An 879,787-nucleotide genomic window follows, 5' to 3' on the forward strand; every position below is an offset into this window, starting at 1 on the left:
TAGTGCTCAATATATCATGCCAGTTCTTTCTGTCCTGCCAGGTCTCTGTGGATAAGTCTCCTGCCAATCTAATATTTTTACCATTGTATGTTACAGACTTCTTTTCTCGGGCTGCTTTGAGGATTTTCTCTTGTCTCTAAGACTTGTAAAATTTACTATTGGGTGATAGGGTGTGGACCTATTCTTATTGATTTTGAGGGGGGGTTCTCTGCACCTCCTGGATTTTGATGCTTGTTCCCTTTGCCATATTAGGGAAATTCTCTACAATAATTCTCTCTAATATACCTTCTGCTCCCCTCTCTCTTTCTTCTTCTTCTTCTAAAATCCCAAGTATTCTAATGTTGTTTCGTCTTATGGTATTACTTATCTCTCGAATTCTCCGCTCATGGTCCAGTATTTGTTTGTCTCTCTTTTGCTCAGCTTCTTTATTCTCTGTCATTTGGTCTTCTATATCACTAATTCTTTCTTCTGCCTCATTGATCCTAGCAGTGAGAGTCTCCATTTTTTATTGCACCTCATTAATAGATTTTTAAATTCCAACTTGGTTAGATTTTAGTTCTTTTATTTCTCCAGAAAGGGCTTTTATCTCTCTGGAGAGGGTTTCTCTAATATCTTCCATGCCTTTTCCAAGCCCGGCTAGAACCTTGAGAATTGTCATTCTGAACTCTAGATCTGACATATTACCAATGTCTGTATTGATTAAGTCCCTAGCCTTCGGTACTGCCTCTTGTGCTTTTGGGTGTGTGTGTGGTGAGTTTTTCTGCCTTGTCATTTTGTCCAGATAAGAATATATGAAGGAGCAAATAAAATACTAAAAGGGTGGCAAAGACCCCAGGATAATGTGCTTTAACCAAATCAGAAGAGACCCCAAATCTTGGGGGGGGGAGAAAGGGGATAAGAAGAAGTTCAGAAAAAAAAATTGGGAAAAGGAAACAAATAAAGAAAAAATATAAAAAAGAAATATATATATATATATATATATATATATATATATATATTAGACTGGGTGACTAGAACAGGGTCACCCCCTTAATTTTGGGAGTATTTTGGTCTCTTAGAAGAAACTACCTCCCAAAACTTTAAATAATGAAAAACATATATAAGGGTAAACACAATGAAGGGATGGAATATGCCTATAAAATGAAGAAAAGGGGCGCCTGGGTGGCTCAGTGGGTTACAAGTCTCTGCCTTCAGCTCGGGTCATGATCCCAGGATCCTAGGATGGAGCCCCACATCGGGCTCTCTGCTCCACGGGGAAGCTGCTTTCTCATCTTTCTCTGCCTGCTTGTGATCTCTGTCTGTCAAATAAATAAATAAAATCTTAAAAAAGAAGATGAAGAAAAAAAATTTTTTTTTATTATCTAAAAAAAGAGTTGATAAAGTAAGTTGGTTGGGAGAATAAAGGAAAAGAAAGTGGAGAGAATTCTAGAACAAGCCCAGAGCTAGATTTAGGGTATATTTTGATCTATTAGAAGAAGTTGTGGGGCACCTGGGTGGCTCAGTGGGTTAAGCCTCTGCCTTTCGCTCAGGTCGTGATCCCAGCGTCCTGGGATCGAGCCCCGCATCGGGATCTCTGCTTGGCAGGGAGCCTGCTTCCTCCTCTCTCTCTCTCTATGCCTGCCTCTCTCCCTACTTGTGATCTCTATCTGTCAAATAAATAAATAAAATCTTTAAAAAAAAAAAAAAAGAAGTTGTAAAAAAAAAAAAGAAGTTGTACCCCAAATTTTTTAGAAGAAAAAACCCTATGTGTATACAAAAAAAAAGTTAGATACAATGAAGAATAAAATATGACTATAATGATGAAGGTTCAAAAAAGATTATCATTATTTTTTATGAAAGGTATTGTAAAGATAAACTAGTTAAAAAATGTTAAAAGAGGAAAGGGTAAAAGTTAAAAAAAATTTAGCAGAAGAAAAAATAAAATAAAAAAAATTAATTAACTGCAAGACTAAAGAGTCCTGGGGAGAAAGCCATGAATTCCATGCTTTGCTTTCTCCTCCTCTGGAATTCCGCTGTTCCCCTTGGTAAGTGACCTTGGTCTTGGCTGGATTTCTTGTTGATCTTCTGGGGGAGGGCCCTGTTGTAGTGATTCTCAAGTGTCTTTGGCCAAGGCAGAAGTGCACTGCCCTTACCAGGGGCCAGGCTAAGTAACCCGCTCAGGTTCGCTTTGAGGAGCTTTTGTTCCCTCAACACTTTCCATAGCGTTCCGGAGGATGGGAATGAAAATGGCGGCCTTCCAACCTCTGACCCAGAGGAGCCGAGAGCTCGGGGTCCCATTCCTCAGTGCACCCTCAGAGAAAAGCGCTCAATCACTCCCGTCTCCCCGGCCTTCGGCGCCGCTCCGAGCTCACCCAGCCTGTCATCAAACATGTCTGTCTCTGGCACACAGCTCTGCCTGGAGTCTCCGAACCCCGCAGATCCCTGAGCTCCCCCAGGGGTTGTCTCCCTGGATCTTGTGGGGACCTCACTCACAGAGCAGTGGCCTGTGCCACAGATTATGGTTCAAGGTAACCCCAAGTTGAGAGCTCATTCCTTGGCTCTGTCTCTGTAGCCGCCTTCCCTTCTCTAATACCTGTGAGCTCTGCGACACTCAGACACCCCTGAACTTTCTGTGACCCTGCAGGACCTGGGGCCATGCTGACCCCACATGGGCTTTACCCCGGTTTAGCCTCTGGAGTGATGTCCCTCAGTGGAGCAGACTTTTAAAAGTCCTGATTTTGTGCCCCGTTTTTCCGCTGCTTGGCGGAAGTCGGCCCCTCCCCCTGTGGTCTATCTTCCCATCACTTTGGATTCACTTCTCCACCGGGTCCTACCTTTCAGAAAGTGGTCGATTTTCTGTTTCTAGAATTGTTGCTCTTCTTCTCTTCGATCTCTGTTGGATTTGTAGGTGTTTGCAACGGTTTGATAAGCTATCTAGCTGATCCTCTGCTACCCGATGTCGTCTCAGACTGCTACTTCTCTGCCATGTTGATTCCTCCCTCTGTTGGGAGATTTTTGATGACTGATTCCATTTTATTGTTGGTTATGGGTCTATTCGGATTTTCTATTTCTTCCTGATTCAATTTTTGTAGATTGTATGTTTCTAGGAATTTATCTGTTTCTTTCAGATTGTCTAATTTGTTGGTATATAGTTGCTTATAATATTCTATTATAACTGTTTGTATATCTTTAGTGTTGGTCGTGATCTCTACTCTTTCATTCATGGTTTTGTGTATTTGAATCCTTTCTCTTTTCTTTTTTTTTAAGATTTTATTTATTTATTTGACAGACAGAGATCACAAGTAGGCAGAGAGGCAGGCAGAGAGAGAGGAGGAAGCAGGGTCCCTGCTGAGCAGAGAGCCCGATGTGGGGCTCAATCCCAGGACCCTGGGATCGTGACCCAAGCCAAAGGCAGAGGCTTAACCCACTGAGCCACCCAGGCACCCCTCTCTTTTCTTTTTGATACATCTGCCTAGGGGGTCATCAATTTTGTTTCAAGATCCAGCTCCTAATTTTGTTGATCTGTTCTACTGATTTTTTAAATTCTACACCATTGATTTCTGCTCTAATCTTTGTTATTTCCCTTCTCCTGCTGTATAAGGCTTTATTTGCTCTTCCTTTTCCAGCTCCTTTAGGTGTAAGGTGTCTTTGTGTATTTGAGTCTTTTCTTGCTTCTTGAGGAAGCCTTGCATTGCTGTATTCTTCCCTCTTAGGACTGCCTTTGTTGTATCCCAAAGGCTTTGGACTATTGTGTTTTCATTTTCATTTGCTTTTATGTATCTTTTTTTTTTATCACTTCTTTAACTTCCTGGTTAACCCATTCATTTCTTAGTTGGATGTTCTTTAACCTCAATGTATCTGTGATCTTTCCAAATTTTTTATGTTGTGATTTACTTCAAGTTTCATAGTGCTGTGGTATGAAAATAGGCATGGTATGATCTCAATATTTCTGTTTCAGTTGAGGCCTATTTGTGGCCCAGTATGTGATCTATTCTGGAGAATGCTTCATGTGCACTCATAAAGAGTGTGTATTCTGGGACACCCGGGTGGCTCAGTTGGTTAAGCGGCTGCCTTTGGCTCAGGTCATGATCCCAGCGTCCTGGGATAGAGTCCCACATCGGGCTCCTTGCTCGGCAAGGAGCCTGCTTCTCCCTCTGCCTCTGCCTGCCACTCTGTCTGCCTGTGCTTGCTCTCTTTCTCTCTCTCTGACAAATAAATAAATAAAATCTTAAAAAAAAGAGTGTGTATTCTGCTCTTTTTAGAATGAAATACTCCAAATATATCTGTGAAGTCCATCTGGTCCAGTGTGTCATTCAGAGCCCTTGTTTCCTTTTTGATCTTCTAAGCATGCTTCAGTGATTTGTCCATCACTGGGAGTGGGGTGTTAAAGTCCCCTACCTTATTGTATTATTATCAATGAGTTTAAGGTTTTTTATTAATTGATTTGTATATTTGGGTACTCCCAATTTAGGGGCATAAATACTTGCAATCGTTAGATTTTCTTATTGGATAGACCCCTTTATTATAATATAGTGCCCTTCTCCATCTTATTCCAGTCTTTTTAAAAAATTATTACAGTCTTTTGGCTTTAAATTTAGTTTGTCTGATATAAGTACGGCTACTCCAATTTTCTTTTTCGATGTCTAATACCATAATAAATGGTTCTCCACACCCTCACTTTCAATCAGAAAGTGTCTTTGTGTCTAAAATGAGTTTCTTATATTGATGGGTCCTGTTTTCTATCCATTCTGATAACCTATGCTTTTTGACTGGAGCATTTAGTACATTTACATTCAAAGAAATAATTGATAGATATGAATTTAGTGCCATTGTGTTACTTGTATAGTCACTCTTCCTGTATATTGTGTCTCTTTCTAATCTTTGTTACCTTTGGTCTCCCTTTACCTTTAATGTCTTGCAGAGCTGTTATAATGTTCACAAATTCCATTAGTTTTTGCTTGTCTTGGAAACTCTAGATCATCTTCTATTCTGAATGAGAGCCTTGCTAGATAAAGTATTCTTGGCTGCATTTTTTCCCATTTAGCAGTTGGAATATTTCCTGCCACGTCTTCTGGACTGCAAAGTTTCAGCGGACAGGTTTGCCTCTAATCTTATATGTCTACCCTTGTAGGTTAAGGACCTTTTGTTCCTAGCCACTTTCAAAATTCTCTCTTTACCTTTGTAATTTGCAAGTTTCCCTAATATATGTCATGGTGTTGAAGTGTTTTTGTTGATTTTGAGAGGAGTTCTCTGTGCCTCTTAGACTTGAATACCAGTTTCCTTCTCCAAATTAGGGAAGTTTTCAGCTATAATTTGTTTAAATAAACCTCCTGCCCCCCTTTCCCACTCTTCTTCTTCTGGGACTTCTATAATACAGATATTATTTCGCTTTGTGGACTTGCTGATTTCCCTAAGTCTACCTTTGTGATCTAATAGTTTCCTTTCCCTCTTCTTTCCAGCTTCATTATTCTCTATAATTTTATCTTCTGTCTCACTTGTTTCTGATTCTTCAATCCTTGTTGTGATTATATCCAGTCAGTTTTGCAACTCAGTTATAGTATTTTTTATTTCAGACTTACTAGATTTTAGGTCTTTTACCTTTACAGCAAGGATTTCTCTGGTGTCTTCTTTTTTACAGTTTTTTTAAAAAAATATTTAATTTATTTCTTTGAGAGAGAGAAAAGGAGTGTGAGAGAGCATGAGAGGAGGGAGGGACAGAAGGAGAAGCAGACTTTCCACTGAGCAGGGAGCCTGATGTGGGGCTCTATCCAAGAACCCTGGGATCATGACCTGAACTGAACACAGACACTTAACGAACTGACCCAGCCAGACACCCCCTTTGGTGTCTTGTATGCTTTTTTCAAGCTCAGCTAGTAATCTTATGACTGTTGTTCTAAATTCTGTTAAGACATGGATGGGACTGGAGGATATTATGCTGAGTGAAATAAGTCAAGCAGAAAGAGTCAATTATCATGTGATTTCACTTACTTATGGAGCATAGGGAATAACATGGAGGACATTAGGAGATGGAAAGGAAAAGTGAATTGGGGGAAATGAGAGGGAGAGACAAAGCATGAGAGACTTCAGACTCTGAGAAACAAACTGAGGGGTTTGGAGGGGAGGGAGATTGGAGGGATAGGTGAGGCTGGTTGTGGGTATTAAGGAGGGCACATATTGCATGGAGTGCTTGGTGTGGTGCATAAACAATGTATCTTTGAACACTGAAAAAAATTAAATTAAAAAAAGATATATTGCTTATGTCTGTTTCTGTTTTGAGCAAGTCACTGGCTGTGATTTCTTCTTGACCTTTCTTTTGGGGAGAATTCCTCTATGTTGTCATTTTGGCTAAGTTTCTGTTATTGCATGCTTTATAAGCTTGTAATATTTCCTTTACCTGAGAGTAATGTTATATTAAAAAAGAAGCATACACTGTCCAGGGATTGGCACTCGAGGAAGTGTTTCTGGTGTATGTTGTGTGCACACTGCTGTTGCCTTTTGGGTGCTTTTTCCCACTGGTCAGTCATCTGCACAGCTCCTCTTCACTTGCAGTAGGGAGTGTTATATGCTTTGGTTTGTTTGTTACAATAAGCCTGGAGAAAAAGAAAGAAAAATAGAAATGGAAAGGAAATGGAAAAAAAAAACAATCAAAACCTACAAGGCTGATTCTAAAGAAGAAGAAAGGAAAAGCAAAAAAACAAAACAAAACAAAAAAAGCAAAGGAAAAGAAGGATAAGAAAGAGGCCTGATCCAAAAGACAGAGAAAATGAAATGAAAAAAAAGTTAGAAATAAAGAAACTAAAAGCCTAAAAGCCTGATTCCAAAGATAATTAAAAAATAAAACTAAAACCTGGTCTTATTTCCACGAGAGACCTGTCCCAATAAATAATGCATTTCCCAGGTATGGGGCGGTTGGGGGTGGGGAAGCAGTTTGGTGTAAGTGGCACAAGCCCCCACTAGGGGCCGCTGTGTTGCTCACTGAAGTCCCATCATGTTGCCAGTAAGGGGGAAAATGGAGCCACCCTGCTCCTTAATCCCTGGACAGATCTCACACCCTCCTGCCGTTCAGGAAGCCCTCATAGAAAAGTGAGGGATATCAGCACACCTGGCCCCACAGCTCTCTTGTGTTTTATCTTTGGTGTATGGGTGGGGCTCAAAACTCCAAATCTTAAGGGGGGCCATACAGAGTGGACCTGCTCCTCTCCTACAGAGAAGAGCCTTGCCACATTGTTTTTGGTGTCTTTTTGTCCCAGAACAATAGCCCCACTCCTGAACAGTGGATGAAATTTATGGTATGGGAGGTGAAAAGCAGTAAACCAGTTATACACCCTCTGCGTGTGCTTCTGTCCCCTTCCCATAAAAGACTGTTTGCTGGTACCTGTAGGGTCTTTTGTCCTTGGAGAGGCACTCTACCCTCTTCCAAATGTACTCCAAGAAGGGAAAACTTCCCAGTGTAACCCAGGAGATCCCTACACCACTTTGTGTGCTCCCTAGCCAGCACCCTCCTTCCCCCCAGGAGCACAGGCAACAGCTCTGGTGAAAGTCCCACACTTCTAAAATCTGAGTTTGAGGGGCGCCTGGGTGGCTCAGTGGGTTAAAGCCTCTGCCTTCGGCTCAGGTCATGATCTCAGGGTCCTGGGATCGAGTCCCGCATTGGGCTCTCTGCTCAGCAGGGAGCCTGCTTCCCCCTCTCTCTCTGCCTGCCTCTCTGCCTACTTGTGATCTGTCAAATAAATAAATAAAATCTTTAAAAAAATAAAAAAATAAAATCTGAGTTTGAGCTCCACATGCTATTTGCAAAAACCCTGCAATGCTCTGTACCCCTTGTTCCCCAAGGGTTTCATCTTGTGTGAACCCAGCACTGCACTTTTTTAACCCCTCTATCTTTCTCACCCTTTCCTCTCTCTGTAGAAACAGTTTCCTCCCTGGCACCACAGTTTTTCTCTACCCAATTCACTTCTATACACCTCACACCTGCCAAGCTGTCTCCCTCCAACTGTGGAAATCCTTCTCTCAGCCCTCAGGTCAATCTCCTAGGTGTTTCAAGTGATCGGACCTCAATACAGCTGTGTTCAAGGGACAGGAAAGCCCAGAGTCCCCCTATTTCTCTGCCATCTAACTCCTCCCTGTAATTGCCATTATTTCTTATAAAGTTGTGCCAGACACTATCTTAGGTATTTTATTTATTTTTTTATTTTAGGCATTTAAAATACATCATCTCTAGTCCTTTGAGTAACTTTAAACGGTAGATATCTTCATCTTCATTTTGCAGAGTAGATAGCTGAGGTTTAGAGAGGTATGAAGATATTTGAGACATAATACCTATATTGAACTCTCTCACAAATAACTTTTTAAAGCCCACTCATTGGCTGCACACCCCATTTGTATAGTGTGACTGTAATTTGGCTTCCCACAAACCTTGATGGAAAACTTGACCTTTTCACTGGCATTCACAAGAATTCTAATCTTATTGAACATGTTGTTTTTGTTTGCTTTTTTTTGTATTGAGTTTTACTGAACATTTGTGGGAATACAGAAAGGAGCACATATTGCACATTGTATAGAGTTTGTCAGTAGACATATGTCTCCTTCTAAGTTTCCTTAATTGTGCATTAATATTTGTGCATGTGTGTGTGTGTTGAATGGGGAACAGTGATTCTTCCATCTCCTCCTTCCTTTTCACTTTCAGTCTTTATCCTTACTGTCTAGTTTTGCTGACTTGGATGTTCTTTGATCCAAGATCTTTCCCTTTGAACCTTTAACTCTTGCTCCTTTCTTAAGTCGTACTGTTGAAGTTTGCCTCAGCTCTTCCAAAATCAAGTAGTAAATATAAATTACACTATTCCAAAAGTCATATATGAAGTCTCAGGACTTTTATTTTACAATAATTCAAATTAGCTTATGAATCTCATTTTTCACAACTGGTAAGAAAAACCTAAACCTGCCAATTTAATGTATGTCAGTCACCCCTAGTTTTAACTTCAGTCAGTGCAGAATTTGAATTTATCATGTTCTGCTTTTTATTGTATGTATATTTACACCTGGTTCTATCAGCACTGTCTTGATCTCTTCTTGTGGGCTCTAGAACACAAAGTTACTTTCCATGTACCATGTTATATGCATGCTGCCCTGAAGTCTTTCTTCCTGAACATCTCTTACTGCCATTGCTAGTCTGTTGCCAAGGTACATCCCTGTGAGAATTGTACCTCTTAGGATACTACATTTTTGGGAAGCTAGACAATGGTCTCTGGTAGTATGAGTTAATCATCCAAAAAGCAAAAACAAAACAAAAATCTCACTTAGTGGTTGATGACATAAAGTCCATGTTCCCAGTTTTGGTTCCATAAGTAAATTTTAGAATTCCAGGAATATTTTTATTTATTAATCATACTTGGCTCTTGTAAATCAAAATGCACTGGCTTTTAAATTATCATGTGTGCTGCAAGTTTCAAAATCCAATCAGCACCTTAATTAACATTTATTCTAAGACAGGCTCATCCTTCAAGCAAGGGCAGGATATATAGAAAGTTATCTCTGTTGCCAGATTAGTGGAAAAGAATAATGTATACAAGGAGTAGAGGCAGTAGAAATGAAACATCTCAGAATATTAGCTCATGATTTATACATACACACACGCAGGAGCTCAACAAATAAAGGTCCCTGAATTTACCTGTATCTATACTCCCTAGAAAACAGTGGAAATTTTAAAAATAATAATTAATTATATATGTTAGGGTCTGAGATCAAAAGAACGAGACTGATGTAAAGCTAAGGTCAAGCAAAGCTTTATTTCGTGCCAAGCATCAAAAATCAAACCAACCAGTCAGGGCCATCTCTTACAAAGAGGCAATGACGACCAGGACACCGACCCCAATGACGCCACACCCAATGCCACTCCCGACTCCGCTACCTGACGACTATGCTCCTGACGACTCCCCTACCCGACGATGGCCGCTCCCCCGACGCAATGCTCAGGACATGATGCTCATGACGACTACTATGGCTGCTGCTTCCCAGCCTCACAGACTAACTTTTATAGAGGTGGGGCTGAGCCCAGCCCACACACGGGTGGCCAATGAGATTGCAATACACAGGGAAAACTGCACAGTCATGCTAGGTCAGCAATACAGGTGACCAATTGAATCTCAATTTACCATAGTAAATATATGCATGCCCCACTGATTAGATGTCTCCATCCGGCCTGGCCCATCCCTATATCCAGGGTTTGCAAGTAAGTTCCTCTGGGAGGGGCGGGGTCAATCTAAGTTTACAAACAAAAGGCTCCCTCTGGCTAACCAGTCCCCTACAATATGTAACTTAACTTAATATTTACCAAAGAAGAGGAAGAAAAAATGACACATGGAAATGCATGTATATCTCCATATGAGTTCCACTGAAACTCTTCTGCTTTTGTCAACTTTTATGAACAAGGAACATGAGAAGCATTGTTATAAATTGTTTGCCTACTCTGCTCTTAGTATGATAAGCTGCATGTGGGAAGATATGCTGTCTGTTTTCTTCACTGTTTATGTCCTTGGTGATCAGTATATGGTGATTAATATTAGAACTTCAGTAACTATTTCTTGCATGAATGAATGCTAGAATTTAAATTGATGGCTAATAACTTGAATTTTTATTTATTTTGTTTGGCATGCACAGTATTGAAAACAACAACAAGAGAATATTTGCCAATATTTAAAAATATGGAGCATTTATGTAAAAATATAGGTTTTGAGACTTTCTTGAAAATGCAGGGAATATGGCAATACTAGATCCATAGTCCCACAGGAAACTGAATTGAGTATCATATCTGCTTTCCAGTTCACCACAGTTCCTACTGATCCTGTCTCATATAGCTCACTTTATTTATATTTCTTGCCTGATTTCCACAGATATGATTTTAATCCCTTTGTAAAGTTATCCATTTCACATACATACATGAGCACGCACATACAAGCACAGTAAATAAACTTGTTTTGGGATATCTATCTACAATTTGACAGAATGAAACAACCAATCAGGAAGTATATATTTTATTCATTTTCCAAGCTATAGTTTTTGAAGATTTTAGGAATAAAACTGATTTCAGAAAAGTAAAAATAAGATTCCCATCTAAGGTTTTAAAAATCCACAAAATTATTCTTCATTATTCACAAATAGGGTTTTTTAATCATTTGATTCCTTCCCAGGTGGCTTAGCTTTTTCAAGTCTTCAAGAAGGAAAACAGGATGTCTACTCATTACTCCCAATTATCCTCAGAAGAGTCATTTTTCATCTGTCCCCAGTTTCTTCCAGCTCCTAAAGCCATCAGCTTGTTTGTTCAGCTAGTCCTGTGGAAGCATCTTACTTTGATCTATATACTTTATTAAATTCTCTTGAAGTCTTCTGGATTCCACCTTCAGAACATTATGGTGGGTGGGGTAGATATAAATTCACAAAATACTACTCCTCACAGACTTTTTGATAATGCATTTCTTTTTTTAATGTTTTATTTAAATTCTAGCTACTTAACATATAGTATAATATTAGTTTCAGGTGTAGAGTTTACTAATTCAACACTTACATACAACACCTGGTGTTCTTCACAACAAGTACCCTCCTTAATACCCATCACCTATTTAGCCCTTCCTGGCACCCCACCAACTGCTTCTCTGGTAAACATCAATTTGTCTTCCTTAGTTAAGAGTCTGTTTCTTGACTTTCTTCTCTTCCCACCTCCACATGTTCATTTCTTTTTTTTCTTAAATTCCACAGATGAGTGAAATCACCTGGCATTTATTTTTCTCCGACTGACATTTCTCTTAGCATAATACTCTAGGGGCATCCACATTGTTGCAAATGGCAAGTTTTCATTCTTTTTTATGGATGAATAATATACCACGGTGCGTGGGTGTGTCTATGCCACATATTCGTTATCCATTCATCAGTCAATGGACATCTGGATTCTTTCCATAATTTAGCTATTGTTGATAGTGCCGCTATAAACATCAGGGTGCGTGTATCTCTTCAAATTAGTATTTTTGTATTCTTTAGGAAAATACCTAATAGTGCAAATGCTGGATTGTAGGGTAGTTCTATTTATAATTTTTTAGGGAGCTTCTATGCTGTTTTCCATGGTGGCTTCACCAGTTTGCATTCTCACCCACAGTTCAAGAGCATTCCCCTTTCTCCACATCTTCATGTCACTTGTTTCCTGTGTTGTTAATTTTAGCCATTCTGGCAGTTATGAATTGATATCTCATTGTAGTTTTGACATGCAAGACCCTGATGGTGAGTGATGCTGAGAAATTTTTCTTTTTCTTTTTTTTTTTAAGATTTTATTTATTTATTTAACAGAGAGATAGAGACAGAGAACACAGAGCAGCAGGGAGAGGGAGAGGGAGAAGCAGGCTCTCCACTGAGCAGGAAGCTGAATATGGGGCTCGAACCCAGAACCCTGGGATCATGACCTGAGCTGAAGGCAGCCGCTTAAACTGACTGAGCCACCCAGGCACCCCGCTGAGAAACTTTTCATGTGTTTGTTGGCAATCTGTATATCTCCTTTGGAAAAATGTCTATTCATTTCTTCTGCCCATTTTTTAACTGGATTCTTTTTTTTTTGGGTGTTGAGCTTTATAAGTTCGTCATATATTTTGAATACTAACCCTTTATCAGATATGTCATTTGCAAATATCTTCTCCTCTTTCATAGACTGCTTTTTAGTTTTCTGTAGTGTTTCCTTTGCTGTGCACCACCTTTTTATTTTGATGAAGTTACAATATTTATTTTACTTCTGTTCCACTTGCCTCAGGAGTCATATCTAGTAGGAAGTTGCTATGGCCAATGTTAAAGTTGTGTTCCTCTCAAGGCTTTTAATAATTTCTTGTCTCACATTTAGGTCTTTCTTTTTTTAAAATTGTTTTTATTATGTTCAGTTAGCCAACATATACTACAGCATTAATTTTTGATTAGTGTTCAATGACTTATTAGTTGTGTACAACACCCTGTGCTCACTGAATTAATTTTTGTTTATGGTATAAGAAGGTGGTCCATATTTTACATGTTACAATCTAGTTTTTCTTTTTCTTTTTTTTAGATTATATTTATGTATTTGACAGAGATCACAAGTAGGCAGAGAGGCAGGCAGAAAGAAAGTGGGAAGCAGGCTCCCTGCTGAGCAGAGAGCCTGATGTGGGGCTCGATCTCAGGACCCTGGGATCATGACCTGAGCCGAAGGCAGAGACTTTAATCCACTGAGCCACCAGGCGCCCCCAATCTAGTTTTTCTAACACCATTTGCTGGAGGACTGTCTTTTTTCTATTTGACATTCTTTCCCACTTTATTAATTGATTAACCGACCACATAGTTGTGAGTTCATTTCTGGAATTTCTATTCTGTTCCATTGATTTATGTGACTGTATTTTTGTGTCAGTACCATAAGGTCTTGATCACTACAGCTTTGTAATATAACTTGAAGTACAGAATTGTAATGCCTCTGGCTTTTCTTTTCCTTTTCAAGGTTGCTTTTGTTATTGGTGGTCTTTTTTAGGTTCCTTACAAATTTGAGGATGGATTGTTCTAGCTATGTGAAAAATTCTGTTCGTAGTTTTGATAGGGATTGCATTACGTATGTAGATTGCTGTTGGTATATAGACATTTTAACAATATTTCTTCTTCCAATCCATGAGTATGGAATGTTTTTCCATTTCTTTGTGTCAATTTCTTTTATACTTTTCAGAGCGCAGATTTTTTTTTACCTTTTTGATTAGGTTTATCCCTAGATATCTTATTGTTTTTGGTGCAATTGTAAATGGAATTGATTTTTTAATTTCTCTTTCTGCTGCTTCATTATTGATGTACAGAAATGCAAGATTTCTGTACACTGATTTTCTATCCTGTGACTTTACTGAATTCATGTATCAGTTCTAGCAAATTTTTTGGTAGAGTCATTCAAGTTTTCTCAAAAGAGTATCCTGGGATTTGCAAATAGTGAAAGTTTGACTTCTTCCTTCTAATTTGGATGCCTTTTGTTTCTTTTTTTTTAAGTATGTAATGTTTGTCACCATAGAGTACATCATTAGTTTTTGATGTAGTGTTCCATGATTCATTGTTTGCATATAACACCTAGTGCTCCATGCAATACATGCCTTCCTTAATAACCCATCTCTGACCTACCCTCCCCTCTGAAACCCTCAGTTTGTTTCCTGGAGTCCATAGTCTCTCATGGTTCATCTCCTCCTCTGAGTCCTCCCCTTCATTTTTTCACTTCATTAATGTTCTCCATGCTATTCCTTACATTCCACATATAAGTGAAACCACATGATAATTGTCTTTCTCTGCTTGACTTATTTCACTTAGCCTAATCCCCTCCAATTCCACCCATGTCAGTGCAAATGGTGGGTATTCATCCTTTCTGATGGCTGGATAATATTCTATTGCATATATGAACTACAGCTTTATCCATTCATCTGTTGAAGGACATCTCAGCTCCTTCCACAGTTTGACTATTGTGGGACATTGCTGCTATGAACATCAGGGTGCCTGTGCCTCTTCTTCTCACTACATCTGTATATTTGGGGTAAAAACCCAGTAGTGCGATTGCTGGTTCATAGGGTACCTCTACTTTTAGTCTTTTGAGGAGTCTCCATACTATTTTCCAGAGTTGCTGCACCAACTTGCATTCCTACTAACAGTGCAAGAGGGTTCCTCTTTCTCCACATCCTCTCCAATATTTGTTGTTTCCTGCCTTGTTAATTTCTGTCATTCTAACTGGTGTAAAGTGGTATCTCATTGTGGTTTTGATTTGAATTTCCCTGATGGCTAATGATGTTGAACATTTGTTCATGTGTCTGTTGGTCATTCATATGTCTTCTTTGGAGAAGTATATGTTCATGTCTTCTGTCCATTTTTTGGCTGGATTACTTGTGTTTTTTTGGGGGGTGTGTTGATTTTGAGAAGTTACTTAATGTAGTACTGGAAGTGCAAGGCACAGCAATCAGATAACAAAAAAGAAATAAAAGGCAAAGCTGGGGACATCACATTGCCCGATTTCAAGCTATATTACAAAGCTGTGATCACCAAGACAGCATGATTCTGGCACAAAAACAGACACATAGATCAATGGAACAGAATTGAAAACCCAGAAATGGACCATCAATTCTATGGCCAACTAATCTTTGACAAAGCAGAAAAGAATATCCAATGGAAAAAAGACAGTCTCCTCAACAAATGATGTTGGGAAAACTGGACTTCCACACGCAGAAGAAGAAACTGGACCTCTTTCTTACACTATACATAAAAATAAATTCAAAATAGATGAAAGACCTAAATGTGAGACAGGAAAACATCAAAATCCTTGAAAAGAACACAGATAGCAACTTCTTTGACCTCGGCCACAACAACTTCTTTCTAGACACATGTCCAGAAGCAAGGGAAACAAAGGCAAAAATGAACTATCGGGACTTCATCAGGATAAAGAGCTTCTGCACAGCAAAGGAAACAATGAACAAAACCAAAAGGAAACCAATGGAATGGGAGAAGATATTTGCAAATAACATATTAGAAAAGGGCTAGTATCCAAAATCTATAAAGAACGGAACAAATGCAACACCCCAAAAATAAAGTAAATCCAGTTAAGAAATAGGCTGAAGACATTTCTCCAAGAAGACATACCAATGGCTAACAAACATATGAAAAATATTCAATATCACTTATCATCAGGGAAAGGCAAATCAAAACCACAATGAGATACCACCTTACACCAGTCAGGTGTAACATTAAATTAAATGGCTAAAATTTAAAATTCAGGAAACAACAGATGTTGATGAGAATGTGGAGAAAGGGAGACCCTCTTACACTGTTGGTGCGAATGCAAACTGGTACAGCCACTCTGGAACCAGTATGGATGTTCCTCAAAAAGTAAAAAATAGAACTCTCCTATAACCCAGGAATTTCACTACAAGGTACTTATCCAGAGGATGCAAAAATAGTGATTTGAGGGGACACAGGCATCTCAGTATTTATAGCAACAATGTCTACAATAGCCAAAACATGGAAAGAACTCAGATGTCCATCAACAGATGAATAGATAAGGATCAGGTGGTATGTATGTATAATGTTATATTACTCAGGCATTTAAAAGAATGAAATCTTGCCATTTGCAATGGTATGGATGGAACTAGAGTGTATTATGCTAAGTGAAATGAGTCAGTCAGAGAAAGATAATGCCATATGATTTCATTCATACGTGAATTTTAAGAAACAAAACACACAGGTACATAGGGGAAGGGAAGGAAAAATAAAAGACAAAAATGGAGAGACAGGCAGACTATAAGAGACTCATAAGTATAAGGAACAAACAGGGTTGCTGGAGAGGAGCTGGGTGGGGGGTGGTGTAATTGGGTGATGGGCATCAAGAAGGTCACTTAACATAATGAGCACTGGGTGTTTTATATGAAACTGATGAATCACTGAATTGTACTCATTACACTAATAATACACTGTATGTTAACTATATTGAATTTAAATAAAGAAAAACCTAAAAAATAAAATAAAAATATAAATGTTTTTAGAATTTGCCTTTCAAGCCATCTGGCCCCGGACTTTTGTTTGTTAGGAGATTTTTGATTAGTGATTCTTTTTTTTTTTTTTTTTTGCTATTTATTACTCTGTTCACATTTCTCTTTCTTCCTATTCCAGTTTTGGTAGTTGATATGTTTCTAGGCATTTATCCACTTCTTCCAGGTTGGCCAATTTGTTTGCATAGAATTTTTCATAATATTCTCTTATATTTGTTTGTATTTCTGTGGTCTTGTTATTTCTCCTCTCATTTGTGATTTTATTTATTTTGGTCTTTCTCTTCTCCTTTTCATGAGCCTGGCTAGGTATTTATCAATTATATTAATTTTTTCAAAGAAATATCTGCTGCTTTCATTGATCTGTTCTACTGTTTTTGTTTTGTTTTGTTTTGTGTTGTGTTGTTTCTTGTTTTTATATCATTTATTTTTGCTCCAATGTTTATTATTTCCCTTCTATTGGCTCTAGTGTTGCCTGTTATTCTTTGTCTAGCTTCTTTAGGTGTAAAGTTTTGTAGTTTATTTGAGATTTTTCTTGCTCCTTGAGGTAGGCCTGTATTGCTACATGCTTCCTCTTAGGACTGCTTTTACTGCATCCCAAAGGTTTTGGGTTCTCATGTTTTCATTTTCAATTCTTCCATGTATTTTTAAATTTCTTTAATTTCCTGGTTGACCTATTCATTCTTTAGTAGCATGTTCTTTAACCTCCATGTATTTGTGGTCTTTCCAAATTTTTTGTTATGGTTGGCCTCAAGTTCCTAGTGATGTGGTCAGAAAATATGCATCAGGGTTACCTGGGTTGCTCAGTCAGTTGAACATCTACCTTTGGCTCAGGTCATGATCCTAGGGTCCTGTGATTGAGCCCCGCATCGGGATCCTCTGCTCCTCTCCCTGCTCATACTTTCTCGCTCTCTCTCTCTCATTAATAAATAAAATCTTAAAAAAAAAAAGAAAATATGCATCTTGTGGTCTCAATGTTTTTGTACTTATTGTGTTTTGATTTGTGACCTAGTATGTGATCTGTTCAGAAGTCCTGTGTGCACTTGAAAAGAATGTGTATTCTGCTGTTTTAAGATTATGTATTCCAAATATATCTGTTAAGTCCATCTGGTCCAGTGTAATTCAAAGCCATTGTTTCCTTGTTGATTTTCTGCTTAGATGGTTTGTCCACTGATTTAAGTAGGTGTTAAAGTCCCCTACTATTATTGTATTGTTATCAATGAGTTCCTTTATGTTTGTTTTTAATTGTTTTATGTATTTGTATTCTCTAAATTGGGGGCATCGGTATTTACAATTGGTAGATTGTCTTATTGGACACTCCCCTTTATTATGATATAGTGCCCTTCATCTCTTGTTACAGTCTTTGTTTTTTTGGTTTTTTTTTTAAAGATTTTATTTATTTATTTGACAGAGAGAGATCACAAGTAGGCAGAGAGGCAGGCAGAGAGAGGGTGAAGCAGGCTCCCCACTGATCAGAAAGCCCAATTCGGGGCTTGATTCCAGGACCCTGGGATCATGACCTGAGCCGAAGGCAGAGGCTTAGCCCACTGAGCCACCCAGGTGCCCCGGTCTTTGGTTTAAAATCTAGTTTGTCTGATATAAGTATTGCTGCTCTGGCTTTCTTTTGACATTCATTTGCATGATAAATATTTCCATATCACCTCACTTTCCATCTGCAGGTGTCTTTAGGTCTAAAATGAATCTCTTGTAGGCAGCATATAGATAGGTCTTGTTTTCTTTCCCATCCTGACACCCTGTCTTTTGATTGGAGCATTTAGTCTGTTTACATTCAGAGCAATTTTTTTAAAGATCTTATTTATTTATTTGACAGACAGAGATCACAAGCAGGAAGAGAGGGAGGCAGAGAGAGAGAGGAGGAAGCAGGCTCCCTGCTGAGCAGAGAGTCCAATGTGGGGCTTGATCCCAGTACCCTGAGATCATGACCTGAGCCGAAGGCAGAGGCTTAACCCACTGAGCTACCCAGGTGCCCCACATTCAGAGAAATTATTGATAGATATGTATTTAGTGCCATTTTATTACTTGTTTTGTCATTGTTTCTGGAGATTTTCTATGTTCCTTTTTAGTCTTTGTTGCTTTTGGTCTTTCTTTCCCACTCAAGGAGTCCCCTTTAATACTTTCTGCAAGACTGGTTTAGTGGTGAATAACCCCCTTAGTTTTCATTTGTCTGAAAACTCTTTATTTCTCCTTCTATCCTGAATGGTAGCCTGCTGGATAGAATATTCTTGGCTACATATTTTTCCTGCTCAGCATGTTGAATATATCATGCCACTTCTTTCTGGCTTGCAATGTTTCTGTAGAGAGATTTGTTGCTAGCCTTATGTGTCTTCCCCTGTAATTTAGGGACTTCTTTTGTCTTGGTGTTTTAGGAGTTTTCTTTATCACTATAGTTTGCAAATTTAACTACAGTATGTCTTGGTGTTGACCTGATTTTGTTGATTTTGACGGGATTTATCTGTGCCCCCTGGATTTGCAAGTCTGTTTCATTCCCCAGATTAGGGGAATTTTTAGCCATAGTTTCCTCAAATAAACCTTCTTCCTTTTGTCCTGGGACTCCTATGATACAAGTGTTACATTTGATGGAATCACTGAGTTTCCTAAGTGTATCCTTATGATCCAGTATTTTCTTTTCTCTCATTTGTTCAGCTTCATTATTTTCCATAATTGTTTATTGTTTATCACTTATTTGTTCCTCTGCTTCTTCCTTCCTTGTGGTCTTTACATCCAGTTGGTTTTGAATCTTAGTTATTGCATGTTTCATATCTGCCTGATTTTTTTTAGCTCTTTTATATCTGCAGTAAGGGTCTCCCTCATGCCTTCCATGTTTTTCTTTTTTTTTTTTTTTTTTTTTAAAGATTTTATTTATTTATTTGACAGAGAGAGATCACAAGTAGGCAGAGAGGCAGGCAGAGAGAGTGAGAGGGAAGCAGGCTCCCTGCCGAGCAGAGAGCCCAACGCGGGACTCGATCCCAGGACCCTGAGATCATGACCTGAGCCGAAGGCAGCGGCTTAAACCACTGAGCCACCCAGGCGCCCCTTTCCATGTTTTTCTTAAGTCCGCTAATATCCTTATGATTGTTGCTTTAAGTTCTGGATCAGGCATATTACTAATATCTGTTTTGATTAGATCCCTGGTCATGACTTCTTCTTGTTCTTTCTTTTGGGATGAATTCCTCCATCTTGGCATTTTGTCTAGGTCTCTATCTTTTTTTGTAAGTTAGAAAAGCCTGTTGTGTTTCCTGATCCTGAGAATTATGGATTTATTAAAAAGAGATCATATAGTGTCCAACTCTTTAGGGAGTGTCTCTGGTCGGCCCCATGTGCACTCTGCTACTGTCTTTTGGCTGCTGTATCCCTTAGGTCAGTTATCTGTAGAGGTTCTTTTTTCCTGCATTGGGGAATGTTTGGACCTTGGCCAGAGTGTGGTGATATTTTACGTGTGTTCTGGTCTGCCCATTAAAAGAGACCTTATGCAATTTCCACTAGAACTGAAGCTTTGTAGAATTCTGTGGTCAGTAGACATGGTACACAGAGGGGTTTTTTTCTGGTCTCTGGGGAAAGCGCCCAATGCATGGAGTTTTAGTCACATGTGCCCAAGAAAATCAGTATTAGCAGAGCACAGGATCGTGGGACTTGGTGTAAGCAAGTTAGGCAGCAGTGTTTATGGTGTGCTGTTTACTAAGTTGGTTTATGCTGAGGTGTAGATGAGGGAAATAGTGCCAGCCATCTCCTTTGTTCCCAGGGAGGGGAGTCTGTTTTTAAAGCTCTCAGGGAAGGACTTTCAGAGGAGAAAATAGTTTCCCCTTGTGCATCTCAGGCATTTTTCAGATCACTGTTTTCACACTGTCTGTCTCTGGGTTGATTGACTGCCTGGAGCAGCACAGTGCACCTTGGGTCATATCTTAGCCACTCATTTTGATTTTTTAAAATTCCAAATGTGGGGACCTATGATGTCAGGGACCTGCACTGGTCCTCTGGGAAAGGGTCTTGCTGCACTGGGACTGATGCAGTTTTGATACAGTCATCCCAGAGCACAGGGGCATGGGATTTGGAGCATAACAGGCTAAACAGCCCATGTTCCATTTAGAAGCTTTCAGCAGGTGTCTCTGCACCTATGCTGAGGGGCAGGGGAGGGAAATGATAACCACCTCTTCTTTTGTCCCAGAGAGGTAATGCCACGTCTCACATATGTGCTCCAAAAAAGTACGAGCAGTCTCTCCCTGTGCATCTTAGGCAATGATCAGATTGTGTAGTCTGCCTTGTGGTGCTTGCCTGCCTCCTCTTCAGGAGTAGGGCAGTGTACTCTGATCTCTATCCCAGCCAAACCCAGGGGCATCTAAAACTCCAGTCTTTGTGCCCTGCTGGTGGCAAAAACTCTCGAAAATCAGCCCCTCTCATTTTCCCAGCCAATAGCATTAGGGAAATGTTCTCCTTGTGTGAATCCTTACGCACTCCACTCTCACTTTTCTCCATGACCAGAGTTTCCTCCCCTCCACAGCACAGGCGATCAGTCTTTCCCCCAAACCACATCTCTGCACTCCCTACCTTCTTCAATATGGCCCTTCTCTCTTTCTGGTTATGCAGTGTTTTCTACCAGTCCTCAGGTTGACTTCTTGGGTATTCAGAATGATTTGATAGATATCTAGGGTGTTCAAAGCACCAGGCAAACCTAGGGTCCTCCTACTGTGCTGCCATCTTAACTCTTCTCTCCTAGCTTTTACTGATTTTCATGGGAGTTTTCTGAGCCTCAGGATCTAGATGCCTGTTTCCTTCCCCAGATTAGCGAAGTTTTCAGCTATTATTACCTCAAATAAAATTTATGTCCCCTTTTCTTTCCTTTCTTCTGGGAATCCTATAATATGAATGTTATTACATTTGATAGAGTCACTGTGTTCTTAAGTCTATTTTTGTGTTCCATACTTCTTTCTCTCTTCTGTGCAGCTTCATTGTTTTCCATTGTTTTGTCTTCTATATCACTTACTCATTCCTCTGTGTCTTGCAGGCTTGTGTTCATTGTATCAAGTGTGTTTCCAATTTTAGTTATTACAGTTTTCATTTCAGACTCATTGTTTTTTAATTCTGTTATCTCTGGGGTAAGGGCCTCCCTGAAGTCTTCCATTCTTTTCTCAAGTGCAGTCAGCATCCTTATGATTGTTGCTTTAAATTTTCCAACAGACATGATACTTGTATCTGTTTCACTTAGATTTCTGGCCATGGGCTTTTCTTGTTCTTTCATTTGGGATGAATTTCTCCATCTTGGCATTTTGTCTAAGTCTCTGCCTTTTTCCTCTGTGTTGGAACAGCCTGTTATGTTTCCTGCTCCGGAAAGTAATGGCTTTATGAAGAAAAGCTCATATAGTGTCCAGAACTTGGTGCTTCTGGGAATGTCTCTGGTGTGTATTGTGTGCACTCTGCTGCTATGTTTTGGCTGCTCTATCCTTCATACCACTCATCTACAAAGGCTCCTTTTACCTGCAGTGGGCAGTGTTTGGTCCTTTGGCAGAATGTGGTGATTCTAGGTGTGCTCTGATCTGCTTGTTAAATAAAACCTGATAATTGAGCTGAAGACCTGTAGAAGTCTCTGGTCAGGAGATGTGATGTCAGCAGGGATTACTGCTGGTCTTCTGGGAAAGGGACCTACCACACTGGAACTGAAGCTAGCTTGACCAAGGACAGTATCACCAGAGCACAGGGTTGTGGGGCTTGATGTAAGCAGGTTAAGCAGCCAATGTTGAAGCTGTGCTGCTTATTCCAGGTGGTTCTGTGTTTATGCTCAGGGGTGAGGGAAAGAAATGGTGCCAGCAAGCTCCTTTGTCCCCAGAGAGGCATCTCTGTGCCCATTGCCTTTCAAGGAAGCCCTCTAAGAAGAGCGAGTAATTTTCCACACTGTGTGTCACAGGCATTTTTCAGATTGCTGTTTCATACTGTCTGCCTCCAGTTGTTTGCCTGCCTTCTCTCCAGGAGCAGCATAGTGGCATCCAGGCTCTAACCCAGCCAAGCCTGTAGCCTTCTGAAACTCCAGGTTTTAGGGACATAGCATAGGGTGGGACCTGTGCTGGTCTTCCAGGAGAGGGTCCCACTATGCTGGGACTGAGACAAGCTTGACTAAAATGGGCTGTCATGCCAGAGCACAGTGGTGTGGGATTTGGTGTAAGCAAGCCAGGCAGCCAGTGTTGTACCTGAGATGATTTCCACAGGGGATTCTTATTCTGTGTTTATGCCAAGCAGTGGGTGAAGGAAATGGGACCAGCTGGCTCCTTTGTCTCCACAGCAGTATCTCCCTGAACACTGGCTCTCAGGGACAAGCTCTAAAAAGAGCAAAAAATATTCCCACTTTGTGCTCCAAGCGTTCTTCAAATTTCTATTCCCAGGCCTTCTGCCCTTGGGTTGTTTGCCTGCCTTCTCTCCAGGAATAGGACAGCACCTGCAGGACTCTATCCCAGCCAAGACTGCCAACCTTTAAAACTCCAGGCTTTAAGCCCTGCTGGTTGCAAGGACTCACAAAAATCAGCCCCTTTCCCCCCCCAGCCTTTGGCTTTGGGGAAATGTTCTCCTTGTGTACTCCTCTATGTGTTCCTGTCTTTCCTGCCCTTCTCTTCTGAATTGCTCCTATCTCTCCTCAGCACCTGCAATCTCTTTCTCTCCTGAGCCATGTCTCCACACTTCCTGCTTTCTTCTGTGTGTCTTCTTCTCTCCCTTTAGATGTGGAGTTTGTTCTGTCAGTCTTCAGGTTGGTTTCTGGACTATTCACAAGGATTTGATAGTTTTCTAGTTGTGTTTGAGGGACAAGATGAGCCTAGAGTCCTCCTACTATTCCACCATCTCAGATCTTTTATTGACATTTTATACTTACATTAAAATTCAATTTCTATTAATATACCCTTAATTTCTTTCATATTTCAGAACTGAAGTCCTTTACTGATTTATATTATCTGTAGTTTCTGGTAGACTTAAAATATATCTTTATCTTATTTTAAATATCTTATTTTCTCTTTTTTTAGAGCTTTGTATTTATAAATCCTATTTACATGTATCCTATACTTCTATAGTAGACCTGGACAGGATAAAGAGGAAGCCCCTGAGAAGTGCCTTTTCTAGGATGAGGTCCCAGGATTTAGACATCCTATTCAGATGACAACTAATAAAGTCATCATTGGAGACACAGCTTCATTATATTTTAATCTTTCTATAGCTGTTTTAGGGATCCTTAAGTCTACATTTTGTTTTAGAGGCTCTCAAAGATAAAATCATACCTAGATTACCTGTTTAGAGGATTTGTGAGAAAAAGTAGGCAACAGAAAAAAATACTATCATGTTTGTGTAAGTTTTCCAGATGTTTCAACCTAGAGCCAAAATCTGTGGAGTGTAGAAGTTTACTGTAAGGCTACAGGAGAAGGAGTTGCAATGGGCTAAGAAGACTAACATTGTTGTCCTTGGTATAGATAACTGTTTCTGGCTGTGCTGGCATCTGTACCTAATTCTCAAGTGTTTTATTTGTGGTTTAGGCCCAAACACTAATCTGTTCAGATAAGTGGACTAAAGATCATTGAAAGGAGCAGAAATGAAGTCAAAGTGACTGAAATTACATGTGGGTATAGGTGGGAAAGATTGCACCTGGTTTAAAAAGCAGTGCCTGGGGCACCTGGGTGGCTTAGTGGGTTAAGCCGCTGCCTTCGGCTCGGGTCATGATCTCAGGGTCCTGGGATCGAGTCCCACATTGGGCTCTCTGTTCTGCTTGGCAGGGAGCCTGCTTCCCTCTGTCTTTCTCTCTGCCTGCCTCTCTGCCTACTTGTGATCTCTCTCTCTCTCTCTCTCTCTCACTGTCAAATAAATAAATAAATAAATAAAATCTTTAAAAAAAAAAAAAAGCAGTGCCTGAGGAGATAGTTTCAGCCCTACTGAATATTGGATTAGGGCAGTTGTTCTCAAACTTGAGTATCAGAATCACCTGGAGGGCTTAAAAAGATGGATTTCACTAATCCCCAGAGTTCCTAACTGGATATATAGGCCTAGGGTGGGGACAAATAATTTGCCTTGGAATTTTGTTGAAAGTTCCCATGTAATGCTGATGCTGCTGGTCTTGGGATTTTACTTTGAAAACTACTGGAACACAGCAAGTATACTAATTACAGGGATGCCTGGGTGGCTCAGTGGTTTAAGCCTCTGCCTTGGGCTCAGGTCATGATCTCAGAGTCCTGAGATTGAGCCCTGTATCAGACTCTCTGCTCAGAAGGGAGCCTACTTCCCCCTCTCTCTCTGCCTGCTCTCTGCCTACTTGTGATCTCTCTCTGTCAAATAAATAAAATCTTTTAAAAAAAGAATACTAATAACAGACTCCCATCTTCTAGTGGAAATAGAGCTCCTGGTAAAACACCAGACTTGCTCAGGATTGTTTTGGGAGGGGAGAGTATTAAATCTACAATTTGGAGGTTTCAATATTCAAAGCTTGTTGGGACAGAGTAAGTGGGGATTAACATATCCTGGGCAGTGATATGCTGGAGCCAGTACTTATTGGCTCCTGAAAGCCAATAAACACATCTCTTCCCAGCTCCACATTCAGAGATGTCAGGTTGTAGTGTGAAACCAACCATGGTGGGAGATTTACACCACACATATTTACCAGCATTCCATTGCCTACAAGTGATAGTGGGTACTGATATGTGCATAAGGTTAAATACACTAGAGACCCTCAAATCCACACACCCTGCTTTTAAGAAGTTACATTCTAAATATGAACAATTATAGCTCTCCCATTAAAAATTGTGTGGTATCGGGGTGCCTGGGTGGCTCAGTGGGTTAAAGCCTCTGCCTTTGGCTCAGGTCTGATCCCACTGTCCTGGGATCAAGCCCCACATCGGGCTCTCTGCTCGATGGGGAGCCTGCTTCTACCTCTCTCTCTGCCTACCTCTCTGCCTACTTGTGATCTCTGTCTGTCAAATAAATAAATAAAATCTTTTAAAAAATTGTGTGGTATTATTCATTTAACAAGCATTTATTGAATATTTTCCATGGGTCAAGAACTGTAACATATGCTGGAGATATAACAATGAGCCGGAAAAACAGTCCTTACCTTCTTGGAGCTTACAGAATTTTAAAGAAAAGAAATAACTATAATGTGAATGGTTTAACTTAATCCTTTGTTCAAAAAGTATCTCAAGAACATTAGCAGCAAAGAGCATAAACTCTTTAAAACTCAAAATAATGAAGAACATTCCTAATAATTATCTTTATAAGCACAGTGGTGTTGAAAAAACAAAATTCAGCCAATTAAGCTTGATGATCTAATTGGTGATTCATTAAAGGGCAGCATCCGGTTTAGCAAGTAGAGAGATGCTCTGAGCAGTTGTACAAAATGGAAGATTTTTATGAGAAGGAGGCTGGGCAAGAAGTTATTAGCAAAAGAGAAGAAAGGATTGTTTCCAGCAAGGTCACCTTCCCTTAGGGGGAAAGAGCAGGGGTTTTATCATGCAGATTACCTCATCTTCCTTGGGGGAAGTAGGGGATTGAGAGGGCCCTTAAGGCAGATTAGCTCCTAGGTCCTAACCAGTGATACTATACTTCTGGGGAAAATTGAAACTGCAATTTAGGCATTAAACCCTTGTTTGGTGACTTGGCCTAACATAAGTGACTCCATCTTGGGCCTATGGTTTTCTTTTTAACAGTGGAATATTGTGATTTTGAAAAAAAATTCTTTATTAACATATAATGCATTATTTGTTTCAGGAGTACAGGTCTGTGATTTATCAGTCCTGCACAATTCACAGCACTCACCATAGCACATACCTTCCCCAATGTCCATAACCCTGCCACACTTACCCTTTCCCCCAAACACCCAGTAACCCTCAGTTTGTTTCCTGAGATTATATTTTCAACTTTTGAGGAACCTCCATATTACTTTCCAGAATGGCTGCACCAGCTTGCATTCCGACCAGCAGTGTAGGAGAGTTCCCCTTTCTCTGCATCCTCATCAACACCCGTAGTTTACTGACTGGTTAATTTTAGCCATTCTGACTGGTGTGAGGTGGTATCTCATTGAGGTTTTGATTTGTATTTCCCTGATGCCGAGTGATACTGAAAACTTTTTCAAGTGTCTACTGGCCATTTCTTTGGAGAAATGTCTGTTCATGTCTTCTGTCCATTTCTTGATTGGATTATTTGTTTTTTAAGGGTTGAATTTCATAAGTTATTTATAGGTTTCAGATACTAGTGCTTTATCTGATGTGTCATTTGCAAATATCTTCTCCCATTCTTTTGGTTGTCTTTTGGTTTTATTGACTGTTTACTTTGCTGTGCAAAAGCTTTTGATCTTGACAGAACCCCAATAGTTCATTTTTGCCCTTACGTCCCTTGCCTTTGGCAATGTTTCTAGGAAGAAGTTGCTGGGGCTGAGGTCGAAAAGGTTGCTGCCTGTGTTCTCCTCAAGGATTTTGATGTTTTCCTGTCTCACATTTAGGTCTTTCATCCACTTTGAGTCTATTTTTGTGCATGGTGTAAGGAAATGATCCTTTTTCATTCTTCTGCATGTGGCTGTCCAATTTTCCCAAAACCATTTGTTGAAGAGGCTGTCTTTTTTCCATTGGACATTCTTTCCTGATTTGTCGAAGCTTAGTTGACCATAGAGTTGAGGGTCCATTTCTGGGCTCTCTATTCTGTTCCATTGATCTATGTGTCTGTTTTTGTGCCAGTACCATACTGTCTTGGTGGTTACAGCTTTGTAATAGAGCTTGAAATCTGGAATTGTGATGCCACTTTGGCTTTCTTTTTCAACATTCCCCTGGCTATTTGGGGTCTTTTCTCGTTCCATATAAATTTTAGGAGTATTTGTTCCATTTCTCTGAAAAAAAATGGATGGTATTTTGATAGGGATTGCATTAAATGTGTAGATTGCTTTGGGTAGCACAAACATTCTTACAATATTTGTTCTTCCAATCCATGAGCATGGGACCTTTTTCCATTTCTTTGTGTCTTCCTCAATTTCTTTCACTAGTACTTGATAGTTTTCTGAGTACAGATTCTTTGCCTCTTTGGTTAGGTTTATCCCTAGGTACCTTATGGTTTGGGGTGCGATTGTAAATGGAATTGACTCCTTAATTTCTCTTTCTTCTGTCTTGTTGTTGGTGTATAGAAATGCAACTGATTTCTGTGCATTGACTTTATATCCTTACACTCTACTGAATTCCTGTATGAGTTCTACCAGTTTTGGATGGAGTCTTTGGGGTTTTCCAGATAAGGTATTATATCATCTGCAAAGAAGGAGAGTTTGACTTCTTTGCCAATTCAGATGCCTTTTATTTCTTTTTGTTGTCTGATTGCTGAGGCTAGGACTTCTAGTACTATGTTGAATAGTGGTAGTGATAGTGGACATCCCTGCTGTGTTCCTGACCTTAGGGGAAAAGCTCCCAGTTTTTCCCCCTTGAGAATGATATTCATTGTGGGCTTTTCATAGATGGCTTTTATGATATTGAGGTATATACCCTCTATCCCTACACTATGAAGAGTTTTGATCAAGAAAGGATTCTGGGACACCTGGGTGGCTCAGTTATTAAGCATCTGCCTTCAGCTCAGGTCATGATTCCAGGGCCCTGGGCTCAAGCCCCACATCAGGCTCCCTGCTCCTCGGGAAGCCTTCTGCTGCCTCTCCCACTCCCCCTGCTTATGTTCCAGCTCTCACTGTCTCTCTCTCTGTCAAATAAGTAAATTAAGTCTTTAAAAAAAAGAAAGGATTCTGTACTTTGTCAAATGCTTTTTCAAGATCCATTGAGAGTATCATATGGTTGTTGTTGTTTCTTTTATTGATGTATTGTATCACATTGATTAAACCAACCTTGCAGACAGAATAAATCCCACTTGGTCGTGGTGAATAATCCTTTTAATGTACTATTGGATCCTATAAGCTAGTATTTTGTGAGAATTTTTGCATCCATGTTCGTCAATGTATTGGCCTGTAATTTTTTTTTTTTTTAGTATGGTCTTTTTCTGTATTTGGAATCAATGTAATGCTAGCCTCATAGAATGAACTTGAATGTTGTCTTCCATTTCTATTTTTGGAACAGTTTCAGAAGAATAGATATTAATTCTTCTTTAAATGTTTGGTAGAATTCCCCTGGGCAACCATCTGGCCCTGGGCTTTTGTTTTTGGGGAAATTTTTGAGTACTGATTAAATTTTTTTGCTAGTTACCAGTCTGTTCAAGTTTTCTATTCCTTCCTATTTCAGTTTTGATAGTTTGAATGTTTCTAGACATTTATGTATTTCTTCCAGATTGCCCAATTTGTTAACACTTATTTTTTTCATAACATTCTTTTATAATTATTTGTATTCTCTGGTGTTGGTTATGATCTCTCCTCTCTCATTGGTGATTTTATTTATTTGAATCCTTTCTCTTTTCTTTTTCTTAAGTCTGGCTAGAGGTTTATCAATTTTGTTAATCTTTTAGAGAACCAGCTCCTGGTTTCATTGATCTGTTCTACTGGGTTCTTTTGTTTGTTTTTTTTTTCTACATCATTTATTTCTGTTCTAATCTTTATTATTCCTCCTCTTATAGCCCTAGGCTTAATTTTTGTTCTTTTTCTAGCTACTTTAGGTGTCAATTTATGTTGCATATTTGAGTTTTGGTTTGTGTGTTTGTTTATTTTTCGCTTTTTGAGGTAGGCCTTTATTGCTGCATACTTCCCTCTAATGATCTCTTTTGCTGCATCTCAAAGATTTTGAACTGTCATGTTTCCGTAATCAATTGTTTCCATGTATTTTTTGTTTCTTCTTTAGAGTTCTGGTTGGTCCATTCATTCTTTTTTTTAAAAGATTTTATTTATTAATTTGACACAGAGAGAGAGAGAGATCATAAGTAGGCAGAGAGGTAGGCAGAGAGAAAGGGGGAAGCAGGCTTCCTGCTAAGCAGAGAGCCTGATGTGGCACTCGATCCCAGGACCCTGAGATCATGACCTGTGCTGAAGGCAGAGGCTTAACCCACTGAGCCACCCAGGTGCCCCTCGTCCATTCATTCTTTAGTGGGATGTTTTGGTTTGTCTATAAAACCCTTTATCTCTCTACTCTCATTGAAAGCCTTGCTGGAAAAAGCATTCTTGGTTACTTTTTTTTTTCTCATTCAGCATATTGAATATATCATGTCATTCCCTTCTGTGGACAGATCTGCTGCTATTCTTATATGTCTTCCCTTGTAAATTAGGGACTTCATTTCCTTGTTCCTCTTGTTCTTTTTTTTAATCTCCATATTTTACATATTTAACTATAATATATCTTCATGATGGCTTGCTTTTGTTGATTTTGGTGGGAGTTCTCTCACCCTACTGGATCTGGATGTCTGTTTTGTTCCCCAGGTTAGAGAAGTTTTCAGCTAAATTTTCTTCAAATAAACCTTCTACTCCCTTTTCCCTCTCTTCTTCTGGAACTCCTAGGATACAAATGTTATCACATGGATTTGCTGAGTTCCCTAAGTCTACATTAATAACCTAATATTTTTCATTCCTTCTTCTTTTGAGCTTCATTATTTTCCATAATTTTATCTTCTCTAACACCTATTAATTCCTCTGCTTCTTCTATCCTTCTGCTCATTACATCCAGTCAGTTTTGCATGTCAATTATAGCATTTTTAAATTTCAGCCTGACTAGTTTTTAGGTCTTTCATCTCTGTGATAAGGGACTCCCTGGTGTCTTCTATGCTTTTCCCAAGTTAATATCCTTATGGTTGTTGTTTTAAATTCTGAATCAGGCATATTATTTAGATCTTTTTCCCTTAGATCCCTGGCTGTGACCTTTTCTTATTCTTTCTTTTGGAATGAATTCCTCCATCTTGGTATTTTATCTAGGTTTCTGTTTTCTTCCATGTTAGGAAAGCCTGTTATGTTTTATGCTTCTGAGAGCAATGACTTTATGAATTGGAGGTCATGTACTATCCAGGGCCTAGCTCTTCACAAAGTGTTTCTGGTGTATGTTGTGTGCATGCTGCCACTGTACTTTTTTTAAAGATTTTATTTATTTATTTAACAGAGATAAATCACAAGAGAGGCAGGCAGAGAGAGAGGAAGGGAAGCAGGCTCTCCGCTGAGCAGAGAGCCCGATGTGGGACTCGATCCCAGGACCCTGAGATCATGACCTGAGCTGAAGGCAGTGGCTTAACCCACTGAGCCACCCAGGCGCCCACAGCCACTGTGTTTTGGCTGCTCTTTCCCTCAGGCCAGTCCTCTGTAGTTTCTCCTTGCCTGAAGTGGAGAGTGTTGGGACCTTGGCCAGAGTGTGGTGCTTTTTAACTAGGTGTGCTCTAGTCTGCTTATTTAAAAAGGCTTGATGTTGCCATTTGAGCTGAAGCTTTATAGCACTCTATAGTCAGTAGACATGGTGCCTCCATGATATGGGGTGGTTTGTGTTGGTCTTCTGGGGGAAAAGCCTGCTGCTCTTGTTCTCAGAACACTTGTTGTAGTGATGCAACTCCTGCAGAGTGCAGGGGGGTGGGTCTTAATGTAAATGGTGTGAGCTGCCACTGTTGGTGCTCTGAAGTCTACTGAAGTTAGTAGGTGTGGGGGTGGGGGAGGAAATGGCACTACCCCTCTCCCTTGTCCCTAGAGAGGGGAGTTCATGCCCACTACTGTCCATGAAGCTTTCAGAGAAGAATGAACATATCCCCCTTATGTGTCTCAGGTGTCCCTCAGGTCCATGTCTTCACCCTGTCTGTGTCAGAGCCATCTGTCTTCCTGGCAGTTCAGTGAACCTGTGTTTTATCCCAGGCATGCTGGCTGAGTTTGCAAAACTCCAAACTTTGGGGACCTAGCTTGTGCTGGTCCTATAGGGGAGGGTCTTGTTGTGCTGGGGTTTGAGCCCATTTGCCCCAGAAGGGCAGTTATATCGACATGTGGGAGCTTGGAGTTTAGCATAAAGTGCTGCAAAAAGTCTGAATCCAGGTTATTCAACCTCAGCAGGTGTCTCTGCCCCTCTGCTTAAGTTGTGGGGGAACACAGTGGGGCCCAGTCTTTTGTCCCCTGATAGGCAAAGCCACCTCTCCCAGATGCATTCTAAGAGGGGGAGATTGTCTCTCTCAGTGTGTGCAGGGGATCCTTACATTGCACCATCTTTTTCTGTGCCTCTGTCCTCCCTCTCCACAAGAGCTCTGCAGCATCCACATGGCTCAACACCAGCCATGGCTGGGACTTTTAAAACTCCAGTCTTTGATCTCTGCTGGTTGTAACAATTCACAATAATCAGGCACTCTCATTTTCTCAGTCAATGATTTTGGGGAAGTGTTTTCGTTGTGCTATCCCCTGTGCACTCCTTCCCCCCCCCCACCTCTCTATAATCAGGGCTCCCTCCCTTCCACAGCAACTTTCATCCATTTCTCCCCCATATCATAACTCTGCACCTCCTATCTTCCACAATGTGTTCTCTTTTCTTCCTCTAGTTGTGCAGTTTGTTTTACCCATCCTCAGAATGATTTCTTGGGTGTTTAGTATGATTTGGTATTTATGTAGCTGTGTTCAAGGCATGGGGCAAGCCTAGAGCCTTCCTTCTACTCTACCTTCTTCCCAACCCTCTGTGTCAATATATTCTAAAACTACTCAAAGTGAGGTCCTTTAATCAGTACCTGTCCCTGAACCATTACCAGCCTAGGATATGTATAGAAATTGAGAATAAATATTTAGAAACTTTTGTGGTAATTTAGCAGAGTAATTTTATGTATGATGAATGTAATTATATACATATATATGATATATATAAATATATATGATATATAAATATATATGATATATATAAATATAAAATAAATATATATAAATATATATAAGTAGTTTTTTAAAAGTTACTTAACAGATGGTTTGAAAAACACTAGTCTAAGCAATTTTTAGGTTAATGTACAGTTACTACCTTTAAGGTGCTACTTTGGGAGAGAGACTTCATGTGTGAGCAACTATTTATTCTGCTCTTTCTCTATCCATACTTCTCTTTGGGGCAGTAGTGGGATAGTAGGAGTCTAGAAAAGATGAGGATGGTAATCGACTATGAAAACTTGTCCTTCTCTTGCCATTCATTTCCTGACACATGCATTGATGACCACAGCGTACTGAATCCTCACAGCTAGAATGCTCTGTGTTACCTACAAAATTTTGCTTTACTGGTTGTATACTTATCAAGAGTCAGTTTATGAAAATTAAGTTAAATACTTCATAAGGACTGAATAAAGTTTAGTTGCTTTAAAAAAACTTTTTGAATTAGGGGGAAAGTGTCAGAGTGAGAAAAATCTTTGTAGTCTGAAGAATTCTACATTTAGACTTATTTACACATGCCTTTAGTTTTTTTCTTTATTTTAAAGAAACAAACTGAAATAGTAACTGACTGTACAGAACCTCAGTTGGCAGACATATTGTCATAGAAAAAGCCTTGGCACTTATGTCAAATGATTGTCAAGTAAATGTGCATTTGTATTATTTATGTTTCAAAAAATGTTTAAAATGTGTCACATCTCTCACTAATTTTTTAATAATAACCTCCAAAACATGGTTCTCAATCACATCATTTAAAAGAACTTTTATGGTATGGACAAAAATTACAAAAGTATTCAGAGAGGGGAAGGAATATTTTTTAAAAGATTTTATTTATTTATTTGACAGAGAGAGAGCACAAGTAGATAGAGTGGCAGGCAGAGGGAGAGAGACAGGGAGAAGCAGGCTCTCCACAGAGCCAAGAGCCCGATGTGGAACTAGATCTCAGGACCCAGAGATCATGACCTGAGCTGAAGGCAGACAGTTAACAAACTGAGCCAGCCAGGTGTCCCAAAAGGAGAGAATATTTTATACTGGAATGTCAGATATTATACTGCAGATGACTTGCAGAGACCTTAAAAGATTGATGGTATTGATAAGTAAATGAATTCAGGAAGAACCATAAGAGAATAGACATAAAGAGAGTGAAACAGGAGCATATTTATGAAGGGCGTAGTGAAGCCTGGTCAAGCTTGGATGGAAGTTCATACTAGGATCATACACTATTAGATTAGTTAGGATAAAGTCTATGACCTTAAATCAGCCATTCTGATTGAGTGCTCTCAGCTGTGCTCTGGGCAAAGTTGCTTTCAGACATTTTTCTGGCAGCAACCCACAGTGTGTTTCTGCTGAAACTACAGTTGTTCATTGAACAACATGGGTTTGAATTGTGCAGGTCCACTTATGTGTCGATTATTTTACAGTACACTCTAAATATATTTTCTCTTCCTTGTGATTTTTTAATCATATTTTCTTTCCCTAGCTTACTTTATTGTAAGATACAGTATATAATACATACATAAAATATGTGTTAATCCACAGTTTATGTTATCAGCAAGGCTTCTGGTCAATAGCAGGCTATTTGTAGTTAAGTTTTTGAGGAGTCAAAAGCTATTTGCAGATTATTGACTGTATGGAGGTGGGGACATCAGTGCCTCTCAGCCCCTTGTTGTTCAAGGATTAACTGTATATAGAAAAATTAAGGACAATCGTGTAGAATAGAAGGGGTCAATTGGAGAGGAGAAAGAACAGCATAATGATAAGAGTCCAGAGGAATCCTTTAGTTCTGATATGAATAATGAGAGTCACAGTAAACTGGGTTTTGATGTCTCATCTAATGTCTTAGAATTTCCACAATTCCTTTAGAGTTTTCAAAAAATTACTACTTTTTTCTGAATATTAAAAGAAATGACTCATGCATATCTTGTTACTTAGGCATATAAGCATATTGGGTTTTTTATAGAGAGACGTCGAGGTTAAGAAAAAAAATTAGATTTCACATAGCAACACAGTACACAATGTATAAGTACACTCATGTACTACACTCTAAATACTCTGATATTTTCTTCTTTTTGATATTTTCTATTCAATTTGACTTTATTAAAACATGCTAGTTGGCACCCACTAAATTGATTTCAGTACCCAGTAAAGGTTGTGCCTCTCAGTTTGAAAAGTACTGTCTAAGGAAGTGATTCTCAAAGACAGATTATTTAACTCTCCCAGGAGACATTTGGCAATGTCTGGAAACAATTTTGCTTCTTACAACTATTGAGTGGGAAGCTATTGAGACATATCTAGTGGGTAGAGGCCATGGATTGCTGTTAAATCTACACTGCATAGGACAGTCACTGCCCCACCTCCCTCAGCAAAGAATTATCTGATCCCAATTGTCAATGCTCACAGGATAAGAAACTCTGGTATAGAAAATCCATTAATGGTAGGGGAGAGTTTGCTTCAGAGATTGTAATTTCATTTCTCAAGCAACGGAGACTCAAGTGGTTCTTATACTGCCATCTTGCATCTTCCAATAAATAGAGCTGGATGAGAATTCACTATCCCCTTTCCTATTGTTAGGTAGATCTAGCTCCCTTCTATAACACAATTATATATACAAAGAAAAGAGGTCAAAGTACCTGGAACCATTAATTCAAGTGCCACTTCCTTTGTTAATCTTAGAAATATATCCTAAGATAGTTAGCTGTCACTATCCAAATTCTAAACTTCATGAATTGACGATAGAATGGTTAGCTGGTTTATAGTCTTTTATTCCTCTCTTCTTTTTAGTATTCTATTTAGACAGCTTTGCACATGCTAGTGTGCCTTTCCTGAGGTCATAAGCAGCATTAAGTACCAAAGAAGGTATTCTTAACCCACTGAAACTGTGAAATAGATGCTTGTTGTTTTAAGCCAATAAATTTTGAGGTAACTTGTCACGCAGCAATAGCTAACTACTACAGACTATTAAATTCTCCAACTATGATTGTGGAATGATCTATTTTGCCATTTATTTTTGTCACTTATTTCTTCTTGTATTTTGAAGCTATTCCGTGGGACACATGGATTTATAACTGTTATATCTCCCCAATAAACTGACATTTCAGCACTATGAAGTGTCTGTCTTTCTTTTTCACTTATTATATATTTCATCCTGAAATCTGTTTCATCTGATCAACATGGCCCTTCTGGTCTTCTTTGACTTACTGTTTGTAAAGTATATCTTTTTACATCTATTTACTTTCAACCTATGTCTTTTTATTGAAACTATTATCACTTTCAGACAGTGTATAGTATAGTTGGATATTATTTTCTTTTTATCCACTTTGACAGTTTATACCTTTTACTTGGAGTGTTTCCTTCAGTAATTTCTAAAGTAATTATTGGCATGTGTTGGATTTTACCATTGGTTTTTGTTTGCAACTTGCCACCTCTGTTTCTCATTTTTCATTCCTTCTTATCTTGCCTTTTATTGATTTATTTGAACTTTTTAGTATTACATTATAGATTTCCCTCTCTTCCCAAAGGTAGAGCATTCCTATGAAACATTTTGTAAGTTGAAATAACATGGAATGAAGAAGCAATTACCATTAATTCATATGGTAATTTTTTAAGCATTCCAGATGCCCAAAATAACCTCTTTTTAAAGAAAACATTAGCTTTTCTGACACTTTGGGACACATCATACTAACTGATGTACAAAATAAATCAAGACAAAACTCAGATTCTCATAGACATAGTGCAAAGGTATGATGGCTTGGTGCTGAGATGCTGAGTGCAGTTCCTCAGGAAAAGAGCTTGGTAGTGCCACTCTCACTCCTATGGGCATGTGCTGTTTCTACAACAGCTGACTACAAATGAATACTGAAAAACAATTTTTAGTTGGTTATAGTAACCATCCTCAATGAAGTCAGCAAAATATGGTTTCGGTAAGTAAAACTTCCAGCAGAGAAAGAGAAACAATAGGACAGTACTAAATGGAAATGTTAGAATTGAAAAATATATGTTCGGAAATTAAAATTTCAGAATAGACTTAACAGCTAAATGTAAAAGACAGAGGAATGCGTGGATGTACTTAAACTTAGATCAATTAAAATGATCTAATGTGAAGTACAGAGAACAAATAATACTAGTATCCCCACTTTTTGAAAGTTCACCTTCTAGCACTTTGCTCTAAGGGAAGACCTATATTGGTATCTGTTTCCACTAACTGAAAGAAATACAAAGAAGATTTTCATTTTTACCAAAAGTTGTTGTATATTAATTCCAACACTGATTCATCTTGGTGTCAGATCTAAATGATTTTTTTCTTTTTTGGATGTGTTCCATTTTCTTGGTTCTTTATATGACTCATCATTTTCTACTTTATTCTAGATATTTTGAATGTTAAATTGTGGAGATTTTGGGCCCTGTTATTTTTCCCTAATGAATGTTGTTTCCTTTGTTTTAGCAGGTGATTTTTTTGAAGTGAGGCTTGGGCTTGAACTTCAAACTTCAAAGTCTGTTCAGATGGATTTAAATGAGTCTGTTCGTAGGGATTACCCGTGAATTGCTAGTTTGCAGTCTCTGGTCTAGAATCAGATGGTCTTTAGCTGAGATGCTTTCAGCCTGTCCCATACATGCCTAATTCTGAAGTCAGTCAGAAATGTGGGTGGAGAGTTTGGGGATCTGCAGTATGGTTCTTTTCCTTGTAGGAGTCTTCCATTCTCTTCAGCACTCACATTTTCCTGGGTTCAATTTTCATGTTTTATAGGCCAAAGAGAGACTGCTAGTGTTTTTTTTTGTTTTGGTTTGGTTTGGTTTTGGTGTTTTTTCTGCATGAATCCCAACCAGTTGTAGACTGTAGTTAGCCTCAGGCTAAAAACCTCAGCAGTAGGAATTTACTTGTCACCCTCCTCCAAGTGAACTTGTACTGCAAACCCAGCAGACACTTCTGTTCACTCTCCAGTACATTCATGTATTTGTTCTTTGTTGTATACCCAGCTTTTATAATTATTTTATACAGTGGGATGGAGGTGGAGAGTTAGGTAGAATCTTAATTTATCACACCTGAAAGTGGATCTTTCTGTAGTTTTAAATTTTTAAATGTCAAATTTCAATTAAAAAAATAGAAAATAGTACAATAGATCCCCATATGCCCATTACCAGACTCCATTATTATCAAGATTTGCCTCACTGGTTTCATCTACCTCTTTTTTGCTTTTCTCTTTTTTCCTAACTATTTAAAGCAAAGCCCAGACATCCCATTATTTTGCCTCTACATTCTTCTGTATATATCTCTAAATATCATGGACACTCTTATATAACCACAATGCCATTATTATGCCTAGAAAATTAACAATTTTTTAATATTATCTATTATCTAGCCCATAAATAAATGTCCTGATTGTTTAAAAATGCATGTTTGCATTAGAATAAAAATAAGATCCACAGTTGCATTGGATTGATAATTGTGTGGTCTCTTTAAATCTAGAGCAGTATGTTCTCTTCACCTTCATTTTCCCTGCCATTGACTTGTTGGAATAACCACCTTGGTTATTTGTATGGAATATTCCACATTATAGATTTATCTTTTTCCTTGAGGTGTCATTTTATTTGTTCTTCTATGCTTTATATTTCTAAAAATGGAAGTTAAGTCTAGAGATTTAATTAGGTTCAAGGTCAACTTCTTGTCAAATGTACTTTGCAGATGGTGCTGTGTGCCTAATATTACAGTGTCTGGATAGCCTGACAATTTTTGTGTTTTACTCTACCAGAAATCACAAACTAGTGATGCATAACCAAATCTTGCACATTAGCACATTTGTATCCAACTGTTAGTTGCTATTTCTTGTTTTGTTTGCATGGTTGTTTTTCCTAAAGTAATTCAAAGGAAAACAAACGTAAAAGCTGTAGTTGTATCCTAATCAAAAGTAGTAAAATGGAAGAACACAATTGCTTCCTGGTTCAATATAATTTATTCTTATACTAGACATCTCTATTCATTTTTATTACCTGCCAGACCCCTGTAAACACATGAGTTTGTGACTGCTGCTATATTTTTTTCTCTAACCCATCACAGCAAGTACACCAAAACTCTGATCACAAGTATTGAATCCACCCTTAGTAATCAATTAACATTTTCCCAAACCATATATAATTAGTTTTATTGTACTGAAAACTCTGTATCACTCATAGCTAATCTCCAATTTGAAGTTTACATTGTCTGCTTTTTAAGAAATGAGAAAATTAGGGAAATTTAAAAAATATATTTGAACTTCCTATAATCCTGAAAAATAAAATTATCCAGGACCATGAATGATCTTTGTTATCCCTAAAGTTCTGAAACTGGTTAAACTCTTTAAAAATTTTTCCATGCATTTCATCAGGAAATTAAAAGAATTTAAGGTGGTTCATAAGCTAAACCATTGATGTCTTCTATATGCAATATCTTCACTTGGACTCCTTCAAGGGAAGCCACAAACAAAAGGCCATAAAGACCTCATATAAAATGAGTTCTTGCAAACTCAGATTTGTTGAAGAAGACAATTATTTTAAACTCACAAGGGATATAAACACATATTAAACTTTAGAACCCCAGGACATGCAGGCCAGAATGTTGAAAACGTAAGTTTCAAGTTGGACATCATGTTTCCAGTTCTTTCAGGAAAAATACATTTATCTAGTGTCTAAATTGAGACAAAGGAAGTCAGAAAGAGTGGGGAATTACCTTAAGAATGTATTATAAGTGGTCTCCTTGAGATTATTTTTGAATGCCTTTAAAAACTGGGTGTGTGGGGCGCCTGGGTGGCTCAGTGGGTTAAGCCGCTGCCTTCGGCTCAGGTCATGATATCAGGGTCCTGGGATCGAGTCCCGCATCGGGCTCTCTGCTCCGTGGCGAGCCTGCTTCCCTCTCTCTCTCTCTCTGCCTGCCTCTCTGTCTACTTGTGATCTCTCGCTGTCAAATAAATAAATAAAATCTTTAAAAAAAACAAACAAACAAACAAAAAAAACTGGGTGTGTAAGTTAAAGCTGTTTTTAACACTTCCTTGACAGCTTACCTTAGATTTTGCTAAACTTGGCAGCATTATAAGGGTCATAATTTCACACAGATGCACTCTTCCTGAACAGAATGTATTTGACTGAACCAAGTTTTTCTTTCATGCCAGGCTTTTATGTGTCTGCTTTCCATAACAAACAGTAAGACAAACCTTACCATTCTGGACTCTCTCCCAATATTTCCAATTTAGCTATGAAAACAAGATTTTTTATTTTGTGGTTTGGAGGAGAACCCTTTAAAAGTTAATTCTTTATTTTTTAATTTTTTTTTTTAGATTTTACTTATTTATTTGAAAGAGAGAATGAGAGAGAGAGAACTTGAGAGCGGGAAGGTCAGAGGGAGAAGCAAATTCCCTGCTGAGCAGGTAGCCCAACCTGAGACTCTATCCTGGGACTCCAGGATCATGACCTGAGCCGAAGGCAGTTGCTTAACCAACTGAGACACCCAGGTGCCCCAAAAGTTAATTCTTTAAAAGAATATAACATTGTCCCTCAAAAATCATTCTATGTCCTATGATTTGAATTTTGTTTGCATTTCTTCAGATATCTCAAAATCTATCCTTCCATCACCTGAATTGGAGAAGTTGGAAAGTTATCTTTTTTTTCCCTCTCATATAATTTAGAATTTTATTATAGCTCTTATTTGCATTATTTTCTGTTTCATATACTAAGTCTAACCAGATTGAAGCCAGCATTTGTTTTGTTTCTAGGTCTTTGACAGAGTTTTGGAAGAGTCCCAAGCTGCCAGAGTTTTGTCTGAAATAGACTGATTTTCAAGAGTTCAGCTGTTTTCATACTCTATCCTTTCAGAATGAATGATGTCTGTCCAAATAAAAGGGCAAATTATTATAGTAGGTTAGGACCTGGTAAAGTAAGGAAAAATGTCTTGCAAGGCTATATCGAAAACAAAAATAGAATATACCATAAGCCTAACTCCAGAAGTTCCAAGGATAACTGTGCCATGCATCCAGCATCCTCAGTCTTCCAGAGAAGTCAAAATATCCAATGAAAACTTTGACACTGAAACAATGGCTATTCAGTTTTTCATCCTGAAGCAGTTTATTAGAAGGAGACTGGCAAGAAGACCTATTTTTAAATGGTCATGTTTCTATGAGGAAGAGAAAGAAAAATGATTTTTTTCTATTTGTAAAATAAATTGAATGAATTAAAATTGATATCTTAACTTAATATAATTTTGCCATCATAATCATCATCACTACATTTATGAGCCTAAATGACTGATTTGGAATAAAATGTTAGTTTATTTTGCATGTCACCGTAATTCCTTTTTTAAAAAGATTTTATTTTTAAGTAATCTCTACAAGCCCCAATGTGGGTCTTGAACTCACAACCCCAACATCAAAAGTCACATGCTGGGGTGCCTAGGTGGCTTAGTTGGTTAAGCATCTAATTTCAGTTCCAATTATGGTCTTGGGGTCCTGGGATGGAGCCCTGCATTAGGGTCCCTGCTCAACAGGGAGTCTGCTTGTCCCTCTGCTTCTGCCCTTTCCCCTGCTCAGGCGCTCTCTCTCTCTCTCTCTCTCTCTCTCTCAAATAAATAAATAATCTTTAATTAAAAAAAAGAGTTACATGTTCTATGACTGAGACAGCAAGAAGCACCTGTCACCTTAATTCTTTACTGTCATGTTTTCCTTTTTAAATTTGTCTTCTTGGGGTACCTGGGTGGCTCAGTTGGTTAAAGCCTCTGCTTTCCACTCGGGTCATGATCTCAGGGTCCTGGGATCGAGCCACGCATTGGGCTCTCTACTCGGCAGAGAGCCTGCTTCCTTCTCTCTCTCTCTCTCTCTCTCTCTCTCTGCCTGCCTCTCTCCCTACTTGTGATCTATGTCTGTCAAATAAAATCTTTAAAAAAATTTTGTCTTCTTTAAGAACTAAATGTGAGATGCAAAACCATAAAAATCCTAGAAGAAAGCACACACTGTAATTTCTCTGACATTGGCTGTAGCAACATTTTTCTAGACATGCCTCCTCAGGCTAGAGAAACAAAGGCAAAAGCAAAATATCGGGATTACATCAAAGTAAAAAGCCCCTGGGCTGCCTGGGTGGCTCAGTCAGTTTAGCGTCCAACTCTTGATTTCAGCTCAGGTCATGATATCAGGGTGGGGACAGTGAGCCTCACACTGGACTCCACACTCAGCATGAAGTCTGTTGTCCCTCTCCCTCTGCTCCTCCCCCTGCTCCCATTCTCTCTCTCTCTCTCCCAAATAAATAAATAAATAAAATCTTAAAAATAAAAAACTTCTGCACAGCAAAGGAAACAATGAAAAAAAAAAACCTAAAAGACCACCTAAAGACCACCTATAGAATAGGAGAAGATAGTTGCAAAGGACATATCTAGTAAAGAGTTACTATAGAAAATATATTAAAAAAACTTATACATCTCAACACAAATAAACCCCAAGTAATCCAATTAAAATATGGTCAAAGGCATGAACAGACATTTCTCCAAAGAAGACAGAGATGGCTAACAGACACAAAGAAAAGATGCTCAACATCACTCATCATCAGGGAAATGCAAACCAAAACCACAGTGGTTTCTCACACCTGTCAGAATTGCTAAAATCAACAACACAAGAAACAACAAATGTTGGCAAGGACGTGGAGAGAAAGGAACCATCCTATTGTTGGTAGGAATGCAAACTGGTGTAGCCACTGTGGAAAACAGTATGGAGGTTCATCAAAACATTAAAAGTAGAATTACCATATGATCCAGCAATTGCTCTACTGGGTAGTTACCCAAAGAATACAAAAACACTAATTCAAACGGATACATGCACTCCAATGTTTGTAGTAGCATTATTTACAATAGCCAAGATATAGAAGTAACCCAAATGCCCATCGATAGATTGATGGATAAAGAAGATGTGATATAGATAGATAGATAGATAGATAGATAGATAGATAGATAAAATAGAATATTACTCCACCATAAAAAGAATGAGATAGTGCCATTTGTGACAACATGGATAAGTCTGAAGAGCATTATGCTAAGTGAAGTCAGTGAGACAGAGAAAGACAAATACATGGGATGCCTGGGTGGCTCAGTCAGTTAAGTGTCTGCCTTGGGCTCAGGCCATGATCTCAGGGTCCTGGAATCAAGCCTTACATCAGGGTCTCTGCTCAGCAGAGAATCTACTTCTCCCTCTCTCTCTGCCCCTCCTCCCCGCTTGTGCTTTCTGACTAAAAAAAATAAATAAAAAAAGAAAGACAAATACAAAATTATTTCTTAAGTGGGATATATGAAACAAAATGAACTAAGGAAAAAAAATTAAAAAACCCAGACTCTTTACTATATAGAACAAACAGATGGTTATAGGGGTGAGGAGGTGAAATAAGTGTGGGGGATTAAATAAAGACTACATTCGGGACGCCTGGGTGGCTCAGTTGGTTAAGCAGCTGCCTTCGGCTCAGGTCATGATCCCAGTGTCCTGGGATTGAGTCCCATATCAGGCTCCTTGCTCAGCGGGGAGCCTGCTTCTCCCTCTGCCTCTGCCTGCCTCTCTGCCTACTTGTGATCTCTCTCTCTGTCTCTCTCTCGCTGACAAATAAATGAATAGAATCTTAGAAAAAAAATAAAGACTACATTTATCTTGATGAGCACTGAGTAATGCACAGAATTGTTGAATCACTATATTGTATACCTGAAACTAATGTAACACTATATGTTAGCTATAATGGAACTTAAAAAATAAATGAAATGAAAGTCATGTTCTTTCACCTCTGAACTATTCAAAGATGCTGTTATTCTTTTCAGCTCCTAGGTCTACATTATTCATTCTTTGGATATAATATAAAACTAGAACAACAATTTTGTGCTAAAATATATTTTGCCATTTTTGCTTGGAAAAAAATATCAACTTTCTTATAGAGAGAAAACTGATATATAGAGATATTAGTTGGTTCTTTAGTACATAGGAGTGCTACTTGTACACAAAATAAGATATTAAAAAATGTTAATGCATGTATTATTCAGTATGACTTCGATCTCATCACTAAGACTATTTTGAATAGTGACCAAATTAGATACAAATCAGATGCTGAAATCCAGAGGAGGATAAATGAACTCTTACATAGAGATTGGCACAAGAACCATAAAAAATAATTTTATGTCGCTGGAATATTAATTAAAATTTATTTTTAGTCTCTTTTTCTCAGGGCTCAATATAGTAATTATAAAGCAAAGATTACACTTCATGAACTGGGCCTTCTCAGCATCCACAAATGTTTGTGGAGCTTTCAATTAATTTGAATAAAAAACTGAACTTTGCTGCACATGTGTAAATTCCCTGAATTTTCTAGGCCATTCCAGCCTGAGGATAAAATTCATATAATCAGAAGAGCAATAAAACTATTTTTTCTGGTATTTCCCTTATAACTAATCCAGGACCTATGTAGTTTAAGGAGTTCGATAAGAATGTTTAGGGGTGGTATATCTTAAATAGGAGTTCGCGTCCTCTCTATTTTTGTCTATCTAACTCCTGTTCACACATTAGTGCCTAATTCAGGAGACATCTCCTTTGGAAAGCTTTTCCTGACTTATCCTGATTGGATGACCTGCCCCTATACATCCACAAAACCTTATGCCTAACATTGCCCTACTTTCCATAATACTGATTATGGAATTATAATCATTAATTTGCTTATTTACTGTCCTATGCCCTTTCCATCATCTCATTTCTCTCATCTCATCATCTCCTTCTGCATCTCCTATTTTCCCACTTCCAAATGACCACACACACACAAGACTGTTAGTTCCTCACCAGTAGAGACAATGTTTTGTTGGGCTTTGAATCTCTAGCACTTAGAATAATGTCTGGCATATAGTAATGACCAAACAATATTTTTTTTAAGATTTTATTTATTTATTTGACAGAGAGAGATTACAAGTAGATAGAGAGGCAGGCAGAGAGAGAGAGAGGTAAGCAGGCTCCCTGCTGAGCAGAGAGCTCGATGCGGGACTCAATCCCAGGCCCCCGAGATCATGACCTGAGCCGAAGGCAGCGGCTTAACCCACTGAGCCACCCAGGCGCCCATGACCAAACAATATTTATTGAATGAATATAATATGAGTGAATGAATGCTTAGGAACTGGTCGTATCAACTATCACCATTTTCTTCTTTTCCCTTATCTTAGCATGATGTATCCTTTTGCTGCCAACTCCCAGTGAATTAGTAATGTCTATAACAAAGTACCACAGACTGGGTGGCTTAAACAACAGGAAATTATTTTCTCATAATTCTGGGGACTTCAAAGTCTGAGATCAAAACATCGGTAGGGTTGGTTCCTTCAGAGGGCTATGAAGGAAAGATTTATTCCTGGCTTTTCTCCTTGGCTTGTAGGTCTTCTCCATGTGTCTTTACATATCTTCCCTTTCCATATGTCTGTATCCAAATTTCTTCTTCTTATAAGAATAGCAGTCATATTGAATTAGGATCTACCCTAATGACCTCATTTTAAGTTACTTTTTTTTGTTTGTTTATTTGTTTATTTACAACATAACAGTGTTCATTGTTTTGGCATCACACCCAGTGCTCCATGCAGTACGTGCCCTCCCTATTACCCACCACCTGGTCCCTCAACCTCCCACCCCCCCCCCCTTCAAAACCCTCTGGTTGTTAATTACTTCTTTAAAGACCCTATCTCCAAATACAATCACATTCTGATGTGAATTTGGCCCATAACACTCACTGATAGTGCTGTTACTGTATTAAACAACCATTTTATGAATATGTATTTTGTGTCAGAAACTTCACTAAGTGCTTTATATGCACATTTGCAACACATAAGTTTATCCCAATGCCTCCTCAGGCACCCATACCCACTGAAGCTGACCAAAAACACCAATATTTTGTCCATCCTGTTGTTTGACAGTTAACCCCACTGAAGAAAGTGCCCTCTGTTTTCATTGGTGTGATATCCTACTAAGTAGAGTACAGAGAAGTACTGTTCAGCCCTCTTAAGCATTTACAGAAGCAGCTCTTTTATTCTTTTGTCGCATTCTCCATATGTGAAACTTTGGCCATGGGTCTACAAGGAATTAAGCCAGGGACCATGCTGAGACAATCTTGGGGCTATATTTAGAATTGTACCTCCCCATCCAATCCTTTGGGGATGGTACGGTCTTTGTGTGCTTTGATGCTTTCCTCTTTTGTTTTGAATTTTTCCCCAAGACTTGCATGTAATAGATCCATAGGCAACTCATTTCCATCATATCTCCAGACATGCTTAATATCTAGAAAATATATAGCCTAAATTCTCAATGGAGACCCCAGCTAAATCTAGTTGCAAATTGAGTCTTCATTATGATTTCTAAAAAAAACTTTAATTATGCAATTGTTTTTCCATTTCAAATACATTGCAAGAGGTGGTGGAATAACTTTCTTAAATCTTTAAGCATTAATTTAGTATGAGGATTAAGGAAGTTTTGGACATAGTTGAAAATTAAAGGAACTTGGTTATTTAGGGGGGAAAAAGACTGTAGTGTAAAAAGAAATAAACTTGTGAGTGAATGTAATTTACCTTTTTTGATCTAGGTTATATAAATGCCTATATTATAGCATTTAGGAGCATAATTAACTCCTATTTATCTTTCTCATGGGAAAAAAAGTTTATACAGTGATAGAAGGAAAAGAAAGAAGTTGATGCATGAATGATAAAAAATACCTCTCTTGTGATGTCTTTTAGAGGTGTTGGGAATAGCTACAACTGTGGCTGCTCCAAGGCTAAACAAGGCCCTGTAGGTGAATATGTTCTATCTCAGGCTTTCATGGGTTGATGATATTATCCTGCATTCAGGGCCATGGAAAGGTTGACCTCTTCAGTCATTCACCATGTGAGTAGAAGAAAATTGTGCAGAGATTTTATCCATCTAGCTAGATCCCTCTTTCTAAAGATGATTTTGGAAATCCAATTACTCTAGAGTTTTAAAGATTTTATTATTATTATTATTTATTTGAGAGAGAATACAAGCAGGGGAAGGGTCAGAGGAAGGGGGAGAGGGAGAAGCAGACTCCCCGCTGAGCAAGGTGCCTAATGTGGGGCTCCATCCCAGGACCTTGGGATCATGACCTGAGCCAAAGGCAGATGTTTAACTGAATGAGCCATTCAAGTGCCCAAAATTTACTCCAGAGTTTAAAATAATGAGTCCCAAATATACTCAACGTTTTATTTTAAAAACCTGAAATAAATAGGGGAAGAAGGGAGTTCAGAGTTGTTTCCTATTCTACAAGTGTTCCTCCACATAATTCAATTATCACCTTTGTATTTATCAGTTTTAAATTTAATTGGCAACATGTTTTATTATGCTTTAGTATTGTGACAACATTGCACTACACTAAAAGTATCAAAACTTTTCAAGCTTGATTACCAAAATAGTGATGACTTTTATTGCTGGGATGTGATGGAGAGATTGTTTACTCCAATCTTCAATTCTTTCCCTCTATATTTAGTTTACAAAAGCCTCTTATAATTGCTGTTCTTGTAGTATCAGGAAGAATTTCACATCTCTTTGCAGATTAAACTTATTGAGTAAGTGTTTCATATGCCCAACCTATAATATTTTTCCTTATTCTCGGGGAATGCTTATTCACATTAGTAGGAGCTGAGTAAACGTATCAAGCTCTCCCTTCACTTGAGAACCAGGTAACAAGGGTACAGTTATCAGTGTTTGTAATATTACATCTCCAGTAGAATGTAAAGGACCACTTTTAATTACAGGAAGATAACTAAACTTAATAGGGTAATACATATCTGAACTATTTATTTTAATGATAAAAATTAACTTTTTGTTTAAAAAACCATTCAATTTATTATAAATTAAATTGATAAAAATTAATTAAGGAGAAATGATGAAAGAGAAATTAGAAGAACCCTGTGATAATCTCAATAGATGGATTAAAGTTAAAATTCTACATCTATTAACTCACAAACTTTTACCAAACCAGGACTAGAATAGCACTTCCTTAATCTGATAAATAGTATAAAAACTTACAGCAATGATCATACTTCGTGGTAAAATATTGAAAGCTTTCCTCCTGAGAGTGTCAATAACACACACAAAAGAGATAATCATATCAAAAAATGGGCAGAAGATATGAACAGACACTTTTCCAATGAAGACATACAAATGGCTATCAGACACATGAAAAAATGCTCATCATCACTAGCCATCAGGGAGATTCAAATTAAAACCACAGTGAGATATCACCTTACACCAGTTAGAATGGCCAAAATTAGCAAGACAGGAAACAACGTGTGTTGGAGAGGTTGTGGAGAAAGGGGAACCCTCTTCCACTGTTGGTGGGAATGCAAGTTGGTGCAGCCACTTTGGAGAACAGTGTGGAGATTCCTCAAGAAATTAAAAATAGAGCTTCCCTATGACCCTGCCATTGCACTACTGGGTATTTACCCCAAAGATAGAGATGTAGTGAAAAGAAGAGCCATCTGTACCCCAATGTTTATAGCAGCAATGGCCACGGTTGCCAAACTGTGGAAAGAACCAAGATGCCCTTCAACAGATGAATGGATAAGGAAGATGTGGTACGTATACATGATGGAGTATTATGCCTCCATCAGAAAGGATGAATACCCAACTTTTGTAGCAACATGGATGGGACTGGAAGAGATTATGCTGAGTGAAATAATTCAAGCAGAGAAAGTCAAGTATCATGTAGTTTCACTTATTTGTGGAGCATAACAAAAAACATGGAGGACATGGGGAGATGGAGAGGAGAAGGGAGTTGAGAGAAATTGGAAGGGGAGATGAACCATGAGAGACTATGGACTCTGAAAAACAACCTGAGGGTTTTGAAGGGGCTGGGGGTGGGAGGTTGGGGAAGCAGGTGGTGGGTAATAGAGAGGGCATGTATTGCATGGAGCACTGGGTGTGGTGCAAAAACAATGAATACTGTTACGCTGAAAATAAAAAAATTTAAAAAACTTTAAAAAAAAGAATTAACACTCAGTCTAAGTCTTGGCTTACAGTGCCATAGGATACAATAATAAAAATTTCACTAGTTTTGCAGAACACTAAAACAGAATGTCTTACTCCAGATTTAACACATGGGAGGTTTCCCTCTGATGTATTACTGTAGGCCCAACCCCTGACCTACAGGGCTGATTTTAAATAAGAAATGCTGAGTAGATTCAAAATATGCCTTTTAAATTGAAAGCAAAATATCTAGCTCAGAAGTGAAGAATCTAACATAAATATTTGGAGAAATGAGTATTTTGCTGTCCTTTAAATTGCTACAATAGCATTCTCAGTGATGATTTTTGGATACCTGAAAAGAAATGATTTGTGTCTATATACTTAAAGCAAAATGTTTCTTCTTATGATTCCTCTTGTTATATTAATATTTTACTTAGGAAATTTCACTTTTCCAAAAAATTAAGATTCTCATAATACAGATGAGACAATGGTCATTTAAAAAATCAAGCTGAGAAGAGGTGCTTCTGATGTTTGAGGTATCTGTACTTGTTCAATTTAATCATTTTAATGCCCTGTTTATTTTCACATTAAACATAACAGATTTGGATTTTCCTAATGTTGAAACCATTACATAATTCCCATCACATTATTTGCATACATTAAAGCAGTGTTTTACACTATCCCGGGTACACCACAGACACTCACTATTTTTCAATTCAGATTCCACTTAGGGGGCAAAACCACAAATTTGAGAACAGAGAAAAATGACCAGGAACAAAGACCACTTTATATTGCTTTGAATATTTTATATGGTACAAATAGATTGCCTCTTAAATCTGGGAAATAAAGTTTTATAATTCTCAAATAGCAACATAATTAAATCATATTGTATATATTCAATTTGAAATCATTTAAAACAAAATCTAACCATAGACTAAACACTCTAGTCAACTAGTAGATGTCATTTCTAAGACAGTAGCTGATTTTACATTTCTAATATTATGACTTAGTAATATTGTGATACTTCCTAAATTCAGTTCTGATACTAAATTATGAACGAGCTAAACCTCAGAAATCCACTGTTTGGGGTGCCTGGGTGGCTCAGTGGTTTAAGCCTCTGCCTTCGGCTCAGGTCATGATCCCAGAGTCCTGGGACTGAGTCCCTCATCGGGCTCTCTGCTCGGCAGGGAGCCTGCTTCCTCCTCTCTCTCTCTCTCTCTCTCTCTGCCTGCCTCTCTGCCTACTTGTGATCTCTCTCTGTCAAATAAATAAATAAAATCTTAAAAAAAAAAAAGAAATCCACTGTTTACTTTTGTTTTCCTTTCTAGCCCAGATGGAGAAACCATTACATTACACACATTTTAATGTGACCTCTGTAACTTTTTATAAGACATAGATTAATGAGACTTGGTTCTTGTGACTCTGGGAATGAAAAGTGGTTGCTAACCTAGACACCCAGAACCTACCCATTCATATTTAAGGGTTTTCCATACAGGCAGAGACAAAAGAACTGGCCTAAGCACCCCAAGCATTTCTTCAATTGGACAAAGTGATTAAATTCCCCTTTGAAGTGATCAGTATCCAAGGTAGATATTTTTATTTTGTTCCTTAGGTAAAAGTGAACTAATCAAAAATACTGTATGTAATTCTTTGTATTTTATATTGTCAGGACAGATGATTTTTAAATAGGCACTATTTGACACTAAAAACTAGTTCTATATAAAATTTGGACATTTACATGGAAGACACTATTTGTAGTCAATAGGGTTGCATTTGATTCTTAAGAAGACTGAACAGAAATTCTGCAGTATCTCTGTGTTTCCTAGTTAAAACAAGAGGTCACTTTCCAGATGGAGTTTATTATGCACGTGACTCTTAAAACTGGTAGTAGGCACTGTTTTAAAAAAACTTTGTGACACCTACGCAGCTAGATTTTATAGATATTTTTAGCATAAGTTATTTAATAGCCTATTTCTGAAAGAATTTTAAAGTATTTTACCCAACGTTAACACTCTTTTCCTTCAAGGCAACATTTATGTAGTAATGAATGCAAGGAAATCGTTTGTGACAACATCTCAGGAACTCGCACACACAAACTTCTCAGGATAAGAGCTACAGATGTAAACACATTCTTTAAAAATAGCAAATCATTATTATTGAAAACAATTAGCCAATAAAACTATTATTTCAGCATAGACTTTCAATAAGCTTAAGATGCAAAGGAACACATAATCTGTATAGTTACATTTTTGTCATAAAGTAAAATGTTAACATGTTAGAAACCTGGAAGGAGGGGCGCCTGGGTGGCTCAGTGGGTTAAAGCCTCTGCCTTCGGCTCAGGTCATGATCCCAGGGTCCTGGAATCGAGCCCCACATCGGGCTCTCTGCTCCGCAGGGAGCCCGCTTCCTCCTCTCTCTCTGCCTGCCTCTCTGCCTACTTGTGATCTCTCTCTCTGTCAAATAAATAATAAAATAATATCTTTAAAAAAAAAAAACGAAACCTGGAAGGAGTCCAATTTATCTGAAAACAAAAATAATTACCTTAATTTACAGGCAAACAATACTGTGGCAGCTATATTATAGACTACAGACTTCTTCCAGAGTCTGCATATTCATTTTCTTGTTTATTTCCACTTTATTTTACTTTTTAAAATTTTTGGCAACTTAGGGGCGCCTGGGTGGCTCAGTGGGTTAAGCCGCTGCCTTCGGCTCAGGTCATGATCTCAGGGTCCTGGGATCAAGTCCCGCATGGGGCTCTCTGCTCAGCAGCGAGCCTGCTTCCCTCTCTCTCTCTCTGCCTGCCTCTCTGTCTACTTGTGATCTCTCTCTGTCAAATAAATAGATAAAATCTTTAAGAAAAAAAAATTTGGCAACTTAATTTTGAAAAATCAAAGGATTAAATACCCCTGCTTGTCACTAGATGGCGGTAACTCCAGGATGGGTTTCTTTCTGTAAGCGTAAAACGGAAATTTTTGTTTGCTTTCACCAAAGATAAAGATACATAGTAACCCATGATCAGGATTTTAGTGGTAGTTGTAGAATGACTGTGTCTTGGGGAAGGGAGGATGGAGGAGAGTGTGTGTGTGTGTGTGTGTGTGTGTGTGTGTGTGTGTGTGTGTGTGTGACTGTTTTTATTTGTATCGAAGATATAGTCCATGGTTTACAAGAGAATTGAAACTGTTTTAGATCCCTTTTTTTTTGCATATGTATGGAATTAGAACCAAATAACGAATTAGAAGAATATAAAAATGTCATATAATAAAACACAGGGCATTTTCATATTCATACATCATCCTTGTATACAGTTGTTTAGTATTTGAATTCCAAACAGAATGATTTAAAGTCATTGTTAATGATAACAGCACATGATTTTGACTTAAGAGGAGGTCACATCTTCCACTTGATGTTTTCTTTCTTTTCAGACATTTTGGGCTCAAAATGCATCCCTCTGTCTCTATATTTTAAGTAGGGAGTTTAGATAAGCTATTTGTAAATTCATGTCTTACTGAGTTTGAAATGAATTTTTGAGACTCCTCATAATGAGTGATATCAGTTGGAATTTATACTTTGTATGAAGAGTCTTCCCAGGACAATGGAGACAAGTGTGATGTGCCATAATAAAGGCCTCATACTGAGAGATTTTAGTGAGTGGAGGGATGAACAATAGTTCCTGCTCAGAGCAAAACTTTTCAGAAGTCAATATGCAAGCAAGATACAAACATCGGTTTACATTAAAGAACATTTGGTTCTTTTATAAACCATCAGTTACTGGTGAAAATTTTCCTTTTGGAGCACTCAAATTTCCCACTACAGCCATAAAATTATATTGAGACCTGACATCCTGACAGGTGGAAACAGTTGCATAGAATGTGGAATGTCACATGTTGAAAGAAAAGAGAAGCAATAGGATTCCTTACTGGAGAGAATCAAAGGCTCATTAGCTCCCACAGAGCAAGGTGAAACCTTTTGAAGGTTCTGAAAGGAGAGAAAGAATTCTGAACAAAGAAGAGCTTTGTACTCTTGTAAGCAACTGTTTTTTGTACAACTGCTGCTGTGTTTACACCTTTCGGACTTCACTGTGAACTTGGAGGAAAGGGTTGGAGATTCAAATTAAGTAATGTCCCTCTTATTGGTTATCATTGTGGAATTAGAAGTTAATTTTCTAAATAAATTGTGGGGCTCACCTCTACTTTTCATCACTCTCTCACACTCCTATTCTCAGCCATATTTATTATTAATTTCATGTGTCTGATTCAAATTCCTTGCCCATCCTTCCACCCACTTTTACCTAGCCAACCTCAAATGATCCTTCATGATGGCTCAAGTATCACCTCACCTGAGAAGTCTTTCCTGATTGACCCTATGTAAGGGTTATAAGATTTAGAAAACAAACACACAGGAAACATAGTTAATTTTGAATTTCAGATCAGCAATGAACAAGGTTTTCTATGAGTATATTCCAAATATTGCAGTGGGTTTTACTTGCCAAATCCAGCAATCCTACCTTAGTTAAGAGCTTTTATTTTTATTCACTTGCAAATTGCAATGTTTAATTGACCTTATCCAATAATCCCATATGAGCTTTCCTTTATCATTGTTTGCTTTGTATACTAACAATATAAATCAGTATAGCTTTTGTGAAAGGACTGAGTACAAAATGTTGGCTTTCTTTTTTTTTTTTTTTTTTTAAAGATTTTATTTATTTATTTGACAGAGAGAGATCACAAGTAGATAGAGAGGCAGGCAGAGAGAGGGAGAGAGGAGGAAGCAGGCTCCCTGCTGAGCAGAGAGCCCGATGCGGGACTCGATCCCAGGACCCTGAGATCATGACCTGAGCCGAAGGCAGCAGCTTAACCCACTGAGCCACCCAGGCGCCCAAAATGTTGGCTTTCAATATAAAATTCTCCAGTTCTTTTTTGGCTGGATTATAAAGATATATCTTTACTATGCAGCTTCTACGTGTGGCCTAAGAATAGCCTACCATTACTAATCGATAAACTTTCAAATTTATAGGGCAATGTAACAAAAGAATTCCTCAGTTCACTTCCACAGAAAGAAAGGGTTTATGCCCAAGTATCGTTACTCATAATTGATAGTGGATTAAAACGTACTTACTCTAAGAAGTATGATTGCCTTTATTAGATCTCCTTGAAGATACTACCAAAAATGCCAGTTACTGAAAAATCTCTAGTAACTCCTTCTTCTACTTAAGTGATATTCCATCTTTAAAACATTAAAAACAGATGTTGCTGCATTACTTCACTGCTGATGTATGTAATAGAAATGACACACTAATTTAATGTACTATAAGTGTACTGATTATTTATCATGGCTGACAATAAAATTATGGAAACATTCAATTACAATCAGTGGTAATCCATTATTTATTGATTTTACATTATGCACACATACAGTGCACTTAATTACACAGAAGATGGGATCATTTTTCTGTTGATATGCAGACATTTGAGTTCATCAGTGTTATTTAAAAATAAAATTAAGTTTGAGTAATAAGAGTTGATTCAGACTGAAATAAGAATGCAATCAGAATATTAATATCAAACTGATTTTAAGTCTTCTTTAAAAGAATGCCTAAGGGGCACCTGGGTGGCTCAGTGGGTTAAAGCCTCTGCCTTTGGCTCAGGTCATGATCCCAGGGTCCTGGCATCGAGCCCCGCATCGGGCTCTCTGCTCTGTGGAGAGCCTGCTTCCCTTCCTCTATCTCTCGGCCTGCCTCTCTGCCTACTTGTGATCTCTGTCTGTCAAATAAATAAATAAATAAATAAAATCTTAAAAAAAAAAAAAGAATGCCTAAGAAATATGAGCTTTTGAGCAAGATTGCATTAGTTTTAATATGATGCTCAATTATATATCTCTGAGGCAGCCAATGATTCTTCACTTCCTAGAACTGTACAGCTTTCAGACCTTAAATACATACTCTGTGTAATGCCTAATAGAACACTTTGTGCTTAGTAGGAATAAAACAAGTATTTGCTGTCTAAATGCTGATCTTGAAGAAAATGTGAAAAAAATTATGATTAAAATACATTCTATGGATTTCTGGAGAAGATAGTATCACCTTTCCCTGTGGCAGTCAGGGAAGACTTTAAGACAGCCTAAATATTTTGAAATGTGTATTTTCATAAGCTGAGAAATAAAATTTTAGGCAGAGAAACAGCATCCATAAAGGATTGGAGGCATGGAAGAGAAATGTGGGCTTAGAGGATATTGACTATAACAGTTTGACTTGTAGGAGAGTAGTGAGAACAGAATGTAATGGTTCACTGGGGCCAGGCCCAGGGAGCAGGATGGAGTAAGCAGAGTATCTGGAAGAGGAAAGTTCATAGTGGAAACAAGTTCCATTACTTAGGGCTACCCTAGGTAATTATTCCTCCTACTTTCCCATAGGATCCAAGTAGTCCATTGGCTTGGTATCTGGCTCAACCTAGACTTGTATATATAAATGAATTTAAAAATCAAACCATTCTATTTGATGTAGGTCACTGGAGGGGTGCTTATTTTCCTTACAACATAACACACTATTTCTTCTACTTTGAAGGTTTCCATTAAATTTAATTTGATTCCAATAATATTAGTAAAACCAAAACTACAGTGAAACTGTTCCTATCACCATCACCTGAATTCCACACCACAAGCAATAGTTTTCTTTTTAGTTCTGAGAGGAAATTATTTTAATTATTATTTTTAGAATCAGACAACAGATTGCATTAAGTATAAGCAAAGAAGAAATCATCATTCTAGTTGGCAAGAGTGGGGGAAATGACAGCCTCATTTTCCTATTTTTTTTTCCACTTGTTTTTGGAGGTGTAATTCTCAATTATAAAGGTGTACTGTTTGGGTTTTCATGTTTGAATAATCTTTCTAGAGGCCTATTGCCTGTTAGTTTTTCCATATTTCTTACAACCTATATAAATTATTGTCTACAAAAACATAGAACATGTATGCATTTAGAGAAAACTCTAATGAAGACTATAATGTATATACTTCAGGCTCTCCTTGACTTCCAGTCCACTGTCAGTATTCTCAATTCGACTTCAGCACCCAGGCAAATTAAGACATTAAAACAATATTCCACGTCTACATTTAACTTGGAAATTAACTGAGAATTGCATCCTTAATGGACAAGGCAAAGTTATGGCTTGTTTTTTTCTATCAACAAATTTATCCACTTGATGCAACTGATGGCAATATTGCAACTGAGTTGAGAAAAAGCAGGAGTATAAGCAAAAGCTTGCTCTGGCAAATATGTCTCCTATCCTTTCCTGCATCTTGGGAGCTTTGAGATTGGATTAAATATGACTGTGAGAAGAAATGGTGGAGATAAGAACTGATGAAAACTAATGTATGAGTGGACCTTCACAGATTAAATTGATCATTCTGTCACAACTATGAAATCAGCATGATTCTGGAATCCAGACAATGGGGAGGAGTACAGTACCAGTTATTTTCATGCATAAGACCCATTAGAACTAAGTAGTTTAAGGATAAATGGGCAAGATGAGGTTCAGTCAACAAATAAATGAAGAATATAAGTAGGTTCCCTTTTTCATATAATGTGTTCCTGGAGAATATATTGTTTACATTTTTATCATAATTTAAAATCAAGCAGCATGTGTACTTTATCATGAATGCATACACAGTGTTACCATCTTCTCTTCTGGCATTCCTGGAAATCACAAATAAGGAGTTAAAGTAGGCAAGAAGTGTAACAGTTGAGTCCTCTCCAACCATGAGGACAAATTTCCTCAAAATCTCTTTAGAAGAAGTCATGTTTGAGGAACTTACAACTTTAGGCATCCAGATTTAAAAGAACTGACCCCACGAGTGCATGCACTAAACTGAGACAATGACTCTGGCACATTAGGAGAGAGACTTACAAGGCCTTTTTTTTCACATTATAAATGACAAATACCAAGGATCGGACAATTATTGTTCATTTGTCATACTTTGCTCATAAGAAACGGTTCAGGATTTCCTTATTTTCCCCTCCACTCTTGTGGTTTCAAGGAGCAGCTTACCACTTTGTTTCACTTTAATGATGGTTGTATTCACATTAGTATATGGTAATAGTGCTCCTTTGTGTCTCCTCCCCATTCAAGTGTTCAAGGCCTATAGGTGTCCTGACTCCCCATTGTTTTCCCAAGCTCCAGATACCAGAGAAGTATAGACCCCTGGAAGTTTGAGATGAAAAGAATCTTTATGGGAATGTTTTAAAAATGACCTCATTTAGCTGAGTTAGTTACGTTTCAACTGTTCTTCCCACAAAACATGTTGTCAGATCTTGCCTATGTCTCAATTTCCTCCTTCCTCAGATACCTGAATGCAATTCTATGGCTTGGGTTACTTTCCTTCTGCTTCTTGTATCTCTCCCAGCCTGCACTGCAGAATTGTATACTTTGCTTTCTCCTCATTTTCCTTTTCTGTTACTACTTGTTAGCCTACCTCTTTCCTGCCTTTACTAATTATTCCAAGTTGAGGGAGTCACAGTTTGTATATACTGAAACTGAAATTTTGAAAAAAAGAGTTCAAAGATAAGTGATAATAGTTAACAGGAATAATTCTTACTCTGTGACAGGCACTATTCTAAGCACTTTATATACATTGTGTACATGGACTCTTGTTATGTCCCAAAACCCTGTGAAAAAGCACAATTATTATTATTCCGATTTTACAGATCAGGAAACCAAGGTAAAACCAGGTCAAATAATTTGCCCCAAATAATTGCAACTTATTTAATTGTGGAGCCCGAGTTTGGACCGAGGGAGTCTGGTTGCAGACTCCACTTTCTTACTTCCCTTCCTAGCTTCTCACAGAGGAATAACCAAGTTTTGACGTGAAGGGATTTTATAGTTGTGGAGGGATTACTGTACTGTGGAGTCCTAATTAGGCAACACTCAATGAATAAAGCACCATATTGTAAAGTAACAAGTACAGGTACTCCTCCTACTGCAATGGTATGTCTTGGGTTTATGTTCATTTTCATGAAGTGTTCCTCTTCATTGGCTGAATGTAAGGCAAGTTTTGGATACACTGAAAGTTTCTCAGTAGTCTGTGTTAGGTCCCTGATCAAAGGAGCGAGACTGATACAAAGCGAAGGTCAAGCAAAGCTTTATTTCGCGCCAAGCATTGAGAATCAAACCGACCGTTCGGGCCGCCTCTTACAGACAGAGCGAGGACCCCCAGCCTCACAGACTAACTTTTATAGAACAAAGGCCACGTGGTTGAGCCTGGCCACACACAGGTGGCCAATGAGATTGCAACACACATAGAAAGCTACACAGTCATGCTAGGTCACACACGAGTGGCCAATTGAATTACAATTCACCCCATAGTAGCTATATGAATCTAGCCTATCACCTTGGTCAGAATTGGTGCCCAAAAGGCACCCAAAAGGCGGGGCCCACACTCCTTGGTAGCTAAGGAGACAGTATGTACACTCCACTAATTGGATGTCTCCACCTGGCCCGACTCATCCCTGCATTCCGGCTCTGTTATCTCCACCTGACCTGACCCGCCCTTGTATTTGGGCTCTGTTATCAGGAACTGGTCAGCCACATTTTATGGTTTCCTGGACTTGCTTTTAAGTAAGTTCCCCTGGGGTGGGGGCAGGGTCAGTTTAAGTTTTACTGCATAAACAACAAAATCACTGTTTAACTGAGATGAAATCGCTCTGGCTAATTAGGCCCTTACAGTCTGGAAAGTGTGTATACATTTTTGTGCCATTTTCTATCACCTCAGAACTTAGGGGTTTCAAATGTAAACTTTGAAAGTTGTTCTATTAACGTTTCAAAAAAAAGCTGAAAGCTGCAATTTATAGTTTATGCCACCATATGGAGAATGGCTTAAACTCCAAGATAAAAGTTTTGTCTAAGATTCAGATAGGTATTTTTTCCAATGCTATAACCCTCCCCCTACTTATTAAAATCCTTTTCTTAGCTTATTTATTAAAGATGCAATTTTATATTTAAAATGTCTTAACTTTAAATTTAGTGTAGAGTAATATTTTTAAGGAAATAGTGCAGTGGTTAAGAATTGGGTTTCTAGGGGCGCCTGGGTGGCTCAGTGGATTAAGCCGCTGCCTTCGGCTCAGGTCATGATCTCAGGGTCCTGGGATCGAGCCCTGCGTTGGGCTCTCTGCTCAACAGGGAGCCTGCTTCCCTCTCTCTCTCTGCCTGCCTCTCTGTCTACTTGTGATCTCTCTCTGTCAAATAAATAAATAAAATCTTAAAAAAAAAAAAGAATTGGGTTTCTAGATCACATCTGAATTACATTTCCAGCTCAGCCACTTCATATCAGTGTGACCTTGGACAAGTTAGTCATTTTAAGACTCAGTTTCCTCATATGAGAAATGGGGATAATATTAGAATCTGCTTTGTAGAGCGTTCATGAAGATGAAATAAAAGGATGCACAAAAGGTTTTGTTTTTTTTTTTTAAAGATTTTATTTATTTTTTGACAGAGAGAAATCACAACAAGGCAGAGAGGCAGGCAGAGAGAGAGAGAGAGAGGGAAGCAGGCTCCCTGCCGAGCAGAGAGCCCAATGCGGGACTCCATCCCAGAACCCTGAGACCATGACCTGAGCCGAAGGCAGAGGCCCAAACCACTGAGCCACCCAGGCGCCCCGCACAAAAGGTTTTTTAACAAAAAGCTTGCACAAAGAAAACATTCAATAAATGTTAATTATATAAATAGCGATATAGTAACTTTCTTATGACTAAATTTTTACACAACTAACCCAACCCTTAGCTGGTATGTGGATATATTACTGGGACTTGATTTTTAACTTTACACTGGCTTGGTGATGAAGTGCCCGGAGCTTCTTAGCTATATGAATTCAACCAAAAATGGTTCAGTCATATGTCTGGATAGTTCCAGCAAAACCCAGGGAAAGCCTTTGCTATGTTCTCAATAACAACACTTAAGAGTTCTTGCTTTCTTTACTCATCTTTTCCAGAAGAAAAATAACAACAAAAGGCAACAATTGCCTGGTGTTCTGATGCTGCTGGGGCTACAAATACTCCCTCATGTTAGTATTTTCCCCAAATAAGAGAAAGGTACAGATTTCTCTCCTACTCAAGAGGAGGACTTTTTTTTTTCTCAAGTTAGAGCTGGTTATTTTGCATATAGTAGCAAATTTATACATTAGCTCTGGGTCATTTTAACATCTCCCAGCATTGATTTTAAATAGCTCAATGGGGGCACTTGGGTGGCTCAGTGGGTTAGGCCTCTGCTTTCAGCTCAGGTCATGATCTTGGGGTTCTGAGATTGAACCCCGCATCGGGCTCTCTGCTCGGCAGGGAGCCTGCTTCCTCCTCTCTCTCTGCCTGCCTCTCTGCCTACTTCTGATATCTCTCTCTGTCAAATAAGTAAATAAAATCTTTTTTTAAAAAAGATTTTATTTATTTGACAGAGATCACAAGTAGGCAGAGAGGCAGGCAGAAAGAGAGAGGAAGGGAAGCAGGCTCCCCACTAAGTGGAGAGCCCGATGCGGGGCTCGATCCCAGGACCTTGAGATCATGACCTGAGCCGAAGGCAGAGGCTTTAACCCACTGAGCCACCCAGGCGCCCCCAGTAAATAAAATCTTAAAAAAAAATTGAAGTAGCTCAATGACATACTTCCTCTATGAATATATCCTTAATAAAACAAAACATATAGACTATAAAAATTAATAAGGTTTCAAACAGAGATTTAAATGTATTTTATTGAAATTTTGTTACACATTCATTACAAATGTATAACATAAATTTTTTAGAGTTCATAGAAACAAACACAACATACAAATTTATCACACGTAAAGGAAGTTTTTGTGAGGAAATTCACTTTTAGATAGATAAAAATTGAAATAATTCTTAAGTAATATGAGAAGGCAACCATCACTAAAAGGATCCAGAAACTACTAATAGGCAAAATAATCAGTCTTTTAATAAAAAACACAGCTGTTTAATGCACACTAACCTCTTAGACTACTTCAGAATTGGTAATAATAAATATTTTTGTTGCTTAACAGTTTATAAATGAGTATCACTCACATACTCTTTCATTTAATAAACATTTATGGGCGCCTGTAATGTGCCAGGCACTGTGGTTGGCACTTGAAATAGCATTTTGACTAAGATACATGTGATTCCTAACTTGACTGAACCTTATTCTGGGAGAGGACCCAAGACTGTAAGATATAAAAAACTGTGATACAAGGCCCATGTCCTAATTGTGTTAAGAAAGACACAACAACATGTTAGAAGAGTTCAGAAAAGAGAGAGTCCATTTCTAGCTGGGAAAAAGGAATGAGGGAAGTCTGTGGGGATGAATTGGAGTAGTCTTAAATGATGGCTCGGTTTTGGATGAATGGAGATGAGAAAGTGTGCAGCAACATATTCTATGTGGAAAGAATGACAAACATTAGCACCAAGGTGGGAAGATATAAGAGGTTCAAGAGTAGAGGAAAGAAATACCCCTTTACCAGTGCAATGCAACATGTCTGAGTATTGGAAGAAAGGATGAAAGGTAAATCAAAAAAGGAGTTAAACATCACTCTAAAGAGTTTGGAATTTATCTGGTGGCCAGAGGGGTAGTAATGAAGATTTTTAAACTGTTAAGTGAAACTTTAGACAAAATAACCTGGTATGCTAACTAGATCAGAGGAAGAAGGACCTGAAAGTAGAGAGATTAAGAAGTTAACTGTTGTGATGGTACAATCAATGGACAAAATTAAGGTGGCAACACTGAGAATGGAAAGGAATAGAAGAGAGAGCTATTGCTGAGAGGGAATTCACAAAAAATAGGGACAAATTGGATGGGGATATAATGGATACAGAGAAATCAAAGGTGTCTCCCGAGTTGCTATTTTAGGTGACTAGCAGCATGGAGACAGCATTAAGAAGTATTGGAAATGATAAGATATAGTTTTGGGTACAATTGTAAATGGGATTGACTCCTTAATTTCTCTTTCTTCTGTCTTGTTGTTGGTGTACAGAAATGCAACTGATTTCTGTGCATTGATTTTATATCCTGACACTTTATTGAATTCCTGGACAAGTTCTAGCAGTTTTGGAGTGGAGTCTTTTGGGTTTTCCACATATAGTATCATATCATCTGCGAAGAGTGATAGTTTGACTTCTTCTTTACCAATTTGGATGCCTTTAATTTCTTTTTGTTGTCTGATTGCTGAGGCTAGGACTTCTAGTACTATGTTGAATAGCAGTGGTGATAATGGACATCCCTGCCGTGTTCCTGACCTTAGCGGAAAAGCTTTCAGTTTTTCTCCATTGAGAATGATATTTGCGGTGGGTTTTTCATAGATGGCTTTGATAATATTGAGGTATGTGCCCTCGATCCCTACACTTTGAAGAGCTTTGATCAGGAAGGGATGCTGTACTTTGTCAAATGCTTTTTCAGCATCTATTGAGAGTATCATATGGTTCTTGTTCTTTCTTTTATTAATGTGTTGTATCACATTGATTGATTTGTGGATGTTGAACCAACCCTGCAGCCCTGGAATACCCAACCCTGCAGCCCTGGAATACCAAAGAGGCTAAGAATCTATACACAGAAAATTATAAAGTACTCACGAAAGAAATTGAGGAAGACACAAAGAAATGGAAAAATGTTCCATGCTCCTGGATTGGAAGAATAAATATTGTGAAAATGTCCATGCTACCTAAGCAATCTACACATTTAATGCAATCCCTATCAAAATACCATCCATTTTTTTCAAAGAAATGTAACAAATAATCCTAAAATTTATATGGAACCAGAAAAGACCTTGAATAGCCAAAGGAATATTGAAAAAGAAAGCCAAAGTTGGTGGCTTCACAATTCTGGACTTCAAGCTCTATTACAAAGCTGTCATCATCAAGACAACATGGTACTGGCACAAAAACAGACACATAGATCAGTGGAACAGAATAGAGGGCCCAGAAATCGACCCTCAACTCTATGGTCAACTAATCTTCAACAAAGCAGGAAAGAATGTCCAATGGAAAAAAGACAGCCTCTTCCATAAATGGTGCTGGGAAAATTGGACAGCCACATGCAGAAAAATGAAATTGGACCACTTCCTTACACCACACACGAAAATAGACTCCAAATGGATGAAGGACCTCAATGTGAGAAAGGAATCCATCCAAATCCTTGAGGAGAATGCAGGCAGCAACCTCTTCGACCTCAGCCGTAGCAACATCTTCCTAGGAACAACGGCAAAGGCAAGGGAAGCAAGGGAAAAAATGAACTATTGGGACTTCATCAAGATCAAAAGCTTTTGCACAGCAAAGGAAACAGTTAACAAAACCAAAAGACAACTGACAGAATGGGAGAAGATATTTGCAAACGACATATCAGATAAAGGGCTAGTATCCAAAATCTATAAGGAACTTAGCAAACTCAACACCCAAAGAACAAACAATCCAATCAAGAAATGGGCAGAGGACATGAACAGACATTTCTGCAAAGAAGACATCCAGATGGCCAACAGACACATGAAAAAGTGCTCCACGTCACTCGGCATCAGGGAAATACAAATCAAAACCACAATGAGATATCACCTCACACCAGTCAGAATGGCTAAAATTAAAAAGTCAGGAAATGACAGATGCTGGCGAGGATGCGGAGAAAGGGGAACCCTCCTACACTGTTGGTGGGAAGGCAAGCTGGTGCAACCACTCTGGAAAACAGCATGGGGGTTCCTCAAAATGTTGAAAATAGAACTACCCTATGACCCAGCAATTGCACTACTGGGTATTTACCCTAAAGATACAAACATAGTGATCCGAAGGGGCACGTGTACCCGAATGTTTATAGCAGCAATGTCTACAATAGCCAAACTATGGAAAGAACCTAGATGTCCATCAACAGATGAATGGATAAAGAAGAGGTGGTATATATACACAATGGAATACTATGCAGCCATCACAAGAAATGAAATCTTGCCATTTGCGACGACGTGGATGGAACTAGAGCATATCATGCTTAGTGAAATAAGTCAATCAGAGAAAGACAACTATCATATGATCTCCCTGATATGAGGATATGGAGAAGCAACATGGGGGGTTAGGGGTATAGGAGAAGAATAAATGAAACAAGATGGGATTGGGAGGGAGACAAACCATAAATGACTCTTAATCTCACAAAACAAACTGGGGTTTGCTGGGGGGAGGTGGGATTGGGAGAGGGGGAGGGGGCTATGGACATTGGGGAGGGGAGGCGAACCATAAGAGACTATGGACTCTGAAAAACAACCTGAGGGTTTTGAAGGGTCAGGGGTGGGAGGTTGGGGGAACCAGGTGGTGGGTAATAGGGAGGGCACGTTTTGCATGGAGCACTGGGAGTTGTGCAAAAACAATGAATACTGTTACGCTGAAAAAAATAAATAAAATGAAAAAAATACATTAATGACTAAAAAAAAGAAATATTGGAAATGAAAAACAAAGAAAAGATTTGAAGGGAGTCAGATTATCAGTTTGAGGTATGTTGATATTGAGGTGACCATGCGACACTCAAATGGAAGTGTCCAATTCTCCAGGAAAGTTTTAAGAAAGCTAGAAATAAAATTTGGGGTAATCTGTAAAGCAGTGGTTGTTGCAGCTATAGAAAGTTGATGCAATTGCCACAAATAAGAGTATATACATTAGGAATTTTAAGATTTCAGGGTCAAGAGTGAGGACACAAAAATGAAAAGGGTTGTAGGAAAGAGGAGAAACAGATTGTTGGAGACTCATGAAAGCCAAGGTATAGGTGTTCAAGAGTGATGCCAGTAATGTAAAAAGTTGTAGAATATCGGGGCACCTGGGTGGCTCAGTGGGTTAAAGCCTCTGCCTTCAGCTCAGGTCATGATCTCAGGGTCCTGGGATAGAGCCCCACATCTGGCTCTCTGCTCAGCAGGGAGCCTGCTTCTTCCTCTCTCTCTGTCTGCCTCTCTGCCTACTTGTGATCTCTGTCTGTCCAAAAAAAAAAAAAAAGTTGTAGAATATCAAAGGACGAGGATTCAGAAAACAATTTTGTATTTGGCATTTACACCAGTAATTATCTTTGTTTAAATAGTTTCAGCCAAGTGGTGAGCATATCAAATTGTAAAAGGTTAAAGCATGAAAGTTTATTGTTAAGGAAGAAGAGAAACAATTTTAGATTTACGAAAAGTACTTGAATGTTTGGTAACTCCAGAGCAAGTAGGTCTCAAACTTTTACCTGCATCAGAATCATGGGGCTTGTTAATATGCAGATTGTTGTGGCCTCACTTCCAGAGTATCCCATTCTGGAGTTCTTGGGTAGAGTCCAGCAATTTGCATTTGTATCTAGTACTCACTAATGATGCTGGTGGTCCAGAGAACCAGGCCGAGAACCTTAGGGTTGAGGAAAGTTTTTGTCTTAAGGTTCCTAGCCTTGCACATTTTCAATAGTAAATGGGGAAAGAAGAAGTAGAGAGGGAGAGATATTGGAGATGCCAAAGAGAGTGGTAGGAACAGAACTGCCTGATTCTTGACTTGGAGGAGGTAAGCAGGGTCAAGAGCATCAGTGAGGGGAGTAGAGGAGATTTTTATTTTCTGAAGGATGAAGTAGGAGAATATAAGAGATAATATGGGGGGGGGAACTCTGTAGGAGGAGAGAAGGGAGGATGAGACATCTCCCACTGAATAATTTTGTGGTAAAATCATAGAGAAGTAGGGAGGGATAGCAGATGAGTGAGGGGGAGGGTGATTTGCAAAGAGTAAGAAAGGTTTGGAGTAACTGCCTCAGGGAATTCAACAGGGAGTCCACAAAATGAATAAAAGGATACTAAGTAGCAGTGGGAGTCCAGCTGAAGTTAGAATGGGTTGAATTTGAACAGTTTAAAAGCCCAAGGTTTAAAGGGGAACAATACAATGAGAGATATAGATGGAATTTAAAGCAGACTCATCTTCTCCCCCAGAGCAGTGCAGTTTGGGGTATCATATGTTAAAAGTTGACAAGCCCTTATACTTTCTGAGATGCTTTGAAAGTTCCCTTTTTTATATTTCAGTTAGTAAATGTCCATTTTTCCTCTAAGCATCTGATTTTTAAAAATTTTTTATTTATTTCTTATTTTTTATAAACATATAATGTATTTTTATCCCCAGGGGTACAGGTCTGTGAATCGCCAGGTTTACACACTTCACAGCACTCACCATAGCACATACCCTCCCTAATGTCCATAACCCCCTCCCCCTCTCCCCCCCCCCAGCAACCCTCAGTTTGTTTTGTGAAATTAAGAGTCACTTATGGTTTGTCTCCCTCCCAATCCCATCTTGTTTCATTTATTCTTCTCCTATCCCCCTAACCCCCCATGTTGCATCTCCACATGCAATCTTGCATATCAGGGAGATCATATGATAGTTGCTTTCTCCTAAGCATCTGATTTTAACTGTTATTCCTTGGGTTTTGACCGGTTTTCTTCTTGCTCCAGTGATCCCCATTTTCTCTCTTTGCTTCCTTGGAACACATCTTTAGTTTAACACTGAATGGAATGAGAAAAAGAATTTATGTTATAGAAGGTCATTTTATAGCCACTTTCCTAAGAGAACATATATTCCATTGAATGGGGCTATATCTATAGGCTTTAGCCAGTTAAATTCTCAGTTATATGAATGTTTTCATTTCACATTTATTGCCTTGCTGAATCAATTTTTTTAATTGAAGTATAGTTGACATACAAAGTTATATTAGTTTCAGGTGTACAACATAGTGATTTGATAATTCTAATCAATTTCCTTCTATTGTTTGCCTAAAAATGAACCTCAGAGGGTTCCTAAGAGATTCTGATTAGAGCCCATATCAGAGGCTGTGATGTCAGTTGGCTGAGGGTTTCAAATAATTCCATTTATGACCTTGGGTTTTGCTTGAATGCCCATTCTGAAAACCAGCTCCTTTAAATGGTTCTGGGCATTTTGTAATCCTGTGTAAGATTGCCAATATATTTATTTATTTTTAATTAAAATAGCATCCACATCTCACTGATAATGTCAAAGTGGAATATCTGATCTAAAAGTCACAAATGAGCACCCTTTCCTCCAAATCGAGTATGAATTATGGGCACATGTAAATTGCTAATTAAATCTTGGGAGATCGTAATATTTCAGAGTCTAAGAAGCCACATTTAGGCCCCAAATCATTCCACTGGAATAGGAGCATCTAGAAATTGTTCTGATGAGATACGATATCTGTACTAATTTTGTTCTTATTTGCTGGGGTGATCTTCTCTTGTCTGGGAATAATTCACACCCCCTTGAGTATTTTCTTAGTTTTGGTGCAGTGCCTCTCTCCATGGAGTGTCATCTCCCAAGGGTACTCTGCTTCCTGCAGCCTTTATGATTTTTTTAAAGATTTCATTTATTTATTTGACAGAGATCACAAGTAGGCAGAGAGGCAGACAGAGAGGGAGGGGGAAAGCAGGCTCCCTGCTGAGCAGAGAGCCCGATGCGGGCTCGATCCCAGGACCCTGATATTATGACCTGAGCCAAAGGCAGAGGCTTAACCCACTGAGCCACCCAGGTGCCCCAGCCTTTATGATTTTATATTGCTTCATGAAACTCCAACTTCCAGGGTGTTGATGCACAAGGATTCCTCTGGCCTTGTAGAAACCCAGCCTTATTTAGAAATGTGTTAGACCTATAGAAGACATGAAAGTCAGACAGGGATAAAAACAAACTATCCATGTGGAATTCATCTCAGTCTCAAAGCATAGATAACAAGAGGTGAAGTAGTAGTAATAGAAAGAGAGTAATCAAAATATCAGGAAAACCCAAGGAGACAACATCTGGCTTCTTAGATCTAAATGACTAAGTCTTTAAATCACAAGTATCCCTGAAGACAATTACCAAGTTTATTTTCTAGAAGACTGCTAATGGGAGGGTATTCAAATAATGAAGCCAAGGGTCTTTTGTGTATTGATGGACTCCCAAGGGACTTTAACCCTTAAATGATCAATGGCCAATTTTACTTGCTAGTATTTTTACTAGAATTTGAATCTTAATCTCTGGTAATAATTAAAATATTACTACAGGGGTACCTGGGTGGCTCAGTCAGTTAAGAATCTGACTTTTTTTTATTTTGGCTCAGTGGTGATCTCAGAGTTGTGAGATTGAGCCCCACACTGGGCTCCATGCTGGGCATGGAGCCTGCTTAAGATTCTCTCTCTCCCTCTCCATCTGCCCCTCCCCCCACTTGTGCTCTATCTAAAAAATAAAATAAAATATTACCACCTATCTGACAGATCACATTAAACATGTAAGACGTATCTAGTTTGACTCTTTCCTAAAGTTGTCAAAGTGCATTTGTTTTTCAGTATTGCAAAATAGGGATTGCAGCCCAATGTTCTACCTTTCCTTTTTATATTTCAGCATTTCTTAAATTTGAAGCATCGTAATATATGTATAAATGTCCTATTGCTGAAAACTCCAAATCACTTTGCAAATAAAATGGATTTGTGAGTGCAGCCATATACAGGGAGTAGCTTGGCCTTAGGATTTTTAATGCATTTAGAGGAATTTCCAAAAAAAGAAAAAAATACAGGAAAACAACTTTCCTGTAAAGTCAAACTTATTCAACAATTTCAGTTACAAGTTATCAGAGGTAAGTTATATTAACAAACAGCTTAATAGCCATTTCTGTGTTGAACACAGTTTAGGATTTATCTTTTTAAAAACTGGTAAATAAAAACATTTCTGCCAGTGCTTTTTTTATTCTTTTTGAAAACTTGTACTTTTTGTGGAAGATTTTTCTGCCTCTGATATCCCTTTTCAATTGTCCTTTTTTTTTTTGCTCCATTTTCTTCCCACAATAGCAAACTAGCAAAAATTATTTATTCCCTTTTAAAAGTGTTTTGTGGTTGCATGCATTCTAGTCTATTATGTTACAGTCACTAATCACTGTATTCTAAAAGCAGCTATTACAACTTCTTAGCATTTTAACTCCATACAATTAAAGTTATAACAGCAGGGGCGCCTGCGTGGCACAGTCAGTTAAACATCTGACTCTTCATTTCAGCTTGGGTCCTGACCTCAGGGTGATGAGATCTAGCCCGGCCCCACCCTCAGCAGGGAGTCCACCTGAGATTCTCTCTCCCGCTCCTTCTGCCCCTCCTGCTGGTGCTCTCTCTCTCTCCCTCTAAATAAAGCGCTGGGTGTTATATGCAACTAATGACTTGTTGAACACTACATCAAAAACTAATGATGTACTATATGTTGGCTAATTGAACATAATAATTAAAAAATAATAAAATAAATCTTTTTAAACATTATAACAGTATGAGGCAATTCAAAGGGTAGTTCTTTACTACTTGGTCGATAAAATGACAAAAGGAGAAAATATGTTGAAGGGAGAGGCAGAAAAATCCAATTTAGGACATTTATGTGTTATTGAGGGGAGGGGGAAGCCCACCCACTCCTATTTCTTGATACTGCTAAGTACAAAGAGATCTAGATAGAATTCAGTAAGGATCTAAAATTACGTACATTTTGGAAAGATATTGGAGAAGTTGCCTTGGCTATATCATTGGTTAAAACCAAGCATGGATTTCACTTTCTGATAACAGCCTGTAAAGGAAAGAAACACAGGAAAGGAACTACCTTGATTTCGGAGAATCAAAACCTGGAAAAGGAGTCTTAAAACAATTTTGCTACAGCGATCTAACTGCCATATGCTGTGTGGGAAAGACCATGCCTTTTCCCTGGAATGTACCTTGCCTAGACATTTTGCTTATTAGCTCTAGTAGTGCGTTCAGGGGCATTTGACATTTGGGGGAAGAGGAATCTTGAGCTACAGTGCAGGACGTGGAGCTCTAATTACTGTACCGTCAAAGCCCACAGACAAGGGAAGAAATGCAGTATTGAAGAGAGCAAACCCTTGCTCTTCTCTCATATTCTGTAATGACTGTTTTGAGTCATGCGGGAAACTTTCCTATCAGTTTTAGCCAGGGATGGGGCGGGATCATCTTGAAAATAAGGAATGGAGACTCAGTCTATTCCAGGACAGTGATGGAAGTACTTGTAAAATGAGGCATCCGTCCACCACTCCAAACCGAAGTCCCTCAGCCTGTTTTCCCAAGTGATCACAGGTTCACTGCGCCTGCTAACAGTCAGTGCGCAGGAGCGGGTTAGCAACCTACAACTCCGGTTTGAGTGCGTTTTTGGACGCTGGTTCCTCTGTGCGCTGGTATCGGAGAACTCACACTAAGAGCTCTAGATAGCCGGAACTGTTTACTTCTGAACTCACTCGAGTGCTTCTCCTGGAAGCAGGGAGAAGCTATCTCAGCCTCTCAGAGTTTGGGAGCAATGTGCAAAAGGAATTGGAGCGGCCGCCACCCTTTCTTGAGTTGAACCCAGGTGCAGGGTGGCGCAGGGTTGCGAGAGGCAAGTACTGGAGTTCCGCTTTTGTGTTCCCACCTCAAAGCCAGTGGGGCATGGAGGGGGAGGGGCTTGTAGCCTTTCCCACTTGGAAGCTCTGCGTGATAATTGGCCGTTCTCCCGCATGACAGCTAGGCACCAAGCTGAGGAACCGTACCGCCCCCTTCTCAGGCTCCATCCTCCCTCACCAGCGAACCCAGAAAGGCCTCAGGTAGTTGGGAGGCCGGCCAGGGAGTCTCCACCTCCTTGAAGGGAACAGCCATTCGGTGCGCTTGGGAGCCAAAGGGGGCGGGGTCCATTGGCTGGGGAATGCTGCCAGTCTCAGAAGGGGGTGTGTTGGGGGTGGGTTCTTGGACCGCCGCGCGTCGGGGCTACTCGCTGTTCCTTGGGTGGTGGGTGAGCGTGAGCATGTGAGACTGGCTCCTATAGACTTGAGAACAGTTTGGAGAGAGCAGAGCGTGCCAGAGAGAGCGCGAGAGAGTGAGGGAGCGAGTGCGAGCCGACCTAGCGGAGACAGGACGAGAAAACAGGGCCCGAAGACCTACGGTTTGAGACTGAATGACCATGGCTGTCTCTGCACCCCCGGTGATCTCTGCAACTTCCAGCGGAGCCGGCGTCCCAGGAGGCTTATTTCGGGCAGAAACCTCGTACTCGACTCCTGGAGAGCCTTCTCGTCTCACACATAATATGATCAACAGTTTCATGGTCAATAACCACAGCGGCAGCGCTGGTGTTGGCGGGATCGGCGGAGCCAGCGGTGGCAGCGGCAACACTAACACCAACGAGTGCAGGATGGTCGACATGCACGGTGTTAAGGTGGCTTCATTCCTGATGGATGGTCAGGAACTGTTTTGCCTGCCGCAAGTCTTTGATCTCTTCCTGAAGCACCTGGTGGGAGGGTTGCACACGGTATACACCAAGCTGAAGAGACTGGACATATCCCCCGTGGTGTGTACTGTGGAGCAGGTCCGGATTCTCCGCGGTCTGGGGGCCATCCAGCCTGGGGTGAACCGCTGCAAACTCATCACCAGAAAAGACTTCGAAACTTTGTTCACCGATTGCACCAATGCCAGGTGAGATGTTCATTTTTTAGTTTGCCCCCCCCCCCCCGCCTTTGCCCTCTTTTGCATGTTTCATCACTCTCATCCAACTTTGCAGAGTGTCTTAACTAGCTTGCCCCTGCTGTAAGTCGGTGGGGAAAGAGGACTAGAAGGAGTAATGGCCCATCCCTTCTAGTCCTCGCTCAGTGGCAGGGCTTGGGTCTAAGATAAGCCCCTCACAAACTTCAGTTTGCTCTCCTCTACTGAAACTTTACAGCTTTTCGCCCATATCTTGCATGGCTCACTGACTGCTTGTGGTTATTTGTTAATTTCTCTACGTGGTTTTCATTCCTCTTTTGTGGCCGTACGGGTCGAATAGGTTTTCTCTTTCTCCTGAACACAGACACCAGGGACTTTCTAGGGGAGAAAGCTGGCAGAGCTGGAAACTGGGCTTCTGAGCTAGTAATCCAGAACACAGCATTTGGGGGATGGATAGGATCGGAAGTCTAGGATCCATCCCAAAGGGTGATTCGTTCCCCATCATGTGTGTTTGTTGTGAGAGTAGGTGGGGTGTGTGATGGTGGTGGTTGTGGTGGTGTGTGGGTGAATGTGCGCGCGCGCATGTGTGTGTGTGTGTTTATGAGTGAGAGAGCAGAGACAGGGAGATTGAGAGAGAGCAAGAGAGCGCGTGCAAGAGAGAGCGTACCTATGACGGCGTGTGCATATGCCAGCTGTGCAAAGCTCCCCCGTTCAGGATACAGTAAAGTCGATGGATCCCATTTTTTATTTTTTTTTTTTTTTGTTTTATTTTTTAAAGAACGACGACAGATGTCACTTTCCTGGGATCGTCCCTTTTGGGTCAGCTGCAGGGGGCAATGTAGGGCATGAAATGCTAGGGTTGGGAACTGGATGAGGGTTTAAGGAGAAGTTGGAGAGGATGCTTCCAGCTCTTCTCTCCAGGCCAGAAATTGGAAGGATCCTTTTTCCCCAAAGAGAGGATTTCTTAAATGATGATGACCAGCTTCTGTGGTTGTAATTGTACCTTCTTCATAGAACAGTAGAATAAATGTCCATTGGCATATGTCCATAAGCAAAGAGTATTTAATCTTTCTAAGTTTAAAAAAGAAAGTAAAATAAACTATATTCAAGATTATTTGATTTTTTTAAGGACCTGTGAATTAGTTTTGTACCGTTTATTCAATCTCCAGTCTGGTGACATCTGTTAGGCGTGTACACATTTGGCGTACAAACCAAGAAACCATCATCAGGTTAAAGGGAGCAAAGGATTTTGTTGTAAAACAGCACGACTGTTGATCATTTTGCAGAAAACTTCTGCAGAGGTAGACTTTCTCACAATGCAACTTTAAATCATATGAACCCCTTTTTACCAACTAAAAGGAACTCAGTTGTCAACATCTGTTGTAAAATCCAAATTACTATGTAGATTTGAGGTATACTGACACCTTGTAGACAAACTGTTGCTGACTGCTACAATAAGGTAATACTACAGAACTTACAAGGTAACCTTTTTTCCTCCACAGTGTCCTGTGTTCTGGCAATTAAACAGAAACCTGTTTATATGAGAACTTCTAGGTGATTCATATCTGGGGTTTACAAACATGGTTTATTAGATAAAATTTTCTTAAGGTAGATAGGTGGTCTTCAAACACAAAGGATAACTGCCACCTTGATAAAATAAGCAATTATAAGTTGTAAGAGTAGAAAGGAAATCTTATTTTGACCACAAAGCACTTTACTAATACGCAAACTCAGAAAGTTACCAGGACCTTCAGATGAGGGCCATCTAATTCATGTGTTGCCAATTCAAAAAGACACATTTAGACAATTGCAGAACTGAAATCCTATCTTTCCCCTCTCTTTCTCTCCTCTTCACTCCCTTCCTGCTTCTCTCTTACAAACACCCACTATTAAAGTGGAACAATTACTATACACAGGAAATTTGTCCTACCTTAATAATTAATTTACAACCCTTGAGCAAAATCTACGACTTTCATTTTAAAAATAAATAGATTAGTATTTTAATGTGACTTTGATTCTTTCCTCTAAGTAGAAAGTTTTCTTTAATTAATTTTTATTAGAGCTACTTGCTGAAGGGAAAAATGATAAATTACTTTGTAACAAGAGGCAGGTGTTCTTATACTATTTTTGGACTCTATTGTATGATATGTTTTTAGGTTATTATTTTAATTCAGTTAAGTTTTATTTACTCCTTATCATAGCATTTACAATGCTAACTTTTTGGGGGGCTTATATTGCTTTTGTGTGTATGCATATATAAAGATGATAGGGGAATATTAAAAATATAAGAAGAAATATGTATAAGATATGCTGCCAGTGTCTCCTTTTGCATTTATTTCTTTATGGGTATGTTTTTGATTAACATGTATTTTCTATAGGTTTGTTACGAGTGTTACAGTATATGATTGTAAAAATTTATTCTAGAAATATTAGAAATATATTCTATGAATGCAGCCCATGAATGAAGATGAGGAAAACTACCAGAAATACACCTATAGTGCAATTTCTAGATAGGAAAAACAACAACAACAACAACAACAACAAACACTCCACAATATCTGGGGAAAATCTTATTAATGGTAAAATACCATTACCAAATTTTATCACTGCAAAATGCCCTCATAACCATGTTAAAAACTACAAAACATGATAGTGCTTATAATGGATGCTTTATGACTTTAGGTAATGTTATTTACAGAAATGTGTACCTTAAATCATTCTCAACATCTGAATGATTTTATAAAATTGTGAAATTATTATTTAGATCAACATTATTTCTATGACTTTTCTAGTCAGTGAAAAGAAAGGTGAGGGATGTAAGTAGGAATGAGACTCAAGAGAGACAAAATAAGTTAGATAAGACATGAAGCCAGTAAGAGAAAAGAGATGTAGGATATGAGCAGAATGATGCTATAAGAGGTAAAAGATGGATCAGAAGAGCCTGTAGAGATGCTCAAAGAAATGAGCGGTGAATCAATGGAGACTTGGCTAAAGAGGATTGTTACTGAGGACTCATGACTTCTTAGCTCTTCTGGCTAAAGGGGGATGCAAGGAAAAAGTATATACACGTTCAGTGACTGGAAACTCTCATAGCCTATTCTTATTTGAGAAAAGAGATTCATCTTCATCTTTTGATGAATAAATTTCCATAATGTATTGTTCAATGGGAGGCCTATTTGTAATGGTGTCATTGGCAATTTTCTTTTCCTACATAATAAGCATTTCTTCCCCTCTCTTGTCAGTTAACTAAGGGAGAGTACAAGCCCTGACTTAGGTATTCTAATTTGGAATGCTTCCTACACTATTCCAGAAGACACAAAATAGACTCTTTTCAAATTGGTCATTTTCAAAGACCTTAACGTATTGCCACTCACTAAGTGGTATTGGGTTCGTTCGACTGGGGACATATTTTTATTAATGTGCACTGAAGAAAGGTGAATGAATAAAATACATAATGATTGTTTCTTTGAAAGTACTGAGAGTCACAAGAACTCTATCAGTGCTTTATATTAACTGTTTTGTTATTAGCTAATTTTCAAAAATATTCAAACTTGTCTTCTTAGAAAAGTTGGAAAATAATACCTGCCTTTGCTACTAGAGACTAGTTAAGATGAAGAAAAATCTTGACTATACATTGTTCTATTAAATAAATCAAACTTTGCATCCCTGCAATTCCAAAGGACTATGCAATATTTTTTTCCTTGATGCTTTTTTTACTTCAGAAACTAATTGTAGGGAGATTATTCTGAAGATTAAAACCAAATGGGAAAGTTATCTTGTTTTAGGTCTTTTTTTTTTTTTCTGCTAAGGCACTGTAATTTTTCTTTTTAATGTCTTGTGGAGCAAAGCTTGGAATTCTTAACATCAGAGAAGGCAGGTTCAGAAAGCAAATGCCTAAAAATCTCACTCTTCATGCAATGGATTTTCCTTACTAAATTCTTCAAAGTTTAATGCAACAATAAAATATTCAATTAAAAATTGGTATTCAGTAATATTCAATTAAAAACTGGTATTCAGTACATGTGAAAAATCAGCCAGCACATTTTAGTGTTTTCTCTTTTTATCTACCTATCTATATAAAAGTAACATTGTTAGATTTCGCGATCAGTATTTCATTTGAGGATCAACTGATTAAATGTTATGCAGTCATTTATGTGTAGTTAAATGAATCCTTAGAGAAACAAGAATGTATGATTAAGAGAACATTTGAATGTATTTGGGGACATGAGTCAACATATATTTAAATGAGTAAAATTCAGTGTTTTTAAATTAAAATTTAAATGATCCAATTGTGATTGTTAGTTTGACCATGTGAACAGAACATAAATGGGCATCCATCGTAGATTAACTTTATGTGAACTCTGACTTTAAAATAATTTAAAAATACTTTCAAATACAAGAAATACAGTTTTGTAAATCCTCAATGATTTTGGCTTTGTATTGACACTCGATGAATATAGTTCATAATCTACACAGAATAGCAATTTACTTTAAAAATTGATGTTTTCATTCATAGGAAATTTATACAAAGGCAAATTTTTGAAGAACTTGCATCACTTTCTTGGGCTAATATTTTGTATGACAACATTTGCAGAATAAAAAGATTTTAGAAATTAATCTGGGCAGTAAATGCAGACATTTTATTTCATAGGATAATGAGGGGATGGTCGGTTTGTCTATTAAAAGCAGTTACTTAGTCGTCATTGTTGTCTTTTATTAGAATGATGTAAAGATTATAATTAAAATGTTTTAGTCCTATGCCAGTGCACAGAACTTCCACATGTACATTCATTTTAAATGTATACTTCTACATAACCAATTTATCTAAATACTTGAGTTGGATTCAATATTTGTCCAAACACTCATTTATTAGGTGATAGATATTACATTAAAGATATGATGCACGTTATGATGGAGAATTTCTTTGGATATGTATGTGTACTATTACCCTCAATGTATAGTATTCCAATAATTAGGAAGTGATGGTCTTCAGACATTAATGTTTTATGTGGTTTCACACAAGAAACCCCTAATACCTGTCAAAAATATTGTCTGAATTATTTGATGCTTTCTTAAGTAATATTATTCTGTCTGAATGAAATCCCTATGTGCTTTAAAAGTGCTTCTAGCAGGCAAATATAATTGTGAGAAACCTTAATCACAATATATTGTGTTTCATTTGACAGTCTAGATCTTCAGGGTCACTTCATGTGGTGCACTTAGAGATACAAATGATTTAGGTTTATCCACTCTATACATTTCAAATATGTATTGAAACCACCCTAATGGACCAAAACTGAAAATATTATTTTCGGAGAAAGGACATCAAATCTTTCCCCAAAAGCAAAACAATTAGGTATTAATGTATTCTTGTTGCATATTCAAAAGGTCTTTGGTAGCATTTTTTTTTCCCTCCTTTTCTTCCCTTTCACCATCTCAACCTGCAAAACTCTTCACTGTCACTTCAGATCACACAATTCTAAAAAGATAAAACAATATTTAAACACATTTGCTTTGGAAGGGAAATTGAGCATTTGCACCCAATAAGCCTGATTGTGGAACTGCATGCAAATTGTGTTTTGATTTATCTCTTTTACACTTTTTTCCATTTGAATTGATCTTGCATTAATTTCACCAAGCGACTGTGTGAGGCTGCAGATGTTGCCCTGTGTTTAATAAATCAATGAGACAGATCTGAATGAATCACTTCAGATGGATTCTCTGCTCGGTTTGATGTCTAGATGTTATTCTTAGCTTGTTATCATGACAGATGCATTAATGTTCCCATATACTGCCAGCAATGTCAAAGAGATCGAAGCTTTTAAAGTGGCAGCATCCCTTTTTCCATTTTCTGCTAGAACAACTAAATTCATTTTATTTTATGTAGGAATCAGAGAAAAATATCAAATCAATATCATCCCATGAGTTTCTTCATGGGAAAGATTCTTAATTTTCATGCTATATTAGCTATTCCAAAACGGTTGGAATTAATATATTAAAACCTAAGTATAGTATAGTTGCTTAAAAGTACCCCCACATTAATATTTAATCATGGTAGGAAAAATGAGAATAAGTAATATATGATTGGGACACATTGAAAGTGTCACTATAAATAGAATAATGCTGAATCCAAATTGATTACAGAAGGGTGTTAGTTTTTAAATCCTTACTAATAAGCTTCTTGTTGGCTTAATGCAGCTGTAATATATTCTTACCAAGGGATTTAGAGCTCGTTCAGAATTTAGTATTTCTTTTTAGTAGGAAGAAAGTAGACTGTCCACTGTATATTCATCATTTCCTCACTTTGTAAAGCTGAAAATCTTAGAAAAGTTTATTTCATTTTAGTATATTTCAGTTATTTATATCCTGGGTAATTATTTGTAAATCATTCAGTAACAGTAATTGCTACTTTTTTCTTAAAGATTTTACTTATTTATTTCACAGAGAGAGAGAGAGAGAAAGAGAGATCACAAGTAGGCAGAGAGGCAGCAGAGTTGGGAGGAGGGGAAGCAGGCTCTCCGCTGAGCAGGGAGCCCAATGCAGGGCTCAATCCCAAGACCCTGAGATCGTGGCCAAAGGCAGAAGCTTAACCCACTGAGCCACGCAAGCGCCCATAAATGCTACTTTTATAATTTAATTTCTCAAACTGTAGAAAAGCATAGGCACACCAAAAGAAACTTTTTAAAAACTCTAGTGAAGTTTATTACCTACCTGCATTAAATATCATGGCGACCATAATTTATATCATTTAACCCAAAGCTTCATTACCTTGGTTTTAGGAGAGAGTCAGTTCTGTCAGTTGTTGGGAAATATTTTGAATTGAATGTTGTAGGTGTTACAACTTTTTAGTTAATCTCTGATATTTGAAAATACAAATTTTTAAAAGGAGATTCAATTTTTCTCTTGTTCAAGTTTCTGAAGAATATATATTAAAATAAGCCAGCTTTTAGAGGTAGTTCCTCTTTGCAGCATTTACAGTTTTTTTATCATAATTTTGTCAGTTTTATTAAAATAGGAAAACAGGAAACACTGTTAATTGATACTGTTGAGGTCTCAAATTCTTCAGGAGAAATTTTATCTCCAAAGTTAGGCTACTTTTGGAAGATTAAGATACAGGCTATGATCTATAGTCTAAGTTTAAAGAGAAATTTATAATGAAGTTTAATGAAGTTATGTACAGGAGTGTTTTTTTTTCAAATTTTGCTTGAAACATGGGAATGTGTTCATGATCATTTTTTGCCACATCTTTCTTTAGAGCTTAACTTATTTATTCGCGTTGATGAAATTATTATATTGAGAATATGAATATAATATAACTAAATTGAATATAAGTAAAGAGCAAATGGATATATTTATCACTACCTATAATGATATCTTTAAAAAAGAACTGAATATTACATAAAAAAACCTGAATTTGTAATAATAATTTCTAAGGAGTAAATTTTAACTTTAGTAATATTCATTGTAAAACTTCATTAAGCCTAATATTGTGTATATTTTAGGCACTTAATTCACATTTGTTAAATAAGTACAATCATGTACACACACACATTTATTCCTCATCAGAACTCTTTGCACAAATTGCCATTCCTTTGAAAAGCTAGGAAATAGTTACATAAGGTATGCAGTTACTAAATATACTAATCTTGAAATTTTAATTCCATTATAAAACCATTTGTAATCATGCCATAAACTTTTCACAGTATACGTATAAAGCTATCAAAATCTAATATATGAAATTAGGGTTTTGAACTGAAATATATCTTTAAACAAAGAGTGACTTCTTGATATTCCCTTTAGTGAAACCCCACAGAAGATGCTCTAATATTATGAATAGGCAAGAATTAGTAAGACAAGCCTACTACCGTAAAATCATTCCCAGCTATTAGGATTTATACTATTTGATATCAGTACCACCCCTAGTGACAGTTTACTTTTGATCATTCAAACAGAAAATGCATGTTTATCCAATAAGGGTTGATAAGAAGAGGGTTCTCCTCCCTTCTATGTATAGCTTGGGAATAAAAACACAGCACAAATACCTAAGTATTATGATTTACTTTTTTCCTGGATAATCTAAAGAGCCATTCAGTGCAACATGAATTTACATGATGTACCCCCCCATCCATTTAAAGGAATAACTTATTACTTTCAGATGTAATTAATTTTGAAGAATAAAATTTCCTTTCATCTAGGATCCCTGAGGTATAAACTACTCATATATATGTACTATCTTGACCCATTAAAATTATTTATTTTATTAGAGCAAATCATGGTGAAAACTTTGTAATTATGCTACTGAAAGTATAGGAAAGTTAAAAATAATGAAATACAGTATTTTTATTGCTATATAAACATTTTATTCTTAAACAAGTTGACTGCTTAATAGTGTATAATGTAGTGTGTATGTTAAGATATAAAACATTCAGTTGCCATTGTGGCTAATGATCTTATTAGGTTGCTGGCAACTGTTAGCTCATAACAGTGTTTAGGCTACATTTAGTATATCTGCTATTTATGTGATGAGTTAAAAAAGGAGAAAAAAGTGATATTGATCTGTCTCTGGATTAAAGTTTGAAAATGGGCAACAGCATGAACACAAAAGGCTTTTTTTATGATTTCTCAGCTTGCCATTGATCTCCTAGTTTTATTGCATTCATTATTTATTAAAAGAATTTGCAAGCTAAACATAACGTTAAGCTAGTTTGCACACAGGGACCGCACTTAGGAAATTGAATGGAAATTGCATTAGAGATGAACATCTGTGCTATTTTTCCACTCATGTGTTTATGGTTTTGTATAAAAGGTGTATTGGATTCACAGTTATAACCATTATGGCTTACAGCAATATGTTAGATTCTGAGCTTTTAGTTATTTTGGAAGAAGTCTGTTTCTTACTTACTTGTCTAAATGAGCATACTAATAACATCACAAACAATATTGGAATAAATTTATTATATTTACTGAATGCATTATCTACATTATGTATCAATTGTGAGATACTCTGCTATATTGAAGCAAAAACATTTAAAAACATATGCATAATTATCATTTTTTAAAAAATATTTTATTTATTTGATAGAGAGAAATCACAAGTAGGCAGAGAGGCAGGCAGAGAGAGAGGAGGAAGCAGGCTCCCTGCGGAGCAGAGAGTCCGATGTGGGGCTCCATCCCAGGACCCTGAGATCATGACCTGAGCGGAAGGCAGAGGCTTTAACCCACTGAGCCACCCAGGCGCCCCAGGCATAATTATCATTTAATTATTCTTTCTCTTACTGGCTTTAGGTAATAGGCTACATAGGTGCAATTTACATATTACTCATTTTAAGAATGTTGAGTTTAGTGCCATATTAAAGCACACCAAATTCACAAAAATTATATAAAAACTTTAATATGACCATCCTTAAAATGTTATTATTTATGTATGTTAGGCCTTGATCCTTCTGGAAGGATAATAAGCATATAGACACTGAAGGCTTGCTCCATATAACACTATGAACAAAAGGGTACGATATGATTCCCCTCTTAAATTCAATCCAGGGAAATTTATTTACAGAAACTTGAGTACTTCAACTGAAACAGTTCTCCACAGGACATAGTTAGACCCTCGTGAATATCTTTTTTGCAGTGTTGTCTTCAATCTGTAGACATTTGGAAAACTCAATTTAAAATAAAATAAAATAAAATAAAATATTTAATTTAAAATAAAATAAAATAAATAAAATTTAAATAAATTTTACTTTAAAATAAAATAAAATAAATTTAAAATAAAATTTAAAATAAAATAAAAACCTCTTCACAATCATTTTGATCTTATGATTAGATCTGTTATTACTCTGTGTGTGTGTGTGTGTGTGTTGGTGTAGGGTATACTATGTGGTGCCAATGTTTTAGTTGCTGCAAACAGAATGAAGACAACAGTCTCTTCTGTCATGGAGCTTACATTCTAGAATCCTGCTATCTTTAGCTTAGGGTCCTTAAACCATATACCTATCCCCTTCATTACATTTGCTAAATTGTGAAATCTTTATGGTTACAAATTTTTTGCCACATAACCCATTGTTGAACACTTCAATTTCCTTTCTGCTATCTGCCTTGCATTGTATCGGTAAATGATAGATTTCTTTTTTAGTTTTTGGAATAATACTAGAAAATTTCAACTAAAAATAGTTACTGAGATATAAAATAAGATATTTTAGTTTTATGAATGTACAGAATTACTCATGTTATAAATACAATACATAGCAAGAGGAGATTGGAATAAAACTGGTATTTCTGCTCAAAAATGGCTATAGTTAATTGACTTTAGTATCTTTTCTTTGACATATTTGCTGAGTCCTTATGATATGAGCCCTTAAAAATTCATAAAATTAGTCATTCTGTAAGACATGTTTTTGTAGTAAAATGTGCAACCGTGGATTAAAAAACAAGGTTTTTCGCCATGTTAAAATGCTTTCTTTCATTTGTGTTAGAGTTTTAAATAGATCCTCAAGCTTAGAGTTTGATTTGCTTTGCAAGATTATTTGCAAACATGTGTAATTAAATGTTTAATAGTAACAATAAGCCTGCTGCTTTGAAAATAGCCTGTGATCTGCTAAACTTCTAAATTTATTTTGTAAAGAAATTAATGAGTAGCCTCTAGGTTTTTATTTGAGGATGACAAAAGGGGAATTTTTTCATAGAAAAAAATTTACTGCATAGTACATTTTATGCATAGTACACAGATTTTATGTCTCATTTTATAAGCCAATTAGAATATTCAGTTTGAACATACACACTATATATGTGTATATATATAATGTTAACTGATAATATATGAACATATATAGTTATGTATTATGTGTTATTATATACATTATATGTGCACATATAATGCATTATTATATACAAATATAATATATTAGTATTACAAACATTATAAACATACATACATATATGTAAAAAATATTTTCCAAGTTATTTCATTTGTCACTTCATTTCAACAAATATTTAGTAAGTACATACTCTTCATCTGTACAAGGCTACTTATCAAAGGGAAAGTAGTGATCTTAGGAACTATACAAATTCTTTTTTTTTTTTTCAAAATATTTTATTTATTTATTTGAGAGAGACAGTGAGAGAGAGCATGAGCGACGAGAAGGTCAGAGAGAGAAGCAGACTCCCTGTGGAGCTGGGAGCCCAATGCGGGACTCGATCCCGGGACTCTGGGATCATGACCTGAGCCGAAGGCAGTCGTCCAACCAACTGAGCCACCCAGGCGTCCCAGGAACTATACAAATTCTTATTTTTCTTATCTCCCAGATTATGTAGGTAGAGTTTTAATGTTACGTGGTTAACTCTCAGCTAACCCACATTAATGCAAGGAACAGCAAATGATGTATGCAATTCAAAATTATGGAAAATTAAAGTAACATTAATTAGACTTTGCAGTGCATTTTAAAATGCTTATAGCATCTTTACCTGTCTAAATATATTTTGCTTATTCTACTATTAAATTGTGTTTATGTTTTATGAGTATTCACTGGTGGGGTGATAGCCTCAAAACATGCTAAGGTTGAATTAAATCTGAAATTAAATGTTTCATATAGGAAATATCTAAAGTGAATAAAGCACAAGCAGACATAGAACGTACATGTTACAGCTAACAGTAGTGTACTGGATCATGTTGGTCATTAACTAAAGCAGTATATTTGGCTTGAATTTATTCTTATGTTATCTGTGGAAAGATCTGTATACTTAATGGATATATTAGTCATTACAGCTATTAGCAGATCAAAACCTGGAAAACTGCATGAAGCCAGTTGTTGCTTTTAACATGCTTTCCTATGCTTAGGTCCCCTAAATAACTGTCTTCCATAAGCTAAACCAGCTTTTGTTGACAGAGAAAATGGCTTTTGGGTTAAAGCACACTGATGAGTGTAGCCCTAAATCATTTTTGTGAAGTGTTCTATTCTGTGACGAGAACCTTGAATCGATTTTTCAGCTTACAGTTTTAAGAAATGGAACATCATATTCTTAATGCCGGTCACGTCCTGCAAGAATGGTCACTTTGATGATGGGCACATGATGGGCACATGTTGAACACCTTGACCTCTTCTGAAGAGTGTAGTAACCGCTCCAGAGCTTAGTTGATAGAAGTATGTGTGGCATATATACTTTCTTATGTTTCAGTTGTTTTAGATGTGTCCTTGTCATACCAAAAGACTAACAAGTTTTTGTTATCTTAGGGACATGTTCTTTTTCATAAGGTTGTGTGATGTTTACCTAATCTCCATGTTGCTAGAGTCCAAAGCTTTTCTTAGTCTTTATGATTTAGTTCCATTGAATTGAATAATTGCTCTTCTATGTGTTGTTTCTTTTTCAAGAGTGCTTTCAGTGTTTAAATGTACATAAAACTCAAGGAATGCCCCTTTTAGATATTTTTCTTTATTAGTGGTATTTGTCTCATGGATTCATGTTCCATCAAAATAGGTGCAGTGGAACTCACACATGTAATGTTTTCTGTCCAGTGAGGAAGTTTTTTTTTAAGATTTTATTGGTTTTAGGTAATCTCTACACCCAGTGTGGGGTACACTGAGATCAAGCTTGAGATCAGGAGTCGCACGTTCCACTGACTGAGCCGGCTAGGTGCCCTGATTAGGAAGGCTCTTGATTTAAAGTAGGAATACTGTAATTTGGGTCACATTAGCATTGATGCAGTTCCATTTGGGCATGGACAAAGGAATGAAGCTAAATAAGGGTGGAGAAAACTTGATGAAAAAATATTTCTCATGGAAATATTGAATGGATCAGGAACTAGCTGACAGATGAGAGGTAGGCAGTATAGTGTGGACTGATGAAGACCTTTCACAAAAGAGTTTTTAAATGAATTATCCCCTTTAATTGAATTCATATTATTTTAGTGGGTATTTTAAGCAGATTCATGAATAGGCACAGAAAGCATAAAAAATATTAGCTGTAAATACATATGTAAACACTAAAGGCAAATGTGGAAATGTCATTCTATTTGAGGTAAGCTGGTGGCATTTGAAACCATAGCAGAATATTTTAATACATCTTGTCACTAACATATTTGTTCACTATACTAGTAAATGTTAATTTAATTTCTAAAATATTTTATATAGCATCCATTTATATTTCTTCTGTATGTACCATTACTATTACTGGTCTGTTAGCCTGAATTTAGCTTGCCATAGCACATTTTTATTTATTTATTTATTTATTTGACACAGAGAGAGATCAAAAGTAGATAGAGAGGCAGGCAGAGAGAGAGAAGGAAGCAGGCTCCCCGCTGAGCAGAGAGCCCGACGCGGGACTCGATCCCAGGACCCTGAGATCATGACCTGAGCTGAAGGCAGCGGCTTAACCCACTGAGCCACCCAGGCGCCCCGCCATAGCACATTTTTAAAACACATGTTGACTGAATTTTTTAAAAAGGGTTACATTTTGCCTTTGGGTATATGTGTGAAATTTTTATTGTATTCAGTAGTAACTAAGTGTGCATTTTAGGAAGTAATTTCAACCACTGCATTCAAGATTTGTTTAATGAATATTAAAATTTGAATTAAAGAACATCAAAGTGGCATTTTTGTCATTTTTGTATTTAATAAGAACAGTAAAGTTTAAATATTTCCTCCATGCCTTCTGCCTGAAAATATATCTGGAAGTTTAAAATTACTAGCTAGGTATAATAGTAAAACCTTTAAATGTATATACCGGTACATAGTTTATATAGTGCTTTCATATATGTTAGCTCGTTTCATCTGATCATTAGGATAGTCTGCTTTTACAATTTTGTTTTGAAATTTCTAAATTTTTATAAACAGATGGCAGATCATTTTACAACATAGCATTTCTGGGGATCACTTAATCTTATTTAGATTTTTTTCACTCCATGCTAAATCAGCATCATCTATTGTTATAATGAAACTTACATTGCTTCTGGGGAATAATAGTACCTTTTGTTTGTGCCGAAGCTCACAGGCTTCAAAGCTTGTTCATACACTATCTGCATTTATCCTTACAGCAGCTCAATGAGGCAGGTCACCTGATCGTGAATTTAGGTGAGAAAATTGAACTGCGGACAAGTAAAGGGAATTGCTTGAGGCCATATAATCTAGTACAGGCAGGGCCAGTTCCTGATTCTAAGTCTTCTGTTGTACCTCCTCTGATACGTTGTACTTGGTATGCTGTCTCTGAAACGGAAAGTCTTGCTAGATGAATATGAGCAAACAGGTTTACTTAGGTAGTGAATTGTTCCAGTTATTCACAGAATTATGGAAAAACTAGGAGGGGGAATTAGAAATAAGCAAACTAGTAGGAGAGACAAGCACTACACAGGAGCTTCCCTAGAATGTCTTTAGGTATTCTGCCTTTTAATGATGAAGTTTTCAGAAATGCAGTAACTAGACTCTGGGTGGTGACTCAATTTGATATGTATGTACAGAGAGTTTTTTTTTAAAAGATTTTATTTATTTTTTGACAGAGAGAAATCACAACAAGGCAGAGAGGCAGGCAGAGAGAGAGAGAGAGAGGGAAGCAGGCTCCCCGCTGAGCAGAGAGCCCGATGCGGGACTCGATCCCAGGACCCTGAGATCATGACCTGAGCCGAAGGCAGCGGCTTAACCCACTGAGCCACCCAGGCGCCCCTGTACAGAGAGTTTTAAGAACCAATAAAAACTTAACATTTTGAATGGAAAAATGAAAGGAATAATAGTAATTCCAGAAAGTGTATAGAGACGGCGGTAGTTCGTCAAAGAATAATGTTGAAGGAATTGATGAAATTGGGACCTAGGGGCACCTGGGTGGTATCTGCCTTCAGCTCAGGTTGAGATCCCAGGGTTGCTCAGGAGGAAGCCTGCTTCTCCCTCTCCCTCAGCCAATCCCCCTGCTTGTGCTCTCTTTAAAAAACAAAAAACTCGGGGCGCCTGGGTGGCTCAGTGCGTCAAAGCCTCTGCCTTTCGCTCAGGTCATGATCCCAGGGTCCTGGAATCGAGCCCCGCGTCAGGCTCTCTGCTTGGCAGGGAGCCTGCTTCCTCCTCTCTCTCTCTCTCTGCCTGCCTCTCTCCTTACTTATGATCTCTATCTGTCAAATAAATAAAATCTTTAAAAAAAAAAAAACAAAACTCAGGAACTAGTTACTGAAAAATATAAAGTGTCTTTTGTGTTCAGAATACTATGCTAGGATCTGTGGGTACCTTTTGAGAGCTTTAAATTTTATTGTAGAGCAGGGCATACACACATGAAGATTATGTCATTCATTTCTTCATTCATTCATCCATAAAATAGCTATTGCATGTCTATTCTGTGTCAGGGACTCTTTTAGGTGCTTGGGATACATCTATTAAAAATAAACAAAGTTGGGGCACCTGGGAGGCTCCGTTGGTTAAGCATCTACCTTGGGCTCAGGTCATGATCCTAGGGTTCTGGGATCCAGCTCCGCATTGGGCTCTCTGCTCAGTGGGGAGCCTGCTTCTTCTCCCTCTCCCTCTGCCTGCCTCTCTACCTACTTGTGCTCTCTGTCTCTGTGTGTCAAAGAAATAAATACGATCTTAAAAAAAAACGAAAGTTCCTTGCTCTTGGAAAGGGGATTATATTCTAGGGTATGGTAATGTGGATGGAGGAAGACAATAAACAATATGCATGATAAAGAAGTCAATTATATTGTACAAAGGTGGTAAGGTGGAAGTGTTATGGAAAAAATAGAGCTAGGTGAGGTTCTCCCCTCTCTCTCTAGGGGAGAATTGGGGTTGGTTGAAGTTTTAAATAGAATGAGTTATAGCCCTCTTTGAAAATATGAGCTTTGTTCACAGACTTGAAAGGGGAGGTAAGTTAGCTATGCAAAATCTGGGGAAAGAGTGTCCTAGGCTGAGGAAACAGTTTGATCAAAATCCCTAAAGCAGAAGCATGCCTAGCAGTTTTGAGGAGCAGTAAGGAGGCTAGTGAGCTGGAGTGGAATGAGTTGAGGGGATGAAGAGTAGGAATAAGATTATAATGGTAATGGTGGGGGTCATACAGGACTCTTTAAGCCATTTTTTAAAAATTTTGAATGAAATAAGGAGTCATTGAAGAGTTTTGAGCAAGGCTGTAACAAGATTTGACTTAGGTTTTTAAAGGATCACTCTGGCTGCAGGTTGAGAATAAGCTTAATTAAAGTAGGGCAAGGGTAAAAGCAGTCAAAATGCTATTGCAATGAACTGGGAGAGAGATGGTGGTGGTTTAGAACATAGTGGTAGAGTAGGGGTAGTTAGAATTAAATTGTGGGTAGGCTTTGAAGGTAGAACCAATAGGATTCCTGATGAATTAGATGCTGAGTGTGAGAGAAAGAAAACAGTCATGAATAACTCCAAGATTTTGGTATGAGCAACTGAGAAGATTCAGTTTCCATAATTTCAGGAGGGGAAGGCTATAGGTGGAGAAGATTTGGGGAGAAAGTTCAGGAGTTCAGTTTTATACTTGTTAGCTTTTAGATTTTTTTTTTTTTTGCTTTTTCAGCACAGATATAGAGTGGCCATTGGATAAAGACAGTATAAACTTAGGACAGGAGTGATTGTAAATAGAAAAGAGGCGAGTTTCAAGGACTGAGTCCTAAGTCACATCAACTCAAAGATGATGAAGAAGAGGAGGAATCAGTAAAAGCCTCAGAAAGAAAATCCAGTGAAATGGGAAAACAAAACAAAATAAGAGAAAATGGTGTCCTGAAGCTAAGCAAAGAAAATGTGTCAAAAAGGAAGGAGAGTGATCAACCATATCAAATGCTATGAATCAGCAAAAAACCACGAGGACCAAGATTTGGCCATTAGATGTGACAATGGAAGTCACTGGTGATCTTGAGAGCAGTATGGATGGAAATACATGAATGAAAAGTCTGAGTGACATGTGTTTAAGAGAGAATAGAAGGAGAGGAATTGGAGACAGTATAGACAACTCTTGCTAGGGATTTGCTGCAAAGATAGCATACAACTCAAGGTGGGAGGGAGTAGCTTGAAAGCAGGGATCAATGGATCAAGATGGAAGACATAGCAGCATTGTGCAGTCTGCAATTTTCCAGTAGAATTTTTTAAAAATTTATGTAGGAAAGAGAGAGTATTGCTGAAATGATATTCTTGAGTAAGAGAGAGTGGATAGGCTCCAGTGCACAAGTGAAGTCATTAGTTTTAGATAAGAGCAAGGTTAGTGCATCTACAGATGGGAAGCCAGAGTATGTAAATGGAAATTCTGGTTGATCTGGTATTGGGACTCTATAGAAGTCCTCTTCTATTAGTTGGGATGACTGGAAAAGCAGTGTTGGAGGTTTGAGGAGAAAAAGAAAGTACAAAATAGCCATCTAGATGAGGAGAGTGAACTATTTAAAGAGGTTCGGTATGATTCCCAGGCAACATCAAGCACCTTCTGATGTTTATGATCATAAATTCAAAATGGTTGGTGTGGTTGTGTGCTTTAATTCCACTTATGCAGGGCTGCATCAGTACTGGTACAAAGAAGGCAAAAATTGGTTTTAATGAGATTTATGATTTTGCTAAGTGGTATGAATATAACAAAACCAGAGGGGGCCAGAGAGTTGAAGGTTTATGCAAAAAGAGATTATAATGGGTGACAATGTTTTTTAAACTGCTAAGGAAAAAAAGACATCAAGGATGTGAGAGACAGTGAAAAGACAATAGTATCAATGAATTGGAGGTTCCAAGAAAAGGTCAAAGGATTGTTGGAGTAGGAGTACTAGAAGGTGTGAACCAGAAAGATGTAGTGAGTGTCAGAGAGTAGGATGCACAAAATTAAAAAGTATGGAAGTGTTACAGTTATTGGTAAATTATGAGGTTTAGAGTATGACCATGGGCATGAGTGGCTGAAGTAAAGAAGGCAAGATATTTAGAGGAAAGAAAGTCAAGAAACTGAAAGGCCAGCACGTTGATCATATCATCTATGTATACGCTGTTCATTGAAATTGCTAAGGATTAAGAGAGGAGTCATTTTGCATTTCAAATTTTGTAGTACATACAGTAATGCTATCAGAGTTTACTTTGTTAAAAAAACTATTTTAACTTAATTTCTCAAATTTTTAAATTAAAGTTATTGGAATTAAGGACTCAGCAAACTCAACCTGATCAAATTTTTAAAAGTATTCCTCATTATATTATGAAAGTTTGAATATTTATATTATTATATTATATTATGAAAGTTTGAATATTTACTCTAACAATCCCCATTTTGCCATGAGAATGCTGTACTTTACTTAAACTGTCTTAAGAATATGGTGAAAAATAATGTTCTTTAAATAATTTAAATTATGTTTGGTTTATTTAATCTTTTTTTAAAATTTCTTTTCAGCGTAACAGTACTCATTGTTTTTGCACCACACCCTGTGCTCCATGCAATACATGCCCTCCCTATTACCCACCACCTGGTTCCCCCAACCTCCCACCCCCCGCCCCTTCAAAACCCTCAGGTTGTTTTTCAGAGTCCATAGTCTCTCATGGTTCATCTCCCCTTCCAATTTCCTATTTAATCTTTTTTAAAAAATATTTTTTACAATAGATAAGACACTTCATTTTTATTATGAACTAAGTTTTTCCCCCCAAGTTTTTTTTTTTTTAAAAGATTTTATTTATTTATTTGACAGAGAGAGATACAAGTAGGCAGAGAGGCAAGCAGAGAGAGTGAGAGGGAAGAAGGCTCCCTGACGAGCAGAGAGCCCGATGCGGGACTCGATCCCAGGACCCTGAGATCATGACCTGAGCCGAAGGCAGCGGCCTAAACCACTGAGCCACCCAGGCGCCCTCCCCCCAAGTTTTTATTTGAATTCTAACTAGTTAACCTACAGTGCAGTATTAGTTTCTGGTGTAGAATTTAGTGATTCATCACTTACATACAACACCCAATGCTCATCACAACAAGGGCCCTCCTTAATACCTATCACCTGTTTAACCCTTCCTCCCATCCACCGCCCCTCTGGTAACCATCAGTTTGTTCTCTTTAGTTAAGAGTCTGTTTCTTGGTTTGCCTCTTTTTTTCCCCTATGTTCATCTGTTTTGTTTCTTAAATTCCACATATGAGTGAAATCATATGGTATTTGTCTTTCTCTGACTTATTTCGCTTAGCATAACACATTCCAGTTCCATCCACCTCTTTGCAAATGGCAAGATTTCATTCTTTTTGATGGCTGCGCAATATTCCATGGTGTGTGTGCACATGTCTGCACTTGTGTGTGTCTGTGTGTGTATGTGTGTATGTGTACACTCTTTAGCCATTTACCAGTTGATAGACATTTAGGCTCTTTCTATAATTTGGCTATTGTTGATAATGCTGCTATAAACATCAGGATGCATGTATCCCCTTTGAATCAGTATTTTTGTATTCTTTGGGCAAATACCTAGTATGGAATTATTGGATCATAAGGTAGTTCTATTTTTAACTTCGTTTTTTTTTTTAAAGATTTATCAGTTTATTTTAGAGAGAGAGAGCACAAGCAGGAAGGGCAGAGAGCAAGAAAGAAAATCTTAAGCAGACTCCATGCAGAGTGTGGAGCCCAACACGGGCTCAATCTCACGACCCTGAGATCATGTCCTGAGCTGAAACCAAGAGTCCGGTGCTGAGCCAACTGAGTCACCCAAGTGCCCCCTCGATTTTTAACTTTTTGAGGAACCTATACTGTTTTCCAGAGTGGCTGTACCAGTTTGCATCCCCACCAGCAGTGCAAAGAGTGTTCCCCTTTCTCTGCATTTTTGCCAACACCTGTTGTTTCCTATGTTGTTAATTTTAGCAATGAACTGAGTTTTCTATCAGGAACATTATCAGTCCCAGGACATGTGTTTGTTGCTATTATTATGTCATATATTCATGAAGAGTAAATTAACTTCCCACTTTTATTTCAGTACATTGGTATTTTATAACAATCTGCTAGGTACAGCACAGAACTAGTAGTCATGCTTCTTTACCTATAGATGGTTCATAATGCATTCAGAATTGCAGAAACCCAATCAATATCTATTTTTGACATCTTCTATTCTCTGATTCATGCATTATTTATCTCACATGAAAGCTACCTAAACAGCTCCTGCAGTAGTTACTATTTCTAGCTATTCTTTGACTACTGGTTGGATTTCTGTGACATCGCAGGTTTGGTGATGGAGAAAGAGTTAAACTTTAAATCAGGTGCTCATGTGAAATCATTGCAGAGTAAAGCTAAGAAGTTGGTGATCTCAATAGCAATTCCTTGCTAATTATCTGGGAAATGAAGTTTCTCTGGTGGAGCTTGCCCAACCATTCTCTTGGCATCTTAAGAAAGTAGTTGGGAAGAAGGGTTTCGTCAGCATTTGCAAACTCCCATTATATTCTGTCACTGATTCTGAGTGAGTTTTAGTTTCTGCAGCTGGAGAAAAGCAAGGGAAACCAGATGTAGTAACATCTGCTATGAAGACTCTTATTTGGGAGGGGGGAAAGCAGTTCCATGGTTAAAACTTGATTTTAGCTTTGTTGGGTTGATTTAAAATAGCCTGTTTCCCTTCTTTATGTAGCACTGTAAAGAAACATGTACATACACTTGATACTGGATTATCTCCATCAGGATAGGCTGTCCAAGGTGTTGTAGAAAGACTGTTTTAGGCACTATGACCATAGTATCTATTATATAAAAGCAAAGCAGAGGAACAAATGATTAGTGATCCTGCCTGAAGTTTCAAATTTGATGAGATTAAACTTCAGATGACTGTTTTATTCAAGTGTGAATCATTGACAGGTTTGTTAAAACTGAGTGGAATTGGGAGGGAGACAAACCATAAATGACTCTTAATCTCACAAAACAAACTGGGGGTTGCTGGGGGGAGGTGGGATTGGGAGAGGGGGAGCGGGCTATGGACATTGGGGAGGGGAGGCGAACCATAAGAGACTATGTACTCTGAAAAACAACCTGAGGGTTTTGAAGGGTCAGGGGTGGGAGGTTGGGGGAACAGGTGGTGGGTAATGGGGAGGGCACGTTTTGCATGGAGCACTGGGTGTTGTGCAAAAAGAATGAATACTGTTACACTGAAAAAAATAAAATGAAAATAAAAAAAAAAACTGAGTGGAAGTGGGATGTCTGGGTGACTTAGTTGGTTAGGTGTCTGCCTTTGGCTCAGGTCATGATCCTGGGGCTCTGGAATCGAGTCCCGCATTGGGCTCATTGCTCAGCTGGAAGCCTGCTTCTTCCTCTACCTCTGCCTGTGTTCTCTCTCTCTCTCTCTCTGACAAATAAATAAGTAAATCTTAAAAAAAGAACAACCTGAATGGAAGTGCACTGGTGTAATATGAAGTGCCTAAGGAAAATTATAGGAGAAAACATTAAGGTTGAGATTCCAAGAGGAATTGCCTCCCCTCAAGAACTGAAAACCATCTTTAAAGATCTAGCTGAAGTCTTACTCCTCCATGAGAACTTCCCTTATCACCTGCAGTGATCTCTTGCTTCTATGAAATTTTATCTGCAAATAACTTTCCTCCTACTCCTGTTCTTCTTCTTTCTCCAAATTGTTATGTTTTTAAGCTGCATATGTTTTCTCTTTCTCCCTACTAGTTTCTAAATTCCTCAAATTCAAGAATAGTCCGATGTGTGTCATTTTATCACTCATAATGCCTGATATAGTACACAGATGTAAATGTTCAAAATATTTTCAGTTTGTTAGACTGTGTAACTATGATTTATTATAATTTTTGCTTTGGGAAATGTTCATATTTTAAGGAAAGTTATTGTTATACTGAAAAGGTTTATTTTTCTGATTCTGACTGACAGCTCCTCTTGAACAACAGAAACCTAGGGAATCCCTATTCTGTCTCAGATACCCACATCTGTTCTAATTCCAGCACTTTCTACACTTATGACCATTCAAGCCTCAGTTTTTTCTTTTAAAAATGGGGATACTGGGGCGCCTGAGTGGCTCAGTGGGTTAAGCCGCTGCCTTCGGCTCAGGTCATGATCTCAGGGTCCTGGGATCGAGTCCCGCATCAGGCTCTCTGCTCAGCAGGGAGCCTGCTTCCCTCTCTCTCTCTCTGCCTGCCTCTCTATCTATTTGTGATCTCTCTCTGTCAAATAAATAAATAAAATATTTAAAAAAAATGGGGATACTATTAGTTACATAACTCATGGGGTTGTTAAGGTTAAATGAGATTATGTTCATAAAGTATAAGAGTTCAGTAAATATTAACTTTCATTACTGAACGTGGTATCACACTAATATATGTGAACCCACATGTATATGTACCTTCAGAACATAAGAAAAAGGTCAAACCTTAGAATAAAACGATCCAGTTTTCAGAAATTTTGGCAACCAGTACAAAATTAACTGGTTGACTGTGAGTGACACTGTCTGCACTTTATTTTCTAGGAAATTCTTGTATGTTGACTTTCTAGGCTGATACAGCAGCTGGTAGGCCATTTATTATTAGTTCTCTTTTGGTGGAAAATTCAGCCTTGTGTGTCATTTAGAGTTTGTGACACATGTACCCTCCCTAGGCTTAATGAGTTGTCTGCAGATGGGCTGTTATTTATTACAGTCGTGTAGAATGAAATTGATTGTCTTCTAAAATTAATTTTTCATTTGCCTCCAGCCTTCCTTTAATAGAGGACACACAGTTGCCTGTTTGCAGAAATACTGTTTAATCACATTAATATCTCAGCCCCCCAGGCTGAAGAAGATAATTGTACAAACGAACAGCAAAATCTGTATCTTTAACTTCTTTTTATGATTAAATTATGCAAATGACTTATCTCCTGCCCTTCCAAGCACTAATCATCTAATTAGGAATGATGTGTTAAAGGGATGGTTTTAAATCAGGAGAGGGACGAATGCACGAAGCAGAAAATGGGAGCTGACAATGAAACCACTGAAGGTACAGTAATGTGTACTAGATCAATCTTTGTATTTGGTATGAAAAGAGGTGGGAAGTCTCATATATACTATCCATAGACCTGACATGTACCATCGTTTTTGTTTTTTTTTTAATTTTATTTATTTATTTATTTGACAGCGAGAGAGAGAGATCACAAGTAGGCAGAGAGGCAGGCAGAGAGAGAGAGAGAGAGGGAAGCAGGCCCCCTGCCGAGCAGAGAGCCCGATGTGGGACTCGATCCCAGGACCCCTGAGATCATGACCTGAGCCGAAGGCAGCGGCTTAACCCACTGAGCCACCCAGGTGCCCCCATGTGCCATCTTTTGACAGGAGATTTAATTCCTTATCTCTGATAACATCTTTTTTGAGATTAACCTCAAATTCTTAGTAAGGCAAGTGTTGAGTTTCCTTCATTCTTGAACATTTAAGGGACCTTGGGCTTTTATTATTTCACCCCTAGTGAAGGAGTTGGCTTGCTCTTTTAATCCAGGGAGGATAATTTGCAGCAAAGAAATGGGACTGCACCTTGACTAGGAACATGCATTAGATTTTTCGGACTACTTTAACAGAAGCAGTTCCCTTTTCCATGAAAAATTAAACAAAGTCAAGACACACAAACCCAGAATGAATATAATCTTCCCAGTGGGGAATTCAGGTTTAAATTCCAACGTGATCTTTAGATACGTATTTTCAAGATCTGACTGTGGCTTTGTGCTTCTGCTTCCAGACATTGATTGTATATAGTTTTTAGCACAGTAGTTCTATTTAGTTGTGGCCATAGTTATTCTATACAATATAGATATTAGCTCTTTTTTGATAGCAAATACTTATTATGTTAATAATAACTATGTTAATAATAAATCATATTATCCATGTTCCTTAGCAACCATGTCAAATATTATACATTGATGTAGTTCTTATAATAATGTAAAAACATAATAAATCATGTTGTAGAAATGAAAGAAAATAAACTTACTGTGTATATTTTAGAGCCTCCGAAAATTATTTCCTGTAGGTCCATTTGTAGGAGTCAGAAATCATAACATTTATGTCCTTTTACTATGGCCTTTAATTGATTTGCATTCTGTGCTTTAACTGGTCATTGTGGTGAACTCTCGGATATTTTCTTTATATAATGTAAACCATTTCCCATGTGTTTGAGAACAAAATCTTAAGAAATGTATTTTAAATAGAACATAAACATTTGTGGATCACACCTGATCATTTTTCTCAAGTTCTTGAGACCAGTGCTGTCGTTTTTTTGTTTTTTTTTTTTACTATTTCTTGTTGAGCTTATTCTTCTGCATGTGCTAGTTCAGTTCACTGAGAAGACCCACTGATTACCAGCACCTGCTATTATCTGTTGGAGAATGGCATGTCCTTACTATATTGATGACAACTGTTTATAGGCATTTATTTAACATCCTTGCCTTTGTTTTAGAGAGGGAGAGAGTGGGGAGAGGGGCAGAGGGAGAGAGAATTTTTTTTAAAATTTAAATTCAAGTTTGTTAACATATAGTTTTTACTAGTTTCAGGAGTAGAATTTAGTGATTTATCAGTTGCAATATAACACCCTGTGGTCATATATCCAGTGGCCATCATCCAATTACCCTATCGCCCCACCGACCTCCCCTCCATCATCCCTCAGTTCATTCCCTGTAGCCAAGAGTCTCTTATGGTTTGCCAAGAGAGAATCTAAAGCAGGCCCTATGCTGGATGTGGAGCCTGATCTGGTGCTGAATCTCACAACCTTTAGATTGTGACCTGAGATGAAATCAAGAGTTGGATGCTTAACTGACTGAGCCACCCAGACACCTCTAATGTCATTGCTTATTGACTGTAGGCATCAAAATACAGTTTATTTGTTTTTATTGGGAAAAAAATATTTAAGCTCTTTATTTAGGTAATTGAAGCCAATGAGTTTAACTTATCAGATATTCTAAGGTTGATTTTTTTTGGACTTTGTTCTGGAGATTTGACATGTATTCCTGTAGAATACAGGAATATAGATTTATAGATTTCTACAGTGAAGAGACACTGCCTTAAGGACTGCACCAAATTTAGAAGGGCCAGGTTATCTTGTGGAGGTGAAGGGTGAGTCCTTTAGAACTTACTCCATTACTATCCTATGAAGCTTTCTCTCTCTTTTACCTTTGGAAACTAACATGATTATTACATCCCACCCACCCAGAAGTGGTGCAGTGCCATATCATATGATAAAAAAACAATTAACTGAATATGTCCTGTTAATACTTCTATTTTTGAGATTGGGTTAATCCTCAAAGTCATTGTTATGGTTTTCCAAAATATCAAAATAAATTGAACAGGTATTGCTTTTGTTTTAAAGGAGACCAAGAAGAATGGTTTAAATATTTGGAAATAGTAGTAATTGATTTTATAATCCCTTACTTCTTAAGTTTTCCACAACATGTCATTTGTATAACAATGATAGAACAGTTGTATTCACACTCATTTTTATTATTTTATTATACTAAAATAAATATCTTTAAGGTTTGTCATTTTATCATTTACATTAAAGTTTAACAAGAGATCTCCTTTTATTTTTTGTCTCCACATCTCTATTAACTCAGTCACGTCATTAAGTGCTACCCACACCTCCTGGGTTCTGAGAGAACTTCTACAGAATCCTAATGTTATGAGAAATAGATTATAAAACATATGAGCAATTAAGCAATTTTAAAATATTTTCAAGAAAGTTACAAGATAATTTGAATCTAAAGTTCCACTATATGTATTTTTTTTCATTCAAGAACTAGAATAAGGAGGAATAAATTAGGTGATTATTCACCAAATGAGAGATTAAGTACTCTATGCAGGAGGCTTATATTCTGTGAGAATTAAAAAAAAACTCAGAGATGTTTATCATCAACTGTTTTATTATAGTCAGAATTATGACATCACTTTCTTAAAATTCTAAACTATAAAGCTAAGCTTGTAATATGCCTCAGAAGGACTTAGAGGAATAGGAAGTATGGAAAATTAATCTGCTACTGTTTTATTTCTCCTCCTCTTCAATAATTGGGAATGTTGAGTGAAAAACCCAAGATTGCCATACATATATGGCAACTTGGTATATGATCTGGCAATAAAGACTATATGTCTCTGGTGAACCCTACCTGGAAGAGGCAACCTTCTCAGCTGTCTAAGAATATAGGGAAGTACAATCAATAGCTTTTCTCAATGATTTTCTCCTTTATCTGACTTTTCCTTTTTTTCCAGTCCTTTATTCTGTGTAGAGGTAGGCAATCTTAATGAGATGCAACAGAGTCTAACCCCAGCCTGTAATTTCAAGGGAATTAGTTTAAGAGGCTGAGACAAGGAAGAATGTGTCTTTTAGTTTTCTGAAGAACCTAATTCCTTACCCGATACATGCTTAACTTTCTGGCATACTCAGCTCTTTAGAATCTGCTCTTAATTGATACAAGTTTGGTAGTAGTGATTAATTTCTATCTTTTTTTATGGGGGCTTTTGAGGTTTGCTTGAAGCATTTTCACAGTTCTAATAAACTATCCAGAGTGACATTTGTTAAATATAGAACATTATATAGCTTTCTTCCATATATATGCTTATATAGCAGTTACTAAATTAATTTTGAATAACTTTCTAAGTGCCAATAACATTATTTAAAAACCTGATTTAATAAATGGCATCCATTACCATGTATCTATGCTCAAACATAGACATGGCTGCTATACTATTATTAAATGAAAATGTGTAGATTAAAGTTTCTAGAAAGAAGGAAACCTGCCATCTTTTTATAGGTTTGAAGTTATAATAAATAATAATTTCTATTTACTGAGTGGCATCTGTGGGCCAGACACTGTCCTTGGATCTTTTTGATCATTGCCCAACTTAATCTTCATGGCTATCATAGGAGTTTGCTATTGCTAGTCTTTTTTACAGTTACAAAAACTGAAGCTAAGGGAAATTAGGTAAAAAGAACTAGTGCGGAGCCAGGAATTCTCTGACACCAAACCCTGCCTCTTTTGATTACATAATCCTGTCTTAACTAAAAAAAAAAATATACATTAATTAAACATCTTTAAAGTATGGCATCAACTGGATTAGACTTGAGGAAAGGATATTTGAGGTAAGGACATAAAATTGAAGTGTCTGCTCTTGGTTGCTTAGAATATGGAACACATCTTGATCATTGGTATCTACTTTTACATTTTAAAGGGGTGCTAGTATTGGCAAACACTAGTTTTCTTCAGAAATATTCAAGCTCTGGTTACAGATGGGATAGAGACTGTCATCTGTAAGATGAGTATCTATTTATTTTGATAGGTCCCTTATTCGTTGAACTTATTAGTGGACATCCCAAATAATGAAGAATGTATTTCAGGGGGAAACAGAGTCATTGAACCTACCACTGTTCTTTAAATGATAAAATGGTGTTTTTGAAGACAGGTGGTAACAATTCTCCAAAAAATAATTTAGGCTATTGAATGTTAAGTAGGATATTTATAGGTAGCTATAAACTGGAAAAAGTCTTATGTCTCCACTGCACAGGATTTAATTATGCAATTTGCTGTGACTTCAAGGAGAATGAGAGAATTGTTTTGTATAATACTGCAAAGGAAGCACATTGGGGAGAGGAATAATGAGAATCCATACAAATTGGGGTCCAGACCCCAGGCTGGAGTATAGAATAGGTAAGTCAATTAACATTTTCTTAATAATAGTGGTGAATCTAAATTGTAGGGCATATATGAACTTTCTTGCTCACACATATCTTTTTATGATACCTTTGTCAAGTTAGTACTGTCTTATTTTGCAAATGGAGGAACCAAATCTTGGAAAGATTAAAGTGTTTTATCAAAACCAAACTGGCAGTGGTAGAAAAGAAATGGCAATGTACTGACTTTGAGTCCTCTAATCACTGGGCAATATTTCCTATATCATTTTCATTGCTGTGTAACTCAATTTACTTAGGGATCCTGGAGTAGCTTATTAGCAATAGTTAATGAAGTATCATGGTTATATAGGATAACAAAATTTAATGAGAGGTGTTTCATGAGCAGAGTGAGATGTTTGACTGAGTATTGGGAAAACATGGTCAGAGGTGCCAACTACCTTGAGATTATAATTGATGCCATGAGAGGAAAATTTCTCCTAAATTTTTGGCATAGTGTAAACCACTATGAGAGTGTGTAGAAAAAGGTTTAGATATGGTCTCTATTTCAAATCTTATAATATAAGTAGGAAACTGCAAAGTGTTTTCATTGATGTGTAATTCGTATTCAGTAGTAACTAATAAGGTAACCTACTGACTTAGATGGATTTTGGGAACATTTTTAGAAAATGTTTCCAACATAAGCTAAGGCTACCAGAATGTATATGAAATTCCACTATGAGAGAGTAGAAAACTCTAGGACGTAGAATATCAAAAGGGTAGTAGTAGGGTTAGAGGCAAGATATACCAAAGAGATCAGATAAAATATATAATGAGCTCCCAGGTTTGATTTTTTTGTCCTACACTTCTACAAAGTAGAAGTGGCTACTGACCTATCTTCCAGCAACTGTTAGTAAGGAAATGGTATGCCAGTTGTAAAGGATCGATAGCCCTTTTTTTTTTCCTCAAGATTTACTTATTTATTTATGGGGGGGCAGGGAAAGACAGAGGGAGAGGGAGAGAAAGTCTTAAGCAGACTCCATGCTGAGTGCGGATCCCCATGTGAGGCAAGGAACTTGATGCTGGGAGAAGAGCCTGATGCTGGCTTGATCTTACAATCCTGAGATCATGACCTGAGCTGAAACCAGGGTCAGTTACTTAATGGACTGTGCCACCTAAGCATCCCTGGTTAGATAGCCTATTTAACCCTGATGAACAGGGTCTTATAAAATTTTGTGTGGTCTAACACGTTTTAGGCTTTTAAAAAAATCTGTATGATTGATAAAATGAAAGTAAGTTCAGACCAGCCATCTTTTCCTGAGAGTATTACTGGCATGCTCTTTTCTCTGGTTCACTGTATAATTGCTGAGAAGATAGTGAGTGAAACTCAGGGTGAATCAGTAGGTGGGAAGAATTCTATTGCCCTCTACTCTCAAACTTGGGTCTAATTACAGGTAAGGAACTGTTCTTTGATGGTGCCTATGATAAAGAGTTCTTCTGTGGCTATACCACTGAGCCTACCAGATAAGGTATTCGACATCAATTTCTATTTAATAACTATATACCCTGTGGTTGGCTGAATAATGGCTTCCCAAAGATGTCCACATCCTAATCCCTGGAACCTGTATATGTTACCTTATATGACAAAAAGGACCTTGCCAATGTGATTAAGGTTCAGGACTTTAAAATTAAATTGAAGAGATTATCCTGAATTATCTGAGGGGATCCACTATAATCTCAAGGGTCCTTATAAAACTGAGGTTGGAGGTAGGAGATGCAACAATGGAAGCAAGAGCTTGGAGTAATGTGAAGAAAGAGCTATGAGCCAAGGAATGCCGGTAGCCTCTAGAAACTGGAAAAGGCAAGGAAATGGATTCTCTCCTGAAGGAACCAGGGGAGATACCTTGAGTTTGCCCTCCAGAATGTAAGAGAAGACATTTGTGTTCTTTTAAGCCACCAAATATGTAGTAGTTTATTATAGCCACAATAGGAAACTAATACATGCCTTAAGCTCTGTTGTCTCTCCCATAGTATATGTCATATGACTGAGTACCTGGTAGACAGTACACATTTTTCGCTTGGCTTTCTTACCAGAAAACCTAGGAAATGATTAACAGAAGTGATTCTGAGACTCTTTATGTGATCAGTGGATAGTTGTTATAATGGACTTGGAAAATCTTCAGCATTTCTGTAAAATGCTGACATTTGCTCTGAGCAGATTAAGGATTAATGTAGACGAATTCTATGCAAAATACTATGGAAACCTACTCCATATTCATCTGCAAATATTTAGAAATTATACGAAGCTAGTAGTCAAGACATTTTGATTTTGTTATCATTTAGCTTGAGCAGAAATGTCTAAATGCAGTAGACCATCCTCATTGCTATTTTTGTCACTGGAATTAGAATCTAATTAATTAAGTAGGAAGAAAACTTGGAGTGTTAGGGGGCTTTGGTTGCATTCACCTTTAAACCATGTCAGTGAACAAATGTTATTTACTTAATTGCTTATTAATACTCTATCATATTGGGGCACCTGGGTGGCTCAGTGTGTTGGGCATCTGACTCTCGGTTTTGGCTAGGGTCATGACCTTGAGGTTGTAAGATCAAGCCCAGCTTCGGGCTCCACTGGGCATGGGGCCTGCTTGAGATTCTCTCTCTCCTTCTGCCCCTCCCCCCACTCACTGCACTCTCTGTCTCTAAAATAAATAAATAAATCTTCTTAAAAAAGACTATCATACTGATTTGTTAAAATAATGGACAAGTGCACATTATAGCTAAGCATGTTTAAAATAATAGTAGCCTGCATGGCTCTATAACAGCTCTGGAATGAGTTACATAAAGTACTATGTATGTTAGTTTAGTCTGAAGGCCCTTAAATAGCATGCATTATTCATCAAGTAAGAAAATGAAAAGAATATAGATAAGAAATTTCTTAGGCTATGGTGCCAGAATTCTCAGTAAAAATATTATATAGGTTATGGTTGGATTAAGAATATACAAAATATTAAAACATTCATTTACTTTCCACATTCATATTTTAATGTCCTTCTGGCATTGAAACATAATACAAATGAAATTTATCATTTTCCCATTACCAGGTGGTCACTCTTTCTACTTTTTCCATCTTAGTAATAGGGTCACCTAACCCCCTAGACTTTTGAACTTACAATAATTAAAAATAAAACCCTTCACTTCTTTGTCTTTCATATCCAAACTACCCAAACTACCAAATCCTGCTGATTCTTCTCATTATCTCTGAGATAACCCGAGATAACCATCTCTTCTGTGGACTCTTATGTAGATCTCTACATTTTGTTCTTTTATGCTCATAACATAAACCCCTGTAAAACTCTTCCTTTTTTCATCCTCTGCATATTTGACCAATTTCATTACTCATTATTCTGCATCATGGAGCCTATTCTGCAGACATTTTAATCTGCTTCAATTTCCTTGACTCAATGTGCATTCATTTCTGGAAAGTCCTCCCTGTTCCTTTGCACTAAGATGTGTCTGTTACCCTTGCAAAACTACTTCAAGACTTACGTTTTAAATTTCTCTTCACTAGTCTTACTTGACTTTGATTCCTCTTTATTCTTACTGTGGTTTTCAACACTTCCTGACTTCCTGACTTGGGTTTTGTGTGTGAGGCAATGTTGGCCCATACTCACAATGGCACCCTTATCGCTAGGGTCTCACCTTGCCTTGCCCCTGTCAGTATCCAATATGCGTGTAATATCTATTCATTGCACTCTCAGATTTATACATAGGCTAGTTTCATAGAACAGTGGTTAAAAAGTATTATTCCATATCCTCATTATTATGAGTAGTGTTGACATAAACAATCATATTTGAAGAAAAATCCCCCCAAAAAACATAGCCAGAGAAAAGAGCACTTTGTGCATCTGATTGCTGGTTTCTAGGTTATTATCTCCTGGAAATCAGTATAAGCCTTGTGTGTTTTGATTTTTTTTCCACAAAACAATGCCTTACATATAGGAGGTGCTTAGTAAGTATTAAGTTTGATTGGAACATTATGGTGAATAATTTATTAAAAATTAGGTGATATGACTAGCTGCTTTTAGTTTTTACTATTCAATCTCTTTGCAACCAGCTTTAGTTTAACAGTGAGAAATAGTGCCCAAATCATGTGATAATAGTGAAAGATTCAGTGTTTTATATAATGTGTGTGTGTGTGTGTGTGTGTGTATGTTTGTGTATTGTGTATAGCCTAGCACAAGACCTGTCACATAGTGGGTGTTCAGTTAATGGTACTTAACAAGAGTAATATTTGAAAAAGACCCAGTCTTCCTTTATGGGACATGGAGTAGAGATTTGGTGGATTGCTACTATAAATTGTCCTGGTTAGCAACACCATGACCTTCTAAAATACATTTACCAAGTAGTGTTCACTAATGTATTTAGTAAATGACATGTTCCTGTGTCCTGCCTTCAAAGAATCCTATTTGGTAAGCAATATGTGCACACAAAGGAAACAAAGGAATAGAATTAATTGTCTAAACATGTAATACAGATTCTTTAGATTATGTAGACATTTAGAAAAGGAAAGGATGTTTTAAGTTCTTTTTGAAGAGTCTGCTTTTCATTTATTTTGGGATAGTGTGGAGAATCAGTCTCCTTTTTCTTATATGTTTAAACTATACACTGCAAGAATTGGCTTATCTTTTTTTATGCAGTATAGTGCCCTCTGGTGAAATTTCATTTCAGAGTAAGAATTCTATTTCACTGACTTTTTTGTAAAATCAGTTATTCTATGAAACATTAGTGGAAAATAAATACTATTTGCTCATTACTTTCCAGAAAATAATGATCTGTTGAATAAGAGAAAGACAATATTCTGATGTATAATTAAATATCTAACATGATTGAAACTTAAGCTCATGTAGATTTCTTTTACTCAGTACACTAAAAATTTGCCTGCCTTCTTTTTTCCATTACCTCCTATGTGAGAAATAAATTAAAATCCATGCATTTATTGATAGTGTTGCCAGTTGCTACTTCTGCATTCCTTAAAGACAAAGACGGTGTACTAATATTGATACTTCAATGAAATACAACAAAATAAATGGTGGTATTAATCTACAAGGGAAAGCATTTAATCTGTAGGCTCAAATATCATAGGTCAAAACTAGGCTGCATTATTTTTTCTCCTTATTTAAACAGTGAGTATTCTTAACCCTTTCTTTACAACATTCTTGCTTAGGAGGTAGATACTATTTTTTTCTGGATGTAAGGGGAAGCTATCTTATGTTTAATGTGGTTTGTAACAATATAGTTAAGGTAGATAGCTGTTTTAGACAGCTGTATTTGGAGAAATCTACTCACTTTATAACCTCAGCCCAATTCTTGACTATTCTCAAGGAGTAAACCAAACTTCGCCAGAAAAAAAGAAGGTAAATACACTAAAAGAACACTAATATCCTTACTAATTACTTTTTCTAGGTATAAGAACTCCTTTAGACAGTTTATATGCTAAGAGGTATGTGAAGCTCACAAGACAACTGCAGATTCCATCTACCATTTGTGAATGACTCTATTGTTTTCTTTATCTTTTTAAAAATTTTTTTAAAGATTTTATTTATTTATTTATTTGAGAGAGCGAGCCCGTGTGTGCATGCATGTGTGAGCACAGGCAGAGGGGGCAGCAGGCAGATGGAGACGGAGAAGCAGGTTCCCTGCTGAGTAATGAGCCTAATGTGGGACTCAGTCCTGGACACTGGGATCATGACTTGAGCAGAAGGCAGCTGCTTAACTGACTGAGCCACCCAGGGGCCCGACTGTTTTCTTTAAATACCTGTATATGACATTCATATTATAAAGATATTAATTTTGATTTTGTTTTTAAAGTAAATATAGGTCAAAGGGAATAGACTGAATTCTTCTAATTATTCATAACCAACTCTGTTGTTAACATCATTGTGAAGTGATCTTCTTGCCCCACTAGTAATCTTCATGTACATCCCTTGAAACTGACAAATTGATGGAATTGTTTACAATTCTGTGTGCCGTGGAAAGAAACCAGACTGCCCCAATTCAGCAAATTTGACTGAGGGAGACTAATTAGCATTGTGTTGTGTTTTGTAAAAGTATAAAAGCCATGGTTAAACTTGGTTAGAGTGAATACCCATCTTATGTTGGGGAATTTAGAGCATCTTGGGAAAAACCCTGCATATTCTTCACAAAGAAGTGTATAAACTCACTAAAATATAGTCTCCCTTTAAGATATAACTAAGTAGAAAAATTTGACAAATACTATTTTATGCACTTAGCTTAAGTTATTTATGTCAGTTGGTTGTTCATTCTAAAATACTCTGCTGTTGTACTTTCTTAAACTACTCTTCAGGGGAGCAACTATTAAATGTGTAACATGAATAATTTTATAGAATGACAATGAGAAATTATTGACTACTAAATAAGATATATAACTTACTTAGTAGTATTTAGTTTTAATAGATTAAAGTATTTTTTATTTGGGCAGGCTGAGAGAGTAGTTTTAGCTGATACCTACTAAAATCAATCCAAATTCACTTGAGCAAGTGCTTGCTATGATTTTATCTTCTTTAGACTAAATATGTACTTATACTGAGCGAAGTGACTGAGGTTCTAGTTTGTTCCTTTCCCATTTTTTTCATAAAAAATTGTATATATTGTATATATTTAAAGTATACAACATGATGATTTTACATATACAGCGAGATAAATAAAATTATCTCATAACTGCTTACCTATTGGGACACTCTCCCAATCTGAAGGATGAGTTCTTTGAAGGCAGGGGTCATTTCATATTAAATTTTGAATTCTTATTTCTAGCCACATAACAGATGCTGACTAAATACTTAATAAATGAGCTGAATGTACATTACACAAATAAACATATTACTTCCACCTTAAAAACATAAAAATTAAAACAATGCTTTCCAAATAGAACTATGAATAACTCTTATTTGTGCATTATTTGGGATATCACAATTAATTGAGAAATATCTACATATTGGCTGTCCTTTCCATCTCTTTGTGTATACTAAGGAAATTTGTACATGGTGGGAAAACTGTAAGCATATTTAGTGTAATCAAATAATTGGATTTGTTTGTTTTATATTTAGTTAAAGATCAATGTAAATTTGATAGGACTAATTAAAAAGTGTTTTTTAAAAAAAGACAAATTCCATTTAAACAAACAAGTAGTTATTAAGTTGCTTGAAATCACATTTAAAACGAACAAAATGAAGTAGAGAGAAAATGGGACACATTGGGAGAAAAATTAGCAAGAGTATACAATCATAAAACTAAAAGCACATAAGGTTTTCAAGTAGAAAGGCATAATTACTGAAGGTCCATAAAGGAAAATAAACAACTTAAAAAGAGAGTGTGTTTTAATAAAGTTGTGGCATGACATGAAATACAGCTTTATGTCTTTCTTGGATGGATCAACCATAGAAAGGAAAGGGAGTATTTCTGAGTCTGGGAAGAAGGATAAGAACAATCTAATGCGTGATATAGCTCAAGTAGGATATTGTCTGACCATTATAGCAGGATGGCAAACTCTTGAGCAGTACAGTCTTCAATGCATATGGGCTTTTAAAGCTTGTTTCATTGTTATAGAAGAATATTAATGAAAGCGAAGATGCACTGTACCTTTTGAAAAATGGTTAATCCCTCACCTATTCATTTATCATCTTTCTATACCCAATACCGGTGATAAAATTCATAAATAATTTTTCAGTTTTCTATCCTGTGAACAGAAACACTGCATACAACCCACGGTTTTCCTAGCTAGACAAATATGAGTGGTCAGTTAACTTTTGTCCCTTCCAAAACTCCATATACTGTAGCCTTACTGTGATGGAGCTTAATCTTGGGGTACTTTCCATTCCACCATCTTTGATTTCTACTTGCCTTCCAATAACTCCCCAACTCCTTCAGGAGATACTGCAAACAAGTGACTGAGGTTTCAAATTACTAAATTAAAAATAATCAAGCTGTAGGGAAGCTACTAACAGATGGATCACTATACTAGAGTCCTTTTTAACCATCTCAAGTTACAGTCAATGTTTATGGGTAGCAAGAATTTGTGTAGTAAATTCTTAGGAGTCCACAAAGGTTGGCAGTGTCTTTATCAAGTAATCAAATTGATAGAGATGCCATCATAGAAGTTCTTGTTTTTGCATACATTTGATATGTCAGAGATACCATTTGCTTTATTTTACATACTTGACCCTGCCTTTCTGAAATCAAAAACCCTAAAATGGCATACAATTAGTAACACCAAAGAGCTCATGAGTCAAAATGTAAATGGTGCTCAAGAATTATTCATAAAATAATTGTTGAAAGAACTTGATACTCAGAGCAAGTTGACAGAAATATTCACACTATTCAAGTATTTTATTTTTGTAAAGAGAATATAATAATTGTGTATAATTAATATCCTGCTATACTAATTCAGAAGTTCCCATGTCAATGGAGATTCTGTATTGCTAATAAGTTTTGCTCATCTTCATAAGTAGAGCAAACCAGAGAGAAGAGCATACACAAAATCATGGTTGTGTGAAGGAGCATGGGATATCTGAAGAAGAGAGAGAAATTTAATGAGTTGTATGGTACATGGTATTTGAGGAAAGACTTGTGGGAAGTGATGATAGAAAGTTACACTGAAGGAGGACCAGAAACTCTTTCCATTTTAAGGAATTTGAACTTTATTTTGCTGTCAGTGAAAAGACATAGAATATTGTCAAGGAAGTGATAATAACAAATCTGTATTTTCAAGGATCAGAACAGTGTTAGAGGAAGACTGGTCTGTTGACTACAAGCAAGACTAATGTTAAAGTAATGTCCTTTTCAGGGGTGCCTGGGTGGCTCAGTGGTTTAAGCTTCTGCCTTTGACTCAGGTCATGATCTCAGATTGAGCCCCACATCAGGCTCTTTGCTCAACAGGGAGCCTGCTTCTCTCTCTCTCTGCCTGCCTCTCTGCCTATGTGTGATCTCTGTCTGTCAAATAAATAAATAAAATCTCAAAAAAAGTACTGTACTTCCTTCTATAATGCCTGTACCAATTTAAATTTCCAGCAACTATATATAAGAATCTGAATAGACATTTTTCCAAAGAAGACATACAAATGGCCAACAGATACATGAAAAGATGTTCAGCGTCACTAATTATCAGGGAAATGCAAATAAAAATCACAGTGAAATATCACCACACACCTTTTAAAATGGCTATAATCAAAAGAACAAGAAATAACAAATGTTGGTGAGGATGTGGAGAAAAGTAAACTCTTGTCCCTCTCTGATTCACTGTGTAGTGTGGGGCAAGTCACCTATCGTTTGTCAGCCCTGTTTATTTGTAAAAGAGGGATAATAACCATTTTACTTACTTCTCTGAGTGATTGGGAAAATTGAATTTAAAAATTTGACTGTAGGTTTTCAAAACATCAAGATACATTTTTATATTTGTTTTATCCTTCACTAAATTATAAGCAACGTGAAGACAGAAACTACATCTTATTTTCTGATCCTAGTTTTCATTTACTAGGTACCAACTGCATGCTCTGTTCTAGCTACTTGGAATAAAAAGGTTAATGAAATATAATCCCTATGCTGAAGGAGCATATACTTTATTTTATGGAGGGAGAGAGGAGAGGAGGGGATTAGATTAAGTGGGAGCAATAAGCAAGTACTTAACTGTGATGCTACAGAGTTATGTAATAGAGGCATAGTAATGATACAGAAAATGCCACGGCAACGGTGATGGGGAAGTTACTGATCCCAACTTGGGATATTCAGTTTCCAAAAAATGGCTATTCCTAAAGTATGGGTAGGATTTTTTTTTTTCGGTCAGATTTGGAGAGAGTGGGCATTGTAAGGAGAAAGAAGAAGCAGAGAAAGTACAGATTTATGGAAGTACCTTATGTGTTCCAGAGAGACTGTGTAATTTGGTGTGGTTGAGGCGTAGTGTAAATGCATGGGGGAACTGGCTACAGATCCTATAGAAGTTGGAAAAATGTATTCTAAGAAGAGAGATTGGGATGAAGAGGAGACTAGAGGCTGGAGAGGTATCTAGGAGATTGCCATAATGCCCTGAGGAAGAGATTTTGAAGACTTGGCAGTGGCAATGGGAATGGAGTAAGGATTTGTTTGACAACCATCCCAGAACTAACATCGACAGGATTTGGTGACTGAATGAAAAACTGGAGAGCCTTTTTAGGTAAAGAAAATAAGCCATTTTAGGTCTTGTGACTCAAAAGTGTGCACAGTGCCTTATACATAGAAGGGGGTCATTAAATTGTTGTCTGATGGGATTGATTAAAGCTCCTGACTAGAAGATATTAATATCATCATAGAGATAGGCTTTATTTTCTTATTTCCATAGCTGCCATTCCAGTAACATTAAAGAGTTATTAGATTCACTATTAAATGATTTTTAATGTCTCGAAGGGCAAGAAAACAATTCTGTTTTTCAGGTAAAACCATAAAGAATTTATACATTGGCTTCTTGTTACTGAGAACAGGAAATAGGTAGAGATATTCAGAAATTTGCTATTTATTATCATATGAACAGAACTGGATTGATGTTTATCTTTTCAGTATGCCTGATGAAAGGATTTGCTAGACAGATTTATAGTATTCTTAATTAAAATATTACATTTGGAAAAGCTTTTAATTACCCTAGGTAGTCCTCAAAAAAGCCCTCTGAAGTTGACAGAAAATATATTATTACACTCAGATTTGTAGCTGAGGACACTGATACTTGAGGAAGAAAAATTTTCACTTCTCTAAGGATGACAGCTAGTTTATTTTAGTGTCAGGAATTCCCTTCATTTCTGATTTCAATTTCTCAGCAAGACCCAGGAATATGTATTTTTATTGAGTTCCTTGGGTTATTCTTCAGCAGATAGTAAGTACTTAAGAGTCATACATTTGTTTTACTAATCAAACTGGAGTTGTGAAATGAGAATGGACTGGGGAGGGGGATTGTCTAAAAGAGAAGTGGTTGTCTAAGGGGCTGTAATGGGATTGTGAAGGAGGGTGGTGTAGAGCCCAGGGAAACTAGGGAAAGAGTCCCATTTCTAAGCTCTTAATCTAATTCCTGGCTTCAGAAATGAGGAGCAGTGGTTCTTGTGATGGTTGTTGTTTCTGCTCTTTCTGTTAGTATTTAATGTTATTATTATTATTAGCAGCTTATTTAAGCCAATGTGGAACATATTCAAGTTACTTCTTGAAAGTGTCTGCCCTGTCTTGCCGAGACCTAACAGTGAAGATGTGTTCATGGCTCCTTTGGCTGAAAGAATGCATTTCTGGCATTAAAATTTAAGTTCCAGGAAGGTAGGACTTTTGTTTGCTTTGTTCATTGTTCTCTCCCCAGAACCTATAACTGTGTATGCCACAGACTAGATATGCCAAAAACCTTCATTGAATCAGTTTTCTTGTGGAAAAACATGTTGTAATTTTAAACCTCTGTTGTTGTTAAGCAATGATACTCTTCCTGTGATTGAAGTCTCAAGAGGTTACAATCTATGACATAAAAGCAATAGTGTTTGGTTGTGTTGCTGCTCTTCATAGGACTGCTCCAAATACTCCCCAGGACTGGGCCACACAGTGTCTAAAGACATGATCTCAGTAGTAGTTGGGTCTATTAGAAAAACAACTATTACTTCAGGTACATGATACATTAAATAGGCCTTTGTGTGCTGGCCTAGGGCCATTAAATTTTTTTTAAAGTTTTTATTTATTTATTTGACAGAGAGAGATCACAAGTAGGCAGAGAGGCAGGCAGAGAGAGAGAGAAAGGGAAGCAAGCAGAGCAGAGAGCCCGATGCGGGACTCGATCCCAGGACCTTGAGATCATGACCTGAGCTGAAGGCAGCGGCTTAACCCACTGAGCCACTAAGCCGCCCATGGACATTAAATTTTTTGAATGAGTTCAGGAAAACTTAAAATTTAGGAAAGTGGGAAATTGAAGTCCAGGGTATTATTGTGACCTAATCTAAAAAAGTGTTCACACCTTGGCAATGGTTAATTTACACTAAAATTTCAAAGCAGCAAAAATCAGTGCAGGAAAACTTTTTGGATTGGATTTAAAGCAATACATAAGAGTACAGTTAGAACAATTTGCTGCCTAGCACAAGACCTTATATAATAAATATAGTATATATACATATACATATATATATATATATATACACACACACAATAAAATAAAAGGTAACAAGAATGAGGAATCATTTGTAAATTCTAAGGCAAATTTCACATGCCTTATTTCACTGGATTCTTGAAATCCAGTGCCTATTTTATAGGCAAGGAAACCAAAACTCAACAGAAAATAAATGACTTATCCAGGGGTCTCTAGCTGGTAAGTGTTGTGTTCCACTTCTATAGAGTACATTTCTATGTCTGTATGCAAAAAATGAGTCTTGGAGGTTTTATTTTTTTTAAAGATTTTATTTATTTATTTGAGAGAGAGAGAGAGAGAAAGAGAGCGAGCGTGTACTAGGAGGGAGAGGGAGAGGAAGACTCCCTGCTGAGCAGGGAGCCTATACGGGATTCAATTCCAGGACCCTGGAATCATGTCCTGAGGCAAAGGCAGATGCTTAACTGCTTTATTGACTGAGCCTCCCATATGCCCAGTTTTGAAGGTTTTAAAGAACTGTCTCCTCCCCTACCCTCCCTACCCTGCAAATGAGAGGAAGTTTCATTTTGAAATGTCTAGGAAACCTAAATAAGTTTCTAAGTGGTAGTACTTACAATCTTTAGCCTGTAAAATCCTAATTTGTATCATGTTTTTGTATATCTAAATGGAAAATACAAAAATCAGACTTTTAAAATTTTTTGATTGTAGAATGTTTTTCTTTTCATAGAGCCTTTCCTAAAATTGATGTTTCTCAGAGTTTCCTTTGGGAAATGCTATTTCAGGGCTTTGCTCTCAGCCATCAAAGTCAAAAAGCATTGTAGTTCAAGGTGTAGCTTCTAGAGTTATTTGACTTTTACCATAGGAATCTTGAAGATAGAAGTTTTCAAGGTCCGGAAAAGAGTCCTTAATGCAAGGATTGTTTTCTTTCTTTTATTTTATTTATTTATTTATTTATTTTGCAAGGATTGTTTTTAAATAAAACCAAGAAACTGTGGGAGGTGTCTGGGGGTAGGAAGCATAACCCAAGTGCCCCTCAAATTGTACTATATAAACAACTACCTGTTCCATATTCTTGAAAGGAAGCCCTATGTAGCTGACCTTGATAAAGAAATGAGGCTTTTATTTGCGACGACGTGGATGGAACTAGAGAGTATCATGCTTAGTGAAATAAGTCAATCGGAGAAAGACAACTATCATATGATCTCCCTGATATGAGGATGTGGAGATGCAACATGGGGGTTTAGGGGGATAGGAGAAGAATAAATGAAACAAGATGGGATTGGGAGGGAGACAAACCATAAATGACTCTTAATCTTACAAAACAAACTGGGGGTTGCTGGGGGGAGGTGGGGTTGGGAGAGGGGGAGGGGGTTATGGCCATTGGGGAGGGTATGTGCTATCTGAGTGCTGTGAAGTGTGTAAACCTGGTGATTCACAGACCTGTACCCCTGGGGATAAAAATACATTATATGTTTATTAAAAAAAAAAAAAAGAAGAAAGGATGAATACCCAACTTTTGTAGCAACAAAAAAAAAAAAAAAAAAAAGAAATGAGGCTTTTGCATGAGGATATGACACATATTAGAGCAATTTCCCTCCTTATTAAAAAGGAAAGCAATTCATAAATGATTTATGCTTTTACTTACAATAAAAACAGAACTATATATTCTAGCCCTTGGATACTTTAAAACAATCATTTGAAAATGATTTGAAAGGTACCAGAGTGATAGTCTTAGGGGATAGAGAATAAGTTTTCTTTTTGTATTTTATTTCATTCAATTTAACAATGCAATTCAATAAATAGGTTTGTTGAGTGGATGAAAAATGCATGAATGAGGGGCGCCTGGGTGGCTCGGTGGTTTAGGCGGCTGCCTTCGGCTCAGGTCATGATTTCGGGGTCCTGGGATCTAGTCCCGCATCGGGCTCTCTGCTCGGCAGGGAGCCAGCTTCCCTCTTGCTCTCTCTGCCTGCCTCTCTGCCTACTTGTGATCTCTCTCTGTCGAATAAATAAATAAAATAAAAAAAATGCATGAATGAATAGATGCCAACTGTGTATAATGTTCCTTCTGAACAAGGAATTTTGAAATTTTGAAGATAACTAAGATGTAGTTCTTTATCCCTAAAAGTTTGTAATGGAGTTTATCAGCTTTTATCTGCTGCCTATTCCAAATCAATGGCTTTCATGCTTTACAAAGTGTTTTTACATCTATTCTGTCACTGAATCTTCATAAAACTGTTATGTAAAATTGATTTTCCCTAATTTTATAGGGAGGGAAAATGACTTGCCTGGGGTTCTACTGCTGATAAATGGTAGAAAAGCTAGTGTGGTCTGTCTTACATGTGTAGAAAGCCAAACCCTAATCAATCCCTTGCGAGGTTCTTGATGAACCACACCCATTTTATCATTCTGTTAAGTCAGTGTTACATATGAATTTTCACTCCTTGGTATATACGTTCAACTTGTTCTTAAGTTATTTTCACTGAGGCATGTTCCAAAAGGAAGAAAGTAGACTGACTTGTTTTTTAAATCCTCTCCTAGTTAGTGTTCTGTTGGCACATGCTGAAGAATGCACTTCACTGAGAATCTTTGGCACCAGATGATGGTTGTGTGGGTCTGTCTAGTCCCTGTACTGCCTGTCTACATGAACTGCATTTGTAAAATATAAAATGATTTGAACCCTTGTCTTCTGAATGATTAAAATATAAGTATATGCATTCCCTTTCCAGAAAGGCATCATGGAAGACACTGGAAACCAAACAAGAGAAGACACAGTTGAAGTTATGACCCCAGAATTTACAAACATGTAGCCATGGCAAAGTCATTTAGCCTTGCTAAATCTCTTTCCTCACTTAGAAAAAGATAGGGTTACTTCTCTTTGTCCATCTGTAGATTGGTATTTACAAAACTACTGGGCAGACCGTGTCTTTGGGGAGGACTTTGAACTTCTACCAGGAAAAACATTATAAAAGGTAGCTTTTATTATCATCACACAGCCATTATAACTGGTACAATTGTTTGTGTTAAGCATTTAAGATCAGGGTTCATGGATTACATTGTCAATTTTGTCATAAACTTCCTATTTGACTGTGAATATCCAACTTCACACTTTTGTTCCTGAATTTACCTTCTGTAAAATGTAGATGATAATATTTAACTATATCATACAGGATGTTATGAAACTTTACTTTCCTTTTTTTTTGAGATTCTCAAATATAAAGTCCCATAAGGATTATTAGCACTACTTTATTCTGATTGGCATCTTTGTGGACAGTCTCAGCATATCATGTAAAAATAAATTAGAGAGGTGAAGTCTTCTCTCTAGTATGTAGTTAAGGAATTCGGCATATATCTTTTTCCTATATTCCCTCCTCCTTAAACAGATATTTATTGAACACCAACTGTGTGCCAGGAATTGGGTTTAGTGCTGAAAATTCAAAAGTGGTATTTCCCTGTTCCTTCTTTCAGAAAGCTTAGAAGAATAGATCATAGGTTTCTTTAGCTGAGTCTGCCATTGCTTCAGGTATGGTGCAAGAAAGCAGGATGCTGACAGGGCCCAGCACAGAGCATGACAGTTGAAGCTATTAAAGATCACGTCTACTATTTCATAGGAGTGAGGCTCCAGGTACTGGTTCTTTGTTTGCATCATTCTTCCGTTATCTAGCTGTGTGACCTCGGGCACATCAGTTCCACTCCTTGGCATATCAGTTTTCTCATCTGTAATTTTTAAGACCTCATTTAGTCCAGGGTTTCTTTGGTTTCTGTCTTCTAGCTATAGGTAAGACAACGGTATATAAAGACAGGGAGTTTGTTTCTTTTGATTAACTTCTTTCGTCAATCAAGATTGGGAAAGAATGTCTAGGATGAAAGGTCCCCTACCAGCCTTTGAATGAATAACATCTTGCAAGGTGTGTGTAAAGGGATTTGATGAGTTTGGTGACCCAATCTATCCCACCATAAATACAAATAAACTCTCAAGCCAAGTTTATTGTTTTCTTGGACATTTCCCTAATTTGGAGGATCAGTCAAAATTGGACTTTGCTTTGAGGTTAATGCTATGTGCAGTGTTAAGTGAAGGCAGAAATTACACGTTTTATTTTTTGGAGGGCTTTATGTGATTAACTCTGTCTTTGTAGGAGGCAGATTTTTCTTACTCAGAATATCCTTATTGTTTGTACTCCTTGGAGTACTAAGAAAACTCATGCATAATTTCCATTTTAGTGCAGATAACACAAGCTTCCTAAAAGTTTTAACCTAGAATTTGTGGGGTTTTTTTTCCCCCTGCTTGACTTCAGTGGCAGAAGGCCTACGGAGGAGGGGCATGCCTCCTCTCACTTGTGTATCCTGGCCCAGCAACTCGATACTTTAGGTATTATTTTAAAATCCAATATATTTAGGCTTTGGCTTCTGAGAACGGTAGAATCAGTACACATAAATGATAGAGTGATAAACACAGAATTTTCATTAAGGAAAAGACTATATCATGTCCTTTTAAATCAATGTTCAGAAGGTAGTCTCAGCATTCACAACCTACTATGTGCTTTAGTTTTGTGCTCATGAAGAAAAGGAAGGAACAGAGAAGTTGATAGTTCTTCTTTCAAATATTATTGTTGTGTAACAAAATAAGTTTAATATATGCCAATGGGGAGCTCCACCAACATTGTGTCTAATGTGAGTCTCATTAATTTAATGCAAGTCTCTTTGAGTCCTGTGTAATTGCTGTCAAGAAAAGTAGTACAGCTGGGGCGCCTGGGTGGCTCAGTGGTTAAGCCTCTGCCTTCGGCTCGGGTCATGGTCTCAGGGTCCTGGATTGAGCCCCGCGTTGGGCTCTCTGCTTGGCGGGGAGCCTGCTTCCCCCCTCTCTCTGCCTGCCTCTCTGCCTACTTGTGATCTCTCTCTCTCCCTCTCTGTCAAATAAATAAAAATAAATTCTAAAAAAAATGTTAAAAAAAAAAAAAGAAAAGTAGTGCAGCTCAGTGAAGAGCAGTTTGTGCAGAGCCACCCAAAATTTGTCTGGCTGACTAGAGTAACACAACTGTTAAAATTTCTAGTTTTATTTTTCTTCACAGTACTGGTTCATTTGTGAAGATAAAAAGGGGGGGGGGCTCTCTAAATTTCCCATTTTATTCAAAAGCATGATTCCTATCTAGATTTCCTTGAATTGCTTGTTATGTTATGTTCATAAAAGTTATTTGGTATTAAAATGCCTGAATTTTTTGGAGGTCGGATGTGTATCATTTTTCTCAGTGTAATTATATCCTTTTAAGAATAATAATTTAGGGGCACCTGGGTGGCTCAGTGGGTTAAACCTCTGCCTTCAGCTCGGGTCACGATCTCAGGGTCCTGGGATCAAGCCCCACATCGGGCTCTCTGCTCAGCGGGAGCCTCTTTCCCTTCCTCTCTCTCTACCTGTCTCTCTGCCTATTTGTGCTCTCTCTGTCTCTCTCTGTTAAATAAAAAAAAAAGAATAATAATTTAAACACCTCCTTCTTTTAACCTTGTGATAGTTTAATCTTTTTAAAAAATCTCAAAAAGCAAAAGAATGAATTAATAGTATCTCTATTGTTGTTAGTCTATGGACTTGGACTCTGCAAACTTCTGTTTAAGATTCCTTTGATAGAGAATTAATTTAAAAGAAAAAAAAAGACAAGAAACACTGACATCAGCTCAAAAGTTTTTTGCTGACTTTTAGTTAACAAAGCTCTAAATGGTTGCTAGTCTTCCACCTGCAATCAAGTATAATAAACATTCACAGCAAAAGTCAAATTCTAGGGGAAAAAAAGTTGGAAGCACACACTTACACCATAAAACCTTGTTTATTGCAACCATCAGTCTTCCAAGATATGCCCCACAATGGGATTTGGTAAAGCCATTACAAGGTGCCGTATGAGTTCCATTTGCCTACAGTAAATAGAATGTCAGAAGTGTCAGGGGGAAATAAATATCAGGCTGGTTAAAAGGGAGCAGAGATGGCTCAAAGCATCATTGAGGGGATTGATTTATCTGGCATGCTGTAATGACTGCAGATGTGGATCTGTTATTCTAGATGAGCAATGAATTTGATGAGCTGATAACACAGGGCCGGAGAGGCCTGGTTTTAATTACTGATGAGGAATTTATTTGTGAAGCACTGTGATTTACTGAGGGTTTGTTCTGTTATTGACAGGTGACCTTGGGGCTTTTCTTTTCTGATGAATCCCAAAAAAGGAACTTTTGAAAGAAATGATCAAACAAAAAGTATTTTATCTGTACTTAGCAGACAATGAAGTCATTTGAGTTACATTGTTGGGGTAGAAGCCTCATTCTTTCTTTGTACAAAAAGTTTGCTGTTCTGGTTATTTGCTCCTTATAAATTACTGCTGATTTTGACTCAAGCATATTTTTATATATTTTTTCCTTTTAAGTAAATCTTGACTCTGAGACTAGGTGTTGGCATTTATTAGCATGCTTCTGTCAATGAGTATATACTATTGAGGCAGATTTCTTTGGAATACTGGGATGCCTAGCATAGCTGCTTCATTAAATGATAGCTAATTTGTGTCATATGAGTTGGGAATCAGAGGGGAGTTTATGGCTCTGACATAGTTCTGATGGGAACCAGCAGTTTATTGTTTTTATGAATGATACAGAAAATTAACATTAAAGAGAATGTTGGCAAGGATGTGGAAAAAGGGGAACCCTCTTACATTGCTGGTGGGAATACAAGCTGGTACAGCCACTCTGGAGTTTCCTCAAGACATTAAAAATGGAGCTACCTTATGACTCAGTAATTGCAGTACTAGGTATTTACCCCAAAGATACAAATGTAGTGATCCAAAGGGGCACCTGCACCCCAATGTTCATAGCAGCAATGTCCACAATATCCAAACTGTGGAAGGACCCAAGATGTCCATCAAAAGAGGAATAGATAAAGATGTAGTTCATATATACAAGGGAATATTACTCAGCCATCAGAAAGGATGAATACTTACCATTCACATCAACATGGTTAGAACTGGAGGGTATTGTGCTGAGTGATATAAGTCAATCAGAGAAAGACAATTATCATGTGGTTTCACTCATATGTGGAAAATAAGAAACAGGGCACATGATCAAAGGGGAAAGGAGGGAAAACTGAATGAGAAGTCATCAGAGAGGGACATAAACCACAAGAGACAACATCTTAACTATAGAAAACAAAGAGGGTTGCTGCATAGGAGGTGAGAAGGGGGATGAGTTAACTGGGTGATGGGCATTGATGTAATGAGCCCTGGGTATTAAATGCAACTGATAAATTATTGAACACTACATATGAAACTAATGATGTACTATAATTGGCTAATTGAATTTAATGTAATGTAATGTAAAAATGTAAAAAACACTTCATAAACTCTACAATTAAATGTACATTAATTGTTTAATCTTTTACATTTCTAATATGGCTACCTTCTCCCATTGAGTACTGAATAAATTGTGTTATTCAATTAAAATTATTTTATTTATAGTGGATTTTATTAACTAATGTCCTGAGTATTTTAGATGCGGGAATTTTTATTGTTTAAGGCAAATGTGATAATTTTAGAATGAATTTATGACTTAAACAGCACCCTAAATTGTGTTATTATAATGTATAACTAATGTTTGTATTCCTAAAACTATGATAGTTTTTGATTTATCAAACCAGGTTGACTTGAATTTTTTAAATTTAAACATGTTCTTAAATTTTAATTCAATTAATTAACATATAATATATCATATTATATGTTGCAATATATTAAATAGTTGCAAGGTTGCAAGGTACAGGTCTGTGATTCCTCAGTCTTATATAATACCCAGTGCTCATAACATCACATGCCCTCCTTAATGTCCATCACCCAGTTAACCCATTCCTCCACCCCCCTGCCCTCTAGCAACCCTCAGTTTGTTTCCCTATGATTTAGAGTCTCTTATGGTTTTTCTCCCTCTCTGGCTTTATCTTGTTGTATTTTTTCCTGTTTTCCCCTATGATCCTCTGTTTTCTTTCTTAAATTCCACATATGAGTGAGATCATATGATAATTGTCTTTCTCTAATTGACTTATTTCACTAGCATAGTACCTTCTACTTCCATCCACATCATAGCAAATGGCAAGATTTCATTTTTTTGATGGCTGAGTAATATTCCATTGTGTGTGTGTGTGTGTGTGTGTATCACATCTTCTTTATCCATTCATCTGTCAATGGATATCTGGGCTCTTTCCATATTGTGGCTATTGTGGACATTGCTGCTATGAGCATTGGGGTACAGGTGCCCCTTTGGATCACTACATTTGTATTTTGAGGGTAAATACCCAGTAGTGCAATTGCTATGTCATAGGATAGCTTCATTTTCAACATATTTTTGAGGACCCTCCATACTATTTTTCAGAGTGGCTGTAACACCTTGCCTTACCACCAAAAGTGTAAGAGGGTTCCACTTTGTTTGCATCCTCACCAACATCTGTCATTTTCTGACATGTTAATAGCCATTCTGACTGGTATGAGCTGCTATCTCATCGTGATTTTGATTTGTATTTCCCTGATGCCGAGTGATGTGAAGAATTGTTTCATGTGCTTGTGGGCCATTTTGATGTCTTCTCTAGAGAAATGTCTGTTCGTGTCTTCTGCCCATTTCTTAATTTGATTGTTCTTTGTATGTTGAGTTTGATAAGTTCTTCATAGATTTGGATACTAGCCCTTTATATGATATGTCATTTGCAAATATCTTCTTCCATTTTGTCAGTTGTCTTTTGGTTTTGTTTTCTTTGCTGTGAAAAAGCTTTTTATGTTGATGACGTCCCAGTAGTTCATTATTGTTTTTTTTTTTTCCTTTGCCTTCGGAGATATGTCTAGCAAGAAGTTGCTGTGGCTGAGGTCACAGAAGTTGCTGCCTGTTCTCCTCTAGGATTTTGATGGATTACTATCTCACATGTAGATCTTCCATCCATTTTAAGTTTATCATTCTGTATGGTGTAAGAATATGGTCGAGTTTCATTCTTCTGCTGCCCAATTTTCCCAACACCATTTGTTGAAGAGACTATCTTTTTACCACTGGATAGTCTTTCCTGCTTTGTTGAAGATTAGTTGACCACAGAGTTAAGGGTCCATTTCTGGAGTCCCTGTTCTGTTGCATCTATCTATGTGTCTGTTTATGTGCCTGTACATTACTGTCTTGATGGTTATAGCTTTATACTAGAGCTTGAAGCCTGGAATTGTGATGCCACTGTTTTTGGTTTTCTTTTTTAACATTCCTCTGGCTCTTTGGGGTCTTTTCTAATTTATACAAATTTTAGGATTATTTGTTCCAATTCTGTGAAGGAAGTTTATGGTATTTTGTTAGGGATTGCATTGAATGTATAGATTGCTCTAGGTAGCATAGACATTTTAACAATATTTGTTCTCCTATCCATGTGCATGGAACATTTTTCCATTTCTTTGTGTCTTCCTCAGTTTCTTTAATGAGTGTTGTATAGTTTTCTGAGTACAGATCCTTTGCCTCTTTGGTTAGGTTTATTCCTAGGTATCTTACGGTTTTTGGTGATATTGTAAATGGGATGGATTCCTTGATTTCTCTTTCTTCTGTTGCATTGCTAGTGTATGGAAATGCAACTGACTTTTGTGCATTGATTTTATATCCTGCCACTTTCCTGAATTCCCATATGAGTTCTAGCAACTTTAGGGTGGAGTCTTTTGGATTTTCCACATCAGTATCATATTTTCTGGAAAGAGTGAGAGTTTTACTTCTTTGCCAATTCAGATGCCTTTTATTTCTTTCATTTATTTTGTTGTCTGATTGCTGAAGCTCGGACTTCTAGTAGTATGCTGAACAGCTGTGATGATAGTCGACAGCCCTGCTGTATTCCTGATCTTAGAGTCAGCAGACCTATACACAGAGACCTGGCAGGCCAGACAGAACTGGCATGATATATTCAGGATGCTAAATGAGAAAAATATGCAGCCAAGAGTACTTTATCCAGCTAGGATGTCATGCAAAATAGAAGGAGAGATCAAAATTTTCCAGGACAAACAGAAACTAAAAGAATTTGTGATCACCAAACCAGTCTAGAAGAAATATTAAGAGGGATCTTCTAAACAATGAGAGCCCAAAATAACATAGACCAGAAAGGAACAGAAAAAGTCATATTACAGGTAATACATTGGCTCTAAATTCATATGTTTCAGTAGTTACTCTGAGCGTGAGGGGCCTAAATGCCCCAATTAAAAGACACAGGGGGGGGCGCCTGGGTGGCTCAGCGGGTTAAAGCCTCTGCCTTCGGCTCAGGTCATGATCCCAGGGTCCTGGGATCGAGCCCCGCATCGGGCTCTCTGCTTGGCTGGGAGCCTGCTTCCTCCTCTCTCTCTCTCTGCCTGCCTTTCTGCCTACTTGTAATCTCTATCTGTCAAATAAATAAATTAAAAAAAAAAAAAAAGACACAGGGTACCAAATTAGATAAAAAGCAAGACCCATCAATATGCTGTCTGCAAGAGATTCATTTTAGACCCAAAGACACCTTTAGATTGAAAGTGAGGGGATGGAAAGCAATTTTTCATGCTAATAGACATCATACAAAAACTGGAGTAGCAATCTGTACATGAGAAAAATTAGATTTTAAACCAAATACTGTAGTAAGAGATGAGGAAGGACACTATATTCATAATTAAAGGGTCTATCCAACAACAAGATCTAAAAATTGTAAATATTTATGCCCCTAATTTGGGAGCAGCCAATTAACAACCAAATCAAAGATACACATTGATAATAATACAATAATAGTAGGGGACTTTAATACCCCTTTGTCACTGCAATGGACAGATCATCTAAGCAGAAGATCCACAAGAAAGAAAGGGCTTTGAGTGACACACTGGACCAGATGGACTTTAGAGATATATTCAGAAAATTCCATCCTAAAGTAACAGAGTACATGTTCTTCTAAAGTACACATGGAATATTCTCCAGAACAGATCACATACTAGGTCACACATCAGGGCTCAGCTGGTAACCAAAGACTGGGATCATTCCTTGTATATTTTCAGAGCACCATGCTTTCAACTAGAACTCAATCACAAGAGGAAATTTGGAAAGAACAAAAATACATGGAGGCTAAATAGCATCCTACTAAAGAATGAATGGGTCAACCAGGAAATTGAAGCAGAATAAAAAAAAAATCATGGAAACGAATGAAAATGAAAGCGCAACTGTTCAAAACCTTTGGGATGCAGTAAAGGGAGACCTAAGAGGTAAGTATATAGTTACACAAGCCTTTCTTAAGAATCAAGAATGATCTCAGATACACAAGCTAACCTTACACCTAAAGGAGCTGGAGAAAGGACAACAAATGAAGCCTAAACTCAGCAGGGGAAGAGAAATAATAAAGATTAGAGCAGAAATCAATGAAGTAAAAACCAAAAGAACAGTAAAACAGATCAACAAAAGTAGGAGCTAGTTCTTTGAAAGAATTAATAAGATTGATAAACCCCTGGCCAGACTTATCAAAAAGAAAAAAGAAGCACACAAATAAATAAAATCATGAAAGAGAAGTGATCAGAATACTGAAGAAATACAATTATAAGAACATATTATGAATAACTATATGCCAACAAATTAGGCAATCTGGAAGAAATGGATGCATTCCTGGGAAGTTAAAAACTACCAAAACTGAAACAGGAAGAAATAGAAAACCTGAACAGACCCATAACCAGCAAAAAAATTGAAGCAGTAATCAAAAATCTCCCAACAAACAAGAGTCCAGGGCCAGGGCTAGATGGCTTCCCAGGGGAATTCTACCAAATATTTAAAGAATTAATAACTATTCTTCTGAAGCTGTTTCAAAAAATAGAAATGGAAGGAAAACTTCCAAACTCCTTGTTTGAGGCCAAAATTACCTTGATCCTCAAACCAAGACCCCACCAAAAAGGAGAATTACAGACCAATATCCCTGATGAACACGGGTGCCAAAATTCTCACCAATATACTACTCAATAGGATCCAACAGTACATTAAAAGGATTATTCGGGGCGCCTGGGTGGCTCAGTGGGTTAAAGCCTCTGCCTTCGGCTCAGGTCATGATCCCAGGGTTCTGGGATTGAGCCCCGCATTGGGCTCTCTGCTCTGTGGACAGCCTGCTTCCTCCTCTCTCTCTCTGCCTGCCTCTCTGCCTACTTGTGATCTCTGTCTGTCAAATAAATAAATAAAATCTTAAAAAAAATTTAATTAAAAAAATAAATAAAAGGATTATTCACTACGACCATGTGGGATTTTTTCCTGGCTGCAAGGGTGGTTCAGTATCTGCAAATAAATCAATGTGATACAGTACATTAATAAAGGAAAGGGCAAGAACCATATGATCCTCTCAATAGATGCAGAAAAAGCATTTGACAAAGTGCAGCATCCTTTCTTGATTAAAATTCTTGAAAGTGTAGGGGTAGAGAGAATATACCTCAATATCATTACTTGAATTTTTCAAATTGGAAGTTAGTAGAGATTAACAGTTAAAGCAGGATTTACTATCCCTCCCCCATTTTGTTGTTTTGTATTTTTAGGGGGAAACATTGTTTTTCCTTTTGCTTTTTTCTATTGTGGTTTTAACATTATAAACTATATATAGACCTCTGTATTTTCCCATCTACTAGAAGATTCAATTCTCATTGTAATAATCTTAGGTAGGTTAAATTCCACTAAACAAATGTCAAGTGTATGCTTTCAGTAATGAATAAATGCTCTCAGGGTAGGAAGATCTGTGTTTTGTGAATCTTGAGCACATTGAAGCGTCAAATGGCTAAAATTACAATTTACTTGCCACAGATTTTACCAGGAGGTAATAGAGTTGTACCTACTTCAAAGTATGTGACTTAGTTCCATACAACAAAATTTATTTATACACCTTTACACACTCTCTTTGTATTCTTCACTGCAATCTCCTGATAGCATTTTGTTAATCTCCAAGGTCAATTTCTAAGGAAAGTAGAAGTAAGTGACCTAAACTACATTTGCTCTGGTGAGATTGAGGAATCAAAATTAAATACTTTATAAAAGTTGATTTAGAAAAGAAATAAACATAATTAAGATGCTACTGCTCAACAAAGGATAATGGTAGAGTACGTACTTGCCTATGAAGTTTGTCTACAATGTGATATTTAATCAGTACATCAGAATTTATGTATCAAAACTAGTTATTTAGATAAAGACCTTTCCAAATAACATTGCTTCCACTCATAACATTTTCAAATCACACTTTTTGACATTATAGTCTAATCATGTATTTCGTTTTTCTAAATATAATCTGTAATGACAGTCTTTATCCTTTAGAATGAATTATTTTTCATTATAGCATCATAAAATTTACATGTTAGTGGAAAACTGAAAAACTCAAGTAATCTTTTTCTAGTCTCATTTTCCTTTTACCTTTCAGCAGCTTTTGAAAAGCTTAAAAATCTTTCTTCCTTGCTTTCTGGGACAATATAATTTTCTGGTTTTCTTTTGTCTCTTTGATTATTCTTCATCATTTTCTGGTCCCACTGTACCTCCATACCTAATGAATAAAAAATTCTGTTGTTGGCTCTCTGTTTTTCTTTTTTCTTTTTTTTTAAATATTTTATTTATTTGACAGAAATCACAACTAGGCAGAGAGGCAGGCAGAGAGAGAGGAGGAAGCAGGCTCCCTGCGGAGCAGAGAGCCCGATGTAGGGCTCGATCCCAGGACCCTGAGATCATGACCTGAGCCGAAGGCAGAGGCTTTAACCCCCTGAGCCACCCAGGCGCCCGGCTTTCTGTTTTTCTACCTCAATATTCACTGCCCTGAAGAGATCATGACTTAAACTATTACCTGTTTAAAATGATCCTCAAATTCCAGAAACAAAAGTTTTCTTTTTTCCTGTTTAAAAACTTGGCTGCCTTTAGTCCTGTTCTCATATCCCCCAACACCGTTTAGAATTTTCTTCTCTAAATCTGCTTCCATAACTGTCTATATTAATACTAGTTTTAGATATAATTTTTATATGTGTTTTTTATAACTGTGTATAACAGCTCTATGATTCCATTTTATAAACTTATGATTCTCATTCACCCTTTGCTGTGTTTTGACACCTTTCCTCCCATTTCCCCCCCTTCCTTACTTTCTATTTCCAGCCAATCCTAACACCCAGTAACTACAATGTCAAAATAGCCTCCTGGCTTTTTGATTCCCTTATTATTCTCATGTACCCTTCCTGTTCCTTCTAGGATAATCATTTCAAAAAATTGTTTGGCAAGCTATTATTTTCCTTAAGAGTCTTTAGTGACTCTTTTAGTGATTTTTAAATTGTCTCATATTATTTGTAGCCCATATAATATATATGGCTTAAAATGTCATTTCATTTTTAAAAAATATGCTTAAAGGTAAATACTTCCCCAGTCCCACAAAACCTCAGTCTACATTCCTGGGTTTAATTACTAGAAACGTGATAGAAAGATATTTAAAGAAATACATACAGGGTTGATCTGCTCTCATATCTTCTTTGTTATCCTGATAGAACTTGGGAAAATAGTTTGAATGTCCATCAAATACACATTAATAGAAATAAGATGTCTGTTCCACTTTCATAAGTTTTCCTTTAACACATGATTTTAGTAGTAACTGGCACCGTGACAAACTTCTTAATGCTAGTTTTCTAGTGAAATATCTGTACAAACTCAGAATGTGAGTTAATGTATTTAGAATGTAAGGCCTGGGTTTATGCATCATTTTCAAGGGGGATCACTTCATATGAAATGGATTCCCTTGGTAGCAATTGCTGAGAGAAGATTTATGGTCTCTAGGGAATCTTCCACAGAATTTTATATGTGTGTGTGTGTGTGTAAAATGCTGTTTAGTGTAAAAGGGCTTGTAAACAAACTACCCTTGAATAAAAATATTTGGTAAGTTAAAACATGAATAGTGGAAATAATTATCTTTAACACATTAAATTTTATATTATGAAATTTGTGGACAAAGATCAGACATAGAATGCCATTACATTAAAATAAAAATTAAATGAGAATATAAAACTGTAGTGCATTTTAGTTCTTATTTCTTGAGGGCAACAATTTATGATCTTTGCCATTCAATAGTTGGTATATTTTTAACATAAATATTTATTAACATAAATAGCAAACTAGAGCAATACTTTGATCCATAAAGTCAGGTATATTTGTCTACTGAGGCTGCTATAGCAAAATGCCACAGACTGGGTGGCATAAAGAACAATAATTAATTTTCTCACACTTCTGGAGGCTGAATATCCAAGATCAAAGTGTCAGCAAGTCTGGATTCTCTTTAGGCCTCTCTTCTTGGCTTTCAGAAGTCTAGTTTCTCCCTAATGTTCTCTAATGACCTTTCCTTTGTGTATTTGCTCTGCTGAAGATGGAGAGCTCTGGTGTGTCTTCCTCCCTTTATATTGACACCAGTTGTATTAGATTAGAATCCCACTTTTATGACCTCATTTAACCTTAATTACCTCTTTAAAGACCCTATCACCAAATACAGACACATTGGGGCTTCGGGCTTTAACATATGACTTTTTTTTTTTTTAATATTTTATTTATTTATTTGACAGAGAGAGAGATCACAAGCAGGCAGAGAGGCAGGCAGAGAGGGAGAAACAGGCTCCCCACTGAGCAGAGAGCCCGATGCGGGGCTCGATCCCAGGACCCTGAGATCATGACCCGAGCCGAAGGCAGAGGCTTAAACCGCTGAGCCACCCAGGCGCCCCAACATATGACTTTTAAGGGGCAAAATTCAGCCCATAATATCAGGTAGACTATGCCATATAAGAAATAATTTGCTGTACATGAAAATAATACATTAAATTGTATTAAAATATAAGAAGAGAAATATCTCAATCCTCTCAAATATTAACAGGATGGGTGGGTCTCTAGAAATTATTTCTTCAAATTGTGAAAGGTTAGTGTAATGGGTTAGTTCTAGAAGATGAACTGTGATTCCTAAGAGCAAGGATCTGCACATCTATTCAGAATACTATTCTGTAAATAAAAGATGGGTTAGATCTACCTTAACAACAAACACATAAACAAATGACCTAATAGCCAAGAATAAATATGAGAAGGGGATCAAGGCAAGTATCAGTAAGTAGCGAGTAGATTCCTTTGGGAATTGGATACAAGGCAAACATATTGGGACTAGATATTGAAGAGAGTTATGGGACATAGGCTCAGTCATTGGGTGAGAGGTTTAGGCCATCAAGGATAACAGAAAGACACTAGGATTGATACTAGGAGTGAGAAGGTGGCAATAGAATGGTAGTTGAAGAGTCTCAAAAGGCAGACTTAATTTCACAATTTTAACCAAGGATGCTAAAAGGGGAATGAATGCAGCACTAGAAAATGGGACACAAAGCAAGCTACTTAACCAAAAGAGTTGGATCAAGGAAAATGGCCACTAACCAGGAGAGCATTGGAAGGAAAAGTCTGAGAACATAACATTAAAGAAGGAAGGGAAATTACAACAGCTCTGTATGAAGGGAGGTCAATTTATAAGAGCCAAAGTTGAAAATGACAAACAGCAGAAAATGCTTCAGAATGTATAATAAAAAAGTGATATGTGTGGGAGCAGGGAGAAAAGTTTAATGTCTAGGGACGCCTGAGTGGCTCAGTTGGTTAAGTGGCTGCCTTCGGCTCAGGTCATGATCCCAGCGTCCTGGGATCAAGTCCCATATCCGGCTCCTTGCTCGGCAGGGAGCCTGCTTTTCCCTCTGCCTCTGCCTACCTTTCTGCCTACTTGTGATCTCTCTCTCTCTGTCTCTCTCTCTCTGACAAATAAATAAATAAAATCTTTAAAAAAAAAGTTTAATGTCTAGGAAAGAGGGTACAAAATTTGTGTTACGCTGCAATGTGAACTTGCTAAAGAACCACACCACCGAATACCTACAGCTCTATTCAAAGGGGGTGGGGGTGGGGAGACTTTCCTCCCCACTGAAAAGGCAGTTTAAGACCAGAAAACCAGGTAGGCAACTATATACAGTTTACGCAGCTTTATTTAGGGTAACTTACTGATGGAGGATTGGGAAGGCAGCTATTCTCTGCCAAGTTCAGACCTTAGTCCACAGATTTTATAGATTGAGAGAAGGTGCAGAAAGGCAATGTAGTGAGATCAAAGGATTTACATGCACCTCAAAGGGTTTGCTTGCAACCCAACAGCTAATCTTTCATTAGATCTCATGGAGTCACCTGTGTGTCAGGAAGGGTAGAGACTATGTTACCTTTAACAAATTTATGGAGGGCCACATGCCTTGGTGGGCATTTCTAAAGTATGTATATTAATCTCCTCAGGACCCGGAATACATAGCCTCAAGAGAGGCCATGAACAAGATGGAGAGTTAAAGATGAAGTTAGTATTGTCAGCGTTCCTACAAGCTCCTGCTTACTAAGTGGAGGCTATTTCAAAAGAAAGTGCCTTGTTAAATGGTCATAATGTAACTCATGGATGAACTAGTAATTTATTGCTTTGTAAACCATAAGACTTCAATAATACCTCCCTGATAATCACAGGTCTTTCATGATAACCATTTATCCTATACATAATAAGGGATTGAAGTATAATCACCTTGTTGAACTTCATACTTTTTCATGTATAATGTACTGTCCTAGAACACGGTTTCCTTTCACATCTCAAAAAATGTTTGTTTTTTACCTCTGGAGTGGTTTCTGTTGGTGCCTTTTAAAATTTTAGCCTGATACCCTTTTGTTAAATTTCCTACATTAGCATGATGTTCCAGCAATGAATTCCTTTCCTGGAGCTCAAGTATACTCTGAATATGATGCCTATGATTAATCTTACATAATTATGTATATTGTGTAAGTAAGTATATGTTATTTTAATATGTATATATAGTAAAGAACATATTTTTTCCCTTTCAATCATTTATTTAATGCTAGATGAGACAAAAACCTTTTCTTATACCACAAAATAGAATTGGGAGGTCTTATAATGACAAGTTTATTATCAGCTCATAGATCATCCTGACAAATTCTGTTTTCAAGGGAAGGTCCGACAGAAAAGGATATCACAGTTTGTCTCTCAAAAGGAAAGAGAGACCTGTGCTTTAAGGAGAAATAGCCTTTTGCTGTTCATTTGACTGTTGGGGTTGTAGTTATTTATCTTTCATTGTGCATGCATTGTAAAGCCTTGAATGCTGGACTGATGTTCCCATTTTCAGATGCTTGACCATCTGTTGAGAAATAGGGCCTTGGTGTATTGCTGTGTAGCTTGTATGTTTTAATGACATGGTAGGGTGTGTCTTCACTTATCAAAGTGTGTTCTCTTTGAAATTCTAGTTTCATAGCTTTTTCGGTCAGTCTTGCCTGCATGTTTGGAGTAGTGTTTCTTTTGTTTTGGCACTATTGATCTGGTTTTTGCCCTTTCCCATAGGAAAGAAAGCTGTCATTTAGAAATAATGTGGATTTCTGTATTTATTCTGTTTTTTTTTATCCTTTTAGGAAGTGAAAATGGGCTGAGGTATGCCCATTTATCTAAGGATGAGTTAATTAACTCAAAGAAGTTATTTAAGAACATGTGCATTTTTGGGTGAAGTTTTGGTCATTTAAAAAAAAACTTGGGGCACCTGGGTGGCTCAGTGGGTTAAACTCTCTGCCTTTGGCTCAGTTCATGATCCCAGGGTCCTGGGATTGAGCCCCGCTTTGGGCTCTCTGCTCAGTGGGGAGACTGTTTCCTCCTCTCTCTCTGCCGGCCTCCCTGCCTACTTGTGATCTCTGTCTGTCAAATAAATAAATAAAATCTTTAAAAAACAAAACAAAACAAAACAAGTCTTGAGAATTATCGTGAGAACTTACTTGATTCTTGTCCTGTATTTGCTGGTGTGCTCACTGTATCTTGCCTGAAAAATATACTCCATATGTATCTGGTGGTTAACACTGATGTATGTGTATTTTGTACCTTATTAATCACAAACTAGCACCTTCCACATTGAATTGTACAAATACCAGTAGATGTTACAAATTACCTAGAAATTCCAGGATAAGATTAATAACCATCCTTATTTTTCTATTTAAAATGATAGTTAACTTAAAAAATGAGGTGGCTCATGAAAAGTTTTGTTAGGACTTTTCTTTTTGCATTATTTGGGTGACAAAATTTGCAAATATAATTAATAAAGCATTTAAGAGTCTAATTTCCTCATATGTTGCAAACAACTGGATTTTTTCCCAACATGTTCAGCATTCTGTTAATCATCCCTCTAAAATAATGATTTAATGTACAACCATTTTATAGAGTTCAATAACAGGAAAATGCATGGTCTTCAAGAAAGTCTAAAGAGTTCTCTTGTTACTGGCATTACAGATAATGAATGTGTTTACTCCACAAAGCTGTTTGTTGTTTCTAATGCAATCCCCAGCTCCATTTTCACCCCTATATTTGGAGAATCAGTTTGTGCATATGGCAATAGCCTTCAGTGAGGTTCTAAATGATTGGTGAGAACTGGCAGTCCTGAGAGGGCATGGAGATATTTGTAAACAAAAGCAGCAATAACTTGCTGTTCACTTTTTAGTTCACTTCCTAGCCTTAATATTTCTCCAATAAAATTATGAATTTTGCATGCAATCCATGAACACTCTAAAATGAGAGCCAGTTTGTATTTCCAAATATGCTGATCACCTGCTTCTAGAAGTATAAATATATCATTCTGGATTTAAAATCCAATAAATAATTTTTAAAGATTTTATTTATTTATTCTTGAGAGGGAGCAAGCGCACACAAGCAGGGGGAGTGGCAGGCAGAGGGAGAAGCAGGCTCCCCACTGAGCAAGAAGTCCAATGCTATTGTTCTTTAAAGAAAATTCTTGAACTAGCTTATTTTCATGACTCTAGTAATTAGCGGCTTGGGGTGTTTTTATTTCAGATTTAAACAGGAGTTACCTAGTTTTAGAATTTACCAAAGAGATTCCCCCTGTTGTTGTTTTTCATAAAGTGTGTGTGTGTGGGGGGGTGGTCTTAATTTATAAAATGTGACACAAAATTCAAAATTCTTAGTGGATATTATTCTGAGGTTTTTGAATCTGGATCTGGCTTTTGTCTGTCCTTTGCTTCACAAGTTTTCTCCTTTGAAAAAACAAGTCTGGAGCTCTAAAGTAACACATTTTGTGTCAAAACTTATGAAAAGGAAGGGGAGGGAGTGTTGGGACCCATCTTTTTTTTAAGGCTTTTATTTAAATTCCAATTGGTTAACATACAGTGTTGTATTAGTTTCAGGTGGGACCCATCTTGATAAAAACAATCAGCCTTTGTAAGGTTCATTCCAGGCTAATGGCTGGTGAAATTGTTCTGGGTAGTTAAAAGGAAATGAAATGAATTAAAGAACATGAAGGAGAGCAAACAGAATGGTTTATTGCTTCTCTTCGAAGGCACAATAGTTATACTCTCGTTTTGTTACTCATTATCTATGTGGCAGATATTTAAAGCCAGGGTTTTGAATACCATGATGGCTGAATGAGAGCTATAAATCCAGGCTAAAGGTGCAAAAATTCTGTGGCTAGCAGGTCCTAAAACAGGATACCAAAGACTCCAGTCCTCAAATTGTTTTAACTGATGAATATTCATAGTTGAAGAAAAGAGCAAGCACGATTTTCCCCCTCTGAGACATCATATTAGAAGTGAAAGAACTAATGCCTGATTTAAAAAATACATGTAATGAATACAGACATAAGAAGGCCAAGTACCACCAAAGTCAGAATTGCTATTCGTTTCAGAAGGGTTCAAAAGTTCCTGAGAACTCTATAAAAACCAAGGCAGTTTTGAATAGATAAGACAGTCAAGTGAGTTATAATTCAATTAAAAAATTCATCAGTTAGGTGACTTGGGTCTTGCAGTGAAGAAAAATTGTGCTTTTAAATGTCTGGAAGCTTGCAGCTTTCAATGCAAAAGTTTCATGAGTTGGTATAGTGCAGCTTAAAAAGTACTAGGTTTCATGGTGTAGCACAGCTGAAAAAATAAAGTGTCATAATAGGTTGGGGTCACATTTGTCTAAGAAAAACTAACAGGATTTCTTTTGTCGACACAGGATATGATCTGTATGATAAGGGAAAGTTATACTCTCTGATATGCCCTTCTTTTATGGAAGTGACTAGAGATTAAAGCCTCAGTATGGAGTTGCATTACTTTTATACATTTTTCATGTAAGGCGATTTTTGCAAGAGAAAAATGAAGGCCAAAAAAGGTCCAAATTTCTTTACAAAAATCACAAGTCTGTTTGGGATTCTCATTTTTCTTTCTTTTTTGGTATTCTTACAAATGGATGTGCAAAGAGTATTCCAAATAAATTATGAGTGTTCATACTATGTGTTTCTTATATGTGTGTATTCATCATAAATTCCATGAGAAATAATTTACATATTTTTATTTCAATTAATTGAATATGTATTTGTTAGGGTACAGAGTCGTGTTAGGGTACGGAGTCGACCACCCCTCAATGAGACAGAGAACACTCTCGATAATGCAAGTCACACAGCGAGGTTTATTTCCAGCTAGCTGGGGTCCAAGTATCTGCCCGGCGCAGCGAGTTTCAACAAGGACCCCGAGCACTCAAAGCCAAGGGTTTATATAGCATTTTAAAGGCACTTTTTCATAGCTATATACATATCTTGCACCCCACTTTGACAGTTTAACTTTGTTTAACTTTTTGCCACCCCGGCGTCACCCTGGCGGTTAAGTGAGATTTAGGTTTAGAAGATATTTAACTTTATTTACCTTTCGCTCCTCCTCAGCCTCCTTCAGTTTTATGGTGGGGAGGGTGACCTTAGGCCTCAAGGAACTGAGCCATTTGTCTCTGGAAATTGGGCTATTGAGAAGATGGCTTCTTTGTTGTAAATTACTAGGACATTTGTAAACCGAGGGAGACTCCTGTCTTGCAGGTTTGTGATCTCTGCAAGTTAACTATTTGTTTTTTATTAACATCTGGTCCCTGTGGCGCCACCACCTAACCATCCTGGTGGTATATGATTAAGTTGTTTTCCCAGGTTTTAGCTAGTTTCTCTTATCTCAAGTCACGTACCCAGTATTGGCCTGTTAGGGATGTTCAGTAAAATGGCCTCCCGGCCTTCAGGACGGCCATTCTTATGCTAACCCACTCTTACAGTGCAAGGTGCCAGCTTTTGCTTTGCCAAGATGGCTGTACTTATGTCAGGGCTAGACTCAGGTGGGTACAGCCTTGTTTTTCTTGGCCTCCACACCTGGAGTTGGTTTCCAGGACTTGTTTTTAAGTCCCCTGGGGGAAGGGGAGCAGGGACAGTTTAAGGGTTAAACAACAAAGTTATTGTTTAACCTCAATGGAAGCCTCTGGCTAAAATAGATATATAAAATAGGTCCTACATATTACAGTGTCAATGTGATTTTTATTTCAAATAACACTATTTTTAAATTTAAATTATTTATTTCAGTTGCAGTTAACATAGTGTTACATTAGCTCAGGTGTACAGTACTTCACTTCCATACATCACCTGGTGCTCATCACGACAAATGCACTCCCTAAACCCCATCACCTACCTCTCATCTAGTAATCATTAGATTGTTCTCTATAATTAAGAATCTGTTTCTTGCTTTGATGCTCTTATTTTTCTTTTCTTTGCTTTGTTTCTTAAATTCCACATACAAGTGAAATCATATGGTATTTGTCTTTCCCTGACTGATTTATTTGCTTAGGATTATACTTGGTAGCTCCATCCATGTCATTGGAAATGGCAAGATTTCATTGTTTCCTATGGCTGAATAACATTCTGAGTATATATATATATATATATATACACCACATCTTCTTTATCCATTCATGAATCAGTGAACACTTGGGCTGCTCTCATATCTTGGCTATTGTAAATAATGCTGTTATAAACATACAGGTGCATGTTATATCTTTGAATTAATGTTCTTCTATTCTTTGAGTAAATACCCAGTATTGCAATTGCTGGATCATATGGTAATTCTATTTTTAGTGGTTTTGAGGAACTTCTGTACTATTTCCCAGAGTGTCTGCAAGAGTTTGCATCCCCACCAACAGTACATTCATGACAGTTTCTTTATTTCCACGTCCTCACCAGTACCTTTTGTTTCTTATGTTGTTGATTTTGGCCATTCTGACAGGTGTGACGGGATATCTCACTGTAGTGTTTTTTTTTTCTTAATTTATTTTCAGTGTTCCAAATTTCATTGTTTATGTACCACACCCAGTGCTCCACGCAATACATACCCACCGCCAGGCTCACCCACCCACCCACCTCCTCCCCTCCAAAACCCTCAGTTTGTATCTCAGAGTCCACAGTCTCTCATGGTTTGTCTCCCCTCCCCATTTCACCCAAATTATTTCTCCTCCCCATCTCACCCAAATTACTTCTCCTCCCCATCTCCCAATGTCCTTCATGTTATTCCTTATGCTCCACAAGTAAGTGAAACCATATGATAATTGACTCTCTCTGCTTGACTTATTTCACTCAGCATAATTTCCTCCAGTCCTGTCCATGTTGATACAAAAGTTGGGTATTCATCCTTTCTGATGGAGGCACAATACTCCATTGTATCTACACCATATCTTCTTTATCCATTTGTCTGTTGAAGGGCGTCTTGGATCTTTCCACAGTTTGGTGATTGTGGCCATTGTGCTATGAACATTGGGGTACAGATGGCCCAGCACCATTTACTCAAGAGACTGTCTTTTTTCCACTGTATATTTTTTCATGCTTTGTCAAAGATTATTTGACCATAGGATTGAGGGTTCATATCTGGGCTCTCTGCTCTGCTCCACTGGTCTATGTGTCTGTTTTTGTGCCAGTACCAAGCTGTCTTGGTGATCACAGCTTTGTAGTAAAGCTTGAAATCAGGCAACGTGATGCCCCCAGTTTTGTTTTTCTTTTTCAACATTTCCTTAGCAATTTGGGGTCTCTTCTGGTTCCATACAAATTTTAAGATTGTTTGTTCCAGCTCTTTGAAAAATGCTGGTGGAATTTTGATTGGGATGCCATTGAAAGTATAGATTGCTCTAGGCAGTATAGACATTTTAACAATGTTTATTCTTCCGATCCATGAGCATGGAATGGTCTTCCATCTTTTGTGTCTCCTTCAATTTCTTTCATAAGTGTTCTGTAGTTCCTTGAGTACAGATCCTTTACCTCTTTGGTTAGGTTTATTCCCAGGTATCTTATTGTTATTGTTATCAATTCTCTAATTTCCCTGTCTGTATTTTCATTGTTACTGTATAAGAAAGCAGCTGATTTCAGGGTGTCTGGGTGGCTCAGTGGATTGGGCCTCTGCCTTCGGCTCAGGTCATGATCTCAGGGTCCTGGGATCGAGCCCGGCATCGGGCCCTCTGCTCAGCAGGGAGCCTGCTTCCCGCGCTCTCTCTCTCTGCCTGCCTCTCTGCCTACTTGTGATCTCTTTCTCTGTCAAATAAATAAATAAAATATTTTAAAAAAAGAAAGCAACTGATTTCTTCTATACATTGATTTTGTATCCTGCCACATTACTGAATTGCTATATGAGTTCTAGTAGTTTGGGGGTGGAGTCTTTTGGGTTTTCCATTTAAGTATCATGTCATCTGCGAAAAGAGAGAGTTTGACTTCTTCTTTGCCAATTTGAATAACTTTTATTTCTTTTTGTTGTCTGATTGCTGTTGCTAGGACTTCTAGTACTATTTTGAACAACAGTGGGAAGAGTGGGCATCCTTGTCCTGTGCCTGATCTCAAAGAGAAGGCTGTCAGTTTTTCCCCATTGAGAATGATATTCGATGTGGGTTTTTCATAGATAGATTTTATGAAGTTGAGGAATGTTCCCCCATCCCTATACGTTGAAGCATTTTAATCAGGAACAGATACTGTATCTTGTCAAATTCTTTTTCTGCATCAATTGAGAGGACCATGTGGTTCTTCTTTCTTCTCTTATTGATTTGGTCTGTCACATTGACTGATTTGCAAATATTGAGCCACCCTTGCATCCCATGGATAAATCCCACCTGGTCATGGTGGATAATCTTTTTAATGTACTGTTGGATCCTTTTAGCTAGGATCTTGTTGAGAATCTTGGCATCCATATTCATCAGGGATATTGGTCTGAAATTCTCCTTTTTGGTGGGGTCTTTGCCTGGTTTGTGGATCCGGGCAATGCCGCCTTCTTAGGAGGAGTCTGGAAGTTTTCCTTCTGTTTATATTTCTTTGAAACAGCTTCAGGTGAACAGATACTATTTCTTCTTTGAATGTTTGGTAGCTGGGCTCTTGTTTTTTAGGAGGTTTTTGATCAGTGCTTCAATTTTGTTACTAGATATTGGTCTATTCAGGTTGTCAATTTCTTCCTGGTTCAGTCTTGAAAGTTGATAGGTTTCCAGGAATGCATCCATTTCATCTAGGTTTCTTAACTTATTGGCATATAACTGTTCATAATAAGTTCTGATGATTGTTTTTATTTCCATGGTGTTAGTCATGATCTCTCCCCTTTCATTGATAATTTTCTTAGTTTGGGTCCTCTCTCTTTTCTTTTGGATTAGTTTGGCCAGTGGCTTATTGATCTTATTGATTCTTTCAAAGAACCAGCTTCCAGTTTCATTGATGTGTTCTACTGTATCTTTAGTTTCTATCTCATTGATCTCTGCTCTAATCTTGATTATTTCCCTTCTTGTGCATGGGGTTGGCTTGATTTGTTGTTGGTATTCCAGTTCTTTAAGGTGTAAAGAGAGCTGGTGTATTCTGGATTTTTCAGTTTTTTGTGTGAGGCTTGGATGGCTATGTATTTCCCCCTTAGGACCAACTTTGCTGTATCCCATAGGTTTTGGACTGATGTGTCTTCATTCTCATTGGTTTCCATGAATTGTTTATGTTCTTCTTTGATTTCCTGGGTGATCCAAACATTCTTGAACAGGGTGGTCTTTAGCTTCCAAGTGTTTGAATTCCTTCCAAGCTTTTTCTTGTGGTTGTGTTTCTGTTTCAAAGCATTGTGGTCTGAGAATATGCAGGGACTAATTTCAATCTTTTGGTATCAGTTGAGCCCTGATTTTTTAGCCAGTATGTGGTCTATTCTGGAGAACGTTCTATATGTGCTCAAGAAGAATGAGTATTCTGTTGTTTTAGGGTGGTATATTCTGTGTATATCTATGAGATCCACCTGGTCCAATGTGTCATTCAAGGCTCTTGTTTCTTTTTTGACTTTCTGCTTAAATTATGTGTCTATTGCTGAGAGTGGCATATCAAGATCCCCTACAATTAACGTATTCTCATCAATATGACTCTTAATTTCGATTAACAGTTGGCTTATGTAGTTGGCTTCTCCCATACTGGGGGCATAAATATTTATAATTGTTAGATCTTCTTGGTGGATAGATCCTATAAGAATGATGTAATGTCCTTCTTTATTTCTGACTACAGTCTTTACCTTAAAATTTAATTTATTTAATATGAGAATCACTATCCCAGCTTTGTTTTGAGGCCCGTTGGCATGAAAGATGCTTCTCCATCCCTTTACTTTAATTCTGAATGTATCTTTAGGTTTGAAAGGTGTTCCTTGTAGACAGCATATGGACAGGTCCTGTCTTTTTATCCAGTCTGCAACCCTGTGCCATTTTATGGGAACATTTAGGCCATTCATGTTGAGAGCGATTATTGAAAGATACAGTTTTATTGACATCACGTTGCCTGTGAAGTCCTTGTTTCTACAGATTGTCTCTGTAAATTTCTGGTCTGTGTCACTCTTGGGTTCTTTCTTCTTTTATAGAACCCTCCTTAATATTTCTTGTAGTGCCAGCTTGGTGGTCACATACTCTTTTAAACCTTGCCAGTCTTGGAAGCTCTTTGTCTCTCCATCCATTTTGAATGTGAACCTTGCTGGATAAAGTATTCTTGGCTACATGTTCTTCTCATTTAGTGCCCTGAATATTTCTTGTCAACTCTTTCTGGCTTGCCAGATTTCTGTGGGCAGGTCTGACATTATTCTAATGGACCTCCCTCTGTACCTAAAGAATTTCTTCCCCATAGCTGCCCTCAGAAGCTCTCGTCTAAAATTACGATTCATCAGTCTCACAGTCAAGTGCGTCAAGGTCTTTCTGTATTCGTTGGAGGATGTTCTTTTTGCTTCTAGAACATGAACACTTGTTCCATTCCCCAGATTGGGAAATTTTTCATCCAGAATTTGATCAACTATATCTTCTTGTCTTCTTTCTCCACCCCCTCAGGGATCCTAATAATTCTGACATTGGAACATTTCATGGTGTCATTTATTTCCCTAATTCTGTTTTCATGGCTTCTAAGTTGTTTCTTCCATGCCTCCTCCTGATCCTTTTTCTCTGTCAGTTTGTCTCTAGATCACTAATTCTGTCCTCTAGATCACTAATTCTGTCTTCTGCCTCAGTTACCCTGTTAGAGTATTTAGATCAGATTGGATCTCATTGATAGCATTTTTAACTGCTGCCAGATCAGCTCTCATTCCTGCCCTTAGAGATTCTATGTTGTCACTAATGGTTTTCTCCAACCTAACCATTGCCTGGATAATTGCTACCCCAAATTCCCTCTATGACATACTGTTTATGTCCATATCTGATAGTTCTGTGGGAGAGGGCACAGTCTCTGAATTTTTCCTCTGTTGGGTGTTCCTCCTCCTAGTGATTTTGGTGAGAGGTAGTTGAGGGGATTTATTGCTGAATATGTCAACCATGATCCAGGCAAGGTGCACCCTGGAATGATTCTGAGCAATCAGAAGTCACCACCAAAAAAAAAAAAAAAAAAAAAGAGAGAGAGAGAGAGAGAGAGAGAGGGGAAGACCCAGCCAGAATGAGCCCCAAAAGTAAGATTTATAAGGTATACAAACAAAAACAGACAAACAAAAAGACCTAAAAATGTAAATGACAAGAAAAAAAAAAGAACCCAGCCAAAATGAACCCCAAGGATAAGATTTATATAATACCATAAAAAAACAAATACAAAGAAACACTGACAGAAGAAAAGGATGGGAGGGTGTTTATAAGTCCTCAAATGAGTGAGGAAGATTATTTTGATTCTTCTTGGGTGTATCTTGATATCTTTGTTAAAGGACTCAACTTTCCAGAGATAAAGGGAGATTAAAACTGTTTTATATGTAGGGGTAGTATTGATTAGGGAAAGAGGATTGCCTTGAAACTTATATCTATATGCATATTAAAAAATAGAAAAGAGGGGCGCCTGGGTGGCTCAGTGGTTTAAGCTGCTGCCTTCAGCTCAGGTCATGATCTCAGGGTCCTGGGATCGAGTCCCGCATCGGGCTCTCTGCTTGGCAGGGAGCCTGCTTCCTCCTCTCTCTCTCTCTCTGCCTGCCTCTCTGGCTACTTGTGATCTCTCTCTGTCAAATAAATAAATAAAATCTTTAAAAAAAAATAGAAAAGAAGGGGCGCCTGGGTGGCTCAGTGGGTTAAGCCTCTGCCTTCAGCTCTGATCATGATCTCAGGGTCCTGGGATCGAGCCCCACATCATCAGGCTCTCTGCTCCGAGGGAAGCCTGCTTTCTCCTCTCTCTCTGCCTGCCTCTCTGCCTGCTTGTGATCTCTGTCTGTCAAATAAATAAATAAAATCTTTAAAAAAATATATATATATAGAAAAGAAAAAAAAACACATGTATATGTATGAGAAAAGTTCAAGTTAAAAGGTTATTATGGAATATGTTGTATTAAACCTCTATTTGTAACAGTAAGTAGGTTAAAAAATTAAAAATAATGATAGTGAGAACGAATTGAGCATAAATGTTGTATCTATGAAATATACAGGTTTTAGGGCAATATTGGGAGCTTAATATATTGTTTTCCCCTGATGTTGGGGTTTTATAGTTTTATGGAGACCCTATGGTGGTTGTCCTCTCATGCTTTTGGCTTGCTTTCTGGGGAATGGCCTGCCATGTTGTTTTTCAGTCAGTCTTGCTTGAGTTGAGTTGTCCTGCTCCCTATCAAGAGGCTGGTCTCTATGGATACCGGTTTTTCAGGCTATTGTTCTCTGGAGGTTTTTGTTCTTTGGCTGCTTTTTGCAGCTTTTCAGGGGTTTAGTGGAAAGCAAACTGCATCCAGATCTCTGTCTCAGAGATAAGCCTCAGTTTGCTCCCCTCTGGATGGTCCAGAACACAGAGACTCCCCCTCTGCAAACTCCACTGAGCCATGTGACCTCTCACAGGCAGTGCACTTCCCCAGCCACCATCTTAGGTCACCTGAAGCTCCCGCTTGTCTCTGCACCCCTGTGCCACTAAAACCTCGAGCAATATTTGACCAGGGAGCCTGCTTCTGGTGGCTGCCTTTGCTGGGACTGCTGTCTGGGGTCTAGACCTCACGGTTGCGCAGGTCACCGCTGATGGATCCTGACCAGAGATCACACTGAGTTCCTTCAGGCACATCCAGACCCTGGGCCAGATCTAGAGACTGCTGACTAGTGCCCACATGAAGCTTTCTCAGACGCAGGCGGGGAGTGGGTCAGACCCCGATTGTGGTGTGCTTGCAGAGTGCAAAGGTTATAGTTCTAGAGAGCGCATGCTCTCTAGACTCCAGACTCCCTCATAAGGGGGTGGGAGTGCATCCAGCCAAGGGATGGTGCAAGCCGTGCAACCCTGGGGGCTCAGCGACCAGGAACTGGAGACTCCACTGCACTCTCTCCCGCATGGGTGGTCACCGGCAGTGGCCGTCTTGGGTCCGTGGGCTTAGGCCATGCCCATGACTGCCTGATTCCACCAATTGCCCCTTAAGATCTTTAGCTCTTTTTGAGTGCGTTTAACTGGACTCCAAGTTGATGGTTCCCAATCACAGGGCACTTTCGTATTGGGGTATTAGTTTCCAACAGGTCACTTCTGGTGGCACCCTTCCCCTTCTGTTTATCCTCCAATGTCAGTCGGAAATTTCCACTCTGCTTTACCTCTCCACTCGTGTCTTTTGCCCCCGTAGAGATCCAGAAGTATATAATCCTACATCTCAGGCTGATTTCATGGGTGTTCAGAGTGTTCTGGTAGATAATTTACTCACTTTAGGAGACCGGTTGAAACAGCGTCTCCTACTTTCCACCGTCTTGCCCTTTCTCCCCATCACTGTAGTTTCGATTTTCATTTCTCTTATGATGAGTGATGATGTGCATCTTTTCACGTGTCTCTTGGCCGTCTCTGTCATCTTTGGAGAAATTTCTGTTCATGTCTTCTGCCCATTTTTTTAACTGGATTATTTTTTAGAGTGTGTTGAGTTTTATAAGTTCTGTATTTAGTTGGGATACTGACCCTTTATCGGATATGCCATTTGCAAATATCTTCTCCCATTCTGCAGGTTTCCTTTTAGTTTTGTTAATTGTTTCCTTCACTGTGCTGAAGCATTTATTTTGATGTAGTCCCAATAGTTTATTTTTACTTTTGTTTCTCTTGCCTCAGGAGACCCATCTAGAAGGAAATTGCTATGACTGTTGTCAAAGAAGTTACTATCTGTCTTCTCTTGTAGGAATTTTACAGTTTGAGGACTCACATTTACATCTTTAATCCATTTTGAATTTATTTTTCTGTATGGTATAAGAAAGTGGTACAGTTTCATTTTTCTGCATGTTGTTGTCTAGTTTTCTCACCACCATTCATTGAAGAGACTATCTATTTCCTATTGGATACTCTTCCTGCTTTGTCGACTATTAATTGACCAGATACTTATGGGATTATTTCTGGATTTTCTATTCTGTCCTGTCAATCTGCATGTCTATTTTTGTGCCCATACCATACTGTTTTGATTACTACAGCTTTGTAATACAACTTGCAGTCTGGAATTGTGATGCCTCCAGCTTTGCTTTGCTTTGCTTTTTTAGGATTGCTTTGGCTATTTGGTCTTTTGTGGTTCCATATAAATTTTAAGCATGTTCTAGTTCTGTGAAAAATGCTGCTGGTATTTTGATAGGGATTGCATTAACTGTGTAGCTTGCTTGGGGTAGTATAGACATTTTAACAATATTTGTTCTTCCAGTCCATGAACATGGAATGTCTTTCCACTTCTTTGTGTTGTCTCCAATTTCTTTCATCAGTGTTATATTGTTTTTAGGATACAGGTTTTTCACCACTTTGGTAAGTTTTATTCCTAGGTATCATAGGTTTTGGTGCAAGTGTAAATGGGATTGTTTTCTTATTTTCTATTTCTGCTGCTTCAGAACATTGGTGTATAGAAATGCAACAGATACCTGTACATTGATTTTATATCCTGTGACTCTTTTGAATCATTTCCAACAATTTTTTGCTGGAGTCTTTTAGATGTTCTACATAGAGTATCATGTCATCAGCAGATAGTGAAAGTTTGACTTTTTCCTTGCTTGTTTGGATGCCTTCTCTTCTCTTCCCTTCTCTTCTCTTCTGTCTCATTGCTGAGACTAGGACTTCCAGTAATATATTAAATAATAATGGTGAAGATGGACATCCCTGTGTTCCTCCTGACTGTAGAGGAAAAGCTCTCAGTTTTTCCCCATTGAGAATGAAATTACATGCAGGCCCTTCATGTATGCCCTTTATGATGTTGAAGTATGTTCCCTCTAGCCCTACTTTGTTGAGTTTTTTTTTTTTTTTTTAATCATGAATGGATGCGGTATTTTGTCAAATGCTTTTTCTGCATCTATGGGGAGGATTACATGGTTTTTATCCTTTCTTTTATTAATTTTGTCCCCTTTATTATTAGAGTCTTTCTTTGTCTTTTGTTACAGTCTTTGTGTTAAAGTCTATTTGTCTGAAATAAATATTGCTCCTTTAGCTTTTTTTTGACATCCATTTGCATGATAGATTTTTTTCTATTTTCTCACTTTCAATCTGCAGGTGTCTTTAGGTCTATAATGTGTCTCTTGTAGGCAGCATATAGATGGGTCTTGGTTTTTTTTTTCATCTATTGTATCACCTTATGTCTTTTGATTGGAGCAAAGAGTCCATTTACATTCAAAGAAATTGATAGAAGTGTATTTATTGCCATTATTTACTTGTTTTGTGTTTGTTTCTGAAGATTCTCTTGATTCTTTCTTGTTTTCTCTCTTTGATGTTTTCCTTATTTTCTTTAGTGGTATATTTGGATTTCTTTGTCTTTACTCTGCATGTTTATTAGTGGATTTGATATATGGTTTCCCTTTTTTTAAAGATTTTATTTATTTATTTGACAGACAGCAGAGAAGCAGGCAGAGAGAGAGGAGGAAGCAGGCTCCCTGCTGAGCAGAGAGCCCAATGCGGGGCTCGATCCCAGGACCTGGGATCATGACCTGAGCCAAAGGCAGAGGCTTTAACCCACTGAGCCACCCAGGCGCCCCTGGTTACCATTTTTTTAATAACCTTCTCTGTATATTGTAGTCCACATTAAGTTGATGGTTTTTTAAATTTGAACCCATTCTTTCCTTCTGTCCTCACATTTTTGTTATGTTATTGATTTTATATCCTTTTTTGGAGTTCCCTGACTGATTTTTTTAATAGAAATATTTATTTTCACTGCTTTTGTGTTTCCTACATTTATACTCCACTTTTGGTGTCTCCCTTCCATTCAAAGTGTTCCCTTTCGTATTTCTTGCTGGTCTGGTTAATGGTCATGAACTTTTTTAGTTTTTGTTTGTCTTGGAAACTCTTTATCTCTCATTTTATTCTGAATGGTAGCCTTACGATAGTATTCTTGGCTGCAGATTTTTCCCATTCAGCACTTTAAATATATCATGCCACTCCCTTCTGACTTGCATAGATTTTGTTGAAAAATTTCTTGCAACCCTTATGGGTTTTCCCTTGTAAGTTAATATGTTATTTTGCTTTGCAGCTTTGAAGGTTTTTGTATTTTTCATCATATTTTGCAATTTTAATTATAATATGTCTTGGTGTGGGTCTGCTTTTGTTGATTTTGATGGGAATTCTCTGTACTTCCTGGATCTGGATATCTGTTTCCTTCCCCAGATTAGGGAAGTTTTAAGCTATTATTTCTTCAAATAGATTTTCTGCCCCCTTTACTCTTCTTCTAGGACTCTTATGATATGAATGGTGTTACATTTGTTGGAGTTACTCAATTCCCTAAACCTAATCTTGTTTTGTGTAACTTTTTTCTCTTTTGTTCAGTGTGATTACTTTCCATTACTTTTCTAGGTCACTAATCTGTTCCTCTGCTTCTTACATCCTACTGTTCATTCCATTAACCATGTTTCTCATTTCATTTATTAAGCCCCTTATCTTTGTAATGTTATTACTTATCTTAGTGTTGAGGGACTCACTCATGTCTTCCACCCTATTCTGAAGTCCAGTGAGTATCTTTATGATCATTTCTTTAAATTCTCTATCAAGGAGTGGCTGGGTGGCTCAGTTGGTTAAGCGACTGCCTTCAGCTCAGGTCATGATCCCAGGGTCCTGGGATCGAGCCCCACATTGGGCTCCCTGCTCAGTGAGGAGCCTGCTTCTCCCTCTCCCTCTACTGCTCTGCCTGCTTGTGCTCTCTTGCTCTGTCAAATAAATAAAATCTTTAAAAAAGTAATTTCTCTATCAAGCATGTTGCTTATATCTGTTGCACATAGATATTGGACTATGGCCTTGTCCTGTTCTTTCACTTGGGATAAATTACCTGTCTACATTTTGTCTACCTCTTTGTGTCTCTTCCTGTGTGTTAAGAAAGTCAGCTGTGTCTTTTGCTTTGAATCTAGTGAGTTTATGAAAAAGTGTTCCTGAGGTTTCCTGCAGTGCAGTGCCCCCTGTTTCCCAGAATCTAGCACTTCAGGAGAGTATCCTATGTGTGTTGCATAGGCCCTGCTGTTGTGTCTGAGTCTCTTTTCCTTTCAGTACAGTCAGCTACCTGTTGTGGGCTGTTCTTATGTTCTGTGGTGTTTGTTGGACTCAGGCAGGCCAGATCTGAAGGGGTGTGGCCTCTGGGGGGCTTGGGGGTGGGGTGGCCATATATAACATTTGCACTGGGCCACTAGTTTTATGTCGGATACATTGTAGCCCTGCAGCAGCTGGGGGCCCTGTACCAGGGATGCTGGGTGTTTGAGACTGGGTGAGGGGTAGGAAGATGTCTACATGCTTCTGCTTCTGGTGTGTGATCATGGCAGGATGCTTGCAGCTGTGCCTGGTGGGTTGATTGGGAGCAGCTGGACAGAACATATTGCAGTGGCTTGAGGTGCCCTATCCAGCAGAGCATAGTGGATGTGTATGCAGGGACTGGTAGGGGGTGCATGCATGGCTTTAACAAAATTCACCCTAAGCCCAGAGCCCAGGCCAGCAGGCTTGGAGTGGGCTAGTTCTCAGCAGATCTTGTGATTGTGGCACACTGCCAGTGGTTTGGGCAGCAAGTGTCTGTGCAGCCCTGCATCTGGCAGGGTGCTCTGTGTTTATGGTGCAGGGTAGGGTCAGTAAATGGTGCCTGCCAGCTCCCCTGTTCTTTGGAGAAGTCCCCCAATAAGCTCTGAAATCAAAATCAGTACAAACTAATCTGTCTTCTATCTGCCCCTGGTGTTGTACAAACGGTTGTGTTTTTTTTTTTTTTTTCCTGTTGTTGCATCTCCATGCAGGCTGCTGTCTTTTTTTAATGGTGGTGATCCAGCTATCACTCACCCTCCTGGCTTCCCCACCCTGTGCAGAGTCAGTAGACTTTTAAATCTCTGGTCTCCAGGTACCAGTGGGTTTATAAAGTCAGGGAATTCAGCCCCTCTGGTTTTCAAAGTCAAATGTTATAGGGATTAGTTTTCCCCTTGTGAGCTCCCTGGTACATGGGCCTTTCTCTGTTGTCTCTGTTTGCAGAGCTCCCTCCCTCCTATGAGTAGACTTCCTCTACCTTTCTGACCCTCTTAACTTTTCAGCTGCAGCATCTTTATATTTGTGGAGTTTGTTTGTCCAGTCGTTAGATTGCTTTCTGGTTTGTTGACTTGGATGTGAATGATATCTAGTTGAAAACACGAGGCAAGCTGAGGTCAGGGTCCTCCTACTCCACCATTTTTCCATGCTCCTCCAAAAATTTCCTATCAATTTTAAAATATAGCTTTATTGCCTCTTTTGAAAGCCTTCAAATATTTTCACGTCTCTCTGGTGTCACTAGATGCATGTGATACATTCTTGCAAGGAAGTGATCAAGTCCTTCATAGCAAAGAAGCAGATTCCAAACTAGCAGGTTTTTATGGTTATGAAACCAGTTCTTAAACTTTTATATCTATATATAGATATATCTTTTTATATATCTATATCTACATAGATATAGATATATTTGAAACTTTGAAAAAGATATATCTATATATAGTCAAAAATATAATGTTCCAGCAAAAGTCATTGCCTGTTTGTTAAACTACTACAAGAGTACTGTATTTACATAATGAAAACTCAACATTTGGACAAATTGCTCACTGCTTCTGATTTTATCTGTCTTTGGATAAAAGAATAATTCAGATATAATAATAGTTTGCATGGCATAATAAATGTGTGTCCCTACAGTGCATAAAGCAACAACATGAAATTAAACAAAATATACATTTTTTAAAAGTTTCCAATATTGGGTGTTTGCTTTCATCTTGACTTCAGTTGATTAGTAGGATAACTGAATTTTATATTAAAATTCAATAAGAGGGTTTTCATTTGAAAAATATTAACATTGTTCTTTAAACAAAGCAAGCAAATGTAAATCATGATAAGATAATTCAGCTGTGATAGGGTGACTTTAGTGTGTGTATGTTTATGAGGTTTAATGTGGTGACTGCTAGAAAGTGGGAAGGACTAAAAATCAAAGGAAAATAAAGAGAACTCTTTAGGATTTGCATTTTCGTTACCAGTGAGCCATTTCTCTTTTCTGCAATAGAGAAAAGAGTAAGGTTGCAATACCAAATCTTATCCATCATAGTTTATATCATAGTTAATATCATATTAATGTTTGTCAGAGGAATGGAATAAAGCAGTCATGGTTGCTGGTGTGAACTGTGAAGTAACTAATTCAGGTTGTTTTCTTTTTCTTTCTCCCCCTTTTAATATAATATACATACAGAGGAGGGCACAGATCATTAGTATACAACTTCATTAATTTTCACAAGAGTAGCATACCTGTGTTTGTGAAGCCAGCACCCAGATCAAGAATTAGAACATCATCAGCACCCCAGTAGTCCCATTCTTGCTCCATTTTAGATAACACCATTATGCCAAGGAATCAACTGTATTCTGACATGTATCATCACATATTTGTTTGCCTATTTTGAGCTTCATCTAAATAGAATCACAATGTATATAGTCTTTTGTATCTGGCTACTTTTATTTACTATTAGGTCTGTAAGATCAATCCATATTTTTTAAAGATTTTATTTATTTATTTGACAGAGAGAGAGAGAGAGAGAGATCACAAGTAGGCAGAGAGAAGCAGGCTCCCCGCTTAGCAGAGAGCCCAGTGTGGGGCTCGATCCCAAGACCCTGAGATCATGACCCGAGCCGAAGGCAGTGGCTTAACCCACTGAGCCACCAGGTGCCCCAGATCAATCCATATTTTTATGTGTAACATTAGTTTGTTCTTTTTTTATTGGTGAATAATAGTCTATTATATGAATATATAAAAATTTATTCATTCTACTATTGATAGATTCTTAGGTTGTTTCCATTTGGGGACTGTAATGAATAGTGTTTCTATGAGCTTTCATGTGTTTGTCTTCCTCTCTTTGGTGGACATAAGCACACATTCCTATCATAGGACATCTATATTAGGATATTCTGATTTTAAGCATTATAGATACTGCCAAATAGCTTTATGCTTTCACCAGCAAGCAGAGTGTGAGAGCTCTAATTTCTTTACTTTATTATTTACATCAGGTATTATCCATCTTTTCATTTTAGACATTCGTATGGGTGTGTAATGAAGTCTTTTAAAATTATCATAAGGGAAAGTATGTGTCTGCAAAGGGGTTTTTAAATAAAGAAAATTATATTCTGTGAACATCTGTAAGTGATAACCTGATATTAATTGTAGAGTCCCCTGGCTGGAAAGAACCAGTGCATGGTCTTGTCATTTCTCCATGGGGTAACTCAATGCCATTCACTTCATTTCAGTCTTTTCATCAGACTAATTAAAAACAAAACAAGCAACTTCCAAAACTGATTCTATTTAAACTGTCATTTTAAACCAGCCCTGTAAGCTAGTATGTGTCTTGGAAATGAAATATTTAATAGTCTTGAAAGATTAACCTGCTTAAACCCAATTCTGAATTTTAAGCATACATGTACCACACCAGAAAGTTTTCAAGTTTAGGTTGGTTTTAATTGATCACCAAGTAGGCTATATATCTGGAAAGTCTGTGAAACTTTTAGGAAATGTTAAAGTTGGTTATTATCAAATTGAAGTTCTTTGGGCATTTTGCAACTAAATGTACTGAGAGAATACATTCATCATTGTGGCTGCTGTGTCAGAGTATTGTTATTTTATTTCTTGTTCTTTATCCCTTCCCAATTTTTTTAATTAATTTATTTATTTGAGAGAGAGAGCATGAGCAGGAGGAACAGAGAAACTCAGCCAGACTCCACGCTGAGCAGAGTGGAAAGCGGAACTTGATCTCAGAATCATGAGATCAGGACCAGAGTCAGATGCCCAACCAACGGTGCCACCAAGGCACCCTATTTCCCAAATGGTTTTTAAACTAGATGGCAGTGAAGAGATAGATACTCTGTCAACCATCTTTTCTGATCAGATAATTTTTCATCTGCTTTAAACAGATTGCCTCAGTGTGGTAAGTTGCCCACTACTCAAAGAAAGAAAGTAGATTCATAGAGGTAGAGAATATTTTCTTTGGTGTTTCACCACTCAGGATCCTTCCAAGAAATGTGTGCTTTCCATGGTCTCTGGTTATATCTTTTTCAGTTCATCATAGTAAGTCTGTATTTATAACATAGAAAGAGAGTTTGGGAGATATCTGGTCATTGCTTATGTTATGAAGGTTAATTTATAATAGGATATTCAATTAGGTCATAAATTAACTGTGGGGTGACATTGTCATGGAATCCATTTCGATTTTTCTCCCTGAAACCATGAGATTATTTACATTTCTACCCCATTACCCTAATTTTAAGCAGTTGACAGTATTTTTGTAGAATTATATTTAATATTTTAATATTCATTAGAATTTTTGAGTTGACAGTGTAGAATTACTCATTTTTTTATATTACTGTATGTCAATATGTGACTATATGGGAAATTCAATGAATATTCTATACTCACAAAGCAGTATTTGTAGGTCATGTCTACACTTTAATGCATTTTAAGAATTAATTATCTCATAATATGAGGTGGAATTTATTCCTTCAAGGACTTAATCTGTCATTAGGTTGGAAGAGAGACTACATTGCAAAGCCACTCAAGAGCACTGGTTACATCAGTCTGGGTTTATTGCATGTCTACAAGGAATTTAAAAAGAGGCCAAAAGCCTTTCTATTGTGTAATCAACCTCTGAGTGAATTGATTATTGTAATACTATTAATACTACATCTTATACTGGATAAATATTTTGAAAAGACCGAGATATAACTAGATTATAGGTGGAATAAGGAAATATATTGGATTAGACTGCTGCTGAGGCAGTGCATTTTGGTGGAAGAATGGAATAAGTGGCAGAAAATTTCTAGTTCTTAGCTGGCATGGTCAGTTGCTATTTGTGTAATATTATGCAAATCACTTAACTTCTCTTGATTTTAGCTTCTTTATTTATAAAATGAGGAGAAATATTCACTGTTACCACCTTACATATTCATCATAAGCATTAAAATAATTTGTAAATTTAAAATGCCCTGTAAACATAGTACACTATTATTAGGATTTTACAAATGTAGGATAGAGAGACTACCACTAAAAATTATTACAGAAAGAAAGGAAAACTTGGTTTCTGTTGGGTACAGACGGTATATGATAACCAGTGAATAACTGAACATGAAACAGGGAAATGCATTCATATTTTATGTTATATATATTATGTAATCTTATTTAATGTAGTTTTGCAGTATCTGTAAGATATAGTCTGATAAAGGTTTTAAGTCAGGACTATAAAAACAAAATTAATTATAGAAATAATATAGGATATAATGTGATAAAATCAGTAAAGCAAAGATATTAGTATGATTGTCTTACTTTGAGGAAACATTGGAAAAAAAAACTCGCTATGAATTCTTGACCATTCATTCTTCTTCTCCATGACAAAGGAATTAAAAAAGTAAATGTGACTATTAAGGATTATTAAAGAAAAGCTAATTAAAATGTCATCAGTAAGATCATGTACGTGTACTAGCTAGGTATATTTGACAACTGAAAGTCTGTTGCTTTGGTACTAGTTCAGGAGGAATAGCTAATACTTGCCTATCACTTGGATATTTCTAGCCCAGTCAGAGTATTGCTTTGTTCTTGGGCAATAGGTCCAAATTCCTTTATGGATATACATAAAATTAGTTGGAGTTAGAAAAATAATTAATAATACTGCATACTTTAGGCACGTTGAACAGTATCAAAGTGTTTTTTACATCTTTTTCTTATTTTCTTCATTTTAAGTCATTACAAGCTTTGAAAATATTATCTCAGTGGTCAATACACATTCTTACTAAAAACTGCCTTTGCAGATAACCACCAAGTTTCAAGATCAGGAAAATTAGGATATACTGTGCCAAATAACACGTATTTGGTTTTTAAGTTAATGTCACTGAAAAACCTCTGCAATATAATAATTCAATGAGCCCATAGTAATTTAACACCAAATAAAGAGATTATAATATTGATCTTTCTGGGTTATTAGATCTGCTTTTAAAGGTAAATGAGGCATTAACATCTGAGACTGCAGGATTAATCATAATAGCGTCATTGTGAATGACTCACTGCTGTCAGTTTATTTCTAAGATAAAATCAAGGACAACCTACCTTCAAAATCAGATGATTAACTTACTGGCTGCAACATGAGGTTTCCAGTTTGTTTCAACAAAGCATGTTTCCTCTAGGAGTTCTGACTCCTAAATTTATAGATGCTGCAGGCATCAGGTAATTATTTGCTTGCATTGTCTTCACAGTAATACAGCATATTAACTTCTGCTGTGTATTTTTTTAAACAATAATTTCTTTAATTTTTTATTTATTTGACAGAGAGAGAGATCAGAAGTAGACAGAGAGGCAGGCAGAGAGAGAGAAGAGGAAGCAGGCTCCCTGCCCACCAGAGAGCCCGATGTAGGACTCGATCCCAGGACCCTGAGATCATGACCTGAGCTGAAGACAGAGGCTTAACCCACTGAACCACCCAGGCACCCCTCATCTGCTGTGTATTTAAAAAAAAAGTTATTAAAACAATATATGTAAAGCATAGTTGTCCATTAAAAACAGACATATACATTAAATGAGCCTTGGAGATGGTCTGCCTTCACAGCCTCATGAAAATATCAAAGATGTAAAAGCAGATTTCATCTAAATCACATTAAAGAAGAAATATTTTAGCCTATTTGAAATTTCTTGATTGTTTATTGACAATCTTATCTCCTCTTAAATGCCTATTCCAAAATTCTCTTCTATTATCTTGTTTTTGCCAAAACGATCAACATGCGTTGCTTTTTTGTATATTGTACAAACCGAAAAATTTAGAAAAACCCTTCAAACAAGACTAGTGAGTTAAAGTTTAACATGTAAATATCTCTGGAAAATAAAGTTATCAACCAGTTTTAACACAAAGTCAAATTTGACATAATTTGACACAAATAATAGGTCTTTATGGTATCAGTTTAAGAATTTTAAGGGATGGACATCTGGGTGGCTCAACTGGTTAAGCGTCTGACTCTTGATAATAGGTCTTTATGGTATCAGTTTAAGAATTTTAAGGGATGGACATCTGGGTGGCTCAACTGGTTAAGCGTCTGACTCTTGATTTCCACTCAGGTCATGATCTCAGAGTCTTGAGATCAAGCTTTGCTTTGGGCTCCATGCTCAGTGAGGAGTCAACTTGAGATGCTCTCCTTCTCCCTCTGTCCCTCCCTCTGCTCATATTCTCGCTCTCTCTCTCTTTCAAATAAATAAATAAATAAATAAATCTTTAAAAAAGTCCTAAGGGAACTTTTTATAAACATGTGATTCTTAGAGAAATGTGTTAATTGTCTACAGAAAAATGTTTTGCTTTATTCTCTATTTACATTCATCTTTAGTTTAAGAACCAGATGGGTTTTGAAACACAGAAAGCTCTGAGATGGACAGAAAGTTAAAGAAAAGATAAATTCATAAATGCCATGTAAGCCATCCAGAGGCCTAGTTGGATTCTTCATGTTTACTGTATTAAGGAGATGATACCAGAAGGGAGGGTGACACAGATAATTGTAAATTATGTTATCTGTATTTTTGACACACTAATAAATATGCTTCTAGTATTTACAGAGAAATCCATTAAATCCTAACAATTCATTTTGTGTGGTTTATTGGATTTTTAAATGTTCCCTATGAATATTATAAATAAGAGAATACTAAGTTAAAAAGAATTAGCTCCAACAACAATCCTTGAGTAGGGGGACATCAAACCTACTGTTTACTTGATCAGGTTTTATCAAATATATTCTACTTTGTATATGGTATCTGCATCTCAGAGCATGAGTAAATTGGAAGTTTCTGACAATTGATTTATTTTTTCTAACATGTTTAAAGATTTTTGAGGATGCATTATAAATGATCATCATATAAACAGATGTATAACAGCATCACTTTAATATTCTTCCATTTATTGCAGAGTAAGACAAGTATAATCTTCAGAATTATTTCTGGCTACCTAAATATGGATTATATTTGTTAAACTTTTCTTTATTTTTCATTGCCTTTCCAAAAACTAAAGATTCTCATATGATGCTCTGTCCCTTTCTTTTATGTTTGCTCTTAAATATTTTTGCAGAGTAATTATAAGGCTTATTTCAGTAATTTGCATCATGGGCCAAATTTAAAAAAAATAGGTAGAAATAAATTCAGCTCTGGCAAGGAGGCTTTTAAAGGAGGATCCCTGCATCTATTCCAGTGACTTCCCAGTAGTAATTAAATCATTTCTTGTTTCACTATCTCTGTCATACTCTGCAAATGAAGCTTCTCTACTTACTTTTTGTGATATTTCACAAGAACTAAAGAGGAACTCATAAAAAAGAGAAGGAAGAAAAGTAAGCACAACTTAAGTTCTACTGCCAAGTATGTGGTATGTCATTCAAATATATATGTGAGGGAAGAGGTTTGTAAAACAAAACTGGGCGCCTGGGTGGCTCAGTGGTTTGGGCCGCTGCCTTCGGCTCGGGTCATGATCTCGGGGTCCTGGGATCGAGTCCCGCATCGGGCTCTCTGCTCGGCGGGGAGCCTGCTTCCCTCTCACTCTCTCTGCCTGCCTCTCTGCCTACTTGTGATCTCTGTCTGTCAAATAAATAAATAAAATCTTTAAAAAAAAACTGTAGAAAATATATTTTTACAGTTTGTTTAAAGAAGAAGCCACACAAGAAGTTTTTCTGTGATAAAGATGAAAAATGCATATAGAAGCAGCTGTTGCCATTAGCCCTGCTTTTGGGACTGACGGATCAGTACTGAAGTGGCATCAGGGCAGGGAAGCATAAGCCTCAGTAATGGAGAGATGTCTAGGGGAAAGATTACTCTATCACGGTGATGGGTTCCTCGCATGTTCTAAATCAAAGATTGTTCTTTCCTGTCACTGATATGAGCACCTCTTTCTCATTTTCCAAATGAAATGTCAGATAGAGACAAGGAAGAGATGAAAACAAAAAAGTAAGAGAAAGTTTTATCTCCTTAACGTAAATCTCCAGAAGGGTCAGAAAGACAGTCTAGTGCCACTCTCCAGCTTAAGCATGAGGTGACGTAAATACTCCCTTTTAGCAAATCCTTTTAATCCCAGGATGCAGAATAGGTAGGTTATGGTAACAGTTTTCTTCTTTGCTTGGTGTAACTTGGTTCTTAATTTCAAAATTTGGAACAGAAAATTTTTAATAGATTCATACTTTCAGATTAGCCTGAAAGACATGTTGAAGTGGGATGATATTCAATTAGAAGAAGGTACAGTATAGAGTGAAATATTTAGAACCCAGGTCTTGATTTCTGGCTAACTGCTAACCACAATTCTATGTAAGTAAACCCAAAAATTTAAGCAAGATACTTACCCTCATCAGTAAATTTAGAATAATAATATTGATCTCCTAAATTACTGGGAATATACATGGGAAGACATGTAAAAAAAAAAAAACCGTAACACAGTGCCTTGTGTGTAATAAATTATTGAAAAGTGTTAGTCTCTTTCCCTTTCTGCCAATCTGTAAAGTTATGTAGCCAGCATTTATTTGCCTTTTCCTAGAAATTATTAAATGGGAACAAAAATGCTTTTTTCCTGATTCTTAAAGAAATCACTATTGCTGTCACTAAGATGATATCAGCAAGGTTCTAGATAGATGCATAGATAGATCACCAAGTTACCAAAATTGATTTAACTTTTAATAAAATAAAAGGAAACACACCTAATTTATGGAAGAAGAATTTCCAACAAAGTATCTAGGGTGATGACTTTATCAGCAACATTTAGCCACAGGTCAGTTAAGCCAGTTGCCAAAATCCCATAGAGGATTATTAGCAGAACTAGAAGTGAGCTGCAAGTCATCTTTCTTTCCATCTAGCATTATAGCTTTTAGTTCATATAATTTGTCACTGGACAAGCTAGATTCACATAGGGATTTTATTTCTTTTTAATTTTTATTTAAATTCAACTTAGTTAACATAGAATGCAATATTGGTTTCAGGAATAGAATTCAGTGATTCATCACTTACATACAACACCAAGTCCTCATCATGTGTCCTCCTTAATATCCTTTGCGCATCTAAGCCATCCCCCACTAATCTCCTCTTCATCAACCCTCATTTTGTTCTCTATCTTTGAGAGTCTCTGATGGTTTGTTTCCTTCTCTCTTTTTCCCTCCTCCCATATCTTCATCTGTTTTATTTCTTAAATTCCACATGAGTGAAATCACATGGTATTTTTCTTTATCTGATTTCAGTTAGCATTGTACATTCTAGCTTCATCCACTTCATTGCAAATGGCAAGATTTTATTCTTTTAGATGGCTGAGTATTATTCCATTGTATGTATGTATGTATCTATATATCATCACTTCTTCTTTATCTGTTCATCAGTCAAATCAGTCAGTGGACATTTGGGCTCTCTCCATAGATACACTGTTGTAGATAATGCTGCTATAAACATCGGGGCGCATTTGCTCCTTTGAATCTGCAGTTTTGTACCATTTTGGTAAATACCTAGTAGTGCAATTGCTGATCACAGGGTAGTTCTATATGTAACTCTTTGAAGAGCCTCCATACAGTTTTCCAGAGTGGCTGCAACAGTTTGTATCCTCAGCAACAGTGTAAGAGGGTTCCCCTTTTTTCATATGCTCCTCAACATCTGTTGTTCCTGTGTTGTTATCTCATCATCGTTTTGATTTGTATTTCCCTGATGATGAGTATTGTTGAGTATATTTTCATGAGTCTGTTGATCATCTGGATGTCTTCTTTGGAAAATTGTCTATTCATGGCTTCTGCCCATTTTTTAAGTGGAGTATTTTTTGGGGGGTTGTTGAGTTTTATAAGCTCTGTATAGCTTTTGGATACTAACCCTTTATCAGAAATGTCATTTGCAGATATCTTCTCCCATTCTGTAGGCTGCCTTTTAGTTTTGCTGATTGTTTCCTTTGCTGTGAAGAAGGTTTTTTTTTTATCTTGATGAAGTCCCTGTAGTTCATTTTGCTTTTGTTTCCTTTGCCTCCAGAGATAAGTCTGGTAAGAAGTTGCTACAGCTGAGGTCAAAGTGTTTTACTACCTGTGTTCTCTATGATTTTGATATTTTCTAGTCTCACATTTAGGTTTTTCATTCATTTTGAATTTATTTTTGTGTATAGTGTAAGAAAGTGGTCCACTTTCATTCTTCTGCATGTTCCTATCCAGTTTTCTCAAAAACATTTGTTGAACAGACTGTCTTTATTCCATTGGATATTCTTACTGTTTTGTCAAATATCAGTTGACCACATGGCTGTGGGTCCAATCTTGGGTTTTCTGTTCTGTTCTGTTATCTATGTGTCTGTTTTTCTGACATTAGCATATGGTCTTGATGACTACAGCTTTGCAGTATAGTTTGAAATCCAGAATCCTGATGCCTCCAGTTTTGTTTTGTTTTGATTTGTTTTGTTTTCCAGGATTGCTTTGCATGTTTGGGGTCTTTTGTGGTTTCACACAAATTTGAGGGTAGTTTGTTCTAGCTCTGTGAAAAATGCTGGTGGTATTTTGATAAGGATTGCCTGAAATATGTAGATTGCCTTGAGAAGTATAGATATTTTAACAATGTCTGTTCTTCCAATCCATGAGCATGTAATGCTTTTTCATTTTTTTGTGTCCTCCTCAATTTCTTCCATAAGTGTTCGATAGTTTTTGGAGTATAGATCTTTTACCTCTTTGGTTAGGTTTATTCCTAAGTATGTTTTGGTTTTGGTTGCAATTGTAAATGGGATCAATTCCTTGATTTCTTATTCTGCTGCTTCATTACTGGAGTAAAGAAATGAAACAGGTTTCTATACATTGATTTTATATCCTGTGACGTTGCTGAATTCATGTATTAGTTCTAGCAATGTTTTGGTGGAGTCTTTCAGGTTTTCTACATAGAGTATGATGTCATCTGCAAATAATGGAAGTTCGACTCCTTACTTTCTGATTTATGGATACTTATTTTTTCTTGTCTGATTGCGGAGGCTAAAACTTGCAGTACTATGTTAAATAATAATGGTGAGAGTGGACATCCTTGTCTTGTCCCTGAACATAGAGAAAAGGCTCTCAGTTTTTCCCCATTGAGGATGATATTAGCTCTCAGTCTTTCATATATGACCTTTATGATGTTGAGGTATATTCCATCTATCCCTACTTGTTGAGGGTTTCTATCAAAAGTGGGTGCTGGGTTTTGTCCAATACTTTTTCTGCATCTAATTGAGAGGATCATATAGTTCACTATTGTTTCTTTTATTAATGTGGTTTATAATATCAATTGATTTGCAAATATTAAACCACCCCTGCAGCCCAAGAATAAATCCCACTTGACCATGGTATATAATTTATTTATTGTGCTGTTGAATTTAATTTGCTAGTATTTTGTTCAGAATTTTTGCATCCATGTTCATCAGGGTTATTGGCCTATAATTCTCCTTTTTAGTGGGGCCATTATCTGGTTTTTGTAATCAGGTAGTGCTGGCCTTATGGGCTGAGTTTGGAAGTTTTTCTTCCATTTATTTATTTTTTATTTTTTAAATTTTAATTTAATTTTTTTAAAAGACCTCTTCTTTATTTATTTATGTTTTTTAGCACTGATAACAGTAATTTATTTGACATTTCGTGTTAGTTGTGGGTCTTAAAATAACATACTCGACTGTCTTACTTGTTCAACATCTCCCTACGAATGTGTAGTAGGCATTCTAAACTTCATTTTTCTCAAATAGAACCCCGTTATGGTGCCACCTCTTCTCATCTTGCTCCTGTCCCAGTTTTCTTCTACATCTCAATAAGTGATGTCAACATTGATCCACTTCCTTACATATGTGTGTATCTATGTATGTACACATACATACATATGTGTATGTGTATGTATGTACACATCCATAGATACACACAGGAATCACTATTGACTTCCCTTTTCTGTACATCTAATCTATCATCAATTTCTGTCAACCCTACTTGCAATATATATCCCAAACTTTATTATTTTTCATTTTCTCTATGATTGTTCTAGCCATGATTACAAACCTTGCAAATGATCTTTTTTTACAATTAATTAATTTATTTATTTATTTTCAGCATAACAGTATTCATTGTCTTTGCACCACACCCAGTGCTCCATGAAATACATGCCCTCCCTATTGGTTCCCCAACCTCCCACCCCCGCCCCTTCAAAACCCTCAGGTTGTTTTTCAGAGTCCATAGTCTCTCATGGTTCATCTCCCTTTCCAACTTCCCTCAACTCCCTTCTCCTCTCCATCTCCCCATGTCCTCCATGTTATTTGTTATGCTCCACAAATAAGTGAAACCATATGATACTTGACTTTCTCTGCTTGAATTATTTCACTCAGCATAATTTCTTCCAGTCCCGTCCATGTTGTTACAAAAGTTGGGTATTCATCCTTTCTGATGGAGGCATAATACTCCATCGTGTATATGGACCACATCTTCCTTATTCATTCATCTGTTGAAGGGCATCTTGGTTCTTTCCACAGTTTGGCGACCGTGGCCATTGCTGCTATAAACATTGGGGTACAGATGGCTCTTCTTTTCACTACATCTGTATCTTTGGGGTAAATACCCAGTAGTGCAATGGCAGGGTCATAGGGAAGCTCTATTTTTAATTTCTTGAGGAATCTCCACACTGTTCTCCAAAGTGGCTGCATGAACTTGCATTCCCACCAACAGTGTAAGAGGGTTCCCCTTTGTCCACATCCTCTCCAACACACATTGTTTCCTGTCTTGCTAATTTTGGCCATTCTAACTGGTGTAAGGTGGTATCTCAATGTGGTTTTAATTTGAATCTCCCTGATGGCTAGCGATGATGAGCATTTTTTCATGTGTCTGATAGCCATTTGTATGTCTTCATTGGGGAAGTGTCTGTTCATATCTTCTGCCCATTTTTTCACATGATTATCGGTTTTGTGTGTGTTGAGTTTGAGGAGTTCTTTATAGATCCTGGATATCAACCTTTTATCTCTACTGTCATTTGCAAATATCTTCTCCCATTCCGTGGGTTGCCTCTTTGTTTTGTTGACTGTTTCCTTTGCTGTGCAGAAGCTTTTCATCTTGAGGAAGTCACAAAAGTTCCTTTTTGCTTTTGTTTCCTTTGCCTTTGGAGACATAACTTGAAAGAAGTTGCTGTGGCTGATATCGAAGAGGTTACTGCCCATGTTCTCCTCTAGGATTCTGATGGATTCCTGTCTCACATTGAGGTCTTTTATCCATTTCGAGTTTGTCTTTGTGTACGGTGTAAGAGAATGGTCGAGTTTCATTCTTCTACATATAGCTGTGCAATTTTCCCAGCACCATTTATTGAAGAGACTCTCTTTTTTCCATTGTATATTTTTTCCTGTTTTGTTGAAGATTATTTGACCATAGAGTTGAGGGTCCATATCTGGGCTCTCTACTGTGTTCCACTGGTCAATGTGTCTGTTTTTATGCCAGTACCATGCTGTCTTGGTGATCACAACTTTGTAGTAAAGCTTGAAATCAGGTAACGTGATGCCACCAGTTTTGTTTTTGTATTTCAACATTTTCTTATCAATTCGGGGTCTCTTCTGATTCCATACAAATTTGAGGATTATTTGCTCCAGCTCTTTGAAAGATACCAGTGGAATTTTGATCGGAATGGCATTAAAAGTATAGATTGCTCTAGGCAGTATAGACATTTTAACAATGTTTCTTCTTCGGATCCAAGAGCATGGAACGGTCTTCCATCTTTTTGTGTCTTCTTCAATTTTTTCATGAGTGTTCTGTAGTTCCTTGAGTACAGATCCTTTACCTCTTTGGTTAGGTTTATTCCCAGGTATCTTATTATTCTTGGGGCTAAAGTCAATGGAATCAATTCTCTAATTGCCCTTTCTGTATTTTCATTGTTAGTGTCTAAGAAAGCCACTGATTTCTGTACATTGACTTTGTATCCTACCACGTTACTGAATTGCTGTATGAGTACTAGTAGTTTGGGGGTGGAGTCTTTGGGGTTTTCCATATAAAGAATCATGTCATCTGTGAAGAGAGAGAGTTTGACTTCTTCTTTGCCCATTTGGGTACCTTTTATTTCTCTTAGTTGTCTATTTGCCATTGCTAGGACTTCGAATACTGTGTTGAACAAGAGTGGTGAGAGTGGGTATCCTTGTCGTGTTCCTGATCTCAACGGGAAGGCTGCAAGCTTTTTCCCATTGAGGATGATATTTGCTGTGGGTCTTTCATAGATAGATTTTATGAAGTTCAGGAATGTTCCCTCTATCCCTATACTTTGAAGCATTTTCATCAGGAACGGATGCTGGATTTTGTCAAATGCTTTTTCTTCATCCATTGAGAGGACCATGTGGTTCTTCTCTCTTCTCTTATTGATTTGTTCTATCACACTGATTGATTTGTGAATGTTGAACCAACCTTGCAACCCAGGGATGAATCCAACCTGGTCATGGTGGATAATCTTTTTAATGTGCTGCTGGATCCTGTTTGCTAGGATCTTGTTGATAATCTTAGCATCCATATTTATCAGTGATATTGGTCTCAAATTCTCCTTTTTGGTAGGGTCTTTGCCTGGTTTGGGGATCAGAGTAATGCTGGCTTCATAAAAAGAGTCTGGAAGTTTTCCTTCTGCTTCAATTTTTTGAAACAGCTTCAGGAGAATATGTGTTATTTCTTCTTTGAAAGTTTGGTAGAATTCCCCAGGGAATCCATGAGGTCCTGGGCTCTTGTTTTTTGGGAGGTTTTTGATCAGTACTTCTATTTTGTTACTAGATATTGGTGTATTCAGGTTGTCAATTTCTTCCTGGTTCAAATTTGGGAGTTTATAGTTTTCCAGGAATGCATCCATTTCATCTAGGTTGCTTAGCTTATTGGCATATAACTGTTGGTAATAATTTCTGATGATTGTTTCTATTTCCTTGGTGTTCATTGTGATCTCTCCCTTTTCATTCATAATTTTATTAATTTGGGCTTTCTCTCTTTTCTTTTGGATTAGTGTGGCCAATGGTTTATCAATCTTATTGATTCTTTCAAAAAACCAGCTTCTAGTTTCATTGATACGTTCTACTGTATCTCTACTTTCTACCTCATTGATCTCTGCTCTAATCTTGATTATTTCCCTTCTTGCACGTGGAGTTTGTTTGATTTTTTTGTTGATTCTCCAGTTCTTTAATGTGTAGAGAGAGGTGGTGTATTCTGGATTTTCCATTTTTTTGAGGGAGGCTTGGATGGCTATGTCTTTCCCGCTTAGAACTGCCTTTGCTGTATCCCATAGGTTTTGGACCGAAGTGTCTTCATTCTCTGTGGTTTCCATGAGTTGTTTAAGTACTTCTTTGATCTCCTGGTTGATCCAAGCATTCTTAAGCAAGGTGGTCTTTAGCTTCCAGGTGTTTGAGTTCCTTCCAAACTTTTCCTTGTGATTGAGCTCCAGTTTCAAAGCATTGTGATCTGAGAATATGCAGGGAATAATGTCAGTCTTTTGGTATCGGTTGAGTCCTGGTTTGTGACCGAGTATGTGGTCTATTCTGGAGAAGGTTCCATGTGCACTTGAGAAGAATGAGTATTCTGTTGTTTTAGCGTGGAATGTTCTGTATATGTCTAAGAGGTCCATCTGGTCCAATTTTTCATTCAATGCTCTTATTTCTTTACTGATTTTCTGCTTCGATATTTTGTCTATTACTGAGAGAGGCGTATTAAGATCTCCTACTATTAATGTATTCATATCAATATGACTCTTTATCTTGATTAATAGTTTTCTTATGTAATTGGCTGCTCCCATATTGGGGGCATAGATATTTACAATTGTTAGATCATCTTGGTGGATAGTCCCTTTAAGAATTATGTAGTTTCCTTCTGTATCTCTGACTACAGTCTTTAGTTTAAAATCTAATTTATCTAATATGAGAATTGCTACCCCGGCCTACTTTTGAGGCCCATTAGCATGAGAGATGCTTCTCCATCCCTTCACTTTCAGTCTGGGTGTATCCTTAAGTTCAAAATGGGTCTCTTGTAGACAACATATGGATCGGTCCTGTCGCTTTATCCAATCTGCAACCCTGTGTCGTTATATGTGCGCATTTAGGCCATTCACATTGAGAGTGATTATTGATAGATTCGTTTTTATTGACATTGTGTTACCTTTAAATTCTTTTCCTCTCTAGATTGTCTCTGTATTTCTGTTCAATGGTATTCTTAGGATTTTTTTCTTTTATAGCCTCCCCCTTAATATTTCCTGCAGTGTCGGCTTGGTGGTTGCATAGTCTTTTAAGCATTGCTGGTTTTGGAAACTCTTTATCTCTCCATCCATTTTGAATGTCAGTCTTGCTGGATAAAGTATTTTTGGCTCCATGGTCTTCTCATTTAGTACTCTGAATATATTTTACCAACCATTTCTGGCTTTCCAGGTTTCTGTGGACAGGTCTGACGTTATTCTAATGGGCTTTCCTCTGTATGTAAGGAGCCTCTTTTTCCTAGATGCTTTTAAGAGGGTCTGTCTAGAATTGTAATTCTTCATTTTAACTATCAGGTGTCACGAGGACTTTCAGGAATCTAAAATCTTGGGGGGAAATCGCTCTGCCTCTAGTACATGAACGTTGTTTCCATTCGTGAGATTGGGAAAATTTTCATAGACAACTTGTTCCACTATATCTTCTAGACTTCTTTCTTTTTCCTCCCCTTTAGGGATTCCAATAATTCTGACGTTGGAATGTTTCATGGCATCATTTATTTCCCTGATTCTGTTTTCGTGGCTTCTGAGCTGTTTGTTCCAGGCTTCCTCCTGATCCTTTCTCTCTATCATGTTTGTCCTCCAGATCACTAATTCTATCTTCTGTCTCCATTACCCTAGCTTTTAGAGAATTTAGATTAGATTGGAACTCACTGAGAGCATTTTGAACATCATCTCTGGTGGCTTTCAGTTCTGCCCTAACATGTGAACATCATCCCTGGTTTCTTTCAGTTCTGCCCTAATCAATTCCATTTGGTCATCCATGGCTTTCTCCAACCTAGCTATTGCCTGGATAATTGTTAGTCTGAATTCCTTTTCCGACATATTGTCTATGTCGATAGCCATTTGCTCTGTTGCAGAAGGTCCATCCTCTGTATTTTTCTTCTGTTGGGCATTCCTCGTCCTAATCATTTTGGCAAGAGATGACTGAACGGATGCCGCTGGATGTATTGACTGTTGTGCAGTCAAGGTGCACCCTGGAATGCTTCTGTGCAATCAGGATTCCCCACCAAAATGAGAGAAAAAAGAAAAGGAAAAGAAATAGAAAAAAAAAGAGAGAGAGACAGGAAAAAAAGGGAAGATAAAAGAGAATCCTCAGCCCTAATGGGCCCTAAGGTAAGAGTTATGAAGTATACAAACAAAACCAGAGAAACAAAAGGACTGATAAAAGTATATGACTAGAAAAAAAAAAAATATATATATATATAAAAAAGCAAAAAAAGGAAGAACCTCGTCAAAAAGAACCCCAAGTATAAGATTTATATACTCTCAGGACAAACACAAATACACAGAAACATTGATGGAAGGAAAGGATGGGAGAGTCTTTATAAATTCTCATTGTGGGCGAGGAAGGTTATTTTGATTCTTCCTGGATGTATCTTGATGTCTTTGTTAAGGGACTTAACTTTTCTAAGATAAAGGGGGATTAAAAATTGGTTTACCTATAGGGGTAGCATTGATTGGGGAAAGGGGATTACCTTGAAGTTTAACTCTATATGTATATTAGAACATAAAAATTAAAAAAGAATAAAATAGACTAAACTAAATTAAAATTTAAAAAAATAAAGAAATAGAAAAGCAAAAGAAAAACACGGGTGTATGTATCAAAAAGTTCAGGTTAGAAGGTTATTAAGGAATTTGATGTACTGGAAATCTCACTGTGATGGTAAATAGGTTAAAAATTATCTATATGTATAAAAAAAATGAACCAGAATATTGGTAAAGAGTTAAAAATAAAAGTTGTGTTTATTAAGTGTAGTGGTGGTTGTTCTCTTGTCGTCTTATATATATATTTTTCTTCCTGGTTGGTTTTCTGGGGGAGGGGCCTGCCATGTGGGTTTTCAGTCAATGATGTTCCCTGAGTTAGGTCCTCCTGCCCCCCTCAAGGGGGTAGGCTCTGAGGAAACCCTTTTTTTCGGGCTTTTGTTCTCTGGAGGTTTTTATGTTTGTTCATCTGTTTTCTCTCTCCTTGACAGCTTTTGATGGTTTTTGGAGGTTTAGAGGAGAGCTAACCTCCCTCTCCGAGAGAAGCCTCAGAATGCTCTAATAGAGCTGCTGGCAGCGTAGGTTCCCAGTCACGGTCCCTGGGGATGCAGGATCTCCTCCTTGTACCCCAAACCACGGCAGTGGCGGCTGTCTGGGCAGCTCCAGACCGCCAGAGAGGTTCCAAGCAGCGATCGCACACTGAGATTTTCCTGCTGGCCCGGGCTGGGAATGCCTGGTTTTTCTGGGTGCCAGAGCTCCCCGCTAGCACCGGTGAGCACCTCTCCCAGGGGAGGTTGTGGGACGCTGGTGTTTCAGGAATGCCATCTGGCAATACTCCCTGCCCCTCACAGGAGCCAGACCCCTTGCTTTCTCGGGTGCGCTGGCTGCTGAGGCGCACTGGCGGCTCAGGGACCAAGACCTGGTTTCTCCACCGCACTCTCTCTGGCTCAGCGCCAGGGGAGGCTGTCCTGGTTTCCGTGATTAAACCCCTGTCCCTAACCGCCCCGATTCCCACAATTTCCCCCGTGACCCTTTGCTTTTTTTTTTTTTTTTTTTTTTTTTTGAGCGCTTTCAACCAGACTCCAAGCTAATGATGGTCCCCAGACGCAGGGCACTCTCGTATTGGGGTATTACTTTCCATCGGTCACGTCTTGTGGCTCCCTCCCCCTTTTGTTTATCTTCTGATATCAATCCGACGTTCCCACTCTGCTTTACCTGCCCACTGGTGTCTTCTGCTCCTGTAGAGATCCAGATGTGTATAATTCTGATCTCAGGCTGATTTCATGGGTGATCAGAGTTCGTTGGTAGGTAATCAGCTCACTTTAGGGTCCAGGTTGAAATGGCGCCTCCTCCTACTTTCCTGCTATCTTGACTCTCATCACTGACCTCTTCTTTATTTATTCATTTATTTATTTATTTATATTATATTTTGTTAGTCACTATACAGTACAGCATTAGTTTTTGGTGTATTGTTCCATAATTCATTGTTTGCTAAATATCTGGTAGAGTTCCCCTGGGAAGTCATCTGGCCCTGGCCTTTTGTTATTTGGGAGACTTTTGATTACTGTTTTAATTTCTTTGCTGGTTATGAGTCTGCTCAAATTTTCTATTTCTTCCTGTTTTAGTTTTGGTAGTTTGCATGTTTCTAGGAGTTTGTACATTTCTTTCAGATTGCCCAGTTTTTTGGCATATAATTTTCCATAATATTGACTTATAATTGTTTGTATTTTTGTGGTATTGGTTGTGATCTCTCCCCTTTCATTCTTAATTTTATTTACTTAATTTTACATACTTAATACGTACATACTTAATACTTAATACATACTACATACTTAATTTTATTTACTTGGCTCCTTTCTCTTTTCTTTTTGATAAGTCTCGCTAGGAATTCATCAGTTTTATTAATTCTTACAAAGAATCAGCTCCTGGTTTTACTAATCTGTTCTACTGAGTTATTGTTGTTGTTTGTTTCTGTATCACTTATTTCTGCTCTAATCTTTATTTTTTCCTTCTTCTGCTGGCTTCTTGCTTTATTTGCTATTCCTTTTCTAGCCTCTTAAGTATAGTTAGTGTATTTGAGATTTTTCTTCCTTTTTAAGGTAGGCCTTATAGGACCACCTTTACTGCATCTCAAAGGTCTTTGACTGATACGATTTTATTTTCATTTGCTTCCACGTACCTTTTTATTTTGTCTTTAATTTTCTGGTCAATCCATTCATTCTTTAGTAGGATGTTCTTTAACCATGTATTTGTCGTCTTCCCAAATTTTTTGTTGTGGTTGACTTCAAGTTTCATAGCATTGAGGTCAGAAAATATGCATGGTATGATTTCAATCTTTTTGTACTTGTTTAGGGCAGTTTTTTTTTTTTTGGTCCCAGTACATGATCTACTCTGGAGAATGTTCCATTTGCACTCAATTAGAATGTGTATTCTGCTGCTTTAGTATAAAATGTCTTGAGTTTATCTGTTAAATCCCGCCAGTCCAGTGTGTCATTCAAAGCCATTGTTTCCTTGTTGATTTTCTGTTTAGATGATCTATCTATGGCTATACATGGCGTGTTAAAGTCCCCTACTATTATTCTATTTATATCAATGTGTTTCTTTACATTTGTTTTACTTGATTTTTATATTTGATTGCACTCATGTTGGGGGCATATATATTTACAATTGTCAGATCTTCTTGATGGATGGACCCCTTTATTATGATATAATGCCCATTTTCATCTCTTGCTACAGTCCTTGGTTTAAAATCTAGTTTGTCTGATATAAATATGGGTATTCCAGATTTCTTTTGATGTCCGCTAGCATGAAAGATGGTTCTCTGTCCCCTCAGTTTCCATCTGCTTGTGTATTTATGTCTAAAATGAGTCTTTTGTAGGCAAGATATAGATGGATCTTGGTTTTTTTATCCATTCTGATACCCTGTGTCTTTTATTTGGAGTATTTAGTCCATTTACATTTAGAGTGATTATTGAAAGATATGAATTAAGTGCCATTGTGTTACTTGTGAAGTTGGTGTTTCTGCCGATATTCTCTGTTCTTTTCCAGTCTTCATTGCTTTTGGTCTTTTTCTCCTCCACTTAAACCGTCTCCCTTAATATTTCTTTTGGTTCTGGTTTAGTGGTCATGAGCTCCTTTAATTTGTTTGTCTAAGATCCTCTATCTCTCCTCTAAACAACAGCCTTGTTGGATAAAGTATTCTTGGTGCATTTTTTTCCTCTTTGGCATGTTGAATATATCCTGTCCTTGCTTCTGGCCTGTCAAGTTTCTGTAGACAGATCTGCTGTGAACCTGTTCTGTCTTCCCTGGTTAAGGACTTTTTTTTCCCTTTGTGTTTCCAGGATTCTTTCCTTGTCTGTGTTTTTATGTGAATTTGAGTATGATATGCTTTGGTAATGGCTGGTTTTTGTTGAATTTAATGGCAGTGCTCTGTGCTTCTTGGATTTTGATGTCTGTGTCTTTCCCTAGATTAGGGAAGTTTTCAGCTATAATTTGCTCAAATAAACCTTCTGCTTATTTTTCTCTCTCTTTATCTTCTGGGACTCCTAACATAGGAATGGTAGTATGTTTTAATAAGTGGCTGAGTGCCCTAGGTCCATCTTCATGATCCATTACCTTTGTTTCCCTTTTCTTTTTTGCTTCATTATTTTCCATAATTTTAGTATCTATATCACAGATTTGTTCCTCTTCTTCATCCTTCATCATCTTCATTGTTATTGCATCTATTTGGGATTGCATCTGGATTGTGGCATTTTAAATTTTGATATGACTGGGTTTTTGCTCTTTCATCTCTGCAGTAATGGATTCTCTAGTGTCCTCTGTGCTTTTTTTTCAAGCCCATCTACTTTCCTAATAATTGTTGTTTTAAATTCTAGCTCAGACATCTTACTTATATCTGCAGTGATTAAATCCCTGGCCTTCATTTCTTCTTATTCTTTCTTTTGGGGGGTGAACTCTTCCATCTTCTGTAGGCCATGTTCTCTGTAGATATGCAGCTTTGTTCTTGAAGTCTTCTGGTTGATTTCCTGGGCATTCAGAATTATTTTTGATATTCATCTAGTTGTGTTCAAGGGAGAAGCAACCCTAGGGTTGCCTTATTCCTCCACCATTTAAACCCCCCTCTCACATAGTGATTTTCTTTAAGAAAAAAAAAGAAAAAAGTTAAGGAGAAGACAAAACTAGTAGGAAAAAAATCATGTATGCCAGACTTATGTACCCCTTTTAGGGGAACAAGAAGAGCATCAATAAGGATACTAATTGATCTATATAGGGATTAATCATCATATTTGTTAGCTCTAAAATGCCAAATTCTAACTCCTTAAAGAGCAGCATGTTGTTCCTTGACCTACTCTATTTTTTTAAAGATTTTATTTATTTATTTGACAGAGAGAGAGATCACAAGTAGGCAGAGAGGCAGGCAGAGAGAGAGGAGGAAGCAGGCTCCCTGCAGAGCAGAGAGCCCGATGTGGGGCTCAATCCCAGAACCCTGAGATCATGACCTGAGCCGAAGGCAGCGGCTTAATCCACTGAGCCACCCAGGTGCCCCAACCTACTCTATTTTGACTAAAATCATAGATTATACCTTCCTCCTGAAGAAATACCACTGATCTCCAAGATGAGAATTATAGTAAAAGTATAGAAAAACAATCTGACAAAATAATGTGTTGGATTAAGGCAGCAATTCTCAAAGTATGGTCTAAGGTATTCCTGGGGACCTGAAGATACTTCCAAGTGGTCCATAGTGTCCCTTCCTTTTCCCATTACACATTTGTGAAAGGCCAGATCTTCTCCCTGTATGTAAATGAAAATGACATCGTGTATCAGATTGATGTAAATAGAAAATCCAGATGTCTGCTAGATTTATAAAAATGTAAAACAATGCCATTCTTCTCACTAAATGCTTTTTATTATTTTTTGCTTGGAAAATAGTTACTTTTTCATAAAATGTGTGTTTGTTTATTTACAGTAGGCTCCATGCCCAGCATGGAGTCCAATGCAGGGATTGAACTCACAACCCTGATATGAAGACCTGAGCTGAGATCAAGAGTGGGATGCTTAACTGACTGAGTCACCCAGGTGCCCCAATATATAATAGCTTTATTATTGTTTTTTTTTAGAATTAATAAATAAGTTGGGAAGATGTCCTTAGACCAAAGCTTTTGAGAACTGATCAATTAAGATATAAGGACTTTTACTTGTGTTTAGAAATACACACACACACACACACACACACACACACAAAGAAAGAGGCAGAGGGAGAGAGAGAGGGAGAGAGAGAGTTAATCTGATTAGAAAAGTATAATATCCAATAGAAAATATTTGGGAATCTATATATAAAGGCAAGTATAAACCCCTTATCTTCCCAGCACCCAGAGTTATTACATGATTCTTCCTTTTTTTTGTGCAAACATCTACATATTTATTTAAACAAAATTGGGATTACAAAATATACATATTTCTCCATTCTTTTTCTTTTTTTAACTTTATATTATGAATATTTTTGGAGCATTTTTAATAATTTTCAGAACATGCAGTTTAATGATGGTGTGATGTATTCCTTATATATAGTCCTTAAGCATTTTATTAATAGGCATATAGATTATACTGTATTTTTAGATATTGTTATTATCTTATCAGTTTTGTCATTGTATCTAATATTAGGTTCTACTGATGTTTTAGGCAATGTGCTAAACTCTTAACTTGCCTTTGCACATTTAATCCACTTTTGTGTTATCTATTTTCCCTAAGAAATGGTCTTCTTTCTTTTGTTCCTTCAATTCTATCCATCATGGCATCTAGTTGATAGATTATACTTGACAGGGAATATGATATATTGGACCATCTCTTGCTTTTAATATATAAGAACCAAGGAAAATAACATCAATTATTGCAGTCTCATTCTAATGAACACTATATTAAAAATGCTGTGGTTTTTTTTTTTTTCTGCTTGTTTGAAGTGATTAGCTATGATGTTTTCTTCCTTTCTCTGTCTCTCTCTCTGTCTCTCTCCTCTATTTAGGATTCCTGGGATGAGGGAATTTGCTTTATTTTATTGTTTGGTTAGAAATGGTGCAGATTTGGGCTCAGCTCTGATAGGAGCTAGGTAGCCTTAAACCCAGAGAAATTCTACCTTACAGATATGTAGTGTACTGCTAATTCCAGTTAACTATTAAGAATGAATGCCCTTGGTGATGAGGACAGTTATGCAAGAGAGACTGGATAGCTCAGTACAGGCTATCTACAAGGATAGGGGAATACTAATGACATTTCTTGTTGAACAAAAAGTATTTTCTAAGACAAGATGCCAACATAGGAATTCTTAGTATTAATTGCTTCATTTTCATACTACATTAATTGCTTCATTTCATTAATTGCTTCAAATTCATGACTTAAATGATTTTTTCAGAAATTTGTTCATATTTTTTAGTTTGACTTTGCACATTAGATTTTTAAAAGTATTTGGGCATTCCAGATATCCCAGATATGAGGAAACAAAGGACACATTTATTCAAGTGTAAAACTCTTAGGAAACAGTTTTCTTTAGATGAATTTTTTTTCTATTTTGCCCTTTGTAAATGTAGCCAGTGAATCTGATTTAATTAGATCAGTTTTTGTCTCTTATCTGCATGTACCATACCAATTGAAATGTGGGTATTTTTCATTACAGTCAAAATTATCTATTATGAATACTTTAAATACCATATCCTATAGTTTGTGCATGTATGCTTTTTAAATATAGAACCTTGGGATGCCTGGGTGGCTCAATCAGTTAAGTGACTGCCCTTGGCTCAGGTCAGGTCAAGATCCCAGGGTCCTGGGATCAAGTTCTGCATCGGGCTCCTTGCTCAGCGGAGAACCTGCTTCTCCCTCTGCCTGCCTCTCTCCCTGCTTGTTCTCTCTCTCTGACAAATAAATAAATAAAATCTTTAAAAAAATAGCACTTTAATAGAAACTCAGATTAGAAGTATAGCAGCTAGCAATGAGAATATCCTCTTAAAATCAATGATCAAAATGCATGAAGGGATAAGAATACTTATTCTAATACATTTTCTTGTGTACATATTTATGTACCATGTTTAACTTCAAAGTTGTATTTTTTTGGTAACTTGTTATTTATAGAATGAAATATTTTTTCATAAGTACCTATGTTGGTTGTGGTAAGACCCACTAAAAATTTAAATAATGTTATTCAACACATCACTAAAATGCATGTAAAAAATTACTTATTTTGGTTGTTTTTCTGTATTTCAAATACAAAATGTTATTAATGTGCTGAGTTGAGGAGATTTGGCTAATCTTTGAATGGGCTTATTGTCACCTAATCTTTTGGGAATCTTTCTTTTCTTTAAGGAAACAAATCAAAAGGAACTTTTATTTCTGTGGATGATTGTGAAAAGCACATTTATAAATGAAAAGTTTAATGGAATTATGAGTAAATGAAAATAAATTTGTATGTCAAAAATTAAATAGCAGTATTCATTGACTGGTATCAAAATCTAATCTGAAATAGTTTTAGCCATTTCATACAGGTGACATCTGTACTTAAATATAATTTTCTAGCCCTGTTCTGGTATTACTGTTAATTACTTATTCAGTGTAGTTCAACATTTAGTTAATAAATATGTCAAGCTTTTACCATGGTGTTCTTTTTGCAGAGTTTGAATTTGCAATTAGTTTTAGATTTACAACATGGTGATAGACAGTGCTATATAAATAGAGGTTAAACACAATTTACATATTAATTTCATGATTCATTTATTCAATGATTTCTGTGGATATAGGTTGTATTTAATCTCTGTTCTGTAGTTGGTTCAGGCATGATGAATAGAATCACTATACTAGCAGAGAAGTAATGATGTCTGTAGTGAACTACAGGAAGTTTAAGGGAAAATAAGAAATATTTGGAAACACAATGATTCATTATCTTTAATGCTCTCTTAGAGGCAAGTGAAAAGCAATAACAGATCTTTAAAAGGACCACATCTGACAATACTGAGAGTGGAGGAGGAGGGAAGTTAAACTGCTAGCCCAGTGTCTTGTTCACAGTAAGCACTGCAACATTTGTTAAGTTCAAATGACTTGATGTTGGGGGATCATGCTGTATTTCTAAGTCTGGATAAAACCCAAGTTAAACCTTAAGAAGTTTAAGGCCATTTCTTTTAAATGACTTCTGTTAATTAAACTTGTTTCTTCATGACAAACACCCTTATATTTAAACAATTCTCTTATCCATTCATGTAGTTTTTTTTTTTAAGATTTTATTTATTTATTTGTTTGACAGAGATTACAAGTAGGCAGAGAGGCAGGCAGAGAGAGAGAGGGAAGCAGGCGCCCCGCTGAGCAAAGAGCCCGATGCGGGGCTCAATCCCAGGACCCTGGGATCACAACCTGAACTGAAGGCAGAGGCTTTAACCCACTGAGCCACTCAGGCGCCCCTCATTCATGTAGTTTTATTTGATAATCATGATCATATTGATGCAGTGTTAAATATAGATTATAGTAAATAAGAGATTTTCTTTCTGTCCATTTTTATTTCTATTTTTTAATTAATCAATTTATTTGAGGGGGTGCAGGGGAGGTACAGAAGGAGAAGGAGATAAGCAGACACTCCTGGCTGAGCATGGAGCCAGATGTGGGACTCACCCCCACGACTCTGAGATCACAACCTGAGCCAAAATCAAGAGGCAGACGCTCAACTGACTAAACCACCCAGGCACCCCTGCTTATTTTTATTTGAAATTTTGAAATATCTGAAGTATGGGAATAGATTATTAAAAAATCTCTCAAGTTTGTAGTGGACATAGGTCAGCTTTAAATTGATCTACTTATTTTTTCAATATATTTAAAAAAAAAAGATCTATTTCAGATAGGTAAATTCTGTGTACACCTCTCTTTTCCCATATCAAACCTTATGATTAAGCAGTTCAAACCAGACAAAACTTAATAGTTATGGTAATATTTTTGGAATAGCTATGGGCTTCAAACTGACCTCATTTTTCTCCCTTTAAATGGGAATCACATTAGTGTGGAGAATCTTTAACTTAGTGATAGAAGATCGAATTTGTTTTGTTCTTGAGATCATGTCCCACAAAACTCATATTCTCAAGACCCTCTCCTATGTGAAGATACAGACGTAAAACCCATTAATGCTCAGCAAGAACTGTGGAATGCTTACACAGGTCACTGAACTAGGTTCTCCCAATAAGTAAACTCCTTTGGGAATCTTTGCAGTAAGCATATTTTCAAACCACTAGAGTTAACATTTAGTATAAGGATTGCAATTTTTGAAATGAAATTCTAAAAAATAAACCATGCACCATTTATTTAATTTAATAAAATAAATCTATTCAGTATGAATTTCTTTAGTTTCTATTTTATGCTGGGTCCTTTTACATACTCATAAAATCTCATTTAATCCTTGTATACCCCTGAATAAGTTATTACTAATTCAGTTTTGCTGATGAAAAATCCAAGCCTCTGAGAGAATAACTGGCTTATCCCATGGCCAGTTTATGAAGATTTGAACCCATAAAGGGGCTCCAAAGACATTTTTTTCTTTCACAGTATGCTGTCTTCTGTTAAGGGAAGGAGTTAATGTGTTTGCAAATATACCTAAAATATTCCAGGAAGTAAAAATGGAGGATATAATTCACAGTGCTCAATCTTCATTCTTGGCAATATTGGTTCCACTCATACTTATCATTGCATAACAGCGTCTATGATGATTCCAGTAATTTTAGTGGATTTAACTTAGTAGAAAAAAATTGATTGCTTCTGTCATCTGCATTGCCTTTTGTTGATTCAATTTCAACTACTTCTCCTGTTCAGAGCACCTGTATTCTTCAGAAGTGTTCTAAGAGCCAAAGAGTTACATGTCTAGTAAGTAAATGTTCACACTTCTTCACTCTGTAGTGTCTCTGTGTTTTTCCTGAATGTAGTAGTTTCCAGTAGAGGTAATATACAAATCTGTGACATGTTTTATCACTGGGGTAATTTAATGATTTAATACAGGGGAATGATTTAATATAGGGGATTTAGTGGAAAATAAAGCAATTGCATCAAAACAACTGGTGTTAAAGCAAACAGAAAATTTCACAAATTAATTCTTTGATTCCTCTTCTTCTAATGATTTTTTATGTTCTTCTTCACTCATTTTTTTAACTGCCATGCAACTTTCTGAAGAGTGATTCAGGGATTAAGACATGTTTTCATCTGAAGACATTTTCTGACTGCTTGAATTCACAGCAAAAAAGTGCTGGATTTGAAATTGTCTAAAGTGATTGACTAGGAGTGGAAGATGGAGAGGAATTCCTGAGAAAATGATGCATAGTGGAATATTTTGCATTCTGGGGCCCATACTTGAAATGATAACTATTCCCATTTGCTGAATACTTAATAGGAACTTTTCAGCTTGAGCAAATGGAGATAAATAAAATAAGACTATTCCTATTAAAGAAAGTTAGTTTATTATAGCCTTATGCACTGTGAGCTCTGTTTTTAGCCAATGAGCAATGCCACCTAAAGTATGCATATGAAGGGGGCGCCTGGGTGGCTCAGTGGGTTAAGCCTCTGCCTTCAACTCGGTTCATGATCTCAGGGTCCTAGGATTGAGCCCTGCATCTGGCTCTCCGCTCAGCGGGGAGCTGCTTCCCCCTCTCTCTTTGCCTGCCTCTCTGCCTACTTATGATCTCTCTCTGTGTGTGTCAAATAAATAAAATCTTTAAAAAAAGTATGCATATGAAGGAAAATTGAAGAAGTGGGGTGAGTAAAGTGGTCATTTTCAATAGTAGATCTCTAGAAAAAGGCAATTTAATGAATGAACAAGTTGTTATTCTTGGCAAGGTTTCAAATATGATCTCAAAAATAAATGAAAGCGATTCACAGACCTGTACCCCTGGGGATAAAAATACATTATATGTTTATAAAAAAAAAATTAGAAGGGGAGGTGAACCATAAGAGACTATGGACTCTGAAAAACAACCTGAGGGTTTTGAAGGGTCAAGGGTGGGAGGTTGGGGGAACAGATGGTGGGTAATAGGGAGGGCACGTTTTGCATGGAGCACTGGGTGTTGTGCGAAAACAATGAATACTGTTACGCTGAAAAAATAAATTTAAAAAAGGGGTTAAAAAAAATAAATGAAAGCTTAGGGCAGGAATGGGTGCCAAGGCTTAAATATTCTTCTCCCACATAAACCAACGCAAGCGAGTAGATTTTATTTCCATTTATTTAAATAATTTGCATACTATCAAGCAGTATAGTCTCAGTTTATAGACTGGTTTCTTTTTTCTTACTAAACGTAAAGTTAAATCTCAATTTTAAGTCCCTTGAAATTGTAATGTGATGTGTAGCTGACTAGAGGGAGCAGGTGTCAAACAATATCTAAATGACATTCTCAACAAAATAAATATTGAACCACCCTGTCACTTTGGTGAGGGAATAATCTGCTCCAAAAAAAAAAAAAAATCCCATTCATCGTATACTGCCTCTGACATTTGTTCTCAGGAATTATTTGCAGTTTATCATCTGAGCCGGAGCCTTTTATCAGCATAGCAGTTGAACTACAGCGTAAAAAAAAAAAATGGTAATTGAGTATTTTATCAAATGCTTCTAATAAAATGGACTGTGCAAGTCGTAAATGAAGATTAAAACCATTGCTTGCAGGGATGAACAAATTGGAATGATTCATTATCTGAAACATCAATATGTCACTGTTCAGAAATAAAATAAAAACAAACAAACAAACCCAGCTCCCCTCCACAGTAATAATCCCTTCCCCACCCCACTCCCAGATATATGCGCCCAAAGCACCCTTAGTTGCAGCCAAAGCAGTGGAAGGTAAGTACATTTTAATTATTTGTGCTAGGGAAACCAATAAAGAAAAAGACAGGAGGAAAAGCATCACAATAATAGGCCAGCTGCTGTGGGGTACTATGTAAGAGAAAGAGACAGTAATAAAAGAATGGTGTCAAAGGAAAGCAACTATGCATGTATATTTCAGTCCTCCTAATTACAGAAAGAAGGATTAAATAAAATAAATGGGGCAATTTAGAAAAGTGGAGTTACTGCTTATGTTTAACATCTACATAGCCGATGCTTTTAAAATGGGCTTTATCTCACTTATCTAAAATAGCTTTAAAGAATGATGTTAGAAGATTATGCATTGCAAGAGTATTTTGTCTTAATTATTTTAATTTTAGGTTGATTCGGATTAAATGCAGCATGTCTGTGAATTCAGATTGCAGCCATGAATTAGATCATTTATATAGATTTACATAGATATGTATAAATGAAAATCATTTATAGGAACTTGTTTTTTCTCATATTTTATTAAAATAAATACTAAGGTTTTTCTTTTTTAAGAATTATGTTGAGTAAAAGAGAAATCCCATTTTTGGGGGTATTTCAAGCTACTAAAAATCGTGTCTTTACTTTGGGAGATGTCATTGAATAAGAATGTTTAGCTTCCTTCCAGGCTGCCAGCAGGATACCATTGTCTTTGCTGTTCATTCTCTGAATCTAAGCACTTATTACCAGTGACTACTCAGTAAGTACAGATCAAATGTGCTTGCATCAGGTAGAAACCAAGGCTGGGACCTTTTTAAGACATGTGAAAAACAATTAGGTACAGCTCTTTTTGTTTGGATAAAAGGAGACTTATTCTCTTCCCCATTGGTGCAAAACTTCCATCTCTTTCAGATTTTTTGGATACAAAATTGAAGGGACAGTTGATTGTTACAGAGCAAGTGGAGCTTAATTTTATAAAGAAGTCATAAATGGTTGAATAATCTTTTAAAAAGCAAAAGAATATGCTTCTCTCTTCTGTTTCTGTCACATGAAAACAAAATAATTTTCTGAATATGATTTATATGTAATATATGCTTAAAATATTTCTGTGATTTAGAATTTGGTAGCAACTTGAAAACCTAGATTCATCTAGATAGATGCACATAGATTTTAGTAAAGCTAGCAAATCTGTAGAAAAAAGAAAAGATAAATTCAGATGTACTAAATGAGCAAAGGGGAAAAAAAGAGAGATGGACAAAATAAAAACAACACTCAACCACAGAAGAAACTGATGGTTACTAGAGGGGAGGTGGGTGGGGGGGATGGTTGAAATAGGTGATGGAGATTAAGGAGTGCACTTATGATGAGTACTGGGTGATGTATGGAATTGTTGAATCACTATATTGTACACCTGAAATGATTATAAGACTGTATGTTAACTAACTGGGACTAAAATAAGACTTCAGAAAGTCAGATTACCAATTTGCACCTGGGAGAGGACATTCTGAACTAATGAGTTACAGGATATTTCTAAAAATTGAAATTATTAAAAAACAACAACAAAGGGACACAGAGAGACTTGGAAGTGATGGATAAGTTTGAGTATGGTGATAGTAACTTAAGTGTATACATATGTCCAATCATATCAAATTATATACATTAATTATGTGTAGTTTTTGTATACCAATTATACCTGACAGCTGAGGGAAAATAAATTACGTACTTCAAACAGAAACAAATATTCACATGTAAATCTATTGCAACATGAGACTATAAATATAAACTATACTATCCATTTCACCGTATTCTTTTGTGATGTTGTTAAAATTTTGATCTTTCCAAATGAATTATGGATATGATTTTTCTTATAAGCACAATATCAAAAATTAGTTCTATTTCTGTTGGGGAAAAATTACTTTAAATTGTAATATCTGCTCAGAATTAGTAAGTCTGACTACAAGGTGACTCCAAAAATATTGGTAATTATGCCAAATGTTTTTAAAAAATTAATTCTGAAGTGAAAATATTATGTGGACAGTGAATATTAAGTTAATTTATTGTAACATTTTTTTCAATAATAAAATGCCAAAAATAAAACCCGTTATAGAATAGTAAAGCAAAAAAAACCTGCAATTTTTTAATGCACACTCAATAACTTGAATTGCTTTTTTCTCGCAGCTATCATAAACTATTCTAATGAATAGATATTTACACACATTTGTTGTGGGAATGTTCTTAAGTAGCTTGTTTTCTCAGGTGGATTGTCAGCCCACCTACCACTTTATATCCACCTTCCATTAGTTTTGCAAACTCTATTTTTGCTAGGTAGTACAAAGATATTCAGCATTTTATCTGTGAAACTGCAAGATTAAATCCTTGACATTAAAGGTCTAATATCTCCACTAGTTCTTTCCAATCTAGGTTAAATAGTCAAACTCATGAACTTTTAAGAACCTCAAGATACTGCACAACTGTTCTCTTATGTTTGAACCAATGAGTTACTATGTGTACCCATTTGCATAACAATCCAAAATCTTTTCAAGATTTCTATTTTTATAAGAGTTGGGAATATTATAAATAATATCATTAAAAGAGAAGTATTATGGTGTTATAAAAAGGATTGATGAGCTAGACATCAGGAGATGAGTTCTGCTGCTAATTTGGTCATTTGGCTTCAGTAAGCTAACCTGCTTACCTCAGTTGTCTTATTTGTAATATGAAAGTGGCTCATTACCATTAACTCTTAACAATCTGTTACTTGCCTGAAACTGGGACTAGAACCTTGGCATCCTGTTTTATAGCTCATGGTAGTATGCTATATAGACTTGTCCCTCACTATGAAGGCCAGTTAATTGGTTTCTTTTAGACTGGAGAAAAAGAATTCCCAAGTTCTTGGCTTGGGGAAGTTCATGGGGAAATAGCCCCATGATATTTATCATGATTTTTGCTGAAATACAAACCTGGGGATACGGTAACAAGAGGGCTGAACCAATATCTCTAGTCATAAAGATACATGGGGATTTGAGATGGGGTGGATAATCTCCATGGCCATTAGGTTCAAAGCCATCTTAAAGGTTTTATTATATACTATGGAATATTACTCGGTCATAAACAAGAATGAAGTCTTGCCATTTGCAATGACATGGTTGGACCTAGAGAGTATTATGCTAAGCAAAATAATTCAGTTCAGAGAAAGACAAATACCATATGACTTTGCTCATATGTGGAATTTACGAAACAAAGCAAATGAACAAAGGAGAAAAACAAGTGAGGCAAACCAAGAAACAGACTCAACTATAGAGAACAAACTGGTGGTTGGTTACCAGATGGGAGGAGGGTGGGGGATGGGTTAAATAGGTGATGGGTGTTAAGGAGGACACTTGTTGAGATGAGCACTGGCTGTTGTATAGCAGTGTTGAATCACTATATTGTACACCTGAAACAATATTATATTGCATTTAACTAACTGGAATTTAAATGAAAACTTAAATAAATAGTTTTGAGTGGGAAAAATAAATAAATATTTAGATTCAAAAACTTTTTAATATTGAAATATACAGAAAATCAGTGCATTTTGGAGAGAGAGTGTAGCAGTTCCTTATGCTTCCATGTTTCAATAGAAGCAGTTCCTTTTTTTTTTGGTTTCTTTTCAGCATAACAGTGTTCATTGTTTTTGCACCACATCCAGTGCTCCATGCAGTATGTGCCCTCCCTATTACCCACCACCTGGTTCCTCAACCTCCCACCCCCCTCCCCCGCCCATTCAAAACCCTCTGGTTGTTTTTCAGAGTCCACAGTCTCTCATGGTTCATCTCCCCCTCCAGTTTCCCTCAACTCCCTCTCCTCTCCATCTCCCCATGTCCTCCGTGTTCTTTGTTATGCTCCACAAATAAGTGAGATCATATGATACTTGACTCTCTCTGCTTGACTTATTTCGCTCAGCATAATCTCTTCCAGTCCCGTCCATGTTGCTACAAAAGTTGGGTATTCATCCTTTCTGATGGAGGCATAATACTCCATTGTGTATATGGAGCACATCTTCCTTATCCATTTGTCTGTTGAAGGGCATCTTGGTTCTTTCCACACTTTGGCGACCGTGGCCATGAAGCAGTTCCTTTTATAAATGAATGTACAGAGGCAACACTAGTGTGAGATGAATGAGTGGTAAAAACACATGCTCCCAGTCTTCCTTGAGTATAGAGATCTCTTTTTGTTAAGGAAACATTTATATTTATCCAATAATTCATATTGTATTAACTTTCTAAATGACTAGGTTCACGCTTTGCATTTTAAAAGACATCACTTTTTCCCTTTTTCAGTTGCTGACAGATTTTCATAGAGCAAAAGCAAAAGGAAAAGTTTATTGAAAACAAAAACATTAATTTTTGTTTTTGGTAATTAGGGTCTTTACACCCTTGAAACAGAATTCTAGTAACATTACTGCTTTGTCTTTTTAAGAATTACTATATGAATAAAGGTAATCTGATGGGCACACTCTGTCTTTGAATCAACATTTTGAATGTTGAGTCAGTACTTTTGTACATAGTATAAAATGAAAGAATAAATAAAGCATGAATCATGTATTCTTGTTTCTTTTAAAACATGGTGGCAGTAAAAAATATAGAAACATTATTTTATTAGCACATTTCTTTTTTTAAGATTTATTTGCTTATTTTAGAGAGAAAGAGAGTGCAAACAGGTGGGAGGGGCAGTGGGCGAGGGGGGCAGAGAGAGAGAAGCAGACTCAGTGCTGAGCATGATACAGGGTTTGATCCCAAGACCTGAGCCAAAATCAAGAGTCAGATGCTTAACTGACTGAACCACCCAGGCACCCCTCCTTAGCACATTTCTTAGAGTCACCACTATTTTAGCAACTTTGCATGTTATGAAAGAAGAGTCCCTATTACAGTGTAGTCTTCAGATGCTGAGATCAGAGAGAAAAGAGGAGGCATTTCACTGTCTAAAAGAGGCACTTTGGTAGAGGGAAAGGTTTTCTTTTTAAAGATAGGTGAGCATGGACATTGGAATGCAAATATGTCTGGGGTATGGCAGAACTATCTACTTAATACATATAAATAACATGGTTATACAAATTTATGTGTTAGTATATAGATAGTTTTAATTATGTGTTAGTCATTGTATTTGTAAGCACGATCAGGTTATCTATGTGTATATTATAAACAGTACTTTACATATATCTATATACATAAAAAATAAAATCTGTGTGTATAGGAGTAGATGAAAGGGATATTTTCTCATTCTGTCTGTATAACTGAAGGGATCTCAACTAACAAAATGAAGTTGTCCAGAGCTATAACTTCAGTTTAGAGGAAAACCAGGTTCTAGACCAATGGTTTTCAAACTTTGTCATGCATCGGAGAACCTTGGAGGTCTTGTTGGAACACAGATTGCTGGAACTTACCCCTAAGTTTCTGATTTGGTAGATGTTCTGTGAGTCTGAAAATTTGCATTTTTTTTTTTAGATTTTATTTATTTACTAGAGAGACAGAGATCACAAGTAGGCAGAGAAGCAGGCAGAGAGAGAGAGGAGGAAGCAGGCTCCCTGTTGAGCAGAGAGCCCGATGCGGGGCTCAATCCCAGGACCCTGGCATCATGACCTGAGCTGAAGGCAGAGGCTTTAACCCACTGAGCCACCCAGGCGCCATGCAAATTTGCATTTCTAAGAAGTTCCCAGGTGATGCTGAGGCCTCTGGTCTGGGGAGCACACTGAAAAGCACCACTATTCTAGAGTCAGTCTCCTAGATTTCACTTTCATATGTAGTCTATATTAACTGTGTAGGAAACAAGGGTGAGTACTAGTTAACTAGTTAACTAGTTACTCTTAGTTAATGAAATGATCTTAAACAATCAAATTTCAGAACCTCCTTGAACCTTAGTTTCTTCATCTGTAGAATGAAGAGATTACACTTGAATAATTTTGAAGTCCATTACAACACTGAAATTCTAAAAAATAAAATAAGGTAATGACAATTGAAAATAACAAAGTATATACTTTTACTCCATTACATGGCTTCATGCAGTGTTTCATGCAATGCATTGCATGTAAATTTTTAGCATGATTTGGAAACAGCATAGCATAGTTGTTAATACTGTAGGTGCTGAAACAGACTGCCTGGATTTGAATCCTGGCTTCGCCACTAGGTTGGAGTGTGAGCTTTGACATGTTACTTAATTTCTCTGTGCTTCAGTTCCTGCCTCATGGGATTATAAAGAATAAACTATATTATCCCTGTAAAAGTGCATAAAGCATGTTCCTGACCCAGATTATAACAATCAGTTATATTGCCATATAATAATCAGTTAATAATATTGTTTGCCAATTATACAAATTTATCTCTATAAAATGTTTTACAGAATATTGACCTAACTTTTCATTTTTGTCTTCGATATTCATATTTCTATGGATAAAAAATTGATAATAGTCTTAAATAATTATAATGATGTATCTCTGACTACTTTCTAAATTATATTTTCTAAATCTTTAAAGCCAAGTTTAAGTCAATTCACTTGCTTAATTATGTTTATATTGATAAATGATCATGAATTTATACTAATGATTAGCTTCACTGTTGATTTATAATTTTTGAAAGTAATATATCACTTATTACTGTGGATGAAACCTTCTGTGTACATATACTGAGTATTCAGTATCTAAATGTTTGAGAGTATTACAGTAAGTGCTAGAAAATTGAGGTAAGTGAACCAACCTTATTCAACGGAACTACTTCTGCTGTTGAGACATGTGTCCATATAGAGATCTGCTGAAGACTGTCTTGACTGACATCTGGAAATTTGAAATCTAAAAATTTCAAAAGCTACTGTTTTAAAATTTTTTTTTAAGTTTCTTGAAAATCAGTACCTAAAATGAAGACTAATGATTGAATGCCTTCTCAAAGATTAATTAGTAGGTTTTTTCATGTCCCCACTATTTATGTGTCACTGTTCTATTCTTTCAATCATTTTAGGCCTCAGTTATCTCAATTGTAAATGTGGTCAGAATCAGTGGTTTTAAGATCCCTTTCAGCCATAACGTTCTCCAATTCTTATACTATTTGTACTATAAGAAAGCCATTATAGTAGTGTGCCAAAAAGATTATTCATATTCATTATCTCAAACTTTAAAAAGCATTCCTGGCTTAGTATGTTAAATACCTTCCCCCATTTTCTGGCCCTAAAGGTTAATTGTTCAATTAATTGTAGACCCAAATCTTACCATACATTGGCTTCATGTTTAATATAGGTAAAACACAACTACTTATTACATGAATGTTATAGATTTTACTCTGCCAGTCTAAATTCTAACACTGCAAACTTTGAGGTCAGCCATTATGTGCTAATTTTTCATTTCTATGTGTTATAATTGGGAGAACATTGGTGGATGAAGATAATTGGAAGAGGAGAAAAATCACTAGAAAACATAAGGAAATTTTTTCTTCAAAGAAAGTAATAATTCCAGCTCTGTGGATGAAAAGAGCCTGGTTAAATTTGTTTTATTATGTACTAAAGCACTATAGTGTAATAGACTTACTTCATTGCTTTATTCATGTAATAGAAATATAATAATCTCAAATTTCTTAGTTCCTTTAGAAAAGCCAGTGTGCAAATTAAAAGTAATCTTAGTAAATTTTAGCTAACGTTTAGTGAATAGTTACTATGTGCCAAGGATTCTTCTAAGTGCTTCATATGTATTAACTCATTTAATCTTCACAACATCCTTTGAGGAAGGTACTATCATTATCCCTGTTTTTCAGCTGAGGCACAGAGAAGCTAAGCAACTTGACCAACGTCACTTTGTAAGTAAAAGGTGAAGCTTAATTGAGGACTTAATACTATGCCAGTGATAAGCAGTACTCCTTAGTGACTGTTACTATTAGGTACAAAGTTACTTACCTGAGACAAATATAGAGTAATAGTAGAGATAATTTTCTAAAGACTAGTGTTACAAAACAATGAAGATTGCTTAAAATTAATATGTAGGCTTTATCCAAGAAGGTAGTTGAAGTTGTGGTTAAGCTGTCTTATAGTTTTGTGTTGTGCACTCTACTGCTGCTGTCTTTGGAGAGTTTTAAGTGTTGATGAGAGCTCTTTTTGTTACATTACCATATCTGGCTTGAACTTTAGCAGATAAATTCTACTGCCATGTATTTTAGTGACTCAGACAGTAGTCTGCCTATATTTTAAAAAGTCAAAGCTCTTGACAATACAGATACTCAAATCTCGTAATTCAGGGAATATACTGGTCTCCTCCTGCAAGGGCAGGGAGAAAATTTTCTGTCCCCAGCAGTCCACTGGGTGCTTTATTTTCTTTAACTCCACAGGACCTCGCATTTTCTTTTACCAAAGACAGGACTAAAGCTTATAGTGGGACAAAATTTATATAGAAATGACATGTTAGGCACCAACCTGCTTAAGTAGAGTAGAATGAGCTGAAACCACAGAATTTATTGTTTCTCTCTGATTGGGTTCTTTGAGAATTGTGATTTTGTGGTAAAAGTTACTCTGAGACTTTAGGGCTTTTCTCCTTGGGTTTATATATTCATTATTACTTTCCATTAGGTTTGAATCCTAATTGAATGGGATGGCTGATTCTAAATGTAAGACTTTTCAGAAAAGTGAAGAAGAATTAGTTCTACTCCCACTCCTCAAAGTGTTTGGAAACAAACCAAGATGAAATCCATCTGTTAATTAGATTTTTTTTCCCTGAAGAGTTAATCAAATTTTACAACTATTTTCTAATTTATACTCAGAAGGTTCTTCAAATGGGGTAAAGTTGGGTTAGGAGTGGGGCTGCATGTCGACTGCAAAGATTCATGTTTCCAAATGGGTGTATTTTGGTCAGTACAAAGTTGACTGACTTGTTGAGTTGTTTTTTTTTTCTTTAATTTTAATTCCAGTAGTGGTTCAACAATACCATACATCACCCAGTGCTCATCACAAGTGCACTTCTTAATCCCCATCACCTATTTCACCTGTCTCCCCTCCCACATCCTCTCTGATAACCATCAGTTTGTTCCTTATAGTTAAGTGTCTGTTTCTTAGTTTGTTTCTCTCTCTTTCTTTTTCTTTCACTTACTTGTTTGTTTCTTAAGTTCCACATATGAGTGAAATCATATTGTGAAACATACATCTAACCTACAATCCAGTAATCACACTACTGGGTATTTATCCAAAAAATCCAAAAACAGTAATTCAAAGGGATAAGTGCACCCCTATATATTGCAGCATTATTTGCAATAGCCAAATTGTGGAAGCAGCCCAAGTGTCCATCAATAGATGAATGGAAAAAAGAAGATGTAGTACATATACACAATGGAATATTATTCAGCCATAAAAAATGAAATCTCACCATTTACAATGACATGGATGTATGTAGAGAATACAGTGCTAAGGGAAATAAGAGAAAGACAAATACCAGATGCTTTCACTCATATGTAGAATTTAAGAAGCAAAACAAATGATCAAAGCACTTGTTGAGTTTTGAAGGCTGATATTGGAACCTAAGTCTCCTGATTCCTAATCTAATACTTCGTTTCTTTGACTTTGATACAAAATATGATTTTAAATATTAAAGCCATTGTTTCTACACAGACATTAAAAATAGAAAAGAAACAACACATAGATTTCTTTTTGAGACTATAGCAGGGGCCTCTGATAATGGAGCAAGTTCAAAGGGAAATTGAGACAATGATTAAGTGAATTTCTCCAAATTTTATGTATATAAAATAACTCTATATAAAGGAGTTATGAGTTGAATGTAATTTGCCAGCATCTCTAGAAATCATTTGGATTGCAATAAATAGTTAGATATGGGATTAGTTACATGTTGGATTTTTCTATAAATTTATAAGGTTAATTTCTCAATAGCCATTGATTTTTATTTTATTTCTTTTCAGCATAACAGAATTCATTGTTTTTGCACCACCTCCAGTGCTCCATGCAATACATGCCCTCCTTAATACCCATCACCTGGCTCCCCAAACTCCCGCCCCCCGCCCCTTCAAAACCCTTAGGTTGTTTTTCAGAGTCCATAGTCTCTCATGGTTCACCTCCCCTTCCAATTTCCTTCAACTCCCATCTCCTCTTCATCTCCCAATGTCCTCCATGTTATTTGTTATGATCCACAAATAAGTGAAACCATATGATACTTGACTCTCTTCTGCTGGACTTATTTCGCTCAGCATAATCTCTTCCAGTTCCATCCATGTTGCTACAAAAATTGGGTATTCATCCTTTCTGATGGAGGCATAATACTCCATTGTGTATATGGACCACATCTTCCTTATCCATTCGTCTGTTGAAGGGCATCTTGGTTCTTTCCACAGTTTGGCGACCGTGGCCATTGCTGCTATAAACATTGGGGTACAGATGGCCCTTCTTTTCACTACATCTGTATCTTTGGGGGTAAATACCCATTAGTGCAATTGCAGGATCATAGGGAAGCTCTATTTTTAATTTCTTGAGGTATCTCTACACTGTTCTCCAAAGTGGCTGCACCAACTTGCATTCCCACCAACAGTGTAAGAGGGTTTCCCTTTCTCCACATCCTCTCCAACACATGTTGTTTCCTGTCTTGCTAATTTTGGCCATTCTAACTGGTGTAAGGTGGTATCTCAATGTGGTTTTAATTTGAAGCTCCCTGATAGTAGCCATTGATTTTGATACTTTAGAACCATAAGCAGATAATCAAATCTTTTCACTCTTTACACTTGTACATATTTTAGCAACTTTCCTTTTAACTCACTGATTACCTTCCCGAATGCATTATTATATTTGAGTAATAGGAGGATAAGGTGTAGAGTCAATAGTATTTAAAATACAGTTTTCCATTTTTTTTTTGAGAGTGTGCAGGTTTCATCTGTGCTTCACTTTTAACATGAAAATCCTTTCTGGGTGCTTATGGGCTCCCTAAAGAGGGAAAAAAATTATTTTTAAAAAAGAATCAAAATAAATTAATATTTAGACAGATATCTATAAAGCCTTCCATTGGAATCAATCAATAGCTATTTCTTAGTTGTCTACTACGTGACCACTGTATAGGAGATACTGTAGGGGAAATTTATAAGAAATGTAAGACGTTTTGGCATTTGCAGAGCTTATAGTGTTTTGCATCAATATATACAAAAAAGAATACATGACAGCCGTACAGCAAATAAGTGCTATAGGTGGCCAGAGAAGAGATTGATATGAAATAGTTCCATTAAGGCCCCTGAAGCTCTGACTTGTTAATGCTGTTAATGCTGTTCCTTAAGCTTTATAGTTCACCTTGTCAGTGTTCCCTGACCCACTCCCTGCTCAAATTTCTGCTTGTAATATTTTAAGAGTAATTCAAATGTTACTCTTTCCATGGGTCCCTATAGTTAGATTTGATTTTTCCCTTTTCTGTGTACAGAATATTGTAACACAAAATTTCTATTATTTTATTTACCTCTAAGCCTATCCATAGTGCTTCACTCATAATAGGGACCTCAATATATGTTTATTCAATTTATTTGACAATGGAATTTTTATTAAAGATGGGAACTGTATAGAAGCTGAGCCATGGGAGATGAGTAGGAGTTGGTTAGGCAGAGAAAAGTAAGGAACACAGCTCTGGGGTGCAAATGAATTTGTCAGTTTAGAAGGAGGACAAAAAGTACATGATTTGAGTAGAATAATGACATTTTTAAACCTTACATTCTATTCCCCAGAACCAATGGATTTAAATGCAAGAACTAATATATGCTACCTTGAATTTTATCATGATTTTGTTACAAGTTAAATAAAAGTCTTGGTACATTTCCAATTATCCTTAAAATAATGCTTACCAGGTTAAATATATTGTTTTAAAAGAAGGGAAAATTTTGAGGAAGATATGAAAAAAAGTAAACAGTGATGAAATTTAGCTTGGATTCAGAGAGAATTGAAGAATAAACAGTAAGACGTTTATTAGATTTATTGTAGATGTCACTCTGAAAGTAGCTAGAGATTAAATAGCAGCCAAAAAAAAAAAAAAAAGAAAGAAAACAGTATTGTGTGAACATTACCAAGATAATTTGGATTGACATGGATTAGACACTTTTAAAATGTTGGCAAGATCTCTAGATTTTTCTGAGGTAGTGTGCAAATGGCATGAACCAGTACCACTGAAGAGCAACTAGGTTTAGATTGCTGTTTAGTTGACTTGTGTGGATCAATTCAGAAGTCAACTCAAGCAAGCTGGTCCACAATAAAGAAAAGTATCTGTAAAGAATTATTTAATGATTCCATATCATAAGATTAGTTGAAAATCTTTTTTTGAATAAACAAAATCTTTCCTTAACATTGTACATATGGCCAGACTCTCAATGGAACAATATGGCTTGTATCAATATACCAAGTCTATGGCTCTCTTGGTTTGGTGTTTTTGTTGACTGTGTGAAAATCATTTTCTGGGGTGGGAGACTAAAGACTTTTAATGTTGACAGGACCACAAAAGAGTCATCACAAGTGGTTGTCTCCCTCTGTAGCAAAGATGACATCCCAGTAAGAGACATACAAATGACTCAATGCCACTCAACAGATAAACCAATATTTTGATAATAGAGATGTTTTTATTTTCTTTAAAAAAAAACGATGCATTCATGTCTCTTACCATTCATAGACTTTTTCATAGAACCTCAGTTATCTGTATGTGTATTTTAGGAAAATGAAATTGTAGAAGTAAAAAGTTATGTATTTTTACCAATAGTATATAGATATGTTTGTTTCTGAGGTCTAACTTCACTTTTAGTTTCAATTAGCCTTATACATTAATTTCCTATTTGTTTTTAAAAGAATGAGCATTTCCATTTTTTTCTTTAATCTCCTACTTTATTTGAATAGGCTGCCCAGCCAATTCTCCTAGGATTTCCATTACTTACTAGGTGTTAGTTACATTTTAATTTACTCTTTGTGGACTCTATTTAGCACACCTAAATTTTTATATATTAAGTAATTCCTCAGTGTTCTGAAGGAATATATGTATTCCCATTGGTCCCTGATGAGGATGCACACTATAGCTAATAGGGAAAAAAAGTCTCCAAAACAAATATTTTATCAGATAAAATGGAAAATTACTAAAAAAAAGTTTTAACATATCACCATTTAAGTTTTCTCCAGATTAGAAAACAAAAAAACATGATTTTGATATAGTCAATAAGGGATGTAATGATTTTTTGAGAGATCTATAGTATTATGGTACTTTGAGAAATAAAAATAAGATCAGTTGACATGAAAACAAGCCAAGCTCTTGATATCAGTAACCTTTGGGAATATCAGAAATATTTGGCATTTCCAAATTTTATGATTTGGTCTACTGGTATTCCAGCCAGACTCATATTTAGGAGAAACCCACCAGGTCACAGGAATAATATGCTTATTGCTTTCAGCATTGATTTTAATGTCCAAAATACTTTCTTTTGATCGTTATAGAATGTGCATTTTGGATCTAAGTATCCTATTTTGGTATTTTTCCTTTAGGGAACATTATTTGTGTGCATCCTGTACTAGAAGTTTCAAGGTCAGCCTTACTTGCACAGTTGTAATAGTCCCAACAGAAAGATAAATATATATTGACTGTGGCTGAAGTTCTGGTTCTTTCAGTTGCTGAGGGTCAACAGCCCCTTAGAGGTACTTTCCAACCTTCTAATGTCTATAGGTTAAATTACTGATGAATTACTGCACTTTTCTAAACAGAGGAAACCTACATAGTGTTGGGAAGAAACCTGATGTATTGCGTCTTTTTTCTTGGTGTAATTTTGAACAAGATGGAAAGTAATTTCAGTCCAATCCAGTTCCAAAACTTGATGGAAACAATTGTACAACTGACCACTCAGGCTGAATGTACTGGACAAAAAAAGATTTAGGGGTACCCTTTGTTTTGCAAACATGAGTTGTAACATTGTTTTAGGATCAATTTTAAAATAAGCAGGCACTCACTGTATGTTAAATAACTAAAATTTAAATTAAAAAATGAGCTGGCACTTTAAATTTTCAATCATGTTAACATTTTAAATTATGTAGATACTGAAGGCATATAATATAGTATTGAAAAGGCTAGAGGTGTTGGGGGAAGAGTTACTAAAAATAATAAAGGACATCATAAAAACAATAAATATAAAAATCATCTTCAATGAATACAAAATTATTTGAGGCTTGAGGTAATCATGTAATAGAGTATTAAAAGCAGCACAGCAGAACATAGTAAAACTAAATGAGACGCTTGACTGCGTATTTGTATTGGCATATTTTAGACAATGTGATCCTTGCTGGTCAGGGTTGAGAGAACTATACAGGCAGAATAAGAATGCATTGCAGCTGCTGAATATTTTCCTCCTGATTTACACATAATAAAGTAATATACCATAAATGGTTTATACAACAAACATTACTATGTAACTTAAAACTTCTTTGTAGTTCAATAAACTTTCCATTAAAAAATTTAATATCATAACAATGTTTTGATATTGTCCTTTCAAAAATGATTTTATGTTTAATTACAGGAATTTTAATTATAGTTTGATACTCAGAATCATTTAATTACTCAGCCACAAAAAAGAATGAAATCATGCCTTTTGCAACAACATGGATAGATCTAGAGAGTATAATGCTAAGTGAAATAAGTCAAAGTCAAATACCATATGATTTCACTCATGTGGAGTTTAAGAAACAAAACAAATGAACAAAGGAAAAGAGACAAATACAGAAAACAGATCTTAAATATAAAGAAACTGGTGGATGCCAGAGGGGATGGTGAAACAGGTGAAGTGAATTAAGAATATACTTATTGGGGTGCCTGGGTGGCTCAGTGGGTTAAAGCCTCTGCCTTCAGCTCGGGTCATTATCCCAGGGTCCTGGGATCGAGCCCCGCATTGGGCTTTCTGCTCCGCGGGGAGCCTGCTTCCTCCTCTCTCTCTGCCTGCCTCTCTGCCTAGTTGTGATTTCTCTCTGTCAAATAAAAAAAAGAATACACTTATTGTGATGAACACACTGAGTAATGTATGGAATTCTTGGATTACTATATTGTACACCTGAAACTAATATAACACTGTATGTTAATTATACTTGAATTATATATATATATAATATTCAAGTATATATATATAATTCAAGTATATATATAATATATATTATATATATATATAAAGTGCCCCCATATTCTTAAGTGGAATAATAATTTAAATAACATATATTATATATATATAATTCAAGTATATATATATAATATATATATTATATATATATATATATAAAATGCCCCCATATTCTTAAGTGGAATAATAATTTAAAGAACTTTTTAAACAAAATAATTAAAATAACTTTTTAAACAGAATTCTTTGTGAAAGTTATGTGTGAAATATCTTAGTTTGTGATGTATTTGATACAATTTGTTACAAAAGTAACACCTCAATTATATGATCAAATTGAATAGTACATCATATGTCCAAATTTGCCTATAAAATGTAAGAATCAATGGCAGTGTCTTCCATAAATTTATATTAGAAGAATAATCTCCCTTTTTATTATTAAACAATTTGTTATTAGACCCTCATTGTGTTGTGATTTCTTTTGGTTTGACTATAAGCTTCATGAAGTTGGAATCTTTTTTATTTAAAATGGAGATGTTGGGGCACCTTGGTGGCTCAGTGGGTTAAGCCTCTGCCTTTGGCTCAGGTCATTATCTCAGGGTCCTGGGATCGAGCCCCACATCGGGCTCTCTGCGCAGCAGGGAGCCTGCTTCCTCCTCTCTCTCTGCCTGCCTCTCTGCCTACTTGTGATCTCTCTCTCTCTGTATCTAATGAATAAATAAAATCTTTAAAAAATGGAGCTGTTGAAATTTATAAATATATATCACAGTAATTAAACATAGTTCTTAGAGAGGAGCACACAGGGGAACACACAAGGAGAATATTTCCCCCAGCAGTTTGGTTTGGAAAATGAGAGGGGCTGAATATTGTGAGTTCCTGCAACGAGCAGGGTTTAAAGCCTGGAGTTTTAAAGATCAACAGTATTCCCTGGGATAGAGCCTGGAGGTCACTGCAGTGCTCCTTAAGAGAAGGCAGACAAACAGCCTAGGGACAGACAGCTTGGAAGCAGTAATCTGAAAAACACTTTCGGCACACTAGGGAGAGATTGTTTGCTCTTCTCAGAATATGTCCCTGAGATGCAGTGTTCCTTTCCGGGAGCAAAGGAGCTGGCAAACACCATTTCCCCTCTTCTCCCACCACCTCTCAGTATTAACACAGAGCCACCTACAGGAATTAGTTCAGCACCAGCACTGGCTGCCTAACTTGCTTTCACCAAGTCACACCCCCTAGTACTCTGGCAGGACTGCTTTTATAAGTCAATGGGACCTCAGTCTCATTGTAATAAGCCCCTCTCCCAGAAGGCCACCACAAACCCTTATCTGGGTACCATGTCTCTTGACCAGAAAGTTCTGCAGGGCTTCAGTTTTGGTGGAGTTGGTGTCAGGGTTCATTTCACAAGCAGATCAGAGCACATCTAGTTAAAATATGCACCATTCAAGCCAGGTACCAAATGCTGCTCACTACAGGCAGTGAGAGCCTCTGCAGATGACTGGCTTGATGGATAGAGAAGCAAAAACACAATAGCACAGCACACACAGGATATACCAGAGACATTCCCTGAAGTGCCAGGCCCTGGGCACTACATGATTTATTCATAATGCCATTACTTCCAGAAGCAGGAGACAGAAATGGCTTTTCAATCACAGAGAAGAAGACAGAGACTTAGACAAAACACCGAGATGGAGGGATTTATCTCAAATGAAAGAATAAGATAAACCCACAGCCAGAGATCCAATCAAAACAGATATAAATAATATGCCTGAAGGAGAATTCATTCATTCATTCACTCATTCATTCATTCATCAATCCATTTATTCATTTAAAAGGTTTTATTTATTTATTTGACACACACACAGAGCACAAGCAGGGAGAGCAGCAGAGGCAAAGGTAGAAGCATACTCTCTGCTGATCAGGGAGCCTGATGTGGGGCTCAGTCCCAAGATCTGGGATCATGACCTGAGCTGAAGGCAGATGCATAACCAACTGAGACATTCAGGCAACTCCTGAAGGACAATTTAAGCAATAGTCATAAGAAGACTCGGGCTTGAGAAAGGAAGACCTCAGGGAGATCCTTCCCATGGATGTAAAAGAGTTAAAGAGAATCTATCAACAATAATGTAGTAAATGACATTGGAAACAAGCTTGATGTAATGAACAGCAGGTTGGAAGAATCAGAAGAATGAATTAGTGACCTAGGAGAAAAAACAATGGGAAATAATGAAGCTGAACAACAGAGAGAAAGAATTATGGAAAATGAGAATAGTCTTAGGGAACTCAGTGACCCCATCAAAAATTGTAACATTCGTACTATAGGAGTCCCAGAAGAAGAAGAGAGAGAATGGGCAGAAAATTTATTCCAAAACATAGCAACAGAAAACTTTCATAATCTGAGGAAGGAAAATGATATCTAGATCCAGGAGACATAGAGAACTCCCATCAAAATCAACAAAAGCAGGCCAACACCAAGACACATTGTAATTAAATTTCCAAAATATAATGATAAATAACAACAACAACAAAAATCTTAAAAGCAGCAAAAGAAATCCTTAACCTACAAGGGAAAACCAATAAGGCCAGCTAGAGATTTCTCAACAGAAACTTGGCCAGAAGGGTGTGGCATGATATATTCGAAGTGCTGAATGGGAAAATCTTCAGCCAAGAACACTCTATCACAGAAGGCTATAATTCAGAATAGGAGAGATAAAGAGTTTCCCAGACAAACAAATCTAAAGGAGTTCATGGCCACTAAACCAGACCTGCCAGAAATATTACAGGGTACTCTTTGAATGGAGTGGAATGGACTATATATATATAGTCATAAAGGGGACAATCCAACAAGAAAATATACCAATTGTAAATATACATCCAACATGGGAGCACCCAAATATATACAACAAACAATAACAAATGAAAAGGAACTCATTGATAACACATAGTAGTAGGGATCAATATCAGCCCCACTTACATAATGGACAGATCATCTAAGCAGAAAATCAACAAGGAAATAATGGCTTGAATGGCACACTGGACCAGATGGACTTAAGAAATATATTCAGAACATTCCATAAAACAACATAATACACATTGTTTTCAAGTGCACATGGAATATTCTACAGAACAGTTCCCATACCAGGTCACAAAATAGGCCTAAAGAAATACAGAAAGGTTGAAATCATGCCATGCAATTTTTCTGACCACAACACTGTGAAACTATAAACCAATTACAAGAAAAACTTTGTAAAAACTACAAATACATGGGGACGACACAATATGCTACTAAGCAATGAATGGGCCAGCAAGGAAATTAAAGAAGAAATTTAAAAATACATAAAAATAAAGGGAAATGAAAACAAAAATCTAAAAGCATTGGTATGCAGAAGAAGTTGTCCAAAGAAGATACTATATAGCAATATAGGCCTACTTAAGAAATGATAAAAAAAAAAAATCTCAGGGGCACCTGGGTGGCTCAGTGGTTTAAGCCTCTGCTTTCGGCTCAGGTCATGATCTCAGGGTTCTGGGATCGAGCCCCGCATCGGGCTCTCTGCTCAGTGGGGAACCTGTTTCTCTCTCTCTCTCTGCCTGCCTCTCTGCCTACTTGTGACCTCTCTGTCAGATAAATAAATAAAATATGTTTAAAAAAAAATCTCAAATACACAACCTAACCTCTCACCTAAAGGAGCTAGAAGAAGAACAACAGATGAAGGCTAACACCAGACTTATCAAAAATAAAAGAGAAAGGACCTAAATAAATAAAATCATAAATGAGAGAGGGGAACATCACAACCAACATCACAAAGAATTATAAGGTAATATTATAAAAACTCTTTGCCAATAAAATGGGCAATCTGGAAGAAATGGGTAAATTCCTAGAAACGTATGAACTATCAAAACTGAAACAGAAAGAAATTAAAAAAAAAACTTGAACAGACCCATAACTAGCAAAGAAATTTTAACAATAATTAAAAAATCTCCCAACAAACAAAATCCAGGGCCAGATGGCTTCCCAGGGGAATTCTACCAAGCATTTAAAGAAGAATTAATAGCTATTCTCAAACTATCTCAAAAAGCAAAAATGGAAGAAGAACTTCCAAACTCATTCTACAAGGCCAGAATTACAAGACAAAGACTCCACTAAAAAGAACTACAGGACAATATCCCAGATGAACATAGATACAAAAATTCTCAAAGGGATAATAGCAAATGGAATCCAAAGAAATCATTCACCATGATCACATGGGATTTATTCCTGGATTGCAGGGATGGTTCAATATCCACAGATCAATCAACATGATACTTTACATTAATAAAAATAGAAGCAGAAAAAGCAGTTGCGAAGTAAGTCTATTCTTGATAAAAACCCCCAACAAAGTAGAAAACATACCTCAACATCATAAAGGACATATAGGAAAACCCCACAGCTAATACCATCCTCAATGGGGAAAAGCTGAGAGCTTTTGTTCTATGGTCAGGAATAAGACAGGGATGTCGACTTTTAACACTATTATTTAGCATACTACTGGATGTCCTAGGCACAGCAATTAGACAACAAAAAGAAATAAATGCATCCAGACTGACAAGGGAGAAGTCAAATTTCACTATTCGCAGATGACACGATAGTATATTTAGAAAACCCAAAAGACTGCAACAAAAAATTACCAGAACTGTTACACTAATTCAGCCAAGTCACAGGATAGAAAATTAATGTACAGAAAACCTTTCAATTTCTATAACCAGTAATGAAGCAGTAGAAAGAGAAATCAAGGAATTGATTCCATTTATAATTGCACCAAAATCCATAAGATACCTAGGGATGAACCTAGCCAAAGATGTAAGAGATTTGTACTCTGAAAAGTGCAGATCTTTTGATCTGTAGAACACCAATGAAAGAAATTGAAGATCACACACACACACATACATGAACACAATGGAGAAACATTACATATTCATGAGTTGGAAGGACAAATATTGTTAAAATGTATATATTACCCAAAGCAATCTACACATTTAATACAATCCCTATCAAAATACCATCAGTAATTTTGACAGAATTAGAGAAAAATAATCCAAAACTTTCTATGGAATCAGAAAAGACTCTGAACAGCCAAAGAAATCTTAAACAAGAAAAGCAAAGATGGAGGCGTCACAATTCTGGACTTAAAGTTATATCACAAAGCTGTAGTCACCAATATACATTATGGTACTGGCACAAAAAACCAACACATAGAGCAATGGAACAGAATAGAAAACCCAGAAATGGACACACAACTATATGGTCAAATCTTCCACAAAGGAGGAAATTATATCAAATGAAAAAAGTATAGTCTTTTCAACAAATGGTGTGGGAAACCTGGACAGCAACATGTAGAATGAAATTTTGTTACACCATGAGTGAAAATAAAAATGCATGAAAGACATGAGACAGGAAACCATGAAAATCATAAAGGAGAACAGAGACAGTAACAATTATGACAACAGCCAAGGCAAATTCCTACTAGATACATCTCCAGAGGCAGTAATAAAAAGCAAAATTAACTGCTGGCAATTCATCAAGACAAAAAGCTCCTGCGCAACAAAGGAGACAATCAACAAAACTAAAAGGCAACCTTTAGAATAGGAGAAGATACTTACAAATGATATAACTGATAAAGGGCTAGTATCCAAAATCTATAAAGAACTTATCAAACCCAACATCTCCTCCCCCAAAAAACCTGAAGAAATGGGCAGAAGACATAGACAATTTTCAGAAGACTTACAAATGGCTAACAGACACAAGAAAAGATGCTCAACATCACACATCATCAGGGAAAGGCAAATCAAGCCTACAATGAGATATCACCTTACATCTGTCAAAATGGCTAAAATTAACAACACAGGAAACAGATGTTTAGGAGAATGCAGAGGAAGGGGAGCAGTCTTTACGCTGTTGGTGGGAATGCAAACTGGTGCAGCCACTCTGGAAAATGTTATGGAGATTTCTCAGAAAGCCACCCTTGGCACCTGGGTGGCTCAGTTGGTTGTGTCTACCTTCAGCTCAGGTCATGATCTCAGGGTCCTGGGATGGAGTCCTGCATTGGGCTCCTTGCTCAGTGGAGATTCTGCTTCTCCCTCTCCCTCTGCCCCTCCCTCCTACTCATGATCTCTCTCTCTCTTTCAAATAAATAACTAAAATCTTAAAAAAAATAAAAACAAAAACAAACAAACAATCAAACAAAAAAAAAACAATCCTAAGGCCCAGCACATTGAACTACTAGGTATTTACACAAAGGATACAAAAATACTGATTCAGGGGGACACATGCACCACAACGTTTATTGCATCATTATCAATAGTAGCCAAATTATGGAAAGAGCCCAAATGTCCATCAACTGATAAATGGATAAGGAAGTTGTGGTATATATAAAAAATGTAATATTACTCAGCCATAAGAGGCAATGAAATCTTTGGTTAGAGATAGAGTGTAGTGTGTAGTATATAGTAAGTGACATAAGTCAGTCAGAGAAAGACAAATACCATATGATTTCACTGATATGTGGAATTTAGGTAACAGAATAGATGAACACAGTGGGAAAAAGAGGAAAACTATAAAACAGATTGTTTTTCTTTTTTTTTTTTTAACTTAGATTCAATTAACCAACATATAGTACATCATTAGTTTCAGTGGTAGTGTTCAATAATTGATCAGTTGTGTATACACCCATTGCTCACCACATCATATGCCCTCCTTTATGCCCATCATCCAATTACCCCATTCCCCCATATACCACCTCTCCAACAATGCTCAGTTTGTTTTATAGTTAAGAGTCTCTCATGGTTTGTATACCTCTCTGTTGATTTCTCATTCAATTTCCCTCCCTTCCTATGATCCTCTGTGCTGTTTATTATATTCTGCATAGGAGTGAAACTGTATGATAATTTTCTTTCTCTGATTGACTTATTTTGTTCAGCACAAAACCCTCAAGTTTCATCTATGTCAATGTAAATGGTAAGTATTCAAACTTTCTGGTCGCTGAGTTTTCAATGTATATATATACCACATCTTTATCCATTTCTCTGTCAATGGACATCTGGGCTCTTTCCGCAGTTTGGCTATTTTGGACATTGGTACTATAAATATTGGCGTGCAGGATCTGTTCCTACGCTACATTTATAACTTTGGGGTAGATACCTAGTAGTGCAATTTCCGGGTTGTAGGGAGCTCAATTTTAACGTCTGAAGGAACCTCCATACTTTTTTTCCAGAATGGCTGTACCAGCTCACACTCTCACCAACAGTGTAAGAGGGTTTCCCTTTTTCCACACCCTTACCAACATTTGATGTTTCCAGTCTTATTAATTTTAGCCATTCTGACTGGTGTGATGTGGTATCTCATTGTGGTTTTGATTTGTATTTCCCTGTTGCTGAGTAATGAGGAGCATTTTTTCCTGTGTCTCTTGGCCATTTGTATGTCTTCTTTGGTGAAATGTCTGTTCATGTCTTCTGCCCATATCTTGATTGAGTTATTTGTTTTTTGGGTGTTGGTTTTGATAAGGGTTTTTTTTTTTTTTTAGATCTTGAATACTAGCCCTTTATCTGATTTATCATTTACAAATATCTTTTTCCATTCTGTCTGTTGCCTTTTAGTTTTGTTGACTGTTTCCTTTGCTGTGCAGAAGCTATTTATCTTGATGAAGTCCCAATAGTTCATTTTTGCTTTTGTTTTCCTTGTCTTTGGAGATGTGTCTAGGAAGAATTTGCAGTGGCCAAGGTCAAAGAGGTTACTGCCTGTGTTCTCCTCTAGGATTTTGATGGAATCCTGTCTCACATTGAGGTCTTTCATCCATTTCCAATTTATTTTTGTGTATGGTGTAAGAGAATGGTCCTGTTTCATCAGTTTCATTCTTCTGCATGTGGCTGTCCAATTTTCTGAGCTCCATTTATTGAAGAGACTGCCCTTTTTCTATTGGATATTCTTCCCTGCTTTGTCAAAGATCAGTTGATCATAGGGTTCAGTGTCCATTTCTGAGTTCTCTATTCTATTCCATTAATCTATGTGTCTGTTCCTGTGCCAGCACCATACTGTCTTGATGATCACAGCTTTGTAATATAGCTTGAAGTTCAGCATTATGATGCCACCAACTGAGGTATTTCAACATTCCTCTGGCTATTCAGGGTCTCAGCTTGTTCTATCCAAATTTTATGATTATTTGTTCCAGCTCTTTGAAAAATGTCAATGATATTTTGATAGAGATTGCATTGAAAATGTAGATTGCTCTGGGTAGCATAGCTATTTTAACAATATTTATTTTTCCAGTCAATGTGCATGGAATGCTTTTCCATTTCTTTATTTCTTCTTCAATTTCTTTCATAAGTGTTTCTGTAACTTTCAGAATACAGATCGTTTACCTCTTTGGTTAGATTTATTCCTAGATATCTTATGATTTTGAATGCAGTTATAAATGGGGTTGATTCCATAATTTCTCTTTATTCTGTCTCATTGTTAGTGTATGAAATGCGACTGATTTCTGTGCATTGATTTTGTATCCTGCCATGGTGTATGCCATCACTGTATGAGCTCTAGCAATTTTGGGGTGGAGTCTTGGGTTTTCCACATAAAGCTTCATGTCATCTGTGAAGAGTGAGAGTTTGACTTCTTCTTTGCCAATTTGGAAGCATTTTTTTTCCTTTTGTGTCTGATTGCTGAGGCTAGGACTTCTGATACTACGTTGAACAGCAGTGGTGTGAGTGGGTATCTCTCTTATGTTCCTGACCTTAGGGTAAAATATCTCTGTTTTTCTCTCTTGAAAATGATATTTGCTGTGGGCTTTTTGTATTTGGGTTTTAAGATATTGAAGCATATTCCCTCTATCCCCACACTGTGGAAAGTTTTAATCAAGAAAGGATGCTGTATCTTGTCAAATGTTTTTCTGCACCAATTGAGATGATCATATAGTCTTATACTCTTTTATTAATGTGATGTATCATGCTGATTGATTTGCAAATGTGGAACCATCTTGCAGGCCAGGGTTAACTCCAACTTGGTCGTGGTGAATAATCCTTTTAAGGTACTGTTGGATCCTGTTGGCTAATATTTTGGTGACAATTTTGCCATACATGTTCATCAAGGATATTGGTCTATAATTTTCCTTTTTGATGGTGTCTTTGTCTGGTTTGGGGATCAAGGTAGTGCTGGCCTCAAAGAATGAGTTTGGATGTTTTCTGTCCATTTCTATTTTTTGAAACAGCTTCAGGAGAGTAGGTATTAGTCCTTTTTAAATGTTTGATAGAATTCCCTTGGGAAGCCATCTGGCCTTGGAGTCTAATTTTTGGGTTTTTTTAAATTATTATTTCAATTTCCTTGCTGATTATGAGTCTGTTTAGGTTTTCTATTTCTTCCTGTTTCAGTTTTGGTAGTTTATAAGTTCCTAGGAATGCATCCATCTCTTCCAGATTGCCTAATTTTTGGCATGTAGTTGCTCATAATATGTTCTTAAAATTGTATTTCTTTTTTTTTTTAAAGATTTTTTTTATTTATTTATTTGACAGACAGATCACAAGTAGGCAGAGAGGCAGGCAGAGAGAGAGAGGAGGAAGCAGGCTCCCTGTGGAGCAGAGAGCCCGATGCGGGGCTCGATCCCAGGACCCTGAGATCATGACCTGAGCCAAAGGCAGCAGCTTAATCCACTGAACCACCCAGGTGCCCCTTAAAATTGTATTTCTTTAGTCTTGTCTGTGATCTCTCCTTTTTCATGCAAGATTTTATTAATTTGGGTCCTTTGTCTTTTCTTTTTGATAAGTCTGGCTAGGGGTTTATCGATCTTATTAGTTCTTTCATGGAAACATTTTCTAGTTTTATTGTTCTGTTCTACTGTTTTTTGGTTTCTTTTTAATTTATTTCTACTTTAATCTTTATTATTTCTCTTCTACTACTTGGTTTAGGCTTTACTTGCTGTTCTTTCTCCAGCTTATTTAGGTGAAATGCTAGCTTGTAGATTTCAGACTTTTCTAACTTTTTGAGAAAGACTTGTGTTGCTACATACTTCCTTCTTCATACCACCATTGCTGCATTCCTGAAGGTTTTGAGCAGTTGTGTTTTCATTTTCACTTGTTTCCATGAATTATTTTAATTCTTCTTTAATTTCCTGGTTGACCCATTCATTCCTTTTTTTTTTTTAGTATTTTATGTATTTACTTGAGGGAGAGACAGAAAGAGCACAATGAGGAGAGGCAGAGAGAGAGAGAGAGAGAGAGAGAGAAGCATACTCCCCACTGAGCTGGGAACCCAATATGGGGCTTGATCCCAGGACCTGGAGGTTATGACCTGAACCAAAGGCAGACACTTAACCATCTGAGTCACCTAGACACCCCCCTACATTCATTCTTTAGTAGGGATTTTTTAACCTCCAAGTATTTGAGTTCCATCCAAACTTTCTTTTGTGATTGAGTTCAAGTTACAAATTATTGTGGTCTGAAAATATGCAGGCAATAATTCCCATCATGCTTTGTTGAAGAATAATTGAGTATATACTTCTAGGTTAAATTTCTGGGGTTTCTATTCTTTTCTATTTACCTATGTTTCTATTTTTGTATGATTTACCATAATATCTTGATGACTAGAGCTTATAAAGATACAATTTATTATTCTTTTTGTGATAAATCTAAGAAGACATTGGGAAAGCATGCAAAATAATGAAACTGGGTCACTTCCTTACACCATACACAAAAATAAGTTCAAAATGTATTAAAGACCTAAACATGAGACAGGAAACCATCAGAATCCTAGAGGAGAACACAGGCAGTAACCTCTTTGACATCAACCATAGCAACTTCTTTGTTGATATATGTCCTAATGGAAGGGAAACAAAAACAAAAATAAACTATTGGGACTTCATCAAAATAGAAACCTTCTGCACAACAAAGGAAACAATAACAATAAAAAATACCTGAATTTAGAGAATGGGAGGAGGTAATCGCAAATGATCTATCTGATAACATGTTAGTATTAAAAAAGTACAAGGAACTTGTGAAACTCAACACCAAAAATACCCCCAAATAATCCCTTTAAAAATGGACAGATTACATTAGGAACCATTTTTTCCAAAGAAGACATACAGATGGCCAATAGAAAGATTAAAAGGTGCTCATTGATAATCAGGGAAATGCATGTGAAAACTAAAATGAGATATCACCTCTCACCAGTCAGAATGGCTAAAATCAACAATACAAGAACCAAGAAGTACTGGCAAGGATGTGGAGAAAAAGAAATCCTCATGCACTATTGGTCAGAATGTGAACTGGTACAGCCACTCTGGAAAACAGTATGGAAATTCCTCAAAATTTTATTTTATATACACACACACACACACACACACACACATACACATACACTCAGCTATAAAAAAGAATAAACTCTTGCCATTTTTAATGACATGATTGTGGTAGAGAATATTTTGGTAAGCAAAATAAGTCAGTCCGAGAAAGATAAATACCATACGATTTCACTCAAATGTGGAATTTGAGAAACAAAACAAAAAAGTGTATGGGGAGAAAAAGGAGATAGAGAGGTAAACCAAAAATCAGACTCTTAACTGTAGAGAACAAACTGATGGTTACTGGACTGGGGGGCAGACCACTGAAATAGTTGATAGGCATTAAGGATATCACTTGTGATAGACACCGGGTCTTGTATGGTAGTGTTGAATCACTATATTGTACACCTGAAACTCATATTATACTGTATATTAACTAACTGCAATTTAAATTAAAACTTAAAAAAAGTTCTTAGATAGATCTAGGAAAATTGATTACATATATACCAGAATTATCACAACATTTTACTGGGTTTAGTAATTTTATAAACTTGAGTTTGTTCTTAAGAGTTCAGGTTGTGAGGAATATATACAGACAGAAGATAAAATAGATGTTACTGGCAGTATCATGTTGGAAGACAGTAAACTAAGGAAAAGGGATGTAGCCCATACATACACATACATTGCATAATACACACACCTATTCACACACTACTGGCTTCAGAGTCCTATACACAGTCCTTTATACAGTCATATATGAAAACAGATAATTTGAGCAGTTAAGTCAATGAAAACCCTTCAGTTCTACCCACACACTGTGCTAATCTGGTAACCTCATAATAGGGTGATAAGTAGACTAATTTTCAGAATATTACATATTTATTTTTAAGAAAAAAGCACTTTGACCTTCTTAGATAAATCCTTCTAAAGACCAAGCAACAAACAACACCATGTTCCACAGCCTGTGAGTCACATCTGGCTCCCAGTATGATTTGATACAACCCGTATTACCACCCAGTAATAGCAAGTGCCTTTCTGCTTTCTGGTGTAAAAAATTAATTTGTCAGTTGTATTGGTATATGAGCAGCTGCCTGAACACTAAAGTATATAGCAACCCTATCATATGAAGTTAGTTGTACTAGGAATAGGTGGCCCTGTGATTATATGATTTCATTTTAAGTGGAACATTTCAGAAGTCTTCTAAATGAAACCTTCTTCTGACAAGATTAATGACAAAAAGAGAATTTATTGGAATTCAGTCAGAATGTAGGAGGCTGTTAAATTACTCTGCTGCAAGTGAATCAGGGTAAGTGTGTGAAATGGTGGTAGTTGAAATGTGAGTGATAATCCTCAGCGGTCATGCCATATTATGGCTTAGAAAATGTTTCATACTGTACTCATACTGCTGTGTGAAGAGCAATCTCTGGATAAAGGAGGAAGTGAAGATATTTCCTGTAGTAGATAATTAATTCTAGACATTTATTTTTCACCGGTGGGAGGACATATAATTTATCTTCCTACCAGAGTACTTATGAAGGTAAAAGGGGTTACCATTAATAATTACATCAGTACAGCTGGCATAGATCAGAAAGGAGTGTTTCAGATAAACTGAGATGTGTAAGTGCCCTAAGAATGAGAAATAAAATTTTACAAGATAGTTCCAGAGGTAACCCAGGATTAGTCCATAGTGAAACTCATTGTCATTAGCCTAGTACAAAAGTGATATTTATATAAATGAAATGTCCATATAATAAATATCCATTTCATAACAGGATATAGTATGGTTCCTGAACATGTTACATATATGGAATTTCTTCTTAACCCTAAAAATTTTTGAATGTGGTAGTATATTGCAGCATCATTAGATGGAAGTACCTGATACAGTGGCCATCATCCAAAATGATATAATTCCATAATTTCCACTAGTGTTCTGACTTTTTTGGCCTACTTCTAGTTTCTGCTTCTTTCTCCTTAGAATTTTCATTTGAGGCTGATTTACAGTCTAGTGAAATGGTATATTTTATTTACTTCCCCTTATTTTTTCTGCACACCTAATATATTGTAGTTAAAAGAGAGGCTTCAGAGAGATATTTTTGATTCTCTCTTTGCCCATGTGTTTTTTTGTCTTTATAAAGTTTTATAATATAAAATGTGTGAGTCCATTTTATGTATCTTAGGTTTTTAGCTGAATGACAATATAACTACATGGATTAGTATTATCTCAATAGAACTACAAATTGAGCCCTTTGCAGATGAAACATTCATCCATAACTCTTTAATTCTTTGTTCAAAATGCTGCTGTAAATATTTTTTTCAATTTGAAAACACTTAATTGTATCAATGGTTCCAGTGTCTCTGATTTATTTTCATAGGAATGGTTTCAAGTGAAGGTGCAAGTTGTAAAATGATGGCAAAAAATTATTTTAGCTGTGAGCTGCTTGGCTAATTCATAATTTTTGTGTCTTTCTGCACCTTCAGTGTATAACTAGATTTACTTAATTTTCGTAATATTTTGAAGAAAAAGAATTTCAACTTAAAATTTTTTGTGAGTGTGTAACTGATGTTGAAAGATAAGGGCAATCCTTCTTCATTGGGCAAGAGGATATGTAATCATCAATGTATTGCCAGTTCAGTCCATTGTAAAGTTGCATTATATCTTTTCTTTCTTCTGCTATGTATTTCTTTAGTTCTCATAATAACTTAGTGCAGCTTACAGAACAACAGCACAAATATATTTAACCCCCAGGTGCCAGTTGACCTCCTATGCCATGTCTGGGGAAATGGATTTTAGTACAGCTCCACTATCTGTGGGATCAAGAGCAAGGCACTCAATTTCCTTGGAAACAATTTACTAATTTTTAAAAGAAGTGGTTGGACCAGAAGATTTTCAGTGGAGGAGCAATTGGCCTTTAGGCAGGGCAATTCTTCCATGTGTGAGACTGCCTTGCACATTGCAGGACACACATCTGGCCTCTAACTAGTAACAACTCCTAATCTTTATGACAAACCAAAGTATCTCCCAAATATTTCCAAACAACCTGACTTTTCAACACTATGATTCCAATTCTAGGATTCTGTGATTCTTGTAATTTTTTGACAAATATATAGCAAATGCCTCTTTTTCTGAAATAAAAGCGAATCAGAAAGCTCAGATAACCAGGTGCATTATTTCTTAATTTGTATCTATACGTTCTGAGATCTGGTGAGTTTGGAAAGTTCCTCTTGGCTCTGTCAACATCTTTCTTTTTAAATAATTGTCCACTTTGTACTCACATATTTTAGTGACTTCAAGCTTTACTTTTATAAACTAGACAGTTATTTTTCATGAATAAACAGTATCTTTTATTAAAAGAAAATGGGTAATGCCAGTTACATTTTATAATTAAGTTATTCTGGATCAAATTTTCTACCATAAATAAGAGGCAGCTTTATTATGATTTTTTAAAAAAAAATTAACATTTATTTTAAAAGCAAATTAGAACTGATAAACATATCATTTTTTTTCTTCCAAGATTTTATTTAAATTCACATTAGTTAATATAATACTTGTTTCAGGAGTAGAATTTGGTGATTCATCACTTATATATAACACCCACAGCTCATCACAACAAATGTTTTCCTTAATGTCCATCACCCATTTTAGCCCATCACCTTAAACACCTCCCCTCCAGCCACCCTCAGTTTGTTCTCCAGAGTTGAGAGTGTCTTAAAGCTTGCCTCATGCTCTTTTTTTTTGTCCCCTTCTCCTATGTTATATATATCCCACATCTTTATCCACTCATCAGTCGATGGAAATTTGGGCTCTTCCTATAATTTGCCGACTGTTGATAGTGCTGCTATAAACACTGGGGTGCAATGTGCCCCTTTTAATCAGTATTTTTGTATCCTTTGGGTAAATTCCTAGTAGTGTAATTGCTGGGTTGTAAGATAGTTCTATTTTTAACTTTTTGAGGAAACTCCATACTCTTTTCCAGAGTGACCGCACCACTTTGCATTCCCACCAATAGTGTTAAGAATGTTTCCTCTCCTCTGCATCATTCCCAACATCTGTTCTTTACTATGTTGTTAATTTTAGCCATTTTGACAGATGTGAGGTGGTATCTCATTGTGGTTTTGATTTGTATTTCCCTGATGATGAGTGATGTTGATTTTTTCATATGTCTGCTAGCTATTTGTATGTCTTCTTTGGAAAGATGTCTGTTCATGTCTTCTGGTCATTTCTTAACTGGATTATTTATTTCTTGGGTGTTCGGGTTGGTAAATGCTTTACAGATTTTGGAAACTAGCCCTTTATCCAATATGTCATTTGCAAAAATCCTCCCATGTTGTAGGTTTTCTTTTAGTTTTGTTGTTTCCTATGCTATGCAGAAGATTGTTTTCTTGATGATGTCCCATTAGCTCACTCTTGCTTTTATTTCCCTTGCCTCTGGAGATGTGTCTAGTAATACATTGCTGCAGTCAAGGTCAAGGAGGTTGCTTCCTGTGTTTGCCTCTAGGATTTTGATGGATTCCTGTCTCATATTTAGGTCTTTCATCCATTTTGAATTTATTTTTGTATGTGATGTAAGAAAATTGTCCAGTTTCATTCTTTTGCATATTGTTGTCCAGTTTTCCCAACACTATTTGTTGAAGAGACTGTCTTTTTTCCATTGGATAATATTTCCTACCTTGTCAAAGATTAGATGACCATAGAGTTGAGTGTTCATTTCTGGGTTCCTTATTCTCTTCCGTTGAATTATGAGTCTTTTATGGTGCCAGCACCATACTCTCTTGATGATTACAGCTTTGTAATACCGCTTGAAGACCAGAATTGTGATGTCTCTAGCTTTGGTTTTCTTTTTCAATATTCCTTTGGATATTCAGTATCTTTTCTGGTTCCATACACATTTCAGAATTGTTTGTCCTAACCTTGTTGAAAATGCTGCTATTATTTTGATAAGGAATACATCAAAAATGCAGATTGCTTTAGGTAGTATAGACACTTTCAAAGTATTTTTTCTTCCAACCCATGAGCATGAAATGTTTTTCCATTTCTTTCTGTCATCTTCAGTTTCTTTCAAAAGAGTTCTATAGTTTTCAGAGTATAGATCTTGTTCCTCTTTGGTTAGGTTTATTCCCAAGTATCTTATGGTTTTGATCCAGTTGTAAAAGTGATCAATACCTCAATTTTATAAAGGCCATATATGAAAGACCCACGATAATATCATCCTTAATGGGGAAAAACTGAGAGATTTTCCCCCAAGGTCAGGAACATGATGGAGATATCAGGTCTCACCACTGTTGTTCAACATAGTACTGAAAGTATGGTTTCACTTACTTGTGGAGCATAAGGAATAACACAGATTTATATATCTGTATATATATATATATATATATATATATATATATATATAACAATAACATTGGGAGAAGGAGAGGAGAAGGGAGTTGGGGGAAATCAGAAGGGGAGACAAACCATGAGCGACTGTGGGCTCTAAGAAACAAACTGAGGGTTTTGGAGGGGAGAGGGTTGGGGGTTGGGGTAAGCCTGGTGGTGGGTATTACAGAGGGTACGTATTACATGGAGCACTGGGTGTGATGCATAAACAATAAATCTTGGAATACTGAAAAAATAAAGTAATGTTTAAAAAAACACATAGTACTGGAAGTCATTGTCTCACTAATCAGATAACAAAACAAAACAAAAAAAACCAAAAGGCATCCAAATCGAGGAAGAAGTCAAAATATCATTCTTCACAGACAACATGATACTCTACGTAGAAAACCTGAAAGACTGCACCAAAATATTGGTAGAGTTAATATATGAGTTCATCAACGTAGCAAGATATAAAATCAAGGTACAGAAATCTGTTGCATTTCTATGCACCAATAATGAAGCAGCAGAAAGAGAAATCAGTGAATCAATCCCATTTTCAATTGCTTTATTATGATTCTTATGTTATATTGCAGTTGAGTTTGCCTCTCTCTACTTTTCACCTCCTCACATGGGAATTTTCATTCTACTTCTGCTTTTTCAGGTTCAGTGAGACGTACATACAATGATTAATGTGCATATGTTAAACTCTGCAGTGACTATGAAAGTCTTCTGCCCAAAGTAGTTGCTTAGTACTTTTTTGTTGAATAAAATATTGGCATAAATTTAACTTTGGTAACTCACAAAGATCTGTGTGCTATGATTACCAAAGGAATATTCAAGACAACTAGGAGTTGTGATGGTTGCTTTAGGCTACTTTTTACACATAGTGGAGGAAAAGGGTAATTGCCTCCCAAAAATTTGTTTCACATTCTGAGAAGTCAGGTTATTCCATAACTTGAAAAAGATGTCATTACTTGTTTAAAGGAAGAAGCAAATGTTTCCAGACAATGTGCATCCACATAGAGCTCAGATTAAAATCATGGTTATTTGTAGCATTTCTCTCCATTTGGCCTCCTCCATCTGTTAGCATTTTGAGAAGGGTGTATGTGTTTTCATGCAAGTAGTTTTTTCTGTTGAAATTTTCAGTTTGCTGAGAGCAACAACATAAAACTTATTTTAAAAATTCTCATCTATATTTTTTTTAAAAATGCAGTAATCCAGGGAGCCTGGGTGGCTCAGTCATTAAGCACTGATGTCATATTTAAACATTATAACATCTGTGTTCAGGTCTGGTTGTGATCTCAGGGTCCTGGGATCAAGCCCTGCATCTGGCTCTCTGCTCAGAGGGAAGCCTGCTTCTCCCTTTCCCACTCCCCCTGCTTGTGTTCTCTTTCTTGCTGTGTCTCTGTCAAATAAATAAACAAAATCTTAAAAAAAAATAAAATGCAGTAACCCTAAATAGAACACTTAATGAAGAAACTTGAAGGAAGTAAAGTTTTCTTCTTTGTGGAAGAAAATTATATCTTGTTAATTTAAAAAAGATATATTTAATTCAGTATGGATAATGTTTAGTTTTTTTTTGTCTTTTTTTAATTAATTAATTTATTTTTATTTGCTTATTTACAGCAAAACAGTGTTCATTGTTTTGGCATCACACCCAGTGCTCCATGCAGTACGTGCCCTCCCTATTACCCACCACCTGGTTCCTCAACCTCCCACCCCACCCCCCCCACCCCCCCCACCGCCCCTTCATAACCCTCTGGTTGTTTTTCAGAGTCCATAGTCTCTCATGGTTCATCTCCCCTTCCAGTTTCCCTCAACTCCCTCTCCTCTCCATCTCCCCATGTCCTCCATGTTATTTGTTATGCTCCACAAATAAGTGAGACCATATGATACTTGACTCTCTCTGCTTGACTTATTTCACTCAGCGTAATTTCTTCCAGTCCTGTCCATGTTGCTACAAAAGTTGGGTATTCGTCCTTTCTGATGGAGGCATAATACTCCATTGTGTATATGGACCACATCTTCCTTATCCATTCATCCGTTGAAGGGCATCTTGGTTCTTTCCACAGTTTGGCGACTGTAGCCATTGCTGCAATAAACATTGGGGTACAAATGGCCCTTCTTTTCACTACATCTGTATCTTTGGGGTAAATACCCAGTAGGCAATTGCAGGGTCATAGGGAAGCTCTATTTTTAATTTCTTCAGGAATCTCCACACTGTTCTCCAAACTGGCTGCACTAACTTGCATTCCCACCAACAGTGTAAGAGGGTTCCCCTTTCTCCACATCCTCTCCAGCACACGTTGTTTCCTGTCTTGCTAATTTTGGCCATTCTAACTGGTGTTAGGTGGTATCTCAATGTTGTTTTAATTTGAATCTCCCTGATGGCTAGTGATGATGAACATTTTTTCATGTGTCTGATAGCCATTTGTATGTCTTGGTTGGAGAAGTGTCTGTTCATATCTTCTGCCCATTTTTTGATATGATTATCTGTTTTGTGTGTGTTGAGTTTGAGAAGTTCTTTGTAGATCCTGGATATCAACCTTTTGTCTGTACTGTCATTTACAAATATCTTCTCCCATTCCGTGGGTTGCCTCTTTGTTTTTTTGACTGTTTCCTTTGCTGTGCAGAAGCTTTTGATCTTGTTGAAGTCCCAAAAGTTCATTTTTGCTTTTGTTTCCTTGGCCTTTGGAGACATATCTTGAAAGAAGTTGCTGTGGCTGATATCGAAGAAGTTACTGCCTATGTTCTCCTCTAGGATTCTGATAGATTCCTGTCTCACGTTGAGGTCTTTTATCCATTTTGAGTTTATCTTTGTGAATGGTGTAAGAGAATGGTCGAGTTTCATTCTTCTACATATCGCTGTCCAGTTTTCCCAGCACCATTTATTGAAGAGACTGTCTTTTTTCCATTGAATATTTTTTCCTGTTTTGTCGTTTTTTTGCCTTTTTTAAAATGAAAGTTATTAGATGTATTTTGTGAGGCAGATTTACAACACTACTGGTCATGATTAAGAAGGAAAGAAGGGGAAAAAACACAAAAACCAAGAACCACATTTTAAAAGAAGATCATGCTCTTAGGAGTTAATTTAACTTAGAGGAACTTTAAAATTACCTCCTATTAGCATTACCAGTAGTGATAATATGTCTGATTCAAATTCAATTATTATTATTGTTTTTTATTTATTTTCAGCATAACAGTATTCATTGTTTTTGCCTCACACCCAGTGCTCCATGCAATACGTGCCCTCCCTATTACCCACCACCTGGTTCCCCAACCTCCCACCTCCCGCCCCTTCAAAACCCTCAGGTTGTTTTTCAGAGTCCATAGTCTCTCATGGTTCACCTCCCCTTCCAATTTCCCTCAACTCCCTTCTCCTCTCCATCTCCCCATGTCCTCCATGTTCTTTGTTATGCTCCACAAATAAGTGAAACCATATGATACTTGACTCTCTCTGCTTGACTTATTTCACTCAGTATAATATCTTCCAGTCCCGTCCATGTTGCTACAAAAGTTGGGTATTCATCCTTTCTGATGGAGGCATAATACTCCATTGTGTATATGGACCACATCTTCCTTATCCATTTGTCTGTTGAAGGGCATCTTGGTTCTTTCCACAGTTTGGCGACCATGGCCATTGCTGCTATAAATATTGTGGTACAGATGGCTCTTCTTTTCACTACATCTCTATCTTTGGGGTAAATACCCAGTAGGCAATTGCAGGGTCATAGGGAAGCTCTATTTTTAATTTCTTGAGGAATCTCCACACTGTTCTCCAAAGTGGCTGCACCAACTTGCATTCCCACCAACAGTGTAAGAGGGTTCCCCTTTCTCCACATCCTCTCCAACCCACGTTGTTTCCTGTCTTGCTAATTTTGGCTATTCTAACTGGTGTAAGGTGATATCTTAATGTGGTTTTAATTTGAATCTCCCTGATGGCTAGTGATGATGAGCATTTTTTCATGTGTCTGATAGCCATTTGTATGTCTTCATTGGAGAAGTGTCTGTTCATATCTTCTGCCCATTTTTTGATATGATTATCTGTTTTGTGTGTGTTGAGTTTGAGAAGTTCTTTATAAATCCTGGATATCAACCTTTTGTCTGTACTGTCATTTGCAAATATTTTCTCCCATTCTGTGGGTTGCCTCTTTGTTTTGTTGACTGTTTCCTTTGCTGTGCAGAAGCTTTTGATCTTGAGGAAGTCCCAAAAGTTCATTTTCGCTTTTGTTTCCTTGGCCTTTGGAGACATATCTTGAAAGAAGTTGCTGTGGCTGATATCGAAGAGGTTACTCCCTATGTTCTCCTGTAGGATTCTGATGGATTCCTGTCTCACGTTGAGGTGTTTTATCCATTTCGAGTTTATCTTTGTGTACGGTGTAAGAGATTGGTTGAGTTTCATTCTTCTACATATAGCTGTCCAGTTTTCCCAGCACCATTTATTAAAGAGACTGTCTTTTTTCCATTGTATATTTTTTCCTGTTTTGTCGAAGATTATTTGACCATGGAGTTGAGGGTCCATATCTGGGCTCTCTACTCTGTTCCACTGGTCTATGTGTCTGTTTTTATGCCAGTACCATGCTGTCTTGGTGATCACAGCTTTGTAGTAAAGCTTCAAATTCAATTATTTTTCCAAAAATCTCTTGGTTCAGACAAATTCTCATATTTGCAGTTTCATTTGCTTTCATTTCTTTACTATATATTTTGCCAGAGATAATTATTATTACTTTAAAGTGATCACATTTACATGAATATAGTATCATTTAGTGTAGACCTTAGTTTAATTTACCAGAAATTGAGAAAAGAAGTACACTGATGCTTGAGATATCACCCATTGGTTAAAATACCACTTCTGCCACATTTAGTACAATTTCATAATAGATTAGAAGGTACAACACGAATTCTTTCAAGAATTCTATCATGCTTTTTTTTTCTTTTCAGCATAACAGCATTCATTGTTTTTGCACCACCTCCAGTGCTCCATGCAATACGTGCCCTCAATAATACCCACCACCTTGTTCCCGCAACCTCCCACCCCCGCCCCTTCAAAACCCTCAGATTGTTTTTCAGAGTCCATAGTCTCTTATGGTTCACCTCCCCTTCCAATTTCCCTCAACTCCCATCTCCTCTCCATCTCCCTATGTCTTCCATGTTATTTGTTACGCTCCACAAATAAGTGAAACCATATGATAATTAACTCTCTCTGCTTGACTTATTTCACTCAGTGATAATGTTTAGTTTTTTTTTTTTAAGATTTTATTTATTTATTTGACAGACAGAGATCACAAGTAGTCAGAGAGTCAGGCAGAGAGAGGAGGAAGCAGGCTCCCAGAGAGCCTGATGAAGGGCTAGATCCCAGGACCCTGGAATCATGACCTGAGCTGAAGGAAGAGGCTTAACCCACTCAGCCACTCAGGCGCCCCTCAACTAGCTTGTCTTAATTTAATTTCTCCATCACTTTGTACTTGGATTCTTTACTATTCAATTTATAATAATCTTTGGGTATAGTACACAAAAATTCTATTATGATAACTTTTCTGCTCATTTATTTTCCTATAATTTTAGAATTATTAAAATGGAGCAAATATTTAGCCTCATTTAGAAAATGTTTTCCTTCAATCTGAAACAATGCAAATGTTAATGTCAGTATTGTGAGCAATGTTGTATGCAATGGATTCATTTAGTAGTCCTTATATCAAGGAAGGTAACAGAAAAAAGAAGAAGGAATTAAATGTATGTGTTATATTTGATCTGTCTTACCCTTAGCACATTGAACTAACACACTGGGCTTGAGAATGGTAAGAGGAATAATGATCATAATGCATTTACAGGCATCCATTTCTTGTGGTGTTCAATTATTTCAATCATGGAAAAATTGGACATGGGAGAAAAGAGTAATGAAATTATTCTATATGTTCAATACTGTTAGCTAAGAACACCATAGAAATTTCTTAATCATAGTTTGCACTGCAACACAATAGATTGGACCATCAATATACAGAATAGCATAATTTTCTATGCTTTTACCAATGCTAGCTATACATTAATAAAAACATTATCAAAGATATTTTAATTTTTAAAATCTTGTCTTCCTGTTTCAATGCTAAAGACTATTATTGAAATATAAAGAAAATTATTCTTGAAATATAAAGAAACTGCCCTGTGGACAATGATGGTCTTAACTATCTGTCAATCAAAAGCAGAAGTTTGTTGAGACATTTAATTACAAGCTAATGTAGTCATCAAAATGTCATTGTGGTTACTGACAGCTCATTTTGGACTGAACGTGTGCAACTACCTCCCCTGAGGTCAGAGATTGTCAGAGGTTAACTTAGTAATGACAAGTCCTTTATTATCACATTATGACATTGAAAAAATTGCAATTCTACTAATAAATTAATAACAGTAATAAAATGACAGTCATAATTGCATAATATACAAGTTGTCAGCTACATTTTTGTTACATGGTTGGAATTTTTATCTTATCAGCATACCTGCACTATGTTAATTGTTCCCAATACAGCATGGAAAAAAAGATTTCTGAAATTTTCAAAAGCCATGTCCATGCTTAAAGGAGATCACTGTATCCATATTTATTTGAACCCACTTATCTTCTTCTCTCTTCTTTCTTCCTTCATATTTTACAAAGCTTTAAAATAAATAAGAATTAGTAACTACCACCTGACCTAGTGTTAATACATAGATAGCATCCTTTTTACTTCACCAAGCTTTGTTATTTATTTATTTATTTATTTATTTATTTCTGAAATGTCTTCTACTTAGTTCATTCAGATACATGAAGGGAAAACGGCCTGGTTTTGCATTTTTGTTCTCTCTCTTTTTTAAATTCCATAACCCTCTCCATACTCCGGGGTAGCACATTGTATTTAGTCAAACATTTTGCATAGATGTATTATAGAGTAGAGGAACTTTTTATGTTAAAATGAAAGATAAAACCAGTAATTACTTCCAAACAGCTGTAATTACAACTTTAGTAGTTCGATTAATCTAAATAGCTGTAGACAAAATCTTTGATTTCATAACTTTGCCCAAATTAGAAAGTAGGTCTCTTCAGTATCTGACTTCTTTCTGCTGTGAAACTTCCCAGTTTATGTAATTTAGGAAAGGACAGACTTCTCTATAAGTAGATTATTAATATATTTATGTGTGGAGTGATCTAGCCTTGAGTTAGCACTTGGTAGTTGATATTTACTTATATAAAAAGCCTGTGAAAAAATGTTTAGATGACTGCTGCTTCCATTGACCTGAATTTCAGACAATTAATTGTGTACTTTTGCAAACTTTCTTCTGGGATCTGAACACAACTTTTATTATTTTTTTAAATTTTATTTATTTGTCAGAGAGAGAGAGTGTGTGTGTGAGCACAGGCAGACAGAGTGGCAGAGGGAGAAGCAGGCTCCCTGCGGAGCAAGGAGCCCGATGTGGGACTCGATCCCAGGACGCTGGGATCATGACCTGAGCAGAAGGCAGCTGCTTAACAAACTGAGCCACCCAGGCATCCCCTGAACACAACTTTTATAATGGTGATTTGGTCTTTTTCTTTTTATATTTTCTTGCATCTTGTTCTTTATACCTTCTTTTGAGTGTGCTTAAAAACTCCCGGGTGTGCTGGGGAGAAGTTTTTCTCTTTGCCTCTCAGAGTCAGAAAGTTTATCCAAGTTACTGCCCAGGGTATAAGATCAATGAATTGTTAAAAATCTGATTTCTTTAACTTTGAAAGTAGTACATACCATGAAGGGTATATATATATCAAGGAAAAAAAACAACATAAGATAATATAAAATATATAGAGACATACAGATATATATAGAAATACAGAGATGTCTATATATATCTTATATTGTCTTATGTTGCTTTGTTTTATAGATATGTCTACATATATCTTATATTGTCTTACATTGTTTTGTTTTTTCTGAGTAGAGAGAAAGAATGTTCATATTTTTTTTCCTGAGTAGAGAGAAAGAATGTTCATATTCAAATATATTTTAGGGGATATTAAAGAGTCATAGGAACTCACTGGTAATATGGCTGTGGGTTGGTGGTGTTATGCAAGTTTGAAATAATAATAATAATAATAATAATAAGCAATATTTACTAAAAAAAGTTTACTATGTTCCTGGCACTGCTTTAAGAATATCACATATACTAAAACATATAGTTCACCCAAAATCATATGAAAGAGGTACCAGTATTATCTGTGTTTTGCAGATAAAGAAATTTGGCAGAGAGAGGTTAAGTAGCTTGCCTCAGGTTAAACAATAAGTTTTTCTCCCTTGACACTTTCTTCCTCATGCTTCTAGCATGCAACTAGTATGTTGTAAATGTGCGATTCAAGCCCGGCCAGTCCTTAGAGAGCATATTCTTAAATCAGTAAGGGATATCATTGGACAATATACTTAAAAGAGCACTGGAATGGGAATCAGGAGACCTGGATTGCTAATCTTATTTTATTGATACTAAGTAGTCTTATGATCTTATACCAGGTTATTCATTGGTCCCAAGTTTCCTCACCTGAAAAATGGACGAGTACAGAGGTTTCTAATCTGGAGTTATGAAGGCTTCAGCAGCAGACTGATTCATTTGGCACCCACTCTTTGCCCACTGAACCTTCTGTTTCAATGTTTACCATTTGCTATATTGGTTATAGAGCATGAATTTAAAGTTTTCATCCAAAGGTGAAGTACACTTTGTTAGTCTAAGCTGTCCAAAAATGGAATAGGCAGACTTAAGCATATAGTGCATTTACCATCACTGGAGATATTTAACAAAATTTGAATGACCACTTGATGGGATGCTTAAGAGAGAATTCAGTTGTCAGTTGGGCAGTGAAATAGACTGGATGATTCCCTCTCCTCCCCCGTTTTATTGAGTTATGAATGACAAATAAAAATTGTATAATTTTAGATTGTACAATGTGGTATGTTTCTAAGGTGCACAACATGATGCTTTAATATACATATACAGTGACTTTTAATGCTGCTTTCTACCTTGAGATTTTATAATTCTACAAATCATATCAACATCTCATTCATTCATTTAACAAAAGTAATCTATTGACAACGAACTATATCTAAGCACATATATATGTGATTATGTGTATACACTATTTTTATATAAGAACCTGACTTAAAGAATGAATCTTATATGAATTTCATCTACTTAAAAAGCTTGCATATGGTCTAGTTCTAAATAAGCTAAAATATAAGAGGTTATTTTGCTTATTTTAAAAACAAACACACAATATATAAGAACATTGATTTATAGTTTAATATAGCATTACACAGGAGGCTTCAGATATCTACTAAGTAGACATTTTGGAATGGAACCTATTCTAAGTAGATGAAACTACATAAAGAATGGCACTGGAGATAATTTGTGCTCCCTTGACACTTTCTTCTTTATGCTTCAATTATGAACAGCTTAATGGTTGTAAATATGGGCTCTGGAGAAAGTATTATCTAGATTTCAGTGAAGATTCTATCACTACTCCTACCTGTGATATTTGGGAAGCAATTTAACCTTTTGAATTTGTAAACTGAGAGTAATAAGAGACATACCCCCTATGATTAATGTTAGAATTAAGTGATTTAATATGTAGGTCTTTTAGTATTGTTTTATAGCTATATTCTTTCTGTTTTTTAAAATTAAGTTTTAAATTTTAATTCCAGTGTAGTTAACATACAGTGTTATATTAGTTTAAGGTATGCAATATAGTGATTCCACAATTCTAAACATTATTCAGTGCTCATCATAAGTGTACTCTTTAATCCCCAAAACCTATTTCACCCAGCGCTCTCACCCATTTCCCCTCTAGTAGCCATTAGTTTGTTCTCTATAGTTAAAAGTGTGTTTCTTGATTTGTCTCTCTTTCTTTCACTTACCCTCTCTCTATTTCCTTTACTCATTTAGTTTTTTAAATTCCACATATAAGTTAAATCATATGATATTGGTCTTTCTCTGACTGACCTATTTCACTTAGCATTATTCTCTCCAGCTCCATCCATGTTATCCATGTTGTTTGTTGCAAATGACAAGATTTCATTTTTTATGTGCTGAATAATATTCATAAATATATATATATATATATATATATATATATATATATATATAATCTTCCTTATCCATTCATCAGTTGATGAATGTTTTGGGCTCTTTCCATAATTTTGCTATTGTAAATAATGCTGCAATAAACATATGGATGCATATAGCCCCTTGAATTAGTGTTTTGTATTTTTGGGGTTAATATCCAGTAGCGCTGTTGCTTCATCATAAGGTGGTTCTATTTTTAGCTTTTTGAGGAACCTCTGTACTGTTTTCCACAATGGCTGCATGAGTTTGCATTCCCATCAACAGTGCAATAGGGTTCCTTTTTTCTCAACATCCTCACTAACACTTGTTGTATCTTGTATTTCTTGCGTTAGCCATTCTGACATTCTGTGTTAGCCATTTCATTGTTTTGATTTACATTTCCCTGATGACTGATGATAAGCATGTTTTCATGTGTTTGTTGGCCATCCATATGTCTTCTTTAGAGAAATTTCTGTTTGTGTGGTCTGTCTATTTTTTTCCCTTTGGGGGGGTTAAGGGAGAGGGAGAGAGAGAATCTTAATCAGACTCCATACCCAGTGCAGAGTCTGATGTGGAACTTGATCTCATGACCCTGAGATCATGGTCTGAACACCACAATATGAACACCATGGCCAGAACACCACAATGTTCTGCCGATTTCTTTTAATTGGATAGTTTTTAAGGTGTTGAGTTGTATCAGTTCTTTATATATTTTGGATATTAATCCTTTATGTTGCATGTTATTTGCAAATATATTCTCCACTCAGTAGGTTGTCTTTCAGTTTTGTTGACTATTTCCTTTGTGTGCAGAAGCTTTTATTTTGATTTTGTCCCAATAGTTTATTTTTGCTCTTATTTCTCTTGCCTCAGGAGATGTATCTAGAGAAATGTTTCTATGTCCAGCATCAGAGAAATTACTGCCTGTGCTCTCTCCTAGGATTTTTATAGTTTCAGATCTCACATTTAGGTCTTTTATCCTTTCTGTTTTATTTTTAAGTTTTATAGAAGTATAGACAACAAAATAAGATTATTATGAGACAGAGAAGCCTGATAAAGACCTTTGATATTTGACCATAATCTTCCTCCAGTCCAGAAGTTTAACCAATTAAAGGAGGGAGAGAGATCATTTAAAGTGCCAATCTGAGTATCTATGTCTTTTAGTATCCCTATCATATTTCTGTAGTAATCTGGAGTATATAGAAAACATTCTGTTTTAATGAAACATAGGTTTCTCCTTGAGCTACATTCAGGTTTTCAGGGGCCATTCAGTTTTGAAGGCCACCTTTTGAATTTGTGGGTGACTGCATGTTGGGCTTGATTAAAGGTAGCTGCTGTATGCTTGGCTAAAGCTTCTATTTGCAATTTTATATCAATAGAGGCAGCTCCTGGGACAAATATGGTTAAAGGATAAAACCATCAAGAAGCCCTCTTTGTTTGATGTTTAGCCTTAATGATATCTTAATTATGAGGTATCACTGGCAAGTGGGATAAGACTTGTCCCAAGAGGTAAGGGCATCCCAAAATGCATCATCCAATCCAATCATATGCAAAGAGGGACCTTCCACTATTTCTGTAAGCTCATAGTTAATCCATGGAGTGGAGTATGCTCCAGCTTTTAAAGAGCAATTTCGTCATCCCAGCCACACAGAATTGGTCAAGGTAATAGTTGAGTTATACAGTTTTGGGGGACTCTGACTGTTTTCCAGCTGTTCAAATAATCATATGCCCATGGGTTCCTGTTATCATGGACACAGAGTAACAAACATAAATATTGTTTATACATGACCTATTATGGCAATTTCTCTGAAGTATAACTGAAGTGTTCTAGCTTAGGCAAACAACAAACACTAAAAGAAAATTAACCAGGGATGCCTGAGTGGCTCAGTCAGTTAAGTTCCTGCCTTCGGCTCAGGTCATGATCCCAGGGACTAGGACTGAGTCCCACATTATGTTTCTTGCTCAGAGGGGAGTGTGCTTCTCCCTCTCTGCTTGCCACTCCCCCTGTTTGTGCTCTGTCTCTCTGACAAATAAATAATTAAAATCTTTTAAAAAATAAAGAAAATTAATCAAAACTATAATTTAGCATCCACAAAGGTATGTTACTGAAACATAATTTTTCTCTAAATTCACACGTTTCCAAAGCTGGCCAAATCAAGACCAGTTCATTGTAAAACAAGTCCAGTTTTAACACATTTGGCCCAGTTATTTACATAAACTCAGCAAAAATAGTGATTGATCATAAAGATCCTTTAAAATCTGCTTTGCTGTAAATTTTTATAAAGAATAATGTAGGTTGAGCTTTTGATAGTCTCTTGAGGTCAGAAGCCAAGCCAAATAGTTGCCTGATAAGATATGCCTGCAATTCCTCTATATTTGGGTGAATTCCTTTTCTCAAGGTCCCCAAAATAAAAATACTCGAGATTCCTGCACCTGTCAGGAAGTGACATCCCCCCCCCCCTTTTTTTTAAGGATTTTATTTATTTACATGAGAGAGGGAGAAAAAGAGCAAGAGTGGTGGGGGCAGAGAGACAAGCAGACTCCCCACTGAGTATGGAGGCCCACATGGGGCTTGATTCCAGAACCCTGAGATCATGACCTAAGCTGAAGTCAGTTGCCTAACTGACTGGGCCACCCAGACACCCCAGGAAGTGACATTCTTTACTCATCTGATAAGGCTGTGGGAACCCTGTAAGCAAGGCATCAGGCCAATGTTTCCAAGGGGCTTTATTGGCTCCATAAAGTCAGCCTTAATTCCTTAGAGCTGTCTAATCATATCTGAGTCAATGCATGACTCTCAAATATGACATTCCAGTCAAAGTCTTGGTAAAATACCAATGTTTCCAGTGGTGTCCTGTTACAAGGAAAAGAGATTCTTTTTGAACTTATATAAATAATTATAATTGCCATGGAAAAAAGAATACTCATTGAGAGTTTCTAAATTTTGGAGGGTTCAGGTAGGGAGAAAAGTTAAATGTTTCAATTTGTTCACAAAGGAATACTTTATCACATTTCTATATATCATGGATATCTTAAGAATAAGTTTCCTTAATCTGGAGGAACAAAACATTAGAGAAGCAGCAATGTTTCAAGCAAGAGTCAAAAACTGTTATCATCTTTCTCAATTAATTTAGTCCCATATTACCAATTCTAGTTGTTTGGATGCAGCTTTTTCATTAGTTGTGGAAGTTCTTACCCAGTTCAGTTTTATGATCTTAAAGATATCAAATACCAGTATTTGTAAAAAAAAAAAATCCTTTTCATGAATCTCCTTGAAGACAAAACTCACTTTGCAAGAGCCTCAGAACAATAACTGTAAATGACAGAAAACAAAAACCCTCAGAAATGGACATGGTTAAAGTTCTGATATGGGAGTTCATTATAAGCTGATAAGGAAATCCAGTTATTTCTGTGACACATAGCATTTCAATAATTTAAGTAATGGCCTTCTACCAGAACATATTAAAACTTCAGGAATTTCATATATTTTCTATAAGTTAACCAAGGTGGCAATAAGAGATTATACAGGAAGTTACACACTTGTTAGTAAAACTTTGGTTCTTTATTATTGAGAGGTTTTAGCTTAAGTAATCAAAGATATGATAAAGACAAAACAGAAACCTTGGTTTTCTGGACAGATAAAGAAAAAAACTATATTTACATTTTCTTTTCAAGAGCAGACCAACAATCTAAGAAAACGTTGTCTTTTTAACAGAGAGTAAAGCAGAATTTTAATCTCATACCATTATACTTTTAAAATCCATTCAATCTTAGTCCATCTTGACCACATAAAATTCTTTTCTAAGGCTTTCCCTTCACAAACCTTCTATACCTTTCTTTTGCATTCAGATTTTGTCCCAAGCCTTTTCTCTCCAAATAATCAGTCTCATTTTAGGACAATATTATTTTCTTTTTCCCCTCAACAAAATGTATTCTCATTTCTTACACCTTTCTCACATGTGTCCTACTTTCCTACATACAGAGTTGTTTTCCTTATCATTTACATCAGTCTTAATTACATTTAGCAGAATTTTAACTCTTACAAAGCTTAGTCTCCTGTGAAAACTAAGTAGTAACCAATTGTGGGCCATTACATTCTTTAGATTGGTAAATTTATGAATATATTTCATAGTTTTTAGGAACATGCATTTTTATAGTACAATTTTTTAATAAGACAGAAAGCATGTTTTTCAACAGATCCATGTATCTTTAATTTCTCTGCAATAAGTAGTCAAAAGCAGATAAACTTTCTCTTTAGTAATCAGCGCTTCAGTATTTTATCTTATTTGGAATAGACTTAGACACCCAATGAATTGGACCCAATTTTTTATTTAACTTAGCAAAGCTCCCAAGTTTCATGTTCGATAGCTATTCACAGGGTCAGATGGGCCATGAAACCAAGCAAGACACATTATACAGTTTTTTGGAGGTTGGGACCTTTGGAACAATGCCATGGAGTCTTGCACATATGGGATTTCTGACCATTTGGAGGAGTTCCAGTGAAAGAGGTCAAGCTGAAAAATAGTACTATAAAAAAAGAGGGCTCCTTGGAGGGGCCATGATCTTGGAGTTTTTACTGGTCAAGAAACTTTGCCTAAAAATATGACATGTGTTTCCTCAGGCCTTGGGGGTCAAATTTGTTCCAGTTCTTAAGAATACAGCCCAAGGGTGAGTCCAAAGGAATAGAAGGAGTTTGTTCCATGGTGGGAAAGACCAGCTGCTGATTCCCAAAGGGGCGCCCCACCAAAGGGAATGGAGGTCTGACTCTTGGTCACAATTTCAGTCAGGGTATCCCAATGAGATGGAAAGACAGGATGTTATTCATGGCAACTGACTCTATTGAGGCATACCACCAAGGAGACGGTTGTGGCAAATGCAAAAGCAAGCCATTCTGGGACATCCAATGCAATAAGGAAAGTTGGACAGTGGTTGGCCAAACTGGGTCAATAAAAGGAGAAGGATGAGTTAACACTCAGACTGTAGGAACAGGTTTTGCCTGTATATCAAGATGGCAGCTAGATCCTGGGAATAAGGAAAGGGGGTGCTTTCCAAAAGAAGCACACTGTGAATGAAGACCTCAGAAGAGACAGAATGAGAGAGGAGAAGAAAGGGGTCCTTCACACTCACAGGCACAGGCAGTCCAAATTGTTTCCTTTCATACAGCACCAGGGAGCCACCCTGGCCAGACATCTTCTGTTGTCTGAAGAGTACTAAGGATAAACCACTAAAAGGCTGAAAAGAGAAAGGAGAGGGAAGGAAGGATCCCTCTGAAGGGCAAGAGAGGAAATCCCTCCCCCTTTTGGCAGGCTTCCCCTGGGACTTTGGATTCTCACCAAGGAATGACCTCAGTGGACATTATCAGTTCCACAAGGAATACTAGAGTCAGTCCACTGTGGAAATTCCCAAGAAATACATGGAGAATCTGGGGAGAGTGAGCCAAGAGGGTCCCATATAGGCCACAGAACATGGGGACAATCAATTGGGTGGAGGCCAGTATAGGGGCAGTGGAAGAATTCACCCAAGGAAGAACAAAATAGAGAAGTTTATTGAATATACAGCACTGAAAAGTGGGCAGAACAGCAAAGGAGAGTCTGCCTAAAATGACTCAACGTTGACTTAAAAAAATATGGTAGAAGATTGGGGTGCCTGGGTGGCTCAGTGGGTTAAAGCCTCTGCCTTTGGCTCAGGTCATGATCTCAGGGTCCTGAGATAGAGCCCCATGTTGGACTCTCTGCTCAGTGGGGAGCCTGCTTCCCTCTCTCTCTCTGTCTGCTGCTCTGCCTACTTGTGATCTCTCTGTCAAATAAATAAATAAAATCTTTTTAAAAATATGGTAGAAGATTGATGGTATATTTAAAGCTCATATAATGTCAGTATTGCTGTGAGAATTTCTGGTATCTGAAGAATATGGTTTTCATGCCAATATACACTAGGTATCTGCACTCTAGGCATTGGCCAGAGACCTCATGCTCAATTGTGTATTCTACAGCTGCCACCAAAATCTCAATAAAATGAGTGAAATGAAGAGAGAGCAGCAGTGAGAGTAAGAGAGAAAGAGAGAGAGAGAGGGAGAGAGGGAGAGGTAATAACTAGATTCTTTCAATACCACTTAATGACTCAAGAGTATACCTATAATGTATTATCTGATTGTCCTTGGAAATGCTTTTACTGAATTGCGATTTAATATTGGAGGCTTAGTTTTTATTGAAGACTGAATTAAGTTTTAGTCAAATGAATAATAATTTTGAATGTATTTTTAATGAAACCATATTTTCATAAATGTTAATTTTTATTATTTTCATTAAACTTTCCTTATTGCCATTTGGTATAGTAAGGATGTTATATAATCAACTTGGTGCCATTTTATTAAGGCCAATTACTGCTTTTCAGTATTTTGTCATTTGCAACTGGGCATGAGAAGTAAAATCTTTCATAAGGCATTTCGAACTTTAGAAGAAGTGTAATTAATTTGAACTGGTCAGGGAAATCCCAGGTTTAAAGAAGGAGAATGTTGTGTTATTCTTTAATTCTTCAATTAAATTCTTTAATTAAAACAAGGTAAGCAGTTTTTCCCCACCCAGACTTTTATAGTACAGTAGGAAATTGGAAGCTTTGTAGTAGATAGATGTGGATCTAACCTTAGAGTTGGAGAACTTCATTAAATAATGCATGTAAGGGCCACCTGGGTGGCTCAGTGGGTTAAAGCCTCTGCCTTTGGCTCAGGTCATGATCCCGGGGTCCTGGGATTGGGCCCTGCATCAGGCTCTCTGCTCAGCAGGGAGCCTGCTTCCCTCTCTCTCTCTGCCTGCCTCTCTGCCTACTTGTGATCTCTGTCTGTTAAATAAATAAATCTTAAAAAAGTAATTTAATTCATGTAAAATATCTACTGAATGTAAGTATGTGAATGACTATTTCTGAGGAATTTAACTTCTCCATATTTTCAGGCTACTCCCTTGAAATACTTTAGGATCATTGTTTACACAAAATGCAATGTGAATGACACTTCCTGTAAGCTGTACAATCTTTGGCCCTTGTTTACAGTAAAAAAATTATTCCTTAAGGGACCTTTTTTTCTAGATAACAAGAGGATAAATTTCAGGTTGGATGTGTTCAGAAAAATTCCAATATCCTTTGTGAGTAGTCAAGGAGCCAAGTGAAGGAAATCATGATCAATCCATCCATATATCCATCAACTGGTCCATTCATCCATTCATTCATTTAACAGATGTTTTTCAAGAGTGGGCTGTGTGCCAGGCACCATCATAGCTTCTCAAATTTGTGTGAGTGGATGAAAATGAAATATGTATTGGAACTTGAGTAAGTAAACACCCTGAGGGATGAAATAATGCAATTGCCTTTTTAAAATAAGGACTGTCTACTATTGGATACAAACTAGATAAGGGACTTGGTATTCTTCATACTGACCCTTTGTTCTAGACATCTGCCCAATATTCCTCCAGTTGAAACTATGAAATATTCGGCATTTAAAAAATGGATGGTGAAACTTGAAAGTAAAGGAAATGTAAAATATAAATACCTTCTTTCTAGTCACTTGCATATTTTTGTGACTTCCCCACCGCTGGTTTTCCTTTCCTTCATGACACATATATTATTCTCAAGCTATTCTTTCATCCTACACTTTGAGAGAAAAAGAAATATTAGATTGAGACTCCTATTAATTTCCCATTGATTAATAATTCTTGATGAATCAATGTTCTTTTCTAAGTGACAATATCAAATACTGAAGTTTTTAAGAATGGATTATTTTTCTTCTGCTCCTATTACAGAATGAAGCTATCATGAGTGTAAGAAAAAAGATAGGGAAAATTCAGTAATGAAAACATTAAAGCTTTTCAGTATTTTCAGGTATCTCAAAATTTTCACTGTTTAAGGGACAGAAGGGACATCAGAGATCATTTAATTCAAACTTCCGTTTTGTAGATGAGGAAACAAAATCTAGAAAAGTGAAGTGACTTGCCTTTGATAGCTCAGATATTTGGCAACAGCCATTGGAACCTAGTTTTTGAGATTCATCCCACTGTTCCTATTGGTGTATCAAGGTTATTCTCAGTTCTCCTTTATTATTTCATTTGTCTTCATCACTGTAAGGGTAACTGAAACAAATCATTCTTTTCAAAATCACATTAAATAAATATTTCAGTATCTTTTGTTTTCCTTCCTACATTTTTATATTTTTCAGTTTTCCTTAAAATTCCCTGCCTTTTCTCATATTTAAATCCTTGGTTTTTTTTTCTTCCTGCTTCACGACTTTAGCTGGGTTTCTTCTTCATTTTTTCCTTCCTCATTGGAAATATTTACTGTAGCCACATGCAAAAACACAAAAATAATTGTATTCACACCCAGCTACATTAACTTTGTAGTTTTAATCTGCCTCTATGCATAAAGTTGGGTACTCTTTCCATTTTGGTAATGGAAGTGGTACCAGACTGGAAGCATAGATATCCTGGTTCAGTTTTACCATGTGTTTTAAGTTTCTTAGAAGAGAAGGATGTAGTTTACTTGAGAGATTGTAATTATCTAATGTGATATTTTGAGCATCTCATTGGGAGAAACATTCCCTTGAATTTTATTTTTGTAGATGACCATTAACCAAGTGAAATTTGTAGATAAAATAAGGAGAAAAGTACTCACTTAAAATTGAGTTTTCAAACAAAAATTCTAAGGAGTTTATTAAAGTCCCTTGTAGCTTTGCTTTTAATCAGAAAAATTCTTTGAACTTTTTTCTCTTTACCTCCAAACATGAACAGTGGTATGAATATGTTTACTTCTCCAAAATTATGGGAAAACATTTCTCAGCTTTCTTTTCACTCATTAAACAGCATGTTTTGTAGTCTGTTTCCATTTGGATTTTAGAGGGTTCTTTAAATTTCAAATCATTTGCCTTTAATTTTTGAACTGCAATTAGATGTAAATTTTTTTCTAGCCTTTATTTCTCTTCTTGATTTTTAAGGCAGCAATTAGGAAGGACTGGATGATTAGGTTATTATTTTATCCATCTCTACTACTCTGACTGATAGAGCTATTAAATAAAAGCAGACTGTAATTCTTTATTATCTGCCTGCCATATTCTGCTCTTTGCCCTGGAGAAGAGCTGCATTAAAGATCAGAGTGTTATCGAAAACTCCTGGAAAATAATAATTTGGCCACTCAAACACAGACACAATTCTTTGGAAAAATATGTTTATTATGTATGTATGTATGGGTAAGGTTATTCATCTTTAAGTATTGAAGTGGTTTGATGGGGTTGGAGAAATTATACAGAAAGTATTGTTCTAGAATAGTTGAGAAAAGTGACATTCATAATGAGAAACTGAATACATTTATATGATAAATATAATTAGTGAAATTATTAGTATAGACAACGTATACTTTAGTATTCACAAATAATAAGTCTCTAAACTAAGCAGTTAACTTCACTTCAAAAGAAAAAAAAAAAAACAAAATGAGCTATATATAGCTGAATAGACTTTTCAGAATCTCCAAGGAGGTAACTTGTCTGTCCATGGCCAGTAATGGTGGATGAGTGAAATAATGACTTAACATTGTGTAAACAATGTGAGATGTGAAGTATGGTTTCCCCCTTACCCCCACCTTTTTTCATTTAGAGAGTTTGTTGTTGTGATGGCTCCACTGGGACAGACAGCAGATAAATTTGATTAAATGGATGCCTGGGGCTATGACCCTGTCTAAACATAGTACACCTTTCAGCATTAATCAAGGAATTTTTTTCTTAAAAAAATTCTGTCCTTGCTTTTTTTGAGTATTAGTGAGCTTTTGATTTGATTGTGGTGGAGTAGAGGGTTGTGTGAGTCTGTGTGAGCATTCTGTTTACAGAAAAATTACTGAAGAGGAGGCTGTCTTCAAGGACAATAGAGAATTATAACATTATTTTGGATTATGTTAAGGGATTTTTATTTGATGATAACCTGTCAACAGCCAGAGGGATTTTGAGCTACATTAGAATTCACTAGGACTCATTTATTGCAACCACTGTTAACACTGATCTGAGTGTTTAGAAGATATTTATAGCATTGTAGTTGGGGTGGGATTCCTATGTTCAGGAACATTCTTTTTTTTTTTTTTTTTTTTTTCAAGGTGAATAATTCTTCCATTTTATTTATTTTTTCAGCGTAACAGTATTCATTCTTTTTGCACAACACCCAGTGCTCCATGCAAAACGTGCCCTCCCCATTACCCACCACCTGTTCCCCCAACCTCCCACCCCTGACCCTTCAAAACCCTCAGGTTGTTTTTCAGAGTCCATAGTCTCTTATGGTTCGCCTCCCCTCCCCAATGTCCATAGCCCGCTCCCCCTCTCCCAATCCCACCTCCCCCCAGCAACCCCCAGTTTGTTTTGTGAGATTAAGAGTCATTTATGGTTTGTCTCCCTCCCAATCCCATCTTGTTTCAGGAACATTCTTGGGATAGTTTTATTTTGATCTAGGGTTTGAGAGCTGATTGGAAGTGATTTTCTTAGAAAATAGAGAAAATTATATGTTTTGTGAGAGAACAACTAGAATAGTGGTCATTGGTGACTCAGGTAAGAGCAAGAAAAGTAGAACATTCCTGAGCAGGCACTTGCCATTATATTAAGCAGATCAGTTGGTTCAGGTGAGAAACTTCTTATTATTAATCCTCATTTTAAGAAAGAGAACAAATCTGTGACAATAAAGTAGTTCTTCTGTCAGAGGAATTGATTTAGCAGAGTATATAATTGATTTATTTTATTTTATTTATTTTCATTCCAATTAATTAACTACAATGTTATATTAGTTTCAAGTGTACAGTAAGGTAATTCAGTACTTTCTACATCCCCCTGTGCTCATCACAACTGCACTCCTTAATCCCCATCACCTATTTAACCAAACACCCCACCAACCTCCCCTCTGGTAACCATCAGTTTCTTCTCTACAATTAAGAGTCTATTTCTCTCTTTTTTCACTTTGCTTATTTGTTTTGTTCCTTAAATTTCACATATGAGTGAAATCATATGGTATTTCTCTCTCACTGACTTATTTCCGTTAGCATTATACTCATCAGATCCATCCATGTAGTTGTAAATGGCGAGATTCCATTTTTTTGTGGCTGAATGATATTCCACAGTATACATATACCACATCTTTTTTTATCCATTCATCAACAAGTTGGACACATAGGATGTTTCCATATCTTGGTTATTGTAAATAATTCTGATATAGACATTGGGGTGCACATATTCCTTTGAATTAGTATTTTTGTATTCTTTGGGTAAATACCCAGCAGTGCAATTTGATCATAAGGTAGTTCTGTTTTTAACTTTGTTTTCTAAAAGACTTATTAATTTATTTTAAAGAGAGAGAGCACAAGTTGGAGGGGCAGAGAGAGGGAAAAAGAATCTTAAGCAGAATACATTTAGAGTATGGTGTCCGACACAGGGTTCATGCCCACGACCCTGAGAGCCTGTTCTGAGCTGAAACCAAGAGTCCAGAACTGAATCAACTTAGCCACCCAGGTGCCCTCTATTTGTAACTTTTTGAAGAACCTCCATATTGTTTTCCAGAGTGGTTGCATTAGTTTGTGTTCTCATCAACAGTGTAAGAGGGTTTTCTCCATATCCTCACAAACACTTGTTTTTTCTTGTGCTGTTGATTTAAGCCATTCTGACAGGTATGAGGGGATAGCTCATTGTGGTTTTGATTTGCATTGCCCTGATGACAAGTGATGACGATCATCTTTTCATGTGTCTTTTGGCCATCTGGATGTCTTCTTCAGAGAAATTTCTGTTCATGTCTTCTGCCCATTTTTAAATTGGATTATTTTGGGGGGTGTTGAATTTCATACATCCATTATATATTTTGGATACTAACCTTTTATCTGATATGTCATTTGCAAATATCTTCTCCAATTCTGTAGGTTGCCTTTTAGTTTTATTGGTTGTTTCTTCACTGTGCAGAAGCTTCTTATTTTGAAGTAGTCCCAATAGATTATTTTTGTTTTTGTTTCCCTTGCCTCAGGAGACACATAAAGAAAGAAGTTCCTATGGCCATTGTCAAAGAAGTTACTACTTGTGTTCTCTTGCAGGATTTTTATGGTTTGAGGTCTCACATTTAGATCTTTCATATATTTTGAATTTATTTTTCGTGTGGTATATGCAAGTGGTACAGTGTCATTCTTTTGCATGTTGCTGTCCTGTTTTCCCAGCACCATTTGTTGAAAAGGCTATCCTTTTCCCATCAGATATTCTTGCCTTGTTGAAGGTTAATGGACCGTATACTTATGGGTTTATGTCTAGATTTTCTATTCTGTCCTGTTGACCTACATGTCTGTTTTTGTGCCAGTACCATACTGTTTTGATTACTACAAAGCAAATTACTGATTTGCTTTATGACTTGATGTCTGGAATTGTAATGTATCCAGCTTTGCTTTGCTTCTTCAAGATTGCTTTGGCTATTTGGAGGCTTTTATGGTCCCATAAAAATTTTAGGAACATTCTAGCTCTGTGAAAAATGCTTTTGGCATTCTGATAGGGATTGCATTAGCTGTGTAGATAGTTTTGGGTAGTATAGACATTTTAACAATATTTGTTCTTCCAATCCATGAACATGAAATTTCTTTCCATTACTTTGTGTTGTTTGCAATGTCTTTCATCAGTGTTTTATCATTTTCTGAGTACAAGTTTATCACCTCTTTGATTTGGTTTATTCCTATGTATCTTATGGTATTTGATGCAATTGTAAATGGGATTGTTTTCTTAATTTCTTTTTCTGCTACTTCATTTTTGGTGTACAGAAATTTCTGTACATTGATTTTGTATGCTGTGACATTATTGAATTCACTGATCAGTTCTAGCTGCTTCTGGGTCTTTTCAGTTTTTCAGTCTTTTCAGTTTTCTTTATATAGTGTCATGTCATCTGCAAATAGTGAAAATTTTAGTTCTTCCTTACCAAGTTGGATATCTTTTATTTCTTTTTGTTGTCTGGCTGCTGTGGCTAGAACTTCTAGTACTATGTTGAGTTCAAGTGGTTAGACTGGACATCATTTTCTTGTTCCAGACCTTATGGAGAAAGCTCCCAGATTTTCCCCATTGAGGATAATGTTAGTTGTGGGTTTTTCATATATGACCTTTATTATGTTGAGGTGTGTTTTCTCTAAGCCTACGTTGCTGAGAGCTTTTTTTTTTTAAGATTTTATTCATTTATTTGACAGACAGAGATTTCAAGTAGGCAGAGAGGCAGGCAGAGAGAGAGAGAGGAGGAAGCAGGCTCCCTGCTGAGCAGAGAACCTGATGCGGGGCTTGATCCCAGGACCCTGGGATCATGACCTGAGCCGAAGGCAGAGGCTTTAACCCACTGAGCCACCCAGGCGCCCCTGCTGAGAGCTTTTTTCATGAATGAATATTGTACCTTGTCAAATGCTTTTTCTGCATCTATTGAGAGGATCATATGGTTTTTATCCTTTTTTTATTGATGTGGTGTATTGTGTTGAAATGATTTGTGAATATTGAATGACCTTTCCAACCCAAGAATAAATCCCACTTGGTCATGGTGAATAATTCTTTTAATATATTTTTCAATTTCATTTGCTAGTATTTTGTTGAGAAATTTTGCATCCATGTTTTTCAGGGATATTATCCTGTGGTTCTCTTTTGTAGTGTAGTCCTAATCTGGATATTTTTGGTATCAGGATATTGCTGGCCTCATAAAATGAATTTGCAAGTTTTCCTTCCCTTTTAAAATTTTTTTGGAATAGTTTGAGAAGGATAAGCAATAACTCTTCTTTAAATGTTTGGTAGAATTTGGCTGCAAAGCTATCTGGTCTTGGACTTTTTCTGTTGGAAGTTTTTTGATTACTGATTCAAGTTCATTGCTAGTGGTCAGTCTGTTTGAATTTTCAATTTCTTCCTTTTTCAATTTTGGTAGTATATATGTTCCTTTCAGTTCTCAAGGAATTGATCCATTTCTTCCACTTCTAGGTTTCCAATTTGTTGGCATATAGTTTTTCATCTCTTTAGTACTTTTTTTGTATTTTTCTGTTATTTGGTTTTTATTTTACCTGTCTCATTTGTGATTGTTTCTATTTGAGTCCTTTCTCCTTTTTTCTTGATAACTCTGGCTACAGTTTTATCAATTTTATTGATTTTTTTTTCAAAGAACCATCTCCTGGTTTCATTGATCTATTGCTTCTTTAGTTTCTGTATCATTTATTTCTGCTATAGTCTTTATTATATCCTTCCTTCTGGTTTTAGGTTTTTTTCTTTTTGTAGCTTCTCTAAGTGTAGGGTTAGGTCATTTATTTGAGATTTTTCTTGGTTTTTGAGATAGGCTTATATTGGTATAACCTTCGCTGTTAGAACAGCTTTTGCTGGATCTCAGAGGTTTTGGACCATTGTGTTTTTATTTTCACTTGTTTCCATGTATTTTTAAAAATTTGTTTTCTGTTTTCTTGTTTGAGCCATTTTTTGTTCAGTAACATGTTTTTTAACCTGCAAGTACTTGTGTTATTTCAAAATTTTTCTTGGGGTGCCTGGGTGGCTCAATTAAGTATCTGCCTTCAGCTCAGGTCATGATTTCAGGGTCCTGGGATCGAGGCCTGAGTTAGGCTCCCCACTCAGCAGAGTCTGCTTCTCCCTCTGCCCATCCCCCTGCTCATGCTCTCTCTTTCTCTCTGTATCTCTCGCTCTCTCAAATAAATAAATAACATCTTAAATTTTTCTTCTCTTGTTTGACTTCTAGTTTCAGGGTGTTGTGGTCAGAAAAGGTTCATGGGTGCCTTTTGTCTTCTTGAATTTGTTGAGGCTGGTTTTTTTCCCCCTTAACCTAATATGTGATCTATTCTCAAGAATGTTCTCTGTGCAATTGAAAAGAATATGTATTCTGCTGTTTTAGGATGGAATGTTCTGAATGTATCTGTTAAGTCAATCTGGCCCAGTGTGTCATTCAAAGCCATTGTTTCCTTGTTGATCATTCAGATGCTCTGTCTTGATATAAGTTGTGTGTTCAAGTCTCCTACTACTATTGTATTATTGTTCATTAGTTCCTTTATGTTGTTATTGTTTTATGTATTTGGGTGCTTCTGTGTTGGGACATACTTACAATTGTTTTGTCTTCTTGTTGGATTGTTTCCTTTTTTATTATACAGTGTTCTTCTTTGTCTCTTGTTACAGTTTTGTTTTAAAGTCTATTTCATCTGAAATAAGTACTGCTATTCTGGCTTTCTTTTGACATCCATTTGTATGACAGATATTTTTTTCAATCTGGAGATGTATTTACATATAAAATGAATCCCTTCTAGGCAACATATAAATGGGTCTTATTTTGTTATCCATTGTCTCACCCTATGTCTTTTGATTGGAGCAATTAGTCCATTTACATTCAAAGAAATTATTGACAGATATGTATTTATTGTCATTTTATTACTTGTTTTGTGGTTGTTTCTTATGATTTTCTGTGATCCTGGGGTGCCTGGGTGGCTCAATCAGTTAAGTGTCTGCCTTCAGCTTAGGTCATCATCGCAGGGTCCTGGAATCAAGTCCCATGTCAAGCTCCCTGCTCAGTGGGGTGCTTGCTTCTTCCTCTCTCTCTGGATCTCCCTATCCCTGCTTTTGCATGGTCACTCACTCTCTCTCCCTCTCAAATAAGTAAGTAAAATCTTTTTTTTTTTTTTTTTTTTTTTTTTTTTAAAGATTTTATTTATTTATTTATTTGATAGCGAGAGAGAGAGATCACAGGCAGGCAGAGAGAGAGAGAGAGAGGGAAGCAGGCTCCCTGCCGAGCAGAGAGCCCGACGCGGGACTCGATCCCAGGACCCTGAGATCATGACCTGAGCCGAAGGCAGCGGCTTAACCCACTGAGCCACCCAGGCGCCCAAGTAAGTAAAATCTTAAGAAAATATTTTCCTATGATCCTTTCTTGCCTTTCTTTTTTTCTTGTTTTAAGGGATATATTTGGATTTCTTTCTCTTCATTTTTAAATGATCATTAGAGTTCTTTTTTCTTATATGATTACACTTAGGTTTGTATATAACCTTCTCTGCATATAGCAGTCTATATTAAGTGGATGGTCACTTAAGGTTAAACCCATTCTTTTCTCCTCTTCTGCCCATGTTTTGGAATATATCATTATATTTTATATCTACATTGGTGAGTTCTTGACGTTTCCTATACAACTGTTTATTTTCACTGTTTTTGTGTTTTCTACTTTTTAAATTAAAAATGTTTTTATTATTATGTTCAATTAAGCAACATATAGTATATCATTAGTTTCTGATGTAGTGTCCAATGATTCATTATTTGCATATAACACCCAGTGCTTATCACCACATGTGCCCTCCTTAATAATGTGCCACCATCATGTGCCCATCATGAACTTACTCCATCCCCCCAACCTTCTCCCTTCTGTAACTGTCAATTTCTTCACTGGAGTTAAGAGTCTCTCATGGTTTGTTTTGCTCTGTAATTTCCTCCCATTCAGTTTTCCCTCCTTTCCCCTGTGGTCCTCCATGCTATTCCTTATGTTTCACATATGAGTGAAATCATGTGATAATTATTTTTCTCTCCTTGATTTATTTCACTTAGCATAATCCCCTCCACTTCCAACAATGTTGATTCAAAAGGTGGTTACTCATCCTTTCTGATGGCTGAGTAATATTCCATTGTATATATGGACCACATTTTCCTTATTCATTGATTGAAGGACATCTGGGCTTCTTCCATAGTTTGGCTATTGTGGACATTGCTGTTATGAACATTGGGGTGCATGTGCCCCTTCTTTTCACTACATCTGTATCTGGGGGAAAATGCCTAGAAATACAATTGCTTGGTCATAAGGTAGTTCTATTTTTATTACATTTATTTATTTTTAAAAAATGGGGTAAATTTTTTAAAAATTATATATTTTTATATTTTAAATTTCTTTTGTGTTCCAGAATTCATTGTTTATGCACCACATTGAGAGCTCTATGAAATACATGCCTTCCATAATACTGACCACCAGGCTCACCCAACCTTTCTCCCTGCTCCCCTCCAAAACCCTCAGATTGTTTTTCAGAGTCCATAGTCTCTCATGGTTCTTCTTCCCCTCCAATTTCCCCCAACTCCCTTCTCCTCTCCAGCTCCCCATGTCCTCCGTGTTATTCCTTATGCTCCACAAAAAGGCAAAACCATATGATAAGTGACTTTCTCTGCTTGATTTATTTCACTCACCATAATCTCTTCCAGTCCCAACCATGTTGATACAAAAGTTGGGTATTCATCCTTTCTGATGGAGGCATAATACTCCATAGTGTATATGGACCACATCTTCCTTATCCATTTGTCTGTTGAAGGGCATCTTGGTTCTTTCCACAGTTTGGCGACCATGGCCATTGCTGCTATGAACATTGGGGTACAGATGGCCCTTCTTTTCACTACATCTGTATCTTTGGGGTAAATACCCAGTAGTGCAATTGCAGGGTCATAGGGAAGCTCTATTTTTAATTTCTTGAGGAATCTCCACACTGTTTTCCGAAGTGTCTTCTCCAACTTGCATTCCCACCAACAGTGTAAGAGGACTCCCTTTTCTCCATATCCCCATCCACGTCCAACACACTTTGTTTACTATCTTGTTAATTTTGGCCATTCTAACTGGTATAAGGTGGTATCTCAATGGGGTTTTAATTTGAATCTCCCTGATGGCTAATGATGATGAAGATTTTTTCATGTGTCTGATAGCCATTTGTATGTCTTCATTGGAGAAGTGTCTGTTCATGTCTTCTGCCCATTTTTTGACATGATTATCTGTTTTGTGTGTGTTGAGTTTTAGGAGTTCTTTATGGATCTTGGATATCAGCCCTTTGTCTGTTTTGACATTTGCAAATATATTCTCCCATTTTGTGAGTTGCTTCTTTGTTTTGTTGACTGTTTCCTTTGCTGTGCAGAAGCTTTTTTTTTTTTTTTAAAGATTTTTATTTATTTATTTGACAGATAAAGATCACAAGTAGGCAAAGAGGCAGGCAGAGAGAGAGAGGAAGAGAAGCAGGCCTCCTGCTGAGCAGAGAGCCCGATGTGGGGCTCGATCCCAGGACCCTGGGATCATGACCTGAGCCGAAAGCAGAGGCTTTAACCCACTGAGTCACCCAGGCGCCCCTGTGCAGAAGCTTTTGATCTTGATGAAGTCCCCCAAATTCATTTTTGCTTTTGTTTCCTTTGCCTTTGTAGACATATTTTGAAAGAAGTTGCTGTGGCCGATTTTGAAGAGGTTACTGCCTATGTTCTCCTCAAGGATTTTGATGTATTCCTTTCTCACATTGAGGTCCTTCATCCATTTTGAGTCTATTTTCATGTGTGGTGTAAGGAAATGGTCCAATTTCATTTTTCTGCATGTGGCTGTCCAATTTTCCCAAAACCATTTGTTTAAGAGGCTGTCTTTTTTCCTTTGGACATTCTTTACTGCTTTGTCAAAGATTAGTTGACCATAGAGTTGAGGGTCTATTTCTGGGCTCTCTATTCTTTTCCATTGATCTATGTGTTTGTTTTTGTGCCAGTACCATACTGTCTTGATGATGACATCTTTGTAATAGAGCTTGAAGTCTGGAATTGTGATGCCACCAAATTTGGTTTTCTTTGAAATTCTCCTTTTTGATGAGGTCTTTGCCTGGTTTGGGGATCAGAATAATCCTGGCTTCATAAAAAGAGTCTGGAAGTTTTCCTTCTGCTTCAATTTTCTGAAAGAGCTTCAGGAGAATAGGTAGTATTTCTTCCTTGAAAGTTTGGTAGAATTCCCAAGGGAATCCTTCACATTCTGGGCTCTTGTTTTTTGGTAGGATTTTGATCACTGCTTCAATCTTGTTGCTAGATATTGATCTATTCAGGTTGTCAATTTCTTCCTGATTCAGTTTTGGAAGTTTATAATTTTCCAGGAATGCATCCATTTCATCTAGGTTGCTTAACTTATTGGCATATAACTGTTGATAATAACTTCTGATGATTGTTTCTATTTCCTTGGTGTTAGTTGTGATCTCTCCCTTTTAATTCATAATTTTATTAATTTGGGTCCTCTCTCTTTTCTTTTGGATTAGGAGTTTATTGATCTTATTGATTCTTTCAAAAAACCAGCTTTTAGAATCGTTGATGCATTCTACTGTATCTCTAGTTTCTATCTCATTAATCTCTGCTCTAATATTGATTATTTCCCTTCTTCTGTGTGGGGTTGTTGATTCTCCAGTTCTTTAAGGTGTAAAGAGAGCTGGTGTATTCTGGATTTTTCAATTTTTTTTGAGGGAGGCTTGGATGGCTATGTATTTCCTCCTTAGGATCTCCTTTGCTGTATCCCATAGGTTTTGGACCGAAGTGTCTTCATTCTCATTGGTTTCCATGAATTGTTTAAGTTATTCTTTAATTTCCTTGTTAATCCAAGCATTGTTAAGCAAAGTGGTCTTTACCTTCCAGGTGTTTGAATTCCTTCCAAACTTTCTCTTGTGGTTGAGCACCAGTTTCAAAGCATTGTGATCTGAGAATATGCAGGGAACAATCAGTCTTTTGGTATCAATTGAGTCCTGATTTGTGACCCAGTATGTGGTCTATTCTGGAGAAAGTTCCATGTGCACTCAAGAAGAATGAGTATTCTGTTGTTTTATGGTGGAATGTTCTGTATATAATTATGAGCTTCATCTGGTCCAACGGGTCATTCAATGCTCTTGTTTCTTTATTGATTTTCTGCTTGGATGATCTGTCTATTACTGAGAGTGGTGTATTAAGATCTCCTAATATTAATGTATTTGTACCAATATGACTCTAACTTGATTAACAGTTGGTTAATGTAGTTGGCTGCTCCCATATTGGGGGTATAAATGTTTACAAGTGTTAGATCTTCTTGGTGGATGGACCCTTTAAGAATGATGTAGTGTCCTTCTGTATCTCTGACTACAGTCTTTAGTTTAAAATCTAATTTATCTGATATGAGAATCGTTACCCCAGCCTTCTCTTTGAGGCCCATTAGCAAATGCTTCTCTATCCCTTCACTTTCAGTCTGGATCTATCCTTAGGTTCAAAATGGGTCTCTTGTAGGCAACATGTGGATTGGTCTTGTCGTTTTATCCAATCTGCAACCCTATGCCGTTTTATGGTAGCATTTAGGCCATTTACATTGAGAGTGATTATTGAGAGATACGTTTTTATTTACATTGTGTTACCTGTGAAGTATTTGTTTCTATAGATTGTCTCCATCAATTTCTGTTCAGTTATATTCTTGTTTTATTTTCCTCTTTTATAGAACCCCCCTTAATATTTCTTGTAGTGCTGGCTTGGTGGTCACATACTCTTTTAAACCTTGCCAGTCTTGGAAGCTCTTTATCTCTCCATCCATTTTGAGTGTCACTCTTGCTGGATAGCATATTCTTGGCTGCATATTCTTTTCATTTAGTGCCCTGAATACATCTTGCCAGCCCTTTCTGGCTTGCCAGGTTTTTGTGGATAGGTCTGGCGTTATTCTGATGGACCTTCCTCTGTATGTAAGGAATCTCTTCCCCCTAGCTGCTTTCAAGAGCTCCTGTCTAAAATTGTGATTCATATTTTCACAATCCGGTGTCTCAAGGTCTTTCTAGATTCTTTGATCTTGGGGGGGAATGGGACCTTTCTGCCTCTAGGACATGAACACTGGTTCCATTTCCCAGATTGGAAAAATTTTCATGGAGAATTTGTTCAACTATATTCTCTAGTCTTCTTTCCTTCTCCTCCTGCTCAAGGATTCCAATAATTCTGACACTGAAACATTTCATACCATCATTTATTTCCCTAATTCTGTTTTCATGGCTTATAAGCCGTTTGTTTCAGGACTCCTTCTGATCCTTTTTCTCTATCAGTTTGTCCTCTAGATCACTAATTCTGTCTTCTGCCTCAGTTACTCTAGGTGTTAGAGATTTTAGATTAGATTGGAACTCATTCATAGCATTGTTATCATCTTCCCTGGTGGCTTTCACTTCTGACCTAATCAATTCCATTTTATCATTAAGGGCTTTTTCCAACCCAGCTGTTGCCTGGATAATTGTTGCCTGAATTCCCTTTCTGACACACTGTTTATGTCCATATCCAATAGCTCTGATGGAGAGTGCATAGTCTCTGAACTTTTCCTCTGTTGGGCATTCCGCCTCCTAGTCACTTTGGTGAGAGATGGCTGAGGGGATGTGTAGCTGGATGTATCAACTGTGGTCCAAGCAATGTGCACCCTGGAATGCTTCTGAGCAATCAGGAGTCCCCACCAAAAAGAAAAAAAAAAAAGAGAGAGAGAGAGTGAGAGACTGGAAAAAGAAATTACAAGAGAAAAAAGAAAAGAGAGGACCCAGCTGATTGGGCCCCAAATGTAAGGTTGATAAAGTATACAAAAAAAAACAAAAACAGACAAACAAAAAGACTGACAAAATTAAATGACAAGAAAAAAATTAACCCAGCCAAAATGAACCCCAAGTATAAGATTTACATACTACCAGAACAAAAACAAATATACAGAAACACTGACTGAAGAAGAAAAATGGGAGAGTGGTTATAAATTCTCAGTGTTGTCAAGGAAGGTTATTTTGATTCTTCCTGGGTATATCTTGAGATCTTTGTAAAAGGACTCAACTTTCCTGAGTTAAAGGGAGATTAAAACTGGTTTATATATAGGGCTAGTTTTGACTTGGGAAAGAGGATTACCCTGAAGCTTATCTCTATATGAATATTAAAAAAAGAAAAAAAAACTAGAAAAGCAAACAAACAGACAAACCACAGATATATGTATCCAAAAAGTTTAAGTTAAAAGGTTATTATGGAATTTGTTGTACTGAACCTCTGATTCTGATAGTAAATAGGTTAAAAAATTATAAATAAATTAAAAAAGAATGATTATAGTGGGAAAGAATTAAAAATAAAAGTTGTATCTATGAAGTATATAGGCTTTAGGGCAATTCCGGGAGCTTAATATCTTCTTTTCCCCTGATATTGGGGATTTAGAGTTTTATGCAGACACTGTGGTGGTTGTCCTCTTGGTTTTATTGAGGGGGTGGCTGGCTTTCTGGGGAAAGAGTCTGCCTCATGGTTTTTCCGGCAATCTTGCTAGAGTTGAGTCCTCCTGCCCCCCCTCCCCCAAGGGGCTGGGATCTGAGGAAACCGGTTTTTTAAGCTGTTGTTCTCTGGAGATTTTTTGTTTGTTTTTTTTTCTTTGTTTGTTTTTTTGATTTTTTTTCTTTTTCCTCCTCTTGGTGGCTTTTGTCGTTCTTTGGAGTTTGCTTTTTTATAGAAAATCAAACTGCACCCAGACCTCCATCTCAGAGAGAGGTCTCAGTCTATTCCCCTCTGGGTGCTCCAGAGCATATAAAATCCCCTTCTGGACCAGCAGAAGGGTTCTTGCCACAGTCTCAGGGGTTGCAGGAGCCTCCCACTTGTACCCTGGTGCTACCAAAACCATGAGAATATTAGTCCAGAGAGCTGGCTTCCAAGGCTGCCTCCACCACGGCTGTTTGTGCAGGTCCAGACAACCAGAGCATTCCCAACCAGAGATAGCACACTGAGATTTTCATGCTGGCCTGGGCTGGGAGTGTTCAGACTCTCGCTGGTCCTAGAGAGCACCAGCTAGCGCCTGCACAGACCTCTCTCAGGGTAGGGTTTGGAGCACAATTCAGACCCCAGTCACGCAGCGTGCATGCAGAGTGCAAAAGGCTGTGGTTCTAGAGATTGCCTGCTGGTGTTCATACCAGACTCTTTCATGCTCGCCGCCACTCAAATGCTCTCACACATGCCAGCAGCTCAGGGACCAAGGCCTGACTTCTTCGCTGCACTCTCTCTGGCACCGCACCAGCGGTGGCCATCCTGGGTCTGTGGGCTTAAGTCCGTGTCCCTAACCTCCTGATTCCACCAATTTCCCTTAAGATCTTTTGCTCTTTTTGAGTGCTTTTAACGAGACTCCAAGTTAATGCTGGTTCCCAATCACAGAGCACTCTTGTATTGGGGTATTACTTTCCAATCGGTTGCTTCTGGTGGCTCTTTTCCCCCTTTTGTTTATCTTCTGAAATCAGTACGATGTTCCAACTTTGCATTACCTGTCCACTGCCATCTTCTGTCCCCGTAGAGATCCAGAGATGTATAATTCTAATCTCAGTTTGATTTCATGGATGATCAGAGTGCTTTGGTAGATAATTAGCTCACTTTAGTGGACCAGTTGAAACAGCGCCTCCTACTTCTCCGCCATCTTGCCCCTCTCCTCAACAAACAGGTAGATCTATTTTTAACGTCTTGGGGACCTCTATACCCTTTTCCAGAGTGGCTGCACCAACTTGCATTCCCACCAACAGTTTAAGAGGGATCATTTTTCTCCACATCCTTGCCAATATTTGTTGTTTCCTGCCTTGTTAATTTTTGCCATTCTAACTGGTGTAAGGTGGTATCACATTGTGGTTTTGATTTGTATTTCCTTGATGGCTAGTGATGTTGACCATTTTTTCACGAGTTCATTAGCTGTTTGTATGTCTTCTTTTGAAAAGTATATGTTCATGCCTTCTGCCCATTTCTTGACTAGACTATTTGTTTTTTGGGTGTTAAATTTGAGAAAGTTTTTATAGATCTTGGATACCAGCCCTTTATCTGCAAAGTCATTTGCAAATATCTTCTCCCATTCTGTGGGTTGAGTCTTTGTTTTGTTGACAGTTTCCTTCACTGTCCCTTTTATCTTGAGGAAGTCCCTAATGTTCATTTACACTTTTGTTTCCTTTACCTTTGGAGACTGAAAGAGTTGTTGTGGCCAGTGTTGAAGAGGTTACTGCGTGTGTTCTCCTCTAGGATTTTGATGGATTCCTGTCTCACATTTAGGCCTTTCATCCATTTTGAGTTTATCCTTGTGTATGGTATAAGAGAATGATCCAGTTTCATTTTTCTGCATATTGTTGTCCAATTTTCCAAGTACTATTTATTGAAGGGACTGTCTTTTTTTCCATTGGATATTTTTTCCTACTTTGTCAAAGATTATTTGATGATAGAGTCCATTTCTGGAGTCTCTAGTCTGTTCCACTGATTTATGTGTTTGTTTTGGTGCCAATTCCATGCTGTCTTGATGAACACAGCTTTGTAATATAGCTTGAAGTCAGGAATAAAGATGCTCCCATCTTTGGTTTTCTTTTCAACAATTCCCTGGAGATTTGGGTCTTTTCTGGTTCCATACATATGGTAGGATTGTTTGTTGCAGCTCTGTGAAAAATGTGGTTGGTATTTTGATAAGTATTACATTGAAAGTGTAGATTGCTCTGGGGAGGATAGATATCTTCACAGTGTTTATTCTTCCAATCCATGAGCATGTAATGTTTTTCCATCTTTTTGTGTCTTTCTCCATTTCTTCCATAAGTGTTCTGTAGTGTCTAGAGTATAGATCATTTATCTCTTTGGTTAGGTTTATTCAGGTATTTTATGGTTTTTGGTGTTATTGTAAATGGAATTGATTCCTTAATTTTTCTTCCTTCAGCCACATTGTTAGTGTATAGATATGTAACTGATTTCTCTGCTCTGATTTTTATCCTGTTACATTGCTGAATTGCTGTATGGGTTCTAGTAATTTGGGGGCGGAATCTTTGGGTTTTCTTTATAAAATATCATGTCATCTGTGAAGAGATTTTGACTTCTTCTTTGCCAATTTAAATGCCTTTTATTTCTTTTTGTTGTCTAATTGCTGAGCCTAGGACTTCTGGGAAGATCTTGAGCCAAAGTGGTAATCGTGGGCATCTCTGTCATGTTCCTACCTTAGGGGAAAAGTGCTCAGTTTCTCTCCATTAAGAGTGATATTCGGGGGCACCTGGGTGGCTCAGTGGGTTACAGCCTCTGCCTTTGGCTCAGGTCATGGTCCCAGTGTTCTGGGATCGAGCCCCATGTCAGGCTCTCTGCTTGGCAGGGAGCCTGCTTCCCTTCCTCTCTCTGCCTGCCTCTCTGCCTACTTGTGATCTCTCTCTGCATCAAATAAATAAATAAAATCTTAAAAAAAAGAATGATATTTGCTGTGGGTTTTTCATAGATGGCTTTTATGATATTGATGTATGTTCCCTCTCTCTACACTGTGGAGAGTTTTAATCAGAAAAGTATGCTGTATTTTGTCATTTTTTTTTCTGCATCAATTGAGAGGATTATATGGTTCTTGTCTCTTCTTTTGTTAATGTGATGTATCACACTGATTGATTTGCAAATATTGAACCACCTTTGCATCCCAGGAATAAATCCCACTTGTCATGGTGAATAATCCTTTTGATGTACTGTTGGATCCTATTTGCTAAGATCTTGTTGAGTATTTTGGCATCCATGGTCATCAGGGATATTAGTCTGTAATTCTCCTTTTTTGATGGGGTCTTTTCTGCATTTGGGATCAGGGTAATGCTGGCTCCAATAGTTTTCCTTCCATTTCTATTTTTCTGAAACACCTTCAGTAGACTAGGTTTAATTTCTTTTTTAAATGTTTGGTAGAATTCCCCTGGGAAGACATCTGGTTCTGAACTCTTTTTTCTTGGAAGGTTTTTGATTACTGTTTCAATTTCCTTGCTAGTTATGGTCTGTTCAGATTGTCTACTTCTTCTTGTTTCAGTCTTAGAATTATAAGTATCCAGGAATGCATCCATTTCTTCCAGATTGCCTGGTTTGTTGGCATATGGATGCTGGTAATAAGTTCAAATAATTGCCTCTATTTCATTGGTATGGTTTTGATTTCTCCCCTTTCATTTATGATTTTATTAATTTCATTGTTATCTCTCCTTTTGGATAAGTCTGGCCAGAGGTTTATTGATCTTATTAATTCTTTCAAGGAACAAGTGTCTAGTTTGGTTGATCTGTTCTACTGTTCTTGTAGTTTTTATTTCATTGACTTCTGCTTTAATCTTTATTATTTCTCTCTCTCTCTTTTTTTTTTTTTTTTTGGTTGGTTTAGGCTTTATTTGCTGTTTTTTTCTCCAGGTCCCTTAGGTGTAAGTTTAGCATATGTTTTTGGGATTTTTCTACTTTTTGGATGGCTATGTACTTCCCTCTAAGGACGGCCATTGCAATATCCCATAGGTTTTGAACCAATGTATTTTCATTTTCATTGGTTTGCATGAGTTGTTTAATTTCTTATTTAATTATCATTTAATTTCCTGATTGACCCATTCATTCTATAACAAGATGCTCTTTAACCTCCAAGTGATATGTGATCTATTCTGGAAAAAGTTTCATGTGCACTCGAGAAGAGTAATTATTCTGTTGTTTTAAGATAGAATGTTTTGGATATATCTATAAAGTCCATCTGGTACAATGTATCCTTCAAAACTGTTGTTTCTGTTGAGCTTCTGCTTAGACGATCTGTCTGTGACTGTGAGTGGAGTGTTGAAGTCTTTTACTATTAGTGTATTATCAATATGTTTCTTTGTTTTGCTTATTAGTTGGTTTATGTCATTGGCTGTTCCCATTTTGGGGCCTATATCTTTACAACTGTTAGGTTTTCTTGTTGAATAGACCCTTTAAGTATGATATAATGTCCCTTTACATCTCTTTCCACAGTCTTTGGTTTATAATGTAATTTGTCAGATATGACGATTGTTACCCCAGCATTCTTTTGAGGTCTTTTCTCATGGTATATGATTCCCCATCCCCTTACTATCAATCTGGAGTTATCTTTAGGTTCAAAATAGGTCTCTTGTAGGCAGCATATGGATGGGTCTTGCTTTTTTATCCAATCTGAAACCCTGTGTCTTTTCATGGGTGCATTCAGCCTGTTCACATTGAGAGTAAATATTGAAAGATATGAATTCACTGCCATTGTATCGCCTGTGAAGCCCCTGTTTCTATAGATTGTGTCTGTTAATTTCTGATCTATATTACTCTTGGGGTCTTTCTTTGTTTATAGAATCCCCCTTAATATTTCTTGCAGGGCTGTCTTCGTGGACACACACTCTTTCAATTTCTGATTGTCCTGGAAGCTCTTTCTCTCTGCATGCATTCTGAATGACAGTCCTGCTGGTTTAAGTATTCTGGGCATGTTCTTCTCATTTAGTACCCTGGATATATCCTGTCAAGCCCTTCTTGTTTGCCAGGTCTCTGTGGACAGGTCTGATGTTATTCTGATGTTCCTCCCTCCATATATAAGAAATGTCTTCCCCTTTGCTGCTCTCAGGATAGCTTCCTTGGCTGTATGATTTGAAAGCTTCACTATTATATGTCAGGGTGTTGATATCTTTTTATTGATTTTGAGAGGAGTCCTTACTACCTCTAGGAAATGAATGCTTGTTTCCTTTCCCAGACTAAGGAAGTTCTCAGCTATGACTTGCTCAAATATACCTTCTAGTCCTCTTCCTCTACCCCCTCAGGGATCCCAATAATTCTGACATTGGAACTTTTATGACATCATTGATCTCTGTAAGTCTATTTCCATTGGCTACTGGCTGCCTAGCTTCCTCAACTTCCTTCCTTTCTATCAGCTTATCTTTTAGATCACTAATTCACTCTTCTTCATTTACCCTGTCTGTTAGTGACCAGATTAGACTGCATCACATTCATAGCATTTTTATGTTTGGCATGATTAGATCTCATTTCCATCCTTAGAGATTCTATATCATTACTAATGCTTTTTTAAAGCGTAGCTATTGACTTCATAATTGCTACCCTGAAGTCTAGCTCTGACATCTTTCTGATATCCACATCCATTAGTTGTGTGCCAGAGGATATTGTCTCTGGTTCTCTTCTTTGTGGAGAGTTCCTCCTTCTAGTCATTCTGTCAAGGGATGGTTCAGTGAGTGAACAGAGTTCAAAATATCAACCATGACCCAAGCAAAATGCACCCTAGAAAAAATCCACAATGGTCAAAAACTACCACAGATACACAACCAAAGCAAGATGATCCAAAACAAAATGAAACAAAACAAAAAATACAGGGTGGTGGCAGGGAGAGAGATTATAATCTCTCAGGGTGGAAAAAGCAGAGTGATCTGCCTATTCCTGCTTGATTTTTCGTCAGTGTGTTAGAAGGTAATATATCTCCAAATTGCGAAGAAATCAGAATATATATATACATATATATGTATATATATTTTCAATAAAATTGAATAGATTGAAAAATAGGCCAGTATGGGCCATAAATACATAAACCATAGATATGAAAAAAAAGTTAAAATGCGACTTAAAGGTATAAGCTGGGAAATAATCTATTTGAAATTGGAACAGGGTGAAAAAGAAGAAAAAAAAGAAAGAATAAGGAAATATATAAAAAAAGAAATTTAAAATTTTAGCCTGAAGTATAAATGAGTCATGAGGGAACACCTGGTGCTCCATATATTATTTTCCCCTTGTTCTGGAATTTCACAGCCATTTGAGAGCTGCCATAAACCTCAGGGGCCATGTGCCCCTTCAAATCAGTATTTTTGTATCCTTTGGGTAAGTATCTAGTGGGGCAATTGCTGGGTCATAGGGTAGTTCTATTTTTAACCTTTTGAGGAAACTTCATACTCTTTTCCGGTGTGGCTGCCCCAGTTTGAATTCCCACCAACAATACCAAAGGGTTTCTTTTTCTCTACATCCTTGCCAACATCTGCTATTTCCTGAGTTATTAATTTTAGCCATTTTGATGGGTGTGAGGTGGTATTTCTTTGTGGTTTTGATTTGTATTTTCCTGATGATGAGTGATGTTGAGCATTTTTTCACATGTATATTAGCCATTTGTATGTCTTTGGGGAAATGTCTGTTTGTGTCGTCTGCCCATTTATTATCTGGATTGTTTATTTTTTGGGTGTTGATTTTGATGAGTTCTTTATAGATTCTGGATACTAGCCCTTTATTATGTAGGTCATTTGCAAATATTTTTTCCCATTCTATCAGTTAAATAATATTTCTTCCTAATTAAAACAGATTTCTCCTAATAATATAAACTTAAAAATGGTGTTAATTGTTTAGCTAATTGAGTTTTAGATAATCAAGGTATTTAATTTGGGTCTTTGGGTGACAGTGTATGGAGGAGTATTAAGAAATACCCAAGTGGAACACAGCCCTCCCTTGAGTGAAAGGTTAATTTAGTGATTAGAAGTGTATCATTTAGAATAGGTAAACCATGACCATGTGGATTTAGTCCCTAGTTTATGATTTCAACATCTATGGAGAACATAATTTTAAATGTACAGAGATCATTTGAACTTAGTATACTATTTACACTTATGTTTTTACTTATAAAACCAGAATTTCACTGTCACTTTAAGAATGGAAAAGGGAGAGTATATTTTTCAGTACAGAATTATGAAGCAAACTGATTGTACTCTAAGAAATACAAGCCTTGTTTTTGAACTTGGAAAACTACTTTCAAAGTATTTCTGTTCACCATGGATTTGTACATGTCAAAGCAAACATGTTTTTCTGTCATACTTTATTGGATGAAAGTTTTAACAAGTTGCTACTCTTGGGACAGTTACAAGGGAGAGGCTGGTGGTATTGGTAAATATAAACTCCAACAACAATAACAACAACAACAAAAATCTAACCAAATGTGGTCCATTATATTGCTTTCTGACAACTGCTTAAAATAACAGTGAGGTCACTTGTATAATATTCCAGACAAGAGTCCTTTTCTAGATAGAACGTTGATATTACCTCTAGCTTTAGAATATTAAATACTCTAAATTCCAATAGATCTCTGAAGAAAAAAAACAAGTCTGCAGTCTAATTTTTGTTTATTTATTTATTTTTATTTTATTTATGTATTTTTAAATTATGTGCAGTCTAAACATTTCTGACTGTTGCTTCTCCTCCAGGTTGACTTTGCTATTATATGGGGGATTTTATCAGCACTCTACTTTTACATAAGAAGTAAATGGCTGGAAAATGTGCAATTAGGTATTTATTATGGAAATTATCAACACTTTTTGACTGTGATTTTTTCTATCAAATGTATAATTTTCTTTGCAATTAAAAATCACAGATTAATATGAAAAATATACTATTATAGGTGTCAAACTTTCAATTTGAAGTGCATGTAGTCAGTGTGGTTTGGAGGAGGGGGAGGGGTAGAGGAATTCCAGGAAATAACCCTTCTCAAACTTATCTTAGTAATGATAAATAAGCAGAGTGAGCACTCTGAGGCCCTTAGAGGTCTGAAGCACCAGAGAAAAAAAGGAAATACATGCCCATTCTGAGCTTTTAAGAGTCCATTTGAAAAGATTTTCATTAACATGGACTTTCTATTTAACACCCAATTTACCTGAAAATTAAACTTAAGTAAAAGTTCACATATGGTAGCTAAGATTTCCTTGTAAAATGTTGATGAATTGTTTTAAAATTATGACTCCATAGTCACTGAGTGTGATATCTAAAAAACTATGCAAATGGTAGGTAAAATTTTTATGACATATTGGTATATGTGCCTTAGTGCTTTTGGCTGTTCATTTCTCACCATTTTTAAAATAATAATATGATTTTATTTTGAAAATGCTTTGATTCTTCAAAATCAGTAGTGTCTAGTTAATAAGTACCACTTTCTAGGATAGTAAATTGTATTTAAATATTGTAATTATTGGTGTGGTCTCACACTACCAGCTATTCATTCTATTTGTATATGATCAGATCTAATACTTAGCAGTGTATTTCAATAAGTACTTTAATACCTAAAGAGTAAAATGAAGATAATTTTGATTATAATTCCACTTTAACTACTGAACACAACTTCTGAATGGGTTAGTTGATCTGCAAATTAATGATTATAGCATCTGTGTTTGCTACTACTTTTGTATATGTGTCTTAAGATAATGTATTAGGTCATTTTTAGTTCTGTAAAGAAATGTTATCAGTAGTCACATAACACTAACATCTCTAAAATACAGGGACTTGAGAAACTACTATACTGTAATCAGCAGAGGATTAGCTATGGTCTTGGCAATTATGATGAGCTGAACATTTTTTAAAAGATAGATTTAAATTCTGAATATTTCTTTGTCTTTTTGCATTTGGTTAAGAGAAGACTAAAATTGTATAATGGCAATTTCTATTTGATAATTCTATCAATGCAACATACCATAATCTATTTATTTCATCCCATCAAATTTACACAATTGTATCATAGGAAAAAAAAATGAGGATAAGAAAAGCGTGTCTGTGTTTGTGCATGGGTTATATTTTGCTTAATGCTACAGTTTTAAACAAACTTTTAGTAATTCATCCTTAAGCTTATTTAGTATTTATGCTTATTTAGTAATTTATGCTTATTAATTTATTAATTTATTCTTATTAAATGATGCTTTTAGTAATTTATGCTCACTAATAAATTATAAATTGATTTTACAGTAACTCATACAATAAAAAGGGAACATCATACAGAAAGTACTTTGTAATTTAAACTATTCAAAGTCCAGAAATAAACCACTATGATTTAGTATCTCTAGATTTAGACTCCTATTTTCACTCTCTCTTCTTTCATTCTGTTGATCTCCAATTTTTGAATTTATACTTAGCAAAGAATAATTTAATCTCATTCCTTAAATATCAAATGAAGTAAATCTTCAAAGATGAAATAATTGCATTTGCAAAAATTATGCACACTTAAGAAACAATGTAAGCTTGCTGGATAATTTCAAAAGGCTCTGTCATCAAAAGATTGCATTTTATTGAGGGAAAATGCAATAAAGGCTTTACTTCATATCTTTGCATGAATTCTCTAGTGAGTCTATGGGAAGGAATTACCTTGCTGACCTTCTCACACTTAACAGTATCAAGATTCATCATTTAGTTTGAATTGGAAGCAAGGGGACGGTGAAGATAGGCTGAAAACTTACAATAAGAATTAGTAAAAAAGCAGACAAGTTTAAACATAGGCAACAGGGCCCAGGATGACTTAAATCAAAAGCCTGACCATTTCTTTGTGTACCACTCTTTTACCAGTACATATCAAACAACAACACATATTTTGGAGAAATTAATGAGGTATAAGATTCTGTTAGTTTAATCTTGCTCAAATGTCAGCCCTTTGATAAGTATTTTAAAATTAATTTGAAATTAGCACAAATATGAATTTCATTAGCTGGCACAATATGGAACTGGAAGTATCTTTAAATCTGGTAATATCTCTCAGAGCAATTACAGTATCTGAAGGAGCAAGAATTTATTCCTTATTACATTGATTCAAAAGAAATCAGAGCACGGGAACTCACCTGTGCAAACTTCTAAATTTTGAAGTTTCATTAGTAAGTAGATTTTACAGACTTTCTATCCCCCAAAAGCAAATGAAACAAATTCCTTTTGATGTTATTGCAATGATAGTTGGGTTATGAGAATAATCATTTTAGCAGACACTTATATTCCTTACTATTTGCCAGGCATTAACCTGAGTGCTTTAGTATATTTTGAGCTTTTTGAATGTAAGCAACAGGTCTATGAAATAAATGCTATTATTATTATTATTCCTATTTTATAGATAAGGAATATGAGGCACAAGAAGGTGCATTTGTGTACTCAAAGTTACATGATTAATAAGTAATGGAATTTCCTGAATGAAGTTTCCAATTCTGGCTTCATAGTCCATACCCTTTATCCCTGTACCACACTGCCTCATAAGTTTGATGCAGGACTGATAGGAAATCAGAAAAAAGGAAGGAAAGAATTTGAAGATCTGCAATAATTTAAAAACATTTATCTCTGAAAGTTTTTATTAAAAATGTCAATTGGTGGGGCGTCTGGGTGGCTCAGTGCCTCTGCCTTCGGCTCAGGTCATGATCCCAGGGTCCTGGGATGGAGCCCTGCATCGGGCTCTCTGCTGGGCAGGGAGCCTGCTTCCTCCTCTCTCTGCCTGCCTCTCTGCCTACTTGTGATCTCTGTCTGTCAAATAAATAAATAAAATCTTTAAAAAAAATGTCAATTGGTACAGATTCATTATGTGTACCTGTTTTTCTTTCTTTCATGAGGGTAAATGAAACTCTAGAAGATAGTAAATGAAATACCTTGATATCACAACATTAAATTCTTTCTCCCACTGGGATTTCTGCATGTTATATCAGGAACTTGTTGGCAGGATTAAATGTTTTAATAAACATTGTAAATTATCTTTACCTAATTGCCAACCCTTATGAAATCCCTTTAAAAAAGTTTTTGAAATGTTTTTATCACCTTGTCACCTGTGCACTTAATAAAATTCAGTAAAAATAATAACTTCTATCCAGCAAATGTTTTTGGCTTGGGTGAATTTTTTTAGGATGCCTTAAACTACTGCTGGATTTGAGTATTGGGTCATTCTTTATCCAGGAAGGTAAATGTCAAGTATCCATTGTTATTTTTAAAGTTTTATTTAAATTCTAGTTAGGTAACATATAGTGTAATGTTGGTTTCAGGAGTAGAATGTAGTGATTCATCACTTACATATAACATGCAGTATTCATCACAACAAGTACCCTCATTAATAGCTATTACCCATTTAGTCCCTCCCCTACCCTGTCTCTTCCAAGCCACACTCAGTTTGATCTCTAGTTATGAGTTCCTTATGGTTTGCCTCCCGCTCTGTTTTTTTACCCTCCTTACTGTATGTTCATCTATTTTCTTTTTTAAAATCCACATATGAGTGAAATCATATGGTATTTGTCTTTCTCTGACATATTTTGCTTAACAAAATACTCTCAAGCTCCATCAATGTCATTGCAAATGGCAAGAGTTCATTATTTATTTTGACTAATATTCCATATTATATATACACACAGAATATATATATATATATATATATATATATATATATATATATATAAAATTTTTATCCATTCTTTAGCAAACAGATATATAGACATTTGGGATATGTCTACACATTTGGCTATTGAAGATAATGCTGCTATAAACATCACGTGCTCTTTTGAACCTTTATTTTTGTATCCTTTGGGTAAATACTTAGTAGTGCAGTTGCTGGATGACAAGATAGTCTTATTTTTAACTTTTTGAGAATCCTCCACACTGTTTTCAAAATTGGCTGTACCAGCTTGCATTCCCACCAAAAGTGCAAGAAGGATCCCCCTTTCTCCACATCCTCACCAGCATATGTTGTTTTCTGTGTTGTTAATTTTATCCATCCTGACAGATAAGAGGGGATATCTTATAGTGGTTTTGATTTGTATTTCCCTGCTGATGAATGATATTGAGCACCTTGTCATGTGTCTTTTGGTCAACTGAATGCCTTCTTAGGAAAAATGTCGAATGTCTAGTCATGTCTTCTGCCCATTTCTTAACCGGATTATTTGTTTTGTGGGTATTGAGTTTGATTAATTTCTTTATAGAATTTGGGTACTAACTATTTATCAGATATGTCACTTGCAGATGTATTCTCCAATTCTATGGACTGCATTTTAGCTTTGTTTATTGTTTCCTTTGCTGTGCATTTTATCTTGACGAATTCCCAGTAGTTCATTTTTTGCTTTTATTTCCCTTGCCTCGAGAGATGTATCCAGTAAGATGTTGCTAGGGCCAAGGTCAAAGAGGTTGCTACTCATGTTCACCTCTAGGATTTTGATGTTTTCCTGTCTCACATTTAGATATATTTTTTAAAGATTTTATTTATTTATTTGACAGGGAGAGATCACAAGTAGATATACAGGCAGGCAGAGAGAGAGAGAGGGGGAAGCAGGCTCCCTGCTGAGCAGAGAGCCCAATGCGGGACTCGATCCCAGGACCCCGAGATCATGACCTGAGCCGAAGGCAGCGGCTTAACCCACTGAGCCACCCAGGCGCCCCTCACATTTAGATATTTCATCTATTTTGAATTTATTTTTTGTATAGTGTAAGAAACTGGTCCAGTGTCATTCTTCTGCATGTTGCTGTCCACTTTCCCCAGCACCATTAATTGATAAGACTTTTTTCCATCGGATATTCTTTCCTGATTTGTCAAAGTTTGTTTGGCCATATGTTTATAAGTCCATTTCTTGGTTTTCTATTCTGTTCCATTGAACCATATGTCTGTTTTTGTGCCAGTACCGTAGTGTCTTGATGATTACAGCTTTGTAATATAGTTTGAAGTTCAGAATTGTGATGCCACCAGCTTTGCTTTTTCTTTTTCAAGATTGTTATGGCCAGTTGGGGTATTTTTTTTTTTTTTTTGGTCCCATACAAATTTTAGGATTGTTTATTCTAGGACTGTGAAAAAATGTTCATGCTATTTTCATATGCGTTGCATTAAATGTATAGATTGTTTTGAGTAGTATAGACATTTTAACAATGTTTGTCCTTCCAATCAATAAGCATGGACAATTTTTCCATTTCTTTCCATTTCCATGGCATTTTCAATTTCTTTTATAAGTGTTATTTCTATAGTTTTTAGAGTACAGATCTTTCATCTCTTTGGTTCACCTCCTGTGTATCTTATGGGTTTTGGTGCTATTGTAAATGGGATTGATTTCTTGATTTCTCTTTCCACTGCTTCATTATTAGTGTATAGAAATGAAATATATTTCTGCACATTGATTTTGTATCCTGAAACTTTGTTGGCTTTGTGAATCAGTTCTAGGATTTTTTTGGTGGAGACTTTGTGTTTTATACATAAGGTATCATGTCTGCAAACAGTGGAAGTCTGAATTATTCTTTGATGATTTGGATGCATTTTGGTTCTTTTTGTTTTCTGATTACTGAGGCTAGGACTCTCAGTACTATGTTAAATAAAAATGGTGAGAGTGGACATCTCTTTTTCCTGACCTTAGAGGAAAATTTCTCAGTTTTTCCCTATCGAGGATGATATTGACTGTGGGTGCTTCCCGTATGGTCTTTATGATGTCAAGGTATGTTCCCTTTATCCTGACTTTGTTTAGGATTTTTATCAAGAATGGGTGCTTTACTTTGTCAAATGATTTTTTCTGCATGTATTGAGGGGCTCATATCATTTTTATCCTTTCTTTTATTAACATGGTGTATCACACTGATTGGTTTACAAGTATTGAACCAACTTTGTGGCCCAGGAATAAATCCCACTTGATCATGGTGAGTAATTTTTTTAATGTTCTATGGGTTCTATTTGCTAGCATCTTGTTGAGAATTTTTGATTCCGTTTTTATGAGAAATATTGGCGTGTAATTCTCTTTTTTACTGAGGTCTTTGGCTTTGGCATCAAGGTGATGGCGGTCTTGTAGAATGAGTTTGGAAGTTTTCCTTTTATTTCTATTTCTTGGGACATTTTGAGAAGTATAAGTATTAACTCTTCTTTAAATACTTGCTAGAATTCCTCTGGGAAGTCATCAGACACTGTACTTTTGTTTATTAGGAGATTTCTGATTATTGATTCAACTCCTTGCTGGTTATGTGTCAGTTCAAATTTTCTATTTCTTCCCATTTCAGTTTTGGTAGTTTATACATTTCTAGGAATTTATCCATTTTTTTCCCCAGATTGCTTGTTTGCTGGCATGTAATTTTTCATAATATTCCCTTTTAATTGTTTGTATGTCTTTGGTATTATTTGTGATATCACCTCTTTTGTTGATTATTTTATTTATTTGGGTCCTTCTCTTTTCTTTTTGATAAATCAGGCTAGGGGTTTATCAATTTTATTAATTCCATCAAAGAGCAAGCTCCCAGTTTCATTGATTTGTTCTACTGTGTATTTTTTTTTGTTTCTATATCATTTATTTCTGTTCTAATATTTATTATTTTCCTTCTGATGTCCTTGGGCTTTATTTGTTATTCCTTTTCTAACTCCTTTAGTTGTAAGTTTAAGTTGTGCATTTGAAACTTTTTTTGCTTCTTGAGGTATGCCTGTATTGCTATGTACTTCCCCATTAAGACTGCTTTTGCTGCATCCCAGAGGTTTTAGACTGTTATGTTTTTATTTTCATTTGCTTCCATGTGTTCTTTTATTTATTCTTTAATTTTTTGGTTGACCCATTCATTCTTTAGTTTGATACTCTTTAACCTCCATGTATTTGTGGTCTTTACAATTTTTTTTTCTTGTGATTGACTTTGAGTTTCATAGCATTATGGTCTGAAAATATGCATGATATGATCTCAGTCTTTTGTATTTGTTGAGGCTTGATTTGTGATCCAGTATGTGATCTATTCTGGAGAATATTTCATGTGCTATTAAAAAGAATTTGTAAATTTGTTCTTTTAGGATGGAATGTTCTGAATATATCTGTTAAGTCCATCTGGTCCAGTGTGTCAGTCAAAGTCATTGTTTCGTTATGTGATTTTCTGCTTAGGTGATCTGTCCATTGCTGTACGTGAGGTGTTAAAGTCACTTACTATTATTATATTATTATCAATGACCTTCTTTATGTTTGCTATTAATTTGATTTACATATTAGTCATGCTCCCAGTTGGGTGCATGACTATTTACAATTGTTAGATCTTTTTATTGGATAGACCCATTTATTTTGATATAGTGCCCTTCTTCATTTCTTGTTACAGTCTTTTGTTTGAAATATAGTTTGTCTGATATAACTATTGGTACTTTGGCTTTCTGTTGAAGTTTATTCACATGATTGATGTTTCTCCATTCCTTCACTTTAAATCTGTGGCATTTTTTGCTCTAAAATGAGTCTCCTGTACACATCATATAGATGGGTCTTTTTTTTTTTTAATCCATTTTGATTTTATCCCTATGTCTATTCTTTGGAACATTTAGTCCATTTGCATTCAGAATGATTAGAGATGCGAAGCTAGTGCCATTGTATTACCCGTGAAGTCAGTATTTCTGGAAATTTTCTCTCTTGTTTTCTACTCTTTGTTGAATTTGTTCTTACTTTTCCACTCAAAGAGTCCCCTTTAATATTTCTTGCAGAGCTGGTTTAGTGGCCACTAACTCCTTTAGATTTTGTCTGGGAAGCTCTTTATCTCTCCTATTCTGAATGAGAGCCTTGCTGGATAAGGTATTCCTGGCTGCATATTTTCCCCATTCAACACCTTAATATATCATACACTGTCCCTGGACCTGCCAAGTTTCTATGGCTAGATCTGCTACTAAACTCATTTATCTTCCCTTAGGTTAGTATTTTCATTTCTGTTTTCACGATTCTTTTCTTATCTCTCTGTTGTGCAAATTTTATTATAATATATCTTGGTGTTGCCCTGCTTTTGTTTATTTTGATGAGATTTCTCTGTATGTCCTGTATTTTGGTGTCTGTGTCCTTCCCTTGATTAGGGTAGTTTTCAACTAAACTTTCTTCAAATAAACCTCTGCCCCCTTTTCCCTCTTCATCTTCTGTGACTCCTATGATATAAATGTTATGCTTTTTTAAAAAATTTCTTTTCAGCGTAACAGTATTCATTGTTTTTGCACCACACCCAGTGCTCCATGAAACACATGCCCTCCCAAATACCCACCACCTTATTCCCCCAACCTCCCACCCCCCACCCCTACAAGACCCTCAGGTTGTTTTTCAGAGTGCATAGTCTCTCCTGGTTCACCTCCCCTTCCAATTTCCCTCAACTCCCTTCTCCTCTCCATCTCCCTTGTCCTCCATGTTATTTGTTATGCTCCACAAATAAGTGAAACCATATGATAATTGACTCTCTCTGCTTGACTTATTTCAATCAGCATAATCTCTTCCAGTCCTGTCCATATTGCTACAAAAGTTGGGTATTCATCCTTTCTGATGGAGGCGTAATACTCCATCATGTATATGTACCACATCTTCCTTATCTTGGTTCTTTCCACAGTTTGGCGACCGTGGACATTGCTGCTACAAACATTGGGGTACAGATGACCCTTCTTTTCACTACATCTGTATCTTTGAGGTAAATACCCAGTAGTGCAATTGCAGGGTCATAGGAAAGCTCTATGTTTAATTTCTTGAGGAATCTCCACACTGTTCTCCAAAGTGGCTGCACCAATTTGCATTCCCCCCAACAGTGTAAGAGGGTTCCCCTTTCTCCACATCCTCTTCAACACACGTTGTTTCATGTCTTGTTAATTTTGGCCATTCTAACTGGTGTAAGGTGGTATCTCAATGTGGTTTCAATTTGAATCTCCCTGATGGCTAGTGATGATGAACACTTTTTCATGTGTCTGATAGCCATTTGTATGTCTTCATTGGAGAATTGTCTGTTCATATCTTCTGCCAAATTATTTGCTCCAGCTCTTTGAAAAATACTGGTGGAATTTTGATTGGAATGGCATTAAAAGTATAGATTGCCTAGGCAGTATAGACATTTTAACAATGTTTATTCTTCCGATCCAAGAGCATTGAACGGTCTTCCATCTTTTTGTGTCTTCTTCAATTTCTTTCATGAGTGTTCTGTAGTTCCTCAAGTACAGATCCTTTACCTCTTTGGTGAGGTTTATTCCCAGGTATCTTATGGTTCTTGGTGCTATAGTAAATGGAATTGATTCTCTAATTTCCCTTTCTGTATTTTCATTGTTAGTGTCTAAGAAAGCCACTGATTTCTGTACATTGACTTTGTATCCTGCCACATTATTGAATTGCTGTATGAGTTCTAGTAGTTGGGGGTGGAGTCTTTTGGGATTTCCATATAAAGAAATCATGTCATCTGGGAAGAGAGAGAGTTTGACTTCTTCCTTGCCAATTTGGATACCTTTTATTTCTCTTTGTTATCTGATTGATGTTGCTAGGAATTTTAATACTATAGAAAGAAAGACTTCAAAGGTAACACAATGTAAATAAAAATGTATTTATCAATAATCACTGTCAATGTGAATGGCCTAAATGTGCCCATAAAACGACACAGGGTTGCAGATTGGATAAAATGACAGGACCCATCCATATGTTGTCTACAAGAGACCCATTTCGAACCTAAAGATACACCCAGACTGAAAGTGAAGGGATGGAGAAGCATGTTTCATGCCAATGGGCCTCAAAAGAAGGCCGGGGTAGTGATTCTCATATCATATAAATTAGATTTTAAACTAAAGACTGTAGTCAGAGATACAGAAGGACACTACATAGTTCTTAAAGGGACTATCCACCAAGATGATCTAATAGTTGTAAATATCCATGCCCCCAATATGGGAGCAGCCAATTTCATAAGAAAACTATTAATTAAGATAAAGACTCATATTGATGTGAATACATTAATAGTAGGAGATCTTAACATGCCTCTCTCAGTAATAGACAGATCATCCAAGTAGAAAATCAATAAAGAAACAAAAGCATTGAATGACACATTGGACCAGATGGACCTCATAGGTATATACAGAATATTCCACCCAAAACAACAGAATACTCATTCTTCTCAAGTGCACATGGAACCTTCTCCAGAATAGACCACATACTGGGTCACAAATCAGGACTTAACCAATACCAAAAGACTGAGATTATTCCCTGCATATTCTCAGATCACAATGCTTTGAAACTGGAGCTCAATCACATGAAAAGTTTGGAAGGAACTCAAACACCTGGAAGCTAAAGACCACCTTGCTTAAGAATGCTTGGATCAACCAGGAGATCAAAGAAGACGTTAAACAATTCATGGAAAACACGGAGAATGAAGACACTTCAGTCCCAAACCTATGGGATACCACAAAGGTGGTACTAAGGGGGAAATACATAGCCATCCAAGCCTCCCTCAAAAAATTGAAAAATCCAGAATACACCAGCTGTCTCTACACCTTAAAGAACTGGAGAATCAACAACAAATCAAACCAACTCCACATGCAAGAAGGGAAATAATCAATATTAGAGCAGAGATCAATGAGGTAGAAACCAGAGATACAGTAGAATGTATCAATGAAACTAGAAGCTGGTTTTTTGAAAGAATCAATAAGATCGATAAACCATTGGCCACACTAATCCAAAAGAAAAGAGAGAAAGCCCAAATTAATAAAATTATGAATGAAAAGGGAGAGATCACAACTAACACCAAGGAAATAGAAACAATCATCAGAAGTTATTACCAACAGTTATACGCCAATAAGCTAAGCAAAATAGATGAAATGGAGGCATTCCTGGAAAACTATAAACTCCCAAAACTGAACCAGGAAGAAATTGACAACCTGAATAGACTGATATCTAGTAACGAGATAGAAGCAGTGATCACAAACCTCCCAAAAACAAGAGCCCAGGACCTGACGGATTCCCTGGGGAATTCTACCAAACTTTCAAAGAAGAAATAACACATATTCTCCTGAAGCTGTTCCAAAAAATTGAAGCAGAAGGAAAACTTCCAGGCTCTTTTTATGAAGCCAGCATTACCCTGATCCCCAAACCAGGCAAAGACCCTACCAAAAAGGTGAATTTTGGACTAGTATCACTGATGAATATGGATTCTAAGATTCTCAACAAGATCCTAGCAAATAGCATCCAACAGTACATTAAAAAGATTATCCACCATGACCAGGTGGGATTCATCCCTGGATTGCAAGGTTGGTTCAACATTCGCAAATCAATCAATGTGATAGAACAAATCAATAAGAGAAGAGAGAAGAACCACATGGTCCTCTCAATTGATGCAGAAAAAGCATTTGACAAAATCCAGCATCCATTCCTGATGAAAACGCTTCAAAGTTTAGGGATACAGGGAACATTCCTGAACTTCATAAAATCTCTCTATGAAAAACCCACAGCAAATATCATCCTCAATGGGAAAAAGCTTGCAGCCTTCCCATTGAGATCAGGAACACAACAAGGATGCCCACTCTCACCACTTCTGTTCATCACAGTATTAAGTGTTATGCTTTATGAATCGCTGCATTCCCTGAGTCTATCCTGGTGATCTAATATTTTTCTTTCCTTCTTTTAAGCTTCATTCTTTTGCATAGTTTCCTGTATCACCTATTCATTACTCTGCTTCATTCCATCCTGTGGTCATTCCATCCAGTTGGTTTTGCATCTTGGTCATAACATTTTTTATTTCAGCCTGACTAAGTTTTAGACCTTTTATCTCTGCCCTAAGGGAATCCTTGGAGTCTTTTGTGCTTTTCTGAAGCCCCGATAGTATTCTTATGATTGTTTCAATTTCTGGTTCAGGCATATTATTTATATCTGTTTTGATTAGCCCCCTGGCAATGATCTATACTTGTTCTTTTGGGGTGAATATCCCCACCTTGGTATTCTGTTTAGGGATGTGTATTCTGTTTGCAATGAAAGCCTGCATGTTTTCTGATCCTGAGAGTAATGGCTATATTAAGAAGCAGTCTTTCACTGTTCAGTGCCTGGAACCCAGGAAGTGTTTCTAATATATGTTGTGTGCACTGTTCTGTTGTGTTTTTCTTCCTTTTCCTTTCAGATCAGTCTTCTGCACAATTTCTCCTTGCCTGTGGTGGAGAGTATTTGGACCTCATCCAGTGTGTAGGAAGTTTTAAATAGATGTGCTTTGGTGTGCTAGCCTCTAGGTCCTATTTCCCCTAGAAGTGAAGTTTTGCAGCACTCTATGATCAGCAGATCTGTTGTGTGTAGGGAGGTTCTGCTAGTCTTCTGAGGAGGGGCCTCTTGCTGCTTTCACTCTTAAGAGTACTTGCTGTAGTTCAGAAGCAACAGCACACGGAGTGAGGCCTGGTGAAAGCAGATCAAGTTTTCACTATGGGGTGGTGTGCTGCTCACTGAAGTTCCTCTGTGCTGATTTGTGAGAGAGAATGGTATCTCTACTGTCCCCAGAGAACAGAGTTTGCACCTGTTGCTATTCAGCAAACTCTCATAGAAGAGTGAATAATTTCCCCTCATTTGTCCCAGATATCCCTCAGATTCCTGCCTTCTCCCTGTATGTGTCTAAGTTGTCTGCCCACATGGCAGGGTAGTATTCTTGCATATTATCTCAGGTGTGCTGGCTGAGTTTTAAAACTTCAGTATTGGAGACATGGTATGACACAAGCCCATGCTAATATTCTGGGAGAGGGTCTTACCACACTAGGGCTGGTGCTGTTTTGTTTAAGAAAGGGAGTCACATGAAAGCACAATGGTCTTGGACTTTATGGTAAAGTAAGATAAAGAGCTGGAGTCCAGGTTAGCTTTACTCAGCAGGCATCTCTGCTCATATGCTAATGACCAAAGTAGTTCAATTGTGGCAGCCTGCTTTTTTGTCCCTGGAGAAGCAGTGCCACCTCTCCCAAATGCACTCCAGGAAGGGGAACTTTCTCTCTGCTCTCCTTCACAGGAGCAAATTTATACCCTCAGGGTCCACCCAGTAATAGTGTGGACTTCTAAAACTTTAGGCTTTGAGCTCTGCTGCTTGTAAAAACTTATAATAATCAGCCTCAGCTTTTCCCTATCAGAAGTTTTGGTGATATATTTTTCTTGTGTAATGCCCTCTGCTCTGTTCACCATTTCTCCCTCTCTTTCTCTCCTCTCTCCCTGATCAGGGCTTCCTCCCCTCTGCACAGTGGCATACCTTTTCTCTCCCAAATCACATCTCTGTATCTCTTACCTTCCACTGTGTGGCCACTTTTCTCCCTCTAGTTGTGTAGTTTGTTCTTTCAGTTCTCAGATCAATTTCCTGGGTGTTTAGAATTATTTGGTATTTATCTAGCTGTGTTTGGGGGATGAAGCAAGCATAGGATCCTCTTACTTTCCACTATCTTAACTCCTCAAATATTCATTACTGAATGGAAAAAGAATCTACTTCTGTTGGAGAGTTATTTAATTTACAAGTAACTAAATGTGGTTGTGTGTGGGGGAGTGATTGTAAAGGGAGCTGTGGGAGAGTGATTAGGAAGGGAGCTGTTTGACATCCCTTCATGTAGTTCACATATCGAGCTCCCAACAGCAGTTCTTGTTCAGGAAATTAGAGACTTGGTTCTTTCAACTGGTCTGAGTATGTTTCTAGTCTTAGTTCCAATTTACATCCTCTGTGTTCAGTACTACAGAATTATTCAAATCCTAGTAAATTACAATGCATAGAGGCTTGTAATCATATTCAATCGAAGAACTATCCATTTTTTCAAAAGAAAGCATTTGCTGCAGTCACTGATTGTCTAGAGGAAATGAAAGAATGTAGCCCAAATAATAAAGGTCAAGAATAACAACTAAATTGATAATACTACCTTGGACATTAATAATACACTTAGGCATTAGAGTTTGGGCTTAGAGGCTTCAAGAAAACTGATAAATCTTTAAAGATTTAGCTGTAGATTAAGAGTACATCACAAGGATAAACAAGTTAAATTTATGAAATAAATCCATTATATTGATGTTCTTGGAAGCTATAATTTAAAAAATTCTTCAATATATTATGTAGAGGACAGATAATGGAAACACAAATAACTTTTTTAAAACTATAAAAGCAGAAGAACACAATGGAAAGAAGCAACAAAAATCAAGGTTTTATTGATATTGACCTAATTAAAAAGTATTTTCTGTTGCTGATGCTGTCTTTTGGAGACTGTAGCCTAGTTATGATTAGGAATTCTAGAGACTCACATGAGTGAGCAGTAATACAATGATATTACCCTTCCTTTCATCTGAAATCATTAAACTTTTCAAGCTGTTTCTTATTTTCTTATAAAGTTTCTCTCATCTTTCTTTGAAAAGGAGGTAATTCAGAGGCTGAATTTTACTTTAATTGTTCAACCAGGGTAGGTGGATATTGATGTCTGTATCCTGATGAAGTTGCTCTATCAGCTGTGGTTTCTTTGCTCTTATGGGCTCAGGAAAATAGAAGTGTTGTGGTTGTGTCACACTTACTCCATTGCCAGTAACCACATTTTAATAGCCCTGTGAGTTTACTATTTCATACATGACAGATAGATTTCCTGACAAGGATTAGATTGTGTTTTTCAGTTCACTGCAGAAATAAAAATAGAAGGAAGAAGAAAGGAAAGAAAGAAGATAAGGAAAAGATAGAGGAAAGGAGGGAGCAAGGAGTGAAGGAAATAAGGAAGAAGAGTAAAGAAAATCCATGATTAAGAATCAGAAAAAAGGAATGCATTCATTTTCAATGAAAATTTCAACTTTCTAGAGCTAAAATGAATTCTTCAGTAGGATTCAAGGAATTAGCCGAGTTTATTAGGAAGCATAATGGACTATGCGACCTCACCTCACACCAACTGCCTATGGCAAAACTGTATGTATGCAAGTCTCCTGTTTACCCAAGAATGCGGACATTTCCCTTATGAAATGAGACATTTTGTTGCTATTAGTCTAATGGATTTCAGTTTATGAGTTCGTCACAAACTGTTTCAGAAGCATATTTCAAGATTTCTAAATACATGAACAGGAAAGAATAATGCTCAGTGCTGATAATTTGCATTTTATATATTGCATGATTGAAAGAAAGTATTTCTGAACAGGAAAACAAACAAACAAACAAACAAACTGATAGTTGTGAGGAAGATGATGGCAGAGTAGGAGGTCCCTAGGCTTGTCTATTACCATGAACACAACTAGATAACTATAAATCATCCTAAATACCACAAAACTAGATCTGAAGAGTTACAGAACAAATTCTACAACTGATGTAAAAGAAGAGGACATATTGAAGGAGGTAGGAAGTGTGGAGACATGTTTAAGGGGAGAAATGGATCATGCATGCTGCAGAGGACAGGGGTCATGGGCAAAGAGAAGGGTGAGAGAGACTGGTGCACACAGGGAAATTCACAAGGAGAATGTTTCCCCAGAGCCATTGGCATGGAAAAGGTGTCATGGAGACACCTCTCTGGGAACAAAGGAGATGGCAGTGTCATTTTCTTTCCCCACCCCTCATCAGAAGCACAGAGCCACCTGCTGAAAGTTGTGAAGTGCTGACATTGGCTAACTTGCATACACCAAGACACAGACTTCTGCAGTCTGATGGGACTTTCCTTCTCTATCAAGCTTGCCTCAGTCTCAGAGTCATGGGTCCCTCTCCCAGAAGACCAACACAAACCCCATGCCACATGACAGCTAATGACCAGAATGCTCTGCAAGGCCTCACTTCTGGTGGAGGTGGTGATACGTCTCATTTCACATGCAGACAAGACCACACCTAGTTAAAGTTTGCCACATTTAAGCCAGGGACCAAACACTACCCACTGCAGGCAAGGAGAGCCTCTGCAGGTGACCGGACTGATGGACAGGGCAGTCAAAACCCAACAACACAAGGCATGCAGCACATACCAGAAATATTTTTGAAGCACCAGGATGTAGTCACTACACTGTCTCTTCTTGATAGGGCCATTACTTTCAGGAGCAGGTGACATGATTGGCCTTTCTTGCACAGAGAACAGTATAGAGATTTCAACAAAATGCAAAGACAGGAGAATTCATCCAAAATGGAAGAACAAGATAAGTCCATGGCCAGCGACCTAAGGAAACAGATAAAGATAACATCCCTGAGGAAGAATTTAAAGCAACAATCATAAAGATACTCACTGGGCTTGAGAAAGGAATAGAAGACATCAGGAGACCCTTACCACAGAGATGAAAGTGTTAAAAAAGAACTGATCACAGGTTAAGAGTGCAATAAATGGGATTAGAAACACACGTGATACAATGAGCAACAGGATGGAAGAAAGAGAAGAATAAATTAATGACCTAGAAGATAAAGTAATGGAAAGTAGTGAAGCTGAACAAAAGAGAGTATGAAGAATTACGGAACATGAGAAGAGAATTAGGGAACTTAGTGACTCATCAAACAATATAATATTCATAAGAGTCACAGAAGAAGAAGAGATGGAGAAAAAAGGAACAGAAAGTTTATTTGAAGAAAAACAGCTGCAAACCTCCCTAACTTGGGGAAGAAAACAGACATCCAGGTCAATGAGACACAGAGAACTCCCATCAAATGGTGCTGGGAAATTGGGCTGCTATATACAGAGGAGTGAAGCTTGACCATTCACTTGCACCATACACAAAGATAAACTCAAAATGGATGAAAGACCGCAATGTGAGACAGGAATCCATCAAAGTCCCAGAGGAGAGCATAGCCAGTAAACTCAATGACATCAGCCACAGCAACTTCTTTCAAGATACGCCTCCAAAAGCAAGGGAAACAAAAGGAAAAATGAACTTTTGGGACCTCATCAAGATAAAAAAACTTCTGCACAACAAAGGAAACAGTCAACAAAACAAAGAGGCAACCAATGGAATGGGAGAAGATATTTGCAAAGGACATTACAGATAAAGACGGGTTTCCAAGGTCTATAAAGCACCTCTCAAACTCAGCAACCAAAAAAAAAAAATAACAATAATAATCCAGTCAAAAATTGGGCAAAAGAGGGGCACCTGGGTGGCTCAGTGGGTTAAGCTGCTGCCTTCAGCTCAGGTCATGATCTCAGGGTCCTGGGATTGAGTCCCGCATCGGGCTCTCTGCTCAGCAGGGAGCCTGCTTCCCTCTCTCTCTCTCTGCCTGCCTCTCTGCCTACTTGTGATCTCTCTCTGTCAAATAAATAAATAAAATCTTTAAAAAAAATGGGCAGAAGACCTGAACAGACATTTCTCCAAAGAAGACATACAAATGGCAAACAGACACATGAAAAAGTGTTCAGTATCACTAACCACAGGAGAAATACAAATCAAAACTGCAATGAAATACCACCTTATACCAGTTAGAATGGCAAAACCTGACAAGACAGGAAACAACAAATGTCGGAGAGGATGTGGAGAAAGGGGAACCCTCTTACACTGTTGGTGGCAATGCAAGGTGGTACAACCACTCTGGAAAACAGTATGGAGGTGCCTCATAAACTTAAAAATAGAGCTACCCTATGACCCAGCAATTGCACTACTGGGTGTTTACCCTAAAGATAAGATGTAGTGAAAAGAAGGGCAACACACACCCCAATGTTCATAGCAGAAATGTCCACAATAGCCAACCTATGGAAGAAGATGAGATGCCCTTCAACAGATGAATGCATAAAGATGTGGTGCATATATGCAATGGAATATTACTCAGCCATCAGAAAGGAAGAATACCTACCATTTTCATTGACATGGTTGGAACTGGAGGGGATTATGCTAGGGGAAATAAGTCACGGAGAGAAAGACAATTATCATATGATTTCACTCATATGTGGAAAATAAGAAACAGGACAGAGGACCATAGGAGAAGGGAGAGATTCTGGACTCCGGGAAACACACTGAAGGTTACAGAAGGGAAGGGGTGGGGAGATGGGGGTAGCCGGGTGATAGGTATTAAGGAGGGTATGTGTGGTGATGAACACCGGGTGTTATACACAACTAATGAATCATTGAACACTGCAACGAAAACTAATGATGGCGAATGATGTTGGCTAACTGAACATAATAAAAAATCATAAAAAATAAAAAATATATTTGTTGAGGGCTTTTATCATGAATGTCTGTTGTACTTTGTCAAATGTTTTTTTCCACATCTATTGAAATGGTCATATGGTTCTTATCCTTTCTCTTATTGATGTGATGTACCACTTGACTGATGAGAAAATACTGAACCACCCTTTCAACTCAGGAATAAATCCCACTTGGTCATGGTGAATTTTTTATTGTATTATTGGATTTGGTTTACTAGTATTTTGTTGAGGATTTTTGCATTTATGATCATCAAAGATATTGCCTTGTAGTTCTCTTTTGTAGGAAAATATTTATCTGAAAGGAAATTATCATAGGTTTCACTTACCTTGGAACATAAGGTATAGCATGGAGGACATTAGGACTCTGGGAAAAACAAAAAACCTGGGGGTTTTAGAGGGGAGGGGGTTGGGGGATGTGTTACCCAATGATGGGTATTAAGGGCACATATTGCATGGAACACTGGGTGTTATATGCAAATAATGAATCAGGGAACACTACATCAGAAGCTAATGATATATTGTATGGTGACTAACATAACCTAATAATAAAACAAAAACAAGCCAGCTTATACCAAGACATATTGTAATTAAATTTGTAACATATAGAGAAATCTTAAAAACAGAAAGACAAAGGAAATCCTTAATTTACAAGGGAAAACCCATAAGTCTAGCTGGATATTTCTCAACAAAACATTGTTAATCCAGGAGGGTGTAGCATGATGTATTCAAAGTGCTGAATGGGAAAAATCTGAATCCAAGATTTTATACCAGCAAATGGTAGGTATTCATTTCCTTCTGTTTATTCAGAACAGAAGGAAATGTAGAGTTGTGTTGAGAAACAAAAGCTATGAGTTCATGGCCACTAAACCAAACTGGCAGAAAATATTAAAGGAGACTCTTTGAGAGGAAAGGAGTGACTGAAAGTGAGAAAGACAAGAAAGAATCAGAAAAAATCTCCAGAAACAATGACAAAATAAGTAGAAAAATGGCACTAAATACATATTTTTCAATAATTACTCTGAACATAAATGGTTTAAATTCTCCATCAAAAGATATAGGGTGACATAATGTATATTAAAAAAGACTCATCTATATGCTGCCTACAACAGACTCATTTTTACACCTAAAATTACCTGCAGATTGCAAGTGAGGGGATGAAGAAACATCCATTATGCAAATAGATATAAAAAAAAAGACAGAGTATCCATACTTATTTCAGACAAACTAGACTTTAAAATGAAGACTGTAACAAGAGACAAAGACAGATACTACATATTAGTAAAGGGGACAGTCCAAAAAGAAGATGTAACAATTGTAAACAGATTAAAACAATTAATAACAAACATAAAGGAACAAATCGACAATAATACAATAGTAGTAGGGAATTTTAATACGCCACTTAAAGCAGCTGACAGATCATCTAAGTAGAAAATTGACAAAGAAACAATGGCTTTGAATGTCACACTGGACCAGATGGACTTAACAGACTTATTCATAATATTCCATCCTAAAACAGCAGAATACACATTCTTTTCAAGCACAAATGGGGAAATCTCCAGAATAGATCACACTGTAGGTCACAAAACAGGCCTCAACAAATACAAAAATATTGAAATCATACGATGCACCTTTCTGACCACAATGCTATGAAACTTGAAGTCAACCACATGAAAGAAAAATTAGACCACAAATATATGGATACTAAACATGCTAAACAACATGCTAGTAAACAATGAATGGCTCAACCAGGAAATCAAAGAAGAAATAAAAAAATACATGGAAAGAAATGAAAATGAAAACACAGTGGTCCCAAATCTTTTGGATGCAGCAAAAGTGGTCCAAAATCTTTTGGATGCAGCAAAAGTGGTCCTAAGAGGAGAGTATATAGCAATACGGGAAGAAAGAAAAATCTCAAATGCTCAACCTAACTTTCACCTAAAGGAGCTAGAAAAAGAACAACAAAGCCTAAAGCCTGCAGAAGGAAGGAGACAACAATTAGACAGAAATAAATGATAAAGAAACTAAAATCAATCGAACAGTACAATGAAACCTGTTTTTTGAAGAAATTAAGAAATTTGATAAACCTATAGCCAGACTTACCAAGAAAAAAAGGGAAAGAACTGAAATAAATAAAATCATAAATGAGAAAGGAGAAATGGCAACGATCAGCACAAAAATACAAACACATATGAAAGAATATTATGAAAAAGTATATGCCAGGAAATTGGACAACTGGGAAGAAATGGATAAATTCCTAAAAACATATAAATTATCAAACTGAAACAGGAGGAAATAGAAAACTTGACGAGACCAATAAGCAGAAAAGAAACTGTATTAGTAGTAAAAAAATCCCCTCCTCAAAACGTCCAGGACTAATGGCTTCCCAGGCAAATTTTGTCAACATTCATTTTTTATCTTATTTTCTAAAAAGATTTTATTTATTTGAGAGAGAGAATGAGAGAGAGACAGCACACATTGGGGGTAAGGGGAGGGACAAGCAGAGGGGAGGGACAAGCTCCATCCCAAGCAGGGGGCTGATGCAGGGCTCAATTCCAGGACCTGGGGATCATGAACTGAGCTGAAGGCAGTCGCTTAAATGACTGAGCCACCCCAGTGCCCATTCACCAAACATTTAGAGTTCATACCTATTCTCCACAAACTGTTCAAAAAATATAAAAGAAAGGAAAACTTCCAGATTCATTCTATGAGGTCAGCATTACTCTGATACCAAAACCAGATAAACCCTCCTCCACTGTTGGTGGGAATGCAAGCTGGTCCAACCACTCTGGAAAACAGCATGGAGGTTCCTCAAAATGTTGAAAATAGAACTACCCTATGACCCAGCAATTGCACTACTGGGTATTTACCCTAAAGATACAAACATAGTGATCCAAAGGGGCACGTGTACCCGAATGTTTATAGCAGCAATGTCTACAATAGCCAGACTATGGAAAGAACCTAGATGTCCATCAACAGATGAATGGATAAAGAAGAGGTGGTATATATACACAATGGAATACTATGCAGCCATCAAAAGAAATGAAATCTTGCCATTTGCGACGACGTGGATGGAACTAGAGCGTATCATGCTTAGTGAAATAAGTCAATCGGAGAAAGACAACTATCATATGATCTCCCTGATATGAGGACATGGAGAAGCAACATGGGGGGGTAGGGGGATAGGAGAAGAATAAATGAAACAAGATGGGATTGGGAGGGAGACAAACCATAAATGACTCTTAATCTCACAAAACAAACTGGGGGTTGCTGGGGGGAGGTGGGATTGGGAGAGGGAGAGCGGGCTATGGACATTGGGGAGGGGAGGCGAACCATAAGAGACTATGGACTCTGAAAAAGAACCTGAGGGTTTTGAAGGGTCAGGGATGGGAGGTTGGGGGAACAGGTGGTGGGTAATGGGGAGGGCACGTTTTGCATGGAGCACTGGGTGTTGTGCAAAAAGAATGAATACTGTTACGCTGAAAAAATAAATAAAATGGAAAAAAAAATACACTGAGATCAAAAAAAAAAAAAAAAAAAAACACCAGATAAACACTCTCCAACAAAAGAGAACTACAAGGCAATATCTTTGATGATCATAAATGCAAAAATCCTCAACAAAATACTAGTAAACCAAATCCAATAATACAATAAAAAATTCACCATGACCAAGTGGGATTTATTCCTGAGTTGAAAGGGTGGTTCAGTATTTTCTCATCAGTCAAGTGGTACATCACATCAATAAGAGAAAGGATAAGAACCATATGACCATTTCAATAGATGTGGAAAAAAACATTTGACAAAGTACAACAGACATTCATGATAAAAGCCCTCAACAAATATATTTTTTATTTTTTATGATTTTTTATTATGTTCAGTTAGCCAACATCATTCGCCATCATTAGTTTTCGTTGCAGTGTTCAATGATTCATTAGTTGTGTATAACACCCGGTGTTCATCACCACACATACCCTCCTTAATACCTATCACCCGGCTACCCCCATCTCCCCACCCCTTCCCTTCTGTAACCTTCAGTGTGTTTCCCGGAGTCCAGAATCTCTCCCTTCTCCTATGGTCCTCTGTCCTGTTTCTTATTTTCCACATATGAGTGAAATCATATGATAATTGTCTTTCTCTCCGTGACTTATTTCCCCTAGCATAATCCCCTCCAGTTCCAACCATGTCAATGAAAATGGTAGGTATTCTTCCTTTCTGATGGCTGAGTAATATTCCATTGCATATATGCACCACATCTTTATGCATTCATCTGTTGAAGGGCATCTCATCTTCTTCCATAGGTTGGCTATTGTGGACATTTCTGCTATGAACATTGGGGTGTGTGTTGCCCTTCTTTTCACTACATCTTATCTTTAGGGTAAACACCCAGTAGTGCAATTGCTGGGTCATAGGGTAGCTCTATTTTTAAGTTTATGAGGCACCTCCATACTGTTTTCCAGAGTGGTTGTACCACCTTGCATTGCCACCAACAGTGTAAGAGGGTTCCCCTTTCTCCACATCCTCTCCGACATTTGTTGTTTCCTGTCTTGTCAGGTTTTGCCATTCTAACTGGTATAAGGTGGTATTTCATTGCAGTTTTGATTTGTATTTCTCCTGTGGTTAGTGATACTGAACACTTTTTCATGTGTCTGTTTGCCATTTGTATGTCTTCTTTGGAGAAATGTCTGTTCAGTTCTTCTGCCCATTTTTTGACTGGACTGAAGTGTCTGTTTATGTCTTCTTCCCATTTTTGGACTGGATTTACAGTAGCACTCCAAACCATAAGATACCTAGGAATAAACCTAACCAAAGAGGTGAAGGAGCTATACTCAAGAAAGAAATTGAGAAACACGAAGAGATGGAAAACATTTCATTCACATGGATTAGAATAATAGATAATATAAAATGTCTATGCTGCCCAGAGCAATCTACACTTTCAATTCAATCCCTATCAAAATACCATTGACATTTTTCACAGAGGTGTAACAAACAATCCTAAAATTTGTATGGACCAGAAAGGACCCTGAATCCCCAGGGGAATGTTGAAAAAGAAAACCAAAGCTGGGGACATCATGATGCCTGATTTCAGGCTATATTACAAAGCTGTGATCACCAAGGCAGCATGGTATTGGCACAAAAGGAGAAACAGATCAATGGAACAGAATAGAGACTCCAGAAATGGCCCTCAACTCCCTGGACAATGAATCTTCAACAAATCAGGAAAGAATACCCAGCTGATAAAATACAGTCTCTTCAATAAATGGTACTGGGAAAATTGGACAGCTATATACAGAAGAATGAAACAGGATTATTCTCATACACCATACAGAAAAATAAATTCTAAGTGGATGAAAGACTTCAATGTGAGACAGGAATCCATCAAAATCCTAGAGAAGAACATGGGCAGTAACCTCTTTGACATCAGCCACAGCGACTTCTTTCAAGATACAGCTCCAAAGGGAAAGAAAACAAAAGTGAAAATGAACTTTTGGGACTTCATCAAGATAAAACAAAAACAAAAGAAAACAAACAAACAAACCCACTTCTGCACAGCAAAGGAAACAGTCAACAAAACAGAGAGCAAACCCACGGAATGGGAGAAGATATTTGCAAATGACATTACAGAAAAAGGGCTAGTATCCAAGATTTATAAAGATCTTTTCAAACTCAACACTCAAAAAACAAAGTCGGTTTAGAGAAAACATATGTCAGCATAATAAAGGCCATATATGAAAAACTCACAGTTAATATCAACCTAAATGGGGAAATACTGAGAACTTTTCCTTTACAGTCAGGAATAAGTCATGGATATCCACTTCCACCACTTTTATTCAACATAGTACTGGAAGTCCTACCTACAGTAATCAGACAACAAAAGAAATAAAAGGCATTCAAATCAGCAAGGAAGAAGGAAAACTTTGACTCTTCACAGATGACATAATGCTCTATGTGGAAAACCTGAAAGACTCCACCAAAAATTGCTAGAACTGATACACAAATTCAGGAAAGTTATGGGATAGAAAAATCAACAAAAAGAAGTCTCTTGCATTTCTATGCACTGATAATGAAAGAGCAGAAAGAGAAATTAAGGAATCAATTCCATTTACACTTGCACCAAAAACAATATGATACCTAGGAATAAACCTTATCAAGGTAGTGAAACTCCTGTCCTTTGAAACCTGTAAAACACTGATGAAAGAAATTGAAGACAACACAAAGAAATGGGAAGACATTCAATTCTTGTGGATTGTAAAAACAAATATTAAAAGATGTTGATACTACACAAAACAATCTACAGATTTAATTCAATCCCTATCAAAATACCACCATCATTTTTCACATAACTAGAACAAATAATCTAAAAATTTGTATGTGACTACAGAGGATCTTGAATGGTCACAACAACCTTGAAAAAGAAAAGCAAACCTGGGGGTGTCACAATTCCAGACTTCAAGTTATATAACAAAGCTGTTGTCATCAAAAATGGTATGTTCCTGGCACAAAGATAGACACCTAGATGAATTGATCAGAACAGAAAACACAGAAATGAACCCACAACTATATGATCAATTAATTTTATACAAAGGAGTAAAGAATATTCAGTGTGAAAAAGATATTCTCCTAAACAAATTGTACTGGGAAAACTGGGTAGCCACATTCAAAAGAAAAAAACTAGACCACTTTCTTACAGCACACACAAAAATAAACTCAAAATGGGTTAAAGACCTCAATGGGAGAACTGAAACCACACAAATCCTAGAAGAGAACAGAGCCAGTCATTTCTTTGATGTCTGCTGTAGTACCTTCTTTCTTGATATGTCTTTTGAAGCTAGGGAAACAAAGACAAAAATAAACTTTAAGATTACATCAAAATAAAAACCTTCTTCAGAGTGAAGTAAACAATCAACAAAACCAAAAGGCAACTTTTGGAATAGGAGAAGGTATCTATAAATTACATATTTGATAAAGGTAAGTATCCAAGATATTTAAAGAATTCAAGATCCAAAAAGGAATAATCCAATTAAAAATGGGCAGATGACATCAATTGACATTTTTCCAAAGAATACATACAGATAGCCAACAGACACATAAAAAGATGCTCAACATCACTGATCATCAGGGAAGTACAAATCAGATCTGCAATGAGATATCACCTCACACCTGTGAGAATGCTTAAAATTAACAACATAAGAAACAAGAGGTGTTGGCAGGTATGTGGAGAAAGGAAGCTCTCTTTCATTGTTGGTGGGTTTGCAACATGGTGCAGCTACTCTGAATTTGGTACGGGTTAAATATGTCATGTGGATGAAGGATTGTACTTCTTGTGATGAGCACTTGGTGGAGTTTGGAAGTGTAATCGCTATACTGTATACTTAAAACTTATACTACACTGTATCCTAACTAACTGGAATTTAAGTAAAAACAGAAATAATGATAGTTGTACTTTATTTATGTAGAATCTATATGAATACCAGAAGGTATATTGGAGTACTGAAAACACCTTGTTTACGTATATTTTTAACTGTAAACCAGATTGTGATGACTTTGAAACTCAAGTACAAGTAACATCAATAAATGACATCCCTTTTCCTTTTAATCTAATCTATGTCAAAATTGTTATTATGGTAAAACATGTTTGCTTGAGTAGTAGTATATAGATCACAATAATCTGCCCAAATCCTAGTTAGGGTATAAATTCATCTTGTTTCCATATCTTCCTCTGTGCAGGCTGAAGGCCAAAGTTTCATTTGCTATGGAAAACATTCCTTGGCCAAAAACAAATAACTTAACATTAATTCCATTATCCTATCCCTGATACCTACAGGAAGTGTCATTTCCATATCTCAAGACAAATAGAGTCTCTGTGTGCATAAGAAAATTATTCATTACTTGTCATAAAAATGACATAAGGTAGACCTCTGAGCATTATTAGTTTCTGAAGACAAAATCTTATAAAATAGAACATTCAGTGTAGGTTGGAGGGATATGTAAGACTTTCATGTTAAAATAAAACCCAATGAAATAGGGGCGCCTGGGTGGCTCAGTGGGTTAAAGCCTCTGCCTTCGGCTCAGGTCATCATCTCAGGGTACTGGGATCGAGCCCCACATTGGGATCTCTGCTCAAGCAGGGAGCCTGCTTCCTCCTCTCTCTCTCTGCCTGCCTCTCTGCCTACTTGTGATCTCTGTCTGTCAAATAAATTTGAAGTTGGAAAGTGCTGTACTATATACTACAAAGTTCTTTCTTATTTTCTCTCTATATATCTGAAACATCAGTTTGTAAAGTTTTAACATTGCCTTTCCCTTTCTGCCATTCAAATAACATTTTCCTTGGTAAATATAAATTTAAATTCAGATTCCCTATTGAGGGATTTTTTTGGTGTTTTTTTTTTTAAGATTTTATTTATTTGACAGACAGAGATCACAAGTAGGCAGAGAGGCAGGCAGTGAGAGAGGGGGAAGCAAGCTTCCCACTGAGCAGAGAACCCAAAGCAGAGCTCCATCCCAGGACCCTGAGATCATGACCTGAGCTGAAGGCAGAGGCTTTAACCCACTGAGGCACCCAGGCACCCCTAGTGGTGATTTTATGCCCAGAACTTACGGGGAGAGATTTGACTGCATACAATCATTGGGAACATAGACTATTTCATGTTAGAGTTCAGGATATTCTCTGTGACTTTACAAATAATTTTTATAATAGTTTTTCAGTATAATATAGAGTTGTAAACATGAATATAATTTTATTTATTTTTCTTATCTTAATGTCATGTCTTAATTGTTTAGTGCTCTTCAGACATAATGTTTTCGGGGAGAACTTGTTTGTAATTGGAAAGACACAGCTTCATTTGCAGTTTCCCTTAAATAATGAAGAATTATCAGTGTGAAAAGAATAAGAGAAACTTTAGAGGAATGATCCCTCTGGTAGAAGTAGAAGTAGCGACTTTTGGAATATGTCTGTAATGGTCAGTGGGAATGTTTTAATTTAAGAAATTCTACTGAAATTAATTAGAAAAATAACAAGTGAAGGGAAACCCTCAATATCAAAATCATCATTATTCCATTAGTATTGTTTATTCCATCTTTTGAACATTTTCCTCTGATTTACTGTAATTCAGATTTTTTGAGGCCATAAAATATACAATGAATCACCCACAGCAGTGTAGCTGAAGTAGTCAGAAAGGGCAGTTTTATCTCCATACTTATCTCCACTCAGCACATGGGTACACTTGCACGTGCGCACGCGCACAAACACACACACACACACAGATGCACACACCATTTCTCTAGTTTTAAAGACTCACTCCAGGAAGTTTCTCTTTCTAATTAGAGAAGTTTGTAAGTTCCCTCTTGCTTTATCTTGTCTTCGCTGTCTTCAACTAGACAATGAAGACAAAGATACAGTAGAATTCATTTTCTTATTATTGATTTCGTGCACCAGCTGCCAGCTGTTTGGCTTGTTGGTTTATATAACCCTTTGGGCAACTTTTTTAAAGTACTTTTCTTTGACCATCTGCTAATTATGATTGGTATAATAACTAAAGACTCACCATCATCTTTCAAAGAAAGTGTTCTTATTGCAGCTGCGATATCAGCATTTTGGATTTAAACACTAATACAGGTTTCATTCTATGAATCAAACACTTTGAATACTGCATGCTTCCCCTTATCCCCCACTAGTTTATACTACAGAGAAAATTTCCGTAATATTTACAATCTAAGCTTTCTGTTGAAGATCTTATTTTCCTCCTCACCTTTTGCTTCCAAGTGTAAAGGATTGATACTTAAGTCTTTTGAAATCTAATTTTTATAAATACACAGATTCTGTGTATTTAGGGAAGTACTCCAGGCAGATACACTCATAATACCACCCATTATAATTAATGCAGATGTACTTCCAGAGAGAATCACATCATGGCACATGTATTTCCAGGGAGAATCATGCTCATGGCATCTAATGTGGAAGAACTCTTTACATGTCAGAGTACCATCATCTGTCTTTATCTTAGTTGAAGGTTGTCTTATGTATAGACAGAATCTAGCAATAAACTTACTCAGACCTTTATCATCTTGGAATGTTGAGAAAATTGACATGTTTTGTCATTAGGCTTATGAGTAATGTTATTTCTTATTTTTCTTTACTTAGCATGATAGATCTACACTTTCTGGTATTGACTCAGGATATTTGGGTTTTTAACCTTGAGAATTAGAAGTGCATTTGTTGGGTAATAGGCATGAGATATCAAACCAATATTGTGAATGCCATCACCAGAGTTTAATTCAGATGTAACATGGATGCAACCTCAGTTTGAATTCTTCTTTAAGGCTCTCATTTGACCTAAACAGTCCAATGATTTTTCATTGTTTAAAATGTTACTTTGAAAGCCATTGTTTATAAAACTGTTTACCCTTTGTTTTCAGTGTACCTTGCTACTGCCAGTAAAATTAGTCTTACAAGGGTAAAAAGGGGTATTTCATTTTTTATGTCACTTCTATACTCTTATAAGTTCATTGAATTTTGTTTTTTCTTTTAACAAAATCATTTGTGCATATCATGGCTGCAAAATTCATGTTTACTAAATTTGTAATGAGGGAAATTTAGTGTATTTTAGATTTTTTAGGTGGAGGTAACATTTTCTTTTTGTGAAATCTAACAAAACAGCCTTTCAAAGATAGAAAAAAGGAAACATTTGCTTAATAAGGTGAACATAACTTACATTAGCTCCTGTGAACCTGAGAATTTGGACTTTTTCAAAAAAGCATTCCCATCTTTAACATTTTTATTATTATAAACATAGCTCTATTCTACTCAGCTTTGAATTCTGGTCCCTGTTAATTTTTTAAACAGAAAAGTGCAAGTTGACTTTTCCAAGATGTTTGGTTAAATATTCTTACTTGTCAAATTGATTTCATTGAGATTAAGGTGTTAAGTTTGAATGGGAAGATGCTTTTTTACAGTAATTTTTGTTTTTCTGTGAATCTTACTGTGATTCTTCTGCATCTTATCCCCCACTAATATTTTTTTTTTTTTTTTTTGGTATTTTTTTTTTATTTATTTATTTTTTTTTTTCAGCGTAACAGTATTCATTCTTTTTGCACAACACCCAGTGCTCCATGCAAAACGTGCCCTCCCCATCACCCACCACCTGTTCCCCCAACCTCCCACCCCTGACCCTTCAAAACCCTCAGGTTGTTTTTCAGAGTCCATAGTCTCTTATGGTTCGCCTCCCTATTTTTATAAACGTAACCCAGAGCTAATGAATGATGGAAGCTAAGCTGAATGGTGGTCCTCTGAGTTGATTTTCTTAGTGCCAAGCTGAATGGTGGTCCTCTGAGTTGATTTTCTTAGTGCCTTTTCTTAGTTACATTAACTTGTTTTTATTATGTTTAATAAATAAATCTGTATTTATAAAGTCCCTGCATTTATTATTTTCTATATACAAACAGTATTACAAATCATTAGTCACTTGGTTCTGTGTTTTAGTTTTAGGAAATAGTAAAAAGAGAAGTTCTTCCTTCCTTTTAGAGCTTTAAACTGTCTGGACACTCAGTATTTTACACATGGTAAGCAACCTAATTTCTCTATAAGGAATCATATAGGTCAGGGTTCCTCTTATAGAAGCCAGTATAACTTACAGGATGAGGTCCAAAAAGTAATGTTCTTATTTTGTTTTATTTATTTTTTTAAAGATTTTATTTATTTATTTGACAGACAAAGATCACAAGTAGGCAGAGAGGAAGGCAGAGAGAGAGAGAGAGGAGGAAGCAGGCTCCCTGCTGAGCAGAGAGCCCGATGCAGGGCTCCATCCCAGGACCCTGGGATCATGACCTGAGCCGAAGGCAGAAGCTTAACCCACTGAGCCACCTAGGTGCCCCAATGTTCTTATTTTTTGAGAAAAATTGTATTATGTGACATTATTCATGTATTTAAATAAACACAATGGAGCAATACCATGTTTACCAAGCTTTTTCATGGCTTTTCCAAACACATAGCTTTAATGAGGTAATGCTTTAGTATTGCATCCTTCTTCTTAAACTCATCCTTTCTTTTGCCTGTAAAGAAGTGGGTGAAATTGAATTGCTAGATCTATGTATTCTTGATTAAATGGAATGAACTGATTGGCTAATACCAATAGACATCCTGTTTACAAATTTCCATTTTTTTTTCTGCACACCCATCAGGCAAAAGTATTGATAACAATCTTCTCTCCTTCAGTCCAAAACAAATGACTTAGAACAGTCCTATAGGGACAGAGGAGGTAACACCTGACCTGAGCATTAAAGGATGATAGGAGTTTTCTGGGCAGAAAGTCTACATGGACGTGGTGACAGGAATTACAGATAGTAAGGAGACTAGATTTATGGATTGCTTTCTCCTTCACACATCCTATTTTATATTTCTTCATCCTCCCTTTCACTTTTCCCTCCACCCCACTCCCTTGTTTTTCCTCTGCAGGATTTTGTCAAGTTCAAGTATAGTCTATTATTTAATATTGGCTTAATACCAATATTTCTACATATAAAACATATCATTAGAAGTAATCCTATCTTTTAGTCAAATTGTAAGAGATAGAAAATATTCACTTTAGATTTTTATTACTAACTAATGTTCTCTGAGTATGTGTGTTTCTTCTAATCACTTTCTCCATTTGTTAAATGGACTTATTTATAGTACCAGCCAGAGTAGATTTTGTTGAAACATAAATGTGTTTTCCCAATTAACCCTTTGAGCATCAGACCTGGGTAACAATTATGGAGTTGTGGGGAGGCACCTCCTACCCTACTGCTAACTGATAATCCCCTTCTTTTATCCTCTTATCATTTGGCTTATCAAATGCTGTTAAAGAAACATCCTGAGAATCTCAGTCAAAAAGAGTACCTAGCAGTTTGGTAGCAAAAATGATTAGGGAAAAACCCCTCTCGGGAGCTCTTTCTTCCCTCAGCTCATCTTTGATTATTCTTGATCATAAAAATAAAATATATATAGTCTCATGGCTGCAAATGACTGGTGATGGAATTCTATAAACATTCTGTTAAAATTGAAATTTAATGCATCCAGTTTTCACTGCCATATGCTAATAACAATCATCAGATTAATGGAGGTTGGATGGAAACTTGAGCTTTTTTGATAAGAGACTAGGCCTGCAGAATACCACTGAAGTTTTCATATTTAAAACATTCAGATCAGATTTTAAAATGATGAGCTAGTGTCACAGAGCCAGGTTTCATAGCTAGTGCGAAGTCAGACATATTCATGCGTATTGTATGTCAGTTAAGAATGTGCCATTAGAAAAAAGGGGGAAAATAAGAACATTATATTTTTTCTTGTGTATATTTAACTAAAAAGTATAACTTTAGTTTCTTATTATAATTAAGATTAGTTTATGTTGATCTGATGCTGAATATAAATACTATTAACTTTTTAAAATTAAATTAAATTAGTCAACAGATAGTATATCATTAGTTTCAGCTATAGAGTTCAGTAGTTCAGTTGTGTATAATACACAGTCCTCATCACATCAAGTGCCCTCCTTAATGCCCATCACCAAATTACCCCATACCCCACCAACCTTGCCACAAGCAACTCTCATTCCGTTTCTTTTTGTTTGTTTATTGAATTTATCTATTTATTTATTTATTATTAATTAATTAATTTTATGTTATCTTAATCACCATACAGGACATCATTAGTTTTTGATGTAGTGTTCCATGATTCACTACTTTTGTATAACACCCAGTGCTCCATGCAATCTGTGCCCTCCTTAGTACCCATCACCAGGGTAACCCATCCCCCTACCCCCCTCCCCTCTAAACCCTCAGTTTGTTTCCCAGAGTCCATAATCTCTCATGGTTCATCTCCCCCTCTGATTTCCACATGTTCATTTTTCCCTTCCTTCCTCTAATGTCTTCCATGCTATTCCTTATGTTCCACATATAAGTGAAACAATATAATTGACTTTCTCTGCTTGACTTATTTCATTTAGCATAATCCCACCCAGTTCCATCCATGTTGATGCAAAAGTTGAATATGCGTCCTTTCTAATGGCTAAATAATATTCCATTGTAGATATGGACCATATCTTTTTCCATTCGTCTGTTGTAGGGCATCTCAACTATTTCCATAGTTTAGCTATTGTGGACACTGTTGTTAAGAACATTGGGGTACATGTGACCCTTCTTTTCACTACATCTGTATCTGTAGGGTAAATACCCAGGACTGTAATTGCTGGGTCATAAGGTAACTCTATTTTTAATTTTTTTGAGGAACCTCCACCCTGTCTCTGAACGTTGCTGTACCACCTCGCATTCCCACCACAGCGTAAGAGGTTTCTTCCTTCTCAGCAACCTTTCCAACATTTGTTGTTTCTTGCTTTGCAGGTTTTTGCTATTCTAATTGGTGTAAGGTGGTATCTCAATGTGGTTTTGATTTGAATTTCCCTGATGGATAATGAAGATGAACACTTATTTCATGTGTCTGTTATCCATTTGGATGTCTTCTTTGGAGAAGTGTCTGTTCATGTCTTCTGCCCATTTTTTGACTTGATTATCTGTTTTTTGGGTGTTGAGTTTGAGAGGTTCTTTATAGACCTTGGATACCAGCCTTTTATCTGTAATGTCATTTGCATATATCTTTTCCCATTCCGTGAGTTGCTTGTTTGTTTTGTTGACTGTTTCCTTTGCTGTGCAGAAGCTTTCAATCTTGATGAAGTCCCAAAAGTTAATTTTCCCTTTTGTTTCCCTTGCCTTTGGAGACTTGTCTTGAAAGAAATTGCTGTGGCCAATGTCGAAGAGGTTACTGACTATTTTCTCTTCTAGGACTTTGATGGATTCCTGTCTCACACTGAGGTCTTTCATCCATTTTGAGTTTATTATTGGATACGGTGTAAGTGAATGGTCAAGTTTCATTCTTTGGTATATCCCCATCCAATTTTCACAGCACCGTTTATTGAAGAGACTGTTTTTTTTCCTGCTTTATTGAAAGTTATTTGACCATAGAGTTGAGGGTCCATTTTTGGGGTCTCCATTCTGTTCCATTGTTCTATGTGTCTGTTTTTGTGCCAATACCGTGCTGTCTTGGTGATCACTGCTTTGTAATACAGCTTGAAATCAGGCAACGTGATGCTTCTAGCTTTTTCTTTTTCAACATTTCCTTGATTTGGAGTCTTTTCTGGTTCCATACAAATTTTAGGATCGTTTGTTCCAGCACTTTGAAAAATGTCATTGGTATTTTGATTGGGATGGCATTGAAAGAATAGATTGCTCTGAACAGGATGGGCATTTTAACAATGTTTATTCTTCTGATTCATGACTATGGAATGTTTTTCCATCTTGTCATGTCTTCTTCAATTTCTTTCACAAGCGTTCTGTAGTTTCTAAAGTATAGAAACCTTTACCTCTTTGGTTAGGTTTATTCCAAGGTATCTTATGGTTTTTGGTATTATTCTAAGTGGAATTGATCCCTAATTTCTCTACAGTGACATTGTTAGTATATAGTAATATAGTATAGTTAGTATATAGGAAAACAACTGATTTCTGTGTATTGATTTTGTATATAGGAAAGCAACTGATCTCTATGTATTCATTTTGCATCCTGCCACACTACTGAATTGCTGTATGAGTTCTAATAATTTAAGGGTGGAATCTTTTGGGTTTTCCACATAAAGTATCATGTCATCTGCGAAGAGACTTCTTCGCTAATTTGAGTACATCTTATTTCTTTTTGTTGTCTGATTGCTGTTGCTAAGACTTCTAGTACCATGTTGAACAATAGTGGTGAGAGTCAGCATCCTTGTTGTGTTCCTGATCTTAAGGGAAAAGTTCTCAGCTTTTTCCCATTGAGAATGATATTCGTTGTGGCCTTTTCATAGATTGTTTTTATGAAGTTGAGGAATATTCCCTCTATCCCTATACTCTGAAGGGTTTTAATAAGAAAAGGATGTTGTATTTTGTCAAATGCTTTTCTACCTAATTGAGAGGACCATATGGTTCTTCTCTCTCCTCTTATTAATGTGTTCTATCACATTGATTGATTTGAGAATGTTGAACCACTCTTGCATCCCAGGGTTAAATCCTACCTGGTCATGATTCCTATTCCTTTTAATGTACTGTTGGATCCTATTAGCTAGGATCTTGTTGAGAATCTTGGCATCCATATTTGTCAGGGGTATTGGTCTGAAATTCTCCTTTTTGATGGGATCTTCACTTGGTTGGGGGATCAAGGTAATGCTGGCCTCATAGAATGAGTCTGGAAGTTTTCTTTCTGTTACTATATTTTTGAAATAGCTTTAGGAAAATAAGTACTATTTATTTTCTGAATGTTTGCTAGAATACTCAGGGAATCATCAGGTCCTGGACTGTAGTTTTTTGGGAGGTTTTTGATCACTGCTTCAATCTCATTACTAGTTATTGGTCTATTCACGTTGTTAGTTTCTTCCTGTTTCAGTCTTGGTAGTTTATAGGTTTCCAGGAAGACATCCATTTCTTCCTGCTTGCTTAATTTATTGGCATATAGTTGTTGACAATAATTTCTGATGATTGTTTCTATTTCCTTGGTGTTAGTCGTGATCTCTCCCTTTTTGTTCATAATTTTATTAATTTAGGTCCTTTCTCTTTTCTTTTAGACAAGTCTGGCCAGTGTTTTATTAATCTTATTAATTCTTTCAAAGAACTAGTTTTGTTGATTTGCTCTACTGTATTTCTAGTTTCTAGTTCATAGATCTCTGCTCTAATCATAATTATTTTTCTTCTTATGCATGGCTTAGGCTTCATTTGTTGATTGATTTTTTTCTCCAGTTCTTTAAGGTGTAAATTTATTTCGTGAACTCGGGATTTTTGTTTGTGGGGTTATTTTTTGTTTGTTTGTTGTTTGCTTTTTGTTTTTTGTTTTTGAGTGAGGCTTGAATGGTTATGTATTTCTCCCTTAGTACTGCCTTCACAGTATCCTGTAGGTTTTGGACTGGTGTGTTTTCATTCTCCTTGGTTTCCATGAATTGTTTAAGTTCCTTTTTTATTTCCTGATTGACCCAAACCTTCTTTTTTTTTAAAGATTTTTTATTTTATTTATTTGACAGAGAGAGATCACAAGTAGACAGAGAGGCAGGCAGAGAGAGAGAGAGAGAGGGAAGCAGGCTCCCCGCTGAGCAGAGAACCCGATGCGGGACTCGATCCCAGGACCCTGAGATCATGACCTGAGCCGAAGGCAGCGGCTTAACCCACTGAGCCACCCAGGCGCCCCTGACCCAAACCTTCTTAAGGAGGACGATCATAGCTTTCAAGTGTTCAAAACCTAATTTGTCTGATATAAGGTTTACCTCCCCAGCTTTCTTTTCTATTTTCTTTTATTTACTTATTTGACAGTGAAAGACACAGCAAGAGAGGGAACACAAGCTGGGGGAATAGGAGAGGGAGAAGCAGGCTTCCCACGGGTCATAGAGTGTATTGTGGGACTTGATCCCAGGACCCTGGGATCATGACCTGAGCCAAAGGCAGATGCTTAACTGACTGAGCCACCAAGGCACCCCTCCTCAGCTTTCTTTTGATGGCCATTAACATTATAAATTTTTCACCATCCCCTAACTTTCATCTGGAGGTGTCTTTGGGTCTAAAATGAGTTTCTTGTAGACAGCATATGGATGTGTGTTGCTTTTTTGTCCAATCATAAACCCTGTGTCTTTTGATTGAAACATTTAGCCTATATACATTCAGAGTAACTTTTGAAAGATATTAATTTAGTGTCATTGTATTACCTATACAGTCCCTGTTTCTGTAGATTCTATATGTTTCTTTCTGGTCTATGTTACTTTGGGCTCTCTCTTTCTTACAGTATCCCCTTTAATATTTCTTGCAAGACTTGTTTAGTGATCACAAATTCTTTTAGTTTCTGTTTGTCCTGGAAGCTCTTTCTCTCTCCTTCCATTCTGACTGACAGCCTTGATGTATAAAGTATTCTTGGATGAATCTTTTTCTCATTTAGTATGCTGAATACATCATGCCAGCCCTTTCTGGCCTGTGAGTTCTCTGTGGATAGGTCTGCTGCCAGTCTAATATTTATACTTTTTGTGGGTTAAGGCACTCTTTTATCAAGCCACTTTCAGGATTTTCTCTTTATCTCTGAAATTTTCAAACTTTTCTATTATATGTCCAGGTATTGATCTATTTGTATGGATTTTGAGGGGAGTTCTCTGTACCTCCTGAACTTGAATGCCTGGTTCCTTCCCCAGATTAGGGAATTAGGGAAGTTCTCATGTATGATTTTCTGAAATATACCTTCTGTCCCTTTCTATTTCTTCTTCCTCTGGGACCCCAAAAATTCTAATATTGTTTTGCTGGTATATAATTAATGTATCACTGACTTCTTGAAGTCTCTCCTCATGGTTCATAGTTGTTTTTCTTTCTTTTCCTCAGCTTCCTTCTTTTCCATCATCTTGACTTCTATGTCATTGACTCTCTCTTCTGCCTCACTTACCATAGCTGTTAGAACATCCATTTTGGACTGAATCTCAGTTAAAGAATTTTTAAATTTGGGCTGATTAGATTTTACTTCTGTACTAAGAGATTCCCTAGTGTCTTTTACACTTTTTTTTTCGAATCCAGCTAATAACTTTATAATCGTTATCCTGAATTCCAACTCTGACATTTTACTTATATCCATACCAATTAGATCTATGGCAGAAGAGTATTAGCCCTTGTTCTATTCTTTGCTGTGAGTTTTTCCTCCTAGTCATTTTGTCCAGAAGAAAAAGAGAACAAAATAAAAAATATCAACCACGACCCCAACGAAATACACACTAGACAAATCTGCAGAGTCAGAAATTAAAAAAAGAAAAGAAAACAGATGAAAAAAGGCAATATAATCTCACAAGTGGACAAAACGAGGTGATCCACTTGGTCCTGGGCATATTTTGGTCTGTTATAAGACATGAAATCCCAAAAATGTAGACTTATATATGTATATAAATTTATGTTTATAATTAAATATAGGGTAAGGAAGTCCAAAATGAAGAATGTATCTATAAAATGTAAATGTAAAAATGAAAATTTAAAAAAAGACTTAAAATCAAAGAGTTGATAAAATAAGGAATGAAGGAAAATAAAAAAATTCAATCTGAAAGAGTAAAGACATGAGAAAAAGCTCACATCCTATATAATATTTCCCCATAGCACAGGGTATTTTCAGTTATGAGTGATCCAAAAATTTGGTATTCAACTGATGTTCCTGCTGGTATTCTGAGGGAGGGGCCCATTGCACTGAGTCTCAGGTGTCTTTGCACCTGAGGTGGAGTTGCACCACCCCTTGCCAGGGACTAGGCTCCGTATACAGTGCTTCGGGTTTCTCTATGTGGCTTTTCTTCCCCAAAGTCTTTTCATGCCATTTTAAGGGATGAAAAAAAGGTAAAAATGGCAGCACCCCAATCTCCAGCCCTGGAGCTGAATGATTACTGCCCCACTCCTTAGTGGTGGGAATGAAAACCAGTCCCTTTTTTGTGTGCCAAACTGCAGACTCCTGCAGTGCACACCCACACCAACCCTCCTGGGAGAGGGGGATTTCACTGCATCCCAAGCTTGCTGGGGTCCTGCTCAGGGAACAGTTTCCTGATTGTATGTGCACCTGTGCTGCTCCTCCCACAGGAAGGAACAGGGTCTCCCAGTGGTTGTTACTTGCTGAGCCCTTGGTTCAGCAGGAGATTGGTTGCCTGCCCAATGCTGGGGTGGTCCATGGTTTATGGCAACACTTAGCTGGGAAGTCACTCCATGGCTCACTAACTGTAGCTGGTTACCCCTACTCCAATGCTTGGGAACTCTGCCACACTCAGATACCCCCATTCTTCCTGTGACCTTGGGGATTCTGAGAACACACTGTCCCACCTAGATTTCTGCACTTCTTTGCCACCTGAGCACCTTTCAGGTAATGATGTCCCTCACAGGAGCAGACTTATAAAAGTTCTGATTTTCACTCCACTGCTATGTCACTTTCCAGTACCTAGCTTATGGAGTCTCCTTCTCCTCTCTGTTTATCTTCCCACACCTTCTGCCTTGCAAAAAGTGGTCACTTTTCTATTTGTAGAGTTGTAAGTGTTCTTTTCTTAGATTTCAGGTTGAATTCACAATTGTTCAGAATGATTTGATAGATAACTAGCTGAATTCAAGGTACCAGATGAATCATAGGTCCCCTATTCTTCCACCATCTTCTGTCTAGAAAAACAAATTGCTATTATCAACTTAAAAAAAAAATAAATGCAGGGGATCCTGGCTGACTCAGTCAGTACAGCATGTGACACTTGTTCTTGTGGTCTTGACTTCAAGTCCCACACAAGGGCTTGAGTTGTACTTAAAATAAAGAATTGGCAAAGTCAAAAGAGAAGTGAAAATGGAATATATTGCCGTTACTAGTTTCATATAGAAATGTCACCTGTGAGCTGAGCTACATTTTGATACTATACATTAAAAACATCCACCTTCTGTAATCTATGACATTTTGTATTACCCTAGAACACAAAATTTTCTAATATCCTTAGACCAGCAAAAGAAAGCATAAATTTGTATGATTACATTGAAACTAAGAGGAAGGTAAGAAAGTGTTAAATTCTGATTTTAGCTGACCAGAATGATTATGTCTGCCTGTCTAGTGAATGCATTTGACTCTTCTGTTCATTTTTTTATTTGTGGGTTCTCTAAGATTTTTTTCCTCTAATTAAATATTCATTGTTTATATAACATCCATATAATGGCATCCAATATGTTATATATCTGTATGTCTTCTATTCCTTTAGGCACTATAAAGATTTATAGTATAATAAAGTTCAATCAGATGTTTCAGTATCATGATCACTGTCACCCTGCAGAATGATCTCTTTCCCAAGGATAGTACCCCTGTTCTTCACATGTCTATTCTGTTAACATCTTTCTATAAAACAATGAAGGACTGATAGATGGAATATAAGTGGGAAATAAGCACACACACACACAAACACACAGAGCACATGGATTAAAATGGACATTTCTTACCGACACGTGTTTTCTTTTTTTTCTCAAGAATATAATATCAACAAAAGTTTCAGCATTTCAAAAACCTATAAGGAGCAGTGCCTGTGTGGCACAGTCAGTTAAGTGTCCAACTCTTGGTTTCAGCTCAGGTCATGACCTCAGGGTTGTGAGATTGAGCACAACTTGGACTCTATGCTCAGTGTAAAGTGTGCTTGAGATTCTCTTTCTTCCTTTGCCACTCCCAACTGTAGTCTCCCTCTCTTTCTAAAATAAATAAATAAAATCTTTTAAAAACCTATTAGGTAAAAGCATATCTTTACATTTTATATTATCAACAAAATGTGTACTCTTAAGCTATTGTGAATAGTTCTGCCCCTCCACCCTGCTCTCTTGTTCTCTCCCAAATAAGCAAATCTTTAAAAAAATAGGCAGAAGACATGAATAGATATTTTTTCCAAATAAGACATCCAGATGCTCACAAGACACATGAAAGATGCTTAACATCAGTCATAATAAGGGAAATGCAAATCAAAACCAGAATGAGATACCACTTGACATCTGTCAGAGTGGCTAAAATCAATGAAACAAGAAACAACAGGTGTCAGGGAGTCTAATTAAGACTCTTTCTCCCAGGGTCTACAGTTTCTCATGGTTTGTCTCCCCCTCCAATTTCCCCCAATTGACTTTTTCTTTCCTTCTCCTAATAGTTTCCATGTTATTCCTTATATTCCACAAGTAAGTGAAACCATATGATAATTGAATTTCTCTGTTTGACTTATTTCACTCAGCATAATCTCCTCCAGTCCCATCCATGTTGATGCAAAAGTTGGGTATTCATCCTTTCTGATGGCTGAGTAATATTCCATTGTATATATGGACCACATCTTCTTTATCCATTTGTCTGTTGAATTGCATCGCAGCTTTTTCCACAGTTTAGATATTTTGGATACTGCTGCTATGAACATTGGGGTGCATGTGGCCCTTCTTATTACTACATCTGTATCTTTGTGGTAAATACCTAGTAGTGCAATTGCCAGGTCATAGGGTAGCTCCATTTTTAATTTTTTGAGGAATCTGTAACATAAAACAATAATAATAAAAAAAAGACTCTTTCTCCCTCTCCCTCTGCCCCTACCCTCCCTCAAATAAATAATTAAATCTTTTTCTAAAAATTATACCTGCTTTTTAAACATTTTTCAGCAACAATATGTAATTTGTAAAATGGTACATAATTTTATTGTTTTCTGTGTAGGCCCACTGCTTATCTTTTTTGTTGCTATTTTAATTGGAGTATTTAAGGTTCCCACAGGCAATTGTGATTATTACTTAATATTCATTTTTAAAAATGCGATTAATATCTAAGTGTGGTGGTTATTGGAATAATGACACATTTTTCAGTTTACATATGAATTTTTGGTTTTGAAAATTTTAGTATTTGTTTTTAATGTTTCAAAAGGAGAACTCTAATAGTTTCCTTGATATTTTATGACAGGATCAGCCCTTCAAGAGATTTAATGGTGTTTCAGTGTATATAATCATAGCAAGATTATTATTCACCTTGTTAACATTTCCTTTCTATAAAACAAGATAATATTATAATTAAGTACAGTTTAAGGGCTTCATTTGTAAGGTGTTGAGATACAGTGAACCTAACTGGTGCATTAAGGCTTTATAATTTTTTTATTCATCAGATACAAGCATATTTATGTATTATGAAAATATATAAATTTAATAAACTGCTCCTTTTTGTAAAATGTTCTAGACACAGTGCTTAACATACCATTTAACAGAATGATTAATATTTTAAAATGAAAATTCAGTTGAACAGAAGAACACAGAATAAATTATATCCATTTTTTTCCTTTTGGTATTCATTTAAATATGGCAGACAAAAGGATTTATTTTGCAGAATTTAAAAAAAAACTTCATTTTAAATTCAAATATAAAAAATTAACTCATGAGATATTATCTTGATGGTTGTAATTGTAATAATTTTGAAAAAGTTAATAAACATCTGATCCATTTTAATAAATCTCCTTCTCTACAAATGATTATACCTATAACAAAGCATACTGAAATTATGTCATAAAAATCCTCAGGATACTCTTGCTTTTCACTCAGAGAATATCTATCATGTTTAAGAAGTGCTGCTCTTTACAACAATGCCAGTTACTCTTTAAACCTAAATATTCAAATAAGAGTCCTGTTGGGAGTCTTAAAAATAAGTCATTATGGTCCAGGAAAGATGGACATGGAATTTATAATCCAGGAATTTAGTTATACTGTGAGGTATAAATTCAGAGACAGAAAGAGAACAACTTTAAGGCATTAATTTTAATAATGGAAATGATTAAAATATGAATATATATACAGAATTGACAGAGAAAAAATGTAGATAGCCAATAAATAAACTTCAAAAAAGACTAGCTAAAGTCTAAAGTGTAAAGGTGATCATACTCAATGGTGAAAAACAGGACTTCTCCCCTAAGGTCAGAACAAGACTGGAATGGCCACTATCACCACAGTTATTTAACACAGTATTGGAAGTCCTAGCCACAACAATTGGAAAACAAAAAAGAAATAAAAGGCACCTAACTTGGCAAGTAAGAGGTAAAACTTCCACTATTTGCATATGACATGATATTATATATAGAAAATCCTAAAGGCTGTACCAAAGAAACTACTAGAACTGATATGAATTCACTAAGTTTGCAGGATACAAAATGAATGTACAGAAATTTATGGAATTTTTATAGACAAGTAATGTAGCAACAGAAAGAGAAATTAAGAAAGCAATACCATTTATGATTACCTCAAAGATAACAAAATACCTAGGAATAAACTCAACCAAGGAGATGAAAGACCTGTACCCTGAAAACACTGATGAAAGATATTGAAGATGACACAAACAAGGGGTGCCTGGGTGGCTCAGTCAGTTAGGTGTCTGACTCTTGGTTTTGGCTCAGATCTCATGGGTCATGGAATCCAGCCCCAAGTTGGGCTCCGCACTCAGTGGGGTGTCTGATTGAAGATTCTCTCCCTCTGCCCCTCCACCTCTCTCTCTCTCTCTCTCTCTCTTTCTCTCTCCCTCTCTTTCAAATAAACAAATGAATCCTTTTTAAAAAGGTGAAAGATATTCCATGCTCATGAATTGGAAGAACAAATATTGTTAAAATGTCTATACTGCTCAAAACAATCTATATGGTTATAACAATACCTATTAAAATACCAAAAACATTTTCCACAGAACTAGAGCAAATAAACTGCAAATTTGTATGAAACCACAGAAGATCCTGAATGGCCATGACAATCTTGATGAAGTAAAACGGGCAGGTGAGTGGCTTAGTTTGGTTACACATCTTCCTTCAGCTCAGGTCATGATCCAGGGTCCTGGGATGAAGCCCTGAGTTGGGCTCCCTATTCAGCGGACAGCCTGCTTCTTGCTCTCCCTCTGCTCTCCTCTGCTTCTGCTTTCTTTCTCTCTCTCTGTGTCAAATAAATAAATAAAATCTTAAAGAAAAAAGGCTAAATCAAAACAAAGCTGAAGGTATTACAATTCCAGATTTTAAGTTATACTACAAAGTTGTAGTCACCAAAGCAGTATGGTACTGACACAACCACAGGCACATAGTTCAATGGAACAGAATAGAGAGCCCACAAATAAACCCATTTAAAAAAAAAAGATTTTGTTTACTTATACATAAATAAATGACTGAGCTGAACAGGGAGACTGAAGTGGGGCTTGATCCCAGGATGCTGGGATCTCAACCTGAGCCAGAAGCAGAGCTTAACGGAGTAAGCCACCCAGGTGACCCGAAATAAACTGACCTTTATATGGTCAGATAATTTTTGACAAAGAAGAAAAGAATATGAAGTGGGAAAAAGCCTCTTCAACAAATGACGCTGGGAAAACTGGATGGCTACATGCAAAGAATGAAACTGGACCACTTCCTTACACCGTACACAACAATAAACTCAGACTAGATTAAATACCTCAATGTAGACCTGAAACTACTAAAATCCTAGAAGAGAGCAGAGACAGTAATTTTTCTGACATTGGACATAGCAGGATTTTTTTCTAGATATGTCTTTGAGGCAAGGGAAACAAAAGCAAAAATAAACTATTGGGACTGCATCAAAATAAATAGCTTTTGCACAGGAAAGGAAACAGTCAGCAAAACTAAAAGACAACATCTGGAATGGGAGAAGATATTTACAAACGATATTTCTGATAAAGGGATAGTATCTAAAATATATAAAGAAATTGTAAAACTCAACACCCCCCAAATAAATTAGCCATTTAAAAAATAACCATAAGATATGAACAGACATTTCTCCAAAGAAGAGATCCACATGGCCAATGGATACATGAAGATGCTTAGCATCACTTATAAGCAGGAAAATACAAATCAAAACTACAATGAGCTATCACCTTACACCTGTCAGAACTGATAAAATCAACAACACAAGAAACAACAATTGTTGTCAAGGATGTGGAAAAATAAGAACACTTGTGCACTTTTGACAGGAGTGCAAATCAGCATAGCCGCTGTGGAAAATATGGAGGTTCCTCAAAAAGTTAAAAATAGAACTACACTAAGATCCAGTAATCTCACTAATGGACATTTACCCCCCAAATACAAAACACTTATTCAAAGGAATACATTCACCTCTATGTTTACTATAGCATTTTTACAATTATTTACAAATTATGGAAGCAGCACAAGTGCCCATCAATAGTAAGGTGGTGAGGTAAATTTCCATATGTGGTGACAATGTGGCTTGCATAACCGCAGCTTTATATAATTCAAAGTGATTTTCAAAAGTTTTCTGTGAAGGGATGCCTAGGTGGCTCAGTGGGTTAAAGCCTCTGCCTTCAGCTCAGGTCATGATCCCAGGGTCCTGGGATGTAGCCCCGCACCGGGCTCTCTGCTCCACAGGGAGCCTGCTTCCTCCTCTCTCTCTGCCTGCCTCTCTGCCTAGTTGTGATTTCTCTCTGTCAAGTAAATAAAATATAAAAAAAAAAGTTTTCTATGAAGATAGCTTGTTTCTATTTAATCATAAAATTGGTTTTACTAGTCTTTTTTTCCTTTTGAGCAAGAGACCAAAATTGAAATTATAATAATGACAGCCAATTATAAAATTATATTTTCCCCTGAAAAATAGTTCAGAAAATTCATGTGATCTGGTATTACGATTTTGTTTCTATACCCATATATTTAGCAGATAAAAGGTTTGAACCACAGTAGTATTTGAATGATATGAAAAAGCTATTTGATTAGCAGGATTTTGTAATTTACAGATGAATTTTTTTCCTACAATTAAAAATATTTATTCTTATGTTGCACATGGTTTTTATTTTAATACTCAAAGATTATGAAAATAAGACATTAGCTTCCTTCCTATTAAAAGCCTTTAAGGAAAATGAAGCTTGTAATAGAAAGTCAAGGCTTTGAACACCTTTGAGCTTTTTCCCACCCCTAAATGCCCTTTAATTTGTGGGTGAAGAATTTAAGACTTATTTGCCTATGTTGTGTGACATTGCTATTAATTTTTTTCATTTCCATTTGCTGCAGTTTGTAATGGGTAAATAGTCAGTGTGAGGGAATAAGGACATGCTATTTGTGAGCATGCATTTTTCCTTTAAAAAAAAATTAAGGGGGCACCTGGGTGGCTCAGTGGGTTAAAGCCTCTGCCTTTGGCTCAGGTCATGATCCCAGGGTCCTGGGATCAAGCCCCACATCAGGCTCTCTGGTCTGTGAGGAGCCTACTTCCCCCTCTCTCTCTGCCTGCCTCTCTGCCTGGTTGTGATGTCTGTCTGTCAGATAAATAAATAAAATCTTAAAAAATAAAAAATAAAAAATATTTAAATTTAAATTCAATTAATTAACATGATGTGTTAGTTTCTGTGGTAGAAGTCAGTGATTCACCAGTCTTGTTTTTTCTTTTTAAAATTTTAAAAAATTTTTTTAATTTTTATTTTTTATAATGTTCAGTTAGCCACAGTATAGCAGTATGTCATTAGTTTTTGATTTAGTGTTCAGTGATTCATTAGTTGCACATAACACCCAGTGCTCATCACAACATGTGCCTTCCTCAATATCCATCACTCACTTACACTATCCCCCCACTTCTCCTCCCCTCTGAAATCCTCAGTTTGTTTCCCCGAGTCCAGAATCTCTCATGATTTATCGCTCTCTCTGATTTCTCCCCCTTCAGTTTCCCCTCCCTTCCCCTATGGTCTTCCACACTATTCCTTATGTTCCATATATGAGTGATACCATATGATAATTGTTTTTCTCTCCTGACTTATTTCACTTAGCATAGCCCCTCCAGTTCCATCCATGTTGATGAAAATGGTGGGTATTGATCCTTTCTGAAGGCTGAGTAATATTTTATTTATATATGTACCACATCTTCTTTATCTGTTCATCTGTTGAAGGGCATCTCATCTCCTTCTATAGTTTGGTTATTGTGAATACTGCTGTTATGAATATTGGGGTGCATATGGCCCTTCTTTTCACTACATCTGTATCTTTGTGGTTAATACCTAGTAGTGCAATTCCTGGATTCTAGTGTAGCTCCATTTTTAACACTTTTTAAAAAAAGATTTTAATTTATTTATTTGACACAGAGAGAGATCGCAAGTAGGCAGAGAAGCAGGCTGGGGGTGGGGTGGGAAGCAGGCTTCCTGCTGAGCAGAGAGCCCAATGTGGGGGGGGGTCTATCCCAGGACCTGAGCCAAAGGCAGAGGCTTAACCCACTGAGCCACTCAGGTGCCCCCATTTTTAAAATCTTGAGGAACCTTCATACTGTTTTCCAGAGTGGATGTGCCAGTTTGCATTCCCACCAGCAGTGTAAGAGTGTTCCCTTTTTTCCACATTCTCACCAACATTTGTTGTTTCCTGTTTTGTTAATTTTTGCCATTGTTTCCTACTACAAATGCACCTTCAGAAGTAACTGGGTGTTCTTGGTCACCTGATAGACTTGTAGGGGGAATCATTAGCAGGTACAAAGACATTCTTCAAGATTTGATCAGTTTAAGACCAAGACCCATACAAATAAGAAGAATAAAAGATTAAAGATCTCATATGGGATTGCTATAATGAATACAAAGGCAAAAAAGAAGCCTAGTTGCCCTGGAGAGGTGAAGATGCAGTCTGAAATCCTTGATTTTCAGTGTGAGGAATGTTATATTTTCTACAGTGAGGAAGGGAAAGAATGTAATGCTAACGAGTCCTAAATGAGAGGTGACTATAGAGACATAAGGAGAAGCATGTTGTGATGGTGGGAAGAACCCAAAATCCATGCAAGGTAGTATTGAATCATTTCCATTAGCAGTGGTTCATATTCACATAAGTAAGAGGAGAGTAGAGTTCTCTTCTTTCTTTTACTCTTTCATTGTTCTTTAATTTTTTTTTATTCTTTTAAAATTTGCTTGAATCAAGAGACGAAGTGATAGGAAGAGTTTTCTCCAAAACACTGTGACAAGTTTGCTGATGAACCTTTAGGAAAAATGCATGCCTGGTGAAGTTTTAGACTTAAGGGGGAATATCTTTATTAGATAGAGTATATGTAACTATGTTTGAATAAAGAAGATGGTTATGCATTATTTGAGGAGATAGTTTATATGAGTAACCTCTAGTAATTGATAAAGTCAAAAGGGTAAATATATAAAAGGAATAATCTGAAAAGGAGAAAAATAAATTAGCCACTTAAACAAACATAGTGGCCAAAAGAAAATATTAGGGCATGAAATAGCTAATAGCCTTCATAGACACTCATTTATTGCTAATCATATCCCTTGATGTGAACTTAGGTACAAGATTCATATTTGAATAAGTTGACTAGATACACATATATTGGAAATTTTATTTAGAGACTTGTTGATGGACCTGTTTGATTTTGCTAAAATATTAAAATTGGTACCTAAAATAGAAGACAGTGTCAGTATATTGATTTTCACCAAGAGGATATGATTTTCTTTGTTTTGAACAAGAGATAAAGAAAAAAATATGCATAAAATGGAGTAAGATGATAGTGAACACTTTTGAGGCAACAGAAAATTAACTATAGAAGGTGTGGAAATAAAATAATCCTTGGGAAAGGAAATTTCAGTTGTAGAAAGTTTTGTGTAATTCAAAATTTATGACATTGTAACAAGTATTAAAATTAGAAAATGGCAAAAAGTCAAACCCTGTTTATAAAGATTTTAATAATATTCATTAAATTTTGGGGAATAATAAACATAAAGAAGTAAAGATTAAGTTTAATTTCCATTTAAAGGCAATATAATGTACCATCAGACTACAACATCTACTTCAAATTTGAATGTTTTTGAAACAATGAAATGAAAACTTGATTTCCAAAAAAATGAAAGACTGATTTTTTTGAAGAAAAAAACCCCACTGACTATTTATTTACAGAACAAGAAAAACACTCCAGTGAAATTTATATATGTATATCCATGTGTATGGATTTTCCCCAAATCTTAAAATTAAAAATAAGTATCATATGCTTTACCTTTTCACTAGTGGTTGTACCAAATGGAGAAACATCTCTGGAGATGTTTATCATTAATACCATAATCAATATTTTTTGCATAAAGGTTAATACCCTAGAAAAGAAAAGAAAACTGTAGGAAAAGGACAAAGAAAACCACAGTGGTACTTAAGCACATTTCCTAGTATTTTATCCCATGTTTCTTCTCCTTTCCCCTCTTAAACCCTCCAGTTACCTGAGAGTAACTGAAATGAACATAAATGAATGTGGGTAAAAGAAGCAGTATTTCATTGCATCAAAGATTTGATTTAAGACCTGAAAAATTTAAGCTTTACCTTGACATTCACATTTGAAATAAATACCATCATCTCAAATACTTTTTATTGAACATGTGTCTTCTAAAGGCTTTAATAATGTTTTATAATGTTGGAGCTGATTAAGGGGGTGTTTAATAGTTAGCTTTTGTTACTCTCACAGTCTACTGAGGGAGACAAGCACAATTGATGAAGTTCTAGAACCTAAGTGAGGTTTGGTGGGCTGAGGTCCAGAGCTGATGACCAAGAAAGAATTCTTAAGACATCTTTGGTGCAAAATGGTGGTTTATTAAAGCAGGGGGACAGGACCCATGGGCAGAAAGAGCTGCTGCCCAGGGTTGTGAGGGTTGGCAGGTTATGTACCCTGTGGTTGGGGGAAGGTGAGGGCAAGGGAGGTTTCAATGGGGGAAGGTGAGGGGAAAGGAGGTTTCAACAGAGCTTTCATATGCTAAAGAGGGCCTATGAGGTGCAGGGAGTATCCCGGAGGTCTTCAGGCTTGATCAATGTTGTCTTTTGGCAAGCCATTAACATCAAGATGGTTGGGAGATTCCTAGTGGAATGTCACATTTCTGCCATCAAGCGTCTTTGTTAGAGAGATTTAGGTTCAGAAGAGATTTAACTATATTTACATTTCCTTCTATCTCAGCCTCCTTCAGTTTTGTGTATGGAGGGGAGGGCTTGAGGAACTGAGTTATTTGCCTCTGGAAATTATCAATAACACAAGGTAACTTCTTTGTTTGTAGATCTCTAGGACATTTGTAAACCAAGGGGAACTATTTGTTTCTCTTTAATGGTGGTCAGGGGTGCCTGAGGAATGTTACACACACTACCAAGGGGAGCTGATGGAGAGGGGGTGCAAGGTGCCAGCTTTTGCTTTGTCTTCAGCCAGCCTCCTGCTCCCTCATCATAATGAGTGAGTGCTATAACAAAAGCATGCACAAACTGCTATGTGAGCAAGAGAGGAAGAAGCCATGATTGAGTTTATGTGCTTTAAAAATGACAAAAATAAGGGGCACCTGGGTGGCTCAGTCGTTAAGTGTCTGCCTTCGGCTCAGGTCATGATCCTGGGGTCCTGGGATTGAGCCCCACATTGGGCTTCCTGCTCTGTGGGAAGCCTGCTTCTCCCTCTGCCACTCCTCCTGCTGTGTTCCCCCTCTTGCTGTGTCTCTCTCTGTCAAATAAATAAATACAATCTTTTTAAAAAAAAAAAAAAGACCAAAATAAGCCCACCAGGGATAATGTTAAGATTAGCATAGTATTTGACCTGATCTTACCATTAGAAAGTAATATAGTAACTTATTCACAGTAAAAGTAAGGGCCAGAAAGTTTCACTAGTCCTTTTAAATATTAATTAAAACCATTTTGTAATTAGGTGATTTTGTCCCCATGATCTTTTGCTAGACATTACAGGGAGATATCCATTAGTTATGGTTCTTTAGTTATTAGAATTTTAAGCGATAAAATTAACAGACATTCATGGGGTTAGGTAATGTGAACGTATCAATAAATAAATGAAAATGCACATATATCCTTTTATTTTTATCTGAAGAGGATGAAGTAGGATGGTAGACAGCAGTCAGTGGGGGTGGTGTGTTTTAATCTTGCAATTGTTAGCCGAACTAGGTAACTTATTCTCTTTATTTATAGGAATTTCCAATCAGGAAGTCTAAGATAAAACTAACTGCCTGGAGGAGAAATGAAAATAACAGTGGCTTTCTTGATGAATGACATCTTATTTTTACCTGCATACATGATTATAAGAAAGATCTAAAAATTTAAAGGATATACAATGAGATTACAGCATTCCTATAACTGCATTTAAAATATTATGTTATTTCTGGTTACCATATTAAAGAAAAAGAGATGTAGCATTTGAAAAAGGGAATTAGATTGACCTTAGGGCTGCAAGGTATGAGCTGTGAAGACAAGATAGAATCCTGAGTTTCTGTAACCTTTAAAGAGCAAAGGTTGAAGAAGATTTAATTGAAAATAAACTCACTTCAATATACATATAGACAGATAATGTCAACTCTGTTTTTATTACAACACAGATTGTTGTAAAAGAAATGTATAATTTTTAATAGAAGTGAAGCTTGCTAAAATAAACATCTGTACTCTTCAGCTTTTAAAGTCCATCTTTCCATAGCATGTAAGCAGAATAATATTCTACTGATTTGCTCTGTCAGAAGTAGAATGTCTGAAGAATTTTCAGTGTTTTTCTGAAACATAGAAAGGACATGCCTTTAACTGAATACCAGTAACAGACATTCCAATAACTGTTTATAAATCAAAGGAAAAATAGTATATCTAAAGACTGGCAACTAAGCTGCAGTTGCCACTAACTTTTTAGAGGAATTTCATATTAATCTACCTATAATTTAGGAAAATAGCAATTTAGGAATCAGAGAACCATAGAGTATTTGAGTTATAATGGGCCACAGAGGTCAATTTGTACAACCCTGCCTTAACAAATTAGGATACTGGTAGGTAAAGAAGGGAAGTGAATTGTTCATGGTTACACAGCTAGTTAGTTTCATAGTTGAGACTAATACCCAAGTCTCCTTATGCATTGTTCAGTGTTCTTTCTGTTAACACTATTGCTTCCAGATGGTGGTTATCTGAAAATTCATTTATAACTTGGTTTTATGCAAGTTGGAAAATAACTTATCATGGAAAAATGTCATAAACTCCGAGTTCTCCTTTGCTCTATTCTATATGCTATTTCCATGTAAATTTAGGCATCCAATCATATTAATGCTAGCTTTAGACTTCTGCTGCACATATCCCTTCTATCTGATCCTCCTCTCTATCAACTTGGTCATTTCATGCTGAGAACATTGTAGTAGCCTCCTCTCTGGTCTCACCTTCAAACTCTTTTGTGACAATTCATTCTGCACATCTTGTCAGTTGCAATTTCCTAAAGTGTTTTTGTCCTTTTTCTGTCTTTGTTTTTCAAAACCTATCTTCAAGATTCAAATCACAATGACTTACCACTTCAGGTAAAAGGAATACCTTCTTCTAAATTCTCATATCACTTAGTTTAAATCAACCATGTATTCAACAGTTATTCATCAAATATTCTTGGGGGCCTACTCTATGTCAGGAATGTGTGGTTTATCATTCACAGGCTTTCAATGTGATAATTTGGGACTAAGATTTATCACTTTTTTTAGAATATAATATTCTTGATATTGGGAACCATGCTTAAAAATCTTTGTTTTCTACAGAACCCATAGCAAAGAACTTTTTGTACATAGTTGGTGATTAGTAAGTATTTGTAAAATAAATACTAAGCTAAGAAGTTTATATTCATAGGATGAAGAGATAAATGTGACCTCCATGGGATCAGTAAACAAATTGTTATATATCAGTTATAAGTATGTTTAAAGAGCTTCCTTTAATTCTTAAAGAAGTTGGTTCTTTACATGCCAGGAAAGTGACAAGATGATCAAAGAAATTATCAAAACAGTATTTCAGTCATATTCTCATAGATAAATATTGTAAACAACAAAAGTGGAAGGCATGGAATCAGACTCCAGTTTCAGCTTCTAGGTATTTAAAAGCGGAACAATATATCAAACCCACTTCATACACAGAATAGTTGTACTCCATTTGTTAATAAAGAATAAATGTTAATAAAGAATAATAAAGATTAACTGTAAATCTGTGTAAAAGTAAGATGTTTTTTAACAAAATTTTACACACATAAATGAGATAGATCTACTTTTTCAAAAGATAATCATTTGTAGCTTTAAGTAACACCCCTAGGGTCTTAATTCATTTGGAACATGCTTTTTATTTTATTATTATTTTATTTTAGATAGTAGAGTAGCCCTCGTTGGGGATTACATTAAGGGGGATGAATATTAAGGGATTTAATCGACTTCTTAAGTAATCCTCTTTATTTCCACTCTTGCCTTTTAGTAATATATTGAAAGTATGTCTAGGCCAAGATTCCTTTGCTTGATTGTCTTCATCTGTGCTAGACTAAACTAGAAAGGATGACCAAGAATGATCAACTGGCAAATGAACTCATTTTCTTAGAAAGAGCCTAGCTGAATTCTACTTACAGAACTGTCAGCATTTTACATCCAATTTAAATGTCACTAAACAATCCAAATGTTAAAAAAAAAAAGTTAAGGAATAATTAAAATAAAATTTTAGAATATTTTTCTCTATGAATAACTTTATAATGAATATATTTTTTTGTTCATCAATAATTCAGTATATTTGATGTCATTAGCTAAGTTTGGGCTCATGATGTTTCTGATCAATTTTAGGTGCTCAGGGAAAGTTAACTCAGATTCTAAAGCACCATGGCTATCCTTATATAAATTAAGCATCACCATCAATGATTAAAACTATGCTGCATTGGGGTGTCTGGGTGGCTCAGTGGGTTAAAGCCTCTGCCTTCGGCTCGGGTCATGATCCCGGGGTTCCAGGATCAAGCTCCGCATTGGGCTCTCTGCTTGGCAGCGAGCCTGCTTCACCCCTCTCACTCTGCCTGCCTCTCTGCCTACTTGTCATCTCTCTGTCAAATAAATAAAATCTTTAAAAAAAAAAACTATGCTGCATAGAGGAAATAGGTTCTTAAAATATGTTTTATGAAAATGAGTTTGAAGACTCTGCAGTAATAAATTTGAATGAATAAAATGTCCCTTAATACACTGAAATAAGCATTCAGTTTATTTGACAAATATTTACTGGGTGCCCATTCTGTGTTAGGTTTTGGGGTGAAACAGTGGACAAGAAACCCAAACACATTCTTACATGGAGATTGCATGTTCATAGGGAAGATAGATCTAAAACAATGAAATAGATAAAAGATTTACACATTGTTATAAATGCTATGAAGGAAACACCATTTTAGCAATTCCATATTGGAGGCTGCTACTAATTTCTCTACATAGGCAGCATACTATTTAGGAAGTGGGTCAACTTATTATCATCTCAGTATGATATCAAACCGTCAAGTCTAAAGCCAACTAGAGGCTAATAAAGAACTTATTTTGTCCAGTGCTTTAAGGATTTTAATATACATCTACAATAAATGCTTTGTTTGGCTTCTGGAACATTTCCTTAGTGCTTTCTGTGAGTTTTTCTGAACATGCAATAACAAGACATGATGATCAACTAAAAGACATGAGATATAACTAGTATTCAGTGTTTTTAAAAGCCCATATAAAAGGCTGAATAGAACTCCCATAGATCAAGGACAAGATTCAAAGGATCTCTCTTTATGTCTTTAACCAAACCTACAAACATGGATAGCAAGACAATGAGGAAAAAAATTTCCAACAGAATTTTTGTGGACAAAGATGCCACAGTATTAAGAGATTTAAAATAGATGAAGATTCTGAGGAATGTTTGTAGTTTTATACAATATAAATGATTTCAGGTAAGGTATTTAATAATCAATTCATTTATGTGACTGATATTTTTGAGTTTGAATATGTGGAAATATATTATTGAAAAATCCATTTCAGATGCAGTTATAGTACCACTAAAGATGTGTAATTGATTTCCTTGATGGAATGTATACTCATATTGTGCATACTGACTGTAATTATTACTGTATTGTGAGAAGAACATGTTATTCTTATTTTTATGATCATTGCCATGAAAAACACATTTGATATTCTGAACTGTAATTCTGAGATTGTTTTTTATCATAGGTAATATGAGAAATATCATTGAATCTACTGAGACTCTACAGACTGGATTTACAAAGTTCTGTTCGTGTAAAAGATCATCTGTGAGATACAATTGGCATAGAGTCTTGTATTTTTTAAATTATATCGGCAGCCTTTGTTAATACAATATATATCCTGAAACCCTTTTGTACACATTTTTAAAATGTCATAGGTTTATTTATCTTTGCTATTACCCCATCTCATATTCAATTTTTCTTTTTTCTCTAGATTCTGATTTTAAATCTCACTGATGTTTAAGAGTCAAGTTTATGAACCAAAGTCTTTCAAAAGAAGCAGATATTTAATATGACCAAGAGTTTTGTTATTCCTAAATAGTTTGAGGAAAAATAAATTCCTGGAAGAAAGAAAATGGTCAGTTTTACTTGTTTGGGTCTTGAATCAGAAGAATGTATTTTTGGGGAATTAAGTAATACAGAGTCTGCTTGGATGTCTTCCAACAACTTAAATATGCCTAACATATCCAGGCCTTTATTTTTATACTTTTATAATAAAATATATTTTCAGTCATTTTTCTTAACCTACATACTTATACAAAATTCTGGGATTACTAAAGAGATTAAATAGCTTTATAACTGCTGCTGTGGAGTGAGAGTTGACATATAAAATGAATACAGTTATTAGCTAAGAGAGTGAGAAAAGCTCCCTAAAACCTCTAACAATGGAAATGCAACAGCTGATATGATTTAATCACATCTACAAAGAGAACTTAAAAACTTTATCAATTTATCTTTACTGGCCATTTGTATATTACAGATGAAGTTGGGAGGATGGACGGAGCATTGTTTGACTTGTGTCCTATTTATTTTTTACATTTGTTCCCAATTAATATTTTGTTTATTGTATTGGGCCAGAAAAAGAAGTCACATGACTAAAAGATCTTGTATGTGTAAGGAACCAGGTAAAGTGTAATTTAGTAATCCCCAAAATATAGCACAATATATTCCAGGTTAACAGCTGGCTCCTATTTCAAAGCACAAGAAATATTTTTCTTCTAGATTTATTGAGGTATAATTGACAAAAATTATATATATTTAAGGTACACAATCATTTCATAGTGTATATGTATATCAAAATATAGGAAAGATGTTATTAATTTGCTAGAATTTTGAATATATGACTATTACTCTGAATGATAAGTTTTCTTGGAGTATAAGAGTTTCTTATTAAATCTATTTTAATTTAACACAACTTGCTTTAGGATTTTTTTTATATGAAAAAATAGTAAAATGGTTCTACTTCAAGGATTGAAGGCTGTCTTTCCTAATTAAAGAAAATGCATATGACTCTAGGTAGATAAACAATCTAGCACTTTTAATGTAACCTCAATCAATAGTGTACACATGTATGGAAGTTTCCAGATATCTCATATTTTCTATGAAGAAATTGACTGATGTTTGAAGTAAATTATATCTATGAACTTTAAAATAGTGGCCACAAAACTCAAATTCCTGGTGGAACCAGAGAGATAACATATATTAATTAAGAGGGCCACATGTAAGATCTTAGGACATTGTGGGACCACAATTATGCAGGGGACAGAAGAGGGCATGTTCTGTCTGTGGGTAGGCATTGCTTCTCTACTTCATCTAGTTGTAATGAGCCAGTAAATATGTGGGACCAGATCTTTCAGAAGATTTTGTTTTTTTAGAGAGTCTACTGGAAATTCAGATTTTATATCAGTTTCTCAGATTTTCATAGCTCTGGGCAGACCAAACAAAACACATTTGGCAGCCTTGGTTTTTTAGTTTGTAGGCTTTGCTTTAAAAGTAGTGTGGTGTAGAAAAAGCATTGCTTAGAGATCAAGAGGCACGGATCTTGTCTTATCTCTTCTACTATACAAATGTATAGCACATTTGTCAATTTTATTATGTTCCCATGAGAATAAAACAGATATGATAATATTTGGGGGAGAGTTCAAAAGTGGTCCCCTAATATATAGGGGAAGCAGGGTGATGAATTCAGGGGCAGTATCTTGAATTAGGAGTTGGGAGATTTCTTTATTTTTTATTTTTTATTTTTTTTTAAGATTTGATTTATTTATTTGACAGACAGAGATCACAAGTAGGCAGAGAGGCAGGCAGAGAGAGAGGAGGAAGCAGGCTCCCTGCTGAGCAGAGAGCCCGATGTGGGGCTCAATCCCAGGAACCTGGGATCATGACCTGAGCTGAAGGCAGAGGCTTTAACCCACTGAGCCACCCAGGCGCCCCAGGAGTCGGGAGATTTCTGACACTAATTTTCTATGTAATGTTGGCCAAAAAAATTGAAAATCTCAGGGGCTAATTTTCTAAGCTCTCAAGTGGTGGTGGTGGGGGTAGTAAAGTATGACAGTTCAGACTCCCTATATATCATGCAGGGAAAAGAAGAGCTTCACTACTAATTGAAGGGATGAAAAGGAATGGCTCCCTCTTATCTTTCCTTCTACTAACCACCAGCACTTTACTTTTCTTTAGAGTCCAGTTTCAAATCCACTGGAGTAGATCATCTCAAAGGATGAAGATATCTGTAAAATGCTCTTTTTTTCATTTTTTTTATTTTATTTCTTTTCAGTGTTCCAATATTCATTGTTTATGCACCACATCCAGTGCTCCAAGCAATACATGCCCTCCATAATACCCACCACCAGGCTTACCCAACCGCCCAACCCCCTCCCCTCCAAAACCCTCAGTTTGTTTCTCAGACTCTAAGTAATTTTCCCTATTTGAGTATTAGTGAATATAGCACTTTATTTAGTTACTCTCACATCAGAGATAGGACTTACTAGTGGTATTTGATAGTGAATTTTCAATTTATCTTCAAAATGACTAAAAAACCTAAATCCAATGATTCTATGAGTTCTTAGCTAGTGTTCTCACTTTGTGATATTTTATTGCCTCTTGTCATGTGTTTTGTATGCTGTTTCTCAATTGATAAATGTGATTCTGTGGTCTAAATTTTGGTTTCAAAAGTAAGAATTCCGTATCTCTGATTCTTCTACTAAACTAACTTCAATCAGAGAGGGGTACTGGGTAACAGTCATTGCCATTAACTTTATTGCCTTGCATTCACACACTACAAGTTAGAAGACTCAAAGTATGAAAATGTATTTATCAGTAGTACAGGGTAAAAATGATCCTGACAAATCCAAAACATAGCCTTCTTTCATTTGTTTAACTCTTGGATCTAAGCCAGTGCAGACTCAACATCTAGTTATAACTTATATGTGGGGAGAGTCTTTCTTTAGTTAGGAAAATTGGTGTTCTAATGCTGTGCAACATTGATGATGATTGAAGCTGGTAAGCTGTGTAGAGACCCTTACTACTTATCACCATATGTTGTGGAAACTTGGTTGGTAATAATTCCATTGGTGGTAGTGACATATTGAGTATAGTGTCTGGCCCAGTGTTCTTGAACATGTGTAGCTCCATTTTGTCAGTATTTTCACAAGAATATGATCATATGCATATTTCAGCCACAAAGATGAGTTCTAGGGAATTTCAGGCCCTTTATTCATGGTTTAAATTTTACAGCCAGACTTAGAAGTGAGGAGAGGCAGCAAAAAGGTAATTTCAAGAGGCTAAGAGATATTAGAGGGGGATAGGAAACGTTCTAGGCCAACTCCAGGAAACACAGATGAGAACTGTTTATATACTGATTTGATAATATTTGTAGCATCACCTGCTTGTTCAGTAAAGTTTTCCAAAATGCTGATTATTTGTCAAAGTATAAGGAAATCTGAAACAAATTAATTGACACACAGAATGAACAAATTCAGAAGTATAGAAATCACATTTTATTTTGAATGTTAAAAATAAAGTATGTGAGTTTAACTTGTAGACCCTAAAGTCCTAGAGCCATAACTAGTGTTAGGTAGTATTGTAAAATACGTTCTTACACTTGACAAGTCAAATGAAACAATTTTTTAAAATTTTATTTTCTTTATTTTTATTTTTTTATTTTTTTAAAAAAGATTTTATTTATTTGACAGAGAGAGATCACAAGTAGGCAGAGAGGCAGACAGAGAGAGAGGGGGAAGCAGGCTCCCTGCTGAGCAGTGAGCCCAATGCAGGTCTCAATCCCAGGACTCTGAGATCATGACCTTAGCAGAAGGCAGAAGCTTAACCCACTGATCCACCCAGGCACCCCAAATTTTATTTTTTTAATATTTTTTATTTATTCAAATGACAGAGAGAGATACAGTGAGAGAGGGAACACAAGCAGGTGGAGTAGGAGAGGTAGAAGCAGGCTTCTCACTGAGCAAAGAGCCCAACGCCAGGCTTGATCCCAGGACCCTGGGACCATGACCTGAGCTAATAGCAGATGCTTAATGACTGAGGCACCCAAATGCCCCATGAAACAATTTTTAAAGTCAAGCAAACTCCTAATTTCTAAGAAAGTTTTAAATTCTTAATAAAAGAACAGTTAATTCACGGACATTTATATATTTGTCAGATAATTCTAACAAGAATGTTTTAGTATTTGGTAATTTTAAAGTCTAAACTTAATCTATAAATCTGGAGTCACAGAAGATTTAAGTGATTTTTTTTTTTTTTTTTTTTTTTAAAGATTTATTTATTTGACAGATAGAGATTACAAGTAGGCAGAGAGGCAGGCAGAGAGAGAGAGGAGGAAGCAGGTTCTGCGCTAAGCAGAGAGCCTGATGCGGGGCTCGATCCCAGGACCCTGGGATCATGACCTGAGCTGAAGGCAGAGGCTTTAACCCGCTGAGCCACCCAGGCGCCCCTAAGTGATTTTTTTTTTAACTTAGTATAATTATATATATATGGTAATAGCCAAAAAAGTTCTCTTGAGCTCAGAAAGTTTTCTACATATAGAAAAAAGGGGGAATCTCTGGTAAGAGGAAAAATAAGCCCTCCAGTCCAATATTATACAGCCCATTGAATTAAGAAAGTACACTTTACCATTGACTTGGTATGCATGAGTATATTTTACCTTAAGAAAATGTCATTTTGGAGTGCCTGGGTGGCTCCATTTGTTAAGCATCCAACTCTTGATTTCGGGTTCGGTTATGATCTCAGGGCCATGAGATCAAGTCCCATGACATGCTCCATGCTGGGCGTGGACCTGCTGGAGATTCTCTCTCTCCCTCTCTCTCTGCCCCTCCCTTTGCCCGCTATCTCTCTCTCTCAAAAAAAGAGTCACTTCAGAACAGTTTGTGTGAATGAACTATAAAGCAAAATCAAATGGTTCTAGCAGTCAAGCTGAAGAACACAAGAAGAGGTGAAAAAAAGTTTCACCTTCTTTCACTCCTGCCTCCCTTTCCCTAGCAACCCCAGATACATGTTTGCATTTATGGTTTATTTAGAAATCTTTCTATAGACCTTTAAGCAGAAAAGCAGTTGCCTTTCAAAACAAGCAAACAGAAAAAAAAAAAAGACACTTTTCAATTTCATTGTTTTAATTCCAATAAAATTAACATACAGTGTTATATCAGTTTAAGGTGTACAATATAGTGATTCAACAATTCTATACTCAGTACTCATTATAATAAGAATACTCTTAATCCCTTTCACCTATCAGCCGTTGTCCCACCCACCTGTCCTCTGGTAACCATCTGTTTATTCTCCTAGTTAAGAATCTCTTTGTCTCTTTTTTTGTTTGTTCATTTGTTCTGTTTCTTAGATTCCACATATGAGTGAAATCATATGGTATTTGTCTTTCTCTGACTTACTAAAAGGAGACTTAAAAAAAATGCTACTGCAAGAGACTACAGAGGGGTGATGAACAAACCATATGTATCTGTTGTGGGCATTTTAGAGAGGTTCCTGTTTCTGTACTACTAAAAAGTACACTAGAGCTCAAAAGAACCAAATTAAAGTCCTTATAGATTTTTTAAGTGTGTTGTTTTATTTTTTATGTACTTTTTTCATTTTTAATTTTAATTCCAATACACTTAACATAGAGTGTTATATTAGATTCAGTTGTATAATATAGTGATCCAACCATTCTATACATTACTTAGGGTTCATCAGGATAAGTGTACTCTTTTTTTTAATTTAAACATTTTAATTTATTTATTTGACAGACAGAGATCACAAACAGGCAAAGAGGCAGGCAGAGAGAGAGGAAGGGAAGCAGGCTCCCTGCTGAGCAGAGAGCCCAGAGCAGGGCTGGATCCCAGGACCCTGAGATCAGGCCCTGAGTTGAAGGCAGAGGCTTTAACCCAGTGAGCCACCCAGGTGCCCTAGGATAAGTGTACTCTTAAACCTCTTCATCTATTTCACCCATTACCCCACCCACCTCCCCTTTGGTAACCATCTGTTTGTGGAGTTTAGGGGTTTTTTTTTCCTCTTTTTCCTTTGTTCATTTCTAAAATTCCACATATGAATGAAATCATATGGTATTTGTCCTTCACTGATTGACTTATTTCACTAAGCATTATATCATCTAGACCCATCCATGTTGTTGCAAATGGCAAGATTTTATTCTCTCTCATGACTGAGTACTATTCCAATATCTATATATTCCTTATCTTCTTTATCCATTAATCTATTGATGGACACTAGGGTTGCTTCCATAATTTGGTTATTGTAAATAATGCTGCAATATACATAGGGGTGCATATATCTTTTTGAGTTAGTGTTTTTGTATTCTTTGGATAAATGCCAAGCAGTAGAATTACTGGATGATATGGTAATTCTATTTTTTAAAAAGATTTTATTTATGTATTTATCAGAGAGAAAGGGAGAGAGAGAAAGAGAAGAAGAGAGCCCACAAGCAGGGGGAACATCAGGTAGAGAGAGAAGTAGGCTCTGCTCTGCACGAGGAGCCCAATGCAGGGCTGGATCCCAGGACCCTGGGATCATGACCTGAGCTGAAGGCAGAAGCTTAACTGACTGAGTCAACCAGGCATCCCTCTATTTTTAATTTTTTGAGGAACCTGCATACTGTTTTCCACAGTGGCTGCACCGGTTTGCATTCCCACCAACATAAGTTTTCTCATTTCTCTACATCCTCACCAACACCTGTTTTTTCTTGTGTTGTTGGTTTTGGTCATTCTGACAGGTATATGATTATATCTCATGGTGGTTTTAATTTTCATTTCCCTGATGATGAGTGATTTTGAGATTTTGAGCATCTTCTCATGTGTCTGTTGGCCATCTGGATGCTTCCTTGGAGAAATGTCTTTCATGTCTTCTGTCCATTTTTTATTTGGATTATTTGTTTTTGGGTATTGAGTTTTATAAGTTCTTTGTATATTTTGGATACTAACCCTTTATTGGATATGTCATTTGCAAATAACTTCTCCCATTTTGTAGGTTGCTTTTTAGTTTTGTTCAATGTTTCCTTTGCTGTGCAGAAGCTTTTTATTTTGATGTCGTCTCAATAGTTTGTTTTTGCTTTTGTTTCCTTCACCTCAGGAGACATATCTAGAAAAAATGTTGCTATGATCAGTGTCAGGGAATTTATAGCCTCTGCTCTCTTCTAGGATTTTTATGGCTTCAGTTCTCCCACTGAGGTCTTTCATACATTTTGAGTTTATTTTGTGGTGTAAGAAAGTTGTTCAGTTACATTCTTTTGCATGATGCTGTCCAGTTTTCCCACCACAATTTGCCTTTTCCATTGTATGTTCTTGCCTCCTTTGTCAAAGATTAATTGTCCACATAACCATGAGTTTACTTCTGAGCTCTCTATCCTGTTCTGTTGATGTATGTATCTATTTTTGTGCCAGTACCATACCATTTTTATTACTACAGCTTTGTAGTATATCTTGAAATCTGGGATTGTGATATTTCCAGTCTTGTTCTTCTTTTTCAAATTGTTTTGGCTATTCAGGGTCTTTTTTTGTTCCATACAAATTTTAGGATGTTCTAGTTCTGTGAGAAATTTTGTTCACATTTTGATAGGGATTATATTAAATCTGTAGTTTGATCAGGAAGTATAGACATTTTAATAATATTTGTTCTCCTAATTCATGCTCATGGGATATCTTTCCATTTTTGTCATCAATTTCCTTCACCAGTGTTTTAGTTTTCAGTTTACAGGTCTTTCACCTCCTTGTTTAAGTTTAATTCCTTGGTATTTTATTCTTTTTGATGCAAATATAAATAAGATTGTTTTCTTAATTTCCCTTTCTGCTACTTCATTATTAGTGTATAGAAATGCAATGTATTTCAGTATATTCATTTTGTATCTTGCAACCTTACTGAATTCATTTATCAGTTCTAGTAGTTTCTTTGGTGGAATATTTAGGGTTTTCTATATGGTATCATGATATTTGCAAATAATGAGTTTTACTTCTGCCTTGTTGATTTCAATGCCCTTTGTTTCTTTTTTGTTGTCTCATTGATGTGGCTGGGACTTCCAACACTATGTTGAATAAAAGTGATGAGCATGGACACACTTGTCTTGTTCCTGACTTTAGGGGGAAAGCTCTCAGTTTTTCACCATTGTGTATGATGTTAGCTGCAGCTTTTTCATATAAGGCCTTTATTACATTGAGATATGTTTGCTCTAAACCTATTTTGTTGAGTATTTTTATCATGAATGGATTTGAAATACTTTTTTTAATGTATTTATTGAAGTGTCAAAGTAGTTTTTATATTTCCTTTTATTGATGTGATACTTCATATTGATTCATGAATATTGAACAAACTTTGTATCCCAGGAACAAATTCCACTTGATCGAAGTAAATGATTTTTTAAAATGTATTATCAGACTTGGCTTGCTAACATTTTTCTCAGGATTTCTACATCTAAGTCCATTGGAGATATTAGCCTATAGTTCTCTTTATCTGGTTTTGGTATCAGTAATGGCCTCATAGAATGAATTTGGAATCTTTCTTCCTTTTCTGTGTTTTGGAAGATTAGAAAAGACTAGGTATTGACTCTTCTTTATATGTTTGGTAGAATTCACCTGTGAAGCCATCTGGTTCTGGACTTGCATTTGTTGATAGTTTTTTGATTACCGATTCAATTTCATTACTAATAGTTGTCTATTCAAATTTTGTATTTTTTCCTAATTCAGTTTTGGGAGGTCATATATTTTAGGAATTTGTTTCTTTTATGTTGTGCAATTTGTTAGCATGTAATTTTTCATAATCGTATGATCCTTTGTGTTTCTGTGGTGTTGATTGTTATTTCTCCCCTTTTGTTTACATTTCCATTTGTTTATTTGAGCCCCCCCTTTTTCCCCTGATGAGTCTGATTAAAGGTTTATCCATTTTGTTGATCTTCTTAAAGAACAAGCTCCTGGTTTCAATGATCTGTTCTGATTTTTGTTTCTATTTCTTTTATTTCTGCTCTATTTTTTTCTTTCTTTCTACTCTTTTTGGGTGTTGTTTGTTCTTTTTCTTGTTTCTTTAGGTGTAAGGTTAGATTCTTTGAGATTTTTCTTGGGTCTTTTTTTTTAAGATTTTATTTATTTATTTGACAGAAAGAGAGAGAGAGAGATCATAAGTAGGCAGAGAGTCAGGCAAAGAGAGAGGGGGAAGCAGGCTCCCTGCTGAGCAGAGAGCCCAATGTGGGGCTCAATCCCAGGACCCTGAGATTATGACCTGAGAAAGGCAGAGGCTTAATCCACTGAGCCATCCAGGTGCCCCAAGATTTTTCTTGTGTTTTGACATAGAATTGTATTGGTAGAAACTTCCCTCTTAGAACCATTTTTGCTGCATCTGGAATTATTCTGACCATTGTGTTTTCATTTCCATTTCTTTCCATGTATTTTTCATTTTTCTTTGATTTCTTGGTTGACCCATTCATCATTTAGTAGTATATTATTTAACCTCCATGTATTTGTGTTCTTTCCAGGCTTTTTCTTGTGGTTTATTTCTAGTTTCATAGCATTGTCATTAGAAAAGATGCATAATGTGACTTTGATCTTTTTAATCTGTTGAGACTTGTTTTGTGATCTTTTTTGGAAAATGTCCCATGTGCACTTGAAAAGAATATGTATTCTACTGTTTTGGGATGGAATGTTCTGAATATATTTGTTAGATCCATTTGGTCCAATGTATCATTCAAAGCTACTGTTTCCTTTTTTATTTTCTTGGATAGTTTGTCCATTGGTGTAAGTGGGCCATTAAGATACCTTTTTATGTATTACAATCAATTACTCCCTTTATGTTTGTTATCAGCTGCTTTATGTATTTTGGTGCTCACATGTTGGATCAAAAATACAACTGTTATATCTTCTGTTGAACTCTTCTCTTTATGATTATGTAGTGTCCTTCTTCGTCTTGTTAAAGTCTGTATTTTAAAGTCTATTTTGTCTGATACAAGTATTATTACCCTCACTTTCCTTTCACTTTCATTTGCATGATAAATGTTCCATTCTTTCACTTGCAAACTGCATGTGTCTTTAAGTCTGAAATGAATCTCTTCTTGGCAGCACATAAATGGGTTTTGCTTTTTTATCCATTTACCTTCTGTCTTTTGAATGGTGCATACAGTCAATTAACTTTCAAAGTCATTATGGATGGATATGTATTTATTGCTACTTTGTTACTTGTTGTGGTTTTTCTCTCTTCCTTCTCTTACTCTTTTCTCATGAGTTGCTGGCCGTGTGTGTGTGTGTGTGTGTGTGTGTGTGTGTGTCTGTGTGTGTGTGTCTGTGTGATATACTTGTATTCCTTTCCCTTTATTTTTTACTTACTACCAGTTTTTGATTTGTAGTTACCATTAGACTTGTATATAACATCTCATGCATATAGTAGTCTATATTAAGTTGGTGTTTGCTTAAGTTTGAACCCCTTCTAAAAACATTACATTTTTACTCCTCTTCCCTGAACATTTTAGATAGATAGTGTCATACTTTATATCCTTTTATTTTGTGAATTCTTTGCCTGATTTTTATAGCTCTAATTAATTTTAGTGCTTTTGTGCTTCCTACTTTTATTACTCTTACTTTACACTCCTTCCTCCCCAGAGGTTTCCTTTCCACTCAGAGTCCTCGTGAACATTTCTTGAAGGCTGGTTTAGTGGTGATGAATTCCTTTACCTTTCATCTGAGAAACTCTTTGTCTCTTCCTCTATTCTGAGTGATAGTTTTGCTGGATAGGGTATTCTTGGTTGAAGGTTTTGTTTTCTTTCAGCATTTTGAATATATCACAACACTCCTTTTAAGCCTGCAGTGTCTGCTAAAAAAAAATAAATAAATAAAAAACTGATAGTCTTATGGAATTTCCCTTGAATGTGATGTTTTTTCTTTCTGATTTCAAAATTCTTTCTTATCACCACATTTTGCCACTTTAATAAGTGTGCATCTTGGTGTGGACCTCCTTGGGTTGATTTTATTTGGAGCTCTCTGTGTCTACTATATCTGGATTTCTGTTCCCTGCCTATATTCTGGACATTTTCACTTATTATTTCAAATACATTTTCTGTCCTCTTTTCTCTCTCTTCTCTTTCTGGGATCTGTATAATGGTCATCTTTTTGTACTTTATTGTGTAATTTAGTTCCCTAAGTCTATTTTCATTTATTATTATTATTATTTTTCTCTCTCACATTCTGCTTGATTGCTTTCCTTTACTCTGTCCTCAATGTCTGTGCTCTGCTCTGCTTCCTCTAGTCTAGTCTTTATTCTAGGGTATTTAAATTTCAGTTATTGAGTTCTTCATTTCTTCATTTTATTTATTTGTTCATTTGTTTGTTTATTTAACAGAGAGGGCACAAGCAAGGAGAGCAGCAGAGTTCTTCATTTCTGATTGTGTGTGTGTGTGTGTGTGTGTGTGTGTGTTTTCTATCCTTTTGTTAAGTGTCTCACTAAGGCTCTCTTTTTTCAAGTCCAGTGAGTATCTCTTTATGACCATTACTTTAAATTCTCTATCAAGCATGTTACTTGTCTTTTTTCATTTAGTTCTCTTGCTGTGATTTTCCCCCCTTTTCATGTCATATTTGTCTCCTCATTTTGTCTAACTCTCTGTGTCTGTTTCTCTGTGTTAGGAAAGTCAGCTATGTCTCTTTTTGAAAGTAGTGGCCCATGAAGAAGAGGTCCTGTGGTGCCTACAATACAATGTTCCTTGTTCACCATAACCTGGCACTTCAGGCATGTCTTCTATGTTTGTTGCATGTACCCTGTTTTGCCTTTATCACAGTTGTTTGCAGTGGCTCTCTTTGTTTCGTGGTAAGTGTTTGGTCCCTTTGTTGTTAGGGAGCAAGTCTGGGCCACCTTAGGTTTGAGTTTAATCAGACCAGGTATTACCAGAGCTGTGGCAGCACCAAACTGCAGGGCACTCTCCCTGTCTTGTCCCTTGAGAAACTGTCATTGATGGGCAGGTCCTTTAGTTAGAACAGATGTGTGCTCCCCAGCCCACTACTGAATTTGCAGTCAGAATGGTATTTGTGAATATCTTCTTCTTTCCCTGGGGCAGGAGTCCCTTTGGAGTGGTTTTGAACTCTGTCAGGTTTGCTTCATTCTGCCAGGCTTGTGGCACTCCTTTGGATGGTCTCCTGCCAAGGGCATGTTGGAAGGGGGAATGTGTAGTGGGGCACATAGTGTGAGCAAGGTCTATGCCGTTCCACTGAAGGAGGAGACCTGTAGCCACCCTGAGAAAACTGCCCTGTCTGGGATGGATTGGATGGTCTGCAGAAGACAGGGATCAGGCAAACTTTGTGGAGGGTGTTCATCCTGCACTTGTTCCCACAGTTGTCTGGGTACATAGGCTCTGAGGAAGTGGAGGGAAATGATACCTACCAGCTCTTTCATTCTAGGAGTCTTCAAAAGATCCCTCCACCAGCACATGCTCTGAGATTAGTAAATAAATATCTTTCCTGTGTACCCCAGACATTTTTAAAACTATGTTTCTAATGCTACTTTTCAGTGGGTCTGTTTATAGTACTGTCTAAGGGCAGAGACTAAGGTTCGAGTCACCCGCTGGTTCTCCCAGAGTGGAGTTGCTGAATTTTAAATTTCCAGATGATAAGCCTCACTGATTGTAAGAATTCACAAAACAGGTTCTGCTGGTTTTCAAAGCCAAATATTATGGGGATTCATCTTCTCAGTGATAGTTCCTAATGCCTGTGGCACTTGGCATAGGGTCTGTTCCTCTCTTTTCCTTGCTCAAGGTATCCTTCCCACCCATGAACAATCCTTTGAGTTAATTTGGCTCCTGACCTTATCTCTACCTTTTTACCCTCTCTGAGGTGGCTTCTTTACATTTAGCTCTGGAGAGTCTGTTCTGCCAGTCTTCACTCATTTTCTGGTTCATTAACTCTGATGCAGATGTTATTTGGGTGTAATCACAGGATGAAGTGACAAGTAGGGGACAAGGATCCTCCTACTCTGCCATCTTCCCCAAAAGCAGTATGTTAGTTTAGATTTCATTGTTCTTCACTAGGAAATACTGTGTTATTGGAAATAATGTTTGTTTTGTTAATTAAGATAATTTTGTGGATTTTTTAATTTTTAAAATTATTTTTATTAACATATTTTCCTCAGGGGTACAGGTCTGTGAATCATCAGGCTTTCACACTTTGCAGCACTCACCATATCACATACCCTCCCCAATGTCCATAACCAAACACCTTCTCCATACCACCACTCCCTCTAGAAACCCTCAATTTGTTTTGTGAGAGAGGGAAATAAGTCAGTCAGAAAAAGACAATTATCATATGATCTCTGTGATAGGAGGAATTTGAGAGGCAGAGTGGGAGGTTTAGGGGGTAGAAGAGGAAAAAAAATTGTGGGTTTTTATTAATCTCATTTTTAAGTATTTATTTTGTGTGGTGTGTGTATGACTGTGTGTGTGTGTGTGTGTGTGTGTGTGTGTGTGTAACCCTTTTGGGAAGGATGTAAGATAGTTCATTATTGTTCCAGAAATAAGTATATAATGAGCTGTGTGATTAATAGCTCCATGTTTAGAAAATTAAGGCATAGCAGTGATATTGGCTCACTTTAATCATCCTGTTGGCCAAATAGAAAATGGAAAAAAAAATCCTAGGACAGAATCCTATCCTGAATCCTATCCTAGGATTTCTGTCCTAGGATTTTTTTTTCCTCCTAAATATATTGGAATACCCATTGGGATGGGAAGAAGGCTCTTGAGAGAAAGGAAGAAGACATAATACTGTTGAATCTTTTTAAGGAATTGTTATGACCCAAGGCCATTTTTTTTTGAACAGAAATCTATAACCTTATTTCCTTGCCTTCATATATGGCAAAGCCCTAAACCACATGACATTTCACATTATTCTTTACTTAGTGGGGATTAGACCAGAAATACAATAGTATTGTCCATATATTTAAAACACTATCTAATAACAATTCAGGCTTTCTTACCTTCTTTGTGCTCTTCCCTGCTGGTGTTTCATTGTGTGTAACCTATCTAAAATTCTTGAAGAATTGAAGAATATTTTTTGTGAAATATAATAAAACCTTGATTAATTGGAAGCTTACTAACCAGAAATCTCAATTAACCAGTTTTACTTATTTATTTTTTGCTATACTCTCCTTTTAGAAGGAAGAGGCAAATGACAAGAAAACAAGCTGTTAACAGGTATTTATGTGTTTTTTTTTAAATCAACTTCCTGGGAATGTCCTGGAGCCTATACAGATTCAGCCCAACTTCAATAATTTTGTTCCCTGTACTGTACTTATTAAGGTATGCAAGTAGAGCCATTTAAAAATTTCAGAGCAAATGTCGAATCTTTCCTTATCCTTAGTTAATAATAAGAAAAATGAAATCCAAATAGCTAATTTGACCCTATCTATCCGTTTGTGGGCACTAGTTAATTTGGTATCCACAGTTTCATTATTGACGGTAACCATTCATATCTATGAACTGGGAATAGATCCTAGGTTCATGCAGTAGGGAGGTGATTTCCACCCACAGGGAAGAACTCCTTTCCTGGGAACTAAGGCAGAAGCTAGGGAAAGTCTGCAAAGTTCATGTGGGTCGAGTAAGTGTCACTGACACAAAAACCATGACACCTATGTAAAATAACAAGAAGGTGATTCACTCAATGCATAACTTCGGAGTGCTTAGGAAGGTACATTCACTTTTGCAGGGCAGCACAGGTTATTAAGTGTTCTATAGCAATAAAGGAAAAAACATAGGCCATCTAATTTTGTGGAGTTGTTCTAAGCATTAGGCATGGATATATTTTGTAAGCATGTTAGTAGTTCTAAAATATTCAAAACTATTTTTTTCTAAAAATACATTTTAAAAAAATTTGGAAGTCTAAGAAGATTTATGCTTGAAACTTCTTAAAATTATCTATGACTATTTCAGTTGAATTGCAATACCATATTGCTCTAGGCTTTATACCTTTTAGGTTGTAATGAGGAAAATAATGGACTAACTCAGAGAAGCAAGGGAAAAGGAGGGCAACCCATGGTAATAAAGTACAAAAGTATATTTGATATTGCTGGCCAATAGTGCCCCTCTTCTCTTCCATATACCCTTCTCAGATTAAATCACCCTTTGGTGACTTTTTCCCAATTTATTCAGGGCTTCCCTTGATAATATGTTTTATCCATATTTTCTACAACAAAAATAACATAGGATTATGGGAGAGATGGGGACCACACCATATGAATTTTCAATGTAGAAACTAAAAACCACTATCATGATGTTTGTAATATCCAGAACATTTCCTATACTAGATATTACTTTTAAATATCATGCACACTAAATAAGACCCAAGTGACCTGAAGCAGTGGTTGTGCCTTCTTAAGTGCCAAACTTCCTATTATACTGTAACTTTAGTGCTCGGGGAGACAAGAACCCATTAGATTTCATTAATGAATGATTGTAACTGAAAAAGTTTACATGGTTTGAGTTTTGAGTTTAGGTTTGGGATATTGAAAGTAAATGCTTTTTTAAAAAAATTTAATGAATGCAATTGAATTCAGACATGGGAAATGACTTTCATTTTATTTCAATTTTCCTGGTTAAATGACATACAAATTAATGCAATGTTCTCTTCATTTAATTAATTATAATAGTAGATTATAACTGTATAGATTTATTTTAGATAAATTAGAACACACATTACATATGTACATATGTATGTAATGAATTTTTATATTTGCTGTAATCTGAGAAAAATCATGAAATGTTCTTAAAAGTATATGCACTGATTCATTCACATAAACTACAGAGAAACAGGAGAGTAGCAAACTCTAATGCCTACTGACACAAGGCTGGTAATGTAAATAAAAGGCCATAAGCAATAGGGAGTGGTGGGTGACCTGGAGAGTATGTATTCTTTCTGAAGGTGTCAGCTATTACTCAGTGTAGCTGATTGCCACCACGTGGGAATGTAGGCCCAATACCGATAAACTCTGAGTTTTTAAGACAAGCTAGTAATGCAGATTTTTATGTGAAATTCCCTAATTCTTTTTTTTTTTTAAGATTTTATTTATTTTTTTGACAGAGACACAAGGAGAGAGTGAACACAAGCAGGGGGAGTGGGAAAAGGAGAAACAGGCTTCCTGCTGAGTAGGGAGCCCAATGTGGGGCTCCATTCCAGGACCCTGGGATCATGACCTGAGCCGAAGGCAGAAGCTTAACAACTGAGCCACCCAGGTGCCACGAAATTCCCTAATTCTTAAATGTTGGTTACCAACTCAAAAAGCAAAAACAGAAACAACAACAACAACAAAAACAAAGCAAAAGAAAAAGAGAGAAACACTATGCAGGTTAAATAAAATCATCTGTGGTCTGGATCCAGCCCATGGGCTGCCAGTTTGCGATCTTTATTATTTTATTTTATTTATTTTTCAATTTTATTTTATTTCTTTTCTGTGTTCTAGCATTCATTGTTTATGTACCACACCCAGTGCTCCCTGCAATACGTGCCCTCCATAATACCCATCACCAGGCTCACCTCCCCTCCTCTGTCCCCTTCTACTCCAAAACCCTCAGTTTGGTTCTCAGAGTCCACAGTCTCTCATGGTTTGTCTCCCTCTCCAATTTCCCCCAACTCACTTCTCCGCTCCATCTCCCAATGTCCTCCATGTTATTCCTTATGCTCCACAAGTAAGTGAAACCATATGATACTTGACTCTCTCTCCTTGACTTATTTCACTCAGCATAATCTCTTCCAGCGATCTCTGTCTTAAATTGTGCTAAAAGTCCTCTAGGTATTGGAATAAAAAAAAAATCACAGTATATTATAAATGTATCTGATGGAAAATTCATGTAAAGTGAATTAAAAATAAGTAAAATGTTTGTAAATAATTTTCCTGATACTCAAAATTGTGTTTATGTGCTTCATGATTTTTCCTTACTATATGGAAATAGCCAAGATAGTTTTCCCTTAACTTGCTTGGAAAATTAAGATAAAATTATGAATTTTCTGCTTTCCTATTTATCAATGAAATGGAGTATAAAAGATCAACATTGCCATGTCCAAAGACAGCATTTAAATATAGGTTCTGTCACATAACATAATTAAGGCTTCTATTTAAAGCCTAATTCATGGTGCTTTAATAGGAAAAACTCCATATACATAGTATGTGTTCATTTAATTTTAAGTTGACTTGCCTTTCAACAAATTCCCAATTTCTTCTAATAAAATTCCTTGATTTTTACAAATGGTTAAAGAAATAAAAGAAATGTATGTAGTTAACGCAATAAAACTTCATTTGAACTTTTGATTGGCATTGGCAAAAATAAAACAAAAGTTTGTCTTCTGAAATTTTTGTTTGAGGTAACTGTTTGATTGGTCTGAGACTTCACTTGTTTGTCTGTCTTGCCCTGGACCTTAGCACATAATCTGCTGTGCTATAGTGCTTTTAACATTTGTATGCCCCTTTCATTACCAGCAATCCAAAAGTGTATTTGTCTAAAAAGGAAAGAATTAAATTCCAAACTTTCTAGGAAAAAAAAAGAAAGAAAAAAAGCACTTCATTGCTTTAAAGGCCCCTATGATCTGCACCATAAATCCTTAGTCATCAGGGTGGTCAGTTAAAGGGCACCTGCATGGCTCAGTCAGTTAAACATCTGCTTTCAGCTCAGGTCATGATCCCAGGATTCTGGGATTGAACTCCACATGAGGCTCCCTGCTCAGTGGGGAACATGCTTCTCCCTCTCCCTCTGTCTGCTGCTCCTCTTGCTTATGCTCTCTTTCTTTCAAATAAATAAATAAATAAATAAATAAATAAATAAAGGGTGGTCAGTTAACATTGTCCTTTCTGATGAGAATCTTATCAGAGGATTTTTGAAAAAAGGGAAAAGTGAAAAAAGAAAGAGAAAGAAAAGAATGCACAATCTCAAGTACTAACTTAAAAAAACCTCCCATTGGTCAACAAACTATTCTAGTTGCAGATTTAACACAGACATATATGAAAGATGAGAAATTGTTGGACAACTGATCAATACATATGACAATGTGCAAAACAGGTGATGTTTACCTAAATAAAATTTGGGTAGACAGTGCTCCCCTTTTTGGATCACCAGGTAGTTCTGACCACAAGTAATATGTTGTGTGATAGGGATGAACCACGTTTAAATATGCTAATTAATTAAACCTGTTGCCTAAAAACTCTAACAACTGGAAATTCTTAGTTAATTGGTTAATCCTTGAGGTAGAGAATTTAAGAGATTAATGATTAGTTGATATATTTAACCAGTATAGACATATAAATAATGTAATTCAGGAAAAATTTTGATGAACAACTGCTATTCTTATTTTTGCCAGAACAGAATAATATCAACATTTTTCAGACATTATATCCCAGGTTATTTAGTTCATTTAATCTTCATAACAACCCTATGAGGTGGATGCTATTATTTTTAAAAATATTTTATTTATTTATTTGACAGAGAGCGATCACACATAGGCAGAGAGGCAGAGAGAGAGAGAGGGGGAAACAGGCTCCCCACTGAGCAGAGAGCCTGATATGAGGCTTGATCCCAGGACCCTGAGATCATGACCCAAGCCGAAGGCAGAGGCTTAACCCACAGAGCCACTCAGGCGCCCCTAGATGCTATTATTGTGATCCTTATTTTACAGAAGATGGTACTGAAGTACAGAGAAGGTTAAATGACTTATCTGAGGCCATACAACCTACAAATACCAGAGCCAGCATTTGAATCAAGGAAGTCTATTACAAAGATCATATACGTTAGATCAATAGATTTCAATAGATTTTGTATGTACATATGGACCTGTGTGTGTGTGTGTGTGTGTGTGTGTGTGTGTGTGTGTATATATATATATATATGATGAAATGAGGTGTTTTGGTAATTCGTATGATTCCAGTTGTGTTTTGGTAATTAGTCTGATTCCAGTTGATTGATATATATATATATATATATATATTCTGATTTACTGGAAAATGGCATTCTTATTCTGAAATTAATTTTGGTAGCATCATTTTGATTGTGTAATAAATTAGGAAGTTTGATTATAAAATAGCTCAAATGGAAAGAGCAAGAAATAGAGACATTTGTGGACCAATAATGAAGTCTACATTTTGCTACATTACATTTCATTCAGAGCTCATTATTTAAAAAATATGTATCTGTAAAGCATTATTGATATAACTAACACTAATCTCCTTTCTCCTCCACCCTTCATTAGAGTTCACTACTGTTTTAAAATTTGTGTGAATTATCGCTCTGTGGTTTTTTTTTATCATATGTGTATTTATGCACAAACAATAAGCAGTGTTAGTTTTGTTTTTGTTTTTGTTTTTAAAATATACCTAAATGGTTTGGTACTATACTATCCTTTTTAATCACTGTTTTTACATTACGTTTTTTAGATTTATCTATGTTGATACATGCTGATCTAGTTCATTTATATTTTAATCATCCATTCTACTATTTAATTGCATTAGTATACCACAGTTTGATTTTTCTTTACTATATTGATAGACATTTAGGTTTTTTTTTTCTAATTTTTTGTTAATACATACAGTATTGTAAATGGACATCATATTTTCTTGTCCCCCTGTGGGAGAATTTCTCTGGGGAATAAACCTAGAAATAAAATCATTGAGTTGTGGGCTATGCACACATTCAACTTTAATAGTTGTTGCTGAATTGCTCTCCAAAATTGTTCTGACTTACACTCCCATGAGTGTTAAACAAGAACTCCTATTTCCCCACATTTTACCAATGTAGTAGAATTTTTTTTAAAAAGATTTTATTTATTTGAGCAAGAAAGAGAGAAAAAGAGAGAAAAGGAACAAGTGTGGGGGAGGGGCAGACTCCCTGCTGAGCAAGGAGCCTGACTCAAGGCCCTATAACAGGACCCCAAGATCATGACCTGAGCTGAAGGCAGACACTTAACTGACTGAGTCACCCAGACACCCCTGTGGTAGATATTTTTAAGAAAAAATTTCTCTGATGAAAAAATAATTCTTTTTATTGATTCTCTTTCATGATTATATCCAGAGATGAAACACTAATTCTGATCACTTAAGGCACATAACAATGCTTACTGAAACTATTTGTGTCTTTATTCTTCATTTTAAAACATATGTAGTTCAGAAATGACTAAAATACTATTTAAAATTTGTAAGGTGTTTTCTAGGTTACAAAGAACATTCCCATAAAGACTCATTTGATGAGAGTGTGGTATAACAGGAAGAGCTCTGGAAAGAATCAGAACTCCATGGACTTAAAACAACACTGAAAATAACTCCGTGGCTTTGGACCTCAGTTGCCATATCTGTAAAATTAGGATGTTCGACTAAACAGTCTCTTAAAGACATATTATAACCTTTGATATATAATGCATATGTTCCCTTTTTCCTGAAGCTATAATTTACTTATTGTGCATAAAACATAAAGACAAAATTTATTTTTATCAATTTGTGAAGTGTTATAACACTGTCATAGTTAAGATCCTATTTATCTTATTTATCCTATTTGTCTTTGTGTTTCTCTTAATTAAAGGGCAGTTGGAGGTGGGATGTAGGATAGAAGATTGGAGCAGGATCTCAGCACTATGACTAGACGCTAGTCACACACCATCTTGAGTTAATCTTCAATGTTTCTCATTCTGAATCATCACATTACAAATGCTGAAATACAATGAAAGTCCAACTAAAATTTATTATGGTTTTGTGTTTCTTCTCAAGTTCTTTTTACATATATTTCAGATTCAGAGAAGAGGGTCTTCAATATTTTCAACTCACCTAAGATTTGATTCCAAGAATTCTTTTATGGTCCTGTACATAGCTACTTAAAGTAGAGGGAGGACTCAGATTGACTGTTCCATATATTCTGTGCTTCTTTTTGGATGGAGGGTAACTAATTGGATTTTGTGTTTGGGGAGATTTTTTTTATTAGAACGAGCTGGATCTGTACCCTGGAGTTTAACAAAGAGCTTTTGGAGTTTCTTAGATTCCACATGTACTGGAAAGAATGTCCAGTTAGAAACCTATCTAATACTGTAAGAGATTAAATTATAAAAGATAGTCAGTTGGGGGACTCCTGCATGGTTCAGTCAGTTAAGCATCTGCCTTCAGCTCAGGTCAGGATCCCAGGGTGCTGGGATTGAGTCCCACATCAGGCTCCTTGCTCAATGGGGAGCAAGATTCTTCCTCTACCTTCTGCTCCCCCTGCTTGTGTTCTCTCTCTCTGACAAACATATAAATACTATGTAAAAAGAAAAGATAGTTGAAACTGATTATTCTATTTAAACTTCAAGAATTGCCAATGTACTACACAAACACACTCAAGTATCATCACACATTTACACATACAAGTATATCTTATCTCTATCACAGAATACCTATTATTTATAATGACTTTTAAAAAGAAATCTATGAATGAATATAGTTGTGTTTTTAGTGAAGCTCCTACTTGTGGAAGGTGACAATTCTGGCAAACAAAATCTAAATCAGTTAATCTCTTATGATGACATTTTTAGGGACTTCTCTGTAAGCAATCCTGGGAAAAAACTTTTGATAATGGCATTCCTGGGAAATGAACTGACTTCCTACAGTGTTTCAAATCAGATATTACAAGAAATCTGTGGTCCATGCACTTTGTTCAGATGATCTCCAGATTAATACCATTCACACATGTGTACCTCATTATTCAAATGTGACAATAAGCCCAGAGATTCCCACATATGTTGCTTTTGAGGGCTTTTACCTACTTTAGCCTATTTGTGAACTGACTATGAGACTCCTATTTAAGAACTTCCATTGCTATTTTTGCTAACTGGCACCCCATTTTATAGTTTATGCATACTCTGAAAAACCACTATGTTGCTTTCTCTGTTACTTCCACAAGTTCAGAGGAACTTGTGCCAAATTGCCTAGATCCTACCTATCCTATGTGGAGAATAATTAAGTTATCTAACTTTTTCAATAAACACTAAATAAGTCAATTAAAACACAAGATATCATAAAGCCTTTAAGCTAGTTTTATAAGTCAGAGCATTTTCACAACAGCACTTCTTAGACATAACACACTAGGCAGCTAACCCAACTATTGAAAAATCGTTACTTTAAGAAAATAAATATTACAGCTGCCGAGTATTTATTTAAAAAAAAAATTGGGGAGGATGCTTGGGTGGTTCGGTCAGTGAAGTGTCTGCCTTCAGCTCAGGTCATGATCCCAGGGTTCTGGGCTCCCTGCTCAGGGGGTTGTCTGTTCCTTTCTCTGCCCCTCCCCCTGCTCATGTTCCCCAGTGCAAGCTCTTTCTCTTTCCCAAATAAATAAATAAAATCTTTTAAAAAATCAGAAAGGTGGAAATATAAGCATTGCTCTATTGCCTTTATCATCTGTGTTTCTAAGAAGTGCTCTTTATATTTGAGATGACAATGGATCTTTATTTATGTTATGCCCGAGTTTTTGCATCTGAGAGACCACCAAGGAGCCAACACCGATGCAATCACACGAGGGTTTATTTGACAAGCTTAATCTTGGGCCCAAGTATACCCGACACAGCCGAGTAGGGACTTGGACCCTGAGCTTAGTTAAGGCAGGGGTATTTGTGGGTTCCTGTTACTAAAGTAGGGTGGGGGTCTCTGGAACTAAAGCAGGGTGGGGGTTCTTGTTACTAAAGCAGGGTGGAGGTCCTTAGAACTAAAGTAAAGTAGGGGAAAGTTCAGTCCTTGGGCACAGGGGTCTGAGATGGCTGCCAGATCTAAGGTGGTTGTACTTACGCTAAGGCTAAACCTGAGGTGGGATGGCCTTAATTTTTCTTGGCCTCCACATTTCCCCCTCTCAGAGGAACCTAAGGAAGGACCCAATCATGGGTCCAGGCTGGTCTCAGCAACAAGGTCCGGTGGTTAGTATTGCTGACTGAGTACCATGAGCTAAACTGTACTGACTCTGTCTTTGACAAAAGTAAGCAACATTAGTGGGGTAAGTGAGAACGGCACAGTCTTAGCTTTAGGGGGGTGTCCTTGTCGGGCTGACTTTTCCATTCTGGGATGAAGTCCTTGAGAACAGCGTGTGGGTCAGCTGGCTGGACGTGGGTGTAGTGGACCCAGGGAGTAATCCCATCGACCTTGAGAACAGTGGGAGTGGTCAGGATCACTTTGTAGGGTCCCTTCCAGCGTGGTTGAAGTGTCTGGTGTTGGTATCACCGGATGTACACGCAGTCACCTGGCTGATATCGATGGGGGTCCATGGGTGGCCCAGTCTCATAGAGGGCCCTCAGCTTAGGCCACAGCTGTTCATGGGTTCGTTGTAACGTTTGGAGGGAGAAAAGGAGTTGGTGATCATCAAACTCAGCAAGCACCTCAGATTTTAAATTGGGAATAATAGGTGGAGGAATACCGAACGTGATCTGGTAAGGGGTAAGTCCCATTGTATATGGGGAGTTTCGCACCCTATATAGGGCGAAGGGGAGGAGAGCCACCCAATCCCCGCCAGTCTCCAAGGCTAATTTAGTCAAGGTCTCTTTTAATGTTCTGTTCATCCTCTCTACCTGTCCTGAGCTTTGAGGCCTATATGCACAATGTAATTTCCAATCTGCCCCAAGTACTAGTGCCACTCCCCGTGTTACCTTAGAGACGAATCCTGGTCTGTTGTCTGATCCAGTCTTAATAGGAAAACCATACCTTGGTAAGATGTCTTCCAGCAGTTTCTTGGTCACGGTCTGTGCGGTTTCATGTTTGGTGGGAAATGCCTCTGTCCATCCTGAAAAAGTATCTACAAATACCAGTAAATACCTGTATCCGTATTTTCCAGGTTTTGTCTCGGTGAAGTCCACTTCCCAGTCGGCTCCTGGGCAGTCCCCCCAGAGCCGGGTGCCCAGGTCAGATCCATGGGCGGTGGCATTAATTAATTGGCATGTGTGGCAACTTGCCACAATCTGTTCGATCTTTGATCGGGAGTCTTTGATAGTGATCTTTGTATGTCGCACCAAGTCTTCCATTTTTTTGTTCCCATGTGTGTACTCCTGTGCATTTTGGATAGGAGTCACCATCCCAGTTCCTCTGGTAGGATTATGCTGCTATCTGCAGCTCTCCACCAGCCATGCAGGCATTGTGTCCCGGACAGACACCTAATCCATTGTAAGTCTGCGTCAGCATAGTTGGGGTTGTCTGGCAAGCTCGGTGCTCCCGCATTGGGCAGTGTGGTCACTAAGACATTGTCCACTGAAAGAGCTGCCTCTTTTGCCTTTTAGTCGGCCAGTCTGTTTTCCCTGGTCACTGGCGTGTCTGCTTTTTGATGTCCTAGACAATGGATAATGGCCAGTGCCTTAGGCAGCCAGAGGGCCCTTAGGAGCTCAAGGATTTCTGCCTTGTTTTTAATAGTCTTTCCTTCTGCTGTTAAGAGCCCTCTTTCTCTATAAATGGCTCTGTGGATGTGGGCTGTGGCAAAGGCGTACCTGCTATCAGTATAGATGTTTATCCGCTTGCCTGCTCCCATTGTTAGTGCCTTGGTTAAAGCAATCAGTTCTGCACATTGGGCAGAAGCCCCAGCCGCCAATGGTTCCGCCCAGTCAGTCTCTGTCTCTGTGGTCACAGCTGCCCCTGCATACCTGATTCCTTCCCGGACAAAGCTACTGCCATCTGTATACCAGGTGTCATCTGCATACCAGGTGTCATCTGCATTTGGCAGCAGTTGGTCCTGGAGATCGGCTCTGACTCCGTGCTCCTGAGCCAGGATTTCTTGGCAGTCATGTTGGGAAGGGGGCGGGTCCCCGTCAGGGTTAGGGAGCAGTGTCACTAGGTTTAGGGCTGTAGGCACCTGGAACAAAATTCTGGTAGGGTTCAAAAGCAGCTCTGGTAATGGGTCAAGCGGGCATTGCTGATCCATCAGTCTGGGGGTTGAGTACCCCTTCAATGGCATGTGGGGTAGTGACATATAGTTCCTGCCCCATAGTCAGCTTATCTGCATCTTTAACCATGATGGCCACTGCAGCAATAATTTTTAAACATGGAGGCTATCCAGCAGCCATGGCATCTAATTTCTTTGAGAGGTATGCCACCGGTCTCTTCCAGAGGCCCATGTATTGAATTAGGACTCCCTTTGCCACCCCTTCCTTTTCATCCATGTAAAGATGGAAGGGCTTAGTCACATCAGGGAGCCCAAGTGCCGGGGCCGAAAACAAGGCTGGTTTAAGGTCACTGAAGGCTTTTCCATGGCCTCAGTCCATACAAAGTCCTGTTTTTGTTTTGTGGCTTCATTAGAGGGGCTTAGTATGTCAGCGAAACCTGGGATCCACAATCGGCAGAACCCAGCCGACCCTAGGAATTCATGTACCTGGCGGACGTTTTGAGGCTGTGGGATTCTCATGACCGTCTCCCATGCATCTGTTAATCATCTTTGTCCATCTTTTAACTTGCACCCCAGGTAGCTCTCCTCCATTCTGCAGATCTGGGCCTTCTTAGCTGAAGCCCGGTATCCCAGAGTTACTACCGTTTGGAGCAAGTCTTTGGTGCCTTGTAGGCATGTTTCCCGGTCCTCTGCTGCCAACAGGATATCATCTACATATTGTAATAGGGTCAGATTAGGGTGTTTGGCATGAAACTCAACTAAGTCTTTGTGCAGTGCCTCGTCGAAGATGGTGGGTGAATTCTTGAATTCTTGCAGTACTTGAGTCCAGGTTAGTTGGCCATTGATGCCCTTCTCCAGGTCCGCCCATTGAAAAGTGAAGAGGTCTTGGCTCTTTGGGGCCAGGGCAAGCTGAAAAAGGCATCTTTTAGGTCTAGCACTGTATACCAAATCTTGTCTGGGGGCAAGGTGGAGAGGAGGGTGTAGGGGTTTGAGACCATAGAGTGCATGTCCATCACCTGTCAGTTAACTTCCCTCAAGTTCTGGACCAGTCTATAATCATTAGAGTTTGGCTTTCGTACCAGCAGCAGGGGAGTGTTCCATGCTGACTGACAAGGTTGCAGTATGCCTGAGTCAAGCAGTCGCTGGATGTGTGGGGTGATCCCTGTCCATGCTGTGAGAGGCATGGGGTATTGGCAGACTCTGACTGGTTCTGCTCCTGGCTTTAGTTTAATGTATATCGCTGGCTGATGTTGGACCAATCCCATTCCCCCTGTTTCTGCCCATGTTTGGGGAAACTCCCAACCAGTGGCCAATGTCGGTCATTGGTTCTGGAGCTGTTTGGTGAAGACGATATTCGTCTTCCAGGTTCGTGACAAGCACCTGGATTGGGTGCCCCTTTTTATCCAGAACCTTTGCCCCTTCAGGGTGGAAACTAATTTGGGCTCTCATCTTGGTGAGTAGGTCCTGGCCTAACAGGGCGTAGGGTTACTCAGAAATGACCATGAAGGAGTGGGTTACCCAGCCCACGCTGAGATCCACTGTTCTTTGGGTAGCCCATGAATATTGTTTAATGCCTGTGGCCCCTGGTACCCATGAGGACTTATTTGCCAACTTCCCTTGAGGTTGTAGCAAGACAGAGTGCTGTGCCCTGGTGTCTACTAGGAATTTAATTGGTTGCCCCTCCACTTTAAGGGTTATCCTGGGCTCAGGGAGGGGTGCCAAACCGCGACTCCCCTAGTCATCTAACTCTTCGAACTCCAAGATAGTAGTGGAGGCCTTTAGTCTTTTGTCGGGGGATTCCTTTAACCAGGGGCAGACCCTTGCCCAGTGACCTTCTTTCCTGCAATAAGCACACTGGTTTCTACTCAGTTTGGGGCGTTCTTAGTGGGGGCCATCCCCCTTATCTTCTCCTGAAGCCAGCTTCTTGAGATGTCTCTGTTTTTCATGTGGGTCATCCATGGTCATGGCCAGTAGGATCTTGAGCAGGTTCTGAGTCTGACGGTCACTTATCCTAGCCTGTTGCTCCTCCAGGGTCTCTCTGTTATTGTAGACTCTTTCTGTCACCACTATCAGATCCTGTAGGCTCTTCTCTCCTTGTCTTTCTACCCTCTGTAATTTCGTTTTAATGTCTGGAGCGGCTTGGTTAACAAAAGCCATAACTATGGCAGCGTTGGTCTCTGGGGCCTCTGGATTCATAGGGGTGTACTGTCTGAACACCTCTATGATCCTTTCTAGGAATGCCACTGGACTTTCATCTTTACCCTGTTTACCCTGTTTTACACCATATACCTTGGCCAGATTGGTAGGCTTGCATGCTGCAGCCTTGAGACCTGCCATTAGAGTCTGGCAGTAGACCCGGAGCCTCTCCTTACCTTCTGCTGAGTTGTAGTCCCAAGCGGGGTGAGACAAGGGGAAAGCTGCATTTATGAGATTGGAGTTCTGTCAGTTGACTTTCACCCAGGATGGACTTCTGGGCTTCCATCTGGATTCACTCTCTTTCCTCAGTGGTAAAGAGGACCTGCAAGAGCTGTTGACAGTCCATCCCAGGTGGGCTGATGGGTGAAAGAACAGTATCCAAAAGACCAATCAGATCTTTTGGGTTATCAGTGAACTTTGCATGTTGAGTTCTCCAATTGTATAAATCACTAGTAGAGAATGGCCAATATAACATTGGTTGTCCCCCTGTTTCATCGGGGGGTCCCATGGAGCAGAGGGGAAGGACAGAGGAATTGGCTGGTCCCAGGTTTGAGGCTGGGGCCACTCAATGGGTCCATTCACATGTCCCTGCTGCCAGCCCACACATGGGAACCCCTCCATCTGGGAGGGGTGTGGCACTCCCTTGACAGTGCCTGATGCCTCTGCTGGAGGGGCAGACGGAGAGGGGGGGAGACCTGGTAGGGTGGTGAAAAATCAGGCCCTCCATGGGAGTGTCCTGGAAGACCGGGTAAAGCAGAGTCTTTGGTTTGTGCTCAGCTTTCTTGTTAGACTTAGGAGTTGGTTTCTGCAGGGCCAGGATCTTGGGTGTAGGTCCTGCTTTGGGAGGCAGAAAAGGTTTATGCCAGGAGGGAGGATTCTCTCTCATCTTGCCAGACCAGTACATAAGGTATTTGGTCAGGGTGGCCGTGTGGTTTTTCTCTGAAGATGACGGCCTTAACCTGTAGGATAACAGGCAGTTAAAAGGTTCCCTCCCGGGGCCATTTTACATTAAAAGCTGGCCATTCAGACATGCAGAAAGTCCGAAACTTTCCCTTTCGTACATCTGTGCTCAAATTATGAGCTCTCTCCCTGATGTCCAAGAAGTGGTTAATCATCAGGGACAGAGGGGTAGTCTGTGTCTGTCCCATCATGCCTTTAGTCCACAACAAGGCACATACACTTACAACAATTAACAAGAACACACTCACACAGACAAATGATCCAGTGTGGCCACGAAGACAAAACTGAAAGGAAGTTAAGGGAGAATCCAACCGCAATGGCAGCCGGCTCTCCTCACAGATGAGGATCTTGTCCTCCAGGCGGGGGTAAGGGATGCCTCTTCCAAAAATTCCCATAAACTTAACAACCAGCACAACAGACAAAATTCCCATATATTTAACAAACAGCACAACTGACAACAAAAACAAGACGCCTGACTGCCTAGGGGGATTCAAACCCCCTGGCTGCCTTGGGGGACCACAACCCCCCTGGTGACCACCTAGGGGGACTCTAACCCCTAAAATGGAGGGCGACTCAAACCCCCTGTGGAGGCAAGGGACATCTCCCAAGACCCCCAGTCAACGGCCCGCCCTGCGTCTGCTCGAGTCAGTGTCGACCCAGATATAAGTTGGAATTCCTGCAGGTAAAAATGCAGATTGGAGTTTCCAAAGTATGCATGCAAATAGATAAAAACAAGTACACTCACCAGCTGGTGCAAGATCCTCTGGGTTGGGGTCCTGGGAGTCTCCCAGATCTTGGTGGAGACTCCAAATGTTATACCCAAGTTTTTGCATCCTAGAGACCACCAAGGAGCCAACACCGATGCAATCACATGAGGGTTTGTTTGACAAGCTTAAGCTTGGTCCCAAGTATACCCGACACAGCGGAGTAAGGACTTGGACCCTGAGCTTAGTTAAGGCAGGGGTATTTATGGGTTCCTGTTACTAAAGCAGGGTGGGGATTCCTGTTACTAAAGCAGGGTGGGGGTCTCTGGAACTAAAGCAGGGTGGGGGTTCTTGTTACTAAAGCAGGGTGGGGGTCCTTAGAACTAAAGTAAAGTAGGGGAAAGTTCAGCCCTTGGGCACAGGGGTCTGAGATGGCTTCTCGACCTAAGATGGCTGTCCTTATGCTAAGGCTAAACCTGAGGTGGGATGGCCTTAATTTTTCTCAGCCTCCACAATTTACAAAATAATTTGTAATTTTTCTATGTAATATTCTTTCTTATTTATCTTTTAGTTTTATTTTTTATATTCCTTCTTTTTTAATGGAGTACTACGCTTTTGTTAGCCTAAACAAACCCTTGGCAAACAACATTTATCGTTCATCTACAAAACATCAAAATAATGGACATTTTTATCTTTATCTCTGTCTCCAAGAATCCCCATGTGTTTTGCCATGGATGGTATCTAAATAATAATACTATAATATAGTATAGTAAATACTCTTTTTTTTGCTATTATTGAAAACCCAACTTAAACCTTGAGTAAGTCATTTACATGAAGTTTCCTTGGGCTTACCTACAGTCTTGTCCACTCTGACCTTGTAATTTTGCTCACAGTTGGAAATGTAATGCAGAGTGACTAAGATAATGTTGTTTACACAGACTTTAAGTGGATTGACATTATAGTCAAGCAAGTGTCACATCACCCAAAGTGAAGGAAGACTTAATTACCATAATCCTGTGAATACTAAAATTTCTTGGCCATGTATAGAATAATAATGTGTAATGTTTTGTATGTTACATTTAGTAATGTGAAGGTATAATACATTAGGTCTCAGGCTGTGTGTTTCTTTAATATAAATGAAAAGAAAGTGGAATTATAGAAGGAAAATGGATTTTGTAGTAGGATACTTGTATGAATGTTCAGGTGAAGTCTTTTTTTTTTTTTTTTAACTTAGAAGAGTTGTCTAGTGATGTGAAAATGAAGGACTCCTAAAATATCCATAAATCTAGACACCAATAGGTAAGGTGACAGACCATGAATTTCTCTGGAGGGTGCTAGTTGGATTGAACTAAATGACTGAGAGAGGATAAAAAAGAAAGGCTGATAACCACCTATTATTATGCAATGGGGAACATATCATTATTTTACAAAGATAGTGGTGACATTTTCTAAAATTGTATAGCCCTAATCTTAAGTTTGTCAGTGTAACTTACTAGTTGCTAAAATGGAGTTGATTCTAAGACTCAGTATGAATGCATTTAAAAAGGCACTGTATTGTTCCTAAATTGTTAGGGTTTGTAATACATCTTGATGAATGCTACAAAATAATGTTAAGAAATGGGACTATTATGCCAATGGCCGTTCTTTGGTTTGTAGTCCTTGAATTATGTTCCATGGTGATGTGTTCTACAGTCCTGCAGATAGATACATGTGAAGTGCCCTGAAGACTAGTCCTGTTTAATATTTTTGATAACACTAAGTTTTCAATACCATGAATATATTTGCTGAAAGAATTCTCTCAGCATATTAGGGCTCCAAAGATTTACTGTTAACTTTAGATTTTCATCTGGAATTTTTGTTGTTTAACTAATTCTAATGTTCAAGAAGAGGCAAGTATAAACTGATTAAGCCATAAAACATTAAATATTGTTTTTAAATAAATCTGTTAGAAAACTGAGATGTAAAAAATATGTAATTCAATCAACTGATTTATGTAAATGATATATTATTCATAACCCACAATATAAAGTGCTAGATCATCTGATATATACAGTATTCCAGATTTTTAAAAAAATATGTAAAAGCTGTTAAAACATATAAAATACTGAAGGCTTTTAGTAACATCGGACATGCTTTGGTTTGTTGCAAGTAGAATTTAAAGCATTTTGAACTGATATGTCATTACAAAATATTCTCCCTACAGACAATATTTTTATTCAGATAATAAAATAAAATAATTTTATTTTTATTTGTTGAAAATAAAATGATTTGGACATTTTCATTTAATTAATATGATTTTATTTATTCATTCTAGAAAGAGAGAGAGAGCAGGGGGACAAGTAGAGGAAGAGGGACAAGCAGACTCCATGCTGAATGCAGAGCCCCACTTGGGCTCTATCTTAGGGCCCTTAGATTATAACCTGAGGCAAAACCAAGAGTTGAACACTTAACAGACTGAGCCACCCAGGTGCCCTGGACATTTTCATCTTAAATGGCTAGTTCTAGCCAAATAATATATTACCATACGGTTATGCTACTTTAAAGTAAAATTAAATAACAAAAATCATTATTTTTTTATTTAGGCTAATTGTGATTTTATATTCTTTATGCTGTAAGAGTTTTACAAATACTCATTAAATCACATATTAATATATCTAACATATTAAGTATAAAGTGGTTTTTAGTTTTTGATCATGATTTGCATTTGGCAGTAAAGCACCTACTGAACATTACCTGAAAGGATTTAGGGCATCTATTTCAGGCAGCACATTTAAAAATAGTATATACATATTTACTTTTGGTTGCTTAAAAAACAAACTGTGCTTTCCTTAATTTGTATTTGTTCAGTTCTCCTGCTTCAGAAATCACTGCTTGTGTTTTTCAGAGCTACATTAAATTCCAATTCATGTAGAGATAAAGGAGTTTTTAATAAAGTTGGACTTGGCACAAAGAAGGTGGTTAGAAGCAGTATTTTTTATTCTTTTAATAAAATTTTAATTTTAGAACAGCTTTAAATTTATACAAAAATTATAAAGATAGTATAGAGAATTTTCATACACTCTGGACTCATTTTTCCTAATGTTAACATCTTATAATTAATGAATCAGTTTGTCACAATTAATGAAGAAATATTGATACACCATTATTAGCTAAAATTTAGACTTTATTCAGACTTCCTCAGTGTTTTCTTAATGTCTTTTTTTCTGTTCCAGGAAGTAGGATACCCTTACATTTAGTCATCATGTCTACTTAGACTCCTCTTGGTTATAGCGGTTTAGACTTTCCTAATTTTGGATGCCCATGACAGTTTTGAGGAGTACAGGTCAGGTATTTGTAGAATGCCCTTCAATTGGGATGTGTCTGGTGTTTTTCTCATTGTAAAATTAGGTTTGGGGGCAGAAGACCACAGAGGTAAAGAGGACTTTTCATCACATCATCACATGATAACAAGGGTACACACTATCATTATAACTTATTATTGTTGCAGTTGGCCTTGATCACCTAGCTCATGTAGTATTTGTCAGGTTTCTCTACTGTAAAGTTACTTTACTCCCTTTCCCTCTTTATACTGCTCTGGAAGTTTTTGGAAGGACATTACTATGTACAGCCCACAGTTAAAGGATAGGGAGTTTTGCTTCACTTTTTTTTTTTAAGATTTATTTATTTATTTGAGAGATTGAAAGAGCATAAGTGGGGGGTGGGGCAGAGGGAGAGAGAAATCTCAAGCAGACTTCATGATGAGCAAGGAGCCTGACTTGGGGCTCAATCCCACCCCTGTGAGATCATGACCTGAGCGGAAACCAGGAGTTGAGGCTCAACTGACCGAGATTCAGGGTACCCCTGCTTCACTTTCCTAAGGACAGAGTATCAGTAGAATTTTATTTAGAGTTCTGCATGAGAATTGTTCCTTCTTCCTTATTTATAATTTATGATTTATTTATTTATTTAATCGTTTATTTCAGTAGGGACTCAGGTACTTATTTTGTACTTTGGACTATAATCCAATACTATGATATTTATTTTATTGCTTAGGTTTTTCTAGGTTTGGCCAGTAGGAGCTCTTTCAGTTGTCTGTGTGTACTTTTTACCTGCTCTCTTCATCATGGATTTTTTTTTTTTGAGCATTTTTTTGCTTTCTACCACTACAAAATGCTTCAGGCTCATCTTGTATATTTTTTTGCCCTAGTCCTAGACCCAGCCATTATAGGAAGTTTTGGTTAAGGGACAATTTGATCATTTCAATTCTGAACAAGCACTGGAGGTGGCTAAGAAAGAGGGTAAGGGAACTCTCTCGTTCCATTTTCTTGCTGGTACCCTGAATTTTCTATCATTTTAATAATGCATACAGGCTTCATTCTTTCACCACACACATCTGTCCTTTCTTTCATAATATTTAGTGAGGAGAGAATTATAAAAAATAAAAATAAAAAATAAAATACCTCACAGTGTTTTGCAGTCACGAACATTCATGGTTAGGTATAGATTTAGAAATGTATTGTGCAACTCCCCAAAATACATGTTCTTTCTGCAACCCACCCCCACTCTGTATCCAATATAGTAGTTTATCATCAGTTCCTAAGTCACCATGGATTCATTTTTTTTTCCCCTCAGAGAGGTTTGGTAGTCAAACAAGATCAGAAAACATGCCGATAAATACAAATAAAAATTTGTTCATTGTGGGGCGCCTGGGTGGCTCGGTGGGTTAAGCTTCAGCCTTCAGCTCAGGTCATGATCTTAGGGTCCTGGGATTGAGCCCCGCATCAGGCTCTCTGCTCAGCAGAGAGCCTGTTTCCCTCTCTCTCTCTCTGCCTGCCTCTCTGCCTACTTGTGATCTCTGTCTGTCAAATAAAGTTTAAAAATCTTAAAAAAAATTGTTCATCACAGCTCTTCTCAGAGACTATAATTTGTTAATTTGCTCTATGAACCTGTAGGCAGAAGTATAATATACAAGACTTTGCAGTCTTTTTTTCATTAAAGGAAACTTTTTGTTCAGAGACTCAGCATTCTATGAAACACTTTTGGAAATGCTGCTATAGTGGTAAGAACCCTGAATTTGTAGTCAGATATCTTGTGTTTGATTCCTTACTGTACCAACAACTAGTTTTATGATCACAGGCAAGTCAGTTAACATCTATAAGTCTCTGTTTTCCTGTCTGTAAAATGGATCTGTGAATGTCCCTCATGAAATTATTGTGAAGAGCAAAAAATGAGCAAAATTATGTAAAAATGTTTTAGAAATGCTAAAATGTTGTGAAAATGTAATAAGCACCATGAAGGTAGGAGCCATGCCTTTGTTTTGCTGGCCACTTTTATCTCCAGTATCTAGCATATTTTCCTGACATTTAATCTCCAATAGTCAATAAATATTTATTGAGCAGTTAAATAGTATTACTATTTCTTACTTTACTTTCTGTTTCTCACCAAGTGCTATATAGCGGCTTAAGATAGTCTATAAATTGTTTTTTGAAATTAGGTGTCCATTTAACAAAAATGCAGGTAGAAACACAGTTGAAGTGGCTCTATATATGCAGAAAAACAAAAACAAAACCTCGTGATGCCAGCCTTTGTTTTGCTGAGCATGTGTTCACAGCCAATTACTGGCTTTATTCAGATTAGTTTTCATTACTTCAAGCACAGCAGATTTTTTTTTTTTTTAATCAGGGCACTGGAGTTTTCACCTCAACACTGTGGTGATGAGTTTCCTGCTGCAGAGTCAGTGAGCCAGTGCTAAAAGAGAAGCACCTGTGAGCACAGGCTGTCAGAAGGCCTTCAGAGCCCTAGAGTTTGAGGCTACAGCTGCTGGTTTTAGAATCAATTGGAAGTGCTTTGTCTTCTCTGCAACCACAGGGGACCAACTAATGAATTTTTACCTTCTTTGAATGTTTAATTTGTGTTGGTTAACAGTAGTTATTGGGTAGACCTGCGATGAGGGTGGCAGGGCAGGCCTTGTTAAGAAATATATTTTGGTGAGTAGTGTACAGATAATAACAGGAACAGGGATCTCACATCATTCATTTTGTCTAATCCCTCACAAAGCAATGCATTCTGTAGGTATTCCCAGAGGTAAGCTTTTTAGGTATCAGCTTCTTTTCTTCAGAGAATCAACTAGAACATCTTATTATATTTGATTTTGAGAAATTGTCAGCCTTTCTAGAAATGTTAAGTGCTTATTTGAAGTCACCTAAGCAAGAACCCATTCAGTTTTGGAAATTGTAAGAATATTTAATTATTTAAATATTCAATATTTAAATGAAGTTTAATATTTAAAATGCAAAAAAAATTTAAATCAAATTGTAGGCTTGTAAGTTAGTGAGAAAATAGAAAAGATTAATTTAGAGGTCTTTGTTCTTTTAATATATAAATCATAATGATACATATAGCAAAGCTTTGTCATGAAATTAATGGGTGCTGAAAAATAGAAGTGCTTTACTTTCAAAAAGCTATATAGGATAATGGTATCCTATATTTTCCAGATGTTGGTCAGAAGTAGAAATTCTCCAAAGATACTTTAACAATTTGTAGCATTGCTCTTATTCCTATTCTGAGATGGTTATAAATTCTTTTCTTTCCTCTAAAAAGATGAAGTATAAATTTTAATTTTAGGCTTGTATAAAATATGTGTGTGGGTAGAGAAGGGGGGACTTAATATTATATTATATAGTACTATGGGGGTCCTGGGTGGCTAAGTTGGTTAAGCATCCAACTCTTGATTTTAGCTTAGAGATCAAGCCCTGTGTGGGGCTCTGTGTTGAGCATGGAGCCTGCTTGTGATTCTCTTGCTCGCTCTCTCTGCCGCTCCCATACCACTCAGGCTTGCACATGTGTGTGCTCTCTCGTTCAAAAAAAAAAAAAAAGATCATATAGTACTATGACTGCATTGTCTGATGGATTTTTATTTTTTTCCTGAATCTACTACTTTCTTTTAAAAGTGAGATTTCCCATTCAGAGTATCAACCTTCATAAAATTATTCATTGCAGGTTTTAGCCAAATATATTAGCTCTTCGTTTAATTGACATGAATAAATTGTGGGACAAGACACTCATCTGCTCTTGAAAAATTTGCAACTTTCCTACATAAAATATAAACACCTTCTTTAAAATAAGTATTTATAGGAAGGAGTTTTAAGCAAACATTTCAACTTGAATTCAGAAATTACATTTATAAATCTTTACTTGCACTTCGAAAATCCATTAAGTTTACTGAACTTGTAGCATCACAGCTAAGTTCCAGCCACTGCAAAAATAACTAGTGAAATTAAGTTGAAAATTTTGTAAACAAGTGAAGTTATTATTCATTTTGTACCACACTACAAATGTGGGAAGACATGTTAAATGATAAATTGGGCATGAACTGCTTAAATCTGTAAACTGAACATGTTAGCAAATGGCTTGCATTTGTAATTAGTATTTATGGCCACAGGAGAGTGCCCCTTTTAAAACAGTGACAGGAAATTGATCAGTTTAGGTTGTCATAGCAATCAAAGAGTTGCACTTCTTCTGTTGGATTTAGCCTATTATGCTATATACTCATGTTTAGAAATACATTTATGAACCATAAGGATAAACAACTCAATAATGCAAAAGAGGTTGGGGTGCCAAAATGCCAAACTGACAAAATCTGAGAGAATGCTTGAACATTTCATAACAAGCTTACGTATTCTATGGTTGTCATGACATTTCTTTTACAAAGCAAATGATGTCTAGAAAAAAAGATTTCAAACTAGATGAAAATGCAAATCCTTTTATGACAGTATGTGGCTGTCAGACTCATAATAACAGACAATAATTGTTGATGTATGTGGTGACAACATGGCAACAAAGTCTTTCATCATTGGTAACCCTTGGTTACTTTTATATCAGGGGCTTGTGGGTGCCTGTGAAAAGTTTCCAACATGACATACACGAAAGCCTACTCATATCTTAATCCATTAGATCTTACTCCATGCAGGGTAGAAGTGTTGTAGATTTTAAATTCATCTGAAAAAGTGAAGGCTGGCAAAGTCTTTGTTAAAAATAAATCTCTGTTAAACTAGTAAATATGTTCAGTAGCTGAAAATGGACAGATTTGTTTCTGTCACTTAACTTTTCAAAGAAAATCTGTAATGCTTCTTTTAAGTTTGAGCACAAGCTGTTAGGTTCTTTTTATTTAAATAGAACTTTATTTTAAATAAACAACAAGCTGTTAGGTTCTTTAAAGTTACAGTGTCTGATAATACCCTTATATAGAAAGGTGAGAGAAGGAGAAAGGGAGTGGACTGTACATTGACTAGCTCTAAGCTCAGAAGAAAGATGATTTTAAAAATTTGATTTTAATGTTGAGGTCTTTATAAAAGTGGAATAAATAGGTAATTGGATATTATAGAATGACTTTTTATGTTTGGTAGGCTAAAAAATAACATGTTAGTGTTACTTGTAGGAGATCCTCTATCAGTTTCTCTGTTAAACAATCTGTAGATTATTTAAAATATTGGAAATGAAATGAGCTTCCTGCCTTGGTTTTATTGTCAATTTATCAAAAATGAAAAATTTTGTTATTTGGACCTTGAAAGTGTCCTGGATTGTTTGGCCACCTACTTGATTGAAACAAAGGGTTAGATTTGTTTCCTTTCTGGTTGAATTCGTCCATGATTTATAAGGAGTTGTAAAAACATCAACAATTGGAGGTATTGAGTGTAAAATACAGAAACTACCCAACTTAAATGATATGAATATAACATAAGCATGAACATCAAAATTAGCCTAGCTTTTATACATGAGGTTTTAAAAATATGCATGTAAGGAATTTTCCAAGCACTTATTTCTTATCAAATTTTAGTCTTTGTGGGAATAAAAATCCATATACTCATTTCCAGGATAAGCCAATTATATAAAGTAGGATCTTTGGTATTTTTGCATTAATATTTTTTATTTATACATTTAATGAAATGATATAAAATCCTTAGTTACCTCTGACCATGCTCAGAGATTATAATTTTGTTCTAAATTAATAGTTAAGAAAATACAGTCTACCATTCAATGTCATAATGATTTAACTCAGTTAATATAAAAAATTAGCTAATTTTGATTCTGAATTTTCTTCTAGGTGGTGGAGAAATACACAAGAGTACATGATTCTTAATTTAATTAAAATGACATTGGCTCAAGATTTTGCTGAGTGATCTGTAATATATATAAGATGGAGAACACATTTTCTCTATTTTCTAGGAGTTTATAATTCAGTTGACTAGCTATAAACATGAATCAACTGAGAATAAACCCGAAGTACCAAATTAAGAAAGTGTGTAAGTGATGAATCACTAACTCCTGAAACCAATACTACACTATATGTTAACTAATTTAATTTAAATAAAAACTTGGAAGAAAAGAAAAAAGTGTGATACAGTATTATATATAGACTTCAGGCATAAGAATTAAAGCTATTTATGATAAGGTGAAAATCTTGAAATGTTGCATAGAGGACAATAAGTCAGGAGGTAAGAATATTCCAACTCAGACCATAAATTAATTTAGGAAATTTGAATTGTCAAAAAAGTGCATTATTCTAGGTTTTGAGAGCCTACGTGAACAAAGGTACACAGATACAAATACTTACAGCATACTATGGGAATATTGTAGAACTCTGTCCCACTTACACTGAAGTGATAACATTGGGGAATAATAAGAATAACATTAGATATTGAATATTCACCTTATTTACATATTTACCTCCATTCTTAACTAATGGTGAGAATTTCTCCCTCCTCTACACTGTGGCACACCATTACTCCTCCTGATCTTCGGGCAAAGTCCAAATATATTAAATGTGACTTTAAAGGTCTTATATCAGTGGTTCTCAACTGAAGATGATTTTGCTCTGATAGAACAGTTGACAATATTTGGACACATTTTTGGTTGTCATGGGTTGATGTTTGGGTGGGGGGAGGGGGCAGTGCTACTGCCATCTAGTGGGTAGAAAACAGGAATGCTGTTAAATCCTATAATGCCCAGGGAAGTTCCCCAAATACAAAGAAATTACCCAGCTTGGAACATCAATATTGTTAAGGTAGAGAAATGAGAAATGCTACCCTTTAAGAATCTAATCACTGCCAACTTTTTAATCTCATCTCTGCTATTTGTTCCCTTACTATCAATTCAATTACTTTGGTGTTGAACGTTCCATTTTCTTTTTCACTTGCAGATTTTTATTAAAAAATCTTTCTACCTGTTCTCTCTACCTGGAACACATTCTGTTCCCCTTTCTCCCATACCTCTGACCATTCTGCTACACCTTCTTACTCTCCTATGTATGCTTATCACCTAGACTCCTTCAGTATAGGAAGCATGTTTTATTCATCTTTGTATTCTTATTGCTCAGCATATTATTCAAGATGGAATAAATGCTTGCTACAGAAGTACATAGACTAGAGGAGGGTTTGGATATCTAGCTAAACAAAGATGGTAAGGATCTGGGTGATTATAATAGCTATGGGAATGAAGAGGGAGAAGTATATTTGGGGATGACAACAAAGGGAAAATTCTGATGTCTAGGTAAATTATTTGATGTGGCTTATGACAGAAGATTTCTACAAACCAGGTAGAGTGTGGAAATGGGACAGAAATGACAGAGTTAGGAAGGAAGGTTAATCTCAAGTCAGATCACGAGAAGCTATATTCATTGACTTAGTAATGCCTATAAGCAGTTGGAAATTGACTTCAGTCTGGGTGAATGTATTAATTCTGTGATCATTTAACCTCAATTTATCTGTAAAATGGGGAAAGTAGGAGTATCTACCTGATTGGGTGGTTGTAAGAATTGAATGAGTTAATATATGTTAAGCACTTATCTCATCGTTTGATGTATAGTTAACACTTAATAAGTTCAGCTATTATTATTACTATTTTTATTATTTCCATTGCTATGAGTGTCCTTTCATCTCCTGGCCTCTGCCTTTTGAAATGAAATGTGATACATCTACCACCTTTTCCATGAAGCCTTTCAGGATGATTCCAGGGAAAGATTATCACCTTCCTCCTCTAAATTCCTATAGCATCATAGTTTAGCCACTTCTGACATTTCTCACATACTGCCCATAGTTGCACATGTATTTAAATTGTAAGTTCCTTGAGGGTAGGTCTGTGACTTACTCATCCTTTCTTGTCATGAAGAAATTGTTAAATAAACATTAAGTTATGATAATTAGTTGTTATTATTTTTATTATATTTGGGGAATCATCAACAGAGTTCTGGTAATTGACTCAGAATTAAAGTGTTCTCCCACTTATATTCAGTATTAGTGCTCTTAATCTTTTCAAAGAATGTCAATTATGTGTCTAATAGTCATTTGTATGTCTTCATTGGGGAAGTATCTGTTCATATCTTCTGCCCATTTTTTGATATGATTATCTGTTTTGTGTGTTGAGTTGGAGGAGTTCTTTATAGATCCTGGATATCAACCTTTTGTCTGTACTGTCATTTGCAAATATCTTCTCCCATTCTGTGCATTGCCTCTTTGTTTTGTTGACTGTCCTTTGCCATGCAGAAGCTTTTGATCTTGATGAAGTCCCACAAGTTCATTTTCGCTTTTGTTTCCTTTGCCTTTGGAGACATATCTTGAAAGAAGTTGCTGTGGCTGATATCAAAGAGGTTACTGCCTATGTTCTCCTCTAGGATTCTGATGGATTTCTGTCTCACATTGAGGTCTTTTATCCATTTCGAGTTTATCTTTGTGTATGGTGTAAGAGAATGGTCTAGTTTCATTCTCCTACATATAGCTGTCCAGTTTTCCCAGCACCATTTATGGAAGAGACTGTCTTTTTTCCACTGTATATTTTTTCCTGTTTTGTTGAGGATTATTTGGCCATAGAGCTGAGGGTCCATATTTGGGCTCTCTACTCTGTTCCACTGGTCTATGTGTCTGTTTTTATGCCAGTACCACGCTGTCTTGGTGATCACAGCTTTGTAGTAAAGCTTGAAATCAGGTAACGTGATGCCGCCAGTTTTATTTTTGTTTTTCAACATTTCCTTAGCAATTCGGTGTCTCTTCTGATTCCATACAAATTTTAGGATTATTTGCTCCAGCTCTTTGAAAAATATCGGTGGAATTTTGATTGGAATGGCATTAAAAGTATAGATTTCTCTAGGGAGTATAGACATTTTAACAATGTTTATTCTTCCAACCCAAGAGCATGGAATTGTCTTCCATCTTTTTGTGTCTTCTTCAATTTCTTTCATGAGTGTTCTGTAGTTCCTCGAGTACAGATCCTTTACCTCTTTGGTTAGGTTTATTCCCAGGTATCTTATGGTACTTGGTGCTATAGTAAAAGGAATCTATTCTCTAATTTCTCTTTCTGTGTTTGCACTGTTAGTGTATAAGAAAGCCACTGATTTCTGTACATTGACTTTGTATCCTGCCACGTTACTGATTGCTGTATGAGTTCTAGTAGTTTGGGGGTGGAGTCTTTGGGGTTTTTCCATATGAAGAATCATGTCATCTGCGAAGAGAGAGAGTTTGACTTCTTCCTTGCCAATTTGGATACCTTTTATTTCTCTTTGTTTTCTGATTGCTGTTGCTAGGACTTCTAATACTATGTTGAACAAGGTGGTGAGAGTGGGCATCCTTGTCGTGTTCCTGATCTCAACAGGAAGGCTGTGAGCTTTTTCCCATTGAGGATGATATTCACTGTGGGTCTTTCATAGATAGATTTTATGAAGTTTAGGAATGTTACCCTCTATCCCTATACTTTGAAGCGTTTTAATCAGGAATAATGCTGGATTTTGTCAAATGCTTTTTCTGCATCAATTGAGAGGACCATGTGGTTCTTCTCTCAATGTTCATCAACACTAGCCATCAGGGAGATTGAAACCACATTGAGATACCAACTTACACTAGTTAGAATGGTCAAAATTAGCAAGACAGGAAACAACATGTGTTGGAGAGGATGTGGAGAAAGGGGAACCCTCTTACACTGTTGGTGGGAATGCAAGTTGGTGCAGCCACTTTGGAGAACAGTGTGGAGATTCCTCAAGAAATTAAAAATAGAGCTTCCCTATGACCCTGCAATTGCACTACTGGGTATTTACCCCAAAGATACAGATGTAGTGAAAAGAAGAGCCATCTGTACCCCAATGTTTATAGCAGCAATGGCCACGGTCACCAAACTGTGGAAAGAACCAAGATGCCCTTCAGTGGATGAATGGATAAGGAAGATGTGGTCCGTATACACTATGGAGTATTATGCCTCCATCAGAAAAGATGAATACCCAACTTTTGTAGCAACATGGACGGGACTGGAAGAGATTATGCTAAGTGAAATAAGTCAAGCAGAGAGAGTCAATTATCATATGGTTTCACTTATTTGTGGAGCATAACAAATAACATGGAGGACATACTAGTTGAGGGAAATTGGAAGGGGAGGTGAACCATGAAAGACTATGGACTCTGAAAAACAATCTGAGGGTTTTGAAGGGGCGGGGGGTGGGAGGTTGGGGGAGCCAGGTGGTGGGTATTAAGGAGGGCACATATTGCATGGAGCACTGGGTGTGGTGCAAAAAACAATGAATTCTGTTATGCTGTAAAGAAATAAAAAATGTCATTATGTTTTATGAAATAGAACAGAGAACCATTTTAAACTGGATAAGTAGTAAGTAATTTGTATAATTTAAAACGTATTTGAGGGAGGAGTTAAGATGGTGGAGTAGTAGGGGGATTCTGTGCTTTCCTTGTCCCTCCAACATAGCCAGATAAATATCGAATCATCCTGAATATCCAAGAAGTTGATCTGAGGACTGAGAGAAAAAAAAACTGCACATCTAGAGGCAGAAAAAATGGTCACATTGTGGAAGGCAGAGAGTTGATGTGGGGGAGAACAGAATTGCAGGTGCTGTAGAGGGGAAGGAGCCCTGATTATGGACAGAGAAGAGAGAGAGAGTGCACACAGTGTGCAGGGGATTGAACAAGAAAAACACTTCCCCAAAATCTTTGACTGGGAAAGGGAGTGGAGCTGACTATCACAAGTTTTTATAAGAAGTAGAGTTCAAAGTCTGAACTTTTAGAAGTCCACAACATCACTGGGGTCATGCTTGGAGGGCTTAACAGTGTTCCTGTGGGGAGAGACTGCAGAGGCCCAGGAAAGGACAGCATGGTCTGAGGATGTCTTGGATCCCATGGGGAGAAAGAGTTCACCATGGAGTGCATTTGGGAATGGTGGCACTGCCTCTCAGGAAACAAAAGAGAAGGTGGGCACAATTGAGGAGCTCCATTAAATAACATAGCAGCAGAGGCACCTGCTGAAGGCAGCTAACCTGAAAGCCAGCTTTTGGCTGTGCTTTACCATAAACTCATAGGCCTGTGCTGTCATGCAACTACTCTTCTGGGACAAACCAGCACTAGCCACAGTGCAGTGAGACCCTCCACCAGAGGATAGGCATGCATTTGTGCTGTGACAAGTCCCTAAAATTTGGAGCTTTCAAACCCAGCCATATGCCCAAAATAAAACACAGGAATACTGTGCTGCCAGGCAGATGGATGGCTTGGACATAGATGAAAGCCTGGGATAAAAGAGGGGAGATTTTTCACTCTTCAGTGAGGGCTTGCTGAATAGTTGTGTGCATGAACTCTCCTCTCTGGTGATGAATAGTGAGGTGATGCTATTTTCCTCCTGCCCATCAGCATCAACAGACTTCAATGAGAAATATAGCACCCCCAGTGGAAGCTGGAGCAGCTTATACCAAGCCCTGCAAGTGTATCTTTACAAGGGCAAGTTGGCCCAGGAAACAGCACAGCAAGGAATTCCCCCAGAAAACCAGCACAGATACCCCACATGCACCAAAGTTATTGCTCACAGAGTGCCACAAAGCTTCAGCTCTAGAGGAAAAAAGATCTAGACTTTTCTAACAAGCAGACCAAAGCAAGAAACTTACCACACACAGAGCCAGGTTCAAAACACAATGAAAGCAATGAGAAATTTTGCAGAAGCCTGATCTGAGGGAAAGAGCAGCCAAAACACAACAGTAGGAAAAGGATACACCACAAAAACTTCCTGAAGTGCCAGGCCTAGGACAGCATATGCCCTCTTCTTAGTATAGCCATTAGTCTCAGGAACAGGAAATGTAACAGGTTTTCCTAACACAGAGTAGATAGAGTTCTAGGGAAGATGCCAAGATCTGAACACAAAGAATCCCAAAACAAAGAAGTGGAAGAGTTCACAGCCAGGGATCTAATCAGAACAGATATAAGTAATATGTATGAACCAGAATAGAAAGCAACAATCATTAAAATACTAGCAGGGCTTGATAAAAACATAGAAGACACTAGAGAATCCCTTTATGCAGAGATAAAAGAACTAAAAACTAGTCAGGCTGAAATATAAATGCTATAACCAAGATGCAAAAATGAGTGGATGAAATGACAATGAGGATGGATGAAGTGGAAGAATGAATCAGTGGTAGAAGATAACGTTGTGGAAAAAATGAAGTGAAAAGAATAGAGGGAGAAAGGTATTGCATCATGAATGTAGACTTAGGGAACTCAACAACTCCATAAAGCATAATACCATTCATATCATGGGAGTCCCAGAAGAAGACAGGGGAAAGAGGGGAAGGAGGCTTATTTGAGAACTTTGTAGCTGAAAACTTCCCTAGTTTGAGGAAGGAAACTATTATCCAAATCTAGGAAGCACAGAGAACTCCCAACAAATTCAACGAAAGCTGGCCAACACCAAGACATACTGTAGTACAAATTGCAAAATACAGAGAAAAGGAAAGAATACTGAAAGAGGGTGCCTGGGTGGCTCAGTTGGTTAAGAATACTGAAAGCAGCAAGGGAAAATAAATCCCTAACCTACAAAGGAAGAGGAATGAAGTTAGCAGTAGATCTCTCTACAGAAATGTGGCAGACCAGAAAAAAAGTGGCATGATATATTCAACTTTTCAACTTACTCCAGGGGAAAAATATGTAGCCAAGAGTACTTTATGCAGCAAGACTGTCATTCAGAATAGAAGGAGAGATAAAGAGCTTTGAAAACAAACAACAAAATTAAAGGAGTTCATGACCACTACACTAGCCTTGAGAGAAATATTAAAAGGGACCTTATAAGTAGTAAAGAAAGACAAAAAGTGACTAAGACTAGAAAGGAACAGAGGAAATTTCCAGAAACACTGAATTTACAGGTAATACAATGGCACCAGATTCTTATTTATTAATAAGTACTCTGAATGTAAATGAACTGAATGCTTTAATTAAAAGTATAGGGTAACAGAATGGATAAAAACAAGACCCATCTGTATGTTGCTTATAAGAGACTCATTTTAGACCTAAAAACACCTCCAGAATGAAAGTGAGGGAAAGAGAACCATCTACCATACTAACGGATATCAAATGAAAGTTGGAATAGCCATACTTTTATCAAACTAGATTTTTAAACCAAAGATTGTAACAAGGGATCATACAGGGCACTATATCATAATTAAGGGGTTCATCCAGCAGGAAGATCTAACAATTATAAATAGCTATGCCCCAAATTTAGGAGCACCAAATAGATAAATCAATCACATAATAACAAACATAAAGAAACAAATTGATAAGAATGTAATAATCATAGAGGACTCTAACACCCCATTTAAAGCAATAGACAGATCACCTAAGCAGAAAATCATGCAAGGAAAAGATAGCTTTGAATGACACACTGGACCAGATACTTAACAAATAAATTCAGAACCTCTCATCCTAAAGAAGCAGAATACACATTTTTTTCAAGTGCACATAGGACATTCTCCAGAATAGATTGCATACTGGGTCACAAATCAGGTCTCAACAAATATAAAGAGATTGAGATCATACCATCCATATTTTCTGACCCCAATGCTATGAAACCTGAAGTCAACCACAAGAAAAAAGTAGACAGACTGCAAATACAGGGAAGGTAAAGAACATCCTACTAAAGAATGAATGGGTGAGAGTTACACTGAGTCTCCCTGTATATTTCTTATAATTGCTTGCAAATCCATAGTTATCTCAAAATAAAAAGTTGAATTTAAGTAAAAAAGTGTATGTAATTCATGCTAGTCAGATTTCATTATTATAGGAAAGCATACTTGATTAAAGGGTGTTTTTTGAATAATTAGATATTTTCAAGCTATTGAGTAACAGTGAAAGTCTGTTGTTTGTAATCTATGAAAGAATATTTTCTTTTAATGCCAAACCTTTGAAGAAACATGCATTAAAAGATCTCATAAGGGCACCTGGGTGGCTCAGTGGGTTAAGCTGCTGCCTTCGGCTCAGGTCATGATCTCAGGGTCCTGGGATCGAGTCCCACATCAGGCTCTCTGCTTGGCAGGGAGCCTGCTTCCCCTTCTCTCTCTCTGCCTGCTTGTGATCTCTCTCTGTCAAATAAATAAATAAAATATTTTTTAAAAAAATCTCATAAAAGATGATTTCTTTAAAAAAATAACCAACATCCATGAATTTCCAAGAATACACATTCCTTGTGGCTTCCCTTGAGATGTAAGGTATAAAACATCCTGTAGTTAAGTATTCAGAATTAAGTTCAGAAAATATAGCCCAAGAATGTTTGGAAAGTATTATAGTTACATTATATAACTTAAGGACTGCAGTGTGAACTTCTGCTTTGATTCAGTGATTCAATAAACTGCATTGTGGTTAGGGAAGTGTTTTTATATTTGTAATTTATTTATTATATGTGGGCATGATATCTGGTTGGACTAACCTTATTTTACTGCTCCTGGATTCAATGGGGACTTCAAGTGCACATCTTAAGGACATACTTTGGCTTTGGTCTACATGTATAAGCAGAGCAGTATAATAAGTGTATCTTAAATGAAAGGTTACATGAGCCTACTTTCAGATTTATAATGACCAGCTCTAGCAGATAGCTTCAAAAGACAAATGAATCCTCATTTGGAAGAAATAACATCTAATATATTACAATATTTCCTTCTAAGCGATTTCACTCTAATCTTATAAAAGCAGAGTCTTTCCAAGTGTTCAGTGGCCTTAATTAAGGTATAAATGATTAATCAAGTTATTTTTCAGCATTTGAGATAATTTTTTCATGTGACTAGTTATTAAGCATGTGAACATTTTTCACATGAAGTTGAGAAATGCTTTATTTTTTTTTAAAGATTTTTAATTTATTCACTTGAGAGAGAGGGAGAGAGAGCTAGAGCATGAGTAGGGGGAAGGTCAGAGGGAGAAGGAGAAGCAGACTCTCTGTGGAGCAGGTTGCCCAACATAAGTCCCATTCCCACGACCCTGGGATCATGACCTGAGCTGAAGGCAGACACCTAAGTAACTAAGCCACCCAGGCATAGTTGCCAATAGTTGCTTTAAAGAAGAGAAGGGGCAGAGTTACCTGACTGCTGCATAAATAGGGGAAATAACATGAGAAAAAATCGATATTTATTGCACCATTCATGAACATGCATCAATAAGCAGTGATATTTGGTTGGCTAGAGGTAACCAAAAAAGATAAACTAGTACGGCAGTATTATTCCATAAATATCTATCAATATTTGGTTGACTTTTTAGGAGAGGTGAGGGACAAGGGCTAAAAATAGATACAATTTAAACATATGGAAAACATCATAAAACAGAAAACATCCTATTATTAAACATTTATTTAAACAACTTGGTATTTAAACAAAGCTAAACTCAGTTTCTTGAAATATAAAGGGGGAAATGCTTTTGATTGTAATTGTATTCTCTGCTTCCTTCATGTTTTAAGGCCTACGTTATAAGTCACTTCCTCCATGGACCCTTCCTTGAAGGGAAGGGAATACCAGAGAATATTCTCTTTTTTTTTTAATTCTTCTTATACTCTTTTTGTGCATCATTCATATTTAGTCTTTCTTTAAATTTATTAAAAACATTTGAGTACCTATACATACCAAGTACTAGTGTAGGTAATCAACATACAGTATGAACAAAGCAGACAGAAGAAAATCCCTTTACACAAAGAATTTATGTTTTAGTGGGTGAAGAAAAACAGCAGACAGATAAACTAGTAAAATATACATTATATTATATAGTAATAAGTCCTAAAGAGAAAAATAAAGGTGAAAAGGCAGATTTGAAGTTTGAGAAAGGGAATGAATTGAAGTTTTGGATGAGGTGATCAGGGAAGCCTTTATAGATGTGACTTTTGAAGAAATATGTGAAAGATGGGAGGGAACCAGCCATGAGGACATCTAGTAGAAGAACCCTCCACACATAGGAATAGTAAGCCCAAATGTCCTCAGGCAGGAGTTTTGACAGACTTCAGAGAACAGCAAGAAGGGCAGTGTGACTGGGGCAAAGTGAATAAGGGATCCAGTGTTAGAAGATTAGACAAAAGTGACAAGGGGCCAGAATATATACACTCTTGCTTTTACTTTTAAAGAAACGAAAAATCATGGAAGGGTTTTGAAAAAAGGAGTGACATGATGTTACTTCGTTTTAACAGAATTATACTGTAGAAGGGCCTAATCTGCTATGATAACTAAACAAAGATTATAGTAGTGCCTGAGTTTCTCAGTTGGTTAAGTGTCTGACTCTTGAGTTTTGCTCAGATCATGATCTCAGGATTGTGAAATCAAGCCCCATGAGATGAAACCCTTTGAGATTGAGCCCTGTGTTGAGCCCCGCATTGGGCTTCACATTTAGTGGGGACTCAAGCAGACTCTCTCCATCTTTCTCTCCCTCTCCATTTGCCCTCCCCTCTCAAATAAATAGATCTTTGAAAAATAAACCAGGGTTATAATAAGAATAGTTATAAAATTAGAGAATGATCCAGGTTGCAAAATTTCAAGGAATTAGAAGGAATCACCTATAAATCAGTAGATGACTTCTAAAAATAACTGTTTGAGAATATATTTTGATAATATAAGATTCAAAGTTGATTGTTTTATGGAGATAATGAAAATGAATTGGATTGAATAATGAGGAGCAAGGAAAATACCTACTTAGCCTCTTGTCCAGTAGTAGGAGGAGTGTGGGGGAGTAAACAGATAATACTTTAGTAGACTGATACATTTTAGCCATGTAATAATGCTTGTAACTGGGGTCTTATTCACTCAAGTAGCAAGTCCTATAAGTAGCACTGAATGAGAGTGTGGGAATGCATAAAACTTCAGGTTTTGTATGTACTTGCCTCGTTATATTTGTAAGTTCCTGGGGCAAGGGTAAGGTCAATGTACAGATGTTCTTTGTATAGGAAGAAAAATTTCACAAATAGTCACCTTTTAAAATGATGAATCAGCAGTGTCTGGGTCGTATAGTTGGTTAACCGGTGGACTCTTGGTTTTGGCTCATGTTATGATATCAGGGTTGTGAGATCAAGCCCTACATCAGGTTCCATTCAGCGTGGACTTTGCTTAAGTTTCTCTCACTGTATCCTTCTGCCCCTCCCCAACATTCTCTCTCTCTCTCTCTCTCTCTGTCTCTCTGTCTCTTTGTCTCAAATAAATGAATAAATCTTTTAAAAAGTGATGATTCATAATAAATAAATTAAAAAAAGTGATGATTCATAACATCCCTAGTTTATTCTTCAGAGAAGCAAGATTGATTTTAAGAAAGTATTAGTAGTATAAATTGAAAAAAATGAAGAAAAGAAAACTTTATTCTGTTAAGACAGAATGAATCCTAAAACCCTGAAAGAGAAGTTCTTTTACCCAGTGCACTAAATGATATAATAAAAATATTCCAAAATGCTATACTTAACTCCATTTTGACAATCTATGAGTATAGGACAAGTTGTGTTTGGTATAAAAAAAAAGAATAATTTTGCCATGAGTTATTTAAGCAATTAAAAATAAATGTAAAAATGTCTTATGTTACTGCAGGCAATATGAATTTTTAACAAGTTTAAGTAATAAGACATATGTTAAATGTAGGGTTTATTATTTCTCTTTAAATAAGAAAATACTTTATCCAAAGAACACTTTGAGTTTTTATAACAAGGGAAAATAATAGAATTATAGGAATAAAAGATGTTCATAGAACTTTCATTACTAAAAATAACAGTAAAATATGGTATTATTGGTATTGTAAATTTAATTAAGAAGTTTGTTTGATGTGCTGCTCATGAAATTGGCATGGTTTTAGATTACATCAACATGAGTTAAGATATAGACATACTTTATATTAGTTCAGAAATGGTAAGATATGTCCAGAAGATATGAGAGAATGACTTCTTCATATAATAAACTTTGGTCAAGAGCTGGGAAAAATATGTTTCAGATTTTTACTCATGTTCCAACTCCAACTCATGTTCCAACACCAGAAACAGATATGTATCCCTATTTATAGTTTATGCAGAGAATGGCATATATATCTGGCCCATGATCAAAAGAAGAGTTTTAGATCCTAATTTTAAAATCTTATTAAAATTACTAACTCTAGATTGTTTTTAATGAAAACTTCTGAACTTGAAATTCTTCCAAAGAATTTCAAAGGCCCAGAAGGAAACTGTAGAGGGGGAAAATACATGTGAATCCACTGAAAGATAAACTTTAGAATTAGTGTCAGATTGATTAACTTTTTTTCTTCTTTTCTGGCACCTAGAATAAAACTACTTGTGCATGGAAACTTGAACTAAAATGATTTAGCTTGAAAAGTTTTAGTTAATATACTAATATGATAAATAAGTGCATTTATCCATTCATTCATCAACAGTATTGAGAATGGATAATGCGCTGGTAGGTGCAGGGAATAAAGCTTGGAAGCTTGGAAATCTACCCGGGAAAACAACCTACCAAACTTGAATGAGCATGATAGGTCTAGATTTATATCCCCAGTTCTGCCACTTGCTTTGTGATCTTTTGCCACATACATAATCTCATTGAGCCTCAATTTTCTTATTTATATAAAAGAATAATAATATTCTCTTAATTATTGCCTTGTTGTGAGAAGATATAATGCAATCAAAGTGCCTATCCCTCAATACTCAATTGACCAAGGGTGGCTTTTCTTCTTTTCTTCTCCTTTTTAAAGAAGATTTATTTATTTTAGAGAGAGATGGGAGAGAGAGAGAAATTGAGTGGAGAGTGGGGGGAGGGGCAGAGAGAGAGAGAGAATCCAAGCTGACTCCCCACTGAGCATTGAGCCCCATGCTGAGCTCCATCCCATTGCCCATGAGATCATAACCTGAGAGGAAACCAAGAGTAGGAAGCTTAACTGACGGAGCCACCCAGGTGTCCCAAGGTGTGGCTTTTCTTATTAATAGAACACAAAATCTATAAATTTCAATCCATTGTTTGGGATTGCAAATTTGATTAGTACAGACAAAAGTTTTGAGGCGAGAGAGATCATTGGGTCCTATAACTCCCTGTAACACCATGGATAAGGAAATGGCATTGAGATTTTGTTGAATATCGAACTGTATTCAATTGCTAATGAATGGGGGAGAGCTTCTAAATGAAGGTATACCATACCTAAAGGTGCAGAGAAAGAAAAGGAGACAAGTGTGACGTCAATTGAGACAGTTTTTTCTGGGGCCTTGAGGCCCTAAGTTTTAAGAACATGAGAATTATGTATGAGAAGGATAGGCAGAATATTCTATCTCAAGGATGGATGTGGATTTTTCAGCAGATTTGAAGAGTTCTTGAGTACTGGTTGAACAATTGACAATGATGCTTCTTCTTTGACTTGCATTTTTTCTTTTATACAGCTTTCTGTAATTCCCAATCCATCTATTTCTCAGGCTATCCATGTGAAAAGGGCAATAATAGATATTCTTTTTCTTTTTTTTTTCAGATGAGGGAATAAATTCTCAAAAAGTAGATGCTGTATTTTATAATGAAAGTAGCATATTAGATCATTTTACTGGGATTGTGATAGGGGCTTCAATTAAAAATTAAAAATTTTAATTAAAAAATAAAAAACCTCACAAATAAACTAGCTGCATTTGTGTGAGGATCTTGGGACTTGAGAAATAAGAGTCCAGTTGAAGTGGAATAGAAAGAATGTATCTGGGAGGAGTTCTCCTGGGATGTGCACTTTCTAGCTGTTCCTAATAGGACCTAGATACAGAACAGCCTTTGAACTGCAATTAGTCACATACAACATATATCTTTTATTTTCCTCACTGTATTATAAACTTCTGGAGGACAAGTGTCAAGAAACTTGTTTTGATACTCTAAGTCCAATATTGTACATATATATTGGTAGATGCCTAATAAATAACTAAAATAAATAAATGAATCATTAAATAAATATGAATTGAGCAAAATAAATGGTTGAACTGAGGCAGGAGGTGATATTAAATTAATTAGAAATATATTGAGTCTTTACAGGTCCTTTAAGAGCCTACCTTCTTTTATTCCTCCAGGATGCCCTGGGTAAGTAGTTTAATTTTTGAGATTAGTAAGGGAGAAGAATATTTGGCTAATTATCTGTTGAATAAAGGGAACTGAACATCACTTTTCCATGCTGAGGACTCATCAAGTTACTCATACAAGGTTGAATAATTTTAATTAATTTTACAGACCATTACATATTTTATTATCCATCTCAGGTTACATAGATATAATATGTGAGGTAGCTGATTAAAAGACTATTCATAATTAAATGACCACTGATGACTAAAGCATTTACAGTAGTAACTATGCAGAGTGGCACTTCATATGGGTATACTAAGAGTAATATAGAAAATATAAGGGAATAAGACTGATATTTTTCATACAGTTGATCTAAAGCATGTTTCAAGTTGACAAATATCATCTGTCTAAACAAAAAAATCAAACAAAAGCAACTTAAAGCTTGCTCAGAAATAAACAGGTAGTTGCCCAAAGGCATTCTTAGTACATGGTCATTATTTAACCCCTGACTGAAAATAAACAATGCTGACAGAGTGTGTTGGGAAGCTATGATATATGAACAGTGTCAATACTTTAGGCTGATAACCCATAGCTTGACATTCTTATTTATAAACTTTGACAGATACATCACTTTACTATTGTCACTTTATTAACTTGTTTCTTTGATAGCAAAAGATAATCTTCCCACTGTCTAGAACAACAGTACTTTACTAAATGAAATATTTGGGAAGGTGCCAATGAAGTTCAGTTTTTACTAAGGAACAATCCTTTATATTTGGATTCATATTAAATAGTCATTTCTAAATATGGGATGAAGTTGTTTGCATATCAACAGTAAACTGTTTTGTCACATTAAATTATTTATGCCAAATAATCATGACAGCCTCCTTTCAAAAATAATGCTTTGCTAGAAAATGTTGCTTTGGTTGCCTAAATTAAACATTGTTGCTTCATAAATTAATATTTTGGTCTTGTGAATTTTAATTGGAAAATAACAGCTGTTCCCAGTTGGAACTGACTACTTGCTTTTCTAATAGTTTTCTACTCTGTGGATATAGTGGGGATTACACAAACTTCCAGAAAAACATGGGAAACTAAATCAGTTTCATCCTACTATGTTTGGGAATTAGAAAAAATAGTCTTCTAGTACAGTTTTCTGCAGTTAGGATTTTTTGATGATGGATTTCCTTCTATTGAGTTCATATAAGTCATTTGATTAATTCCTGATATCAATTTGAAATTTGTTGCCTCAAATCCCAAACCAAATGAGTTTGGAACTGGGATACAGACCCTGATTATGCTTATTTTTCTCACCTTTTCCTTTCCCAAAGAATGTTCAAATTTACCGTATTTTCCCTGACAACATCTTTGTTATTCTAACCTCCACAGTGTCCTTGTTGTGTCCTGTTTTGGAGATCCTTTAACTGATGGTACAGCCCGTTTTTTTCTGCCACACTTGCTGGGTCTATCCATTTATATTAATCATACAATTTATTGTTAAAGTTGTGCTTAGGACATGAGAATGGTTTCATGAGCTTGGTAAGTCTTGGTAAGTGTATCAAGTATTAGTCTCTAAGAAAACAATGTGCTCCTTCTTGTTTAGATTCATTGTCAATATGTATTAAGCACATGTGTCTTATTAAATAGGCTAGCATTGATAGAAAAGATGAGGCAAAGCAGATTGAGATTATCATAGCTGGGATTTTTATCTTCTTTTTTTTTTCCATTCCCCCCCCCCCTTTTTTTTAACAGAGGGAGAGAGAGACAGTGAGGGAGGGGATACAAGCAGGGGGAATGGGAGATGGAGAAGCAACCTTTCTGCTGAGCAGGGAACCAATGCAGAACTTGATCCCAGGGCCCTGAGATTGTGACCTGAGCTTAACGACTAAGCCATCCTTTTTCAACCCAGAGCTCATTTATGGAGAACTTGTTTAGAAATAGTCAAGTTATGTAGTGTCCTCATTGCTCTCTATGGTATGCATCTGTCACTGGAGAACAGAACACTATTGGAAGAAAATCAGTTCATATTTGTTTTCATTTGTGTAATTCCAAATGATCTTTTCTTTGATTTTTCCTGTAGTAAGAAAAAATGAATTATGATTTCCCATTATATTTTTTCTATTTTAATACCATCATAACTTCAGACAACAGGACATCATGAATTTTTTTTTTTATTTTAGTTCAGGAGATCACCTTGCTTGTAAGTTTGGCTTGATGTAGGTTTTTCTTAAAATACTTACTCATTCACTGTCTCCCTTCCACTTCATTCTTGGTACTGACATTCAACTTTCTGTGTCATATGAAAATACTTTTAAGAAGATTTCCCTCAAATTTATAAAAAAATAACATGTCACCAGAGTGATTTGTATTCAATACAAAACTTTATTTGGAGAAAATGTGTGGCTGCCATTGTACATCGACTCTAGTTAGATTTTCCAGCAAGGAGAATTTATAATATATTCTCTACTAGGAGGAAACTATTAGAGGTTGTTTGGGAGAGTTATCCACCTGATGCACCAAGAAACTCTACCAAAATGTTTGATGTATCTATTTTTTTATTTTTTTTCCCTTTTTATTTATTTTTTCAGCGTAACAGTATTCATTCTTTTTGCACAACACCCAGTGCTCCATGCAAAACGTGCCCTCCCCATCACCCACCACCTGTTCCCCCAACCTCCCACCCCTGACCCTTCAAAACCCTCAGGTTGTTTTTCAGAGTCCATAGTCTCTTATGGTTCGCCTCCCCTCCCCAATGTCCATAGCCCGCTCCCCCTCTCCCAATCCCACCTCCCCCCAGCAACCCCCAGTTTGTTTTGTGAGATTAAGAGTCATTTATGGTTTGTCTCCCTCCCAATCCCATCATGGCTTTCTCCCCATGATGTTTGATGTATCTAAGAGGTTATTACTGCCTCTAGAAACTACCAAGTTTCTGAGGAGAAGGAAGAAAATAAACTTATTAGTTTCATTACTCTTCTGAAGATTCTCAGTCTGGTTTTGCTTATATTCTTTGTTTGTAGTCAAATTTGTTTGCTGGTTCCTAGTGAGAAGTAGATGGACCAAAATGGGAGTCATAACTGGGAAATACAGAAAAAATTAAGCAAAAGGTAAGAGAGCAAAGACATAGTTTTAAGAATTTAACAAGATTGTATGTACAGTGGTGCCTGGGTGGCTCAGTGGGTTAGGGCCTCTGCCTTCGGCTCGGGTCGTGGTCCCCGGGTCCTGGGATTGAGCCCCGAGTCAGGCTCTCTGCTCAGCGGTGAGCCTGCTTCCTTCTCTCTCTCTGCCTGCCTCTCTGCCTGCTTGTGATCTCTAGCTCTCTGTCAAGTAAATAAATGAAATCTTAAAAAAAAAAAAGATTGTATGTACAGAAAACCTTTTGTCCCAGAAATGAAATTCCAGAAAGAGATGAAGATAAATGTGTCTTTGAAATTATTTGAAGAAATGAGTGGTCAGTTTAAGTTCTTGAGATTGGCTGGGTAGATTGATTAGGTAGACTGAGAGGAGTACAGCTCAGAAAATTGACTTTAATTGTGAATGGATTCAAGTAATTTATCCTTTAATTTTAAGGCATCTTCATTTAAGGCATCTTTAATGCCTCAATTGGATTTATTATATACCTATTTATTTATATTTGTTTATTCATTTATATGTTTATTATATATATCAAATATATATACATACATGTATACACACATATGTATATATACATATAATGTGTTTCTTGCTGCATTTTATATCTATTTTAAAAATAAAAGAGTCTGAGGGTGTGTGTGTGTGCATTTATTATAAATGAGCTTTCTGTTACTTGACAAAAACTTGAGAATCTTCAAGTCACATTTCTAGTTATAATAGCGGCAAAAAGATGCAGAAATATCTGTTCATCGGGAAGATGGGAATGAAGAGCTCTAATGTTTAAAAAGGCAGCAATGTCCTTGTGCAATGTAGAATGGGAATTTCATGAAAGTAAAGTATTGGGGGTGGTTTCAGAAAATTATGTGAGATGGTATCATCACTAAGTACAAAGTTGTTTTGTAGGTAATCTCCTGATTTTTGAGTTGAGGGGAAGCAGCTGTAAATGCATACAGGCAATACACAGCTTCAGGGGGTAACATGGTCTGTACAAAGGGCACACAGTCTTTGGCATCAGAGAAATCTTTGTTCAAATCCCTGCACTATTTCTTTTTTTTTTAATTTATTTTTATTTGTTTATTTACAGCATAACAGTGTTCATTGTTTTGGGATCACACCCAGTGCTCCATCCTGCACTATTTCTTCTAGCTATTGTGGTGGGGCAGGTTTCCTAAACTCTCTGAGCTTAGTGTCCTTAGCTGCAAAATGAAAACAGTACATATCTTGAAGGGTACTTATGTGAAGATTAAGTGGGACCTGACATAAATCAGTGTTCAGTAAGTGGCAGTCTCACCCGCAGTGAGCATCTTTAGTTATATAGTTTTTCTATTGGCTTCAGTTCCTGATAGAAAACAAAAACAGTTAACGAATAAAGCAAAGTGGCTAGTCAAAATCGTATTTATCTCAATGAGAGAAAGGCATGCCAGTAAATGCATGATACCAGTACCATATACCAGTTAAAAAGCAACTGCAATTTATGTGTCTTTATTTTTTTATTCTCTAGGTGTCTGAATAAGATAGTTTTCTTTTAGCTAGAAATAAACATCACTGATGACTTTATGGTCTTGTGATGCATAAATGAGGAGGCAGACTGTTAATACTCTTTTCCAAGATTTTATTTATTTATTTGAGAGAGAGAGAGAGAGATAGTGAGAGAGAGAGAGAGAGAGCACACAAGCAGGGGGAGTGGCAGAAGGAGATGGAGAAGCAGGCTGATCAGGGAGCCCGATGTGAGGCTACATCCAAGGACCCCAAGATCATGACCTGAGCTGAAGGCAGATGCTTAACTGACGGAGCCACTCAGGCACCTGTTAATAAATTTATTGAAAGATTTTATTTATTTTATTTATTTGAGAGAGAGAGAACATGTGTGTGTGTGTGAGAGCAGAGGGAGGAGCAGTGAGAGAGATACAGGAAGACTATGCTCTGAGCATTGAACCTAACCTGGGGCTCAAACCCACGACCCTGAGATCATGACCTGAGCCAAAATTAAGAGTCAGCTGCTTGACTGATTGAGCAGCCAGGTGCCCTAATAGACACAGACATACACACTTTCTTTTCCTTATGGAATTATAAATTAGAATCTTTAGAGAAGGCTTCCTTAAAATATTTTGTAGTTTTTGCCTTGCCTAATAAAATCACAACTACTGTACATGTATTTATCCCCTAACATTTTCCTTTTGTAATAGGACACATTTACATAAACAAAAAAAAAGAACTTGCTGTTTCTCCAGCCACTTATCTTATGCTATAATTGCATTACAGAAAATTTACCCTCTGTATAACTCTCAATCATATTCACATGCACCTAAAGTATAATGCTTAATATCAGAAATTAATAAAAATATTCTTCATTTACATTTATGTAAAATTGAAAGAACAAAAGAAATTGTAAATATTTAAAGTCATTTGCTTCAGTAAGGCATAAATTAAACAAATTTTTGAGTCTATAAATTCTGTTTCGTAGATTTCAATAATTTTGATCATATATTAATGTTTTTTTCATATTTTAATGTTTTTAATAAAATGTCTTGAACAGTTTTAAAGAAGTATAGTATATTGTATGCTGCCCTTAAATTTTTTAATGACTTTTTTATATAATGAATCAAACCCAAGGAAAAATATAAATAATTATTTATTATGTAGGAGTTTTTAGGAACTGATGGTGGAAGCTAATTTTCATCTACTTATACAAGCATAAAACTGTATGCTTCTTTTCTAGACTTTCCCTTTCTCACAATTTATCATGCACCAAAGCACACAATACTTCATAATGTATACTTGCTCCCAGACTTCCAATGCAAGTAAATTATGAATATAAACTTTATGGCATCTCCTTGTACAGTTTGAAGATTAAGAAAATATTTCATGGTTATACACAGATGCATTTATTCATGTATCTAACATGTATTTTTAGAGTGGTTACAACAATAGTTTATACCTGTATAGTGCTTCATAATTTAGTAAGTAGTTTAACGTGTGTTATCTCATGGATCTTTAAGGCAGGCCCAGGAATTAGGTGGTGCTCAGTAGAGTTCCTTTAGAGTGACAGATCAAGGATACCAGGGTTATTAATGGCTGGGGGAAGATTTAAAACATAGTATTTGAGCATTACCTTGAAGGATGATTGATTTGTTTTGAGTGGAGATTAAGATTAAGGATATTCCAGATGGAGGGAATTGCACTGAGTGAACTGATGAGAAAGCACAGGATGTGTCTGAGAAATGAAGACCAATTCTGTCTGGCGAGAAAGAGAAACAGGTTAGAATTTTTTGAGTGAGGACCTGGCAAAATAATTTTCTTTACCTTCTTAACCCCTTTAAAGATAAACCCAAATTCCCAAAACAGAAATTTATTATTTGGAAATAAGGGTTAATTAGTGGAAGTTTTTTTCATAGAGTATTAATTTATATAAAATGCTACTTAGCTTTTAGCTGGAGGGGGAAAAGTCTTGGACATGTGGAAGAATTGCTTATACTTTGTTTATTCCAGCTGGTTGTACTGAAAACAAAACTTGCTTAGCCATATAGGATAGCATTTACAATACATAAATTCTTACATCATTGACATTATAGCCATGTAAATAGCTTCAGAGTTTAATGGAAAACACAAAATGAGGTAATCCCCCTGGGGAAGATTGAGACAATGGGCCAGAATAAAGCTGAAGAAGGTAAATTTATACCAATACTGTGCATGTAGGAACTACATTGAAAATTCGGGGAAAAAACTCTCACTGTGTACATAGAGTTCATTTTTTGTTAGTATTTAATGATATGACATCCTTAAAATGAAGAGACTTTTTGTTAAGTTAGCACAGACTGGAAGGGAACTGACATATATAGTATATTTGTAGAATGAGTCGAGTAAATGTTCTACGGGGGAAAAGGTACAGATCCAAGTTTCTACTTGATCTTTTTCTTTGCTTTTTCCCTAAATCAACTGACAGGATAGTTTTAAAACACTATTTCCCCTTGGTTTGTTTGATATTTTGAATCCATTATTTGCCTTCTTTGGCTATAGTTTTCTTTCCTTTTCTAGAAGAGGTTGATAGAATAGCATTGTCATATTTGAAATTTTCGTGATACTTATGGGGAAAGGCTACCCTGGAATTGATGGTCCTTCATACATTAGAAACGTCATTTTTTTAAACTTTATTTTATTTTTTTCAGTGTTCTAAGATTCATTGTTTATGCATCACACCCAGCGCTCCGCGCAATACTTGCCCTCCTCAATATTCACCACCAGGCTCACCCAAACCTCCAGCCCCTTCTCCTCCAAACCCTCAGTTTGTTTCTCAGAGTCCACAGTCTCTCATGGTTCATATCCCCCTCTAATTTCTCCCAACTCACTTCTCCTCTCCTTCTCCCAATGTCCTCTGTGTTATTCCTTTTGCTCCATAAGTAAGTGAAACCATATGATAATTGACTCTCTCTGCTTGACTTATTTCACTCAGCATAATCTCCTCCAGTCCAATCCATGTTGCTACAAAAGTTGGGTATTCATCCTTTCTGATGGAGGCATAATACTCCATAGTGTATATGGACCACATCTTCCTTATCCATTTGTCCACTGAAGGGCATCTTGGTTCTTTCCACAGTTTGGCGACCATGGCCATTGCTGCTATAAACATTGGGGTACAGGTGGCCCTTTTTCTCACTACTTACCCCAAAGATAAATACCCAGTAGTGCAATTGCAGGGTCATAGGGAAGCTCTATTTTTAATTTCTTGAGGAATCTCCACACTGTTCTCCAAAGTAGCTGCACCAACTTGCATTCCCACCAGCAGTGTAAGAGGGTTCCCTTTTCTCCACATCCTCTCCAACACTTTTTGTTTACTCTCTTGTTGATTTTGGCCATTCTAACTGGTGTAAGGAGGTATCTCAATGTGGTTTTTGATTTGAATCTCCCTGATATCTAATGATGATGAACATTTTTTAAAATTTATTTATTTTTTTCAGCGTAACAGTATTCATTGTTTTTGCACAATACCCAGTGCTCCATGCAAAACGTGCCCTCCCTATTACCCACCACCTGTTCCCCTAACCTCCCACCCCTGACCCTTCAAAACCCTCAGGTTGTTTTTCAGAGTCCATAGTCTCTTATGGTTCACCTCCCCTTCCAATTTTTTTTTTATAAACATATAATGTATTTTTATCCCCAGGGGTACAGGTCTGTGAATCGCCAGGTTGACACACTTCACAGCACTCACGATAGCACATACCCTCCCCAATGTCCATAACCCCCTCCCCCTCTCCCAACCCCATCTCCCCCCAGCAACCCCCAGTTTGATGATGAACATTTCATGTGTCTGTTAGCCATTTGTATGTCTTCATTGGAGAAGTGTCTGTTCATGTCTTCTGCCCATTTGTTGACAAAAATTATCCTTTTGAGTCATGCTTTTAATGTTTTTTTTTTAATTATTTTGTTTTGCTTTATCTCTGTCTATATTATTTCAAAGCTGACTGGTGTTAGGAGACAATCAGTAATTGCTGGCCCATACAGTGATCAAAAGCTTTGCTTTGGGGCATCTGGGTGGCTCAGGGAGTTAAATGTCTACCTTCAGCTCAGGTCATGATTCCAGGGTTCTGGGATCCAGCCCCTCATTGGGCTTCTTTCTCAGCAGGGAATCTGCTTCTCCCTCTCTCTCAGCCTGCTACTTCCCCTGCTTGTGCTCTCTCTCTCTCTTTTTCTGTCAAATAAATAAATAAAATCTTAAAAAGCAAACAGACAAAGAAACAAAGAAACAAACAAACAAACACCTTTGCTTTGGCCTAATCCAATGTTCTAAAAAGCAGTCTATATTAATGATAAGTAAAATGCTAAATTGCAAATAAGTTTTTTTTCAAATCATCAGCCAACCATTACTAAACTTGAGTAGTTATTTACTATACTGCTCTCCTGCCCTCAAAGAGTTCATGCAAGCTGGTACAGCCACTTTGGAAAAGAGTGTAGAGGTTCCTCAAAAAGTTAAAAATAGAGCTACCCTATGACTGAGCAATTGCACTACTGGGTATTTACTCCAAAGATATGGATGTAGTGAAAAAGAAGGACCACATACACCCTAATGTTCATAGCAGTAATCTCCACAATAGCCAAACTGTGGAAAGAGCCAGGATGCCCTTCAAAAGACAAATGAATAAAGAAGATGTGGTCCATATATTCAAAAGGATATTACCATCAGAAAGGATAAATACCCACCAAATGCATGGACATGGATGGAACTTGATGGGATTATGCTAAGTGAAATAAGTCAAGCTGGGAAAGAAAATTATCATATGGTTTCACTTACACATGGAACATAAGGAATAGCATGGAGGACATTAGGAGAAGGAAAGGAAAATGAAGTAGGGAAAATCAGAGGGGGAGATAAACAATGACAGACCATGGACTCTAGGAAACAAACAGGGTTTTAGAGGGGAGGGGGGTGAGGGGATGGGTTAGCTCAGTGATGGGTATTAAGGAGGGCATACATTGCATGGAACACTGTGTGTTATATGCAAACAATGAATCATGGAACACTACATCAAAAACTAATGATGTATTCTATGGTAACTAACATAACATAATAAAATAAAATAAAATAATTTCATGCAACTGTTAAAAATAATGTCATACTACTAAGAATGGTATATAATAGAAAAGAATCATAATGATTAGGTTCATCATCTTTATCATATCAAACTCCATCCAGTAGGCCTGTGTTTGCCATATTTGCATGCTAGCTAGAAGTTGTGTAGATGATCTGAGTACAGTGATACCTTCCTGAAGGATTTTGAAATTGAAGACAAACCTGATGTATGTCAAAACTAAAGGATATAAGAAAGGATAAAAACATTGAAGAAATATGCAAATAGGTAAAATGTTTACATTACATGCTTGGGAAGGATAAATGTATTTTAGGTATGAAGATAGATAAGTTCATTTGGGAGTAGAAACAGGTACAAATAATTTTGAGAGTTTAATTGCTGATTTCATCTGGATATAAGAAAATGATTTCTCCTTTATCTTCCTATAAGGTTTCAAGAAGGGGAAGAATATTTAGGAATTATTAGTAGGAATAGCAATGGAATGGTTTGGAAATTTTTGGAATCCTAGCAATAGATTTTCTTGTGGAATTTGGGTGAAGCCCTTAAAGAAGGGGAAAGGAAGTTGTCATACTGAACCTGTTGTATTTAATGGCTCGGGGTTAAAATATCAGCTTTAGTTAGTCTAAGGAGTTCTGGTTAAGAATTATGAAGCACACATTATTAAACGAAGTGATAAATTAAGGTTAGGTAAAGTTTAAGGTACAGTGTGACCCAGATAATGTGCTAGGATGACAGCTTTCCTGACAGCAGCAAATAACTAAGCTCAGTGGTGCTAAAGGGTGAAAGAACAAGTTGGAGATTATAAGAACTGGCATGAGCAGAAGGCGGACTTGTTTAAGATGAAAAATAAATTCACACAAAAAATGCTAATATTTTGAAACTGCATGCTTAAGAGACTGTTATATTGGAAATGTCATGTAACAATGTTGACTTTAAAATAGCAGATACTTTAGTTATGAAACTGAGTGATGAACCTTGAGCTAATATTTCATCTCTATATAGACTTGGTGTGTGGATGAATTTAGCTAGGCAAAATCACATTTATCACCATACTAAATTTGATGGTACTGCTGCAATTTCCATCTGTTGATGGGGGTGACATTGCTTATATGTGTGGGTATGTGGTGTGTGTGTGTGTATCCACATGATCCTAGCAGTTTTTTCCCCACTCCATGTGTGCCCTCTTTCTCTCTTGTAGGTTTTTCCTTAAACTCTGACTATAAGAATTTCCTTAAACTCTTAAACTATAGCCTTTCCTTAAACTCTGACTTGCTTTCTCTCTCTACTTAAGAACAAGTCACACCAGTTCTGAGTGTTCATTTGGCTATATTGTTGAGGATGTTTCTCTACAAAATTTTTTTAATCACCAGAAGGAATATTTTTAGAAGCTATAATTACTAAAGACAAGTTTTTTGTAGAAAATTTATTAGATAACTTATTATTCCTAACCCTGGACAACTTTGCTAAATTTATACAGTTATATAATCCCCCTATTTCTAGATTTGGTCCTTCTTTTTAATTGCAAATTTTAAAGATTATGCCTATATTTCCTTGTCTGCCTCTAGGTTTCTCTTTCAAACAGAGAGAAGATAATTTCCTGTCATCATGGTTAAAATATTTTAATTCATTATGCTTATCAGAATGCTGGCTTATAGAACTAGTATTGTCAGTCTAACTCTCATTCCTCAGACTGACTTCAAAAGGACAAGGTATAACATCTCCCCAAGGTATTTGTGCATTCTGAATATTTTCATTTGCTTTTATTTACAAAACAGGATTAAAGCCAATGAGAACAAAGCAGAAATATGTAAATAAGAAACTAGAAAAACATTTAATAAGAATAAGTTAAATCCAGTTTAGACCCTTTAGAAGAGTTGATGTATTTGATTTTTATATAGATTTCATTTATAGAGTGCCTATCAGCCAAATGCAGAAGCAGTAGTAAAATATGTAGACTACATCCCTTTTTGTGAGTTTTCTTTAGTTATTTCTTTTGCCTGATGATTCCACTTATATCATTCAAAAGAATTCAATCCAGATGATAGGAACTCTTTGTTACATTTAATAACTTGCAAGAGCAGTTTACTCTTACCTTAGTCTGTCCTTTACTTTAAAGACAGGCTATATTGTGGATTGAAGTCTAAGCTTGGTTGTATATTCGACATGGATTATACATGTTAACTGCTTCAAAAAGTACTGTTTTATGTTTAAGGGAGAGATGTAAATTTTAGATTTTTTTTCTAGAAATAAGGCTGGAAATTGGGTAAAATAGTTTATAAATTCAGGATGAGAGGCTCCAATCAATAGAAAATTGTTGAGGATTAGTTCTACTCTAGGGAAAGAGTTTTGATCATTTTTTTTAAATCAGTAATTTATTTCTATGAATTGAATTTGGTTTCAGTATGCCGTGGATTGTCTGTGGAAAAAAGTCCATTCTGGGGCTATAACTGTTAGGAACAGCAGTTGTTCTGCAGTGTCTTGGAAATGCATCCAGAGGTTCAGAGACTACGGTTTGCTTGTTACTTGGAAATGCTCTAAACTTTAGATTTTTATTTGCTGAAACTGAAGTTGATTTTAGATCCCTAAGAAAAATTTGTTTTTAAGAAGTGTTATTCTAACCATGTTTGTCATGAAATAATAATAACTATTTCAAATATAAATGAAGTTTTAAACGTATAATCTGTAAGAAACAAATACCATAAAATATTTACTAACTTGGTTCAAGAAATGGAAATTAAAATCAACCAAAGCTAGAAAAATCAGAATCAAATTGCATAATTGACAATATAAAGGAAATTTTTATGTACATATTTGGACTTAAGTTTCCTTGTTCTATGTCCAGGAAAGATAATGGTTAGGAGTTTATTTTGGAAGGCAAAGGATTGAGGTGGTGTCAATATTTCTTCAATTTCAGAAATGGATGTTGAAAGCTTTCCGGGTTAAGCAATGGAAAGATTTAGACGGTTCTTCAAATCCCAATTCACCTAAACAGAAGTTTGTACATAATTTAAAAGTTAGAAGACTACTTGTTTACTTCAAAAGTGTAGTGAATACCCAGTAGTGCAATTGCTGGTTCATAGGGTAGTTCTATTTTTAACTTCTACTGTTTTCCAGAGTGGCTCTACCAACTTGCATTCCCACCAACAGTATAAGAGGATTACCCTTTCTCCACAACCCCTCCAATATTTATTGTTTCTTACCTTGTCATTTTTGCCATTCTGACTGGTGTAAGGTAGTATCTCAATGTGGTTTTGATTTGAGTTTCCCTGATGGCTAATCGATGATGAACATTTTTTTTTCATGTGTCTGTTAGCCATTTGGATGTCTTCTTTGGAAAAGTGTATGTTAATGTCTTCTGCCCTTTTTTTGACTTGATTATGTGTTTTTTGAGTGTTGAGTTTGAGAAGTTCTTTATGGATCTTGGATCCCAGCCATTTATCTGTACTGTCATTTGCAAATATCTTCTCCCATCCTGTGGGCTGCCTTTTTGTTTTGTTGACTGTTTCCTTTGCTGTGCAAAAGTTTTTGATCTTTAAGTCCCAAAAGGTCCTTTTCGCTTTTGTTTCCCTTGCCTTTGGAGACATGCCTTGAAAGAAGTCACTTTGGCTGATGTCAAAGAGGTTACTGCTTATGTTCCCTTCTAGAATTTTGATGGATTCCCATCTCACATTGAGGTCTTTCATCCATTTAGACTTTATCTTTGTGTATGCCATAAAAGAATGGTCCAGTTTCATTCTTCTGTATATAGCTGTCCAATTTTCCCAGCATCATTTATTGAAGAGACTGTCTTTTTTCCACTGGATATTTTTCCTGATCCAACAGTTGCACTACTGGGTATTTACCCCATTGATACAGATGGACAATGACACAGTGAAAAGAAGGACCACATGCACATCAGTGTTCATAACAGCAATGTCCACAATAGTCAAGCTGTAGAAGGAGATGAGATGCCCTTCAACAGTCAAATGTATAAAGAAGATGTGGTCCATATGTACAATGGAATATTACTCACCCATCAGAAAAGATGAATACCCACCATTTGCATCAACATGGCTAGAAGTGGGTGGGATTATGCTAAAGGAAATAAGTCAAACTGAGAATACAATTATCATATGGTTTTACTTACATGTGGAGTGTAAAGAATAGCATGGAAGACATTAGGAGAAGGAAGAGGGAAATGAAGGGGGAGAATAAAAGGGGGAGACAAACCATGAAAAACTATGGAATTCAGGAAATAAACAGGATTTTGGAGGGGAGTGAGGGGAATGGATTAGCCCAATGATGGGCATTAAGGAAAGCATGTACTGCATGGAGCACTGGGTGTTATACACAAACAATGAATCATGGAACACTACATCAAAAACTAATGATGTACTGTATGGCTACCAACATAACATAATAAAATAAAACTACAGTGAGACTGTTAAATTCAGAAGATATAATTTAGCAAGAGAGATAAAATAGAACTACTAGTTCCCATATTATACAACCTAAACATTAAAAAGACAATAGCTTAAATATAATGTAAACACACTGCATAAAATCTGGAATAAAACTAGAAAATTTAAGATTAAATAATAGCCACTGAAGTTGATATCATGTGTAGTCTCTCAAGAAATGTCAGTAGGAAAATTCAAATAAAACAATGAACATAAATATAGATCATTAAGTTTATGATAATTTATAGTTGTGTATTTTCATGATGTTATTGAATTCACATGTTAAAGTGCTGTTTTGTTTGGTTTTTATTTTTACAAAAGCCACCATTGCTAATGCCTTTTTGATTGCTGGCCTACTAGCAATGGGTGACTAATTACTATTGATGATGGTATGAGTTTATGGGCTAGTCTAATTCCAGAAATACAATTCCTGCAGCCAACTGAAAATGTCTATTACTAGAAGTGGGAAACAGTGAAATGAGTGGCCTAGAGTGAAAAGATATCTTAGCACTTTCTTCTTTAGTTATTTAAACAAACTTTTTTAACATTAAAAATATTGATATAAAATTTTGGTGTCAGAGAAGAATATATAATATATTCTTTAAATTTCTATTCTTAAGTTTGTTATTTACTTTTTAAAAAAACTATATCAATATTTTAATTAAGTAGACTTGTTTAGAAATTCATATATAAATATTATCAGAACTAGTCCTTAAACTTGTTATTTTTATTAATGTATTTTATAATTTGAAGCTAATATTAATTGGTAATTCTCCCCTTTTATATAAATGAAGGGTAGGTTGGAGACTCCATTAATTCAGGGCCAGATCTACTTGCTTTTCATTGTATCCCTTAGCACCTGGCATGGTGCATTGCATATACAGGTTGTTGAATATGTAGCTTAGATTGTCTCTCAATTTGTGCTCCATCAAACTTTAGATTTTGTGAACTTGGAAGAATGCAGAGCAGACTTTATATTCTTTTCTGATGAACACAAAAATTGGGATTTTAACAAAGCTATATAAATAGTGTGAAAAAATCTCTCTGTGAATTGACTTTCACTTATCCCTATTATTTATTTTTTTACCCATTGCATTCCTCCCCCATACTTTCTATAAATTGTGTCCACTGAGATTCAAGTAAGCAAAATCTTATTTTGATTTGGGAAAAGAAAAACACTTGAGGTATTGAAATAAACAATGATTTCAAATGTAATCTACAGATGTTTTGGAGGATGAAGTTCTAATCTTTAATAATATAATTCAAAGAAAAAAGACAAGGCTTCTAAATGCTTCCATTGTTGTCAATAAAATGACTTTTGAAGTGGATTTCTAAATTGATGTTGTTTCTTTTTTGAAACATAGAACTTTTAGAATTTCATAAAGATAAATCAGACAAAGGAATAAAACATTTGGAGATGAAAATGAGAATTTTTGGGCACCTGGGTGGCTCAGTAGGTTAAGCTTCTGCCTTTGGCTCAAGTGATGATCTCAGGGCCCTGGGATCCAGCCCCATATCAGGCTCTCTGCTCAGCAGGGATCCTGCTTCCCTCTCCCTCTCTGCCTGTTTTTCTGCCTCCTTGTGATGTCTGTCTGTCAAATAAATAAAATAAAATAAAATTTTAAAGAAAGAAAAAGAATTTTCTTTGTGTCAATATTGCAACAAAATGCAGAATATTTTCAAACAGGCTTCTGTAGAATTCATTTGATTTCAATGAACTGTAGCGACAGATTCCTTTCAATTTATGCAATACTGTGGCAAGGTTTGAGAACGTATAGGCTAACTTATCTGGTATTACTAAAATTATTTATAGTTTGCATTATATTTTGTGTAATACATTTTCTACTTTGTATGATAGTTTTATATTGTGTGGCTCTAAACCTACTGTGTCCCAGTACTAGGTAGTAACTAGCTTTATGTGGCTTTTCAGCCCTTAAAGTGTAGCTAGCCCAAACTGAGATGTGTTGTAAGCATGAAGCACACACACTTCAAAACACTAGGTTTTAAAGACTTAATATGAAAAAAGGAATATAAATATGTCATTAATAACTTTCAGTATTGATTATATGGTGTACTTTATATGGGGTTAACTAAAATATTAAAATTAATTTTACTGATTTCTTTGTCTTTTTAAAATTGACTATTAGAAAATTTAAAATTACATATGTAACTCACATTGTATTTCTTTTTATCTAAGAGTGATTTTCCAAACTGTTTTAATTCAATTATTTCTAAATCTGGCAATTATTCTGTGTGTGGTAGTTAGGGACTGGCTTCATAGAAGAGAACTGACCATTAAGTGTCTAATCCGTTAGTGCACTTCCTGGAGCCCAAGAAATGAAAATACCTATTATTTTACTGGTCATATTTGACTGAAAGATTATCTTTTTTTTTTTTAAAGATTTTAAAAAATTTTTATTAATTTATTTGAGATAGAGTGAGAATAAGAGAGAGCGCAGAGCACAAGCAGGGAATGAGGCAGGCAGAGGGAGAAGCAGGCTGTCCACTGAGCAGGGAGCCCTATATGGGGCTCCATCCCAGTGATCCTGACCTGAGCTGCAAGCAGACGCTTAACCAACGAGCCACTCAGGTGCCCCGCGGCATTAGTAATTTAATACATCTTTCTTCTTTTTTCCCGACTGAAAGATTATCTTGTCCTGATTCACCCTCTCTAAAAATGAAACATGGAAGGCCAAGGACCAGAAAAAAAACATTCTTCTCTTGCTGCTTCTGATCTTTCAGCCCCATTCCCACACAGAACAGACAAGTGTCCCAATGTAATTCAAAAGCTATTCATCTGTTCCAACCAATAATGATAAGAGACATACTAAAAGTCAATTTAAGGGATGTTGAAGTCTTAAAAAATTGGTGAAAATATGGCCTGCTTTTTGTTACCTAGAAAACTTTGCCTGTCATTCTATTCAAAGTTGCAGCTGCTGTGCATGTCGTTTTCTGTATAAACATTCATTCTGTTGTGAATGAATAAACTCTGCAGTTCGCCGCCTTAAAGTTGTCTTGATTTTAACTATTGATTTCACTGAATAAATTCCTCTGTTATTTAGGCTCAATAGTGAATAATCTAGGTATAGCAATCAAATATAGTTACTTTTAAATGGGTTGATAGCTTTTCCAAGGAAAGACCAGAAGTTGCAGAAGGCAAAATTACATTCTTCCCATGATGGCTTTTTAAAAAGTGTATGGCCAGACTTACATAAATTTGTGTGCCTGAGAAAATTGAGATCATTATTATTTAGCCAAATTTGTATTATTGAGTTATTTAAGGATGAAGTACTGGGTTATGCAGTTCTCAGAATAATTTGTAGAACAAATTGAGGAAAAGAGACCAAAAAGAAAAATGAAACAAATAGTGCCTCATTTAGAATGTTGTGTTCAAATGGCTTTAAATCCTACAATATTTTTCATAATATATAGTCACCAATTACAGGGAAGAATAATGTGAGCTTTTGAAGACTTGTATCCAACTGAGAAGATGAAAGATCAGACAGAAAATGTGAATGTGATGATTGTCATAAGTAGCATAGTGAATGAAATGATAGAATTATTTAAATCTGAGTCTGAATGCCCTACAGAGTGACTCAGCAACTCTGTTATAAAATCATTACATCACCACAAAATCATAACAAATGTAATAGAAACTACATAAGAACAGTGTAATGAGAATAATACCAGAAGTCATTTCTGAAGTCTCTTAAAATTTAAGGTTCTTAATGATTAGATTACTTGCTTAAGACTAGTTCTATAATTAGTACCATAAGTAGACAGTGGCTGTTTTGAACATTTTTTTAATATTTTATCTATTTATTTGACAGAGAGAGAAGTCACAAGTAGGCAGAGAGGCAGGCAGAGAGAGAGGGAGAAACAGGCTCCCCACTGAGCAGAGAGCCTGATGCGGGGCTCGATCCCGGGACCCTGAGATCATGACCTGAGCTGAAGGCAGAGGCTTAAACCACTGAGCCACCCAGGCGCCCCTGTTTTGAACATTTTTAAAAAATTTATTTAGTGGGAAAGAGAGACAACAAGCAGGGGAAGGAGCAGAAGGATAGGGAGACAATCAGATTCCCTGCTGATAGCAGAACCCAAAGTGGGGCTTGATTCCAGGACCCTGAAATCATGACATGAGCTGAAATCAAGAGTCTGACATTAAACTAACAGAGCCACACAGGCGCCTGAACAGTGGCTGTTTTGAATTTTGCACAGGTCATACATTTGTCTTACACTTTTTAAAACAACTCATAAAGTTGAACTTGTAAAGATACCACTTACTGTTCTTTTTGTGATAAACCTAAAAAGACATTGGGAAAACATGCAAAAGAATGAAACTGGATCATTTTCTTATACCATATACAAAAATAAATTAAAAATGGTTTAAAGACCTAAATGTGAGTCATGAAATTACAAAAATCCTAGAGGAGAACACAGGAAAGTAACCTTTTTGACACCAGCCATAGCAACTTCTTTCTAGATATGTCTCCTGAGACAGGGAAGACAAAAGCAAAGATAAACTGTCAGGACTTCTCAAAATAAAAAGCTTCTACATAACAAAGGAAACAAATAACAAAATTAGAGAGCAACCTACAGAATGGGAGAACATATTTGCAAATGACATAGTTGATAAAGGGTTAGTATCCAAAATACATGAAGAACATATGAAACTCAATATCACCCAAAATGAATAATCCAGTTAAAACATGAGCAGAGGACATGAATACAGATTTTTTCCCAAAGACAATATCCAAACGGCCAACAGACACATGAAATGATGCTTAACATTACTCATCATCAGGGAAATACAAATCAAAACTATGAGTTATCACCTCACACCTGTCACAATGGCTAAAATCAAATGATACAAAAACAACAGGTAGGCAAGGCAGTGGAACAAAGAGAACTCTCATGCACTGTTGGTCGGAATTCAAACTGGTACAGCCACTCTGGAAAACAGTATGGAGATTCCTGAAAAATTCAAAAATAGAACTACCATACTACCTATCAATTGCACTACTTGGTATTTACCCAAGGGATAAAAAAATACTATTTCAAAGGGATATATGCACCCCAATGTTTATTAGAAGCATTATCTACAATAGCTAAACTATGGAAACAGTCCAAGTGTCCACAAACTGATGAGTGGAATATATGTATGCATGTGTACACACACACACACACACACACACACACACACACACACACACACACATAATGGAATATTACTCAGCCATGAAAACGAACTTTTGCCATTTGGATGATGTGGATGGATGGAGCTCACGTGTAGTGTGCTAAGTTAAATAAGTCAGTCAGAGAAAAACAAATACCATATGATTTCACTCATATGTGGAATTTAAGAAATAAAACAAATAAGCAAAGGGAAAAAAAGAGAGAGTCAAACCAAGAATAAGACTCATAAGTATAGAAAACAAACTGCTGGTTACCAGATGGGAGGTGGGTGGGGGGATGGGTAAAATAGTTGATAAGGATTAAGGAGTGCACTTGTGATGAGCACAGCGTGATGTACATAAGTGTTAAATTACTATATTGTACACCTAAAACTAATATAACACTGTATATTAACTAAGTAGAATTAAAAACTTTAAAAAAGACTTTGAATTAACAAAAGAATTTTCCATATTTAGTTTGAGCTTTTACAGTCTTGGTGAAAAAATCGTTTGTTCTTCTGGATTGTCAAGTCTGTAATAAAAAGTTTTAAGGTCCAGAGAAAATGAATTTTAACAAAAAAGAAATCTATCTTCTAGTTTTATTTGGATTGACAAGCACAGTGAGGGTAATCTGTTGGCTACCACTGAAATGTGCTCCATCAGAGAAGTCCACAAAGTCCCTAAAGTCAGCTGAAATATTCAACAACTTAGAATAACTTGGAAAAGTTTGAATGACAGGAAATGAATGGGGTTTTGTTTCCCATTTTGTTTGTAGGCAAAAAAAAAAAGAATTCAGTGAGTGTGAGTATTTACATCTTCCCATGACATTTTGCACTGCTACAGTTTTGAACAAATTAGAATAGAATATTAAGTAAAAAACCACCAAATGAACATCCTGTTTCCCCGGTACTAAGTGACAGTAATCCTCTCTCACAAAAGAGTTTCTGTCATTATTAAAAGCTGTTATGTAGTTCCCTCTGTAGCCTGTAATGTACACTGAGAAAGATAAGAAGGATCAGAATATCAGACTGAGAAGAAATGTCATTCATGTAAAACTTGGAAGAACATTTAGATGTTCCAAACATCCCAGGTAAATGTCTATTCTTTCCATCTTTATTGAGATACAGCTGTGATATAACACTGTGTAAATTTAAGGTGTACAGTATGATGATTTAACACACATAGGTATTGGGAAATGTTTACCACAGTAAGATTACATCTAAGATTACATACATCCTTCAACTCACAAAATTACCATCTTATTACTTGTTGTGGTGAGAACATTAAAGCTTTATTCTCAGCATTTTCCAACTATATAATACAGTATTGTTAACTATAGTCACTATGCTATATGTTGCATCCCTTGAAGTTATTCATCTTATAACTGAAAGTTTGTACCTTTTGACCAACTTTTCCACATTCCTTCAATCACTTAGCCTCTGGTAAACAACATTCTATTCTTTGTTTCAATGAATTTGTTTTTAGATTCCACATATAAGTGAGGTCATACAGTGTTTGTCTTTGTCTGACTTATTTCACTTGCACAATCCAGGCAAATATCTTTTCTTTAGGCAAATATCTTGATTGCAGATATTTTAGTTGTGTGTGACTTACACGTAAAGGTGTACATTGGAGACTCAAAATGTTACATACATTTATAGAATGAAACTTTTTATTAGGCAGACTTGTTTTTCTCTATTCTGTGGGTTTATTATTGTAAATATCTAAAGAACACAAAATATGAAATTACTTCCGCTTGGAATTTTATTTTTAGATTTACAAAATTTTATGCTTATATGGCTAGATAAAAAACTTACCCTACTTTAAAGTTGTGCTTGTGGATTTTGAATCACATTATAAAAATGAAACTGTTAATACTACAGGATACAATTTTGTCAATGGAGAATTGAAGAACATCAGAAAAATCATTCTTAGAAGGCACATAGTGTGTGGTTGAACACATGGGCTCTGGAGCCAGACTGGGGAGACTCTAACCCTAGATTCATCATTTGTTAGTGTTATGATTCTGGACAAGTTGCTTAAACTGTATGTCTTTCAATTTTTTAATCTGTAAAATAAGGATAATGATAATAATAGAACCTACCTCTAAGGATGTCTTAAGAATTAAAGGAGTTATTTTCTGTAAAGCCTTTAGGACAATGCCTGGTAAACAGGAAGAGTATATATACGTGTCAGTTAAAGAAATAATTTCAGCCCTAATCCATGAGATTATAGGTCGCTATCTCCTATAGAGGTATCTAGACAAACCTTGCCTGCTTAGGTCCACATGGTTAAATATGTAAACCTTACATATAGTATTACAATTTCTTTGATAAATTTACTGGGTGTTTCAGATTTATCCAGAGTAGTTTTAGCTTTCCTTTTCTACTTTCTTTTTTCATATACCTTCCATACACCAGGTAGTGTGCTAGGCACTTTCACTAGAGTATAGGTAGAGAAAATAAAAGGAGATAAAACTTCATTTTTCAAGTTATTGGTAGCTTTAATAGATGGTTTGGGTGGAAGAATCACTCAAGCTGCAGTTGTCGTAGCAAATGCATGTTTTAAGTTCACTTTCTATGTCTTTTTTTTTAAAGGATGTAGTTAGTGAGTTGAACTGCTCTGTAAAATCAGGCTATTTCACCCTACATTTAATTTCTCAATGGTGGCATATTATCAGGTACTTACTGTAATAAGAAAGAAGAACAGAAGATAGGGAAAGTTATCAGGGGTTTACTGTATTTAGCAAAGAAGATCCAAACAATGCAGAAAAATATCACATATATTCTTGGGTGAAATCTTTGTGAGAACAGGGGCGTGAATTATGCAGTGCTCATGGAAGGTAACCTGCAGCATTAGGTGACACAGTCCAAAGGAGGACATTAATTATGACTGCGCTATCAGGCTATAATTCATTAATACATTTGTTATTTTGATCAATGTCTTACCTGTATGAAAGAAAAAAAATGTACCTTTTAGTATACAGGATTTGATTAATTAGATTTTAATGCTTTCATGTGTATGAAAGCTACTTTTATAATTTTTTGCTTGCTTATATGCATGCATACAATTTTATGCCTATTTAAAAAATTGTGCCTTTATAAAACTTAAGGTATTTTTCACTTATGTCATTCTGATTGATAACTGTATAATATTTTTTCAATATCTCCCAGAATAAAAAAATTTACTTATCTTGATGTTTCATTTATCTATCATGAATAAACACATTTAACTCTGTGATTCAAATAGAAGTACAGAAACACATTTTATTATGTAAACTCACTTTGTAATCTGACAAGATTAAAGTACAGCTGCAGAAATATCTAACCTATCTATATCATATATGGCCAGATTCTGTATTGTCTTTATCATGTGTATCCATAAAACTCCCTTCTGGGACTCCCTTCTTGGTTAAGCGGCTGCCTTAGGCTCAGGTCATGATCCCAGCATCCTGGGATCGAGTCCCACATCGGGTTCCTTGCTCGGCGGGGAGCCTGCTTCTCCCTCTGCCTGCCACTCTGTCTGCCTGTGCTCCTCTCTCGCTCTCTCTCTGACAAATACATAAATTAAAAAAAAAAAAAACAACTCCCTTCCTCCTACCACGGTTTTTTTCTTGAATTCTCTTCAAATGGAATTTGATGAAAAAAGTATCATTCATCAGAGCTAAATTAAAGGTGTATCATGTGATGAGTTGTGCCATAAATGAGTGTGCCATAAATATGTGCCATAAATGAGTTGTGACTCATAATGTGATGATTGGTACACACCTCTGAAAAACTTCTAACTTCTCAATTCTAGCCTTTGTTGTGGCAGTTACTTACCATAATTGTCAAGGATTTTCAGCAGCAAGGTTTCTAAATTGTGATTAAATATGGGTATTTCAGAAATTATCAGCAGCTTATACTGAAAACTTGTGTATTTCCAAGCTTATATTAATTTGAACTTTTAAATTCTGTTTGTCTTTCAACAGCAACTTAAAAAATAAAATATTAATACTTGAATTTGACTTGAATCAGGACACATATGACTAATATTCAAAATATTCAATATTAAATTCTCAAAAACCTGTGAAGGGTGACGTCAAAGAAATTTCACAGTTGCTTTTTTTTTTTTTTTTTTGGTTTGGTACACCTAAATAGGGACTATTTTGGATTAATTATGAAAGGAAAATACAATTGCAGATTTAGAGAAAAGGTTGAATTTATATTATTTCTAAAGGCCTATGACACTGTCTCAGTATACATAAATGTGTTTGCATTTAGTAGAATGCCAGTTTGTATACTCTACTTACAGAAAATTGCCCAGAAATGACAGATCAGGATTGTGCCCTCATTCTTTTTTTTTATTTTTTATTTTTTCAGTGTTCCAAGATGCATTGTTTATGAACTACACCCAGTGCTCCATGCAATACATGTCCTCCTTAATACCCACCACCAGGCTTACCTATTCCCCCACCCATCTCCCCTCCAAAACTCTCAGTTTGTTCTTAAAGTGGCTTAGCTACCCTTTTTACAAATGAATGAAACTCTGAATGTACAAAATAACACTAAGTTGGTTATGCCTGTGTTTTAACAAGGTGTTAGTGATCCAAAGAAGAGAAATCTGTCTCTACTAAGTTTGTGGCATTTTGCATTTATGAATATTTTTTAATTTTTTTAAATTATTTTTTAATATTTTATTTATTTATTTGACAGACAGAGATCACAAGTAGGCAGAAAGGCAGGCAGAGAGAGAGAGAGAGAGAGGAGGAAGCAGGCTCCCCGCGGAGCAGAGAGTCCGATGCGGGACTCGATCCCAGGACCCTGATATCATGACCTGAACCAAAGGCAGAGTCTTAACCACTGAGCCACCCAGGCACCCCATTTATGAATATTTTTATTCCATAATAATTTATGAGTACTGACTGATTTTTAAATGAACCTGACATACTAGTAAGTTTCAAAATACCTTGTTATGATATCTTTCATTATTACCCTGAGGGAGACCAGGGCAATTAGTCAATACTTAATTAGTTTACCATGTATTATGAAATATGAGTAGTCCTTTGAATTATAGATTTCCCACTGGATTATATCATAATTCTAAAATTTCTGTTAATGTAATATTAAAAATTCAGAATTTATATTCATAAGAAAAATTTTATCTTGGGTACTTGGGTGCCAAAGCCCAGGATCCTGGGATCAAACCTCACATCAGGTTCCTTGCTTGGCCAGGAGCCTGGTTTTCTCTCTCCTGCTCCCCCTGCTTCTTCTCTCTGTCTTACAAATAAATAAATAAACTCTTAAAAAAAGATTTTTTTCCTAAAAAACAAAAAAAGAACCTTTTATCAACTACCATTTTAAATTAAGGATATATGTGGAACCCTTCAGTAGTGTTCAACTTTTTCTCAAAAGCAGTTAACTCTTATTTTCATCTTGTTCAAGAATAAATTCCCGTGGCAAAATGGAACTGAGACCAGTTACATTTTCCTCTGCTTATTTTTATTTTATTTTATTTATTTGACAGATGAGTAATGTTAAGCATCTTCTCATGTGTCTGTTGACCATCTGGATATCTTATTTGGAAAAAAAATGTCTATTCATGTCTTTGGCTTATTTTTAAAAAGATTTATTCATTTATTTGAGAGAGAGAGAAGCGAGCAGAGGGCAGGGACAAAGGGAGAGGAAGAGACAGATTTAAGAAGACTCCAGGCTGAATGCAGAGCCCAATGTGGTTTGATCTCATCACCCTGATTTCAAGACCTGAGCCAAAACCAAGAGTTGGACACTTAACTGACTGAGTCACCCCAGGCACCCCATATTCTGGGGTGCATTTCTTAACTACATTATTTGTTTTTTGGGTGTTGCGTTTGATAAATTATTTTTTTAAAAGATTATTTATTTATTAAAGAGAATGAGGAATTGAAATTTCCCTTCTGTTTTTATTTTTTGGGACAGTTTGAGAAAAAAAGGTACTAGCTCTTCTTTAAATGTCTGGTAGAATTCCCTGGGAAGCCATCTGACTGTGGACTTTTTTGTTGGGAGATTTTTGATTATCAATTTTTTTTTGATGAATATGGGTCTATTCATGTTTTCTATGTCTTATGTTTTGGTTTATATGTTTTTAGGAACTCATCCATTTCTTCCAGATTGCCTAATTTGTTGGCATTTAAGTTTTCATAATATTCTCTCATAATTGATTGTATTTCTGTGGTATTGGTTGTGATTTCTCCTCTCTCATTCATGATTTTATTTATTTGGGTCCTTTCTCTTTTTCTTTTGATAAGTCTGGCTAGGGGTGATCAATCTTATTTTTTTTATGAAAAAAGTATTTTATTATAAAAGATTAGCAGTTTAATGTCCAGTGAGTCACACAACCTTGTGTTTGTCCCACTTACATACTAATTCATGAAGAAATATTACCTCTAATTCTGTAAATGAACTGAATCTAGTTTTTAATGTTTTACTTTGGCAAAGGCTGATCATCTATTGAATTTTTTTATTGATGGCAATTTAAAAATTATTTTTATTAACATATAATGTATTATTTTCCCCAGGGGTACATGTCTGTGACTCATCAGGCTTACACATTTCACAACACTCATCATAGCACATACTCTTAATTCTTTTTTGTTTTACCATTTTATTTATTTTTTCAGCGTAACAGTATTCATTGTATTTGCACAACACCCAGTGCTCCATGCAAAACGTGCCCTCCCTATTACCCACCACCTGTTCCCCCAACCCTCAGGATGTTTTTCAGAGTCCATAGTCTCTTATGGTTCGCCTCCCCTTCCAATTATTTTTTATAAATATATAATGTATTATTATCCCCAGGGGTACAGGTCTGTGAATCGCCAGGTTTACACACTTCACAGCACTCACGATAGCACATACCCTCCCCAATGTCCATAGCCCCCTCCCCCTCTCCCAATCCCACCTCCCCCCAGCAACCCCCAGTTTGTTTTGTGAGATTAAGAGTCATTTATTGTTTGTCTCCCTCCCAATCCCACCTTGTTTCATTTATTCTTCTCCTATCCCCCTAACCCCCCATGTTGCTTCTCCATGTCCTCATATCAGGGAGATCATATGATAGTTGTCTTTCTCCGATTGACTTATTTCACTAAGCATGATACCCTCTAGTTCCATCCACGTCGTCGCAAATGGCAAGATTTCATTTCTTTTGATGGCTGCATAGTATTCCATTGTGTATATATACCACACTTTCTTTATCCATTCATCTGTTGATGGACATCTAGGTTCTTTCCATAGTTTGGCTATTGTAGACATTGCTGCTATAAACATTCGGGTACACGTGCCCCTTCGGATCACTATGTTTGTATCTTTAGGGTAAATACCCAGTAGTGCAATTGCTGGGTCATAGGGTAGTTCTATTTTCAACATTTTGAGGAATCTCCATGCTGTTTTCCAGAGTGGTTGCACCAGCTTGCATTCCCACCAACAGTGGAGGAGGGTTCCCCTTTCTCCGCATCCTCGCCAGCATCTGTCATTTCCTGACTTGTTAATTTTAGCCATTCTGACTGGTGTGAGGTGATATCTCATTGTGGTTTTGATTTGTATTTCCCTGATGCCGAGTGACGTGGAGCACTTTTTCATGTGTCTATTGGCCATCTGGATGTCTTCTTTGCAGAAATGTCTGTTCATGTCCTCTGCCCATTTCTTGATTGGATTGTTTGTTCTTTGGGTGTTGAGTTTGCTAAGTTCCTTATAGATTTTGGAACCAGCCCTTTATCTGATATGTCGTTTGCAAATATCTTCTCCCATTCTGTCAGTTGTCTTTTGGTTTTGTTAACTGTTTCCTTTGCTGTGCAAAAGCTTTTCATCTTGATGAAATCCCAATAGTTCATTTTTGCCCTTGCTTCCCTTGCCTTTGCCTTTGTTCCTAGGAAGATGTTGCTGCGGCTGAGGTCAAAGAGGTTGCTGCCTGCGTTCTCCTCAAGGATTTTGATGGATTCCTTTCTCACATTGAGGTCCTTCATCCATTTGGAGTCTATTTTCGTGTGTGGTGTAAGGAAGTGGTCCAATTTCACTTTTATGCATGTGGCTGTCCAATTTTCCCAGCACCATTTATTGAAGAGGCTGTCTTTTTTCCATTGGACATTCTTTCCTGCTTTCTCGAAGATTAGTTGACCATAGAGTTGAGGGTCTATTTCTGGGCTCTCTATTCTGTTCCACTGATCCATGTGTCTGTTTTTGTGCCAGTACCATGCTGTCTTGGTGATGACAGCTTTGTAATAGATCTTGAAGTCCGGAATTGTGATGCCACCCACTTTGGCTTTCTTTTTCAATATTCCTTTGGCTATTCGAGGTCTTTTCTGGTTCCATATAAATTTTAGGATTATTTGTTCCATTTCTTTGAAAAAAATGATGGTATTTTGATAAGGATTGCATTAAATTTGTAGATTGCTTTAGGTAGCATAGACATTTTCACAATATTTATTCTTCCAATCCAGGAGCATGGAACATTTTTCCATTTCTTTGTGTCTTCCTCAATTTCTTTCATGAGTACTTTATAATTTTCTGTGTATAGATTCTTAGCCTCTTTGGTTAGGTTTATTCCTAGGTATCTTATAGTTGTGGGTGCAATTGTAAATGGGATTGACTCCTTAATTTCTCTTTCTTCTGTTTTGTTGTTGGTGTACAGAAATGCATCTGATTTCTGTGCATTGATTTTATATCCCGACACTTTACTGAATTCCTCTACAAGTTCTAGCAGTTTTGGAGTGGAGTCTTTTGGGTTTTTCACATATAGTATCATATCATCTGCAAAGAGTGATAGTTTGACTTCTTCTTTGCCAATTTGGATGCCTTTAATTTCTTTTTGTTGTCTGATTGCTGAGGCTAGGACTTCTAGTACTATGTTGAATAGCAGTGGTGATAATGGACATCCCTGCCGTGTTCCTGACCTTAGCGGAAAAGCTTTCAGTTTTTCTCCATTGAGAATGATATTTGTGGTGGGTTTTTCATAGATGGCTTTGATAGTATTGAGGTATGTGCCCTCTATCCCTACACTTTGAAGAGTTTTGATCAGGAAGGGATGCTATACTTTGTCAAATGCTTTTTCAGCATCTATTGAGAGTATCATATGGTTCTTGTTCTTTCTTTTATTAATGTGTTGTATCACATTGATTGATTTGCAGATGTTGAACCAACCCTGCAGCCCTGGAATAAATCCCACTTGATCGTGGTGAATAATCCCTTTAATGTACTGTTGAATCCTATTGGCTAGTATTTTGGCGAGAATTTTTGCATCTGTGTTCATCAAGGATATTGGTCTGTAGTTCTCTTTTTTGGTGGGACATACTCTTAATTCTTTTAAAGAACCAGTTCCTAGTTTCATTGATCTGTTCTACTGTTTTTGTTTGTTTCTATATCATTTATTTCTGATCTAATCTTTATTATTTTCTTTTTCTGCTGGATTTAGTCTTCATTTGCTGTTGTTTTTGTAGTTCCTTGAGGTGTAGGTTAGGTCGTGAACTTGAATTTTTTCTTACCTCTTGAGATAGGCTTGTATTGCTATATACTTTTCTCTTGTGATCACTTTTGCTGCAACCCAAATGTTTTAGACTGTCTTATTTTCATTTCATTTTTTTCTATTTGTATTTTTTATTTCTTCTTTAATTTCCTGGTTAACGTCATTCACTCCTTAGTAGAATGTTACTTTACTTCCATGCATTCGTGCTTTTTCCAAATTTTTTCTTTTTTTCTTTTTTTTAACATTTATTTATTTTTATTTGTTTATTTACAGCATAACAGTGTTCATTGTTTTGGCATCACACCCAGTGCTCCATGCAGTACGTGCCCTCCCCATTACCCACCACCTGGTCCCTCAACCTCCCAACCCTCCCACCCCCCCGCCGCCCCTTCATAACCCTCTAGTTGTTTTTCAGAGTCCATAGTCTCTCATGGTTCATCTCCCCTTCCAGTTTCCCTCAACTCCCTCTCCTCTCCATCTCCCCATGTCCTCCATGTTATTTGTTATGCTCCACAAATAAGTGAGACCATATGATACTTGACTCTCTCTGCTTGACTTATTTCGCTCAGCATAATTTCTTCCAGTCCCGTCCATTTTGCTACAAAAGTTGGGTATTCGTCCTTTCTGATGGAGGCATAATACTCCATTGTGTATATGGACCACATCTTCCTTATCCATTCATCCGTTGAAGGGCATCTTGGTTCTTTCCACAGTTTGGCGACCGTAGCCATTGCTGCAATAAACATTGGGGTACAAATGGCCCTTCTTTTCACTACATCTGTATCCTTGGGGTAAATACCCAGCAGTGCAATTGCAGGGTCATAGGGAAGCTCTATTTTTAATTTCTTCAGGAATCTCCACACTGTTCTCCAAAGTGGCTGCACTAACTTGCATTCCCACCAACAGTGTAAGAGGGTTCCCCTTTCTCCACAACCTCTCCAACACGTGTTGTTTCCTGTCTTGCTAATTTTGGCCATTCTAACTGGTGTCAGGTGGTATCTCAATGCGGTTTTAATTTGAATCTCCCTGATGGCTAGTGATGATGAACATTTTTTCATGTGTCTGATAGCCATTTGTATGTCTTCGTTGGAGAAGTGTCTGTTCATATCTTCTGCCCATTTTTTGATATGATTATCTGTTTTGTGTGTGTTGAGTTTGAGAAGTTCTTTATAGATCCTGGATATCAACCTTTTGTCTGTACTGTCATTTGCAAATATCTTCTCCCATTCCGTGGGTTGCCTCTTTGTTTTGTTGACTGTTTCCTTTGCTGTGCAGAAGCTTTTGATCTTGAGGAAGTCCCAAAAGTACATTTTTGCTTTTGTTTCCTTGGCCTTTGGAGACATATCTTGAAAAAAGTTGCTGTGGCTGATATCGAAGAGGTTACTGCCTATGTTCTCCTCTAGGATTCTGATAGATTCCTGTCTCACGTTGAGGTCTTTTATCCTTTTCGAGTTTATCTTTGTGTACGGTGTAAGAGAATGGTCGAGTTTCATTCTTCTACATATCGCTGTCCAGTTTTCCCAGCACCATTTATTGAAGAGACTGTCTTTTTTCCATTGAATATTTTTTCCTGTTTTGTCGAAGATTATTTGACCATAGAGTTGAGGGTCCATATCTGGGCTCTCCACTCTGTTCCACTGGTCTATGTGTCTGTTTTTATGCCAGTACCATGCTGTCTTGGTGATCACAGCTTTGTAGTAAAGCTTGAAATCGGGTAACGTGATGCCGCCAATTTTGTTTTTGTTTTTCAACATTTCCTTAGCAATTCGTGGTCTCTTCTGGCTCCATACAAATTTTAGGATTATTTGCTCCAGCTCTTTGAAAAATATCGGTGGAATTTTGATCGGAATGGCATTAAAAGTATAGATTGCTCTAGGCAGTATAGACATTTTAACAATGTTTATTCTTCCAATCCAAGAGCATGGAACAGTCTTCCATCTTTTTGTGTCTTCTTCAATTTCTTTCATGAGTGTTCTGTAGTTCCTCGAGTATAGGTCCTTTACTTCTTTGGTTAGGTTTATGCCCAGGTATCTTATGGTTCTTGGTGCTATAGTAAATGGAATCGATTCTCTAATTTCCCTTTCTGTATTTTCATTGTTGGTGTATAAAAAAGCCACTGATTTCTGTACATTGACTTTGTATCCTGCCACATTACTGAATTGCTGTATGAGTTCTAGTAGTTTGGGGGTGGAGTCTTTGGGGTTTTCCATATAAAGAATCATGTCATCTGCGAAGAGAGAGAGTTTGACTTCTTCCTTGCCAATTTGGATACCTTTTATTTCTCTTTGTTGTCTGATTGCTGTTGCTAGAACTTCTAATACTATGTTGAACAAGAGTGGTGAGAGTGGGCATCCTTGTCATGTTCCTGATCTCAACGGGAAGGCTGCAAGCTTTTTCCCATTGAGGATGATATTTGCTGTGGGTCTTTCATAGATAGATTTTATGAAGTTCAGGAATGTTCCCTGTATCCCTATACTTTGAAGCGTTTTCATCAGGAACGGATGCTGGATTTTGTCAAATGCTTTTTCTGCATCAATTGAGAGGACCATGTGGTTCTTCTCTCTTCTCTTATTGATGTGTTCTATCACACTGATTGATTTGCGAATGTTGAACCAACCTTGCAACCCAGGGATGAATCCCACCTGGTCATGGTGGATAATCTTTTTAATGTGCTGCTGGATCCTGTTTGCTAGGATCTTGTTGAGAATCTTTGCATCCATATTCATCAGTGATATTGGTCTGAAATTCTCCTTTTTGGTAGGGTCTTTGCCTGGTTTGGGGATCAGGGTAATGCTGGCTTCATAAAAAGAGTCTGGAAGTTTTCCTTCTGCTTCAATTTTTTGGAACAGCTTCAGGAGAATTGGTGTTATTTCTTCTTTGAAAGTTTGGTAGAATTCCCCAGGGAATCCATCAGGTCCTGGGCTCTTGTTTTTTGGGAGGTTTTTGATCACTGCTTCAATCTCATTACTAGATATCGGTCTATTCAGGTTGTCAATTTCTTCCTGGTTCAATTTTGGGAGTTTGTAGCTTTCCAGGAATGCATCCATTTCATCTAGGTTGCTTAGCTTATTGGCATATAACTGTTGGTAATAATTTCTGATGATTGTTTCTATTTCCTTGGTGTTAGTTGTGATCTCTCCCTTTTCATTCATAATTTTATTAATTTGGGCTTTCTCTCTTTTCTTTTGGATTAGTGTGGCCAATGGTTTATCGATCTTATTGATTCTTTCAAAAAACCAGGTTCTAGTTTCATTGATACGTTCTACTGTATCTCTCGTTTCTACCTCATTGATCTCTGCTCTAATCTTGATTATTTCCCTTCTTGCATGTGGAGTTGGTTTGATTTGTTGTTGATTCTCCAGTTCTTTAAGGTGTAGAGACAGCTGGTGTATTCTGGATTTTTCAATGTTTTTGAGGGAGGCTTGGATGGCTATGTATTTCCCCCTTAGAACCGCCTTTGCTGTATCCCATAGGTTTTTGACCGAGGTGTCTTCATTCTCATTGGTTTCCCTGAATTGTTTAAGTTCTTCTTTGATCTCCTGGTTGATCCAAGCATTCTTAAGCAAGGTGGTCTTTAGCTTCCAGGTGTTTGAGTTCCTTCTGAACTTTTCCTTGTGATTGAGTTCCAATTTCAAAGCATTGTGATTGGAGAATATGCAGGGAATAATGTCAGTCTTTTGGTATCGGTTGAGTCCTGCTTTGTGGCCCAGTATGTGGTCTATTCTGGAGAAGGTTCCATGTGCACTTGAGAAGAATGAGTATTCTGTTGTTTTAGGGTGGAATGTTCTATATACGTCGATGAGGTCCATCTGGTCCAATGTTTCATTCAATGCTCTTATTTCTTTATTAATTTTCTGCCTCGATGATCTGTCTATTTCTGAGAGAGGCGTATTAAGATCTCCTACTATTATTGTATTCATATCAATATGACTCTTTATCTTGATTAATAGTTTTCTTGTGTAATTGGGTGCTCCCATATTGGGGGCATAGATATTCACAATTGTTAGATCGTCTTGGTGGATAGTCCCTTTAAGAATTATGTAGTGTCCTTCTGTATCTCTGACTACAGTCTTTAGTTTAAAATCTAATTTATCTGATATGAGAATCGCTACTCCGGCCTTCTTTTGAGGCCCATTGGCATGAAAGATGCTTCTCCATCCCTTCACTTTCAGTCTGGGTGTATCCTTAGGTTCAAAATGGGTCTCTTGTAGACAACATATGGATGGGTCCTGTCGTTTTATCCAATCTGCAACCCTGTGTCGTTTTATGGGCGCATTTAGGCCATTCACATTGAGAGTGATTATTGAGAGATAGGTTTTTATTGACATCGTGTTGCCTTTGAAGTCTTTCTGTCTATAGATTGTTTCTATATTTCTGTTCAATGATATTCTTAGGATTTTTTCTCTTTTATAGGACCCCCCTTAATATTTCCTGCAGTGTCGGTTTGGTGGTTGCATAGTCTTTTAAGCCTTGCCGGTCTTGGAAACTCTTTATCTCTCCTTCCATTTTAAATGTCAGTCTTGCTGGATAGAGTATTATTGGTTGCATGTTCTTCTCATTTAGTACTCTGAATATATTTTGCCAGCCCTTCCTGGCTTGCCAGGTCTCTGTGGAAAGGTCTGACGTTATTCTAATGGGCTTTCCTCTGTATGTAAGAAACTTCTTTGTCCTAGCTGCTTTTAAGAGGGTCTCTCTTGAAACATAATTCCCCATTTTAACGATAAGGTGCCGTGAGGACTTTCGAGAATCTAAAATCTTGGGAGGAAATCTTTCTGCCTCTAGTACATGAACGTTGTTTCCATTCGTGAGATTGGGAAAATTTTCATAGACAACTTCTTCCACTATATCTTCTAGACTTCTTTCTTTTTCTTCCCCTTCAGGGATTCCAATAATTCTGACGTTGGAACATTTCATGGCATCGTTTATTTCCCTGATTCTGTTTTCGTGGCTTCTGAGCTGTTTGTTCCAGGCTTCCTCCTGATCCTTTCTCTCTATCTGTTTGTCCTCCAGATCACTAATTCTATCTTCTGTCTCAGTTACCCTTGCTTTTAGAGAATTTAGATTGGATTGGAACTCATTGAGAGCATTTTGAACATCATCCCTGGTGGCTTTCAGTTCTGCCCTAACATTGTGAACATCATCCCTGGTGGCTTTCAGTTCTGCCCTAATCAATTCTGTTTGGTCATCCATGGCTTTCTCCAACCTAGCTATTGCCTGGATAATTGTTAGTCTGAATTCCTTTTCTGACATATTGTCTATGTCGATAGCCATTAGCTCTGTTGCAGAAGGCCCATCCTCTGTATTTTTCTTCTGTTGGGTATTCCTCCTCCTAGTCATTTTGGTAAGAGATGACTAAACAGATGCAGCTGGACTTATCGATTGTGGTGCAGTCAATGTGCACCCTGGAACGCTTCTGTGCAATCAGGATTCCCCACCCAAATGAGAGAAAAAAGAAAAGAAAAAGAAATAGAGAAGAAGAAAGAAAAAAAAGGGGGAAAGGAAAGAGGGAAAAAAAGAAAAAAAAAGGGAAAAAAAGGGAAAAAAAAAGAGAGAGAGAGATAGGAAAAAAAGGGAAGATAAAAGAGAAGGCTCAGCCCAAATGGGCCACAAGGTAAGATTTGTGGAGTATACAAACAAAAACAGACAGACAAAAAGAGTGATAAAAGTATATGACAAGAGAAAAAAATATGTATATATAAGCAAAAAAAAGGGAAGAACCTCATCAGAAAGAACCCCAAGTATAAGGTTTATATATTATTAGGACAAACACAAATTCACAGAAACACTGACAGAAGGAAAAATTGGGAGAATGGTTATAGATTCTCAGTGTGGGTGAGGAAGTTTATTTTGATTCTTCCTGAAGGTATCTTGATGTTTTTGTTAAGGGACTCAACTTTCCTAAGTTACAGGGGGATTAGAAACTGGTTTGCCTATAGGGGTAGCATTGATTGGGGAAAGGGGATTACCTTGAAGTTTAACTCTATATGTATAGTAGAAAATAAAAATTAAAAAAGAATAAACTAGACTAAACTAAGTTAAAATTAAAAAGAATTAAAAAAATAGAAAAACAAAAGAAAAACACGGGTATATGTATCAAAAAGTTCAGGTTAGAAGGTTATTAAAGAATTTGATGTACTGGACATCTCAGTGTGATGGTAAATAGGTTAAAAAATTATAAAAAGTATAAAAAATAGGTTAAAAAATTTAAAAAGAACCAGAATATTGGTAAAGAGTTAAAAATAAAAGTTGTATTTATGAAGTAGTGGTGGTTGTTCTCTTGTAGTCTTTTTTTTTTTTTTTTTTTTTTCTTCCTTCCTGGTTGGTTTTCTGGGGGAGGGGCCTGCCACGTGGGTTTTCAGACAATGATGTTCCCTGAGTTAGGTCCTCCCGCTCCCCTCAAGGGGGTGAGCTCTTTTTTTTTCAGGAAACTGTTTTTTTTTCAGCCTTTTGTTCTCTGGGGGTTTTTATGTTCTTTCATCTGCTTTCTCTTGCCTTGACAGCTATTGATGGTTTTTGGAGGTTTAGAGGAGAGCAAACAGCACCCCAACCTCCCTCTCAGAGAGAAGCCTCAGACTGTTTTGCAAAAGCTGCTGGCAGAGTCGGTTCTGAGTCACTGTCCCTGGGGATGCAGGAGCTCCTCGTTGTACCCAAAACCAGGGCAGCGGTGGCTGTCTAGGCAGCTCCAGACCGCCAGAGAGGTTCCGAGCAGAGATCGCACACTGAGATTTTCCCGCTGTCCCGGGCTGGGAATGTCTGGTTTTTCTGGCTGCCAGAGCTCCAGGCTAGCGCCTATGAGCACCTTTCCCAAGGGAGGGTGTGGGACGCGCGCGTTTCAGGATTGCCGTCTGGCCAGGCTCCCAGCCCCTCACGGGAGCCCGACCCCACTCGTTCTCGGGCGCGCTGGCGTTCAGGTGCACTGGCCGCTCAGGGACCGAGACCTGATTTCTCCGCCGCACTCTCTCTGGCTCCGCGCCAGGGGAGGCTGTCCTGGGTCCAGGGACTTAGGTCCCTGACCCTAACCGCCCAGGTTCCCACTATTACCCCCCCGCGATCCTTTGCTCTTTGTTTTTTGAGTGCTTTCAACCAGACTCCAAGTTAATGCTGGTCCCCAGACGCAGAGCACTCTCGTGTTGGGGTGTTACTTTCCGATCGGTCACCTCTGGTGGCTCCCTCCCCCTTTTGTTTATCTTCTGATATCAGTCGGACGTTCCCAGTCTGCTTTACCTGCCACTGGCGTCTTCTGCTCCTGTAGAGATCCAGACGTGTATAATTCTGATCTCAGGCTGATTTCATGGGTGGTCGGAGTTCTTTGGTAGGTAATCAGCTCACTTTAGGGTACAGGTTGAAATGGTGCCTCCTCCTACTTCCACGCCATCTTCCCCAAATTTTTTCTTGTGATGTACTTCAACTTTCATAGTGCTATGGTCAGAGAATATGTGTGGTATGACCTCAAATTTTTTGTATTTGTTGAGGACTGATTTGTGACCCAGTATGTGATCTATTCTGGAGAAGGTTCTCTTATACACTTAAAAAGAATATGTATTCTGCTTTTTTAAGATGAAACCTTCTGAATATATCTATTAATCCATCTGGTCCAATGTGCATTCAAAACCATTGTTTCCTTGTTGATTTTCTCCTTAGATAATCTGTCCATTGCTGTAAGTGGGGTACTAAAGTACCTTAATATTACTATATTATTATCAATGAGTTTATTTACTTGTGTTATTGTTTTCTATATTTCAGTGCTCTCAATTTGGGACCATAAATATTTACAATTATTAGATCTTCTTTTTTTTTTAAGTTTTTTTTTTTTTAATTTTATTTATTTATTGGACAGACAGAGATCACCAGTAGGCAGAGAGGCAGGCAGAGAGAGAGGAGGAAGCAGGCTCCCTGCCGAGCAGAGAACCCGATGCGGGGCTCGATCCCAGGACCCTGAGATCATGACCTGAGCCGAAGGCAGAGGCTTAACCCACTGAGCCACCCAGGTGCCCCATTATTAGATCTTCTTGTTGGATAGATCCCTTTATTATGACACAGTGCCCTTCTTCATGTCTTGTTATAGTCTTTGGTTTAAAATCTATCTGATGGCAGTGCCTGGGTCGCTCAGTGGGTTAAAGCCTCTGCCTTCAGCTCAGGTCATGATCCTTGGGTCCTGGGATTGAGCTCTGCTTTGGGCTCTCTGCAGTTGGGTCCTTTCTCTTTTTCTTTTGATAAGTCTGGCTAGGGGTGATCAATGTTATTTTTGAGTAAGCTACTTATTTTCAGTAGCCGGGAGCCTGGTTCCTACTCACTCTCTGCTTGCGTCTCTGCCTGCTTGTGATCTTTGTCTGTCAAATAAATAAATACAATCTTAAAAAAAATAAAATCTATCTGATGTAAGTATGGCTATTCCAGCTTTCTTTTGGTGTCCATTTGCATGATATACGGTTCGCCATTTCCTCTTTCCATACGCAGGTGTCTTTAGATCTTAAATGAGTCTCTTGCAGGCAGCATATCGATGGGTCTCGTTTTTTTCATCCATTCTGACACACTATGTCTTCTGATTGTAGCTTTCAGTCCATTTACATTGGGAGTGTTGATAGATGTGAATTTAGTACCATTGGGTTCTCTGTAAAGTCATTTTTTTGGTTTCTTTTTTTTAAATTAAATTTATTTTTTTCGGTGTTTCAAGATTGTTTATGCACCACACCCAGTGCTCATGTAATATGTACCCTCCATAGTACCCACCACCAGGCTCACCCATCCTCCCATTCCCCTCCCATCTAAAACCTTCAGTTTGTTTCTTGTAGTCCACAGTCTGTCATGGTTCTTCTCTCCCTCTGATCCCCCCCCCCCTTCATTTTTCCTTTCCTTTTCCTAATGTCCTCCATGTTATTCCTTATGTTCCACAAGTAAGCAAAACCATATGATAACAGACTTCCTCTGTTTGACTTATTTCACTCAGCATAATCTCCTGTAGTCCCATCCACATTGATGAAAAGTTGGGTATTTATCCTTTCTGATGGCTGGGTAATATTTCATTGTATATGTGGATCACATCTTCTTTATCCATTCACCTGTTGAAGGACATCTCAGCTCTTTCCACAGTTTGGCTATAGTGGACATTGCTGCTATGAATATTGGGGTACAGATAGCCCTTATTTTCATTGTACCTGTATCTTTGGGGTCAATATGTCCCACAACTTTTGCTAAGTTGTATTTTCATTTTCATTTAGATCAAAATATTTTAAAAATTTTATTTATTAATTATTTTTATTACCATAAAATGTATTATTAGCCCCAGGGGTACAGGTCTGTGAATCATCAGGCTTACAAACTTCACAGCACTCACCATATTACATACTCTTTCCATTGTCCATAACCCAACCACCCTCTCCATACCCCCCTCCCCCAACACCCTAAGTTTGTTTTGTGAGGTTGAGTCTCTTATGGTTTGTCTCCCTCCTGATCCCATCTTGTTTCATTTTTTCCTTCCATACCTTCCAAACACCCCATTCTGCCACTCAAATTCTTCATATCAGGGAGATCATATGATAATTGTCTTTCTCTGATTGACTTATTTCGCTCAGCATAATACCCTCCAGTGCCATCCATGTTGTTGCAAAAGGCAAGATTTCATTTCTTTTGATGATTGCATAGTATTCCATTGTGTGTGTGTGTGTGTAGATATCTATCTATCTATATATATATATATATCTCACATCTTCTTTATCCACTCTTCAGTTGATGGACATCTAGGTTGGACATCTAGGTTTTTTCTATAGTCTGGCAATTAAGGACATTGCTGCTATAAACATTCAGATGCACGTGCCCCTTCAGATCACTACATTTCTATCTTTAGGGGAAATACTCAGTAGTGCAACTTCTGGGTCATAGAGTATCTCTATTTTCAACTTTTTGAGGAACCTCCATGCTGTTTTCCAGAGTGGCTGCACCAGCTTGCATTCCCACCAACAGTACAGGAGGGATTTCCCTTTCTTCACACCCTCACCAACATCTGTCCTTTCCTGATTTGCTAATTTTAGCCATTCTGACTAGTGTGAGGTGGTATCTCATTGTGGTTTTGATTTATATTTCCCTGATGCCAAGTGATGTGGAGCATTTTTTCATGTGTCTGTTGGCCATCTGGATGTCTTCTTTGCAGAAATGTCTGTTCATGTCCTTTGCCATTTCATGATTGTACTCTTTGTTCTTTGGGTGTTGAGTTTGATAAGTTATTTATAGATTTTGGATACTAGCCCTTTATCTGCTTTGTCATTTGCAAATATCTTCTCCCATTCTGTCACTTGTCTTTTGGTTTTGTTAACTGTTTCCTTTGCTGTGCAAAAGCTTTTGATCTTGATGAAGTCCCAGTAGTTTATTTTCGTTCTTGCTTTCCTTGCCTTTGGCTATGTTTCTAGGAAGAAGTTGCTGCGGCTGAAGTCAAAGAGGTTGCTGCCTATGTTCTTAAGCATTTTGATGGATTCCTTTCTCATGATGGGGTCTTTCATCCATTTGGAGTCTATTCTTGTGTTTGGTGTAAGAAAATAGTCCAGTTTCATTTTTCTGCGTGCGGCTGTCCAATTTTCCCAACACCATTTGTTGAAGAGACTGTCTTTTTTCCATTAGACATTATGTCCTGCTTTGTTGAAGATTAGCTGACCATAGAGTTGAGGGTCTATTTTTGGGCTCTCTATTCGATTCCATTTACTTATGTGTCTGTTTTAGTGCCAGTACCATACTGTCTTGATGATGACAGCTTTGTAATAGAGCTTGGAGTCTGGAATTGTGATGCCACCAACTTTGGCTTTCTTTTTCAACATTCCTCTATTTGGGATCTTTTCTGGTTCCGTATAATTTTAGTATTATTTGTTCCATTTCTTTGAAAAAAATGATAGTATTTTGATAGGGATTGCATTACATGTGTAGATTGCTTTAAGTAGCATTGACATTTTCGCAATATTTGTTCTTCCAATCCATGAGCATGGGACATTTTTCCATTTCTTTATGTCTTCCTTAATTTATTTCATGAGTACTTTATAGTTTTCTGAGTACAGATTCTTTGCCTCTTTGGTTAGGTTTATTCCTAGGTATCTTATGGTTTTGGGTGCAATTGTAAATAGGACTGACTCCTTAATTTCTCTTTCTTCTGTCTTGCTGTTGATGTATAGAAACACAACTGATTTCTGCACATTGATTTTACGTCCTGACACTTTACTGAACTCCTGTAGAAGTTCTAGCAGTTTTGGAGTGGAGTCTTCTGGGTTTTCCACATAAAGTATCATATCATCTGCAAAGAGTGAGAGTTTGACTTTTTTGCTGATTTGGATGCTTTTAATTTCTTTTTGTTTTCTGAGGCTAGGATTTCTAGTACAATGTTGAATAGCAGTAGTGATAGTGGACATCCCTGCCATGTTCCTGACCTTAGGGGAAAAGTTCTCAGTTTTTCTCCCTTGAGAATTATATTTGCTTTTGGTTTTTTATAGATGGCTTTGATGATATTGAGGTATGTACTCACTATCCCTACACTTCGAAAAGTCTTGATCAGGAAAGGATGTTGTACATTGTCAAATGCTTTTTGAGCATCTATTGAGAGTATCATATGTTTCTTGTTCTTTCATTTATTAATGTATTGTATCACATTGATTGATTTCTGGATGTTGAACTAAGCTGGCAGTCCAGGAATAAATACCATGTCATTGTGGAATAATCCTTTTAATGTACTGTTGGATCCTATTGGCTGTATTTTGGTGAGAATTTTTGAATCTATGTTTATAAGGATATTGATCTGTAATTCTCTCTTTTGATGGGGTCGTTGGTTTTGGGATCAAGGTAACACTGGCCTCATAAAATGAGTTTGGAACTTTTCCTTTCAATCCTATTTTTTGGAACAGTTTCAGGAGAATAGGAATTAATTCTTCTTTTAATGTTTGGTAGAATTCCCCTTGGAAGCCATCTGGCCCTGGGCTCTTCTTTGGAGATTTTTGATGACATTTCAATATCCTTACTGGTTATGCATCTGTTCAGGTTTTCTATTTCTTCCTGGTTCAGTTGTGGTAGTTTACATGTCTCTAGGAATGCACCCATTTCTTCCAGATTGTCAAATTTCCTGGCATATAGTTGCTCTTAATATGTTCTTAAAAATGTCGGTATTTCTTTGCTGTTGGTTGTAATCTCTCCTCTATCATTCATGATTTTACTTATTTGGGTCTTTTCTCTTTTCTTTTTGATAAGTCTGGCCAGTGGTTTACCAATCTTTTTAATTCTTTCAAAGAACCTTCTCCTAATTTCGTTGATTTGTTCTTTTGTTTTCTATTTCATTGATTTCTACTCTGATCTTCATTATTTCTCGTCTCCTGCTAGGTTTGGGCTTTCTTTGTTGTTCTTTTTTGAGGTCCTTTAGGTGTAGGGTTAGGTTGTGTACTTGAGACCTTTCTTGTTTCTTGAGAAAGGCTTGCATTGCTATATACTTTCCTCTCAGGACTGCCTTTGCTGTTCCCACAGATTTTGAATAGTTGTGTTTTCATTTTCATTTGTTTCCATGAATTTTTTCAATTCATTTTTCAATTTCCAGGTTGACCCATTCATTCTTTAGTAGGATGCTCTTTAGCCTCCATATATTGGAGCTCTTTCCAACTTTCCTCTTGTGATTGAGTTCTAGCTTCAGAGCATTGCGGTCTGAAAATATGCTGGGAATGATCCCAATCTTTTGATACCAGTTGAGACCTGATTTGTGACCAGGATGTGATCTATTCTGAAGAATGTTCCCTGTGCACTGGAGAAGAATGTGTATTCTATTGCTTTGGGATGGAATGTTCTGAATATATCTGTGATGTCCATCTTGTCCAGTGTGTCATTTAAAGCCTTTATTTCCTTCTTGATTTTTGCTTGGATGATCTGTCCATTTCAGTGAGGGGGATGTTAAAGTCCCCTGCTATTATTGTATTATTGTTGATTTGTTTCTTTGACTTTGTTATCAATTGGTTTATATAGTTGGGTCCCATGTTAGGGGCATAGATATTTAAAATTGTTAGATCTTCTTGTTGGACAGACCCTTTGAGTATGATATAGTGTCCTTCTTCATCTCTTGTTATAGTCTTTGGCTTAAAATCTAATTGATCTGATATAAGGATTGCCACCCCAGCTTTCTTTGGATGTCCATTAGCATGGTAAATTGTTTTACACCCCCTCACTTTAAATCTGGAGGTGCCTTTAGATCTAAAATGAGTTTCTTGCAGACAGCATATTGGTGGATTTTGTTTTTTTATCCACTCTGATACTCTGTGTCTTTTGATTGGGGCATTTAACCGATTTACATTCAGGGTAATTATTGAAACAAATGAATTTAGTGCCATTGTATTGCCTGTAAGGTGACTATTACTGTATATTGTTTCTGTTCATTTCTGATCTACTACTTCTAGGCTCTCTCTTTGCTTAGAGGACCCCTTTCAATGTTTCCTGTAGGGCTGGTTTGGTGTTTGCAAATTCTTTTAATTTTTGTTTGACCTGGGAGCTTTTTATCTTTCCTTCTATTTTCAATGATAGCCTAGCTGGATATAGTATTCTTGGCTGCACATTTTTCTCATTTAATGATCTGAATATATCATGCCAGTTCTTTCTGTCTTGCCAAGTCTCTGTGGATAAATCTGCTGCCAATCTAATATTTCTACTATTGTATGTTACAGACTACTTGTCCTGAACTGCTTTCAGGATTTTCCTTTTGTCACTAAGACTTGTAAATTTTAGTATTAGGTGACATGTTGTGGATGTATTTTTATTGATTTTGGGGGAGTTCTCTGTGACTCCTGGATTTTGATGCTTGTTCCCTTGGCCATATTAGAGAAATTCTCTACTCTAATTCACTCCAAAGTACCTTCTGCCCCTCTCTCTCCTCTTCTTCTGCAATCCCAATTATAATAATATTGTTTCATCTTATGGCATCACTTATCTCTCGAATTATACCCTCATGTTCCAATAGTTGTTTGTCTCTCTTTTGCTCAGATTCTTTATTCCCCGTCATTTGGTTTTCTATATCACTAATTCTCTCTTCTGCTTCATTTATCCTAGCTGTAAGAGCCTCCATTTTTTATTGTAACTCATTAATAGCCTTTTTTACTTCAACTTGGTTAGATTTTAGTTCTTTTATTCCTTGGGAAAGTGATTTACCTTCTCCAGAAAGGGTTTCTCTAATATCATCCATGCCTTTTTTGAAATCAGCTAGCACCTTGAGAATCATCATTCTGAACTCTAGTTCTTACATATTACCAATGTCCATATTGATTAGGTCCCTAGCCATCAGTACTGCTTCCTGTCCTATTTTTAAATTTTTTTGTGGGGAGTTTTCTTCCTTGTTATTTTATCCAGATAAGATTTAGTCGCTCTGAAAGAGAGAATAAAATACTAAACGAGTGGCAAAGACCCCAGAAAATGTATGCTAACCAAATCAGAAGAAATCTTCTCCAGTGGGAGAAGAAAAGGGGAAAAAGTAATTAAAAAATTATATATATTTGTATATTTTATATATATACATATATAAAATATATGTATATATAAATATACATATTTATAAATAAATTATATATACATGTATATTAGACTGGTGAATAGAACAGAGCCTCACAGTTGATTTTGGGTGTAGTTTGTCACTTAGAAGAAACTACCTCCCCAAATTTTAAAGAAGGAAAAACTTTTATATATATAGAGAGAGAGATATATAAAAGTATGTGTAAACATTATGAAGGGATGGAATAAGACTGTAAAGATGAAAATTTTAAAAAAACCCTAAAAAAGGAATTGATAAGATAGGTTGTTTGGACAAAGCAGAAAAAAAGAAGAGGGAATATGCTCAGGTTGGAGAGTAGAACACAGCCATGTTAGATTGGGGTATATTTTGATCTATTAGAATAAATTGTATCCCAAAATTTTTTAAGAAAAAAAAAAGCCCATATGTATACAAAAAATAAGTTAAATATGATGAAGTGATAAAATATGACTATAAAAATGAAGGTTTGAAAAGATTTTTTTTAAAAGATATTGTTAAGATAAACTAGTTAAAAAACATTAAAAGTGGAAAGAGGAAAAGTTAAAAAACAGAATAAGAAAAAAATAAAATAAAAAAATTAGCTTTGCAGGACTAAAGGATCATAGGGAAAAAGGCATGAATTCTATGTGTTGCTTTCCCCTAGCTCTGGAGTTCCACTGTTTTTTTTTTTTTTAATTTCTTTTCAGTGTAACAGTATTCATTGCTTTTGCACCACGCCCAGTGCTCCATGCAATACGTGCCCTCCCTATTACGCACCACCTGTTTCCCCAACCTCTCACCCTCGGCCCCTTCAAAACCCTCAGGTTGTTTTTCAGAGTCCATAGTCTCTCATGGTTCATCTCCCCTTCCAGTTTCCCTCAACTCCCTTCTCCTCTCCATCTCCCCATGTCCTCCATGTTATTTGTTATACTCCACAAATAAGTGAGACCATATGATACTTGACTCTCTCCGCTTGACTTATTTCACTCAGCATAATCTCTTCCAGTCCCGTCCATGTTGCTACAAAAGTTGAGTATTCATCCTTTCTGATGGAGACATAATACGGAGTTCCACTGTTCTTGATCTACGAGCTTGGTCTTGGTTGGATGTTCTTGCTGATCTTCTGGGAGAGGGGCCTATTGCAGTGATTCTCAAATGTCTTTGCCTGAGGTGGGATTGCCCTGCCCTTGCTAGGGAAGGGCTAAGAAATCTGCTCAGGCTCACTCTTGGAGCTTTTGTTCCCTGAATACTTTCTGTACAGCTCTGGAGGATGAGATTGAAGATGGTGGCCTCCCAATCTCCAGCCGGGAGGAGCTGAGAGCTCAGGTGACTGAGTATTTCTCTCTGGTGCATGGCCCTGTTTGGAGTCTCCAATCTCAGTAGATTCCTGCGGCACTTCTCCTCCTGGAGGAGGGTGAGTCTCCTTGGATCTGCCATTTATGGGGTCCCTGCTAGAAGAGCAGTTGCCAGACTATGCCTTGGATCACAGTTTAAGGTAATCCCAATCTGAAAGCTCACTCATAGGCTCTGTCTCTGTAGTTGGCTTCCCCGCTCTGATACCTGGCAGCTCTGCCACACTCAGACACCCCCGATCTTTCTGTGACCCCATGGGCCAGAGACCACAATCTTCCCACAAGGGCTCCACCACCGCTTAGCCTCTGGAGCCAAGTCCCTCAGTGGAGCAGACTTCTAAATGTTCTGATTTTTTGCTCCATTGTCCCGCCACTGGCCAGGAGCTACCCCCGCCCCCCTGCCCCCTGTGTTCTATCTTCCTGTCACTGCCGATTCACTTCTCTGCATGTCCTACCTTTCAGAAAGTGGCTGATTTTCTAGAATTCTAGAATTCCTAGAATTTCTGCTCTTTTTCGTTTTTGTGTCTGAGTAATATTCCATTGTCTATATATAATAGATCTTCTTTATCCATCCATTTATCAATGGACCCTGGGGATGCTTCCATAAGTTGGCTATTGTAAATAAATAATACTGCAATAGACATAAGGGTGCATATATCTATTCAAATTAGTGTTCTCATATTCTTTTCATGTATCTGTTAGCTATTTGGCTGTCTACCTTGGAAAAATAACAGTTCATATCTTCTGACTATTTTATTTTTTTTTCCATTTTATTTAGTTTTTCAGCATAACAGTATTCATTGTTTTTGCACAACACCCAGTGCTCCATGCAAAACGTGCCCTCTCTATTACCCACCACCTGTTCCCCCAACCTCCCACCCCTGACCCTTCAAAACCCTCAGGATGTTTTTCAGAGTCCATAGTCTCTTATGGTTCGCCTCCCCTTCCAAATTTTTTTCTTTAATAAACATAAAATGTATTTTTATCCCCAGGGGTACAGGTCTGTGAATCGCCAGGTTTACACACTTCACAGCACTCACGATTACACATACCCTCCCCAATGTCCATAGCCCCCTGCCCCTCTCCCAATCCCACCTCCCCCCAGCAACCCCCAGTTTGTTTTGTGAGATTAAGAGTCATTTATGGTTTGTCTCCCTCCCAATCCCACCTTGTTTCATTTATTCTTCTCCTATCTCCCTAACCCCCCATGTTGCTTCTCCATGTCCTCATATCAGGGAGATCATATGATAGTTGTCTTTCTCCGATACTCTCAATAGATGCTGAAAGAGCATTTGACAAAGTACAGCATCCCTTCCTGATCAAAACTCTTCAAAGTGTAGGGATAGAGGGCACATACCTCAATATTATCAAAGCCATCTATGAAAAACCCACCGCAAATATCATTCTCAATGGAGAAAAACTGAAAGCTTTTCCGCTAAGGTCAGGAACACGGCAGGGATGTCCATTATCACCACTGCTATTCAACATAGTACTAGAAGTCCTAGCCTCAGCAATCAGACAACAAAAAGAAATTAAAGGCATCCAAATTGGTAAAGAAGTCAAACTATCACTCTTCGCAGATGATATGATACTATATGTGGAAAACCCAAAAGACTCCACTCCAAAACTGCTAGAAGTTGTCCAGGAATTCAGTAAAGTGTCAGGATATAAAATCAATGCACAGAAATCAGTTGCATTTCTGTACACCAACAACAAGACAGAAGAAAGAGAAATTAAGGAGTCAATCCCATTTACAATTGCACCCAAAACTATAAGATACCTAGGAATAAACCTAACCAAAGAGGCTAAGAATCTATACACAGAAAATTATAAAGTACTCATGAAAGAAATTGAGGAAGACACAAAGAAATGGAAAAATGTTCCATGCTCCTGGATTGGAAGAATAAATATTGTGAAAATGTCCATGCTACCTAAAGCAATCTACACATTTAATGCAATCCCTATCAAAATACCCTCCATTTTGTTCAAAGAAATGGAACAAATAATCCTAAAATTTATATGGAACCAGAAAAGATCTCAAATAGCCAAAGGAATATTGAAAAAGAAAGCCAAAGTTGGTGGCATCACAATTCCGGACTTCAAGATCTATTACAAAGCTGTCATCACCAAGACAGCATGGTACTGGCACAAAAACAGACACATAGATCAGTGGAACAGAATAGAGAGCCCAGAAATAGACCTTCAACTCTATGGTCAACTAATCTTCTAGAAAGCAGGAAAGAATGTCCAATGGAAAAAAGACAGCCTCTTCAATAAATGGTGCTGGGAAAATTGGACAGCCACATGCAGAAAAATGAAATTGGACCACTTCCTTACACCACACACGAAAATAGACTCCAAATGGATGAAGGACCTCAATGTGAGAAAGGAATCCATCAAAATCCTTGAGGAGAACGCAGGCAGCAACCTCTTTGACCTCAGCCGCAGCAACATCTTCCTAGGAACAAAGGCAAAGGCAAGGGAAGCAAGGGCAAAAATGAACTATTGGGATTTCATCAAGATGAAAAGCTTTTGCACAGCAAAGGAAACAGTTAACAAAACCAAAAGACAACTGACAGAATGGGAGAAGATATTTGCAAACGACATATCAGATAAAGGGCTGGTTCCAAAATCTATAAGGAACTTAGCAAACTCAACACCCAAAGAACAAACAATCCAATCAAGAAATGGGCAGAGGACATGAACAGACATTTCTGCAAAGAAGACATCCAGATGGCCAACAGACACATGAAAAAGTGCTCCACGTCACTCGGCATCAGGGAAATACAAATCAAAACCACAATGAGATATCACCTCACACCAGTCAGAATGGCTAAAATTAACAAGTCAGGAAATGACAGATGCTGGCGAGGATGCGGAGAAAGGGGAACCCTCCTCCACTGTTGGTGGGAATGCAAGCTGGTGCAACCACTCTGGAAAACAGCATGGAGATTCCTCAAAATGTTGAAAATAGAACTACCCTATGACCCAGCAATTGCACTACTGGGTATTTACCCTAAAGATACAAACATAGTGATCCAAAGGGGCACGTGTACCCGAATGTTTATAGCAGCAATGTCTACAATAGCCAAACTATGGAAAGAACCTAGATGTCCATCAACAGATGAATGGATAAAGAAAGTGTGGTATATATACACAATGGAATACTATGCAGCCATCAAAAGAAATGAAATCTTGCCATTTGTGACGACGTGGATGGAACTAGAGCGTATCTTCTGACTATTTTAAAATTGGCTTATTTGAGTTTTTTTGGAGTTGATTTATGCTAAGTTCTTTATATATATTGGATATTAACTGTTTATCAGATACGCAATTTGCAAATATTTTCTCCCATTTAATGGGTTGTCTTTTAGTATTTTTATTGTTTCTTTTGCTGTGTAGAATTTTTTTTTTAATGTAGTCTCAATAGTTTATCTTCGCTTTGTTCCTTGCCTAAGGAGTCATATCCAGAAAGATGTTGGTACAGCTGATGTCAGAGAAATTACTACCTGAGCTCTCTTCTAGGATTTTTATAGTTTTAAGTCTCCCATTTAGGTCCTTAATCCATTTTGAGTTTATTTTTGTGTACGGTGAAAGAAAGTGGCCCGGCTTCATTCTTTTGCATGTAGCCATCCAGTTCTCCCAACATCATTTGTTGAAGAGGGTTTTTCCCATTGCATATTCCAGTCTCCTTTGTCTAAGATGAATTGACTATATAATCGTGAGTTTATTTTGGGGTTCTCTATTCTGTTCTATTGATCTGTGTGTCTATTTTTGTGCTAGCACCATACAGTTTTGATTAGTACAGCTTTTTAGTATATCTTGAAATCTGGGATTGTGATACTTTCAGCTTTATTTTTCTTTTTCAAAATTGCTTTGGTTCTTTGGGGTCTTTTTTGGTTCCACACAAATTTTAGGATTATATGTTCTAGTTCTTTGAAAAAATGCTGTTGGCATTTTGATAGAGATGATAGAGATGGTATTAAATCTGTAGATTGCTTTGGATAATATTGACATTTTAACAATAGAAAATATTTTAAAATAAAAGAAACAAGAGGTATGTTTTTATTTTTCATTTTTCAAGTTTTTATTTAAATTACAGTTAGTTAACATACAGTGGAACATGAATTTCAGGTATAGAATTTAGTGATTTACCACTTATTTACAACACCCAATGCTCATCACAACAAGTGCCTTCCTTAAGAGGGATGTTTTTAATCATAAATGATTGGTTTCAAATCAGGAAAGCATTCCAAAAATATTTTTTCACCTCAAATATGAAAATAATATGCTATTTTGTTCTTTAATTCTTTTATAATTAGTTTACCCAATGTAAAACTGGTTTTTATATAAAGCTTATGTTGTAGATCAGAAGAAATATTTGTAGAAGCTGTATTAAACTATTAAAGACTACTAGAAGGCATCTAGATGCCACACAAAAAAATTTTTTTAAGGGGGAACCTGGGTGGCGCAGTGGGTTAAGCCTCTGTCTTTGGTTCAGGTCATGATCTCAGGGTCTGGGATCGAGCCCCACATCAGGCTTTCTGCTCAGCAGGGAGCCTGCTTCCCCCTCTCTGCCTGCTTCTCTGCCTGCTTGTGAACTCTCTCTCTGTCAAATAAATAAATAAAATCTTTAAAAAAATTTAAGGATTAATTTTAGTTTTGCAAGAACTTCAACTGTTACTTTAAAATGCTTTCTGAGAAGGTTCTTTCAATTACTTAAAAAATTTATTTGAACACCCACTATGTAGCTGGCACCATGCTGTAGGCTTTATATGTTTGCTCATTTGAATTCATGAGGATTCAAATGTATCTTACTAACCTCTACGTTTGTGTGACAAAGTAATGTAGAATGCAAATATATTTTTCTGAACTTTAACATAGCAAACATAACTTGTAAATATTAAAGATAATTTAAATGTCCTAGTTAATTATTTGTCATCTCAGCTTTCTGAGATAATGTTTAGTTTCCCTTAGTGAATGAGAGGCCCCTAAATTTCAGTTTACCAAAACTAATGATTAGAAGGGCAATAGTTTTGTAATGAAAACAGCTCTGACATGGTAGTAAATGTGCAAACCTGGTGTTATTAAGTAGAGTGTATAGCATTTCTATTCCTAAAAGTAAATTTCTTTACTCAAATTCTCTGTGATAAAGTGAAAATACCATTAACATGATATTGAATTTTTAATAGGTCCATAATCAGAAATTGCCTTTGTATTATATTATTGATTTCCTCACTACTTACTGCTTAGTATAAGATAGTTCAGTGATTCTCAAAATGTGTTTCTACAATAGAATTGCTAGTTAAGTCTTAATTTGAGAATCAATTTGTTCCCCCTAAAATCTTGATAACTCAGAAACTTCTTTTTTTATTTCATAACAAATGAAGAATTTGTTATTTAAAAATAAAAAAATAAAAGACTGAAACTCTAAGCCTGCTATTATTGGAATAAAAGATGAGAGGGTTCACTGTGGTTTCTTAGAGAAAGAAACTCAAGAAAGATATTTTGATATTAATAAGTGTAACAGCAATTGAATAAATATTATCAAAGGAGAACATTAGCTTCTGAAACAGGAAAGGAACCTACATGTTAACTCTCCATAAGAATATTATTTTATTGCTATAAAATTACTAAATTTCAAACTCTTTATGTATCAATGAATTATGAATGCTATGTTCAAAATGTAAGTTTGCTCTGGGCTCTCTTTCATGAAGAATGGTTTGTGTACTCTAACCATTTGTAAAGTTTAATTCTGTTATAGTAGAGCTTATTTTTTGTATTTATTTTCAGCGTAACAGTATCATTGTTCTTGCACCACACCCAGTGCTCCATGTAATATGTGCCCTCCATAATACTCACCACCTTGTTCCCCCAACCTCCCATCCCCCGCCCCTTCAAGACTCTCAGGTTGTTTATTAGAGTCCATAGTCTCTCATGGTTCACCTCCCCTTCCAATTTCCCTCAACTCCTTTCTCTTCTCCATCTCCCTATGTCCTCCATGTTATTTGTTATGCTCCACAAATAGGTGAAACCATATGATAATTGACTCTCTCTGCTTGACTTATTTCACTCAGCATAATCTCTTCCAGTCTCGTCCATGTTGCTACAAAAGTTGGGTATTCATCCTTTCTGATAGAGACATAATACTCCATAGTGTATATAGACCACATCTTCCTTATCCATTCATCCATTGAAGGACATCTTTGTTCTTTCCACAGTTTGGCGACCATGGCCATTGCTGCTATAAACATTGTGGTACAGATGGCCCTTCTTTTCACTACATCTGTATCTTTGGGGAAAATACCCAGTAGTGCAATTGCAGGGTCATTGGGAAGCTCTATTCCTTTGCTGAGCAGAAGCTTTTGATCTTGATGAAGCTTATTTTTTAAAGCATATATTTGATTATACTACAGGTCAAATCTCACCTTTAGAAACATAACCAATACACACCTGAATGTTGAATAAATAGTATGTACTTAACGCTTGTCAGATACTGTACTAAGCAGTTATATTTGGGGGTTTTAGCATATAAAAGTTGTTCCTTTAAACATAAGGGTCTAAAATTTTAAAATTATTAATTATTCATTACCAGAATATACTATTCTTTACAGACAACAAAACTCAATAATCTAAAAAGTTTTAAATTTTTCCTGAGAACTGATAGCAAGGGAAATAACCCATATCTGTCAGTAAGAGCATTAAACAAGGAAACTTACAAGGGGGATTGGAGCAGTGCTTCAATATGGAATCATATTCCAAATTAGCACTTTTCAACAAATTCACATATAAAGCAAAAAAAAAAAGAGTGATCTATGATGTTAACAAAATTTTTATTACCTATTCTCCCATCACAATGAGATATATAATTGCAAACATAATTGCAGTAAAACATTATTATTTCTTTCCCCGCACAAATTGCTAGAGTTTTAGTGACTCCTTACAAATCTACTTCAAATGAACACTGATTTTTCATTTCATGAAAAAAGCAAATGAAAAAAGGAAAAAAAAGTAAAAAAAAATTAATGTAGCTGCTAGCTTAAAATTGAATTAAATAGTCTTGAATTGTAATTATTCTTATTTTAAAAATCTATGAATTTTGGCATAGCTTTTTAGTAACCCTCCTCTACAGGGATAACTTAACAATATGTGAGGAATGAATTATGCCACCTTTGTCATACATATATATCTTAATTCAGAATACAATGACTCAAGGGTTTGAGGGAAGCACTTGTTTCTATGAATGAATTAAAGACTCATTTATTTAATTGTTCTTTAGTGAATAAATTCCAAATAGTCTTAACTTACACATAGTGTTTCTTAGCATGGGATCAATGCACAGCCATTACATCTGAGGAGTATTAAACTGGAAGTAAGTTTCTCCTTCCTACTCCCACCTCCAGTGTTTGGAAGAAGAAGATTATGCAAATAAAATTGTGAGAGAACAGGGTTGTTTTTTAATTTTTATTTTTATTGCTAGAAAAAGTTTAATGGTGTTTTAGATGTGATATTACATCTCAGAAAACGGGCAATGCACCTTTACAAGCTAAATTACAACTTCGTTACTTTTGTCAAATTCTCTATAAATCTTTCATGATAGTTTATTTAACAAAGTGTCATTGAAACTGTATAGGTGATTGATGTGACCCATGTAAGATCAACATGAAATGTTTGTAAATGTAAGCAAAATGTGACCATCTAAAAGGATATAAGGATGGAGTTTCCATGAAAGTGAAAAACAAACAGAAAAATGTTTATCTTATGCTTTACTTTCCTATATGCAATTATAAATTCATAGAAGAAATATTCCATTTGATTTTCCTTGGAGTTCAGGTCATCAGAGGTCTAATTTATTTTTGACATTCACCCTTTCAAAGGCTTGGACTCTTTTTTTTTTTTAAATTTCTTTTCGGTCTAACAGAATTCATTGTTTTTACACCACACCCAGTGCTCCATGCAATATGTGCCCTGCCTAATACCCACCACCTGACCCCCTCCAAGCTCCCAACCCCCGCCCCTTTAAAACTCTCAGGTTGTTTATCAGAGTCCATAGTTTCTCATGGTTCACCTCCCCTTCGAATTTCCCTCAACTCCCTTCTCCTCTCCATCTCCCTATGTCCTCCATGTTATTTGTTATGCTCCACAAATAAGTGAAACCATATGATACTTGACTCTATCTGCTTATTTCACTCAGCATAATCTCTTCCAGTCCAGTCCATGTTGATACAAAAGTTGGGTATTCATCCTTTCTGATAGAGACATAATACTCCATAATGTATATGGACCACATCTTCCTTATCCATTTGTCCGTTGAAGGGCATCCTGGTTCTATCCACAGTTTGGCGACCATGACCATTGCTGCTATAAAAATTGGTGTACAGATGGCCTTTCTTTTCACTACATCTGTATCTTTGGGGTAAATCCCCAGTAGTGCAATTGCAGGGTCATAGGGAAGCTCTATTTTTAATTTCTTGAGGAATCTCCACACTGTTCTCCAAAATGGCTGCACCAACTTTCATTCCCACCAATAGTGTAAGAGGGTTCCCCTTTCTCCACATCCTCTCCAACACACGTTGTATCCTGTCTTGCTAATTTTGGCCATTCTAACTTGTGTAAGGTGGCATCTCAATGTGGTTTTAATTTGAATCTCCCTGATGGCTAGTAATGATGAACATTTTTTCATGTGTCTGAGAGCCCTTTGTATGTCTTCATTAAAGAAGTGTCTGTTCATGTCTTCTGCCCATTTTTTTACATGATCATCTGCTTTGTGTGTGTTGAGTTTGAGAAGTTCTTTATAGATCCTGGATATCAACCTTTTGTCTGTATTGTCATTTGCAAATATCTTCTCCCATTCTGTGCGTTGCCTCTTTGTTTTGTTGACTGTTTCATTTGCTGTGCAGAAGCTTTTGATCTTGATGAAGTCCCAAGAGTTCATTTTCGCTTTTGTTTCCTTTGCCTTTGGAGACATATCTTGAAAGAAGTTGCTATGGCTCATATCGAAGAGGTTACTGCCTATATTCTTCTCTAGGATTCTTATGGATTCCTGTCTCACACTGAGGTCTATTCCATTTTGAGTTTATCTTTGTGTACGGTGTAAGAGAATGGTCGAGTTTCATTCTACATATAGCTGTCCAGTTTTCCCAGCACCATTTATTGAAGAGACTTTCCGTTTTTCAATGTATATTATTTCCTGCTTTGTTGAAGATTATTTGACCATAGAGTTGAGGGTTCATATCTGGGCTCTCTACTCTGTTCCACTGGTCTATGTGTCTGTTTTTATGCCATTACCATGCTGTCTTGATGGTCACAGCTTTGTTTTTATTTATTTATTTTTTTTAAGATTTTATTTATTTATTTGAAAGAGATCACAAGTAGGCAGAGAGGCAGGCAGAGAGAGACAGGAGGACACAGGCTCCCTGTGGAGCAGAGAGCCTGATGTGGGGCTCGATCCCAGGACCCTGGGATTATGACCAGAGCCGAAGGCAGAGGCTTTAACCCACTAAGCTACCCAGGCACCCCTGGTGGTCACAGCTTTGTAGTAAAGCTTGAAATCAGGTAACGTGATGCCCCTAGTTTTATTTTGTTTTTCAACATTTCCTTAGCAATTCAAGGTCTCTTCTGATTCCATACAAATTTTAGGATTATTTGCTCCAACTTTGAAAAATACCAGTGAAAATTTGATCAGAATGGCATTAAAAGTATATATTGCTCTAGGCAGTATAGACATTTTAACGATGTTTATTCTTCCTTTAGCTCTTTGGTTAGGTTTATTCCCAGGTATCTTATGGTTCTTGGTGCTATAGTAAATGGAATCTATTCTCTAATTTCCCTTTCTGTGTTTTCATTGTTATTGTATAAGAAAGCCACTGATTTCTGTACATTTTCTTTGTATCCTGCCACGTTACTGAATTGCTGTATGAGTTCTAGAAGTTTGGGGGTGGAGTCTTTTGGGTTTTCCATATAAAGAATCATGTCATCTGCGAAGAGAGAGAGTTTGACTTCTTCTTTGCCCATTTGGATACCTTTTATTTCTTTGTTGTCTGATTGCTGTTGCTAGGACTTCTAATACTATGCTGATCAAGAGTGTTGAGAATGGGCATCCTGTCTTGTTCCTGATCTCAACAGGAAGGCTGCAAGCTTTTCCCATTGAGGATGATATTTGCTGTGGGTTTTTCATAGATAGATTTTATGAAGTTCAGGAATATTCTCTCTTTCCCTATACTTTGAAGCGTTTTAATCAGGAACAGATGCTGGATTTGGCAAATGCTTTTTCTGCATCCATTGAGAGGACCATGTCATTCTTCTCTCTTCTCTTATTGATTTATTCTATCACATTGATTGACTTGCGAATGTTGAACCATCCTTGTAACCCAGGGATGAATTCCACCTGGTCATGGTGGATTATCTTTTTAATGTGCTGCTGGATCCTATTTGCTAGGATCTTGTTGAGAATCTTAGTATCTATATTCTTCAGTGATATTGGTCTCAAATTCTCCTTTTTTTGGTGTCTTTGCCTGGTGTAGGGATCAAGGTAAAGCTGGCTTCATAAAAAGAGTCTGGAAGTATTCCTTCTGCTTCAAGTTTTTGAAACAGCTTCAGGAGAATTGGTGTTATTTTTTCTTTGAAAGTTTGATAGAATTCCCCAGGGAATCCATCAGGTACTGGACACTTGTTTTTGGGGAGATTTTTGATCACTGCTTCAATCTCGTTACTAGATATTGGTCTATTCATGTTGTCAATTTTTTCCTGGTTCAATTTTGGAAGTTTATAGTTTTCCAGGAATGCATCCATTTCATCTAGGTTGCTTAACTTATTGACATATAACTGTTGATAATAACTTCTGATGATTGTTTCTATTTCCTTGGTGTTAGTTGTGATCTCTCCCTTTTCATTCATAATGTACTTAATTTGAGTTTTCTCTCTTTTGTTTTGTATTAGTGTGGCCAATGGTTTAGCTATTCTATTGATGCTTTCAAAAACCAGTTTCTAGTTTCATTGACACATTCTACTGTAGATCTAGATTCTATCTCATTGATCTCTGCTCTAATCTTGATTATTTCCCTTCTTGTGTGTGTAGTTGGCTTAATTTGTTGTTGATTGTCCAGTTCTTTAAGGTGTAGAGACAGCTGGTGTATTCTGGATTTTTCAATTTTTTTGAGGGAGGTTTGGATGGCTATGTTTTTCCCCCTTTAGACAACCTTTGCTGTATCCCATAGGTTTTGGGCCAATGTGTCTTCGTTCTCATTGGTTTCCATGAAATTTTTAAGTTCTTTGATCTCCTGGTTAATCCGAGCATTCTTAAGCAAGGTGGTCTTTAGCTTCCAGGTGTTTGAGTCCTTCCAAACTTTTCCTTGTGATTGAACTCCAGTTTCAAAGCATTGTGATCTGAGAATATGCAGGGAATAATCTCAGTTTTTTGGTATTGGTTGAGCCCTGATTTGTGACCCAGTATGTGGTCTATTCTGGAGAAGGTTCCATGTGCACTTGAGAAGAATGAGTATTCTGTTGTTTTAGGGTGGAATGTTCTATATACGTCGATGAGGTCCATCTGGTCCAATGTTTCATTCAATGCTCTTATTTCTTTATTAATTTTCTGCCTCGATGATCTGTCTATTTCTGAGAGAGGCGTATTAAGATCTCCTACTATTATTGTATTCATGTCAATATGACTCTTTATCTTTATTAATAATTTTCTTATGTAATTGGCTGCTCACATATTGGGGCATAGATATTTACATTTGTTAGATCATCTTGGTGGATAGTTCCTTTAAGAATGATGTAGTGTTCTTCTGTATCTCTGACTACACTCTTTAGTTTAAAATCTAATTTATCTGATATGAGAATTGCTACTCCAGCCTTCTTCTGAGGCCCATTGGCATGAAAGATGCTTCTCCATCCCTTCACTTTCAGTCTGGGTGTATCCTTAGGTTCAAAATGGGTCTCTTGTAGACAACATATGGATGTGTCCTGTCGTTTTATCCAATCTCCAACCCTGTGTCATTTTATGGGTGCATTTAGGCCATTCACACTGAGAATGATTATTGATAAATACATTTTTATTGACATCGTGATACCTTTGAAGTCTTTCTTTCTGTAGATTGTCTCCATATTTCTGTTCAATGATATTCTTAGGATTTTTCCTCTTTTATAGAACCTCCCTTAGTATTTCCTGCAGTGTCAGCTTGTTGGTTGCATACTCTTTTACGCCTTTCCAGTTTTGGAAACTCTTTATCTCTCCATCCATTTTAAATGTCAGTCTTGGTGGATAAAGTATTCTTGGCTGCATGTTCCTCTCATTTAGTGCCCTGAATATATCTTGCCAGTCCTTTCTGGCTTGCCAGGTTTCTGTGGACAGGTCTGATGTTATTCTGATGGGCTTTCCTCTGTACGTAAGGATATTCTTTGTCCTAGCTGCCTTCAAGTGAGCCTGTCTACAATTATGATTCCTCATTCTTACTATTAGGTGCCTCGAGGACTTTCAAGATTCTATAATCTTGGGGGGAGACCGTTCTGCCTCTAGTACATGAACACTGGTTCCATTCACAAGATTGGGAAAATTTTCATGGAGAATTTGTTCCACTATATCTTCTAGACTTCTTTCTTTCTCCTCCCCTTCAGGGATTCCAATAATTCTGATGTTGGAACATTTCATGGCATCATTTATTTCCCTAGTTCTGTTTTTGTGGCTTCTAAGCTCTTTGTTCCAGGCTTCCTCCTGATCCTTTCTCTGTGTTTTTCCTCCAGATCACTAATTCTATATTCTGTCTCAGTTACCCTAGCTTTTAGAGAATTTAGATTAGATTGGAACTCATTGAGGACATTGTGAACATCGTCCCTGGTGGCTTTCAGTTAGGCCCTAATCAATTCCATTTTGTCATCCATGGCTTTCTCCAAAGTAGCTATTGCCTGGATAATTGTTAGCCTGAATTCCCTTTCCAATATACTGTCTATGTTGATAGCCATTAGCTCAGTTACAGAAGGCCCAGCCTCTGAATTTTTTTTCTGTTGGGCATTCTTCCTCCTAGTCATTTTGGTGAGAGATGGCTGATCAGATGTAGCTGGATGTATCAACCATGGTGCAGTCAATGTGCATCCTGGAACACTTCCGAACAATCAAGAGTCCCCACCCAGTCGAAAGAATAAAGAAAGAGAGAAAAAAGAAAAAGAGAGAGAGAGAGAGAGAGGGAAGAAAAGAAAGATAAAAGATAAGGCTCAGCCCAAATGGTCCCCAAGGTAAGATTTATGAAGTATACAAACAAAAACAGACAAACAAAAAGAGTGATAAAAGTATATGAGAAGAGGGAAAAGTATATATATATATCAAGGAAAAAAAAGGAACCTCGTCAAAAAGAACCCCAAGTATAAGATTTATATACTATCAGGACAAACACAAATACGCAGAAACACTGGCAGAAGAGAGATGGGAGAGTGGTTATAAATTCTCAGTGTGGGTGAGGAAGGTTATTTTGATTCTTCCTGGATGTATCTTGATATCTTTTTTAAAGGACTCAACTTTCCTAAGATAAAGGGGGATTAAAAATTGATTTACCTATAGGGCGCCTGGGTAGCTCAGTGGTTTAGGCCACTGCCTTTGGCTCGGGTCATGACCTCAGGGTCCTGGGATCGAGTCCCGCATCGGGCTCTCTGCTCGGCAGGGAGCCTGCTTCCCTCTCACTATCTCTGCTTGCCTCTCTGCCTACTTGTGATCTCTCTCTGTCAAATAAATAAATAAAATCCTTAAAAAAAATTAAAAAAAATTGATTTACCTATAGTGGTAGCATTGATTGGGGAAAGGGGATTACCTTGATGTTTAACTCTATATGAATATTAAAAAATAAAAATAAAAAAAGAATAAACTAAGCTAAAATAAATAACATTTAAAAATTTTAAAAATAGAAAAGCAAAAGAAAAACACGGGTATATGTATCAAAAAGTTCACGTTAAAACGTTATTCTGGAAGTTGATGTACTGGAAATATCACTGTGATGGTAAATATGTTAAAAATTATGTATAAAAAATGAACGAAAATAGTAGGAATGAATTAAAAATAAAAGTTGTATCTATGAAGTAGTGGTAGTTTTTCCCTTGTCTTTTTTTTTTCTGTTTTGCTTTATGGGGGAGGGGCCTGCCATGTGGGTTTTCAGGCAGTGTTTCCTGAGTTAAGTCCTCCTGCCCCCCTCAAGGGGGTGGGCTCTGAGGAAATCCGTTTTTCAGGCTTTTGTTCTCTGGAGGTTTTTTTGTTTTTTTTTTTTTTGTTTTTTTGTTTGTTTTCTCTCACCTTGACAGCTTTTGATGGTTTTTGGAGGTTTAGAGGAAAGCAAACTGCACCCAGACCTCCCTCTCAGAAAGAAGCCTCAGTCCGTTCCCTTCTGTGGGCTCCAGAGCACATAAGTTCCCCCTCCCGCTGTCACGGTTCCTGGGGATGCAGGAACTCCTGCTTGTACCCAAAAACATGACAGTGGCGGCTGTCTGGGCAGCTCCAGACCACCAAAGAAGTTCCAAGCAGCGATCGCACACTGAGATTTTACCACTGGCCCAGCTGGGAGGGCTCAGACTTTCCGGTCTGAGAGCACTGGGCTGGCACCTGCATGCACCTCTCTCAGGGGAGGGTGTGGGGTACAACTCAGACTCTGATAGCGCGGCACAGTGCGCATGTGGAGAGTGCAAAAAGGCTTTCGTTCTGCCAGTTGGTGAGGCTCCCAGCCCCTCACGGGAGCTGCCTGGGTGCTCTCAGGCGCTCTTGCAGCTCAGGGACCAAGACCTGGTTTCTTCGCTGCACTCTCTCTGGCTCAGCACCAGGGGTGGCTGTCCTCGGTTGGGGACTTAAGCCCCTTTCCCTAACTGCCCCTATTCCCACAATTTCCCCCCATGATCCTTTGTTCTTTTTGAGTGCTTTCAATCAGACTCCAAGTTAATGCTGGCGCCCTGTTGCAGGGCACTCTCCTATTGGGGTATTACTTTCCAGTGGGTCACTTCTGATGGCTCCCTCCACCTTTTGTTTATCTTCCAATATCAATCCCACGTTCCTACTCCACTTTACTTGCCCACTGGTGTCTTCTGTCCCCGTAGAGATCCAGATGTGTATAATTCTAATATCAGGCTGATTTCATGGGTGATCAGAGTTCTTTGGTAGGTAATCGGCTCACTTTAGGGTACAGGTTGAAATGGCACCTCCTCCTAGTTCTCCGCCATTTTGTCTGGCCACCTCTCCTCTCTTAAACATTAGCTTCTTCTCTAAACTTAAGATTCTGTTTCTTGGGGCGCCTGGATGGCTCAGTGGGTTAAGCCTCTGCCTTTGGCTCAGGTCATGGTCTCAGGGTCCTGGGATTGAGCCCCACATTGGGCTCTCTGCTCGGCGGGGAGCCTGCTTCCCCCTCTCTCTCTGCCTTTCTCTCTGCCCACTTGTGATCTCTGTCTCTCTCTCTGTTAAATAAAGAAATAAAATATATTTTTTTAAAAAGAGTCTGTTTCTTGGTTTGACTCTTTTCCCCCTCTGCTTATTTTTGATTGTTTCTTAAATTCTACATAAGTGAAATCATATGATATTTGTCTTTCTCTGACTTACTCCACTTATCATTATACTGTCTAGATCTATTCATTTCTTTCCAAATGGCAAGATTTGATTCTTTTTTATGGCTGAATAATATTAAATTATATATAGGTTCCTAGGTGGCTGGATTGGTTAAGCCCCCAACTCTTGATTTCTGCTCAGGTCATTATCTCAATTTCATGAGATTGAGCCCCATGTTGGGCTCCATGCTCAATGGGTAGTCTGCATGATATTCTCTCTCCATTGCCCTCTACTCCTCCCCTAATCTTTCTTTCTTTCTAAAATAAATAAATCTTTAAAAAATATGTATATATATATGTATATATATATACCAAATCTTCTTTATCCATTCATCAGTTGATGGACACATTGACTACTTCCATAATTTGACTATTACAAATAATGCTGCTATAAACATAAGGGTGCATGTATAACTGTGAATTAGTCTTTTTATATTTTTTGTGTAAATGCATGGTAGTGTGATTACTAAATCATAGGTATTTCTATTGTTAATTTTTGAGGAACCTCTATGCAGTTTTCCACAGTGGATACACCAGTTTGCATTCTAACCAAGAGTGCACAAGATTTCCTCTTTCTCTACATCCTCACCACCACTTGTTGTTTCTTGTGTTGTTGATGTGAGCCATTTTGACAGGTGTGAGGTGATATGTTGTTGTAGTTTTGATTTGTATTTTTCTGATGATGAGAGATATGATTATCTGTTTTGTGTATGTTGAGTTTGAGGAGTTCTTTATAGATCCTGGATATCAACCTTTTGTCTGTACTGTCATTTGCAAATATCTTCTCCCATTCCGTGGGTTGCCTCTTTGTTTTGTTGACTCTTTCCTTTGCTGTGCAGAAGCTTTTGATCTTGATGAAGTCCCAAGAGTTCATTTTCGCTTTTGTTTCCTTTGCCTTTGGAGACATATCTTTTTTTTTTTTTTTTTTTACTGACACCACATTTTTTTTAATTTGTTTATTTACAGCATAACAGTGTTCATTGTTTTGGCATCACACCCAGTGCTCCATGCAGTAGTGCCCTCCCTATTACCCACCACCTGGTTCCTCAACCTCCCACCCCCCCCGCCCCTTCAAAACCCTCTGGTTGTTTTTCAGAGTCCATAGTCTCTCATGGTTCATCTCCCCTTCCAGTTTCCCTCAACTCCCTCTCTTTGGAGACATATCTTGAAAGAAGTTGCTGTGGCTGATATCGAAGAGGTTACTGCCTATGTTCTCCTCTAGGATTCTGATGGATTCATGTCTCACATTGAGGTCTTTTATCCATTTCAAGTTTATCTTTGTAAGAGAATGGTCAAGTTTCATTCTTCTACATATTCTTTCCTTCCTCCTACTGGCTTTAGGCTTCATTTGTTTTTCCTAGTTCCTTTTTGGTGTAAGGTCAAGTTGTTTTATTTGAGATTTTTCTTGCTTCTTAAGATAGGCCTGTGCTGCTCTATATACTTCCCACTTAGGACCATGTTTGCTGCATCCCAAAGATACTGGAATGTTATGTTTTCATTTTCATTTGTTCCCATGTATTTTTAAAATTTCTTCTTTGATTTCATGTTGGATCGATTCATTGTTTAGTAGCATGTTGCTTAACCTCCGTGTGTTTGTGTTTTGGTATTCCCCAATTTTTTCTTGTGGTTGACTTCAAGCTTCATAGTGTTTTAGTCAAAAATATGCATGGTATGATTTCAGTCTTTTTGTACTCATTGAGGCTTGATTTGTCACCTAGTATGTGATATATTCTGGAAAATGTTCTATGTGCATTTGTAAAGAATGTGTATTCTGCTGTTTTAAGATGGAATGATCTGCATATATCTGTTAAATCCATCTGGTCCAATGTGTCATTCAAAATCACTGTTTCCTTGTTTATTTTCTGTTTAGATGTTCTGTTTACCAATGCAAGTGGGGTGTCAAAGCCCCTATTACCATTGTGTTAGTATTAATTAGTTCCTTTATGTTTGTTATTAACTGTTTTATGTATTTCAGCACTCCTATTTTGGGTGCATAAATATTTAAAATTGTCATATCTTCTTGTTGGATTTTCTCCTGTATTAATATATATTGTCTTTGTCGTTGTTACAGACTTTGTTTTAAAGACTATTTTGTGTGATATAAGTATTGCCACTGTGGCTTTCTTTTGACATCCATTTACATGATAAATATTTCTCCATCCCCTCACTTTCAATCTGCAGGTATTTTTAGTTTTGTCTAAAATTAGTCTCTTGTAAGCAGAATCTAGATGAGTCTTATTTTTTTTTAATCAATTCTGTCACCATATTTCTTTTTTAAGCTTTTAGTCCTTTTAAATTCAAAGTAATTTTAAAATATTTTATTTAGGGGCGCCTGGGTGGCTCAGTGGGTTAAAGCCTCTGCCTTCAGCTCAGGTCATGATCCCAGGGTCCTGGGATCAAGCCCTGCATGGGGCTCTCTGCTCAGCAGGGAGCCTGCTTTTCTTTCTCTCTCTGCCTGCCTCTTTGCCTACTTGTGATATCTGTCTGTCAAATAAATAAATAAAATCTTTAAAAAAAAGATTTTATTTATTTATTTGAGAGAGAAAGAGAAAGAGAGAGAGTGAGAGCCCGGGAAGCCGCAAATGGAGAGGGATTAGCAGACTCCATACTGAGGATACTGAGCACAGAGACCAACATGGAGCTTGATCTCACAACCCTGAGACATGACCTGAGCTGAAATCATGAGTTGGTTACTTATCTGACTGAGACATCTAGGTGCTCCCAAAATAGTTATTGATGGATATGTGCTTATTGCCATTTTGTTACTTTATTTGTTGTTGTTTTTGTGGTTTTTCTGTGTTCCTTTCTTTTTTGTCTCTCTTTCATGGTTTGCTGTAGGTTTGTTTTTTTAATGATATATTTTGTTTTCTTACTTTTTTTTGCATATCTATTACTGCTTTTGTTTAAAACAATGAACACCTTTATTACATGATCAAAGATAAGAGGTAGGAAGATTTATTTGCCTTTATGAGCTTTTTCTTTTCCCTCAGATGGGAGTCTACCTCCTTCTCATCTAGCATATAGCTATCTGCCTGGCCACACTGGCCTGTTTTTGAAGTGATGCATGCAAGAAGCTTGCCATCCTGGAACTGCTCCTCCAGAAAACTGCTAATTTTGGCATTTTCCCCATTTAATTATATTTCTTTTGAATTTTTTGTGTTTTTTTTTTTTTTCAAATTTTTTCTCCTTTGGCATCAGCTTGGTCCCTTTCTTGTGGCCCAGGTGTGGTGCATAGCAGAACTGATACCACTGTACTCACAATGTCAATGAGCATGATACAGTTCTTCACCAGTGTCTTGTGTGTGGACTAATTCCTTGTTGGATACACTGTAGACAAATCAATAATCCTTGTTTTACAAGTACAACAGTCAGAGCCCCAAAGTTCTCCACATCCAGCCTCAAAGCATGGCTCTTCTTGTTCACTCCCCAAATATGGACTGTATGAATGTGGCAGGGACCAATCTTAGTTTTGACAGTGGGGTATCCTTGCTTAGAATTTTACTTTTTGTGGTAGGGTTTTCTTTTGTCCCAAGTAGTGTGATGCTTTTGACAGTTGTCCTGAGAGAGTCCCATCACCTGGCACTAGCTGCAAAAGAAGTATTATCGTTTTTTGATTTGTGATTACCATTCAGCTTACATATAACATCTTCTGCATATAGCAGTCTATATTAACTAGATGGTTGCCTATTTTTGAACTCACTCTTTACTCTTCCCTTCCATGGTTCAGATATTTGGTATCATCTTTTACATCCTTTTACTTTGTGCTTCTAATTTTTCTTACTCTTACTTTCTCTTGTTTTCCACTCATAGAATCCCCCATAACATTTATTGTAGGGATGTTTTATTGGTCATGGATTATTTTAAGTTTATCTAGGAAACTTTATCTTCTATTCTGAATGATATCCTTGTTGAATAGAGCATTCTTGGCTTCATATTTTTCCTTTCAGCACTTCAAATCCATCATGCCACTCACTTCTGGCCTTCAACGCTTCTGCTGAAATAGCTGAAATCATTATGGGGTTACTTTTGTACATAACTCTCTTCTTTCTCTTACAATCTTTAAAATGATTTCTGTGCCTCCTGAGTCTGGATCTATTTCCCTCCCAAGATTTAGGAAATTTTCATGTATTGTTTCTTCAAATACATTTCTGCCCACCTTTCTCTCCCCTCCTTCTGGGATCCCTATAATGCAAATATTGCTATGTTTGATGGAAGAATCAATTCTCAAAGTTTATTCTCATTATGCAGTATTTGTTTGTCTCTCACATGCTCAGCTTCATTATTTTTAATTACTCTGTCTTCCAGACCACTGATACATTCCTCTGCCTTCTGTCACATATTATTTATTCCATCTATTATATTTTTTATTTCATTTATTGAGTTCTTCATCTCTGATATGTTATTTTTTATCTCTTTGTCAAGGGTCTCACTGATGTCCTCCACCCTTTACTGAAGTCCAGTGAGTATCTTTATTTTTCCATGTTTTCTTATGTTATAATTTAAATTCCAGTTAGTTAACATACAATGAAATATTAATTTTGGGCTTACAATACAGTGATTAACCCTTCCATAAAACACCCATTGCTCATCACAACAAGTGTACCCCTTAGTCCTCATCACCTATTTAACCTATCTCTCTGCCCACCTCCCTTTTGGTAACCATCACTTTGTTTTCTATACTTAAGAGTCTGTTTCTTGGATTGCCTCTCTCTCTTTATTTTTCCCTTTTGCTTGTTTGTTTTGTTCCTTAAATTCTGCATATGCGTGAAATCATATGGTATTTTCACAGGGTATTTGTCTTTCTCTGATCAACTTTTATCACTTAGCATAATACTTTACCTCTATCCATGTTATTGCAAATGGCAAGATTCATTCTTTTTTCTTTGTGGCTGAATAATATTCTATATACATATTATATATATAGTACATATATAATATTCTATATATGTGTATTATATAGATATTTAGATATAGATATGCCACTTACTCTTTATCGATTCATCATGGGTGCACATTTGGGCTCTTTCTATAATTTGACTATTGTTGATAATGGTGCTATAAACATTAGTGTGCATGTGTCCCTTTGAATCAGTGTTTTTATTTTTTTAAGATTTTATTTATTTATTTGATGGAAGAAGAGAGAGATCACAAGTAGGCAGAGAGGCAGACAGAAAGAGGGGGGAAGGAGGTTCCCTGCTGAGCAGAGAGCCCAATGTGGGGCTCGATCCCAGGACCCTGAGATCATGACCTGGGCCAACGGCAGAGGCTTAACCCACTGAGCCACCCAGGTGCCCCTGAATCAGTGTTTTTTAACCTTTAGGTAGATTCATGGTAGTGCAATTGTTGGACCAGAGGGTAGTTGTATTTTTAACTTTTTGAGGAAGTTGCATACTCTTTTACAGAGTGACTGCAACAGTTTGCATTCCCATTAACAGTGCAAGAGGGTTTCCCTTTCTCCCCATCCTTGCTGGCACCTCTTGTTTCTTGTGTTGTTGATTTAAGCCATTCTGACAAGTGTGAGCTGATGTCTCACTATAGTTCTATTTCCTTGATGATGAATGAAATTGAGCATCTTTTCATGTGTCAATTGGTCATCTGGGTATCTTCATTTGAAAAATATTCACATCTTCTGCACATTTTTAATTGAATTATTCATTTTTTAGGTGTTGAGTTTTATAAGTTCTTTTTATATTTTGGATAATAACCCTTTATCAGATATGCCATTTACAAATATCTTCTCCCATTTACAGGTTACCTTAGAGCTTGATTTTTTTTCTCTCACTGTGCAGAATCTTGTTATTTTGATGAAATCCCAATAGTTTATTTTTGCTTTTGTTTCCCTTGTCTCCAGAGATATATCTAGGAAGAAGTTATGATGGCCTATGTAAAAGCGGTTACAGCCAGTGTTCTTCTCTTGGATTTTTATGGTTTTAGGTCTCACATTTAGGTCTTCCATCCATTTTGAATTTATTTTTATGTATCATGTAACAAAGTGGTCCAGTTTCATTCTTTTGCATATTGCTGTCCTATTTTCTCAACACCATTTGTTGAAGAGACTCTCTTTTTCTAATTGGATATACTTTCTTGCTTTGTTCTTTAACTATACTATACTATACTATACTATATATTTGTGGGTTTAATTCTGAGTTTTGTATTCTCTTCCACTGAAATGTGTCTAGTTTTGTGCCAGTACCATATTGTTTTTGTCATTACAGCTTTTTAATATAACTTGAAGTTTGGATTGCAATGTGTCCAACTTCTCTTTTCTTTTTTTTTCAAGGCTGCTTTGGCTGATTTAGGATATTTTGTAGTTCCATATAAATTTTAGGATTGTTTTTTCTAGCTCTGTGAAAAATGCTGGTGGTATTTTAATAGGGTTTGCATTAAATGTGTAGATTGCTTTGGGTAGTATAGATTTTTTACCAATATTTCTTATTTCAATTTATGAGCATGGAATGTTTTCCCATTTCTTTGTTTCATTTTCAGTTTCTCTCATTAGTGTTTTGTAGTTGTCAGAGTAGTTCTTTCATCTTTTTAGTTAGGTTTATTCCTATTCCTAGGTATCTTATTGTTTTTGGTGCAACTGTAATGGGATTGATTCCTTAATTTTATTTCTGCATTTTCATTATTAGTGGATAGAACTCCAACATATTTCTGCACATTGATTTTATATCCTATGAGTTTACTGAATTCATTCATCATTTCTTGAATTTTCTTGTGGTGTCTTTTGTGTTTTCTATATAAAATACCATGTGATCTGCTAATAGTGAAGGTTTTACTTTTTCCTTAGAGATTTGGATGCCTTTTATTTCTTTTTATTTTCTGATTGTTGTGGCTAGGACTTCCAGTACTATGTTGAACAACAGTGGTGGGAGTGGACATCCCTGTCTTTTTCCTGACCCTGGAGGTGAAACTTTCAGATTTTCCCCCATTGAGAATGATGTTAGCTATGAGTTTTTCATACATGGCCTTTATAATATTGAGGTATGTTTCCTCTAACCCTATTTTGCATGACAGTTTTTATCATGAATGGATATTGTACATTGTCAAATGCTTTTTCTGCATCTATTGAAAGGATCATAACTTTCTTATCCTTTCTTTTATTAATGTGATGTATGACACTGATTTGCAAATACTGAACTACACTTGGAGCCCAGGAATACATCACACTTAATTATGGTGAGTGATTCTTTTAATGTACTTTTGGCTTCACTTTGTTAATATTTTATTGCGAATATTTGCATCCATGCACATCAGGGATATTAGCCTGTAATTCTCTTTATGATGTAGTCTTTATCTGGCTTTGGTGTCAGGGTAATGCTGACATCATAGAATGAGTTTGGAAGATTTACTTCCATTTCTATTTTTTTTGGATCATTTTGAGAATAGGTATTAATTTTCTTTAAATGATTAGTAGAATTCTCCTTTGAAGCTATCTGGCCTTTGACTTTTGTGTTTTGGGAGTTTTTGATTATTGACTCAATCTCTTTGCTGGTTATCTATCAGTTCAAGTTTCCTATTTATTCCTATTTCATCTTTGGTAGTTTATATGTTTCTAGGAATTTATCCACTTATTCTGTGTGTTCAATTTGTTGACATATGGTTTTTCATAATGTTTCCTTATAATTGTATTTCTGTGGTGTTGGTTTTTATTTCTTCCCCCTCATCTGTGAATTTATTTATTTGGGTCATTTATCTTTTCTTTTTGATAATTCTAGCCAGAGGTTTATCAATTTTATTAATTCTTTTTCACAAAACCAGCTCCTGATTTCATGGGTCTGTTCTATTAGTTTTTTAGCCTCTATATCCTTTATTTCTGCTCTGAATTTCCTTCCTTTCACTGGTTTTGTGTTTCTTTTTGTAGTCCTTTAGATACAACACAAGAATGTTTATTTGAGATTTCTCTTGCTTCTTGAGGTAGCCCTTTATTGCTCTGTATTTCCCTCATAGAACCACTTTTGCTGTATCCCAAAGATTTTGGATCATTGTATATTTATTTTCATTTGTGTCCATGTATTTTTTAACTTCTTCTTTGGTTTTATGGTTGATCCATTCATTGTTGAGTAGTATGTTGTTTAACATCTATGTATTTGTGATCTTTCTAATTTTTTTCTTGTGGTTGACTTATAGTTTCATCATGCTGTGATTAGAAAAGTTTTATGGTGTGCACCCATCTTTTTATATTTGTTGAGGCCTAATTTGTGACCTCACATTTGATCTATTCTGGAGAATGTCCCATGTACACTTGAAAAGAATGTGTATTCTGCGGTTTTTAAGCTGGACTGTACTGAATATATCTATTAAGTCCATCTGATCCAGTGTGTCATTTAAAGCCATTGTTTCCTTTTTGAATTTTTGTTTAGATGATGTGTCAATTGATGTAACTGGGGTATTAAGCTCTCCTACTATTATTGTATTATCCTCAATTATTTCCCTAATGTCTGTTAATGTTTTGTATATTTGTGTGCTTCTATATTGGGGAGATAAATATTTACAATTGTTAGATCTTCTTGCTTGATTGTCCCCTTTGTTATAATATATGTCCTTTTTTTTAAAAGGTTTTATTTATTTATTTGACATACAGAGAGAAACAGTGAGAGAGGGAATACAAGCAGGGGGAGTGGGAAAGAGAGAAGCAGGTTTCCCAATATGTAGGGAGCCTGATGCAGGGCTTGATCCCAGGATCTTGGGATCATGACCTCAGCCAAAAGCAGATGCTTAATGACTGAGCCACCCAGGAGCCCCAGTAGTGCCCTTCTTTATCTCTTGTTACAGTCTTCATTTTAAAGTCTAGTTTGTCCCAGGTACGTATTGCTACACTGGCTTTCTTTTGACATTCATTTGTGTGATAAAAATTTCTTCATCTCCTCACTTTCTATTTACAGGTGTCTTTAGTCTGATATGAACCTCTTGTCAGCAGAATTTGGATGAATCTTGGTTTCTTTAATCCATTCTGACACCTTATGCCTTTTGATTGGATCACTTAGCTCATTTGCATTAAAAATAATTGCTGATAGATAGTTATTTAGTGTCATTTTGTTATTTGTTTTGTCATTTCTGGAGATTTTCTCTGATACTTTCTTGTCTTTGTCAATTTTGGCCTCTCCTTCCCACTCAAAGAGTTTCCATTAATATGTCTGTCAGGGCTTTTTTGGGGTCATGAGCTCCTTTAGTTTTTGTCTGGGAAACTTTTTACTTCACCTTCTTTTATGAATGATAGTGTTACTGGATAGAGTATTCTTTTTTTTTTTTTTCCCTTTTTATTTTTTTTTTTTTCAGCGTAAGAGTATTCATTCTTTTTGCACAACACCCAGTGCTCCATGCAAAATGTGCCCTCCCCATCACCCACCACCTGTTCCCCCAACCTCCCACCCCTGACCCTTCAAAACCCTCAGGTTGTTTTTCAGAGGCCATAGTCTCTTATGGTTCGCCTCCCCTCCCCAATGTCCATAGCCCGCTCCCCCTCTCCCAATCCCACCTCCCCCCAGCAACCCCCAGTTTGTTTTGTGAGATTAAGAGTCATTTATGGTTTGTCTCCCTCCCAATCCCATCTTGTTTCATTTATTCTTCTCCTATCCCCCTACCCCCCCATGTTGCTTCTCCATGTACTCATATCAGGGAGATCATATGATAGTTGTCTTTCTCCGATTGACTTATTTCACTAAGCATGATACGCTCTAGTTCCATCCACGTCGTCGCAAATGGCAAGATTTCATTTCTTTTGATGGCTGCATAGTATTCCATTGTGTATATATACCACATCTTCTTGATCCATTCATCTGTTGATGGACATCTAGGTTCTTTCCATAGTCTGGCTATTGTAGACATTGCTGCTATAAACATTCGGGTACACGTGCCCCTTCGGATCACTATGTTTGTATCTTTAGGGTAAATACCCAGTAGTGCAATTGCTGGGTCATAGGGTAGTTCTATTTTCAACATTTTGAGGAACCTCCACAGAATGGGAGAAGATATTTGCAAACGACATATCAGATAAAGGGCTAGTATCCAAAATCTATAAGGAACTTAGCAAACTCAACACCCAAAGAACAAACAATCCAATCAAGAAATGGGCAGAGGACATGAACAGACATTTCTGCAAAGAAGACATCCAGATGGCCAACAGACACATGAAAAAGTGCTCCACGTCACTCGGCATCAGGGAAATACAAATCAAAACCACAATGAGATATCACCTCACACCAGTCAGAATGGCTAAAATTAACAAGTCAGGAAATGACAGATGCTGGAGAGGATGTGGAGAAAGGGGAACCCTCCTCCACTGTTGGTGGGAATGCAAGCTGGTCCAACCACTCTGGATAGAGTATTCTTGGCTGCACATTTTTCTCTTTCAGCACTTCGGCTATATTATGCCTTTCTCTTCTATCTTTTCAAGTTTCTGTTTATCTACTGGTAGCCTTATGGGTTTTCCCTTGTAAGTTAATGATTTCTTTTATTTTCCTCTTTTAATTTTTTTTTGTTGTTGTTTATCACTGTATTTTGTAAATTTAATTACAATATGTCTTGGTGTTGGCCTGCTTTTGTTGATTTTGATGGGAGTTCTTTATTCCTCTTGGATCTGTATGACTTCTTGTTCCCCAGATTGGGGAAGTTTTCAGCTATTTTTTCTTCAAATATATTTTCTACCCCATTTTCTCTGTCTTCTTCATTTTAGACTCCTACAATACAAATGTTATCACATGTAATATAGTTACTGATTTCCTTAAGTGTATTCTCAGGTTGCATAATTCTTCTCTCTTTTGTTCAGTTTCATTATTTCCCATTATTTTCTTTAATGTGATGAATATTTTCCTCTGCTTCTTCCAGCATCCTGTTAATTGCATCACGCTTGTTTCTAATCTCATTTATTGCATTTTTCATTTCTGATTAGTACTTTTTAAGCTTTTTTTTTTATCTCTGTGGTAAGGGTCTAATTCATTTCAGTTAGTAACCTTCTGATTATTGCTTTAAATTCTCCATCTTGCTTGTAACTAATATCTGTTTCACCTAGAACTTTGGCCATGACCTTATTTTGTTTTCATTTGGGATAATTTCCTCTGTCTCTGCTTTCTTCTCTGTGTTAGAAAAGCCAGTTATGTCTGCTTCTCTGGAAAGTAATGACCTTTGGAAGATGAGTTCCTGTAGAGCCCAGGACTTGGCACTTCAAGGAGTGCCTCCAGTGTTGCATGCCCTGCGCTGTTGTGTTTTTGGCTGCTCTTTCCTTCAGGCCAGTTGTCTGCAGAGATCCTCATTGCTTCCTGTCAATACTTTCTGATCCCTTGCTTGAATGTGGTGTGTTTTAAATAGGTGAGTTCTGGTCTGCTTGTTAATGAGATTTACCACCTCTTCCACCAGAAACTAAGGCCCTCAGAACTTTCTGGTTGGCTGAGGTGGAGTGGACAAGAATTTTTGCTTGTCTTCTTGAGAAGGGGTCCTCTGGGCTGGGACTGAGGCAAGCGTGACTTAGGAAGGTAGTCTAGGGGTGCCTGGGTGACTCAGTGGGTTGGGGCTTCTGCCTTCAGCTCAGGTCATGATCTCAGGGTCCTGGGATCAAGCCCTACATCAGGCTCTCTGCTTGGTGGGGAGCCTGCCTCCTCCTCCTCTCTGCCTGCCTCTCTGCCTACTTGTGATTTCTGTCAGTCAAATAAATTTTTAAAAAAAGAAGAAGAAGACAAAGAAAGGAGTCCTGCTTGAGCTCAGGAAGGTAGGGCTTGGTCTAAATAAGTAAGCAGCCAGTGTTAGTGTTGTTCTGCTTCCTGCAGGTGGCTCTGTACTTATGCTGAGGGGTAAGAGACTTAAATTGTGCCAGCCACCTGCTTTGTTCCTGGAGAGGCATCTCCATAAATGCTACCTCTCAGGGACATGCTTCAAGAAGCATGAATAATCTCCTGCCTATGTACCCCAGTTGTTTTTCAATTTGCTGTTTCCACACTGTCTGCTTCTGAGTTGTTTTCCTGCTTTCTCTCTAGGAAGAGGGCAGTGCCCTCCAGGTGTATCTCAGTCAAGCCTGCTGACCTTTATAATTCTAGTCTTTAAGCCCTCATGGTTGCAGGAATTCACAAAATTCATCCTTATTCATTTTCCAAGCCAGTAGCTTTGAGGACACTTCTCCTTTTTGTGTTCCCCTGTGTGCTCCCCCTCCTTACCCTTCTCAGTAACTATGGCTTCCTCTCCTCTGCAGCACCCATGATCCATTTCTGCCCTAAACCATGTCTCTGCACTATCTAAGCTCTTCAATATGACCTCTTCTCTCCCTTTTGTTGTATAGTTCATTCTGTGAGTCTTCAGATTGATTTCTGGGGGGGGGGGGCATTTAGGATGGTTTGATAGTTATCTAGTTGTGTCCATAGGCCTAGAAGATCCTAGGGTTCTCTTATTCCCTCAGTGTTCCAGTGAGTATCTTTATGATGATTACTTTAAATTCTGCATGAGGCATATTACTTATTTATCTTTGGTTAAATCTCCTGCTGTGATTTTGTTATGTTCTTTCATTTGGGAAATATTCCTCTGTCTCCTCATTGTGTCTACTTTTTTGTGTGTGTTTCTTGGTTTTCGGGAAGTTAGCTATATCTTCTGCTCTTGAAAGTAGTGGCTTTATGAAGAAGAGGTCCTGTAGTGCCCTGAATTGCAGTATTTCCTGTTCACTAGAACCTGTCACTTTATGAGAGCTTTCCATGTGTGTTGCTTATGTCATGCTATTGTGTCTGAGTCACTTTTCCTTTCAGTCCAGATGTCTGGACTGACTTTGCCTGTTATGAGTTATGTTTGCTTTCTGCAATGTTAGTGAGATCCAGGCAGGATGGCTCTGTTAGGGCATGACAGTAGAAGGGCTCCGGGTTGGGGTGCCAGTATTTGGAAAATTCATAATTGGTTGTTAGTCCTAAGTGATTCCCTGAAGCACAGTAGTTATGGGCATATTGCACAGTAGGCCAAGGGCCCATAAACTTTTGTGCACAGTGTCTAAGCCCAGTGTCTACACCTGATGGGTGGTTGTGCCATGTGGTGTCTGTGTGCATGGTAGCTAGGCATGGAGTGCGGTGGTTGAGGAAAGCCACATTTGTGTGCAGCTGCTGGGTGGGGTGTGCAGCATTAACAAAAATTGTGCTGATCCCACAATTCAGGAGAACTTGTGGGCACAGACCTCTGTCAGCAGTTTGGGTAGCAAGGGTCTGCTATGCTACCTTTGCAGGTGGCTTTGTGATTATGCTGGGGGTTGGGGGATAAAAATGATGACTGCCAACTCTTTTGTTCCCAGAGAAATCCCCCAACATACTTTGAAATCTGTATAAACAGATCTCCCTCCCATTGTGCAAGCTGTTCTTTCTATGTTGTCTCTTTTTGAGCTGTTGGTGGAGCCTGGCTAAGAAGCCCTCATGGTTCACCCAGTGTTGATTCCACTGACTTTTAAAACTCCATCCTCCAAGTCCCACTGGTTATAAAAACACAGAATTCAGCCCCTCTGGTTTTCAAGCCTAGATATTTGTTTTTCCTGTGTGGGTTCCCTGGTGCTTTTTCCTCTCAGGGATGGCAGTTCCCTCCTTCCTACATGCAGCTTCTGACCACCATTTCTGACCTTCCAGATCTCTCTGATGTGGTTTCCTCTCTACATTTAGTTGTGGAGTTTGCTCTGCTAGTCTTTGGATTGCTTTCTGGTTTATTAACTTGTATATGAATGATATCTAGTTGTAAATATAGGATGTTTTGTGTCCTATTCTGCCATCTTCCTGGCATCCATCTGAGGATTTGAATAGTTTCTTTTCATTTCTCTTTGGTGTATTTTTGTATAATATAAGCATTTTCATTAGAATAGAGCACATTCCTTCCTCAGGAGTGATGATTTTTTTTTTTTTTAGATTTTATTTATTTATTTGACACACAGAGAGAGAGATCATAGGTAGGCAGGGAGGCAGACAGAGAGAGGAGGAAGCAGGCTCTCCGAGGAGCAGAGAGCCAGACGTGGGGCTCGATCCCAGGACCCCGGGATCATGACCTGAGCCGAAGGTAGAGGCTTTAACCCACTGAGCCACCCAGGCGCCCCGGGAGTGATGATTTTGTTGTTATATTTTTGCATTGCATTGACACAAAAGAAGAATGCGTATGGTGAAACCAGTGCAGATGATCACCACAGAGAATACAAAACTGAAATTAGAAAATCAGTTGGCATCATATGATTTTCCCATTGCAATGAGAACATTTTTGGGAGAGGGGGTTTGCACACATACTGTCCACCTAATTAATACATTCTTTATGCCTTTTTGTAAATAATTGTACAAGTCCACAATTTTCACAAAGAATTGAAGAATGCCTCTTTATTATTTTAAGCTGTTTCTTATCACAATGTTATATATACAAACATATATATGTTTATGTATATATACATTCATATATGTATATACTTACATAGTATATATATTTAAATGATATTTGGATGTCTTATTCATTTAAAGGGCTGGCAGGAAATGCTTGGTAATGGTAAAATAAAGCCATGATTAACTGAAAAATACTTTAAATCAGCAATTAAATTTCTCTGTGGAATTCTATTTATCTTTAAGGAGGACATGGCATGATAAGATAATTCAAGAAATATCCTGAAATCAGTACTCATTTCATTCCAATTTTATTTGTTTTCTGCATCTCTAGTATGGCACAATGGTTAATTATATTCAGAGTAATGACTATAAGCTATAGTAAGATTTCTGCTCATCTGAGAAAAATCCCATTTTGTTATAAACTTGTACTTACAAACTAAGAAATTGTTCATATTTTGGAATGATATTAAACCACAAGACTTTAAGAATTATTTGAATTGTCACTTTTGAGCAGATTCTGATGGTAAAACTCAGTTACAGACACTAGCCATAATATCCTATTTCTTGAACAATCCTGTTACCTATTGTACTTTGAGAAACATGTTAACTATCTTTCAACCCATTATATATCTATAAATATATTTTCATGTATATGATAATATTCAAAGAACTATACTGGGCATTATGGGAATATATGTAGGCACAGAATTAGATCCTCCCTGGCTCTTGATGAATCTAGTGGGAGAAATGGCACATGATTTTATGTATTTGTTACTTCAATAAAACAGAAGAAGTACAAATGCCTGAAGACAGATAGAGATAAAGCTGGGGGATAACAGTAGAGAGGTCATAAAGGGACAAAGCTTTTGGCTGTTAAGAATAGGAAGACCAACAATGAATTGAAATGACTGAAAGTCAAATCTGTTAAAAAAAGAAATATATAGTATTTTTTAAAGGTTTCATTTATTTGAGAGAGAGAAAGAGCACAAGAGTGGGGGGAGGGGTAGAGGAAAAAGGAGAAGTGGACTCCTCACAGAGCAGGGAGCCTGATGTGGGGCTCTATCCCAGGACACTGAGATCATGACCTGAACTGAAGGGAGCTGCTTAATTGACTGAGCCACCCAGGCACCCCAGAAATATATACTATTAAGAACGGAGCTGGATTCAGTATTTTCTTGCCTTCTAAGTATCTACCAGTCATAAATCAAAACTAAATAATTTTAATAAGTTTATATTGTCATTTTACTCTGTAAGAAAGAATATGGATAGTTTTTCTCAGGGATTTTCCATGACAGTATTTGATTTTTACTCTAGTGAAAATATAAAACTTGAAATATAGTACAGTTTAAAGTTCACATAGACAAATAGCAAAATATTTGATAATGTCAAATTAGAAACTGTAAATGGGGACTTTGAATATACTTGGAAATCTTCTATCTTTTCAAGGAAAAAAGTAGAGATAAAGATTTGCATGGATATTCATGTCCGAAACAGAGAGGAGCTACATCTGCCTCCTTTGTGAACCCTCTGTCCTGATACTCACAGGGATACTTGCATGTTCCTAGCAGCTCATGTTTGAAAGGACCCTCTGGTGTCCATCTTGTCATTTTTAGATGCGTGGGACACCCAAAAGGATGGCTTTGAACTTGTGACATTCCTAAGTTGTGGAGTACACATTCAGATACCATAAATTTTGACAGATACCTATAGGTTCCTTGAAGTAAGAGGCAGCAGATCCAGTGAAATTTGTCATAATTTTGACAACCTGGAAGAGATATGTATATAATATTGTGGATTAAAGTTAATGTGTTAAGCCTTCCACACCCTAACTTGATTTATTTTGGTTTTTAAAAAATGGTTTAGAGTATTTATTACCTCAGAAAGTTTTCCATTTTTTAATCTCAGTAGAAGGTTTGCTTTAATATATTCCTTTACAATGTTTTTTTTTTTCAGGACAGATGACCTGAAGAACTTTGCAGTTGGGGCTATCTGTATTGTTGAATACAAATATGGAATAATACATTTGATTTGCCTTTATATCATTGATTTCCTATACCATGATCCTTGAAGGTAACCATGAAGACCTTGAGAGACACATTTTATTTTGCCAATTTGGGGCAAGAGGGTTGCTATGCTATGTGGCTCCCCATGGCTGCACATTATAAATGCAAAACTAATATTTCAGACAAAAATAGCAGGCTACATGGGTGAATTATTGGATGGTAGAAGTGGGGTAGGTACTTTACAATGGTAGATTATAGTTAATGAGTCTTCTTCAAGGTCATAGAGCTGTTACTTTTTACACATTGGGGAAACTGGCATCAGATACCTAATATTGTTTCTTGTTATCAGCAAACAGAAGTGATTATAAAATTCCAGTTCTGCTTAAGAATGAAAAATGTGGATTACTTTGGGTAATATAATATTTTAACAATATTAATTATTCTAATCCATGAGTATAAAATATCTCTACTTGTTTGTGTCATCTTCAATTTCTTTCATCAGTCGTTTGCGATTTTTGGACTACATACACTGGTCTTTCACCTCTTTGGTTAAGTTTTTTCTTAGTTATTTTATTCCTTTGGGTGCAATTGTTAATGGTGTTTTTTTTTTTAATTTCTATTTCTGCTACTTCATTATCAGTATCTAGAAATGTTACTGATTCCTGGCTATTAACTTTGTATTCTGCCACTTTACTGAACTTGTTTATGACTTCTAGTAGTTTTTTGATGGACTCTAGGATTTTTTGTGTATAGTATGATGTCATCTGAAATTAGTGACTGTTTAACTTCTTTACCAATACAGATGCCTCTTATTTATTTTTCTTGTCTGAGTGCTGTGGCTAGGACTTCCAGTACAATGTTGAATAAAAGTGGTGAGAGTGGACATTCCTGTTTTTTTCCTGATCTTAGAAGGAATGATCTTAGTTTTTTAGCATTGAGTATGATCTTAGCTGTGAGTTCTTCATATATGGTTTTTAGTATGTAGAGATATGTTCCTTCTAACCCTACTTTACTGATTTTCAACATTTCAGTATGAATAGGATGTTGATTCTTGTCAAATGCTTTTAGGCATCTATTGAGATGATTATATGATTTTTATCCTTCATCTTGTTGATGTGATGTAAGATGTTGATTGATTTGCAAAGATTAAATGCATTCCCTATCAAAATGCCACAGTATTTTTCAAAAACTAGAACAAGTAACAGTGAAATTTGTATAGAACCACAGAAGACCCCATATAGCCAAAGCAATCCTGAGAGAAGAACTCAGCTGAAGTATCACAATACCAGATTTCAAAATATACTACAAATCTGTAGTAATCAAAACAGCATGGTATTAGCACAAAAATAGACACATTCAATGGCAAAGAAGAGAGAGCTGATAAATAAACCTATGATTATATGGCCAATTGAACTATGACATAGGAAGAAAGAATATGCAATGGGAAAAGACAGTCTCTTCAATAAAGAGAGCTGAGATAACTGGACAGATAATATGTTAAAGAATGAGACTGGACCACTTTCTAACACTATACACAAAAATAAAGTCAACATGATTAAAAACCTAAATGTGAGACATGAACCGAAAATCCTGGAAGACAGCACAGGCAATAATTTCTCTGACACTGGCCATGGCAATATTTTTCTAGATCTTTTTCCTAAGTAAGTAAATAAAAAAATAAAGTATTGGAAGTACATCAATATCAAACACTAATGATATTACCTTGGCTAACTGAATTTAAATTAAAAAAAAAAAAGCTTTTGATCTCCCTGATATGAGGACGTGGAGATGCAACATGGGGAGTTAGGGGGATAGGAGAAGAATAAATGAAACAAGATGGGATTGGGAGGGAGACACATGACTCTTAATCTCACAAAACAAACTGGGGGTTTCTGGGGGGAGGTGGGATTGGGAGAGGGGGAGGGGGTTATGGACATTGGGGAGGGTATGTGCTATCGTGAGTGCTGTGAAGTGTGTGAACCTGGTGATTCACAGACCTGTATCCCTGGGGATAAAAATACATTATATGTTTATAAAAAAAAAAGAAAGAAAGGATGAATACCCAACTTTTGTAACAACATGGATGGTACTGGAAGTGATTATGCTGAGTGAAATAAGTCAGTCAGAGAGCGTCAAGTAGCATATGGTTTCACTTATTTGTGGAGCATAACAAATGACATGGAGGACATTGGGAGATGGAGAGGAGAAAGAAATTGAGGGAAATTGGAAGGGGAGGCAAACCATAAGAGACTATGGACTCTGAAAAACAACCTGAGGGCTTTGAAGGGGCGGTGGTGGGAGGTTGGGGGAACCAGGTGGTGGGTAATAGGGAGGGCACGTATTGCATGGAGCACTGGGTGTTGTGCAAAAACAATGAATACTGTTACGCTGAAAAAAAATAATTATATTAATTTAAAAAATGAAAAAAAAAAAGCTTTTGCACAGTGAAGCAAAATCAGCAAAACTATAAAGCAATGTATTGAATGGGAGAAATTATATAACTTTGCAAATTATATAACTGATAAAGAGTTCATATCCAAATTACATAAAGAACTCATACAACTTAATACCAAGAAAGCAAACAATCAAATTTAAAAAATGAGCAGAGGACCTGAACAGAAATTTTTCCAAAGAACATAAAGAGATGGCCAACAAACACATGAAAAAATGCTCAATATCACTAATCATCAGGAAAATGCAAATCCAAACCACAATGGGATATCACCTTACCCCAGTTAGAATGACTAAAATCAAAATGACAAGAAATAACAAGTGTTGGTAAAGATGTGAGGGGAAAGGAACATTTGTACACTCTTGGTAGGGATGTAAATTGGTATAGTCACTGTGGAAAACAACATGGAGGTTCCTCAAAATTTAAAAATAGAAATACCATGTGATCCAATAATTCCACTATTAGGTATTTACCCACAGAAATGAAATCAGTAATTAAAAAATATATATGCACTCCTATGCTTATTGCAGCATTATTTACAATAGTCAAGATAAAGATGCAACCTAAATGTACATCAATATATGAATGGATAAAGAAAATATGTAATATATACACAATAGAATATTATGTAGCCATAGAGAAGATGAGATTGTGCCATTGGGACAACATAGAGGGATCTAAGGTGTTATGCTAAGTGAAATAAGTCAGACTGTTTTTATCTAAAACAAGGGTTTGACCTAAGCCAAATCATTATGTAAAAACTCAGTAAGCCTCAGTAATTTGTAGGATCCAATACTCCATATTATTATCATTATTATTTTACTAAACCACAAGATGATCTAGTTTTTTTTTTTTAATCCAATGATGGGGTTAGAAATGGAATTGAATTTATAGATTTTTTTCTATAACTATTGAAATGGACAAAACTAAAATATTCTCTAAACTGAGCAGTTATCTCATTCAGTTCATACATTCTTAGCATAAAATATTTTACACTATCTCTATCCATAAGATATGTTTAAAAATAGGGGCACTTGGGTGGCTTAGTTGGTTAAGTGTCTGCCTTCAGTTCAGGTCATGATTCCAGGGTCCTAGGTCCTAAGTCATGATCCAGGTCAGGTCCCAGCCTATGTTAGGCTCCCTATTCAGCCAGAGCCTGCTTCTCCTTATCCTCCTGGCTTGTACTGTCTTTCACTATCTCTGTCACTCTCTCTCAAATAAATAAATAAAATATTTAGAAATAAACTCAGAATGCTGAAAACTGTGAGCTTTTCCACCTTAATATAATTTATTTATAATGAATGAGAGAATTTTTTTCCTTTTTATTTCTGACTTACAATAGCTTTTAATTCACTAGTTACCTTTTAAAAATTTTTATTTGAATTCTGATTAGTTAACACAGAGTGTGACATTAGTTTCGGGTGTGGAATCTAGTAATTCATCACTTACATACAACACCCAGTGTTTATTTACAAGTGCCCTCTTTAATATCCATCACCCATTTAACCCATCCCCCCACCCACCTCCCCTCCAGCAACCCTCATTTTGTTCGCTATATTTAAGAGTCTCTTTTATGGTTTGCTTCTCTTTTTCCCCCTATGTTCATCTGTTTTGTTTCTAAAATTCAACATAGGAGTGAAATCATACAGTATTTGTCTTTCTCTGAATGACTTATTTCACTTAGCATAATACTGTCTAGCTCTTTCCACATCATTGCAAATGGAAAGTTTTCATTCTTTGTGGCTGAGGAAATACACACACACACACACACACACACACACACACACACACACACACCACAGATTCTTTATCCATTCATCAATTGGTTGACATTTGGACTCTCCATAATTTGGCTATTGTTGATGATGCTGCTATAAACATTGGAATGCATGTGTCCCTTTGATTCAGTATTTTGTATCTTTTGGGTAAATACCTAGACATGCAATTGTTGGGTCATAGTGTTGTTCTGGTTTTAACTTTTTGAGTAACCTCCATACTGCTTTTCTGGAGTGGCTACTCCAATTTGTATTCCCACCAAGAGCACAAAAGGGTTCCCCTTTTTCCACATCCTCACCAACATCTGCTGTTTCCTTGTTAATTTTGGCCATTCTGACAAGTGTGGAGTAATAGCTCATTGTAGTTTTCATTTGTATTTCCCTGATGATGAGTGATATTGACCTTCTTTCATGTTGGCCATCGGTATGCTTTCTTGTGAAAAATGTCTGTTTATATCTTCTGTCCATTTAACTGGATTATTTGTTTTTTGGGTATTGAGTTTTATAAGTTCTTTATGTATTTTGGATAATAACCTTTTATCAGATATGTCATTTGCAAATATCTTATCCCATTCAAAATGTTGACTTTTAGTTTTGTTGATTGGTTTATTTGTCGTGCAGCTTTTTTTCTTGATGAAGTCTGATAGTTTATTTTTGTTTTTGTTTCCTTTGCTTCCAAAGACATACCCAGTAACAGTTACTACAGCTGATGTCAAAGAGGTTACAGCCTGTGTTCCCTAGGATTTTGATGGTTTTAATCAGTGTTTAAAATAATGATAACTTAGAATGGATTGACCTATATCTGGTAAAATGTCAGTCTTGTTACTTGAATTATGGCAGTTTTATTATTAACAGAACTTGTATTCTCTTTCTTTTGAATTCTGCTATGGGTTTTCAACAAGGAAACATTTTCCTTTCTTTAAGAAATTAGGAACTTACCACAGTAAGCGTAAGAAATGACAGTCTGTTATATAATCATTCAATAAAACCTTATTCAATATTAGGATTGTGTAACTCTGAAAAATAAAACACAACAAAAAAAGTTATTGAGGGTATAGCATTTAACATTTTCTTTTCCTAAAAGAAAGGGGAAATATGTCTTTTTTTTGAGGAAGGACATTTGGCTGGTATAATACATTATTCTTCACTTATGGAAAACTAATATAAGACAATTTTTAGTTGTAAATAGGAGTTATGATTTAAGACCTGTGTTGTGTAAGGCAAAACAAATTATAGTGGTAAATGGTCACTAGCTGTTCAGGTATAGTATCCTTATGTTGTATGTGTCCCTATTACAGTGCATTATTTAAAATAAAATACTTTAGGGACACCTGGGTGGCTCAGCGGGTTAGGCCTCTGCCTTTGGCTTAGGTCATGATCTCAGGGTCCTGGGATTGAGTCCTGCATGGGGCTCTCTGCTCAGCAGGGAGCCTGCTTTTCTACCTCTCTCTGCCTGCCTCTTTGCCTACTTGTGATATCTGTCTGCTTGTTTCTCTGCCTACTTGTGATCTCTCTGTCAAATACATAAATAAATAAAAATCTTAAATTTTTTTAAAAAAATAAAATACTTTAGATATTATTGAATCAGTTTGTTATAATGAATAATTATTCTGAAAATCTGTATACATTTTTTCTTCTGACTATAATGCAACTACAGTTAGCTTCTCAATCATAATTAAAACTCATCTAGGTTTAATAGGATTTAGAAGTGGAAGATTTGAAGAAGACTTAAAGAACTTAATACTGAATGCTGAAACATTGGACACATTGAGTATCAATTGTTTTGCTAACACTGTTAGTTTAAACTGATAACCTGTGAGATTCTTTTGTGCAGAACCAAGTTCAAATATTTTTCCTCAGGGTTAAATTATAGCCAGGAGAGTATCATTACACATACACATTTAATATTTTGTTCTATAGTACTATCTATTCCCATTCCAGATAGTAAAAATTCTGCCTAAAGTTTTGCATTAAATTTATATGACAAAAGTAATATACACATATTAGTATTATCTGTTAGGAGGAAAGCAGGATTTTCAAGTTGAAATAGAAGCAAATACTATTTTCCTATAGACTAAACCCACTGTTACTGCCATCTTAATATTCTAACTAATGTCCAGTAACAAACTAATACCCAATAGACTTCAAGAGTGGTTAATGGGCAATGTTTTATACATACAAGCAGTTTATACTAAACTATATACCATGGAAAACAGGAGATAACTACAAATATGATGTTTATCTCACATATACTTATTGGTCTTTTTTTCTGCTTTGAACATTAGGAGATCCTCAAGTTAGTTTTGATTTTGTGTTTCTTCCAGCAGCACACATATTGAAATTGGAATGATATAGAGAATGATTTGCATGGTCCCTCTATAAGGCATGTTATTTATCCTTCTCATCCTTAAAGATCAGATCCTTTGATCTCAGGTTGAATAGTTCTCTTTTGTGCTCCAAATGCATTGTTTATGTCAGTATTTTAGTCCTTAGCATATGTGTATATCTTTCTTATTAGACCTTGAGCTCTGACCATGTATAATGTACCTTAGATTTCTCACAACATCTAACACAATTCCTTATAATAGTGGGCACTGAAAACATCTTTATGGACTTGAATTTCTACAAAACATTTGCTGACTATTACTGCGGTATACATATACATTCACACTAATACATAAGCTTACAACTTATATAAAATAAATGTGAGAAGATTATTTAAATTTTCTAGTTGCTATTGGTTTGGGGAGTTTTCTGAATGTCCAACTGATAAGGAGATTGGTGGCAAATTTTAGAAAGGGAGGGGAAGTGATTATGTATGAAAGGAGACATATCCCTGGGCTCAAGGGTCACTTTTTACAGCAAGTTTGGAATTCTGAAACAAATATATTAAACATTAAGACATATACTCATGCATGGGGCACCTGGGTGGCTCAGTGGGTTAAAGCCTCTGCCTTCGGCTCAGGTCATGATCCCAGGATCCTGGGATCAAGCCCCGCATCGGGCTCTTTGCTCAGCAGGGAGCCTGCTTCCACCTCTCTCTCTATCTGCCTGCCTCTCTGCCTACTTGTGATCTCTGCCTGTCAAATAAATAAATAAAATCTTTAAAAAAAAAGACATATACTCATGCAATATATTGTGGTAGTTGTTGATCTGTGCTGGAAATACCTTACCCTGTTATGTCATTTAGATTGCTTCCTTCTTTTTCTTATATGTAGTGTCTTATAAGCATACTATTTTCCCTTTGGAACAACTGGAGTGACCTCTCTTCTCAGTATGGATAAAAAGTTAAAGGTATCTTGTAACAGCTTATACCTCATGGATAAAATGTGTCTTTGCATATATTTGTTTGTAGATATGATACTATGAAATAAAGACTTGCCATTTTCTTCCCAGAAATAGTATTTAGGAAAAACTGCAGTTTGGAAAAGTTATGGGGATTTTATTTTTGCCATATCTTAAATCTTTCCAAGTGTTCTGAATGAGCCACTGCACTTTGATATTTTTACCTCCTCTCTCCTAATGCATACATGTATACATGTATTATGTATGCATACACACACAGGTATATATCTTTGATTTTTTTTTACTTTATTCGAATATGCCATGCTAAATAAATGGTTACCTTCTATTAACTTGAAGAGAATATTTTGAACTTAACTGCTTTGTCTGACTGTGCTGAAGCTCAGCAATCATTCTCTATATTTAGAGTAATTTTAAAACCTGCCATAAATATAAGGCTATTGAATTGCTGCTACTATGCAGTTGCACCAAAATTAAGTAAAATGATTGTCTCTCTCAAACAAATTTAGCTCAGTGGAATCCATCAAACTGTAGTCATTGTTTTCTAAGCATGCTTGGAACTCTGTGAATGTGCAAACGAAAGGCCATATGGCCTTTCTCCATATGGAAATGGCTTTCTCCAAGGTACCAGTTGGTATAGTTTTGTGGGTTGCTTGTGCCTGTTGGCACTCTTGGCAGTTCAGCACCCTGGGAAAGGCATTGCTTTCAAACATGGGTAATTGATGGATTGTATGTAATATGCAAATGTGAATGCATAAATCTCCTGAATGACAGCTTAATTTATGTGAGATTTTAAGAATGTGGGATTAGATTTTAATTAAATTTCCTCAAAGGCACCCTGACTTTTTCCAGTTTTTGGCTGCTATCTTTAGTAAGAAATGGGGGAAGGTTTAAATCATAATTTTATGCACATTATTCACATTTCCCTATTAAGTGTTCATTGTTTAATAGAAAAATCAATGTACTTAAAGAAGAAAGACATTTATCTTTAATTATAAAAATACTACTGTTATATTACAATGTCTGCATTTGGTCACATATGATAGAGAAAATATATGTGGTTTGAAATTTATATCTTAAACTTTAAGCATCATTCTTAAACATATTTCAGATAATACCATATATTTTAGTATGCCAGGTTGAACAATGGTTAACTGTAGATCACATTTCTTAGCCATATTGTTGAAACATTAATATTGTATATGACATTCTACATATTATTAACTTCAAAATAGCTAAAATAAAGAGTTGATGGAGATAGAGCAACCCCCTTTTGCTCTTAAATATGTGGTGTGTATAGATGTAGCTGTGTGTGTAAATAGTTATGACTTCTGTTTGAGAATAGTATTTTGAACCTTATGTAATATGCAGATTAGGATAAAAAAGAAGCTAATTAAAATCTTTTAAATTTATGAACACTTTTTCCATTAATCTATGTGATTAGATTATAAATTAAAAACATAAATTCAATAGATATACTTAAAGTGTGCTGTAAATACTGTTAATTCTTTTAAAATATATTTGAAGTTATTTATAGTTTATAGTAAATCACGTTGCCCATAAGTTATATATATATCTATATATCTATATATCTATATATCTATATATCTATATATCTATATATCTTGACCAGTTATGGGCTTTGCTTAGTATTACTTGTATTTTCTATATATTTGCTTCTTCATAATTTACATTGAAAAGCTCAATTTTGACTACATAAAAAATGACTACCTATACCTCTTCACTTAAATATATATTTCTTCTAATGTATTTTCTATGTATCTTCTAATGTATCATTGAAGTGGTTCATTGTAGTGGTTAGTAAACTTTGGAATCATGCTTTATAGGTTCTAAATCTCAGTTGTGTCCCTACCTGTTGTGTGATTTGTGTGATTTTGGGCAGATTGTTTAACTGTGCCTAAGCTTCAGGATTTTTGCTAGAATGAGGTGAGTTAACATAAAGCACTTAGAAGTGTGCCTGGCACTTATAAGCCCTATGCAACTTACTGTTATTTATTTCCAGTGTTCCCATTATCACCTCATTTTTAACAGACAGGCCTATCTATTCTCTGATCCCAAGACAGCTTCATTTCCATCTCCATGATTTAGTCTGGGATGTGTCTGTCATGTATCTTCTTGTCTGGGTCCCACCCAATCTGAGACCTGGCTAAGGGCACCTTTCCTCCATAGATTTCACTGATTGCCTCTGAACTGGTTCCACTTTTCCTTAGTTTTCTTCTATTATAGCCTTTGCTGTTTAATCATTTCCCCTTTCCTTTTATTTGTGCTAAGCTCATAGTTGTGAACTTATAGGACACTTATTTGATATCTTTCATGTAACTTAAAAATTACTTCTAGAGTGAAGGCCTAGCTCCCTTTGTCTGAATTGCCTTTATCCAAGTTTGGTAAATCATGGAGATACAAAATGTTTCAAGCCCCACATGAAATTACTATGAACAATTTCCCCTCTAGTCTCTTGCTTATTTTGTTCTGTTATGGTTGAGTTTATTTCTTCAACTCTGAGAAGGTGCTCTTCTATTTATAGAAATTAAGGAAGGAAAAGTCATTTGTCTTAAACTAGATTGAGAAATATATGCATACTATAGAGTGGATTTATTTTTTTATTTTTTTTTTTTTTTGTTTAGAGTGGATTTAGAGTCAGATAGATGAGGGCTGGATCTGCTGAGTCTGGATCTGCTGGCTGGCCTTCAGCAAATAAGCCTTTCTAAGGCTTAATTTCTCATTTTAAAATAAGGATAATAGCTATGGTATTATTTAGAGAATTAAATGAAGTTGATGTAAACACTAGCATAATGCTTAACATATAATAGTTGTTAATTTGTCAGTATTATTTTTTCCTTTTAATGATCCAGCAACAGTAACAAAACTTATAGTAAAGGGCTATACAATGGAATAAAGCTCTTCATTAACTGAGATCTGAAATGGAAGGAATAGTGAAGAGCTGTCTTGGAAAAGTGTGAGACTAAATTTTCTAATTTCTTCTCTGTAGGGACCAGAATGTATGGATGCCAAATTTTAACATGTACTTTTAAAAATTGCAGTATACTTAACATACAATGTCATATTAGTTTCAAGTATACAGCATAATGATTCAATAATTCTATATTTCTTAGTGCTCATCAAAATAAGTATAGTCTTAATCCCGTTTATCTACTTAACCCATCCTCTCCTACCTCTCTTCTGGCAACCACCAGTTTGTTCTGTATATTTAAAAGTCTGGGTTTTGTTGTTGTTGTTTGTTTGTTTGTCTTTCTTTTTACTTGTTTGTACATTTGTTTTGATTCTTGACACTTATGAGTGAAACCATATGGCATTTGTCTCTGATTGACTTATTTTACTTAGTTTTATATCCTCTAGGTCCATTCATGTTGTGATAAATGGTAAGATTTCATTCTTTTTCATGGCTTACCAATATTCCATCATATATATATATATATATATATATATATATATATATATATATATATACAATTCTTCTTACTCCATGCATCTACTGATGAACATAGGGGTGGCTTCCATATTGCTTTGCTTGTCAAGTTTTTTTAAAAATTCCTGTTTATTAACCTACAGGAAAGATTGGTTTCATGTATATAATATAGTGATAAGACCCTTCCATACAACACCTGGTGCTCATACAAGTGTACTCCTTAATCCCACCACCTATTTAAGTCATTCTCCCATCCACCTCTCATCTAGTAAACATCAGATTGTTTGCTATAATTAAGAATCTGTTTGTTACCTTCTCTCTCTCTAATTTTTCTTCCCTTTGCTTGTTTGCTTTGTTTCTTTAATTTCACATATGAATGAAATCATATTGTATTTGCTTTTCTGACTTATTTCATTTAGCATAATACTCTCTAATTCCATCTATGTCATTGCAAACGGCAGAATTTCTACACATACACGCACACATACACACTATACACACACACACATGCACACACACACTTCTTTATCCATTCATTAGTTGGCGGACATTTGGGCTTTTTCCATAATTTAGATATTGTATATATAATGCTGTTATAAACAGTAGGGTGCGTATATCCCTTTGAATCAGTATTTTTGTTTTCTCTGGGTAAATACTTAGAAGCGAAATTGCTGGCTCATAGGGTAGTTCTACTTTTAACTTTCTGAGGAGCCTCCATAACTCTTTTCCTGAATGACTGTGCCAGTTCACATTCCCATCAACACTGCAAGAGGGTTCTCTTTTTCCACATCTTTGTCAGCACCTGTTGTTTCTTGTGTTGTTGATTTTGGCCATTCTGACAGATGTGAAGTGATATCTGGCTGTAGTTTGAATTTGTATTTCCCTGATGATGAGTGATGTTGAGCATCTTTTCAAGGTCTATTGGCTATCTGTATGTCTTCTTTGGAAAAATGTCTATTCATGCTTTCTGCCCATTTTTAAATTGGATTATTTGTTTACTTGGTGTTGAGTTTTATAAGTTCTGTACATATTTTGGATATTAACCCTCTATCAGATATGTTATGTGCAAATATCTTCTCCCATTACATAGGTTGTCTTTTAGTTTTATTAATTATTTCCTTTACTGTGCAAAGACTTTTTATTTTGGTGAAGTTCCAATAGTTTATTTTAGCTTTCGTTTCCCTTGCCTCAGGAGATGTATGTAAAACGAAGTTGCTATGGCCAATGTCAAAGAGGTTACTGCCTGTGTTCTCCTCTAGGATTATAGTGGTTTCAGGAATGACAGTTAGGTCTTTAATCCATTTTGAATTTATTTTTGTGTTCGCTGTAAAAAAGTGGTCTGGTTTCATTATTTCACATCTTACTATCCCTACTTTGTTGAGGGTCTTTATCAAGAATGATTGCTGTACATTGTCAAATGCTTTTCCTGCATCTATTGAGAGGGTCATAAGGTTTTTTATCTTTTCTTTTATTAATGTGGTGTATCAAATTGATTGATTTCCAAATATTGAACAACCCTTGTAGCACAGGAATAAATCTCACTTGATTGAAGTGAATGATTTTTTTCATGTACTATTGGATTCAACTTGTTAGTAATTTTTAAGAATGTTTGCATCCCTGTTTTGAAGGATATTGGTCTGTAATTATCTTTTCTATGGGTGGGTCTTTTGACATCAAATGAGTTTGGAAATTTTCTTCCCATTTCTACTTTTTGGAACAGTTTGAGAAGAATAGTTATTAATTCTTAAACTCTTTGGTAGAATTCCCCAGGGTAGTCATCTGGTGCTGGACTTTTGTTTGTTGGGAGATTTTTGATTACTGATTCAATTTCTACACTTGTTATCAGTTTGATCACATTTTCTATTTCTTTCTGTTCCAGTTTTGGTAGTTTGTATGTTTCAGGAATTTATCCATTTTTTTCCTAGATTGCCCAATTTGTTGGCACTAATTTTCATGATATACTCTTATATTTTTGTGGTGTTGGTCATGATGCCTCCTCTCTCTGTCATCATTTTATTTATTTGGGTTCCTTGTCTTTTCTTTTTGATAAGCCTGGCTAGAGGTTTATCAACTTTATTAATTCATTCAAAGAACCAGCTCTAAGTTTCTTTGTTATGTTCTACTGGTTTTTTTTTGTTTCTTTGTTTCTTTATCTTTTATTTCTGCTCTAATCTTTTTTATTTCCCCTTTTCACTTTATTCTTCATTTGTTTTTTTTCTTTTTCTAGCTCCTTTAGGTATAGGGCTAGGTTGTGTATTTGACACTTTTCTTGCTTTCCGATGTAGGTTTCTATTGATATATGTTTCCTTCTTATGCCTGCTTTTACTCCATCTCAAAGTTTCTGCAATGTCATATTTTCATCATCATTTTTCCATATATTTTATTTATTTCTTTAATTTCCTGGTTGACCCATTCCTTTTTTGCTAGGATGTTCTTTAACCTCCATGTATTTGTGGTTTTTCCAATTTTTTCTTATGGTATACTTCAGGTCAGAAAATATGCATAGCGGGGCATCTGGGTGGCTCAGTGTGTTAAAGCCTCTGCCTTCGGCTCAGGTCATGATACCAGAGTCCTGGGATTGAGCCCCGCATCGGGCTCTCTGCTCCGCAGGGAGCCTGCTCCCTCCTCTCTCTGCCTGCCTCTCTGCCTAGTTGTGATTTCTCTCTGTCAAATAAATAAAATATTAAAAAAAAAAAAGAAAATATGCATGGCATGATCCCAGTCTTTTTGTATTTATTGAGTCCTCATTTGTGACACAGTACATGATCTGTTATAGACAATGTACCATGTACACTCTAGAAGAACATATATTCTTCTGTTTTAGGAAGAAATGTTCTGAATACATCTCTAAAGTCTGTCTGGTCCAGTATGTCATTCAAAGATATTGTTTCCTTATTGATTTTCTGCTTAGGTGATATGTCTATTTGCTGTAAGTTTGGTGTTGAAGTCTCCTACTGTGATTGTATTATTATCAATGAAATCCTTTATGTTTATTATTAATTGTTTTACATATTTGGGTGCTCTTTAAATTAAGAGTATAAATATTTACAATTGTTAGATCTTCTTGTTCAATAGATGCCTTTATTATGACATAGTACCTTTCTTGAACTTTTGTTACAGTCTTTGGTTGAAAATCTAGATTCTCTGACATAAATATGGAAAGTCAGACTTTCTTTTAATGTCTATTTGCATGGTAAATTGTTTTCCACCCTCTCACTTTCAATCTGAAGGTGTCCTTAAATCTAAAATAACTCTTATAATTAACATATAAGTCAATCTGTTGGTTTTAAAAAAAAAATTATTGTTATGTTAGTCAACATACATCATTAGTTTTTGATCTAGTGTTCCAACATTCAGTGTTTACATATACCACCCAGTGCTCCATGCAATACTTGCCCTTCTTAATACCCACCACCAGCCTCACCCATCCCCCTCCTCCCTCCCTTAAAGTCCTAAGTTTGTTTCTCTGAGTCCACAGTCTCTCATGGTTCATCTACCCCTCTGACTCCCCCCTTCACTTTTCCTTTCCTTCTCCTAATGTCCTCCATGTTATTTCTTATGTTCCAGAGGTAAGTGAAACCATAGGATGATTGACTTTTTCTGCTTGACTTATTTCACATAATCTCCTCCAGTCCCATCTGCGTGGATGCAAAAGTTGGGTATTCCTCCTTTCTGATGGCTGAGTAATATTCCACTGTATGTATGGATCACATCTTCTTTATCCATTTGTCTGTTGAAGGGCATATCATTTCTTTGTACTGTTTGGATATTGTATATGTTGCTGCTATGAACATTGGGGTACATATGGCCCTTCTTTTCACTACTTGAGGTATATACCCAGTAGTGAAGTTGCAGGGTCATAGGCTAGCTCTATTTTTAATTTTTGAGGAACCTCCACACTGGTTTCCAAAGTGGTTGCACCAACTTGCATTCCCACCAACAGTGTACGAGGGTTCCCCTTTCTCCATATCTTCTCCAACACATGTTATTTCCCGTCTTGTCACTCTTTGCCATTCTAACTGGTAAGGTGGTATCTCAGTGTGGTTTTGATTTGAATTTCCTTGATGGCTAATAATGATGAACATCTTTTTATGTGTCTGCTAGCCATTTGTATGACTTCTTTGGAGAAGTGTCTGTTCATGTCATCTGCCCATTTTTTGACATGATTATTTGCTTTTTGGGTATTGAATTTGAGAAGTTCTTTATAGATCTTGGATATCAGCCCTTTGTCTGTACTTTCATTTGTGAATATCTTCTCCCATTCCATGGGTTGCCTCTTTGTTTTGTTGACTGTTTCCTTTGCTGTGTAGAACTGTTTTATCTTGATGATGCCCCAAAAGTTCACTTTCTATTTTGTTTCCTTTGCCTTTGGAGACATGTCTTGAAAGAAGTTGCTGTGGTCAATGGCAAAGAGGTTACTGCTTATGTTCTCCTCTAGGATTTTGATGGATTCCTCCTCTAGGATTTTGATGGATTCCTCCTCTAGGATTTTGATGGATTCCTGTCTCATGTTGAAGTCTTTCATCCTTTGTGCATGGTGTAAGAGAATGGTGAAGTTTCATTCTTCTATACATATCTGCCCAATTTTCCCAGCACCATCCATTGAAGAGACTGTCTTTTTTTCCACTGGATATTTTTTCCCTTCTTAGTTGAAGATTATTTGACCATAGAGTTGAGTGTCCATATCTGAGACAGTACCATGCTGTCTTGGTGATCACAGCTTTATAATAAACTGTGAAATCAGGCAGTGTGATGCTGCCAGCTTTGTTTTTCTTTTTCAGTATTTCCTTGGGGACTCAAGGTCTTTTCTGGTTCCATACAAATTTTTAGATTGTTTATTCCAGCTCTCTGAAAAATGCCGGTGGTTTTGATCAGGATGGCATTGAAAGAATAGATTGCTCTGGGCAGCATAGACATTTGAGCAATGTTTATTCCTCTGGTCCATGAGCATGGGATGTTTTTCCATCTTTTTGTGTCATCAATTTCTTTCACAAGTGTTCTGTAATTCCTGGAATATGGATCTTTTACCACTTTGGTTAGGTTTACTCCAAGGTATCTTTTGGTTCTTGGTGCTATTATAAATGGAATCAATTCTCTAATTTCCCTTTCTATATTTTCATTGTAATTGTATAAGAAAGCAACTGAATGCTATGTATTGATTTTGTATCCTGCCACTCATTGCTGCATGAGTTCTAGTAATTTGGGTGTGGAGTGTTTTGGGTTTTCCACATAAGGCACCATGTCATTTGCGAAGAGAGAGTTTGACTTCTTTGTTGTCAATTTGAATACCTTTTATTTCTTTTGTTTGTCTGAATGCTGTTGCTAGGACTTCTAGTACTATGCCAACAACAGTGGCCAGAGTGGGCATCTTTGTCATGCTCCTGATCTCAGTGGGAAAGCTCTTAGCATTTCCCCATTGAGAAGGATGTTTTCTGTGGGTTTTAATAGATGGATTTTATGAAGTTGAGGAATGTTCCCTCTATCCTTATACTCGAAGAGTTTTAATCAGGAGCAGATGCTCTATCTTCTCAAATGCCTTTTCTGCATCTATTGAGAGGATCATATGGTTCTTCTCTCTTCTCTTAATGATTTGTTCTATCACATTGATTGATTTGTGAATGTTGAACCACCCTTGCATCCCAAACCCCCTTGCATCCTAGGGAGAAACCACATCTGGTCATGGTAGATAATCATTTTAATGTACTGTTGGATCCTATAAGCTAGGATCCTGTTGAGAATCTTGGCTTCCATATCCATCAGGGATATTGGTCTGAAATTCTCCTTTTTGATGAGGTCTTTTCCTGGTTTGGGGTTCAAAGTAATACTGGCTTCATGGAAAGAGTCTGGAAGTTTTCCTTCTATTTCTAATTTTTTGAAAGAGCTTCAGGAGAATAGGTATTATTTCTTCTTTGAATTCCCCAGGGAATCTGTCAAGTCTGGGACTCTTGTTTTCTGGGAGGTTTTGATCACTGCTTCAATCTTGTTACTAGATATTGGTCTATTCAGCTTGTCAATTTCTTCCTGATTCAGTTTTGGAAGATTATTGGTTTCCAGGAGTGCATCCATTTCTTCTAGGTAGCTTACCATATTGACATATAGCTGTTGATAATAATTTCTGATGATTGTTTCAATTTCCTTGCTATTAGTTGTGATCTCTCCCCTTTCATTCATAATTTTATCACTTTGGGTCTTCTCCCTTTTCTTTTGGATTATTTTGGCCAGTGGTTTTCTATCTTATCGATTCTTTCAAAGAACCAGCTTCTAGTTTTGTTAATGTGTTCTACTGTATCTCTAGTTTCTAACTCATTGATCTCTGCTCTAATCTTAATTATTTCCTTTCTTGTGCATGGGGTTGGCCTAATTTGTTTTTGATTTTCCAGTTTATTAATGTGTAAAGAGAGTTGGTGTATATGGGATTTTTCTTTTCTTTTTCTTTTTTTTTTTTTTTGAGTGAGGCTTGGATGGCTATGTATTTCCCCCTTAGGACCAACTTTGCTGCATCCCATAGGTTTTGGACTGAAGTGTCTTCATTCTCATTGGTTTCCATGAGTTTTTAAGTTCTTCTTTGATTTGCTGGTTTATCCAAACATTCTTGAGCAAGTTGGTCTTTAGCTTCCCAGTGTTTGAATTCCTTTCAAACTCTTTCTTGTGGCTGAGTTCCAGTTTCAAAGCATAGTGGTCTGAGAATATGCAGGGAATAATCTCAATCTTTTGGTATCAGTTGAGCCCTGATTTGTTAGCCAGTATGTGGTCTATTCTGGAGAAAGTTCCATGTGAACTCAAGAAGAATGAGTATTCTGTTGTTTTAGGGTGGTATATTCTGTATATATCTCTGAGATCCACCTGGTCCAATGTGTCATTCAAAGCTCTTGTTTCTTTTTTGACTTTCTGCTTAGATGATGTGTCTATTACTGAGAGTGGCATATCAAGATCCCCTACAATTAACGTATTCTTATCAATATGACTCTTTATTTTGATTAACAGTTGTCTTATATAGTTGGCTGCTCCCATGTTGGCGACATAAATATTTATAATTGTTAGATCTTCTTGTTTGATAAACCCTTTATGAAGGATGTAGTGTCCTTCTGTGTTTCTGAGTACAGTCTTTAGCCTAAAGTCAAAATCATCTGATATGAGAATCACTGTTCCAGCTTTCTGTTGAGGCTCATTGGCATGAAAGATGGTTCTCTACCCCTTCACTTTCAGTCTGGATGTATCTTTAGCTTCAAAATACATCTCTTGTAAATAGCATATGGATGAGTCTTGTCATTTTATCCAGTCTGCAACCCTGTGCCTTTTACAGGAGCACTTAGGCCATTAATGTTGAGAGTGATTACTGAAAGATAAGTTTTTATTGACATCATTTTGCCTGTGAAGTTCTTGTTTCCATAGATTGTCTCTGTAAATTTCTGTTCTATATCACTTTTGGGGTCTTTCTTCTTTTATAGTACACCCCCCTTAATAGTTCTTGTAGTGCTGGCTTGGTGGTCACATATTCTTTTGATCCTTGCTGATCTTGGAAGCTTTTTATTTCTCCATACATTCTGAATGTCAGCCTTGCTGTATTAATTATTCTTGGCAGCATATTCTTCTCGTTTAGTACCCTAAATATGTCTTGCCAGCCTTTTCTGGCTCTTCAGGTTTCTGTGGACAGATCCGATGTTATTCAGATGGTCCTCCTTCTGTACATAAGGAATCTCTTCTGCCCTGCTGCCCTTAAGACATCTCTGAATTTATGATTGGTGAATTTCACAATTACATGTCTGAAGGTCTTTCTACCCTCTTTGATCTTGGGGGTAGCCTCTCTGCATCTAGGACATGAACACTGTTCCATTCCCCAGATTAGGGAAATTTTCATCTAGGATTTGTTTAGCTGTATCATCTAGTTCTCTCTCTCTTTCCACCCCCTCAGGGATCCCAATGATTCCGACACGGGAATGTTTCATGGCATCATATGTTTCCCTAATTCTGTTTTCATGGGTTCTAAGGTGTTTGTTCCAGGCCTCCTGCTGATCCTTCTTTCCTATCAGTTTGTCTTCCAGATTACAAATTTGATCTGCCTCATTTAACCTAGCTGTTAGAGTATTTAGATTAGATTGGATCTCACTGACTGCATTTTTAAGTTCTGTCAGATCAGCTCTCACTTCTGCCCTTAGAGAATCTCTGTTGCTACTAATGGTTTTCTCCAACCTAGCCATTGTCTGGTTAATTGTTACCTTGAATTCTATTTCTGACATCTTGCTTATGTCCATATCCAATTGCTCTGTGGCAGAGGCCACAGTCTGAATTTTACCTTTTTAGGGTGTTCCTCCTCCTAATCATTCTGGTGAGAGGTGGTTGAGGGGATGTATAGTTGAAAATATCAACCACGATCCAGGCAAGTTGCACCCTTTCCAGTTAGGATCCTCTGCCCTCATAGAGATCCAGAAGTGCATAATCTTACATCTCAGGCTGATTTCATGAGTGTTCAGAGTGCCCTGGTGGATATCTAGCTCACTTCAGGGGACTGGTTGAAATAGGATCTCCTAGTCCTCTGCCATCTTTCCCCTCCCTGTTTTTTTTTTTTTTTTTTTTAATTCATTCTGTCACCTTATGTCTTTTGATTGGAATGTTTAGTACATTTACATTCAGAGTAATTATTGATAGAGATTAATTTAGTTCCATTTTATATGCTTGTTTTGTCATTGTTTCTGAAGATTTTCTGTTCCTTTCTAGGCTTTTTTCTACTCAAAGATTCTCCTTTAATATTTCCTGCAGGGTTTGTTTAGTGGACCTGAACTCCTTTAGTTTCTGTTTGTCTGCAAAACTTTTTCTCTCTCCTTCTCTTCTGAATGATAGACCTGCTGGGTAGAGTATTCTTGGCTGCATATTTTCCCCATTCAGCATGTTGAATATCTCATGCCACTTTCTTCAAGTTTCTGTGGGGGAATCTGTTGCTAATCTTGTTTTTCTTGTCTTGTGAGGGACTTTTTGTCTTACTGCCTTTATAATGTTTTCTTTATCAGAATATTTTGCAAATTTGACTATGATATGTTTTGGTGTTGGCTGACTTTTGTTGATTTTGGTGGGAGTTCTCTGTGCTTCCTCGATTTGGAAGTCTCTTTTCTTCTTCACAGTAGGGAATTTTTCAGCTATAATTTCCTGAAATAATCCTTCTGCCTCAGTTCCTCTATCTTCTTCTGGGACACCTATGATACAAATTTTATTATGTTTCATGGAATCACTGTGTTCTCTAATAAACTTTTGTGATCTGTCATTCTTATTTCTCTACTTTATTCAGCTACATATTTTTCATAATTTTATCTTCTCTATCACTTATTTGTTTCTGTGCTTTTTCCATCTGTGTGGTCAGTATATCCATTTGGTTTTGAATCTCAGTTACTGGATTTTTCATTTAATCCTGGCAGGCTTTAGCTCTTTTATCTCTGTGGCCAGGGACTCAATGGTGTCTTCTATGCTTTTTTGATGCCCAGCTAGTATCCTTTTGATTGTTACTTTAAATTCTAAATCAGGTGTATTACTTATATCTGTTTTGATGAGATCTCTGTATATGACCTTTTGTTGTTCATTCTTTTGAGATGAATTCTTCCAATCTTGTCATTTTTTTTTTTCTTGGTCTATGTATTCTTGTGTTTCTTAAGAAAGCCAATATGTTTCCTGCTCCTGAGAGTAATGGCTTTATAAAAAAACAGTCGTATAATATCCAGGCCCGGTTCTTTAGGAAGTTTCTCTGGTGTATGCTGCAGGAACTCTACTGCTATAATATAGCTGCTCTATTCCTGAGGTCAGTCCTTTTCAGGTTTCTCCTTACCTGCAGTGGGGAGTGTTTGGACCTTTTTCAGAGCGTGCTGTGTTTTAATTATGTGTTCTTTGAGCTCCTTGTTAAAAATGGTATTTCCAGTAGAGGTGAAGCATTGCAGAACTCTATGATTAATAAACCTGGTGTGTTTTGTCATTTTTTCTGGTCTTCAGGAGGAGGGGCCCAATGCACTGGCTCTCATGCACATTTGCCCAATAAAAGCAGAGTGCAGAGGGGTGGGTCTTGGTGAAAGCAATTTAAGCAGCTAGTGTTGGCTCTGTGTTGTTTACTGAAGTTAGGTTATGCTGAATATGAGGGGAGGGAAATGGTACCATCCAGCTCCTTTGTCCCTGGAGAGGGGAGTTGGTATTCACTCTTGCCAGCAAAGTCCTCCCAGAAGAGCAAATAATTTCCCCTCCGTGTTGTAGGTGTTTTTCAGATCACTGTTTTCACACTGTATGTGTCTAGGTTGCTTGCTTTATCTTCTATCCCAGTCAGATATACTAAGTTTTAAAACTCAAAACTTTAGGGATCTGGTAGTGGGGATCTATACTGGTCTTCTCTGGGTAGGGTCTCACTACACCACAGTTGATGCAGGTTTGACCCAGAAGGGTGGTTGCACCAGACTTCAGGAATGTGGCGTTTGGAGCAAAACACCTAAAGAGCCAGTATCCAGTTTAGCTCCCCTCAGGAGTTGTCTCTCCACCTATGCTGAGGGGAAAAGGGTAAGGGAGGGAAATGGCATCCTTCAGCTACTTTGTCCCTGGAGAGGCAATGCCACCTCTCTCAGATGCAGTCTAAGAAGGGGGAACCATCTCTCCCAGTGCATCTCAGGTTATCCACAGATTGCACCCTCTGCCCCCAGGTTACCTGTTTGTCTTCTCTACAGAAACAATGCAATGCCTTAGGGCTTTATACCAGCCATGCCATGGACCTCCGAAACTGTAGTTTTGGAGCCCTGATAGCTGCAAATACAAAAATCAACTCTTCTCATTTTTGCAGTTAATGGTTTTGGGGATGTGTTTTTCTTGTGTGATCCCCTGTGCATTTCTTTCTTTCTTTTGCCTCTCTTTGTGACCAAAGACCCCCTCCCTTTAACAGCACGTATGATGCCTTTCTTCCCCAAACCACATCTCTGCATTCCTATCTTTCACAATGTGGCTTCCTTTCTCCTTCTAATTGCACAGTTTGTTCTATCAGTCCCTAGGTCAATTTCTTAGGTGTTCAGAATGATTTGACAATTATCTAGCTGTGTTCTAGGGGCAAGGCAAGCCTAGGGTCCTCCTAGGACTCCACCACCTTAGCTCCACAGTGGACTTTTAAAATAGAGTTGTGCCCATCTTTTGCAGACATAAGCAGGTCCTTTCAATCAATGCATGTGTGGATTCATTAGCATAATTACATGTGACTGGATTTGGAGGATTAGAGTTACATCTATTAGCCAAAATGCCTATATAAAACACCTTGAAATCAGCCTAGATATCAGATATAAACTCCGTATAGAAGAAAATTGAGTTTCTTAATATGTCTTATGCATTCATTTGATAGGAATCCTTAGAATAATTCTACAAGAAAATATAATTGTAACCTAAAATGTGAAGTTTAATCAGCCAGTCTATCTTCTGGCTATTTTAGTACAATGTCTTTTACTCCAGATGTTTTCACTTGTGTGGACATAATCATTGTACAGAACAAACTCCTTAACAGGGTGACTGAGTTTCTCATCACTCATGTAGGTACTTTTTTCCCAATACAGGTGCTACTTAAGAACATTAAATCTTTATAGGAAGGGAAGTTTTAAAGCACAAGGATCTGGGCACCTGGGTGGCTCAGTGGGTTAAGCCTCTGCCTTCGGCTCAGGTCATGATCCCAGGGTCCTGGGATCGAGCCCTGCATCGGGCTCTCTGCTTATCAGGGAGCCTCCTTCCTCCTCTCTCTCTCTGCCTCATTCTCTGCCTACTTGTGATCTCTGTCAAATAAATGAATAAAATCTTTTAAAAAAGTAAAATAAAGTATAACGATCCTAATTTATTTACAAAACAACTTCTGTATACACTGATGTTATTAAGAGTGGTCATAATCAATATTCAAGTAGTTTATACAAAAATATAAAATATTTTATTGAAGAAAATATTTGCTTCTATGTGAAAAAATAAAGTTTTATTTTGGTAGCAAGCATTTCGAAAGGAAACAAATGGTTTCATCACTATGGCCAAAATAAATATTTTCTTTAGGCTGTTAAGGCAGTCAAATGTTCTCACAGCAATTTCAAAATGTTTCCACACTTTATTTTCACAGAGAGTGGCTCCCCTTCTCACCCATCTCCCTATGGGAATATTTTGAGAATGTATTTTGACCATGAAAACAGTGAAAACATTTTGAAAATCTTGTCTTTATAAGTGTTAAAATGATGCCCTCAGAGTTTAAAAAAGATTAAACAGAAATGACTGTGGTGCAGTTGAAAGAACACTAGAAGAAATAGAAATAGATTTTAGCTTTGACTCTATAGCTTACTTGTCGAGTGACTTTTAACTGATCATCTCACCTCTCTTGGCTTTCAGTTTATTAATCAACAAGGTGAGAAAGTTTTACTAAATGTCATATAATTTACCTTTTGCATTTCAGTAAAATATAAATTGAATACATGTGTCTTCAAACATCAAAATGATGACCCATATTCTATTTTTATTTTTCTAATAGCAAATTATCTTACCCTTTTGTTTTATTTGAATAAAAAGAAACAAAACAATCATGGTATTTTAACCTGAATTAAATATTGCCAGGTATGTGTACTGTATCCTCTAGCAACTATGGATGTATTCAAATTTTTTCTGCTACAACACAATCATCTCTAAAACAAGTTTAAATAATTTCCCTCTTTGCTTCAGTTTCACAGACTGTGCAAGTAAAAATATATTTATCTTAAGTTTAGTTTTATAACGAGGGAAAAATGAATATAAACACTAAGTGAACCATAAGTAGTGTTTTTTTCCCCCTTACTGTCATCTGTGGCTCAAAACTTTAGACTGCTATGGAGTTCTAAAGGAGTTTTACATAAACATAATGGCCTTTATAATATTAATGCAATAGATAGGATAAGAGTATGAGCTGGATAATTTCATCAGTTCCTAGAGAACTTTTCATTTGGACTTTAGAGCGAGACTAAGAAAGGGGCATCTTCATTGCCTTGACAAATGATCTGTCTAAAGCAAGGCCCCAAAGTCAAACTCTGGTCGTAATTCTTGGAGGTCTATTTTGTGCCATTTGACTTAGAAAGCTATAAGATGCTTTCAGCCCATTAGTGTGACCTAAACAGAGAGAGTGCTGGCCCTGCTCTAGCCTGACCATAGCTGCTGATTTCTGCCCAGTTCTGAATGGCAGTGAGACTCATATGGGTTCAAGTGAGCAAATAGTATAACAACATTACAGGAAGACATTGCTGTGACATTTTGAATACATGACAACAGATTTTAGCAAATGAAGAAAGGTATAAAGAATTAGAATTTTTTATTTGTTTATTTTTAAGAACTGCTCTTGATTTGTGATTGGTCCTAAATTAGATGTTTTCCTCTCTGGACCAACTTTTTAAAAACTTACAAATAGTTAGTGAATGCTTACTAAATGCCCAACACTTTTTTAAAGCATCAATGATATACATAAGTAAGTATAAAGATGCAGTCAATTAAGAAAATATCAAATATGGTTAAGAAAATAACACATCATATAAATTTTAAATTGGAGAGCTACATGAGATCATCAGACTAGCATATAAGAAATGTTACAATGAAGATGAGTGGAATGAAGTGTTGTAACAGAGCTGTGATTGGTACCTGACTCTTACTGTCGATATCTTCTAATCAATATGTTTAATTTCATCTTTTTTTCTGATATAAACCATTATGCATATTTCTTTTCTGTCTCTGAATCACTAATGATACCTTTATCTGTATTCATTTTATTGCACCTTGTAACTATTCTTTCATTTTATGTCAATGAAATAAGATTTAGAAAACAAAAGCATCATTTGATGCACCAATATTTACAGATGTAAGAATATATATTCTAGACCAGTATAGTCCCAAGGAAATATGTAAGCCACAAATGTGATCCCCATGTGTAATTTTCATTTTTTTCCTTTTTTTAAAAAAAATATTTATTTTTAAAAATTCTTTTCAGTGTTCCAGAATTCATTGTTTATGCACCACACCCAGTGCTCCATGCAATGTGTGCCCTCCATAATACCCACCACCAGGCTCACCCAACCTCCCACCCCCTGCCCCTCCAAAACCCTCAGATTGTTTTTCAGGGTCCACAGTCTCTCATGGTTCATCTCCCCCCTCCAATCTCCCCCAAGTCTCTTCTCCTCTCCATCTCCCCATGTCCTCTGTGGTATTTCTTATGCTCCACAAATAAACGAAACCATATGATAATTGACTCTCTCTGCTTGACTTATTTCACTCAGCATAATCTCTTCCAGTCCTGTCCATGTTGATACAATATTTACTTGTTTTAGAGTGACAGTGAGCAATCAAGAGAGGGTAGGGGTGTGGGGGGTTGGGTGGGCCTGGTGGTGGATATTAAGGAAGGCATGTATTGCATGGAGCACTGGGTGAGGTACATAAGAAATGAATTTTGGAACACACACAAAGAAAATAAAATTAATTTAAAACAAGAGAGAGTGTGTGTGTGCACAAGTCGGGGGAGGGAAAGGGACTCCACACTGAGCATGAAGACTGATGCAGGGCTTGATCCCATGACCCCTGAGATCATGACCCCAACCAAAACCAAGAGTCTGATACTTAACAGATTAAGCCATCCAAGCCTCCATAATTTTATGATTTCCAGTGGCAACATTTAAAAAGAAAAAGAAGTAGGTGAAAATAATTTCAGTAATACGGTTTACTGACCCCAGTATATACAAAGTAATATCACTGCAATGCTTAACATATAAAATATTAATGATATACTTAGCATCATTATTTTTGTACCAAAATTTCAAAATCCAGTTACTAGTGTATCTTACTTACCCAACATCTCAGTTTGGATTCACCACATTTCAAGTGCTCAACAGTCATGTGGGGCTGGTGGTTACCTTAGCTGCACAGCTCTAGACTTATATAGGCAAATAGCAGTTCAAGCTGTGTGACATCATGGAAGTTATTTAACGACTTTGCTTCATGTTTCTTTTTTGGAAAATGGGGCAATAATAGTACCTATTTCATAAAATTGGGAATAAATGGAGTGACTTTGTATAAAGATTCAAACAGTGCTTGGCAAATATGTTTTCAGTGTTAGAAATGATTCTTGATTTTTGTCATTGTGGTATACTACATAATATTTTAAAATAAGGCATATTTTGATGTATAGTCTTCCATATTTTAGTTATAACTATTATTATAATAAAAAGTACAATTTAAACAGAAGAAATAAAGTGCTTAAAAAGTTAAAATTATCGTAAACTATTTTTTAAAAACCTATGTCCATCTTTATTACACAAGCGAGTGACCATAGTTCTAGCATATGACTGAATAATGACATTGCAAATATATTTGCTTTACAGGTAAATGATTTACAATAACATAGACACCTAAGTTCCTGGTATAAACATGGCATGTTCATGTTTTAGAAATGCTTTTTTTTTTAAAGATTTTATTTATGTATTTGATAGACAGAGATCACAAGTAAGCAGAGAGACAGGCAGAGAGGAGGAAGCAGGATCCCTGCGGAGCAGAGAGCCCGATGCGGGGCTCAATCCCAGGACCCTGAGATCCTGACCTGAGCCGAAGGCAGAGGCTTAACCCACTGAGCCATCCAGGCGCCCTGAAATGCTTTTTATTTCTGCATATCACATCATCTATACTTTTCAAAATGGGACTATAACATGCTGTAAACCATTCCTTAGAATTTATCCTGCTTAGGAAATTGGCAGTTACTTAGCAATCACCTTTGACTTTATATTTTTGCTTTGGTTTTTTAATTTAAGTAAGAATCATACCTATTTTAAAGTTATGAATTGCCATAAATTTTTATGAATTATAGCAAATTATAAAGATAGCTTAAACAATTTTAATTATGTATGAATATTTTCTCTTTAGTACTTGAATGTTTTATTTTTGCCTGTGTCAGAATTTTTCTCAAGTGTATAATTTTAGATTCTGAAATATTTAAATAATTAATTATTGGGGTGCCTGGGTAGTTCTGTCAGTTGAGCCTTCAGTTCAGGTCATGATCCCAGAATCTTGGGATTCAGCCCCACATAAGGCTCCCTGTTCAGTGAGGAATCTACTTCTCCCTATCCCTCTGTCTGCCACTCTACCTATTTGTGGCCTCCCTCTCTCTCTCTCTGTTAAATAAATAAATAAAATCTTGAAAAAAATATTAATTCTTGCTTTTGTCACTCTGAAAGCAGTTCTGATTTATATATTTCTTATAAATATTTGTCTCTGGTTATAGAAGCTGATAACCTGTTTTGTATTTCTTTGATGATACATAATTACCTTTAAAAATTGAATAACATTTTAAATGTTTGCATGATATAAAAAATCATATTTAGTAACATTGTGCATTAACTATCAGGATATACATAGGCAGCTTACTTCTTTTGCTTTTTTAAAAAAGATTTATTTATATATATATATAAATATATATATATATATATATATATATTTATTTTGGGGGGGAGAGAGAGAAAGGGATAGAGAGAGGGCATATGAGAAGAGCGAGGGGCACAGGAAGAGGGAGAAGGGAGAAGGAGAGAATCCCAAGCAGACTCCCTGCTGAGCATAGAGCCCAATGCAGGGCTCAAACCCAGGATCCCAAGATCATGACTTCAGCTGAAATCAAGAGTCAGATGCTTAACTGACCAAGCCACCTAGGTGCCCCACAGCTTATTTCTTTTGAAATATCTTAGATATTTGAAATATCTTACCCAGATTATTAAAAAAAATTTTGAATTTGAAATAGCTAATCTTAACTGGTTAAGGACATTGTTGCTCATAATGTAATTTGTTCTGTGTGCTGAACATTTACTCCATTCGCTTTTGTGGGTAATTAATGTACGGAAGAGAATTATTGATAATGTAGGAAGATCAAAAGAAAAAATCAAGACTCCAAATGGGTGGGAGTTGCTATTGAGTTCTCTATAAGCCATCTTGACTGGTATCTCTGCCCATAAAAAGACAGGAAAAATAGAACTGTATGGAGATAAGTGAAGGTTCTATGTTATTATCACAAAGATCTTATAATAATATTAAACAAAAAGAATAGAATTCATTTAAACTGGCATCTTCATCTTCAAATATAGAGCCCAGGGAAATTAGGTGATTTGCTCAAGATTGGAGTGATAATAATGGCAGTTCCAAATCTTATTCATGCCCCTATACTCATTTTCATGGCTGCTAAATGTGAGGAAACCAGCTTTCCATATGTTTTGGTACATAGATATGTTTCCTATACTTAAGGTACTTTATAATGCCCTCATGATTTTTCATTGCAGATATAATGGTTTTATCTTCAATTATATAAAAAATGAAAATGCAAACTTCAAATGAATTACTTGATTTAGAAAACATGGTATCAATGCTTTCCTTCAGACAGCTGTGTGCTGGTAAATATTTAACAACTGGCTGGAGGTTAGCATGGGAATAGAGTCCTGTTTTGTAATATTTGCTGATTTCTACCATGGCCTTATTTCGAGCTACCAACATGAGATCTTCAGTGAGAAATTAGGAATTAACACACACAATGATGCTTGTAAGCCAAGACATGTTAGTTCAAGCATATCACTGCTTTCAGAGCACACATGACAGACTGGGTATCTAATTCAGGGTCTTTTTATCTCACTTAGGTCCTTAATTTCAGTTTATGTACATATATATACATACACATACATACAGGCAAGACCCCTGGATTTCATGTTTTTGTCTGTATTCTCTTTAAACTCAATATTCATTGCTTTGGTAATAGATACTATTTCTCCATATATTCAAAGTATTGTTTTGAGTTACAGATGCTTATTCATAGGAGTCTGTAAACCTTAACATTAATCAGCACCTTTCAGGAGGAGAAACAACAACAAAAGAAATCCCCAACAATACAAGCAGCAAGACTTGGGCAAAATCCCAATATCTTTGATTTTGACTTGAGGTCCTAAATAATATGACATACTTCCTTTAGGAACATCCTTTATTTCTATCTCATACTCCAGCTTACTCCTTTAAGGAATGAAATTGTTTTTAAATATGTGTTTAAAGCAGAAAGCTTGAAAAATAAACCATAAACTTCCAGTGTAATGTTTCAACAGAGAATGGAAATATCTTGTATTCATTGCAATTTATGTGAAATACAATTTATTTAGACTTTCTGTGGTACTCTTAGTCAGAAGTGATTAACTACCAATTTTAGAGCACCAAAAATTGCACTGTTAATTGTAATTAGCAAAAGGGAAACACCTGTAATGTGGAGGAAGCCACTCCAAGATTAGACTACACATCAGGCTGTAACAAAAGACAAATTAAATGAGCATACTATTTATCTTCCGGGAAAATATAGTTGCTGAATTGTTAGATAGCTCCAACTCATGGGAAGTAGAAGCAGTTAGTAATCTTTTGCATGTGTATTTCATTGCTGGCTTTTTACCAGTAAATTCCATTAAGGAATGTTTGTGCATTTTCCTTTTCTTTCAGCACAAAGGCAGGCTGGTCGTACTTGGGACAGTTAGACTATCACACCGTCAGTTTAATATGTCATGCTTTGCACATGATGTATTACCTTTCACTCCAAATATTGATTTGCTACCTTCACCAAATTCTCTTCTTCATCGGCCTTCTTGTATTTAAATGGAGATTATTTTAAATGCTTTCTTAACACTTTTCCTTTCCTCCCACTTTCACATTTATAATTATTCTTTTACAAAAGGATAAAAAAATGTATAATGATTATTCTTGGCAACAGGCCTAAGGCGAAAAACCCTGTTGTATGTAATGTGTAAATTATAATGTGTGCAGTTGCAAAGATTGGTTTGTGAAATCCTCATGTTACTGCAGGAATTTAAAGAAAGCTGCCAGAGAGTTTGTACTCTTTAGTGGCTAATATTCACTGAAAATCGTCTCAAATATTTTATATCCGAAGGGTTAATGGATAGTTGAAGTTAAACAGAACCACTAGCTTTCTGGAAGGCAGGGAGATAAAGGATACAATAGCCGCTCAGCAGGGGTTTAGGGAAATTCAAAACCTCTTCCTTTTTTACTATTATGTTGATGCTTATTTGGAATGATTAATTTTCCTGTGGCTTAATGTGAATTTGGAATTAAATAGAGACTGTGTTACCTTGCTGAACTTGCTTCCCCAGTTTTTAAGCTAAACTTGTGGATGGCTTTTCTAACCAAGTGCATTTGAAACAGAATCAATCTTGTCATTTAAATAGGAAACTAAGGAAAAACATTTTTCAGTTTTTGTTCTGCCACCTTTCAAAAAAAGTTTTCTTTCTAAATTTAGATTGCAAAAATATTCAGTATGCAGCTCTCTTGTTGCACTAATTAGTAACCTTGCCAACTGTTAGTTTTGATATTTTAATCCAGTTCTGGGAGAGTTCAGGAGAAAAATCAATGTATTTAGATCTTATTTCTACCTCCAAAGTTTCAAAGAAAACTCACAAAAATGCTTAAATGGCATGGTACAAAGTATTCTGGCAAAAATTATTAAAATTATTAAAAATAATTCTCTTATCCCTCCTTCCATCACTTCCTTCTTCCTTCTTTCCTTCCTTCCTTCCCTCCTAGTTGATGTTTACTTTGTACCAAGAACTATATTAGGAACAAACATGTGATACATATACAATAAGATACAGTCTCAATCAACAAGAAATTTAGAGTCTAGACAAGTAACTATAGTTTATTTACTTCTAAGTTTTTACAATAGGCAGAGTGGGACAAACTGCTCACTTAACTATGGTGCTGAGATGAATTTAATTTACATTCCTGTCATACCTAAAAGGAGGAAATTGCTGTACACTTGCAGTAAATGTCTTGCTGCTCTGATAATGGAAGGAGTGTTAGAGTGAGGGTCATCACTAGATCTTTCCCGAGGTGGATGTTACAGTGTTCTGCATATGCCCCACTGATGGGGTTAAATGGCCAAAAGTGTTTAAGAACTTTAATCTTCCATGATTTTGACCTTGAAATTATTTTTTTCTCAAAAAGGTGAAATAATTAACAGTTTTTTACTGCTTAAGATAGTCTTTCAATTGTATTTAGCAACTACATAATGGGAGCATGTTAGTTGAATGATCTTAGAAAAAGTTGTCAGTGATCAAAAACTTTTAATTTTAGGGTACAAATGTTTATGTCTATCTATGTTCTCCTGCCTTGAGGGGGTATTATTTAACAGCAAATTTGTTATTGTTTAGGTCTGTTAAGCCAGAAAATAGCACTTCCTCAAAACATAACATAAATAACACCCAGAAAGTCCAAAGACAATGAGTACATACACTGTGAGATTATTTCACAGAATGTATTTTCTAGTAAAATAATTATAATAATATTACTATAAGAGTAATGGACTAGATAAAGGCATGATACAAAGAACAAGCAAAAACACAGAATAAACACATACACTTATTTCTTATTTATAAATACAATCCCCTCATCTAAATGTTGAAAAGATTTTTAAATTTCTTACTCCCTTTCCCTCCCTGTATGTGGGGATACATTTTATGATATCAAGTATTAAACAGTGAAAATTAGAGTTCGTATATGTTCATTTTCTCACAGTAAAACTATGGTTTTCCACATTGAGCTGTATCAGTACATTTTCTAACCTTGAACTGTGCTGTGGGTTTAGCTCTCAGGAATGTGTCCATAAAAGCATATCCTATTCTTAAAGGCCTGTACAATATTTGAATCTAAAGATAACATATAGATAAAGCTTGTTTCTGGACTGATTAATTTTTCTACTGTCTGTCCTGATTATTTTTCTACTGTCAATGTTTTGTGTATGGAACAAGCTTTGTTTAACTCAAGAACAAGAAGTATGATTTGATTTTTTTCCCTCTGACACTAGGAGTTAAAGCAGAAGGAAACAAACAAACAAAACAGCAACTGCAGCAGTAGGATAAATCCCTGCTTCAAAGAAAATGTAAGAAGAAAGGCAGACTTTCCGAGGTTCCTCCTTGTGTAGGCTTGGTTTCCTCATCCTCAAGCCACACTGCCAGTTCTACTTCTTGCTGGGAACTCCTCCTGCTTCCCACTGTTCCCAACTCCTTTATATCAAAGAAGATGGTTCTTTGAATTACAGTCTGCTGATTGGCATCCTGTTGTTAGGAAATGGAAATGAATGTATTGTATTTCATAATAAAAATGCCTCCTACCTGTCTTTTCAATTGTGCATTGAAAAGACATGCACAATGAATTAAGGCCCCATGTGGAACAGGCCTGTGTTGACCTTCCACTTCTCCTTTCCTCTGCTTCCTACTGGGATCATTAAGTTATCCTTAATAGTGGTGACTCTGGCCACACACAAGGCTGTCTGTGGCCTGACTTAGGGTTCTGTGCATGGCTAAAATTGGGAAAGGAGCCAGCTATGGCCAGAATAGGGAACTCTGTCTATGATCAGGATTGGCAGGGTGTTCAGTTCACAACTAAATTTCAATATTAAGTCTAGGACTGGGATTAGGGTTTAGGTTGTTGTGAAGTCCTATCAGGGGGAGAAAAGAAAAAAAAAAGTAACCTTTAGGGTATTGATAGTTGAATTATAATAAAAAGGATCTACCTCAAGAAAAAAAAAGTATTTCCCTTTTTGCAACCTTGTCTTGTTACTAGTAGGAACTATAGGATCAACTCACCATCAGTAGTATCAAAGAAATTCTCACCTGAAATGGAGACCCACATTATTTGTAGGTGTTATTAATTTCATTTCCTTTCAGAAAGTGGTAAAACATTCTAGTGGGAATCAAATGTACTTACAAAGGAATATTAAAAAGCAGACTGTCAGTTATGCAAATTACTTTGACTTAACTTTTTTCTATGGTTAAAGACATAAGTTATGAGTATGGAGGAAAACACCATGATTTTAGGAGAAGTTTCTCTCTTACAGGGAAGAGGGGAATCTAGAGGGAAATAGGAGAATAATCTTTGCCAGTTCTGGGATTTGGCAATTTTGTTTACTTGAAGACAGTGAGGTAAAGGGATATTTTTGAGGAGTTAAATAATGTGATAATGTTTTTGACTTAGAAAAGCTAAAAAAAAGGATAAAATGGCTTCAGGGATACTCCTATAAAAACATTATCAAAGTAATTGGATAATGTAACACACCACTATTTATAAAATAAGAATCTATTTATATTGGAAAATTCTGCTCAAAGAAGTTCACACATTGGCTGTTTCTTTTCCCTTCTTGCACATTATTTAATTATGGAGGATTTTAGAGAAAAGAATTTCTAATTCCTCATAATTCCTTGAATCAAATCATTTCAGAACACATTTAACAGATGATGAAACTGAAGCATAGAGAGGTTGAGTTTCTCAGAATCACAAACTGATTTCACAGTAAATTGCTGGCCTATCAAATTGTGCTGCCTTGTGGAAACCATGATTTAGGGAGAAAAATGACTTTTTGGAAAAGTATGTTATTCTGTAACCAAGCAGCTGTGTCTCAAGATTTACTTGTTGCATTTGAATCTATCCAAATTTACCTGACTTCAAAATGAAAGTGAGGGAGGGCAGAGAACGTTATGAGACTATCTAGTTAGTCATAAACATGTCCAACGCCATGGCAAACATAAAACTCTCCATTCCCATTTATTAAAATCTAGCAACTTATTCATAATCATGCCCCAATCTACAACAAAAAAATTAGAATTGAGTTCTCTATTTCCTAGTGAACTGATCTATTCTTTCTTTGATGAAAATTGTCATTATTTCGAAACAGTAAAGAGATGTGGGGCAAAGTTTTTTGTGGGGAGAAGAAATGCCTAAAAAATGTTTTCTTGTCAAAGTAAGGGATGGAAAACAGAAAATAATGAGAATAAAAATCTATGTATGTGTAAATGTGTATTCCAGTTGCCTTAATAAAACTTAGAATTATGAAATTAAAATATAAAGCTTGAACTCTAGAATTAATGCTTTAGTAGTAAGGACTTCTTGGGATGTAAATTAAGTATGTGGTAGGAGATGGTTGGGAGAGTTGGTAATTCTTTTAGTACTAACATTCAGATGAGAATTCTACTTTTCTATATGTAAATGACAGAGTATATCTCTTTGGATAGAATTTTTTTGACATTCAAAATGATTTCCATGGAAATTTTAAGTATTAATAACTGCAAGCAGAGTAACAATAATCCTTATATTTGTATAGCACCTTAAAAAATTGTGGTAAAATACATTTTAGTACAGTATTAACCATTTTAAGTGTACAGTGAAGTAGTTTTAGCTATATTCACATTGTTGTCAACAGATTTGTAGAACTTTTTCTTTTTTTTAAGATTTTTATTTATTTATTTGACAGGCAGAGTTCAAAAGTAGGCAGAGAGGCAGGCAGAGAGAAAGGAGGAAGCAGGCTCCCCACTGAGCAGAGAGCCCCACGTGGGTCTTGATCCCAGGACCCTGAGATCATGACCTGAGCCGAAGGCAGAGGCTTTAACCCACTGAGCCACCCAGGTTTCCCTGTAGAACTTTTTCATGTTGCAAAACTGAAACTCTATACCTATCGAATAACTCCCCATCCCCCACCTCCCACCCCTTCCCTGGCCCCAGGAAAACACCATTCTTTCTATTTTCATAAGTTTACTACTATATTTACCTCATATAAGTAGAATTATACAATATTTGTCTTTTTGTGACTGCCTTATTTCTCGCAGCATAACGTCCTCAAGGATCATCCATGTTGCAGTATCAGAATTTTCTTCAAGTTGTACAGCACTTTTAACTTTCCAAACCAATATTCATATATATTGACCAATTATACACAACTATCAGGTGAGGATAATACTATGACATTATGCACACATTTTGTTCTTTTTTTGGGTAATTTTCCATAGAATCAATCCAGAAACTTAATGTAACTTAAAATATAAGCTAAAATATACATAGGAGAAAGAGGGAAACTATGCATACTTTGAAGTTAGTGAATTATCTGAATTAGACCAGAAATATAACATGGTTCAAATGATCAGATTCATATTTAGTTTACATCTCTAAGCCTAAAGTGAGAAAGCACATCTAGAATAGTCATGTAATTTGCTTGAGATAACTTGTCTCAATAATGGCAGAACTGGTGAACTAGTTTTCTGTTGTATAACCAATTGCCTCAAATTTAGCAGCTCAAAACAACATCCATTTATTATCTCACAGTTCTATATATCAGAAGTCTAGAGAGGCTTGAGCGGGTTCTTAGAGTTTTGGAAGGTGGAAATCAAGGGCTGATAGGCTGGGCTCTTAATCTGGAAGATTTTGATAAAAATCTACTCACACTGAAGTTTTTGGCAGAATGTAGTTCAATTCAGAATGTAGGATTTGCATACCTATTTTCTTGTTGGCTGTCAGCCCAGGATTGCACTTGTCTTCTAGAAACTACATGCATTCCTCGATACATGGCTTTTTCTATCCTCAAACCAGCAATGGTATGTTCTGGGACTTCCTTTCTGTTTTTAAAGGATTGGATCCATCTAGATAATCTTCTCTTTGATTAAATCAAGTCACCTGGTTAGTTAACTTAATCACATGTGCAAAATCCCTTTCGCCATGTAATTGTAATGACCTCAGCTATAATACATTCACAGTTCTGGTGATTTTGCCTAGAAGTCTCTCAGAATGGAGGAGAATTTTAGAATTCTTCCTACCACAACTTGAATTAGAACTCAGATTTAACTTCTAGTGCTTTCCACTGCACCACACTGAATATCTAAGATTGTTTACATTATTATTTTGTATGATTTGTTAATATTTATTCATGCAAAATTAAAAAAAAAATAAATCAGCAAAAAAAACAAAACCAAACCAAACCAAACCAAAACAAAACAAAAACCCTGGCACTTTTGTTTATCAATTGAATGTGTACTTCCAGGCTATATCCCTAACTGTAGAGACTAATGCAATCAGGTTAATAGTGCTTGCATTCTTAAAGGTCTTGCTCAACTTCCTAAGCTCTCCTGAGTTGTGATATTAAGGTCGTCTTCCTCTATTTTCTGATTGACATTCAAATTTGAAATGTTAACTATTGAGATCATTGTAGGATTATATACAGACTGTGACAATAACCAATGAGACTTCATTTGCCAGACATAAAAAAAAAACAAAAAACAAACCAGTATTTTGGCTATTTGGAACAGGTTCCCTGAGGTTGGCACTAAAGTGCCCTTTTTGATAACCATTTAAGAATACCTATAAATGATGATACAAAGTAAAAGTCAGTGGTCTTTCAGAAAAGCAGCAGCAGTTACAGCAAGTTATACTGAAGCTTTCCCAAGGCAGTGGAACTTAAAGCATTGTCTCCAAGAAACTGATACCTTGAAAATGTTTCACAATTAAAAGGTTCTAGGGTCAAATACTATGTTTAGCAGACAGTGAAACAACTCTTCCAGTTGGAATAGAAGACTCATTTAAGAAGTAATTAGAGAAAGGGAGGAAATATATATTGGGGGAGATTGCCTGGCTTAGGCATTTAGACTTTGTTTTATATGCAGTCTGGAAGTATTGAAGGTTCTAGAGCAAAAGATGACAAAATGAAAGGGATGTTTCACCAAATTTCACAAGGATAGTTTACAAGGAATGAATTAGAACAATGAAGTGAATCATTAAAAATAACCTGGGCATGAAGTGATGAGGGCCTAAATTAGGGAGTTAGCAATATATGGAGATGGAAATCTGTAACACATATCACAATGGAGCAAAGATATTGGAGACTGAAAACTAAGGGAGAAGAAGAGGGAGGATCAACAATTTTTTAAAGATGTATTTATTCACATATTTGTCAGAGAGAGAAAGCAGAAGCAGGGAAAGCTGCAGGCAGAACAAACAGAGCAGGCAGAGGGAGAAGCAGACTCCCTGCTGAGCAAGGAGCCCGATGCAGGACTTGATTCCAGGACCCCGGGATCATGACCCGAGTTAAAGGGAGATGATTAACTGACTGAATCTCCCGGGTGTCTTGAGGGAGGATCAAAATTGCCCTCAAGTTTATAGTTTCAGCAATCAGTAGGAGAGCATGCCTGTACTAATGACAAGAGAAGGGAGGATTGGAAAGTGTGATTTGGGGAGGCATATGTTGAATTTGAAATACTAGTGGACTATATCCAAATATGAATGTTAACTTCTTATCCATTCTCTTAATACCAAAAATTTTGCACAGTGATATACTTTTTGAATTCAAGAATGCCTTTCCTTAGGAAAAAAAGTATTTGACAGTGATATATGATACACTTTAAAAGGGGAAATGTTTATTTAATTTGATTTACTCTAAGATTTACTAAGGTATATTGATTCCACTGACGTTAATAGAAATTACACAAGTGGAACAAAAGGAAGTCACTAAGAATTGAGGCCATATGCCAACATTTCTGTTATATAGTCTTTATTAATTATACTAAAATCTTTATTAGAGGGGCGCCTGGGTGGCTCAGTAGGTTAAAGCCTCTGCCTTCGGCTCAGGTCATGATCCCAGGGTCCTGGGATCGAGCCCCGCGTCAGGCTCTCTGCTCAGCAGGGAGGCTGCTTCCTCCTCTCTCTCTCTGCCTGCCTCTCTGCCTACTTGTAATCTCTGCCTGTCAAATAAATAAATAAACTCTTTAAAAAAAAATCTTTATTAGAATTCAGTTAATTTATGACAAAAATTAAACTTGTTTAAAGGTGCTAACAACCAGGCCTGGGGCACATTTAATTTAAATAGGGAGCAGAGTCAGGTAAATGAAGTATAAAATAGCTTCATAGTCGTACTTTCTATCAAGTGAGTAGTCAACCCTTAAATTGTCTATTACATCAGATTTCTTTTTTTATTGCAAGAAAAACAGAAACTCAGCATTAGCAAGGGAATTAAAGATTATAATTTAAGATAATAGATATAAATAATTCAATTAATCACAGTTATAAGATAAATGCATAAACAGATTGATCTACATGATCCCCGATATTGTAATATTTGACTCACTAACAAGTGGAGGCTTTTCTTCATCCCTTGAACGCCCTTATGTTAAAGATAATTTCTATAACTTCCATAACTCTAATGGAGTGCTGGTGATGATGAGTTTAACATATACAAATTTGAGTTTTGGATTGCCTATAAGAACTGAAAAAGGTATACCTAAAACTATTATGTATCAACTACACTAAAACAAACAAACAAATAAACAACTGAAAAAAAGAGTAAATGATAATGGAATATAAGCGGTCTTGCTTCTGGTTGGTGTTTCTTTTTTGTTTTTGTTTTTTTTTTTGTTGTTGTTGTTCTTTGTATTGATAGCTCCTACAGAAATGATGAGCCACACTTTAAGTTTCCATGATCCAAGGGCTGATTGATGTCCAGCTTAGCATAAGGACCATTTTATGAGAGTTACCATAGTGAACAGGTTCTAGTTATCAGCTTGAACAATTTTATATATGATTAATGTTAATTGCCCATTTTTCATGGATGACTTTATCCCACTTGCTGAATTGGTTGCTGCTGCCTTTGATCTGGTGGGGAATAAAATACAGTGCAATAGTTAGACAAATTATCAGTTTGCCAACACTGAGAGAAGATGGATCAGGTTGCTGTGAGGTCAGAGTTTGTTTCTCTTCATAAACATTGAAAGGTCAGGTAGAGTTTAACTATCACTGGCATCCTTGAAATGTTGTAATAAATGTCAGTCCTAAGAGATTATTATTAATCCATGATGCAATTAAAAGTTTTATTGTTCTGTTATGGTTCGCTTCCCCTCCCCAATGTCCATAGCCCGCTCCCCCTCCCCCAATCCCACCTCCCCGCAGCAACCCCCAGTTTGTTTTGTGAGATTAAGAGTCATTTATGGTTTGTCTCCCTCCCAATCCCATCTTGTTTCATTTATTCTTCTCCTATCTCCTACCCCCCCATGTTGCTTCTCCATGTCCTCATATCAGGGAGATCATATGATAGTTGTCTTTCTCCGATTGACTTATTTCACTAAGCATGATACGCTCTAGTTCCATCCACGTCGTCGCAAATGGCAAGATTTCATTTCTTTTGATGGCTGCATAGTATTCCATTGTGTATATATACCACATCTTCTTTATCCATTCATCTGTTGATGGACATCTAGGTTCTTTCCATAGTCTGGCTATTGTAGACATTGCTGCTATAAACATTCGGGTACACGTGCCCCTTCGGATCACTATGTTTGTATCTTTAGGGTAAATACCCAGTAGTGCAATTGCTGGGTCATAGGGTAGTTCTATTTTCAACATTTTGAGGAACCTCCATGCTGTTTTCTCTGAAAAACAACCTGAGGGTTTTGAAGGGTCAGGGGTGGGAGGTTGGGGCAACCTGAGGGTTTTGAAGGGTCAGGGGTGGGAGGTTGGGGGAACAGGTGGTGGGTAATGGGGAGGGCACGTTTTGCATGGAGCACTGGGTGTTGTGCAAAAAGAATGAATACTGTTACGCTGAAAAAATAAATAAAATGAGAAAAAAAAAAAAGTTTTATTGTTCTGACAAAAAGATTCTTATTTAATTTGAAAAGCACATTGAAAGTCAGAGGAGAACTCTCATATCTTCAGCAATTTGCTCAGTTTGTCCCGGGATGTTACAAGTATTTCTTTAAAAGTAGTAAGCCAAGCTCTCATTGGAAAGGATGACATGACTTGTGATTCCTCACTAAATCATATACTGACCATATGTTTAGTTTTAAATATCCTGTAGGCTCATGTCATCACTAATTTATTAATAAGACTTATTCTTTGAAAAACAAAATCACCTTACTTTGTTGCTTATTCCTTGATTCATATACAAATGGCTGCTAACATGAGGGAAAAATAACTCCAACAGTGAAACTGCAAAATCTTAATGAACAAAGTATTAGTTACATTATCTATTACACCATGAAACAGATATATCTTGGATATATCTTACTGATACCAGAAGACCTGTTGAATTTCCCTCTTAGGAAACCACCAAGTCTATAAAGTTTATAAACTGTGAGGTAATGCTCTCATGGTAATCGACTACAAGTGCATAAATATGAAATAGTGCAGATATATATTTCGAGTTGGTTTATCTTTTATCTCAGGAAGCTGACTTATTACTTCTAAAGAAGTTTACAGAATAAAGGGGGAAATACATATCAGGATAAATTATGTTAAAAAATGACCTGGACTGAAAGAAAATCTTGATTTTTTTTATATAATTTACCTACAAACCACTCATTAATTAGGTGTAATCTAATGTTGACTCTATAATCTGAAGCTTTTAAAGATTTAGCTGAGTTATTTAGTAAAAGCTTTGTTTTATTGGGTTGTGTGCCTTGTACCTTAACTTTTGTTTATGGTGTTCATGAGTGATACAACCACTGAGTCATTTGGGTGGGAAATTTTTTTAAAGCTGTTTTATTTTACAGAGTGCAAATAACTTTGTAATTAAACAGAAAACAAATAATTGCCAACAAGCAATTATCATTCAATCAAAGAGTAATTACATGGTTATTTGTTCCCCATAAAATAAAGCAATACTGGGGCGCCTGGGTGGCTCGGTGGGTTGGGCCGCTGCCTTCGGCTCGGGTCGTGGTCTCGGGATCCTGGGATTGAGTCCCGCGTCGGGCTCTCTGCTCGGCAGGGAGCCTGCTTCCCTCTCTCTCTCTCTGCCTGCCTCTCTATCTACTTGTGATCTCTCTCTGTCAAATAAATAAATAAAATCTTTTAAAAAAAAAAAAAAAAAAAAAAAATAAAGCAATACTGAAATCAGTAACAATCAATATTTCAGCAGATAGGATGCTGCAATGATGGACCTTTCAGCCTATGCTGATTAAATTGTCATCCAAATAACAATTTTCTCGTTATTTGTTATTTATTTGTCTTAATATGTAAATATCTGCTTGATGTTATAAAGCTCTTAAAGATAAGAAGTATAAGAGGATCATATATTATGAATGATCTTTTCTAACTTTCTACAGTGTCCTCCATAGTCTTGCATCATGTTAGGATTGTGTTCTTTGAAAAGAAATGCAGCATTAAGGAGGACATGAGATGTGATGAGCCCTGGGTGTTACATGCAACTGATGATTTACTGATCACTACATCTGAAACTAATGAAGTACTATATGTTAGCTAATTGAATTTAATTTAAAAAAAATACAGGAACTTGTGCTAGGAGTGCTAGGAGTTTCTTACTAGAGAGGATCATTAGGCCTAAAGATAAAAATAAAGCTATCTTCTTTTTTTTTTTAACAAAACTATCTTCTATTAGTATGGAACTTTATTGATTATAAAGCAGTTTTAGAAATTTGATTCTAATTAATTTATTCTAGGGGTCCAAGTATTCTTTCCAAGAATAGAAACAAAGGCATCTGAAGGTGATGTTTGCTCACTGATAAATTTAAGTTTGGATATCAAACTAAAGAGTTAATCAAAATTTTAAACAATAGGTCAGAAATACATCTCTATCACTAGACCATAAACTCCTCAAAAATAGAAGCTGTTCTAGGTATTCACATTATATTAATAAACAAAGAGACCAAAATTGTTGCCTTCGTCAGGCTTCCATTTTAATCTCTATAATGCTTATATATAATACCATGCCAGACAAACAGTGGTTGGGCACCTCGAGCATGTTTGTTTACTGAATGATGAAGTGTTTACTGGATGATTGAATAAGTGATATTGTCACTGCATATGCATAACTCCATGGACCTTTAGTCCTTAAGTGGTGCTTGAAGTGGTATTAAGTGACATCTACCCTTCTTTAACGTCATACATAGTGACATCTAACCTTCTTTAATCTTGTACATAGTCAGATTCAAGTGGATCATATTTTGAAGCTCCTATAATTATTGTGGAGTCCAAGACTTAAAAATGATTATCTGATGATTAAATGATGCAACCAGTTTGGTATTCATGTGGTCAGGGAGAATAGAACAATTTAAGGAATATTTGGAAACTGTAGCAACAGTGAAATATATCTTATTAACTGAGTTAATTAACCATTTACTGAGCCCCGATGTGTGTAGATACCATTAGAATTGCTTAGGATGCAGTCACAAAACCAGAGATATATACAACCTTCTCAGCATACATTCTTGCTGGGAAGACTCAATTAATCATACCAATGAACCAATTGAAAAAGATGTTAGGATGGAGAATATGTTCCCATTGGTTTATAACATATGTGGTAAATACTACCAAGCCATTTATAACATAAGCCATGAATTTTCCAATATAGATCTGATGGTGGGAAATTTTACCAATTTTTTTTCAAATCTTGGAATTTAAGGTACAACCACCTGAGAAACCTTTAATACCTCTCAAACCTGAGTCAGCTCATTAGAAAAGAGCTACTTCAAATTGTGAGCTTACCTAGAAATTTGGAACAAATTTAGTTAAACCTTAAAGATTTCAATGTGCACTGTCAACAACTGACTCATTATATGGAAATAGAAGGAGCATCAAGTTGCCTAGCTCGGGATTCAGTCTGAAAGTGATGGTGAGTATGAAGACAGTGCTGAAATGTTCACATTGGAAAAAGTACAAAGTAATAGGGTAGACTTGAATAAAGTTAGTAGGCTTGTTTTCTGTCAAATGAAAAGACAAAGAACCACTTAGTATACAGGTTTGGTGATGATTATTTAACTTCTAATGACTGGATGTACATTGATAAACATTGTTCAATGATTTTGGGATCCTTTAGGGCATTTGAAGTAAATAGCTCTCCTCTTATCTCTTCCTTAAAAGAGGAAGCCACAAAACAAGGTAAGGGCAAACAGGATAACAATACTGAATTAAATAAAATAAGTTATGGCTCAGAATCAAGTAGAAAGAAGGAGCGGAGAGTCAGATTATAAAATTGAAACATTGAGTAAGAAAAACAGAATCTTTCATGCTAGACTGATATACAATATTGATGTACGATGAAAGAAAATAACACCAGCACAGTGTGTGAAAAATAAATTGGGCAATGGTACCTCTGTGTAAGATTGCTAGAAGTAGTCTTCATTTAAAAAGCTGTATTTGTCTTACACTGATGGAGCACGTTGCTCCTGTAAATTTGATAGAGTAAGGTTTAACTTAAACCTTTTTTGTGAACCAAAAGTCATTTTTGGAAATGTTCTCTATCTGAGTCTTACAGTTTTTTGTGGCTTGGGTTATTTAAAACAGCGGTTTAGTATTTTGTCAAAAACCTTATTATTCAGCTTTTAAACTGCATTTTTACAAAAAGCAATGGAAATATCTTGGGGAACTTTAGAAAGTAATATATGAGACATACTGAATGACTTGAGAATAGCTTGATCCTAATGTTCAATGACTTTGAAGTCTCTTCATTGTGGTGACAACATTCAAATGATACAAATAATACAGTCAGTACACTGACTGTATTAAAGTCATGGAAGCCAGATACTGACTTTCTATTTTATGGATTAACAATTGTAACTGCAATTCCTGAGCTGCTCATACTACAGTGAAGAATGTGCAAATGGAATAGATCAGGTTAATGCTATAAGTTTAGCCTCAATTCATCAGTTAAAAACACTAATAAATCTGTGAGAAAAAAAAGCCTACATAGCAAACATGGCGGGTTTTGTTAGTACAGCCACTCCAGAGGAGTGCACTGCTGGTTATATAGCCTGGTTTAAAAAGTAGGTAGATTTTAAAAAATCTACTGAGAGTGGGAGCGCTTTGTTCCTGGTGGTCTCCTGGAAGCTGTGGAAATGCTAAAAAACAAGAATAATAATAAAAAAAACCACATCTTATTCTCTGTCTCTTAGCTCTTTACCTCTTTACCTCTATGTGCAGAGAATCATTTCCCATTCTATACAATCTGAATTCTGTGGGTCACTCGCTCAGGTAGTCAGTAGTATGTATTAATACTTGGGATCAAATGTAGCTTTAAGGATAGGGGATAACTTTGGGCTTCTCAAACAAGTAATCTCTATTGCAAAGTGCTGTCTTGAAAATGTAATCTAAAATAAAATTAATCTTTTATGGTTTAAATATTTGCCATAACTATGTTGGGAAATTTAGTAGAAAGGAAGGTATTGGTCTTCTGGTATTCAATGAAAATAGTCTTTAAAATAAAATTGTATCACTTGGTAATTAAACAAAGTTGAGGAAGCAAATACTGCAACTGATGATATTTCCAAAATGAGCATGTTTTTAACCTAATATTTGTTTTTGTCTGTTTTTTTTTTTTTCAACAGTTCCAGGCCTGGCAGGCCTCCTAAGCGTTCTTTGGGAGTGTTGCAGGACAATGCTCGCCTTCTACCCCATTCAGTCCCCAGCCTTTTATCACCAGGTCTTATCACTCCAAGAGGTAATAAAACCCACCTGATGATCAGCCTTGTCTGTTCATGCTGCCCAGCATTAGAAATAAACTAATATTGATCTAACTGCCTTGTCCTTCAGAGCCTTTCAAGCTGTACTAGAGGTTACATTATTGAATTTTTAAAGTATTCATGAAAACAGTTTTGGTACTCTAGTGACTCAAATCAAGTGGACATGACTCTTTAAAAAATTGTCATTTCCTTGCAAGAAATCACTTTCAAGGCCTTATTGTATGTATATTTTTGTATGTTGGGGGCACGGATGAGGGGTGCTAGACAAACCAGCTTTGTTTCAAAGCCTTCTATAGAATACAGAGCATCTACTTACTTATATGTCTCAGTAATGTATATTTTTATTTCTTTTCGAGGGTTTTAAACATTTGTGTATCTTGTCCAGTTTTAATCTAGGTTAAAAACCAGAAAGAAGATGTACCCTTGGTAGAGAAGCCTTATGATTAGAAAAGAAGAACGTCCAAATGGTCATTGTCTTAAATAATAATTCAGTGTTTATCAACACTGTGATAAACAGTGCTCCCCTAAAAATACTAGCTTTATACTTTAGCACTGAACTTCTTTATTCTCTACAAAAAATTAAAAGTGCATGAAATGATAAAAAAACTTACTATTTCTCTAACTGAAATTTAAAAATTATTACAGTTACTACATTGTAGAAAATGAAAAGGAACTTAATGACAATGAGATCTTTATACCTTTATCTTACAAAATTTTATAAAGTACCCGCTGTATTGGGATTTTATGTCTAAAGTAATGAAAAATTATATGAGTAGCAGTCTTTGTCAACAGTAGAGTAGAGAGAAGGACATATAAACTAATAATTGCACTAAAATGTGATACAGACTATAATAAAAGTACATACCAGGTGCTCTAAGATCACAGAGATGGGAACAACTAAGTCAGTTTGGTAAGTTGGGTAATACGAGATGGAAACTTTGGATCTATGTTTTGTAGCTGAATGTTGGACAGGAGGAGAAACAGTGAAAAACATTCTAGGCATAGAGAAAACTACAGGCAGATAAACACTCATGAAAATTCCTAGTGTGTTAGGGGGAATACCAATTAAGCCTAGTGTGTTAGGGGGAATACCAATTAAGCTGAAGAGACTACAGTAGATATTTGAGGTATGAGATTCATAGGCAATATGTTTAGAATAGAAAGGGTGTAGAAAAGTGAACTTGTGAACTTAGCTTTTTATTTATCAGGTTTAGAAGGTTAGGATTTTCCCTGGAGACCAGTGGTTTCTGAAGTGACTCTCAAGGACTTTCCTTACCTGCTGACATGGAATTGGGGAAGTAAATCAGATTTCCCATTTCTGCTTCAAAACTTTATATATCCCAGTTCACATAGTATTTTCTTTAAATTTTTAAAGGAATGCTATGTGGGGTGCCTGGGTGGATCAGTCTGTTAAGCATTTGCCTTCAGTTTAAGTCATAGTCTCAGGGTCCTGGGATTAAGCCCCAGATCAGGGAACTTGCTTCTCCTCCCTCCGGCCCTCCACATGCTCACACTCTCTCTCTGTTTCAAACAAAAGAATAAAATATCTTTTTCTTAAGATTTTATTTACTTATTTGACATATAGAGAGTACAAGTAGGAAGAGCAGCAGGCAGAGGGAGAGGGCGAAGCAGATTCCTCCCTGAGCAGGGAGCCCGATGTGGGGCTCAATCCCAGAACCCTGGGATCATGACCCAAGCTGAAGGCAGCTGTTTAACCAACTGACCCACCTGGGTGCCCCCAAATAAAGTATCTTTAAAATTAAAAATAAAAAATATAAAAGCTGCTATAGGTAAAAAGAATTACTGTTAAGGCTCTGAGGGTCAGGAAATGACTTTTTATTTTTCTTAATTTTTAATTTATTATTTATTCGTTTATTTTTAAATTTAATTTTATTTCTTCAGTGTTCCAAATTTCATTGTTTATGTACCACACCCAGTGCTCCATGTAATACATGCCCTCCTTACTACACACCACAGGCTCTAAAACCCTCAGTTTGTTTTTCAGAGTCCACAATCTCTCATGGTTTATCTCCTCCTCTGATTTCGCCCAATTCACTTTTCCTTTCCTTCTCCTAATGACCTCAGTGTTATTCCTTATGCTCCAAAAGTAAGTGAAATCATATGATAATTGACTTTCTCTGCTTGACTTATTTCACTGAGCATAATGTCCTCCAGTCCTGTCCATGTTGATACAAAAGTTGGGTATTCATCCTTAATGATGGCTGAGTAATATTCCATTGTATATATGGATCACATCTTATTTATTCATTCGTCTGTTGAAGGGCATCTTGGCTCTTTCCATAGTTTGAGACTGTCTTCTTTCCACGGATAGGGATATTCTTTCCTGCTTTGTTGAAGATTATTTGACCATACAATTGAGGGTTCCTCTCTGGACTCTCTCCTCTGTTCCATTGGTCTATGTGTCTGTTTTTGTGCCAATATCATGCTGTCTTGGTGATCACAGCTTTGTAGTAAAGCTTGAAATCAGGCAACGCGATACTCCCAGCTTTGTTTTTCTTTTTCAACATTTCCTTAGTGATTCAGGGTTTCTTCTGGTTCCATCCAAATTTTAGGATTGTTTGTTCCAGCACTTTGAAAAATGCCAGTGGAATTTTGATTGGGAGGACATTGAATATATATATTGCTCTGGGAAGCATAGAAATTTTAACAATGTTTGTTATTCTGATTCATGAACCTGACATTTTTTTCCATGTTTTTGAATCTTCAGTTCCTTTTTTCAGTGTTCTGTAATTCCTCGAGTACAGAACCTTTACCACTTTGGTTAGGTTTATTTCAAGATATATTTTGGTTCTTGGTGCTATTGTAAATGGAATTGATTCTCTAATTTCCCTTTCAATATTTTCATTGTTGGGGTATAAGAAAGCAACCAATTTCTGTACAATGGTTTTGTGTCCTGCCACATTCCTGCATTGCTGTAATTTGGGTGTGGAGTCTTTTGGCTTTTCCACATAAGGTATCATGTCACCTGTGAAGAGAGAGAGTTTGACTTCTTCTTTGTCAATTTGAATACCTTTTATTTCTTTTTGTTGTCTGATTGTTGTTGCTAGGACTTCTAGTACTATGTTGAACAACAGTGGCCAGAGTGGGCATCCTTGTTGTGCTCCTAATCTTAAGGGAAAGTCTCTCAGCTTTTCCCCATTGAGAATGATATTTGCTGTGAGTTTTTCACAGATAGATTTTATGAAGTTGAGGAATGTTCCCTCTCTCCCTATACTTTGAATCGTTTTAATGAGGAACAGATGCTCTATCTTGTCAAATGTTTTGTCTGCATCAATTGAGAGGACCATGTGGTTTTTCTCTCTTCTCTTATGGAATTTTTCTATCACATTGATTGATTTGCAAATGTTGAACAATCCTTGCATCCCAGGGAGAAATCCCACCTGGTTATGGTGGATAATCATTTTAATGTACTGTTGGATCATATTAGCAAGGAACTTGTTTAGAATCTTGGCTTCCATATTCAACAGGGATATTGGTTTGAAATTCTCCTTTTTGATGGGGTCTTTGCTTGATTTGGGGATCAAAGTAATGCTGGCTTCATGGAAAAAGACTAGAAGTTTTCCTTCTATTTCTATTTTTTTTTTAAAGAGCTTCAGGAGAATAGGTATTATTTCTTCTTTGAATGTTTGGTAGAATTCCCCAGGGAATCTGTCAAGTCTGGGACTCTTGTTTTCTGGGAGGTTTTGATCACTGCTTCAATCTTGTTACTAGATATTGGTCTATTCAGGTTGTCAATTCTGCCTGTTTCATTCTTGGAAGTTTATAGGTTTCCAGAAATACATCAATTTCTTCTAGGTCGCTTACCTTATTGACTTGTAACTGTTGATAATAATTTCTGATGATTGTTTCTATTTCCTTGGTGTTAGTCATGATCTCTCCCCTTTTGTTCATAATTTTATTAAATTGTGTCCTCTCTCTTTTCTTTTGGATTAGTTTGGCCAATGGTTTTCTATCTTATTGATTCTTTCAAAGAACCAGCTTCTAGTTTTGTTAATGTGTTCTACTGTATCTCTAGTTTAACTCATTGATCTCTGCTCTAATCTTATTTCCCTTTTCCCTTCTTGTGCATGGGGTTGACTTAATTTGTTGCTGATTTTCCAGTTCATTAAGGTATAGAGAGATTTGGTGTATTTGAGATTTCCCCCCCCCCTTTTTTTTTTTTGAGTGAGTCTTGGATGGCTATGTGTTTCCCCCTTAGCACCACCTTTGCCATATCCCATAGGTTTTGGACCAAATTGTCTTCATTCTCATTGGTTTCCGTGAATTGTTTATGTTCTTCTTTGATTTGCTGGTTTATCCAAACATTCTTGAGCAAGGTAGTCTTTAGCTTCCAAGTGTTTAAATTCCTTTCAAACTCTTTCTTGTGGTTAAGTTCCAGTTTCAAAGTATAGTGGTCTGAAAATAAGCAGGAAATAATCTCAGTCTTTTGGTATCAGTTGAGCCCTGATTTGTTAGCCAGTATGTGGTCTCTTCTGGAGAAAGTTCCATGTGAACTCAAGAAGAATGAGTATTCTGTTGTTTTAGGGTGGAATATTCTGTATATATCTAAGAGGTCCATCTGGTCTAGTGTGTCATTCAAAGTTCTTGTTTCTTGGTTGATTTTCTGCTTAGATGACCTGTTTATTGCTGGGAGTGGAGTGTTAAGATCCCCTACAATTAATGTATTCTTATTAGTATGTCTCCATTTTGATTAACAGTTGTCTTATGTAGTTGGCTGCTCTCATGTTGGGGGCATAAATATTTACAATTGTTAGATCTTCTTGGTGGATAAACCCTTTAAGAATGATAGAATGTCATTCTGTATTTCTGACTACAGCATTTAGCTTAAAATCTAATTTATCTGATATGATAATCGCTACCCCAGCTTTCTTTTAAGGTCCACTGGCATGAGAGATGGTTCTCCACCCCTCCACTTTCAGTCTGGATGTATCTTTAGGTTCTAAATGGGTCTCTTGTAGGCAACATATGGACGGGTCTTGTCGTTTTTTCCAGTCTACAACCCTGTGCCATTTTATGGGAGCATTCGGGCCATTCATGGTGACAGTGATTATTGAATGATAAGTTTTTATTGACATCATTTTGCCTGTGAAGTCCTTGTTTCTATAGATTGTCTCTGTAAATTTCTGTTCTATATCACTCTTGGGGTCTTTCTTCTTTTATAGTATACCCCCTTTAATATTTCTTGTAGTGCCAGCTTGGGGGTCTTTCTTCTTTTACAGTATACCCTTCCCCCCCTTAATATTTCTTGTAGTGCCGGCTTGATGGTCATATACTCTTTTGAACCTTGCTGATCTTGGAAGCTCTTTATCTCTCCATCCATTTTGAATGTCAGCCTTGCTGGATTAAGCATTCTTGACAGGGTGTTCTTCTCATTTAGTGCCTTGAATATATCTTGCCAGCCCTTTCTGGCTTGCCAGTTTCTGTGGACATGTCTGATGCTATTCTGATGATACTCCCTCTGTACATAAGGAATCTCTTCCCCCTGGCTTTCCTTAAGACATCTTTGAATTTACAGTTGGTGAATTTCAAAATTACATGTCTGGAGGTCTTTCTACCCTCTTTGATCTCGGGGGTAGCATCTCTGCCTCTAGGACACAAACACTTGTTCCATTCCCCAGAGTAGGGAAATTTTCATCTAGGATTTTTTCAACTATATCTTCTAGTCCTCTCTCTCTTTCCACCCCCTCAGGGGATCCCAATAATTCTGACACTGGAATGTTTCATGGTGCCATTTATTTCCCTAATTCTATTTTCATGGCTTCTAAGTTGTTTGTTCCAGGCCTCCTCCTGATCCTTCTTTTCTATCAGTTTGTCTTCTAGATCACTAATTTGATCTTCTGCCTCATTTACCCTAGCTGTTAAAGTACTTAGATTAGATTGGATCTCACTGATCACGTTTTTAAGTTCTGTCTGTTCAGCTCTCACTTCTGCACTAGTTGCCCTTTTGGTCTTCTCCAAGCTAGCCATTGTCTGGATAATTATTACCCTGAATTCTATTTTCTACATATTGTTTATGTCTATATCCAATAGTTCTGTGGCAGAGGTTGGAGTCTCTTAATTTTCCTCTTTTTGGTGTTCCTCCTCCTGATCATTTTGGTGAGAGGTAGTTGAAGTTATGTATAGCTGAATATATTAACCATAATCCAGGCAAGGTGCATCCAATGTATAGCTTTTCCCTACAAAATGATTAATGGCTGGAGGATGAAAAGTATAAAACCCCTCAGGATTTCCCTTCTAGGAGTGTTTCCCACAGTATCTTAGAAGTTGTCAGCAGTAGAGAGATCCAACCAACCTTTCCTTTTCACTCTGATGACCATTAAAAGAATCTCCATATTTTGGAGCTCAGTCCTTTAAGTAGTAATTTAATTTATTGCCTTCTTTAGTGTATGGAAGTGAATCCATCTCAGATCAGAAGGACATGTTGGCTCCACATGTCTGTCCTTTTCTAAATGCTTTTGATGCTATAACCCTCATTTTAGGTGAATGAAGAGCTTCTTGCTGGCTGTGAGATTGAGGTTATGTTTTTAAAGCATGTATGTCCCATGTCTACCTATTGAAGGGAGAAAATGATTTTTTTTAGACTAAATATTTATAAACAAATTCTGATACAAGAATAAAGTAGCCCTACGCATATAAAAGAATATTGAGGGAGTAATTGTGCTGGAAATATATCTTGGTGCTCAGTAGATGATAATCTATTAACTTTTGAAATACATTGACAGTGCCTAGAAATAGTACCAGGTAAATAATCAGATCCATGTCCTGATTTTGAGGGAATGTGTAGATGAAAGAGAAAAAAAGATTTAAAAACTGCCTTGAAGTTAACATACTCTTAAGTAAACTTTAGTATCTTATATTGAGGAAAATCTATAATATATATTGTTTGTATTATATACAAGGCATGGGTGTTAAGTGTTGTGGTTTTTATTCTTATGTTTCTATCAAGATTTTATTTAAATTCTAGTTAAGTGTTAATTTCAGAGGTAGAATTTAGTGATTCTTCACTTGCATACAACACCCAGTGCTCATTACAATAAGTGCCCTCCTTAATGCCCATTACACAGTTACCCCTCCACCTACTCACTTGCCCTCCAGCAACTCTCATTTTCTTCCCTATTTTTAAGAGTCTCTTATGGTTTGCCTCCATCTCTGTTTTTATCCTATTTTATATGCACTTCATTTGATCTTCATTGTAGACTTATGATATTGTTTTCATTTTTCAAGTGAGAACTTTATGGCTGAGTGAGTTTAAATTATTTGAATAAGGTCACAAAACAATTGAATGGTAGAACTGGGTTTCAAACACAGGTCTTTTGAACTCCAGAGTCCATACTCTTTCCTCAACATTATGATGTCTTATACTACAATGTAAGAACTCAGTTTGAAGATTTCACCTCCTCCTAACTTACTTGGCATATATATTTCACTTTCCTTGATGCCTCCTTCCTTGGATTAAGGCCTTGGTCTTCCCTCCTACAACTTGGATTTATCCCAGTTAGAGACTGGAAAGAAAAATCCTCAGTTCTTAAGTCCTTGCTTGTGCCTAGAGTGAGATGATAGAAATAGATAAGGTATTAAGTGGGAAAAGGCATGGGGACTTCTGTCTAAAAGACATAAAGTGGAAAAAAAATTAAATAGGAGGAAGAGGAACATGCCCAGCTCTATAGTAATTCCTCTCCTTTACTTAAATGAATTTACTTTACATGTCTAAGAATATCCTGCTCACCTATAGTCAAATGTAAGAAGAAAAATGTTCTGTGGCACCTTGGTGGCTCAGTGGGTTAAAGCCCCTGCCTTCAGCTCAGGTCATGATCTCAGGGTCCCGGGATCAAGTCCTACATCAGGCTCTCTGCTCGGCAGGGAGCCTGCTTCTTCCTCTTTCTCTCTCTGCCTGCCTTTCTGCCTACTTGTGATCTCTGTCTGTCAAATAAATAAATAAAATCTTTAAAAAGAAAAGTAAAGAAAAGAAAAATGTTCTGTAAAACCAAGTAGGAATAATTCTGGGATTATCATTATTTTTTGGATCAGATATCCCACTTTACTCCTTCATTCACAAATATAATTGAGAATCAATTCTCAATTTAGTTATCAGAAGATTTCACATTTGACATTATACTTACTGAACATTTTAAACCTAAATTTCATTAATTTTGTTTAAAAATAATTATGAAGACTTCAGTTGATATATTTTTAAAATTTTTATTCAAATTTCAGTTGATTTTTTGGGGGGGTTCCAAGATTTTATTTATTTATTTGAGAGAGAGAGAGCTTGAGTGGCAGGAGAAACAGAGTGGGAGGGAGAGAGAGAAGCTCTCAAACAGACTTGACACTGAGCATGGAGCCCAACTCAGGGCTTGATCCCATGACCCTGAGATTGCAACCTGAGCCCAAATTAAGAGCCACATGCTTAACTGACTGAACCACCCGGCACCCCTCATGTTTTTATTTAACTTCCATGTAGTTACATACAATATAATATTAGTTTCAGGTGTAGAATTTAGTGATTCTCCACTTATATACTACACCCTTTGCTTATCACACCCAGTTGATTTTTTAATATGGTCTATATGTGTTGAGGTTTGTCCATTATTCTACCAAATGATTATTGAAATGTTTTACAGTACTATTTGGTTTCAGGTGATGGTGTCTCAAATATATATATATATATATATATCTCAAATTTTGTTCAAATATAGATTTGTTCACAAATATATTTTGTTCAAATATATATATATATATATATATATATATCTGAACAGAAAGAGATAATGTTATACAGCTGTGTGTATAATTTTACATACAAATGACTAATTATTGGAAAGTTCTTGCTAGTACCTCCTGCTCCTGAGTCATATATGAGGAGAAGCCCCTCTGAACTCTTCTAAATTTGCCTAAGTGAAAGAACTTGTTTTAACATTTTTAAAAATTTAAATTCAATTTGCCAAGAACACATCATTAGTTTCATATGTAGTATTCAACAATTTCTCAGTTGCGTATAACACCAAGTGCTCATCACATCTTGTGCCTCCCTTAATGCCCATCACCCAGTTACCCCAACCCCCCACCCATCTCCCTTTCAGCAACCCTCAATTTGTTTCTCAGAGTGAAGAGTCCCTCATGGTTTGTTTCCCTCTCTGATTTCCTCCCATTCAGTTTTCCCTCCCTTGCCTTATGGTCCTCTGTACTGGTACTTATAGTCCACATAAAAATGAAACCATATGATAATTGTCTTTCTCCGCCCTATTTCACTTATCATGATACCCTTCAGTTCCATCCATGTTGATGTAAATGGTAAGTATTCATCCTTTCTGAAGGCAGAATAATATTCCTGTGTGTGTGTGTGTGTGTGTGTGTAAAATATCTTCCAAAAACATTCATCTGATGAGGGACATCTCAACTCCTTCTATAGTGGTGCAGTTGCTGGGTTGTAGGGAGCTCTATTTTTAACTTCTTGAGGAAACTCCATACTGTTTTCCAGAGTGGCTATACCAGCTTGCATTCCCACAAACAGCGTAAGAGGTTCTCCTTCCACTGAATCCTTACCAACATTTACTGTTTTCTGCCTTGTTAATTCTAGCCATTCTGACTGGTGTAGGTTGGTATCTCATTGTGATTTTTATTTTTATTTCCCTGATGAAAGTGATGTTGAGCACTTTTTTTCATGTATCTGTTGGCCACTTGGATGTCTTTGTAGAAATATCTGTACTGGCACAAAAATAGACACATAGATCAGTGGAACAGAATAGAGAGTCTGGAAATGAACTCTCAACTCTATGGTCAACTAATCTTTGACAAAGCAGGGAAGAATATCCAATGGAAAAAAGACAGTCTCTTCAACACATGGTGGCATGTGGCTGTCATTGCATCTGTATCTTTGGGGTAAATACCCAGTAGTGCCATTGCTGGGTCATAGGGTAACTCTATTTTTATTTCTTAAGGAACCTTCATACTGTTTTCCAGAATGGCTGCACCAATTTGCAGTAAGAGTGTTCCCCTTTCTCCACATCCTCACCAACATTTGTTGTTCTGTTGTCTTGTTAATTTTGGCCATTCTAACTGGTGTAAGGTGGTATCTCATTGTGGTTTTGATTTGTATTTCTCTGATGGCTAGTGATGTTGAACATTTGTTCATGTGTCTGTAGTCATTCATATGTATTCTTTAGAGAAATACCTGTTTATGTCTTCTGCCCATTTCTTGACTGGACTGGATTTTGAGTGTTGAGTGTGATAAGTTCTTTATTGAACTTGGATACTATCCCATCATCAGATATGTCATTTGTGAATAACTTCTTCCATTCAGTAGGAATGAAGTAGGAAGTAGGAAGAATGAAGTAGGAAGAAGTAGGTTGTCTTTTAGTTTTGCTGACTGTTTCCTTTGCTCTGCAGTTTTTTTTTATATTGATGAAGTCCCAATAGTTCATTTTTGCTTTTGTTTCCTTTGCCTTTAGAAATGTGTCTAAAAAGAAGTTGCTGTGGCTGAGGTCAAAGAGGTTGCTGCCTGTATTCTCTAAGATTTTGATGGATTCCTGTCTCACATTTAGGTCCTTCAGCCATTTCAAATTTGTCTTTGTCTGTAGTGAAAGGAAATGATCCATTTTCATTCTTCTGCATGTGCCTGTCCAATTTTCCCAGCACAATTTGTTGAAGAGACTGTTATTTTTCCATTGAATATTCTTTACTGTTTTGTTGATGATTAGTTGACCATAGACTTGAGGGTCCATTTCTGGATTCTTTATTCTTTTCCATTGATCCATGTGTCTGTTTTTGTGCAAGTACTGTGCTGTCTTGATGATTGCAGCTTTGAAACAGAGCTTAAAGTCAGGCATTGTGATACCTCAAGCATTGGCTTTCTTTTTCAACATTCCTCTGGCTATTTGAGGTCTTTCCTGGTTCCACACAAATTTTAGGATTATTTGTTCCAGCTCTGTGAAAAATGTCGATGTTATTTTTATAGGGATTGCATTGAGTGTGTAGATTGCTCTGGGTAGCAAAGATGTTTTAAAAATATTTACTCTTCCAATCCATGAGCATGGAATATTTTTCTATCTCTTTGTGTCTTCCTCAATTCTTTCATAAGTGTACTGTCATTTTTAGAGTACAGATCACTTGCCACTTCAGTTAAGTTTATTCCTAGGTATCTAATGGTTTTGGGGATAATTGTAAATGGGCTCAATACCTTTATTTCTCTTTCTTCAGTCTTATTATTACGTATAGAAGTACAACTGATTTCTGTGCATTGATTTCATATACTGCCATGTTCCTGATTGCTGTATGAGTTCTAACAATTTTTGGGTGAAGTCCTTTGGGTTTTCCACATAAAGTATCATGTCATCTGTGAAGAGTGAGAGTTTGATTTATCCTTTGTCTATTCAAATTCCTTTTATTTCTTTTTGTTGTCTGTTGCTGAGGCTAGGACTTCTAGTATAATGTTGAACAAAAGTGGTGATAATGGGCATCTCTGTTGTGTTCTTGGCCTTAAGGCAGATAAGCTCTCAGTTTTTCCCCATTGAGAATGATATTTGCTGTGGGCTTTTTATATATGACTTTTATGATATTGAGGTATAGTCCCTCTATCCCTACATTTTGGAGAGTTTTAATCAAGAAAGGATGTTGTATTTTGTCAAATGCTTTTTCTGCATCAATTGAGAGGATTGTATGATTCTTGTCCTTTCTTTTATTAATGTGATGTATCACATTGATTGATTTTCAAATTGTAGCCCAGGAATAAATCCCACTTGATCATGGTGAATAATCTTTTTAATGTCCTGTTGGATCCTATTGGCTAGTATTTTGGTGAGTATATTTGCATTCATGGGGGATATTTGTCTGTAATTCTCCTTTTTGATGAAGACTTTGTCTGATTTGGGACAAGGTAATGCTGGCCTCATAGAATAAGTTTGGAAGTTTTCCTTCCATTTCTATTTTTTGAAACAGCTCCTAGAATAGGTATTATTTCTTCCTTAAATATTTGGGAGAATTTCCCTGAGAAGCCATCTGGCCCTGGACTCTTCTTTGTTTGGAGGTTTTTGATTATTGCTTAAATTTCCTTTCTGGTTATGTGTTTGTTCAGATCTTCTATTTCTTTGTGTTTCAGTTTTGGTAGCTTATAAGCTTCCAGGAATCCATCCTTTCTTCTAAATTGCTTAATATGTTGGCATATATTTACTCACAATATATTCTTAAAATTGTATTTCCTTGGCATTCATCATGATCTCTCCTCTTTCATTCATGATTTCCCTAATTTGCCCTTTCTCTTTTCTTTATAAAGTTTTTTTTTTTTTAAGATTTTATTTATTTATTTGACAGATAGAGATCACAAGTAGGGAGAGAGGCAGGCAGAGAGAGAGAGAGGAGGAAGCAGGCTCCCTGCCAAGCAGAGAGCCCGATGTGGGGCTCGATCCCAGGACCCTGGGATCATGACCTGAGCGAAAGGCAGAGGCTTTAACCCACTGAGCCACCCAGGCGCCCCCTTTCTCTTTTCTTTGTGATAAATCTGGTTAGGGTTTTATTGATCTTATTAGTTCTTTCAAAGCACCTGCTTCCAGTTTTGTTGATTGGTTCTACTGTTGTTCTCGTTTCTATTTCATTGATTTCTACTCTAACCTCATTATTTTTCTTCTTCTGCTTGCCTAGGCTTTATTTTCCATTCTTTTTCAGCTCTTTTATGTGTAAAGTTATCTTGTGTATTTGAGATTTTTCTAATTTCTTGAGAGATGTTTGTATTGCAATGCACTTCCCTCTTTGGACCACCTTTGCTGTATCCCAAAGGTTTTGAACAGTTGTATATTCATTCTCATTAGCTTTCATGATTTTTTTAAAATTTCCTGGTGGAACCATTTATTCTTTAGTAGGATGCGTTTTAACCTCCAAGTGTTGAGTTCCTTCCAAATTTCTTCTTGTGATTGAGTTCAAGTTTCAAAGCACTGTGGTCTGAAAATAAACAGGGAATAATCCCAAACTTTTGGCATCAGTTGGGATGTGATTTGTGACCCAGTATGTGGTCTATTCTGGAGAAAGATCCATGAACACTTAAGAAGAATATGTATTCGGTTGCTTTTTAGGACGGAATACTCTGTATATATTGGTAAAGTCCATCTGGTCCAAAGTATCATTCAAAACCCTTGTTTCCATGTTGATCTTCAGCTTATATGGTCTGTCCATTTCTGTGAGTGTGGTGTTGAAGTCCCCTACTATTATTGTATTATTATCTGTGTGTTTCTTTACTTTGGTTAATAATATGTTTATATAATTGGCTGTTCCTAAATTAGGGACATAAATATTTATAATTGCTAGATTTTTCTTTTTGGATAGACCCTTTAAGTATGATATAGTGTCCTTTTCATCACTTTCTACAGTCTTTCATTTAAAATCTAATTAGTCTGTTAAGAGAATTGCTACCCATCTTTTTTTTTTTCCCCATTAGCATGGTAAATGGTTCTCCATCCTCTCACTTTCAGTCTGGAGGTGTCTTGAGGTCTAAAGTGAGTCTCTTGTAAACAGCATAAGGATGGGTCTTACTTTTCTTATTCAACATGATACCCCGTGTCTTTTGATTGGAGCATTTAGCCCTTTTTCATTCAGAGTAACTATTGAAAGATGTAAATTTAATGCCATTGTATTAATGATAAAGTTCCTGTTTCTGTTGATTGTCTCTGTTTTATTCTGATTTATGTTATTTTTGGTCTCTCTCTCTCCTTATAGTATCCCTCTTAATATTTCTGGCAGGGCCGGCTTGGTAGTCACATACTGTTTTAATTTCTTTTTGTCTTGGAAGCTCTTTATTTCTCCTTCCACTTTGAATGACAGCCTTGCTGGATAAAGTATTCTTGGCTGCATGTTTTCCTCATTTTGTACCCTGAATATGTCATGTCATCCCTTTCTGGCCTGCTAGTTCTCTGTGTTTAGGTCTGATGTAAGTATGTTTCTGCTTCAGTAGTTTAGGAATCTCTTGTCTCAAGCTACTTCCAGAATTTTCTCATTATCTTTGAAATGTGCAAGCTTCACCATTATATTTAGTGTTGTTGATCTATTTTTATTGATCTTGGGAGGAGTCTTCTCTACCTCTTTGACATGAATTCCTGCTTCCGTCTCCAAATTAGGGAATTTCTCAGCTATGATTTGCTCAAATACACCTTCTGACCCTTTCTCTCTTCATGCTCAGGCACCCCCAGAATTCTGATGTTGGTATGTTTCATGGCATCATTAACTTCTCATAGCCTTTGTTCATGGGCTGCTAGTTGTTTCTCGATCTTTATCTCAGCTTCCTTCCTTTCCATCAACTTGTTTTCTATGTCACTAACTCTCTCTTCTGCCTCATCTACCCAAGCTGTTAGAACATCCAATTTAGACTGCTTCTCCATTATAGCATTTTTATGTTTGACCTGATTGAATCTCATTTCTGCACAGATTATTATCCTTTGATTTAAGAAGAGTTCTTTAATTATCTATATAGTTTGGCGTGTACACCTTTATATAACAAAACCTGATTCATTCAAACTCCACTAATTCAGAATTTGAAATAATTCAGACAGTAGCTATGCTAAAGTCTCTAGTATTAATAAAAATATCTTGGGGTGCCTGGGTGGCTCAGGGGGTTAAAGCCTCTGCCTTCAGCTCAGGTCATGATCCCAGGGTCCTGGGATTGAGGCTCGCATCAGGCTCTCTGCTCAGCAGGGAGCCTGCTTCCCTTCTTCTCTCTCTGCCTGCTTCTCTGCCTACTTGTGATCTCCATCTGTCAAATAAATAAATAAAATCTTTAAAAAAATCTTTCTTAGCAGAGCAAAACTATGAACAATAAAAAAATGTACATGAGTTTGTGCATTGGTTTAGGGTTAAAATACTGGAGAGGTTTAAATTTACTTAGGTACCCAAAAGGTACTTTAGCAAGATCTCATTCTATACAAATAATCAAGATACTAATTATTGATGAGAGGTCTTTATTTAGGACCCATAGGATCTATTCTTGAAATAGATCTTGAAATAGATTCTTGATATCCATTTGCATATTACACCTATGTAACTATAGATAGGTATAGTATCTATCTCTATTTCTACTGATTTTATATATATATATATATATATATATATATATATATCCATTTCATTTCTTTTCATTTAACATATATTTAATTTCATTCTTTTCATTTAATATATATTTATTATTTATTTTGCATCAATCTGAAAGAACATTATAACACCTTAAAATAAAATTCATTTTGTGAGTCAGAGTTTTCCCAAATTTTATCCTACCTTTTCCTTACTTATTAAAAAATGATGAAGTTTGACTGTGTTTTGCCTTCATATAATGAACTGCTTGATATTCTGAACATCCCATGTCTCAGTCTTTGTTCCTATTGTTCAATTCATATCTTAATTACTGATAGCACGTTAATACATAATAATCTGCTTTTCTGGTATTTTTTGGTAAAATCTTTTGGTCTATAGGGAGAAAATCAGAGGGAATATTATCACCATCTTTCTCTGCAGCTCTGTAGAAGTGCTAATATCCTTGGATCACACTGAAGGGATGGATTAGCTGTGTGTGCCTTTGAATTTCCCAAAAGATGACTGATCCCCTTTCTTCAACTTATGAAGCATTTCAAATAGACAGATGTGGAATTTAGCTTGAGAGAGATTTAAACTGACAGCTTACAAGGGAGTAATATAGTGCTTCAGGTGAAATTCATGTAGTGTTCATTTCTTAAAAGATAGCAGATTCTTCAGCTGTTTTTCTTTTTTATTCTAGCTCAATTGTGGCAAAATATTTTTATGAATTTCAGCTGTCCTCCAAATCCCTGGTGAAGATACCAGTCCTTGAACCAGTGAAGGTACAATGCCTTAATAGTGGCTACAACACTCAACTCAGAATTGGCAGAACCATAAGTAGAACTGTACCAAGACTTGGCAGTGTGATATCCTCTGTATGATATAGTAATAATTCAAATTAACTTGATCACATTGCTAGAAACAGTGTCCCTTCTTTTTCATGATGGATTTCATATTCTCCGTTTAGGTGTTAAGAAGTGGTCTTGAGGAGAACAGAGAGGTCTTAGGCTGCTGTTCTTTGGTGAATATACAAAGGAGAGATCAACTTGGAAGAAAAACTTTTTGATGGTTAACTTAAAACATGTCTGCTTCTATGACTGCCTTTAGGTTTTTGAATGAGGGGTATTGTAAAGCATAGTTCATGCCACACAAATAATAACTGCTTTTACGTTATTACATTTCTTTACGTTATTTATTGTGTAGGAAGACCATTGCCCTAGTTACTAATATTTTCTAACATAGTGTGGAGTTTAGATTTAGTATGCAATTTTAGTTTCTCTACTAAATAAAAAGCTTAACTACATCAGTTTGATAATAAGAACCTCATTCATTCTATTAATTAAGTCTGGTTTTCCCAAATTTCAATTTCTGTGTTAATGGGTTTTTTTTCTGTATGTGTTATAAATCTCTTAACATAAAAAGGTCTGCACCCAAATTTTTTAGACCTCTGTCAATTACTTTTGTCTTTCATGAATGTTCCATAGAGCAGAACCCATTGCTTATTTCAAATGTAAGTAGAGGAGAAAACTTAGAATTTAAGCAAACTTTACAGCATGATCAATGGTGGTGGTGGAGGTGAGGATGATGATAATGATAATAATAATTATGATAATCTATATAGTGCTTTTAAAAAGTGTTTTTCAAAAGTACTTTACAGAGTCTCTATGTGTATGCATGTAGCTAAAATTTAAGTTTAGAAAGAATTATTTTCATTTTTTTATTTGATCTTCTCAGCAATCCTATAAGCTTGGCATTAATATTTCCAACTAATGGATGAAGAAAATGAGTTTTCAATAAGTAACTGACTTGGCCCAAATCTCAGAGACAGTGAAGTGTGGAGCCGGGTCTCCTGACTGTTAATTTTGTTTTTACCCTTTAGAATATATATTTTATTTTTTTAAGTTTTAAATTCTAGTTGGTTACTATACAGTGTAATATTCATTTCAGGTGTACAACATAGTGTGTATTATACATTTTCATAGGGTATCCCATGCTCTCCACAAGTGAACTCCTTATTTCTTTTTTTTAAAAGATTTTATTTATTTATTTAACAGACAGAGATCACAAGTAGGCAGAGAGGCAAGCAGAAAGAGAGGAAGGGAAACAGGCTCCCTGCTGAGAAGAGAGCCTGATGCGGGGCTGGATCCCAGGACCCTGAGATCATGACCTGAGCCAAAGGCAGAGGCCTTAACTCACTGAGCCACCCAAGTGCCCCACACTCCCTATTTCTTATCACTTATTTCTTATCACCCATTTAACCTACCCTCCACCAATCTCCCCTCTGGTAGCCATCAGTTTGCTCTCTATAGTTAAGAGTCTGGGCCATTATTTTCCAAAACCAGGCCTCTGGACCATTAATAACATAATTTTACAAATATCCTGAACTATATCTCTCAAGCAAAAATATTAGTATTGAAAATTCAGGCTAGAAATATTCAGGATTATATCAGAACTATTTAAATATGATAGGTAAGATATTTGGTGTTTCAGAAGTTAATTCATGTAATTAACTGTTGGTGACTGTACAACTTCAATAAAATAAAACCTTAATGTTTTCCTTTCCTTTTTTTTCTTACACTGTTTTACAATGTGGGGTAGCTAGTATAATTAGATGTGGTTATAATTTTTTCATTCCATTAAACATAAACACAATCTTCTGAATGATCGCAACTGACTTTTCCTGCAGAGAAAGTAATAAATTGTCCCTTGTGATAATTCTTGAGTATATATACTCAAGATCATATGATAATTGTCTTTCTCTGATTGACTTATTTTGCTTAGCATAATACCCTCTAGTTCCACCCACAATGCTGCAAATGGCAAGATTTCACATTTTTTGATGGCTGCATAGTATTCCTGTGTGTGTGTTTGTGTGTGTGTGTGTGTACCACGTCTTTTTTTTTTTTGAAATTTACCCTCTCTCTTTTTTTTATTTGTTTATTTACAGCATAACAGTGTTCATTGTTTTGGTATCACACCCAGTGCTCCATGCAGTACGTGCCCTCCCTATTACCCACCACCTGGTTCCTCAACCTCCCACCCAACCCGCCCCTTCAAAACCCTCTGGTTGTTTTTCAGAGTCCATAGTCTCTCATGGTTCATCTCCCCTTCCAGTTTCCCTCAACTCCCTCTCCTCTCCATCTCCCCATGTCCTCCATGTTATTTGTTATGCTCCACAAATAAGTGAGACCATATGATACTTGACTCTCTCTGCTTGACTTATTTCGCTCAGCATAATCTCTTCCAGTCCCATCCATGTTGCTACAAAAGTTGGGTATTCATCCTTTCTGATGGAGGCATAATACTCCATAGTGTATATGGACCACATCTTCCTTATCCATTCATCCGTTGAAGGGCATCTTGGTTCTTTCCACAGTTTGGCGACCGTAGCCATTGCTGCAATAAACATTGGGGTACAGATGGCCCTTCTTTTCACTACATCTGTATCTTTGGGGTAAATACCCAGCAGTGCAATTGCAGGGTCATAGGGAAGCTCTATTCTTAATTTCTTCAGGAATCTCCACACTGTTCTCCAAAGTGGCTGCACTAACTTGCATTCCCACCAACAGTGTAAGAGGGTTCCCCTTTCTCCACATCCTCTCCAGCACACATTGTTTCCTGTCTTGCTAATTTTGGCCATTCTAACTGGTGTCAGGTGGTATCTCAATGTGGTTTTAATTTGAATCTCCCTGATGGCTAGTGATGATGAACATTTTTTCATGTGTCTGATAGCCATTTGCATGTCTTCATTGGAGAAGTGTCTGTTCATATCTTCTGCCCATTTTTTGACATGATTATCTGTTTTGTGTATGTTGAGTTTGAGAAGTTCTTTATAGATCCTGGATATCAACCTTTTGTCTGTACTGTCATTTGCAAATATCTTCCCCCATTCCATGGGTTGCCTTTTTGTTTTGTTGACTGTTTCCTTTGCTGGGCAGAAGCTTTTGATCTTGATGAAGTCCCAAAAGTTCATTTTTGCTTTTGTTTCCTTGGCCTTTGGAGACATATCTTGAAAGAAGTTGCTGTGGCTGATATCGAAGAAGTTACTGCCTATGTTCTCCTCTAGGATTCTGATAGATTCCTGTCTCACGTTGAGGTCTTTTATCCATTTCGAGTTTATCTTTGTGTACGGTGTAAGAGAATGGTCGAGTTTCATTCTTCTACATATCGCTGTCCAGTTTTCCCAGCACCATTTATTGAAGAGACTGTCTTTTTTCCATTGAATATTTTTTCCTGTTTTGTCGAAGATTATTTCACCATAGAGTTGAGGGTCCATATCTGGGCTCTCCACTCTGTTCCACTGATCTATGTGTCTGTTTTTATGCCAGTACCATGCTGTCTTTGTGATCACAGCTTTGTAGTAAAGCTTGAAATTGGGTAATGTGATACCGCTAGTTTTGTTTTTGTTTTTCAAAATTTCCTTAGCAATTCGGGGTCTCTTCTGATTCCATACAAATTTTAGGATTATTTGCTCCAGCTCTTTGAAAAATACTCGTGGAATTTTGATCGGAATGGCATTAAAAGTATAGATTGCTCTAGGCAGTAGGTAAACATTTTAACAATGTTTATTCTTCCAATCCAAGAGCATAGAACAGTCTTCCATCTTTTTGTGTCTTCTTCAATTTCTTTCATGAGTGTTCTGTAGTTCCTCGAGTACAGGTCCTTTACCTCTTTGGTTAGGTTTATTCCCAGGTATCTTATGGTTCTTGGTGCTATAGTAAATGGAATCGATTCCCTAATTTCCCTTTCTGTATTTTCATTGTTAGTGTCTAAGAAAGCCACTGATTTCTGTACATTGACTTTGTATCCTGCCACGTTACTGAATTGCTGTATGAGTTCTAGTAGTTTGGGGGTGGAGTCGTTGGGGTTTTCCATATAAAGAATCATGTCATCTGCGAAGAGAGAGAGTTTGACTTCTTCCTTGCCAATTTGGATACCTTTTATTTCTCTTTGTTGTCTGATTGCCGTTGCTAGAACTTCTAATACTATGTTGAACAAGAGTGGTGAGAGTGGGCATCCTTGTCATGTTCCTGATCTCAACGGGAAGGCTGCAAGCTTTTTCCCATTGAGGATGGTGTTTGCTGTGGGTCTTTCATAGATAGATTTTATGAAGTTCAGGAATGTTCCCTCCATCCCTATACTTTGAAGCGTTTTCATCAGGAACAGATGCTGGATTTTGTCAAATGCTTTTTCTGCATCCATTGAGAGGACCATGTGGTTCTTCTCTCTTCTCTTATTGATTTGTTCTATCACATTGATTGATTTGCGAATGTTGAACCAAACTTGCAACCCAGGGATGAATCCCACCTGGTCATGGTGGATAATCTTTTGAATGTGCTGCTGGATCCTGTTTGCTAGGATCTTGTTGAGAATCTTTGCATCCATATTCATCAGTGATATTGGTCTGAAATTCTCCTTTTTGGTAGGGTCTTTGCCTGGTTTGGGGATCAGGGTAATGCTGGCTTCATAAAAAGAGTCTGGAAGTTGTCCTTCTGCTTCAATTTTTTGGAACAGCTTCAGGAGAATAGGTCTTATTTCTTCTTTGAAAGTTAGGTAGAATTCCACAGGGAATCTATCAGGTCCTGAGCTGTTGTTTTTTGGGAGGTTTTTGATCACTGCTTCAATCTCAATACTAGATATCGGTCTATAAAGGTTGTCAATTTCTTCCTGGTTCAATTTTGGGAGTTTGTCGTTTTCCAGGAATGCATCCATTTCATCTAGGTTGCTTAGCTTATTGGCATATAACTGTTGGTAATAATTTCTGATGATTGTTTCTATTTCCTTGGTGTTAGTTGTGATCTCTCCCTTTTCATTCCTAATTTTATTAATTTGGGCTTTCTCTCTTTTCTTTTGGATTAGTGTGGCCAATGGTTTATCGATCTTATTGATTCTTTCAAAATACCAGCTTCTAGTTTCATTGATATGTTCTACTGTATCTCTGGTTTCTACCTCACTGATCTCTGCTCTAATCTTGATTATTTCCCTTCTTGCGTGTGGAGTTGGTTTGATTTGTTGTTGATTCTCCAGTTCTTTAATGTTTAGAGAGAGCTGGTGTATTCTGGATTTTTCCATTTTTTTTGAGGGAGGCTTGGATGGCTATGTATTTCCCCCTTAGAACCGCCTTTGCTGTATCCCATAGGTTTTGGACTGAAGTGTCTTCATTCTCATTGGTTTCCATGAATTGTTTAAGTTCACCTTGATCTCCTGGTTGATGCAAGCATTCTTAAGAAAGGTGGTCTTTAGCTTCCAAGTGTTTGAGTTCCTTCTGAACTTTTCCTTGTGATTGTGTTCCAGTTTCAAAGCATTGTGATCTGAGAATATGCAGGGAATAATATCAGTCTTTTTGTACCATGTCATCTGCTGGTGGACATCTAAGCTCCTTCAGAATGGCTAAAATTAACCAGTCAGGAAATGACAGGTGTTGGCAAGGATGTGGAGAAAGGGGAACCCTCCTATACTCTTGGTGGGAATGTAAGCTGGTGCAGCCACTCTGGAAAACAGTATGGAGGTTCCTCACAAAGTTGGAAATAGAGCTACCCTATGACCCAGCAATTGCACTACTGGGTAGTTACCCTAAAGATGCAAATTTTGTGATCTGAAGGGGCTAGGGTATATTCTTTTTTGTCTCTTTTTGCGTAACTGTCATAGAATAAACATACATATTTAAATGTAAAATTCGATATTTTGACACATGTGCATAGCCACAAAACCATCAGGACAATTTCCTAAACTTTCTTAGCATCTGATCTTTCCTCTGCTTCCTATCACTATAGATTGCATTTTCCTCTGCTTTCTATCACTATAGATTGCATTTTCTAAAGTTTATGTGAAGAGAATCTTAGACTATGCATTATGTTTTGTCTGGTTTATTTTATTTAGTGCAATTATTTTGAGATTCCAAGTTGTACACATTAACAGTTCCTTCATTTTTATTGCTAAGTAGTATTCCATGATATAAATATACCATAATTTTTTCACATATTTCCTTCTTGTAGACAGTTGAGTTGTTAACAAGTTTTAGGCCGTAATGAATGACACTGCTTTAAGCCTTCATTTGCACATTTTTTCCCCTGTGGATATGTTTTCATTTCTCCAGAATAGTTATATCAGTGGGATTATTTGTTTGCATAATAACTATATGCTTAAGTTCATAAGAAACTTTGAAACTGTTTTACAAAGATGTTGTATCCTTTCACATTCCCATCATTGTATACAGGAGTTCCAGGTGTCCCATATCATTGCTATCAGTTGGTGTGGTTGGTGTTAGAATGTAAAGAAATGCATCATTTAACAACTTATCCTTGAATTCTGAATTCAAGCATCTGCACCAAATATTGTCCCCTGTTTAAACGTTAATCTTTGAATTAAAATAAGTCATACTTTATTTAATCATGTGACCTTTGTAAAAATGGATATCCATTTCTATATAAGTATAGGTTAATAGTCAATGAGGAATGGAGACTGAGCACCAGGGTGAAGGACATATCCTTTGGGGGGTGATGAATGGTTTGTTTCCTTGTGGCTTTGTTGACCTTGGCATTGTGAAGTGGGAAAAAGGAAGGGCAGAGGAAAGAAGCCAATAGTAGGGAAAGTAGAAATGTGACCCAAATGAACTCTTTTTTTTTAAAAGATTTTATTTATTTATTTGACAGAGAGAGATCACAAGTAGGCAGAGAGGCAGGCAGAGAGAGAGGAGGAAGCAGGCTCCCCACTGAGCAGAGAGCCCGATGTGGGGCTTGATCCCAGAACCCTGGGATCATGACCTGAGCTGAAGGCAGAGGCTGTCACCCACTGAGCCACCCAGGCGCTCTGCCCCAAATGAACTCTTAATAGCTCACAATTTCTTCTAAGGTGAGCCTAAGGTAGAAGTAGATAAATATTTGTAAGCTAAAAGTTGGAGTCATACTCTTTATGATTTTGTTGTTTTACACAATTGGCTTTTAAATCAAGGATTGCACTTGAATGCTGAAGTGGATTTTTTCCTGGAGGAGAAAGGCAACTTCAATAGTTTTTCTTTGAATTCACTTATGTGAAGGGCTTTATGAAAAGAGCATACACACTTGGGCTTAGATACTTTGGTCACAAGGGATAAAAGACTTATTCTACTTTCCCAGGAAAAATTAATAAGATATTACACCATTGTGAAAGTGCGAGTTGGATTAAAAGTGTAATTAAAGTAATTAGATGAATGGATTAATAAATGACAAAGAATATTTTCCTTAAACTGTGAAAAATGCATGGTATTCTATCACACTGTCAACATAAAACTGAAGTTTCAATGTAAACATTTTCTGATGTGTTTTTTAGTGAAGAATGTATGATTTATGGAAGTGGACTTTTCATTTTCATAACTTCTATGCTTATATCCTTTCAAAAAAAAAAAAAAAAACAAAACTTGTGTCCCAGCCTGATGTTTGGTATATGCACATTTAGTCTTATATTAGGATCAGAATATCTGTTGGATCATGAAAAAGGTAACTAAAATGACCAAGGACATGAAGAGACTTGCATATAAAGCAAGTTAAAAATGAATAGCACACTTTAGGAAATATAGATAACATTTAAAAGGGAATATGATCTAAGTATATTAAACAATTCAATGTGAGAGGCAAGATGGTGGGGGAGTAGGAGATCTTGTCTCTGCTGCTCCCTTCAATTTAGATGGATAGCTACCAAACCATTATAAACACCCACAAAATCAGCCAGAGGGGTAAGAATATATATCTGGATCTCTAAAAGCAGAAAAACACTACCTGTCCAAAGGTAGGAAGGGCCTCTAAAGGGAGATACAAGAAGATAAACAGAAGGTGGAAGGAGCCTCCTAAGCTGACTCCTGCAAAGCTGTATAGCACTGGAACACAAAAGTGTCCTGTGCCAGGAACCAGGTAGAAACTCGCAGAGCATTAACAGCAAGGAAATGGCTTTAAAATATCACCCATACAGGATCCAGGAGCTGCAGGGGTGCACACAAGCTAATGGCCACTTGAGGTATTAAAAGTACAAAGGACAGAAATACGTTCAGGCCCCTGGGACAACCTCTGAGAGAGTCACAGTGGGTGTGCACCATGGAAGGCTGTAGTTTTCAGTAGCACATACATAAATGGAGACTGCGTCCTGGAGGGTTTAGTGAAGAGAGCAGATTGCAATTTCTCCACTCTGGGAGAGAGCTCTGGGTGGGGCCATTGTTCTCTGACCCTCAGAAGAGGCACAGAAAGCCACTCAGAACAAAGGCTCAAAAAATTGGTTTCCACTGAGCACAGCTTTGCCTACACAGGGGGCAGGGCTACTCAGGGCTACTCTGCCCAAACAGGGTTGCCTGAGAAACAGTGTAGCAGGCGCTAACCCCAGAAGACAGGCTAGAAGAACAAGACGATGACAACCCTATGATCCCCATAAGACTGTAAAATCCCAACACCAGGAGAAAATAGTATATTGAGCTCCAAGCATTGCCTCATGGCTTATTTTACAGTTATGACTTCTTTTTCTTTTTATTCTTTCTCTTATGCTTCTTCTATTGTTTTTTCTTTTTACCTTTTTCTTGTTTCAACTAGATGTTTAATATATCAGTATATATTTCTTTTTTTAAAAGATGTTTAATTATGGCAGACAGAGATCACAAGTAGGCAGAGAGGCAGAGGCAGGCAGAGAGAGAGGAGGAAGCAGGCTCCCCACTGAGCAGAGAGCCCGCCAATGTGGGACTTGTTCCCAGGACCCTGGGACCATGACCTGAGCCAAAGGCAGAGGCTTTAACCCACTGAGCCACCCAGGTGCCCTCAGCATATATTTCATAGTAGCGTTATAACTTGTACTTTTTCACACCTATATTTTTATACAAATATGCTTCATTGTAGTCCTCTTCAATATTATGTGTATATATATATATGTATATAGATATACATACACACACACACATGGGTTTTACTTTCCCTGTAATTTTGGACTGAACAAAATATGCCAAAAACAACAGTGTGTCAACACTGAGAGATTATAGCCACTCTTTCCCTCAGCTTGTTTTTAAAAAAATTATGATAATTTAAAAATTTTTCTTAATTTTATAAATTTTATACTTATGTTCCATTTTGACTTTGTTTTGGCTTTTTTTTTTTTTACTTTTGTAGTGACCTCTGACCACTCTGGATTTTTCTAGGCTACATCTTGCTTAGGTTGTGGTTAATATTTTGAACTGTGTACATTCATTCAACCATCCCTCAATAGAATGACTAGGAGGGGGAACTCCCAACAAAGAATAAACCAGAGAAAATGGCCTCTGCCATAGACCTAATTGATATGGATATAAGTAAAATGCCAGAGATAGACTTCAGGGTAGCAATTAGGAAGTCAAAATCAAGGCTTGAGAAAAACATTAGTGACAATATAGAAATCTAAGGGCAGAAATGAGTTTTAATCAGACCAAACTTAAGAATGATATGAATGAGATGTAGTCTAAACTGAGTACTCTAAAAGCCAAGGTATATGAGGCAGAAGAATGAATTAGTGATCTAGAAGATAAGCTGATGGGAAGAAAGGAAGTAAGAAAGCCAAGGAGGATAGGGAGAGGAAGCTTGAAGCCCTATATTAAACTTAGAGAGTCCAATGATGCCATGAAATGTTCCAGTGTCAGAATTATTGGGATCCCTGGGGGTGGGTGATGGAGAGTGAGAAAAGACTAGAAGGTATATTTGAGCAAATCATATTTGAGAACGTCCCTAATCAGGGGAAGGAAAAGTATTCATGTCCAAGAGGCAGAGAAGATCCCACTCAAGATCAATAAAAATAGATCAACACCCCACATATAAGAGTAAAACTTGCAAATCTTAGAGCAAAAAAGTTTCCCTGAGGGAAGCTAGGGGAAATAGATTTCTTAAGTATGGAGGGAGGAACATCAGAATAATTTAAGACATTTCCACAGACCTGACAAGCCAGAAAGAGTTGGCAAAACATATTCAGGGTACTAAATAAGAAGAATATGCAGCCAAGAATATTTTATCCAGCAATGCTGTCAGACAGAATGGATGGAGACACAAGGAGCTTCCAAGATGGGCAGAAACAGAAAGAATATGTGACCACCAAGATGGCCCTGCAAGAAATATTAAGGGGGGATTCTATAAAAGAAGAAAGACCAAGAGTAATACAGATCAGAAATTTACAGAGACAATCTATGGAAACAGGGCCTTTACATGCAATATGATGGCAATAAATTTCTATCTTTCAAGAGCTACCCTCAATGTGAATGGCCTAAATGTCCCATGAAACAGCTCAGGGCCACAGATTAGATACAAAAACAGGACCCATCCATATGCTCTCTTTAAGAGACTTATTTTGAAGCTAAAGTTACCTCCAGATTGAAAGTGAGGGGATAGAGAACCATTTATCATGAGAACAGACCTCAAAAGAAAGCTAGGGTAGTAATACTCATATCAGATAAATTAAATTTTAAACCAAAGACTGTAGTCAGAGACATGAGGGACATTACATCATACTTAAAGTGTCTTTCCAACAAGAAAATCTAACAATTGTAAACATCTATGCCCCCAAAAAGGGAGCAGGCAACTAAGCCAACTGTTAACCAAATAAAGAATCACATTGATAATAATACATGAATAGCAGAAGACCTCAACACTACACTCTCAGCAATGAGCATATCATAAATGATCAACAAAGAAACAAGAGCTTGGATCATATGGGCTTCTACGTATACACAGAATATTCCACCCTAAGACAACAGAATACTCATTCGTCTTGAGTGCACATGGAATCTTCTCCAGAATAAACCACATATAGGGTCACAAATCAGGTCTCAACTGAAATCAAAAGACTGAGATTATCCTTGCGTATTTTCAGACCACAATGCCATGAAATTGGAACTCAATCACAAGAAAAAAATTGGAAGGAATTAAAACACTTGGAAGTTAAAGAGCATCCTGCTAAAGAATGATTGTGTCAATCAGGAAAGTATAGAAGAACTTAATACCTCATGGAAACTAATGGGAATAAAACATATTGATCCAAAACCCATGGGATACAGCAAAGGCAATCCTAAGGGGGAAATATATAGCCATTCAAGCCTCTCTCAAAAAAAGTAGAAAAATCTCAAATGCACAAACTAACCTTACACCTAAAGGACCTGGAGAAAGAACAGCAAACAAAATCTAAACCAAGAAGGGGAAGAGAAATAAAGGTTAGAGCAGAGATCAATGAATTAGAAACCTGAAATAAGGTAGAACACATCAATGAAACTAGAAGCTGGTTCTTTGAAAGAATTAATAGGATTGATAAAACTCTGGCCAGACATGTCCAAAAGAAAAGGGAAAGGACCCAAGTCAATAAAATCATGAATGGAGGGGTGCCTGGGTGGCTCAGTGGGTTAAAACCTCTGCCTTTGGCTCAGGTCGTGATCCCAGGGTCCTGGGATTGAGACCCACATGGGGCTCTCTTCTCAGCGGGGAGCCTGCTTCCACCTCTCTCTCTGCCTGCCTCTCTGCCTACTTGTGATCTCTGTCAAATAAATAAATAAAATCTGTAAAAAAAAGAAAAAAAAAACTCCCAAGAAACAAGAATCCAGGGTCAGATGGCTTCCCAGGGGAATTCTACCAAAATTTAAAGAAGAAATTATACCTATTCTACTGTAGTTATTTCAAAAAATAGAAACAGAAGGAAAACTTCCAAACTCATTCTATGAGGACAGCATTACCCCATCCCCAAACCAGACAAAGACCCCATTAAAAAGGAGAATTGTAGACCAATATCCCTGATGAACAATGACGTCAAAATACTCAACAAGATCCTAGCTAGTATGATCCAATAATAAATCCTTAAAAGGATTATCAATCAAAACCAGGTAAGATTTATTCTAGTTTTGCAAGGGTGGTTCAATATTCCCAAATCAATCAATGTGATAGAGCACATCAAAAAAGAAAAGACAAGAACCATATGATCCTTTCAATTGATGCAGAAAAAGCATTTGACAAAATACAACATTTGATCCTGATTAAAGCTCTTCAAAGTATAGGGATAGAGGGAATATTTCTCAATATCATAAAAACCATTTATGAAAGGCCCACAGTGAATATCATTCTCAATAGGGAAAACCTGAGATCTTTTCTCTTAAGGTCAGGAACACTACAGGGATCCTGTCTCACCATTATTCTTCAACATAGTATCAGAAGTCCTAGCTTCAGCATTCAGACAACAAAAAGAAAGAAAATGCATTCAAGTTGGCAAAAAAAGAAATCAAACTCTCTCTTTGCAGATGACATGATACTTGATGTAGAAAACCCAGAAGACTCCACCCCCAAATTTCTAGAACTTGTACAGCAATTCAACAATGCGGCAGGATACAAAATCAATGCACAGAAATCAGTTGCTTTTCTATAAACTAACTGTGTACCTATAGAAAGAGAAATTAAGGAGTAGATTCCATTCACAATAGCACCAAGAGCCATGATATACCTAGGAATAAACCTAACCAAAGAGGTAAAAGACCTATACTCCAGAAACTACAGAACATTTATCAAAGAAATTGAGGAAAACAAAAAGAGGGAGAAACATTGCATGCTCATGGATTGGAATAAAAAACATTGTTAAAATATCTATCCTTCCCAGAGCAATCTACACTTTCAGTGCCATCCCTATTAAAATATCATTGGCATTTTTCAAGGAGATGGAACAAACAATCTTAAAATTTGTAGGGAATCAGAAAAGACTCTGAATTGCCAAGGTAATTTGAAAAAGAAAAAAAAAAAAAACAAAGGTGGGAACATCATGTTGCCTGACTTCATGCAAAAGCTGTGATCACCAAGAGAGTGTGGTACTGGCACAAAAACAGACATAGAGACGAGTGAAACAATAGAGTCCCCAGAAATGAACCCTCAACTCTATGGTCAAATAATCATTGACAAATCAAATCAAGAAAAATAACACCCAATGGTAAAAAGATATTCTCTTCAATAAATAATGCTGGGAAAATTGGACAGCTATATATAGAAGAATGAAACTTGACCATTCTCTTATACCATACACAAAGATCAACTCTACATGGATGAAAAACCTCAATGTGAGACAGGAGTCCATTAAAGTCCTAGAGGAGAACATAGCCAGTAACTTCTTAGACATTAACCACAGAAAATTCTTTCAAGATACATCTCCAAAGGCAAAGGAAACAAAAGTGAAAATGAACTTTTGGGATTTCATCAAGATAAAAAACTTCTGGTCAGCAGAGAAAACGGTCAGCAAAACAAAGAGGCAACCCACAGAATTGGAAAAGATATTTGCAAATGACATTATAAATAAAGGGCTTGTATCCAAGATCTATAAAGAACTTCTCAAACTCAACACTCCCAAAAAACAACTACTTCATTTAAAAACATATACTTCCCCCCAAAAGACATACAAATGGCTAACAGACATATGAAAAAATGTTCAACATCATTAGCCATCAGGGAAATTCAAATCAAAACCACAATGAGATAGCACTTTATACCAGTTGCAATGGCAAAAATTAACAAATCAGGAAACAAGTGTTGGTGAGGATGTGGATAAAGGGGAACTGTCTTACAGTATTGGTAGGAATGCAAGCTGGTACAGTCACTCTGAAACTGTATGGAGGTTCCTCAAAAAGTTAAAAATAGAGCTACCCTATGACTCAGCAATGGCACTACTAGGTATTTACCCCAAAGATACAGATGTAGTGAAAAGAAAGGGCACATACACCCCAATGTTCATAGCAGGAATGTCCACAATAGCCAAACTGTGGAAGGAGCACAAATGTCCTTCAGTAGTTGAATGGATAAAGAATTACTCAGCCATCAGAAAGGATGAATACCCACCATTTGCTTCGACATAGATGGAACTGGAGGGAATTATGCTCAGGGAAATAAGTCAAGGAGAGAAAGACATTTATCATACGGTGTCACTCATATGTGGCACATAAGCAATAGCACAGAGGACCAGAGGAGAAGTGAGGGAAAACCGAATGGGAGGAAATCAGAGAGTGAGACAAACCATGAGAGACTATGGACCACAGGAATCAAATTGAAGGTTTCAGAGGGAAATTCGGGTAGCCTAGTGATGGGTATTAAGGAGGGCATGTGTTGTGATGAACACTGTGTGTTATATGCAACTAATGAATCATTGAGGACTACATCAAAAACTAATGACATACTATATAGTAGCTAACTGAGCACAATAAAATTTTTAAAAAATAAACCATTCAAAACATGCACAGAGAGATTGAAAACCTGTTCACTACTTATAGAGTATGAAATAAATATCTTGAAGATTTTGGGTGGAAATAGGAGTAATCCTTGAAAATAATTTTGGCTGAAAGGAGGAGAAAGAAATGGCTTTTGGCTTAAATATTTGTCCCAATTATATTCTAGTTCAACTCCCATTAGAACGTATTGAGATAACAAATTCATAAGCAGTGATTTAGAAACAAAAGCAGTGTTCATGATAGGCCCATTTTTTCCCCCTGAAGGTGACATCTACTGGAGTTAGTTATCACAGTTTCCCACAAACCATCCTTGAATTTTCTTTTTTTTTAATTAATTAATTTATTTTTTCAGCGTAACAGTATTCATTGTTTTTGCACAACACCCAGTGCTCCATGCAATATGTGCCCTTCCTATTACCCACCACCTGGTTCCCCCAACCTCCCACCACTGCCCCTTCAAAACCCTCAGGTTGTTTTTCACAGTCCATAGTCTCTTATGGTTCGCCTCCCCTTCCAATTTCCCTCAACTTCCTTCTCTTCTCCATCTCCCAATGTCCTCCATGTCATTTGTTATGCTCCACAAATAAGTGAAACAATATGATACTTGACTCTCTCTGCTTGACTTCTTTCACTCAGCATAATAACTTCCAGTCCCGTCCATGTTGCTACAAAAGTTGGGTATTCATCCTTTTTTTTTTTTAAATAAACATATAATGTATTTTTATCCCCAGGGGTACAGGTCTGTGAATTACCAGGTTTACACACTTCACAATACTCACTATAGCACATACACTCCCCAATGTCCATAACCCCCTCCCCCTCTCACAACCCCACCTCCCCCCAGCAACCCCCAGTTTGTTTTGTGAGATTAAGAGTCATTTATGGTTTGTCTCCCTCCCAATCCTGTCTTGTTTCATTTATTCTTCTCCTATCCCCCTAACACCCCATGTTGCATCTCCACATCCTTATATCAGGGAAATCATATGATAGTTGTTTTTCTCTGGTTGACTTATTTCACTAAGCATGATACCCTCTAGTTCCATCCATGTTGTCGCAAATGGCAAGATTTCATATCTTTTAAGAGCTGCATAGTATTCCATTGTGTATATATACCACACGTTCTTTATCCATTCATCCGTTGATGGACATCTAGGTTCTTTCCATAGTTTGGCTATTGTAGACATTGTTGCTACAAACATTCGGGTGCACGTGCCCCTTCAGACCACTACGTTTGTATCCTTAGGGTAAATAGCCAGTAGTGCAATTGCTGGGTCATAGGGTAGTTCTATTTTCAACATTTTGAGGAACCTCCATGCTGTTTTCCAGAGTGGTTGCACCAACTTGCATTCCCACCAACAGTGGAGGAGGGTTCCCCTTTCTCCGCATCCTCACCAGCATCTGTCATTTCCTGACTTGTTAATTTTAGCCATTCTGACTGGTGTGAGGTGATATCTCATTGTGGTTTTGATTTGTATTTCCCTGATGCCGAGTGATGTGGAGCACTTTTTCATGTGTCTGTTGGCCATCTGGATGTCTTCTTTGCAGAAATGTCTGTTCATGTCCTCTGCCCATTTCTTGATTGGATTGTTTGTTCTTTAAGTGGTGAGTTTGCTAATTTCCTTATAGATTTTGGATACTAGCCCTTTATCTGATATGTCATTTGCAAATATCTTCTCCCATTCTGTCAGTTGTATTTTGGTTTTGTTAACTGTTTCCTTTGCTGTGCAAAAGCTTTTGATCTTGATGAAATCCCAAAGTTCATTTTTGCCCTTGCTTCCCTTGCCTTTGCCAATGTTCCTAGGAAGATGTTGCTGCGGCTGAGGTCGAAGAGGTTGCTGCCTGCGTTCTCCTCAAGGATTTTGATGGATTCCTTTCTCACATTGAGGTCCTTCATCCATTTGGAGTCTATTTTCGTGTGTGGTGTAAGGAAGTGGTCCAATTTCATTTTTCTGCATGTGGCTGTCCAATTTTCCCAGCACCATTTATTGAAGAGGCTGTCGTTTTTCCATTGGACATTCTTTCCTGCTTTCTAGAAGATTAGTTGACCATAGAGTTGAAGGTCTATTTCTGGGCTCTCTATTCTGTTCCATTGATCTATGTGTCTCTTTTTGTGCCAGTACCATGCTGTCTTGATGACGACAGCTTTGTAATAGAGCTTGAAGTCCGGAATTGTGATGCCACCCACTTTGGCTTTCTTTTTCAGTATTCCTTTGGCTATTCGAGGTCTTTTCTGGTTCCATACAAATTTTAGGATTATTTGTTCCATTTATTTGAAAAAAATGGATGGGATTTTGATAGGGATTGCGTTAAATGTGTAGATTGCTTTAGGTAGCATAGACATTTTCATGATATTTAGTCTTCCAATCCAGGAGCATGGAACATTTTTCCATTTCTTTGTGTCTTCCTCAATTTCTTTCATGAGTACTTTAGAGTTTTCTGCATATAGATTCTTAGCCTCTTCTGTTAGGTTTATTCCTAGGTATCTTATGGTTTTGGGTGCAATTGTAAATGGGATGGACTCCTTAATTTCTCTTTCTCTGTCTTGTTGGTGTACAGAAATGCAACAATTTCTGTGCATTGATTTTATATCCTGACACTTTACTGAATTCCTGGACAAGTTCTAGCAGTTTTGGAGTGGAGTCTTTTGGGTTTTCCACATATAGTATCATATCATCTGCGAAGAGTGATAGTTTGACTTCTTCTTTGCCGATTTGGATGCCTTTAACTTCTTTTTGTTGTCTGATTGCTGAGGCTAAGACTTCTAGTACTATGTTGAATAGCAGTGGTGATAATGGACTTCCCTGCTGTGTTCCTGACCTTAACGGAAAAGCTTTCAGTTTTTCTCCATTGAGAATGATATTTGCGGTGGGTTTTTCATAGATTGCTTTGATAATATTGAGGTATGTGCCCTCTATCCCTACACTTTGAAGAGTTTTGGTCAAGAAGGGATGCTGTACTTTGTCAAATGCTTTTTCAGCATCTATTGAGAGCATCATATGGTTCTTGTTCTTTCTTTTATTAATGTGTTGTATCACATTGATTGATTTGCAGATGTTGAACCAACCTTGCAGCCCTGGAATAAATCCCACTTGATCGTGGTGAATAATCCTTTTAATATACTGTTGAATCCTATTGGCTAGTATTTTGGTGAGAATTTTCGCATCTGTGTTCATCAAGGATATTGGTCTGTAGTTCTCTTTTTTGGTGGGATCCTTGTCTGGTTTTGGGATCAAGGTGATGCTGGCCTCATAAAATGAGTTTGGAAGTTTTCCTTCCATTTCTATTTTTTGGAACAGTTTCAGGAGAATAGGAATTAGTTCTTCTTTAAATGTTTGGTGGAATTCCCCTGGGAAGCCGTCTGGCCCTGGGCATTTGTTTGTTTGGAGATTTTTGATGACTGTTTCAATCTCATTTCTGGTTATGGGCCTGTTCAGGTTTTCTATTTCTTCCTGGTTCAGTTGTGGTAGTTTATATGTCTCTAGGAATGCATCCAATTCTTCCAGATTGTCAAGTTTGTTGGTGTAGAGTTGCTCATAGTATGTTCTTATAATTGTCTGTATTTCTTTGGTGTTAGTTGTGATCTCTCCTCTTTCATTCATGATTTTATTTATTTGGGTCCTTTCTCTTTTCTTTTTGATAAGTCTGGCCAGGGGTTTATCAATCTTATTGATTTTTTCAAAGAACCAGCTCCTAGTTTCATTGATTAGGTATTGGTTTTTTTTTTTGGTTTCTATTTCATTGATTTCTTCTTTGATCTTTATGATTTCTCTTCTCCTGCTGGGTTTAGGGTTTCTTTCTTGTTCTTTCTCCAGCTCCTTTAGGTGTAGGGTTAGGTCGTGTACTTGAGACCTTTCTTGTTTCTTGAGAAAGGCTTGTAGCGCTATATATTTTCCTCTCAGGACTGCCTTTGCTGTGTCCCACAGATTTTGAACCGTTGTGTTTTCATTACCATTTATTTCCATGAATTTTTTCAATTCATCTTTAATTTCCTGGTGGACCCATTCATTCTTTAAAAGGATGCTGTTTAGTCTCCATGTATTTGGGTTCTTTCCAGCTTTCCTCTTGTGATTGAGTTCTAGCTTCAGAGCATTGTGGTCTGAAAATATGCAGGGAATGATCCTAATCTTTTGATACCGGTTGAGACCTGATTTAGGACCCAGGATGTGATCTATTCTGGAGGAGGTTCCATGTGCACTAGAGAAGAATGTGTATTCTGTTGCTTTGGGATGAAATGCTCTCTATATATATCTGTGATGTCTATCTGGTCCAGTGTGCCATTTAAGGCCTTTATTTCCTTGATGATCTTTTGCTTGGATGATCTGTCCTTTTCAGTGAGGGGAGTGTTTACATCCCCTACTATTACTGTATTATTATTGATGTGTTTCTTTGATTTTGTTATTAATTGGTTGATATAGTTGGCTGCTCCCACGTTAGGGGCATAGATATTTAAAATTGTTAGATCTTCTTGTTGGACAGACCCTTTGAGGATGATATAGTGTCCTTCCTCATCTTTTATTATAGTCTTTGGCTTAAAATCTAATTGATCTGATATAAGGATTGCCACCTCAGCTTTCTTCGGATGCCCATTAGCATGGTAAATTGTTTTCCAACCCCTTACTTTAAATCTGGAGGTGTCTTTGCATCTAAAATGAGTTTCTTGTAGGCAACATACTGATGGGTTTTGTTTTTTTTTATCCATTCTGATACCCTGTGACTTTTGATTGGGGCATTTAGCCCATTAACATTCAGGGTAACTATTGACAGATATGAATTTAGTGCCATTATTAGCCTGCAAGGTGACTGTTACTGTACATTGTCTCTGTACCTTTCTGATCTACTACTTTTAGGTTCTCTCTTTGCTTAGAGGACCCCTTTCAATATTTCCTGTAGAGCTGGTTTGGTGTTTGCAAATTCTTTCAGTTTTTGTTTGTCCTGGAAGCTTTTTATCTCTCCTTCTATTTTCAATGATAGGCTAGCAGGATATAGTATTCTTGGCTGCATGTTTTTCTCATTTAGTGCTCTAAGTATATCATGCCAGCTCTTCCTGGCCTGCCAGGTCTCTGTGCATAAGTCTGCTGCCAATCTAATATTTTTACCATTGTATGTTACACACTTCTTTTCCCGGGCTGCCTTCAGGATTTTCTCTTTGTCACTAAGACTTGTAAAATTTACTATTAGGTGATGGGGTGTGGACCTATTCTTGTTGACTTTGAGGAGGGTTCTCTGCACCTCCTGGATTTTGATGCTTGTTCCCTTTGCCATATTAGGGAAATTCTCTCCAATTGACCTTCTGCTCCCCTCTCTCTTTCTTCTTCTTCTGGAATCCCAATTATTCTAATGTTGTTTCGTCTTATGGTGTCACTTATCTCTTGAATTCTCCCCTCATAGTCCAGTAGCTGTTTGTCCCTCTTTGGCTCAGCTTCTTTATTCTTTGTCATTTGGTCTTCTATATCACTAATTCTTTCTTCTGCCTCATTTATCCTAACAGTGAGAGCCTCCATTTTTGATTGCACCTCATTAATAGCTTTTTTGATTTCAACTTGGTTAGATTTTAGTTCTTTTATTTCTTCAGAAAGAGCTTTTATATCTCCAGAGAGTTTTTCTCTAATATCTTCCATTCCTTTTTCGAGCCCAGCCAGAACGTTCAGAATTGTCATTCTGAACTCTTGATCTGACATATAACCAATGTCTGTGTTGATTAGGTCCCTAGCCTTTGGTAATGCTTCTTGTTCTTTTGTTTGCAGTGATTTTTTCCACCTTGTCATTTTGTCCAGATAAGAGGATATGAAGGATCAAATAAAATACTAAAAGGGTGGCAAGGACCCCAGTAAAATGTGCTGTAAGCATATCAGAAGAGACCCCGAATTGTGGTGGGGGTAAAAGGGGAGAAAAAAGGTTCAGGAAAAAAAAAGAAAAAAATTTAAAAAATAAAACAAATAAAGGAAAAATATAAAAAAGAAAGAAAAATATATATTTTAGATAAACTAGTCAAAAAACGTTAAAAAAGAAAGGGTAAAATTTTAAAAAATTTAGCAGAAGAAGAAAAAAGAAAGAAAAAAAATTGAAAAAAAACTGAATTAACCACAAGACTAAAGAATCATGGGGAGAAAGCCATGAGTTCCATGCTTTGTTTTCTCCTCCTCTGGAATTCTGCTGCTGTCTTAGGTATTGAACCTGCTTTCCTTGATAGATGAACTTTGTCCTGGCTGGATATTTTGTTGATCTTCTGGGGGAGGGGCCTGTTGTAGTGATTCTCAAGTGTCTTTGCCCAAGGCGGAACTGCACCACCCTTACCGGGGGCCGGACTAAGTAATCTGCTCGGGTTCGCTTTTGGGAGCTTCTGTTCCCTGAATGCTTTCCGTCGAGTTCCAGAGCATGGGAATGAAATTGGCGGCCTCCTAGTCTCCGGCCTGGAGGAGCCGCTAGCCCGGGGCCCCACTCCTCAGTGCACCCCCAGAGGACAGCACCCAATCACTTCCGTATCCCCAGCCTCCAGCCGCGCTCTGAGCTCACCCAGCCCGCAATCAGTTCAAGGTAAACCTGAGCTGAGAGTTCAGTCCTCGGCTCTGTCTCTGTAGCTGACTTCTCCATTCTAACACCTGCGAGCTCTGCGACACTCCGACACCTCCGATCCTTCTGTGACCCTGCGGGACCTGGGGCCACGCTGACCTCGCGTGGGCTTCACCCCGGTTTGGCCTCTGGAGCAATGTCCCTCAGTGGAACAGACTTTTAAATTTCCTGATTTTGTGCTCCATTGCTCCCCCGCAGTCTATCTTCCCATCGTTTTAGATTCACTTCTGCGCCAGTCCTACCTTTCAAAAAGTGGTTGATTTTCTGTTTCTAGAATTGCTGTTCTTTTTCTCTTCGATCTCCCGTTGGATTTGTACGTGTTTGCAATGTTTAGATAAGCTATCAAGCTGATCTCCTGCTACCTGATGTAGTCTCAGCCTGCTACTTCTCCGCCATCTTCACTTACCAGCTTCTTGAGTTTTCTTTAAGAGATAGAGCAAAAGAAAGGTCTGTCTTCACATGATGTTTACACTGTTCATTTCTATGGAGGGAAGTAAAATAAAATTCTCTTTTTTTGTATGTTTTTTGAGGAATTACAACTAAAACCATGTGTTTCCCTATGTATTAGTTTTGTTCATTTGACCAGCACTGAGCAATCCTTCATTAACTTGAATTATTCAAATTTAATTTAATTTTATATTAGTAATTTGCAATCAATATTAACTATAATTTTAAATACCTTCTAATGATATATAATGGTTTTCCAAAAATTAACCAAAAAATTAGCTGAAGAGGAAACACAGTTTCTATAATTGTGTCCTTGTTTAAAATCTGAAAAGGTCATTAGTTTTTTTAAAAAAAGATTTTATTTATTTATTTGACAGACGGAGATCACACATAGGCAGAGAGGCAGGCAGAGAGAGAGAGAAGCAGGCTCCCTGTTGAGCAAAGAGCCTGATGTTGGGCTCAATCCCAGGATCCTGAGATCATGACCTGAGTCAAAGGCAGAGGCTTAAACCACTGAGCCACCCAGGCACCCCTGAAAAGGACATTACTTTAACATTAGTCTTGCTTGTAGTCAACAGACAAGTCTTCTTCTAACACTGTTCTGATCCTCAAAAATACAGATTTGTTATTATCACTTGCTTGACAATATTCTATGTCTTTTCACTGACAGCAAAATAAAGTTCAATTCCTTAAAATGAAAAGAGTTTCTGGTCCTCCTTCAATGTAACCTTCTATCATCACTTCCCACAAGTCCTTCCTCAAATACCATGTACCATACAACTCATTAAATTTCTCTCTATTCTTCAGATACTCCATGCTCCTTCACATATCCATGATTTTGTGTATGTTCTTCTCTCTGATTTGCTCTACTTATGAAGATGAGGAAAACTTATTAGCAATACAGAATCTCTATTGACATGGGAACTTCTGAATTAGTATAGCAGGATATTAATTATACACAATTATTATATTCTCTTTAAAACAAAAATAAAATACTTGAATAGTGTGAGTATTTCGGTCAATTTGCTATGAGTATCAAGTTCTTTCAACAACTATTTTATGAATAATTCTTGAGCACCATTTACATTTTGACTCATGAGCTCTTTGGTGTTACTAATTGTATGTCATTTTAGGGTTTTTGATTTCAGAAAGGCAGGGTCAAGTATGTAAGATAAAGCAAATGGTATCTCTGACATACCAAATATATGCAAAAACAAGAACTTCTATGATGGCATCTCTATCAATTTGATTACTTGATAAAGACACTGCCAACCTTTGTGGACTCCTAAGAATTTACTACACAAATTCTTGCTACCCATAAACATTGACTGTCCACTTGAGACGGTTAAAAAGGACTCTAGTATAGTGATTCATCTGTTAGTGGCTTCCCTACAGCTTGATTATTTTTAATTTAGTAATTTGAAACCTCAGTCACTTGTTTGCAGTATCTCCTGAAGGAGTTGGGGAGTTATTGGAAGGCAAGTAGAAATCAAAGATGGTGGAATGGAAAGTACCCCAAGATTAAGCTCCATCACAGTAAGGCTACAGTATATGGAGTTTTGGAAGGGACAAAAGTTAATTGACCACTCATATTTGTCTAGTTAGGAAAACTGGGTTGTATGCAGTGTTTCTGTTCATGACAGAAAACTGAAAAATTATTTATGAATTTTATCACCTGTATTGTGTATAGAAAGATGATAAATGAATAGGTGAGGGATTAACAATTTTTCAAAAGGTACAATGTATCTTTGCTTTCATTAATATTCTTCTATACAATGAAACAAACTTTAAAAGCCCATATGCATTGAAGACTGTACTGCTCAAGAGTTTGCCATCCTGCTATAATGGTCAGACAATATCCTACTTGAGCTAAATCATGCATTAGATTGTTCTTATCCTTCTTTCCAGACTCAGAAATACTCCCTTTCCTTTCTATGGTTGATCCATCCAAGAATGACATAAAGTTGTATTTCATTTCATGCCACAACTTTATTAAAATGCATTCTCTTTTTAAGTTGTTTATTTTCCTTTATCTACCTTCAGTAATTATGCCTTTCTACTTGAAAACCTTATATGCTTTTAGTTTTATGATTGTATATGCTTCCTAATTTTTCTCCTAATGTGTCCCCCTTTCTCTCTACTTCATATTGTTTGTTTTAAATGTGATTTCAAGCAACTTGATATCTACTTGTTTGTTTAAATGGAATTTGTCTTTTTTTTAAAGACTTTTTAATTTGTCCTATCAAATTTACATTGATCCTTAACTAAATTTAAAACAAACAAATCCAATTATATGATTACACTAAATATGCTTACAGTTTTCCCACCATGTACAAATTTCCTTAGTATACCCAAAGAGATGGAAAGGACAGCCAATATGTAGATATTTCCCAATTAACTGTGATATCCCAAATAATGTGCAATTAAGAGTTATTCATAGTTCTATTTGGAAAGCATTGTTTTAATTTTTATGTTTTTAAGGTGGAAGTAATATGTTTATTTGTGTAATGTATATTCAGCTCATTTATTAAGTATTTAGTCAGCATCTGTTATGTGGCTAGATACAAGAATTCAAAATTTAATATGAAATGACCCCTGCCTTCAAAGAACTCATCCTTCAGATTGGGAGAGTGTCCCAATAGGTAAGCAGTTATGAGATAATTTTATTTATCTCTCTGCATATGTAAAACAGGATTCCATGAAAGAGAAGGGCTGAGAATGTTTCAAACAAAATAAATAATTTTGTGGTAACAATTTGTGTATGTGTAGAGAGACAAAGGAGCCTATCATAACAATAGAGTGGAGCACATTTCTGTGAGTACAAGTATAATGAATGCAAAATGGAAAAAGTGATAACATAACTTTTAAAAGAAATTTTGATATACATCATAGGAATGGGTCCTTATGAGATTGGTTCCAGAAAGAATACCTTGATGGTCTGACCTTCCCATTTTCATTTTATAATAACTTGAAACTATTCATTTAATTGTTGGTGATGATTACTTACTTAAGGGTTCATGATGCTTTAGAGCAATTTTAAGAACTTTGGTGACTATTACCACATTAAATTCTTCAAGGTAGACAGAATGGAGTGGTTATCTTAACATTTTGCTGATGAGGAAACTGGGGCTTCAAAAGTTAAAATATTTGCTCAAGAATACACAATTAATAGCAGTAGAGTCAAATAGAAATGAAAATGCAACTTTTTCTGGCTCCATGTTTAGTGATTTCATAATGGCAAAAAGATGAAAACTGCTATATTGAGAACTGGGTGAAAACATTTAAATAGGAGGCATACGAGGATGTTATATAATTTTAGCTCTATGATTCTGAGCATATTACTCTTTCTACTCTGTACATGACTTTCCTCAATAGCGTTGAACTTATAAGTGTGTTGATAGGGTTAAATGACATTCTGCATGTAAATAACCTAGCACTGTGTTTAGCATTATAAGCATTCACTAATGATCAGCTATTATTATATTATTATTTGTGAAACCTAATTTAAAATCATAAAGGCATGGCATAAAGATAGTATTATTACAGTTGACCCATCTCAGAAAAGGTCTTTCAGAGCACAACCTGATTGGAAAGTTTAAAAATCAGCAAAAATAATTTATTAAAAAAAGTGAATGATGGCAAAATTGTGGTCATAAAGCAATGCAATTTTTCTCAACCTAAAAAAAAGTTATAAAATTATGGTATATTTGCTGTTATAAGCTCAATACATCTTTAAAAATCTGTTTAAAAATCTTTATAAATTTAATTCTTTAAATTTCTTTTCAGTGTACCACAATTCATTGTTTATGCACCACACCCAGTGTTCCATCCAATACCTACCCTCCATAATACCCACCACCAGGCTCACCGACCTTCCCACCCCCCACCCCTTCAAAACCTTCAGATTGTTTTTTCAGAGTCCATAATCTCTCATGGTTCATCTCCCTCTCTGATTTCCCTCAACTCCCTTCTCCTTTCCATCTCCCCATGTGATTTCATGTTATTTGTTATGCTCCACAAATAAGTGAAACCATATGATAATTGACTCTCTCTGCTTGACTTATTTCACTCAGCATAATCTCTTCCAGTCCTGTTCATGTTGATACAAAAGTTGGGTATTAATCCTTTCTAATGGAAGCATAATACTCCATCGTGTATATGGACAACATCTTCCTTATCCATTTGTCAGTTGAAGGACATCTCGTTCTTTCCACAGTTTGGTGACCGTGGTCGTTGCTGCTATGAACATTGGGGTACAGATGGCCCTTCTTTTCACTACATCTATATATTTGGAGTAAATACCCAGTAGTGCAATTGCAGGGTCATGGGGAAACTCTATTTTTAATTTCTTGAGGAATCTCCACACTGTTTTCCAAAGTGGTTTCACCAACTTGCATTCCCACCAGCAGTGTAAGAGGGTTCCCCTTTCTCCACATCCTCTCCAACACGCGTTGTTTACTGCCTTGTTAATTTTGGCCATTCTAACTGGTGTAAGGTTGTATCTCAATGTGGTTTTGATTTGAATCTCCCTGATGGCTAGTGATGATGAACATTTTTTCATGTGTCTGATAGTCAGTTGTATGTCTTCATTGGAGAAGTGTCTGTTCATGTGTTTTGCCCACTTTTTGACATAGTTATCTGTTTTGTGTGTGTTGAATTGGAGAAATTCTTTATAGATCCTGGATATCGGGCTTTTGTCTGTACTGTAATTTACAAATATCTTCTCCCATTCTGTGGATTGCCTCTTTGTTTTGTTGGCTGTTTCCTTTGCTGTGCAGAAGCTTTTGATCTTGATGAAGTCCCAAAAGTTCATTTTTGCTTTTGTTTCCTTTGCCTTTGGAGACAATCTATACTTTCAATGCCATTCCAATCAAAATCCCACCAGCATTTTTCAAAGAGGTGGAACAAACAATCCTAAAATTTGCATGGAATCAGAATAGACCCCAAATTGTTAAGGAAATGTTGAAAAAGAAAAACAAAACTGGGGGCATCACATTGCCTGAGTTCAAGCTTTACTACAAAGCTGTGACCACCAAGACAGCATGGTACTGGCATGAAAACAGACACACAGACCAGTGGAACAGAGTAGATAGCCTAGATATGGACCCTCAGCTTCCTGGTCAAATAATCTTTGACAAAGCAGGAAAAAATATATAGTGGAAAAAAGACAGTCTCTTTAATATATGGTGCTGGGAAAATTGGACAGCTATATACAGAACAATGGAATTCGACCATTCTCTTACACCATACACAAAGATAAACTTGAAATGGATAAAAGACCTCAACATGAGGCAGGAATCCCTCAGAATCCTAGAGGCGAACATAAGCAGTAACCTGTTCGGTATCAGCCACAGCAACTTCTTTAAAAAAATCTATGTTTGAACATAATATTTGATTTTTTTCTTGGTATTTTAGAGAATGTGTTTGATGCATCATTTTTCTGTGACTGGGTAGTTGTTACCTGCCAATTTTCAGATAATCCTAAATGTCTCACAATTGACCTCTTTTTTAAAATTTTTAAAATATTTTATTTATTTATTTGTCAGAGAGAAATCACAAGTAGCCAGAGAGGCAGGCAGAAAGAGAGAGGAGGAAGCAGGCTCCCTGCCAAGCAGAGAGCATGATGCAGGACTCTATCCCAGGACCCTGAGATCATGACCTGAAACGAAGGCAGAGGCTTAACCCAGTGAGCCACCCAGGTGCCCTCTCTTTTTTACGTTTGAAGAAAATTGGGAGCAGGCAGTTCCTGTAAATCATTTAGCAGTCTACACAGCATCTGCTATATGAAATAAAATTCCGGAAAGATCACAAACTGAGAAACAGGATGTTAAATGTGAAAGATTCTGATGACAAATGCTTTACCCATGATGTAAAGAAAATCTGCATCACCTAACCTGTGTGAGAGCCAATACTGGCTTCAGATCCATTTTTGTTACCACACTTGTATGCATAAAAAGTAGCCCAATCAGGGCAATCATTGTCAAATATGAAGAACTATGATATGTGTCCTGATCTCTTCTGCTGGCACATCTTCTGGTGAATATCCAAATCATGCCTGCTGATCTGGAAATTAAGTCACTGGATGGATAGCTGTTCCTTACCTGGAACATGGCAAAAGTTTTTTAGTTTATTTAATGTAGCATAGAGCTGATTCACTTGGTCTCAAAATTATAACTCTAAACTAGATAAATATTTGCTTTATGTTGTAATTTTTAGTGTTATGATTGCTATAGTTTGTTGCTATTCTAACAGGCTGTAAAAAAGATGTGGGTCTTCACAAATAAAAATACAATAAATTAATGGTAACTACTGTGATAGAGAAGTAATAGTCCATATGTTTATGAATGCTAATGGGATGCCTGGTTGACATTCAGGAATGTTAGCGCCAAACAAAGATTCCATCCAACAATGAATATCATCTCCCACTTTTTTGTCTTTGAGCCAAAGCACTGAAATATTCATGACCAAATGCTTACGTGTGAAAAAGACATGTATTGCAAAAATGTTTACAGTGTTTGGTTAAACCTAAAGATGGGCAAAACAAATATCCTTTCTTGCTTTTTTTTAAGTTATTTAAATTCCAGTGAGGTAACATATAGTGTAATATTAGTTTCAGGTGTATAATATAGTGATTCAACACACTGTGCTCACCATAAGTTCATTCCTTGATTGCCATGACCTATTTAACTCATCTTCTGGTAACAGTTTGTTCTCTGTAGTTAAGAGTCTGTTTCTTGGTTTGCCTCCTTCTCTCTCCCCCCCCCTTTATTCATTTGTTTTGTTTCTTAAATTCCACATATGAGTGGAATCATGTGGTATTTGTGCTTCTCTAATTGATTTATTTTGCTTATCATAATACTGTCTAGCTCCATCAATGTTGCAAACGGCATGATTTCATTCTTTTGATGGCTGAGTAATATTCCACCATATATATCTCTCATAATATATGATTATATATGTATATACATGATTACATACATATATTGTAATACACACACATATGTACATACATACATACCACATCTTCTTTATCCATTCATCAGTTGATGGACACTTGGGCTGCTTCCATAATTTGACTATTGTAGATAATTCTTCTATGGTGCATTATGGTGCATGTATCCCTTTGAATTAGAATTTATCTATTCCTTGGGTAAATACCCAGTAGTGTGATTGATGGATGATATGGTACTTCTATTTTTAAACTTTTGAGGAATCTCCATACTGTTTTTCCAGAGTGACTGTACTAGTTTGCATTCCCACCAGTAGCGCAAGAGACTATACTTTGTTTCACAACCTCACCAATACCTGTTTATTGTATTGTTGATTTCAGCCATTGTGACATTGTAGTTTTAATTTCTATTTCCATGATTGAGTAATATGAGCATCATTTCATGTGTCTGTTGGCCATCTGGATGTCTTCTTTGGAAAAATGTCTATTTATGGCTTCTGCCCATTTTTTAATTAGATCATTTGTTTTTTGGGTGTTGAGTTTGAAAGTTTTTCATAGATTATTTATACTAACCCATTTCAGTGTATCAATAATGAAGCAGCAGAAGATAAAATTAAAGAATCAATTTCACTTACAATTGCACCTTTCTTGTTTTAAAATTTTAAACTAAAAACATTTCAGATTCTTATTTTTATTGTATTGAATTTACAAAATGCATGAGAATATGTAATTGTTACTTGATGGTATTAGAATGTGTGCTCCATTCCATGCAGTTTTGTCTTCTGTGATAGTGCTTCTTTAGATCTATTCTGAATAACACTTACTTTCCTATCACCACACTTCATATTCTCATTATAGTCAGAATCCCTCCTATTTCTCTTCCCTGCTTCTATCTTACATGGTTTATTGTCTTTAATAGATTCTGTGTATGTGTTTGTTAAATTGAAATATGCATGTGAAAATATGTAATTAAATAGGCTAGACTAAAAAAAAGAAGTAAAACTTGGTCCCTTACTAATTCTTTGTCCTTGATAAGAAGAACCCATGTCTCACCGGGTTAAAATTTGCTCACCTTAGTTTTGAAAATGGCAAAAGAGAAACCTGTGATTTTGTTCTAAATTATTATTAAAAATAAGTGAAAGAGGAAATCAATAATAATAATAATAATAAAAGAATAATAATAATAATTTTATTTCCAATTATATTTAGGAGAAAAAAGTGATAGACAAAGTTTACTGCATATTCTATATGCCTGATAATGTGCTGTACATACATTATTTCATTTATTTTTTTAAACACACAGGTTAATAGTACAAACTCTGGAATCAGGACTCCCGAGTTGAAATCTTATGGACACCATTTATGGAGATAGGTATTCTTAATATTCTAAACCTTTTTTAAAGATTTTTTTATTTATTTGAGAGAAAGGGTGAGAGTGAGAGCAGCACAAGCTGGAGGAGGAGCAGAGAGAGAGAGAGAGAGAGAGAGAGAGAAGCAGGCTCCTTGCTGAGCAGAGAGTCCAATGCGAGGTTCAATCCCAGGACTCTGGGATCATGACCCAAGCTCAAGACAGATGCTTAACCAACAGAGGCACCCAGGCACTCCAATATTCTTTTATAGATAAAAGAATTGTGCCACAGAACTTAGAAGGTCATGTTACATTTTCAAGAATCAGTCTTCCATAAATATTGGCCATAAGATTTCAGCTCAGGAGTCCTGACTCAGGGGCTTGTACTCAACCCCAGAGAGGTTAAAAAAAAAAGAGCTTTTTTTTTTCAGGGTTAGGGGATAATTAATCAATATCTGATGAATTTGGAAGTTTTTTTTTTAAGATTTTATTTATTTACTTGACAGAAAGAGATCACAAGGAGGCAGAGAGGCAGGCAGAGAGAGAGAGGGAAGCAGGCCCCCCGCTGAGCAGAGAGCCCAATGCGGGACTCGATCCCAGGACCCTGAGATCATGACCTGAGCTACTATAGAAGCGGCTTAACCCACTGAGCCACCCAGGCGCCCCAAATTTGGAAGTGTTTTTAATTTTTCATTTTATTTTCAAATTTTTATGTAAATTCAAATTAGCTTACATATAGTATAATATTGATCCCAAGAGTATAATTCTTGTTTTTCATCACTTACATATAACACCCAGTGCTCAACACAACAAATGCTATCATCCATATATCCCATCCCTTTCCCACCTCTTCTCATTAGTTCCCAGTTTGTTCTTTATAGTTGAGTCTATTCTTTGCTTTTGCATTTGTTCCTTCCCCTATGTTCATCTGTTTTGTTTCTTAAATTCACATATGAGTGAAATCATATGGTATTTGTCTTTCTCTGACTTACTTATTTCAAACTTAGCATAATACACTCTAGTTCTATTTATGTTACCACAAACTGCAAGATTTCCTTCCTTTTGATGGCTGGGTAATATTCCTGTGTGTGTGCATGTTGTAATATATATATACATATACATATATATACATATATATACATACATATATATATACATATATGTACATATACATATGTACATATATACATATATGTACATATATACATACATATACATACATATACATATATATATATATATAAAACCAATAACAGCCAAGTTATGGCAAAAACACAAATGTTCATTGACTGACTGATGAATGGATAAATATTATATATATATATATCTGATAATGCTACTATAAAAATCTGCCTGCATGTGCCCCTTTGAATCTGTATTTTTACACATTTTGTGTAAATACCTAGTAGTGCAATTGCTGGGTGATAAGGTAGTTCGATTTTTAAATTTTTAAAGAACCTCCATACTGTTTTCCAAAGTGGCTGCAACAGTTTTCATTCCCACCAATAGTTTGAGTGTTCTTTCTTGAATCCTTGCCAACAAATGGTGATAAATTTTAGCTATTCTGACAGGTGTGAGGTGATATCTCATTGTAGTTTTGATTTATATTTCCCTAATGCTGTGTGATATTGAACATCTCCTTACGTGTCTGTTGGCCATCTGGATATCTTCTTTGGAAAAATGTCTATTCATATCTTCTGCCCATTTTTATACTGGATTATTTTGTGTGTGTGTGTGTTCACTTTGAAGAGTTATTTACATATTTTGGCCACTAACCCTTCATCAGATGTTTCACTTGCAAATATCTTCTCCCATTCCAAAGGGTGCCATTTAGTTTTATTGATTGTTCCCTTCACTGTGCAGAAGTTCTTATCCTGAAGTCCCAATAGTTCTTTTTTGCTTTTGTTTCCCATGCCTTTGGAGACATGTCTAGCAAGAATTTACTGCAGCTGAGGTCAAAGAGGTTGTTACCTGTGTTATCTTCTAGGATTTTGATGTTCTCCCATCTCATGTTTAGGTCTTTCATCCTCATTCATGAGCTTATTTTTGTCTATCAAAGTGGTCCAGTTTCATTCTTTTGTATGTTGCTATCCAGTTTTCACAACAACATTTGTTGAGATTGTTGTTGTTTTTCCCCATTGGCTATTCTTTCCTGCTTTGTCAAATATTAGTTGGCCATATAGTTTTGTGTCTTTTTCTGGGTTTTCTACTCTGTTCCATTAATCTCTGTGTCTATTTTTGTGGCAGTACCATACTGTCTTGATTACTACAGCTTGAAATTTGGGATTGTGATGCCTCTGGCTTTGCTTTTCTTTTTGAAGATTGTTTTGGTTTTTGGAGTCTATTATGGTTCCATACAAATATTAGGATTGTTAGTTCTAGCTCTGTGAAAAATGCTTTTGGCATTCTGATAGGGATTGCATGAAATGTGTAGATTGCTTTGTGTCATTAAGATATTTCAACAATATTTGTTCTTCCAATCCATGAGCATGCAATATTTTTCAATTTCTTTGTGTCATCTTCAATTTCTTCCATCATTTTTCTATAGTTTTGAGAGTACAAATCTTTTACCTCTTTGGTTAGGTTTCTTCCTCATATCTTATTTTTTTGGTGGAAATGTAAATAAAATCACTTCTTTAATTTCTCTGTCTGCTGCTTTGTTATGGCTGTAGTGGAATGCAACAGATTTCTATATATTTATTTTTTAAAAATTATGTTATGTTTGTCACCATACAGTACATCATTAATTTTTGATGTAGTGTTCCATGATTCATTGTTTGCGAATAACACCCAGTGCTCTATGCAATATGTGTCCTCCTTAATACCCATCACTAGGCTAACCCATCACCCTATCCACCTCCCCTCTAAAACCCTGTTTGTTTCTCAGAGTACATAGTCTATATATTGATTTTATAACCTGGGATTTTGCAGAGTTCATGTAAAAGTTGTAGAAATTTTTAGGTGCAGTCTTTTGGGTTTTCTACACACAGCACCATCTCATCTGTACATTGTGAAATTTTGACTTCTAGCCAATTTTGGCTGCCACTTGTTCCTTTTTGTTGCCTGATTGCTAAGGCTAGGACTTCTAGTACAATGTTAAAGAACAATGGTGAGAGGAGACGTTGATGTCTTTTTCATGACCATAGAGGAAAAGCTCTAAATTTTTCCCAATTGAGGATGATTTTAGTTATGTGATTACAATAAATGCATTTAAGATATTGAGGTGTGTTCCCATGTTCCCTCTAAACTTACATTGTTGAGGGTTTTTAACAAGACTGGAGGTTGCACTTTGTCAAATGATTTCTCTGCATCGATTGAGAGGATTATATGGTTCTTATCCTTTCATTTATAAATGTGGTGTATCATTTTGATTGATTTTTAAATACTGGATCCCAGGAATACACCCCACTTGATGGTGAATGATTTTTTTTAAATATTTTATTTATTTATTTGACAGGGAGATCACAAGTAGGCAGAGAGGCAGGCAGAGAGAGAGAGGGAGAAGCAGGCTTCCTGCTGAGCAGAGAGCCCGATGCAGGGCTTGATCCCAGGACCCTGAGATCATGACCTGAGCCAAAGGCAGAGGCCGAACCCACTGAGCCACCCAGGTGCCCCGTGAATGATTCTTTCAATGTACTATTGGAATGGATTTGCTAGCATCTTGTTGAGGTTTTTTGTTTTTGTTTTTGTTTTAATCCTTGTTCATCTGGGGTATTAGCCTTTAATTCTCTTTTTTTTTTAGTGGGGTCTTGGGTTTTGGAATCAGTGTAATGCTGATCTTGGAAAATGAGTTTGGGTGTTTTCCTTCCATTTCTATTTTTTGGAACAGTTTGGAAACAGTATTAACTCTTTAAATTTCTGATAGAATTCCTTTGGGATGCCAGCTGGTCCTGATCTTTTGTTTGTTGGGAGATTTTTGGTTAGTGATTCAATTTCTTTGCTGGTTATGATCTGTTCAAATTTTCTATTTTTTTCCTATTTCAGTTTTGGTAGCTTATATGTCTCTAGGAATTTATCTATTTCTTCAAGCTTGTCTAATTTGTTTTCACATAATTTTTCATAATTTCCTAATTTAATTGTTTCTATTCTGTGGTGTTGGTTGATCTTTCCTGTCTTGTTTAATTATTTGGATCTTTTCTATATTATTCTTCATAAATCTGCCTTGGGTATTATCAATTTCATTAATTCTTTCAAAGGATCCACCTCTTAATTTTGTTGATCTGTTCTACTATATATTTTTGTTTCTATATCATTTATTTCTGCTCCAGTATTTATTATTTTCTATCTTCTTCTGGCTTTAGGTTTTATTTGCTGTTTCTTTTCTAGCTCCTTTAGGTATAAGTTTAATTTATATATTTGAGAGTTTCCTTACTTTTTGAGATAGGCTTGTTTTGCTATATACTTTCCTGTTATGATCAATTTTGCTGCATCTCAAATTTTCTGGGCTGTCATATTTTCATTTTCATTAACTTCTATGTATTTTTTATTCTTCTTTAGTTTCCCGGTTAACCCATTCATTCTTTAGTAGGATATTCTTTATCCTCCATGTATTTGAGGTCTTTCCAATTTTTTTCTGGCAATTGCCTTCAACTTTTATAGTATTGTGGTCTGAAAATATGCTTGGTATGATTCCCATCATTTTGTATTTGTTAGGGGAGCTGTTTTGTGACTCAGTATGTCATATATTCTGGAGAATGTTTCATATACGCTGAGAAAGAATGCATATACTGCTGCTTTAGGATGAAATGTTCTGAATGTATCTGTTAAGTTCTTCTGGTCTAGTGTGTCATTCAAAGCCTTTGTCTCCTTGTTGATCTTCTGCTTAGATGATTTTTCCATTGCTGTAAGTGGGGTGTTAAAGTCCTCTACTGTTATTGTATTGTTATCAATGAGTTTATTTATGTGTGTTATTAGTTGATTTATATATTTGGCTGCTCCCAATTTAGGGTAATTAATATCTTAAATTGTTAGATCTTGTTGGATAGACCACTTTATTAGGATATAATGCCATTCTTTATCACTTGTTACATTCCTTGTTTTGTCTGATAAAAGTGTGGCTACTCTTCGGCTCAGGTCCTGATCTCAGGGTCCTGGGATCGAGTCCCGCATTGGGCTCTCTGCTCAGCAGGAAGCCTGCTTCCCTCTCTCTCTCTGCCTGACTCTATTTCCTTGTGATCTCTCTCTGTCAAATAAATAAATAAAATCTTTAAAAAAAAAGTGTGGCTACTCTGGCTTCTTTTGACATCCATTTGCTTGAGAGATATTTTTCCATCCCCTCACTTTCAATATGGTGGTGTCTCTAGGTTAAAAAAAAAAAAAAGTCTCTTATATGCATCATGTAGATTTTTTTTTTCATTTTGTTACTCTGTGTCTTTTGATTGGAGCACTTAGTCCATTTACATTCAGAGTGATTTCTGATCGATATGAATTTAGTGCCATTATATTTCCTGTAAAATCAGTGTTTCTGGAGATTTTGTCCTTTCCTTTCTAATCTTTGATGGTTTTGGTCTTTCCTTGACACTCAGAGTCTCCTTCTATATTTCTTGCAGGGTTTGTTTAGTGGTCATGAATTCCTTTAATTTTTGTTTGTCTGGGAAATGGTTTATGTAACCTTCTATTCTGAATAGCAGTCTTGCTGATTAAAGTATTTTTGCCTGCATATTCTTTTTTCCATTCAGTATGTTGTATATATTATGCCAGACCCTTCTGGCCTGCTTTGTTTCTGGCAATAGCTCTGCTGGCAACCTGATTTGTTTTCACTTTTAGGTTAGGGATTTCTTTTTCCTTCCTGCTTTTTTGATTCTTTTCTATTCTCTGTGTTTTGCAAATTTTACTACAATATATTTTGGTGTTGGCCAGCTTTTATTCATTTTGATGGGAGTTCTCTGTACCTCCTGGATTTGGATGCCTATTTCCTTCACCATATTAAGGAAGTTTTTAGCTATAATTTGTTCGAACAAATCTTATGCCTCTTTTCCCCTCTTTTCTTTTTCTGGGACTCCAATGATATGAATGTTATTACACTTTATGGAATTGCTCAATTCCCAAAGTCTACATTCATGATCCAATATTTTTGCTTTCCGTGTTCTTTTCAGCTTCATTATTTCTATAAGTTTATCTTCGACATCACATAGTCATTCTTGTTTCTTCCATTCTTGTTTTCATTACAGTTAGTTGGTTTTGCATCTTGGCTATTGTGGGTTTTTTTTTTTTTATTTCAGCATGACTAGATTTTAGGTCTTTTATCTTAGTGGTAAGAGATTCCCTTGTGTTTTCTATGCTTTTCTCAAGTACAGCTAGTATCCTTGATGGTTGTTCTTTTAACATCTTCTTTAGGCATATTATTTATATCTGTTTTTGATTGGCTCCCTGGCTGTGACCTATTGTTCTTTCTTTTGGGATTAATTCTTCCATCTTGGAATTTTGCCTATGTCTCTGTCTTTTTCTTTTAGAAAAACCTGGGCCTGGTCCTCTTTCCCCTAGAGCTTTTACCACTCTCTTATCCATACACCTGATGCATGTAAGGCATTTGTTCTGGTATTCTTGGCAAGGTGCCTGCTGCTCTGGTTCTCTGGCACACTTGCCCTTGTAATAAAAGCCTAGGCAGATCATGGAGGGGAGGGGCTTGATATAAGCAGTTCAAGCCTCTAATGAGGATGCTGTCCCACTTGCTAAAGTCCATTTGTGCTTCCAGGATGTGACTTGTCTCCTACTTTTAGTTGTGGAGTTTGTTCTCTCAGTCTCCAGATCAATTTCCCAGGTGTTCAGAATGATTTGATATTTATTTGTCTGTGTTGGAGAGACAAGGCAAAAAAAAGGCCTATTACTCTGCCATCTTAACTCTTCTTCTGGAAATATTTATATGTTAGAATAAAATCCTCATCTCCATCCAATACTTGCCTCATTATTTCACTTTGAAAAATTTCTTTGCAGAGACAGTGATATAAAGACGTAGGACACCCTGTCACCCGAGCTTCACTCTTATTTGTTTTTGTTTCTTTCTCCTTGTTGCTTATGCAATGGACATGTAAAAAGAAAAAGAAAGGAAATTCCCTAGAGCAAGAATAAGGTGTCAGATTTATCTTGCCATTTCAATAACACTTCTACACAACAAAAATAATTTAAAATTTAATATAATCCCTCCAATCTTAAAAACAAAACAAAGAGCAAAGATTTTACATGAATTAGAGCCATTTTTTGTAAATAACAATATTCTCTGTCAAATCTCAGTCTATTAGAGTAAGTTAGATTCTTTTTTTTAAATTTTCCACACCTGTGGTTTAAATTAGGAATGAGGCAGTTTGTAGGAAAAATGAATTTTATTAAAAGCAGATCATACTGCATAACGTTTTTGTAACTGAGTATGAGCAGATTGAAAAACAAATCCTGAAAGAAAAGAATAACCTCAATAAATGAAAGATATCTTTTATAAGTCTTAGCATGTTGAAAGAGTTTTTCTACACTGTCTAATTACTTAAGCAAGATCACCATTTCATTTTACTAACATAGATGGTTTGTAAGATTATGTACTTAATTCCTAGAGGAAAGAAGATAATCATATCACAGACTGTGAAATAAAATATTGGCTAAAATAGTAGTATTTAAGGTGGAATTTAATAGTATGTGCTATTTTTCAATTATTTTTGTAGCAGTTTTATTTTCTGTTGAATGGCTCAATTGATGTGGGAATAAATCATATGCAGATTGATTTGCTATGCCTTTCAAATGCACCTTTTCCAGAATTCAGCCAGTAGATGTATTCACCTAAAATAGTCAATGTTCAGTGTCTGGGTTGGTGAACTATCCTCTTGCATCTGAAACCTCTTTACCATCTCCAATTTAAACTGTGAATGATGGGGAAATATGCCTCTGAGCTATTCTTTGCCAATATCTAGTCTACCCTTTACTTTTTTCTTTTTCTTCCTTTTTTTTCCTATTTATAAGCTTTTATATTAATTCCAATTAGGTAACATAAAATATAATATTAGTTTCAGGAGTAGAATTTAGTGATTCGTCATTTACATACAACAACTAGTGCTCATCACAAGTGCCCTCTTTACTACCCATCACACATTTAACCCATCCACCTGCTTACCTCCTCTCCAACAACCCTCAGTTTTTTTCTCTATAGTTAAGAGTCAGTCTTATGGTTTTCTTCTCTTTTCCCTGCTATGTTCATCTGTTTCATTTCTTAAATTGCACATATAAATGAAATCACATGGTATTTGTCTTTCTCTGGCTGAGTTATTTCCCTTAGCATAATAAAAGTCTAGTCCCACCACAGCTTTCTTATCCATTCACCAGTCAAAGGGTATTAGGACTCTTTCCATAATTTGACTATTGTTGATAATGTTGCTATAAACATCAGCTTGCATGTGTCCCTTCAAAATCAGTATTTTTGTATATTTTATGCAAATAACTAGTAGTATAATTGTTGGATATTAGGATGTTCTATTTTTAAATTTTTGAGGAACATCCATACTGTTTTCCAGAATGGCTGTACCAGTTTGCATTCCCACCAACAGTGCAAGAGTGCTTCCCTTCCTCCCGATTCTTGTTAGCAATTGTTTTTTTCTTCTGTTGTTAATTTTAGCCATTCTGACATATGTGAGTCAATATCTCCTTGATCTGATTTGTATTTCCCTGATGATGAGTGATTTTGAGCATCTCTTCATGTGTCTGTTGACCATATAGATGTCTTCTTTGGAAAAATGTCTACTCATGTCTTTTGCCCATTTTTTCCCAATTAATTAATCAATTAATTAATTATTATAGGGAGGTGGAGAGGGACAGGGGAGAGGGAGAGAGAATGCCTACTAGACTTCCTGCTGAGCATGGAGCCTGATATTGGGCTCAATCCCACAACCCTGAGATCGTGACCTGAGCTGACTGAAATCAGGAGTCAGGCACTCAACTGATTGAAACATCCAGACTTCCTGTATGCTGCCAATTTCTTAACTAGATTATTTGTTTTTTGGGGTGTTAACTTTTTATATACTTTTGATACTAACCCTGTATCAGGTATATCATTTTGCAAACAACTTCTCCCATTCCAAAGATTGCCTTTTACTTTTATTGATTGTTTCCTTTGCTGTGCAGAAAATTTTATCTTGTTAAAGTCCCAATAGATAATTTTTGCTTCTGTTTATCTTGCTTCTAGAGATGTATATAGTGAAAAGTTGTTATGGCAGATGTCAAACAGGTTGCTGCTTGTGTTCTCTAGGATTTTGATGGTCTCCTGTCTCACATTTATGTCTTTAATCCATTTTTAATTTATTTTTGTGTGGTCTATAAGTCCAGCTTCATCTGGACTTTTGCAGAAAGTCTTCCTTTTGCATGTTTCAGTCCAGAATTCCCAACATTTATTGAAGAGGACAATCTTTTTCCATTAGATATTCTTTCCTGCTTTGTCAAAGCTTAGTTGACCATATAGTTGTGGGTCTATTTCTGGGTTTTCCATTTTGTTCCATGGATTTATGTATTTGTTTTTGTGCCAATACCACATTCTTTTGATCACAACAGCTTTGGAATATAACTTGAAGTTCAGAATTGTGATGTGTCCAACTTTGCTTTTCTTTCTCATGATTGTTTTTGCTATTCAGGTACTTCTGTGGTTATGTACAAATTTTAGGAGTGTTTGTTTTAGTTCTGTAAAAAATGCTAGTGATATTTTGAAAGGATTTGGATTAAATGTGTAAAAATGTTAGTGGTATTTTGATATGGATTACATTAAATGTGTAGATTTCTCTGGTTAGTATACACATTTTAAAACAAATACTTATTTGAGAAAGAATGAGAGGGCAAGAGGGAGAGCTAAAAATCTGAAGCAGACTTGATCCTGAGCACAGAGCTTGATGTGCAGCTCAGTCTCGTGACCCCAAGATCATGACCTGAGGCAAAACCAAGAGTCAGACATTTAACCAACTGAGCCACTCAAGTGCCCCAATGTAGTATAGACATTTTAACAATATTTACTCTTCCAATACATGAGCATGGAATGTTTTTCCCATTCTTTGTATCATCTTCAATTTCTTTCATCAATGTTCTATAGTTTTCAGAGTACAGATTTATTACCTCTTTGATTAGGTTTATTCTTCTTTATCTTGTGGTATTTAGTGTAATTATAAATATAATCAATTCCTTGATTTTTCTTTGTGCTGCTTCATTATCGTTCTATACAAATGCAACAAATTTCTGTACATTTTTTTTCTTCTGCAATGTTACTGAATCTTTGCATTAGTTCTAGAAAATTTTTAGTAGAGTCAGATTTTCTACAGAGTATCATGTCATCTACAAATAGTGAAAGGTTGACTTTTAGCCAATTTGGCTGCTTTTTATTTCTTTTTTTGTCTGATTTCTGAGGCTAGGACTTTTACTACTATGTTACATAACAATGGTGAGAGTGGACTTCCCTCTCTTGTTCCTGACTTTAGAGGAAAAGCTCTCAGTTTTCTCCATTGAGAACTGTATTAGCTGTGAGTCTTTCATATATGACCTTTATGATGTTGAGATATGTTCTCTCCAAACATACTTTTTTGGGGTTTTTTTCAAGAATGAATGCTATATTTTGTCAAATGCTTTTTGTGCATGTATTGAGAGGATCATATGGTTCTTATCGTTTCTTTTATTAATGTGGTGTATTATGTTGATTCATTCCTGAATAATGAACCACACTTGTAAGCCAGGAATAAATCTCACTTGATTAAAGGGGATGATTCTTTTAATGTACTGCTGGATTTGATTTGCTAGTATTTTGTTGAGAAATTTTGTATCCATGTTCATGAGGGATATTGACCTTTAATTCTCTTTTTTAGTAGCGTTGTTCTCTGGTTCTGGCATGAAGGCAATGCTGGTCTCATATAATGAATTTGGAAGTTTTCTTTCCATTTCTTTCTTTCTTTTTTGGAGGAACAGTTTGAAAAGAATAAGTACTAACTCTTTTTTAAATGTCTGGTGCAATTCCCTTGGAAAAACATCCAACCTTGGACTTTTTGTTTTGGGGAGATTTTCGATTAGTGACTCACTTTCTTTGCTGGTTATGGTCTCTTCAAATATTTTATTTCTTTCTGTTTCAGTTTTGGTAATTTTTATGTTTCTAGTAATTTAGCCATTTCTTCCAGATTGCCCAGTTTGTTTTCATATAATTTTTCATAATTTTCTTTTGTTTCTATTTCTGTGGTCTTAGTTGTGATCTCTTCTCTCTTATTCTTGATTTTAATTATTTCTGCCCTTTCTCTTTTCTTTTTCATAAGTCCGGCTAGGGATTTATCAATTTTGTTAATTCTTTCAATTAACCAGCTCCTGATTCCGTTGATCTGTTCCACTGTTTCATTTGTTTGTTTGTTTTTTTCTGTATCATTTATTTCTGCTCATATCTTTATTATTTCCTTTGTTCTGCTGGCTTTAGGTTTTATATATTTATTTTTTAAATTTTATTTATTTATTTATTTATTTATTTATTTATTTCCAAAATTCATTGTTTATGCACCTCACCCAGTGCTCCATGCAATACATGCCCTCTTTAATACCCACCACCAGGCTCACCCTACCCACCCCACTTCCTCCCTCCCCTCCAAAACCCTCTGTTTGTTTCTCAGAGTCCGCAGTCTCTCATGGTTTGTCTCCCCCTCCGATTTCCCCCAACTCACTTTTCCCCATTTCCCAATGTCCTCTGTGTTATTACCTATGCTCCACAACTAAGTGAAACCATATGATAATTGACCCTTTCTCCTTGGCTTATTTCCCTAAGTATAATCTCCTCCAGTTGATATGCCAATAGGCCTCATAAGAAAGCTGGGGTAGTGATTCTCATATATAAACTGGATTTTAAACTAAAGACTGTTGTCAGAGATAAAGAAGGACACTACATCATTCTTAAAGGGTCTATCTACCAAGAAGAACTAACAGTTGTAAATATGCTCCTAATAAAAAAACAGCCAACTACATAAGCCAACTGTTAACCAAGATAATCATATTGCTATGAATATATCAATAGTAGGGGATCCTTGTTGACCCATTCAATCTTCACTAGGCTATACTTAACCTGCTTATATTTGTGGTATTTCCAAATTTTTCTTATGGATGAATTCACATTCCACAACGTTGTGATCTGAATATATGTGTGGTATGATCTCAATCTTTTTGTACTTGCTAAGGCCTGACTTGTGACTCACTATGTGATCTATTCTGGATGATGTCCCATCCACACTTGAAAAGAATGTCTATTTTGCTGCTTTGGTATGAAATATACTGAATATATCTGTTAAGTCCATGTTTCAGTGTGTCATTAAAAGCCGTTGTTTCTTTGTTGACTTTGTGCTTAGACCACATACCATTGTCATAAGTGAAGTTTTAATGTCCCCTAATACTATTATATTATCAATGATTTTCTTTATATTTTTTGTTGTTTTATATAGTTGTGTGCTCCCATGTTGGAGGTATAAATTTTTACAATTGTTAGTTCTTCTTGATGGATATATCCCTTTGTTGTGATATACTGGTCTTCTTCATCTCTTGTTACAGTCAGTGCTTTAAACCTAGTTTGCCTGATATAAGTATGCCTAGTCTGGATTTCTTGTGATGTCCATTAACATGATAAATGTTTCTCCATCACTCACTTTCAATCTCCAGGTGTCTTTAGGTTCAAAATCAGTCTCTTGCAGGCAACATATAGATGGGTCTTACTTTTCTTTTTTTATCCATTCTAATACCCTATGATTTTTTGATTAGAGCATTTAGTCCATTTACATTCAAAGTGATTATTGAAAGATATGAATTTAGTGCCATTGCATAACTTGTTACATAGTTGTTTCTGGAGATTTTGTCTGTTCCTTTCTATTCGTTGTTGCTTTTTGTCTTTCTCGCTCAATGTGTCCCTTTTACTATTCCTAGGAAAGCTGGTTTAGTGGTCATGAATTCTTTCAGTTTTTGTTTGTTTTGGAAAAATCTTTATCTCATCTTCTATTCTGAATAGAAGCCTTTTTAGATAAGTATTCTTTGCTTCAGATTTTTCCCATCCAGCATGTTGAATATATCTTGCCACATTCTTTAATTTTTTTCATGACACTTGCTCTTTTTTTATTATGTTTAATTAGCCAGCATACATCATTAGTTTTTGAGGTAGTGTTCAATGATTCATTAGTTGTGTATAACACCCAGTGCTAATCATAACACATGCCTTTCTTAATACTCAGCACCCTGTTACCACATCCCCTCACCCCCTTCCTTCAGTAATTCCATCTGGTTCCCAGAGGCAAGAGGCTGTCATGGTTTGTCTCCATCTCTGGTTTCTTCTCATTTTGTTTTCCTTCCCTTCTCCTTTGGTCCTCCATGCAATTCCTTATGCTCCACATATGAGTGAAACCATACATTAATTGTCTTTCTCTGCTTGACTTATTTCACTTAACATAATCCCCTCCAGTTCCATCTATGTCCTTGCAAATGGTAAGCATTCATCCTTTCTGATGCCTGAGTAATATTCCATCATATATATAATCCACTTCTTTATCCTTTCAGACCTATCCACAGAGACATAGCAAGCCAGAAAGAGCTGGCAAGATATATTCAGGTTACTAAATGAGAGGAACATGCAGCCAAGAATGCTACAATCCAGCAATGCTGTCATTCAAAATGGATAGAGAGACAAAGGGCTTCCAGGACTGGCAGAAACTGAAAGAATATGTGACCACCAAGCCATCCCTGCAAGAAATATTAAGGGAAGAGTTCCATATAAGGAAAGACCCCCAAGAGTAATATAGCCCAGAAATTTACAGAGACAATCTATAGAAACAGGGACTTTACAGGCAATATGATGGCACTAAATTCCTTTTTTTTTTTTTTTTTTTGGCACTAAATTCCTATCTTTCATTAGCTACCCTCAATGTAAATGGCCTAAATGCTCCCATGAAATAACACAGGGCCTCAGATTATATACATAGACAGGACCCATCTATATGCTATCTACAAGAGACTCATTTTGAACCTAAAGTTACCTCCAGATTGAAAGTGAGGGGATGAGGAACCATTTATCATACCAATAGACCTAGAAAGAAAGCTGGGCTAGTGGGGTGCCTGGGTGGCTCAGTGGGTTAAGCCTCTGCCTTTGGCTCAGGTCACAATCTCAGGGTCCTGGGAACAAGTCCTGCCTTGGGCTCTCTGTTCATTGGGAAGCCTGCTTCTCCTCTCTCTCTCTGCCTGCCTCTCTGCCTACTTGTGATCTCTTTTTGTGTCAAATAAGTAAATAAAATCTTAAAAGAAAAGAAAGCTGGGGTAGCAATTATCATATCAGACAAATTAGATTTTAAACCAAAGACTGTAGTAAGAGATATAGAGGGACACTATATCATACTTAAAGGGTCTTTTCAACAGGAAAGTCTAACAATCATAAATATGTATGTCCCCAAGATGGGAGCAGCCAACTACATAAACCATTAACCAAAATAAAGAATCATATTGATAATAATATATTAATAGTAGGAGACCTCAACACCCCACTCTCAGCAATGGGCAGATCATCTAAACAGATCAACAAAGAAACAAGAGCTTTGAATAACACATTGAACCAGATGGACTTCTAGATATATGCAGAACATTCCACCATAAAACAACAGAATATACATTCATCTTGAGTGCACACAGAACCTTCTCCAGAATAGACCACATACAGGGTCACAAATCAGGTCTCAACCCATAGCAAAAGACTGATATTATTCTCTTCCTGTTATCAGACCACATTGATTTGAAACTGGAACACAACTACAAGAAAAATATTGGAAGGAATTCAAACAATTGGATGTTAAAGAGTATCCTGCTAAAGTATGATTGTGTCAAGAAGGAAATTGAGGAAGAGCTTAAGCAATTCATGGAAACTAATGAGAATAAAACACATCTGTCCAAATCCCATGGGATACTACAAAGGGAGCCCTAAGGGGAAAATACATGTCCATCCAAACCTCTCTCAGAAAAGTAGAAAAATCCCAAATGCACAAGCTAACCTTACACCTAAAGGACCTGGAGAAAGTGCAGCAAATAAAACCTAAACCAAGCAGGGGAGGAGAAATAAAGATTAGAGCAGAGATCAATGAATTAGAAACCCAAAATAAGGTAGAACACATCAATGAAACTAGAAGCTGGTTCTTTGAAAGAATTAATAGGATCAATAAACCTCTGGCCAGACTTATCCAAAAGAAAAGGGAAAGGACCCAAATCAATAAAATCATGAAGGGAAGTGGACACATCCTGACTAACACCAAGGACATAGAAGCACTTATTAGAGATTATTACCAGGAACTATAAGCCAACAAATTAAACAACCTGGAAGAAGTGTTTTCCTTTCTGGAAACTTATAAACTACCAGGACTGAAACAGGAAGAAATAAACAATCCGAGTAGGCCAATAACCTGTAACAAAATTGAAGCAATAATTAAAAACCTCCCAAGAAATAAGAATCCAGGGCCAGATGCCTTCCCAGGGGAATTCTACCAAACATTAAAAGAAGAAATATTACCTATTCTACTGAAGCTGTTTCAAAGAATACAAAGAACTGGGAAATTTCCATGCCACTTTCTTTTGGCCTGGTATGTTTCTGTGGAAAGATCAGCTAACCTGATTTTTCTTTCCTTGTAAGTAGGGGCTTCTTTTCTCTTGCTGCTTTTAGGTTTTTTCCTTATTTTTATTTATTTATTTATTTATTTATTTATTTATTTATTCATTTGTAAATTTCACTACAATGTGTCTTTTTGTTGGCCTGCTTTTGTTGATTTTGATGGGAGTTCTCTGTGCCTCCTGGATTTGGATGCCTATTTCCTTCCCCATATTGGGAAGTGAAGTTTTCAGCTATAATTTCCTCCAATAAACCTCCTGTTCCCTTTCTCTGTCTTCTTCTGGGACTCCTATGATATGAATGTTATCACACATTATGTAATCACTCAGATCCCTATGTCTACATTTGTGATCCAATATTTTTCTTTCTTTCTTCTTTTAGACTTCATTCTTTTACACAATGTTATCTTCTATATCACTTATTCCTTCTTCTGCTTCTTCCACTCTTGTAGTCATTATATACAGTCAGTTTTACATCTTGGTTATAGCATGTTTTTTTTTTAAAGATTTATTTTTTTGACAGATAGAGATTACAAGTAGGCAGAGAGGCAGGCAGAGAGAAAGAGAGAGGAGGAAGCAGGCTCCCAGCCAAGCAGAGAGCCCGATGCGGGGCTCGATCCCAGGACCCTGGGATCATGACCTGAGCCGAAGGCAGAGGCTTTAACCCGCTGAGCCACCCAGGCGCCCCGGTTATAGCATGTTTTATTTCAATTTTACTTGTTTTTAGGTCTTTTGTCTCTGAGGTAAGGGAGCTCCTAGTGTCTTCTATGCTTTTCTGAAACCCAGCTAGTATCCTTATGATTTTTGTTTTAAATTCTGGATCAAGCTTATTACTTATATATATTTCAGCTGTATCCCTGGCCATCACAATTTCTTGTTCTTTCTTCTTGGGTGAATTTCCCAGTCTTGGCATTTTTTTTTATGTGTCTGTCTTCCTCTGTGTGTTAGGAAAGTTTGTTATGTTTCCTGCTCCTGATTGTATTGCCTTTATGAGGAATGGTTCTTATATTATCTAGGGTCTGGCATTTCAGGAATTGTTTCTGATGTATGCTGTGTATTCTCTCTTGCTGTGTTTTGACCGCTATTTCCCTCAGGTCAGCTCTCTGTAGTTTCTTCTTGCTGTAGTGGGGAGTGTTTGGACCTTGGTGAGTGTAGGAAGTTTTAACTAGGTGTGCTCTGGTCTGCTTGTTAGAAAAGACCCAATGCTGCCTTCCGTTTGGGTCATGATCCCTGGGTTCTGGGATAGAGCCCCACATTGGGCTCCTTGTTGAGCAAAAAGACTGCTTCTCCCTCTCCCTCTGCCTGCCTGTGCTCGCTCTCTCTCTCTCTCTCTCTCTGACAAATAAATAAATAAACAAAATCTTAAAAAAATAAAAGAAAAAGAAAAGACCTGATGCTATTTCCACTGGAGTTGAAGTTTTGTAGCACTCTATGATCAGTAGACATGATGTGTGTGAATGGTCTGTGCTTGTTTTCCGTGGGAGGTGCCTGATGCTCTGTTTCTCACACACATTTGCTCCAGTAAAACAGCACGTGGGGTGCCTGCATGGCATGTGCCTTCAGTTCAAGTCATGATCTCAGGGTCCTGGGATTGAGCCCCATTTCTGGCTCCCTTCTCAGCAGGGAGTCTGCTTCTCCATGTCACTCTGCCCCTCTCTTCTCATGCTTTCTCTCTCTCTCTCTCTCTCTCTCATGACTTCTTTCTCTCAAATAAATAAATAAAATCTTTAAGAAAAAAAGCAGCACCTGCAGAGTGCCAGGGGCGGGTCTTGGTGCAAGCGGTTTAGGCTGATCTTGTTGGTGCTGAGCTGTTAACTAAAGTTAGTTTATGCTGAGAGTAGTGAAGGGAAATGACACCAGATCTTTTGCTCATCTCTGGAGAGGGGGGTTTACACCTGCCTCTGTACAGGAAACCCTCAAAGAAGAACAAGCAATCTCCCCTCTGGTGTCTAACAGATCCTTGTCTTCAACTTGTTTGTGTCTGGGCCATCTGCCTATTCTGCAGTGTAGTGTTTTATCTCAGGCAAACTGGTTAAGTTTGAAAACTCCAAACTTTAGGGACCTGGCACATTGCAGACCCATGCTGGTTTTCTAGGGTATTGTCTCACCCCACTGGAACTGGTGCTGGTTTCCCAGAAGGGCGGTTGCACTAACATGCAGGAACTTTGAGTTTAGTGTAAAGTCAGAAAAAAGCCCGAGTCTAGGTTAGTCGATCTCAACAAGTATCTATGTCCCTGTGTTTAAGGGGAAGGGAATGCAATGTCTCCTGCCTGCACTTTTGTCCCCTGAGAGGCAATGCCACCTCTCCCACATGTACTGCAACTAGGGGGAACTGTGTCTCCCTTTGCATCTCAGAGAATCTTCATATTGCATTGTGTGCTACTGGGCTATCTGCTGTACCTGTCCACAGGAGCACTGCAGCACCGCCATAATCCACACCCACCATGTAGTGCCTCTCAAACTCCAGTCTTTGAGCCCTTCTGTTTCCAAAAAGTCATGCAAATAAACCCCTGTTTTTTTCCCAGTCAGTGTTTTGGGGCAAGTGTTCTTCCTGTGTGAAGTTCTCTCTTTCACCTCTCTCTGTAACCAAGCATCCTTCCTTTCTACAGCAGTCGTGGTTCTTTTCTCCTCACATATCTGCATAAGGTGATCTCTTTGTCTAGTTGTGTAGTTTTTTTCTGTCAATCCTGATATCAATTTATTAATTGATAATTAATTGATATAAATATTAAAGATGATTTGATATTTATCTAGCTGTGTTTGAGAGGTGAGGCAAGTCTAGAGTCCTCCTACTAGTCTGCCATCTCTATCTAAATTTTTTTTGGGGGGGGTAAGTTATAAACCAGTTGAACTGTGTCCACTTTTACACAGTGTTAATATTAGCAATGTCATACTTGACCCTCTTCTCCCTTGTCCTTTCTGTGTGAATCTCACTCTTCAAGCCATTTTACCTGAACACTGGGCCCACAGAGCTATCTTTTCCCTCAAGACAGAAAAATCCGGACCATGTATCGATAGATTAGATGCACTTGTTTTTAGTGAAGTAGTAAAAGAAATGTAGATTTCTCCAATACTCCAATCTAGTAGTTTTGTTTGATGCTCATTTGACATTCCAGAAAGAATCTCCAGTATGTTGAAGAAAAATGTCAACTTGTGGAAGCAAATGTATATGCATTCAATGAGACTTACTAAGTGCATGAAAATTAAAATGAACTATAGGAGTTTCCTTAAATGGTACTTATAATTTTATTGGTCAGTGGGATTGTTTATTATTCATTGGTAATAAATGGAAGCTCATTTTAAAAACGTTACCATTTATGAGTTAAAGTTTGTATTTATAAGTCATTATTTTTTTATTGTTCCTAAGATCATTTCGTTCTTGTGATTTGATGTATTGTCTTGCATTATATTGGGATGGTGCCAGCTTAGTCACCTTTTAGAATAAATGAAGCCTAAAGTTCCACAGAGCACACACACACCTATATACACCATAGCTGCTTAGAATAAAATACATTATTGACATGACTTAATTTTGAAGGATATATGGTGTCACAATGTTTTTCTTTGAACATTTTCTTGTTGATTTTATTTTACTATTTTATTTTTTTAAACCATAAATTTAAAATCTATTAGTAAAGGAAGTAAACCTTCCACTAGAACTCACTGATTGGAATGAGTGGTTACTTGAGGAAGTAAGATGACTAACTCTTTTTCACTTTATATATTACATGGAAAGAAAAGCACAAGAGTTAATTGCTACTATCATTAATTCTCAGTAGTTCTGCATATATATGCAGAAGGGTGTTCTTTTTACTCCCTGCACAGTTTCAGTGCTTAGTGGAATGAAATTGACTTGGCCCTAGCAATTGCTGAGCAGGTGACTTGATTACACTGAAATCAGGCAGAAAATGTCCTCTTCTGGCCACTCAAGTGAATCAGTCAAATTATCAAGTGGCAAAACTAATTCTATCCCTTAGGCCATCAGAACTGCCACTTCCTATAAGTCAAGCCATCACTTAGTGTGAAATTGTTTTTTTTTTATTTTATTCTCTTTCATTTATTATGCTTATTTCAGCGAATACATTTAGTGAATGTGAATAAGCAACTGTGCTTGTGTGGGTTTAGGTTTGCAACCTCCAGATCCATTGGTTCTGAAGTTCTGAAATACTTCAATGTTGCAATCCATTTAGGAAACACCCAAAATACATTATAATCCATATATTTAGCAGGTACCAAATAATGATTATGATTTAAAAATGAGACACGAATGAAAAAATATTAAATAAGATGAGCTTTAATGACATTTTACTCCTCTTATTAAATCTTTCTTAATAAAAGTACAAACACTAAAGCTTTATAAATGGGACATATCTTTTTTTTTTAATTTTTTTTTTATTTTTTACTTTTTTTTATTTATTTATTTGACAGAGAGAGATCACAAGTAGGCAGAGAGGCAGGCAGAGAGAGTGAGAGGGAAGCAGGCTCCCTTCAGAGCAGAGAGCCTGACGTGGGACTCGATCCCAGGACCCTGAGATCATGACCTGAGTCAAAGGCAGCGGCTTAAACCACTGAGCCACCCAGGCGCCCGGACATATCTTTTGTTAAATGAAAAATCCTTTTTTTAAATTTTATTTATTTGACAGAGAGAAATCACAACTAAGCAGAGAGGCAGGCAGAGAGAGAGGAGGAAGCAGGCTCCCTGCTCCTCCTGGAGCAGAGAGTCCGATGTGGGGCTTGATCCCAGGACCCTGGGATCATGACCTGAGCCGAAGGCAGAGGCTTTAACCCACTGAGCCACCCAGGCGCCCCAAAATGAAAAATTCTTAAATGAGAGATTATTCACTTTGTTTAAACAAATAGTTTCTTCTGTCCATCACTGAAGCAAATCCCTGTGCAGTTTCTTACACAACTTTGAATTTCTGAATCAGATTTAACTAGTATTTGTTGTGCCCGAGTTTTTGCGTCTGAGAGACCACCAAGGAGCCAAGCACTGATGCAATCACATGATGGTTTATTTGAAAAGCTTAAGCTTGGGCCCAAGTATACCTGACACAGTGGAGTAGGGACTTGGACCCTGAGGTGACATGCTTAAGCTTGGGTCCAAGTATAGCTAATGCAGTGGAGTAGGGACTTGGACCTCGGACCAGATTACAGTCAGAGTTTTTAAAGGCAGAGGAGGGGTGGACTCGGCAGTGGGTGAGGACAAAGGGGGTTATGGATGATCTAAGTCTCTAAGGAATTTTGGAAGCAGGTATCTAGGACCTTGAGGGGCTAGCTGTTGCCTGGGGAAAAGGTTATTCATTACCAATAATAAAAATCTTCTTGTGAGACCCTTTAGATGTATATCAGTGGGCCATATTCTTGGGAATGATTGCTGACATTATCTTGGAGGTTTAGAGATAAAGTTTCACATTTCTCCTATCAAGTGTCCTTGTTAGTGAGATTTAGGTTAGGAGAAATTTAACTTTATTTAGGGCTTGAGGAACTGAGTTATTTGCCTCTGGAAATTGTGCTATTGTTAAGATTGCTTCTTTGTTGTAAATCTCTAGGACATTGGTAAACCAAGGGAGACTCCTGCCTTGCAGGATTGTGATCTTTGCAAGTTAACTATTTGCTTTTCCCCCAGAGCAGCCAGGGGTGGGCCGAGGAATGTCACACATACTACCTAGGGGAGGGGAGCAGGTGGAGAGGGGGTTAAAGGTGCCAGCTTTTGCTTTGCCAAGATGGCTGTACTTATGCTAAAGCTAAACCTGAGGTGGGATGGCCTTAATTTTCTCTGCCTCCACAGTATTAACAGAATCATTGTTATCATTGTGCATATATGTAGACAGTGAAGGTACACAATAGAATCTTTATATGCACATTGAATTTTATTTGTCATTTGAATGGGACAAAGTGTTTTACCACCTAAAAATATTTAACAAAGAAATTATATATTTATGCAGCAATAAAAACCTGAAATTAAGACAGTCATTTTAAAAAATAACTAATATTTGCATATATTACTGTAATTGGGAGCATCTTTTTAGTGATTTGTTAGCCTCCTTCAAGAGTTGTTATCCTATTACAGAATGTCCCTTAAATTTTGTTAGGAAATGGCAATTGAATTGCTGAGAATTCTTTGCTTACACACATTCATTTAATAAGATTAGATTGTACCTACAGAAGTGGATGAGCTATAGTGTATGATGTCAGATATCAGATGCCACACACTTGCATTTCTTTATGTTGACAGTTGGAAATCAAAATCTCAAGTTCTACATATTTTGTTAGGCATCTCAAGAGGCATTTGTATATTTTGTGATATACAAGTATGTGTCCTTTTCTCTTGGAAAATTATATTCAAATTATATGTGATATATTTGTAATAATCACAATAACCTTTTCCCTCAATATAGCAAAGTTTAATTCCATAATGTATGTCATGTTCCTGGTAGAATTTTTTTTTAAATTTCTGTAAGGCAGTTACTAGGAAATAATCTCAGACAGGTTTCATAATGTTTTCCACAATTTTGAAGTATAGTTTTCATGGGATTTTGATAACATGTAAAAAATATTTGAAGTCTTACTTAAAATGTATGAATAGAAGAGAGAAAGATGGAAGAAGAGTAGGAGGACCCAAGGCTCACCTCATCCCATAAACATAACTAGATAACTATCAAATCATCTTAACACCAAAGAAATCAACCTAAAGACTTACAGAACAAACTCCAAAACTAAAGGGTCGAAGAGTCCATATCAAAGAGGGTAGAAAGTGTGGGGATATGGTTTGGAGGAGAAACAGATTGTGGGTGCTGTTGAGGGGAAGGAGCCATAGTCATGGAGAAGGGCAAAAAAGAGTAGAACAACCAGCAGAATGCACAAGAAGAACATTTCCTTAAATCCATTGCCGTGGAAAATGGGAAGGGCTGAATTTCATGACCTGTGCAAATAGCAGGGCTTAAAGTCTGGAGTTTTAAAGGTCAGCTGGCTTGACTGGAATAGAGCCTGGAGGGCACTGCACTGCTCCTAGAAAGAAAGCAGGCAAACAACCCTGGGGGCAGAAATCATTGAAAGAGCATCCGAAAAACAGTTGGAGAATGGTTGGGAAATTATTCACTATTTTAGGAGCACTTCCCTGAGAAGGAGTGTTCAAGAAGTTGCCTTGCAGGGAACAAAGGAAACAATGCCATTTTCTTCCCTTACCCCTCTGCATAAACATACAGCCACTGGAAGGAATCAGCTCAGTACTGACACTGGCTGCCTAACTTGCTTATACCAAAACCTGTGACCCAGTACTCTGGTAGCACTTCCTTTATCAGTCAAGCTTGCCTCACTCCCAATGTGTTTGGACCCTCTCCAAGAAGACCAGCACAAGTCCTTTTCCACACAATGGAGTTTTAAAGGGCTGCAAGCTTGGGTGGGATAGAGTCCAGAAAGCACTATGCTTCTCCTGGAAAGAAGGCAGAGAAAAATGAGCAGAAGCAGGCAGCATGTGTATAGCAATCTGAAAAATGCCTGGGACATACAGGAGGGAAGATTATTGTTATTCTAAAAGCACTTCCTTGAGAGGCAGCATTCACAGAGATGTCTCTCCAGGAACAAAGGAGCTCATGGGCATCTTTTTCCTCCCCCACCCCTCAGCATACACATGGAGCCACCTTAAGGAAGCAGCTCAGCACCTATACTGCCTGCCTAACTTACTTACAGTAAGCCTCACCCACCTTTTGCCATGGGGCAGGCTGTCCTTCTCAAACAAGCTTGCCTCATTTCCAAAGGGGCAAGCCATTCCCCCATAAGACAAGCCCAACTACCTGCCCAGTCCATGTCTCTGAACCAGAGTTTTGCAGGGCCTTAGTTCCAATGGAGGTGCTGTCAGGTCCCATTTCACAATCAGACCAGGGGATACCTAGTTACAACTTTCCACATTCAGGCCAGGGACTAAACACTGCCCACAGTAGTCAAGGAGAGCCTCTGCAGATGACTAGCATGAAAAACAGAACAGCCACAAAGTCACAGCAATAGCAGAGTACATGCAGCACACCCTGGAGGCACTCTGTAAAGCACCAGATCCTGTACACTACATGACTTCATTTTCATAAAGCCATTACTTTGAGAAGCAGGAGATATAACTGGCCTTTCTAACACAGAGAAGAAGGCAGAGTCTTGGACAAAATGCAAAGACAGAGGAATTTATTTAAAATGAAATGACAAGATAAGGCCATAGTCAGAGATCTAATCAAAACAGATATAATTACATAGGCTGATAAAGAATTGAAAGCAGTAAACATAAGGATACTCACTGGGTTTGGGAAAAGAATAGAAGGCATCCAGAGAGACCATTACACAGAAATAAAAGAGTTAAAGAAGAATCAGTCAGAAATAAAAAATACAATAAAAGAGATTGGAAACAGGCTTGATGCAATGAAGAACAGGCTGGAAAAAGTAGGTAGCTGCATTAGTGACATAACACAAAATAATGGAAAATACTGAAGCTGAACAAAATATAGAAGAATATGGGAACACTAGAATAGACTTAGGAAACTCAGTGACTCCATCAACTGTAAGAAGAAAAAAGACAGAAAAAAACAGAAAATTTATTTATAGAAATAATAGAAGAAAACGTCCCTAATCTGGGGAAGGAAACAAACATCCAGATCTAGGAGGCACAGAAAACTCTCATCAAATAAACAAAAGCAGGCCATCACTAAGACATATTGTAATTAAACTTTCAAAATATAGTGATAAAGGAAAAATTTAAAAAGCAACAAGAAAGAAAAGTCTTTAACTTACAAGGGAAAACCCATAGGCTAGCTGGAGATTTTTCAATAGAAACTTGGCAAGCCAGAAGAGTGGAGCATCATATATTCAAACTGCTGAATGGCAAAAATCCACAGCCGTGATTACTTTATCCAGGAAAACTGTATTTCAGAATAGAAGGAAAGATAAAGAGTTTCCCAGACACACAAAAAGTGAGGAGTTCATAACCACTACACAGCCCTGTAAGGAATATTAAAAGGGACTCTGAATGCAAGGAGAAATCAAAAGTGACAAAAATAAGAAAAGATCAGAGAAAAGCTCCAGAAACAATGAAAACACAAATAATGAAATGAGACTAAATACATATTCATCAAGTTACTTTGAATATAAATGTACTAAATGCTCCAATCAAAATACAAGGTGTCAAATGGATGAAAAAACAAAACCCACTTATATACTGTCCACAAGGGACTCATTTTAGACCTAAAGACAGCTGCACTTCGAAAGTGAGGTTGTGGAGAAACATGTTTCATGCCAACAGATGTCAAAAGAAAGCCAGAGTAGAAGTACTTAATACTGATAAAACCATCTTAAAATAAAGTCTGTAACAGGAGATGAAAAAGAACAGTATATCATATTAAAGGAGATAACCAACAAGAAGATCTAGCAATTGTAAGTATTTATGCACCCAACCTGGGATCACTCAAATATATAAAACAATTAATAATAAATATAAAGGAATAAATGGATAATAACACAATAATAGTAGGGAACTTCAATAACCCAGTTGCATCAATAGAAAGAGCATCTAAAAAGAACCAAAACAAGTAAACAATAGCTTTGAATGACACACTGGACCAGATGAGCTATATATATATATATATATATATATATATTATATATATTCAGAACATGCCATCCTAAAACAGGAGAACACACATTCTTTTCTAATATACGTAAAAATTCTCCAGAGTAGATCACATAGTAGGTTACAAATCAGACCTCATCAAATACAAAAAGACTGAAATCATACTATGCAACTTTTCTGATGACAATACTATGAAACTAGAAGTCAACCACATGAAAAAGTTTGGAAAGATGGAGGCTAAACAGCATGCTACTAAACAATGAATGGGTCAACCAGGAAATCAGAGACAAAATAAAAAATATATGGAAGCAGATGAAAATGAAAACAAAATGGTTCAAAATCTTTTGTATGCAGCAAAAACTGTTCTAAGAGGAAATTATATACAATAAAGGACTATCTCAAGAAGCAAGAAATGTCTCAAATACACAATCTAATCTTATACCTAGGACAGTTAGGAAAAGAACAGAAAATGAAGGAAAAAAAAAGAAAAGAAAGGAAATAATATAGATTAAAGTAGAAATAAATGGTATAGAAACCAAATCAAAGCAAAACAAAGCAATAGAACAGATAAATAAAACTAGGAGCTGATTCTTTGAAAAAATTCATAAAAGTGATAAACCTCTAGCCAGATTTATCAAAAAGAGAAAGTACCGAAATAAATAAAATCACAAACTAGAGAGAAGAAATAACCAACAATACAGAAATATAAACAGTTATAAGAGAATATTATGAAAAACTATATGGAAATACATGGACAACCAGGAAGAAATGGACAAATTCTTAGACACATTTAAATGACCAAAAGTGAAATAGGAAGAAATAAAACACTTGAACAGACTGACAACCATCAAAGAAACTAAATCAGTAACCAAAAATCTCCCAACAAACAGAAGTCCAAGGCCGGATGGCTCCACAGGCCTGTTCTACCAAACATTTAGAGAAGAGTTAATACATATTCTTCTTAAATTATTTCAAAAATAGAAAAATAAAGAAAACCCAAATTCATTTTATGAGACCAACATTACTCTGATACCAAAACCAGAAAAAGACTCCATGAGAAAAGAGAACCACAGGTTGATACCTCTGATGAAAATGGGTGCAAAAATTCTCAATACTAACACATTGAATCCAAAAATACATTTAAAAACATCAACCACCATGATCATATGAGATTTATTCCTCGGTTGCAAGTGTAGTTCAATATTTGCAAATCAGTCAACATGATATACCACATTAATAAAAGAAAGGATAAAAACCATAAGATCTTTTCAATAGGTACAGAGAAATTATTTGATAAGGTACAACATCCATTCATGGTAAAACCCCTCAACAAAGTAGGTGTAGAGGGAATATATACCTCAACATCATTAAAACCATATACAGAAAAACATCACTAATATCATTCTCTATGGGGAAACACTGAGAGCTTTTTCTGTACAGTCAGGAATAGTACAAAGATGTCCACTCTCATCATTGTTAGTTAATGTAGTACTTGAAATATTGGCCACGAAAATCTCACAACAAAAAAGAAAAAACCAAAAAAGACATAAAAATCAGCAAGGAAAAAGCCAAACCTTTACTATTAGCAGATGGCATGATAATTTATGCAGAAAACCTGAAAGACTCCACCAGAAAACTGCTACAACTGATAAACAAATTAAGAAAGCTCACAGGATACAAAATCAACATACAGAAATCGGTTACATTTCTGTATGCCAATTATGAAGCAGCAGAAAGAAATTAAGAAATCAATCTCATTTACAATTGCATCAAAACCAATAAGATTCCTAGGTATAAACCTAACCAAATAGTGAAAGATCTATACAAAACACTGATGAAAGGATTTTAAGATGACACACAAAAAAATGGAAAGACGTTCCAGGCTCATGGACGAGAAGACAGATATTGTTAAAACGTCTATACTACCCAAAGATCTACAGGATTAATGCAATCTTTATCAAAATACCAATAGTATTTTTCACAGAACTAGAAGAAACTATCCTAAAGTTTATATGGAATCATAAAAGACTCCAAATATCCAAAGCAGTCTTGAAGAAGTAAAGCAAAGCTGGAGGCATCACAAATCTGGACTCCAAGCTATACTACAAAGCTGTAATAATCAGAACAGTATGACACTGATGGAAAAATAGACACATAGATGAATAGAAAACACAGAAAGGAACCCACAATTCCATGGTCAATTAATCTTTGACAAAACAAGAAAGAATATCCAATGTGAAAAAGACATTTTTTTCAACAAATGGCGCTGAGAAAAGTGGACAGCAACATGAAGAGGAATGAAACTGGACCACTTTCTTACCCCCTACTCAAAAGGTGTATTCAAAATGGATTTAAGACCTAAATCTGATACCTGAAACCATAAAAATCCTACAGGAGTACACAGGCAGGAAACTCATTGACATTGGCCATAGCAACTTCTGTCTAATTATGTCTCCTGAGTCAAGGGAAACAAAAGGAGAAATTAACTATTAACAACCTCATCAAAATAAAAACCTTCTGCATAGCATATGAAATAATCAAGAAAACCAAAAGACAACCCAAGGAATTGGAGAAAATAATTGCAAATGACATATTTGATAAAGGTTTAGTATCCAAAATACATAAAGAACTTATATAATTCATTGCCTCAAAATGAATAATCAAAAAAAATGGGCAGAAGCCATGAATATATATTTTTCCAAAGAAGAAATCCAGATGGCCAACTGAAACATGCAATGATGATCAACATCATCCATCATCAATGAGACACAAATCAAAACTACAACAAGATATCACTTCACACCTGTTAGAATGGCTAAAGTCATTTAGGCCATTCACATTGAGAGTGATTATTGAGAGATAGGTTTTTATTGACATCGTGTTGCCTTTGAAGTCTTTCTGTCTGTAGATTATTTCTATATTTCTGTTCAATCATATTCTTAGGATTTTTTCTCTTTTATAGGACCCCCCTTAATATTTCCTGCAGTGTCGGCTTCATGGTTGCATAGTCTTTTAAGCCTTGCCGGTCATGGAAACTCTTTATCTCTCAATCCATTTTAAATGTCAGTCTTGCTGGATAGAGTATTCTTGGTTGCATGTTCTTCTCATTTAGTACTCTGAATATATTTTGCCAGCCCTTCCTGGCTTGCCAGGTCTCTGTGGAAAGGTCTGACGTTATTCTAATGGGCTTTCCTCTGTATGTAAGAAGCTTCTTTGTCCTAGCTGCTTTTAAGAGGGTCTCTCTTGAAACATAATTCCCCATTCTAACTATAAGATGCCGTGAGGACTTTCGAGAATCTAAAATCTTGGGAGGAAATCTTTCTGCCTCTAGTACATGAATGTTGTTTCCATTCATGAGATTGGGAAAATTTTCATAGACAACTTCTTCCACTATATCTTCTAGACTTCTTTCTTTTTCTTCCCCTTCAGGGATTCCAATAATTCTGACGTTGGAACGTTTCATGGCAAAACCTATCTCTCAATAATCACTCTCAATGTGAATGGCCTAAATGCGCCCATAAAATGACACAGGGTTGCAGATTGGATAAAACGACAGAACCCATCCATATGTTGTCTACAAGAGACCCATTTTGAACCTAAGGATACACCCAGACTGAAAGTGAAGGGATAGAGAAGCATCTTTCATGCCAGTGGGCCTCAAAAGAAGGCCGGAGTAGCGATTCTCATATCAGATAAATTAGATTTTAAACTAAAGACTGTAGTCAGAGATACAGAAGGACACTACATAATTCTTAAAGGGACTATCCACCAAGACGATCTAACAATTGTGAATATCTATGCCCCCAATATGGGAGCACCCAATTACATAAAAAAACTATTAATCAAGATAAAGAGTCATATTGATATGAATACAATAATAGTGGGAGATCTTAATATGCCTCTATCAGAAATAGACAGATCATCAAAGCAGAAAATTAATAAAGAAATAAGAACATTGAATGAAACATTGGACCAGATGGACCTCATAGACATATACAGAACATTCCACCGTAAAACAACATAATACTCATTCTTCTCAAGTGCACATGGAACCTTCTCCAGAATAGACCACATACTGGGTCACAAAGCAGGACTCAACCGATACCAAAAGACTGACATTATTCCCTGCATATTCTCCGATCACAATGCTTTGAAACTGGAGCTCAATCACAAGGAAAAGTTCAGAAGGAACTCAAACACCTGGAAGCTAAAGACCACCTTGCTTAAGAATGCTTGGATCAACCAGGAGATCAAAGATGAACTTAAACAATTCATGGAAACCAATGAGAATGAAGACACCTCGGTCCAAAACCTATGGGATACAGCAAAGGCAGTTCTAAGGGGGAAATACATAGCCATCCAAGCCTCCCTCAAAAAAATGGAAAAATCCAGAATACACCAGCTGTCTCTACACCTTAAAGAACTGGAGAATCAACAACAAATCAAACCAACTCCACATGCAAGAAGGGAAATAATCAAGATTAGAGCAGAGATCAATGAGGTAGAAACGAGAGATACAGTAGAACGTATCAATGAAACTAGAAGCTGGTTTTTTGAAAGAATCAATAAGATCAATAAAGCATTGGCCACACTAATCCAAAAGAAAAGAGAGAAAGCCCAAATTAATAAAATTATGAATGAAAAGGGAGAGACCACAACTAACACCAAGGAAATAGAAACAATCATCAGAAATTATTACCAACAGTTATATGCCAATAAGCTAAGCAACCTAGATGAAATGGATGCATTCCTGGAAAGCTACAAACTCCCAAAATTGAACCAGGAAGAAATTGACAACCTGAATACACCAATATCTAGTAACAAAATAGAAGTACTGATCAAAAACCTCCCAGGGGCGCCTGGGTGGCTCAGTGGATTAAGCCACTGCCTTCGGCTCAGGTCATGATCTCAGGGTCCTGGGATCGAGCCCCGCATCGGGCTGTCTGCCCTGCAGGGAGCCTGCTTACTCCTCTCTCTCTGCCTGCCTCTCTGCCTACTTGTGATTTCTCTCTCTGTCAAATAAATAAATAAAATCTTAAAAAAAAAAAAAAAAAAACCTCCCAAAAAACAAGAGCCCAGGACCTGACGGATTCCCTGGGGAATTCTACCAAACTTTCAAAGAAGAAATAACACCAATTCTCCTGAAGCTGTTCCAAAAAATTGAAGCAGAAGGAAAACTTCCAGACTCTTTTTATGAAGCCAGCATTACCCTGATCCCCAAACCAGGCAAAGACCCTACCAAAAAGGAGAATTTCAGACCAATATCACTGATGAATATGGATGCAAAGATTCTCAACAAGATCCTAGCAAACAGGATCCAGCAGTACATTCAAAAGATTATCCACCATGACCAGGTGGGATTCATCCCTGGGTTGCAAGGTTGGTTCAACATTCGCAAATCAATCAGTGTGATAGAACACATCAATAAGAGAAGAGAGAAGAACCACATGGTCCTCTCAATGGATGCAGAAAAAGCATTTGACAAAATCCAGCATCCGTTCCTGATGAAAACGCTTCAAAGTATAGGGATAGAGGGAACATTCCTGAACTTCATAAAATCTATCTATGAAAGACCCACAGCAAATATCATCCTCAATGGGAAAAAGCTTGCAGCCTTCCCGTTGAGATCAGGAACACGACAAGGATGCCCACTCTCACCACTCTTGTTCAACATAGTATTAGAAGTTCTAGCAACGGCAATCAGACAACAAAGAGAAATAAAAGGTATCCAAATTGGCAAGGAAGAAGTCAAACTCTCTCTCTTCGCAGATGACATGATTCTTTATATGGAAAACCCCAAAGACTCCACCCCCAAACTACTAGAACTCATACAGCAATTCAGTAACGTGGCAGGATACAAAGTCAATGTACAGAAATCAGTGGCTTTCTTAGACACTAACAATGAAAATACAGAAAAGGAAATTAGAGAATCGATTCCATTTACTATAGCACCAAGAACCATAAGATACCTGGGCATAAACCTAACCAAAGAAGTAAAGGACCTGTACTCGAGGAACTACAGAACACTCATGAAAGAAATTGAAGAAGACACAAAAAGATGGAAGACTGTTCCATGCTCTTGGATTGGAAGAATAAACATTGTTAAAATGTCTATACTGCCTAGAGCAATCTATAATTTTAATGCCATTCCGATCAAAATTCCACCGATATTTTTCAAAGAGCTGGAGCAAATAATCCTAAAATTTGTATGGAGTCAGAAGAGACCCCGAATTGCTAAGGAAATGTTGAAAAACAAAAACAAAACTGGCGGCATCACGTTACCCGATTTCAAGCTTTACTACAAAGCTGTGATCACCAAGACAGCGTGGTACTGGCATAAAAACAGACACATAGACCAGTGGAACAGAGTGGAGAGCCCAGATATGGACCCTCAACTCTATGGTCAAATAATCTTCGACAAAACAGGAAAAAATATTCAATGGAAAAAAGACAGTCTCTTCAATAAATGGTGCTGGGAAAACTGGACAGCGATATGTAGAAGAATGAAACTCGACCATTCTCTTACACCGTACACAAAGATAAACTCAAAATGGATAAAAGACCTCAACGTGAGACAGGAATCTATCAGAATCCTAGAGGAGAACATAGGCAGTAACCTCTTCGATATCCGCCACAGCAACTTCTTTCAAGATATGTCTCCAAAGGCCAAGGAAACAAAAGCAAAAATGAACTTTTGGGACTTCATCAAGATCAAAAGCTTCTGCACAGCGAAGGAAACAGTCAACAAAACAAAGAGGCAACCCACGGAATGGGAGAAGATATTGGCAAATGACAGTACAGACAAAAGGTTGATATCCAAGATCTATAAAGAACTTCTCAAACTCAACACACACAAAACAGATAATCATATCAAAAAATGGGCAGAAGATATGAACAGACACTTCTCCAACGAAGACATACAAATGGCTATCAGACACATGAAAAAATGTTCATCATCACTAGCCATCAGGGAGATTCAAATTAAAACCACATTGAGATACCACCTGACACCAGTTAGAATGGCCAAAATTAGCAAGACAGGAAACAACGTGTGTTGGAGAGGATGTGGAGAAAGGGGAACCTTCTTACACTGTTGGTGGGAATGCAAGTTAGTGCAGCCACTTTGGAGAACAGTGTGGAGATTCCTGAAGAAATTAAGAATAGAGCTTCCCTATGACCCTGCAATTGCACTGCTGGGTATTTACCCCAAAGATACAGATGTAGTGAAAAGAAGGGCCATCTGTACCCCAATGTTTATTGCAGCAATGGCCACGGTCACCAAACTGTGGAAGGAACCAAGATGCCCTTCAACGGATGAATGGATAAGGAAGATGTGGTCCATATACACAATGGAGTATTATGCCTCCATCAGAAAGGATGAATACCCAACTTTTGTAGCAACATTGACGGGACTGGAAGAAATTATGCTGAGCGAAATAAGTCAAGCAGAGAGAATCAAGTATCATATGGTCTCACTTATTTGTGGAGCATAACAAATAACATGGAGGACATGGGGAGATGGAGAGGAGAGGGAGTTGAGGGAAACTGGAAGGGGAGATGAACCATGAGAGACTATGGACTCTGAAAAACAACCAGAGGGTTATGAAGGGGCGGTGGGGTGGGGGGGAGGTTGAGGAACCAGGTGGTGGGTAATAGGGAGGGCACGTACTGCATGGAGCACTGGGTGTGATGCCAAAACAATGAACACTGTTATGCTGTAAATAAACAAACAAACAAAAAAAGAATGGCTAAAGTCAGCAATCAAAGAAACAGTGGGTGCTGGTGAGGATGTGGAGAAAGGGAAACCCTCTCGTACTTTTGATGGGAACTGGTGCAGCCACTCTGGACAACAGTACTGAGCTTCCTCAAAAAGCTAAAAATTGAGCTATCCTATGATCCAGCAATTTCACTTCTAGGTACTTACCCAAAGAATTAAAAAATACTAATTCAAAAAGATACGTGCACCTTTATAGCAACCTTAGCTACAATAGCCATATTATAGAAACAGTCCAAGTGTTCATTGACTTATGAGTTGGTAAAGAAGTGGTAAATACACACACATGCTCATCAGAATAGTACTCAGCCATAAAACAGCATGAAATCTTATGATTTACAATGACATTGATGGTGCTAGAAAGCATCATACTAAGAAAATAAGTCAGTCAGAGAAAGACAAAAATCATATTTTACTCATATGTGGAATTTAAGAAACAACAAAGAAACAATAATTAAGAATAATAGAGGGAGGCAAATCAACATAGAGACTCTTAAGTATAGAAAACAAACTGATGGTTACCAGAGGAGAGGTGAGTGGGGGATGAGTAAAATAGTTAATGAGGATTAAGAAGTGCACTTGCTAACCTGAGCATCAGGTGTTGTATGGCAGGACTGAATCAGTATATTGTATACCTGAAACTAATATTACACTGTACATTGACTAATTGGAATTTAAATAAATTTTTAAAAACATAATTGCTGATAAATATTTAAGAATATGATAGGAAAGAGTGAAAAATAATGTATTATGAGATCATAGAAATCTAGAAAAATATGAATGTCTGGAATAGGAAAATGAACAAATGACATACACTGACTAATTACAGAAGTATACCGGTAAACATGGCAATAATGCTTAATCTCATTATTTCAAAATTGCCAATTCAAATTTTGACATCTTTGAAACCATATAAAATGTATGAATTTTGCTTAAGATGTACCTGGATTTAACAATCCTTTATTTTCACTTGAGGTATAATTGACATACAATATTATATCAGTTTTGGGTATATAATATAGTGATTAGACCTTATATACATTATGAAATGTCACTATACAAAGTTACTACAATCTTTTTGACTATGGTCCTTATGCTTTACTTTTCATCCCCCTTATTTATTTTGTAACTGGCAGTTTGTTCTTCTTAATTCCCTTCATTTTTTTCACCCACCCATCCCCTTCCTTTTGGCAACCACCAGTTTGTTCTCTGTATTTATGAGACTGTTTCTGTTTTATATCTTTGTTTTGTCTTTTACATGCCACATATTAAGTGAAATCATGGTATTTGTCCTCTGAATTGTTTAACTTAGCATAATTAATAAAATAATATTAATATTAAGGTAAATATTTCCATTTATTTGTGTCATCTTCAAATTCTTTTATCCATTTTCCATTTCCAGAGTACAGGTCTTTCATCTCCTTAAGTTTAATTTCAGTAATTTTATTGTTTTGATGTCATTGTAAATGAGATGTTTAAAAACATTTGGTTTTGATAGTTTGTTATTGGTTTACAGAAATGAAACAAATTTCTGTATATTAATTTTGTGTCATGTAATTTTACTGAATTCATTCATTAGTTGTAATGATTTTTAAGCAGAGTATTTAGGGATTTCTATATACAGAGTCATGTCGTCTTCAAATAGTGACAGTGTTGGTTTTTTTTTTTTATCAGTTTTGGTGCCTTTTATTTCTTTTTACTGTCTGATTGCTATGGGTAGGACTTCCAGTACTGTGTTGAATAGAAGTGCAAAAGTGGGCATCCCTGGGGTGCCAGGCGGGCTCAAACAGTTGAACACCCAACTTGGTTTTGGCTCAGGTCATGATCTCATGGTCGTGGGATTGAGCCCAGTGTTAGGCTTTGTGCTCAGAACAGAGTCTGCTTCAGAATCTTTCTCCCTGTCTGTCTGCCTCTCTCTCAAATAAATAAATAAAATCTTCAAAAAAAAGTGAACATCCTTGTCTTGTTCATGATATTAGAGTAAAAGCTTTCAGCTATTACTTCTTCAAATAAGTTTTCTGCCCTCTTCTCTCTCTTCTCTTTCTGGAACCCCTATAATGCAAATGTTATTACACTTGATGTTATCCCAGAATTCTTTGAAACTATTCCCATTTAAAATTTTTTTTTTCTTTTTGCTGACAGCTTGGGTGATTTCCCTTACCCTGTATTCCAGACTGATGTTCTGTTCTGCATCATCTAATCTGCTGCTAATTCCTCTAGTCTATTTTTCATTTCAGTTATAGTATTCTTCATCTTTGATTGTTTATTTTCTTTTTGTTGAAGTTCCATGTGTTCATTTCTTTTGGTCACCAGTTTAGTGAGTATTGTTATGACCATTACATTGAACTCTTTATGAGGGAGATTGTTATCTCCATTTCATTTAGGTTTTTGTTTTTTTGTTTTTGTTTTTATTTATTTATTTATTTATTTTTTCTGAGGTGGTGTCTTGTTCTTTCATCTGGAGCATATTCTTTTCTCTCCTAATTTTGCCTCATGTTCTGTGTCTCTGTGAATCATCAGCTACATCTCCTGGTGCCGAAGGAGTAGCCTTATGCATGAGGGGTCCCATGGGGCCCAGAAGTGAACCCCTGCTTAGTTACCAGGACCAGGTATTCCAGGGGTGTCCTCTTTGTGGACTGCTTGTGACTTCCTGCTTTGGCTGGGTTGACTGCTCTGGGTGTGGTGGTAGGCACCACTATTCCCCAGGATGCCTGATTTTGAGACCTAATTGTAACTTTCACAGGCACACTGGTGGGTAGGGCTGTTTCTCCCCCCGCCCCCCATGCTGGGATCCACATTGGGAATGGCATGGCTTTTGGCTGAGACTGCCTACAGGGTGTGGCAGGGTGCAATTTAATAATCATTTAAAAATTTTTTTGAATTCTGTAAAGTATACAGTGAATGAGTTAAAAAATATATTTATTTGCTCCAGCTCTTTGAAAAATATCGGTGGAATTTTGATCGGAATGGCATTAAAAGTATAGATTGCTCTAGGCAGTATAGACATTTTAACAATGTTTATTCTTCCAATCCAAGAGCATGGAATGGTCTTCCATCTTTTTGTGTCTTCTTCAATTTCTTTCATGAGTGTTCTGTAGTTCCTCGAGTACAGGTCCTTTACTTCTTTGGTTAGGTTTATGCCCAGGTATCTTATGGTTTTTGGTGCTATAGTAAATGGAATCGATTCTCTAATTTCCCTTTCTGTATTTTCATTGTTAGTGTCTAAGAAAGCCACTGATTTCTGTACATTGACTTTGTATCCTGCCACGTTACTGAATTGCTGTATGAGTTCTAGTAGTTTGGGGGTGGAGTCTTTGGGGTTTTCCATATAAAGAATCATGTCATCTGCGAAGAGAGAGAGTTTGACTTCTTCCTTGCCAATTTGGATACCTTTTATTTCTCTTTGTTGTCTGATTGTCATTGCTAGAACTTCTAATACTATGTTGAACAAGAGTGGTGAGAGTGGGCATCCTTGTCGTGTTCCTGATCTCAACGGGAAGGCTGAGGTTGAGGATGATATTTGCTGTGGGTCTTTCATAGATAGATTTTATGAAGTTCAGGAATGTTCCCTCTATCCTTATACTTTGAAGCGTTTTCATCAGGAACGGATGCTGGATTTTGTCAAATGCTTTTTCTGCATCCATTGAGAGGACCATGTGGTTCTTCTCTCTTCTCTTATTGATGTGTTCTATCACACTGATTGATTTGTGAATGTTGAACCAACCTTGCAACCCAGGGATGAATCCCACCTGGTCATGGTGGATAATCTTTTGAATGTGCTGCTGGATCCTGTTTGCTAGGATCTTGTTGAGAATCTTTGCATCCATATTCATCAGTGATATTGGTCTGAAATTCTCCTTTTTGGTAGGGTCTTTGCCTGGTTTGGGGATCAGGGGAATGCTGGCTTCATAAAAAGAGTCTGGAAGTTTTCCTTCTGCTTCAATTTTTCAAAGAGCTGGAGCAAATAATCCTAAAATTTGTATGGAGTCAGAAGAGACCCCGAATTGCTAAGGAACTGTTGAAAAACAAAAACAAAACTGGCGGCACCACGTTACCCGATTTCAAGCTTTACTACAAAGCTGTGATCACCAAGACAGCATGGTACTGGCATAAAAACAGACACATAGACCAGTGGAACAGAGTGGAGAGCCCAGATATGGACCCTCAACTCTATGGTCAAATAATCTTCGACAAAACAGGAAAAAATATTCAATGGAAAAAAGACAGTCTCTTCAATAAATGGTGCTGGGAAAACTGGACAGCGATATGTAGAAGAATGAAACTCGACCATTCTCTTACACCGTACACAAAGATAAACTCGAAAAGGATAAAAGACCTCAACGTGAGACAGGAATCTATCAGAATCCTAGAGGAGAACATAGGCAGTAACCTCTTCGATATCAGCCACAGCAACTTCTTTCAAGATATGTCTCCAAAGGCCAAGGAAACAAAAGCAAAAATGAACTTTTGGGACTTCATCAAGATCAAAAGCTTCTGCACAGCAAAGGAAACAGTCAACAAAACAAAGAGGCAACCCACAGATTGGGAGAAGATATTTGTAAATGACAGTACAGACAAAAGGTTGATATCCAGGATCTATAAAGAACTTCTCAAACTCAACACACACAAAACAGATAATCATATCAAAAAATGGGCAGAAGATATGAACAGACACTTCTCCAACGAAGACATACAAATGGCTATCAGACACATGAAAAAATGTTCATCATCACTAGCCATCAGGGAGATTCAAATTAAAACCACATTGAGATACCACCTAACACCAGTTAGAATGGCCAAAATTAGCAAGACAGGAAACAACGTGTGCTGGAGAGGATGTGGAGAAAGGGGAACCCTCTTCCACTGTTGGTGGGAATGCAAGTTAGTGCAGCCACTTTGGAGAACAGTGTGGAGATTCCTGAAGAAATTAAAAATAGAGCTTCCCTATGACCCTGCAATTGCACTGCTGGGTATTTACCCCAAAGATACAGATGTAGTGAAAAGAAGGGCCATTTGTACCCCAATGTTTATTGCAGCAATGGCTACGGTCGCCAAACTGTGGAAAGAACCAAGATGCCCTTCAACGGATGAATGGATAAGGAAGATGTGGTCCATATACACAATGGAGTATTATGCCTCCATCAGAAAGGATGAATACCCAACTTTTGTAGCAACATTGACGGGACTGGAAGAAATTATGCTGAGCGAAATAAGTCAAGCAGAGAGAATCAAGTATCATATGGTCTCACTTATTTGTGGAGCATAACAAATAACATGGAGGACATGGGGAGATGGAGAGGAGAGGGAGTTGAGGGAAACTGGAAGGGGAGATGAACCATGAGAGACTATGGACTCTGAAAAACAACCAGAGGGTTATGAAGGGGCGGCGGGAGGGGGTGGGGTGGGGTGGGAGGTTGAGGAACCAGGTGGTGGGTAATAGGGAGGGCACGTACTGCATGGAGCACTGGGTGTGATGCCAAAACAATGAACACTGTTATGCTGTAAATAAGCAAATAAAAATAAATAAATTAATTAAAAAAATATATATTTAAAAAAGTTGAGTCAAAAGTAAAAGCTTCTTTGCTCTTTTATATTCTTCAGGTGAAAGTTAAAAACACAGCTTTTCTTCATTTATTTTTTGAGTTATGAAGGCTTTTTTAATGAAGTGTAGTAAAAACTAACACTTATATTTTATTAAGTCTATATCTGACATTGCTTTATTAAGTCTATATCTGACATTGCTAGTATATTCTTAAGAACAGTTAATTGGAGTAAAATGTACTTGCATAATAAGATGTTTGGGGTACCTGGGTGGCTCAGTTGGTTAAACATCTACCTTCAGCTCAGGTCACAATTCCAGTGTCCTGGGATTGCACCCTGCATTGGGATCCTTCCTTAGGGGAGATCCTCCTTCTTCCTTTCCCTCTATTGCTCTCCTTGCTTGTGCTCTCTCTCTCTCTCTCTGTCAGATAAATAAATAAAATCATCGTTTTTAAAAGTATGTTTAATTTAAACTTTCACTTTGTAACTTATTTTCCTGGTATAATTTTTGGAGTAAAGAAATACATTAATGAAAAATGGTTATTAACCAATCAGCACCTACCTTTAATAAGTGACTAGATTTATACTGATATTGTAAATAGTCTTCAACCATTAGTTCCTTTAAAAACTATTATTTTTCAACAAATGATAAGCTTTATTTTCATGGCTCAAAAATGTGTGTATCTATGAAAATAATTACCATAATATTTGTATTGAATATTAGAATCTTTGGAGTCTAATGGAGGTCACCTTTGAATGCAAAATTGTATACCCTGATGATATTAGAACTTGAATGTTTCACATTTCTTAGGGATACTGAGAAAATATTGAAATATCTATTTGGATCCATTTAAATAAAGCATTTGAAGATTACTGAAAAGTATTCAAGGCAATACAGAGAAGATATTTTTGACTGATTTGATTTTAAATTTTTGGAATTTTTCAATATCTGACAAAAGAAAATTGACTTTAATGTATGGAAAAATGAATCTGTTTGGTTTTTCTCCTTCATGACAGGTGGTAGAAATATGTTTGTGTAACCTAATTGTCAAAACCTAACCTAAAGTTAAAAGTCAAACCTAACCTAAAGTCAAAGCTTCTAGGAATAAACTATTAGATAGGTAAAATGAAATATTCTGTAGAATAGTTGATAATTTTTTTCACATTGTAACTTGTCTGTGAAAACCCTGATTAAGTCAAATGCAAAAGAATTAAAAAAAAAAAGTCCTGTATTTTTCTTCTCTAGCCAGGTCCATATTGTGATAACTTGTGCTATTCTTAGGTATCTAAAACTGAAAGATGTTTTCCTTCCTGGAGGGAAAACAAATTTCTGGATCCAGAGATTTTTATGGATTAAAAGTTTGCTATGGGTAATGCTGTCTGTTTTCACTTTATCAGGACTACAAGAGGAAAATGCTTCATGAAGAGGTCAGTGGTGAATGCCCTCCTTAAGAATTTGCCACTAGGGGCACCTGGGTGGCTCAGTGGGTTAAGGCCTCTGCCTTCAGCTCAGGTCATGATCCCAGGATCCTGGGATGGAGCCCCTGCCCCCAAATTAGGGGCTCAGCAGGAAGCCTGCTTCCTCCTCTCTCTGCATGCCTCTCTGCCTACTTGTGATCTCTGTCAAATTAAAAAAAAAGAGTTTGCCCCTAAAAGACTGGCTAAAACAAGCCATTGTCATGAAAACTATTGAGTATTATGTGGCAATAATGATCCAGTTATTGTGTTTCTGCTAAAATTAATTCTTAGAGGTTTGTTTTACAAGAAAAATATGTCTTTCACAACAACTTTTTAAAAAGGGAAGTGGTGAATTAGGAGGTGGAAGTATGGTTCAGTATCCTCTGAGGGGTAACAAATGAAAGATTTGTTTGTCATTAGACAATTTCCTGGTGTTTCCCAATAGATTTTGAGCTGAACATTTGTTAATCCCAAAGCTCTGACAAGTAAGCCCTACAGAATTATGCCAATCACTGCTACAAATAGCTAGTGTACATTAAATGGTAATCATTGCTTTCCAATCTATTATTAGATGAGCTTCATAGGGATTGCTTTTTTCTCTTGGGAGTTGATGCATAAATGACATGTTCTGCCCTCCAATAAATCTAATAGCAAAATGACTATAACATGATGTTCATAGCCCTTGGTCCCATGACAGATTATTTTTGATTGCTACGGGAATTTGGAGCAGCTTGAAACTATTAAAATTTAAAAGCATAATTGAAATGTTATGGCATACCTGACTCATACAGATTATTTCTGATTCTGAGTTATGTTCACAGTTTTTTGCCAGATGATCTCAAACATAACTGTGTAGGTAGCTTAGGAAACTGATTATAAAACAACAATTGAGTTGATAAGTAATTTTACCACAAGGCATAAGAATGATGGCTCTGTTCCTTGAGGATTTTCTAGCATTGCTAAATGTCACCAGGGAGAATTTTTGTTGTCTGTCTATCTAACTTTGTTAAGATTTCCTTTTTCCTTTATGAGTTACATTAGGCACAATATTAGATGCCGAGTCTCTTCTACAGGCAATTCTAAATACATTCTTTCTGTAGCAGAACTTTTTTTTTTTTTTTTGGTGGGGGGAGGGTTTCAGCAAATCAGTAACTTGTGTTTATGTTGGTATTTCCTCCCTGCCTGGATATATGAGTTATTGTTTTTGTTTTTATCCCTGATGACCTAAATCCAATCTGTCTATTATTGTTTTATCTTGTGAAAATGGCTTAGATACATGGTTAGTAGAAAATGGGATCTCAGCATGCTTTTTCCAGGTTTCAGAACCTTGAAATTTTTTACTTTTGCAGGCCTGGTTGCAAGTGTTTCCTGATTCCTTTTCAGTTTAACTATGTGTTAAAACTCAGGTGATTCATTTTCCTGGGGTATTCTTGGTCTATGCCTGTTACAATGCCCTGACCAGTTTAGTGTTTTGTCACTTTCAAAAGTGCTCCTGTTTGAAAGATAAATTACACAGTTACCTTAGTTATTTAACCATCTAATCTTTATGTGAGTAAATTAATCTTAGTGTCTTTTGTAACTCAACATGTATAGAAATGAATTCTAACATTATTGGTCCTCTTCCATTTATAACCAATACCTCTTAATTAGCTTTTTTTTTTTTTTTACTTTAAGAGAATAAAGAGGCATATTATACAGTGCAGGCCACTTCACTTCAGGTACTTTTCTATGAAGACAATTGGAATGCTAAATTAGGTCTAAAAAGTTTAAAATTGCTGTACCCACCATTGATCCTCACCCTTTCCAGAGCCAACCTAGCTGTAAACTATTACTTTAAGTACCTCAATTTTTCTCTATATTATTGTAATGTGAAGCACTGAGACATATTTAATGTTATGTTTCTATTCATTGTATTAGGCACTAGCATTATTGCAAAACACACCAGCCAGCACAACTAATGAGGGAGCTAAGGATGGCTCTTTTCTTAGAAAAGATTAAAATGCAAACTAACTTTGAATTGCTTTAATCAGAAATTTTGAACATTTTAAGAATTTACAAGTAACAATGCAATCCATGCTATGAAAATTCATGGTGTGCTTGACTATGCCTTCATATGAAGTAAAGTGTGCTATTATTGATTGAGAAAGGCCTTCATTAAATTTAAGGCAAGATTTGTTACACATAGAATCTAAGCTAGTGTGTAAAGTTAATGGGTAACTAAGGTAATCCAATTTTTTTAATAATAAACTTTTCTGACTTCTATATTCAATATACAGTAGCAGTTTGACAGCATTGAAAGTCTCATAGGAAAACAAAAATATTCCCAACATAATGATGAATGATGTTTATTGTTATTTATGTAATACATTTTAATAACTAAATATACACCAAATCATACACTGTATGGTATATAATCAGGGAGCAACAGACACATTTAAGGAGCAGAATTTATTTCAAATAGAGAAAAAAAATAAGTTTACATAACAATGGTAAGTAAATAAACATTTAGGAGAAAGGTAGGAAAGTTTAATAGGTAGGTAAGTAAGTTTAGAAGTCAAATGAATATGGTTTGTTTCACACAGTCAACTGTAAAGTCCGAACGTGATGAATGAACAACTGATGCTTATTTTCAGGTTGCTTAGATTTCTCTGTTACAAATAACCTTTCCTGACCAACAGTTAAAAAGTACTCTTTAACCATAATTGCCAAACATAAATTATTCATGAATAACAATAAAGAAAAACAACACATGCCTGAGTATTGAGGTCAGAGTACCTCATTCAGTGACCACTCAGGACAATTTTTTTGTTTGACAATGTGATTTGAAATTGAAACAGGTTTTGTGTGTGTGTGTGTGTGTGTGTGTGTGTGTGTGTGTGTGTGTGAGAGAGAGATAGAGATCATATTTGATTTCTGTAATGCATTTAGTTTAGAAACATTTAATGATTGATATATTTTATATTACATAAAGTTTTTATAAATGAAAAATTAATATAATTGTTTTGATGCTTTAGTTGTGTTTGTTACTGTTTTGTAAGTATAAGTGGAATGATGTGACAGTATTACCCAGAGGCATTCTGTATATAATAATATTCTTATTAATAATATATTATACAAAGTGTAGCCACCTTCTTATTAGAAATGTATTTTCTGTTTTATTCAAGATTTTAAATGGTCATTTCATTATTTTTGCCATATATACTCAAGATGAAAACACTATATCACATGGAAAGTTTTACTTCTGAATGGATTTTTTTAGATGGGCATTACTAGCATATAGTAATATGTCTTTTATGATGGAAATGATAGCATATATTAATTTAATTATGAATTATAGACAGGGATGCAGCTGGGCAAAAGGAAGTAGTTATATTAGCTTCTATATAACTTACATAGTGTACTTCTTATAACTTAGAGAGTATTGTGATATTTCTTTTCTTTTGACACAGTTATGGCAGCATGTTGCTATAGAATGGGACTGGATTGGGCCTTAGATAATGACTAATTACGTGTCATTTCTGGTAAATCATATTTACTTTCTCCAAGGAATATTTTTCTCATCTAAGATGTCATGCTTACCCTATTCATCTGTTAGATTACTATGAGGTGCAAATGAGTGCATGAATTGTATGATAAAAAGTGCTTTGAATGATGCAAAATACTATATGTAGTACATTCTTATTGTATTTTGGTTTTCTTTACATTTTGGTCAGTGTTTTAATATTAATATATGCTATATTATGGAACTAGGACATAGATTCCTTATAATGTGAAGGAAAATATTTTGACTTTGTGGCCATCATAGACTAATCATAAGCTGAATGATTTTTTTTTCTGACCCATTAAATATATTTCATTACCACCAAAAATGTCTTGTTCATCCAGTGCTTTTAACCCAGATAGTTAACAACACATGGAATAAATCTTCTATACACCTGCCATGTAACAGTTTCCTCACGCAAAAGCATAATATCTTAAATAATACCAAACCATGTTTCTAAAAACTTCAAAGCTATCCAAAAATACCATTCTCCTGAAAACATTTTATTATTTGTAATTTTGGGGTTTATCTATGTTAAGTATAAAATAAATGAGTTTTGTAGAAAGGTATGCCTTTGAGAAATATGTTTTGAAGCTTACATACACTCTCAAGAGTTAATGTTTTCAATATTTACAAGAGCAAGTAATTCTGGGAACCACAAGTGGTATATATACTATCAGTCGGGCATTTAGCCATCATTTGGAAAAATTCTTCTGATTTCTATCATCCTGTAATTTACTCCAGTAAAAATTAAAGCAAAATTTGTATGTTTTAGAGGAAAAAATGTCCATTGAAACCATGCAATAAAAGTACGATTTAGCAAATTAGCTAAATTAGAGGAAAAATGTCCATTGAAACCATGCAATAAAAGTGCAATTTGGCAAATTAGCAAATTTAGCAAAATTTTGTTGTTGTTGTTGTTTTTACTATTTTAAGACTATTATTATTATTTTTTTCCATTTTATTTATTTTTTCAGCGTAACAGTATTCATTGTTTTTGCACAACACCCAGTGCTCCATGCAAAACGTGCCCTCCCCATTACCCACCACCTGTTCCCCCAACCTCCCACCCCTGACCCTTCAAAACCCTCAGGTTGTTTTTCAGAGTCCATAGTCTCTTATGGTTCGCCTCCCCTTCCAATTTTTTTTTTTTTAATAAACATATAATGTATTTTTATCCCCAGGGGTACAGGTCTGTGAATCACCAGGTTTACACACTTCACAGCACTCATGATAGCACATACCCTCCCCAATGTCCATAGCCCCCTCCCCCTCTCCCAATCCCACCTCCCCCCAGCAACCCCCAGTTTGTTTTGTGAGATTAAGAGTCATTTATGGTTTGTCTCCCTCCCAATATTATTTTTAAAATTACTTTAGCATTAAAAGAGCTACAAAATTGTGCTGATGTCAGCATATTATGCCTTCAAACACATTTTAGTTCTTTTTTTCCTTTGCTTAAATAGTAAAAAAATATAAATTAGAAATCAAAATTAAATCAAAAAAACAATTGAATGTTTTTATCTTTCTGTGTGCATTTTAAAAAGTGCATTGTAAACTCATCAGAGCTAGTGACAGTGGCTAATGTGTCCACCTCCCTTCCCAAAATTTAATACAGTGCAAGGGAAAATAATACTGATGTAGTGTGAAGCACCATTTATTTTCAGTTTTTAAAGACAACATGTTTACTAAGTTAATACAACTTTAATTCCAGGATCTCCGATATCTAAATCAGATCTGATTAGCATGATTTTCCAACCAGTACAGAAACTATGACTTTTTCAGTAGTTCTTTCATCCCTCAGGCTCCCAAAATGCCTTAAGTGTTAATGAATGAGTGAGACATTTGCCAATTTAAGGGCATCATTTCTATGTGCTTAAGATGCCTTTATTCATTATGACAATAGAACTTTTACAGAATCCTAGAAATCAAGAATATGTAATCACTCATGTGGTATGCAATGCCAAACTGCAATAATGGAATATGGGGTGATGGAAGCCCACAACAGGGGAGACTCTTTTTTTTTACACAAGTAAGCCTCTCAGTAGGGGCAGGAAATTGTGGGGGAGAGGGCAGTCATTAATAGCCAAAGAAAACTGTTGTCTGCTCAGGAGTCAGAAATAGGCAATTCTTTTTAGTTTTCAAAAATATATTAACATAGCCATTATCTTAGTTATTTTAGGCTGCTGTAAAAAATACTATAGATGGAGTGGCTTAAATAACAACCACTTCTTATAGTTCTGGTTGCTGGAAAATCCAAGATCAATGTGTCAGCAGATCAAGTTAATGGTGGGAGCTCTGTTCCTGACTTGTGCAGATACCCTCTCATTGTACTCATTGTATCCTCAAATGGACAAGAGAGATGAGAGTGAGAGAAAGGAGAGAGAGAGATCTTTTCCTTTTCTTACAAGGACACTAATCCTTTCATGGACTTCACCATCATGACCTAATTACCAAAAGAAAGCCACATCTCCAAATACCGCCACTTTAGGGCTTCAGGGGACTTGAGGTGGACACATTCAGTTCATAGCAGTCGTATAACAATAAAAGAAACAGTTTCTCAAGTGTGTACCATGTGCTGGACTGTGCTGGGTGCTTTATATCCATTATATTATTTAACTTCTGCAAGAATTTTATGAGGTAGATATTGATTATCTTTGTTTTATAGATGAGGAAATGAAGATTCAGAGAAGTTACACGTCTGGTGAATCAATGCCAAGTCTGAGTACCTGGTACCGCAATTGCTATGTCATAGAGTACCTCTATTTTTAGATTTTTGAGGAATCTCCACAGTTTTCCAGAATGGGTGCACCAGTTTCCATTCCCACCAACAATGCAAGAGGGTTCCCCTTTCTCCACACCTTTGCCAACATCTGTTGTTTTTGTGTTGTTTATTGCCACCATTCTAACAGGTGTGAGGTGGCATCTCATTGTGGTTTTGATTTGTATTTCCCTGATGATAAGTGAGGTTGTGCATCTTTTTATGTCTGTTAGCCATCTGGATATCTTTGAAAAAGTGTCTATTCATGTCTTCTTCCCACTTCTTAACTAGATTAGTGTGTGTGTGTGTGTGTGTGTGTGTGTGTGTGTGTGTTTGTGTATTTAGTTTGATAAGTTCTTTATAGATTTTGGATAATAAACCTTTATCAAGTAGGTCATTTGCAAATACCTTCTCCCATACTGAAGGTTGCCTTTTACTTTTATTGATTGTTTCCTTCACTGTGCAGGAGCTTTTTATCTTGATGAAGCCCTAATAGTCATTTTTGCTTTTGTTACCCTTGCCCCCAGAGACACATCTGGTAAGAGGTTGATGGCGTTGAGATCAAAGATGTTTCTGTCTGTGTTTTTCTCTGGGACTTTGATGGTTTCCTGTCTTACATTTAGGGCTTTTATCCATTTTTATATTTATTTTTGTGTATGGTGTAAGAAAGTGGTCCAGTTTCATTCTTCTGAATGTTGCTTTCCAGTTTTCCCAACATCATTCATTGAAGAGATTGTCTTTTTCCATTGGATATTCTTTCCTGCTTTGTTGAAGATTAGTTTACCATATAGTTGTGGGTCCATTTCTAGGTATTCTATTCTGTGCCATTGATTTATGTGTCTGTTTTTGTGCCAGTACCATATTGTCTTGATGACTACAGCTTTGTAATGAAGCTTTCAATCTAGAATAATGATGCCTCCAGTTTTCTTTTTCTTATTCAGAATTCCTTTGGCTATTAGGGACCTTTTGTGATTCAATACAAATTTTTGGGATTGTTTGTTCTAGCTCTGTGAAAAATGCTGATGGTGTTTGATACGGATTGCATTAACTTTGTAGATTGCTTTGGGTAGTATAGACACTTTAACAATATTTTTTCTTCTAGTCCATGTGCATGAAATATTTTTCTGTTTTTTTGTCATCTTCAATTTCTTTCATAAGTGTTCCATAGTTTTCAGAGTACAAATCTTTGACCTCTTTAGTTTGGTTTCTCTTAGTTATCCTATTGGTTTTGGCACAATTGCAAATGGGATCAATTCCTTGATTTCTTTTTCTGTTGCTTCATTATTGCTGTATAGACATGCAACAGATTTCTGCACATTGATTTTTTTATACTGTAAATTTGTTGAATTCATGTATTAGTTCTAGCAATTTTTTCATGGATTCTTTCAGGTTTTCTATATATACTATCATGGTATTTGCAAATAGTGAAATTTGACTTCTTCCTTGCCAATTTAGATACCTTTTATTTCTTTTCATTGTCTGATGGTTGAGGCTAAGACTTCCAGTACTATGTTAAATAGTATCAGTAAGAGTGAACATCCTTGTCTTATTCACCATAAGGGAAATGCTCCCTATTTTTTCCCATTGAGGATGATATTAACTGTGAGTTTTTCATATATGGCTTATGATGTTGAAGTATGTTCCATCTATCCCTACTTTGTTGAGGGTTTTCATAAAAATGGATGCTACATTTTGTCCAATGTATTCTCTGCATCTACTGAGAAGATCTTATGGTTTTTATCCTTTCTTTTATTAATATGGTACATAATGTTGATTGATTTATAAATATTGAACAACTCCTGCAGCTCAGAAATAAGTTCCACTAGATCATGGTAAATCGTTCTTTTAATGTACTGTTGACTTTTTTGTTGTTGTTGTTTTGTTTTGTTTTTATTTTTGTTTTATTTATTTATTTATTTATTTATTTATTTATTTTCGGCATAACAGAATTCATTGTTTTTCACCACACCCAGTGCTCCAAGCAATACATGCCCTCCTTAATACCCACCACCTGGCTCCCCCAACCTCCCACCCCCCGCCCCTTCAAAACCCTCAGGTTGTTTTTTCAGAGTCCATAGTCTCTCATGGTTCACCTCCCCTTCCAATTTCCCTCAACTCCCATGTCCTCTCCATCTCCCTATGTCCTCCATGTTATTTGCTATGCTCCACAAATAAGTGAAATCATATGATACTTGACTCTCTCTGCTTGACTTATTTCACTCAGCATAATTTCTTCCAGTCCCGTCCATGTTGCTACAAAAGTTGGGTATTCGTCCTTTCTGATGGAGGCATAATGCTCCATCGTGTATATGGACCACATCTTCCTTATCCATTTGTCTGTTGAAGGGCACCTTGGTTCTTTCCACAGTTTGCGACGGTGGCCATTGCTGCTATAAACATTGGGGTACATGTGGCCCTTCTTTTCACTACATCTGTATCTTTGGGGTAAATACCCAGTAGTGCAATTGCAGGGTCGTAGGGAAGCTTTATTTTTAATTTCTTTTTTTTCTTTTTAAAGATTTTATTTATTAATTTTGACAGAGAGAGATCACAAGTAGGCAGAGAGGCAGGCAGAGAGAGTGAGAGGGAAGCAGGCTCCCTTCAGTGCAGAGAGCCCGACGTGGGACTCGATCCCTGGACCCTGAGATCATGACCTGAGCCGAAGGCAGCGGCTTAAACCACTGAGCCACCCAGGTGCCCTATTTTTAATTTCTTGAGGAATCTCCACACTGTTCTCCAAAGTGGCTGCACCAACTTGCATTCCCACCAACAGTGTAAGAGGGTTCTCCTTTCTCCACATCCTCTCCAACATACGTTGTTTCCTGTCTTGCTAAAGTACTGTTGACTTTGATTTGCTTGTATTTTATTGAGAATTTTTGCATCCATGTTTTTCGGGGATATCAGATGGTATTTCTCCTTTTTTTAGGGTCTTTGTGTGGTTTTGGAATCAGAGTAATGTTGGCTTCTTAGAATGAGTTTGGAACTTATCTTTCCATTTCTGTTTTTTTGGAACATGTTGAGAAGAATATGTTTTAACTCTTCTTTAAATATCTAGTAGAATTCCACTGGGAAGTTAACTGGCCCTGAATTTTGTTTACTGGGAGATTTTTTAAAAAGATTTTATTTATTTATTAGACAGAGATCACAAGTAGGCAGAGAGGCAGGAGGGGGATGGGGGGAGCAGACTTCCTGCTGAGCATAGAGCCTGATGTGCGGCTTGATCCCAGGACCCAAGCTGAAGGCAGAGGCTTTAACCCACTGAGCCACCCAGGTGCCCTACTGGGAGATTTTTGATTACTGATTCAATTTCTTTCCTCATTATGGATGTGTTCATCATTTCTATTTTTCCCTAGTTCATTTTTGGTAGTTTGTTAGTTTCTAGAAATTTGTTCGTTTCTTCTAAGTTGCCCACCCTGTTTATTGGCATACAATTTTTCATAGTGTTCTCTTATGATTATATTTCTGTGGTGTTGGTTTTGGTCTCTCCTGTTTCATTTGTGATTTTATCTATTTGGATTCTTTCTCTTTCGTTTTTATAAGTCTGGCTAGGAGTTTGTCAAATTCATTAATTCTTTTGAAGAACCAGCTCTTAGTTTTTTTTTTTAATATTTTATTTATTTATTTGACAGAGAGATCACAAGTAGATAGAGAGGCAGGCAGAGAGAGAGAGAGGGAAGCAGGCCCCCTGCCAAACAGAGAGCCCGATGTGGGACTCGATCCCAGGACCCTGAGATCATGACCTGAGCCGAAGGCAGCAGCTTAGCCCACTGAGCCACCCAGGTGCCCCCAGCTCTTAGTTTTGTTAATTTGTCCTACAATATTTTTTCTTTTTATTTCTATTTCATTTATTTCTGCTCTAGTATTCATTATTTCTCTTCTTCTTCAGGCTTTCAGCCTTATTTGTTCATCCTTCTCTAGCTCCTTCAGGCATAAAGTTGGGTTGTGTGTTTGATACTTTTTTGCTTTTTAAGGTATGCCCATAGTACAATATACTTCCCTTTTAGGGCTGCCTTTGCTGCATTCCAAAGATTCTGGACTGGCATGTTTTCATTTTCATTTGTTTGCATGTATTTTTTTTATTTCTTCTTTAATTTCCTGCTTAACCCATTCATTCTTCAGTAGGATCTTATTTAACGTTCATGTCTTTGTGGTTTTTCTGAATTTTCTCTTCTGGTTGACTTCAAGTTTCATAATATTGTGGTTTGAAATTATGCATGGTATGATCTGTCTTTTTGTACGTGTTGAGGGTGGTTTGATACCTAGTATGTGATCTATTCTGGAGGATGTTCCGTGTACACTCAAAACAAATGTGTATTCTGCTGCTTTAGGATGAAGTGTTCTGAATATATCTATTAAGTCCTTCTGGTCCAGTATGTTATTCAAAGTCATTGTTTCCTTGCTATTTTTTTTTTTTTTTGGTTTGATGATCTGTTCACTGCTATAAGTTGGGTGTTAAAATTCCCTACTATTATTGTATTATTATCAATGAGTTTCTTTATGTTTGTTATTGATGACTGAATGATTGATTGACTGATTGATTGATTGATTGATTTGGGTGCTCCCAAGCTGGGGGCATAAATATTTATAATTGTTAGGTCTTCCTAATGGATAGACTCCTTAATTATGATATATTCCCCTTCTTTATTTTTTGTTACAGTCTTTGTTTTAAAGTCTACTTTGATATAAGTATAGCTATTCTTTCTTTTAATGTCCATTAAAATGAAAGATTATTTTCCAGGGGTGCCTGGGTGGCTCAGTGGGTTAAAGCCTCTGCCTTCAGCTCAGGTCATGATCCTGGGGTCCTGGGATCGAGCCCCGCATCAGGCTCTCTGCTCTGCAGGGAGCCTGCTTCCTCCTCTCTCTCTGCCTGCCTCTCTGCCTAGTTGTGATTTCTCTCTGTCAAATAAATAAAATAAAAAAAAAGATTATTTTCCATTCCCTTACTTTCCATTTGTAGGTGTCTTTAGGTCTAAAATGAGTCTCCTGTAGGCAACATATAGAAGGGTCTTGTCATTTTATCCATTCTGATATCCTATGTCTTTTGATTGGAGCATTTGGTCCATTTATATTCAGAGTAATTACTGAAAGATATGAATTTAGTGCCATGGTATAATTTGTTAAGTAGTTGTTTCTGGAGATTTTGTCTGTTCCTTCCTTTCTTTTCTTTTTTTTTCCTTTTCTCCACTCAAAGAATCCCCCATTAAAATTTCTTTCAGCACTGGTTCAACACTCATGAACTCCTTCAGTTTTTGTTTGGGAAGCTCTTTATCTCTCCTTCTGTTCTGAATGACAGCCTTGCTGGATAAAGTATCCTTTGCTGCATATTTTCCCCATTCCACATGTTGAATACATCATGCTACTCACTTCTTGCCTGTCAGATTTCTGTGGCCAGATCTGCTGTGAACCCAATCTGTCTTCCCTTGTAGGTTAAGGACTTTTTTTCACTCACTACTTTCAAGATTCTTTCATTGTCTGTTTATTTTGTGAATTTACTATGATATGCCTTTGGCAATTGTTGACTTTCATTGAATTTAATGGGAGTTCTCTGTGCTTCTTGGATTTTTATATCTGTGCCCTTCCTGAGATTAGGGACGTTTTCAGCTATAATTTGTTTGAATTAGCCTTTTGCTCCTTTTCCTTTCTCTTCATTTTCTGGGACTTCTATGATACCAAATGTTAAATATTAATAAATCCCTGAGTTTCCTAAATCTACATTTGTGATTTTTTTTCCCTGTTCTTTTCAGCTACATTATTATCCATCGTTTTGTTTTTTATATCACTAATTCCCTCCTCTGCTTTGTCCATCTTCATTTTTATGGCCTTCATTTCAGTTCTCATCTCATTCATAATATTTTAAATTTTGATCTTAGATTTTTGGTCTTTTATCTCTGTAGTGAGGGATAATTTAGCTTCTTCTATCCTTCTTTCTTTCTTTTTTAAGATTTTATTTATTTGACAGAGACAGAGAGAGATCACAAGTAGGCAGAGAGACAGGCAGAGAGGGGGAAGCAGGCTCCTTTCTGAGCAAACAGCCCAATGTGGGGCTCAATCCCAGAATCCTGAGATCATGACCTGAGCTGAAGGCAGAAGCTTAACCCACTGAGCCACCCAGGTGTCCCTTTCTATCCTTTTATTTCAAGCCTAGCTAATATCCTTATAATCAGTATTTTTAATTCTATTTCAGACATCTCATGTACATCTGTATTGATTAAATCCCTGGCTGTGAGTTCTACTTCCTATTCTCTCTTTTAGGGTGAAATTCTCTGTCTTGTCATTTTGTCCAGAAAAGAAAAAAAAAAAAAGAACGTCCCCCCAAAAACCAACAAAATAAAACAAAACAAGGTAAAACAACACCCCCCAAACAAAACTAGATCCTGGGTGTGCTTTGGTCTCCTTGTTAAAAATCTAGAACCCAAAGTGAAAAAAAAAACGAGGTAAAAAATTAAAAATATATAATGCAATTTTTTTTTAAGATTTTATTTATTTTGTTTGACAGATAGAGTTTACAAGTAGACAGAGAGGCAGGAGAGAGAGAGGAGGAAGCATGCTCCCTGCTGAGCAGAGAGCCCCATGTGGGGCTCAATCCCAGGACCTTGGGATCATGACCTGAGCCAAAGGCAGAGGCTTTAACCCACTGAGACACCCAGGCGCCCCTATAATGCAATTTTAAAAAAAAAATTAAAAAGTAATAGTAAAAATTTTTAAAAAGGGAGCGCCTGGTGGCTCAGTCACTTGGGCATCTAACTGTTAAATTCTGCTTAGGTCATGATTCTTTTTTTTTTTTTTTTTTTACTTTTTTTACATTGGGCTCTACCTTCCATGTAGAGTATCTTGGAGATTCTTCCTCTCTCCCTCCCCCTTCTGCACCTCTCTCCACTCACACAGTCTCTCCTTCTCTATCTCAAATAAATACATAAATATGTAAAAATTAGAAATAAATAAAAAAGGAATTAGTAAATAAGAAAATAGGGGCGTCTGGGTGGCTCAGTGGTTTAAATCCTCTGCCTTCAGCTCAGGTCATGATTCCAGGATTTGGGATTGAGCCCTGCATCAGGCTCTCTGCTCAGCAGGGAGTCTGCTTCCTCCTTTCTCTGTCTCTGCCTGCCTCTCTGCCTACTTGTGGTCTCTATCTGTCAAATAAATAAATTAAAAAATTAGAAAATAAAGAATGAAAGTTTAAAAAAAAAGCTAGATCCTATTTTTCTTAGAGCTGAATGTTTTCAGCACTGTGATCAGTATACTTGGTGCAAATGAATTGTTTGTGCTGGTCTTCTGGGTGAGAGGCCTCCTGTCCTAATTCTCAAGTGACTTGTTTCTCTGGAAATGCACCTCTAGGACCCTAGGTGGGGTGGGGTGGGGTGTTGTTTATGTGGCTCTGGCCTCCACTTGGTGGCCTTGTTTTGCTCCCTGAAGGTGTTCAGCACTGATGGGTGGGATGAATATGATGTCACTATGCTATCTAAAATAGAGCTAAAAGTTTGCAATCCCCATTCTTCAGTGAGCCCTCACAGAAGAGCAAAAACACAAACACAAACCCCTTTGTGTCCCCAGTTGCCATCTGAACCCTGCATTCACCCTGGCTGTGTCCAGGCTTTTTTACCTTAGATGAATACCCGAGTTTCAAATCTCCAGATTTTAGAGACTCCCACAGCAAGGACCTGTGCTGTTCCTTTGGTGGAGGGTCTCATCCTGCTTTTGCCTTTTCCAGCCAGTCCCAGGAAAGCAGTTGCACAGCCATGCAGTAGTTCACAGTTTATGACAAAACAGAACAGAAAGCAGCATCAAGACCTGCTGTTCTCATTCAGCTTCCCTGCTCCTGTGCCTGGGAACAGTGAAGCACTTTGGTATGACCCATTTTTCTTGTGACTCAGGAGAACCTCAGACCACATTGTTACTTCTGGGAATCTGCTCTGTTTTGTCACCTGAACACCTTTAAGCCAGGCATCTCCCCCAGGGTAGTAGACTTCTTAAAATTTCAAGTTTTGCACCCTGCTGCTTAGAATACTTTGCGGTAGCCTCCATAGGCAGGCTCCCTCCCTGCCACTGAAACCATAGCTATATATTCCCCATGTCAACATTCATACCTCTTATATTCCAAAAGGTGGTCATTTTTCTACTTGTAGACTTGAAGATTTTGTTCTCTCAGACTTCTGATTAATTTCATGCGTGTTCAGAATGCCTTAACTCTCTGTGTTTGAGGGATGAGACACACTTAGGGTTCCTCTACTTCCCCACTATCTTAACTCCTCCTCCTGGAATATTTCTTTTGAAAGTTATTTTCAGTGACTACAGGATTTGGTGATGATATCATAACTGTGTTTCAAAATTAGTGCATTTTTTTCATTTTATATTTTCTTATTAAAAAATCAACATTATTTGGAAAGTAAATAGATGAAAAGAATTCAATAACAAAAATATAATGGCATTCCTGTTTCTATTTATACTCAATGGTAAAAATTATAAATGGCTTAATAGTAACTCTAAAGGCATGTGCCATATTTTGTTGCATAAGTTATTAGATTGATTTGGGTTTTTGAAAGAAAGGAATAAGGAAAATCTAGATTTATTCTGTGTTATTCTTATATAGGAGGATTAACTTTTTTCTGAAATATATGGAATTTTATAATGTATTATATGGGTACTCAGGAAAGACTAATCATATTTCTGTGAAATAGTGGGTGGCTTTTATGCAGCCAAAGCTGCTGACCTAGTTTTAAACAAATTTTATTGTTTCATGTCTGCTTACTGCACCAATTTAGAAATATCATCACAATCATTTTGGGATTAAAAATAAACACCATATGCAAAGTAATAAACACTATATGATTTCACACGTATGTGAAATCTAAAAAACAAAACAGAAAAATAAAAAGCAGAATCACATCTATAAATACAGAAAACAAACTAATGATTGCCAGAGGGGGAGGTGGGGGGGAGGAGAGGCAAAATGGGTGATGGGGAATAATAGATAAAAATTGATAGTTATGGAAAGAATGTCATAGGAAGAAAAGGGACAATATAGTCAATTATACTGTAATAGCACTGTATGATGACATATAGTAGCTACTTCGTGGAGACCATAGTATAATTTATAGTGTTGTCAAATTACTATGTTGTACACCCAAAACAAATGTCACTGTCACCTATACTCATAAAAAAATGTTGAAGGAAAAATACTGTATTAATTTTACAGTATTGACCACTTAAGTGGGTATATTGCCATTTTGAAAGTTTTAATTATTATAAAGTTTAGCTAAAAAATAACAGTTGTGTATGAGTCAGTCAAGTTTGTCATTGCAAACAAGTGTCATATTAATTTGAAAGTTAATATTAAAAGTATCACAGAAAAAGTTTTCACACTTCCTTGGGATATAAAATTTCACATACAATAAAATGTTTGTTAATTGCAAAGAGAGCCAACACGAATTTGAGAAAGAAATGGGACATAAATGTTGAACCAAAAGTCCATATGTAGTTGTGTAAATAGCCTTATGTTTTGTCTTATTTCAGTCACTAGCTCTATCTTCACTGTCAAGTCTTTTATTTTCTTTAGACTTCAGTTTTCAGTATGCACTGTTATGTCCAAAGTCCTTCCTAAGTTCATTATCTATTGGTCCACTTTTATAACACACCATACAAACATCACATATGATTATTGTTGGTATTATAAGACAAATAATATTGTCGGCATCATAACCAATTTCAAAAAATATATTCATCATATAAATATTTTCTTATTTCCATTTGTTTTACCTTAAAGGAATCTGCACCTCTTAAGTTTCAAATTTTATCAGTTAATCCTTTACGTGTATTATTACATCATCTATACTTGCCATAGCAGACAGTGATATTTAAGAGCAGCCAACAAACCTTAAGACAATAGAAGGAAGAACACTTAGATAATTAACCATTTTTCCATTCTGAAATATGGTACAAAATCCAAGTTATGGCCTCATTAGCATAGCTTTTCTATTTGTTATCAGTTATAAATGTTGGGATCACCTGAGTGATTGTTTCCTCAGAAAACCATAATGTAATCTCAAACCTAATACTTCAACAGCCATGTGCTAATTAAAACTACAATTATATTTTTGCTCAAACAAAATGACTTAATAAACATTATCACAAACTGTTTACCCTTCCCAAAAACAATTTATGCTCACTAATACAATTTCCCATTAAAACTGCTGCCAGGTAAATTAAAAACTCTTGAAATAGTAAGTAAGTGAGAAATTAATTCAACAGTTTAATCTAGACCTAATAACAGTTGCAAACTCAAAAAAAAAAAAGAGATTGCTACAGCAGGGAGTTAATTAACAGCTTATTCCCCATTTGATAAAAGTAATCTCTAATTTCAGTGTAATTTACCTCAATGTAATATAAAACCACAAGCTGCTTCTTGTGCTGGTAAATATTAGGTTTGTCCTGTGGCCACAATGACAATAAAAGTCAGCAATATCTTAATAATAAGAAGCTATCTGCTAAATGCCCACAATTAAAGATGTAATATGAAATCTTCGAACAGCAGCAGCCATGTATATTGCCACATAAGCAGGGGTTGCAGTTTAAATTTCAACTACATTTAATTGCTCCACCTAGTTCTAGGAAACAAGTGTGCCATGTAAAAAAAGTAAGAAGTTTATTGGCTTCATATATAGGGAAGGCCGAAGATGTAGATGATGAATTTATCTAATTCTTTCCATCCCTTCTACCACTGACTTTGCTTGGCTATCATCTTTCTATTTGGACTATTGCACAAATCTACATAGTATCTCTGTTCCCATTACACACTCCAATCTATCTTCTCTATAGCTACTTGCACAAATCTTGTCTTGTAACTTTCTTGGATATAAACTTCATTTACTATTATTCATAGGATAAAGTTGAAACTATCTAGCATGGCATAAAATTCCTTTCATGTTCTCGCCCTAATCTATCATTGAAACCTTGTTCTCAACTTGAAAGATAAAGAAAAAAAAGACAGATTCTGCTGCCTGTAGTAACTTTTTCTGGTTTATCCAGCTTTTCCTGCTTATCTACTACCTCTTCTGTGAAGTTTTCTTTGACACTTGCCATGAAAATTTAGTCACTCCCTTTTTCTATTCTGTTACAACACTTCAGATTCCTCTATCATTCTACTAATTGAATTATTTTTTTTATTTCTGTTAATATGCTTGTCTCTATTAGTCTAGCAGTTTTCAAAGTGGGGTCCCTGGACTAGCAGTTTCAGCATCATCTGGGATCTTGTTAGAAATACAAATTTTCAGATGCCATCCCAGAACTACTGAATCAGAAACTCCATGGGTGGGGCCTAGCAGTCTGTTTTAATGAGCCTGATGGACAGGAAACTTAGAATTATTTAGATTGTGAGCATCTTGAGGACATAGGGAAAAGCTTATTCAATTTTTAAATCTTCATATGATGTATTATAGCACATAGTACTGAAAAGTATATTTTGAAAGAGAGAGTTATGAGGAAGAAATAAATGGTATTCAAAAATGAAATCTCTGAGAAGTTATGGGAATGAAAATAAATTCCATCTTGCCCTTTTATCTAACTAAAATTCAAAATCCATGTTTCTCTGAGTGGATTCTTTATTTAAATAATGAAAATTAAATAATTTTTAACAAAATAATTAAAAAGCAAGGAAATATCAATATATTCATTCCTCTTTTGCAACAAAAGTCCCACGGAAGTATTTTTTGTATGTTACTGATATTCTCAAAAAGTTAATATAGTTAACTTTTCAATATAATTAATACAGTTAACAGTTATTATTCTTACTTTACTGTTGAAGAAAACAACCAGGTAGCTGAAATTATTTCAAGACAGAATTAGAACCCAGGTCGCCTGAAAGCCATATGCTTCTTCCACATTATTATTTTTCTCCCATTCTTGTACAGATTCAGTTCCATTTACTGTGTGTACTGACTTCTGTCCTTCAGACGCTATGCTTGGGTGTATGTCCTAAAGGATGGGTAGCATTTGGATACTTGATAAATAAAAAACAAGCCACCCTAGGTTAGAGTGATAACATAATAAAAACAGATGTGGTTTAAGCCAAGACATATTGAGGAATGAATAATTAATGAATAATTTGGACAAGAGTGGGAGATGAGACTGGAAGATAGACTGGGATTGGATGTAATTAGTATCTTATTTCAAAGTGGAGTTTGAACTTTACTCAGTAGGAAGCCAGTGTGTCTCTTTTGGAACAGAGGTTGTCAAAACAGGAATTATAAACAGATTTATCTGGCAACTATAAGAAATTGTATTGAAGGAGAGAGGGAGGTGTAAAGAGTGTCTAGAATGTTGGCTCTAGTTAGAGGTTGTAGTAATCTCAGTTTGAGGACATAAGGGCTAAGCTAGAATATCAGCATTGACAATAGAAAAGAATGATATATGAGTTCCTCATCTGCACATAATTAGAATGTACTCTCTCCATTGTTTATAAAATCTTTGCTAATTACTTTGTGCAGGTTTTTTTAAGTTTTTCTTTAAATTTCAGTTAGTTAACATGAAATATAACATAATATTATATGTATAATATGATATAATACTAGGTGCAAAATATAGTGAATCCAGCACTTCCATACAATACCAGGTGCTCATCACAAGTGCCCTCCTTAATCCCTATTACCTATTTAAATCACCCTCACCTCCCTCCCCTCTGGTAACAATCAGTTTGTCCTCTATAGCTAAGAATCTGTTTCTTGGTTTCCCTCCATCTTTTTTTTTTTTTAAAAGATTTTATTTATTTATTTGACAGAGAGAGATCACAAGTAGACAGAGAGGCAGGCAGAGAGAAAGAGAGGGAAGCAGGCTCGCTGCTGAGCAGAGAGCCCGATGCGGGACTTGATCCCAGGACCCTGAGATCATGACCCGAGCCGAAGGCAGCGGCTCAACCCACTGAGCCACCCAGGCGCCCCGGTTTCCCTCCATCTTTTTCTCCCTTTGCTCAATTGTTTTGTTTTTTAAATTCCACTTATGGGAGGGGAGGAGTCAAGATGGCAGAGAAGTACAGGCTGAGACTACATCAGGTAGCAGGAGATCAGCTCGATAGCTTATCTAAATATTGCAAACACCTACAAATCCAATGGGAGATCGAAGAGAAGAAGAACAGCAATTCTAGAAACAGAAAATCAACCACTTTGTGAAAGGTAGGACTGGCAGAGAAGTGAATCCAAAACAACGGGAAGGTAGACCGCAGGGGGAGGGGCTGGCTCCTGGAAAGTGGCAGAGCAATGGAGCACAAAATCAGGACTTTTAAAAGTCTGTTCCACTGAGGGACATTGCTCCAGAGGCTAAACCGGGGTGAAGCCCACAGAGGGTCAGCATGGCCCCAGGTCCCGCAAGGTCACAGAAGGATCGGGGGTGTCGGAGTGTCGCAGAGCTCGCAGGTGTTAGAATGGAGAAGCCGGCTAGAGAGACAGAGGTGAGGACTGAACTCTCAGCTCGGGGTTACCTTGAACCGATTGCAGCTGCGTGAGCTTGGAGTGCGGCTGGAGGCTGGGGATACAGGAGTGATTGGGTGCTGTCCTCTGGGGGCGCACTGAGGAGTGGGGCCCCGGGCTCTCGGCTCCTCCAGGCTGGAGACTGGGAGGCCGCCATTTTCATTCCCGTCCTCTGGAACTCTACGGAAAGCGTTCAGGGAACAGAAGCTCCCAAAAGCAAACCCAAGCGGATTACTTAGTCTGGCCCCTCATAAGGGCGGGGCAATTCCTCCTCAGGCAAAGACACTTGAGAGTCACTAGAACAGGCCCCTCCCCCAGAAGATCAACAAAATATCCAGCCAGGATGAAGTTCACCTATCAAGGAAAGCAGGTTCAATATCTAGGACAGCAGCGGAATTCCAGAGGAGGAGAAAGCAAAGCATGGAACTCATGGCTTTCTCCCCATGACTCTTTAGTCTTGTGGTTAACTCAATTTTTTTTCAATTTTTTTCCTTTCTTTTTTCTTCTTCTGCTAATTTTTAAAAAACTTTTACCCTTTTCTATTTTTACGTTTTTTGACTAGTTTATCTAAAATATATATTTTTTCTTTCTTTTTTATATTTTTTTATTTGTCTTTTTTTAAATTTTTTTCTTTTTTTTTTTCTGAACCGATTTTTATCCCCTTTCTCCCCCCCACAATTTGGGCTCTCTTCTGATTTTGTTACAGCGCATTATTCTGGGGTCTTTGCCACACTTTTAGTATTTTATTTGATTCTTCATATCCTCTTATCTGGACAAAATGACAAGTCGGAAAAAATCACCACAAACAAAAGAACAAGAGGCAGTACTGAAGGCTAGGGACCTAATCAATACAGACATTGGTAATATGTCAGATCAAGAGTTCAGAATGATGATTCTGAAGGTTCTGGCCAGGCTTGAAAAAGGCATGGAAGATATTAGAGAAACCCTCTCTGGAGATATTAAAGCCCTTTCTGGAGAAATTAAAGAACTAAAATCTAACCAAGTGGAAATCAAAAAAGCTATTAATGAAGTACAATAAAAAATGGAGGCTCTCACTGCTAGGATAAATGAGGCAGAAGAAAGAATTAGTGATATAGAAGACCAAATGACAGAGAATAAAGAAGCTGAGCCAAAGAGGGACAAACAGCTACTGGACCATGAGGGGAGAATTCGAGAGATAAGTGACACCATAAAACAAAACAACATTAGAATAATTGGGATTCCAGAAGAAGAACAAAGAGAGAGGGGAGCAGAAGGTCTATTGGAGAGAATTATTGGAGAGAATTTCCCTAATATGGCAAAGGGAACAAGCATCAAAACCCAGGAGGTGCAGAAAACCCCCCTCAAAGTCAATAAGTGTAGGTCCACACCCCATCACCTAATAGTAAATTTTACAAGTCTTAGTGACAAAGAGAAAATCCTGAAGGCAGCCTGGGAAAAGAAGTCTGTAACATACAATGGTAAAAATATTAGATTGGCAGCAGACTTATGCACAGAGACCTGGCAGGCCAGAAAGAGCTGGCATGATATATTCAGAGCACTAAACGAGAAAAACATGCAGCCAAGAATACTATATCCTGCTAGCCTATCATTGAAAATAGAAGGAGAGATAAAAAGCTTCCAGGACAAACAAAAACTGAAAGAATTTGCAAACACCAAACCAGCTCTACAGGAAATATTGAAAGGGGTCCTCTAAGCAAAGAGAGAGCCTAAAACTAGTAGATCAGAAAGGTACAGAGACAATATACAGTAAAAGTCACCTTACAGGCAATATAATGGCACTAAATTCATATCTGTCAATAGTTACCCTGAATGTTAATGGGCTAAATGCCCCAATCAAAAGACACAGGGTATCAGAATGGATAAAAAAACAAAACCCATCTATATGTTGCCTACAAGAAACTCATTTTAGACACGAAGACACCTCCAGATTGGAAGTGAGGGTGTGGAAAACAATTTACCATGCTAATGGACATCCGAAGAAAGCTGGGGTGGCAATCCTTATATCAGATCAATTAGATTTTAAGCCAAAGACTATAATAAGAGATGAGGAAGGACACTATATCCTACTCAAAGGGTCTGTCCAACAAGAAATCTAAGAATTTTAAATATCTATACCCCTAACGTGGGAGCAGCCAACTATAGAAACCAATTAATAACAAAATCAAAGAAACACATCAATAATAATACAATAATAGTAGAGGACTTTAACACTCCCCTTACTGAAATGGACAGATCATCCAAGCAAAAAATCAACAAGGAAATAAAGGCCTTAAATGACACACTGGACCAGATAGACATCACAGATATATTCAGAACATTTCATCCCAAAGCAACAGAATACACATTCTTCTCTAGTGCACATGGAACATTCTCCAGAATAGATCACATCCTGGGTCACAAATCAGGTCTCAACTGGTATCAAAAGATTAGGATCATTCCCTGCATATTTTCAGACCACAATGCTCTGAAGCTAGAACTCAATTACAAGACGAAAGCTGGAAAGAACCCAAATACATGGAGTGAATGGAGACTAAATAGCATACTTCTAAAGAATGAATGGGTCAACCAGGAAATTAAAGAAGAATTGAAAAAATTCATGGAAACAAATGATAATGAAAACACAACGGTTCAAAATCTCTGGGACACAGCAAAGGTAGTCCTGAGAGGAAAATATATAGCGGTACAAGACTTTCTCAAGAAACAAGAAAGGTCTCAAGTACACAACCTAACCCTACACCTAAAGAAGCTGGAGAAAGAACAAGAAAGAAACCCTAAGCCCACCAGGAGAAGAGAAATCATAAAGATCAGAGCAGAAATCAATGAAATAGAAACAACAACAACAAAAAAAACATTAAAAAATTAAAAAAAAACAATAGAACACATCAATGAAACTAGGAGCTGGTTCCTTGAAAGAATCAATAAGATTGATAAACCCCTGGCCAGACTTATCAAAAAGAAAAGAGAAAGGACCCAAATAAATAAAATCATGAATGAAAGAGGAGAGATCACAACTAACACCAAAGAAATACAGACAATTATAAGAACATACTATGAGCAACTCTACGCCAACAAACTGGACAATCTGGAAGAAATGGGTGCATTCCTAGAGACATATAAACTACCACAACTGAACCAGGAAGAAATAGAAAACCTGAACAGGCCCATAACCAGTAAAGAGATTGAAACAGTCATCAAAAATCTCCAAACAAACAAAAGCCCAAGACCAGACGGCTTCCCAGGGGAATTCCACCAAACACTTAAAGAAGAACTAATTCCTATTCTCCTGAAACTGTTCCAAAAAAATAAAAATGGAAGGAAAACTTCCAAACTCATTTTATGAGGCCAGCATCACCTTGATCCCAAAACCAGACAAGGATCCCACCAAAAAAGAGAACTACAGACCAATATCCTTGATGAACACAGATGCAAAAATTCTCACCAAAATACTAGCCAATAGGATTCAACAGGACATTAAAAGGATTATTCACCACGACCAAGTGGGATTTATTCCAGGGCTGCAAGTTGGTTCAACATCTGCAAATCAATCAATGTGATACAACACATTAATAAAAGAAAGAACAAGAACCATATGATCCTCTCAATAGATGCTGAAGACACTTTGCATTTGACAAAGTACAGCATCCCTTCCTGATCAAAACTCTTCAAAGTGTAGGGATAGAGGGCACATACCTCAATATTATCAAAGCCATCTATGAAAAACCCACCGCAAATATCCTTCTCAATTGAGAAAAACTGAAAGCTTTTCTGTTAAGGTCAGGAACACAGCAGGGATGTCCATTATCACCAGTGCTATTCAACATAGTACCAGAAGTTCTAGCCTCAGCAATCAGACAACAAAAAGAAATTAAAGGCATCCAAATTGGCAAAGAAGAAGTCAAACTATCACTCTTTGCAGATGATATGATACTATATGTGGAAAACCCAAAAGACTCCACTCCAAAACTGCTAGAACTTGTACAGGAATTCATTAAAGTGTCAGGATATAAAATCAATGCACAGAAATCAGTTATATTTGTGTACACCAACAACAAGACAGAAGAAAGAGAAATTAAGGAGTCAATCCCATTTACAATTGTACCCAAAACTATAAGATACCTAGGAATAAACCTAACAGAAGAGGCTAAGAATCTATATGCAGAAAACTATAAAGTACTCATGAAAGAAATTGAGGAAGACACAATGAAATGGAAAAATGTTCCATGCTCCTGGATTGGAAGAATAAATATCATGAAAATGTCTATGCTACCTAACGCAATCTACACATTTAATGCAATCCCTATCAAAATCCCATCCATTTTTTTCAAATAAATGGAACAAATAATCCTAAAATTTGTATGGAACCAGAAAAGATCTCGAATAGCCAAAGGAATACTGAAAAAGAAAGCCAACGTGGGTGGCATCACAATTCCGGACTTCAAGCTCTATTACAAAGCTGTCGTCATCAAGACAGCATGGTACTGGCACAAAAAGAGACACATAGATCAATGGAACAGAATAGAGAGCCCAGAAATAGACCCTCAACTCTATGGTCAACTAATCTTCGACAAAGCAGGAAAGAATGTCCAATGGAAAAAAGACAGCCTCTTCAATAAATGGTGCTGGGAAAATTGGACAGCCACATGCAGAAAAATGAAATTGGACCACTTCCTTACACCACACACAAAAATAGACTCCAAATGGATGAAGGACCTCAATGTGAGAAAGGAATCCATCAAAATCCTTGAGGTGAACAAAGGCAGCAACCTCTTCGACCTCAGCCACAGCAACATCTTCCTAGGAACGTCGCCAAAGGCAAGGGAAGCAAGGGCAAAAATGAACTATTGGGATTTCATCAAGATCAAAAGCTTTTGCACAGCAAAGGAAACAGTTAACAAAACCAAAAGACAACTGACAGAATGGGAGAAGATATTTGCAAACGACATATCAGATAAAGGGCTAGTATCCAAAATGTATAAGGAACTTAGCAAACTCACCACCCAAAGAACAAACAATCCAATCAAGAAATGGGCAGAGGACATGAACAGACATTTCTGCAAAGAAGACATCCAGATGGCCAACAGACACATGAAAAAGTGCTCCACGTCACTCGGCATCAGGGAAATACAAATCAAAACCACAATGAGATATCACCTCACACCAGTCAGAATGGCTAAAATTAACAAGTCAGGAAATGCAGATGCTGGCAAGGATTCAGAGAAAGGGGAACCCTCCTCCACTGTTGGTGGGAATGCAAACTGGTGCAACCACTCTGGAAAACAGCATGGAGGTTCCTCAAAATGTTGAAAATAGAACTACCCTATGACCCAGCAATTGCACTACTGGGTATTTACCCTAAAGATACAAACGTAGTGATCCGAAAGGGCACGTGCACCTGAATGTTTATAGCAGCAATGTCTACAATAGCCAAACTATGGTAAGAACCTAGATGTCCATCAACGGATGAATGGATAAAGAAGGTGTGGTATATATACACAATGTAATACTATGCAGCTCTCAAAAGAAATGAAATCTTCCCATTTGCAACAACGTGAATGGAACTAGAGGGTATCATGCTTAGTGAAATAAGTCAACCAGAGAAAGACAACTATCATATGATTTCCCTGATATGAGGATGTGCAGATGCAACATGGGGTGTTAGGGGGATAGGAGAAGAATAAATGAAACAAGATGGGATTGGGAGGGAGACAAACCATAAGTGACTCTTAATCTCACAAAACAAACTGGGGGTTGCGGGGGGGAGGTGGAGTTGGGAGAGGGGGAGGGGGGTTATGGACATTGGGGAGGGTATGTTCTATGGTGAGTGCTGTGAAGTGTGTAACCTGGTGATTCACAGACCTGTACCCCTGGGGATAAAAATACATTATATGTTTATTAAAAAAATAAGAAATAAAAAAATGTAAAAAAATCCATTTATGAGTGAAATCATGTGGTATTTGTCTTTCTCTGAATGGCCTATTTAACGTTGCATAATACTCTCTAGCTTGATCCATGTCATTGCAAATGGCAAGATTTCATTCTTTTCTTGACTGAGTAATATACCATTGTGTGTGTGTATGTATGTATATATATGTATATAGATAGATAGATAGATAGATAGATAGATAGATAGATAGATATATCTATATATATATCCCTTCTTCTTTATCCGTTGATCAGTAGTTGGATACTGGGCTATTTCCTTGTGGCCATTGTAGATAAGACTGCTATAAACATCAGGGTACATGCATTCCCTTGATTTAGTATTTTTGAATGCTTTCAATAAATCCATAGTCATACAATTACTGGATCATAGGGTGGTTCTATTTTTGACTTTTTAAGGAAACTCCATATTGCTCTCCTAAGTGTCTTTCCCAGTTTGCATTCCCACTAACAATGTCAAAGGGTTCCCCCTTCTCCACACCCTTGCTAACACCTGTTTTTTTCTTGTGTTGTTGATTTTAGCCATTCTAATAGGTGTTAATTGATACCTGAGTTGTTTTGTTTTGTATTTTCCTGACATTGAAAAATGTTGAGTATCTTTTCATGTGTCTGTTGGCCATCTGTATGTCTTCTTTGGAAAAATGTCAATTCATGTCGTATGCCCATTTTTAAAATTGGATTATTCTTTTTGGGAGTTTTGAGTTTTATAAGTTCTTTATATATTTTGGATACTAACTCATTATCAAATTTTCCATTTGCAATTATTTTATCCAATTTTGTAGATTGCCTTTATAGTACTATTGATTGTTTCATTTGCTCTGTAGGGTTTATTTTTTTATTTATTTTTTTTATTTTGATGAAGTTGTAATAGCTTATTTTTGCTTTTGTTTCCATTGCATCAGGAGACATACCTAGAAAGAAGTTGCTATCACCAATGTGAAAAGTGTTTACTACCTGTGTTCTCTTCTAGGATTTTTATACTTGCAAGTCCCATATTTAGGTCTTTAATCCATTTTGCATTTAGGTCATTAATCTATTTTGAATTCGTTTTGGTTATGGTGTAATAAAGGGATCTAATTTGATTCTTTTGCATGTTGCTGTCCCGTGTTCCCATCACTGCTTTTTGAAAAGACTGTCTTTTTCCCAGTGGATATTCTTTCTTGCTGTGTCAAAGATTAAATGACCATATAGTTGTGGGTTCTTTTTTTGTGTTTTTTGTTCTATTCCATTGAACTATGTGTCAGTTTTTGTGCCAGTAACATACTATTTTGATCAATAGAGCTTTGTAATGTAAGTTGAAATCTGGGATTGTGATGCCTTAAGCTTTGCTTTGCTTTTTCAAGGTTGTTTTGGCTATTCAGAGCCAAATACAAATTTGGTGTTTCCATAAAAATTTGAGGATTGGTTTGTTCTAGTTCTATGAAAAAATGCTGGTGGTATTTTGATAGGGATTGCATTCAATATGTAGATTGCTTTGGGTGGTATAGACATTTTAATAATATTGGTTCTTCTAGTACATGAGCATGGAATTTCTTTCCATTTGACTGTGCCATCTTCAATTTCTTTCATCAGAACTTTATAGTTTTCAGAGTGCAGGTCTTTGTCCTCTTTGGTTGAGTTTATTCCTAGGTATCTTATGTTCTTTGGTGCAACCATAAATGGGATTGCTTCCTTGATTTCTCTTTCTGATGCTTCATCATTTGTGTACAGAAATGCAACAGATTTTGTATGTTGATTTTGTATTCTGTGAATTTTCTGAATTCATTTGTCTGTCCTAACATTTTTCTTTTTTTTTTAGTGGAGTCCTTAGAGTTCTCTCTATATAGTATCATGTCATCTGCAAATAGTGAAGTTTTACTTCTTCCTTGCTGCTTTGGATGTCTTTTATTTCGTTTTGTTGTGGGACTGCAGTGGCTAAGATTCCAGTATTATGTTAAATAACAGTGGTGAGAGTGAACATCCTTGTCTTGTTCATGACCATAGAGGAAAAGAGCTCAGTGTTTCCCCATTGAGGATTATATTTGTTGTGAGTTTTTTATATATGGCCTTTATGCTGTTGATGTATGTTCCCTCTAACCCTACTTGTTAAAGTTTGTATCATAAATGGATGTTTTATTTTGTGAAATGCTTTTCCTGCATCTACTGAAAAGGTGATATAGATATTATCCTTTCTTTTATTAGTGTGGTGTGTCACATTCATTGGTGAATATTGAAACACACTTGCAGTCCAGGAATAAATCCAACTTGACTGTGATGAATCATATTTTAATGTACTGTTCAATTCTGTGTTCTTAGTATTTTATTGAGAATTTTTGCATCTATCTTTATCAGAGATTTTGGCCTGTATTTCTCTTCTTTAGTAGAGTCTTTATCTGGTTTTGGTATCAGCATAATGCTGGTCTTATAGAATGAATCTGAAATTTTTACTTCCTTTTTTAATTTTTTGGAACCATTTTGAGAGAATAGGCATGAATTCTTCTTTAAATCTTTCATAGAATTCCCCAGGGAAGCCATTTAACTATGGATATTTGTTTGTTGGGATGTACTTTATCACTAATTCAGTTTCATTACTGGTTATCAGTCTGTTCAAGTTTTCTATTCCTTCTGTTTGAGTTTTGGTTGTTTATAGGTTGATAGGAATTTATCCATTCCTTCCAGGTTGTACAGTTTGTAGGCATATATTTTTTCACAATCTCTTTTAATTGTATTTCTGTGATTTCATTTGTTATTTCTCCTCTCTCATTTGTGATTTTATTTGAGTCCTTTATCTTTTGTTTTTGATAATTCTATTTAGAGGTTCATCAACTTTATTAATTTTTTCAAAGAACACACCTGCTTTCATTGATCTTTCCATTGTTTATTTAGTTTCTATATTACTTATTTGTGCTATAATCTTTATTCCTTCTTTCTGCTGGCTTTACACTTCATTTGTTGTTATTTTTCTAGCTGCTTTAGGTGTAAGGTTGGATTATTTGAGATTTATCTTTCTTCTTGAGGAAGGTCTGTACTGCAGTGTAATCCCTCTTAAGACCACTTTTGCTGCATCTCAAAGGGTATACACCAATGTGTTTACATTTTCTTTTGTTTCTATGTACTTTGTTTTAATTTCTTCTTTAATTTCCTGGTTGACCCACTCTTTATTTAGTAGCATGTTCTTTAATCTCCATGTATTTGAAGTATTTTCCTTTTTTTTTTTCTTGTGGTTGATTTCTTGTTTCATAGCATTGTGGTCAGAAAAGGTGCATGGTATGTTTTCAATCTTTTTGTATTTGTTGAGGGGTGATTGGTGACCTAGTATGTGATCTACTCTAGAGAATGTCCCATGTGCACTTGAAAAGAATGTATATTCTGCTGGTTTTGGATTGAGGGTTCTGAATATATCTGTTAAGTCCATCTGTTGCAGTGTGTCATTCAAAGCCCTTGTTTCCTTATTGATTTTCTGTATAAATTATCTGTCCATTGATGTAAGTGGGGTGTTAAAGCGCCCTACTATTATTGTATTATTACCAATGAATTCTTTTAGGTTTGTTTTTAATTGTTTTATATATTTGGGTGCTCCCATTCTGGATGCATAAACATTGAGAATTGTTTTTTGGGTTTTTATTTTTAAGATTTTACTTATTTACTTGAGAAAGAGAGAGAGAGAGAACACAAGTGTTGGGGAAGGGTAAAAAGAAGAGGGAGAAGTAGACTTCCTACTGAGCAGGGAGCCTAAAGTGGGGCTCCATGCCAGGGCCCAGAGATCATGACCCGAGCTGAAGACAGCTGCTTAACCAACTGAGCCACCCGAGTGCCCCTGTTTTTGTTTTTAGTTGTCTCCAAACCCAGCATTTAACCCATCATGCGGCTTGAACTCACAACACTGAGATCAAGACCTGAGTTGAGATACAGTCAGACACTCAACCAACTGAGCCAACCAGGTGCCCGGACACTTACAATTGTTATATCTCCTGATTGGGTTGTTCTCTTTATTATGATATAGTGCTCCTTTCTCTCATGTTCAACAGTCTTTTTTTTTTTTTCTCTTCTTAATCTAGTTTGTGGGGGCAGCTGGGTGGCTCAGTGGGTTAAGCCTCTGCCTTTGGCTCAGGTCATGGTCTCAGGGTCCTGGGATCAAGCCCCACATCAGGCTCTTTGCTCAGCAGGAAACCTGCTTGCCCCTCCCCCTCTGCTTGCCTCTCTGCCTACTTGTGATCTCTCTCTCTCTGTGTCAAATAAATAAATAAATAAAATCTTAAAAAATACAATAAAATCTGGTTTGTCTGATATAAGTATCACTGTTCTGGATATATTTTGATGTCCATTTTCATGACAAATTTTTCTCCATTCCCTCAATTTCAATGTGCAGATGAGTTTAGGTCTGAAATGTGTCTCTTGTAGGTAGCATATAGATGAGTCTTGTGTTTTATCCATTCTGTTGCCCTAAGTTTTCTGTTGGGATGTTTAGTCCATTTGCATTCAAAGTTATTATTGATAGATATGTATTTAGTACCATTTTATTATTTGTTTTGTCATTGTTTCTGGGATATTTTCTCTGATCTTTTTTTTTATTTGTCACTATTGGTTTCTCCTTTCCACTCAAAGAGTATCTTTGAATATTTCTTGCAGGGCTGGTTTAGTGGTAATAAATTCCTTTACTTTTGTTCATCTGGAAAATTCTTTATCTCTCCTTCTATTCTGAGTCATAGTCTTGTTGAATAGAATGTTCTTGGCTAAAGATTTTCCCATTCAGCACTTTGACTATATCATGACACCCCTTTCTGGTTTGCCATGAATCTGTCGAGAAGTCTCTGGCTAGCCTTATGGGCCTTCCCTTGTACATTAAAAACTTCTTTTGTCTTGCTGGTTTTAAGGTTCTTTCTTTATTACAATATTTTGCAAATTTAATTACAATATGTTTTGGTGTTGGCCTGCTTTTGTTGATTTCGATGGGAGTTCTCTCTGTCTCCTGGATCTGGATGTCTGTTTCCTTCCCCAGATTAGGGAAGTTTCCAGCTATTATTTCTTCAGATAAATTGTCTGCCCTGTCTTCTCTCTATTCTTCTTCTGAGACTCCTATAATATGAGTTTCATTAGTTTTGGTGGAGTCCCTGAATTCTTTAAGTGTACTCTCATGTTTCATATTTCTTCTTTCTTTTGTTCAGCTTCATTTCTTTCTATTACTTTGTCTTCTAGGACATTAATTCATTCCTCTGCTTCTTCCTACTTGCTGTTCCTTCCATCAAATGTGTTTTTAATACTATGCTGTTCCTTACCCCTCTGTTAAAATTCTCACCCATATCTCACCCTCTTCTCAAGTCCAGTGAGTATCCCTATGATTGTTGCTCATGTTACTAGTATCTGTTTCATTTAGATCTCTGGCCATAGCCTTATCTTGTTCTATTATTTGGGGTATATTCATCTGTCATTACATTTTGTGTAAGTTTCTGTCTTCTTCTCTGTGTTGGAAAAGCTAATTATGTCTCCAGCTTCTGAATGTAATGGCCTTATGAATAAGAGGTCATGTGTTTCTCAGTGCCTGGTGCTTCAGGGAGTGTCTCCTTTTTGTGCTTTTATATGCATTGATGTTGAGTTTTGCCTGCTCAATCCTTCATGCCTGTCATCTGTAGAAGTTCTCCTTGCCTTCTCTGGTAGTGCCTGATCTGAACATGGTGAATTTCATCTAGGTGTGCTCTGGTCTGCTTGTGAAAGGAGACTTGATACCACTTCCACCAACATTGACACCCTGCAGAACTCTCTGGTTAGGAGAGGTGGTATGGGCAGAGGTTTGCGTTAGTCTTCTGGGGGAGGTGTCCACCTCCTGAGAATGTCAGTCCTGCTAGATATCAAGGAGGTGGGCCTTGGTGTAAGGAAGTTAGGCAGTCAGAGTCCACATTGTGCTACTTCCTGCAGGTGGCTCTGTGTTTATGTTGATGGGCTGCAGAGGCAAATCTTGCCAGCCATCTCCTTTGTTCCCAGAGAAACATCTCTATGAATGTTGCCCCTTGCAGATAAGCTCCAAGAAGAGTGAATAATCTTCCCACTTTGTGCCATAGACATTCTTCACAGGGCTATTTCCATGCTGTCTGTACCTGGGTTGTTTGCCTGCCTTCTCTTCAGAAGCAGGGCAGTGCCCTTCAGATTCTATCTCAGTCTAGCTCACTGACCTTTAAGGTAGCTGGGCTTTGGGACACCTGGTTGAAATAACTCATGAAATTCAGCCACACTCATTTTCTAACCCAATGGCTTTGGGGAAACTTTTCTTCTTGTGTATTCTTCTGTGTGTTCCTATCTCTCACGCCCTTCTCTGCCACCATGGCTCCCACCTTTCTGCAATACTTGTGATACATTTCCCTCCAAAACCACTTGTCATCTCTTCCTACCTTCTTCGATGTAGCCTTTTCTCTCCCCTTAGTTGTGGAGTTTGTTCTGTTAGCTTTCAGGTCTATTTCTTGGGTATTTAAGATGATTTTGTAGCTATCGAGTTGTGTTCATGGGAGGACAGGAGCCTAAGGTCCTCTTATTTCACCTCCATCTTCCCTCTCTTTAATTGCAGTTAAAAAAATTTCCATAGATCTCCTACAGAGCTTGGTCAATAAAGTGCCTTGCTTATTGTGGGTTCTGGAAAAATATTAACTGTTCAGCCCATTGAAATTTTCATGGTGTTTAAAATAGATGATGTTGTAATGGCATTTGTTTGTACAACTTTAGGTTTGGACTTTGTGGTTGAATGTTTTAAAATTTCATTTATTCTTAAAAATTTCAGTGGTTAGTTTTAGCTAACATATGAATCGAGGGACAGGAGAGTTAGAGTAGAATGTTGCTTTGAGTGTATAATTTGTTCCTATAAAAGTAATATTAAGCCTTTCTAGTTTTTTCATAGTTTACATGGATAAATATGTGATGTATGAAATGTTACATTTTGCATGGGGCTCATGTTTCATGTATTTGATGACTTTGTGCTAGATTCCTGATGACTGAATGCTACTGTGTGTATCTATATTCTAGATACTGTTTGATTACTACTTAACAAATATAATAATTTTGTCTTTAACAAAGGTGGATATGTGGGCAGGAAAACAACTAGATACATGAAATATTAAAAAAATCCAAAGGTATGGATTTTGGAAGAATTTAATTATGTCAGTCATGATCACTCTCCAGTTCACGTTGTGGATCTTTTCTTCTAATGAGTTACTACATTTTTCTATTTTCAGGAAAGAAGCTTTCATATATTGAACATATTTAAAGCTCATAAGGTTTTAAATAAATACATATGTTTTTAAGTCCAATGTGACAGAGAGGATTTAGCTCATTCTCTGGGTTCATTACCACCAAATGGTACTATGATTTGGTCCTTCAGAGCTTTGATCAGGCAAATTCTTATTGATATTCATTCCACCAGGCACATTTTTTGACAGTAGATTAGTTTTGGTTTATGATGACAGTTTGCTAAGGGAGGTAACCCTCATCTTTGATGAGCTCCACCATTGTTCTAGGGAACTTCTTAGTAGTTCACTTTTATGTTGTACATATCAATAGGCTTTGAGATTAGGGAATCATCCATTGTTTGTGACAAAAGTATAATTGGAATACTTTCACCATGCTTAAACTTTAAGTTCTCAATCAATTATACTACACAAAACAAACTAATGAAACCAAAATAAAGTGAAAATTCATCATCCATAAATAAGTAGGAGGAAGTAACTGCATACCAACCCGTCTCTCACCTGAGCTTCAGACTCTATGTTCACACCCTTACTGGGTATCTAGATATCCCAAAATCTGCTTAAACTCAACATATATAAAATCGAGTCCAATATCTTCATCCTCAATATTTTATCTTCCTCCCTATGTTCTCTTTCTCAGGGAAAATGGTACAACAACCAAACTAGAAATCTGGAAGTCATTATTAACTTGTCACTCAAGTAAACAATCAACTTATCCTATACATTTTATCTTTTAACCCTGTCATATCTGTTTTCTCCCCGCTGTTTTCACTGCCAATACCATAAAAATGTTCTTATTATTTTCAGTCAACCTCTTTAGTGAATTTTAATTGCCCTCTATATAATCTCCCTCCATCTCTATTGGGTTATAACTTACAAAAGGATAAATTTTGCCATTTTTTATGCAACATGTAAAGAATTGTATCAATTGTATGCAGCAATAAAAGCCATAATCAAGATATAGAAGACTTCCTACCCCTTGTACTTAGTCATCCTAATCTCAGCAGTCATTCATTGATTTGCTCTCTTAGTAAAGTTTTATCTTGGAATTATGCATTATGTAGTCTTTTGCTTATAGCTTTTTTTCATACAGCATAATCCATGACATTGCCTGCATCAATAATTCATTAAATTTTGCTGTATGGGAATAACAAAATTTGATTATCCATTCACTAGTTGATGATGTTTTCCTTGTTTGCTAATATAAAGAATAGTGCTATACTTACAGGCATTTGGACATATATTTTCATTTCTCTTGAGTAACAACTAGGAATAGGATTGCTCGGTCATATGGTAAACATATGTAACTTTAGAAGAAAACTGTCAGGGGGCACCTGGGTGGCTCAGTGGGTTAAGTCTCTGCCTTTGGCTCAGGTTATGGTCTCAGGGTCCTGGGATTAAGTCCTTCATTGGGCTCTCTACTCAGCAGGGAGCCTGCTTCCCTTTCTCTCTGCCTGCCTCTCTGCCTACTTGTGATCTCTCTGTCAAATAAATAAATAAAATTAAGAAAAAGAAAACCACCAAATTGATTAAGTGACTCAACTAATTTGCAGTTCCACCAATAACGTAGGAGTACCATTTGCTCTACTGGATTGTTGTTTCTTTGTAAATATTTAATTAAATTTAGCAGTGAAGCTATTTGTGCTTGGCATTATGATGTTGATAAGGTTTTAAATTAAGATTAAACTTATTTACTATAGAGATATTCATGTTTTCTCCTTCTTAGATTAGTTTTGGTAATTATGAGATATTTCTTCATCTGAATTTGAATACTCTTCATCTCATTCATCACAGCATCCTATCCTCACATTATGTGTGTGTGTGTGTATATAGTATATATATATGGGTATATAGTATATATATATACACACACACACAGAATAAACACACACACACACACACACACAGATTGTAGTTACCTGAACATGCCATACTGGTTTAAACCACCTTTACACAAATTCATTGATCTGTTTGTTTGGAATGTTATGCCCTGGGCTTCACATAACTAATTATAAATTTTTTAGTGCTAATCTCAGGATACTCCCTTTTACATGGAAAGCTTTAGTGATTTCACTTGGTGTTTTCTTTTCCCAACCTTTCCATTCCCTCTGTGAGCTGTCTTAATTGTTCTTCCTTTGTTTGTTCTTCCTTAATTTGTTCTTCCTTTGAACTCCCAGATTACCATGTGCATACTATAAGTGTAGCCTTTCTTATCTATGGTAACTGTCTTTTCCTTCTTCTATTATTACACTTAGGTTACTGAGGTCAGGGACCTTGAGTTTTATCTCTGTATTTTTTGTGTCAAGCACAAAGAATATGTTCAACAGTCATTAGAAGGAATGGAAGACACAAGGATGAATGGATGGGTGGAAGGAAGGAAGGTAAGTAAAAAGAAGGAAGGAAGGGAGGAAGAAAGGAAGGAAACAGGGGATGGGGAGAAAAAGAAGAGAAGGGAGAGAGAGAGATAAGATATTTTTAATAGAGCTCACCATTGTTAATTTTAACTGGAGACAAGAGAGTGGGAAAGTGTGTGCTCCTTAAAAGAGGCTTGGATCTGATTCACTTCCACCATTCATATCATAAACTGAGAAATCAGGTCTATGAAAACATCTGCCATCATCATTAATACTCCAGGGTACTCTTATGCATTATGAATATTTAGAAATAGAATTCATGTGAAGGAATTCAGGAACACAGCTTGCTGGGTAGGAGTGTTACAACCTGTAGAAGCTATAAAGTTAATTGCTTGGCCTAGAATCAGGTTATGACATTCAGTCTATGTGTATATTTCCAATGCCTATAATGATAGAATCTATAAAATGGCCAGTATCTACCTGTGTGGTTATAGGAGGAGCACTGAAGTTCTTCACAGGTTTCATTGTCTCAAGAATAACCATGCTGCCAGAAGAAAAATTTAAACATTATCTATAGATATGTAAGAAATATATGCCTACTATGTGTCAAGCTCCATACCACTATTCAGTGTGCTCCTGTTCAGCTTTATTTTATTCCATCACTCTGTTCTTTTTTATACTATATTACTACTACTACTACTCAGATCGCAAATACTTTTATCACTTCTTAGTACAGGAATTCAATATCTACATGATTTAAACACCATGCTCTCCTTAAAGGATTTTTAGTAATTTCTATCATTCTACTCTATTTTATACCATATTACCCTTACTCAGGTTCCAAAAATGTTTTATCACTTCTCAGAACAGTTATACAATAGGTACATGCTTAAAATATCATGTTTTTCTTAAAGGATATTTGATTTGATTTGGTTTGATTTATTTAGCTTAGTTTAGTTTTTCTTTTAATTGCAGTTATCTAACATACAGTTACCTGAACATGCTATATTGCTTATGTATGTAATATTAGTTTCAAGTGTATACTATGGTAATTCAACACTTCAATATATCGCCCTGTACTCATCATGACAAGTACATTCCTTAATCCCTATCATATATCTAAACCATCCTCCCATTTCCTTCCCTCTGAGAGCCATCAGTTTATTCTCTAGTTAAGAGTCTGTTTCTTGGTTTGCCTCCCTCTCTCTCATTTTTCTACCTTGGCTCATTTGTTTTGTTTCTTAAATTCCACATATGAGTGGAAATATATGGTATTTGTTTTTCTGTGACTGACTTATTTTGCCTACCTTATACTATCTAGCTCCATCCATGGTATTGCAAATGGCAAGATTTCATTCTTTGTCATGGTTGAATAATATCCCATTGCACATATATATCACATCTTCTTTATCCATTCATCAGTGGTTGGACACCCGAGTTACTTCCATATCTTGGCTACTGTAAATAATGTTGATATAAACATTGGGTTGCATGTATCCCTTCAAATTAGTGTTTTTGTATTGTTTGGATAAGCACCCAACAGTATAATTGCTGGATCAAAAGGTAGTTCTATTCCCCCTGCGATACCCCGCCCTGCCTCTCAAATTCCTCATGAAGTAAGATGGGACCAGGGAGGGAGACAAACCATAAGAGACTCAATCTCAGGAAACAAACCGAGGGTTGCTGGGATGGGGAGGGATAAGGTGCCTGGTTTATGGCCATTGGGGAGGGTACATGCTATGGTTGAGTGCTGTGAATTGTGTAAGACTGATGGTTCACAGACCTGTACCCCTGAAGCAAATATACATTACATGCTAATTAAAAAGTCCCCCCCCCCAAAAAAAATGGTAGTTATATTTTTCACTTTTTCCCCATTGGAGCATTTTATTCTATTTGTATGTATATATTAGATTGTTAGAAAAATCCCAGGATTTTCCCGCTTGTATGTTTTCATCTTTCTTCTTTACGGGTCCATGATGCCAGCTGGGGTTATCAGTAAAATGAATCCAAACTGGTGGGACAGGGGCAATTTATTCTGCTATTCCTCTAGACCTTTAGTTATATATCAGATCAGGTGCCATTTAACTAGTCCATGAGATTCACAAAAATTTTCCCAGCTAAGTGATCATCAATGATTTCAAATTTACCATTGTAATCATGTTTCATCATCACAGTTAGAAAGCAGATGATGACTTTTTAGCATGGCCTAATAAGAATTTCGTATTTGCCTCTTTTCAGTGTTGTTAATGCTCTTGAGAGCATTTACTAGGATGTTCATGTGTACCATTATGGCAGCATGGAAAAAAATGGTGGAAGGAGCATTTTTAACTTTTTGAAGAACTTCCGTAGTATTTTCCAGAGTAGCTGTACCAGTTTGCCTTCTCACCAATAGCAGACAAGGGTTTTTTCCCAACATTCTTGCCAACATGTATTGTTTCTTGTTTTGTTGACTTCAGCCATTCTAACAGGTGTGAGGTGATATCTCATGGTAGTTTTGAGTTGAATTTTCCAGATAGTAATTTATGATGACCATCTTTTCATTTGTCTGTTGGTCATCTGTATGTCTTCTTTGGAGAAATGTATGTTCATGTCTTCTGTCCATTTTTTATTTGAATAATTTTGGGGGTGAGTGTTGAGATTGAGAAGTTATTCATATATTTTGGACACTAAACTTTTTTTAAAATTTCTTTTCAGCACAACAGAATTCATTGTTTTTGCACCACACCCAGTGCTCCATGCAATACGTGCCCTCCTTAATACCCTCCACCTGGCTCCCCCAACCTCCCACCCCCCACCCTTTCAAAACCCTCAGATAGTTTTTCAGAGTCCGTAGTCTCTCACGGTTTCTCTCAACTTGCATCTCCTCCCCATCTCCCTATGTCCTCCATGTTATTTGTTATGCTCCACAAATAAGTGAAACCATATGATAATTGGTTCTCTCTGCTGGACTTATTTCACTCAGCATAATCTCTTCCAGTCCCATCCATGTTGCTACAAAAGTTGGGTATTCATCCTTTCTGATGGAGGCACAATACTCCATCGTGTACATGGACCACATCTTCCTTATCCATTCATCCGTTGAAGGGCATCTTGGTTCTTTCCACAGTTTGGCGACCGTAGCCATTGCTGCTATAAACATCAGGGTACAGATGGCCCTTCTTCTCACTGCATCAGTACTTTGGGGGTAAATACCCAGTAGTGCAATTGCAGGATCATAGGGAAGCTCTATTTTTAATTTCTTAAGGAATCTCCACACTGTTCTCCAAAGTGGCTGCACCAACCTGCATTCCCACCAACAGTGTAAGAGGGTTCCCCTTTCTCCACATCCTCTACAACACACGTTGTTTCCTGTCTTGCTAATTTGGGCCATTCTAACTGGTGCAAGGTGGTATCTCCATGTGGTTTTAATTTGAATCTCCCTGATGGCTAGTGATGATGAGCAATTTTTTCATGTGTCTGATAGCCATTTGTGTATCTTCATTGGAGAAATGTCTGTTCATATCTTCTGCCCATTTTTTGGATATGATTATCTCTTTTGTGTGTGTTGAGTTTGAGGAGTTCTTTATAGATCCTGGATATCAACCTTTTGTCTGTACTGTCACTTGCCAATATCTTCTACCATTCCGTGGGTTGCATCTTTGTTTTGTTGACCATTTCCTTTGCTGTGCAGAAGCTTTTGATCTTGAGGAAGTCCCAAAAGTTCATTTTTGCTTTTGTTTCCTTTGCCTTTGGAGACATATCTTGAAAGAAGTTGCTGTGGTTGATATAGAAGAGGTTACTGCCTATGTTCTCCTCTAGGATTCTGAAGGATTCCTGTCTCATGTTGAGGTCTTTTATCCATTTTGAGTTATTCTTTGTGTACGGTGTAAGAAAATGATTGAGTTTCATTCTTCTACATATAGCTGTCCAGTTTTCCCAGCACCATTTATTGAAGAGACTGTCTTTTTTCCACTGTATATTTCTTCCTGCTTTGTTGAAGATTATTTGGCCATAGAGTTGAGGGTCCATATCTGGGCTCTCTACTCTGTTCTGCTGGTCTATGTGTCTGTTTTTATGCCAGTACCATGCTGTATTGGTTATCACAGCTTTGTAGTAAAGCTTGAAATCAGGTAACGTGATGCTGCCAGTTTTATTTTTGTGGTCTTTTCTGATTCCATACACATTTTAGGAGACATTTAGGAGACAGGATTATTTGCTCCAGCTCTTTGAAAAATACCAGTGAAATTTGATCAGAATGGCATTAAAAATGTAGATTGCTCTAGGCAGTATAGACTTTTTAACAATGTTTCTTTTTTCAATACAATAGCATGGAATGGTCTTCCATCTTTTGTTTCTTCAATTTCTTTCATGAGTGCTCTGTAGTTCCTCGAGTACAGATCCTTTACCTCTTTGGTTTGGTTTATTCCCAGGTATCTTATGGTTCTTGGTGCTATAGTAAAAGGAATCGATTCTCTAATTTCCCTTACTGTATTTTAATTGTTATTGTATAAGAAAGCCAATGATTTTTGTATATTGACTTTGTATCCTGCCACATTACTGAATTGCTGTATGAGTTCTAGAAGCTTGGTATTTGCTGTGGGTCTTTCATAGACAGATTTTATGAATTTCAGGAATGGTCTCTCTATCCTTATACTTTGAAGTGTTTTAATCAGGAACAGATGCTGGATTTTGTCAAATGCTTTTTCTGCATCAATTGAGAGGACCATGTGGTTCTTCTCTCTTCTCTTATTGATTTGTTCTATCACATTGATTGATTCGCAAATGTTTAACCATCCTTGTAAGCCAGAGATGAATCCCACCTGGTCATGGTGGATAATTTTTTCATGTGCTTTTTCATCCTGTTTGCCAGTATCTTGTTGAGAATCTTAGCATCCATATTCATGAGGGATATTGGTCTGAAATTCTCCTTTTTGGTGTGGTCTTTGCCTAGGTTAGGGATTAGGGTACTGCTGTCTTCATAAAAAGAGTCTGGAAGTTTTCTTTCTGCTTCAATTTTTTGAAACAGCTTCAGGACAATAGGCTTTTTTTCTTCTTTGTAAGTTTGTTAGAATTCCCCAGGGAATCTGTCACGTTCTGGGTTCTTGTTTTTTGGGAGGTTTTTGATCACTGCTTCAATCTTGTTACTAGATATCGGTCTATTCAGGTTGTCAACTTCTTCCTGGTTCAATATTGGGAGTTTATAGTTTTCTAGGAATGCATCCATTTCATCTAGGTTGCTTAGCTTATTGGCTTACAAGTGCTGATAGTAACTTCTGATGGTTGTTTCTACTTCCTTGGTGTTAGTTGTGATCTCTCCCTTTTCATTCATAATTTTATTAATTTAAGCTTTCTCTCTTTTCTTTTGGATTTATTGGTTTATCAATCTTATTCATTCTTTCAACAAACCAGCTTCTAGTTTCATTGATACGTTCTACTGTATCTCTAGTTTCTACCTCAATGATCTCTGCTCTAATCTTGATTATTTCCCTTCTTGTGTGTGGAGTTAGTTTAATTTGTGTTGATTCTCCATTTCTTTAAGGTGTAGAGACAGCTGGTGTATTCTGGATTTTTCAGTTTTTTAGAGGGAGGCTTGGATGGCTCTTTGTTTCCCCCTTAGGACCGCCTTTGCTGTATCCCATAGGTCTTTGACTGAAGTGTCTTCATTCTCATTGGTTTCCATGAATTTTTAAATTTCTTCTTTGATTTCCTGGTTGACCCAAGCATTCTTGAGCAAGGTGGTCTTTAGCTTCCAGGTCTTTGAGTTCCTTCCAAACTTTTCCTTGTGATTGAGCTCCAGTTTCAAAGCAGTGTGATCTGAGAATATGCAGGGAATAATCTCAGGCTTTTGATATCGGTTGATTGCTGATTTGTGACCCATTATGTGGTCTATTCTGGAGAAGGTTCCATGTGCACTTGTGAAGAATGAGTATTCTGTTGTTTTAGGGTGAAATGTTCTGTATATATCTATGAGGTCCATCTGGTCCGACGTGTCATTCAATGCTCTTGTTTCTTTATAGATTTTCTGCTTGGGTGATCTGTCTATTACGAGAGAGGCATGTTAAGATCTCCTGCTATTAATGTATTCATAGCAATATGATTCTTTATCTTGATTAATAGTATTCTTATGTAATTGGCTGCTCCCTTATTGGGGGCATAGATATTTACAATTGTTAGATCATCCTGGTGGATAGTCTCTTTAAGAATTATGTAGTGTACTTCTGTGTCTCTGACTACAGTCTTTAGTTTAAAATCTAATTTATCTGATACGAGAATCACTACCCCATCCTTCTTTTGAGGCCCATTGGCATGGAAGATGCTTCTCTATCCCTTCACTTTCAGTCTGGGTGTATCCTTAGGTTCAAAAATGGGTCTCTTGTAGACAACATATTGATGGGTCCTGTCATTTTATCCAATCTGCAACCCTGTGTCACTTTATGGGCACATTTAGGCCATTCACATTGAGAGTGATTATTGATAGTTATGTTTTTATTGACATCGTGTTATCTTTGAAGTCTTTCTGTCTGTAGATTGTCTCTATACTTCTGTTCAATGATATTCTTAGGATTTTTCCTCTTTTATAGAACCCCCCCCTTAATATTTCCTGCAGTGTCGGCTTTGTGGTCACATTTTCTTTTAAGCCTTGCCAGTCTTGGAAACTCTCTCTCCATCCATTTTGAATATCAGTATTGCTGGATAAAGTATTCTTGGCTGCATGTTCTTTTCATTTAGTGCCTTGAATATATCTTGCCAGCCCTTTCTGGCTTGCCAGGTTTCTGTGGACAGGTCTGACGTTACTCTGATGGGCTTTCCTCTGTATGTAAGGAGCTTCTTTGTTGTAGCTGCCTTCAAGAGGGCCTGTCTACAATTATAATGCCTCATTCTTACTATTAGTTCTCTCGAGGACTTTCGAGAATCCATAATCTTGGGGGGAAACCGTTTTGCCTCTATACAGGAATGCTGGTTCAATTCACGAGATTGGGAATATTTTCATGGAGAACTTGTTCCATTATATTTTCTAGACTTCTTTCTTTCTCCTCCCTTTCTGGGATTCCAATAATTCTGACGTTGGAACATTTCATGGCATCATTTATTTCCCTGATTCTGTTTTCGTGGCTTTTAAGCTGTTTTTTCCAGGCTTCCTCCTGGTCCTTTCTATCTGTTTGTCCTCCAGATCACTAATTCTGTCTTCTGTCTCAGTTACCCTATCTTTTAGAGAATTTAGATTAGATTGGAACTCTTTGAGAGCATTGTTGACCTCATCAGGTCAACAATGGTGGCTTTCAGTTCTGCCCCAACATTGTGAACATCATCCCTCATGGCTTTCAGTTCTGCCCTAATCAATTCCATTTGGTCATCCATGGTTTTCTTGAAACTAGATATTGTCTGGATAATTGTTAGCCTGAATTCCCATTCTGACATATTTTCTGTGGTGATAGCCATTAGCTCTGTTGCAGAAGGTCTATCCTCTGAATTTTTCTTCTGTTGGGCATTCTTCTTCCTAGTCATTTTGATGAGAGATGGCTGAATGACTGTAGCTGGGTGTATTGACTGTGGTGCACTCAAGGTGCACCCTGGAATGCTTCTGAACAATCAAGAGTCCCCACTCAAATGAAAGAAAAAAGAAAGAGAGAAAAAAGAAAAAAGGGGGGGAGAAAGATAAAAGGGAAGGCTCAGCCCAAATGTGCCCCAAGGTAAGATTTATGAAGTTTACAACCAAAATAGACAAACAAAAAGACTGATCAAAGTATATGACAAGAGAAAAAAATTATATATATATAAAAAAGCAAAAAAAATGACATTGTTAAAAAGAACCCCAAGTATTAGATTTATCTACTATCAGGACAAACACAAATTCACAGAAGTACTGGCAGAAGAAAAAGATGGGAGAGTGGTTATCAATTCTCAATGTGGGCGAGGAAGGTTATTTTGATTCTTCCTGGATGTATCTTGATATCTTTGTTAAAGTACTCAACTTTCCTAAGATAAAGGGGGATTAAAAATTGGTTTACCTATAGGGGTAGCATTGATTGGGGAAAGGGGGTTACCTTGACGTTTAACTCTATATGAATATTAAAAAAGTAAAAATAAAAGAATAAACTAAACCATAATTAAAAAAATTAAAAACTAGAAAAGCAAAAGAAAAACACAGGTATATGTATCAAAAAGTTCAGGTTAAAGGGTTATTATGGAATTTGATGTACTGGACATCTCACTGTGATGGTAAATAGGTTAAAACATTACCTATATTAAAAAAATGAACCAGAAAAGTGGGAATGAATTAAAAATAAACGTTGTATCTGTGAAGTAGTTGTAGTTCTTCTCTTGTCATCTTTTTTTTTTTTTTGTTCCCCCATTGGCTTTCTGGAGGAGAGGCCTGCCATTTGGGTTTTCAGGCAGTGTTCCCTGAGTTAAGTCCTCCCGCCCCCCTTAGGGGGTGGGCTCTGAGGAAACTGGTTTCTTTGGCTTTTGTCTCTGGAGGTTTTTATGTTTGTTTGTTCATTTGTTTTCTCTCGCCTTGACAGCTTTTGATGGTTTTTGGAGGTTTAGAGGAAAGCAAACTTCACCCCGACCTCCCTCTCAGAGATAAGCCTCAGTCTGTTCCCCTCTGGGTGCCACAGAGATCATAAATTCCCCTAAGCCAATGGCAGAGCATGTTCTGAGTCGCAGTCCCTGGGGACACAGGAAATCCTGCTTGTACTCAAAACCACGTCAGCAGCAGCTCTCTGGGCAGCTCCAGTCTGCTAGAGAGGTTCCAAGCAGTGATCGCACACTGAGATTTTCCCACTGGCCCGGTCTGGGAGTACTCATACTTTCCGGGTCCGAGAGGGCCAAGCTGGCGCCTGGGAGCATCTCTCACGGGAGGGTGTGGGGTGCGACCAAGGCTTTGATAGCACAGCACTGCACGTGCATGGGGATTGCAAAAAGTCTGTGCTTCTGCTGGCTGGCAAGGCTCCCAGCCCCTCATGGAAGCCAGACCCCATGCACTCTCAGACACACTCGCAGCTCAGGGACCAAGACCTGGTTTCTTTGCTGCACTCTCTCTGGCTCAGTGCCAGGGGTGGCTGTCCTGGGTCTGGGGACTTAAGCCCCTGTCCCTAACCGCCCAGATTCCCACAATTTCCCCCCATGATCCTTTGCTCTTTTTGAGTGCTTTCAACCAGACTCCAAGTTAATGCTCGTCCCCAGTCACAGGGCATTCTCCTATTGGTGTATTACTTTCCAATGGGTCACTTTTGGTGGCTCCCTCCCCCTTTTGTTTATCTTCTGATATCTGTCCAACATTCCCACTCTGCTTTACCTGCCCACTGGTGTCTTCTGCCCCCATAGAGATCCAGACATGTATAATTCTAATCTCAGGGTGATTTCATGGGTGATCAGAGTTCTTTGGTAGGTAATCAGCTCACTTTAGGGTACAGGTTGAAATGGAGCCTCCTCCTACTTCCCTGCCATCTTGTCTACCCATATTTTAAAATTTTTTATAAGAAAACACTTAATTGAAAACCTATCACATCTTTCATTTTTATTTTTAAATTTATTTAGAGTCGATTAATTAATTTATGGTGTATTATTTTATGTTTCAGAAGTAGGGTTCAGTGATTCATTAGTTTTATGAAATACCCAGTGCTCACAACATCACGTGCCTTCCTTAATGTCCATCACCCAGTTACCCCATTCCCCCACCCACCTCCTCTCCAGCAGCCCTCTGTTTCCTATGATTAAGAGTAAGAGATTAATTTTAGACCTAAAAATACCAGTAGATTGAAACTGATAGTATGGAGAAACATTTATTATGCAAATGGATGTCAAACGAAAGCCAGAGTAGCAATACTTAATAGCAAACAAACTATACTTTTTATTTATTTATTTATTTAACATAAAATACATTATTTGCTCCAGGGGTACAGGTCTGTGAGTCATTAGGCTTACACATTTCACAGCACTCACCATAGAAATATCCTCCCCAATGTCCATAACCCAGCCACCCTATCCCTAACCTTACACCCCCAGCCACCTTCAGTTTGTTTCGTGAGATTAAGAATCTCTTATGGTTCGTCTCCCTCCCAATCCCATCTTGTATCATTTTTTCCTTCCCTACCCTCCACAACCCTCTGCTCTGCCCCTCATTCTTCATATCAGAGAAATCACATGATAATTCTCTTTCCCTGATTGACTTATTTCACTGAACATAATACGCACTAGTTCCAGCCACGTTGTTGCAAATGGCAAGATTTTGTGTTTTTTTATGGCTGCATAGTATTCCACTGTATGTATCTCTGTGTATGTATGTGTGTGTATACCATATCTTTTTTATCCATTCTTCTGTTGATGGACATCTAACTTCTTTCCATAGAAGACAAACTATACTTTAAATGAGAGCCTATAACAAAAATTAAAGAAGGCCACTATTTAATAAAGGGTAATATCTAAAAATAAGACCTAACAATTATAAATATTTATCACCCAACATGGAACACCCAAATACATAAAACAGTCAATATCAAGCATGAAGGAACTCATTGATAATAGCATAATACTAAGGGACTTTAACATCCCATTAAATCAATGGACACATTCAGAGAAAATCAACAAGGAAGGAAGGACTTGGAATGACACAGTGGACCAGATGGACTTAACGGATATATTCAGAACATTCCATCCCCAAACAGCAGAATACACATTCTTTTTGAGTGAAAGTGGGGCATTTCCAGAATACATCACATAAATGATCACAAATCAGTCCTCAACAAATACAAAGATTGAGATCATATCATGCATGTTTTCTGACACCATGAAACTTGAAGTCAACCAGAAGAAAAACAATTGGAGAGACCACGCATACATGGTAGTTAAACAACATGTTACTAAACAATAAATATCGTTTATGTTAATAAACAATAAATGGGTGACTCAGGAAATCAAAGAAGAAATAAAAACTACAAAATTCATGGAAACAAATGAAAATGCAAACACAGTGGTCCAACACTTTCGTTTGCAACAAAACTGGTCCTAATAAGAAAGTATACAGTAATACAAGCCTACCTTAAGAAGCAAGAAAAATTTCAGAGAAACAAACAAACAAACAAACCAAAAAACCTATACTTGCACACAAAGAAGCTAGGGAAAAAAAAACTATTAAAACAAAAGCCCCAGAAAGAAGAAAATAATAGATTACAGTAGAAGTAAAAAATAGAAACTATTTAAAATAACAACCAAAAACAAAAACGAAACAGAACAATGAAACTAGGGGGAGCCGGTTCTTTGAAAAATTAATAAAATTAGACATTGGGAGAAGGAGAGAAGTGAGTTGGGAGAAATCAGAAGAGGAGACAAGCCATGAGAGACTGTGGACTCTGAGAAACAAACAGGATTTTGAAGGGGAGGGGTGGGGGGTTGGGTGAGCTTGGTATTGGAGCACTAGGTGTGGTGCATAAACAATGAATGTTGGAACACTGAAAAAATAAAATTAAATAAAAAATTTAAAAAAATTTAAAACCTTTACTTAGACACATAAAAAGAAAAAAAAACACCTAAAATAAATAAAATCACAAGTGAGAAAGGAGAAATAAAGTGAAACACCACAAAAATATAAACAATTGTGAGAGAATATTATAAAAAACTATGTCAACAAATGAACAGCCTGAAAGAAACAGATAAATTCCTAGAAGCATATAAACTACCAAGCTGAAACAGGAAGAAATAGAAAATTTGAACAGACTGATTACCAACAAAGAGATTGAGTCAGTAATCAAAAAACTCCCTCAGGTTGTTTTTCAGAGTCCATAGTCTCTTATGGTTCACCTCCCCTCCCCAATGTCCCATGCTCATGTTTTGGGAGAAAAAATATTGTTAAAACATCTCTACTGCCCAAAGCAATCTACACATTTAATGCAATCTCTATTAAAATATGACCAACACTTTTCACAAACATACAACAAAGAATCCTAAAATATGTATAGAACCACAAAAAACCCTGTATAGCCAAAGCAAGCTCGAAAAATGAAAGAAAATCTAGAGGCATCACAATTCCAGACTTCATGTTATATTACAAACCTATAATAATCAAGACAGTATGGTACTGGCCCAAAAATAGACATAGAGCTGAATGGAACAGAATATAAAACCCAGAAATGAACTCACAACTGCGTGGTCAATTAATCACTGACAAAGTGGGAAAGAATATCCAAGGGGAAAAAGAAAATCTTTTCAGCAAATGGTGCTGGGAAATTAGACAGCAACATGAAAATTAATGAAAGTGGACAACTTCCTCTCACCATACACAAACATAAATTCAAAATGGATTAAGGACCAAAATATAAGACAGAAAACCATTAAAATCCCAGAGAACACAGATAGTAATGCATTTGGCATTGACCATAGCAATTTCGTATTACATATGTCTCCTGAGGCAAGGAAACAAAAGGAAGAAATAAATTATTGGGACTTTATCAAAATAAAAACCTTCTGCATAGCAAAGGTGATACTCAACCAAACTAAAAAGCAACCTATGGAATGGATGAAGATGTTTTTAAATAAAATAAATGTTAAAATTTTGACATGCAAAATTTATAAAGAACTTATAAAACACAACACACAAAAACAATAGTCTAATTAAAATTGGACAGAGAACATGAATAGACATTTTTCCAATAAGACATCACATATCCGACAGAGACATGAAAAGATATTCAACATCACTTATCATCAGGGAAATATAAATCAAAATAATGATATATCACCTCACTCCTATTAGAATGCTAAACACAACAACACCAGAAACAGCAGATGTTGGGGAAGGATGCAGAGATGGATAACCAACCCTCTTATATTGTTGGTGGGGATGCAAACTGGTGCAGCCACTCTGGAGAACTGTATGGAGGTTTCTCAAAAAGTAAAAAAATAAAAATAAAAAAAAATAGAACTACCTATGATCAGGAAATAGCACTAAGTATTTACTGAAAGAATAAAAAAATGCTAATTCAAAGGGTGCATGCACCCTATTGTTTATAGCAGCATTATCCACCATAGTCAAATTGTGGGAAAAAAACCCAAGTGTGCATTGGCAGATAAGTGGATAAAGATTTGGTGTATATATTTGCAATGGAATAGTACTCAGCTATAAAAAGATTATATCTTTTCGTTTGCAATGACATGGATGAAGCTAGAGAGTATTGTGCTAAATTAAATAAATAATTTGGAAAAAGACAAATACCATATGTTTTCACTTATATGTGGATTTTAAGAAACAGAGCAAATGACTGTAGGGAGAAGAGAAGAGAGGCAAACCAAAAAACAGACTTAACTATAGAGAGCAAACTGATGGTCACTAGAAGGGAGGTGGTTGGGGGATGGCTAAATCTGTGATGGGGATTAAGGAGTGCACTTTTTGTAATGAGCACAATGTGTTGTATGAAAGTGTTGAATCACTGGATTGTACACCTGAAACTAATATTACACTATCAGATAACTTCCTGGAATTTAAAGAAAATTTTAAAGAAAAATTTTAAAAGATAAAAAACATAAAAATAAAATAAAAAGATAAAGCAAAATGACCATTTTTTTTTATCTGTTTTCTTATTGATATGCTGTATCACTTGTTTGATTTGTGAATATTGAACTGTCCTTCATTCCAGGAATAAATCGCACTTGATTGTGGTGAATGATTTTGTTAGCTTTCAGTTAGTTAATAATTTGTTGATGACTTTTGCGTCTATTTTCATCAGAGATACTGATCTGCGGTTTTCTTTCTTTCTTTCTTTTATTCTTAGTGTCTTTTACTGGTTTTGTTATCAATGTAATATTGGACTCTGAGAATGAATTTTTTTTAATTTCCATATTGTTTATATATTAGTTTACAACACACACACACATATAACACACACACACACACACACACACATATATATATATAAAATAAACATATAATGTATTATTTGCTTTGGGGATACAGGTCTGTGAATCATCTGTCCTACACAATTCACAGCACTCACCATAGCACATACCCTTCCCAATGTCCATAACCCAACCACCCCATCCCTTCCCTGCCATACCCTGGCAACCCTCAGTTTGTTTCCTGAGATTACAAGTCCTGAGAATGAATTTTAAAGTTTTCCTTCCTCTTCTGTTTCTTAGAATAGTTCGGGAAGAAGAGCTATTACCTCTTCTTTGAATGTTGTTAGAATATACCGCTGATATGTTCTGATCCAGGAATTTTGTTTCTTGCAAGTTTTTTGATTACTAATTCAATTCCATTGCTAGTAATTGGTCTGCTCAAAATTTCCCTTCTTTTTGATTCAGTTTTGGAAGGTTATATATTTCTAAGACATCATTTCTCATAACATTCTCTTACAATCCTTTGTATTTCTGTGGTGCCATTTGTCCTCTTTCATTTTTTAGTTTTATTTATTTGAGTCCACTCTCCTTTTTTAAATTTTTTTTTAAATTTCTTTTCAGCGTAACAGAATTCATTATTTTTGCACCACACCCAGGGCTCCATGCAATATGTGCCTTCCATAATACCCACCATCTGGCTCCCCCAACCTCCCACCCCCTTCAAAACCCTCAGGTTGTTTTTCAGAGTCCATAATCTCTCATGGTTCATTTCCCCTTCCAATTTCCCTCAACTACCTTCTCCTCTCCATCTCTCCATGTCCTCCATGTTATTTGTTATGCTCCACAAATAAGTGAAACCATATGATAATTGACTCTCTCTGCTTGACTTATTTCACTCAGCATAATCTCTTACAGTCCCGTCCATGTTGCTACAAAAGTTGGGTATTCATCCTTTTCAATAGAGGCATAATACTCCATAGTGTACATGGACCACATCTTTATCCATTTGTCCATTGAAGGGCATCTTGGTTCTTTCCAGTTTGGTGACCATGGCCATTGCTGCTATAAGCTTTGGGGTACAGATGGCTCTTCTTTTCACTACATCTGTAACTTTGGGGTAAATGCCCAGTAGTGCAATTGCAGGGTCCTAGGGAAGCTCTATTTTTAATTTCTTAAGGAATCTTCACACTGTTTTCCAAAGTGGCTGCACCAACTTGCATTCCCACCAACAGTGTAAAAGGGTTCCCCTTTCTCCACGTCCTCTCCAACACATGTTGTTTCCTGTCTTGCTAATTTTGGCCATTCTAACTGGTGTCAGGTGGTATCTCAATGTGGTTTTAATTTGAATCTCCCTGATGGCTAGTGATGATGAACATTTTTTTTAATGATAAGCCTGGCTAAAGGCTTATAAATTTTGTTGATATTTTCTAAAAATGCCTCCTAGTTTTATTGATTCATTGCACTGTAGTTTCTATTTTATTTATTTTTGTTCTGATTTTTTTATTCCCTTCCTTTTATTGGTTTTTGGCTTTTTTTGTTCTTTTTTTTTCTAGCAACTTTAGGGACAAAATTAGGTTGTTTATTTGAGATTTTTCTTGCCTCTTGAGATAGACTTCTTTTGCTATAATCTTTCTTCTTAAAACAGCTTTTGTCACATCCCAAAGATTCTGACCATTTTGTTTTAACTTTTGTCTCCATGTAATTTTTAAATTTCTTCTTTTTTTTTAGTTGACCTCATTATTGCTTGCCAGCATTTTATTCAACCTCCATGCATTTTTGTTCTTTCCAGATTTTTTCCTTATGATTGATTTCTAGTTTCATACCTTTGTATGAAGAGAAGATGCAAGATATTACTTTAATATTTTTGAATTTGTTGAGCCTCTTTATGTAAGCAAAAATGTGATCTCCTAAAAAGAATGTCCCATGTGAACCTGAAGAGAATGTGTATTCTACTATTTTGGGTTGGAGTGAATATATCTGTTCGATCCATATGGTCTACTGTGTCATACAAAGCCATGGTTTCCTTGTTGATTTTCTGTCTGGATCATCTATCCATTAATGTAAGTTGGGTGTTCAAGTATTCTATTTTACTGTATGATTATTGTGTTCCTCCTTCATGTCTGCTAATAGTTGTATTGTGAATTTGGGTGTTCTACATTGGGTTCATAAATATTTAGAACCACCATTTCTTCTTGTTGGGTTGTTCCCATTGTCATTATTTAGTGTCCTTGTATCTTGCTACAATCTTTGCTTTAAAATCTATTTTCTCCAATGTAAATATTGCTACTTCAGCTTTCTTTTTGCTTCCATTTTAATAAACAATTTTTCCATGATTTTACTTTTAATCTGTGTGACTTTAGGTCTGAAATGAGTCTTTTGTGTGCAGCATAGCGATGAGTTTTGTTTTTCATCCATTCAGTGCCCTATAACTTTTTATTGCAGAACTCCATCCATTTACACTCAAATTAATTTTTTTAATTATGTTAAGTTAGCCACCATCCAATGCATCATTAGTTTTGGTGTAGTGTTCAATGATTCACTAGTTGTGTATAATGCTCAGTGCTCATCACAACACGTGCTCTCCTTAATACCCATCACTCGGCTACCCCATCTCCCCACTCCCCACCCTTCTGCAACCCTCGTTTGTTTTCTGGAGTCCATAGTCTCTCCAGGTTTGTCTCCCTCTGATTTTCTCCCTTCAGTTTTCCCTTCCTTCCCCTATTCTCCTTCATGCTATTCCTTATGTTTCACAGATGAGTGAAACCATATGATAATTTTCTTTCTCTAATTGACTTACTTCATTTAACATAATCCTTTCCAGTTCCATCCATGTTGATGCCAAGGGTGGTTATTCAACCTTTCTGATGTCTAAAAAATATTCCATTATATATATGAACCATATCTTCTTTATCCATTGAAGGATATGAAGGGCATCTTGACTCCTTCCACAGTTTAGCTATTGTGGACATTGCTGCTATGAATATTGGGGTGCATGTGTCCCTTCTTTTCACTACATCTATATCTTTGGGATAAATACCTAGTAGTGTAGTTGCTGCGTCATAGGGTAGGTCTATTTTTAATGTCTTGAGGAATCTGCATAGTCTTTTCGAGGATGGCTATACCAGCCTGTATTCCTACCAACAAGTGTAAGAGGGTTTCACTTTCTCCACATCCTCACCAACATTTGTTGCTCCCTGTCTTGTTAATTTTAGCCATTCTTATGTGTGAGGTATTATCTCATTGTAGTTCTAATTTGTATTTCACTAATGACAACCAATGTTGAGCATTTTTTCATGTCTGTTGCCCATTTGTATATCTTCTTTGGAGAAGTTTCTGTTCCTGCCTCCTGCCTATTTCTTGGCTAGATTGTTTGGTTTTTAGGGTGATGAGTTTGATAAGCTCCTTATAGATCATCAATACCAGCTTTTTACCTAATATGTCATTTGCAAATATCTTCTCCCATTCCATAGGTTGCTTTTTAGTTTTGTTGACTGTTTCCTTTGATGTGCAAAAGATTTTATCTTGAAGAAGTTCCAAGAGTGATTTTTGCTTTATTTTCCCTTGCCTTTCAAGAAGTGTCTTGCAAGAAGTTGCTTCAGCTGAGGTTGAAAAGGTTGCTGCTTGCATTCTTTTCTAGAATTTTGATATATTCCTGTATCACATTTATGTCTTTCATCCATATGTGGTGTAAGAGAATGGTCCAGTTTCATTCTTCTGCATGTGGCTGTCCAGTTTTCCCTGCACCATTTATTGAAGAGACTTTTTCTTCCATTGGGCACTCTTTCCTCCTTTGTCAAAGATTAGTTGACCATAAAGTTGAATGTCTATTCTGGGTTCTCTACTGTGTTCCATTGATCTTTGTGTCTGTTTTTGTGCCTATACCTTGCTGTCTTGATGATCACAGCTTTTTAATATAGCTTGAAGTTAGGCATTGTGATACCCCCAGCTTTTATTTATTTATTTAAAATTTCTTTTCAGTGTTCCATAATTTATTGTTTATGCACCACACCCAGTGCTCCATGCAATACATGCCCTCCATAATACCCACCACCAGGCTCACCCAGCCTCCCACCCCTCTCCCCTCCAAAACCCTCAGTTTGTTTCTCAGAGTCCACAGTTGTTCATGGTTCGTCTCCTTTTTCAACATTCCTCTGGCCATTCAGGGTCTTCTCTGGTTCCATAAAAATTTTAGGATTGTTTGTTATACTTCTGTAAAAATGTTGATGGTATTTTGATAGGGATTGATTGAATGTGTAGATTTCTCTGGGTAGCAAAGATATTTTAACAATATTTATTCTTCCAATCCATGAATATGGAATGTTTTTCTATCTTTTAGTGTCTTCCTCCGTTTCTTTCATAAGTATTCTGTAGTTTCTAGGGTATAGATCTTTTACCTCTTTGATTAGGTTTATCCTAGTTATCTTATGCTTTTTGGTGCTGTTGTAAATGGGATCTATGCTTTCTCTTTCTTCAGTCACTCTTTCTATATTTGTTTGTGTATATAAATGCAACAGATTTCTGTGCATGGATTTTGCTATCTTGCTGAATTGCTATATGAGTTCTAGCAATTTTGGGGTGGAGTCTTTTGGGTTTTCCACATAAAATATTATATCATCTGTGGAACATGAGAGTTTAACTTATTCTTTGACAATTTGAATTATTTTTATTTCTTTTTGTTGTCTTATTGTTGAGGCTAGGTACTATGTTGAACAACAGTGGTTAGAGTGAACACCCCTGCCATGTTCTGACATTAGGGGAAATGGTCTCCATTTTTCACTATTGAGAATTATATTCACTGTGGGCTCTTCATCGATGGCTTTTATGATATTGAGGTATGTTCCCTCTATCCCTATACTTTGAAAAGTTTTAATCAAGAAAGTATGCTCTATCTTTCAAATGCTTTTTCTGCATCCATTGAGAGGATATTTTCTTTTATTAATGTGCTATAGTATGTTGATTTATTTGCGAATGTTGAACCACCCTTACATCCCAGGAATAAATCCCACTTGGTCATGGTGAATAAATATTTTAAGGTACTGTTGGATCCTATTGGCTAGTATCTTGTTGAGTATTTTGGCAACCATGTTTATCAGGGATATTGATATGTAATTCTTCTTTTTGATGGAGTCTTTGTCTGGTTTTGGGAGTAAGGTAATGCTGGCCTCATAGAATGAGTTTGGAAGTTTTCCTTCCATTTTTATTTTTAGAAACATCTTCAGTAGAATATGTATTATTTCTTCCTTAAATGTCTAGTAGGATTCCCCTGTGAAGCCATCTGGTCCTGGACTGTTATTTTTTGGGAGGTTTTTGATTACCGCTTCAGTTTGCTATTTATTGGTTTACTCAGATTTTCTATTTCTTCCTATTCCAGTGTTGGTATTTTGTAAGTTTCCAGGAATGCATCCATTTCTCCAGATTGCCTAATTTGTTGATATATTTTTTGCTCGTAATATGTTCTTAAAATTGTCTGTTTCCTTTCTATTAGTCATGATCTCTCCCCTTTCATTCATGATTTAATTAATTTTGGTCCTTTCTCTTTTCTTTCAAATAAGTCTGGCAAGAGGTTTATCAATGTTTTTAATTCTTTCAAAGAAAAAACTTCTAATTTTGTTTATTTGTTCTACTGTTCTTCTGATTTCTATTTCATTGATTTCCGCTCTAATATTTACTATTTCTTCTGCTTGATTTAAACTTTATGTATTGTTATTTCTCCAGCTCCTTTGGGTATAATGTTAGTTTGTGTATTTGAGATCTTTCTAATTTTTTGAGAGAGACTCATATTTCAATGTACTTCTCTGTTAGGACCACCTTTGCTATACCCCATAAGTTTTGATCAGGTGTGTTTTCATTCTCATTAGTTTCCATGAATTTTTTAAAAATTCTTTTTTAATTTCCTGGTGGACCTATTTATCCTTCAGTAGGATGGATGCTCTTTAATCTCCAAGTGTTTGAGTTCCTTCCAGATTTCCTCTGGTGTTTGTGTTCAAGTTTCAAAACATTGTGGTCTGAAAATATTCAGGGAATAACCCCAAACTTTTACTATCAGCTGAGACTTGATTTGTGACCCAGTATGTGATTTATATTGGAGAAAGTTTCATGTGCTCTTGAGAAGAATGAGTATTCTGTTCTTTTAGGATGGGATGTTCTGTATATATCTGTGAAGTCCATTTGGTTCATATGTCATTCAAAGTCCTTGTTTCTTTGTTGGTCTTCTGGTTAGATTATCTGTCAATTGCTGTGAGTGGGATGTTGATGTCCCCTACTATTAGTGTATTATTACCAACGTGTTTCTTCATGTTGGTTATTAATTGGTTTGTATAAATGGCTGCTCCCATGTTGGGGGCATAAATATTTACAATTGTTAGATCTTCTTCTTGGATAGACATTTCAAGTATGATACAGTGTCATCTCTTACTACAGTCTTTGGTTTAATATCTAACTTTTCTCATATGAGGATTGCAACCCCACATTTCTTTTGAGGTGCATTAACATGGTAAATATTTCTCCACTCCTTCACTTTCAGTCTGGAAGTGTCTTTAGGTTTAAGATGAGTCTCTTATAGACAGCATATGGATGGGTCCTGCCTTTTCATCCAGTTTTCTACTCTATGTCTTTTGACTGGAGCATTTAGCCCATTTACACTCAGAGTAACTATTGAAAGATATGAGTTTAGTGCCATTGTATTGCCTGTAAAGTCCCTGTTTCTGTAGATCGTTTGTCTGTTTTTTTTTCCCCCATCTATATTACTCTTGGGTTGTCTCTTCACTTACAAGAACCCCTTTAATATTTCTTGCAGGGTTCATTTAGTGATCACAAATTCTTTGTTTCTGTTTATCCTGGAAGATTTTTGTCCTTCCTTCCATTCTGAATGATAGCCTTGCCAGATAAAGTATTCTTGGCTTCATGTTCTTTCCATTTAGTACCCTGAACATATCATGCCATCCCTTTCTGGTCTGCCAGGTTTTTGTGGATAGGTATGATGTCAGTCTGATGTTCTTCCCTCTGTAAGGATCCTCTTGTTTTGAGCTTCTCTCAAGATTATCTTTTTCTCTATAATTTGTAAGCTTCTGGGGTGCCTGGGTGGCTCAGTCATTAAGCATCTGCCTTCAGCTCAGGTCATTATCCCAGCATCCTGGGATGGAGCTCTGCATCAGGCTCCCTGCCCAACAAATCTGCTTCTTCCTCTCCCTCTGCCTGCTGCTCCCCCTGCTGTGATTTATCCATGTTAAATAAATAAGTAAATAAAATCTTTGAAAAAGTTAAAAAGTATCTTAAAAAGGAAGACTTGATAAAATAAGAAACTAGTTAAAAAGGGAAATAAAGAAATGGAAAAAATTAGACTAAAAGATAAATGAATCATGAGAAAAGTCCTGAAGCTCTGTATACTATTTTCCCCCAGCACTGGAGATTTACAGTCTTGTGGGATCTGTAAACTTGTGCACCTGCTCTTCTAGGGGAGGGGCCTGCTGTGCTGCTTCTCAGGTTTCTTTGCCTGGGCAGAGTTGCACCACCCCTTGCCAGGGGGTTGAATTCGGGTTATGCTGGTCCTCTGTGTGGCTTTTTTTTTTTTTCCTTGAAGGCTTTCTGTGCCTCTTTAGGGGATCAAAATAAAAATGGCCATGCCCTGATCTCCAGCCTCAGAACAAAAAGATCACAGTCTCTCCTCCTCAGTAAACACTCTGAGACAATCTTCACTTTTGTTTGTGCTAAACTCTGCAGATTCCTGTGGTGTGTGCCCATGGCTGTCCTCCTGGGGGGAGTCTGAGGATCCTGTATTAATGTCCTTTGTAGGGCCTTGGCACTGAGAGCTGTTATGGGATGATGCACATAACTGCTCCACTACTCCCAGGGGATGGTGGAGGGTCCCTGAGTACCATTCCACTTCTTGGTGCCCAGGCAGAGAGTGGCCATCCAATTGGGCCTGGCTTGTAGTTTTTGGTGACTGAGCTGAGAGCCCTTACCCACCTCCACCCCTATCCCCTGCCCAGCTATCTGACAGTAACCAGTTTCCCCAATTTACTGATTGGGCACTTTACTGGCTCAGTCACCCCTGTTAGTTTTGTGACCCCTGGGATGCTGAAACCACACTGACCCACTTAGAATTCTGCTTCTTTCATCCCCTGAACCCCTTTCAGACAGGGATGTCTCTCACTGGAGCAGATTTCTAACAGTTCTGATTTTGTCATCTGGGACTACATCACTTTCTGGTAGCCAGCTTATGGAGGCTACCTCCCCTCTCCATTTATGTTCCAATATCTCCCCTCAGATTCACTTCTCCATCCATCCTGCCTTGCAAAAAGCAGACACTTTTCTACTTATAGAGTTCCAGATATTTTTTCCTTACATCTCAGGCTGAATTCATTGGTGTTTAGAATGGTTTGATAGTTATCTAGCTAACTTCAAGGGACCAGATGAAATTAGGTCCCCTACTCTTCCGCCATCTTGCTTCCTCCCCAGCTCTCTCATTTTCAAGGTCACCCAATATGCTACTAAATCAGTATGAACAGATCTGTTCCTTGTTTTCCTCCAGCATTTTGTAAATTGCCAATTTCATGTTGTGATTCCACATATGCTGCTGTGCTCTTATAGGTGGCAGTCCTGCTATGGCTCACCCTTCTTAGTTTGTTTCCTATAGTTAAGAGTTTCATAATTTGCCTCTCTCTGTTTTTATCTTAACTTATTTTTCCATCCCTTTCTCTATGTTCATCAGTTTTGTTTCTTAAATTCCATATATGAATGAAATTATATAGTCTTTCTTCCTCTGACTTATTTCACTTAGCATAATACCCTCTAGTTCTATCTACATTGTTGCAGATGACAACATTTCATACTTTTTGATGGCTGAATAATATTCTTTATATCTATCTACCTACACACACACACACACACTCACACACATACACATCTTCTTTATCCATTCATCTGTTGATGGACATCTGGACTTTTTTTTTGTATTTTGGCCATTGTGGGTATTGCTGCCATAAACTTTGGGGTACACTACTTTATATTAATACAAAAGAATGTAATTATACTTGGGGGCGTATTTTCAGAGATTACTTGTCATGTTTTCATTTACTTGGTTCCTCAATGTATAAGCAAGAGAATGGTAAGAGGTACAAAGACAATCTGAAATCGTTTTCTCCCTCCTCTGCCCCCCTCCCTTCTAAGGTAATTCTCACAGGAAAGACAGCTCATCCTTTAGCAGAAGTCCCAACAATACATTCACTAGAAAGTAATTTCTTCAAGTGTTTCACAGTGCTTCCTCTGACAATGTTATTTTAGATGGAATTTAATATTCATTTAATGATTTTGTAGATTTTTAAACCATCCATTGTAAGACGAACTAAAAAAAAAAACAGGAGTTGTACATTACTTGGTAAAGAACATTATTCACAAATTAGACAAGGTATTTCTTTTGGTTTGTGCTATGAAGCATAGGTCTGTTAAAGAAATGTATCCAGTTTTAAATTACATTAAGAAATGGTCCTCATTTTAAAAGGGATTGTTCTGATTTTAGGTATAACAGCTGCAGCAATGGCTGAGGCAATGAAGCTGCAGAATATGAAGCTTATGGCAATAAACACTCTTCAGGGAAATGGAAACCAAAATGGGACTGAGTCAGAGCCTGATGATCTTAATTCTAATACTGGTGAGTGTCTTCAGGACTACAAGATAGGTGACTCTCACTAATGTATTCTGAGATTGGAGAGAGGAAGTATGAGGGGGAGAGGAGAGAATAATTTGTATACTTTGATTTTGAGCAGTTATTGAATAAGGATGATTAACCCTACCTCTAACTAGTACAGTGAAACTAGAAAACTATTAAAATCAGAATTACATTTCAGGAAGCAATTGCCTTCATGTTTTAGTAGTGTAATCAATTACTAATTTTTATAGTGTTAGCTATTTTACCTTTTGCCTGTGAAACGTTGTCCCCTTCAGTTTCACCCCAGGCTTCTTACTTTAACTTTCTCTCAACAACATACCACTGAGAGTTCTGAAAATCCACCTTGGCTCACCTGCAGTCATTTTAGGTGGACTACCACTTCCTTAGTTAAGTAAAGGTGCTGGCATACTCAGGTCATTGGCAAGGGCTAATGAAAAGAAGTAGAACAAAGAGAAAGCAAAGAAAAGAAAAAGACAGAAGAAAGGAAGAGAAAGATGTCTGTGGAATGGAATATCTTCTCCCTTCTTGCCAGTTGTTTTTTTTCTCCTTTATCTTGTGATAATTTTACCTTGATTTGATCATAAGACTGCCCCTCAGATCTCTTTTGGAAGTAACTGGGATTATAGATATCAACATACATTAATGGATACATAAATAATTAAATAAATAATTATGGCTTAATTTTATTGGGAAATAAGAAATGGCAACCAAAGATAGTCTTAGAAGCCATAGGTTTCTGATCTAATTCTGTAGCTAAATTTAATATAATGTGATACGTAGATTGATAACAGTCTTATCTCTCTTCTTTTAGGTTCCTAGAATTTCAAGCATGGTGGGACTTTATTTTAGAGGGAAAAAAGCTGGGTAATTAAAGAGGGAAATAACTGACTCAGATCAGTATAATAAAATACTCTGACTTTAATACAGTGTAGCTCTCCTCATCTAAAATTGAAATGTTCAGAGTGAATTATGGAATGAGGGCTGGGCTTCAACCAGTGTTCACAGCAGGAAATCAATGGAAAAATACATTATTTTACTTAATTTGTGGCAATGGTAAGCAACACATAGATAATACTAAAATTAGTACTAAGCAAAGAATAATAACAAGTTACCAGTTATTATGTACTATCTCCCATGTTTGTTCTTTAGTTCCATTTTTAAAATTTAGATATAATTGACATATAACATTGTGTAAGTTTAAAGTGTAAAATGTGTTGATTTGTTACACTTATCTATTGTAATATGACACCACCATAGTGTTAATCTAACACCACCATCACATCACATTATTATTTTTTTATGGTGAGAACCTGTAAGATCTAGTCTCTTAGCAACTTTCAAGTGTATAATACAGTATTGTTAATTGTAATCTCAATGTTGTGCAACATTTATTTCATCTATCTCCTGTGCTAACATATTTAATTATTACCAAATTTCCAGAAAAAAAGGCATTTTCAATACTCTATTTTGCAAATCAGGAAACAGAGGCACAATGTGGTTCAGCTTTGCTCATAGTCCCAAAGCTAGTAAGTGGCAGAGGTACATTTCAATCCCATGTCTGGTTAAGTCCAGAGTCTGTTTTATTTACATTCTTCCTCCTCTTTAATGCTACGTTGTAGCAGAAATTTTATTTTATCTAACCCTTCAAATAAAAGTTGTTTTTATCATGAGGATACACTAATAAACTGATGATCAGTTTCCTAGTCCTAACACCTCTTACTTCATATTGGCCTTCAAATCTTATAGTGTCTTAGAAATGACCATGTTTGACAGGAAAACTCTTGTATATAAAAATATTTTTTACCAATAAAAATTAATGGGAGTTCAAGAAGTAATTTCTGTCATATTTTTCTTAGGTATACCAGTTTATGAAAAACTGTACAAACCTAATTTCTAACCTAGTAAGTAGTTAATTTTCCTGGCTAAATATAATCTGTCCTAACTCCATCCATCCGTAATTGTGATAAAATAAAGTATTAGGTTCCCATCTGTGTATAATGTTATATTTGGTGTAGAAATGAAATTAGAGTAGCCACTGTACTTGAGCTTGAAGATGGCAATTTATCCTTATCTTGATGTACTGAAGATAAGCAGATATAAAAATAATTATAATGATGATAATAATAATAATACATATTTATATTAAGTTCCTGAGATTTTTGAAGTCTATAAATGAGCACTACTGCCATGTGTGTATATGCACACTAGAGTGTGTTATCAGGAGAGATCCCTTTCGCCATAACTTCCCCTCATGGGTTGTTGTAGAACAGGTAGACCTCAGCAGTCTTCTCCACTGGGGACTCCCGCAGCTCTCACTGCCACCACAGACAACCACAGATTTGTCTGTCAAAGAACCTGGCAGTCTTTGCCAATGGCGATCTCAGCTTATGGAATTGCACAAAGTCAACAATGTTGTGCCTCCCTATTCCTAGATTTGGAGCAGTCATTTCACTGTCCTAGAGCCAGGGCTGCCACACCCCACCCAGCCAATGTCTTTGTATCCCCCTGCACATGAAGGTCTTTCATTACTGAAGTGAGTCCATAAAATCTGAAAGAGATGCTTACTGCCTCAAATATGCAGATAGCAATGCAAAGTCAGAGAGAAGATAAACAATCAATAAAACACCACACAAAAGGAATAATTTTTTAAAATAAACTGACCCTAAAGAAATGAAGATCTGTGGTGAATTGCCAGACAAAAATTTAAATAATAATTACATAATAATTGTTTTATGTAAGCTGAATAAATTATAAGAGAACTCACGTAACTCAAGGAAATCACGAAAATAATACATGAACACAATGAGGTGTTCAACAGAGGTAGAAGCCAATAAGAGATTATGGAAGAAATTCCGGAGTTGAAGAATACAATGAAAGAAACAGAAAATATGATAGAAACTTCAATATCAGAGGCAGTCAATCCAGAAGGAAGAAACTGCAAGCTTGAAAATAGGTCATTTAAAATTTTCCAGTCAGAGTAGAAATAGGAAAAAAATGAAATAGGGTAAAGTAAGCCTACAGGATTTACAGAAATATCAGGTTATATTGTTTCTCTGGCACTGATATATGTATTATGGGAATTCCAGGGGTGGGGAGAAAAAGAGAGAGAAAGGGGAAAACAAGCTCTTTTAAAGAAATAATTACGGAAAAATTCCACATCTAGGGAGTGTAATTGATAACCAGGTTAATGAGGCTCAAAAATCCTCAAATATGATCAATCTAAAGAAGACTACACTGAGATACATTATAATCAAATTGTCAGAGATCAAGGACAGAGAGAATATTTGAAAGTATCAAGGGAAAAGTCAATTTGTTATATGAAGAAAGTACCATAAGACAATAAACAGATTTCTTGGCAGAAACTTTGCAGAGCAGAAGAGAATAGGATGGTGTATTTAAAGTACTAAAAGAAACTTACCACCAAAAATACAGCAACTGGAAAAATATTTCAAAAATATAGGAAAAAATAAAGATTTCTCCAGATAAACAAAAATTGAAGTAGTTCATCACCATTAGAATTCCCTCACAAGATATGCTTGAAGGGGTTCTTAAAATAAAATAAAAACACAATAAAAACAGCAATGTTAAGTCACAGGAATGCATAAATATCACTGGTAAAAGTAAATGCATAGATAAACACAAGTTAATGTAAGACTGTAAGGGTGCATAAATAATAGTACTTAACTACTAAATCATTGAACACTACATCAAAAACTAATTATGTGCTATACAGTGACTAACCGAACATAATAAAAAAAAGAAGATTTTAAACTATGTATCAACATGGATGGGACTGGAAGAGATTATGCTGAGTGAAATAAGTCAAGCAGAGAGAGTCAAGTGTCATATGGTTTCACTTATTTGTGGAGCATAACAAATAACATGGAGGACATGGGGAGATGGAGAGAAGGGAGCTGAGGGAAACTGGAAGGGGAGATGAACCATGAAAGACTATGGATTCTGAAAGTCAATTTGAGGGTTTTGAAGGGGCAGGGGGTGGGAGGTTGGGTGAGCCTGGTGGTGGGTATTATGGAGGGCACATATTGCATGGAGCACTGGGTGTGGTGCATAAACAACAAATTCTGTTACACTGAAAAGAAATGTAAAACAATGAAATATAGAAAATGAAAAATAAAAAGACAAAAATTTGTTAATGAATATACAATATAAAAAGTAAATTCTGACTACAAAAAAAAGGTGTGTGGGAAAGTAAAAGTGGAGAGTTTTGTGTGTAATAGAAGTTAAATTTTTCAATGATTCATTAGTTGAACACTACTTGAAAAACTAATAGTGTACTGTATACTGGCTAACTGAATAAAAGGAGAAAAAAGTTAAATTATTATCTACTTAAAATAAAAATTTTATTGAAGTGCAAGACAATTCAGTAGTCGCTAAACACTAGAGATCTCTGTAAGTAATTTGAGAAACTGATCAACCCAGGTAGTGTGAGAACAACTCAGGAAAGAAGGGACCAACTGAGTCTGGGTCCAGCATTTGGCATCTATGATTTTTTTAACTCACTTTTTTTTTTAACTCACCAACCAATTAAAATGCACCAACTGCCTTAAAGAATAAAAATAAAAAATCCAGTCAAGTGGGAATTTATTATTGGGATGCAAGGGTGGTTCAATATAAAATCAACCAATGTGATACATCACATTAACAAAAGAAAAGAAAAAAAGAAAGGATAAAAACCATATGACCATTTCAATAGATGCTCAAAAAGTGTTCGACAATGTACAATATTCCTTCATGGTACAAACCCTCAATAAAGTAGGTTTAGAGGCAACATACCCCAGCATAATAAAGGCTGTATATGAAAACCCACAGCTAGCACCTTACTCAATGGTGAAAAACAGAGCTTTTCCTCTAAGATCAGGAACAAGACAAGGATGACAACTCTCCATTTTCATTCAGTATAGTACTGGAAGTCATCATCCCAGCAATCTAACAAGAAAAAGAAATAAAAAGGATTCAACCTGGTAAGGAAAAAAATTCCACTATTTGCAGATGACACAATACCATATACAGAAAAACTCAAAGATTCTACCTTTAAAAAGTACTAGAACTTATAAATGAACTCAGTAAAGTTGCAACACACAAAATAAACAGAATTCTGTTGCATTTCTATACATTAATAATGAAGTAGTAGAAATAAAAATTAAGAAATAATCCCATACAAAATTGCACCAAAAATAATAAAATATCTGAGGATAAACTTAAGCTCCTTAGGTGAAAGATCTCTACTCTGAAAACCAGAAAACAATAAAAGATATTGAAGATGACACAAGCAAGTGGAAAGATATTCCATGCTCATGGATAGCAAGAACCAATACTGTTAAAATGTCCGCACTACCTAAGGCAATATACACATTTAATGCAAATTCTTTCAAAATGCCAACAACATTTTTGACAGAAGTAGAACATACAGACTTCTGGGCAAGATGGTGGAGCAGGAGGACCCTAAGCTTGCTTTGTTCCATGAATACAACTAGATAATACTCAGATCAATGTAAATAACCCAGAGAACAACACAAAGACTGGCAGAACAAACTCTACAACTAAGTGGAGAGAAGAGGCCACATCAAAGAGGGTAGGAAGGGTGGAGACACAGTGGGGAGCTAAATGAACATGTGGGCCATTTCTGGGTGGGAGCCATGGCTTCAGAGAGGGGAGAGAAACAGACCCTCACACCACGGAGCTACACAGGGAGGAAAAATCCCCATAGAATTGACTCTAAAAACCAGAGAGGTTGAATTTCATGAGTTCATACAGCAGCAGGAATTAAAGCCTGGAGTGTTAAAAATCAGCAGGTTCAGCTCTGGGAGAGCCAGAAGAAACTGAGTTCCTACCTCTAAAAAGACAGCACAAAAAACTTCCTGTGAGATGCAGCATAGAACTAGCAATTTGGAAAAATACCTAGAATATATGGTAGAGTTATTTACTAATAACAGAGCATGGTCCCAGAATCACAGTTTCACTGGGAGACTCCTCCAGGAACAAAGAAGTTAAAGGCTCCATTTCCCTCCTCCAACCTCCGTATACACACACAGCTGCCTGTGGGAACTAGCACAGCATAAGTATTCACATGGAAACTCAGTTACACTTCACCCCACCCCTTATCCTGGCCTGCCTTAGTACCAGTGCTATGGGCCCTCTCCCCCAGAAGATCCTTGCAAACTTTGCCAACACTACATCTCCCAACTGCATGCTTTGTGGGGCCTCAGTCCTTCAGCGGTGCCCAGTCACTGTCTGCTGATGATTTTACAACTTGTTAAAATCGTGAGCCCCACACATACACTTGTGAATCAGACCCTAGCTAACCCAGACCTTCATAGTGGTGGCCTGATCCCTGTGGAACAGGACTGGTGCACAAAACTTGCAGGCATTATGCAGCCCATCCACACTCAATTTGCAGAGCATCCACCAGCTTCCCCAAGCTCAGCAGCAGCTGTGCATCCTCTATGGAATATGACAGGTGTACAAAATATGTAAACACTATGTGCCCTGACTTAGTGGCCCCAGCTGGCCTCAGTGTACATACACAGCAGCTGTGAGTCCCCTGTGGAAGAAGACCTGTGCACAAAACAAGCTAGCAACAGTGAGCTCCATCTGTGTGTACTTTGCAGAGCAGACCAGGCTGGCCCTTGTATCTGCAGTAGAGACATATCCTCTCTGGTAAAGGACCAGCACCACGTTATTAAAAGTGTAAATCTTAGCCACTACTTTCAAGAGCAGAAGGTATAGCTGACTTTTCCTAACACAGAGAAACAGACACAAAGAGACAGAGAAAATGAGGAGACAGAGGAATATTTCCCAAATGAAAGAACAGGACAAAAACCACAGGAAGATCCCTAAGTGAAATGGATATAAATAATATGTCTGATAGAGAATTTAAAGTAATGATCATAAGAGGGGAGAAAAGAGAAGATGGCGAAAGAGTAGATGGAACTTATGCTCCTCTTGTTCTATGAACACAGTAAAATAACTATCAAATCATTCTAAATACCCTAGAAATTAACCTGAGGATGGACAGAATAAACTCCACATTTAAAGAGAGAATACACATTGAAGAAGGTAGGAAGTGTGAAGACATAGTTCTGAGTAGGTGCTGAGGAAGAGTGGGAACAATGGTCACAGAGAAGAAGGAAGAGCATGCAGAGGAACATACAAGGAGAACATGTTCCTAAAGCTATTGGCTGGGAAAACAAGAGGTGCTGATTTTTGTAAGTTCTTGAAACCAGCAGGGCTTAAAGACTGGAGTTTTAAAGGTCAGAGGGTATGGCTGTGATAGAGCCTTGAGGGCACTGCCATACTCCTGGAGAGAAAACAAACAACCTGGGGCAGAAGCCATGGAAACAGCTATCTGATGTGTGCCTAGGACACATACTGGGGAGACTATTCCCCATGTTGGAGTGCATCTCTGAAAGGAAGCATTCCAGAAGTCTTTCTAGGGATAATGGAGCTGGCCAGTATATTTTCCCTCACCCACCCCTCAGCATAAAGCAGGAGCCACATGACAGAACCAATGTAGCACCCTCAATGGCTGCCTAACTTGCTTAACTCAAGAACCATATCCCTGTGCTCTGGTTGGACTGCCTTTCTCAGTAAAGGCTGCTTCATTCTCAGTGCAGTGGGTTCTGTCACCAAAAGGCCAGCAGAAACCCCTCCTTACACCACATCTCCAGATTGGAGAATTCTGCAGGACTTCAGTTCTAATGAAAATGGTATTAGTTCTCATTGCACAAGCAGACAAGAGCACACTTAATTAAAACTCTCTACATTCTACCCAGGAACCAAACATTGCCCACTTCAGTCAATAAGAAATTCTGCAAACAATGGGCCTGAAGAATAAAGCAGCCAACATACAATAGCAGTGTGTATGCAACACATAACAAAGATGACTCCTGAAGCACCAGGCCCTGGAAGCTATATGGCCTTCTTTCCATAAAGATACTAATCTTACAAAAAGGAAACATTATGGGCTTTTCTAACACATAGAAGAAAACAGAAATTTAGACAAAATGTCAAGAGGGAGGAATTCGTGCCAGTACCATGCTGTCTTGATGATGACAGCTTTGTAATAGAGCTTGAAGTCCGGAATTGTGATGCCACCAACTTTGGCTTTGTTCTTCAATATTCCTTTGGCTATTCGAGGTCTTTTCTGGTTCCATATAAATTTTAGGATTATTTGTTCCATTTCTTTGAAAAAAATGGATGGTATTTTGATAGGGATTGCATTAAATGTGGAGATTGCTTTAGGTAGCATAGATATTTTCACAATATTTATTCTTCCAATCCAGGAGCATGGAACATTTTTCCATTTTTTTGTGTCTTCCTCAATTTCTTTCATGAGTACTTTATAATTTTCTGTGTATAGATTCTTAGTCTCTTTGGTTAGGTTTATTCTTAGGTATCTTATAGTTTTGGGTACAATTGTAAATGGGATTGACTCCTTAATTTCTCTTTCTTCAGTCTTGTTGTTGGTGTACAGAAATGCAACTGATTTCTGTGCATTGATTTTATATCCTGACACTTTACTGAATTCCTGTACAAGTTCTAGCAGTTTTGGAGTGGAGTCTTTTGGGTTTTCCACATATAGTATCATATCATCTGCGAAGAGTGATAGTTTGACTTCTTCTTTACCAATTTGGATGCCTTTAATTTCTTTTTGTTGTCTGATTGCTGAGGCTAGGACTTCTAGTACTATGTTAAAGAGCAGTGGTGATAATGGACATCCCTGCCGTGTTCCTGACCTTAACAGAAAAGCTTTAAGTTTTTCTCCATTGAGAATGAAAACAGACACATAGATCAGTGGAACAGAATAGAGAGCCCAGAAATCGACCCTCAACTCTATGGTCAACTAATCTTCGACAAAGCAGGAAAGAATGTCCAATGGAAAAAAGACAGCCTCTTCAATAAATGGTGCTGGGAAAATTGGACAGCCACATGCAGAAAAATGAAATTGGACCACTTCCTTACACCACACACGAAAATAGACTCCAAATGGATGAAGGACCTCAATGTGAGAAAGGAATCCATCAAAATCCTTGAGAATGCAGGCAGCAACCTCTTCGACCTCAGCCGTAGCAACATCTTCCTAGGAACAACGGCAAAGGCAAGGGAAGCAAGGGCAAAAATGAACTCTTGGGATTTCATCAAGATCAAAAGCTTTTGCACAGCAAAGGAAACAGTTAACAAAACCAAAAGACAACTGACAGAATGGGAGAAGATATTTGCAAACGACATATCAGATAAAGGGCTAGTATCCAAAATCTATAAGGAACTTAGCAAACTCAACACCCAAAGAACAAACAATCCAATCAAGAAATGGGCAGAGGACATGAACAGACATTTCTGCAAAGAAGACATCCAGATGGCCAACAGACACATGAAAAAGTGCTCCACGTCACTCGGCATCAGGGAAATACAAATCAAAACCACAATGAGATATCACCTCACACCAGTCAGAATGGCTAAAATTAACAAGTCAGGAAATGACAGATGCTGGCGAGGATGCGGAGAAAGGGGAACCCTCCTCCACTGTTGGTGGGAATGAAGCTGGTGCAACCACTCTGGAATGCAAGCTGGTGCAACCACTCTGGAAAACAGCATGGAGGTTCCTCAAAATGTTGAAAATAGAACTACCCTATGACCCAGCAATTGCACTACTGGGTATTTACCCTAAAGATACAAACATAGTGATCCGAAGGGGCACGTGTACCCGAATGTTTATAGCAGCAATGTCTACAATAGCCAGACTATGGAAAGAACCTAGATGTCCATCAACAGATGAATGGATAAAGAAGGTGTGGTATATATACACAATGGAATACTATGCAGCCATCAAAAGAAATGAAATCTTGCCATTTGCGACGACGTGGATGGAACTAGAGCGTATCATGCTTAGTGAAATAAGTCAATCGGAGAAAGACAACTATCATATGATCTCCCTGATATGAGGACATGGAGAAGCAACATGGGGGGGTAGGGGGATAGGAGAAGAATAAATGAAACAAGATGGGATTGGGAGGGAGACAAACCATAAATGACTCTTAATCTCACAAAACAAACTGGGGGTTGCTGGGGGGAGGTGGGATTGGGAGAGGGGGAGCGGGCTATGGACATTGGGGAGGGGAGGCGAACCATAAGAGACTATGGACTCTGAAAAACAACCTGAGGGTTTTGAAGGGTCAGGGGTGGGAGGTTGGGGCAACCTGAGGGTTTTGAAGGGTCAGGGGTGGGAGGTTGGGGGAACAGGTGGTGGGTAATGGGGAGGGCACGTTTTGCATGGAGCACTGGGTGTTGTGCAAAAAGAATGAATACTGTTACGCTGAAAAAATAAATAAAATGGGAAAAAAAAAAGAGGGAGGAATTCATCCCAAATGAAACGGGAGATCTAAGCAAAATAGATGTAAGTAAGATGTCTGATGGAGAATTTAAAGCAACGTCATAAGGATATTCACCGGGACTGAGAAAAGAATGGAGACTTCAGGGAGGTCCTTAGCACAGAAATAAGAGTTAAAAAATAAATATTCAGAAATGATAAATGTAATAATTGAGTTTGGAAAAAGGCTTGATGCAAAGGACACAAGGCTGGTATAAGCACAGGAATAAATAGTGATATAGAAGATAAAATAACAGAGGATGATAAAGTTGAACAATATCAAGAAAGAAGTATGGAAAGCAGGAACAGCCTTGGGGGATTCAGTGACTTAATCAAACATAATAGCATCCATATTACAGGAGCCCCAGAGGAAGAAGAGAACGACAAGGGGACACAAAACTTAATTGAGAAAACAATAGCTGAAACTTTCTAATCTGGGGAAGGAAAAAGACATTCAAATCAGGAAGCACAGAGAACTCCCAACAAAATAAACAAAAGTGGACCCACAACAAAACATATGGTAACTACATTTGCAAAATATACTGATAAAGAAAAAAAAAATCTTAAAAGCAGCAAGGCAAAGAAGTCTCTAACTTAGAAGGGAAGACACATAAAGTTAGCTGGAGATTTCTCAACAGAAATGTGGCAAGACAGAGGCGAGTGGCATAATATGTTCAAAGTGCTGAATGGGAAAAACTGCAGTGAAGATTACTCTATTCAGCAAGGTTTAATCTCAGCATAATCTTCTTCAGTCAGCAAAGCTATAATTTATAATAAAAGAAGAGATCAAGAGTTTCCCAAACACACAAAACCTAAGGGAGTTTATGACCACTAAACCAGACCTACAGGAAATATTAAAGGGACAGTTTGAGTGGAAAAGAGAGACCAAAAGTGACAAAGGCAAGAAAGGAACAGAGTAAATATTCAGAAACAATGACACAACAAGCAATAAAATGATACTAAATGCATAGCTATCAATACTTACTTTGAATGTTGGGGCCCCTGGGTAGCCCAGTTGTTTAAGTGTCAACTCTTGATTTCAGCTCAGGTCATGATCTCAGAGTTGTGGGTGTGGAGCTTGCTTAAGATTCTCTCTCTCCATTTCCCTTTGTCCCTCCCCAAATTACTCTCTATTAAAAAAATTACTTTGAATTTTAATGGAATTAATGTTCCAATAAAAAGATATAGGGTGTCAGAATGGATAAAAAAGAACTATCTATGTGCTGCCTACAAAAGACTCATTTTAGACCTAAAGCCACTTGCAGCTAGAAAGGGAAAAAATGGAGAAACATTTGTCATAAAAATGGACATTAAAAGAAATCTTCAGTAGCCATATTTATATCAGAGAAACTAGACTTTAAACCAGACTGTAAAAAGAGATAAAGAAGGGCACTATATCATAATAAAGGGGACTACCCAACAAGATGATTCAATAATTATAAATATTTATGTACCCAACATGGGAGCAGCCAAATGTATAAAATAATTAATAACAAATATAAAACAATTAATAAATGTACAATTAATAAATAAATATAAATTGAAAATATATAAATTAAAAACAAATATAAATAACAAATATAAACAAATAGCAAATATAAAACAAATAACAAATATAATTAATTAAGGGGGCTCCTGGGTGGCTCAGTCAGTTAAGCATCTACCTTTGGCTCAGGTCATGATCCTGGGGTCCTGCAATTGAGTCCCACACTGGGCTGTTTGCTCAGTGGGGAGCCTGCTTCTCCTTCCCCCTCTGCTGTTCCCCCTACTTGTGCACACGCTCTCTCTCTGTCCAATAAGTAAATAAAACCTTTATATATATATATATATATACTATATATATATACACATATATATACACACACACATATATATAACCTTATATATATGTATATATAATTACTAACAAATAATAACAAATATAAAGGATAATAATACAAAATAGTAGGGGACATTAACACTACCTTACTTCGATAGACAATCACCTAAAGAGAAAAATCAAAAAAGAGACAATAGCTTTGAATAACACTGGACCAGGTGGACTTAACAGATATAGTTGAACATTCCATCCTAAAGAAGTGGAATATGCATTATTTTTGAATGTACATGGAACATTCTCCAGAACTGATCTCATCCTAGGTCAAAAATCAGGCCACAAAAACTATAAAAAGATTGAAATAATACCATGCATATTTTTTGTTCACAAAGCTATGTAACTTGAGGTCAACCACAAGAAAAACTGGAAAGACCACAAATATATGGAGGTTAAACAATCTCCTATTAAGCAATGAATGTGTCAACCAAGAAATAAAAGACAAAATTTAAAAAAAAAGAAACGAATGAAATGCAGACTCAGTAGTCCAAAACCTTTGGGATGCAGAAAAAGTGGTTATAAGAGGGACATATATAGCAATACAGGCATATGTTAAAAAGCAAGAAAAATCTCAGCTATCCTATCTTGCACCTGAAGAAGCTAGAAGAAAAAAAATGAAGCCTAAAGCCATCAGAAGGAATAAATAATATAAATTAGTGCATAAAAAATCCTCTAGGAACAAACAAAAAAGATAGTAAAAAAGATAAATGAAAAGAGGAGTTAGTTCCTTGTAAAACGTTTTTAAAAAATCATAAACCCCTAGCCAGACTTGTGAAAAAGAATAGAGAAAGGATCCAACAAATAAAATCACAAATAGGAGAGGAAAAATAACAACTAATACCACAAAAAAGGCAATCATAAGGAAATAGTATGAAAAACCATATGCCAACAAATTGGACAACCTGGAAGAAACAGATAAATTCCTAGAAACATATAAATTACCAAAACTGCAACAGGAAGAAATAGAAAACTTGAACAGACCTATAACCAGCAAAGAAATTGAATCAGTAATCAAAAATTCACAAAAAGCAAAAGTCCAGGAGGGGGAGGAATTAAGATGGCGGAGAAGCAGCAGGCTGAGACTACATCAGGTAGCAGGAGATCACCTAGATAGCTGATTTAAATATTGCAAACACCTACAAATCCAACGGGAGATCAAAGAGAAGAAGAACAGCAATTCTAGAAACAGAAAAATCAACCACTTTCTGAAAGGTAGGACTGGCGGAGAAGTGAATCCAAAATGATGGGAAAGTAGACCATGGGGGGAGGGGCCGGCTCCCAGCAAGCGGTGGAGCAATGGAGCACAAAATCAGGACTTTTAAAAGTCTGTTCCACTGAGGAACATTGCTCCAGAGGCTAAGCCGGGGTGAAGCCCATGCGGGGTCAGCGTGGCCCCAGGTCCTGCAGGATCACAGAAGGATCGGGGGTGTTGGAGTGGTGCAGAGCTTGCAGGTATTAGACTGAGGAAGCTGGCTACAGAGACAGAGCTGAGGACTGAACTCTCAGCTCGGGGTTACCTTGGACTGGTCGCAGGCTGGGTGAGCTCGGAGCGCGGCTAGAGGCTGGCGATACGGGAGTGATTGGGGGCTGTCCTCTGGGGGCGCACTGAGGAGTGGGGCCCCAGGCTCTCGGCTCCTCCGGGCCGGAGACTAGGAGGCCGCCATTTTCATTCCCGTCCTCCAGAACTCTACGGAAAGCGTTCAGGGAACAGAAGCTCCCAAAAGCGAACCCGAGCCGATTACTTAGTCCGGCCACCAGTAAGGGCGGTGCAATGCCGCCCCGGGCAAAGACACTTGAGAGTCACTACAACAGGCCCCTCCCCCAGAACATCAACAAAATATCCAACCAGAACGAAGTTCATCTATCAAGGAAAGTAGGTTCAATTCCTAAGACAGCAGCGCAATTCCAGAGGAGGAGAAAGCAAAGCATGGAACTCATGGCTTTCTCCCCATGATTCTTTAGTCTTGCAGTTAATTTAATTTTTTTTCATTTCTTTTTCTTCTTCGGCTAAATGTTTTTAAACTTTTACCCTTTTCTTTTTTAACGTTTTTAAACTAGTTTATCTAATATATATATTTTCTTTCTTTTTTATAGTTTTTTCTTTATTTGTTTTCATTTTTAAATTCTTTCTTTTTTTATCTGAACCTCTTTTTCTCCCATTTCTCCCCTTCATGATTTGGGGTCTCTTCTGATTTGGTTAAAGCGCATTTTTCTGGGGTCATTGCCACCCTTTTAGTATTTTACTTTCTCCTTCATATACTCTTATATGGACAGAATGACAAGGTGGAAAAATTCACCACAAAAAAAAAAAAAGAACAAGAGGCAGTACCAAAGGCTAGGTAATTGGTAATATGTCAAATCTATAGTTCAGAATGACAATTCTGAAGGTTCTGGCCGGGCTTGAAAAAGGCATGGAAGATATAAGAGAAACCCTCTCTGGAGACATAAAAGCCCTTTCTGGAGAAATTAAAGAAATACAATCTAAACAAGTTGAAATAAAAAAAGCTATTAAAGAGGTGCAATCAAATATGGAGGCTCTCATTGCTAGGATAAATGAGGCAGAAGAAAGAATTAGTGATATAGAAGACCAAATGACAGAGAATAAAGAAGCTAAGCAAAAGAGGGACAAACAGCTACTGGACCACGAGGGGAGAATTTGAGAGATAAGTGACACCATAAGACGAAACATTAGAATAATTGGGATTCCAGAAGAAGAAGAAAGAAAGGGGAGCAGAAGGTATACTGGAGAGAATTAATGGAGAGAATTTCCCTAATATGGCAAAGGGAACAAGCATCAAAATCCAGGAGGTGCAGAGAACCCCTGTTAAAATCAACAAGAATAGGTCCACAGCCCACCACCTAATAGTAAATTTTACAAGTCTTAGTGACAAAGAGAAAATCCTGAAAGCAGCCCGGGAAAAGAAGTCTGTAACATACAATGGTAAAAATATTAGATCGACAGCAGACTTATCCACAGAGACCTGGCAGGCCAGAAATAGCTGGCATGATATATTCAGAGCACTAAACAAGAAAAACATGCAGCCAGGAATACTCTATCCAGCTAGGCTATCATTGAAAATAGAAGGAGAGATAAAAAGTTTCCAGCACAAACAAAAAATGAAAGAATTTGCAAACACCAAACCAGCTCTACAGGAAATATTGAAAGGGGTCCTCTAAGCAAAGAGAGAGCCTAAAAGTAGTAGATCACAAAGGTACAGAGACAATATACAGTAACAGTCACCTTGCAGGCTAATAATGGCACTAAATTCATATCTGTCAATAGTTACCCTGAATGTTAATGGGCTAAATGCCCCAATCAAAAGACACAGGGTATCAGAATGGATAAAAAAACAAAACCCATCTATATGTTGCCTACAAGAAACTCATTTTAGACGTGAAGACACCTCCAGACTTAAAGTGAGGGTGTGGAAAACAATTTACCATGCTAATGGGCATCCGAAGAAAGCTGGGGTGGCTATCCTTATGTCAGATCAATTAGATTTTAAGCCAAATACTATAATAAGAGATGAGGAAGGACACTATATCCTACTCAAAGGGTCTGTCCAACAAGAAGATCTAAGAATTTTAAATATCTATGCCCCTAACATGGGAGCAGCCAACTATAGAAACCAATTAATAACAAAATCAAAGAAACACATCAATAATAATACAATAATAGTAGGGGACTTAACACTCCCCTCACTGAAAAGGACAGACCATCCAAGCAAAAGATCAACAAGGAAATAAAGGCCTTAAATGACACACTGGACCAGACGGACATCACAGATATATATAGAGCATTTCATCCCAAAGCAACAGAATGCACATTCTTCTCTAGTGCACATGGAACATTTTCCAGAATAGATCACATCCTGGGTCCTAAACCAGGTCTCAACCAGTATCAAAAGATTAGGATCATTCCCTGCATATTTTCAGACCACAATGCTCTGAAGCTAGAACTCAATCACAAGAGGAAAGCTGGAAAGAACCCAAATACATGGAGACTAGACAGCATCCTTCTAAAGAATGAATGGGTCAACCAGGAAATTAAAGAAGAATTGAAAAAATTCATGGAAACAAATGATAATGAAAACACAACAGTTCAAAATCTTTGGGACACAGCAAAGGCAGTCCTGAGAGGAAAATTTATAGTGGTACAAGCCTTTCTCAAGAAACAAGAAAGGTCTCAAGTACACAACCTAACCCTACACCTAAAGGAGCTGGAGAAAGAACAAGAAAGAAACCCTAAACGCAGCAGGAGAAGATAAATCATAAAGAACAGAGCAAAAATCAATGAAATAGAACCCCCCCCCAAAAAAAAAACCAATAGAACAAATCAATGAAACTAGGAGCTGGTTCTTTAAAAGAATTAATAAGATTGATCAACCCCTGGCCAGACTCATCAAAAAGAAAAGAGAAAGGGCACAAATTAATAAAATCATGAATGAAAGAGGAGAGATCACAACTAACACCAAAGAAATACATACAATTATAAGAACATACTATGAGCAACTCTATGCCAACAAATTTGACAATCTGGAAGAAATGGATGCATTCCTAGAGACATATAAACTACCACAACTGAACCAGGAAGAAATAGAAAACCTGAACAGGCCCATAACCAGAAATGAGATTGAAACAGTCATCAAAATCCTCCAAGGAAACAAAAGCTCAGGGCCAGATGGCTTCCCAGGGGAATTGCACCAAACATTTAAAGAAGAACTAATTCCTATTCTCCTGAAACTGTTCCAAAAAATAAAAATGGAAGGAAAACTTCCAAACTCATTTTATGAGGCCAGCATCACCTTGATCCCAAAACCAGAAAAGGATCCCACCAAAAAGAGAGAACTACAGACCAATATCCTTGATGAACACAGATGCAAAAATTCTCACCAAAATACTAGCCAATAGGTTTCAACAGTACATTAAAAGGATTATTCACCACGACCAAATGGGATTTATTCCAGGGCTGCAAGTTGGGTTCAACATCCGCAAATCAATCAATGTGATACAACACATTAATAAAAGAAAGAACAAGAACCATATGATCCTCTCAATAGATGCTGAAGACACTTTGCATTTGACAAAGTACAGCATCCCTTCCTGATCAAAACTCTTCAAAGTGTAGGGATAGAGGGCACATATCTCAATATTATCAAAGCCATCTATGCAAAACCCCTCCGCAATTATCATTCTCAATGGAGAAAAACTGAAAGCTCTTCCATTAAGGTCAGGAACACGGCAGGGGTGTCCATTACCACCACTACTATTCAACATAATACTAGAAGTCCTAGCCTCAGCAATCAGACAACAAAAAGAAATTAAAGGCATCCAAATTGGCAAAGAAGAAGTCAAACTATCACTCTTCACAGATGATATGATACTATATGTGGAAAACCCAAAGACTCCACTCCAAAACTGCTAGAACTTATACAGGAATTCAGTAAAGTGTCAGGATATAAAATCAATGTACAGAAATCAGTTGCATTTCTGTACACCAACAACAAGACAAAAGAAAGAAATTAAGGAGTCAATCCCATTTACAATTGCACCCCAAACTATAAGATACCTAGGAATAAACCTAACCAAAGAGACTAAGAATCTATATGCAGAAAACTATAAAGTACTCATGAAAGAAATTGAGGACGACACAAAGAAATGGAAAAATGAAAGAAAAAATGGAAAAATGTTCCATGCTCCTGGATTGGAAGAATAAATATCGTGAAAATGTCTACGCTACCTAAAGCAATCTACACGTTTAATGCAATCCCTATCAAAATCCCATCCATTTTTTTCAAAGAAATGGAAGAAATAATCCTAAAATTTATATGGAACCAGAAAAGACCTCGAATAGCCAAAGGAATATTGAAAAAGAAAGCCAAAGTTGGTGGCATCACAATTCCGGACTTCAAGCTCTATTACAAAGCTGTCATCAACAACACCGCATGGTACTGGCACAAAAACAGACACATAGATCAATGGAACAGAATAGAGAGCCCAGAAATATGCCCTCAACTCTATGGTCAACTAATATTTGACAAAGGAGGAAAGAATGGCCAATGGAAAAAAATAATCTCTTCAATAAATGGTGCTGGGAAAATTTTACAGCCACATGTAGAAAAATGAAATTGGAACCCTTCCTTACACCACACACGAAAATAGACTCAAAATGGATGAAGGACCTCAATGTGAGAATTGAGTCCATCAAAATCCTTGAGGAGAACACAGGCAGCAACCTATTCGACCTCAGCCACAGCAACATCTTCCTAGGAACATTGCCAAAGGCAAAAAAAGCAAGGGCAAAAATGAACTATTGGGATTTCATCAAGATAAAATGCTTTTGCACCGCAAAGGAAACAGTTAACAAAACCAAAAGAAAACTGACAGAATGGGAGAAGATATTTGCAAATGACATATCAGATAAAGGGCTAGTGTCCAAAATCTATAAGGAACTTAGCAAACTCAACACCCAAAGAACAAATAACCAATCCAGAAATGGGCAGAGGACATGAACAGACATGTCTGCAAAGAAGACATCCAGATGACCAATAGACATGAAAAAGTGCTCCACATCACTCAGCATCAGGGAAATACAAATCAAAACCACAATGAGATATCACCTCACACCAGTCAGAATGGCTAATATTAACAAGTTAGGAAATGCAGATGCTGGCAAGGATTCAGAGAAAGGGGAACCCTCCTACACTGTTAGTGGGAATGCAAGCTAGTGCAACCACTCTGGAAAATAGCATGGAGGTTCCTCAAAATTTTGAAAAGAGAACTACCCTATGACCCAGCAATTGCACTGCTGGGTATTTACCCTAAAGATACAAATGTAGTGATCCGAAGGGGCACGTGCACCTGAATGTTTATAGCAGCAATGTCTACAATAGCCAAACTATGGAAAGAACCTAGATGTCCATCAACGGATGAATGGATAAAGAAGGTGTGGTATATATACACAATGGAATACTATGCAGCCGTTAAAAGAAATGAAACCTTGCCATTTGTGACAACGTGGATGGAACTAGAGGGTATCATGCTTAGTGAAATAAGTCAACCAGAGAAGGACAACTATCATATGATCTCCCTGATATGAGGAAGTGGAGATGCAACATGGGGGTTTAGGGGGATAGGAGAAGAATAAATGAAACAAGATGCGATTGGGAAGGAGACAAACCATAAGTGACTCTTAATCTCACAAAACAAACTGAGGGTTGCTGGGGGGAGGGGGGTTAGGAGAGGGGGAGTGGATTTATGGACATTGGGGAGGGTATGTGCTATGGTGAGTGCTGTGAAGTGTGTATCCCTGGCGATTCACAGACCTGTACCCCTGGGGATCAAAATACATTATATGTTTATTAAAAATAAATAAATAAATAATTTAAAAAAAAAGCAAAAGTCCAGGGCTAGATGGCATGAAGTGTTTATTCTACCAAACATTTAAGGAAGATTTAATATGTATTCTTGTCACACTGTTCCAAAAAACAAAAACAAAAACAAAAAAAAAGAAAGGAAGGAAAATTCCAAATTCCTTCTATTAAACTAGCATTACTGTGATACAAAATCTGTTAAAGACCCCAGTAAAAAAGAGAACTACATGCCAACATCCCTGATGAACATAGATGTAAAAATTCTCAATAACATACTAGCAATCTGAATCCCATACTACATTAAAATAATCACTCACTACAATCAAGTGGGATTTATTCCTGGGCTTCAGTTTAGTTCAATATTCAAAAATCAATCAATGTGATACATTTTGTTAAGGAAAGAAAGTGTAAGAACCATATGATCCTTTCAACAGATGCAGAAAAATCACTTGACAAAGTACAACATCATTCACGATAACAGTCTTCAACAAAGTAGGGTTAGAGTGAACATATCTTAAAATAATAAAGGCCATAAACAACAACAACAACAACAAACACAGCTCATATCATCCTCAATGGGGAAAAATGAGAGCTTTTCCTCTAAAGGCAGGAATATGAAAGGGATAACCCCTCTCACCACAGTTATTTACATAGTAGTGGAAGTCCTGGCCTCAGATATCCCACAACAAAAAGAAATAAAAGCTATCCAAATTGAAAAGGGAGAAGGGAAATTTTTTCTATTTGTGGATGACCTGATCCTATATATAGAAACCCCAAAAGACTCCACCACAAATTTCTAGAATTGATACCAGAATTCAGTCATGTTCCAGGACAAAAAATCAATTTACAGAAATATGCTGCATTTGTTTGTAAATAATGAGTCATCTGAAACAGAAATCAAGGTATCAATACCACTTGCAATTGCGCTGAAATCAACAAGATACCTAGGTATAATAAACCTTACCAAAAAGGTAAAAGATTTATACTCTGAGAAGTTTAAAACACTGATGAAAGAAAATGAAGATGACAGAAAGAAATGGAAAAACATTCCTTGCTCATGGATTAGAAGAAACAACGTTGTTAAAATGTCTATATTACCCAAAGCAATCTACACATTTAAGGCAATTTCTATCAAAATACCAATAGAATTTTTCACAGAGCTAGAAAAAAACAATCCTAAAATTTGTATGGATCCACAAAAGACCCTGAATAGCTAATGCAACCTTGAAAAAGAAAAGCGAATGTGGAGACATCGCAATTCGAGAATTCAAGTGATATTACAAATCTGTAGTGACCAAGACAGTATGGTACTGGCACAGAAATAGACATGTGGATTAGTGGAACAGGATAGAAAATCTAGAAATGAACCCACAACTGTATATTCAATTAATATTAAACAGAGCAGGAAAGAAGATCCAGTGGGAAAAGTCTCTTCAACAAGTGGTGTTAGGAACACTGGACATCTATGTGCAAAGGAGTGAAACTGGACCACCTTCTTACACTATATAGAAAAAAAAAACAAATTGAAAATGGATGAAAAACCTAAATTCGAGGTAGAAAACCATTAAGATCCTAGAGAAGAAAACAAACAGTAATGTCTTTGACATTGGTCATAGCAACTTCTTTCTAGATATGTCTCCTAAGGCAAGGAAAATAAAAGCAAAAGTAGAATACTAGGATTTCGTCAAAATAAAAAGTACTGCACAGCAAAGGAAACAATGAACAAAACTAGAAGCAATCTATGGAATGGGAGAAGATATTTGTAAATGACATCTGACATTAAGATTTTCATATCTTAACTATATAAAGAAATATAAAACTCAACATCCAAAATACAAATAATCCAAATAAAAATAGGCAGAAGACAGGACACCTGGGTGGCTCAGCAGGTTAAAGCCTCTGCCTTTGGCTCAGGTCATGATCCTGGGTTCTGGGATTGAGCCCTGAATCGGGCTGTCTGCTCAGTGGGGAGCCTGCTTCCTCCTCTCTTTCTCTGCCTGCTTCCCTGCCTACTTGTAATCTCTGTCTGTCAAATAAATAAAAAAAATCTTTAAAGAAATAGGCAGAAGACAATGAGATAACACCTTACAGCAGTTAGAAGAGCTAAAATTAACAAAACAGAAAACAAGAAATGTTGGCAAGGATGTGGATAAAGGGGAAACTTCTTGCACTGTTGGTGAGAATACAAGCTGGTATAGCCACTCTGGAAAAGAGTATGGAGGTTCCTCAAGAAGCTAAAAAATAGAGCTGCCCTATGACCTAGCAATTGAACTACTGGGTATTTACACCAAAGATACAGATGTAAAAAGAAAGGGGCACAGTCACCCCAATGTTCATAGCAACAATGTCCACGATAGCCAAACTATGGAAGGAGCCTAGATGTCCTTCAACAGATGGACAGATAAAGAAGATGTAGTACATATATGCAATGAAATATTATTCAGCCATCAGAAAAGATGAATACCTACCATTTACATTGACACAGATGGAACTAGAGGGTAAGTTAATCAGAGAAAGACAATTATCACATGGTTTTATTCATATTTGGAATATAAGGAATAACACCCAGGATCATAGGGACAAGGAGGGAAAGCTGAAAGGGAAGAAATCAGACAGGGAGACAAACCATGAGAGATTCTTGACACTGGGAAACAAACTGAGGGTTGCAGAAAGGGAGATGAGTAGGTAGATTGAGCAACTAGGTGATGGGTGTTAAACGGGCCATGTAATGTGATCAGCACTGAGTGTTATATGCAACTAATGAATCCCTGAACATTAAAAGAATAAAGATATTTCCAAAATAAAATAAAAATATAGGCAGAAGGCATCAGTAGATATTTTTCAAAGGAAGTTATACAGATGGCCACCAGATACATGAAAACATACTCAACATCATTCATCATCAGGGAAATGCACATCAAAACTATAATGAGATATTACCTCACCCTTGTCACAATGGCTAAAATCAACATTCAGGAACACAAAAAAACAGTATGTGTTGGTGACAATGTGGAGAAAGGGGAACCAATTGCAATGTTGGTGGAAAATGAAACTGGTGCAGCCACTCTGGAAAAGCAGTATGGATGTTGCTCAAAAAGTTAAATATAGAACTACCCTCTGATCCAACATTTGCTCTACTAGATATTTACCCAAATAATACAAAAATACAAAATTGAAGGAAGAAATAAATCATAATGTTTATAGCAGCATTATTTACAGTATCTGAAATCTGGAAACAGCTCAGGAGTCCATCAATGAATGTATGGAGAGGAAATGGTATATATACACAATGCAATATTATTCAGCCGCAAAAAGATGATAGCTTGCCATTTACAATGACATGGATGGAGCTAGAGAGTATTATGCCAAGCAAAGTAAGTCAGTAAGAGAAAGACAAATACAGTATGATATCACACATATATGGAATGTACAAAACAGGAAAAAACGAGCATATGAAATAGAAGAGAGAGATGCAAGTCGAGAAACAGGCTCGTCAGTATTGAGAACAAACTGATGGTTTCCAGATGGGGGAGTGGGGCGATGTGTTAAATATGTGCTGGAAATTAAGAAAGACGCTTATGATAATCACCAGGTATTCTATATATTCAATTACTAAATTTCATATATGAAACTAATATTATACTGTATGTTACTAACTGGAATTTAAATTAAAATTTTTAAAAAAGGAAAGTAAGTATCATAGGAATACTCACTGACCTTAAGATAAAAGGGGAGAACATCAATGAGACCCTTAACAAAGAGTTAGAAAACATGGTAGAACAAATCAGAGATGGATAACACAGTAAATAAGAATAAAAATAAAAACATACTAGTATTATGGAGGGCATGTATTGCATGGAGCTCTGGGTGTGGTGCATAAACAATGAATTTTGGAACACTGAAAATAAATTTAAAAAATAAATAAAAATTAAAAAAAATAGTTGGAATAAATAGCATGATAGAGGAAATGGAAGAACAAATTAGCAACCTGCAGGTCAGAGTTATGGAATGCAATCAAACTGAGTAGGTGAAAGGAAAAAAATTATGGAATATGAAGATAGATTCGCAGAGCTCAGCAATTTTATCAAGTGTAAGAACATTCACATTACAGGTTACCAAAAGAAGAGTATAAAAAATGGGAGAGGAATTTTTTCAAAAAATTAAAAGCTGAAAACTTTCCTAATCTGGTGAAAGAAAAAGAAATCAGATTCTAGGAGGTACAGAGATCCCCCAAGAAATCAACCCAAGGAGTTCCACACCATGACACATAGTAATTAAAATGGAAAATGTACTGATAAAGAGAGGATGTTAAAAGCGACATGGTAGTAGGTATTAAGGAGGGCATGTATTGCATGGAGCACTGGGTGTTATATGTAAACAGTGAATCTTGGAACACTACATCAAAAACCAATGATGTATTGTATGATGTATTGTATGGTGACTAATATAACACAGTAAAAAAACTAAAAACAAAAAAATAAAAATTTATAAAGAAAAAAACTTTCAAAGAAATATAAAATAAAAGCAGCAGCAGAAGAGTTACATACAAGGGAAACCTCATAAGGCTATCAGTGGATTTTTCAAAAGATACTTTGCAGATCAGAAGGCAGTGGCATAATATATTGAAGGTGCTGAATTAAAAAAAAATCTGCAGCTAAAACAACGTTCTATCAGGCAAGGCCATCATTCCAAATAAATGGAGAGATAAAAAGTGTTCCAGACAGGGTGCCTGGGTGGCCCAGTCATTAAGTGTCTGCCTTCAGCTCAGGTCATGATCCCAGGGTCCTGCAATCGAGCCTTGCATCAGGCTCACTTCTTGGTGGGAAGCCTGCTTCTCCCTCTCCCACTTCCCCTGCTTGTGTTCCCTCTTTTGCTGTGTGTCTCTCTGTCAAATAAATAAATAAAATATTTTTAAAAAGTGTTCCAGACAAACAAAAGCTAAGATCATACATGACCACTAAACCAACCCTGCAAGAAATATTAAAGAAGATTTTCAGTGGAAAGACCATAAATAAGAGTAAGAAAGCAAGAAACATAAAATCAGTAAAAATAAATATATCTGTTAAAATCAGTCAATGAGCTCACATAATAAATTGATATAAGGTATGACACCATACACCTAAAGGGTAGGGAGAAGAAACCTAAAAAATTGTTTCAAATTTAAGTGACCATCAGCTTAAGGAGACAGATATATGGAGAAGATGTTATATACAAACCTAGTGATAACCACAAATTAAAATCCAGTAATAGATATTATAAAAATAAAGAGAAAGGAATCCAAGTATATCGCTAAAGAAAGCCAACTTATGGTGAGAGAAGAAACCAATGGAAGAAAAGAACAGGGAAGTTCTATGAAAACAACTACAAAATAAATTTTTAAAATTGCAATAAATATATATATAAATAATTACTTTGAGTGTAAACTGATTAAATGCTCCTATCAAAATACAAAGAGGGATAGAATGTATTAAAAAAAATGGGCCCATCTGTATAACACCTAAAAGAGCCTCATTTCAGACCTAAAGGCAGCTGCAGATTGAAAGTGAGGGGATGGAGAAGCATTATCATCCAAATAGATATCAAAAGGAAGCTGGAGTATCAATACTTAATATTGGACAAACTAGACTTTAAACAAAGACTGTAACAAGAGACAATGAATGGCATTATATAATAAAGGGAACAATCCACAAGAATATATGACAATTGTTAATACTTATGCACCCAACATGGGATCACCCAAATATATAAAAGAGTTAACAACAAATATAAAGGAACTAACTAATTCAATAGTAACAGAATCATAGTAGGAGACTTTAACATCCCACCTACATGAATGGACAGATCATCCAAACAGAAAACCAAGAAATAGTGGCTTTGAATGACACACTAGACCAGATGGATTTAATAAATATATTCAGAACATTCTATTTTATTTTATTTTTTTTAATTTTTTTCCCTGCTCATAGAATTTTATTTTGATAAAATTGCTGAACTTTCACCATTGCATTCCAATTCTTTTAGTTTTTAATTTTTTTAATTTTTTAATTTTTTAATTTCTTTTCAGCATAACAGTATTCATTGTTTTTGCACCACACCCAGTGCTCCATGCAATACATGCCCTCCCCAATACCCACCACCTGGTTCCCCAACCTCCCACACCCCGCCCCTTCAAAACCCTCAGGATATTTTTCAGTGTCCATAGTCTCTCATGGTTCACCTGCCCTTCCAATTTCCCTCAACTCCCGTCTCCTCTCCATCTCCCCATGTCCTCCATGTTATTTGTTATGCTCCACAAATAAGCGAAACCATATGATAATTGACTCTCTCTGCTTGACTTATTTCACTCAGCATAATCTCTTCCAGTCCCGTCCATGTTGCTACAAAAGTTGGGTATTCATCCTTTCTGATGGAGGCATAATACTCCATAGTATATAGACCACATCTTCCTTATCCATTCGTCCATTGAAGGGCATCTTGGTTCTGTCCAGTTTGGTGACCGTGGCCATTGCTGCTGTAAACATTAGGGTACAGATGGCCCTTCTTTTCACTCCATCTGTATATTTGGGGCAAATACCCAGTCAAGCAATTACAGGGTCATAGGGAAGCTCTATTTTTAATTTCTTAAGGAATCTCCACACTGTTCTCCAAAGTGGCTGCACCAACTTGCATTCCCACCAAGAGTCAGAACATTCTATTTTAAAACTGAAGAAGACACATTCTTTTCAAGTGCACACAGAACACTCTCCAGAAAAGATCACATATTGGGCCACAAAACAAGTCTCAGATATTAAAAACATCAAATGTATATCATGCATTTTTTAAAAGATTTTATTTATTTATTTATTTGACAGACAGAGATCACAAGTAGGCAGAGAGGCAGGCAGAGAGAGAGAGAGGGAAGCAGGCTCCCTGCTGAGCAGAGAGCCCGGCGTGGGGATCGATACCAGGACCCTGGGATCATGACCCAAGCTGAAGGCGGAGGCTTTAACCCACTGAGCTACCCAGGCGCCCCTCATGCATGTTTTCTAACCATAACTTCCTGAAGGTAGCATTTAACCACAAGAAAAAATCTAGAAAGAGCATGAATACATGAAGGTTAAATAATGTGGTACTAAGCAATGAATAGGTCAACTAAGTAATCAAAAATAAATTTTAAAAAAATATGGAGAAAAATGAAAATGAAAACACAAAGTTCCAAAATTTGGGGGATGCAATGAGAAAAGGGAAGCTTATAGCAATTCAGGCCTACCTCAGGAACCCAGGAAACTCAAAGAAATAACTTAACTTACACCTAAAAGAAAAGAAAAAGAAGAACAAACATACCCAAAACCAGCAGAAAGAAGAAAATAATAAAGATTAGGGCAGAAATAAGTGATATAGAAACTAAAATAGCAATAAAACAGATCAATGAAACCAGGATCTATTTCTTTTGAAAGATCAACAAAAACAATAAACCCCTAGCAGACTCTTAAAAAGAAAGAGAAGACTCAGACAAAATCAGGAAAAAAAGATAAGAAATAAACTGGCATCACAGAAAAACAGGATGGTAAGAAAATATGGTGGAGAATTATATTTGTGTAAACTGGATAACCTAGAACAAATGGATACATTCCTAGAAATAAATAAATTACTAAATCTAAATCAGGAAAAAATAGAAACGTTGAACAGACCAATAAGCAACAATGAAATCAGATCAATAATCCAAAAACTCCAACAAACAGAACCCAGGACCTGATGACTTCACAGGTCAATTCTACTAAACATTTAAAGAAGGATTAATACCCATTTTTCTCATTTTTTCCCAAAAAATAAGAGGAAAAAAGCCCCGCCAAATTCTTTCTATGAGGCCAGTATCGCTCTCATACCAAAACCAGATAAAGACACCACAATAAAAAGAGAACTCAGGCCAATGCCTCTAATGAACATAGATGCAAAAATCCTTACCAAAATACTAGCACACTGAATCCAACAATACATTAAAAATCATTAATCACAATCAACTGAGATTTGTTCCTGGCCTACAAGGATGGATAATATTCACAAATCAATCAACATGATATATTCCATCAACAAGAGAAGGGATTAAAACCATAAGATCATTTCACTAGAGGCAGAAAAAACATTTGACAATGTAAAACATCCATTCATGATAAAACTCATAAACAAAATGGATCCAGAAGGAGCATGTCTCAGAGTAATAAAGGTCTTACATGAGAAACCTATAGCTAACATCATACACAATGGTGAAAAACTAAGAGATTTTTCCCATGGTCAGGAACAGGGCAAGGGTCTTCCCTTTCACTAATTTCATTCAACATAGTTTCAGAAGTTCTAACCACAACAATTAGACAACAAAAAGAAATAAAGGACATCCAAATAGATAAGAAAGAAGTAGAATGTTCGCTGTTTGCAGATACATGATACTTTATATAGAAAACCTGAAAGACTATAGTGAAAAACTGCTAGAACTAATAAATGAATTCAGTTAAGTTCGAGGATACAAAACTAATGTACAGAAATCTTTTGCATTCCTATACATTAATAATGAAGCAGGAGAAAGGGAAATTAAGAAAACTATCCCTTGTACAATTGTACCAAAAATAATAAAATATCTAGGAAGAATCCTAACCAAAGAGAACTACCTGTGCTCTGACATATGTAAACATTGATGAAAGTAATTGAAGATAACACAAAGAAATGGATAGACAGTCTATGCTCATATCTTGGAAGAAAAAATATTTTAAAATGTTTATATTACCCAAAGCAATTTATAGATTTAATGAAGTCCCTACCATAATACCAAAAGCATTTTTCACAAAAGTAGAGCAAGCAACTCTAAAATTTGTATGGAACCACAAAAGACCATGAAAAGCAAAAGCAACTTTGACAAAGAAAAGCAAAGCTGGAAGTACTACAATTCCAGACTTCAAATTATATTACAAAGCTGTAGTAATCAAAACACTAAGGTACAGGCAGAAAAATAGATACCTAGATCAATGAAACAGAATAGAAATCCTAGAAACAGTTTTATGATTTTATATATATATATATATATATATATATATAAAACAGTTTATAATTATATGGTCAATTAATCTTCAATTTTATATATATATATATATAAAACAGTTTATAATTATATGGTCAATTAATCTTCAACAAAGGAGTCAAGAATATCCAAGGGGAAAGACTTCAACAAATGGTGCTGGGAGAACTGGACAGTAGGCAAAAGAATGAAACTAGACTACTTATTCGCATCATACATGAAAGTAAACTGAAAATGGATTAAAGACCTAAATGTGAGACCTGAAAATATACTTTAACAAAGCACAGGCAATAATTTCTCTGATATCAGGTGTAACAAGATCTTTCTAGATAAGTCTCCTGAGGCTTATCTAGGCAAGCGAAACCAAAGCAATAATAAACTATTGGGACTGTATCAAAATTAAAAGTTTCAAAAAAATAAAAAATAAAAAATTTCTGTACAGTGCAAGAAACAACAATACTAAAAAGCAATCTACAGAATGAGAGTAGTTATTTGCAAATGGTATACCTGATAAAGTGTTAGTATCCAAATTATATAAAGTATGTGTACAACTCAACACAAGGAAAACAATCCATTTTAAAAATGGGCAGGGGGTGCCTGGATGGCTCAGTTCATTGGGCATCTGAATGTTGGTTTTGGCTCAGGTCATGATCTCATGGGTCATGGGACTGAGCCCTATGTGGAGCTCTACACTCAGCAGGGAGTCTGCCTGAAGATTCTCTCCTTCTGCCCCTCCCTGCACTCATGCATGCACTTTCTATCTGTCTCTCTCTCTCTCTCTCTCTCTAAAATACATGATAAAATAGAAAAAAAAATAGGCAGAAGACATGAACAGGCATTCTTCCAAAGACACAGATAGTCAACATACACATGGAAAGATGCTTAACATCACTCATTATCAGGAAAATACAAAGCAAAAGCACAATGAGATATCACCTCACATCTGTCAGAGTGGTTAAACCCAAAAGCTGAAGAAACAGCAAGTATTGGTGAGAATGTGGAGAGAAAGGACCCCTGTTGGTGGGAATTCAAACTTTTGCAATCACTACAGAAAACATATGGAGGTCCCTCAAAAAAAATTTAAATAGCTACCATATGATCCAGTAAACACTGCTGGGTATTTAATAAAGAACACAAAAACAGTAATTTGAAGAAATATACACACCCCCATAGTTACTGGGGCATTATTTATAACAACGAAGATTTGGAAGCAACTCCTGTCAAATGCATGATGGATGGAGAGAGAATGGGTGGTATATTAGTATAGTGGAATACTGCTTAGCCATAGAAAGAATGTGATTTTTGCCATTTGAGACAACATGGTTGGACCTAGAGTTTATAATGCTAAATTAAATTAGCCAGAAGAAGACAAATATAAGATTTTACCCATATGTGGAATTTAAGAAACAAAACAAATGAACAAAGAAAAAAGAGACAAACATTAGACCTTTAAATACAGAATACAATTAGGTACCAGCAGAGAAGTGGGTGTTAATTTGGTGTAGTTATTTGATGGGCACTGGAGAATGTATAGAATTTTTGAATCATTATATCATACACCTGAAACTAATATAATACCTTATGTTAATTATGCTTTAATAAATTTTTTAAAATACTACATGGTGATTGTATATAGTTGGAAAATGTAAAGCATGAATAAGCAAGTGTTGCAATGAAAAATAAGGTCTAGCACTATGCCATTGACAAATGATTCAATTAAGTTTTAATGACACATATAGGTTGAAAACAAAGAGATGAAAAAAGGTATACAATGCAAATGGTAACCAGAAGAAAGCAAGAGTGGTTATAATTATATCTGGCAAAATAGACTTTATGTCTTAAATTGTTTCTAGAAACAAAGAAGGTATCTCAAATGATTAAAAGTGTCAGTTCCACAGGAAGTGATATCATTTATAAATATATGTACATCCAACATCAGAGCACCTATGTATATAAAGCAAATATTGACAGACCTGAAGTCAGAAATGTGCAGCAATGCAATAATTGCAAGGGACCTCAATACTCCACTTACAATAATGGATAGAGCATTTAGGCCAAAAATCAATAAAGAAAAAGCTATTAAAATTATCTTGAGCAAATGTATAGACAAATGAACACAACATACATATTCAGAATGGTCTACCCAACAGCAGAATTCACATTATTTTAAGCACATTTGTAACATTCTTTTTTTCAAGATTTTATTTATTTATTTGACATAGAGAGAGAGATAACAAGTAGGCAGAGAGAGAGGGGGGAAGCAAGGTCCCTGCCAAGCAGAGAGCCTGATGCGGGGATGGATCCCAAGACCCTGAGATCATGACTGAAGGCATGACTGATCAAGCTGAAGGCAGAGGCTTAACCCACTGAGCCACCCAGGTGCCCCTGCAACATTCTTGATAGATCCCATGTTACATAAAAAAACAAATCTTCACAAATTTACAGAATTTGAAATCATACCAAGTATCTTTTCTGACTATAATAGAATGAAAACTCAAAATCAATGACAGCAAGGAGAAAGGAAAATATGTAATTATGTAGAAAATAAACAATGCTCTCTTGAATAACCATTGAGTCAAAGAGGAAATCAAAAGGATGTTTAAATAAATAAAAAGGGTGCAACTTAAAAAATACCTTTATACAAATGAAAATGAAATAAAACATAAAAAAAACTATGGGATATAGCAAAAGTAGTACTAGGAAGGAAGTTTATAGTGATAAATGCCTACATTAAAAAAGTAAAAAAACCTCAAACAACCCAATTTTACACCTGAAGGAACTAGTAAAATAGAACAAATTAAACCCAAAGTTAGCAGAAGGTAGGATAAAATAAAGATTACAACAGAAAGAAATCAAGCGGAGGATTAAAAAACAATAGAGGGGCACCTGGGTGGCTCAGTGGGTTAAGCCTCTGCCTTCGGCTCAGGTCATGATTTCAGGGTCCTGGGATCAAGCCCCGCATCAGCAGGGAGTCTGCTCCCCCCCCACCTGCCTCTCTGCCTACTAGTGATCTTTCTGTCAAATAAATAAATAAAATCTTTAAAAAAAATAGAAAAATCAACAAAACTAAAAGTTGTTTTTTTGAAAAGAAACAAAATCAACAAACCTTAGCTAGACTAAGGAACAAAGAGAAAATATGCCAATACAAAAATCAGAAATGAAAGATAAGCCATTACAACAACGCCTCAGAGATATAAAGGATGACAAGGGATTATAAAGGACAATTACACACCAAAAAATGGTAATTTAGAAGAAACGGATAAATTTCTAGAAATACATAACAGGCCAAATCTGAAGAGGACATAGAAAGCATGACTAGATAAATTACTAGTAAGAATATTAAATCAGTAATCCAAAACTTTCCAACAATAACAACAACAAAAACAATAATCCCAGGTCCACATGGGTTCTCTGGTGAATTCTACTAAAGAATTAATGAGAATTAACTCCAATCCTTCTTAAAAGTCTTCCAAACATTGAGGAAGAGGGAACACTCCCAAATTCACTTTATGTGCCCAGCATTACACTGGTTAAAAAGGGAGCTAAATGGGGTGCTTGGGTGGCTAAATTGGTTAAGCCTCTTCCTTTGGCTCAGGTCATGATCTCAGGGTCCTGGAATGGAGCCCTATATTGTTGGGCGCTCTGTTCAGCAGGGAGTCTCCTTCTACCTCTCCAACTGTCCCTCCCCACAACTTGTGCTCTCTTGGTCTCCCTCTCAAAGAAATAAATAAAATCTTTTTTATCCACTTGTCCATTGAAGGGCATCTTGGTTCTTTCCAGTTTGGCAACTGTGGCCATTACTGCTATGAACATTGGGGTACAGATGGCCCTTCTTTTCACTACATCTGTATCTTTGGGGTAAATACCCAGTAGTGCAATTGCAGGGTCATAGGGAAGCTCTATGTTTAATTTCTTGAGGAATCTCCACACTGTTCTCCAAATTGGCTGCACCAACTTGCATTCTCACCAACTGTGTAAGAGGTTTCCCCTTTCTCCACATCCTCTCCAACACACGTTGTTTACTGTCTTGTTAATTTTGGCCATTCTAACTGGTGCAAGTTGGTATCTCAATGTGGTTTTGATTTGAATCTCCCTGAGAGCTAGTGTTGATGAACGTTTTTTCATGTGTCTGTTAGCCATTTGTATGTCTTCTTTGCAGAAGTGTATGTTCATGTCTTCTTCCCATTTTTTGACATGATTATCTGTTTTGTGTGTGTTGAGTTTGAGAAGTTCTTTATAGATCCTGGATATCAACCTTTTGCCTGTACTGTCATTTGCGAATATCTTCTCCCATCCTGTGGGTTGCCTCTTTGTTTTGTTGACTGTTTCCTTTGCTGTGCAGAAGCTTTTGATCTTGAGGAAGTCCCAAAAGTTCATTTTCACTTTTATTTCCTTTGCCTTTGGAGGCATATCTTGAAAGAAGTTGCTGTGGTCGATGTCGATGAGGTTACTGCCTATGTTCTCCTCTAGGATTCTGGTGGATTTCTGCCTCATGTTGAGGTCTTTTATCCATTTTGAGTTTATCCATGTATGGTGTAAGTGAATGGTCGAGTTTCATTCTTCTACATATAGCTGTCCAATTTTCCCAGCACCATTTATTAAAGAGACTGTCTTTTTCCACTCTATATTTTTTTCCTGCTTTGTCAAAGATTACTTGACCTTAGAGTTGAGGGTCCATATCTGGGCTCTCTACTCTGTTCCACTGGTCTATGTGTCTGTTTTTGTGCCAGTACCATGCTGTCTTGGGGATCATAGCTTTGTCATAAAGCTTGAAATCAGGCAACATGATGCCCCCACTTTTGTTTTTCTTTTTCAACATTTCCTTAGCAAATTGGGGTCTCTTCTCATTCATTACAAATTTTAGGATTGTTTGCTCCATCTTTTTGGAAAATGCTGGTGAAATTTTAATCGAAATGGCATTGAAAGTATAAATTGCTCTAAGCAGTATAGACATTTTAACAATGTTTATTCTTCTGATCCATGAGTATGGAATGGTCTTCTGTCTTTTTGGATCTTCTTCAATTTCTTTCAAGAGTGTTCTGTAGTTCCTTGAGTACAGATCCTTTACCTCTTTGGTTACATTTATTCCCAGGTATCTTATGGTTATTGGTGCTATAGTAAACGGAATTGATTCTCTGATTTCCCTTTCTCTATTTTCATTGTTAGTGTATAAGAAAGCAACTGATTTCTGTACATTTATTTTGTATCCTGCCACGTTACTGAATTGCTGTATGAGTTCTAGTAGTTTGGGGGTGGAGTCTTTGGGGTTTTCCATATAAAGTATCATGTCATCTGAGAAGAGAGAGGGTTTGACTTCTTCATTGTCAATTTGGATACCTTTTATTTCCCTTTGTTGTCTGATTGCTGTTGCTCAGATTTCTAATACTATGTTGAACAAGAGTGGCAAGAGTGGGCATCCTTGTTGTGTTCCTGATCTCAAAGGGTAGGCTGATATGGTCTATGTATACTATGGGGTGTTATGCCTCCATCAGAAAGGATGAATACCCAACTTTTGTAGCAACATGGATAGGACCAGAAGAGATTATGCTGAGTGAAATAAGTCAAGCAAAGAGTTAATTATCATATGATTTTGCTTATTTGTGGAGCATAAGTTATAACATGGAGGACATGGGGAGATGGAGAGGAGAAGTGAGTTGGGAGAAATTGGAGGGGGAGACAAACCATGAGAGACTGTGGACTGTGAGAAACAAACTGAGGGTTTGGAGGGGAGGGGGTTGGGAGTTTGGGTGTGCTTGCTGGTGGGTATCATGGATGGCACATATTGCATGGAGCACTGGGTGTGGTGCATAAACAATGAATTCTGGAACTCTGAAAATAAATTAAAAAAATAAAAATTTAAAAAATAAAATCTTTTTTAAAAAACACTGAAAAATAAAATAAAGTTTAAATTTTAAAAAGAACAGATAAAAAATAGCTACAAGAAAAATTAAAGGCCAATATCCCTGATAAATTAGATGCATAAATTCTCAATAGAATAGCAGCAAACCAAATTCAATAGTAAACTAAAAGGAGAATACACCATGACCAAGAAGGATTTATCCCTGGGATGCAAGGTAGGTTTAAGAAATGCAAATTGATGAGTGTGATAAAAGGCCAAAATGAAAGAAAGCACCACATGATTATCTTAACAGACACAGAAAAAGCATTTGGCAAAGGTCAGTAGCCATTTAGGACGAAAATTCTAAACAAAAGATGTATAGAAGTAGCTTAACACACAAAATAAAGACCGTATATTAAAAGCACACAGCTGGGGTGCCTGGGTGGCTCAGTCAGTTGGTTAAGCTTCTTCCTTTGGCTCAGGTCATGATCCGAGGGTCCTGGGATTGAGCCCCACATTGGGCTCTCTGCTCAGCAGGGAGCCTACTTCCTCCTCTCTCTCTGCCTGCCTCTCTGCCTGCTTATGATCTCTGTCTATCAAATAAATAAATACAATCTTTAAAAAAAAAAGCACACAGCTAACACTTTATCCAGTGAAGAAAATCATAAAGCTTTCCCTCTACATTCTGGTAGGAGGCATGGGTATCTACTTCCAACACTTCTGTTCAACATCGTACTGGAAGTCCTAGCTAAAGCAATTAGGTAAGAGAAATAAATAAAAGACATCATTTCAGAGATGAAGTAAAATTACCTCTATTTGCGATAATGCTATATGTAATCCTATGATATGGTCTTATATGTAGATAATTCTAAAGAGTCAACAACAACAAAAATATTATAACCAATAAATGAATTTAATAAAGTTTCAGTATATAAAATCAGTATATAAAAATTAGTGGTGTTTCTATACACATATAGTAAACTATATAAAAGGAAATTAATGAAACAATTTCATTTACAATAGCAGCAAAAGTATTAAATACTGAGGAATATACTTAATGAAAGAGATAAAAGGCTTGTACACCAAAAATTACAAAACAGTGAAAAAAATTAAAGAAGACATAGATAAATGGGAAAATATCCCACAGTCATGGTGGAAAATATTGTTAAAATATCCATATTACTCAATGTGTTCCACAAATTCAATTGTGATCTTTATCAAAATTCCAAAGGCATTTTTCATGGAAATAAAACAAGAAATTATAAAGTTTTTATGGAACCACAAAATATCCTGAATAGCCAAACAATGATTGAGAAAGAAGAAAGCTAGTAGCAGCACAGTACTTGATTTTAAAATATACAACAAAGCTTTAGTAATCACAAATGTATGATACTGATATAAAATCAGGCCCATAGACTACTGGAACACAATTAAGAGCACAGAAATAAATCTATGTATTTACAATAAATTGGTCTTTGACAGAGCTTCTAAGAACACAAAATGGGGAAAGGATAGTCTCCAATAAATGTGCTGGGAAAACAGTGTATCCTTATGAAAAATAATGAAATTGAATGTTATCTCACATCATATACAAAAATCAACTCAGAATGGAGGACGACTAAAAGGCAAGACCTGAAAAAAACTACTAGGACACAATATAAGAAGAAAAGCTTTTTGACATTGACATGGGCAATGATTTTTTTTTTGTTATGATACCAAAAGCAGAAGCAACAAAAGTAAAAACAGACAAATGGGATTTCCTAAACCTAAATAGCTTCTACACAACAAAGGAAACAATCAACAGTGTGAAAAGGAAACCTATGGAATGGGAGAAAATATGTGTAAACTATATATCTAATGAGGGGCTAAAATTCAAAATATATAAGGAACTCAATTCAATAGCCAAAAGAAACTCCAAATAATCCAGTTAAAAAATGGACAATGGAGCTAAATAGCCATTTCTCAAACATACCATCACCAGCAAGTTTTTAAAATGGTGCCCTGCTTCACTAATCATTGCAGAAATGCAAATCAACACCATAAAATATCATCTCACACCTGTTAGAATTGCTCTTATCAGAAAAACAAAAAGATGAAAGTATTGACAAGGTTGTGGAGAGAGGAAACTCTTGCACACTGTTGGTAATGTAAACTGGTACAACCATTATGGGAAAGAGTATAGTAGTTCAAAATTTTAAAATTAAAATTTAAAATTAAAAATAGAACTGCCTTATGATCTAGCAATCCCTATTCTGGGTATGCATCCAAAGAAAATGAAATCAAGACCTCAAACTGACATCTGCATTCCTGTGTTCACTGCAGTAGTGTCCACAATAACCAATATGTGGAAGCAAGTTAAATGTCTTTGTAAAGATGAATCAGTAGAGAAAAATGTGATATATTCTGGAATATTATTCAGCCATAAAAATGCAAATCCTTCCACTTACAATAGCATAGCTGAATCTTGAGGATGTTATACTAAGTGAAAAAAACCTAGAGGCAGAAAGGCAAAGCAGTACATGATCTCTCTTACATGTAGATTCCAAAATAGTCAAAATCAGAGAGTAGCGGTTACCAAGGACTGGAGGGTGCAGAATTGGGGAGGTGTTGGTCAAAGTATACAATGTCTCAGTTATGCAAGATGAATAAGTTTTGGGGATCTAATGTACAACAATGTGACTGTAGTTAACAATACTTGTTTACTTGAAATTTGCTAGTATCTTATATGTTTTTACCCCAAAAAGAAGGAAAAAAATGCAAATTATGAGAGGTGATAGACATGTTAATTCACTTGATTATAGAGATTATTTCACAATGTATATGTATATCAAATTATTAAGTGTATAACTTAAATATACAAAATTTTTATTTGTCATTACACTTCAATAAATGTGGGAAAAACGTGGGAAAATGAAATCTCTGTTCATTGAAAAAAATAAGCTACAGTTTCACAGGTGATCATCTACAAATGGAAACTCATATTAAGAATTTTAGATCTGAATTATTTTTTTAATTTTTATTTATGTTTTTAAATTTCTTTTCATTGTTCCATAATTCATTGCTTATGCACCACACCCAGTGCTCCATGCAATATGTGCCCTGAATTTTTTTTAAAGATTTTATTTATTCATTTGACAGAAAGAGATCACAAGTAGGCAGAGAGGCAGGCAGAGAGAAAAAGAGGAAGGGAAGCAGGCTCCCCGCTGAGCAGAGAGCCTGATGCGGGGCTCGATCTCAGACCCTGGGATCATGACCTGAGCTGAATGCAGAGGCTTTAACTCACTGAGCCACCCAGGCGCCCCTCCCTGATTTTTTTTTTTTTTTGATATTCCAAAGGACTAGTGTGTCTTTGATACTCTCTGGGTATTCTAACACAGGATTTAAATTGGTGATGTTCTTTAATTTGTTTGAGATCAAACACTGTGCTCAATTTATCTTGTTTTGATTTCCATGGTTATAAACTTTTGATTTATTTTAGTACCTTTCAAGAAGGGAAAGAAGCAGGTAGATATTGACAAGGGAGATATCAATTAACAGCATTTAGGGGCTGATTACTATTAATGGGCGTAGTCTTTCTGAATGTTTGTTGTTCAAGTAGAAATGGAAAGTCAGACACTCAAACCAAAGGCAAGGAGAATCATTAAGTCTCTATTTACAGGATAAGTACTACATCCAATTAGGTCAGGAAAAATCAGTCAATGCAGTGATAATATTCAGTCAAGTAGGTTGTGAAGTATTATATGAGGAAAACATATTGAACGTTCTATATGACTTGTGTGGTGACCTAGATGCTGAGCATTAGATTATGGTCTATGGTGGTTATTTTTAGCTTTGGTTGCACTTAATTCTAGTGGTGTAGTTGAAGTGACTAGCAAATGATAGATATTTCATAAAGGTCCAGTATGTGAGTGAAATGACCAGTGTGGATAATGACCATTAATAATACACTCTATAAGAGGTTAGAGTAATTCTTGAATATGATTCTTTACAAAATTCAGCTTTCATACACAAATTTATGATATTTCAATAATAAAAAGGCAATATGCTGATACAATGGTGAGAAAAGACAAAATTAACTGCTTTTCAATGCTTATGACCTAGGAGAAGAAATTTTAAAAAATAGATTTATGAATGGCTGTACACTGAAATGAAATGTATTAAAAGTGATGAGAGGAACAAAGCATTATGGGGCTATAGAGAAAGAGGAAATTTCTTATGAATAAAGAGGATCAGGAAGAAATTCAATGTAGGGTGTGATATTACAAGTGGTCTTTAAATGATCTGAAAATGAAATGAGAAAATGGATGGCCTTAAATGATGTAAGGAGGCTGTACAATGAATTTCCCACGATGGCCATTTTTAAGTAGTGGTTCTCAGAACTCTCAGCTTGTCTCTAGGAGTTGGGTAAGAGTTGAAAATTTGGCTTGAAGAAATATTATGTTTAATAACTGGAAGGTTTTGATTAGTTGTATTCTTAGATTAACTATAAAGCATGTATTATTTCCAATCTTACTGAAAAGTATTTTTTTTTAATAAACTTATAATGTATTATTAGCCACAAGGGTACAGGTCTGTGAATCGACAGGTTGACACACTTCACAGCACTCACCATAGCACATACCTCCCCCATGTCCATAACCCCACCACCCTCTCCTGACACCTCTCCCCCCAGACCACCTCAGTTTGTTTTGTGACATTAAGAGTATCTTATGAGGGTGCCTGGGTGGCTAAGTGGGTTAAAGCCACTGCCTTCAGCTCAGGTCATAATCCCAGTGTCCTGGGATCGAGTCCCACATCAGGCTCTCTGCTCAGCGGGGAGCCTGCTTCTCCATCTCTCTCTGCCTGCCTCTCTGCCTACTTGTGATCTCTGTCAAATAAATAAATAAAATCTTTTAAAAAAGAGTATCATATGGCTTGTCTCCCTCCTGATCCCATCTTGTTTCATTTATTCTTTTCCTACTCCCCAAAACCCCAATGTTGCATCTTCACTTCAAATCAGGGAGATCATATGATAGTTGTCTTTCTCCGATTGACTTATTTCGCTAAGCATAATACCCTGTGTTCCATCCACGTCATTGCAAATGGCAAGATTTCATTTCTTTTGATGGCTGCATAGTATTCTATTGTGTATATATACCACACCTTCTTTATCCATTCATCTGTTGATGGACATCTAGGTTCTTTCCATAGTTTGGCTATTGTGGATATTGCTGCTATAAACATTCACGTGCACATGCCCCTTCGGATCACGACACTTGTATCTTTAGGGTAAATACACAATAGTGCAATTGCTGGGTCATAGGGTAGCTCTATTTTCAACATTTTGAGGAACCTCCATGCTATTTTCCAGAGTGGTTGCACCAGCTTGCATTCCCACCAACAGTATAGGAGGGTTCCCCTTTCTCTGCATCCTCACCAGCATCTGTCATTTCCTGACTTGTTAATTTTAGCCATTCTGACTGGTGTGAGGTGGTATCTCATTGTGGTTTTGAGTTGTATTTCCCTGATGCTGAGTGATGTGGAGCACTTTTTCATGTGTCTGTTGGCCATCTGGATATCTTCTTTGCAGAAATGTCTGCTCATGTCCTCTGCCCATTTTCTGATTGGATTATTTGTTCTTTGGGCGTTGAGTTTCCTAAGCTCCTTATAGATTTTGGATTCTAGCCCTTTTTTACTAAATTCCTGTACAAGTTCTAGCAGATTTGGAGTGGGGTCTTTTGGGTTTTCCCCATATAGTATCATTTCATCTGCAAAGAATGAGAGTTTGACTTCTTTGCCAATTTGGATGCCTTTACTTTCTTTTTGTTGTCTGATTGCTGAGGCTAGGGCTTCTAGTACTATGTTGAATAGCAGTGGTGATAATGGATATTCCTGCCGAGTTCCTGATGCTAGCAGAAAAGCTCTCAGTTCTTCTCCATTGAGAATATTTGTGGTGGGTTTTTATAGATGGCTTTGATAATATTGAGGTATGTGCCCTCTATGCCTACCCTTTGAAGAGTTTTGATCAGGAAGGGTTGCTGTACTTTGACAATTGCATTTTCAGCATCTATTGAGAATATCATATGGTTCTTGTTCTTTCTTTTATTAATGTATCATATCACATTGATTGATTTGTGGATGTTGAACCAATATTTCAGCCCTGGAATAAATCCCTCTTAGTTGTGGTGAATAATCCTTTTAATGTACTGTTGAATCCTATTGGCTAGTATTTTGGCGAGAATTTTTGAGTCTGTGTTCATCAAGGATATTGGTCTGTAGTTCTCTTTTTTGGTGGGATCCTTGTCTGGTTTTGGGATCAAGGTGATGCTGGCCTCATAAAATGAGTTTGGAAGTTTTCCTTCCATTTCTATTTTTTGGAACAGTTTCAGGAGAATAGGAATTAGTTCTTCTTTAAATGTTTGGTAGAATTCCCCTAGGAAGCCGTCTGGCCCTGGGCTTTTGTTTGTTTGGAGATTTTTGATGACTGTTTCAATCTCTTTACTGGTTATCTGCCTGTTCAGGTTTTCTATTTCTTCCTGGTTCAGTTGTGGTAGTTTATATGTCTCTAGGAATGCATCCATTTCTTCCAGATTGTCCAATTTGTTGGTGTAGAGTTGCTCATAGTATGTTCTTATAATTGTCTGTATTTCTTTGGTGTTAGTTGTGATCTCTCCTCTTTCATTCATGATTTTATTTATTTGGGTCCTTTCTCTTTTCTTTTTGATGAGTCTGGCCAGGGGTTTATCAATCTTATTGATTCTTTCAAAGAACCAGCTCCTAGTTTCATTGATTTTTTCTATTGTTTTTTGGTTTCTATTTCATTGCTTTTTGCTCTCATTTTATGATTTCTCTTCCCCTGCTGGGTTTAGGGTTTCTTGCTTATTCTTTCTCCAGCTCCTTTAGGTGTAGGGTTAGGTTGTGTACTTGAGACCTTTCTTGTTTCTTGAGAAAGGCTTGTACCGCTATATATTTTCCTATCAGGACTGCCTTTGCTGTGTCCCACAGATTTTGAACTGTTGTGTTTTCATTATCATTTGTTTCCATGAATTTTTTCAATTCTTTAATTTCCTGGTTGACCCATTCATTCTTTAGAAGGATGCTGTTTAGTCTCCATGTATTTGGGTTCTTTCCAGCTTTCCTCTTGTGATTGAGTTCTAGCTTCAGAGCATTGTGGTCTGAAAATATGCAGGGAATGATCCCAATCTTTTGATACCGGTTGAAACCTGATTTGTGACCCAGGATGTGATCTATTCTGGAGAAGGTTCCATGTGCACTAGAGAAGAATGTGTATTCTGTTGCTTTGGGATGAAATGTTCTGAATATATCTGTGATGTCCATCTGGTACAGTGTGTCATTTAAGGCCTTTATTTCCTTGTTGATCTTTTGCTTGGATGATCTGTCCATTTCAGTGAGGGGAGTGTTAAAGTATCCTACTATTATTGTATTATTATTGATGTGTTTCTTTGATTTTGTTATTAATTGGTTGATATAGTTGGCTGCTCCCATGTTAGGGGCATAGATATTTAAAATTGTTAGATCTTCTTGTTGGACAGACCCTTTGAGTAGGATATAGTGTCCTTTCTCATCTCTTATTATAGTCTTTGGCTTAAAATCTAATTGATCTGATATAAGGATTGCCACCCCAGCTTTCTTCTGATGCTCATTAGCTTGGTAAATTGTTTTCCACCCCCTCACTTTAAATCTGGAGGTGTCTTCGCGTCTAAAATGAGTTTCTAGTAGGCAACATACTGATGAGTTTTGTTTTTTTATCCATTCTGATACCCTGTGTCTTTTGATTGGGGCATTTAGCCCATTAACATTCAGGGTAACTACTGAGAGATATGAATCTAGTGCCATTATTCATCTGTAAGGTGACTGTTACTGTATATTGTCCCTGTACCTTTCTGATCTACTAGTTTTAGGCTCTCTCTTTGCTTAGAGGACCCCTTTCAAAATTTCCTGTAGAGCTGGTTTGGTGTTTGCAAATTCTTTCAGTTTTTGTTTGTCCTGGAAGCTTTTTATCTCTCCTTCTATTTTCTTTTCTTTTTTTTTTTTAAAGATTTTATTTATTTATTTGACAGAGAGAGAGATCACAAGTAGGCAGAGAGGCAGGCAGAGAGAGAGGAGGAAGCAGTCTCCCCGCAGAGCAGAGAGCCCAATGTGGGGCTCGATCCCAGGACCCTGAGATCATGACCTGAGCCGAAGGCAGCGGCTCAATCCACTGAGCCACCCAGGCGCCCCTCTCCTTCTATTTTCAATGATAGCCTAGCTGGATATAGTATTCTTTGCTGCATGTTTTTCTCGTTTAGTGCTCTGAATATATCATGCCAGCTCTTCCTGGCCTGCCAGGTCTCTATGGATAAGTTCACTGCCAATCTAATATTTTTACCATTGTATGTTACAGACTTCTTTTCTCGGGCTGCTTTCAGGATTTTCTCTTTGTCACTAAGACTTGTCAATTTTACTGTTAGGTGACGGGGTGTGGACCTATTCTTGTTGACTTTGAGGGGGGTTCTCTGCATCTCCTGAATTTTGATGCTTGTTCCCTTTGCCATATTAGGGAAATTCTCTCCAATGATTCTCTCCAATAGACCTTCTCTCCCCTCTCTGTTTCTTCTTCTTCTGGAATCCCAATTATTCTAATGTTGTTTCATCTTATGGTATCACTTATCTCTCGAATTCTCCCCTCATGGTCCAGTAGCTGTTTGTCCCTCTTTTGTTCGGCTTCTTTATTCTCTGTCATTTGGTCTTCTATATCACTAATTCTTTCTTCTGCCTCATTTATCCTAGCAGTGAGAGCCTCCATTTTTGATTGCACCTCATTAATAGCTTTTTTGATTTCAACTTGGTTAGATTTTAGTTCTTTAATTTCTCCAGAAAAGGCTTTAATATCTTCAGAGAGGGTTTCTCTAATATCTTCCATGCCTTTTTCGAGCCCGGCTAGAATGTTCAGAATCGTCATTCTGAACTCTTGATCTGACATATTACCAATGTCTGTGTTGATTAGGTCCCTAGCCTTCGGTACTGTCTTTTGTTCTTTTGTTTGTGGTGATTTTTTCTGCCTTGTCATTTTGTCCAGATAAGAGGATATGAAGTAGCAAATAAAATACTAAAAGGGTGGCAAAGACCCCAGAAAAATGCGCTGTAACCAAATGAGAAGAGACCCAAATTGTGGGGGGGAGAAAGGGGATAAAAACAGGTTCAGAAAAAAAAGAAAAAAATTTAAAAAATAAAACAAATAAAGAAAAATTATAAAAAAGAAAGAAAAAATATATATATTTAGATAAGCTAGTCACAAAACGTTAAAAAAGAAAAGGGTAAAAGTTTTAAAAAATTCAGCAGAAGAAGAAAAAAGAAAAAAAAAAAAAATTGAAAAAAGAAAAAAAAATTGAAGTAGCCGCAAGACTAAAGAATCATGGGGAGAAAGCCATGAGTTCCGTGCTTTGCTTTCTCCTCCTCTGGAATTGCGCTTCTGTCTTAGGAATTGAACCTACTTTCCTTGATAGATGAACTTCGTCCTGGCTGGATATTTTGTTGATGTTCTGGGGGAGGGGCCTGTTGTAGTGACTCTCAAGTGTCTTTGCCCGGGGCGGCATTGCACCGCCCTTACTGGTGGCCGGACTAAGTAATCGGCTCGGGTTCGCTTTTGGGAGCTTCTGTTCCCTGAACGCTTTCCGTAGAGTTCTGGAGGACGGGAATGAAAATGGCGGCCTCCTAGTCTCCGGCCTGGAGGAGCCAAGAGCCTGGGGCCCCACTCCTCAGTGCGCCCCCAGAGGACAGCCCCCAATCACTCCCGTATCGCCAGCCTCTAGCCGCGCTCCGAGCTCACCCAGGCTGCGACCAGTTCAAGGTAACCCCGAGCTGAGAGTTCAGTCCTCAGCTCTGTCTCTGTAGCCAGCTTCTCCGTTCTAATACCTGCGAGCTCTGCGACACTCCGACACCCCCGATCCTTCTGTGACCCTGCAGGACCTGGGTCCACGCTGACCCCATGTGGGCTTCACCCTGGTTTAGCCTCTGGAGCAATGTCCCTCAGTGGAACAGACTTTTAAAAGTCCTGATTTTGTGCTCCGTTCCTCCGCCGCTTGCCAGGAGCCAGCCCCCCCCCCCCCCGCGGTCTATCTTCCCTTCGTTTTAGATTCACTTCTCCGCCAGTCCTACCTTTCAGAAAGTGGTTGATTTTCTGTTTCTAGAGTTGCTGTTCTTCTTCTCTTCGATCTCCCATTGGATTTGTAGGTGTTTGCAATGTTTAGATAAGCTATCGAGCTGATCTCCTGCTACCTGATGTAGTCTCAGCCTGCTACTTCTCCGCCATCTTGACTCCTCCTGACACATTCATTCTTTAGAAGGATGCTGTTTAGTCTCCATGTATTTGGGTTCTTTCAAATTCCTCTTGTGATTGAGTTTTAGCTTCAGAGCATTGTGGTCTGAAAATATGCAGGGAATGATCCCAATCTTTTGATAGTGGTTAAGACCTGATTTATGACCCAGGATGCTATCTATTCCGGAGAATGTTCCATGTGCACTAGAGAAGAATTTGTATTCTGTTCCTTTGGGATGGAACATTCTGAATATATCTGTGATGTCCATCTAGTCCAGTGTGTCATTTAAGGCCTTTATTTCCTTGTTGATCTTTTGCTTGTTGATCTGTCCATTTCAGTGAGGGGAGTGTTAAAGTCCCCTACTATTATTGTATTATTATTGTTTATGTGTCTTTGATTTTGTTATTAATTTGTTTATATAGTTGGCTGCTGCCATGTTAAGGGCATAAATATTTAAATTGTCAGAGCTTCTTGTTGGACAGATCCTTTGAGTATGATATAGTGCCCTTCTTAGAGTCTTTGGCTCAAAATCTAATTGATCTGATATAAGGATTGCCACCCCATATTTCTTCTGATGCCCATTAGCATGGTAAATTGTTTTCCACACCCTCACTTCCAATCTGGAGGTGTCTTCAGGTCTAAAATGAGTTTCTTGTAGGCAACATACTGATCTGTTTTGTTTTTTTATCCATTCTGATACCCTGTGTCTTTTGATTGGGGCATTTAGCCCATTTACATTCAGGATAACTATTGAGAAATATGAATTTTGTACCACTGTATTGCCTATAGGGTAACTGTTACTGTATATTGTCTCTGTACCTTTGTGATCTACTACTTTTAGGCTCTCTCTTTGCTTAGAGGACCCCTTTCAATATTTCCTGTTGAGCTGGTTTGCTGTTTGCAAATTCTTTCAGTTTTTGTTTGTCCTGGAAACTTTTTTTTTTTTTAAAGATTTTATTTATTTATTTGACAGAGAGAGAGATCACAAGTAGGCAGAGAGAGAGAGGAGGAAGCAGGCTCTCTGCGGAGCAGAGAGCCCAATGCGGGGCTCGATCCCAGGACCCTGAAATCATGACCTGAGCCGAAGGCAGCGGCTTAATCCACTGAGCCACCCAGGAGCCCCTGTCCTGGAAACTTTTTATCTCTCCTTCTATTTTCAATGATAGGCTAGCAGAATATAGTATTCTTGGCTGCATGTTTTTCTCGTTTAGTGCTCTGAATACATCATACCAGTTCTTTCTGGACTGCCAGGTCTCTGTGGATAAGTCCACTGCCAATCTAATATTTTTACCATTGTATGTTACAGACTTCTTTTCCTGGACTGCTTTCAGGATTTTCTCTTTGTTGCTAAGACTTGCAAATTTTACTATTAGGTGATAGGTTGTGGACCTATTCTTATTGATTTTGAGGGGTTTTCTCTGCACCTCCTGGATTTTGATGCTTGTTCCCTTTGCCATATTAGGTTTATCCTCTACAATAATTCTCTCCAATATACCTTCTGCTCCCCTCTCTCTTCTTTTTCTGGAATCCCAATTATTCTAATGTTATTTCGTCTTATGGTATCACTTGTCTCTCGAATTCTCTCCTCGTGGTGCATTAGCTGTTTGTCTCTCTTTTGCTCAGCTTCTTTATTCTCTGTCATTTGGTCTTCTATACCAGTAATTCTTTCTTCTGCCTCATTTGTCCTAGCAGTAAGAGCCTCCATTTTTTATTGTACCTCATTAATAGCTTTGTTGATTTCAACTTGGTTAGATTTTAATTCCTTTATTTCTCCAGAAAGGGCTTTTATTTTTCCAGACAATATTTCTCTAATATCTTCCATGCCTTATTTGAGCCTGACTAGCACCTTGAGAATCATCATTCTGAACTCTAGATCTGACATATTACCATTGTATTGATTAAGTCCCTAGCCTTCGGTACTGCCTCTTGTTCTTTTGTGTGTGTGTGTGTGTGTGTGTGTGTGTGTGTGTGTGTGTTTTAAAGATTTTATTTATTTACTTGACAGAGAGAGAGATCACAAGTAGGCAGAGAGGCAGGCAGAGAGAGAGGAGGAAGCAGGCTCCCTGCAGAGCAGAGAGCCTGATGCAGGGCTCGATCCCAGGACCCTGAGATCATGACCTGAGCCAAAGGCAGCGGCTCAATCCACTGAGCCACCCAGGCACCCCTGTTTGTGGTTTTTTAACCTTGTCATTTCGTCCAGATAAGAATATATGAAGGAGCAAATAAAATACTAAAAGTGTGGCAAAGACCCCAGGAAAATGTGCTTTAACCAAATTAGAAGGGACCCCAAATTGTGGGGGGGTGGGGCAAGCTTAGATGTTAGAAATTTCTTAGTCAAAACAGTATTTTCTCTTTTGAAGGCAGACCTATAGTTTCTTGGATTTGAGATTTTATTTAATAGCTTCTATAATGGCTGCACCATGACTCTGCATCATGATTTCAGCATGAATAACAACCTGTTCATGTTTCATTTAGCTCCAAAAGAGAAATTCTGTCTTTTATTGTTTTAGGAAATTAGTATGTGTATTATTGCTCCTGGGGTTTTATAATTAATCACTAAAGGTTATGTCTGTGAAGAGTTTGTAGGAAATAGATGCCTGAATGATTATAATTGTAGCTGTCAAATCAGAAATATATTTATACAGAAGCAGATCCTTTTTTTAAATATAACGAAGACTTCAAGGATTTCCCATTTAGAAATAAATGGAAGTAGAAATAAGCAGAGTATTTTGCAACTATATTGTTTATTTTTCAGTAAGAACTGTGCACAGTGACTTCCTCTGGGCAATCCAAGATGTTAATCATGTAAATTTTTATCCTCTGAGTCCCTGCTTGTTCTGACTTTTGTGTTGGTTTATCTTCTGAGCATATGTTGAATATTGTACTTTTTAGATAATATAGCCTATAGTGGAAAGAATCAAATTATATAAGATTGATTAACTTGCAAAGTTGAAATAGAAAATCCCAAAGTTACCTTCGTTCTTCATGTCATCCAAACATCTCTTTAGATATAGAACAAGGTGGTCCTAGAGAATCAAGTGAAACATGGTTGTTTTTATTGGATCCTGATACTGAGAACATGTTTTAGATGTCTTTCTTATAGAATTGTGAACTTTGGGCACTTTATCCGTCTTACTTTCATGCCTATAGCCCTTTAAAAAGTAATATAGGCCAGAAGAACCAATTGGTTTCTTTTGTTTATTTGTTTTCCCATTGTTTTTTAATTTAAATAAAATTAGCCAACATATAGTTTCATTTGTTTCAGATATAGATTTCAGTAATTCATCAGTTGCATATAACATCCAGTGCTCATCACATCACGTGCCCTCCTTAATCCCATCATGCAATTACCCCATGCTGCCATCCACCTCCACTCCAGCAACCCTGTTTATTTCCTAAATTTAAGAGTCTCTATACCCAATGTGGGGTTCAACTCACAATCCCAAAGATTAAGAGCTTACTTTTTCAAGTGAGCCAGCCAGGTGCTCCCAGAACCCACTGTATTTTTAAAGACCCTTCTAAAATCTTACTCAAGGCATAAGAAACTCTGACTAATGGAGAATTATTTATTATGTCTACTCTTAAAAACTGATATAGTGGATTAAGAACTTGTCCTGTCAGTGTTATTAAGGTAGTTTGTGTAAAAAACCTCCAAGTTAAGCTTAAGCATTATCTTTTTTCACAATGAATAATTCAAAACAATGTGATCTTTCCTTATTGATCTTATTTGTCAGACTATAATAATTCTTTTTCTTTATTCTTAATACTACTCTTTCCTCCTTCCCCCAAGTAGACTATTAATTGTAACAAAGGGCAGAACTCCACTTCTGAGGGAGAATCTAGCCAGTGTTGGATCTACTGTCTTCATTTATACATGTTAAGCTCTTTAAGTATTTTTGTGTTTTTGTACATTAATTCTAAATATGTATTTCTGTTACAGTTTTGTTCTGTTTGTGATTTCAATAAGTCCTGTTCTATTTTTGTGCCTTAATTAAAATGAGGGGGTTTGAGATAATCATTATTTTTTTTGAATTCTAATCTTCATTTCTCTGATACATGAACTTCTTTCTGTCTCCTTTATCTGTTTAAATTATATTTATTTAATGGGTACTCTCCTGAATCCAGTGCTCTGAAATTCCATATCATTTATCTCTTATTGTGTCTTCCATGTAGCAATGTCATTTTGGATTCTGAACCCATTGTCAGAAGTTTTACTCTAGTGTCACCTGATCAAAATACCTTATATCTGTGTTAAGGACACTGATAAAAACGTTTGACCCCTTTGAGATCTACAAGATATTTTTATCATTGTCCCATACTGACATTAATTCAGGGGTGACCACCTTTGAGTGCTCCCCTTCTGCCTTCTGGGAACTCTCTCTAGTCTTGTGACCTGCCTGGATTTTCACACTTTATTGATGAGCCACTTGTTAAGACTGGTCTCAAAAGCTTGATAAAGACAAAATAAATTATATCTATTGCTTTCCCTTTATCCTCAGGCTATAATTCTGTCACAGAAGGAGATTAGTTTCATCTGACAAGTCTTGATCTTTAGGAAGTTATGCTGAGTGTTACCCACCATACTGTTCTCTACAAGGTATTTGCAAATGGATTTGCAGTATCTTCTAAGAAACACATATTTTCCTTAAGGATTAAACAAGCAGGTGACAAACAACAGAAAAGGAAAATATAAGGAATTGCTCTTAAACTAGACCAAGAAAAATATAATTTTAATTCCTTTCTCTGAAACCCTTGGAGAAATTATTGTAAATGAGTTGTCATGTATATATTACTTGGGAGATTGTTCATAATCTTGGGAGAGTGTTCATAAATGGGGTTTAAAATAGCTGATTATTGCTGTATTTTATTTTTATTTTATTTTTATTTATTTTATTTTATTTTTTTTTTAAGATTTGTTTATTTGACAGATAGAGATTACAAGTAGGCAGAGAGGCAGGCAGAGAGAAAGAGAGGAGGAAGCAGGCTCCCAGCTAAGCAGAGAGCCCAATGCGGGGCTCGATCCCAGGACCCCAGGATCATGACCTGAGCTGAAGGCAGAGGCTTTAACCCGCTGAGCCACCCAGGTGCCCCGCTGTATTTTATTTTAAAAATAAAATTTTGTAAATGAGTTGAACTTGAAAAAAATTCAATAGTAATTTGCTTAGCTTATTACCATGTCAGATTTCAAAAGCTGATTTAAAGCACATATCTACCTCTTAAGAGTGTATGTGTGTATAAAAATTAAAATAGTCATCATGCACTTTTTAATTTATATTTCCTTTATAAAGGGCAGTTTAATATGCATAAACTTTTACAGCTGGGAACATTAAACATTCTTTCACATTTAATGAATGTTCACAGTTAGTGAACATATTAGTGTAAGGAACATAGAAATAAACATTTTTTTCCCTAAACTGTAATTCTCTCTGGTTCTATGATACTTGGATATCATTATTCCTGCTGTATGAATATGACCAGTGTATGTGATGACCTATTGTATGCATTGAATTCAAGTTCAATAAACACTTGTGTCTTTAGTGGAAAGTTAAAAAGGTTTTAAATATCTAAAGTGAGGGGATTTCTATCTTGAAAAATCAGCTTTTATTATACAGAAATCTTGTAAATTAATTGTTCAGAAAGTTTCTGTTCTTTTGTGGCTCAGGTTAATGTTAATCTATCAGCTGCAAATATTCTTCTGCACATTATATAACATTTCTTTGTTGAAATGTAATTGACATATAACTATATTAGTTTTAACTATAGCACATGATTTGACATTTGTATATGTTGTGAGATCACCACAATAAATCTATTTAACACCTGTCATCATACATAGTTACATTTTTTATTTGATGAGAACATTTAAGATTTACCTATCTAACAATTTTCAAATATGAAGTATTCTGTTATCAGCTATAGGCACTGTGTTGTACATTACATCACTATGACTTATTTTATAACTGGAAATTTGTACCTTTTATATCCCTTCATCTCGCAAACACCAATCTGTTTTCTGTATCGATGAGCTTAGTTGTTTTGCTTTTTAGATTCCACATAAAGTGAAATCACACTGTATTTGTATTTCTCCATCTGACTTATTTTACTTAGCATAATGCCATCAAAGTCCATCCATTTTGTCACAAAGTGAAATTTTTATGTTTTATTAAAATAAAATTCACATATAACAAAATTTACCCTTTTAATGTGTACAACTCAGTTATTTCACTATATTAATAGATTTGTGTAACTATCACCATTATCTAATTCCAGACATTTTTCATTACTTATCAAAAGAAACCCCGCGGGGTGCCTGGGTGGCTCAGTGGGTTAAAGCCTCTGCTTTTGGCTCAGGTCATGATCCCAGCATTCTGGGATTAAGCCTGGCATCAGGCTCTCTGCTCCGTGGGGAGCCTGCTTCCTCCTCTCTCTCTGCCTGCCTCTCTGCCTACTTGTGATCTCTGTCTGTCAAATAAAAATCTTAAAAAAAAAAAGAAACCCCGTAATCATTAGGAATCACTCCTCAATTCTCCTCCAACTCCCTCATCCCTGGCAAACACTAATCTAATAATTAATTATACTGTATGAATTTACCTGTTTTAGACATTTCCTATAAGTAGAATCATATAGAATGTGACCTCTTAGGCCTCATTTCTTTAACTTGATATAATGTTTTCTTTTCTTTTCTTTTGGTTTGTAAATTTTTATTTTAATTCCAGTTAGTTAACATACAGTGGTATATTAGTTTCAGGTGTGCAATATAGTGATTCAACAATTCCATTGATCAATTCCATTGATGAGCATCACCTGGTGCTCATCATGACAAATGTACTACTTAGTCCCAATCACTTTTTTAACCCATCCTCCACCCTCCCCTCTGGTAACCATCAATTCTTCATAATTAAGAGTCTGTTTCTTGGTTTGTCTCTCTCTCTCTCTCTCTCTCTTTCCCTTTGCTCATTTGCTTTGTTTCTTAACTCCACATATGAGTGAAATCATATGGTATTTGTCTTTTTCTGACCAACTTACTTTTCTTAGCATTACACCATACAGCTCCATCCATGTTGTAGCAAATGACAAGATTTCATGTTTTTTATAGATGAATAATATTATATACTTCTTCTTTATCCACTCAGCAACCAGTGGACACTTGGGCTGCTTCCATATCTTGGCTAGCATAAATAATCCTGCTATAAAGATAGGGATGCATGTATCCCTATGAATTAGTGTTTTTGTGTTCTTTGGGTATATGTCCAGTAATGGGATTGCTAAATCATAGGTTAGTTTTATTTTTAAAATTTTGGAGAATCTCTGTACTCTTATCCAGAGTGGCTGCACCAGTTTACATTCAACCAGTGCAAGAGGGTTCTCCTTACTCCACATCTTTGTCAATGTTTCTTGTTTTTTTTTGTGTGTGTTCCTGATTGTTGATTTTAATCATTGTGACAGGGGTGAGGTGATATCTCATTGTAGTTTTGATTTGCATTTCCTTGATGGTAAGTAGTGATAAATATATGTATAAATATATAATACATATATTTATATATAATTTAAATTCTAGTTATTTGGCATAGAGTTCAATATTGGTTCAGGAGTAGGATTTAGTGGTTCATCATTTACATATAAATCTCAATGCTCATCATAACCTCCTTAATACTCACCACTTATCTATCTCATTCCCCACCCACCTCCCTCTATCAACCCTCTGTTCTTTATAATTAAGAATCTTTCATGATTTATTTCCTTCCCTCTCTTTTCCACCTCCTGAATGTTGATCCATTCTGTTTCTTAAATTCTTTATATGAATGAAATCGTATGCTATTATGCTAAAGGAAATGAGTCAAGCAGAGAAAGACAAATACCAGATGAATATCTTTTCATGTGTTTGTTGACAATCTAGATAATCTTTGGAAAAAATGTGTCTGTGTCTTCTGCCAATTTCTTAATTGGATTATTTGTATTTTGGGTGTTGAATTTTATAAGTTCTTTGCATACTTTAGATACTAACCTTTTATCATATGTCGTTTGCAAAGATCTTCTCCCATTCCATAGGTTGCATTCTAGTTTTGTTTATTGTTTCCTTCATTGTACAGAAGCTGTTTATTTTGTTGTACTCCCAATAGTTTATTTTGTTACTTTTGTTTCCTTTGCTTCAGAAGATATATCTAGAAAGAAGTTGCTTTGGCCAATGTCAAGAAATTTACCACCTATGTTCTAGAACTTCTATGGTTTCAGGTCTTATATTTAGGTTTGTCATTCATTTTGAATTTGTTTTTGTGTATGGTGTAAGAAAGTGGTCGTTTCTTTCTTTTGCATGTTGCTGTCCAATTTCCCCAACACCATTTGTTAAAAAGACATTCTTTCTTCCCATTGGATATTCTTTCCTGCTTTGTCAAAGATTAATTAACCATATAGTTGTGGGTTCATTTCTGAGTTTTCTATTCTGTTCCATTAATCTATGTGTCTATTTTTTGTGCTAGTAATACCATCGTGTTTTGATTAGTACAGCTTTGTAATATAACTTAAAGACAGGGGACGCCTGGGTGGCTCAGTGGGTTATAGCCTCTGCCTTTCGCTCAGGTCATGATCCCAGGGTCCTGGGATCGAGCCCCACATCAGGCTCTCTGCTTGGCAGGGAGCCTGCTTCCTCCTCTCTCTCTCTCTCTGCCTGCCTCTCTCCCTACTTGTGATCTCTATCTGTCAAAAAAATAAATAAAAATCTAAAAAAAAAATAACTTAAAGACAGGATTTGTGATGTCTCCAGCTTTGGATTTCTTTTTCAAAATTGTTCTGGCTCATTGGGGACTTTTGATGTTCCATACAAATTTTAGAATTTAGAATTGTTTGTTCTAGTTCTGAGAAAAATGCTGTTGGTGTTTTCAAAAGAATTGGATTAAATGTGTAGACTGCTTTGGATAGTATAGACATTTTAACAGTGTTTGTTCTTCAAACATTTTTCCATTTCTTTGTGTTGTCTTCAGTTTCTTTCATTGGTGCTTATCATTTTTAGAGTACGTATCTTTCACCTCTTTGGTTAGGATTATTCCTAGGTATCCTATTATTTTGGTGCCACTGTAAATGGGTTTTCTTAATTTGTCTTTCTGCTGTTTCATTATTGGTATATGGGCATGTAATAGATTTCTGTACATTGATTTTGTATCCTGGGATTTTAGTGAATTCATTAATCAATTCTAGTACTTTTTGCTGGAGTCCTTTGAATTTTCTAAATATAATATCATAGCATCTGCAAATAGTGAATGTTTTATTTCTTCCTTATCAATTTAGATGTTATTTATTTATTTATTTATTTATTTATTTATTTATTATTTTTGGTTGTCTAATTTCTGTGACAGGGGCTTCCAGTAATATGTTGAATAAAAATGGTGAGAAAGGATATCCTTGTCTTGTTCCTGACCTTAGGGGAAATTCTCTCAGGTTTTTCCCATACAGAATGGTGTTTGCCGTGGGTTTTTCATATACAGCCTTTATGATGTTGGGGTAGTTTCTTCTAAACTAACTTTCATTTTTTTTGTTTGTTTGTTTTATTTTGTTTTATTCTGTTATGCTAGTCACTTTAGTGTACATCATTAGTTTTTGATGTCATGTTCCATGATTCATTGTTTGTGTATAATGCCCAGTGCTCCATACAATCTCTGCCTTCCTTAATATCCACCACCAGGCTCACCTGTACTCCCACCCCTTCCCTTCTAAAACCCTGTTTGTTTCCTGGAGTCCATAGTCTCTCATGGTTCAATCTCTCACTCCGATTTCTCCCCCTTCATTTTTCCCTTTTACTGATGTCCGTCATGAATAGATGTTGTACATTGTCAAATGATTTTTTCTGTATCTATTGAAATGATCATATGGTTCTTATCATTTCTCTCTTTTTTTTAAAGATTATTTATTTATTTGTTTGTCACAGAGAGATCACAAGTAGACAGAGAGGCATGCAGAGAGAGGAAGAGAAGCAGGCTCCCTGCTGAGCAGGGAGCCCGATGTGGGGCTTGATCCCAGGACCCTGGGATCATGACCTGAGCTGAAGGCAGAGGCTTTAATCCACTGAGCCACCCAGGCACCCCTATCATTTCTTTTATTGATGTGATGTACCACATTGAGTGATTTATGAGTATTGAACTATACTTGTAACCCAGAAATAAATCCCACTTGGTTGTGGTGAATGATTTTTTAAAATATATTTTTGAATTCTGTATGCTAGTATTTTGTTGAGGATTTTTGCATCTATGTTTATCAGGGATATTGGCCTGTAACATGACATAATGTTTTCAAGTTTCACCCATGTTGTAGCATTTATCAGTACTTCTTGGTTTCTAATACTTGAATAATATTCCAGCATATAAAGACAGTATATTTTGTTTCACCATTCATCTGTTGATGGACATTTAAGTTGTTTCTACATTTTGCTTATTATAAAAGATGCCAATATAAACGTTCATGTTTGGGTATATAACTAGAAGTGGAACTGCCAGGTCAAATGCCATAGTAACTCTATGTTTACTATTTTGAAGAAATGCCAAACTATTTTCTGAAGTGGCTCCAATATTCTATATTCCCAAAGTGAAATTCCTGGATTACATATCCAGAGATCAGTTTAAAAAAATGGATTGCAGTTGATCATACATTTCCTAGTTACTCTGAACTCTGTACTTTGTTGTGCAGACTTCATGATATTCTGACATTATAATTCCCTTGTTTACAGGAAAGCTGATCCTGCTGGATAGCAGAAACTCCAGTGCCCCCAAGAATTTTGAGAATAGCAAAGATTGTGACTTGAAGAAGTAAGAAATGATATATGATATTTTAGTTGATGTAGGGAGAGAAGAACTGACTTATGACTTTTTAAAAGTTTATAGTATACTCATATGGAACATAGGAATAAATCATACCACAAAGGGTTCATTATAGCAGCATTTCATCAAAACCAATGTTTTTGTATGGTCTTTCTAGAATTAACCTAGCATTCCAACCCTTGCCTCCTGGTCACAGGTGGAGGTAAGATTGTTTAAGGGACAAAAGCTTAGTCCAAGAAGAGTGCAAAGAGTTTAACTTCCAGAGATAAACACATGACTGTTTGACTCCAGGTGTGGGGGGAGGCTTTCACAAGACTTTCCTGCTGAAATAGCATGAACAGGAGAACAAGAAGAGAAGAAGTTACATATTGGGAAGTTTGCCACCACCTGTGGCACTAGGATTGGTGCTCAGGGGGTCTTAGGAGGACCAGCTGAGATAAGGTGCACACACATGGGGATATAATATGGCAGCTAGAGGACACACACAAACATTTATAAATATGTGCTATATACACATACATATAAACATATATATTATGTTAATAATAAAAGGATAATGCTTAACCATAAGTAATTATTTATCAAAATACTCTGACTATATTTCTGCTTAAATTTTATTAATAAATCAGCAGTAAATATATATGGGAGAAAAAAAAAAAAACAACACCTGAGTGCACACAGTGAAAATCAGTTGCTCTCCAGGAATAAAAAAAAAAAAGAGTTGGAGAAACGTTCTAGAAATCTCAGTTAAGGCCACTGACTCTCAGTGTAGAAATGCAATATAGAAACTTAATGTAGGCATTCACTGTAGGAAATATTTCACTCATGTGTCAGGGTTTTGGTTTCTGACTTACTGAGGGAAGTTGATTGGGCATGGATTCTCAAAGAACATTTTTTCTTTAGCAAAATCAGATTTAATTAATCAATTAATATAAGAAACTTAACCAGGGGTGATTTTATCTGTAAGTAAGAATGTTTAATTGTGTCTGGGAAAATACAATATTTCTGGTATTGTCAATTCTCTTAGTGCTTCTCTAATGAAAAGTACAAAGTTCATTTTAAATTTCCCTAGGATATTATAATTTTCACATTTATTAGTTGTTTACATATTAGTGTGTATGAAAGTGTGAGAGTTGGTGCTGGTGAAAGGAAGGAGTTCCTTGGACAAAGCCTAATGGATAGAGATTGTGTACAACTAGTAGAAAAAAGGGGGTTTGGGGACCCAAATACTTAACTCTACCTGTTTCAGATTTTACCTCTTTTTTGAACCCAGAACATTTTCTAAGGAAAAGTATTTCTAAATTTTATTGAAGATTGTTGACTTCTCTTTCTTGCCAACAAAATGAAAGTCATTTCACAAGTATTACTCTCCATGTGCAAACAGCGTCCTTGTCTACTTTACCTGATGCATTCCCAGACCAGATTTCTTTTTCAATCTGAATCAAATTGTCAAGCCTCTCCAGCTGGGTCATGAATAGTTACAAGTTCCTTCTCTATCATTATAAGATCCTACCTAGTACTTATCTTAACTGGCTTGCAGAAATTTGCAAGAAGTCTTCAAAACCCCCTAAGACTTATTTACATCTCAATCATTTTTAACCATGAGGCAAAAGTTCTTTTCTCCAGATGTTTAAGGTTTACATTTTATGGGGCAGCAGCTTCTCTGAAAAATATTTACCTTATTTTAAAAATAGAGCACAAATGCTCTTCTCTTCATACTTTCTGGCTTTAGATTGCTTTAGACTGCTGGGACATAATCAATGGAGCATCAGTGGATTGTCCTGGTTTCATAAAGGACTGAATAAGGAACAAAGCATTTGTTTTCCTTGTGTAGACACTGAAGTTAACATGCATGATTAAATGGATGTGTTTTTGCTTTCCCAAGAGAGATACCAAACAATACTATATATTTCAGTGGTATTTCCTTAGAAGTTCAAAAGTTTTGGAATGTAGAGCTTTTATTTTGGGGCTGGGGAGGAAAAAGGGTAACATTTGAGGAATCAAGAGAAATGGAAAAGTTTTCTTATAAATGTGATTCCTTCATAATCTGTTTAAAAAACCACAAATACATCACTCAGAGGAATATTTAAGGAACCATGAAGAAGAAAAAAAAAACTAATTGATTTAATGGAATGCTGTCAAATCAAATCAGCATCATGAATAATACTGGGGCAGAATTGATACTTTTGCACTGACATGTTAGAAGAAAAGCACATGCATTATTTAAAAAACTCAGAAATCTGTCAGCTGTATGATTGCCAAGTTAGCAGAAGCAGGAGGATGCTGCTGAAGTTGAAAAGAAATGCGTAGGCACAGATCCATACTGTAACCTTTCATGTTCTACACCCACCATGAATAGTCAGCTATTATGCGGTCAGTATTTTTAGTTTTTCTCTTTTAAATTTTCAAGTGCTTCAAAAGGCAAAGGAAGTAGGTCTTTTATTTGAAATAAGCAAAATGTCTAGGCTATTATTTTCGTATTAAAGATGACAAGACCAAAGAAAGACTGTTTTTCATCTTTGTGAGTGCTGTGCAGATTTCCCAGGAGTGTTTTGGGGTGTTAAGATATATAATATTTTTACACATTTATCCAATGAACAAAGTATTTTCGTAATCATTTTCTTTTTGGCAAACAGGAGAAAACACTTCATTTAAGTGCTTTAACTACAATAGCATATCATTTATAATCATGGAAAATTTTATTCTCTACTAATATAAAAATGATATATACATATCAGCATTTTAATTATTTTAAAATACATATTGCCAAAATATAATTATTGACCTCCTCATGCTTTTATGATACTCTTGTGAGGCAAGTAAGAAGCCAATACTCTTCCTATTGTTATAGAAAAGAAAAGTACAAACAAATCCCGTGCCTTCCTTAAAATTACACAATTTAATAATAGTAGAAAATTGGTAGTAATAGAAAGAAAACTTTTATGCCTTCAGTCTAGTGATCATAGTGTTTTCTATGCTATGGTTATACCCTGACTTTTCTCTGTAAATCACTGTGCATTTATAAGTTTAATTGTCTCTATATCACAACATTTAATAAAGATCTTCTATTCCTTATTAGCTTAAAACAACATAGTTTCTATTCTATGTTAGCTGCTAATTTATAGTAAACAAAGGAAAGTCTGGGAATAATGGCAAGAATTGGAAAGAAGGTTTTTTGTGTCACTATATTTTGAAAAAGTCTCAAGATAGGTTGTAAAACTTGAATTCCTACTGAGGTGGTCCAATTTAAGATTTTTATTTTATTTGACAGAGAGAGATCACAAGTAGGCAGAGAGGCAGGTAAAGAGAGAGGAGGAGGAAGCAAGCTCCCTGCCAAGCAGAGAGCCTAATGTGGGACTTGATCCCAGGACCCTGAGATCATGGAGGTGGTCAAATTTAAAATTGCACCTTACTTTGTAAAAAATCATAAACTTTTTGATATTACCACTGGAAATAATGTATAGGAGTAATTTTTAAAAAGATTTTATTTATTTGAGTGGGAGCAAAGGGAGAGGAAGAGAGAGACTCTCAAACAGATTCTGTACTGAATGTAGAGTCCAGCATGGGCTTAGTCTCATAACTCTGAGTCTGTGACTGTTAGGGTCCGTGATCAAAGGAACAAGACCAACACAAAGCGAAAGTCAAGCAAAGCTTTATTTCATGCCAAGCATCAAAAATCAAACTGACCAGTTGGGGCTGTCTCTTACAAAGAGGCGATGACGACCAGGACACTGACCCCAATGACTTCCCTTACCTGACGACTTCCCTTACCTGACGACTCCCCTTACCCGGTGAGGCTGCTACCTGGCGACGCTCATGACACTCACAATGACCACGATGCTCCCAACGATGCTTCTCCCAATGACCCTGACACTCCGGATGACTACCACGCTCTGACGACCCCAGCGCTCCCGTTGACTATTCCAACAACTATCACTACCCCTCCCCTGCCTCACAGACCAACCTTTATAGAGGTGGTTGAGCCCGGCCCACACACAGGTGGCCAATGAGACTGCAACACACAGGGAAAACTGCACAGTCAGCAATATGCTCGGTCAGCAATATGGGTGGCCAATTGAATTCCAATTCACCACAGCAAATATATGCACGCCCCACTGATTGAATGTCTCCATCCAGCCTGGCCCACCCCCATATCTGGGGCCTGCAAGCAAGTTCCTCTGGGAGGGGCGGGGTCAATCTAAGCCCACAATGAAATGGCTCCCTCTGGCCAACCAAGCCCTTACAGTGACTTAAGCTGAAATCAAACATCAGATGCTTAACTGACTGAGCCGCCCAGGCACCCCATGAGTAATTTATAAAACACCCCTGATTTCTGGGTCTCATCTTTCTATGGAGGCAGATGTGCATACTTTGGCATATGGATGTTTAAATTTTCTTTTTGTAAATTCTTGTGGGTTTTGTGTTCCATAGGGGACTTCTTAGGTAGGAGTATCGATTTACACGTTTTTAAAATTTTAATAAAACTCATAATTATCACCATTATCTAGAAGTTCTATTGACAAAATGACAGTAAGTGAAACACTCAAGGAGCTCAACTGATGTTTTCAGTTGACTTGTGGAATGGTCTAAATCACCACTTGTGCCTAGCTTCTGTTTCTTAATGATGTTTCCAACTTTATCCTCTCCTTTTCCTCTCTACCATCCTCTTTTTACTGCATTTATGAGCTGTGTCTACTTTTGGAATTAACTGCTAGGTATATTAATAGAATTTCATATACTGTGACAATGTTTCTGGAAGTGTGAGACAGAGAAAGAGAGATAAAAGAGAAAAGGAAGAGAGACATGTGCCTCCTAGCCAAAATCTTCCTATTTCTGATTATTTCCCATCTTGGATGTTATCAATATCTATTATAATTATTTATAAAATGCATTTGGTACATACCTCAATTTATAAAATATTTGTGTGGATTGTAGATAATTAGATTATATTTGATCAGGCTGAATCCTTTCCTTCAAGCAAGAAACAAGAACTGTCAGGATGGTTTGGAAAGGAGGAAAAATAAGAGGATGCATTTGAAACTAAGTTGCAAGGTTGCAGAATAAGCCAAATGATTATTGGATGTTAGAAGATCTGGGTGCTAAAAACATGTCTGCCAAGAAGCAATTCTCTTCCTGTAGCTAACCCTCTGTTTCTTTTTAAGTACCAAAATAGGAAGAGGATGACATTTAAGGTCAGTAACAGCTATGGTAATTCTACCTTTGTGTATAAGTTAACTGGTTATTTTGGCACTTTAATTTCAGAAGGGAGCACTCTTACATATGTAAGAGTGGCCATCTAGGTCAGAGACTACGTACAAATAAATTTTAGAAAACTAATAATCCAGATACTGTTTCATTGTCAGCCCTCTGCTTCTTTTCTAGAGTTCTAGTTTAACTATAATACACCTTCTTAATACACATTAGATAGTGCTGAAGTGCTATATAATGCATCTCAACAGCACATGGCAAAAAAAAAGTAACCCTGGTCCAAAGCCCCCCACAATAAAATGGTAAAATCATTAATATATGATGGAAGATGAATTGGGCTTATCATTGTTCTTGAAAGAGTTAAAACTGAAAGGAGAAGATTTTTCTCTCCTATACTTATAGAACAAGATCAGTTATATTTATCTTCCTTCAGTTTAGAAAAGCTCTGGTCTCCATGAACTGTATGGCTTAACATACTATGAATAGAAAAACATTAAAAGTCACTTTGGACTATCTAAACAGACTTTCCATAAGAAAATCTGTAACTAAATACAATGCTATTGATTGTGTACTCCTGTCATTCAGCAATACTTCATTCAGGATATAGTCCTCCCTGAAGCATTAATGCATTGTGTGCATTCACTAAATGAAAATATGTATCTCTTAGTTTGCATTTAAACCATTTAGGCATACTGTATGATCTACTTTACTTTATTTATTTAGTTTATAACCTTTCTTGCATTCTAAAAACTGGCACTGCATTTTAATAGCGGGGGGGGGACTTTGTCTCATTGAATCAAAATTACCTAATTGCAAGTAATCCATTTTCATATGTAAGTCTTGTTGTACCTAATTTACTTTGAAGTATTTAGAACAATTCTTTGTAGAACGCAAGGACATAACTCCAGGTACCTGCCAAGTAATAGGGAAGGACCCTTTCCATTTCTTGTTATTTTTACTATCAGAACTAAATGCAATGGAAGAAAAACTAATGACAAAATGCAAGTAACACAGTTAAACTATTTATAATGAAGCAATTTTACATGTCTATCACCTTGTTGATCTTCCACAAATTTATGGTGTCTGAGTACAGAGGTCTAAATATTCAAATCTTGAAAAGCATAGGTGGAACATAAACTAATCTTCATTTTTTCTCTATCATCTTACAGCAGCACTAATGGAAATGTATTTTCTTTAATGACTCTGAAATCCTGTTTGTAATTAGATGTGGGAATTGGTCTTACTTTGTAACAGATGATACTGGAATAATAATATGAGAGATGTTACACTGAGACCACTATTTTCCTAAGTCTATATCATTTTTCATTTTATTGACAGGAGATGTGTGCAAGAACAAAGAAATTGATTTTAAAAGGAAGGAAAATTAGATCTAATAAAAACTTCCAATCCAAATATTTCAGTGTTACTTTCAATATTCTGACCGTAGTGGCAGAAGGAAAGAACATGTACCTTGTGTTTAATTTTAGGAAACAAAGGTTTTAGATTTGTTGCTTTGTTCCTGATGATGATCTTTGAATGTTATTACAAGGATTAAATTAAGAAGTTTAATTAAGTGCCAGAGACCATATTACTGAAGTATGTATTATACATTAGTATGATCATGCAAAATAATACTCTCTTTTAAAGAAAGTTTTATCTTCACAAACCAAAGAATTTGAAGACTAGACAGAGTGCAGTAGCTATTATGTACATCATATTCTTCATTGTCAGTAAATGCTACTATCACAAATCATTCTGGTCACTAAAGATTTAATAATGTTTATAGGTCTTAGATCTTTTTCCATTTAATGTTAATGGACTCCAGGAGCACAAAAAGTCTTACAAAGAAATGTGTTACGGATAGGTTTCATCTTCCCTTCAAAACACACGTATTACTAACATTTATGGTAGTAAGAATGCTTGAACACATCCTTGCAGATTTTGATTGTACATACTCAATAGTATATAATGATCAATTCAGTTGTTACTGCATTCTTTTGCTTTCTAATTCATGTGTCGGACTCTTCTTAGTAGATCCATGACTTGGCAAAAGAGAAAAACATATTGTGAGGAACGTCCTTGAAAGCTTAAGTTTGTTTAGCAATTTGGCTCACAAAGCAGTTTATCACCTATTTGTTTCCTTTGATAATCAAAAAAATTCTGCAAGGTAAGTAGAACAGGTATTACTACATTTTTGGGAGTTGAAGAAACCAAAGCCCAAAGAGGCTCAGCAATTTGGCTAAGTCCAAATAGATAGTATATAGTCAAATAAAATACTTTAAACTCCAAAACCAGCATTCTTCCATTAGAAAATAACTCATGGTGAAGAAATTAAAGCAATAACACATATGGTTTCATCAATATACAGGTTAATAGATTTTGGTGACTTCATAATGGGTAGGAACACAATGCAATTAGAAAAGAAATTTCCCCAAACAGTGGGTTCATGACTCTGCTCACATTGCAAAGCAATGAAGTAGATTTCAATTTGATAATGGTGAACAGAATCTTTATTTGCTATGATAACTAGCATTTTTTTGATGAAACATTAGACCATTACCATTGAGTTTCCTACTCCTTCCTTGCAAAAAAAAAAAAAAAATCAAAGATCATATCAGGTCAAAGCAGCAATTATAAAATCCTTGTTTCTTAAGATTAAAAATAAAGGATGTGCAGTTTACCTCCCTTCCTGTAATATATTATAAATACCAACAAACATACACACACACACACATGGTTATCATTAGATATTCTTTTTCTACTTTTTGTTAAGATTTTTTTTTTATTTGACACACACACAGAGAGAGAGAGAGAGAGAGAGAACAGCAGTGGGAGCTCGCCAAGTGGGAGCCCAATGCAGGGCTCAATTCCAGGACCCTAGAATCATGACTTGAGCAGAAGGCAGCTACTTAACGACTGAACAACCCAGGTGCCCCCTTTTTCTAATTCTTAAAAACAATGTCTTTGTTATCAGCAAGTGTAGTTCATTAGCTATAAGAGCTAATGAAATGACCTATTTGAGTTCAAATATACAAACTAAGTCAGGGATTCTATCTGCTTCATTATGAAATACTGGAAAGCTCCTTATACTTATGAAGCAATGTGATAATTGTCTAGTTTTCCTGTTTATATTCATTAGTCTAGAACAGTCTCATACATAAATTTGTTATGATAAATATGTAAAGGGGGGCGCCTGGGTGGCTCAGTGGGTTAAGCCGCTGCCTTTGGCTCAGGTCATGATCTCAGGGTCCTGGGATCGAGCCCCACATCGGGCTCTCTGCTCAGCAGGAAGCCTGCTTCCTCCTCTCTCTCTCTCTGCCTGCCTCTCTGCCTACTTGTGATCTCTCACTGTGTGTCAAATAAATAAATTAAAAAAAAGAAAATATGTAAAGGATAGATCAATTCTATCAACTTTGGCATTTGCTTACGGAACACAGTTGGTAGTCAATAAATATTTACTGGAAGCTGATTATGTAGTATGCCATTTCATTATATATATAATACTGAAAGTTTTATGTATTACTATACTGAACGACATACTGTAATTCTAGCTCTGTCGTCAATAGAAACAAAGAAACACATTCCCCTGCAATGTCCAAAATAAACACATAAATGGAAATTTTATAACCAACATTGTTTTGTCTTCTAAATAGCCTACAGGAAAGTATGCTTATAGATAAAATAGTTAAAATGAACAATTCTGTAGTAAGTTTTGACTTAGAAATTTCAAAGGAAAACATTAACTTTTTTTTACCGTGATTAACTACTCCAAGAAAATTGGAAACTACTCCAAGAAAATCAGTCTATTACAGTAGTTCTTAACAATGGATTATTTTGGGTAACTTCCAATTTAAAAGATAGGATTTGTCTTAGTGGTGGAGCATTATTAGTACAGGGAAATTCAGGTATTAGGCATGACAGGTAGTATAAAAAAGTGATCATAGAGAATTTGGAGAAAATTAAACAAAAACTGAAAGTACTAGAATATAAGATCTATACTTTCTATTTTTCATGTCTGTATTTAAGTTTATAGTTAACAGTGTGATATTATTTTCAGTAGTAGAATTTAGTGATTCTTCACTTAAATAAAACACCTAGTGCTCATCACAACTACCCTCCTTAATACAGATCACACATTTAGCTCATACCCCCTGCCCACCTCCCAACCAACAGCCCTCTGTTTTCTACACTTAAGAGTCTCTTTTATAGTTTGTCTCCCTTTCTTTTTTTTCCATTTCGCTTATTTTCATCTGTTTGTTTCTTAAATTCCACATATGAGTGAAATCATATGGTATTTGTCTTTCTCTGACTGACTTAACTTCGCTTAGCATAATACACTCTAGCTTCATCCATGTCACTGTAAATGACAAGATTTCGTTCTTTTTGTTGTCTGAAAAATACTCCATTGTACATGTATTCTACTTACTTATCCATTCATCTATCAATAGGAACTTGTGCTCTTTCCATAATATGGTTATTGCTGGTAATGCTGCTATTAAATATCAGTATTTTTGTATCCTTTGGGTAAATACCTACTAGCACAGTTTCTGGGTCATGGGGTAGTACTATTTTTTAACTTTTTGACGAATCTCCATACTGTTTTCCAGAGTGGCTGCACCACTTTGCATTCCTACAAATGGTACAATAGGTTTCCCTTTTCTCCACATCCTCACCAGCACCTGTTGTTTCTTGTGTTGTTGATTTTAGCCTTTCTAATAGGTGTGAGGTGATATGTCATTGTAGTTTTGATTTGTTTCACTGATAATGAGTGATGTTGATCATCTTTCATGTGTCAGTTGGCCACCTGTATGTCTTCTTTGGAAAAATATATATTCATGGCTTCTGCCCATTTTTTATTGAATTATTTATTGTATGGGTGTTGAATTTTATAAGTACTTTATGTGTTTTGGATCCTAACACTTTATCAAATATGTCATTTGTGATTTTTTTCTCCAATTCCTTAGGTTACCTTTTAGCTTTCTTTTTTTTAATTTAATTTTATTTTTTTCAGCATTCCAAGATTGTTTATGTACCACACCTAGTGCTCCATGTGATACGTGCCCTCCCTAATACTCACCACCAGCCTCACCCATCCCTCCAAACCCTCCCCTCTAAAACCCTCAGTTTGTTTCTCAAAGTCCATGGTCTGTTATGGTTCATCTACCATTCTTATTTCCCCCAATTCACTTTTCCTTTCATTCTCCTAATGTCCTCCATGTTATTCCTTATATTCCACAAGTAAGTAAAACCATATGATAATTGACTTCCTCTGCTTGACTTATTTGACTCAGCATAATCTCCTCCATTCTGTCCATGTTGATACAAAAGCTGGGTATTCATCCTTTTGGATGGGCTGAGTAATATTCCATTGTATATATGGAGCATATCTTCTTTATTCATTGATCTGTTGAAAGGCATTTTGCCCTTTCCACATTTTGTTGACTGTGATCACTGCTGCTATGAACATTGGGGTACAGATGGTCCTTCTTTTCACAGCATCTGTATCTTTGGGGTAAATACCCACTAGTGCAATTGCAGACTCATAGGGTAGCTTTATTTTTAATTTTTTGAGGAATCTCCACATTGTTTTCCAAAGTGACTGCACCAATTGCATTCCCACCAACAGTGTAAGAGGATTCCCCTTTCTCCACATCCTCTCCAACATTTGTTTTCTTCCCGCCTTGTTAATCTTTGCCATTCTGAATGATGGTGAATGATGGTATCTCAATGAGGTTTTGATTTGAATTTCCCTGATGGCTAATGATGATGAAAATATTTTCTGTGTCTGCTAGCCATTTGTATGTCTTCATTGGAGAAGTGTCTGTTCATGTCTTCTGCTCATTTTTTGGACGTGATTATCTGTTTTTTGGGTGTTGAGTTTGAGGAGTTCTTTATAGATCTTGGATATCAGCCCTTTGTCTGTAGTGTCATTTGCAAATATCTCACCTATTCCGTGGGTTGCCTCTTTGTTTGGTTCACTATTTCCTTTGCTGTGCAGAAGCTTTTGATCTTGAGGAAGTCCCAAAAGTTCACTTTCACTTTTGTTTCCTTTGCTTTTGGAGATGTCTCTTGAAAGAAGTTGCTGTGGCCAATGTCAAAGAGGTTACTGCCTATGTTCTCCTAGTTCTCTCTAACCAGGATTTTGATGGATTCTTTTCTCACAATGAGGTCTTTCATCCATTTTGAGTTTATCTTTGTGTATGGAAAGAGATAATGGTCAAGTTTCATTCTTCTATACATAGCTGTCCAATTTTCCCAGCACCATTTATTGAAAAGACTTTTTCCTTTGGATATTCTTTCCTACTTTGTTGAAGATTATTTCACCATAGAGTTATAGGTCCATAGCTGGGCTCTCTATTCTGCTCCATTGCCGTATGTGTCTGTTTTTGTGCCAGTACCATGCTGTCTTGGTGATCACAGCTTTGTAATAAATCAGACAACATGATACCCCCAGGTTTATTTTTCTTTATCAACATTTCCTTAATGATTCAGGGTCTTTTCTGGTTCCATATAAATGTTAGTATTGTTTGTTCCAGCACTTTGAAAAATGCTGGTGGTATTTTCATTGGGATGGCATAGGAGGTTCTAAGGGGGAAATACATAGCCATCCAAGTCTCACTCAAAAAAAATTGAAAAATCCTGAATACACCAACTCCCTTTACACCTTAAGGAACTGGAGAATCAACAACAAATTAAACCAATCCCATAAACAAGAAGGGAAATAAATTAAGATTAGAGCAGAGATCAATAAGTTAGAAACCAGAGATACAGTAGAACACATCAATGAAACTAGAATCTAGTTCTTTGAAAGAAATTAATAAGATTGATAAACCATAATAAACCAAAAGAAAAGAGAAAAAACCCAAATTAATTAATAAAATTATGAATGAAAGGGGAGCTATCATGACTAGCACAAAGGAAATAGAAACAATCATCAGAAATTATTATCAACAGTTATATGCCAATACTTTAAGCAACCTAGAAGAAATGCATGCATTCCTGGAAATCTATAAACTTCCAAGATTGAACCACGAAGAAATTGACAACCTGAGTAGACCAATATCTAGTAAAAAGATTGAAGCAGTGATCAAAAACATCCCCCAAAATCAGAGTCCCAGACCTGATTTATTCCCTGGGGGATTTTACCAAACATTCAAAGAGGAAATAATACCTATTCTCCTGAAGCTGTTTCAAAAAATAGAAACAGAAGGAAAACTTCCAGACTCTATGAAGCCAGCATTCCGTTGGTCCCCATGCCTGGCAAAGACCCTACTGAAAAGGAGAATTTCAGACCAATATCCTTGATGAACATGGATGCCAAGATTTTCAACAAGATCCTAGCTAATAGGATCCAACAATAGTACATTAAATAATTATCCACCATGACCAGGTGGGATTTATCCCTGAGATGCAAGGGTGGTTCAACATTTGAAAATCAATCAATGTGATAGAAAAAAATCAAAAAGAGAACCCATGGTCCTCTCAATTGATGCAGAAAAAGCATTTGACAAACTACAGTCTCTGTTCCTGATTAAAACTCTTCAGAGTATAGGGGTAGAAGGAACACTACTCAACTTCATAAAATCCATCTATGAAAAACCCACAGCTAATATAATTTTCAATGTGGAAAAGCTGAGAGCCTTCACACTCTCAGGAACATGAAAAGGATGCCCACTCTCACCACTGTTCAACATAGTACTGGAAGTCCTAGCAATAGCAATCAGAAATAAAAGGTATTCAAATTGGAAAAGGAGAAGTCAAACTCTCTCTTTTCAGATGACATGATACTTTATATGGAAAATCCAAAAGACTCCATCCCCAAACTACTAGAACTCATTACAGCAATTCCATAATGTGGCAGGATACAGAATCAATGCACAGAAATCAGTTCCTTTCTTATACACTAACAATGAAACTATGGAAAGGGAAATTAGAGAACTGATTCCATTTACTATGGCACCAAAACCCATAAGATACCTTGGAGTAAACCAAACAAAAGCAGTAAAGGATCTATACTTGAGGACTACAGAACACTCATGAAAGGAACTGAAGAAGACCCAAAATGATGGAAGACCATTTCATGTTCATGGGTTGGAAGAATAAACATTGTTAAAATGTCTATACTTATGGTGTCACTTATCTCTCGAATTCTCCCCTCATGGTCCAGTAGCTGTTTGTCCCTCTTTTGTTCGGCTTCTTTATTCTCTGTCATTTGGTCTTCTATATCACTAATTCTTTCTTCTGCCTCATTTATCCTAGCAGTGAGAGATTCCATTTTTGATTGCACCTCATTAATAGCTTTTTGATTTCAACTTGGTTAGATTTTAGTTCTTTAATTTCTCCAGAAAGGGCTTTAATATCTCCAGAGAGGGTTTCTCTAATATCTTCCATGCCTTTTTCGAGCCCAGCTAGAATGTTCAGAATTGTCATTCTGAACTCTTGATCTGACATATTACCAATGTCTGTGTTGATTAGGTCCCTAGCCTTCGGTACTGTCTCTTGTTCTTTTGTTTGTGGTGATTTTTTCTGCCTTGTCATTTTGTCCAGATAAGAGGATATGAAGTAGCAAATAAAATACTAAAAGGGTGGCAAAGACCCCAGAAAAATGTGCTGTAACCAAATGAGAAGAGACCCCAAATTGTGGAGGGGAGAAAGGGGATAAAAAGAGGTTCAAAAAAAAAGAAAAAAAATTTAACTACTGGGTATTTACCCTAAAGATACAAACATAGTGATCCAAAGGGGCACGTGTACCCGAATGTTTATAGCAGTAATGTCTACAATAGCCAAGCTATGGAAAGAACCTAGATGTCCATCAACAGATGAATGGATAAAGAAGATGTGGTATATATACACAATGGAATACTATGCAGCCATCAAAAGAAATGAAATCTTGCCATTTGCGATGACGTGGATGGAACTAGAGTGTATCATGCTTAGTGAAATAAGTCAGTCAGAGAAAGACAACTATCATATGATCTCCCTGATATGAGGACATGGAGAAGCAACATGGGGGGTTAGGGGGATAGGAGAAGAATAAATGAAACAAGATGGGATTGGGAGGGAGACAAACCATAAATGACTCTTAATCTCACAAAACAAACTGGGGGTTGCTGGGGGGAGGTGGGATTGGGAGAGGGGGGGGCTATGGACATTGGGGAGGGTATGTGCTATCGTGAGTGCTGTGAAGTGTGTAAATCTGGCGATTCACAGACCTGTACCCCTGGAGATAAAAATACATTATATGTTTATTAAAAAAAAAATTTGGAAGGGGAGGCGAACCATAAGAGACTATGGACTCTGAAAAACAACCTGAGGGTTTTGAAGGGTCAGGGGTGGAAGGTTGGGGGAACAGGTGGTGGGTAATAGGGAGGGCACGTTTTGCATGGAGCACTGGGTGTTGTGCAAAAACAATGAATACTGTTACGCTAAAAAAATAAATAAAATGGAAAAAAATAAATAAAAGGATACCGTAATTTAAAAAAGGAAAAAAAAATGTCTATACTTCCCAGAGCAATCTATACTTTCATTTTTTTCTTTTTAAATTTTTATTTATTTTTTATTTCTTTTCAGTGTTCCAGAATTCATTGTTTTTGCACCACGCCCAGTGCTCCATGCAATATGTGCCCTCCATAATACCCACCACCAGGCTCACCCAACCCCTACCCATCTCCCCTCCAAAACCTTCAGTTTATTTCTCAGAGTCCACAGTCTCTCATGGTTAATCTGCCCCCCCAATTTCCCCCAACTCACTTTTCCTCTCCAACTCCCCATGTCCTCCATGTTATTCCTTATGCTGCACAAATAAGCAAAAGAATATGATAATTGACTCTCTCTGCTTGACTTATTTCACTCAGCATAATCTCTTCCAATACTTTTAAGCTTTCTTAATTGTTGCCTTTGCTGTGCAAAATCTGTTTTGACCAACTCGCAATAGTTCATTTTTGCTTTTGTTTCCCTGGCCTTCTACAATGTGTCTAGTAAGACATTGCCACAGCCCATGTCAAACAGGTTGCTGCCTCAAGGTTTTGATAGTTTCCTGTCTCACATTTAGGTCTTTCATCCATATTGAATTTATTTTATGCATTGTGTAAGAAAGTGGTCCAGTTTCATTCTTGTGACTGCCCAGTTTTCCAAACACCATTTGTTAAAGAGACTATCTTTTTTTCCATTGGATATTCCTTCCTGGTATGTCAGAGATTAGTTAACCATAGAGTTGTTGGTAAATTTCTGGATTTTCTGTTCTGTTCCATTAATCTGTGTATCTTTCTTTGTGCCAGTACTACACTGTCTTGATGACTACAGCTTTGTAATATACCTTGTTTTGCCTCCAGATTTGTTTCTCTTTTTCAAGATTGCTTTGACTGTTTGGAGTCTTTTGTAGTTCCATACAAATTTTATGATTATTTGTTATAGCTTTGTGAAAAATACTGGTAATATTCTGATAGGGTCTCTCTCTCTCTCTCTCTCTCTCTCTCTCTCACTAATATAAATAAGAAATAAAGAAAGAAAGAAGAAATAAAGAAAATGGAAGGAAGGAAGGAAGGAAAGAAGAAAGGAAGGGAGGAAGGAAAAAAGAAACTTTGACTTTTTCCTTGCTGATTTGGATGCCTTTCATTTCTTTTTTTGTTTGATTGCTGAGGCTTGGACTTCCAGTAATTTGTTAAATAGCATTGGTGAAAGTGGACATGCCTGTCTTCTTCCTGACCATAGAGGAGAAGCTCTCAGTGTTTCCCCAATAAGGATATTAGCTGTGGGTCTTTTGTATATGGCCTTTATGGTGTTGCATATATTCCCTCCATCCCTACTTGTTTGGGTTTTCATCAAGAATGGATGTTGTATGTTTTCAAATTCTTCTTCTGCATCCATTGAGAGGATCATATGATTTTTATCCTTTCTTTTATTAATGTGAAGTATCATATTGATTGATTTACAAATATTGAACCACTCTTGCAGCCCAACAATAAATCCTACTTAATCCTGGTGAATTATTCTTTTAATGTACTGTTGGATTTGATTTCCTAGTACTTTTTGATAATTTTTGCATTTATATTCATCCAGGATATTGGCCTGTACTTCTACTTTTTAGTGGGGTCTTTTTCTGGTTTTGGAATCGAGATAATGCTGGTCTCTTATAATGAGTTTGAAAGTTTTCTTTCTATTTGAGAAGAATAAGCAATAACTCTTTAATTTTTGATAGAAGTCCCCTGGAAAGCCATCTGTCCCTGGGCTTTTGGTTGTTGGGAGGTTTGTGATTACTGATTCAATTTCTTTGCTGGTTATGAGTCTGCTTAATTTTTCCACGTGTTCCTGTTTCAGCTTTGGTAGTTTGTATGTTTCTAGGAATTTGTCCATTTCTTCCAGATTATCCAATTTGTTAACATATAATTTTTCATAATATTCTCTTATAATTGTTTGTATTTCTGTGGTGTTGGTTGTGATCTCTCCTTTCTCTTTTGTGATTTTATTTATTTGTGTCATTTCTCTCTCTCTCTTTGACAATTCTTTCAAAGAGCCACCTCCTAGCTTCACTGATCTGTTCCAGTGTTTTTTTTTCCCTATATCTTTATTTCTGCTCTAATCTTTATTATTTCCCTCCTTCTGATGGATTTAGGCTTCATTTGTTGTTCTTTTCCTAGCTCCTTTAAATGTAAGGTTGAATTATTTTTGGACTTTTCTTGCTTCTTGAGGTAGGACTGTATTGCTATATCCTTCCTATTAGGACCACTTTTGCTGCATCCCAAGGTTTTGTACCATTAGTTTTCATTTTAACTTGTTTTCATGTCTTTTTAAAATTTCTTCTTTACTTCCTGGTTAACCCATTCATTCTTTAGTAAGATGTTCCCTACCCTCCATGTATTTGTGGTCTTTCCAATTTTTCTTTCTTGTGCTTGACTTCATATTCATAACATTGTGATTGGAAATATGCATGTCATGATCTCAATCTTTTTTTATATCTTGAGGCCTGATTTGTGACCCAATATGTGATCTATTCTGGATAATGTGCACTCTGAAATAATGTGTATTCTGCCACTTTAGGATGAAGTATTCTTAACACATCTGTTAAGACTATCTGGTCAAGCATGTGATTCCAAGCCCTTGTTTCCTTCTTGATTTTCTCTTTAGATGATCTGTCCATTAAAGTAAGTGTGATGTTAAAGATCTACTATTACTGTATTATTATCAATGAGTTTCTTTATGTTTTTTATTAGTTTTATATATTTGGGTGCTCCCAAGTTGGGAGCATACACATTTACAATGGTTAGATCTTGTTGGCTATATCCCTTTATTTTGATATAGTGCCCTTCTTCATCTCCTATTACAGTCTTTGATTTAAAATCTAGTTTGTCTGACATAAGTATTGGTACTTCAGGATTCTTTTGAGGTCCATTGGCATGATAAATGGTTCTCCATTCCCTCACATTCAATCTGTTGGTATCTTTGGGTCTAATATGAGTCTATTGTAGTATATAGATTGTTCTTTTTTCCCCCATTCTGATACCCTATATCTTTTGATTGGAACATTTAGTCTACTTACTCTCATAGTGATTGTTGATAGACATGAATTTATTGCCACTGTATTACCTGTAAAGTTGGTGTTTCTGGAGATTTTCTCTGTTCTTTTCTTGTCTTTGTTGCTTTTGGTCTTTATCACTCAAAGAGCTACCTTTATTATTTTTTGAAGTGCTGGTTTAATAATCACAAACTTCTTCAGATTTTGTTTGTCTGGGAAACTCCTTATCTATTTTTCTATTATGAATGACAGCCTTGTTGGAGAGAATATTCTTGTCTGCATTTTCTCCATTCAGCGTGTTGAATATATCATGCCACTTTCTTCTTGCCTGCCAAGTTTCTGTGGAGATATCTACTGGTAACTTAATTGTGTTCCCTTGTAATTTAGGTATGTCTTTTCTTTTGCTGCTTTTAGAAGTTTTTCCTTATCTCTGTATTTTGCAGGTTTTACTATGATATTCTTGATGTTGTCCTGTTTTCTTGATTTTGGTGGGAGTTCTCTTTTCCTCCTAGATTGGAATATTTGTTTCCTTCCCCAGATTAGGGAAATTTTTTTGCTACAATTTTTCAACTAAACCTTCTACTTCTTTTTCCCTCTCTTCTACTTCTGAGATTCCTATGATCTAAATGCTATTAATCTTTATGGAGTCATTGACTTCTCTAAGTCTACATTCATGATCTAATATTTTTCTTTCCCTCTTCTTTTTAGTATTTTGAATAATCTTATAATCTACATCAGTTATTCATTTCTCTTCTCCTTCCATCCTTGTGGTCATTACATCTAGTCAGTTTCACCTTAGTTATAGCATTTTTTCTTTTATCCCGACTAGTTTTTAGGTCTTTTATCTATATAATATGGGACTCCTTGGTGTTTCCTATGCTTTTCTCAAGCCCAGCTAGTAATCTTAAGATTGCTGCTTTAAATTATGGATCAGGAATATTATATCTGTTTTAATTAAATCCCTGGTGATGACCTTTTCTTGGTCTTTCCTTTGAGATGATTCCTCCATCTTGACATTTTGTCTAGGTTTCTGTCTTATTCTCTGTGTTAGGAAAGCCTGTTATGTTTCATGCTCCTGAGAGTAATGGCTTTATTAAGAAGAGGCCATATATTGTCCAGGGTCCAGTGCTTCAAGAAGTGTGCACTCTGCTGCTGTGTTTGACTGTGGTCAGTAGACTTCGTGTGTGCAGGGTGTTTGTGCTGTTCTTCTGGGATAGGGGCTTGTTGCTCTGGTTCTCACACTTGCCCTAGTAAAGAAACACCTGCAGTGCACAGATGGGGCAAACTCCATTGTTCTGTTCTGGTGCTGTTCTGCTCACTGAAGTCAGTCTGTGATGATGGGTGGGAGAGAAAAATCACACCAGCCCTCTCCCTCATCTTTTGCTTCTGTCCACTGTCCAGAAAGCCCTCATAGAAGATTAAATAAACTTTACTCATGTTTCCCACATACATCTTAGATCCCTGCCTTTGCCCTTTTTATGTCTGGGCCATCTCCCCACCTTGTATCACTGTACACCTGTGTTTTATCTCAGAAACACAGACAGAGTGGTGCAGTGAGGATCCATGCTGGCCTTCTAGGAGAGGGACTTGCCACACTGGGGTTGGTGCCAGTTTATTCCAGAAGGGCAGTTGCACCAATGTACAGGAGTTGAGTTTAGAGTAAAGCATAGCAAAATGCCTGAGTCCAGGTTAGCAGCCCTCAGCAGGTATCTCTACTCCTAAACTTAAGGGGTGGGCTAGCACAATGGTGTCCATCCACTATTTTCCCTGAGAGGCAATACCATCTTTCCCAGATACACTCAAAGAAGGGGGAACTGTCTCTCCCAGTACCTCCCAGGGGAGTCTCTAATGACAACATCTGCTCCTGGGCCTCTGCCCTCCTCCACAGGAGCAATGCTGTGCCCACAAGGTTCAATGCCAGCCATGGTGCAGACTTCTAAGACTCCAGTTTTTGTGGTCTGCTGCTCATAAAAACTCATGATAATCAGCTTCTCTTGTTTTCCCAGTCAATGGCTTTGGGGAATTGTCTCTCCTGTGCGATCCCCTGTGCAAATCCCCTGTTCACTGCTCTTTCTCTCACTTTCTCTGTCTCTTTTTTCTTTCTTGCCTCCCATCTGCAGCATCTGAGATTCTTTTCTTCCCTAAATCACATCTCCACATCTACTATCTTTAATGATACGACCTCTTCTCTCCCTCTAATTGTGAAGTTCATTCTTTCAGTCCTAAGATCAATTTATTGGCTGTTCAGAATAATTTGATATTTACCTAACTGTGTTCAAGTGATGATGCAAGAATAGGGTCTACCATCTTAACTCTTCCTTTTGAGTATAAGATATTTTGATATGTTGCTAATCGTTTTTGATAACATGTGTTGGAATAAATGAAAGAGGGCAGTGGTGGGTGTTGGTTAATAGATATAAAACTAGAAGAAATTGAAATAACATAAACCAAGCCAATGAAAGCCTATATATCCCACAAGCAAAATTCAAGTAATGACTGGAATGGAGTCATTGGAAATCTGTGAAAAGTCATAATAGCAAATATTAAAAAAAAACTCAAATAAAATAAAATACAGAAATGCCAGATTAGAATGGTCTGTAAAATAAACAAAGAAAAAGCCTAGGCATATCTACCTTTTTTTCACCTATTTATGGAAGTACTCAGGGAATCTCATCAGTCTTAGTTGAGTTTAGTTATACAAACTATACTGAATTAGGATACTCCTAAAGATAAGAACTCAATGTAAGACAGAAAGGAAACAACTTTAAAACTCTAATACTAAGGAAGTTTAAGTGTGAGATTATATTTCTAGCCATTTAAGACATCAGTACAAATATAGATTTTGAGAGACATTATAGATATATTGCCAAAAATACCCCCAAAATAAGTAACATAATTGTAATTTTTACTCATGTATAGATCCATCCTATCTATCTATTCTTCTTTCTTTTAATTCATGTGGTCATTCAATAAACATTTATTGATTGCCTACTCTGTGGTACAAATGTTAAGGATAACAAGATAGTGTTTTCCCTGGAGATACTTATAGAACTGTTGTGAAGATAAAATGGAATAATGGCTCAAAAGTGCTTTCAAAAGTTAAAAATGTTATACAAAATACTAAGCATTTTTATTACAAACTCCCAGTATGTGTAATGGTTATTTAATAACCTTGGATCATGTATACAGATAGTTAGAGTAAATTAGGCCTTGTGACCATCTTTTACTTAATTTTTAATTTAATTCTGGGAAATGTGTGTGAGAGGAAAAGGAGAAAGATTTTCTGAAAATTGTAATATTTACATAGATTATATGGAACTTTTTGTTTCAAAGCAATTTTATATTCTTCTCTCATGATGTCATGCTCTGAAAATCAAATGTGAGATGTAATTACTTATTTTAAGAATGGATATGGACAAGATGGGACCAGGGAGGGAGACAAACTGTAAGAGACTCTTAATCTCAGGAAACAAACTGAGGGTTGCTGGGGGGTGGGGAAGAGGGATAGGGTGGCTGGGTATGAACACTAGGGATGGTATGTGCTATGGTGAATGCATGAATTGTGTTAAGACTGATGTTTCACAGACCCGTACCCCTGAAGCAAATAATACATTATATGTTAACTTAAAAAATGTAAAAAAAGGAATGAGATTGTTTTTCTCTCACAGGAGAGGTGCCTACTTCATATCCCCTATTTATTTTATAGTTTCCAATTGGAGATTGATCCCTATCCTGGTCCTGTGTTCTAGTGTGGAGACACCTTTCTATATATCTTTCTGACTGATGAAGAGAAACAGGTTTTAGCAGTTCAGCCACTAATTGATAGTATGATTTTTTTAAAGATTTTATTAATTTATATGACAGAGAGAGATCACAAGTAGGCAGAGAGGCAGACAGAGAGAGAGAAGCAGGCCCCTGCTGAACAGAGAGCCTGATGTGGGACTCGATCCCAGGATCCCAATATCATGACCTGAGCCTAAGGCAGAGGCTTAACCCACTGAGCCACCCAGGCGCCCTGAGATTATATCTTAATTCTCATCTGTGTGAATCTCAGTTTTGTCCATCTAAAATATTCTTTTAACATGATGTGAAGAACACTGGTTGTATAGTCAACTGACGAATTATTGAACACTACATAAGAAACTAATGATGTACTATAGGTTGGCTAATTGAATTTAAATTAAAAGAAATGAAAAAAAAATAACAACAACAAATGATCATTTAGTTGGTGATGATACCTTGGTAATGCTGTAAACTCCTGAGTGTGCAATGGGGGAGCCAACCTTGGAGAGCTGAGCACGTGGGGAAAAAAGATCATTTAAGCAATTTCAGCTGAGGGGTGCCTGGGTGGCTCAGTGGGTTAAAGCCTCAGCCTTCAGCTCAGGTCACTATCCCAGGCTCCTGGGATTGAGCCCCACATCAGGCTCTCTGCTCAGCAGGGAGCTTGCTTCCCTTCCTCTCTCTCTGCCTGCCTGTCTGCCTACTTGTCAAATACTTTTCTCTGTCAAATAAATAAATAAATAAATAAATATTAAAAAAGAAATTTCAGCTGAAATATACTGCTACTACAAGCACAAAATAGAATTTGTTTCTCTTCTTATTTATAACATGAAAGAATAGGGTATGGACAATATTGTGATGATCAAACTAACCAGCATGTTTTCATTCACCCCTTATTGGGTCCAAGTTGTAGAGTCAGTGCTATTTAGCCATTTGGTGAAGATAGAATTGCTAGCAACAAAAATAAATGGGAATAGGGTGTTTTCAAAAAGATATATTAAAGATGTGAATAGTAACAGCCTCACAATCCAAATGTTTAATGCATATTCACTTGCATTGAATGTTTAATTTTTAGTGACATAATTGAATTTTATTTAGTACAGTGACAAAAACCTATTTCATATGTACTATATGAGTATAAAATAGATTGGATACAACTAGAAATAAATAGAATTATTTTCTAGCACCACAGTTCTCAATGATCCTAATTGTATATATGTGATAGTTTCTAATTCATTTAGGATCAGCTATATTCCACATTAGCTTATCTGTTAAAATCTATGCATTGTATTAGGAAAAAAACATTAACTTAGAAATACCAATTTAACTAGTTTTAGCTTATTAATATTTATACCAAAAGTGGAAGAATACTTGAATCATTTTGTTGCTTACAAATTTCCCGAGAACTATAAAGACTTCTTGCAACCTTCTTCTCTTTTCTTTGCACTCTCAGTGACAGCCAAAATTCATCATTGGTCCATTTTTAAGTATGCATTCAGAGGGCATCATTTATTACTGTTATTTAAAAGTCACCTTTACAGACTCTCAAAAGTGAAATCACTTGTCCCTACCTAGCCACAATCTCATCTGTCAATTTTGAAAGTCACAATTCATTGTAAATGTCCATGTGTTCCACGAGAAAAGAAGGTTGTAAAGGCTCCATCATTGAACTTGTTCTATCTTGAACTGATTTTTACTGGTGTATATGTATTTTTTAAAGTGTATGCAAGTGGGGGGAGGGGCAGATAGAGACTGTCTTCAGACTGTCCCTGCTCAGCATGGAGCCAGTTGTGGGCTTCAGTCCCACAACCCATGAAATCATGACCTGAGCCAAAGCCTTGGCTTAACTCAACACTTAACTGAGTGAGCCACCAAGGTGCCCCTGTGTGGTTGTTTTTCATCTTTTACAGCTAAATGGTCAAAAGAGCAGACTAGAATGATATTCAGTATAAATCAATACTACAGTGATGTTCAATATAAATCAAGACTACTCATTAAAATGTTGAGCTTATTACAGATAAATAATATCAGTGTCAACAGAAATATTTGGGGTGTTCAGTGTTTATCTTTTCTGGCTTAGGAATGACACTGCACAAATAACAAATCAGTTACTTTTCTGGATATAGGTTTGTCTTATTTGAAAGTACAAGATTTCTATCTCATAAATAAATAGCAGTTTCAAGTTAGTTTTGTTCACTCTCAGACTCTGGACACATCATTTACTCCTATTCCATCAGTATTTGCTTAAAGGAGTCTTGCTCTACACACTCATGTAACACAATGTACTGTTACATAATTTGCTTCTTAGAACCCAATGGAGTATCCAAAGGCTATTGTGGGTATTTTCCCTTTATTATCATTTTAAAAATATTTCCAGTATAAAAAACAGGTAACATATATGTAAGCTATAAAGTATAATAATAATTTTTAGCAAACACACCATGTAACTCAAGAAATAAAACATTATCAAAACCTCGCATCTATTTATGTGTCCATCCCTTTTCTTATACTTCTGCCTCTCCACCAAAGGTAAGCACTCCCCAAAATTTTGTGTTTAACTTATTTTTTTACACTGCTTATTTGAAAAAAAATTTAATTTTAGAAACAACTTTTAGAATTATAGAATGTCAGAAATGGAATGTACCTGTGAGATCATCCAACTCAACTCCATCATTTTACACAAAGGGAAACTGAGACCTAAGGGAGGGAGAACGAGGATGGCTGACCTTTCAGTGGGAATTTAATCATCAGTTGGGAGGTTGGAATTATATATACTAATGTTCCATGAGTCTACTATCTAGTCAGTAATAACTGCAATCATAATAGATATTGAAATACATAACAATAAAACTAGGTGCTGTAGTTCTTAAATCAGGTGTCTTTGTAACTTAAAAATATAAAAATTATGTAATAATGTATTTACAGAAAAAACTGTCTATAAATCAAAATTGTTTATAATGTAGCTTAGTCTCTGAATTCCATTACAAACTCAGAACATTAGTCCCCTTAAAAACTAAAATGGTCAGTAAATTCCTTTAAAAGGCACATCTCAATTTAAAAAATTCTGATGAAAATATTAATGTGCTCTGATTTTCTTTGGAATTATATTATTGCATACATTAAATAATATGATGAACTAGTATACTAATACATATAATATTTTTAGGTCACCAAATTGGATTATTAATTTCTTAAACTGTCCCTAGAAATTTTAGTATATTATTCTTTTGCTATCACAGAATATCAGAATTGATAACATAGACTTCTTTTTGATGGCTTGTCATTGTCACACTACATATGTTGGTTAATGGATTCATCTGAGGGAAATTGTGGATAAAATGGCACCGAATTAGCTAATGAAATTACAATGCAACATTACACAGCCATAAAAAGGATGAGATCCTGCCATTTGTGGCAATATGGATGAACCTAGAGGCTATTATGCTAAGTGAAATAAGTCAGACTGAGAAAAACATATGATTTCACTCTCTTGTAGAATCTAGAAAATGAGTAAGTGAACAAAAAGCAGAATCAGAACTATAAAAAGAACAAACTAATGGTTGTGGAGGGATGGGCAAAATATGTGAAGGAGAAAGAGAGATACAGGCTTCCGGTAATGGAATGAATAACTCATGGGAATAACAGGCACAGCATAAGGGAAAAAAAGAGAATAACCTTTGCTAATGTTTTCTAAAGTCTCAAAAAGATATTTTTAGTTTGTGAACACACCATAATATATTTCTAATTGTTTATCAACTGAAGTTATTTAAACTGGAGCTTCTTACTCTCCTATTGAAGAAATTAAAGGACTTCTGAATTCTTTTTTTAAATGATTTTATTTATTTATTGGGGGAGAGAGCAGAGGGAGAGGGACAAGCAGACTCTGTGCTGAGAGTGGAGCCCAACAGAGGGCCCAATTCTATGACCCTGAGATTATGACCTGAGCCAAAACCAAGAGTCAGACTCTTAACAAACTGAGCCATTCAGGCATCCCCGGAACTCTTTTATAAATTGAAGATTCAGTATTTGATTTATCTGTTCTTAAATTCATAGTTTTGCCCACAGCTCAATCTCACTAATCTGTGTTAATGGGGAAATAGTAAGTCTGAAATAGAGACCAGTACTGACCAACAGAATTTTCTGTAATGATAAAAATTATTTTCCATGCTGTTCCATATGACAATCACTATTCACATGTAACTAATACAGTACTTGAAATGTGGCTAGTGTGATTGGGGAATTGAATTATTAATTTTGTTTGTTTAAATAAGATAAGTAACTACATTTGACTAAAGGCTACCATTTTGGGAAGCTCAGATAGAAAGTATCAAAAGGTTAATGTGATATTCAAGAAATAAGAATATAAATATAGAGTCATCCTACTAGACACGTTTTCCTGAGTTGACAAACATTTGTAATTAGTATACTGTTTGTTTTGACATAAATAATTTTAGGCTAGTTTCTTATTTGAGTGAAACAAATAAAAATTCAGGAAATGTTTATTTTCTTGATGCATCCTTTTTGTAATGTGGGGAGAAATCCATCACCTTACAGTTTATTAGTACAATCACATATTCAAAATCTGTTAGTGCAGATTTATTGTTTTCTCACAAGGACTAACAATAGAGAGACATACAGTGATTTTTTTTTATTAAACAGAAGAAATAATAAGAATAATTTCAATGACAAAATAGAGGAAAATCTACCAACCAAAATGACAGACTTCAAAATATTTAGTTCCTATGATAATATATTTTTTTTTCCCCCTTTTATTAATTTTTTCAGCGTAACAGTATTCATTCTTTTTGCACAACACCCAGTGCTCCATGCAAAACGTGCCCTCCCCATCACCCACCACCTGTTCCCCCAACCTCCCACCCCTGACCCTTCAAAACCCTCAGGTTGTTTTTCAGAGTCCATAGTCTCTTATGACCATAAGAGCCTATGATAATATATTAACCAAATACCTGGTATAACGTTTTTTGTGGTTAGGAAAAGGGATCTTAGGATTAAGTTACTCAGAGCCTTAATATTTTTTGTGGTTTATTTTTACTGAGTTGCCATTTTCATTTAAGAAGCATAATAATAATGACCTTAATATAAACATGTAAATTTAATCCATGAAAATATTGGTTTTGCCAGTCTCTAAAGATCCATTAGAGTTGGTTAGTATAACTGGCCCTACATTTTAGTCCTCAAAAAGGATGCTAAATGCAGACTATATTCCTAAAATTAGAAGAGAAGCTTTTCATTGACTCTTGGCTTCTAATCATGTGAAAAAGAAAACATTGCAATTCTGTCCTAAACACTGGACCACAATTAAGGCAAAATTGGCTCTAGATCCTCAATGTACTAAGGTTGTAAACAGTAGCCTGACATCAACTGAAAACAAGGAAATAAGGTGGATAATTCCTGAGATATAACAGGTGCAGTAGTCTTGTGTGATGTGGACATTTAAAAGATCATGTTAAAACAAATTTACCAAACAACTCAGTTATCAGATGTGAAAAGTGAATTCTCAACTTTTACAAAGTACAAAAGCTTTGGGAAGCGTGTATTTGTCATTATGGTTAATTTGCACATACCTCACTGAAGAAAAGGCCAGGGGAGCTAGGCTGAGAACACAGCTGTACAGGCAGCTCAACTAATTGCCTCTCCATCCTCAACCTCATTTATCTTCATTTCTTCCCAATTATACCAAATTATCAATAGTCTCTGTTGTATCAGAGCCTTAATCCCCTTTATTCAGGCAGCATTAGATAGTGCCAGATGAATTCTTGTAGGGAGTCAGAGTAAATAGGCATGAAATGCCACCTCTGACAGATGGCATTGCTCATAAGAAACATGACAAAACATTTGGAATTTGTAACCGGGCATTGGTATAACAATGCAAGCTGTTAATATTTTTTTAAAGATAATCAAGGTGGTATAGAGTAAAAATGTAATGTATATTTTAAAGAAAAAATACAAAGGTGCAGGTGTTCACATCTCAAAAGATTAATATATTTTTAGATAGTATATTCCCACTGAGCACTGTAGCCATGAAATCCTTTCGTGTCATATTTATGATAATAAATGGCCTATTTTCATTTGAAATAAGGAAGACATATTCTGTATCCAAAGATAGAATACCATTTTTTTCTTTTCTATCAAGTGACAGACTGTGCAATATTTATTGTGTCTATCTCCAAAATGAAATTATGTTTTAAAATTGGAAAACAAAGTGAACACCAAAAAAAAAAAAGTGAGTGAGAAAACATTTAAATTCTTTATTGGGGAAAAATAAAACAGAATAAAAAGCATTCTTTGCATCATTTACAAAATATCAATATTAGAAATCTAAAAAAATCTTTTTCACGTGATCAACAAATCTGTTTGTTTGCCAAAATATTTACATAACAAGTATGTTTTTATGAATTTTCTCTTCAGAAACATATGATCCATAGATATTATTATAAAGATGCAATGGTGAAATAAATAATGAATAAAAAACAAACCTTATATCAGAGAGATCATATGATAGTTGTCTTTCTCTGATTGACTTATTTCACTAAGCATGATACCCTCTAGTTCCATCCACGTTGTCGCAAATGGCAAGATTTCATTTCTTTTGATGGCTGCATGGTATTCCATTGTGTATATATACCACATCTTCTTTATCCATTCATCTGTTGATGGACATCTACAAGATGGGATTGGGAGGGAGACAAACCATAAATGACTCTTAATCTCACAAAACAAACTGGGGGTTGCTGGGGGGAGGTGGGGTTGGGAGAGGGGGAGGGGGTTATGGACATTGGGGAGGGTATGTGCTATCGTGAGTGCTGTGTGAAGTGTGTAAACCTGGCGATTCACAGACCTGTACCCCTGGGGATAAAAATACATTATATGTTTATAAAAAAAAAATTGGAGGGGGAGACGAACCATAAGAGACTATGGACTCTGAAAAACAACCTGAGGGTTTTGAAGGGTCAGGGGTGGGAGTTTGGGGGAACAGGTGGTGGGTAATAGGGAGGGCACGTTTTGCACGGAGCACTGGGTGTTGTGCAAAAACAATGAATACTGTTACGCTGAAAAAATAAATAAATTAAAAAAAAAAACAAACCTTAAAGTAAAATATAAAATAATAAAATAGGCCACTTTAGTGTATCTTATCATCAAGCCAAAGAGTTTTGAACAAGAGCTAGTGGATTTATATTTGACATTTTCTTTCTCTCTTTTTTAAAAGATTTTATATATTTATTTGACAGAGAAAGATCACAAATAGGCAGAGAGGCAGGCAGAGAGAGAGAGAGAGAGAGAGAGAATCAGGCTCTCTGCTGAGCAAAGTGTCCAATGTGGGGCTGGATCCCAGGACTCTGAGATCATGACCCAAGCTGAAGGCAGCAGCTTAACCCACTGAGCCACCCAGGTGCCCCTATCTTTGACCTTTTCTATAACATAGTCCTGCATAGGGAGTGGGTTTCTCTGTCATGTACACAGTAGATGCTGACTTCAATGGAATGACCACAAATTTGATCCCTTTGGTCAGTGACAAAGAAGGGGAATAGTGGACAAAACTATGAAGCTAATGCTTCCATGGCATTCCTAGGTTCCAGATGTCTATGTCCTTTTATCTTCCCCTTCTTAGGCTACTCTTGGGTAACTGTATCTTGCATCATCATCTATCTCCTACACTTATCCAAGTGATATCCCAGAAATATTCCTTCTTATCTCAGTTTCTTCAATAATTTAAAATTTGCATATTTACTTTATAAAATGTATCAAGAGTATATGAAGTAAACATGTATGAATAGAGATGATAATTGAGTTGGAAAATAATAGTATCTAGCTTTTTCTTCCCAAACTTACTCTTGAGGCTCCTTATTTGAAACCCAAATTCCAAGGCTACTTTGTATTGTGCACCATTAGGTTGGGCCTGTTTAGGAAAGTTGCGTGAAAGCAAAGGATAAATTGTTCCCACACTGATGTATCAAAAGTTCATCCCAATTTTAGAGTTTGGATCTGTGCTATTTTCTGTTCTACAGCCTGGGAAAAACATTATTACTGTTGACAGTTTAATGCAAAAAAGTATTGTAGACAATTCCAAACATTTAAGGTATCTATAATATTATAATGTCAATAACTCTCTTGCTAATATTATTTTATATATCTTTGAAAAGTTACTATTAAAATGTAACATAAATACTTGCTTTCAGTGTGAGGCATAGGTGATATTATTTTTCTATATGTATTCATTATGACCAATTTTCACCCTTGGAAACAAAAGTTTGCAAATTGGCCAAAAGCACCAGACATCTTTTGCTACCTTTGCTGCATTGCCAACCTTCAAAAGCTGAGATGTGTGGTGTGTCAGTGCATATTTAACCTTTCATCCTTACAAGAAGGAGTCTGAGCTTAATGCTGGTCTTGTGTTGGGATTTAATAGGCTAAGAACAATAGAGAATCCCATTGTAAAGATAAATTGAATTATGCAACTGAATGGGCAAAATAGATTAATTTGTTTAAATTCTATTCTTCTTTTCTGAGCATATCATATATACCATGAAGAGAGCAATTCAAATAATTCAATAATGTAAAAATTCAATTGTAATGTGCTATGGTGAATGCTGTGCAGTGTGTAAACCTGGCGATTCACAGACCTGTACCCCTGGGGATAAAAATAAATTATATGTTTATAAAAATATAAGAAAGAAAAAAATAATAATAAAATTAAAAAAGAAAAGAAAAAATTTCAATTGTAATTAAAAATTCCAAACATAAATTGTGTTATTTTTTTTCTAAAGAGTTTATTTATTTATTTGACAGATAGAGATCACAAGTAGGGAGAGAGGCAGGCAGAGAGAGAGAGAGGAGGAAGCAGGCTCCCTGCCAAGCAGAGAGCCCGATGCGGGGCTCAAGCCCAGGACCCTGGGATCATGACCTGAGTGAAAGGCAGAGGCTTTAACCCACTGAGCCACCCAGGCGCCCCTAAATTGTGTTATTTCTAAGATCAATTTTGTACCTCCATATATTGCTGAATTTTGAAAATGAATACTGAAACATAACCAAAAGGTTTATAAATTTTCTAACTATTGCACTGTTCCTGATAAAATAAAACTTGTTAAAGTTGACTAAGGATCATCTAGCTCTTATTGTAGAATATATAATCATTTTTTAAATTTAATTTAATTTTTTTATTTGTTTATTTACAGCATAACAGTGTTCATTGTTTTGGCATCACACCCAGTCAGTGCTCCATGCAGTACGTGCCCTCCCTATTACCCACCACCTGGTTCGTCAACCTCCCAGCCCCCGCCCCTTCAAAACCCTCTGGTTATTTTTCAGAGTCCATAGTCTCTCATGGTTCATCTCCCCTTCCAGTTTCCCTCAACTCCCTCTCCTCTCCATCTCCCCATGTCCTCCATGTTATTTGTTATGATCCACTAATAAGTGAGACCATATGATACTTGACTTTCTCTGCTTGAATTATTTCGCTCAGCATAATCTCTTCCAGTCCCGTCCATGTTGCTACAAAAGTTGGGTATTCATCCTTTCTGATGGAGGCATAATACTCCATAGTGTATATGTACCACATCTTCCTTATCCATTCATCCGTTGAAGGGCATCTTGGTTCTTTCCACAGTTTGGTGACCGTAGCCATTGCTACAATAAACTTTGGGGTACAGATGGCCCTTCTTTTCACTACATCTGTATCTTTGGGGTAAATACCCAACAGGGCAATTGCAGGGTCATAGGGAAGCTCTATTCTTAATTTCTTCAGGAATCTCCACACTGTTCTCCAAAGTGGCTGCACTAACTTGCATTCCCACCAACAGTGTAAGAGGATTCCCCTTTCTCCACATCCTCTCCAACACACGTTGTTTCCTGTCTTGCTAATTTTGGCCATTCTAACTGGTGTCAGGTGGTATCTCAATGTGGTTTTAATTTGAGTCTCCCTGATGGCTAGTGATGATGAACATTTTTTCCTGTGTCTGATAGCCATTTGTATGTCTTCGTTGGAGAAGTGTCTGTTCATATCTTCTGCCCATTTTTTGATATGATTATCTGTTTTGTGTGTGTTGAGTTTGAGAAGTTCTTTATAGATCCTGGATATCAACCTTTTGTCTGTACTGTCATTTACAAATATCTTCTCCCATTCCGTGGGTTGCCTTTTTGTTTTGTTGACTGTTTCCTTTGCTGTGCAGAAGCTTTTGATCTTGATGAAGTCCCAAAAGTTCATTTTTGCTTTTGTTTCCTTGGCCTTTGGAGACATATCTTGAAAGAAGTTGCTGTGGCTGATATCGAAGAGGTTGCTGCCTATGTTCTCCTCTAGGATTCTGATAGATTCCTGTCTCACATTGAGGTCTTTTATCCATTTCGAGTTTATCTTTGTGTATGGTGTAAGAGAATGGTCGAGTTTCATTCTTCTACATATCGCTGTCCAGTTTCCCCAGCACCATTTATTGAAGAGACTGTCTTTTTTCCATTGAATATTTTTTCCTGTTTTGTCGAAGATTATTTGACCATAGAGTTGAGGGTCCATATCTGGGCTCTCCACTCTGTTCCACTGGTCTATGTGTCTGTTTTTATGCCAGTACCATGCTGTCTTGGTGATCACAGCTTTGTAGTAAAGCTTGAAATCGGGTAACGTGATGCCGCCAGTTTTGTTTTTGTTTTTCAACATTTCCTTAGCAATTCGGGGTCTCTTCTGATTCCATATAAATTTTAGGATTATTTGCTCTAGCTCTTTGAAAAATATCGGTGGAATTTTGATCGGAATGGCATTAAAAGTATAGATTGCTCTAGGCAGTATAGACATTTTAACAATGTTTATTCTTCCAATCCAAGAGCATGGAGCAGTCTTCCATCTTTTTGTGTCTTCTACAATTTCTTTGATGAGTGTTCTGTAGTTCGAGTACAGGTCCTTTACCTCTTTGGTTAGGTTTATTCCCAGGTATCTTATGGTTCTTGGTGCTATAGTCAATGGAATCGATTCTCTAATTTCCCTTTCTGTATTTTCATTGTTAGTGTATAAGAAAGCCACTGATTTCTGTACATTGACTTTGTATCCTGCCACGTTACTGAATTGCTGTATGAGTTCTAGTAGTTTGGGGGTGGAGTCTTTGGGGTTTTCCATATAAAGAATCATGTCATCTGCGAAGAGAGAGAGTTTGACTTCTTCCTTGCCAATTTGGATACCTTTTATTTCTCTTTGTTGTCTTATTGCCATTGATAGGACTTCTAATACTATGTTGAACAAGAGTGGTGAGAGTGGGCATCCTTGTCCTGTTCCTGATCTCAACGGGAAGGCTGCAAGCTTTTTCCAATTGAGGATGATATTTGCTGTGGGTCTTTCATAGATTTTATGAAGTTCAGGAATGTTCCCTCCATCCCTATACTTTGAAGCATTTTCATCAGGAACGGATGCTGGATTTTGTCAAATGCTTTTTCTGCATCCATTGAGAGGACCATGTGGTTCTTCTCTCTTCTCTTATTGATTTGTTCTATCACATTGATTGATTTGCGAATGTTGAACCAACCTTGCAACCCAGGGATGAATCCCACCTGGTCATGGTGGATAATCTTTTTAATGTGCTGTTGGATCCTGTTTGCTAGGATCTTGTTGAGAATCTTTGCATCCATATTCATCAGTGATATTGGTCTGAAATTCTCCTTTTTGGTAGGGTCTTTGCCTGGTTTGGGGATCAGGGGAATGCTGGCTTCATAAAAAGAGTCTGGAAGTTTTCCTTCTGCTTCAATTTTTTGGAACAGCTTCAGGAGAATTGATGTTATTTCTTCTTTGAAAGTTTGGTAGAATTCCCCAGGGAATCCGTCAGGTCATGGGCTCTTGTTTTTTGGGAGGTTTTTGATCACTGCTTCAATCTCGTTACTAGATTTCGGTCTATTCAGGTTGTCAATTTCTTCCTGGTTCAATTCTGGGAGTTTGTAGTTTTCCAGGAATGCATCCATTTCATCTAGGTTGCTTAGCTTATTGGCATACAACTGTTGGTAATAATTTCTGAAGATTGTTTCTATTTCCTTGGTGTTAGTTGTCATCTCTCCCTTTTCATTCATAATTTTATTAATTTGGGCTTTCTCTCTTTTCTTTTGGATTACTGTGACCAATGGCTTATCGATCTTATTGATTCTTTCAAAAAACCAGCTTCTAGTTTCATTGATACATTCTACTGTATCTCTCATTTCTACCTCATTGATCTCTGCTCTAATCTTGATTACTTCCCTTCTTGCATGTGGAGTTGTATTGATTTGTTGTTGATTCTCCAGTTCTTTAAGGTGTAGAGACAGTTGGTGTATTCTGGATTTTTCAATTTTTTTGAGGGAGGCTTGGATGGCTATGTATTTCCCCCTTAGAACCGCCTTTGCTGTATCCCATAGGTTTTGGACCGAAGTGTCTTCATTCTCATTAGATTCCATGAATTGTTTAAGTTCTTCTTTGATCTCCTGGTTGATCCAAGCATTCTTAAGCAAGGTGGTCTTTAGCTTCCAGGTGTTTGAGTTCCTTCTGAACTTTTCCTTGTGATTGAGTTCCAGTTTCAAAGCACTGTGATCTGAGAATATGCAGGGAATAATGTCAGTCTTTTGGTATCGGTTGAGTCCTGCTTTGTGACCCAGTATGTGGTCTATTCTGGAGAAGGTTCCATTTGCACTTGAGAAGAATGAGTATTCTGTTGTTTTACGGTGGAATGTTCTGTATATGTCTATGAGGTTCATCTGGTCCAATGTTACATTCAATGCTCTTATTTCTTTATTAATTTTCTGCTTCGATGATCTATCTATTTCTGAGAGAGGTGTATTAAGATCTCCTACTATTATTGTATTCATATCAATATGACTCTTTATCTTGATTAATAGTTTTCTTATGTAATTGGGTGCTCCCATATAGGGGGCATAGATATTCACAATTGTTAGATCACCATGGCGGATAGTCCTTTAAGAATTATGTAGTGTCCCTCTGTATCTCTGACTACAGTCTTTAGTTTAAAATCTAATTTATCTGATATGAGAATCACTACCCCAGCCTTCTTTTGAGGCCCATTGGCATGAAAGATGCTTCTCCATCCCTTCACTTTCAGTCTGGGTGTATCCTTAGGTTCAAAATGGGTCTCTTGTAGACAACATATGGATGGGTCCTGTCGTTTTACCCAATCTGCAACCCTGTGTCGTTTTATGGGCGCATTTAGGCCATTCACATTGAGAGTGATTATTGAGAGATAGGTTTTTATTGACATCGTGTTGCCTTTGAAGTCTTTCTGTCTGTAGATTGTTTCTATATTTCTGTTCAATGATATTCTTAGGATTTTTTTCTCTTTTATAGGACCCCCCTTAATATTTCCTGCAGTGTCGGCTTGGTGGTTGCATAGTCTTTTAAGCCTTGCCGGTCTTGGAAACTCTTTATTTCTCCATCCATTTTAAATGTCAGTCTTGCTGGATAGAGTATTCTTGGTTGCATGTTCTTCTCATTTAGTACTCTGAATATATTTTACCAGCCCTTCCTGGCTTGCCAGGTCTCTGTGGAATGGTCTGACGTTATTCTAATGGGCTTTCCTCTGTACGTAAGGAGCTTCTTTGTCCTAGCTGCTTTTAAGAGGGTCTCTCTTGAAACATAATTCCTCAATCTAACTATGAGGTGTCGTGAGGACTTTTGAGAATCTAAAATCTTGGGAGGAAATCTCTCTGCCTCTAGTACATGAACGTTGTTTCCATTCGTGAGATTGGGAAAATTTTCATAGACAACTTCTTCCACTATATCTTCTAGACTTCTTTCTTTTTCCTCCCCTTCAGGGATTCCAATAATTCTGAACGTTTCATGGCATCATTTATTTCCTGATTCTGTTTTCGTGGCTTCTGAGCTGTTTGTTCCAGGCTTCCTCCTGATCCTTTCTCTCTATCTGTTTGTCCTCCAGATCACTAATTCTATCTTCTGTCTCAGTTACCCTAGCTTTTAGAGAATTTAGATTGGATTGGAACTCATTGAGAGCATTTTGAACATCATCCCTGGTGGCTTTCAGTTCTGCCCTAACATTGTGAACATCATCCCTGGTGGCTTTCAGTTCTGCCCTAATCAATTCTGTTTGGTCATCCATGGCTTTCTCCAACCTAGCTATTGCCTGGATAATTGTTAGTCTGAATTCCTTTTCTGACATATTGTCTATGTCGATAGCCATTAGCTCTGTTGCAGAAGGTCCATCCTCTGTATTTTTCTTCTGTTGAGTATTCCTCCTCCTAGTCATTTTGGTAAGAGATGACTGAACAGATGCAGCTGGACTTTCGATTGTGGTGCAGTCAATGTGCACCCTGGAACGCTTCTGTGCAATCAGGATTCCCCACCCAAATGAGAGGAAAAAGAAAAGAAAAAGAAATAGAGAAGAAGAAAGAAAAAAAATAGAAAAGAAAAAAGGAAAAAAAAGAGAGAGAGAGAGAGAGAGATAGGAAAAATAGGGAAGATAAAAGAGAAGGCTCAGCCCAAATGGGCCACAAGGTAAGATTTGTGAAGTATACAAACAAAAACAGACAAAGAAAAAGACTGATAAAAGTATATGGCAAGAGAAAAAAAAATATATATATAAGCAAAAAAAGGGGAAGAACCTCATCAGAAAGAACCCCAAGTGTAAAATTTATATATTATCAGGACAAACACAAAATCACAGAAACACTGACAGAAGGAAAAATTGAGAGAGTGGTTATAAATTCTCAGTGTGGGTGAGGAAGATTATTTTGATTCTTCCTGAATGTATCTTGATGTTTTTGTTTTAGGACTCAACTTTCCTAAGTTATAGGGGGATTAGAAACTGTGTTGCCTATAGGGGTAGCATTGATCAGGGAAAGGGGATTACCTTGAAGTTTAACTCTATATGTATAGTAGAAAATAAAAATTAAAAAAGAATAAACTCGACTAAACTAAGTTAAAATTTAAAAAGAGTTAAAAAATAGAAAAGCAAAAGAAAAACACGGGTGTATGTATCAAAAAGTTCAGGTTAGAAGGTTATTAAAGAATTTGATGTACTGGATATCTCAGTTTGGTGGTTAATAGGTTAAAAAATTATCTGTATGTATAAAAAAAAAGAACCAGGATATTGGTAAAGAGTTAAAAATAAAAGTTGTATTTATGAAGTAGTGGTGGTTGTTCTCTTGTAGTCTTTTTTTTTTTCTTCCTTCCTGGTTGGTTTTCTGGGGGAGGGGCCTGCCACGTGTGTTTTCAGACAATGATGTTCCCTGAGTTAGGTCCTCCCACTCCCCTCAAGGGGGTGGGCTCTGAGGAAACTGTTTTTTTTCAGGCTTTTGTTTTCTGGGGGTTTTTATGTTCTTTCATCTGCTTTTTCTCGCCTTGACAGCTTTTGATGGTTTTTGGAGGTTTAGAGGAGAGCAAACTGTACCCCGACCTCCCTCTCAGAGAGAAGCCTCAGAATGTTTTGCAAGAGCTGCTGGCAGAGTCGGTTCTGAGTCACTGTCCCTGGGGATGCAGGAGCTCCTCGTTGTACCCAAAACCAGGGCAGCGGTGGCTGTCTGGGCAGCTCCAGACCGCCAGAGAGGTTTGGAGCAGACATCGCACACTTAGATTTTCCCGCTGTCCCGGGCTGGGAATGTCTGGTTTTTCCGGATGCCAGAGCTCCAGGCTAGCGCCTATGAGCACCTATCCCAAGGGAGGGTGTGGGACACGTGCGTTTCAGGATTGCATTCTGACCAGGCTCCCAGCCCCTCACGGGAGCCAGACCCCACTGGTTCTCGGGTGTGCTGGCATTCAGGCACACTGGCGGCTCTGGGACGGAGACCTGATTTCTCTGCCGCACTCTCTCTGGCTCAGCACCAGGGGAGGCTGTCCTGGGTCCGGGGACTTAGGTCCCTGACCCTAAGCGCCCAGATTCCCACTATTACCCCCCGAGATCCTTTGCTGTTTGTTTTTTGAGTGCTTTCAACCAGACTCCAAGTTAATGCTGGTCCCCAGACACAGGGCACTCTCGTATTGGGGTATTACTTTCCAATCGGTCACCTCTGGTGGCTCCCTCCCCCTTTTGTTTCTCTTCTGATATCAGTCCAATGTTCCCACTCTGCTTTACCTGCCACTGGCGTCTTCTGCTCCTGTAGAGATCCAGACATGTATAATTCTGATCTCAGGCTGATCTCATGGGTGGTCGGAGTTCTTTGGTAGGTAATCAGCTCACTTTAGGGTACAGGTTGAAACGGTGCCTCCTCCTACTTCCCCACCATCTTGACTGATCTATAATCATGTTTTTGAAACATGTGCCTGATACAGTAAAAAACAGCAGTTAAATGATTAACAGTAAATAATTTTACCCAATATTTTATTTCTTTCTTTGAAAAATATATTCAAAGCAATATTTTGTGTCCAACTATGGGACAGTTTTTTAAATTTTTACTAACATGCCTATGGTGCACTGAATGGCCATTTAGAAAGCAAATAAATATTGCTCCTCCTTGATCACATAAAAATTTAGTGGATATCTTAACTACATTCATCATTATTTTCTTTTAGTGTTTTTTCCAAATAAATTTATTTTAATTATTTAACTCATAATGACTCATTTCTCTTGGTTTTAAAACAGGATATTTCTTTTTTAAAAAAGATTTTATTTACTTATTTGACACAAAGAGAGACCACAAGTAGGCAGAGAGGCAGGCAGAGAGAGGGGGGCAAGCAGGCTCCTTGCTGAGCAGAGAAACTGATGTGGGGCTCGATCCCAGGACCCTGAGACCATGACCTGAGCTGAAGGCAGAGGCTTAACCTACTGAGCCACCCAGTGCCCCAAAAGAGGATATTTCTTTATAGAGGACTCAATTCATAGACTGTTGAGATCATGTGTTTCATACTCATAAATCTGTATCCATGTCTGTTTCCATTCCATCATGCTTTGGCATGGTTTTCTTGAATTTGTTTCTTTATTATATAGAAAATATATACTATATTAATATAATATAAAATCAAAAGAATGCAGCTATGAAAAAGATGTGTTCTTTTTCATAAGTCGATCTATATCACTATCTATATGGTTCTCTCAGGTATTTTTATTGTATTTTAATTTAGATATATTTTCATAACTTTGAGCCCATGGCTTCAGCATCTTTTTTCTGAAGATGAAACTAGTGTTTTGATGATTATATTGGATGCAGTAATGCTGCCTTATCCACCTGAATAATTCAGCTGTGGCCTTAGACCTTATATGGTCTGTCTTCCCCAAAAGTAATTGACTTTTAAGGAATGCCATTATTTTTCCACATTTTTTTTCAGACATCATCTTGGGCTTTTTTCCCCTTGGTGCTTTGCAGCCCCATCCTTGTTTTCAAAATACAGAGAAAATAAAACCCAGAAGCATGGTTTAACATATTTTTAACACTTGTTTATATTTTTAAAAAATTTTAAAGATCTTTATTTATTTATTTATTTGACAGAGACAGTGAGAGAGGGAACACAAGCAGGGGGTGTAGGAGAGGGAGAAGCAGGCCTCCTGCCTAGCAGGGAGCCCAATCCGGTGCTCTATCTCAGGACACTGGGATCATGACTTGAGTTGAAGGTAGATACTTAACCACTGAGCCATCCAGGTGCCCCTAAGACTTGTTTTTAAAAGTGTGGCCTATGCATTGATTTTTATATCCTGTCATGCTGTTGAATTGCTGTATGAGTTCTAGTAATTTGGAGGTGGAGTCTTTTGGCTTCACAGTATTAAGTATTATGTCATCTGCAAAGAGAGAGAGAGTTTAACTTCTCCAATTTGAATGTATTTTATTTCTTTTTGTTGTTTGATTGCTGAGGCTAGGACTTCTAGTACTATGCTGAACAACGGTGGTGAGAGTGGGCTTCCCTGTAGTGTTCCTGACCTTAAGGGAAAAGCTCTCAGTTTCTTCCCATTGAGATGATACAGAAGATGTAATTCATATATACAATGGAATATTACCCAGCCATCGGCAAGGATGAGTAACTACCACTGGCATTGACATGGATGGAACTGGAGGAAATAATGCTAAGTGAAATAAGTAAATCAGAGAAAGACAATTATCATATGGTTTCATTCAATCATTTCATATGGACTAGCACAGAGGAACATAAGGGAAGGGAGGGAAAACTGAATGGGAAGAAATCAGAGAGGGAGTCAAATCATGAGAGACTCTGGACTCCAGGAAACAGCTGAGGGTTGCAGAAGGGAGGTGGTGGAGGGATGGGGTAACCAGTTGACGGGTATTAAGGAGGGCACGTGATGTGATGAACACTGGGTGTTGTACACAACTAATGAGTCATTGAACACTACATCAAGATCTAATGATATTCTATATATTGGCTAACTGAACTCAGTAAAAAAAAATAAATAAAAAGATAAAAGAGGGGGGTGCCTGGGTGGCTCAGTGGGTTAAGCCTCTGCCTTCGGCTCAGGTCATGATCTCAGGGTCCTGGGATCGAGCCCCGCATCGGGCTCTCTGCTCAGCGGGGAGCCTGCTTCCTCCTCTCTCTCTCTCTGCCTGCCTCTCTGCCTATTTGTGATCTCTGTCTGTCAAATAAATAAATAAAATATTTTTTAAAAAAAGATAAAAGAGGGACCTGAATTTAAAAAAAAAAAAAAGTGTTTTCTGACTCCTTCCAGTTGAGAGGTTTTCTTTGAAAATCTTCCTTCTTCATGACTCAGATCTGCCCACTAAATATTTCAGCCTAGTCTAGTAAGACTGCCTTTGGAACTAGCACTTTCTCAGTTTTCTTCACAAAGTGCCTCATTTTACTTCTCAAAGTTGAAACAGTTTCATGCACAATCACAATCAAAGCTTAATTAAAACTATTAATGTCAATATGCCTTGTATAAACAACATTGATAAATAGTGGTTTGGTGTGTGTGTTCTGGGGCCTGTTTTTATTCAATTCCTTTCTGGCTATGTGAACTTGGACAATTTACTTAACCTTTTCAAGCTCAGGTTTTTTCTATAAAGTGTGACTGATTATAGTACCTACCACAGAAGATTGTTTTAAGGACTAGATGAATAGTTTCTGTCACATATCAAATAGTCAATGTGCTTTTAATATTTTTCTGGCACAATTTAGGGGCTCAATAAATATGATTCCCATAGATATTAGACTTATATATCATAATTCTTTCTAAGTAATGACTCGTAATGACTAACTGTAGTTTTTTTTTTTAAGATTTTATTTATTTATTTGACAGAGAGAAATCACAAGAGAGGCAGGCATAGAGAGAGGAAGGGAAGCAGGCTCTCCGCTGAGCAGAGAGCCCTATGTGGGACTCAATCCCAGGACCCTGAGACCATGAACTGAGCCGAAGGTAGCGGCTTAACCCCCTGAGCCACCCAGGCGCCCCGACTAACTGTAGTTTTAATTACTCAACGTAGTGATTAAGTGCATTTATTAACTTTTTTGGTACCATCAGCAGTAAGTCACAAGTCCTTTCATATGAGAAGTGAAAGACTCATTCTTACACCCACAGGCACTATGAATTCAGACCTAGTAAAGATTTCTTATCAAATTTATAATTGTTATATATTCTTATTGTTACTTTCACTCTATAATTATTCATTTCCATCTCCTACAGAATTTCCTTCTTTTTTTCTGTTCCTTTTCATTTTTTAAAAGCTGTGTTCTTCAACTATTTCTTTTTTTCCATCTAAAATAGATTTTGATGTATTCACTCTAATGCCTCAGCTTAACAACCGTCTCCTTCCCTTTGTATTGTTATGCTAGGCTCCTGACTTGTATTTCAATGTATTATGTTTTCCCTATTTTATAGCTTTTCATGATTTTGAGTCTTTAGCTAAAAACTTAAAATGTATTGTCTCTCTCTCAAATAAAAAAAAAATGAAAAATCTTCAAAAAAAAAAAAAAAAACGGAACATCTTGGTGGCTCAGTCAGTTAAGCAAGTTAAGCATCTTACGTCAGCTCAGGTCTTGATCTCAGGGTCCTGGGATTAATTTCCCTGTGTGGAGCCCCTCTCCCCTGTCACCATCCAGCTCCACATTATGCAGGGAGTCTGCTTTTCCTTTTGCCCCTATTCCTGCTTGTGTTCTTTCTCTCTCTCTTGAATAAATAAATGAAAAAACCTTTAAATAAAATATAAAACATAATCTTGTTTTTCTAATGTAGATTTTTGTTTTTATTTCCTCCTGAAGTTCTTTTTTCCTCTGTATTTTGAAATCTCACATTGTCTGCTTCTTTTTTCTCCTATCTTTTATTATATTTTCCATTTGTTTTAGAGTGACATGAAATTTTTTTGAAAAAAAAAGTTATAACCCATTTTCTCTACCAAGATTCTTCTCACTTTAGTGCTTATTCCATTTTATTAAATGTACTGTTTTTCTTGTGGTTCTTCTTTTGAGAGATCCTAGGATTAATATCTACTAACTGCTATAAAAACTCAGTCTCCTTTGTATAGAAAGAAAGAGAAAAAAAGAACCATTTCCTTCTGTTTTTCCCAAAGGAGACCATGGTTGTTTAGATCTCATGTACCCTCCTTGATACACTCCTTTTTTATGAAAAAAAATATATATACACACTTTCTGAAATGCCAATATTTTTGTTATCTTCTTCTTATATCTGTTTCTGAAAAAAAGTTTGATTTTGCTAACAGGATATTTTTAAGAAAAAATGGATTATATATTTCAATATTCAGGGAGATTCCATTGTATAATTATCAATGTATCCCTTCACCTACATGGTGACGAGCATATTCTTTAAGTATGAATGATTGATGGGCAGATTGGGAATTGCCGAATTAATGGGCACATTTCAAATCTTTGGCAAGGCTGGCATTAATTACATCTGCTGAATCCCTTGACATGTTGTTGGAAGTAGCCCAGTAAATTCATATCTGGAGTTCTTTATTTTCAATGTTTTAACAGAGCAGATTGTACAGTTAATTTTAAGGGCAATATGTTAAAATGCATATGATGATGAAAATAAATGTGCTACCAGCAAAAATAATAGAATTTAACCTTCATGGATTATCTATTTAATTTTTGGGATCACCAGTGATCTTCATCAGCTTGGTAGTATTAAAAAAGTATTTATCCTACAGACAAATTAATGATGTTAATAACTGAAAGCATTTTACTTTGTCCTTGCATTCTAAAATAACTGAAATGAAAGAGGTTATACTTATTTTGTGCTTAATAGGTCCACAGATACTGTGTTAAGTGTTTTTTTATGTTCTATCTCATTTAATCCTTATGATAACCATAGAGTAAGTAGATGTATTATCTCTATATTCAATTTAGGTAACTAAGACTTAAAGAGCTTTAATATTCTTTTACAAACTATAACTATTAATTGGGGGAGCCAATATTCAACCCCAGGTCTGTCTGATTCTCATTCTACTATGCTATTATAATTTTGGGAGAATGCAGTTCTTCCCTCTCTATTTTGCATCTGTTTCTATGTGTCATTATTTTTCATAGACTTTTGCCAATTGACAGCTGCTGGTCAAGATGGCTCTAACCTCACCACTTGAAGGCATACAAATAGATAGGCTGGTATCCTAACAAAAAAAGTTGTATGTGTAAGAGTTATCTATCTTTGTTTGCTAAAAAAAAAAAAATCAAAATGGTCTCATTTTAACTTTCTGGGCAAAATTAATTATCTTGTGTAGAGACCAATCTACGGTTCCCCCAAATAATTTCTTTATACTTCCAAGGAACACTCTGCCAAGAAAGTACTAATGCTTGTAAGGATATTATATGTGTATAATATTATATATATTAATCAAAGTTACACATATAATAATCATGTATATCACCATTGAGAGGGACTAAAAAACAGAAAGGATGAATTATTCTGCTCAATTCCATATGTCAAGGCATGTCTTTTCCTTTTAGATATAACTCATTAACTTAAAAAATATTGATTATTTGGTTAAATTAATACTGTAATAGGAGTACTTAACTTACATCAATAGTAAGTTTGTAGACCATAAATCCAGTGTGTAAGAAAATGAAAAATGAGGATTGTAAAATGTAATATTGTGAATAAATATTTTAAGAAGATTTTTGATTGTGTAAAGAGGTTTGTGTTCCTTTATTTATTTATTTTTTTTAAATTTAAGACAGTTGCCTAAAGTCTTTTGTTCATGCACACCACCAGGTAAATAGTGAGCATGCTCTCTTAATATGCATAATTGAATTATGACCTATAAACATGTGCTAATCTTTTTACACAAGATAGAAAATAAATGGTGAGCCTAAGATTAAAAGCAGGACTTCAACTAATGCATTTTATTTGTTAATGATATAAGATCTTTAAAATATGTATTACTAATATCTATGAGAAATGCAAGTTACCTGTCCATTTGAAGAAGTTAACAATATTTTTACTTCTTAATAGAAGTGACAAAGATTACCTCTAAGAAGTAGAAGTATCACTTCAGCTATTTTATTGTTCTTTTCTTGTGCTTGCATTATCTTCAATCTTTGGTGGTGGTGTGTTGTCCATTAAAAAAGAGTTAGTTTAGTTAGAAATAATGGAATATAAAATTTAACATCAAAAAACAAAAACACCACAAACAATCCAATTAAAAAATGGTCAGAAGGGGCTAAGATAATAGGAGCTCCCAAGGATAATCTCATCACTCAAACACAACCAGATAACCATCAAATCATTCTGAACACTCCAGCAATCAACCTGAGGATTGACAATACAAACTTCACAACTAGAGGGAGGGAAAAAGCCACATCGTGGAAGGTAGAAATTGTGGAGAGACGGTTTGGGGATGAAACCTATCACAGATGTTGCAAAGGGGAAGGAGCCTTGGACACAGAGTAAGGCAAGAGAGAAGAGTACACAAGAATATATCCCTAAAGCCATTGTCTGGGAAAATGAGAAGGGCTGATTTTTTTTAAATATTTTATTTATTTGACAGAGAGAAATCACAACCAGGCAGAGAGGCAGGCAGAGAGAGAGGAGGAAGCAGGCTCCCTGCAGAGCAGAGAGCCTGATGTGGGGCTGGATCCCAGGACCCTGGGATCATGACCTGAGCCAAAGGCAGAGGCTTTAACCCACTGAGCTACCCAGGCACCCCAAGAAGGGCTGATTTTTATGAGTTTTTGTAACCAGTGGGGCTTGAAGACTTGAGTTTTAAGGTCAGTAGTCTTGGTTGGGATAAAGCCCTGAGGGCGCTGCCCTACTCCTAGAGAAAAGGTAGGCAAACAACACAGGAGCAGATGGCAACATCTGAGGAATGCCTGCTGCATATGGGAAGGGGGATTATTTACTCTTCTTGATGTACGTCCATGGAAGTTAGCATTCACAGAGATGATTCTCCAGAGACAAAGGAGTTGGCTGGTGCCATTTCTTACCCCCACCCTTCAACATAAATGCAGAGCCAACTTCTGAGAGCTACTCAGCCCCAACATTGGCTGCCTAGTCTACTTGCTCCAAGTTCCACACCACTGTGCTCTGGTGCAACTGCCCTCAGGAGACATCCCTCAGTCCCAGCACACTGAGACTCTCCTCTAAAGGACAAGTGCAGTACCTGCCCACACCACATCTCTAAAGCCTGGAGTTTCAAAAGTTGGCAGGCTGGGTGGGGATAGAGCCTGGAGGGCACTGGCCTGCTCCTGGAGAGACGGTAGGCAAACAACAGGGAGGTAGTCACTGTAAAAACAGCCATCTGTAAAATGCCTGAGACAAACAGGGGTGAGATTCTTCTCTGTTCTCAGAATGCTTCCCTGAGAGCAACAAACACTGAAACCCCTCTCTAGGGACACTCTTTGGCAATGTTTCCCTCCACTGCCCTTTCACATAAACACAGAATTACCTTCAGTGAACAACATAGCCCTGACATTGGCTGCCTAACCAACTTAACACCAGGTCCAACACCTCTGCACTCTTCTGGCACTCCACTTCTTGGTCACATATGCCTCAGTCCCATCACAAAGGGCCCCTTCTCCAGAAGACAGCAGAAACCCCTGACCACACCACACCACTCAACCAGAAACTTCTGAAAGGCTTCACTTCTAGTGAAAAAGAATCAGGTCTTATTTAAAAAGTACACCAGAGCACACTTAGTTAAAACTTGCAGCATACAGGAAAAAAACAAAACAAACAAGCAAAAAAAAAAAAAAAACAAAAAACCACCACCAACAACAACAAAAACTTGTAATGCGCTTGTTATGGACCAAACACTGCCCAATACAGGCAAGAGGAGCCTCTCCAGGCAACTGGCCTGAATGATAGAGGAATTTAAACACAGCAGCAGAGTGCATGCAGCACAAAATAGAGACTCTCCCTAAAGTGCCAGGCCCTGGACACTCTTTGACTGTTCTTCGTAAAGCCATTACTCTCAGAAGCAGGAAACATAACAGGCTTTCTAACACAGAGAAGACAGAGACCTTGGCAAAACACCAACATGGAGGAATTTATCCCAAATGAAATGACAAGATAAGATCATGGCCAGAGACCTAAACAAAACAGACATAACTAATATCCCTGATGGAGAATTTAAAGTAATAATCATAAGGATACTCACTCAGCTTAAGAATGGGAGACTTCACAGAGGTCCTTACTGCAGAGAGAAAAGAATTTTAAAAAATCATTCAGTAAAGAAAATTGCAATAAATGAGATTCAAAACAGACTGCATACAATGAACAGAAGGATGAAAGAAGCAGAGGAATGAATAAGTAAATGATTAAGTAATACAGAAGATAAAATAATTGAAAATAATGAAGCTGAACATGACAGAAAGAAGGATTATGGATCAAGAGAATTATGGATCAATAATTATATATTTAAGGGAAAATTCATATTATAGGAGTCCCAGAAGAAGAGAGAGAAAAGGGAACAGAAAATTAATTTGAGGGAATAATAGCTGAAATATTTCCTAATGTGGGGAAGAGAACAGATGTCTAGATCCAGGAGGTAGAGATCTATAATCAAAAGCAACAGAAGCAGGACAATACCAAGACATGGTGTAATTAAATTTTCACCAAAAAAAAGAGAGAGAGAGAGAGGGAGAGAGAGAGAGAGAAAGAAAGAAAGAAAGAAAGAAAGAAAGAAAGAAAGAAGAAAAAAAAAGTGATACAGGAAAAAAATCCTAAGCCTGAGACAAAAAAAAATCCCTGACTTAAAAGAGAAGACCCATTAGGATATTTACATATTTCTCAACAGATATGTTGCAAGCTAAAGAAGACTGGTATAATATATTCAATGTGCTAAATAAGAAAAATCTGTAGCCAAGAGTACTCTAGTCAGCAAGGCTATCATTCATAATTGAAGGAGAGATAAGGGGTTTCCCACACACACAAAACCTAAAAGAGTTTGTAGTCACTAAAACAGTCCTGCAAAAAAAAAAAAAAAAAAAATATATATATATATATATATAAAAGGGGACTCTGAGTGGAAAGGAAGTGCCAAAAGTGAAAAAGATAAGCAAGGGAGAAAAATCTCAAGAAACAATGACAAAACAAGTAATAAGATGGCACTAAATAAATACATATCTATCAACAATTACTCTGAATGTAAATGGACTAAATGCTCTGATCAAAAGATAGAGGGTTTCAGAAAGGATTTAAAAAATAAGACCGATTTATATGCTGCCTGTAAGAGACACATGTTAAGTCTAAAGAAATCTGCAGATTGAAAGTGAGGAGTTGGAAAACCATATATATGTAAATGGACATCAAAAGAAAGCTGGAGTAACCATACTTATGTCAGACAAACTAAATTTAAAAAAAACAATATTAGAACTAATACACAAATTCGGTAAATTCTCAGGATACAAGATCAATGAACAGAAATGTGTTGCATTTCTATACACCAATAATGAAGCGGGAGAAAAAGAAATCACAGAATCCGTATTTACAGTTGTCTGAAAAAAACATAATATACCTAAGAATAAACCTAACCAAATATGTAAAAGATCTGTAGTCTGCAAACTACAAAACATTGATGAAAGATATTGAAGATGACAAAAAATGAAAAAAAAATACTCCATGCTCATGGATTGGAAGAACAAAATTTTTTGAAATGGCTACAATACCCAAAGCAATCTACACATTTAATACAATCCCTGTCAAAATACCACTAGCATTTTTCACAGAGCCAGAACAAACAATCCCAAAATTTACACAGAACCACAAAAGACCACAAATAGTTTAAGCAATCTCCAAACAGAGAAGTTAAGCTTAGGTCATCACAATTCCAGAATTCAAGTTATATTACCAAGCTATAGTGATCAAAAATAGATACATAGCACAAAAATAGATCTATAGACCAATGGAACTGAATAGAAACCCAGAAATGAACCCACAACAATATGGGCAATTAACCTTCAATAAAGCAGGAAAGGATATCAAATGGATAAAATGACAAGTTCTTCAACAAATGATGTTGAGAGAACTGGACAACTACAGGCAAAAGAATGAAACTGGGGGCACCTGGGTGGCTCAGTGGGTTAAAGCCTCTGCCTTCAGCTCAGGTCATGGTCCCAATGTCCTGGGATCGAGCCCTGTATCAGGCTCTCTGCTCTCCAGGGAGCCCGCTTCCTCCCTCCTCTCTCTCTCTGCTGCCTCTCTGCCTACTTGTGATCTCTGTCTGTCAAATAAATAAATAAATAAACTCTTTAAAAAAAAGAATGAAACTGGACTACTTTCTTACACTATACACAAATATAAATTCGAAATGGATGAAAGATCTAAATATAAGACAGGAAACCACTAATTCTAGAGAAGAACACAGCAAGTCAACTAATTTTTTAAAAAGATTTTATTTATTTATTTGACACACAGAGAGAAATCACAAGTAGGTAGAGAGGCAGGCAGAGAGAGAGGGGGAAGCAGGCTCCCTGCTGAGCAGAGAGCCTGATGCAGGACTTGATCCCAGGACCCCGAGATCATGACCTGAGCTGAAGGCAGAGGCTTAAACCACTGAGCCACCCAGGCGCCCCAGCCAGTCAACTCTTTGACATTGGCTGTAGAAACTTCTTACTAGATATGTCTCCCAAGGCAAGGGAAACACTGTAAAACAACAACAACAACAACAACAAACTATTCGGACTTCAGCAAAATAAAAATGTTCTGCAGAGTGAAGGCAACAATCAACAAAACTTAAAGGAAACCTATGGAATTGGAGAAGATATTTGCAAATGATATATCTAATAACACAATATCTGGAAAATATTTATAAACCCTACACCCAAAACTCAAATAATCCAGTTAAGAAATGGGCAAGAAGTCATGAATAGACATTTTTTCTGGAGAAGACATCCAGATAGACAGCATGAAATGATTATCATGAAAAGATACTCAACATCGCTCATCATGAGGGAAATATAAATCAAAACTATTATAAGATATCATATCCTGTGTTATTATTTAACTAAGGTTAAAATTATGTTTGTTACTTTTATTTAAAGCCTTAATGTTATATTTCTTTTACATCCATTTGAAATACTTTTTATTTTGGCTTGTAGGCCTATGATAATTTATTTGAAACATGTAATATTTTCTCTTACTTTTCACAAACCCGACTATAGTATTATGTTATTAGATGTGTTGGCAGAATGGAGGTTGGAAGAGTACTAAATAGGCAAAATTTTGGTGAATTAAATATTGTATTGCCCTGTTATGCTCCTGCTCCCTTTTCTAAATTATTATTTTCAAGTAAATGGATATAAAAGTACTTTCCATCTCCAAAATTCTATGTGTCTGTTGTAAAGTCCTCATGATTCAGAGATCTCTGCCCTCTGGCCACTTTGTCCACAAGAAAAGCAGCAAAAAGGAATAAACATCTGTGAACACTAACATTTTACAATGGGTTTTAAAGAAAAGCATTTAAACTTATAGACTTAGGAGTTTTTAACTAAGGCAAGGAAAGGTTGACAAATGCATTGTCAAATTAACATTTTCCATAGTTCATCACTTTATTCTTACATTGATTCTCATTTCTACTAGGTGGTAGATTATAAAAAAAATATAATTCTATTTTTCTCATTGGAAAGGCTGGGATTGAATTAATTAACTAACTATAGTATTACTGCACTAACAATCTAAATTTAATAGCTTTAGTTTTACTACACATTGAGCTGAAATAGTGATAAGTAGTTGATAAGGAAACACTGAAATCATGTATTCAATTCATGAGGATTTACTGCACATTCCTTTTTTAAAAAGTTTTTATTTTAATTCCAGATGGTTAATATATCATGCTATACTAGCTTCCGGTTTACAGTACACTGATTCAAAAATTTCATACAACGCCCGGTGCTCATGATGACAAATGCACTCCTTAGTCCCTATCACCTATTTAATATTTCCCCCCAGCTTTCCCCAAAACCCTCCACTCTGATAATGATCTGTTTGTTCTTATAATTAAGAGTCTATTTTTTTTTATTAAACTTTGCTCATTTTAAATTCTACATATGAGTCAAATCATATGTTACTTGTCTTTCTCTGACTAATTTTGCTTGACATAATACTCTTTAGCCATATCCACATTGTTGCATTCTTTGGGTAAATACTCAGTAGTGCAATTGCTGGATGGTAGGGTAGTTCTATTTTTAACTTCTTGAGGACCCTCCATACTGTTTTCCAGAGTGGCTGCAACAGTTTGCATTCCCACCAATAGTGCATGAGGATTCCTTTTTCATTACATACTCACCAATACCTGTTGTTGCATGTGTTGTTGATTTTAGCTATTCTGAGAAGTGTGAGGTAACATCTCATTTTAGTTTTGATTTGCAGTTCCCTGATGATAAGTGATGATGAGCATCTTTTCATGTCTGTTGGTCATATGGATGTCTTCTGTGGACAAATCTCTGTTCATATCTTCTACCCAGTTTTAATTAGATTATTTGTTCTTTAAATGTTGAATTTTATAAGTTCTTTATATTTTTTGGTTTTAACCAATTATCAGCTATGTCATTTGCAAATATCTTCTCCCATTCTGCAGGTAGCATTTCAGTTTTGTTGTTTGGTTCCTTTGCTGTGCAGAACCTTTTTCTTTTGAAGTCCCAATAGTTTATTTTTGCTTTTGTTTCCTTTGGTTGAGGAGACATATCAAGAAATAAGTTCCTATGGCCAATTTCAAAGAAGTTACCGCTTCTGTTCTCATGTAGGATTTTTATGTTTTCAGGTATCACATTCAGGTTTTTAATCCATTTTGAATTTATTTTTGTGTATCGTGTAAGAAAGTAGTCCAGTTTCATTCTTTTGCATGTGGCTGTCCAGGTTTCCCAACACCATTTGTTGAAAGACATTCTTTTCCCCATTGGATATTCTTTCCTTCATTGTTCAAGATTAACTGACCATACAATTGTGGGCTTACTTCCGGGTTTTCTATTCTGTTCTATAGGACTACGTCTATATTTGTACCAGTACCATACTGTTTTGATTACCTTTGTAATATAACTTGAAGTCCAGAATTGTAATGCTTCCAGCATTACATAAAATATAAAGCTATGCTTTTATTTTTAAAGATTGCTTTGGCTATTTGGAGTCTTTTGTGGTTCCACATAAATTTTAGGGTTGTTTATTCTACTTCTGTGACAAATGCTTTTGGTATTTTGATAGGAATTGCACAGAATGTGTAGATTCCTTTGAGTAGTATGGATATTTTAACAACATTTGTTCTCCCAATCATTGACCATGGGATGTCGTTCATTTCTTCTGTCATCCTCAGTTTCTTTCATCAGTGCTTTATAGTTTTCAGTGTGTAGGCATTTAACATCTTTTGTTACATTTATTCCTAGCAACCTTATTATTTTTGGTACAATTAGAAATGGAATTGTTTTATTTTATTATTTATTTCTTTTCAGTGTAGCAGAATTCATTATTTATTCACCACACCCAGTGCTCCATGCAATATGTGCCCTCCATAACACCCACCACCTGCCCCCCCCCCCGACTCTCATCCCCCGCCCCTTTAAAATGCTTAGGTTGTTTTTCAGAGTCCATAATCTCTCATGGTTCACCTCGCCTTCCAATTTTTCTCCACTCCCTTCTCCTCTTCATCTCCCCATGCCCTCAATGTTACTTGTTATGCTCCGCAAATAAGTGAAACCATATGATAATTGACTCTCTCTGCTTGACTTATTTCACTCAGCATAATCTCTTCCAGTCCTGTCCATGTTGCTACAAAAGTTGGGTATTCATCCTTTCTGATGGAGGCATAATACTCCATAGTGTATATGGACCACATCTTCCTTATCCATTCGTCCTTTGAAGGGCACTTTGGTTCTGTCCAGTTTGGTGACTGTGGCCATTGCTGCTATAAACATTGGGGTACAGATGGCCCTTCTTTTCACTACATCTGTATATTTGGGGCAAACACCCAGTCAAGCAATTACAGGGTCATAGGGAAGGTCTATTTTTAATTTCTTGAGGAATCTCCACATGGTTCTCCAAAGTGGCTGCACCAATTTGCATTCCCACCAACAGTGTAAGAAGGTTCCCCTTTCTCCACATCCTCTCCAACACACGTTGTTTCCTGTCTTGCTAATTATGGCCATTCTAACTGGTATGAGGTGGTATCTCAACGTGGTTTTAATTTGAATTTCCCTGATGGCTAATGATGATGAACATTTTTTCATATGTCTGATAGCCATTTGTATGTCTTTATTGGGGAAGTGTCTGTTCATGTCTTCTGCCCATTTATTGACATGATTATCTGTTTTGTGTGTGTTGAGTTTAAGAAGTTCTTTGTAGATCCTGGATATCAACGTCTTGTCTGTACTGTCATTTGTGAATATCTTCTCCCATTCCGTGGGTTGCCTCTTTGTTTTGTTGACTGTTTCCTCTGCTGAGCAGAAGCTTTTGATCTTGAGGAAGTCCCAAAAGTTCATTTTCGCTTTTGTTTCCTATGCCTCTGGAGACATATTTTGAAAGAAGTTGCTGTGGCTGATATCGAAGAGGTTACTGCCTATGTTCTCCTCTAGGATTCTGATGGATTCCTGTCTCATGTTGAGGTCTTTTATCCATTTCGAGTTTATCTTTGTGTACGGTGTAAGAGAATGGTTGAGTTTCATTCTTCTACATATCGCTGTCCAATTTTCCCAGCACCATTTATTGAATGGTGTTTATTCCACTGTATATTTTTTCCTGTTTTGTTGAAGATTATTTGACCATAGATTTGAGGGTCCATATCTGGGCTCTCTACTCTGTTCCACTAGTCTATGTGTCTGTTTTTATGCCAGAACCATGCTGTCTTGGTGATCACAGCTTTGTAGTAAAGCTTGAAATCAGGTAACATGATGCTGCCAGTTTTATTTTTCTTTTTCAACAATTCCTTAGCAATTTCCTTAGCAAATATGTATGGAATCTCTTCTGATTCCATACATATTTTAGGATTATTTGCTCCAGATCTTTGAAAAATAATGGTGGAATTTTGATTGGAATGGCATTAAAAGTATAGATTGCTCTAGGCAGTATAGACATTTTAACAATGTTTATTCTTCTGATCCAAATGGTCTTCCATCTCTTTGTGTCTTCTTCAATTTCTTTCATGAGTGTTCTGTAGTTCCTTGAGTACAGATCCTTTACCTCTTTGGTTAGGTTTGTTCCCAGGTATCTTATGGTTCTTGGTGCTATAGTAAATGGAATCGATTCCCTAATTTCCCTTTCTGTATTTTCATTGTTAGTGTATAAGAAAACCACTGATTTCTGTACATTGACTTTGTATCCTGCCACGTTACTGAATTGCTGTATGAGTTCTAGTAGTTTGGGAGGGGAATCTTTTGGGTTTTCCATATAAAGTATCATGTCATCTGCAAAGAGAGAGAGTTTGACTTCTTCATTGTCAATTTGGATACCTTTTATTTCTCTTTGTTGTCTGATTGCTGTTTCTAGGACTTCTAATACTATGTTGAACAAGAGTGGTGAGAGTGTTCCTGATCTCAATGGGAAGGCTGCAAGCTTTTTCCCATTGAGGATGATATTTGCTATGGGTTTTTCATAGATAGATTTTATGAAGTTCAGGAATGTTCCCTCTATCCCTATACTTTGAAGTGTTTTAATCAGGAACAGATACTGGATTTTGTCAAATGCTTTTTCTGCATCAATTGAGAGGACCATGCGGTTCTTCTCTCTTCTCTTATTGATTTGTTCTATCGCATTGATTGATTTGCAAATGTTGAACCTCCTTGTAACCCAGGGATGAATCCCACCTGGTCATGGTGGACAATCTTTTTAATGTGCTGTTGGATCCTATTTGCTAGGATCTTGTTGAGAATCTTAGCATCCATATTCATCAGTGATACTGGTCTGAAATTCTCCCTTTTGGTAAGTTCTTTGCCTGTTTTGGTGATCAGGGTAATGCTGGCTTCATAAAAAGAGTCTGGAAGTTTTCCTTCTGCTTCAATTTTTTTGAAACAGCTTCAGGAGATTAGGTGTTATTTCTTCCTTGAAGGCTTGGTAGAATTCCCCGGGAATCTGTCAGGTCATGGGCTATTTTTTGGGAGGTTTTTGATCAGTGCTTCAATCTTGTTGCTAGATATTGGTCTATTCATTTTGTCAATTTCTTCCTGGTTCAATTTTGGGAGTTTATAGTTTTCCAGGAATGCATCCATTTCATCTAGGTTGCTCAACTTATTGGCATATAACTGTTGATAATGACTTCTGATGATTGTTTCTATTTCCTTGGTGTTTGTTGTGATCTCTCCCTTTTCATCCATAATTTTATTATTTTGAGCTTTCTCTCTTTTCTTTTGGATAAGTGTGGCCAATGGTTTATCAATCTTATTGATTCTTTAAAAAAAAACCAGCTTCTAGTTTCATTGATGCATTCTACTGTATCTTTAGTTTCTATCTCATTGATCTCTGCTCTAATCTTGAATATTTCCCTTCCTATGGGTGGAGTTGGTTTAATTTGTTGTTGATTCTCCAGTTCTTTAAGGTGCAGAGATAGCTGGTATATTCTGGATTTTTCCATTTTTTTTGAGGGAGACTTGGATGGCTATGTATTTCCCCCTTAGAACCGCCTTTGCTGTATCCCATAGGTTTTGGACTGAAGTGTCTTCATTCTCATTGGTTTCTATGAATTTTTTAAGTTCTTCTTTGATTTTCTGATTGATCCAAGCATTCTTAAGCAAGGTGGTCTTTAGCTTCCATGTGTTTGAGTTCCTTCTGAACTTTTCCTTGTGATTGAGTTCCAGTTTCAAAGCATTGTGATCTGAGAATATGCAGGGAATAATCTCAGTCTTTTGGCATTGCTTGAACCCTGATATGTGACTCAGTATGTGGTCTATTCTGGAGAACGTTCCATGTGCACTTGAGAAGAATGAGTATTCTGTTGTTTTAGGGCAGAATGTTCTGTATATATCTATGAGGTCCATCTGGTCCAACGTGTCATTCAATGCTCTTGTTTCTTTATTGATTTTCTGCTTGGGTGATCTGTCTGTTACTGAGAGAGGCATGTTAAGATGTCCTCCTATTAATGTATTCATATCAGTATGACTCTTTATCTTGATTAATAGTTTTCATATGTGATTGGCTGCTCCCATATTGGGAGCATAGATATTTACAATTGTTAGATCATCTTGGTGGATAGTCCCTTTAAGAATGACGTAGTGTCCTTATGTATCTTTGACTACAGTCTTTAGTTTAAAACCTAATTTATCTGATATGAGAATCGCTACCTTGGCCTTCTTTTGAGGCCTATTGGCATGAAAGTTGCTTTTCCATCCCTTCACTTTCAGTCTGGGTGTATCTTTAGGTTTGAAATGGGTTTCTTGTAGACAACATATGGATGGGTCCTGTCGTTTTATCCAATCTGCAACCCTGTGTCATTTTATGGGTGCATTTAGGCCATTCACATTGAGAGTGATTATTGAGAGATACGTTTTTTTTAAAAAATATTTTATTTATTTGACAGAGAGAAATCACAACTAGGCAGAGAGGCAGGCAGAGAGAGAGGAGGAAATAGAAATAGAGAGCCCAATGCGGGGCTCAATCCCAGGACCCTGGGATCATGACCTGAGCCAAAGGCAGAGGCTTTAACCCACTGAGCCACCCAGGCGCCCCGAGAGATACGTTTTTATTGACATCGTGTTACCTTGGAAGTCTTTCTTTAGATTGTCTCTATATTTCTGTTCAATAATATTCTTAGGATTTTTCCTCTTTTATAGAACCCTCTTAATATTTCCTGCAGTGTTGGCTTGGTGGTTGCATAGTCTTTTACGCCTTGCCGGTCTTGGAAACTCTTTATCTCTCCATCCATTTTGAATGTCAGCCTTGCTGGATAAAGTATTCTTGGCTGCATGTTCTTCTCATTTAGTGCCCTGAATATATCTTGCCAGCCCTTTCTGTCTTGCCAGGTTTCTGTGGATAGGTCTGATGTTATTCTGATGGGCTTTCCTCTGTATGTAAGGAGCCTCTTTGTCCTAGTGGCTTTCAAGAGATTGTATCTACAATTATGATTTATCATTTTTCTATTAGGCCCCTTAATGTTTTTTTAGTATCTATAATCTCGGGGGGAGACCATTCTGCCTTTAGTACATGAACACTGGTTCCATTCACGAGATTGGGAAAATTTTCATGGAGAACTTGTTCCACTATATCTTCTAGACTTCTTTCTTTCTCCTCCCCTTCAGGGATTCCAATAATTCTGACGTTGGAAAGTTTTATGTCATCATTTATTTCCCTGATTCTGTTTTCATGGCTTCTAAACTGTTTGTTTGAGGCTTCCTTGTGGTCCTTTCTCTCTATCTGTTTGTCTTACAGATCACTAATTCTGTCTTCTGTCTCAGTTACCCTAGCTTTTAGATAATTTAGATTAGATTGGAACTCATTGAGAGCATTGTGAACATCATCCCTTGTGGCTCTCAGTTCTGTCCTAATCAATTCCATTTTGTCTTCCTTGGCTTTCTCAAACCTAGATACTGCCTGGATAATAGTTAGACTGAATTCCCTTTCTGACATGTCTACGTCGATAGCCATTAGCTCTGTTCCAGATGGCCCAGCCTCTGAATTTTTCTTCTGTTGGGCATCCTCCTCATGGTCATTTTGGTGAGAGATGGCTGAACGGATGTAGCTGGATATATCGACCATGTTGCAGTAGAGTACCCTGGAATGCTTCTGAGCAATCAAGAGTCCCCACCCAAATGAACGAAAAAAAGAGAGAAAAAGGAAAAAAAAGAGAGAGAGAGAGGGAGAGAGAGACAGGAAGAAAAAGAAAGATAATATAAAAGAGAAGGCCCAGCCCAATGGGACCCAAGGTAAGATTTATGAGGTAAACAAACAAAAACAGACAAATAAAAAGCCTGACAAAAGTAGATGACAAAAGCAAGACAAAAAAGAAAAAGAACCTCATCAAAAAGAACCCCAAGTATAAGATTTACATACTACCAGGACAAACACAAATACATAGAAACAGTGGCGGAATAAAAAATGGGAGAGTGGTTATAAATTCTCAGTGTGGGCGAGGAAGGTTATTTTGATTCTTCTTGGATGTATCTTGATATCTTTGTTAAGGGACTCAACTTTCCTAAGATAAAGGGGGATTAAAAATTGGTTTACCTATAGGGTAGCATTGATTGGGGAAAAGAGACTACCTTGAAGTTTAACTCTATATGAATATTAAAAAATAAAAGTAAAAAAATAATAAACTAAACTATACTAAAATGAAATTTAAAAAAATTTAAAAAATAGAAAATCAAAAGAAAAACGTGGGTATATGTATCAAAAAGTTCAGGTTAAAAGGCTACTATGGAATATGATGTACTGGACATCTCACTGTGATGGTAAATAGGTTAAAAAATTATCTATGAAAAAAAATGAACCAGAATGGTGGGAACAAATTAAAAATAAAAGTTGTATCTATGAAGTAGTGGTGGTTGTTCTCTTGTCTTTTTTTTTTTTTCTAGTTGGCCTTCTGGGGGAGGGGCCTGCCACGTTGCTTTTCAGGCAGTGTTTCCTGAGTTAAGTCCTCCAGTCCCCCTCAAGTGGGTGGCTCTGAGGAAACCGATTTTCAGGCTTTTGTTCTCTGGAGGTTTTTTGTTTGTTTGTTCATTTGTTTCCTCTGCCTTGACAGCTTTTGATGGTTTTTGGAGGTTTAGAGGAAAGCAAACTGCACCCAGACCTTTCCCCTCTGGGGGCTGCAGAGCACATAACTTCCCCTTCAGCTGTTGAGAGAGCACGGTCCGAGTCGTGGTCCCTGGGGACACAGGAACTCCTGCTTGTACCCAAAACCACGACAGCGGTGGCTGTCTGGGCAGCTCCAGACCACCAGAGAGGTTCCAAGCAGTGATAGCACACTGAGATTTTCCCACTGGCCCAGGCTAAGAGTACACAGCCTTTCCGGGACTGAGAGCACTGGGCTGGCGCCTGAACGCACCTCTCTCACAGGAGGGTGTGGGGCGCGACTCAGACTCTGGTAGCGTGGTGAGGCACACTTGTGGGGACTGCAAAAAATGTGTTTCTGCTGGCTGTCGAGGCTCCCAGCCCCTCATGGGAGCCACAGCCCACGGGCTCTCAGGTGCTCTCATGGCCCAGTGACCAAGACCTGGTTTCCTCACTGCACTTTCTCTGGCTCAGTGAGAGGGGAGGCTGTCCTGGTTCCGGACACTTAAGCCCCTGTCCCTAACCACCCCGACTCCCACAATTTCACCCCACAATCTTTTGCTCTTTTTGAGTGCTTTCAACCAGACTCCAAATTAATGCTGGTCCCTAGTAACAGGGCACTCTCCTATTGGGGTATTACTTTGCAATGGGTTGCTTCTGGTGGCTCCCTCCCCCTTTTGCTTATCTTCTGATATCAGTCCAACATTCCCACTCCACTTTACCTGCCCACTGGCATCTTCTGCCCCCGTAGAGATCCAGAGGTGTATAATTCCAATCTCAGGCTGATTTCATGGGTGATCAGAGTTCTTTGGTAGGTAATCAACTCACTTTAGGGTAGAGGTTGAAATGCCCCCTCCTCCTAGTTTTCCTCCATCTTGTCCCACCCTCTGGAATTGTTTTCTTAATATTTCTTTCAGCTTCTTCATTGTTGGTGTATGAAAATACAACATATTTCTGTACATTCATCTTGTATCCTGTGACAATTCATTTATCAGTGTTTTCATGGCATCTTTTGGGGTTTCTATATGAAATATCATGCAGTTGGCAAAGAGCAACACTTTTACCACTTCCTTACCAATTCAGATGCCTTTTATTTTCTTTTTTCTTTTTCTTTTTCTTTCTTCCTTCTCTCTCTCTTTCTTTTTCCTGGATTGGTATGACTAGCTCTTCCAGGACTATGTGAAATGAATGTGGGGAGAGTGGACATCATTTACATGTTCATGACCTTAGAGGGGAAGCTCTCATTTTTCCCCATTTAGGGTGATGTTAACTGTGGGATTACCATATATAGCCTTTATTATGTTAAATTATGTTCCTTCTACATCTATTTTTTGAGGGTTTTTATCAAAAATGGATATACTTTGCTAAAAATCTTTTCTGTATCTATGTATCCTTTCTCTTGTTGATGAGATAGACAACATTGATTGTGATTATTGAACCACCTTTGCAACCCAAGGATAAATTCTCATTGAGTGTGAGGAATGATACTTTCAATGTATGGTTGAATTTGGTTTGATCATGTTTTTTCTTCCTGTTGCTAGTACCTTGTTAAGAATTATTCATCTGTGATTATCAGGTATATTGGCTTGCAGGTTTTTTTCCAAATTTTATTTTATTTTTTCAGTGTTCCAAGATTCATTGTTTATGTACCACATCCAGTGCTCCATGCAATACATTCCCTCCTTAATACCCACAACCAGGCTCACCTAAACCCCAACCCCCTCCCCTCCAAAATGCTCAGTTTGTTTCTCAGAGTCTACAATCTTTCATGGTTCAACTCCCTCTCCAATTTACCTCAATTCCCTTTACTTTCATCCTCCTTATGTCTTCCATGTTATTCCTTATGCACCACAAGAAAGTGAAACTATATGGAAATTGACTCTCTCTGCTTGACTTATTTCACTCAGCATAATTTCCTCCAGTCCCACCCATACTGATACAAAAGTTGAGTGTTCATCCTTTTTCATGGAGGCATAATATTCCATTGTATACATGGACCATATCTTCTTTATCCATTCATCAGTTGAAGGGCATCTTGGCTCTTTGCACAGTTTGATATTATGGCCATTGCTGCTATGACCATTGTGGTATCGATGGCTCTTCTTTTCACTACATCTGTATCTTTGGGGTAAATGCCCATTAGTGCAATTGCAGGGTTATAGGGAAGCTCTATTTTTAATTTCCTAAGTAATCTCCAAACTGTTTTCCAAAATGGAATCACCAAGTTTCATTCCGACCAACAGTGTAAGAGGGTTTCCCTTTCCCCACATCCTCTCCAACACTTGTTTACTGTCTTGTTAATTTTGGCCATTCTAACTGGTGTAAGGTGGTATCTCAATGTGGTTTTGATTTGAATCTCCCTGATGGCCAAGAATTATGGACATTTTTTTTATGTGTCTGTTAGCCATTTGTATGTCTTCATCAGAGAAGTGTCTGTTTATGCCTTCTGCCTATTTTTTGACATGAATATTTGCTTTGTGTGTGTTGAGTTTGAGGAGTTCTTTATAGATCTTGGATATCAGCTCTTTGTTATAGTATCATTTGCGAATATCTACTCCCATTCTGTGGGATGCCTCTTTGTTTTGTTGACTGTTTCCTTTGCTCTGGAGAAGCTTTTTATCTTGATCTTGATGAAGTCCCAAAAGCAGTTTCTGTGGCCAATGTTACCTTCTGTGGCCAAAGGTTACTGCCTATGTTCCCCACTAGGATTTTGACAGATTCCTGCCTTATGTTGAGGTTTTTTATCCATTTCGAGTTTATCTTTGTGTATGGCGTAAGAGAATGGTCAAGTTTCATTCTTCTATAGACAGCTTTCCAATTTCTCCAGCACTATTTATTGAAGAAACAGTCTTTTTTCAACTGGATATTTTTTTCCTGCTTTGTAGAAAATCATTTGACCGTAGAGTTGTGGGTCCATATCTGGGCTCCCTACTCTGTTCCATGTCTACATGTCTGTTTTTCTGCCACTACCATGCTATCTTGGTGATCACAGCTTTGTAGTAAAGCTTGAAATCAGGCAATATATTATCCCCAGCGTTCTTTTTCTTTTTGAATATTTCCTTAGCAATTCGATGTCTTCTGGTTCCATACAAATGTTAGGATTGTTTGTTCTAGCTCTTTGAATAATGACAGTGGAATTTTGATTGGGATGGCATTGAAAGCATAAATTGCTCTGGGCAGTATAAACATTTTAACAATATTTATTCTTCCAATCCATGAGCATGGAATGCTTTTCCATCTTTTTATTTCTTCTTCAATTTGTTTCATGAGTGTTCTGTATTTCCTCAATTACAGATCCATTACCTCTTTGGTTAGGTTTATTCCCAGGTATCTTATGGTTCTTGGAGCTATTGTAAGTGGAATCAATTCTCTAATTTCCATTTCTATATTTCATTGTTAGTGCATAAGAAAATAAGTGATTTCTGTGCATTGGTTCAGTATCCTGCCACATTACTGAACTGCTGTATGAGTTCTAGTAGTTTGGAGGTGGAGTCTTTGGTGTTTTCCACATAAGGCATCATGTCTTCTGAGATGAAAGAGAGTTTGAGTTCTTCTTTTTTCAATCTGAATACCTTTTATTTCTTTTTGTTGTCTGATTGCTTTTGCTAGGACTTCTAGTACTTTGTTGACTACAGTGGCGAGAGTGAGCATTCTTGTCACGTTTCTGATCTCAAAGGGAAGACTGTCAGCTATTCCCTATTGAGAGTGATATTCACCATGGGTTTTTCATAGATAGATTTTATGAAGTTGAAGAATGTTCCCTCTATTCCTATAAATTGAAACATTTTAATCAGTAACAGATGTTGTATCTTCTCAAATGCTTTTTCTGCATCAATTGAGAGGACCATGAGGTTTTTCTCCCTTCTTTTACTGATTTATCACATTGCTTGATTTTCGAATGTTGAACCACCCTTGCATCCGAGGCAGAAATCCCACTTGGTCATGGTGGATAATCATTTTAATGTGCTGTTGGATCCTATTAGCCAAGATTTTGTTGAGAATCTTGGTATCCATATTTAACAGGGATATTGGTCTGAACTTCTTTTTGGTTTGGTCTTTGCCTGATTTGGGGATCAGGTTAATTCTGGCTTCATAGAAAGAGTCTGCAAGTTTTTCTTCTGTTTCTATTTTTTAACCCAGCTTCAGGAAAATAGGTATTGTGTCTTCTTTGAGTATTTGGTAGAATTCCCCAGGGAATAGGTCAGTTCCAGTACTCTTGTTTTTTGGGGAGGTTTTTGATCACTGCTTCAATCTCACTACTAGATATTGGTCTATTCAGGTTGTCAATTTCTTCCTGTTTCAGTCTTGGAACTTTATAGGTTTCCACGAATACATCCATTTCTTCTAGGTTGATTAATTTATTGGCATAAAACTGTTGCTAATAATTTCTGATGATTGTTTCTATTTCCTTGGTGTTATTCATGATCTCTCATTTTTCATTCACGATTTTTAATTAATTTATTTATTTTCAGTATAGCACTATTCATTGTTTTTGCGCCACACCCAGTGCTCCATGCAATACGTGCCCTCCCTATTACCCAGCACCTGGTTCCCCAACCTCCCATCCCCCGCCCCTTCAAAACCCTCAGGTTGTTTTTCAGAGTCCATAGTCTCTCATGGTTCATCTCCCCTTCCAATTTCCCTCAACTCCTTTCTCCTCTCCATCTCCCCATGTCCTCCATGTTTTTTGTTATGCTCCACAAATAAGTGAAACCATATGATACTTGACTCTGCTTGACTTATTTCACTCAGCATAATCTCTTCCAGTCCCGTCCATATTGCTACAAAAGTTGGGTATTCATCCTTTCTGAAGGAGGCATAATACTCCATCGTGTATATATACCACATCTTCCTTATCCATTCGTTTTCATTCACAATTTTATTAATTTGGGTCCTCTCTCTTTTCTTTTGGATTAGTTTGGCCAGTCTTTATCAATCTTAATGATTCTTTCAAAAAACCAGCTTCTCATTTCGTCGATGTGTTCTACTGTAGCTCTAGTTTCTATCTCATTGATCTCTGCTCTAATCTTGATTATTTCCCTTCATGTGTGTGGGGTTGGCTTAATTTGTTGTAGATTCTCCAGTTCTTTAAGGTGCAAATAGACCTGGTGTATTCTGGATTTTTCCATTTTTTTGAGTGAGGCATGGATGGCTATGTATTTCCCCCTCAGAACCAACTTTATTATACCCCATATGTTTTGGACCCATGTGTCTTTATTCTCATTGGTTTCCATGAATTGTTTAAGTTCTTCTTTGATTTCCTGGTTGATCCAAACATTCTTAAGCAGGGTGGTCATTAGTGTCCAAGTGTTTGAATTCTTTCCATAGCTTTTCTTGTGGTTGAGTTTCAGTTTCAAAGCATTGTGGTCTGAGAATATGCATGGAATAATCTCAATCTCTTGGTATCAGTTGAACCCTGATTTGTAACCTACTATATGGTCTATTCTGGAGAAAGTTCCATGAGAACAGAAGAAGAATGAGTATTCTGTTGTTTTAGGGTGAAATGATCTATATATATTGATGAGGTCCATCTGGTCCAATGTGTCCTTCAAAATTCTTGTTTCTTTATTGATTTTCTGCTTGGATGCTCTGTCTATTACTGACAGTGGCATGTTAAGATCCCCTACTATTAATGTATTCATAGCAATATGACTTTTTGTTTTGATTAACATTTGGCTTATGTAGTTGGCTGCTACCATATTAGGGGCAAAAATATTTACAATTGTTAGATCTTCTTGATGGATAGACCCATTAAGAATGATGTAGTGTCCTTCTTTATCTCTGACTACAGTTTTTAGTTAAAAATCTATCTCATATGAGAATCCTTACCCCATTTTTCTTTTGAGGCCTGTTTGCATGAAAGAGTCTTCTCTATCCCTTCACTTTCAGTCTGGATGTATCTTTAGATTCCAAATGGGTCTCTTGTAGACAACATATGGACAGGTCCTGTCGTTTTATTCAATCTGTAATACTGTGCCATTTTATGGGAGCATTTAGGCTGTTCACACTGAGAGTGATTATTGAGAGGTAAGTTTTTATTGGCATCACATTGCCTGTGAGGTCCTTGTTTCTATCAATTGTCTCTGTAAATTTCTGTTCTATGTCACTCTTGGGATCTTTCTCATTTGAGCGACCTCCCCCCTGCCCCTATAATATTTCTTGTAGTGCCAGCTTCGTGGCCACATACTCTTTTAAACCTTGCCAGTCTTGGAAGCTCTTTATTTCTCCATCCATTTTGAATGTCAACCTTGCTGGATAATGTATTCCTGGCTGCATGTTCTTCTCATTTAGTGCACTGAATACGTCTTGACAGCCCTTTCTGTATTACCAGGTTTCTGTAGACAGGTCTGGTGTTATTCTGATGGCCCTTCCTCCGTACATAAGGATTATCTTCCCCCTAGCTGCCCTTAGGACCTCCTGTCTCAAATTATGATTCATGAATTTCAAAATCAAGTACTGGAGGTCTTTCTAGATTCGTTAATTTTGGGGGATGTCATATCTGCCAGTAGGATATGAACGCTTGTTCCATTCCCCAGATTGGGGAAATTCTCGTCCAGAATTTGTCCAGCTATATCTTCTAGACTTCTCTCTTTCTCCACCCACTCAGGAATCCCAATAATTCTGACTTTGGAATGTTTCATGACATCATTTATTTCCCTAATTCTGTTTTCAAGGCTTCTAAGCTCTCCCCCCTCCCAGGCCTCCTCATCATCCTTCTTCTCTGACAGTTTGTCCTCTAGATCACTACTTCTATCTTTTGCCTTGGTTACCCTAGCTCTTAGAGTATTTAGGTTAGATTGGATCTCATTAATAGCATTTTTAACTTCTTCCAGATCGGCTCTCACTTCTGCCCTTAGAGATATTATATTGTTACTAATGGTTTTCTTCAACCTAGCCATTGCCTGGGTAATTGTTACCCTGAATTCCCTTTCTGACATACTGTTTATTTCCATATCTAGTAGTTCTTTAAGAGAGGGCACAGTCTCTGAATTTTTCCTCTGTTGGGTGTTCCTCCTACTAGTCATTTTGGTGAGAGGTGGTTGAAGGGATGAATAGCTGTATATATCAACCATAATCCAGACAAAGAACACCTTGGAAAGTTTTGGAGCAGTTGGAAGTCACCACCAAAAAGAAATAAAAAGTAAAAAAGAGAGAAAGACTAAATAGAAAAAAAAAAAACAAAGAAAAAAGAAAACTCAGCCAAAATGAGCTTCAAAAGTAAGATTTAAAAGGTACATAAACAAACCAAACAAAAAGACCAACAAAAGTAAATGACATGGGATAAAAGAAGAACCCAGCCAAAATGAACCCCAAGAATAGGATTTATGTAATATCAGAACAAAACTAATTCACAGAAACACTGACAGAAGAATAAGATGTGAGGGTTTTTATAAATTCTCAATGTGGGCGAGAAAGTTTATTTCAGTTCTTCCTCGGTGTGTATTGATATCTTTGTTAAAGGATTCAACTTTCCAGAGATACAGGGAATTTAAAACTGGTTTTTAGGGGCCCCTGGGTGGCTCAGTGGGTTAAAGCTTCTGCCTTCAGCTCAGGTCATGATCTCAGGGTCCTGGGATGGAGCCCCACATTGGGCTCAGTGGGGAGCCTGCTTCCTCCACTGTCTCTGCCTGCCTCTCTGCCTACTTGTGATCTCTCTCTCTGTGTCAAATAAATAAATAAATAAAATCTTTTTAAAAAAACTGGTTTATATATGGGGTAGTAGTGAATAGGGAAAGTGGATTACCTTGAAGCTTATATCTTTATGTATATTAAAAAATACAGATATAGGTATGAGAATGTTCAACTTAAAAAGGTATTATGGAATGTGTTGTATTAAACCTCAGTTGTAATGGTAAGTAGGTTAAAAAATTAAAAGAACAAAAATCATGAGAATGAAAAAAAAAGTTGTATCTTGGAAATACACAGGTTTTAGGGCAATACTGGGAGCTTAATATATTGTTTTCCCCTCATGCTGGGGTTTTACAGTTTTATGGAGACCCTGTGGTGGTTGTCCTTTTGTTATTTTGTCTTGTCTTCTGGGGGAGGGGCCTGCTTCATTGTTCTCTGGTCAGTTTTGCTTGGTTTGAGTCGCTCTGCAGGTTATCAAGGGGGTGGTCTCTGTAGAAACTGTTTTTTCAGGCTTTTTTTCTCTGGAGATTTTTGTTCTTTGGTGGCTTTTTGTGGCTTTTCATAGGGTCAGAGCAAAGAAAGAATCTGTCTGCACCCAGACCTCTGCCTCAGAGAGAATCCTCAGACTGTTCCTCTCTGGGTGGTCCAGAATACACAGACTGTCCCGCTGCAAACTCTGCTGAACAGTGCAACATTCCACAGGCAGTCCACACTTCAGCCATGGTCCCAATGTTCACCTGAGTCCCTTGCTTGTCTCTGCACCCCTGTGCCACTAAAGTTATATTGGCCCAGGGGGGCCTTCTTCTGGTTACTCCCTTTGCAGAGACTGCTGTCTGGAGTCCAGGCCCATGCTGGGTGTGCTCAGACCCCACGGCACACAGGTCATGGAAGGCTGTGGTTCTAGAGATTGCTGTCCATCACCCACACAATGCTTTCTCAGGTGCAGGCGCGAGTGTGCCCAGCCAAGCTGTGTTGCAAGTAGTGGAAAGCCACAAGGTCAGGGACCACCAACTGAAGGCCCCACCAGACTCATTCTGGCATGTGTGTTCACTGGTTGTGGCCATCCTGGCAATATGGGCTTAGGCCCCTGACCATTTCTGCCTGATTCCACCAGTTGCCGCTTAAAATCTTTTGCTCTTTTAGAGTGCTTTTAACCAGATGCTAAGTTAATGGTGGTCTTTTGTATTAGGATATTACTTTTCAATGGGTTGCTTATGGGGACTCCCTCCCCTTTCTCTTTATCCTCCAATATTAGGCCAAGCACTCTCACTCTGCTTTACCTCTCCACTGATGTCTTGTGCCCCCATAGAGATCCAGAAGTGTATAATCTTACATCTCAGCCTGATTTCATGGGTGTTCAGAGTGTTCTGGTAGATATTTGGTTCACTTTAGGGGACTAGTTGAAACAGTGTCTGTTACTTCTCCACCATTTGTCCCTGCAGTTCTATTTTTTTAATGATGTCTTTATCTTTTTTTGATATTGGGATAATGTGGGCCTCATAGAATGAATTTGGAGTTTTTCCATCCTTTTCCATTTTTTTTTGGAATATTTTGAGAAGAACAGGTATTAATTCTTCTTTGTACATTTCATAGAATTGACCTGTGAAACCATCTGATCATGGACTTTTGTTTGTTGGGAGTTTTTTATTACTGATTCAATTTCTTTGCTGCTTATCAATCTGTTCACATTTTCTATTTCTTCCTGTTTCAGTTTTGGTAGTTTATGTGTTTCTAGGAATTTATCCATTTGTTCTACGTTGTATAGTTTGTCAACATACATTTTTTCATTATATCCTCTTTTAATTGTATTTCTGTGGTGTTGGTTATGATTTCTCCTCATTTGTGATTTAATCTATTTGGGTTCTTTCTCCACCTCCCCCCAAAGTTTCTAAATCTTTTCTTTTTGCTCTAATCTGTTATTTTTGTTCTTCCAATGGTTTTATATTTTGTTGCTTATTTTCTAGCTCTTTTATGAATAAGGTATGGTTGTTTATTTGAGATCTTTCTTGGTTTTTGAGGTAGACATTTATTGATACAATCTTCCTCTTAGAACCACTTTTGCTTCATACCAGAAGTTTTGGATCATTGCATTTTGATTTTCATTTGTTTCTATATCTTTTTTAAAAAGTTTCTTCTTTTATTTCCTGGTTGACACATATATTGTTTAGCAGCATATTATTTAACCTCCTTGTATTTGTGTTCTTTCCAGATTTTTTTCTTGTGTTTGAATTATAGTATCATAATGTTGTGGTCAGAAAAGACACATTGTATGATTTCAATCATCTTGAATGTGCTGAGGCTTGTTTTGTGGCCTAATACGTGGTCTATTCTGTAGAATGTTTCATGGGCACTTGACAAAAAATGTTCTGCTGTTTTAGGATGGAATGCTCTGAATATATCTGTTCAATCCACCTGTCTAGTATCACTTATTCTTTGTTAATTTCCTGTTTGCATGATCTGTCCACTGATATAAGTAAGATGTTAATGTCCCATAGCATTATTGTATTATTATTAATTAGTTCCCTTATGTTTGTTATTAACTCTTTTATGCATTGAGTTGTTATTATGTGGGTGCATAAATATTTACAATTGTTATATTTTCTTGTTGGATTTTTCCCTTTATTATTATATAGTGTCTTTCTTTGTCTCATGTTACAGTCTTTGTTTTTACACGTGAAGTTAGTCTCTTGTAGGCAGCACATAGATCCTCTTAGTTTTTTAAATCCATTGGAGACTTTTGATTGGTGCATTTATCCCATTTACATTTAAAGTAATTATTGATAGATACATGTTTATTGCCATTTTATAATTTGTTTTGTCACTGTTTCTGAAGATTTTCTCGGATACTTTCGTCTTTCTCTGTTTCGTGGGTTGCTGATTTTCTTTAGTGATATATTTGCATTTATATTCCTTTATTCTTTGCACGTTATTAGTGGTATTTGATATACAGTTACCATCAAGTTTGTGTATAACCCCTTCTACATATAACAGTCTATATTAAGTATATATGATGGTCATTCAATTTTAAATCCATTTTTTACCCTCTCCTCCTCATGTTTTAGGTATATATTGTCATATATATATATATATATATATATATATATACACATAAAGGAGGGAGAGAGAGAGGGACCAAAAGCGACAGTATAAAGGTAGGAAGCACAAAAATAGTAAAAATGAATATTTATGAAAGTGGATATTTATGAAAAATGAATGTTTTTGGAAGTATGAATATTTATTAAAATCAATTAAGAGTCAAAATTTAAAAAAATATTATATATATATAAATCAATTAAGAAAGTCACAAAATTAAAATATATATATCTATACTTTAATTTTGTGACTTTTTTAATTGATTTTTTTCATAAATATTCATTTTTACTATGTTTGTGCTTCCTACCTTTATACTGTCACTTTTGGTTTCTCCTTTCCACTCAGGCCCCTTATATATTTCTTGCAGGGCTGTTTAAGTGCTCATGAGCTACTTTTTGTTTGTCTGATAAACTGTCTATTCTTCTATTCTGAATGATAACCTTGCTGGATAGAATATTCTTGCTTGCAGAATTTTCCCATTCAGCACGCTGAATATATCATGCCACTCTCTTCTGGCTTGCCAAGCTTCTGCTGAATAATGTCCTGCTAGCCTTATGGATTTCCCTTGTAAGTTACTGTCTTCATTTGTCTTGCTGATTTTAATTTTTTTCTTTATTACTATATTTTCCCAATTTAGTTACAATATGTCTTGGTGTGGGGTCTGTTTTTGTTGATTTTGAGGGAGTTCTCTGCCTTCTGGATGTGGATGTCTTATTTCCTTCCCCAGATTAGAGAAGTTTTCAGGTATTATTTCTTCAAATAATTTTTTGCCCCCGTTTCTCTCTCTTCCTCTGATACTCCTGTAATACTAATGTTATTATGTTTGATGGAGTCACTAAGTTCCTCAAGTCTATTCTCATTTTGTATAATGCTTTTTTGTCTCTTTTGTTCAGCTCGGTATCTTTCCATTGCTCTGTCTCTATGTTATTAATTCATTCTTCTCCTTAGTCCAGTCAGCTGTTCACTCCAGGAAATGTGCTTCTCATTTTGTTTATTGAGTCCTTTATCTCTGCTATATTATTCCTGATCTGTGTGTTAAGGTCTCACTCATGTTTTCCACACTTTTCTCAAGTTCAGTGAGTATCCTTATAATCCTTGCTTTAAATTCTCATACATGTTATTTAAATCTATTTCACTTAGATATCTGGCCATGCCTTATATTGTTCTTTCATTTGGGATAAATTTCTCAGTTCCTCTTTTTGTCTGCTTCTCGGTTTCTCTGTGTTAAGACAGGCAATTATGTCTTATGCTCTCAAAAGTAGAGACTTTATGAAGAAGAGGTCCTGGAAAGACCTGCAGTGCAGTGTCCCTTCTTCACCAGAACCTGACACTTCAGAAGAGTATCCTACGCATGTTGCTAATTTCCTGCTTTTGTGTCTGAGTCACTTTTCCTTCCACTGCAATCTTCTTCGCTGACTCTGCCTAATGCTTTCTGTCCATGGTGTTAGTGGGACCCAGGAAGGCCAGCTTTGAGAGGGCATGCCTGCTTGAGAAATTGGGATTGAGGCAGCATTTTTACCAAAAATACTTTTCTGAGCTATTAGTCCTATGATGTATCCCCCAAAGAAGTGTGACTGCTGGGTCTGCACACCAGTGTGGATGTGGGTGTGAGGCTGGGCACCGAGCTTGGCAATGGCTGGACACAACTGAGCATGGTTCAGCAATGTGGGCTGGTGCTGCAAGTTGTCTTGGCATAGCACATTGTCGCAACTGTGTATCTGGCAGCTGCATGTGATGCATGTGCAACTTAACAAAAATTTCTGTGAGCCTAGAGCTGAAGTTAACAGACTTGGAGTGGGTGAGTCCTCAAGAGAATTTGTGGACATTGTGCATTACTAGTGTGTTGTAGAAAGTGTCTATGCTTCCCAGTCACCCACAGGTGGCCCTTTGTTTATGCTAGAGGGCAGGTGAAGTGAAAGTTGCCTGCCAGGTCCCTTGTTTTCAAAGAAGTCCCCCAACACACTCCAAAATCAGTATGAACATATCTGTCTCCCATTTGTTTCCAGTGTTGTGTAAGTTACTTTTTAATGCTGCCCTTTTGTGCAGGTTTCTGTGTCTTTAAGGGTGGTGACCCTGTTACCACTCACCCTCCCAGGTAGCCCAATGCTGAATCAGCTGACCTTTAAAGATAAGGTCCAAGTCCCACTGGTTATAGAAACTCATGGAATTCAACCCCTCTGTTTTTTTTTTATTTGTTTATTTTCAGCATAACAGTGTTCATTGTTTTTGCACCACACCCAGTGCTCCGTGCAGTATGTGCCTTCCCTATTACCCACCACCTGGTTCCTCAACCTCCCACCACCCCTGGCCCCTTCAAAATCCTCTGGTTGTTTTTCAGAGTCCATAGTGTCTCATGGTTCATCTCCCCTTCCAGTTTCCCTCCACTCCCACTCTTCTCCATCTCCCCATGTCCACTGTGTTCTTTGTCATGCTCCACAAATAAGTGAGACCATATGATATTTGACTCTCTCTGCTTGAATTATTTCGCTCAGCATAATCTCTTCCAGTCCCGTCCAGGTTGCTACAAAAGTTGGGTATTCATCCTTTCTGATGGAGGCATAATACTCCATCATGTATACGTACCACATCTTCCTTATCCATTCATCCATTGAAGGGCGTCTTGGTTCTTTCCACAGTTTGGCGACTGTGGCCATTGCTGCAATAAACATTGGGGTACAGATGGCTCTTCTTTTCACTACATCTGTATCTTTGGGGTAAATACCCAGCAGGGCAATTGCAGGGTCATAGGGAAGCTCAATTCTTAATTTCTTCAGGAATCTCCACACTGTTCTCCAAAGTGGCTGCACCAACTTGCATTCCCACCAACAGTGTAAGAAGGTGACCCTTTCTCCACATCCTCTCCAACACACGTTGTTTCCTGTCTTGCTAATTTTGGCCATTCTAACTGGTGTCAGGTGGTATCTCAATGTGGTTTTAATTTGAGTCTCCCTGATGGCTAGTGATGATGAACATTTTTTCCTGTGTCTGATAGCCATTTGTATGTCTTCATTGGAGAAGTGTCTGTTCATATCTTCTGCCCATTTTTTGATATGATTATCTGTTTTGTGTGTGTTGAGTTTGAGGAGTTCTTTATAGATCCTGGATATCAACCTTTTGTCTGTACTGTCATTTGCAAATATCTTCTCCCATTCCGTGGGTTGCCTCTTTGTTTTGTTGACTGTTTCCTTTGCTGTGCAGAAGCTTTTGATCTTGATGAAGTCCCAAAAGTTCATTTTCGCTTTTGTTTCCTTTGTCTTTGGAGACATATCTTGAAAGAAGTTGCTGTGGCTGATATCGAAGAGGTTACTGCCTATGTTCTCCTCTAGGATTCTGATGGATTCCTGTCTCACGTTGAGGTCTTTTATCCATTTCGAGTTTATCTTTGTGTACGGTGTAAGAGAATGGTCGAGTTTCATTCTTCTACGTATCGCTGTTCAGTTTTCCCAGCACCATTTATTGAAGAGACTGTCTTTTTTCCATTGTATATTTTTTCCTGTTTTGTCAAAGATTATTTGACCATAGAGTTGAGGGTCCATATCTGGGCTCTCCACTCTGTTCCACTGGTCAATGTATCTGTTTTTATGCCAGTACCACGCTGTCTTGGTGATCACAGCTTTGTAGTAAAGCTTGAAATCGGGTAACGTGATGCCGCCAGTTTTGTTTTTGTTTTTCAACATTTCCTTAGCAATTCGGGGTCTCTTCTGATTCCATACAAATTTTAGGATTATTTGCTCCAGCTCTTTGAAAAATACTGGTTGAATTTTGATTGGAATGGCATTAAAAGTATAGATAGTGCTAGGCAGTATAGACATTTTAACAATGTTTATTCTTCCAATCCAAGAGCATGGAATGGTATTCCATCTTTTAGTGTCTTCAATTTATTTCATGAGTGTTCTGTAGTTCCTCGAGTACAGGTCCTTTACCTCTTTGGTTAGGTTTATTCCCAGTTATCTTATGGTTCTTGCTGCTGTAGTAAATGGAATCGTTTTTCTAATTTCCCATTCTGTATTTTCATTGTTAGTGTAAAAGAAAGCCACTGATTTCTGTACATTGACTTTGTATCCTTCCATGTTACTGAATTACTGTATGAGTTCTAGTAGTTTGGGGGTGGAGTCTTTGGGGTTTTTCATATAAAGAATCATGTCATCTGCAAAGAGAGAGAGTTTGACTTCTTCCTTGCCAATTAGGATACCTTTTATTTCTCTTTGTTGTCTGATTGCCATTGCTAGGACTTCTAATACTATGTTGAACAAGAGTGGTGAGAGTGGGCATCCTTGTCGTGTTCCTGATCTCAATGGGAAGGCTGAAAGCTTTTTCCCATTGAGGATGATATTTGCTTTGGGTCTTTCTTAGATAGATTTTATGAAGTTCAGGAATGTTCCCTCTATCCCTATACTTTGAAGAGTTTTCATCAGGAATGAATGCTGGATTTTGTCAAATGCTTTTTCTGCATCCATTGAGAGGACCATGTGGTTCTTCTCTCTTCTCTTATTGATTTGTTCTATCACATTGATTGATTTGCGAATGTTGAACCAACCTTGTAACCCAGGGATGAATCCCACCTGGTCATGGTGGATAATCTTTTTAGTGTGCTGCTGGATCCTGTTTGCTAGGATCTTGTTGAGAATCTTTGCATCCATATTCATCAGTGATATTGGTCTGAAATTCTTTTTGGTAGGGTCTTTGCCTGGTTTGGGGATCAGGGTAATGCTGACTTCATAAAAAGAATCTGGAAGTTTTCCTTCTGCTTCAATTTTTTGGAAGAACTGCAGGAGAATAGGTGTTATTTCTTCTTTGCAAGTTTGGTAGAATTCCCCAGGGCATCCATCAGGTCCTGGGCTCTTGTTTTTTGGGAGGTTTTTGATCACTGCTTCAATCTCATTACTAGATATCAGTCTATTCAGGTGGTCAATTTCTTCCTGGTTCAATTTTGGGAGTTTGTAGCTTTCCAGGAATGCATCCATTTCATCTAGGTTGCTTAGCTTATTGGCATAGAACTGTTGGTAATAATTTCTGATGATTGTTTCTATTTCCTTGGTGTTTGTTGTGATCTCTCCCTTTTCATTCATAATTTTATTAATTTGGGCTTTCTCTCTTTTCTTTTGGATGAGTGTTGCAATGGTTTATCGAACTTATTGATTCTTTCAAAAAACCAGCTTCTAGTTTCATTGATATTTCTACTGTATCTCTGGTTTCTACCTCATTGATCTCTTCTCTAATCTTGATTATTTCCCTTCTTGCGTGTGGAGTTGGTTTGATTTGTTATTGATTCTCCAGTTCTTCAAGGTATAGAGACAGCTGGTGTATTCTGGATTTTTCAATTTTTTTGAGGGAGGCTTGGATGGCTATGTATTTCCCCCTTAGAACCGCCTTTGCTGTATCCCATAGGTTTTGGACTGAAATATCTTCATTCTCATTGGTTTCCATGAATTGTTGAAGTTCATCTTTGATCTCCTGGTTGATCCAAGCATTCTTAAGCAAGGTGGTCTTTAGCTTCCAGGTGTTTGAGTACCTTCTGAACTTTTCCTTGTGATTGAGCTCCAGTTTCAAAGCATTGTGATCAGAGAATATGCAGGGAATAATGTCAGTCTTTTGGTATCAGTTGAGTACTGCTTTGTGACCCAGTATGTGGGCTATTCTGTAGAAGGTTTCATGTGCACTTGAGAAGAATGAGTATTCTGTTGTTTTAGGGTGGAATGCTCTGTATATGTCTATGAGGTCCATCTGGTCCAATGTGTCATTCAATGCTCTTATTTCTTTATTAATTTTCTGCTTAGATGATTTGTCTATTTCTGAGAGAGGCGTATTAAGATCTCCTACTATTATTGTATCCATATCAATATGACTCTTTATCTTCATTAATAGTTTTCTTATGTAATTGGCTGCTCCCATATTGGGGCGTAGATATTTACAATTGTTAGATCATCGTCGTGGATAGTCCCTTTAAGAATGATATAGTGTCCTTCTGTATCTCTGACTACAGTCTTTAGTTTAAAATCTAATTTATCTGATATGAGAATCGCTACCCCGGCCTTCTTTTGAGGCCCATAGCATGAAAGATGCTTCTCCATCCCTTCACTTTCAGTCTGGGTGTATCCTTAGGTTCAAAAATGGGTCTCTTGTAGACAACATATGGATAGGTCCTGTCGTTTTATCCAATCTGCAACCCTGTTTCGTTTTATGGGCGCATTTAGGCCATTCACATTGAGAGTGATTATTGAGAGATAGGTTTTTATTGACATCATGTTATCTTTGAAGTCTTTCTGTCTGTAGATTGTTTCTATATTTCTGTTCAATGATATTCTTAGGATTTTTTCTCTTTTATAGGACCCCCCCTTAATATTTCCTGCAGTGTCGGCTTGGTGGTTGCATAGTCTTTTAAGTCTTGCCAGTCTTGGAAACTCTTTATCTCTCCACCCATTTTAAAAGTCAGTCTTGCTGGATAGATTGTTCTTGACTGCATGTTCTTCTCATTTCGTACTCTGAATATATTTTGCCAGCCCTTTCTGGCTTGCCAGGTCTCTGTGGAAAGGTTTGACATTATTCTAATGGGCTTTCCTTTGTATGTAAGGAGCTTCTTTGTCCTAGATGCTTTTAGGAGGGTCTGTCTTGAAACATAATTCCTCATTTTAAGTAATAGGTGTCGTGAGGACTTTTGAGAATCTAAAATCTTGGGAGGAAATCTCTCTGCCTCTAGTACATGAACATTGTTTCCATTCGTGAGATTGGGAAAATTTTCATAGACAACTTCTTCCACTATATCTTCTAGACTTCTTTCTTTTTCCTCCCCTTCAGGGATTCCAATAATTCTGACGTTGGAATGTTTCATGACATCGTTTATTTCCCTGATTCTGTTTTCGAGGCTTCTGAGCTGTTTGTTCCAGGCTTCCTCCTGATCCTTTCTCTCTATCTGTTTGTCCTCCAGATCACTAATTCTATCTTCTGTCTCAGTTACCCTAGCTTTTAGAGAATTTAGATTGGATTGGAACTCATTGAGAGCATTTTGAACATCATCCCTGGTGGCTTTCAGTTCTTCCCTAACGTTGTGAACATCATCCCTATTGGCTTTCACTTCTGCCCTAATCAATTCTGTTTGGTCATCCATGGCTTTCTCCAACCTAGCTATTGCCTGGATAATTGTTAGTCTGAATTCCTTTTCCGACATATTGTCTATATCGATAGCCATTTGCTCTATGGCAGAAGGTCCATCCTCTGTATTTTTCTTCTGTTGGGTATTCATCCTCCTAGTCATTTTGGTAAGATGACTGAACAGATGCAGCTGGATTTATCAATTGTGGTGCAGTCAAGGTGCACCCTGGAATGCTTCTGTGCAATTAGGGTTCTCCACCCAAATGAGAGAAAAAATAAAAGAAAAAGAAATAGAGAAGAAGAAAGAAAAAAAAGGAAAAAAAGAGAGAGAGAGACAGGAAAAAAAAGGGAAGATAAAAGAAAAGGCTCAGCCCAAATGGACCCCAAGGTAAGATTTATGAAGTATACAAACAAAAACAGACAAACAAAAAGACTGATAAAAGTATATGACAAGAGAAAAAAAATATATATATGAGCAAAAAAAAGGGAAGAACCTCATCAGAAAGCACCCCAAGTATAATATTTATATATTATCAGGACAAACACAAATTCACAGAAACACTGGCAGAAGGAAAAATTGGGAGAGTGGTTATAAATTCTCAGTGTTTGGGAGGAAGGTTATTTTGATTCTTCCTGGATGTATCTTGATGTTTTTGTTAAGGGACTCAACTTTCCTAAGTTACAGGGGGATTAGAAACTGGTTTGCCTATAGTGGTACCATTGATTGGGGAAAGGGGATTACCTTGAAGTTTAACTGTATATGTATAGTAGAAAATAAAAATTAAAAAAGAATAAACTAGACTAAACTAAGTTAAAATTTAAAAAGTATTAAAAAAATAGAAAAGCAAAAGAAAAATATGGGTGTATGTATCAAAAAGTTCAGGTTAAAGGTTATTAAGAAATTTGATGTACTGGACATCTCAGTGTGATGGTAAATAGGTTAAAAAATTATCTGTATGTATTAAAAAAAAGAACCAGAATATTGGTAAAAAGTTAAAAATAAAAGTTGGGGGCGCCTGGGTGGCTCAGTGGGTTAAGCCGCTGCCTTCGGCTCAGGTCATGATCTCAGGGTCCTGGGATCGAGTCCCGCATTGGGCTCTCTGCTCAGCAGGGGCCTTCTTCCCTCTCTCTCTCTCTGCCTGTCTTTCTATCTACTTGTGATCTCTCTCTGTCAAATAAATAAATAAATAATCTTTAAAAAATTAAAAAATAAAAATAAAAGTTGTATTTATGAAGTAGTGGTGGTTGTTTTCTTGTAGTCTTCTTTTTTTTTTTTTTTTCCTTCCTGGTTGGTTTTCTGGGGGAGGGACTTCCTCGTGGATTTTCAGACAATGATGTTCCCTGAGTTAGGTCCTCCCACTCCCCTCAAGGGGGTGGGCTCTGAGGAAACTGTTTTTTTTCAGGCTTTTGTTCTCTGGGGGTTTTTATGTTCTTTCATCTGTTTTCTCTCGCCTTGACAGCTTTTGATGGTTTTTGGAGTTTTAGAGGAGAGTAAACTGTACCCCGACCTCCTTCTCAGAGAGAAGCCTCAGAATGCTCTGAGGAGCTGCTGGCAGGGTCGGTTCTGAGTCACAGTCCCTGGGGATGCAGGAGCTCCTCGTTGTACCCAATACTAGGGCAGCGGCGGCTGTCTAGGCAGCTCCAGACCGCCAGAGAGGTTCCAAGCAGAGATCGCACACTGAGATTTTCCTGCTGTCCTGGCCTGGGAATGTCTGGTTTTTCTGGATGCCACAGCTCCAGGCTAGCACCTATGATCACCTCTCCCAAGGGAGGGTGTGGGGTGCGTGTGTTTCAGGATTGTCGTCTGGCCAGGCTCCTAGGTCCTCTTGGGAGCCGGAGCCCACTTGTTCTCAGTTGCGCTGGTGGCTCAGGTGCACTGGCAGCTCAGGGATGGAAACCTGATTTCTCTGCCGCACTCTCTCTGGCTCAGCACCAGGGGAGGCTATTCTAGGTCCGGGGGACTTAGGTCCCTGTCCCTAACTGCCCGGATTCCCACTACTTCCCCCCGCGATCCTTTGCTCTTTGTTTTTTGAGTGCTTTCAACCAGACTCCAAGTTAATGTTGGTCCCCAGACACAGGGCACTCTCGTATTGGGGTATTACTTTCCAATCGGTCGCCTCTGGTGGCTCCCTCCCCCTTTTGTTTATCTTCTGATATCAGTCCAATGTTCTCACTCTGCTTTACCTGCCACTGGCGTCTTCTGCTCCTGTAGAGATCCAGACGTGTATAATTCTGATCTCAGGCTGATTTCATGGGTGGTCGGAGTTCTTTGGTAGGTAATCAACTCACTTTAGGGTAGAGGTTGAAATGGCGCCTTCTCCTACTTCCCCGCCATCTTCATTCCAACCTCTGGTTTTTAAAGCCAAATACTATCTGAATTAATCCTTCCCATGTGAGCTACCTGGTATGAGGGTTCATTTCCCTGCCTTCTCCCTGCATGCAGCTCCTTCCCTTTTGTAGACAACCTTTTCCACCTTTCTGACTTCCCTAACCTTTAAGATACAGCTTCTTCTCTGTATTTAGTTGTGGAGTTTGTTCTGCCAGTCTTTGAATCACTTTCTAATTTATTGACTTGGATATGGATGATACCTAGTCATAAACATGGGGCTGGATTAGCACAGGGTTCTCCTACTCTGCTGATACTTAGCCTATTGAGCCACCCAGATGCTCCTCATGTGTTAAATCTTAATCTCCAATGTGATAGTATTTATATGGAGGGCCTTTAAGAGGTCATGAATGGGATAAATGCCTTCATAAAATAGACCTCAAGGAACTCCAGAGATCCCTTATACCATGGGAGGTCACAGTGATAATATGGCTATCTAAGAACCAGAATGAGGGTCCTCAACATACACTGCATCTGCCAGTCTATGCTATTTTCATTATGTTGTTTTTGCTATGATAGCCCAAAAGGACCAAGACAATACAGAATGGTCAGTTAAATAACAAGTTTATATGCACATAGTTTTGGAGGCTAAAGGTCTAAGATCAAAATGTCAGCAGGTGTGGATTCTCCTGAGGCCTCTCTTCTTGTCTTGCAGGAAGCCAGCTTCTACCTTTGTCATTATATGGTCTTTCCTCTGTGCCACATCCCTGGTATCTCTGCATAATTTAGAATACTGACAAATTTACAGCAAACTCAAAATCCAATGTTTAAAAATATATAGCACAATAACTCAGTAGACTATTATATAGTCTTTACATTTAGCCATTGCATATTTACTTGGTAAATGTGATATCTGAAGTAACAAAGTAGAATGTAAAAATTGGTGTCCATATGAGCAAAGCACTGGAAAGATCTCAAAGAAGTGAAAATATTTATGAAGTTGAATGTGAGCATGTGATTTCTATATTTTTTATAAATGAGTAAATGCACTATTTTACACAGTGTCCAATATTCCCAGACCCATACCTCTTCAAAAAACAGAGTCAGTGTTTTAGGCAGTATATGACATAGAGTAATCCAGGTGGACATGGTAATGTCACATTTCCAGAAAGGGAATAGGATCAGGACCACTGACCTCTGAATGAATGAACCACATCATAAAAATAGATGGGGTAGCCAACACAACCATTTTCTTTTTCTTTTTTTTTTTTTTTACCATGTATTTTATTTTATTTTTATTTTTATTTTATTTTATTTTCTCAGTATTCCAAGATTATTGTTTATGTACCACACCCAGTGCTCCATGCAATACATGCCCTCCTTAAAACCCACCACCAGGCTTACCCATCCCCCAAGCCCCTCCCCTCTAAAACCCTCAGTTTGTTTCTCAGAGTCCCCAGTCTCTCATGGTTCATCTCCCCCTCCGATTTTCCCCAACTGACTTTTCTTTTTTTTTTTTTATTAATTAATTTTTATTTGCTTATTTACAGCATAACAGTGTTCATTGTTTTGGCATCACACCCAGTGCTCCATGCAGTACGTGCCCTCTCTATTACCCACCACCTGGTTCCTCAACCTCCCACCCCACCCCACCCCCTCCCGCCACCCCTTCATAACCCTCTGGTTGTTTTTCAGAGTCCATAGTCTCTCATGGTTCATCTCCCCTTCCAGTTTCCCTCAACTCCCTCTCCTCTCCATCTCCCCATGTCCTCCATGTTCTTTGTTATGCTCCACAAATAAGTGAGACCATATGATACTTGACTCTCTCTGCTTGACTTATTTCGCTCAGCATAATTTCTTCCAGTCCTGTCCATGTTGCTACAAAAGTTGGGTATTCGTCCTTTCTGATGGAGGCATAATACTCCATTGTGTATATGGACCACATCTTCCTTATCCATTCATCCGTTGAAGGGCATCTTGGTTCTTTCCACAGTTTGGCGACCGTAGCCATTGCTGCAATAAACATTGGGGTACAAATGGCCCTTCTTTTCACTACATCTGTATCTTTGGGGTAAATACCCAGCAGTGCAATTGCAGGGTCATAGGGAAGCTCTATTTTTAATTTCTTCAGGAATCTCCACACTGTTCTCCAAAGTGGCTGCACTAACTTGCATTCCCACCAACAGTGTAAGAGGGTTCCCCTTTCTCCACATCCTCTCCAGCACACGTTGTTTCCTGTCTTGCTAATTTTGGCCATTCTAACTGGTGTCAGGTGGTATCTCAATGTGGTTTTAATTTGAATCTCCCTGATGGCTAGTGATGATGAACATTTTTTCATGTGTCTGATAGCCATTTGTATGTCTTCGTTGGAAAAGTGTCTATTCATATCTTCTGCCCATTTTTTGATATGATTATCTGTTTTGTGTGTGTTGAGTTTGAGAAGTTCTTTGTAGATCCTGGATATCAACCTTTTGTCTGTACTGTCATTTACAAATATCTTCTCCCATTCCGTGGGTTGCCTCTTTGTTTTGTTGACTGTTTCCTTTGCTGTGCAGAAGCTTTTGATCTTGATGAAGTCCCAAAAGTTCATTTTTGCTTTTGTTTCCTTGGCCTTTGGAGACTTATCTTGAAAGAAGTTGCTTTGGCTGATATCGAAGAGGTTACTGCCTATGTTCTCCTCTAGGATTCTGATAGATTCCTGTCTCACGTTGAGGTCTTTTATCCATTTCGAGTTTATCTTTGTGTACGGTGTAAGAGAATGGTCGAGTTTCATTCTTCTACATATCGCTGTCCAGTTTCCCCAGCACCATTTATTGAAGAGACTGTCTTTTTTCCATTGAATATTTTTTCCTGTTTTATCGAAGATTATTTGACCATAGAGTTGAGGGTCCATATCTGGGCTCTCCACTCTGTTCCACTGGTCTATGTGTCTGTTTTTATGCCAATACCACGCTGTCTTGGTGATCACAGCTTTGTCCCAACTGACTTTTCTTATCCTTCTCCTAATGTCCTCCATGTTATTCCTTAGTTCCACAAGTAAGTGAAAGCATGTGATAATTGACTCTCTCTGATTGACTTATTTAACTCAGAATAATTTCCTCCAGTCCTGTCCACGTTGATACAAAAGTTGGTTATTCATCCTCTCTGATGGCTGAGTAATATTCCATTGTATATATGGACCATATTTTCTTTATCCATTCATGTGTGGAAGGGCATCTTGGCTCTTTTCATAGTTTGTCAATTTTGGACATTGCTCAAGAAAACAAAGAGGCAAACCATGGAATGGGAGGATATATTCAAAAATGATGCAACAGATAAAGGGCTGATATCCAAGATCCATTTTCTTTTCTTTTTGTTTCAAATTTTATTTCAATTCTAGTCAGTTAAAGTTTCAGGAGTAGAACTTAGTGATTCATCAATTACATATAACACTCAGATCATCACAATATGTCCCTCCTTTATGCTCATCACCAGTTTAACCTAACACCAGCCCACCACATTCCATCAACCCTCAGTTTGCTATCATTAAGAGTCTCTGATTCTTTTTTTTTTTAAAGATTTTATTTTTTTATTTAGGACAGAGAGAAATCACAAGTAGGCAGAGAGGCAGGCAGAGAGAGTGAGAGGGAAGCAGGCTCCCTGCCGAGCAGAGAGCCAGATGCTGGACTCGATCCCAGGACCCTGAGATCATGACCTGAGCCGAAGGCAGCAGCTTAAACCACTGAGCCACCCAGGTGCCCCAAGAGTCTCTGATTCTTAATGGTTTGTTTACCTCTCTTTTTCCCCTCTTCCCATATGTTCATCTGTTTCCTTTCTTAAATTCCACATATGAATGAAATCCTATGGTATTTGTCTTTCTCTGACTGACTTATTTGCTTAGCATAATACACTTTAGTTCATGTCATTGCAAATGGCAAGACTTCATTGTTTTTAATGGCTGAGTAATATTCCTTAGTATCTATATCCTATATCTACTTTATCCATTCATCAGACAATGGGCATTTGGGTTCTTTCCATTATTTCACTATTGTTGATACTATTGTTACAAACACTGGGATACATGTGACTTTGAGTTATTACATTTGTATCCTTTGGATAAACACCTAGCAGTGCAATTACTGGGTTGTAGAGTAGTTCTATGTTTAACTTTTTGAGTAACCTCCCTATTGTTTTCCAGACTGGCTGCACCAGTTTGCATTCCCACTAACAGTACAAGACCATTCCCCTTTCTACAAATCCTTGTCAGCACCTGTTGTTTCCTGCGTTGTTGAGTTTAGCTATTCTGACACTGTGTGAGGTGGTAACTCATTATGGTTTTGATTTTTATTTCCCTGCTAATGAGTGAGGTTAAGGATTTTTTCATGTGTCTGTTAGTCATCTGTATGTATTATTTGGAGAAATGTCTGTTCATGTATTCTGCCCATTTCTTTTTTTTAAATTTATTTATTTTTTCAGCTTAACAGTATTCATTGTTTTTGCACAACACCCAGTGCTCCATGCAAAACGTGCCCTCCCTATTACCCACCACCTGTTCCCCCAACCTCCCACCCCTGACCCTTCAAAACCCTCAGGTTGTTTTTCAGAGTCCATAGTCTCTTATGGTTAGCCTCCCCTTCCAATTTTTTTTTTATAAACATATAATGTATTTTTATCCCCAGGGGTACAGTTCTGTGAATCGCCAGGTTTACACACTTCACAGCACTCACGATAGCCCGTACCCTCCCCAATGTCCATAACCCCCTCCCCCTCTCCCTTCTTAACCAGATTATTTATTTTGGAGGTGTTGACTTTGATAAATTACTTATAGATTTTGGATTCTAGCCCTTTATCAGATAAATCATTTGCAAATATCTTCTCCCATTTCATAGGTTGCTTTTTGAGTTTTGTTGATTATTTCCTTTGTTGTGCAAAAGATATTTATTTTGACGAAGTCCCAATAGTTCATTTTCACTTTTGTTTCCCTTGTCTTCTGTGATGTGTCTAGCAAGATGTTGCTACAGACCATGTCAAACTGATTGCTGTCTATATTCTCCTCTAGGATTTTGATTGATTCTTGTCTTACATTTAAGTATTTCATTCATATTGAATTTATTTTTGTGTATGATATAGGAAAGTGGTCCAGTTTCATTCTATTGTTTCTCTATGCTTTTTTCAAGTCCAGATACTATGTTTTTGACTATTGTTCTGCATTCTCATTCAGATATATTGTTTATATCTGTTTTGAGCAAGTCTCTGGTTGTCATTTCTTGTTGATCTTTCTTTTGGAGGGAATTCCTCCATCTTGTCATTATGTCTAGGTTTCTGTCTCTTGTATGTTATGAAAGATTTTTATGTTTCTTGCTCCTGAGAGTAATATTATATTTAAAAAGGGCCATAAACTGTGTGGTCCTGTGACTTCAGGAAGTGTTTCTGGTGTATGTTGTGTGTACTCTGCTTTTGTGTTTTGGCTGCTCTTTCCCACAAATCCAGTCCTCTGCAGAATTCCTCTTTGCTTGCAGTGGGAAGTGTTTGGACTTTTAACTAGATGTGTTTTGATTTGTTTGTTAATATAAGACTTAAAAAAAAAGACTGATTCAAGAAAGGTGAAAAGAAAAAGAAAAAAAAAAGCAAACAAGCAGACAAACAAAAAAGTATAAGCTGATTCCAAAGAAAAACAAAGACAGAATAAAGAAGAGGGGGGATAAAGGATCTTGTCCCAAAAGGAGAGGCTTAAACAAGCAGACCAACAAATGAACAAAAAACTATAAGCCTGATTCCAAAGAAAGAAGAAGAAAGAGGGAGAGAGAGATAGAGAGAGAAGAAAAAAATAAATTAAAAACTTTTTAAATAAATAAATAAGAATTTACAAAAAATCTGATCTTATGTCTACCATAACTGAAGCTGATGATTTGGAGCACTCTATTATCAGTAGACTTGGTACATGGTACGGGGTACTGTGTGGGTACCCTGAGTTGGTCCTCTGGGGGAGAGGCTCATTGCTCTGGCTTATAGTCAGACCTGTCCTAGTAAAGATGCCCCTGCCAGGCACAGGTAGGAATGGTTTGGTGTATGTGACTACAGCCTCACTGGTGGGGGGGGGGGCTATTTTTTTCTCTGAAGTCCAACCACACTGTTGGCCTGGTTGGTGGGGGTGGAAGATCGTGTCAACCTGCATTCGTCCCCAGGGAGAGGAACTTGGGGGCCACCACTATTTAGGAGGCCCTCACAAACAGCAAACAATCTTCCCTCCAATGTTCCAGGCTTTTGTCAGACCGCTGCCCTCAATGTGTCTGAGCCCAGGCCATCAGATTGCCCAGTACCACAGTTCTGTATTTATCTCCAGTCAGTGGCTGGGATTCAAAACTCCAAATCTGAAAGACCTGACAACATGCAGACCCATCTCCCTCCCCCATAAGAGCCTAACAGCCCTGCACTAGACGCCATTCTGTCTCAGAAAAGCAATTGCATGGCCGTGCATGTCCCTAGAATCTATCGTGAAACCAGGTTATCTGCCCTCTGAGTTTGCCTTCGTTCCCTGCTATTGAACAGCCACTGAATGGCGCTGGAGAGGCTATATACCCTCTTTGTCCTTGAAAAGGCACATACTTTCTTCCTAATGTACTTTAGGAAGGGGACCATTGTCTCCCACTGTGACCCAGGGGATCCTCACACCGCACTTTCATGAGCCCTATACATTGCTCTTTCTCCCACTCTCTCCCTCTCTTCCTGATTTCTTTCCCCAAAAAAGGGCTCCCTTCCCTCCACAGCACAATGTTTTTTTCTCTCATCCAATTCATGTCTCTGAGCCTTGCATCTGTCACATTATCTCTCTCCCTCTTTTTGTGAAAGATGATTTATTTTTTTAAAAAAATATTTTATTTACTTATTTGATAGAGAGAGAGGGAGCACAGCAGGGGGAGCAGCAGGCAGAGGATGAGGGAGAAGGAGAAGTATTGTTGAGTGGGAATCCTGATGGGTACTCAACCCGAAGACTCTGAGATCATGACCTGACTGAGCCACTCAGGCAGCCCTGTGCAAAATGTTTTCTTAACCCTAAGGTTGATACTCTAGCTGTTCAAAATAATTTGATGTTGATCTAGCAGTATCCATGGGATGAGACAAGTCCAGGGTCTCCTTACTACTCTGCCATTTTAGTCCCCTCTCCTATCTGAAATCTCCATTCCCTCACTTTCACTCTGCAGGTGTCTTTAGGTATAAAATGAGTCTCTTATGAGCAGCATATAGATTATTCTTTTTTTTTCAAGATTTTATTTATTTGCCAGAGTGAGAGACACAGCAAGAGAAGGAACACAAGCAGAGGAGTGGGAAAGGGAGTATCAGGCTTTTTGCTGAGCAGGGAGCCTGATGCTGGGCTCTATCCCAGGACCCTGCAATCATGACCTGAGCTGAAGGCTGTTGCTTAACCAACTGAGCCACCCAGGTGCCCCTTGTTCTTGTTTTTTAATCCATTCTGATGTCTTCTGTCATTTGATTGCAGCATTTAGTCCATTTACCTTCAGAATGATTGTTGATATGAATTTAGTGTCATTGTGTTACCTGTATAGTTCGTGTTTTTGGTGATGCTCTCTGTTCCTTTCTATTCTTTGTTGCCTTTTGTCTTTTTTTCCCCACTCAGAGAGCCCCCTTTAATATTTCTTGTAGAGCTCATTTCATGCTCCTGACCTCCTTTACCTTTTGTTTGTCTGGGAAAAACTTTATCTCTCCTATTCTGAATTACGGGATTGTTGGATAAAGTATTCTTGGCTGCATATCTTCCCATTCAGTACACAAAATGTATCATGCAACTCTCTTCCAGCCTGCCACATATCTGTGGACAGATTTGTTGTGAAACCGATGTGTCTCCCATGTATGTTAAGGGCTCGCCCCTCCTGCTGCTTTCAACATTCTTTCGTTTTCTGCATATATCTTGTGTATTTGACTATGATATTTTTTGGTGATGGCTGGCTTCTGTTGAATTTAATGGGAATTCTCCATGCACCTTGGATTTTGCTATTTGTTTCCTTCCCCAGATTAGGCAACTTTTCATCTATAATTTACTCAAATAAAACTTCTGCCACTGTTTCTTTCTCTTCTCCTGGAACTCCTATGATAGGAATGTTATGCTTTAAGAAGTTGCTGAGCTCCCTAAGTCTAAATTTGTGATCTAATACTTTTCCTTCCCTGTTTAGCTTCATTATTTTCCATAATTTTATCTTTTAAATCAGTGATTCTTTCTTCTGCTTCATCCATCCTCATTTTCATGGCCTCCAGTTGGGTTTGCATCTCAGTTATAGCATTTTAAATTTTGGACTGACTAGTTTTTTAAGTTTTTGAAATCTCTACAGTAAGGAATTCTTTAGTGTCATCTATGCTTTTATATGCCCAGCTACTATCCTTATAATTGTTGTTTTAACATCTGTTTCATACATCTTATATCTGTTTTGATTCAATTCCTGGCCATTACTTCTTCCTGTTCTTTCTTTAGAGGTGAATTCCTACATCTTGTCATTTTGTCTAGGTCACTGTTCTTTTATGTGTGTGCATGATTGTTAAGAAAGCCTGTTATATTTGTGTTCTTGAGAGTAGTGGCTATATTAAAAAGAGGTCCAAAAACTAGGGCAGATGTCTTATATGCATTCTTCTATCATGTTTTGATTGCTCTTATCTTCAGGTAAATCCTTTGCATAGTTTCTTCTTGTCTGTATTGGGAGGTGTTTGGGCCTTGTCCACTGTGTGGCAAGTTTTACCTAGGTGTGTTTGTTCTGCTTTTTAAAAGAAGTTAGACATAGTGATCCGAAGGGGCACGTGTACCCGAATGTTTATAGCAGCAATGTCTACAATAGCCAGACTATGGAAAGAACCTAGATGTCCATCAGCAGATGAATGGATAAAGAAGATGTGGTATATATACACAATGGAATACTATGCAGCCATCAAAAGAAATGAAATCTTGCCATTTGCGACGACGTGGATGGAACTAGAGCGTATCATGCTTAGTGAAATAAGTCAATCGGAGAAAGACAACTATCATATGATCTCCCTGATATGAGGACATGGAGAAGCAACATGGGGGGGTAGGGGGATAGGAGAAGAATAAATGAAACAAGATGGGATTGGGAGGGAGACAAACCATAAATGACTCTTAATCTCACAAAACAAACTGGGGGTTCCTGGGGGGAGGTGGGATTGGGAGAGGGGGAGCGGGCTATGGACATTGGGGAGGGGAGGCGAACCATAAGAGACTATGGACTCTGAAAAACAACCTGAGGGTTTTGAAGGGTCAGGGGTGGGAGGTTGGGGCAACCTGAGGGTTTTGAAGGGTCAAGGGTGGGAGGTTGGGGGAACAGGTGGTGGGTAATGGGGAGGGCACGTTTTGCATGGAGCACTGGGTGTTGTGCAAAAAGAATGAATACTGTTACGCTGAAAAAATAAATAAAATGGGAAAAAAAAAGAAGTTAGATCTAAAGAAATAATCTAGAACCCATTTCCCCTATAGCTAAAGCTTTGCAGCCCTCTATTATCAGTAAATTTGGTGCATGTGAGGAGTCTGTGTTGGTTTTCTGGGGAAGGGAGCTGCTGGGCTGATTTTCAGGCCAGTCTACCCTAGTAAACATACGCCTATAGGGCTTAATGCAAACAACTCCGGTCTCCACAGCAGGACACTGTGTTATTCACTGAACTTGGTCTGTGTTGCAGTGCAGGGGAGAGGAATGGCTTTGTTCCCCTTTCTCCTCCCTGGAGTGGAGAGTTTGAGCCCATCACTCTTTAGGAAACCCTCACAGAAGAGTGAATAATCACCCCTCTTGTGTCCACAGCTTCCATCAGATCCTTGTCTTCACCTTGTCTGTGTTTGAGTTATCTGCCTGCCACGTGGTGTACTACTCTTGTATTTTATCTTCGGCATGAACCTGGGTTTCAAAACTCTAAATTTTATGTACCCACATGGCACAGACCTGTAGTGATCTTATAGGAGAGGGTCAGTATGCTTTTGCTATTTGTTGGTTTGTCCCATTAGAGCAGTTGCATGACCATGCAGTGATTGAGAGTTTATGGCAAATCACAGCAAAAAGCCAGCACCAAAGTTTGCTGCCCTTATCAAGTGCCTTTGTTACTTAGCCAGGGAAGAGGGAGACACATTGGCATCACCAGAATGGGAGGCTGTAGTGGTCAGTTAATGGCCTTCAACAAGTTAGTGATTTCAAAAGCTATTCATTATGATTCTTGATTTGTTTAGACAATCTATAACTATATCATTAGTGAGAGTTGTTTAGTGTTCTCAGAAGAAGCTTAAATCCAAGGTTATTGAAACTTTTTGAACTGATTATAAAAATAAGTTCCTTTTGTTTAATAATGATTTTCTAAGCATTAAGATTGATAATTTCACCCCTAAAAGGGAATTTTCAAAAAGCCTCTCATGGAAAGTTGCCAAATTGCAATCTGTTCATATAAATGTTTTTCAGGTGGAAGTGAATCCTCCTGGGATAAGGATAAGATGCAATCTTCTCTTCCTTCTCCTGGACCCCAACATGGACTTGCTCATGCAGCCCTGGCTAGCCAGCCAGGACTTGGGGGTACTCCTGCCCTCAATCCATTGCAGCAGAACCACTTACTGACCAATAGTATGTATTCTGTCCTTTCAAAAGTTGGTGTGTTGAGAAAAATACCACACAAGACCCACTAGAAACCTTGGTCAAGCAGGGTTAGTGTATTTTCCTTCCACAATGTTCAACAGTTTGAAGTCATAAAGATAGATTGAGAGGGATTCATTTGAAAGTGTGGGTTTTATAGAGTAAAGATATATTGAGAGGACATGTAGCAGAGTAAAGATACATGGGAAGTCATGTAACAGAGTAATTAAGAAACTTGTCTATAGTCACATAAACTTGGGTTTAAAATCCATATCTTTTGAATTCCATGCTACTATTTGACCTTGGAGAATTCATCTAACTTTTCCAAGTTTCCACAGTGTCTGCAACTACAAAGGAGGAATAAAAATATACCTAATAGGTAAGGTTATTGTCAGTGCTAAAAAATAACAAAGAAAAGCTGTTAGTGACTTGCATACAGTAAGAACTGTATACATTATAAGTATTACTATTACTCATTAATCAAATTTTAGCTAATGTATACAAATTCAGGTTTAGATGATGTTTTTAGGAACTTCAAAAACTCAAGTATTTCTGTAGGAAAGTGTGTCTTATATACATTACTTGACTAAAACACCACTTTTATTTTTGTTAATCCTACTTTTCTTATAAGCAGGAATCTGAGAGAAAACTTTCATTATTTCTTTCCCTGAGATTTTCATTATCTCACTAAACCTTAGGATTAAAACAACAGAACAGAGAGATTCTGAAGTATTTTAATATGATGTCTTAAATCTTTTTTTTTAAGATTTTTTAAATTTATTTATTTGACAGAGAGAGACCACAAGTAGACAGAGAGGCAGGCAGAGAGAGAGAGGGAAGCAGGCTCCCTGACAAGCAGAGAGCCCGATGCGGGACTCGATCCCAGGACCCTGAGATCATGACCTGAGCCGAAGGCAGCGGCTTAACCCACTGAGCCACCCAGGCGCCCAATATGATGTCTTAAATCTTAATGAAATTTATCAGTTTTAAGCATACAAAATGAGTTATGGGTCTTACTTTAAAAATGTTATAAACTCAAATATGAAAGGTACATAGAAATGAAATGTTAAGCAAAGATAAATAAATAAGTGCGAAGAAAGTTATAAATATTGTGTTATGAGAAGTTGAAAAAAGGACTGATTAAAGTTGATTTATTTCATAAAGCAGGAAAACTTGGAAGACTTCTGGTTTCTGGTCTGACAAGTTTAGAAGTCAATCCTCCTCAAAGCAAGATAAAAAACTCTTTTAAATCCATTAGAGATTGAATTCACAGGGCAGAGCTATCCCCCAAATTGAAGAGAGAGGCAGATACAGAGAATCAGAACTCATAGGGAGCAGAAGCCACAGCTAGAGTCTCGTAGAAATATTTAAATTGCTAGAGATTCAGTTTGGACCTAGCATGAGAGATAAAACCCCCTGGAAGCCAGTTCTTAGTGGGTCTCTGCACTTTCATAGGTCTTAACTCCAGGAGCACCTGGAGGTTCTCATGGTGATGACCTGAGAAAATGCCTTTCACGTTTCTTGCTGGGAGACAGAAGTACCCATTTCAAAATATGCTCAAAGTGTTCTGTTCACCTCAGCAAAGGCCAAGCCTCAAAAGAAACTATTTTGCCAGAGTTAAACTACTTTGTTTTACCAGAGTCTAACTGCTGTGGGGGAAAGGATATATTAAAGTCCAGCATCCTGTAATCATTAATGTGAGGTAAGGGACATGCACTTCTCTAGCCCCTTTAACATTTCCTGTGTGAAAAGAGAAATACTCAACTTTAGCCCCCTCTAGTCTTCCTCTCACCTAAGAGAGATACAAGCTAAAAATCCTTTGTGAAGATCATAGCCCAAAGACACAGACTCATTAAGAGACTGAAATATAATCATGTTTCTTCTCCTTACACATGTTACCACCACCACGATAAGGCTCTATATAAGAACAGTGGATTGCAACTGGGGAAACTGAAGTCCTCACACCAAATTGAATTTGGATTCTTTAGGACACACCAAAGATAATAAGGAGGACAAGAAATAACCACTAACACAACATCTACAGGAAAGAGTAAATATAACTAAATTCCAAGTTGAGCCAGGTTATCTGGTCCAGGACAGGAATTCAGGAAAAGCATAATTGAACTGAAAAGCAACATTATTCAACTGGCTTTAATGGACTTTTATAGGATATTTTATCCAACAACATAAGGATAGGCAATCTTTCAAATCTGAATCACAAAGAAATAGAAAATCTGAACAGACTGATAACAAGTAATGAAACTAAATCAGTAATGTAAACATACCCCCTAAAAAAAAAGTCCCACACCAGATGGCTTCAGAGGCAAACTCTACCAAACATTTAAAGAGGAATTAATACTTATTCTCCTCAAACTATCCCCAAAAGTTGAAGAGGGAAAACAATTCAAATACATTATACAAGGCCAGATTATACCTGATATTATAACTGATACCAAAACCAGGTAAACACCATAAAAACAACAAACAAACAAAAACCAAAACAAAACAAAACAACAAAAAAACTACAGATCTATAACCCTGATGAACATATATGCAAAAACCATCAACAAAATATTAGCAAACTACATTCAACAATACATTAAAAGGATTATTCAACATGACCAAGTAGGATTTATTCAGGGGATGCAAGAATGGTTCAAGATCCACAAATCAATCACCATCATACACCACATCAACAAACTAAGGATAAAAATCATATAATCATTTAAATACATGCAGAAAAAATATTTTAAAAAATTAATGCTTATTCATTATAAAAAACTCTCAACAAAAGTGGTGTTGTAGAGGGAACATAGGTCAAAATACTAAAAGCTATATATGAAAAACCCACAGGTAACATCTTAATCAAAAGAATCTGAGAGCTTTTCTCTAATATTAGGAACAAAAAAGGATGTCTGATCTCATTTTTATCAAGTTAGTACTGAAAATTCTAGCCACACTAGTCAGACAAGAAAAAAGAAATAGATATCCAAATAGTTAAGGAAGAAGCAAAACTTTCATTATTTACAGATGACATGATACTCTACACAGAAAACCTTAAGGCTCCACCAAAAAATTACTAGAAGTAATAATTTTTTTAAAGATTTTATTTGTCAGAGAGAGAGAGTACACACAAGCAGGCAGAGAGGCAGGCAGAGAAAGAGGAGGAAGCTGGCTCCCTGTTGTGCAAGGAGCCCAACATGGGACTCGATCCCAGGACCCCAGAATCATGACCTGAGCCGAAGGCAGTGGCTTAACCAACTGAGCCACCCAGGTGTCCCAACTAGAAGTAATAAAAATTCAGTAAATTTGCTGACTAAAAAAATAAAATCCAGAAATTGGTAGCATTTCTTTACACAAATAACAAAGAAGCAGGAAGAAATTTTATGAAAAATTCATTTACAATTTTCTCAAGTAGATGTTTTATTTAGGAATAAATTTAACCAAAGAGATAAAAGACCTGTATCCTGAAAACCACAAAACACTAAGGAAATAAACTGAAGATGACACAAACAATTGGAAAGATATTCCATTCACATGGATTGGAAGAACCAATGTTAAAATGTCCATGCTACACAAAGAAATCTAGAGATTCAATGAAATCTCTACCAAAATATCAACAGCACTTCTCACAAGCTAAAACAAATAATAGTAAAATATTTGTGGCACCACGAAAGAAAAAGCAATCATGAGACAAAGAATACAAAGCTGGGGGGTATCACAATTCCAGGTTTCAAGATACACTACAAAGCTGTAGTAATCAAAACAGAATGATACTGGAACAAAAATAGACATGTAGATCAAAGGAACGAACAGAAAAACTAGAATAAATCCCTGATTATATGGTCAATTGATCTATGACAAAGAAAGCAATAATGTACAATGGGGAAGAGAGCCTCTTCAATAAACAGTGCTGGGAAAACTGGACAGCTACATATAAAAAATGAAACTGGACCACTTCCTAACACCAAAATTAAACTCAAAATGGATTAAAGAACTAAATTTGAGACTTGAAACTATAGAAATCTTTTAAGAGAACATAGGTAGTAATTTCTCTGCCATAAGTTGTAACATTTTTCTATGTTTGTCTCATAAGGCAAGGAAAATTTTAAAAAATAAATGATTGAGATTACATCAAAATAAAAAGCTTTTTCATAGCAAAGGAAAACCTCAACAAGACAAAAGACAGCCTACTGAATGGAAGAATATATTTAGAAATGATATGCCCAATAAGGTATAAATACCCAAAATATTTAAAGAATTTATACTTAGGTTAGAAAGTGATGGCAAACTAGGAGGACCTTGGTTTCACCTCATACCATAAACATGACTATATAACTATAAAATCATCCTAAATACCCCAGAAATCACCTTAAAACTGACAGAAAAAAAAACCTCCATAACAAGAAAGAAGAGACCATATTAAAAAAAGGTAAGAAGTGCAAAGATGAGGGCTATTGGAGAACCAGATCACAGCTGCTGCAGAGGTGAGGGAGTCATGGTCCTGGAGAAGGGCACAAAAGAGTGGAACAAACGGGATCACACAAGGAAAGTATTTCCCCATAGCCACAGGTTGAGGGAAAAAAACATGACTGCATTTTGTGAGTTCTTGCAACCAGCAGGACCTAAGGCCCGGAGCTTGAAAGTTCAGGGGCTGTGCCTGGGATAGAGCCTGGAGGTCATTGCTTTGTTCCTGGAGAGAAGGAAAGAAAATGACCCAGGGCCAGGCAGCATGGAGTGATCTGAAGAGCACCTGGGGCACGTAGTAGAGAGATTAGTCACTGTTCTCTGAGCAGTGTACTAATTGGCAGCATTCACTGAGATACCTCTCTGAGAACAAAGGAGCCGGTTGGCACCATTTCCCTCCCAAGTCTTTCAGCATAAACAGGAAGCAGTGTAGTGCTAATACTGGCTACCTAACTTGCTTACACCAAGCCTCTCCCATGTGCTCTGGTGGATCTGCCCTACTAAGTCACACTTGCCTCATTCAAGCTCAGAGGGCTCCTTCAGCCAAAGACCAGCACAAATTACAACCCCCACCACCTCTACCCTATCAAAGAGTTTTACAGTGGCTCAGTTCTTTTTTTAAAAAAAAAATTTTATTTATTTATTTGACACAGAGAGAGGTCACAAGTAGGCAGAAAGGCAGGCAGAGAGAGAGGGAGAAACAGGCTCCCCACTGAGCAGAGAGCCCGATGTGGGGCTCGATCCCAGGACCCTGAGATCATGACCTGAGCGGAAGGCAGAGGCTTAAACCACTGAGCCACCCAGGCACCCCAACAGTGGCTCAGTTCTAATGGAGGTAGTGTTAGGTCTCATTTCAGAAGCCAACCAGAACACACCTAGTTAAAACCAATCATACTCAAACAGAGATAAAACACTGCCTACAGCAGGCAAGAAAAATATCTGCAGGTGAATGGCCTGAAGGAAAAAGCAGCAAGTGGCAGAGCACATGCAGCACACACCATAGACACTCCTGGATTAACCTAGGCCCTTCGCACAACACCACATCTTCTGCATAAGGTCATTACTTTCAGAAGCAGGAGACATAACTTCATTTTCTAGCACAGAAGAAGGCAGAGTCTTAAATATTTCCAGGAGAGAGGAAGAAAATACAAGATAAAGCCACAGCCAAAGATCTAAGTGAAAAAAATATGTATAATTAACATACCTGAAAGGAAAACTTAAAGCAACAATGATAAAGAACTCTCTGAGATTGAGAAAAAATAGAAGACATCAGTAAGACCCTACCAGAAGAGTTGAAAAGAATAAATAAGAGATGAAGAGTCTAATAAATCATATTAGAACATGCTTGATGCAATGAACAGCTGATCAGAAGAAGCAGGGGAACAAATTAATTACCTGGAAGACAAAGTTATAGAAAGCAATTAAGCTGAACAAGAAGAGAGAAAGAATTATGCAAAATGAGAATAGACTTAGGGAAACAAGTGAATCCATCAAATGCAATAGCATTCATATTATAGGATTTCAAGAAAAAGAAGAGGACAGAAAGTAGGCAGAAAATGTATTTGAGGGCGCCTGGGTGGCTCAGTTGATTAAGCATCTGGCTTCAGCTCAGGTCATGATTCCAGGGTCCTGAGATTAATTCCAGCTTCAGGCTCTCTCTTCCTTTGCCTGCCTATCCCTCTGCCTGCTGCTTCCCCTGTTTGTGCTCTCTCTGCCAAATAAATAATAAATAAAATCTAAAAAAATTTGAAGAACTAATAACTGACCACTTCCCCAATCTGGGGAAAGAAAGAGATACCCAGATGTCTTAGGAACACAGAACTTCCATCAAAATCATCAATAGCAAGCCTACACCAAGACATCTGTAATTAAATTGGGAAAATACAGTGATTTTTAAAAAAGTACCTTAAATGCAGCAAGACAAAATAAGTCCTTAACTTACAAGAGAAGACCCATAAAGCTATCAGGAGATTTCCCAACAGAAACTTTGCAAACTAGAAGAGAATAACATGATATATTAAAGTGCTGAAGGGGGGGTTAAAGAGGTAGATTCCAGATGGAGGCACGAATAAGAGTAAGCTAAGATGAATTCAAATTGTAGAGTGCCACAATTAGTCCAGTAAGGCTAGAGTAGAGCATACATAGAGAAACACCCTGAGATAACAAAGCTAGAAATGTAACCTCACATGGAACTGAAGAGTTTATATTTTATTTTGGAGACATTAAATAGCCACTAGAGTCCTGTCTTTCTGGTTGGTTCTCCTATGCCATTTAATTTGCATTTCTACTCCAATTTCTACTCTACTAAAATTGGAGTAGAAATGCAAATTAAATGGCATAGGAGAACCAACCAGAAAGACAGGGTACAAAACAAGTATGACAGGATTGGTACCTGACTGGGAAATCAAATGAGTGTGGGATTTTAGGAGTATTAGACATTACTGAAGTTTGTAGCCTTAATAGCTAAGAAGAGGTAGGGTTATTCACTTACATAAGAGCTATAAGAGTTGCTGGAATACCAGGATGCTTGAGAAATAATGCTTATAGTAGTGAGCATGATGACCTTGGGGTTAACAGGAAAGAAATGACCCATTTTGGTGATTTTAAAAAATAATTTAATTCCCATACTTTTAAAAGCCTAGACATTTCTGGCTCCATATAAATTTTAGGATTATTTGTTCCATTTCTTTGAAAAAAAAGATGGTATTTTGATAGGGATTGCATTAAATGTGTAGATTGCTTTAGGTTGCATAGACATTTTCACAATGTTTCTTCTTCCAATCCATGAACATGGAACACTTTTCCATTTCTTTTTGTCTTCCTCATTTTTTTTCATGAATACTTTATAGTTTTCTAAATACAGATTCTTTGCTTCTTTGGTTGGGTTTATTCCTAGGTATCTTATGGCTTTGGGTGCAATTGTAAATGGGATCAATTCCTTGATTTCTCTTTCTTCTCTCTTGCTGTTGGTGTATGGAAATGCAGCTGATTTCTGCACATTAATTTTATATCCTGACATTTTACTGAATTCCTGTATGAATTCTAGCAGTTTTGGAGTGGCATCTTTAGAGTTTCCACATAAAGTATCGTATCATCTGCAAAGAGTGAGATTTTGATTTCTTCTTTGCTGATTCAAATACCATTTATTTCTTTGTGTTGTCTTATTGTTGAGGCTAGGAATTCTAATATTATTTTGACTAGTGGTGGTGATAGTGGACAGTCCTGGCATGTTCCTGACCTTAGCGGGAAAGCTTTCAGTTTTTTTCCCATTGAGAATGATATTTGTTGTGGGTTTTTCATAGATGGCTTTTGTGATATTGAGGTATGTACCCTCTATCCCTACACTGTGAATTTTGATAAAGAAAACCAAAGTTGGCAGCATCACAATTCCAGACCTCAAGCTCTATTACAAAGTTGTCATCATCAAGACAGTATGGTATCTGCACAAAAGTAGACACATAGATCAATGGAACAGAATAGAGAGCCCAGAAATGGACCCCCAACTCTAGGGTCAATTAATCCTTGACAAAGCAAGAAAGAATGTCCAATGGAAAAAGGACAGTCTCTTCAACAAATAGTGTTGGGAATATTGGACAGCTGCATGCAGAATAATGAAACTGGGGGCGCCTGGGTGGCTCAGCGGGTTAAAGCCTCTGCCTTCGGCTCGGGTCATGATCCCAGGGTCCTGGGATCGAGCCCCGCATTGGGCTCTCTGCTTGGCTGGGAGCCTGCTTCCTCCTCTCTCTCTGCCTGCCTCTCTGCCTACTTGTGATCTCTATCTGTCAAATAAATAAATCTTTAAAAAAAAAAAAAAAAAAAAAAAGAATAATGAAACTGAACCATTTTCTTACACCACACACAAAAATAGACTCAAAATGGATGAAAGACCTCAATGTGAGACAGAAATCCATCAAAATCCTTGAGGAGAATACAGGCAACAACTTCTTTGATCTCACCTATGACAAATTCTTCATAAAAACATCACCAAAGGCAAGGGAAGCAAGGGCAAAAATGAACTATTGGGACTTCATCAAGATAAAAAAGTTTTTGCAGGGAGGAGTCAAGATGGCAGAGAAGTAGCAGGCTAAGACTACATCAGGTAGCAGGAGGTCAGCTAGATAGCTTATCTAAACATTGCAAACACCTACAAATCCAATGGGAGATCGAAGAGAAGAAGAACAGCAATTCTAGAAACAGAAAATCAACCACTTTCTGAAAGGTAGGACTGGCAGAAAAGTGAATCAAAAATGATGGGAAGATAAACCGCAGGGGGAGGGGCCAGCTCCCGGCAAGTGGCGAGCAATGGAGCACAAAATCAGTACTTTTAAAAGTCAGTTCCACTGAGGGACATTGCTCCAGAGGCTAAACCGGGGGGAAGCCCACGCAGGGTCACAGTGGCCCCAGGTCTCCCGCAGGGTCACAGAAGGATCGGGGGTGTCGGAGTGTCACAGAGCTCGCAGGTATTAGAATGGGGAAGCCGGCAACAGAGACAGAGCCAAGGACTGAGCTCTCAGCTCAGGGTTACCTTGAACTGGTCGCAGGCTGGGTGAGCTCGGAGCGCGGCTGGAGGCTCAGGATACGGGAGTGATTGGGTGCTGTTCTCTGGGGGCGCACTGAGGAGTGGGGCCCTGGGTTCTCAGCTCCTCCAGATCGGAGACTGGGAGGCCGCCATTATCATTCCCGTCCTCCGGAATTCTACGGAAAGCGTTCAGGGAAGAAAAGCTCCCAAAAGCAAACCTGAGCGGATTATTTAGTCTGGCCCCGGGTAAGGGCGGTGCAATTCCGCCTCGGGCAAGACACTTGAGAGTCGCTACAACAGGACCATCCCCTAGAAGATCAATAAAAAATCCAGCCAGGACGAAGTTCATCTACCAAGGAAAGCAGGTTCAATACCTAGGACAGCAGCGGAATTCCAGAGGAGGAGAAAGCAGAGCACGGAACTCCTGGCTTTCTCCCCATGACTCTTTAGTCTTGACGTTAAATCAATTTTTTTTTTCATTTTTTTTCTTTCTTTTTTCTTCTTCTGCTAAATTTTTCTTAAACTTTTACCCTTTTCTATTTTAACGTTTTTTGACTAGATTATCTAATATATATTTTTTCTTTCTTTTTTATATTTTTTCTTTATTTGTTTTATTTTTTAAATTTTTTCTTTTTTTTCTGAACCTCTTTTTATCCCCTTTCTCCCCCCCACAATTTGGGGTCTCTTTAGATTTGATTAAAGAGCATTTTTCTTGGGTCTTTGCCACCCTTTTAGTATTTTATTTGATGCTTCATATCCTCTTATCTGGACAAAATGACAAGGCGGAAAAAATCACCACAAACAAAAGAACAAGAGGCAGTACCAAAGGCTGGGGACCTAATCAACACAGACATTGGTAATATGTCAGATCTAGAGTTCAAAATGACAATTCTGAAGGTTCTAGACAGGCTCGAGAAAGGCATGGAAGATATTAGAGAAACCCTCTCTGGAGATATTAAAGCCCTTTCTGGAGAAATTAAAGAACTAAAATCTAACCAAGTTGAAATCAAAAAAGCTATTAATGAGGTACAATCAAAAATGGAGGCTCTCACAGCTAGGATAAAAGATGCAGAGGAAAGAATTAGTGATATAGAAGCCCAAATGACAGAGAATAAAGAAGCTGAGCCAAAGAGGGACAAACAGCTACTGGACCACGAGGGGAGAATTCGAGAGATAAGTGACAGCATAAGATGAAACATTAGAATAATTGGGATTCCAGAAGAAGAAGAAAGAGAGAGGAGAGCAGAAGTTATATTGGAGAGAATTATTGGAGAGAATTTCCCTAATATGGCAAAGGGAATAAGCATCAAAATCCAGGAGGTGCAGAAAACCCCTCTCAAAATCAGCAAGAAGAGGTCCACAACCCATCACCTAATAGTAAAATTTACAAGTCTTAGTGACAAAGAAAAAATCCTGAAAGCAGCCCGGGAAAAGAAGTCTGTAACTTACAATGGTACAAATATTAGATTGGCAGCAGACTTATCCACAGAGACCTGGCAGGCCAGAAAGAGCTGGCATAATATATTCAGAGCACTAAAGGAGAAAAACATGGAGCCAAGAATACTATATTCTGCTAGCATATCATTGAAAATAGGAGAGATAAAGTTTCCAGGACAAACAAAAACTGAAAGAATTTGCAAACACCAAACCAGCTCTACAGGAAATATTGAAAGGGGTCCTCTAAGCAAAGAGAGAGCCTAAAAGTAGTAGATCAGAAAGGTACAGAGACAATATACAGTAAAAGTCACCTTACAGGCAATATAATGGCACTAAATTCATATCTCTCAATAGTTACCCTGAATGTTAATGGGCTAAATGCCCCAATCAAAAGACACAGGGTATCAGAATGGATAAAAAAAGAAAATCCATCTATATGTTGCCCACAAGAAACTCATTTTAGATGCGAAGACACCTCCAGATTTAAAGTGAGGGGGTGGAAAACAATTTACCATGCTAATGGGCATCCGAAGAAAGCTGGGGTGGCAATCCTTATATCAGATCAATTAGACTTTAAGCCAAAGACTATAATAACAGATGAGGAAGAAAACTATATTATAATCAAAGGGTCTGTCCAACAAGAAGATCTAAGAATTTTAAATATCTATGCCCCTAACGTGGGAGCAGCCAATTATATAAACCAATTAATAACAAAAATCAAAGAAACACATCAATAATAATACAATAATGGTAGGATACTTTAACACTCCCCTCACTGAAATGGCAGATCATCCAAGCAAAAGATCAACAAGGAAATAAAGGCCTTAAATGACACACTGGACCAGATGGACATCACAGGTATATTCAGAACATTTCACCCCAAAGCAACAGAATACACATTCTTCTCTAGTGCACATGCAACATTCTCCAGAATAGATCACATCCTGGGTCCTAAATCAGGTCTCAACCGGTATCAAAAGATTAGGATCATTCCCTGCATATTTTCAGACCACAATGCTCTTAAGCTAGAAGTCAATCACAAGAGGAAATCTGGAAAGAACCCAAATACATGGAGACTAAACAGCATCCTTCTAAAGAATGAATGGGTCAACCAGGAAATTAAAGAAGAATTGAAAAAATTCATGGAAACAAATGATAATGAAAACACAATGGTTCAAAATCTGTGGGATACAACAAAGGCAGTTCTAAGAAGAAAATATATAGCGGTACAAGCCTTTCTCAAGTAACAAGAAAGGTCTCAAGTACACAACCTAACCCTACACGTAAAGGAGCTGGAGAAAGAACAACAAACAAAGCCTAAACCAAGCAGGAGAAGAGAAATCATAAGGATCAGAGAAGAAATAAATGAAATAGAAACCAAAAAAACAATAGAAAAAATCAATGAAACTAGGAGCTGGTTCTTTGAAAGAATCAATAAGATTGATAAACCCCTGGCCAGACTCATCAAAAAGAAAAGAGAAAGGACCCAAATAAATAAAATCATGAATGAAAGAGGAGAGATCACAACTAACACCAAAGAAATATAGACAATTATAAGAACATACTATGAGCAACTCTACGCCAACAAATTGGACAATCTGGAAGAAATGGATGCATTCCTAGAGACATATAAACTACCACAACTGAACTAGGAAGAAATAGAAAACCTGAACAGGCCCATAACCAGAAATGAGATTGAAAGAGTCATCAAAAATCTCCAAACAAACAAAAGCCCAGGGCCAGACAGCTTCCCAGGGGAATTCCACCAAACATTTAAAGAAGAACTAATTCCTATTCTCCTGATACTGTTCCAAAAAAAAAAAATAGAAATGGAGGGAAAACTTCCAAACTCATTTTATGAGGCCAGCATCACCTTGATCCCAAAACCAGAAAAGGATCCCACCAAAAAAGAGAACTACAGACCAATAACCTTGATGAACACAGATGCAAAAATTCTCACCAAAATACTAGCCAATGGGATTCAACAGTACATTAAAAGGATTATTCACCACGACCAAGTGAGATTTATTCCAGGGCTGCAAGGTGATTTCAATATCCACAAATCAATCAATGTGATAGAACACATTAATAAAAGAAAGAACAAGAACCATATGATACTCTCCATAGATGCTGAAAAAGCATTTGACAAAGTACAGCATCCCTTCCTGATCAAAACTCTTCAAAGTGTAGGGATAGAGGGCACATATCTCAATATTATCAAAGCCATCTATGCAAAACCCACCACAAATATCATTCTCAATGGAGAAAAACTGAAAGCTTTTCTGTTAAGGTCAGGAACACGGCAGGGATGTCCATTATCACCACTGCTATTCAACATAGTACTAGAAGTCCTAGCCTCAGCAATCAGACAACAAAAAGAAATTAAAGGCATCCAAATTGGCAAAGAAGAAGTCAAACTATCACTCTTCACAGATGATATGATACTATATGTGGAAAACCCAAAGACTCCACTCCAAAACTGCTAGAACTTGTACAGGAATTCAGTAAAGTGTCAGGATATAAAATCAATGCACAGAAATCAGTTGCACTTCTCTACACCAACAACAAGACAGAAGAAAGAGAAATTAAGGAGGCAATCCCATTTATAATTGTGCCCCAAACTTTAAGATACCTAGGAATAAACCTAACCAAAGAAGCTAAGAATCTATATGCAGCAAATTATAAAGTACTCATGAAAGAAATTGAGGATGACACAGAGAAATGGAAAAATATTCCACGCTCCTGGAGTGGAAGAATAAACATTGTGAAAATGTCTATGCTACTTAAAGCAATCTACACATTTAATGCAATCCCCTATCAAAATCCCTTCCATTTTTTTCAAAGAAATGGAACAAATAATCCTCAAATTTATATGGAACCAGAAAAGACCTCGAATAGCCAAAGGAATATTGAAAAAGAAAGCAAAAGTTGAGTTTGAGAAGTTTTTTGTAGATCCTGGATATCAACCTTTTGTCTGTACTGTCATTTACAAATATCTTCTCCCATTCCGTGGGTTGCCTCTTTGTTTTGTTGACTGTTTCCTTTGCTGTGCAGAAGCTTTTGATCTTCATGAAGTCCCAAAAGTTCATTTTTGCTTTTGTTTCCTTGGCCTTTGGAGACTTATCTTGAAAGAAGTTGCTGTGGCTGATATCGAAGAGGTTACTGCCTATGTTCTCCTCTAGGATTCTGATAGATTCCTGTCTCACGTTGAGGTCTTTTATCCATTTTGAGTTTATCTTTGTGAACGGTGTAAGAGAATGGTCGAGTTTCATTCTTCTACATATCGCTGTCCAGTTTTCCCAGCACCATTTATTGAAGAGACTGTCTTTTTTCCATTGTATATTTTTTCCTGTTTTGTCGAAGATTATTTGACCATAGAGTTGAGGGTCCATATCTGGGCTCTCCACTCTGTTCCACTGGTCTATGTGTCTGTTTTTATGCCAGTACCACGCTGTCTTGGTGATCACAGCTTTGTAGTAAAGCTTGAAATCGGGTAACGTGATGCCGCCAGTTTTGTTTTTGTTTTTCAACATTTCCTTAGCAATTCGGGGTCTCTTCTGACTCCATACAAATTTTAGGATTATTTGCTCCAGCTCTTTGAAAAATATCGGTGGAATTTTGATCGGAATGGCATTAAAAGTATAGATTGCTCTAGGCAGTATAGACATTTTAACAATGTTTATTCTTCCAATCCAAGAGCATGGAACAGTCTTCCATCTTTTTGTGTCTTCTTCAATTTCTTTCATGAGTGTTCTGTAGTTCCTCGAGTACAGGTCCTTTACTTCTTTGGTTAGGTTTATGCCCAGGTATCTTATGGTTTTTGGTGCTATAGTAAATGGAATTGATTCTCTAATTTCCCTTTCTGTATTTTCATTGTTAGTGTATAAGAAAGCCACTGATTTCTGTACATTGACTTTGTATCCTGCCACGTTACTGAATTTCTATATGAGTTCTAGTAGTTTGGGGGTGGAGTCTTTGGGGTTTTCCATATAAAGAATCATGTCATCTGTGAAGAGAGAGAGTTTGACTTCTTCCTTGCCAATTTGGATACCTTTTATTTCTCTTTGTTGTCTGATTGCCGTTGCTAGAACTTCTAATACTATGTTGAACAAGAGTGGTGAGAGTGGGCATCCTTGTCGTGTTCCTGATCTCAACGGGAAGGCTGCAAGCTTTTTCCCATTGAGGATGATATTTGCTGTGGGTCTTTCATAGATAGATTTTATGAAGTTCAGGAATGTTCCCTCTATCCCTATACTTTGAAGCGTTTTCATCAGGAACGGATGCTGGATTTTGTCAAATGCTTTTTCTGCATCCATTGAGAGGACCATGTGGTTCTTCTCTCTTCTCTTATTGATGTGTTCTATCACACTGATTGATTTGCGAATGTTGAACCAACCTTGCAACCCAGGGATGAATCCCACCTGGTCATGGTGGATAATCTTTTTAATGTGCTGCTGGATCCTGTTTGCTAGGATCTTGTTGAGAATCTTTGCATCCATATTCATCAGTGATATTGGTCTGAAATTCTCCTTTTTGGTAGGGTCTTTGCCTGGTTTGGGGATCAGGGTAATGCTGGCTTCATAAAAAGAGTCTGGAAGTTTTCCTTCTGCTTCAATTTTTTGGAACAGCTTCAGGAGAATTGGTGTTATTTCTTCTTTGAAAGTTTGGTAGAATTCCCCAGGGAATCCGTCAGGTCCTGGGCTCTTGTTTTTTGGGAGGTTTTTGATCACTGCTTCAATCTCATTACTAGATATCGGTCTATTCAGGTTGTCAATTTCTTCCTGGTTCAATTTTGGGAGTTTGTAGCTTTCCAGGAATGCATCCATTTCATCTAGGTTGCTTAGCTTATTGGCGTATAACTGTTGGTAATAATTTCTGATGATTGTTTCTATTTCCTTGGTGTTAGTTGTGATCTCTCCCTTTTCATTCATAATTTTATTAATTTGGGCTTTCTCTCTTTTCTTTTAGATTAGTGTGGCCAATGGTTTATGATCTTATTAATTCTTTCAAAAAACCAGCTTCTAGTTTCATTGATACGTTCTACTGTATCTCTCGTTTCTACCTCATTGATCTCTGCTCTAAAAACTTCTCAAACTCAACACACACAAAACAGATAATCATATCAAAAAATGGGCAGAAGATATGAACAGACACTTCTCCAACGAAGACATACAAATGGCTATCAGACACATGAAAAAATGTTCATCATCACTAGCCATCAGGGAGATTCAAATTAAAACAACATTGAGATACCACCTAACACCAGTTAGAATGGCCAAAATTAGCAAGACAGGAAACAACGTGTGCTGGAGAGGATGTGGAGAAAGGGGAACCCTCTTCCACTGTTGGTGGGAATGCAAGTTAGTGCAGCCACTTTGGAGAACAGTGTGGAGATTCCTGAAGAAATTAAAAATAGAGCTTCCCTATGACCCTGCAATTGCACTGCTGGGTATTTACCCCAAAGATACAGATGTAGTGAAAAGAAGGGCCATTTGTACCCCAATGTTTATTGCAGCAATGGCTACGGTCGCCAAACTGTGGAAAGAACCAAGATGCCCTTCAACGGATGAATGGATAAGGAAGATGTGGTCCATATACACAATGGAGTATTATGCCTCCATCAGAAAGGACGAATACCCAACTTTTGTAGCAACATGGACAGGACTGGAAGAAATTATGCTGAGCGAAATAAGTCAAGCAGAGAGAGTCAAGTATCATATGGTCTCACTTATTTGTGGAGCATAACAAATAACATGGAGGACATGGGGAGATGGAGAGGAGAGGGAGTTGAGGGAAACTGGAAGGGGAGATGAACCATGAGAGACTATGGACTCTGAAAAACAACCAGAGGGTTATGAAGGGGCGGCGGGAGGGGGTGGGGTGGGGTGGGAGGTTGAGGAACCAGGTGGTGGGTAATAGGGAGGGCACGTACTGCATGGAGCACTGGGTGTGATGCCAAAACAATGAACACTGTTATGCTGTAAATAAGCAAATAAAAATAAATAAATTTAAAAAAAAAAAAAGAAAGAAAGCCAAAGTTGGTGGCATCACAATTCCGGACTTCAAGCTCTATTACAAAGCTGTCATCGTCAAGACAGCATGGTACTGTCACAAAAACAGACGCATAGATCAATGAAACAGAATAGAGAGCCCAGAAATAGACCCTGAACTCTATGGTCAACTAATCTTCGACAAAGCAGGAAAGAATGTCCAATGGAAAAAAGACAGCCTCTTCAATAAATGGTGCTGGGAAAATTGGACAGCCACATGCAGAAAAGTGAAATTGGACCACTTCCTTACACCATACACGAAAATAGACTCAAAATGGATGAAGGACCTCAATGTGAGAAAGGAATCCATCAAAATCCTTGAGGAGAACACAGGCAGCAACCTCTTCGACCTTAGCCACAATAACATCTTCCTAGGAACATCGGCAAAGGCAAGGGAAGCAAGGGCAAAATTGAACTATTGGGATTTCATCATGATCAAAAGCTTTTGCACCGCTAAAGAAACAGTTAACAAAACCAAAATACAACTGACAGAATGGGAGAATATATTTGCAAATGACATATCAGCTAAAGGGCTAGTGTCCAAAATCTATAGGGAGCTTAGCAAACTCAACACCCAAAGAACAAACAATCCAATCAAGAAATGGGCAGAGGACATGAACAGACATTTCTGCAAAGAAGACATCCAGATGGCCAACAGACATATGAAAAAGTGCTCCACATCACTCGGCATCAGGGAAATACAAATCAAAACCACAATGAGATATCACCTCACACCAGTCAGAATGGCTAAAATTAACAAGACAGGAAATGACAGATGCTGGCGTGGATGTGGAGAAAGGGAACCCTCCTCCACTGTTGGTGGGAATGCAAGCTGGTGCAACCACTCTGGAAAACAGCATGGAGGTTCCTCAAAATGTTGAAAATAGAACTACCCTATGACCCAGCAATTGCACTACTGGGTATTTACCCTAAAGATACAAACATAGTGATCCGAAGGGGCACGTGTACCCGAATGTTTATAGCAGCAATGTCTACAATAGCCAAACTATGGAAAGAACCTAGATGTCCATCAACAGATGAATGGATAAAGAAGAGGTGGTATATATACACAATGGAATACTATGCAGCCATCAAAAGAAATGAAATCTTGCCATTTGCAACAATGTGGATGGAACTAGAGTGTATCACGCTTAGTGAAATAAGTCAAGCAGAGAAAGACAACTATGATATGATCTTCCTGATATGAGGATGTGGAGATGCAACATGGGGGTTTAGGGGGATAGGAGAAGAATAAATGAAACAAGATGGGATTGTGAGGGGTCAAACCATAAGTGACTCTTAATCTCACAAAACAAACTGAGGGTTGCTGGGGGGAGGTGGGGTTGGGAGAAGGGGCAGGGGTTATGGACATTGGGGAGAGTATGTGCTATGGTGAGTGCTGTGAAGTGTGTAAACCTGGCAATTCACAGACCTGTACCCCAGGGGATAAAAATACATTATATGTTTATAAGAAAAATAATAAAGAAAGAAAGAAAGAAAAAAAATTTTGCACAGCAAGGAAACGGTCAACAAAAGCAAAAGACAATGAACAGAATGGGAAAACATATTTGCAAATGACATATCAGATAAAAGGCTAGCATCCAAAATCTATAAAGAAGTTAACAAACTCAATACCCAAAGAACAAATAATCCAATCAAGAAATGGACAGAAGACATGAACAGATATGTCAGCAAAGAAGATATCCAAATGGTCTGCAGACACATGAAAAAGTGCTCAACATCACTTAGCATCAGGGAAATGCAAATCAAAAACAGTGAGATACCACCTCACACCAGTAAGAATGGCTGAAATTAACAAATCAGAAAATGACAGATGTTGGTGAGGACATGGAGAAAGAGGAACCCTCCTACAGTTTTGGTGAGAATGCAAGCTGGTGCAGCCATTCGGGAAAGCAGTATATATGTTCCTCAAAAAGTTGAGAATAGAGCTACCCTACGACCTTTAGGGTATTTACCCTAAAGATACAAATGTAGTGATCTGAAAGGGCATGTGTACCTAAATGTTTATAGCAGCAATGTTCACAATAGCCATACTATGGAAAGAATCTAGATGTCAATTGGCAGATGAATGGATAAAGAAGATGTGATAGATATATCTATATCTATATCTAGATCTAGATCTAGGTCTAGATATATATCTCACATGTATATATATGTATATATGTATGTACATGTATATATGTATACATATGTGTGTATACACACACTAAATCTTCTTTATCCATATATATATATATATGTGTGTGTGTGTTTGTGTGTGTGTACACACACAAACACACACACACACACATAGGAATACTATGCAGTCATAAAACACCCCCGAAGTCTTGCCATTTGCAATTATATGAATGGAACTAGAGGGTATTGTGCTAAGCAAAATAAGTCAATCAGAGAAAGACAATTATCATATGATCTCTCTGATATGAGGAATTTGAGAGTCAGGGTGGAAGGTTGTGGGGGGTAGGGAGGAAAAAAATGAAACAAGATGGGACTGGGAAGGGACACATATCATAAAAGACTTTTAATCTCAGGAAACAAACTGAGGGTTGCTAGGGGTTGGCAGGGGAGGGTTAGGGTAGCTGGGTTATGGACACTGGGGAGGGTATGTGCTATGATGAGTGGTGTGAATTGTGTAATATTGATGATTCACAGACCTGTACCCCTGAAGCAAATCATTCATTATGTTAATTTAAAAAATGTCCATACATTTCTGGCATGTTACTAAATGAGCCAGATTGTTAGAGTATGCTGTACTTTTGATGGCTCTTAATTTAATGTTTTCAACTTTGGGAAAATATTTACTTACATAATTCAATATTTGCATATGCTTTACATTTGCAGCTCATGTGAGGTCACTCAAACTAGCCAGTGATGTCAATATTAGCTTAGAGTCTAGGGTATTATAATCAATTGACAGTTATTGCTGGTGATGATCTAGAAGTGTAACTTTTAAGTACTTCATGGTCTTTCGAAATGTTTAATGAATTTTATTTTAAAACTGTCAACAGGCTATTAAATTCTCTTTGTAGTCTTTTTTAGTTTGCATGGCAATTGGACTTTAATTAGACATATGACTTGATATGGCCAGTTGGTGTCTGAATGATGCTGAAAATCTGTGGAGACTTGAGGACAGATATTACACTGTTAGGGGAAAAGTAAATTGAATAGAGGCTTATTTAAGCATTTGTGTGGTAAAGGGAGGCACTGATGGCTACTTTTCATCTACAGCTTGATCAATCTTCTATTAAAACTCTGAGTATGCAAAGAAGCCTTGAGATCTATAATTATCTTGGGTAAATTAGAGCCTTATATAGAAACCTATTTAAATCATTGATTAGTAGTATTATGTTGAACATCAAATAAAGGTTTAGGGAAAAGATAAACAGTTATTAATTTAATATGTGTTATGTAATATCATTATAACAAAAGCATATGAGGAGTATAATATAAAATGCATATACATCAAAGTAATTTTGGAAGGTTAACTGAAACACTTGTAGTTTAAAAGGGCGTGCAGAGGTCATTTTTAAATTCAGTCTTAACACTGTATTGATGCTTCTCTAATAAATTAATAATCGCAGAAGGAAATTTTATAACTGAAATGTTGGGTTTGGCAGCTTACTCCCTAAAAGGATTTAGAGATAGTGAGCCACAAGTCAATTGATAGGGGGAAAGTTTAAAATATTTTATTAATATTCAGTGGAGATTTGCAGTTATAGGAAGTAAGAGTATGTTCTCCTTCTTGGTTTCCATGCAGAATTTAGGTTTCTAACCTTTTTTAAACGCTTGTGAAATTCTATTAAAAGTACATTTTATGGCTGTTTTTTTTTTGAATCACAAATATTGGTGAATGTTATGTTCTTTATATGGGAATTCGTTCAATTGAGATGATCACTTTAGTGTTGCATGAGAGCTGTTAAGTGTGCATTATTGTACTGCATACTTTTGATATTTTGTTATTGTTGTTGTTACTGGCAATAATTTAACCATCATTGTTGAGCCCAGGAGACAGACCTCAAATCAAATAACAGCATTTTTTTCTATCCTGCTTTTTGTCCTAAAATTATGTGTTTTGAGAATTTGTATTACTGTTACTGCTGTTTTGAGAAATGAGATTTAGGCGGACTCTGGAAATACTTCCTATTAATTCACTGTTGTTCACTAGCAGTTGTGATCTTCAAAGCAAGAAAAAAATGAGGGGATGGCAAAGAGGATAAAAGAATATTATTAAGAGTGGATAGTTGTGTGTGAGATCAACATAAATACTGTCCATTGTAGGTTTCTATAATCTGTAATAATTTAGGAAAATTATAGGCAAAGAACATCTGTTAAAGATGACTGGTTTCTGGGCTTCTGTCCAAATAAAGTAAAGATTAGTGTTGAGGCAATAGTTCTTTGTAAAGTACTATCATTTACTTATCAGAGTGATCTTAGTATCTATAATGTTAGGCTAACCCTTCCTAACCTCTGCTCAAAGATGTCCTCACAAATCTGAATCTCATAAGGGTAAGTAGACAACTATTTTAACTTGCTACATTTTTCATGATGACATGCCTGCAGCTACCACAAGTGTAATGCAGATAATATTTCAAAGATATTCATTAAGAAATTAAAAAATATGTAAAAACTATTTCACTTTGCATAAGAAAACAAACAGAATTCTAGATACTACTCAATGATACTGGTATTTGTTATTAAACTGAAAATAGGTGGAATATTTTGGTAGGGGAGTTACTACTGATTGATAAAGATTTCAAATTAGAGCTACAGTATTCATTTTAGAGATTACAACTAAAAGGGTAGAACATATTCCAAGAGGAACCTGGGTGGCTTAGTCAGTTAAGCATCAAACTTTTGGTTTCTGGTCAGGTAAAGATCTCAAGGACATGAGATTGAGCACTGCATTGGACTTCACACTCAGTGCAGTCTGCTTCAGATTCTCTCTCCCTCGGCTTCTCTCCCCACTCACACACTCTCTCTCTAAAATAAATCAATAAATAAAATCTTCTTTTAAAAAGAACATATTCCAAGTCTTATTTTCTTTAATAATTCTGAAGCCTAGAGAATCTACTTTCGGTCTTACCAGCACCACGACTATATTTTCTAAAGAGGGTGTTAAGTTAGAAGCTACTAACACATCAATATATTATAAACATTAAAAAAACAAAAGCCCAGGGCCAGACAGCTTCCCAGGGGAATTCTACCAAACATTTAAAGAAGAACTAATTCCTATTCTCCTGAAACTGTTCCAAAAAATAGAAATGGAAGGAAAACTTCCAAACTCATTTTATGAGGCCAGCATCACCTTGATCCCAAAACCAGACAAGGATCCCACCAAAAAGGAGAACTACAGACCAATATCCTTGATGAACACAGACGCAAAAATTCTCGCCAAAATACTAGCCAATAGGATTCAACAGTACATTAAAAGGATTATTCACCACGATCAAGTGGGATTTATTCCAGGGCTGCAGGGTTGGTTCAACATCCGCAAATCAATCAATGTGATAGAACACATTAATAAAAGAAAGAACAAGAACCATATGATACTCTCAATAGATGCTGAAAAAGCATTTGACAAAGTACAGCATCCCTTCCTGATCAAAACTCTTCAAAGTGTGGGGATAGAGGGCACATATCTCAATATTATCAAAGCCATCTATGAAAAACCCACCGCAAATATCATTCTCAATGGAGAAAAACTGAAAGCTTTTCCGTTAAGGTCAGGAACACGGCAGGGATGTCCATTATCACCACTGCTATTCAACATAGTACTAGAAGTCCTAGCCTCAGCAATCAGACAACAAAAAGAAATTAAAGCCATCCAAATCGGTAAAGAAGAAGTCAAACTATCACTCTTCGCAGATGATATGATACTATATGTGGAAAACCCAAAAGACTCCACTCCAAAACTGCTAGAACTTGTTCAGGAATTCAGTAAAGTGTCAGGATATAAAATCAATGCACAGAAATCAGTTGCATTTCTGTACACCAACAACAAGACTGAAGAAAGAGAAATTAAGGAGTCAATCCCATTTACAATTGTACCCAAAACTATAAGATACCTAGGAATAAACCTAACCAAAGAGACTAAGAATCTATACACAGAAAATTATAAAGTACTCATGAAAGAAATTGAGGAAGACACAAAAAAATGGAAAAATATTCCATGCTCCTGGATTGGAAGAATAAATATTGTGAAAATGTCTATGCTACCTAAAGCAATCTACACATTTAATGCAATCCCTATCAAAATACCATCCATTTTTTTCAAAGAAATGGAACAAATAATCCTAAAATTTATATGGAACCAGAAAAGACCTCGAATAGCCAAAGGAATATTGAAGAACAAAGCCAAAGTTGGTGGCCTCACAATTCCGGACTTCAAGCTCTATTACAAAGCTGTCATCATCAAGACAGCATGGTACTGGCACAAAAACAGACACATAGATCAGTGGAACAGAATAGAGAGCCCAGAAATCGACCCTCAACTCTATGGTCAACTAATCTTCAACAAAGCAGGAAAGAATGTCCAATGGAAAAAAGACAGCCTCTTCAATAAATGGTGCTGGGAAAATTGGACAGCCACATGCAGAAAAATGAAATTGGACCACTTCCTTACACCACACACTAAAATAGACTCCAAATGGATGAAGGACCTCAATGTGAGAAAGGAATCCATCAAAATCCTTGAGGAGAATGCAGGCAGCAACCTCTTCGACCTCAGCCGCAGCAGCATCTTCCTAGGAACAACGGCAAAGGCAAGGGAAGCAAGGGCAAAAATGAACTGTTGGGATTTCATCAAGATCAAAAGCTTTTGCACAGCAAAGGAAACAGTTAACAAAACCAAAAGACAACTGACAGAATGGGAGAAGATATTTGCAAACGACTTATCAGATAAAGGGTTAGTATCCAAAATCTATAAGGAACTTAGCAAACTCAACACCCAAAGAACAAACAATCCAATCAAGAAATGGGCAGAGGACATGAACAGACATTTCTGCAAAGAAGACATCCAGATGGCCAACAGACACATGAAAAAGTGCTCCACGTCACTTGGCATCAGGGAAATACAAATCAAAACCACAATGAGATATCACCTCACACCAGTCAGAATGGTTAAAATTAACAAGTCAGGAAATGACAGATGCTGGAGAGGATGTGGAGAAAGGGGAACCCTCCTCCACTGTTGGTGGGAATGCAAGCTGGTGCAACCACTCTGGAAAACAGCATGGAGGTTCCTCAAAATGTTGAAAATAGAACTACCCTATGACCCAGCAATTGCACTACTGGGTATTTACCCTAAAGATACAAACATAGTGATCCAAAGGGGCACGTGTACCCGAATGTTTATAGCAGCAATGTCTACAATAGCCAAACTATGGAAAGAACCTAGATGTCCATCAACAGATGAATGGATAAAGAAGAGGTGGTATATATACACAATGGAATACTATGCAGCCATCAAAAGAAATGAAATCATGCCATTTGCGACGACGTGGATGGAACTAGAGCGTATCATGCTTAGTGAAATAAGTCAATCAGAGAAAGACAACTATCATATGATCTCCCTGATATGAGGACATGGAGAAGCAACATGGGGGGCTAGGGGGATAGGAGAAGAATAAATGAAACAAGATGGGATTGGGAGGGAGACAAACCATAAATGACTCTTAATCTCACAAAACAAACTGGGGTTTGCTGGGGGGAGGTGGGATTGGGAGAGGGGGAGGGGGCTATGGACATTGAGGAGGGTAAGTGCTATCGTGAGTGCTGTGAAGTGTGTAAACCTGGCGATTCACAGACCTGTACCCCTGGGGATAAAAATACATTATATGTTTATTAAAAAAAAAAATTGGAAGGGGAGGCGAACCATAAGAGACTATGGACTCTGAAAAACAACCTGAGGGTTTTGAAGGGTCAGGGGTGGGAGGTTGGGGGAACAGGTGGTGGGTAATGGGGAGGGCACGTTTTGCATGGAGCACTGGGTGTTGTGCAAAAAGAATGAATACTGTTACGCTGAAAAAATAAATAAAATGGAAAAAAAAGAAAGCTACTCCTTATTAAACAAAATGATGTGTGGCTTAAAGATTTTAATTTATTTTTATAGGTAAAACAAACTGTGTCATATAAATATTTTGATAGTGAGAGCAAGAAAAAGGAAGATATGAAAGTTTATGGATGTATGAATATTTTTTAAAGTATAAAGCAAAATTAAATCCTAAGTACCATTAATTGCCCAAAGAGATACTAGGATATAATGAAACTTGATTTAAAAGAAAAGCCAACAAGAATGAATTCAGATACTTTTTTGAAAAAACATTTCATAGCATCAATTTTGATGTGATTTCCCTTTTCTAAATGTAATAATTTAACAGGCACTGTCTCTTTTAGGACTGGATCTGCCATTTATGATGATGCCTCATCCCCTACTTCCAGTCAGCTTACCTCCTGCATCAGTTGCCATGGCAATGAATCAGATGAACCATCTCAATACTATTGCCAACATGGCTGCTGCAGCCCAGATTCACAGTCCACTCTCCAGAGCTGGGGCCTCTGTTATAAAGGTAAGAATTATGATTTGGAAGAGGACACAGGTGTTGGTTACATGTAAATTTTGAGGAAATATTAGCAATACCACTGAATCTTCAATATAAACACACAGCTCATTGACTCAGTTGGCTAGCATATAGTATTGATTATATTTCTGACTTGGACTGCTTAGGTGTTTTGTTGTTTGTTCCTTTTTATTCCATGACCACAGATCTCACCTTTAATTCTAGCTTCATGTCTTGCAATCACAAGCACAGTGGGTGGGAGGCATAGCAAGACTAATGGCACAGTAGAATAGTGTACAAAAATGATTACCATTGTTAGAGTAAAATAAAGTAAACACTGTGCATTTTTTTTGATGTTTTGGAGGCAGTTCTGGGGTAATATATACTATATAAGACTTGTAGTCAGAAGGACCTAAGTTTCGATTCTGATCCTGCCACTTTATCTCAGCAACCTTGGATATGAAATTTAATCTGCATGATGAGCTTGTTTCCTCAACTGTAAACTAAACATTATAGTAATATTCTATCCCACTTACTTCATTGGCTATCCAGAGATAATTTGAGTAAAATATAGGTTAAATACTGTTAAACAATAAGCAAATATTTATGATAATTTACAGAATTATCATTATCAACATTAGAATACTTTTTTCCCCAAACTTTTGTGACCATTGGGTAATGAAACACAAATAATTTTTTATAATCTGTCTTGATGTCTTCTATTTGTCCTGATGTCCTGATGTCTTCTATGTCTTAGTTTGGCATAGGGTCTCTTGCCCTCTTGCCAAGTATCATGTGAAATTTATTATTTATTTTTCTTTTGGCAAGGAGATAATATAAGGGTATGTAGGATCAAAAGAGTGTAGTTAATAAGAGCAACCCATTAACTTGTAATTTTGTTCTTTTATTTATGCAAGAAATATTATACCCTTGAAATATACATGTTGTATTGGGCAACATGGGATATAGGTAAAGAAGACATAATCCTTCACTTTCAGTACTCACAAACTAAATCTGACACAAACAACAAGTACCCATTTAACTTGAACTAACAAAATAGATTGTGATGAATGACAAGGAATATCAACAAGTATTATAGGAATTTAGAGGAGGGGCTTATTATACCTGGCTTGTCCAAAAGAGGGGAAATGTTCACGAAAGACATTACAGTTGTTGGATTTGAACTGGTCCTTGGCAACACTGTTATGATTGTAATAGATGTACATGGAGGAATGTGAAAGAAATGGAGAGGAAATGAGAGATTTTGGATAATTTTTTTCATTTTAAATTAGCTTCCACTTTTGAGGATTTTTAAAATAATGAGGAAAAATTGTGTATAAACTTTGTAAGAAATGAGAAGAAAAATTGATAATTTTTTATTGAACTCCATACTTATTTACATGGCCACGTAGAAGTATGCTTCCTACAAAGATTGTGGCTCTCAATAGATCAGTCTATCATAGCTAATCCAAAATTTTGTTGTTTGAATATTTGATCAGAGGCTAAACCAGGAAACACAGTTATCTTTGAGAAAAAAAATATATGAACATACTTAAAAGGTGGAATAATTTTCTCATGATTTTGAAATTGGGTGACTATTAAGTAAATTTGACTCCACACACAATTAGAAAACTATGAAGAAACAAAGTATAATTTAAAGTACTTGCTTTGAAATGATGAAAAACTACTTTCAGTAGAGGCATGTTTATAGCTTTTCAATAATGCATTTATTCAGTTTTCTTAATTATAACTACTCAGAGTTAACCAGCTACATTTTGGTTGAAAGCTTGGGACATTTGGTAGCTTTGCCATAAATTTAGAGTGAAGAGGCTCTTAGGGAGGAGCTCATAACTAGCATTTGATTATTGGTGGTGATGATGATGGAAATGGAAAGGATAATTATCTTTTTTTTTAAAGATTTTATTTATTTATATGACAGACAGATCACAAGTAGGCAGACAGGCAGGCAGAAAGAGAGGAAGGGAAATAGGCTCTGCGCTCAGCAGAGAGCCTGACGTGGGGCTCGAGCGCAATGTGGGGCTCGATCCCAGGACCCTGGGATCATGACCTGAGCCGAAGGCAGAGGCTTTAACCTACTGAGCCACCCACGTGCCCCGGATAATTATTTTCTTAAATAATCCAAATATTTTAACATATTAAAGCAAGAGAACTATATTTTTGTTTACTGCTAATTTGACTATTTCATATGCAACTTTGGAGTCTGAACCTTTACAACATAAAATCAGGTACTGCTTTTTAAAAGTTGTTATTAGATAACATGCCTTATTTAAGCCTTACCAAATATGAAAATTGGATCTACTTTCATATAATTATTTTAGCCAAAGTCAGTTGAAAACAATAGATTTATTTTGAATGCTCTTTGATAAAATTTTTCAATGGATTTATAGAAGTAGATTTCTATCATATGATGCTAGAGAAATGAATAAAAAATGTTTTCTTTTGTTCTGTTTTTAAGGAGTTGATATCTGTGAATACTGAGAGGCTTTTAATATTATTGCCATGCTTTGTTTATTTTTTGCAAAAATATTATTACATAATTGTAACATTAGTTTTAGAAATAATTCAAAGGAAGTTACATAATAAAAACTTTCTAATTAATTTCCAATTGGATGTTCATATATTGAAATTTCTAATACTCCTTTCAAGAACAGTTATCAATATGATACTAAGTTATTAGGACAGAAATTTCACACCTCATTTGATGTATATTTTAGCAGAAATTTTTCAGTATGCTTCTTGGTGAAGAGCACTTTCCAGTTCCATCTGTTAGAATCCTACAGACAGTGGGCAAAACTACATATCAAGACTGAGTACAAGCCTTACACATTTTGGTCAAGTTTATTTCTAGGTATCTTATGGATTTTGGTGCAATTGTAATTGGGATTGATTCTTTAATTTCTCTTTCTGCTGCTTCAGTTTTTGCTGTGTAGAAATAAAACTGATTTCTGTACATTGATCTTCTATACTGTGACTTTTCTGAGTCTGTTTATCACTTCTAGCAGGTTTTATTTTATTTTTATTTTTCTTTGTGGAGCCTTTTTAGTTTTCTATATATAGTATCATGTCATCTGCAAAAGTTTTACCTTTTCCTTGTCAATTTAGGTGACTTTTATTTCTTTTTGTTTTCCAATTGCTGTGGCTGGGACTTCCAGTACTGTGTTAAATAACAGTGGTGATAATGATATCCTAGTCTTGCTTCTGACTGTAGAGGAAAATCTGGCAGTTTTACCCCATTGCAGATGAAAATATCTGTGGGTTTTCATATATGGCCTTTATTATGTTAAGGTATGTTCCTTCTTCTTTTCTTTTAAATATTTATTTCTTTGAGAGAGGTGAAGAGAGAGAGCATGTGAGTTGGGGGAGAAGCAGAGGAAGAGAATTCTCAAGCGACTTCCCATTGAGTGCAGAACCCGACTCAGGACTTGATCTCAGGACAAATGGGATCATGACTTGAGCCAAAACCAAGTCAGAAACAATCAACTAAGCCACCCAGGTGCCTCAAGTTTCCTTCTATATCCTCAATATTCCTTCGAAACCTACAATTTTAGTTTGTTTTTTTTTAAATCATGAATGGCTATTGTGTTTTGTTAAATGCTTTTCCTGCAACTACTGAAATGATAATATAGTTTTTTATCCTTTCTGCTATTGATGTGATACATTTTGTTGATTGATTTGTGAATATTGAACCACCCTTGCAACCTGGGGATAAATTCCACTTGACCATGGTGAAAGATTTTTTCAAATTTATTGTTGGATTCAGTTTACTAGTATTTTGTTGAGAAGTTTGCATCTATCTTCATAAGGGATATTCACCTGAGTTCTCATTTTTAGTGGAGTCTTTATCTGGTTTTGGTATCATGGTGATGCTGTCCTCATGGAATGAATTTGGAAGTTTCTCTTCCTTTTCCATTTTTTGGAAAAGCTTGCTTGAGAAGTGTAGATATTCACTTGTTTTTACATGTTTGATAGAATTTGACTGAGAAGCCATCTGGCCCTAGATTTTAGCATGTTGGGAGTTTTTTGATTACTGACTCAATTTCTTTAAAAAAAATTGGACTCTGAAAAACAACCTGAGGGTTTTGAAGGGTCAGGGGTGGGAGGTTGGGGGAACAGGTGGTGGGTAATGGGGAGGGCACGTTTTGCATGGAGCACTGGGTGTTGTGCAAAAAGAATGAATACTGTTACGCTGAAAAAATAAATAAAATGGAAAAAAAAATTATTAACATATAATGTATTATTCGCCCCAGGGGACAGGTCTCTGAATCACCAGGTTTACAAACTTCATAGCACTCACCATAGCACATATCTTCACTGACTCAATTTCTTTGCTGGCAATTGGTATGTTAAAGTTTTCTATTTCTTCTTGTTTCAGTTTTGTTAATTTTATGTTTCTGGGAATTTGTCCTTTGTTTCCAGGTTGTACAATTTGTTGGTATATAGTTTTTTATAATATACTTTTAAATTGTTTTTTATTTCTGTAATTTTGATTGTTATTTCTCCTCTTTTCATTTGCAATTTTATCTATTTGGGTCCTTACCCTTTTCTTTCTGTTAAGGGGAGGTAGAGGTGTATCAATTTTATGAACTTTTTCAAAGTACCAACTCTTGATTTTTTTATCTGTTCTGTGGTGTTTTTGTTGTTGTTGTTTTGTTTCTACGTCATTTATTTATGCTTATTTATTTCTGTTTATTATTTCCTTCCTTACACTGGCTTTAGGTTTAATTTGTTGTTCTTTTTCTAGCTCTTTTAGGTGTAAGGTTAGATTATTTGAGATTCTTCTTGCTTCTTTTTTTTTTTTTTAAAGATTTTATTTATTTATTTGACAGAGAGAGATCACAAGTAGGCAGAGAGGCAGGCAGAGAGAGAGGAGGAAGCAGGCTCCCTGTGGAGCAGAGAGCCCGATGCGGGGCTCGATCCCAGGACCCTGAGATCATGACCTGAACCAAAGGCAGCGGCTTAATCCACTGAGCCACCCAGGCGCCCCTCTTCTTGCTTCTTGATGTAGGCCTGTATTGCTATATATACTTCACTCAGGATAAATTTTGCTGCATCACACAGATTTTGGACAATTGTGTTTTCATTTTCATTTCTTTCCATGTTTTTTTTAATTGATTAATTGATTTCCTTGTTAACCCATTCATTGTTTAATAGCATGTTGATTAACCTCCATGTATTTATGGTCTTTCCATTTTTTTTCTTGTAGTTGACTTCAGGTTTCATAACACTGTGGTCAGAAAAGGTGCATAGTATCACTTCACTCTTTTTATATTGGTTAAGGCTTGATATGTGATTAGTATGTGATCTGTTCTGGCAAATGTCCCATGTGACCTTGAAAAGGATATGTACTTTGCATTTTAGGATTGAATGTTCCGAATATATCTGTTCAATCCATCTGTTCTAGTGTCATTCAAATCCATTATTTTCTTGCTGATTTCTGTTTAGGTGATCTGTGCATTGATGTAAGTGGGGTGTTAAAGTCCCCTACTATTACTGTATTTTTTAAATTATATTATGCTAGTCACCATACAGTACATCATTAGTTTTTGATGAAGTGCACCATGATTCGTTGTTTGTGTATACTACCCAGTGCTCCGTGCATTCAGTGTCCTCCTTAATACCCATTACCGGGCTAACCCATCCCCCCACCTGCTTCCCCTCTAAAACCCTCAGATTGCTTCCCAGAGTCCTTAGTCTCTCATGGTTCATCTCCCCCTCCGCTTCCCCCACTTCATTTTTCCCTTCCTTTTCTTAATGTCCTCCATGCCATTCCTTATGTTCCACAAATAAGTGAAACCATATGATAGCTGTCTTTCTCTGTTTGACTTATTTCACCTAGCATAATCTCCTCCAGTTCCATCCATGTTGATGCAAATGTTGGGTATTCCTCTTTTCTGATGGCTGAGAAATATTCTATTGTATATATGGACCACGTCTTCTTTATCCATTCATTTGTTGAAGGGCATCTCAGCTCCTTCCACAGTTTAACTATCATGGTTATTTTGTTTATGAACATTGGGGTACAGATGCCCCTCATTTTCACTACATAAGTATCTTTGGGATAAATACCTAGTAGAACAATTGCTGGGTCACAGGGTAGCTCTATTTTTAACTTTTTGCTGCCCCAGTTCACACATGTGCTCCCACAGCTCCAGGTTTCAATCTGGGGGGCTCCCTAAAGTCCTATCCCTGCTGCTACTGGTCTGCGAGTCTGTGCCTGGTCTCCACTGTGGGACGCTTTTGTGCTCCTGTATTATTTCACCTTCCTGGGGTCTGTACTTATGGCACCTCCCTTTCCCTTCCATTTATCTTTGGATAACTGCCTGCAGCATCATGGATCCCCAGCTCCCCACTTCATTCCTCAAGACCAACCGCCAGAGATATTGTTTGTAGAGATCCAGATAGATCTTCTTACATCACAGGCTGATTTTGTGAGTGTTCAGAATGGTCTGGTAGATATACAGCTCAATTCAGGGGACTGGTTGAAATAGGGTCTACTACTCCACCACCATTTTTCCTTCCTATTATTGTATTATTATCAATAATTTCCTTTATGTTTGTTATTGTTTTATATAATTGCATGCTTCCAAGTTGAGGGCATAAATATTTACAATTGTTAAATCTTTATTTTTTTCTTGTCTGGGTAACTTTATCTCTCCTTCTATTCTGAATGGTAGTTTTCCTACATACAGCATTCTTGTCTGCAAATTTTTCTCATTTAGAGTTTTGAAAATATTATGCCACTCCCTTCTGGCTTGAGAAACTTGTGTTAAGCAATCTCTGGCAAGCCTTCGGTCTTCCATTGCATGTTAAGAACTTCTTTTGTCTTGCTGATTTTAAGATTACTTTAGCACTATATTTTCAAATTTAACTAAAATATGTGTTGGTGTAAATCTGCTTTTGTTGATTTTGATGGGAGCTCTCTGTACCTCCTGGATCTGGGTGTCTCTTTTCTTTCCCAGATTAAGGAAGTGTTCAGTCTTTATTTCTTCAAATAATTTTATGCCCTCTTTTTTTCTCTCTTCTTCTGGGAATCCTTTAACACAAATGTTATTATGTTTGATGGAGTCACTGGATTCTCTAAGTCTATTCTCATATTCCATAATTCATTCTTTCTTTTGTTCAGCATCATTGTGTTCCATTATTTTCTTTTCTAGATCACTAATTCATTCAGCTTCTTCCAGCTTTCTGTTCATTGCATCAAGCTTGTTTTTAATCTTTATTGCATTCTTCATCTCTGATTGATTTATTTTTATCTCTTTTATCTCTGTGGTAAGGGTCTCAGTGACACCTTCTATTCTTTTCTCAAACACAATGAGTATCTTTATGATTGTTACTTTAAATTCTCACTCAGGAGAACCTGGGTGGCTCAGTTGGTTAAGCATCCGTCTTTGCCTCAGGTCATGATCCAGGGGTCCTGGGATCAAGTCCCATTTTGGGCTTCCTGCCTAATGGTGAGCCTGCTTGCTCCCTCTCCCCTTGCTCCTCCCCCTGCTCACTCTCTCTCTCTGTCAGATAAATAAATAAAAATTTTGAAAAAAAAATTCCTAATGAGACTTGTCACTTTTATTTTGCTTATATCTCTCACCATGGCCTTATCTTATTCTTTCATTTGGGATAAGTTCCCCCATCTTCACATTTTTTCTAAGTCTCTGCTATTCTCTGTATTAGAAAAGACAGTTAAGTCTCCTGCACCTGAAAGCAATGGCCTTATAAAGAAGAGGTCATGTAGTGTCCAGCATGGTGCTTCAGGGAGTGTCTCCTGTGTGTGCTATGTGTGCTCTGATTTTTGTTGTTGTTGTTGTTCTTGTTTTGTTCTTCTTTTTGGATTCTCTTTCTTTCAGGTCAGTTGTCTGTATAATCTTTATTTGCCTGCTGTGGATAGCATTTGGTCCCTGGCCTAAATGTGTCAAGTTTTAACCAGGCGAGCCCTGGTCTACTTGTTAAATGAGACCTGACACCACTTCTACCAGAACTAAGGCCCTGCAGAACTCTCAGGTGGGAGACTTGGTGTGGGTGGGTGTTTGCTTTCATATTCTTTGGGACAGGCACTCTGTGCTGGAACTGAGGCAAGCTTGGCTGAGAAGGGAAGACCTGCCACAGAAGGGAGGTAGGGCTTGGTATAAGCAAATTAGGAACTCAGTGCTGGTTCTGGGCTGCTTCCTGCAGGTAGCCTTGTGTTTATATTGAGGTGCAGGGGAGGGAGATGGCACCAGCCAGCTCTATTGTTCCAGGAAAGGCTTCCCTATGAATGCTGACTCTCCAGAACATGCCTCAGTAAGAGCAAATAATCTCCCCCATTGTGTTTCCTGGCATTCTTCAGATCACTGTTTCCATGATGTCTGACCCTGGATTGTTTGCCTGCCTTCTCTCCAGGAGAAGAGCAGTTCCCTCAGGACTCTATCCCCTCCAAGCCCACTAACCTTTAAAACTCCAAGCCTTAAGCCCCACTGGTTACAAGAACTCACTGAATTCAGCCCAGCTTATTTCCCAAAACAGTGGCTATGGGTAAATATTCTTTTTGTGTGTTCCCCTGTATGGTCTTCTCTCATGGTCCCTCCTTGTGATCATAGTTCCTCCCCTCTGTAGCACCCAGGATCCATTTCTCCCCTAAGCCACATCTCTGCACCCTACTTTCTTTGATGTTTCCTCTTCTCTACCTTTAGTTGTGGAATTTGTTCTGTTAGTCTTCATGTCAATTTCTGAGGTATTTAAGATGATTTGATCATTATTTAGTTGTGTTCATGGAATGAAAGGAACCTAAGGTCCTCCTAATTCACCACCATCTTCCTCCCTTTCACATTTACAAATTTTTGTATTTTTAATCCTGGCAGTTCAGCACAAAAAAATGGAAATTTAAAAAAATATTACTCATTGTTTTGCAAAATATTTGGATTGAGGTCACCATATCTTTTATATGATATTGACCATTTAGAGTCAATTGGCCTTCCAAAATATGATCAGAAAATTTAACATTGAACATTTTGTAAGAAATGTTATAATTATGAAATTTGATTTCTTTCTGAGAAATCCACTGTGAATTAAGGAAAAACCACAATAACCTGATTCATTCTCTTTGCTGTGTATTATATTGTCTTAACTCAGTAGTTTGCTATAACAAAATACCACAGACCAGGTGGCTTAAACATGATAAATTTATTTATCATAGTTCCAGAGACTGGAAAGTCAAAGATCAAAGTGCTTTCTGATTCCTGGTGAGAGCACTCTTTCTGGTTTGCAGCTGATCACTTTCTCACTGTGTTCTCACATGGCAAAGATAGAAAGAAAGCAAATTTTCTCATATCTTTTCTTAAAAGGGCATTAATCCTATCAGAGGGCTCCCTCATCCTATGACTTCATTATCTCCCAAAAGTCCCATTTCCAAATACTTTCACATTAAGGACAGGGTTTCAACATATGATTAAGAGAGATAGTCCACAGAATAAACAATCTAATGTGATTATAGTGTCACTTGTGCTATCATCTCTACAGTTAATGATCTGCTGCTATTTCCATTGTATCCTTATTTTCAGCATTTTTTAAAAGATTTTATTCATTCATTGAGAGATAGGGAGAGAGCACAACCAGTGAGGAGAGCCAGAGGGTGAGGGAGAAGCAGACTGCTTGAAGAGCTGGGAGCCCAACAACACAGGGCTCAATCCCAAGACCTGTAGATCATAACCTGAGCTGAAGGCAGACACTTAAACATCTGAGAAAATTGGCACCCCTATTTTCAGCATTTTAAAACTTAGCAGCAGAAAAACAAATTTATATCAGAAATGTATACAGAAAGAGATTAAGACACATTACACAGAAGGACAAAATCTATATTTAGTCATATTAAAATTTATGAAGGTTCACAAAAATAGCTACCAGATTTATTCATATTTTTCAATTATTCTTATTTACATATATATATATTTACTTTCAATTAAAACTTTACATTTTTTCCATATCATTTAAAAATGTGCTGGCGGGGGGGCAACAGTCTGTGATATTAAAAGGATTCATGTCCTTCTAAACACCTGCTACTCTTCTTTAGCATAGTTTGTGTTAAGCTGATACTTGTGCTTTGCCAGTGATGATCATGGGACTGTGATCCCAATTTCCTTTGGAAGCTGGTCTTACAGCATGTGATTTGAATATTAGAACTATATGATAAATAGAGGTTATCAAGTTAGTAAATGACTGGCCTACAAATTGTATGTAATTTCCAGCACTTAGCATTTCTGATTAAAGGGATTGAAGCAACTATTTTAATATTTCTGCACTTCAATTTTCCTTCTGGCAGCATAGATCTCACTTTTTTTACACTTGTTTCTATGTTTACATTTCTTCTGATTGAGACTATATCAGAAAACTGTTTAGGTTAATGTATAGGTCATGTCAGCTCCTCATTTTAATTTGGGTAGACCCAATTGGCATTTGTTAACAAGCACATTTGTTAAATACTTGAATCAGAATAAGCCACTGATGCTTAGTTTAAAAAGTTTGTGGGTCCATCCATATTTTTTTTTAAGATTTTACTTATTTATTTGACAGACAGAGATCACAAGTAGGCAGAGAGGCTGGCAGAGAGAGAGGGGGAAGCAGGCTCCTTGCTGAGCAGAGAGCCTGATGTGGGGCTCGATCCCAAGACCCTGAGATCATGACCTGAGCTGAAGGCAGAGGCTTTAACCCACTGAGCCACCCAGGTGCCCCGGGTCCATCCATATATTTGTTTTCCAATGATTGAATCCTTATTATGCATCAAGTGGTTTTTAAGGTTTATAATCTAATGTGGACAGATAATAAGCAGGATTAATAGTTTTATATTTTTTATTAAAAATTTTAATAGACAAAATGAGCTCATGTAGTATGTTGAAAACATGGTTTTTCAGGTTTGTTTTATACTCTGTAAGACCCAGGTTCCTGAATCATAGAAAGAATGGAAACTACATATAATGATTTTTTAAAATATTTTTTCTTTCTTTTTCATTATTTTTTAATTATGTTCAGTTAGCCACTGCATAGTACATAATTAGTCCTTGATAGTTATTTGAATTTTCCTACATTCTCTGTTTAATATTTTAATACTAGATGTTTTGTTACTCCACAATGTTTATTTCTAATTTTTAGGTTCTTCAAAAGGAACTATGTGGGAGGCAGATAACTAATTGAGTGCATTTTAGTTAATATGTACTTTTATCACATGAAACTCTATTTGCGTTTCTTTGAATGCTCATAAACTTAAATAAATACAATATTTAGTGTACTTATTTATATAATTAATATTTGCCTAGTCAGATAATGTTGAACATTAGATAGAAATAAAAACCTCAGATTCCTATAATGAACTTAAACATTCAATGATTGTTTTATTTGGGCCAGCATCCAATGCTGTGCCTGTAAGCTGGATCTTAAAACAAATAAAAAAAAATAAAAGAAAAAGAAAAAAGAAAAGTTCTGACATATCATTTTCCACTTTCTGTGTTGTAAATATTTCCATCAAGACTGATTTCAAGTTACCATCATTTTAACACCTGGCTCACAAAATTACTGAATACTTAACAACTGGCTCTCATTTGAACAGTCTCCAAAATAACACTTTCCTTTTAAAACACAATATGAACATATAATGTATTTTTATCCCCAGGGGTACAGGTCTGTGAATCGCCAGGTTTACACACTTCACAGCACTCACGATAGCACATACCCTCCTCAATGTCCATAGCCCCCTCCCCCTCTCCCAATCCCACCTCCCCCCAGCAACCCCCAGTTTGTTTTGTGAGATTAAGAGTCATTTATGGTTTGTCTCCCTCCCAATCCCATCTTGTTTCATTTATTCTTCTCCTATCCCCCTAGCCCCCCATGTTGCTTCTCCATGTCCTCATATCAGGGAGATCATATGATAGTTGTCTTTCTCTGATTGACTTATTTCACTAAGCATGATACGCTCTAGTTCCATCCACGTTGTCGCAAATGGCAAGATTTCATTTCTTGTGATGGCTGCATAGTATTCCATTGTGTATATATACCACCTCTTCTTTATCCATTCATCTGTTGATGGACATCTAGGTTCTTTCCATAGTTTGGCTATTGTAGACATTGCTGCTATAAACATTCGGGTACACGTGCCCCTTTGGATCACTATGTTTGTATCTTTAGGGTAAATACCCAGTAGTGCAATTGCTGGGTCATAAGGTAGTTCTATTTTCAACATTTTGAGGAACCTCCATGCTGTTTTCCAGAGTGGTTGCACCAGCTTGCATTCCCACCAACAGTGGAGGAGGGTTCCCCTTTCTCCGCATCCTCGCCAGCATCTGTCATTTCCTGACTTGTTAATTTTAGCCATTCTGACTGGTGTGAGGTGATATCTCATTGTGGTTTTGATTTGTATTTCCCTGATGCCGAGTGACGTGGAGCACTTTTTCATGTGTCTGTTGGCCATCTGGATGTCTTCTTTGCAGAAATGTCTGTTCATGTCCTCTGCCCATTTCTTGATTGGATTGTTTGTTCTTTGGGTGTTGAGTTTGCTAAGTTCCTTATAGATTTTGGATACTAGCCCTTTATCTGATATGTCGTTTGCAAATATCTTCTCCCATTCTGTCAGTTGTCTTTTGGTTTTGTTAACTGTTTCCTTTGCTGTGCAAAAGCTTTTGATGTTGATGAAATCCCAATAGTTCATTTTTGCCCTTCCTTCCCTTGCCTTTGCCGTTTTGAAGGGTCAGGGGTGGGAGGTTGGGGGAACAGGTGGTGGATAATAGGGAGGGCACGTTTTGCATGGAGCACTGGGTGTTGTGCAAAAACAATGAATACTGTTATGCTGAAAAAATAAATAAAATAATAAAAAAAAATATCAAAACAAAACAAAACAAAAACAGAATATGAAATATGAAACGTTTATCAAATCAAACGCCTCATGCCAATCTCCCTTCATATCCACTAACAAACAAAGCTTTCCAAACTAGTTTACCTACTAATTTATATTTCTTCAAAATAACATATTAACTAAAAGTTTGAGAAAACTATAAAAATTAACTAATAAATAGTTTGTTTCTCAATGGAAATTATACCACCTTAACATAGATTGATGTCAAATTGAAAGGAACATGATTACATTTGGGCCTTTTTCTTCTACCAGTGTGGAGATATTTCTAACTCAGTGTATGAAACGTTTGGTAATCAGGTGTGGATTCCTGCAAATGCCCTCAAATAGTGAAAACTAACACAAAGAAGAATAGACATGGCTGTCTATTCACCACTCTGTCATCTTTTTTTTTTTAATTTTCTTTTCACAGGTAGGAGAGAAAACTATAGCTTTTTAGGGATCTGACAAGTGATGAGACTTTTATTTTTTTATTTTTTTAAAGATTTTATTTATTTGACAGACAGAGATCACAAGTAGGCAGAGAGGCAGGCAGAGAGAGAGAGGAGGAAGTGGGCTCCCTGCAGAGCAGAGAGCACAGTATGGGACTTGATCCCAGGACCCTGAGATCATGACCTGCGCCAAAGGCAGAGGTTTAACCCGCTGAGCCACCCAGGCGCTCCAAGTGATGAGACTTAGAAGTTTATACTTCTAAAATTATATAATGTATGTATATTTATATGTATACATATATATGTACATTATATAATATATATGTACTATATATTTGCATATATATATTTTCTTATAGTTTAATAAATTTCCCCATCTCTATGGATGTCAACCATGTAGCCATTGTAGTTAACAATGAGTTTTATTTTTTGAAAAATTTTGTTATCTATTTGAGAGAGGGTGAGAGAGCAAACATGAACAGGGGGAGCGGCAGAGGAATAGGGAAAAGCAGCCGCTGAGCCAGGAGCCCAAGCAGGGCTTGATTCCAGGATCCCTGGGATCATGACTGGAGCTGAGGGCAGACACTTAATGGACTGAGCCACCCAGGTACCCCAACAATGACTTTTAGATACATTGACTATATCTACCATAACAACACTGTTGAGTACAGTAACCATTAGCCACATGTGGCTATTTCAATTTAAATGAATTAAAGAAAATGAAAACTTCAGTTGCCCTGATGCAACTAGCCACATTTCAAGTGCTCAATAGTCACATGTCACTTGTGGCTAGCATATTAGCACAATTATAGAACATTATATCATTGCAGAAAATTTTATTGGATAGCACTGTTTTAGAGCATTAAATACGGTGGACAAAAAGTCATGAACCCTAGTAATCTTTGGGGAAAAAGATAATACAGACTAAAAAATCAGCAAGTATATAGCAATTAGCCTTGCAATTTGCCAAAATGTATAGTTATTGCTGACTATTCGCTTACTAAATTATTATTGCCATCATTTTTTGTTAGAAAAGAGGGCAAGAACACAGAATTCGCTGATTTTACAAGGTTTAATATGGGCAAAGGACTATGTCACATTGCTTTGTCAAAAACACAAAAATGAAATAGACATAAGCTCCAACCTCAAAATAATTTATAGAATTATATACTGGTTCTGGCTAGAACCATCATAGTTTGTTAGTAAAGGTAGATGAATTAAGAAGCAGATTTCAAGGGTGCCTGGGTGGCTCAGTGGTTTAAAGCTTCTGCCTTCAGCTTGGGTCATGATCCCACGGTCCTGGGATTGGGGCCTTCATCGGGTTCTATGCTCAGTGGGGAGTCTGCTCCATCCCCGCCCCTCTGCCTGCATCACTGCCTACTTGTGATCTCTGTCTGTCAAATAAATTAAAAAAAAGAAGAAGAAGAAGCAGATTTCATTGTGGGCAGTATGGCCTAATTGGTAGGAGCCTGACATCTGAAGTCAGACTACCTGCTGATATTTAAGCTCTGGTTTCACCATTCCTTGTTATGTGACTTTAGGCAAATTAATCTACCTGTATCTCAGTGTGCCTCATCTTCCAATGAAATAGTGAGAGTAATTCTATCTACCTCATAGTGCTAACATGACATCAAATGAGACAAATCTTGTCAACATACTTAGAGCACTGTTTGGCATTTAGTATTCAATGTATATTATCAAATTTTATTTTATTTTATGATGTTTCATACTCAAGGATCCATATAGAGATACTAATAAGTAGAAACTAATATCATGATCAAGAACTAGCCCGAGAAAGAAGTAACTTCCTTTATATACATTCCTCAGTATAACCCTTATCAGTACCAGAACCAAGGATTTTCCCACCATTAGATGCATATACAGGCATTGGACCCTCTCTCTACAGAGCATTTGTTCTCCTGTCATGGCTGATTTGATCTCCATGAAGATAAAAAAGAGTTAGGGATCTGGTGGGGACTGGAGAGCAATGCCTATTCTAATACCAAAATTGATATGATTTGTGTTTTATTTTAAATCATCTTTGATATTTATGTGTGGATTGTTTAGTCTTTAGTTTGAACTATGAACATTTACATCCCATGTGAAAATATCCATAGACTTTCTTCCATCCCCAATAGGTACATAAGACAATGTTTGTTGTGTGAATGAATTAAAAATAATGATTTATTGGATATAAAAATTTGGGGAGTATTTCTCTTTTTAATTTAATTTAAATTTTTTTCAGTGTTCCAAGATTCATTGTTTATGCACCACACCCAGTGCGCCATGTAATACATGCCATCCTTAATACCCACTTGGGGAGTATTTATAACATAAATGATCATGAGTGATACAGAATGTAATTCAAAAACTGGAAAAGACATTATAAGTTGTAAATAAATATTTTTTGCTTTTGTTTTTGGGTTTTTTTTGGTCAAAAATTAGTTTTGGCATATTTTTACTCCAAGCACATATTCTTTAGTTCTGCCTCACATTCCTTCACCATTGGCTCAGCTGGTAGCATTTGTATCTAATAACTAATATAGGTATAGCAGGAACTTGAAATTGCATTATAATTATTAGGTTTGCAAGACTATTCATCCTTCAGTTATATTACTGCTCCCGAGAGCAAAATAGGTAAAATACCTGACTGGTATAAAAACCTATTTCTTATTTGACATTTAAGTATCTTATTTTGTGTGTGTGTGGGAGAAACTTTTTTTAAGTTTTTATTTTAATTCCAGTTAATTAACATACAGTGTTACATTAGTTTCTTAGATGTAGGTGTACAGTATACTGATTCAACAATTCCATACATCTTGGGATACTCGGTAATATCAGTGTGCCATAGTTTTCTCTGATAACAAATCTGAGAAATTTAAGTAAGAAGCTGTTATTTGGCTGTTTACTGCTATCATCTGATTAGCTCTGTTTTTTGTTTGACTGAGCAGCTGGCAATTAATGCACTGATAGGAAATGGTCACAAGGCCAGTGGCATTAGCATGTGAACATCTGGTATTAAAATTAATCAACACAGAGAAGGTTTTTTATGATAATTCAAATTCACTGAAATTCACTGAAATTAAAATTCACTGAAAAATCACTAGTTGGGTCTTTATTTTAAATTCTACACCTGAAACTAATATTACACCTTATTTTAACTAACTAAAATTTAAATAAAATCTGAAAAAGAAAACAATGCCCTATGGAAAGACAAAGCAATTACTATCTTTTAGAACATAATGCAAAGATGAGTTGAGTGAGAACTGAGGGGTGTGTGTGTGTGTGTGTGTGTGTGTGTGTGTGTGTGTTTGAGCTGGTGGCAGAAGTCCAAGCCCAAACATAATTTGTCCCACAATGCAAACCTTGCATTGTCCCACTTAAATATCCATTTTCTTACTCAAGGGCATTTGCAAGCAATGAGCAGGTATTATGACTGATTCTATTAAGCTGTCAGCCTCTTCCAGAACAAGCTGATCTCGCTGAAGATGTGAAAGGATCCTTTGCCCTAATACAACATAGGTCACGTGTAGATTGAGTCTATAATTTTGGACTGTTTCATGGTTACATGTTCCAGATGCATCCATAATCTATTTTTTTTAATTCATGAAAACCCTGCTATATTCATTTATGTTAACTTTAATAAAACTGTAAATTGGTGATTAAGGAAAGCAGGCTAATTTTTTTATGAAAACTATTTATTTATTTATTTATTTATTTGAGAGAGAGAAAGAGAGAGAGAAAATGAGCAGGAGGAGGGGCAAGGGGAAAGGGAGAGAGAATCAAGAGATTTCCACTAATCATGGAGCCTAATGTGGGGCTTGATCTCAGGACCTCGAGATCATGACCTGAGCCAAAATCAAGTATCAGCCGCTTAACTGGCTGAGCCACCCAGAAGCCCCCACAGACTAATTCTTTGATTTGTAAAGACCCTTATGTTGTCATGTATCCATTATTATTCAGAGATACCAAATTTGGGTATCAAATTATTCCTCAGGAATGGTAATAAGCCAAGTTAACAGCAACAATGAATAAAATTTTCATTTCCCTGTCCCTGATTTTATTATTTAAGTATGTCAAGTTACAATCTGTTCTGTTTCTGCAGAACTCTGGTGACAGTGTGGAAGGAGCACATCAATTAAATTTGAAATATCAAGACAAATGCATGAGTAAAATATCTAGAACTCAGACAAACTTCCAAAAGCCACTCCTCGGTAGTGAAATGCCATTAAATCCTTTAGGAACTCATTAATAGATTAGCATTTGGAAGCATAATTACAGTGAGAGTTGAATTCCAATTAAATAGAAATAAAAAGACAAATTATATAATACATAATCACACTGAGTACTTAATAACAACATAATATAATGTCAGAAGTTACAATTTAACATTGATTGATACATTTGTTAGTAAAAGGCAACTACACACATGTACACACATATATAAGACATGTTTAATATGTATTTATTAGTACTTCATATATTCCATGTATGCGGCCATATTTCCAAGGATGTAAAGAAATATATTGAGATGAAATAAAGGATCTGCATGAAAATGGGCAGAGTTGATACTTTATTGCCAATGAACTAAATCTTAAACCAAACTGACTGTATTAAACTTTGTATAAAACCGAATCTTCTAAGCATTGACCCTATTCTTTATTAAGGTTCAAATGTATTTTCAAATGATTTAATATGACAAATGTCTCCTTTAACCATTTGTGATATATACTTCCCAAAAGGGGCAAAGTATGATAAAGGAGGGGACAGTACATGCTAATTATTAAGATTTTCTGTAATGTTTCTTTCTTTTTAGACATAAGCCTTGAATGATACATATATGCTAGAATCTGAGTTGTTATTACAGGTAGTTTTACTAATTGTAAGGGAAATGGGGATTTGATTGGCTAAGTATGTATCAATTTTGGAAGTGTCTTTCCTTTGCTACTTTGAATCTGGAGAAGACCTATAGTGTTTCAGAAGAGCTACAGCTGCTGTCAGTGGGCCCAAATGAATTACATGAAGTGTAACAGAGTTGTAAAAATCATAAATACTAAATAAAATTAAGTCATCAATGACTAAAAATGATTGAGGTTTTAGAGTTGTAACTTTCCTTTTTAAATGCCCTTATTGATTTGTTGCAAATACTGTTAACCCTGTATTTGGCAAATGATGAGGACATTATCACTTGTGTTCTCATTTATAATGAAGCAGATTAACTTGCTGTGAAATTTTAACTAGGCTGAGACACAACAGTAACAACTTAATGAACCAAAGCACACTTCAGTTAAGTAGCTAAATAGATGCATACTGATTACAGGGATGAAAAATGGATCTGTCTACTTGCGAAGAATAAATTGTTCATAGAATAAATTGTTCATAGAACTATTAATTATTTTAAGAGAAATTAAACATTCCTAGCTCTACACAGATTATATATATATATAATATATATACATATATATTTATGTATATATATATAAAAAAACAGCCACCTAACTCTTAATCAATATAAAGCACTAAAGTTATTTAATACAGTTTACATGGTGAAAAAAGTCTGATCTCTGTGACACCTTAGGAAAACAATAACTGAATTTGGAGGTGCAGGCTACAAAATCTTAAAGCAGAAATATTACTTTATGCAAAATATTACTGTCACTCTAAATCCTGTTTTCAAAGTTAGTTTATTGTTTCACCAAATGTGTTGAAAATGTCAAAGAAGGAGTTTAAGAGTAAGTTATTTGAGTTTATAGTATTTGATCATTTACTAATTTTAAGCATTTGGGAGATCTTCCTTTATAGTATTGTATTTTTTTCTCATTTTCATAACATTTTTCTATTTGTGTAGATGTTGTTTTAATTTTTTTTAACTCAAAATGACTTTTCATTTTTTATTAGGCAGAGTGGACAAGAATAAATATCACTGTCAGTTGGATTCTCTTTTGTGTATGATTCCTGTTTGCCACCATACAGTGATTTTGTTTGTTCTGTTCTATTTTTGCCTGTTAACAGCTATAATTTGTCCCTGTCCATTCATTCAGGTGTCCATGAAATTTAAATGTAGTTCATTGAATTATATATTTTTTCAACAAATTTTCAATGTTACAATTCAAAGACAAATATGGAATGTTCTACACTTTATATACATATTTTGGCATAGAATCATTGAGGCTATACAACAGTGAAAGTCAAAAAATAATTTTGTTAAGTGTCTATACTGCCTAAAGCAATCTATACTTTTAATGCCATTCCAATCAAAATTCCACCAGTATTTTTCAAAGAGCTGGAGCAAATAATCCTAAAATATGTATAGAATCAGAAGAGATCCCGAATTGCTAAAGAAATGTTGAAAAACAAAAATAAAACTGGCGCCATCACATTAAGTGATTTCAAGCTTTACTACAAAGCTGTGATCACCAAGACAGCATGGTACTGGCATAAAAACAGACACATAGAGCAGTGGAACAGAGTAGAGAGCCCAGATATGGACCTTCACCTCTATGGTCAAATAATCTTTGACAAAACAGGAAAAAATATACAGTGGAAAAAAGACAGTCTCTTCAATAAATGGTGTTGGGAAAATTGGACAGGCTATATGTAGAAGAATGAAACTCAACCATTCTCTTATACGGCACACAAAGATAAACTTGAAAAGGATAAAAGATCTCAACGTGAGACAGGAATCCATAAGAATCCTAGAGGAGAACATAGGCAGTAACCTCTTGGATATCAGCCACAGCAACTTCTTTCAAGATATGTCTCCAAAGGCAAAGGAAACAAAAGCAAAAATGAACTTTACGGACTTCATCAAGATCAAAAGTTTCTACACAGCAAAGGAAACAGTCAACAAAACAAAAAGGCAACCCATGGAATGGGAGAAGATATTTGCAAATGACAGTACGGACAAAAGGTTGAAATCCAGGATCTATAAAGAACTCCTCAAACTCAACACACACAAAACAGATAATCAGATCAAAAAATGGTCAGAAGATATGAACAGACATTTCTCCAATGAAGACATACAAATGGCTATCAGACACATGAAAAAATGTTCATCATCACTAGCCATCAGGGAGATTCAAATTAAAACCACATTGAGACACCACATTACACCAGTTAGAATGGCCAAACTTAGCATGACAGGAAACAACATGTGTTGGAGAGGATGTGGAGAAAGGGGAACCTTCTTACACTGTTGGTGGGAATGCAAGTTGGTGCAGCCACTTTGGAGAACTGTGTGGAGATTCTTCAAGAAATTAAAAATAGAGCTTCCCTATGACCCTGCAATTGCACTACTGGGTATTTACTCCAGAGATACAGATATAGTGAAAAGAAGGGTCCCCTGTACCCCAATGTTTATAGCAGCAATGGTCACGGTTGCCAAATTGTGTAAAGAACCAAGATAACCTTCAACAGACAAATGGATAAGGAAGATGTGGTCCATATACACTATGGAGTATTATGCCTCCATCGGAAAGGATGAATACCCAACTTTTGTAGCAACATGGACGGGACTGGAAGAGATTATGCTGAGTGAAATAAGTCAAGCAGAGAGAGTCAATTATCATATGGTTTCACTTATTTGCAGAGCATAACAAATAACATGGAGGGCATGGGGAGATGGGGAGGAGAAGGGAGTTGAGGGAAATTGGAAGGGGAGGTGAACCATGAGAGATCATGGACTCTGAAAAATAATCTGAGGGTTTTGAATGGGCAGGGGGTGGGGGGTAGGGGGAGCCAGGTGGTGGGTATTAAGGAGGGTGTGTATTGAATGGAGCACTGGGTGTGGTGCAAAAACAATGAATACTGTGATGCTGAAAAGAAATAAAAAAATAATAATATTATTATATTCATATTTATATATATTTAATATATATAATATATATATAATTAATATATATATATATAATTTATATATATATATATAAAATCCTTTCATTGGGGTGTGTTTGTGTACATATACTAAAAAGAATATGTTTTTAATCATGACAGTTTAGGTTGAATTTCACAACTAGTGAGCTACTAGTCTTCTCAGAAAGTAAAAGAATGTGGTATAAGGGCTGTATATACTTTGTTGTCTATCCCCATACCATCACTGCAGGATACAAGTGTCATTGTTTACAAAATAATAACTTGATTCTTTTCTTCTGCTTTGCTTATATGTTTCCTTTTATTTTGTGCTGTATATGTAGTGTTACAATTAGATATTTATCTGTGTAGTAAATATAAATGGAATGTATATTTCTCTGTTTTAAGACATTTGTTTCTGAGGTATGACAACAGTTATAGAGCCTTTAAATGTAACATAAATTTATTATAATTATCAGTATTTAATTAGGATATAATACTGCAGCTAATATACTAAAAGTCTTCATTTTGTTAAAATGATCAGATGTTAGTTATATGCTAAATAATAATATAAAACTACATTTATGATTGTATTAGTGTTTTATTGCTGCTATAACAAAATATGACAAATTTACTGGTTTCAAAAATGCAAATATATTTTCCTACAGTTCTGTAAGTTGGGTGTCTAACATAGGTATCACAGAGCTAAAATCAAGGTGTTGGAAGGACTGCATTTCTTTCTGTAATTTCCAGGGATGAATCTATTTCTTTGCTTTTTCACCTTGTGGAAGCCATATACATTTCTTGGCTCATGGTTCCCTTCATCCATCTTCAAAGGCAGAAATGTATCTCTCTGATTATTCTTCTGTAATATCTCCCACTGACTTCCCCTTTCTGCTTCTAAGTGTAATTTTTTAAAAAGATTTTATTTATTTGTTTATTTATTATCAGAGAGAGAGAGAGAGAGCACAAGCACGCAGAGTGGCAAGCAGAGGCAGAGAGAGAAGCAAGCTCCCTGCTGAGCAAGGACCCCCCCCCCCCCCAATGCAGGACTCGATCCCAGGATCCTGGGATCATGACTTGAGCCGAAGGCAGTGTCTCAACTGACTGAGCCATTCAGGCATCCCTCTAAGTGTAATTTATCTATCTCAGGGGACTTACTCGAATCTGAAAAATCCATTTACCATGTCATATAACATATTTACATGTGTTGTAACATATTCACAGGTCTCAGTCTTTAGGATATGGAGTGGATATTTTGGGGGCCACTATTTTGCCTATTACTATTCCACCAGATACAATGATAGACATTGCAAAATGTTAACTTCTACTAGTAAATAATAAGCCTTAACTCTTGTGCTACAACTTCTGTATTTAAACAAACAACAGTTTTCTTCAGGGAATTAATATATTTTAGGCCTCTCATGCAAAATCAATATGAAAATGTACAAGCACATATTTGACAAACTAAATCTTAGTGTTATGATAATTAGAATACTGATGTTGTAATTACAGATAATTAGAACATTTAAGAAATTATGTTTTTAAGATTTTATTTATTTATTTGGCAGATAGAGATCACAAGTAGGCAGAGAGAGAGAGAGAGAGAGAGAGAGAGATGAGGAAGCAGGCTCCCTGCTGAGCAGAGAGCCTGATGTGGGGTTCGATCCCAGTACACTGGGATCATGACCTGAGCTGAAGGCAGAGGCTTAACCCACTGAGCCACCCAGGCGCCCAATTTGAGAAATTATTACAGATGAATTAAATATTTTATAGGATAAACATTATCTGTCCCAGCATGTCTATTACCCTCTCACATTTATTGCATATAGGTATAAACACAGCAATTTGGTTTTTCTAGTGATAAAATTAGTTGAATGATTGTCAGATTTATTCATCAACTTGTGATATATCAACATAATGAATAATTTCAGAGCTTTATAACAATATTCATAATCACAAGTCTGGAGAACTGTCACAGTTAATGTAGAGATATGTAAATGTTTTATTTTTATTCTAATTCATTATTTAAAATTATAAAAATCTAAATGGTACTAAGCAATTGATATTGACAGGTTTTAGTGTTAATTTGAAAAACCTATCATTGTGTCCTGGGACTACCAAAGCATTTTGCTGGCAGAATTTAGCATAAATTCCTAAAGTCTGATAGAGTGCATGTGTATTGTTTCCATAATTTTTATTTGTGCCAAAACACTCAATATGTACCAGATGCCACTATTTGGGAGTTTTATTCCTAGGTTCTCAAATGTTTACTTTTGGAAGATCTTCTTAGAGAGTAAGATCACTCACCAGGCTTTGGCATATACTTTATATAAATATAAGAGTTTACAATAACAATAATCTTCATTGCACACCTATGTTCATAATTCTTCATGAATTTTCTGGAAAGGAAATGGAAACTAGACTTTCTTGAACCTCTTACGTATATCCAGTATGGTACTGAGCCTTTTCACATTCTCTTATTGGCCTCCATAATATCCCATTAATTTTATATGAACAAAAAATGTGCATTTGTCTAAAGATACAAGTTTAAGACCAAGTATCATGAGCATACATGCTTTTGGGATAAGTGAGAGGTCAAAATTTCAAATGTTATGGACTCAACCAACCTGAAAAACTTGGTGAACAGATGAAATTTCCTATTGTGTTTACTTTTGTGTCAGGAACAGATCACAGGGTGTCCTTCTCCTGTCCCCTCTCTGGAGGAGAATCATCATCCTGACAGTCAGATTTCTTCTCACCCCAGCAGCAGTGTGTCCAGCTCTCCCTCTCAGACGGATCAACATTCAGAGAGAATGGGTAAGTATCTCATCTAAAACAAGGAATTAAAAGACATTCTTTAGGGAATTTCTTCATTAGTCAATAGAAGTGGAAGAAAGAAGGTGGAGGAGTTGATGCCTCCTTAATAAAATTGACTTTTTAAAGTGGTCTTTTTTTTTAATTGCTGAAGCAACATGAACAGCAAATGAAACTTGAAGTGTTAGAAGTGTCTTCTCTGGAAGGGTCTTCATTCACTGTGTCACTGGATTCCTTGAGAACAATAATGATCGATCTTTGAAGAGTATATGTTAGTTCAACATATTGGTATTTAAGATTTCATGTGATATAATACATATGCTATATTCACAGCATCTTTGAATAATGAAAGTTAAAATATCTTTTAAACAGTTGATCATTTAAGAGTGATTAAAAAGTAAATCAAATCATAATTTGCTGAGGCACCTGGGTGGCTCAGTGGGTTAAGCCTCTGCCTTCCGCTCAGGTCATGATCTCAGGGTCCTGAGATGGAGCCCTGCATTGGGCTCTCTGCTCAGCAGGGAGCCTGCTTCTCCCTCTCTCTCTGCCTGTCTCTCTGCCTACTTGTGATCGCTCTCTGTCAAATAAGTAAAAAAAAAAAATCTTAAAAAAATACAATTTGCCACAATCTCAATAACTTAGATAAAAATATTTAACATGTTTTTCCTTTTTTTTTATTATCTTGGAAGTCTTACACCATAGACACTATCCCAGAAATACTAAAACAGTATTGTCAGTGATGTGGTATGTTGGAGATTTGAATCTAGCCATAGTTCTGGAACTGAGTAGCTATGAGACCTTGGGTATGTCACTTAAGCATCATGAGTTTCTTTACCTTATATATAGAAATAATTACTGTCATACCTAATACACTGGATTTTTGTGAGATCAAATGAAATAATTAGTGGAAAAACTTTTGAGAAGTTTAAAGTACTCAGGAAATGTGAAGGATAACCACTATTTTTGTCTGTATAGCTTTACCTTGATTGTTTATCATCCCTTGATGTCTGATTTCCTCAGGTATACAGGTATTATCAAGTGCATTCAGTTGTAACAATTCTCATTTTGTATATAATAAGTATGAGCCAAATGAGACAGGTAAAATGTTTATTAATCTTTTGTATCTACACAATCCAATTTCCTAAATATCCATTTTCTTTAGGAAAAAAGATTTCCTTTTTTTTAAGATTCAATTTGTTTATTTGAGAGAGAGAGTGAGAGAGAGAGCATAAGAGGGGAAAAGATCAGAGGGAGAAGCAGACTCCCCATGGAGCTGGGAACCCAATGCGGGACTTGATCCTGGGACTTTGGGATCATGACCTGAGGTGAAGGCAATCGCTTAACCAACTAAGCCACTCAGGAACCCAGGAAAAATGATTTCCCTTCCTCTTTTAGTCTTACTCTGTAGGGACATTTTTTATACGAAATCTAAGTTTTTATAGTTCATAATAGCAGTTGCTTTAAGCCACTCCAAAATTATGTTTTTGTTTGTTTGTTTGTGGGTAGGAGAGGAATTTGAGGGATTAGCAGAGGTGTTAGTTTCTGAATTTGTGCTGGGGAAGGGTGAAGTTTATTTCTGCCTTTTAGAAATTTATCCAAGTTTCATTTAGCCTGTGAATACTATATATTGTTTGTGGCTCATAGTAAGCCCAAAGAGTCTCAAATCTGGCTTCCCATTATAATCACTTGCGGAGTATTTACAAATTTGGATGCCCAGGTTACATGCTCAGAGTCTGATTTACCTAGTCTGGAAGAGAGCCTGGCAGCACTGTTTTGTTTTGATTTTCAGTGTCTCCTCATGAGATTCTAACCTGCAGCCAGAGTTAAGAACCACTGAACTAGAACTTGAGGTTAGTGGCTCTAAGGTAGTAAGTTTAATTCCTGGAAGAGGTGATGGTTTTCTGTCTTTACTTTATTTCGGCTTTTGGACACAGATTACCTGGTTTTAACAAAACTGTGTGCAACTGATTTAAGGGAGTCTGAGCAAGACAAGCAGATATAGTCAGATGACCACTAATGAATCAAGAAACAAGAACACTCATTATTCTGTCAGGATAATCTTTATATTGATGAGGTGTGGGGGAGAGAGATGAGAGAGAGAATTATTTATTAGGGGCTGAGAGCAGAACACATAAGAAAATACACTATATGATAGATATACTGAAAGGGAATGGTATCTTACACTTAGAAGTAAAATCAAATATTTCTAAAGCAATGTAATATCCTAAAAAATTTATTAACCACAGAAAACATTTCTAATTCCACTGGCAGTCATTAAGCTGTCTATACACATTCCCAGGTGTCTAAGCATAATAGTGAAATTGTCTATAAATGAAAAAAAAAGTTTGAGGATTTGGGGGTTAAAATGACCATATTATATTTATAGAGCAATACAATTATTTTAAGATTTCATGTATTTATTTGAGGGTAAGAGACAGAGATAGAGCACAAGCATGGAGGAGAGGGAGAAGAAGGCTCCCCACTGAGTAGGGAGACCGACGTGGAGTTCTATCCCGGGACCCTGGGATCAAGACCTGAACCAAAGGCAGATGCTTAACCAAGTGAACCTAGCAATATAATATTTTAATAAAATATAACAAAAGAGAATTAAATGATAAACTATGAAAATTGTTATGTTTTTCCTCTTTCAATATAAATGTTTTCTGAAGAAGCCTTTATATAATTAATTACCAGAAAGTTACCTTTATCTATTAATTTTGCTCTGTTTATAAAAAAAATATATAAAATGAGTTAAATCTGTAATTATTTTAACTCATTAAATTAAGTGATAAATTCTTTCTAGAAACATTTTGGGAACTAGATTTTAATTATGCAGGTAAATAGCTAATTTGTATATGAATTTTAGAAAAGCAAATATTTAAAATGATTTAAAGAAAATATGTGGGCAATTATATATGCACTGTATATTAATACCACTTTAAAAATTCACATGACTGGGACACCTGGGCGACTCAGTCTGTTAAGCATCTGCTTTCAGCTCAGGCCATGATCTCTGGGTCCTGGTATGGAGACCTGCATCAAGCTCTCTGTTCAGAAGAGAGTCTGAACTCCCTCTCCCTCTGTCTGCCTCTCTGTCTACTCATGCTCTCTCTCTCTCTCTCTCTAGCAAATAAATAAATAAAATATTTAAAAAATAAAAAAAATCACATGATTGAGCAGCTTCTTGATTTTTACATTACATAATCATCAAATCAACATAAATGATTCCACTGTTTCAGAAATGGAGATATACAATTCATGTTAGTTGTTATTGGAGTAAGAGAGCTATTTATATAATATTTTCTACCTTTCTTTTGGGTATTTTGCAAGAAAGTTACTCAGTTTTATGTTTCATTTACAGTTATAATGCCCAACAATAGAGAGGAACTTATTGTTGATCAGGATAATGGACCAACCATCAAAAAATTCCAAAGGGATAATAAAGGTAAAATGATTTTTGCTTATTTGATGTACATATAAATATTAGATAGCAACTGAATTAACATTCCAGTGCTGTATATTGCATCTACATTTCCTAAACAGAATGTATTTATATTGGCTTCAGATAAATTCTTTTAGTAGTAAAAAAAATATGTTTGCCTATAGCTTGTTTATTTAATATTAATAAATTACATATCAGCCTGAAGTTTTTCTGTGCTTGTGATTGGAAACTTCACTTTAAGGCCTTTTATTATGCCTGATCAGAAACATCTGACTCTTAAGTTATTATGTATACACTTTGTTAACTAAGATTAAATGACTCACCATTTGATAGTTACATGTGAAAAAACAAATTGCTGTCATGGAGAAAAGATGTTCCCCCAACAAGCAAAAGAGATTTTTAAAATATATGCTTATCTGGACATTTCAAAGGAAAGCTTAGCAAGTTACTCCAACCAAGTATTTACCTGAGTGTCGATAGATATGATACCAATCTAGCTTTTGATCCACTGAGGTACATGTATCATCTCTGCACAGTGTTCAGTTTTTTCTTAGAATATCTGTTTAAAGAAGGAAAGGAGAGTAAGAATTTCAAAGTCATGTTATCTTGATATAAAAATTGAGTATAATTTTGTTTAAAAGGCTAAAGCATAAGAGAAAAAGAAAACATACTGGCATATGCTATAGGCTATACATTATGTCTTTCATTGTGAATTAAACAGGAACTCTAAGCTAAAAAGCATAAGCTAACATATAATTTATCAGATAACCAAATGGCCTGTTTGTACTTCACCATAAGACATATTTTTCTATCTCTATTAGTCACGATGTATAGAAAAAAAGACTTCGTGATCTGAAGAGTTAATGGAGAAATTTTTAATTCTTCTGTAGACTGAACTTCTTCCTAATTACATAGATTAGCATTTTAGTTAGAATTTAGAATAATGTATGATTTTAATTTCTATTGATCCATGGTTGGTTTCCTTGACACATGTTTAGTCATTTCTTATCCAAACGCTAAAAAACTATATCCTCTGGGTTAGATTACTTGCAAGAATAGAAGAAGCCAGTTTTAATATATTAAAATACCCAAGCTCTTATACAGGTAATGGAATTCTAGTTAAATTTGAAATTTCAACCCAGCAACAATTTGTTCCTGAGACCTCTTTACCACAAAGTCATGACTATTTGAAGGACAGTGTGGTAGTAAAACAACTTTTCTAGAAAAATCTCCAGCTGCACATGATATATGTGATTCTATTAGAACTGCAAAACCCATAAGTCAAAATGGCATTTAGGGCTGTCCTGTGTGCTGCAATGCTCAAGTACACAGTACTGTGTCTTATGAAAAATAAGCTGGTTGGGGCACCTGGGTGGCTCAGTGGGTTAAGCTTCTGCCGTCAGCTCAGGTCATGATCTCAGGGTCCTGGGATCAAGCCCTGCATCAGTATCTCTGCTCAGCAGGGAGCCTGCTTCTCCCCCTCTCTCTCTGCCTACCTCTCTGCTTACTTGTGATCTTTATAAAAATAAATAAAATCTTAAAAAATAAGCTGGAGGGACGCCTGGGTGGCTCAGTTGGTTAAGCAGCTGCCTTCGGCTCAGGTCATGATCCTAACATCCTGGGATCGAGTCCCATATCGGGCTCCTTGCTTGGCAGGGAGCCTGCTTCTCCCTCTGCCTCTACCTACCTCTCTGTCTACTTGTGATCTTTCTCTCTCTGTCTCTCTCTCTGACAAATGGATAAATAAAATCTTTAAAAAAATAAGCTGGAGTGCTAGTACAGATGTACAGTAACTGATTTTCATAAAATACACAATAGTATGTACTGGTATTTCTGAATCTCTTGCTGTGAGAATGGCAGTTTTACTCATTTCAATCAAATAGATTGGTCACGCATTCTAATGAGGGCGTTGATAGGAGTGGCATATTAAACTGTACCTAGGTAATAGTGGAAAACTTTCCTTTAAATGAGATATTTGACGTCAAATTCTACCAGTTATATATGTGATATTAAGATAAAATATATTTTCTTCAATAAATCCAAGTTATTAAAAGGAAATGAAGTTAAAGTAGAAGTCTCAACATTATCAAATATGACAAGTAAGCAGTTAATACACCTGTGGCAAACCTATGTTTTCACATCTGTTTTGAGTAATATCATCATTATTTTAAAAATGATTTATAGCTCTGGAAATTATAAAATGCCAACTTTGCTATTATGTGGAAACTTTAGAAAAATGAAGAATTACCATTCAAGTAAGACTGGGTGATAGAGCAATACATGCCTCTATAATTTACATTTCACCCTGAATTTTCATATGCAGACATTTCCACCTCTGTATAGTCTGGGATTTCCTGGCAGTGATGTCCATTTACACTCTATACAGAATGACTTACCAAATTGGTATTTTAGTTTTGACTCAAGTATTTTTTTATTTGCTTTTTTTAATTAAATTTATTTATTTTTTTCAGCATAACAGTATTCATTGTTTTTGCACAACACCCAGTGCTCCATGCAATATATGCCCTCCCTATTACCCACCACCTGCTTCCCCCAACCTCCCACCCCTGACCCTTCAAAACCCTCAGGTTGTTTTTCAGAGTCCACAGTCTCTTATGTTTTGCCTCCCCTTCCAATTTTTGTTTGTTTGTTTGTTTAATTAATTAATTTATTTTTTTAGCGTAACAGTATTCATTGTTTTTGCACAACACCCAGAGCTCCATGCAATACGTGCCCTCCTTATTACCCACCACATGTTCCCCCAACCTCCCACCCCCACCGCTTCAAAACCCTCAGGTTGTTTTTCAGAGTCCATAGTCTCTTATGGTTCGCCTCCCCTTCCAATTGCTTTTTTTATAAACATATAATGTATTTTTATCCCCAGGGGTACAGGTCTGTGAATCGCCAGGTTTACACACTTCACAGCACTCACCATAGCACAAACCCTCCCCAATGTCCATAACCCCCTCCCCCTCTCCCAATCCCACCTCCCCCCAGCAACCCCCAGATTGTTTTGTGAGATTAAGAGTCATTTATGGTTTGTCTCCCTCCCAATCCCATCTTGTTTCATTTATTCTTCTCCTATCCCCCTAACCCCCCATGTTGCATCTCCATGTCCTCATATCAGGGAGATCATATGATAGTTGTCTTTCTCCGATTGACTTATTTCACTAAGCATGATACCCTCTAGTTCCATCCATGTTGACGCAAATGGCAAGATTTCATTTCTTTTGATGGCTGCATAGTATTCCATTGTGTATATATACCACACCTTCTTCATCCATTCATCTGTTGATGGACATCTAGGTACTTTCCATAGCTTGGCTATTGTAGACATTGCTGCTATAAACATTCGGGTACACGTGCCCCTTCGGATCACTGCGTATGTATCTTTAGGGTAAATACCCAGTAGTGCAATTGCTGGGTCATAGGGTAGCTCTATTTTCAACATTTTGAGGAACCTCCATGCTGTTTTCCAGAGTGGTTGCACCAGCTTGCATTCCCAACAACAGTGTAGGAGGGTTCCCCTTTCTCCGCATCCTCGCTAGCATCTGTCATTTTCTGACTTGTTAATTTTAACCATTCTGACTGGTGTGAGGTGATATCTCATTGTGGTTTTGATTTGTATTTCCCTGATGCTGAGTGACGTGGAGCACTTTTTCATGTGTCTGTTGGCCATCTGGATGTCTTCTTTGCAGAAATGTCTGTTCATGTCCTCTGCCCATTTCTTGATTGGATTGTTTGTTCTTTGGGTGTTGAGTTTGCTAAGTTCCTTATACATTTTGGACACTAGCCCTTTATCTGATATGTCGTTTGCAAATATCTTCTCCCATTCTGTCAGTTGTCTTTTGGTTTTGTTAACTGTTTCCTTTGCTGTGCAAAAGCTTTTGATGTTGATGAAATCCCAATAGTTCATTTTTGCCCTTGCTTCCCTTGCCTTTGCCGACGTTCCTAGGAAGATGTTGCTACGGCTGAGGTCGAAGAGGTTGCTGCCTGCATTCTCCTCAAGGATTTTGATGGATTCCTTTCTCACATTGAGGTCCTTCATCCATTTGGAGTCTATTTTAGTGTGTGGTGTAAGGAAGTGGTCCAATTTCATTTTTCTGCATGTGGCTGTCCAATTTTCCCAGCACCATTTATTGAAGAGGCTGTCTTTTTTCCATTGGACATTCTTTCCTGCTTTGTCGAAGATTAGTTGACCGTAGAGTTGAGGGTCTATTTCTGGGCTCTCTATTCTGTTCCATTGATCTATGTGTCTGTTTTTGTGCCAGTACCATGCTGTCTTGATGACAACAACTTTGTAATAGAGCTTGAAGTCTGGAATTGTAATGCCACCCACTTTGGCTTTCTTTTTCAATATTCCTTTGGCTATTCGAGGTCTTTTCTGGTTCCATATAAATTTGAGGATTATCTGGTTCCATATAAATTTGAGGATTATTTGTTCCATTTCTTTGAAAAAAATGGATAATATTTTGATAGGGATTGCATTAAATGTGTAGATTGCTTTAGGTAACATAGACATTTTCACAATATTTATTCTTCCAATCCAGGAGCATGGAACATTTTTCCATTTCTTTGTGTCTTCCTCAATTTCTTTCATGAGTACTTTATAGTTTTCTGCGTATAGATTCTTAGTCTCTTTGGTTAGGTTTATTCCTAGGTATCTTATAGTTTTGGGTGCAATTGTAAATGGGATTGAATCCTTAATTTCTCTTTCTTCTGTCTTGTTTTTGGTGTACAGAAATGCATCTGATTTCTGTGCATTGATTTTATATCCTGACACTTTGCTGAATTCCTGTACAAGGTCTAGCAGGTTTGGAGTGGTGTCTTTTCAGTTTTCCACATAAAGTATCATATCATCTGTGAAGAGTGATAATTTGACTTCTTCTTTGCCGATTTGGATGCCATTAATTTCTTTTTGTTGTCTGATTGCTGAGGCTAGGACTTCTAATACTATGTTGAATAGCAGTGGTGACAATGGACATCCCTGCCGTGTTCCTGACCTTAGCAGAAAAGCTTTCAGTTTTTCTCCATTGAGAATGATATTTGTGGTGGGTTTTTCATAGATGGCTTTGATAATATTGAGGTATGTGCCCTCTATCCCTACACTTTGAAGAGTTTTGATCAGGAAGGGATGCTGTACTTTGTCAAATGCTTTTTCAGCATCTATGGAGAGTATCATGGTTCTTGTTCTTTCTTTTATTAATGTGTTGTATCCCATTGATTGATTTGCGGATGTTGAACCAACCTTGCAGCCCTGGAATAAATCCCACTTGATCATGGTGAATAATCCTTTTAATGTACTGTTGAATCCTATTGGCTAGTATTTTGGCGAGAATTTTTGCGTCTGTGTTCATCAAGGATATTGGTCTGTAGTTCTCTTTTTTGGTGGGATCCTTGTCTGGTTTTGGGATCAAGGTGATGCTGGCCTCATAAAATGAGTTTGGAAGTTTTCCTTCCATTTCTATTTTTTGGAACAGTTTCAGGAGAATAGGAATGAGTTCTTCTTTAAATGTTTGGTAGAATTCCCCTGGGAAGCTGTCTGGCCCTGGGCTTTTGTTTGTTTGGAGATTTTTGATGACTGTTTCAATCTCTTTACTGGTTATGGGCCTGTTCAGGTTTTCTATTTCTTCCTGGTTCAGTTGTGGTAGTTTATATGTCTCTAGGAATGCATCCATTTCTTCCCGATTGTCAAATTTGTTGGCGTAGAGTTGCTCATAGTATGTTCTTATAATTGTCTGTATTTCTTTGGTGTTAGTTGTGATATCTCCTCTTTCATTCATGATTTTATTTATTTGGGTCCTTTCTCTTTTCTTTTTGATGAGTCTGGCCAGGGGTTTATCAATCTTATTGATTCTTTCAAAGAACCAGCTCCTAGTTTCATTGATTTTTTCTATTTTTTTTTTTTGGATTCTATTTCATTGATTTTTGCTCTGATCTTTATGATTTCTCTTCTCCTGCTGGGTTTAGAGTTTCTTTCTTCTTCTTTCTCCAGCTCCTTTACGTGTAGGGTTAGGTTGTGTACTTGAGACCTTTCTTTTTCTTGAGAAAGGCTTGTACTGCTATATATTTTCCTCTCAGGACTGCCTTTGCTGTGTCCCACAGATTTTGAACTGTTGTGTTTTCATTATCATTTGTTTCCATGAATTTTTTCAATTCTTCTTTAATTTCCTGGTTGAGCCATTCATTTTTTAGAAGGATGCTATTTAGTCTCCATGTATTTGGGTTCTTTCCAGCTTTCCTCTTGTGATTGAGTTCTAGCTTCAGAGCATTGTGGTCTGAAAATATGCAGGGAATGATCCCAATCTTTTGATACCGGTTGAGACCTGATTTGTGACCCAGGATGTGATCTATTCTGGAGAAGGTTCCATGTGCACTAGAGAAGAATGTGTATTCTGTTGCTTTGGGATGAAATGTTCTGAATATATCTGTGATGTCCATCTGGTCCAGTGTGTCATTTAAGGCCTTTATTTCCTTGTTGATCTTTTGCTTGTTGATCTGTCCATTTCAGTGAGGGGAGTGTTAAAGTATCCTACTATTATTGTATTATTATTGATGTGTTTCTTTGATTTTGTTATTAATTGGTTTCTATAGTTGGCTGCTCCCACGTTAGGGGCATAGATATTTAAAATTTTTAGATCTTCTTGTTGGACAGACCCTTTGAATAGGATATAGTGTCCTTCCTCATCTCTTATTATAGTCTTTGGCTTAAAATCTAATTGATCTGATATAAGGATTGCCACCCCAGCTTTCTTCTGATGCCCATTAGCATGGTACATTGTTTTCCACCCCCTCACTTTAAATGTGGAGGTGTCTTCGCTTCTAAAATGAGTTTCTTGTAGGCAACATACTGATGGGTTTTGTTTTTTTATCCATTCTGATACCCTGTTCTTTTGATTGGGGCATTTAGCCCATTAACATTCAGGGTAACTATTTAGAGATATGAATTTAGTGCCATTATTAGCCTGTAAGGTGACTGTTCCTGTATATTGTCTCTGTACCTTTCTGATCTACTAGTTTTAGGCTCTCTCTTTGCTTAGAGGACCCCTTTCAATATTTCCTGTAGAGCTGGTTTGGTGTTTGCAAATTCTTTCAGTTTTTGTTTGTCCTGGAAGCTTTTTATCTCTCCTTCTATTTTCAATGATAGCCTAGCTGGATAGCGTATTCTTGGCTGCATGTTTTTCTCATTTAGTGCTCTGAATATATCATGCCAGCTCTTTCTGGCCTGCCAGGTCTCTGTGGATAAGTCTGCTGCCAATCTAATATTTTTACCATTGTATGTTACAGACTTCTTTTCCCGGGCTGCTTTCAGGATTTTCTCTTTGTCACTAAGACTTGTAAATTTTACTATTATGTGACGGGGTGTCGACCTATTCTTGTTGACTTTGAGGGGGGTTCTCTGCATCTCCTGGATTTTGATGCTTGTTCCCTTTGCCATATTAGGGAAATTCTCTCCAATAATTCTCTCCAATAGACCTTCTGCTCCCCTCTCTGTTTCTTCTTCTTCTGGAATCCCAATTATTCTAATGTTGTTTCATCTTATGGTCTCACTTATCTCTCGAATTCTCCCCTCATGGTCCAGTAGCTGTTTGTCCCTCTTTTGTTCGGCTTCTTTATTCTCTGTCATTTGGTCTTCTGTATCACTAATTCTTTCTTCTGCCTCATTTATCCTAGCAGTGAGAGCCTCCATTTTTTATTGCACCTCATTAATAGCTTTTTGATTTCAACTTGGTTAGATTTTAGTTCTTTAATTTCTCCAGAAAGGGCTTTAATATCTCCAGAGAGGGTTTCTCTAATATCTTCCATGCCTTTTTCGAGCCCAGCTAGAATGTTCAGAATCGTCATTCTGAACTCTTGATCTGACATATTACCAATGTCTGTGTTGATTAGGTCCCTAGCCTTCGGTACTGTCTCTTGTTCTTTTGTTTGTGGTGATTTTTTCCGCCTTGTCATTTTGTCCAGATAAGAGGATATGAAGTAGCAAATAAAATACTAAAAGGGTGGCAAAGACCCCAGAAAAATGCGCTGTAACTAAATGAGAAGAGACCCCAAATTGTGGGGGGGAGAAAGGGGATAAAAAGAGGTTCAGAAAAAAAAAGAAAAAATTTTAAAAAATAAAACAAATAAAGAAAAAATATAAATATATATATTTAGATAAACTAGTCAAAAAACATTAAAAAAGAAAAGGGTAAAAGTTTTAAAAAATTTAGCAGAAGAAGAAAAAAGAAAAAAATTTGAAAAAAGAAAAAAAAAATTGACGTAGCCGCAAGACGAAAGAATCATGGGGAGAATGCCATGAGTTCCGTGCTTTGCTTTCTCGTCCTCTGGAATTGCGCTGCTGTCTTAGGAATTGAACCTACTTTCCTTGATAGATGAACTTCGTCCTGGCTGGATATTTTGTTGATCTTCTGGGGGAGGGGCCTGTTTTAGTGACTCTCAAGTGTCTTTGCCCGAGGCGGGATTGCACCGCCCTTACCGGTGGCTGGACTAAGTAATCGGCTCGGGTTCGCTTTTGGGAGCTTCTGTTCCCTGAACGCTTTCCGTAGAGTTCCGGAGGACGGGAATGAAAATGGCGGCCTCCTAGTCTCCGGCCCGGAGGAGCCAAGAGCCTGGGGCCCCACTCCTCAGTGCGCCCCCAGAGGACAGCACCCAATCACTCCCTTATCCCCAGCCTCCAGCCGCACTCCGAGCTCACCCAGCCCGTGACCAGTTCAAGGTAACCCCGAGCTGAGAGTTCAGTCCTTGGCTCTGTCTCTGCAGCTGGCTTCTCTGTTCTAATACCTGCGAGCTCTGCGACACTCCGACACCCCCGATCCTTCTGTGACCCTGCGGGACCTGGGACCACGCTGACCCCACGTGGGCTTCACCGTGGTTTAGCCTCTGGAGCAATGTCCCTCAGTGGAACAGACTTTTAAAAGTCCTGATTTTGTGCTCCGTTCCTCGCCGCTTGCCGGGAGCCGGCCCCTCCCCCCGCGGTCTATCTTCCCGTCGTTTTAGATTCACTTCTCCGCCAGTCCTACCTTTCAGAAAGTGGTTGATTTTCTGTTTCTAGAGTTGCTGTTCTTCTTCTCTTCGATCTCCCGTTGGATTTGTAGGTGTTTGCAATGTTTAGATAAGGTATCAAGCTGATCTCCTGCTACCTGATGTAGTCTCAGCCTGCTACTTCTCCGCCATCTTGACTCCTCCTCCGGAGGACATTAATTTAAAATCTTAAGGACAGATAATATTTCAAAATATGGGGGATGGACTAATATTCTAGATATGTGTGTTGAAGAAAAATTATAGAAATGAGAAAGCTTTATGTGTAGTAGACAACAGGAAGTCAAACAGGTTGGTAACAGCTGAAATTTTTGTAAGAGAGTATTTTTGGATGAAGTACAAAAGTAGGGTAAAATTATGGAGGTCCCTGAGGGCCTATTGGGTTGTTCACAAAGGATAAAATTTATCTTGGGCATTTTAATTTAGTGTTAGTGTCCAAAATGGCATATAATAGGGAAAGACCAAAGCTACAGACTCCAGCTAACTATCCAAGTGTGAGGTAGTTAGAATAGAAGATATTTTAAAGGTAGTATTAAGAAGACCTGTTTATGGGCACCTGGGTGGCTCAGTGGGTTAAGCCGCTGCCTTCGGCTCAGGTCATTATCTCAGGGTCCTGGGATCGAGTCCCGCATCGGGCTCTCTGCTCAGCAGGGAGCCTGCTTCCCTTTCTCTCTCTGCCTGCCTCTCTGTCTACTTGTGATCTCTCTCTGTCAAATAAATAAATAAAATCTTAAAAAAAAAGAAGACCTGTTTACAGATTAGATATGATGAGAGAGGCAAAAGAGAGAGAAGAGTCTAAGTGATTAAGAGGTTTCCAACCTTGGTAAGGGATGGTGAAAATGACTAAGAATCATGATATGAAGTCATATTTGGCTGATATGGATGATAAGTGATCTTAATGAAGTGAGGGTTTGCTTTCTGAATAGTTTCATGTCTTGATAAAATATCCTGGTGGAAGTGTCCAATGGAAAGAAGAAAGTGAAGACAGGAGCTAAGTGTAAAGTAATTGCTAAAAACACAGATTGGAGTAGACTCTAGTTATTTTTTCCCTTTCAAAAAAAAAATGGTGCTATAGTACCAAAATAGCATACTATTTTTCATATACTATTTTACAACAGTATTGTATACTATTTTGCATCTATACTATATATAGTATAGTATAGTATACAAAATAGTATAGTACCAAAAGTGATACTATACTTTTCCTTTCTTCAAGACTTTTTCTTTTTCCCTTCAAGACAAAGGGAAGAATGATTGCTTACAAGACGTTTAGGATGCTTCAATATTTTGCCAGACATAACATAATTGAAAAAAATAGATAAAAAAGTAATTGGTGGAGGTATTACATTTTATGATTATATCTGTATTCATTTGGAAGAACAATGGGAACCACTAGAAAATTTTGAGAAAATGTGCTAGTTAGTAACATTGGTTATTGAAATGCATGTAAGAGAATAAACTCTTTGTATAAAACAAGGAGGTGGAAAGTACCCTTTAATTGTAGGAGAGAAAACAGACACACACACACACACACACACACACACACACAGAGTTCTCACTCAAAAATATGGAAATGACATTTATGAGGACTAAGTAGTAGGCACTATACAACAGTGAGGAACTTCATTTTTAATTAATTCCTAATATTTTCTTAAAAAAATTAAAAAGGCATAAAAACAAAATAAACTATCCCCAGATTTCAACTGCAAAAATCCTAAATTTAGGATTTTACTGTCTTTGCTTCTAATTTAAATTCTAATCTACTCTACCATGAGGAACATATAAGGCATTTGTCCTTACTCTGGCTTATTTGGAACTTACCCAAACATATACAGCATGTTAAGTATGTGTAATGTCATTTTTCTTTGCTAAGTTACAGTCATCAAACAATATCTTGTTCATAATAGTAAAGCCTATGTTGAAGGGAAAGTGCATTTTCTGGTTTCATTTTGGTAAACATTGTAATATTACAAATTTGTGGTCAAATTATTAATTATCATACCTGCATACAGATTGCACTGAACTTAAAATCTTTTTTAAATTTCAGAGCAAACCCTGTGGAAAAAAAAGAAAGTTGAAAGAATTTGAGTTTAGTATATAAGATCTCTTCTATTTCGAGCTCTTAAATTTTTTTTAAGCAAGTGCTGTGGGAAGCCATTACTTTTATAAGGCTTCTAAGATAGCAAAACATTTTTCCCTGTGATTGAATTTTTCATGGTACTAAAATACTGTAGAGAAATATGTTTTCCACCAGTTTTATGGTTCCCTAGATACATTTTCTGCAAACCTTGTATCTGCTTGAATATAAGCAGTATTGCAAAAAGTCACCATGCTATTTGAACAGGGTATATAGCTTTGAAATATATGCACAACATACAAATGGGAATGTCAATATCATAAGAGTGATACAGTTTAAATGCTACTCTTTTATTAAAGTGGACCTGAGTAATTTGTTCCCATTTCTTATCTCTACTTTATTAGGAGTATTTTACATCTGTGAAAATACTACTGTTGAGTCTATACCTTTTGGCTTCAGTGGGTGGTAGGGAATATAATATATCTGAAGTTTAAGCAGGGGAAAACATAATAGCAGAATTGTCTTTTGTAATATGTTTTATCCCATTGGAAAATAAATTAAAAATAATCATCTGGGACCTGAAAATACAGCTTCTATACATTTTAGATGACTGGAAGAACTGACAAAGTTCAAGAACTGTGAAACGTGCTTAATAGAATGTTGTTAATCATGGAGCCCACATTTTAAGCAAATGGGGTAAGAGAACATGTATTATAAGAATCCAGATAAGAAAGTATTCTCTGGGATATTGTGGCTGAGGCTATAAAGCAATATACATTATTCTTCAAATTTGAATATCATTATTTCATTGCTTTTACACTCTGATAGTTTTTCTTAAAACATCAGACTGTTTCAGAGACAGTGTTAGGTAAAGTTAGGTGGTTTCTAGGTTATTAGTAAATTCTCTCAAGAGTCTTTGATACAGATTTTACTTGAGAATCATAAGCTAACTATGGCACACTTCACTCTCTGTTGATACAGGCATTTTAATTGAAGGTAAGACGGAACCCATTGTCAGTAACCAAGAACAGGAGGTAATTTCAATGTTGTATAAAAAAATATGGTATTTTCACACTGGAAAAATGCCAAATAGGAACTGAATAATGGTTAGGAGGTGACAGTGGACACAGAGGCAGTAACCAAAGTGATTTGCCCTAGTGATCAATTCAGATTAGGAAAATGACAATCTCTAAGGGAACTGGATAGGTACAACTGTTCAGGGGGTGGAGGCATATTCCTTAAAGTCATCCAAAGTGAACATGAAGACAAGTACAAGTTAGAAAGTAGAAATTAATAACATATGGTACTAAATTGAATATAACTTCACTGGAATAAAAGTTATAATATTGATCCTTAAAGCCATTATCCAAATAACTGAATCATTTAAAAAAAATTTCATAAAATTGGAATCTGGGAGGGGCGCCTGGGTGGCTCAGTGGATTGGGCCGCTGCCTTCGGCTCAGGTCATGATCTCGGGGTCCTGAGATCGAGCCTCGCGTTGGGCTCTCTGCTCCGCGGGGAGCCTGCTTCCTCCTCTCTCTCTGCCTGCCTCTCTGCCTATTTGTGATCTCTCTCTCTGTCAAATAAATAAAAATAAAATCTTGAAAAAAAATTGGAATCTGGGAAAGGAAGTTTAATTTGTTCAAGTCTGTTTACAATATGCTAGTATTATAAGACATTAGATATTAGTTCTTAATTTCCTCTTTATTTCCATTTCTTCACATTACAAGTTTCCTCTGGCTGAGTTCACAATATTTAAACATTCATACAAATAGAAAATGTTAGATAACTACACTTATATTAATTGTTGATTTTTTTAAAAGATTTTATTTATTTATTTGACAGAGAGAGACCACACGCAGGCAGAGAGGCAGGCAGAGAGAGAGAGAGAGAGGGAAGCAGGCTCCCTGCTGAGCAGAAAGCCAGATGCGGGACTCGATCCCAGGACCCCGAGATCATGACCCGAGCCAAAGGCAGCGGCTTAACCCACTGAGCCACCCAGGTGCCCTAATTGTTGATATTTTGGGGCTTTGTGCAAAGTAAATTTTAAAACTATTTTTTCCTCTAAAGAAAGAAATAGGGGCACCTGGGTGGCTCAGTGGGTTAAATCCTCTGCCTTCAGCTCAGGCCATGATCCCAGGATCCTGGGATCGAGCCCCTTGTCGGGCTCTCTGCTTGGTGGGGAGCCTGCTTCCTCCTATCTCTCTGCCTGCCTCTCTGCCTGCTTGTGATCTCTGTGTGTCAAATAAATAAATAAAATCTTTTAAAAAAAAGGAAAGAAATATAATTGACTATGAGTATGTATAAGGATAGGATCAGATAGGGGAAGAATAGAGGAGAAAATCAGAGTAACCTAAATTGTCACTGTAAGTTGTGAGCTGAAAAATTACCTGTGCAGTTCTGATCAGTTTGTAGTTTTAGAGTCATTTGGATTACCCAAATAATCTTTCCTTTATATTTCAAGCTTTGAAATATATAAATATATAACTGCTTGCAAGCTAATAAAACATCAAATTCTATTTTGTCTGCATAGATCCACAGTCAGCATAGACATAATCTTATAATAATTCTAAATTTTATATTCAGTAAGCATTTGATAATTCTTTATTCAAACCAAAGCCCTTATGATAGAAGATGAAAACAAAATCCTCATATACTAGAGTTATTAGCAAAAGAGAAAAATATCTGCAGTGTTTTTGCTTCAATACCTGCCATTACATATGCATCCATAAATATTTGTAACAAATAATGGGTAAAGGGATTTCAATATTAATAAAGTAAAACTGAATTTGCCAGGAAAACTTAAGATACATTTTTCCTGTTGTTGTTTTTTTCCAATAGAAGGCATACTCTCCTTAAATTTGCATTTCTCCATGTGGGTAAAAATGTCACCTAAATTAAATTTAAAGAAAAAAATATGACTTGAATAATGTGAGCCTGAAATCTTCCAACTACCTTGGAACTAATATGAGAGATTTTAGTTAGAAGATTTCATGTTTGTTTTTGTCTGATTATTAGGAAGACAAAAAATACTATAAAACCTTAATGAATGATTTCTACATTAACTAAGTCTTTTAGTCAATTTACTAGAAGAAATTAAAGAAATAGAATTGTCATAGGCCAGTCTTGGGGTCACTGTATACTCAATGCAGTTTTTTTTTTTTCTTAAACATTCCATAGCTAGAAGGTTAGCATAGCTTCAGATCCAGCCAATTTTTACTGAGGATCTACCACATGCTAAGTGCAATACTAGGTCCTTCCACTTTAGTTTTCTCATTTAAACCTCCCACAAAGACTCTGAGGTGGTTCTTCCTATTCTAAAATAAGGACACAGAAATTTACAGATGTAACCAACCAAGATACAGAAAGATCCAGTCATATTCATTGCATTATGAGTAGAATAGAAGATTCATACATTTTAGGGGGAAAGATTTAAAACAAGAAAGTGGGGATATTTGGTGATTGACCCTTGAATAACCACTGAAGTTACACTGAATGATACATTTGTGAAGACTATTTAGTTGAATGAGATATTTTGGAATTATTTCTCTTTGTCATACAGGCAACTTATAATTGTCTAATGTAGTTATTAGAAGAAATCACTACCACACTCTTCAATTTGCAAGTCTTTGAACTCATTTTAATTTACAGCACAATACTCACTAAATGTTTCTGATAAAAGTCATTAAGTTAGGGGCACCTTGGGTGGCTTAGATGGTTACGCATCTACTTTCTGTTCAGGTCATGATCTCCAAGTCCTGGTATTGAGACCCACATCAGACACCAGGCTGGCTCAGATGGGAGCCTGCTTCTCCCTTTACCCCTGCCTCTCCCCTTGCTTGTGTGCTCTCTCTGTCTCTCGGTCTCTCTCTCAAATGAATAAATAAAACCTTTTTAAGAATCTTTAAAAATATCATTAAGGGGGTGCCTGTGTGGCTCAGTGGGTTGAAGCCTCTGCCTTCTGCCTTTGGCTCAGGTAGTGATCCAGGGGTCCTGGGATCGAGCCCTGTATTGGGCTCTCTGCTCAGCAGGGAGCCTGTTTCCTCCTCCTCCTCTCTCTCTCTCTGCCTGCCTCTCTGCCTACTTGTGATCTCTGTCTGTCAAATAAATAAATAAATAAAATCTTAAAAAATGTCATTAAGTTACTGTATCAAGAAACTCAGTAATTTGAAACAACATTATAACTAGTTTGGTTGATATTCTTTGTTCTGGCTTGAAATGGTTATGCATGTAGCAAAAATAATATCTATTTTTACCAAACAACTCCTGTGGATTTGGTAGCAATTATTGGAGACCAATGAGAAATTGAAACACATTTTTTTAAATTTAAATTAAATTAGCCAACATATAGTACATCATTAATGAAACACAGCCCTTACCCTATAGGAACTCACAGCAGACTAGGGAAATAAAGGCACAACCAAGTACATAGTAATACATAATAATAAGTAGAAAATGCCATAAAGAGTACCCAAAATGCATTTTTAATGGTCAGAGATTAAGACAAGTGGATTAAGAATTTATAGGTTACATCATAGGATTGAATATAATGAAGTCACTAAAAAGAATACTGTGTACCATGAATGTATCTTTAGAACCAAAGTATTTCCATGACCCACTGCTAAATAAAACAAAGTTCCAAAAATAAAAAAGTCATTAAGCTAGATATGAATATTGAAAAAGAAGAGAGTAAAATTGAAATAAGACTTCCAAATTAACTCGAAATGAACCTGAGGAAGAATAATGTTAAAACATGAAATAAAATGGCACATTAACATGTTCTATTGATGGTATTTATCCCTTCTGTACCCTTAGCTGTATCTTATAATTTATAATCATTTTAACAAAAAAGAGCTTGTTCACTGGATAATGTATGTTCTTATGGCAACAGACAACATCTCAAAGTAGAATTGTGCATTTGGTAAAGGTTGTTGACTGGAGCATTACTAATAGATGCCTACTTCATTGATAAAACTTGAGAGATTTTCAGAGGAAAAACAATTGTTTGATGTCTTAATGCCTCCATTACACAAGAAAGAAAAATGTGAAAATTGCAGTGTTTTACCTTAATAATTAACATATAGTAAAAAAATTCAGTTTCGTAAAATAATTAAATTAAACAATTGGTGTCATCTTGAACTGGCTAGGTTTATAACAGTGTTGCTATTATGATTGCCCATCTATTAGGAAAACACTTCATAATTTTTATCACAAGAATATGGAACCTTGGTGCTTCAGTTTCTTATTTCTTAGCTAAAACAAAGAAATCAGCATATAATCTCACCAGTGTGTGTGTGTAGGCATTCATGCATGCATGTGCAGGTTTGTGTGTCTGTGGGACAGAAGAAAGAGATAACTAATGATAAAAGAATGTTCTTAATTTTCTATCATTGGTATGGTGGTAAAATAAAAAATGACTATGCACAGATTATAAATAGGTATAATTGCAGTTATTAGTGAGGATATCTATATATAAATATCAAACCTGTATATCTATTCATTTCTTATTGAAGAGTTTATAGGAGGTGACAAATTATAAACTGCTCTATAGACTATTCTTGCCAAGATTTCCATACAAGTTTCATTCTCATTTGGAATCATCTTTATTTTTTAATTGTAATCCTGCCAGAATACCTACTTTCTACCTTTCTTGAATACAGGGAAATAGTATCAAAGGATTAATGCATAGAACGGTGGATTTCCTTATTAAACAATTGCTTATGTTAAATTCATTCTTGGAAAAGGATTTTGCTTTCATCCACATAGACTCACAACTGTTTTGTTTCCTGATTCTATGTTTACAAATAGGTTCCATTATGCACTTCTTTTCAGTGCAATGTAAATTGATTTTTAGAATCTCTAAATCCATAGAAGAGGCTAGTTGCTATGTCTTTAATTTCATGTAATTCTCAAAGCTGTGAAAATATATACTCAAAATTTAGTTATTATTTGGAAATGATTTCTCAAAATTATACAGAAAAGTTTAAAAAATATTGTGATAGGCGACAATATTAATCATCTTTAAATGTAGCAAAATTTGACCTTTTTATATAGTCCAGTGGTTTCTCAAACTGTGGTCCCCAAACCAGCAATATCAACTATCAATTGGGCACTTAGAATTTCCAGTAGCCAGGCCCTACCCTAGACCTACGGAATCAGAAATTTTGGGAGTTGGGAACTTTTTAAAAAAACACCTTCAGGACATTCTGACAGATGATAAGGTTTACGAACTATGGCTGTTAAAGTGCTCGATATTAGTATCGTGTTCTGTCCTACCTTCCACCAAACCTCTCTAGTCAGATATGTTCATTAACCCAAAGCAACACAACAACAACAGTGATTTTAAACTTAGCGCTTGAATTTCCAGGTCAGAAAAAAAAAATTCTCTTCCTTATTTGTGTCAGATTAAAAAGAGAGGTTTCTTCCCTAGTTGGTGAAAAGGCTTGTACATTTCCTGGCAGGGCAACAAAATGAGAAATCTGCTTTTCAGTCTCTGCAGTCAGCTGGATGACAGAAGCCCTAGTAAGGGTAAAAGCAGGGTTCTATTGAAACTTTGTGGCCATTTTAAAGATAAGTTGGCATAATAAAACCCAATGACCTGGAAGAGTCAGTTAAATGATGGAAATGTGTGCCCTCCCCACAATGTTTCCCGAATACATCTTAAAACAGCAGCTTCCTTCCCACTTTACCTCTGTGCCCACTCTTGCCTCTTGTTTGTCAGTTTCTGATGAAGACTGTTACATTATTACTCCCCATTCAGTTAATGTTATCTGTGTAGCCTTTTTCACAGAAGTAGCTAGGGTGGTTTTCTGGAGAAGGGACTTGCACATGCCTCAGGTACTGTTAGGTTCTTTGTACTGGAAATTTGTGTCTGTCTTGCAGTTTTTAGAGCAAACTCTGGTCTATGTATAAAATTTCTTTCCATTGGATCTCAGCCTTTTTTTTTCCTTCTAAATTTCTAGGCTCTAGTAAATATAGATCTACTTTAAAAAAATCAGTAGTTTGCTTTATCTTTGATGCACTAATACATCATCTCGAAGGTGATGGGAAAGTATGTGTGTGAGCAAGAAAGATTTATATTTTACTCTTTTTTGCTCAAAGGATGTGTAGACAAGTTCAATAAATATAAAGTAGGCATGTTATGACAACTGTATCAACTACTTTTTAAAATTGCAATATTTCAGTTTGTCCCATTATCTGTAGAGTAATCATTGGTTTTACTATATAGGCTGAAGTTTGATCAGAAACGCTTTACCTCCACTCCTTTCTTCCTTTCTCTGACCATATACTTATAAATATATTTTAAAATTACATATTCATATATAATTTTATCTTTTTGAAAAGAAAGAAATAATGGAATCAATCTGATTATTAGAAATCTTACCTCAAGTTTTAAGGTTAACAGTCTGCATATCCAAAGTCATCACACATGTTGTAGACTCAGGATAGTTACAATTGTAGATACTGAGAGGACATCAGTGGGAAAATTTTTAAAAACAGAAAGTTCCCACTTTCACAAAGAGTATATTGTAGTGAGATAAAATACACAACAAAAACAGTAAATATACAAATTACATTATATATTATTGGTGAAAATTTTTCTAGGGGAAAAGAAACATGTTATAAGGGAGTGAAAATAAGAGTGCAGGTTGCAATATTAAATAGGATGTTCAGTACATATTTTCAATAATAAGCTGCCATTTGAGCAAAGAACTGAAGTTGGGGATCTGAAATTCAATGCATAAGAACTATAAAACAGAACAGTGTGGAGATTCCTCAAGAAATTAAAAATAGAGCATCCCTATGACCCTGCAATTGCACTACTGGGTATTTACCCCAAAGATACAGATGTAGTGAAAAGAAGGGCCATCTGTACCCCAATGTTTACAGCAGCAATGGCCATGGTTGCCAAACTGTGGAAAGAACCAAGATGCCCTTCAACAGACGAATGGATAAGGAAGTTGTGGTCCATATACACTATGGAGTATTATGCCTCCGTCAGAAATTATGAATATCCAACTTTTTCAGCAACATGGACGGGACTGGAAGAGATTATGCTGAGTGAAATAAGTCAAGCAGAGAGAGTCATTATCATATGGTTTCACTTATTTGTGGAGCATAAGGAATAACATGGAGGACATGGGGAGATGGACAGGAGAAGGGAGTTGAGGGAAATTGGAAGGGGAGGGAGGTGAACCATGAGAGACTATGGACTCTGAAAAACAACCTGAGGGTTTTGAAGAGGTTGGGGATGGGAGGTTGGGGGAGCCAGGTGGTGGATATTAAGGAGGGCACGCATTGCATAGAGCACTGGGTGTGGTGCAAAAACAATGAATACTGTTATGCTGAAAAGAAATAAAAAGAAAAAAACTATAAAACATACCTTGTCAAGTATTGTGCTAATTCTAAATCACTCATAAACGTATTATCTTATTAAGCTTATTAAACTTTCTAGTAGAAGTTCATTGCAGAAAGAAGCCAGTAGCACACACTCCCATCTCCTCAATTTTGACACTCAAAAATGTTTTCAGCCATTGCCATATGTCCTTTGGACTGCAAAATTACCCCCAGTTAAGAAACACTGACTTTGAGTTAAGAAGTCTCCTCAGACCTTTGATAACTGAAAAAGTAACATTGGCTTCATTTAGGGTGAAGTCAGGCCTTTATCCCATTACTGCCTAAAAAAGAATCTTGCCACATGTTTTATGAGGTGTTAATGGATGCTTAGGTGGTCAAACATTTTATTATAGTCTCCTCTTCCATTCCTGGGAATTTTCAATTGCCATTTAATTTGTTTAACAATTATTATACATTTCCTTTGGGTGAGGCATTGTTGGACAAACTTTACAAGTACTAGCTCATTAATCTTTAAAACAACTTTAGAGATAAGTATTATTATTATCTGTAATATATGTATTATATATATGTAATATATATATTATATTATTATTATTATATGTAAGATGAGGAAATTGAGGCATAGAGAAATTAAGTAACTCTCTCAGGAGTTAACAAATCACAGAGTAGAGTTTCAAACCTACACAGTCAAGCTTTGGGATCTTTTGTTCTTCATCACTATGCTCTCTGCTGCCTTAATTAATATGTAACATATGCTTACATTTAGCACTAGATTTTTAAAGGCTCTGAGTTGTTCTGCTTTAATACATTTAACAAATAAAAAAGAAAACAACATACCCAGTGATACTTGGATCAGATAAACAACAAATTATTATTATCATTTTAAATATTTAAATATTTATTTATTTATTTGAGAGAGAGAGCATGTGCATGCATGGGGGTGTAGAGGCAGGTGGAGAGGGAGAAAGAGAATCTGAAACAGATTCCCAGCTGAATGAACGACCTGACATGGGGCTCTACCTCACAACCCTGAGATCATGACCTGAGCTGAAATTGCCTTGGCCACCCAGGGACCCCAACACAAATTATGTTTTTATTATAGCTATGTCCTATGGAGTATTTTGGACATACTTACATTGAAAAGTCATTTAGTGTTTTTCTGAAACTCAAATTTCACTCAAACACCTTATGATTTATCTGCTAAACCTTGTTTTAATTAAAACTGTTTATCGTTGTTTAACCCAGGTTTTTAAATGCTAGTATGAACAAGGAACCTTGTTGCTATACCTGATATCTTGCAGAAAATCCATGGGATTTATTTTAATGACAGTGGGAACAATTTTCAGCTAGAGCAAAGGGATTAGTTTAAATGCTTACTCAAGACGGCAGTGATCTCTCTTTTGAGAGACATCTAACATTTGTCACATGATTTCACACTTAATATTTCACTTCTATAACTTGTTGCCTTTTCTTCAAGATGTGTCAGCTCCTTAACAACAAGGACTGGGTATCATACTTCTAACCCTTCACTGCATATAATATTTGTTATCAGCATAATATTTTCTCTGAAAGCTGACTTTTTTCTAATTCATAATTTATAAAGGAACCTATTATGCCAAAATGGTAATCTAAGGATCCAGAGTAAAACAGTGCCATACTAGTTTTAGAAGTATTGTATCTCACCTTCTCAGGTTGGTGACCCTTCATAGTTTTGCTACCAGTTTTCAGTTTTCATTTGTCAGCATTATTTATTTTTTCATCTTCCTGAAGAAATGTAATAATTTGGGGATCAAGTTTTTCTTTTCAACATTTGGTAAGGGCAATATTTGAATCATAGTTCAACTAAGACCATGAACACTTCCTTATATTCATGCAAGTCACGTCATTACACAGCAGCTGGTCATTTTTGTTGTTGTTGCTGTTGTTGTTATTGTTCCTCAGTCTGGAAGATGGAAGTAGGTGTCTTGCTTGTGCCAAATGTAATACTGATGGCACCAGGAAAAGAAAGTCTCTTGAGCAGCTGTATTTAGGGGAAAGCACTCAAATTAAATAGTGAAATACAATTTATTTATTAAAGAATAAAAACTGATGACCTGATGACATGTGGCTGCATTTTCCTATTGCTGAGTGAGTCAGTGGTGTTCACTTTCTAATCATGTATTATAATCCTGAAAGCCCAGAGGAAAGAGGAAACACTAAACTCCATGAAAAAGTGGAAAAATAAGCATTACACTAATACAGAAAATCTCTAGCAGTCCTGGTTTTAATTTTTAGGAGGACTTTTTCATTCTGAGCATTCACCATATGTTTATCTTTTTTTTTTAATACAAATAAATTTCTTGTCAACTTTTACATCTATTCATCTGGGCCTTAAGGAAGAAATTAAAATAAGAGCTTGCTCTGCAAATGGATTCCCAAGTACTATTACAAAGCATAGTAAGTTTAACAAATAGGCTCAGCAAAGGCAGTTTCTACTGTGCTTCAATAAATGAAGAGTTTACTCATGTCCTCAGCTACATAGCAGTTGTCTTATCTTTATATTTTAGTTTATACCATTGCATCATGTGTGTTGGTAAAAATTTTAATTTACACATTTTGAACACTAGCCCTTTTTTTAAAGATTTTATTTATTTATTTGACACACAGAGATCACAAGTAGGCAGAGAGGCAGGCAGAGAGAGAAGGGGAAGCAGGCTCCCCGCTGAGCAGAGAGCCCAATGTGGGGCTTGCTTCCAGGACCCTGGGATCATGACCTGAGCCAAAGGCAGAGGCTTTAAACCACTGAGCCACCCAGGTGCCCCTGAACACTAGCCTTTTAAATCAAAGTGCTCAGTCAAAGCCCTTTCTCCCTGGCTTACAAAGAGATGTTCTTGTTTAACTGACAGTCGGTGGTTCTAGTACTTGTCCATATTGAATTTCATTGCCGAGTAGGATTTCTCAAGCCTTCTGAATGAGTTCCTACATAACAATGAATGTCTTTAAACTCTAAGCAGAATGTCAATGTCATTCAGATGTGAAGAACTATTACAAAATTGAAATAGATTTCTAATGCATTTATTACACATTTTTGGTAGCATGTGATTTAAAATCAGAAAAAAATGAAAAATGGTTTGACACTTTTCACTCATTTACACCAAAACATAATACACTTCGACTAGATTTTGGCTATTATGGACCTTGTATGCAACGGTGACCTTGGTCTGAAAAAGCATGTTTGGTTAGCACAGAAACTTAATCATAAGAAATCATAAGTAGAATCCTTCTTCTTTACTGCTCTTTTCTGGGTCTAGGAAATTTATTGCTTGTGAGACAGGTAGGATATGAACAATGTGCCAAATAGCGTCCAGGGTTATCTCATCTGTGTGAAAACTGCTGCTGAAAATCGATGTGACCTCTGCTACATTGTCATCCCAATTCCCACCTTCTGTGTCCTATTTGTCTGTGTGCTGTCTCTATGTGTCTCTCTTGGGCCCGATTATCAAAATGAATCATTGCCTGCATACCTCTTATATTTCCATTTATTTTCCTGGTGCTGACTAGGTTCAATGAAATATGATTCTTTTTGCATTTGATCCTCACGGTGGCAAGCAACACCTAATTCAACTGTGTCCATCTCTTTAAAGAAGAGTAATGTTATTTTGAAACTTCAATCTACTGTACAGCAACATTACAAACCATAGACCATGCAACCTGTCTTCATAGTCAATAGCAATCTTCCTTATAGCCAATTCAATAGCATTTATTTCATCTTGAAATAGAAGATTTCTGGGAATTTTATGTAGTTTTAATTTTGTTTTATGAATACTGAATATATTGCTTTCCTTTTTGGATATCTTGTTTGCAGAATACCCCTCAGATTCTTACCACTGCAGTTACTTGTGTAGAGAGAGATACGTAATGAAGAATCTATTAATGTTAAGAACTCTGCCCCTGATACAAAATGTTTGTTCAGGAGAAACATTATATTATCTCTGAATCTGCAGGATGTCAATGTTCTAATTTTGTAGCAGTTCATTTTGTAAGAATAGATCTTCCAGCCTACATAAATTCATACTTTAAGATTTATAAACATCAATACAAAGATGTAAAACCTTCCCAATTATTATCAATAAATCATTATGATGTTATTCTATCCACTTGTCATGAGTGGAAAACAAAATACTTGCTGAATACAGACTTCAAGCTATAGAAATAAGACATAATATTCCTTGGTTAGGTGTTAAGAAATATACTTTAGAAGCATTAGAGATGATGTTTAAAACATTTTAGAATTTAGTTTTTAAATTCTAAAGTCAAATGTTCAGACTTTGTAGTTGAAATAGATCACAGAATTTCTAATGTGTTCAGTCTCTTTGGAATATTTCACCTCTTCCAAAACTATCACTGGAAAAGAAGAAAGGAAGGAAGGAGGGAAGGAGAGAAGGAGGCAGGGAAGGAAAGAAGGAAATAAAGAAGGATGGGAGGGAGGGAGAGAGGAAGAGTTTAGACTTAAGGGAGTTAGACTTAAGGGAGTTGTGCAAAACACATCCATCATGCATTTATAATCAAAATATTATTTTTTAAGTTTTATAAAAAACAATTCTTGAGAATATGTTCATTATCACTTCTTGTGCTAAAAGAAAATTAACAGGTTAAATTATATATTTTATTGAATTATTTAAGACCAATAAACAAATGCTTTTTATAACATTTTGGATCCAGATAATATGAAACTGTTAATTCTATAAAATAATTGTATAGCATTTTTATCCATATAGATTTTAGAAAATTGGAAGTTGTTAAAAAATTGGAAATGGTGATTTCTATTAAAAACATTTTATTCAGAAAATAGAGCTTCCCTATGACCCTGCAATTGCACTACTGGGTATTTACCCCAAAGATACAGGTGTAGTGAAAAGAAGGGCCATCTGTACCCCAATGTTCATAGTAGCAATGGCCACGGTTGCCAAACTGTGGAAAGAATCAAGATGCCCTTCAACAGACAAATGGATAAGGAAGCTGTGGTCCATATATACTATGGAGTATTATGCCTCCATCAGAAAGGATGAATACCCAACTTTTGTAGCAACATGGACAGGACTGGAAGAGATTATGCTGAGTGAAATAAGTCAAGCAGAGAGAGTCAATTATCATATGGTTTCACTTATTTGTGGAGCATAAGGAATAACATGGAGGACATGGGGAGATGGAGAGGAGAAGGGAGTTGAGGGAAATTGGAAGGGGAGGTGAACCAAGAGACTGTGGACTCTGAGAAACAATCTGAGGGTTATGGAGGGGAGGAGCGTGGGAGGTTGGGTGAGCCTGGTGGTGGGTATTATGGAAGGCACATATTGCATGGAGCACTGGATGTGGTGCATAAACAATGAATTCTGGAACACTGAAAAGAAATTTAAAAAATAAATAATTTTTTTTTAAAGAAAAACAAAAAAAGTATTTTATTCAGAGATAATGCTGTCCCATTAAAAATCTCCTAGAAGTTTCCCACAATTCTATGCCACAGCTTCCCATACAGTAAATGGTGCATACCATTTGCTATGGAGCAAACCATGATGACTATGAAATCTGTGTGGTTCAAGACTCTGCATAGTTACATGCATAGGCTTCTTGCAATTGAAAACTAGCTCTATTTTTTGATAAGTAGTATTCTTCAAAATAACAGGTAACACTGAAAAAATCCAAATGCTTGTCAGCTAGTGAATAATTAAACAAAAAGCAATATTCCATGTAAAGAATACTTTCCAGCAACAAAAAGGAAGAAACCACTGATACATGCTACCTCATGGATGAATGTCAAAAATATTAAGCTAAGTAAAAGAAGCCAGACATAAAAGACCACATATTGTATCTATTTGTGTAAAATATCCAGAAAAGGCAGTCCTATAGAGGCAGAAAATAGATTAGTTATTGCCATGCACTGGGGCTGTGGAAGGAGATTAACTATAAATGGGCATGATAGTATTTTGGGGGTGATCAAGATGTTCTAAGATAGATTTGTGATGATGGTTGCACAACTCTGTATATTTAATAAAAATCATTGAAATATACACTTAAATGGGTGAATTTTACTGTGTATGAATTATACTTCAATAAAGCTATTAAAGAATGGAGATGATAGATGATAGATAGATGACAGATAAATTTGAAAAGGAAAAAAACAGTGTATGGTTTACAAGGAGGTGATCTGATAATTTAATTTATAGGTATTCATAAACATATCATAAATGTGTTTCTCCAAGTCTCATACATCTTTACCAGTATATGTTGTTTCATTTTCACTGATTATTTCCTGACATTTATTTTGAAAAAACAAAGGCAACTGGGGAATAGGTATGACTTCCAATTAAGAGTTTTCCATCATCTAGTTTTAAAAATAAAATATTTATAGATACTTTTAGAGGTAAGGGAAACACAGTGAAAATTTTGACCTGTTAATTTGTGAACATTCTGATATTAATTTTGCTTTTTCCAGAAGAATTACCATTTCAAATCCCAATGATGAAGTCACCCTTGGACAAGATACAACTGACTCCTGGGCAGGCATTGTCTCCTGGATTCCCTGGACCATTCATTTTTGCTGATAGTCTGTCCTCCGTGGAGACTCTGTTGACCAACATTCAGGTCAACAATATTTCTATAAACAAAATAAATGTAATACAAGACATTAGCATCTACATAAATTATTTCATATTTGAGAAACTAAAACAGATAAGATGAACTGCATGTCATTTGCTGCACTTTGACAGGGTCTACTGAAAGTGGCTTTGGATAATGCTCACATCCAGGAGAAGCAGATTCAACAAGAAAAAAAGGAACTGCAAATGGAGCTCTATAGAGAGAGAGAAATTAGAGAAAACCTTGAAAGACAACTTGCAGTTGAGCTTCAAAGCAGAAGTAAGTTTGACAACTTCAATTACAGAATAAACACTTTGTTGTAGATATTTTCAAGAGTAGTAGAAATATCCTCAGATTTAGTTAAAAACTACTGAAAAAAATAACAAGCTAAGAATCAAATATTGTGTGTAATCCACATGGCAAGATATTTATACCACTTCTCTTTATTATAAAAGATAATGAACTGGATCTGGACTTCAGGCCAGTTGTCAATTTGGAAAATATGAATATTCTTAGTTTTCTCACAATTTCATAAAATACTCCTGGATATAGGTAATCTAATAATTTCTTTTTTTTAAATATTTTATTTATTTGACAGAGAGAAATCACAACTAGGCAGAGAGGCAGGTAGAGAGAGAGGAGGAAGCTGGCTCCCCGCGGAGCAGAGAGCCCGATGTGGGGCTCGATCCCAGGACCCTGGGATCATGACCTGAGCCGAAGGCAGAGGCTTTAACCCACTGAGCCACCCAGGCTCCCCATTCTAATAATTTCTTATAGATGAAATGCTTCATCTTTGCCAAGAATAGTGCTGGATTCTGGGGATTTAAGATAAATAAAACTCAATCCCTGTCCTTGAGATATTTGTATTTTAGAAGGCTAGCACAACCAACCAGTTAATTTCAAGACAAAGTGGCAAGAGCAATGATGTACAGTATATATGGTTATATAGAGAAGAGGTAGTTAGTGCACCTTGGTGGGGAAGTGAATAGTTGAGGAATGCTTCTTGATGATGATACTTGAACCTGAGTCTTGAAGATCAGTGGGCTAAGAAAGGGCATGAGAGTATCTGAGTGATTTAGACATTCTAGACAGAGGTATCAGTGAGCATAGGCATGAAAGCAAGAAGCAGCATACATTGGCAACTATAAACAGTTTGTTATTACTGTGGCTCTGAATTTTATGAAGTGAATTGTGGGAGATGATGGAGAAAGATGAGGGTAGAAGCTAAATTGTGAAGGACATTTTTAACAATGTGAAAAATTAGCTTGGATTTTGTCTTACAGGTGATGGGAAGTAGTCAAAGATAAACAAGGGGAATGATCTGGTCTGATTTCAATTAGACCACTTTGGTATTGGAGATAGATTAGAAAGGGCTTGGAGTAAGACTGAAAACAAGGAAATTATGTAAAAAGAATTTGCTCCTTTTGAGTAAAAAGAGTTTGCTCCTGGCAGTGGTGATGAGGACTGAACTAGGATAGCATAAATAGGGATGGAGACAAAAGAGAGAATGGGAAATTAATATTCACAAATAGAACTTACTTTCCAACCATGGGTGGACATTAGATTATGTACAGATATGGATAAAGAGACTAGTTCATATCAAAACCAGAGATAATTTCTAAAACTTCACTTCAGCCAATAATTTCCACCTTTTCCTTACATTTACCTTAAAATACTAAACAGCAGCAAAGTGATGATTGTGAATTTCAACTTCTTCTCTTCTCTGCTTACTCTTCTGTGGAAGAGTCACAAAGTAAAAATTCAATAAAATAGTTGAAGTGTGGGAAGGAGAGGCAAAGGAAGGGAGAGAAAATCCACAAGGTAGGCAATGCCTCCTTAAGAAAGGAAGAGTAATTCCAGTTGAGTGAAATCCACTAACTTTATATTATTCCAAAGTATTATGTTATATTCCAAAAGTTTTAGCAAGTAATTAAAAACCTACTGTATATTTTCCTTAAAGTCTAGGAATCATTATTATTCTGGTTCAAAATATAAATTTAGTCACTGCATTTAAAAAGAATTAAACCTGTTTAAAAAATAAAATCTTTAAAAAATGGGGGCACTTTGTTGGCTCAGTTGGTAGAGCATGTGCCTCCTGATCTCAAGGTTGTAAGTTCAAGCCCTACATTGGTTGTAGAGTTTACATAAATAAACAGAAAAATAAATAAAAATCTTAAAAACAAAAGAATTGAACTTCTCATTATCTTGTCGAACTCATTAAATACTATTAAGCAAAAACTAATTTGTCTTTTTGAAACTTAGAAAAATTCATTCATTTCTTGTATTTGGTATGCAAAATATTATTATGATTAGCAGTCATAAAGACACATATTTTAGTAGGATAATTTTTTATACTAAGAATCTAATAATCATATGTTAAATATAATAACAGTCTTAAATTGACTTACGCAAATCTACTACATAGACTAAAATTGGCTTCTAACTTTTAGGGTTGTACTCATATCAATTTCTGTTTATAGACTCTTTAGGTCTATCTTTCAACTACTATCACATCTGTTGTATTTTAAAAAGACCTAAAAATGATAGGGGCATCTGAGTGGCCCAGTTGGTTGAGCATCTGCCATTGGATCAGGTTGTGATCCTGGGGTCCTGAGATGGAGCCCAGAGGTGGGATCCCTACTCAGTGGGGAGCCTGCTTCTCCCTCTTTCTCCCTGTCCCTCTAGCCCTCCCCACTACTCATAATCTCCCCTTCCATCCCCTGCTCATGGGCTCATGGCTTAAGCTCTCCTCCCCCCATGCTCTCCACAACACTCCTCATGTTCTCCCACACCTGTTCATGCTCTACCCCCTTTCCATTCATACTCTCTCACTTGAGCTCTCAAGTAAATAAATAAAATATTTAAGAAAAATAAAAATAAAAAAGGCCTTGACATGGTAGATGTAATATTATATCTATTATCAAACTTATTCTGAAATATTTATATTTAATAAATGTAGCATATTATGATATAATAATAATACCACTGCTACTACCATATCACATTATCATTACTACTATCATTACTGTCACTACTATTAGTATACTACTAGTACTTCTGCTAGTACTACCACTACTGGCTAATGCTTATCAACTGTCTGCTATGTGCTAAGCACTACTTTGAACATCTTACATCTAATGACTAACATAATTATAAGAAACTGTTAATCTGGGGGCAACTGGGTGGCTCAGTGGGCTAAAGCCTCTGCCTTTGGCTCCAGTCATGATCTCAGGGTCCAGGGATCGAGCCTCGTGTTGGGCTCTCTGCCCAACAGGGAGCCTGCTTCCTCCTCTCTCTCTCTCTGCCTGCCTCTCTGCCTACTTGTAATCTCTGTCAAATAAATAAATAAATAAAATCTTTTTTTTTTTTAAAGATTTATTTATTTGACAGAGAGATCACGAGTAAGCAGAGAGCCACCCAGGTGCCCCAATAAATAAAATCTTAAAAAAGAAACTTACTCTGTTATCCTCACTGATTAAGAAAGATTATGTACTTCATCTCTATGAACCTCAGTATCCTCATCTATTATAATAGTTGATCTGGATAATCACTTAAATTCCTTTCTAGTTCCCTAAATATCTCATATCCAGTATAACCAACTTTTTTTTGACAAAGGGTGAACTCTTTATCTAAGTCATATGATTGAAAGGAAAAAGGGGAGAAATTGATCCTATGCTCAAAAGTAACAACTGTCCAAGTATATAGAAAGACTATAATTAGGTTGAGGAACCAGGTGGTGGGTAACAGGGAGGGCATGTACTGCATGGAGCACTGGGTGTGATGCCAAAACAATGAACACTGTTATGCTGTAAATAAACAAATAAAAATAAATATAAAAAAAACAAAAAAACAAAAAAAAGAAAGACTATAATTATATATATGTAAATATTCCATAAAAATAGTTATATATATATGTATATATATGTGTACATATATATATATATATATGTAGAATTCTTATTATTATTCTAGTTAAAAAAGTAATGAGATATAGTCCTAGAAAAAGTGCTAGGTACATAGTAAGTCCTAAATAAATAGTAGTTATTATTTTTATTTATGTAATTTAAAGTGTAATATGCTGATGCTGTGGAATTATTGAGCACAATGTTCAAGAGAGAATTCTTAAGATGTTTTACTATACAACTAAATAAGTTTATTTAAGTAGCACAGGGACAGGACTCATGGGCAGAAAGAGTTTTACTTTTTACTCCATGAAGCTGATGGGTTATATGCTTAATGCTCAAAGGGGAGGGGATGTGCAGGGAGCATTACATCATAAATGTCTTTTTCAAATATCTACTCATAAAATTGTTTCACAATATTTCTCTGGTGCTTATCATTCAATTCATATTAACTGTCAGTGAGATTTATAGGCAGTCATGAGACACATTAAGAATGTAGCAATTAACACATATGTGATCCTTATCAGAACAATGCAGGCTATAGGTAAGTCTTTTGAGCTAAAGGTGCACATTTTTTGCTTCTTTCTTCACAATGACCATTGTTTGTAATATATGTAGTCATAAATTTAAAGGGAATCAACATATAGGATATTTTTGAGCCAATGATTTTACTAGAAGCAAAATTTTGGATTATCAAGAACATTAAATTATACAATAATTTGAATAATCTAGATTTCTGATTTAAATAATTGTTAAATGCTTTATATGAATGGTGATAATTAGGTATAATTAAAATACAAAAATATTTTTATGTTGAGCCTGATTTAATACTTTTCACCAAAAATAACAGAACCCAATGGTGCCTGGATGGGTCAGTCAGTTAAGCACCAGATTCCTGGTTTTGGCTCAGGTCATGATCTTGTGGGTTGTAAGATAGATCCTGCCTTGGGGCTCCACACTCAGTGGAGAGTCGTTTGAAGTTTTTCTCCCTCTGTCCCTTACCCCTCTTAAAATAAATAAATATCTAAAAAAGTTAAAAAAAAAACAGAAACCATATATTCTCAGTTTCTTTGTTTCAAGTTTTCCAATTTTATTACCTCAGACCTCTGAATTTTTGTTCCACATAAACATAAATTTACCTGGGCAAATTATTGTTTTGAAGTAGCTGAAGGTCATTTATGTGAAAGACTTTGAACTCTGAAATAAATACAAGTGAAACTTAAATTACCATCATAATTCAATAAAATATTTTAATTATATGTGAACACTTCTAACATCTTTTAAATGTCATAAAAATTTTAATTTTGCGTGGTTTTTGAATGTTTTTCTGTTGTCACAATGAAAATATCTCAATTTTTAAAAACTGATTCAGAAAGACTGTGAAGATTGGTATGTTTAAAACCCTGCTATGAATCAATATATTGCAGGTGCCCAATAATTTTATCTAAAAAAACATGCACCGCAAAAGTGAAAGCAAAAAGAAGTAAATTGTATGACTGAACACTGTCGACTTTAATGAGAATTGGCGAAAGAAGCTAATGATATTGTTTGTGTCTTTCTCTGTATTTGTATCTATGATTTATATTCCACAAAAACTGGCAAACCTATTTTATTGACCAAAGTTTTGCCAACTATTTACCTTTTCATGTTTTAGCTACCATGCAAAAGCGTCTAAAGAAGGAGAAGAAAGCCAAGAGAAAATTGCAGGAAGCCTTGGAATTTGAATCAAAGCGCCGGGAACAAGTGGAACAAGCATTTAAGCAAGCCACTACTAGTGACAGTGGCCTGAGGATGTTGAAAGGTAATGTCTGATTTGAACTTCCACACTCAAGGTATACAAAGAAAAAAAATGAATTTAAAAAAGAGAGGGGGGCTCCTGGGTGGCTTGGGGCACCTGCGTGGCTCAGTGGGTTAAAGCCTCTGACTTTGGCTCAGGTCATGATCCCAGAGTCCTGGGATCCAGCCCCAGGTCGTGTTCTCTGCTTAGCAGGGAGCCTGCTTCCTCCTCTCTCTCTGCCTGCCTCTCTGCCTACTTGTGATTTCTGTCAATTAAATAAATAAAATCTTTTAAAAAGAGAGGGAAGAAAGGAAGGAAGGAAGAATGGAAGAAAGGAAGGAAGTGGGGGAGGGGAAGAAGAAGAGAAGGAAAGGGAAGGGAAGGGAGCAAGGAAGGGAGGAAGATCTAGAAAGGGTGAGAGGGTGGAAGGAAAGGAGAGAAGAAAGAGAAAGGAAGGAAGGGAAGGAGGAAGGAAGGAAGGAAAGATGGAAGAGCGTGAGGGGCAGGCTTTGTTCAAGAAAAATTAAAGAAAATCAATTTGAGGCCAAGTGTTTTAGTTATTAACTAAATGTGTCAAAATAATCCCTATTCTGAGAGTTACAAATAGCCTAGGAATAACAGGAAATCCCGCTGACTTTTACAGTAGAAGCAGTAATACTGATAACCTCCTTGCACCTAAAACGTGAGTATTTTATATCCATTTATATTAAAATATGCTGATGATTGTTCTACTCTCTTTTAATGAATTATAGGATGCTGGCTTCTTTAATGTAGATTGCATCAGTGTTGAGGGATTAAGGAGGGCCTCGATGAAAAAAAATATATATATTTTAACTACATTCCTGGAGATTCTGTGAGAAGAAATGCTTCTGTCATGAAATCTCTTAATTCCAAATTTTTCTTATTACATTTTCAATTATGAAACCCCACATCATTTCTTCTCATAGAATATTCAGATTCTTCTTTCACACCACATTGATAGCTTGTATTTTTAACTGATATGTTAATATACATATGTATATTAACTAATATGTGTGTATAGCAAGTATAACCCCAAGAATTTTACATGCACATGTATGCATACCCCATACACATGTATGACACACACATAAAACTAAAAGTGTGCTTCAGTGTCCTAAACCAAGAATGAGTAAAGAATTTTTTACAAACATGAGTCATTCTTTCTTTCCAGAAGTTCAATTCCCTTTTTACTGTGACTGTCTTGGATCACTGTGCTCACAATCAATAGAAATACAATGCTAGATTATTAGCTCATGCTAACCATGACTCGTTGAGACACATAAAATAAAATAAGTAATTATATATTAATATTTTACACAATGGAACATCTTAGTGAAAGCCAGAATCCTTGCTTATCAAAGGTTCTAAAAATAACATTTCTGGAGTAGCAATGGGGCTTATGTTCTGTGTACTCATTATTATTATTATTTGAGACCCTGAGTTTGTCATTTTGAAGTGGTTTGACATTATTTATTTTTTTTACATATTTAAAATCCACCCACAATTGAGCTCTATCTCGGTCTAGTTTTTTTATCATAAGGGAAAAACAGCTCTTTCTACAGCATGATGGGTTCCTTGTATTCAAATCATTTTCTTATATTAATCTTTGATGGCATTGGGTGATGCACTAACATCTGTTATCCCATTACCCATGTTATCCCATTACCCAAGGATGTCCAAGCAAATATATATATATATATATATATATATATATATTTATATATATGCTCATATAAAGCTATGCTTCATGGATATAGATAGCTTTTAGATAATCACATCTCATTTTTAAAATTGAAAAGAAAAACCCAACTTATTTCTTTTTTCTTAATTTTTTTTCAAAAACAATTCATGTATCCCCTTATGCTTATAACCAGTACTGCATAGAGACCACAAACCATAACATGTGTTTTGGTGTTCAGTGTGCTTAGCATAGAGATAATCTCATCATCATCTCTCATTCATTTTACAATGAAAAATATAGCATAAGAATGGAGACCTTCGGGGCGCCTGGGTGGCTCAGTGGTTTAAGCCGCTGCCTTCGGCTCAGGTCATGATCTCGGGGTCCTGGGATCGAGTCCCACATCGGGCTCTCTGCTCAGCAGGAAGCCTGCTTCCCTCTCACTCTCTGCCTGCCTCTCTGCCTACTTGTGATCTCTGTCAAATAAATAAAATCTTTAAAAAAAAAAAAAAAAAAAAGAATGGAGACCTTCCATTTATGCAATTGGATCCATCTTTTTCTTATTCTACAGTCAGGTCATGTTGCCTGATAGTCTGAGAGGATTATTTTCCTGAGAATTATCTCTAGAGAATGAAATAAAGAAGTATTTACTATATACTTGAAAATATATGCCAAATTTTAGAATTCAGCTATAGTTTATAATTCTCCCTCCTACCATTAAAAACAGACATATGAAAACAAAAACAAGAATATTATCCAAGATCTTGTGTTATCCATAGGACCAAATCACTAGTTTCACTTCAAATGGAATCAGAAAAAACAGAATTGTACCTTAATCTTGAATGTCACTTCTTTCAGATACTGGAATTCCAGACATTGAAGTAGAAAACAATGGGACTCCTCATGATAGTACTGCTATGCAAGGTACAGTAAACAGCATACTCCTCTCTATAACTGCCTGATATGGGGTGGGCATGAGTTCCTGTGTTGATATTCTCTATATAAATAAAAAAATAAGTTTAATTCTTCTCACTTTAGGCAGAGGGAGAAGTTTTCAGTATTTTTTGAGATTATATACATAGGGACTAATAATTTCACATATACAATATGGGAAATGTCTTGTACATTTAACTTTTTAAAAAGAATGTATATTTATGTTAGGCATATTCTAAAAATGCATAAAGGTGAATATAATTTACCTTTCCGAAGTGTACAATAATATACTTTAAAAAATTTCACTACTGTTTGTAAAAACCACAGGTAGAATAATTATAACCTATCCATATGTTTGATTAGTTCTAGACAACACTTTTTATCAAACTCTAAATTCCAATTCTGTTTAGATAACTTTAGAAGCCATCTAAATATGGAAATAAGAACATGACTTGTAGTTCATGATTCTCAGGATTCCCATAAGTGCTTAGATCCTTTAAAATATTTAAAAATACTTATTAATAGGAGAACAGATGAAACAAGTCAATTTAAAATTTCACTGGAGTGCCAAACAATCTGAAAGGAGAAATTGAATTTAACCACTGGAATTTTTCTTGTCTGATTCTAATGCAGTTTTCTAGCTCTTTGTATGCAGATTACCTTTATTTTTATGTTTAATATGGAAAATGTCTCACTTTAATAAAAAAAGAAAAGGCATCTCTATGAGAAAATGATTTCTTAACTTCAGAAAGCAAGACAATCATGGATGTTACTTGCTAGAGGATTAACTAATCAATGCCTTTTCATTGTGTAATGACTAGGTCTACATGAAGGTAACAGAACTAGATGTGACTAAATGATCCATTTGGGTTCTTTTGTGTGTCCACATTTATGTGGCAGTTTCAGAAAATTTAGAAACCCTCATTCATGTAGACTTGCCCATCATTTTTACAAAACAAGGATTGTCAGAGCTCATGGATCTTCTGATAACACCTGTTTCTGCTGCGGTTGAGTAGATCTAATTAATGCATTAATTTTGCTAAGTGTGTTTTGTTCATTCAGTGAAGCTTTTGATATTTCTTATCCCTCTTATGCTTGCTGGCTTTCTTCCCTCAGTTTAAAAGCTGCATCTATGCGCCCAAAGCCAATATGGATAAGACTCATTGTTTGTCTGATCAAGTCACCACAGTTAAATTTATGAGGAAAAACTCCACTAGTTGTGGGCTACCACTAGTTGAGTTTGCTGTCACATATTGGGACAAGGTAGGGTTGAATAAGCTTGAAGCATTAGATGACTTCTTAATTTGTGACACATAAATATAGAACCAATCTTTTATGGAACATTGAGTTTGATTGTGCCCCTCCTTGGATGGGCTGTAAGGTCAGCTTTGGAACTGGAGAGGTTAAAGCAAACACACCATCAGTGAGTTGTATATTTATTATCCTGTAATCCTATACTTTCAATCCATTGCTGTTTGTTTAATGTATATGATGCCTTTAATTTGCAGTAGTAACATCTTTCCCAACTCTGAAATATATACAAACATTTTTACTGTCCTAAAGTTATTTCATGTCCATGCAACTAAAAACAGGTAACTAATTCATGGGAATTAGTTAGATGATATAAATCAAAGCCTTTGATTTGGTTTAAATTTTCTTATTTTAACAAAGTCTGCAAAGAATGGATTTGTATATTAACTTGTGGTTGGGGTAGGGCTCATTTAATATTTATTTTCATTGAGCATACTTTTAATAATTTCTGCTATTTTTTGCTGGCTAAATAGAGAATTAGTACACCTTTAAAAGGATTAAGATAGAATATATTTTAAAGCAAGGGACTTAACTTTCATTATTTTTTTCAAATTACAGATCAAATTGACTAATATTTGTCATTAGTAGTGTGAAATATAGTAAAGTATGGTGTGTTAACAATTACTTGTTGAATGTCAACCTTTTAGGTTATGTTAAATAATCTTGATAAATGTAATGAAAATGGAAAAGTACACATTCTCATCTCCCTTAGCATAGCATTTAAGCAATATAAATGATAAATGTCCCATCATCAATTTATAGAAAACTAGAGTGAATGCTCTGTCTTAATATGACAGTAGAATCACAATTTAATACCTAAAGTAAGTTAATTTTTTGAGCAAAAATAAAAGTTTCGTTAGCCAGTGGGATAAGTGCCTGAAAATATTATCAGAAATATTTTGAGTGTAGTTCACAAAATGAACCAATTCAAATAATTACCTGAAAAATCCCAGTAATATTACTTATTAAGATGTTCAGTATTGAAAAATTACTTTTATATGCATTTATGAACTTCATAAAATGTGTAATGCCTGGAAAACATAAAATGCAACTTTGGCCATTATTTTTTTCATTCTTCCTAATAGATTTGTTCTTGTGTGTTATAGTTTTTATCTTTTGTGACTTATTTTGATACTGATTTCATCTTTCCATTTTCCTCAATTACCCATTTTTTACCTTGGAAGAGTATTTGTTAGCATTGTTTATGAGGGTCAATTCATTCAAGCCAGTTCAGTGCCATTTCCAAAACTCATCTTTATCCCAACAAACAATTCCAGCATGTGAAGTCTTTTCTCTTCCTATTGCCAACAGCTCTGCTGGATAGAAATCTATCAATCACCCAGTGTTCTCGCTTTTGAAATTAAATTAGTTCCAATGGGATATCTCCTTATGAGAGTTTAAAGAGGACTTGGAAGAATGTTGTTTGGTCATCTTTAAAACTAATAAAGTTATATACAGTTTTATGCTAATGATTACATGGATTTTAGTGCAAAGATTCTTTGTACTAAGATTCTTACATGTATTCTAAATCTCTTTAGCTTAGTTATTTCATGTCTTTTATGATTTGAATGTTGTTTGACAGACAAGGTATGCATGAACCACCTTTTGTAACCCTAATTTTAACGGTCTATTATAGCAACTCCTTCTGAATATTTTAAGGTGATCAAACAATGAATATATACTCACTCTGATGGCTCTGTTTACTATTGGTGGAGGTGAAGGATTCAGTGGAGCATATACACTAATACTGTCTCACTTAGATTTACATAATTCAGTTGAGGGCCTGCAAGACAGCACATTAACCATCTTATCAACCAATCTCTGTTCCACATTAAATAAACATACTTGGTGTCATTAAGTGCACCTTCAGATCAATGATTTTTTCAAATGACATTCAAGTACCATTTGTGTAGTGCATTCCTGCTGATAAAAGCAAATTAAATTAGCACAACTACAAGTGCACTGATAAAAACTAAAACTGAACAGCAGTACCATTATCTAACAAACTAGTATTTTTTCTTTACTGTGTTCTGCCATTTAGTTATTATCCTATTGGAAATCTAATTATAATCCTTTTACTCCCTAGTCAAACTTCACAGTTTTTGCAAGCTTAGCACTGACAAGTGATTTCATTACATTTGATTGCCCACACCCAGATTGACTTAACTTCACTTGGAGACCTAAAAAGCCCTCTCAGTTTCTCAGATTCCTAATTTGCACATTATAGCAACAGCTCCTTTAATTAATTAGCATAAACAGCAGTAACATGAACTGCTGAACAGAATATAACATCATTTTATGATCACAGGAAGACGTCTCCTTTTGCATGTTTATACCTTAGTTAACTCTCATATGACTATATTTCATTATTAGGGGCTACTGGTACAGTTGACAGTGCATATTATTAAAATTTTGAGAACTGACATCATCATCTTAATAATAACAGATAAAACAAGCCCAGGACATGAAGGTCTTACGTTTTAGAAAACACACAACAGCCTTCATAAACTGACTTTCTAGTAATAAAATAAAATAATAAGAAAAGTTCAAGTGGAAATCATAAATTGCAAGGACACAGTGACACATTGCTCCTTTTCCTGCCATTGTATTTGTTTGGGAAAAACAAAACAAAACAAAATTTAAAAAACAAACAAATTAGGAACTGTTTTTGCAAGAGGAATGTCAATCTGTGTGAATGATTTTTACATTTGCTTTTTTTGCCTACGTGTTTGACCATGACACAGAATGATTTAACACTGGAATATATTTTTCCATAAATATGGTGGAATCTTAAATTATTTTCCTTCCTTTTGCTACTAACACACTGGAAATAGATATTAAATCTAACCTACATGTTAAAAGTAAACCAAAATTTGATGCAAAAGATAAACCTACTAAAAATTTTCCCCTGCTGAGCCACTTTTGTTCAGAAAAATGTAAAAGCTTATTCATAGAATATAGACTAACCTTTCTAAAGTATGAAAAGCATGATCTCATCCATGCAGCACTTTGTAAAGATGCCACTGAAGAATTAAAAGCAAGGTAACTAAAGTGTCATTTGATTCTGAAAGCAACAGACACAATTTTAACACTTCTAATGCTAAAAACACACTTATTATGTCTTACAATGTAATTTATGTGTTTAAAATATAGAAATTTTAATATACATTTAGAGTATGAAGTATATATGAATATGTGTATTCTCATCTACTCTCTGAAAATGAATTTGAGCAACATCTAGCCTTCTTTGACCTTTGAAACTTCCTTATATTCTATCTTTGTAGCTCACTTGGTTACTTAGAATAACATTCCTCTAATGAGCTTCAAATGGCATGCTAGTATTTATTGGAAACAATTACCCTTGAGCTAAAATTGTCATTGCAGAATCTCCTAGAATAACAATGAAAGGGATGGTAGGAGCAAGTAAGGAGACTGGAAAAGCTAAATCATATATGATTACTTCCCATGTATGTGATTTGAAAAGAAAAACTAAAAGGAGAGCAGGTAGAATTCTCTATTGGGTTTTGTAAGTCCCACCACATTGTGCTCTACATCTTTCTCTTGGGGCTCCACAGACTACTTCCTGCCCTATATTCGTGAAACATCAATTGACCTCCCCTTTTATGTCTTGTACTCTGTTGTAAGGTATACATAGGCACATTAATATTCCCATTGAGAAGTGGAAGTGTTCTTTTCTAAAGCAGATATTAGAGAGATTGTGGGAAGTAGGTCTTCTTCCCTCTTAAATGCTTCTTTTGAGAATAGGAGCCTTTTACTACTCAGAGGAACTTTGCAGCAACTGTAATCATAGAGGGAAAAGACTGTAGCACACACCCCACAAAGAAGATTTTAACATCTTTCTTTAAGGCAACAGTCTTTTTTTTTTTTTTTCCTCTAAGATTCATTAGATGGCCTGAATCTTTTTATTTTCTCCCCCAGGAAGTATTTCTCTCTCATTTTCTTCATCCTTCACAGGATTTTTATCTCAATTGATAGTACCTCACAGACTATATCATACCTTTTTCTTTGAAATAACTGCCAGGTTATAGTGCACATTATGCTTTTAGTTCTTTCTAAGGAGGATGTAAATAGGTTACAGTACTTGGTAATTTGGGGTTTGGTTGTCAAGAGTAGCTTGAACCACCTACCACTACCTTGTTTTGTTTGTTTGTTTGTTTGTTTTTCTACCTCATTAACATCTTTTTTACTGAATTTTTTTTGCATTTTTTTTATTTGTTTATTTACAGCATAAAAGTGTTCATTGTATTGGCATCACACCCAGTGCTCCATGCAGTACGTGCCCTCCCTATTACCCACCACCTGGTTCCTCAACCTCCCACCCCCCCTGCCCCTTCAAAACCCTCTGGTTGTTTTTCAGAGCCCATAGTCTCTCATGGTTCATCTTCCCTTCCGGTTTCCCTCAACTCCCTCTCCTCTCCATCTCCCCATGTCCTCCATGTTATTTGTTATGCTCCACAAATAAGTGAGACCATATGATACTTGACTCTCTCTGCTTGACATATTTCGCTCAGCATAATTTCTTCCAGTCCCATCCATGTTGCTACAAAACTTGGGTATTCATCCTTTCTGATGGAGGCATAATACTCCATTGTGTATATGGACCACATCTTCCTTATCCATTCATCCGTTGAAGGGCATCTTGGTTCTTTCCACAGTTTGGCGACCGTAGCCATTCCTGCAATAAACATTGGGGTGCAGATGGCCCTTCTTTTCACTACATCTGTATCTTTGGGGTAAATACCCAGCAGTGCAATTGCAGGGTCATAGAAAAGCTCTATTTTTAATTTCTTGAGGAATCTCCACACTGTTCTCCAAAGTGGCCACACTAACTTGCATTCCCACCAACAGTGTAAGAGGGTTCCCCTTTCTCCACATCCTCTCCAACACACATTGTTTCCTGTCTTGCTAATTTTGGCCATTCTAACTGGTGTCAGCTGGTCTCTCAATGTGGTTTTAATTTGAATCTCCCTGATGGCTAGTGATGATGAACATTTTTTCATGTGTCTGATAGCCATTTGTATGTCTTCGTTAGAGAAGTGTCTGTTCATATCTTCTTCCCATTTTTTGATATGATTATCTGTTTTGTGTGTGTTGAGTTTGAGAAGTTCTTTATAGATCCTGGATATCAACCTTTTGTCTGTACTGTCATTTGTAAATATCTTCTCCCATTCCGTGGGTTGCCTCTTTGTTTTGTTGACTGTTTCCTTTGCTGGGCAGAAGCTTTTGATCTTGATGAAGTCCCAAAAGTTCATTTTTGCTTTTGTTTCCTTGGCCTTTGGAGACATATCTTGGAAGAAGTTGCTGTGGCTGATATCGAAGAGGTTGCTGCCTATGTTCTCCTCTAGGATTCTGATAGATTCCTGTCTCACGTTGAGGTCTTTTATCCATTTCGAGTTTATCTTTGTGTACGGTGTAAGAGAATGGTCGAGTTTCATTCTTCTACATATCGCTGTCCAGTTTTCCCAGCACCATTTATTGTAGAGACTGTCTTTTTTCCATTGTATATTTTTTCCTGTTTTGTCGAAGATTATTTCACCATAGAGTTGAGGGTCCATATCTGGGCTCTCTACTCTGTTTCACTGGTCTATGTGTCTGTTTTTATGCCAGTACCACGCTGTCTTGGTGATCACAGCTTTGTAGTAAAGCTTGAAATCGGGTAACGTGGTGCCGCCAGTTTTGTTTTTGTTTTTCAACATTTCCTTAGCAATTCGGGGTCTCTTCTGATTCCATACAAATTTTAGGATTATTTGCTCCAGCTCTTTGAAAAATATCGGTGGAATTTTGATCGGAATGGCATTTAAAGTATAGATTGCTCTAGGCAGTATAGACATTTTAACAATGTTTATTCTTCCAATCCAAGAGCATGGAACAGTCTTCCATCTTTTTGTGTCTTCTTCAATTTCTTTCATGAGTGTTCTGTAGTTCCTCGAGTACAGGTCCTTTACCTCTTTGGTTAGATTTATTCCCAGGTATCTTATGGTTCTTGGTGCTATAGTCAATGGAATCAATTCTCTAATTTCCCTTTCTGTATTTTCATTGTTAGTGTATAAGAAAACCACTGATTTCTGTACATTGACTTTGTATCCTGCCACGTTACTGAATTGCTGTATGAGTTCTAGTAGTTTGGGGGTGGAGTCTTTGGGGTTTTCCATATAAAGAATCATGTCATCTGCAAAGAGAGAGAGTTTGACTTCTTCCTTGCCAATTTGGATACCTTTTATTTCTCTTTGTTGTCTGATTGCCATTGCTAGGACTTCTAATACTATGTTGAACAAGAGTGGTGAGAGTGGGCATCCTTGTTGTGTTCCTGATCTCAACGGGAAGGCTGCAAGCTTTTTCCCATTGAGGATGATATTTGCTGTGGGTCTTTCATAGATAGATTTTATGAAGTTCAGGAATGTTCCCTCTATCCCTATACTTTGAAGCATTTTCATCAGGTACGGATGCTGGATTTTGTCAAATGCTTTTTCTGCATCCATTGAGAGGAACATCTGGTTCTTCTCTCTTCTCTTATTGATTTGTTCTATCACATTGATTGATTTGTGAATGTTGAACCAAACTTGCAACCCAGGGATGAATCCCACTTGGTCATGGTGGATAATCTTTTTAATGTGCTGTTGGATCCTGTTTGCTAGGATCTTGTTGAGAATCTTTGCATCCATATTCATCAGTGATATTGGTCTGAAATTCTCCTTTTTGGTAGGGTCTTTGCCTGGTTTGGGGATCAGGGTAATGCTGGCTTCATAAAAAGAGTCTGGAAGTTTTCCTTCTGCTTCAATTTTTTGGAAAAGATTCAGGAGAATTGGTGTTATTTCTTCTTTGAAAGTTTGGTAGAATTCCCTAGGGAATCCATGAGGTCCTGGGCTCTTGTTTTTTGGGAGGTTTTAGATCACTGCTTCAATCTCGTTACTAGATGTCGGTCTATTCAGGTTGTCAATTTCTTCCTGGTCCAATTTTGGGAGTTTGTAGTTTTCCAGGAATGCATCCATTTCATCTAGGTTGCTTAGCTTATTGGCATATAACTGTTGGTAATAATTTCTGATGATCGTTTCTATATCCTTGGTGTTAGTTGTGATATCTCCCTTTTCATTCATAATTTTATTAATTTGGGCTTTCTCTCTTTTCTTTTGGATTAGTGTGGCCAATGCTTTATCGATCTTATTGATTCTTTCAAAAAACCAGCTTCTAGTTTCATTGATATGTTCTACTGTATCTCTCGTTTCTACCTCATTGATCTCTGCTCTAATCTTGATTATTTCCCTTCTTGCATGTGGAGTTGGTTTGATTTGTTGTTGATTCTCCAGTTCTTTAAGGTGTAGAGACAGCTGGTGTATTCTGGATTTTTCAATGTTTTTGAGGGAGGCTTGGATGGCTATGTATTTCCCCCTTAGAACCGCCTTTGCTGTGTCCCATAGGTTTTGGACCGAAGTGTCTTCATTCTCATTGGTTTCCATGAATTGTTTAAGTTCGTCTTTGATCTCCTGGTTGATCCAAGCATTCTTAAGCAAGGTGGTCTTTAGCTTCCAGGTGTTTGAGTTCCTTCTGAACTTTTCCTTGTGATTGAGCTCCAGTTTCAAAGCATTGTGATCGGAGAATATGCAGGGAATAATGTCAGTCTTTTGGTATTGGTTGAGTCCTGCTTTGTGACCCAGTATGTGGTCTATTCTGGAGAAGGTTCCATGTGCACTTGAGAAGAATGAGTATTCTGTTGTTTTAGGGTGGAATGTTCTGTATATGTCTATGAGGTCCATCTGGTCCAATGTTTCATTCAATGCTCTTATTTCTTTATTAATTTTCTGCTTCGATGATCTGTCTATTTCTGAGAGAGGCGTATTAAGATCTCCTAGTATTATTGTATTCATATCAATATGACTTTTTATCTTGATTAATAGTTTTCCTATGTAATTGGGTGCTCCCATATTGGGGGCATAGATATTCACAATTGTTATATCATCTTGGTGGATAGTCCCTTTAAGAATGATGTAGTGTCCTTCTGTATCTCTGACTACAGTCTTTAGTTTAAAATCTAATTTATCTGATATGAGAATCGCTACCCCGGCCTTCTTTTGAGGCCCATTGGCATGAAAGATGCTTCTCCATCCCTTCACTTTCAGTCTGGGTGTATCCTTAGGTTCAAAATGGGTCTCTTGTAGACAACATATGGATGGGTCCTGTCATTTTATCCAATCTGCAACCCTGTTTCATTTTATGGGCGCATTTAGGCCATTCACATTGAGAGTGATTATTGAGAGATAGGTTTTTATTGACATCGTGTTATCTTTGAAGTCTTTCTTTCTGTAGATTGTTTCTATATTTCTGTTCAATGATATTCTTAGGATTTTTTCTCTTTTATAGGACCCCCCTTAATATTTCCTGCAGTGTCGGCTTGGTGGTTGCATAGTCTTTTGAGCCTTGCCGGTCTTGGAAACTCTTTATCTCTCCATGCATTTTAAATGTCAGTCTTGATGGATAGAGTATTCTTGGTTGCATGTTCTTCTCATTTAGTACTCTGAATATATTTTGCCAGCCCTTCCTGGCTTGCCAGGTCTCTGTGGAAAGGTCTGGCGTTATTCTAATGGGCTTTCCTCTGTATGTAAGGAGCTTCTTTGTCCTAGCTGCTTTTAAGAGGGTCTCTCTTGAAACATAATTCCTCATTCTAACTATAAAGTGTTGTGAGGACTTTCGAGAATCTAAAATCTTGGGAGGAAATCTTTCTGCCTCTAGTACATGAATGTTGTTTCCATTATTGTGATTGGGAAAATTTTCATAGACAACTTCTTCCACTATATCTTCTAGACTTCTTTCTTTTTCCTCCCCTTCAGGGATTCCAATAATTCTGACGTTGGAACGTTTCATGGCATCGTTTATTTCCCTGATTCTGTTTTCGTGGCTTCTGAGCTGTTTGTTCCAGGCTTCCTCCTGATCCTTTCTCTCTATCTGTTTGTCCTCCAGGTCACTAATTCTATCTTCTGTCTCAGTTACCCTAGCTTTTAGAGAATTTAGATTAGATTGGAACTCATTGAGAGCATTTTGAACATCTTCCCTGGTGGCTTTCAGTTATGCCCTAATATTGTGAACATCATCCCTGGTGGCTTTCAGTTCTGCCCTAATCAATTCTGTTTGGTCATCCATGGCTTTCTCCAACCTAGCTATTGCCTGGATAATTGTTAGTCTGAATTCCTTTTCTGACATATTGTCTATGTCGATAGCCATTAGCTCTGTTGCAGAAGGCCCATCCTCTGTATTTTTCTTCTGTTGGGTATTCCTCCTCCTAGTCATTTTGGTAAGAGATGACTGATCAGTTGTAGCTGGACTTATCGATTGTGGTGCAGTCAATGTGCACCCTGGAACGCTTCTGTGCAATCTGGATTCCCCACCCAAATGAGAGAAAAAAGAAAAGAAAAAGAAATAGAGAAGAAGAAAGAAAAAAAGGGGAAAGAAAAAAGGAAAAAAAAAAGAGAGAGAGAGATAGGAAAAAAAGGGAAGATAAAAGAGAAGGCTCAGCCCAAATGGGCCACAAGGTAAGATTTGTGGAGTATACAAACAAAAACAGACAGACAAAAAGAGTGATAAAAGTATATGACAAGAGAAAAAAAATATGTATATATAAGCAAAAAAAAAAAGGGAAGAACCTCATCAGAAAGAACCCCAAGTATAAGGTTTATATATTATCAGGACAAACACAAATTCACAGAAACACTGACAGAAGGAAAAATTGGGAGAATGGTTATAGATTCTCAGTGTGGGTGAGGAAGGTTATTTTGATTCTTCCTGAAGGTATCTTGATGTTTTTGTTAAGGGACTTAACTTTCCTAAGTTACAGGGGGATTAGAAACTGGTTTGCCTATAGGGGTAGCATTGATTGGGGAAAGGGGATTACCTTGAAGTTTAACTCTATATGTATAGTAGAAAATAAAAATTAAAAAAGAATAAACTAGACTAAACTAAGTTAAAATTAAAAAAGAATTAAAAAAAATAGAAAAACAAAAGAAAAACACGGGTGTATGTATCAAAAAGTTCAGGTTAGAAGGTTATTAAATAATTTGATGTACAGGACATCTCAGTGTGGTGGTAAATAGGTTAAAAAATTATCTGTATGTATAAAAAAAAGAACCAGAATATTGGTAAAGAGTTAAAAATAAAAGTTGTATTTATGAAGTAGTGGTGGTTGTTCTCTTGTAGTGCTTTTTTTTTTCCTTCCTTCCTGGTTGGTTTTCTGGGGGAGGGGCCTGCCATGTGGGTTTTCAGACAATGATATTCCCTGAGTTAGGTCCTCTGGCTCCCCTCAAGGGGGTGAGCTCTGAGGAAACTGGTTTTTTTCAGCCTTTTGTTCTCTGGGTTTTTTCTGTGGGGGTTTTTATGTTCTTTCATCTGCTTTCTCTCGCCTTGACAGCTTTTGATGGTTTTTGGAGGTTTAGAGGAGAGCAAACTGCACCCAGACCTTCCTCTCAGAGAGAAGCCTCAGAATGTTTTGCAAGAGCTGCTGGCAGAGTCGGTTCTGAGTCACTGTCCCTGGGGATGCAGGAGCTCCTCGTTGTACCCAAAACCAGGGCAGCGGTGGCTGTCTAGGCAGCTCCAGACTGCCAGAGAGGTTCGGAGCAGAGATCGCACACTGAGGTTTTCCCGCTGTCCTGGGCTGGGAATGTCTGGTTTTTCTGGATGCCAGAGCTCCAGGCTAGAGCCTATGAGCACCTATCCCAAGGGAGGGTGTGGGGCGCCTGTGTTTCAGGATTGCCCTCTGGCCAGGCTTCCAGCCCCTCATGGGAGCCAGACCCCACTCGTTCTCGGGTGCCCTGGCGTTCAGGCGCATTGGCGGCTCAGGGAGGGAGACCTGATTTCTCTGCCGCACTCTCTCTGGCTCAGCGCCAGGGGAGGCTGTCCTGGGTCCGGGGACTTAGGTCCCTGACCCTAACTGCCCAGGTTCCAACTATTACCCCCGAGATCCTTTGCTGTTTGTTTTTTGAGTGCTTTCAACCAGACTCCAAGTTAATGCTGGTCCCCAGACGCAGAGCACTCTCGTATTGGGGTATTAATTTCCAATCGGTCACCTCTGGTGGCTCCCTCCCCCTTTTGTTTATCTTTGGATATCACTCCTATGCTCCCAGTCTGCTTTACCTGCCACTGGCGTCTTCTGCTCCTGTAGAGATCCAGACGTGTATAATTCTGATCTCAGGCTGATTTCATGGGTGGTCGGAGTTCTTTGGTAGGTAATCAGCTCACTTTAGGGTACAGGTTGAAATGGTACCTCCTCCTACTTCCCCGCCATCTTAACCCCTCATTCCTACCACTACCTTGTTAACAGAATATTTGCAATGACTGAAAGGCTGCCACATTAATGAAGATAACATAAAGTCCCATCTACAGATCTAAGACATACAACTCCAGTTATATATCTCACTTACACAATAGATGAAATTGTAGCTTAGTGATAGCAAGATAGTGAGATTTGCAAGCCAAAATAGGTTTCTCTGCTACTCAGCATTTTGTAAGTCTATAGATTAATTCATCAATCAAAATATCTTTCTGACTCTTATCCAGAGTTGTTTAACTCAACTTTATAATTGTTTAGCCAGTTACATTATGCTCCATCCTCTGTACTTGTACAATGCATTTTTAAGCTTAAAATTCACTCTATCCCTCCTCAAACCCAGATAAGCTTGAGGAAAATGCAAAAGGAAAGCTTTTCTCTGATTAAAATTTCCTCAGTTTCACATTTGTGTTTTAGTGTACAACACACAGCATTTTCATAGAAAACTGTAATAATATGTTATTGTTGTCATACCACTTCTTTTAAATAAGTAGAACAAAAGAAAAAAGTTAAAATGATGTTGCAGCCACATAAATGTGTTGTAGTTCTATGCCAACATGCTTACTGGATAATCCTAAAACTGGAAGAGTGAAAAAAAGAAAGGCAAGATCTAGTATTTGTATAGCCTGATGAACTTTGTGCCATTCTTTTCTTTTGAAGAGATAGGGTAAGGGAGGGCTTAATTTTAAAAAAGTAACTTATTTGGTGACTTAACTGAAATTTCCAGGGATAGAATCAGGCATGGCTGCATCCAGGAATTCAAATAATAAATCTGTTTAATATGTCTCTCTTTCCAGTTCCCTCTAGTGTCTCTTCACTTTGAAGGCTTTGGGTTTTTTGTTTTGTTTTATTTTGTTTTGTTTGTTTGTTTTTGGTTTTGTTTTATATTTGGCTAAGTTTTCCTATTCCATTGTGCAAAATGTGGCAAGCCCACGTTTATTGTTAGTTCTCTCATTAGTAACAATTCCGTCAGAAAGAGGATTTTGTTTTTGTGCCATTCTTTTTTTTTAATATTTTATTTATTTATTTGACAGACAGAGATTACAAGTAGGCAGAGAGGCAGGCAGAGAGAGAGAGGAGGAAGTAGGCTCCCTGCTGAGCAGAGAGCCAGATGTGGGGCTTGATCCCAGGACCCTGGCATCATGACCGGAGCTGAAGGCAGAGGCTTTAACCCACTGAGCCACCCAGGTGCCCCTTTGTGCCATTCTTAACATACATCCTCTACCAAGATTGCTCCTGTATGATAATTAAGAACAATATGATTAACCTCCACTTTATAAGTAGGGAAATAGCCTAAGAGAAGTTAATTGGCTTGCTGTTGATAGTGGGTTCTAAAACATAGGAATCTTAACTCCCTCACACGTTATCCTCATTGTCAATTTGTGTTGATATTTTCACTTTCAGTCTATACTGTTAAAACCACTAGTCCTCTAGCTAGGATATTTAACTAGACTATAATATTATCCTATGAAAAACAGGATCCAGCAGGACCTAGGTGGAAGAAACCTTCTCCAGCTTGTAGTTAATTAACCAAAAGAGCCTAAAACCAACTCTAATAATTACTTCTGCCTTGAAACTTTGCAGAGATTGGGGTAGTACTTATAAAAACTACACAAATAACATACAGCTCTCTTCAAGATTCTTTACCATGGGCCTTTAGCATGAAGTCTTATTTGTTTGCTCTTGTGAACTTCTTCCTCATTTATAATACCATATAACAATGAATTTTGGAAATTAAAGTGAATTTAAAGAAAAACATTCTTCAGATTTTATCCAGACCTCCTTGAAGTCCCCTAATATGTCAACCTCCACAGTTTATAATTTACTTGTTTAATGTCTAGATATTAACATTAGTAATAATCTGTTTACTCAAGCTGCAATCTACTTCACCTCAATAATGCAAATGGTTATTTAGACATTTTCAATGATTTCTCTTTTAACTTTATAGAAAGCAGTATTTTTATAAACATTTCTTTTTTTTTATTTATTTTTTTTTATTTGTTTATTTACAGCATAACAGTGTTCATTGTTTTGGCATCACACCCAGTGCTCCATGCAGTACGTGCCCTCCTCATTACCCACCACCTGGTCCCTCAACCTCCCAACCCCCCCACTCCCCCGCCGCCCCTTCATAACCCTCTAGTTGTTTTTCAGAGTCCATAGTCTCTCATGGTTCATCTCCCCTTCCAGTTTCCCTCAACTCCCTCTCCTCTCCATCTCCCCATGTCCTCCATGTTATTTGTTATGCTCCACAAATAAGTGAGACCATATGATACTTGACTCTCTCTGCTTGACTTATTTCGCTCAGCATAATTTCTTCCAGTCCCGTCCATGTTGCTACAAAAGTTGGGTATTCGTCCTTTCTGATAGAGGCATAATACTCCATTGTGTATATGGACCACATCTTCCTTATCCATTCATCCGTTGAAGGGCATCTTGGTTCTTTCCACAGTTTGGCGACCGTAGCCATTGCTGCAATAAACATTGGGGTACAAATGGCCCTTCTTTTCACTACATCTGTATCTTTGGGGTAAATACCCAACAGTGCAATTGCAGGGTCATAGGGAAGCTCTATTTTTAATTTCTTCAGGAATCTCCACACTGTTCTCCAAAGTGGCTGCACTAACTTGCATTCCCACCAACAGTGTAAGAGGGTTCCTCTTTCTCCACATCCTCTCCAACACACGTTGTTTCCTGTCTTGCTAATTTTGGCCATTCTAACTGGTGTCAGGTGGTATCTCAATGCGGTTTTAATTTGAATCTCCCTGATGGCTAGTGATGATGAACATTTTTTCATGTGTCTGATAGCCATTTGTAGGTCTTCGTTGGAGAAGTGTCTGTTCATATCTTCTCCCCATTTTTTGATATGATTATCTGTTTTGTGTGTGTTGAGTTTGAGAAGTTCTTTATAGATCCTGGATATCAACCTTTTGTCTGTACTGTCATTTGTAAATATCTTCTCCCATTCCGTGGGTTGCCTCTTTGTTTTGTTGACTGTTTCCTTTGCTGGGCAGAAGCTTTTGATCTTGAGGAAGTCCCAAAAGTTCATTTTTGCTTTTGTTTCCTTGGCCTTTGGAGACATATCTTGAAAAAAGTTGCTGTGGCTGATATCGAAGAGGTTACTGCCTACGTTCTCCTCTAGGATTCTGATAGATTCCTGTCTCACGTTTAGGTCTTTTATCCATTTCGAGTTTATCTTTGTGTACGGTGTAAGAGAATGGTCGAGTTTCATTCTTCTACATATCGCTGTCCAGTTTTCCCAGCACCATTTATTGAAGAGACTGTCTTTTTTCCATTGAATATTTTTTCCTGTTTTGTCGAAGATTATTTGACCATAGAGTTGAGGGTCCATATCTGGGCTCTCCACTCTGTTCCACTGGTCTATGTGTCTGTTTTTATGCCAGTACCACGCTGTCTTGGTGATCACAGCTTTGTAGTAAAGCTTGAAATCGGGTAACGTGATGCTGCCAGTTTTGTTTTTGTTTTTCAACATTTCCTTAGCAATTCGGGGTCTCTTCTGGCTCCATACAAATTTTAGGATTATTTGCTCCAGCTCTTTGAAAAATATCGGTGGAATTTTGATCGGAATGGCATTAAAATATAGATTGCTCTAGGCAGTATAGACATTTTAACAATGTTTATTCTTCCAATCCAAGAGCATGGAACAGTCTTCCATCTTTTTGTGTCTTCTTCAATTTCTTTCATGAGTGTTCTGTAGTTCCTCGAGTATAGGTCCTTTACTTCTTTGGTTAGGTTTATGCCCAGGTATCTTATGGTTCTTGGTGCTATAGTAAATGGAATCGATTCTCTAATTTCCCTTTCTGTATTTTCATTGTTGGTGTATAAAAAAGCCACTGATTTCTGTACATTGACTTTGTATCCTGCCACGTTACTGAATTGCTGTATGAGTTCTAGTAGTTTGGGGGTGGAGTCTTTGGGGTTTTCCATATAAAGAATCATGTCATCTGCGAAGAGAGAGAGTTTGACTTCTTCCTTGCCAATTTGGATACCTTTTATTTCTCTTTGTTGTCTGATTGCCGTTGCTAGAACTTCTAATACTATGTTGAACAAGAGTGGTGAGAGTGGGCATCCTTGTCGTGTTCCTGATCTCAACGGGAAGGCTGCAAGCTTTTTCCCATTGAGGATGATATTTGCTGTGGGTCTTTCATAGATAGATTTTATGAAGTTCAGGAATGTTCCCTCTATCCCTATACTTTGAAGCGTTTTCATCAGGAACGGATGCTGGATTTTGTCAAATGCTTTTTCTGCATCAATTGAGAGGACCATGTGGTTCTTCTCTCTTCTCTTATTGATGTGTTCTATCACACTGATTGATTTGCGAATGTTGAACCAACCTTGCAACCCAGGGATGAATCCCACCTGGTCATGGTGGATAATCTTTTTAATGTGCTGCTGGATCCTGTTTGCTAGGATCTTGTTGAGAATCTTTGCATCCATATTCATCAGTGATATTGGTCTGAAATTCTCTTTTTTGGTAGGGTCTTTGCCTGGTTTGGGGATCAGGGTAATGCTGGCTTCATAAAAAGAGTCTGGAAGTTTTCCTTCTGCTTCAATTTTTTGGAACAGCTTCAGGAGAATTGGTGTTATTTCTTCTTTGAAAGTTTGGTAGAATTCCCCAGGGAATCCGTCAGGTCCTGGGCTCTTGTTTTTTGGGAGGTTTTTGATCACTGCTTCAATCTCATTGGAGATATCGGTCTATTCAGGTTGTCAATTTCTTCCTGGTTCAATTTTGGGAGTTTGTAGCTTTCCAGGAATGCATCCATTTCATCTAGGTTGCTTAGCTTATTGGCATATAACTGTTGGTAATAATTTCTGATGATTGTTTCTATTTCCTTGGTGTTAGTTGTGATCTCTCCCTTTTCATTCATAATTTTATTAATTTGGGCTTTCTCTCTTTTCTTTTGGATTAGTGTGGCCAATGCTTTATCGATCTCATTGATTCTTTCAAAAAACCAGCTTCTAGTTTCATTGATACGTTCTACTGTATCTCTCGTTTCTACCTCATTGATCTCTGCTCTAATCTTGATTATTTCCCTTCTTGCATGTGGAGTTGGTTTGATTTGTTGTTGATTCTCCAGTTCTTTAAGGTGTAGAGACAGCTGGTGTATTCTGGATTTTTCAATGTTTTTGAGGGAGGCTTGGATGGCTATGTATTTCCCCCTTAGAACCGCCTTTGCTGTATCCCATAGGTTTTGGACCGAGGTGTCTTCATTCTCATTGGTTTCCATGAATTGTTTAAGTTCGTCTTTGATCTCCTGGTTGATCCAAGCATTCTTAAGCAAGGTGGTCTTTAGCTTCCAGGTGTTTGAGTTCCTTCTGAACTTTTCCTTGTGATTGAGCTCCAGTTTCAAAGCATTGTGATCGGAGAATATGCAGGGAATAATGTCAGTCTTTTGGTATTGGTTGAGTCCTGCTTTGTGACCCAGTATGTGGTCTATTCTGGAGAATGTTCCATGTGCACTTGAGAAGAATGAGTATTCTGTTGTTTTAGGGTGGAATGTTCTATATACGTCGATGAGGTCCATCTGGTCCAATGTTTCATTCAATGCTCTTATTTCTTTATTAATTTTCTGCCTTGATGATCTGTCTATTTCTGAGAGAGGCGTATTAAGATCTCCTACTATTATTGTATTCATATCAATATGACTCTTTATCTTGATTAATAGTTTTCTTATGTAATTGGGTGCTCCCATATTGGGGGCATAGATATTCACAATTGTTACATCGTCTTGTCGGATAGTCCCTTTAAGAATTATGTAGTGTCCTTCTGTATCTCTGACTACAGTCTTTAGTTTAAAATCTAATTTATCTGATATGAGAATCGCTACTCCGGCCTTCTTTTGAGGCCCATTGGCATGAAAGATGCTTCTCCATCCCTTCACTTTCAGTCTGGGTGTATCCTTAGGTTCAAAATAGGTCTCTTGTAGACAACATATGGTTGGGTCCTGTCGTTTTATCCAATCTGCAACTCTGTGTCGTTTGATGGGCGCATTTAGGCCATTCACATTGAGAGTGATTATTGAGAGATAGGTTTTTATTGACATCGTGTTGCCTTTGAAGTCTTTCTGTCTATAGATTGTTTCTATATTTCTGTTCAATGATATTCTTAGGATTTTTTCTCTCTTATAGGACCCCCCTTAATATTTCCTGCAGTGTCGGCTTGGTGGTTGCATAGTCTTTTAAGCCTTGCCGGTCTTGGAAACTCTTTATCTCTCCATCCATTTTAAAAGTCAGTCTTGCTGGATAGAGTATTCTTGGTTGCATGTTCTTCTCATTTAGTACTCTGAATATATTTTGCCAGCCCTTCCTGGCTTGCCAGGTCTCTGTGGAAAGGTCTGACGTTATTCTAATGGGCTTTCCTCTGTATGTAAGAAGCTTCTTTGTCCCAGCTGCTTTTAAGAGGGTCTCTCTTGAAACAAAATTCCCCATTCTAACGATAAGGTGCCGTGAGGACTTTCGAGAATCTAAAATCTCAGGAGGAAATCTTTCTGCCTCTAGTACATGAACGTTGTTTCCATTCGTGAGATTGGGAAAATTTTCATAGACAACTTCTTCCACTATATCTTCTAGACTTCTTTCTTTTTCTTCCCCTTCAGGGATTCCAATAATTCTGACGTTGGAACGTTTCATGGCATCGTTTATTTCCCTGATTCTGTTTTCGTGGCTTCTGAGCTGTTTGTTCCAGGCTTCCTCCTGATCCTTTCTCTCTATCTGTTTGTCCTCCAGATCACTAATTCTATCTTCTGTCTCAGTTACCCTAGCTTTTAGAGAATTTAGATTGGATTGGAACTCATTGAGAGCATTTTGAACATCATCCCTGGTGGCTTTCAGTTCTGCCCTAACATTGTGAACATCATCCCTGGTGGCTTTCAGTTCTGCCCTAATCAATTCTGTTTGGTCATCCATGGCTTTCTCCAACCTAGCTATTGCCTGGATAATTGTTAGTCTGAATTCCTTTTCTGACATATTGTCTATGTCGATAGCCATTAGCTCTGTTGCAGAAGGCCCATCCTCTGTATTTTTCTTCTGTTGGGTATTCCTCCTCCTAGTCATTTTGGTAAGAGATGACTAAACAGATGCAGCTGGACTTATCGATTGTGGTGCAGTCAATGTTCACCCTGGAACGCTTCTGTGCAATCAGGATTCCCCACCCAAATGAGAGAAAAAAGAAAAGAAAAAGAAATAGAGAAGAAGAAAGAAAAAAAAAGGGGAAAGAAAAGAGGGAAAAAAAGGAAAAAAAAAAGGAAAAAAAAGGAAAAAAAAAAGAGAGAGAGAGATAGGAAAAAAAGGGAAGATTAAAGAGAAGGCTCAGCCCAAATGGGCCACAAGGTAAGATTTGTGGAGTATACAAACAAAAACAGACAGACAAAAAGAGTGATAAAATTATATGACAAGAGAAAAAAATATGTATATATAAGCAAAAAAAAGGGAAGAACCTCATCAGAAAGAACCCCAAGTATAAGGTTTATATATTATTAGGACAAACACAAATTCACAGAAACACTGACAGAAGGAAAAATTGGGAGAATGGTTATAGATTCTCAGTGTGGGTGAGGAAGGTTATTTTGATTCTTCCTGAAGGTATCTTGATGTTTTTGTTAAGGGACTCAACTTTCCTAAGTTACAGGGGGATTAGAAACTGGTTTGCTTATAGGGGTAGCATTAATTGGGGAAAGGGGATTACCTTGAAGTTTAACTCTATATGTATAGTAGAAAATAAAAATTAAAAAAGAATAAACTAGACTAAACTAAGTTAAAATTAAAAAGAATTAAAAAAATAGAAAAACAAAAGAAAAACACGGGTATATGTATCAAAAAGTTCAGGTTAGAAGGTTATTAAAGAATTTGATGTACTGGACATCTCAGTGTGATGGTAAATAGGTTAAAAAATTATAAAAAGTATAAAAAATAGGTTAAAAAATTTAAAAAGAACCAGAATATTGGTAAAGAGTTAAAAATAAAAGTTGTATTTATGAAGTAGTGGTGATTGTTCTCTTGTAGTCTTTTTTTTTTTTTTCTTCCTTCCTGGTTGGTTTTCTGGGGGAGGGGCCTGCCACGTGGGTTTTCAGACAATGATGTTCCCTGAGTTAGGTCCTCCCGCTCCCCTAAAGGGGGTGAGCTCTTTTTTTTTTCAGGAAACCGTTTTTTTCAGCCTTTTGTTCTCTGGGGGTTTTTATGTTCTTTCATCTGCTTTCTCTCGCCTTGACAGCTTTTGATGGTTTTTGGAGGTTTAGAGGAGAGCAAACAGCACCCCAACCTCCCTCTCAGAGAGAAGCCTCAGACTTTTGCAAAAGCTGCTGGCAGAGTTGGTTCTGAGTCACTGTCCCTGGGGATGCAGGAGCTCCTCGTTGTACCCAAAACCAGGGCAGCGGTGGCTGTCTAGGCAGCTCCAGACCGCCAGAGAGGTTCCGAGCAGAGATCGCGCACTGAGATTTTCCCGCTGTCCCGGGCTGGGAATGTCTGGTTTTTCTGGCTGCCAGAGCTCCAGGCTAGCGCCTATGAGCACCTTTCCCAAGGGAGGGTGTGGGACGCGCGTGTTTCAGGATTGCCGTCTGGCCAGGCTCCCAGCCCCTCACGGGAGCCAGACCCCACTCGTTCTCGGGCACACTGGCGTTCAGGTGCAGTGGCCGCTCAGGGACAGAGACCTGATTTCTCCGCCGCACTCTCTCTGGCTCTGCGCCAGGGGAGGCTGTCCTGGGTCCGGGGACTTAGGTCCCTGACCCTAACCGCCCAGGTTCCCACTATTACCCCCCCGCGATCCTTTGCTCTTTGTTTTTTGAGTGCCTTCAACCAGACTCCAAGTTAATGCTGGTCCCCAGACGCAGAGCACTCTCGTGTTGGGGTGTTACTTTCTGATAGGTCACCTCTGGTGGCTCCCTCCCCCTTTTGTTTATCTTCTGATATCAGTCGGACATTCCCAGTCTGCTTTACCTGCCACTGGCGTCTTCTGCTCCTGTAGAGATCCAGACGTGTATAATTCTGATTTCAGGCTGATTTCATGGGTGGTCGGAGTTCTTTGGTAGGTAATCAGCTCACTTTAGGGTACAGGTTGAAATGGTGCCTCCTCCTACTTCCAGCCATCTTGACTCCCCCTATAAACATTTCTTCACTATTTCCCTACTGTCCCATAAATGTTTAAGTGATTGTATTTTCTTAAAAAAAAAAAAGATGAATATCACGTTGATCTCAGCATTGGTGAGTAGCCATTTAAAATGGGTGAGGCATAACCTGCAATTGAAATTTTACAATCTCCTGATAACTGCATTTTAATCCTCTATGGGAAATGTTGGATGTGGTCATTTTTAATATTGTTCAAGTAAATATTTAATGTTTTCCCATTACTTTCATTTTCATTTTCTTCCATATTTTGATCACACATCAGGATTCTAGTGTTTTTCTATTAGTTTAATATACAAAAGGAATAGTTAAAAGTTATAAAAATTAACTTTTTTTTAAAGATTTTATTTATTTATTTGACAGAGAGAGCTCACAAGTAGGCAGAGAGATCACAAGTAGGCAGAGAGGCAGGCAGAGAGAGTGAGAGGGAAGCAGGCTCCCTGCCAAGCATCGAGCCTGATGCGGGACTCGATCCCAGGACCCTGAGATCATGACCTGAGCCGAAGGCAGCGGCTTAAACCACTGAGCCACCCAGGCGCCCCAAAAATTAACTTTAAATATACTAAATGTACTTTTTTTTAAAGGATTTTATTTATTCATTTGACAGACAGAGATCACAAGTAGGCAGAGAAGCAGGCAGAGAGAGAGGAAGCAGGCTCCCCCCTGAGCAGAAAGCCCGATGTGGGGCTTGATCCCAGGACCCTGGGATCATGACCTGAGCCAAAGGCAGAGGCTTTAACCCACTGAGCCACCCAGGTGCCCCACTAAATGTACTTTTAAATATTACATTAAAATGTTTACATATGCTTCTTAAATAAAGTGCAAATAAAGTTGACCTTTACAAAATATTTTTTAGATTATATACTTATGGAAAGTGGGTGATACAACTTTAGATTTTTAGAGAAATGGCATAAACAACTTACCACTTTTCACCATGGCATTATCTATAAGAAATATTGCAAGAATATGACATTCTATATGTGATACAAGTGCTTAGAATGGCTTAGTATGGCTCCTAACATAGTCAGTGTTTCATAAATAGTAGTTTTTATTTATACTTCTTTCTTTTCCTTTCTTTTCTCTGCAGGAAAGTAGAATTCAAGTACCTCTAGAGCTGTTAGTGTGGCTCAAAAATTGCAGGTCTGTGTACTGGACACATGTACTTTTATTGACATTTTATATCTGGTCTGTGGGAGACACAGTATAGGAAGAGCATTGGTCTAGTAGTCAGAATTTTTCAGTCACTAATTGGCTAATTCATTTCCTAAGCTTGTAATTCAACCTATTCCTTCCTGAGTTTTAGTAAAATAGTAATTATAATATTTGCCTAATCATCCCCTTCAATACATTAGATCCATACTTTCTGACAAGTATGACAGATATAAGATTTCATTGTGACTATGCCCAATACAATACATATGAAGTTAGCATTTATGTTCACTTGTGTAGATTTTAGTAAGAATGAAATATTGGCATATAATTTATATATAAAACTTCCTTTAAAACATATTATTTTCAGTAGACAGTCATGGCAAATATAATTTTTATAATTTATCATCATATGGGAATAGAAGTGTATCCTTGCCACTTTTTTAGGGTGGGTCTTTTGAAGACCAGAGAGCAAATAAAGGGGGAAAGGCTATATTAAAGAATTAGTTCACAAAAAAAAGTGAGTTAAAAGTGAGCAAGAGAGGTTGATGTTCCATTGTGATACCATTTGCAAAGAAAAGACAACCTGTACTGATTTTTGTTTTGATTAAAATATAAATCAGAAATTTGGGGGGCTAAAAAAGTCAAGTAGTTATTATTTTCAAGAAACTTCTATTTTTATAAAAAAAGTGCCACATTATAAAATCAACATCAGACCCTGTTAAAAAATGACTCTTAAACAATGTTTTCCCTAGATGAAGAGTAATCAAATGCTATGCTACTTTATTATCTGCCCCTTTCTTGCATTAGTCTATTTTCCTATTTTCCAATTAGTAGCTCCATATTTATACCACTGTACTAATACCTAACTGGACCCCAGACTGTTACCACTTAATTGATTTGAGGATACTATATTCTGAGTGTGTTTCCACAATGAAGTAGAGCTCATAAAATTGACTGAATATTTAATTTGGATTGAACCTATGACTGAATTAGAGCATTAACCAGCCCATTGTTTTACCTCTCTCTTATTCAAGTTAGGAAAACATGGTTTTTCAGATATGATCTTATTTAATGCCAAATAATATAGTGCCCATTTGAAGATTAGAAACACATCACTAGTTAAACGACTTAAAGAAGACATAAAATTTACTACTTAGCAGGAGAAATCATTTATAAAATATTGCCATTAGTTCATGAATGAGATAGCTACCCCAAAAGAAAGTTTTGATGGCCCAAAGTATGCCTATGATGAAGCCTATCAGTTCTTAAGGAAATCTCATTGCCTTTTTTAAAGTTTTTATTTAAATTCCAGGTATTAACATTGGTGTAATATTAGTTTCAGGTGTACAGTTTAATGATTCAACAGTTACATACAGTGCCTGGTGCTTATTAAAACAATTGCACTCCTTTTTTTCTTCAAATTTTTATTTAAATTTTAGTTAATTAACATACAGTGCAATGTTGGTTTCAAGACTAGAATTCAGTGAATCATCACTTACATACAACACCCAGTGCTCATCTTATCAAGTGCACTCCCTAATCCCATTGTTTATATAAGTGAGTAAGTGGTGAGGAAACACTTGAAGGAAAACAGGAGCTCTGAGGAGGAAAAATACCTTTTTCTAAACACAAATTAAACCTTCAAAAACATAATAGACTTATTTCTTTGCAATTAAAAAAAACATAGGCTTTCAGTTATGGAATGAAAGAGTCACAGGAATAAAAGGCACAGCGTAGAGAATACAGTCAATGATATTGTAATAACCTTGTATGGTGATAGATGGTAGCTACACTTGTGATAAGCATAAAATAACATATAGAGATGTTGAGTCTCTATGTTCTACACCTGAAGCTAATGTAACACTGTGTGTCAACTACTTAAAATAAATAAATAAACAAATACACAGTGAGAAGTTACTTTTAAATATCCATTCTGTCAGAGAAGGAAATCTCATCCTGAGGGGGAAATTGCAATCATTAAGAAAGATTTTGACTCAGGGAAAATAGTGTGGATCTTTACTCATATTTTAGATGATGAAAGGGGGAAAACCTTTCTTAATGCCTTGCTTATTAAGCTAGTCATGCATTTTGCTGCAGGTTGTAAAATAGTAGAACATGCACAAGGGGCTCATAAGCATATTTTAGAGTTAGGAAATATCATTTACACTATTTTTATATGGTCAATATCACCCTGAGAGAATAAGATTAAACTTTAAACTAATGTAAACCTACAGTTCTGCTCACCTTTGTATAATTTCATTTTTAACAGAATGAAACACACATTAATTAATATATGTTTCAGGGATAAGCTGAATAAAATAATACATTTATTGCACAGAGATTCATTCAAATCTTGAACATATATAGCACAGCAAAATACTATAAAGCCATTTTATGGTTTCCAGTGAAGTTCATTGAGTAGATTTTGGGTTTTCTTTGTTATAATGAAATTTTGACCAGGTCTTATTGTTTTTTTCTGTGCAGCCTGAACACTGATGCCGGAACTCCAACTGATCATAGACACGAATAGAGTGCTGTAGCAGTTTACTTGCTTATTTAATGCTGTAATTCTTCAGTATTAATACTCAAATTCTTAAAATATGGAACCTTCAATTACTATTTGTTCATTACTGATAAGTAGGACCTTGCACGTACAGGGAAAAAGTGCTAGAGAATAGGCTTCACAAGTTTTTAGGGGATAATCATAATGATTGAACATGATACTTCACACTTCTATAACCCTTTTCTTCCATGGAGTTTGTAGTGTTTCATAAATGTTATCACATTAATCACACAGCATCCTAATGGGGTAAGTAAGTACAAGAATTTTTGAGAGAGAAAATGTTATTTCCAAATGGTATGACAGAAACTTAAATGTAGGCACACCTTCTTTAAGTTGTGATTACTATGAAATGGCTCTATATTTGGCTGACCTGGGATTTAACAGGGAATATGTGAGGAAGTAACTCATTTGTGCAAGAGACCAGTATTTGTTACCACTCATTTAGATCTCACTTTTCTTAAAAAACAAAAACAAGAATAAAAACAAACAAACAAAAACATGCCTGTAGTGTTCTCTAAGGGAATAATGACAGATCCTGTTTGCAGATTTGCCATACCTAGTTCTCCCTTTGATCTGTTGATGGTAAAGCAAGTCATTTAATCCCTTTCTACTAGCACATTACTTATTTATAGAGAAGGCAATGATAAAAACACATACCCAAGCTACTATAAATAAATCCCTTTTATTGTTTTCTGCTCTTCTCCCATCTCCAATTCTTCTTCCTCTTTATTAAACTATCAACAACTAAATAGACTGAAAAATCTATAGACATAAGAAAGAAAGTCAGATATGATGGATCAGTCACATCATGGTTATTTTCCATTGTTCACCCTCTGATCTAAACATGACCAGATACCTAAAATGTTCCAGTAATTAGAACCAAATGGGTCATTTGGCTTGAATTGTCCAGGAAATGGCCTCAAATATCTTCAACTGTTTACTTAATGGAGGCCTCGCCAAAGGCTGGTGGCAAATACCTGTCATCATTATTTTCATGCCTCTTGAGAATCTAATAGAGCAGTATTCCAATGTGTTAAGTGGCACTCTAGTGATAAAAATTTTTTAATGGCTCATCCTAATATGCCATTCCTACAGCAAGCAAAATCTAATCTTATTTTCACATCTGCCCTAGAATTAATTGCAAAAGCATCGCTCACCTTATGCAAAAGGCCAACAGATTTTTTAATCCATTCTCCAATAATCAGTTCCCTGTGACAGTACATGAAATTTCTGTTGGAATGGCTACATACTTTATACATTTTAAAATGTTACAGTAATTCATATCATTGTGACATTCCAGTCATTCCATGCTCTGAAGGAATTTCTTCTAAGTACAGAAATTGACTTCCTGTGCTCTTGATAGACTGTAGAAGGTCTACTAGTGTAGAGTAGGTGTGCTGCTTTAACCTAATTCAGTGAAAAATGCCAAATTAGAAATAAATCATGGATAAAGAAGAAAGAAATCATGGATTGAGGCAAATGAAATTTTAAAAAATTATACTAATATCAAATATCTGAACTGAATAACAGAGAGGTGTGACTAAAAATATAGCATCCAGAAATGTCTCATTATTTTATGGTCAAATAGCATGTATTAAACTATAGCAGAGATTATTCCAATTAACATTAGCATATTCAAATTAATTAAGTCACTTAAAAGAAAACTAGTGTCATTTTACAAATAGATATGTTTAATTGATTTTGATTAAACTATAAGAAATCTGCATATGTTTTCTTCTGGTTTTTTGGTGACACCTGATTTTAGCTTTTTCCTTTCATAAGCTTCAGATGTATACCACAGAAGGCAATTCTCACACTTTCTTGAGTTCAGAACAACCAGGTGTGGTTCTTTAAAGATAACTCAAACGATCAGCAGAGGCTCATCTTTTGTATGAAGGGGACCACACCATACTCCTGTGCCATGGTGTATTCCTGTATCAGGCAGTGCTGTGTTAAGAGAAGGACTATATGGGCCTCCGTTTTATTTTTTAAATGGACAACATCAAGTCACCCTTTTATTTATCTGGCAAATCTTAAAGCCATAAACTATGTCAGCTCTTCCCAAATGTCAGTGTGTATTGCTCCTTATAAATTCTCAAACTCCCTAAAATTCTTCTAGAGCGGTTTTGTTGTTTGCTCTTCCTGATATTTAATCTTATTTATATCTAGAATGCATATTAGATCATCTCTTTTGGAACTCAAGTACAACCACTCTTAAAAACATGAAACATTTAATTACTAATTAGCTGTTTCCTATTCCTAATGAAATGAGCATGCTAGGTTTGGATTGAAAGTCAGCTACTGCTCTCCTCCATTTATGGTTCCAGATGTTTTTGTTTTATCTAGGAGTTTACTTTGACAGCTACTACTAAATGATAAATCACTCATATTACAGCTGAAATGCATTTTGAAATTGAAATGTGGCAAACATTGAGATTGCTCCAAGAATCAGTGTCAATTAGCAGGTTAATATTGGCTCTTTCCTTATGATCACTCAGTATTGGTATATGTAAAACAGTAACAGAATCCATGTCAACATTATACAGCATGCTTCACAAGAGTCTATTTTGCTACTATCCTTTAAATTAGGAGAAAAATGTTTACTACTATGAAATCTTAATTTACTGTATTCTGGATAGAAAAATTGATTCATATTAATACTGTCTTCTTCTTGTTAGCCTAGTTTTTCTTTGGATTTTTGAGCTGCTATGGAAATACCTTCTGAGAGGTCTTGTAACCTGGCACATTTATTTAAGGGTGTGGGCAGATATGTTTGTCTTTTTATTTTAAAGGCAGTAATTAAACATAATAAAGAAGGGAGATTTTTCAGAAACAACTTTTCTAAAGGGCAAGTGGTGATTGTTTTTTATCATTTGTTATTGTGCTTGTGGACCTTTTTTATAAGATATTATTTTGTTTTGCTATTGCTTTCAAGTTTGTAATGTTCACAATTTATATTGCATGATTTAATCATTAGCTACATTATATAAAATTCAGTCTTGTTTTCCATTTGATGCTGAAGAGTTTTCCATTGACATTTTGGATGTGTATACAGAAGAGAGATAGACTGGAAAAGTGAGCAACTATCTGGTGAATTTTATCAGAATGACTATTCTTAGACATCACAAAGGAATCAGAGCAATTTGCTGGGGTGACAGACTACTAAACAGTCCCCCCAAATTCAAACTTTGTTTTCTTCTGGTCCTAGGTAAACTTCAAGTGAATCCACAGGCTCTTTGGCAAAATAACTGGTTGCCCTCTAATGAAGTTTGACCCTCTAAGTCATCTGAAAACACAGACTTTTGTTCTTCTATTACTTTACCATATTTTTTTTTGTTCTAAAGTATTATCAAGAACATTCCATTGACTCAGCATAATTCCTCTACTGAGAAAGAAAAATATATTAAAGATTTTATACACAAGGCTTAAAAAAGGTATATTTTCCTCTTGACAATGCTAAATTTTGACCAGACTGAATTAATATTTTAAACTAGGCATATCAGTCCAACAATGATAATGTACTCTCCTTTATGTGTGAAGTTGATACATTTGACTCACAAACACAGACTTTGTTTCTTAAGCATAGGTGTTGGATTTGTATATCCATACTTTCTTTCCTGGTTCTTCTTTTGTGACCAAAGGCAAATTTTTATGAGGTAGCTGGATAGAGACTCAGGTCATAAGCCATGGCTATGGAAAAGAGCAAGGTTAGACAAAAAGAGGTAGGATTTCTTTTTGAAATTTTTTCCAAATATAATTTTTATCCACACAATCAGTTGTGGATGGTATGGATTCCTTTCATTGCCAACATTTAAAGAGATTGCCAACATTTAAGTTTGACCATACACATGGTTAAATTGATACTCAGAACTAGTATGCCTTCACACAGTATACACAGTCTCAGGGTTGATCTGGGGGGGGGGCGGTTCTAAATGTACAAAGCTATCATTACCTTAGATGATAGCAAGGCATTCTTTTCTTCTTGTTGTGATAAGTCATAGGGATCTTGAACATATTATGTACAAAAAGCAAAAGTAATGTGGATAACTGTAGACATCATATTTTATGAAATGAGTCTTATCAGTCTTCAAGGTCTTCAGTGCTGTGGGAAGAACAGATGCTGTAGAAAAAGCTGGAAAGATCTTTGAAAACTGACACAATAACTATAGAAATGTTAATAAATTTTAAAATTTACCAATACTAAATCAACCCCATTATATCAGATCATTTAGGTTCCTGAAAACAGAAGTTCAATATTTTTAAGCACATATCAGAATTATTCCTCGAAGAACTAACTTGTTTTCTTTTTTTTTGAAGGAGGTAACTCTTACTATTTAGCAATGGCACAACAGTTTTATTCAGCCTGAAAGGTCCTCGCTGGCTTTACATAAATGAAGATGCTTGTGATTCCAGTTTATCTCTGAAACTATTCAACATGGAATTATTTCAGTTGTGTTTATCAGCAAAGCTTTGTTTAATGAAGCATCTATGCTGTCCACATTACATTAAAATAGGAACATGTGTACAGTTTAAATGCAATGATGTAAACTTTGTCCTTGCATTTGATCAATTTAAGAATATGAGCTAAATCCTTTTATTTATTTTTTCAGCGTAACAGTATTCTAATGGGTAAAGTAACCTGACCATATGTGATGCTCTTCTATGCTCACCTCAGCTTGGCTTTTTGTCTTTTAAGGAAAAAAAATGCAGTAGTATGTTGGAGCCTGGAAACATATGTATTGTTTCTCTGTTCTGCCATATATTAAAGTACACCCTCTTTGTTAAATATGTACTTGCTAAACTTCAGCATAAATAAAATCATTTTGACTTTGTCACTTGTCACTGAGTTTTTATTTTCAAATTGCCAACTGTGGTCATTGAAGTAAAGTCATAGTGCAAATCAAAATTCAGGAACTAGGTCAGTATTTGCATAGCTTCCTCTGGTTTAGTTATTTCCAAACAAATATGAACATATATCTTATTTAAGTTCACTTGTTTAAACAGTCCAATATTTTTGCCCTCAGTTATTCTATTAAATCACACCAGATTGCCTTTTTCTGGCTGTGTGTGCTTAGTGAACTTGCTTTTAAGTGGAAGGGTTGCACTGGGAAACAGATTGTGGTGAATCAAAAACTAGAAAATCATTTCTGAATATCTATTTTTTTCTAAAAAGTTTCTTCTTGAGAAACATGTTTAGTAGAGATCAAGAAAATTGAAAGGACATCTATCCTGGCCCAAAGATTTCTGTACATCCAGATTGTAACCTAATGAAAACCCAAGGCCAGATTTTTTTAAAAGCCCAGTGAGAAACTAAAACCAAAACTATGGCTCTGCCCTAGTTTATCTAAAATATCATCACTTTCTCTTTGGTCTATTCCAACAAAAATCCTTGAGTCCATCTAAAATCTGGTTCACCAAAGAACTTCTAAGTTATTCTTACACATTGTCACTTCTACTCCTCACCCTGTCTTATAAAAGGTGTGTTGTATTCCACAGATGGCTCACCATAGACTGTAGGTCTTCTAATTTGGAATCATGTTGCTCACTTCCAGACATTTCTTCTCACCATCACCTCCTCACCATCCTTATTTATGGAAGTTTTAAGAGTCCTGAGAAGACTTTAAGCTCTTTCTCTGCCCTAGAGGAAAACAATCCCTATGGGTATTTTGTTGACTAAGCAGGCCTGCTTTGGTAGTATGACCTCCCACCATAACACAATAAGAAGTGTACCAAATAACCAATTACATGATATGCAGTGTTGAATTATTCAAAGCATAGTGTAATGACCAGAGGAAGCCTATGCCTTTTGATGCCCAACTCTCAGGACTCCAGATGCCCAATACTGTCTATGGTTTAACCGTCTGGTAGCAGTTATGCACACTGGCTTACTACTGTTGGGACAATTAGAGTCTGAGTCTGGTGGATAGCTGTGACTTCTTAAGAAGTAGAAGAAACTATAGGACTCTTTTGATTATTTGAAACTCACCTCATTGGCCCATCTGGGTAGAATGGGAGAGGAAAATACTGGGATTGAAGCCTACTCTGAACCTTCAGAGGTGAGGAGTAGGATTGCTTGCTGGGGATATGATTGCTTCCCATTTGACCACCCTTCCACAACTTCCTCCTCACCACTACTTCCTTCCTCCAACAAAATAAGAACCTTAGTCTTGATAAAAGAGTTGGCATGAGACAGGAATTCCTTCATAGCAGGGCAGTGGTTTCATTGTATATCAATTCTTTCTTATGTATAACCTATCTTCTAGGGTTGGGAGGATCA

At 36.7% G+C, this 879,787-nt stretch overlaps 1 protein-coding gene and 1 non-coding gene across 2 annotated transcripts; both read left to right on the top strand.

Annotated features, from left to right (window-relative positions):
• The first annotated feature begins 70,231 nt into the window (after nucleotides 1–70,231).
• DACH2 (dachshund family transcription factor 2) lies at nucleotides 70,232–848,046 on the top strand. The gene is made up of 12 exons (XM_045994791.1): nucleotides 70,232–70,740; nucleotides 314,354–314,392; nucleotides 472,848–472,960; nucleotides 617,138–617,269; nucleotides 760,977–761,135; nucleotides 786,033–786,205; nucleotides 810,046–810,181; nucleotides 813,540–813,623; nucleotides 839,564–839,712; nucleotides 839,838–839,985; nucleotides 845,263–845,409; nucleotides 847,943–848,046. Exons 1-12 carry the CDS (start codon nucleotides 70,232–70,234, stop codon nucleotides 848,044–848,046), a joined length of 1,893 nt encoding a protein of 630 aa, XP_045850747.1.
• LOC123935713 lies at nucleotides 694,851–694,930 on the top strand. The gene has a single exon (XR_006816986.1). It is a non-coding gene; the product is annotated as a small nucleolar RNA SNORD55/SNORD39 (small nucleolar RNA).
• Nucleotides 848,047–879,787: the final 31,741 nt, after the last annotated feature.

Source organism: Meles meles, chromosome X (genome assembly GCF_922984935.1).
Source record: "Meles meles chromosome X, mMelMel3.1 paternal haplotype, whole genome shotgun sequence".
Classification (NCBI taxonomy): Eukaryota; Metazoa; Chordata; class Mammalia; order Carnivora; family Mustelidae; genus Meles; species Meles meles.

Coding starts and splice junctions, on each gene's coding strand:
- DACH2 (XM_045994791.1), top strand. CDS start 70,232: ATGGCTGTCTCTGCACCCCCGGTGATCTCTGCAACTTCCAGCGGAGCC. Junction 70,741..314,353: donor ACCGATTGCACCAATGCCAG/GTGAGATGTTCA, acceptor CTCTCCTTTTAG/AAGGAAGAGGCAAATGACAA. Junction 810,182..813,539: donor TCAACATTCAGAGAGAATGG/GTAAGTATCTCA, acceptor TTTCATTTACAG/TTATAATGCCCAACAATAGA.